The sequence below is a fragment of the Homo sapiens genome, chromosome 4, assembly GCF_000001405.40.
Source record: "Homo sapiens chromosome 4, GRCh38.p14 Primary Assembly".
Taxonomy (NCBI): Eukaryota; Metazoa; Chordata; class Mammalia; order Primates; family Hominidae; genus Homo; species Homo sapiens.
The window spans coordinates 40416512-41353249 of record NC_000004.12 but is presented as its reverse complement, the minus strand read 5'-3'; the positions used below and the strand labels follow the sequence as shown (position 1 = coordinate 41353249).

Here is a 936738-nt window from a genome sequence, read left to right as displayed (position 1 = left end):
AGCTTTTTGATATGCTGCTGGATTCGGTTTGCCAGTATTTTTTTGAGGCTTTTCACATTGATGTTCATCAGAGATATTGGTCTAAAATTATCTTTTTCTGTTGTGTCTCTGCCAGGCTTTGGTATCAGGATGATGCTGGCCTCATAAAATGAGTTAGGGAGGATTCCCTCTTTTCTATTGATTGGAATAGTTTCAGAAGGAATGGTACCAGCTCCTCTTTGTACCTCTGGTAGAATTCGGCTGTGAATCCGTCTTGTCCTGGACTTTTTTTAGTTGGTAGGCTATTAATTATTGCCTCCATTTCAAAGCCTGTTATTAGTCTATTCAGGGATTCAACTTCTTCCTGGTTTAGTCTTGGGAGGGGATATGTGTCCAGGAATTTATCCATTTCTTCTAGATTTTCTAGTTTATTTGCATAGAGGTGTTTATAGTATTCTCTGATGGTAGTTTGTATTTCTGTGGGATCGGTGGTGATATCTCCTTTATCATTTTTTATTGCATCTATTTGATTCTTCTCTCTTTTCTTCTTTATTAGTCTTGCTAGCAGTCTATCAATTTTGTGGATCTTTTCAAAAAACCAGCTCCTGGATTCATTGATTTTTTGAAGGGTTTTTTGTGTCTCTATCTCCTTCAGTTCTGCTCTGATCTTAGTTATTTCTTGCCGTCTGCTAGCTTTTGAATTTGTTTGCTCTTCCTTCTCTAGTTCTTTTAATTGTGATGTTAGGGTGTCGATTTTAGATCTTTCCTGCTTTCTCTTGTGGGCATTTAGTGCTATAAATTTCCCTTTACGTACTGCTTTAAATGTGTCCCAGAGATTCTGGTACGTTGTGTTTTTGTTCTCATTGGTTTCAAAGAACATCTTTATTTCTGCCTTCATTTCATTATTTACCCAGTAGTCATTCAGGAGCAGGTTGTTCCATGTTTCCATGTAGTTGTGCGGTTTTGAGTGAGTTTCTTAATCCTGAGTTCTAATTTGATCGCACTGTGATCCGAGAGACGTTTGTTGTGATTTCTGTTCTTTTACATTTGCTGAGGAGTGCTTTACTTCCAATTATGTGGTCAATTTTAGAATAAGTGTGATGTGGTGCTGAGAAGAATGTATATTCTGTGGATTTGGGGTGGAGAGTTCTGTAGATGTCTATTAGGTCTGCTTGGTGCAGCACTGAGTTCAAGTCCTGGATATCCTTGTTAACCTTCTGTCTCGTTGATCTGTCTAATATTGACAGTGGGGTGTTAAAGTCTCCCATTATTATTGTGTGCGAGTCTAAGTCTCTTTGTAGGTCTCTAAGGACTTACTTTATGAATCTGAGTGCTCCTGTGTTGGGTGCATATATATTTAGGATAGTTAGCTCTTCTTGTTGAATTGATCCCTTTACCATTATGTAATGGCCTTCTTTGTCTCTTTTGATCTTCGTCTGTTTAAAGTTGGTTTTATCAGAGACTAGGATTGCAACTCCTGCTTTTTTTTTTTTTTGTCTCTCCATTTGCTTGATAGATCTTCCTCCATCCATTTATTTTGAGCCTATGTGTGTCTTTGCACGTGAGATGGGTCTCCTGAATACAGGACACTGATGTGTCTTGACTCTTTATCCAATTTGCTAGTCTGTGTCTTTTAATTGGGGCATTTATCCTATTTACATTTAAGGTTAATATTGTTATGTGTGAATTTGATCCTGTCATTATGATGTTAGCTGGTTATTTTGCCCGTTAGTTGATGCAGTTTCTTCCCAGCATCAATGGTCTTTACAATTTGGTATGTTTTTGCAGTGGCTGGTACCGGTTGTCCCTTTCCAAGTTTAGTGCTTCCTTCAGGCGCTCTCGTAAGGCAGGCCTGGTGGTGACAAAATCTCTCAGCATTTGCTTGTCTGTAAAGGAGTTTATTTCTCCTTCACTTATGAAGCTTAGTTTGGCTGGATATGAAATTCTGGGTTGAAAATTCTTTTCTTTAAGAATGTTGGATATTGGCCCCCACTCTCTTCTGGCTTGTAGAGTTTCTGCTGAGAGATCAGCTGTTAGTCTGATGGGCTTCCCTTTGTGGGTAACCCGACCTTTCTTGCTGGCTGCCCTTAACATTTTTTCCTTCATTTCAACCTTGGTGAAACTGACAATTATCTGTCTTGGGGTTGCTCTTCTCGAGGAGTATCTTTGTGGTGTTCTCTGTATTTCCTGAATTTGAATGTTGGCCTGTCTTGCTAGGTTGGGGAAGTTCTCCTGGATAATATCCTGCAGAGTGTTTTCCAGCTTGGTTCCATTCTCCCTGTCACTTTCAGGTACACCCATCAAACGTAGATTTGGTCTTTTCACATAGTCCCATATTTCTTGGAGGCTTTGTTCATTTCTTTTTACTCATTTTTCTCTAAACTTCTCTTCTCACTTCATTTCATTAATTTGATCTTCAATCACTGATACCCTTTCTTCTACTTGATCGGAATTGGCTACTGAAGCTTGTGCATGCATCATGTAGTTCTCGTGCCATGGTTTTCAGCTCCATCAGGTCATGTAAGGTCTTCTCTACACTGTTTATTCTAATTAGCCATTCATCTAATCTTTTTTCAGGGTTTTTAGCTTCCTTGCAATGGGTTCAAACATCCTCCTTTAGCTCAGAGAAGTTTGTTATTACCGACCTTCTGAAGCCTACTTCTGTCAACTTGTCAAAGTCATTCTCCGTCCAGCTTTGTTCCATTGCTGGTGAGGAGCTGTGATCTTTTGGAGGAGAAAAGGTGCTCTTGTTTTTAGAATTTTCAGCTTTTCTGCTCTGCTTTCTCCCCATCTTTGTGGTTTTATCTACCTTTGGTGTTTGATGATGGTGACCTACAGATGGGGTTTTGGTGTGGATGTCCTTTTTGTTGATGTTGATGCTATTCCTTTCTGTTTGTTAGTTTTCTTTCTAACAGTCAGGTCCCTCAGCTGCAGGTCTGTTGGAGTTTGCTGGAGGTCCAATCCAGACCCTGTTTCCCTGGGTATCACCAGCGGAGGCTGCAGAACAGCAAATATTGCTGCCTGATCCTTCCTCTGGAAGCTTCATCTCAGAGGGGCACCCAGCTGTATGAGGTGTCAGTCGGCCCCTACTGGGAGGTGTCTCCCAGTTAGGCAACATGTGGGTCAGGGACCCACTTGAGGAGGCAGTCTGCCCATTCTCAGAGCTCAAACACCACGCTGGGAGAACCACTGCTCTCTTCAGAGCCATCAGACAGGGACGTTTAAGTCTGCAGAAGTTTCTGCTGCCTTTTGTTCACTTATGCCCTACTTCCAGAAGTGGAGTCTACAGAGGCAGGCAGGCCTTGTTGAGCTGTGGTGGGCTCCACCCAGTTCAAGCTTCCCGGCGGCTTTGTTTACCTACTCAAGCCTCAGCAATGGCGGACGCTCCTCCCCCAGCCAGGCTGCCACCTCACAGTTAAATCATGGACTGCTGTGCTAGCAGTGAGCGGGGCTCCATGGGCATGGGACCCGCTGAGTCACGCCCGGGATATAATCTCCTGGTGTGCCATTTGCTAAGACCATTGGAAAAGCACAGTATTTGGGTGGCAGTGTCGCGCTTTTCCTGGTACAGTCTGTCATGGCTTCCCTTGGCTAGGAAAGGGAAATCCCCCAACCCCTTGCACTTCCCAGGTGAGGCAATGCCCCACCCTGCTTCGGCTCACCCTTCATGGGCAGCACCCACTGTCCAACCAGTCCCAGTGAGATGAACCAGGTACCTCAGTTGGAAATGCAGAAATCACACGTCTTCTGCGTCAGTCACGCTGGGAGCTACAGACCGGAGCTGTTCCTATTCAGCCATCTTGGAACGGACCCTCCCATTCATCAGTTGATGGATACTTCAGTTCTTTCCACTTGTTGGTTATTATGAATAATGCTGCTTATCAACATTCATGCACAAGATTTTGTATGGACAAATGTTTTCATTTCTCTTCAGTATAGGAGAAAAAGTAGAATTGCTGGGTCATATGATAACTCTATGTTTAATCTTTTGATGAATGACCAGACTTTTCCTCAGCAGCTGCATCCTTTTACATTCCCAGCAGCAGTGTATAAAGTTTCCAATTTCTCCACATCCTTGCCAACACTTGCCAAGTTTTTTTATTATAGCTATCCTAGTGTGTATCTGGTTGTGGTATCTGGTTGTGGGTTTAGTTTGCATTTCCCTGATGGCTAATGATGCCAGACATCTTTTCTTGTGCTTTTTGGCCATTTGTACATATTCTTCAGAGAAATGTCTATTCAGAACTTTTGTCCATTCTTAGTTGTTATTTCTCTTTTTATCATTGAGTTATAAGAGTTCTTTATATATTCTAGATACAAATCTCTTATCCAGATATATGGTTTGCAAATATCTTCTGCCATTTGGTAGTGGGACTTTTCACTTTCTTAGTGGTGTCCTTTGAAGTACCAGAGTTTTTCATTCTGATGAGGTCTAATTATTTATTTTTTTCTTTTGTTGCTGGTGCTTTTGGTGTCATATCTAAGAAAGCATTGACTAATCCAAGGTCATGAAGATTTATGCTGTTTACTTGTAAGAGTTTTATTGCTGTAGCTCTTACATTTAGGTCTTTGATCGATTTTTAGTTAATTTTTTTTAAGAGCATAGGTTTTGAGGTCAAACAGTGTGATAGTCTTGGTCTTCTGAGAAGCAGACACCAAAGTAGAAATTAGGCTGGGCATGGTGGCTTATGCCTGTAATGCCAACACTTTGGGAGGCTGAGGCAGGAGAATAATTTGAGACCAAGAGTTCGAGACCAGCCTGAGCAACATACGGAGACCCCCCCACCCATCTCTACAAAAACAAACAAATAAATAAATTAGCTGCATGTGCCTGGTGCATGCCTGTAGTCCTAGCTACTTAGGAGGCTGAAGTGGGAAGATCGCTTGTATGCAGGAGTTCCAGGCTGCAGTGAGCTGTGACTGCACCACTACACTCCAGGCTGGGTGACAGAGTGAGACCTCATCTCCAGAAAAAAAAAAAAAAAAAAAAAAAATGGAGAATTAGGTAGGGCATGGTGGCTCATGCCTGTAATCCCAGCATTTTGGGAGGCCGAGATGGGTGGATCACCTGAGGTCAGGAGTTTGAGGCCTGCCTGGCCAACATGGTGAAACCCCATCTCTACTAAAAATATAAAAACTAGCCAGGCATGGTGGACATGCATGTAATCCCAGTTACTCAGGAGGCTGAGACAGAAGAATCACTGGAAACTGGGAGGCAGAAGTTGCAGTGAGCTGAGACCATGCCACTGCACTCCAGCCTGGGCGACAGAGCGAGACTCCATCTCAAAAAAAAGAAAAAAAAAAAAGAAAAGAAAGAAGAATAAGAGACAGAATTAAACATGCAAAGATTTTATCAAATGAGAGAAAACACAGAGGGACCTGGAAAAATGCTGAGGAAGCAGTCAGAGCGCAATGCAAGTCTGACCCAGAGTGAAGAAGAGAAGGAAGGAAGGTTGTTGGGTAGAAGCGACTTCAGGCTGCCATTGAGTTCAAAGCTCAGCAAGGCCATCAGAAGGTCCTTGAGCCAAAGTCAGCCTCAGAGGAGTCCTGGGTCTCCCAGGAACAGGTCTGCCTTAGTCCCTGCCATTTTCAGTAACTGACTGGGAAAAGCCCAGTGGGAAGTGTGGCCTCAGTACAAACAAGACAATGGATTTCAAAGAGCAACAACTGGGGCCCTTGGTCAGTTCAGCTCCCAGAGGGACACATTTCATGACTGACACACTTCAGTTTGATTCCGACCCTGTCGCTCATTTTGTTATATGAACAAAAACATTATTGAATCTCTCTGAGTCTGTTTTATTTATAATGCACTTATTTTCTTGCCTGGAACTTAGAAATCATGGCTAGTAATGATAACTTTGGTGGCATTATATATTAAATATGCATATTTATTAATATATAAAGTGATTACTTCTTATTAATATGTTAGAATATAAAATGAGATAAATCCATTGGACAAAGACAAACTCCAAATGTCATCATATATTATACTTTGAAGACTTATGGTTGGATGTTAATAAGTATTCAATAAATTTCTCATCTTCAAAGTTCTGCCTTAAATGTCACCTTTTTGGTGAAGACTTCCTTAGCCACCAAGGCAATATTAGTCACTTTTTGTGTGTTCCCATAACATAGTGACTCTCAACATGAAAAAGTAAGTATGAAAATCTTTAGGGAAGTCTTAAAAACTACTCTGAATTCATCATTGCTTTAAGGTTTTAAGCCATTCAAAAATAATGTGAATAACAATTCTAATTCCTAGACTATGACATACTGAATCATTTTCCTCTTACAAAACTCTATAAATGCCACACAAACTATAAATTATATTCTTTGCATGCATAGCTGAGCTGAAAAGGAATGAACAGAAATCCCCCGGAGGCAAACAAGAGGAAACATAAAGCCAGAGCAGTAAGCCCATGAATTGACCTTTGACTCCTCTCTGGAGAAACAGAGTGAAAGGTGGCTCAGAAGCCGAGGGCCAGGGCTTACCTGCTAGGGGTCCAGGCCCTGGGCCTGTGCTGTGTGGAGAATTGGAGCTGAGCAGCAACACACAGACACACATTCACATGCACACACACTCACATACACAGACATACACAAACAGACACACATTCACAAACATACACACACTCACATGCAGAGGCATAAACACACACACACAGACACACTCACACATTCTCACACACACACATGCACAGACATACACAAAGACACACAGACAGACCTACACATTCACACACTCACACACATGCACAGACCTATACAAACACACGCTTTCACAGACACAGACACACACATTCACAGACAAACACACACACACACACACACACACAGACACACACACACACACACACACACACACACAGAGGCTACTCCCACAGAGAAACAATGGACCAGAAGATATTCCACTGCCACCACAGAGGGAAACAAAAGGAAGCTTCCTTCTTTTTATTTTTTGGGGGGTATGGATTCTCACTTTGTCACCCAGTCTGAAGTGCAGTGGCACAATCTCAGCTCACTGTAACCTCCACCTTCTGGGATCAAGTGATCTGCCTGCCTCAGCCTCCAAAGTAGCTGGGACTACAGGCGTGTGCCACCATGCCCGGCTAATTTTTTGTATTTTTTGTACAGTCAGGGTTTTGCCATGTTGGCCAGACTGGTTTGAACTCCTGGGCTCAAGCAATCCACCTGCCTCAACCTCCCAAATAAAGCTTCTTTGTCTTTACCTCAGCTCTGGGTATGTGGGGGGAAGGGCAGGGGACTACAGATAAACCTCCTTTGAGAATGTGTAAATATAAGCCTAATTCTCTTTATGAACAAAGCATACATGATCCAGGAAACCACCCCCCCAACAACAACACCACAAGCTAATAAATTAACTTAGAATTTGGTCTAGGACCTGTAAGTCACCTGGAGGAAGCAAATGTAAATTTGGAAGACATGCCTTCAATCCAAACCTCACAAGATTCCCACAGACAAGCCCTGCTGAAGATGAGTTTATAATCCAAAAGTTCAAAATGCAAAAACAATGCAACCTAAACAAATTCAAGAGGCACAACAAAGAATCAAATTAACAGCCTGGGTTGGGCACAGTGGCTCACACCTATAATCCCAGCACTTTGGGAGGCCTAGGCAGGAGGATCACTTGAGGTCCAGAGTTTGAGACCAGCCTGGCAAACATGGTGAAACACCATCTCTACTAAAAATGCAAAAATTACCCAGGACTAGTGGTGCACACCTGTAATCCCAGCTACTCAGGAGGCTGAGGCAGAAGAATCGCTTGAACCCAGGAGGTAGAGGTTGCAGTGAGCTGAGATGGCGCTGCTATACTCCAGCCTGGGCAACAGAGTGAGACAGGCAATAATAATAATAATAACAACAACAGCTTGGGCAGCATAGCGAGACCCCATCTCTACAAAAATAAAATAAAATAAATAAAATTAGCTGGGCATGTAGTCCCAGCTACACTCAGGGGGCTGATGCAGGAGGATTGCTTCAGCCCAGGAGGTCGAGGTTGCAGTGAGACATGATCACGCCACTGCACTCCAGCCTGGGTGACAGAGTGAGACAGAGAGTCTTACTCTGGAGTTGTTCCTCTTGGTTTTCCTCTATCTCATCTTTTCTCTCATATTTTCCCTCTTTTAGTTTCTGCTTGATGTTCTGGGTGGCTTCTGTAACCTATTTTCTAGTCTTTCTACTGAATTTTTAATTGTGGTAACTATAACTTTATCTCTAAGAATTCACCATGTTCCTTGAGTGTTGCTTTTTCTTAGCAAGTTATTCTTGTTTGTGGATGTATTTGCCTCTTCAGGCTGAGTGTATTTAGAGGTTTTACATTTGTTTCTTCTTTGGTGATGGAAATATTTTACTTCTTCATGGGTGGTGGTTACACGGTTATATAAAAATTCAGTGAGCTGTATTCAATACCTGTCCATTTTACTCTGTAATTGTACCTTTACAAAACTGGCTTTGCTTTTATAGGAGGAATGAGAGGAAGGGTAGATCTAAGTTTTACTGAACCTGAAGCTGTTACAAATTACAAATATAAAATTAGGTTTGAAAGTGAGTATTTATTCAGGAGGACAAAAGAAATCAAACAGATTACAAGTTTTAAGAGACTGTCAGACACCACAGATATTATAAAATCCAGAAGAATCACATAATTGTTTTTGTTATCTAGCTGCCTAATACCTCTCTATAATGTTTTTTTCCTATATTTTTTGGGCTGCATCCTCTTTGATTACCTCTTATAACTATATTTTGGATAATCATTTTCTTTTTCTTTTTCTTTTTTTTTTTTTTTTGAGACGGAGTCTCACTCTGTAGCCCAGGCTGGAGTGCAGTGGTGTGATCTGCAGCCTCTGCCTCCTGGGTTCAAGCAATTCTCCTGCCTTAGCCTCCAAGTAGCTAGGACTACAGGTGTGCACCACCATGCCTAGCTAATTTTTGTATTTTTAGTAGAGATGGGGTTTCACCATGTTGGCCAGGGTGGTCTTGATCTCCTGACCTCGTAATCTGCCCATCTTGGCCTCCCAAAGTGCTGGGATTACAAGCGTGAGCCACCATGCCCGGCCTGGATAATCATTTTCTATAGAGTGAAGAGAGAGAGATTATTCACTCGTCTCTACCATGTAAATTGAAATTTGGGGCTTTTTCACTGAAAGTGTTTTTATTATACTTCATTTGCATACTCATGCCAGGAAACATTTTAACTAAAATAAAATAATAAAAACCACAATATTCATTATAGTAGAAAAAGGAAAAATAATGGATTGATTTTTTCTTTTCTTTTTTTTTTTTTTTTTTTTTTTTTTTAGCTACAATACCTTTTTTTTTAAGGGGAGAAAGCTCATGAAAAATTGCTTCCAAAAAGTAAACTCTCCAAAGTTCAGGGTTGATTTGCATTGAGAATAACACATTGAAGTAATTTAAGTTCTATTTCTTCATTTTTACAATCACTGTGCTGTCACTGTTTGTTTAGAAACTATTGTTTAAGGCTAGGCACAGTGGCTCCTCCCAGTAATCCAGCACTTTGGGAGGCCAAGGCAGGAGACTCACTTGAAGCTAGGAGTTCAAGATCAGCCTGGGCAGCATAGCAAGACCCTGTCTCTACCAAGAAATTAAAAAATTAAAGATAGACAGGCATGGTGGCATACACCTGTAGTCCTAGATACTTGGGAGGCTGAGGTAGGAGAATCACTTGAGCCCAGGAGTTCAAGGCTGTAGTGAGCTGTGATTGCACCACTGCACTCCAGCCTGGGTGACAGAGACCCTGTCTTTAAAAAATTAAATAAATAAATAAAAGTTTAAAGGAGCTACTGTTTAAATCCAGGGGTATGTATTATCACCAGAATTAGAGACACAACCTGTGTTTGAAGTAAACTGGAATGATTCTGAACCATTATGAACCTACTCTCAAAATAATGTATATGTAACTGAGTCAGTGTATGCCTGGAGTTGATCATATAACTGGGAGTTTATCAAACGTAACTGTGGAACACAATGCTTATAAAGGATAAATCATTTTTAAATTGGCCAATCTAAGCCTTACACATATATTGTGTTACAAAAACTCAACAATAACAGTAGTAATTGTTTTAAACTTGGACCAACAAGATTTTGTAGAAGAATATTTCATCACTAACAATAATAAGAATTGCTGGCCCATGGCATATTAAAATCTTGATTTTTGTTACTGATGGTTCAGAAAGTTTCTTTTAGCTTCACAATTCATTTTTGTCTTAGTCCATTCAGGCTGCTATAACAAAATACCATAGACCGGGTAATATGGACAACAGAAATTTATTGGACACAGTTCTGGAGGCTGGGAAGTCCAAGATCAAGGCCAGCAGATTCAATGTCTAGTGAGGACTTGTTCCTCAAAGATGGCACCTTCTACCTGAGGACACAGTGGAAGGGACCAACAAGCTCCCTCGGGCCTCTTTCATAAGGGCACTAATTCCATTCATAAGGGCACCACCTTCATGACCTAATCACATCCCAAAGGCCTCACCTCCTCATGCCACTGCATTGGGGATTAGGTTTCAATGTATGAATTTTGAAGGGACACAAGCATTCAGACCATGGCAGTTGTTGATAATGTGATGTAATTTTTAAGATTGCTGTCAAATTGGGGGAACCTCTATCAGGTTTTTTTATATGAGCAACAATATTGCAGGCCTTTCGAGTTTCCTATAGTTCAGTCCTTTAGTAGTGACCAATCTTAAATGCTCTTTGAAGCAACAGTCCTTAACTGGTTTGTCATCAATGTTCTGGTAGTAGTTGTATATTGAGCTTTATGTTACCTTTTTCATTGTCAGTACCTCAAGTTAATTAAACTAGAAATTTAATCATAGAAATTCTGATAAATTATCTATAACAAAATGTTCATAAAACTGTGCAGTGTGTTTATATATGCTCCATTATCAAGACTATTCTTGATAGACAAGATGTGTTAGTCTGCTGTCACAATGCTGTAAAGAAATACCTGAGACTGGGTAATTTACAAAGAAAAAGGCTTTAATTGGCTCACAGTTCTGCAGGCTGTACAGGAAGCATGATGCTAGCTTCTGCTCAGCTTCTGGGAGAACCTCAGGAAACTGACAGTCATGGCGGAAGGCAAATGGGAAGCAGGAACATTACATGACCAAAGCAGAAGCAAGCAAGAGAGGGAAGGTGCCACATACTTTTAAATAACCAGATCTCACGAGAATCACCCACAGCACCAAGGGAGATAAGGCTAAACCATTCATGAGAAATCTGACCCCATGATCCAATCACCTCGCACCAGGCCCCTCCTCCAACACTGAGGATTACATTTCAACATGAGACTTGGGTGGGGACACAGATCCAAACTATATCACAAGAACTTCCATTTTGACCAGGACTCATTGAAAACCAAATTCTCCATTGAAGATTTTATGTATCTGAGGATGGGAAGAGTTTTCTACAGCTTAACTCTGAGCTCCATTTCAACCTTGTTTCTCCTCCATGTCCATACCCCACGGTGCCAGCCACCCTAGGACACGGGCATCCAGTGTCTGGTGCAGGATTTCTGTGTCACGGTGCTGAGTGACAGGCATAGCAGGCAATAGAAGTATTTCTACAAGATATTCCTGTACCAGGACAGCCAGCAATGACCTACCCATACACAAAACCATGACCCATGTAAATAAATCCCACTAAATCCATGCTTAATATCTTGCCAACTCAACATACACTTACCCAGACCACAAAAATACCTGCCACCATTTCATCACCACCCATCACTAGGGGAATTGTGATGGAGAGGAAGTCCGAGTGGAAAGAGACAGCAGTCTTAACCAATTGCAGTTAAAATATATTTTACACATTTTACAAAATTTTTCAAACATATATGGCCATGTGAACATTCCAAAGGGTCTCCCCAGGGCCTTGGAAGAGGACAATTCAAGGGATGGGACATGAAGCTCAGGCTTCCTTAGCTTCCTCTTTAATTCACTTCTGGATGAGAAAAGGCACAAATGAGACCAACTCTCTTCAATCGTTAATTCAGAAGAGCAGAGTGCTTTCCAGGGAGTCTGATTTCTCACATGTCCATTGGGTGCCTGGAAGTTCAGACGAACTTATTAATGATATATTTTATTCCTAAAAGAAAACCTCATTGACAGAAAAATCAAATTTCTTTGAATGTCTATTCTTTATACAAAACGTATAAAAATTATAAAAATTTATAAAAAATTTATTTTAAAATGTTATTTAAAATTTATAAAAATTAAAACAATGACTTTCTGCATGTCATGGCTTAACTAGTAAACGATACAGCTTACCTGAGGGAGACCTTACAGCTTATTAACAATTTTCAGATTTCAGCAATTAGAAATGCTTACACTTATCTGATACTCGCAGACATCTTAACCTAACCCACAGACACCTGAAGCATTAACTAAATGTTATTTATTATCCTATTATGAACTAAAGTTAAAGCACTTTAGGAGGGAAAAACTAAATATATAAGGCGAGAGTGGTGGAATAATGCAGCCATTTTTCTAAGACTGTGTGGCAGGGGAGCCTGTTTCCTATTCTGTTCAAATGCCAGGCAGTATGGCTGCTTCCTCTGTTCCCATGGAAACCCCAGCATTGCTGAAATTCAAGTTAATTTCTTACTGCCATCTGCCTGTTGAGCTACAGGGCTTTCTCCAGCAAATACCAAGCAGAGGCCTGTGAGGAGAATGGAGTTTACTTAGGAACTCCCTGGGCTGTTTCCTCGGGAGGTCAAGATTGAAAACAGATTGAGCCGAACTTTAATACTGAATTAGTTGAAGGATGAAAGGAATTACAATATACTGTATGAGCTCTTTTTAAAAATTAACTGATGTTTAATGCAAATTGACTGCACAGGATATTACAAACAGTTCATATTACATTGGACAAAGTTTGTGTAATGTTTTGTCATCCCTTTAAACTCTAAAATTGGCAAAATTTCTATGTGCTTCTTGAAAATGTTAACGATATCTTCAATCAAAGGTCACGAGCTGGTGACCCGTGATTCAGCTCTAGGCTGCAGACATGGGTTTCGGTCTGCACGGTGTTTTAAAATAGTGCTTGAATTAATTGCCAATGTCTAGAAATTAGGAAACTTCATGGGAAAAAAAAAACACACAAACCAAAACCCTAGAATTCCATCTTTTGTCTTGAAAACTTGGAAGATGTGGCTGGCTCTGCATTCCTGCATTGTCAAAGCCAGAGCTCAGTAGCGGCTGCCCCCTCCTGCCCCTGGAAGGGGTGGGGCTGTCCCATTTGCCACAATCCCTGTCACTCTTTACTCATTTACATTTGACTACTTCATTCATTGGTGGTAGCTGCTTGGATCATTCGCATTCACAATTTCTGCCTTAAATTCATGGAATGCCCACTTCCAAAAGAGTAATACAGAAACTCTAAAACTCAAACACATGCTATCTCCCAGAATACAGTGCTTTTACCAACCTAAAACCTAGACTAGCAAAGTAAATATTAATCACTATTGTTTGCTTCTCCAGCATCAATTCTCTAGCATAAATTGCTTGATTTAAGTAATTTGCAGTGCTTTCCACTAAGGATGAGTAAAGTATAAAGCTGTAAGCATGTTGGTCTTTCCATTCTCCACCTAATATTAATAATGATCACCTGGACTTGTTTGCTTCCTGGTATGGTTTGGCAGTGTCCCCACTCAATCTCATCTTGAATTGTAGCTCCCATAGTTCTGACATGTTGTGGGAGAGACCCAGTGGGAGATAATTGAATTATGGGGGTGGTTACCCCCATGCTGTTCTCATGGTAGTGAATAAGACTCAAGAGATCTGATGGTTTTATATGGGGTTTCCCCTTTTGCTTGGCTCTCATTCTCTCTTGCCTGCCACCATGTAAGATGTGCCTTTTGCTTTCTGCCATGATTGTGATGCCTCCCAGCCATGTAGAATTGTGAGTCCATTAAACCTCTTTTTCTTTATAAGTTACCCAATCTCAGGTATGTCTTTATCAGCAGCATGAAAATAGACTATTACATTTCCTATGTGGCAGACAATAGGCTTTACAGCAACTACCTATCAAGTCATTATAAGGCTCTTCATCTTATAGTTGAGAAAACTGAAGCTTAGGAAGATCAATAAATTATGCAAAGCTGAATAGCTAGTAAATAACAATCTCCAGCTTACTCAATTCTGTCCGATGGAGTATTCTACAGCCTGTGCATTAAACCACACTGCTTATTCATCCTCATTTTTATTTAAGCGTATTTACCAAGAGTGTAAACTATTTCTATTCTAAATCTGTTTTAGAATATATTCAGAATTAAGAAAAAAAAAGGTCTATGACATAGTCCTTAACCTCAAGGAGTATAGAATTTCAATGAGAAGGACAACTGTTTTAGCAGGTTTTATTGCCCACACTGCCACAAACAAATAAATATACAATTACAATATAGCGTGATACATGTTATTATGGAGGGAAACAGAAATATGATAATACAGAGAGTTAAAGCAGGAGTTAATCAGGAGAAAAAGTATGTAAAAAGACCTTTGGAAGTACAAGAGAATATGATGCTTTGGGAAAATTAAAAGTAGTTGGCATGAGCCAAAAACAAGAACGAGCATTTCACAAAAGAATTAGTACAACTAGCCAATAATGTGGTAGGATATATACTTTGAAATATTAGCAAATGTTTTATTTTATTTTATTTATTTATTTATTTAGCAAATGTTTTAAACAGGTATTTTCTTTCTCCCTTTGCCCTTCCCGCGTTTGAATAGCTCAGTGCTACATACTGACTGCCTTAGGGAAGTGGTGGTGTGTCTAGGCTGATGGAATCTCTCACAGCCTCATAATTTCTCCCAGTTGGGTGCCAGACTGTCACAGGGCAGCAGAATGGGTCTGTGCCCCAAAGGGGGCCTCAGAAATGGTGAATTGAGCTTTCAGAACTGAAAGATCTGGCCGGGCGCGGTAGCTCACACCTATAATCCCAGCACTTTGGGAGGCCGAGGCAAGTGGATCACTTGAGGCCAGGAGTTCCAGACCAGCCTGGCCAACATGGTGAAACCCCGTCTCTACTAAAAATACAAAAATTAGCCAGGCATTTTTGTGTGCGCCTGTAGTCCTAGCTACTCAGAAGGCTGAGGTGGGAGAATCTCTTGAACCCGGGAGGTGGAGGTTGCAGTGACCCCAGATAGCGCCACTGCACTCCAGTTTGGTGGCAGAGTGAGACCCTGTCTCCAAAAAAAAAGTCCTCATTGGCAGGAATAAGGAACATCTTGTTGTCACTTATCATGAAGGGATGGATGACCAAGGACCAATGGGTAGATGGTCACCTCACTTCAGTAGATTCTTGTGGGGAAGGGGTGACAGAGGCAGTCAGTTGGATAACGCCCCGACCCTGACAGCAATACTCATACCTAATGCCTTAATGCTTAGTCCCTTGGAATTTGGCTGTGATCCAGGGAAAAGTGTATGGCAATGGAGATTGCTTCTATCTCCCAGTGGAATAAGGACTCACAAGCTGAGAAAATAGGTTGAGTACAGAAAAATAAAGAGTGCCTTTTGCACACCTAAATTATGGAACAAGCATCATATCATCTTTTAGAAATTACCAATAATTGCTGGGCTTGGTGACTCATGCCTGCAGTCCCAGCACTTTGGGAGGCTGACCCAGGAGGACGGCTTGAACCCAGGAGTTCGAGACGAGCCTACAGCAACAAAGCGAGGCCCCATCTCTACAAAAAGTCAAAAATTAGCTGGGTGCGGTGTCACATGCCTATGATCCCAGCTACATGGGAGGCTGAGGTGGGAGGATCACTTGAGCCCAGAAAGTCGAGGCTGCAAGTGAGCCAAGATTGCACCACTGCACTCTGGCCTGGATGACAGAGTGAGACCCTGTGTCAAAAAATAAAAAGGAAAGAAATGACCAACAATCACAGAAATACAAATGACAACAAAATTCCATTTATTTTATGTAGCAGATTGACAAACATTAAATAGGTTGATAATTACCAGTCTGTGAAATTATTGGGAATGGGCATTTGAAAATGCTGTTGGTGGGAGAGTACACCAATATAAATGCTTTTGAGAGTAGTTTGGCATCAACTCTAAAGAAATCAATAGACACTCAAGATTAATATGTAAAGATTGCTCATTTCAGTGTTGCTTACAATAGTGAATAATTACAGTAACATACATGTCTGACAATAAGGGATTTATTAAGTTACAATAAATTATTAAAACAGAACAATATAAGCCATTGAAAGGATTGAGGTAATTCTATGCTTAGTAATATATCCAATGCTTATAATACACAGTTAAAGGGGAGAAAAGCAACTTTTCAAATGGTGTGTATAGTGTGATCAAATTCTTGTAACTACATGCTTATACTTGCATAGAAGAATTCTGTGAGGATTTTCACCAATGTGTTTACAGTGACAGTCTTTGGTTGACATGATTATGAGTAATTTAAGTTCCATGTCCATTTGACTGCTTTATACTTTCTTTTCCTTTTTTTTTTTTTTAAGACAGGGTCTTGCTCTGTTGCCCAGGCTAGAGTATAGTGAATGCAATCATGGCTCACTGCAGCCTCAACTCCTGGGCTCAAGTGGGAGCCCAGCTAATTTTTTAAAATTTTTTGTAGAGATGAGGTCTCACTCTGTTGCCCAGGCTGGTCTCTAACTCCTGGCCTCAAGCAATTCTCCCACCTTAGCCTCTCAAAGCACTGGGATTCCAGGCAGGAGCTACCACACCTGGCTGCTTTGTATTTTCTAATTATCTTACAATGGACAGGAATTGCTTGTGTTACTATTTTCTTCCTTTTATTTAAAAAATAAAATAGTTGAGGATGGCTGAGCCGTACTATGACCATGGATGAATGATGAGGGTGGGAAACAGAGAGACACCTCAGACTCAGATCCTAAGCTCCAAGATTGGCATTTGTCCTGCCCATATCACATAGGCATTTTCCCCAACATTCCAGGAAATAACTATAAAAATGACTGACTGGGCATGGTGGCTCACACCTGTAATCCCAGCACTCTGGGAGGCTGAGGTGGGAAGATCACCTGAGGTCAGGAGTTCGACACCAGCCTGGCCAACATGGTGAAACCCATTTCTATTTTTCTTTTTTTTTTTTTCTTTTTTTTTCAGACAGAGTCTTGCTCTGTCGTCAGGCTGGAGTGCAGTGGCATGATCTTGGCTCACTGCAACTTCTACCTCCCGGGTTCAAGCAATTCTCCTGCCTCAGCCTCCCCAGTAGCTGGGATTACATGCCACCACCATGTGGTTTACATGCTGCACCTCCATGCCCAGCTAATTTTTGTATTTTTTTAGTAGAGACAGGGTTTCACCATGGTGGCCAGGATGGTCTTGAGCTCTTGACCTCATGATCCGCCCACCTCGGCCTTCCAAAGTGCTGGGATTACCACCATGAGCCACTGCACCCAGCCAGTGAAACCCCATTTCTACTAAAAAAAAAAAAAAAAAAAAAAAAAAGAACAAAAATTAGTCGGGTGAGGTGGCAGGCACCTGTGATCCCAGCTACTCGGGAGGCTGAGGCAGGAGAATCGCTTGAACTGGGGAGGCAGAGGTTGCAGTGAGCTGAGATTGTGCCACTGCACTCCAGCCTGGGCAACAGAGTGAGACTCTGTTTCAAAAAAAAAAAAAGACTCAGCCATTTCTCTCAGAAGGTATCAGGAGACCTTGAGAACTAATACTTGAGCCAATATCTTAACATTTTTATTCTCATGCAAATGATTCAAATACAGATAATGTATTTTCCTTTGCCTATGTTGCCTAGGAAACAAAAATAGAGTGGCATTTCTTTAGGTGATTATTATCTGATCTCTGTCCAATATACTACAGTTATTCTCTATGCCACTGGTTCTCCTACTTTCATTCAGAGCCAGCCCAGTTGGGGACTCTGTGTGGTAGAGATTTTCAGAGCAGAACATGCTCCATTTCTGGTGCCCCTACTCCCCACCCCTGGAAAAGAGGGATGGAGCCTTGAAACCTCCTCCAAGTGATTCTAATATGTCCCCACTAGACACGCCGGATCTGATCCATACTATTCCATTATTTAAAAAAAAAAAAACCCACATATTCCCTTTAAACATCCTTTTTCTTTGTTTGACATTTGTATGTTTCCTTAGGCTGCTATAACAAATTACCACAAACTTGGGGGCTTAAAACAACAAAGACTTATTCTCTCACACTTCCGAGACCAGAAGTCCAAAATCAAGGTGTCAGGAGGGCCACACTCCTCTGACAGTCTAGGGGAGAGCCCTAACCTCTTTCAGCTTCTAGCAGCTCCCAGCCTTCCTTGCATGACAGCATCTCTCCAACCTGTGCCTCCATCTTCATGCTGTGGCCACCAACCCTGTGTATCTCTCTCTTCTTTCTCTTATAAGGACACCAACCAGTCACTGGATTTAGGACCCATCCAAAATTCAGGATACTCTCATATTGAGATCTTTAACTCACATCTGCAAAGAACTGATTTCTAAATAAGGTCACATTCACAGGTACTAGGGGTTAGGACTTGAACATATCTTCTTGGAGGATACAATTCGAGCTACTACAATATTACACCCGCATGTGCTTTAATTTTTAGGTAAGAAGCCAATTATAATCATAGCTAACATTTATTGAAAACTTAGCCAACATGCTAAGCATTTTATAAGCATTATTTCAATTAAGTTACAGCATGTTTTTCCCCACCCCACCTACCTCCATCTCCCCTCGACCACCCAAATATCCAGTTTCCATTACTTTGCCTTCTGGTAAACAGAATAGCACTTCAAAATTCCTGCCAGTGAATAAAGCAACAGCTTTCACAAGTGAAGAAGAATTGCTGCTCCTAGACAATCACTGGTTTGACCTGTTTGGTCACTTTTTGAGGCTGTACAGCTAGACTTACCCAACTGGATGTAATACCAATAGGATCTGCAAAACTCAATACCTGACACCAGGCTCTTTTTAAGGAATACAATCTCTGTCAGCTTCCAAGCGTATATCAAATGCCTGTGTCAAGCTAGACTGTCATAAAGCATTCTGCTTCTTCCCACCTTTTTAGTATAAAAATTTTCAAACATAAAGTGAATTTTTAAAGTTCTACAATTAATACCCATTTTCCCACTACGTAAATTCTACATTACTATTCTGCTATTCTTGCTTTATTCTATAATTATGCATGCATCTATCCATTAATCCATCTTATTTTTCCCCCTCTAAGTACTTCAGCATGCATATCATTAAACCAGACCAGAACACAGGCTCTTTGGAGGCAGGCAGATCCCCTAAGAGAGGAAAGAGGGAGGAGGTCAGCTGAGGACGCACTCTTCCTTCTTCCACACTTAACCGATTAACCCAGGAACTCCTTTTGCCACAGGAGAAGTAAGAAGTAGCAAGAGAAGCCAGGAGTGGGACAGTGAGGATCTCTCTCCACAAGGAAACAGGAAGAAGGGGGGAATATATTCCCATAAAAGGATACACTGAATAATGTAATGGATAAACATTTTCAATGACCAATACAACAAATTATTGGCATACTCAACACTACTGCCAAGCAATGATTTGGACTTCAGTAATTCTAGTCTGTTCCATTTTCCGCAATTCTCCAATGACTGTAACCATCTCTGTTTCTCTTTGCTTTTATTTGCCTTTGCCCTCATTCTCTCATACTCCAAAAGGACATCTCCATGAATTTAATACTAGAGCCATATCACATTGAGAATTAATACTAGAGCCAATATCTTAACATTTTTATTATCATGCAAATGGCTCAAATACAGATAATGTATTTTCTTTTGCCTATGTTGCCTAGGAAACAAAAATAGTGTGGCATTTCTTTAGGTGATTATTATCTGATCTCAATCCAACATACTGCAGCTATTCTCTATGCCACTGGCTCTCCTACTTTCGTTCAAAGCAAGCCCAGTTGGGGACTCCATGTGGTAGAGATTTTCAGAGCAGAGTATGAAAATCTTCACGTGATATGGTTTGAATTTGTGACACTGCCGAAATCTTATGTTGAATTGGAATCTCCAATGTTGGAGGAGGGGTTTGGTGGGAGTGATTGGATCATGGGAGCAGACTTCCCCCTTGCTGTTCTTGTGATAGTGAGTGAGTTCTCACAAGATCTTGTTGTTTAAAAGTATGTAGCACCTCCCCCCTTCTCTCTCTTCCTTCTGCTCCAACCGTGTAAGACATGTCTGCTTCCCCTTTACCTTCCCCCATGATTGTAAGTTTCCTGAGGCCTCCCCAACCATGCTTCCTGTAGAGCCTATGGAACTGTGAGCCAATTAAATGTCTTTTCTTTATAAATTAACCAGTCTCAAGTATTTTACAGTAGTGCAAGAACAGACTAATACACGATGCAAAGAGGAATGTGGTGGCCTGTGGTGATTGACTCACATCCCAAATCACTCCCTGATCCTTTGATAACTCCCTGATCAAAGAAGAAAAAGAATTATTTATTTCTATCCCCTGTCTGCAAAATTCCATGAAAGTTCTAAAATTAGTCCAGCTTGGGTCACATGTCTATTCAGGACCAATCACTGAAGTTAAGAGGATAAGGAACAGTGATCAGCCCAACTTGGGTCATGAGTCAGCCCGCCAACCCCTGTGCAAAAAGGGATAAGGTCTATTATAGAAAGAAGTTAGCGGTGCTGGGCTTCACTGGGAACACAGAGGAAATCTAATGTTCTCATTTATTCTATAACCCTTTTCTTCCAAGTCCCACTCCACTCATAAGTTCTGTTAAAAGTTGAAATGTCTACTGATATTTTCTTTTCTTTCTTTCTTACTTTTTTTTTTTTTTTGAGGTAGGGTCTTTCTTGTTCTATCACCCAGGCTGGGGTGCTGGAGTACAGTAGAGCAATCATAACTCACTACAGCCTCAAGCTCCTAGGCTCAGGCGATCCTGCCTCAACCTTCTGAGTAGCTGGGACTACAGGTGCACGCCACAGTACCCGGCTAATTTCTTTTTAAGTTTTTGTAGAGACGGGGTTTCAAGATGTTGACCAGGCTGGTCTCAAATGTGTGGCTTCAAGCTACTCTCCTGCCTCAGCCTTCCAAAGTGTTGGGATTACAGGCATGAGCCACCATGCCCAGCTATGGATATTATATAGAGAAACAACCCTCTAGCAAACAGGGTTTTGTTTTGCAGCAGAGTCTCACTCTGTTGCCTAGGCTGGAGTCTAGTGGCATGATCATAGCTCACTGTAGCCTCGAACTCCTGGGCTCAAGTGATCCCCCTCCCTCAGCCTCCCAAGTAGTTAGGAATTCAGGCACAAGCCATGACACCCAGCTAAATTTTTTATTTTTTGTACAGACAGGGTCTTGCAATGTTGCCCAAACTGGTCTGGAACTCCTGGTCTCAAGTGATCCTCCCACTCCCAAAGCACTGGGATTACAGGTGTGAGCCCTGTGTCCAGCCACAAATAGTTTTTATGACACTTTATGGGCAACACTTTTTTTTTAGAAAAAAACTTTTTTCATATTGTGACACTTTAGAGGCAATGAACTGTTTAGATTATAAAAACTTTTCGTTTTCATATTATGACACTCAAGAGGCAATGACATGTTTAGATTAAATGAGTAGTTAACAAAAGATTAAGATGCTTTTATAGCAAGTTCTATTAACAGTTTTTATTAAGAATGATCATAAAATTCTTTGTTCTTAAAATTTTTGCTGAGTAAAATAGAAAATTTTAAGGGTGAATCCAAATGCCTAAGGAACTTGGTATGAAGGGAAGAATAAACTGTTTAACCTCTATTTAACCTTTCCTAGCATGTTTATTTAAACGTTCTGCCAATGTTGATATGATTCGCTCAAGAATGTAACCCAGGTTATGTACAGTTAGATATAATTTATTTACAAGTCTGCAGAACTTTAGTTGCCTCTATAACAAACTTTAAGAAAATAAACTGAATGTGCAATGGCTTTAATCAAATAGTGTCAACATATAAAAGTAAAAACAAAATTGAGACAATTCCAACCCTTAGCAACTTTGTTTTTCCAACTCAAGAATGTGCCCAGTAGTCAAATAAAGAGATATTAGAACAGATACTGATAACACAAATCCAGTATCTCTTATATCAAAATCTCACCCATTTCTCCAACTTTAATATCAAGAAGCAACCCATTCCATCAAAAGCAAAATAAAACTCACCAAACACCATTTTATTTTGCAAAAACTACAATCTTATCTTGTGACAATGTTAGCAGAACTAAATTTCTAGAATTATTTCTCTTTCCCAGCACATGGATTAAAAAATCTCAAATACCTTGACTTCAGAGCTAAATCCTATAAGCAACTGGAACTTGGGGGGAAATGCACTTTAAAATATAATTAGGCCAGGTGCGGTGGCTCACACCTGTAATCCTAGCACTTTGGGAGGCTGAGGCAGGCAGGTCATCCTGAGCTCAGGAGCTCGAGACCAGCCTGGGCAACATGGCGGAACCCCGTCTCTACCAAAAATACAAAAAATAATTAGCCAGGCGTGGTGGTGGGTGCCTGTACTCCCAGCTACTCAGGAGGCTGGGGCAGGATAATCGCTTGAACCTGGGAGGTGGAGGTTGTGGTGAGCTGAGATCATGCCACTGCACTCCAGCTTGGGCTACAGAGTGAGACCCTGTCTCAAAAATAAATAAATAAATAAATAAATAAATAAAAAATAATAATCAGGGCCAGTGGCTCACACCTGTAATCCCAACACTTGGGGAGGTAAAGTAGGAGGATAGCTTGAGCCCAGGGTTCAAGACCAGCCTGGGAAACACAGTGACACTTTATTTTCACGTAAAAAATATTAAAAATTAGTGGGCTGTGGTGGCCTGCACCTGTAGTCCCAGCTATTTGGGAGGCTGAGGTGGGAGGATTGCTTGAGCCCAGGAGTTCGAGGCTGCAGTGAGCTACCACTGGTACACTTCATAATGTAAAGCCCAAAGAGTAGCAATGGGTCCAATATATCTCTAATTGGCCCTAATTACACCTATGTGTCCTCATCAGACTAACACTGTCATATAACACTTTTACCTTGAACCCAACCAAAGAGACTGGGTCCTGCACAGTCATCACTCAGCATTCAAGGAATTACTTCCCCAGATACTTCCTGCTTCTCTTACTTCCTTCTCTTCAATTCCCTTGAATATACTTCGACACATCATGCCACTGCACTCCAGCCTGGGTGACAGAGCAAGACCTCAGCTAAAAAAAAAAGGGGTGGGTAATCAAGGGTGGAAATGAACTATCAAATGGCTCCTCCATAAGACCACTTCAGATATTGAACTTAGGGTTATTTCAGAGCTGTCAAATAAACTCTGGCTTGATCCTAAACCAAATGCCCTTGAGGTTACCCAACCAAATGCCAGGGTCCCCCATAGCACTGTGATATGACCCCATTTTGGACTCTTCCAATGCATGTTCTGCTCCTGCTTTGCCGACAGTCTTTCTGCCATGGGAAATCTTGCCTAATGGTCCTAAAAGCCTGGGTGAAGTTTCCCCACAATGGAATTAGCCCCCTATTCTGAATCCCCTTGGAGAGAGGATAATCGAGTTGGACAGTTGAAACATAACAGGAAAGCAGTTCCTCTAGGTTCCTGTACCAGGAAATAGCTCCTAGTGCCAAGATAACTCCAGTGCCAAGACCCCAATCATATGGAGGTTGACATGCTGTGTTTCATCTCACTGCTACTGAAGGAATAATACTTTGCAAAAATCATGATGTCGAAAGTGCATCCTGTTCGGCATAGAGCCTTGAGCAAACACAGAAACCTTTGTCCCTGCTCGTATCATATGGTGGACAAAGACTTCCAGTCATAATTCTCTTCTCATTTTGGACATGAAAATCAACCCTAAAAAAAAATAAATAAAAACAGAAAAATAAATGCAAGACATTTGAACACTGGAACCACTGAGCCAGACCAAAGGTCAATCTTTTGTGTTTGTGAGTGGAAACTAATGAATGTTTCAAGGCATGGTGTAATTGGGCTTCATAATGTAAAGCCCAAAGGGTAGCAATGGGCCCAATATATCTCTAATTGGCCTTAATTACAGCCTATATGTCCTCATAAGACTAACTCTGTCATATAACACTTCTACCTTGAACCCAACCAAAGAGACTGGATCCTGCCTAGTCATCACTCAGCATTCAAGAAATTACTTCCCAAAATTCCTGCTTCTCTTACTTCCTCCTCTTCAATTCCCTTGAAAGGTGAATTCCCACATTTTTTTGATATAGCCCCTCCATTTTAATGCACTGATAAATGCCTCTTCTGGATTCTAGCCCAAAGTTCCATTTCTTGATCTATAAACTCCTATGTCCCTCTGACAGTTCTTTGTCACAAATAGGTCATTGGGAGCCACCTACTATGTTAGCATTGCCACTTCACCCAGGAAGGTCACACCAAGTATGGCTGAGCCTTCCAAAAATACTCTTTGATGGGTAAAGCATATACCTGGGTTAACTGCTCGCCCTTTATAATATATCACTTTTCTTATTTGCAGGAAACTACTCAGTTAAGGCACCTACACCAGTAACTTTCAACCTCAGCTACACATTGCCATCAACTGGGAAGTTTTAAAGACCTATTTATGCCTGCATTTTACACCCAGAGTCTGGCTTAATGAATATAGGGTGGAACAGAGATTCTTCAAAAATTACAAGGTTGAGAATTCCTAATTTGGAACATACATTTCAGTTCAAGCCAATTTAGCCCTTCTCCACATTCATCTTCACAGGCCAAAAAGTTTAAATCCTTTTAGTATGACTTCTTACAGAATCCGTCCATCCTCTCGATTATTTTAACTGCTACTTTCAACTCACTAAAGTTTGTGATGTTAATGTGGACAGGTGAAATAAATAATTGTTACCATTTACAGACCACAGCAGCTAGAAGTCAAATGAATGGAAATGATCATATTGAAGCTTCTCAAAGGAAGGGATATACCTTATTCATCTTTGTCTTTCCACAGTATCCTACCATGGTACTGATACAGAAGGTAGAAATTATTTAGGCAGATAGTAAGGGCAACAGAATCCTCAGCAGAATTTCCCTTTTAACAAAAAGCAGCCTCCAAATCATTTCTCTTCTAACAAAGAGCAGCCTGAAAAATCGAGCTGCAGACATAGATAAGTAAGCTGGAAGCTTGCACTGGTGAATGCCGGCAGCTGTGCCAGTAGAAAAGGGCTATCTGAGGGTCAGTCATGTTCAACACGGGGGCTCCATCTTCTCTTTTCTTTGTCACCATGTGTATAGTAAAGGAACAGGTAACATGGCACCTGCCAGGTAGAGAACCCGTTTGCATAATAAAAGATTAGGCTGGGGGTGGCCAGATTCTCATGCACTATGCTAATGGCACACCTAGCCCTAACCAGTTTTTCGTGTGCTATGCAAATGTCACACCCTGTTCAACCAATCTTTCATGCCCTATGTAAATCAGACACCACCTCCTCAAGTTCATCTATAAAACCTCTTACACTTCACCGGGGACTGGAAGACCTGCTCAAGACCCCTCTCTCTACAGGAGAGAGCTTTTCTCTTTCTTTTGCAACCCTTGCCTCCAGAGCTCAAGCAATTCTCTATTAAACTTCCACTCTTAACCTCACTCCTTGTGTGTCCGTGTCCTTGATTTCCTTGGCGTGGGACAATGAACCTTGGGTATTACCCCAGACAAACAATACTGCTTCAGTAGTTTGACCAAAGTAGGCACCTAATACATATTTAGGAGGAAAAGTTAGATAACCTATATGTAATATCTGCTTCAAATTTTTTGAAATATCTGGGCCAGGCACAGTGGCTCACACCTGTAATCCCAGCACTTTGGGAGGCCAGGGTGAATGGATCACTTGAGCTCAGGAGTTTGAAACCAGCCTGGACAACACGGCAAAACCCCATTTCTACCAAAAATTAAAAAAAATTAACAGTGCACAGCGCACGTGCCTGTAGTCACAACTACTCAGGAGGCTGAAGTGAGAGAACTGCTTGAGCTCTGGAGGCGAGGGTTGCAATGAGCTGAGATGGCACCACTCACTGTACTTTAACCTGGTGACAGAATAAGACTCCATCTCAAAAAATAAATAAATAAATTTAAAATAATTAAAAATAAAATAAAAATATCTGCAATATATAAGATGTGCATGTAGTTGAATAATAGTTTGGGGGGAGGAAGTAACCAATATTTTTTCAATTCATTTTTTTAGCAGCTTTATTAGGATATAAGTCATATGTGATACAATCCACCAATTTAAAATATACAACTCATTGGTTTTAGTATATTCACAAAGTTGCGCAACCATCCCCACCATCAATTTTAGAATATTCATCACCTAAAAGGAAACCTCCTACCCAGTAGCAGTCACTCCCATTCCTCCCCCAAGCCCTAGCAACCACTATTTTATGTCTCTATGAATTTGTCTATTCTGGACATTCATATATACAAAGTTATACAATATAAGGTCTTACATGTCAGGCTTCTTTCACTTCCCATAATGCCTTCAAGGTTCATCCAATATTGTCTCATGTACCAGCACTTCATTAATTTTTATCACCAAATAATATTTCATTATATGAATATAAAGCATTTTATCCATTCATTAGTTGATGGACATTTGGGTTATTTTCACTTTGGGCTACAATGAATAATGCTGCTATGAACACTTGTTTTTGTGTGGACATATATTTTTATTTCTATTGGAGTAGAATTGCTGGGTCATATGGCAACTCTATGCTTAATGTTTTGAGAAATTCCCAAACCATTTTCCACATTTGCTGCACCATTTCACATTGTCACAGTCTGCCCTACCCTCCTCTCCCCCATTCAAGCACTTAGGTCTTTCTTTTCCCATTGCCTCAGGAGAAGGATGTGACTGGCTGAAAGAAGAAAAAAAGAGTGTTTCTGACTTTCATTTCTAAAAGCCTTAGGAAACCAGTGAAGACTGGCAGAATAAATGTAAAAAAAAAAAAAAGGAAAAAGGAATTAGAGAGAGAGGACTTCCCTCATTCCACTCCACCCTAATCTTCAATACAAAGAAAAATTCCTTCCAGGGCTGAGAAGAGAACAAGAGATCAGAGAGAAGAGATAAGAAGGCAGCTGTTTGGGGGTCCCAAGGAGGTTGTTAGATGGGCAACATGCTTTCCTTATTAAGTAGACTGACAAAGCTCAGGGAGGAAATTGCTGCATAGGACATCTAGGCTCCTGGGTCTTTAGAGTCTTGCAGACATTTCCTCATCCCAGCATGGCAAGAAGAGCAGATGTTTGAGTGCACTCTAAGCTAACACAAAAGGGCCAGATTGGCAATGAGAAAAGAAAAATAGCTCAGAGCTGTCTGAGCTATATGGAGGTATGCAGGCCCAGAGAGACATGAGTATGAAACTTCAATCATTCCCCACAAAATGCCCCCTCCACATATCCCATACCTGGGGGCAACTATTTAAAGTCATTTTGTCCCCAACTACCTGCCTTGCCCATTATCCTCATGTTCCTGGAATTTGTGAGACAAAGAACAATGGATAACCAATAGCTTGCATAATTCTAATGTAACTTCTTGGTAAACAACTCAACAACTGCTTCTTCTTTCCCTTTAAAAATCCACTTGTAACTGCTGCCAATCAGAGTGTCTATTCAGAGCAACTTGAATCGGTGCTCCTTGGTTGCAACTCTTAAGCTTGGCCCAAATTAACTATACTTATATTAATTTTGCCTCAGCTTCTTCCTTTTGAAACTGCTTTTGCAAAATTATGACAGTAAGAGAAATCTGACCTTGACTCCATCTTGCTTCTGACCTCCAAGCTGTCTTTGATCATTGCTGGCTATAGGCCAGGCTAACTTTAAGAGGAATATAGTTTATAGTTTAACTTGAAAGTAAGAATAATAGTACCTCCCTAAAACTAACCCCCTCCTTGCTCAGGGACCAAAAACCACCTTTTTAAAACTAAAGAAAGGCCACAAGATTAGGATAGGGGGGCCTGAACTTGGCTCAAATGTAGGCATAGTTTCTATAATTCCTTGCTGCTCAGGGGTCATATGGCCAGAGGTCACAAGACTTGTGACTTTCCCAATTGCCCTTACAGATAAATAACGTCACTATTATAGAACCTAAGGATTGGTTTCTTTGAGACGTTTTTCAGACTGACCCCCACCCGGACTCGGAACTCACGACTCAACTAATCCTGTGGCCCCACCCAGAGGTAGACACAGCACATGAGGCCAGTTTTCCACATCCTATGATTTCATCCTAAACCAATCATCCCTAGCCTCCTGCCCACAAGATTGTCCATAAAAACCCTAACCTCCAAGTCATCAGGGAGACAGATTTGAGTGATAACTCCAGTTCTCCCACACAGGCCGGCCTCATGTCAATTAAGCTCTTTCTCTACTGCAGTGCCCTGGTTTCAGTGAATTAACTTTGTCTTTGCGGTGGGCAGGAAGAACTTATCAGGCGATTATGCTTTAGGTTGATAGCAGGATTGAAGGACACATCAATGGCAATGTGCAGAGATGGAGGCCCTGGGACCTACACTCAAACACCTTGGATCTACATAAACCTCCCAGAATTTAGATTTAATCTCGGGGAAAGAGGTGGTAAGGGAAGCCCATAATGATTAAGATTAATTTTCTACCAGTCTAGAAAAATACAGGTTCAAAATTCAGTTGTGTTTCTTGTTTGTTTTTTTTTGAGACGGAGTCTCGCTCTGTTGCCCAGGCTGGAGTGCAGTGGCACAATCTCGACTCACTGCAACTTCCGCCTCCCAGGTTCAAGCGATTCTCCTACTTCAGCCTCCCGAGTAGCTGGGACTGCAGGCGCACGCCACCACACTCAGCTAATTTTTGTGTTTTTAGTAGAGACAGGGTTTCACCATGTTGGTCAGGCTGGTCTCGAACTCTTGACCTCGTGATCCACCCACCTCGGCCTCCCAGTGTGCTGGGATTACAGGCATCAGCCACCACACCCAGCCTCAGTTGTGTTTTTGATATCAGACTAGGTTTATTCTGCCCACACTCAGCAAGTCAATCACTGTGATGATGGGTTTTGCAAAAGAAACAGTTTACTCACAAGGCAGCCAAGGAAGGAGGTGGGAGATCCAGAGGGATGTTTATGGGACAGAGGAGCAAGGTGGTCTGAGGCGAGGGGAAAGGTAATTAGGGATAAGGAAAAGTGAGTTAATCCACAATCTGTGCACGCATAGTCTAGCTTCATGGCTCTTCATAGAACACATGTTCTGAAAATGGCAGTGTTAGCATGATCTGCGGGTAGAATTTTTGGCCCTCTAATGTCAAAATGTCTCCTCTCAAGAATTCTCCCAGGCCCAGTTGAATGGTTGATGGTCTTAACCAGCTTGAACTGGACAAGAGCTGCCCCTTAGCTCCTGAAAAACAACCTTAAGCAACTGTTACTATGGTGACCCACAGTCAGAGATGTTATCTATAAGGAAGCTAGTAGGAGTTTAGTTCTGTATTATTTGGCTTTATGACTTGCTAGTGGGAGTTTTTAGATCAACTAGAAGTAAGTGATTAAAAGCAAGCAGGGCAGGTTAAGTTTGGTGGGCTTAATCAAGTTAACCCTCAGTTAAATTTTGGCAAAGTGAAGAAAATCGTATTTTTGAGGTACACACTAAGATTAGTATCCACCACATAAACTTAGAAAAAAGACTAAAGAAATCAAATGTTCAACAAATATATGAAAAGACACACTCACTGCTGAAAGTACCATGTGCAGTAAGCATATGGAACAAAAGGAATTTTTCCAAATTTCTTATACAGCAATCAGTGGAAACCACCACTTTGGAGAGCAAGTTAGCAGTACTTAGTAAAATTGAACAGTGGTAGATCCTATGACCCAGCCACTGCATTTCTAGGTATATACTCTGGAGAACTCTTGCATAAGGATGCCAAGAGATATGCAAAAGAATGCTCACTGTAATACTTGTAATGTTACGTAATGGTAAAAATAAACTTAAAACAAGCTAAGAGTTCATCAACAGGGGAATAAATGAATAAATTGTCCCACATGCATTCAAGGGAATTCTATGCAGCCTTGCCTCCAAAAATGTGATGCCCAACCAGCAGTGTTGGCTTCAGTTGAGAACTTCAGACATACCAAATCAGAATCTGTACTTGAACAAGATCCTGTAGTGATTCATGTGCCAATTAAGGTTCAAGAAGGGCTGTTCTTACAGTTAAATGAATGAACTATGGCTCCTTGTGTCAACTTGGATAACTCTTAAAAATATAATTTCAGAGAAAAAAATACAAGCTGCCAAAGTTTAGTAACAGTATTATTGAGTCAGGATAGATAGTAAAGGAAATAACCATGTCCTTGGGACATGAAAACTGCACCGTCAACACATGAGCTGGTAACAATGTCAGTTACCATGTCTGTTATGTGGGACACAGCAACTGCACCAGCAACGTAACAAACCCCAGTACTCACATTGTGATCAAGCCCATCCAAGCAGAACTATCTTCAGGGACTTTCCCCTGTAGAAAGCATGCGCATTTTAATTTTACTTGTCCTCAGATTGACCCTTTGCTCATTATAATAGTAAAAAACACACCCCTGGATGGAGATTGAAGATGCTAATGAGACATGTGATACATGAACAAGCACGTACAGCTACTGAGAATACCCAAAAGACCACCTATAATATACTTACTAGCAACATCCTTTCCCACCCGTTATGAATAATTATGTGATATGGTTTGGCTCTATGTCTTCTCCCAAATCTCATGTTGAATTGTAATCTCCAGTGTTGAGGGAGGGACCTGGTGGGAGGTGATTGAATCATGGGGGCAGATTTCCTCCTTGCTCTTCTCTTGATAGTGAGTGAGTTCTCATGAGATCCAATGGTTTAAAACTGTGTGGCACTTCCCCCTTCTCTCTCTCTTGCCACCATGTGAAGAAGATGTTTGCTTCCCCTTCACCTTCTGCCATGATTATAAGTTTCCTGAGGCCTCCCAGTCATGCTTCCTATGAAGCATGTGGAACTGTGAGTCAATTAAACCTCTTTTCTTCATAAATTACCCAGGCTCAGGTAGTTCTTTATAGCAGTGTGAGAATGGACTATTACAGAAAATTGGTACCAAGAGTGGAGTATTGCTAAAAAGATACCTGAAAATGTGGAAGCAACTTTGGAACTGGGTAATGGGCAGAGGCTGGAACAGTTTAGAGGGCTCAGAAGAAGACAGGAAGATGATGGAAGATTTAGAACTTCCTAGAGATTTGTTGAATGGTTGTAACCAAAACACTCATAGTGATATGGACAATGAAGTCCAGGCTGAGGTGCTCTCAGATGGAGATGAGGAACTTATAGGAAACTGGAGTAAAGGTCACTCTTGCTATGCTTTAGGAAAGAGACACAGCATTTTGTCCCTGCCCTAGAGATCTGTGGAACTTTGAACTTGAGAGAGATGATTTAGGGTATCTGGCAGAAGAAATTTCTAAGTAGCAAAGCATTCAAGATGAGACCTGGCTGTTTCTAAAAGTGTACACTCATGTGTGTGAACAAAGAGATTATCTGAAACTGAAACTTCTGTTTAAAAGAGAAGCAGAGCATAAAGGTTTGGAAAATTTGCAACCTGGTTGTGTGGTAGAAAAGAAAAAATTTTCTGGGGAGAAATTTAAGCCTGCTACAGAAATTTCCATAAGTAAAGAGGAACTGAATGTTAATAGCCAAGACAATGGAGAAAATGTCTCCAGGATATGTCAGAGACCTTTGTGGCAGCCTTTCCCATCACAGGCCCCAGATGGACATGTGTTGTTAAGTGAAAAAATAAACCTCTACTATTTTAAGCCACTGAGATTGTGGGGTTGTTTGTTACAGCAGCATAACCTAGCCTCTCCTGACTGATACAGAGGGAAATCCTGAGATAAAGTTACTGCTTCTTTTGACATGGTCACAACCAGCACAATCCTCAGTTGAAGTTATACCATTCCCCTCCACAACCTGGCTAACTTAGCAAAAAAGCAAAATAAAACAGAAACAAAGCAAAAAGAACACAGAATCCCCAGAGGCTTTATTAATGGAGGTATCACTATATGCCTCTGATGAAGGAGCCTACATGGTCCTCCCACAAGCATTGATTCTGGTTCTAAGGTATCATCTGGGGCCCAATCTCCTGGGCAGCTCGGAAGCTGAGAACATACTGCTCAAGAAAGGATGCTGTTTTTCCTCTTGTTTCCAGGTCAAAGATTGAGTTCCCAGAGGTGAATTAACAAGTGAATGTTTAAGATCTGTTAGTACTCAGAAGCTTTCAAAATCTTTTTCACAGTATTTACCACTGACTCATTATTTCATACCTGTATATTTTCTTATAAATGTGTTTGTTCTTCTGAGTAATAAAAAGGAAAAAACTGCCTAATGCAGCCAGGTGATCTCTAGAAGGGAATTAACTGCTATAATGTTTTTGGTTTTAGAGACAGGGTCCCACACTCTATCACCTAGGCTGGAGTGCAGTGGCATGACATAGCTCACTGTAGCCTCAAACTCCTGAGTTTAAGTGATTCTGTCATCTCAGCCCCCCAAGTAGCTAGGACTATAGGCATGCACCACCACACCTAGCTATTTTTATTTTTATTTTTAGTAGAGACAGATCTCTCTATATTGCCCAGGCTGGTCTCAAACTCCTGCCCTCAAGGGATCCTCCTGCCTTGGCTTCTGAAAGCATTGGGATTACAGGTGTAAACCTCCGTGCCTTGCCTAACTATTACAACTTTGACCTAATTCCTACAGACATTTTCTTTAGTTGCCTTGTGCAAAGTACTTTATTTCAAGTGCTAGGAAGAATACCTAGAGAACTGCTCATCTCATCAACTAAGGCTTTCCTCTCAGTATGAAGCTCTTTTACCTCAGCCTTTATGTGGTTTTGTTTCTGAGATAAGATCTCTTAAACTCTTGATTGATTGCTGAGAATATTTAAACTTTATTTATTCAGTGGACTGATACAATAAATATTTAAACTTTATCCAGTGGATTGAGTAAATTTATTTAATCAATTGAAAACTTAATTTGTTTTCAACTGATTAAGGAGACATTCAGAAGATCAAAAATGTTATTCATCAAAGAGCATCCATCTGTAACAAGAGAAATATTCTGAAGTTGGTGTTCAGATGTTGGTGTAGAGGTAGTCTACAGATTTTTGGAAACTCAGTTTGAATAGCTACTTCAAGAGAAAAGAGAGGCACCTCCATGTGGTTGTCAGCATGCCCGGTTGTTATAAGCCGGACAACTGAAAACTACTTGAAATCTAAGAGGGTCTTTCCACTGTCTTCCCAGCTCCCTCAGCTGGATTACTCCACTCCACCTTCTGGTCTCAGGCTAAGTGTTGCTGCCTCAACAAACTATCCCTGGCCCCCTAATTAGGTTGGGCCCCTCGTATACTCTCAGATACAACTCCATATTTCCTTCTTAGCTATCACAATTATCACTAAATAAGCATTTCTGTAATAATTCATTTACATTCACCTCCAATAAATCATGAGCTCTATGACACCAGTGATCTTATCTGTATTGCATGCTGCTCTTCCGGCTCCCAGTTGATTCATTCAACAAATATTTATCAAGTGTCTCTTACGTGCCAGACTCCATGCCAGGTACCAGGGACACATGGTGAAAAAAACAGACAAAGATTCCTGCCCTGATGAAACTTAACATTCAAGAGAGGAACTCAAACGATAAACGATGACCTAATCAATGAAATAGTGTATTAAAAGGTAAACAGAGCTGTGGAAAAATAAAAGGTAGAACAGTGTAAGGAAGGGAAGCTGGTTGCAGGGGTAAATAGGGTGGTCACGTTAACCCCTATCGAGAAGGTGAGAAGTAAGCAAAGATTTGAAGGTGAGGAAGTTAGCTCAGTAGACAACTGGGTAAGAAAGTTCCAGGCTGCAGCAGATTCCTTAAGGCAGAGGAGTACCTGGTTTGTTCTAAGAAGATCAGCGGGGTTAGTGTGGTTGGAGAGGTATAAGCAAGACAGTAGTAGAAGATAAGATCAGAGATGCTCAACAAATATTTGTTGAGTGAATGGATGAAAAAAACAAATATTTTCAATTTTTACTACTATGAAGAATGTTCCCATGCCTTGCATATTTTCTCATAGGTGAGAAAACAAGTCTCTAGATTCATCCAGTCCACAAACTGTAATCTCATCTATATTAAGTGGCAACTCTACAAAGCATTGTGTCCTTTTATTGCCAAAGAGGAAGGATCTCCTGGCTGAGTCAAGAGATGGCGGTGTGTCCTCTTAACCCTGAGTCATTGAACTGCTCTTAGCCTGGATTCACACAACAGAGCCTGAAGCTGAGGAGATAAAGGAGATCCTGTGGCTCCAGTCACAAGCCTGTGGTGCTGACAGGCCACTCCACCTTCAAGGCTGACGTGATGGGAACCAAAGTGCAGGCAGAGGGACAAGAAAGCGTTCAAAGAGGCTGAGAAGCACTATCTCACTCAGCACATTGAGCAGAGAGAGCTGGGAAGAAAAATGGGCTCTTTGTGGACAAATGGCTATCCCACCCTCACTCCCAACATTGAAACTCACTCCCCAGAAGGGGTCTGAAATCTACACACACTAATGGTATATGTCAGTAGTTTCCAAATACCGCTGCAGGACCAGCTGTCAGATGCTTGGCCAACTCTTCTCTCAGAACTTCCTAAGAAGCCTTCTCTTTTTTCTTTTTTATTGATTTTCAAAATTTTTTTCTTACTCTGACAGATGGAGAGAAGCCTTCTCAAACTGCAGAGTCTGGAAGTCCACCTCTGGAGAGTCTGAATCGGTTTTCTGGACAGACTCAGGAATTCACATTTTTCACAGCTCCCCATGAAATTCTAAAGAGCAGCCAAGTTTGGGAACCACTGCTTTACTGTGCTGCTAGTGTGCCTGCATTTGATAGGAAAGGAACATCTTTCACCAGTGGCATAGGTTTCCTTTGGAGTTATTTCAGGGATCACTGGTCATATTATGTTGAGGTACCAAGGGCAGGGGGACCTGCCAGAATTTCTGAAATCACAGGCTAGAAACGACCATCTTCACAGAGTCTATGCCCCTTGGGACAGTGATGGAAGAATCTGACCCTCTTCTCAGGTTTCTCCTCACCCCCACCGGCAAGTTCTTCCAATGGGGTCACCAGTTTGAAAGCAGCTAGAGATTTTTGTACATATTAATGAATTATAACAGAGAGAAGTGTGAGAATCTTAGAATTTCCATTAATATTCTAGTAAGGGTTGTGAGAAAGATAGCTGTGGAAACCATCACAAGATGGCTCCCAAAGATCCCTACCAGCTCGTCTTCATGCTCTTGGGTAGTTCCCTTTCATTGCACTAGGGTTGATCTGTGTTGTCAGTGGAATACAGCAGAAGTGATGGTATGTAGCTTCCACAATTAGGTCATTTAAAAACACAGTGTCTTTCATCTTGGGCTGCCTTTCCCCCTTTGCTCACTCACTCTGGAGAAAGCCAGCTGTCATGTTGTGAGGACACTCAGGTGCTGTATGGCCATGTAATGAGAGACTGAAGACCCGCTGACAGCTAGCAAGGAACTAGAGCCTGCCAACAGTGCAAATGAGCTGGAACATGGATCCCCCAGTCCCAGTCAAGCTTTCAGATGATTGTAGCCCCAGCCAAGTTAGACTGCAACCTCATGAGAGACCCTGAATGATAATAAATGTTTGTTGTTTTAAGCTGCTAAGTTTCAGAATAATTGTTTTGCAGCAGTAGATAATACAATGGTGAGTTCAATAGTTCATCAGAGAATAATTCATTACAATCCCAATCTATACTTTTCTCTCCAACTAAGCCATATGGCATTTTAACAAACTTTTACTGAAATATAGCATAGAGATATAGATGTAGATATATAGAAAGTGTACAAATCATAAATGAATACATTTCTTTATACAACACCCAGACCAGGAAATAAAATATCACCAGCATCCCAGAAGCACCCTCATGCCCCTTTTCAGTTACTAGCCACCTCATCCTTAAATATAACAAGTATGGCCATACAGAAGTTTTGCCTGCTTTTAAACTTTATATGAATTAAATCATACCAATCATACCACATATACTCTTTTGTGTCTGGCTCCTTGACCTCATCATGTCTGTGAGATTCATCCATGTTGCTTTGTGCTTTGAAAGTATCTGTTGAATTGTCTTACTGATTTGTAGTAGTTATATATTCTAGAGACCAGTTCTTTGTCAGATAGGTGAGATACAAATTTCTCCCATGTTATGGCTTTTTTTTTTTTTGAGACAAAGTCTCACTCTGTCACCCAGGCTGGAGTGCAGTGGCACAATCTTGGCTTGCTTGCCTCCCGGGTTCAAGCAATTCTCCTACTTCAGCCTCCCGAGTAGCTGAGATTACAGATGTGTGCCAATACACCCAGCTAATTTTTGTATTTTTAGTAGAGATGGGGTTTCACCACATTGGCCAGTCTGGTCTCGAACTCCTGGTTGAGTTCAGGAGATTTGCCTACCAGGTGATCTGCCTGCCCCAGCCTCCCAGAGTGCTGGGATTACAGGTGTGAGCCACCACACCCGGCCAGTTTTTTCATTCTCTTAATGGGATCTTTTTAAAAAGGAAGTTGTTAGTTTTAATTTAGTCCATTTTATGATTTATTTTCTTTGTGGTTTATACTTTCTGTGTCCTGTTTGAAAAATAATTGCCTTCACCAAGATCATAAAGATATCCTTGTTTTCTTTTAGAAGCTTCATTTCATACAATACATATGGAATTGATTTTTGTGTATCATGTAGTATAGAAGTTGTGATTCATTTTTCCTATGTGGGTATCCAATTGATTTATTGCTATTTATGAAGATCATTCTTTTTCTTGTGCTTTATTGTCCCTTTGTCATAACCCTAGTGACTGCATATTGTCTGTTTCTGGACTGTTTATAAAGCTGCCTTTGCAAAATTATGACAGTAAGAGAAATCTGACATAATCGACTCCATCTTGCTTCTGATCTCCAAGCTGTCCTTGGTCATTCCTAGGCACAGGCCAAGCTAACTTGGGGAGGAATATAGTTGATAGTTGAACTTTGAAGCAAGGATGATAAAGTCCCTCCCTTAAACCAAACCCCTCCTAGTTGAGGGACTAAAACCACCTTTGTAAGACTAATGAAAGTCCACAATATTAGGATTATGAGAGAGGCCTGAATTCTGCTAAAATATAGGTGTAGTTTTTGTAATCCCTTACTGCTCAGGAGTCATGTGGCCAAAGGCCACACAACATGTGACTTTCCCAATTTCTCTTATAGATAACATCACCATTGTAGAACCTAAGATTGACCTTTTGAGATTTTTTTTTCAGACTTTCTGGCCACCAGCTGATCCCACCTGGACCTGTGACTCATGACTTAACTGACCCTGCAGGCCCACCCAGAGGTGCACTTAGCACAAAATGACCGATTTCCACAACCCTATGATTTCATCCCCAGCTAATCAGCAGCCTCCATTCCCTACCCACTTGCCCACCAAGTTGTCCACAAAAACCCTAGCCTCTGAGTTCTTGGCAAGACTGATTTGAGTAATAACTCCGTCTCCCGTGTGTCCAGCCTTGTGTCAATTAAACTCTTTTTTTTTTTTTTTTTTTTTTTTTTTTTGCCGGAATACCATGGTCTCAGTGAACTGGTTTTGTCTCTGCAGGAGGCAGGAAAACCTGTTGTGCAATTACATCTAGTCTGTTCATTTTTTTTATTATTATTTTGAGACAGAGTCTCGCTCTGTCTCCCAGGATAGAGTGCAGTGGCGCAATCTCGGCTCACTGCAACCTCCGACTTCCGGGTTCACGCCATTCTTCTGCCTCAGCCTCCTGAGTAGCTGGGACTACAGGCGCCCGCCACCGCGCCCGGCTAATTTTTTTTATATATTTTTAGTAGAGACGGGGTTTCACCGTGTTAGCCAGGATGGTCTCCATCTCCTGACCTCGTGACCCGCCCACCTCAGCCTCCCAAAGTGCTGAGATTACGGGCGTGAGCCACCGTGCCCAGCCTACATTGTCTGTTCATTTTTAAAATACCAAGTTCATCAATCCATAAATATAACATATTTCTCTATTTATTTAGGTCTTTTTTAAAAAATTTTCTTCTAAAAAATAAAGGGGGGACACATGTGCAGAATGTGCAGGTTTGTTACATAGGTATATGTGTGCCAAGGTGGTTTGCTGCACCTATTGACCCATCCTCTAAGTTCCCTCCCCTCAGCCCCCACCCCCCCAACAGGCTCTGGTGTGTGTTGTTCCCCTCTCTGTGTCTATGTGATCTCATTGTTCAACTCCCACTTATGAGTGAGAACATGCAGTTTTTGGTTTTCTGTTCCTGTGTTAGTTTGCAGAGGATAATGGCTTCCAGCTTCATCCATGTCCCTGCAAAGGACATAATCTCATTCCTTTTTATGGTTGCATAGTATTCCATGGTGTATATGTACCGCATTTTCTTTATCCAGTCTATCATTGATGGGCAGTTGGGTTGGTTCCATGTCTTTGCTATTGTGAATAGTGCTGCAATAAACATATATGTACATGTGTCTTATAGAATGATTTATATTTCTTTGGGTATATATCCAATAATGGGATTGCTGGGTCAAATGGTATTCCTGGTTCTAGATCCTTGAGGAATCACCATACTGTCTCCCACAATGGTTTAACTAATTTACATTCCCACCAGCAGTGTAAAAAGCATTCCCATTTCTCCACAGCCTCACCAGCAACTACTGTTTTCTGACTTTTTAATAATAACCATTCAGATTGGCGTGAGATGGTATCTCATTGTGGTTTTGATTTGCATTTCTCTGATGATCAGTAATGTTGAGCTTTCTTTCATATGTTTGTTGGCCATATAATTTTTTTTTTTTTTTTTGAGAAGGAGTTTCACTCTGTTGCCCAGGCTGGAATACAGTGGTACAGTCTTGGCTCACTGCAAACTCCACCTCCTGGGTTCAAATGATTCTCCTGCCTCAGCCTCCTGAGTAGCTGGGATTACAGGTGCCTGCCACCATGCCCAGCTAATTTTTGTATTTTTAGTAGAGAGAGGGTTTCACTATGTTGGCCAGGCTGGTCTCAAACTCCTGACCTCAGGTGATCCGCCCACCTCGGCCTCCCAAAGTGCTGGGATTACAGGTGTGAGCCACCACGCCCAACCTAAATGCCTTCTTTTGAGAAGTGTCTGTTCATATCCTTTGCCCACTTTTTGATGGGGTTGTTTTTTTCTTATAAATTTGTTTAAGTTCCTTGTAAATTCTGGGTATTGGACCTTTGTCAGATGGGTAGACTGCAAAAATTTTCTGCCATGCTGTAGGTTGCCTGTTCACTCTGATGGTAGTTTCTTTTGCTGTGCAGAAGCTCTTTAGTTTCATCAGATCCCATTTGTCAATTTTGGCTTTTGTTGCAATTGCTTTTGGCATTTTTGTCATGAAGTCTTTGTCCACACCTATGTCCTGAATAGTATTGCCTAGGTTTTCTTCTAGGGTTTTTATGGTTTGGGGTTTTACATTTAAGTTTTTAATCCATCTTGAGTTAATTTTTGTATAAAGTGTAAGGAAGGGATCCAGTTTCAGTTTTCTGCATATGGCTAGCCCGTTTTCCCAGCACCATTTACTGAATAGGAGATCCTTTCCCCATTGCTTGTTTTTGTCAAGTTTGCCGAAAATCAGATGGTTGTAGATGTGCAGTGTTATGTCTGAGGCCTCTGTTCTGCTCCATTGGTCTATATATCTGTTTTGGTACCAGTACCATGCTCTTTTGGTTACTGTAGACTTGCAGTATAGTTTGAAGTCAGGTAGTATGATGCCTCCAGCTTTGTTCTTCTTGCTTTGGATTGTCTTGGCTATACGGGGTCTTCTTTGATTCCATATGAAATTTAAAGTAGTTTTTTCTAATTTTGTGAAGAATGTCAATGGTAGTTTGATGGGAATAGCATTGAATTTATAAATTATTTTGGGTAGTATGGCCATTTTCACCATATTGATTCTTCCTATTCATGAGGATGGAATATTTTTCCATTTGTTTGTGTCCTCTCTTATTTCCTTGAGCAGTGGTTTAGAGTTCTCCTTGAAGAGGTCCTTCACATCCCTTGTTAGCTGTATTCCTAGGTATTTTATTTTCTTTTTAGCGATTATGAATGGGAGTTCATTCATGATTTGGCTCTCTGCTTGTCTATTGTTGGTGTAAAGGAATGCTTGTGATTTTTGCACATTGATTCTGTATCCTAAGACGTTGCTGAAGTTGCTTATCAGTTTAAGGAGTTTGGGGGCTGAGATGATGGGGTTTTCTAAATATAAAATCATGTCGTCTACAAAGAGAGACAATTTGACTTCCTCTCTTCCTAACTGAATACCCTTTATTTCTTCCTCTTGCCTGATTGCCATGGCCAGAACTTCCAATACTATGTTGAATAGGAGTGGTGAGAGAGGGCATCCTAGTCTTGTACCGGTTTTCAAAGGTAATGCTTCCAGCTTTTGCCTATTCAGTATGATATTGGCAGTGGGTTTGTCATAAATAGTTCTTATTATTTTGAGACATATTCCATCAATACCTCATTTATTGAGAGTTTTGATTAATTTGTTTCAGTAATATTTTGTAGTTTCATCAATATTTTGCTAGTATAAAGCGGACGGCATTTTTAAATCTTTTTTTTTTTTTGAGACAGTCTTGCTCTGTTACACAGGCTGCAGTGCGGTGGTGCTAAAATAGGCTTGTTCTGTTGACTTTGACCCTCTTTGCGGGTGGGAACTGGAGTGACACGTTTCACTCAGCCCACCACTGGCCACTCCTCCCGAGAGGAAGCGTTCAAGCGAGTGCAGGAACCCGAGGGAATGAATGCTAGAACCGGCCAGTCACTCCTCTGGGGCAGGAGCAGGTTCTATGCGAGCCCCGCAGCAGCGTCCAAGCCCCTGCCCTCTCGGCACTTGGGTTCTTGTCTCGCATCATGGAAGAATCAGATCACACAAACGGATTGAAGGGTAGTGTATATGGAGAATTTTATTGGGCAATGGAAGTGGCTCCCAGCGGGATAGGAGTTGGAAAGGGGATGGTGCGGGAAGAAGGTAGTCTTTCCCTGAAGCCAGAGTCTGAAGTTAGCCGCGTCTATCTGTAGTCTCTGACGCTCAGTTGCTTCTCTACTTGCTGCTCAGCCGCTTGTGTTGCTCTGCCAGCTGCAGTCTTTTTATGGGCACAGGATAGGGGCGTGGCAGGTCAAAAAGGCAACATTTGTGGGGGGAAAATGGGGTCAGCTGTTTTCACTTGGGGCCACAGTTCCAGGCTTAAGGGTGAGGTTTAGCTGGGAGCCCAGCCATTCTGTGTCAGTGCAATCATAGCTCACTCTAATCTCAAACTCCTGGACTCAAGTGATCCTCCCACCTCAGCCTCTCAAGTAGCCAGGACTACAGGAATGCACCACCACACCCAGCTAATTTTTGTATTTTTTTGTAGAGACAGGGTCTCACTATGTTGCTCAGTTTGTGCAGGCTGATCTCGAACTCCTGGACTCAAGCAATCCTCCTGCCTTGGCCTCCCAAAGTACTGGAATTACAGGCGTGAGCCTCTATGCCTGGCTTTGTCTTTTAACTTTTTATTTTGAAATAATTTTAGATTTACAGAAGAGTTACAAAAATAGCACAGAGCTCCCATTACTCAGCTTTTGTGCCATCACTCAGCTTTACCTAATGTGAACATCATTTATAACCATGATGTTTATCAAAACTAAGAAAATTAACATTGGTAAATATTACCCTTAACTACTGTTCTTCAGTGAGCAGGCCTATGCAAACCTGCCCCCAAAGTCCAAGGAAGCTGAAAGGCCAAAAAGGAGGCTAACATATTCGGCTCCTAAGAAAGAAATATTTAATAGGGACTTATGAACAGAAACCATGTTTGTTTCTCAGGCAGCAGCAAGACAAGATGGTGGATCCCTGTGCTATTACCCACCAGACCAAGGGCTTGGATACCACAGGGAAGGGTCACTCAGAAGGGATGTGTAAGACAACTGAAATATGATAGAATGAAGGTCACTTTAACCTAAGGGCAGGACTTATGGTAAGTAGTTACTGTTACACAGGAATAATAGATTAACTGGAAATCTTAGAGGCTTTCCTGGATCTGGGTTAATCAGAAGTCAAAGTGATGGATTAGCCTCCAAGATGGAGGTGTTTTAGCTTCCACACTACAGACTTTGTTCAGATTTCACCAATTATTCCACTCATGTCCTTTCTGTATTCTAGGATCCAATTCATATTACCACATAGCTTTTAGGTGGTAAACATTTTTAAGAAAGCAGATTCCTATCTGTAGCCAGCATCTTCTTTTCTCCCTTCATTCCCAGCCATGCTCCACCACCCACCTGCCATCACTATAGAAGTTTCTGCTCTTCTTCTGCATGGCTTCCCTATCCTCAGGGAATCTATCTAGTGGAGGCATGGTGGGGTGGTAAGTCACAGCTGATGATGCTCCATGGTGAGTGATTTGGTTTGGCTGTGTCCCCACCCAAATCTCATCTTGAATTGTGGTTTCCATAATCCCCACGTGTCGTGGGAGGGAGCAGGTAAAGAAACTGAATCATGAGGGTGGTTTCCACCATGCTGTTCTCATGATAGTGAGTTCTCAAGAGATCTGATGGTTTAAGGGGCTTCCCACTTCACTCAGCACTCACTTCACTTCCTGCCGCCATGTGAAGGACATGTTTGCTTCCCCTTCCACTATGATTGTAAGTTTCCTGAGGTCTCCCCTGCCTTGCAGAAGTGTGAGTCAATTAAACCTCTTTCCTTTATAAATTACCCAGCCTGAGGTAAATCTTTATTAGCAGCATGAGAACAGGCTAACACAGTGAGGAAGCAGTGCCTTCATAGAACACTCCTCCTCCAGAAAACTGCAGACCTCACTTTTTCACTCCATTTGGGTCTCTGTTCAAATGTTCTTCCTGAAAGAGGTCTTCCTTGACCACTCCACCTAAAATAGCAACCCATCACTCTCTGACCCCCTGTATTAGTCTGTTTTGCACTGCTGTAAAGGAATACCTGAGACTGGATATTTTAAAAATAGGTTTATTTGGCTCATGATTCTGCAGGTGCCAACCTGCAGAACCTTCAAGAAGCATGGCACCAACGTCTATTTCTGTTGAGGGCCTCAGAAAGCTTATAATCATGGCAGAAGGTAAAAGGGGAGCAGATGTGTCACATGTTTAGAGGGGGTGCAAGAGAAGGGGAGGGAGGTGCCAGACTCTAACAACCAGATCCCTGAGTAACTAATAGAGCAATAATTCACTAATTGCCATGGGGACAGCACCAAGCCATTCATGAGGGATTGTATGGCAGATGCACCTGGCAGCAATAACTTAAGCATACCCTGAGAATTACACTGTATAGCAGATGCACCTGAATATGTGTTTGAAGTTTCAAGCTAAGAAATCTGGGAGTGGCCAACCCAGAGATTAATTTCATATTTGTGAGGAACATCTGAACCCCCAGCCCATCCCATGGAACAAGGGTCATACAGGGGATCAAGTCCCTTTGTTTTGAGTTAAATGATGTTTTCCAGGTGGAGACTGTTAGAGGAAAGGTGCTAAGTGAAAACGCTATATAAACTTCAGGGTTTTTGCAAGTGGTTGTGGTCCTCCTGTCCAGCCTGCTACCACTGGACCACCCCTGTGTGCAAGTTTAATGCTAATAAAACCCTATGTCTTGTCTGCTGGCTCCAGGTCTCTTCTTCTGCCTCTTGAACCTGGTGCCATCCCTACTGCAGTCAATAGAGATCCAGCAGAACAAGGACCCACCCCCATGATCCAAATACCTCCCACCAGGCCCTATCTCCAACATTGGGGATCACATTTCAACGTGAGATTTGGAGGGGACAAACATGCAAACCATATCACCCCCTCACCTTGCTTTGTTTTTCTTTCTAGAACTTGTTACCACCTGATAGGACATAGTATCTGTCTGCATGTTTATTATCTATCTCCCCTGGGATGTAAGCTCTCTTTGAGGACTGGGAACATTATCTTGTTTGCTGTTGCCTTCTCAGCATTTAGAACTATGCTAGGCACCCAGTAGGTGCTCAGTAATTTCTTTTAAATTAATGAATGTGCAGCTTTAATCTCATGGAGGACTTTCAAGGAGGTTTCAACGTAAGAGCAGGGGTTGGGGAGAGGTGCAAAAGTACCTGCCTTCCCCAGTGCAGTTGTAGAAAGCCTAGTATTTGCCTGATGGGCAATGGAAAGAACATGGCATATGGAGGCAGCACTCCTTGAATCCTGACTCCCACCTACCAGCTTTTATGTTATTTCATTTTTGAGACAGAATCTCGCTCTGTGGCCCCGGCTGGAGTGCAGTGGTGTGACCTAGGCTCACTGCAACCTCTGCCTCCTGGAGTCAAGCAATTCTCCTGCCTCAGCTTCCCAAGTAGCTGGGATTACAGGTGTGTGCCACCATGCCCAGATAATTTTTGTATTTTTAGTAGAGACAGGGTTTCACCATGTTGGCCAGGCTGGTCTCGAACTCCTGACCTCAACTGATCCACCCTTCTCAGCCTCCCACCTACTAGCTTTTAGACTCTAGCCAAATTACTTACTCTGAACTTAAATATTCTCATCTATAAGATGGCTATAGAAATACTTACCTTGCAAGGTTCCTGGGAGAGTTGGGGATATTAATAGATGTGAGTTGATGATCCCTTGTGTAAACATTCTAAAATTAGTGGTGAAGCAGTCTGTGCACGGTGGTATCATGGTATGGGCTGGGGAAGCATTTCGATGTTAAGTAGCTAAAACAAGGCCAGGGATCTGGAAGCCAGGGGTTTTGTACTCATGAAGGTCTTTATTTTTTATTTTTTATTTTTTACAGGGATGCCTCAAATTTGTAGGTAGTTCCCTTGAATAGAGATAAAAAGGGAATGAGAGAAAGAAAAATATCCAAAGACCCAATAGAAACAAGATAGCAAGCAGAGCATCTGTATAGAAGAGCTTTGGAATTTAGCAGTGATGTGACAAAATGAAGAGGATACTGGACTAGGAGCTGAGTAAGAGTTCATGTGTCCTACTCCCCCCTACCTACCTGCCAATCTTCATTTTGGCTAACACTGTTTTCTTTTTATTTAGTTTTCTAATTAAGAAGCTGCAGCCCTCAGTAAATGTCCCTGTAAGCACTTAATATCCACTGTATATGTTTGACAAACAGAAAGCAAATGTCTAAGTATACTAAAGCAAGTGCTTTATTTAAATAAAAACTCCATGTGTTCATTCTCTTTTGGTTGCAAGTGGCAGGACCCAACTGGAACCGCTTAAGCTAAAAAGAAAAAAAGAAAAAAGAAAAGACATCTATTGGCTCATGTAACTGCAGAGTCCAGGAATAATAGGCACAGCTTTATACAAGAGCTAATGTTATGACATCAGGATGCAGTTTGTCTATTTCTTAGCTCTGTTTCCTCTGTGCTGACTTCCTCCTGCTTGGAGCCTTCTCTCACCAGCAAACAATAGCTGCTGGCAGCTCCTGGGATTACATACTTCCTGATTCACACCAAAAGGAAGAAAAGCAGGAACCTCCTTCTCTGGGAACTTAAGCAAACTTATGAACTGAGTCTGATTGTCTGTGATTGGCCTGACATGTGGTCTATATCTGTGAATTAGTCTCTGGGTAGTATCATGTGCTGATCAGGTTATATCTAGGTTGCATGCCTTCCTCTGAATCAGAAATGGGGCTCCACCTGAAGAACATGGGCTAGGGGTGGGAAAGAGGATTGGTCCTTATGGGAAGAATCAGGCTATGGGCCAGCGGGTAAAAGGATCCTGATATGGTTTGGAAGTTTGTCCCCTCTAAATCTCATGTTGAAACGTGATTCTCAATGTTGGAGGTGGGGCCTGGTAGGAGGTGATTGGATCATGAAGGCAGATCCCTCACGAATGGTGATATGGTTTGGCTGTGTCCCCACCTAAATCTCATCTTGAATTGTAATCCTCATAATCCCCACCTGTCTAGGAAGAGACCTGATGGGAGGTGATTAGATCATGGGGACAGTTCCCCCATGCCATTCTCGTGATAGTGAGTTCTCACAAGATCTGATGGTTTTAAATGTGTTTGAATTTCCTCCTACACACTCTCACCTGCTGCCATGTAAGATGTGCCTACCTCCCCTTCCACCATAATTGTAAGTTTCCTGAGGCCTCCTCAGCCATGTGGAACTATGAGTCAATTAAACCTCCTTTGTTTATAAATGACCCAGCCTCAGGTAGTATCTTTACAGCTGTGTGAGAACTAACTAATATGAATGGTTTAGCACGATCCCCTTTGTGATGAGTGAGTTCTTGCTTGTGCAAGATCTGGTTGTTTAAAGGGGTCTGGGACCTCCCCCTTCTCTCTTTCTTGCTCCTTTTTGCCATCTCATATGTCTGTTCCCTCTTGGCCTTCCACCATGATTGTAAGCTTCCTGAGTCCCTCACCAGAAGCAGATGCCAGAACTGTTTCCTGTACAACTTGCAGAACCATGAGACAAATGAACCTTTTCTGTTTAAAAATTACCCAGCCTTGGGTTGTTCTTTATTGTGACACAGATTGGACTAACACAGATGCTGAAGAAATATGTAACAGATGTCTACTGTATGGGGTCTTCAAACTCATAGTCTGTGTTCTTTATCCATAGGACAACTATTATAAGCTTGAGGTCGTTATGTTTGGGAGTTAATCCTATCTTGTTTGGCTTCCCTTCTGTAAAGCTTTATCTTTTGCAGATAGATCTAACAGAAAGAATCATCTAAGCATTCTTAAATAAATCTGCCCAGTTGTGCAGAAAAATTTTTAAGAAGAAGAAAAACTAATTTATAGGGGAGAAGGCAAAAAGTAAGGAGAGAAACATGAACTGAAAAATGGAGAAAATCACATAACTAAGAAAGCATAGAGGAGCTAACCCATTAGAAACTCCAGCACCTAGGGGCCGGGTGCAGTAGCTCATGCCTATAATCCCAACACTTTGGGAAGCTGAAGTGGGGGAATCACTTGAGGTCAGGAGCTACAGACCAGCCTGGCCAACATGGTGAAACCTTGTCTCTACTAAACATACAAGAAAAAAAAAAAAGGAGCCAGGCATGGTGGTGCACACCTGTAGTTCCAGCTACTCACGAGATTGAGGCAGAATGAATGGCTTGAACCTGGGAGGTGGAGGTTGCAGTGAGCTGAAATCACCCCACTGCGCTCCAGCTTGGGCGACAGAGACAGACTCTGAAAGAAAAAAAAAAGGAAAAAGAAAAAAGAAATTCCAGCACCGAGGTAGCTTTGGGGAAGAAAAAAATTATAAAAAGAAATTCCAGCACCTACTTGAACATTTTTTCTCTCCGCTTCTTAGGTTGAGTTTCTTAGAGCTGGGGCTCGCTCTCAGGAGAAGGAAAGTAAAGGAAACAGCATAGAGCAGGAGAAGCGGCTGAGCAAGGATGTGGACTCACCTGGAGACCAGCTTCAGCCTGATCCCCCAGGGAAGCTCTGGAGCATGAGTTGTACCACTGAGTCAGTCTCACCCACAGGAAAGGGGGCGGCCTTCTGTGGCCTGTGCCAATCAGTAAAAGGTGGAATATATCTCCTCCCTGGCAGACAGCTCCTGTTCAGTTGAGGGCAATTTTCCAGAGAAAGGAACAGCTGTGAGTTGTTGTCAGCCAGCACTCACAGCAGCTGGGAGATGGTGGATTAGCAGCTAATGGGGATAGAGCAGGAGGCACCAACAGCATCCACTACACCTGCAACCTGACCTTCAGTAGCACCGTGCGCCTGTAACTCTCATCTGAGCTTTAATATGATGTCCTATTGCATAGTGAATTCTTCCATTTTCTAAATATCTGCTCCTCTCCACTCACATGACTTCGTAGCTCAGCCTCTCATTGTCTATTGCCTACATTCTGAAAATAACTTCCTAATCGTGTGGTCCCCAATAAACCAACTTGTATTCACCTCTTCATGTTGTCTCCTTCTCCCATGTGGTTATCACCAATACACTGCAGCAGAAGTGATATCATGCAACCTCCAAGGACAGGCCTTGAGAAGACATGGAGGTTCGGCATTAGCCTTCTTTATGCTCTCACCAATATGTGAGAAAACATGGCCTAGATACTGAAAGATGAGCGACCATGGAGCAAGGATGGCCTCGAGCCCACATGGATAAAGAGGCCCAGCCTTTGCAGTGTCCCAGCTGAGTCTGGCCCTCAGATGCACTAGTTGAATGGATCATATGAGTCCAGATGAGAACAGCGGAAGAGCCATTCAACTAACTCACAAAATTGTGAGCAATAACAGATCATCATTTTTAGTCACTCAGTTTGGGGTCATTTGTTACACAGTGACTGATAACTAAAACACTCACTTCTTGCTTTTATCCTCTTAAATCCATCCTCCACACTGCTTCCTAAGGCCTGGATCTGACCATATGTCTTCCCTGCTTGATAAAAACCTGATCAGCTTCTACTCTTTAGAGAATCAGGTCTCAACTCTGAAGCCTGCTGTGTGGCATATGAAATCCTTCACAACCTTGCCCTAGCCTACTTTTCCAACCTAATCTTCAACCGTGAGAGGTGCACTCTAGCCAGCATGAGCTTCTCCCTTTCCTCTGGACACACTACATTGTCACAAGACATCCCTCTGTCCACCACCCTTCACAGGGCCAACCCAACTCCAAGGGCAGATTCTCCTTCTAGCCTTCCTCAGCTCCTTCAGATAGATTCACTCATTCTCACCTCTGCCCTTTCTTAATGCCTTCTTACCGCCATGACAGCCCTTAGCATGTTTTGTTTGTACCCGTCTCTCCTGCAGGCAACAAGCTCTTTCAGTGCCCAGGTGGTGTTGTATTCATTTTTTAACCCCAGAACCTAGTTGAATGCTTGGCATGCACTTCAGCCCTCAAGTGGTGGTTGACTGATTGTGAAACATCGCCAACTCCGGGCTTCCTGGGAGCAGGCACTAAGTGTTCTTCCTCGTGTTATGCTTAGCTTGGCTATTAGGTACTCACTGATATATTTGCTTAATTAGATTGAGTGATGGGAAATATAAAAATCAAGAAATGAAGCAAAATGATAGAATAGAGCAAATGAGAAAGTTCTGTGAGAGAAGGTGACTAGAAGACAGAGTCTTCACAAAGACGATGACAATTAGAACTTCTCAGGGTTGAAGAATTCTTACCTTCTCTAAACACCCTGATTTTAGTTTGTTGTCAGTTTATCTCTCTCCTTGCACCAAGTAGTAGTTTTTAATAGAGGAAGGAAAGGGCAAGAGCTCTGTGATGTGGTTTGAGGGCTGATACGGCTGACTTTTCCCAGATACCTCCCCACAGAGGCCCTAGCACAGGCTCCCAGCTCACAGACTGGGTTTGAGTGAGGTGGTGCCAAGATGGAGTCAAGGTCTGCAAGGGCCAACCGTTCTAATTTATTTCCATGTGTTGTCTTATCTGCTGTGATAAGCTGGAGCCACTTTAGACAGGCCAGAAGCACACACCTACCTTTATTGTTGGCCCTGGGACAAGAACATGAGTGATTTTCCCAGGATGTCTACAGCTTGATTTTAATGTTCAGAAGTCTCAAGATGATTTCCATTTTCAATCATTTAAACTGGGGTTTGGGTTTGTATTATAGTTTACAAATTGTGCCATTAGTGAGAAGGGAGATGGGTAAGCAGATATACATAAATAAGTCCCTAGATCAGTTCTCACACTTTAGCTATGTCAGCATCACCTGGAGGGCTTGTTAAAACACAGATTGCTGGGTTTCTGAGTCATTTGCACTTCTCACAGGTTCCCAGGTGATGCAGTGGCTGCCAACTTGAAGAGGACAATTTGAGCACAATTGTCCTAGACCATGAACTTCTGTGGAGAATTAGGCCTTTTATCTCTATGTGCTTAGTGCCCAGCATACAACAGGTGTTCAATACGTGCCATTTACAAATTTGAATGGCATTAATGCTAATCGTTAGAAAAGTAATTCAAAAAGAATTCTAGGCTGGTCCCATACAGTGGTGTTTACAACTAATTGATCACAACCAGTTACAGACTTCTTTGTTTCTTCTCCACTCCCACTGCTTCACTTGACTAGCCCTAATAATAATAATAATAATAATAATAATAAATAAGCATTCTATTGAGTGTCAATAATAACATCTTTTTGTATTAAGGACAAAAAAATCTTGATTGAACTTATTTCTCCCATTTTTATCTCCTCCAGTAAACTCTAATGAAGAAAGCTACTCAGCTAACACTGTTTCTGGCAACCAAATAGAGTATAGACATATAAATCATTCAAGTAAGTTCCAGAAAAAGAACTTTTCCCTAGAGGTGACTATAAACTACTCTTGATGTTGTATTTGTTTGGTTTCAAGTGATAGAAACCCAAGGAGTTCTAGAACAACCAAACCAAGCAGGGATGCCATTGAACCCAAGGAACTACTGGAACCAGGGCTATAAAACCAGCCAGCAATCCCTTTTGGTCTCTCTTCTCAGGCTCTCTGTTTTGACTCTATTATTACAATAAATTCAAAAATGATAAAACAACTAGAAAAACAAAAACAAATTAAACCCAAAGTTAGCAGAAGAAAGAAAATTACTAATTACTAAAACCAGAGCAGAACTAAATGAAATTGAGATAAAAAATTTTTTTTATCAACAAAACAAAAAGTTGGTTTCTTGAAAGGATGAACAAAATTGATAGACTGCTAGCTACATTAGAAAAAGTGAGAAGATCCAAATAAGCACAATCAGAAATGACAAAGGTGACATTACAACTGATCCCACAGAAAAACACAAGATCCTCAGAGACTACTATAAACATCTCTTTGTGCACAAACTAGATAATCTAGAGGAAACTGATAAATTCCTGGAAACACACAACCTCCCAAGATTGAACCAGGAAGAAATTGAAACCCTTAAAAGACCAAATATGAGTTAAGAAATTGAATCATTTAAAAACAAAACAAACAAAAAAAAACCCTACCAACCCCAAAAAAAAAAAGCCCTGGACCAGGCAGATTTACAGCTGACTTCTATGAAACATACAGAGAAGAGATGGTACTAATCCTGCTGAAATTCTTCCAAAAAATCAAGGAGTAGGAATTGCTCCCTAATTCATTCTATGAAACCAGTATCATCCTGATACCAAAATCTGGCAGGAACACAACAACAACAAAAAAGAAAACTAGGCCAGGTGCGGTGGCTCACACCTGTAATCCCAGCACTCTGGGAGGCCGAGGCAGACGGATCACAAGGTCAGAAGATCGAGACCATCCTGGCTAACACGACGAAACCCCGAGATCTCTACTAAAAACACAAAAAATTAGCCGGGCGTGGTTGCGTGCACCTGTAGTCCCAGCTACTTGGGAAGCTGAGGCAGGAGAATGGTGTGAACCTGGGAGGCAGAGCTTGCAGTGAGCCGAGATCACACCACTGCACTCCAGCCTGGGCGACAGAGCAAGACTCCATCTCAAAAAAAAGAAAAAAAGAAAACTATAAGCCAATATTCTTGATAAATACAGATTAAAAATTCCTCAGCAAAATACTAGCAAACAGAACCCAGCAGCACATCAAAAAGATAATTTACCACAATCAAGTGGACTTTCTTCCTGGGATGCAAGGGTGGTCCAACATATGCAAATCAATAAATGTGATTCATGCCATAAACAGAATTAAAAACAAAAACCATATGATCATCTTAACAGATGCAGAAAAAAGGTTTTGATAAATTCCAATATTCTTTCATGATAAAAACCCTCAACAAACTAGGCATTGAGGGAACATACCCCAAAATAATCAGAGCCTTCTATGACAAACCCACAGCCAACATCATACTGTATGAGCTAAAGCTGAAAGCATTCCCTCCAAGAACTGGAACAAGACAAGGATGTCCACTCTCTCCATTTCTATTCAACATCGTACTGGAAGTCCTAGCCAGAGCAATCAGGCAAGAGAAAGAAAGACAGTAGGAAAAGAGGAAGTCAAATTATCTCTCTTCACTGAAAATATAATTTTTTCTTTTGAGTCAGGGTCTCACTCCATTGCTCAGGCTAGAGTGGAGTGGCGCTATCTCGGCTCACTGCAGCCTTAACTTCCCAGGGCTAAGCAATCCTCAGCCTCCCGAGTAATGTTTCTATATATAGAAAACCCTAAAGATTTTGCCAAAATACTCCTAGACCTGACAAATGGCTTCAGTAAAGTTTCAGGATACAAAAATCGATGTACAAAATTCAGTAGCAATTCTGTATACCAATAATGTTCAAGCTGAGAACCAAATCAAGAATGCAATCCCATTTACAATAGCCAATAAATAAATAAATAAAATACCTAGGAATACATCCAACCAAGGAGTTTAAAGCTCTCTACAAGGAGAACTGCAAAACACTGTTGAAATAAATCATAGATGACACAAACAAATGGAAAAACATTCTGTTCTCATGGATTGGAAAGCAATCTACAGATTTAATGGAATTCCTATCAAGTTACCAATGTCATTTTTCACAGAATTAGAAAAAACTATTATAAAATGTATACAGAACCAAAAGAGAGCCCAAATAGCCAAAGCAATCCTAAGTAAAAAGAACAAAGCTGGAGGCATTGCATTACCTGACTTCGAGTTATACTATAAGGCTACAGTAACCAAAATAGTGTGTTACTGGTAAAAAATAGACACATAGACCAATGGAACAGAATAGAGAACCCAGAAATAAAGCTGCACACATATAACCAGCTGATCTTGACAAAGCTGACATAAACAATGGGGGAAAGGACATCCTATTCAATAAATGGTGCTAGGAAGACTGGCTAAACATACCCAGAAGAATGAAACTGGAGACCCTACCTCTCACCATATATACAAAAACTCAGGATGGATTAAATGTATACACCATATACAAAAACTCAGGCTGGATTAAAGACTTACATGTTAAGACCTCAAACTATAAAAATCTGAAAAGAAAACCTAGGAAATACTCTTCTGAACACTGGCCTATGCAAAGAATTTATGACTAAGACATCAAAAGCAAAAACAGGCCGGGCACAGTGGCTCACGCCTATAATCCCAACACTTTGGGAGGCCAAAGTGGCCAGATAGCTTGTACTCAGGAGTTCAAGACCAGCCCGGTCAACCTGGCAAAACCCTGTCTCTACCAAAAAATACAAACATTAGCTGGGCATGGTGGTGCACACCTGTAATCCCAGCTACTCAAGAGGATGAGGTGGAGGATCACTTGAGCCCAGGAGGCAGAGGCTGCAGTGAGCCAAGATCACACCACTGCACTCCAGGCTGGGTGACAGAGTGAGATGTCAAAAAAAAATTGGCAATTGGGACCTAATTAAACTAAAGAGCTTCTGCACAGCAAAAGAAAGTATCAACAGAGTAAACAGACAACCCACAGAATGAGAAAAAATATTTTCAAACTGTGCATCTGACAAAGAATATCCAGAATCTGTAAGTAACATAAACAAGTCAGCAAGAAAAAAAAAATCACCCCATTGAGAAATGGACAAAGGACAGAGACATTTCACAAAAGAAGACATACAAGCAGCTAGCAGGCATATGAAAAAAATGTTCAATGCCACTGATAATCACAGAAATGCAAATCAAACCCACAATGAGATACCATCTCACATCAGTCAGAATGACTATTATTAAAAAGTTAAAAAATAACAGATGTTGGCGAGGTTGCAGAGAAAATGGAACACTTATACACTGTTGGTGGGAATGTAAATTAGTTCAACTCTTGTGGAAAGCAATTTAGAGATTTCTTAAGGAACTAAAAATAGAACTCCCATTGGACCAAGCAATCCCATACCCAAAAGAAAATAAATCGTTGTACCATAAAGACACTTGCACTCATATGTTTATTGCAGCACTATTCACAATAGCAAAGACATGGAATTAACCTAGGTGTCCATCAACATTGGTTTAAATAAAGAAAATGTAGCACATGTACACCCATGGAATACTCTGCAGCCATAAAAAAAGAATGAAATCCTGTCCTCTGCAGCAACATGGATGCAACTGGAGGCCATTATCCTAAGTGAATTAATGCAGAAACAGAAAATCAAATACCACATGTTCTCACTTATAAGTGGGAGCTAAGCAATGGGTACACATGAACACAAACAGGGGACCAACAGACCCTGGGAACTCCAAAAGAGGGAAGGGAGGGAGGGAGGGAGGAAAGGAGGGAGGGAGAGTAGCAAGGGTTGAAAAACTTCCTATTGGGTACTGTGTTCACTGTTTGGGCGGTGTGTTCAATAGAAGCCCAAACCTCAGCATTACACAATATATCCATGTAACAAACCTGCACAGGTACCCCCTGAATCCAAAATAAAAATCAAAAAGTTCAAGGAAGAGACAGCCCAGCTTGGATGAGGAGTGGGGGTCACATAAGAAAATGGCACCTCCACAGTGGCCTTATGGGTGAGGAAGAGCACAGCTCCCCGAGGAGTGGGTATTAGACATACATGTCAGCTACTGATGCTTTTGGGCAATGAAAACCTAAGGGTTGGTGAACCCTAAAGCTCATTTAGTAAACATTCCTCTAGATCTTCTATACTAAGTGAATGTAACAAAAGTGAAACAAAAGTACAAACAGGTCAGCCCTGGAGAGCAACTGAAGCCTAAAACCAATAGGAAAAAACAGCCTGGAATTTGGGATGCCCTTGAAAAATGTTCAAAACTACCATTGGGATGTTACAGCTTGGTGCTTCTCTAAATCATACCCTCAAATGAGGGGGCTCTAGAAATGCAAGGCAGATGTTCTCCAGTTACAAAACAGATCTACTCGTTAGCAAATGATGTTTTCAAGGGTGTGATCATGGCTTTCCCAGATATTTGGAAGAGAAAGCTTTCCTGCTGCATCTCCACATTGACCCAAAGTCAAAATATTTCCTCTGCCTGTGTCTAACTTAAACCTGAGTTTTCATATTGAAAAATCCCAGTATGGGAGGCAGAATTCCATACAAAATGGCAATCAATGCAATCCATTACCTTTTAAACATACATGAAAATCAGTCCACTCTTCTTACTCTATGTGGGTCCTGAATGTTTTGCATTTTAAGTACCACAAGGTCACTTTTAGTTTAGATGAAGGCCCAGGGACATCAATTCTTTAGAAAACAGATTAAACTGTAACAAATATTATTGCTTGCTGCTGTTAAACAAGCTCATAAAACACAAGCTGGCCAAGTTCAAACTTATTTTGAAAATTGGTGTTGCTTTTTTGTTTTGTTTTGTTTTGTTTTTCAGAATGCTGACTCAGGTGCTGTATGTTAGGAGGATGAGATAACACAATGGTTTACTTCTGGCCAAACTAGGTCACCAATGGTGATTCAAATGAACACGAACATTTTCAGCTGGCAACTGTTGTGCTGGTTTTCCTTGGTGTGTGCCAATTATTCCAGTGAAAATTTCTGGGATTTCCTATCGTGTTTTTAGGCTGAGATTTAATGTTAGATTTTTTTGTGCTCTACCTTCATACTCCATTATTGTTAAAGGTAGAAAATCCAGCAGATAAAGGAGCTCAAAATGTGCTGCATTTGATAAGTCAAACTATGAATAAATCAAATTTGAAAAAAATTGACGATTGACAAAATTAAGCACATTAAGAAAGCGTGAATATTTTCTTTGAATTGTACAATTGAGAGTAGAACAAAAAATAAAATATATTTAAGCCATACGAAGCAGATGTTGATAACTAATAACAGAAGTAGAAAGTATTTATTTGGGGAATGCTAGACCACTGAAACATTAGTTGCTGAACGCAGATATAGACACATCAAAGTGCATGGATTATTATCTATGCAGCAGTTTACATTCCTCTTATAAATTTAGGCTTGTCATCATTTTGTTATTTCTAAAGAGACAGAGTCTGTATCTCATGTATTAATTTTACCAACAATTACAACTCTCCATTCTGTGCCGGACCCTGAGATAATTGCTGGAAATATAACTAAATAAAGCCAGGTTCTTGTTCTCAAGAAGTTCTCCATCTAGCCAGGAGACAGATGTGTAAAAAAGTAATTTAGAGGGAGATTACAAACACTTATACAGTCATGTGTTGCTTAACGACAGAAATATGTTCTGAGAAATGTGTCATTAGGAGATTTCATCATTGTGTGAACATTATAGAGTGTACTTACACAAACCTACATGGTGTAGCCTACTGCACACTCAGCCTATGTGGTATAGCCTAGTGCTCCTAGGCTACAAACCTGTACTGCATGCTACTGTACTGAACAATGTAGGCAATTATAACACAATGGTAAGTATTGTGTATCTAAATTTATCTAAACATAGAAAAGGTACAGTAAAAATACAATATAAAAGATTAAAAAATAATACACCAATATAGAATACTTACCATGATTGGAACTTGCAGAACTAGAAGCTGCTCTGGGTGACAATGAGTGATGAGTGAATGTGAAGGCCTGGGACGTTAGTGTGCACTACTATAGACCTTATAAACACTGCACACTTAGGCTATGCTAAATTTATTTTGAAAGTATTTTTCTTTAATAAATTAACTTTAACTTACTGTAACATTTTACTTTATAAACTTTTAGTTTTTTTTTTAACTTCTGGACTCTTTTGTAATAACAGTTAGCTTAAAATGCAAACACATTGTACAGCTTTACAAAAACATCTTCTTTCTTTATATCTTTATTCTATAAGCTTTTTTCTATTTTTAAATTTTTTTTATTTTTTAAACTTTTTTGTTAAAATGAAAACACAAGCACACACATTAGCCTAGGCCTACAGAGGGTCAGGATCATCAATATCACTGTCTTCCACTTTCATATCTTGTCTCACTGGAAGGTCTTCAGGGTCAATAACACGCATGGAGTTGTCATCCTTTTTTTTTTTTTTTTTTTTTTTTTGAGACAGAGTCTCGCTCTGTCGCCCAGGCTGGAGTGCAGTGGTGCAATCTCGGCGCACTGCAAGCTCTGCCTCCCAGGTTCACACCATTCTCCTGCCTCAGCCTCCCGAGTAGCTGGGACTACAGGTGCCTGCCACCACCCCCGGCTAATTTTTTTGTATTTTTAGTAGAGATGGGGTTTCACCGTGTTAGCCAGGATGGTCTCGATCTCCTGACCTCATGATCCGCCCACCTTGGCCTCCCAAAGTGCTGGGATTACAGGTGTGAGCCACTGCGCCCGGCTGGAGCTGTCATCTTCTATGATAACAATGCCTTCTTCTGGAACACCTCCTGAAGGATCTGCCTGAGGCTGTTTTACAGTTAACTTTTTTTTAATAAGTAGGAGTACACTCAAAAATAACGAAAACAAGTATAGTATAGTAAATATATAACTGAGTAGCATAGTCATTATCATTATCAAGCACTATGTGCTGTACATAACTGTGTGTACTAGACTTTTATATGACTGGCAGTGCAGTAAGTTTGTTCACACCAGCATTATCACCACACTAGAGTGAAGTTGTGCTATGATGGTTACAATGTCACTAGGCAATAGGAATTTTTCAGCTCCATTATACTCTTATGGGACCACTGTCATATATGCAGTTCATCGATGACTGAAACGTCATTATAGGGCTCATTACTGTAATTTGTTTCCTTCATGTCTGGGATAAACAGTGGATTATTTAAGAACCCTACCTGACCACAGCCGCCAAGTTTCCAGGGGTCAGAGCCAGCAGAGCCAGATAAGCAGCACCCTCTAGGTCACTACTTTCACTACGCTTCTTTCTGCCTCGATCTGTCATGCACTTGATCCTCTGGGAGGGCTATTCAAGGAGCCATGCCTGTGTCTGTTTCTCCCTATACTCTCAACATAAGAAGAGATGATATGGATGTTGGCAAGACAAAGAGAAAAAGCTTATAACAACCATAGGAGACAACTGAAAACGCTTGGATAGGCAGAGTAAAATAGAGGATTGCCTTGTACAGATATGAAGATTACTGAAATAAATGAATTCTGATTCATTCTAATTGACTGTCAGACTCGTGTATTTTCCTATCAAGCCCAAGATACTGGAAAAGAATTCATCTTCTTAAGGGTTTTCTGCCTCAAGTAGAACCATATTCTGGTCAGAAGCAATCATAGAGCTCCTTGGCTTGGAGGAAGGCTACAGCAGCTTCCTTTAATTAGCTTAGGATCCAGATAGATAGAGAATGGACACAGCCCACCAGAGACTTCCCCCAAGACCCAACCCTGGACACTCTGCCAACCAGGCCCCTTGGAGGAGATGTCAAAGCTCACCAGGGATCTCTGTTTCGCCCCACATGACAGCAAGCTGTCACCGAGGATTCTCTTTCTTTACTCTTTGTGCATCTCAATCCTTTTCTTCCTGCTTCCATGACTTGTTCCCAGCTACTTCACGGGCAGGTGTTAGGTTCTAACTGAGGTCCGAGGGGAGTCAGTGGGGTGGCAGGTAGCTGGAAAAACATTCGAGGAATTGTAGACAGTTTCAACATGGCTTTTACCCTCTCTCTGGCACAAGCGAGCCTAGGCATGAGCTGTGGGCACGAGCTGTATGTACATTCTCTCCCTGGGCATGAGCCATATGTACAGTGTCAGCAGGGTAATTATACCTTTTACAGGCAATAGTGACTCCAAGCCAAGCATGAGCTCACATGGGTGATCACCTAATGCACCTTACGTGGCGTGGTTACATAATGTGCCTGACATGGCATGGTTAAATACTGTGTGGAGTTGTGCACCTGCACTCCAAACCTGCTGAGTTATGCTGCACCAGAAGGCTTCCTCAGACTACTCCTGACTAAAGCACAGCCATCTCCCTTACAGCAGGCTGAGACACCCTTACCTTTCTAATTCTCAGCTTCTGGATATACTGCTGTGTAGAACTGCACATGCTCAAGGACTCAATAAGTAACCATGAAACATGAGCACAATTTGCTTTCCAAAAGAATGGCTGCAACAGTGATTCATTTCAGTTATTCCTCAAACTCAGGGATGGTAGCTTATAAAACAAAAAATAATAAACTTTGGATACTTGGGCCCCACCCAGAATTAGCATCTCTGGGAGTAAGGAATTTGATTTTTTCTTTAAGGAGGTTTTGTAGAATAGCCAACACTGAGGGCTAGACTAGATGGTGTTTCTCAAGTGTGCCTGGTCAGGAGAATTAGCTGGGTAGCATATTAAGTCCACCAAGTCCCAGCCTTCCTCTGGAGATCCAAGTTTAATAGGTCTGGATGGGCCAGGCTCAGTGGCTCACACCTGTAATCCTAGCACTTTGGGAGGCTGAGGCAGGAGAATCGCTTGAACCCAGAAGGTGGAGGTTGCAGTGAGCCAAGGTTGCACCACTGCACTCCAGCCTGGGTGATAGAGTGAGACTCTGTCTCAAAAAAAAAAAAAAAAAAGTCTAGATGGGCCTATCAATAGATTTGGAAGCTTAACAGGATCCCCTGGTGATTCTTACAATTGAGCAGGCTTGGGAAGCACTGGGTATATCTGGGTTTCCCAAACTTCTCTTGTATAAGAATTACTTGGTGTTGGCCGGGCACGGTGGCTCATGCTTGTAATCCCAGCACTCTGGGAGGCTGAGGCAGGTGGATCACGAGGTCAGAATTTTGAGACCATCCTGGCTAACACCGTGAAACCCCGTCTCTACTAAAAAAATTAGCCGGGTGTGGTGGCACGGGCCTGTAGTCTCAGCTACTCGGGAGGCTGAGGCAGGAGAATCGCTTGAACCTGGGAGGCAGAGGTTGCAGTGAACCGAGATCATGCCACTGTACTCCAGCCTGGGCAACAGAGACTCCATCTCAAAAAAAGAAAGAAGAATTACCTGGTGTTCTATTTGAAAGCACAGATTCCTTTGCCCCCATCCAGATAAACAGAATGAGACTTCCTGGCTTTGAGGTCTGGCAATCTATTTATTTAACAAAGACTTCCACTTGATTCTTATTATCTGAGAAATGGCAACAAAGCTTTGTTGATTGTCAACTTTGTCTTGCCCATAGCATCATCAGGGAACTTTTGTGTGTGTGGTAAAATACACAAACATAGCATTTACCATTAGTGACATATAATCTGTTCTAATACGTTCAGAATATACAGCCATCACCACTGTCTAGTTCCAGAACACTTTCATCTCTCATCTGGGAACTTCTAAAACATACAGATGCCCAGGCTGTACCCCAACTGAATAAATGAGAATCCCTGTGGTGGAACCCACACATTGGGACTCCTTAAGGCATTCCAGTTGATTACAATGTACAGTCAAGTTTGGGACCACTCAGGATTCCTGCCCTCCAGAAAGCCTTGTTAATGCATCCCATGGGGGACTCTCGTGCTGCTACTCTGCAGTCCATTAAGTGCAACCTCACATGGCTCTATGCCATTCTGGCATTCTGGTTTCTTTTCTTTTCTTTCCTCCCTCCTTCTCTCCCTCTTTTCTTTTCTCTTTTCTTTTCTTTTCTTTTCTTTTCTTTCTTTCTTTCTTTCTTTCTTTCTTTCTTTCTTTCTTTCTTTCTTTCTTTCTTTTCTTTCTCTTTCTCTCTCTCTTTCTTTCTTAGAAAAGACATCTATATGAGTGAATTAACCCTTTATCTTTCTTTTTTTAGAAAAGACATCTATAGGCCAGGCACAGTGGCTCATGCCTGTAATCCCAGCACTTTGGGAGGCCGAGGTGGGAGGATCATGAGGTCAGGAGATCGAGACCATCCTGGCTAACATGGTGAAACCCTGTCTCTACTAAAAATACAAAAACAAAATTAGCCGGGAGTTGTGGTGGGCACCTGTAGTCCTAGCTACTCAGGAGGCTAAGGAAGGAGAATGGCATGAACCCAGGAAGTGGAGCTTGCAGTGAGCCGAGATCGCACCACTGCACTTCAGCCTGGGTGACAGAGCAAGACTCCGTCTCAAAAAAAAAAAAAAAAAAAAAGAAAAGAAAAGAAAAGAAAAGACATCTATATGAGTGAATTAACCCTTTATAGATGAGTGAATTAACCCTATATATTTTAACCCTTTATCAGACATATGATTTGCAAATATTTTCTCTCATTGTATAGGTTACCTTTTCATTCTTTTTATGTATGACATATAAAGATGCTCAATATCACTAATCATTAGGAAAACGCAAATCAAAACCACAATGAGATAGCACCTCCATACCCACTAGGATGATTACTTTAACATTTTTCAAAAAAAAAAAAACAGAAGATAAGTGTTGGTGAGAATGTGGAGAAATTGGAATCCTTATGCATTGCCAGTGGAAATGTAAAATGGTGCAGTTGCTATGGGAAACATACTATATGACAGTTCCTCAAAAACTATTTTTCTAATTAAAAATAGAACTTCCAAATATCCAGGAATTCCACTTATGGGCATAAGGAATTTAAAAACAGGATCTCAAAGAGGTATTAATATTTGTATACCCATATTCATAGCAGCATTATTCACAAGCATCAAAAGTTGGTAATAACCCAAATGTCCATCAGCAGATGAATGGATAAACAAAATGTGGTATAGTCTGTGCATGCAATGGAATATTGTTTCAACTTTAAAAAGAAAGGAAATTCTGGGCCGGGCACGGTAGCTCACACCTGTAATCCCAGCACTTTGGGAGGCCGAGGCAGGCAAATCACGAGGTCAGGAGTTTGAGACCAGCCTGGCCAATATGGTGAAACCCATCTCTACTAAAAACACAAAAATTAGCCGGGCATGGTGGCGTGCGCCTATAGTCCCAGCTACTCGAGAGGCTGAGGCAGGAGAATCACTTGAGCCTGGGAGGTGGAGGTTGCAGCAAGTGGAGATCACGCCACTGCACTCCAGCCTGGGCAACAGAGCGAGACTCCATTTCAAAAAAATAAATAAATAAACATAAATATATAAATAAATAAATAAAAAGAAAGGAAATTCTGACACATGCTACAACATGGGTGAAGCCTTAGAACATTGTGCTAAGTTAAACAAGCCAGTCACAAAAGGATAAATACTGTATGATCCTACTTGTATGATGTACCTAGAGTGATCAAATTCATAGAGACAGAAGGTAGAATAGTGGTTGCCAAGGACTGGGGGAGGGAAGGGAATTGGGCGTTAGTGTCTAATGGGTACAGAATTTCAGTTTTGCAAGCTGATAAGAGTTTTGGAGATGAACAGTGGTGATGGCTGTACAATGATGTGAATTTATTTAATGCCACCGAACTGTACACTTAAAATGGGGAAGATGGCAAATTTTATGTTGTATATATTTTATTACAATTTAAAAATTTTTAATAATATTTAAAAATGAGAAAAAAAGGTTGTTGCAATAATCTAGGTAAGAAATGCCAAGAGTCTGACCTGAGGAAGTATCAGTGGAGATGGGAGGAAGAGACACACTTTAAGTATATTTGGGAGGAAAATAATTAAGATGGGGTATGGAGATGAGAGAAGAGAGTCCAAGTTTCAAGTCTTGGGAGGTGAGTGGTGGCATTTCCCAAGATCGGAAGCACAGAACGAGGAGAATTCCCACTTCCAAAACACTTGGAAATTTTCCAGAATACTTTTCCATCTGTAATCTAATTTCAACGTGAGCTAGAAGGAACAAATAGTTTTATCCACCCTTTACAGGTGATGAAACTGAGACAGCCAAATATAAAAGGGTCCCTGGAGAGGCTCTGACCAGGCTGCGTACTGGGAGAACAGGGTGGAGCCTCGGGAAGTTCCTGCCATTCTGCAGCAGGGAGGTGCCTGGCCTCTCCTCTTCCTGGGTGGTACCTGGGACTCAAGCTGTGAGGCAGGAAACTGAAAGCAAGACTCTTGCCTTGCTGAGAGTCCCTGTTTCCCTTTTGTTCCTTTTCGCCCAATAGATTTCATTTTTCTCACCTTTCTATGAAAAAAAAATTATCTCCTTTTTAAGCCACAGGATGGCCCTTCCCCCTGTTTTGGTGACGATCCTGAGAAGTTAAGCTCTTTGCTGAAGGAAATATATATAGTTAGTGATAGAATCAAGATTCAAGTCCAAGTCTTCCAAATCAGAAGTTCTTAATAACATATACTGCCTGCCATAGTAAATTTAAAATAGTAATAGAAGACATTTAAACATATTAATAGACCAGACGGGGTTCATGCCTGTAATCCCAGCACTTTGGGAGGCCAAGGTGGGAGGATTGCTTGAGCCAGGAGTTCAAGACCAGCCAGGACAACATAGCAAGACCCTGTCTTTACAAAAAATGCAAACATCAGCCAGGCATGGTGGTGCACACCTGTGGTCCCAGCTACTTAGGCTGAGGTGGGAGGATTGCTTGAGCCTAGGAAATTGAAACTATGGTGAGCAGCATTTGTGCCACTGCACTTCAGCCTGGGCAACAGAGCAAGACCCTGCCTCAAAAAAATATATATTTAAAAATTGTTTAATAAAATATATAGAATTTTTAATATATATATTTATAAATCTCGTCTTTTTTTTTTTTTTTTTTTTTGAGACAGAGTCTTACTCTATCACCCAGGCTGGAGTGCAGTGGTGTGATCTCGGCTCACTCCAACCTCCACCTCTGGATTCAAGTGATTCTCATGCCTTAGCTTCCCAAGTTGCTGGGGTTACAGGTGTGCACCACCACACCCAGCTAATTTTTGTATTTTTATTAGAGGTGGGGTTTCACCATGTTGGCCAGACTGGTCTCGATATCCCAACCTCAGGTGATCCACCCACCTTGGCCTCCCAAAGTGCTGGGATTACAGGTGTGAGCCATTGCACCTGGCCTAAAAACCAAGTCTTGAAATATGTTCCTTGAGAATCCATAGGGGCCATCAGGGAATTCAGCTTTAGGGACTCTCATGCCTGAGTAGGGCCACTGCCACGTATGGCAGCTCAGCCAGTAACCACTGATAGCCATCTTTTCCGCTCCCTTCTCCACTGACACTACCAGGTAGTGGTGGAGGAGGAGGGCCATCCTCTACATAGGCCACCTGCCTAGGTGGACACCATCAGAACACCAGACTTTGCTCTATGCATCCTAAGTTCTTATATAAGGAGTCAGTGAGACAGAAACTAGAATGTCAGTAACTCGCCCTTAGGAATTTACCCTAGTGAAATTAAAACTGATCCACATAAATACATGCATATGAATGTTCAGAGCAGTATTATTCACGATAGCTCAAAACTGGAAACAACCCAGATGTCCATGAACTGATGAATGGGTAAATAGGATATGGTATTTTTATGCAACGGAATACTATTCAGCAGCAAAAAAGAAAGAACTAAGACACATGCTACAGCACAAATGAACTTGTGCTAAGTGAAAGAAGCCAAATACAAAAGATTCTATTTGTATAATTCCATTTATATGAAATGTCCAGAAAAGGCATATTTACAGAGATAGAAAGCAGATCAGTGGTTGTCTGGGGCTGGCAGTGGGATCAGGGATTAACTGTAAACAGACATGAGAGAACTTTTAGGGATGATGGAAATGTTCTAAAACCGGATTTGCAGTAATGGTTTAACAACTCTATTCATAAAAATAATAAATTATATACTTACAACAGTTAAATTTTTATGGTATGTAGATTATACCGTAATAAAGCTGATAGCAGCAGGAAACAAATTCCTAGGCAGACAGGGACAGGACCCCGGTGAAACCCGACCTTCAAGTCAAAGACAGCATGAAGCTGGAAAACCAAACTGCCAGTTCTGGGTGGAGTCCACGACCACAGTGAGAACTTCCTTCATGCCTTTTAGCCAATCGAATGGTGCTTTTTCCAGGCCAAATCATGGACCAATTAGCACACACTCTCCTATTCTGAGCCCACAGAAAACCCCGGACTCAGCCCCACAGACCACTACCCACTTTCAGCCCCGTCTCACACAGAGGGCTGCTCGTTTCAGGGTCCCTCTCATTGTCAAGAGCTTTTCTTTCGCTCAATAAAATTTTATCTGCCTTGCTCACTCTCTGATGTCTGCATACCTCATTCCTCTTGGTCACGGGACAAGAACCTGGAACCTGCTGAATGGAGGGTGCGAAAAGAGCTGTAACATACATTCCTGCTCGCAGAGCTACCGGAGTGAAAAAACCACTTGACACCACACACCCCCATTCACTGAGCTGCGGGCAGCAGGACCGAACAAGCTGTGACACTTCCTGGGGGCTCAGACCTTGGGACTCCCCAACCAAAAGCTGTAACACCCCTTGGGGGCTCTGCAGTTGCTGGCATCTCCGAGTTTTTGGGTACCACCACATCTCCCTTGTCCAGACGCCGGCACCCAAGGCAGAAGCTGGTCACCGCACGCCTTAACCAGCCACAGGCTGGGCACAGAGCCACAGCAGGCGTGCGATCTGGGCCAGTAGCATGAGCAGAGCGCAGCCTGCTGAGCAGAGTGGGTGAGGTGAGCCCAGCAGGCCCATGTGAAGCCCCAGCAGAGGAACTGCTGACGGTGGAGATTTTTGTCTGGCAAAGTGGCACCAAAAGAATCCTGTGTCAAAGCGATTAAGAAAATGGGGGAGATATATAATCAGAGGGAAAGATTAGGAAGAAAATTAATGTACAATGCATGCTGATTTCAAAAGTTTGAGAAATCCAGAGTATATTGTAAGGCAAAAAAGAAGGAAATGCTATAAATATTTGAAGGCCCCTTTTGTGATTGGGTAAACAATATCAGAAGACAGTCTGGGGGCAAATTCATGAAATAAGTCAATTGCACAAATAATAGTAAACTTATGGCCTCTATACTGGCACCACATGTCTTTACAAAAAGGGGCATGGGTCCATAGCATCCCACGGAAGCAAATATAGGCACATGAAGTAGAAAAACTAAGCCTGGTCTCTGAGCCAACTGTTGTTCTTTATTTCAAAGATGATTTTATGGGCTTTAAATTTTAAAATAATAATTATCATAAAGCTCTCAAATGTGGCTTTCGTGTTTCCAAAAGGAACAAAAAAGAGAGCCTTCCAGAGTGAACTGACTCTGTTGGTGGCATTTCTGGTGGCTGATGCCTGCAAAGGGCGGTGGGGGGTGGGAGAACACAGAAAAAAATAGTCCCAGAGGGAAGTAGGCAATGGGTCATACCTGAGGGCCTGGGATTCTTTCCTGCACACAAAATGTGAAGTATTTCAGTCCCATGCATGCTGAAGAACATTTTTTCATTGTTTTCATACAGATTAGATTTATGTGACCTTCTGCAGCAATGAGTAAAACATGCGGATCAGATTTCAATAAATAGTTAAGGTTACACATTACTTTTCCTGTTTAGGTTTCACCAGCACAGTGCCTCATGATGAAAAGCATAAGCAGAGGTTATAAATGAGGTAAACATAGGCTGTGGGCTGAACCAGAGAACCCAGATGACCTTCAACATCCTCAGGGAGGATCTAGAATCAGGGAGTGTGGTCAGTTTTTGGAATTTCAGTGTATGCTTTTCACCCTCATATTCAGAGAGATAGAGAGGGCAAGGAACTGAGAAGAATCAATATGACTTCTTCCCAGTCCAACCATGAGGGTCAGTGGTAGGGACAGAGAATGGGTGGTTGACAGAGGGCAACAAGGGGGATGCCCAGTGTTTTAGTGAACACATTGCATTGCCTTATTAAATTATGTGTGAGACCAGGTACAGTGACTCAAACCTGCAGTCCCAGCACTTTGGGAAGCCAAGGTGGGAAGATTGCTTGAGGCCAGAAGTTCGAGAACAGCCTGGACAATACAGGGAGACCCTGTCTCTTAAAAAAAAATAAATAAAATTAAATTATGTGTGAGTTTTCTGTTGCTGCATAACAAATTACCACAAACTTAGAGGCTTAAATCAACACTCCTTCATTAGAGCATAATTCTGCAGGTTAGAAGTCTAGCACAGAGTGACTGGGTTCTCTTCTTAGAAACTTAAAAGTTGAAATTAAGGAGTTGGCTGGGCTATGTCCCTTTCTAAAGCTCTGGGGGAAGAATCAGTTTCCAGGCTTATATGGGACAGTTGGTCAAGTTCAAGTCCTTGCGGTTGTAGAACTTACATCCTCATTTCCTTGCTGATGGTCAGTTGCAGACCAGTCTTAGCCCCTCAAGGCTGCCAGTCGTTCCCTTGCCAGAAAGAGCCCAGTCCTTTTTAAGGACTGGGTCAGGCCAACTGAGTATAATCTCTCTATCTTAATGTCCATTTATTTGGAGCCTTAATTACACCTGCAAAATCCCTTCAGTGCAGCATCTAGATTAGTGTCGGATTAAATACCTGGGAGAAGGTGTCTGTGCACCAGGGGCTGGGAATCTTGGGGACCATTTTAGAATTCTGCCAAGCACAGATTAGTTATTAAAGATTCTCCAGTCTAGCTAAGTGGTCCTTAGGGGTGGTAGTGCCAACCCCTAAGGGCTGTTTTGGAAATGTGTGGGCAAATATTTTGTTGTTGTAATCATAGTAGGGTAGGTCCCACTGGCATTTAGTGTTCAGGGCCCGAGTCACCAGAAGGCAGTCTCATACAATGAGGAATTTGTGCTGCGTCTTACACAGCTTTTGAATGTCCCCATGGGGACTCTTGTAGATGAAAAATCTGTGTATAATTTTCTGATCCTATATATAAAATATTTTTCACAGAGTTTTTGCACTGAAGTTTTCATAAGTGCAATTATGGGGTAAATCAAGGGCAGAATGTAATATAATTGTGTTTGGAATTTTGCCAAGATGGTTCACCATTTTGGAAACTTCCCATGGCCAATAATGAGCTGCTGTGACCCCTGATTACATCAGCTGTGTGTCTGTTCCTCTCTCAGGGATCTCATGTTTACATACAAGCCTCTCCCTACTTTATGCATCTTATGGAGTAATAACTGAGCGTTTACAGGTTGAAAAAAATACATATTTTGTGTCTTTAAATTGATTTGTAAACATTATATGTGTAGGTAGGTTATATTAGCTATGAATTTTATTTTAGGAGAGTAAAGGGGGCATTACAAATTTCTTAAAAGAAGCAGCTGTGGGGCTGGCAGACTTGAGAGTCAAAGGTCAACTAACAGCGTGCACTTGCTGAAGCTGGAACTGGCCAAGAGGTGAACGGTGGGCCCTGCTGCTCAGGAGTCAGGCAAGGTGAGGACGGGAAGGCATAAAAGCAGCTTAGGAATAAAGCACCAGGCAATCTGACTACACAGAACTTTGGGATAATCTACGGCAGCTGAGCAGTCCTTTGAGCTCAGCCGAAGGAACATCAAAGTCCTTTTGCTCAAGCCAATCAAACAACCCAGGTAGAGCATTTGGGGCCTGGGCAAATGATTATGTGGCTGCCCTTTCTCTGGAGGAGTGAAGGATTTCTGATGAGGATGGTGAGCCCCTGACGTAGATCCCAAAGTCACCCCTAATCACCAACCCCCAAGCATGTATTTTTTGAAGCAACTGTTGTACGACTCCCATGTACCTAAAATTGTTTTGTGTTATTTAATATAAAATATATCCAATCATATGTAAGTTAGCATGAGGTGAATTTGTGCTACTAGGTTGTTTTGAGGGTGAACTTCTGCTATGGGCTGAATTATATCCCCTTGAAATTCATCAACTGAAGCCCTAAGCCCCAGTGTGATGGTATTTGGAGATGGGGCCTTTGGGGTGATTAAGTTTAGATGACATCATGAGGGTGGGGCCATCGTGGTGGCATTAGCGCCTTTATGGGAAGAGACACCAAAGGACTTTCTCTCTCTTTCTGTCCACTGCAGGCACCAAAGAAAGAGCATGTGAGGGTATATTGAGAAGGTTGCTGTCTGTAGTGTAAGGAGAGGGCCCTAACCAGATACTGACCCTGCTGTCACCTTGGACTGTATTTCATAACAAAAAATGTAATACTGTTATAAAAAGAATAATTACATTAAATTATAATATTGTATATTAGTATCATAGAGTATAACAGCAGTTACAAACGATGAGAGTAATGGCCATGGAGACACATGGAAACTTATGAAAGGAGAACAATATTCTTCATATAGCTTATATTAATTATGTAAAAACTGTAGGCAGCAAAACAAACATTCAAAGCTACAGGAGAGGAGGCCGGGCATGGTGGCTCATGCCTGTAATCCCAGCACTTTGGGAGGCCGAGGCAGGTGGATCACTTGAGGTCAGGAGTTCGAGACCAGCCTGACCAACATAGTGAAACTCCATCTCTACTAAAAATACAAAATTAGCCAGGCATGGTGGCGGGTGCCTGTAATCCCAGCTACCTGGGAGGCTGAGGCAGGAAAATCACTTGAATCCAAGAGGCAGAGGTTGCAATGAGCCACGATCTTGTCATTGCACTCTAGCCTGGGCAACAAGAATGAAACTCTGTCTCAAAAAAAAAAAAAAAACAAAAAAAAAGATACAGGAGAGGCAGGGAGTATCTCTGGCTCAGTACTTGGCTTTAGTCTAATAATTCTCAAACTTTTTGGGTCTCAGGAAACCCTTTATCTCTTCAAGATTATTGAGGACCTCAATATGTTATGTCTATTGATATATGTCATCTTAGCAATCAAAGCTGAGAATAATTGAAATCTTTATTAATTAACTTTAACATAAAAATTGTAAACATGGGGCCAGGTCTGGTGGCTCACGCCTGTAATCCCAGCACTTTTAAGAGACCAAAGCGGTTGGATCGCTTGAACCCAGGAGTTCGAGACCAGCAAGGGCAATATAGCAAAACCCCATCTCCATAAAAAAAATACACGAATTAGCTGGGCATGGTGGCTTGAGTCTGTAGTCCCAGCTATTTGGGAGGCTGAGGTGGGAGGATCACTTGAGCCTGGGAAGTTGAGATTGCAATGAGCCGTGATCATGCCACTCCCTCCAGTCCGGGCAACACAGTGAAACCCTGTCTCGAAAAAAAAAAAAGTTATAAATATGGTAACAACACATTTTTTACAAAAAAGAACTACATTTTTTTACAATTAAAAAAATAGAAGAATGGCATTGTTTTACATTTTTCCATCTAAAGTGAAGTACTGGCTTAATAGTGACATCTGATTCACCTATCTACTTCTACATTCAAGAGTGAAAAAGATACATAATGTCTTAGGATCATTATGGAAATAGTTTTGACATCACAGACTCTGTATAAGGTCTCAGGGAGCCCCATGGGTCCCCAGGCCATACTTTAAGAAAGACTGGTTGTGATAAGTGACACTATCAGGACGCTGAATCGTTTATAAACTCCTTTTGAACTTATATGCCCCCCACTCTTTTTTTGTGAGACAGAGTCTCACTCTGTTGCCCAGGCTGGAGTTCAGTGGTGTGATCATGGCTCACTGCAGCCTCAAACTCCCGAACTCAAGTGAGCCTCCTGCCTCAGCCTCCTAAGTAGCTGGGACTACAGCTGCACACCACCATACCCAGATAGTGTTTCATTTTTTGTAGAGATAGGGGTCTCACTATGTTGCCCGGGCTGGCCTTGAACTCCTGGGCTCAAGGGTTCCTCTGGCCTTGGCCTCCCAAAGTGCTGGAATTACAGGTGTGAGCCACCACACCCAACCATATGGCCCCTTCCTTATAGGACTCTTAGACTAACAGAAACAATAATATTAAAATATTTAAGTTAGTTTAAAGCGGATTTAATGTATTCAAGCCATAATCCCCTCTATTAGCATAGATAATTAAGTTGCTTATGGAAAATTAACACTATGTTGTTAAAATTAAGTTTCTCATAAAACCTGTTTTGGTCCTCAGCTTGGTGGTTCATAAATAATGCACTTCTTTGAAGCACTCGCATTTGAGCTTTACTAGAACTAGGGATTCAAAAATAACCCAATGGCTGAATAGAAAAGCAGAGAGGATTCATGTATAAGACAAAGGATTGAGTCACATTTAAACTCTTAAAAAATCTTTCCAGGTTCTGAGTCTAGAAGAAAAACACTGCTACTTCCCACATGTCTTTCAGCAGTTCTGATCCTTATCTCATCACCTCTTTCTTTTGAAAGCACCCATTAAAAAGATTATCAGCTCTATTGTAAGAACCCCAAAAAAGCACTAAAAGGGAAACAAATGTGTATTACAATGAAACAAATTACATTAAGTAAAAAAATATAGATCATAGAAAAACTCCTAAATTGAGGATCTGTTCCCAACCCAAACGTGCCACATCTAATTGCCATTGTTGGAATTATGACCACAAGGGAATGGGATTAATTAGGATTTACGTATGCAAATGGGTATTTATCTCTTAAAATTGTTACCCTGGAAAATAATAACTATTATTTCATTGCTGCTACTATCTTCTCAAAAAAAAAAAAAAGAACATTTTCAAAGCTTGTGGTACATAATAGGATATGAGACTTTAGTAGAATTCAAGCCTACCTAATTCTTTTATTTTAAAATATAATTGAGGCTGGATACAGTGGCTCACGCCTATAATCCCAGCACTTTGGGAGGCTGAGGTGGGCGGATCACTTGAGGTCAGGAGTTTTAGACCATCCTGGCCAACATAGTAAAACCCTGTCTCTACTAAAAATACTTAAAATTAGCTGGGTGTGGCGGCACACACCTGTAATCCCAGCTACTTGTGTGGCTGTGGCAGGAAAATTGCTTGAACCCAGGAGGTGGAGGCTGAAGTAGGCCAAGATCACGCCACTGCACTTCAGCCTGGGCAACATAGTGAGACTCCATCTCAAAACAAAAAACAAACAAACAAAAAATATATATATACACACACACACACATTTGAGACCAAAAAAAGAAAAGAGAATTGATTAATGTAACCCAACTAATTAATGTCAATGTTGGAACCAGATTCAGTTTTCTTGATGGAAAAGTCAAACTGGTTTATATTAAACCCTTATGTTAAGATAGATTTGAAAGCAAGGTTTTACTAGAAGTAGAACTGATAATATAATTGATTACATAAAATCAATTATATTTGGGATAATATCTAACTCGACGTAAGCAGAAGAGACATTCATTATAGTGAACTTGTGAAATTATTACTGCTTCTCTCTTTCATTTTACTTTCATGAAAAAATAAATAGAACCTACCCAAAAATATGAATGGACCAACAAGCAATTCACAGGGCCAGCTTTAGCCAATCTGTAGCTGGACAAATTCATCCAGTCTGAAACACGGCGCTAAAATAAAGAATGATATGGGATATGCTATCAAACTGCTCCATCTTGCCTAAGAAGGGCAGTCACCAACTGCTCCTGGTATTAAGATTTCTGGCTCATCCTACCAGCTACAATAGTGCCATAAGTTTTCCTATGCTGCCACCTACTGGATATAGTGCACATAGCCTTGAATACATCATCTGCCTTCCCGTATTAGTCGGTGTGCTTGGGTGTGAAATGGGTTAATTCAAGATATTAGCCGCTCAGTTTGGATTTAAACATCCAAATGCTGGACATTTAAAGGTTGTTTATTTTGATGACTAGAGATACCTTATGTCAACCAAAGCAAAAACCTATTGATCTGTTTTTAAAATACTTCTTGTCCTTAGAAAATTAGCTTTTAAATTTTAAATTATATCATTCCCTTTTAAAAATTGGTAACCTCAAGAGGGTAAATACACTTATATTCTTCATGCTTTAATGTAAGGCAAAATGCATTCGTCTCACTGCAATGAACAAGGCATTGATGGTTTGGGCACTATGGTTTAAGATAACTTTTAGGAAAACTTCTTTTAGAAATAGGGCATTACCGCGGGGCGCGGTGGCTCACACCTGTAATCCCAGCACTTTGGGATGACGAGACGGGCGGATCACGAGGTCAGGAGATCGAGACCATCCTGGCTTACACGGTGAAAAAATACAAAAAATTAGCCGGGTTTGGTGGCAGGCGCCTATAGTCCCAGCTACTCGGGAGGCCGAGACGGGAGAATGGCGTGAACCCAGGAGGCGGAGCTTGCAGTGAGCCGAGATGTGCCACTGCACTCCAGCCTGGGCGACAGAGCGAGACTCCGTCTCAAAAAAAAAAAAAGAAAGAAAAAGAAAAAGAAAAGAAAGAAAGAAATAGGGCATTACCCTCAGGGAATGAGGTCTAGTATGGCATTGAGCAGAAAAGGGCACTTTGTACCTTGGGATTAAGACTGGAGAAAAAGGAGTTTTAATGTATCCCCGCCGAACTCCCCTCTATTAGCATAGATAAAGAAAGGAGCTAAGTGGTGATAAAAAGTAAAAACAATAACACTTGATACATTCCAGGCACATCCCCAAGAACTTCACAATGTTCTCATGTGCTGCTCACAACAATCCTATGAGGCGGATACTGACCTCACTCTACAGATGAGGACATCGAGGCTTAGGGAGTTCATCGGCCAAGGCACCCAGCTGGTAAGGGGTGGAGCTGGTTGTATAGCCCAAGCTGTCAACCAGAGCTGTGCCGCCTGGAAGGCGGAAGGTGGAAGGATTGTTGAGCCCAGGAATTTGAGGTTACAGTAAACTGTGACCGTGCCACTGCACTCCAGTGTGGGTGACAGTGAGAACCTGTCTCTGAAAATTAAAAAATTTTTAAAAACAAATAAAGTAGCCCTATAATGGAGCCTGATAAGTGTTGGCTGTGTCCCCACCCAAATCTCATCTTGAATTGTAGCTCCCGTAATTCTCACATGTCATGGGAGGGACCCAGTGGGAGGTAATTGAATCATGGGGGTGGATCTTTCCTGTGCTGTTCTTGTGACAGTGAATAAGTCTCACGAGATCTGATGGTTTTGTAAAGGGGAGTTCCGCTGCACATGTCCTCTTGCCTGCTGCCATCCACGTAAGATGTGACTTGGCTTCTCCTTTGCCTTCTGCCATGATTGTGAGGCCTCCACAGCCATGTGGAACTGTGATTCAATTAAACCTCTTTCCTTTATTAATTACCCAGTCTCAGGTATATCTTTATTAGCAGGATGAGAACGGACTAATACAGAGCCTGTTGAAAAACGTCTTAGAAGACAGGCAACTAAATCTGTAAGTTGCACTGACTTCAGTTATAAATTAAAGAAACATGGAAGTAAGCTAGAATTAACCAGCAGGAGTTTATGGCAGAATTCTGTCTTAGGGGAAAAACTTAAGCTTTTTTATTATAAAAAATAATGTAATTTTAGAAAGCTTATAAAATTAGAATATAAAGTTAAATCACCCATAATCTTAACACCCAGACACAGGTGTAGAACCATGTTTTTGAGAATAAAAATACAATAATATCCTATTGTTGCAAATTTTACAAGGACACACAAGCCAGACTATTAGAAGGGGCCATTAAAGTGTGGAGCTATAAAGGTTAAACTTCATTCCTTTTAAGTTAGGTCTGTCCCTGCCCCCGGAAGAATTATTAAATACTATGGACTCTTAGAGCCAATTGGCTTGGGTTAGAATCTCAGGAACATCAGTTATTAACCTAACGACCTTAGGCAAGTTGCTTAAGCTTCGCCATGCCTTAGTTTTCTATCTGCAAAATGGGAATAATACCAACATCATGTGATGACTAAGTAGAACATGTAAGGCAGTTAAGATATAGTAAGCACTTATCTGTTATAGTCCTGTCTCTTCTAAACACATACGTATACACATTTTACAGATCTCACTAGTTTCATATATGAACATTTTTCCATGTTCATGGGTGTTTAAGTCAGTCCAAGTATTGTACTGTATAGATGTATAACTTAGACTAAGACATTTGAGGTGTCAGTTTAAAAAGGGAGATACGGTCGGGCACAGTGGCTCATGCCTGTAATCCCAGCACTTTGGGAGGCCAAGGCAGGTGGGTCACCTGAGGTCAGGAGTTCGAGACCAGCCTGGCCAACATGGTGAAACTCTGTCTCTACTAAAAATACAAAAATTAGCTGGGCATTGTGGCAGGCACCTGTAATCCCAGCTACACGGGAGCCTGAGGCAGGAGAATTGCTTGAAGCCGGGAGGCGGAGATTGTGGTGAGCCCAGATCGCACCATTGCACTCCAGCCTGGGCGTCAAGAGTGAAACTCCATCTCTAAATAAATAAATAAATAGGGAGATACTTAACATCAGATGGCTTTGGCTGTGGAAAGCACTACAAAGTCAACTTCATCACCAAAGACTAGTAACATTTTAGGGAATAAGTCAATTATACACAGACTATTGGCAAATCTGAGGTGTCAAATAAGAGGGCTTGTTGGAGAAGCAAGGTCCTCTGAGTCTCACAACCCCAGGAAGCACTCTGCCTTAACATGGAATACAAAGTGGACGGTACCCCCTGAGGTTGTGTGTTGCTGAGGGCCCAGGGAAAGGAGAAGAGACTATGGTATTAGATGCCACCTTCTAGAGGCCAGGCCCTTCCCAGACATCTTCACTGTGTCTATTTCAACATGAAACAAGGAAGATGTGGTAGAGCATAATTCCTTTGCCCAAAGTTACTGAGGTAGAAGCAGAGGTCAAAGACAGGTTTGATGAACCCTAAAGCCTATGATATTGACTACCAGTAGGATAGCTGCCTTTAGGTCCTGATATGGTTTGGCTCTGTGTCCCCACCCAAACCTCATCTTGAATTGTACTCCCATGATTCCCATGTGTTGTGGGAGGGACCCAGTGGAAGATAATTGAATCACAGGGGCAGTTTCCCCCATACTGTTCTTGTGGTAGTGAATAAGTCTCACAAGATCTGGTTTTATAAGGGGTTTCTGCTTTTGCTTCTTCCTCAGTCTCTCTTGCCTGCCACCATGTAAAAAGTGCCTTTCACCTTCAACCATGATTGTGAGACCTCGCCAGCCACATGGAACTGTGAGTCCATTAAACCTATTTTTCTTCCCAGTCTCAGGTATGTCTTTATCAGCAGCGTGAAAATGCACTAATACAGGTCCATAGCCTAAGTCCTGGTTTCCCTAGTGACTAGCTACAAGAACATGGGCACGTAACCTAATCTCTGTGCATTTCTTTAGTGAAACCAAAATTTATCTGCACCTCTGGGGTGGCAATCACCCACATACATGATCTATTGCATAACCTTCCATGGGGTGGCACACTAAGTTACGTTGGATTTTGAGAGCATTTAAATAAATACACTTCTCATATATGAAGTATAAAGTCCTCCAGCTATGTTTAGTGGTATAATTTACATTTCGAAGGCCAAAAACAATCTTTGTACCAGCGCTTATATGCAGGAAGGAGCCCTTTGTTCCTTTCCCCTAAGTCAACCTTCGAGATGATTGTATAGAAGTCATGCACCAAGTTAGAATTTAAAATTTAAAGGCAAGTAGAACCACCTGAATCACTGTGTATTTAGTTTTTACATTAATAGGATGTCAACAGAAGGGATCACTTTCTTTCAAGGAACCAAAATGTCCTTCATATAAAAGTTGAGGCCAGGTGTGGTGGCTCACGTCTGTAATCCCAGCACTTTGGGAGGCTGAGGTGGGCGGATCACTTGAGGTCAGTAGTTTGAGACCAGCCTAGTCAACACAGCAAAACCCCTGTCTACTAAAAATACAAAAAAAAAAGAAAAAAAATTAGCCAGGCGTGGTGGCAGGTGCCTGTAATCCCAGCTACTCAGGAGGCTGAGGCAGGAGAATTGCTTGAACCCAGGAGATGGAGTTTTCAGTGAGCCAAGATAGCAACACTGCACTCCAGCCTGGGTGACAGAGTGAGACACTATCTCAAAAAAAAAAAAAAAAAAAAAAAAGTTGGAATCGGGCCAGGTGTGGTGGCTCATGCCAGTAATCCTAGAACTTTGGGAGGCTGAGGCACGTGGATCACTTGAGCTCACGAGTTCAAGACTGGCCTGGGCAACAGGGCAAAACCTGTCTCTACTAAAAATACAAAATTAGCTGGGTGTGGTGGCACGTGCCTGTAGTCCCAGCTACTAGCAGGGGCTGAAGTGGGAGAATCACTTGAGCCCGGGATTTGGAGGTCGCAGTGAGCCGAGATCTCACCACTGCACTCCAGCAGGAGTGACAGAGTGAGAACCTGTCTCAAAAAAAAAAGTTGGGGATGGCCAAATAGGAACAGCTCCAGTCTACAGCTCCCAGCATGAGCGATGCCAAAGACGGGTGATTTCTGCATTTCCAACTGAGGTACCAGGTTCATCTCACTGGGGAGTGCCAGACAGTGGGTGCAGGTCAGTGGGTGCAGCGCACTGTGTGTGAGCCGAAGCAGGGCGAGGCATTGCCTCACCCAGGAAGTGCAAGGGGTCAGGGAATTCCCTTTCCTAGTCAAAGAAAGGGGTGACAGACGGCACCTGGAAAATCGGGTCACTCCCACCCTAACACTGCGCTTTTCCAATGGGCTTAATAAAGGGCACACCAGGAGATTATATCCTGCACCTGGCTCGGAGGGTCCTACACCCACGGAGCCTCGCTCATTGCTAGCACAGCAGTCTGAGATCAAACTGCAAGGCGGCAGCGAGGCTGGGGGAGGGGCACCCGCCATTGCCATGGCTTGAGTAGGTAAAAAAAGCGGCCGGGAAGCTCGAACTGGGTGGAGCCCACCACAGCTCAAGGAGGCCTGCCTGCCTCTGTAGCCTCCACCTCTGGGGGCACGGCACAGACAAACAAAAGGCAGCAGTAACCTCTGCAGACTTAAATGTCCCTGTCTGATAGCTTTGAAGAGAGTAGTGGTTCTCCCAGCACGCAGCTTGAGATCTGAGAACGGGCAGACTGCCTCCTCAAGTGGGTCCCTGACCCCCGAGTAGCCTAACTGGGAGGCACCCCCCAGTAGGGGCAGACTGACACCTCACACGGCTGGGTACTCCTCTGAGACAAAACTTCCAGAGGAATGATCAGGCAGCAGCATTTGCAGTTCACCAATATCCGCGGTTCTGCAGCCACTGCTGCTGATACCCAGGCAAACAGGGTCTGGAGTGGACCTCCAGCAAACTCCAACAGACCTGCAGCTGAGGGTCCTGACTATTAGAATGAAAACTAACAAACAGAAAGGACATCCACACCAAAACCCCATCTGTACGTCACCATCATCAAAGACCAAAGGTAGATAATACCACAAAGATGGGGAAAAAACAGAGCAGAAAAACCGGAAACTCTAAAAATCAGAGCGCCTCTCCTCCTCCAAAGGAACGCAGCTCCTCACCAGCAACAGAACAAAGCTGGACGGAGAATGACCTTGATGAGTTGAGAGAAGAAGGCTTCAGAAGATCAAACTACTCCAAGCTAAAGGAGGAAGTTCGAACCAATGGCAAAGAAGTTAAAAACCTTGAAAAAAATTAGACAAATGGCTAACTAGAATAACCAATACGGAGAAGTCCTTAAAGAACCTGATGGAGCTGAAAACCACAGCACGAGAACTACGTGACGAATGCACAAGCCTCAGTAGCCGATGCGATCAACTGGAAGAAAGGGTACCAGCGATGGAAGATGAAATGAATGAAATGAAACAAGAAGAGAAGTTTAGAGAAAAAAGAATAAAAAGAAATGAACAAAGCCTCCAAGAAACATGGGACTATGTGAAAAGACCAAATCTAGTTCTGATTGGTGTATCTGAAAGTGACGGGGAGAATGGAACCAAGTTGGAATACACTCTGCAGGATATTATCCAGGAGAACTTCCCCAATCTAGCAAGGCAGGCCAATACTCAAATTCAGGAAATTCAGAGAACGCCACAACGATACTCCTCGAGAAGAGCAATTCCAAGACACATAATTGTCAGATTCACCAAAGTTAAAATGAAGGAAAAAATGTTAAGGGCAGCCAGAGAGAAAGGTTGGGTTACCCACAAAGGGAAGCCCATCGGACTAACAGCTGATCTCTCAGCAGAAACTCTACAAGCCAGAAGAGAGTGGGGGCCAATATCCAACAGTCTTAAAGAAAACAATTTTCAACCCAGAATTTCATATCCAGCCAAACTAAGCTTCATAAGTGAAGGAGAAATAAAATACTTTACAGACAAGCAAATGCTGAGAGATTTTGTCACCACCAGGCCTGCCCTAAAAGAGCTCCTGAAGGAAGCACTAAACATGGAAAGGAACAACCAGTACCAGCCACTGCAAAAACCTGCCAAATTGTAAAGACCATCAAGGCTAGGAAGAAACTGCATCAACTAACAAGCAAAATAACCAGCTAACATCATAATGACAGGATCAAACTCACACATAACAATATTAATCTTAAATGTAAATGGGCTAAATGCTCCAATGAAAAGACACAGACTGGCAAATTGGATAAAGAGTCAAGACCCATCAGTGTGCTGTATTCAGGAAACCCATCTCACGTGCAGAGACACACATAGGCTCAAAATAAAGGGATGGAGGAAGATCTACTAAGCAAATAGAAAACAAAAAAAGGCAGGGGTTGCAATCCTAGTCTCAGATAAAACAGACTTTAAACCAACAAAGATCAAAAGAGACAAAGAAGGCCATTACATAATGGTAAAGGGATCAATTCAACAAGAAGAGCTAACTATCCTAAATATATATGCAACCAATATAGGAGCACCCAGATTCATAAAGCAAGTCCTTCATGACCTACAAAGAGACTTAGACTCCCAAACAATAATAATGGGAGATTTTAACACCCCACTGTCAACATTAGACAGATCAACGAGACAGAAAGTTAACAAGAATATCCAGGAATTGAACTCAGCTCTGCACCAAGTGGACCTAATAGACATCTACAGAAATCTCCACCCCAAATCAACAGAATATATATTCTTTTCAGCACCACACCACACCTATTCCAAAATTGACCACATAGTTGGAAGTAAAGCACTCCTCAGCAAATGTAAAAGAACAGAAATTATAACAAACTGTCTCTCAGACCACAGTGCAATCAAACTAGAACTCAGGATTAAAAAACTCACTCAAAACCGCTCAACTACATAGAAACTGAACAACCTGCTCCTGAATGACTACTGGGTACATAATGAAATGAAGGCAGAAATAAAGATGTTCTTTGAAACCAATGAGAACAAAGACACAACATACCAGAATCTCTGGGACACATTCAAAGCAGTGTGTAGAGGGAAGTTTATAGCACTAAATGCCCACAAGAGAAAGCAGGAAAGATCTAAAATCGACACCCTAACATCACAATTAAAAGAACTAGAGAAGCAAGAGAAAAACACATTCAAAAGCTAGCAGAAGGCAAGAAATAACTAAGATCAGAGCAGAACTGAAGGAGATAGAGACACAAAAAGCCCTTCAAAAAATCAATGAATCCAGGAGCTGGTTTTTTTGAAAAGATCCACAAAATTGATAGACTGCTAGCAAGACTAATAAAGAAGAAAAGAGAGAAGAATCAAATAGACACAATAAAAAATGACAAAGGGGACATCACCACCGATCCCACTACCATCAGAGAATACTATAAACACCTCTACACAAATAAACTGGAAAATCTAGAAGAAATGGATAAATTCCTCGACACATACACCCTCCCAAGACTAAACCAGGAAGAAGTTGAATCTCTGAATACACCAATAACAGGCTCGGAAATTGAGGCAATAATTAATCGCTTACCAACCAAAAAAACTCCAGGACCAGATGGATTCACAGCCGAATTCTACCAGAGGTACAAGGAGGAGCTGGTACCATTCCTTCTGAAACTATTCCAATCAATAGAAAAAGAGGGAATCCTCCCTAACTCATTTTATGAGGCCAGCATCATCCTGATACCAAAGCCTGGCAGAGACACAACCAAAAAAGAGAATTTTAGACCAATATCCTTCATGAACATTGATGCAAAAATCCTCAATAAAATACTGGTAAACTGAATCCAGCAGCACATCAAAAAGCTTACCCACCATGATCAAGTGGGCTTCATCCCTGGGACGCAAGGCTGGTTCAACATATGAAAATCAATAAATGTAATCCAGCATATAAACAGAACCAAAGACAAAAAACACATGATCATCTCAATAGATGCAGAAAAGGCCTTTGACAAAATTCAACAACGCTTCATGCTAAAAACTCTCAATAAATTAGGTATTGATGGGATGTATCTCAAAATAATAAGAGCTATCTATGACAAACCCACAGCCAATATCATACTGAATGGACAAAAACTGGAAGCATTCCCTTTGAAAACTGGCACAAGACAGGGATGCCCTCTCTTACCACTCCTATTCAACTTAGTGTTGGAAGCTCTGGCCAGGGCAATCAGGCAAGAGAAAGAAATAAAGGGTATTCAATTAGGAAAAGAGGAAGTCAAATTGTCCCTGTTTGCAGATGACATGATTGTATATCTAGAAAACCCCATTGTCTCAGCCCAAAATCTCCTTAAGCTGATAAGCAACTTCAGCAAAGTCTCAGGATACAAAATCAATGTGCAAAAATCACAAGCATTCTTATACACCAATAACAGACAAACAGAGAGCCAAATCATGAGTGAACTCCCATTCACAATTGTTTCAAAGAGAATAAAATACCTAGGAATCCAACTTACAAGGGATGTGAAGGACCTCTTCAAGGAGAACTACAAACCACTGCTCAATGAAATAAAAGAGGATACAAACAAATGGAAGAACATTCCATGCTCATGGGTAGAAAGAATCAATATCGTGAAAATGGCCATACTACCCAAGGTAATTTATAGATTCAATGCCATCCCCATCAAGCTACCAATGACTTTCTTCACAGAATTGGAAAAAACTACTTTAAAGTTCATATGGAATGAAAAAAGAGCCCGCATCACCAAGTCAATCCTAAGCCAAAAGAACAAAGCTGGAGGCATCATGCTACCTGACTTCAAACTATACTACAAGGCTACAGTAACCAAAACAGCATGGTACTGGTACCAAAACAGAGATATAGACCAATGGAACAGAACAGAGCCCTCAGAAATAATGCCGCATATCTACAACTATTTGATCTTTGACAAACCTGACAAAAACAAGCAATGGGGAAAGGATTCCCTATTTAATAAATGGTGCTGGGAAAACGGGCTAGCCATATGTAGAGAGCTGAAACTGGATCCCTTCCTTACACTTTATACAAAAATTAATTCAAGATGGATTAAAGACTTACATGTTAGACTTAAAACCATAAAAACCCTAGAAGAAAACCTAGGCAATACCATTCAGGACATAGGCATGGGCAAGGACTTCATGTCTAAAACACCAAAAGCAATGGCAACAAAAGACAAAATTGACAAATGGGATCTAATTAAACTAAAGAGCTTCTGCACAGCAAAAGAAAATACCATCAGAGTGAACAGGCAACCTACAGAATGGGAGAAAATTTTCACAACCTACTCATCTGACAAAGGGCTAATATCCAGAATCTACAATGAACTCAAACAAATTGACAAGAAAAAAACAAACAACACCATCAAAAAGTGGGTGAAGGATATGAACAGACACTTCTCAAAAGAAGACATTTATGCAGCCAAAAAACACATGAAAAAATGCTCATCATCACTGGCCATCAGAGAAATGCAAATCAAAACCACAACGAGATACCATCTCACACCAGTTAGAATGGCAATCATTAAAAAGTCAGGAAACAACAGGTGCTGGAGAGGATGTGGAGAAGTAGGAACACTATTACACTGTTGGTGGGACTGTAAACTAGTTCAACCATTGTGGAAGTCAGTGTGGCCATTCCTCAGGGATCTAGAACTAGAAATACCATTTGACCCAGCCATCCCATTACTGGGTATATACCCAAAGGATTATAAATCATGCTGCTATAAAGACACATGCACACGTATGTTTATTGTGGCACTATTCACAATAGCAAAGACTTGGAACCAACCTAAATGTCCAACAATGATAGACTGGATTAAGAAAATGTGGCACATATACACCATGGAATACTATGCAGCCATAAAAAATGATGAGTTCATGTCCTTTGTAGGGACATGGATGAAGCTGGAAACCATCATTCTCAGCAAACTATCACAAGGACAAAAAACCAAACACCGCATGTTCTCACTCATAGGTGGGAACTGAACAATGAGAACACATGGACACAGGAAGGGGAACATCACACACCGGGGACTGTTGTGGGGTTGGGGGAGGGGGGAGGGATAGCATTAGGAGATATAGCTAATGCTAAATGACAAGTTAATGGGTGCAGCACACCAACATGGCACATGTATACATATGTAACAAACCTGCATGTTGTGCACATGTACCCTAAAACTTAAAGTATAATAATTTTTAAAAAAAAGAAATTGCAGATAATTTGAATACATGAATAAATTTTCTGTAAATTATGCCCCCCCCCCAAAAAAAAAAAGTTGGAATCAGGAATATTACCACCATAATCAGGGCTTAGAGAACTGTGAATAAGGCAGTTGAGACCCAAGTTATCTGGATTCCTGGCACCAGACAGGACAGAGCCCTTTTGTGAGGATCACAGTATAGGCAGGAAGCATTGGGTTTCTTCCCTGCTTCCCTCATTTTGTGTAACTGGAAGTGAACTGTTACATTCAACGTCCATTGTTGAGAACAGACGTCCTCCTTTAATATTTAATGAAAACCTATACATTACATAATAGTGTATCCTTATCTATAAAACAAGGGCACATTGATCTATAAAGTAAAGCTTAACAACAAATGCCAAAGACTTTTGCTTTTTTAAAAAAAAAAACTAATTTCTAGACAGTAAGGAATTGCTAAGAAAAACAAAACATGCTACACTGATTGGGGTATGTCAAAGCAACATAGGAGCCAACTGAAAGAGCTCCCAACAACTAAAGCAGAACAATGTGGGCAACAGGTAGTACTGGATTATAACATAAATCCACAGTATATGATATGAGTTCATACTGATAAAAATGGTTACATAGGAGAAAAAAGACAACTCTCCCAAAAGAATTCCAAATAATTCATATAGATACTTGGCCCTCAAGGAGATAGAACATACACCTCCACTCCTTAAGTGTGGGCTTTGCATGGTGACTTCCTAGGAGTACAGCATGGAAAAGGCAGTGGGGGTGAGTTTATGGTGAAGTCTTTCAAACACGACCTCAGCCAGGTAAGAGGTGAGAATCAGTGATAAATTATGCTTATGTACCCTTTGTAGCATATGATGAAAACAACGCTTTGCCTCTGTGGTCTTCCTCCCCAAAACCCATAACCCTAGTCTAACATTAGACAAATCCCAATAGAGGGCACCTTACAAAATACTTGATGGTACTCCTCCAATTTGTCAAGGTCATCCAAGGAGAAGAGAAGTCTGAGAAACTGACAAAGCCCAAAGGAGCCTGGTGAGACATGGCAACTAACAGTCATGTGGGATCCCGGATGGGATCCTAAAACAAAGGACATTAGGGAAAACAGCCAGGAAATCTAAACAAGCTATGGACTTAATAGCAGTGTATCGATATGTCAATAACTGTGATGGTTAATATTGAGCATCAACTTGGATTGAAGGTATTGTACTTTTCCTGGGTGTCTGTGAGGGTGTTGCTAAAGGAGATTAACACTTGAGTCAGTGGACTGGGAAAGGCAGACCCACCCTCAATCTGCGTGGGCACAATCTAATCAGCGGCCAGTGCAGCCAAAATGAAAGCAGGCAAAAGAACATGGGAAGACTAGACTGGCCCAGTCTCCCACCTCCACCTTTCTCCTGTGCTGGATGTGTCCTCCCCTGGAATATCAGACTCCCAAGTTTTTCAGCTTTGGGACTCTTGGACCTTTGACTATAGAGTGAAGGCTGCACTATTGGTTTTCCTACTTTTGAGGTTTTGAGACTCGGACTGGCTTCCTTGCTCCTCAGCTTGCAGAGGGCCTACCATGGGACTTTACCTTGTGATCGTGTGGGTCAACACTCCTTAATAAACTCCCCTTTATACATACATATATCCTATTAGTTCTGTCCTCTAGAAAACCCCGCTTAATACAATAGAGGAAACTGGGTGGTGGGTTTATGGGACTTCTACAATGTCCAGTATTTTCTTTTTGTCTTCAATATTTTTATAAGTCTAAAATTGTGCTACAAAATTTGCCTATTTAAAAATCTTTAAAAATTAGTTTCTACAGGTATACATAGGGAATACAAATGCAAAAAAAAATCCAAAGACACATCAAACCAATGCTTTTATGGTAATTCTTGGCAGCACTGTATGAGTTACTTATGTGGAAGACATTCATATATTACTACCAAAATAACCTGACATATTGAGGAGAGGGTAAAAGAAAATGAGAATCAGCTGTGGCTATCTTATCAGCAGAAAAGTTTTATTCCTTTTGAGGACAAACAATTAAACCACATCCAAGGTCTTAACTTACAGACAGAAACCAAAGTAGCCATTTAAAGCGTTAGATATCGGATACAAGACATACACTGGGGAGAATGCTTCACCATCTGAAGCTCACACCACAATGGCCCAGTGGACAGCTGTGCACTCTGCTTGTGCTTAAGTGCCTGGGTGTGGCTGAGGGGAAGGCGTGTCTGCAGAACAGAAGAACAGCTGTGTTTCACAAGTACTGAAGCATTTTAGACTGCATGGGGGGGTATATATTTTCATGTTGAAGGGAAGAGGGGAAATCAGCAAAGTCCCTCCCACAGAGCATTAGGCTGCCTTGCAGAGAGCCACGGCAGAGAAGCGGACTTCTCCTTGCTCACGCTCGGTGAATTCTCTGCAGACCTTGGCAGCGTCCTGGAAAGGAGAAATGTCATTAAAATCCAAACAGCAAGAGCTCAAAATGAAAGTCACATAGGGAAAGGCTCCAAGGTCTATTAATGCTCAAAGTTCACCCTCATCAACTTTAATTCCATCATTAATTTGAAAACCAGGGCTTAAAGCAAAAAATCAGGTGATGGGAAAGACAAGGTTACATCATGGATTTGACTTATCACTTCCACCAAATGGTTTTGTGCTTCTCTCACTTTGTACCTGGTTTTGGAAAAGTTAAAAAAAACAAAAACAAAAAAACCCAACAACAAAAACACAACTATGAACGTTATTTTCCTCAAATCTAAAGATTGGAAATTGATCTTTCTTCCATAAGGTGGCATAAGTGAAAAGTTGTAACTCAGAAATTCCTGGAATAAAGAAAATTGTCTTTCAAATAAACATTTTAAAAAACAGCCTTAACGTGGCCGGGCGCAGTGGCTCACGCCTGTAATCCCAGCACTTTGGGAGGCTGAGGCAGGCGGATCACGAGGCTGGGAGATAGAGACCATCCTGGCCAACATGGTGAAACCACGTCTCTACTAAAAATACAAAAAAAATTAGCCGGGCATGATGGCGGGCATCTGCAGTCACAGCTACTCTGAGAGGCTAAGGCAGGAGAATGGCGTGAACCCAGGAGGCGGAGCTTGCAGTGAGGCGAGATCGCGCCACTACACTCCAGCCTGGGCGACAGAGCGAGACTCCGTCTCAGAAAACAAACAAACAAACAAAAAAAAAAACAGCCTTAACGTTTACCTGATATTCTAGGTACAGACAAGCATGGAACCTTAGAGATTGATGGTGAAGTGACATGCGTTACTACTTCTAAGATCTAGATGACAAAGACTGGTAACAGGAAACTGATCCCAGTGTTATTTACCAACTTCTAGGATATAATTGTTTTGGGATCAAAAATATTACTCTGTTCAATCTGTAAAAAAGCCCAGTGGAAAGATAGCTCTGTAAACCATAGTATAAGACCCTGAAGGAGAAAAGGAATGCTCTATGATACAGAATGGTAATGAAACATCACTCCTAAAATTTAGAAATCACCAACTCAATGAGTTTGGGCCAGACACAGCTCAGGCCTGCAATCTCAGCACTTTGGGAAGCTGAGGCAGCGGATGACTTGAGCTCAGGAGTTCAAGACCAGCCTGGGCAAAATCTCTACTAAAAATTTAAAAATTAGCTGGGCATGGTGGTGTGCGCTTCTAGTCCTGGCTACTCAGAAGACTTAGGTGGGAGGATTGCTTGAGCAAGGACTTCAAGGCTACAGTAAGCCATGATTGCACCACTGCACTCCAGCCTGAATGACACAGCGAGACCCTTTCTCAAAAAAAGCAACCAAAGAGTATCTGGATTGACATCAACATTTTATCCTCTACCAAGTTTTTTAATATATCAGTATTCCAGACCTGTCTTCCCTGAATTGACCTTACTATAGGACATACAATATTGATTTCACTATTAAAGATGTACCTTTAAAGAGAATAACCATCTTCTATAGAGCTAACGTGCAGGGACCTAATTCATTCAAGCTTAAGATATTTGGGTTAAGTGCATGTATATTCTAACCAGTTTAATAATTTAGTGTGACATTTAGACAACCTAAAACATCCTTAACCATATAGAACCAGCCTTACTTAGGGTAAGAATTTTAACTAAAATGCTGGTTTAATTTAGAAACTCTTTTAATTTTAAATAAGGTTCTAATTAGAAAAGTTAAAAAAAAAAAAAAAAAAAAAGTTTTAGCCAGGTACTGTGGCTCACGCCTATAATCCCAGCACTCTGGGAAGCTGAGGCAGGAAGATCACTTGAGCCCAAGAGTTAAAGACCAGCCTGGGCAACATAGTGAGTCCCTCCCCGCCCCATCTCTATACAAAAATTTTACCTTCCCCACACCTTATAAATTCTACTCATGTGACACTTGTATCCTATGTGGGACACATTTTTATGGTATTAGTGCAGTGTTAGATGAGTTAGCATGTACCTTAAAAGCTTTACTAGGAAGGACCAGGGTCTCTTTCCTCCAAATGGATCAAAGACCAGAAATTCTGCCTGTTTTCTTATTCTCACCAAGTAAATTCTGACTCTCATGAAACCCTTCCATCCCATCCTGGCTCTCCAGGTCTATTCTTCATTCCATATTACTATTCCCACATACCTCTTGAATACCAAGAATTAGCTTTAACTGATCTCAGGTGTGTCTGACAGATGAGAGAAATCAACCTTCCCTATTAAGAGTGGCATAATGTGGTCCACTAGCATCTTAGGGCTATCAGGTCTGTGAAGTTCCAAAGAGAGGTCTTTTCTAAAGAAAGGTCATATTGGTATTGTACAATGGCTAAGAACACAGACTCTAGATGCGGACTAACTTTTCTTTTTTTTCTTCTGAGACAGAGTCTTGCTCTGTTGCCCAGACTGGAGTACAGTGGTGCAATCTCGGCTCACTGCAACCTCCACCTCCCAGGTAACAAGTGATTCTTGTGCCTCAGCCTCCCAAGCAGCTGGGACTACAGGAATGCACCACCAGGTCTGGCTAATTTTTATATTTTTAGTAGAGATGGGGTTTCACCATTTTGCCCAGGCTGGTCTTGAACTCCTGAGCTCAAGCAATCCTCCCGCGTCAGCCTCCCAAGTGCTGGGATTATAGGCATGAGCCACTGCACCTTGCCAGACTATCTAGGTTTGAATCACAGTTTGCCATGTAAGTCCTTGACCTCAGGCCTTAAACTCTTGAGTTTTGTCAGCTCTGAGATGGGGATAATACCTACCTCACTGTGTCATTAAAGGATTTCTATAAAAGACGTAGATCACCTAGAACAGCACCTAAGAAGAGGGGTCAGTAAACTGCAGCATGTGGGCCCAACCCAGCCTGTGCTGGTGGAAAACAGCTACATACATTCATTTAGAGAGTGTCTATGGGCTGCTGAGTTGTAACAGCAGAACTGAATACTTGCAACAGAGCCATATGCCATACAAAGCCTAAAATATTTTGTTTGGCTCTTTATAGAAAATGCTTGCTGAGTCCTGGTCTGCACACAGTAAGTTCTGCAAAGATTTTATACTATTACTACTCAAATTAAGTATAGTTATATCTTAATAGCAGTTTGTATATTTTTCTTCAGCACAGCAAGCTAAAAACAGTATTTTGTGTATCATAATTAAGCAATTTTCCTTTATAATAGCAAATTGATTCAACTCTAGAGGCTCATTTTTTAGTGAAGAGGCCTAGGGTCGTCTACCAACCTTTGCCCAGAATCACTTTTCTGTCCAGGATGGTTACAAAGTGATCCTGGATATTAACAGTTTTTGTCAGGTGGATTTTAAATCTGCTTATTTTGTTCTTGTAACAGTAGACCATGTGGGAAGGAAAAACTCCTAAATTTAACCACCTAACTAGAATCTATAGTACACTACCTCCAAGACTGACCCAAATCCCGTTGTCTTAGAGGGATTATGAAAGGCTGCTGTTTTGTGAGTCTTTAGCTATGATGTAATCTGATGGGAGGACAATGGTCACCTTAATCCCACCAGGAAGCAAAGCAACAGCTTTCAGGCTAATTCTAACTGTGGACTAAAGACAACACATGAAACAGATTACTCAGGGTGTCTCTGAAGCCCTGTTTAAAACCACTTGCAATAAAATAAGGTAGATAGAGTTACTAAGAGGATCTTGCAGCCCTAAAGACTGCTATTAACCCAGGCAACTGATGCTGGCTATACTGGAAGAGTGTTAGCACTTTAGAATAGAAAATTTAGCCAAAGAATTGTGAGGCACATTAAGAAGAGATGCATTCCAAAGATGACCTTCAGCAGGGTGTCCTCTGAACTGGCGCCATGGTTCACCGGAAAAGGCATTCGTCCATCTGTAACAAAGAAGCCAGGCATGTCAATTTTCTCTGCATGTTTTCTGGCTACCGTGCTTACCTAGCCTAGATGGAAGTTTTAGATTCTTCCAAAAACCACTGCCAAACCCACAGAAGGAAGCCTGGTTATGAAGCAAGAGGCTGCAAATGAGGTTCAAGTGTCCCTAGGCATCCATCCCAGGCAATTCTAGTCTACAATTGACAAGATCGCACAAGCTCAAGTCAGCTACCCTAATAGAGGGGCCTGTGCCCCAACCCTTGGAAAGGGCCACAGAACAAAAGTCAGATGCAGTCTCTGGGGATAGGGAAGATGGAGGCGAGAGGAGGAGACGCCTGAGATTTTATCTGCCCTCCAATGACTGTAGATTGCCTTCACTATTCCTTTGCCTTTGTAAGCCTGTAGGTCGTATCTTGGCTTGAGACAAGAGTTACAAGTCTTTCTCCATTAATACAAAAGGAATGAATCTTACAAGGTGGGTCGTCTTTCTTGATGCCATAAACTAGTTAATAGAAGTTATTCCAACATGTTCAGATTCTTTTTAGACAAGTAAGGTCATATTCAGGCACTGATCCTTTTTCAGACGTACTCTTTGCCCAGAAAGGATGATACTAGGGGATGCTAGTCAGTTGCCTGAGGAAGTTGCTCTGGGGATGATAAGGGGTTAAGTGCCCTCATGAGAATACTTTGTTATTGTGGCTTTATAAACAATGATATGCCAAGTGCCATAAAGTCACACAATATATCAAGAGAAATTCAGTCTGAAAGAACACATGAAACTACACTGGGTTCCAAAAATGGAGTAAAACATACCAAGTTCATAGAGGTGGCCATCCACGTTGTTAAACAGAATAAAATGGAAATTCACCTTGTCATCTACCTAAAGAAAGTCAAGAAATTTTTGAAAATGAGTGTAAGCTGTATTTTAAAAATTATCTTGCAATTCAAGTGAAATGTGCTTGAACTGACTTGATTTTTAGAAATTATAGCTAATATTTAATGTATGTCTTACATTAAGCCCTATTCTAAGCCCACTAAGGTAAATATACTGTTAACTGTCAGAACAACTCTATGAGGATGCTATTACTACAGGATTTTTACTGAGGAGAAAATTGAGGCTTAGAGAGGCTAACTATCTCAACCAAGGTCAATGCTAGAAAGTGGCAGCCAGTTGTAGTTATAAAGACACTGAGATCTGGCTAGGCACGGTGGCTCACACCTGCAATACTAGCACTTTGGGAGGCTGAGGCAGGCAGATCACTTGAGCTCACAAGAGTTCAAGACCAGCCTGAACAACATGGTGAAACCCCATCTCTACAAAAAATATAAAAATTAGTAGGTGTGGTGGTGTGTACTTGTAATCCCAGCTACTCGGGAGGCTGAGATGAGAGAATTGCTGCAGTGAGCCAAGATCACACCACTGCATTCCAGCCTGGGAAATGGAGGCTGACCTTGTCAACTTTTTTTTTTTTTTAAAAAGGACACTGAGATCTGACTTAAATTTAGCAGCTGACTCAGAGGTTCTCATCAGATTATGGTATATTCAAGCCTTCTAGAACTTGTCCTTCGTTGGGCATTTCATTCTCCCCAACAGCCTGTGAAGATTATTTGAAATGCTCACTTACTAGGAGAGGTGTACACTCTATAAGACTCATTTGTTTCTGTTATTGAGACAGGGTCACCCAGACCGGAGTGCAGCGACATGGTCTCAGCTCACTGCAACCTCTGCCTCTAGGGCTCAAGCAATTCTCCCACCTCAGCCTCCCAAGTGGCTGGGACTACAGACCTCGCTACTCTGTATTTTTTGTAGGGACGGGGTTTCACTATGTTGGCCAAGCTGGTCTCAAACTCCTGGGCTCAAGTGATTCACCCTCCTCGGCCTCCCAAATTGTTGGGATTACAGGCATGAGCCACTATGCCTGACCTATAAGACTCATTTGGATCTAAACAAAATACTGTCAATTTGAATTTACTCAAGACTTCAATGACCAATACAATTTCTGAAGAAAACTTTTTTTATGAACAGGTCTAGTCAAAGCATTATTTGGGTAGAACTTTCTGGTGTCATTTGGCCTTGGGTGGATAACATTTGCTGTGTTCCAGTAAGAGATTCCTGCACAATTTCAGTAGAAACACAGATGGCACCCAGGCAGCCTGGCTCCGATTTGTATTTGCATTTACCCGACATTGGCCTTCCTGTGCCACGGCATCATGGGCTGCCTGTATGGCCTGCGGAAAAAAGAAAATAATTAGCACAAAAATCTCTAGAGTTATTTAAAGGCCATGCTCTGTAAGTTCTCTTACCTCATTCTTTTCAAAGCATTTTGCTCTGTCTTCAGGGGACATTTTCTCTGTTTCAGAAAGAAACTGTTTCAGAACTGATCCATCCTCTTAAAAAAAAAATGGATGTGTTAGTATAGGTAAAATAATACAAGTGGGTACATATTTATTGTTGACTTAAGCCTTTGCTGAACATGCTGAGCAACCTGAATCTTTAATACTGCCTCCAGGGTTGTGGATGAGCTGTACCTTTTCCCCTAGCCTCTTTTTCTAACCCCTCTCTATTCACTGCTTTCAGGCCAGAGAGGTCTCTCCGCTCTCCCAATATGCCAAGCTCTTTCTTGCCTCTGTTCCCTTCTACCCTGGACCCCTTTTTCCCTCCCACCTCACTCATCTCTCAAATCTCCTGTCACTTTTTCACAGCAATTCTTAATTTGTAAAACATATTTGAGATTTCTAGCACCATAAAAGCCGGGGCTGCCTTGTTTACCTGCTGTATCTACAGCATCTAAGAATGTACAGTTAACATCTATTATATACATGACGCTATAATCATGTTCTAATAAAAATGCTTCCCAAACCAAGATTATGGGGTAGAAAATTCAACTTTAGTAATTCGGTTATTCAGATAGAAAAATAAAGATCTTGAATAGAAATGTAAAGAAACAAAATAGTCCAGCATAGAGACATCTGACTGGCTAACCACTGACATAGGCTTATCCACACTGAGCATTAACAAAATGCTTAAGAGACACTAATTACAAACCTATAGCAATAACAATGTATATTTCAAAAGACCTCAATATGAACTTTCAGCTCTAAAATTTGTGAAATGGGACCATTTCAAAATTTGGAAGTGCTAGGAATCCTTTCTGAGGAGGACTGTGAGTCAGATTAAGTGTCTGACACCATCATTACAAAATGGTTTCAAAAGGTACAGCATCTCTGACCTCGGGAAAACAGCTGTTTCTGAACTCCATGTTTCAAGTTCAAGCTTAGGATGGCTGGCCTCAAAACCCACACCTACCAAATCCCAGTTTGTCTTGATTATTGGCCACTGCGTGAATAAGTCCGATTGTGCCACAGGAATTCCCAATGGTCTGCTTCATGAAGTACACTTTAGGACTAACTTCTTGTCCCTTCAGCTCTTCAATCTGCTTTTTCCTGAAGTTCTCATGCTGCGAATGTAAAAAGCGTTTTTACATCTCAGAATGAAAGTGCAAAGAACAGATGGCAGCACATGAGTTCTACCAACTAAATGGAAACACCAGTGGGATGTGTGACCAGAACCCCTGGTTCTAGATGTTGGCTGACTCCCAGAGAAGGGCCCGTCTGTCTGCCTCCCACACCACCCACGCCAGCCAGTGGGGCTCTGAGAGGTTCGGAGACTCCACCCTGGTGCTGCAGTGCAGTGACTGCCTTGGATACTGCCCAAGGCTGTGTCTAGACACCACTGCAACCTTTCAGCCCAAAATGGTGTCACGAAGTCAGAAAACAAAGAAACCAATTCATTATTTTCTCCCTTTAACACTTAACAACTATTTCACATAGGCATCCTAAATCAAGCTTCAGTCAATTGAATGCCCAACAAGAGCACCAGCTGGTTTACATTTCATTATTCTTTAAAGTTCTACTTCTACTCGGCTTAAGTACACTTCGCTTCAAAAACAAAAACGGCCTTAACTGCTGAAAAGAACAAGTGAAAGAAATTAACCATTACCTCCGCCCTCTTTTTAAGGAAAAGACAACTGATCCAGGGTATTGGGCTGTGATTTTACAAGAGGAAGATGTGACACTAGCTTGTCCTTGCCAGCTAAACAGTTTACTTTGAGGACAGACTGGCAATTTGAGGAGGAGGATAGAGACTGGTAAATGAATCGGACTAGGAAACGGATTTCCTCAAAGCATCTGCTAGCTTTCTGTATAGTAATTTAGTAAGCCTATCTGGACTTTTCACTAACTAGCTTTAAAGACCTTAGAAGTTATGATTTCTTGAGCCAGGGTCAGTGGCTTGCACCTATAATCCCAGCTACTAGGGAGGCTGAGGCAGGAGGATCACTTGAGCTCAGAAGTTTGAGACCTTGTCTCTAAAAAATAAAAATATAATAAATAAGTTAGGACTTCCCAGTTAAAGAGTAGGGTACTAACACTATAGAAACACTGATTTCCCATAACGAGCAAAACCAGACAGACCATCAGAAACCTATTTCCAATTCTAGTAGCTTTGCATTTCTGTACATGAACTGAAGTTTAAGCTTGCTCTCTGGTACTAATAGAAGAGTAAGATCTCTTACCCCAGAAGATCAACTTAAACTCCAACTAGCAGAACTTTTTCGCTTCTATCTAACTGGATCCTCAACTTAGTATTCATTGACCAGTAAGTGTTTTTCATTTTCTAGGCTAATTAGATGAAATGTTAAAATGGGATAGCACCATCCTTTAGGGCTGCTTGAGCTCTTCCATGGAAATCATTCTGTAAATAGTCTACTAGCACTTAATGTTTCAGAAGTGGTCCATGTAGGGGGTCATAACATTCCCTTAGTCAAAAATTAAATGCCTTCCAAATTAACATTAGCATCTTTGGAGTCAACCTATAAAACCTCAACTTTTCTTTCAATCGGCTTCAGTGTTTTGTCCAGTAGGCATTCTGTGTAGCAGAATAGGCGCTCGATAAATCTGATAGGTTGAATTGAAACTAAAGGACAAAGTATCGAGCTCTTTCAAACATAACACAAACTAGAATGTTCTCTAAACAAGATTCAGCAAAAGGAGAACAGTCAGCTTTTAAAGGCAAACATGCTGCACCACTGCCTCCCAGAGGCCTTGCCTCTGAATGCTGCTCAAAACCTCCGAGTCATCATGGTTGCTCTAATAAAAAACCTCTGTGTGATGCTCAACTGGAGACAGGAGACTGATTTGGTCAACCAGGAAGCTAATTCGACTTCCAACAATTTGGCATCTTCCTTTTAGCCCAAGTAAAAGACTTTAGCAATAAAAACATGTCAGTGAGATCATCTTATTAGCTGTAAATAAGTGTTTTTACCCACAATACTTAGCTTACTTACTAGGAGGAAGGCTTGGAACTTCCCATACTCTTGATTTTGGCTACAGATGCTTCCAGAACACCTAGCCTTAGGACGGTGCTTCAGTTAACCTCACTCTTTAGAGTGATGCCCCAAGTTTTGCTAAAGCTAATTTCAGTCACTCCCACATCAGCGGTCAAGTGACAGCAATAGGAGATAAGACAATGCCATGCGCTAATGACTGGGATTCCATACATCACAAGACTGCAAATATCCTAGCTATCCTTTAAAAAAAAAAATCTGACGCTGTCTTTCAGATACATCTATCCATGCACACTTGTAGGAGGAAAATCATTTCAAGGGAAATGCAAAGGTGCTTTCAAAACTGAGCTAATAACCCCCTATTTCAGTTAGCTACAAGGTCAGAGATGAACAAGGATAAGTGAAGAGGAAGGAGGTTCCCACACAGAAACCATACACAAAATGATTAAGCTTTAAGAAATACATTCAAGAGGCTAAAAACCAAGTGTGCAAGTGGTGGGAGTGGAGAAGAGAGAAGAACCCCTTAAGACCATCAGAAACCCAAGTAATGGAGGCGGAGAATTAGCGAACCTAATTGTTTCCCTGCGATTTAGGTCAGCCCTTCCCCCTCCATTCTACAGCTAGGTGGGAGTCTGAGAAGCAAACAATGAGTTGACAGGTTATAGCCCTTAAAGGGAAACCAGCAGCCATTCCCCGGAACCGGAGGCTCGAAAAAGCCCAAGTTCGAGGGAACTCATGAGTAGGATGAATGATTTCCCTGGATAACGGGATAGATGGAACTGAGATACTGCCTCTCTTCCAAATTTAAGGCAATTGTGGACGGATGGGCAAGAAGGCGACAGGCACCGCTGGAACAGGAGCCCAGGGAGTAGGTACCACGAAAATGCAGGCTCCTCCCTTCCTTGTAGGCGCGCCCCGCATCACCTACAGGGGAGGGGGCGGGGCGGGGAGCCCCCGAGGACTCAAGCTGGGGAGCGGCGTGCACTGCCGGCGGCCGGCGCATCCTGGGCCCCACGCCCTACCTGGGCCGTGAGGGGAAACAGCAGCAGCAGCGCGCAGGCAGGCGCTGGCACCGAGCCCAGAGACTCCTCTTCCAGCCCCAGCACGTCCACGAAGCGCCACTGGCCGGCGACCCCCAGCCGGGACAGCACCTGCGGAGAGGAGACAAGGCGGCCAGGCGCACGGGGACACGCGGGTCGCGGGCACCTGCCAGGGGGCGGGGCCAGGAGGCGCGCGCCCTCCGCGCCCGCACCCGAGCCTGGGAGGAGCCCCAGTCCCGCCCTGCCACCCCCACCCGGGCCGGCGCAATGACACAGCACAAAGCGCGGCCCACACGTGGCGCCCGCGAAGCCCGTGCAGCCGAGTCTGTGCTGCCCGCGCCACGCCCTCGGGAGCTCCGCCTGGCGCTCGCTCGCCACGGGGCGCAGCCCCCTCCGTCTCCCCGTGACCGGTTTCGTAGAGTCACCCGCTAAATGCAGGGGCCCAGGAAAGGCGCCCAGCCCACGCCCCAGCCCGGCCGTCTCCGGTGCTCGCAGCGGGCGGCTTGGTCCCTGCCAGCAGCCGGAACCGGTGGGCGCCCCCGCCTCGGCGCTCGCGGGGGAGGGGGCCAGAGACGGCGCGAGACGCCACTCACTTTGTTCAGCATCTGAAAGGCAAATGCAAAGAAAAAGGCAAAACCGAACCGATCAGCGACTCGGCTCCCCCTCCCTCGGCCTCGCGCTCTCCGGGTAGCGGTGCACCTGGCGCTCACCTCGGGGTTGATCTCCATCGGCTTGAGCTGCATCTTCGCGGAGCGCCCGGCAGAAATAGCCTAGGGAAGACGAAAAACAGCTAGCGGAGCCGCCCAGGCTGCAGCTATAAAGCGCCGGCCAGACGCACTGTGAGGCCTGTGCAGGGGGAGCAGGGGCAGAACCAAGCGAGGGGGAAACGGACGGTCGCGGCCAGATGGGTACGAACCCCCCGTGCGCAGCGCGGAGTGGTACGGCCGGGCCCCCAAACCTTGCAGTCTCACTCGCCGGTGAGATAATCTGGTGGTTGTGGAGACGGGATTTGTTGGTGGGTGTTCCTTGAGTGTATGGAGCAGTCCTTTTGATGGAGTCTTTAATTTTGGGCGAAGTTTCTGGAAACCCATCCTTTCACCATCCCAATTACTCTAAAGCTCGAGTCTCTGAAGCATTTGAGAAAAAGCACAAATTCAACAGGTATATATTTAATACGAATGAATGTAAATGTGTGCCCCCCGCCCCAAATCTCTCAGCAGTTTGCGTTTAACCTTAGACAATTCCTCCTCCATGTTAAGTCAGACCAGTACCGAGGTTCGTTTTTAAGTGACTACCTAGAATAAAACAGAATCTGGTAGATAACAGATACTGCATTAGGAATGCTGATGTAATGTGACTCCCGCGGAAGAAATGGTTGGTCCTGGGAGAGCAGTAGAAAGCTGGGGGATGTGAGGGTAATACAAGACACAAAGAAGGCAGGCGATTGGAGACTTGAGAAAACAGATCCAGGGAAAAGATGGGTATGATTTTGAGCGAGAGGCTGTAAAAGGAAAAGCATTTTTAAAAGAATGGGAAGCTTTGAAAAATAAAATGTCTGAGTTCACCGCAGAATACTCCCAATGAAGAAGAAAGGGAATGGCAACCAAGGAAACCACTGTTCTCTAATGATCTCAGGTGATCTCTAATGATCTCTAGTCAAAAGATGGAGAGAGAAAGCATTTGCTGAAGAATGAATTTTAAAAGGGACCAAAATCTATAAGAATTGTGCCAGGAAAGCTAAGCTGCAGAACAAAGTGGGCTTGCAGAAATACTTAGGTAGCGAAGGAAGCAAGAAGGTTGAGTATTTTTTAAAAATAGGCACCGAAGAGAATAATGATGATGGTAAAAGAATAGACCTTCTATTTAGGAAGTTGAGGTTAACAGATGACAGAGGGAAGGGAGGGAATCAACATTTTTTGAGTTATTGTTTTTGGGGATCCTTTGCATGTGTCTCTCATTTAATCCTTAGAGGAGCCGTGAAGAGACTCATATTAGTGCAATTTTACAGATCAGAATCCCAGGCCTAGAGAAGTTAATTTGCTTACGGTCACAATTGAAAAGTAAAACTGAGAAGTAAACCCTGCTAAACTGGGCTCCAAGAGCCCATTCTTTATCTAAGATTCCACAACATTCTACTTCTATTTTCTTTCCATTTTTGCCATTAGAAAATGACCTTCACACACAAAAATGAGAGAGAAAAAAATTAGTAAGAGGAGCTTAATGGGTGAATCTTATGGTATGTAAATTTTCCCTCAATAAGGTTGTTAAAGAAAAAAAGAGGTGAAGGTCAAGACAAGTGACTAGGTTATATTGAATGAGTTCTTGCCTTTAGACAAAGACAAATTACATTTCCAATTTACTTCATTTATTCATTCACTCAACAAATATTAAGAACCTACTGTGTGCTGGGTGCCGAGCTTGGAAAGTTTGGAATTAGGCATACAAAGATGAACACAATAAACATGGAAATTTCCCTCATGCCGTTTTTTTGTTTGTTTGTTTTGTTTGTTTTGTTTTGAGACGGAGTCTCGCTCTGTCGCCCAAGCTGGAGTGCAGTGGCGCGATCTCGGCTCACTGCAAGCTCCGCCTCCCCGGTTCACGCCATTCTCCTGCCTCAGCCTCCGGAGTAGCTGGGACTACAGGCGCCCGCCACCACACCCGGCTAATTTTTTTTGTATTTTTAGTAGAGACGGGGTTTCACCGTGTTAGCCAGGATGGTCTCATCTGCTGACCTCGTGATCCGCCCGTCTCGGCCTCCCAAAGTGCTGGGATTACAGGCGTGAGCCACCGCGCCTGGCCCCCTCGTGCTGTTTTTATCAGTCATAAGAGTTGTATGAAAGGGAGCAGAGATCAGGAGCACCTAACCTAGTGGAGGGGATCAGGAAGGCGTCCTGAAGGAAGTGACATTTAAGCTAAGGGCTGATCGGCAAGCAGACGTTAGCAGTTATAAGTGATTGCCAAAATAACTAATAAAAGCAGTCATGAAATCACTGTCAGAAATATTTGTTGAAGGCATTAATTCATTCACATTCATATACATATATGGCCTACTGTTTGCCAGGAAGCATCAGAGCAGTGAATGAAACAACTCCCTGCTTACAAAGAGATGCCAGAGACTGGATATGAACAAACCTAAGCCTAATCTTTTTTAAAAAAAAAAAAAAGAAGAAGAAGAAGAAGTAGGGGGTGATTGGGAATATACTGCTGAAACTGCAGGCCAGAAGAGTTTATATCAGTCATTAGCCAAATGTTAGGACTCATAATTTTTTACTTTTAGAAACAATAAGATGGATGCATTTAGAACAAGTTATGCCAGCCAGAACTTATCTTCTTTTCTTTGGGGGTTATTAACTGGATGGACAGGTAGAACACTGTCATTGTATTTCTTATGCTGCCAGGGTTGGCATTGGTTGATACCACAGTTGAGGTGGTTTTATAGCTTATTTAATTGATTCTACCTTAAAAAAAAAAGTGGTACTGGATGGAGCTACCTCAACCTGTAGCCACCTGACAATGGTTTTAACCTTGTCTGGTGCCACTTTATTACAGCAGAGAAAAAGAGAGGTCGTGCATACAAGCAAGAACAAGCAGTCTAAATGGCAGAATTCTTAGCCAGGTGTGGTGGTGTGTACCTGCAGTCCCAGCTACTTGAGAGGCCAAAGTGGGAGGATTGCTTGAGCCCAGGAGTTCGAGGCTACAATGAGCTGTGATGGCATGACTGCATTCCAACCTGGGCAACAGAGTGAGACCCCATCTCTTAAAATAAATAAATACATAATAAATGGCAGAATTTTGGGATTAAAAAATAAGTTTAAAATAAAATGATGAAATTTAACAGGGATTTAGGTGACGATTACATAACCCTGTGAATATACTAAAAAACTAAAAAGTGGGTTTAGGTATCACAATAAAGCTATTAAAAATGTAACAGGAATATGTGTAAAGCTCTATATTATAGTAACAGTTGTCAATTATTGCCATACAGTTAATCTTTATATTAACTTTTTTCTTGATGCTATGATTGCAAAAGTATGAAATAATTTGGAAAATATCAAGTGAAAACAACACAATAGTTTGATTGTAACCTTTTAAAAATAAATACACAGAGATCAGAAGGAAAAACATTTTTTAAAAAAAATCATTTACAGATGCATTAATGAATTAGATCTGGCTTTGTGAACAGTACCTGAGAAAAAGATTCAAATATTTCAGGTGTCATAATTTGACTATAAAGCTAGTGCAATCTTTATTTATACCAGGAGTGAGAGATTCAATTTCATTTTAATCATAGGTTCCTGAAGGAGAGTCCTGAGTCCAGTAGGGGGAAAAATGCTGTGATTGATTAGTGATGTCTACCACGAGTATGGGAAAGGGAAGTGGTAAGGATAACCAGGTATTTGCTAACCTTTGGCTAGATTAATATAATATTCAAGATCTAATCCACTCACAGAATTGACCAGACTATAACTGGATTATGATGCCCAGCCTGGCATATAATGAACACTCAATAAATACTTTTCAACTGAAAATTCGAACTACCACACTTCAAAAGAGACATTGACATATTAGAGAGTTTTCAGAGACTGAGCGCCAAAATAATGAACAAAGGTGGTTGAAGAAATTGAGAAGACAGTATATGATGTGGAGAAGAGAAAGGGTTTGTGTGTGTGTTTGGGGGATGGGGAGGGGAGTTACATGATACCAAATGCTCAAAAATACAAAGAGGGCGAGAATAATCTTTATGATTATTTAAGAATACAGGACAGACAGGTAGAAGTCAGATGAAAATATTAGTTTATATAAGAAAGCACTTAATAATTAGAGTGGTTCAACATTTATGTAAATTCTTCACATGTAATGGTGAGCATGCTTTTAGCAGCATAATCATAGCTAACACTTACTGATTGCTTACGGATGCCAGGCACTACTTCTTTGTGTTTTCTGTGTATTAACTCTTTTAATCAACATAACAACCTATTAGGTAGGTTACTATTATTATTCTCATTTAGAAATGAAGATCAGAAAGGTTAAGTTCTTTGCCTATGGTTATTTAAGTCATGAGAACTGAAATTTGACCACAGACAGTCTGCACTCTTGACCACTGTACTATATTATACCAGGAGTCCTCAAGTCCCAGGCTGAGGACTGGTACAGGTCTGTGGCCTGTTAGGAACTGGGTGGCACAGCAAGAGGTGAGCGGCGGGTGAGCAAACATTACTGCCTGAGCTCCGCCTCCTGTCAGATCAGCAGCAGTATTAGATTCTCATAGGAGCATAAACCCTATTATGAACTGCACATGCGAGGGATCTAGGCTGTGTGCTTCTTATGAGAATCTAATGACTGATGATCTGAGGTGGAACAGTTTCATCCCGAAACCATTCCCACCCCCAGTCCGTGGAAAAATTGTCTTCCATGAAACTGGTCCCTGGGGCCAAAAAGGCTGGGGACCGCTGTATTATACTATGTCTACCAAGGGCAGAATACCCAACTAAAACTGACTGAAAGCTTAGGACATGAATTCCCTCTCTTAACTCAATGACTGGAGGTTGGTGGTTCTAGGGTTGTCCATGTGTCAACATAAATAACAGAGAAATGTTCTCTAAAAGAAAGTGATATTTATTCAGGAATAGGGCATTGCAATGGAAATACACATGCCATAGTAAACTGTGTGTATATTCAGGAAGATACAAGAAGACAAAGGTTTTTTAAGGACAAATGAGGAATATTACATAATTGTTTTGAAATAATTATCCTTGGCTACAAGGATCAATAACAAGGGTGACACCAGTCTGAGGCTGGACAAGCAGTTTCTAGGCACAAGTCCTTGCAGAAGGATTTTTTATGTAAGATCGTGATGGCCTTTGTACAAAGTTGTGGGTTTTGCAGTCTTTTGTGATAATTTTTGTTATCAGGCATTTATGCATGAGAATCATTCTCTTCCTGGCTTTTCCCAGCTCTATTTGTCAGAGGCTTTTTGTGGTTTGTTTGTTTTTTGTTTCTGTTTTTGTTTTTTGAAACAGGGTTTCGCTCTTGTTGCCCAGGCTGGAGTGCAGTGGTGCAGTCTTGGCTCACTGCCACCTCCGCCTCCCGGGTTCAAGCGATTCTCCTGCCTCAAGCCTCCCGAGTAGCTGGGATTATAGGCATGTGCCACCACGCCCGACTAATTTTTATTTTTAGTAGAGATGGGGTTTCACCATGTTGGTCAGGCTGGTCTCGAACTCCTGACCTCAGGTGATCCACCCTCCTCGGCCTCCCAAAGTGCTGGGATTACAGATGTGAGCCACGGCGACTGGTCTTGTTTTTGTTTTGAAACAGGGTCTTGCTGTGCCGCCTAGGCTAGAGTGCAGTGGCAGGATCATAGTGTACGACAGCCTTGAACTCTGGACTCAAGCTATCATCATGTGTCAGCGCCCTGAGTAGCTGGGTATGCAGGTGTGCACCACCACACCTGGATAAGTTTTTCTTTATCTTTTTTTTTTTTTTTTTTTTTTTGAGACAGAGTTTCGCTCTTGTTGCTAGGCTGGAGTGCAGTGGCGCGATCTCAGCTCACCGCAACCTCCCCTTCCCGGGTTCAAGCGATCCTCCTGCCTCAGCCTCCTGAGTAGCTGGGATTACGGGCATGTGCCACCACGCCCAGCTAATTTTGTATTTTTAGTAGAGACAGGGTTTCTCCATGTTGGTCAGGCTGGTCTCAAACTCCCAACCTCAGATGATCCACCCGCCTCGGCCTCCTAAAGTGCTGGGATTACAGGTGTGAGCCATCTCACCCAGCCTGTTTTTTTAACACAAGTGACTCCATTTTGATTCTGACAAAGTTCACACATGGCTCAATGATCTTATCAAGAATTTAGGGTTTTTCCGTCTTTCCAGTCCACTGTCTTTACGTTATTGTTGAAAGTGTCATCTATAATGGTTGTAAGGTACCTACAGAAGTTCTAAGAATCACATCCTCACACAAGGTCCAAAGGCAAGAAGGAAAATGATATTCTCTTTCACTCTTGCTGTTTCTCAAGTCTGAAGTTTTGCAGAAGCCCCACCCTCCTGAAGAATTCCTTTTAGGTAGCATTGGCCTGAATTTAATCACATATTCATGCACTAGTCAAAAGAGAGGCTGAGAAAGTAAATATGTAGCATTTTTAGACTCCGAGAAGTAAGGTGGGCTTTGCTACCAAGGAATAGGGTAGGGGCAAGGCTACTGGACAGGCAGCTACCAGTGTCTGCCACATCATACCTGGAACTTTTTAAAGACTTGATGAATATCTGTTAATGATGTGGTAGAAAGAACTTCTGCTGGAGGGGGATGGGCAGGAAGTTTGAAATCTTAAGAATACAAGACAAACAGAAATCAGAGGAAAATATTAATTTATATAAGAAAGCATGCTGGGCGCAGTGGTTCATGCCTGTAATCCCAGCACTTTGGGAGGCCGAGGCAGGTGGATCACCTGAGGTCAGGAGTTCAAGACCAGCCTGACCAACATGGTGAAATCCCATCTCTACTCAAAATATAAAAATTAGCCTGGCGTGGTGGCACGCGCCTGTAATCCCAGCTACTCAGGAGGCTGAGACAGGAGAATTGCTTAAACCTGGGAGGCAGAGGATGCAGTGAGCTGAGATCCCACCACTGCACTCCAGCCTGGGCAACAAAGTGAAACTCTGTAGGTAGGTAGGTAGGTAGGAAGGAAGGAAGGAAGGAAGGAAAAGTTAAAATTAGTGTGCTGACCAAGCTGGTGTGGGGGTGAGGGGGACCCCTAGAAAAGAACATACAAGAACGCCACAGACACCTCTGTTCTTGCCCAGAGTCCAGCATTTTTTTGGATGAATATATACTCCAAGATCCCTTTTTGCTTTAATATTCTGTGATTTTCCTCAGTAAGTAATTTTTTTTTTTTTTTGAGACAGATCTTGCTTTGTTGCCCAGGCTGGAGTGCAGCAGCGCAATGGGCTCACTGCAACTTCACTGCGCCTCCTGGGTTCAAGCAATTCTCCTGTTTCAGCTTCCTGAGTAGCTGGAACTACATGCGTGCGCCACCATGCCTGGCTAATTTTTGTATTTTTAGCCAGGCATGGCTGACCTCAGGTGATTCACCCACCTCAGCCTCCCAAAGTGCTGGGATTACAGGCGTGAGCCCCCATGCCCAGCCAAGTAATTTCTTTTCACTGATATTGAGATACCCACAAAGTACTGAGGAGAATATGGTTCTGTGTGTCTTCAAAGGAAAAAGAAGTAAAGATGCAATTTGGTGTGATGGTGAACATTATAGATGATTATTTAGAAGACCTTGATTCCAGTCTTCCTGACTCTGCCTCTAAAGAATGGTGTGATCTTTGGGTCCCAGTTTTCTTGTTTATAATCCTAAGCATTTTAGATTCCACTGAGTATGTATACAGGCAGAGAAACAAAATCAATGGATGAATATGTGTTTTTTGTTTTTTTTTGACGGAGCCTCACTCTGATGCCCAGGCTGGAGTGGCACGATCTCGGCTCACTGCAACCTCCACCTCCCAGGTTCAAGTGATTCTCTTGCCTCAGCCTCTTGAGTAGCTGGGATTACAGGCACCCGCCACCACGCCCGGCTAATTTTTGTATTTTGAGTAGAGATGGGGTTTCACCATGTTGACCAGGCTGATCTGGAACTCCTCACCTCAAGTGATCCACCCACCTCAGCCTTCCAAAGTGCTGGGATTACAGGTGTGAGCCACCATGCCCGGCCTGAATATGTTGCTCTTTCTAAAAAAAAGATTCTGATTCACCAGCAATAGAATTTTTTATCATAAGCATTATTTTTCTTACAATAATGAAGATTTGGGATGGACCCTTTAAAAACTACCTTCTGATGATTCTGATAACTAACAGACACTCATTGTTAAGTAGCTGAATCTGACCACGCGTAAGGATGTAGTTTGAGGCTGAGAAGTAATAGACGAATTTTCTGCTCTGTCAAACATTTGATGGGTTTCTATTCAAACATATTATCTTCTCAGGTAATTGGAACACTTTTTAACAGCTTATTGAGGTACATTTGACATACCATAAAATTCGCTCATTGTAAGTGTACAATTCAACGCTTTCTAGTAGAGTTATGCATTTGTACAACCATCACCACAATCAGGTTCTAAAACATTTCCATTACCCACAAAAGCTCCCTCTTGCCCTTTGCAGTCAATTTCCTCTCCCAGCCCAGCCAACTACTTATGTTTTCTTGTCTTTATAGATTTGCCTATCCTGGACGTTCCTGGACATTCACATACATGGAATCATGCAATACTTAGTCTTTCATGTCTAGCTTCTTTTACTTAGCATACTTTTGAGGTTCCTTCATGTTCTAGCATGTATCAGAGGTCAATTTCTCTTTATTGTTGGATGGTACTCCATTGTACAGATACATCGCATTTTGTTGTCCATTCAGTGGTTGATGGGTATTTGGGTTGCTTCTAGTTTTAGCTACTATGAATAACACTACCGTGAAGATTTGTGTATGTCTATATGTTGACAAATGTTTTCATTTCTTTTAGTTAAATACCTAGAAGTGGAAATGTTGGGTTGAATGGTAACTCTATGTTTAACCTTTTAAGACATTTTCAAACTGTTTTCCAAAGCAATTGTACTATTTTACATTCTCACTTGCAATGTATGAGAGTCGCAGTTTCTCCACATCTTTGCCACATCTGCTGTTGTCAATGTCTTTTTGACTAGAGCCTTTACTGTGGGTATGTGGTGGTATCACTGCACTTTTAATTTGCATTTCCCTGATGACAACTGATGTTGAGCATCTTTTCATGGTGCTTATTAGCCATGCAAGTGTCTTCTTTTGGTGAAATGTCTATTCAAATCTTTTGCCCATTTTTAGTGAGTTTTTCATCTTATTAATGGATTATAATGGTTCTTTATATATTCTGAATACTAGATCCTTATCAAATATTTGATTTACAAATACCATCTCCTGTTCTGTGACTTTAAATTTCTACTCAGTGTTTTTGAGTAGGTTTTTGTTTTGTTTTTTAGAGATAGGATCTCACTATTGTGCCCAGGCTGGCCTAAGGAGGCAGAGGTGGTAGGATGGCTTGAGATAAGAGTTCAAGGACACCTTGGGCAAAATATTGGTTCATGGCTATTGACTATTGTCACATGCCACCACCCCAAGCTGTACGTAGTGTTTTTTGAAGAACAAAAGTTTTTAATTTTGATGAAGTCCAATTTATCAGTTTTTCCTTTATGGGTCATCTAAGAAATCTTTGCCTAATCCAAGGTTACAAAGATTTTCTTTTATTTATTTTTTGTTAAGAAGTGTTAATGTTTTAGCTCTTACATTTAGGTCTGTGATGCATTTTGAGTTAATTTTTGTGTATGGAGTAAAGTAAGGGTTTAAATTCATTTTTTTGTATATGTGTATCTAATTGTCCTAGCATTGTTTGTTAAAAGGGTTATACTTTGTCCACTCATTTGCCTTGGCATCTTTGTCAAATATCTTTTGACTATAAATGTAATGATTTATTTCTGGTCTCTTAATTATGTTCCACAGAGTGATTTGTCTATCTTGATTACTATGTGCCTTGATTAATATGATTTTATAGTTAAGTTGTGAAATCAGGTAATGCAAGTTCTTCAACTTTGTTTTCTTTTTAAAATTGTTTTGGCTATTCTAAGTCCTTTGCATTTTCATATACATTTTTGGATCTGCAGACAGGCTTGTTAATTTCAATCCCCACCTCAAGAAAAGCCTTTCGGGGTTTTAATAGAGATTAGGTTGAATCTATATATTTATTTGGGTAGAATTGCCATCTTAACAATATTGAGTCTCCCTGGCCATGAACATGGACTGTCCTCCATTTATTTAGAGCTTTAAAAAATTATTTCAGTAATATTTTGTAGTTTTCAGTATAAAAGCCTTATACTTCTTTTGCTAAATTTATTTTTAGGTTTTTTTTCTTTTTGATGCCATTGTGAATTCTTTTTGATGCCATTGTGAATGAAATTGTTTTCTTCATTTCAGTATCACATTGCTCATAGCTAGTATGTAAAATACAATTGATTTTTATATTCCCGCAACCTAGCTAAACCCTTATTTTATTCTAGTCATTTTGTTGTTGGTTCTTTAGGATTTTCTACATAAAGGATCACTCCAGTGTGTAGCTGCCTTCTTCTCAGTTTGGGTCTTAAAAAAATGTCTCTTCTCAGTTTGGGTTTTAAAAAAATTCTTATTTTCCTGTGTTACCTGTCTTTCTAAGAATGACCCTATGTCTCGTAGCTGAGTTATCAGCCAGTGACTGGTGAGAGATTATGCTCAAACACCTTGAGCCTGCAAGGTTTCCATGCTTTGCTGTGGATTTGTGTTTGGTTTGGGGAGTGCATTCCAAGTTTGAAAAGTTTTCAAATCTGTCTTCACCTTTGCTTTCTCTTAGGCTCTCTTGGGTCTCTACTGCATGTGTACAGGCACCCAGACATCTGAGGATGAGAGCTTAGTATCTGAGTTTTCAATGGCTATCTCATTTCCAGGAGCTTCCTCACCTGAGACTGCAGCCTCAGGCTAGGAGAGCTGAAGGCTTTTCTCATTCACCGCTGGGCATAGATTTCCTGCCCTTCACTCCAAATCAAGTCATCACTTTGTCTGCTGCTGGCTTTCAAGGCCAGCTCCACCCTGGTAAAATTACTGTGCTGACCAAGCTGGGGGTGAGAGGGATCCTTAGGAATGAACATGCAAGAATGCCAGAGACACCTTCATTCTTGCCCAAAGCCCAGCATTTTTTGGGTGGATATATGCTCTTCAATTTGTTCTTTGCTTTTAGTTGGTTTCCAGAACCCTAAAATGATACTCCTTGACAATTTTATCCAGTTTTATAATTATTTTCGGGAGAGATGATTTATCAGTTTCCTTACTCTCCCATAGCTGGAAGTCCAGCAACATTTATTGCACACATTCTATATGCCAGGCACTGGTAATTCCAGTAACAACTCTATGAGGATCGTAATGTTATCCTCTCCATTTTGCAGATGAGAAGACTGAGGCTTAGCAAGATGAGGCTTAGCAAGATGAAGTACTGTGCTTAAGGTCACCAGAATCCAAACCCCAGAAGGCTGACTGCAGAGCTAGTTTACTTGACTAGTATATCATATCCCCTGCACTCCTGTCTTCGGCCTGGTATTGAGTGATTAATTATCTTCTCTAGCATTTGTTCTTTTTATTAGACCATTTAGGTTGACTTTGCTGCCATTTTTGTCACTTAGCACAAAATGTCAGTCTTCAGATTTTTCACTTAAATGGAAATATCAGTCCTAATTCTTTGTCACTCAAACAAGTGGCAGTTTATAACACTTAACAAAGAGCTTGAAATACAATATTCATGGTTAGCAAGACAATCCCACGTGTCCAGTTGACTGGACCAATCTCCGTATTCCAGAGTAGAGCCAGAGCAGAAATCAGGGGCAAGCTTTCCCATAGTTAGATAACCAAAGCCTCTAGTCTCTTAAGACTGGTGAGATCTAACCTCTCAAGACTGAGTCCTTTGTTTCGTTCAGTGTTCTGTAGGATTTTAAATGGGATCGCTATTCAGAATGTCCACTGTGCTAATGGACTGAAGATGATAGAGTTCTCTCCAATCACTAGCAACTGAGATAGAGACAGTGAAGCTTATCAAATCTGACCATGTGCAATGTTAAAAAACAAAAAGATGGCTGGGTGTAGTGGCTCATGCCTGTAATCCCATTGCTTTGGGAAGCCAAGGCAGGAGGACCACTTGAGGCCAGGAGTTCGAGACCAGCCTGAACAACATAGCAAGACCATCGTCTCTACGAGAAATAAATTAAAATTAGCTGGATTTGGTGGCGTGTGCCTGTAATTGCAGCTACTGGGGAGGCTGAGGTGGGAGGATCACTTGAGCCCAGGGGTTCGAGGTCACAGTGAACTGTGATGGCACCACTGCACTCCAGCTTGGGTGACAGGACAGGACACCGTCTCTAAAATCTTTTTTTTTAAAAGAGAGAACTTCTGGCTGATTCCTTCTCACTTTGACCTTGAACACAATGAGAAAATGAATAAATGATGTTAAAAAGAAGGAAACAAGGCCAGGCCCAGTGGCTCACATCTGTAATCCCAGCACTTTGGGAGGCCTAGGCAGGTGAATCACTTGAGGTCAGGAGGTCAAGACCAGCTGGCCAACATGGTAAAACCCTGTCTCTACTAAAAAAAAAAAAATACAAAAATGAGCTGGGAATGGTGGCACTCGCCTGTAATCCCAGCTACTCAGGAGGCTGAGGCAAGAGAATTGCTTGAACCCAGGAGGCGGAGGTTGCAGTGAGCCAAGACAGTGCCACTGCACTTCAGCCTGAGCAACAGAGTAAGACTCTGTCTCAAAAAAATAAATAAATAAATAAAATAAAATGAAGGAAGCGAAAGAGCTATCCCCAGTACAGCTTGGTAAATGAAGCCCTCAAGTAGTGATAATTGGCCAGACAAAGAAGTGTGGGAAGGCAGAGAAGAAGAAGAGTAAGGTTAGGGGAGCATGAAAGCCCTGCTCTCCAGCTTTTATGTACAAGCTCCTGTGCCTTGAAACAAGGTATATTCCCTGTGGTCTGTAGTGGACGCCTCAGACTGTTTCACCCAAGTGCCCTTCCAGTGTGCCTTCTTATATTTCAGAGGCTAGAGAGCTAAAAATTGTATTTTCCAGACTTCCTTCCAGCAAAGCTTCCTAATATAAATTCATTTCTATCACTTGTACATAATTGTATGAGATTTGAAAGGGGGGCATGAAAAAGAGACTATCTTTCTGCCTGTTTTCTGCTGACAAGCACGGTCATGGAATTACAGGGTTTCTCTAAAGCAACATTCATTCCAGTGTCTTTCCCTCAGCCTCCTGGATGTTGAGAGGGAATCATGCATCATCAGAGGCTGGACTCCATGTACAGTGCCCACTCACAGACTTTATAGATTTGGAGAGCAGTTGTGGGAGTGACAATAGCAGTGGCAGATTCTGCATCCCTGGATTGCAGCTGCAGCAGCATGCTCGTGAATTCAACAGGGCCAGTGGTGCTCCCTGAAGTCAGAGTTCCCTTGGCAGGTCAGTTCTACAGTGTTCGGGGAGTCAATCCTGAAGGGCCAGCCCCAAGTTTCATCCTCCAGCATTTCCAGTGGTTTTGTCAATACCTAATTCCCTATATTAAATCCCTTTCTACTTAAAATACCTAGAGTAGTTTTGGACTCCTGTACTGATATGCTGAACGCATACCAGTGTGGTACATGACATGATTGTAGGTGAATCACAAATAGGTAATAATATTTTTTCATTTTAACACATATTATAAAAGTTGCATATTTATATATGTATATGTGTATAATCAGAACATCAAGTTTGTGATTTCACAGCTGTTAAATCTTTGGCTAAGTCTAAAATATCCTAAGTAGGCCAGGTGTGGTGGCTTACGCCTGTGATCCCAGCACTTTGAGAGGCTGAGGCAGGTGGATCACTTGAGGTCAGGAGTTCAAGACCAGCCTGGCCAACATGGTGAAAACCTGTCTCTACTAAAAATACAAAAATTAGCCGACCGTGGTGGCAGGCACCTGTAATCCCAGCTACTTAGGAGGCTGAGGCAGGAGAATCTCTTGAACCTGGGAGGCGGAGGTTACAGTGAGCCAAGATCGCAGCACTGTACTCCAGCTGGGTGACAGAGTGAGACTCCATCTCAAAATAAATAAATAAATATCCTAAGTAAATAATATTCCTTAATAATGTTAATATGGCAAAAATGATAGAAGTCATTCATAAATCCTGAAGATAGGATAACTCTGCTCTAATGACAGGACTCTTGCTAAGTTGAAGGGGTAGATGATAGAGTGTATTTATGAAGGCAGGATACTCAAGCTCAGCACTCCCCAAATATTTTATGGTGTGAGTAAGTATTTCTGTCTGACACCTTTTTTTTTTTTTTTTTTGAGACAGAGTCTCGCACTGTTGCCCAGGCTGGAATGCAGTGGCGTGATCTTGGCTCGCTGCAAGCTCCGCCTCGCAGGTTCACAGCATTCTCCTGCCTCAGCCTCCTGAGTAGCTGGGACTACAGGCACCCACTACCACACCTGGTTAATTTTTTGTATTTTTTTTTTTTAGTAGAGATAGGGTTTCACCGTGTTAGCCAGGATGGTCTTGATCTCCTGACCTCCTGATCTACCTGCTTCGGCCTCCCAAAGTGTTGGGATTACAGGCGTGAGCCCCTGCACGTGGCCCTGTCTGACATCTTAAGCGACTGAAGGAAAGAGATAAGGAAGGAAAGAGTACTTGCTTTTTTGAGTTACACAAAGGGCATTGAACAAGTTATCCCCACTGAATTCTCATACCAACCTCTGACATCTGTATTTCTACCTTAGTTTTACAGATAGGAAAACTGAGGCCTCAAAGAGACCATTTAACTTGCTAAGTCACACAGCTACTAAGTGTTCAAGTCAGGGTCTGAACCCAGCTTCACTGGATTTCGAAGCCTGTGCACCTTCAGTTCTCCTGCTTGCCTTCCATCCAAGGCCCAGCCCTACAGCCTTAGTCACTACCACCAGAAATACAAGTTAAGCTTCCCTGCAGAGAAGAAAGAACTTAAATGATTTCTGTAATGTCTAGGGCCACAGCAGGTCACCCAACTCTCATAAGCATGGCTCACCTTGAGGTTCAAGAATCTAGTTTGAATTTATAATTAGCATGACATTAATTATTGACAAGTACTTGCTCAACATTTTAAAACTTGCTTGGCAATTCCTTTGTCAATAATGTTTCCCCAGAAGCAAGGTCTGACATCCAGACATTTTAAAGTTAAAAATAGCACAATAAAAATGATACATAATGCGAAGAAATTACTGCACTTAGTTCCCATGGTAAAGTCAGTTTTCCTCCTGTTTCCTATAAGCAGTTCATTAACTGGGTAGTCACAAGAATATGTGGAAGAAGGAAAAAATAAACGTGAAAGAAGGCAGTGCATGTTCTCATTAAATTTCATCTTACTACATATACTCATATAGTCATTCACAAATATATTTTGAGCACCTACTACATGGCACACACTATGCTAGGCTTACCTGGGTTGGGAGTGGGATTGGCAAATGACAGACATAAGACATAGACCATGTTTTCTAGATTTTTTAAAATGTCTTCAATTTTAAGATAAATCATCCATTTAAAAATTGCTTTTTTGGGGGGGATCAAGAGGCAGGCAGGAGGACCCAGTACATTTAATATATGTTTCTCTTTTCAAAAGCATTTAAACATAAAAAAAAATGCATCTAAGAAATAAGGAAGCACTATATGTTGGTTTTTTTTTAATCAAGCTCTTCCCAACCAATTTGTATTCAGGATAGCTAGCAGTTTGCACTGTTTGCAATGAAAGAAAAAATGTCTCGTATTCCTAAGGTACAGAGAAAGGGCTGAGGACATAGGAGAGATGATAAAACTAGTAGTAGATAATGAGAGGTACACTCAGTACAAGTGAAATATAGATCTTCCTCTATTGTCCCTCAGTTACTATTCTTGTAGAGTTGTAAAACTGGAAATAAGAGGGCTTTGGCTGGATACAGTGGCTCATGCCTGTAATTCCAGCTACTTGGGTGGCTGAGGTGGGAGGACTGCATGAGCCCTGGAGTTCAAGACCAGCCTGGGCCACAAAGTGAGACCCCTATCTCAAAAAAAAAAAAAAAGCTGGGCACAGTGGCTCAAGCCTATAAGCCTGGCGCTTTGGGAGGCCGAGGTGGGTGGATCACCTGCGGTCAGGAGTTCAAGACCAGCCTGCAACATGGCGAAACCCCATCTCTACTAAAAAATACAAAAATTAGCCAGGCGTGGCTGGGCGCGGTGGCTCACGCCTGTAATCCCAGCACTTTGGGAGGCCGAGGCGGGCGGATCATGAGGTCAGGAGATCGAGACCATCCTGGCTAACATGGTGAAACCCTGTCTCTATTAAAAATACAAAAACAAAATTAGCCAAGCGTGGTGGTGCACGCCTTTAGTCCCAGCTACTCGGGAGGCTGAGGTGGGAGAATTGCTGGAGCCCTGGAGACAGAGGTTGCAGTGAGCTGAGATCGCACCACTGCACTCCAGCCTGGTGACAGAGTGAGACTCCATCTCAAAAAAATACTACTCTTCCATAAATCTACCACCATTAGAAATTTACAGTTTAATGTCTCCATATATTCCTTCTAGTACTTGACCATTTGTGTAGAAAACTTCTACTAGGTCAGCCATAATGCCAGAAGCAGATATCCAGCTTGTTTTTTTTCCCTGAGACAGAATCTTGCTTTGTTGTCCAGGCTAGAGTGCAGTGGAGCGATTTCGGCTTACTGCAACATCCGCCTCCCAGGTTCAAGTGCTTCTTGTACCTCAGCCTCCTGAGTAGCTGGGATTACAGACATGTACCACCATGCCCAGCTAACTTTTGTATTTTCAGTAGAAACAGGGTTTCACCATGTTGGCCAGGCTGGTCTTGAACTTCTGGCCTTATGTAATTCGACCGCATTGGCCTTCCAAAGTGCTGGGATTACAGGTGTCAGCCATCACTCCTGGCCCAGCTTGTTTCTTTTTATTAGCTACTGAATTTTCACCAGCTGCCCCTACTGCTTGAAAACTTGCCAGTGTCTAACCGGCCAGAATTGAGCCTCACACTTACACGGAAAGGGTAATCCAATCACTCAAGGAGAATGCCAAGCACATTGTTTTTCAAGAAGGAAAAATGAAAAGAAATCCACATTGTATCTCAAAAAGGACAAGTTCAAAAACCATGTTGTATCTCAAAAGTGAAAAATAAAAAAAAATTAATCTTTAAATATAAGCAGTGCAACTGCAGAATACCAAGAACAAAGAGAAGATTTAAAAATCGTTGATAAAGAAAACATAAATGAAAATGACATCGGTCTCCTCCACAGCAACCAGGGAGGCCAGAAGATGGTAGACTAGTGTCTCCAAAATGTTGAGAGAAAATAACTGTCATCCTTGAATTTCCTATCCGTAAAACTGTCTTTCAAAACCAGAGTGAAAATTTATATATAACTAGGAACTGCATTTGCTATCAAGAGACGCAAACAAAAGAAACATCTAAAGGATGTTTGATCTAGTAGATGGACTGAGAAAAAAATAAAGGATTAAAACAAATTCAGGTGGGGCATGATGGCATGTATCTATAGTCCCGGCTACTTAGGAGGCTGAGCTGGGAGGATCACTGGAGGCCAGGAGTTTGAGGCTGCAGTGCACCAGATCATGCCTGTGAATAGTCACTGCACTCCAGCCTGGGTAACATAGTGAGACCCCATCTCTAGAACAAACAAAAACCAATATTCAGTGGAAGCACACATGTAAATGCAAATAAATATTATTTATGTATAATAATAATATCTAATTCTGGCCAGGCGCAGTGGCTCACGCTTGTAATCCCAGCACTTTGGGAGGCCAAGGCGGGTGGATCACGAGGTCAAGAGATCGAGACCATCCTGGCTAACACAGTAAAACCCTGTCTCTTCTAAAAATACAAAAAATTAGCCGGGCATGGTGGCGGGTGCCTGTAGTCCCAGCTACTTGGGAGGCTGAGGCAGGAGAATGGCATGAACCCAGGAGGTGGAGCTTGCAGTGAGCCAAGATCGTGCCACTGCACTCCAGCCTGGGCAACAGAGCAAGACTCTGTCTCAAAAAAAAAATTAATAATAATAATAATAATATCTAACTCATTGGATTAATACAAGAATAATGCTAGAATACTGTTCTGCATAGTATGTTGGAAGGAAGTATAATGAGAATAAAGTATTCAAAGGTTCCTTTTATTGTTCTGGCAAAGGTTAAGAAATCATTTACCTTTAGACTTAGTTAAGTAAAATAGTCATGGTAACATTTCAAGGGAAATTAATCAAGAAAAGTAAAAGTATATAAATTCAAACAATTAGAGATAAATAGAATAAGGGAAAAAATGCAAACACCACAAAAGACAAGATAAGAGAAAAGCAGCACAGAAAATCCAAGATCAATGGAATAAAAAGGTAAGATATATTATTTGGGCAAAAGCCCAAATAAAGTATACTAAATGTAAATGGACTAAACTTAGATTTTAAAATCAAATTATGTTTTTAAAATCTAGATATGTGTCATTATTTTTTTAGACAGAGTCTTGCTCTGTCACCCAGTCTCGAGTGCCATTGTGTGATCATGGCTCACTGCAGCCTCAACCTCCTGGGCTCTCAAGTGAAGGAGGCCTCAGCCTCCTGAATAGGTGGGACTATACTCATGCACTACCCCACCCAGCTAATTAATTCTTGTAGAGATAGGGTCTTGCTATGTTGCCCAGGCTGGTGATATGTGCTATTTTAAAGAGACATGCCTCATGCATTACAATATGGCAAGATTGAAAGTAAAAAGCAAAGGAAAGCTTTCCAAGAAAAAGATCAACCAAAGAAACCTAGTATAGTTATATTAATAGCGTAATAGATTTTTAAGCAAAAAGCATTCTTAGAGATAGAGGGCCTCATTATGGTTACATTTTAAATTCACCAGGAAGATATAACAATTCTACAGTTGTATGCTTCTAATAAAGTACCCTCAAATGTATAAAGCGAAAACTGATAGGACCACAGGAGAAAGCTACCCGCCCCACACCAGGCTTGGGGCATAGCCAGGGCATTGCAGCCTCTGAGAGGAGTTGCTGTCAAGGTCTCAGACCCCCTGGCCAGTCATGCTTTTTTTTACATGTTTGCATTTGGAGCCCTGGCACCTTCTTTTCTAGGTCTCCTTATCTGAGACCTTGGGCAGAGGTCTGCAGGCACCTTGGCTTAGGCCTCCTTATGGGCAGAGAAGGGGAAACCTTAAAGACACTTGTACCCACTCTGACTCCATAGTTTTCCACTTCTAGCCCTTCCCCCTTGCCCTGACCTTGACCCCAGGGTTCATAAATCTACTGGAGTCTTTTGTTGAGGGCTCCCTCAACTGTGAGATAATCCCTACAGCTGTATTGACCCACCTCACCCTTTACTGGTGTGCAGTTCTATGGGGAAGACAGAATGGAGGAGAGTTGATGCTTTCTTCAGTTTGGCCTCTTGCTTGTACTGTTGCAGAAATTTACAAATCTTTCATTTTGGTTTGCTGCTTTAATTCGTTACTCTGATACTTGGCAGCTCAGTTCTCTTTCCGAGCTCAACTAACATATAGAAGACCGACATATAGAAAATCATTAAAAAGTCAGGAAACAACAGGTGCTGGAGAGGATGTGGAGAAATAGGAACACTTTTACACTGTTGGTGGGACTGTAAACTAGTTCAACCATTGTGGAAGTCAGTGTGGCGATTCCTCAGGGATCTAGAACTGGAAATACCATTTGACCCAGCCATCCCATTACTGGGTATATACCCAAAGGACTATAAATCATGCTGCTATAAAGACACATGCACACGTATGTTTATTGCGGCATTATTCACAATAGCAAAGACTTGGAACCAACCCAAATGTCCAACAATGATAGACTGGATTAAGAAAATGTGGCACATATACGCCATGGAATACTATGCAGCCATAAAAAATGATGAGTTCATGTCCTTTGTAGGGACATGGATGAAATTGGAAAACATCATTCTCAGTAAACTATCGCAAGAACAAAAAACCAAACACCGCATGTTCTCACTCATAGATGAGAATTGAACAATGAGATCACATGGACACAGGAAGGGGAATATCACACTCTGGGGACTGTTGTGGGGTGGGGGGAGGGGGGAGGGATAGCACTGGGAGATATACCTAATGCTAGATGACGAGTTAGTGGGTGTAGTGCACCAGCATGGCACATGTATACATATGTAACTAACCTGCACAATGTGCACATGTACCCTAAAACTTAAAGTATAATAAAAAAAAAAGAAAATTTTAAAAATTTTAAAAATTGAACGCTATAATTAACAATCTTAATCTAATGGACATATGTAAAACTCTGCATCCCACAATTTTAAAATGTGTATTCTTCTCAAACATACATAGAGAATTTACAAACATTAAGTGCTTAGTTATGAAGCATGAGTCAGCAAATTTTAAAGAATCAGTTTATGCAGACCATGTTTTCTAATTGCAACACAACTAATTTAATACCAGTAATAAAATGATAAATGAGACTTATAAAATTAACTTTGGAAATTAAAATTCACACTCTTTAGTAAATCATGGGTCAAAGTAGAAGTCATAATTAAAATTGGAAAATCTTGAGAACTGAACATTAATAAAACTTTAAATATCAATATTTATGAGATGCAGTGCTATCATATTTATGGGAAATTCATACCATTAAAAAGAAGAAGTGAAGTCAGGCCCAGTGGCTCATGGCTGTAATCCCATCACTTTGGGAGGTGGAGGTAGGAGCATCAATTGATGCCAAAAGTTCAAGACCAGCCTGGGCAATGTAGTGAGCCCTCATCTCTACAAAAATGAAAATAAAAATTAGCTGGGTGTGGCAGCGCATGCCTGTAACCCTAGCTATTAGGAGGGCTGAGACAGGAGGATGGCTTGAGCCCAGAAGTTTGAGGTTGCAATGAGCTATGATTGCTACACTGCCCTCCAGCCTGGGCCACAGAGTAGAACCCTGTTACAAAACACACACACAAAAAAAGAAGTGTAGAAAATTACTGAGCCAAGCATCCAACTTAAGAAGTTATAGAAAGAACAACAACATAAATTCAAGGCAAATAGAAAAGAGTAGATAATTATGAGCAGAAATAGATGAGAGTAAAATAGAGAAAATCAATAAACAAAAGTTAGTTTTTTAAAAATGATTAATCAAATAGACAATCATCTGGCAGAATTTACGGAAAAATAAATTATACACAAATAGACAATATCAAGGACATAAAATGGGAACGTAATCACATACACCTTATAGATTTAAAAGACAATAAGAAATACTATGAACAATTTTTTGCCAATGAATTTGAACCTAGAGAAAAATCTCAAATACTTAGAAAAAAATAGAAAGCATGCACTGTGAAAGAAAATAAAGCAGCAATCAAAAATCTTTCATGAAAAAATACTGAGATTTAAATGCTTTTATGACAATCTTACCAAACATTCAAAGGATCATCCTATTCTTACATAAATGATTCCCCAGAAGATAAAAGAGGAAATGCTGGGTGATATTAGGAAAATGGCAGAAGAAGGATCTCCAAAAATTCACCCCTTTATAAAAGGAACCAAAAACAGTTGAAGACTCACTTGAGAGGCTTTTCTTTATTTGTACTGACTGAGAGATGGCCTGTTGCTGAAAGCCTCTCCCACAGGAGCTTACAAGGAAAAGCTGAGCAGTGAAATGTCTACAGGAGCTTTGGAAAGGTTTGACATATTCCTGGGAATCTAGAAGGCCACGTGCATATCCTCAGGCTGCATACATGCTCAGGAAAACATGAGAAGCCCCTAAGCTCTCACCTGCAGCTGACCCTGAGGCTCTGCACAATCAGGAAATGAAGGCCCAGAAAGAGTTGTACATGGCCTGGCTGAGTGCTGATGATGTACCCCAAAATACACTCAGAGCCCCTTGCCAAAGATTGGGAGATTTATTGATTTCAGGCAATTAAGAAAATCCTTGTCCAGGCCGGGCATGGTGGCTCATGCCTGGAACGCAAGCATGAGCATAAGCAACAACAATAATAAAGCCTGAAGGTGGGTAGAACCTGATTTCCAGGGTAGTCACATTTCAGCTATTGTAATTTTCAGCTCCAAAAATTTCTTTTGTGAGCCCTCAAGGGGCTAATCTGTCAAGATGGACCCTGAGTGGTTAACTGGGCCTAAATTCAAAATATAGCCAAGTGGCCATTGGCTGACTAGAAGTCACACACTGAGAAATAAAAAGAAAATCCTAAGTCCCCCAACCAACTGAATGGACTCCCTCTTGGCCATGGGAACCCTAGAAGGGTTAATAACTGAATTCCCAGCCACGACAAGAAGAGAGGTCAGACACACCTTGTTAAACCCCCACCCTCACTAACCACCATTAGACTTTCTTTCCTAAGGGTTAAACAGAAACCGCCCCTTTTGAAAGACTTGCACCACCACTGACATCAACTAACCACCTGACACTGCTGCGTTCCCCTCCCTTTTTGGAGTTTCAACACAACAGCTGATCAGCATTCCTTCCTAATAAGAGACCATTGACAATGGACTGATTCTGGTCAGTTCGCAGAGGCTGTGCACAAGATGCCCTTGTGTCCTCTGTTTCACCTTTGATCTATACAGCCTAATTTTAATGCATTTAAATGTTAAGCCTCCACCCTAAAGTGAACATGGGACATGTGTAGTAACATGCATGTTTACTTACTATGCATGCACACATTCACCCCATCATAAATATTCATAACTCCTCCTATAACCTATTAAATATATACACTTAGACAAACCATTTGGCATAAATTCCAGTCTCATTATTCCCTCCCTCAAAGTGCCTGCTTCCAGTTTCTGCCCAAGGCTACACTGCCCAGCCTGCAGATGGCCAGTGTGCAGATTGCAACCCTTTATTTTTTTATTTTATTTATTTATTTTTGAGATGGAGTCTCCCTCTGTTGCCCAGGCTGGAGTGCAGTGGTGCAATCTTGGCTCACTGCAATCTCCACCTCCTGGGTTCAAGCGATTCTCCTGCCTCAGCCTCCCCGAGTAGCTGGGACTACAGGCTCGCGCCACCATGTCCAGCTAAATTTTTTTTGTATTTTTAGTAGAGACGAGGTTTCACCATGTTGGCCAGGCTGGTCTTGAACTCTTGACCTCAGGTGATCCGCCCGCCTCGGCCTCCCAAAGTGCTGGAATTATAGGCGTGAGCCACTGCACCTGGCCACAACCCTTTATAAGAAATAAAGCTCTCCTCTCCAAATTTTTGAACCTTATGATTCTTCAGTTGACAACACATACTCTGAGTTCCTGGCAAGCCCCCACACTTATTTAACTTTGAGACTTCGTAGCTGCTGTTCTGTTTATGCTGCCTGAACCAACCAAAGACTGTAACCTGCAGCTACCAATCAGAACTCAGCAAGCCTCAACCAAGCAGAACTAAGCAAGTTTGCATCCATCGTTTGCATAAGTAGACCAGAGTGGTAGCCTGCGCAAGAACTCTATAAAACACAAGCACTTTCTTTGTTCTGTCTGAACACACCTTCATTTTATATCAAAGCCTGTGTATCTCTGGTTTGCAAACCATTTGCTAGAATAAAGTCTCTTTCCTTTTTCTCGAAAGAAAACACTTTTGAGTGGATTTGTTGACACTTTTTATTTTTATAACATCTATCTCTTCATTAATAACCTCTATTTAGTGAGACTTTGCTCTAATACTTTTTTTAGTTCTTTAGAAATCAACTCCTTTTGTTCTTGGACCATATTTAAGATAGCTGACTTAAAGTCTTTGTCTACTAAGTCTAACATCTGGAATTCTGGGACAGTTTCTACTGATTACTTTCCCCCATCATGTATGAGCTATACGTTCTTGTTTCTCTTTATGTCTCTTAATTTTTTGCTGAACACTGGACATTTGTTTTTTTCCCAGTTTTTGGCTGTTATGAATAATGTTGCTATGAACATTCATGTACAAGTTTTTGTGTGGACATATGTTTTCATTTCTTTAGGATATATTTCTAGTAGATGAATTGCTGGATCATATGGTAACTCTATGTTTAACTTTCTGAGGAACTGCCAAACTGTTTTCCAAAGTGCTACACCATTTTGCATTTCACTAGCAGTGTATGAGGGTTCCGATTTCTCCACATTCTCACCAACACGTTATTTTTCTTCGGATTTCATCCATCCTTATGGGTGTGAAGTGGTACATCATTGTGGTTTTGATGTATATTTCTCTGATGGATAATGATGGTGAGAATATTTTCTTGTGCTCATTGGCCACTTGTGTATCTTCCTAGGATATAACCTTTTGAATCCACTCTACTCATAGTGCCCTTGATATAACTACCCTTTGTTTTAAGAGCATGTTTTTCATTCTCTTCTTACTTGAGTGATAAGCATCATTCTCTCCTATAAACACTTTCTTCACTTGGCTTTCCAAACAGCCTACGCTCCTTCCTCCTTGATCGCACTCCTTTTCTGTCACCTTTACTGCTTCCTCCTCAACTCCAGGATCTAGCCATTAGGGGGCCTCCATGACTCAGTTGTTGAGCCTCTTCTGCTGTCTATTTATACTCATGCCCTTGAAGACCACATCCAACTCATGGCTTTAAATATCGTCTTTATGCTGGAGACTCCCATATTTATATCTCCAGCTGGACCTCCCCTTGGATCTCAGGTCCACTGCCTACTCCAGCGATGTTTAATACCTAACTTCTCCTCAAAATGGAAGTTCCCCACCGAAGCTGCCCTTTACAAATTCTTCCTTTCTCAGAAAATGTCAGCTTCATCAAACTTCTAATTGCTCAGGCCAAAAACTGTAGTGTCATCCCTGAGTCCTCTTTCTCTCACATCCCAAATTCAATCTGTCAGTAAATCCTGGCAATTCTCCCTTCAAATATATCAGGAATTCTTAGCCCTAAGAAAATCATGAGACAGTCATTAAAAATAGTTTGTGGGTCAGGCATGATGGCTCACATCTGTAATCCCAGCACTTTGGGAGGCCGAGGTGGGTGGATCACTTGAGCCCAGGAGTTTGAGACCAGCCTGGGCAACATGGCAAAAACCCGTAACTACAAAAAAATACAAAAATTAGCCAGGCGTGGTGGTGCACGCCTGTAGTCCCAACTACTTGGGAGGCTGAAGTGGGAGGATAGTTTGAGCCCATGAGGTCAAGGCTGTGGTGAGCTGTGTTCAGGCCACTGCATTTCAGCCTGGATGACAGAATGAGACCCTGTCTCAAATAATAATAATAATAATAATGAAAAAAGGAAAAAATAGTTTGCAGACATCTTAGGTAAACCATGGAGTTGAGAAGTAGCATGCAAGTCCTATGTAAAGTGTGATTCCAACAATGCAAAATATGCCTCTAATGAAGATTTGAAAAAAACCCACAGAAATAATATCCTAAATAAGCTGCAGAGGTATTTTCATATTATCCCATATTTTTCTTTGAAAATATTTATCAAGCTACAAAACGCAAAGGAGATTTCAGAGTTCACGGAGGTTTATGAAGTAGAATACCATTTTAAATAGCCCTGTGACATAAATGAAGCTGGGGTTGTGGGGGTGGGGACTCATTTCTGGAGGCCTACTTGTGCCATGCACTGCACTAATTGTTTTTCACATACTATCTCATTGAATTCTCTGACCCTTTTTAAGAAAGGTGTGATTGACATGCAATAAATGTTTTAAATGTTTAATGTGTGATTTGATCAATTTTGACAGATGTATATACCTGTGAAACTATCACCAAATTAGGATCATGGACATATCCACCACCTCAAGTTTCCTTGCCCCTTTGTAATTCTTTCCACCCACCCTTTCTGCTTCCCAGGTCCCCAAATAACCATTGATCTGCTTACTGTCACTGTAGATTAGTTTGCATTTTCTGGAGTTTTATGTAAATTGAATAATACATTATGTATTATTTTTTGGCCTTCCTTCTTCCAAATAATTTTTTTTAAGAGATGGGGGTCTTGCTATGTTGACCAGGCTGGTCGTAACTCCTGGGCTTAGGTGAGCCTGCCACCTCCACCTCCCAAAGTGCTGGGATTACAGGCATGAGCCACTGCGCCTGGCCCCAAATAATTTTTGATGTCTTCTTCACATCTTATGGTTGAAGAAATAGATTCATAGAAGTCACGTAACTTTCCTAAAATGATATAGTAATAAGAGATGGACCTGGAATTCCAACCCAGTGCCACCTGTCACTTCAATGTGTTGAAAGTGAAGCCCTGAGTGGTTAAATGAATTGTCAAAGGTTATAATGCCAGCAAGTAGCCAAAGTAGGACAGAACCCACTATGCCACATGCCTCTTCGTTATTTATGTGGCTATTGGAAAGAGCATATGACTCATTTTACGTTTCACTAATACTGCATTTTCAGAAGTCTCAACTTTGACAATGACCTCAGGCAGAAGATCCAATGTGGTATGTTTTGGCAAAAGTTTCCTTCAACAATTTCTTTCAACTTGTCAGAATAGAGAAATCTACTTTTTTAGAAATTGCCTTTGATTTCCCTTCAATTATTGTCCTCTTTAGAAATATACTTGAAATTAGGTTAAAGGAAACCATTGGCTGGTTGGGCTTTTTTCCACTTCAGTTTTCTCTTTTGCAGTGAATTATCATCACCTTTGTTACCACCGCTTTATATTTTAGGTGGCCTAGATTGTCAAGGTAATGCATGAAATTGCAGCAAAAGAATTTGGTTTGTGATTTTCTAAAACTGCCACATTGTTACAGCTTGATTTCTAATGAATGTATTTATTAGGCTTATATTTAAGAGATCATATAAGTTTTATCCTAAACACTAGTTTAGTATCTGCAAAGTTTGATTAGTGGGTTGGGAGTTGTTTACATACTGAAAAACAAGTTTAAAAAAATAGAAAGGGCCGGGCACAGTGGCTCACGCCTGTAATCCCAGTACTTTGGGTGGCCGAGGTGGGTGGATCACGAGGTCAGGAGATCGAGACCATCCTGGCTAACATGGTGAAACAGTGTCTCTACTAAAAATACAAAAAATTAGCCGGGCGTGGTGGCGGGTGCCTGTAGTCCCAGCTACTTGGGAGGCTGAGGCAGGAGAATGGCGTGAACCCGGGAGGCGGAGCTTGCAGTGAGCTGAGATTGTGCCACTGCACTCCAGCCTGGGCAACAGAGCGAGACTCCGTCTCAAAAAAATAAATAAATAAAAATTTAAAAAAATAAAAAAATAAAAAATAGAAAGATATAAAATAATTTATAAGCAATAAAATGAGAGCCTTAAAAAGTATTGAAATTATGGAATGCTTATCAGAAAGGCAGGGGAAAGACTTTCCCACTGTTTTCAATCATCTTCTTTAAAAAATGATTTTAATTTTGTGCAACTACTGTTCTCTATGCATGTCAAGTGTCAGAAACCACATATTTCAACAAAGTTCCTGAATATTGTGGATAACTAACATATGTAAAATAATGCTCTATATCTATTGGGGCAGAGTATTTAAGGAGATGAAATGGCATTAGCTCCCATGCCACAAAAGCAAACTAGAATACTGTGGGGAAATATGTCAGTATGAACATTAATTGATACATAAGCCAGATTTACGAGAGTATAAATCAGCCCTGGGTGCGGTGGCTCATGTCTGTAATTCCAGCACTTTGGGAGGCCGAGGTGGAAGAATCGCTCGAGGCCAGGAGTTTGAGACCAGCCTGGGTAACATAGTGAGAACCTGTTTCTACAAAAATAAAACAAAATTAGCCTGGCATGGTGGGGCATGCCTGTAGTCCTAGCTACGCTGGAGGCTGAGGCAGGAGGATCACTGGAGCCCAGGAGTTCAAGGCTGCAGTGAGCTGTGATCACGCCAGTGTACCCCAGCCTGGGTGACAGAGTGAGACCCTGTTTCAAAAAAGAAAGAAAGAAAGGTGGGGGAAAGAGAGAAATAGAGAGAAAGAAAAAACATTTAAGTCAGAAAGGAATAGAAATCATCTTTAGAGTCTGGCTCTATAAGCCTCCTATTCCCAGATGTACGCCCAGCAACACAGCAGAGTAAGAACAAAGTACTAAACATTAAAAAAAAATAATGCTATTGATGAGGCATAGCCAGCCTTAATCTTTTCTCCTAAAAGTTTCCAAATTATAGATTTGAGCTTGTATTTATGAGACACTGAAACAACATTGGAATTTTTTTAGAGGAAAATGAACTGTGTACATGGAACCTAGAAAATTAATAAAGACATAAAAAAATACAACCTTTATAAAGAGATTCTTTATGACCTCTGTACTCATGAAACCTGCTTGTTCAGAGCTCTAATATTGTCAAACTTATCTTTTATTTATTTGTTCATATGTTTCTCTATTTTTATGTAGCATACCAGGCCAAAGAGGTTATACACAGGGCAACATTTATATAGGTTATAAGAGAGAAATATATACGTTGAAAGCAGCCATCACCGACTCTGCTCACCAAGCTCTTCCATCAAACTTTCCCACTAAACTACCCCTTACAGCAGAAGAACCTTGACCTCTGGAGGCCTTCAAGTGCCTGCCTCAGAAAAAATGTGTCTTTTGAGATAGATAGTTGGATGGATGGATGGACGGATGGACGGATGGACAGACGGACGGACAGACAGACAGACAGGCAGGCAGACAGATAGATGTAGTAAAGAAGGAAGTCAAAGTTTACTATTAAAACATCCAGTTGAAAAACATGAAATCAAGAGAACAAAAGTATAAAAATGAACATTAGGATAAGAGGTAGGAAATGAGATGTTCTAATTCAAGCATTGATTTTAGCTGTTTTTGACTTCAGTGACATTTTATTTTAGAGATAACAAGTTCCTGGATCTCTCTATTTTTGTATGTCCTACATTCTATTAGCACAAAATGGAGAAGACACAAAATGTGGAAAGAGATGAAGATACTCACATATTTTTCCAGTTGCCTTAGGAAAGTTATTGTACCTCTCTGAATTTCATTTTTCCCATATGGAAAATATGAATACTCACAGTACCCACCTCACAGAATGCCTCTGGGATTAAGTGAATTCATATATGCACAACGTTTAGCAAATAGGAAGCCCTCAAGCATGTTAGTTACTACACGGGAAAGTACAAAAGCCTATCATAGGTTCGTTTCATGGAACTATGAAGGCCCAGGCTTGCTCCAGGTTTTCTCCTTTTCTTGCTTGGCCTGCGGGATGGAGCCTGTCTTCCTCTCTGGTTCAAAGCAGCCATCACAAAGTCTGCTCATCCAGCTTTCCCATTGTGCTTTCCCTCTAACCTACCCCTTACAGCAGAACTTTGAGCTCCAGAGGTCCCCAGTTGCCTGCCTCCGGAGAAATGTGCCTTTTGACATCTTGTGTTTCATCTAAAAAACTTTTGCCCACTTTTTAGTCTACTTCATTATATATGTGTGTGTATGTGTGTGTGTGTATTTTTGTCTTTGTTTTTGTTTTTGAGACGGAGTCTCGCTGTATTACCCAGGCTGGAGTACAGTGGCGCGATCTTGGCTCACTGAAACCTTTGCCTCCCGGGTTCAAGCTATTCTCCTGCCTCAACCTCCTGAGTAGCTGGGATTACAGGCGCCCGCCGCCATGCCCAGCTAATTTTTGTATGTTTAGTAGAGACGGGGTTTCACCATGTTGGCCAGGGTATTGAACTCCTGACCTCAGGTGATCCGCCTGCCCTGGCCTCCTAAAGTGCTGGGATTACAGGCGTGAGCCACCGTGCCTGGTCTATATATATGTTCTAATATCAAGTATTTTCTCCAAATTTCCTAACACATTTGTCACTCCAGGAGGATGTAGGTTTATCCTGTGATTTCCAATAATTCCTAGAATGTGTTGTATGTTCCCATGGTATAAAGAACTCAGTTTAAGAAAGAGAGACTGACTCCCAGTTCTTAGGATCTGTTTAGTCAGGAAGAATCAAGGAAGGCAGGTCTTTTGTCTCAAGCAGGAATTTAACCACTCTGAGGACCTAGAGCCACTGTGGAAAGGGGCCCTGCAAGAGGGTAATTCAGCTCAGACAGAAAAGAGAGGCAGGACATGGAGCTGGAGAAAGATCCAGTTCTGATGATATCACCTTGATCCTCTAGTCCTCGTCATCACCAGCCTCTTATATTCTTCTTATAAGAATACCAGCCATGGCCGGGCCCAGTGGCTCACGCCTATAATTCCAGCACTTTGGGAGGCCAAGGCAGGCGGATCACGAGGTCAGGAGTTCGAGGCCAGCCTGACCAATATGGTGAAACCCCGTCTCTACTAAAAATACAAAAACATTAGTGGGTGTGGTGGTGCGTGCCTGTAATCCCAGCTACTCGGGGGGCTGAGGCAGGAGAATAGCTTGAACCTGGGAGGCAGAGGTTGCGGTGAGCCGAGATCACGTCATTGCACTGCAGCCTGGGCAACAGAGCAAGATTCCGTCTCAAAAAAAAAAAAAAAAAAAAAAGAATACCAGCCGTATTGGATTAGGGAATACTCCTGGACTCTTGAGTTGCATTTTCTCTTTTGCTCTGGCCTGCTCTAGCCCTATGCCTTGAGGTGCCCTAATATGGCGGGTCATCGCCAACCTCAATTTAAAAAAATGAGAATTACTTTGTAAACATAGATTATTGTATGAACTATGTACCTATGTTCTCAAATGCAGTGATGGAACATTAATTATATATACATTTTTTTCCAGCTTGGCTTACTTTTTACATTTTTTTATTTTTTAACATTGTGGTAAAATACATGTAACAAAATTGACTATCTTTTTTTTCCTTTTTTTCTTGAAGCGGAGTCTCGCTCTGTCACCCAGGCTGAAGTGCAGTGGCGCAATCTCGGCTCACTGCAAGCTCCGCCTCCCAGGTTCACGCCATTCTCCTGCCTTAGCCTCCTGAGTAGCTGGGAGTACAGGAGCCCGCCAGCACACCCAGCTAATTTGTTTGTATTTTTAGTAGAGACGGGGTTTCACCGTGTTAGCCAGGATGGTCTTCATCTCCTGACCTCGTCGTGATCTGCCCGCCTCGGCCTCCCAGAGTGCTGGGATTACAGGCATGAGCCACCGCACCCGGCCTAAAATTGACTATCTTAATCATTTTTAAGTGTACAGTTCAGCAGCATTAAGTACATTCCTATTGTGCAACCATCAACATCATCCATCTCCAGAACTCTTTTCACCTTGCAAAACTGAAATTCTGTATCCATAAAACAGTAACTCCCTATTCCCCCCTTCCCCCAAGCTCCTGGCAATAGGATTAGTTATATTTGAAATATAGAAGATTGTCTGAGGCCAATACCTATGGGGAGATTGTACTCCAAAACTTGAGACATGTATTGTGCCTCTTGTTATTGCAATCACATTTGAAGGATCCATTTATCAGATTTCGTGTTCGTTCTACATATTTTCACAAAATCAATACTGAAATAAGTTGGAGGTAAAGTCACTTTTTGGACCTAGGGAGTTTTTAAAGTGCAGTCAATATGTCATCACAGAAAAAGAAAGTAACATTTTGCAAGAATTATTTGGACTTCATTATTTTGTCTTTGACACCTCTGACTGTCTCTAAAGTTTATAGATATTAGTTTAGGTTAATGAACATTTTCCTGGCTGGGCGAGGCGGCTCACGCCTGTAATCCCAGCACTTGGGGAGGTGGAGTCAGGTGGATCACCTGAGCTCAGGAGTTCGAGACTAGCCTGGCCAACATGGTGTAACCCCGTCTCTACTAAAAATACAAAAATTAGCTTGGCATGGTGGTGGATGCCTGTGATCCCAGCTACTCGGGAGGCTGAGGCAGGAGAATCGCCTGAACCCAGGTGGCAGAGGTTGCAGTGAGCTGATATTGCATCATTGCACTCCAGCCTGGGCAACAAGAGTGAAACACTGTCTTAAAAAAAATTTCCTGTATAATTTTTAACTATTTATAAAGGTATTTATTTGGAATGAATAGTGTATTAGTTTCCTAGGGCTGCCATAACAAAGCACACAAAACGAAAGTCTATTCCCTTGCAGTTCTGGATGCTAGAAGTTTGAAATAAAAATGAATGTCAGCAGGTTGGTTCCTACTGAGGGCTCTGAGGTCATGTCTATTCCATGCCTCTCTCTTAGCTTCTTTTGACAGCCAGCAATCTTTAGTGTCCCTTGGCTTATAAATGGATCGCTCTAATCTTTGCCTCCATTTTCCTGGGGGCATTCTTCCTGTGTCTTCACGTAGTTGTCTTCTTATAAGACTACCAGCCATATTGGATTGGGGCCCACCCTATCCAGTATGATCATATCTTAACTAATTTACATCTGTCTGGCCTTGTTATGAAATAAGGTCTCATTCTGAGATACTAGCTTAGGACAACAACATATCTTTTTGGGTGGATGCAATTCAACCCAAAACAGTCAGCCAGGATGAGCCTGATTAATGGCTTGTGTCTTTTATAATACTCTGATAGTTTAACTATTTTTGGACTAACAGGCCAAATAGCACAATAACCAACTCATTGCCTACTACTTACTAGGTATGCAAATATGTTTGTTAAATGAATGTTGCTACCAAACAGTTTAGGAATAACAAAAGAGAAGAATCTCTTTCAAAAAAAAATTAATACCAATAAAATTCTAAAGATTTTTCATCAAAATTGATATTGGAAGTATAAATTCTATGTGGAAAAGATATTATGAAAGAAGAGCTAAGTCAGTTTTGATAAACCAGGACAGAGAAGAGAGACCCACACTACCAGATATCAAGATATATTACAAAGGTATAGAAACAAAAATAGTGCAATATTACCACCCTAATAGAAGAAGTAGTCTATGAAAGGGAATAGAGAGCATAGGAACAGACCAATGAGAATTGGACATATAATAGAGGTGACATTATAAATAAGTAGCGATGGAAAGATTGTTTGATACGTTGCATTAGAACAGTTGGCTTTCTGCTTGCAAAGTTATATCCCTGTTTCACAGTGTATTAGAAAACAAATTAAAGTTTAAATGTGAGAACGAAACAAAATAAAATACACAAAACTTGTAACCTGTCAGACTGTAATAGGGAAAAATATTTTTATGACCTGAAGTAAAAAAAATTTTAAAAATTTAGAATATTTTTTCTAGTCATATTTTGAGTCATGAAAAAAATAACACATTAAAATTTGTAGAAACAGCTTTGAAATATATATATAAGACTTTAGATATTAAATATATATATATAATATATATATGAGGAGAAAGAGATCTATCCCCTGCCTCACCTAGTATTTCCTCTTCCTCTCCTCTTTCCCTAAGTGTTCTCTTAGAAAATTCAGACTCTAGGCAAAACTTTTTCTAGTACATTTTTAATTTTGCTCTTTTTATGACAACAAATAACATAAATAACATGCATACGATATTGTACCTAATGTTCTCAGAACTGTTATCTGATACAAACTTTAACATAATTTCAACAGAACTAAGTGTTTTTCTATTAGTGATAACTTTCTAGAGAGGATATGAAGCTATTTTACCTTTTACAAAAAGGTAAAAACTGGTAGAATATTAGCCTGCTCCACTTTTCCTGTACCCTATTCCTTCACTTCTTGGAAACTTTATTCCAAGAATTTTGCCAGTGCATGATGGAAGAAAATATATGGTGATTTGTCATGTTTACTAATGCTATAACTTTGATTTTTAAACTTTTATTGTCTAAATAAGAGTTAAATTATTACTTGCAAAGCCATTGACTTGGAAACCATTTTCATGAGAAATCATATCTCATTTGATTAAAATAAAGACAGAAAATTCAACCTCAAGGAAAGCTCATTTGTCTTCTACAAATAGCATTTCAGCGAGTCAAAGAAATTAGAGGTGGAAAAATCAATTAGAGCTAATCTACCAGCTTGTCAGAAAAGATTGCTTTCTACGAAATATATTCTAGCTCTTTGTCCAGGTTAATTCTAAAAGTCTCACGGGATGGAGCACTTGTTATATCCTTTTGAAGTTTTTCCTTTTATCTAATTGACCCTACCAAGAATCTTTTTTTTTTTTTTTTTTTTGCTAATATCTAACTTCCATATTAGCTACTAATTCTGTGCTATTACTTTTAATCATACCTCTTCCTATACTAATGTCCCTTCCCCACCAAGTTTGGTTTTTATGATCTCAGATATTTGTAAGGAGCTAGCTTTCTTTCATTTAACCTAATGACAAATGTTTGCTTGTTATAATAAGCTCTTAAAAGCAAAAGAAATCTTTAGATCTTTTTTCTCCATCTTCCTTTCTTTTCCTATTTTGCAGACCTTGTAATGAGGCACTTAAAAGTGAAGATACTGGCAGGAACAAATAGAGAAAGGAGACTATAAATCCCTTGCTTGATCAAGAAGACTATCAATGTCTTTGCAAATTAGCAATATATATTTTATCTATCTCTGGGATGAGCAAAGCATTTTCTCTTGTAAATGATTTCTAGTTATTTTTAAATGTCTTCTCTCTCAGTGTTCCTCATTTCAGATTCCCCATTCCTATTTAATTATGTTTATATGAATTTAAAATGGAGTATTTTTTCAGGTTGGATGGTGTAATTTATGTACCCTGTGAACATGAAGGTGATGGTTTTCCTCTATTCACAAGATTTAAATTCTTGCCCTTATCATGCAGACAATTACTTGTGAGGCACCCTGCACATTGGTGCTCTGGAGTCAAGTTTCTGCTGTTTGATGATAACCAAAAGAGGGATTCTAGGAGTGGTGAGAGATATCATATAACCAGGGAAGGAGATTGCCCTGGGCATAAGAACATAAATTCCTTGTAGCCGGAACCAGTTCAATAAAATGCCAGTGTCTGCACTAACAACTCCTGGTAACCTGGGGGAAGGGCAGAGACAAAGAGTGTGATGAATTTTATTGTGTGCTTTTGTGCTCATTTGAGTTTCTATGAATTTGTGTATAGAGCTGTCTATTACCATTGTTCAGGAATGATTGAATACGTGTTTATGAAATTTACTAAATATGTTTTTCAATATTAAAAATGTACAGAAACATTTAATTAGCTTTCTCTGCTTACCAAGACACTGTCAGCACTTTAAATAACAAAAAAAGATGTGGTAGAATTTTTCTAGAAAAAGGGCCCTGTACTACCTTTCACAGAGTCATAACATCTCTTTAGGTGAAAGCCTGTGCTCTGGAGCGAGACTGCCTTCTTCAGATTCTGCCTCTGTCCCTTAGCTGTGTGACCTTTGGAAAGTAATTTCACTCCCTTGGCCTCAGTTTCCTCTGTTATAAAAGAGTAATCAGCCTATCTGAGGAAAAACTATTATAAATTGAGACTAAATTGCGTTAACATTTGGATGGTTTTGTTTGTTTGTTTGTTTGTTTTTTGAGTCAGAGTCTCACTCTGTTATCCAGGCTGGAGTGCAGTGGTGTGATCTTGGCTCACTGCAGCCCCTGCCTCCTGAGTTCAAGCGATTCTGCTGCCTCAGCCTCCCTAGTAGCTGGCATTACAGGTGTGCACCACCATGCCTGGCTAATTTTTGTATTTTTAGTAGAGAAGGGGTTTTACCATGTTGCCCAGACTGGTCTCAAACTCTGTGAACTCAAGTGATCCACTGGCCTCAGCCTCCCAAAGTGCTGGGATTACAGGTGTGAGGCACTGTGCCCAGTGAGTTAATGTTTGTGAAGTGCTTAGTGCAGTGCCTTAAAAACTAATTTAATTTTTTTCTTCCTTTCATTCACTAAACAGATATTTATCAAGTGTCTTCTCTGTGATGTGGCTGAAGATAGGAATTTACAGCATGGCAACAAAGAATGATACAACATCTAACTGTACTATGTGTGAAGTGCTACAAAAACATATGGCAAGCTCTGGAATCAAGAAGTGAGGAGGCCAGGTGTGGTGGCTCATGCTTGTAACCCCACGACTTTGGGAGCCCAAGGTGGGAGGATTGCTTGAGCTCAGGAGTTCGAGTCCAGCCTAGGCAACATAGTGAGACCTCATCTCAACGAAAAATAAAAAAATTATCTGGGTGTGGTGGTGCACACTTGTGGTCCCAGCTACGAGGGAGGCTGAGCCAGGGAGGTCGGGGCCTCAGTGAGTCATGAACGTGCCACAGCACTCCAGCCTGGGTGACAGAGCGAGACTATTTCAGGCAAAAGGAACGGCATAAGCAAAGGCACCAAAGTTTGTAACTGCAAGATTTGTTGGCCTGTGTGTGACCAAATATAGGTAAAGATCGTGGGGTGGGTGAGTGGGAGAGGGGATAAGATGCTCTTCCTACTTCAGCTAAGTTGCAAAGGTTCAGGAACTGTGGCCACAGCAAGTGGCCCATGGGGTTGTGCCATTGGTGACACACTGTGCCGTGGTCTTGTCTGTTATTTGCCGCCAGTCCTCCATGGATCCCGACCCTTTTCTTAACCTGATTCTCCATCTTTGGGTTGAGACAGTGAGCTGCCTGACAACTCTCTCAGAAATTATTTTTTCTGGGTAAGTTAACCAGAATGAGTTCCTTTTGCTTGTAACCAAGAGATGTCTCATACAATAGAGAATGTAATCTCTTTGGCATGTCATCTGAATTTCCTAAATTTTAATCAATAAATAATGAAGTACTTCTGTAATAAAATACTTGTATTTAATATAAAAATCAAATGTAAATGTAAAACATAAAAATTTAATTGAAAATTATTTAAAATGTAAAAAAAAATTCACATTGAGACAAAAGGATAAGATGGATAATTAATAATAGTGGGAACAATTTGAAGATAATCTGTATTGAGTGCTTGCCTGTGGGCCAGATACATTGTTACGAGCTTCACGTGCAATATCTCACATGCTTGGTAACAACAATAAGATATTCATGCTATGATTATCATTGTTTTCAGATGAGGAAACTGAGGGGTGAAGAGTTTAAGTCGTCTGCCCAAAACTAGCAGTGGGAGAGTGATGCAGCCAGGATTTAAACCCAGGTAGCCCAAATACGGCATCTACAATCTATCTCAAATCTATGGCATCACAGATGAGCTGGTGTCCACCTTTCCCTGAAGGAGTTGAAGGAGCTTTTATAGAAGAAGTGATATCTGAACTGGACCTTAGAGAGTAAGTAAAATTCTGCCAGATAAAGAATATGTAAAAGTGTTAGTCCAGCCTGAGATTTGTGTGCAAGGGCAGAGTCGGGAAAGGCCACTACGTGCTTGCAGGAATGCCTCATGGGCATAAGTTGCTGGCGTGTGGGTGTAGTGGGGGTTGGGTAGAGGGAGAGGTATGAGCTGGGGACGGGGTGGCTGAAAAAAGAGGTTGGTAGTAGAGGAATCCAAATATATTTTTGAAATGGAATAAGGGTTGTTATATTTTTAATTTTCTTTTTATTACCAACCAAACAAGCAGCAGTGATGGAGTGATGGAGTTTGATTATGTGTCCTTCAGTTTAGTAGTTAAGATTTTATCTTTAAGCAACTGGAAGTCATCAGCGGTTTTAAAGGAGAAGAATGACATCATCAGCACCTTTTTTTAGAAGGATCACTCTGGCAGCGGTGTGAAGAAAGGGCTTGGATTGGGAGTGATGGGTGTCATCAAGGTTGGTTAGCAGGATTCTGAAATATGCATGAAAAGACAGTGAGGACAGTGGACAGTGAGGACAGAGAGGCAGGCCCACATTTGAGAGGCAGGCATTCCTGAGTTGGGAGCAAAAGGGCTTGGTGATTAATTTAATGCGGGTGGTTGAGGAGGAAGGAAGAATTGAAGATGACTGAGATTTCTAGTTTAGAAACCTGAGTAATTGGGGAATGTCATTAACTGAAATAGGAGTGGAAGGAAGGAAATCATCCTATGTGAGGCCTACCAGAAGCTTTACATATGTTATTTAATCTTAAATAAACCTATAATGAAAAAATTAACATGCCCATTTTGCAGATAAGAAAAGTGAGATTCAGTGAGGTAAAGTAGCTTGCCCAAGGTCACACAACTACTAAGAGCTGGAATGTGAAATAAGGTCTTACTCCAGTGCCCCTATTCTTTCCATGATAGTAGGGGACTTTATGCTTTGTACCTCTTTGTACCTTTCTACACTCTAATAATAATTTTAGTTTGGAAAAATAGGACTGAAGCTCAATGGGAAGGTAGACCATGGAAACATGGTCCTCCCAGGAATAGTGCAGTATGAAGAGAGATTAAAGGATTGCCCTAATGACATTAAGGCCCAGAGCAGCACTGTTGAATACAATTTTTTGCAGTGATGCAAATGCTTTTTACTTACATTATCCAATACAGTAGTCATTAGGCCATATGCTACTGAGCACTTGAAATGTGGCTAGTATGAAAGAGGAACCGAAGAGTTAATTCTAACTGATTTTAAGTGATTTCAGATTAAATAAGCATATGTGGCTAGTGACTGCCATATTGGATGGTTTAGGACTAGAGAAACCAGTCAGGCGTAGAGGGTTCATCAGAGAAGAGGCCTTGCTGGTACCCCTGAAAAATCACTCGATATTTGATCATCTGCCTCATACCTCTGGGTAATATTGGTCCTATATTTGGGGACCATAATTTATTAGCTAGCAAAAGGTTTTTTCCTAGTGTGGACTACAAACTTATTTTACTATGTTTTATCTTTAGGAGAGTAAGTACAATACTCCCTCTCCTTTCTTATCTGAGAATCATTATAGTCATTTTCTCTGTATTTACATTTTTCCATACATAGTATTATTTAAGAGCTCAAGCTCCAGGAAAACTGCCTGGGTTCAAATCCCAGTTCTGCCAATGAATATTTTGTGCCTTGAGTTAGCTGCTTCACATTTGCAAGCCTCACTTTCCCTATCCATAAAATAGGGATAATAATAGTGCTTCATTTATAGGGTAGTTGTGAGGATTGAGTTAAATAACCTATGGAAAATGCTTAGCCAGTATCTGGCACATGCTAAATAGTCAGTAAGAGTTAGCTATTCTAAAACTAGTACCGTGTGACAGTGTGTATTTTGTACCTCTGCATTTTGACATTTACTCAACTCTATTTTTGCTTCAATAGAAGGTGTTCCTCCAGATCTCTGTCAGAACATTCCAAAAAGAAATTCATTCCTCAAGATAAGAAGGTAGACAGAGTTTTGAAGAATTAGATTTTATCTTATTGCAGGCATGAGTTTTGAGTTGTTTTTTATTTCACTTTGATTACTAAATTGTTAAAGTATTTAAAATCATTACAGAAGAAAATCATGACCGTGATATTTTGTTGTGATCATTAAAATTCCCTTGGTTTAAGCTCAAACCGTTGCACATATACCACACAATCAAATAATAATACTAGAAGTTCTTAATGTTGGCACAGAAGATTTCTTGATGTTTTGTAGTTATACTGTTTTTTTTGTTTTGTTTTGAGATGAGGTCTTGCTGTGTGGCTCAGGCTGGAGTGCAGTGGCTATTCACAGGCAAGATCCTACTGCAACTTTGAACGTCCAGCCTCATGTACCCTCTTGCCTCAGCCTCCCCAGTAGCTGGTACTACAGGCTTGGGCCACTGCACCTGACTCATACCTGTTTAATTGAAATATTTAATTCCTAGACTCTGGCTATTCAATGCCACTTAGAAGTGGCTGGATATTTGTTGATCATGGACTATTTAAAGACTAATGACGTCACAGGAACAAGTAATAGGATCCCTTTTGTTGTCACCTATTTTGTATTTTGTAATCTTTGGATTGTAAAACTGCATTGTAATATAGTATTGCACTCCCTACGGTGTTTGTGCAAAAAACATTTTTTTTTCCCCATTAGATTGGAATTTTGAGAAATCTGGCTTCAAGTGCCAGTTCTGCCTTTGGTTTGTCTAAATAAAGAAGTCATTTATTTCTCTGGGCCACAGAGAGGTAAATGTCATCTGTAAAGTCTAAGAGTTGATCTTGATTTGATTCTAGAATGGTCTTGAGGTATCCTTCCAAATAAAATTCCTTGGATCTGCCTCCTTCCCCCAACTCCCTAGGAGGACCTTTGGCCTTAAGGGACTTAAGAGAGGTCAGTTTTATCTACTGTTCACAGCGTTTACTTCCATGCTTTAAAAAACATGCTCTTGGAATATTCTTGGATATTTCATTTCCTTGGAAAACAATTAATGGGTGAGTCAGCATGAAGAAAAAAACCCACTCACAATAGATATAAAAATTGCATGAAGTGGTGAAACGAGAAATGATTTTCTTTGTAAACTGAAATGATGAGGTATGCAGAAACCAATTACGTATTTATAAAATGAGCGCGCGGTGGGAAAGCTTTATGTAGCAAAGCTAAAGTGCTGTTACATATTTAGCAAGACAGAGGGCATGGAGATTCCTCTCCATACTGCCTTAAAACTGCTGTTAAACGTTCCTTTCAGTGAGAGAGACAATGTGTTGGGAGGCGGACGAAGGAAGGAAGCAAGGGAAGGGTCAAAGCCTTCCCTCCGGCCCCGATCAGTCCCCTCTGTAAATTCATAATTAAGGGAATTTCCTCCTGCAGCTGCGCAACGCTTGGTGGCCGTTTCGACGTCACTGTCAGGGCATTTCAGGGATTTTGTGTGCCCAGGCAGTGACTTCCCGACTTCTCCGGCGTATCCCCGACGGGGCGCAGAACACCGCCCGTGGCGAAGTCGGGCCGGGGGAGTTTGGGAACCCGTCCCCGGGAGCTCAGCGGCCAGAGGAGGGCGCGGAAGTGTTTCCTGGGTGAGCGCGGCAGCGGGACCCGTTTCCGGAAGGCTGATTGCATCAGGTGTGGAGCAGGGCGCCTCCTCGGCCCAACCTGGCGGCCTCTGCGCCTGCGCGCGCCGCCCCGCCCCCCCCCCCCCCCCCCCCCCCGCCGCCGCGGACTCCACCGCGGGTTTTCCTCTCCGTCGGGAAGAGACCGACCTGGGAGGGGCAGGCTCCGCTCACCTACCCCGGACCCCCGAGAGAGAGCGGGGTGGCCAGGCCGGGTTCCGGGGATCTGAGGGGAGCTGTGAGGTCCGGGAATAGAGTGCCTTGGAAAGAGGACCCGTCTGCAAGGTTGGAGGCTGGTCGATCTCCGCTCCTGACGGGAATGGTGGTCTTGGGCTGGTTTCCTTGCCTCTTTGGCCTTGAAGATCACAGACTAAGAACCACAGGCTCTCCAGTTCAGAGAGCCTGTATTTTCCCCAAGAGGTCTACTGTGGCCCTCGACTGTCCTTGGTCCACGGACGTGTTAGGTGGATCTTGGGGTGCAGAGACTCAGTCCCAAGAGTAAACACTTTTCATGAATTTATAGGGATTTCTCTGTGACAGTATTGTTTTTATGTTGTAGGAAGGAGGGACATGATTGCTGGCCTCCAGCTCGGTCTGAGGGAGATAATTGTTAATTGGAGAGGTTATTGGAGTGCAAAAGTCAGAAACCACCTTCCACAAGGCAGCCCCCCTCCCATCCCTTCGTAACAACCTCACTGAGTCTGCATGAGGGTCCCTCTATACACTCTATTCGCACCTTGTGCATTTCCCTCCCAGCACTCTACCTGTTTGAAATAACCGTTTTGAGTGATTATTTGATAGGTGTCTGTCACCCGGCCGGACTATAAATTCCATGAAAGCAGGGGCCTGGGCTTTTAAATTCACCACTATCCTCAGGCCTAGTACAAGACCTCGTGGATCCTTAATAAACTCATGTAGGAAAGAATAAAGTAATGCCCACCCCACTGCATAGAGTCCTCATAGGAAGAATCACGTGAGTTTTTAATTCGAGATCCTTGGTAGGACTGTGTGTGTGTGTGTGTATGGGTAGGGTTCTCTAAAGTGTATAGTCCTCACACCAGCAGCATCAGCATCCCATGGGAACTTGTTAGATATACAGATGCTTGGGCCCCACCACATATCTACCCATTCAGAGACACAGATTGGGACTCAGGGATTTGTACTTCAGCAAACCCTCCAGGCGATTCTGATCCAGGCTCCAGTTTGACAACCGCTGCCCTGGTGAAGAGCAATCCTAAGGATACTTTGGGGATGTCATTCACAGCGTCTGGGGCAGAGCACGGTTTACCGTTTACTGAGACTCGACTCTTATCAGGGCTTTGTTTGCACGCTTACAATTAGAGTTATAGATAATATTATTGGCAATGGAAAGGAAAACCTCCTTTTCCTCTCCGGCAGTTGTATCTCTCCCCTGATATTATCTTGTGATTTCCGGATCAAAGAAGAGTGTGTGTGCGGCATATGCCTGGGGGTGGGGATAGGAGGTAGAAGGAAGGAGAAGGTGTCGCCTACAACTTGCAGTTAGCCTGGGTGGGTGTGGGCAGCTCTCCTGTGGGGACATTTTCCTATTGCAAGGGAATGCTGGCGTGTGGGAGAAAAGCCAGGGCTAAGGTAACCCAACTGCCTTTTGGTGCAGACAGACACCAGCCACACGGAGGGGATACCCGGGCTGCACTGCACGTCCTGCCTTTGGGTCTTACTGGGGGACCCATTGCCTCCCTGCGTGTTCCCAGGCGATTGGGGAGGGTGCCTCCCGCAGGCCCTGCCGCCTCCACCTGCAGGGGTCGCCCTGGGAGCGCGGCCCGCCTCCTTCTGCCCGGCCCCCACCCCCCGGCCCCGCCTTTCTCCCATTCGGCCCCCTCCCCGCCGGGTCCCTCCAGCCTTCCCTCGCGCAGCCGCTGCCAAAGCCTGGAGAAGTGGAATCTCGTCAGCGCCGCTCCCTGCGCGGGACTCGCGGAACGGCACTGAGCATGCTCAGTTGCCGGAGCCCGTTCTGGTCTCAAGTAGGAAGCTAGTGCGCTGTAACCGCATCTGATCTGGGCGCTCCGGGAAGGGCGAGACTGGAGCAGAGCCGCTGGGCGCCGGAGCCGAGGCGAGCGCCGCGCGCACCACTGGTGAGCCCAGCTTTCTTCCTTGCCTTTGCCCCGGATTCCGGGGCAGCACGAGAGTGCTGGGGAAACACCCGGGTAGCGGCAGCAGCGTGCGGCGAGCGGCTGCGGGTTCCCCCGGCGGCTTCTCCTCTGCTCCCGGCCCCGGGGCTCCGCGGCCACTGCTGCCCGCTCAGCCGCAGCCACACCTGCAGCAGCTGCCGCGGCATCTGCAGCGGGGCGCCTGCTGCGGAGTCCCGTGCGCCCTGCGCCCGCGCCGCAGGGCCAGTGGCACGGCGACTGCGGGCTCACTCTCCTTGACTTCCATCCCTCCCGCTTCCCGGCGCCCTCTTTCCCTCAGCAGCCCCGGCTTGGCAGGGCCTGGGGCGGGGGAGACCGGGTTGGAGGCGGTGCGCCCGGGTGGGGACTGCAGAGGGGAAAAGTGAGGGTGGGCGCCTGCGGGAAGAGCGCACACCCCCTTGTCCTGGCACCGGCCTCCGCTGTGCCGCTCGGCTGTCTCTCCTGGGCGGCAGCGCGCTCCTGCCGGGGAGTTGGAGCCGGGGTTGGCTTCTCCACGAGGGGTTCAGAGGCCAGCCCATGAGACATGAAAGGGGGGAAAAGTTCCTTTTCCCCCTCGGTGGCAGAGAGAGCGTTTAACTAGAAAATGGCTGTGCATAGGGGACCGACTCCAGGAAACTGGCCACTGGGACCCGAAAGCCCCTGCGCTGCCCACCGGGCGGAATGGAGGGTGGTACGCTAGAAATGACATTTGTGCGGCGAGAACAGAGCTGGACGGAGGGAAGGATGCTGAGACCCATAGAAACAATGAAAGGTGGTCTTCACGTCGGTGAAGTGGTGTAGACTACGGGTTCGGGGCAAACAGCCGAGGGAGCATGGGACTAGAATTCAAAAAAATAAATTAATTTGGATAAATCATATGTGGAGTTGTCACCGACCGTTCTGTAGTCAAGTTCTGCGCGGTTTTAGAGCCACGACTGTCACAGACGTTTTTGGATGGATTGAGTGGTTGAGGAGGGTTAAAATTGAGAGGAGAATAAGGTCAGTGTCGGAAGCTCCAACTGGGCTCTCGGAGGGGACAGTTTGTTTAAGTCCCTCAGTCACTGGCTTTACATTGTGTCTAATTACTTACGTGAAATACCCAAAGGATTATCATAAAATGATGCCATCGGTGGTGTTTGAATTCCAAGGAATGAGGAAACTTTGTGAGGTTGGCATGGGTTTATCATTTGTTTTAATATTTCACTGATTTAAAAAAAACAAACACAATGGCAGTTTGATCTGTTGTTTCTGGAGTTTACTCTCTTAAATCTTGCTTTTTTTTTTTTTCTTGTCATGGTTTCAGATTTAAAATCTTGTCCCCAAATGGCCATAATAATGCAGAGTATTAGAATTTGTGTGGCTGGCCTTTTAGGAACAGATGGAATCCTTGAAAGGGGATTTCTTCATGAACTTAGGTAGCAACCTTCTCGTTTTCAACTTGTAGCTTGTAAGCAATATTTGTTCAACAGTTGTTTATCATAACTTGCAACATCCTAGAAATGGCATCGTTCGTGAAGGATGGTATTTGTGGCGAGAATGGGGAAACCTCCAGGCTGGGGAAATGCCGAGAGAACACAGGTGGCAGTAGAGTACAGTGGGTTGATCATAGGGCGGAAGGTGGTGGGGTACAAGTACAAGATTTCAATTGCTGTTCTTTCGTTGTCCATGTACTGTATGACCCCGAAGTCACCGACAGTCTTCGTAAACTGGATGTAACCACGTCTCTAGATATTTGCTGAGAGCCTTTGAGAGACGACTCTAAAGTTGAGATCCTTTCCACAGAAGGTTTTTAGGTCCTATGCTTTTATTCCCTCTTCTAATGGATACTTTTAACTGAATAAATTCACCTTCAAGGAGCCAATGTGAACTGGCTTTCTGAAATTTTTATAAAGTGGTAATTGAAAAGCTGGATGGTGAGGTGGGAGGATTGCTTGAGCCTAGGAGTTTGAGGCTGTAGTGAGCTATGATCACGCCACTGCACTCCAGCCTGGGCAACAGAGTGAGATCCTGTTTCTGAAAAAAAGAAAGCTTGATGAGCTAAAGTGCAAAATACTGGTGTTTACACTTAGCTGGAGTAATGTGAATACTGACTCCAAAATTACTTGGGAAAAAACTATTGCATATATTGTAAGAATCCACATGTACAAACATAAAATATTTTTAAACTGGTACTTTTTGTCATGTTTCAACCTTTTGATGACTGTTTTCTTTTCCTGCCACCAGAAAAACAGCATATGAACATTGAATTCTTTTATTTTTCTGTTACCACAGGAATGAATACTGAAAGCCTTGTCATAATATTAGAATAATGATGTGTGTGGACTATCCTGAGTACTGGATATCTAAATTTATCTTTTAAGAAAAATGGAAGGGAGAGCATCAGGAAGAATAGCTAATAGATACTGGGCTTAATACCTAGGTGATGGGTTGATCTGTGCATCAAACCACCATAGCACATGTTTACCTGTGTAACAAATCTGCACATCCTGCACACGTACCTGGAACTTAAAAGTTGAAGGAAAAAATAAGAAAAATGGTATGTCGTGTCTCTGTACCTTTTTCAATTTCATTTTAAAAATAGACAATACCTGGCCGGGTACGGTGGCTAACACCTATAATCACAGCACTTTGGGAAGCTGAGGCGGGCAGATCACTTGAGGTCAGGAGTTTGAGACCAGCCTGGCCAAGAGGTAAAACCCCCGTCTCTAAAAAAATACAAAAATTAGCCGGGTGTGGTGGCTCCCGCCTGTAATCCCAGCTACTGGGAAAGCTGAGGCAGGAGAATCACTTGAACCTGGGAGGTGGAGGTTACAGTGAGCCAAGATCGCGCCACTGCACTCCAGCCTGGGCAAAAGGGTGAGACTCCGTCTCAAAATAAATACATAAATAAAATAAATAAATAAGTAAATAAATAACAAAACAAAACTGGACAATACCCTTGTGATATAACACCTTAAGTTTTCCGGGGGCGGGGGAGGGGAGCAGGTGGGACAGACTTTTAGGAAAATATTGTAATAAGTTATTACTGGTTATGGGGGGAATACTTATTTTCCTACATGGGGTTAGGAAACCAGCATTTGTTCAGTGCCTAGTATTATTATTATTATTATTATTTTTGAGACAGAGTTTCAGTCTGTCACCCAGGCTGGAGTGTAGTGGCGCGATCTTGGCTCACTGTAACCTCCACCTCCCAGGTTCAAGTAATTCTCCTGCCTCAGCCTCCTGAGTAGCTGGGATTCCAGGTGCCCGCCACCACGCCTGGCTAATTTTTGTAATTTTAGTAGAAATGGGGTTTCACCATGTTGGCCAGGCTGGTCTCCAAGTCCTGACCTCAGGAGGTCCACCAGTCTCGGTCTCCCAAAGTGCTGGGATTACAGGCGTGAGCCATCACGCCTGGTCTGTTCAGTGCTTTTTATGTGTCCTATTATCCTATTAAGGTTTTGTATATATCATCTTATGCTGTAAGCATCTATGCATAAATGTCAGCTGTCTAAGAAAACCCCTCTGAAAAGGTAGATGCTCGTGATTTCACAGCAATAGAGCTTTAAACTTTTATCTTATATGAAAATATCTTTAATTGATTCCATTATTATTCAGTAAGCATTCTCTTTTAAAGCATCTTTGATTTGTTATTTAGAATTAAATTTGATTGGAACTGCATATCTTCAGAATGATTTGAATGTTTTCAAGAAGGTTCTATCCAGATTTTAAAACTGTTTTGTGTTCATTTATTTTCAATAATGTTGCACTACCAACAAATGAAATTAGATGTCAGAAGATAAACCCAGATTAGCCATTTTGATTTTAATGTGTTATTAGTGCATATTCTGCATGCTGATATGTGTTGACGGCATTTCTCTCAGCCGAAATGGTTTGTCAGAGGCAGAGTAACAGACTCTCCATAATAAAGGGTCTGGGGGGATTTGGAGGAAAGACTACTAACCAGGGACCCCAAAGACTTGCCTTTGGGGCTGGCTTGTCCCTTACTTCAATTCACTGTGTTACCTGGAAAAAGTCAGTTATGTCTCTGGGCCTGTTTTCCCATCTGTAAAATGAGAGAGCTGCAGTCACCCTCTGGTTGTCTATCGGGTCCTTCTTGTCCCAGTCTAGAGATCTGTGATGCAGCCATTCGAGGAGAGAGGTCTTCGTTTAAGAGCAGGGGTCCCCAGCCCCCTGCTTCGGACCTGAACTGGTCAGTGGCCTATTAGGAACCGGGCCATAGAGCAGGAGGTGAGCGGCGGGCAAGTGACCTTTACCACCTGAGCTCCACCTCTGTCAGATCAGTGGTGGCATTTGATTCTCACAGGACTGTGAACCCTGTTGTGAACTGCACATGTGTGGGATCTTGGTTGTGCACTCCCTATGAGAATCTACTGCTTGTTGATCTGAGTTGGAACAGTTTCATCCCAATCCCCAACCCCATCCGTGGAAAAATTGTCTTCCATGAACGCTGTCTGGAGACCACTGGTTTAGAGCATTATTTGGAGGTGATTTTGTGTTTCCCTGTCTGGTTTGTCACTGCTTTGTCCAATGCCCTTCTTTTTTTGCCCAATTCCTACTTCCCTTATAGTTTTCATTTGTTATAAAATGGTTGTCATAAAATTAACTTTATGGCCCTGCCAGTCTAGTTAGCAGATAAGGTAATGATTAGATTTGGGTAAAGTGTATTCGACATTTGAAACTACTTCATAGCATTTTCTGCGGGGAGACTTTCTGCTCTTGAGCACACAGATAGTCTGAGAAAGAAACCTCTACCTAGGCTGCAGGGGAGGGGGTCCTGTGCTTTGCTTCCCAGGCCCACCCTTGTGAAATTTTGGCAAGCCTTTCCTGTGTCCCAGCCTTTGTCTCCTCGCCTCGATGAGAAATGCAGCCCTTGGTCTCTGGAATACGACTTTCACTCTCATTTGACGTTAGCCCTGTCACTGTGTTGGACAGATGCCTGTGATTGGCTGCTGCAGTAGCAGGAGTGGTGGCTGGTGAAATGTGTCTACTCAGTGTCATTAGCAGGATCATGAGCTTTTTTTTCTTTTTTCTTGGCAAGCTGCGATGGGGCAGAGAGCAAAGGAAACCAATCCCATTTGGTGTTTTTAGTGCATTTTGCTTTCAAGAGGCTCACAAAACTCAGCCTCATTAACCTTTAAGTGAGTCAGTGAGGAGTTGTTATCCCATTGAAATAATTTTTAATAAAGGGAGAGTGACTCTAGTTCCTCTAATAACCAGGCTCCAGGGTTCCTGGACCCCTGTTAGGAGTGGGTCATTAACTCCAGACATTAGATGAGAGCTGGGAGAGAGGAAGGGCATAGAGGGTGGAAGGTCAAGTCACACAACTGGGCAGGAAGTAAGAAGCTTGATCAGTTTAAAGGTATTAGAGCTCTTTGTGTGTAGAGTTACAGGAGATATTCCCTTTCTATATAATTTATTTCCATGGTGTTTGAATCTTATCTTGTTTTCTGTAATGGACGTATATTTATTTTATAATCAGAGAAAAATCCCAATATATAATTTATTGATATATAAAATGTACAGATTCACATGGACAAATACGAGAAGAGAACATGGAAAGAAATGAATGGTATAGAAAAGGATGGATTAAAGCTTTTCTTTGTTGTTGGTTAATGACTTGACAGTGGTTATAAACAAAGTTTACCAGTTCTACCCTCTCTTTTCCTCTTGTGGAAATCTTGCAAACTTTGTTTGCTAGGTAATAACTGAAGTTCCCGAAGTGTAACTCATTGGCAAGTATGCTTCAGGAATGCTTAGAGTGGGAGGAAGAGTGTCGTTTTTTTTAAGTTGATGAAAAAGAATGCAGAAACCGGGAGCAGTGGCTCATGCCTGTAATCCTAGCACTTTCGGAGGCCAAGGCAGGTGGCTCACTTGAGGTCGGGAGTTTGAGACCAGCCTGGCCAACATGGTGAAACCCCGTCTCTGCTAAAAATACAAAAATTAGCCGGGCATGGTGGCACACGCCTGTAATTTCAGCTACTCAGGAGGCTGAGGCAGGAGAATCGCTTGAACCCAGGAGGTGGAGGTTGCTGTGAGCTGAGACCGCGCCACTGCACTCCAGCCTGGGTGAAAGGGCGAGACTCTGTCTCAAAAAAAAGAATGCAGAATATTGGAATCGAGGTAGAAGGAAAAACGTGTGTTTAAGAGGGTGAGATAGATTGGAGAGACTTTGCGGAATTCCAGAGGGTAAAGGGAAATGCCATTGTTGAAGAAGGAAGGCCTGGCATTACTGGAGGTATGGGATGTGTCCCTGTCGTGTAAGTCAGAGCTCAGTTTCCACACAATATAAAAGTAAATGAGTATCTCCTATATGCAGAGCATAATGTTAGCCCCACAGGTCATTTATTGTTGGTTAGTGGTTTTCACTGTTCTTATCACAATGATGATAATGATGTAGTGAATATGTCATAATTGTTCAAATAAGAAGATATGTCCTTTTCTCTGATACTATGCCTTTCTCATTTTTGGGTAAGATTCTTTTATGATTTGATAGGAATATTTTTATCTAGCCGCTGAATGGTCCATGAAATTGGTAAGTCTGGGAATCTGGGCCTGAGATGCAGGGAGGCCTGCCCTTGGGATTGAGTTGAGTCATGGAGGCCAGGCCAACATGTGGAGTTTGTGGGTCAGCTGATGGGGCCCCTGGGCTTTCCAGGAATATAGAGTCACCCAAGGTCCTAGGAACTGTGAATGAGCTAATTTTGAAAGTGCCCTAGGAGCCAGTGACTATTTTTGAATTATAGCTTGAGAATGACAAGGAAAGCACCAAGATGAAAGATGAGGGTGTAAGGGAACAGAATGGGCAAGTGGTTGAAGTGTGAATTTCAGCAGGTGAACCTCAAGATGTATCTTGACATTTGATTCTTTGCATGCAGGCCTCTTTCTGGCAAAACAACACTCTTTAGCAATTCTTAGTTAGTGATTCTAGGAAATGGTGATGGGTGAAAGCCATAGAACCTAGAATTGTGTAATAGCCAGCTTGGCCCAGACCTCTGCAGTATCATTCCCTCCAGGGTGAGCCTTGAATTGCTGGAGGAAGCTTCAGAATGATTTGCTCATGGAATTGCTGTTATTCACCTTTAGTTTTGGTTGCTATTGTGGGGTGAAGAAGGAGTGTCAAAACAATAACAACAAATTATTTCCTTTTTTTTTTTTTTTTTTTTTTTTTTTGAGACGGAGTCTCACTTGGTCGCCCAGGCTGGAATGCAGTGGCTTAATCTCGGCTCACTGCAACCTCCACCTTCCAGGTTCAAGCAGTTTTCCTGCCTCAGCTACCCAAGTAGTTGGAACTACAGGTGCCCGCCACTGTATCCGGCTAATTTTTGTATTTTTAGTAGAGGCTGGGGTTTCACCACTTTGGCCAAGCAGGTCTCGAACTCCTGACCTCAAGTGATCTGCCCGCCTCAGCCTCTCAAAGTGCTGGGATTACAGGTATGGGTCCTCTCCCTGGCAGCATCCTGCTTGCTCTTTGGTGCTGGCTCTGTTCTTACCTTCTGATCTTCCTTCTGTTTCTCAGGTAGACTTCTGTCCTGGGCAAGAGTCGACCTGCCACATTGAGTATCACAATTTGCTAGGTGGTATTGTTTGTCAGTGGAAGTGAATAAATCAGAATTTCCTTAGCATGAGTTAGGTTTCTTGAGTTGTTTCATTCCTGGGGGAACTAATACCGTTAAAATTTCCTTGACATTTCAAGAAATGATCATATACCACATTGCAAATTTTGAACACAGCAGAGGCATGATTTGGGTGTAGAGACACCTTGGGAAGCATTGATTCAGACTCAGATTCTTCAGATTATCTGATCAGAACCTCTTGTCCTCTCCAAGAACCAAGGTCTGTGTATACCTTTTCCAGGACACTGGTGAAGAGAGACATTCATTTGGTGACATCCAGAAACCTCGGCTTCATTTGTTCCTTCCTTTGTTCAGCAAATGCTTATTGAGTACATAGTTTGTGCCTGGCACTGTGCTAAGTTCAGGAGGACAGAGAGGAATGTACCAGAACATTGGTTATAGGGTGCTGCAGTAGAGGCATGTGTGTGATGGGAGTGGAGGGGAAGGAAGGCTGTCCTAATCCTGCGAGAGTGGCAAGAGCTGTGGCTAGTGACTCCTCATGTAAAATTCCCACTACAGCAAACCCTTCAGCTGCTTCCTTTGTCATCTTTCCTTAACTCAATTTTATTCCTGCCTACCACCCAGGATTTGCTACTCCTTTTGTAAGGGAACTCGGGATTTGGCCTTTCAAATCTCTGTGGCAGTAGTTCTTAAGCAGGACAGTTTTGCTCACTGGGGAACATTTGGCAGTGACATTTTGGTCATGGTGACTGTGGAGGGATAACTACTGGCATCTAGTAGGAAGAGGCTAAGAATGCTACTAAATATCCTACAACATGTGCAAGGATAGCCCTAGAAGGAGGCAGCAGGGGTTTAGTGGTCAAGTCCCAGTGCTGCTCTGCAATTTAATAGCCATATGACAAAGGGCAACAGAATTGTACTTTGACAACAGAATTACACAGTGCTCAGTTTGCTCATCTGCAAATAGGAATACTAATTGTGCTTATATAATATGATTGTTGTGAAGATTTCATCAGTGAATGTATAAGGGCAGAGAACAATACTTGATGTGAGATAAGACCTTACTTAACGAGTATTTTTATTTTTAGTTTTAAACAAAAACTTTACCTTTTGACTCTAAAGAGCTTGAGTTTAGAGTATCCAGGGCAGTTGAGCTTGTAGCCCTACCTGTAAGTATGCTTTGGTGTAGGAAATGGCCATAGTTTTTGTGTTTTTCTAGTTCCTTTTTGTCCGTTGGCTTTATTTCCCATTGTCTCATCTCTTGAGATTTTTAATAGCTTTGCCTTTCATCCCTTTTTTCCCAGGGACCCAAATTTATGCCCTTAATGAGCTTTTCCCTAGAGGGCTGAGAATTATATTTATGATTTTCCTTAGCTCTGTCTATTTTGGGAATGGTGAGAAAATGGGAAGCGGGTCAGGGGAGATGTTGCATTACTTCCTGATTGCCATAGCTCCCTTCTCTGTAAAATCCCGTGAAGGATTGAGAGGCAGGTGGTAGTGCTTGCTTAGTAACTCTTCCCTTTACACCCACCAGCTCCACTCCCAAGTTGGGTGCCTACTACTTCCAAAATACCCCGTAATTGGGTCACAACATTATCTGCCTGCTTGGAATCATATTTAAAAATCAAAGCAAAGATGCAGACTATGTCAGCAGGATTTGAAATGTTTCCATCCTCTGCTTTGAGGCTTTGCAGAATTATTCTGAAAACAAAAGAAGGTAAACTTGTTATCCCAATGAGGTGGCAGTTTCTATGTGGCCTAGAATTATGCCTAATTTTTGCTTGTAAAAGGGCTCAAACCATGATCCTTTCTGACTTTCCACAGGGATGTGAGCTTTTGTGGACATCACTCAACAGATCAGATTTACTGTTGAATTTTCATAACATAATTGACTTGGAAAGCATTTCATTCAGTGTTTTGAATGGTGACTAGAGAGAAATTAAGAAGCTCAGTTGTTATATCTTTCGAATTCCTTTCCCATGACACAGTCATCTCTCCCCTGAATGAGAGCAGTGGCCTCCTGGCTTATCCAGCTCTGTTCACTCAGTTTGGCTTCCCAAGTGCTGGGCACTGTTCCAGATGCCACACGTGGACACTGACCAGGATGGCCACTGCCTCTACCTGCTCGGAGCTCTGGGTCTATAGAGAAAGGCTGACAGCTAAGGAATGAATGACGGTACTATGTGATACGTATTACTGGGAGAAATACTCAGTGCTTCCCAGACGAGCACTTATCCTGCTTGGGTGTGGGGAGTGTGTGGGGCAAAGCTTCCAGGAGAAGGGATGCTAAGTCTATTCCACAGTGCACCTGGACCTCTATCTTATGGTTCCTTAAGGCACCCTGACTCTAGCTCCCGCATGGAGCCTGCTGTTTCTGAATGCGTGCCTCCACCTTCCCTCCCACCTCGGTTGCTTCTCACCTTGGAGGCTGCACTTGCCTTTTTCCTGGTCTCTTTCTGTTTCTACTGTACACTGCCTCCAAGGTGATCTTCTGAAATCTTCTGCAGATCTGGGCATATCATCCCAACTCTTCAGGGGCTCCTTGCTGCCCTCAGGATGAAGTCTAAGCTTTTTGATGAGGCACCGAACATATTTCATGATCTGCTTTCCATCTCGTTCTTACGACATGCCAGATTTTCTCTGGCCTTTCGGCTTTTATCCCCTGTTGCCATTGCCTGCGACCATCCCTCCTGTCTGTTCTTTACCGCCTTTCAGTACTCCTTCAGGAAGTAGCTTAAACATTCTCTGATATCTTTATGGTTCTTGCTTGGCACAGCAAGTGGGAAAGTGGACAAGGTGGGGCAGGCTCACTGAAAATTTTCATTTGAGAGAGTCCAGGATGGGTCTTTTTGAAAAGCATGTTTGTTAAGATAAAACAATATAGAGTAAAAGTGTTTGGTTCAGTTGTCAGGGATGTGAGGAGACATCCATCCTAGGCTGCTGATTTCTCATGCTTGGAGCAGTTTCCAGAAAGATGCAGTGGGGTTTGACTGAGGAGAGGATTGATGGAGCTGGAGACATAAAGGGAGACGGCCCAGGAAACAGTTCACACAGGAAGGGAACCAGGCCTGGAGTACTGGGGAGAATTGGGGCTTACAGCTCCTGGAGGTTCCTACTGTTTCTGGGAACTTAGACTTTGGGGCCCTCTTGTTAGTGGTCTCTGTATTCGTGGCATTTCTGCTCTCCCTAAATGAGATAGGAAGTATGAACACTGAATATGTTGGATACTATCACTGTGGAGAGGGTCTCCATGTTCCAGAATTCAGGGGGGAAAACCTCCTGCATTCAAATTCCAATTATTTGAGCAGAAAATATGTGAATGGGGTGAAACAAAACTAACACTGACTGTTCTTATTCATGAGACTTGGCAATCAGATCACTGTCATTTTCAAAAAATGCCTCTTTTCCTAAGATTTGAGATAATTTCTACTAAGAAAAATAAAGGAAGTTCTGCATTCCATCAGTTTATGTATCATTGTCTCATGATCACAGTCATCTCCTGCTGACTTGAATTTTATTTCAGTTTAAATCATTTTCCTTTACTAGTACTAGATCCTGCTGTTACGTGTACACGTGTGTGTGTGTATATGTGTATCTTTTTTTTACAAGCTGCAAGTAGAAATAAGAAACAAAAATAAAGTGAGGTGTTTTATTGAATTTTTATCTTTTCTTCCTCTTAGTTCTGAAAACATGTGGATTGCAAGAAAAACCAATTAAAAAAAAAAACTGAGGAGAATGTGGATTTGTGGCATGATTATCTTTATTTCCTGTAAAGAAAACAGGATTTTCATTAGATCCTGTTGTGCTGTTCTCCCATGAGAGAAATAATAATGAGATAGACTGCCACATTTGGAGTATATATACAATTTTGCTTAACATTTAAATGATTTTTATACGAACATTTGTGAAGGTTTGAACGTTTGCCTACATTCTGCAGCCCCAGTTATTAACAATACAGTGCTGTCTTGTCAAGAACAATTTCTTTATATCAGCGAAACTTCAGGTAGTTTAAACTTATTTCTACAACAGGAGAGCTGGGTACAGATTTTCATTAAAGCACATTTATTTTACGTTAGTATTGACCTTGAAAGTTAATTTTTGAAATGCTCAGAGATACATCATTTTGATAAATGGTCAAGTTAAACAACGCAATGTGAATGTTTCTATGTGATGCAGTTGTAAAAAATTTGTTTGCATAAAGCCAAAGATTATAAGAGAATGAATAGAAACAAAAATAGTATGGTTTCTTGGTGGGATTGTGGATGGTTTTGTTGGCGTTATCGTTCTTCCTCCTTCCCAAGCATCCTTAGTGTTTTTATATCCTGTTAGCAATGAGTAAAAGGGAAAAAATAATTCTTGTGTGTTCATTTTTGTTTCCTCTAAAGGATGTGCATTTCAGGGGTGTTTCTTTAAGCAAACTAATTGGGAACAAAAGAGAACTGGCATATGCTAAGTGAAATTAGCCAGTCACAAAAGGAAAAATATTGTACAATTCTACTTGTATGGATTGCCTACAGTAAATTTAGAGACAGACAGTAGAATGGCAGTTGCCAGAGGTTGCGGGGAGGGAGGAATGGAGAGTTACTGTTTAATATGTACAGAATTTTAGTTGGGGAAGACGAAAAGTTTTGAAGACGAATGGTGGTGATCATTGTACAACAATGTGAATGTACTTAATGCTGCAGAACTATACACTTAAAAATAGTTAAAATTCCAAGGAGAAATTAATTTGCACTAGACTGAAGCTCCTGGGGGCATGTTCTCACCTCAGTGCAATCTGCTGCTGGGTCTGAAGCTCCGAGGAGCGGGGAAGTCACAGACCCCAGGAGCTGGGAGGGTATAGACGCCACTCACCTGAACTTGACACCAAGCTACTCATCCAGACAGGTTTCAAATTGTGAATTGGGTATGATCTATGTGGGGCGTATTTTTGGCCGTGTATATTACTGACTTGCACTTTGGAGATAATTTGGTAAAAATGAACTTGATTGGCATATTCTCAAAAACTGTGGCACCTTTCCCATTTACCCTGCTGAGTGTATTCTCAAAGCCAAGTGACTAGCTGGCCTAACCTTTTTTTCTTGCCCATGTTGTTCTAAAGAGAGCATAGGCTTTATCTGTATAGATCTGGGTTTAAATTCAGGCCTTACTCTGGGATAGACGGATATAGGTGGGTGCCCTGAGGTGAACAGCTTTTTCTCCCTGAGCCACGTGTGCTTTTCCCATCTGTAAAATATCTTTAGTGATACTTACCTGGCCATGCTGTGGGAAGGGTTTACTGTGATAACATGTGAAAGTTCTTGCTATATAGAGCAAGTAATCAAGATATTTAGCCACTTTTCATATTTTGTTTCATATTTTGGAGCATTTTGGATTTCAGATTTTCAGATTAGCGATGCTCCACCTTTTGTAGGTTTAAAATGCTTTTTATTCAACTACATGGTTTGGGTTTTTATTCTTACCTGTCTCCCCTCCCTTTTATTATCTTCAGAAAATACAGATGACAGTCCCTCTGTGTTTGATACTTCATATTACAGTTTGATAGGCTTGGGAAATGTATCAGTTGGGATTTGATTCTGGGTTTGATTTGATCAGCGTGGTAACCCTAAACAAGTTACCTCCTTTCCCTACAGGAATCTTATGGGATCCTATAGGAATTATAAAGGTCAGTGTTTAATGAGCCCTCCGTATAAGGCAACTGTCACTGTGATGAATGCACTGCATGGATTATCTCATTTGATGCTGTACTTCTAAGAGGTAGATACTGTTATAATCTCCTAATACAGATGGGGAAGGTGAGGCACACTAAGGTTGTTTGAGAGCATGCAGCTAGAGTTGCACTAGATGAAGATTAAGGGGCCAGAATTTGCAAAGGAGAAAGCACTCAGTATATGTGAATACACATGCACAGATACACACATGTACACACACCCTGAATATTTTCTTAAAACACAAGAGCTACTAGATTGTAACACTGGGAATTCCCCAGGACGATAGAGAGGTCTAAGGACCAAGCAGTGTGAGAAAGATGTCAGAAGTGCTACCTGTATTTGGTTGTAATTGTAGCTACTTTGCATTTTTTAAACAAAGAAAATTTCTACATGCTCTATAGAGTGACACATACTTTTAAAGGCTGTAACTGGTATTGCGATGTTTTCTTTAGGAAAAAAAAATCAGTTATTTCTCAAATCATTGAGCATTCTGTCCTGAGAATGTGCTCAGGATAATCACGGAGGATAAGTTCCAGCCGCCAGGGGAGAGCAACTGGCAGTCTCAAAATATTCTCTGTAAATATATTAGTCTGAAAATTGCATTTTAATGTGGTGTACTAGTAAAATAGAATTTTACTTGCTAAATTATTCCATGTTAATAGTGGTATAATTTTTCTAGAGAAAGGCTAATTTTATTTAAAAAAAAAATAGGTCATTCATTTCTTCCAAAATTATTGAATTATCCTTTGGAATAACCTGTTAGTACTTCCTCTTCTATTTCAGTCAGGGTAATAGAATACAAGAAAGCTGATTGAATTTTATGATAAGAATTTGATTTTCAGAAATGTCATTTTCACCACAATGTTTGCTTTGACCAGCTTTGCTCTATAGTGCATTTTGACTTGAATGCTGTATTTTGGTATTTAAAGTGAGTTAAGGAACTTACGTGGTGCTTTTCACCATGTAGGTGATGCTAGCGTAATATATTCATTTAGTTGTGTCTGATGTCATTCAAAGAGTAATTCTTGAAATGGGTTGGTTAACAATGATTTCAAAGAGTAATTCTTGAAGTGGGTTGGTTAACAATTACTCATACCAGATCATTTCCCCAAATCTGTCTAAAGGGCCAAATTCTGAATTAGCCTATTGTGGAAATTTCTTTGTTTTCTAGCATACAGAGGAAATCAGGCTGCCAGTGCATGGTGAATGTATTTCTCATGATTTAGAAGTGAACAAAGTATAGCTGATGTAGAGCAAATGCACAAGTTTGCCACTAGACACCGGAAGAACAGTGAAGCTATTAATAAGATAAATTCAAAACATACCCTTTTACTTGAATAATTATGTACCTCATTTATGTTTTTCCTTGAAGGCTAGTTATTGTCAGGTTAATGAAAATTTGAAAGTTGCATGTAATCTTAAACTGTTAGCTGTAGATCCCAAAGAATCACAAGCTTTTAAAATAAATGGGCACCTCTATTAAGAGTTTAACAAATAAAATATCAATGATTATAGGTTGCTCTTATCAAATTATTTAATTATTGTTCATTGGTCAAAATTCAAAGGTGTTGCTTTAGTGCAAGAAAAGGAGGTGCACAATAAATTAGCAGTGGGCAGGTAGGCAGATTATAAGTACTGCCCTTGGAATTTTTTTGGTATATTAACTAGCTTCTCTTCTAGGGAAAGACTTGCTTTTTTATGACAAAGAAAGTTTCTCATGTATGTTTTGGATGTGTTCCATTTACCTGTATAAAGAGAAACCTTGAATCTCAAACCATTAACCATTTCCTTACTCTGAAGGGTAGTTTGAGAACTGGCAAATCTTGCATTTATAAGGTAACTGGTTAAAGAGACTCGAGTTATCTCTGTGCATCTCTGGAGTCAGTTCTATTGAGGGCATCTGTTTGGGTTAAATTGTGTCCCCCCCAAAAATATAACTTGAAGTCCTAATACTTCATATCTGCAAATGTAACCTTATTTTGAAAAGGGTTTTTGCAGATGTTAAGGTGAGGTCATACTGGATAGAGTAGGTTAGGGTTCTTAATTCCTTATAACTGGTTTTCTTATAAGAAGAGGGAAATTTGTTTTTGTTTTGTTTTGCTTATCCTGGCTTGCTTTAAGCTTTAGAAGAAGAGGGAAATTTGGACACAGACACACAGGTAGAGTGTCGTATAAAGACAGACACACAGACACACAGAAGGAAGACATGCGAAGATGGAGGCAGAGACTGGACTTGTGCTGCCACAAACCAAGGGATGCTTGGGGCTACCGGAAGCTTGAAGAAACAAGGAAGGGTCCTCTCCTGAAGACTTTGGAGGGATCATGGCTCTGCCAACACCTTGATTTCAGACTTCTAGCTTCTAGAACCGAGAGAGAATAAATTTTGGTTGTTTTAAGCCACCCAGTTTATAGCAGTTTCTTACAGCAGCCACAGGACACTTAATCCACAAGCCTTTGGAGTCAGTCGGCCTGCGTTTGAATCCTGGGTTTACCTTCTAATGCTGTGATCTTGGGCAAGTTACTGAACCTCATGGTGCCACAGTTGACTCATCTGTAAAATAGGACTAAAAAGAACACCATCTTCCTATAGTTGTTTTGAGGATAAAACAATATATGTATAGCACTTTGAACAGTGCTTGCTGCTATTATATTTCAAAAACCAATTGTTTCAAAGCTAAAAGGAAATGATTTTTGATAATTCTACAAATATCTCCTGAACTTCCTCTTTAATGACAGGCCATATGCTAGCCAGTAAGTGTACATGTTGGCCCAGGCAGACAGGATCCCTGCTTTCCTAGATCCATCAGGCGCTTATTCCTCCATTAACATGAAGAAGAAGGACATGTTCCTTGTGGTAGCATTATGGGCAAGAGCTGGGTGTAGCCTTTCCTGTGGACCTCAGAGACATGTATTAGGGAGGTGGTGAATATGGAGCCAGACTGCTTGGGTTTAAATTCTAGTTCTTATCAGCTCTGGCCTTGGGGAGTGATAGAATTTTTGAATTATTTCTCTACCTCCACATCTGCAAAATGGAGACAATAATAGCGCCTTTCTCAGTAGGGTTATTGTAAGGATTAAATGAGTTAAAATACTTAAAGTACCTAGAATAGTCAGCACGTAATGAATATTGTTATATTATCAAATGAAACCAGAAAGGCCTCAAATTTGTAAATTCATTCTTTTGCATTTTATTAAGTGTAGGGAGTTAATGCATAAATCAGATGGAGCTCTTTTCCACATAGAGCTCATAGTCAAATGGGGGAGACTTATTCGTCTACATGTTAGTGAAATAGCATATGAACAAAGAATATGGGGGTAGAAAGAAGAGTGTGATTAAATCTCCTAGGAGTATCAGGAAAAGTTGTTTTAAGACGGGTTTTGAAGGTTAAGTAGGAGTTTGCCAGGCAACAAAGGCAGAATAGAGCTTAGAGGATGTGGGAGGAAGCATCTCTAAAGACGTTGGCAGGTACAGCAGACACCCAGCAGTCACAGTGCTACAAGAGTATAGACTCTGGAGCCAGGATTGAAATTCTGCCAGTTACTGTTGTATGACCTTGAGTCACTTTCTTGACCTCTCTGTACCTCTGTATTTTCATCTTTTAAGTGGGGATCACAGGCTTTGGGTAGATAACTTGGAGTGCTTAGATCAGTGTTTGGCCAAAATAAGTGCTCAGAAAATACTGGCTTTTATTAGTGTTATTATTCTTGTATTTGCTATTGGAAGATAAGCATTAAGAAGGCTCATCAAATATTTTTAGTTCAGTTCAGTGATTCCTGTGGGCTTGGATAAATGCTGCGGCCCTGAGCCCATATACTCTCTTGAAAACAACTTTCACCATTTGAACACTGGTATTAAGAGGGGAAAAAATAACATGCATATTGTTCGAGCAGGAGAAAAAAATATTAAAATAGGCCAGACATTGGCACAAAGTTGTGTACAGATTGCTGATTAGGCAAAATAAAAAAAATAAACCGGCATGTTGAGCCAACATGATTTTGTTGTTAAATCTGGTGAACCACCTGTATCTTTAAGTGATCAATTTAAAGATAGTTTTGGTTTGTTGTTAATTGTCTTCAAATTACCCAGTGACATCAGTCTATGTTCAGAACTAATACAATTTAAAAAAACTAGTGCTGGAGCACACCCTCCGTGGTGGTGCCGCCTCACTTGGGCTGTGTTCAGAGGGGGAAAGGAGTGTGTGGGATTTCTTCGGCCACACATTTCAGAGCTATGATGGCAAATGCATGATTTCAACTGTGGTCTCACTTAGTTTTATTTTTATTTTTGAAGAGGAGGATTATTTCCAATTGTGGTTTTCTTTGATCATGAAAGGAAAATGTGCTCATGATGGCAAGAGTCAGGCAAAAAGAGACTAAAAAGTAAACATCACTAGAAATTTCAACATTTGGAGATAATTGTTAACACTTGTGGTCAAACCTTCTAAGCCTCTCCCCACTTGCAAAAAAAAAAAAAAAAAAAAAAAGCAGGGGGCTTTTCTCAACGACAGGAACAGCAAAGACCAGCACTGGATGTGGGGCAGTGAGGTTTTGGGGGAGATGCTTAATTGAAAATTGTTTTGGAAAGTTCCAGACAAAAACAGCAAAATGGTGATAATGGAATTTTTTTGCATTGAATGTGTTTAAAATCTTTGCGATAATAAGTGGCTGGGCAAAGGTTACCTATGTATTCATCCAGCATGTGTTTATTGAGTACCCACTAGGTGCTAGGGGTATAGTAAGTGGACACAACAGATGAAAATCTGAACTTTGGTGGCACTTGCACCCAGTGTCAGGACTATAGACAGTAACTAACCATAGTACGTAATTGACATTACAAACTGTAAGTGCTGTGATGAAAAATGAACTAGACGGGGGGATGGGTGATCATGGGATGGGCTAGGAGGGGATGTGATTTTTTTTTTTTTGAGACGGAGTCTTGCTCTGTCGACCAGGCTGGAGTGCAGTGGCGGGATCTTGGCTCACTGCAAGCTCCGCCTCCCGGGTTCACGCCATTCTCTTGCCTCAGCCTCCCAAGTAGCTGGGACTACAGGCGCCGCCACCACACCCAGCTAATTTTTTGTAGTTTCGGTAGAGACGGGGTTTCACCGTGTTAGCCAGGATGGTCTCGATCTCCTGACCTTGTGATCTGCCCGCCTTGGCCTCCCAAAGTGCTGGGATTACAGGCATGAGCCACTGAGCCTGGCCGGGATGTGATTTTTAAATCGAGGAGAGGACTTGAAAGAGTTGAGGGAGGATCCCCTGGGTTGTGCATATGGCGGGAAGGGGTATTCCAGGAGTGGAGGATGTCAGCAGGGTGGGAATGGGATCAGTGAGGGGAGGAGGAGCAGAGGAGTCAGAAGGATCTAAGGGTAGGGCTGAAGGTGGGAAAACAACCTGTAGGGCTGTTTAGGACACGGAAAGGGCCTTGACTTTGCTGCCAACGAAGATGTGAAGGCTCCAGGCAAGGGTAACAATCTAACTTACATTTTATGAGGGTCCTGTGGCAGCTGTGGTGAGAACAGACTTTAGGGGTGCTGAGGTGGATCAGGGAGACCTGTGGCGAGGCTCTTGTGTGGTAATCTGGTTTGGGAGAATGGTGGAGAACTGGATGCAGGTAGGAGCAGTGGAAGTGGCAAGAAATGACTGGATTCTGAATATTTGTTCAAAGTGGAGCGAGCACGGTTTGTTGATGGACTGAATGTGGGGTGTGATAGAAAGAGAGGAGTCAAGGACAATTCTGAGGATCTTAGTCGGAGCAGCTGGAAGCAGGAGGCTGCTGTGAATGGAGATGGAATGGAGCTGGTTTTGGTGGGGATTTCAGCCATGGATACCATCATTTGAGGTGTTTCATCAGCATCCTAGTGGTGATATGGACTGGGCAGTTGGACTTACGAGTTTAGAGCTTAGGGCAGAGGTCTGAGAGGGGCCTGTAGGTTTGGGAGTATAACGGTCACCCAGGGAGGGGGTGAAGACGGAGAAGACTTACATAGCACGGTCAGGTTAGGGCTGGACAGATGAGGAAGAGCTAGCAAAGGGGGCTTGAGGAGCAGTGGCCACTAAGACAGGAGTGTGACATCTTAGAAGCCAAAAGAAGACCATGTAATTCAAGGGAGAGGTATGATCTGCTGGGTCAGATCTAAAAATAAATCACACGTCTTCTTAAACTGTAGTAATTAACCACTGAAAACTTATGAGTGATCCAATATTACGTAAATAAAAAAAGAAAAAATTAAAAAAAGAAAAACGAGTGAGTGAGTATTCCTTAGATTTTATCTTACTTCAATATACAGAATTGTTTTAAGTATTCAGTACAAATTCCTCTGTTCTCTCTTCCCATACCCTAGAGGTCTCATTGTTAATAGTTAATAGTCTGGATAACCTTTCAGATGTGTGTATTTATTTTATTTTATTTTATTTTTTGAGGCAAGGTCTTGCTCTGTCACCAAGGCTAGAGTGCGGTGACATGATCTTACCTCACTGTGGCCATCCATCCTCAGACGATTCTCCCACGTAGCGGGGACTACAGGCGCCTGCCACCATGCCCGGCTAATTTTTGTATTTTTGGTAGAGACAGGGTTTTGCCATCTTGCCCAAGCTGGTCTCAAACTCCTGGGCTCAAGCAGTCCACCTGCCGTGGCCTCCCAAAGTGCTGGGATTACAGGCATGAGCCACTGTGACCGGCCCCAGATGTGTATATTTATTTTATCTATACTGATATCTGTATATCTGTATCTATAAATGATCTCTCTTCTTTTCTTTTTTGAGAGAGAGTTTCGCTCTGTTGCCCAGGCTGGAGTGCAGTGGCACAATCATGGCTCATTGCAGCCTTGAACTCCTGGGTTCAAGCAGTCTTCCTGCCTCAGCCCCCGGAGTAACTGGGAAGACAGGCACACACCATCACATCCAGCTAATTAAAACAATTTTTTTTTTTTTTGTAGAGATGCAGTCTCACTGTGTTGCCCAGAATGGTTTCAAACTCCTCAAAGATTGGGCTCAAAGTTCGGGCTCAAGTGATCCTCCCGCCTTGGCCTCCCGAAGTTCTTGGATTACAAGCTTGAGCCACTGCCTGGCCTCAATTTCACTCTTAACAAAATATTTCAAATATACAAATAATCTAAAAAGTGGGGACTAATGTTCTAGATACTGATATTCCTACCACACCCATCAGAAAAGAAATGCGAACACTGTTCTAGATGTTTTCAGATTTATCTTTACTTCTCCATTATTGCAGTTATTTTTACTATTTTTACTTGTGCCATTCAACATACACCCTCTTACAACTACTTGCTAGTGTGAGTGCATGGGTGTGTTTTCTCTCTCTCTCTCCCTCTCTCTCTCTACCCAGACTCTTCTACCCTGCCTAGGGCTATCCTGTGTTTTTCAGACAGTTGCTGTAACAGCAGCAGTGGTGGTTCTGTATCCAACTGGGTCCTGGGAGACCTGCAGAAGTAATAATGCAGAAAACAGCAGCCTCCGCAAGGAACATGTTAAGCTCACTGACAAAAAGTAGCTTACCTTGGGGAGTCCCTGGTTTCCATTCGGAGAGCTCAGGAGGGCCTGTGGGAGTACCATGGTCTAGGGGTAGGACTGAGGTTTTGGTGCCCTTCAGTTCTTTCTGCATATCCTAGCTTTGTCACCAGCTGTGACCTTGGACAAGTGACCTAAGCTTTATGCATCCCAGCTTTCTTCATCCAGAGGACTGAAAATAGTAATTGCCTCCTTGAAAGGTTGTTGTGGGGCTTATAGGAAATAACATATGTAAAGTGCCTAAGAGGCCTGTCACAGAGTATGTGCCAGTTACATTTGTTCTTTTTCCAGGTCTTTATCATCTTTTCCCTATTTTACTGTTAAGTTAGTTGGTGGACAAAAAAGATTGAGAGGTACATTATTTAAATAAATATGCTTTGGTTATCTATAACAGGATATTGAAGTTAGACAATTTTAGCGCATAAAATAGGTGAACTGAAACTAGAGCTCAACCAGTTTTTGCTTTTGTATTTTAAAATTTTAAATACAGTTTCTTAGCCAGTAAGCCTTTAGGTTTCACTGTGAACACGTTCATTGTCAAGCTCACTACTAGAAATCAAATGGTGCCTTTAACCTGTGGCTCTCAGGCCACCCCACTTGGCGAGTGACTTGGATTGGTGAGAACCCTCTTCTTTTTATAAAAAAGATTATTTAAAAAAATCATTTATAAGGTGTACAACATGATGTTATGGTATGATACATAGAGAGTGTAAAATCATTACTATAGTGAACCAAATTAACATATCCATCATCTCACAGTTCCCCATTTTTTTTGTTTTGTTTTTGTGCCAAGAGCAGCTAAAATCTGTTCATTTATCAGGAATCCCAAATATAGTACAGTTCGTTAGATTCCTAGTCTTGTTCATCCTACATATCTGCTACTTTGTATCCTCTGAACCTATATTTCCCCACCTCCCCCATTCCATTCCACTGTTTTATTCTCTATCTCTGTATGTTTGATATTAAATTTTTTTTTAAGATTCCACATATAAGTGAGATCATGTGGTGTTTTTCTTTCCGTGTCTGGTATAATACCACTTAGCATAATATCTTCTAGGTTCGTCCATGTTGTGGCCAATGGCAAGATCCCCTTTTTTAAGGCAGAATAATATTCTGTTGCATGAATATATCACAGTTTCTTTATCTGTTCCTTTGTAGATGGACACTTAGGTTGTTTCCGTATCTTGGCTATTGTAAGTAATCCTACAATGAACATGGCACTGCAGATATCTTAATGAGATGGTGATTTCATTTCCTTTGGGTATATGCCCAGAAGAGGGATTGCTGGCTCCTATAGTAGTTCTGTTTTGAGTTTCTTTGGTAACCTCCATACTGTTTTCCATAATGACTACACCAGTCTATATTCCCACCAACAGTGTACAAACGTTCCCTTTTCTCCACACCTTCAACAACATTTGTTATCTCTTGACTTTTTTGACAACAGCATTCCTAATGGGTGTGAGGTGGTACCTCATAGTGCTTTTAATTTCAATTTGCATTTCCTTGATGATTAATTGATGTTGAGTTTCTTTTCATATATCTGTTGGCCATTTTTATGTCTTCTTTAGGAAAAATGTCTATCCAGGTGACTTATTCATTTTTTATCAGGTTATTTATTTTTCTACTATTGAGTTGTATGAGTTCTTTATAAATTTTGGATCGTGACCGCCATATTAGGTATATGGTTTGCAAATGCTTTTTCCCAGTCTCATAGGTTGCCATTTCATTTTGTTGATTGTTTTCTTTGCTGTGCAGAAAAGGTTTTGATGTAGTTTGATGTAGTCCCATTTATTAATTTTTGCTTTTATGACCCAGGCTTTTGGCGTCATATCCAAAAAATCATTGCCAAGGCCAGTGTTAAGGAACTTTTCCCTTATGTTCTCTTCTGGGAGTCTTTATGGTTTCGGGTATTATGTTTAGGTCTTTTATCCATTTTGAGTTGATTTTTATGTATGGTATAAGATAAGGGTCCAGTTTTGTCCTTTTGTGTGTGGAAATCCAGTTTTCCTAGTACTGTTTATTGAGGAGACTATCCTTTCCCCATTGTGTCTTCTTAGTGTGCTTGTGAAATATTAGTTGACTCTATAGAACCATCTTCTTTCACACTTGGATTTTTAAAGGAGGGTTGGGGGAGAAATAAAAATAAATGAATGCGTAGAAATAAACTTTAAAAAGATTTGATAGCTGTTGATGTTGTCAGTGGACACCAGGTTGGGCAGGGGAATTAGATTGTTGCAGATTGTTCATAACCTAGCCACGTGGTTCGATTATGTTAAGCACATAGGCATTAATAAGGGGGAGAGAAGGCTGTTTATTGGTTAAAGTGGACAAAGGAGGAAAATACATGTGGTAGAAGTTGTCCACCCTCCTCATCCTCCCCACTCCAGTCCTCTGGTCCCATGAGTGAAATATTTTATCAGTCTGAGCGTTCTCCTTCCTGGATAGGCAAGGCTGCTGTCATTGAGATGTTTTTGACCTCTTGGGTGTGACCTGACTCCGCTGGGTCCCTGCCAAGCTTCTCCTCAGAGAGAATTGAATCGATCAGGTTGGGTCTCAAAGCATGGTCCACATGGGAAATGATGGGCCAACCACAGCTCTCTGGTTTTTCTTCTGCTAGCCTTTTTGCTGCTCTCGTTCATCAGAAACAGCAGACCAGCGTTGGTCCATTTCTTCAAAGCTCCTTAATCAGAAGTAGAGGATTAGCTTTCTTTGGCTTTTTTCTTTTCAGATCTTCTTAAAGTGTTTTACTTTGTATGGCGCAACCACTTTATGTTACTTTGGAGGTAAAGTTTAGCTGACTCCAGGAGTCAAGCCGTGTTTTTATGGACAGGTATGTGTGATTAGTATGAAGTTGTCTTGTGCATAATCTATGCAACAAAATACACTTAGTATCCAAACCTAATAATACAAAGGTGGATGCATATCCCTTTTCCATGCTGGATACTTGCTCTTCTTTTCCTACCTCTTCTGAGGAGATAATCACAGAACTTTAAGAAATAGCCTTTGTAGCTGGGTGCGGTGCCTCACAACCTGTAATCCCAGAGCTTTGGGAGGCTGAGGCAGGTGGATCACAAGGTCAAGAGTTTGAAGACCAGCCTGGCCAACACGGTGAAACCCTGTGTCTACTAAAAATATAAAAATTAGCCGTGTGTGGTGGTGGGTGCCTGTAATCCCAGCTACTCGCGGGCTGAGGCAGAGAATTGCTTGAACCTGGGAGGTGGAGGTTGCAGTGAGCCGAGATCGCGGCACTGCGCTCCAGCCTGGGCGACGGAACAAGACTCCATCTCAAAAAAAAAAAAAAAAAAAAAAAAAAAATAGCCTATGTAGGAAATTCTTTTGATATAGTAAGTTTTAGAAAGCAAATATACTACAATGAAATAATACTAAGCAGTATGTTAAACTATGGGACATTTTTATTTCTTCAAGGATTATAACACTGGGGGATTATCAACTTTCTAATGAAAAAAAATAATAGCACGTGTAAGATTGGACCTATTTGGATAATTAAATATTAATGAAAGAAGATGTGACTTTTGATTTTTAGCCATGAATTTTTAAGGGACTTCTATTTGAAGACATGCTGAATTGTTTACTAAATTCAGGAAACAGTTACAGATTTTCAACCCTGTGCTGAGGCAACGTGCAGGTGCTTAGGAGACAAAAGAGAATGGGCCCCAGGCCTGTCTCCCAGGGGTTCACAGACAGTAAGTGTTATCGTGGAGAAACCTGTTCATGTAACACAGAGGAGGGATCAGTTAGTTTTGTCTGGGGTGTTAGAGAAAGAAGAAGAAAGGAAATGACTTACTATGTAAGGACCACAGTTCTATGGCTGAAGAATCTGAGCCATGTCCAGAATACTTAGCTAATGACTTCCTCAGGAGAGAGAAGTATACCGCTATTTACTTGTACTGAGGACTTTAATTTGTTGAGATGCTTTTATTGCTTGATTTTCTGAGGTTAGGCTGTTTTATTGTTAGGTAGCAGCAGCCAGAGAGCTGTTTTCGGAGGGGATTTACTGTCACTGTAATGCTCTGGGGCTGGGAGACTTTTATTTACCCATTAACCTTTTACATTAAGGGAAAGCACACAGATCTTAGGTGTACTGCTTGATTTTTCCATATATATGCAACTGTTTAGCCATTACCCAGGTCAAGATAGATAACATTCCTATCCCTCCTGTGGCCTTCCTCCTGCCCCTTCCAGACAGTACCCCTCCCATTGTATCTTTATCACTGTAGGCAAGTGTTCCCTCTTTGAACTTGGTGTAAATGGAATCATGAAGTGATTCAGTATGTGCTTTCATTCTGACCACGTCTGTGCAACCATCCACGTTGTTGTGAGTAGCAACAGCTCATGTTTTTCCCACTGTATATATTATATGAATATACTTCAGCCTATCCACTTTACTGTTGACAGACATTTGGTTTTCCAGTTTATGGCTACTGGGAATAATGATGCTATGAATATTCTTGTATTTGCCTTTGGTAGACACTTACCAGGCATTTCTGTTAGGTATATTCTTAGGAGTAGGATTGCTGAATTGTAAGGGGTGTGTAGGTTGTTTAATAAAGTCTTCCAAATTGGTGGTTCCAGTTTACATTCCTACCAGCCATGTATGTTGCCACCACTTTTTCTTTTTTTGAATTGAGACGGGGTCTCACTGTCACCTAGGCTGGAGTGCAGTGGCATGATCTTGGCTCACTGCATCTGTGCCTCCCAGGCTCAAGCAAACCTCCCGCCTCAGCCTCCCTAGTAGCCCAGACTACAGGCACGTGCCACCACACCCTGCTAGTTGCCACCACTTTTAACCCGGTTAGAACTGCCTTTGTTCCTTACCTTAGTTCACATAAGCATCCCCACACCCACAGGCACTGTTTTAGTCTGTTCAGGCTGCTGTAACAAAATACTCTAAAACAACAGACACTTATTTCTCACAGTTCGGGAAGCTGGAAAACGTTCGAGATGAAGGTGCTGGCAGATTAGGGTCCTGCTTTCTGGCTCATAGATGGCCATCTTCTCACTGTGTCCTCACATGGCAGAAAAGGGCCAGAAAGCTCGTAGAGGATCTTTTATAAGGGCACAAATCCCATCCATGAGGGCTGTACCCTCGTGATCTAATCACCTCTTAAAGACCCCACCTCCCAGTACCATCACATTTGGAGTTGGGATTCCAACACATGAATTTTGGAGGGGAACAAACATTCAGTCTGCAACAGGCACCACAGCTGGAAATCTTCCTGCCTCTTTAAGATTCTTTTCTTTTACTTCATGGAGGTAGCTTGTCAATAGGGCTGGAAATGTCTCTGGAACCTGTTTTCTTTTTCAGTCCCCAGATGTCTTCATTTTTTTCTCACCTTCATGATGGCAAAGCCTGCTAATTGGTTGTTCTGTCTCTAGATTTTCTTTTCTACAAGCCAACCTCCACATGTTCCCCTAGAATAGAAAGATACATAACTAAAAGCACCTATCACAGTTTATAGGCACTTTAATGTGAATTGAATGGAAATCTGATTTAAAACTGGCTGTATTATACAGTCTAAACTCTTTTGCATAAATATGTATTGGAAAGAGTTAAGGAGTAATGATTTTTCATGCTATTGAGGATCTCATTTGGGAAAAATATAAATATATAAATCTCAATAGATGTTTATGTATGTATACACATATATACATACATGCATACATAGAAACTTTTTTCCTTTGCCTCTGCAGTGAGATTTGGATTACAAAAGAAGCTAAAGTACAAATGGATAACTCATGTCACATAAATGAATTGAGAGTACTGTCTGTTTAAGGATCTTTCAGTTTAGATTTTAAAAGTTTTGGTTGATAATAATAAATAACTCTTGGTTGGCACTTAACAGTTTATGAATGTGTATGTGTGTACATAAATGTCTGTGTTGCTTATTTAATTCTTACAATGACCATGTTCAATAGATAGTATTACAGTATTCTTTTTTGCAAATGAGGAAATAGGGTCTCTGATGAGCTGAACAGTCGTCCAGGGTAACATGAATTGTACTTGATGGTTTGGTAAAGATAACAAAGCCTTCTGAATTCATAGCCCATGGTCATTAAATTCATTTATCTCCTATCTGTGTATGACTTCTGCAGATAAGCTCTGAACTTAAGTTTGTGTGTATAATATTAGCCTATTGGTACAACTGTGTATTATTAATGTTGTTTGTTTTTCTCAAATTTAAAAGACTCTTATCTTTTTTCATGTTATAAAAATGGCATGGTTTTTAGTAGGAAACACAGCAGTAAATAACAAAGTATAAAAAGCCATTTTTTAAAAAATCACCTGAAATCCCACCATTTTGATAGGTGTTACATTTTAATATTTGGCAAGTAAAGGACTGCTGCCTTTTGCTACCTGAGATCTTATTTTGTATCATTGTATCTTCACTTCATTAGGAAAACAGTTCTTACAGAAGCTCATCTCTGACTTGATTTTATTTCTGTGCTGGGGTTGTTTGCTAAAACTTGAAATAATCTTAAATGAAAACACAAAATACAAAATAGCATTCTCATATTGATGATTCCTATATGTGTGCAGAAGCTAGGAATTTTAGTGATAAAATTAAGTTCTTTGTTGCTATGCATCTTAAATATTTGTTTGCATTTCAAAGGAACATATAGTACAGTCAAATGCATGGATTTGGAGTCTGACAAGTTTAGGTATCAGCTCTGGCTTCATAATGTCCTAGTTGTATGGCATTGAGCATGTTTATCGATTAATACCTACCTGATAGGGTTGCTGTGAACACCCAACAGTGCAAAAGTAGTTGTAGTTAGTAATAATAATAGTGCTGTATTAAATGCATTTTTTACTCATGATATTTTCAATTTATGGTGGGTTTATTGCAATGTAAGTCAAGGGTATGGGTAATGATGGTGCTTTATTTCTAGTCAGCAGTAATTTGTTTCCAGATAAAGTAGAGATCTGAACTACAACAGTGGTAATACTGAGTGTTTCCATAGGATTGTATAGACTCTGCATTTTTTTGAGTGAAACAGTTGTTGACATAGTGTAAGGGTTGACACATTGTATTTTTGAACTTCTTGGAATCTGCTTAATGGCAAACAGGTTGCTGAGAACCGAAGGTCTTAGCTGCAAAGTGAGCATACATACACAGCCCTGCAAAGCTAGGTGCATACCAGACAAGTGAATAACATACTAATTATTATCCTACCTTGGTAGTAATAGAATTGTAGCTTCAGGCACTATGTAAGACCTAGCTTTTTGAGCTGGCAAAATAGTGATTACTATTTTTAGTTCAATTTCTGCTCTTTAAAAAAACATAGTATACTACTTGCTACTCCTGGATGGTTTTATGTATTTTAATTAATGTTATCTTATTGCATTTGTACCCTGAGGCTGCTTTAGTGAAAGATATAATTTCAGAAGGCTGATGAAATTAGATAGGTCTGACTAGGAAGACTCTGTTATTCATATTTATGGTTATAAAATATTTCGGGTACATCTGTGTAAGACATTCTTGTGCTATAAACATACAGACACTGTTGTGAATCAATTTGCCTTAGAGTGTGGTAGAGTAGTTACAGACCAGTATAGTAGCTCTAGTGTGGGGGTGATTTGTTGTTTTTGTTGGGGGTGTTTTTGGTATTAAACATGACTTTACATTTTTCACTTGAAATCTCATCGTGCAGTGCTGTGTAAAGAAATGAAAGTGATTCTAAACCAAACACACACAACACTCCTCAGCTCTATTACTTTATAGTCAGGCTTAACACATTCTGATGGAATTGGCATGAAGTACGTGACCAGGTAGAAATCAGCTTTATTTGGTCTAAATGACTAGCCGGTTATAGGGCATGGAAAATCTATTTTAAATCACTTTCCAGAGCCAAATGCAATTAAGATGTTGCAATAAAGTGAAGGCCAATTCTCTGAGAAAGAAAGAAATACTATTTTGAATGAAAAAAATACTATTTTATTTGACATAGTCAATAAAGAAGAAAAGCTATAATAAACTATTTATAATGATAATGTGCAGAGCAGAGTTTTCTTTGAAATGGGAGTTAAGAATTACATAAAGGTGTCACAGAGTGATTGAACAGTTACTATACAGCATATTCCCTACCTTAAAGGTTAGGGTCCTGAAACCCTCTTTATGGTAGATCTTGTGGTTGTGAAATTTGAAATCTTAGGGGGAAAGGTCATGGGCATCAAGAGAAGAAGTGAACCTTAGGAAAACTTAGTACACATTGTTTTTAAGATTCTCTGAAATCAATAGCAATGTGCATTTTAGAAACCTCACACAGCTTCATTGTAATGCTGTGTATTCCTTTTGCTTTGTGATACATAATAACCATATTAAGATGCTTTTGTTGTATCCAGGGGCCAGTCATCTATCCAAATACTTATTGCCCTTTCTTCTTTCTGCTCTCCTTCATCCATCCATATATTTCCATTCAATCATTTCTCCTTTCCTGCGAGGTGCCATTTTAGGCTTTGGGGATACAATGAAACAAAGTTCCTGCCCTCAGTAAGATTACACTCTAGTGAAGGGAGATAGATAAGTGTCTCAGGTTGGATTCTCCACAGGCGGACGCTGAAATGGAGTTTGGGAAGCAGGATGTTTATTTGCGATCAATTCCTGTGAACAGGAGGTGGAAGGAGAATTGTGCAGGGGAAGAAGCTGAGCTGTGATGCAGGTTTGGCGGAGTCTCTGCCAACCTTCCAGAGAGCTCTGCAGTGAATGTCACCTCTCAGAGTGTCCCACACAGAGGTGTGGACTACCCTGGGAAGGATGTGACCTCAGGCAGGTGAGGCTGCACTCTGTAGCCAAGGCTGACCCCAAGGAACTGAGTCATGGACGCTGTTTACCTGCATTTGCTCAGCAAGTTCTTTCTTTATTGGGGGATCTAGCAATGCATCTCCCAGTCTGCCACAATAAGTACTTAAAGTACCTGGTGGTGACACACAATGGAGAAAAATAAAGTGGATGAGGGGGACAGACAGTGTTGGAGGGAGGAGAAGGCCTTAAGGAGCTATTTAAACAGAGGTCTAAAGGAATTAAGGGCTCTGGGGCAGAGTGGTCTAAGCCCAGGGAAGAGCTAGAGCAAAGGCTAGACATGAGCCTGGCCTGTTGGAGGAACAATAAGGGGGCCAGTGTGTGAGCTAGGGTATGAGCATGTAGGGTCTTTTGGCCATTGCCTTTTATCCTTTATGAGGTGGTGTATTACTTTGCTAGGGCTGCTGTAACAAACTACTATAAACTGGGTGGCTTAACCCAGGGGTCTTCTACCCCCAGCCAGGGATACTGGTCTGTGGCCTGTTAGCAACTGGGCCACACAGCAAGAGGAGAGTGGCAGGCCAGCGAATGAAGCTTCATATGTATTTACAGCCGCTCCCCATGGCTCTCATTACCACCTGAGCTCTGCCCCCTGTCAGATCAGTGGTGGCCTTAGATTCTCTAAGGAGCACGAATCCTATTGTGAACTGCACATGTGAGGGATCTAGGTTGTACGCTCTTTATGGGAATCTAATGCCTGATGATCTGTCGCTGTCTCCCATCACTCCCAGATGGGACCATCTAGTTGCAGGAAAACAAGCTCAGGGCTCCCACTGATTCTACATTGTGATGAGTTGTATAATTATTTCATTATAAATTACAATGAAATAATAATAGAAATAAAGTGCACAATAACTGTAGTGCGCTTGAATCATCATGAACCGCCCCCTCCCACCCCCTGCAACTCCCCCAGTCCATAGAAAAATTGTCTTCCATGAAACAACTTCTTGGTGCCAAAAAGGTTGGGGACAACTGGCTTAAACAACACAAATTATTGTTTTACAGTTCTGGAGGCTGGAAGTCTGACTCAGGTTATTGGTAGAGTTGGTTCCTTCTGAAGATCATGAGAGAAAGAGAATCTGTTCCATCCCTCTCTCCTAGCTCTTGGTGGTTTCCTGGCAATATGTGGCATTCCTTGGCTTATAGATCTCTGCCTTCATCTTCACATGGTGTTCTCCCTATGTATGTGTCTCTGTGTCCAAATTTTCCCTTTTTATAAGGACATCATTCATATTGGAATTGGGGCCCACCTAAATGACCTCATCTTAACTAATTACATCTGCAATGACATTATTTCTGAATACGATCACATTCTGTGGTACTGGAGGTTAAGAGTGTAACATATGAATTTTTGAGGGACACAGTTCAACCTGTAACAGGTGGAAAGCCGTCAATGGGTTTTGAGCAGAGGAATGATGCAATCCAACTTAGGTTTATAAAGGATCACTGTTTTGTGGAGAATAGAATGAAAGGAGGAAGCAGAGTCATTGTAAAAAGCCAGGCGAGACAATGGTGATTGCTGGGCCAGGGTGCTAGAGAGGGCGGTGGTGTGGACAGGTTCCAGATATAAGGTACAGCTGACAGAATTTCCTTATAAATTAGATATGGACTGAGAGAGAGAGAAAGAGAATGTAAGCATAGACAAGGATGGCTCTCCTGGGCAACTGCAAGAATGGAATTGCCATTTACTGAGATGGGCAAGGTCTTGGAAGAAGCCAGTTTGGAGGTACCATTAGGAGTTTGATTTAGGACTTAGGTTTCTGATGCTTCTTAGACATTGGTATGGTTAGGCTTTGTGACCCCACCCAAATCTCATCTTGAATTGTATTCCCCATAATTCCCACATGTCAAGGGAGAAAGTAGGTAGAGGTAATTGAATCATGGGGGTGGTTTCCCCATGCTGTTCTAATGGTAGTCAGTGAGTTCTCACAATATCTGATGGTTTTATAAGGGGCTCTTCCCCCTTGGCTTGGCACTTCTCCTTCCTGCTGCCTTGTGAGGAAGGCGCCTTGCTTCCCCTTCACCTTCTGCCATGATTGTAAGTTTCCTGAGGCCTCCCAGCCATGCTGATCTGTGAGTCAATTAAATGTCTTTCCTTTATAAATTACCCAGTCTCAGGCAGTTCTTCATAGCAGTGTGAAAACAGATTAATATAGCTATTCATGTGATGATATTGAATAGGCAGTTGGATATATGAGAGATTCTGGAATCCAGAGTTCAAAGAAGTTTCAGCTGGAAATGTGATTTGAAAGGCAGCTATGTTCACCACTATACCACCAATACTGGAGATGTGATTTATAAATCATGAATTTGTAGAAGGTGTTTGAAGCTGTGAGATTAACCAAGGTTACCTTGGTGAGATCACCAAGAAGGCAGGTACTGAATGTTCGCAATTAGAGTAATCATTCAGTAGAATGAAGGTTCAAATTGACCATTGGCTTTGGCAACATGGAGGTCATTGGTGATCTTGACAAGCAGTTTTGATAGAATGGTAGGAATGAAAGCCTAATTGGAGTGAGCTTAATGGGAGGAGAGAAATGGAGACTGTAAATATAGACAGCCCTTGACTTTACAACTGTCTCTCCCTTGTTTATCCTGGAGATGCGGAGTCACTAGGATGCTAGAGATGGAAAGATCTTTATGTGACCTTCTTAGAAGGGAAGTTAGGTACTTCTCACGCCTCCTTTTCTGTTACAAGGTTATTTAACTCTACAGAGTAAAGATGGCTTCATGCCAAAGTATGTTATGGTAGTCCCTTTCTTTTTTCTTTTTCTTTTTTTTTTTTTTTTTTTGAGACAGTTTCACTCTTGTTGCCCAGGCTGGTGCAATGGCGTGATCTCGACTCACCGCAATCTCCACCTCCCAGGTTCAAGCGATTCTTCTGCCTCAGCCTCCTGAGTAGCTGGGATTACAGGCATGTTGCCACCATGCCGGGCTAATTTTGTATTTTTAGTAGAGACAGGGTTGCTCCATGTTGGTCAGGCTGGTCTCGAACTCCTGACCTCAGGTGATCCACTCTCCTCGGCCTCCCAAAGTGCTGGAATTATAGGCGTGAGCCACTGTGCCCGGCCATGCTAGTCCCTTTCGAGCAAGTTCTAGCTCCTTTCTTCCTAACAGGATAGTATATTAATACTGAGTTCTTAAGGAGTAAGAGTGTGTTAGGCTTACATAGAATTAGTCATGAAGTCATAAGGGAAGAAATATTTGACCTAAAAGGATGTTTACTGCGATTCACTTGCATGAATAAAGAAAATGAAGAAATTATACATAATTAGCTCTTGGGATAATTTACATCCAAAAACAATTTTAAGCACGTTTCAATTTCTTCTTTCACGTGTCTTAAAATCAAGAGTTATAAGCAAAGTATAATTAACCCACTTGAGTTTCATCGTCTCCCATTATCCAAGGTAAGGGAGCGGAAGACCCAAAAAGGCAACCGAAAGAGTAGCGTGAAACAAAAGGGCCCTTGAGTTGTAGCCTTGCCCCTGGCAACTTCCCCAACTCCCCACAATGGCTTGGTGAAACAGTTTAGGAAAAACTCTGTGCCTGCTTGGAATTGAATGTGGGTGAAGGTGTGAACTTAAGCTTTCAGAAAACCTGTGCAATTTCATAATCAAAGGAGATATTAAATGTTTAGTTTCTACAAGGCCATATTAGCTCTTAAAAAGATTTTTTAAATGTAATTGATGGGATTAAATTTGATCACTGACGTTCCTGCTCTTTTGAAGAGAGCACCTATTCTGTTAACCCATAGGATTCATTTGATCAAATGTGATTTTTTTTTAGATGAAAGGGACTTCTTTCAGGGGTTCATTCTTCTCCACTGAGTTCACAGAGGGAAAAAAGGAAGGAAGTAGAATTAAACTATACAATGAAAACAGCTTTGGATTTAATACAGGAGAAGCTTTTCTTAATGAGGCCTCTTGAGGATGGTCATAGTGTAGGATTTGTAAATCATTCCCTTGTAGACAATCAAGGTAAAGTGATCAGGAGTCCTTGAAGGTGGGAGGTCATTCTGGTCCACTGGAAGACACAAGAAAACATGTGCCCACATTTACTGTTTAGTAGTTTTTGTTTTTTTGTTTTAGAGACAGGGTCTTACTCTGTCACCCAGGCTGGAGTGTAGTGGTGCGATCATAGCTCACTGCAGCCTCGACCTCCTGGGCTCAAGTGATCCTCCAGCCTCACCCTCCCTCTGCCCCCCCATCAAGTAGTTGGGACTACACGCATGTACCACCACTATGACTGGCTAATTCAATTTAATTTAATTTTTGTTTGTTTGTTTGTTTTTTTGCAGAAACAAGGTCTAGCTAAGTTTTACAGGCTGGTCTTGAACTTCTAGACTCAGGCAGTCCTCCCGTCTCCCCCTCCCATGGGGCTGGGATTACTGACGTGAGCCACTGTGTCCAGCCAAGTTTACTCTTAAGGACCCTGAATCAAGCACACATAACCCCACCTTCATGCAGGTTTACTTTGATTTATTCGGGATTCACAGGACCATGGTGTTTAAAAGCATTTGTGTCCTTGTAAGAGATAGCGAGGAGGGGGTCAGGCATGCTGCCTTACACTGATGGAAGCTCTTCACTAACCCAAACCTTTGCCCACAGAGACAAATGATTTCTCAGGTTTGTGTCCATTCTGAGAGCTGTTTTGTTCCTGTACTTTCCCTTTTTGTCTTATCTGATGTTGGTCTCTTAAATTCAGCATTGAAATTTAAGTATGAAAGAAAGAGAAGGATTAGTTGGATGTTGTTTGTATTAAATTCTCTAATGAGTTAACACGTTATCAAGTACCATTTTGTTTGCTTTCCCTGAGGTTTTAAAATATTATTTCCAAGATAAGATTCCCAGGCAGCTGTCTTCCTTACTTCTGAATTTATATATAATCTAGTGTTATTAACCCTTTGTAGTTCTTTTTTATGCCAGTATGTGTCTGTTTTGGGAATTTTTAAATAAAGCCAGCTGTGTTAAATATTCACAGAATCGATTTTCACTTGCTTAAAGTCTTTAGTGATTTATCTTCAGGGAGTATTAATACGGCAGTAATTCTGCATTACATTTCTTGTACCAGCATTTAATTGATGCTATATTTCATGAGGATTATTGCAGGTTTATTGCTGTTATATTTAGAGTTGTGGTTCTGGGCTGGTAATCTAGAAGCGTGAGATTCCCAAATCTGTTGTTCCATTTTAATTGTGTGTTCTTTTGAGCTGACAAGTTTGAGAAGGGCTGTTAACTATTTAACAGACCTGATAGATAAAAACTATTTTAGTAGAGTAGACCTGGGGATACTTTACCTGTGTATGTTGTGTGAATCTATTTTTTTACATGACGGTAGATGAATTGAATCTATACATATTTTTAAATTGATATATATGTTGATATGATTTATGTTAGGTGTTAGTGTTTGATTTACTTCCCAATTGAGGTACTCGGACATCTCAGGCTGTGTGAATGGCAGCAGTTGTATTGTGTTTTAAAACAGGTTAATTTACATTGTTGTTCTCTTTGAGAAACTTCAGTAGTTTCTCAGAACATTAGAACACAGTTCTCCTTGGAACCTCACACTGTATGACACTTGGCAAGTGTTCGTCATTGTATTGAAAGAACAAATACATGTCTGTAGAACAGAAAACTTTTTGTTGAGCGAGTAAATGGATGTCTGTGCAATAGACGTGACACGTATACAACACACTGGTGGACCCTCAAGGAAGAAGGAGAGTTTGCCCATCAATCACAGTCCTTAATAAATATTTGTTTAATGAATGAAAAGTAGGAAAAGAGGTAGGAGGCAGTTCTGGGTGGGTGGAAGGGAAGTGTAAAAACTGCAGAGGCAGAAAAGTACAAGACAAGGTTATGGCTCAAGTATTTGTATTGGATTTAACCCAGGCAGCAGAATGTTCTGAAAGGAACCCTAGACTAGGAGTTAACACACTTGGGTCTTTGCCACTTATTAAGAATGTGGTCTTGGGTGACTCAGTGAACTTTTGGGCCTTGGTTTTCTCATCTGCTCTGGCTTTCTTCCCCAAAAGCTTACTATGAAGGTCAGATGAGAAAATTTATGAGAGAATGTTTTGCAGACCCTCAAGGGACATCCATATTAGATGGTGATGTGAGCCTTGATAGAAGATGAGGTTCATTCATCCAACAAATGTTTACTGAGCACCTGCCTCGGGCCATGCACTGTGATAGATGGTGGCAGTACAGTGGAGGGTAAAACACACACCTTATCTCCTGGCTTTTGTTCTAGTGGGTGAGAAAGATATTTATCAGTCACTCAAATAGAGAATTACATACTGTTGTAAGTACTTTAAAGTACAGGGTACCGGAGGCTCCATTCTAGTCTGGGTGGGTTTGAGGCTTCTCCTGTAGATGTATGTAGAGATTTTAAAGATCCTTAGTAGGAGTGACTTAAACACAACATTGCTTTAGGAAGTTTAATCTATTTGGCTACCTGTAGGATAGATTGACAAAGGATTGGAGTCTGGAAGAATAAAAAAGTTACTGTGCTGTATATATGTATATTTTTCTTTACTTGGAATTGTCTTGATGTTTTGTTTAATATTGATACATGTGGGTAAGGTTTTCTGGAGTCTTGATGTTTATATGGTTTGCATTTGGTGTATTAGTGAACATCTATTTTTAGTTAGACATGAAGTTGTTTAGCATAAAGTGTTAGTAAACTCTTACGTAGGTTCTTCTGCGTGTGAGACCCTGTACTTAGTGCTTCATATATACAGGTTGAGCATCTGTAATCTGAAAATCTGAAATCCAAAGTGCTCCAAAATCTGAAACTTCTTAAGCACTGACATGGTGTTCAAAGGAAATGCTCACTGGAGCATTTCAGATTTCAGATTTTTGGATTATGGATGCTCAACCGGTAAGTATAATGCAAATATTCTCAAATATGAAAAATCTAAAACTTGAAACACTTCTGGTCCCAAGCATTTTGGATAAGGGATACTTACCCTGTATTAACTCATATTAACTCCCAACAACCACTGTTGAGACCATGTTATTCAACCATATTGTCCTCATTTTACAGACAGGGAAACTGAAACTTCCCAGGCTGTGCAGCTAGTAGGTGGGACTTGGACCCAGACCAGGTGTGTGTCCATCGCTGCATTATCATCTCTTCATAAAACAAAGAATTTAATATTGTATGAACGAAGATAAGGTAACCTTTAAATAACCACTGTGAATCCCTTTGTTTCAATATATTTCATTCCTCTTGATTTTTAAAATAAATATTTGTTAATTACAAAATTAAGAACAAAACCTATTTTAAAGCAAAATATTTTTTATGTTACAGTTTGCATTTTACAATGCAGAATGAGAAAAGCATGGTAGTTCTTGATACTGCTTTCAGGGCTGCATAGCTCCCCATTTTTTCCCTTTGTTTCATAACCAGAATAACTGTCAGCTGAGTCAGTGAGTGTCCAGAGCTGTTAACTGTGGTAGATCTTGTTTGCCTCCTGTCTTTCACTGCCCAGAAAAGCTTCAATTCTGTATCATCTGTGCATTTTAGTTCTAGGGCAGAAAAGTCTTAGAGCAGATAGCATCTGTGGTGTGTACTTAAACTGACCCTCTGAATTCACAGATGGGAACCACAAAATGAAGGCAACCACTTTCCATGGTGTTAATTATTGGCAGAGCCAGAACCAAAGAGCAGGACCCAGGACATCAGCCCAGTTTCCCCCATGGCCTATTTAGACATTGCTCATTTTCATGCTTTTTTTTTTTTTTGGTACACTATTTTCATTCAATTGCATTTGTGTAATATATTTGACAGTGAAATTTTGCATTAATTCAGCTAAGTCCTGAAGTAGAGGTGTAAGGCATGCTCTGGCTGTTTTCAAAATGAGTTCATATTCAGATTATTTCAATTTAGATATTAATAAGATCTCAAATTTTTTTCTTATAATTTTAGTTTTTGTTAACCCAAAATGCTTTATGAAATAAGCTGTCTTGTGTTATTTTCCCTCATTGCATTAGCTTTTCATTTGTTTTGCTTCTTTTTCTTAAAACTTTGATCCTAAACTATGGGCCAGTGTAGATAAGCTACAAAATGTCTGAGTTCAGAATTGAACTAAACCCATGGTTTTGGATTACTTTGGTTTACGGCCAGAATTACTGACATTTTTTGTAGTGATAGTAAGAGAAAATGTTTTGCAGTGTCTCATAAGGGACTTTTTATATATTACTTTTTGATTCTGCTTTTGTTTTTTGACCTTTGGGCTGGTAGGTGGGGGCCAAGCAGGATTGGGAGGGGGAAGAAGCTGGAAGTATGCTTTCTGTCTAATGTAACCCAGCTTGTCCTCTGAGGGCTCTGGTTTAATTTGGTTAATGCTGTAAACTGCTAAAAAAAAATACATTCTTTATGGGAATTGGGTGTAGATATAATGTTACTAGGAAAGAGACAATAAGCTTGCAGTTTTACAGATGGTCTCATTTTCTTTATTTGGTTAGAATCTCTTTTTGGACTCTTTATGCTTTCTGTGATTGGTGTGAGTCTTTCTGTTTTTATTTTGTCCGTGTTTTATTACCAACTGGTTATATTTCAGTAACAGAGCCAGGGGGACCAGAATCTCTTAAATATTCTGTACAGAATTTTGTGTTTAGAGTGTAGACCCTCTTATCTGGGAATATCATGACCAGCAGCTGGTTAGTTATTTAAGGTGGAGAAATGTGAAAAATGTTACATTCATGTCTTAAACATTTTATTTCAAACATGTTTGCTAATTTCTGATATGGGGCCAAGTCCTGATAAGTGGCTTCCATGTTGGTTTTGTACATAAACTTCACCTATGATGCATGATCTACACAGTTTTCAGTTTAGGTTGCTTTAAAGTAAGAACTTTAAAATACTTGTGAATATCTTGAGTGTAGAATCCTAGATTTTTATGATTTGCCTTCCAGTCTTTTGCTGTTTTCTTCCTCACATCTAATATCATGGCATTTATTTTAGTGTTTAACTTTTATTGAATTATTCCAAATCATTCAAACATTCAACTTCATTTTCGTTGAAACATTAATTTATCTGAATAAAAAAATTAAAAAACATTCATTTCTCTGAATATTGTGTTTATATACAATTTACTATGTGTTTATATATTTAAATTGTAAGAACAACTGGTGTAAATAGGAATAAACATATCTGACCATAGGGAATGATACAGCTTGATTGGTGGGAGCAGATCACTACTTTTTAATCTGTATGTGATGAAAATCTAGTCTTTTTTATTTCCAATCTTTTGTGGACCTGTACTTTTACTTAAAAAACAAACAAACAAAATACAAGCCTTATTTTTTAAATTTATTTTTAAAAACGACAGAAATAAAGTTACATTTTAATAAATGTAGTTGGAAAAAACAGAATATAGGGAAGAATTTCTAAATGTGTACTTTGAAAGTGTACATGTCTTGGCAATTCACAAAGAATTACTGTTACTCTTGTTAATTTTTATTCCATTTATAACTAAGCAAAAAGTTATGAGTGAAATAATGATTCTTCATATTAAATTCCTCTGTATATACTTTGACCAAACTCTATGTATATCAATATTTAGAGTTTTTAATGTCACAAATGAATTCCCATCTTGCTTGTTAACCTATCTAACTAGGCTGGGTTGGTGACAAGCTTGTCTTGAGGCTAATGTCTATCCAAACTATTTCTAGTTTTCCTTAAATAATACTCATGGTAGAGGAACTGATCTTATAGAGGGATGTGGATGATAATGAATGAAAAAAGACATTTTAAAGGAATTCTGGAACGCTCAGGATATTCATTTTTAATTTTACTCCAAAATGATGTAAGTGATGCTATCGTGTCAAAATTCATCTTCAGTCCTTCTTCAGTAGCCAGTTCCAACAATATATCCTGTAAATTTATGTTTAAATTTAAATGAACTTTTAGTGTTAAGAAATGGATTCCTGATTTTAATACTTTCGTACTGCAGTTGACTAACCTTAAACTATCATATGTGGTCACGTAGTTCTTCAGAGCTTGACTAGTAGGTAGCTGGTGCTGCATGTACCTCACAAGATCAGCAACACTGGAGTTGGTCAATGAAGCGAGTCAGATACTTAGGCCCTTAGGTGATGCAACCATGTCTAATGGCTCTGTATGTTTCTAAATGCCTTCTCACCATTTTTGTACTTACCTCATGGGCAACTGGTAATAAACAGTTGGCAGACTAGCACCCACCTAGACCACACATTGAGTAGTCTTGTGCTCAGGTAGAGTCTCCTACTAGTTATGAGCTGCTAGCGTGCTCAAACATCAGTCATGTTCTGATGTAGGATGCGCCGGTTAATTTGGCAGGGTGGTTAAGCAGAGATGAGTTAAGGGAGCCTCTCTTGTGTAAACATTTTTTTTCTGGGGAGCAGGTTTATAGCTTTCTTGAGATTCTCTGACTTAAAAAAGGTTAGGAACTGCACTATCAGATATGTGTGTGTGCATGCTTGTATGTATTATATTAATCCCGTGATTGTGAGGCCAATAGAAGTCTGCTTAGTTATCTCTTAAGAAATCTCAGTAGTTGATTCTTTTGTCCTTTGCCTGAGTATATTGCCTGGGCCCAGGAAAATTTATCTGCTATTGCAGTTTAACACACCCTGAAAAAGTGATCAGCTTCGGTGTTTCAGTCCACAGTTACCTGTTAACTAAGATGATTTTAAACGAGAATCGTGTGAACAGGGACTACCTAGGTTAGCTGTGATTTATCTTGCTTTTGTTCATAGCTGAGATAGAAGTCAGTTTTTCATGTTTTTTAAGTAATCATGTTCTTCTCCATCTTTAACACTGGGGTTTGCATGTAGCTTCTGGGTATTGTGGCATATAATACTTATACAGTCATGCATCACTTAGTGGTGGGGATATCTTCTGAGAAACATGTTAGGCGATTTCATAGTTGTGCGAACGTTGTAGAGTGTACTTACACAAGCCTAGATGGTATAGCTTATTACACACCTAGGCTATCTGGTATGGCCTATTGCTCCTAGGTTATGGACCTGTACAGCATGTTACTCTACTCAATTCTGTAGGCAATTGTAACACAATGGTAAGTATTTGTGTATCTAAACATATCTTAACATAGAAAAGTTATGGTAGAAGTATGGTATTGTAATCTAATGGGACCACCTTGTATATGCAGCCTGCCGTTGACTGAAGTGTTGTTATGTGCACCTAGAATGTAGCCATTTCCGTGGAGACATTTTTTACAGCCAGGTACTTCTCTGAAGTATAGTTTTCTGCCTAAGAACTAACACACTCTTGAATTCTCCAGTTTCTCCCCTGGCCGATAGGAATCTGTCTAGTTATCTCTGAAGAAATCTCCGTATTTGGTTCCTTCATCCTTTGCCTGAGAATATTGCCTGGGTCCAGGAGAATTTAGCTGCTGTTACAGTGTAACACACCCTGAAAAAATCAGTTTGGGTATTTCAGGCCCCCATTTTTATGTTAACTAACTTATGATTTTAAATGGTAATCCTTCTGTGAACAGGGACTACTTAGGATAGCTGCGATTTAGCTTGCTTTTATTAGTTCATACCTGAGATAAAAGCGAGTTTTTCATGTTTTTTAAGCAAATGAAATTTTAGCTACAGTTGAACTTTGTTCCCATGGAAGTTATTAGTAGAGTCTTTGGTGTTGGAGAAAGAGTCTGAATTTCCTTGTAGTGGTAATAACCAGAATTTTGAAAGAGAAGATGACAGCGAGGCTGCAGAGGGAAGTGAAAATGTACTAATGATGAGTATAGATTTATTTCAGAGTAAAAAAAGTGTAGTGTGTTAATTTTAGAAGCATTTCCTTTCTTGATGTTTTACCTTGCAACTTGAAGTTTTTCAATATCCTAAAATGAGCTGATTTGACAGTCAAAAAGTATCCTTGAAAAAAATGACAGCTTGGCATCTTTTGCCTGGCTGACTTTTCCCCCTTCCATCAGGTGGAAAGAAAAAGCAGTGGTAAATTTCAGGCATAGTCAGAGGGAAGCCATTTTTACATAATTTTAGTAGCTCTTACTTGAGTGCTTACTGTGTCCATACTATTTCAAGCATATGGATTTCATTTCAAGCTGAGGATGTGGGCAGAGCCCACTCCCATTGCGTGAAGTGCAAAGTACTGTACCAGGCATTGGCGTATGAGAGTTTGTAAACCACACTTAGTTCCTGCCCTCTGGATGCTCCTAATCTAGTGGGGGAGACCAAGAGCCTAACAAATCATCATTTGAAATGGTGGTAGTTTCTATGAAGAGTAATTATAGAGTGCTATGAGAACATAAAGGGTGCTCGTCTAGTCCCCGAGGTTGGTGAGAGAAGCCTTTCCAGCTAAGTGATATTTAAGCCAAAACCTGAGTATATCTTGATGAGTAGAAGTTACGTAGGCCAAAGTGTATGTATAGGGGGCTGGCGGATGGGGGTGGGAAGACAGTCTAGATGAGGGTACGGTTTGCATTAAGCCCTTGAAGTAATGATCGAAGCTGGCTTAGGGACTGGAATGTGCCTGGGGCGGGGGGTGCTGGATGAGGTGTTGGAACAGCAGGCAGGGGCCAGGCACCAGGCAGTGACCAGGATTTTGGTCTTTGTTTTAGAGGCAATGGAAAACTTTAAAGGGGTTATTTATTTATTTATTGTTTCGAGATGGAGTCTCGCTTTGTCACCCAGGCTGGAGTGCAGTAGTACGCTCTTGGCTTACTACAACCTCCGCCTCTTGGGTTCAAGCGATTCTACTGCCTTAGCCTCCCGATTAGCTGGGATTACAGGCTTCTGCCACCATGCCCAGCTAATTTTTTTTGTACTTCTGGTAGAGATGGGGTTTCACCATATTGGCCAGGCTGGTCTCAAACTCCTGACCTCAGGTGATTCCACCCACCTTGGCCTCCCAACGTGGTGGGATTACAGGCGGCTGCCACCACGCCCAGCTAATTTTTTTGTACTTTTGGTAGAGATGGGGTTTCACCATGTTGGCCAGACTGGTCTTGAACTCCTGACCTCAGGCGATTCTGCCCACCTTGGCCTCCTAACGTGCTGGGATTACAGGCATGAGCCACCGCGCCCAGCCCTATTAAAGGGTTTTAAGACAAGACATGGATAGATGTATGCTTTATAAGGCTCATTCTGGGTCACAGTGGATACAGGTAGGTCTTCATGGAGCCTTATGAAATGGTTACTCAGCTCGAACAGTCACTAGACCTTTGCTGAGCTGGGCATAAGTTTGGTTCTTGGCCCTGTTTTGTCTTCCAAAATTCTGTTTATTCAACAAGATTCAAAGTTGGCTTCTGACACCTTCCCCTGCTTTAGAGAAGACTGCATTTTTTTTTTTTGCTATTATTGTTAGAGCCACCTGTTACCTTTGCAAGGAAGCTATGGAACAAAACAATTTACAGGTGTTCCAGGCTGCAGAATGGTCCTTGGGCAGGGCCTACTGGGCAAGTAGCTCTGTATCACTATAGTCCAGGGGCTGGCTCTCAGCTATGGTAATCTGGAAATCAGTTATTTTTCAGCACATGTGTAAAGTGATTGAACTCTGGGGAGCAGATTCTTGTTAACCTAAATCATGAGAGACTCATGTAACTAAAGTGCCAGGTGGTTAATGCTGAGTAAAGACAAGAGCTGGGAGGGGGTCTAGACAGGAGTTCTGGAGGCAAGCCTACATGGAAAGACAAAGGAGAAACTGACGTAGCGAGTTGGTTAGATCTCCATAAGGGCCATCCCTGCAGACCTGTCAAGGGGACTGATACTTGAGTCACTGGATGTTATCAGATATTGTACAGGTTAACACATTCAAGTTATTTAGGCCTCCTTTTTATTGATCCATACCCTTCCTTATTTTAACTTCTTTATAGTTTTCAATTTTTCATTTTGAAATAATATCAGGCTTTTGAAAAAGTAGCAAAAACAGTACAAAGAATTCCCCTGTATTATTCACCTAGATTTCCTAAATGTTAATATCTTATATAATCATTGTACAGTTACCAAAACCAGGAAATTAACATTGGCAGAATACCATCATCTGTAGACCTTATACAAATTTTGCCAGTTAAGGTCCCATTAAAGTTCTTTTTCTGGTCTAGGATCCAATCCAGGATTAGATGTTGCATTTGGTTGTTTCCTTAGTCTTCCTTACTCTTTCTTGGTCTTTCATAACCTTGACTTTTCTGAAGAGTACTGGGCAGCTATTTTGTATTGTAGAATGCCCCTCAGTTTGAATTTTTTGGTTATCTCTTCATGACTGAATAAGCATTTTTGTTAAGAATATTATGGAAGTGATGATGTTGTGTGCTTCTCAGAGCATATCACCCTTCTTTGTTTGTAACCATCATAACTTGGTCTTCCTTCCAAATGGATGTGAAACTTGAGCCAATGTTGACCCTGAGACTATGTCTGGGGGCACCGTAGGTGCTTATGAATGCAAATGTGGGAATTGAGATTACATGGCTATAATAAGATTGCCCTCCGGATGGCCTAGGATATGCCTACATTATTATATATTAATTTTAAAAATCATCATAAAAAGAAAAAAAGAAATAGTTTCTAAATCTCAGACAGACCACTGGGGAAAATGTCCCTGGACTTCAGTTAGGAAAGCTTTGGATAACTTTACCCATTTTAACACCTCACTTAGCAGAGACTGTGCCATCTTGGTAAGACTTGGGAGTTCCCTGCCTTGAACTGATTATTTAGAGGGGGTATTCCCTGCTATGGTCTATGCACTCCAACTATTATATGCGGATTTTGAATTTAGAGTAACCTCATTCTGTTTTAGGATTTTCTTAGATTAATAGAAATGAAACTACTCAACATTTTTCTTCACAAAGTTCATCCTTTATTCTTTCCTAACTGTTCCTGTTTCTAGATCTTATCTTCTTAAAAAAAAAAACCTACAGTAATATTTTCTTTCCTTTTTTCCCCCCCTATTCGTTTTTGGATCTTTACTCTGGTAAAATACTATAAAAATAAATCAGCTACATTTTAGCATAAATACAGAGAAAGCCAGCAGTTGAAATGATTACAGTTTGGAAAATGTTCGATGGAGGCATTTTAGAAGAACGATTTTACCATATCGCAGGCTGCTGCTTTGAAATAACTCATGTTTCTTTCCCACCTCTAAATTGTCATTTTTCCAGTTCTCCTTTTTGGAAGCTTTAGTATGCAAAGCTTTGACAACCATTTAGGAAAATGAAATCACTACCCACTGTGTGTGACATTTGCTTGAGGATAATTCATTTGGTTCAAAATTGGCAGTTGCTGAAATGGGTGGAACAAAGAAATGTTTGCATGGGTTCATTGTTTGAAGGAAGGAAACCTTCCAGGTGGCCATTTAATTGCAGGGATGTGAAAAGCTTTTATCTGATTTTGCGTCTTTGAGTGGATTTTTTCCTCTTCAGTCTCTCCTAGAGTAGTTTTAGGTAATGTTTGGAATTCTCTGCACCTTTGCCTGTGTTGTACTTTTCCTCCCTCTCTGACCTCTTCCTTACTTTACCTCCCTCTCTGTGCTCTTCCTTACCTTTCCTTCCTCTCTGTCCTCTTCCTTTTTTTTTTTTTTTTTTTTTTGAGACGGAGTGTTGCTCTGTCGCCAAGCTGGAGTGCAGTGGCGCAATCTCAGCTCACTGCAACCTCTGCCTCCAGGGTTCAAACGATTCTCCTGCCTCAGCCTCCTGAGTAGCTAGGACTGTAGGTGTGCGCCACCATGCCCAGCTAATTTTTGTATTTTTGGTAGAGACGGGGTCTCACTACCTTGGCCAGGATGGTCTCGATCTCTTGACCTTGTGATCCGCCCACCTCAGCCTCCCAAAGTGCTGGGATTACAGGCATGAGCCACTGCATCCAGCCACTTCTCTGTCCTCTTCCTTACCTTTCCTTCCTTTCTGTCCTCTTCCTTACCTTTGTGTGGGCTGGCAAGTCATTTCCTGTATCAGGTAGAAAACTTTCTATTGTAAATCACAGAAAATTTCACTCAACTAAGTTTAAACAGTAAAGGTAATCTTCCTAACTGAAGAGTAGAGATTAAGAGTTAGGCTTAGGTTTGATCAGGGCCGTGGTTCTATTTCTCTGTAGATCTTTAGGTCAGTTCTCAAGCGGTCTGAGGAATGGGACTTTTTCTTTTTTAAATTTCTATACCATTGCAGACCAATACTTTTGTAAAATACAAATGAATTTCTAGGAAAACGAATTACTAGGAAAACAAAGTTATAAAAAACAAATATAAGCCCATTATTTAAAATTGTTGACTTCGCTGGGCATGGTGGCAGGTGCCTGTAATCCCAGCTACTCAGGATGCTGAGGCAGGAGAATCGCCACTTGCACTCCAGCCTGGGTGACAGAGCGAGACTCTTTGTCTGAGGAAAAAAATAAAAAAATAAATAAATAATTAAAAAAATGTTGGCTTCAACAGACAAAATTATTCTGTCAAATTGCTGTCAATATTTCTTTTTCTTTTTTTTTTTGTTTTTAGACGTTGTCTCACTCTGTCGCCCAGGCTGGAGTGCAGTGGCGCGATCTCGGCTCACTGCAGGCTTCGGCTCACTGCAGGCTCCGCCTCCCGGGTTCATGCCATTCTCCTGCCTCAGCCTCCCGAGTAGCTGGGACTACAGGCACCTGCCACCACGCCCGGCCAATTTTTGTATTTTTAGTAGAGATGAGGTTTCACCATGTTAGCCAGGATGGTCTCCATCTCCTGACCTCGTGATCCGCCCGCCTCGGCCTCCCAAAGTACTGGGATTATAGGCGTGAGCCACCACGCCCAGCCAAATTGCTGTCAATATTTCTAAACATGCTCATTGTCAGTTTCTGTCCTGACCTTGTGGTAGGCTGTGGAAAAGCACCATGTTGGCTCTGGCCTCCTCTGCTAGCTGGATTCAGTGCAGCTCTCCTCCTTGTGGCAAGATGGCTGCCAGTAGTTTCCAGAATGATGTGTGTCTTTGTTCTCATCTAGGGAAAGAGTTTTCCTCAGTATTGTTCCTAAGCTTTGAGCCTCATACTAGGATCAGCTCACAGCTGGTCACTGAGACCAGAGGGTTTGTCCGTTTTTGAACCTATCACCATTAGAAGGAATATTGCCCTAGGGATGGGGGCTGGTGGCTCTCTGAATCCATATGACTTCCATACAATGCTGAGGAGGCACTTGCATTATTCACTACTGTTTTAGATTAATAAAATATGCATAGGCACTACTTGTACATTTAGTCTGTGATAAAATAAAAAAAAATTAACATTTGGTTTTTGTCCCTGGTTCCTGTCACAGAGCTCCTAAAACCCTTGGAGTCCCCTGAGTGGTGAGAGTGTCTTTCACGTGCTAATCATTCACTCTTGGGGGTTGTTGTGGGTAGTTATCTTCAGGTTGAGCCTGGTCACCACAAAGACCAAAGCATGTTTAGAGGGTTAGAACTTTCTGCTCCATTTCAGACCTCGAGGGAGATGAGAAGGATTCATGATTTAACCAATCATGCCTACATAATGGAGCCTCCATAGTAGACAGTGAGATTTGGCGAGCTTCTGGGTTGGTGAGCACACGGAGGTGCTGGGAGGGTGGCATGCTCCAGGAGGGCTTGGAAACTGTGCGCCTGCCCCCACCTCTTGCCTGGTGCATCCTTTCCATTTGACTGTTCATGAGTTATATCCTTTTTGATAAACCTTTATGTATATGCAAAGAAACATAAGTGTCTTCCTGGGTTCTATGAGCCAACCTAGTGAATTATTGAACGTGGGAGGGCTTATGTGGAAACCCCCAAATTTGTAGCCAAGACAGAAGTGTGGGTTTAACCCCAAAATGCAGGTTCAGTCACCCACCACTTGCAGAGTCCAGTTAACAAGAGCAAGGTCTGGTATAAAACAGTTTTTTTAAATTTTATTTTATTTTTCTGCTCAGGCTGGAGTGCAGTGGTGTGGTCACGGCTCACTGCAACGTCTGCCTCCTGGGTTCAAGCGAATCTCCTGCATCAACCTCCTGAGTACCTGAGATTACAAGCATGTGCCACCATACCCGGCTAATTTTTTGTGTTTTTAGTAGAGACAGGGTTTCACCATGTTGGTCAGGCTGGTCTCAAACTCTTGACCTTAAATGATCCGCCTGCCTCGGCCTCCCAAAGTGTTGGGATTACAGGTGTAAGCCACTGAGCCACCGCACCCGGCTTTTCTTTTCTTTTCTTTCTTTTTTTTTTTTTTGACAGTCTCGCTCTGTTGACCCGGCTGGAGTGCAGTGGTGCAATCTTGGCTCACTGCAGCCTCCACCTCCTGGACTCACGTGATCCTTCCACCTCAGCCTCGCCAGTAGCTGGGACTACAGGTACATGCCACTATGCCTGGCTAATTTTTTGATTTTTTTGTAGAGATGAGGTCTCGTTATTTTGCCCATAGATCCAGATCCATTTTTTTGCCCATAGAATACAGCTCTGGGCTGGTTTCAAACTCCTGGGCTCAAGTGATCTTCCCGCCTCAGCCTCCCAAAGTGTTGGGATTACAGGCGTGAGCTACCAAGCCTGGCTGAAAGTGACTTTTTATTCCAAAGCTAGCTTAGCGGAAGAACTACAGGCTTCTTGCTTCCCTTTTGGAGCAGAAAGTGGGTACTTTTAAAAGGGGGCCTGACCCTGTAATCCCAGCACTTTGGGAGGCCGAGGCGGGCGGATCACGAGGTCAGGAGATTGAGACCATCCTGGCTAACATGGTGAAACCCCGTCTCTACTAAAAATACAAAAAAATTAGCCGGGCGTGGTGGCGGGCGCCTGTAGTCCCAGCTACTCGGGAGGCTGAGGCAGGAGAATGGCGTGAACCCGGGAGGCGGAGCTTGCAGTGAGTGGAGATCGCGCCACTGCACTCCAGGCTGGGTGACAGAGCGAGACTCCGTCTCAAAAAAAAAAAAAAAAAAAGGGGGCCTGACATGCTGGCATGAATGGCTTGCAGGGGAGGAAGCGAGCAGGTGGAGGGGTTCGTGTACTTGCTTCAGTGTCTTATCTACTGGGCGATCAAGCTGGTGACTGCTGGTACCTTCATGGACTGAACTGTGTTGTAAAAGTGGCCGAAAACTCCCCAGGTGTAGAGAGTTTCATAGTGGGCATACCTTGGGTTATAAATTGACGTCTTGTCTCTTGAGGCAACCTCCTGGTGGGTGAGAGTTCCGCTCTGGAATTGCTAAGCACATAGTTAGATGAACTTGCTGTAGGGAGTATCTGGTGAAGATGAGGTAAAAGGCTATAATTGCATTACTAAAGAGCTAAGTAGGAAGTGAGGAAACAGAGGAAAGAGATAAGAAGAGAGAGAGAAAAAACCGATTCTGAGAACTATCGGGGTACTTGGTTACATGGGTAACCTAGGGATGTAGTACTCATGGTGGCCCCTGGGTGAGGGCAGTCTTGTGGTACTGAGCCCTTCTACCTGTGGCCTCTGACTCCTTGTGGGTAGTTCGTGTGAGAGTAGCATTGGATGGTAAGATGCCCAATTTGTGTTGGAGGATCAGAGAATCCAAGATAGTCCTTGTAGCATCCTTGAAAGACGGGTACTCTTAGGACCCTCCTGTGCAGTGAGGAAACAGTTAAGTGACTTGCTACACCGCTACAATGGCACACCTGGGGTTCTTTGGATTCTAACTGTCTCTCCCACATGGGTGCCTTGCGGACATCTCAAATGGTCAAATAAAATATAAAATAATCGCTGTTTTTGTGAGGGAAGTGTTAGAGGGTTCATGGCTTTGGGAAGTGGTTTATTGCTGTGATGGTGAATCTCTCTGCAAATGGGGCTAAAGGGAAAATATTCTCACTTAAAGCCCTTTGTAAAATAAAAGCTTAAAAAAAGTGAAATCCAGAATTATTCCCTGAAGATGGACTCTATGTTAATTTTAATATGTACTTAAACACCTGGATTTAGTCTAGCCCTCTAAAAAACAGCCATGTTTAAAAGATCACTTAGGACTATTTCTAAATTAAAAGAATCAACCTCTTAAGTCATAACCTTCTATTGGCTCTTAGAACAACTGGAATTTACCCTTTGTATGTATGTTAAAGCTAGTGTGATGTAGGGTTTTAAGTCCAGAGGATAAACTAGCTGTTTTAGTTATTTAAAGGTTAACATTTAACGAGAAGTGATATTACTTCACTTTTTCAGGCAATCTATATAAGATTTTGTTTTGTTTTGTTTTTCAAAGGGACTTATCACAGAAAGTATCTATTAAACACTTAATTGGGTTTGTGCTGTCTGGTACAAAGGGAAACTATTGTGGTCTCTTAGATAAAAGGGAAATTATGTATCTAGGGATCTCTTCTGAATCAAAGGAGCCGCCTTTTGCATCCTGTGTCAGTGTCTTGAAACTCTGTAGTCCTAGACTACTGATAATTATTTGTGTATATTTTCAAAATCAGTTGTGGATTCAGAGATTGTAATGTGCACACTGCTTACGTTTTATCTCAGTGTACAAGGTGAGTACCCCTCATGTGAAAATCTGAAGTGCTCCAAAATCCAAAACTTTTTAGCTGCCATTGTGATGCCGCAAGAGGGAAATTTCACACCTGACCTCATGTGACGGGTTGTGGTCAAACCAAAGTCAAAACTTTGTTTCATGCACAAAATTATTAAAAATATTGTGTAAAATTTCCTTTAGGCTATGTGTATAAGTTATATATGAAACATGAATTTCATGTTTAGACTTGGGCTCCATCTCCAAGATACTTCCTTATGCAGATATTTCCAAATACAAAATCCGAAACTCTACTGATCCCAAGCATTTTGTTTAAGGTACCCCAGCCTTTATAGATCTTATAGACTTTTCTTTATAATTAATTTCCTTCCATCTATGTTCCTTGTTTTTGAAACGTTAGAGAACATTTATATTTCATGTAGGTTGAATACAAAGCTGTAGAAGTATGTTATTTGAGGTTTTGGAGTATAAAGGTGATCTCAAAATTTTTAGACTTGAATTTCTTTTTCTCTCTCATTTTCTAAAAAATAGAATTAACGTGGAAAATACACATTTGCCTCAGACTCACATGCCCAGAGTATGGAAGGCCTCAGAGAAATCAAAATAAGATTTATGAACATATTGAAGAAAGTGGATTGGTCCAGTGTTCCCTGGGATCTGTTGAATTTAGCTTAAAGTCAAGATGTCCAGGATGCCCATTATCACTGTTGACAAGAATTTTTGACTGACGCTTGTTTATGATCTGAAAGGTGTATATATTTTCTTGAGGAACTATAGGGATAATTTTTCTTTTCCTTAAGAAAGTAATCTTCTTTCTCTGAAAGCTGAAAATCAGCTTATATTATCTTTTACTCCTCCTGCCTCCTGGCCCCAGGTATTCAGTTGATAAACCATGTCACTTCCTTCTTTCTTTGGTCATTCTTGTTGACCTAGTGCAGGGACCCATCAGGTGGATTATTGAAATCCAAACTGGAATCCTCACTTCTAATACACTCACTAATGCTTTAGAATACAGATCCAGGGCTATTCCCCTATTCAAAAATGCGTGATGATTCTCAAATCTCTCAGCAGATATGTGGTCTATCATTACCATACTCTTTCCCCCCAGATCTTTTACCCACCTGTGCTGCTGCTGTTTTAAAATCTGCCGGAATCATCCCTGCCTTGTGGCATTACCCAAGCTGTCCTCTATGTCACATTGCATGTTGCTCCATCTGGGCCCAAACTGCCATTTTCAAAGTCTAGCCTAGGTCTTACCTTATCCTGGAAATTCTTCTAGAGTCCTCTTAAGTAGTTCTCACTTATCTTCCTTGAATTAACATTATAGAGCTTATCACCTTTCTTGGATTGTGTCTTCCCAGAGATAAAGACCATATCTTATTCACCTTGTTATTCCACACACCTTGCCCTTATTGATACTCAGTGGATATTTGCTGAATTGAATCAACAATTAAATAAAATTTATTATTTATTTTAACAGAGTCTTACTCTGTTGCCCAGGCTAGAGTGAAGTGGTGTGATCAGAGCTCATTGTAGCCTCAAACTCCTGGGATCCAGCAAGCCGTCCTCCCACCTCAGCCTCCTGAGTGCTGGGACCGCAGGTGTATGCCACCTTGCCCGGCTAATTTTGTTTATTTTTTTGTAGAGACATGGTCTTGCCATGTTGCCCAGGCTGGTCTCAAACTCCAGGGCTCAAGCAGTCTTCCCACCACAGCCTCCCAAAGTACTAGGATTACAGGCAGGAGCCACTGTGCCTTGCCTGTTCTCTTAAATTATTTTATGATGAGCATGTATGTGTGTCTATGTAGAGGGTGAGATAGAGAGAGAAAGAATGCATATGGGTGAGTCTAAGCTCACTTCCTTTATGCAAGGTACAATGAAGAGCGTTGTGGGGAGATAAAAAGAAAGCAAAATCCAGACTTTGAGACAGAATCGTCCCCATGGTACAATTGATCTGATTTTATCAATGAATCAATTGTTAGAAAAAAGGGAGACAGAGAGATGAATAGGAGACCTAGAGATTAAAAGAAATTTAAGAAATACTTTAACCAGTTGCTATGTGTAGACTGTGATTCAATACACAATCTATGTATAGATTGTGATTCGACAAATTGTAAAAAAAAAAAAAAAAAAGACGGGGAAATTTGAACACTGATCAGATAATTGATGTTAAGAAATTATTGTTAATTTTTATAGGTGTGTTAATACTATTGTGGTTATGCTTTAGAGTGTCTCTTAAAAATTTTATCTTTTTAAGAGATATATGCTGAAATATTTGTGGATGAAAGGATGTGTGATGCCTGGAATTTACTTCAAAGCAACTGGTGGTGATGAGGTGGGGAGAGTAGATAAATGTGGAAATAAGGTAAGATTCCCCATGAGTTAATAATCATTGAAGTTGGATGATGGCTGGCTGTATGGGGGTTCATTCATTCTTTCTACGTTTGTATGTGTTTGAAAGTTTCTATAATAAGCGGAAAAAAAATAAGGGATAGGAGACATGGGTTTTGTTTTTAAAGAATTGAAAGAACTTTACACTGGAATTTGGGAGGCTCAACATTCTAGCTCTAGCTTTCTCTCTAATTACCTGTGTGACTTGGAGCCACTCTTTCAACATTTCTGGGCTTCACCTACTCTCCTGAGTAAATAAGAAGTTGGCTGTGTGGGGTCCTCATTGTCCCTGGTGTCTGGAATGTTGTACTTTATTTTTTATTTTTATCTTTTTAGAGATGGGGTCTTGCTTTGTCACCCAGGCTGGAGGGCGGTGGCACAATTTTAGCTCACAGCTGCCTCCAATTCCTGAGCTCAAACAATCCTCCCACCTCAGCCTCCTGAGTAGCTGGCACTGCAGGTGCCTGCCACTACACCCAGCTTATTTTGAAATTTTTTGTAGAGAAGAGTTTCGCCATCTTGCCCAGGCTAGTCTTGAACTCCCGGGCTCAAGGAGTTATTCTACCTCAGCCTCCCAAAGTGCTAGGATTACAGGTGTGAGCCACCATGCCCGGCTGAATGCTATACTTTTGAGAGAGACTTTGGGCTTGGACTCAGAGATTCCAGAATAAACGAGCAGTGTCTATGAAAGTCATGGTTTCACCCAAGCTGTATATTTGCCAAATCACAATTCCAAACTTACCACGTTTTTTTTTTTTTTTTTTTTTTTTGCCAGGGAAGAGGATCATAGCTGCAGCATTCTGTAATACATGCTGTCAGTTTGAGTTGGTGTAATTTCATTCTAAAGCAAAGAGGCATCATATCATAATTAGCTGGGGTAGTCTTATCCCCAAAGTTAATGCTGTGGGTATAATGATTAAGAGGTCAGGCTCGGGAGGCCACATTCACATCTCAGCTTAACCACAAGCTGTGTCACTTGGACAAATTACTTATCTACCTCCTTCCTTAGAGGGTCGTCATAAGGATTAAGTGAGCTAATGCATGCGAGGTGCTTAGGACAGTGTCTGGCACATAGTAATGGTTCAATAAGTGGTAGATATAATTTTCATTGGCTTTATTAGTTTGATTTATATTTTGGATTTTCAGTTCTTGTAAGGCATGTTGAGGTTTAAGCACATTTGTCATCCTTAGGCCACCCTTCCTCCCTCCCTCCCTCTCTTTGAGCTAGAAGTATATTGGAGAGCTCATTGCAATGTGAGATGAAAGAGGGTGAGAGGGAGACCAGGGAAGGGAGTTAGTCACCAAACACAGCCTCTTAGAGGTCATCCTGTCCCACCCTTCTCTTGGAGGCTGATGGATTGAGTCGCTGAGGGATTTGCCCAAGGCGGCCAAGCCCAGGGCATTAGTGGTGGAGCCGTATCTTGAACCTGGGTCTCCTAACTGCTGGTTATGTCTGCTGCAATCTTCAGCTCCCTGAAGTCTCCTCTGTCATTCTGATTGCTAACTAGAGTGCATTCTGGAGAGAAAATTTCCCTGCGTCTGGTTTATCTAATATTTAAAAAGTCATCTCTGTTAAGGAATCTCTGGTCATGTCCTATCATTTGCAGGGAGTGAAATGGGAATGTGCATGGTGTTCTTCAAGCACTCTGACTAATCACTTCATAAGCTATGGGCTTCCGTCATTTCCTTTCCAAGTCCTGCTGATCCCAGGCCCTTGTCTTCCCTGTCCAGGCCGGCAGCACCTGTGAGGCCCCGCACCCGTTCCTTACAGCCAGCTTGCCCTGGGCCCTGGATCACTGCATTACTGTTGTCTGAATCACCTCCGTGGCCTTGTTTTTCATCCTTGATGTTTTCCCAAAAGCATTGTTTCTCCAGTATCCGCAAAACAGCATCCTGTGATGTTTTCTTCTTCTTCTTCTTCTTCTTCTTCTTCTTCTTCTTCTTCTTCTTCTTCTTCTTCTTCTTCTTCTTCTTCTTCTCCTTCTCCTTCTCCTTCTCCTCCTCCTCCTCCTCCTCCTCCTCCTCCTCCTCCTTCTCCTTCTTCTTCCTTTTTTTTTTTTTGCCCTTAAGCCTATTGCTTCCTTCCTTAATGTTATTTCTTGCTTGCTTTCATTTTCTTTGGATGCTTCTATTTATTTTCCATTCATTAAGCTGCAAATAGGATTACAAGCTTCTTTTACTTATTCCAGGGATGAGATTGCAGTTTATAGACTATTCACATCCCTTTGCTTTTTCTGCAGCTTAGAGGCACTTTATAGCTCATGAAAATTTCCTAGTAAGGGAAAAGTAATATCTCTATAAGAATTGACAGATTACATAGTGATTTTATCAACAAGATAGGATACTAGGCCTAAGAGTTGAAAAGGTTAGATATAATCCTGGGTTTGAATTTGCATTCATAAACTGTAGTTCTTTGGACAAGTTATTTTTACCTTTTTCCATTTCAGTTTTCTCATCTGAAAAATGGGAATGTTAATACTCATCTCTTTGGGTTGTTGTCTTGGCAGATTTACTGAAGGAGTTAAGTAAGTCGGCTAATATTACTGTGTATATTGTGATCTTATTTGCGCTTCATAGAAAAATAGCCCTTTTGAGGTAGATAGGGTTATTTTCTCCATTTTTATCTGACTTTATATTAATTCATCTGTTCCCTTCCCTTCTTCCTTCCTGTTTCCTATCAGAGAGAGAGAGAAAGAAAAAGAGAGAGATAGAGAAAGGGAAAGGTCGATTTAAGGCTAATACATTTCTCTTGTACAGATGCAGCATTAAGGCCTAGTGAGTTTGAGACTTGCCCTACAGTCCTCTCTTGGAGGAGGTGGCAAGGTGGGAGTGGAGAACTCCTTCCTACATCTTTAAACTTCAGGTCTGATTGTGGTTCAGTACAACCTGAGAGGACCTGAGGGTGAGGTGGGGTGGGTGTAAAGCTACCCTTTTAGTCAGTTTCATGTCCTTGATTTGGAACTGTGTCCGGGATTCCTGAGCCCAGGTCATAGACTAGGAGGCAGGGTGGTGCAGGAGGCAGACACACCTGGGATGGAATCTCGGCTATGCTAGGAACCTCTCTGCTCCTCAGTTTCCTCATTTGTATAGTAACCGTGCTGTGGGGTGACCTTGAGAAACGGGACAGATGGGTAAAGGGCCTGGCATGTAGTAGGTGCTCAATCGATATTAGTTCCTTTTCTAGTTTAAAATGTATTTCTGGTTTGTGCTACAAAAAAAATCCTGCTAAAAGAATTTCAGGCAGCAGCATACAGGTTGCAGAGGCATTTTTGTGGGCAGTGATACCCCTCAACACCCTTGAACTATTCCCATCCTCCTGGGAAAGACCTGTCTTGTAGAGTTGGGACTTGCTTTCAACCAGTGTTTCTCACCTCCATGTGTGCATTAGAATGACATTGCTTTGTCAAAATACACATTTTGGGCTCCAAACCAGACCTGTTGCCCAGACATGTACCTTTTGGAAAAGTTTTCCAGATGTTCCTGATGCCACTGTAGCATAGAGCTACTGCTTTCAACAAACCAGAATGACTTCTTAGTGTGTCTAAAATATGATTCCGTTTGGGCATAGCCTCTTAGACATAAACTCTTAGAGAAATAGGAATCCTTTTCTGAGAAAAGAATATACTCTTTTCACCTCTGACTCATTAATGGGAAATGGATGTAATTTTCATAGTAATAATAGCCAATTCAGGTGCTTTTACTGTATTATTTAATTCTGACAGCAGCCCTGTGAGTTAGTTGGTATCATTATGCCTATCCTGCATGACATGTCCAAGGCCACACAGCTTGGAGAGTGTGGAGCCAGGCTTTGAACCCAGGCAGTCTGGCTCCAGAGTCCATTTTTTTTGTCCCCACGAATATCCCACTTCTCTTAATTACAAGTGAGATTACCTTGGGAAATGCACTTTGGAGTCCGTGGCTCTTTTGTTTGTTTGACTGTTTGGTTTTTGAGGTGGAGTCTCACTCTGTCGCCCAGACTGGAGTGCAGTGGCGCAATCTCGGCTCACTGCAACCTCTGCCTCCCAGGTTCAAGTGATTCTCCTGCCTTAGCCTCCTGAGTAGCTGAGATTATAGGTGTGTGCCACCACACCCAGCTAATTTTTTGTATTTTTAGTAGAGACGGGGTTTTACCATGTTGGCCAGGCTGGTCCCGAACTCCTGACCTCAAGTGATCCACCCACATCATCCTCCCAAAGTGCTGGGATTACAGGTGTGAGCCACTGCGCGGCCTGGAGTCGTAGCTCTCAGCTAAGAGCCATGGAAATTTGCGAAGAACTGGCAGCTTCTTTCTCACTGCCCCTGTATTGTTTCTTGGCATATCTTGGTCTGGTCTGGATTTCAGGAAGATCCATGCATTGCAGCAGTTGTGTGTGCTGTTGGCTTGGTGTGGGTGGTGAAGCAAATTTACAATTCCATCTCTCATATTTGCTCATTCCACTCTCCCACCTATCGGTAGAGCGTTTGGGATTAGCTTGCTCTAGGGGTGAAAAATTTAGGGGTGAATTATTGGGCTTCTTTCGCTCTAGTTCAATGGTAAACAAAGTTCTCTTTGCTCCCAAGGGCCTGTTGGCCTTCACCAACCTAGTGTTAGAAGGTCATTTGAAGGGGGCTTTCATGCAGGAGCTCTTTGCAGCCTGGAAGAGAGTACAAAGTAGTCCAGGGAAAAATAGTCGGGGGAAGATTTGCCTTGTGCTGACCTGCCTGCACCAGAAAATTCTGGAGCCCTCGGGGAAATGCAGCAGGTGTGCAAGACGATAGAAATCGCCACTTGCTGTGTGCCAGGCACTGTGCCAAGCGCTTTAAAACACTTTATCCCTAATCCCTTCTCCATCTGGAAGGTGGATGTTATGATCCTTGTTTTTTTTTTTTTTTTTTGAGACAGAGTCTCTCTCTGTCACCTAGGCTGGAGTGCAGTGGCGTGATCTTGGGTCACTGCAACCTCTGCCTCCTGGGTTCAAGCGATTCTCCTGCCTCAGTCCCCCAAGTAGCTGGGATTGCAGGCGTACACCACCATTCCCGGCTAATTTTGTATTTTTAGTAGAGACGGGGGTTTTCCCATGTTAGTCCGGCTGGTCTCGAACTCCTAACCTCAGATGATTCATCCGTCTTGGCCTCACAAAGTGCTGAGATTACAGGCGTGAGCCACTGTGCCCCGTCTGATTCTTGTTTTATAGAGGAGGAAACTGACTCAGAATATTAAATGATGAGTCTTAAGATCACACAGATAAGGAACGTATTCAGGATTTGAACCCATTTCTCTCAGACTCAGAAGCCAATGAACTTTCCGTAATACTTTGCTCCATCTTCTGTGAAAGACAATTGTGTACTCAGATGTACAGCAGACATTAACTTACAAATACAAGTTATTTTCACCGCTAGTGTCACATGAGGATTTCCCTTTGAATAAAATAAATAAAACAAAACACTGCTAAATGTTCTCCTGAAATGAAAGAAAAGAAATGAATGAGTGAATGAAGCTGGACTGGCTATCGATACTCGGAGCACATGGAGATTCTTCCCTCGACCCCCGGTGTACTCGGGAACTCTGATAATTTCGTTTATAGGAAGTCTGTTGAGGATTTGTTTTTCTTTTATGTTAAAAATGATATATTACAATATCTGGACCATAAAGTAGCAGTTTGTATTTTTAGCTACATTTATTTCTGACTTCTTTACTCATGATTTTTTTCCCCTCAATTAATTGTACGTCCTGTTCTCCTTTTCTTCCTCCTGTTCTTCTCCTTTTCCTATTTTCGCACCCATTTTTTCTAGTAGAGGGTTTTGCTTGCAAATGTTACTTGGTGGATAATGGATGTAATTTTTACAAAGTTCAGGGTTTTTTTTTTTTTAAGTCTCTGAGAACAATTCATAAAGCCATATCTGTCAACTTATGTACTACTAAAATACAGGATGAACTTTCCAACAAATGTTGTTATAATACTTGTGGTTCCATTTCCAATTCAGCCATTATAGATGCCCCGAGGAAACAAACAAAGGGGAAAAATAAGATACGACCAAATTCATTATGATTTCACTTTTATGGTTAAATAGATTTCTAGCTAGAGCTGGAGTTGCTTCTCAATTAAACAGATATTTCTGGAGGGCCTGAAATCTGCCAAACCCTATACTAGTCTGTGACTTGATTTCACCTGTTGATTGGGTGAATAGCTCCTTTTTTGCTTTGAGTTGGTTTAAAAAATTCTTAGCAGCAGCTCTCAGCATAATTTATTAGGCAAGAGTTTAGGAATGTTATTCCATGAAAGCTGCTTTCCTGCATGCTTGACGGGTAGCACCATGTCTGCCTGACTGTCTCGTCTGTCTGAGTAGTCTGTCTGGGTAGTGTGTCTTTCGGATTCTCTCTTATTCGTCCTCCTTTCTCCTTCCTTCTTTATTTTATTGACTAGGTAGAAATAGTACTAAAGTGTACTTTTAAAAAGTGTTGAATAGATCAGTGTTTCCCATCAAGTTTCCTCTAGACCATCAGCATTATAATCAGTTGTGCTTGTTAAAGACGCATAATCTTGTGCCCTGACCCAGAATCTGAATTTGAAAATTGCTGAACTACAGTTATCTGTGGTCACTGTGTTATTTTTAAACTATCAGTGGAATGTTCTGTTTCTCTCTGAATCAAAAGATAATCTCATTTTCCCCCTGAGTTAATGTACTCTGATAAAACAAAAACAAAAACAAAAACAAAAAAACAGTTCCAAATAAGAATCCTGGAATTAGGTTTCAGAATTTGAGAAACTTTCATTAGACTTTTATTGAAACAAGAGTTGGTGTTTCATACACTGTGGATATCCTCAAGTTGTTGTTAGTAAAATGCCAAATTACTTGACGTTTAAAAATAAACTTTAATGATGACCAAACCCGTTAATTTTAAGTCTTTGTTCAAACTACTTATGATTTAAAATGAGTCACAGAGTTGGATCGGGTGGCCACACTGGGTAGAACTGGGTACTGACCTCTGCCAGTCAGCTGCGTAACTCCAGGCCCTAGGGTGCCCCGTCTGTCCAGCCAGGGATTGCATGGATATGCTGTGATCTCCCTTTTGGTTCTGATTGAGTTGGACCTTGTGGGAGGAGAAACATAGATGTTGATACATGAGCACATATGTTGGAGAGAGAAAGTTTTATCTTGGCATAGGACTTTTAAAACACAAGGTAATTTTTAATCAGTTTTGGGACCAAAAAACACTCAATATGGGAAAAATCCAAATTCTGCCAAAATGTCTAAAGAGGTTTATTCTGAACCAGTATAAGTGACTGTGGTCTAGGTTACACAATTTCAAGAGATCCTGATAAAGCGTGCATGAGAGAGTTGGGCTACAGCTTGGTTTTACACATTTCAGGGAGACAGGAATTGTAGGGTAAAATTATGGCACAGGACTTTTAAAATGAAGCTGTGAAAGTTTACAGTCCATAGAGAATAAAAATCTAGAAGTTTAAAAGAAATGATTGGTAGTTTCTTTACTCGTTCAGAAAAACAATGCCATATTTCCCAAAATTCCTGGTTATGGAAACGCAACCAGGAAATGGACTTCCTTAAGGCAAGGACGACCATCCTTTGTTGGAGACATTTGATTGGTTGTACTATTGCCAGGTGCATTTGTGTTATTTTACAAATTCTAGTAGAAGCGGGTATAATGGTAGGAGCTGGGCAGAGAAGTGTTTCCAGTCATTTTTCCTATTAGAAGCCATCTCTATTGGAGGAAAAAAACAAGGCCTGCTGCCTCCAAAGGTTAATCAGTAATGACATAATTCAAACAGCTGGAGAACTGGGGAGAAATTGGAGTTTAGCAAATGATTTCTTGCATGTGCGATTGTGTTCCATTTCTCTCCATTCATTTATGGAGAGAATGATAAATGTATCAAGGGTGGTGAAGTATATAAAGAGCATTGTTTTTTAAATCTCAGTAATTTATGGACCTCTATTTAGAGGAAACATTTCTCACAAATCCTCAGTAATAAATATTTTTATTATGAAGGAGCTTCAATATAAACTAGGTATAAACTCCTTACGCGTCTAGCTCTTACTTAACTGTAAAGCAGTGATAGATTTATAGAGCAAATTCAAACAAAACTACAAAACCAATAAAATTCAAATTAATATTAATTTATCATGACAGATAATTTTGTTTCACTAAAATTAAACCCCTCCTCGAAAATGTGATTATGTTTCTGACAGCCGGAGTGCCAGTTCTTTTTAGATCTGCATGAAACTCAATTCCTCCACTTTCCTGTATTCTATGCTTCCTTCATATTAAAGCTCCTTCATTTAGTAAGAATGCAGGATTTAGGTTTTAATTCTGCCTCATTTATCTTGACTTGGCCTTGAAGATTAAGATTGTACTACTAGGTGCCAAGATCAGAAACATAAATGGAAACCTACTTTTGATCAGTAAGATTTCCGGACTTGTTGCCTAGTTACAGATGAGATAGTAGGGGAAAGAGAAGGGTCACTGGTACCTGTAATTTTGGGTTGCAGATTTGGGTGAGAGTGAATGGTGCCATTTAGCAAAATGTGTAACAAAGGAGGAAAAGTAGGTTTTGGGAGAAGATGATTAGTTTAAGACTAATACTGCTTAGGTTCCTAGCAGTACGGTAGACTGAATAACACACTTTTCCACTAAAGCATTATATTCTGGATAAAACATTTTTTAATGTATTTCTGAGACCACAAGAACTAAGACCTCTCCAAAATCTCTCACTTCAAGTAGTTCAACCAAGCATCAAAGGGTAAGGTAAAACCCAAGCTTTATGTGTAAGCAAACACAAAAGATAGGTTACCTGAAGAGCAAATGCTACAGGTTGAACATCCCTAATCTGAAAATCTAAAATTGAAAATACTCTAAAATTTGAAGCTTTTGGGGTACGGGCATGAAACTCAAAGGAAAATGCTCATAATTTTTGGATTAGGAAGGCATAGCAAGTATATATTCTGCAGAATATTCCAAAATTTGAAAATGTCTGAAATCCAAAACACTTCTGGTCCCAAGCATTGTGGATAAGGAATACTCCACCTCTAATATCACCATTGTGGTTAGAGACTAAGTCTTGGGTCAGTGGCAAGGTATAAGAGCCTGCATTCCACCAGTACTTATTTGTAAGAGGAGCTAAAGTGGCTCTAGGAAGATAGTGCCCTTTGGCTTCTGGCAGAAGCAAGTGCACATCCTTTCAGGAGGAAGGCATCTTCACTTTAGACCTTAGGATTTTCCTGACTAACATCAATCAAATCGGCATTCAGAATCAAAGATCTCCAGTCCTACAAGAAAACAAGCCATCAGCAGTGCGAGTCATCAGAAACAAGTGAAGGCCGGGCGCGGTGGCTCATGCCTGTAATCCCAGCACTTTGGGAGGCCGAGGTGGGTAGATCACGAGGTCAGGAGATCGAGACCATCCTGGCTAACACGGTGAAATCCCGTCTCTACTAAAAATACAAAAAAAATTAGCCGGACATGGTTGGTGGTGGGCGCCTGTAGTCCCAGCTACTCGGGAGGCTGAGGCAGGAGAATGGTGTGAACGCAGGAGGCGGAGCTTGTAGTGAGCGGAGATTGCGCCCCTGTACTCCAGCCTGGGCGACAGAGTGAGACTCCATCTCAAGAAAAAAAAAAAAGAAGAAAAGAAACAAGTGAAAAACAATAGATTTAGAACCCTAAGGACTTTAGATATTAGAATTATCTGATATAGAATATAAAATTACTAGGTATGAAATATTTTAAGAAAGAAAACATGTAATCACAACTAAATGCAAAATTGACCAGGCAGATTTGGAAAGCCAAGACCTAAGGAAATATTAGAACTGTTGAAATAAAAACTAAATAAATTAGATTAGAAATAGGTGAACTAGAAAAATGAACTAGAAAAAAAGTTTGAAGAAATTAACCAGAAAGTAGCATAAGGGAGAAGAAAAACGAAAGTAGTTGAAGGATATAACGGTCATGACGAGATCTCTTCTGAGTTCCAGAAAGATAATAAGAGTAAATGGTTAGGAGTACTATTTGAAGATCTAATGTATATATAATTTCCAGAGAGAGTTTATGAATGACATAAATGGCCATGTTCCTTAAATCTAAGTAATTTATGGGCCGATAAGGGAAGCACAACATATAAATAAAAAAATTCATACTAGACATAAAGAAACTTTAATTCACTTAAAAAAAAAAAAGAAGACCATGTTTAAGAACAGCCAGAAAAAAAGGCAGATTGTTTATCAGACTGAGAGCTGACTTCCCAACAGCAACAATGGAAGCTGGAAATTAGTGGAAAAATATCTTCAAAACGCTAAAAGAAAATATTGATTGTATGTCAAAAAAAGCTGTCATTCAAGGAAAAAGCAAAATACGCTTTCAGAAAAACCTAAACCTGATTTTACCACAGAAGATCTTTTCTAAGAAACTTCTTAAAGGATATACTTCCGGAAGGAGAGATTCCAGGAGGAAGGGCTGAGATGCAAAAAGGAATGATGAAGAAATAAACTGGTAAACATGTAGATAAATCTCATTAATTAAAATTAAATAAATTAAAAATTTAGCTCCTCAGTCATGCTAGTTAGCTGCATTTCAAGGCACGTGTGCCTAGTGGCTATTGTATTGAACAATACAAATATGGAACATTTCCATAATTGAAGAAAGTTCTGTTGAACAGCACTGTTGTAGAGCAGCGGAAGGGAAGATGCACTAAGATAGTCTCTGCAATGCGTTGACTGTAAGATGGCATCTTTGTAAGAGCCACCATTATATGTTAACAATTTTAAGATAAACATTGCCCCACATCTTTAAAATGCCATTAAAAAAAGATAAGACACACCTCAAGATTACCTGTATGAAAATGTAAAGAAATGTGTCTCTTGAGCATGGATGCAGTATGGAGTTAGAATGTTAGGGGCACAGAAGTCCAAGAGTTGTGGTGCAGTAGATTGGGAGAGGTCTGGGCCAGCGCTTTGAGAGGCCAAGGTGGGCAGATCACCTGAGGTCAGGAGTTCAAGACCAACCTGGCCAAATAGTGAAACTGCGTCCCTCCAAAAATACAAAAATTGGCCTGACATGATGGTGGTTGTCTGTATCCCAGCTACTCGGGAGGCTGAGGCAGGAGAATCGCTTGAACCTGGTAGGTGGAGGTTGCAGTAAGCTGAGATCGGGCCATTGCACTCCAGCCTGGACAACAGAATGAGACTCTGTCTCAAGAACAAACAAACAAACAAAAAACGGTGAGGAGGTGAGATGTTGTAGAGATTCTTTCAGGATAAGGCATATATATTACTGAAATGAACATCAGCCTGCTATGTATGATAGGAGAAGCAATGAAAATTGCAAAGCCTTCGGGAATTCTTTCTGTTGCTATACTGGGGAAGGCTTCATGAGGGCAGTAATATTTGGGCTGGACCTTGAGGAATGAAGAATTGACAGAGTAGTAGGGCAGGGCAGTATAGATAGAAGGAATGACACTAATGACAGCATGGAATTGTGAAAAGGTGTTAGCTTTGGCAATAATTCCTAATGATCTAGACTTCACTGTTTCCAGCTTCTTTCTAGGTAGTCTAGTTTTGATGAAGGAACATTTATTCCCTGAGACCGGAAGCATGCCTTTTACTAATCTTAAGTTGGAAGTTAATCAAAATAACTAGACACCTAACCTGCTACTTCCCCAATGCTCTAAATAGACAACACTTAATACATGTTTTTCACATCCTCTTGAATTACACAATTTATTGGTAAATTTGGGGATTTAAGTTCAGAAAACAGTTGCCCATTATTATAATAAAAATATTCCAATACTTTTTCTCATTAAGTAAAATACAGTAAATCAGTGGTTCCCAACCGTGGCTGTATTAGCATCATCTGGGAACAGTTGAAAAATGATGCAGAGTACTTGGGCTTTGTATTTTATGTAAGAACCCCAGTGTATTAGTCCATTTTCATACTGGTATGAAGAAATACCCAAGACTGGGTAATTTATAAGGAGAAAGAAGTTTAATGGACTCACAGTTCCACATGGCTGGGGAGGCCTCACAGTCATGGTGGAAAGCAAAGGAGGAGTTAAGGCACGTCTTACATGGTGTCAGGAAAGAGTGTGTGTGCAGGGGAATTGCTCTTTATAAAACCATCAGATCTCGTGAGACTTACTCACTATCATGAGAACAGCATGGGAAAAACTTGCCCCCATGATTCAGTGATTCAGTTACCGCCCACTGGGTCCCTGCCATGACACATGGGGATTATGAGAGCTACAATTCAAGATGAGATTTGGGTGGGGACACAGTCAAATCGTATTACCCCAGGTTTGGGAACCCTTGCTCTGGAGTTGAGTAACATCTTGGTCACTTTTACCCAGATATTCATTCTTTTTATGCAGTATTTTGAACATTGGCTTTTAGTGTTGTTGAGTGCATGGATTTTCAGATTATTAGAGATTAATGTGTAGATCTTAACGCCTGTGCCTTCCCTTCTCCTTCTTTCTCCCCCCTTTCCTCAGCCCTTTCCCCTGCATCCCATATTGAATTTTTTGTACAGCAGGGCTGACATGTCCTGCATAGCTTAGTTCTCAGGACTTTTAATTAAATAAAAATTTTTTTTAAAAAAGAAACTTTGCTAAGACAGACTTTTGGCATGTTAAAGTTGAACTTGAGTTTAGTTTCTAAAATAATTTAATTTTTTTTTAATCTTTAAAATAATGACTACAGGAAATACTTCTAAAATAATTGATATTCCCCGTGGTAAAACTGGGGTTATTACTGGATGAATTTCAGCATGTGTTCTTTTTTCCTGGGGTGAAAAAAAAGTGTTGGGGAGTGTTCCATTGTATGCCAAAACACATAAATTGTAATCCCTCAAACCTCAGAGCGCCCTTCATATGGTGGTAGTTATTTGGTATATTGTAAAATGTGGCCTGGAGATTAAAATAAGAAATAAAATATTTTACTATATACGGATCAGTTAGAATATTCCTTTTAACACTTTTGCATGGATACTTTGGTTAAAATAAATCATTGTATTGAAGCAGACGTAGCATTGCTGCTCGTTTCTATTTCCTATATGTATTTTATATTTCCTACAGATGAAGAATGACCAAAATGTCAGCCCCATTAAAGCAGAAATTTTTTTTTAGTGCCAGTCTCCATCACCTAGAATGGTACCTGATACATAGTGATTGCTCGCTAAAAAAATGTACTAAATGAATGAGCTAACAAGCAACCAAAATTAAAAATGACACTATCACTTTTCACTGATAAACTTCCTTCCAGAAGTATTGGGAACGTCACAATACCTGGTGTTTGTCTGGAATTCCGATTAGGTGCCGCCTGCATGTTCCTTTAGCCCCCTGAGCCTTCCCACAGATCACAGCTTCCCTTAGAGTCAGTCCGTGCAGAAAGAGCTGTGTCTTAGTGTTCATGGTTGTATTGGTAATGCCACATCTAGCAGCATAGTGGTTTCTTAGTAAATATTTGTTGGATGAATATAGTGCTTTATAGTTTCAATAATGCTTTCATATTCAGTTTGAATGGTTGACAGCTCCATGAAGTTGGCTAATAGTATCATCCTAGTTTTATAGATGATGGAACAGAGGTTAAAGAGGCTGTTAGTTATCCTTGGGTCATAAGTAGCAGACCTGGAACCACAACCTCTAAATCTGTTAATTTCTTCATCCCTTGTTTCAGAACAGCTTTAAAAACATTAGTGAACCTATTAATTAATTAATATTCGCCTTCCCCTAGTTGAAATCCTACAGGGAAAGTTATTACATGAACCCTTTTCCAAACTGCCCTAAGGTTATCAGTCACAGACTTTGTTGGATGCCAGTTTCGGTTTTCATAGTAGTTCTTTTTTGGTTACCTGTGATAGATTCTTTTTGAAAGAAAATTTTTTTTTAACGAACCCTCATTCTTTCAAACAATTTATATTCTTCTTTCCCAGACATTTTAACCTGTAAATTTATCAATACTGTAAATCTAATTTTTATAATAAAAATATTCCAATACTTTTTTTTAAGTAAGTTAATGCAGTAAATCAATGGTTCCCAAAATTAAACAAATTTTCACAGCCCTAGAGGAGTGGGCTCCAGTGTGTTCCTTCTTGCCTTGTCTGCCTGGTCATTTTGACATAGAAATTTCAGCTGTGTTGAATTGGCTTGGTGGATATTTCTGGAATCAGGCTTGAAAAGGAGAGACCTTCCCTGTGACATTAGTAAAAACAAAAAAGTCTGAGTCATGTGGATCACCTGAGGTCAGGAGTTTGAGGCCAGCCTGGCCAACATGGTGAAACCTGTCTCTACTAAAACTACAAAATTAGCCAGGTGTGGTGGTGCGCGCCTGTAATCCCAGCTGCTTGGGTGGCTGAGGCAGGAGAATCGCTTGAACCCAGGAGGTGGAGGTTACAGTGAGCTGAGATTGTGCCACTGCACTCCAGCCTGGGAGACAAGAGGGAAACTCCTCATTTAAAAAAAAAAAAAAAAAAAAAAAAAGCTGGCCAAACATTGAAGATCCTCAAATGGTGGCAGTGTCTGGGTGCACATTTTGCCAGATCCATTCACGGAGGCCAAAGACCAACTGACATATGACCAAGGTTTTGAATAAAAAAGGATTTCACAATCTATGAATCAAATCCAGTTCTCATTTCTGTTTAGTCTTCTGTTGAGAAAAATAACTTGGTGACTTCAGTAAGCTTTAATCTACTTTGTGATTCTTGGGTTAGAGGTTATTTTATCAGACTGCTACATTTAAACTTACCCTCATTATCTTACAAATGACTTTAAGGTGTTACTGGAACAATACTCACCACAAAGCTATGATTTCATTGTGAAATACCAACAAGACCCTGATTCCGTTTGCCTGCTGCAGACATTAATGTTTACTGTTAGAACTGAGGCATCAAAGGGAATAAATAAACTGCTGACATTGTGTTGCCTTCAGGATCCGTCACGGGAATATATGGTAGGGGTTTGAGAAGTGGTTTTGGGTGGAGAAAAAGCATTTTCTTTTTTCACCCAGCGCCTGACTTCTCAGTTGAGGCGGGACAGAGCCATTGTGTTTGTTCGGGCTCTCGCAAAGCCAGATCACATCAGCCCGGGCCGCGGCTTTATGCGCAGCCTCACAGTTCATGCCTTTGTTGCCCTGATGCACAGTCGGGAAAGGATGACGAGAAGGGAGCTCAGTAAAGACCTTTCAGGGATTGTTTCTGAGTTTGTCATTGCCACCTGTCCTCCTCTCTCCCCTGGCTTTTCAGACTATTCCCATTTTGTGAGACTCCTGGGTTTCTGATTGGTGTGGCGTGGATACCATAGGTAGATGTAACACAAAAAGTGGAAGTAAACAATGTTTCAAAGAAATAATCTTGAAGAAGAGAGAAAAAAGCCTGCTCTTACTCCAAGGCTGTGTGGACATAAGCGATGAAGGATTAGGATTATTTTAATTATTAGTGACTGTATTGTTTTCTTTATTTCTTTTTTTTCTGAGACGGGGTCTTGTTCTCTTGCCCAGGCTGGAGTGCAGTGGTGAGACCTCAGCTCACTGCAGCCTCAACCGCCCAGGATCAAGCAATCCTCCCACTTCAGCCTTCTGAATAGCTGGACCACAGGCATGTGCCATCATGCCCGGGTTTTTTTTTTTTTTTTTTTTTTTTTGAGACAGTCTTACTCTGTTGCCCAGGCTGGAGTACAGTGCTGCTATCTTAGCTCACTGTAATCTCCTCCTCCTGGGTTCAAGTGATCCTCCTGCCTCAGCCACCTGAGTAGCTGGAATTAGAGGCGTGTGCCACCATGCCTTGCTAATTTATGTATTTTTAGAAGTGAAAGGGTTTTGGCATGTTGGCCAGGCTGGTCTTGAACTCCTGGCCTCAAGTTATCTGCCTGCTTCAGCCTCCCAGAGTGCTAGGATTACAGGCATGAGTCACCATGTTGGATAAATATTTAAAATTTTTTGTAGAGATAGGGTCTCACTATGTTGCCCAGGCTGGTCTCGAACTCCTGGGCTCAAGCAATCCACTTGTCTTGGCCTCCCAAAGTGCTAGGATTACAAGTATGAGTCACCGTGCCTGGCATCTCTTAATTTTTGAAACCACTAATGTCTTTCCCTTAAGACTTGGGTCATTTTGGAAGTAAGAGGCCAGACTTGATGCCTTCAGACATTTATTATTTCTAACACTGGTGCATGCATCTTTCCTGTCTCTCACAGGTGGCTTGGTGCAAGTGTAGTTTTATCTTGTTGAAAGCCTTTTGTTCTTCTTTGAACAGTGGGACTGTAGTGTTATCAACAGGGCCAGTGCTAGGACCAGAAAGCTTTCGGTGTGATAGGCAGTTTCTGTTCAGGACACCTGCTGCCCAAGCACAGTGCACTCATTGTTTCTTCAGTTGAACATGTTCTAGGCAGAGCTGTGTCTTTTTTAGCCTAGGATTGAGTCTTCACTTTTTCTCCTGCATGCGTTTCATTTTTGGTAGAATAAATTTCTGTCTTCTTCTTCTGGTTTTGCTGGTATGAATTTAATACCTGCACGTGATTTGTACAAAGTTTATTTCCAAGAGTTCATGCTGAAATGTCATAGTGGTGGAAAGAGCACTTGGTCAAAGTGGAGGCAAATGGTCTGGACTCTCATTCCTGCTTTGCTGGCTGTGTGGCTGAGGGAAAGACATTTTACCTCTCTGGGCACGGGCTTATTAGAGCAATGGGTTGCCAAGGCCCCAGTGTAAAGATTCCACCATTGTGTCTTGTGTTTTTCAGGATGCCAAGAGCATCAGAAATGAGTGTGCCAGGAGTCATTAAGGGCCCTGCTCCTGTGAGTAGGTAACACCAGGAGGCATTCTTTTATTTATTTAATTTATTTGTGTATTTGAAACAAGGTCTCACTCTGTCTCCCAGACTGGAGTATAGTGACGTGAACATGGCTCACTGCAGCCCCGACTTCCCAGGCTGTAGTGACCTTCCCACCTCAGCCTCCTAAATAGCTGGGCCCACAGGCATGTCCCAACATGCCCGGCTAATTTTTTAAATTTTTGTAGAGACAAGGCCTCTCTTTGTTGCCCAGGCTGGTCTTGAACGTCTGGGCTCAAGTGATCCTCTGGCCTTAGCCTCCCAAATTGCTGGGATTACAGGCCATAAGCCACCATGCCCAGCCCGTTCTTTTAACTTAGTGACAGTTTTATGGCATGGCCAGTGATAGAGAAATTTGGATGCGATAGGTGAGGGAGGGAAACAACTATGGTTCTCTGTCTGTGGCAAGTTTGCAGAGTAAAAAAGAATTTTTTATTTCTAGGAAAGTGTTGTTCATCACTGGAAGTGTTACTGGACACTTGGGTTTTGAACGTGTAAATTAAGAACTTCTGTGATCAGATAAATACTTCTTCATTTGTTAGCTCTGTTCAGATAAGAGGCAGACCGAAGATCAGGCTAATATAGCATAGATACCCCATTTCTGATTTGTATTCCTGCAGTCTTAAACCCCTTATTTAAAAATTCTCTTAAAATACATGTTAATTGTAGAAAATTTGGAAAATACTAGAAAGAAAATACAAATAGCTTTCCATTCCATAACCCAAAAGTGCTGTTGTTCATACTTAGGTGTCTTTAGATTATATGCACTCAGTTTGTAGAACAAAATTGGGATCATACCATACATATATAACTTGATATTTTGCTTTTTTTCTGCTGTTCCTTTCGAGATGATTTTTGGGACTGAGGTTTCAACTGAAGGTAGAGATTAATGTAATGTTATGCTTAGCACACTTGTGACGAGGACTGTTTTGATTTACAGAAATAGAACTGTGGACCCAGTATCTGAAAATAACATTTGTCCTGTCCCCTCTTGAATAGACTTTCAATATTTGGCATATACAGATGTCGTCATAACTGTTACTATAATTAACAAATGAAGACTTCTTAATCTATTAGCTCTTAATGTTCACTAATTGCTTTCATAAGATTCCCTCATTGAGTTTTCTGTGCCAGAATTGCTAGCTGCACCACCAGTGAGCATAAGTTATTTCCACACTGTTTTTCCTTAAGCCCTGATTCCTCTAGCTAAAGCATGGCAGCGCCTGTGGGCTAGGCCACATGTTTGGCAGCAGGATAGTTAAGGGATTCCTTTTGCCCAGTTATGTTATACGTTTGATAATATTTATGATTTACTTGTTGAATGTTGGTTTCATATATAATTTCCTCTATTAGGAAATGAAAGATTATTCGTTTCCCCTTTGGATTATGTAGCCTATAAAATTTTCTATTACACCATTCATATTGCAATGTAAATATATTCTAAATCCTGAACCGCATTAGAATTTTTTATAGCCCCCACTTATGTGTCTTTTTGTGGTGCCCTTTGAAGTCCTGTAATGTTTTATATTTGAGATTAAATCTGGGTTTCGCTTTACTTTTTAAAGCATATTGAGCAAGTTAATTTTCTGTTTCAGTTCCTAAGGGGAATGATTCCAGCCCTCTGTGTCCCAAGAATTCAGACTGAGCCCTGCCAGAACATTCCTGTGGTTTTCCACGGGGCAGATCAGTATGTTCATGAAATTTTAGTTGTAGCTTGTGTTTTCCATGGTTAATTAAAACATCTGGCTTTTCAGTTTCCCACAAACAGAGCATAATCACTAGGCCAAACCTTTTCAATAAATGATTAAATATTTCAATCCTCCCCTCAGAATAGCCCACACTTGTCTTTAGGATACCTTGTAAGCTGTTGCCTCTGTTTATAATGATTTTGAACGTTGGGAACATGTTTGAGGTTATCCTGCCAAATATGTGCCCTTGAGAGAGAGAAAGTTGATGACTTTGAGTCCTTATAATGGCTTCTGGCCTTTGCCCCCCCAGGTTGGAGTTGCTGTGGGTGAGCTGCTGTGGTCTGTAGCCAAGCATGCTGTGGTCGGATCTGCCCAGCCGTGGAACAGAAACATTTGCTGGATGGAAAATCCATAAAAGAAAGCTCCTGTGAAAAGCTGAGGCTGACAATAATTTAAGCAAAATCAGGTTAGTATAAGTAAGAGAGGCTGGATAAAGCGGATTGGGCCGGATAGGGAAAAGTTGTTTTGTTCCTTCCAGGCTCATTTTGGAGACCACCCCAAATGATTATTTTCAGTTATTTGTGAGAGTCCCAGCATGTGTAAATGGCAGATACATGCTGATAGCCTTTTGTGTATAGTGTAATGATGTCTTCCTTTCCTTCTCTTCCTTTTCCTCTCCTCTGTCCTATCCTCTTTCTCATCTTCCTCTCCTCTCTCAGAGAAGAGAGAAGGACGTTGGCACAAATATTGGAAGAAGCCACAACTGGAAGCCACCTATGCCAACTTCAATGGTCTTGGCTTTATTTTGGGGAGAAAGCGGCGTCCAGCCTCATGGAGTTGGATTTGTAGTTTCAAAGACTTGCACTCATTTGTGTTTTCGAACTTTGAAGGGTGGGGCATGGAGACCTGCCATTTCTGTTGGGATAATTCTGGCTGTGAGCCTCCAGTCTGCTTGGCCAGATTTTATATACTCTAATCTTTCCCCAAACAAAAGCCACCAACACATTTCATTTTCTGCAGTGTGTGCATTTGGCATTAAGATACTTATATACGACAGGGGAAGAGAATGTCCTGAAAAACATAGGTGTTTAAATAAATGCCAAATGCTCTCACTGTGGGCCAGGTGAATGAAACAGCATGGATAACCCCATATGAGGCAGTAAAGTGAAATAATTCATTTTGAAAACATATATTATACAGGGACAGACATTGCAGACCATTTCTGTTGGACATTCAGTGGGTAAGTCAGCTTTCTACATAAGCAGCTAATAAATACTCCCTAGAAAGTAGTGAGTCACAGTCTTTCAGAATCTGTGAAGTAGTGAATGTCTGTTGGCTTTGTCTGCCCAGCATCCTTTTCCTCCATCTTTTAATAAATCATCCAGATTTTTCCTGGACAATTGCCCTTGTTTCATTTTCACCCTATGTAGTTAGAGGAGGTGACCCTGCTGACTCAGTTATGGGCATGTAACATAAGCGTGGCCAGTGATATGGTTTGGCTGTGTCCCCACCCAAATCTCATCTTGAATTGTAACTCTCATAATTCCCACATGTCATGGGAGGATCCTGGTGGGAGGTGATTGAATTATGGGGGTGGGGTTTTCCTGTGCCGTTCTTGTGATAGGTAATGAGTCTTATGAGATCTGTTGGTTTTAAAAACAGGAGTTTCTCTGCGCAAGCTCTGTCTTTTTTTGCCTGCTGGCATCCATGCAAGACATGACTAGCTCCTCCTTGCCTTCCACCATGATTGTGAGGCTTCCCCAGCCACATGGAACTTAAGTCCATTAAACCTCTTTCTTTTGTAAACTGCCCAGTCTCAGGTACAGCATGAAAATGGACTAAAGGGTCACAACCATCTTTGGAGGGGCCATAGTATTCTTATTGCAACTATTGAAGAAGTTTTGCCTTCTGTGAGTTTGTTAAGCTGGAGCTGCTAGTGGCAGTTTTTCTATGACTTAGGGAAAACCTTACTGAAAATTAAGACAACACAGGATAAATCAAAGCAGGGAGATGGAGGAAAAGAGATTGGTGGGAAGGGAAGGGACACTCGTATGCATATGCACACATGCACACGCACACATGCGCGTGTGCACACAGACACACAGACACACACACACACAGACACACACACACACACAGACACACACATATTTTTGACCTGCAATTCAGCAGTGCCTAAACCCAGCATCTCCTGTTTCACTTTCTTGGCAACTTAGCTAGTTCATCTGAGTTAGGTGTCTGTCTCTTACATCCAAAACATCCCAATTGGTGGTACCTTCTAGGAGTGAGGTCTTAGTGTAAAATGACTGTGGCATAGTCCCTGTCTTTAGGGGCTCATGGTGTAGGGCAGCAGTCCCCAACCTGTTTGGTATGAGGGACTAGTTTTGTGGAAGACAGTTTTTCCAAACAGTGAGTGGGGTGGCAGGGATGGTTTCAGGATGATCTAAGCACGTTACATTTATTGTACACTTTATTTCTATTATTATTACTACATTGTGGTCTATAATGAAATAATTTTGCAACTCATTGTAATGTAGAATCAGTGGGAGCCCTGAGCTTGTGTTCCTGCAACTAGGTGGTCCCATCTGGGGATGATGGGAGACAGTGGCAGATCATGAGGCATTACATTCTCATAGGAAGCATGCAACCTAGATCCCTGGCACGTGCAGTTCACAATAGCATTTGCGTTCCTATGAGAATCTAATGCTGCCACTGATCTGTCAGGGGGCAGAGCCCAGGAGGTAACGTGAGCGATGGAGACCGGCTGTAAATACAAATGAAGCTGTGCTCATTAGCCCACTGCTCACCTCCTGCTATGCAGCCTGGTTCCTAACAGGCCACAGACTGGTACCAGGGGCCCCTGGTGTAGGGGATAGGCCAGATAAGTATTCACATGACTGACATGCAGTGTGACAATGTATCTCTAGAGGTAAGAACAAAGTTTTGTGGGAACAGAGATGGAATTAGGAATTCTGTTGGGTGGTAGACTAGCAGGGAGGGCGATTATTTAACAAGGTAGAAGAGGATTAAGTCTTAGGAACATTAAAAAACATTAAAAAGATTTAAAAAATAGATTTAATTCAATTACTTGCTTTTTGAGTCTAAAAGAAGGGAAGGCTTTCCAGAGCATATAGTTAAAGTAAATTGCAGATAATGAAGATAATTTCAGAGGTTAGTAATGGTAGAATCTTGTTTATTTACTCTGAATACAATTGTTTAAGGCCTAGCCAAATGAGAGGCTATCAGAAAGCTGTCTGGAGTTAGTTTTAACACGACAAGGTAACAGCTGCTGTTCTCACCAGAACCTCAGTCAGCTTTCTGTTTTAAGGAGAATTAAATGAATTTAAAGACTTATTTCCTCTTTTTAATGATAGAGTTTTCATTAATATTATATTTTGTAATTACACTGTTTTTTGGGGGAAATTTTGCAGCAAGTACAGAAAGTTTCCATGTGACTTCTACTGCCAGTTTCCTATATCATTAGTGTCTTGCATTAGTGTGGTATATTATAATTGATGAGCCAATATTGATACATTATCATTACTAAAATCTATAGTTTATATTAGGTTCACTCTTTGCGTTGTATGTTCTATGAGCTTTCATAAATATATAAGTTGTATTTCCATTACAGTATCATACAAAATAGTTTCACTGCCCTAAAAGAATTGCATGTTCTACCTGTTCATTTCTTCTTCCTGAACCCCTGGCCACTACTTATCTTTTGCCCCATAGTTCTACTTTTTCCACAGTGTCATATAGTTAGAATTATACAATAGATAGACTTTTCAGATTGGCTTTTTCACTTACCAATGTGCGTTTAAGTTTCCTCCATGTCTTTTCATGAATTGATAGTTCATTTTTTTTAAAGCACTGAATAATATTCCATTATATCGTTGTTCCACACTTTATCCATTCACCTATTGAAGGACATCTTGGTTGCTTCCAAGTTTTGGCAGTTACGAACAATACTGCTGGAAACATTAATTTGCAGGTTTTTATATAGATATGTGGATAAGTTTTTTACTCATTTGAGTTTCTCACCATTAAATATGATGTCAGTTTTAGGTTTTTTGTGAATGTTCTTTATCAAGTTGACAAATTTCCCCTCTATTTCTAGTTGCTGAGAGTTTTTATTATGAAATAGTGTTGGATTTTTGTTGGGTGCTTTTTTGCAACTATTGATATGGTCATGATTTTCTTCTTTAACTTATTCATAGGTTGGATGATACTGATACTTGAATGTTGAGCCAGCCTTTTGATAAGAGATTATGTTGACTTTCTAGTTCAATATTAAGAGCTCTTATGTTGACTTGCAGATCAATATTAAGAGCTCTGATACGTGAACATGGGACATGTTTCCATTTCTTTCAGTTTTCTTTAATATCTTTCAACAGTGTTATATTGCTTTCAGGGTACAAGTCTAATACTTCCATATCAAATTTATTCCTAAGTATTTTTCTCTTTTTGATGCCTTTATAAATTAAGAAAGTAATTATTTTCAAAGTATTTGTAGCTAGTGTATAGAAATGCAGTTGGTTTCTGTATAATGATCTTGTTTCCTGCAACCGTGTTGAACCTGTTTATCAGTACTGATAGTTTTTTATGTGTATGACTTTGCTAGTATTTTCTATATACCAGATTATGTCATCTGCAGATATAGTTTTATTTCATGTCCAATCTGGATGTTATTATTATTTATTTTTGCAGTGATTTGAAAACTTGAGTGTGATGTGAGAAATACAAAGTTATGTGCTTTGGAGTTTCTAGTGAAATCATTCTGTTATGTAGCTTTTTGATAAGGATAAAAGATGATAATTATGAAATTTATCTTCTCACAGTTGACTTAGTTATTCAGTCATTGAGCTTCTTAGTCACTCCTATATCTTCTTTGGAGAAATACCTGTTCAAATCCTTTGCCCATTTTTATATTGGGTTGTTTCTTTTGTATATAGTCTGATATAAGCTCTTTATTGGATATATGATTTGCACATATTTTCTTCTAGTCTCTGGCTTGTTTAATGGTGTCTTTCCCCCCAACAATGAAATACTGTAAATTTTAATCATTGATAAATTGCATCAATATGGGAAACTGTGTGTATGTATAAACTTATTTTCTTAACGGTGTTGTTTGGTGCTCAGAAGTTTTTAATTGTAACAAAATTCAGTTTATTCGTTTTTTCTTTCAAAGCTCATGATTTTGATGTTTCTAAAAACTCTTTGGCTGGCTAATCAAAGCTCATGAAAAGTTTCTGTGTTTCTTTCTAAAACTTAGTTTTTGTGTTTTTTTTAAATGCAGTCTCACTCTGTCACCAGGCTGGAGTGCAGTGACGTGATCTCGGCTCACAGCAACCGCTGTCTGCCAGGTTCAAGTGATTCTCCTGCCTCAGCCTCTCGAGTAACTGGAACTACAGGTGCCAGCCACCCACCTGGCTAATTTTTTGTATTTTTGATAGAGACGGGGTTTTACCGTGTTAGCTAGGATGGTCTTGATCTCCTGACCTCATGATCCACCTGCCTCAGTGCGCCCAGGCTCTTTCTAAAACTTTTGTTGCTTTACCCTTTACATTTTGGTGTTTAATTCATTTGGGGTCAATTTTTATGTATGGTGTGAGGTTTGGGTCTATGTTTATCTTATTTTGTTGATTTTTTATTTTTATTTTTTGCATATAGGTCTTAGCACCATTTGCAGAAAAGGCTAACCAGTGACTTGACTTTTTTTGTAGAAAATCAATTGACCACAAATGTAAGGGCTTTCTTTCTGTACTCTCAATTCTGTGCCTTTGGTTTACCATCTGTCCTTATGCTAGTACCACACTGGTTTTTGCAATGCAATTTTTCTATGAAAAAAGTTAGTTCAAGAATTGGACTTAAGATGCAGTGTCTTCACTAAAAAACACTGTTGTACCTTTGCTACTTTTCCTCTCTGTTCTTTATGAGTCACTGTGTTAGAGTACTAGTATTTGGTGTTTTCTCTTTGGGGTAATTATGGAAATCTAATATGGTAGATGACAATGTGGAATCAATCAAAGTGCATTTTCCAGATTACTATATATATGACTTTAAGCAGTGCTTTGTTTTTCATAAAGGTGGTAATCATTTTTATACCTGTTCTGCATTTGGAAAAAAAAAGATTAAGTTTTTCATTACCTCTGTCTTAATCATTCCCAATAACTACTGAATGAAGGTTTTACAAGGCTGGCATATTATTTCAAGTATTTTCATTAATGGTAACATGAATTGGGTCTCATATCACAAAACTATTATTTTACTAAATAGAAAACCTATGAATTAAAATGTCTTGCGTGTGTTTGGTAACATAGTGTAGTTGTATATGTTTTATGAAAATGGGACATTTTTCATAGTATAAAATGCTAGCTGTATTTTTATATTTACCTATTCTGTTTTTATCTTTGTATTAGTATGATTCTGAATAGCTAAGTGTGAAGACATTAAAATAATTATATTAGAAATGTGAAGATTGCAAAATATATATATCTTTAGTTACAACTGCGTTATGGATGCATAAACATTGAAAAGGAAATTGTTTAAAAGTCAGTGCTTTATTGTGACATTTGGAATCTAGTTGATCATTTTCTCTTGTTTTCTAATAAACTCCTAATTTTGTTTGGGACATGACATTTTTAATGTGAAAAAAATCTAAATGTAAGTCTTGGTGAAATGCAGAGACATTTCCCTTCTCTGGCACATAGCTGAGCTGACTATTGCTGCTGGGCTTTAACTGGAGATTACAGTCATGCTATTAGATTTGGAACCTGTTTTCTGCAGTGCCGTTAGTAGGTCAAGCCATGCGTCCTGGTTCCTGGAGGGCTCAGTTCTCAGGATGGCTTATCTGCTTCCTGCTTTCTTCGTAATCTTCTCATTTCAACCTGAGTAGACCAGCTTGATGGCAACTGACATGTGTGTTACCTGGCCCTTTTACTTTCCTGGGAAGTCTTTTAACTGATAATATCACCTCCTAAAAACATATCCATAGAGCAACATGGAATTATCTTTTTTATTGTTCATTTAAAGTCAAAGCCATAAGTAAGCTTTCATTTATAACTCTAAGTCCCTGGAAATAGGTGTTATGAAACTTTTAACCCAGTCACTTCTTTAAATCTTTTCTTTCTCTCTGTTGCCCCTTTAAACATCTTTGTGACCTATTCACAGAATGACTCCATGAGGAGTGTAGTATAATGTTCTGGAAAGATAAGGTCTTCTTATTCTTGTTTTCTTTTGGGAGCTGAATCAAAGCATGGCTGGGTTAGAGTAACCTCTTAACCATCGTTTACTTTGAATAGAGCCTTTTTGCCAGCTGAAGTTGGGATTCAAAATGATTGAATCACTGAAGTTTGAGTTGTAGTACAATTACATTCATGAAGACTCTGGCCTATTTATGATCATTTGCTTGCAGATGAAGCAAAATCAGATCAACCTAGTCACATTCACTGAGTCAACACCAGAATGAAGAGAGTGTCAGGGAACTGGGTGTGGTGGCACGTATCTGTAGTCCCAGCTATTCAGGAGGCTGAGGCAAGAGAATTGCTTGAGCCCAGGAGCTTGAGACCAGCATGGGCAACATAGCAAGACCCAGATCCTGTCTAGAAAAGAAAAGAGTGCCTGGAACTTGCTTCTTTAGTACAGCCACAATTTTGTATACATCTGTAATGAGGATGTTTATGACAAATACATTAACAGAGTTTGGAATAATATATCTTTTGATATTTTTCTTGTCTTTTTTTATGTTGAATAATCTGTGAAGTATAGGTTTTCTTTAACAGCTTTCAAAGATACTGTGAGTGACATACAGTCATTTATTTTAATATAATTACTGATACAAGAACAAACAGTACTTTCTCAGTTTCATACTGATCTGTGATGCATAAAATGTTTAATTTGATTATATTGTCCAAATAAGATCTATACGCATGACACGATAGCTATTCAAAGTTTCTGAAATTTCCAAATTGATTATTATCTATTCAAATAAGCATTGATCATTGATCCTTGGCTTCATTCATAAACAAAAATAGTCTACTGGTTTGGATAGTGTCTATGAAAAAACATATAATAATTTATAAAAAACAAGTATCAACATTGGTCTGGCTTGCATTAAAAAATCTTTCGGTGCAGTTTGTTAGTGTACTGTCTTTAAGGATGAAAGAATATAGTTTTGAATGTAATCGTCATGCATCTGAGGCCCTTTGAGGACAGGTTTTAGAATCATAGTAACCATGCTATGCTTGGGTTTGTAAGGGTGATTTTTTTTTTTTTTTTTTTTTTGAGGGCTCAAGGATATAGTTTGTTACTGCTGTGGCTTTTTTTCTGGTGTCTGGTTAAAATGTCACAGAGCATATGAAAAGTAAGACAGTAATTAGTGACTTGAGGAATGAATTCTCCTAGAAATAAGAAGTCTGGAGTTCCAATCAGGACTTTAGATCCTTGATTATTCTAAAATAGGATTGAAAATGACCACTGGTCTTGAGCAGTCATTAACATATGAGTGATAAGGAATGTTGAATTTGTGTTACTTCAGTGCAAATCAGTTAAATTCCAAGTGAACTAGTTAGCAGTGTCCTGTAAGGAGGGCAGCTGTGGTAGTTTGCTGGAGGGAACGAAATGAAGTATTATTGAGGGAAACAGCCAAAATGCAAGCCCTTCTGGGGAGAGGTTGCATGTGCAGTTTGCCAAGTACTAAGCACTTTCTCAGTATCTTATGGGAGTGGCTCAAGGCGGGGGCAGACTTCATTTGATCCTCACAACAGTTCTTTGACAGAGACAGTGTTACCCAGTTTTAGAGAAGCTCAGGATTGGAGAGATCAAATGATTTTTGTTCAAGTCTTACACCCACTAATTTAAATTTGAATCCAGATGTTCCGAAACTCCATGATATACTTGTATAAATCAAAGCACTGCCTATGAAGTGGTTTACCCAGAGCAAACTCTCTTTATATATTTTCTTTATTTGTGGGGGGCTGGGGGCTGGGACTACAGGCACCCGCCACCATGCCTGGCTAATTGTTTTTTTTGTATTTTTAGTAGAGATGGGGTTTCACCATGTTAGCCAGGATGGTCTCCATCTCCTGACCTTGTGATCAGCCCGCCTTGGCCTCCCAAAGTGCTGGGATTACAGGCATGAGCCACTGCGCCCGGCCCTAAAAAGTTTGTCCTGGCTGGGCACGATGGCTCACACCTGTAATCCCAGCCCTTTGAGAGGCTGAGGCAGGAGGATCACTTGAGACCAGGAGTTCCAGACCAGCCTGGATAACATAGGACAACCTATCTCTACAAAAAATTAATTAACTTAAAAAAAAATTAGCCAGGTATGGTGGCACATGCCTATAAACCTAGCTACTCAAGAGGCAGAGGTGGGTGGACCACTTGAGCCCAGGAGGTCAAGGTTTTAGTGAACAATGATGGAGCCACTGTATTCCAGCCTGGGTGACAGAGCAAGACTGTCTAAAAAAAAAGAAAAAAGGAAAGTGTGTCCTAGGTTTTATAGCTAGGTATGTGGCCCAGCCATCTACTCCATGAACTTGCTGTGAATTACTGAGAGGTATTTTGGTGGCTGGGGGAATCAGATACTCCTAAGCAGCTGCTTAGAGAAGGAAGGAAGAAGATAAGCCTTGGACATTCCTGGCTTCCCCTCCCCCTTACTCTGCACTCCTTGTTTGGGAGCTGCCTAGAATTTTTCAGTGGGGAGAGAGGGACCAAGGTGTTTACCTCTATGATGGTTTGAGACTCTGGTCAATCTGTTGCTTTTCTAGTATTCTCACCTGGTAGCATTCTTAGTTAAGTACCTAGTAGATGTTAATCCCTTTCTTCCTTTTCCTGTCGCTGTGTCTGCCTCTTAGACACAAAGTACAGAAACTAATAAACGGAAAGGTTAAGCTATACAGAACCCTTTCCAAAGCTGTGATTGCCAACCTCCAGCTTTTTAGAGACATTTCTGGTTTGATTCACGGAGTCTGTGTTGTCTAGAAGAGCTTGACTTGGTCTGCTAGGGGTTGATTGTCTAGCAGTTCTGAGATGCAGTTTGAGGCACAGCAGGTCAGTTGTGATACTTCCAGCACGTGCAAAAAAGGGACTTCTGTTTGAGATTAAATTATCTTCTGAAATAGACACAATTCAAAAGCAATTTGGTGATGTATTTCAGAACTTAAAATCACCAGCAATTTCATAAATATGTTCACTTAAAACTATGCCAAGATATTTATATGATATATTGTAGCATATTTGTAAAGAATGAAGTAGTTCTGTATATGTGCTCCTTTGGAAAGATTTATAAGATATATATACACACTTACGTGTACATATATATAAAAAATGAAAAAAATGCCTTGTGGAATCAATGTGATTACCATTCCCTTTTGTATAATTTTTTTAAAAAAGGTATATATGCTGGTGTATGCATTTTTTCCCTGAAAAAGATGTACAGTACAACTGTTAATAAACTGGAAAACTTTTTCTTCCTTTTCTGTATTTGAATTTTCTAACTATGTTCACTTATTTTTCTTTCCTTTAAAAAAAAATCGGGATAGCTGAGCAGTATGATTATGTATCATTTTGCTTTAGTTTTAATGTATTTTATAAAACCTTACTAAGTGTTTTTTAAAAATATTGCAATTTTTTTCTAATGTTCATTTGTCAGTTTTTCTTGTCCTCTGGGAGTTCAGAGGAAGTAAGCAATTTTTGTGGGGAGAGTGGTAAAGCATATAGATAGCAAATGTTCTCAGGAAAGCTTATTAATTAAAACATTGAGTTGAAAAATAGAAAGGAAAAAGATATTTCCTAAATGTAATTTGAAGGACAATGAATTCAATCTTGCTGAAGTGTGTTTGAAGGTGTACCTTTATGCTTAGTTTGTTTGCTTTCAAAGGAGCTTTGGACTGAATTGTATTTGCTTTTCAGACTGCAGGGCTGGAGGTGGCCATGGAAGCCTCCAGAATCTGATTGCTAATCAGGAAAGCTGTTTGCTAAGAAAGGCCTGCCTGTTTGGACTTGAAGTAATGACTGATGCACAGATAAAGCCAGGGTGACTTTTTAAATATCTTTTGACTTCTGTGTCCAGATTTTGCTTTTCTCTTAATTAAAACCCTTAGACAAAGGTCACAGGTCAAAGGAGATGATTCCTCTAAACTCTTCTGGTAGCAATAGCTGCTTAACTCTTCAACTCTTGATAGGCTTGTCTGGAAACTGTTGTGTTCATTTTTCTATGACGTGATTTACCTCCTTTGGCTTAGTTTGAGTGCTGAAATGTAGTAATAGATACGAAGATGGAAATTTTTTTTTACAATGTAGATAATGGTAGTCTGGAGAAGAAAGGCATTGTGCTAACCTTTATCCATATTTCATATGGAATACTTGAAGTTTTATTTTTACTTTTTATTTATTTATTTATTTATTTATTTTTGAGACAGAGTCTTGCTCTGTCGCCCAAGCTGGAGTGCAGTGGTGCAGTCTTGACTCACTGCAACCTCCGCCTCCTGGGTTCAAGTGATTCTCCTGCCTCAGCCTCCTGAGTAGCTGGGACTACAGGTGTGTGCCACCATGCCTGGCTAATTTTTGTATTTTTAGTAGAGACAGGGTTTTGCCATGTTGCCCAGGCTGGTCTTGAACTCCTGGCCTCAGGTGATCCACCCGCCTTGGCCTCCCAAAGTGCTGGGATTACAGACGTGATCCACTGTGCCCGGCCGAAGTTTTATTTTTAAAAATCAGTAAACAGTGTTATTTTTCTAATTTCATAAGAATTTTAGAAACGTATTTTCCTAAAATGGTTTGTTAAATACCTCATCCGACTCAGTAATGTTTATTTTTGCCATATCTCCTTCTCTTTATAACTTCTGTACTGATATCTGACCTTAAACTTAGTCATGCCAGGAATCATAACCCCTATATTTCAAGGTATGTGAACCATAGTACAGGAATTTTAATCTATTAGGAAGATTAAGGGGACAGTTTCTAAAATACATATCTATGTATGTATATGTATGTGTTTGTATGTAATTGATATTTATAATATAGAAAAGTCTAAAACACCACCATTGTCAGTTGATATCATAAATGAGGAAAAACTGATATTATCTTCAGTACATACTCACTTCCCAAAAGAATCTGATAATTTAAAAATTCAGGGTAATCAATACCTAATACAAAGATAGCAAACTCAAATGCCGACAAGACAGGGACCCAACAGAAAGTAAACCAGTGAACTTGGGCATAGAGTGGAGAAAAAGGGCACAGCTACTGCTCAGCTTCTCGCTTCTGCTGTTCAGGAATGAGGCTCCAGTGTAGCATGATCTGCTGATACATCAAGAGAAGGCAGAAATGTAGAGCTTTGTGAATGCCCCCATACTTTTAATGTGTTGGAAACACATTAAAAAATTAAAACATTGTACTCTCGCATGTTTTGCTGTGATGTTCCTTGTCAGTACTTCAGGGCCTGAGAAGCATAAGGGGTGGCGCTTGTTCTTTGGTGACGTATGGTCTAGTTGGGCCCTTATGATGTGGAGCAGTTGAAGGGCTGAGATAAATGGTGTGGGTGCTGAAGGCCACAGGATCCTAAGGAGGTAGAAATTGGTGTGAGTCAGACCATCCTAGGAAGCTTCATAGAGGAAGGGGATCTGTCCTACAAGGCCTTAACATTTAGGGCCATGGAGAGAAGGGAGGGCGGATGGGGAGCAGAAGTGGGGAGGGCGTGGTCTTGGGGCATCGGTAGGCACTCGAGGAGACTGGCCTCTGTAGAAGGCCTCACAGTGGGTCTGTGCTCTGAAGAGCTCCTCACAGAGCTGGAGGAGAGTTAGCTATGGGGAGAATATGAGATGTAGTTAGAAAGGAAAGGAGGGGGCCACCCTCTGGGGCCCTCTAGGCAATCATAAGGACTTCATGTTTTACTGTGGGGACAGAGAAGACTGATTGCAAGTTCTGATAGCAGAAGTGCTGTGGTGTGGCTTGAGTTTTAACAGGATTCCTCTGTTGAGAATAGAGTGTAGAGGGCAAGGATAGAATTAGGGCAAGCAGCAAGGAGGTCACTGGAATAATCCAGGCCAGATGAATGAGGGCTTGGGTAAGGGGCAGCAATGGATCTACGCTGAAGGTCGAGTCAGGACTGTTTTCTGGTGGAATGGACCTTGGAAACATGTCCACATTCCATTCTTTTCATTGATAATGACCAAGCTGCAGCTTAGACCCTTCTCCTCATTCCTAGATAACTGTGAAATTCTAGAAATTTTCCTTCTCGTTCTCAATTTTCTCTTTTCATCGTATAGCTACAGCAGGATTGATGTTGGAATGCTGGCCCCATCACAGCCTCCCTGGCTTTTGAACACAGTGGGCAGATTTCTGCCTCAGGGCCATTGCATTGGCTGGTTCTTCTTGTGTTCTCTTCCCCAGATATCCTCCTGGATAATGTCCTTTCTCATTTAATTCTTACTCAAATGTTAGTCTGTCGGTGAAACCTACCCTGATCGATGTTTTAAAAATTGCAAACCTTCCTGTCACTCCTCCCCAAATCCCTCTTAACCTTTTAATTTTTTTCCCTGTAGATCTTAGCCCCTTCTAACATACCTGCATACTTTACTTACATTTTAAGTTATTGTCTCTCTCTTCTCACTGGAATATAAATGCCAAGAGGAATTTATATAAATATAAATATATTTATATATATAAATTGCAAAAGGCAGGGATTTTTGTTTTTGTTCACTGATACATCCCTGTCACCTAGACTAGTGTCTGGTGGGGACTGGGTACTTGATAAATATTTGTTGAAGGAATGAATAAGTGGCTTTCAAGAGGCACTTAAGATATACCACATGTCAGACACTGAAAATTAAAAACAAACAAAGCAAAGACACAAGCCCTGCCCCAGCGCACATGGTTCAGTGAGGCACAACAGCAGGAGAACAAAGCCTGTTGATCTAATACAATGTGTCCAAACTTCTGTGCAAACAAAAGTAAAAAAGCAAGTAATTCTTCCCTTTTCAGCCAAGTCTAGACTGTTGATTTGGACTTCCCAAGGCACACAGGTAGGGGAGAGGTGATGACATTTCAGGGAGAGGGAGCAGTGTGAGAGGGGACATGGAGGCAGGAATGTGCCATCTGTGTAGTCAGGAGGGTGTTGGTGGTGGAGAGTGACTGAAGATGAGGCAAGAAAATGGAAAGTGGGGCCAGTTGAGAGGGGACTTGAATACCCTGCACAGGAGTCTTGACTCCCCAAATTTATTGAGCTCCTGTTGTGTGTCAAGAACAGTGCTAGGTGCTTGGGATTCAAAGGTGAATAGATGGCTCTTCCTGCTTTATGGGTTTCATCTTCTAGAGAGAGGCTGTGGTGTTAAGGGAGAAGAAAAATGGCCAGGATTGTGGTGGGAATGGAGAGGCCAGGAGAGACAGAGGAGGGACACTGGGGTAGGATTAATAGGATTTGGTCAAAGACACGGTGTGTGATGGAGGGAGTAGGAAGTAGAGTCTTCTGGCTCGTCACTGGGGCTTAGGGGTAGATAAATGTTGACAGTGTTGTCTGTAGTAGGAAAGGCAGGTAAAGGATGCAAGGGGCTGGAAATGCCAATCAGAGATCTCAGGAGGGATGTGAAGGAAAATTAAAAATATATAATAGCCCGTTAGTTTTGTCTTTGGGAAGCCAGGAGGCTGGAGATACAGGTGCCCCAACCAGGAAAGTTGGAAGGGGAAATGTGTTTGTAGGACAGTAGGGGAAGTGATGTGTGTACCTTACCAGAATGTCACTTCCATGAGGGCACAGGTTTGGTTTGTTCACTGCTGTATATCCAGCCCCTAGAACACTGCCTGATACAGAGTATAATCTCAGCCATTGTTTGTGGAATTAATGAATAACGTAGTTGAATTTGGAGGACAAAACTGGAGTCATAAGTTATTAGAAGGCTTAAAATGAGATTAAAGTGATTACAATTATATTATTTTAGATATTCTTTTACAGGGCTTTGGTGATCAGTTAGATTTTTTAGAAATTTTAAAATGTTACCTTTTACTGGTGATATTCCTGGTCACATACTTGCTTTGGATATATACCCAACAATGGGATTGCTGGGTTGAATGGCAGTCCTAAGTTCTTTGAGAAGTCTCCAAACTGCTTTCCTCAGTGGCTGAACTAATTTACATTCCCATCAATGGCATAGAAGTGTTCCTTTGCTCCAAAGCCTCACCAGCATCTGTTGTTTTTTGACTTTTTAATAATAACCATTCTGGCTGGTATAAGACAGTATATCATTGTGGTTTTGAATTGCATTTCTCTGATGATTAGTGATGTTGAACATTTTTTCATAGATTTGTTGGCTGCTTATATGTCTTGTTTTGAGAAGTGTCTCCTCATGTCTTTTGCTCTTTTTTTCTTTTTTTTTCTGAGATGGAGTCTCGCTCTGTTACCCAGGCCGGAGTGCAGTGGTGCAATCTTGGCATACTGCAATCTCCGCCTCCTGGGTTCAAGCGATTCTCATGCTTCAGTCTCCCAGGTAGCTGGGATTACAGGTGCTTGCCACCACACCTGGCTAATTATTATATTTTTGGTAGAGATGGGGTTGCATCAAGTTGGCCAGGCTGGTCTCGAACTCCTGACCTCAGGTAATCCACCCGCCTCCGCCTCCCAAAGTGCTGGGATTACAAGCATGAGCCATCGCCCCTGGCCTTTTGGCCAGGCTGGTCTCGAACTCCTGACCTCAGGTAATCCACCCACCTCGGCCTCCCAAAGTGCTGGGATTACAGGCATGACCCATCGTGCCTAGCCTTTTGCCCACTTTTTAATGGAGTTATTTGTTTTTTTGCTTATTGAATTGTTTAAGTTCCTCCTAGATTCTGGATATTAGATCTTTGTCAGATGCATGGTTTGTGAATATTTTCTCCCATTCTGTAGTACATACCTGCTTTGAATAGAAATCTTAATCTCCGATAGTGTTATCATTTGCTGAACCCAGTTTGATGTTGGAAGCAGGTAGTCTAGATTAACACAGCAGTAGGCAACCTTTCATGCCAAGAAGTGAATGGCTACATGAAAAGGCACATGTGAAGTGAGTGAGAATGAAATTTTTTTGCAATTGCCTTCTATTGATGTGGAATATCAAGTGAATGCTTTGATTTTTTTTTCCTTGTGTTGTATTGTCGCAGTACAAATGCTTATAAAATGTGGACTGGCAACTGGTGCTTAGAAATCTTTGGGTTTCCCCAAAAGACTTTTCATTATGGTTGTTTGGTGTGTGTCTTTATGAAGTATTTCATAAAGACAGTGAAAAAGATATGTTGCTTTTTTTTTTTGTAATCAAAATCAGGGTGTCATTGGGACATTGTAGAATGTAGTATCCTTTCATTATATTAGAAAGGTAGCTAATCTTTAAGTAAGTGAGAAATGAATTGTGAGTTTATTGAGTCTAGCCTCATGGCACTGGTAAGAATAAATGGAAATAGAACCTTGCCATGTTAGTGATTCCAACAGTGTTATGGACTGAATTGTGTCTCCCCAAAATTCATATGTTAAAATGTGAGTGTATTTGGAGACAAAGTCTTTAAAGAGGTAGTTAAGATAAATTTAATTATCTTAAAGAGGTAAGATAAATTTACCTCTTAAAGAGGTAGTTAAGATAAAATTAAGGAGGGTCCTAGTGCAGTCTGATTGGTGCCTTATAAGAAGAAGAAATTAGGCACAGACACGTTCAGTGGGAGGACACTGTGAAGACATAGGGATAAGACGGCTCTCTACAAGCCAAGGAGAGAGGCCTCAGAATAAACCAGTGCTGCTGACACCTTGATTTCACATTTCTAGCCTCCAGAAATGTGAGAAAATAACTTTCTATTGTTTAAGCCACCCAGTCGTGGTACTTTGTTATGGCAGTCCTATCAAACTACTGCAAGCAGGCAGCCCAGGCTATTTTAGCATCACAGTCTCCCTGCAAGTCAGGAAGAGGGAGACTCAGTAGTGCCCTGGGTATCCCAAGATGGATGTTTCTGTTTGAATGCTCACAGGGTCGCCAGGTAACTGCTGTTGTCTGTTGTTCATTAGTCATTCATTTCTGATCATTTTCTTCTGTTGTTTATTCATTTACTTATTTATTGACAGGGTCTTGCTCTGTCGCCCAGACTGGAGTGCAGAGGTGTGAAACAGCTTACTGTAGCCTTGACTTCCTGGTCTCAAGCGATCCTCCTGCTTCAGCCTCCCAAGTAGCTGGGACCACAGGCATGCACCACCATGCCCAGCTAATTTTTTTTTTTTTTTTTTGTAGAGACACGATCTCACTATGTTGCCCAGGCTGGTCTTGAACTCCTGGATTCAAGCATTCCCCCGGTCTCTGCCTCCCACAGTGCTGGGATTACAGGTGTGAACCACTGTGCCTGGCCTTTCTGATCATTTTTGTTGGAAGCTGCATACCTTGTCAGCATTTTGTTTCCTTCCAAAACTCCAATTAAAGGTGTGAAACGAAGCTGAGGTGCTTATCTTACAACTTTCTGTGATTGGAGTCCTCGGGTTTCATTTATATGGATAGTCCCAAGCTCAGCTGACTAGATGAGATTCTTGCTGAGGCAGGACAGCTTTGTGGACGGCTGTCTTTGGTGTGAATTGGACCATGTGCATGGGATGCCAGGGTTTCAAGCCAAGGCTGCTTTCTCAAGAGACTGTCTCCGGCAGCTTGGAATTTAAGTGAAGCTTAATTTAATCCCTGGTTTTCACAGTAAATGTGTAGGGTGTATGTTACTTACAGTAGGAGTTGGAAAACCATTGGCTTCCTTTGGCCTATTTATTTGAATTTGATTTACTTGGAAATTTTCCAAGCAGCAGAGCACTTAGAGGTCTTCCAAAGAACTTAAAAAGTTTTCATTTCACATTCCAATAGATCTGTTTTCAAAATGGGTAGGGCAAGTGGAGTCTGTGATTAATTAGGTTATAGTAAATTTTGTTTTTTTTCGATGTATCCTAGGTTTGAAGAAAATGAGAGGCATAAATGTTGAGAACTATCTTCTTGAATTCCTTCTTGATTGGGTTGCTGGGACACCCAACCTCAGGATATTTAAAATACCTGGAGACCTAAAGTGAAGTACTCTCATTCTCTATTTTGTATCTAGGGCCACATAGATGTGTTTGATGTGAATCACACCTCTTCATTATGTGTGGCCGACTCTTCTGAGTAATACCATGAAAAGTGCTTCTTCAAATTCCATATCTTCACATATTGCTGTTATGTAAGAGGAATGAGACTATTATAATTGAGTGAAATTTAAAATCTTGTGCTTTAAGTTATGAAATAACATGCTTTTGGCTATGCCATCCTGCAACCTGGCCTTTTCAGCAAATTTTGTAGCTTGTGGGGACAGATGACCCTGAATTCCAGCAGCACCTGCAATCAAAATAGTTCTCATTCCAGGGCCCACACAACAGGGTGTGTTTGAAAGTACTTAAAAGGAAAGTGTAGGCAACGCATTGTACCCTTAGTCATAAAACATTATCCTGGAATTTGCCTTGCCCCAAAGCTTGGGAAGCCACCCTTTTCTCCCTATCCCAAAGTTTCATTGTAATTCCCATTTCTGAAAAGAAAGAAAGAGTACGATGGAATTTCTTCACTAGGATGGCAGATTGAAGGTACTTAGGTGAGGAAAGAGACGCTAACAGAGCTTGTGTGACAAGATGACCAAAATCTGGGTGGAAGGATAGTCTTAGAAGAGTGATTAAGTGATGTTTATTTACCCAAATAAACTATTTTTCCAGCCAATTATAACAAATGCATTTATTCCATGTTTAATCAGTTGTAGAATATCCAGCAGATTCATGGGGTAGAATGTATTTTATCAAGACAAAAATAGCCAGCTTGAGAAATGATTTAAACCAGAGATCAGCAAACTACAGCTTGGAGGCCAAATCCAGCTTGCCACCTGTTTTTTTTATATGGCCCATGAGCCTAGAATGGTTTTTACATTTTTAAATGCTTGAAGAGGCCAGGCGCGGTGGCTCACGCCTGTAATCCCAGCACTTTGGGATTTGGGGAGGCGGGCGGATCACGACGTCAAGAGATCGAGACCATCCTGGCTAACACGGTCTCTACTAAAAATACAAAAAATTAGCCGGGCATGGTGGTGGGCGCCTACAGTCCCAGCTACTCAGGAGGCTGAGGCAGGAGAATGGCGTGAATGCGGGAGGCGGAGCTTGCAGTGAGCCGAGATCACGCCACTGCACTCCAGCCTGGGCGACAGAGTGAGACTTTGTCTCAAAAAATAAAATAAATAAAATAAAATAAATGCTTGAAGAAAAGTCAAAAGTAGGAGAAGAATTTTGTGACAGCTGAAAATTATAGAAATTTGTATTTCATTGTTTATAATAAAGTTTTATTGGAACACAGCTGTGTTCATCTATGTATGAGGATATTCCGCACTGTATATCAAAGCTCTGTGGGCAAGCTTCTTCCTGCTGAGGCAGCACAGCTTTCTGGATGGCCATGAAAAGCAACTTTCATGGTACAGCAGCAGAGTTGAGTATTGTCACAGAGACTCTAGTCCACACAGTGTTCAGTTATTTACTGTCTGGTCCTTTACAGATATCTCTGCCCTTCCCTGCTAGTTTAAGCAATCGTTTAAATTTACTTGTGGTTTTTTTTTGTTTTGTTTTGTTTTTTGGTTTTTTTTTGTGAGACAGAGTCTTGCTGTCGCCCAGGCTGGAGTGCAGTGGTGCCATCTCGGCTCACTGCAACCTCCGCCTTCCAACTTCAAGCAATTCTCCTGCCTCAGCCTCCTGAGTAGCTGGTACTGCAGGCGCATGCCACCATACCCAGCTAATTTTTGTATTTTTAGTAGAGATGGAGTTTCACCATGTTGACCAGGCTGGTCACAAACTCCTGACCTCACCTGCCTTGGCCTCCCAAAGTGCTGGGATTACAGGTGTGAGCCACCACACTCAGCCTCTGAATTTACATTTGATCATATTTTTGATTGTTTACTGTGCAGTGTGCTGGTTTTGACATGCAGGGTGGAATATCCTCATGTTGGATGGCAGGTTATTCCATAAGCTCATCTTTTAATAGAAACAGAATCCCTTCAATGTAATCTGCAAAAGATAACCACTGAGCATCTCCTTGGTCACTGGAAATTGAGCCACAACCATTAAGAAAGTGGACCAGCTGTTCTTTCTTTTCCCTCTCTGACCGACCGAATCATTCATTTATTCAACAAATATTTAGTGAGTGCCGGCTGTCTGCTTGCCACTGTTCAGCCAGTGACGATGAATGGTGAGCCTAACAAAAGCCCCTCCTTGGGGACCCTACATTCTCATAGGAGGAGATGGATCGTAAGCACTGGGGGGAAGAAGCACCAGGAAGAAAAGACAAAGGGGGAGAGAGAGAGAGAGAGAGCTGGGGCAAGAGAGGGCTGCTGGAGATGTGGTGCTGGGCCAAGGCTTTTGGCCACAAGAATCAGGTGAGTAGGAATTTGTGACATGAAGACTCAGGAGGTGGCATTCCAGGTGGAGGGAACTGCAGGGGCATAGGCCCCCAGGTGGAGCCAGTGCGGCGTGTTTGAAGAATGGGAATGCTGTTCTGGAGGCCAGGGCAGAGGTGAGGACAGAAAAATATTGGTGGGGCGAGGGACAGGTTTCGGAGGGCATGGCACGGCAGGGCAGAATAAGGACTTAAAACATTTTTAATTCTGGGAGAGACGAAAAGGCTTTGAGCAAAGAACTAACTTGATCTGGTAATGTTTTTTAAAAAAATCACTGAAATTACAAGATATATCCTCTGCCTTGTGGTTTATTGCAGATAATGGCATTTTGTGGATTAAAAGAAAGAAAAACCCTTTCAGTTCACCAGCCACAACAGTTAGCTTTAAGAGTGTTATAAAAGTAGGATCAAAACAATAGGAATTACAGGCCAGGATCTTCTTAGGGGAGTGTTCAAAGCTTCAGGTATCCATATCAGTCCAGGTCCCATAAGAAAACAGGTGGCATATGGTAGGTAATGGGAAGACAATGGACTCTAGTGTGGAGGGAATGCCACTCCTACCTTGGTGCTTCAGGACAATTAATCTGCTAGTGTTGTTTAGAATGGATTGAAGAACAGAGGGGAAGAAGGTAGGGAGACCAAATTGTTTCATTAAATTATATAAAAAATTTTCAAAAAAAGTCAGCTTCTATTGTGGAGGAAAACTATTGTACAGACCCCAGTCAGAACAGTGAAGATACTTGTACTGTCCTCAAGTGTCATTGTACTTGTTGATTAACATATATTAAAAACAAGCAGGTGTGGTGGCTCACACTGGTAATCTTTGCACTTTGGGTGGCCAAGGCAGGAGGATTGCTTGAGCCCAGGAGTTTGAGACCAGCCTGGGCAACTTAGTAAGACTCCTGTCTGTACAAAAAATAAACAAAATTAGTCAAGCCTGGTGGTGTGCCCTGTAGTTCCACTACTTAGGAGGCTGAGGTCAGGGATTGCTTGAGCTCGGGAAGTCAAGGCTACAGTGAGTCGAGATGGGGCCACTGCACTCCAGCTTTGGTGACAGTGTGAGACACTGTTTCAGACACACACACATACACACACACATACACACATACACACACACACACACAACCAAAAAAGGAAGCCATATATTAAAAATGTTGCCATAAAAAATATTGGGGACAGGGTATATAGGAGCCACAAAGACGTGGCTGCATCCGGGGGCTAGTAATAGCCAAGCTCCTCCCACTCCTAGGCCTGAGGGGTGAGGGAGGAAGCAGTTTCCAGGGGACCCTATATAGAGAGCCACCTGACAGGACCCAGGGAATATGGTGGGAAAGGATTTGGCTGAACCAAAATGGGAGCCAGTGGGCAAGACAGCCTGTTGTTAAATGGGTCAGCTTCCCAGAACACACAACACGGTGGCAGAGTAGAGGGCAGGTGGAGGATTTCCATCCTAGGGGACACCTCAGGAGTCTTAGCTGCATCCCAACTCTGTCGCTTTCCCTCACTCCCACCACCAGCCACACCACAGATGCGCACGCATGAGCGTGTACACACGCACGCTCCCAAGTACCCTCTGGTATTCTTCCATTGCTTTTCTGACCAGGACAGAGGAACTATTTATTAATTGTGAAATTTGAGGACATTTCTCATTATTTTTGTGGTATTTGATGCTATAATATTTGCAAGACAAGGAACATGTGGGTAGCTCTACGCATTCCATTTTCCATTCCTGATAAAAATTCAAAGCACGTATGTTACTGATGCTAGAGTTAAACATTTTATTTTTTAAAAGTATCATTTCTAATTGGCTGCAGAAGGAAAAATACAGTAAGCAGGACATTAAAAATCTTGGGGAACTATATTCAGTTTTGGCTATTCTGGTTACAAACAAAGCAAGCATTGAATTTTAGCCACTTCAAACAGTTTTCGTTTTCCACCGTTGAGCATGTTAAAACTGTGAAGACACAGAAGTACCATTCAGTAAACTGCTTCTTTCAGCAGCTTCTGTGATATCCCAGTACTTTGGAAGCCTTCCATTTTCTTTCAGGTACAAGAAGTTAACACCCTGAATTAGTCACTATCTGTGTATATAAAGCCAGGAGCTTTATATTTTGTACTGAGGCAGAGCTGAAGTTTTTAGATAATTTGATCTTTTAAAAATATTTGACTTTTCACTTGATTTAGGTTCTGAGAATCAAAGGTTCTACTAACAAAATGGTCAACTTGGCAAAGAGAAATATGCAGAAGTCAATTTTAGGCTGTATTTTGCAAGAGCGCGGTGCCTGTGAAAGCAGCCCAAGCTGTACGGATGGTGAAACTCATTTTTCTCCCCTACTTTTTCTGGAATCTGGCCAAAAATTAAGTATCGTGGCACATTTTCTCAACAATCTTGGCCCCAAATTGGAGGGCTGGCTCAGGGCCCCAGGGGAAAAGAAAACTCCCTTTTCCATTTATGATTATCAGCCATGTTATAAAACTTAAACATTATTTTAAGGTCAAGGAAAATAAGTCACCTTGAATTTCCCGTAAGTTTTGAAGCACTGGAACGAGGTCTGTTTTTGTTCCTTGGCTTTTGCTCATGTGTCGGTTTTGCAGCACAGGATCAGTCACGTGGTTGTGGGGCCTTTGGGGTTGAGGAGCTTCCACTGCATGCAAAGGCACTTTGTTAACACAGCGGGACCTGGGTGAGTGAGCCAGGTCCTAGGCCTGAGTCGGTTTATATAATTCTGCTCAGGAGATTGGAGGCATGAACAGATAGGTGGCCTGCAGAGAAAGAGAGAACCTCCATGGATGACAAGAGGACTGTGGAAAATTATTAAAAAATGAGAGGGATCCTGTCTTTCTGGTGGAGAGAGTGAAAACACAGCTGGCATGGAGCCAGGCCTTGAAGGATCCTGAGGAACAGAGTCACTAGTCGTGGATTTGAATGAGTTCTGTGTCTTGACTTCAACTCGTAAGCCTCCGTTTTCCTCATCTATATAATGGTGATGACATCTTTACCACCCATATCACGGTATTTTTATGAGGCTAAATTACAGCATGGAACACAAACCATAAAATACCCGAATGCTGTTACTTATTATTGTCATGAATATTATCAAATGGCATCTGTTAAATATTTATTTTTGATGCTTGTTATCACATTTGTAGTTTTCCAGGAGTTTGATCTAAAAAACACAGTTGCTGCCACTGATGGTGATTTCTTAGGCCAGCTCCACATAGGAAGGTTTTTATATGTGGTAGACTTTTTATATGTGCAGATCTCACAAATGCAGTGTGGAGTCTCTTGTTACAGTTGAGAGGAGTCTCTGGACAGGGTATGTGAAAGGCTGAGCTCCCTTCTTTAGGCAGGAATCGGATATAGTATGGTGGAGTATGTTAATGTACAGACAGACGCTTGAAGTTCTGGGTTTAAGATTGTCTATAGAACTTGGGAATTGGGACTGCGATTTTTAAGGAAAAAAAAATTGCCAACTTTTTTTTTTTTTTTTTTTTAATGGAACTTCCTAGAGCCTTTCTGGGACTTACTTTACTTGTTAGAGGAGTAGGAGGTGTGGTAAATTCCTTCCTGGGTATGTTAATTAAAATGTAGTGAATTAAGCTGGAGAACTTGGAGCCCGAAACATGTTAGTGTTGTATAAAAGGAGGAATATAAATGCATGAGATTAAGTTTAAAAAACACGTGCCACACATTTAGCTAGAGATCCTAGTTCAAACTCACTCCCCCAGTCGGCCCCATTCACACGTTTCAGTGCCACCTTCTTTGTTAAAGACGATAGGACTACACTTCTTTGGAATTAGTTTAAGAGGTAGTTTATAAGCCAGTCAAGAAAATTGACCTCATGTTCATGCTCTTAAAAAAAAAAAATCAATTATTTTTGAGACAGGCCTCACTCTGTCACCCAGGCTGGAGTGCAGTGGCATGATCTCGGTTTGCCGCAGCCTCAACCTCCAGGGCTCAAACCATCTTCCTGCCCCCTCCTCCTGAGTAGCTGGGGCCACAGGTGCGCACTACAACGCCTGGCTAATTTTTGTATTTTTGTAGAGTTGGGGTTTCGCTGTATTGCCAAGGCCAGTCTTGAACTCCTGAGCTTAATCATTTTGCCTGCTTCAGCCTGCCAAAGTGCTAGAATTACAGGCGTGAGCCACCGCGCCCGGCCAGTCTTAATTTTTTTTAAAGCATTTTTAGATTTACAGGAAAACTGAGCAGATAGTACAGGGTATCTCAATACTCCCTCACCTCCCTTTCTCTTTTTTTGTATCTTAATATGGTATGCTTGTTATAATTAAGCTATATTGATACGTTTTTATTAACTAAAGGCTATCAGATTTATTCAGCACATATAAAAAGTACCACATATAAAAACCTTCCTATATGAAGCTGGCCTAATAAATCACCATCAGTGATAGTAACTCTTTTTTTAGATCAAACTCCTGGAAAACTACAGATGTGATAACAAGCGTCACAGACACATAAATATTTAATAGATGCCATTTGATAATATTAATGACAATAATTAACAGCATTCGGGTATTTGACGGTTTGTGTTGCATGCTGTAATTTAGCCTCATAAAAATACCATGATATGGGTGGTAAAGGTATCATCATCATTTTATAGATGAGGAAAACGGAGGCTTAGAAATTGAAGTCAAGACACAGAACTCATTCAAATCCACGACTAGTGACTCTGTTCCTCAAGATCCTTCAAGGCCTGGCTCCATGTCAGCTCATTCAAATCCACGACTAGTGGCTAATTAGATCAGATTTCCTTAGGGTTTTTTGTTTTTGTTTTTTGTTTTTTGTTTTGATAGGATCTTGCTCCATCACCCAGGCTGGAGTGCGTGGTACAATCATGGCTCACTGCAGCCTTGATCTCCCAGGCTCAACTGATCTTCCTTCCTCAGCCTCCTGAATAGCTGGGACCACAGGTATGCCCCACTGCTCCTGGCTAATTTTTTTTTTTGTTTTGTTTTGTAGATACAGTTTCTCCGTGTTGCCCAGGCTGGTCTTGAACTCCAGGGCTCATGTGAGTCTCTCCCCACTTAGCTTCTCAAAGTGCTGGGATTACAGATATGAGCCACTGCCCTCAGCTAGATTTCCTTAGTTTTGACCTGAGTCAAATACTGTCCTTTTTCATTTGCCACTTTATCCCATCATGTAGAACAGTTGCCTGACACATAGTGACTTTGCACAGATGTTGTTGAAATAAAGATGCTCTGCCTGCCCTTGAGTTGGTATAATAGAGTAGGGAAGGATCAAGCCATGGTGCAAATGACACCACACTAGCGCTTAGGAATTTGGAAGCAGATGGGGCTGAGTGGGAATGAACCCTGGCCCTACCATCCACCAATCCTATGACTTGGGCAAGTCACCCATCCTCTCAACCTGTTTTCTCACCTGTGAAAAGAAGATGATAATAATTCCTAGGCCAGGCGTGGTGCCTCACGCCTGTAATCCCAGCACTTTGGGAGGCCAAGGCGGGTGGATCACAAGGTCAGGAGTTGAAGACCAGCCTGGCCAAGATGGTGAAACCCCATCTTTATCAAAAATACAAAAATTAGCTGGGCGTGGTGGTGGGCACCTGTAATCCCAGCTATTCGAGAGGCTGAGGCAGGAGAATTGCTTGAACCTGGGAGGTGGAGGTTGCAGTGAGCTGAGATTGCGCCACTGCACTCCAGCCTGGGTGACAGAGTGAGACTCCATCTCAAAAAAAAAAAAAAATAATAATAATAATAACAACAATAATAATTCCTACCTCATTGAGGTAGGGATTAAATGAAAGAACACATATGAGAGTTTCCAGACTCTGGCCTCACCCATGAGAAACTCTTAGTAAATATCTTCTTAAAGACCATGCAGGACAGAATGTGATACCTGTGATGTGAGCTGCAGAGTGTCACTGAGAGTCAGAAAAGAGGGGATCGCCTAAAGTTGGGATGGGGGGTTAGGAAAGCTTTCCTAGAGAGGGCAACATTTGTGATGGACCCAAAAGAATGGGTCTGTTCTTAACTGAGGGACAGTGATGGGAGAATAAAACACCAGGTTGAGAGACTGTATCTCACAAAGCGACAGAGGTGGGAACGTGTGAGAATGTCTTTTGGAGGAAAGAAAATCACCCAATGTAAGTGGACTATAATTTAATTTGGCAAGACAACACGACGAGAGAGAGAAAGGTGTAAGGCCATAAATGCTTTTGACAGATATATATTTCAGCTTTTCTAAAAGTTTTCAAGTATAGAAAAAAGAACAGTACAATGAACACCCATATAACCCCCCTCATTTATACAATTATTAACATTATTTGCTTTCTGTATAGAAATCAATACATATTATTTTTTGCCAAATCATTAAAAATTAATTATAGCTAGCATGACTTTATTTTTTTGAGACAGAGTTTCGCTCTTGTCGCCCATGTTGGAAAGCAGTGACGCGATCTTGGGTCACTGCAACCTCTGCCTCCCAGGTTCAAGCAATTCTCCTGCCTCAGCCTCCCGAGTAGCTGGGATTACAGGCACCCGCCACCATGCCCAGCTCATTTTTGTATTTTTTTAAGTTATACTTTTAAGTTCTGGGGTACATGTGCAGAACGTGCAGGTTTGCCACATAGGTATACACTTGCCATGTTGGCTTGCTGCACCCATCAACCCGCCATATACATTAGGTATTTCTCCTAATGCTGTCCCTCCCCTGGCCCCCCACCCACCGACAGGCCCCGGTGTGTGATCTTCCTCTCCCTGTGTCCATGTGTTCCCATTGTTCAACTCCCACCCATGAGTGATAACATGCAGTGTTTGGTTTTCTGTTCCTGTGTTAGTTTGCTAAGAATGATGGTTTCCAGCTTCATCCATGTTCCTGCAAAAGACATGAACTCATCCTTTTTTATGTCTGCATAGTATTCCATGGTGTATATGTGCCACATTTGCTTTATCCAGTCTATCATTGATGGGCATTTAGGTTGTTTCCAAGTCTCTGCTATTGTGAACTGTGCTGCAATAAACATACGTGTGTATGTGTCTTTACAGTAGAATGATTTATAATCTTTTTGTATATACCCAGTAATGGGGTTGCTGGGTCAAATGGTATTTCTGGTTCTAGATCCTCGAGGAATCGCCACACTGTCTTCCACAATGGTTGAACTAATTTACACTCCCACCAACAGTGTAATAGTGTTCCTATTTCTCCACATCCTCTCTAGTATCTGTTGTTTCCTAACTTTTTAATGATCGCCATTCTAATTGGCATGAGATGGTATCTCATTGTGGTTTTGATTTGCATTTCTGTAATGACCAGTGATGATGAGCATTTTTTCATATGTTTGTTGGCTGCATAAATGTTTTCTTTTGAGAAGTGTCTGTTCATATCCTTTGCCCACTTTTTGATGGGTCTTTTTTTGGAAATTTTTTTAAGCTCCTTGTAGATTTTGAATATTAGCCCTTTGTCAGATTGATAGATTGCAAAAATTTTCTCCCATTCTGTAGGTTGCCTGTTCACTCTGATGATAGTTTCCCTTGCTGTGCAGAAGCTCTTTAGTTTTAATTAGATCCCATTTGTCAATTTTGGTTTTTGTTGCCATTGCTTTTGGTGTTTTAGTCATGAAGTCTTTGCCCATGCCTATGTCCTGAATGGTATTCTCTAGGTTTTCTTCTAGGGTTTTTATGATTTTAGATCTACGTTTAAGTATTTAATCCATCATGAGTTAATTTTTGTATAAGTTGTAAGGAGAGGGTCCAGTTTCAGTTTTCTGCATATGGCTAGCCAGTTTTCCCAGCACCATTTATTAAATAGGGAATCCTTTCCCCATTGCTTGTTTTTGTCAGGTTTATCAAAGATCAGATGGTTGTAGCTGTGTGGCGTTATTTCTGATGCCTTTGTTCTGTTCCATTGGTCTGTATATATGTTTTAGTACCAGTACCATGCTGTTTTGGTTACTGTAGCCTTGTAGTATAGTTTGAAGTCAGGTAGCATGATGCCTCCAGCTTTGTTCTTTTTGCTTAGGATTGTCTTGGGTATACGGGCTCTTTTTTGGTTCCATGTGAAATTTAAAGTAGTATTTTCTAATTCTGTGAAGAAAGTCAATGGTAGCTTGATGGGGATAGCATTGAATCTATAAATTACTTTGGGCAGTATGGCCATTTTAACAATATTGATTCTTCCTATCCATGAGAGTGGAATGTTTTTCCATTTGTTTGTGTCCTCTCTTATTTCCTTGAGCAGTGGTTTGTAGTTCTCCTTGAAGGGGTCCTTCACATCCCTTGTAAGTTGGATTCCTAGGTATTTTATTCTTTTTGTAGCAGTTGTGAATGGGAGTTCACTTATGATTTGGCTCTCTGTTCGTCTATTATTGGTGTATAGGAATACTTGTGATTTTTGCACATTGATTTTGTATCCTGAGACTTTGTGGAAGTTGCTTATCAGCTTAAGGAGATTTTGGGCTGAAATGATGGGGCTTTCTAAATACACAATCATGTCATCTGCAAACAGAGACAATTTGACTTCCTCTCTTTTTATTTGAATACTGTTTATTTCTTCCTCTTGTCTGATTGCCCTGACCAGAACTTTCAATACTATGTTGAATACGAGTGATGAGAGAGGGCATCCTTGTCTTGTGCCAGTTTTCAAAGGGAATGCTTCCAGCTTTTACCCATTCAGTATGATATTGGCTGTGGGTTTGTCATAAATAACTCTTATTATTTTGAAATACGTTCCATCAATACCTAGTTTATTAAGTTTTTAGCATGAAGAGGTGTTGAATTTTATCGAAGGCCTTTTCTGCATCTATTGAGATAATCATGTGGTTTTTGTCATTGGTTCTGTTTATGTGGTGGATTACGTTTATTGATTTGTGTATGTTGAACCAGCCTTGCTTCTCAGGGATGAAGCCAACTTGATCGTGGTGGATAAGCTTTTTGATGTGCTGCCAGATTGGGTTTGCCAGTATTTTATTGAGGATTTTTGCGTTGATGTTCATAAGAAAAATATGGAACGCTCCATGAATTTGCGTGTCATCCTTGCGCAGGGGCCAGGCTAATGTCTGTGTCGTTCCAGTTGTAGTATATGTGTTACTGAAGCGAGCACTAATTTTTGTATTTTTAGTAGAGACAGGGTTCACCATGTTGGCCAGGCTGGTCTCAAACTCCTGATCTCAGGAGATGCACCCACCTCTGCCTCCCAAAGTACTGGGATTACAGGCGTGAGCTACCGCACCTGGCCTGTCATGACATTTTAACCCTCAATACTTTAGCATCCATCTCCAAAAAAATAAGGAAGCTTCATAATAAAAGTACACCACCATTATCATACCAAACAAAATTAACAGTAGTCCCCAAATATTACTTAATATTAGTCCATAATCAAACTTTCTAAATTCATTTCCCAGACCTTTAGTGTTTTAACAAAATTTTAAACCAGAATCCAGGCAAAAGGCTGTGTATTGTATTAAATACACAATCATGTCATCTGCAAACAGAGACAATTTGACTTCCTCTCTTTTTATTTGAATACTCTTTATTTCTTTCTCTTGCCTGATTGCCCTGGCCAGAACTTTCAATACTATGTTGACTAGATGAGTGACAATTTAGTCAAATTGTCCCTGTTTGCAGATGACGTGATTTTGTATTGCATTGTTATGCCTCTTACCTCTCTTTAAATCTAAAATTCCAGCTATGATATTGAGATTTTTAGGATTTGGAACATTGAAAAGATTATGGAGCTTTCCCCCAACTCAGATATCCCTATCTAACACCAAAATAATTCAAAAAAGAAACAATACTGAATTTCAAAGTAAATGTAAGGAAGTCCATATAAATTCAGATATTTTTTCTCTCATCAGGTTGGTGCCTTTGATACTAGTTTTGCAATTTCAGGTAATCACATTTTTAAACTCAGCATATGCTTGCTTTCCTTCAGTTAAATAACCCAGCCCTGGACTCACAGAATTCAATAGACATACAGTGGCTCGTTGTTTTCTGTTGAGCTGAATATCTGGTATGTCTAACCTTCACAGATATGAAACCACATTGTTTTTTTTTTTGAGACAGAGTCTCGCTCTGTCGCCCAGGTTGGAGTGCCATTGTGCAATCTCGGCTCACTGCAACCTCCGCCTCCTGGATTCAAGCAGTTCTTCTGCCTCAGCCTCCTGAGTAGCTGGGATTACAGGTGCATGCCACCACACCCGGCTAATTTTGCATTTTTAGTACAGATGGGGTTTCACCATGTTGGTCAGGCTGGTCTCGAACTCCTGACCTCATGATCCACCCGCCTTGGCCTCCCAAAGTGCTGGGATTACAGGCGTCAGCCACCACGCCCGGCCTGAAACCACATTCTTAATAATGCTGTGTAGACCCACAGAAGTGATTTTTGGCTTCATTGTATTTACAGGTTTTTTGAACCCTAGGTTCCAACCTTAGTGGAATTTCATACAGAATTTCACAGTTTTTCTTTAAGGAAAAACATCAGGTAGGACTGTGGGCAGAACTATAGTATGAAAACCCATATCCTGCAGTGAGAAACTCTTACCTGGAAGCGGGAAAGGAGTAGAACGCAGAGTGTGCAGGGCGCTGCCAGGCCTGCTATAACCAGGAGTGCCCTGCATAGGCCATGGGATGGTTGGGTGCCTTCTTTTTGGCCCTGCCTGTATCCCAGATACTTGTGGCCAAGCAAGTCCCTGGAATTGTTGCAGGCATTGCAGTGGGAGTGAAATGCCCACCAGCTGGGCTACATCTTCCACGACTGAGGGAATATAACTTGGTATTCATTGGAACTCCACTGAAGAGAGGTCGGGTGCTTTGGGAGTGTTTTCTTGCAAATATGTGCCCTCTAATTGCCTTTTCCTAATGATCTCTCCTCATTCTGCTTTGGAGGTGGGGTTTCTCCAAGGATCATTTCTTTTCCACCTCACCTGCAGGTGCACAGTGAATGATGCTTTAATTTATTTCATTTCACCTTGCTGTGGAACTCAGCCCATCCCACCTCTGCTGTGAGAAAAGCATTTCCATCTGTTTCAACTTTCCTGTGGTTCTGTTGACCCACTTGGAAGAGCTCCAGTGTAGTGCCTGCTGGTTTTTTTCTATCTGCCCTTAATTTGGTTTGCCTTTTATTGTATTCCAACTGAACGGATTCTTTCTCTTTCTTTTAAGGGAAAGGACCTGAGAAAAACAATACTTGTAATGGCGACTGCTTGTTAAGGGTAATTGCTGTTTCATGTTAATTTGCATGTTAAAATGAGAATATAGGGAATTGCTAAATTCACCAACCTGTTCTATCCCAAGGCTAGTCCTTTTAAGTATATTTGTTGCTTAAATAAAGATGGAGCTATGCAGAATGGAAATGTCCAAATATGCAGTTTTTTTTGTGCATGTATATATAGAGAGAGCATTTAAAATTTTTATTTCCATCAGCAAGAGTCATTATACAATACATGGAAATTACAGAAAAGCAGAAAGAAGAAACCCAGAGACAACTAGCATTAACATTCTGTGAAATTATGTCTAGTCATTTCAATCTACATGTTATATACTCTTTAAATGGGAATAGTTTCACTATAACTGTCTAGAACTTTTTGCTACTCCAAAGAATGTTCTGTGGATCAGCAGCATTGCTATCTCTTGGGAACTTGTTAGAAATGCAGAATCTTGGGCTCCACCACAGACATACTGAATCATAATTTTTATTGATTGCTATTACATATACATTAAAATTTGGAAGCACTCTTCTGCAAATGGGGTCCCCAACCCCTAAGTTTTGGAGTGGTACCATTCTGTGGTCTGTTAGGAACAGGGCTGCACAGCAGGAGGTGAGTGGCAGGTGAGTGAGGAAAGCTTAATCTATATTTCCAGCTGCTCCTTATCTCTTGCATTACTGCCTGAGCTCCGCCTCCTGTCAGATCAGCAGCAGCATTAGATTCTCATAGGAGCACAAGCCCTTTTGTGACTTGTGCATGCGAGGGATCTAGGTTGCCCACTCGTTATGAGAATCTAATGCCTGATGATCTGGTACTGTCTCCCATCACCCCCAGATGGGATGTCTAGTTGCAGGAGAACAAGCTCAGGGTTCCCACTGGTTCTACATTACAGTGAGTTGTATAGTTACTTCATTATATATTACAATGTAATAATAGAAATAAAGTGCACTATAAACATCATGCATTTGAATTATCCTAAACCCCTCCAACCTCCCCTCACCCTATTGGGGAAAAATTGTCTTTCACGAAACCAGTTCCTGGTGCCAAAAAGGTTGGGGACCGCTGCTCTAGAACATACTATACCCAGGGCAGCATGTAGAGAGAACACAAAGTAGAGGGGATGCAAAGGGGCTCAGACCTATATTCTCTTCTCCATTTTCTGTCAGTCTTGCCTAAAATAATTTTTGTCAGTACATGATAAGGATAAAAATGAGGTCTTTTTTTTTTTTTTTTTGAGACAGAGTCTTAACTCTGATGCCCAGGCTGGAGTGCAGTGGTGCGATCTCGGCTCACTGCAACCTCTGCCTCCCGGGCTCAAGTGATTCTCCTGCCTCAGCCTCCTGAGTAGCTGGGATTACAGGTGCCCGTCACCACACACAGCTGACTTTTATATTTTTAGTAGAGATGGGGTTTCACTGTGTTGGCCAGGCTGGTCTCGAACTCCTGACCTCATGATCTACCCTCCTCAGTCTCCCAAAGTGCTGGGATTATAAGCGTGAGCCACCGTGTCCGGCTGAGGTCAAATTTTTTAACAGGGTACGACAACCTTGTTGAGAAACACGACTGTGCCATGTGTAATCATTTCACTCAGTAAACACTAAGTGCCTCCTGCGTGCCAGGCACATGTGTGGCAGCCACGGGCCTTGCATTCCGGCTTGCATGTGCTGCAGTGGAAACATACAGAGGCCAAGGAGGAGGGAGTGGTTGCTTCTGCAGGGATGGGGGCTGTAAATTAGAAAGAAAGGTGGTCTCTGGGTGGAGTCTTGATGGATAAATCAGTTATCATAAGTTATGAGTATTACCAGGTTCTGGAGAGAACACAAAGATGATAAAATTTGTCTCATCCTTCAAGGACCTTATGCTTGGTTAAAGGACAGGAGACAGTGTTTAAAACTAAATAATACAAAGCACCTTGATATTAGGGTAGAACCAGAAGACAAGGGTCTGAACATTAATTTTTTAGCTCCGTGACCTTTGACAAATTATTCCACATGTTGGAACATCCGATTCTTCTGTAAAATAGGGATAAAATGATATAAACACCTTTATAAAATCATATTGCTTTCTTGGCCAGGCGCAGTGGCTCACGGCTGTAATCCCAGCATTTTGGGAGGCCGAGGCGGGCAGATCATGAGGTCAGGAGATCAAGACCATCCTGGCTAACATGGTGAAACTCCATCTCTACCAAAAATATAAAAAATTAGCCCAGTGTAGTGGTGGGTGCCTGTAATCCCGGCTACTCGGGAGGCTGAGGCAGGAGAATGGCGTGAACCTAGGAGGCGGAGGTTGCAGTGAGCCAAGATCACGCCACTGCACTCCAGCCTGGGTGACAGAGCGAGACTCCATCTCAAAAACAAACAAAAAACAAAACAACCAAAAATTAGCTGGGCGTGGTGGCACGCCCCTGTAGTACCAGCTACTTGGGAGGCTGAGGCAGGAGAATTGCTTGAACCCGGGAGGTGGAAGTTGCAGTGAGCCAAGATGGCGTCACTGCACTCCAGCCTGGCGACAGAGCAAGACTCCGTCTAAAAAAAAAAGAAAATTATAGTGATTTTTTTCTTTTTTTAGTGTAGAGAGATAGGGTCTTGCCCTGTCGCCTAGGCTGGAGTGCAGTGGCACAATTGTAGCCCATTGCAGCCTAGAACTTCTGGCCTCAAAGGATCCCCCACCTCAGCCTCTTAGAGTGTCGGGATTACAGCGAGAACCATGGTGCGGGACCTGTAGTGCTTTTTAAAGTGAAATAACATAGCAAAGCACTGGCTTGCAGTGGATGTGGAATCAATGCTGTGTGGCAAAGATATTTAAAAAGTGCCAAGTGAGCACCATAGATGGAAAATTGAGGAATAACAGAGAAAAAGAGAGAGTATTTTGACTTGGAGTGTGCGAGGCCATGTGGCCTGTGTGGCCTTGAGGATGCTGATGAGGCAGAGAAGGTATGAAGAATGGGCCAGTGGGAAGAGAAGCAAAAGAGGAAGCTGCAGTTTTGAGACTGGATAGACCAAGAAAAGAGATAGGAGAAACAAGGGGTTGGGTTTGTTGGGGTGATGTCTGTCTTAGACATGTCAGGTTTCAGGGACTGCTGAAGGCTGTAGGCCTGGGTGCGTGTGTCAGACACTGCCCTTGATGCAGGCTCAGCCAGGGGTGGGTGAGGAATGAGGTCCTTGGCCCTCCCTGGGCAGGGTGTTTGGTCAGTGTAAATCTGGAAAAGGGAATCTTTCTGACTTGTTGGAAATGTCCGCACCTGCACAGCGTTTCTCACCAGGATGGGAAACACAGGCTGAATGTTTTAAACCTTGAAGACCTACCTCTTCTTCAGACTTGGGTAGAGGAGAACTGAACTTTTCTGTGTAATTTTTACCCACTGTCATCCTCTTCCACGGGTCTCTTTTTTTTTCTTCTCAACGTTCTTCCTCCCAACTGAGAACCATTAATTGCTTCAGAAAAGAAATAGAATTGGATTTCTTTTTTTTTTAAGAAATGGACTAAATGCTCTAACACTGAAGAACTATATTCCTATGTGCGTCAGTTTCTTTTCAACCATTAGCTCCTTTATGATCTCTTTATACAGGGTGGGTATAGCCCACAAGTAACTATGGTTACTAGTTTTTATAGGTTGTGACCAGTCTGCTGTATAAGGTGTTAACATTTTGCCCAATCTGCCTTATCTCCATCTCTTCTGTTTTTTTGTGTCTGTGTCTCTTTACACGCACACACTTAAAACATGTTTGCTGAACCATCTGAGTTAGTTGTAGAGATTATGACCTTTTCAACATGTATTTCTCAAGCACAAGGATATTTTCCCACATAGCCTATAATAAGATGATCACCAATAAATATTATCTGATATATAAATAATACTTGAATACATGTTCAGATTTCACCTGTTACCCTAATACTGTCTTTTATACCCGCCTCCCAATCCAGGATGAGTCAACAGTCATTCATTGAATTTTGTCTTTTTAGTTTCCTTTAATCTAAAACAGTCACCCTGTTTTTGTTTTGTTTTTGTGGTTCATGGCATTGGTGTCTTGAAAGATACCTTTGTTTTGTAGAATGTATCACAATCTGGTTTTGTGTGATTGTTACCTTATGATTAGATACAGATTAAGCATGTTTGGCAAAAATGCTACATAGTGACTGTGGCGATACCTACTGTTCCATTGTCCTGGAATTGATTATGCCGAGCACCACTTGGTTGAGCTGGTCTGCCAGAACTCTCCGTTTGTAAAGATGCCTTTTCTCTTAGGTAATCTGTGGGGTGATATTCTGAGACTGTGTGTGAGTGTTCTGTCCTACAACAACCCTTTCTAGAATGGTTTTAGCATGTATTAATGATTGTTGACTGAATCAGTGATTGCATTGGTAGTTGCAAAGTGGGATTTTCTTCTGCTCTCCCTTTGATATTTATTAGCTGGCATCCTTTATAAAGAAGAGTTTCCCCCATTATTTTTTCAATGAATATTTGTGGGTTTATGGTTTCTTTTTTAATCCAATGTATTATAGTTCATCAACATCATTCTTTTTTTTGAGAAAGGGTCTCACTGTGTTGCCCAGACTGGAGTGCAGCGGTGTGATCTCAGCTCACTGTAACCTCCGTCTCCCAGGTTCAAGAGATTCTCCCACCTCAGTCTCTCAAGTAGCTGGGACTACAGGCACCTGCCACCATGCCTGGCTAATTTTTGTATTTTTTTGTAAAGATGGGGTTTCACTGTGTTGGCCAGGCTGATCTCAAACACCTGGCTTCAAGTGATCTGCCTGCCTTGGCCTCCCAGAGTGCTAAGATGATAGGCATGAGCTACTGTGCCTGGTCAACATCTTTTTTTTTTTGTTCAAACTGCCCCACTTTTGGCTATGAGGAGCCCTTTTAAAGCTTCTCCTCCTATGTCCTTTTGTCATGTCTGCATTAGCATTTGAGCACTCCCTTGCTTTTTGGCACAGTAAGATGTTCTGGGCTTATCTTGTACTTTCTCTGCCCAGACCCAACTATTTCTCCAGTAAGCAAAAGTATTTAGAAACCAAGATCTAGGTACTTGGGATTTTCTTTAAAAATGTACCTAATCTAGGCCAGGCACGGTGGCTCACTCCTGTAATCCCAGCACTTTGGAAGGCCGAGGTGGGCGGATCACGAGGTCAGGAGATCGAGACCATCCTGGCTAACACGGTGAAACCCCATCTCCATTAAAAATACAAAAAATTAGCCTGGCGTGGTGGCGGGCGCCTGTAGTCCCAGCTACTTGGGAGGCTGAGGCAGGAGAATGCCGTGAACCTGGGAGGTGGAGCTTGCAGTGAGCTGAGGTAGCGCCACTGTACTCCAGCCTGGGCAACAGAGCAAGACTCCATCTCAAACAAACAAACAAACAAAGAAACAAAAAAAAGTGCCTAATCTATAAAAAGTTAAAAGTCATTAATCATTTAAGTTCATCCACCCATTTCCCAAGATTATTCCCTTGGTGGCATCAAGAGTTTTAGATGTTCACCAATGAAGGGAGAAGGCCATCCAAAGTGAAGGTCTTTGGGCTTTGGGCTAGAGGTTGAAGAGGAATGCACAAAGGGAAATGAGATAGTGCCAAAGATTAACTTAGATAACATTGGAATTCTGCCCCAGAAGTGACTTAGAGAGCCTGAGAATATAGTTTCTGTGTGTTTTCTAGGTAGACTCTGAAAATTGGTTACCCTTTTTTATATCCATTAATGGTAAGATAATTTATTCCCCTGAGCTATACATATGCTAATTCTTAAAGCAATTTAAGATGTGTAGTTTCCATGCCAAGAGTTCCTAACTGCTCTGTATTTTCAGAGTCAGTGTAAGGTATGTATATGTGAATGTATATCTCAGCATGTCTTTGAAAAATTAAGATTCATAGTTTTTATTTTGAATACTCATAATTGGACACAGTCTCTGGATTTTCTGGTTGATTATAATAGTTGGTTAATTCTTTTTTTTTTTTTTTTGAGACGGGGTCTCGCTCTGTCGCCCAGGCTGGAGTGCAGTGGCGCTATCTGGGCTCACCGCAAGCTCCGCCTCCCGGGTTCACGCCATTCTCCTGCCTCAGCCTCCTGAGTAGCTGGGACTACAGGCGCCCGCTACCACACCTGGCTAATTTTTTTTGTATTTTTAGTAGAGACGGGGTTTCACTGTGTTAGCCAGGATGGTCTCAATCTCCTGACCTTGTGATCTGCCCGCCTTGGCCTCCTAGAGTGCTGGGATTACAGGCGTGAGCCACTGCGCCTGGCCAATATTTGGTTAATTATTAAAGGTGCATATGCGCAGCATTTTAGGCAGCAACTTGTGGGACACAAAAGCCAGGAATTTCAAAATTTCCAAAACAATCATTGTGCATTTGATATAATGATAGAGTCTCTGAGGAGGCTGTAAACCTTAAATTGACTGATTTGTCTGGAGCTCCATATTTCTTCCATGATATTTTTATATATAATAGCATAATTAAAATATTTATTTTGCCTTTTCTATTTGCTAAAATGAAACAAAACATGTAGTAATTTGGTAGAGAACCTATATGAAAATGCTAAAAAATACAAAAGCACATTTGAAACATAAGGGTTTGTTTTTGTTTTTCATCGGTGTCAGCATTTTTGGAAGTAAAAAACAAAACAAAAATAGACTATACATCTATGCATTGTATATCAGGGATATGGTTATTATTCAGCTATGTATGCTGAATGTTAACTGCTTTATAATTTTATAAAACAAAACTACCACCCTCTCCTACACATACAACCACTGACTTTCAATCCTCAGCACATTCTTGAGAGTGGGAGTCCTATTAAAGTAACTGCCCTATATGAAGTAGTTACTGGGTGTGCAGGTATGCCAGGAAAGCTAAATTGAAAGTGAAAAGGGACACATCACTTAAATATGCTGCTAGTGCACTACTCACAATAGCAAAGACATGGAATCAACTCAGGTGCCCCTTGACAGTGGACTGGAGAAAGAAAATGTGGTACATATACACACTAGAATACTATGCAGCCGTAAAAAAGAACTAAATCACGTCCTTTGCAGCAACATGGATGGAGCTGGAGGCCATTATCCTAAGAGAATTAGTACAGGAACAGAAAACCAAATACCACACATTCTCGCTTGTAAGTGGGAGCTAAACATTGAGTATGTATGGACACAAAGATGGAAACAGTAGATACTGGGACCCACTTGAGGGAGGAGAGTGGCAGGGCCAAGGGTGGGAGGAGGGTGAGGATTGCAAAACTACCTATTGGGTATTATGCTCATTACCTGCGTACAAAATAATCTGCATACCAAACCCCCACGACACACAATTTATCCAGATAACAAACCTGCATATGTGCCTCTGAACCTAAAATAATAGTTAGAAAGAAAAAAAATGAATAGATTAAAAATAAAATAAATGTACTCCTAGCCAAGCATGGGTGAGTGAACTCAGATGTGTGGTGGCCAAGTTGTCCCAAATTGGCCCTTGATTCCTGTATATCCTCAGCCTTCAGTTCTTAATGTGATATCAGTGTGTGGGATTAAACTAAGCACACTCATGACTAAAAGAGTCACTGTTTTTGGCAAGTATTTAAAGTCAGTTTTGTTATTGGGAAAATTTTAATATAGCCACGTTCTTTTGGAGGTTACAAAGACCAATCTCTCTTTTCTTACTTGCTATTTAAAACTCCTCAAACTGGAAGTTTATCCGCATGCCCAAATGCATCCCTCTTTGTATTTGTTTAATCTTGATCTTGTTTGAAAGGAGCTTTATCCAGAATACAATTTCTTTATTCAGAATGAAATTTCTTTCAGATATTAGGACAGCTTAGATACAATTATATAATTAAAAATCTTTCAACTGGATTTTACTAAATCCATGACTGTATTAGCCTGTAAAAGCAAATTATATTTTGGCCTCTGTAATGGGTTTATAAACTTTAAACATCCCTATTGGGACGGACTGTATTTGTCCTTGAATTATGAGATAGAAAACACTTTCAGAGGTCCAGCCGCATGACTGGACCTATTAATACTTGTGATTGACAAGGAAGCTCCTGATGTTCTTGTTTTTTTGGCTAGCCTTCATTCTATTGGCTGGATTCACATGTGACGTTAAAGTGGGGGTAAAAAGGATGTTCCCACTAATGCAAAATATAAAGAAAGTAAAAATTACTCTGTTGTAATTCTACCATTTGTAACTAGCAGTTTTTCAAATGTTGGCTTTTTTTTTCTTTCTAGTCTTTTTTCTTATAAACAAAACTGGGAAGATGAGTATATTACATTATAGTCTACTTTCTCAATACTGCTTAAGAACATTTTCTCCTTTTATTAAATATTCTACAGATTTTAAAAAACTATCCATTGTTGAGTATTGTGTTTTAAAAATTATTTATAAGAGTATTACTTATAATAGAAAAATTCCTTGTATATATCTTTATGCCTATCTTGAACTCTTTAAAAGAAAATTTAGAGTCTTTTTAATTTATTGGTTTTTAAGAATGAAAAGTAATTCCATTCATTTTGTCCTTTCCAGCAATTATGGTTAAGCTGTCTTGTCTGCAAGAATCTATCTTTATAACACCGTCATCTTGATCTGTCCAAAATGGTCCTGTAATACCTCCTTTAACAACTTTAGGGAATCTTACATAAATAAATTTATCATGTAACTGAAGCTGACCCTTAAGTGTCTATGGTTGGTAATTGTAAACATTGTGAAAGACAATCTTTTTTAAATTGCATTACAATATGTTGCTGTCCTCTTAAACATAATGACAAAATATGAAAATCACAATTTCACCCCTTCTGGATAAATAACAAGTATCTTTTATAAACACTAGTTATTATGTAGTCAATTCTGATAAAATGATCTATGTGTTCTTAAAAACCACATTATGCAGAATCCTGCAGTAAAACTCACAGTGCTTAGGAGAGGAATGCAGTTGGGGACACAATACTCAAAAAACTATCAGTGACACATTAAAAAGGGATGGGAACTGAATAAATACTGTTGCACAAATTTTTCACATACTAAATGGTTAAATACATAAATAGTGCAATAAATATGGTACTTCAACTCGAAAAAGTCCTGACATTTGCTTGTGAACTCGTGCTTTAGAAGGGTTGCCACTTAGGAGTTATTGTGAAGTGGTGGCAGACGGATTACCTGAAATCAGATGGAGTCGGGATACCAGATATGGCTTGGTGTGGCTCATAGCACACTGGTGGAAACCGAAGTCACCGGTAGATGTTTGAGGCATGGACTGTGTTCATTCTGTGTAACCATATGCAGCTGGTTTTGGCCCAAGTGCAGCCTTCTGCGATAACCTAGTATTCTTGCAGTGAAATCATGCATAAAGAAACATGAAATTCGAGTTACACTCAAATTGTTCTCTTGAAAAAACACAAGCGTTATAGCAGAACTGAGTGTGCTGTATGGTAATACAGTGATGCCCAGGGGATAGGTGAAATGTGAAATTCTGCTTGTCCCTATCTGAAGTAGAGTTAATGCATGTAAGACACAGAGAAGAACCTGGCATAAGAGTTAACAGTATATAAATGTTGGCAGTAACAATGGCAATAGTAATAAATGATGCTTATGGTGTTTGCAGGGTTCTGTCTGATTTTTAGTTACAACTACTTGCTGTAGCTGTGCCCTCTTTCTAATTGATTTTGCAGTCTCCTGTGGCTTGTAAATGAGTGTATCACGCTTCTTAGAATTACGTCTAGTAGAAGTCCTGTAATAGGAGAGCCCGAGGGGTATGCCGACTTTAGGTTATAGGTTACATATGGCATCTGTTTTGCCTACTTAAACTATTTTATCTTATTAATGATTTTATTGCCTTAGAATCCATTTGCACGATTGTTGGGGAAGTAACATGTTTTTCTTTTTCTTTTCTTTTTTTTTTTTTGAGATGGAGTCTCGCACTGTCACCCAGGCTGGAGTGCAGTGGCATGATCTTGGCTCACTGCAACTTCCGCCTCCCGGGTTCAAGCGATTCTCCTGCCTCAGGCTTCTGAGTAGCTGGGATTACAGGCGCATGCCACCACGCCTGGCTAATTTTTTGTATTTTTAATAGAGATGGGGTTTCACTATGTTGGCCAGGCTAGTCTTGAACTCCTGACGTCGTGATCCGCCCGCCTGGGCCTCCCAAAGTGCTGGGATTATAGGTGTGAGCCACCGTGCCTGGCCTAGAAGTAGCGTGTTATAAGTGAGGTTAGAATTGTCAGATTTTCTGTTTCATTAGGAAAAAATGAACACGGCTTTCTCTTCCCATTCTTATCTGCAGAAATTAAGGTGTGCTTAATACATTTGAAGAGTATTTAAAAGTTGTTGATAACTTTCCTTAAGTTGTTGTGATTCACTTCTTTTTTTTTTTTTTTTTTTTTTTTTTTTTTTGAGACGGAGTCTCGCTCTGTCGCCCAGGTCGGACTGCGGACTGCAGTGGCGCAATCTCGGCTCACTGCAAGCTCCGCTTCCCGGGTTCACGCCATTCTCCTGCCTCAGCCTCCCAAGTAGCTGGGACTACAGGCGCCCGCCACCGCGCCCGGCTAATTTTTTGTATTTTTAGTAGAGACGGGGTTTCACCTTGTTAGCCAGGATGGTCTCGATCTCCTGACCTCATGATCCACCCGCCTCGGCCTCCCAAAGTGCTGGGATTACAGGCGTGAGCCACCGCGCCCGGCCGATTCACTTCTATTTACAACTACTTCTGTGTTGATAAGATGAGCTCATGTTTGGAAGTGGGAACTGGCAAGTGTGATTTCGGAAGACCTTCCTTCCCAAGTCACAATATAATTAGAAGTCCAGATTCTCCCTCGGTTCCTTTTTGTGACTCCCTGAGAAAGACATCTTTAACAGGAGTGGTTGCCAAGAAGCCTCACTAGTTCCTGCTTTTGAAACTTTAATAAGGCGACAGATCGAACTGCCATCTAGATTTAGAAAGCCTTGTTAGTATATTATGAAAGAAAAATAGTTTACATTTCTCATCATTTAAGGATCCCAATGACATCGTTATTTTGTTGATGCAGAGATACTCTGAATGACAGTCGGGTATTTTGATTTTTCATTTCTGATATGATTTTGAATTTAAAATTTTTGTCTCTACACACTTTCTAGATCGATCTCTTTGGGCTGCCTGACCTCCTTGGGTGCTTGCTATTAATTAACAGACTTTGTGGGGAAAAAAAGGAGCTTGCCTTCTGAGCTTTGTACCAAAGACCTGGGAAAAGTAAGTAATTTTAAACTTGCTTTTAAAAAATTCTGTTATACCTCTCTCAGAAAGTTAACAATAGATCCATGGCTTTTTACTTTCTTTCATTCCTGGCTTAATAAATTTTATATGTTTTCATGGATTTGTAACATGGAAGGAGACTCAGGAAACCTCTTTGTGTAAAAAAAAAAAACTTGCAAGAGATTAAGATGATGTTCTACATTGTGCCATTTCTTTTGGGTTTCATAAACTGAGTCCTCAAGGTTGTGACAAAACTTTTATCAGATTTGCAAGTGATTAAACATCAAATACAAGGCAATGTAATATGATGTGACAGAAAAGTGAGTCCAGTTGTCTGAGCTTTCAGGTGTTTTAGACTTTTAGATATTTTGGATAGGCTTTTTGGTTCTGAATTTTTAGAATAAGTATGAAATCGACTTGGTTCTTTTCTTGTCTGGAAAGGAAAGCAAAATGTGGAATTGCTTGTCCAATAAATTCTTCATGTAGCTTTGTCTTGGAAGAATTGATGCACCTCCCAGTTTTATTTTAGAATTTTTTTGAGGGCACTATAAGACATTCTAATTGAGACACTTGTTGAATGTTTTTGCTGTCTTTTAGAAAAAATTGCTTGGAACCAGAAAATTCAGTTTTATTCTCTTATCTTTTTGAAAAATGGACCTTACAGATCTATAAAGTCGATCTGTTTTTTTAATGGATACTGCTTGGAATTATGAGTGACCAAATGCCCGTAACAATATATGCAAAATAAAATATGCACGTGCACGCACAGAAACATACACAAATATCCTCTCTAGCATGTTCCAGAAACATTATCGACAATAGGAATTGTTCTTCCATTAAATTACTAGATAGCTTTCTAAACTTCCTATGCTTTGTGTCTTATAGCTCCACTCTATTTCTGGCAGTATAAATGAGTTAGTTGAAGCATGTTTAAAATAAAACAAGACAGAACAGAACTTTGCTTTAGTTCTATGAAAGCATTAAATAGTAAGATCGGATTTTATAGCTCTGTTGTTATTGTATTTACTATAAATTTAATTATTATTAAATTGGGTTTTATTTTGTAATAATTATAATAAGGTAAGGGTCTTGAGTTTTGAAGCTTATTTGAAGTTAAATATTTGTACTGAAAAAATAAATATTTTGGGAGGCCGAGGTGGACGGATCACCTGAGGTTGGGAATTCGAGACCAGCCTGACCAACATGGAGAAACCCCATCTCTGCTAAAAATACAAAAAAATTAGCTGGGTATGGTGGTGCATGCCTGTAATCCCAGCTACTCGGAAGCCTGAGGCAGGAGAATTGCTTGAACCTGGGAGGCGGAGGTTGCAGTGAGCCAAGATTGCGCCACTGCACTCCAGCCTGGGCAACAAGAGCGAAACTCCATCCCAAAAAAAACACAAAAACCATATACGTGTGTGTGCAACACACAAACACACATACACACAGACATAGACACTGCACATACACATGTAATTTCTGAGGGATGTCAAGTCTCTGCTAAAATATGAATTAGTTGAAAGTAAGGAAAATCTCACCCAAAATATATTTTTTTGTTACAGTGAAATATTTGTAATAGTGAAATATTATTGTCAGTGGAATTTAAAAAAAAAATAGAAATTTGTAGGTTGAATTTTATTGTCTTGTAATCACATGTTAATCTTAAAAGAAATATTTTATGTTGTAATTGTGTGTTGTAGTTGTTATTCCATTTTGGAAGGATATTTGAAAAAGGATTATGTTGGAGGCCACCCAATCTGTCTACAGAAATAGAACAAAAAGGTCAAATGATTGATTCTCTGGACTTCAGGGTCTAGATATTTGCAGTGGTGTTTAGATTGCAAATGTAACTTAGCTTCAGAAAGTAAGCTACTTAAGCTGCCTTTCAAATAAGCTGCCTTTTCAAATCCTTATTTCAAAGAAATAAGCATTTCTTTAAAATTTCACATAGTCTCTAGTGCAGTATTTTCTTTACATTATACCAAAATATTCCCTTTTGGGATACATTGTAGCATTGTTGTAAAAGTTGTGTTTTGATTTTATAGAGGGAAGGCATCTGTGGGACTTGTGTGTTTACAGTAAGCTAAAGACAGCCCTGTGTTACTACAGGGACTGTGACAAAAAGATCTCTGTGTACTAAACTTGATGTTAAGGCCAGACGCCGTGGCTCACTCCTGTAATCCCAACACTTTTGGGGGGCAGAGGTGGGATGATTGCTTGAGCCCAAGAGCTCAAGACTAGCCTGGACAACGAAAGAGACCCTGTCTCTACAAAAAATAAAAAAGTTGCTGGGCTTAGTGGTAAGTGCCTGTAGTCCCAGCTAATCCAGAGGCTGAGATGGGAGGGTCACGTGAGCCCAGGAGTTTGAGGTTGCAGTGAGCTATGATCACACCATAGCCCTACAGCCTGACACTTGAGTGAGATCCTGACTCTAAAAAAAAAAATTAGTAAAAATAAAGTTGATGTTACATGTGAATATTTATATACGCAGAAGGATGTTTACAATGTACCCTTAAGGTTAAAAAAAGAGAAGGTTATAATGCAGAAGTGTACTGCACATAAATCTGATTTTGAAGAACTAGTTAAGTTACATGGAAGTTAATGGGAGGGGACGGGAGGGGAGGGGGGAGGTGTCTTTTCTGATATTTATTAAAGTCATAAGAAAATGTTTCTGACTGCTCTTTGAAAACTGTAAGGGATACTTAAATGTCTTGGTGGTTTCTTTTTGGAAAAGCAAACACACAATTTTAGAGAAAATTCAGAACCCTAGACAACCTCCACACTTCTTTTTAACCTCTGTCCTTTACTTTCACTTTTTTCTTAATTGCATGTGTCTTCAAAGTCTTCCTTGTTTCAAGCATTTCAAGCAATTCAGAAAATTGATTGTTTGAGGTAGATTTTTGGAAACTTGAGTCTATAATGGTGATAAAATATAACCGTACCTTCAAAAAAATTAGCCATGGATTGTTTTAAAGGAAGTAAAATTTGTATTTTATTATCCTACTTAATGCATGTCCATGTTTGGTTTTATGTCAACCCTAAATGAGTATGCAGCAAGTTTTTTGGTAACTTTTTCCACTTAATAATAAATAATGCATATCCATGCTAATAAGTATTTACCTACAGCATCACTTTTAGTGAAAGGGAAACAACTGGATCTTAGCCTTTTGTTTAATTTTGGGCTGTCCTGGCTTTCAGTTAGAAAGGAGTGTAAATATGTGGAATATATGGCATAGGTTTTTCATGTGAGAACAGAACAGAAAAGGATTCCCCATTTAGAATCTTTATGGTGTTTACTGTAGCCAGACATATTCTGAATAGGAGGCTCATGGGTCTGAATATGTGCTCAAAATGGTAAGTGTCACTGGCTGACAGGTGCTGTATATAAAGCTTTGTGTCTTCTTTGGTCCCTTTGTTATATTATACAAGAGCGCAGGTGACATATTCCTCCTGCCGAGCTGTCTTAATCAATATTTCTGTGCCTAAGGGAGGATTTTACCTACGCATTTCTTTCTCCAAAGAAACTCCAAATAGCTCAGATGAAATGATGGTTACAGAAGGAACACTGATAGATTTTGGAATATAATTTATTTATGGAGCAAACTACAGTCCAGGTTAATTGGAGATCCAGAATGTTTTATAAACCTTTGTGTGCATTCTTAATTTTTAGTTCATTTATTGAGCGAACATTTGTTGAGCAACTATTGTGTGCCAGGAGCTCATTATTCAAAGATGAATGAGATATGTCCTTCCTTTTAGGGAACTTAATTTGAGTTTCAAAATTAGATTTAAATAACCTTTATGTAGCATGTACCATGTGAAAAGCAGTGGAATGGACGTTATATTCTTAGACAAGATGTTCAATGACTACAATTCGATAATGATATTTATTGACCTATACCTTTCAAAATAAGTTAGGAATATAGTTTTCTAATTTTTAAAGGTTTTTTTCTCCCATTATGATTTTGGTACCTGCTGCTACTTTTTAAGTTAAATTAGGAAATGGAAAAAGGAAAGTTAAACAAATTACAAATGTTTAATTGGTAAATGTAGAGAGTGGTTTTGAAAACATGGATGTGTGTGTGTACACACGTTTTATATTTGGAAGCCTATATGCATATAGTGTCATCATTTTTTTTCTAGTAGAATATTTCTTAGTTCACATGATACAATTAAATATATTTATCAAGATTTCTTGGTATTTTGCCCTTAGAGTGACTCTGTCGCCCAAGTAAGTTTGGAAGCCATACCGTTAAGCACTTGATGTCCACAGGAATTCTAGGGGTGGGCGTTATTGAAACTCGGGGGAAAAGTAACTTGCTACCTTGATACAGTTAGAACATGTTTGAGTCAGCCTTCCAATTATGATGCATCTCACTACAAAGCCCTGCAGTATCTTCCTGACTCCCATGAGCTGGTGGTGAAAGCTGATTCAAGAATGCTGTAGGTATGCAAAGGACGAGCAGTCATTTCAGCTGAGAAATCAGGAAGTATGTTCACTGCATTGAAGAGCTGGAACTGAAGTATGACTTGAGGGCTGAGTGAGAAGACAGAAAGTAGGGAGATAATTGAGGCTGTAGAAAAAGCATATGCCAAGGCATGGAGGAATGGGAACTCATGGCATATCCAGAGAGTGGCAAGAACTCCACCGTGGCTGGGGTATGGAGCGTGGAGAACAGAGTGGACCCTGAGATCGAAAAGGTGCCAGAGTGAGAAAGGTCACACATGTGCCATGCTAGAGACTTGGAGTTTCTAAACAATAAATAGCCATCCAGAGTTTTAAAAGGAGAAATAACTAGATGGGAGTTTTATAAAGATCACTTGGGCAGTAGTGTGGAATATCATCTGGAAAAGAGAAAACTGGAGGCTGGAGACCCAGGGCCACCATGTGAGGTTGTGTAGATTGTTCACTGCAGAAGTGTACGTGTGAGCAGCAGATGGGAGGACTTAGAACCACCCAGCACACTTGTCATCAAGCTGTGCACTCATGGGGCTTGGCCTGCCTAGAGAGAGCACCTTTTATAATTTACACAATGGGATGATCTACTTGCTTTTAATTGTTTTAAAAGTAATAGGTATGATTAGATAAGATGAAACAGTGTCCCCTAGGGCCTAAGAGTCTGGAGGTGGGCATACTAAGCTATTGGCTGTATGTCAATGGGCTCGTTCCCTGTCCTCTGAAAGCCTATTTCCTCATCTTTAAAGGAGAGTTAATAATAGGTTCTGACAGGGCCCTGGACAGACCAGTTAAGAGAAGGGGTGAAATATGAGAGATGGAGAAATGATAGATCTGGGACTGCAGGCTGCTGCTAGCTGTTGTTTAGCCCTGAGAGTGTGCTGGGAACTGTACTAAGAACTTTGCCTGTTTTATTTTATTTAATCTTATATCTGCTTTCAGCAGTGGATGTTATTACCCCATTTTCAAGATTTTGAAACTGAGCCCCTGGCAGGTAAAATAACTTGTCCAATGTCACACAGCCAAGGAGTGGCATTGTCACTACTTGAACCCACCACTGTAACTGTCATGTTTATGCTCTTAACCATTTTGCCACATTTATAAGTGATCTTTTCTGTTTCACTCCTTTAATATCCTCCTTGCATCCTGTGTTGTTTTTAACTTGAATTGATCATATTTATGTAACATTTTATTTAATTTGCTATACTATAAGATCCCGAGGGCTGGGGTCAGGTCTCATGAATTTTTTTGTCTTTCGTAGCACCTTGCTTAATAAAATATGGCAGATAACACTCAATAAAATGTGGTTGACAGAGGCTGGGTGCGGTGGCTCATCCCTATAATCCCAGCACTTTGGGAGGCCAAAGCAGGCAGGTCACTTGAGGTTAGGAGTTCGAGTCCAGCCTAGCCAACATAGCGAAACCCCGTCTCTACTAAAAATACAAAAATTAGCTGGGCGAGGTGGCATGTGCCTGTAATCCCAGCTACTCGGGATGCTGAGGCAGGAGAATCGCTTGAACCCGGGAGACAGAGGTTGTGGTGAGCCAAGATCGCACCACTGCTCTCCAGCCTGGGTGACAAAGGGAGACTCCCTCTTAAAAAAAGTGGCTGATAGAATTAATAATCTCTAAGATTCCTTCTGTCTTCTAAAGTTAAATAATTTTTCATTCTATAGGTAAAGCTTCAGTTGCAGTTATACAGTTAAAGTCCAGTAGAACTTAAAAAGGGCTTCTTGGATGTTAGTTTGGTGTTTGGACTGATGGTTAAAGTTTCAAGAAATTCCTAATTGCCATTTTATCTGAAAAATAATTTGTGACTTGCTGTCAAAGACTGAAGCGAAGAGTAAAGTGTACTTCTTGCAAGCCCTTTTTGGAGGCTATAAAGCTATGCTTGCTGCTTCATTGCTGCAGCAGGTATAAAACTCCAATGTCATAAATGATATTTTTGAGTTCATAAAAAATATTACATTGTCACTCATATTAGTAAGGACCTCAGTCTCTAAACTCATGTGGAGCCCCTTGGGCCAATGGTCACTTGTTTTTTTCTTCTTCTTATTTTTATTGACAAATAAAAATTGTATACATTTATAGTATACAACATGATGTTTTGAAATATGTATACATTGTGTCAATCCTAAATTAAGCGAATTAACATATGGATTACCTCACATAGCTGACAGTCACTCTTGTTTGGTGCCTGCTGGAGTCAGATTTAGACAACAAAGTGACAGTTAAGGGCAAGTGACTGTCAGATGCCCTGGAGTCAGACTGACTGTATAGGTTTGGATTCCATCTCTTCTGCTTATGAACTTTTTTTTTTTTTTTTGAGATGAAGTTTCGCTCTTGTTGCCCAGGCTGGAGTGCAATGGCACAATCTTGGCTCACCGCAACCTCCACCTCCCAGATTCAAGCGATTCTTCCGCCTCAGGCTCCCAAGTAGCTGGGATTACAGGCGTGCGCCACCACGCCCAGCTAATTTTGTATTTTTAGTAGAAGTGGGGGTTTCTCCATGTTGGTCAGGGTAGTCTTGAACTCCTGAACTCAGGTGATCTGCACTCCTTGGCCTCCCAAAGTGCTGGGATTACAGGCATGAGCCACCGCGCCCGGCCCTTCTTACGAACTTTTTAACCCTTGGCAAGAAAAAAATCTGGGAAATGAGGATGGGTAAGAAAACAGGTTGTGATCATAGGTTCATGTACCTGGTTCATTAGGAACTTAGGGAAAAAAAAAATCCTTATCCACTTGGAAGCCACTTTTTGCTCAGATACCCTTAAAAGGAAGCCAAAATTGTGAACTTGTAGGACAGAATTTAGCACTTCAGCGTTATAGCCTATGTTTATCTCAGGATGACCCTTTGCTGTTTTTAAAGCAGAGTTCACGTGCTCTTGTAACTACTGACTGCATCTACTCTCATGAGCCCTAAGGAGGTAGTTTAGGCTTTGCTTCATGCTCTGTGTGCCTGAGTAAAATAGGAAATGATGGCTTTTAAGAAAATGGAAATTATTACTTGAGATCAACATTTCATCTGGGCTTTGAAAAACTCTGGGGTTTCTTTCATCTTCCAGGAGAGCAGCACAACTGAGCTGTGAGAAAGGAAACCAAACCCTAGGGAAAGTTTTATAGCTCGTTTCTGCTGATGTTACTGGAAAAGAGGAAGGTAAGGGCCTCTAAATAGCTCTCGTAGCCTCAGTCGACAGTAAGTTCAGGTGTTCTGGAAATAGAACACAGGGGAGCTCTTTATCCCCATTGGCCTCTGCTTGGCCTGAAGGAGAGGGTGAAACAGCAGCAGAATGGATCTCTTAAAACATTGTTGTACAGCAAAAACAAATGTATTCCCACAGCAGAGTTTCATATTTTCTTTCATGAATTTAAAGTTGAACAGAGGCCGGTGATATTTTTCTCTTTTGAAGTTTTACATCTTAGATTGCTGTAAGAGCAAGCACAGTTGAATGAAAACTCTATTCAGACCAAGTACTTTTTTTTTTTTTTTTTGAGACGGAGTCTCACTCTGTTGCCCAGGCTGGAGTGCAGTGGTGCAATCTCGGCTCACCACAACCTCCGCCTCTCGGGTTCAAGCGATTCTCCTGCCTCAGCCTCCCGAGTAGCTGCGAGTACACACACGCGCCACCATGCCTGGCTAATTTTTGTATTTTTAGTGGAGACGAGGTTTCACTATGTTGGCCAGGCTGGTCTCAGACTCAGACCAAATCTTACTCTTGTTGTCTGTAGCTGCTTAGTTCTGCGCTTTAAACTAAGGGCAAACTTGGCTCCTGCATTCTTGACAGTGAAAAGCAGGAGCTAGGAATGCCGACTTTAAAAACCCACTTCCAGGTTTGCCTCCACCCATTATGTGATTCCTGCAAGAAAGCTTCAGTCTGCTGTAAGCTGGTAATCCCTTAATACTTTGATACTTTGGTAAAGCAAATAAGATCAGATTATATAACTTTTCCTTTTACTTGTGAACTAATTATTGTTTTCCTGCATTTAAAAGCAGATGTTAAACTCCTCCTTTGATGTTCAACAGCAGACAGACTCTAGTTGTGCCTTACAGCCCTTGATGCATGTCTGTTGTTTGAATGAAGATCAGCTTTGGCAAATTAGATTTTGATGGCTGCATTTTGATCTGGACCATAGAAGAGAATGGCAATTTATTCTTTTATTCAACATTTATTGGATTCCTGCCTGGCCCTTTACATAAATTGTGTTCAGATCTCACAAATACCAGAAAACCTTGCAAAACATGTCTATTTTATAGATAAGAAAAAATAGAGCATAGAGAGTGGTTAGAAAACTTGCTCAAGGTTACTTACCTTGCTGTTAAGTTCCTGGGTATTTGGTTGGATTTTTTTGCTGACCTCAAACCTGTTACTATATAGGGGCTGCCTTTTAAGAGGACATAATCAATGGAGCAAAGATCTTGAGGAGCTGGGATTAAGAAAAAAGTACTTAATATATAATCACAGTGTTGTGGAAGAAAGAAATAATCATGAGCCCCTCATTCATTCATTTACTCCGCAGATATTTATGGACTGCCTGTGTTGTGCTAGATAACTCTGCAAGGTGTTGGTGATTCAGTGATGGGAAAGACACAATCAATCCCTCACCAACTTCAAGAAGGAAGTAGGGATGCAAGAAAGAGTATATGATATGTTGCTCCCCTAAAAGGCCACAGTGTCTTGTTTGGGAGAGCTTTTATGAAGTTTTTCAAGATGTAAAAATGTTGACATCTTCACAAAAATTACTTACTTTTTTATTCTTTTGCTTCATTATGTATACAAAAGTATCTGCAAATAAACGGGGGGTGACTTCGCTAGCATACTTTGTAGCTGCACTCCTTGTTTGGGCTGCTTTGGACGTGCAGAAGTGGAGGTTGGAGCAAAAACTGTATTGCATTTTAAACAAAGTCTTGCAAACAAAAATTGTGGACAATTACCTCGCAAGGACTATATCTAACTCAGCTTTGGGTACCCCTTTTTCCGGAGAAGATAGCAGAGTGCCTAGTACAACTCTGATTGGTTGGCTCAGTGATGGGAAATAAAATACCAAAGCAAGGGGAGAGGAACCTCATAGATGGGGGATGAGTTCAGATGGTATCTAGGGAGAGTGTGAGGGTGACAATAAAATAAGCCGACAAATACACCAGGGGATCAGATCACATGGCATATCATGGACTTAATTCACACTTACAGACTATTGCAGTAACCAGGAGAGGAAGAGCAGTGTCTAGGTAGTCTGGAAATGACATTAGGTTTTGGTGCTTGAGAGAGACTGCAGTCTTCCTTTGACTTCTGACTCTTCTGACTTTCTGCTCACATATGAGCCCTCTATGCCTTCTTCCCCACTGTGGTCTTTATTTCATTTTTTGAGACTTTCAGCTGTTATATGCAGTAATTGTTTCTTTAATAAGTTAGGTGACCATACATACTAACTTGCTGGGACAATCCTAGCTATGCCTGCTGTTCTGGCAAAATTTTTGATACTGACCCCTTTCAATATCAAAAATGTCCTGGTTTCGATCATAAATTAAATAACCACCCTACTAATAAAGGAATGTTGTAGCATTCTATATCTTTTTAAAAAATCTTTACAGCATTCAGACTGCTTTGATGAACTAAATGTGGATGTAGTATCAGTAATATTACATAGCAGACTAGTGTCTGATGTCTTATAAGTAGAAAAAGGAAAAAATGAGCAGTAGCTGAAAAGGCTCAAATGTACTGTAGAGAGAAATTAATTGATTTCAACAAAACGAACTTTTATTACAACCAGTTGTTGGCATACCCATAGGAGAGAGGGCACTTAAAGGTTGCCATGATGATGGGTAGTGTTTAGGGAATCTAGCATCCTTCGAGAAAATCTTACCATAGCTTGTTTTGATTTAGAGTTTCAGTGTTTCCATTGCAGTGGTAATTTAATTCAGATGCATTTTCATTTATTTCTTAAGTAGAAAGTAAAAGAATATAACTTCTTAGAAGAAAGATTCTGTCAGAGGTTTATAGAAACGACTGGAGGGGAAATGTTAAATTCAAATTTTTCCCTTAAATCTTCTTTTAAATTATGTCTTCTGATGAAAATGGTGGTGTTTTAATCAAAGGAGATATTCATATAGGGACTCAATGGGACACCATATAATTTATGTTTGGGTTTTTTTACTTAATAAGTAGGGTTAAATTGCCATTATAGTTCATATACATGGATTTGAAGAAACAAGCTAGTGTTTCGTTATATAAATATATGTAAAATAAAAGCTTTCGGTGTTCAGGTAATGCTTGACAATAATTGCAGTAGGAGACATGGGCGTAGGATCAAAACATGCTTATGACCACTCTTTTCCATATCAATATTTTATGAAATAGTGATGCAGTTACCTTCAGATCCCATAGTGACTTGTACCCTGCAGTATTATCTCTTAAAGTAGGGTAGATTTACAGAGTAGAGGGACTGATATTATGTAATCTGGAAATTCTGTTTATCTTTGAATTAAATTTTGACTCTTCCACTGGCTATCTGTGAATGAGTTTTTTCTTTGAGCCACAACTTTCTAGCCTATAAAATGGGAATACTAATATCTGCTGCTTAGCTTATTAATAGAATTTTTGTTAACTCCTGAATCTAGGATAAACATGAAGTGTATAACACAAAGGTTGGTGTTCTCCCAGGCTCAGGAGTTAATACCAGATACTGAGGATGGAAAAAATGTGTGATTGTTGAAGGGTGAGACTCAAAACATAGGTTGAGCTTCCCTAAAAAAACCGAAGTCCAAAATACGAAAATAGATATCTGACACTTTTTGAGTGCTAACATGATGCTCAAAGGAAATGTTCATTGGAGCATTTTGGATTTCAGATTTTCAGATTAGGGATGATTAACTGGTAATTATATAATGCAAATATTCCAAAATCCCAAAAATCTGAAGTTCAAAACCCTTCTCTTCCCAAGCATTTTGGGTAAGGAATATTTAGCCTATAGTTAGTGAGCAGTTTCTGGCCAATCAGAAGGATGCTGACTGTAGATGTTCTGGATGGTCATCCTGACACCCACCCACTGGATATCAGCCTCGGTTGTCAATGTCCAGAAATCTGTGTTTAACCTGCGATGGTTTGCAAGGAAACCCACTGGATCTCTTAGTTAAATTAATGCCCCTTCTCTCAGCTTTGTTACCTAGAAAAAAAAATTAATGCCCCTTTCTCTGAGATGATCTGGAAGAGAAACCATTTTCATATGGTGAGGTGAGTCTGGACATCATGCCTTGATAGCTGTCTCAAAGATTCCCATTTTCATTGCACACCCTGCTAAGCATTGCTGCCAGCACTGTGGGGACCAGCTCTTTGGGGACTCTGCTTTCCCATTTTCCTTTCCATCCCTCATCTGGAAACATGTCCTTAATTCCCTAGAGAAGATAGAAGTTGAGTTTATGACTTAAAAATAAAACAAAACCTGCTAGTTATGGCAGGCCTAGACCCATTCCTCACTGGGCCCTCTACCAGGCTGCCTCTCTGGTTTAGACCATCCAATCCCTACTTCAGAAGTGACTGTCAGCACAGCTAGATATAGAATCTAAGCATCAAAGAGGATGAGGCCCTGGAAGAGGGAGGGTTTCCTCCTTCCTTCTCCCAAGTCTTTCCTTGCTAGTTTCCATTTCTTATCTCAGGATCTGCTTCTTCCCAGGATAATTGAAAATGGGAAATCCACCTCTCACAGCGCAGATCCTAACCCCTTTCCACAGGGCTGCGATGGCAATAGCCACAGCTGTCAAAAAGTCTAGTATCAGTACAGAAGCTCCCCATATAATCCTAGGAAGTTCCTTTGCTAGGGCAGGGGTGAGTTGATAAACCATAGTGGGTGTATATTGATGTGGTCAAGAGTCTTTGAGAAACCACTTTGTGGTGACCTTTTCACCAACAGACTAAGGTAATACTCCTGACCTTTAGCTCAGGAGTTCGATTAGAGAAGATAGAGGAACACAGGAAGCCTGAGTTTACAATCATGGTTGTACCACCTCCTTATGTGACCTTGGAGACATCAAGTACCTCTTCTGCAGTTCTCATTTTCTTATCCATTAAATGGTTTCACATGTAACATGATTTTTAAGGTCCTTGTCAATCACGAATTCTATATATCTATAATAACTCCTAAAAGTACCTCATACAAGTTTTGAATAGATTCAGCTTGTCTGTATCTGAAGGTGACGGTTACCATTCTTAACACCGACTTGGTTTGTGACTGCGGCTGTTTTGTGGAGGCCCACGCATCTATTGCTGGAAAAGGCTATCCCCCCATTATTTGGTATTATACCGCTGTCTTGGTATGCTTTTGAAATACAATGGCAGAATTGTTTTCTGATGATTATGATAAGCTCAACAAGTCTCCCCTGTGATTGTCTTATGTAAAATGTCCCACTGTAGGCCTGAATATTAGTGATGATACCGCTTTGTTTAAAATACTGGATTCTGGCTGGCCACAGTGGCTCACACCTGTAATCCCAGCACTATGGGAGGCTGAGGCGGGAAGATCACTTGAAGTCAGGAGTTTAAGACCAACTGGCCGTCATGGTGAAACCCCATCTCTACTAAAAAAAAAAAAAATTAGCCAGTCATGGTGATGCATGCTTGTAATCCCAGCAATGTGGGAGGCTGAGTTGGAAGGATCACTTCACCTGGGAGGTGGAGGTTGCAGTGAGCTAAGATTGTGCCACTGTACTCCAGTCTGGGTGAGAGAGCAAGACTCCATCTCAAAAGAAAAGAAAAAAATATGTATTGGTTCCTCTGTATCTGAATAGATTTAATTGCTTCTGATTTGTGATGTTGAATATACTTTATAGATTAAATACAGGTGATTGTTGGTAACTTTTAAGGTATATTTTAAAAGAGAATAAATGCTGATTTTTCCGTTTCTACAGAAAACATCATTGGGGTTTTAATAGGAATTGCATTGCTTTAAGTAGTATAGATGACTTAATGATACTAAGTGTTCTAATCTGTGAACACAGGATGTCTTTCCATTCATTTTTATGTAATCAATATTTATTTATTTATTTTTTAGAGAAAGGGCCTCAGTCTGTCTCCCAGACTGGAGTGCAGTGGTGTGATCACAATTCTCTATAGCTTTGAACTCCTGGGCTCAAGTGATCCTCCCGCCTCAGCGTCCTGAGTAGCTAAGACTATAGATACATGCCACCATGCCCAGCCTTTTCCATTTATTTGACTTTTATCTTATTCTGACAGGTTTTTTGTGTGTGTGTGTGTGTGTGTGTGTGTGTGGAATTTTTAAGGTTTTCTACCCATGAGATTATGTCATCTGCAAACAAAGATAATTTTACTGTTTCCTTTCCAATTTAGGTGAATTTTTTTTTTAGCCAAGTTGCTCTGGCTAGGACTTCTACTACTATGTTGATAAGAAGTGGTGAAAGTGGACATTCTTTTCTTCCTCTTGATCTTACAGGAAAAGCTTTCAGTCATTTACCATTGAGTATGCTATTAGCTGTGGGCTTTTCATATATGACCTTTATTATGCTGAGATAGTTTCCTTCTGTTCCTAATTCGTTGAATGTTTTTTATCATGAAAGTTTGCTGAATTTTGTCAAATGCTCTTTTTGTATCAAATGAGATGATGATGTGTTTTTTCCTCTTTGTTCTGTTAACATGGTGCATTTCATTGATCAATTTTCATATGTTGAACTATCCTTGCATTCCAGAGATAAGTCCCACTTGATCATGGTGTATAATCCTTTCAATAAGCTGTTGAATTTGGTTTAGTAGTCTTCTGCTAATGATTTTTGCATCAATTTTCATAAGAAATAATGGCTTGTAGTTTTCTTATTTTTAAAGCGTAATTGTTTTTCTTTGGTATCAGGGTAATGCTGGTCTGATAGGAGTTTAAAAGTGTTCCTTCTTCATTTCTTTGGAGGAGTTGAGGATTGATGTTAATTCTTCTTTAAACATTTGATAGAATTCGGCTGTGAAGCTGTCTACTCTTTGGGTTTTCTTTGTTGGGAGGTTTTTGATTACTAATCAATGTCTCTGCTGGTTATAGGTCTGTGTTCAAGTTTTTCATTTCTTCATGATTCAGTTTTGGTAAGTTTTGTGTTTAGGAATTTGTTCTTTTCATATAGGTTATCTAATTTTTTGGTAATTATACTCCTATAATCCTTTTGATTGCTGTAGAAACAGTGGTAATGTCCCCTTTTTCACTTCTGATTTTAGTTAGTCTTCTTTTTCTTAGTCAGTCTACCTAAAGGAATGTCAATTTTGTCAGTCTTTTCAAAGAACCACCTCTTGGTTTTGTTGATTTTTCTTGGAGGTTGGCTTTTATGACTTTCATTTATAACTTATTATTATACAAATCATTATAGATTATTTCAGTATTAGACTTCTTTTTTTTTGTTTTTGTAGTTTGGCAATGAAAAAGGCACCTTTGCCTTACATATGTAGATGCATGAAGGGTTTAAATAGTCAGCACTTTAAAATAATGAACTTGAATGTCTCTGCCATTTTTTGTTCCTTGGGTAGTGCCTTTGTCTCACTACTCATTGTAGTTTGTTCTTATTATTTGTTGCATTATTGTGGTTACTCTCTTGTGGATAGTTAAGGTAGTGTCCATGATTTGATAACCAACTGGAAAGTTTCCTTATGTTTTCTTCATGCTGAACTGCTAAAAATTTAGGTGAGATTAATTAATTGTCATTATTATATTAAATGAAAAGCCAAAGAGTGAACTTAGGGATGAAAGCTTAGAGGACCAGTGGTCTGAAAATTTCAAATTTTAATTCTGATTTTCTGAATCAGTGATGTTCCATTCAACATGTAGATTCATTATCTCTCTATACCCTATACCCCCATGTAAAAGTTTTGATGTTATTGTAATTCAGTGAGTGACCTTCTCTGAGATTATGTGCCATAGGCAGTTTCAGTCTTTTTTTTTTTTTTTTTTTGAGACAGAGTCTCACTCTGTCACCCAGGCTGGAGTGCAGTGGTGCAATTTTGGCTCACTGCAAGCTCCACCTCCCGGGTTCACACCATTCTTCTGCCTCAGCCTCCCAAGTAGCTGGGACTACAGGCGCGCATCACCACGCCCAGCTAATTTTTTTGTATTTTTAGTAGAGATGGAGTTTCACTGTGTTAGCCAGAATGGTCTCGATCTCCTGACCTTGTGATCCACCTGCCTTGGCCTCCCAAAGTGCTGGGATTACAGGCATGAGCCACTGTGCGTGGCCGGCAGTCTCAGTCTTATTTTCAAGGAAATGCCACTCAAACAAATCATTTAATGACTTACTTATACTGAAGCTGAGAATCTCGTTCAGGCTTCTTGGCTTACTTTAATTTCTCCCTCCCTTCCTTCATTTCTTCCCTGCTCCTCAGAAATCAAGAATTTTCTAGTTATGTTTTCTTTTTAAAAAAAAAAATTAACAAAAGTTGTATGTATTCAAGGAGTACAACATAATTCTTTGATATATGTATGTGTACTGATTAAAAATATGGAATACTTCACAAATTTGCATGTCATCCTTGTGCAGGGACCATGCTAATCTTCTCTGTATTATTCTGATTTTAGTATATGTGCTGTCAAAGCAAGCAATTTAATTTCTTTTTGATAATTCATTTACTCAATTCTTTTGGACCAGAAACATTTTATCTCAGGGGCATGATGAACACTTGTCCTCTGTAGTGCAATGTCTTGTGTATTTTATTATCGAAATTCTTACTTAAAACTTACATTTGCGAATCAAGCCATTTCTTTTTTTTTCTTTTTCTTTTTTTGAGACTGAGTTTCACTCTTGTTGCCCAGGCTGGAATGCAATGGTGTGATCTCTGCTCACTGCAACCTCTGCCACCTGGGTTCAAGCAAGTCTCCTGCTTCAGCCTCCTAATTAGCTGGGATTACAGGCATGTGCCACCATGCCTGGTTAATTTTGTATTTTCAGTAGAAACAGGGTTTCTTCATGTTGGCCAGGCTGGTCTCAAACTCCCGACCTCAGGTGATCCGCCTGTCTCGGCCTTCTGAAGTGTTGGGATTACAGGCGTGAGCCACCGTGCCCAGCCTATTTCTTTAAGAGATTTCTATCAAAGTTTTCATAGATTTATTAGTTTGTTATCTAGTCACTATTAATGATCACTTTTTTTACCAATAAAATATTTTTATATTGCAGCTTTATAATACATATTTTATTGATTCTAAGACACAGATCTTTTCACATTTTAATATCTTTAAAATTTGATATATCTTGCAATCACTGACATTTTGCAGCTATGATTCACAGCATTTTAATTTTTATTATTTTTTAAGGCCTATGAATGTAACATAACTTTTATTTTTATTCTTAGTACAGAAAATACTGGTGTATCTTCTAGTCAACAGCAGTTAGATGTGATGAAATAAGTTACTGTTAATGATCACTGTAATAATTACTGTTAGAAACTTACTGTGAAACTTCTACCTTTACAACAGGACCTATAAATGGCAATGAAACTTTTTTTTTTTTTTTTTTTTTTTTTTTTGAGACAGAGTCTCAATCTGTCTCCAGGCTGGAGTGCAGTGGCGTGATCTCAGCTCACTGCAGCCTCCACCTTCTGGGTTCAAGCGATTCTCCTGCCTCAGCCTCCTGAGTAGCTGCGACTATAGGTGCGGGCTACCGTGCCCGGCTAATTTTTGTGTTTTTAGTAGAGACGGGGTTTCACATGTTGGCCAGGATGGTCTTGATCTCTTGACCTAGTGATCCACCTGCCTTGGCCTCCCAAAGTGCTGAGATTACAGGCGTGAGCCACTGCACCCGGCCACAATGTAACAGTTTTAGAAAAAGTTTAGAGTGGAAAAAAATGACCTGTAAGCCCTAAAGCTATATACTTTAACAAGTATATTTTGTATGTATTTCATTCCCGTCTTTTTACATGTGTACATATTTTTATCTGTTTGTAGCTATAGCATACATACTACTTTGGTCTACTTATTTTTTTATTCCTGTTATATCTTAATTTCTCTTTGTTTCAGGCCTTCATATTTGTCTTATTTATTTATGTATTGAGACAAAGTCTTGTTCTGTTGCCCAGGCTGGAGTGCGGTGGGATGATCTCTCCTCACTGCAACCTCCGCCTCCCGGGTTCACGCCATTTTCCTGCCTCAGCTTCCTGAGTAGCTGGGTCTACAGGCATGCGCCACCATGCCTGGCTAATTTTTTTGTATTTTTAGTAGAGATGGGGTTTCACCATGTTAGCTAGGATGGTCTCGATCTCCTGACCTCAAGTGATCTTCCCGCCTCGGCCTCCCAAGGTGCTAGGATTACAGGAGTGAGCCACCGTGCACAGCCTATATTTGTCATTTTTAATAGTTCCATAATCTATCAGTGTATGACCATAATAAAACTGCATGCCGCCCAGCTGCTGAAAATTTAGATTGTTGCCATTTTTCCTTTTGTGAATAATGCTTCAGTGAACAACTCTTTTGCATATTTTTATTAATTTTATCATTAATTTTGGCCATTTGTTTTATGAAATATAACTTTGGAGAGGATCTCTTTAGCCCTGGGATTTGAAGCTGCAGGGAGCTATGATTGTGTCATTGTACTTCAGCCTGGGTGACAGAGCAGGACCACTAACTCTTAAAAAAAAAAAAAAAAAAAAGAAACATAACTTTGTAGAAGCCTCCTGAACTGTGTTTTACTGTGAAGAATCAATCTTTATATTCAAATAAATTCAAATTAACAGCTGCTATTATAACACTGTTCATTCATTCTTTCACTCAGCTATATATCCTCCAAGAAAATACACTGGATCATTATGCGTTCCATAGGTTCCAAGAGCTAAGGAATCAAAGTTAAATAGGACACCCCCCGATGTTTGATATTTTGTTGCATAGTGGGAGACTCAAACTTATCAAAAATAAGTACTGTGTGATGAGGGATGTTGGAAAGATAAGGGTTAAAGTTTCTTAGCATGTAATTTACTTTGAGAGCATTGTTGATTGGTGTTCTTTTAAGTTATGAGGTGTGGACATACCATGTTACGTTTTTAAAATGTGTCTAATAGGTTTATCTGACAGAAAATGGCCCCTCCTGACCTATCCATAACTTCCTTTTAAGTCTAAACGTGTGTCCTGTGATCCAATGTTTGTCTAGAGTTCCGTGTCATGTTCCTCCAACATACTGTGTCATGTTCCTCCAATATACTAAGTTCCCTGTTGCCAGTAACTGTGTCACAAGTCTTTTTCCTTTCTATACCTACTACAATCTGCTGTATTTGTAGTAGGTGTCAAAGTATCGGTAGTTCATTTGACTTGCTTTTAATTGTAGTTTTTTAAACGAATGACAATATTTCACCAATTTATACTTTCCTTAGTACTTCATTGACTATCAGTTGATATTCTATGATCAATGCAATTTTAATTCTGTCTTGTCATATTTGTTTAGTTAAAAAAATTTCAAGTTAAGATGGTTGAAAGATTATATAATCCCATAGAGATTTTTATAGTAAAAGTTTAAAATTCTGGTACTTGTGTTGGTTGGAAGTAGAACCTTCACTGGACAAGGTAAAACCCCTGTGTATAAATGTTTGGAGGCTGTCTTAAAGCTTTGTTGAGATGGAAAAAAAATTTTATATAACTAAGTATCAATTCAGGCATTTGACACAATGAATATATTTTGGAAATAGCCATTTATGGTTCTAGCATTAAAGGTGATTAGCTAGCTATGAATTTACCTCCTTTATACGCATGCATTACAAAGTGGACCCTACTTTTAAATTTCTCAAGAAGGTATTCTGGAAACAGCTTTTGAGAATGATTTCTTGGGATTTTTTTTCCCTTTTTGTCTTTCCATTTCTGAAACCTGAATAGAATTGTGCCATGTTCTTTGCAGAGCTGTGGTGATTAGATTGTACAGTTTCACACATGTGTACACACGTACACACATACACACACACAGACACACACACACTGCTGTGCAGAATCACTGTCCTGTTGTGTGATCTTCAAATGAAGCAAGAGAGGAATAATCTGGGATTGACTGAGATAAATTTATCTCAGCTCTTCAAAATACCATGTGAGCATAGTGTAACTCACTTGGACAGCTGTGGAATGAAACTCTTGTTTTAGTGGCCATTAGATACGTCAAGAGAACTGACTACGTAGAAGAATGTGTGGTAAAGGTAGTTTGGCAATTGGTCAAATTTGAAGTAGCATTTACAGGCCGAGGCAGGTGGATCACCTGAGGTCAGGAGTTCCAGGCCAGCCTGGCCTACATGGTGAAACTCCTAAAATACAAAAATATCTCCTAAATACAAAACATCTCCTAAAACAAAAAAACTCTCCTAAAAATACAAAAATTAGCCTGGTGTAGTGGCAGGCACCTGTAGTCCCAGCTACTCGGGAGGCTGAGGCAGGAGAATTGCTTGAATCTGGGAGGTGGAGGTTGCGGTGAGGAGAGATCATGCCACTGCACTCCAGCCTGGGCAACAAGAGTGAAACAACATCTTTAAAAAAAAAAAAAAAAAAAAGGAGCATTTACATCACCAACTGAAATTAAATAATTGTCCCCCAAGGTGATGTGTAGCCTGACTTTTGTGACTGAGGGATTGATCTCTTGACAAGTCTTTATGAAATAACACCACAGGAGGGAAAATTATATGCAGGCATCAAGCTTTGCATTTATTTTGCAAGCCCTCTTTATCGGGTTTGTATGATCTTGTTGTGTACAGCTAACAAAAGGTTACTTCTTTGTCATGAAAGCCGTCCTCAGTTTTCAGAGACAGTGGGGCACCACAGAGACTTTCTTTCTCTGCATCCACATTTCTATTAATGTCATTACTGCATTTGATTCCTTTATGAAGCCCTTTTGGTCACATCAACAGTGCATTCTAAGCTCTCTATCTTAACTTCTAGCTTTGTCTGCAAAATTTGTGTGGTTAGCCTGAGGCATATGCAGATAAATTGCCCAGGTTCAGTGTTCTCAGACTGGGAACTAAATGTGCTGCAGAATGCTGAATTGATGGGTGTAGCTTTTCAGCAATATTGATGTTTCTACAGTTGAATGTAAATCTTTGGATGCCTTGGTTTGCATTTTCATAGTCGTGTAGTTCCTGACCACTGGTTTTCAAACTGCCTCGTCTCTCTGAAAGCTGTGTTTCAGTGGAAAGACAAAGAAAATTGTTCTTCCTCACCCACTACTCTTCTGCCCATTCACAACAGTAAGAATCTGAGCATGTCTCTGGCCACACGCAAACAGTGGCAGCTCCCGATTCACAAGCTGCTTACATTTCCAAAGTGAGGTTGTTGTGAGGTCAATTAGTGGTTTAGAACTCTGAATGGGTTGGCTAATGGTAGAAACTAATATAAAGAATAGGTGAGCTGGCCGGTCGCGGTGGTTTACGCCTGTAATCCCAGCACTTTGGGAGGCCAAGGCAGGTGGATCACGAGGTCAAGAGATCGAGACCATCCTGGACAACACGGTGAAACCCCGTCTCTACTAAGAATACAAAAATTAGCTGGGTGTGATGGCCTGCGCCTGTAGTCCCAGCTACTTGGGAGGGTGGGGCAGGAGAATCACTTGAACCTGGGAGGTGGAGGTTGCAGTGAGCCGAGATTGTGCCACTGCACTCCAGCCTGGCGACAGAACGAGACTCCATTTCAAAAAAAAAAAAAAAAAATTGATGAGCCTACCAAAACTTTGGTAACCCTTAACGTTCCACAAACAGTTTTATCTGTATCTTAAAGCTTAACCTTCCCCCATGTTTCTCTATGGAAAAATCTTCTTTGTTCTGCTTTGAAATCTTATGAAACAAACATTTCATTCTTAACTTCAGTGGATGGCTACCTATCTCTACCTGTGTATCCTGGAGCAATGTATCAATCAGGGTTCTTGGATAGAAGCAACAGAGACTAGCTTAATGGTTTAAGCAAAGAAATAATTTATTGAGAAGATATTGGGTACATTCTGAATTTACCCAAGTTGGGGGAAAGAACAGGCACTAAAAAGAGACTGCACAGCCAGATTCATAGCCAAGGTCATACAATAAGATTAGTTCTATGTTGGGTAGACCCTGTCACTGAACACTGGACATTAGTGTTCGTGCTGACCATCTCTTCAGGATCAGACACTTGGTACCAACTCTGTCACTTCAGCCTTTGCTGCCTCTGAGCAGTGGGTGTTGTTGCCATTGCCCTCACCCATGGTAATTTCCCTCCTGCTCCTGCCTCTTTATGTCTCTGGTTCTAGATTCAGGGTTGACCACGGCTAAGTCATGTGCAAGCCTTGGCTATAAGACACTCTGGGAATGTTAGTGTCTAGCCATTTTTGCTTCTATGTTGAGAGATGTGCCTCTCATCAGAACTCACATGATGAGGAATTCCCCAAACATAGGGGAACAGAGTTTAGATGCCGGCCATTTCCCAGTCCTTCTCCCGACATAAGGATAAAAGTCACCATAAGAAGCTTCAGTAAGCACTCTGGTAGAAGGGGAGGTGTTACAGTGGCCAAGGTGTTTATCCATATGAAGCTGTGGTTAATGAACTCTATTTAACTAAGACGGCCAGTTGTTCCTTGTGCACTGGTGTCCAGGGTCCCCTTCACCATGTGTTAACTAAAACTAGAGGTGTGAAGATTTAGGCATATTTGACCTCTCACACTGTGGTCCTTAAATAACAAGATGCACTAAATTGAATTTTAACAATTGGATTAGCTAGGAGGAGCAGATTAAGACTTATCTGTTTCCTTGTTTATAGTAGAAAATGAAATTTCACATTATCAATTTGTCTTATACAGTTGGGTGGTTTATATGTTTCATTGATGAACTTCTACCCTTTTAAAAGTTGATTTTTTAATTGCAATTATACATGTATATAGCTTACAAATTCTTGCCCACGGATTTGCATTGCCGTTTTCCACTTCTCAGAAGCAACTACTCCTTAGTTCATTTAGCTCTTCTTCTGGTATTTACTTCCTTGTAGCAAATTAATATGTTTATATTGGTAATTCTTGAATTTTTTTTTTCCATTTTAGTCATTAAACATGAATTCCATTGAGGAAGAGAGGGGTTTATCTTTCTTTTATTCTTCCTCCCTTAAATACCTGCGCTTGTACTCTCTAAGATAGTTATATCTCAGTTTGTTTTCACTGTAAATATTTTTCACAGCTGAGCTATGCAGGATACTGTTATTTTATTTTCTTTCTTGTATAGCACATTAAAATTTTGTTGCTTGGTATTCTATTTATTTACTATTTATTTATCCCCAAATTCTCAAATAAGGTCAAACACAATGGCACATCTCTTGGTTCTTGCATGTGTGCATGTGACATTTTTCTTGGGCTCTCTGCTTGCTCATTCTGTTCTGGACTGTTTACTCTTGAGGCCTATGCACAGCTGTTGACCTGGAATTTGTCCTTAGCAATCACGTTGGGAATTCTTGATTGACCTGTTTATTGGATGCCATCTCTTTTGGTTTTGACCCTCTTTTGGGGAGGCACATTGCCTGGCTGCTTTGTGAGAAAGCATGTGTAGATGGAATTTTTTTGAGATCTGGCATGTGTCAAAATATCATTTGGTCTTCCCTTACATATGATTGATAATCTAATTTAAAGTTGGAGATTACTTTCCCTGGGAGTTTAGAGGGTTTGTTCCATTTTCTTCTGCTTCCAATTTTGTTACAGAATTGTTGCATGCTCTTCTGACTCTATGTACTTTGTATGTGACTTGTTTCTTTTCTTTTTGGATGCTTTTAGGGTATTTAAAAATCCCCCAGTGTTCTGAGCTTTTCTTGTAATCCACCTTGGTATGTCACTTTTTCATTCATTGTGAAGACTGTTCTCTTTTTTGGAGTTCCTATTTGTCAGATGCTGGAACTCTTGGATTTTTTTCTCCAATGTAATTATTGTTTAAAAAAAAATCCCTGGCTGTGTGTGGGCTTACACCTGTAATCCCAGCATTCTCAGAGGTCAAGGTGGGAGGATTGCCTGAGCCCAGGAGTTCCAGACAAGTCTGGGCAACATAGTGAGTCCTTATCTCTTCCAAAAAAAAAAAAAAAAAAATTAGCTGGGTGTGGTGGTATGCGCCTGTAGTCCTAGTTACTCGGGAAGTTGAGGTGGGAGGATCACTTGAGCCCAAGGATTCGAAGCTGCAGTGAGCTACTATTATACCACTGCACTCCAGCCTGGGCCACAGAGCAAGACTGTGTCTCAAAAAAAAAAAAAATCCTGATTTTTATCCTTTTATCTTTTTGTTCTACTTTAGGGGAACATTTACCTCTATTATCTATTAACCTCTCTGTTGATTTTTTTATTTCTGTGATTATAATATTAATTTCTAGGAGCTTTTTCTTGTTCTCACAGTATCTGTATTTTATAGCATCCATTCTTTATTGCTTTGTGGATGCAATATGTTTTACCCTCTTGGGGTTCTTAATTATGTATATTTGAAGTCTTCTCCCTGCATTGACCCTGTTCCCTCCTGAAGTTCCTGTCTGTCATGCTGGACCCTATTTCACATGCTTGGTGTTCATCTTGTCATCTTTATTCATGAGGAGGCACAAAGCAAGGCTTTGTCAATTGGTGGCCTCGCATAAGATGACCACCTCTTTTCAGAAGTCACCTTGTCTTCCAGTTTTGGTATCTGTAGATCTCTTTTCTTGGGCAGGTTAGTTTCTCCAGAAAAGTCTCCAGTACCAATCTCCTACTGGCCAGTGCTCTGGGAACCCAGCAGAGGAAGGGGCTGTGGAGTGCATAGTTCCACTTAGTCCTTCTCTTTTTCAGTCAGTCCCTCCACCTGGTCACTGTTCCTAGTGTCCCCGAGTGCAGATCTTCTCAAGCTTAACCTTTGCTGAGGTGGGAGGAGGGGCATAGCAAGCTTCATGGTTTAGCAAAGATATGGAGTTTTACTCCTTAAAATGACTTGCAAGCCATCCCCCAGTTTTCAGTGCTGCCTCCATCCTGTCTTCTCATCCAAACCCCACTTAACTGTGTCTTAACTTACACTTTCCTCAAGTTCTTTGCCGCATACTGGTTTGTTACTTCCTGACAATTCTGTCTATAGACGTTTATGTTTTGTCTGCCCCTGCTTTGAAAATTCACTCATCATTGGGCCATTTTCCAAAAATGTTTTCCATGAATTTTGTCCTCTTCCATTCTCTCTTCTCATGAACTTATCTCTGCCTCTCACTTACTGTCATTTAGGGGTGGTTTTGGGAGGGAATGGAGATAAGCACCGGGTTGTAATCTATCACATGTACCTGATAATCCCTGGTGATCAACTTGTGAGATTCAGTTCAATTTAGATACCTGGTTATCTGGTCCATTAAGGAAGAGTTCATTTGATCACTCTATACTTTTCAGTTTTATTCAGAGATTATTACTCTCACTGTCAAAATGAACTAAGTGATACTGTTTTGTTGGTTTGAGAATATAATAGAAAAAAGGTCAGTTATCTCTAAAGTATACATTCCAAGTCTGACCTCAGACCCAGTTATAAGCGTAACATAATATTTCCACCATTACAAAAAATAATGACCTTCATTGCCTGGAGCCATAATCACAGTTGGGTCAGTTTTTCTTAGATTTCCTATTAGGTTGACTTGAGTTGGGTCCAAGCTGGAAGAAAACATTCTTTTCTAAGAGCCCCTTTATCCAGTGGTCCCAGTTGTGTTCTATAGGGAACTGAGCTTCCTTGAGGCATCTCTGTAGATTCCATGAATAATGTTGGACCCTTGATGTTCTTCTCCATTCCCATGCTCAAATCACCCAGAGTATCTCTTACAAAATGCAGAAAGTTTTATGTGCCAGAAGCTTCCATCATTGAACATGTAAACACCACAGCAGAATCAAGGCCGAGTATTATCTTTCAACTTTTCTCCTTAAATTTCATTAGTACTTCAATTTTAGGAATAACAACTGATTTATTAAAATTATGTTTAATATATTATTAATGTGTATCAAAGATTACTGTAAAATTATTTTTGGGTCTTGTTCAACCATTGTAAAGTCAAAGGGCAATCAATTCAAATTTTAAAGGTTTTGTATCTCCAGAGTTTGAATGAATATAGGGGAATCTGATCTGATTTCTTTTGTTTTTTTGGAGACAGAGTGTCACTCTTGTTGCCCAGGCTGGAGTGCATTGTCACAAACATGACTCATTGCAGCATCGCCCTCCTGGGCTCAAGCAGTCCTCCTGCCTCAGCCCCCCAGGTAGCTGGGACTACAGACACGTGGCCAGATAATTTTTTGTGGAGTCGAGTTTTGCCATGTTTCTCAGGCTTGTGTTGGAATTCCTGGGCTCAGGTGGTCCACTTACCTCGGCCTCCCAAAGTGCTGGGATTACAGGCATGAGCCACCATGCTGGGCCTGATCTAATTTCTAATCTAGAGTTTACAAAAATCCTTTTAAAAAAAACAATAATATGGTGAAACCCCATCTCTACTAAAAATACAAAAAATTAGCCGGGACTGGTGGCGGATGCCTGTAGTCCCAGCTACTCGGGAGGCTGAGGCAGGAGAATGGCGTGAACCCGGGAGGCGGAGCTGGCAGTGAGCCGAGATGGTGCCACTGCACTCCAGCCTGGGCGACAGAGCAAGACTCCATCTCAAAAAAAAAAAAAAAAAAATAATAATAATAATATTTGCCTTCATATGGTAGAATTAATATTTTTCTGTTTCAGACGCCTCATGTTCTTTGTTGATAAATCAATAGATTGAGAGTATGTAGAAGTTCTGAGACGAAATCTTTCTATTTGCAGGTTCCTGTTGTCACTATGATAAAGAGTGCTGGGGCATCTGTTTTGTGCTAAAGCTAACTAGAAGTGTCGCTGCTCTGAGCAACAGGCAGGAAGTACTTCTGTCCTTAAAACCAAAAATAGATGCTCTTTCTCATTATCATAGCTCAAATGATCATCTTTTTTAATGAGATGGGCACATCCCTTGTGGTTTTCACAGATTTAATGACCAGATTATTTAATGCAGAGCTTGGGGAAGAACAGCTCTGGTAAGAAAGATGATGGAAATTTTACTGGAAGCAAAAATAACAACTTTATTCCTTCTTTTTTCTTTCTGCTAATGTTTTCAACCTCTTATTCCTTTGTTTGTTTGTTTAGAGATGGTCTTGCTCTGTCACCCAGGCTGAAGTGCAGTGGCACCATCATAGCTCACTGTAGCCTTGAACTCCTGGGCTCAAGCAATCCTCCTGCCTCAGCCTCCCAAGTAGTTGAGACTACAGGCACGTGTCATCACACCCGACTTGCTAGCATATTGATTGACTGCTTAATTGATGAGATGAGGTCTTGCTACATTGCCCAGGCTGGTCTTGAACTGCTGGCCTCAAGTGATCCTACTACTTTAGCTTCATTGTATCATTGTATTCATTACACACTGTAATGCTGAGATTACAGGTGTGAACCACCTCACTGGGCCTCCTGCTGTTTTTTTCTTTTGTTGTTGTTGTTAATTATTTTTCATGATTCTTAAAGGGATTCACTTGTCTTATTTTAATATATTGGTATGTTTACACATTTCTCACTATATTTTAACTTCCAAGAGACCATTACCACGGAGAAAAAAAATTATTTGTTAAGAGAGTTGGAGGTGTCAGGATTTAGGTATACTGTATGTGGTCTGACTTGCTTTGGACAGCTCTGCCAAGTATTGTGTATTAGTATGTTGGCAGTTGGAAGGTGAAAAATTGCTTCTTTGCTGATTTTAGAAAGTTCTGTTTGTATTTCTGAAAGTAAGGCAAGAAACAAAGAGAATAGAAGAAATTTAAGGGAAATAAGGTAATATATGTGAAGGTGCCTTGTAAACTGCTAAATCACATTACAGCAAGTGTTGAACTTAAAGTGAGAAAATAAGATCCACAAAGATGCTATAAAGAAAAATGGGAGAAAGAGAAAAGAACTTAGATAGGAAGTTGTTAAGAAGAAACAAAATGGGAAAATCATAATGGGGAATTTTTACATTCTAGGTTTTTTTTACTCTGAAAATTCAGGAGTAGTTGTTCTTGCTATATGAGCAGTGAAGTAAAAAATATTTTTTAGCCGAGAAGAATGTTCTGTGGAAATAATTGGGAAAAAGAATCTTATCTGGGGTGGTGAAAGTTGGATAGAAACTACTAGGCACAAGACCTAGTCTAAAAAAAGGTCTAAATAAAGATCTGTGTGTTGTAGGGGGTTATGTACTTAATTAAGGTGTAATTCACATTTGTTACCACTTAATTAAGGTGTAATTCGTATTTGTAGATCTCTTCTGAGCCTTTCCTTTTGTTCTCAATCATACCTTTGCAAGGCAGATATCCTTAGCCCATTTTACAGATGAGGCTTGGAAGGCTAATTGATTTGCCAACAGTCACTTAATGTATGCAATGGTAAAGTCCTCCCTTTCTTCAGGTTCTGAGTTTGTTCCCACATTTCTAGATTGTTCACATCAGGGCAATTGGTTTTGTTGTGTTTCTGGAGATTCTGCTTATTGAATTTCTCCAAAGGAGGTGCTTGTTAAATAACAGTGGTCACTTAGAAATAACACGCTCCGGGCAGGTTTTTTAGGCTTGGCTAAATGACTTCAAATGAGTTCTGCTTAAGGAACACTATTTGAATTCCCTAAGAACCAAGAAATAAACAAAAAAGGCATCACAACAGCCCAAGTATGTGTTCAGAGGCCGTGCCCTGTGCCCTTCAGATCTTATCTGGAGCTTGGTATTTTAAGTTTCGTTCTCTTACACTTCATTATTTTATTTGAATTCCAAAATCATAGCTGACTTGAAGAAGGGAAAGGTTGGTACTATAACAGAAATGAGATGCAACTCTTTAGGACAAAGGAGAGGAGATAGCCAGACTGTGAAAGGCAGACACATATCCCCAAAGCCTAGCCGCCATCTGCCTTTGAGTAGAGGAATAAACAGCCCTCTGTTGCCTCAGAAGCTTCTGAGAACAGCTGTCTTGCCACTGGCCTTTAATGGGCAGGTTAAACCCAGTTACCAGCAGGATACACACAAAGCCAACTTCACACCCTCTCCCTCTATTCGCCATCAATTTATCTCCAACTCAGATCCTGACTCTAGTCGGCCACAGCTCTTGACTTCAGACCTGGCTCTGTAACTTGGATTTCCCCTTGGGCTCTCCAGAGTGTATTTATATCTGTGCTTTCCTTGTTGTGAGAACTTCAGCAGTCTCTTCCTTTTGATTCTCATTGCACCCTGTGCTTTAGTAGTAACTCCCCATCCAGCTCTCTTTGTGGTGGTAGAAACCCAGCTCCTACCCAGTAACTGCTGCCACTCCTTTTCCTTGGAGTTAGTATTCTCATGTTCCAGCAGAGCAAGTAATTTATAGTCATGTTGATGATCCTGTGTCACCAAACAAAGATTAATCATATTCTGGATTCTCTGAAGAAGGCATTACCTTTTAGAAAAAAAAATTAATCCACTATGGTTGAAATTAAACCCATTTTGATACTTAAATGGGTAATCCTTCAGCTGTTTTGAAAATCGTGATCATTCTCAATGTCTTATTCTTTGAGATTTTTTTTAAAAAATTTTAATTGTTTTTTTTGAGACAGAGTCTCGCTCTGTCACCCAGGCTGGAGTGCAGTGGCATGATCTCTGCTCACTGCAACCTCTGCCTCCCGGGTTCAAGCGATTCTCCTGCCCCAGCCTCCCAAGTGGAAGAGATTACAGGTGCCCGCCACCACGCCTGGCTAATTTTTGTATTTTTAGTAGAGATGGGGTTTCGCCATGTTGGCCAGGCTGGTCTCGAGCTCCTGACCTCAGGTAATCTGCCTGCCTTGGCCTCCCAAAGTGCTAGGATTATAGGTGTGAGCCAGCGTGCCCGGCCTATTCCTGGAGATTTTAAAAAGCAGAAATTATATTGTACTATAACTGCAGAATGATGCAGAGAATTATAATTATTGAATTATAGAATATATTATTTTGGAAGAGCATAAGCAACCTTTTAGATAGCTTACATCACCTTTCTATTAAAAATTGTTGCTTTAAGTAAAGCCATTTAAAAATTTTTTGTGTACAAACTTATCTTTTAGGTCAACAGCAGGAAATGCTTAAGCAGAGCTATTACATATCTTAAAATAGTGAAATGAGCATTGTAGAACTAGTGGCTGTTGGCATGAAATGTTTACTTTGGAGAGAATTCTTGGCATTTTTGCCCCACATCAGCATAGTAAGAACTTGTAGGAGAGGAGGGAAGCATTAATGTATTTGTTGAGGATTAATGACTTTGTAGAGCATTTGTGATAGTGAATATATTATGGCTAGTACCGTAAATGCAGTAATTAAAAAGCTGCACACTAAACACTTTGTAGACTGGCAAATATATTCCCTTCCTTTCCTTGATGGCTTGCATTCAAGTGAATAGCGTATATTTATCTTGATCTTAGCGTTCTTAAGAGTAGAAAGAAGTCTCAAAGGTTGATTTCCTTCCCGAGATATTGCTAGTCAGATGGACACAATCAGATTTGATGTTTTCAGGATCAAGTTATTTTTTAACAGTTCAGAAAAATGTCACGTGGTACATACTAATAAAAAAAACTATTCCTCACCTTTGGAAGCTTTATTATTAAAGTTATTTTTAGACAAATATTACCTTGTGCTGCTGCGTAATATAAAATGTGTTCAGGCCAGGCATGGTGGCTCACGCCTGTAGTCCCAGCACTTTGGGAGGCCGAGGCGGGTGGATCGCTTGAGGTCAGGAGCTCAAGACCAACCTGGCCAATGTGGTAAAACCCTGTCTCTACTAAAAATTAGTCGGGTGTGGTGGTGCATGCCTGTAATCCCAGCTACTTGCGTGTCTGAGATACAAGAATCACTTGAACCCAGGAGGCGGAGACTGGAGTGAGCCGAGATCTCACCACCGCACTCCAGTCTGGGCGACAGGAGTGAAACTCTGTCTCAAAAAATAAATAAGTAAAATAAAATAAAATGTGTCCAGTAAGATCATGATACCTCAGGGCTTCTTTTATTATAAAAGAAGTAAAATTGTGAGTAATAGAAATATATATTAGGACTAAAACAGACCTGCAACCAAGGTGAATTTTTAAAATTTTCAAGGAAGCGAGACTTGGTTATCTCATGACTATTTATCTTACTGCCCCAGCAGGTTAAACTGAAGTGGGTTGTGTGAATGAGCATCTGGGAGGAGAGGCACCATGCTGTGAGAGTAATGATGTCCTGTCCTTCACAGGGGAGGATGACAAAGAAGGCAGACAGATGTAAAGTCTGCAATTTCTGTTGCTTTGTGTCCTCAAAATGTTCATACCCATCTATTTTCCCATTTAAGAGGCATCTTGTGTTTCATAATTTCTGAGTCCTCCCACTTAACATGCAGTATTTACTTACAAGTTCATATTTATGAGTTCATAAAGATTTTCTTCTGTGAAAAGTATAAATGCAGCTGAATGTGATTTGCAGCTTTGCTTTGAGTCAGTTAGGGTAGGAAAAGAAGAAATAGACTATTTCTGTTCTCACCATTTAATTGGCCTCCTTACCTCCTAGTTGTGAAAGCTTTTCACTAATGTATTGGTTTATTGATTTATTTCACATTTATTGACTGCTTACTACATCCTATGCCCCGAGGATACAGAGATGAGTGTTCCAGTTAGTAGGCATCTGATGCCTTTGAAACCATCTCTGTCCTGACTGACTTCAGTGCAGATAGCATTGGTTCTAAAATCCTTTCAAGTTCCAGAAATGGCCTGGATCTTGTTCCTGTTAACAGAATAGACAAACCGCAGAGCAGTCTTAGAGTTTTTGAGATCACAAAGGCTGTCTGGGGAACATAAAAGCTGCTTTTCCAGGTGTTTTCCATCGCATCGGGTTTCTAATGAATCTTGCTCCTTTGGCATTACTGGGATACTTTCCAAGTATAAAGTCACTCCACTCCATTTCTGAATTGGCTAAAACCCTAGATGGAAAAGCGTTCAGGAGATCACAGTGGGATGGCATAACTACTGTTTTAAGAGGCAGCTAGGAAGTCTCAGTGGCAGGTGCCACTGCCAACCCATTCTCCCTTCCTTCTTGCCTTTACTCTCAAATGTCTGCCTCTTTTTCATTTTCAGTAGTTTATCCATGGTAGGAAGGACCTTTGAATTGGAGCAATTCAAGAAGCTTTCTAAGATGGTGGGTAGGGCCAGGCATGGTGGCTCACGCCTGTAATCCCAGCACTTTGGGAGGCCGAGGCGGGCAGATCACAAGGTCAAGAGATCGAGACCATCCTGGCCAACATGGTGAAACCCCATCTCTACTAAAAATACAAAAAATAGCTGGGCATGGTGGCATGTGCCTGTAATCCCAGCTACTCAGGAGACTGAGGCAGCAGAATTACTTGAACCAGGAAGTCGGAGGTTGCAGTAAGCTGAGATCACGCCACTGCACTCCAGCCTGGCAACAGAGCGAGACTCCATCTCAAAAAAAAAAAAAAAAAAAAAAAAAAGATGGTTGGTAATAGTTTTGCTTAATTAAACTACACGTACACCTTTGGAAATGTTGACACCCAAAGCCTGAGATCATTTTAAGAAAAGACATCTTCCAGATCTTTTGCTTATAATAGTATTTTTTGATACTCTGAAGTTCTACTCTTAGGGGTAAAACTTATAAATGCTCTTTTCTATCTTGGTACAAACTGCCTTGTTTGTTTGTTTACCTTAAAACAGACTTAGACTACTTTAATTTGGGGGGATTGCTTGCCAGAAACCAAGAATTTCAAGATCCATGTCCTCAGACCATTTACCTGTCATCTCATTCTCAACAAAGAGACGTTGCCAACTATTTTCTAGAAACATTGATGCAATTTGGTCTATTGCCTCCAAATCCCAATACTATTCATTATGAACTTACTATAGCCAGATTTATCTTTCCTGTAGCCCCCACTTACCCAGTTTCATTTCTGTGATTGCAGTTTCCCATAGTACAGTACACTAAGATAGTTATGAGAAATAGAGACCACATTCACTTGCTCTATTTTATTATTGGGTATCATTGTTAATCTCTTACTGTGCCTAATTTAGAAATTAAACTTTATCATCGGTACATATGTATAGGAAAAAACATAGTATAGGTAGATAGGGCTTGGTTCTATCCATGATTTCAGGCATCCACTGGGGATCCTGGAATGCATCCCCCATGGACAAAGGGGAGCTACTGTACTTTCCTTCTAATATCCGAGGATTGTGGACTCCCCTCTTCTTCGAGGTCAGTCCCTTCATCTGTACTCCTGACCCTTTGGCCCACCTCTTTTGAGATCTCAGGCCATCTTTACCTCTTCCCCCTTAGACTTTCAGCCTCTCCCCCTGAACTGAGTCCTTCAGCCTGTAGCCATGCGCTGTGAGCACTTAGTCTCTTCCAGCAGCCACGCATTCCCTTTCCTGGGCTCTTCCACTTGCTCTGTTTATTCTGTTATCTCTGCCTCCACCACTTCACTAAAACAGCTCTCCATCAAGGTGGACAGTGACTTCTTAAATGTCAAATCCAAAGGTATACTTTTCATTTTTTATCTTTATTCATCTCTTTCTATCCCGTGGTACCTCTCTACCATTCTTCCTGGGTCTTCTTCAAAAGATGGTTTTCCTCTGCACATTCTGTTATGTGTGTTCTCCAGGATTCTGCACTGATCCTGTAATGTTCTCCTTCTGTCTATGTTCCTGCAGTGACGTCACTCACTGACACAATCTCTGCTCCTTTCTATGTTGTAATCACTTTTATGCCTTTATGTTTTTCTCAAGCTGCTTCTCCAGGCTTTACGCTCAAGAATATCTCAGTATCTCCCCCTGAATCTTCCACGCTTCAATTTCTCTCTCTTTTTTTTTTTTTTGAGACGGAGTTTCACTCTTGCTGCCCAGGCTGGAGTATGCAATGGCACGATCTCAGCTTACTACAACCTCCGCCTCCCAGGTTCAAGCGATTTTCCTGCCTCAGCCTCCTGAGTAGCTGGGATTACAGGCATGTACTACCATGCCCAGCTAATTTTGTATTTTTAGTAGAGATGGGGTTTCTCCCTGTTGGTCAGGCTGGTCCCGAACTCCCGACCTCAGGTGATCCGCCTGCCTTGGCCTCCCAAAGTGCTGGGATTACAGGCGTGAGCCACTGATGCCTCAGTTTCTAGTGCCCCAAACTAAATTCCTTGTCTTCCTTATTTCTTCTCCTATGTTCTCTACCTTGGTTGTCACTACCATCCACCCATGTGTAATAAACCTAGTGTTCTGCTTTGAACTTCCGGATGGTTCCAAGTACTAATTCTTCTCTCCTCTTCTCTACCTACTTCTACTGCCCTAATCTCCACCCTTTCCTTCTCCCTGAATGATTGTAACAACCGAACAGGTCTCCTGCCTCTACCCTGCCCCCTTCAAATCCACCCAGAGAATCATGCATCCAAAACCCAGATCTGACCCATCAGTGGCTGTTTACACCCAGGATAAAGTCAGAGTTCTTTGAGACATGTACATGGTTGCCATCTGGCTCCAGGCTTCTTTTCTGGCCTCACTCTGCAGGCCTCACTCTAGAGAGTGGCCAGCAACTCTGGACTATACCATGCGGTTTCTTACCTTTCCCTTTTCCATCGCCTTGTCTCGCATCCCTAGCGCGGCTAACTCCTACCCAGCCTTAGGACATGCTAGGCATCCCCTTTTCTTGGAAGGCCTCCCTGACCTGTCCATTTCTGGACTAGACGCCCATGCTTGATATGAATCTCAATGATTATGCTCATCCCATGGCCCTAGGGTGGCCAGTTTGTGTGCATCCTTTGCCTCCCCTAGACTTCACTTTCCTTAGAGATAGAGATGGTATCTTATTCATCTTTGTAGCTACAGTGCTTAGCATGGTGCTGGGTGTATAGTAGGTGTTCTGCATATGTTTTTTAAATAAAAAATCAACTGACAGTAAATCGACTTGATGGCCACAAAAATGGGCAAAAATAATTTCTGCGTAGGAGTCACCCTTAGAAGGGAGCATGAAGGGGACTTCTGCAGTGCTGATAATGTTCTGGTTTTTCATCTGGTGTATTTTCAGTTTCGGAAAATACATTGAGCTGTCCATTGTCGTGTGTGCATTTTCTATATGTTATATGTCACTGAAAAGTTTTTTTTTTTTTCCAATCAACATGACATCTAACCTCTCCAATACAGAAAAAAAAATTTCCTCATTTCAAGCTTTTAAAGTTTTATAGGATATTAGTTCAGATGTCAGAGCAAACAGCCAGGCAGTGCTATTCCTTGATGTTAAGGAAGAATAGAAAAGCATCAGGGAAACGCAGGTGAGATTGCCTGGACTTTTGATGGGGGTCAGAGAAGGCCAGCCCTGGTCAAGCCTTCCAGTGACCTGCACCTCTGTCACACTTATTGCAGGGCCTGCATGCTAATCATCAGCAAGCCCTGGGCCTGCCTGCGGTGACAGGGAGACTTCATCTTGCATGCGACTATGAATAATTCATAAACATGGTTATCTGGAAATATGTGGTCATCATTAGCATTTTAATGAAAAAAAAAAAAAAAAAGCTGTCATTATCCTAAGTCTCTGTTTTGTTTCTACCTTTTTTTTTTCTCCCCCCACCACAGCTAACCATCTCAGTCTTTCCTGAGGACTTGGGAACTGCCGAGGCCTCTGCCAATGTGTTGACTGTCGCTATGGGCTCACTGTTGTCCAGGCAGCTCATGTATGTATGGGATCAGTCTCTCTCTTGCTTTTTTCTCTTTAATTTTCATTGTAGAATATCACAAGAGTACTGAATTGGTAAAAGCTTTAAAGGTTTAAATAAGGATGTTTAGAAATACAAGAGAATGGATTGCTCTAGGGTAAGTTTTAAATATTGCATGGTAAGAAATGTTATCTAAATTAGGATTTTTGTAATTAAGTGGCCCTATAAGACCAGAAGTGTATGTCAACAATCTCCTTTTTCTGTTTCTGTGCATCCATTCTTTTTTTCCAAATTTTTCTTTTCTTTTTTGAGACAGGGTCTTGCTCTGTTGCCCAGGCTGGGGTCCAGTGGCATGAACACAGCTCACTGTAGCTTCGAACTTCTGGTTCAAGTGATCCTTCCACCTTAGCTTACGGTGCAATTGGGACTACAGATGTGCCACCGTGCCTGGCTAATTTTGTTTATTTTTTGTAGAGATGGGGTCTTGCTGTGTTGCCCAGGCTGGTCTTGACCTCCTAGGCTCAAGAGATCCCACCCACCTCAGCCTCTCAAAGTTTCTGGATTACAGGCATGAGCCACCATGCCTGGTCTAATGTATCTATTCTTCTACAGGCTTTTATTTTTTTAAGCTTTCCTTTTTCATCACAATATGTTAACATTTGAAATGATAATAATGCCATAAATTAAAAACGTTTCACAGTGATTGTTTGAATTCCTTTATAATCACAAAATTCATGGACCCAGAAGAGAGGTCCCCTGGGTATGTCTCTGTTTAATATGTATTAGGGAGGGAGTTCCTGGCTCTTACTTCTTAGCCTTCTCCAAAGGAGGAAACTCTTTCAGTTCCCTCAGGGATGACCTTCGATGTCTCACAACACTAAAGTTTTTCCAGCAGTCTTTTGGGAACTGCTATAGTTGTAGCCTTTTCCTATTTGTCGTTACCCCTGATTAACCTGGGAGAAAAATGATTCTTCCCTTTAATGATCTATGTTTATTTCTATGAAGGGCAGTGTGTCTCAGACTTACTTCTTGCTCCCTGCAGTCTTTTGGCCTTGGAGCAGCTGTATAGATATTTATTTGTTTTTGTTGCTTTCCTTTGGAACCTGTGGAATTTTGGCTCCAAGTCAGGGGAAATTTGGGGTAATTCCCCATAAGTGCTTTTGCCCCCATATCCTTTCTGTAATTATGCTTATTCATATTCATCTTTAAGTCCTATTACCTTGTGCAGCTCAGTTTTTTTCTTTATAGGAAAGTTATGGCTGGGCTCATGCCTGTAATCCCAGCAGTGGCTCAAGTCTGTAATCCCAGCATTTTGGGGCCAGGCGTGGTGGCTCACGCCTGTAATCCCAGCACTTTGGGAGGATGAGGCGGGCGGATCACAAGATCAGGAGATGGAGACCATCCTGGCTAACACAGTGAAACCCCGTCTCTACTAAAAATACAAAAAATTAGCCAGGTGTGGGGGCGGGTGCCTGTAGTCCCAGCTACTCGGGAGGCTGAGGCAGGAGGATGGCGTGAACCCGGGAAGCGGAGCTTGCAGTGAACCGAGATCGCGCCACTGCACTCCAGCCTGGGCGACACAGCACTCCAGCCTGGGCGACACAGCGAGATTCTGTCTCAAAAAAAAAAAAAAAAAAAAAAAATCCCAGCATTTTGGGAGGCTGAGGTAGGCAGATCACTTGAGCCCAGGAGTTTAAGACCAGCTTGGGCAACATGATGAAACCCTGTCTCTACAAAAAATACAAAAATTAGCCAGGTATGGTGGCATGTGCCTGTAGTCCCAGCTACTCGGGAGGCTGAGGTGGGAGGATTGCTTGAGCCCAGGAGGTACAGGTTGCAGTGAGCTGAGATTGCACCACTGCATTCCGGCGTGGGTGACAGAGCGAGACTCTGTTTCAAAAAAAGAAAAAAGAAAGCAAAGTTAGAACCACCCTCAAGCCCTCACCCAGACAATTGTTTGTAAAGTAAGTCAGACAGTTAAAAGCAGTGGCACTTTATAGCAGTAGGGAGGGATAGCTGATAATAGAATAGGGATTCGGACCAACAACCAGCATTAAAGCCAGCAGTGTTGGGGTAAACAGCTCTTCACATATTTTCAGATATTGTTAGCATCTCCAAGGGTGTTACAGATTTACTCTGAAATTATCAATTTTCATAGTGAGCATCATCAGAAAAAAGTTTACACCTGTACCCTGTATAACAGGGATCTGCATACTGTAGCCAATAGGTCAGATCCAGCCCATGCTTATTTTTATAGGAGCTGAGGGTGGTTTTTATATTTTTAAATGGTTACATTTTAAATGGTTATATAAGCACCTACATAATCTCTTTTTTGTCTCTTGGCCCTCAAAGCCTAAAATATCTGTGAGCCTGTTAAGAAAAAATTTGCCCACCCCTATGTAGAAGAAAGTTGAAGGGCATGTACTGCCATTGATCCAAGTGAAATTGTTAGTACTTGAGCATTTTTGACATACAGAAGGTTAATTTCATATGGTTCAAGCTAATATATTTTGAGAACATCGTTCTTTCACAGTGGTTAAAATGCTAACATTTGGGCTCTTGGAGTGGAAGAAGTAAATTTATCTGAAAAATTCACATATGTGGACTTGCTCCTTTTTTCATCTTAGAGAATGACACATTGGCCATCAGCTGAGTGCCTTTCCAGAGATTACCGAAGGGCCCTGAGCTGCAGAGGTGTGTGCTGTCCAGTAATTGCAAGGAAGCTCTTTATTTTCATTTGACTTGTTTCTTACTAAAAGCTCTTTAGGAGAAAACTATCTTCTCCTCACTGGGTGCCAGAAACGTGCTACCTGTGCTCAGCGTAGAGATTGCTGCCCCGAGGCCTCTGCTGAGCTTGTCACTTTGTGCCTTTTTTCTGGTGGAGGGAGAGTGAGTGACTGCTTTTCCGGGGGCACACATCTGCATAACACATTGCCTGAAATGCCCTTCCCTGGAACTAGAGTGTGGTTCGTACCCTCTCATGGTTTCCATCTCTGATTTCTTTTCCCGGTGTTGATCCCTCAGTCCAAGGCATGAACACTGTTACTTATTTTATTTGATTTGTTCTCCATTCCTCCCTTCTGCGTACTCCTTTGTAGCTTGCTTCTCCTGATCATTAAATAAGATTTGGCTGGGTGCTGTAACCCCAGCACTTCGGGAGGCCAAGGTGGGCGGATCACCGGAGGTCAGGAATTCGAGACCAGCCTGGCCAACATGGTAAAGCCCCATTTCTACTAAAAAAAAAAATACAAAAATTAGCTGGGTGTGTTTGAGGGCGCCTGTAATGCCAGCTACGAGAGAGGCTGAGGCAGGAGAATTGCTTGAACCTGGGAGGCGGAGGTTGCAGTGAGCCAGGATTGTGGCATTGCACTCCAGCCTGGGCGACAAGAGCAAAACTCAAAATAATAAATAAATAAATAAATAAATAAATAAATAAGATTTGCTTGTTGAAACCTCAAGCTGACGTTCTGCAGAGGCTACTCATAGCAGAAAGAAATGTTAACCTTAGCAGCCCTTGCTGCCCTCACATAAGGCAGGAAAGCCAATTTGACCTGGGGCCTGCTCACCAGGCCTGTGTCTGAACAGGGCCACAACTGTTCCCTGGAGAAGGGAAACGATTTCAGTAAAAAACAACAGCAACATGCCATAGTTAATAATTTTATCATCAGGTGTGGTCGGAATCATCAGTCAAGGGTCAGCAGTGCATACTGCTGTGCTCTACATTGTTTTTGAGGCTTGTATGTCAGACTGGAGTTTTAATTTTCTTTCTTTCTGTTTTGAGATTATTCTGCCTTTCCAGGCTATCTCCTTTCAGGACAGGGTGCTGCTCTTGGATGGAATGCAGAATGGCATCCATTGAGCACGAAAATAAGAAGTAAATAGCTAGAGCTGTTCTTGCCAGGCTTTTCATACAGATATTTGTGTTTATGTTAAAACTCCAGTTTTAAAATGAGTCATGTGCCACATAACAATGTTTCAATCTATGATGGACTGCATGTACAACAGTAGTCCCATAAGATTATAAGACCCTATTTCTCCTGTACCTTTTCTATGTTTAGATATGTTTAGGTGCCCAAATACTTATCATTGTATCACATTTGCCTGCGGTATTCAGTACAGTAACACGCTGTACAGGTTTGTAGCCTGGGAACACTAGGCTCTGCCATCTAGCCTAGGTGTGTAGTAGGCTGTGCCATCTAGCCTCGGTGTGTAGTAGGCTGTACCATCTAGGTTTGTGTAAGAACACTCCATGGTGATGTTTGCACAGCAATGAAATCGCCCAACGATGCATTTCTCAGAATGTATTTCTGTTGTTCAGCAACACATGACTATATTCCAGGAATTGCTAATAAAAATTGCATATTTGTTCATTTTTGTCTGTACCTATCCATTCCTTTGGATGACTGCAGCCACCACTGCAACTGCAGCTGTGAGGATCTGGACTGTTACAATAGCTTCCAGACCTTGGCCTGCAGTCTCTTTGCCTGCAAACTTAACTCATGCATAGTAGCCAAATGAATCTAACTGAGGCATGGCTCTGACCATGCCGCTTCCCTGCTGAAAATGTTTAGTGTGTCCCCACTAGTTTAAAAGGTCACCCTGGTATTTGAGTCCTTTAGGTTTCCTTTCACTGCTCCTTATTTTTATTACCCATTACTCATGATGAATGATCGTTATTGTTGTTAGTATTATTGCTATTCAGTAGACATTTATAGTAGTCTGTGTGGGCTGCTCCTGCCAGGGTACACCCTGTGCCTTTGGGTCACGTGCCTTTGCTCCTGCTGTTTCCCCTCTGGTATGTGGATCCATCTTTTGGTAACCCGCTAAAATCCTGCTTTTGCCATGGGGTGCAGCAGAGTCGTTCTCTTTCCCAGGGAGTTTTCCTGGTTTCCCTGCTGGAAGCACGTGTTCCTGCAGCTCTTAAATCTCCCTCTTGATGCTTGCTTGTGTCCTAAATTCCTTTTATATTTTGGCACATGTATATAATTTGTCTGAACTCCAGTACTATTTCCCTCCTCTCCTCTGTGAGTGAGGACACTATTATATCTACGGTAGTTGCTCCAGTATTTGTGGAGTCATCTTGGGCTAAGGGGTGGAACTGGATAATAACCATCCTCAGAGCCTGTGCCAGCCACGACTGAGGGGGAGGGAGTAATTGGAGCCTGACGCTGAATAAATGCTTAATAATATATATCGAATGGATGAATGAATGAAGTACTTGCTTAGAAACTTAGCTCAGCATTGATAAGGGGAGAAATTCTTTGCATATTACAAGTTTTTGCAAATCCTGTTTTCCAACACACATGGTTCTCTTTAGCTTTAGTTGTATTCATGGTAACTTTTTCCTGAACAACCGCTATTTACTTTTCTATTTCTAGCTCTTGGGCACAGGTTTTGCCAGTTGTGTCGACTGTCTCTTTTGGTAAATTGTTTCTTGTTTGGTGTTAAGCTTTCACTGTAAGTCTCTTCAGTAGAGGTTGTTTTATGTGGGAGTCCTGTACAACTAGGATTGTGCAAATCCCCCACTTTCTCATTTTCCTCAGTTAGTGCCCCATGGGTGTCCTGGCTTCTGGACCAGTGTTATTGTTATTATTATTATTTTATTTTTTTTTGAGACGGAGTTTTGCTGTTTGTTACATAGGCTGGAGTGGAGTGGCACGATCTTGACTCACTGCAACCTCTGCCTCCCGGTGCGGAGACCAGCTTGGTCGGGGAGACTCTAACCCAGCGGCACTAGAGGAATTAAAGACACACACACAGAAATATAGAGGTGTGAAGTGGGAAATCAGGGGTCTCACAGCCTTCAGAGCTGAGAGCCCCGAACAGAGATTTACCCACATACTTATTAACAGCAAACCAGTCATTAGCATTGTTTCTATAAATAATAAATTAACTAAAAGTATCACTTAAGGGAAATGAAGGGATGGGCCAAATTAAAGAAATAGGTTGGGCTAGTTAACTGCAGCAGGAACATGCCCTTAAGGCATAAATTGCTCATGCTATTGTTTGTGGCTTAAGAACGCCTTTAAGCGGTTTTCCGCCCTGGGCGGGCCAGGTGTTCCTTGCCCTCATTCGCGTAAACCCACAACCTTCCAGCTTGGGCGTTAGGGCCATTGTGAACATGTCACAGTGCTGCCGATATTTTGTTTATGGCCAGTCTTGGGGCCAGTTTATGGCCAGATTTTGGGGGGCTTGCCCCCAACATCCTGGGTTCAAGCAATTCTCCTGTCTCAGCCACCTGAGTAGTTGGGATTACAGGCGCCTGCCACCATGCCTGGCTAATTTTTGTATTTTTAGTAGAGATGGGTTTTCACCATGTTGGCCAGGCTGGTCTCAAACTCCTGACCTCAGGTGATCCGCCTGCCTCGGCCTCCCAAAGTGCTGGGATTATAGGCGTGAGCCACCTCGCCCAGCCTAATGTTATTGTTTTCTTGGCTTGGGGACCTGATGCTTCATGGGTGTTCTGTATTTGGATGCCATACCTCTAGGTGGGAGCCGTTTAAATTTTGATTTCTTGTTGGTGAGATATGACCCTTTGTTCTCCAGGGTTCATCAGGATCTCAGCCCCTACACACTAAGCCTGTCTCATGTTCTGATAGCCTTTTACATCTTCAGAGCTTTAACTTTCTCTCATCTGACTTTAAGTTCTATCTTTGGTTCTGGCCCAGGGATTTATTTCTTGTGATTTTGATTTTTTTCTTAGTATTTTCTTAGTTGTTAATGATCTCTCCCTCAGTTTTTCCACGTGTTTGAAACAGGCAGAGCCCTTCCCTGTCACCTCAGCTCACCATGTTGATTGGAAACTTTATTACCACCATCCTATTAAAGAATTTTAAGATATTTTTGTCACCAAATTGCAATCCCTGATTTCTGCAGAACTTTAGATGTTAAGTATTAATTCAGTGAATGGGTGCTCTGCACATCCCTCTACTGAGATGCCATGAACCTGAGTAACCACATTTTTGTAGTGTAGCATAGTCTTATCCGTGGCTACCTCCTTACTTGTAGATAACTTTCTGTGCATGTCTCAGAGTCCGTCAGTTAGATTCTAGATTTTTACATGGCATGTGAACCCAACCTGTAAAATTGGTGATCTGAGGCCTGTTGACCGCCATTATTTTCAGATACTCATAAATACAGACCTTGTTTTCACATACCTAGTACATAATCTTACATCTTGATGTTGAGACTAGTAAAGAAAGGTTACTTCTATGTATTTATCTTTCACTGAAGAAAGAAATGAAATTTCAATAGTCCAAATTAAGTCCCTTCTTTGTAACTTGCTCTTGCTTTTTTTTTTTTTAAACCTCTCTTGTAATTCGCTACTTCCAGGGTAGAGATTTGCAGTCTTATTTTGTTGTAATAAAAGAGTGTCCTTTTTGTTTGGATGCTCTGGATCTATCACTTTCCCTTTTCCAGCAAATAGAGTGGGACTAAGAAGCCCTGTGACAAGTCTTCACCAGGAGGAATCGGATGCCCTGGAAAGAAGCCTACCTGGTGTCTGCTTTTGTTGCAGAATGAGACTCTGGAAACATGCCAGAATAGTCTTTGGAGGGACTTTAGTCCTTTTTCCCTTCCCTATACTCCACATGAAGAGGATTAGGATGCTGGGGGTAGGTCAGAAAGGGTCCCATGTGTGTGAGAGGACAGGCTTTGCCCCTGAAAAAGATGAGAAGAATGTGTTGTCCTCAGGGCAGGAGGCACAGCACCTCTGCTAAAGGAAGAGCGGGGAGGAAATGCCCCAGCCAGACTTGGGAAGCTTAAGACCTATCTTCTGCGAGCAGCCTCCAGAAGGGAAAGGAGAAACACATGCAACTTTTTATGGGGCCTCATTTTGAAACCAAAGCAAAAGGACTTATTTTTCCAGGTTCTTGGACACTTGCTCATTTATGCAAACCTGAAATTGTCCTCAGGAGAAGTGAACTCTGCTGACCTTCCTTTGCACAAAAGGCCACAAAAATCCGTGCAAGATGAAACCAATAGAATTCTAAACGAATGACTTGGCATATTTATTTCAGAGTCATAAGATAGGTCAGTTTGTTGTTTGCCTCTGTAGCTTCTAGACCTTTCTGTTATGAATATATACTAAGAAAAAGAAAACAGCAACATATACTATTGAACATTGTATTTATTTTTGTTTTTGAGACGGAGTCTTACTCTTGTTGCCCAGGCTGGAGTGCAATAGCGCTATCTCGGCTCACTGTAACCTCTGCCTCCCGAATTCAAGTGATTCTCCTGCCTCAGCCTCCTGAGTAGCTGGGATTACAGGTGCCCACCACCACACCCAGCTAATTTTTGTATTTTTAGTAGAGAGGGGGTTTCACCATTTTGGCCAGGCTGGTCTTGAACTCCTGACCTGAGGTGATCTGCCCGCCTCAGCCTCCCAAAGTGCTGGGATTACAGGCTTGAGACACCGTGCCCTGCCTGAATATTTTATAGATGATGCTTTGTTAAAGGAATATCTAGACTTTTTAGTCTGTCTTTTTTGATTTTATGGAAAATACTTAAGTCCATGGGATTCCATTTGTTTTCTCCCCTGAATTCCTCCCTAGGAGTGTCCAATTTTTGGGAAAGTTGATCCCCCTCTCCCAGAGTACAAGAAAATTCCACAAAGAGCTTATGTTACATATTAGTTATTTGGAACTCAATACCAATAAATCCAACATGACTTGGCTAACTCTGGAAATCAGGCATACCTGCTGCCATCCTATCCTTGTGTCTTGGGCTTAGTTAGGGGTAAAGAGGATTCCTGTTGTTTTTGAACAAGAGATAGTAGCTTTTTGTTTTGAAATCACTGATCCTCACACCGCAGGATCCAGTTTAAGCAAGTAAGCGGGGTGCAGTTTATAAAGACGCTTCCCTTTTTTGAGGGAAAAGGTACAGTTAAGAGGAGATAGGGTGACCAGTGCCAATTAATAGGTAGAGACTGTGTTTGCTATACTCCGAATACTGTGTTGACTTCTCTGGGGTATTGAGAAGAGTTACATATTGCCCTCAATTCTTATATCTCATCTGTGGATGTGACCAAAGGTGGTAACTGTGTCATTTAGAATCAGTTTATGTGATGAAGCAGTTTAGAGGAGGGGAAGGCTGGTAAAGATGTGTGCAGTCAGTAAAGCCCAGGAGAACACAATTTCCAGATCATCTTCCTCCAACAGGACACAATGGTCTGGGGAGGAATGCAATTCAGATCAAGTTGTTGGCAGATCAGGCATGGGAATGCAGGTCTCCTGGGTGGGATTTGAAGGACACATTAAATGGTACATTACGGAGGGATCTGATGAACTGGGATCAAATGAGAAGGGCCTAGGGGAGTGCATATGCCAATAAGAACAAAGAGTATATTCTTAATAAGAAGTTACATTTATTTTACTTATTTTATTTTTTATATTTATTTATTTATTTATTTTTTTGAGATGGAGTTTAGCTCTTGTTGCCCAGGCTGGAGTGCAGTGCCGCGATCTCGGCTCACTGCAACTTCCGCTTCCCAGGTTCAAGTGCTTCTCCTGCCTCAGCCTCCCACAGGCACCTGCCACCATGCCTGGCTAATTTTTTGTATTTTTAGTAGAGACAGGGTTTCACCACATTGGCCAGGCTGGTCTTGAACTCCTGACCTCAGGTGATCCACCCACCTTGGCCTCCCAAAGTGCTGGGATTGCAGGGGTGAGCCACTGCGCCCAGCCAGAAGTTACATTTATTACCATTAAGTTATTAGCCACTTACATAGACACTGTTCTGAGCACTTAATGTGTATACTTTTATTCTTCACTACAACTCTGTTACATAGATGCAACTATTATCACTCAATGACAGGAAACTGAGGCACACAGGAGCTATAGAAGCAACTTACTTAAGCCTACACAGACAATGGTGGAGCTGAGATTTGAACCCAGGCCTTTCAGCTCCAGAGTCTGTGCTTTTAACCACGCTGTGTGCCTGCTTCAGTAGATGAGAGAGGAGTCAGAGGGGTGTGACAACCAAGAAAAGTTGTTGGGGAGAGAGGAAGTTCCAAGGTCAGGATTGCAGTGGAGCGGGTCCTAGAGATGTAGTGTTCATTTGGTGGCCACACGAAAGAGTGGGTGGTATAGAGGGCAGTGACAAGTCAACCTTATCAGGCAAGTCCTGGAACCAGGATGGCGAAAATAACAGTCCAGAGCCCTTACTCCGCGCTGGGCACTGGGAATAGAGCAGTGAAAAGGTAGATGAGGTCTCCGCTCCCATAGCACTTCTATTTGTTCTAGTGATGGAGACAGGTGATAGGAAAGCCTTCCAGTAGAGGAGATAATTGTGGATCATGGTACCTGCTATGGAGGAATGAAGAGTGTGATGGAGGGATACTGGTCACGGCCCACATGATGTTGGGTGACCAGGGAAGGTGTCCCTGAAGAAGCAGTGCTTGAGCTGCAATCTGAAGCATGGGGAAAGCCCAGTCTATGAAGAGCTGGGAAAAGCCCATTACAGACCAAGGGGTATGGACTGTTTAAGGAATGGCAAGGAGCCAGGGTGGCCAGAGCATAGCAAGTGTGGTGGGACCTGGTGGGAGATGAGGTTGGAGAAGGCGGCCTGGTCAAATCAGAGTGGAGGGCCTTGGTAAGGAGTTTCAGCTGTTTCCTAAGAGTAGTGGGGAGCCACTGAAGGTTCAGTAGGTGCAGGGCATCTAGGGTGCTAAATGGATGTGCCTGTTTGATCGGGAGGGGCAGGGAGGTGGCGAGAGCAGCATGCAGACAGCACATTTAGGAGGCTTCTCCCCCGTATGGTAGCTTAAAGGTTTCCATGGCTTTTCTGCCTGGGGAATAGCGAGCTGCACCTCAAAGCTTCTCAGTGGTCAAGTTGTGATCAGAGTTCACAGCAACAAGACTTCACACCCACCTTTTAGCCATTGACTGCCCATTTATACTTTATATAGAGAGAAGAACCAAGGTATATGAACTTAAAAGATTAAGCAATTTTTATTTGTTTGTTGTTATAGGTATGGGAATTTTTAAAACAGTTACTTTATAGGTAGTGGATGCTTTTGATATTGGCAGCAGAAAACCCTTCATTGGATGATTTTCTCCTTCCCAAGATGGAGACTCAAAATGGAGACACAATTAATTGCCCACTCACTGCCCATATCCTGTTCCATTGTTGCTCATAGGGCTATAGTTTAATTCAGGGTGGTGTGGAGATCAGCCTCGACAGTAAATTGTGATGATTAAGCCAATATACCAGTCCTGAACCCTGATTTTCCAGCATTCCTTGTAGCAAGTGTGGCCCTGTGACCTACTTCTGGCCAGTGAGACCTGAGAATAAGTCCACTGGGATGGGAGTGAGGTTGCTGGGAAAGCATTTATTGTCTCTATAAAGCCTGACAACTGAGCTTGTCAGTACCCTCCCTTGCTTTCCCATTCTTTCTGCCTTGAATGCTGATAAGATGCCTGGATGTACAGCAGCCTTCATGTCACCATGAGGTGACAAGCATGAAGGAAAGTCCAAGAGCCTCAGAGATACCTGCCCTGAGGTTGTTTTCAAGCCAACACCTGCAGCCCTGGGCCTTCCAACTCCTTTCTTTTTGTTGAATCCACTGTTAGGTAGGTTTTCTGTTACTTAAAGCTGAATGGACTGTTAAATTAAGCAGATATGAAGACGCAGATGTTATGAGCCTTTTCCTCATTATTGTGACAGCCTTATACATGTCCTTGATATTCAGTATGACCTTTATCTTGTGTGAAAACAGTCTTTGAAAAGAAAGCTCTAACTTATATTAAAAGTTGTTCACAGTTCAAAGTGATGAGTTGTGGAGTTGTGGACTTGGAAATGTAATTTTCAAAATAAATGAACTCCTCTGTGTGAACTTGCTGTAGCAAGTACCGTGGAGATATACTTCATGGGCAGTATCTTCCTTATGGCCTTTTTTATGATACTCTTAGTTTTCTGGTGAACTATATTGTGTGTATTTATGGCTTTATAGGAAACTATAGCAGTACTGGGGTAATAGCATAAATAGTCTGATTTCTTGAAAATGTTAAGCTCCAACAGGCTTTATTGGATTTCAGGGTAATGGTATTATTAAATTTTTTGCCACTTTTCAAACTTCTTGTGGCTGAGTTCCAAGCTGCTGCTTTTAAGAAATTTGGGGGCTGGTTCTGTTCATTTATAGAAAAAAGTTATCCTGGAATTTTCTATTGCTAAATTGAGGGGTAGGGAGAAATAATTTAACTTTTTTTTTTTTTAACTGCCTTGGATTTGGGTATAACACTCAGGATTACTTTCCACATGGAAGGTAGAAATGGCTTTGCAATATGTATCATGGAGATAATATAAGGTATGAAATGAAAATTGTCGTCTCTAGTTTATTGGGAAAAAAACTAGAAGTCATAGGGTCATCAAATTGTAAAGAGAAAAGAATTTTGCACATCATATAGTAAAATTTCACTTTTTTCCCTAGCCTTGGAAACTTGAGACCTGGAATGCTTTCAGTTATTCATTTAAAAAATAAAAATATGTGCAGTTACCCTATGTATCCTCTTCTTTAATGAAAAATTTTTCCAGCTGGGCACGGTGGCCTACGCCTGTAATCCCAGCACTTTGGAAGGCCAAGGCGGGTGGATCAGTTGAGGTCAGGAGTTTGAGACCAGCCTGGCCAACATGGTGAAACCCCGTCACTACCAAAAATATAAAAAATTGGCCCAGTGCAGTGGCTGGTGCCTGTAATCCCAGCTACTCAGGAGGCTGAGGCAGAAGAATCGCTTGAACCCAGGAGGCAGAGGTTGCAAGCCGAGATCACGCCACTGCACTCCAGCTGGGTGACAGAGTGAGACTGTCTCAAAAAAAAAAAAAAGAAGAAAGAAAGAAAGAAAAATTGTCCCAAAGGAACGAGAAACACTGTATAACCCCAAGAACCTTGACAAGAAGGCTTTTTAAGTCACTTGTTTCAACTACCTCATTTTACCGAGAGGAAGGGTTACTGCTTTAAGGTAGACCAGCCAATTAGCCCTTGGGCAGGTAGGAACAGGACCACAGAAACTGTTAGGTGTGTTAACATCCTCAGTGCTGTTGCTGGAATTCACGATGGCAGTATCTTATGTGGGATCAGTGCTTGATCTTGTCTACGAGAGCTGTGAGGGTTTGACAGACACTGATATGACACGGCATCCCAGGCAGAACAAATGGAAGAGGCTTGTGAGTGGGAGATGTTCAGTAACTTCAGTATAGAGTGAGGCACTGGTGTGGTGCCCTGCTTGGGATCAGGTAGGAGAAGAACGGCTTATGTCCATGCAGATTAGGGACAAGTTGGGGTTAGTTTGACCCATTTGGGACAGAATATAGAGGGTCATAAGAGCCTATCAGTGAAGTGAGATTTTGTTTTGGTATGTATGTATGTATGTATGTATGTATGTATGTATTTTTGTACAGACAAGGTCTTGCTATGTTGCCCAGGCTGATCTCCAACTCCTGTCCTCCAGTGATCCTCCTTCCTCAGCCTCTAAACGTGCTGGGATTACAGGCATGACCTACCATGCCTGGCCCAAGTGAGATTTTATTTGGTAACCAGTGAAAAGCTTTAAGAATATTCATGTTGGTGACAGTTAACACTTACACAGCAATTACTGTGTGCCATCACCATTCTGAGTGCTTTACACACACTCTCCTATTTAATTCCCACAACAGACATTTGGTATAGATATTCTCATTATCTCCATTTTACAGTGGAGGAAACGGAGGTTAGCTGACTTACCTAAAGAGACACTCAAAGGAAGCAGTGGAGATGGAATTCAAACCGGGGTGGCCCAGCTCCAGGGTCCTGGCTGTTGATAGCTTGGAGCGTGTATATGTGGTGGTGATAAAGGTGGTAGATGCTCTTAGGAAGGCAGCTCTGCGGGAGAGTACAGTTGGATTGGCATGAGGGCAGACAGGTAATGAGAATATCGACTGTAGGCCTTCGGGACGGTTAATAAGAGCCTGGCCTAGAGGCGACCGTGGAAATGAAAGGATGAGAATTCACATGTTACTAGCTTCAGAGGATGGATTAGTGCCAGGTTTCTGACTGGTCATGGGGCAAGGAAGGGATGGAGTCAGAAATGTCTGGGATATTGCTTGAATGTCCACCTAACCCAGTTAGGGAAGTTGAGAGAAGATTTGGTGGGAGAGTGATGATTTATTTTTACAGAGCCCTGTTTTCCTACTTTGTGACCAACTAGTGCAGTGGTTCTTAACCTGGGACTCTGGGGAAAACTGTCTAGAAAAGAGATCCATGTAAGTGTGTCCTAACAGATTTCTGTGAGTTTTTGGAGTCTGCCAAGCTCACATGTTGTTTTAGCATGGCCTTGGGCCCACAGAAGGTCTCCAGTGTTTTGAGGCAGTTTGTGGCTGAGGCACTTAGAATTCTATGGTGGCTTGTCCCCTTCCCAGCTTAAGAATCTGTGGGTGTGAGCTCAGGAGGAGGGGATGGGTGTGTGTCTGCATTTTAGAGACCCGCCTTTGTTTTAGCTTCCCTGGCCCTGATTCCTGACTTCCGCTTTCCTTCCTGCCCTTAAGTTCTGTTGAGGAAAGCAGGAGACTGTAGCTGGAGATAGAGGAGGTCCTTGGTGTTTCTTTGTGAACTTGCATCCTGTGTCGAGGGAAACACCCTGTTCCTGGTGGTGGCCTCCGGGCTCAACTCTTCCTGCTGCCGCCTTTCTGAGAAATGTGACCCTGGCCAGGTATGTCTTCTTGGAGGCTTCTAAATGCAGGTCCCAGCTGAAGGGCTGAGAAGGAACAGCAGGTTGTTCCAGGATAAGTAGCTGATACCTTTGTGGAAAAAAATCCTGACGTGGATGAGAGAACGTAGAGCTTGACAATTTGGACTTCTGTTTCATGACCATTTCTCCCTTTCTCTTTCCTTCCTCTTCTCCTTCCATTCCTTCTCCCTCCCTCTTCCTTATTTCTTATTAGAAGAGTTGCTAATTGTGCATGGTTAGTAACTGTGACTGTACCTATTTTTATCTTCGACTATGGTTTTCAGGCTTGATTTTCCAGGGAAAGGTAACATTGGCAACTTGCAGGTGACGTGTGGAATTTGTAGGAATGGCTACATAGGAAAGATGAAGGGAACTAGAAGTCTTGGCTACCCCTGTCCTCCAACCCCTTAAAACCCTCTGGAAAAACAATATGCATGTGTGAATTTGAATCCTACTTCAGTCACCAGCAGAATGTCCATGCGTGTGCCAGTTCCCTAATCTCTCATCTGTAAAATGGGGATGGTGATATTTACTTCTTTCCCAAAGGGTGTTGTGACACACAAATGAGGCAGCATATGTGAAGGAATTCTAAGCATCTCTCTTATCTCCTTGTTCCTGTCTAATTAAAAGTTTCTGTATTGTACCTTGGAATGATCCCAGAAATACTAGGAGGGAGGGAGAATCTAAGTGCTATATTAAATTGCTTTTTGTATGTTTATTCCATTTCTACATAGTAACCATGTGAGGTAAATATTTTTATTTTTATTTTTATTTTTTTTTATTGATCATTCTTGGGTGTTTCTCGCAGAGGGGGATTTGGCAGGGTCATAGGACAATAGTGGAGGGAAGGTCAGCAGATAAACAAGTGAACACAGGTCTCTGGTTTTCCTAGGCAGAGGACCCTGTGGCCTTCCGCAGTGTTTGTGTCCCTGGGTACTTGAGATTAGGGAGTGGTGATGACTCTTAACGAGCATGCTGCCTTCAAGCATCTGTTTAACAAAGCACATCTTGCACCACCCTTAATCCATTTAACCCTGAGTGGACATAGCACATGTTTCAGAGAGCACCGGGTTGGGGGTAAGGCATCCCAAGGCAGAAGAATTTTTCTTAGTACAGAACAAAATGGAGTCTCCCATGTCTACTTCTCTCTACACAGACACAGCAACAATCTGATTTCTGTATCTTTTCCCCACATTTCCCCCTTTTCTATTAGACAAAACCGCCATCGTCATCATGGCCCGTTCTCAATGAGCTGTTGGGTACACCTCCCAGACGGGGTGGTGGCCGGGCAGAGGGGCTCCTCACTTACCAGAAGGGGCGGTTGGGCAGAGGCGCCCCCCACCTCCCTCCCGGACGGGGCGGCTGGCCGGGCGGGGGCTGGCCCCCACCTCCCTCCCGGACGGGGCGGCTGGCCGGGCGGGGGCTGCCCCCCACCTCCCTCGCGGAGGGGTTGGCTGGCCGGGCGGGGCTGTCCCCCATCTCCTTCCCGGAGGGGAGGGCTGGCTGGGCGGGGGCTGACCCCCCACCTCCCGGACGGGGCGGCTGCCGGTCGGAGACGCTCCTCACTTCTCCGACGGGGCGGCTGCCGGGCAGAGGGGCTCCTCACTTCTCCGACGGGGCGGCCGGGCAGAGACGCTCCTCACCTCCCAGACGGGGTCGCGGCTGGGCAGAGGCGCTCCTCACATCCCAGACGGGGCGGCGGGGCAGAGGCGCTCCCCACATCTCAGACGATGGGCGGCCGGGCAGAGGGGCTCCTCACATCTCAGACGATGGGCGGCCAGGCAGAGACGCTCCTCACTTCCCAGACGGGGTGGCGGCCGGGCAGAGGCTGCAATCTCGGCACTTTGGGAGGCCAAGGCAGGCTGCTGGGAGGTGGATGTTGTAGCTAGCCGAGATCACGCCACTGCACTCCAGCCTGGGTAACATTGAGCACTGAGTGAACGAGACTCCGTCTGCAATCCCGGCACCGAGGCTGGTAGATCACTCACGGTTAGGAGCTGGAGACCAGCCCGGCCAACACAGCGAAACCCTGTCTCCACCAAAAAAATACGAAAACTAGTCCGGCGTGGCAGCGCGCGCCTGCAATCGCAGGCACTCTGCAGGCTGAGGCAGGAGAATCAGGCAGGGAGGTTGCAGTGAGCCGAGTTGGCAGCAGTACAGTCCAGCTTCCGCTCGGCATCAGAGGGAGACCGTGGAAGGAGAGGGAGAGGGAGACCGTAGGGGAGACGGGAGGGAGAGGGAGGGGGAGGGGGAGGGATAGGGAGAGGGAGAATATTTTTATTTTTTGAGAGGAGAGAACTGAGGTTCAGAGAGGTTTAAAACAAAATAGCTTCACCACCTGCTACATATGTGGCAGTTATTTACTATCTTGCTGCCTGTTATGACATCTATAAAATGAGGATAATAATAGTTTTCTCTCCATGGAGTGGTTATAAGGATTGAAGTGGTTAATATATATGAAGTCTTAACACATAATGCCTGGTAAATAGTGTGATTGATATATTAGCAGTTACGGGGTGAGTGTCTCTTATACAAGATGTTTGCGACCAGAAGTATTTTGGATTTCATATTTTTGTTTTTGGATTTTGCAGTGTTTGCATTATACTTAGCAGTTGAACATCCCAAACCCAAAACTCCAAAATCTGAAATGCTCCAAAATTTAAACTTTTGGAGCACTGACATGATTCTCAAAGGAAATGCTCATTGGAGCCTTTTGGATTTCAGATTTTTGGATTTGGGATGCTCAACTGGTGTTATCATTAAGAAAACTGCCAAATGTCTTCTAGGCCACTGTTTGGTGAAATCTGGATTGGCTCATATGTATAATATGTTGAAATGGGATTTCACTATAATTTTCTAAACTAAGAGTGGATTTGGTTTTTGTGCAGAAGGATTGAGGAAGTGATGTTAGACATATCACAAAAACTTAAAAGAGATTTAGAGAATGTGGGGAAAAGAGGAGAGATCCAGGGATAATTAGGAGGCAGGTCCAAAGGTAAGCTCTGTGTTGCTGCTGAGATGTGGTTGAAGAGAAACCATGAGTTGGTTCCTTGGTTATGATACTTAACCTTCTCTTGGAACCATCAGATCAGAGATAGATAAACTCAGCAAATGAGGTCTTTGGAGTCGCCATGTTACCAGCTTCATCCCACTTTCTACTTCCTGGAAGAGACAGTGGAGTAGAATGTTAAACTAAGGATTCTGGGATCGTTAGACCAGGATTGGAGCCTGGGCTCTGCTGCTTTTCAACGTCCCAATGTTATGCAAGTTTGTTAACCTTGCTACAGCTTGGTGTCCTTCTGTGTGAAACAAGGAGCATCATGGTGCCAGCATTCTAGGATTTATGTGAGAAATGAAAGGGATCATGAACACTCTTTGTATTTAGCCCAAAGGAAGCCCTCAACAAATGTTAGATACTTAATATTACCTGGAGCCCTATCCCTGTGGGCTTTGGTTAGGCCCCATAGGCAAGCCACAAGTGGCAATATTTGGGGGCAGTACCCTTTCTGTATAAATCCTGACTATAACAATAAAAGACTTGTACCTCCTGTCCCTGTTTCAGTTAACAATCTCTGGCATAGAATCTTTGAGTTTCCTTTGAGATACTTTTATCTGCCTCTCTTTTCTCTCAAAAAGCACCTTAGACCTTATAGGAGAACAGAAATGGAGTATCGAGTACCTTACAGTTGGAGTAGAACAGAAATTTTTTCATCTTCTACTGAGTTCAAAATACCTCATTCCCCTTACTCCAGTTTTTAATTTGCTGCACAGTAGGACCTTTATATCTAGCAATGGAGCTACTTAAACAAAATTACATTATAAACCAACAATTTTGCAATTCTGTTCTGTGCTATACAGAGATTTTCCTCTTTATCTCAACTGTTCTCACTACCAAGGCAGGCTAGGGGAATGAATGATGAGTTTTTCTAAGAAAAATTAACAGGTGACAAAATTGAACCAGGTTCATCAGAATCACAGATCAAGAACACAAATCCCATGTGTCCTGACTCCCCACTCCAGTGCTCTTTCAGAAAGGCCGTGTTACCCCTCAGCCTTCCTTCCCACCCCTGTGAATAGAGCCTGCCAGGGTGTTGCATGCTGCCTGGGAGGCAGCTGCCCTTGGGACGGCTTCCCTTGCTGATGTAGACCTTACCAAATGACCTGTGTCAGCCTCATGGGGAACCGTGAGATCCTTTAAAAAAAATCATGCATTCTTCTTCAGAGGAAAAAAATCTTCCTTGGCCCATTTAGCAAGATCCTTGCTCCTTAGTTTCCTTTAATTATCTTGATTTTTTTTTTTAAACTGGAGAAGACCATCTGCTTTATGAGGCAGTTCATCTCTTATGTTTTCTCTAATAGGTCTTTGAAGGCCCAGTTAAGCATATTAAGGCTTCATCTCATTCTTGTTTGGGATCATTTTGTTTGGTGATTTTAAGTCACTGCCACTGGCATCTCTTGGTTGTATATTTGAGATACCTTGCAGTGTAGATTTTACGAAGAGATGTTATCTTTGTTCCATGAATTGCAGGCTCTGTGAGCCATTTTCCATATAGTGCCAAACTATCACAACAGGATTCTTTGCTTTTTAAATTCCTTCCTCTCACTACAAGAAGTCCTATTAACATGTTTTCTGAGCTATAGAGTAAAATCTGTCAAATATAGCATGGAAAGCAGATGGGTGGTTGCTGTCATCCTTTTCACAAACTCTAAACCTAGTCTTTCTTAGTAAAACTCAGCTTTGTCACCTTCTTTTACCCCAGAGTTTTCATTTACGAATAGAAGACGTATGTGAGGGAGAGGGCACTTCTTTATTGTTTTTTTAAAGATATATGGTATCTATATACCCAGCTTCATATACAAACCTTTTTTTAAAAATTAAAAATCTTTGTCTCTGAATATAAAAATGTTTCATGCTCATTATTAAAAAAAACTTAGAAAAATAGCAACTTATAAAACATCAGAAGGCCATTTTCTAAATCCTGTCACCCGGAGATTACCACTATGAACATTTTGATGAACTCTTCTATTCATTCCTTTAGCAGTGATTTCTTGAACATCTGCTATGTGCCAGGCACTAGGAATATGCTAATGAATGAAACGGACATAGTCTCTGTCCTCATACAGGGAGCGAGAGAAAGACATTAAATAAATTATAGAAATTATATAAATAAGACATTTTATAAAAGTACAGAACATTAACAAAGTTAGATCCCATACAAACTTTTTAAGAAAGAAATAGAGTAAAATCCCTACTGACAATGAAAACATACCAGAAGACACGCTCAATTAGAAATGATTAAGACTGCCAGGCACGGTGGCTCACACCTGTAATCCCAGCACTTTGGGAGGCTGAGGCGGGTGGATCACGAGGTCAGGAGATTGAGGCTATCCTGGCTAACGCGGTGAAACCCCGTCTCTACTAAAAATACAAAAATTAGCTGGGCTTGGTGGTGGGTGCCTGTAGTCCCAGCTACTTGGTAGGCTGAGTCAGGAGAATGGCGTGAACATGGGAGGCGGAGCTTGCAGTGAGCCGAGATCACGCCACTGCACTCCAGCCTGGGCAACAGAGCGAGACTCCATCTCAAAAAAACAAAACAAAACAAAAAAATGATTAAAATCATAATATTCTATTTCAAAATAATTAAAAGAGATTATTACAAAATTATACAGGAGATGAAAGAGCAGCGTAAGTCTGAATTAGCAAAACTCAGAGACAAGGAGACAGAACTCAAGAAAGAATTAGAAATTAAAAAAAATCATCTTAGAAATAAATTCAAAATTGGAAGGAGCACAAAATCAACTAAATACTACAAATACTGACCTAAGAGAAATAGAAGGTGAAAAGGAGGAAAAAGTTAAAAATCCAAAGGAAATGAAGAAAGAAGTAAAATTTGGGAAAAGTTGACAAATAATGAAGATAGACAAAGCAGATCCAACATACAGGTAATAGGAGAGGAGAAAAATAAAGCAAAGAGGTGGTGCAAATGATACATTTTAAGACAAGTTTTCTGGAAAAAAATTGAAACTACTTTTTGAAAGAAAAAATCATGTATTTTAGAATATCACCTTAGAACAACCCATACCAAGATATTCTAATAAAACTATTGGGTTAAAAAGAAGAAAGAAAAAGAAAAAGTCCTTTGGGCATCTAGACAAAAAAGGGAAAAACAGTAATAGAGAATTAGATTGTTCTTAGACTTTTTGACGGAAACTCTTACGCTGAAAGAAAAGTCATACCTAAGGTATTCAAAGGAAACAAAATGTGAGCCAGTATTTTTATATCTAGCAAAATTGACCTTCAGACATAAAGAACACAAACTTATGAACATGCAAAAAAATCAGTGGAGGAAATATTGCTCCTCATGAGCTCCTCCTAAGGAACCTTCTACAGAGTGAGCTTCAAACAACAAAAATAACTGGAAAGATGTAAGATGAGCTTGGGACATCTCAAGATAATAAATAGGTAACAAGGAAGCTATCAAAGATTATTAGGGCATGTCAGAATGACTTAGGAGCCAACTTGAAGAGGCTCCTACTGGCCAAAAATAAAATTGCAAATATGTTTAAATCCATGAGATTATGATATTAAAAAAAATATTGGTTCTGCAGTATGAAGAAAAGGTTAATGGAGCACCATTTCATCATCTTGAAAGTAGTTAGGAAAGAATCAGCTTCTTTCTTACATGAACTGTACCACTGGAAAACCAAGTGGTAGATGAAGGAAAGCATCTCCTAAAATTTTTCCACCCAGTAGATGAAAATGAAATTAAATAATTGGAATGTCACTGTTTTCCAACCCCTGTGGATTTAGTGGATTTAGGCATTGAATAACAATGGCTGCTAACATTAGAAATGAATGAAAACCAGATACCATGTGCTTCCTGATGAAAGATCATACCACCACAGACTGAATTTCAATCTGTTCAAGCCTCTGAATCTAGCTCCAATTTGCAGGCAATTCAGAGGTTGGAGAAACGAGTTAAACATGCACCACCAAAATTCATACTGTGGAAACTCCATAACTCAGACAGCCCAGACTCTTTCAACAAATAAGTTGTAAGGAAAAGAAAAGGATAGAGGCGATGTAGATTAAATAACTTAAAAGACATCAAAATTTTAAAAATAGACAGCACTAATGGTGACTAGGATTATACACTCGGGTAACAGAATCATAAAGAAATGCCAGGAACTGATTACCATAAATTCAAGAGTTTGTTTACTTTGGAGGAAGGGAAGGGCATGGAGGGCCTTCTAGGGTAACAAGCAAAAGCTGTGTTTTGATTAAGATGGTAGTTATGGGTGTTTTCTTTGTAGTAAGCTATTTGTTTTGTGTGGTTTTCTTCATCTGTGTTTTATTTTACCATAAAAAGATTTTAAAATATTTTTATGAAAGAATGACACTATACATACTGCCTTTCTCCCAACTTTTATTATGAGAAGTTTCAAACAGAAAAATTGAAAGCATTGTGTAGGCAATACCTATATACTCATCATACTGTTTTACAGTTAGTTTTTTTCATTTAGTGTTATTTAGTAAATATCTTTCTGTGCAATTAAATATAGAAGCAGCCTCACTTTTAAGTGATGCATAGTATTCCATTGTAGGATGTGATCCTTTATTTAATCAGTTTCCTAATGATGGACATTTAACTTGTTTTTGATTTTTTTCTAATAGAAATAATACTGCTTATTTGTCCTTATGATAAATACCTAAAATTTGCTTTGTCACAGCATATTCTAATATGCAAAGTATAAATGCTGATGTGCTGTGAATGAACAGTTAGCAGTAGAGACTAAAGATGCAGCCTGTATTAATCAAGACAGCCCTGTGTAACCTAGGGAGAACATAAACCTCAAAGAAAAAAATAAAAAATAGATTCCCCCCGCAGGATCCTCACATAGCATTATACCTTTCTTGGATCAGTTTAGGTTTCATCCCACAGCTCTTCTACAATCTCATTTGGTTGTTGTGGCTATAACTAGTGTATCAATTGTGTATTGCCACAATTAATGCTGCATAATGAAGCACCCCAAAATTCAGTGGCTTAAACAATAGCCATTAGTATTTTTGGGATGGCTGAGTGGTTCTTCTCATAGTCTCTGCTGAGCTCACTCATGTGGCTACAGTCAGCTGCAGGGGTAGTAGACAGATCTGCTGATCTTTGCAGTGTTCTTTCATGTGTTTGATGGTTGGCTGGCTTAGGGTGGTCAAAAATGGCCTGACCAAGAAGATTCAGCCATCCTACCCAAGTCTCCCAACACCCTTCCAACAGGCCTAGGCATATTCTTATGGCAGTAGCACAGATCCTGTCTTTTTCAGGGGAGCAGAAATGGGTCCATACATTCTGAGCTTCTGTGTCATCCCATTTGCTAACATCCAGTTGGCCAAAACAACACAGTTGAGACCAGAGCCAGGGGAAAGGGATTGCAAGGTTACGGAGTAGAGGGCAAGGATGCAGAGACGCTGTTGATTGGGGTCATTAACTTAGTCCTCTATAGTTGTCCAATAGCATATTTTAAATTGGCACATCTTAGAAGCATTAAACATTGCAGTTATTTCTAAATTGCAGATGTTAATGCCTTTGGAATATGAAAGTTGGGGATCAGGCCGGGCACGGTGGCTCACGCCTGTAATCCTAGCACTTTGGGAGGCTGAGGCAGGCAGATCATGAGATCAGGAGATGAAGACCATCCTGGCCAACATAGTGAAACCCCATCTCTACTAAAAATACAAAATTTAGCCAGGTGTGGTGGTGCGCACCTGTAGTCCCAGCTACTCAGGAGGCTGAGGCAGGAGAATCGGTTGAATGCAGGAGGCGGAGGCTGCAGTTAGCTGAGATCACGCCACTGCACTCCAGCCTGGGTGACAGAGTGAGACTGCCTCAAAAAAATAAAAAAAAAGAAAGTTGGAGATCAGGTATATTTGTGGGGGAAGCATAAAGCTTTTGCTTCATTGAAAAAATTTCTGATTAAGTGTTATAAAGATAACTCTTAAATGGAAAAATCTACATTTAATGTTATATCTTGAAAATATTTCTTTTCCAGTTGTTGGTGTTTTCCCCTGGGATACATTTCAGAAAATAGGCTTTTTTTCTGTCTGTGCATATTTTTCTTTGTTTGATAGTGTTCTTGGAACTGGTTTTGAAATCTCACTTGGAGAACACAGAATGGAGTAAGATAAAGAGCTAGGATCATAAATCAATGTCCTTAAGTATTTTTGCGAAAGATAAAGAAATTGGTGATAGGATTAGTTCTTGGACCTTTATTGCCACAACTTTTTTCTCTCTGTTTTAGACTATATAAGTGGTAAATTAAGGATCTCTCAATGCTGTGATTTTTAACAGCAGGTATGCAGTGACCAGCTATGTGAATGGCAAAAAAATTATTACCAGTAACGGTTAATGTTCCAAAAATGTAAGAAATTCAAGTTTATTCCCATAGAGTACAATGTTATATGCCAATTCAGTGTGTACACTTCTGTGCAGAAATAAAAATATTGGAATGAAATTTTGCATTCCATATACTTATTAAATACTCTTCATTATGCATGCATTACAAGACTATACACATTTTACTTGTTTAACTGAAACTGTGTGTATTGTACTAAGCAGGCAATTTAAAGGATTTTTTTTTAAATAGTTGACTGTTATTGAATTTTGCTTTATTTTCTGACTTTAAAACCCACCCCCAGAGTGAGTTAAAATTTCACACATGTAGCCGGGCATGGTGGATCACACCTGTAATCCCAGCACTTTGGGAGGCCAAGGTGGGGGAATCACAAGATCAGGAGATCGAGACCATCCTGGCTAACACGGTGAAACCCTGTCTCTACTAAAAATACAAAAAATCAGCCGGGTGTGGTGGTGGGCGCTTGTAGTCCCAGCTGCTCGAGAGGCTGAGGCAGGAGAATGGCGTGAACTCGGGAGGCGGAGCTTGCAGTGAGCCGAGATTGCGACACTGCACTCCAGCCTGGGCGACAGAGCGAGACTCCATCTCAAAAAAAAATAAAAAAATAAAAAATTTGCAGATGTTCTCAAGTGTGCTTTATTTTGCTTTTCTCAGCTGCAAGCAACAAGAGGACTCAGGTTTTGCCTACCAGCAGTTGAGAGGCCCCTTTTTTTTAGTTGCCATGTATATGAGGATGTTGGACACAAACTTCAAAAGAACCCTAGTAATGTGGTGAGAATTGTCTTGTGGCATTAATTAATTTAGGCTATTTGAGTCAACTTGGAGAGAAGAGTTCCAAAAAACATGGTGTAATGATTTTGAGCCTCTTTTTTAGAGGTGAACAGCTGGTACCAGCTCCATCACTTGCCTCTGGTGGGATCTTTGGCATGTTACCTAACCCTCTGTGCTTCAGTTTCTTAATCTGTAAAACTGACATAATAACCATATCTTTTTCATAGGGTTGCTGGAGGTGATCAGTTAGATAATCCTTACAAAGTACCTACTTAGCACAATGCCTGGCACATAATAAGCATTCAATAAATGTTATATAGCGTTAGTGCTGGAAGGACCCGAGTCATCTGATAGAAGTACTTCGCTTTATAGATCTGGAAATAAGGCTTAGTTCTCCGGGGGAAAATGTTTAAAACCTTAAAGTAAGAGGGAATCGGTATGTTTTTGTAGATAGATCTAAGCCTGGAATGCAATGTCTACTTTAAAAGTATTCATCACTAAAATAATCCTGTAGATTTTCGAGAGCAAGCATCTGCCGACAGTTTTTTTGACAGCCCTTCCTCTGCTTGGCAGGTTACAATGATGATTTCACTAATGTCAGAAAGACAATTTTCTATATAATTATAGTTTTTAGCTCCATTCTTGGACTCAGCCTACTATTTGTGAACGTTTTCACAAGAAATCAGGATGGGGCAGAAAAAGAATACAGAAGATGTGAACTACAAAAATTTATTGGGCACTTACTTATGCCAGGTATACAAAGATCTCCAGGACATTGCTTTTTGGTCCAGAAAGCTTACAGCCTAGTTGAGGAAACAAGTATGGGTGAGAAAAAAATAACAACAGCAATAATAGCAGTGAGTATTTTTTTTTTTTTTTTGAGACAAGGTCTCACACCTTGTTTCACAACTCACTGCAGCACTGAACTCCTGGGCTCAACCAATCCTCTTGCTTCAGCCTCTCAAGTAACTAGGACTACAGGCATGTGCCACCATGCCCAGTTAATTTTTAAATTTTTTGTGGAGATGAGGGTCTCACTATGTTGCCCAGGCTGGTCTTGAATTCTTGGCCTCAAGCAATCCGCCTGCCTAGGCCTTTGAAAGTGCCGGGATTTACAAGTGTGGACCACTGCATCTGGCCTTAATTAGCACTTATTGAATGCTTAAGATGTGCTAGACACTAAGCAAAACAAGCAGCCTATGATACCCCATTCTGTTGTCATAGTAACTGTCAGATCGATGGTTACCACAATTTACAGTCCAACAAGACAGTTGAATAGGCTTCCAGACATTAAGTATTGGTTCAGGATCATACAGGATTTAAGTGTCAAATAAGTTAAAAGGAAGAGATAACTCTGGGCCAAGGTCATAATTTTCAAAGTTGGGGTTTGGGGGTGGCTAGAACTCCCACTAGGTGAGTGTGGAAGGGGTCCACTACTTGAATTTTTCAGGTGGAGACCAGGGATGATAAATGTCTTGCAGTCCTTAGGACTACCCTGTACAACAAAGATTGTCTTATTCTGCAAAGCTTTTAAATACCCTAGCAAATATTCATGTAGTTAAATAACATTTTTATATAATTATCTGACCCTGGAAATTCTAAACATGGTTTTAATATATACTATGTATTCCAGAAATGAAAGCTCCTTCTCATTTAAAAACAAGTGTATTTAACATTTTTTGGAATATTCCAAAGAGTTGTTCAGCATTTTGCAATTGATGTTATTGGCAGCAGTGCAAATCATGTCTGAGTTGTCAATACAACACATACCTCTTTCAGTCTGCATTTATAGCTATTGCACTAACAATGGTTCTACACATAGGTGAGCATCTGATACCTGTTTATTACGACTGCTGGAATAGTCATACCTGAGAATTTGCTTATTGAAATGTTTCCCTCCTTTTTTTCCCCCTTTTCTGGAATTTATGTGTTCAGATAGGTTATATTATCTGTGAATATCACTTTAGGATAATAAAGGGGTTATTATAAGCTATTTGTTATAGAAAGGGAGTATTGGGTTTTATAGCATTGCATTGAGTTTCTAGGGAAGTAGCTATTTGAAGGTAAAGAGGATAAATGAGAGATTCTAGAATCAGTTGGGTCTTAGATTGTCAGTGGTTGAAAGAACTTAATTCTGGAGATTTTAGATAAGGTGGTGATTGTGACCAGAGCAGTGTTTATCTGGCATTGTAGATCTGCGATAGATCCGGGACAATGTATGGGGAGGAATTAGACTGGCTGTCAGGGGAGGAGTTATGGGACTGTGCAGGACTGTTTTAAAAATGGGTTGGACAAAGAGCTAGGCACATTGAGAAGGAGGAATTGGTCAGACTTGTTTGGCAGTATTTGGGGAACATAGGTAAAATGTAATTGTTTGTCTGATTTTTATTTAAATCTTTCATTCCTCTTTAGAATTATTTAAAGGTACATAGCATCTTTTACTGAATCAAATGACAAGAGGGCATTTTATTTATTTATCTATTTATTTATTTATTTATTTATCTGTTTGCTTAATGGTGCTTTTGTGATTTGGGGTTGCAAGCTCTCTCTGTGGTCCTGTTGGATATTTATTGATCCCTAGTAGCATTATCATAAGGCATATCAGCATTAAGAATTTTCATTAACGGGACATGTGGAAACACTGCTAGAAGGAAACTATTGTTGCTAGACTGTTTCACCTAGGTAGCTTTATGCTTTGCCCCAAAATCACAACTGTATTCTCAGTGTAGAACTTGTAGTGGCCTGCCATTAGTCCCCAACAACTCTAAACTCCGTATGTCATTTTTATGGAAACAAGGACTCTCCTCTCAATGCTGACAAAATTTCTAGCATGCAGCACACTGGCTAATTTTTGTATTTTTTGTAGAGATGGGGTTTCACATGTTGGCCAGGCTGGTCTTGAACTCTTAACCTCGTAATCCACCCGCCTCAGCCACCCAAAGTGCTGGGGTTACAGGTATGAGCCATCGCACCCAGCCTAGGGTAAAGTTTTGAATTTGTCTACATTCTCTAGATCAGGACTTCGCCAGTAGAAATAGAATGCAAGCCACATTAAGTAATTTAAAATTTTCTAGTACCACGTTAAAAAATGTGGTACTAGACCTTGAATTTTTCGGGTGGAGACCAGGGATGATAAATGTCTTGCAGTCCTTAGGACTACCCTGTACAACAAAGATTGTGTTATTCTGCAAAGCTTTTAAATACCCTAGCAAATATTCATGTAGTTAAATAACTTTTTTGTATAATTATCTAACCCTGGAAATTCTAAACATGGTTTTAATATACGCTATGTATTCCAGAAGTAGAAACTTTTAAAAAGGTGAAATTATTTTTAACATGTTTTATTTAACCTAATATAACCAAAATATTATCGTTTCAACATGCAATCAATATTTAAAAATTATTAGACATTTTACATTTTTTCCACGCCAAGTATTCACAATCAGCGTGCATTTTACACTCACAGCAATCAACTTGGATGCAATATTCATTGGAAATACTTGATCTGTATTTAAATTTCATAAAATTTAGAGTTGAGGAAGTAGACTCACCTACCTAAGAAGTTCCAAACCTACTTAAATGTTTTCCAATAAGAGTCAAATATCAACTTATAAATCTGTATTTAAATTAATTGTAGTTAAATAAATTCAGTTGTCGGTTGCGCTACCTTTTAAGTATTCAATAGCTTCTAGGTACTAGTAGACAGGGACTGTATTGGACAGCACAGCTGTATATTGTTCTTAAAAGCCATCATTTGTATAGTGTTTGCCTATTTTCCAAGTGCTGCTTTGATATCTTCTCAGGTTATTGTTTATGTAGAATTAGTCCATGCCCCTAAGTTCCTCTCAGAAACTGTTTTAATTAGATGAGATTCATTCATCAAGGATATAAGTGTCTAGGGGAAAAAGTTCTGCATAGTTGTACCTCATCCCCAGGGCCAGGAAATGCCTTGCACATTCTAGGTGTTTAATAAATGTTTATCTACCTAAATCCTAGTTGGTCCTCAAATTGCACCTTAAATTTGACTTTCTCAGGAAAGCATTTCCTGACTCTCCAGTCTGGCCTGTGGTTTTTTGTTGCATTTTCTCTTACACCTAAGTTATTTTCCTCCAGAACTTATTTATGTGAGTAACTTTGTGATTAATATCCATCTCCCCAACAACTAGGCTGTAAGTTCCACAAGACGGTAAATGTGTTTTTACTCACTAAAGTATCCCCTGCTCCTAGCATAATGCATGACACATGGCAGGTATGGAGTAAATATGGGTCAGATAATAACTCAGGGCTATTTATAATATAAAGTCATTAGCAGAATGTCTAATTCTTAACTTTATAGAAGTTGGAGTTTGTTTGGTCAGGGAAACAGGAATATTTTATTTTAAGGATTATATACACTAAGGACAGTCATCCCTCGGTATTTGAGGGGGATTGGTTCCAAGACTCCCTTCAGATACCAAAATCTGGGGGTGCTCAAGCCCCTTAAATAAAGTGGTGTAGTATTTGCATAGAATCTATGCAACATCCTCCTGTATACTTTTTATTTTTTAATTATTTTTTAGAGATAGGGTGTCACTCTGTTGTCCAGGCTGGAATGCAATGGTGCAATCATAGCTCACTGCAGCCTTAACCTCCTGGGCTCAAGTGATCCTTCCACCTCAGCCTCCTGAGTAGCTGGGATACAAGTGTGTGCCACCCCACCCAGCTAATTTTAGTATGTTTTGTAGAGATAGGGTCTCGCTGTGTTGCCCAGGCTGGTCTCAAACTCCTGGGCTCAGGTGGTCCTCCCACCTGTGTCTCCCAGTGTGCATGAGCCGCTGTACCTGCCCCTTCCGTATACCTTAAATCAACTCTAGATTACTGATAATACTTAATACAATATAAATGCTATGTAAATAGTTTTGCTGTACTGTATTGTTGAAGGAATAATGACAAGGAAAAAAAAGTCTGTACATATTCAGTACAGATGCAACCATCACAGGCCTAACTTTCTGATCCTCACTTGGTTGAATGCATGGATGTAGAACCCGAGGATACGGAGGGCCAACTGTATGTAGATTCTTAGTTTTTGTTCAAGCCTTTTCAGAATGCTCACACTAGTATGCCTTTTTTTGACTTTCTCTCTACTGGTATTCATTTTCTTGAGTATCTATTACTTCATCTCTTTCTCTGCATAGCATTTAATGTACTGAAGACAAAAACTAAAATGTAAGAAAAGGAAAATGGAATTGTGAAATATGTTTAAGGAACTGAGCAGAAAGTTATAGGGCAAAGACAGAGGAGCACAGAGGAGGCATCACTTGCTGTTTCAGGACAGTTTAGAATAAACCCACCCTTTTAATTATACCAGAGTAATGAGCCTTACCCACAGTTTGTGAAAATATAATTAACAATGTATCTTGGTTCAGTAGACCAGGCTGTCAGGTCATTATCAGAATCATAAATTTGGAAGTGATGCCCATTAAAGGTTGCTAGTTTGGAAAGGTTAGATTAGAATTTAGAGCTTTTGCAAATATAAAGGTTTTTCAATTTAAGTTGTGCTTTAGAAAACCTCTGGCATTTGATTTTTTTCTTTTAACTTTTCATGGAAGTGCATTACGCATATAGAAATGTGCACGTAAGAGCACAGCCTGATGAATTTCCACATCTCAATGAAAAAAACATGACATTCTCAGTGTCCCAGAAGCCACCCTTTTGCTTCTTCCCTACCCCACCCCCATCATCCTGATATCAATCTGTTTTTCCTGTTTTTGTAATTCATATAAATAGAATCATACAGTATCTGTATTTGACTTAATATAACATGTTATCATTCTGAGTGACATTCCTGATGGCAACTCATTGAAAATAAGGTCTATTTTCAGTTTTCCTTATTATGTATTATTTTGTTAAACTGGCAGCTTACCAGTATTTCTAGATCTTTCTATTCCTTTAAGAAATTTTCCATGTAAATGCATGTGCATGTGAGTATACACCTAGGTGTGTGTGCACATGTATTTATATGTGTACGCTTTTTAAAAATGTTACTCAAATTAGATCATGCTTTGCTATGCATATTCTTCACCTCTTGGTGATGCATCTTAAAACCCTTTTTGGCCAGGTGTCGTGACTCACACCTGTAATCCCAGCACTTTGGGAGGCCAAGGTGGGCGGATCACTTGAGGTCAGGAGTTCAAGACCAACCTGGTCAACATGGTGAAACGCTGTTTCTACTAAAAATACAAAAATTAGTTGGGCGTGGTGATGCGCGCCTGTAATCCCAACTACTCGGGAGGCTGAGGCAGGAGAATAGCTTCAACCCGGGAGGTGGAGGTTGCAGTGAACCGAGATTGCGCTATTGCCCTCCAGCCTGGGTGACAGAGCCAGACTCCGTTGCAAAAAAACAAAAAACCAACAACCCCTTTTATATAGGCTCTTGTAGATCCACTTCATTTTTCCTAAGGGCAGCATGGTACTTCATTGTATGGGTGTATTATCATCTAATGAACCAGCTGTGCACTGAAGAACATCTAGGTGGTTACTGGTCTTTTGACTTCAGAAGAATAGAATCCACGTTAGCTTGTCTGTGAAACAAATTATCAGAAGTGGAATTGCCGAGCAGTGGGATCCATGCATTCAAAACTTGCTCAGATATTTGTAAATGGCTCTCCAAAGAATTTTGCCAGCTTTTACTCTCACCAGCAAGGTTTGAAACTTCCTGTTTCCAGTGTCCTGTCCTTAGATTGTGGTATTATCTGGCTTATTAATCTTTCCAGTCTGATATAGGAAATCCAGTTAGACATTGTTATTTAAATTGGTATTTTCTTAAGTTTTGAGTGAAGCTAGTGATTTATGTTTATTCAACATTGGTGTTTCTCTTGGGACTTGTTTCTTTTCTTATTCTCCTACAGACTTGTTCATATTTTTCTTAATGGTTTTAAGGAACTCTTTCTATATAAAGGAAATTAGCCCTTTTATGTCATCTGTGGTGGTAATTTTTTCTTCAGTCTGTTTTTTGCTTTTATCGTGTTTATAGTCACTTTTTTTCTAAACAGATGGTTTTAATTTTTACGTGGCAAAATGTACCAATTTTTTTTTTTCTGTAGTGGTGCTGAATTGTGTGTGTGTGTGTGTGTGTGTGTGTGTGTGTGTGTGATGAGAAAAAGCATTGGAAACTTGAGACAGAAAGGTAGGTAAGGCCTACCATGAAAAAAATCCTCAATAAATGTTTGTGGGAAATGTGACAAAGTAGGAATTCAAGTTTCAATCAAAAGTGGTATGACCAACTATAAACAAACAAAAATTTGGACATTATCTGCCAAAATTTGTTTGGTATATATAACAGCTTTTGGAGAGATTTTCACTGCTATGCTTTTCTTTCTTTTATGCTTTGTTATTTGGAGTTTTAATTTCTCAAATGATCCCTTCTTTTTAGATTTCAAATTATAACCTATTTCCTGCACCATTGCTGACGCCTGGTGATCCATGTCAGAAGTACTTCCAGGTCAGATACATTTTCTCATATTTCAATGCAGAGAAGCAGTTGAATATTAAAACTTAAAAAAAGATAATGTTTAATGTTAAACTTATGATTTGCTAAAATAACATGTTTTTTAATTTCATTGTTCTTCACTAATGTAATAGAAAAATGAATCTTGGCCGGGCGCGGTGGCTCACGCCTGTAATCCCAGCACTTTGGGAGGCCGAGACCGGCGGATCACGAGGTCAGGAGATCGAGACCATCCTGGCTAACACGGTGAAACCCCGTCTCTACTAAAAATACAAAAATTAGCCGGGCATGGTGGCGCGCGCCTGTAGTCCCAGCTACACGGGAGGCTGAGGCAGGAGAATGGCGTGAACCCGGGAGGCGGAGCTTGCAGTGAGTCGAGATCGCGCCACTGCACTCCAGCCTGGGCGACAGAGCGAAACTCCGTCTCAAAAAAAAAAAAAAAAAAAAAAAAGAAAGAAAAATGAATCTTTAAAATCAAGTACAAGAATTAGTTGGACTTAACCATATTTGTGTAATAATTGCATGAATACTTATATCGTAATGTAAAAATATTTTAGTTGACTATGACAGGAGCTTAAAACTGTCAAATTTTACCATCTAGCATTGTACATTACAGCCTGGGTACTGCTGAAATGTCAACAAAGGAGTAGGTGTTGGTGTTGCGTTTCTCAATCTGCATCTTATTAATAGCTTGTAGAGTTTGCTTAGACAGAAACCCCCCCCGCCCCCAATACTGAATGTATTCTCCTTGGGTCTAATCAGCAGATTAATTTCAGGCCTTAGGAAAACAACCTTAATTTTATTGTGCATCCCTTTTTTGGTCTCATGATAGATGCTAGTCTACATACAATGTGGTGTGGGATTTAATCCCTAGCCTCACAGTTACATAATAAGGAAAAAGCAATTGCAGAAACATTTCATATTAAACATCATATAGGACTTCAAGTGACAGATCTGGATAGATTTCATATTTATTAGGGCACATATTGCTCAGCAAGTTCTGAGTTTTTAAATAAGTAGATTTAAGCCATTGGCAAATAGATACTAATGTCCCTAAATTCTAAACTTATTATTAAATATAATCAAGCTGTTTTCTCCTTTATATGACATTTTTCATGTTATATTTCAACAAAGAACTAAAATAAAACATAAACACTAAGCTCAGCAGAGGTATATGAGAGGCAACAAATATTCTTTTATAAAAAACAGCCAAAAACTATGACAAACCTGAGTTTACACAGGAATATCAGTGTCTTAGAGCTGATTTTTAGAAGCCATATAATCATAGTGTGATGATTTGGGGAGGGTATGGATTTTGTCAATACATATTTTGTCAATACGTATTGAATAGATATATGAATTTTGGAAAAATCAAAATAAATACGTATGTTCTTTAGAAAATAGATTTTAAATGTTGAGAATAATTCTTTTAGGGATCCTTTAACTTTTAAAATCATATTTTTATGAGATAGGTTATTAATAGATTATTATTATAGTCTTATCTTCAAGGTACTCTAGTATGAAAACATTAAAATAAAGCTGGCAAGTGTATAAAATGATGTGTGTTCCTCTAAGTGAAGGTGGACTAATCAAATAACTTCTAGAAATTTCCTGTTCTTGCTATATTTTGTTATGCTGATGTTTTCATTCTTCATGCTGGTGCTCAAACAGCTTTATTCTTTGGTGGTTATAACGTAAGAGATACTGGAACAGTTATCTAGCCTGGTTTTTAAATAACAGCTACTACTCTCATGCATCGGTATGACATATAACACATTCTACAGGGAAAGAGGTATTCCTAGTTCAGTGGAAAATCCTATTCCAGCCATTTTTTTCACTTGAAAATTCAAATGGCGACTGATGAGAGAGGGTCTTGACTAATAAGTGGGGTAAGGTTTGCCTTCAGCTCCTTTTTCTAACTCTAGGGAGCTGTGACTACAGGGACATCTTTTAAAAACAAACATGCCAGAATTTATTTATTTATTTATTTATTTAAATTTTTTTTGAGACAGAGTCTTGCTCTGACACCCAGGCTGGAGTGCAGTGGCACAATCTTGGTTCACTGCAACCTTTGCCTCCCAGGTTCAAGCGATTCTCCTGCCTCAGGCTCCCGAGTAACTGGGATTACAGGCATGTGCCATGATGCCCAGCTAATTTTTGTAATTTTAGTAAAGACAGGGTTTCACCATGTTGGCCAGGCTGGTCTTGAACTCCTGGCCTCAAGTGATCTGCCCGCCTCGGCCTCTCAAAGTGGTAGGATTACAGGTGTGAGTCACCACGCCCTGCCAAACATACCAGAATTTATACCATTGTCTGCCTCTGAAACTCCTATTGGCCCTTCACGATTCAGCTCAGGAGTGCCTTCTGAGCAGGCCTTAGCCCATGATATCAAGTAATTACCCTATTTTAAGGATCCTGTTATTGTTTAACATTTTTTCCCTTTCAGAATGGATTTGGGGCCCAGCTTATCAGTAGTAACTCAAGAAAATATGTGACATTTCTTTATAGCTCACCTACTTTTTTTTCACCTAAACCAATATTCTCAAGCTGGATCATCATCAGGCTTGCCCGTAAGTCTAGAGCTCTATTAAAAAAAAATTATCTTTGAAAGTCACTGAGGCTTTATTAAAGAATGGAAACAGCTTAGAAATTGAGCAGGGAAGAGAGCTAGGTGTAGTGGTGCATACCTGTAGCTCCAGCTACTTGGGAGTCTGAGGCGGCAGGAGGATCGCTTGAGCCCAGGAATTTGAGGCTGTAGTGCATGATGACTGTGCCTGTGAATGCACTCCAGCCTGGGCAACATAGTGAGACCCTGTCCCTTAAAGTAAAAAAGAAATTGAACAGAGAAAATGACCTTGGAATATAATTTCCAAAGTTGACTACTCCAAAGGTCTTAATTCTTACTTGAATATACACATTCTGCTTGTGCTTCCTAAATAACTGACCATCACATCTGCCAGGTGTTATGTTGGGAATGGCAAGCTTTCCCCCATCTGGAATGCCTTTTTCTTTCTTGTCCACTGCTGGGCTCCTTTCCACCCTTCAAGATCCGGCTCAGCTCTTCTTTTTGTTTTGAGATGGAGTCTAGCTCTGTCGCCCAGGCTGGAGTGCGGTGGTGCGACCTCAGCTCACTGCAACCTTCGCCCCCCGGGTTCAAGTGATTCTCCTGCCTCAGCCTCCCGAGTAGCTGGGACTACAGGCATGTGCCACCATGCCCGGCTAATTTTTTGTATTTTTAGTAGAGACGGGATTTCACTGTGTTAGCCAGGATGGCCTTGATCTTCTGACCTCGTGATCCGCCTGCCTCAGCCTCCCAAAGTGCTAGGATTACAGGCATGAACCACCGCGCCCAGCCAGCTCTTCTTTTTGTGGGAAGCCTTCCCTGAACCTCTCTCCTCATCCCTAACATGGTGTTCTCATAAGACCCTCTGCCAACTTCAGCCATTGTGAGTTTGTGTAATCTGATTTTCTGCCAAATCTGATTTTCTTTTTTAGAAAATAACATTTCTTACTTATTTTTTATAATCGACAAATAAAACATGTATATGTTTATTGTGTACAACATGTTGTTTTGAAATGTGTATACATTGTGGAATGGCTAAATCAAGCTCGTTAAGATTGAGTTTATTAAAAAGTATGTGATACATCTGTCTTAAATCTCAGTTCCACTTCAAACATTGAACAGAGTGAGTCCTCAGGCAGTTAAGTTTAATGGGACACAAGAAACCCTCAAGTGGGTAAGATCTGATTGTATCTGACACTCTGCATCAGCAGTGTGACATTGCTCGCCTAGTTAGAATATTCTGAGGTTCAAATCCTCCCATCTCCCTGGCCCGGTGACCCAAGCTGCCTTATTGATAACTTTTGCCTCTTTTGTTCACAGAGTTCTTATCATTTTTGTCACATTGAAGGTTTCCTTTCATGAGTAGTTTCGGGAAGCCAGCTTTATTTAGCTTCTCCCTCCTAAAAGGAAAAGAAAAATCAGAGTTTATTTCATTTCCTTAATATTTTGTAATCTAGTTCAAACAGTGACATTCCTCAGGGTAGGTTTCACTATTAACTCCTCAGTGGAAATGAAATTGTATAGCAGAAAAATAAAAATGAAGCAAATGTGAAGTTTCATTCAAGCATGGGGCAAACATTGGTCTTCCTTTGGCCCATTTATCAACCCTGGGCCCGTTTGTCAGTTTCCAATTTTATAAGCATGTCGCGGGAGTAAAGGGAGAGCAGCAGGTTATTGAAGAGAGAAGTTCTTGTCATTACTCACAAACTCTTTCTTTGACAAAAGGCTAAAGGTCTTAGAAAAGGGAAAAGGAGGAGGGGGAAAGCCAGGTTTAACCACAGGATGCAGCACAGGTTTGTATTAGGATGTGGTCCGAGTTACAGGGCCAGTAGGCCTGGTTGTATCTGTGCTGGGGCCTTTGTGGCTGGGATCGAGAGAAGCTGGGCAAGTCATGAAATTAGAGTGATCCTGGCTTATCCAGTTTTGTTTAGGTTTCATAAAAAATACTTTGTGTATTAACGAGGGCTCTTTTAGTTGCAAAACAGAGAAAACCTAGCTCCAAGTGGCTTAGGCAAAATAAACACATAAATCTATCGACCTGAGAAGTCCAGCAGTATCATATTTCAGGCATGTCTTATTTTAGGGATTCAGTCATTAGGGCTTGCACATTTTCTCTCTGTCTCTTGGCTTCGCTTTCTTTGGTACAGTCATGCTGGGCAGGTTATCTCCTCATGGTGACCCCTTGAAGCTCTAGGCTTATATCTTCTAGTTCAAGAAAAAGAGAAAACAGAGCACCACTCTTACCTTCTGGCAAGTCTCATGGTTGGCTTCATGTGGGTCATAAGCTTTTCCTTGAACCAGCCACTAGAGCCCTGGGGATTTGCTACTGTGATTGGCTGTGCCTTGGCCATGTGCCCCCTGAAATAAGGAGTACAATCATCTCTGCCTGAAACACATGGGCCTAATCCCTAGAGTGTGCGCTCTGCGCTCCATAGGTATCTTTACTTTGTTGGTTTTGTTCACTGCTATATCCTCAGCACTTAGAAGCATATATGGCATGGAGTAGTGCACAAAAAATATCTGTTGAATGATTGAATGGGTGTAGGGGAAGGCTGATTCCCCTAGAAAATTTGCGAGGCTTTTAACAGAAAAGGAGGAAACACGTGCCAGGCTATAATAGATGTTCCTTCATCATGCATGCAGGAGAGCAATGACAGCAGTAATATTAGCTCTTGTCACACTCTTAAATCTGAACTTATACCCACCTCTGGATTAGGAATCGATCCTCTTGAATTGATGTTGGAGCTTCATAAATCACACTCAACATAGCATGATGAATAGACGTGGAGGGGATGGCAGAATCACTGGGGGACCCATCCACCTGCCAGGAATCCAAGAGAACCACCTTTATGCTAAAGACTAACCCTCATTGTTACTGGCATTTTGGTTATTCATTCCTCATTTAGTTTTGCTTATTTTGTTCACTGCTGTGTTCTTGGCCTTGGTATACATAGTAGGCTCTTGGTACATATTTAATGAATTAATGAGGAAATGAATTAAGGAGTCAAAAAACATTTATTGAGTCTTATTACATGCTAGACTTTATAATAAAAGGAACTGGAAATTCTGGAAAATGAAAGGGAAATGAAAAGCATAGCCCCAGTGAAATACCATTTCACACCAACTAGGATGGCTATAATAAAAAAGACAATAACAAGTGTTGGCAAGGATGTGGAGAATTTAGAAGCCTTATACACTGTTGGAGGGAATGGAAAATGGTACAGTGGCTTTGTACTACAGTCTGGGAGTTCTTGAAAATGTTATATATATATATATATATATATATATATATATATATATATGTAACAATATGTTTATAAAAATATAAAAATGTGTGTGTGTATGTACAAAAAAGTTACTGTACTCAGCAGTTCCACTCCTGAGTACACACCCAAGACAATTGAAAATGTGTTACTGAAACACCAGGGGTTCAGTCTAGGTCCTGCTGCTCACTGCACAGAAAGCCAGATCACTGAGAGGGCAGGTATTGCTAAGGAAGAAGGCTTTAATCGGGTGCTGCAGCTGAGAAGATAGGAGCTCAGTCTGAAATCCATCTCCCTGACCAACTAAAACTAAGGTTTTATATAGTAGGGAAGAAATGAAACAAACTGTAACAAAACAGGATCTAGGTAGGAGCAAGGAAGCAATTAGGATGAATGAGGGTTCCCCCATCTCATTGTCTGGATGCAATGATCTGGTGAGTTTCAGTTCTTTGATACTTTTTTTTTGAGAGACCTGAAGGTCATTTCCTGAGGAAGGATCTCAGATAAACAAATATAAATTTCTTTTAAGACCAGAAGGGTCAATTTCTATGTTTATCAAAAAAAGCTATCTGTAGGACTATTGGGTCAGTTTTACATATCCATAGAAGAAAAACTTGTATATGAGTGTTAACTCATAATAGCTAAAAACTGAAAACAACCCAAATGTCCATTAACCAGTGAACAAATAAAATGTAGTATAGCCATACAATGAAATATTATCCAGCCATAAAGAGGAATAAAGTACTGATACATGCTACAACATGGATGAACCTTGAAGATACAGTAAATGAGAGAAGCCAGTCACAAAAGATCTCATTATATGATTCTGTTTATATGAAATGTCTATCATCACCAAGTTCACAAAAACAAAGATTAGTGTTTGCAGGGGTTGGAGGGAGGGACGAATGGGTCGTGACTGTTAATGGGTACAGGATTTCATTTTTGGTGATAAAAATGTTCTTGAATTAGATAGTATTATTGGATGCACAACTCTGTGAGTATACTAAATAGCACTGAATTGTGTACTTTAAAATATGGTATATAAATTTATGATATAAAAATTTTTTAACTTTTAGGTTCAGGGGTACATGTGAAGGTTTGTTACATAGGTAAACACATGTCATGGGGCTTTGTTGTTCAGATTATTTCATCACCTAGGTATTAAGCTCAGTACCCAATAGTTATCTTTTCTGCTCCTCTCCCTCCTCCCATCCTCCACACTCCAGTGTTTGTTGTCTCCTTCTTTGTGTTTGTAAGTTCTTATCATTTAGCTCCCACTTATAAGAGAAAATGTGCTACTTGGTTTTCTGTTCCTGCATTAGTTTTCTAAGGATAATAATCTCCAGCTCCATTCATGTTCCTACAAAAGACATTATCTTGTGCTTTTTTATGGCTGCATAGTATTCCATGGTATATATGTACCACATTTTCCTTTTTTTCTTTTTTTTTTTTTTTTTTTGTGGAGATGGAGTCTCACTCTTTCGCCCAGGCTGGAGTGAAGTGGCATGATCTTGGCTCAATGCCACCTCCACCCCCCAACCCCTACCCCCCACCATCCCAGCTTCAAGAGATTCTCCGGCCATCAGCCTTCCAACTAGCTGGGATTATAGGCATCTACCACCACACCCAGCTAGTTTTTGTATTTTTAGTGGAGACACGGTTTCACCATGTTGGCCAGGCTGGTCTCAAACTCCTGACCTGAGGTGATCCACCCACCTCAGCCTCCCAAAGTGCTAGGATTACAGGCATGAGCCACCATGACTGGCCCACATTTTCTTTATCCAGTCTGTCATTAATGGACATTTAGGTTGATTCCATGTCTTTGCTGTTGTGAATAGCGCTGCAGTGAACATTCATGTCCATGTGTGTTTATGATTTATATTCCTCTGAGTATATACCCAGTAACAGGATTACTGGGTCGAATGGTAGTTCTGCTTTTAACTTTTTGAGAAATCGCCACACTGCTTTCCACAACAGTTGAACTAATTCACACTCCCACCGACAGCATATAAGTGTTCCCTTTTCTCCGCAATCTCACCAGCATCTATTATTTTTTGACTTTTTAGTAATAGCCATTCTGATTTGATTTGCATATTCTTTAATGATCAGCGGTATTGAGCTTTTTTTCATATGCTTCTTGGCCAAATGTATGTCTTCTTTTCAGAAGTGTCTGTTCATGTCCTTTGCTCACTTTTTAATGGGTTTGTTTTTCTCCTGTAAATTTGTTTAATTAAGTTCCTTATAGGGTTGTGGGAGTGAAGGAGGACCGGAGAGATCATGGTGAAACTGGAGGATTTTTATTGAGTGCACTCAGACCCAGCGGATTAACATCCAAAAACTGGGCCTGGAACAAAGACAGCACTTGAATTTTAGACACATTTCTAAAAGGGGGTGGGCTAGCCTGAAACAAGTTTACAGTGGCGCGAATCGTAGTGGCGTGAAAGCAAGGATACAGAGGCAGAACAAAGGGAGTTAATTAAATTGTGACAGGTTCATAACTCAGGATTACAGGTGACTCTTCCTGTGCAGTCCAGATGGCTGTTATGGAGGCTTGCTCTAGTGCCTTGCACAGGCTTATCTCTTAACCTTCACTATGGCGCCCAGATGGCTGCAGCCCAGGCCTGCTCAGGCATGTCTTATAATCTTCACTGTGCTGCTTAGATAAAAACAGAATACTCAAGTTACCGGAAAACAGGAATCTGTAAACTCATAAGTTTTACTCATAGGGGAAAGGAAAATTTGTTTTCTTCTCCCTATGTTGAAGGAGGGCTGGGAGAGTCTCCAGGGCACATTCCTTTGAGCTCTGGCTTCTTAGATAATATTATTGAGACTTCACCTGGGTCCAGGCTTTGCCTGCTACTGCCTTTGGAATGAGTCACCCTAATATAGAAGGCTTGTTTTTCTCTTTTTAATTTTATTTTTCTTTCGTTCTTCAATTTCCTCCCTCAATAGGTGCTGGATATTAGACCTTTGTCAGATGCACAGTTTGAAGATAGTTTCTCCCATTCTGTAGGTTGTCTGTTTACTCTGTTGATAGTTTCTTTTGCTGTGCAGAAGCTCATAAGTTTAATTAGATCCCACTTGTCAATTTGTTTTGATCGCTTTTGGTGTCTTTGTCATGAAATCTTTATCCATTCCTTTGTCCAGGATGGTATTGCTTAGGCTGTCTTCCAGGCTTTTTATAGTTTGGGGTTGTACATTTAAGTGTTTAATTCATCTTGAGTTGATTTTTGTATACGGTATAAGGAAAGGGTCCAGCTTCAATCTTTTGCATATGGCTAGCCGGTTATTTCAGCACCATTTATTGAATAAAGAGTCTTTTCCCCATTGCTGTTTTTTGTCAGCTTTGTTGAAGATAAGATGGTCATAGATGTATGGCTTTATTTCTGGGCTCTCTATTCTGTCCCATTGGTCTGTGTGTTCTTGTTTTTGTACCAGTACCATGCTGTTTTGAGTACTGAAGCCCTGTAGTATAATTTGAAGTTGGGTAACATGAGGCTTCCAGCTTTGTTCTTTTTGCTTGGGCTTGCCTTGGCTAATTGGACTCTTTTTTTGGTTCCATATGAATTTTGAAATAATTTTCTTTAGTTCTGTGAAGAATGTCGATAGTTTGATAGGAATAGTATTGAATCTGTAAATTGCTTTGGGCAGTGTAGCCATTTTAATTATATTAATTCTTCCTACCCATGAGCATGGGATGTTTTTCCATTTGTTTGTGTCTTCTCTGATTTCTTTGAACAGTGTTTTGTAATTCTTATTGTAGAGATCTTTCACTTCCCTGGTTAGCTGTATTCCTAGGTGTTTTATTCTTTTTGTGGCAATTGTGAATGAGATTGTGTTTCTGATTTGGCTCCCTGCTTGGCTGTTGTTGGTGGATAGGAATGCTAGTGATTTTTGTACACTGATTTTGTATCCTGAAACTTTGCTTAAGTTGTTTATCAGCCGAAAGAGCTTTTGGGCTGAGGCTGTGGGATTTTCTAGATAATAGTATATAAATTATATCTCAATGAAGCTGTTATTTAAAAAAAATGAATGGAATAGTCACTTTCCTCAAGGCGTTTGCAATTTAGAAGAAGACATAGACATAGGATCTAATCATAGAAGTCTGCAACTTCTTATCTACTGAGGAAGTATGCAAGAACTGCTAACTCATGCCCCCCATATTTAACAATATGCCTGATGCTTTTCAGATCAAGAAATGAGCTTTGAGCTGATAGGATTGCAACTGATGAACAGTCATGTTTGACAGGGAAGTACCCCATTCTGCTCTAAGTTACAAAACATATGCTTTTGACTCTAAATATTCCTTGTTCTTTCGGGAGCCACGGTAGAGTTGAGTAAGAATTTATTTGAGCTGAGACTGAGGAGCAAGATAAATTGGTCTATACATTATATTAAAGGATTTTATTTTAACTCTTGCTCAGATGCTACATGGGGTAACAGCTGAGATAACTAACTGATCATTGATCACCCTTTCTCTGATATATCAAGGATATCCTTTCCTTTTTTTCAAGGAAAGGAAAGATGAATTTCCTGTTGACTTAACTATTAATAACAGTGGTTTCCTTTCAGTGTTTAATAAGAAACTCTCAGAAATTCTGTCTAGACATTTTATGTCAACATTTTTTGAGATGTTAATTGAAACACTTGCCTTTCCCGTTTTACTTGAGGATTTATTCTCCAAACATTTATGAGTGCCTACTCTGTGCTAGGCCTCTGTGCTGGTTGGTGGAGGTCACAGTCTAGTGGGAAACTCAAACAGGTTAATAGTAAAAGTAAAACAGCATGAGTGATGCTGTAATAGAAATGCATTTATGAAGGTGTGAGAATTGTGAGAAGTAGACTCCAGAGGGACAAGAGAAGGCTTCATAAAGCGGTGACATCTTTTCTGAATCTTCAAAGAGGAGTAGGAATTTGCTGGAGGGAAGGAAGGGTACTGAGAGTGTGTGGAGGGACAAGGAAGATGATGTATGCGATCAGAGCATTCCATGTGCCTCTGAAATAATTAACTCCATGTACATCATTTTATTCTTCCCAGATCTCACACTTCCTCTTCCAGTGGTTCTCCAAATTGGCCACAGATTAGAATCACCGCAAGAACATTTTAATGCCCTGACTGGGCCCAATCCCAGAGGAACTGAATCAGAATCTTAGAAGTATTTTTGTGGGTGGGGCCTAGGCATCTATACTGTTTTAAAAGCCCCCCAGGTGGTTTTTACATGTGGCCAGGGTTGAGAACAGTTCCTCATTCCCTTCACATCTGTTCCTCTGTGTCCGGAATTTATTCCTTCTGGTGGGTTCTTGGTCTTGCTGACTTCAAGAATGAAGCCACGGACCCTTGCCGTGAGTCTCACAGCTCTTAAAGATGGTGTGTCTGGAGTTTGTTCCTTTAGATGTTCAGATGTGTCCAGAGTTTCTTTCTTCCAGTGGGTTCATGGTCTCGCTGACTTCAGGAGTGAAGCCACAGACCTTTGCAGTGAGTGTTAAGGTGGTGCGTCCGGAGTTGTTTGTTCCTGCCAGTGGGTTCGTGGTTTTGCTGACTTGAGGAATGAAGCCACAGACCCTCACAGTGAGTGTTATAGCTCATAAAGGTGGTGTGGACCCAAAGAATGAGCAGCAGGAAGATTTATTGTGAAGAGTGAAAGAACAAAGCTTCCACAGTGTGGAAGGGGACCCAAGCGAGTTGCCATTGCTAGCTCAGGTGGCCAGCTTTTATTCCCTTATTTGGCCCCACCCACGTCCTGCTGATTGGTCCATTTTACAGAGCACTGAACGGACCATTTTACAGAGTGCTGATTGGTGAGTTTACAAACCTTTAGCTAGACATAGAGGGCTGATTGGTGCGTTTTTACAGAGTGCTGATTGGTGTGTTTACAATCCTTTAGCAAGACATAGAGTGCTGATTGGTGCATTTACAATCCTTTAGCTAGACACAGAGTGCTGATTGGTGCATTTTTACAGAGTGCTGATTGGTGCATTTACAATCCTCTAGCTAGACAGAAAAGTTCTCCAAGTCCCCACTCGACCCAGGAAGTCCAGCTGACTTCACCTCTCAATCCCCCTCTAAACAGGACACCCCACCTGCTGTTGGGAATTGGGTGATGACTGCTCTAGCCACTTCCTGCTGGATAGGGGCGAAGACCGGGCCGTGCAGTTGTAGTGTCCTCCAGAGGGGAACTCTTTAGGCCAGTGAAAGGGCCAGCGGGTCGGTTCAGGGGTCCTCGGTAGAAGTTGTTAGTTGAGCTCATTTGGGGTTCCATTTGTAAGACCATCTGTAGCTTGACGGCCTCAATCCCAGAGGAAACAAATTTGACAAGGAGATTAAAAATACAGGGCCCGAAGGCAAGTAATAGCAAGATGGCTGTCATGGGACTTAGAAAGGGGAGAAGCCATGTTGCTTAACTCCAGAGGTTGGTATAAGAGTTTGAAAGGCGTTGTCTGATTTCAGAAGCCTTTTCCTGTAAACGCTGGGCGGCATCTCTTACTATCCCTGACCTGTTAGTGTAAAAACAACACTCTTCCCCTAAGAAGGTGCAGCAGTCCTCCTTTCTCAGCAGTGAGGAGGTCTATGCCTCAGAGGCTTCGGAGTGTCACTGCTGCCAGAGTCTATTTGGGATTGTAGAGTAAGGATAGGTTTCATTATTTCTTGCAAACTGAGAAATCCTTTGAGAGTGTGTGGTAGTAGGATAATACATGTTACACTGTTAACTTTTAGCAAACTTTACTTTTGTTGAAAACGTTGTAAGTTTGGGATTACCTTATAACCTAATAAATTTGGGATTACCTTATAAGTTAATATGGACTGAACGCCCTGGGTTCTTTGCTATTAATAAGATCTCGTTCAGTCCATATTAACTTAGAATTGGTATAGATGGTTCCTTCCTGATTCTGTAAGTACTTTAAGGTTTGGCTGAGTGCAAACAGCTGGCACTGGTTTGAGCAGACCAATTATTAGGCAATTTTCCTAACTGCTTCTACAGGAGTTCCCTTATCACTTACTGAATACCCATTGTGTCTTTTTTCCTTAATCACCTGGGAGGAACCATCTATTGTCCTGTCCTGAAGGAGTTCCTCCTAGATCTAGTTGGACCTTTGTATGGTAATTAGTTAAGATTTAGATCCCCTGTTAGGAAACCTGCAGGGTTAAGGATTTTTGATAGGAAGGCTATGGGTTGTCAGTGGCTTCAGTGCTTTCGGGTTACACCCTTGTTTACACTGGCAACAAGGTGGTATTGGAGTGTTACAGGGTTACAGAGAAGACCTTCAATTATCAATTATAGGTTTTAAATTTACCCTGGCTTTTAAAGGAATAGGGTACACTGTTTTCTCTTTACTGCTTCTGTCTCTTTCTCTCTGACTCCTTTGTCTCTTCCTCTCTTTCCTTCTCTCTTTGACTTTCTGTCTCTCTGTCTCTTCCTCTCTCTGTCTCTGTCTTTCCCTCCTCTCTCTTCGACTCCTTGTCTGTCTCTTCCTCTCTCTGTCTCCTTCTCTTTGTCTCTCTGTCTCTTCCTCTCTCTCTGACTTTCTGTCTCCTTGTCTCTTTCCTTTCTGCTGCCTCTGCCAGCTGCTTATGCTGCTGTTCTCCCCTCTCCTTCCCCTTTTTGATGGCTTCGGCAGTGGAAGACTGCCACCTCCTTGGGTTTTTGCACTGCATGCAATACCTCTACCTTCCTGGGACCTCTGACCTCTGGCCTTTTCCTTTTCTCCCACTTCTTTACCGTTTCTACTGTGCAGTCCCCTGATTTCCTGCTTTCTCCAGGCCAGATCCCAGGGTGCACCCTCATCTGTTCATCTCAACACGCCCGACGACTTCATCACCTTCCCCTCTGTGACTATTTCTGAACGTTGTCTCCCTTTTTAAGTTTCCTTCTACACCATACCCCTAGACTGTTTCCTCTCTGGGAAAACTTTCTCTTCATAGAGAAAATTAAGGCTGCCAGTTTCGCTTTTGCTCGGTTTTGTGTCACTGTAGTGACACACGTGTCTGTCCTTGTCCTTACCGCCTCTCTTCCCTCCTAGCGTGAAGGTACCCTTATCTTGGGCAGTGCTGTTTCCAGTCCGGTCTTGTCCCTTCTCTTCTCTCATCACGTGGATTCTACCTTACTGTTCTGTTACTCTTTTGTGTTTCCACTTTTACTCTCTTTATTGGCTTCTGCTTTTACAGCCTTTAAACAATAAACCATAACTAAGAATCTCATCTTTAAAAAGTATAAAGTCCCTCCCGTAAACCTGGGTCATCCTCCAGCTACTGTCCTGTCTCCCCCAACTTGAATAAAGTTCACTCTCTGCCCACCTCTGCATTCTCCTGAAGCTGATATGATAGAAGTCACCAGTGTCTTTCTAATTACTCAATTCACCAGACTCTTCAATCCTCACTTCTGAATCCAAGTGGCTAATGGGAACCTTATCTTTCTGCCCTGTTCAAGGGATGATTGACCAGAGCTGGAACTGTAGTAGTGGGAGAGTAAGACTTTCACCCCCATACCTAAGTCTCTTGTGACTACCTTGTCCTCTCCCACTTTCTTGACTGGACTGTTGCAAAGAACCTCCCAACTGGTCCTGCTTCCCTTTGGTAAATGGCAGAGTCCACTCTAAGGCCAGAGAATGAGCCTAAAAATGGGGCCAGCTTACCTCTTTGTTGGTTCAGAAGACACTGTCTGTGTACCTCTTTCCACTGTTTCTCTGATCACCACTGATGTTTTAATTGCCTGGTCTACATTACTTCTTTAATGTCTTTTCATCATAGTCATCGCCTTCTCGGAGAATATACTAGAGGAAAAAGGCTCAACATATACACAGATACAACACACACACACTCAGAATATACACATCAACCTTCCATTCATTCCTCCTGCTGTTGCCTCAGGGTCAAGTCCAAAGTGTTAGAGCATGCTTCAGAAGAACCCCTGCCTTTGCTCTTCTCCATCATACCGCCTCTCCTTTCATGTCTTGATTTGTTCAGGCTCCCTTGATGATAATCCTCCCTTCCCTGAAGATCCTCTCCAACCCTAGGTGAGTAGCCCACTTATTCCTCTGCATCTGCCCACCCGTCACCCTCTGTGATTTCTGTGACTTTATTGTGTGTTTTTCTTCTGCAAGCCTGAAAGCACATAGCAGGTAGGAACTTTATGTTCCTTGGTTTTCCAATTCCTAGCACAGTACCCAGCAAGAAGAAAGTGCTCAGTCAGTGGTGGCTTGAGGTATGGTGGTCAGAAATAAAAGTGTGCAAGGAAGGAGGGAGCTATAAGATTATGATAATCCCTAACATGTATTGAGCTCTTACAGTATGCCAGCCATTATGTCAAAGGTTTGACAGTCATGTTTTAGTCCCCAGCAAAACTCAATGAGGTGTAGATACTATTATAATTTCATTTTACAGCAAAGAAATGGGAGTTTAAGTAACTTGTTGGTTGTGTTAAAGAGTTTGGTCTTATTTCTTAGGCCTTTTGATTCCAAAGAAAACAGTTAAATATTAGAAGGTTTAAAGAAACATTGTAAGATTTTCTTTTATTTAAAGACAAACACAAACCTCTATCCTCTTAAACCCGAGGAATGTATATTTTTTTCATAATTAAATCCTCATAGACCCAACTTCTTTGTTCCTTCTTAGTCTCTTTCCTCTCTGTGTGTCTCTGCAACAAGACCATTTCAATCACTCAGACCAATTAGAGTGGGGGGTAATCTGGGGGCCCTGGTAGGCAGCCCCGCGCTATATTACTTGCGTACAAAGTAGTGAGTGGAGCTCACATTTATTGTTATAAACTCGTACAAAGTGGTGAGTGGAGCTCACATTTATTGTTATAAACTCCCTGTAGGCAAGTTTACTTGTCATGTAAACCAAGTACTATTATTATCCCCATTTTTAACCAGGAAGTAGGTTGGATAGGTCTTGAGCCTTTCTCTCCTTGACCCTGAGATCTGTGCTTTTAACCCTTACAGCATTTCCTCTCCCTTGGGGCTGCTTTCTTGTAGCCTTGATCTTTCTAGGATTTTGCTAACCTGTAGCTACTTCATGACCCTTTTGAGCCCAAGGACTTCCTAGCTGATATGTAACTCCTAGAGGAACTCTATAGTTCATGGGATTAGCTTGGCTGCCGTAGCTCTAGAATTGAACTTTTTCTTTTGCCTCCACATGATACCATTATTTAATGTCTAAGATATTACTCAAACTGTGTTCAGGCTTTGATATATAAAAACAACATATACAGGCTGGGCCTGGTGGTTCACGCCTGTAATCCCAGTACTTTGGGAGGCTGAGGTAGGAGGATTACTTGAACCCAGGAATTTGAGACCAACCTGGGCAACAAAGTGAGACCCCTGCCTCTACAAAAAGTCAAAAAATTAGCCAGGTGTGGTGTATACGCCTGTGGTCTCAGCTACTTAGGAGGCTGAGGTAGGAAGATCGCTTGAGCCTAGGAGGTTGAGGCTGCAGTGAGGCATGCTCCTGCCACTTGTACTCCAGCCTGGGTGACAGAGCAAGACCCTGTCTCAAAAGTAATGATAAATAAATAACCAACCCTGTCTCAAAAGTAATAAGTACGTAAATAAACTAATAAATATGGCATATACAGAGCTGCATTTTTTCATCCAGTTTGTATTGGATGGTCCTTTTCTATTCAGCCTCTTACCCCTCCTGCCTGCCCTCCATTATTTCTAGCAAGCAGAAGAGTTACATGGCCCCTGATAGGGTAATGGGATCCCAAAGACTGTGAAAATATGGCTAGAAGTCTTTTTTTTTCTTTTTTGTTTTTTGAGACAGAGTTTTGCTCTTGTTGCCCAGGCTGGAGTGCAATGGGGCGATCTCGTCTCACTGCAACCTCTACCTCCCGAGTTCAAGCGATTCTCCTGCCTCAGCCTCCTGAGTACCGGCATGCGCCACCATGCCTGGCTAATTTTGTATTTTTAGTAGAGACAGGGTTTCTCCATGTTGGTCAGGCTGGTCTCAAACTCCCGACCTCAGGTGATCTGCCCGCCTCAGCCTCCCAAAGTGCTGGGATTACAGGCGTGAGCCACCGCACCCGGCTGTGGCTAGAAGTCTTAATCTGTCATATTGAGGATATAAAAGTTATTTATATATTAAAAATCACCTAGAAATTCTGATGGTATTCTTTCTGAAAATATGTATGATTATAAACAAAGCAAATAAAAATATCTCCCTAATAACATTGCTAGAATGTATAATAGTACCTAGCATCATAAAGCAGCCTAATATAAATGTTTTGCCATGCCTTTTAGGAACAGCAGATTTGCACTTTCTCATAATCTCACTCTAAATACCCAAGAGTCTAAAAATAACTTTCTCTCATGTATCTATGCTCTGGATATGTGTCTCAGGGAAAACTTCATGTAGGTTTCAGGTAGGCCCTTCTCATATGAAATGCCACTCTTGAGTGAAATTAAATTATAAATTGAAACATGTTTCCCATAAAATGGTATAATAGTTGTAGCCAAATGGTAATAAAAATTGTTTTTTTTTAATTTAATTGTCAAGAGTATTGTTTAAAAGGCAGAAACCTTCCATTGGACTGGGTGGAGGAAAAGGAAATTTTGAAAAAGGAAAAACCACACTACATTCTCTGTTTCTGTAAAATGAGGCCTAAGAGCTAAGGTGAGGTGCTAGGTGAGAAGGAATCCCGATAAATAATAACTTTAAAGAATGGGGCCCAAGATCCTAACCCTTGGGGTTACAGCCCTTGACTCTCTTATGGGCCACATGGTCATACTGTTATAAAAATGGCCATGGCCTAGAGTGGAGGATTGATGTTGCCTTGCTTCCTGGAAGCATAGGGACTCTAGAATGAGCAACTTTTTTCTAAAATTGCCCAACCTAAGTATTTGGTGATGGAGAGATACCTCTAAGCTCCCAAACAAGGAAATTATTGCCCTTCTCTCCTGCAAAGATCCCTGTTTTGCCTGGGGGAGGAAGAGGGAATTGTCAGAATATAATTTCAGGAATTTCAGGAGCTGTGCTTTGGTTCATCTGCTGCTGAGGTAGAGATCACCAAAGTCTCTGTGGAGGGCAAAAGGATCAGATAAGAAAGAAGTCACTCCTCATAGATTGAGAAATCTGAAACCTTAGGAATTCTTGCTGATGAATTTTATTCCCTTCTAGTCTAAGAAACCTTTCTTTCTTCCCAGCGAGAGACATATAGAATAAATCACTAACGGCGCAAACAATATTTGAGATAAATGCGGTTGCCAGATAGTTTCCTAGGAGTTCTGCAGAGGCATGTGATGACTGCAAACAGCTGAGTCTGTATTTTAATTCAGTGGAATATATTCAGACTCCTCTGGGAGCTCTAACATGTTGTCTGTAGCCAAGGGCTCAATGCTACAGTAATAGTTTTGTGTGCGTGTGTACGTGTTCTTCAGAAATTAAGCCATTTCTTCAAAATTTCAGTTTAGTACAAACAGTAAGCCCAGGTCAAAAATGTTCACCAAGACATTAGCAAACTCTAATGGAGGGTTAGTTTTCCAGGCATTCAGAACACAGTTTCTAAACGTGGTTGAGAAAAATTACCTTGGATGTATGGAGCATCATTGAACAATGACCTTTCAGGTTAATTAAGAAAGCTGAAGCCCCAGAGGAATCTTGAGCAATTTTTTGTTGTTGCCTGAAGGAACCAAAGAATAAAAATGTAGTGGGAATATTTGGAAAGGGGATGATTTTTCAAGCTTGTAAAAAATGAAGACCAGCCACCAGAAGAAAATGCTTTTATGTGAATTCAAAGAGAAATGCTTTTTTATTTTAAGTAAAATTTAGGTCCTCAGACTTCTTAGCTTTTCTATAAATTGGCTTTTGGTTATCCACGTTAAGCCCTTTATTTGCTCCTGTTTAATATAGGAACAAATGGTGAAATAAAGAGGAAAATGGGTCCATTCTATGAGAATGTATGTGCAGTGGAAGCATTTCTTCTTTTAGTTTTCTATATAAAAATATTTACTCACACTGTATACTAAGTAGTTTAATCATGGCAGGTGTCTAATGACTTTTTTTTTCCCCAGCTGACTCAGGTGTTGACACCTTGGCAGTGTTTATGGCCAGCAGCGGAACTACAGACGTCACAAATCGGAACAGCCCAGCCACACCACCAAACACCCTTAACCTCCGATCCTCCCACAATGAACTGTTGAACGCTGAAATAAAACACACAGAAACCAAGAACAGCACACCTCCCAAATGCAGGAAAAAATATGCACTAACTAACATCCAGGCGGCCATGGGCCTCTCGGATCCAGCTGCACAGCCCCTGCTGGGAAATGGCTCTGCCAACATCAAGCTGGTGAAAAATGGGGAGAACCAGCTCCGTAAGGCTGCAGAGCAAGGGCAGCAGGACCCCAACAAAAACCTGAGCCCCACTGCAGTCATCAACATAACTTCTGAGAAGTTAGAGGGTAAAGAGCCCCACCCACAGGATTCCTCGAGCTGTGAGATTTTACCCTCCCAGCCCAGGAGAACTAAGAGCTTCCTAAATTACTATGCAGATCTGGAAACCTCAGCCAGAGAACTAGAGCAGAACCGAGGCAATCACCATGGGACTGCGGAAGAGAAATCCCAGCCAGTCCAGGGCCAGGCCTCCACCATCATTGGGAATGGCGATTTGCTGCTGCAGAAACCAAACAGACCCCAGTCCAGCCCTGAAGACGGCCAAGTAGCCACAGTGTCATCCAGCCCAGAAACCAAGAAGGATCATCCGAAAACAGGGGCCAAAACCGACTGTGCACTGCACCGGATCCAGAACCTGGCACCGAGCGATGAGGAGTCCAGCTGGACAACGTTGTCCCAAGACAGTGCCTCACCCAGCTCCCCGGATGAAACAGGTACCCCTGGGGAAGGCGTAGCCTCAGCTGGCACTTTTTTTTTTTTATCTTTTCAACTATTGGAGTAAATCTCTAGACTGACCAAAAATGTCCATTATGCAGAGAGGAACGTGAGCCTCTTGCGGTAAAATTGGGCAATTTATTTGCAAAATATTACTGCATTCCTCAACCATATTTTAGGTCAGTTTCATTTTGGATCGTGCATAAAGTTGTTTGTTCTGGGAAGCATTTTTGTAAAATAAACAGATCCTTGGTGTTAAGTACAGTAAAATATCATATATTTAGAAATTACACTTCCAGTGCATAGGTAGATCATTTCTATATGCTATCTAGAAATACTGGGTTTTGGTAAGCAAAATAATAAAAGAAACAAAGTTGTTGGGGGAAGGATATAACCCAATTAAGAGAACTATTTTAAAGTCCTCAAAATAACTTATTTATGGTGAAGCGCATAAAAAGTTAAAACATTAGCCATCTGTTCATTAAAGGCATTTCTCTTTTTGACATTTACTGAGGAGTGTTTTATTAGCCTTAAGTAATATTTAAAAGTGGGAAAATCGTATTTCTTGAAAAATATATTCAGAAGTTTAGACTTTTAACTAGTCTAATTGAGACCAGTCTTTCTGGACTTTTGTCTATATTTGTAATATTTTGGATTTGTCGGAGGTGTTAAAATGGTGACAGAAATGAACAGGATCCTAAAAGTCAGCTACTTTAAATATCATTTTCTTATAGCTCCCACTATACTGATTCTAAGATTGAAAAATGTGGAGAACCTTATTGTATCTGAATTCAGCGTAAACAAGCACTCAGAAAGGCTAATTTTTTAAAAGTAGTCCAGCAGTTCCCCTAGTGGGTCCCAGGGCTGTGTTAATATAGATATAACAAAGAAAATAGATAGAACCACCAGGGAAGGAAATCACATTTTTACAATCGATAAGGTAGATAAATTACAAGGACTAAAGATAAGGAAAAGAGGAGTTAAGACATTAACTTGTTTAAGAAGAAAAAAAAAGTAGCGTTTTTGAAGTGCCCTTTAAAAATCCCAGTACTTTCAATGATGCATACTACTGTGGAATGTGGCAGTAGGGAGGTTGAGATGAGGCCATTTCATCTCATAACTGTCTGGCCCTGCACATTATTGGAATCATAATTATGTTCAGTAATGTCCCTGAGTTCACAGCTCTCTATCCTTTTTACCCATTTAGAGAATTCATATCCTGAAGCTGATAGACATTGTCACCTGCTGGAGTTTGAATCTATTAATACATGAAAGACTCCTTGCACATCTTTCAGCCAAGCTCTACTTCCTGTGTTTGGCGTTTACTGACACCTTGCTGTCTCCCTCTGGTCATGGCACCCTTTCTGCTGCTCTTCCTGGTATAGCCGGTTCTGTTGTAGTTAAGTTTTAAACTAACCTAAAGTTTTGTTCAGGCACAGTGGCTCATGCCTGTAATCCCAGCACTTTGGGAGGCTGAGGCAAGAGGATCACCTGAGCCCACAAGTTCAAGACCAGTAAGACCCCATCTCTCCTCCTCCAAAAAAATTAGTTGGGCATGGTGGACGGTGGCATGTGCCTGTAGTTCCAGCTACTCAGGAGGCTGAGGCAGGAGGATCACTTGACACCAGGAGTTCGAGGCTGCAGTTAACCATGATTATGCCATTGCCCTGTAGCCTGGGTGATCGAGCGAGACTCTGTTTCAAAAAACATAAATGTATTTTTAAATGAATAATTAAGCTGCCTCTTCCCTTCACCCCAGCCCCCTTTCCCAGTGATGACCATTACCTTATGTTTTTATTTCCTCTCAGAAAATGTTTGAGTCATAGATCCGCATATTAATAATAAATTTTAAGACCGGCATGATGGCTCACGCCTGTAATCCCAGCACTTTGGAAGGCCAAGGTGGAGAGATGGCCTGAGCTCAGGAATTTGAGACCAGCCTGGGCAACATGGTGAAACCCCTTCTCTACTAAAACATTAAAAATTAGCCAGGCATGGTGGCGGGTGGCTGTAGTCCCAGCTACCTGGGAGGCTGAGGCACAAGAATTGCTTGAACCTATGAGGCGGAAGTTGCAGTGAGCCAAGATCCCGCCACTGCACTCTAGCCTGGGTGACAGGCGAGACTCCATCTCAAAAAATAAAAATTAGGCCAGGCGCAGTGGATCACCAGGTCAGGAGTTCAAGGCCAGCCTGACCAATATCGTGAAACCCTGTCTCTACTAAAAGTACAAAAATTAGCTTGGTGTGGTGGTGCGTGCCTGTAGTCCCAGCTACTCGGGAGGCTGAGGCAGAAGAATTGCTTGAACCTGGGAGACAGAGGTTGCAGTGAACCGAGATTGTGCCACTGCACTCCAGCCTGGGCAACAGAGCGAGACTCCATCTCAAAAGAAATTTAAAAATAAAATTAAATTAAATTAAAATTAAAAAAAAAAACAATAATAATCAATTTTAAAATTTACCCAAATGTTGTGATGATGTTTTTAGAATCCCTATGTTTTAGAGATATATACTAATATAAAATACTAATCTATGTCATAGTATAACATATATAATACAGTATAACACATACTGATGGAAACAATATTGTGTATGGTATTTTCTCCAAAATAATTGGGATTAGAAGGATAAAAAAAGAAACAAAATTGCCCATAAGCTGCTGATTGTTAAAGCTGCATTATGGGTACGTGCGGGTTCATTATTCTATTCTCTAATTTTGTATGTTTAAAATTTGCCACAATAAATAGTTAAAACCAGGAAAAAGTTACTCCAATTAGATTGTTTTATGAATGCTTTGCTTTTTTTCACGTAAGAACGTATTTTGTAGATCAGTCCATTTTTCTACGTCAGTCTTTTTAAGTATTATGTATACTATTCCACTATATACAAGTTCCACGATTTATTTAGCAAGTTCCCTGCTGATGAGTATTTAGGTATTTCTGTCCATAGCCCCTTGGCTTATTGAGTGCTGGTGTCAGTAGGGGCCTGTGGAGAGGGCAAAGTTTGTGCACTCCAGTCTACCTACTGGGACTCTTGAAATGTACACGTTAACTCCCTCTTTCCAGGAAGACTTTCAGGGGCCCCTCTGCTGTGACACTTACCACTCATTTGCTCAGTGTCCTGACATTACTTGCTGTTGGGTTTCCACAGAACATCTTACAGTGCTTGGCCTGTGATGAGAACTGGATTAGAGTTTTTTTTACATGTTAAGAAGATATGCTTAGTTTTCTCTCTGAAAGTTGGTTTTGACAGGATGATGGTGGCCCTTGATAAGTTGCTGAGGATAGGTATTTCAAATCAAATATGCTCGAAAAAATGTATTAGCTGTGACCGAAAAGCAATGAGATTGTGTTTTTAAAAAATATACTAGAAGCCAAACCTATGCCAGCCTTCAAAATGTTCACTTGGGATCTCTGCACCTGCTTCAGCATGTTGCACTGTCTCAATATTAATAGTCATAATTTTGGGAGTCCTCTTTTGGAATTGCCTCAGAGTCTGCTGTGGATCCCCATGAAATGAAATCACTTTGCTTTAATCACACTTCAGGTTTCAGGTAATACATAGATTGGTGAATGAAATAAAATAAGCAGTTTTTTAGCATTGTATTTCTTTTGATTTCATCCTTCCTGTGAAACATACTGTTAGTGTTTAAAATAATCATGATCAGTCTAAATTAAACATTGTATGTTTCACTTGTAATGATAAAGTTAGTGTTTATTATGTATGTTTTATATAGTATATACATGTGTATGTGTATATATATAAAATAAACACAAATACCAACAGTTGAAAGAAAAGAGAAAACGAGAGCAAATATCTTGTGACATCTTAGTATGCCATGCCATAGTACATGTATAAAAAGGGTATAGTTGTCTGTTGACTTGCTGTGTGTTAAATACATAGTCATCACAGTGGTGTGTGTTTTATGACTAAATCATGATGCAATTATCTTTGGATCGTAGACTGCACTTTGGGGAGCCTAGAAAAATAGACTCATTTCTACCTCAGGGGCATCCTTTCCAAGTTAGAATGCTATTTATACAATAAAATGCAATGGCTAACCTAGAGACTGACTACTTTCTATTTTCCTTTACTACTGAATCGCCCCCTCCAGCTGTTTAGTAACTTCTTTTTGTACAATCAATCATGTATACAATATGTGGCTGCCCTTTTCCTCCTCTGTAGTCTGTCCTTTAAGAAAACAAGAGGCTATTTGAAAAAGGAAAAGCATCTGTGAAATGACTATTTTCATAGGAGTTTAGAAAAGTTAAAGAGTGCCTTGGCCCTGATTCTAAAAGAAAGGTTGTATCTTGCTACTGCAAAGTGAGAACTTTGAATCTAGTTAGGGTTTTTTTCAAAGATACAGTTCCCTCAGTGGCCCCAGGTAGTAAGCATGATGGCTCAGATAAATAAATACCTGTTGGTCACACTGTATATAGTCTCTCTGTTAATCACTTAGTGTTTCATGTTTGCTTTATGAAAACGTTGAAAAGATGCATCATTTTGAACCTTCCTGGGTACAGGTTTCAGTGGTACCCACATGTAATTTTATGTTTAGTTTGGGATTTAATAAAATTGAAGACACAGAGTATGAAACTAGATGGATCTTGTGTAGTAACTGTTTCAAAATCAGATTCATTGCTAAAGTGTACAAAAGCAGAATTATACACAGAGAAAACCAAGTCCCAAGTCTAGATGGGTGTGGCAATGCGCCTCATGATCCATTAACTTATCATTAAGAGCATAGGCTCTAGAGTGAGCTTCCTGAGTTCAAATCCCAGCTCTGCTATATCTAGGCAGTTCTCATAGCCTCTCATCTATAAAATGGGGATAAGAGTGTTTTGGCATAGACCTGCTGTGAAGATTAAGCGAGAGCATCTTCAAAGAGCTTTTAGGAGCAGTATCTGGCATATAGCAAGAGCTCAATGAATATTCATGATTATTATATTAGAGACAGTATCAGTACAGTGGTGTGTTATAAAAGTTTGCTTTTCTCTTAATTATGAATTACCTATATTTTGGACTCTGAGTTACGACTTTCTGGACCTTAAGAGCAAGGGTTGGTTCATCTTCATCTTTGTATTTTCAGTGCCTGGAATATGGCAAGTGAGCTTAATAAATAAATAATGACACACTGAATGAAAATGGGAGCCATCTGCATATCCCAAAATGAACTTTATGTGTTGAATAAGACACTCGATGTTATATCTTAATCAATGCCTGGTTTTGGCATTGGCTACATATTTTATAACTTCATTGATCCTGTTGCCTCACAGTAGGTGAAGCTGAATAACCCGAGTTACTGGGGAAGGCACACTGAGATTCTGTGGGTTTACAATGTGCCAAACCCTGTTGGTGGTACTTTCTCACTCTCAGGTGGCCATGCTGAGACTTGAACCTAGGTTTTCCGACACAGCTCCAGTGTTTTACCACAGAGGCTAAATATATCAGATTTCATCTGGTTCAACTGGAGGCATATAGTAGTATCTTGAGAATCCGGAAAGTGGAAAATTATATTTTAGGGGATCTTTCCATTCCTCTAAGCAACTGAGGTTTAGATCAAATGCCACTTCCACTATGAAACCTTTCTAGACCCTCCGAGCTGTATAAAGTCCTTATAAAGTCCTTTCTCTGTATTCCCAAAGAAATGTTTCTAAGTTTCTGCTATCATGTTTATCTTAGTGGCTTTCGGCATTACTCAAAAGTTTCCATTTAGACTTAGAGCTCCATGAAAGCAGCAGCCACGTCTTCATTATGTGTGTATATGAACTTCTTCACACGGTATGTGGCACATAGTAAAAGGCTCCATAAAGTTACTCATTTGCTGGTTGGATGGATAGATTCACGATCATTAATGCATGCTCTCTGATGTTTGCTACATCAATATGCTTGTAGAAATAGAAAAAGTAATAACAATTTGTATAAAATAGTTGTTTAGAACACTCAGATAGGGTGATTCTTATTTATGTTCTAGGCTCCTGGAAAGAATGAAGAATTGGGGCCACTAATTCAGTCTTCCACAAACATTCTTTTATTCTATTCGAGTCTATAGGTCTATATGTTGGGAGGGCCAGTGCCAAGGAAAAGGGCCATTTTGGTTTCAGTTGACCTCACGCTTTGCCTTGGATTGAGATTGATCCATGGTTGTCATAGATTGTTTTCTGTTGCTATAACGAAATACCTGAGACTGGATAATTTATAATGAACAGAAATATATTTAGGTCACAGTTCTGGAGGCTGGGAAGTCCAAGAGCATAACACCAGCATCTAGTGAGTGCCGTTTGCTGCAGAATAACATGGCGAGGATATCACATGGCCAGAGGGAAAGAGAATGCATGTCAGCTTAGGTCTCTCTTCCTCTTCTCATAAAGACACCAGTCTTACTGTGGGAGCCCTGCCCAGATGACCTTATCTAATCGCAGTTACCTCCCAAAGGCCCCACTTCCAATCAACACATAAATTTGGGGATTAAGTTTCCAACAACACATGAAATATGGGGGACACATTTAGACTATAGCAGTGTTGCTTTAGAGTTTGAATCCTTTGATGTCTTAAATTGATTGGTTTCCAGTCTTGAGGCAAAGTGGAACTCTTGCATAGTTGATGAGAGCGAGAGTCACAAACCTAATTATGTCAACACAACTGGCAGCACCTCTTATTTCTGGCTTTAGCTAGCTTAAGTGATAGAGCTTTGGATAAGTCTGTATTTTTCACACTTTTAGAAACCTCTTCTAACTGTTCATTTTAGCTCAGATGGCTTTTGGTTAATTTTAACTGTAAATATTTTTCCCCCTTTTTTCTTACAAATACTAGGCCCATGGCTGGGCGCGGTGGCTCACACCTGTAATCCCAGCACTTTCGGAGGCCGAGGAGGTTGGATCACCTGAGCTCAGGAGTTTGAGACCACCCTGGCCAACATGGCAAAACCCCGTTTCTACTAAAAATACAAAACAATTAGCAGGCTGTGGTGACACGTGCCTATAATCCCATTTACTTGGGAGGCTGAGGCAAGAGAATCGCTTGAACCCAGGAGGTGGAGGTTGCAGTGAGCCGAGATCACACCATTACACTCCAGCCTGGACAACACAGCGAGACTCCATCTCAAAAAAAATAAAAAAATAAAAAATAAATAAATAAATCCCTAGGCCCAGTCTTCAGCTGGTTTGCCCTGCTGCATTAATTTTAATCTTTTAAGGACCTTGGGTGACTCACTAGCCTTCCTGTTATGTCTTCTCAGTTGAGAGTTCCATAATGCGACAGGAAGAATTCAAGAAGGCAGATGTGAGATGTTTCCAAAATAGTTTAGGCATGCTGTGTTCTGGGGTAGATAGTGTGTTTTCCGAGTAAGATTTTAGCACTTCAAGGGTAAAATGCATAAAAGTATTTTTTATTTTACCCCCCTGAACTTAAGAAAGAAAAGAGTTTGTTCAGTTTGTGTTTTTGGAAAGTTCTATGCAAAAATATATGTTCCAGTGAATAAAGTAGTTTTGGGTTGCCTTCCATCATAAGGTATCATACGAGGTACTTCAGGGGACGGAAAGGTGATTACAATGAGATGAGTGGCAGCCAGAGTCTAACAATGGTTAATGAGCACAAGACAGCAGATGTATTCAAGGTGGAATCAAGGGAGGCCTGTGAGAGGCTTGAGTGCTAAGAAAAGGAAGAAACGTCAGTCAGTTGGGATGTGGATGTTAGGGCACTTGAAGTTATCTGTGCTGGAGATTGAATAGATTTTCAGTGATGGAGATCTGGGGAGAGCATTGTCCCTCAGAGCTGTTGAAAAGTAAAAAATCTTTCTTTTTCAAAAATTAACCACTAAAGAAGTTTATGATTGTTTTCTCTCTCTTTACTTCACGGATATTTTGAAAATACAGATTTTAGTTCTTAGTTTGGCAAGTTGTTTAGCTTCTGGGGAGAGGGTCCTGTGGACAGTGGCAGCTTAGGAAGCAACTGGAGGTAGGCCTCTAGGAGTCCTGTGTGAGGCTTCTCAGAAGTGCCAGGTGATGCTCTCATACCTTGGAGGTGGGCATGCAGCCCCCAAGATTGTGAAGGAGTGGCTCAGTGGGATCAGAGAGACAAAAACACTACTGGACACTTTCAGAAATTTTCTGGTCAAATTTCATCATGAGCTATTTGCCCAGATTAGTTTTCTTCACCAAAAACAAAAACAAGCAAACAAAAAAAAAACCCTTAAGTTGGCCAGGCGCTGTGGCTCATGCCTGTAATGCCAGCACTTTGGGAGACCAAGGCAGGCAGATCACGAGATCAAGAGATTGAGACGATCCTGGCCAACATGGTGAAACCCTGTCTCTACTAAAAATACAAAATTAGTTGGGCGTGGTGGCACGTGCCTGTAGTCCCAGCTACTCGGGAGGCTGAGGCAGGAGAATCACTTGAACCGGGAGGCTGAGGTTGCAGTGAGCTGAGATTGGCCCACTGCATTCCAGCCTGGGCAATAGAGTGAGACTCCATGTCAAAACAAACAAAACCCTTAAGTTAATAAATAATAAAAGAGGCTACAGAAATATTCAGATAGCAAACTCGAACAGCTCTACATCCATGGGGAATTGAAATGCATCTGTAACTTTACCATGATTTTTCACTGAGCAGTATTGGTCATATAAGTTAACAATAGTTCAAGAATTTGTGAATTTGTTCATCATGACTTTGTTGATGTTCATTAGTTCATTCATTCTTTCATTTGTTACATGTACACATGCCAGTCTTTTTTTTTTTTTTTTTTTTTTTGAGATGGGGTCTCGCTGTGTCGCCCAGGCTGGAGTGCAGTGGCACGATCTCAGCTCACTGCAAGGTCCGCCTCCCAGGTTCACGCCATTCTCCTGCCTCAGCCTCCCGAGTAGCTAGGACTACAGACACCCGCCACCACGCCCAGCTAATTTTTTTGTATTTTTAGTGGAGATGGGGTTTCACCATGTTAGGCAGGATGGTCTCGATCTCCTGACCTCATGATCCACCCGCCTTGCCCAAAGTGCTGGGATTACAGGCGTGAACCATCGTGCCCGGCCACATGCCAGTCATTTTTAAAAGTCAACTCTGTGTGCTGAGCTAGGTGCCTGAGACATAGAAATAGATTAAAACCAGTCTGTGATGTCACATAGCTCACATAAAGTTTCCTGTCTCTGTGAAGCCCTCACCATACGCAGAGTGCCTGACAAAATGTGTCTTTGTGTTCTTTGCTCCATTTTGCCCATCATACCTCAGTAAGTAAGAAAAGATAAAGCCCACTCCAAACCTTGGATAGCCTAAGCAAAGAAGAGGAGGAGATGTTAAGATGTTTTGTTGGTTTCTTACGGCTGGTGTAACAAATTATCACACACTTGGTGGCTTAAAACAATAGAAATTTGTGGCCGGGCGCAGTGGCTCACACCTGTAATCCCAGCAGTTTGGGAGGCCGAGGTGGGTAGACCATTTGAGGTCAGGAGTTCGAGACCAGTCTGGCCAACATGGTGAAACCCTGTGTCTACTGAAAATAAAAATTAAAAAAAAAAAATTAGTAATAAACAATAGAAATTTGTTCACCCATCATTCTGGAGGCTAGAAATCCAAAATCAGGCTGGGCGTGGTGGCTCACACCTGTAATCCCAACATTTTGGGAGGCCAAGGTGGGCGGATCACCTGAGGTCAGGAGTTCAAGACCAGCCTGGCCAACATGGTGAAACCCTGTCTCTACTAAAAATACAAAAATTAGCTGGACATGGTGGCAGGTGCCTGTAATTCCAGCTACTCAGGAGGCTGAGGCAGGAGAATTGCTTGACCCCAGGAGACGGAGGTTGCAGTGAGCCGGGATCATGCCACTGCACTCCAGCCTGAGCAACAGAGCGAGACTCTGTCTCAAAAGAAAAATCCAAAATCGAAATGTCATCAGGGTCTCGCTCCCTTTGAAGGCTTTAGGGTAGAATCCTTCCTTGCCTCTTCCAAGCTTCTGGTGGTTCCCAGAAATGTGTGACATTCCTTGGCTTGTAGCTGTACCTCTGTTTTCACATGGCCTTCTTATAGGGACACAAGTCATTTGATTTGGGACCTACCCTAACCTAGTATGACTTCACCTCAATTTAATTAATTATATCTACAAAGACTGTTTCCCAATAAGATGATACATGCTGAGGTTCTGGGTGGACATGAATTTTCGTGGGTATATGGTTCAACCCAGTACAGACATCTTACAGATAATTCCTTAATAGATGCAACATGGAGGAGATGTGAAAGAATGTTTGCGAGAATTATATTCAAAATTTTCAGGAAGGAAAGCTCATAGTTGCAGGTCTTGTGAGACTTTGAGTGGAATATACTGTAAGGGACTTCTAGATAGTTTGGGGTTACCTTTGTTCAAAGTCTTCATTGTAAAGATGAGGAAATTTTGGTGTGGACTGATGAATCCGAAACTACAACCTCAACTGAGATTGGGAATAAGTGTGGAAATGGTAGAAAAACATGATAAAAATAAAAGATAAAAACATGATAAAGACATGGCAAAGCTTAATATTTAGTAGTATGGCTCAGTTCTGGAGGGTGGCATAGTTGAGGGGTGCTGGCATATGGAAATGGCTTTATTCCTTTGATCAAAGCTTAGAAACAGACAGACAAGACTATCAGTAATAGCCATGTTTTTCTTATGTTAGTTCAAGAGACATTTATTTCTTAGGAAACATAGGATTTTATTAAGGAGCTATGCAGAATATAAAATAAAAGGATATGACTCTGACTTTAGGGCACTACAAAGGCAATATGATGCCATAAAGCATCAGAGATCACAAACAGCAATACTGAAGAACGCACAAACTCACAGGCAGATTTTGTTCCATGGACAGTGTTACAGAAAATGCTTAATTAGATGCCAGTGCTTAGAAATTGAGATATTTTACATAAAAATAGAGGACCTCTCATTCCTCTTGTAAATTCAGAAATCTCACAATGCTGAGCTCAAATGCCAAAGAGACAACAGTCAGCAGCAGCCCCTTTAGATGGGTCCTGTCCCCTCCAGCTCAAGGCATTGAGCTTGCAGCCCCCTGCTCCCACTATCAATGGACTTAGCCATTGTATACACATGGAACTGTTACGGTAGAAGAACCAGGCTAATGTTGATCTTGCCTGTTACAGCTGCATACAAGTGTGATGCCATAGTAGCAGCATCCTTGGATCTACAGTCTTCTTTTAATCATAGTCATCCTAGTCTCAGTCCCTTGCCTTCTGGTAGAATCAAAGTGTGACATGAACTGTTAAGCAAAACGTGCTTGAAATTTCTAAAGACATCTCTAGATGACTTCTCAGAGTCTTCCATCTGTTAATCTGGTTAAGAAGAGGGAAAACATTAGCTTTTCAAAACCTAGGATGTGGGTGGTTCATAAATTTTGTGCTCAAGTCTGACTCAGTTAATATGCCCAGTTTGCTTTCATAAATGTGGGGGTAGTTACCAGTTACCCTTGTAATTTATTTATTGTGTTTCCTCATTAGAACCCTTGGGTGCAAAACAGTGAGATAAAAGCTTCATATTCAAACAGATTTGACTGGAAAAATCAAATAATTTGACTATTAGAAAACCATATATGGTTAGCATTCCATGTGGAATGGTCAGAAAGTGAGAGAATGAGATGACCCCAGCCATTGGTGTTGGTACCTAAGAGGTGAGCTGATGCTTATTGTGTGTAAGCTTTTGTCTTTTTCTTTTTCTTTTTCTTTTTTTTTTTTTGAGGCGGAGTCTCACTCTGTCACCCAGGCTGGAGTGCAGTGGCGCGATTTCGGCTCACTGCAAGCTCTGCCTCCCGGGTTCAAGCGATTCTTCTGCCTCAGCCTCCCCAGTAGCTGGAATTACAGGCACATACCACCATGCCCGGCTAATTTCTGTATTTTTAGTAGAGGCAGAGTTTCACCAGGTTGGCCAGGCTGGTCTTGAACTCCCGACCGTAGGTGATCCGCCTGCCTTGGCCTCCCAAAGTGCTGGGATTACAGGCGTGAGCCACCACGCCCAGCCTGTCTTTTTCTTGAGCTTTTCATAGACTTACTCTTGAATATAATTGGATTTCATCCTCACAAAAATTCATCCTTAGTATAATTAGATGTTGTTAGTTGATATTTTTCTCCCTGCGTGTTACTTGAAGAATTCTTCATATAGAACTACACTGAATTGGTATATCTGGGATATCATAAAGGTAGATCTTTATCCTATAAATGGCTTGTTGGAGAAGCTGGTTTTGTTGTGTTGTTTATTACCAGAACATGTTTTCTCATATACATGATGGTGTATGTGATGGTTAAGGTATACAAGGTGGTTTGCCCATGAAAGTCTATTTAATCTCTAACAGACATGAAGAGTGTTATTAATAGAACCTTTCCCCAAAATGTTGTAGGGGAAAATGTCCCAGTTCCATGTGGAATTGTCAGAAAGTGAGAATGGAGATGACTCCAACTCCATGCCATTGGGAAGGGGCTGATGGGAAGTGTACCAAAGGAAGTTCAAGAACTGATGGAGGCCTCTAGGGATACTTCTCAGTAATGGACTAGCTCTGCAGTTCCTGCTTTGCTTTACAGTGGGGGACCTCTGACCAGTGTTTCCATTCATCCCTTGCTCTCTGTGGACAAAGAAGCTATTCCACAGCCTGTGCTCTTCCCTTTCTCCAGAACAAGCCTCAGCCTCTTCCAGGATTTCAAAGTGGCTTTCGTCTTTTAGTTGATGTCCTATCTCTCTCTCTGTCTCCTTTTTTTTTTAACTTTGTGTGCTTGGAACAAGGGCCCCAAGTTAGAGAATGGACTCTATGCAGAACACATCAGAGAGAAGCCGTTTCATCTCAGGCTCATTATATCTTTAATGGAAGATTATTGGATTGGTAATAATCTGGAATGTGATATGTTAACCTTAAACCACTCACAGAGTTCCTTGCAGTCCATGAATGTCTCTTATATGCTAGGAACTGAGTTTAGTGCTCTGGACGATTTCAAAATTGAGGGACAATATTTCCATCAGGGAACTCATGGGTTCCTTCTTCAAGATTCAACTCTGATGACATTTACCACTTTCTGTGGTTTAGGGTCAGACATCCTGCTTGTTCTAGCTCCATCACTTGCTTAACCTGTGAGCTCCAGGTTCCTTAATCTCTAAAATGAGAATAGTAATAGTAGTAATCTGCTTTATAAGATTGTCACATATAGCCCTTGGTACAACAGCTGGACCACAGAAAGCATTTTTTGAAATGTTAGCTGTCACTAGAATTACTGCCTTATTTCTCCTAGGAGAAGGAAAGTTTCCCAGGATCTAGGCCAGTTTGACTTTGCCCTTTTTAAATATTTATTTATTTATTTATTTATTTAGAGACAGGGTCTCACTCTGTTGCCCAGGCTGGTGTGCAGTGGCGTAATCACGGTTCACTGCAGCCTCAGCCTCCCTGGACTCAGGTGATCCCCCTACCTCAGCCTTCTGAGTAACTGTGACTACGGGTGCACACCACCACACCTGGCTAATTTATACACACACACACACACACACACACACACACACACACATACACACATATATATACATATACATACACACACACACACGTTTGTTTTTTTTTTGTAAATACGGGGTTTTACCATGTTGTCCAGGCTGTTCTCAAACTCCTGGGCTCAACGGCCTCTCAAAGTGCTAGGATTATAGATGTGAACCACTGTTCCCTGCCTTTTTTTTGTTAAGCCCCAGAAATAAGTTCTTACAATAGGTATTTATGTTTGAATGATTAGCACGACAATTAAACAATTATTTATACTAGTGGTAGAACAAATTCAAGGTAATAGCGTACCTCCAAGAAGTTCACAATAGTTAGGGAGATGCATAAATCCTTTGCTTCTCAAACTATGCAGGAGTATGCCCTTGGGATCTTACTGAAATGCAGACACTGATTCAGTAGGTCTGGGTTGGGACCTGAGATTCTGCATTTTAAAAATTCTAATTTTCAGTTGTAGAAATTTGCATTTTAAATAAACTCTCAGGTGATATTGATACCCCTGTTGCTTAGACACTTGAGTGGTGAAACTGAACTGTAAGCTGCAGAAAGAAGGAATCCAATCTTTGTTCCCTGCCATATCCTTAGTGCCTAGAATAAACAGTGCCCAGGACATTCTTCTTATTTTTACTGATTTACTTTTGAGACAGGTTGTCTGTCACTCTTTGCCCAGGCTAGAGTCCAGTGGTGCAGTCACAGCTCACTGCAGCCTCAACCTACTGGGCTCAAATGGTCCTCCCACTTCATTTCCTGAGTAGCTGGGACCACAGGTACATACCACCAGACCTGGCTGTTTTTTAATTTTTAATTTGTAGAGACAGGGTCTCCCTATATTGCCCAGGCTGGTTTCGAACTCCTGAGCTCAAGCAATCCTCCTGTCTCAGCCTCCCAGAGTACTGGGATACAGGTGTGATGCAGAGTAGTAGGATACTGTATCTCAGGATACCTGGCTCCTGAGACATTCCGGTGTTCAATAAATATTGTGGAATAAATATAATTACCTCAAAATATAGTAGTCCTTGTTCACAGTTTCACTTTCTGTGGCTTCAGTTACCTGCAATACACCGAGGTTGGAAAAAATTCCATGGAAAATTCTAGAAATAAACTATAAGTTTTAAGCTGCACACCGTTCTCGGTAGCGCAATAAAATCTTGTGCCATCCTGCTTCATCCCGCCCAGGATGTGAGTCATTGCTTTGTCCTGCACACCCATCCTGCCTATGAAACCGACCTGTGAGTTGCTTAGTAGCCGTCTGTCTCTGTTTCCAGATCAGCTGTTGTAGCATTGCAGTGCTTGTGCTCAAGTCACCCTTATTTTACTTAATAATGACCCAAAGCACAAGAGGAGTGACGCTGGCAATTTAGATATGCCAAAGAAAAGCTGTAAAGTGATGTTGTTTTATGTATTTGAAAATCTCTTTAATGTACGGCTTCATCAAAGGCAGCTGAATTTGCTTATCTGCCTTTATCCTTAGTGTATCTCAGTAAATTTGGTTTTGGTTGAAGTAGGTAAAGAAAACCCTGCTGGCCTAATACAGATACATAGGTTAAAAAGGGACGACTATTTTAATAGTTGTTCAGGCAATTGTGGATATTCTTTTTTGATGTTACACCAAAATTCCATAATTTCTAATTTCTTAAAGATTAGTTTTAATGTGGAATCTGAAATGATAATAATAAGCTTGTTTGCACTCTTATATTAAAATCTATTGGTCTGTCATACATTTTGAGTGGATATTTATCCATACATAATTTTATAACATCATGCGTTGGTTATTTGGAACATATTGGTTCAGTGAGTTATGAAGATCTTCCAAATGTTGAAACATTTCATTATGCAATATGAAAATATTACATCTGTGAATCTTAACCATCTCATTAGAAAAGTCTTCCATTATTGGGAAGCTGTCAAGCTCACTGTGATAGATACAAGTTTTCCAAAATTCTGATTTTTGCTTAAAAGCTTGCATTTGATCATTGCCAACAAATAGTGTCAGTTGTTTTCCTTGAAGTGACAGGTCCACCTCATTTATTTTTGTGAAAATGTCTACCCAATACCCAAATTTGAATAACCATAGTTTGTCTGTCAGTTGTTCTTTCACGTAAATGAGGTATTGTGTGGAGAAGCAGCTAGTTCAACTTGCAACTCAATCACGTGTACTTTTCCTTGAAATGACAGCCCTACTTCAGTATGCCATGGAAGCACTTTATGTGTACCTTCATTAAAAACATAATACTTTGGGGTTGAGATTTAATAAAATTAATAATTTTTACCGCTTCAAGGACGTTATTACATTGGGGAACACAATAACCACTAATATAGCTTATGCTACTGTCTTGCTTCATGCTGAGATGCCAGCAATGTTATCATTTATTTTTTGTGCCCTATCACTTAAATGTCAACACAGTGAAAAGGGTTGTAAATAACATCTGAGTGTTATGAAAATAGCTTCAATCTCTGAGACTCCTCGAAGTTCCCTTTGGGAACTTCTGCTCTAGGTATGAGGATCAGTGCTCTTAGCAATTTGGTTGGAAAGAAGAGTCTTTGAAGAATGATAACTGTGAGAGAGAAAGTCAAATAGGTAGGTAGAGGCCAGAGAATGTGCTAATGTACTTAACTGACCTTGCTTTTGTTAATGAAACATGAGTGATGCTTATGAGAAAAGGAATGCCCTTTGTAAGGTAGAGTTTAAAGAAAGTATATCTGATATTGGTGGCTAGAATATGTTTGTGGGGTAAAGTGTTAATGTTGCTGAAACACCAGAGGTTTGGTCTAGGACCTGCTGCTTGACGCACAGAAAGCCATTTAATGAGATGAGTATTGCCAAGTAAGAAGGCTTTAATCGGGTGCTGCAGCTGAGGAGATGGGAAATCAGTCTCAAATGCATCTCCCCGACACACTAAACTTAGGGGTTTATATAGTAGGGAAGAAATGTAACCACATGTGGGAAAACAGGAATTAGGGAGGTGTAAGGAAGAGGAGCTGGTCAACAGGAAGCAGGTGGTTGGATAGGCAATCATGATAGGTGAGGGTGAGGGGTCTGGCATCTCATTGTCCATATGCAGCGGTCATGTAAGTTTCAGCTCCTTCATGCTATCTGGGAGGCTTGATGGTTGAGTTCCTGAAAAAGGAACTCAGCTAAGACAAAAGTAACTTTTTCAAGTTTTAAGACTGGGAGGATCAATTTCTATGTTTATTCAAAGAAACCATAAATATCAGCACTGTGGGACAATTGGGTCAGTTTCAAAAGGAGGCAGGTGATTATGAGAGTTTTACAGTAATTTGTTTAGATTATGAGGACTGGACAAGATTAGTAGTTTTAAAAATAGAGTGGAAGTAGAGGAAAGGATGAATCTCTAGAATTTAGTGATTGATTGGATGTGGGTGGAGAGGGAGTGAGTAGAATCAAATATGTCAGATTTTCAAGTTGAAGACTAAGAAAATGTTAGTTTTCAGAAATAGTAGAGATGGGAGGAGGAGCTAATTGTTGGAGAAAGATGATGTGTTTGATTTTAGACATGTCAGTTGAGATGATGTGGGAATAATAGCCAAGGACTGACATCCTCAAGATAGAGTTGTCGTTTTTAGGGAGAAGTCAGAGAGATTCAGACTTTGTCACCTGGACACCAAATTTCTGCACCCTGTCTGGGACTCGTGTATGTCCTTTATTTTAACCAAGATTCAGAGGGGTGATCAGATGAGGATGGGGTGGAAACATGGGTGGCTTAAACAGATTGGGTGTTATTAGAGAACTGCCTTAAAAAACAAAACAAACAAACAAAAACAGTGAAATACTTATAATGGTTTAACCAGTCTTCGTTTTTCCTCATCTTAAATATTAAATTCAACTTAGCCATAGTTCTAGAAAAATGGCTAGATATCTCATTCACCAATGAACTCTCAAATACAGTGATGACACATCCCATTTCTCTCATTTCTAGTTCTCTACAGTAAAGTGAAGGGGCCACTTGTAGAAAGACAAGCATGCTTGAGCACTCACAAACTGATGTTCAGAATCTCTGCCAAGTGAGACACTCAACAGATGTAACCTCAGTGAAATAACTGTGGCCAACAATCTAGCTAAGAGGCTCTAAAACCAGGCATTAAAAGCAGATCCATGGCGGGGCACGGTGGCTCACATCTGTAATCCCAGTATGTTGGGAGGCTTAGGCAGGAGGATCTCTTGAGGCCAGGAGTTCAACACCAGCCTGGGCAACATAGTGAGTCTCTGTTTCTGTTAAAAAAATGTTTAAGGGCTGGCACGGTGGCTCACACCTGTAATCCCCAGTACTTTGGGAGGGTGAGGCAGGAGGATTACTTAAGTCTAGGATTTCAAGACCAGCCTGGGCAACATGGCAAGACCCTGTCTCTGTAAAATTAAAAAATTAGCCAGACATAGTGGCACATGCTGGCGTCAGCTACGTAGGAGGCTGAGGTAGGAGGATTTAACTCAGGAAGTCGAGGCTGTAGTGAGCTGTGTTTGTGCCACTGCACTGCAGCCTGGGCAACAAAGTGAGTCTGTTTCAAAAAAAAAAAAAAATTTTTTTTTTTTAAACATTAGCCAGATATAGTGGCACATACCTGTGGTCCCAGCTACTCAGGATGCTAAGGCCAGAAGATCGCTTGACCCTGGCATTTGAAACTATGATGGTGCCACTACACTCCAGCCTGAGCAACAGAGCAAGACTCTGTCTCAAAAAAAAGATCCATTTCTGACGGATGGACTTATTAATCAACTTCTCGAGAAATACTAAAGCCAAAATAAGAAACACTGGAGCCAAAATAAGAATCTATTAATTTGTTATGAGAATTACCACTCTCCTAGGTGTTAGATTTCTTGGTACTGCATGTTCAGTGCACATTCTCAATGCCAGTGTATTATTTTCCAAATAGAAATAATTACTCAACTGCATAGGAAACCCAAGCATAAGCTTGTTTGCTTGGGGAACATGGTTTCAGCCAAAGGGGTGTTGGATGAATCAAATATTTAAATGGTCTCAGGCTGGGATAGTCTGAGGCGCGCTGTCCTTCTTTCCCTTGAGATGATGCTACTTGGGACCTAGAATCCTTGAAGTGCATTGCCTAAGAGTCCCTCTTCAGAGAAAAGGGAATGATTGCTTTTTTTTTTAAGGTACTTACATTTTTGATCAATACAATCTTTCTTAAGATACAGTAATATTTTCCTTCTTTATTTCTTTCCCTCCTTCCCTCCCTCCCTCCTTCTCTCTCTCCTTCCTTCCTTTTTCCTTTCTTCTTTTCTTTTCTTTTTTTTTTTTTCCGGAGTCTTGCTCTGTCGCCCCAGGCTGGAGTGTAGTGGCACAATCTTGACTCACTGCTACCTCCGCCTCCCAGGTTCAAGCGATTCTCCTCCCTCAGCTTCCCGAGTAGCTGGGACTATAGGCATGTGCCACCACGCCTGGCTAATATTTTGTATTTTTAGTAGAGATGGGGTTTCACCATGTTAGCCAGGATGGTGTCAATCTCTTGACCTCATGATCCTGCCCACCTCACCCTCCCAAAGTGCTGGGATTACAGGCATGAGTCACTGCACCCGGCCCAAGATACAGTAATATTTTCTACTGAGTTAAAGATAAGTCATACTATGTTTGGGAGACATCTTATCTCACTCTTACTCCATTTCTTGGTTTTGATCCATTGACTGATTCAACTATCATACTTTAACTTCAAGAGCAATCTTATTTTCTTCATTTGCAAGTCTTGGAGAAAATCTCGTTGCAGCTAGTAAGTTTGGCCTGTAGTCTGTCTGCATCAGAACTCCTAGGTGTTTCTTTTTTTTTTTTTTGAGATGAGTCTTGCTCTGTTGCCCAGGCTGGAGTGCAGTGGCGCGATCTCGGCTCACTGCAAGCTCCACCTCCCAGGTTCACGCCATTCTCCTTCCTCAGCCTCCCGAGTAGCTGGGACTACAGGCGCCCGCTACCGTGCCCGGCTAATTTTTTGTAATTTTTAGTAGAGACGGGGCTTCACCATTCACAGGATGGTCTTGATCTTCTGACCTTGTGATCTGCCTGCCTTGGCCTCCCAAAGTGCTGGGATTACAGGTGTGAGCTACCGCGCCCAGCCTCTCCTAGGTGTTTCTTTAAATGTAGATACCTGGGCCCTACCTGTGCCTTACAGACTCAGACGCAGGTAGTGGGTCTCAGGAACCTGCATTTTAACTTCCTCCTCTATGCATCATTTGAGAAGCATGGCTCAGATTCTGACACAGGAACTGCTTTAGTTAGGGCCTTCTGTTGTGTTTGAAGTGCTGTGTTCCTATTATAATGGATACTGATCTGGCTAACATTTAACAAGAATCACAGCCTTAATGAAAAACGTGGAAAACATTTATTTTCTTTTAAAAAATAATATTTTCTTTTGTTTTTGATAGAATCAAGTAGAAGTGGCCAGGCATGATGGCTTATGCTGTAATCCCAGCACTTTGGGAGGTTGAGGCAGGAGGATTGCTTGAGGCCAGGAGTTTGAGACCAGCCTGGGCAACATAATGAGACTTCATCTCTATAAAAAATAAACAAAAAATTAGCTGGGTATGATGGCACGTGCCTGTAGTCCCAGCTACTCAGGAAGCTGAGGTGGGAGGATCTCCTTGAGCCCCGGAGGTCAAGGCTGCAGTGAGCCAAGATCACACCACTGCACTTCAGCCTGGGAGACAAAGGGTAACCCTGTCTCAAAAAACATTTTTGTTAAAAAAAAAAAAAAAAAAAAAAAAGAGAGAAGAGTTCTTAATTGCTCCTGTGCTCCAGAAATTAAACTACTGGAAATCTCTTCTCTTGTTCTTGTCCCTAAAATGGAATTTGTGCCATAAGCTTTACTGCACTATGAACACTGAATATTTAAATCCCAGCTGTGCTATTACTAAATGGATGATTGTGGCTGAGTCACTTAACACCATACGTTTCCTCCTCTGTCAAATAGGGTTAATAATAGTCTCTGCCTTGTGGGGTGGTTGTGATGATTAACTGAAACAAGACATGTGGGGCACAGAACGTAGTGATTGCCATGTAGTAAGGGCTCAGCAAAAATTGGATTTTATAAATATTCTGGTATGGAAAATTAATTCTCCCACTGAAGGAAAAGCACAGAGAGAGAGTAAAAGAGGGACTACGATTGTGTACACAAACAGAAAATAACTTCAGATAAGCAGCAGAGTAGACTAGAACAAGTAGGCAGGAAGACAGTGTTTCACAACGTAGAGATCCTGCACATGGCAGGCCGGCCTATCTCCATCCGGCCCTGTGGTTTGGCTTGTTCGTCATTGCCCATGAGCCTCGGTCTTACTTGAAGGGGTGAGGAAGGTGATGGGTCCTGAGGGTGGTGCAGCTCCCTGGCCTGGACATCGGGGGTCGGTCTTCTGCTCGTGATACTCCTGCTCGCTGGCTTCATACTTCCCGCGTTACTTCCAGGGGTTACCAGCGTTTCCATCCAGTCATTTCACACACCTCATTGAACAATTTTCCAAGTGTTGGTTTGCTCTCTTCCTTACTACATATTAATGAGGTGTCCAAGACTGCTGTTCAGCACGTATCTAAAATGTTGTTTAACTACATCAGAAGGTAAATCTATAGCTGCTGAAGCGAACTAAAAAGCTGTGTCAATCTGGTGCAGTGGCTCACACCTGTAATCCCAGTGCTTTGGGAGGCTGAGGTGGGAGGATAGTTTGAGGCTAGGAGTTTGAGACCAGCATGGGCAACATAGAAAGACCCCCCCCCATCTCTACCAAAAATAAATAAATAAATAAAATTAGCTAAGTGTAGTGCCGTGCACCTTTAGTACCAGCTACTCGGGAGGCTGAGGCAGAGGATGTCACTTGGGCCCAGGTGGTCAAGGCTATAATTATGCCACTGGCTTCCAGCTTGTGCAACAGAGTGAGACCCTGTCTCTTAAAAACAAGCAACAAACAAAAAAGGCAGCTGCATTGATAATCAGTCAGGTAAAGCATCGTCATTTTCACTTTCAAAAAGTTGTTCTGAGTATTAAGTGTTAGCAAAGATGCTTTTCTCTCTGTAGTATTTTTAGCCTTAACAGTTTTCACTCTTAATTTCAGTGTGAGTGTGGTGTGTGTGGTGTCTGTGCGTGAGTGTGAGAGAGAGAGATGGGGAGGAGGAGGGAGAGTGAGAGCAGTGTTCTGATTGTAGAACACCCTCACAGGTAGAATTGTTATAACTTTCTAATTGCAGACCACTCTCATAGAAGATTCTTAAGGAAACCTCAGCCCACCTTCTGAAGGGATGAGACGAGTAGCATCTTCAAGTGAAATGCCCTCTGGGGTCTGAAGGTTCTAAAAAAAATCCTAGAAAACCAAGGAAGATGGTGAATTATGGAAGAACTACCCAGATGATTTTCAAAGCTGTAAATTAACAAGTGTGTCTGTTTTAGGAGGAGGGGGTGAAAAGTCTAGGGTGTGTGTGTGTGTTTTTCTTTCTTCTTTTCTCTGTTCACTTGCCAAAAACAAACAAAAATGACCTCACTTCAGACACAGGGATAAAAGCAGGAGGAAATTGCTATAGTTAGAACACTATAGGTTTTTTTTCCCCCTGTACTTTTTGGATACATATTTTTAAAAAAATAAATAGGATCACTTACTCTGGCCTAGCACAATTTCATCTAAAGTGTTTTGAAAGTTATAGTCTTAATTTTAGGGACAGAATAGGTTATCGTAAGGGGTGTGAGGGTTTTTAAATGCAAGGCATTTTCCAGGGGACTTTTAAAAATCAATACCAGGAAGCAAAATAAAAAATTTAAAAATCAAAACCCAGCAAGGCACGGTGGCTCACACCTGTAATCCTAGCACTTTGGGAGGCCAAGGCAGGCAGATTTCTTGAGCCCAGGAGTTCGAGACCAGCCTGGGCAAAATGGTGAGATCTCATTTCTACAAAAAAAAAAAAAAAAAAAAAAGCAAAACACACACACACACAACAAAATTAGCCATGCGTAGTGGCACACATCTGTAGTTCCAGCTACTCAGGAGGCTGAGACGAAAGTTGCAGTGAGCCAAGATTGCACCACTGCCCTGCAACCTGGGCAACAGAGTGAAACCTTGCCTCCAAAAAAAAAAAAAATGAAACTCAGTCCAAAATGACCAGAAATCTATGTAGTTAGCAGAGTAAATCTTACCCCTCCCTGCCCCCAACCCCCATTCAGGGTTTCCTTCCTTTCTTTTTCCTCCATTTGCCTCCATAGAGCATATCAACCCAATTTACACCTTCATGAGCTGTAACCTAGAGTCTTTGCTCTGCTTGGCAGAAGAGGAAGAGAAGATGCCACATACAGTTTGGAGTAGGATGATGACACAGTTTTTAAAATGATGGATGCAGTTTGGTATGAAATGAATCACTGTTTAATCTGTGTTACTTTGCTCATATGGACACACTTGGACTCAGCACCCACTTCCTGTGCAATGGCATATTTGGTCTGGGTTACGTTGGGGTGAAGCATTTCCCCCATGAGCTTGCCACAACTCCATCAAGAAGCCTTCTGGAAGTGCGAAAGGTTTGGAATGGTAGGCTGTGGAAATCCTGAGCTGTTTGCTGAGTTTCTCCCTGCCTTCCTCCCTTTCTCCTTTCTTGTGTGTGTGAAAAGCGGTTATGGCACAGTGTCTTTCATGAGAAATGATTGGCTTGGGATGAATCTCACCACTCCTTTCTGGCACTTTTGCAAAAAAGAACACTTTTTTTCACGGTAGACACCGGATACAACTGGAATATTCTTCTGATGTCCAACAACAGCTGGAGAGAGAAAGAGAGAGAGAGACAAGAGGGGAGGGGAGAAAGAGAGAGGGAGAGAGAAGAAAGAGAGAAAGCCTATAGCACCTGGTATTCTCATGGTGGTCTCCCATCCAAGTTCTAACTAGACCTGACCCTGCTTAGCTTCCCACATCAGATGAGATCTGGCAAGTTCAGGGTTTTATGGCCATAGACCCCTTCCACTTTAAAGCTGAGTAATTAATATTCCACTGTCTGTATATACCACGTTTTGCTTATTCAGTCATCTATGGATGGACACTTGGGTGGTTTCCACATTGTATCACTCCCGCTTTTGAGAACCCTTGTGGAGCAGCAACCCAGGTATCATTTAATAAAAGGCTCCTCTCTATAAGTTTTAGCGTTTTATATGTACTCTTTAGTTTTCTTCTTTTCTTTCCCAGTTGAGCAGACAGTTTATTGAAGATCTCTTTGAGGCCCAGAGTTGCTTTTCCTGAATACCCAGTGATTGTTATCTTGCTGCCATTGGATTAGGAAGTCTGGTTTGCAATATTTAATCTATGAATATGTTGTCTGCGACACTGCCCCTAAACAAACACATTCCCCTTCCGACGAGGCTCGGATGACACAGAGATCAGCTTAAAGCTTGGGACAGCGAGACCTGGACTCAGTAGGGGGCTGTATCAGTCTGTGCAGTGCATGCACCTCTGCACATCATGATAAATTGTTTATTGGAGTACAGTAGAGAATAAATAACCAAACAAGCAAATTAACAAAGCAAATAGGTAGCTAGTTTGGAAAACTGGCCACATCTGGGATGGATTTGGGAAAAAAAAAATGTAGTTTCTCCTTCTACTCAAGGGAAATTAAAAACTCTTGCATTTTATTGATTTCCTCTAAGCTCATCTGCACATTGTTTTTACAAAAGCTAAGTGGTGACATAAAGCCCATAATTTTGGGAGGCATAGATTTTTAGATGCAGAGATTTTGGTTTTGCTCCCAGGAAATGAACGTTTTCTGCAGAGGAGGCATCTACCTCTGGAAGCCATTTCTCATGTTCAATCTAGTGTGATCAGTGACCAGTTGAGGGGGAAAACGATTCTCTCTGAGCTTTGCTTGGCTTTTCCTTTTGCCACCAAGCCACTGAAAAGTATAGGAAGAGGCAAGGCATTGCAACATGGGATAGCTGCCTCCTATACGAGACTGTTAATACTGTGTATCAGTAAGTGAGGTGGAAGAGGGAGTTAGGTTATCAGTTTGTTTCTCACCCACTTTATGAACATTGCAAATTCTAGAAAAAAAGTACTCTGGGGCCAGGCGCAGTGGCTCACACCTGTAATCCTCACTCTTGGGAGACCAAGGCGGGTGGATCACGTGAAGTCAGGAGTTCAAGACCAGCCTGGCCAACATGGTGAAACCCTCGTCTCTACTAAAAAATTATCTGAGTGCGGTGGTGCATACCAGTAATCCCAGCTACTTGGGAGGCTGAGGCAGGAGAATTGCTTGAACCCGGGAAGCGGAGGCTGCAGTGAGCCAAGATCATGCCACTGCACTCCAGCCTGGGTGACAGAGTGAGTGAGACTCTGTCTCAAAAAAAAAAAAGACTTTGGATTGCAAATGAAAACTCATTATTTATTTATCATTCGTCACAGTAATATTAATTATATTTATACCGCATAGTAGCCCCTGGCTTTTTTTTTTTTTTGAGACAGTCTTTTTTTTTTTTTTTTTTGAGACGGAGTCTCGCTCTGTCGCCCAGGCTGGAGTGCAGTGGCACGATCTTGGCTCACTTCAATCTCCGCCTCCTGGGTTCAAGTGATTCTCCTGCCTCAGCCTCCCGAGTAGCTGGGATTACAGGCACCCACCACCATGCCTGGCTAATTTTTTTGTATTTTTAGTAAAGACAAGGTTTCACCATTTTGGCCAGACTGGTCTCGAACTCCTGACCTTAGGTGATCCGCCTGCCTCCACCTCCCAAAGTGCTGGGATTACAGGGCATGAGCCACCATTCCTGGCCTAGCCCCTGGCATTTTAAAACAAAACAGTGGGTTGTTGGGAAGTAGTAAACTTTAATTAACTTGAATTCAAGTACATATGCATCAAAATAAAGACTTCCAGCACAAGTGCAATGGGAATAACACATTTGGGTTAAGTCTGGATCTGGTGCTGTTGGGATTGTGTGTGGCTTTGATATGACTTTGGAATTCTTGTGACAGAATTGGCTTTGAGTTATCCTTGGGGCATAGTCACTTAGTCATGGTGACCATTTGTTTCTCACCATATGAACAGTCTGATCATTTCCATTATCTCATTTAGTTCACAAAATAATCCTGCTTGTAATTATTCGTATATTTCAGACAAGGACAGCGAGGTTTTGAGAGATCAATTTTATCTGGTGAACACTAATGTTTGAATATAAAAATCTCATTTTAATATGGTGGAAGACCATGAAATCTTAGCATTCGAGGGACCTTAACTTTTATTTACCCTTCTCTCCTTTCTAATTCCCTTCTGCTCCATTCTAGAGAGGTGACCATTCAACACATGCTTAGGATGAATCTGCTAGATTCTTAGAGAGAGGCTTAATAGCTCACAGAATCATTTATAGTTTAAAAGAGTTCTAGAAACAGGGCACTCACAAACATGATGGTACATATCTACTTACCGAAGCTCTTCTGCCTTTTCCATTTTGTGGCCATCAACCAGAACCCTCATGAGAATTCTCACGTCCTAGTTCGGAGAGTTAGACACACAGAGACTGTGTGCAGTCCTTCATTTTGCAGAAAAGATGACTATCTAATTTTAAATACATTTCAAAGAGTTAGCCATTGGATTGAAAGGTCAAATCTAAAAAAAAATGAAATATGAAATAGACCATCTTATCCTTTAGGCACAAATCAATACTTAAAGAGAACGAGGCACATTAAAATGAAGAATAGGTTCAGTATAATTTGTAATCAAACCGTCAAACCTTCCCGCTGATGATTGTGTAACTTTACATTTTAAAAATTGCTAAACTGAGAAAGAAAACAACTTCTGCCAAATGCTGAAGTATGTTTTGTGCCTGTTAAGTTTTAAATAAATCTTTTAAACTTTGGCAGGAAATCAGATATCTGAGTAATAAAAGAAATTTATTATTATTTTGATGATATGCTTAGTATCATATTGTTTAACTTTGAACCCTTTCTTTTAAAGTGAGTAAAATGGCAAGCTGTGGAAAAGAGTTAAAATTTTTACCTACTACTTCTCTTAAGGATAATAGTAATTTCTTAAGAGACACTAATTTAATTTTCCTCCTATACTGTGCAAAAAGAAATGTCCTGGTCCTTTTAACTGATATGATTTTTGGCTTTGCTTTAAATTATTGATTACATTTTAAAAGGGGAGGGACTTTCTGATGAGAATAGCACTCTCTTTAATAGCCTTTCACAAAATCAATTTCCCCCATTCCTGTCGTACTCCTTTGCCGTATTGACGGTTAAGAACCTTGGAAAGAATCTTTGTTTCCTAAATTTATCTTAATAATTTTTCATTATTTTACACCTGCATGTTTATTCAAGCAATTTGAAATAAAGATCTTTTTGAATGATTTCTTCAGTGCTTTCACGAGGGCTGTGTAAGGGACTTTGCTATTTAGGTGGCACTCATGAGTGATGGATTAATGCAGTAGATTCCAGGACCAGATGTCCCTGTTTCTAGATCTCAGCTCTTGAATGGAGTAAGTCAGATCCTGCATCAGTGTCTTTCAAACTGGAGGCAGTTCAGTATGAACACATTTTTCCTAGTGGCCTCGTTCCCAGCTCATCCAGACAAGGAAGCATTGATACCATTTGCACGTGGAACTTCAGCAATGTAATGTCCAGGCAAATGAGTATGTGTGCATTATGTGTACTCTCCCACACAAAATCTGATTCTACTTGGGCTAATTCACTAAATTCTTGTTTACACATGAAGCTGTTTATTTTGCTTTGAATGGGAAGCTGTTTTGGAGTCATGTGAAGAAGGATAGAAAACTACTGAGAAATGTAGCTCAAAAACCTGGAGGATGCTGGTAGCAGATGAGTTGGGAGTGGATTGCATGGTGACAACCAGAGAGCGTAAGTAGTCTCTTATTACGTACAGTATTTCATTGGTTATATCTTGCTTCTGGATTGTTTTGGAATTTTTTTAGCCTTACTATTTTATTAGACTGGCAGGGGAATCATAAATGGAGGAAATAAATAATTTTGAGTTGATGGAGTAGCTTGAGAAGATTGTCTCAAATTCAAGTTTTTGGCTTTCTTGTGTGGTCAGGTATTGAAGTTTGAAAATTGTGATCTGTGGAGCTTAAAGGTTTTTCAAATAGAACTAGGAGCCCTTACAAAACTTCTCTTTTGTTATTTATGTGTCACTTATTTCTTCTCTGGGACAACCTATTACCGGAGTTGAAAAAGTCTGTACTTAAGATAATTTGGATCAGCAAGCTTATTATCAGTGATGTTTTTCTTGCCCAATTTGACCTATATCTAGAAATGCTTTGCTCAACTTTCTAGAAATTACTGATACTCATCTTTTTCCCCAGCTTTGTTCTAACTCAAATTTGGATAATTTTGTGTCATTATCTTTCTGTTGTTTTAATACTTAGAGAGTTGGTGTGGTGAAATTGCAACAGAATAAAAAAATACTATTTTAATTTCAGTGTTTCTGGTAAGAAATCTGCCTTTACTAATGACTGAAATGGACCTGGTTTTTGTTTTCCCCTTTATTACAGTTTGTGGATTAGTCGGTGTATTGAACATGAAATTCAATATAACTAAAGTGGGTTTTAAAAGATAATGAAATCAATACTAACGTGAAAAGACTTGTCTTCATCAGAGCCACCCCACAATTGGCCCTGTGCTCTCTGTTGCTGCATACTTAGGTCCTACAGTTCTTCATGTAACCGCCTGAAAAGCTCTACTTTTCTACTAAGAATAAATAATCCTGCTGAAATGGACCATAGGTAACTCAATTAAACATAGCTTCCTACCACTGGGTTGTTTAATTATTTTTCAATAATTAAATAGATAGATTGAAATTTTATTAATTTATTAACTGCATTTTTTTTTAAGAAAAGACATACTCATTGAAGACAAAGTTAGGAAACATAGATAAACGTAAAATTTAAAGTCATCTGGGGCTGGACACAGTGGCTCACGCCTGTAATCCCAACACGTTGGAGGCTGAGGCAAGAGGATCATGTGAACCCAGAAGTCTGAGACCAGCCTGGGCAATATGGTGAAACCCCATCTCTACAAAAAAAAAAATTAGCTGGGTGTGGTGGTGCCTTGTAGTTCTAACTACTTGAGAGGTTGAGATGAGAGAATCACTTGAGCCACGAGGTTGAGGCTGCAGTGAGCCATGATCACACCACTGCACTACAGCCTGGGCAAGAGAGTGAGACCCTGTCTCAAAAAAAAAATCATCTGTAACTACAACAGAGATCAAAACTGTTATGTAAATGCTAAATACGGTGTTCACCAAGAGGGTGTGATTTAAAAAAATATCTAGTACCACGTATTTTTAAAATTAATTTCATGTACTCCCCACAACATGAGAACTGGGGTATGTCAGCCTCTTTATGCAAACTATTCTTTACCAAAAAATAAATAAATAAATAAGAATAAGCAATGCACTGAATTCCCAGCTTTGTCTGGGCAGTTTTTCTTTGCCCCTTTGCTACTTGTTAGCTGTTACTCCACTCCTTGAGGGTTCCAGGGGCCTAGATAGCTCTAGAAGAACGCTTATCACTCCATGGTGAACCAGAAAACCATTTCTGGCCTGTATTCTTTTCACAGAATAAAATGTTCTTGAGTGGGAGTGTCAGGGAATTTGGCCTCCCTGACCTCCCTGACCCCCCACCCTTCCTTTCTTTGGTGGAGGAGTTCCTTTGGCCAGGGACCACTTAACTTCTTTCAAAATCCCAAAATTGTTGCTTATTTTCCATGATCAACTTCTGTTTTTCTCAGAAATTAAGTCCTTTAAGTTCCCTGAAAGGTAGAAGGAAGACTCTGAACTCACTCAAAAGGTAACCGACTCTGGGCTCAGTCACATGAACTTTTGTAAGACACACAAATGTTAACGATCCAGACACTGGCCAGCTTCCCAGGAGTGCAGCTCCTGGCATTTCATCCATGACAACCATTGCCCTGCTTCTACTGAGAAAGGGTTTCTGTGTCTGTGTCGTACAGTATGTATACTGATGAGCCCTCAGCTTCCAAACCTCATCCGGCCATCCCTTGCACAGGTAGTTGTGCACTGCTGCTTTCTTTTGCTTCTAAAGATCAAAACCAAGTTTTGCATAGTCTGAGGATTAGTCCACCCCCAGCACTTTAACCAGATGGTTGCTGACGATGGATTCTCTTTGGATCATTTAATTAACCATTGAACTCACTAGCAGTTTTGCAATTACAAATTTTTTTCCCTTACAAGAAACCTCATGATTCAGGGATCAAAAACACCATAGTTTAAAAAAAGTTAGGCACAATGGCTCACGCCTGTATCCCCAGCACTTTGGGAGGCCGAGGCGGGAGGAACACTTGAGTTCAGGATTTCGAGACCAGCTTGGCCGACGTGTGGAACCCCGTCTTTACCAAAAATACAAAAATTAGCGGGGTATGGTGGCATGCACCTGTAGTCACAGCTAGCCAGGAGGCTGAGGCAGGAGAATTGCTTAAATGCAGGATGTTGAGGTTGCAGTGAGTAGAGGTGGCACCATTGCACTCCAGCCTGGGCAACAGAGTGAGACTCCGTCTTTAAAAAAAAAAAAAGTCATAATTAACAGGACTCTTCGTTAAGAAACTTGGACTCCCTGTGACATTGTACTAAGTCAGCTTTAGCTGTTTTGTCCACTACTGAGAGAAATAATATTTACCTACCTCCTAGAATGATAGGGAAGAGAATTTCTGTGAAATATCTGCTATTTCCCAATATTTTACATTTAAATTATAAAAATGTGCATTTCATTCTTTTTTCGAGAAACAGTACTCTTCAGAATATGGATGTGAGGGTAGATTACTGTAAGAACACTTTTAAATCATCTTTGCTCTGGTGTCTGTTCTGAAGGGAGAATGAATAGTGTGATGGTTAAGAGCACAGGCCGTGGAGCAAGACTGCCTGGGCTTGAATCCCAGCACCACCATTTATTTCTATGAACCGAGGCAAGTCACTTTGCCTCCCTGTTCCTCATTTCCCTGGACTGTGAAATGGCGAATTTTGAGAATTAAATGAGTAATAGACATGAAGTACTTAGAACAGCATCTAGTTAATTCATGGTAAGTGCTCAATAAAATGTCAGCTGCTTAGTATTTTCATAGCCCCAAATCTAGGTAATGGGTCCCCCATGTCTGCCTTCATACTTATCCACCTTCACCCTGCAGGTCAGGCTAGAAGGGCATGACAAAGGGCCATCGCAGTTCCCTAGAGAGGACAGAGTGACTCCTTAAAGTCCAGGTACATGGCAGGAGCCTGTCACATGTTGAGGGGGAATGGTTTGCTACTTTTGTACTTGCTGCATTTGGATAAGTGAAAGGACTTTTGGAACTCTGATATTCTTTTTTTTTTTTGAGACAGGGTCTCTGTTGCCCAGGCTGGTGTGCAGTGGCGTGATCACAGCTCACTGCAACCTCAACTTCCCAGGCTCAAGTGATCCTCCCGCCTCAGCCTCACAAGTAGCTGGGACTAGAGGTGTGTATCACCTCTAATTTTTGTGTTTTTGGTAGAGACCAGCTAATTTTTGTATTTTTGGTAGAGACGGGGTTTCACTGTGGTCCCCAGGCTGGTCTTGAACTCCTGAGCTCAAGCAATCCACCTGCCTTGACCTCCTAAGGGTTTTGCTACATTGGGAGCTGGTTTTGCTACATTGCCCAGGCTGGTCTCTGGTCTCAAATTCATTCATTCTTTCTTTCTTTCTTTCTTTCTTTCTTTCTTTCTTTCTTTCTTTCTTTCTTTCCTTTCCTTTCCTTCCTTCCTTCCTTCCTTCCTTCCTTCCTTCCTTCCTTCCTTCCTTCCTTCCTTCCTTCTTTCTTTTCTTTCTTTCTTTCTTTCCTTCCTTCCTTCCTTCCTTCCTTCTTTCTTTCTTTCTTTCTTTCTTTCTTTCTTTCTTTCTTTCTTTCTTTCTTTCTTTCTTTCCTTTCTTTTCTTTCTTTTCTTTCTTTCCTTTTTTTTGAGACAGAGTTTCACTCTTGTTGCCCAGGCTGGAGTGCAATGGTGTGACCTCGGCTCACTGCAACCTCCACCTCCTGGGTTCAAGCGATTTTTACGCCTCAGCCTCCCAAGTAGCTGGGATTACAGGCATGTGCTACCACGCCCAACTAATTTTTGTATTTTTAGTAGAGATGGGGTTTCACCATGTTGGCCAGGCTGGTCTCGAACTCCTGACTCAAATGATCCTCCCTTCTCGGCCTCCCAAAGTGCTGGGATTACAGGCAGGAGCCACTGCACCTGGCCTGGTCTCAAATTCTTACGCTCGAGAAACCCTACTGCCTTGGCCTCTCAAAGTGCTGGGATGCATTAGCCACTGTGCCTGGCAAGTTGAATGGCATTTTAAGGCATATTCCACTTTACTGCTTGTTCTGCGTATAGGAGAAGCATAGCCCCCAAACAAGAATGTAACTGCTGCAGTGGAAGAATTACAGGGGCTCCAATTGGAGTGAGTATGGGCAGACCACATGAGGTACATCATCATGGTGGCCTCATTGTCTGTTGGTAGCAGAGACCATGCATACAACCCAAATGAACTAATCACAGACCTTTGTGAAGTGGAATTTTTTTCCTTAATGTGTTTGCATATTGCTGTCACTACGAAGTCATTTTATCTTTAATGCTTAATTATCTGTACTAATGGAGGAGAATATTAGTGGGGAAAATGTAACAACACTGATTCATTTTCAGCTTCCCAATCAACATCAGTAGATTTTACATCATTCTGGATTCGAATTAATTCTGGCTTGCTCTGTCTCTTTTTTTTTTTGAGACAGGGTCTCACTCTGTCGCCAGGCCAGAGTACAGTGGTGCGATCTCAGCTCACTGTAAACCTCCACTTGCCTCAGCCTCCCAAGTAGCTGGAACTACAGTCGTGTGCTACCACACCCAGCTAATTTTCGTATTTTTAGTGGAGATGGGGTTTTACCATGTTGGCCAGGATGGTCTCAATCTCTTGACCTCGTGATCCGCCCGCCTCAGCCTCCCAAAGCTAATTCTGATTCTCTTTCTTGCTAACCCTAGCACTATAAACAAGTTACTTGGCCTCATGTTCTTCATTTATAAAAGGATGGGCTTGGCCAAGGTAGATTGTTGGCTTGCAGATTTAGTGTGCAGAAGATTCAGTGTGTTATAAATGTGCATTCCCTGAGTCTCATCCCAGAGAGATTCTGATTCAGCGGGGTCTTTAATTGGGCCCAAGAATCTTCATTGTTAACAAGAATTTCTAAATGAATCTAATGCAGGTGGTTCTCTCATCCCACTTCAAGAAACTTACTTGAAATATCTCCTAGTCAAGAAAAGAGATTGGAAGCTGGAATAGATTTGAGAAAAAGCCTGAGTTGGGGAAATAGTGCCTTTGGACATTTCTTATTGCCTTCTTTGGTCCTTATACCCAAAGCTATACAATTCAAATTTCATTTTATGCCCATGTGCAGCAGTTAAGCCTTGAGACCACAAGCACAATTCATTAGATTGCACAAAATAAAGAAGAGATCTATCTAACTTTAGGGCTATAATTTCTACTGTTTTTGACACTGTCCCAAACTTTCCCCTCCTTGGTATTATGCATCCTTGAAACAAACAGTTGTACCCAAGTTGGACACTCATTGGCTCTGCAGTTGGCTCTGCAGTGCCCCCTCGTGGGTCCTGTGTGGGCATTCTTCCTTTTCTCTCATGCCCATAGTGGGTTGGCTACTGCTGCTCTCTCCAGCCAGAGTTGTAGAAAAGTAAATGAATCCAAAGTGGATGCAAAAGAAATAATGAGGAGATGGGGAATCCTTTCCAGAAATGCATGAACTAGAAAAGACTAAGAAAGTTCCAGCTAGGGCCAGGCGCAGTGGCTCATGACTGTAATCCCAGCACTTCGGGAGGCCAAGGTGAGTGGATTGCCTGAGCTCAGGAGTTCGAGACCAGTCTGGGCAACATAGTGAAACACCTTCTGTACTAAAAATCCAGAAAGTCAGCCAGGCGTGGCAGCGTGCGCCTGTAGTCCCAACTACTCAGGAGGCTGAGGCAGGAGAATTGCTTGAACCGAGGAGGCGGAGGTTGCAGTGAGCCGAGATCATGCCACTGCACTCCAGCCTGGGTGACAGAGTGAGACTCCGTCTCCAAAAGAAAAGAAAATTCCAGCTAGTGGTGAAATAGGCAAGTAGTTCCTGGTTTTGTTCCAAAAAACCTAGGTGTCTTATATTAGTTTTCTATTGCCGCATAACAAATAATGACACATGTAGCAGCTTAAAACAACGTCCATAGCTTCTGTGTGTCAGAACTCTGAATATGGATGAGCTGCATGCTCTGTTGGGAGTCTCACCAGGTTGAAATCAAGAGCTCAGCCTTGACTGTGATCTCTTCTGAGACATGGGGTCCTCTTCCAAGCACACTTGTCGGCAGAATTCATTTCCTTGGGGTTGTGTGATGAGGTCCCTGTTTTCTTGCTAGATATAAGCCAGGCTCACTTTCCATCCCCAGAGGCTGCCCTTTGGTCCTTGCTGTGTGGCCTCCTTTTGTACATGGCAGTTTACTTCTTCAGGGCCAGCATGGGAATATCTGCTGCTGCTTCTCTCTTAGGAGCTTGCCTGATTAGGTCAGGCCCATCCAGAATACAGAATAGTCTCTTTTTAAATTAGAACAAAAACAGTTGACTATGGATCTTAATTAAATATGTAAAATCCTTTGAAGCTCAGAATTCAGAGATAAAAATAAGTAAATAAATACGTAAAATCCCTTCACCTTACAATGCAACATAATCACAATAGGATATTTCTAGGTCTTGCCTATAGTTGGGGGAGGGAACTGTTCAGAGCATGTGCATCAGGATGCAGGAATCTTAGGGCCATCTTAGAATTCTTTTATGTGTCCAAAGATTGTCTGTTGTATGTTGGACATCAAGTCTTTTAGTTGCTAGCAACTCCATAAAAATATTAATTTCTAGAGATCTCAAATTAATTGTACAGATTCTATTATACAGCTTTTTTGAGACATGTTGTTAAGCAGAAAAAAGTATATAGCCTTCCTTCCAGATTCTTAAACTAGAGAGTGTTAGAAAAACTCAGAGCTCATCAAGTTACCCGAACTCATTGTGCAGATGAGAAACCATCTCAGTGGAAGAAACTTCCCAAGGTCATGGAGCCAGGAAAGGCTGAGAATCCTTTGGCTCCAGTATTAGGGCCTTTTCTATCATTACTTTTCCTGTGTATCTCATAGTTTTCTTTTAAAAAAAAAATCATGAGTTCCAAGTACTCTTATTAATCTGCAGTTCATTGACTTTAATGAGCAATTTTTTTTGTTTCCCGTAATTGTATTGAATTAGAACATTTTTCATCTAATGTGTATACGAATTAGTTACTAACTGAAATGGAATCTTGGAGAAAATGAGCTTTTGCTTGTTTATTTGTAAGTATAAAATCTTCATAATTTTCATGATGACTCATATGGTCAAGGAACTGTGGAACTGAGGATAGGGATAGGAAGGAACCACAGAAAGCTTATATGATCCAGCTACCTTGCAAAAAACCCTTTTCGTGATTGACGGTTGGATTGACATTTGTTAAGTAATTTTCCACGCTTTTTTTTCCCAAGGAAAATATTCAGGAATGCTTGATTTAAAAAAAATACTAATTTAATTATAAATATGATTGAATATTTTTCTCTTTTTTTCTAGAGTAAAATCTTGTTGATAAGACAGTGTTTTTCTCTAGTGGTTTGTATTCAGGCTTCCTCTTCAGTCTCACTAAATGGCCTCACAGGTGGGTAGATGCATTTGTCTTGAAAGGTGACTGTTACCAAATACAAATCTTGTAGATGCACATTTATCTTGAAAAGTGACTGTTACCAAATAAAAATTTAAGTTATATCTCAGCATGGAGACCACGGCTCTGGTCAGGTAGGAGCCAAATGTCCTTAGCCTGAATGTGTGACTAGAAGAATATGTGACTTAGTCCAGTTTCATAGCTGCCTGATTTGGGGCAAGCTTGCTGACTTGGGTCTGGGCACCACATCTTTGACAGTTGTCAAGTATGCTGTGGGCTAAATACCCAAGGTTAAGAAAACAATCCAGGCATAGGCTATTTCTGGCCACCCTTTCTTCCATCTTCTATATGAGCACCTTGTTGTAGGTACAAAAGAGAACATTTCTATTATATTTACACGAGAGTTGCTGAACCATTTTTCCACTGCTTCTACCATGAAGCCTCTGATTGCCTGCCACATCACTATGTCACACCCTCCTGAGCCTTGGAGCTGGAGTTTGTGTTTTACATTCTATCTTATATGAAACTCCTGTGCACATTTGTTTTATCTCCATTAGAACTAAGGCTCTTTGAGGTGACAGCAATGTCTCCAGTGTCTTTCTGGTGATCATTTTTATATCTGTCACACACTGTAGTCATTCCTAGCCTCGGACCTCTTGGGAATCAGGTGATATTTCAGTCTGTATGTACACCATGTGTTTTATATGTGTGTGACTCTTTTTCAAATATTAATATATATAGACGCTCTTGAGACTATTAAAACACAAGTTTCTTTAAAAGTTTATTGAGACCAGGTGCAGTGGCTCACACCTGTAAACCCAGCACTTTGGGAGGCCGAAGTGGGAGGATCACCTGAGGTCAGAAATTCGAGACCAGCTTGGCCAACATGGCGAAACTCTGTCTTTACTAAAAATACAAAAATTAGTTGGGTGTGGTAGTGGGTGCCGGTAATCCCAGCTACTTGGGAGGCTGTAGCATGAGAATCGCTTGAACCTGGGAGTTGGAGATTGCAGTGAGCTGAGATTATGCCAGTGCACAGCTGGGGAGACAAGAGCAAAACTCCGTCTTAAAAAAAAAAAAAACAACTATATTGAATTCATTACAGTATGGTTCTTTTCTTAATTAGTATTTACTAAGAATAAAATAAAAGACACCTACATGCTTCCATGTTGAGAGCCACTGCCCTTCAGCATCTAGCAAGGTGCTTTGCATTTTGAGATATTTCCTCATCTCAAGCCTTCTTTGGCTCTGTGTTTCTTCTGTGAGGTATGTGAAGAAGATGGACAGTGCATTTCCTTTGTATCAGTAATAACCATTTCAGTTCTTTAATAATTTGAATGAAAATCTATTTTTTTTTGAGACAAAGTCTCTGTCACCAGGCTGGAGTGCAGTGGCTCAATCATAGCTCACTGTAGCCTCGACCTCCTGGGCTCAAGTGATCCTCCCACCTCAGCCTCCCAAGTATCTGAGACCACTGCCATGAGCCATCATGCTCAGCTAATTTTTTTTATTTTTTATAGGATGGGGTCTCACTATGTTGCCCATGTTGCTCAGGCTGATCTCAAACTCCTAGGCTCAAGCTAATCCTCCTGCCTTGGCCTCCCAAAGTGCTGGAATTACAGGCATGAGCCACCTTGCCCCATCTGAATAAATAGGAAATTAATGTTCACTTCCAGCCCTAGACTGGAAGCTCCTGAGCCCCAGTGCTGTGTCTGTTTAGGATCTATTGCTTAACAGATTGATGACCCTCACATAGGAAGTTCAGTACACATTAGTGGTCAGAGGCTCCATGATCACAGCTGTTAAGTGTTTTTAACTGCTGTTTAATCTCTAGGCACTTTACTAATTTTTAAAAGTTGGAAATTCCTATGGTAATATGATTCCCAAAGAAAGGTCTCCAGTCCCTTAACTAAAAGATTTAGAATACCTTAGCTAACCTTAGAGTTAAAGCAAAATGTCTGCCCCCTGGTGTCAGATCAACAACTAGCATCTTAGCTAATTCTCATAGTGAGTTCCATTAATTATATGATTTAGTTTTTACAGTAAATTATACATTGCACATAAAATTAAAAATAAGCACCATTTTAAACTTGCCACTCGCTGCTATGAAACTGGGATTTTTGGCTTATATTCAACATTGTTGGTTTTTTTCATGTCTAAATAATAATTTGAAATTAAAGTCTAATTTTAGTAAATTTTCTATATGCTATTAACTCTGTAGCACTGAATTTTATAGAGGAGAGAAATAATGAAGGTTTTATGTGAAACAAAAATAGCCTTAAACATTATTAATATTTTATGAGTTTGTATAAATCTTCATACTGCAGATAGTTTTCCTAATATTTTTGGCCAGAAAGAAGGATAAAAATTCATTTAATAAAAGTCTTTGAATATTTCCATATTTCTATATTGTGTGGGGAAAAAAAGAAAAAAAAAGCATTTGAGTAATGTAAATTTACTGGTTTGGATTAAATGAGAATGAAAGTATTCATGAGAGTCCCTAGAATCAGTTAATCCAAGTCCTGGGTTAAGAAATAAGAAATCAGTAGAGAATTTGTTCTCTGTTTTTGTAGAGAATGAGGTTTATATAGGGGAAAGTAGAGTGGTTGTTGTGTGTGTGTGTGTGTGTGTGTGTGTGTGTGTGTGTTTTCTTACTACATTTAAATTCTTTATTTACCTGAAAGCTGTTTGTGTGCACTGTAGGGAAGGCATCATGACGTGATGGTTCTCTTGCTAGGCCAACTCTAAGATTATATGAGATAAAGCATGTGGAGTATTTCATACAGTGCCTGGGGCAGTAAGGACTCATAAATGTTAGAAGAGGAAGATATTTATTAATAACGTGCAGCATGTACCAGGGATTGTGCTAATGATACGTCCATGAGGTTTATAGCCTCAAGGAGCTGAAATTCTATTGCAGAAGTCAGACAATAATTAAACACAAAATTAGACAAAAATGGTTGTGATTAGTACTCAACATAGAAAAGCACTGTGGTGCAGGGGAGTGAGGGGAGAACTGGATTAGTAATTTGAAGCCAAAAAAAGGGTGAAAGCCTTTTGAGAAACCAAAGATAGATTCCCTGTTGTCCATATACTGGAACACGTTCAATTCACTTATTGAAGACTCTCTGGGCCCTTACTCAAGGCCTGTTTACTCGGATTTATGTACATTTCTAACATGGTTTCATAGTTGACAAGACATTATTTGCAGTGGGTTAGAAGAGAGTGGATGGTGGGAGGACGGATCAGCAGAAAAAATAAGCTGATAGAACCAAGCCCTCTGGTATTAGGGAGTGATAGCCTAGCATTGGGGTGGGGAGGAAGGAGAGGGACCCAGACCAAACCCTAAATGCTGAAAGGACATGTCAGTTAGCAGTGGTAGAGACAAAGGGTTGAAGTGTCTCTTGTTGTAGCAGTTAGCAGTTGTAGCAGAAATTGGAGAATATTCTGCACATTTGGGATAAAAGGGGTATGTAAGTAAAATCATGTTTTGAGCACTTTTTTTAATAAAGCAGAGAAATGATCAATGAGCATCAATGCACATGCCCCTCGGCATTTGTAATGTAAGGTTGCTTTGGCTCCACTAGAAATGTGAGTTCCTTAAAGGCAGCGACTGTATGCCATTCTTACTGTGTATTCTCAGAATTTATGTTAGAATCCAGCCCAAAGTAGTGAGTCGTTCAGTAGATATTCTCTGATCATGTTAGATTAAAGAGGTTTACTTCTCCAGACAGATCTTCATGGAGATATTGGAATTAGATATGCCTGAAATTGGATGTATAGGCAAGCTGTAAGTTCAGCATCCCTTCTTATAATTCTATAACAGAGAAGTGGTTAGGCAACTTCTGTTCTTTTAGTCTCTGTTTACTATAATAAAACTATAAATCTTTCTCCTTTTAAAAAAGTAGCTGTATATGCCATTTATTAACTGGTTTACTGATTTGTTGGTCTGTTTGAGCACACATGTATTGCTCCTTCTGTGTCCTTGGCCCTGGGCTAAAACCTGAGAGTATAGTGTGGTGAAGATTTCTCCCTACCCTCAAACAGTTCTGGTATCTCTGAGTACATTCACTATATTAATAAGTTGAATTGTGTCCGCCCAGAAAGATACATTGAAGAGCTAACCTCTGGTACCTATAAGTCTGACATTATGTAGGAAGAGAGTCATTGCACCTGTAATCAAGTTAAGGTAAGGTCATTAGAGTGGTCCTAATCCAATATTTAGTGGTGTTCTTAGAAGAGGAAATTTGGCTGGGTGCAGTGGCTCATACCTGTAATCCCAGCACTTTTGGAGGCCAAGGTGGGTGGATCACAAGGTCAGGAGTTCGAGACCAGCCTGACCACCGTAATGAAACCCCGTCTCTACTAAAAATACAAAAAAATTAGCCAGGTGTGGTGGCGCGTGCCTGTAATCCCAGCTACTCGGAAGGCTGAGGCAGGATAATTGCTTGAACTTGGGGGGCGGAGGTTGCAGTGAGCCGAGATCGCGCCACTGCACTCCAACCTGGGCGACAGAGTGAGACTCTGTCTGGAAAAAAAAAAAAAAAAGGAAATTTGGAGACAGACACACACACAGAAGAAAGAGAATGCCAGGTGAATCCAGAGGAAGATGGATATGTGAAGACAGGCAGAGATTGCAGTTGTGCTGCCACAAACCAAGGAATGTCTGGGACTACCAGAAGCTCAAAGCAGCAAGGAAGAATCCCTCCTTAATGGTTTTGCAGGGGAGCATGGCCCTGCCAACACCTTGATTTTAGACTTTTTGCCTTCAAAACTATGGAACGATAGATTTCTGTTGTTTTAAACCACTCAGTTTGTGATACTTTGGTACAGCAGCCCTAGGAAATAAATACAACTGTAATACATTTCTGTGTGAATCAGAGACCTGGTGGGAAATAGGTGATGACTCCAGTGAGACACAGGGGTGAGAGCACACTTAAGAAAAACTTCCAAGGTATGGGGAAGGCTTCTAGGGTTGGCAGCGGCAGGTTTTCATTAGCACGTCCAGGCCTGAAGGGCTAAGTCAAGAGAAAGTTCTTGGAACCCAGGTAGAGCTAGATTGACACCTGTGAATTTGAGAAGATGGCCTGACTAGTCCAGGCTAACTTGTGCCATGGTAGAGAGGAAGCTGGGGTGTTAATATCCTGACCTTCTTTTCCCAGGCTCTCTGATCACTTGCTGAGCCTCTTATTGGTCGAACCTGCCAAGAGAGCTCATTGATGTAGTCCATAGAGTTTACCTCAGGATACACAGCAGGGTGGAAAAGAGGGAGGGTCGATCTGGAAGGGAAATTGGAGAATATTCTGCACATTTGGGATAAAAGGGGTATGTATATGTCATTCAAATATATGTTTATGGGAAGGAAAGAATCTAATGTGTAAGACAGTGTTTATTGTACATACCACTGGTTCTCAACAAATACTTCTGATTAAGGATATAAAATATCTAGAAATGTTTATGTTGCAGTCTAAGATTCAAGGCTGTGGAATTCATTTAGCAAATTCTTATTAAGCACTCACTGTAGTGCCAAATCTTAGACAGGCCCTGGGGATAAGTACTGAGCAAAATTGACTCTATCCTTTGCCTTCATTGAGCTAATAGTCTAATGTCACCAACTGTATTCACTAGGGTTAAAACTTCATGGGATTCGTTACTTCTCTCATGACACACAATGTAACTGGAAATTACTAACTGGATTCCACTCTTCACCTGTGGACTGCAAGCTTTGTGAAGTCAGCAGTGTGGTTGCCTCTGTTTACTTCTAACACCTAGTTCAATGCCTGGTTCCTGGCACATGTGCATTGAATGAACTGATGAATGAATACATGAATGAATGAATGAGTGCCTTGTATTTACTATTTAGGAGTTTCTGAAAATTAGTGGATGACTTAAAGTATATAAAAGTGGACAAATTAAATATATTAGGGATTTTGCTATTTTATTTATTTATTTATTATTATTTTTTTTTTTTTTGAGATGGAGTCTCGCTCTGTCACCCAGGCTGGAGCGCAGTGGCGCCATCTCGGCTCACTGCAAGCTCTGCCTCCCGGGTTCATGCCATTCTCCTGCCTCAGCCTCCCGAGTAGCTGGGATTACAGGCGCCCGCCACCACGCCTGGCTAATTTTTTGTATTTTTAGTGGAGACGGGGTTTCACCTTGTTAGCCAGGATGGTCTCCATCTCCTGACCCTGTGATCCACCCACCTCGGCCTCCCAAAGTGCTGGGATTACAAGCATGAGCCACCACAGCCGGCCAGGATTTTGCTATTTTAAAGGATTGTTGGATTAATCCTGTATAAAATTGAGCAGTAAAAATAGTCTATAATTTATCTAAGTGTGGATTTTTATTTGTGGGAATTTTATTTTTTGTTGAGAGCACTTTTGTTCGATGTTAGAGATTGAAACCAAATATTATATTTTAGTTTTCTCTGGTCACTCTTCTTATGAATTAATTGTCCCGTAAGGATACGCGCTAAAGTTGAAGCTCAAATCTGAACATGAAAGGATTCATTATGCACTATAGGCTTTTCATACCTATTAATAAGTCAATGGTTTGAATGTAGATCAAGAATTTAAGGGATTACTTTCACTAATTTTAATGTTAAAGCAAAATATCTGCCACCTGGTGTCAGATTAAGACTCAAAAGGTGTCAAAAGAAGGGGATATATGATAGGTTTTCTTTCTCTACTTTTGAAACATTTTCTAGTACTAAATTAGAGATATTAACTCCTTCAGGCCTCTTAAGTTCTATTGCTAAATAGAGATCAGTGCTCCTTTGATGACCATATAAGGAAAACGTTTCTGGGAAAAATATTGCAGAAGCCATGAGCGGTTATGTTATCTAATAGCCTCAGAATGGGAAAATTTAAAGAGAATGGAAAGCAGCTGACATAACCATTTTCCCAGAGAAAGCTCCTCCTGCTTCTGCATAAAGATGTATAATGTAATCCTTAGAGATCTCACTTCAATTATTGTGTCCTTTATTCGAATGAATAAGTAGAGAATTTAGTTTTTGCACTTGTCAGTACTATAACATGCCTTCTCAGCTTAAAAGTAATGGAGGAAATTACTTGTAAAAAAATTAATGAAAGAGATGAAAGATAAGAGAATTCAGGTTTAAAAAGTCACTGGTTTGTTTCTCAGTATGTTTAAATTTTAGGATTAATTTTTTTTCTTCCTCCTAGAGTTCGAGTCTCATAAGAAAGAATCGTGTTAATAGCCCCCGTTATGTTTTGCTGGAGTTTATCAGTCGGTAGAAATCTACTGAGCAATAAGAAGATGTTTCATAGCCTTGGTATAGGAATCATTGCGAGCTTGAAGGTTCACCCATACTAGGAACTTCTAAGGTTACAAGTATGTATGAAGGAAAATGCTTCTTCTCTTGAGACATAAACTGTAAATAAATGGCACAGTCAGAAGGGGACTGTTTAGTTATTGGACCTTGGAGAATTCTTAGAAGACATAGGGGCAAATGTATATGTACTGTCTGAGAGAGAGGAAGCCCTCCAATGTTTGGGAAGGGACAGTCTTTGGTTTTGCTGGACTTAAGGTGATGGTTTGCCTGGGACTGAGGGGTTTCCTGGCTTGTGGGACTTGCAGTGCTAAAACTGGCCAGGTTCCAGGAAACGAGGGCAGTGGGTTACCCTTAACTAACGTGACCTGCTCATTGCAGGTCACTTAGTGTGCCTGGCCTCTACCTACCAGTGGTGCCTCATTGTGGGAACCCATCACTCCCATACATTTTCATGTGTCCCGAGATAGGAAGTACCCCTCGGGAGAACTACTCTGAGTCTAGCCCGTGGTGTCAGAGCATTCTAGTCTCACTGGCAAGACCATTGCTGAAGTAGAATGGATGCATGAAGCTGTCTTCAGTCTTAAAACAAACAAAACCCAAATGCAGTTAGTTTAAATGCCTTTGGTTCAAAAAAAAAGGAGGAGTGGGGAGAGGTTGCAATGTTAATCTAAAATCAATGCTTGGAAAAAATGAGGAAATTGATTCTGAGGAGAATGAGAAAAAAAATGAGATTGAAACCATACTAAACGGGGCATCGAGTGCAGTGCCATGCGAAAGGAAGTCTTTCATTTTGTTCATAAACGTTTAAGTCAAGTTCTCACTTATTCATGATCCTTATTAAGGAGTAATTAGTGGTTCCCATATAATCTTCAAATTAATTTATATAGTCATGCCAAGATGTCCAACTTTTAGAAGATTTGGGAGGGTAGGAGGATTAAGGGACTTCCAGGATAATGGGCCCTCATCCCTCTTCCCCATCTCCTTTGAATAAACGGTTGCTTCCTAATGAGAAAACAATCCTGTAGAAGGGATGAGGATGAGGGCAGAAAAAAGATGGATCCCCTCTGACGTAGGCAGGTTTAGGGTAATATCAATACATGTAAGGGCAGGATATGTTTTGAAAAATCCCTGACTAATTACAGGGCTGTTATACAGCACTTAAGTATGTGTTATCATTATATGTGAAGAATATAGATGCAAGCACAATTTTATTGATTGAAAAAGCCCAGCCTGATTCTATTACTTAAAGGGATTTTAAAGATATTATATTGGGTAACCTTGGGTTGAAACATGTTCCCTTTACAATCCAAAACTGGTCAATGTATTCTTTATTTAACCTGATTGATTCTTGTCCTCTCCCTTTAAACATAAGCTTGTTCACAGAGATACAGCTGGAAGTCATGTTGTCATGACAACAGTTACACGCTGGGAGGAAGGACTCTTTAAAACATCCAGGGACTGGGTTTTTAATCACTGATTTATATTGATAGCAAAATTAAATGGGGATGCAGAATTCATAATTATATGTTACTTTGGCTCCATATTTTCACTTATTGACATGTAATTTTTGAACACGTTAGGATAAATAGCTTTTTACACTTATACAAATTCATCTCATCTGTTGTCTATGTTGTCAGTAATAATAATCTGAAAACATATGGATTTCCCTGCTCCAAACTCTTGATAGCATTGTGTTGCCTGTATAATAAATTCTAAACTCATGAATGTGGTACATACAGTCCTGCAAAAAACAGCTTCCACTTTTCATTAGATTTTCTTCTTAAAAGCATTTATTATGGATCTCACACATGTAACTTCAGGGTCCTTAACTTCAGGGTGTAGGAGCTAAAGGAGGTGGGTGTGTCACACTAGAAACTATAATGCTAAGTTGAAATTTGCCCTGAATAATTTGTCTCTAAATGGAGATGGTAGTACAGAGATGTATTAGTCTGTTTTCACACTGCTGAAAAAGACATATCTGAGACTGGGTAGTTGATAAAGAAAAAGAGGTTTAGTGGACTCACAGTTCCATGTGGCTGGGGAGGCCTCACAATCATGGTGGAAGGCGAAAGACACGTCTTACATGACAGCAGGCAAGAGAGAATGAGAGCCAAGCGAAAGGAGAAATCCCTTATAAAACCACCAGACCTTGTGAGACTTACTGACCACCATGAGAACAGTATGGGGGAAACCTCCCCCATGATTCAATTAACTCCCACCAGGTCCCTCCCAGAACATGTGGGAATTATGAGAGCTACAATTCAAGATGAGGTTTGGGTGGGGACACAGCCAAACCATATCAAGAGAGGAACAGGTTTATTTCAACAGTGGGTGATTAGGAAAAGTTTTGTGGAGGAAGTGACCCTTGAAGAATGAACAAGTTTTAGTGTCAGATAGAAAAACAGGAGATTCCAGCCCATAGGACCAGCAAAGGCACAGGGATACAGATATGTAAGGCATGTTGTGAGACCAGTGAGTGTCCATTTGGATACTGGATTGGAATGGGGCATAAGGAAATGAGATGGCAAAGAGAGGAGAAGCCATATTGAAGAGGGCATTGCATGCAGTGCCATTCTAAAGGAAATCTTACTTTGCACAGGAAGAGGAACAAGAATTGGTTGAAATGGATGTTCATGAGAAATTAATAGCTGTAGTATGATTAGAGGAAGCACTGTAGTCACAACAAGCAGTCATAAAGCCAGTTTTGAATCCAAGCGAGGCCCTGGAAAGTGTAGACTGAGGCACTGTTAAGGAGGTTAGCAAGCAGAGCATGCATCTACGAGCACTGTACTTTTCTGGAGTCAGTTTCTGAAATACAATTTTATATATTGACTAATAGGTACTCAGGAACATAGGTTCTGGTATATGACTGCCTGGCTCAAATCCCAGCCTACTGTTACTAGCTCTGGGACCGTAGTCAGTTACTTCCCTCCTCTGTTTCTGCTGTAAAATGGGGAGAAGATGACACCAACCTTAAAGGGCTGCTGATACACAGTAAGTGCTTAGAACAACAGTGCCTGGCACACTGTCAGAACTTCAGTAAATGTTAGTGTGGCTGCTGCTGTTGATGAAATGTGAAAACACTGCTCAGTGTTTGGCACTTTTTATGCTTTTTAAAAGCTATCTCAAGAATGTAAATTATCGGACTCTATTTCTACCCAGCATCTCAGCCTACCCCTCTAAAAGCCCTCCCTTCCACTTGATGGGTAGCTGTTGTCTAACCATTATGTCCCAGGCACTGTGCTTAGTGCTAGGGGTACAAATGTCACAGGATCCTTGGAGGTGTAGCTCTTCTGGCATGAAACCTCTGGCTGGTTGCACCTTTGCCCGAGTTTTGCTCGGGCCTGCTGGGCTCATTCCACCCACTTGGCCTGGGAGACTGCACTCGGCTCACGCTTCTAGCCTGGATCCCACACCTGCCAAAAGTGAGCCAGACACGAGTGGCAAGGGCTGTGTGAGTGAGCATGGGGTCCGGCCACTGCACACAGCCAGGCATACCTAGCTGTGGTGGGGCAGGCAGCTCCAGGTGCTGGCATGGGTACTGGCTCCCTGTGAGGCTGTGGCTGGACCAGGCATACTGCAAGTAACTTCCATGGCTGGCACCAGTAAACGCATCGGTGCCCAGAAGCTTGGAGATGCCAGGAACCACAGAGCCCCAAAGAGGGAGTCATAGCCCTGGCTCAGGGAGCTCCTAGGCCTGGGCTCCCCAAAAGGCTGCAGCTCTTTTTCTCATTGCCTGCAACGTGGCAAGCAAGGGGCGTGTTTCAACCCTGTTTGTGTTACAGCTCTTTCAGCCCTGCCATTCTGCAGGTCCCGAGTTCTTGTCCTACGTCCAGGAAGAATGAGGTATGCAGACAAGTAGAGGGTGAGCAAGGTGAAGAGGTGCTTTATTGAGTGACAGAACAGCTCAGAGGAGACCCACAGTAGGTAGCTCCTCTCCACAGCCAGGTCATCCTGTTGTCTGCCCAGCTCTCAGCAGAGAGGAAACCCACTGGGTTAGCGCCTCTCCACAGGCAGGTGATCCCATCATCTGCCTGAGTCTGGCTGAACCTGGGGTTTTTATGGGCTTCAGAGGGGAGGAAGTGCATGCTGACTGGTCCATGAGTGACCATGGGCAGGCCTAAAAAAGCACCATAAATTCTCACCCTGGTCCATGGAACTGGCAGCCCAGCCCCTAGGCCTCTGGTTGTCCCTGGCCTGAAGGTGCGGTTTCACTGTGGACCTGACCCTTTCTGCCCAGGAGCCTATCTGCCTCCTGCCGCCATTAACCTGCCATTCACAGTGCCCATGGTGCCCAGGCTGTTCATGCTGAGGGGTGCCTGCAGACCTGTGCCGAGCCACCCTTAACCTCCCCTCAGCCTCTCTGCTGTGCTTGTTGGTGCCCAAAGTTTGGAGGGGGCTGAGGCAGCAGGGGGCTGGTATGCCAGCACTGCCTCAAGCACGCACATGCCCATCCAGGTTGTGACAGTGCCCAGGCTCAGCCACAACTGCTCCAAAATTGGAGTGGGGAGAGGCCAGGCAGCAGGAACAGGCACTTCTGAGCCTGCAGGGGCAGGGGGCTTTCTAGGCCCCCAAGAGTACAGAGATGCCTGGGTCCACATTAGCAGCTGGGTGGCTGTAGCTGCGCCCAGGAGGGTAGTGCCCCCCTCCCTCCAACTTGGAAGGTGGGGCAGCATTCACCTGTTCCCAACTCCCTCTGGCTGGTGGAGTCCACAGCCCTGGCCATGCCTCCTCCACTGCAGCCAGCATCATAGCAGCACTCCAGATGGGCTACCGCTGCCATCACAAAGACGAAAATGCAAGGATCTTGTCATAAAAGAGTGTGGCAGCCTTTACTACATAGCAGTTCGTGCATACAAAGGAGTGTGAGGAAAATAGTACACATGTGACAGAGAGAAAGAACGAGGGGGGAGGAATTACTGAATATATAATCTCTAAATTGTTAATACAAAGGTCATTTTGATTATAAAAACACCTCCCAGTAGTAGATGCTTAAGTCACATATTTGTGCATCTATATTGGTAAATTATCAGTTTTTTCCAATTTAAATCATAGTTTCAGTATGAGTTATATTAGGATATTCTTTGTGTTTAGTTTCAAGGATTGGACTTGAATTTCTAAAGAACAGCATTAATTCTAGAGAAGGGTAAAAGTGTTGAAAGTGAGAGCAGTAGAACGTTATGAGTGCTTCAAAATTGTTGGCCATTCCTTACCTAGAATTTTAATATTTAATTCAGAACAAGTTTTGTATCCTTCCAGTCATGGGACCACATGATGTTTTCCAGGACCTTCCAATTTGAGGCTCCAAATAAATTTTATAAAAAGAATCTCTCTTGAACCTCTGGCTCACTGGAAGCCTCTAAAATACTGCCATTCATTAGAAATACAATGTGAGCCACATCCCTAATGTTAAATATTTAATAGCCACATTCAAATAAGTAAAAAGCAATAGACGAGGTTAATTTTAATCATCTATTTTATTTAACTCAATATATAAAAAATATCATTTTGACATAGAATCCATATAAATATTATTATTTTATATCCTTTTTATTGTTTTCCAAATTCATGTGCGTTTTATACTGACAGCACATCTCAATTTGGACTAGACACGTTTAATATGCTCAGTAGCCCCATGTGGCCACTGACTCCCCTATTGGACAGCACAGCTCTAGAACTTGGGGCTTTTCAGAGCCTTGGGCCCCTCCAATAATTATTTAAACAATGTCTGTATCTTTGGTGACTTTTCATTAGTATTTTTACAGTTAAGGAAATATATAAATCTAAAAATGCAAGTTTGTTTTGGACTTAAATTGTAAGCAGTTAATTATATGTCATAATTCGTGATATATTTTCATCCCTGCTCCACGCATGCAAAGCATCCCTCTTATTTAATGGACTTACTTGTTTACTTGCTGTTATTTCCTTACCTAGCTGCCACGTTTTTCCACCCATAGTCAACCATTTTTTTTTTTTTTTAATTTTTTGAGATGGAGTCTTGCTCTGTCGCCCTGGCTGGAGTGCAGTGGAGTGATATCATCTCACTGCAACCTCCACCTCCCGAGTTCAAGCAATTTTCTTGCCTCAGCCTCCCAAGTAGCTGGGACTACAGGCACGTGCCACCACGCCCAGCTAATTTTTTATATTTTTAGTAGAGACGGGGTTTCACTGTGTTAGCCAGGATGGTCTCGATCTCCTGACCTCGTGATCTGCCCGCCTTGGCCTCCCAAAGTGCTAAGATTACAGGTGTGAGCCACCACTACCGGCTACTATTCTAATGTGTTTAATGGGTAACTTTTTGTTCAAAACTATACTTGCAATGTGCATTGTTGTGTGTGTGTGTGTGTGTGTGTTTATTCAATGGGTATTTTCCCCCGTGTACTGTGTTTTGGAGATGTATCCATAGGCTATGTGTACATGGGCTGCATTGTTTCCAGTGGCTGGATGGTGCTCCATTCTGTGAATCCAACACATTTTACCTTTCCCCTGGTAGAGTGATAGACTTGCAGGTTGCCCCCATTTTCCCAGTACCACAGGGAGCACCCCGCACATTCCTCTAATTGAACTGCATGAGAAGGCATGTGGCATACACTCTCGATATTGCTGGGCCATAGGGTGTATGTCGTTTACTTCTTTTGGGGAAAAAAATGATTTGTTTATCTTATTTTTATTGATGAATGTATGGATATAATTTTACGTGGTTTTGCTCAGTGAAAAACACAGCATTGCAATTGTTGGTTGAATCAGATGACAGGTAGGTGAATCAGTTATGGACTGTTTTTTTAGGGATAGCTTACTAGTTCAATGCTTGTAGGTGTATTTCTCAAACAGACCCAGTGGCCACAAAAGAGGGTCAAGCTTTTCCAGGGTGACCAGTTGAAATCTGGGCCAAGTACAAGTGTATGTAGCCTTTAGTCACAGTAAGAAAATCTTCAGTTCTTGTTCTATCAGCAGAGCAGAATTTATTTTTTTTTTAAATGAGTTAGTCATGGAAGCAGAAAGTTGGTGGGGGGTTGGAGGGATAAAAAAAGGTATTACCCTTAACAAAAAGAAAGCCCATGGAAAATTCATGATGAAACTGCATTCTTGCTTTTAAAAGTAACTTGTACTGTTGCATTCTTCAAAGGAAATTTTTTAAACTCTGTATTTTCTTTCAATTCCTTTCTGTTTTGGGCTCCATGGTTGGGTACTTCCCACTGTAATATTTTCTAAAGAGAAGGGTAAATGCACTCAGTTCATTCATCAAAGCATGTCTGCAACACAGGAAGACACGCAGTGTTTTCTTCTATGAGGAAGAAAGCACAAACAGCTGTCTAGGACAAACTTCTTGACACAGCCATGCACTTGGTCCCACTGATGTTTGCCAAAATAGGCGATTATTGTCAGTATTTTTGTCAGCAGTGAGGAAGACTTTGATATAGCATCGGATTCATTTGCTTCCAAAGAATGTTTCTCTATTCCCACTTCTGAGAGCTAAGGATCATTTATGTGTGATGAGCAGAGTCTTCTCTCAAAGGCCTTTCATTTATAGTAATTCCTTTCATAGAAAAAGTAATAGAGGCTGGGCGCGGTGGCCCATGCCTGTAATCCCAGCACTTTGGGAGGCCAAAGCAGGAGGATCGCTTGAGCCCAGGAATCTGAGCCCAGCCTAGGCAACATGGCGAGACCCTGTCTTGCTAGAAAATCAAAAAACATAGTTGGGTGTGATGGTGCATACCTGTGGTCCTAGCCACTCAGGAAGCTGAGGTGGGAAGATCGCTTGAGCCCAGGAGTTTGAAGCTGCAGTGAGCCATGTTTGTGCCACTGCCCACCGGCCTGGGCAACAGAGAGCAATACCCTGTCTCAAAAAAAAAAGAAAGGAAGAAAAAAAGAAAAAGTAATGGAATGAGTTTGAGGAGGAAGATGCTTAGAACATGCCAGAATTCAAGAGCAGAAAGACCATCATTAACAAATGGACGCTAACTACCAGTAGATCCAGAAAGAAGGAACTGGAGCTAGCCCAGGACAAAAACCTGGTATAAATCAAGATTTTCACAAGCGAGAGGCTTAGATTTTGCAATGAGGAAGGGGAAAAAAAGAACCAAAGTATTTCTGTAGTGTAACAAATTTGGAAACCTTCCCAGAGACCCTGCAGATAAGAAACCTCTAACGCTTCAAGAGCGTTTTTCTCATAGGAAAATAATTTTAGCTACTGGCTGGAATTCGAGGCCTAGTGGGTTAACTGGTACATTTGTGGGTGAATAAAAAATAGCAAACAGCATTTCTGAATCTTTTTTGGATGTCATAGCAAAGGAGGACTCAGATTCCCCAGGCAGGCTGTATGGTGATATGTACTCCCCAACCCCCACCTGAATCCCTCCCTTCCTCCTTCCCTCCCTTCCCCCACTTCTTTGTCCTCCTCTTTCCCATTCATATAGATACTATCTAGGCAACCTTTGTAGTTTCTCAGAATGAGATAGGAAAAAAAGGGGACCACTCCTAAATACATTCTCTTATATTCAGAAAACTTACATTGCCCACCTATGACGTATGGGACATGTTTGCGGTACCTTGGTTGATTACAGTAAAAAGAACAAGAAGTCTGGTCTTTGCTTTAAGGAACTTAGATCTGTTCAATTTGTGATTAATAGCATCGATAAGAGACCTTTTTGAACATTTTGCAACCGAGAATTCACAATTTAGACACCAAATAGTTCTGTGTTCTCATCTTTACAGAAAGGAGGATGTCCTTCTAAACTTTGAGCATGAATTATCGTTTGAAAATTTTGAGAATAATTATTTCATTTACTGGTTCTTTCCTGGAATTTTGGCTCAATTACCTAATATTGTCTTATGCTAGATTCTATTTTTGAGAAGCGTTAAAAAAAATGGCAGTTTCTATACATGCATCCCTGGCAGATGGGATCCACAAATACCCCTGCCTCCTTTCTGTCAATAGCCCCTGCATCTTTGAAAAACTCAGAGCTCTGCATATCACTTTTTCATTGCTGGGAAAGAAAAACCAAGCTATTCCACAGGTGTGTGGCAGCTAATTGGTTTTGCCATTTTGTTAACCCTCTAGAGAACGTTTGCTTTCCTCTCTTGACCTAGAATTGGAGGGTCTTGAGGAGGAGAATGGCATAGATCAAAAATTGAAAACCTTGAGTCAGATTAATGACTGGATGTTGCTTGTGGTTGGCTGAATCCTGCAGGTATTTCTTGAAGTTTGTGAAAAAATAAGCCCAATGCAGTGTCTGCATTTGGTCTGCATTTGTCTGCATTTTTGACAATACTTGGAAATGAGGTTAAGATGCTTGGATTGGTGGGTGGTGGAAAATGAATGAATCATAACCGATGAAGTTATATTCCAACAATATGATGTTTCAGAAGGAGTCTTGGGCCAGATGAGAATCAGGAAACTGGTTTCTTTTTTTTTTTTTTTTTTTTTTTTTTTTTTTTTACATCTTTTTTTTTTCTTTCATTATTATACTTTAAGTTTTAGGGTACATGTGCACATTGTGCAGGTTAGTTACATATGCATACATGTGCCACGCTGGTGCGCTGCACCCACTAACTCGACATCTAGCATTAGGTATATCTCCCAATGCTATCCCTCCCCCCTCCCCCCACCCCACAACAGTCCCCAGAGTGTGATATTCCCCTTCCTGTGTCCATGTGATCTCATTGTTCAATTCCCACCTATGAGTGAGAATATGCGGTGTTTGGTTTTTTGTTCTTGCGATAGTTTACTGAGAATGATGATTTCCAATTTCTTAACCCAACTCTATAATTTAGATGTCTATATGTTTGTGTTTGAATAGGAGATTGCAAAGCTAATCCATTAGAAGCTGTTTCTTTCCTAGACTAGGCCTGGAATTTAGTTTTTTGCTGTGAGATGAATGAAATAGGATGAATTTCAACTATTAGTAATACAAGACCCCAAAATAACTGTGACTTATTACAATAAAAATGTACTTCCCTTTCACATAGAAGCCTGGCAGTAGCAGTCCACTAATATGATGGCTCTGCCCTACAAAGACCTCAGGAACCAAATTTCTTCTGCCTTCCTGCTCTGCTGTCCCTAGGCTATGTCCTCATAGTCCAAGGCAGCATCTCTGTTGCAGGCAGAAGGAAAAAGTATGCCCGACTGCTTTTTTTTTTTTTTTAAAGGAGGGCTCTTGGAAATTGCCATACAGTCCTTGAGCTCACACTTCAATGGTTAGAATTTACTTGCATGGCCACACCTAGCTGCAAGGGAGGCTGGGAAATGTAGCGTTTATATCGGGTGGCCATGTTTCCAACTAAAAGTTTATATGGCTGTAGGAAAGACTGGCTGTTGATGAACACTGGCTTTGATGAACATCAAAAACAGAAAAAAAGTGGCGGGGCACGGTGGCTCACACCTGTAATCCCAGCACTCTGGGAGGCCAAGGTGTGCGGATCACAAGGTCAGGAGATCAAGACCATCCTAGCTAACTCGGTGAAACCCCGTCTCTACTAAAAATATAAAAAATTAGCCGGGCATGGTGGCGGGTGCCTGTAGTCCCAGCTACTCAGGAGGCTGAGGCAGGAGAATGGCGTGAACTCGGGAGGCAGAGCTTGCAGTGAGCCGAGATCACACCACTGCACTCCAGCCTGGGCGACAGAGCGAGACCCCGTCTCAAAAAAAAAAAAAAAAAACCCGAAAAAAAATTTCTGTTTTTGATGAACTTCTTTTATTATATAACTTTGTAAATTTTTTGACCAGTAATTTAAATATCTTAACCCCATGGGTCTATTCTCTTGTGTTATTTATTGACTGAAATATATTTATATGTTTTATATAGCCTGCCTCAAATTCTTTTTTTAATGTAGGTAGAGGTACTCCTCTTATTACTGAGAGGAGTAATAAGAAAGAAGCTTTTACTCTGATCCCTTTAAGTATGTTTTCACAACATAATCTCAGAAAAACGTTTTTCTCTGTACTCCTCCTCCCCATCCATAGTCTAAAATCCTTTTTTACATCAAATATTAAAGCTTGTCCATTAACCACTCTGACAGGCTGAACAATTTACCTCCGTTCTACTGATTTTTTTAAGGGCACTTAACCTTTAAAATACACTTAACGAATAGGATGGCTCCCAAATAAAAATACACCAAGATTTTTCTGCAGCCAAATGATAAGCATTTTCCTAACCTCGATCAAGTTATTTAACATTGCTGAAATCTGTTTCTTTAGTAAAATGGGAATAATATCTGCTCTGCATCTGTGGCAAGATTTTGTGGGATCAAGTGAGATTGGATTAATTATAGCTCTTTGGAAGTCCTGTAGTGCTCTGGAAGTGCATGCTATAGTTCTTATATCAGAAATAAAATGTATATGGTTTATGCATATGTATAATATAATATTCATTCTAATCTATGAGAGTGTAGTATAATAATGTTCCCACACACAGATTTGGATTTTACAAAACATGACGCCCACTTCAGCTTGTAATTGTAATATGCTGATAAAAGGCCAAATTGTCATTGAATACTGTGTCAATTGCCCAAATTCTCCATAATGATCTTTTGTTGAAGTATCTAACTTAAGTGGGAAATCAAGTCCTGGCATGCCACCATTTAGAAGAATAATGACGTTGGAGTTGATCAAGGCCACTTCTAAATAGCTTCCATTTTGTGATCGTTGCTGTTGTATACTAGCCAGAGGACTGCAGCTCTGAGAGAAAAGCATATTGAAGATCCTGCCAAAATAACAGAAAAGAAAATTGTCTCCATTTAATATATTTTCAAACCTGCCTACCTTGAAAGAGTGTGATGCCACTAGTAATTCTATTCTGTTTAATTGTATGGAAGCCAAAGAAAGATTCATGCCCCTGGTTGTATTTTGTCTTCTCTTCTCCTGCTGCTCACTCTGAAATAAGAATAAAATTAAGTTGAAAGATTAGGTTGACAGAGGATGTGGCAGCGGGGCACATTCTCTGAATGATGTTGTGCAGTTACACTTAGCTTAATGTCCATATAATCATAGATCTTTCTGGAATACTGTGGTTAGGACGAGTGACTAGGTAGTCTTCCTGCCAAACCTAAATAAATCCTGCCTGGTATTGAACAGGTTGTATTGCTGTCACTCATTAGGTGGGTGGGATAGGCAGACAGCTGGAGGAGAAAGTAATAAAGCCTGCCTAGCTATTTTATCTAAATATGATGTGATCTCTACTTTTTAAAATTATAAAAAATTAAGGCTGAGTGCAGCGGCTCACGCCTGTAATCCCAACACTTTGGAAGGCCGAGGCGGGAGGATCACTTGAGGTCAGGAGTTCAAGACCAGCCTGGCCAGCATAATGAGACCCCATCTCTACAAAAAATTTAAAAATCAGCTGGGCATGGTGGCGGGCAACTGTAGTCCCAGCTACTCAGGGGGTTGAGACAGGAGAATCGCTTGAGCCCAGGAGGTCAAGGCTGCAGTGAGTTGTGATCATGCCACTGCACTCCAGCCTGGGTGACAAAGCAAGGCCCTGTCTCAAAAAAGGAAGAAAGGGAGAGAGATAGAAGATTATCAAAAATTGCTGATTTCAAGACCATTCTCACCTACACCCATTCTCCTTTCATTATTATGCTTAGGCTTTTGGATTTTTAAGGGTTGTGATCTCAATGCAGTTTTTTTCCCAGTACTTCTCAAGAAAACAAAATTGAGATTACCATAATTGTCTCTAGTTTTCTTAAAGTAAAATACAAATCTTCACTCAGATTTTAAGTTTTTATTAAGCTTTTTTGGAAGGAGCACCCTTAAGCCTGAGGTTCTCAGTAGTGCTATGTTGTATACTATGTGCACACTCTAAAAGGAAATAGTGTTCTTAGGTTATACTTCATCTCAAGACTTTAATATCACTAGTTAGAAAATACGTGTTTTATTCTGTGTGGAGGTATTTAGAATTAGACATTCCAGTGATAAAATATTAAAATATTTTACTACATCTAAAATATTCTATAACCAGGTCATATGATTAACCTTAATTATATATAAGTTTATGGATGGATGGACCGATGGATGGTTGAATATTTACAAATACAGAGTTTCCTTCTAGGTAATTTTTAGCTGCTTACATTTCATGCCTTTTAGTTTTAAGTTTGTATGCAGAGTCCTCCTGACTATGTTGTGTTTGGTTTTGGTTAATAGTCTATGAACGGAGATGTATACTTTTATCTTCTACCAACCTCTGATCATATCCTATCTGCATACTTTTATGAGAATATGAGGTGGAGGCCGGGTGTGGTGGCTCATGCCTGTAATCCCAGCACTTTGGGAGGCCAAAGCTGGCAGATCACCTGAGGTCAGGAGTTCGAGACCAGCCTGGCCAACGTGGCGAAACCCCATCTCTACTAAAACTATAAAAATTAGCCGGGCGTGGTGGTAGGCGCCTGCAATCCCAGCTACTTGAGAGGCTGAGGCAGGAGAATTGCTTGAACCCAGGAGGCAGAGGTTGCAGTGAGCCGAGATCGCACCATTGCACTCCAGCCGGGGCAACAAGAGCGAAACTCCGCCTCAAAAAAAAAAAAAAAGGAATATGAGGTGGAGCAGAAGCAGTCCCCCATCAAGAATGTCTTAAATAGAAAACAGATTTAAACTATTTTGTTCTAACTTCCTTTCTGTTTCTTTAAGGGCTCAACTACATGACAGAAAACAGCCACGTGCTAATGAAAGAGGCATGATGTACTCAAACAAGTGTGTTCTCACATGATACATCATTTCTAAATTGACATGTGGGTGGCCAGTGTTATTATCTAGTTTTCTTGATCTAAGTACAAATTACCTTTTTAATAAAAAAAAATGTGATTGTTGCAGACTCTCAGAAATCATATTTTTTTAATGAAGAAATACACTGTGGTTGATGGCATTTAAAAAAATGTTTTGAATTACAGAATATTTTTTTCCAAAGCCACATATGAATGTAGCAATTGATAGCTAATGATAATAAACATTTACTGAGTGATTACTATGTGCCCGGCTTTGCGCCGCCTTTGTTCCACATCCACCCTGTGAGGTAGGAGCTGAAATCAGTCCTGTCTTACAAAGAGCAGATGGGTCATTAGAATTTAAGCCATTTTCTCTGAGGTCACACAACTAGCAGGCATCGGGGCTAGATTCAATTCCAGGCTGTTGGTGTGGCTACAGAGCTCCTGTTCCTGATAGTAATACAGCCCCGAGAAAATGTAGTTGAGTAAGCCCAGCAGAGACTATGCCTCCATGTGTTTAAATTAAGAAACTTTTGTGTTGATTTTATGCCAACATGCTTGATAAAAATAGACAAAGTATGTAATGTTAAAAAGCCCAAATTTAAGGACCTTTTAAGTATTGAGTTCTTGGAATATTTACTCAAGAATCTTCAACAGAAAAATCCTCAGCTACAAATAGCTTCCTATTTCAAAGATACTCAGAAATCTTAACATTAATTTTTTAATGAAAAATATGGGGAAAGGTGTTAGGGAATTAACACTCCCAGAACTGTTAAGGTTTTTTTTTTTCTTTTTTTTAAACAACTGTTAAAATAATGCTACCACAGGGAAGTTCAATTGAATACAAAGTGTAATTTTTCTGAGGCTGTGGTAGACATTTCAAGACCTAAATTATGTCTTGGAAAGACATATTAAGAAGTATAAGGGCCTTGAAACTCTTCAGGCAGGCTTTCCTCCCCTCCAGCAGGCCAGTGGGTCAGGATTCTGGGCGCTCCCAAATTTTGGACACTTTGGGGCCTGTCCCTTTCTTACCATAGTCAGTGTTTCTGCCGATTCCTTTGGTTGAAGACAATTTCACCTCAGATTCTAAGCAGCCTCTGTTTGCTGCCTGGAACCCTCAGCAAACCTATTCATGATCTAAACCCAGAGTCCTGGCTCTGGGCTGTTGATTGTCTTCCAAAGTTGGTGGTGAAGCTGGAGGAAGTGAAGAGCCCTGCTTGCTATATTCTGACAACACAAACCTTGGGCCAGAAAAAATAAAGGGACTAAGTAGTGAGAGAGAAAAAAAGAGAGAGGCAAAAGAGGAGGGCCACCGTGTGATCAGAAAAATATTTTTTGGGCTAGGTGTGGTGGCTCACACCTGTAATCCCAGCACTTTGGGAGGCCGAGGTAGGTGGATCACATGACGTCGGGAGTTCGAGACCAGCCTGGCCAACATGGTGAAACCCTGTCTACTAAAAATACAAAAATTAGCCGGGCGTGGTGGCACACGCCTGTAATCCCAGCTACTCGAGAGGCTGAGGCAGGAGAATCACTTGAACCCAGGATGTGGAGGTTGCATTGAGCCGAGATCATGCCATTGCATTCAGCCTGGGCAACGAGAGCAAAACTTCATCTCAAAGAAAAAAAAAAAGAAAAAGAAAAATATGTTTTGGTTAGGGGAGGGAGATGGAATCTTTTTATGTTGCTCAGGCTGGCCTCAAGCTGTTGGCCTCCAGCAGTCCTCCCACTTCAGCCTCCCAAGTAGCTGAGATTACAGGCACGAGCCACTGTGCCCAGCCTGAAAAAGAGTTTTAAGGCTAAATTCAAATAGTTTGGATTGAAGCGTTAAGCTCCGTCGAGAATAACATTGCTCCAAAGAGTCAGTAGTAGCAGCTGCCACTAAGACTTTGTAAGAGATCAGAAAGATCCCTTCAAGAATGGGAACATTGTGCAGATTATTCCTCTGATCTTTTCAAAATACAAATCACATCACATAATAGCTTCAGATAATCCTTTGCATAAAGGATGAATCTTTAGCCAGTGGGGCTTTACGCCTTATCACAGACCTCTCACCCCTAATCGAGTGACCTTTCTGTTGTAATGACATACAGTCTTTTTCCAGCCACATGACCTTGCCCTTGCTGTTCCCTCTTTCAGAAATGCTGTTCTCTCTTTCAGAAATGCTGTTCTCTTGTCCCTTCCCAAGGCTGGCTCCTTCTCCTACTTTAGGGAGACCTCACTCCCTTAGAGGCCTTCCCAGACATCCTCTTAAATAGCCCACCCTATCCCCAGACATGATTGTTTGCCTCTCTTATTTATTGCTGTATTCCCAGCTTCTAAATAATATTTGGCGTTTATAGGAGGTCATCGGTACAGAAGAATGAGTAAGTGGATGAATGAATGACTGAGTACACACGTCACATTTCTTCTTCTGTGGAGCCCAGTAGTTAGATAGAGTTTGATGGAAAAGAATGACTACCTGGCCGTACAGTGGTGCATGCCTGTAATCTCAGTACTTAGGGAGGCCGAGGCGGGCGGATCACCCAAGGCCAGCCTGGCCAACATGGTGGAACCCTGACTCTATTAAAAATACAAAAAATTACCCGGGTGTGATGGTGTGTGCCTATAATCCCAGCTACTTGGGAGGCTGAGGCAGGAGAATTGCTTGAACCTGGGAGGCAGAGGTTACACTGAGCCAAGATCGTGCCACTGCACTCCAGCCTGGGTGACAGAGCAAGACTCAATCTCAAAAAAGAGAAAAGAATGAGTACCTTTTCTTTTCCTAGGCCAGTGGTTCTCAAAAGTGGGGACTGTTAGAAATACAGATTCCTGGGCCCCACTCCAGAGTGACCGAGGCTCCCCAGCAGTGTACGTTCTCACAAGCCCTCCAGGTGACTCTCATGCTTGAGAACTAGTGTCTTAGGCCGGGTGTGCAGTTCCCCATCTATTGTCATCACCTCTGCACCCCTAGCTTTAAACCAGTGTCTGGCACAGAGTAGACAGGAAGCATTTGTTGAATTAATTAAGCCACCTTCCCTCTTTCCTCTCCACCCCGTGCCTTTCACACCCAAAGCCCTGGGTGCACAAATGTTGGGGAAGGGAGCGATTGCCTTCCTAAGGACCCGAGGGAAATCTTGTGCTCTGTAGTACAGACCTTGCTAAATTTAGACTTTCAGCTCACCCCTTCCTCCTTCCTGTGCCCTCCGCAGCAGGAGAGGAAATTTCCAGCTGCTGCTAGAAGCAAATCTATTTTCATTTGACCCTTGGATTTCTGCAGGTGAGCCTAGGGGGAAGAGGGTTATTAGAAGTGGGTTTGCTTCACACACTGGCCCCACCCGGGAGTGGTCCTTGTTCAGAAGCCAGGCCCCTAGCCCTGGCGCCTGAGGTGGCTGGAAGGAGCCGGTCCTTGCTGCTCACAGATGGGCTTGTTCTCAGGCCAAGTATTGCTTTTGGCCCAAGAGGCTCCCAGCACAAGAGAGACTTTGTGGGGCTCTTCGCCTTGCTATTTTTACACTTTGACTTCCAGGCCCTGCTTCCTGTTCCCTCACAAAAGAACAAAAAGCACAAATTACGAAGAGCCGCAGAGCCCCTTTGAAAGGACACCGATGGCTTTCAGCTCCCACTCTTGACCTGTCCCCTGTCAGCAGGTGACAGTGCCTTCAGTCAGAGGCAGTGATGACAGGAGACTAGAAAGGAGGGAAGGTGGAGAAGCATGTGGATCTCAGCCTCTGCAGCATGTGGAGAGAGGAATTTGATCTTTAAGGCTTCTAGCACGAGGGTTTTAGAAATATATGGGCCAGCTGGAGTGGCTGGCCTGGATTTACTGGAGCAGAATTCGGGGGAAAGGCATTTAAAGGAGGCCCCTGGATAGAGGCCTGAGTTGGAAGTGTTCTCATTTTTAATATCCCCAGAATGTCGGGGTGGATTGGGGCTCAGGGCCAGTCTGCGGGCGAATCTCGGTGCAATGACACACCAGTTGACCATGGTCAAGCCAGCTGTGGATCTCATAGCCTCAGCCTTGTAGCCATTGTTTGGTTATGTTGTCATCCTTATTTATTCATCTTCTAATTTCCCAATGCTGTCCATCTGGGTTTTTCTCAGGTCTCTGTAGAATCCTTTTTTTTTTTTTTTTTGAGATGGAGTTTTGCTCTTGTTGCCCAGGCTGGAGTGCAGTGGCGTGATCTCGGCTGACTGCAACCTACCTCCCAGGTTCAGGTGATTCCCCTACCTCAGCCTTCTAAGTAGCTGGGATTACAGGTGCCCACCACCACGCCTGGCTAATTTTTTTTGTATTTTTAGTAGAGATGGGGTTTCACCATGTTGGCCAGGCTGATCTTGAACTCCTGACTTCAGGTGATCCACCCTCCTTGACCTCCCAAAGTGCTGGAATTACAGGCGTGAACCACTGCACCTGGCCTAAAATCCATTTTTATATGAGGACATAGTTTACCTTTTTGGCTGTAAACCCATCTGCTGTCCTCTCTGAGCCCTAGAAATGGGGATAAAGATAGTGCCTCCTTCATAGGGCAGCTATGACAAACCACAAGCTCCTGCAACGAAGGACACAGGGCGCGTGATACAGCACCTAGTGGCGTCAGTGTCCTTGCAGTTGTTGCTGTTACTGTTACTAGCTTTTATAACATCCCAGCGGGAAGATAGCACTTGCATTCAAGACCTGAAGGACCTGGATTCCACCCTTGACTTCTAGCTGGGATTGATGTGAGCATTAAATGCAGCGATATGTATGAAAACATGCTTTGTTTTATGGATGGGGAACTTTTTTCCAAATAAAGGCCTCACACCCAGTCAGGGGGAAGCTCAGAATCATGTACAAATGCAAAGCAAGTTTATTCATTTGGGGTTGGTTTATGTTTGAGAGAAACCTAGAAGTTTCACAAGTCTACTTAAAAATGGAGAATGAGGGCATCAATCTTTATTTTAAAAATTATGAAATATTTAAATTAAAAATTATGAAATATTTTTGCTTCCTCATTAATTGAGAGAGAAGAGAGATATTTGGAGAAAGAGAAGATGTCTTGTCACAGTAGAGGCGTCACCAGCCAGGGGCATACACGGTGTATAATAAGGAAGACAGTCAGCAAGGCAGGTGGGGTAGAATCTGGACTTGCCGGACCTCCTCAGATCCTGGAAGTCCGGCCCTGCTGAGGGAGCCTAACTGACCTTCTTCTCCTATGAAAGTCACCATAAAATGATCTTTTGTCCTTTTTTTTTTTTTTTTTTTTTGAGACAGAGTCTCGCTCTGTCACCCAGGCTGGAATGCAGTGGTGCAATCTCGGCTCACTGCAACCTCCACCTCCTGGGTTCAAGTGATTCTCCTGCCTCAGCCTCCTTAGTAGCTGGGATTACAGGTGCCTGTCACCACACCCGGCTAATTTTTGCATTTTTGGTAGAGACAGGTTTCACTGTGTTGGCCAGGCTGGTCTCAAACTCCTGACCTCAGGTGATCCACCCCCCCTTGGCCTCTCAAAGTGCTAGTATTACAGAGATCTTTTTGCTTTGAACCATGATGATAATTTGACCCTAGAGATTCTGTAGTGAGCATTTTCCTTGGGACCTATGAAAACATGTTCTTATATTGTGACTTTAGTGACTCGAATGTGCTGCTGTAGTATTGGCTTCTTGAGACCTCCAATTTCTAGTGATGGTGATGATAACACTAACAGTGACCATCCATGCAGTGAACACGGCTGCTGCATGCCAACCTTTATTCTAAGTGTTTTATACACTACCCAGTGAGGCAGGTACTATTATGATCCCTGTTTTACAGATGTGCATCTGAAGCCCAAAGAGGTTGAGGAACTTGTCCAAGGACACTCACATAGGGAGTGGCTGAGCCACGATACGAAGGTCCCTACCGCATTGACACTTCAGTTGCCACGCAGTTGCACCAAGCCATGGCTGCACTGAGCCGTATCGCGTCTTCGCAGACTCTCCTCTGGTTTCCTGGTCTCATTGGAGCCAGCAGGCATCTTGAATGAATCCATTCTTTTTGCTTGGATTATCTTTTAGGTACTGAAAAATACCTCGACTAGGCCGGCTTTCTATTCCGGCATATCTCTGTTTAAGAAACAACTGAAACTTTTGATCTCAGAACTCCACTGAGGTATTTTTTTTTAATTGTGCAAAAAAACATACATAGAGAAACACCCATACTGTAAACATACAGCTTAACACATAATTATAAAGGGAGCGTCGATGGTCCTGCCAGCCCAGTGAAGAAATAAAGCATTTCTAATACTCCAGAAGTCCTTGAGAAACCTCTCTGTGAGCTTCACTGTCTCTCCCCCACTCCAGGTATTCATCCTCCAGTTTTTGGTGATGACTGTATCCTTGCATTTCTTTATAGTTTTACCATCTACATCTATATGCCTAAGCAATGTAGTTGAGTTCTTGGACTTGGCATGGACACTTAATATATTCTGTTTTGTCTTCCTTTTGATCAATGATATGTTTGTAAAATACATCCATATTGTTGTGTATAGCTCATTTTTGTTCATTTATTCTGCTGTAATTTATTCATTGTCTTTTTTAAATTTAATTTTAATTTTTTTAATTATTTTTTTTTTGAGACGGAGTCTTGCTCTGTCACCCAAGTTGGAGTGCAATGGCACAGTCTAGGCTCACTGCAACCTCCGCCTCCTGGGTTCAAGTGATTCTCCTGCCTCAGCATCTTGAGTAGCTGGGACTACAGGGGCATGCAACCACACTCGGCTAATTTGTGTATTTATAGAGACGGGGTTTCACCATGTTGGCCAGGCTGGTCTCAAATCCCTGACCTCGTGATCCATCCACCTCAGCCTCCCAACGTGCTAGGATAACAGCTGTGAGCCCCCACACCCGGCCAATTTTGAAAAATTTTTAGTAGACATGCATCTCCCTGTGTTACCCAGGCTGGTCTTAAACTCCTAGACTCAAGCAGTTCTCCCGCCTTGACCTCCCAATGTGCTGGGATTATAGGCATGAGCCACTGTGCCTGGCCAATTCATTCTGTTTTAAATGGTTGTCTAGGTTGTTTCAAGGTTTTGGTTATTTCAGTGCTGCTGATATGAATATGTTACCTGGTGCACATACCGAGTGTGGAATTGTTGGGTCATAGAGTAGAGATATCTTCCACTTTACTAGTTAATACTATTTTCTTTTCTAAAATGATTGTACCAAATTACCCTTCTACGAGCAGTAGTATCTACAAGATCCTGTTGTTCTACATGCCTGCCAACAATTGGTATTGTAATACTTTTTAATTTTTGCCGAGCTGACAGGTATGGAAGGAAATCTATTGTGTTGTGACTTGAGGCATTTTAAGATGCTCTGCAGGCTTTTTATTAGATTTCTGCAGTTTCTGTAAACCTTGCCTTCAGTAGCCCCCGCAGTTGGTCCGAATTCCAGTCCTCCAGGCGAGTCGCTCTGAGTTGGGTTCCCACGGTGCGTTTTAGGCTGTCCAGTGCCGAATCTCACCCCCTAAGAGGACTGTTGCACATGACACACCCAAATAGAAAAACATTCTCCAGGGCGGAGGTTTTTTAGGTATTCCCACAGCAAACTAAGAATACCACATTGTGATTTCAAAGCTCTAAGCAGATCCGTCAAAAGGGGGTGCGTGGCAGACGCTCAGTTTAAGCAAATTGCTGAGAGTCAGAAGGGCAGTGAAGCTGGCAGCCACTGTTTCCTTTCCAGTTTTCAGCCGCTTGCCTTGTCTCCAGCAAAGCTTCACTAAGTAATTTTCTGAGAACAAAAGAGATTGAAACTTTCTCCTCAAATCGCCTGGTGTTGTCGAATACTCCTGTTTTGTTTTGTTCTGCTTGTGCTCCCTCTCGTCTCGTTGGTCCACTGTGATACCGTGATAACCATCGGAGGGCGGCCATTAAGCGGCTTTGCAGTATTCTGAAAATCTTTTACAGAAGCAGCTGCTTGGTATTTCGATAACTTGACCCCACTGTTCTCTTGGCTTAGCTATGGTTTTAAACTTTATTGTAAGTAAACATTTTAAAGAAAAACTGACGCTTGTTTTCAAGGAAAATCATACATAAAGACCAATGTGTAATGACGGACAAAATGGGTGCTGCTGTGGTTGAAAAGATCAGGAAAGGTCTGGACTTCCACCTACCTGCACCACTATCTTCTTCCCCTCCCCCCGCCTTTTTTGAGACAGTCTCACTCTGTTGCCCAGACTGGAGTGCAATGGCACGATCTCAGCTTACTGCAACCTCCACCTCCCGGGTTCAAGCAATTCTGTGCCTCAGCCTCCCGAGTAGCTGGGATCACAGGTGTTTGCCACCATGCCCGACTAATTTTTGTAAAGATGGGATTTCACCATATTGGCCATGCTGGTCTCAAACTCCTGACCTTGAGTGATCTACCTGCCTCGGCCTTCCAAAGTGATGGGATTATAGGCATGAGCCACCGTGCCTGGCCTTCTTCCCCAGTTTGATAACAGTTGAAAACCACTGACTGATAAAATTAATAAAGTCCAAAGTACTTATTTAAATGTGTAATTTTTTTTTTTTTTTTTTTTTTTTTTGGAGACAGGATCTCACTTCTGTCACCCAGGCTGAAATGCAGTGGCATGATTATGGCTCCATGCAGCCTCCACTTCTTGGGTTCAGGAGATTCTCCCACATTAGGCTCTTTTTTTTTTTTTTTTTTTTTTTAAGATGGGAGTCTCACTCTGTCACCCAGATTGGAGTACAATGGCACAATCTCAGCTCACTGCAACCTCCGCCTCCTGGGTTCAAGTGATTCTCCTTCCTCAGCCTTCCGAGTAGCTGGGATTACAGGTGTCCACCACAACACCTGGCTAATTTTTGTATTTCAGTAGAGACAGGATTTCACCATGCTGACCAGTGTGGTCTTGAACTCCTGACCTCAAGTGATCTGCCCGCCTCGGCCTCCCAAAGTGCTGAGATTACAGGCATGAGCCACTGCCCCTAGCCGTCCTCAGCCTCTTGAGTAGCTGTCACTACAGGCACGTGCCAACAAGCCCGGCTAATTTTTTCTATTTTTGGTAGACACGGGGCCTCGCTGTGTCTCGAACTCCTGGACTCAAGCAGTCTGTCTGCCTCAGCTTCCTAGAGTGCTGGGATTACAGGCATGAACCACTGCGTCCAGCCTAAATGTGTAGTTCTATGTAGAAGAACAAAGCAGATTGGGCTATGAAGGTTAAACAAAATGAATTATGATGGTGCTGAGAGTCTTCACTCGGCATACTTCCTGCCTTTCCTTGTGGAACTTCTCAGTATGAAAAATAAACAAAATCTCACTCAAGATTTCTTGGTCTCCAGCCCAGTACTCTTCCTAATTTATTGTATTATATTTTTTTTTATCCATGAGGACGTTCACATATGCCATCAAGGGATAGATAAATGTTAGTAAGTCTTGGGAGTCATGAAGTTGCTCTGTTCTGTGAAATCGCATAGAACTGATTTCTTTAGAATTTCTCTTTTGCTAAGTGCCAAGTTCCAGTTCCCATCATTGAAAGACCTAATTGATTTGCTCATTTCTTCCTTCTTTATTTATTCTTTCTTTCCCTCCCTCTCTCCCTCCCTCCCATCTCTCCATCCATCCAATTTTGATTGAATACCTGCCATGCTGGATGTCGAATATGATGGTGAATAAGACAGTTATGGTATCTGCCTACCCTCACAAGGCTTAAATCCCTTAAACCAATGTGAGATAATATGAAGGGATTCTATAAATGATTGTAGACCTATTAATAATACCGTAGGTGTGCCCACTTTGCATCTGTCACCAGCACCATTGTTACCACCTATTTCTAGCAACAGAATAAACCTCCTCTTTTTATTTCAACAAAATCTCAGCGTAAGCTTAGTAAAACTAGGGTGGGTTTAATTGAAGATAAACAGTCTGATTCGTGCCATTCAGCATAAAGTTCCTCTCATGATACCTCTAGGTACCTCCTTATCAGCCCAACTTGAAAGCCACCAACCTTGGCCTCTGCCGTTGGTCTGACATGGTGTCATATTTTGATAATGTATGTAGCTATTCTTCATACACGCTAATGTCTCAGTGGTAAAGACAACTAGGCTAAATGTGTAAATTCAGGCCTCCAGTCCTCATAAACCACAGAAATGGTAACTGGCAGCTTCTTTGTATCTTTTCAGTGTCTAGTTCCAGAGCTCGCTGTCTGTGAGCCACTAGAATGGGACGAGGGAACCCACTTGCTAGGGTTTTCTCCAACTTTATCCCAAAACCTATGTATCTAACCTTATGTGTCCCAGTTGAGATGCCGAAAACAAAATAATAGCAGAAGTGACCCCTTCGTCCCCTGAAAAGGAGACAGGACAAAGAAATGTAAACACATGTTTGATTAGAGTTGTTTCTGCAAAATTTGGTTAACTTGAAATTATTTAATTATGCTTCACTCCCTGTGGGGACAGGGGGAAATTCCCAGCATAATTTGAGACTAGTGGCACTTTTGCTTCTGGCAGATTTAAATGAGGAAAGTGACTGCATGCATGCACATCCGTGGCCACAGTCTTCATCAGCCCCTTTGTTTGATTTCTCTATTTCTCACGGTGGCTCTGCTCCCGTGATGCCTGCGCACGTGATGCAGCGACACTTGCACAGAGCCAGGCCCACTCGTGTTCTCCTTTGAATTGCCGGAAAGCACTCCGGTTGCTTTTGTATGGCCACATAGGAAACAGCCTAATCCTTAGAATAAAATTGATCCCTGGGTTTAGAGCTCAAGTTTTTAAAGTTTTTCTTCCTACATACATTGATTCAGCTGCCTGTGATTCCCTTATTACCCCTCCATCTCGGTGGATGTCTCATTCTACTTCCTCTCCCCTCTGTTCTCTCTTCTCTAGCACTGTTACCCATTTCCTAGTCAACTCAAGGCCAAAAATGAGATTTTTAAAAGCCAGCAGATATTCAGTAAACTGATAAGATATGTAGAAAGGCCAGATATGATGGGAATTGTCTAGTAGACGTATTTTATTTGGCCATCGCAGTGTTTAAAGGATTATTTTCTGGAATTGGGATGACTGGACTTTGCAGGTGCTTGCCCATTTTCCAGTCACCCACCTTTGTTGTCTCTCACACTCTGCTTCACATGTTTACATCACTGGCCTGTCTGTAGAGTCAGTCTGGTCCATTGTTGACTTCCGAGGCTTTTCCAATCTGCTTTCCTTGGGAATGTTTTTTTTTTTTTTTTTTTTTTGGAGATAGAGTCTCACTCTGTCGCCCAGGCTGGAGCGCAACGGTGTGATCTCAGCTCACTGCAACCTCCGCCTCCTGGGTTGAAGCGTTTCTCCTGCCTCCACCTCCCGAGTAACTGGGACTGCAGGTGTGCGCCACCATGCCCAGCTAATTTTGCATTTTTAGTAGAGACAGGCTTTCACCACATTGGTCAGGCTGGTCTCAAACTCCTGACCTCAGGTGATCCACCCACCTCGGCCTCCCGAATTGCTGGGATTATAGGTGTGAACCACCACGCCCGGCCTTCCTTGGGAATCTTTTGCGTGCAATTAGAATTCTAGAGTATTGGCCAGGCACAGTGGCTCACGCCTGTAGTCCCAGCACTTTGGGAGGCCAAGGTTGGCGGATCACGAGGTCAGGAGATGGAGACCATCCTGGCTAACATGGTGAAACCTCGTCTCTATTAAAAATACAAAAAGCCTGGCGTGGTGGCAAGCGCCTGTAGTCCCAGCTACTTGGGAGGCTGAGGCAGGAGAATGGTGTGAACCCGGGAGGTGGAGCTTGCAGTGAGCCGGGATCGCACCACTGCACTCCAGCCTGGGTGACAGAGCAAGACTCCATCTTGAAAAAAAAGAATTCTAGAGTATTATAAAAGACTACTACTATTGCTATTTTGTAGGTGTCCCAATCAAATGAGAGAGATTCTTAAAGCACATGAAAGATATAAATACAGCACTCATTTACAGAAAGCATTTTAGGAAAATTAAGAGTTATAGCTGGGAATGACATGATGCCAACCAATAAATCTTAATAATTGACAAAAGCATTCAGTACACTGTGTATAACTATGTGAATTTTGTTTGGGAAATTGATTCTGGTTTGGAGCTTTAGCTTGTTCATAGGGTTCTTAGAGCTATAGGATGACTTGATAGTGAGGATTTTGTGTCCCTGTTCTCAGGTGTTAGCCTTCCTTTCCAATTCTTATACTTGTTTCCATATTACCTGTTTTACCAAGTACAGCCACACACATCAGTATGGATGGATTTCACAAACATACCAGGAAGAACTAATCATTTGGACTATGGACACGTCTGCCTTTGGGGTTCACCTGACGAATAGTGCTGACATTCTTTTAATAAAATTCTCTCTTTCTCCCCCCGCCCCGCCCCCCAATTTTTCAGCAGATATATGGAGTGATCACTCATTTCAGACTGATCCAGATTTGCCGCCTGGCTGGAAAAGAGTCAGTGACATTGCCGGGACCTATTATTGGCACATCCCAACAGGAACGACTCAGTGGGAACGGCCCGTCTCCATCCCAGCAGATCTCCAGGGTTCTAGGAAAGGGTCACTTAGTTCTGTAACGCCATCTCCCACCCCAGAGAACGAGGTAAAACGGAGTGTCTTTTTACCAGCTTAGTAGAATAGATGTAACTTGTGGTTTCTCTTTACACTGGTTGCTTCTGCCCCAACAGGTCATCAAGGTAAGCTTTTTGATTATTGTGCATGTTGCATTTGAAATCTCAGTAATGCTTCCTCTTAGTAAATAGTGTTAATATCCATCTTTCAGGGATGTTTTTATTTTTTAATGGCTTTTGGTCTCTTGAAACAGCATTCCAGGTACAGAAAGCAAGAGGGGCTGATTAATGAGAAGTGGTTAAGATTCCCTAGGGCTCACTGAGGCAGTACTTTACTCTGCAGGTACCATTGCATGGTGCTGGCTCCATAAAATATTTACACACAGAAGAACATCTCTTGGCCAGACGTATTATAATTACTGCGTATCTTATTAGCCTTGGGCTCGTTTGATAGCGTGGAGGGAATGTCTGCAAGAATAACCCTGAGAGCCCTCAGATGCTTAATTTCTATTTTAAAAAATCTGTTTATTTAGTAGAAGTGACATTATTTTAGAAACGATTAACAGCATAAATTTCTGCTGTCCCTGAGGAAGAAATCTGGATGTTTAAACAAAGAATTGAGGCATTAAAAAAATGTCATTGTGGTGTTTATTAGTATAAGGATCCCCACAGTGAACTTTTGTGAATCCCGAAAGCAAACTGTTCAAGAGAATTAGAGTTGGAGAAGGTCACAATTAAGTAATGACTTCTTTTGACCCCTGACACCCAGGCATTTCTGCCCCTTTCTGACCACAGTCCTTGGTTCTTTGAACAAGCCCATCTTCTTTTGCCTTGAGGCATGAGGGCATTAGAACTACTGTGGAAGCTTCTTTATCTGTTTGCAATAGATATCACCCTTCCTGTTTTTAAAAGTAGACAATGTCTTATTTCCTAAATCTTTGATTATGTACTTGTTCTTCTCTGGGAGGTGGTAAGCCTTATATTCTCATCACATTCCTGCTGTTAGAGGGCTTTGGCCTCTCATTTACCCAGCCTGGACCTCAGATTCTCCAACTTGAAAGTGATGGGCTGGGGCAGCCATACCCTCATTGGTAGGCAAGGACTTTGGTTTACCTGTGCCATGCCGTGGTCATCAGGCACATGCTTCAGGACTGCTGAACCCCATATAGGGCTTTGTTGCTTATCACTGGGCAGTTTTAACAACTTTTTATTGAAGCATAATAATTCCTACTCCCTGGGCAATTTTTGTTCAGCCTTTTGTTCATCTTGCATTAGGTGTGCTGGGGGATAAAGATGAACCAACACCGTCTCAGCCCTCAAGGAGTTTGGTATGGAGAGGAGTCCTCTTCCTGTCCCCACCCAGTTGGATCCTGGGATTCCCCCTGTACCACAGTGGGGGCCTCCTAGAAGCTGAGCCGGCCAGGATCAATCTCTGTTCTCACTAAGGCACAGACGTGCTCTCCCTTTCTTATTTGTACACCTTTTCTCTTGGCATCTCAGTTGGCAAGAATCTTTCTCCATTCCTCTATTCCAAGCCTATAACCATTTTCATTTCCCTATTCCAAACCTTTAGCCATCTTCCCAGCCAGAGAGTGCCCTATAGCCAGAGAACACCAGGGTGTGAAGGCACCATTTGGTGCCAGCATTCATATGTTACAGACAGGGACACTGAGGTTGTAGAGAGGCCAGTGACCGGTGGCAGCTCTGGGCCTAGAGCTCAGAGTTCCTGAATCCTCCCAGATCCTAGGTCAGAGGTCTTCTCACTTAGCTCCCCTGGCTTTGAGATTTCAACCTGCTCTGCTTCCTCACTGTCCCAGATTGGGGAGATTGGACTGACTTTGAGAGACAGTTTTTGTGCCATGAATCTCCAGTCCTCTGCATCTGGCAGTGGTGAAGTCCTTTGTAAAGGCTGCCTGCAGAGGCCCAGGCGGGGGTGTGTGGACTCCAAGGAGGGCATCCTGAGGCTTACGGAGCTCAGAGTTGTATTTCTTTGATTAACACGTTAGCCTTTTGTTTCCGTGATTTGGGCAGAAGTCTTGGGAAGAATGCAGCACAGGTGGGTGCTGGCTCTGGGGAAAACTGCCAGGTAGCAGAGTGCATCTCTCCCCTTCCTGGAGCCCATTTTTGCCTACTCTTTCCCCTCTCTGTGCCTGCATCGTACCCCTTGCTAACTACTGCCCAGGGCCCCTCCCAGGCTCAGAAGGGCACACCCTTGGCACCTCCTGCCCTGGAGTTCAGTGTTCCCCCCCAACAGCCCCGCTGCTCGGCCTCCTCACTGCTCTTAAAAATCTGTTGTGGTTTTCAGGGTATTTTCCTAGACATCATTTCATCTGATCTTCTCAGGAGTCTCCTGAGGCAGAAAAGTCAGCTGGTATGTTCTCCATTTAAGGAAAGAGGTAACTGAGACTCAATGAGTTAAGTGTCCCTCAGCTGGGGTTAGGGTGGGATGTATCCAGTTCCCTGACTCCAGACCCCAGGACTCTAGAGCCCGAGGACTCTGAGAATCTCCACCTTCTATCAGTTCCATTCCTCTCTTCTGCTGCTCACTGTACCATTTGTATTGACAAAGGCTTATCCCTCCGTGGAAGCTGGTTAAAGGTGCATATTTTTAGAAGTTTCAGAGACAGGGACTCATATCCAGCACTCTCAGAAAGCAACAGGGCAAAAGTCTTCAGGCTGACCTTTCAGTTGTTCCCATAATACACGTGTTTCTCCCCCTACATAAGGTCCTCCGTTAAGTCAAAGAACCAAGCAGATTTAAAAGGAAATAAATAAGTCATAGAGGCAAAGAGTTGAGCAGATAGAAGAGGAATAGGAGAACTGGGGAAAAGACTTAGCCTGCCACATACGCTGATGTGCAGACCCTGTCACCAATATTAAACCAGAGGCACTAAGAGAAATCAAATATTTACAGTCCAGCCTAATGCCTTAACTCTTTACTCCCCATAAAACCCTTATGTGGTCAGGTGCTGCAGCTCACGCCTGTAATCCCAGCTCTTTGGGAGGCCTAGGCAGGAGAATCACTTGAGACCAGGAGTTGAGGAGCAGCCTGGACAACATAGCAAGACCCCATCTCTACAAAAAAAAAAAGATTTTAAATTAGCCAGGTGTGGTGGTATGTGCCTGTAGCCCAAGCTACTTAGGAGGCTGAGGCAGGAAGATCACTTGAACCCAGAAATTTGAGGCTGCAGGTGAGCTATGATCACACCATAGCACTCCAGCCTGGATAACAGGGTAAAACCCTGTCTCTTAAAACAAACAAACAAACAAAAAACACACCAAAATCCTTATGTATCTGGTACTATAGTTGTCTTTCTCATTTTACATTTGACACTGAGAGACAGAGAGGTTGAGGAGTTTGGGCAAGACACACAGCTAATACATGGTAGAGTCAAGCTTGAGTTCAGGTCTCCTGGCCCCTATTTCCACCCCGAACTTCACAATATCATATGTCTGGGAGGCTTGGAGACTCTTGAATCCCTTTAACTCACCCTAAGGGAGGCTATGTCACATATGGAGCCTTCTAGAAAATGACCTTTCTTAATATCATTGTCTCAGGTGCTAATGACAGTTGAAGAGAAATGATTATTTTTCTAACACCATTTCTTTGGTTCCTAAATAGAATCTATTTCAACCAATTTCAAAGCATGAGAAGAGAGCAAAATCTTAAGGGACAGAAGAAGCTTGTAATATGTTGTGTTAGAAATGCATATTTTATTCAGCTTTTTTCTGAGCTGGCTTCAAAAAAAAAAAAAGAATCAAATAACTAAGTGCTAAATCTGTTGACTAGGCTTCACAAAAGTTTAGAACTGAAGGCTTCCTTACAGTTTGAAAATTTTACATTTCACATTCCAAAGTTCACTTGGGAGGTGTTAAGCGCAGTGGATAATGTTTCCGCTGCATATGCCAGCAGTATTTTTGAAAGTTTATAAACTGGCCAGGAAGCATTTGCTGCTGAAATTTAGCACGTGGTGCTCCTCCCCGCCCAAACCATTTATTTGTTCCAAATTACCTTGCAGACTGCTTGGATATTGAATTTTAGAGAGAACGGAGAGCCACACAAAATATTTTTATGAATATCCATTGGCTTGTGGCCAAGTCTTCCCATCTTTTCAAATGAAGGTGTTTTGGTCTTCCTACAGAAGAAAGTATGGAGAAGGCGGGTCTGAAGCTCGAGAAAATGAATTGTTGCTCAAACTGTGGTTTCCTCTTGGTCCTAAATCAGCCTGTTCTTATGAAGTGCTCACAGCCTCACGGGCGTCATGAGAGCCTAACCCCCCCAGGAGGGTGCCCAGTGGAATACCTTAAGCCTGTGTATTCTCATATACATGTAGAAATAAGATGACAACATAAAAGGGCCGTTCTGCCGTCATTTTTCTGAACTTCTTCACTCAGTCAAGTAATCATGACATTGAGTGCTGGAAGGAATCTTGGAGCAGGGCCTGTTGAATGTGCAGGCCGTATTTCTCAGCCAGTGAGCCGAGGAATGGTGCCAGGAGAACCTCTGGGGATCACAGAATGGGATGGGGCCTGGGAACCTTTGCATAAGCTCTCCAAGTGATTTACGCTGAGTAAGTAGGACAGCAGGTCCTCTAATGACTATAGCCTCCCTATTTTTATTTGCATGTCCCTTCCTCAAAAATTATTTGGCCTCACCCCATTGTCTCCCCAGAGCTACTGCTCTTACCCCATTGCTTTGAAAGCCCTGTATTCTATCATGTCCCATTGTAGTGTTGTTACCTGTGGTATGTCACTTTCCCACTAGGAAGCTCCTTGGTGGCCGGGACCTGTTCTCCTCATCCTGTGCACAGGGCCCAGTACATGACGACATTCATTAACTATTTGCTGAATGAAAAAATAAATCAGCTGCATAGCCAAGGAAGCTGTTAGTTGATCTGTTGCAATGACAAAGCCAGCCCTAGAGCCCTCATTCTCCTGGCCCCCTCTACATTGTAGTTTCTGCATTGCACTGCTGCTCACAGAGACTGATTTAATTGCACAAACCAGTTTACTAGTTTGATTTTTTTTTAACTTCTCTGAATTATGTTTGTGTGATTAAACCATAATGCTGTAATCTTCTGATAGGGTGGGCAGATGGCTTGAGCCCAGGACTTTCTCTACTAAAAATACAAAATTTAGCTGGCATGGTGATGCATGCCCTGTAGTCCCAGCAACTTGAGAGGCTGAGGTGAGAGGATCAGTTGAGCTCAGGAGGTGGAGGTTGCAGTGAGATCATGCCACTGCACTCCAGCCTTGGTGACAGAGCAAGGCCCTGTCTTAAAAAGAAAGAAAAACTGTACACATATAAATTGATAAAACACTCACTGACATTGCCTGCCGTAGTCCTTGGAATTCCAGGTTTTCTGCCATTTACTATCAAGGCCACACTTAATCAAGGGTCAAGCCTTGACAAAATGGCATTGAGAGACATGATTCGTAACCCTTTGTATTCCCCAAACTGCTTTTTCTTTCGTGGAAAGACTAGATCGTAAGGAAACTCATTTGCAGGGCACCCTCGGGCAGCCAGTCCCTGTGCTAAGAGCTAACATTCTGAATCTCACTTTGTCTGCACATTGATGGGAGGCCTTCTTAGTCCTGTTTGATATGGGAGGGAGTTGAGGTCAAAGAGCAAGTAAGAACAGAGGCAGAATTTGAACCCCAGCATTCCAGCAGGCAATGTGTCTTTATTCATTTTCTGATGCTTATAACAGAATACCTGAAACTGGGTAATTTATAAAGATAAGGAATGTATTTCTTATGGTTATAGAGGCTGAAAAGTCCAAGGCCGAGAGACTGCATCTGATGAGGGCCTTCTTCCTGGTGGGGACTCTCTGCAGAGCCCTGAGTGGGTGCAGGGCATGACATGGTGAGAGAGCTGAGCATGCCAGCTCAGGTCTCTCTTCCTCTTCTGATAAAGCCACCAGTCCCACTCTCATGATAACCCATGAATCCATGGGTGAATTAATCCACTCATGAGGGCAGCGCCTCTTAAAGGCCCCACCTCTGAATACTGCAACATTGGTGTTTAAATTTCGATGCGAGTTTTGTAGTGGACAGACATTCAAACCATTGCATTGTATTAGCTTCAGAACTTCTCAAGTGCACACAGAGATGATATGATTTTAGCTTCTGTCACTGCCACTGTGGAATGTTTTAGTGCTTTTCCTCTCTACCCAGTTCTCAGCAGGTTCAACCCTCCACTCTTGCCCCCTGCTTTGCATTTTGCTACCACTTCGTAGAGATTTTCTTAGCATTGTAGAGAAAGTCCCCTGGTAGGGACATACCCAGCCCCTGAGACTTAGTCTTTAAGAGCACTCTGTTGATATTGTCAAAGAATCAACTCCATTGTTGGCCTTTTTCCAGCTGAAAGATAATGCGTCATTTTTGTTTGCTATGTGGAATTGCTTTCCAAGACCCCAGAAGAGAAACATGGAAGAAGAAAACTCTCAGTAGTCAAGGTTATATGATCGGATTCCCTCCTTACTGGGTCCAGCCTCACACAGCTTCCGTGTGGTGCTCAAGGGTTTTGAGGAGTGCCATACCCCGGGCATTGGGTCAGTCCCCCTAGACACACTGTCTCTGAGGAGCTAAGGCTCCAAGGCTCTCCCAGAACTGAGCAGGATCAAGTAATCAGAGAAAGGGAGGTTGCAGCCTGGACAAGGTCAGGACAAGCACCAGGAGGGTGTCCCAGCTATGACTGTGGTACCAGAATGTCACTCAGCTGTGCAAGGCTTTAGCTGCATTGCCTGGAGGGTTACCAGGCTCATGGAAGCTTGTTGCTCATAGAAGATGGTCCCTGTTGGTCCGTTACCACCTCTTTCCCCATCTTTGTGTTTGTCTTACCTGAGGCATATTGTCCAACTTGCTTTTTCCCCTTTTAATGTTTTTCTCTTTGTCTCTCCTCTTCCTCCTTCATCTCTCCCACCCCTACGGGGGTGGATACAGACTTTCTGTAGAACCAAAGAATCTCTGTTGGGTTGTGCTTTTTTAAAAATTTGTTAACTAAAAATTATTAGCAAAACTTATTAGCCAAATATAGAAAATATTCTCTCTTCTTAATTAAAAAAGTTAGATGAATAGACCATGTAATTCTTAAAATTTAAGACAAAGTGACTTTGTCTTTCATTGACTTTAATTTTTTAAAAAAGAAAAATTATGGTCACTTATACATTGGAGAAAGTTTGTCATATTTGATGTAAATGAATAGTTGTAAATATAGGAGGGGAAAAAAGATCTTTGGCCCAGTCATAACACATATAATGCCAGTTTCCATTTCCTTACTGAGTTTTGTGCTAAAGGATTTCCTTAAGAGTGCCCGTGTTAAGTTTTTGTAAAATCACTATACAGAGCCTTTGTTTATTTAAATCTGTAAAAGGTGATTGTTGGACATTTGCCATCTAACTCATGTTTCCATAACATGAGAGCTGGATTCTGACAGTCTTAATACTGTTTTTAGCTTTTGCTTTACAGATACCCTTATGTCCAAAGAGTAAATGCATTAAAAATTTTAAAAACCACACACACGCAGAGAACTGTTTTAATTAGGTACTGAAGACTTTTCTGAGTACTTGTTTTAGAAAATACTCTTCTTTTACTTTCTGTAGCCTCAACATATAGGGTCCCTTGGGGATAATTTCTGAAATTCTTTTTGTGAGGTAACTTTGTTTTTCTTGTTTCTTTATAAATTTCTCCACAAAGACACAATTATCTTGGGTCTTCCTAATTCATCATCTGATTATCCTTTTTTAAAGTTCAACTTAACAACAAATATTGCTCACATGTAAACAGTGATGACAATTTGAGGCCATATAAGCTTGTTTTCTTTTTGAAAAAGAAATTCTAGCTTAAAATTTTATTTTGTACTTGATATTTCAGGTCCTCATCTCACATCCATATTAGTAGCCCTACAGTGGTCCAAACCGAAATTGGTCACTGGCCCATCTGGAAATATGAGAAAAATTGGGCATCTTTCTCTCAGGAAAATGTACATGTACAAAACCCCGCACCCATTTCAGGGGTTCATAGCTCCTCCGAGCTAACAGGTTAAGATTGCCCTAGGTTATTAATTTTCTCTTCATAAAGACTGAACACTGCTTCTGGGGGTAGAGTGAGGGGAAAGGTAAGGGATTGGGCAACATTCCTGCCCTTTATTCATTAAGAGAAATTATTTTTTAAAAGTAAATATAGTGGTCTAAGTTCCCATTTTATTTTGAAAAGCTGCAGTTTAGGTGCCTAGACCAAAAATGAAAATGACACCACATGTGCAATAGTAATAATGGGTCTAAATTTGAAGTGTCTTTGCTCTCAGAGAGGCTTGCAGAGTTTGGTAAGTGCATGTTGCACCAGGCGCCATGGCTTACGCCTGTAATCCCAGCACTTTGGAAGGCCTAAGTGGGAGGATCACTTGAGCTCAGGAGTTCAAGACCAGCCTGGGTAGCATAATGGAACCCCCATCTCAACAAAAAAGTTTTAAAAAATTAGCCAGGTGTAGTAGCATGCACCTGAATAGTCCCAGCTACTCAGGAGGCCAAGGCAGGAGGATTGCTTGAGCCAGGAGGTCAAGGCTACAGTGAGCTGTGATTGGGCCACTGCACTCCAGCCTGGGTGACAGAGTGAGACCCTGTCTCAAAAAAATTTTTAAACAAAATAAATGCATCTTTCGACGCACAAGACATTTAAGCTTAGTTTTTTTCTGCTTTTAGTGGTTTTTAAAACTGTATCAATGTTGTGAGTAAAAGTTATGGGTCATTATTCACTTCTCATTTTCAAAGAACTTCAGTTGAAAAGTGATTTAGCTGAAAAGTTTTGATGGTTGATTTCTTATACAAACAGATTTGCCTAACCAGTCAGTAAAGCAATTCACAAGACTGTCCCTGAGTTTTATTAGCCTTGCTTGCTTATTTCCCCAAATCTTAGATGAAAAATACTTGAATATTCACTAGGCCTAGTAGAAAGAAAAGACATTTTCTCATTGTCTGAGGTGGATGGAGCAGTTGTTTAGATTTGGAAATCAGTTATTGCAAGAGCTCTCGCAACAAAGCCAGGCTTCATGCCTTGCACTATAATTACGTTTAGAAAATCATTTCATGATCAAGTATTAATTTGTGAAGAAGCTTTTGAAGCAAAAAAAAAAAAGTAGAGCTTTTATGAATTAGAGAAATTTATGTTAGACTGTTTAGAGTTGTTTTTTGTTAGGTTAAATTTCCGCCAAGTGTTGATGTCAGTCTGTGTTCTTCACTAACCCTCTCTCCCCATCATTCTCCTTTTTTTCTTTTAAGTGAAAATATCTTGACCCCCAACTTTTGGGGCCCTCAGCCATGGGCATTCCCTAGTTTCCAAACAAACACGGTACCCGTCCCTCATTCCACCCCCACCACCAGAAAACAGTTCTGTTTGGTTTATAGGGAGGAAAATGATTATTATGGAATTAGGTATGCTAGTTATTGAATACTTGGAATTATATTGTTTGCTTTTAAAATTACCTTAAGGAAATAACTTCACTGTCTGCTTCTAATAATGTTTAGTCATTTATTTGGTAAGTAATTAAAGCACCATCACTCTCCTGCCCTCGTCTTCAGGTGATAATCTAGACATAGAGGGAGTGAGCCAACAAGTTGCTGTTAGAGTTAACTTGTTCCCTAACCCATCTTGTGAATATCAATGCTAACAACAGTGTCTTGTGTTTTTTTTTTTTCTTTTCTTTTCTTTTTCTTTAAATCAATGTGCTTTTTTCCTATGTGAATAATTATATGTCTAGAAACAGCCATGGAGTGATTTTGCTGTTCTGAATGGGGGAAAGATTAATAGTGACATTTGGAAGGCAAGTATATTGTCAGATCTTAGATCATTTAATATTTTATCCTTTCTGCATGGCTGTGGCTGTATATTTTTCTTCTTTGTGAATATCATGCATTCTGCAGGGACACAGTGATCGGGCTTCTTGCTAGGGGCATTCAGCTCACACTCCTGTTGCCTTTTTTTGGTGTCTCCCATTGTGAATGCCCTAGGTTCCCCGTTGTTTTGTAAGAACAGGAGTTTGCACCAGTCAGCATTCAACAGTCCTTGCATGCCTTTCTCTGCCTAAGCTCACGTACACTCTCTGCCTCTTGCTGGGAAGACGTTTCTCCCCTTTGATATTTGAGGCAATGAATGGTCTTCTCCCCCATTGTACATTAACAAGGTTCTATTTTCCTCTAGGATTTGCATGCAGCCACTGTTAACCCGGACCCCAGTTTAAAAGAGTTTGAAGGAGCAACCCTACGCTATGCATCTTTGAAACTCAGGTAGGACATTAGTAGGATCGACCTGCTGTCAATGTATGGCTTTGTGCAGATAGTTTGCAATAGAATTCTAAGTCCACTTTTCTGTTTTTCTGCCTAGAAATGCCCCACACCCTGATGATGATGATTCTTGTAGTATCAACAGTGACCCAGAAGCCAAGGTTTGTAAAGACTTGCTTTCAGCCACCAGGTTATATTCTTAGATCCAAATAATGACTTTGGATCATTGTCCAGTTTTTACAAACCATCAACCCAGAGCCATTTAATAAGTAATTATCCCTCAATTTTCTCTTTCCTAATCTCCCTGACACTTGAAGAAAACCCCTAGGCTAAGTTAGGTTTGGGGGGATTTCTAGAACCATCAAGACTCTGCCTGTATCTCACTACGTCAGCTCTTTGCACAATGTAATAAATTACCATTATTGTTCAAATGGGTGGGCTTTAGAAGTCTTTAAAGATACACCAGGCTCTGCCTTGCAAAGCAATGGGAGAGGAAGCTAAACAGGTAGGGTGTGAGACCCCTCCCACCTACCGCCACCAGAGCAGCCTCATATCTGTGCAAGGTGAAATCTCTTTGCCATTCCTGTCATAAACACAGATTGGATAATTAGGTTTTATGATGGAAAACTGGGGGCAGTTGGGGCAAACTTGTGTCCATTTTGTTTCTGGACTTCTGGTAGGTTGCTAACAGAGCCAGCTTTCTGGGCATGTGGCCAGTGCAGCTGCACAGGCCCCACAATGAGAAGGCCCCTGTGTGTGGGGATGAATGCTTCAAGGTTGCTGTCAGGAAATTCTTAATCTTTGAATTTGTATCTTATAAGTCAAGTCCAATGGAATGTCCATGAGAGGGCTGGGCTTTGGATTGCACACAGTCCTGCCACCTCCCAGCGTCCCTGTGCGGTTCTCACCTTCTGGCCCCCCGGCATCTCAGGCCCTGCCAGACCTCCCTATCTCCCTCCCTACGTAGAGACTTCTACTGCCCTCTACCGCGGAAGAGACATGGGTGTGAGCACGGGAGGGTTGGGGTCAAGTGCACACTCCCTGGGTATCTTGGGATTGGAGCGTGGTGGTGACCAGCCCAGTCTGGGCTGGCAACACTGCTGTGTGTTCCACAGGCGACTCAGTGGGGGTGAGCCTCTTGCCTACCCGCAGTCCAGGCACCTAGCATGTCCCAACACTGATGTTGCAATACATTTATGGGCCACCCATCTGCTGTGGGTTGAGATTGTGGGGCCATGGGAAGAGAGGGTTCCTGGCTTGATTTACCCGCCCCTGATCAGTGCATGGTGCATCTGTCCAGCAGCTGATGGGAGAGGGTACCCAGAAGCCAATGGTCTGTGTGCAGGTACCAAGATATGGACAGGGCCCTGAGTGTTTGTAAGGGTTTGCACTTACAAGTATCCCCATGCCTGAGGGATTGTAACATTAAATAGCAATTAAAAAACACATTAACGGCCAGATGTGGTGCCTTACGCCTGTAATCCCAGCACTTTTGGAGGCCGAGGGCGGCGGATCACCTGAGGTCAGGAGTTCAAGCCCAGACTGGCCAACATGGTGAAACCCCGTCTCTACTAAAAATACAAAAATTAGCCAGGCTTGTTGGCACATGCCTGTAATCCCAGCTACTCAGCAGGCTGAGGCAGGAGAATCACTTGAACCCAGGAGGCAGAGGTTGCAGTGAGCTGAGATCGCGCCACTGCACTCCAGCCTGGGTGACAGAGCGAGACTCCATCTCGAAACAAAACAAAACAAAACATCTTAACAAGCCAAGAGAAAGCATACGGAAGAAAGGAAAAACTTTTATGTTTTATTATTGTTTGTAGCGTCTTCCCCCTGCTTTTTGAACGGGGCGGGGGCTTGCATTTTCGTTTTGCATTTTTCATTTACAAGTTATGCATCTGATCTTCGGTGCTAACAACCATGGAATTCCACCTTGTCTACTTCAGCACCTTCCCCTCCCCTCCCCTTCACCCTCCTGTGCCATGGAGAGAGAAAGAATCTTCCCAGATTCTTTTTTATTTGTTCTGAATCCCAAAGCAGATCTGTGTCTACAAGTAACATCGCAAATAGGTTTTCTTAGTAGCACTTAAGAGGGGAACACCATACAGGTTCAAAACCTTGACTCCTTTGCCAGAAACTGCCATATTGCCAGTTGGTTCTGTAAGTATCTTAGGGCTTGCAGTGAAATCTGTGCTGCTTCTGGTCAAGTCAGCTTTGTTCTGAGCACAGCCAGTAATATCATGGCCACTCTAGAGCCAGTGGCATTCTGAACAAGTCCTTGGGCTGCTTCTAACATTGCTGGTCTTTAAAGATAAATTTTATGGTAAGGAACGCAGGTTGTGAACAATTTGCTTTGCTACTTGATGTTTTACAAATTCTATCAGCAAAGGCTGGAAGAGGAGCAGTGAATATCTCTGTCCACCACTAAGGGCTGGGGCAGTGATGTATGTGGAGCCAGGGTGTGAAATTGACAAGAGGGAAAGCATGGAATGGAGATGGAATTGTAATAGGAATAGGAGGACTGGTTCCATTAAATCCAAGTCAGTGGGTTGGGCTTTCTCTTTTTCCCTTCCGGCTGTGTTGCTTACTGAATTCTTTATCTGCCACCTTTTTATTGCCAGCATGTCTATTTCAATGCCTGTTATGAGTCTGTTCACGTTAGTAAGGAAGCTCAGCTTTGTCTTACGTTCCTAAAGCTGTGCTTAGTTTTAAACAACAACAAAAAATACATGCATTGTATTATTCATCTGTGTCTTACTTTGTTCCATAGAAGATGTGAGGAGACTTCTAAGAACAAACACTTTAAAAAAAAAAAAAGGGCACAGAAAATATAAGAGAATAATCAGTGCATCAGTCTGGGCTGGAATAATATAGAGAGTAAGGAAAGATCAGCCTAGGGAGAATGAAAAACCTACAGCTTTTCAGATCTCAAGATTTGCACAGCTGCTAACATGGACCTGCAGGTGGGGTTTTCTGTGTGTGCCTCCTGGTGATTATTTAACCTGAGGATTTTTAGCATGAATGGAATGAATGCCTAGAAGGGCTCATCAGAATCTTGAAAGGACTTTTGCAAGCTGGTACAGTGGCTTGTGCCTGTAATCTCAGCACTTCGAGAGCCCAGGAGTTTGAGACCAGCCTAGCAACATAGCAAGACCTTGTCGCTACAAAAAAATAAAAAAATAGCTGGGTGTGGTGTCCCATGCCTGTGGTCCCAGCTACCTGGGAGACCGAGGTGGGAGGAGCCTGGGAGGTAAAGGCCGCAGTGAGCCATAATCGAGGCACTGCTGTCCATGAGAAGTCCATGAGTTCAGAGCTGACTTCAGTGAAGACACATTGGAGGAGCTTCCATCCCCTATCGGAGTCATTCCTGCCTGTTTTGTGTTGCCTGGGGGCCAGAGCCAGCACCTCAGAGGGAGGAGTGGCAAGACCTAGGCTTTCTGGATGTTCCAGTGCCTTTGTAGAATAAGTTACTCACCTTACATGACCCTTTACATTCTTGCAGTCCACCAAGAACCAAGGAACCAAGTGGTCCCCTCCCCCGAAAAATCCTGACTTTAAAAATAATATTTGGGCTGGGCACAGTGGCTCATGCCTGTAATCCCAGCAGTTTGGGAGGGTAAGGCAGGCAGATCAAGAGGTCAAGAGATCGAGACCATCTGGGCTAACACAGTGAAACCCCGTCTCTACTAAAAATACAGAAAATTAGCTGGGCATGGTGGTGGGCGCCTGTAGTCCCAGGTACTCAGGAGGCTGAGGCAGGAGAATGGTGTCAACCCTGGAGGCGGAGCTTGCAGTGAGCCGAGATTGTGCCACTGCACTCCAGCCTGGGCGACAGAGCGAGACTCCGTCTCAAAAAATAAATAAATAAATAAAAATAATATTTGATATACTATGGAATTCTAAATATAGTCTGTGAGGAATGATTACTTAAAAGTTATTATAGAAAATATCTTCCTTACTCCCTACTTAAAACTTACATGCTGAAAAAAATAAAAATTATTTTTAGACTGTCAGGATGGGGACACTTCCAAATCCTCTTCAGCTACTACTCTGAATCTGGGCACCTTAATCAGTTGTTCAGTGAAACCTCTAAATAGCAATGGCAACACAAAATCACCACACACATACACACGCATACGCGCACGCGCACGCGCGCGCGCGCGCGCGCACACACACACACACACACACACACACACTTCCCCAAAGAGCAAAGTCTTTTTCTAACTCTGAAAATGTTTTTTGAACCTACCAAAATTTTTATGCAGTAAAGTCTTTGTACTTGATAGCCATATATGTGTGTTTGTATATAATTCTGAGTCTCCTGTTTAACTTTTTATTTTGAAATAATTACAGATTTGTAGAAAAGTTGCAAATATTGAGTTCTCCTAGACCCCTTCACCTAACTTTCCCTAATATTAACTTCTTCATAATCATGGTACATCGGTCAAAACTAAGACATTAATATTGATATCATATTATTTGCTATAAACTTTATTCACATTTTCTCATTTTTTCCACTAATAACCTTAATCTGTTCCAGGACCCAGCCTAGGAGACTGTGTTGCATGTAGTGAGCTCTTGAAAAATTATTTCACATGCTCCTCTGTGTAGTCCTCGGCCTGGTCACTCCTAATTCCATGGTAATATTTCATTTAATTAATAGCACCGTAATCTGTCTAGGCACCAGTATCCATAGGAGGAGTTTTTCCCCCACTACAGAGCAGAGCTACAACTTCATAAAAATAGGTGACTTCTTTTTCTTTTAAATTATTGCTTTGGTATAGGTTGCTAAAACTGGTATTACTGGGGCAAAGGCTATCGGTTTTATTGCTTCTGTCACTTATTGCAAAATTACTTTCCAGAAAGCCTGCAGCAGCATATAATCCCATCAGTAATATCCTAGAGTACTCCTCTTTGTCCACGTATCAGTTCACTCTAGGCTTTGTCATTTGTATTTATTCATCTTAGTTTATTGTGTGTGAGCTACTACCCCCTAGTTTTAAAATTTCCCCTTATTGGCCCAGTGCGGTGGCTCACGGCCTGTAATCCCAGCACTCTGGGAGGCCACGGCGGGTGGATCACGAGGTCAGGAGATCGAGACCATCCTGGCTAACATGGTGAAACCCCATCTCTACTAAAAATACAAACAATTAGCTGGGCATGGTGGTGGGTGCCTGTAGTGCCAGCTACTTGGGAGGCTGAGGCAGGAGAATGGCATGAACCCAGGAGACAGAGCTTGCAGTGGGCTGAGATCGCATCAGCCTGGGCGACAGAGCAAGGACTCTGTCTCAAAAATAAATAAATAAATAATTTCCCCTTATTAAATTATCATAGACACAGGACATTTCCTCTGAAACTCTCTTTCTTTCCATTCCTGGCTGTTTTTTCCTCTTATTTTTCTATGCACTTTAAAAGTAAATTTTTATTCAGAAATAATTTTAGATTTACAGCAAAGTTACAAAGATAGTACAGAGTTCTCATAGCCCCTTCTCCAGATCGCCGTCATGTTGTATCCTACAGAATCACAGTACAAACAAAGAAATTAACATCAATAGAAAATTATTAATAAACACTGTATTCTGATTTTTAATAAACACTGTATTCTGATTTTACCAGTTTTTCTTCTAATGCCCTTCTCTGTTCCAGGATCTAATCTAGGATGCCATATTGCATTTTAGTCTCTATGCATGTATTCATTCGTTCGTTCATTCATTCATTCATTCGTTCATTTTGAGACGGGAGCTCACTCTGTCATCCAGGCTGGAGTGCAGTGGTGCGATCTCGGCTCACTGCAACCGCCGCCTTCTGGGTTCAAGTGACTCTCCTGCCCCTGCCTGCCGAGTAGCTGGGATTAGAGGTGTACACCACCACACCCAGCTAATTTTTTTATTTTTAGTAGAGACAGGGTTTCACCATGTTGGCCAGGCTGACCTCGAATTCTGATCTCAAGTGATCTATCCGCCTTGGCCTCTCAAAGTGCTGGGATTACAGGCATGAGCCACTGCACCTGGCCACATTTTTTTTAAAATTATTTATTTGAGACAGAGTGTCGCTCTTCTTGCCCAGGCTGGAGTGCAGTGGTGCAATCTCAGCTCACTGCAACCTCTGCCTCCTGGTTCAATCGATTCTCCTGCCTCAGCCTCCCAAGTAGCTGGGATTACAGGCATGTGTCAACACACCTGGCTGATTGTGTGTGTGTGTGTGTGTGTGTGTGTGTGTGTGTGTGTGTTTTCTTTAGTAGAGATGTTGTTTCATCATGTTGGTCATGCTGGTCTTGAACTCCTGACCTCAGGCGATCCCACTGCCTCGGCCTCCCAAAGTGCTGGGATTACAGGCATGAGCCACTGCGCCCAGTCCCCTTAACTTCAGAACTATCTGCTTCTGTAATCTTAGACATTTTCTTCAGTCAGTTCTTTTTCTATTTTACGCCACTTTTCCATGGAAAATGTTTTAAAACTTTCTATATCCAAGGCTTTTGTAGATGATTGCCCTTCAGGCCGCATTTGTTAAGAAGACAACTCCTTGGCACGTTTTAGGCGGCCAGGTAGCTTGCACTTCTCAATCCCCATCACCCGCTGTGCTCATGTTACTTTAATATCTTAGATTTGGAATTTAGCCCTTTTCCCGTGGCACATGGCTGACCAAATTCTTGATTAACATTCAAATAAAAACCAGTTACAATCAAATTGTAGAAAACTTAATGCTTTGAAATATATATACCGTTTTGTCAGAGTTCTTTTCTGTCCTTTGTGTAACTCCGCTCAGACTTCTGTAAAGGAGATGTTCTGCCACCTGGTGGACAATATTGAAAATTACATCTTTAAAGAAGAGGGGCTGGGCGCGGTGGCTCATGCTTTAAGTAATCCCAGCACCTAGGGAGGCTCAGGCAGGCAGATCTCTTGAGCCCAGGAGTTCGAGACCAGCCTGGGCAACATGGTGAAACCCTGTCTCTACAAAAAATGCAAATATTAGCCTAACGTGGTGGCATGCGTCTGTAGTCCCAGCTACTCGGGAGGCTGAGGTGGGAAGATCACTCGAGCCCAAGGAGGTCGAGGCTACAGTGAGCCATGATCGGCCACTGCACTTCAGCCTGGGTGACAGAGTGAGACCCTGTCTCTAAAAAAAAGAGGGGCAACATTTCATCTGGAATCAGAATTTCTTTTGCTTGGAAGTAACATTAGAGCCCATCTAATGGGCCTTTATTTTAGAGGTGAGAAAAATGAGTCATAGAGTTATTTGTGATAACAACTAGTTCTTGGTGGAGATGGCATTTGAAGATGGGTCTTCTGGGCCTCTGACCGCTCCATCCTGCTGTCTCTGTCTCAGTGTATAACACGTCATTTTCAATATATTTGTCAGGAGAGGTTTTTGGTACTGTTTTTAGAACCTTGTTCTTTGAAACACATAATTAAGGAAACGGGTAAGGAAGATTGTGCTGCCCCAGAGATTAAATTTTCTGGGTTTCAGCGTCCTCATCTTTCAAATGAATGTGTCATCAAATTAGAAGTCATTTCAGGTTCTGAGAAAATTTCAGATTTCAAATGAAATGTAGTAGCCCTGATCTGTGGCATCTGGAGATGAAATAGTCTGATCTGTATTTAAGTCTGGAGAAGGAAAGAGAGAGCGCCATGAACCAGGGCTGGCTCTTCTTTCCTGAACACTCACTGTGTGTGTGCCCTCCCCTCTGCCAGGCACTTACGTGCAATTTTCCTGCAAAAACAAGGCATTATAGTTATGTTTCCATATTGTAGATAAGAAACCGATGCTTAGAAGACGTCAATTTATCACACAGCTAGTAACTAATGGAACAGGGACTCAAACACAGATGCATTTGATTCCAAAGGCCAGGAAAGTGTCACGCCCACCTGTTCCCAGTTATCGCTTCTCTCAGCTTTAAGATCATTTTGGGGCCAGGCGTGGCGGATCACCTGAGGTCAAGATTTCGAGACTAGCCTGGCCAACATGACGGAACTCTTGTACCTACTAAAGACACAAAAATTAGCTGGGCGTGGTGGCACATGCCTGTCATCCCAGCTGCTTGGGAGGCTGAGGCAGGAGAATTGCTTGACCCTGGCAGGCGGAGGCAGAGGTTGCAGTGAACCAAGATCGCGCCACCGCATGCCAGCCTGGGCAACAGAGCAAGACTCCATCTCAAAAAAAAAAAAATCATTTTGGCAATTTGGGATTGGAGTAGCAGAGTTGTTGGAGGTGGGAATGGGTGAAGGAATTGGAAGGTCAGTGCTTGAGGACAGACTCCTTCTCACCCTCATCCAGACTTGTGGTCCAATCCTTTGCGGTGCTTTTCACACGTTACTGTACCTGTGGGCAAATTCTGATTCATTTGCTCTGGGGTGGGACATGAAATTGCATTTCTGTTAAGTTTGCAGGTGATACCAATACTGCCAGTCTACAAACAACACAGAGTAATAACATTATACAGTTGGAAACATGATAAAAAGAAGGCACCAATTTTGTGCAGCTTCTGCAGCGAAGTAGACATAGTCTTTCTATGCAGTATCTTCTAGTTCTTTTATGGCCATTTGCAACCAGTTCGCAGCTGCTCAGGAACTTTTTTTATTGGCACTGGATTTTGTGAAAGCTTTGTGTGCCTCCTTACTCTTTTGTTATAACTTACCTCAGATGGAGAGGAAGAGGAAGGAGATGAAACAAACCATCGGGTAGTAGGTTTGACGGAGCTTTCTGAACTGAATGGCGAATGGACATGAGATTCCAATATTCATCTGTGAGCTTTATTTATCTGTGCCCTCCCTTGGTTCCTATTAGCATAGATTTTCATGAAGTAATTATATTAGCAGCTACTGACTAGATTAGCACTAATAGATAAGCAGGAAGTAGTAGGGAAGTACCTTTTCTCATTCAGATTTATTTCTGGTCTGTGTAGCAAATTCATTGTCATTACTTAGCATTTATATGGGATGTTACAGCTGCATGTAGTTCTTATAATTGATTTTTATTCACGTGGTACAGGTTTCTTTCAGAAATCCTGATCTGTGTGGAAGTTTGGGTTTGATTTGCACTGTTGATTCATTCATTGAGTCAGAGACGTTTATTGAATGCTAAGTGCGAAAGGAGCATACATACTTAATGTATGGTGTGGTTAAGAGCATGGACTCTGGACCCAGACTGCCCGGGTTTAAAGCCAGGCTCTGCTGCTTACCAGCTGGATGACCTTGGGCAAGTTACCTACCCCCTCTGTGCCTCAGTTTCTTCATCTGCAAAATGAGGGTAATGATGGAGCCAACCTCACATGGCTGTTATAAACATTGAATTGACATACTATAAACACTATAAATATACATGTAAAGGTCTTGGAACAGTCCTTAGCACATAATAAGCATTCTTTATGCATTCGCCATTATACTGTTCCTACTACCAGAAGGAATGGATATGGCCCCTGCCTTCAAGTAATGGAGAAGAAACAAGCAAATTCAATGCACTGTACCAGGAGCTGAGCTACTGAGTCACGAATGGGGGTTGTTCCGGGGGCATATTCCATGGCTGGTTGAAAGGGGTGGCTCGGGTGGTTTCCCAGAAGGAGACGATACCTTAGCTAATAAGTATATTTGAATTGTCACTGGAGTTAGTGATTCCCTCTCCCCCCGCCACCATACTTTTCAAAAAATGTAAGTGTGGAAGCTTTGAAAATGATTTGATATGTAAATTTGTGTTCATTTTCAGCAAATGCTTTTAGGAACAGATCTGTTAAGATGAGGTCCATCTGTATTTGCCCAATACTGTGGATAACATTGTTTCTGTTATCTGTTCCTGCGTGCTATGTAGCAAACTGCACCAAAACTTCGTAGCTTAAAACAATTATTTATTTTGCTCAGGATTTAGTGGGTTCCAGAGTCTGGGGAGGGTTTGGCGGTGCAGTTCCTGCCTGATCCACATGGGGGCGGCCGGAGCTGGAGGATCCTCTTCAAAGATGGCTTCTTCTCCAACCTGCTTCCTGGCTCAGTGCTCCTCCTCACGTCCTCCAGGGCCTCTCCATGTGGCTTGGTCTTCTCATGGTGTGGTCTCTGGGTAGGCAGTTGTACTTTTTACCTGGTGTCCAGCTTCTAAGAAGCAGGAAGGTGAAGCCACCAGGTGAGGAAAGGCTCTTCTTGGCAATGGCAGCATGTCACTTCCACCGTATTCTGTTGTTCAGAGTTGTCAGACTCCACTTCTTGATGAGACGTGGCAAGTTCACGTTACAAGGAGCGCATAGGACGGGAGGTTTTAATGCAGCCATCTTTGGGAGGTACAATCTGCCAAACATGTCATTCCCACATTTCAGTCATTCAAAATTAGTGCCTTCAGTACAGGGCAGAAAATAGCAACATGGTTGAATCACGAAACCAAGGTCCAGAGCCAGTGATGGATATATCAAGTCCTGGCTGAATGAGATTCAGCCTCTCATGCATGGCTTTTAGGTTGGCATTCACAAGGGGAAAATAAGGATCATCTCATTCCAGCCTTAGGAAAAGCAGAAGGCGCAGAGAAAGTAACCTGCCCAAGCTTGCACAGCTGGTCGTGGCAGAGCAGGACCCGAAGCCAGGCTCCCTGACCCTTGTCCATCCTGCTTTTCCGTTGAGTGGTGCAGACACTCACTGCCATTGGCCTTGGCTGCTCATTTTGCCTCCTATCCCGGAGGACAGCTTTTGTGTTTCTAAAACTGTTTTCCTCCCTTTATTTGCCAACTCGGCCAAGCATAATGCCGTGTTCCTGGCAGAAGCACGGTGTTATTTCCCTTATTAACTTCTGGTCACTACACTTGCCTGAATGAGCGGTCGAGGAATTGGCAGCCGTGTGTGAGTCCCCGAGTTTTGAAGGGTGCTGTTGAAACAAGATGCATTGTTGTCTAACTCTTGGCAGCTGCGCCCTCTGATGGGCAGATGCCTGGAAAAGCTAATGAAGGAAAGGCAGACTTCCCTCTTCCCCTGAAGGAATGAGGTAGGAAACAGGTGAGGAAATGGGCACCAGCCAGCCGCGGTGGCAGCAGCCGCCATCCTGATGGCACCAGAGCGGCAGGTGTGTGAACCTGGCCTGGTGGGTTCTTGGCACAGAATTTTGGGCCATGAATAATCACAGAACTGAACAGCCTCGGGCAGGAGTAGCCATGGGACATCCATTCAGCAGGTCTGGGTGCTCCAGGAAGGCCAGCTGGTCGAGACCTGGGGGTCCTGAAGCTGGCATTCCAAGGCCATCTGGAAAAGAGCCAGCACGTCTCAGAACTTGTTCTCTCAGGCTTGCTGCCTGAGAGCTTAATGCCAGATACTGGTATTTAGATAGTGATGAAAACATTTCTGCTTTATTTGCAGTTTAAAAATTGATGGAGAGGCTGGGCACGACCGTGGCTCACGCCTGTAATCCCAGCACTTTGGGAGGCCGAGGCGGGCGGATCACAAGGTCAGGAGATCGAGACCATCTTGGCTAACACGGTGAAACCCCGTCTCTACTAAAAATACAAAAAATTAGCCGGGCGCGGTGGCGGGCGCCTGTAGTCCCAGCTACTCGGGAGGCTGAGGCAGGAGAATGGCGTGAACCTGGGAGGGCGGAGCTTGCAGTGAGCCAAGATTGTGCCACTGCAATCCGGCCTGGGCTAAAGAGCGGGACTCCGTCTCAAAAAAAAAAAAAGAAAAAAATTGATGGAGAACTGATGGTTTTTCCTACAGAACAATTAGATTAATTCAGATGCTGGCTGGGTGCAGTGGCTCATGCCTGTAATCCCAGCACTTTGGGAGGCCGAGCGGGGTGGATCCTTTGAGCTCAGGAGTTCAAGACCAGCCTGGCCAACATAGTGAGCCCCCTTCTATAAAAAAAAAAAAAAATACAAAATTTAGCTGGATGTGGTAGAATACACCTGGAGTCCCAGCTACTCAGGAGGCTGACGTGGGAAGACGACTTGAGCCTGGGAGGCAGAGGTTGCACAGAGCCGAGATTGCGCCACTGCACTCCAGCCTGGCCAACAGAACCAGATCCTATCTCAAAAAATAAGTAAATAAATAATTCAGATGCCAAGCCATTTCTAGCTAAGCCACAATACTTTGTCACTTATAGGATTCCTATTTAAAATCTCATCCAATTGTGAGGCCCTATAGCTAAGTCACAAAGATCAAGGTCTGAGTTCTCCCTCTGCTTCTGACTCGTGCTTATAAGAAAATCATTTCAGTAGTCAGCCTTCCACATTTTCAGACTCTAAACTGACACCAAGAGTGGCAGCTCTCAACAGCAGTCTGCAGTAGATTCATCTGTTCACTCGGCATGTATGTATTCAATAGCTAGTACATACATAGCAGGGTAGTAGATCAGTCAGACTGGGGAAGGAAACAAAATAATGCAGCAGAGACAATGCTAATATCATTTAAGAATGACAATTACAGTGCTGCTGGAATTGAAGAAGTAGCTTGCAACTGCACTGCAAGTTGGATTTCTGTTGCTTCATGTTGAAGCAGTTCGGTTAGATGAGTTCACTAAGCCCTAACACATAAATAATTTCACTTAGCTTTAGGAGACCCTCAGACTAATGATCGCTTCATGAAAGGTGTATTTAGTTGTTGAATCCACACATTCCTACCCCAGATCTCTAGCCAGACATGCTTAGTTCCCCCTCTGTTGTTGGCACCAATAGGATATGTGTCCCTTTCGATCCATGATGGTCTCATTCTCTCGGCAGACACGCTGCTCAGGAAGGGGCAGAAAGGTCTCCACCAGGGTCCCACTTTTCTGCCCCAGCCACATTACCAATGGTCAGGTTGAACTGCAAGCGACCCTTGTCTCTAGCAAAGCTGGAAAATGGACCCGTGTAAATGACACATGGAACCCAGAGCCGAAAGCATGTGATTTCTCAAAAAGTGCTTCTCCTGAGAGCCATGCTTTTTTCAGTTACGAGCTCAGATGAGATTGCAACCTAGAGCGTATTTGTAGAAAGTACTTAGTTTTTTTCTCCTCTTCACCAATGCAGTGGGCCAGTGTCACTAAATAAATAAAGCAAAATGCTACATCAGGCTCATCTCTTCTCTTCAGATATTCTTATGCATCTCACCGTGTTTTGGTTGAGAGCTAGAAACAATGGAATGAATGGGCATCCAGTGTCGACCTTCATCATTTGGCAAGAGTAGAGGATGGATGGAGAAGGAAATGAACATTTCTTCAGGTCCAGCCGTGTGCTGGTCGCTCTGCATGCATCTGTCTGATTCTCAGAACCACCATGCAGGGGAGATGAAGTTATTATTCCCATTGTACAAACGAAGAAACTGGGATTCCGAGAACCTAAACAACTTCCTTAAAATCACACATATATTATGTGGGTGAACTGAAATTTGAACCCAAGGAGGCAGGCTCTAAGGCCTGTGTTCTTCCCCGTAGTACAATAATGATTATGTTAGCCGATGTTCATAGAGCATTTAGCATGTATGGGCACAAATACAAAAAGGTGGTGTGAGGCCATTATGGACAAGTTCAGTTTTCTGTCTTTCAGTTTTATCACCACTTCTGGAAATGCTGCCACGAGCCTCACAGTGCTCTGTTCTCCCACAAGCCTTGTGAGGGTCTCTTATTTTGAGTTGAGGGAGCCGAGGCACAGAGGGTTCGGTGGCTTGATCACTGTTCCACTGCTAAATGGCAGAGCTGAGATTTGAACCCAGGCAGTCTGGTTCCAGAGTCCAAGCTTTTCATTGCTGGGCTACCCTTCCTCTCAGTGTAGGTCAGCCCGTCCCTGGCCTTGTTTTTTGTTTTGTGTTTATGAGATGGAGTTTTGCTGTTTTTGCCCAGGCTGGAGTGCAATGGTGTGATCTCGGCTCACAGCAACCACCGCCTCCCAGATTCAAGTGATTCTCCTGCCTCAGCCTCCTGACTAGCTGGGATTACAGGTGCATGCCACCATGCCCAGCTAATTTTATATTTTTAGTAGAGATGAAGTTTCACCATGTTGGCCAGGCTGGTCTCGAACCACTGACCTCAGGTGATCCACCTGCCTCGGCCTCCCAAAGTGCTGGGATTACAGGCATGAGCCACTGCGTCCAGCCCGGCCCTGCCCTGCCCTTTAAAGCCTGCATTTGGTTTGGTCCCCTGATTCCCTGTGGGGTTGTTGTGGTGGGAGTTCTGTTCCTTAAGCTCAGGTTCACCTAAAGACATGTAACTGTTTTAAAGATGGAGAGGTAAGAGAAAATGCAGTTTTGTGTATGTGTGTGGTTTGTGTTTGTGTGTTATTAGTCTGTTCTGATGCTGCTAATAAAGACATACACGAGACTGGGTAATTTATAAAGGAAAAGAGGTTTAATGGACTCACTGTTCCACATGGCTGGGGAGACCTCACAATGATGGCAGAAGGCGAAAGGCACATCTTACATGGCAGCAGGAAAGAGAGAGGGTGTGCAGGGGAACTTCCTTTATAAAACCATCAGATCTCGTGAAACTTACTCACTATCATGAGAACAGCATGGGAAAGATCCGCCCCCATGATTCAGTTACCTCCCACCATGTCCCTCCCATGATACGTGGGAATTATAGGAGCTACAATTCAAGATGAGATTTGGGTGGGGACACAGCCAAACCATATTAATGACATACCCGAGCAGTTGACTCCCAGTGAATGACAAAAGAGGAAAAAACAGCCAGAGAATCTTTGTCCCCAGTGCAGGGCCGTGGTACAAGTGGAAAGATGATGAAGCAGGAGCAGCAATACCTGGGTTCTAGCCCCCTACTGTCAGCAATGAGCCGTGTGGCTAAACCTCTCTGGACTTCGCTTCTCTCATCTGTAAAATGGGATGACGCTATTGCCTAGTCTGGGAACCTCACAGTGTTGCTGCGAAGATGAAACAAGACGTGTTGTAGAGATGCTTTGATAATCTACAGCCTACTCTAAACATCAAGTATAATTTTTGTCTTCCAAAACTGTCCTCAAAATATTTTCATGTAATGGGTCCCAGCAGTCCTGCCAGTCGGGGTGAGTTAGCCGTTTGGGCGGCTGTGTGGACAGAGTCACCTAGAGGCAATGTGGGGCTTAGCCCAGTCCCAAGTGTGTACCATTTCTAAGGCCACCTCATTCTCTGAGCCTGGGAATCATGATGTTAGCAGTGTTTTACAGTATGTCATAGCTTAAATTAAGCAGCATGGATTTCTTTTTTTCCAGAGAAATTTAAAGTGGGAAATGTCTGGCAATAAACTGGTTATTAATGAGGATGCATTAAAATGTAGATAGCACCTGATGACGTGAGAAATGCACCTGATGATGTGAGAAAGTTTTCACGTAACTTCCAGATAGGTGACCGTGAGGACATGTGTAAAGAAGTTCCTATATGTTAATGGGGGTGTTTGTCGCCTCCTCTTATGGACAAAACAAGCCTTGAAACAATTTTTCACTGGTTATATTTAGTAAGTGCATGTGCGTGCCTGTGTAGATTTTTTACTTAACGTAGAATGAATTACTGTCCCTTTTTCTTTACTCTGGAGCACATTTACGTAAAGCACTTGCCAGTTCAGACTTATTTAGTGGTTCAGCCACAATGGAAAGGATGCCTCTTGAGTTTATCTTACCAGCCTTCCTTTCCTTGTACCCCTGGTGAAAGCCCAGTCTGTTCTCAACCTCCAGAGGCCTGCTTGAAAAGACTTCAGCTTTAGTCACAGGGGTTTTATACTAGCTAAAAAAGAAAAAGAAAAAGAAACTCACCTCAAGGCTCTATATAAATGTAAAAATGGAAATTGCAGCCAGGCATGGTGGCTTATGCCTGTAATCCCAGCACTCTGGGAGGCCGAGGTGGGAGCATTGCTTGAGCCCAGGAGTTTGAGACCTGCCTGAACATAGTGAGACCCTGTCTCTGTTAAAAAAAACAAAAACAAACAAACAAAAAAAAAAACAGAGAAAAAATAAGGAAGGAGGGAGGGAGGGAGGGAGGAAGGAAGGAAGGAAGGAAGTCGTCCGAAAGAAGGAAGGAAGGAAGGAAAAAGAAAGAAAGCTGCCCCCATTTTACAGGAAAACATAGCTCCTTTGCATGCTCCTTGAGTTCCTCTGCTGCTTCTCCCCCCAGTGTTCGTGTTGTTATTGAGAGAGTGACAAGGACTGCCAAAAATGGGGATTGCCACAGAATCTGGCCTGCTGCCATTAACGGCATTAAAGCACTCTTACTGTCCAAGAGATAGGCTGTGGGTAAATAGTGTAGTGCCTATAAAACATTTTCCCCCAAATCTTTTAACTTAAAAAGTTAATACTGGGGACAAAATTGACACAGATAGCTCAGAGGTTCCCCAGTGGCACTCAAGCATGTGTTGGTGTGGCATTGCCTGCAAAACACCTTCACATTCCTATGGAGTTCTTTGTGGGCCTCTCTCTTTGAAAGATGTCTGTAGAGATGAGCTTGGCCAGTGCTCAGTAACTGTGTACTAGCCAGTGTGGGGATGTGCTAGTTCAAGCTAGTCCCTTTCCCACTAGATTAAGCTGCATAGAATTATGATAGAGTGGTTTGGCCAGCACTGGGATACGTCACATTGTAAATAAGTGAAAATATTCATAATATTGTGTTCTGTTTTATGTGCTAAAGTGTGAACTGCCATCCTCTCCTTCAAAAGCAATGTGAGAAATGGGAAGCTGTATTGCATTGTCATGGAATAAGTTTCACAGAGATTGCGTTTTGCATGTGGAATTATAACCTAGATACAGAATAAACCTGAGTCTCTGGTCCATTCATCTCTGTTAAAACAAGAAGGTTCATAGGGAGAGTTAACTGATCACTCTGTTTTTAAACCTTTGCCCTGTGGATAAAAAGCACACAGCACCCTTGGTAGAGGATTCCTTGTTTTAACATCTCTTTTTCTTAAGAAGTTCACCATTACTGTTCTGCAAATACTCCTCATCATTCCAAAGCTTCTACTTCTTTGATATCCTGTAGAAGGGCAACTCTTGGTTGATATTTTCCCAACTCATTCAAATACTTTAAGATAACCCATTCCCTCTCTGATAAAATTGACCTCAACTCCCTCTACCTTTATAATTCACAGAACTCATGTTGCTTTAATTATTTTTGGTGTTTTTTTCTCTGGATAGTCTAAATTTTCTCATTGGATGAAAAAAATTCATTGAGAGATCTTAAGTACTGGTTATCTGCTTAGCACTTACCTAGGTATTGTGGGATATGAAAAAAATACACATGGGGACCCTGACCTCAGTGGCTTGTCAGGGGACCGTAGCAGGTGGTGGGATGAGTACTGTGGACAGAGGACCCCACTGTTCACCCGTCTCTGCTGCTTCCAGCCCGGGAGACCTTGGGCAAGTCACTTCCCTTTCTTTGATGGGCCTCATCCATCAAGCTGAAGACAAGAAATCTTGGAGTTCAGCTCTAAAAGCCAGGTTCTGGGGCTAGCTGGGGAGCTGGAGTTCACTTAGAGAATAGCAGAATATGAAGGTGAAGAGATGAGCTACCATCTGCAGTTGGAGTTCAGATTTGGGATCAATAAACTTCTGCAGGGCCTCAAATCACTAGACCCACCCCAGGTCCATTCAGAAGACAGTCCCAGTTGTCCCACAGGTGGCAGTAATGAGCCGCAGTCAACACAGCACAGGAGTTGCCGCCCTGACTTGACCCTGAGTGAGAGCCCTGGCCACTTGAGGAAGCCTGCAGAAGTCTGCGGTGCAGCAGAGCCCAGGGACGTGGTATCATGGCCTGCAGGCTGTGTAGGCTGCATGATACGAAGTCCTCCCCTCTTCCCTCTGACCTTCCCCACCACAGACTCCACACTCAGGTCTCCCGTTCACTGCATACTTCTGCCCCGTCACCATCTCAAGGCTTCACAACAGGATCTCACCTGCGGTTGCTTCTCTTGGAATTTTGGGAATCCATTGCCTCGCAACATCCTCTGGGTCCCTCCTTGTTTTTGTGTGATCACCAGGGTCGGTCAGTCATGCTCGCTCTCAGAATAGTTTCTAGTTTCTGGACCTCCTGGGCTTCCTTCAGTTTCTCCCTGTCTGTCTTTCCTGGTGGCCACGTACACACAGGGTAAGACATGATTGCACAGAGACACGGGTATGTTACCTACTTGGAACAAAATCCAACCACATAAGTCTACATGGGCCAAATTGTTTCTTTCAAAGGGAAACATATCTTCTTGCATTTTGAAAATCGCAGCTCAGCCAATACTGAGGAACAGTTGCCAATCTCCATGTGCAGAACGGGTGGGAAGTGACTATCTTAGGAACATGACACATGCTTCTGGAACAGGCTTGCCAATGACAGCATCCACTTTTTGCCTTCTTGTGAGCAGAAGCCACAAGGGAGCACTTCATTCTGTCTGTCTGTCTGTCTGTCTGTCTTCAGGTCTAGCCTGAGAGATGTCTCCTCCTCAGATACCTTCTCAGCTCTGGGGTTAGGTTTCTAGCCTTAATTCCAGTCTGTGGCTGACTGTGGTCTCCTTTTTCATGTCTCAGCTCTGTGCACATACATTCCTCCCCGTAGGAATTCATCATATCTAATTTACAGCAAATTCTTTAGAACAACTACCTAAAATGTTTTCTCTTCTGCAATTACCATGCCTATCTTGGCAGAGAGTTTCTTTGTATTTACTTCACCTTTGCATTACACACTGAGTTCCAGTCGGTCAGGGACCATTTCCCTGAGTGTTGGGCAGTTACCAAAGAAACTCTTTAAAGACAGACTTCACTCACACAGGGCCCAGGACCCTGCAGTGCCAGCTCCACTCCCTCAAGGCAGAGCTTCCTTCTTATTAGTCACAACTCTGGCTAATGCTCTCAGGACTTGGATTTACTCATTCGTGAAATGAGATGGCCGGGTTCCGGGGTCCCAGAGCCCTTGTGTTCTGGGTCTCCATGCTGTGGTTAAATGCTCCTCCCCCGAGAGCACAGTGCAGAATCCCAGGAGTCAGCCTGGAGAGCTCAGACTTCATAAATCTTCTCTCTGGGGTTGGGAACAGCCGTGCTTTTAATTGAAGTCTTTGTAGGTCTTTGCACGTTATGAACTCACTGAGTTCATTTCAGACACTTTGCAAAAAGTTGCAGACTTTTCATTTCTTGGTGACTGGTACAGTAAAACCTTTCTTAGAAAACAACAGTGAAAAGTGAAATTAGCCCTGAAGATAGTTATCAGTAACTTTTACTGAGTACCAGGTATTGTTTTAAGGCCAACTTCGCAGATATACATTCATTTAACACTCACTAGGATCAGGCTCTGCGCTCCGGGGCTGAGGATACTGCAGACCAAGTCCCTGCCTTTGTGTAACGTACATTCCAGGGTGTGGAGAGAGAACCACACAAGTGGAATAAAAGTACATCAGGTGAAAAGACTTACTATGGAGAAAAACAGCAGGGAAGAGTGTGAGCGAGTGCCAGGAGGAGTAGCAGCTTTAAGTAATCAGGGAGGCTTCCCAGAAGGTGACACTGAGTACGAGATGAGAGAGGGAAGCAGGTAGATTGGGAGGGTGGGGGGAGCCCATGGTGATGAGTCCTTAGTGGATGAAGGATTGGCCTGGAGGCCACTGTGCCTTTAAGCCAAAGGAATAACCAGTGGGGACAAGAGTCGGATAAAGTGTTTGAGAGGTATTTCACAGCAGGCAATGTCCTGAGTTATCTTTTAGCCCAAACCCTTCTCCCTCCTCAACTGCCCCCTTCCCCTCTCTTGTCAGATGACTAAAATGAGGTCTGAGTAAATCAGGTGACATCCTGAAGGTTCTAGTCAGTAGCAGAACTAGGACAAAAACCCAGGGACTCATGGTTTCTAGTGCCTGCAACTCACTACACCAAAATCTAGAAAGCTTAAGAGTAATTAAGCACCACCCCCCACCCTGCTATCCTATGCCCCTCCATTCTTGCTCTGTGAAGAAGGACAGATACTGCTGATTCTCATCATTTGCGGCAATTGAATTCTATAAAGTCACCAGCAACACTGAATTAGTGAATACTGAAGCATTGCTCCTAGAGGAAATACAGAGTTAGGTTCCTGCAAGCCTCTGGTCACAACATTTTCATCACCTGATCAGTATCTAGCCTTGTTTTATGTGTTTCCATTTATTTGTTTATCTATCTGTCTGTCTGTCTATCTACCTATGTATTTATTTGTTGAGATGGAGTTTCACTCTTGTTGCCCAGGCTGGAGTGCAATGGCGCGATGTCGGCTCACTGCAACCCCCGCCTCCTGGGTTCAAGCAGTTCTCCTGCCTCAGCCTCCGGAGTAGCTGGGACTACAGGCGTGAGCCACTGCACCCGGATGATTTTTATTTTTTTGTTTTTTTGATTTTTTTGAGATGGAGTCTCGCTCTGTCACCCAGGCCAGAGTGCAGTGGTGTGATCTCGGCTCCCTGCAAACTCCGCCTCCCGGGTTCACGCCATTCTCCTGCCTCGGCCTCCCAAGTAGCTGGGACTATAGGCGCCTGCCACCATGCCTGGCTAATTTTTTTTTGTATTTTTAGTAGAGACAGGGTTTCACCGTGTTAGCCAGGATGGTCTTGATCTCCTGACCTCGTGATACGCCCACCTCAGCCTCCCAAAGTGCTGGGATTACAGGTGTGAGCCACCTTGCCTGGCCAATTTTTGTATTTTTAGTAGAGATGGGGTTTCACCGTGTTGGCCAGGCTGGTCTCAAACTCCTGACCTCAGGTGGTCCGCCCATCTCAGCGTCCCAAGGTGCTGAGATTACAGGCATGAGCCACCACACCCAGCCCCCTTATTTAGTGTATGTTATTGATCCGTTGACCTTCAACTCATGGCCACCAGCACCATAACTCACCCCTGAATGACTTACCTAACATAAGTATTTCTCCATAAGGCACCTCATAGCCTTCTCGCACTTAAAAGCACTTTAGCACTGTTCTCGGGAGCCATGTTAAACAGCAAAATCACTGCTAAAGGGCACGAAAATGTGAAAAAAGTGGTACTAAATGGATCGCAAAAAGGACACCTCTTTACAGTATAAGAACTGAAACAAGATAGGGGAATGTCACTTAGCTCAACCTCAGCTAGGAACATGTGCATTGGGCAACTCAAGTGTTTTGCCACCCTGTACATGTCCACAAATGACCGCAAAAGCACCAGGAGTATGGACTTTGGGGTTACAAATAAACTTTAGCAAGTAGGTGAACTTGCAGATATGGAATCTGCACATGATGGGGATGGAGTGTATTTGCACTTGAGCTATTCGGAGGAAGGACTTTATTCAAGGCTCAGTGGCATTATTCCGAGTGGACTCATGTGCAAAGGCACATTTTAGGGTAGAGAGTACCAAACTAGTTCTGAATTGCCTCAGATTCCGCCTAGGGAGCATGCTTACGGCAAACAGTTGTTAAAAACCATACACTTGTTTATTTATTTGAGAATTACATTTTCCATATTGCAAATATACCTGTTACTATTTGAGACTGAACTGTGTAACTTCACCATTGGCCCACAGCGTCCCAGCTCTGACCCCCCAGACTGGCGGGTACAGCCTGACTGCTGACTGCAGGCTGTCTCTGCTCCTTTCTTAGGATCAGCGTTTCCCCTAGAGCTCACGTGGCCTAGAGCTCATTTCCCAGCGAAATGCAATGTTCCACTTCATGTGCACAGTTTGGTGTGCATTCCGATTTTCCTCTGTGCTTACTCTGCAAATAACGTTTCTCAGCTTTGCAGCAGCAGAAACGTAATCTGTAGTGTAAATCAGCCATGCGGACCTCAGGACTTGCTTTCCAATCTTTTCCAAGACTCCTGCAGGGGAAAACTAAAATACCACTCACACTTTCAGGGAGTAAGAATGGTTTCCCAGTAGCGCAGACATCTGCTGCGTATCAGCAGGAATAGAAGCGGGATTCTGCCAGCCGAGCTTCTTGGCCTCGACTTCCATGGGCCCTTACTCAGACTCCGAGAAGGTGGGATGTGAATCTCATGTTTACTGCCACACACTCAGATTTGCTTGGCATTTGAGCATCTCCAGCAGCAGATTTGATGAAGTTCCCTTTTGTGTAACGTGTTCACTGTTCCTCCAGGGGAATTTCCACAGTCACTCTCAGAGCATTCTTAGAGATACTTTTGCAATAACTGAGCTGTCCTTTTTTTTTTTTTTTATGAGAAGGAATCTTGCTCTGTCAGCCAGGCTGGAGTGCAGTGGCACGATCTCAGCTCACTGCAACCTGTGCCTCCCAGGTTCAAGCAGTTCTCCTGCTGCAGCCTCCTGAGTATCTGGGATTACAGGCGCCTGCCACCACACCCAGCTGATTTTTGTATTTTTAGTAGAGACGGAGTTACACCATGTTGGCCAGGCTGGTCTCGAACTCCTGACCTGGTGATCCGCCCGCCTTGGCCTCCCAAAGTGCTGGGATTACAGGCGTGAGCCACCGTGCCCAGCCATTGAGCTGTCTTTGTAGGCCTTAGGCTGCGGTGGGTTAGGGGTATCTAAGAAGCATTGTGATTGGGAGTGTGGCTATGGGGATTTGACAGCAGCCCTATGTCAGACTGCCAGGGGTTGGATTTAAGATGTCTTTCCACAGGTTCCCATCCCACTCTTCCATAAGACAATCTCTATTTCCTATTAAATAAAAAAGAGTATTTTGCAAAAGCATTTGGCTTTTTGAACAAACTAAATATTATTGCATTCTGTGCTTGTCCCGTATCGCTGAGTGCAGGAATAGTCCAAACCATACTCTCCAAAGCTTCTGCAGGCCTGTTCCATGTCTAGCCGGTCCGATTTAATGAGCAGGCCTTTGCAGCATCCCAGTGCTCTGAAGCTCAAAGTCTGTGTAGGGGCAGAGGGAGGAGGGAGGTGATGTCATGACAATGAGTTATCTAGATCCCACTGGTACCTAGAGAAGAAATTAGCACAAAGCTCTGCATGGAGGCTCGGCTCCAGCACAGGAATCCGTGTCCCCCTAGGTGTTGGTCTGGGACCAGCTGGAGGCCCACTTATGAGGACTGCAGACACATTAAGAGCTCAGGATGCACCTCTGTTGAGGTGTCCCAGGACCCTTGGATATGGGCTCCAGTCTGCAGGTTCCAGGCCCCAGCAGCTTATGATGGCGCTCCTGATAAGCCAGACATGGATTGGATTGGGCAGAGTAAGCCCACAGGAAGAACTGGCCCTGTGGCCTACAGTGTAAGACACCTGGAGTTGGACATGTTACCTGACTCTAGGTCCCCCGACTGAATCGATATTTTATATGACTTTTATATCACTAGGCATGGCTTAGATCAGGATTTATTGATAATTTAGAGCTAATCATAATAAAGGTTGACACATTGTATGCTTACCAGGTACCATTGTGAGCACTTTATACACATGATACCATTTAGTGCTCCCAACATTCCTTAGAACATAAGCACAGTCATCCCCCAGTACATGCGGAGGATTGATGCCAGGACCCCCGAGTATACCAGATCCACGCATACTCAAGTCTCACAGTTGTCCCTGAGGAGCCCACGGATTCGAGAAGTCAACCCTCTATGAATTCTGCATCCTGCAAATACTCTATTTTCAATCTGCATTTGCTTGACAAAAATCTGTGTGGACCTACACAGTCCAAATAATCCATGTTGTTCAAGGGTCAACCCTATGTCTGTCGTTTCCATGTTAGAAAAGCCAAGACACAGGGGAAGGTCAGCAACTTGCCGTGTGTCATACAGGAATTAAGTAGGGAGCTGAGATTCAAACTGCAATCTCTGGCTTCAGAGTCCAGGCTGTGTACAATTTTACTATTATTCCAATAAAAACAACTGCTTCCCATAGGCTGTGCTGGGCTGGTTGCCAGGGTTCACAGCCCCTTGAATCCACAGCAGTGCCTGCAAAGGCAAGATTATCCCTCCGGTGATGCAGATGAGGAAACTAAGGACGATGAATGTGCTGAAGGCACAAATAGGGAGTGGTAGTCCAGGACTGCCAGTCAGGTCTGGCCTAGCCTTGCCATGATATTTCAGTCTGTCTCAAGCTCGAGTGTCTTCATCTGACAAGTATTTCTTGAGCATGTGGCACATCCGGGGCCACTTTTGGGTGGTGGGTATACAGAGGTCCACAGAACAGGCCTGATCTCAAGGATCCCCCTTTAGATTGAGCATTTCTGCTAATAGAACAGCTAATGTAGAGCAGAGAATGGGGAATCAAGACTAGGGCTGGGAGCTGGGCCCAGTGGCTCATGCCTGTAATCCTAGCACTTTGGGAGACTGGAGCAGGTGGATCTGTTGAGCCCAGGAGTTGAAGACCAGCCTGGGTAGCACAGTGAGACCCCGTCTCTACAAAAAAAGAAAAAATTAGCCGGGTATGGTAGTGCGTAGCCTGTAGTCCCAGCTACTCGGGAGGCTGAGGTTGGAGGATCACTTGAGCCCAGAAGATTGAGGCTGCAATGAGCCATGATCTTACCACTGCACTCCAACCTGGGCAACAAAGCAAGACCCCTCTCTAAAAATTAAAAAAAAGACTAGTGCACTTTAGGAGGCCGAGGCGGCGGATCACCTGAAGTCAGGAGTTCGAGGCCAGCCTGGCCAACATGGTAAAACCCTGTCTCTACTAAAATTACAAAAAAAAAAAAAAAAAATTAGCCAGGCATGGTGGTGGGTGCCTGTAATCCCCGCTACTAGGGAGGATGCGGCAGGAGACCATCACTTGAAACTGGGAGACAGAGGTTGCGGTGAACCTCAGATCAAATCTAGCTCTGCTGTTTATTTACATTGTGACATTAGACAATTCAACTAAGTTCCCTGAACCTCAGTTTCTCATTTAGAAAATAAGAAATACAGCACCTACTTTGTAGTGTTGTTGTGAAAACATGTTGTGCTACATGTTGTAAAGCATGCAGCTTGTGGCAAGTGATGTGTAAATGTCAGCGCCCACCTTCATGCTTTCCCTGCCAAGACCAGACTTGTATATAAAACACTCAGCACAGAGTGAGCCCTCGATAAATAGTCACTGCTAGTATCATGATGATTATAAGTGATTATCAGATTACATATGTCTAATGAGATATGCCTGCAAGTTCATCTTTAAGTAAACATACACTTAATTTGTTCCATGACATTCTGGAAACATTGTGCTACGTCTCTCGGTTGAACCCACCTCTGCTCAAATTTTCCATTGATAAAAATAGGACTCATAATGCCAGCCTGGTTCCTGGGCAGGAAATGACTAATGCAATTAACTGTTTCTGTACTAAATCACAACCCGGAGGCGTGTCTCTGGCATGAGTGAAGAATCGTCAAGAATCCTGGCTGTTAGGATGCTGATTGTCAGGTTCCTCTGCCTGCATCGTTGTTTGTCAGCCTGCAGTGGCCTGGGGATTGAAAACTGGAGTGGGTTTCCTGCAGAGAGCAAACCCTTTCATTAGCCAACCTGAACATGCAGTCGACTGACACTTGGCGTTTCTCTCCGTAAATTAATAAGTTGGCATTTCTGGTTGATATTTTTAGATTTGTATGACTTGTTCATAACGTGCTGATGATTGAACCTGCTCAGCAGGTTAATGAGAGTCGCTGTGGGGCAGGCATTGCAAATAATGGTGATTGCATGGTGCACCGGCCTTTCTTTAGTAGCAGAAGCCCTTCTGTGTAAGGGCAAGAGCAGGGCCACTGTGACAGGGGAGGCCCAGAGGCCTCAGCCCCACACTGGGCTCCTCTGCAGGTTGCCCCTGGACCTAAGAGTGCTACACCTCTGGAAAACAGTGTGGAGAGCAGTGCTGTGGCCTGGAGGGAGGAGGACGCAGCTAGCAGGCAGTTAGTCGGTTCCCTGGGCATTTCCTTTGCCTCCATAGGCCTCCTTGCCTCCAGTGATCTGTTAGCAGGTGTTGGGTGATGGTGCCCCCTAGTGGACAGTTTGCACAAGGGCACCCACACTACCTCAGGGCTTTTGGTTCCTGCAGTGGCGGGCTCCCCCATTGTCGGCTCTGAGGTACTTCTGAGAAGCCTCGGGACCAGCCCAAAGCTATAAACGTAGAGCTGGTGGGCTTTGAAGTACTCACTCCCCATTGAGGGATTATTTTCTTCTCCTCAGGGTACTCCTAGGAGGCCTTGAATTCTTCGGGGCCTCTTTAGAGTGGGGCTGGCCTCCCTGGGCTCCGGTGCCAGCCGGGTGTAGCTACTGGGTGCACCCAAGATTGTGAGGAGGGGAGGAGGCGTGTTGTGCACACGTGTATGGGGTGAGAGGCATTATAGGTGTGGCCTGGGGATGCCGGCCTCCCTCTCTCCGTCAGGAAAGCCAGCATTGTTGCCGCACCTAGGAGGCAGCAAGGCGCGGTGACAGGAATGTGTCAGGACACAAACTCAGGCTTCACTGCCAGCTCTGCCATATGCTCATGGTTACCTGAAGTGTATACACCACCGTGTGTTTGTTGGCTGGGGCTGCCATAACAAAATACCACAGACGAGGTGGCTTCAACTACAGAAACGTTCTTTTCTCACAGTTATGGAGGCTGGGAGCCCAAGGTCACTGTGAAAGCAGGTTTGGCTTCCCCTGGGGCCGCTCTCCCGGGTTTGTGCTGGCCGCCTTTTTGTTCTGTCCTTACATGGCCTATTCTCTGTGTGGGCGCCTCCCTGCTGTCTCTTCCTCCTCTTATAAGGATACCACACACACACACAGACACATACACACACACATATGCCACACACACACCACACACACCCACACCATACACATATGCCACACACACACACCACATACACATACACACATACACACACACACACCACACAGACACACACCTGGGCACAGTGGCTCACGCCTGTAATCCCAGCACTTTGGGAGGCCAAGGTGAGCAAATGGCTTGAGCCCAGGAGTTCCAGACCAGCCTGGGCAACATGGTGAAACTCCATTTCTACAAAAAAAAAACCCACCTTTTTTTAATTAGCAGGCATGGTGGTGCACACTTGTAGTCCCGTCTACTCAGGGGAGGCTGAGCCCAAAAGGTGAAGGCTGCAGTGAGCTAAGATCGCGCCATTTCACCCTAGCCTGGAAAACAGAGCAAGACCCTGTCTCAAAAAAAAAAAAAAAAAAAAAGGGTCAGGCACAGTGGCTCACACCTGTAATCCCATCATTTTGGGAGGCCAAGGTGGGCAGATCACCTGAGGTCAGGAATTCAAGACCAGCCTAACCAACAGGGCGAAACCCCATCTCTACTAAAAATACAAAAATCAGCCAGGCTTGGTAGCACACACCTGTAATCCCAGCTACTTGGGAGGCTGAGACAGGATCATTGCTTGAACTCAGGAGGCGGAGGTTGTAGTGAGCCACTGCACTCCAGCCTGGGTGACAGAGTGAGACTCTGTCTAAAAAAAAAAAAAAAAAAAAATATATATATATATATATATATATATATATATGTAATATATTAAATTAAATTAAATAAAGCATATCAGTCCTATTGGAGTAGAGCCCCATTGTTAGAGCTCATTTAACTTAATTACTGCATTAAAGACCCTTTCTCCAAATACAGTCACATTGGGGGTTAGGACTTAAGCATAGGAATTGGGGAGGGGACACGATTCAGTCTTAACAACTACCCTGTACCTCAGTTTCCTCATCTGTGAAATGGCAATAATAATATCTGCCTCATGTGTTGATATGTGGATTAAGTTGATTGAACAAGATATGTAAAAGGAAGTCTCTAGCTGAGTCCTTTGCATGTATGTCTATCTGTACCTAGATCCATCTACATATACACATATAGACATGCATATATGTGTGTATATATGCATATTTACATATACATGCATATATACCCGTGTGCACATATATACATGCATATGTACATGTATATACACACACTCTCAATAAGTGCATGTGTGGGACACTCCTTTCTGCCACCTCTGTTTTAGGAAACCTTAAATTTGCCAGGAGTCTGTTTGCTTATCTCAAAAATGGGAGAGAGGAGACCATGTGGCCTAAGGGAAAAGACATCTCACTTTGGGTCAGAAGATTGAGGGTTCAAGTCCTTTCATGGTCAAAATGTTTCCAATGTTTTGTATGGACACTTAAAAAAGATGCAGAGTCCCTCTTTCACTGGGTTCACTGGGTTGTGAAAATTGAACTAAATTAAGTTAGGTAACTAATAATAAAGCACCTGTGGTTACATCAGAGCGCTGGAAATGGAAGTTTCCTCCCTCCTCATTGGGACTCTGAAATCCCCTTAACTAAGTACTGGTGGGAATTTTTGTTTTCTTTTTTCTTTTCTTTTCTTTTCTTTTTTTTTTTTTTTTTTTTTTTTGAGACAGGTTTCACTCTGTCACCCAGGCTGGAGTGCAGTGGCGCACCTCAGCTCACTGTAGCCTCTGCCTCCCAGTCAAGCCATTCTCCTGCCTCATCCTCTCACCTCAGCCTCCTGAGTAGCTGGGACTACAGGCGTGTGCCACCATGCCCAGCTAATTTTTAAATTTTTTTGTAGAAACAGGGTCTTGCCATTTTGCCCAAGCTGGTCTCGAACTCCTGGGCTCAAGCAGAAGCCACCTCAGCCTCCCAAAGTGCTGGGATTATAGGTGTGAGCCACTGTGCCCAGCTGAGAATGCTTTTAAGTTAACAATGAATACTTAGAATCTATGCTTAGAATACACTGAAGACATTATTTCATTGCCATGCAAAAATGTGTATCTTGTGTCTTAAAAGGAAAGCATGTTGATGTCATGACTTTAATGCTACACAAATGTATATCTTAAATTAGAAGCCAAATCCAGGCCCCTCCAGGACAGTGGCACCCTCCCCCTCTCCAGCATGGCCTCAGACCACTGACCTTCATCAAACTCATTCTCGCTTCCCCACTCGAGCCACACAAGGGGTCAGGAAGGTGTCTAGGCTGCTGTTCTGGACCATCGTACCCTTACCAAAGAGATCTCTCAGTGCGGAGGAGTGAGGAGCTTTGGCCTCCCCTGAATAAGCGTGAGGAAGCAAAGATTCCCCAGCAATAAAGTAGATGCTGAATCCCCAGCAATAAAGTAGATGCCGAATGTCATCTCAGCCCCCACTGGAGTGAGACTGCCTTTGTGCATTCTCTCCAGCACATCAGTGGTTCCTATAAATCTCACAATGATTGCTTTTCTCAAGGTTGCTTCGTGGCAAGTCTGCAAGTGCGCTTTCTCCAACAGAGGGAGGAGGTTAGGAATAGACTTCGCAGGCAGGAGCTGACTTGGGAATGGCCCAGGGGAGAACAAGTAAAGATGCATCTGCTTTGAAAGAATCCTTTCGTTTTCATTTAAGGACTTGACATCAGGGAAGTTTTATATCCTGGGAACTCGCCTGGCTCCGTGTTGTGTGTGAAGAAGGATTGTGAGGCCGCTGCTCAACTGCGTTGCCTCTTTCTCCTTCCTTGTGTCAAATAATGTAGCTTTTATTTTGTATGATTGCGTGTGCGCTGGGTGTTTCCCAACTGCAGGGGATGGGGTTAGTATTCCTGGCCCTGTGAGCAGAGACAGAGGTGACCCAGGCTGGGAACTGCCCTTCATGAAGGGACCAGCCATTAGTGGGTGGCGGGCAGGCAAGGAGATGGATATCGTGGGCGATATTTCAATTATGGATCAACCCTTAGTGCCTGGCACATGGTAAGCGCTACATGGGGGTTAGCCATGATCATGACCGTCCTCTTTGTAGAAGGGCCTGTCAGAGGTTAACATCAGGGGAGCTTTTCCAGTTATGTGTCTTGCTCTGAAAAATAGGAAGGGGGAAAGTTAAGTTAATGGCAGTAGTGGGCCCAGGGCTTCAAAGGGCCATGCATCGTGTTTTCTACCTGAGTGCTCAGTGTATTGTAGACAGTCTGGGGGAAATGGCAGGAACAGCTGGAGCGCTCATGGGGACCAGTGTAGAAATGCTCTCTGGGTCCTCCCTGGCCACCGTGGTCTCTGCCATGCTGAATAATGAATCAGGCTGATTCCTTGCTTCAGCCGGATGGAGAACTGGGTCAAGCTTCACTCCAGAGAATCCCCAGACACCTCTCTGGCAGAACCCACTGACATCCTAGCTTTGAAAAGCATTTCAGTATTTAAAAAAAAAAAAAAAAAGCAATAACAAAGCCTAGTTATATTTAAAACCATATACATAATGACAGTGATCGTTTCTGCCTGTAATGACCACAAATGCCAGTTTACTAAAAACTTCTCTATTATGGAGGCAACATCCAAGAGGTATTTTGAATCTTGAAAAGCTTGCCTGTTTTTTGTATGGACTCTGTGAAAGTTGTTTTAGGTCATAGCCCTTTGCTCACTGGCTGCCTTATTATTTATTTATTTATTTATTTATTTATTTATTTATTTATTTGATGGAGTCTCACTCTGTCACCCAGGCTGGAGTGCAGTGGCGCCATCTCGGCTTACTGCAACCTGCGCCTCCCAGGTTCAAGCAATTCTCCTGCCTCAGCCTCCCAAGTAGCTTGCACTACAAGCTTGTGCCACCACGCCCGGCTAATTTTTGTATTTTTAGTAGAAACGGGGTTTCGCCATGTTGGCCAGGCTGGTCTCGAACTCCTGACCTCAAGTGATCTGCCCGCCTCAGCCTCCCAAAGTGCTGGGATTACAGGAGTGAACTACTGCACCTGGCCTAATTGCCGTATTTCTCAGTGAAACCTGGGTGGTGAAAAGACCCTGGGCTGCGGGCAGAAATCAGACCCGTTGCTGTCTACTGGCTACAGTAACTAGGAGATGACAGAGGGCTGTACTTAACTCTTAGGGAAATATCACAAAACATGCGCTATCAAATGTAACAAATGTACCCTAAGTGTACATTATTCTGGCCACCAATGTGAAATAAATAGTATGTGGGCTATATGATTATTAAAAAGGTTCTTCTTCATAGTCACATATAGCAGGAATACATGGCTTTTTTCCACCTGACCCCCAGAACATAGATAGAAAAGGTCTCCATAGAGCAGCTATTGCAGCATAGGCAGCAGCCGGGATCACCATGTTCCTAGGATCTAGCAAGACAGGCTGGAATCCCATATCCTGCAGTGGTGTGTGTATCCTCCCCAAAACCCTGCCTGTTCCCTGTGGCTTCTATTTCTCTTATGTTGAATCCCTATTCTCTACGCTGAAACTTTTGCATGTTCCTTTTTCTCTGCCAACGTTCTCCTCAGCAGAAGGGTAACACCCTTCTCCTTTAATTCCCCCTGACAACATCAGCCATCTCTGTAAGAGGCCCTTTGCTGGTGCATCAAGGGTAATATCAAGGGGGCTTACATCAAAATCAGTTTCTTGCATCATTTTTTATCTATTTATTTTTTTGAGACGGAGTCTCACTCTGTTGCCCAGGCTGGAGTGCAGTGGCACGATCTTGGCTCACTGCAACCTCTGCCTCCTGAGTTCAAGCAAGTCTCCTGCCTTAGCCTCCCGAATAGCTGGGATTACAGGCACCTGCCACCACACTCAGCTGATTTTTGTATTTTTTTTTTTAGTAGAGTTGGAGTTTTGCCATGTTGGCCAGGCTGGTCTTGAACTTCTGACCTCAGGTGATCCACCGGCCTTGGCCTCCCAAAGTGCTGGGATTACAGGTGTGAGCCACCACACCTGGCCCATTTTTAAATTTTATTACTGTTTTTTTTAGAGATGGAGTATCGCTCTGTCACCTAAGCCACTGCTGGAATGCACTGGCTTGATCCTAGCTCACTGCAGCCTCAAACTCCTGAGCTCAAGTGATCCTCCCACCTCAGCCTCTCTAGTAGCTGGGACTACAGGTGTGCACCACTGTGTCTGGCTAATTAAAAAAAATTTTTTTTACAGACCATGTCTCACTTTGTTACCCAGGCTTGTCTTGAACTCTCGGCCTCAAGTGATCCTCCTGCGTCAGCCTCCCAAGTAGTTGGGATTACAGGCATGAGCCACTGTGCCTGGCCAGTTTCTTGTATTAAAAACTGGGTGTTGGGTCCAGGTGGGGTGGCCCATGCCTGTAATCCCAGCACTTTCGGATGCCAAGGTGGGAGGATCACTTGAGCTCAGGAGCTTGAAACCAGCCTGGGCAACATGGCAAGATCTTTACTCTACAAAAAATAAAAAACTAGCAGGGTGTGGTAGGCACCTGTAGTCCCAGCCACTTGGGAGGCTGAGGTGGAAGGATTGCTTGAGCCTGGGAGGTCAAGGCTGCAGTGAGCCATGATTGTATCACTGTACTCCAACCTGGGTGACAGAGTGAGACCCCATCTCAAAAAAATACAAAAACAAAAACAAAAAACCTGGGTCAGACTTTCTCACTTTCACAAGTCATTCAGTCCTGCCTGTCAGCTCCAGCCACCCTGAAGTTGTGCAGCCCTTTCTTGCCCCTCCCTACTTTCCTATACCCATTTCTTCTGTTAGCTCTTAAATTCCTGATCATTTCCTATGTAGAGCCATTTAACCGGTTTCCTCATCCACTAACCAAAAGAGGATTGTGATGCTAACTAGAAAGCTTTCGCTAGCCCTGATTCACGTACACACATACAATACGTGTTGATGTCTTGACGGTGAGCACTCTGCTGTCTAACCTCCTTGGAACTCTTTTAAAGTACAGTAAATCCTTACTTAACATTATTAGTGAGTTCTTAGAAACTCCAGCTTTAAGAGAAATGATGTGTAAGGAAACCAGATTTTTTTCTCATCAACATTATAGCAAAACAACATTGAAAGAAGTTGAACAAAACCTTATTCGAGGTAGGTCATTTTGCTTAAAGTCACAGTTTTCAAGAACCTATCAATGATGTTAAGTGAAGATATACTGTACTTTGTATTTTTACAGCTTTTAGAAAACTGGTGAGAGCTTTGGACCATCTTTCCATCACACACACACACACACACACACACACACACACATAATTTTGGATATATTTTCAGGGTGTTTAGAACTTCCTGAAGCTCATCCATGGATCTCCCAGGTCCGTGGACCCTTAATAAAATCCCTGAAGTGTGGCCGAGCGCGGTGGCTCACGCCTGTAATCCCAGCACTTTGGGAGGCTGAGCTGGGGTAAGCGGATCACTTGAGGTCAGGAGTTCGAGACCAGCCTGGCCAACATGGTGAAACCCCATCTCTACTAAAAATACAAAAATTAGCTGGGCATGGTGATGGGCGCCTGTAATCCCAGCTGCTCAGGAGGCTGAGGCACAAGAATCGCTTGAGCCTGGGAGGCGGAGGTTGCAGTGAGCCGAGATCGTGCCAGTGCACTCCAGCCTGGCAGACAGCGAGACTCAGTCTCAAAAACAAAAAACAACAACAAAAAAAACCCTGAAGTCAGCTGATGAGTCAGCCTGCCCTTCTGAAGAGGACAGAGCACCCCCCACCCCCACCAGGCTCTGCATCTCTCCCTGTCCCCCACCACCTAGGGGTATCTTTATTGATGCTCAGTCATTAATTGTAAAAACAAAACTAGATTGGCATAGCTGGCTATGATATGTCAGGATTGGGGGATCAGAGACCTTGAGAAAATAGTGGCCACCTTTTCTCACCTATTTCCTTTGGGCCAGGCCCTTTGCAAGATTCTTAATCTAAGTCATCCCATTTCATCATGCCAGGACCCTATGAGGTCCATCCTGTTATCCTCATGGCAACAGATGAGGAAACTGAGGCTCACCAAGATTGAGTAACCTGGGTCACACTGCTAATAAGTGGCCGACCTGAGATTTCATCCCAGAGTTAGTGGCTTCAACATCTGGGCCCCAAGCCACACTGTGCTGGGCCCCTTCTCCCATAGTTGCACCTTACTCTTCTTGATCCATGTCCACAGAGCTGTGTGACCTTGGATGTGGCAGCCAAACGAATATGCCCTTCCAGTTTTTTGAAATACTACCTAGGGCAGAGTGTTTGGTCTGTTTGTCCCATTGATAATAAGTCTCTGGTGCCTAGCACATGGTAGGTGTCATAAATATTTGTTGAATGAATGAATTAATCTGTCCTGTAAGGCTCAGCTCAATTTCATGTTTTTAAGAAACTGTCCATCACTAACTCTGAATTAAAAAAAAAAAAAAAAAAGCCCGGGCTCAGTGACTCACACCTGTAATCCTAGCACTTTGGGAGGCCCAGATGGGCGAATCACTTGAGGTCAGGAGTTGGAGACCAGCCTGGCCAACATGGTGAAACCCTGTCTCTACTAAAAATACAGAAAATTAGGTGAGCGTGGTGGTCTGCGCCTGTAATCCCAGCTACTTGGGATGCTGAGGCAGGAGAATTGCTTGAACCCAGGAGGCAGAGGTTACAGTGAGCCAAGACAGTGCCACTGCACTCCAGCCTGGGCAGCAGAGTGAGACTCCATCTTAAAAAAAAAAAAAAAAAAACCTCCTTCCGTGAGCTCCCAACCCATGTTTGTGCCTCAGTGTATCCTTCATTCATGGTCCGTGCTATAGATTGCTGCTATGTGTCTGCTCTGTCACAAGCTTCTCAAGAGCACGAACTTATCTACTCTCAGATACTCTCAGGTAACTCAGGTGTATCTACAGGGAAGAATAGGCACTCATCTCTGTAGTCCTCCAGGACCTAACAGGCACTCAGGAAATGTTATCATCGCGAATACACAGTTGTTATTGTGCTGCAGGATAATTAGGCTTGAGTGGTAAATGATTCCCATAGATGACTGTTAATTAGGATTACATTTGTAGTGTCGGGCCACATTTTAGCTTTTTGATGTGAACTCTTTTCGTTTTCTAACATCTGTAACTTAACGTTGTTATATGTTCTGGTACCATTTACCTTTTGGTCACTGTCTCTCAACAGTCACAGAGCAGCAGCTGTGCCCTGGGTGTCGGATATGCTCCTTCATGGACATGAGCTCATTTTACCACTGTCTTCTTTGGTCCTGTACCCCGAGGCTGACTTTCCTGGTTACAGGCAAGGCCTGTATCCCACGGCTCACTGGCTCCTGGCCCCTGGTCTCACCCCTCACTGCATCCCCTGCCCCACCTGGTCCCTGAAGGAGATCCCCCAGTTTTCTGACAGCATGCTCTCATTTTGCTGCTTGCATTAAAGCCCAGAGAAAGGAAAAGGACAGAAACCTAGAAATTCAGCAGGAGAAAAGAGAAATGGAAGACAGGAAAACAAAAATTGAAATAATAGTATCTTGCGGAACCAGAGAGAACGAAGTCCATATTTGCTGAGGGCCTACAATGTCCCAGCCACTTGCCCTTCTTCATTTCCTTATCACTGTTCAACTGAGTAACCTTAGATGCCTGGAGGCTGAGCATCCACTGATTGGAATATAATTCGAACCCAAGACCATCTGGTCATAGATACCCAGGCTTTGCTCTGTGTTCTGCTCCACGACACATGTTTTAGGGAGAGGTCCTCTGCAGGTAGATGGCTGTATTATAAAACTCAGAGATAGAAGCTGCACACAAGATGAGTGTTCCAACTAAGATAGGATGACTCAATTCCACTGTGGAAGAAAAGAGAACAAATGGGAGAGAAGGGGGCCCAGGTCAAAAGCTGTGTCCCTTCTGGGTCAGCCATGACCCAGATCCCTTAAATGCCCATAGTAACTAACAACAATAACAGAAGCAGCAGCAAACTCGAATTTAGCCCAGTTAATCCTGACAACATTTGTTGTGAGACAAGTTATTTTTAGTACCCACATTTTATAACGAGGACATTGAGACACAGACAGGTTAACTAACTCACCCAAGGTCAAAAATGGTAAGAGGCAGCCCTGGGATTTGAACCTAGATTTTACTTTCAGTCTGAGGAACCACATAACTTAGGGTAAAGAAAGGAGCCATCTGTCTATAGCAGTGGTTCTCAAGGTGTGGCTCCCAGATCACAACTTCAGCATCATCTGAGAGCTTGTTAGAGATATAGATTCTTGGGTCCTACCCAGACCTACTGAATCAGAAACTCTGGGGAAGGGGCCCAGTGTTCTGTGTGTGTGTGTGTGTGTGTGTGTGAGTGTGTGTGTGTTTCTTTTTTCTTTCTTTTTTTTTTGAGATGGAGTCTCACTCTGTTGACCTCAAGTGGTCCGCCCACCTTGGCCTCCCAAAGTGCTGGGATTACAAGCATGAGCCACCATGCCCGGCCTGTTGTGTGTTTTAAGAAAGCCCTCCAGATCATATATTCGTATGTATCGTGGTCTACAGTACATCTCCACGTGCTGGCTTTGGCTGAAATCTGTTAAACTAGAGAAATCCTTAAAATCCACTAATAGAAAAGAGTAAAAGTTTATCAATAATAATAATAAAAGCCGGATGCTGTGGCAAATGCCTATAATCCCAGCACTTTGGGAGGCCAAGGTGGGTGGATCACCTGAGGTCAGGAGTTTGAGACCAGCCTGGCCAACATGGTGAAACCCCGTCTCTACTAAAAAGACAAAAAATTAGCGAGGCGTGGTGGCGCATGCCTGTAATCCCAGCTACTCGGGAGGCTGAGGCAGGAGAATCGTTTGAACCTGGGAGACGGAGGTTGCAGTGAGCTGACGCCACGCCACTGCACTCCAGCCTGGGCAACAGAGTGAGACTCCATCTCAAAAATAATAAACAAACAAAAAATAATAATAAACATTTGCGAAGTTTTGACTGTCTGCCAGGCATGATGCTAAGCATTTTACCAGCATTATCTTCTTTGGGCCTCGCACATGCTGTAAAGTATAGGTGGCATTATTATTTTACAGATGAAGAGACTGAGACTTAGAGACCTGAAGTGACTTAACTCAAAGTCACCAGCCAGAAAGTAGCAAAATCGTGACTTGAATCCAGACTCCTCTGATGACACGGTTCTACCCTGAACCATTACTCTTTTGCCCTTTTGGTTAAGAACTATTGAAGAATGGGCATAAGTCAAAGTGTATATGTTGATTTTTTTTTGTTAACTTTTTTTTTTAAGTGGCAGATGACTTGATTAAATACTTTGAGCTCTTCCCATGCTCCAAGATGAGCATTTATTCCCAGAACTGATTACGCCCGGCATCCCTTCCTGGGTTTAAGGGAAAGTGGTGGTGGTTATGAACCTTCCTGGCCACACGGGGGCAGCACCAAACATTGCAGGTTGCTCGTTTCTGCTCCCTTCTTTGGGAAGAAGCCAAGCTGGCCCCTCGGGCGGAGCTGCCTAGTCCCGCTTACACCTGTTTCCTCTCACTTAAGCCACATGGAATGGGGTGAAACTCTTCAGATGAGAAACTAAATTAAAACAAGAGCAGGGTTACCCAAGAAAAATGATTTTAAATAAACTCACTATAGTAATATGTCAGGCTTATATTCATCAGTATGACAAAACAATTTTTTTTTTTTTTGAGACGGAGTTTTGCTCTTGTCGCCTAGGCTAGAGTGCAGTGGCGCGATCTCGGCTCACTGCAGCCTCCGCCTCCCGGGTTCAAACGATTCTTTTGCCACGATTCTCTTGCCTCGGCCTCCCGAGTAGCTGGGATTACAGGCATGTGCCACCACACCTGGCTAATTTTTGTATTTTTAGTAGAAACGGGGTTTCACCATGTTGGCCAGGCTCGTCTCGAACTCCTGGCCTGAAGTGATCCGCCTGCCTTAGCCTCCAAAAGTGCTGGGATTACAGGCATGAGCCTGTTTGCCCACCCGGCAAAAACAGTATTATTAATGTGCTGGGGTGAGGTCGGGTGATTTGCATATTTTAGCTAAGAATGATACTCTGGGTGTTCAGTGAGCTGTTAGATCAAAATATTTGTCATCTTGGATTCCAAGGAGAGAAAACAGCCAGTATTCTTTTTTACCTTCTTTGTTGTTACTGAATTCTTTTGAGCAGTCCTAGGTTGTAGGATTTTATAGTAGACAGCTGGAGACAGTGGGAAAACGCATTTCTGACTTCTGGTTTGAAGAGTATTATCTCACAGTAACATTGCTGTCTTAGGGCTCACTCCAGCCAGGGTCACTAAGATGCTCTCCTGGTGGCAGCTTCTGTGGGTCTTGAACCCCATTTCCACAGTACCCTGTCCAAGCCCCAGTTTCCATGCCAGAAGCCGAATTCACCAGAATTTTGACTGAGGTGATCATATGATTTATTGTCTAACCCAGGACACTTTTTGAGAGTAAAAGGAGCTGCTCTGAATAATTTTGCCAGAATGACAGGGATACCCCAGAACTATTGAGGGGAAAATTGGGACATGTGGTCACCCTAATACAAATCTCTCATTTTTCCTTCTTGATTATTCAGTTAAGAGTTACATGACACTGTATTTATTTGCTCATTCATTCAACAAATGTTCAAGTGTTTTTTATTTTCTAAGTTCACTACTTATATTATTTTCTCCTCATGAAAACCCTCTGAAGTAATTATTATTATTGCTCCCATTTTTACAAACGAGCAAAATTGGGACTTAGTAAATGACTTGTCCAAGGTCCCACAGTACATCAGAGAGCTGAGATTAGAATGCAGGCTGTTCCTACTCTTGATCCACATACGCTCAGAACTGTATTGAGTTCTGGGTGCGGTGGCTTACGCCTGTAATCCCAGCACTTTGGAGGCCAAGGCAGGCCAATCACTTGAGGTCAGCAATTCAAGGCCAGCCTGGCCAACATGGTGAAACCCCATCTCTACCAAAATACAAACATTAGCCGGGCACGGTGGTGTACACCTGTAATCCCAGCTACTTGGGAGGCTGAGGCAGAAGGATCACTTGAACCCAGAAGGTGGAGGTTGCAGTGAGCTGAGATCATGCCATTGCACTCCAGCCGGGGTGACAGAGCAAGACCCTGTCTCAAAAAAAAAAAAAGAACTGTATTGAGGTCACCGGCTGTTTATCCAGCCTTGTTTATCATCCTAACACCATCTGACATTGTCCCCCAACAAAAATCTCAGAGGCATATAGCAAAGTGGTTAAGTGTAGGAGCCCAGAAGCCAAACTGCCCAGGTTTGAATCCTGGATCTACCACTCACCAGCTTTGTGCTGAACCCAGTTTCCTCATGTATAACATGGGTACAGTAACTTAGTATCAACCTCAAAGGGTTGGGGTGAGGACTCACTGAGATAATACTTTTGACATTTGAATAGAGGTGGTAGGAGACAAGGTTGGAATGGCAGGCCAGGGGAGTCAGCTGGGACACTGTGATTTTACTGACTAGGGCCTGGGTTGGGAACCGACATGGGAGAGAGGTTAGTGGGCTGCACAGCACTTTCTGGAGAGCAGGGCCTGGGCACTTAGGGATCAGACTGGCACAATTGTGCGTTTTCATAAAGCAGCACGTTTGGTGGAGTGCTTCTGTGGAATATCCAACACATCCACCTGGAGAAACACACTTTGGTCTGAGACTGAGGGAGCAGAGCTGCGGAGGGGCAGGCAGGCCAGGCAAGACCTGGCTAGCTCTGAATTGGCCACAGCCAGCTCTGGCACCCGGGACCTCCTCTTCACCATCGGGCTGGTTCCCTGCAGTGTGTATACATGTGCAGAACCTTTCCCCAAGATTCAGACTCCTGAGTAGCTTCTGTGATTGTCACGGGGACTGCCTTCTCTTTTTGGTTTCTTTGTGAAAGGCACCTTGTGCACCATCAGCAGAGTGGCTGCTGAGGTGGTCACACTTCTCCTCTGGGACGTGAGGATCAGCGCACTGTTTGCTTAAACGGGCTGTTTTGTCTTTGATATTTTGGTGAGTTTTTTTTTTCCCCTTTGACAAAGTGTGATCATCCGCTCAGGAACGAGGTGCCCAGTCTGTGCACGGTGACTGGAAGAGGGAAGGTGGCCCTTGACCGAATATGATCACTTCAGGACACTTTGCTGTATTCATTCATTTGGTTATGAAGCTCACATTTGGAAACTTTACAAGCTGTTCTTTGAGATCCAGTCTGTTGGCTCCCAAGGAAGGATGGCTCCATGTCTGCCTTTCCTATCTGGGGAAGGTGGCCTCTGCAACTGCTGGACAGCTTGCATGGGACCAGGGATGCAGAGAGAGATGAGGGACCCAGCTCAGGCATGCGGCAACCCTGGTGATCACCAGCAAGGCAAATGCTGTAGCCAAGTCACCCTTACCTGCACTGGGAAGTTTTTTCTCCATACGTCTTTGGATTTTTTACTTGTTATAATAAACAGCATATAGAACTTTTTTAATTAAAGGGAAAAATTGAATTACAGAACCTTAAAAAAGAAGTATGATCTCAAACAAAATATCTCTAAGTGATACAAGAATAAATGGTTTTAAAAGCACAAATCTGTCAATTCTGCAAGCACTTCAGCATTTAAAGATTCCCTCGTCACAAACGCTATAGGACCTGGCACTTATTTGTTATCATGAGTGGATACTTTTTTTCCTTGTTTTGCTGCCTTTCTGGGTATTAGAGAAAACACCTTGCTTCTCTGTTATTAGAAACAAGTGCCTAACATGCAGTTAATTCATTCTGTCTCCACTGTTTCTAGGTGCTTACCAAATAACAGATTTCACAGGGTTGCATTTCTCACTATTTAAAAAACTGCCTTATAAGAAGTATCAGGAGCTTAGAAATTTTTGTATCCATTAGCCGTATACTTATATTTCTGGTAATCTATTCTTTTTTTTTTTTTGAGACGGAGTCTCGTTCTGTGTCACCCAGGCTGGAGTGCAGTGGCGCGATCTCGGCTCACTGCAAGCTCTGCCTTCCGGGTTCACGCCATTCTTCTGCTTCAGCCTCCTGAGTAGCCGGGACTAGAGGCGCCCACCACCACGCCTGGCTAATTTTTTGCATTTTTAGTAGAGACGGTGCTTCACCGTGTTAGCCGGGATGGTCTCGATCTCCTGACCTCGTGATCTGCCTACCTCGGCCTCCCAAAGTGCTGGGATTACAGGCATGAGCCACCGCGCCCGGCCCTCATAATCTATTCTTTTTTTGTTGTTGTTGTTGAGATGGAGTCTCGCTGTGTCTCCCAGGCTGGAGTGCAATGGTGCCAACTTGGTTCACTGCAACCTCCGCCTCCTGGGTTCAAGCGATTGTCCTGGCTCAGCCTTCTGAGTAGCTGGAGTTGCAGGCACCCACCACCGTGCCTGGCTAATTTTTGTATTTTTAGTAGAGACGGGGTTTCGCCATGTTGGCCAGGCTGGTCTCAAGCCCCTGACCTCAGGTGATCCACCCACCTCAGCCTCCCAAAGTGCTGGGATTACAGGTGCTAGGATCACAGGTGTAAGCCACCGCACCTGGCCTTCTAGTAACCTATTCTAAGGAAGAAATCTGAACACATCAGGCAAAAAGATATTTGTCACTACATTTTTTTAAATAGCAAAAAATAGTTACAATTTAATTTCCAGCAATAGAGGATTTGTTAACTCAATTAGATGATTGAACATAATGAAGCAAATAAAGGTGCATTAAGTGTAGTACCTTTTAGTTGCGGGAGGGGAGTAGTGTAAACTGATATGATTGACCAAACCATGGAGTGACTTCTTGTCCTCTTTCACTGTCTTCCAGTGTTTTGCTGTGCGTTCTCTGGGATGGGTAGAGATGGCAGAAGAGGACCTCGCCCCCGGTAAAAGTAGTGTTGCGGTCAACAACTGCATCAGGCAACTTTCCTACTGCAAAAATGACATCCGAGACACAGTCGGGATTTGGGGAGAGGTAAGTGGCATGTAGAATGATGCACGGCAGGCTGTTTACGTTCTCCTGCATTTCAGGAAGCCCCACAGCTCAGTGACACATGGTACTGAGGGGCTCCGAGGTGTTCATCAGGTGCCTTTTCCCATTAATGCAGGAAGTGTAGGCATGGTACCCCCGTGTGACTGATCCCTTAGCACTGCCAGATGCCAGTGAGGACTGGGGCCTGGAGAGAGAGCGTTTCTCAGTAGCTAAGGACACAGATTCACGGGTGAGCTTTAGGGGCCCAGAACTCCCCTAAACATGCCTGCAAAATGGGATGTGCCAGTGTATAAGAGCAGTTTTGCAGACTGGAAGAAGGACCTGTATTCTCAAAGGGGAAGGTGACTTCCACACGTCCACACAAAAATGTTGATGCCTCTGCTTTAAAAGTTGACAAATTATTCTTTTATAACACTCTTCTTTACTTAGCGTCTGAAGAATCAACATTATACATGAATTGTGGAATTGATATTTATATACTTCTCCCTTTTAACAGAGTGATTCCATTTTGAAATGTTAGTTGAGATAATTTCAGAAAGGAAAAAATAAGTACAGATACCAAATGTGTATGAAACTCACATCAAACCGGAAAAGCTGTATTCCTGGTGTGCTCTGAGACCTGTGGAAAAAGCATTTTGGGAGCATCTTGGAATAGTGTTTGCTACATGAATAGATAGATGTTGTTCTCTCTGCTTCTAGTGAACAGAGCAGTGGTAGAAAAGTTTGCTTTTTGGTTGGGCTGATTGGGACTCCACTCACATTTTCTCCTAGCAGCACATCCCAATGGGAAGTAGGTTTCCAAGCCTTTCCATGGTGGAGTTTGTCTCCTTAAAGTGGAGCTGAATCACTGCATTGCCAAGCTGACTTTTAGATTCTAGGCATAAGGGAGAGCTGGAAGAATTTTCTTCCATCCAAGAAAAGCCATTTACCCTCTTCTGTTGTTTGACTTTACCGTCCTCTCTCACCGCATTATCTCCCATCCAAATACCCAAGCCTGGCTGAGCATAGTGGCTTATGCCTGTAATCCCAGCACTTTGGGAGGCCGAGGCAGGTGGATCACCTGAGCTCAGGAGTTTGAGACCAGCCTGGCCAACATGGTGAAACCCTGTCTCTACTAAAAATACAAAAATTAGCTGGGTATGATGGCACGCACCTGTAGTCCCAGCTACTCGAGAGGCTGAGGTAGGAGAATCACTTGAACCTGGGAGGCGGAGAGGTTGCAGTGAGCTATCGTGCCATTGCACTCCAGCCTGGGTGACAAAGTGAGACTCTATCTCAAAAAAAAAAAAAAAAAAGAACAAAACCCAGGCCTATGTTTCCCACCAAATTCTCCACCTGTCTTCTCTCTCCTTCAGTCAAAACTGCTGTTCTTTCTTGGCTAGGATTTAGAAGGTAGGTGGTTGTGACTTACACTAATATGTGAATGACTGACCTTTGGAGGAGCCATAGGTCTAAGGCAGCATGCTCAGCCTTCTGAGTAGCTGGTGAATCTGTTTCACCACAACAGTGCACAAGTTCTGTTTTCTGCCAGTGCTTTCATCTGTAAATGGCTTAGCTGCTCTTTGGGGAAGATTTGAGACCAGGCTGGATCTCAGCTGTAGACAGGCCACAGCTTCAACGCTGTCTGACAGAGGCACTGAGATACCTATTTCTGCCTCCCTGAGCATCAGAGCTGTATTTCACTCTGAGAATGTTTGGTAGGAAACTAAAACATCATTCCCCAAAACTATACCAGAAAGCAATTTGTCTGTTTTACTTTGAGATTTGAAGACCTACCGAGAAGCCTCACTGTTCTGCTGAGCCAGAACTTCCATCATCAGTGCTCCAGCATCTAGATGACCTTTAGGAGAGAGAGTCTTTCAGCTGTGCAACAGATGTTTAATGATGTCCTAAAATTATGCCGGGGAGATTGCAGGGGGAATCAAGTTGAATAGTCTAGTGCTTCTGCCCACAAAGAGCCAACACAGGTGGGGAGATGGGACACCAGAGTGTAAGACTCTGAAAGATAGTGCAGGAGTTGAGAAACCTGGGTGTTCCCCTGTGCTGGGATCCCAGCAGCACCCACAGGTTCTATGTCAGACCCTGAGCAAGTTACTTAACCTTTCAGCCTCAGTTTCCCCAGCTGCTAACTGGGATAGTAACAATCCAAGCCCTCAGAGGGCAATTTAGAGAGTTCATGAGCCAGTGCACCTTAAGCACGTAGCCTAATGTTGTCATTTAAATGTTTGCCATTGTTAGTGCTGAGAAATGTCACAAAGCTGTGCCTGCTGTCTGCCAGGCAGACCACACAGCTAGGAAGTGGTGTAAAAGCCGAGAGGAAGCAGATATCGTTGTGGGTTTGGAAAGGCCATCGAGGGGATGCTTGGTAGGATCTGGCCAGAAGAATGGGGAGAGACAGGTTCCAAGAGTTTGATGGGCATGGAATTAGTAAAAGACGTATTCTCCAGGGAAACCACAATTAGCCTTTTGTCGTAAAGATTCAGAAGTGTAAATAATTAAATTTAAGAGCAGCCTGGAAAGCAGGATGGGGACACATTTCAGAGGACTCGGAGAGGGAGAGAGAAATTGGGTGTATGAGGGGAAACTGAAAGATATCAATATTCTTGTCCAGAAAGGAAGTTTCTTAGGCAGACAAATTACAGACCCCAGGGTGGCTTCTTCTGATGGTTGACACGGCATTCCTAGATGGCCACACACACGATTAGGCTTTCCAGCCTGCATGAAGAAGACAGCGTGTTTTCTCGTTGTGTCCCAGGGGAAAGACATGTACCTGATCCTGGAGAATGACATGCTCAGCCTGGTGGACCCCATGGACCGCAGCGTGCTGCACTCGCAGCCCATCGTCAGCATCCGCGTGTGGGGCGTGGGCCGCGACAATGGCCGGTGAGTCCCTGGGTGGGGCAGTCTGGGTCACCTCACCCGTGTCCCTGGTCTAGCTGAACACCAAAGCATGGGCTCGCAGCATTTCACGGAATACGAAACTCATGTAGCTTCTATATAGAAATGTGAAAAATGAAAGCTTGTCTCTAGTTCCCTGCCTCTTAAAGACTTCAAACTGCTTCCCTTCCTGGTTTCTGTATCTCAAATCTTTTGTCAACTCTGATCCTGATCCTGCCTTCTAGTTCTGCATGTGTCTTCTCCTGACCCTCCTCATGCAACCAAGTTTCCAACCCAGGCCATCTGAACCCCTTTTTCCCCTCCTCTCTGCAGTCTTTTTAAAATGAATTCCATTTCATTCAGTGAAGTCTCAGCCATTTCAGAGGCCCTCCTGCTGCTGTTCTCTTCATCAAGGGCTTACTTGAGGGGGACGTTGTACAGCCTTTCATCACAAGCCTCAGGTCATTAAATCATGATTATCAGGAATTTCTGGGTTTTGGGATTGGCTAAACTTTTTTAACACTTGAAAGGTCTGGTCATATCAAAATTCCATTTGATGTGTATTTTTCTGAAATTCTACTGAAAATGTGTTATTTATAAGAAATGCATCTTAGATGTGTTATGAATTTTATGTTCTCCAGGATGATTGGAAACGAGTTCCGATTTTCAAGTGTGTATTTTAACTAATAAAATAGCAGTTATCACAGACTTTATGTTCAGAGACCATTGTTAAGTAATTGGTCTACATTAAATGCAGTTAATTCTTAAATTATAGTCAGTCTTTGGCAATTCCTAAGGTACTAGAGCATCTCCTAGCATTTAGGGACGAGCTATAGGATGATAGCTTGTTATTGCTTTGTTGAAAATGGACAAGAGCATTGCAAAAGAGGATAAAAATCCCCGACAACAGAGAGGCGGCTCTCCTGAGCTTATGGTTCCATTTCTGAACATTCTGCTTTTTTATTGAGTCATGTGGTCCTCTCTAATGGGGTTGTTGTCTACCTTGGCTTATCACAGCCTTTGTCAACCAACGCTGGGCATTAGCGCATTTGATTCAGTTCCAAGACCTAAACCAGAAAGGAAGGATTATGGCCAAGTATTCATCAGTGAAAGAGTAAGCATTTATGCTAGAACCAGACATGAGAAATGGTCTGCAAAGGAGAGAGCTGAAGTGTCTTTCTTCTCACTGCCAATTGGATAAGCCTTCCTGGGAGCACAGTTGCATCTTTGAGCTTTCGTACCAGAGTGATGAATGATGACAGCTGGGCCAGATGCTTTGGGGGAATGGGTGGATGGATTATGTGCGCACACCTGTCATTCCCTTGCTTGCCAGAGCTGTAGCCCTGGAAAGATGCATGAATTGGTTAATTTTACGAGGAAGCTCTCTGGTGATATTTGGTCGTCATTAAAAACATTTAACTTTGGTGGAAGGTCCTGGGTGTAAGATGCTTGAGCTTTTCCTGGTTTCTGTCCTCCAAGTTTGTTTTTAAGGCAGGAGCCAAAGTGCAGAGCTTGTGACATTACATACGTGTGCGACGCAGGAGCGAAAGTGTGGAGCTTGTGACACTACATACGTGTGCGAGGCAGGGGCCAAAGTGTGGAGCTTGTGACACTACATATGTGTGCGAGGCAGGAGCCAAAGTGTGGAGCTTGTGACATTACATACATGTGCGAGGCAGGAGCCAAAGTGTGGAGCTTGTTACATTACATACGTGTGCGAGGCAGGAGCCAAAGTGTGGAGCTTGTTACATTACATACGTGTGCGAGGCAGGAGCCAAAGTGTGGAGCTTGTGACACTACATACGTGTGCGAGACAGGGGCCAAAGTGTGGAGCTTGTGACATTACATACTTGTGCGAGGCAGGAGCCAAAGTGTGGAGCTTGTTACATTACATACGTGTGCGAGGCAGGAGCCAAAGTGTGGAGCTTGTTACATTCCATGCGTGTACGAGTGGATGAGCTTGGGTTTTCCTAAGGTCAGATTGTCAGTGGATTGTATTGATGAGGTTTTCAGCTTACCCTAACTCTTTAAAGTGAGGCCACATGCTACATGTCTGGAAGGAAACAAATGATTCAAACTCCAGTTGACAAAATTATTCAAGTTCTCTGAGCCTCAGTTCTCTCATCTGTGAAGTGAGGATCATAATAAGGACCACAACACATACGTATATGTGCATGTGCATGTGTATACAGTAATCGGTTCAGTGATAGGGACATGACAGATGCTTAATGAATGTTAGCCCTTGATTTTTAAACACACGCTAGCAGATGCAGCTAATGACATGGCTTCCTTTTAAAGACAGTGGAGGTCGGAGAGGAGTCAGACCGCAGGGAGACTTGAAGTACGCTTGATCACGTGATCTAGAGGATGAGCGGCTGTTCCAGACCCTAATGAGTTCAGTTGTCCTACAAAGCAGGAAGAGCTTCCTACTCCCTGATGAAATCAGTGTGAATTAGGTTACATTGCCTTGGTTATGTTTTTGAAACGTGGGCTGTATTACTCATGTTTTTAAATCACTTCTTATTCTCACTCAGTGTCAGCAGATGAGTGTAATTTCGAAATACGCTCAGGGTTCCACATAGCTAGCAGGACCTCAGCGAGATCATGGGAGGGTTCCACATAGCTAGCAGGACCTCAGCAAGATCATGGGGTTGTGGCTGCCTTCAGCTGGATTGGCATGGAAACGGTAAATTTTAAAAGTGTGTTTGCCAGTGAAAGGTTCTGTTTCTCCCCATTGGTCCCCTGAGTTTCCATTCCCCAGAAGAAGGGGTCTTTGTACTCCTGCTTTTTTTACTTTCCTTTGCTTTTGATTCCTTTTTTTTTCCTTAACAGCAATTTACAAGAGCAAATTCAATTTGTAATGTTGCAAAGGAAAGGGCTTTTCACTTTGCATGAATAAAACATTTTTGCTTGCGAAAAAGAAGCCCATTTCACATTCTCTTTTGTAACTTTCCTTGCTGAGAAAGTGGAATCTCTTCAGGGATTTCTTGATGTGGTTAAAATGAATAAGAGAAGTGTGTATTATACCAGACATGAAGGGCGCAAAATCTTTCTGCAAATCCAGAGTGCTTCCCTGAGCCACGTAATTTCAGAAATTATCAAAGTATTTTGGATGTGACATTTTCTTAAGGCTTTCAAGTGGTTTTGATTTACTTGGAAGAAATTCCTTCGGGAATGAGTTTACTTTGCATGAGGAGGTGATTGGCTATGACACCCCCACTGAGCCCCCCAGGGTTGAGTTGGAGAGACCTCTTACTATGAACAGCACAAGGAGTTGAGTCACATCTGATACCAGTCTTCTGTGGGGTTTTGGTTGTCGCACAACTATGCTGAAGGCTTTGTCTTGTTGAGAGCCATGTCTGTCTTTATTACGGTGTTTCTTGGGGCCCATTTGCTTTATTGCCTGGCAAAGTGAGGGCTGCCTCCTCTTTCTTGGCCATAGTTGAGTTTTGTTCCCTTTGATCAGTGAGGTAAATGTCACGGCCCCTGGAGATGGAGGCTGGGGCAAGGGGTTTCATGAGCTTTGTCTTTCCAATCTAGTTCAGCCCCAGGAGCACCCAGGTTGGCCTGCTTTGCTCCTGCCTGCTGTGCAAAGGAGGACGTACGCAGGTGTGTGCACTGGGCCTTAGAACTGGCATTTCTGCCCTTGGCGACTGAGGCCAATGACCGAATGCTCCCTTTCATCTTGTCTCTGTGGGCCTGCCAGGCTACTGTCTCAAAGGTGAGTTTGGAGGGATGTCCCTACCCAGTTTCAGGGACCTGTGCTAACTTCCGGCCTCAGCGTTCTTCTTATTCACTCAGACCCTGGCGAGCACCTTCCTCCTTATTCTTTTACAGAAGTACCAAAGCCAAGCAAACATAATTTCTTTTGTTTTTTTTTTCTCTTTTTGAGATGGAGTTTCACTGTTGTTCCCCAGGCTGGAGTGCAATGGTGCAATCTCAATTCACTGCAACCTTTGCCCCCCGGTTTCAAGCGGTTCTTCTGCCTCAGCCTCCCAAGTAGCTGGGACTACAGGCGCCCGCCACCACGCCCGGCCAATTTTTTGTATTTTTAGTAGAGACAGGGTTTCACCATGTTGGCCAGGCTGGTCTTGAACTCCTGACCTCAGGTGCTCTACATGCCTCGGCCTCCCAAAGTGCCGGGATTACAGGCGTGGGCCACTGCGCCCAGCCAAAACATAATTTCTGAACACAGGGAACTTGGAACAGGGACTCCCCTCTTGCCTCGTGGTTGATGGAGGCTTATCTTCTGGGTAGGGGCACAGAGATCCTTGTGTACTTCGCCAATGAGCCCTATAGTCTGCTCATCTCAGCCATTTCCCACAAGAAAGGAAAATGGATATTGTCAGAGGGTTTCAGACCCCGTAAATGGGATGTTTCCAAGAGGCTTCCCTATCAGTGATTAATCCACGGTTTTCCCTTGAGAAAAAAAAAAAGATTCTATAGTCACTTGGGAAACTGAGTTAAACCAAGTACACTGGGCCCTCTCAGAGGTTTTCCTACGCTGAGATGCACTAGGACTCTGCAAGAAAGCGTTTCCCAGGCTTGGCTGGACCGTTTCCTCGGTGGAAACACAATCACATGGAACACACTTCAGGAAATATTGCTGTCATTAGTAAACTCATTCATTTAAATTCGTGGCAACACTAAACTGCTATTTTTGATTATTAAGAAAAATTGGAATTACTTTTAATGAATATTATAAGTGGAGACCCCATTGGGCCTGCTCTAATGAAGATAAAATTTCTTCATAATGAATGGCAACTATGAGAAACACACTCACCCATCCAAACCCCAAGAATGGACTTAGAGGCACGAAGAACAGTGAAAGTGAGACTTTTTAATAACAGTCTTGCGAGATCGGGTATCTGGTGGGCAGGCACACCTGGGACAGTCACAACAGGTAATTTATCTCCTAGCACGCCAGTCCCTCCCCCAATTCCTCACTGGCCGAGTACTATGGGGCTACAATCTTCCTGGACATTACCTAAGTTTCATTATCCCCCTTATAAGGTTATACCTCATTCCCTTCCCCGCTTAATTTTCATTTCCCAATAAGAAAACTTTCTTCCCTTTAATGGGCTGACCCCTCCTCTACATTCTGTTAGCTTATTGTGACTTTCTAGGTGCATGAGCCATGTGGTTTGTTACATTTGCAGCCTGGCTGCCAGGACTTAGATTTATCATGCCTTGAAAATGGACCATTTAAAATGTTTTCTCACACAACCATCAACAGTCATGATGTGTGCAGTGCTTTTTAAACAGTGCTCTCTTATTCAGGTTCAGTGTTTACCCTGTGATGTTGCTTATGCTTACAGATTGTGTAGCCAAACTTCTCTTCCTTGAAGGTGTTTAATACCTTTCTTTTCTGGTTTTGATGAACAACTTTTAATAAAATCTTTCTGTGTCATAGATTATTCATAAATTTCCAAATGAGGTTATCTTTGACTTGATTGTTCTATCTGATTATGATCTCAGGAACTTTTGTCTAAAGAATATAGTGTCCACTGTACCGAATTTTTTTTCATATTCTCTTCTAAGGTATTCCCAGCTGTATTTATCCACCAAGACCCTGGCCCAAGTTGTTTTATTTCTTTTTATTTTTAGAGACAGGGTCTTGCTCTGTTGCCCAGGCTGGAGTACAGTGGCGTGATCATCACTCACTGCAGCCTCCAAATTCCTGGGCTCAAGCGATCCTCCTGCCTCAGCATCCTGAGTTAGCTGGGACTACAGGTGTTTTTTTTATTTTTATTTTTGTAGATACGGGGTCTCACTTTGTTGCCCATGCTGGTCTTGAACTCCAGGCTTCAAGCAGTCCTCCCACTTCGGCCTCCCAAAGTGCTGGGATAGCAGGTGCGAGCCCCTGTGCCTGGTTAGGATGTTTTAAAAAAGGCCTTTGTCACATGTACTTTATGTTCTTGTTTTCATGCCAGTGCTGTTCTGCTGCTTTGTTTTGACTTCTTTTGAAAACACTGCTTAATTTTGTGGAGGAGTTCAGGGATCCTGAGGAATATTGGGATTAATTATTTAGAATATGCAAAACTTTGACTCATAGGTTTTTAGATTTAAAAGGTGCTTTAGTATTAGTGTCTTTCAGTCTCTTTATTTTAGAGGTTAGGAAACTGAAGACAGAAGAGTGTGATTACCTTAGGTGACCCATGTAGTTTGTGGCAGAGCAAAAAACACACCCCAGGTATTTTTGCCAGCCCAAATGGGAAGCTACTCTGTTCATCTTGACAAGAGATGGTGAATGGTCTAAATGTCCCGGGGTTGGCAGGGGAGGAGAGGCTGGGTCAGATACGTCCTAAATACTATGTTAGGCAGCAGCAGGACACAGAAGGCTATGGCATGGTCCCTGTCCTTACAGTCTGGCTTCTTCATTGAAGAGATAAGACCACATGAGTGAATGGAAAGCAAAGGTGGACACACCATGTTCCTGAGCCTCGTTTTTGTGGGTCCATGAGCTGAGAATAGTTTCCACATTTTCAAAGCATTAAGAAAAAGAACGGGGGACCCAGATATGGGAACTCAGCACAGCCCAGCTCTTCATAGAAGGAACATTTGAGTAATAACATACTCAGAATGGAACGAGGCGATCTTTGTAGCTGCTGTATATAGAAAGTCGTTGTGGAAAGGGCCCATTTTTTTTTTTTTTTTTTGGCAGTCTCTATCTCCCTTCCTAGCCATGTCTTCTACTAGCAGCATTCGGGGGTCCCTGAAAGCACGGCTTAGCCTTGCTACTGTTCCGTAGAGTTAAGCTTGAGTAAGTTTTTCTTTTTTTTCAGATTGAGTTTCACTCTTGTTGCCCAGGCTGGAGTGCAGTAGCATGATCTCGGCTCACTGCAACCTCCACCTCCTGGGTTCAAGCAATTCTCCTGCCTCAGCCTCCCAAGTAGCTGGGATTACAGGCATGCGCCACCATGCCCAGCTAATTTTTGTATTTTTAGTAGAGGCGGGGTTTCGCCGTGTTGGTCAGGCTGGTCTTGAACTGCTGACATCAGGTGATCTGCCCTCCTCGGCCTCCCAAAGTGCTGGGATTACTGGTGTGAGCCACCGTCTCGCTCTGTTACCCAGGCTAGAGTGCAGTGATGTGATCATAGCTCACTGCAGCCTTGAACACCTTGGGCTCAAGTGATCTTCTCACCTCAGCCTTCTGTGTATTATAAAAGGGTATAGGGCAGGCTGCTGCCACAAGTACTCTGCAGTCCACTGGCTTCAGTGCCAGAGGTTAGTTCTCATGCCACAGCTGCAGTGGGCACTGCCACCTGGAAGAACAGCTCTGTGCCACTCAGGGGTTCAGGCTCCTTCCAGATTGTTGCTCTGCCATCCCTCAGTTGCCGTCCTGGCCTCACCAGACCAAGTGACTTGTCTCCAAGTTAAACACACCTGGAACTTGCGTACCTCAGGTACACTCACATTCCGTTCACACCCCACTGGCCACACTCAGCTGCAAAGGACTCGGAACTAGAGTCTCTAGTTGCACAGACATTTGCCAAGTTAAAACTCAATCACCAAAGAAGTTTAACAGCTAACGTTCCGACGCAGTGTGAAAACCAGTCACCTCAAGTTTCTCACCCCCACGGCCTGTTGCTTCCCGTACTAGTGTCATTAAGCAGCTGTCCCCTCAGCTCCAAACCCACACTTCCCCGCTCAGCTTTGTGATGCTGGGGCTGGGACTCCGCAGACTACGCTCCTGCTTCTCTCGTCTGCTACCTGTTAGACTCTGGTGACTGTGCAGCACTCGAAGGAGAACTGCCAGGTGGAGGAGGAAGGAGGAACTTGCTCCCTCCTTTGCTTCCTGTTTCTCTGAGCACCATCCTAGAAACACAGCTTTATCCCAGTTGCATCAGTTCTGAATCCAGTTTGCAGTTTTTCCAACTTCACAGAAATGCAGAACTGGCTTCATCACACGGCTTCTTCAGAGATTCCAGCACAGCTAGCAGGCAAGCCCTCTTTTTAAGTCTAGGTCCTGGCCCTGGGGTCCCTCCTTCAAGCCTAGGGACACCATCAGCAGCCAACAATGTCTCTTCCTCTGCAGTCCGAGGTTTTGCTCCAGGAGGCTCCTCCGTGAAGCTTCTATGTTTTAATTATTGCAACCTCTCTCCTCTGTTCCCTCAACCCTGCAGGTCAGAGCCCCCCTCTTAACAGTTGCAGCCTCCATGGGAGCTTTCTCAGGATCCCCTTTTGCCATTGTAGTTATTAGTTAAAATCCTATGTGCTATTCTCCGTTCAAATGACTGGTGTGGTTTCTGTCTCCTGCCTGGTCCTGCCTGTCCCCTCCCTGGTTGACCTTTAAGATTGAATTAGCGCTGACTGAAGGAGACAGCCACTCACACAGCGCAGTCTGTCCACCATATGGAGGGCAGTCAGGAAAGCTTTTCTGAGCAAGCCAGTGTGGCTCTTCTTTGTGTTTACACCACACTGCAGGTGACACTGCAGCCGTTGTGCCAAGGAGACTTCCTTTCTAAATTATTAGAAATTGTCTGTGATAAAGGGCAGTGTTTTAGGTGACAGTGATTTAGAAATAATGGGTCTCGGCCGGGCGCAGTGGCTCATACCTGTAATCCCAGCACTTTGGGAGGCCGAGGCAGGCGGATCACTTGAGGCCAGGAGTTTGAGACCAGACTGGCCAACATGGTGAAACCCCATCTCTACTAAAAATACAAAAATTAGCCAGGTGTGATAGTGCACACCTGGAATCTCAGCTACTTGGGAGGCTGAGGCAGGAGAATCGCCTGAACCTGGGAGGCAGAGGTTGCAGTGAGCCAAGATTGCACTGCTGCATTCCAGCCTCGGTGACAGAGCGAGAGTCTGTATCAAAAAAAAAAAAAAAAAGAAAAAGAAAAGAAAAGATAAAAGGAAAGAAAGCGAAAAGGAATAATGGGTCTCTTTTGTTTTTGAGCTAATCTGAAAGTTATCTCTGTTTCTTCTTGGTCATTGTTTTTTTTCCCTAGGAGTGATTAGGTGGGGTCTCAGTCTGGAAGAAGTAGAGTTTCCTGATGACATCTAGTAGGGGATTCTCTGAGCCAGTCAGTAATGAAAGACTGATGGAATTCCAAGATCTGCTGATGAAAGTTTAATCTATGGTATGTGCTGTCTTGCCTCAGGGAGAAAAGTCTTCAGGAAGGAACAATAATTCTCTCCCTACACTATAGTATTGTCTTGACCTCTGGAGTTAATTTCTCTTTAATGCAGCTCCATGATAAGCAGAGGCATCACGATTTACTTGACCGTTTTGCTGACTTACACTGTGGTTCTATTTTATCTCTTTAAAAGTGGCTTCTCTGCCTTCCATTAATCATGATGGGATGCTTGCAATACTTTCAGCACAGAATAACCTTTAAGGAAAGACATCGTAAGTGATTGTCCAAGAACAGTTTCCCTTAGAGGAAAGTGGGAGGGCATTTTCAGACAGATCGTTCATGGCGGTCCTGTCCCTGTTCATGAATCTATGAAGGCGACAGTTTCTCCTGAGAAATACCTCGTCCATTTTGGTAACTCTGGCTCAAAGCATGGTTCAGGATTTCTTGTGAGCATGTTTCAGTAGCAGCCAGTGACGTGTGGGGGCTTGAGGCTGTTGTGTCAAGAGAGAGCAGAAAAGTCTGATGATGATCTTCGAACAGCTTCCATCTCGCACTTCCCCTGAGTCCTGAGCCAGACAAAGGATGGGCCTTTCTGGATGCAGAGCGAGGGAGATCTATCATGTTTGATTCTCTGTGTCCATCCTCAAAGTGCCGTGATCTTCTTTGAATACTTGGAGCATCCCAGGAAAAGAAGAGTCATTTGAGTAAAGAAATAGCCTAACAACCCATGTAAACATGGATGAATGTCTTTGAGAACAGAGGAAGTCATAACCATGATAACCCAGAACTTATGCAGATGTTCAGTGCATGGTTTGGTGCTTGAAGAATTGCTAAAAGCCTCTTGTTGCAAAGGAAGGTGCAGTCACCACTTTTCATACACGAGTTGTCACCTGGAACCTTTTTACTCAAATGTCATCATCCTGAGATTTTTGGTTTCCTGGGGAGTCCAGTGACTATGAATTTAGTGCAGCACAGTTCGTCACTGGGAAAGAAGAATTTGAGAACATCAGGTGGAACTCAAGGAGTCTCATTGTGTCGAGTTTTTGAGAGCTAGAGTAGGTCAAGAGAAGGAACACTGGAGTAGGAATCTCACCATTTGCAATGTAATTGTGCCTCTTCCTTTGCACTGATGTTAGGGGCGCTCTGTGTGCCACTGTCTCCATCCGCACTGGAGATCATCACTGACGTAGCTGAAATATGGAGGTCCTTTCATGCAAGGGTCATAAGTGCCATCGCTCCCAGTGACACTCTTTTTATTAACATAGTAATATTTCCTTGAAATATTGTCCTGGGTCTGCTGGGTGCAGTGGCTCATGCCTGTAATCCCAGCACTTTGAGAGGCTGAGGCGGGCAGATCACCTGAGGTTAGGAGTTCGAGACCAGCCTGTCCAACATGGCAAAACCCTGTCTCTACTAAAAATACAAAAATCAGCTGGGTGTGTTAGCACATGCCTGTAATCCCACCTACTCGGGAGGCTTAGGCAGGAGAATCACTTGAACCCAGGAGGCAGAGGTTGCAGTGAGCCGAGATTGTGCCATTGCACTCCAGCCTGGGCTACAGAGTGAGACTCCATCTCAAAAAAAAAAAAAGAAAGAAAAAAAATATTGTCCTGGGTCAACCGTAACATATTATTAAAAATAAGGAGAAATTTAACATGAGAGCTTAGTATTATTCTGTCTTTTTAATATCTAGAAATTATCTCTAGTTCATAGTGAGTCTCAACTAACGAGTTGGTGACTCTTCATAGAGTTCCCTAGAGCTATTTGATGCTGCCCTTCAAAGGCTAAAATTGTTGTTCAGAGCCCCCCAAAATGGCTTTGTATTTTTCTAACCCTCTTATGAAGTCAGAATTGGTGTTTAAGTATCAGAGCTGTGAACTCAAGCTTTGGAATGGCTTGTGTTCAGAGGAGTTATATTTTAACAGAGAAAAATGAGAATGTAGGAGAATTATCGTGTCATGAATTTTCAGCTAGCCTTGAGCCTTTGGGTGGACTGAAAAAGTCTTGTTCACTTGGGAGCCAAGAGTTCCTGCTTCTGTGAGTCCATGTGAGGCTGCACCAGTTTCCTTCCAGGTCCCACGTTCTAGTCTCCTCCTGCACACTGCTCTCTCTTAAGATAAGAAGACAGTAGAGTTATGTTCCCTGCAGTCCCTCGGAGCAGCACCCACACTTTGGGCTCAGGCACTGGGTCTCATGTTTCTTTGTTATAACTTCAACTGGGAATTCTGTTCTTCTAGGCTATTCCCCAAAAAGTGGCCTAGGGATGTGCTTGTTTGAAAAGGGAAGACAGGAAAGGAAATCAAAGACAAGAATTAGGAAATTGAACCCAGAGTCCTCAAGCAAGAACCCAATTTCCAAGAGTAAAAAGCTCTTGGGAACAGAATCATGCAGGCGCGGTCATGGCAGCCAGAGGACGGAAATGCCAGATCAGACGTGGGGCCAAAGAAAAAGAAGGGAGCCAGAGAGTTGACTTAAAATGGAAAGAATAAACCTCTCCAAACCCTGGAAGAATCATCAAGGCTATAAATAAAGGAACACAGAGTGGGTGACAGACGGGCTCTGACACCATTCACTCATCTAGAAGAGTGTGATGGGGGAGGGGAGACTAAGAAAAATAAAACCCAGAAAATGTTCTCATTCAGTCAGAAATTTTATACCAGAAATACTCCAAAGAGGAAGAAACATTTGAAAGTCCTGAGGCGGGAGAGGATGAGTTAGGGGGCACAGTTACAGTCTCTGAGGGAGATCCGGACAGGGGGCATGGCAGGGACACAGTGGATGAAGATGGATGCTGACATGGCAAACAGGCAGGTAACGTGATGGGGAGGACAAAGCCAAGCAGACACAGGTGCCTTTCTCTCTGCGGGCAGTGCATTAGATAAGCTTCTGATTGCTTCTCTTTTATTTTGTTTTTTTTGTTTTGTTTTGGTTTGGTTTGGTATTTTTGGAATGGAGTCTCACTCTGTCGTCCAGGGTGGAGTGCAGTGGCAAGATGTCAACTCACCTCAGCCTCCCGGGTTCAAGTGATTCTCATGCCTCAGCCTCCTGAGTAGCTGGAATTACAGACATGTGCCACCACACCCGTCTAATTTTTGTATTTTTAGTAGAGATGGGGTTTTGCCATGTTGGCCAAGCTGGTGTTGAACTCCTGGCCTCAAGTGATCCGCCTTCCTCAGCCTCCCAAAGTGCTGGGATTACAGGCGTGAGCCACCGAGTCCGGCCTGATTGCTTCTCTAATGCTCAGCCACCCACCCTGTCTTGCCAAGTCTGCCCCTTTAGGAAAATGCTCCAGCTGCATTTTCAAGGGCTGCTTTTTCTCTGCACCAAGCACCCTGCCCACTGGAGAGCCATCTTCAGGCAGGGCTCACGAGCCCCATGCCCTGTACCCTGAGCTGCTCTGCCCGGGGTGTGGCAGGTCATGATAGAGTTAAGAGTCACTTTGCCACTGGACAATAGTTCATGACACGTGGCTCCTACCTCCCTGATCCCTAAATCCTTCTTGCCTCCTCCCTAAAGGAGAGCTCCTGAGTGAATTTGTTGGAAGCAACACTAGAAAACTGCAAGTCTCAATCTTCAACTCACAGAATCAAATGTTCCTGTGAGGTCCTAAAACCAGGTCTGTCCCAGCAGGTGAACTAAACAGGGCACAGCAGGATGAGTTTGCAGGAATTTTATATATAGCACCGATTAAGGCATTAATGCCATTTTTCAAAGAGTTGACCCTTCTTTGATTACCAAATCTGTGAAATAGAGATTTAGTTCAGATTGAAAGTATCTGATCCCCTCTGACCCTGGCCCTCAGCACCCCACCCCTACATGACCTGCCTTTATACAGACCTGGAATGAGGATGGGAACAAGGATGAGAGGGCACACGTCATCCCCTAAGTCCATAAACAGCATCTGAGCTCCAAAGAATTGAGTTGTCTTTTGAGAGAAGTCTCTTTCCTAACCACGTGCCACGAGGGTGTAAATAGTGGGTATGGCCCAACCTTGGCTAACCTAGGCTAGGCCACCTTTGCTCTCAGATGGGTAACAGCTTTCTGCTGGGATGCCAAGGCAAATCTGTTATACTCCACGTTGGCCAAGACAGACTCCTGACCCCATTTTCAAAGCTGTTCTTTCTATTTATTCTCCCGTGTTCTGCATTCATACATTCACTCATTTCGGCATGTGTTCATCCACTGGACTTATGCTGAGCCACTGTGGTTAATGGCTCTGCCATGTAGTACACAGGTCAGCAGTGTGGGAGCCCCCGACCCTGCTCCTGTGGGTCCTCCCCACCCATAGTGGTGGTCAGCCCTAAAGAGTCTACCTCCTTAATACCTAGGTCAGAGTTAAAAACAGGCTGTCATATTGACAGTGGGTAATGATTCAAATATCCATCAGCAGGTAAATAGATAAACAGACCATGGTATATTGTATAACAGATATCCACACAGCAGTGAAAAGGAACCAGCTGTTGATACAGTCGGCCCTCTATATCTGCAGATTTTTTACATCGACACATTCAACCAACTGCAGATGGGAAATATTTGGAAAAAAATACAACAATGAAAAATAATACAAGTTTTTAAAAATAATATAACAATTATCTACATAGTTTTGCATTGTATTAGGTATTATAAGTAATCTAGAGATTAAAGTATACAGGAAGATGTGCATAGGTTATATGCAAATACTGTCCCATTTTATATAAGAGGCTTGAGCATCGTTGGGGGTCCTGGAACTAATTCCCTGCAGACACCAAGCGACAACGGTATATACAGCAACGTGCTGAATCTCACAATAATTGTGCTGAGTGAAAGAAGCCAGACCAGAAAAAAAGGTAGTGTGTGATTGCATTTATGTAAAATTCTATAAATGCAAGGTAAACTAATTTGTAGTGACAGAAGGCAGTTCAGTGATTACCTGGGAAAGGACAGAAGGCAGGGATTATAACGAGGCAGGAAGAATCTTTGAGAGTTACAGATATACTCATTATGTTGATGGTGGTAATAGTTTCACAGGTACATATTGTCAAAACTTATCAAATTGGATATTTTAAATATATGCAGTTTATTGTGTATCAATTATACTCAATAAGGTTGCTTAAAATAAAAGTTTTAAAATATGCAGTGAGTGCATGCCAAAGATTTATTTAACTCATGAGCTGGCTACCAACACCAGTTCAAAGGAACCTAAGAAAGGCTGAGAATCTTCTAAACCTGATAACCAAGCCACCAGGAAGCACTTGTGCTTTCAAGAATTTGAAAAGGTTTCAAAAAACCTCAAGCCAGGAAGAATCACACACATACACAAACACACATGTACTGCTGCCTAGACACAGCCTAATAAAACAGTTGAAACCAAAGGCATAACACAGATCATAACAGCAGCTAGAGGAAAAGAGAAAATACTAGAATAGATGACTAAGGTGGATACAAAACTGGTTAATGTTCTACTGGCAATGAAATCCTCACCTTTGGGGTTATTTTTTTTTTTCTTAGCAGAAAGTTGCAAACATTACTTGTAACATATTAATGTTCTACAAATTAACAACTACTCTCCCAGAGTCTGAGCCCTAATCACTAGCAAAGTCAGATAAAAATACATTTCCCTAGAGCTGGGCTGTTCATTTCGGTGATGGCCTTGAGCACTTGAAATGTAGCTGGTCTGAATTGAAATGTGCTGTAAAGTGTAAAATACATGCCAGAATTCACAAACATTGTATTAAAAAGATGTAAAATGTCTCATAACAATTTCATATTGATTACACATTGAAATGATAGTATTTTGGACATATTAGCTTAAATAAAATATTGAAATTAATTTCACTTCCATTTTCCAGTTGTTTAATGTGGCTACTAGAAAATTGTAAATTACTTAATGTGGCTTGCATTGTATTTCTGTTGAACGGGACTCCCCTAGTGAAGTAAGTAATCCTTAGGAGGGTCCATTAAGTGTTGCTCTACTGTGACATTGAAAGACACACTGTCCTCCTTTTGTCTTATTTCCAAGTGTTGGTTAATTTTTCTTAACTACTTCTTATACCTGTTTGTCCACCCCTGATCTTTAACTCCCATCTCTGTCTGTGTCCTTGACAATCAGCAACCCAAGTGATTTTTCTGATGGGTAAAAAGACATGACATGTTCCCTGCTGCTCAGGATGGAGCCAAACCCCACGATGTGACATGTCAGGTCTCACCCCTGCCTGCCCCCATCCCAGGCAGCACAGCTGAGCCAGGCACTTACCCAGCTGCACCGGACTGTGCCTTCACACACTTAACTACCAAAAATGTCACACAACAGCTCTGACTTGCACTGTGTGCCCTGCTTTTTGATTTTTTTTCTTTACTACTCTTTTAACTTTTAAAACGCTGTTTGTGACCACTGATTGGTCATAGTTTGAATAATACTGATCTCAGTCAAATTTTCTAAGAAGTTTTTGAGCTGAGCACTCTACCAGCTTAGTAACTGGTGTTTAAAGAAAAAGAGATTCCACACTCACATAATTTTGGGAAACACTGTATGCAATGTTCTATTCTCAGAGAAAGCCCCTAAAACACACCCTCAGCTGTTGAAGGGTCTGAGCTGTCCCGCAGTCAACACTAGATGAGCAGAAGACATATTATTGGCTTCATTAACGGCGAACCTTCAGAGGGCCAGCAGTTCTGGGACCCACCAGGTCAGAAAACACTGTTCTAGGGATTCTGAATGATAACATTGTATCAGGGGACAGGATAACAAAGCTAGAGTTTCAGACTTTCATTTACTTATCTCCACCCCCCGCCCTGCCCCCGCCTCCTGTGCCTTCTCTGAAAAGTGTTGTGTTCTTACGAACAGCACTTCCATTGCATTCAGTCAATACAGTTGTAAGTGATGATCCCAGGAAGGAAATCTCTACTTCTTTGGTAATATCATCCCTGAAGACGTCCTTTATATTGTTAAATTGCCCTTGGATAAAAAACTGAAATGCAGATTTCTTTTAGATTTCAGTATCTAGAAAATATTGTCTCTCAAAGGATATGCATGTAAGAATTTAGTTAACAGGGAAAATAGTATAGTTTATCATGTTTCCCTTTTTGCTAGGAAGTTTCAAGTTAAATTAAACCTGCAATTGCAGTAATTAAATCAGATAGAATCATATAACATTGCTGTTTTTGTGGATCAGAAATGGTTGAATGTGGTTCCAACTAATATTTCGCCTCGTTAATTTATAGAATTACTTTCTCTTCCTTATATTTGGCTTTAAATTTTACTTTTCTAAATTTAGAACATAATAGACTGTGTGTGCCTTTTATTGTAAGCCACTTAATTCTTTTGGGAAGGAAATAGGATATAAATTTTGATAAATAAACAGAGTTCAATTGTAATGCCCCATTAACCAATGAGTGTATAAAATACAGATTTTTTCTCTGACTTCTCTATTATTCAATAATTGGGAAATGCTATGCATTCTAAAACAGGAGTATTTTGCGGGTTTTTTCCCCCTGTAAAATCCCTAAGCAACTAAAAGAACACAAAGTTAAAAATCTATCCCTACAGCCAATTAATATTTATTGACCTATCCAAATGACACCCGTGGCCTTCCCCATTAATCAGAGAATAATAGTGCACAGAACCACCTCAGCCCTAAAGATACTTGCTTGCCAAACCAGTTTCCTCCACCACCAGCGATCTCATTGCGAAGAGTAGCAGCAATTCCTAAAAGCATTTTAGCTAGTGGACGGTGTGAAATTTCTTAATATATTTCCCCCACAAACTCAGTGGTCTAGCATAATTGTCTCAGCTCCTTCTTGCCTAAAGGAAATGTTCTGATTCATCTCTGTACAGCGTTGAGCTTAAGAGTTGCTTTGTCTTCTTCATTGACGTAAGAGAAGCTGTAGAAGTTATTTATTAAGAAAGATAAAACCTGATACTATTAATTAAATTCACTAAGTCAAGGATTGAAAATTAAGAGGGAAAATTTTTTTTAAATAAAAGATAAGGTTTAAATATGTCTACACTGTACAAATTAGAGTGCTTCTTAAAAAAGAGAGGAGATATAGATCTTAAGTTGTCAAATCTTGGGTCACTTCTAATCATAACATTGTCAGTCATTCTCTTAGGCCCCAGAACTGGTAGAGCAGATTATACCACAGAAGTATGCTAACCAGGGCAGGAGGATAGAAATGGCTGTCATCATCCATATACGGTACCATCTTTTTTTTTTTTTTTTTGAGATGGAGTCTCACTCTGTCGCCCAGGCTGGAGTACAGTGGCATGATCTCAGCTCACTGCAACCTCCGCCTCCTGTGTTCAAGCAGTTCTCCTGCCTCAGCCTCCCAAGTAGCCGGGATTACAGGCACGCAACACCACGCCCAGCTAATTTTTTTGTATTTGTAGTAGAGATGGGCATTCACCATGTTGGCCAGGCTGGTCTCGAACTCCTGACCTGAGGTGATCCACCCGCCTCAGCCTCCCAAAGTGCTGGGATTACAAGTGTGAACCACTGCACCCGGCGCCATCTTTTTTTTTTTTAACCTTTATCATTATAATTTAACCAGATTTCTTCCTGTGTATCTTACAGTGATCTGTAAAGTTGGCTTTCTTCATGTCCAAGGCCACATCATCCTCATTCCTAACTTGAGATGTCAAGCCGTAGAATTCCTTTTCTCCCTCCTTCTTCCTCTATTGATCCCATCTAGCTTTCTGGGGATTTATTGGATACCCATGTGTTAAGTCCCTAGCATGTGTCTGCCACCATGCTTGGCACCAAGGATGTAGCCATGAATGAGAACGCCATGGTTCTTGCCCTCATGGGATGTGCTAAGAGGAACAGACAGGTAATGACATGGGCTCATGAGTCCCATGAAGCACTTTCTAACATGACCGTCAAGCCCTATGCCAGTGTTATGTGACATCCCTATCCTTAGGACTTAGTGCAGGTCCCACCTGTTCTGTTAGCCTTTCTGTCACCGTTCGTGTCCTTCAGCACAGGCTAGGTTAGACTGTAATAACAACCAAAAATCTCAGTGGCTTATAACAATTCTTTCTGCTAAAAGTCCATGGTGGGTTGGCTGAAGACACGGCTTCCTTTGTCATTGTCCTCATTCTCTGTCTAAAGCTGATGATAAAGTCACAATCTAGACTACAATATTGGCAACAATGGTGGCAGAAGGAAAAGATGCGCTGACTGAACATTTCTGCTGGAAATGATGCTTAGCGCTTTTGCTCACATTTCATTGGCAAAGCAAGATGCGTAACTGCGCCTCACTTCAAGGGTTGGGGAAATATACGCCACCCCTACAAATGGGAGTGAATCTTCACAGCACACCATGCCCTGTGCTGTCTTTCAGCTCTGTAGTCATGCATATATTCATTGTACTAGATCTCTTCAACCTCGGGTTGTCACTAATGTCACAGATGTGTGTCTCCCTGGTTAGACTGTGAATTCCTTGACAGCCATCACCATATCTTAGATTTCCTTGTGTGTGCTTCAACATGATGTTATCCTTATATTAGATGCTTAAAAGTACTTTTGATTATCTGAAGGGGAGAATGAGGGGAGAATAATCAGAACTCTGTGCATGTTTTGACACAATGCTTTATGGTTTACTGAGGGTCTATCTCCATTAGTCCTTTCAGGACTACAGGGTGTAGCATTATGTCCCTTTTACAGATGAGGAAACTGAGACCTAGAACTTTTACACGACTTAATCAGTTTTATACAAAAATGTGGCTGAACCGTGTCTGAAACCATGAATTCTAAATTAATGGGTCAGTGTTCCTACTCCTTTTAGCTGTTAATATGGACACTCCAATTACCTTGTGCAGAGGCCCACATGAGGGAAGGAAGAGGAAACTTCAGAAAAGGAGTTGAGGCCGGGTGCGGTGGCTCATGCCTGTAATCCCAGCACTTTGGGAGGCCAAGGCGGGCGGATCACTTGAGGCCAGGAGTTCGAGACCAGCCTGGCCAACGTGGCAAAACCCCGTCTCTACTAAGAATACAAAAACTAACTGGGGATGATGGCTCTTGCCTGTAGTCCCAGCTACTCAGGAGTCTGAGGCGGGAGGATCGCCACTTGAACCCAGGAGGTGGAGGTTGCAGTGAGCCAAGACTGCAACATTGCCCTCTAGCCTGGGCAACAGAGTGAGACTCTGTCTCAAAAAAAATAAACGGGTGCGGGGTAGTAGGGTCTTCACAGATGTGATTAAGTTAAGGATTTTGACCTGAGGATATTATCCTGGATTACCTGAGTGGGACCTAAATCCAGTCATAAGTGTCCTTCTGAGAGACACTTACACATATATATATATGTATGGCTGGGCGCGGTGGTGGCTCACCCCTGTAATCCCGGCACTTTGGGAGGCCAAGGCGGGTAGATCCCCAGAGGTGGGGAGTTCATCTCTGCTAAATATACAAAATTAGCTGGGTGTGGTGTCATGCACCTGTTATCCCAGCTACTCGGGAGGCTGAGGCAGGAGAATCGCTTGAACCTGGGAGGCGGAGTTTGCAGTGAGCCGGGATCGTGCCACTGCACTCCAGCATGGGTGAGAGTGAGACTTGGTCTCCAAAAAAAAAAAAAAAAAGAGTGTGTATACACACACACACACATATATGTATATAATACCTATAAGGTAACATTTGCAGGTTCCAGGGATTAGGACCTGATTTCTTTGGGATATTTTTCAGCCTTCTACAGTTAGGGCAGTGGAAGCCCCTTCTGCTACCCAGCTTTGCTCCTCCATCTTCCTCACCCAGCTGTCTCTCCTCTAGGTGGTACAGATTATATGACTTCTTAAATGAAAGGGCTTTTGGAGTGAGGCACACCGGTTGGCTTCCTGATCTGCCTCTGTTAGCTGGCTGACCCTGAGCCAGTTACACACTGTGCCCCAGGGCCCTCTTGTGTAGAGATGGAAGCTTTGGAACCCCGATGCAGCTTGGTTGTAAGATATTAAATGGGAGAGGGCTTGGCACGGGTCCCTGTCCCCTGGTGAGCACTCAGAAGAGAATGTTGTCCCTCCCTCTGCGCTGCCCCTCACTCTGCCCTCCCTCATCTGCACTGGCAGTGGTGGGCACAGTGGGCTGGAGGCAGAGGAGGCTGCTTGTTGAGATTCCTGGAGCATTTCCTCCCATTTATTTTTCTTAGTGAAGTCAAAAACAGACAAATGTTTATTAAATAATGAATCATTCTTTCCTAGAAGGATTATTTCATTTCATGGGTGAGCGGTTTATTGCCAGAGAATGATGTCTTCCCCCAAAATGATGTATAACGTGATTTGGTACCTAAGTTTTTAGACACTTGAATGTTTTTTCTCTCTTCCATTTAAACTTGAAGGTTGTGAAATGTAGTCCATATTCATTCATACTCTGTTCATTTCAGGAGATACCCACAAGCAGAATGGGGTGACTGGGGCCTGCTTTGACCTCATATTTTCCTATTTCTACAGGAATATATAGAATATTTACTAAATACTAGGTATTTAGTAATAAATACCACAAGCCTTCCTAGGTAATAAGCCTGTTAAGAAAAGTAAGCAATTATATAATTGGCAAAGAAATTAATACAAAGATCTAAACCAAGAAATATCAAAGTCTTTTATTCTTAGAATTTTTTTCATTTCACGTATATTCCTTGTCTGCCTTCAGAATCTAAAATTCTGGCCCACTTTGTTTATAGAGCGGTCCCTTTAGACATTTGCCTTATTTTTAGGCCTCTTTTATTTTTTTTCTTTGGAGACAGGGTCTCACCCCTTCACCCAGGCTGGAGTACAGTGGCAGGATCATAGCTCACTGCAGCCTGGATCTCCTGGGCTTAAGTGATCCTCCCACCTCAGCCTCCAGAGTAGCTGGGATTACAGGCACATGCCACTTCGCCCAGTTAATTAAAAAAAAAAAATCATATTGATGGGGTCTTGCTATATTGCCCAGACTAGTCTCAAACTCCTGGCCTCAACTGATCCTCCTACCTCACTCAGCCTCCCAAAGTGCTGGGATTACAGTTGTGGGCCACTGTGCCCAGCCCATTTTAATCCTAGGGCTAGGATTATTTGCCATTACCACACACTGTTGATTATTATAGCTATATATGCAGCTTTAAAATTGGATACACTGATTCATTCTACTTTATTCTTCTGTTTACAGGCAGGTGCCTGTAATCCCAGCTACTCAGGAGTCTGAGGCAGGAGAATCACTTGAACCCGGGAGGTGGAGATTGCAGTGAGCCAAGATCTCACCACTGCACTCCAGCCTGGGCGACAGAGCAAGACTCTGTCTCAAAGAAGAAAAAAAAAATAGAAAGGTGGTGTGGGGACAAATCGAGGTAACACATGTATAAGAAATAAATATTATTGATCTTTTAGTAGTTCGTAAGCATGGTGATTGGCTTTTCATGTGCATGTGTGAAATGTGCCTTCCACAAACCTTGTTACAAAGTTGGCACACTACCATTGATGTGAAAGAAAAAAGTTATTAAAATAAGAGGTCCTTGATGGCAAAAATAATAAAATGGCTCTTTGGTGGTTAAAAGGACCAATTTGGTCCAATCTCAACTCTTTAAATAAAAAGGAATTTTGCTTGAGGTAAGTAATTTAGTTCCTTTGTGGAAAGTTCTTTGACTTCTAAGATGATTCAGAGTTTGGAATTACTGATTTAGTCTTCTGACTGTATCAGGAGTCTTTAAATATACATTTTCAATTCAATTAATAAGTCATGAGTTCAGTTAATTTATCATCAGTGCAATCAGAAACCATCAAAGTAGACTGAGTTGCCAGCCTTTACTTCTGGCTAATCCTGACACATTTCACATGTCATGGATTCCTGAAATTCTGAAGCTGAGATTGCTAATGGTTCAGATTGGTTACTGGATCATTGTGTTCCTAAAGAAAAATTATACAGCTCGCTTCAATGATGCAGTTTCCCCTCTTTTCCTCAAAAAATTTTCTATATGAGAGAAGAAAGCAGAATCTATGGTCCAGTAAAGCAGTGATGCTCAAATCCAAGTGCATGTCAGAATCCACTGTGGGTCTTTTTCAAACAAAGCTGGCTTTGCCCCAGCCTCAGTGGTTCTGATTAATTCAGTAGGTCTGGGGTGGAGCCTGAGAATTTGCATTTCTACTAAGTTCCCAAGTGACACTAATTCTGTCTGTGGACCATACTTTAAAAACCAGCTGGGTGTGGTGGCTCACCCTGTAATGCCAACACTTGGGGAGGCTGACATGGGAGGATTGCTTGAGGCCAGAATTTCAAGACCAGCCTGGGCAGCATAGCAAGACCCCATCTCTAAAAAAAAAAAATAGCCAGGCACGGTATACCTGTAGACCTAACTACTCAGGAGGCTGAAAATTTAGAGCCCCTTTCAAGACCCTAGGAGGAGGGCTAGCAATTAGATCACATGGTTTATATAAAATGATTTTGCAAAAGGAAGATAAATTTTGTATTCTTAAAAAAAAAAAAAAAAGCCCCAGAAATTGTCTAAGCTTTAGGTCCCACAAAACCTAGATCAGCTCCCTGATAATTGATCAATATAATTAACTAATATATATGAAAGGAATACAGACTGTAAGCAAGAGAAGTTTTTTGTAGGCTAAGCAGTCTCTAAGTCCCAGGAATGAGAGTACATGGGAACGTCATCTCAGAGAACAGGAGCCCCATATGTGAACTTTGTGTGGAACTTTAATTGAATGAGCTCAATGGAGAATTTAGGCGGATGAAAATTCAAGTTGATCTTCACTCACCTACTAAATGATCAGCTTGCTATGTGTGATGTATCAATTTATTTGTGACAAGATCAGACAATTTGGAGAATGAGACAGGTTCAAATTTTGGCTTCACCTCTTATAATTGAGTTCACTCATTCCCTCTGAGCCTATTTTGTTTACAAAAAGGGGGTTGATAATAATAATAGCTAATTTAATAGGGCTAATGGGGTGCTATAGTGAAATGATAGATATGAAAAATGCTCTGAAGATAGAAAATGCTGCACAGATGTTAGTAGCTATACAAAGCTAACAAATAGTATACTCATCGTTTATATTAATAGAATGACTAAAAGGTCATTCTGCTGGAGAAGGAGTCAGTCGACTTTTTCTGCAAAAGACCAGACAGTAAATAGGCTTTGTAGGTCATGCTGTGTCTGCCATGGTAGGCAAAAGCACCTACAGACACGATATAAATGAATGTGCATGGCTGTGTTCCAATAAAGCTTTTATTTGTAAAAGCAGGTACAAAAATGGTGATACACTAAAATTGATCTAAAAGGACACTGTCGGCCGTGCATGGTGGCTCATGCCTGTAATCTCAACATTTTGGGAGGCCGAGGCAGGCAGATCAGTTGAGGTCAGGAGTTCGAGACCAGCCTGACCAACATAGTGAAACCCCATCTCTGCACGGGAAACTGCACAGTTCAGTGCTTTTGTATTCTACTAAAAATACAAAAAATTAGCCAGGCATGGTGGCGCACACCTGTAATCCTAGCTACTCAGGAGGCTGAGGCAGGAGAATTGCTTGAACCTGGGAGGTGGAGGTTTCAGTGAGTAGAGATCGTACCACTGCACTCCAGCCTGGGTGACAGAGCGAGACTCTGTCTCAAAAATAAAATAAAATAATAAAAGGACACTATAAAATAATAAAAGTCCCTTCAAATTAGGAACTTCCAGTTGAATCCGAAGATAAAACAAATAACAGCAACCATATATGATGTTTTTATTTAAACTCAACACTGAAGGATCAAAATTATATCGGCCTCAGTTTCTGTGGCCTTCTAATGTAGCTGATATCTCTTTAGGGCATGAGGGCACATAGGTGGAATAGGAAAAGCAAAGTGAGGAGGAAGAGGGAGGCAAGATTAAGAACAGTTGAGGGTGAAAATAGCAGCTTGTTTCTTTTTATGCTTCTTGCCACTGGAAGTAACGATCATCGGGTAAGCTCCTGCTTAAACCCTCCTCTGGGATTCAGCCTCAACAGTAAGCTCCTGAGCATGGAGTTTCGTGACCACCAAGAAAGTAAAGTGCTTCTATTTTGTAATCTCCTAGTGAATTTTTAAAGATGACTGATGGTGTCCAGGCCTGTGAACATGGAAAACTGAGGTAAACCCATCAAGAGACAGTTGCCCATCCATCTTAAAAGGCAAGTTAATCATGAACCATGAATAAAGCCGCTGTAATCATTCACATACAGGTTTTTGTGTGAACAGAAGTGTTCACTCATCTTGGGTAAATACGTAAGAGTGGGATCACTGGGTTGTAGGGTGACAGCACGCTTAAGTTTATGAGAAACTGCCAGCCCGCTTTCTGAGGAGGTGCACCGTTTTGCATTCGCAACAGCAAAGTAAGAAAGTTCAGTTGCTCCGCATCCTCACCAGCAGTTGGCATTGCCAGGATTTTTTGGTTTGTTTGTTTGAGGGTGGTGGTGGTTATTTTAGCATTCTAAAATGTGTGAAGTGGTGATTCATTGTGGTTTTAATCGGCATTTTCCAAACAAATGATGTTCAGCATGTTTCATGTGCTTGTGAAAAACATTTATCTTCTTTGGTGACGTATCTGTTCAGATGTTATTGCCCATTTAAAAAATTGTGTTGTTTGTTTTCTTATTATCGACTTTATTCATAGTTGCCAAAACTGGAAAGAGTAAAATACCTATCAACTGGTAGATGGATACACAAACTCTTGTACATCCATGCAAAGGAATTCTCAGCAATAAAAAGGAATGCACTGTTGATACACTCAACAATTATGCTAAGTGAAGGAAGCAAGGTTCAGAAAGCTAGGTATTACAGGACCCCCTTTTTATGACATTTTGGAAAAGGCAAAACTGCAGGGACAGAAATCAGATCATTGGTGGACTGGCAGTGAGGGAAAATTCTTACTTATTTTTAAAGAACTTCTCTTGTCTTCACTCCTTAGCCCTTACTGTCTTACTCTCCTAACCCTACCTTCCCAGCCATGGGTTTAGTATCTGTTTCAGCTTGAGTTTCTGATGCAGAAACACAAATGTGATTTTCTCAAATTACAATCATGGAACTTGCCAGACAGCCAGCTTTTTCCTTGGCCCTCCGTGACTGTGTGTCCCTGTGCATGCAGTACCCCTGTCCTTGCAATTCTGCTTTCCAGGGAGAGCAAGCCAGGGCGTTGAGTGGGGAGATGGTTGAACATTTTAAGAATTGAAAGGACCAGGCGTGGTGGCTCACACCTGTAATTCCAGCACTTTGGGAGACCAAAGTGGATGGATCACTTGAGGTTAGGAGTTCGAGACCAGCCTGACCAACATGGTAAAACCCGTCTCTATTAAAAATACAAAAATTAGCTAGACATGGTGGCACATGCCTGTAATCCCAGCTACTCGGGAGGCTGAGATGGGAGAATTGCTTGAACCCAGGAGGCAGAGGTTGCAGTGAACCAAGATTGCACTACTACCCTCCAGCCTGGGTGACAGAGTGAGACCCTGTCTCTAAAAAAAAAAAAAAAAAAAAAAGAATCAAACGTTGTGCTGACTCCCTTAGGATTCTGAACCATGGAGGATAACAATTTATGCTCACCCTCGCTACACCCTGCAGCAGTTAGGAAGAAGAGATCTGGTGGGTGGTGGGTGGTGGGAAGATAAGTCAAATCTCTTTATAGTACAGTGAAGGCCAGGGAATGGCCCGCAGTCTTTGGAGTAGTGGGAGGTTTTTTCTGCTGAATATTGCATAAAGAAAATGAGCTATGCTGCCTGCCTAGGGCTTCGGAATCTCTTCCACTTAACAAAGATTCTTGTTATACACATTTATTATAAATAGCCTTTGCATTTTACAGGGCAGAACAGGAAGACTCCAGGCCATTGGGCAGGAGAATTTCTTTTGTTTTTTTTCCAAAATTTTTGTTAGAGTTGAGTTAAAGAGATACTGTGGCAATCCCTTTTAGATAAAGGGCACATCCTTACGTGAGTGCAAGCTAAGCGTCTGCTGTGACTGATGTCTTGTGGGGCAGTGGGGTCTTTCTTTTACAAATATACGTTATAGAGTCCTCCAGGAGCAATAATCAGGTACACAGTGGTTTTTTTGTTTTGTTTTGTTTTGTTTTGTTTTGTTTTTATTGAGACGGAGTCTCACTCTGTCGCCAGGCTGGAATGCAGTGGCACAATCTCAGCTCACTCCAACCTCTACCTTCCCGGTTCAAGCAATTCTCCTGCCTCAGCCTCCCAAGTAGCTGAGATTACTCGGCGCCACCACACCCAGCTAATATTTGTATTTGTCATAGTGATGGGGTTTCACTATGTTGGCTAGGATGGTCTCTATCTCTTGACCTCCTGATCCACCTGCCTTGGCTTCCTAAAGTGCTGGGATTACAGGCGTGAGCCACTGCACCCAGCCTACATGGTGCTTTAAAAGAAGTTGGGAATGTTACTGTTAGTCCACAACTCCCTGGCTTGCTTTTTTTTTTTTTTTTTTTTTTTTTGAGACAGTCTCCCTCTGTCACCCAGGCTGGAGTGCAGTGGTGTGATCTCAGCTCACTACAACCTCTGCCTTTCGGGTTCAAGTGAATTCTCATGCCTCAGCCTCCTGAGTAGCTGGGATTACTGGCGTGCACCATCACAACCGGCTAATTTTTGCATTTTTCGTAGAAACAGGGTTTCACCATGTTGGCCAGGCTGGCCTCGAACTCCTGACCTCAAATGATCTGTCCACATCAGCCTCCCAAAGTGCTGGGATTACAGGTGTGAGCCACCGCACCTGGCCTCCCTGGCTTTCATTGTCCAAGCTCATTGAAAATCTTTTATGCTGCTCATTTGTCCGTGTGATCATGGTTTAGATGATTCACGTATGGATTCTTGCTATTCAAAGTGGAGCCTCTGAATAAGAACTTGGGCATCACCTGGGATGTAGTTTTTAGAACGACAGGGCCCTACCCAGACCCACTGAATCAGAACCTGCAGACCCACTGAATCAGAACAAGTCCTCAGACAATGCATTTGCACATTGAAGTTTGAAAGGCATTGATCTACCTTAAGGTCCTGCCAAAACATCCCGCCTGCTCTGTTGATAACCTTGTTGTGATATGACCCTCAGAAATGTACCCATGGTGAATGCTTCTGACATCCACATAGCTGTGAGTATAGATGCATGCCACTTTGTCCCGAATGTACTTCATTATTAAGTGCTTAGTGCTGAGCTGGGCACAAAAGATACAAAAACAAGTAAAGCATGGTTGCTGCCTTCAAGGAGCTCAGAATGCAGTGCGGGACACAGAAAGAGCTGCAGCATCCCATCCTCCAGTGTCTTTATCTGTCATCTGACTTTCTCCTCTGACACAAAGTACCAGTCCCCTTCTCTGGAAACAGTTTTGAATCCTCAATGTACAGCCCCCTGAACACCTGCCTCCAAATCATTTGGGTCAGAAGGGACGGTGCTTATGTAAAAAAAGCGAGGAGTCTGTTTGAGACCTACTGAGTTACACCCTCTGAGATTGTGGCGCTTTTTTTTTTTTTTTTTTGAGATGGAGTCTCACTCTCGCCCAGGCTGGAGTGCAGTGGCACAATCTCGGCTCACTGCAACTTCTGCCGCACAGGTTCAAGTGATTCTCCTGCCTCAGCCTCCCAAGTAGCTGGGATTGTAGGTGCCTGCCACCACGCCTGGCTAATTTTTGTAGTTTTAGTAGACACAGGGTTTCACCATCTTGACCAGGCTGGTCTTGAACTGCTGACCTCGTAATCCACCCGGCTTGGCCTCCCGAAGTTCTGGGATTACAGGCGTGAGCCGCGGTGCCCGGCTAGGACCCGCCCGGCACCATCATTTTAACTGTTATGATGCACGTTATAGTTTGAGACCACTAACCTGGGTGCTGCTTTGAAATCCTCTGATTATGCAAGTGTCATACAAATGGATGTTAAAATAGTCTCAAATATTTAAGGAATCCTTCAGGGATTCCCTTATCCTCAATTCAGGAGATTTTGAAGTGGCTTCCACATTCAGAGCTGCTTTTATCTTTGGCTGAGGCAATATAAGGATCTTTGTGGATGGTATTTAAGGATAGTTCAAATTCATATCTATGTATTTTAGTAGCATGTTCTCTAGGAGCAAATTATAATGCTTTGTTCTATAATGAGTTAATAGCGTGAACATTGTCCTAACAGTCCTGTGACTTTCTTGTTTAATGTTTATACTCATGTAATCAAACAAATTGAAATTGGATTATGGCTGTTGCACGTTATATCAGTTATTATCCAGTTTAAATGCAGGTCTGAAGGAAGTAAAATTGATTTTTCTATGCTACTTGGGGACATCATAGGTTATTGGTATCCTGGTTGAATTTTCAGTTAGGTTTCTATGAAAGAAAGATGAGTGGTTAGGTTTGTTGAATTTTTTTTCTTTCACAGTATTTTGTAAATAAACTGGGATATTTCATTCTAATTAGGAAGTCAGATGCCTTTTAAAAGTTGGGTGATCAGTTTCCATATTTTTATTTAAAGCATGTCTGGCTTTTTAAAGTGTATCATAATCCTGAGTAACATTTTTATTTTTAGAAAGAAAAAAGAAAACAATAGAACACCTTCATAATACTCAGTTACTACAGTAACAGCTACCATATTTATCAGAGAATTAGCTGTAATATGTACCAGAATTTCACACATAATTGAACCTGTCTTTCTGTGAACCAGACCTGTTTTTAAAAACTGCCTTCATTCCATAAACACCGTTTGTGTACCTTTTCTGTACAAGCCCCATGCCCAGTAGTAGGGACTCAGAGTTTATCTAACATAGATATCCTTCACAAAAGCAGATGTTTTATTTTTATTCATTCATTCATTTATTCATTTATTTTAGAGATAGCATCTCGCTCTATAATCCAGGCTGGAGTGCAGTGGCAAGATCATAGCTCTCTGCAGCCTCAAACTCCTGGGCTCAAGCAATCCTTCTGCCTCAGCCTCCCAGGCAGGTAGGACAACAGGTGCAAGCCACCACACCTGGCTAATGTTTAAAAAAAAAAATTTTTTTTTTTTGAGACAGAGTCTCATTCTGTTACCCAGGCTGGAGTGCAGCGGTGTGATCTCAGCTCACTGCAACCTCTGCCTCCCAAGTTCAAGTGATTCTCCTGCCTCAGCCTCCTGAGCAACTGGGATTACAGGCACGTGCCACCACGCCCGGCTAATTTTGTATTTTTAGTAGAGACAGGGTTCCACCATGTTTGCCAGGCTGGTCTCGAACTCCTGGCCTCAAGTGATCCGCCCACCTCGGCCTCCCAAAATGCTGTGATTACAGGCGTGAGCCACCACACCTGGCCTAATGTTTAAAATTTTTTGTAGATATGGGGGTCTCGCTATATTGCCCAGCTGGTCAGAAATACATTTTATTACTACTTAATGCTTCGAAAGCAAAGTGATGGGCCAGAGAACACAAAGGCAAGGGTGACGAGCCCTCGGGAAGTAGGGAAAGGCCTCATGGGAGAGATGGCATTTGTTTGATCTGGACCTTAACTCATAAGTAGGCATTTGCAAAATGGAAATTTGTTATTTAAATCATAAAAGCATTATATTCTGATTACCTGGTCATATAAAAAAATCGGTTAAAAAATAGTAACATTAAATTTAATCAATAGTGGATGTATTAAGCACTTACTGTATGTCAGGAAATGTGCTTACTGCCGAAAATACAACGGGAAACTGCCAAGTTAGAGAATAGTCAATGAGACCACCCTCAGGTTTGATAATTTGCTAGAAGGACTCATAGAGCTCACTGAGGGCTGTGATTATGCTCATGGTTGTGGTTTGTCACAGGGAAAGGATTCTGATTAAAATCAGCCCAAGGAAGACACACATAGGACAGAGTCCAGGGAAGTTCTGAGCCTTCAGTTGTCCTCTCCCCACGGTGTCCTGGGCAGCATAACTTCCCTGGTGTTGCCGTGTGACAATAGCACAGAGTATTGTCAACCAGGGAAGTTCATCCAAGCCTTGGTGTCCAGGATTTTTATTGAGGCTCCACCCCAAAGGCATAGACAACTGGTCCAGGGCTAATCTCAGTCTCGAGTCCCTCCAGAGGTGGAGCTGATACTGCATGGGCCAAGCGCCCACCCCAGATCACCCTATTAGACCCTCTAGTGTATCCCAAGGCCACTAGGCAAACAGAAACACCCCAGTCAGGCACAACATTCCAAGGTGTTAGAGTTTACCTCCCAGAAGCTGAAGGCAGAGGCTCTCTTCAGCCAAGGTTGAATTCTTCACTGTACAGAAACAAAACCAGACTCTGTAAGTTTATAAAGCTCACTGTAAAGTGAAGGAGATGAATAATAAATGGATGATTTTCCAAATATTTAACACCAAGCTGCAGCAGGAGTACGAAGGAAAAGCCTGGGATGCTGTCAGGGAGGACACTGCCTGTCAGGAACATCTTCCAAAGGAATCAACTTTTGGGCTGAGATTCCTAGAAGATGAGAGGGATTCATCAGGTGAGCAGTGCAGGGAAGAGCATTCTAGGAGGGTCACAGTCAGTGCAAAGGCTCTGAGGTGGGAAGTAGCTGGGCGTGTTCCAGGAACTGGAAGAAGAAAAGGGGACTGGAGCAGAGACAAAGAGGAGGGAATGTGGTTGCAGCATTGGAGATAGAAGCAGGGACCTGATCCCAGGCGGCCTGTGAGACCCTGAAAGCGATTATAGACTTTATCTGCATTGCAGTGGGAAGCCACTGTGTGGTTTTAAGGTTCGAGCATGGATACTCATATTTGTGATTTTCGTTTTTGAAGGGACTCGCATTTGTGATTTTTGTTTTTGTTTTGAAGGGACAGGTGTGGCTCCTGTGAGAACAGCTTGTTAGAGATGAGTGGAGGCAAGGAGACTGTTAAAACACTACTGCAGGCCGGGTGCGGTGGCTCATGCCTCTAATCCCAGCACTTTGGGAGGCTGAGGTGGGCAGATTACTTGAGGCCAGGAATTCAAGACCAGCCTGGCCAACATGGCAAAACCCCATCTCTGAAGCATGAGGATCACTTGAACCCAAGAGGAGGAGGTTGCAGTGAGCCAAGATAGCGGCCACTGCACTAGTGAGACACTGTCTCAAAAAAAAAAAAAAAATGACAGCAGCCCTCCTGATGAGATGTTGGCTGGAACTAGGGTGGCAGCATGGAGTTGAGAGAAGGGGGCAAGTTGGAGAGAGCAGGAGGAGGCAGAGTTGGCAGGACTTGTCACACATGACTTCCTGCCAGCAGACCCTCAGCTGTCACACTTGACGTACCCTGTGGACATCTGGCAGACCCATCTATTTGTTGCTTCTGCCCTGCTATAGACAGAGAATCAGACAACCAAACTCACTGGAATGATGTGTAAGGAAGGAGAGGCAGCCTTTGAAGGGGTGACAGGTACAATCCTGTTAACTTGTTTCATATCTCTGAGCTTGCTGCTGTCTGTTCTGGCTGCTGAACCCCAAGTCTTAAACCCTCTTCTAGCCTCACTTGCAGTTTGTGTTGTGTTCCAGACAGTTGTGGTTGCCAAAGCAGTTTACTGTCAATAACTCTTCCAAATAATTGAAGTGTTACTGATCGTAGATTCAGAAACAGCATGAGTTAAATCTTGCCCTCCCTAGAAAGACAACTGTTAACTAGAAAAGCATAATATAAAATTTTCTGCACAGAACCTGGTACTTAGGAGGAGCTTAGTAAATGTTGAACAAATGAGAAAACACCTGATCCTCATTTAAACATGAACATTAAAGTTGTCTGTACACCTGTGGTGTGTTTTACCAAACCCAAACAAGACCTATAGTTAAATACTCCCTTGATTTTCCATGTGTATTTCCTATTTTCTGTTCCTTTCTTTGTAAAAGGAGCGTATGAGACTTTGAATATAGCCAAAAACATGGCTAATATGCTTTGCCTATTTTGCTCTTTTTTTTTTTTTTTTTTTTTTTTGAGACGGACTCTCACTCTGTCACTCAGGCTGGAGTGCAGTGGCGCGATCTTGGCTCACTGCAACCTCCACCTCCCAGGTTCAAGCAATTCTCCTGCCTCAGCCTCCCTATTTCACTTTGTTAATTGGCTAATCAAATAACTTACGCTTGCCCAGAAACAATTAGAAAGAGGAAGTACTTTCAGTGCTCACAGAATACAGTCAGTGAGAGACCTTGGATTTTCCTTTCCAACTCATATATTTATATGACTAGTGGCTAGCCAGGACTCTTACTTAAAGTGCTGAAAGTGCTGTCACTTAGCCAATTGGACATTTTCTGCTTCCATGTATATGGGGGGAGGGGCGCTCAGCTAGAGATGACAATGTTGGGGTGCCTGTGGGATCTTGGCTTCAAGTCAGCTATAAACAAAAGGTGTCTTAAAAGAGGTAGGGATTACAAAAGGGTGTAGGGGTGTACTGCTAAGTGCTTTGTGTAAATTGGCAGATGATCTGTAAACACTTTCCAGCTCGATTCAGAATTTTCTGCCTCTTGAAATCTGATTATTCAGATTTATAAAACTACAATTTGGTTTCTGTCTTTCTGCCCAAAGGCTTTCTGGCTGTGGGCTGCAATACCTCCCTTCCCCAACCACCCCTCCCCGCCCCCCATTTCCCCCACTCGCCCCACAATCAGGATCGTAGAAACCCAGCCTGGTGCGGTGGCTCACCCCTGTAATCCCAGCACTTTGGGAGGCCGAGGCGGGCGGCTCACTTGAGGCCAGGAGTTTGAGACCAGCCTGGCCAACATGGTGAAACCCCATCTCTACTAAATAGGAAAAATTAGCCAGGCATGGTGGCGGGCGCCTGTAATCCCAGCTGCTAGGGAGGCTGAGGCAGGAGAATCGCTTGAACCTGGGAAGCGGAGGTTGCAGTGAGCCGAGATCGTGTCACTGCACTCCAGCCTGGGCGACAGAGCGAGACTCTGTCTCAAGAAGAAAAGAAAAGAAACCAGAAACCCAGCAGGCCTAGAGCATCAACTTTTTCTAAAGAGGTTCAGTGGGTTTGAATGAAGTTTCTAAGTCTTGAGAGTCCAAAAAGGAAACGTTCGTTACAGGAAGGGAGTATGTTGGGGTGGGGGATCCTCCTTGCCGGCCCTGAGCCAGTCCCCTAGCAGCTGGAGCATCTGGCGGGAGCACCTAGCGGGAGCACTTCACGGGAGTGCGGCCGGGTGGGGCGGGGCCACGCGCCTCCCCAGCAGCCAATGGGCGGCCGCGGCGGGCGGGGCAGGGAGGGCGCAGGGAGGCGCGGGCGCCGCTCTCTTCAACTTGAGCCCGGGGCAGTGCGCGCGGCTGCTTGAGCGACGGCACCGCTGGCTGGTGCCGGCACCCTGGGGCTTGTCGTAGCACCTGGGGCGGCATCCCCGCCCGACTTCGGAAGGACCGGGAGGCAAAGGTGAGGAAGTTGGCGAAGGAACGGCTCTCCTTTGTTTGCAGGTGCGTTCAGGGGGAACGGGGGTCGAGCCCAAGCTCGCTCGCGGGGACAGCGAGGCGGGCGCGGGAGACCTGCGGGACAAAGGCTGCGCCCTCCCTTCCCCGAGTCAGCGCTTAGCGAGTTGCCTGGTCCTGGACGGCTGGAAGGGCTGAAGAGGGGGCTTTCTGCCCCGCCGGTGGGAAGAAGGAGTGAGGCTTGTATGAAATGGGGGGGAGGCGTCCTTGGACCCCCAATTCGCCAGTGCAGCAGGACTGTTCGGGGTGGGCTATTCATTGATGGGGTCTGCACGGGGCATTTCTGCCGTGGACAGCGTTCTATGATTGAGGCAGTGACTGCCTTCGCCTCACGTGCCCCCTGGTGAGGCCACATTTCTGTCTTCCTGTCTACATTAGGACTGAAAGATATTTCAGGGTTTTGGTAATCCAGTATTTGGATTAAAAGCAATATCCTTTCGTGTAGAAAAACTGTGCATTTCCAAATGATTTTAGTTACACGATTTAGGATATTGGTGTGACTTCCATGCGAGAAAATATCTCAAATTCCCCAAATGTAGAAACGCAGCCAGCTCTTGGCATTGAGAAAGAAGTAGTGTTTTTGAAAAGAAAGGCGTGAAGATTTAAATATTGCTTACAACACTCTATTAGCTTGTGGGGGAATCTGTGCCTTTTCTATTATCTGTTTCCCTATACCAATATTGTAACCAGGCACGTCTATGGATTCCTAATTAATGTGTAGCTGTGAATCTTCATTACTGCCTTGGGTGGGAGAAGGCGGAAGGAGGGGGCAATCCCATTAGTCTTTTTCTTTCTTTTTATAACTGCAGCTGCAGCCTGGCTTTGACTTGTATCATGAATGGGGGTTCTGCCTGCTTTCCTCATGCTGTTCTCTTTTAGGTTTTCTTAGGCCATTGAGCAGTTGGCCCTTCCTCCAGCCGAGCTCTTACACAAGAGTAGTTTGTAAGATTCTCTCTAAAGTTCAGATCCTTGCTGCTGCCTTTTAGTTAGTTGAGTTCAGAAAGGAATTATTAAGTGTCCTGAGGCCTTTCCTAAGAAGTTAGAAGCAGAATGTGTTTGTAAATGTGGTCTGTAATTTTGTAAAAGTTATAAGTAAAAGGGAGTGTGAATGAAATGCTTAAGAGGGGAAAGACTTTCCATAAAGCATCAGCCAGTATTATCAAAGAAGGTGTCATGGTTTGTAGCTCAGTAAGAACCCTACTTTCCGTTTTGCTTCCTTTTTTTTGTTTTTTTTTTTGAGACAGAGTCCCTCTCTGTCACCCAGCCTGTAGTGCAGTGGCACAATCTCGGCTCACTGCAACCTCTGCCTCCCAGGTTCAAGTGATTCTCCTGCCTCAGCCTCCTGAGTAGCTGGGACTATAAGTGCACACCACCACACCCGGCTAATTTCTGTTTTTTTGAGTAGAGACGGGATTTCACCATGTTGGCCAGGCTGGTCTCGAACTGCTGACCTTGGGTGATCCACCTGCCTCGGTTCTCCCAAAGTGCTGGGATTACAGGCATGAGCCACCATGCCTGGCCTCATTTTATCATTCTCACTTTGCAGATGTGAGAAACACACTTTTCTAACAGCCGCCACGTTGTTTAGTTCTAGCTTTTCTGCAATGGGGATAATTTATTTAATAAGTATTTATTGGACACTTGCCATGTGCTGGGCATTGGTGCTGGTGATTAAGTGGCATAATAAATACAACAGGTGTCTTCTTCCTTTCTTGGAGCTCACACTATGCTGGCGTGGGGCCCATTGCAGGTTCTCTGCACTGGAGCATCCCTGGGAAGCAGTGTGGATGACACCAAGGTGAGACAAGAAGATACTGCTGCTGATGGCCGCCTTGGAGGTCAGCTGAGCATGTGGCAGTAGGCGCAAACAACGAGGGGCCTCAGGTCATCTGCACTCCAAGGGTGGAAGTATTAATCACACCAGTGGGCCATTGGGCACTAAAGTCGGTCATCTTGAACTTGCTTACTTTGATCTCAAAGGAGCCTGCAGCTGCAAGGAGGGGCAGAGCTGAGTTCTAAAGAGTTTGAACATTGGCATTGTTGATTTCAATGGGGTAATTCCAGTTTGTTACAAAACTATCAGTCATGCAGCCTCCTTGTCTCACCTATACAGCTTTCCTCTTGGACAGCCCCCCTAGGAAATGAATTTCTTTTTCTTTCTTCTTTTTTTTTTTTTTTTTTTGGAGATGGACTTTCGCTCTTATCGCCCAGGCTGGAGTGCAGTGGCGTAATCTTGGCTTACTGCAACCTGTGTCTCCCAGATTCAAGCGATTCTCCTGCCTCAGCCTCCCGAGTAGCTGGGATTACAGGCGCCCGCCACCACACATGGCTAATTTTTTTGTATTTTTAGTAGAGACAGGGTTTCGCCATGTTGGCCAGGCTGGTCTTAAACTCCTGGCATTAGCTTATCTGTCCATCTCGGCCTCCCAAAGTGCTGGGATTACAGGCGTGAGCCACCGCGCCAGGCCTAGGAAATGAATTTCATTCTGTACCACTGGCTGAGCAAAGCTTTACATCTGTCCAGGCTCCCGAGTGTTAAGAGATGACTTAACTGTGTCCCTATTTACTCTCCATATACGTTTCATGGGTTTTTGGGAGTAAACTGATGGCATATAACCTCTTATCTAGGTTTTCACAAATCTCTAGGATCACAGAAAAACATACTAAGTAGTAGTGTAACTTGTCTTTTTAAAGAGCTTGTGTTGAACACAGAATATGACATATTTGAGGAGTTCTTAGACTTTTGGATTCCTCGGGCCCTAACATAGTACCTAGTATAGGATGCCCTCCATAAATAACCCAGTTGATGAATGGGCAGATGAATGAATGTAGATGAAAATACTTCATTGTCTACTTTTAGGGTTTAATTTTGACCATCCATGTGCTTAATATTTATAGTCTAATGGTTAATATGCTGTTCGGCAGATAAGGAGCATCCATGTGTCAGGCACCTTGTGAGGCAGCATGAAGGACTGAGACAGATGAGGTCCCTGTTTGAAGAGGCAGGAGATAAGCCGGAAAAACAATTCAGGAAGCAAGATGATACAGGTTATGCCGAGTGTCTTGAAGACCATCAACAGCGTGATGCAACAGAGTAGCTCAGAGGGGAAAGGGGCCATCAGGAGGCAGCCTGTCCTAGGAGGCAACATTTGAGCTGGGCTTGAAGGCTGAGAAGAAGCCAGCCATGTAGGGAGTGAATAGAAAGCACTGAGGAACAGCTGGGTGTGGTGGCTCATATCTGTAATCCCAGCACTTTGGGAGGTCGAGGCAGGTGGATCACCTGAGGTTAGGAGTTCAAAACCAGCCTGACCAACATGGTGAAACCCTGTCTCTACTAAAAATACAAAAAAAAAAAATTAGCCAGACATGGTGGTGCGTGCCTGTAATCCCAGCTGCTCGTGAGGCTGAGGCAGGAGAATCACTTGAACCCAGGAGGCGGAGGTTGCAGTGAGCCGAGATCATGCCATTGCACTCCAGCCTGGACAACGAGCGAAACTCCATCGCAAAAAAAAAAAGAAGGAAAGCACTGAGGAAGTGGAGCACTCAACGTGCCTGAGGATGAAGAGGAGGCCAGTGGTTTGTGCTGGAAGAGGTGGGTGGGGACAGGATCCTTTAGGGCTTGTGGGCAGTGCTTAAAGGTTTGCCATGAGGTGCCCGTGAAGAGGGTTAACCAGGGGAATGCCATGATCTAGTTTATTTCATACAGAAAGATCTCAGGGAATAGATATTGGGAACAGGAGTGGAAAACGAGGGACCAGTTGGCTAGCCCTAGTCCAGGAGAGATCAGTGACATGGCAGAGGGCATGAAGAGAAGCAGGTGGGTGGGGGAAATGTGGAGGTTGAACTCGCCAAGTTGACTGTAGAAGATGCAGGAAGGGGTGTGATCTAGGACCATACCTGATTTCTTTGATGCGTTGTTTATGTCTGTAGAAAATACATGCTAATAGAAGTAATAACTGTTCGAGGACAAAGTTATTAAGCCATGGAACAACTCCCTTTACATTTATGTTGTATCAAGACCTTGATTTAAGCCAGACACGGTGGCTCATGCTGTAATCCCAGCACTTTGGGAGGCCGAGTGTCCCCAAAGGATCACTTGAGGCTAGGAGTTTAAGACCAGCCTGGGCAACGTGGCAAAACCTTGTCTCTGCTGAAAATACAAAAATTACCTGGGCATGGTGGCACATGCCTGTAATTCCAGCTACTAGGGAGGCTGAGGCACGAGAATCTCTTGAACCTGGGAGATGGAGGTTGCAGTGAGCTGAGATCGCGCCACTGCCCTCCAGCCTGGGTGACAGAGAAACACACTGTCTCAGAAAAAAAAAAAAGACTTTGACTTTCTTTTCTTTGGTTCTCCAGTGTAGATGAGCAGACGTATCCATCCAGTGCAATCTTGTGTATTTGGCCATTTTTCCAAGATGTTTTCACCCTTCAGTACCCTTTCTGTCATTCTCAACTGGTTATGAGACCTTTGAGCATTTTTCTTTGTTCTGGCATGAAAATAAAGAATCAGACTAAGAAGAGAAGATGGGTTTAAGCCTTAATTTATATGGAATTATTCTACCTTTGTTCCCAGTTTATAAGAATCCATTCATAATTACTTTTTTTTTTTTTTTTTTTTGAAGACAGAGTTTTGCTCTGTCACCCAGGCTGGAGTGCAGTGTCACGATCTCGGCCCCCTGCAGCCTTCGCCTCCCGGGTTCAAGCGATTCTCCTGCCTCAGCCTCCCAAATAGATGGGATTACAGGCATGCACCACCATGCCCCACTAATTTTTTGTATTTTTAGTAGAGACGGGGTTTCACTATGTTCGCCAGGCTGGTTTTGAGCTCCCGACCTCAAGTGATCCACCGGCCTTAGTGCTGGGATTACAGGCATGAGCCACTGCGCCCGGCCCCGTAATTACATTTGAAGTTACTTCACATGCAGCATCCTCTGTAGTTCCAACAATTGATACTCTCTCATAAATATAAAATTTGTTCCATATGTATTTCAATTCAAAGAGGGTAACTTTCTTAGTAACTTTGCAGGAAATTCACTGAGCATTTTGAGAGCTAGAGAAGCCATTTCCTTATAGCTGTAAAGTAGAACTAAATACTGAGTTTCTGATAGGATTCTCTGCCCCCTTCTTCCAGCTGCAGAATTGTGAACTTGAAAGCTTAACAACATGTTTGTCAGAGAACTTGAGTTTTGAGATAACTTTGGTTTGGTTTTGAAAAAAAAAAAAAAAAAAAATATATATATATATATATATATGCATAGAAAATATTCCTTCTGCAGTCAGTATTTTCAGCAGATGGGAAAGGGCAGGAGTGACTTGAGCTTCCAGCCATTTCAATCTGGGTACCTTATAACATGGAAGCTTGTCTGGGGATGAATAAATTATAGCAGTTGGAATAATTATGATAGAGGACAAGCAGCAGCCGAGAGTACAATTGACAATGGGGCCAAGTTGGCCTGATTCTGTCGTATCAGAGCATGCATCTGTTTGCCAGGTTACCTGAAAATGCTGTTTTCGAGGATTCTGGTGTGTTTTGTTTTTCATCGCCCTCCCTTTTAAAACACTGTAAGAGCCATCATCTGCTAGTGACCTTTTAGAAATAAAATGGCTGGGGCAGACGTCCACATGGCTGCCGCTTCACATGTTGGGCATCCGTGTAAGATTTAAATTGAGCAAAAGGTTGTTTGGTTCTAAAGCACTTGCAGGTTGTAAATGCTCTTACTCTTGCATCTTGGTGGAACAGTTTCTAGCCAGCCCTGGGAGTTTGTCACCTGTAACGAGAATTATTCTACCATCTCAGCCAGTTGCAGAGTCCCTCAATTGGTTTACACTCTGCTGTTAACATCTTGAAAATGTTCATTGTTTTTTTTGACAGCCTTGCATTTTCATTTTGCACTGGGCTCCACGAAGTGTTTAGCCAGTGCTGTCCACATCGTATGTTGCACCCTTGAAACAGATTGTCCTCTAGAGCAGGGGTTGGCAGATTTTTCCTGTAAAAGGCCAGTTTTAAAAAAAAATTTTTTTTTTGAGACGGGGTCTCACTCAGTTACCCAGGCTGGAGTGCAAGTGGTGTGATCACGGCTCACTGCAGCCTTGACCTCCTGGGCTCAAGCAGTTCTCCTGCCTCAGCCTCCTGAATAGCTGAGACTCACACTTTACACACCACCACACCTGGCTATTTAAAAAAATTTTTTTTAGAGCTGAGGTCTCACTGTGTTGTCCATGCTGACCTCGAACTCCCGGGCACTGGCCACATATTAAATATTTGAGGCTTTTGGAGCCATGTGGCCTCTGTTGCAACTACTCAGCTCTGCAGCTGTGGCACAAAAGTTGCTGTAGCCTCTGCCTAAGTGAATGAGTGTGGCCGTGGTCCAATACTCTTCATTCACAAAACAGTCTGAGATTTGGGGGGATCATAATTTGCTGATCCCTGATCTGAAGGACCTGCACAGAACCTTTAATGACAATTCAAATAGGGATTTCGTCACTTGGAAGTAAGAAGGTTCAGTCATCTTTGGCCAGCTTTGTGTTGTGTTGAAAATTAGCCCCCAAAGAGAATTCCTGCAGAAGGTCAGGGTCTTTGGGGTATTTCTACACTTGAGCCTCTTTCTTTTTTAAGATGACATACTTGTTATAGTTGTCAAATATGGACAATAACAGGAAGCCAAACTCAAATAATAATAATAGGGTGTTACAAAGCCGGGCACAGTGGTCCCCACCTGTAGTCCCAGCTGTTCTGGAGCCTGAGGTGGGCAAATCACTTGAGTCAAGGAGTTTGTGTCCAGCCAGGACAGCATCTAAGACTCCGTGTCTTAACAAAAACAAAGCAGGATGTTACAGCAGTGGCGTTGTGGTTTTCGTTTTTTAAAGATTCTTCATCATATTCAACAAAAAAGGAAAAATGATGCTGAAACAAAGAGACAAACTGCCTATAAAAAGTAACCTGAGTAGCAGGGCACGGTGGCTCACGCCTGTAATCCCAGCACTTTGGGAGGCCGAGGCGGGCGAATCACCTGAGGTCAGGAGTTTGAGACCAGACTGAGCAACATGGTGAAACCCCGTCTCTACTAAAAATACAAAAATAGCTGGGTGTGGTGGCGCCGAGTAATCTCAGCTACTCGAGAGGCTGAGGCAGGAGAATTGCTTGATCCTGGGAGGCAGAGGTTGCAGTGAGCTGAGATGGTGCCACTGCACTCCAGCCTGGGTGACAGAGCGAGACTCTGTCTCAAAAAAAAAAAAAAAAAAAAGTAACTTTAGTAAACAGGAAGAGTACATATTCTTTCAAACTGTATCAAGAAGTTAACTCCTGCCATTATACACTAGTACCTCTGAGGGGGTGGGAGGAATGCTTTGTGGGCTCCCCAAAGGGCAGCTTTTCAGTCCATAACTGCCTCAGCAGGTATGGGAATGTGTTGTCTTGGGTCTTTTCCCTAAATGATAAGCAGAGGTTTATTTCTCTTAAGAGTACAAATATAAAGAAAATTATCTGGGGATAAATCTTGATAGAAATCAATATACGAGGGAAATTTATATATTGATTTCTTCAGGAGCAGAGGAGCTATTTCTCATTTAGACAAATGTTCCAAGGAAGGAATCTAGTTAGGAGCTCTGGCAACATTGTTGTTGTTTCTGCTGGAGATGATCAGAGTATAGATTCGCTTGGCTTTTAAATAGAGTCATAAGAGATTAATAATCTTCTCAGAACTTGCCTCCTGCCTGTTCAGATGAAATATATGTTTTATTAACATTGTTTCAGCTGACATGAAAACAGGATATGAACCAAAGTCATTTTAAAAGCGCTGTCTGTGATGAGCAATAGCAGGAGAAAAAGGAATCCAGCCAACTCCCTACTGTTTGTGGCATCATTCCCTTAGCTTCTTACCAACCTGATCAGGAAGAAGGGAGTTCACTCTTTCCCCTACTTAGGTATTTATTCACATATTCAAGAATATTGATTGATTGCCTACTATGTGCCAGACAGTGGTAAGTGAACAGGCAGAAAGGTTCTTGCTCGCATGAGCTTTACTTTCTTGGTGGAGAGAGGGAAATAGGGTAGCTTCAGATGGCTGTGAATGTTGACAATGACTGGGGGATCCTCAGGGTTCTTTTGGAGGCAGTGATGATCAGGATGATGAGGGGAGGACCTGGGGGAAAAGCAGACCAAGCAGCCGATCAGCAAGCCCAGGCAGGGGCGGGCTTGTATGTTTCGGAGCAAAACGGTCCCAGTGTGGCTGGAGGCAGGGAGTTTGCGGCGGTGGGGCGGGTGGGGGTTGGGAATTGTAAGCAGAGGAGTCATGGAATAAGTGGCTACTGAGCAGATGATGAAAGGAAGGTAATTTAAACCAAACACAGCACTTAATTACCATCACGAGCTCCAGCAGTGGTGGAACCAAAAGTCCAATGGGGACAGAGAGAGAAAGGCAGAGCAGAGGCTACCTCCAGTGAGGGATGGGGTCCTGAGCAGAGCCAATTAACTGGGAGGGAGCCAGGCTCAGGTGCTAGGTGCCCCAGAGCTACACGGCAGGAAAGAGCCCAGCCAGCAGGCCTGTGTTCTGTTTGCAGATCTACCACCTGCTAGCTGTGGGCTTTGGAGCAAGTCAACTTAAACTCTCTGACCCTTCAATTCCTCATTTGTAAAATGAGTCGTGATGCTTCCCCCTGCAAGGTTATTGTGTGGCTTGGCGACAGTGCGCAGCAAGAATAGAGCCTGGCTAGACAGAAGCAATCATAGCCAGGAGCCGCTACTGTTACTTGGTTAGTGGTAATCAGCCTTCCTAGGGTTGGTGTCTGCTTTTCTTTAGATATTATTGAGTTTACATTATACCAGAAATACTTGTATCTAGATGGAAGTTAACAAAATTCAGGACTGGGCATAGTGGCTCATGCCTGTAATCCAAATACTTTTTTGAGAAGCTGAGGTGGGTGGATTGCTTGAGCCCAAAAGTTTGAGACCAACCTTTGCAACATAGTGAGACCTCATTTCTACAACAAATAAAAAATTAGCCGGGTATGATGGCAAACACCTATAGCCCCCGCTACTTGGGAGGTTGAGGCCGGAGGATTGCTTGAGCCAAGTAGTTTGAGGATGCAGTAAGCTATGATCGTGCTACTGGACTCCTGCCTGGGCAACAGAGCGAGATCCCATCTCTTAAAAAAAAAAAAAAGCAAGCAAAAACAACAAACAATTCAAATGAAGGCCATATGTATTGGCTTTCCATGTTATCTACCCTAGTACTCCTTTGAACTGGCACAAAGAAAGCCCCTTGAAAATTCAGAAAGTGATTCACCATATCCACAAGAGGTCCTCCATGTGGCTGGGTGCTCACCGTGGTTTTAAGTAGGAGGCTTGTCTGCACCTTGCCAGGAGTTTGTACCCTCATGGCATTCTGGCATGGAAACCACTGTGCTGTCATTTTCCCTGCTCAGAATCAGTTCTAAATCCTTATGCGTTCCTGTGCTTTGTCAGATAGGAGCCTTCTGGTGTCAAGGTGTTTCGTGTTGTTTTATTTTTTTGAGACGGTCTTGCTCTGTCACCCAGGCAGGAGTGCAGAGGCACGATCTCAGCTCACTGCAACCTCCACCTCCCGGGTTGCAGTGATTCTCACGTCTCAGCCTCCTGAGTAGCTGGGACTACAGGTGTGCGCCACCATGCCTGGCTAATTTTTGTATTTTTAGTAGAGACAGGGTTTCGTCATGTTGGCAGGCTGGTCTTGAACTCCTGGCCTCAAGTAATCCACCTGCCTCAACCTCCCAAAGTGCTGGGATTACAAGTGTGAGCCACCATGCCTGACCTGGTATTTTTTATTTTTGTTTTACCATCTTGGCTTTCAGAAAGGAAGCTAACCCATGGTTTCACAGTTCAGGTAGAATTTATATAACGTTATCCTTTCATTATACCCTAAACTTTAAAGTTGAAACTGGAACATGGTGTAAATTATCTCTCACTTAATAACTAACTATAATTTGTGTGTGTATTCTTCTCTCAGATATTCAGAGATGCAAGATTTTTGCATTTGGTTTTTTGTTTTTTTTTTAATCTGTGATATAGCACAGATGAAAGCTGAAGCTCGTTAATTCTTGCTTAAAGTCTTCAAAGATGGACTTTTAAAAATACTCGTTTCCTGGTTGCTTTTAAATATCCTTTTTCCCTCCTCCTCATTAGTAAGCAGGCTGGTAACTATTGTGTCTTCCCTCCAATGGCATGAGAAAGTCCTTTGTTTAGAATAATGTGCCTTGAATTTCAATAACCTCAACCACTTTAACTCCTGGCTTTACACTTCTAAGTGCTGGAAGTCTAACTTTCCCATCATGGCGCTGCTGGGCAGGACAGTGAGGTGGGAGGGGAGCTTGCTTTGGAAAGGAAGGCACACTTGGTCAGAGACGGTTGTTCATGTCACCGGTTGATCCTGGGAAGGATAGAACCTTTCCCTGAGATGAATTCTCTAAATATCAGCCAGAAATCAGATGGTAAATTTGCATAAATTCAGTATTCATTTCAGTTCAGAGGCCTTTCACCTGCGGCATGTAGATTCTAAAGGGACCTGGGATTGAGTTTCAAGAATCACTGAACTGTTCCAGCTCTGCCCCCTTCCAAAATTGTGTATAAAATTGTGAGTCTGTGCACTTTTTTTTTTTTTTTTTTTTTTGGAGTGTTTTCATCCGAGGGCCTTGATCCAAAACAGGTCAGGAACCTTTCCTTTCTCCTCGTGGAGCTCCCCTTCCCTCTCTCACATAGTGATTGGCCTGGCCTGCACTGTAAGGCCATACTCAAGCCGCCATCCTGTAGGAGCTTTATATGGATTAAATAATGGAATTTTATGGCACTCTCAGGACCTGAAGGCCTCTATGATTCCCATTTCACAGATGAAGAAACTGAAAAACAAAGAGGCTAAGGGCCCTGACCAAGGGCAGACAGCTGATAAATGACACACACACACACACACACACACACACACACCCCACTCACACCCACCCACCCACCCACCCACACCCACCTACCCACCCCTGAAGCTGGAGGGAAAAAATAAACTGTCAGACTCAGGAGCTGGTGCAAGAATTTTCATGATGTAAAGTTTTGCAGTGTTTACTTCATTGTCCTGTGGATAATGGTGTGATGTGTGCTCAAAAGGCTAGAGAGATGGCCAGTGATGAAAGACAAACATCAAAAAGAAGCATGCAACAGAGACTTCTGCAAAAATGGAGTGAGAAGTCTACTGGCAAGTCCTTGCCTCGCGTGCTCAGTTTGTGAAAAGTGGACAGTTGTGCGCAGCATGAGAAGTAGGTGGCTGTGCCAGGGAACAGGAGATGGCGTCCTCTTCCAAAAAGCTGGAATAGACATTGTCATTCTGGTGTGCTGGTTTTTTTTTTTTTTTTTTTTTTTTTTTGAGGAATTTCCTTTTCATTTGGATTCCAGTTACACATGCCAGGTACTTCTGTTATTTCAGGCTTATATTAATGAAAACATTGCCAATTACTCCGGCATTTATTTTCCCAAGGAACAGCCACGGAGAGCATGCTGATCAGGCAGCCTTGGGATGTGCGGCTCATGTGGAATTAATCTTGGGGTTTAATTCTTCCCACTGGCATCTTGTACAGCGAGAAGGGAGTAGACTTACGCCTGGCACTAAATTTAGCCTTCTCCACTCTCAGACTGGTTTGTCTTGTGCAGAAGCCCAGCTTTGGACTGATGTTTTCTTCCCAGCAAATTTACAAGGTGCTGAATTGGTGGAGCTGCTGGCACTGTCTGTGACTCTTCTGGGTTTCTGAATGACATTTCAAATATCACTCTGCGGTGTCTTATTTATGGCTGGTTTTCACTTTGATACTTAAATCAAGCAGTGTTTATTAACTCCAAATGAATTAACTGTGTTAAAAGTTTGCAGTAGCATTTTTTCCAAGTCTGCTTTCAGGGAAAAACACAGTAGCTACATCTTGATGGTATGTTTTTAAGTGAATCACTAGCAGTGGATCTGATTTAAAATATCCAAGACTACAATAATAATTATACACAAAAGAAACAGGTTGTATTCTCAGATTGTTAGATTTTTAAAGTTTTTGTCACACACTACAGATAGGCTTTTTATTAAAAATAAGAAATTGAAAACATTTGGTGTAATTAAAAGCAAGTCAAAGCACTAACATATCCTTTTCTGATAAAAATCTGAGCACTAAGAAGTTCCTAGCACATCCATTCTGAGATTAGGAACCCAAGAATTAGGGAGGTTGTGTGACTTGCATAATGTTACCCAGCTGTGGATTCAGACTGGGACCAGCATCCAGGTCTCTGGGTCCTTTGCTGATCTTGTAAATTGCTACCCAAGCCTGGCTTTGATAGGTGGAACCGAGTAGCACAGAGGGACCTGAGCCAAGGGGTGACTCTCCAGCATCCTGTATCAGCTGGGGTCCAGCAAACCTGAGCAGAGGGCCCCTGCCACTCCCCCAGGTGACTGTCCTTCCGTGGGAGACAGTCCATCTCAAATGCTGCCCAGCACAACCCAGCCGAAGAGATGAAGCTATTGGATGACACAGTGATAATAGCTGTTAACGTTGCAGGTTATTGCAGCTTTGTTACATGCCCAGCACTCCCATACACGTGTCGTCCCATTTAACTTCATGCTTATAATGCCCCTGAGCATTATGAGCATGAGCAGGTGTCCTTATCCCCTCTTCAATGATGAGGAAACAGGTTTTGTGGGGCATACCATGTAACACAGTGTGCCTGGCACACAGAGGGGCCCTGGAAATCTATGTTGGGTAAATAAAGAGAAGGTAAGCAGTGTACTTGAAGGAATGTGGCTACCCATCTGGATTTGAGCACAGCTGTGTCTGCCTCTTCAGCCCAAAGATCCTCTTAGGAATTTTTAGCCACCTCTTTCCCTACAAAAGTTCACCAAAAGAGAGGAATGTTCCCTGTTCCTCTAAAACCCTAGGTTCTTGGCCAAACCCTTTGGCCCTACCTTGAATACCTGTGCCTAGGGACTGTGTTTGCCATTTAGGAGACAAACCATTAGGGGGCTCTGCAGGACTGTGTAGAAGGGTGGAGTACCCATCATGGGTGCATCTAAGACTAGAATTCGAGTCCTGCAGCCTACTGTCAAACTCTCTTCCCCATGTAGTAGCTGTGTGACCTTGGCCAAGTGTCTTAGCCTCTCTGAACTTGTTTCCTCATCTGTCAGAACAGTAATACTGACCTTGTCCAGTTACTGTTAGGGGCCAAACAGAGCTCAATAAAGGGTAATTGGTGGCTGGTGTTACTGTAATCATTAATATTAGTCCTGTTAACTGCCCTGGGGCATGCTGATCACAATGGCTTTCCTTCAGTACTGAGGTAGATATTTGCATATTTTATCACAAAAGTCAAATGTGCTTATTGTATAATTTTCAAAGAGATAAAGTAAAATCCTCCATAATCCTCTTTCCATATTACAGTTGACAGTTCGGGTATTATATTCCAAGTTTTTTACTGTGTATATATTAAAATACACATGCAAACATTTTGTTGTTTTTATAAGACCATGCTTGTTTTATAAAAACAGCTTGGCTTTGTTTTTGCTCCACTTACTAGTGTGCCATGGTCATTGTTCCGCCTCAGGGTGAGCAGCTCTTCCTTTCCACTTAATGACTTTGTGGTTCACTGTCTGGTGCACTTGGCGTTTCATGCCATGATTTTAGCTCCATCCCTGCAGGGCCCTGCTGGCCGCTCCATGACCCTGGCCATAGAGTGCCCGAGAGAACGGGTTTCTGTAAACATTGGGTTTCTTCCTTTCCTCCTCGTTATCTATCCAGTGCTCCATGCTCTTCGGTCTAGTTGCTCTGTGTACGGTGCATGCAAATCGGCTGTGACAATGCCAGAAAGGAATGGTGTGAGCACCATGGGTCAGGGGATTAAGTGACTTCATTAGGGTCCCAGGCAGCTCAGGACAGCTCTGGGTAGCTCAGGGAGGGAACTCCAAGAGTGTGGCCCCAACCAGACTTGCACTGTGTTCCTCTCTCCGTTCCATTCCTCTCTTTCCTGGGACGTCTCTGATCTCTCCCCCATTGAGCTGTCATCTCCTGTCTCTCCCACTTCCCACCCGCCCTTGACCTGTGCTGCCTCCCTCCCTCCCTGTTGCCCTGTAAGGATGCATCTCAGGAAAAGTGCCTGGATTCCAGTGATGTGGCTCTGTTAATAGAGTGTCAGGAATGTCGGTAAAACAGGTAAGGCTATGTCCATGCCGTTGTTTCTGTATGTTTTTTATTGGGAGCAGGTGGAACTGGAAAATGAAGACACGTCCTCTGCCAGTGTTTACTGCAAACAGTTTCCTGTATTTGACTGTGATATTTTAAGCTTGATTACCTCCCCCAGTTGATATGTTGCCTCTGTAAATTCAGCTGGCATCTCTTGGCTTCATCATAATGTGGCTCAAAATACACACTTCTGGGTGATACAGTTGACCTAAAATAAGCACGGAAAGCCTATTAATTGCTGCAGAGTTGGGAAATTAGATGAGCTGTCAGTGCTCAGACTCGCTGTTAACGGGGCTGTGTTATTGGCGGGATGCCGTGTGAATGCTAACGTGTTGTTTCTGCTCTGTTCCCTCACGCCTTCCCGGATTCAGAGAGAGGTAACCGGCCGATTTTCACTTCTCCCCCCTTCGTGGTGTCTTAACGTGTCTGGCAAAGCTCACTTGCTTTCTTCATGTCGCATTGCCATCCTCACAACCATCCTTGTCTTTGAAAGGCAGAACTTTTGTTTTGTTTTGTTTTGTTTCGCCTCTTATCACCAGCATTTAAAACAGAGTCTGGAATTGCATCTGCGTTCCTCATTCTCTACTGTGTTTGACCCTGGTTGTGGAAGGTGATGGGCTGAGTGATTAAGTCTAACACCAATGTGGTCACTCACTAACGACTGAGAAAAATCTCATCAGTGTGGCAGGGAGTGAATGTGATGGAAATAGGTTATGTGCCATGTTGTAGAAGGAGGCTTTTCATGCTTCTGGAAAAATTAATATCATGGCCGGGCGTGGTGGCTCACGCCTGTAATCCTAACACTTTGGGAGGCCGAGGTAGGTGGATCACTCGAGGTCAGGAGTTCAAGACCAGCCTGGCCAACATGGCAAAATCTCATTTCTACTAAGAATACAAAAAATTAGCTAGGCGTGGTGGTGGGCACCTGTAATCACAGCTACTTGGGAGGCCTAGGCAGGAGAACCACTTGAACCTGGGAGGCAGTGGTTGCGGTGAGCCAAGATGGCACCACTGCATTCCAGCCAGGGTGACAGAGGGATACTCTGTCTCTAAATAAATAAATAAATAAATAAATAATATTAGTGCTTATATTACATATTCTCTAGAATTTGATTGGTAAGGGTTGGCACTAGGCTACTAGCCTAGCCAGAAGCACTGATTCAGTTTCAGTGTCAATTATTAGCCAAAATATATGGTCCTCCCTCTCCACCACAAGAAGGATAGAACCACAGAAAAGACATACCTATGAAACAAGAGATTTTGACCTCAGTTGTGTTTTTCCAATGCTCTGCATGTCCGCCTGCCCGTTTGATTGATTGGGGACTTTAAGCTCCATGATTCCATAGCTCTACCACTTAATAAAAACTCCACTTTTGATGGAATAAGGGAATTTGGAGATAATTCTCCTTGAATGAATGATGGTGGTTCCTGCTGGGCAAAGCGGAGAGACACGAAGGCAGATCTCCTCTTTGTGTCGGAGTTGGTGTCATGTAACCTCCCTGCCTGGTTGGGAGCTGGAAGTGATGAGTCCTCAGCTGGTATTTCCTGCCACACTGGTGTTGTGACTGCCCTCTGCTGGTGGCTGTTTTCCCCTGTGATGTGCTGCTGTCATAGTCCAGTGGTTAAGAGGGAGAGACAGCATAGAGTGGGCGGTGACACCTGCAGGGCTGGTCTTCCAGAGAGTGTGATTAGGAGAATTTGCAGGTTTCACTGACTTTTTAAATCACTTTGAGGAGACCCTGGCGGGGGCAGGTGGTGGAAAGTTCTGGAGGATGAGGGCTGTGCATGTGGATGTGAGCTCCTTCATGTAAAATAACAGCCAGTCCCATCAGAGTCAATGGGGAGGACATTTTCAGGTGTTCGCTAGTTCCTATCCTCCTTGTTTATGTGAGTGTCCTCGCTGGGAGGCAGTTGCTCTGAATATTAACACCAGGACCCTGTTCTAGAGAGGGCTACAGATTCTAGTTTGCCCAAGCCACCTCGATAATTGCAGGTGGTAGAATTTCAGATCTGCTATTTACACACTGTGTCTCATGAGCGTGCCTGGTGAAGAATTCCCTGCTAAGCCTGTGTGTTTACCCAGGTGACGAGTACCTGGGATACTCCTTTCGGAGGCTAAAAAACTTAGCATCTTTTTAAGCTTGCAAAGAAGGAGAAAGTAAGTTAAGCTTACCAAGCGAGAGCCTGAACTTTGTGAAATTAGTGATGCCTGCATGTGATACATGTGACATTGGGTTAAAAAGAACAGAAAACCAGAGTCTTACATGTGTGTGTTTTGCGGGGGGTCATTCTGGATTGGCCATCTGGAAAGATGAAGTTTCTTACGTACTTTCGCTTCCTGATTCCTCCCACTCTCAAAACAAGATTTTTTCAAAGTGCAGTCAGAAAATAAAAGCATCCAGTCTTGAAAACAGGACTCATTCTTCCTCCAGACCTTGTACAGACTGTCAACAACCCACATTTTTGTATAGCCCAGGAACCCTATAATTACACCGTGTTCTCATGTGGGCTTACCTTTTGAATTCTATTTTGGATCTCATGCTAGGCCCTGCACAGGTGAAACAAAGAGGAGAGAAAGCCCTTTGTCCTAAAGTGCCAGAAGTGCGATGTTTGGATCCAATCCGTTTGCTGCTGTCTTATCCTTATTTGCAGATGGGACCTGCCCTTTGCAATAGCATCAATAGAAAGATAAGCTGGGAGGGAAGGGTCACTGGGTACATTTTAGCAAGTCTTAGTATAATTCATATGAGTGCAAATATTTATTAAAAAACACCCCTCGTGGGGCCAGGCGCAATGGCTCATGCCTGTAATCCCAGCACTTTGGGAGTCCGAGGTGGGCGGATCACCTGAGGTCAGGAATTCGAGACCACCCTGGCCAACATGGCGAAGCCCCGTCTCTACTAAAAATATAAAAATTAGCCAGGCATGGTGTCACACGCTTGTAATCCCAGCTACTCGGGAGGCTGAGGCAGGAGAATTTCTTGAACCTGGGAGGCAGAGGTTGCAGTGAGCCGAGATGGCACCACTGCACTCCAGCCTGGGCAACAGAGCGAGACTCCACCTCAAAAAAAAAAAAGAAAAAAGAAAAATCCCTCATGGATAAGGAGACAGTATTTCAAAGTAGGCTTTTTGTTTGACTTCTTTTTCCTCATTTATAATATGGTACCTACCATTTATTGAATGCCTATCATGTGCCAGCCTTCACAAATTCCCTCAATAAAACATGCCATGTATTTGACCTGAGCAACTGTGATTGATGTGAAAGATGTTATCAAATTGTGGATACTTGGTAAGGAATCCCAACAACAGAGAATTGGTGAGAGATTGAGTGTAATGTGACTCTTAACAGAAAAGGACAGGTGAGTTCCTGCCAGTTACATGGGCTCTGGTGCAGCTGACAAGGTCAACTTGTTCTGTGCCACTCCAGAAAGCAAAACTAGATCCTACAAGCAGAAGTTACAGGGAGGCAAGGTTGCGTTCATCATTTAGAAAAAATATATTTTGAGCCAGGTGTGGTGGCACATGCCTGTAGTCCCAGCTACTTGGGAGGCTGAGACGGGAGGATCGCTTGAGTCTAGGAGGTCGAGGCTACAATGAGCTTTGATTGCACCACTGCACTCCAGCCTGGCCGACAGAGTGAGACCCTGTCTCAAAATAATAAAGTGAAAAATAGTATATAAAAATGTTTTAAGAAGACATATATATATTATTCACTGGAGCTTTCCACCAACAGAACAGGCTGATTTATTAAAGAAACGAGATGTCCTATCATGGAAATACTCTAGGTACCACCTGCTGGTGCTGCTGTGAAAGGGACTTTGAAAAGTTAGCCTGAGTCACAGCTAAGAGGTCTGTAGATGCCTTTTGGAAGAGAGGTAAACACATAAGCAAATTCCACTTACACTACGAGAGTTGCACAGGAGAGATTTAGGGAGAGAATAAGTAGTTCTGGCTATTTTTTAAAATAGAGCCTGCTTTTGCCAGGCATGGTGGCTCACGCCTGTAATCCCAGCACTTTGGGAGGCTGAGGTGGGCGGATCACTTGAGTCCAGGAGTTCTAGACCAGCCTGCCCAATGTGGTGAAACTCCATCTCCACTAAAAATACAAAAATTGGCAAGGCGCGTGGCTCACGCCTGTAATCCCAGCACTTTGAGAGGCCGAGGCAGGCGGATCACGAGGTCAGGAGATCGAGACCATACTGGCTAACTTGGTGAAACCCCATCTCTACTAAAAATACTAAAAATTAGCCAAGTGTGGTGGCACGTGCCTGTAGTCCCAACTACTCAGGAGGCTGAGGCAGGAGAATTGCTTGAACCCGGGAGGCGGAGGTTGCAGTGAGTCGAGATCACACCACTGCACTCCAGCCAGGGCGACAGAGCGAGACTCCGTCTCAAAAAAAAAAAAAAAAAAAAAAAATTAGCCATGTGTGGTGGTGCACACCTGTAATCCCAGCTACTCAAGAAGCCAAGGCATGAGAATCACTTGAACCCAGGAGGTGGAGGTTGCAGTGAGCCGAGATCATGCCACTGCACTCCAGCCTGGGTGACAGAGCGAGAATCTGTCTCAAAATAATAATAATAATAATAATAATAATAATAATAATAATAATGCCCACTTGAATAAAGAATCATTTATTCATTCCATAAAGATGGATTAAGCCCCTATTGAGTGATTAGAATGCTATATAACTGAGAATATATAAAAGCAATCTTTGGTCCTTTATATTTTTTTAATTAAGAAATTTGAGGCTGTCAGATAAGATGTATTAACACTGTCATTTTTCTCCAGCAAAACTCTATCTTGGTCCTCTGGGAGAGTAATTACTGAGGAAGACAGCCAAAAAGACAGGAATGAAAAGAGTTGGAAACACCAGGGCTCAGTAAGCAGGTGGCAACAGGTACTTGATTCCTGGTACTAGCTTCTGTCACCATTTAAAGAAGAGACACAAGAAACTATAGCTATAACCCTTCCACTTCCTGGCTTATAAAAGAAAACGCAATGATTCTCATGACTGCAGGCGTTAAATGGAGTGAGACTCCATGTATGGGCAGCAGATGGCTCCTGGCCTAGCCTTGTAAATGGCTAGGGTATGGCATGAGCTGGAGCAGAGAGCAGAAACGGGTCTTGCTGCCAAGTGTCAGACAGATCGTGTCTGATGATCACAGGTGGTAGAATTTCAGATAACCACAGGTTCCTGGGAATCTAGAAGCTGTTGGAAAAACTGGGAGTGATGTTCTTTCTGGCCCTTGGAGATCTTTTGGGCCAGCTGTGTGGTTTTACAGACGAGATGCTGAAGCCTGGACCCTGCGTGGCTGTGTGAGGCGCCCGGTTAATGAGTATGGCTCCCAGCCTGTCTGAGATGGGACCCTCCTGGTGCTCTGGAAGCCGGAAGTGCTAACGGAAGGATAGCCCTCAAGGGCTCCCAACCTGAAGGCTCCTCAAAGGTGCCTGCAGTGGACCAGCCAGCCCCCGTGTCCCATGCAGCAACAGAGCTGGCTACGGGCCCTGCCTGCTTGGCTGCCTGACGCCTGATGGCCATGTGGCACCCGACACACTCTTTCCTCCCCAGCCCACATGCTCGGCCTGAGCTGATCGCACCAGTTTAGGTTTGCACAGTCTGTCAGGAACACTCTGAGTGTGGAGGTGTGTTTACTACAAAGCAATTTCTTCTCCCCCTCAGAATACAAGAAAATCAAGGACCTACCCTGTTGCTCTTACGTATGACCACAGTGGCCTTTAGCATCATGACACTGGGATTGGGGAAAAACCCAGCTGTGTAAAAAACTAATGGGTGACATTTTGATCACTGTGGAAGCCAGCTGATGGGATATAGAGTTTGTTTACTATCTTCTCAATTTTTATGTGTGTTTGGAAAGTTCCAGAAGGAGAAGAGTAAAAAACAGAAAGGAGAGAGATGGATGAACTCTGTTCTTTTAACTCCTGTACTCCTCAGGCTGGGCCCCAAACTCCTTCTCCCAGGTAAGGGTCCAGGAGGCCAAGGTCACTGCAGACCTCCCTGTGGCTGAGACCACCTGGCCTGTCTCCCACTGTTCTGGAAAGCTCTCTACCCCTTTCCCTCAACCCCCTTTCTTTGATATCTTTGGGACCAGCCTCTCCTGGGCTTCTCCTGCCCTCTTCCCCAGCAATTTTTTTCCCACCTTCTCATTGGACCTCCTGCCTCAAACAAGGCCTCTAAATGTCTTTCTTCCCCAGTCGCCAGGCCTTGGTTTGACATGTTTTTTGTTTGTTTGTTTGTTTGTTTGTTTTTGAGATGGAGTCTTGCTGTGTTTGCCTAGGCAGGAGTGCAGTGGTGGAATCTCAGCCTACTGCAACCTCCATCTCCTGAGTTCAAGTGATTCTCACACCTCAGCCTCCCAAGTAGCTGGGATTACAGGTGCACACTACCGCACCCGCCTAATTTTTGTATTTTTAGTAGAGATGGTGTTTTGCCATGTTGGCTAGGCTGGTCTTGAACTCCTGACCTGAAGAGATCCACCCGCCTTGGCCTCCCAAAATGCTGGGATTACAGGCATGAGCCACCGCGCCCGGCCAGCTTTGTCTTTTCATGCTCCACACTCTCACCTGCTCCCCCGACTTCACCCACCTCCCAGATCCATGTCTCCTGCCCAGACCGCAGGCCTCAGTGCAGGGTCCCAGCACCCACCTGCTTGGTGGGCCTCGTCACCTGGTGCTCCTCAAGCACAAGCACCCCACACGTCTTGTCCACCCTGGAGCTCATCAACTTCTTGCACCAAACCAGCCCTCCTTCCCTCCCCCACTCCAGTGATGGGGTGCTTAGCTGTCCTAGCAGGGACCCCAGAGTTATTCTTAATCGCCTCCCTCATCCACGTCTCTCACACATCTGCCACTCCTGCCAGCTATCCTTCCAACACCTCTTCCATCTGTCTCCTCTGCCCTGTTCTCGCAGATGCTGATTTAGCCTGCACTTTGCTCATCCCCCTGCGCTGGACCACCGCAGTGGCCCCCAGCAGTCCCCTTCCCTTGGCCGGCTTTCTCCCACCAAACAAATCACATGGGGTCACCTGTAATATTGCAAGACTGGGATGGCTCGGAGTAAGGGCCAGTCCTGGCAAGACACAAGGCACTGTGCAAACTGAGTACAGACTCCCGCACAGCACCCCTGCAGCGGCACCTGAGCCTCACCACAGTGCCTGGGGCATATGCATAGGGCAGCTGGGAGTTCTCGCAAACAACTGGGGGGCCTTCTGACCTCCCTGCCTTTGCTCATACCTGTTTCAATGTTCTTTGAGCTGTCTGCTGCCTTCTTACTGTGATGAGGTCCTTCTTACACTTAAAGAAGCAGCTCAAACCTCATTGCCCGTCTGTAACATTAGACGGGCTTGCAAGGCTGGAACCTTATCTGTTTGAATTTGCCTCACTGGTTCCTGATACATAATATCAGCTAGAAGGTGCTTGTAGAAGTGAATTGAATTTTTTTTTTTTTTTTTTTAGACGGAATCTTGCTCTCTCACCCAGGCTGGAGTGCAGTGGCGCGATCTCGGCTCACTGCAACCTCCACCTCCCGGGTTCAAGCGATTCTCCTGCCTCAGCCTCCTGAGTAGCTGGGACTACAGGCGCCCGCCACCACGCCCGGCTAAGTTTTTGTATTTTTAGTAGAGACGGGGTTTCACGTGTTAGCCAGGATGGTCTCGATCTCCTGACCTCATGATCTGCCACCTTGGCCTCCCAAAGTGCTGGGATTACAGGCATGAGCCACCGCGCCCGGACTTTAATGAATTGAATATTTTAAAAAATATCAGTCTTTAATACCACACCATAAAATCCAAACGGCAGTTGCATTCATTTCCTATTGTTGCTGTAACAAATGGCCACAAACCGAGTGGCCTAACGCCACGCCACTTGATTCTTTTCTGTTTCTGGTGGTCAGAAATGTCAAATCCCAGTGTTGGCTGGGCTGTGTTTCTTCCAGGGGCTCTCGGGGAGAATCCGTTTTCTTGCCTTTTCCAGCTTCTTGAGGCTGCCTGCATTCCTTGGCCCCTGCCTCCTGTTCTTTCCCTTAGGAAGAAAGTGCCTCCCGCCTTCCCTTGTGAATTTGCGGGGCCCACCTAGATAGTCCAGAGTAACATCCCCATCTCAGGATCCTTTGTTGATCACATCCGCCAAGCCCCTGTTGGCATGTAAGGGAACATAGCCACAGGTTCCTGGGATGTGGGGAGGGATCATGACTCTCCCGCAGCAGCCCTTTTCAGAAGTCAGGTGCCAAAAAGGCAGGCTTTTCACACAGGCAAGTGATGCTTGGATTTCGTCTTAAATCAATGAAATTCGATCGCTTGTATGTTTCATTGTCCATAGATGAAGTCGCTCCACTGGTCTGTGCTCTAGGCCTGAAAGAAAGGCCTCACTGCCTCTTACAGATCTCCATATTTAGGGACTTGGGATATGTTACATGAGAGTGAAATGGGAAATGCACAAATCTCTTGACCTCTACAGTGAGGAGAAGACACCTGTTTTATCCTGGGAAGTGATGAAACCTCTGGAGGGTTAGTTACCGGACTCACCCACCGTCATGGACTGACAGATTGCTGCCTCCCTAATCTATTAGCCTCTACCTTGGAGGAAACAACAAAAGATAAGGCTGTAAAAAAAAAAAAGTGAGAATTCCTCCCAAAAAAGCCTGAGGCTGCTGAGTTTCTCCCTGGGGAAGCTGTGGGTTCCAGATGGTTGCCCTTAAGGCATCAGTCACCTTGCTCTGCGCCAGAGGAAAATGAAGATTAATAATCATAATTTTTTAAAGTTAAGCCTAAAAGGCTGCCTATGAAAGAACTGAGGCACAGAGGGCACAAAGCCGAAGTTCGATAGGAATAATCCATTGCTTATTGACCAGGACCTGTTCATCCGCCGTGTCGGTAACCTTGGGATGTTGCACGCTGGGGCCTGCCAGCCACCATGGAGAGGCTGATGGATCTTGGAGGCTTCTATCAGAGAATGTCAGAGCCGGGGAGGGACTTGGAAATCATGTTTTTCAACCCCTTCACTTAAAGATGAGGTGAAATTCCATGCCCAGGGTTGTATAGCTAAGTGGAAGCAGGGCTGAGACTCGAATGTGGGTGGCCAGAATCTCAATGCCTGGCCCTTCTGGCTGCTGCTGTCTCTTAGAGGACAGACACAGGTGACACCTGTAACAGTAACTACAAAAAGGTATGATATAACGACCTCTTCTTTGTAGCACAGAATGTAAATACCGTGGGCATTTTGATACAAGCAGGGTCCTGGGGCCAGAGGACCAGGCGGACCGTTGAGCTGGGCTAGGCTGAGTAGATGGGCGTGCGCTGGACAGTGTGGGGAGGGCCACTGGCCACCACGTGAGGGAAGACACCACTACGAGCGGACACCAAGACCCACCTCTTCTGGAGCAGCGGGGAGTGCCGTGCAGTGGGAGGAACATGCTGGAAAGTTGGTGGGACAAATTTTGGAACTCTTAAAATCCACCCAGAGGTTTTTGGACTTTGTGTGGTTGACCACAGGGAGCTTTGGGGAGATTTGGCCTCAGGAAGATGGTGGCTGCACATGGAAGTTGGAAGGATTGGAGTTGTGTGCCGGGAGACGTGGTGTATTTCTGAAGGACCCTCTAGGGAGGAGAACCAGAAGCAAGGCATCCCTTGAGTGTGATCTCCAAAAGGGATGTCTTCTGTCCATTTCTTATGTGTTGCCTTGATGGTGGTTGAGGCTGGATGGGAAGGCCACAGTGTGGAGAAGACTGTGCTCACCCCTCAAAGTCTCGGCCCAGTGACTTGCCCCAACCCACCCCCGAGCCCAGTCGTGGAACCCATTCAGTACTGAGCAAGGACCGACTTTCCCAACAGGAAGGAGGGATGTGTGCCACAGGCCCACACTTGTACTCAGCCCGCAAACATGTATTAGTACCGGTGATACGCCAGGCCTGAACTAGACGCTGGGATGAGTTAGGCACAGTCGTCTTCATGGAGCTGCAGAGTGTTGAGGGGAAGACACACTCAGACACTTGCTGTGCCCCCGTGTATGTACTGTGTGTGCGAGGAACCTTCCAGGCTCTCACCCATCTTCAGCTGAGTCCTGGCAAGGGGATGGAGATGGCCTGAGCACAGGCAGGGAGGCGAAGAGCAGCTTAGAATGGCTGCGTGGTGAGGGGGCTGGAAATGGAGGGATGGATGCCAGAAATTTCCAGGAGGTGAAACAGGACGAATGTGGGGATTGGGTGTGGCACGTGAGGCAGGGGGAGTCCGGTTCTAGCATGGAGGACACTGAGCTAGAACGTGAGGAAGCAGGAGTAGGTTGGGAGGAGAAATGTTGGGGTCATGTGTGGATTGCCGGTGATTAAAGCGTCATGGGGCAGCCAGGTGAGGTGCTGCTGAGCTGGAGCCTGGGCTTAGGGAGCCCCACTGCAGGGCTGCCTGGGGCATGGCGAGGTGAGGTTGCGAGGCAGGGTTTTCCGGCCAGACCTTCACGATGGCCAGTTGCCTGCTATAGTAAATCCCTGTCCCTTCCCAAGGCCGCCAAGGCTTTCTTGGGGAAAGTATCCATCATAGTCTATGAAAAGGCTGCCAGGTCTTACCTTAAGAGAAATAATTTAAAAATTCCTCTGTAGTTATATCTCCAGACAGTATCCTGGCTTAGCATCAGATGCAAATAAATCACTGTGATCCATTCCTAGATGGGTAAAGCTTGGTGTATATGTGTGTGTGTGTGTGTGTGTGTGTGTGTGTGTGTGTGTATATAAATAAATATATAAATATGTGTGTGTGTAAAAACACTTTCATCTTTGAACTGCTGTCTTCCAATGTTAACATTGAGAAATACAGTCGTATCGCATGGTTCTTTTGAAGCCAAGTAATGTCACAGTCAGTATCCTTTTTATCAGTAGAAAAAATGCGAACACCCAACATCGGCTGCATGCTCACCAAGGTGTCTCAGCAAGCAATAAATGATGTGCCGCCGCTGCCGTCGCTCTGAGATCTGGAGTCTGAGACGTGTTTAAAACAGTCAAAGGCCTTTGATAGGACTGCAGTCCATGGTGTCTCTTTGTGTTCTGACATTCCCTGTGATTGCCCTTCAACTTTCTCAGTCAGCTGTGGGCTGGTCCATTGTTTGTGCACATGTTTATACATCAGAGCCTATTGTTTGCTTCCGCTGCGCCACTGTCTGTGTCATTATATCATCTTGCGATTCATGCGCTCCTCAAGCCTTTCTGTTTTCTAATCATAACACTGGTTATTACACTAGATAGAAGGGTTCTGTGAAATTCAGTTTTCACTAAGGGTTGTTAGAGATTCCAAGAGTTCAACAGACTGGCTTTTGAAGTTATGTTTTTTTTTTGTTTTTTTTCAGAGGGAGTTTCACCCTTGTCCCCCAGGCTGGAGTGCAGTGGCACAGTCTCGGCTCACTGTAACCTCTGCCTCCTGGGCTGTTCAGGCGATTCTCCTGCCTCAGCCTCCAGAGTTGCTGGGATTACAGACGCCGGCCACCACGCCCAGCTAATTTTTTGTATTTTTAGTAGAGACAGAGTTTCACTGTGTTGGCCAGGCTGGTCTCCAACTCCTGACCTCAGGTGATCCGCCCACCTCGGCCTCCCAGTGCTGGGATTACAGGCATGAGCCACCACGCCCATCCTTTTTTAAAAAAATTTTTAGAGGCTAAGTCTTGTTCTGTTGACCAGTCTGGAGTGCAGTGGTACGATTATAGCTCACTGCAACCTCAAACTCCTGGGCTCAAGCAGTTCTCCCACCTCACCCTCCAGAATAGCTGGAACTGCAGATACATGCCACTGCACCTGGCATTTTTTGTTTGTTTTTTGTTTTTTTTTGGTTTTGGTTTTTTTTGATAGTGGTTTCACTGTGTTGCCTGGTTCGAGAGCTGGTCTCAAACTTCTGGCCTCAAACAATCATCTTACCTTGGTCTCTCAAAACGTTGGGATTACAGACATGAGCCACTGCGCCTAGCCCACATCGTAGGTATTTTACTCAGAAATGAATTTCTAATTGTCATAAAACTATATGTTAGGAAGCTATTGTAATTTAATTTTTCTTTTAATCATTGCATACATTGTTTACCATTGACACGCTGGCTGCTAGCTCAGTTAACTTCATAACTAAAGTATGTGTTGGTAATCAGCTTCTCTTACTAATGGACTGATACATTTTGCTTGCACAGGGATTTTGCTTATGTAGCAAGAGATAAAGATACAAGAATTTTGAAATGTCATGTATTTCGATGTGACACACCAGCAAAAGCCATTGCCACAAGTCTCCACGAGATCTGCTCCAAGGTAAGGTGGGTCAGGGCAGTATGGGCCGCCTCTCTCTTTTTTTCTTGCTGCATAAAAGGATGTGGAAGGGCGGGGGAGTGGGCACATCAACCTGCAGTTGAGCTCAGGGAGAAGTAGGCAGATTGTTCAGCCAGAGTCATTAAAGTATTCTTGCTGCGGGCCAGGCATCGCTCTTGAGTAGCACTCCATCTACACAAAATGAATAGAACCATAGTCCCTCCCGCCGCCTGGAAACATATATATATATATATGTGTGTGTGTGTTCAGCCAAGTCATTAAAGTATTTTTGCTGCAGGGCAGGCATCGCTCTAAGTAGCACTCCATCTACACAAAATGAATAGAACCATAGTCCCTCCCGCAGCCTAGAAATGTATATATCTCAGGTAGGCAAAACAATGGCAGAGATACGTACACCCCAGAAAACTGGGAAAAGGAGTCAAAGCGGATTTTCCAGGGGCAGGGCCATCTGACCTGAGAGTGAATGTGGGTAGAGAAAAAGGCTACAGGAAAGGAGGTGGCAAGAAACCATCCAGGGTTTCTGCAAATGCAGGGAGCTGGGGATTGCCGTTAACACACACCAACTTCCTGAGGACACACAGTGGCTCGTAGAAGCACCCTGTCCAGCTGGGAGGCAAGACTGTGGTCTCATGCTAGTGAGACTTCCTTAACCAGAGTCACAGCCTCAAAATGAGAACAAACAGTCTGGCGTCACCAGCCTAGCCTCCGCCTCCCACCAGCATAACAGCCCCCTTGCAGACATCCCCCCACCCTCTGCCCTACACACCCATGGACTCCCACAGATGGAGTCTCTTGCTTTTCAGGAGGAGGTTCTATTACCAAGCAGCTCTGGCTGTTACAGATTTCTTCTTTATGTTGACCCGAAATCTTCCTCTTGGAACTTCCAGGTACTGACTGGAGATCTGCCATCTGTAGCAGCAGAGAAAGGTCCCCCAATTCTCTTTGGTGGCCAGCTCCTCAGACACTTGAAGCCTTGCTGTGTTTCACCATGTGTTATGTGTTTTAGAGGCGCTGGACAAGCATCTATCATTGAGTCTTCTTGCCCCTGACTTCCTCCCTCTCCAGATCCACCACCCCCGTCTCTGCAGCCACTTTTGGGTCACATGGCTATTCCAGTCCCTAACCATTGTCTTCTGGGCACTCTCTGGTTGGATCCCCCAGATGAACACAGTATTCCAAAAGTGAGCAGAGAGCAGACCAGGGCCAGGGGCTGCTCTGTCCTTTGACCGCCAAGGACACACTATTGTGGTGCTCGATGTTCTTGGCAACCACATCACCCCCTGATTTCTCTTCACATGGTGGCAGCTGAACCCCCAACACACTGGCACAAGCTTCTTTTAGCCAGCCCTTTCCATGCCCCAGACTTGGTTAATTTCTTGAATTTAGATGCAGAATTTTGCCATCCCCTCTGTTGAATGTCACCTTTCTGATTCAGGCTGACATCATAACCCAGCCTCACTCCCACAATTCTTCCTGAGCCGTCAAGACCCAACCCAGGCCAGGAGTTGGCCCAGCCTGTTAACCGAGCAGGAGGTCCAAGCCATGGTGCCTGAGGGAGGGACAGGGGCAGGGAGCTGTCCCCAGCCTCAGAATGAAAGAGTGCCCCCGTCTGCTGCTCTGAATCCCACGATGGGGACGTGCAGGATGGGCACTGGTCTTGAGATCACCACGTTTATTCCCGCCCATGTTCACATTCTTGCATTGATGAGACGGGGGTGTTGCTGCCATTTGCAGCATTGCGGCCTGCTCCCTGGATTTCATTTCTCATTCATTCATGCAACACATAGAATGGAATGCCATTTATGTGCCAGGCACTATCAAAGGCACTGGGGAGAGGGCAATGACCAAAACAGAAAAAAAAAAGTCCTTGCCCTTATGGAGCTTATATTCTGGCATAAAGCCCTCAGAACATGGCCTGGCACAGAATAAGTATGCAGGAAACGCTTGATTTTATTCTTGTCGGCAGCCCTCTTGCTCGCTGCCCTGGGCACAGATCTGGAGATAGGCAGAGTAGAGGTCTGCGATGGAAATGACTTTCACTCCACTTGGAATGGAAAACTTAGTCTGGGAATGAAGATCCGAGTTACTTTTGGGGTCACTAAAGGGTGGGCTTCTTTCAGTCCCTAAACCCACAGCACTGTATGTAACTGGTGGAGAACAGGAGTATAAAGTGCTTTACTCTTAAGTAAAGCAGACATCAGTGTCCCTTACAGAAGAGAAGCAATTTAGAGCAGTTTGAGGATAACAGCAAAAATGGCAGGTGTATTAGTCGGCTTTCACGCTGCTAATAAAGACATACCCAAGACTGGGTAATTTATAAAGAAAAAGAAGTTTAATGAACTCACAGTTCCATGTGGCTGGTGAGGCCTCACAATCATGGTGGAAGGTGAAAGGCACGTCTTACATGGCAGCAGGCAAGAGAGAATCAGAGCCAAGCAAAAGGGGAAACCCCTTGTCAAACCATCAGCTCTTGTGGGACTTACTCACCACCACGAGAACAGTATGGGGGAAAACTGCCCCTATGATTCAGTTATCTCCACCAGGTCCCTCCCATAACACATCGGAATTAAGGGAGCTACAATTCACGACGAGATTTGGGTGAGGACACAGCCAAAGCATGTCAGCAGGGGACATTTCTGAGCACTTAATGCTGTCTAGGCCTTCCCTATGCGTGACACACTCACTCATGTGATCCTCAGAACTACCATCTGAGACAAATACTGTTAACCACCTCCGTGTGCAGTGGAGACACAGGAGATCAGGTCACTTGCCCAAGGTCAAGGTCACACAGCTAGTAAGTGGCAGAGGTGCAGTTTGAACCCATGTTGTCTGTCTTCAAAGGGTGGCATTTGGAAGCACTGGAAGAAGCCACTGCTGTGGCTGCCGCTGGCCACTGTGGGCCGGCAGGGTCCATGCAAGACCAGGGAGACTTGTTTGAGTTGTTTCTAGTAGAGGTGGGAGCCTGGTGAATGGAAGAAGTCCATTCCAAGCAATCAGGAGACTGCTACTCTGAGGAATAGTTTTTCACCTATCATCCCCAGAGAAAATGAGTGGAATTCCTCAACAAAATATGTAGCCCCAGAGATGCAGGGGTGGGACTTCAGGCAATAGACTAAAGCTGATCTAACTTGGAAGTGAAGTCAACCTAGACACTTTACAGGCTGGAATAGCTGAAGACATGGGGGCTTGAACCCACGCTCCAAAGCTGCACTTTTTCCCCCTTAGATTATGGCTGAACGGAAGAATGCCAAAGCGCTGGCCTGCAGCTCCTTACAGGAAAGGGCCAATGTGAACCTCGATGTCCCTTTGCAAGGTAAGTCAGTGGCACCTCATGTCTTCATTATGGCCCTGTCCCTCCTGGTCCAGGACTGAAGGCTCTCAGATGGTTCTCTGGTATTTCAAGTCTCCTTAAAGAGCACACTCAACTCAGTAAGCACAAGTTGAGCCTGCACGCTGGGTCTCACAGAGGCACAGAGTTGATTTTGCATCACTAGGGTTAGGCATAAAGCCAGGATGAGTTTTGTTGTTATTGGACAAGATTAAAGAATATTGTCTTTAGTTTTTGCCTTCGTTTTCATTTTGTTTTGTATTTTATGTTCTTTAAGAATACTGTCTTCATATTATAATTCATGTACAACCTGGGATAAGGACCCTGGCTGGTTTAAAAACACGTGGGTTGGGCTGGTCTGAAGGTAGTGAGTTACCTCAGTTGATGGTTCAGCCAGTTACAGATCGACCTCCTTGTGCTCCTCATTCTCCCCTTCCCACTACTATACTTGACTAATCTTAAAAAAAGAAAACATGGGCCAGGCGCGGTGGTTCACATCTATAATCCCAGCACTTTGGGAGGCTGAGGCGGGTGGATTGCCTGAGCTTAGGAGTTCAAGACCAGCCTGTGCAACATGGTGAAACCCTGTCTCTACTAAAATACAAAAAATTAGCCAGGTATGGCAGCATGCACCTGTAGAATTGCTAGAACCCAGGAGATGGAGGTTGCAGCGAGCCAAGATCGCACCACTGCACTCCAGCCTGGGCAACAGAGCGAGACTCTTGTCTCTAAAAAAAAAAAAACGTGGGTTGATTACTGGGGGAACTCAGTTATCTTCCTATGTCTCTGATTGTGCCCTTTGAGGTTACATTTTCTCTGGGCATCAACCACACCTAATTAAATAGGACACCAAAAGCTGCTACTTTACTTAATATACATCAAAGAGACAGTAGCAGCTTTAACACATAGATGCCACTTCCTGCTTTCACATGCATTCCTATCTTGAAAGTTGAACAGGATTTTAACAGAGCCCCAATATCTGGAGTAATGCTGCTCTTGTAGAATAGTTGTTACATTTACATCCAGAAACATAGGGCGTTATGGCACAGGGCGTGTCCTGAGCATTCAGATGATGCAGAGCCACGGCTGTTGTGTACATGTGTGTTGGAACCACTGAGAAAGATGTGTTGCTTTTGTTCCCTGTAGTAGATTTTCCAACACCAAAGACTGAGCTGGTCCAGAAGTTCCACGTGCAGTACTTGGGCATGTTACCTGTAGACAAACCAGTCGGTATGTGAAATGTTTATTGTCTTTCCACTTTGCAAGTGTGCGGGAGCTCACAGGAGGCGTTCGCCCTCCGAGGAGGGTGAGGTCTGCTGTTTACTCTCACGCCTTGTCTTGAATCAAACTGTCACACTGTCACCTGCCAGAGAACATAAACGGTCCTGATCAAAAGATGAGTAGAGGGACAGGCCCCGCTGCTTTGACCTGTCATCCCCAGCATGCAGGACTTTAGCAATACAGACGTGGATTTCTTGTTTACCCAGTAGTCCAGAGCTGTGTGACTCAGGGCCGTGGAAGAGCTCCGCTGCTCTGAAACGAGGCCTCCATCTCTGAGGCCAGGGCACCTGCTTCGTGTCTTGTCAGCTGGCGGGCCAGGAGAAAGGACTGTGGAGGCTTCATGCTGTCAAGGAGTGACACAGTAGTGGCACACACAGCATTCAGCTCACATGCCAGGGGCAGAGTGTAGTTGCTGGGCTATACCAAGCCAAAAAGAGACTGGGAGATGAAGCCTTCACCAGGGCTAAAAAAGGCTGTGGAGAAATCGCAAGCTACATATACTGCCAAGGGGGCTGTAAGATGGTGCAGCTGCTTTGGAAAACAGTCTGGCATTCTTCAGAAGGTGAAACATAGTTACTTTAGACCCAGCAACTCAGTTCCTAGGCGTAGACCCAAGAGAAGTGAAAACGTTTGTGCATGCAAAAACGTGTATGCAAATGTTCACAGCAGAATTATTGATGAGAGTCAAAAAGCGAAACAACCTGAATGTCCTGACAAATCAACTGACAATTAGATAAATAAGATGTGATACTTCCATACAGTGGAATTTTATTTGGCAATAAAAAGGAATGAAGGACTGAAGTGCGCTGTAGCGTGGATGAAGCCTGAAAACATGCTATGAGGGAAGTCAGTCCCAAAAGACTGCATACTGTGTGATTACGTTCATATGAAACGCCCAAAATAGGCAGAGCTCTAGCGTCAGAAAGTAGGTAAGGGTTGCCTTGGTCTAGGGGTCTGGGGAGTGGGGGAAAAATGCAGAATGACCCCTACCAGGCACGGGGTTTCTCTTTGGGGTGATGAAACTGTTCTAAAATTGATTATGGTAGGTCTAGCATGGTGGCTCACACCTGTAATCTCAGCACTTTGGGAAGCCAAGGCAGGTGGATTGCTTGAGCCCAGAAGTTCAAGACCAGCCCAGGCAACATGGCAAAACCTCATCTCTACAAAAAAAATTCAAAAAATTAGCTGGGCATGGTGGCATGTACCTGTAGTCCCAGCTACTCCAGAGGCCGAGGTGGGAGGATCATCTGAGCCTGGGAGGCTGAGGCTACAGTGAGCCGTGATTGTACCACTGCACTCCAGCCTGGGTGACAGAGCAACACCCTGTCTCAAAAAAAAATTGATGATGGTGATGGGTGCGCTCTGTGAATGTACTAAAATCCACTGGATTGCACACTTTACGTGAGTGAATTGCATGTGAATGATACCTCAATAAAGCTGTCACTCCCACCCCTATCCCCCAGAAAAACTGTGGAAACAGCTGGCAAAAGGGCCCTACTCAATGGGGGGATCCACTGTAAAGGTGCCATCAAGAGACAGTGAGGGTGGAGAGAGGCTGAAGGGCCATGGTCTGCATAGGTAGACAGCGTCTAAGGCACCAGGTCCCCGGAGCTTCTCCTGACTCTCCTCTCCTACTGAAAAGGCTGTTATTTCTTTTTTTTCTTTTTCTTTTTTTGTTTTTTGAGACAGAGTCTCACTGATACTTGCCCAGGCTGGAGTGCAGTGGTGCGATCTCAGCTCACTGCAGCCTCCGCCTCCTGGGTTCAAGCAAGCATGTCCAGCTAATTTTTGTATTTTTAGTAGAGACAGGGTTTCACCGTGTTGGCCAGGCTGGTCTCGAACTCCTGACCTCAAATGATCCTGGCTCAGCCTCCCAAAGTGCTGAGATTACAGGCGTGAGCCACTACGCCCGGCCAGAAGCTGGTATTTCATTCCTGTTGAGCAAACATGAGAATGAAGTGTCCTGTCTATTAAAAAAAGATCAGTCTGGGCGTAGCTGTTATTGGTGATTTGGGCCCACATTTGAGTGTGGTAAGTGGCTTTAGGACACTTTAAATTATCCTTTTCTGTCCCCAGGAATGGATATTTTGAACAGTGCCATAGAAAATCTTATGACCTCATCCAACAAGGAGGACTGGCTGTCAGTGAACATGAACGTGGCTGATGCCACTGTGACTGTCATCAGTGAAAAGGTGAGAAGGAATCTTCGATGACATTGGTGTGTCTTATACAGTGAGTATAAGATACAGTGGTTTTCTGTGGAACTTAGGAACATAGTCAAGGCCGGAGTTGTGCATCCTTGTGATTAAGATGGCCTACATTTGAAAGATTTGGCCCTTTGTCTGGGTCTAAATCTGTGCATACCTCTGTTTTCCTGTGGCCTGAGAAACTTCTCTTCTGGTGCTTCTGATTCTGTCTTCCTCATGTGCCCCAGAGAGAAATTGTTTGCTAGAGGTGAGTGTGTGACGCTAGTAGTCGCTCACTCTCAGGGCGCCAGTATTGCCTGGGCTGTGTGATCTGGGGATGAAAAGCAGAAGATGCTTCCATTTGGGAGAGTCCTGTGACTATCAGTAGCAGAAGGAGCTATTGGTTGTCTTGAGAAGAGGCCACATTAGCCTCAGCCCAAATTATCTCAGTTTCGTGGTTGAAGAAATTGAAGCACAGAGAGGCTAAGTCATTTGCCCAGCATCACACAGTTGGAAGCAATGGAATCAGGACTTAAATCCAGGCAACCTGGCCCAGACTTGTGCCCACTTTTCTATTCTGCCTCTGTGAAGCACCTGCCAGGGAAAGACCACCAGTCATCAGCCTGCCCCACAGCTGCCCGGTTCACCCTGGAGAGAGGAGCAGGGTGCTCACTGCCTGCCTCCAGCTGGCCACACTGAGCTCTCCTCACCTCTTCAAGTAGGTCCCGCCCTTCCCCACACCAGCATCATCGCAAGCACTGCACCCTCCATGCTCCACCCTCTGCCTACCCGACCCTTACCCAGATCACCACCACAGCCTCCTTCCTCCTGAGAAAACTTCCCGACCTCTCACACTAGTGTACTTTGCTCATTAAACACTCCCAAGGCACTAGAGTGAATATTTAATTAGTCAAGATGTTAATGATCCAAAAGTCAACATTTTGGATGTGTTTATTAATTCAAAACTTGCATATGGTTCTTGCAAAGGATGTGGTGTTCATCCCTATGAGAAAGAATTCTGAACATTTCTTTACGCTGCCTCATGTGGATCCCAGATGGACACCAGTTTGCAAGAGAGAAAAGAAAAAAACAATTTGACAACTTTTTGTTGATTTGGCAGCTTTTTGTTTTATATGGTTTTAGATGGAAATGTGATTCAGTGTGCTGTTTAGTTTGGGTAAGAATCACTGGACGAAGAAAGATACCGTGAATCCCTTTTTTCTGGTGCTCTGGGGGTTTACTTGGCCAAATGGGTTTTGGGCCACCAGGTGTCCTGTATTTGGGCTAGATGTAAGAAGTATGGACGGCACTGTCCCTCCCCACAGTGAACTCACAGCCACGTAGCATAATGGAGAATGGGACCCACATCACACCCCATGACAGCAGTGTAGTTCAGAGCAAGAATGACCTCCAGAACAGGGTAGCCATGCAGTGATGGCCTCTTCAGACATTTGGGCAAGGTTCCGCCTTTCGAGAAAAACACAGGTCCTTTCTGAATTCGGCCTGGCTATACTTTCTGAATGCCAGTTCCTATGTGCTGCCACTCTTAAGCTTGATCCTGGGATCTCCTGATTGGATGCCGCATAATGTCTCTTGCAGAATGAAGAGGAAGTCTTAGTGGAATGTCGTGTGCGATTCCTGTCCTTCATGGGTGTTGGGAAGGACGTCCACACATTTGCCTTCATCATGGACACGGGGAACCAGCGCTTTGAGTGCCACGTTTTCTGGTGCGAGCCTAATGCTGGTAACGTGTCTGAGGCGGTGCAGGCCGCCTGCATGGTGAGTTATCCCGGTACAGGCTGTTGAGCCCTCCCGCCTCTGCTCATCTCTAATATGCCATACATTATAGCAGAATCACTCACGGAAATGAAAAAAGTCGAATCCCTAAAGTAATGCTTTACTTTATAACGCCGTCATTCCTAGGGCCAGAATCAGTTATGATAAACAGATTACATCTCCAAAGGCCAGAACTCCTGAAAGAAGTGGGGCCAGATAGAGGCTCCGATGAGTTTCATAACCACCACCTTGACGACGGTCAATCCTTGATCCCAAATCAATTTCATGTGTGAAATGTTGGTCGTGTATGAGTTGGTACTGTTTGGGTTCAATTCAGTACTTTAAAAATCAATACATTGAATGACTTTTGTTTCCAGTGATTGGTTTCTGTACACCGTTCTTATATATTTTATTTATATCTGTTAACTCAGTCCTTCCGACAACTCTGTTAGGTAGTTGTTAGTTCTGTTTTATTTATGAGAAAATAGAGACTTTAGGGAAGTTAGAGAATGGGCCTCAGGGCTTGTCGGTAAGTGACAGAGCCGAGCCTGGATTCAGCCCCAAGCTGCCAGGTGACAAAGTCAGAGCTCTTTATACCACATGGATACTTGGAAACAAACAAGAATCCCTCATTATTCCTTCAGCATGTGTCTTTGTGCCCCTCTTATGCCAGACACTGCAAAAGTTCTAATAAAAATGAGGGAACTGGGCCGGGGGTGGTGGCTTACGCCTGTAATCCCAACACTCTGGGAGGCTGAGGCAGGCGGATCACTTGAGGTCAGAAGTTCAAGACCAGCCTGACCAAATGGAGAAGCCCTGTCTCTACTAAAAATACAAAATTAGCCAGCGTGGTGGCGCATCCCTGTAATCCCAGCTACTCGGGAGGCTGAGGCAGGAGAATCACTTGAACCTGAGAGGCAGAGGTTGCAGTGAACCGAGATCGCGTCATTGCACTCCAGCCTGGGCAACAAGAGGGAAACCCATCTCAAAAAAAAATGAGGGAGCTATATGAGTGTGGGCACCAAAGCCTGTGGGCAGGTGTGTTCCAGCAGCAGCAGGTTGGGTGCTGGGCCCGAGTGGAAGGAGGTGCGGTCCAGATCATGGCGGGCTTATGATGATGGCGTGTGGGGGCCTGATTTTCTTCAGCAAGGATTGCTAAACTGGGGATTGAATTGATTGTATTTAGATTATTTATTTATTTATTTATTGAGATGAAGTTTTGCTTTTGTTGCCCAGGCTGGAGTGCAATGGCGCGATCTCAGCTCACTGCAACCTTCGCCTCCTGGGTTTAAGTGATTCTCTTGCCTCAGCCTCCCAAATAGCTGGGATTACAGGCACCTGCCACCACGCCTGGCTAATTTTTTATATTTTTAGTAGAGATGGGGCTTCATCATGTTGGCCAGGCTGGTCTCAAACTCCTGACCTCAGGTAATCCACCCGCCTCAGCCTCCCAAGTGCTGGGATTACCGGCATGAGCCACCGCACCCAGCCTGTATTTAGATTTTAGACGAGTATCCAGCAAAAAAAGAAGACAACCAAGTAGAGGATAGGTTGGAGGAACAAGGCTGAGGTGGCGATCAGCCAGGAGCCCAGTTACCTTCTGCAGATGGGAGAGAGGAGGAGCGTCCACGCTAGGAGAGCAGCGTTGGGAACAAACAGGAGCAGAGGCTTTGAGAAGCACCGAGCTGCCTGGCTGGGGGAGAACTGCTGCATGTGAAGCCCCTGGGCTTCATTTAATTCAGCCTCGCACTTACGGGCTGGAATCTGGGGCATTCAGCATGACTGAGATACAGTCCTTGCATTGTAGAGCTCAGGTATAGTGGGGGAGACACAGAAACCTAAACTCTGTTACAGTGTAGAAAGTGCTGTAAATAAAAGTATGAGGATCTTCACTTTCAGCCGGGCGTGGTGGCACATGCCTGTAGTCCCAGCTTCTGAGGAGGCTAAGGTGGGAGGATGGCTCAAACCCAGGAGGTCGAGGTGCAGTGAGCTACGATGGCACCACTGTAGTCCAGCCTGGGTGACAGAGCGAGACCCTGTCTCAAAAAAATAAATAAGAAAAATAAGTATGAGACTGTGCTGGATTGAGAAGTAACTGGGAAGAAAAAGAAGTGGAGGCCCTAAAAGCAGATAACTTACAAAGTTTGCCAGTGAGGGGGAGCTTGAAGGGCAGCATTGGAGGGTTTGTTCATGTGTTTATTTCAGGACAGGAGAGGCCTGCCCCTTTTTTATTCTTTATTTTTATTTTATTTTATTTTTTTTAAGAGATGGGATCTTGCTATATTCCCCAGGTTGGTCTTGAACTCCTCCCTGGAACGGCAGGGGAGCACCACCATGCCCAGCTAGGTTTTCTTTTGTGGAAAATGGAGGTAGATAAAGAGTGGAGGAGGCTGGGCACAGTAGCTCACGCCTGTAATCCCAATACTTTGGGAGGCTGAGGCGGGCGGATCACTTGAGGTCAGGAGGTTGAGACCAGCCTGGCCAACATGGTGAAACCCATCTCTACCAAAAAATACAAAAATTAGCCGAGCGTGGTGGCATGTACCTGTAGTCCCAGCTACTCAGGGAGGCTGAGGTGGGAGGATGGCTTGAACTTGGGGGTGGAGGTTGCAGTGAGCTGAGATTGCACCACTGCACTTCAGCCTGTGTGAAAGAGTGAGACCCTGTCTCAAAAAAAAAAAAAAGAAAAAAAAAAAAGAGAGCCAAGGGGAGGGACTTAGCCTACGAATTAGTTAGAGAGACCTTTTACTTTGACATAGTCCAGAAGATGCTAAGAACCAAGAATGGGTGGAGCTTGGGGAAGGAAAGGGAGTTCTCTGACCGCCGCCCCCCCACCCCATACAGCACATTGTGAGGTTATGAATGAAGGGAAAGTTTGCACCTGTAGTCCCAGCTACTCAGGAGGCTGAGATGAGAGGACCCCTTGAGCCCAGGAGTTCAAGTCCAGCCTGGGCAACATAGAAAGGCCCTATGTCTAATAAAAATGTTAAAAGGATGAGGTGGGAGAGCAGATTGCAAAGGTGGGGCGTAGAAAAGAGGCATTTGACCTTTATCATTTGAAATAGAGCAGGAAGGAGGGAGAAGGGGAGGCCTGGCGTTGAACACTTGTTATCTGGTGTCACACTTACACCATCCTCTGTGAGAGTGGCTAACTCCCTGCAAGAACTGTAGGGCCAGGATTCTAACTCAGACACCCTGAATATGCAGGAGCAGGGCTGGGGTTCAGGGGAGCAGGGACAGTAGAGGAGTCAGGTGAACCCACTGACCAGGTACAGGGAGTTGATGAGATAAAGGAGATCTGTGAAGAAAATAGAAAATGGGAGATTTCAGCCAAGCGAAAATGGATGACAACTATTTTGGTATTTTATGAAATTGAAACAGATCATAGCAGATGGTTTTAGTCATAAAATGAATGGCTTTCCGACTTAATTATACGTTTAAGTGATAACGACAATGAGTTTTATCTCTTTGGCTACAGTTGGTTTTCTGATTCTCAATTCATTTTCCCTCTTGGAAACAACTTTTACTCATTTGCTTCCTATTTTAATTGTATCACTGCAACGAGTGGACACAGCTCAGCCAATCTAGTATAAGGCATACTAGTAAAATCAAACCATTCTTCTCTCCTGCCCGCTCTGAATCCAGTGTTTCTAGCTCAGGGGCTTTCTTCTTAGTTCAAATCCGCATGATTCTCCTCTGAATGGTCCGTATGTGAATTTATACCATGTGAATATCTATTGACACTAACGTTCTTTTGAATCTGCTTAATTTTTAGGCATATTTTACAGCTGTGTGGTATAGGCCCAACAGAAGACATTTTGGCAAAATTTAGAATAGAACAGAGAGGGACCCTTTATGAATTCCAACACTTAGGTGTGGTTTTGATTCACACTGGATGTACGTGACTACTATTTGAAATTCCAAGTCCAGAGTCCCATGTTGCCATGTATAAATCCGTGCTTTCGATGTGTGTGGTTTGGGTTGTGATGTGGGCCTAGTAAAATACCTTACACAGAGGAGACGTGTAATCAATCATCATATTTCATATGATTGATTTGAAAGGGGTTGTTTTGTGGCCTAAGGGGTATGATAGAACACTGTACCATATCCTTCCCCCAGGGTCTTGCTTTTTACAGGGACATCAGCCTATTCCATTACTAAAGAGCCTGTTAATATTTAAGTTGATTTTTTTTAAAAAAGCCATGGAGTGACAGTCCTTCCTTGGTATACGTGGGGCGGGGTGGAGGTGTTCTAGGACCTCTGAGTATACCAAAATCCTACATATTCAGGTCCTGCAGAACCCACGCATAGGAGAAGTCTGCCCTCTGAGTAATTGGGTTTTGCATACCAGGAATACTATTTTCAATCTGTGTTTGGTTGAAAAAAAATCCTCATATAAGTGGACCTGCACAGTTCAAACTCTGTTGTTCAAAGATCAGCTGTATTTTTTTTTCATTATTTATTTTGAGACAGGGTTCACTCCGTCGCCCAGGCTGGAGTGCAGTGGCCATGCTCACAGCTCACTGCAGCCTTGACCTCCCAGTCTGAAGCAATCCTCCCGCCTCAGCCTCCCAAGTAGCTGGAACCACAGGCATGTGCCACCACACCTGGCTAATTTTTGTATTTTTTGTAGAGACACGGTTTCACCATGTTGCCCAGGCCGGTTTCAAACTCCTGGGCTCAAGTGATCCGCCTCCCTCAGCCTCCCAAAGTGCTAGGATTACAGGAGTGAAACACCATGACTGGCCAGGTCAACTGTATTTTAAAACGTTTGGATTAGAAAAAAAAAAATTTGATAAATTTTAACTTTTTATCTAATCTTAAAGAATTAGTTATCTTCCCATTATGCAAAACCAGGTGGACTACATTGTTATATTTCTGAAGAACAGGAATTATCCCTGGTGCCAGTGCTAATGGATTTTTAAAAATTAATCCATAAAGATTTAGACTTGTATGTACCATGTATCTTGAAATCTTAATACCTCATCTTTTTAATTAAAACAGGAAATAGGGAAGGAAACAAACATTTCTGAATGCCTTCTGTGTTGCTAGGCCTATTTCAGGCATTCCACAAGCATTACAAGTATTACTTACTTAATCATAACACCCTCTGTAAATAGTCCTTTCTTCAGCCATTTTACAGTTGAAGAAACTGAGGCTCAGAGAGATTTAATAATTCGTCTGGGGTTCACAAGTGATAGACCTTAAACTATGCCCTTTCTACTGTGCTGTCAGTGTACCATGAGCACCTGCCTAGATTTGCATGTCTCTGATGAAAAATGTAATTAACACACTCTCTCCCAATCCTTTCTGGTTTCATTAGCTCATTGACTGTGAGGTGTATTCGTTGCGGACTATCAATATAGAGGACACGTGGAGGGTGGAAATGGATGGAAGGAAAGGGTGGCAAAAGCCAAAACCCCTTTGTTGAGCCTAATCTTTTAGGAGAATTTAAAGCACTCACATTCAGAGAAAAATAACTCTTGGATTTATGTTTAGGAACTAGGTCGTTAACCTTTGGGAGTCAATGTATTATGGGTCATGACTTAAAGTCATATTAAAGATGAAATAATATGTTGTTAATTACCTTAAAACACGTTTTGTTTTATTTCAGTTACGATATCAGAAGTGCTTGGTAGCCAGGCCGCCTTCTCAGAAAGTTCGACCACCTCCACCGCCAGCAGATTCAGTAACCAGAAGAGTCACAACCAATGTAAAACGAGGGGTCTTATCCCTCATTGACACTTTGAAACAGAAACGCCCTGTCACCGAAATGCCATAGCTGCACATGCAAAAGGACTCGGCTATTTACCTGAAGATTGACTAGCTACACTAAAGAAAATGAACTCCGCCATCCGACCTTCCATCCAGTTGCTGATGCTTTGTCTTCAGAGAATTTACCCTTAACCAAGCAGTGTTAGACAAGCATGTTCTCTCGTCTTGCCACCATCATGTGATATGAAAAGAAGCATGAATAATTTTTTTTGCTGTAAGTTACATCATGCGCAGTGGAAGGTCTTTTTCTTATTGTAAATATTGTGAACATTACTTAACTTCACACACACACAGAGAAGAGTGTGGCCCCACCCCTCCTAGTGAACTAACGCTGCGTCCTTGGAATGAATGATGCGTGAGTTAGTTTCACTGTCTTCTTGGCTGGACCTGTCACAAGCAACCTTTAAGTCCTACAGCACTTTGCCCTGTTTTCAACATTGGAGTAGGCACTGCATAGCAGATACCATTGAATTGCTGTAAAAATAGGATGGCGAGTTTGTGTTTTAATTTTTCATAAAATTGAACCTGTTGGTTGACAAAATTGGCTGTTGGCATCAGTATAGAAACCAACTGGCAGCTTTCCCTGACAAGCTCTTTGACACATGGACACCATTTCATGTCTACAGCTGTTTGTGGGATGTTGGAAAAAAATGAAACTTCAAAATTGATGAAAAACTAAATTCGAGGAATTAAAATCGAACAAAACATAGCCTTTCTTTTCCGATGGTTTTCAAACTGATTATTTTTAAAAGAGATTAATAAAATCATAATGCATTTTGGGTGGGACATATTTCAAACTTCTGCCTTATATTGTACGGTGCAGCTAGAGAATTATAGTTCACTATGGCCATTCTCTACATAAACATTAAGATGAAATACTCCTCATCAGCCTTTCATCCTTAGTTTGAGAATTAGCTGATATGCAATTTGAAGTTGAGGAAATATCATTGATATTTCTATCATGCACGATTATTTTAGATTTCTACCACCGTGTGATTTTTGCTAGTCCATGTGCTAGAGGTAAACGTTCTGCTGGAATTCTGCATCCAGCTCTATCCCCCTCTGATGCTTTTTGCCCAGAAAGCTGTCTGTCCATCATGTATTGTCCATGGCAACAAATTACATTAGGTTGAACCTTTCCTTGATTTTATGTATTTAATATTAGAATTTGTTGGACTCAACTAGATATATTTTTTAATTTATATTTTTTCCATTTTACTTTGAAGATTTGAAATGTTCATACCTGAGCAAAGTCTACACAGGAGTAATGGACTGTTTAACAAGTTTCCCAAAACAGCATTTTCCTGCTCCTTCGTATGTAGGTGAGAAACTTAGCTGGAAAGACATACAAATTTAGACTCTCGTTGACATTGTCGTTTTAAAAGGAAGTTGCTAAGGCGATCAATCTCAATATTAGTCTTGTTTACTTCTTCTTAATGTCAAAATTAACATTTACAACATCCAATTATAAAAGTAATGCTTTATGTTTATACACTGCTATGTACTTGTCAAAATGGTTTCCACATTCTTATCACATCTGAGCCTTACCAGGTAGAGAAGGTACTAAATACACTTTAGAAGTAAAAATATGAAGTACCGAGAGGCTAAACCCACTGGCCTAAGATCTCACCAAAGTTCATGAAAACCAGGACTAGGACCCACGGCTCCCAAAGCCCGTTCTTGCTGTGTTGTGCTGCCTCCATATCCGTCAGGAAGAGCCTTTCCAGAATGATTCTGGGCATATACTAAGAAGAGCAGGTATGGAAAGATCTATTGTCAGGGAATCTTAGAATTCCCTACACGAGTGGGAGAAAGATGTCCAAATTCCTTACGCAGTGGTATTCATGATGGTGCCCTATCTAAGTCCAGGACTGTTTTCCTACAGCGTGCCTCAAAAGTGTTGTAGAGGGCAGGATTCTACATTCACAGCCTGTTCCATCTACGAGATTTTCCAGATGCTACTTGTGGTAGACATTCCTAACTCATGGTACTTAGCCACCAGAGATCATGATGGAATGAGTGGGTGGCTTTTCTACCTGCCATTCCCTCAGAATTCATGAGGGGTGGGGGACAGGGGGACCGGAATTGTCTTAGCACCCCAATGTTATGACAAAACTATGCTACTTTAGAAACGCAGTCTGTTTTTCACCAATTGACATACTACTGATCTGAAGTAACCAGTGCCATCATAAGAAATTACTGCATTAAGAAAATCCTTGCTGTGCCCTTTGAAAAGCTGTTCAGAAATCATTTACAGTGATCTTTCATCTCGGTCGCTGTAGTGAAACATTTTAGTGTGATAAATTTCAAAATTCTAAACAAATTACCCACTTTTATATTGGAAATCTCTACCAGAACTCCCTCTTCATTTTTTAAGGCATACATTTGCTTGTTTTCAAGATCAAGAATTCTGAGCTAGCTTTAAGTAGCAAACTGATTTATATGTGCAATTATAGGATGCATTAAGATGAATGATAGCCTTTACATATTGAAAACTTTGCAGACGTTTTGTTTTGAAAATGGCATTGTATAGTAAATGCAAATTAATTTTGTAAAATTATGTTAAAGAGTATGTTCAGACACTTTCTGCCATGGCCAAAAAGTATGTATGAAAGTATGTGTGTATTTGTTTGTAAAAGGATGCCAATGTTTTACCTGATATCTTAGTGACACTTCAGTTATCTATGCATTCTTTAGATCTGTGATTCGGTAAACAGGCAGCCATGTTCACGATGCCTTCTATGTCTTACCATATTTTTAATTAACCTGTTAAATACAGCTTAAAATATTTTTATTTTATTTATTCTATTTTTACTGAAATATACTGCATTATTGTGTTAATGTATTATCTTTCCTGGATATTATCTCCCAGTGTATCCAGATCTAAGTAATCTCAGTGAACTATACATTGCCTAAAAAGTGGTTTTGTAATGATTTGTAGTCACATTTCTATTGGGATATGTAGAAGAAAAGGCAAAATGCTTAAAGTTCCTTTTATTTTTTAAAAGCAGCTAGATAGACACAGACTTGCCACCTCATACATCTGCTCCTTGGCAACATCAAGGGGAACGACTAGCCAACATGCCTATGGCTAAAAACTTTCCTTTGCAGACTAAAGCACTGCTTGGTGCTTCGTTTTTCTACCCTTCACAACATGTGTGATTTCATCTAAGAGATATATACATGTACACATGCCCTTTGTTTCCACCTGGATACAAGATCACTCATAGCTAATTAGGACCATTGTTTTTTGTTCATCTGTCTTGTTGCATGAAGGGACATTAGACCCATTTCCATTAAAATAAGTTCTTGGTGATAAACTGTGGCACTGCTACTTCTTTTTAAATCCACTTTATGATTTCAAGATGGACACTTGTAAGATGACTCGACACAAGGCCATTGCCTGGAAGCCCCAGAGCTTTCCTCTGTTTGTATGGCCCGTTCATGTCCCAGGCATTGCAACACAAACTCCTCAAGATTTCACCACAACATGACAAGCATTTTCCTAACTGATATTAGCACAATTTAACTAATAAGCCCCTTCGCTCTCTAGTTGGCCAGGCTTAACCTAATACACATCTAACGTGTGTGCCACACGGCCAGTAGAAAGTTTAACTTCAGCTTCAGGGCAAAGATACCCACTCACACCGTGTCAACGCAAGCAGTAGTTCCTGGCCTCCAGAGCAGCTTACTTCCCCTGAAAGAACGCTTTGTTTTCCTTTATGCCCTTTTCCTGTTGACCACTTTTACACATTTAAATGTAATTTGTTGTGAGAATAAATTTAGCTGCATAAAACGTTCGGCTCATTTATCTGACATCTTAGTCACATATACAAGGAATAGAAATAGAAACTCGGTGTCTCTAGTTATTTTTAAATTATTCTTACCTCAGACTTCTTAGAAATCACTTTAGTAATGGAGCATTTTGCTTTGATTAGTTACTACATATTTCTGCCTGGTAAGAACTAGGAAGTAACTTCAAATTTTGAGTAATCACCCTGTACTTATTTGGTGATCAGGAAGGCCAGCTGGCCTTCCGGACATAGAAGCCTATTTAGTCACCAACTCGAGTCTTTTGTAAGCGGTCTTGCTAGGATTGTGATATTTTAGCACGAAGAAGTTTATCACTTCCTTTAAGAACCTGACATCAAAGAATAAAGAATAGAGGTGTACACACACTAAATCCAAAATGAAAGGTAACTAGAGAAATCAGTTGAATCTGGTTTAGCTTAACTGTTAGGCGCAGGAAGGCAGATAAACAGAATTTAAAGTATGTCCCCGCTTTTTGTTCATCTTGCACTTCCACAGTGGTTTCTCTCTAGTCAGTAACAAAATTTCATTATGGTTTCAGGCATTATATGGTGGTAAATAATTTCAGATTAAAAATGTGTTTGCTATTGGAGTATCTGAATACTAGTAATTTCATTATTTAGAATTTTGCAGCACTTTTATCTCAAGAAGAAGTCCAAGAATGTAAAATGCCAAATGAAACATGTCAGTGGAATCAATATTCTCCTTCATTAGAATTCCCTCATATTGCTTTTTTTTTTTTTCTTCAGACAGAGGAGTCTTACTCTGGAGTGCAGTGGTGTAATTTCAGCTCACCACAACCTCCACCTCCCAAGTTCAAGCAATTCTCGCCTCAGCCTCCTGAGTAGCTGGGATTACAGGCATGCACCGCCACGCCTGGCCAATTTGTATATTTTTAGTAGAGACAGGGTTTCGCCACGTTGGCCAGGCTGGTCTCGAACTCCTGACCTCAGGTGATCCGCCCGCCCCAACCTCCCAAAGTATGTGAGCCACCACGTCCGGCCTCATATTGCTTTTATCCAAAATTCTTTTCCCTTTTCACTCTACCAAAGTATTTAAATAATCCTGTCCTTCATAGAAGATTCTCAAAGAAGAAAACTGCAGTGTAATTAATGAATGGTTTAATTCAGAATCTTCATATACTTCTAAAGAGAAAAATAATTTAGTGCCAAATGCATGTTAGGAGATAATCAATGTAAGTGGCAACAAATTGTGACTTCACATGCTACTGTAGAGATCAGAAAATTATCCTAAACTATTCCATAACAATGAGACAACATCACAGAAAATACACTTGAAAATAAAAATCTCAAGACCAGCTACTTCTGGACAATGGAATACTTTTCAGTCTGGTATGGTGGAGGGCCCGAAAAGGATAAGGGATTCTTATGATACACAATGGGATTCTTTACTGAACAATATGTTAAATTAAGCTGCACCGCCTTCCTTGAGGCATGGACTACCCTAACCAACCAGATAGAAATCTGGGTGGGATAAGAGGATGAGCCACACGCTATAATTTTAGGGCAAGGAGATAGTGTTTGATTTTCAAAATCAGCAAAATAAGCTGAGCACTTTATATCTTTCTGTACAAGAGTGATAACATGAAGAATTCTTCTTCAGGGATTTAAAATACAATAAGCCTGGTTCAACTATAAAAAGTCTTGTTTCCTTTCTTCATTGACACTTTTTTTTTTTTTTTTTTTTTTTTGAGGCAAGGTCTCACTCTGCTTCCCAGGCTGGAGTGCAGTGGGGCAATATTGGCTCACTGCAACCTGCACCTCCTGGACTCAAGAGATCCTCGTACCTCAGCCTCCTAAGTAGCTGGGACTACAGGCGTGTCCCACCACACCCAGCTAATTTTTGTATTTTTTGTAGAGATGGGGTTTTGGGGTTTCGCCATGTTGTCCAGGCTCGTCTGGAACTCCGGTGCTCAAGTGGCGTGCCCACCTCAGCCTCCCAAACTGCTGAGATTACAGATGTGAGCCACTGCACCCAGCCCACTGACACGTTTTACTGATAAATGTAAATCTAAGCTAAAATAAAAATAATGTATTACCGCTATAATACAATTCACCATTCTCTTTTCTCACTTCAAGTAAGAAAGTAAAAATAGAATATCAGAGCTGAAGTAGACCTAAGTATTCATCTTGAAGAAGATAATATTCTAAAAATCATGCCACCTGAATTGAGCATTTAGGAATTTATGTAACATTTCTATACAACTGAATTGCAAAAATAAAACTTTAAATTCAAACTTTATGAATATGTCTATGAATGTTTTTAAATAATAAGATATATAGTTGTATCTTAATTCTATTTAATGACAATTTCTGTTGCCATGATGAAAAATCAGTAGACCCAGAAATGATAATCATACCAATTTTTGGTAGGCAATTGAGAATACATTCAAGATGAATCGACATTTAATATAATTAATTAACATAGTGCTACAATATATTTAATTGTGCCTCAGAAATGATTTACCAAAGTTTGATTCCTGTGTGCTATTTGAAATGACTTGTAGATTTTGTTGTATCCCCTGATCTTAGAATCAGAAATTTGTGGGTTTCTTCAACAATAGGTATCGCTTGCATTCAACAGTTTTGCCTCTTCTTCAGAATTATTAATATTTAGATGGAAATTTGCTCACAGTCTTTTGTAACAGTGCTTGACATAGAGGAAGGGAGAGATGATTGTGTCCAGTCTGCTCAGGATCCTGGAAGCTCCCCCAGTGAGAGACACCTCACTGTAAAAGGAACTCTGAGCTACACACACCTGGCACTTGGGAACTTCCTGCGCTTCCTACTTAAACTCAACTTCAGTCACGTTACAAAAACTCATGTTCATTCCCTGTTCAAAGAACAGCTTGATATTTAAGAAAAAATCACCCTTGATCGTGACTGAGAAAGTCACGACTACAACCGCATGGATGCTGAAGAGCGGTCAGCTGGCGGGAGAGGCCAGGATCGTTTGCCTGTTTGGCTTTCTAATGAGCTACCTGCTGAAGGGAGGCAGTGTTTCCTTCCCTGCAGGGGAAACTTGGCAGCTTTAAGTCCAGCCTGAAAGTTCACAGGAGTGAGATAAGTTCTGACCGCTGATACTGAGTCTCTAACTGGATCCTCTCAGAGCAGCAGTGATTGGCTGAAGTCTCTGAATTCTGCTTTGCTGACTCCTACATTATTGTTTCTCACTTGTCTGAATTCTCTGAAAGTAATATCACACTTAGAAGATCCCTAGGTGACCAAAAGAATGAATATCTTGTGTAGAGATGTAGAATCTTCAGAGAAATACTAGACTTTGAAAAAAAATCAACTGCTCTTTGGCCCCTATAAAAAACACAAGACAATCAAAGCCATCGCCGAGGAGGCCTGAGTAGGGAGGAAGGTGTGTCATCTTTAGGCTTTTCCTCTTTTCTGGATAGTGAGTGTGTGGGAAGGCAGGTGGGCACAAGTGCCTTGGGTGCAACCCAACGACAGTACAAATGTTGAGTTGGCATCCGAGATCTGATCCCTTGGGGACTTGAAAATGGCATAAAGACTGGAGGCAGAACAATCTTGATGGGTTTCAGAGCAACCATTCTGTCTTCTGGCCGAGGTCTTAAGAAGTGTGTCTGCCGTTCACGCGGTCTGGAGGGACAAGTGTTCTTCACAAATGCAGGCACTGCAGGATGGGGGGCCAGCTTGTTGGGTTTTCTGGTCTGTGAGGAAGCCCCCACTTGAGCAGTATTTTTCTGGGGAAGAGGTGGTTTTGTTACAGTCTCTGATAGATTAGCACTGGCTTTAGTTTCTCGATTCAGGAACTCAGCAATTTTCATTTGGATGCCATTATCAGTAGTGGCACCTTTTGTCAATGATGTTTTTGATTTTTTCTTCTTCTTCTCCCGTTTTGATGATTTACCCAACTCAATCCCATCCAGCAGACCCTTGGCTGCAGCTCGGGCCAAAACATCATTCACAGACACTGTCTCAGAAGGGTCCCGCTGCAATTAAAGAAGCATTTACTAAATGTGGGAGTTAGCTATTATTGTGTCTCCCGCAAATATTTATCAATGTATCAGTAAAAATAAAAAGACTCTCTTTATTATACTAAAAGAAATAAGAAATAGTTTTTAGGCCTTAGTCCCCAATCTCATAAGCCTCAGCGAATGCCTTTTTAAAAAAACAAACAAAAAAAAAACTTAAACTTCCCCATTTATGAACCTGATACCTGATAGAAAAAAAGAATCACACAGATTTTTTTTTTTTTTTTTTTTTTTTGAGATGGAGTCTTGCTTTGTCGCCCAGGCTGGTGCGATCTCAGCTCACTGCAACCTCCACCTCCCAAGTTCAAGCAGTTCTCCTGCCTCAGCCTTCTGAGTAGCTGGGATTATAGGCATGTGCCACCACACCCAGCTGATTTTTGTATTTTAGTAGAGATGGAGTGAACCATGTTGGCCAGGCTGGTCTCGAACTCCTGACCTCAGGTGATCCACCCACGTCAGCCTCCCAAAGTGCTGGGCTTACAGGCTTGAGCCCCCATGCCTGGCTGCTTATTTCTTACATATGAGGGAAGATGCACTAGATGTTACAAAATGCTTGGGGAGGTGGGGGTGGCAGCCAGGCAGAAGAGGAACACTCGGGGGAAGTATAAAGAACAGGGCTGGCCGGGTGCGGTGGTTCACACCTGTAATCCCAGCACTTTGTGAGGCCGAGGCAAGTGGATCATGAAGTCGAGTTCAAGACCAGCCTGGCCAAGATGGTGAAACCCCGTCTCTACTAAAAATAAAAAAATTAGCCGGGCATGGTGGTGGACGCCTGTAATCCCAGCTACTAGGTTGAGGCTGAGTCAGAGAATTGCTTGAACCTGGGAGGCGGAGGTTGCAATGAGCCGAGATCACGCCACTGCACTCCAGCCTGGGCTACAGAGCAAGACTCTGTCTCAAAAAAAAAAAAAAAAGAACAGGGCTTATTTGCCAATTCTTGTTCCTGCCCTTCAGCTGAAATGTGTTTGTGAAATGCAAACACATCTTTACAGAATGTGCAAAGTTCCTGGCTTCCTCTTATGAGGCTTTGTAGTTTATTAATTCCAAAGTATGACATGGATTAGGATTTTTTTTCCTTACCTCCCTTGTTAAAATAGAAAGAAAACAACCATTGGTAATTTCAGATGGTTCCATTCTGAAAAATTTATCAGTAGACAATTGAATTTCCTTTAAGGAGCACAGTGGAAGAACAGGAGGACTAAGCCTGCAGCAGACAGGAACAAGCATTCAGCAGTTAGAATGGCTTCTTTGCCAAGAGAGGAAGAAAGTAAATTACACTACATTTTTTTCTAGTATACTTTACCAATCGTTTAAACAGAAATTCCAATCAAGAACACAATTCTGAAGCAGCCTTTCCCTAAATACTATTATAAGTTAAAAGCTCTAATATTTTATATTCATAATTTATTATAAATCCCAGATTCTCCATCTTTAACCAACTATGCCAAGAATAACAAATGTTTAACAAACTAAAAACTGACCTTCCCAAAGTCACTAATATGGCAGTAAAAGCTTTCCATTATCAAAGCAGGTAAATATGTACATTAATCACAGTTATCCAAAATGTCCTATATTTCTACCATTTTCAAAATACAAAGGAGAAAACGTTTTCTTTTGGTTACTTTTTGCACAATTACAATATAAAAATATAGCCTATCACTTTAATTACATTATTCTTCCCAGTCACTTTTTGAGGATTAATAGATGAGTTACATAGTGTTCAAGAAAGTACATAACAAAGACTTTGTGTCAGAAAAATCTCAAATCATGAATAGATTTAAAATGAAAATTTCAGTTTTTATGTTTAATATGAATTTATCATTTCTTAGTAAGTGGTTCATCATGAATAATAAATGATTCTATTTCCAGGCTTATATTATTAAAATATATTTAATAATAAGTTAAAGCAATTAAACACTATTCCACATGAGTTAAACTATCAGGAAATCTTTTATTAATCATTGTGTCCTGGCCAGGTGCCGTGGCTTACGCCTGTAATCCCAGCACTTTGGGAGGCCGAGGCAGGCAAATCACTTGAGGCCAGGAGTTCGAGACCAGCCTGGCCAACATGGTGAAACCCCGTCTCTGCTAAAAATGCAAAAATTAGCCGGGTGTGGTGGCAGACTCCTGTAATCCCAGCTACTCGGGAGGCTGAGGCAAGAGAATTGCTTGAACCTGAGAGGTTCAAGCCAAGATTGCACCATTGCACTCCGGCCTGGGCAACAAAAGTGAAATTCTGGCTCAAAAAAACAAAAATTAGCCAGGTGTGGTGGCAGGTGCCTTTAATCTCAGCTGCTTGGGAGTCTGAGGCAGGAGAATCACTTGAACCCAGGAGGTGGTGGTTGCAATTAGCTGAGATCACACCACTGTACTCCATCCTGGGTGACAGAGCAAGACTCCATCTCAATAATAATAATAATAATAGTGTCCATGTGACACAGCTACAAGCCAAAGAACAGCAAGGACAGCCAGCAACCACCACAAGCTGGGAGAGCGCAGGGGACAGGCCTCTCCAGCACAGGCCCCAGGAGGAATCCAACCGGCCAGCACCTTGCCAATGCCTTGGTTTAGGACTCCCAGCCTCCGGAACTATGAGAGAATAAATGTTTGTTATCATAAGCCACCAAGTTTGGAGGAATTTCTTTCAGCAGCCCAGGAAACTAACACACATGACAAAGGGGATTTTGCAGATGTAGGATAGGTCCCACGTTAGTTACCCCGAAGATAGGGATATTATCTGGGTGGATCTGACCTAATCACATGACCTTTGAAATCAGGGTCTAGAGGTCAGACATGGAAGAAGTCAGAGATTCAAAACACAAGATGCTATGACAGCTACTGCAGGTGCACAGATTGGGGAACTCGGGACAAGGAATAAAGTGGCCTCTAGGAGTGGAAAGCAGTCAAGTGACAGCAGCAAGGAGACGAGGACCTCAGTCCCGCAAACACAAGCGTGGGTTTGGAAGTAAACTGTTCCCAGAGCCTCCAGAGACTTCAGCCTAGCTCATATCCTGAGCAGAGAACCTGGCTGTGCCATGCCAGATATATCTGACTTATGTGACCTAAGTAATAGATGTTTTTAGCCACTAAGTTTGAGGTAATTTCTTAAAAAGAAAACAAACACACAATGGCTCACACTTGGTGAGGAAGCAATGCCAGGCTGCAGATGGCAAGCAGTAGAAGAAGGAACAAGAGGACAGAGAAGTGAGCTCGCTGCCGTGGATAACACTATTAAGGCTGGAAAACCCACCAGAAGGCTATGTTGAGAGGAGGGTCCCAAAAGTACACCCACTATCAAGCAGCAAGGAATGGCCTGGTGAGAGGGGCACCACAGCACTGAGAGGTTTGGTGGTGGTTTTCCTCTGCAGGCCAGGGCTGACAGTAGGGGATGCAGTGACACAACTGGGCTCATTGACAGCAATGAAAATAATAGGATCCTGAAACAAGAGAGACCAGGTGAGCAAATTAACCACCAGAAGCCAGGCATGTGCAGATACTGATGACCATAATGAGTACTAAGACCAGAGAAGCATGTACTCTGGTGCGTGCACACTAAGACCTCTCATGCACTGCTCACCTTCGTGCCCTCCACTCTTACTAGGTAACAGAAAATCAAAACACAGAACACAACCTAGACCTCAAGCTCAAAGACTGTTCACTATTAGAAAATGTAATTTTCTAATAGAAAATTGGAAAATGTAATTACTAAATGTAATTCACTACCATGTTAAAATGTCAGATGAGAAATAATATCTGATCATATCATTAAATGCTGCAAAGGCTTTTCATAAAACTAGGCATCCATTAGTGATTTTTTTTTTTTTTTGAGATGGAGTCTTGCTCTGTCACCCAGGCTGGAGTGCAATGGCGTGATCTCGGCTCACTGCAACCTCCGCCTCCTAGTTCAAGCGATTCTCCTGCCTCAGCCTCCCAAGTAGCTGGGATTACAGGCGCCTGACACCACGCCTGGCTAATTTTTTTATTTTTAGTAGAGACGGGGTTTTGCCACATTGGCCAGGCTGGTCTCGAACTCCTGACCTTAGGTGATCCGCCCACCTCAGCCTCCCAAAGTGCTGGGATTACAGGCGTGAGCCACCATGCCCGGCCCCATTAGTGATTTTGAAAACCTCTTATTGTGCTGTTGGCTTAAGTATAGACATATAAATCAACGGATAGAATGAGAATAGAATGAGAGTCCAGAAATAAGCCCATGCATCTATGATTAGTGGGTTTTCTATTTTCTTTCTTTTTGTTTTAGACAGGCTTTTGCTCTGTCTCCCAATCACAGCTCACTACAGCCTTGACCTCCTGAGTAGCTAGGACTACAGGTAGGCACCACCACACCTGGCTGATTTTTTGTGGAGATGGGGTCTCTCTATGTTGCCCAGGCTGGGATTAACTAACTGATTTTCAACAAGGGTGCCAAGACCATTCAATAGGGGAGAATAATCTTTTCCACAAGTGTTGCTGGGAGAACTGGATGACCACACGCAAAGAAGGAATTTGGACTCCTAACTCTTATCATATACAAAAGTTAATGGTGATTGTTGTACAACTTCGTGAATGTATTAATATTTTAAGGCACTGAATTGTACACTTTAAAATGGTGAATTGCATAGTATGTGAATTACATCTCAAAAAGCTTATTAAAATAGGAATAGTTACCTATACTTGATGTATATCTATAACATAATATAAACATACACATGAAAAAAAGCTCATCATCACTGGCCATCAGAGAAATGCAAATCAAAACCACAATGAGATACCATCTCACACCAGTTAGAATGGCGATCATTAAAAAGTCAGGAAACAACAGGTGCTGGAGAGGATGTGGAGAAATAGGAACACTTTAACACTGTCGGTGGGACTGTAAACTAGTTCAACCATTGTGGAAGTCAGTGTGGTGATTCCTCAGGGATCTAGAACTAAAAATACCATTTGACCCAGCCATCCCATTACTGGGTATATACCCAAAGGACTATAAATCATGCTGTTATAAAGACACATGCACACGTATGTTTATTGCGGCACTAGTCACAATAGCAAAGACTTGGAACCAACCCAAATGTCCAACAATGATAGACTGGATTAAGAAAATGTGGCACATATACACCATGGAATACTATACAGCCATAAAAAATGATGAGTTCATGTCCTTTGTAGGGACATGGATGAAATTGGAAATCATCATTCTCAGTAAACTATCACAAGGACAAAAAACCAAACACCACGTGTTCTCACTCATAGATGGGAATTGAACAATGAGAACACATGGACACAGGAAGGGGAACATCACACTCTAGGGACTGTTGTGGGGTGGGGGGAGGGGGGAGGGTTAGCACGAGATATACCTAATGCTAAATGACAAGTTAATGGGTGCAGCACACCAGCATGGCACATGTATACATATGTAACTAACCTGCACATTGTGCACATGTACCCTGAAACTTGAAGTTTAATTAAAAAAAAAAAAAAAAAGAATAGAATGCAGTACAAAGTGTCAGGGTAAAAGGTACTTACTTTTTCATGCAATATATGTAATTGTGTTCTGAGTTGTGATATAAAATGTATTTCCTACTGTAGGTTTCAATAAAAAAGTTTATGGTGTGATACAAAAAAACAAACAAACATACACATCCATGTAGTTGCTATTCAGCTGGTACATGCTGGTGTGGCTGTATCAGCAGTAAAAATATCAAAATTTCTGGGCTTACTCCTACTTGCTACCCCAGCTCTCCAAGTGTCCCTCCAGACCATCACATAATAAAAAGGGACCTAGCTCATCAAGGGACCTCCAGAACCCTACTTCATCCCTTTAATGGGATATTTTAGGACTAGAAGTGGCAAGATGTAGGAAGGAAATTGTTAACCATTTCATTATGCATCTTTGGATTGTGGGTGGGGTTTATGTAACAAAAAAAAATATAAAATTTGAGAAGAAACCCACTCAAAACTACAGTGGTTATAGCATTGTCATATTAGTATAGAAAGAGCCAAACGTCAATGGAATAGAATTACAGATCCACACAGTATATATGGGCTTAAAACGTAATTTTAAAAGATGGCATTTTAAACCAAAGGGGAACGGGGGCCAAGGAAAGATTATTTGGGGAAAAAATAAACCTTGATCCATACTTGACTCTCTTACCAAAATAAACAGCAGAAAACTCAATTATTTAAATATAAAAAAGATGAAATTATGAAAGTACTATAAGAAAACTGATCAAAGCATTCATAAGCTAGGAATTCACATAACACAAAATGTAGAATCCATAAGGAAAACATTGATACAAATGTCTACACAGAAATTGCTGTAAAGCGATTACTTTTTCTTTTCTTTTCTTTTTTTTTTTTTTTTTTGAGACAGAGTCTCCCTCTGTCACCCGGGCTGGAGTGCAGTGATGCGATCTCGGCTCACTACAGCCTTAACCTCTTGGGCTCAAGCAATCTTCCCACCTCAGCCTCCCGAATAGCTGGGACTACAGGAGTACACCACCACCACACGTGGCTAATTTTTGTATTTTTTTGTAGAGATGAGGTTTCACCACATTGCCCAGGCTGGTCTTGAAAACCTGAGCTCAAATGGCCCACCCACCTCAGCCTCCCAAAGTGCTGGGATTACAGGCGTGAGCCACCATGCTCAACCTATAAAGCAAATTTTTAATTCAAGTATTTATTTAAAAATAAAAAGATAAACAATCTGAAAAATATCTGTAATTCATATGAAAACAGCAACTCTTCCTAATATATAATAAGACATGTGAAAAGAAGAAAAAGAATAATCCAGTTGAAAACAGTGGGAAAGTACATGAACATGAAATTTATAAATAAATAATAACAACTATAACAATTTAAAATTATTGAACATTTATTATATGCCAGATACTGCTCGTGTGTTAATATATTCAATCTCCACAAGGATCTAATGATGTAGGTAATATCATTAACTGTATTTCACAGCCACCTTTTACAGCCACTTCACCATTCACAATACCCTTCTCCCACTTAACAAAAAAGGTATAACTGTCACTACCTTGTTATAGTCCATTGTCCTGGGATGTTAACATCTCCAGGATGCCAACAAAGGGACAACTCAGGAATGTGGCCCTCTTCTCCCATGGCAATGCAAGAGTTTAGGTAAGAAATCTTAAAGAGGGTATCAAACTCAGCAAACCTTCCTCCCTCCCTCCCTCCCTCCCTTCTTTCCTCCCTCCCTTTCTCCCTTCCTCTCCTCCTACACTCACTTCTTCCCTCCCTCCCTTTCCCTTCCTTATTTCTATATATCTATCTTAGAATTCAAATTTAGAAGAAAATCACAAAAGAATATTAATGATTATTTGAATTAAAGAATAAAGTCAGACCTTTTCTGACAAGGTAAATTTGGTTTTGACAATGAGAACTGGTTATATAAAATAGGTAACAAATTTAGCATTTTTCCATAAATCAAATAAGATAAATAAATCTGCAGGTCCAAACATTTAACAGAAATATGTTTAAAACACATATGTAATATAATATTCCAGAAATAATATATTTTGCAGCTATTTAAACTTACGATGAAAATGTTAGACATTAAGTCTAAAATAAAGAACAAGATATATAGTTATTCAAAAATGTTTAGGGGCCGGGCATGGTGGCTCACGCCTGTAATCCCAGCACTTTGGGATGCCAAGGCAGGTGGATCACTTGAGGTCAGGAGTTCAAGACCAGCCTGGCCAAGATGGTGAAACTCCGTCTCTATTAAAAATACAAAAATTAGCCAGGTGAAGTACCACGTGTCTGTAATCCCAGCTACTTGGGAGGCTGAGGCAAGAGAACTGCTTGAACCCAGGAGGTGGAAGTTGCAGTGAGCTGAGATCGTGCTACTGCACTCTAGCCTGGGCAACAGAGCAAGACTCTGACTCAAAAAAAAAAAAAAGTTTAAGGATTATTTGAGCAAAAATGTTTGACAACCACTGCTCTAGAATCCCTACTTTTAACCACTCCACAGTACACTGACCAGTCAGTAAACAGGAAGCATACTCAACCTCAGTAATAGAGAAATGAAAATACAATCAGTAACGACATCTCATGTTTTCACCCCACAAGTGAGTAAAGATTTTAAGTCTGATGAAGCTCAGCATTTCTGAAGCTGTGGGAAAACAGGTTTATAAGAGTGAATGTCTTGGTAGTAATTTGACAATATCGATTAAATCTTAAAATATGCACATTCTATGGTGGTGGAAAAATCTAGAAGACTATAAATCAAATTGTTAAGAACAATTATATATAAGAGGATGCCATTTGGAAAAAGGCTTTTGTTTTAAGTTAGTACTTCTGTAATGTGAAATTTTTACAATGGGGAACAAAAAAAATTACAAATTTGCAAATTTTATCATGACAGCTGAAGTCCAAAATGAGCTGAATATTTCTGGGATATTAAAAAGAAATACAAGCAACAGGTAGGTGATGAGATTAAATGACATGTAATATTGCTTTCAACTCTAAATTCTACCACTTTGGGGTACTAAGAAGTGATTCTTGGTATAATTCCCTAGGTAATGCATAATTTCTTTTGGCAGCATCCCCAACAAGTAGTTATAAACATCTTCAATATATGTACTCTCCAATTTGAGCTCAAATCTCAAACCAATATAGAATTATGGATTCTGTCTTTATATTACTTGTGTCTTTTATGCTATAGATTAATCATTAATCATGGCTTGCCTAAAATAAAATCAATATTCCTCCACGTTTGCCATATCATATTCTTTTTTTTTTTTTTTAAACACACAGGGTTTCACCATGTTGCCCAGGCTGGTCTTGAACACCTGAGGTAAAGGTATGTGCCCACCTCAGCCTCCCAAAGTGCTGGGATTACAGGTGTGAGCCACCGCACCAGGCCAGCCATATCATTTCTTAAATCCCAGCACTTTGGGAGGCCAAGGCAGGTGGATTACCTGAGGTCAGGAGTTTGAGAGCAGCCTGGCCAATACGGTAAAACCCCCATCTCTACTAAAAATACAAAAATTAGCCTGGCGTGGTGGCACTTGCCTGTAATCCCAGCCACTTGGGAGGCTGAGGCAGGAGAATTGCTTGAACCTGGGAGGCGGAGTTTGTAGTGAATCGAAATGGTGCCACTGCACTCCAGCCTGGATGACAGAGCAAGATTCCATCTTTAAAAAAAAAAAAAAAAAAAAAAAAAAAAAGAAAAAGGCCCTATGGAATCTTGGTTAAATTTGTAAGAAGTCAGGCAATTTTATCATACTAAAGTATAATTTTAAAAAGTAGAATGTCTTTATACAACTTAGAAAATAATATTTTTCCTTTTAAAAAATATTTGTTTGAGTTGTTTAGAAGAATCCTTCCTTTTCTTACCTGTAAGGTTGTCCTTTATTCCCAAGGTCTTGAAATTCCAGTGCTTTCTTAACAACAGCTTCATTTTCTTCTGGAAAAACTGAACATGTGCAGTAAACAACTGCTTGAGCTTTAGTAACTATATTAGAAGAAGATGCAATGACTGTAACAACTATATTAACAATCCTATACAAATGTGCTATGTTTCCAAACATCTATTTGATACTAATACCACATGGTTTTGATGAGAATAATTTCCCCAGATGCTTGAATGGCTCCCCTTTAAAGTAAAAGCTTGTCTTAGTAATTTAGTCTGTGGCCAGTAAGTAAAGTCACTCTAACTGGATTGTATGGAAATTGAAAATTCAACAAAAAATGAGGCCAACTTAGTTATAAACACAAATAAATAAATACTGCAGGTTACCATGAACTTGATACTTCTGCCCATTCTTCTACAAGCGATATTGCCTAAATAGTTTAAAGGACTCTAGAAACAGACAGACTTAGAGGTGAATCCCAGTTCTGTCACTTACTGCTGTATGAACCTGGGCAAATTACTTAAAGTCTTAAATTTTTCATCCGTAAAATGAGGTAATACTACCACCTGCAATTCACTCATTGATTCATACTTATTGAGCACCTACCACCTGCCAGACAGGCACTGTTCTAGGCTTTGGGATACAATAACACAAACAAAAATCCTTGCCCCTGTGGAGCTAACTTTCTAGTAGAGGAGAAAGACAGTAAGACAGAGATAAATAGGAAAACTATATAGTACTGTTAAGTGATCAATGCTATGGAGAAAAGCAGAGCCGGGTGAGGGATAGAGAGTTCCAGGAGAAATAGTGTGAAATAGAGCAGTGAGAGAAAGCATTGTTGAGATGGCAAACTGTGGGTAGACTAGATGGAGATAAGGAACCAGCCACAGAGCTATTTAGAGAAAAGCATTCTAAGGTAAAGGAACAGCCAGTGTAAAGGCCTGAAGTCAACATGGTGCTGGTATGTTCCAGGAAAGTGAAGGGGCCGGTTTGATCAGAGCAGAGGGAATGAAGAGAGAGTAGTAAGTCGAAGTCAGAAAGCATGGTCTGAGCCCCAGATAGTACAGGGACTTGTGGGCCACCGGAAGGGCTTAGGTTTTTACTTGGGTTATGATGGGTTTTAACAAGATCACTCCAATTGCTGTGTTAAGAATAGAGTGCAGAGGGCAGGGGCAGAGGCTGGCAGAGAAATTAGGAGGTCATTACAGTAATTCAAGTGTGAGGTGATGGTGGTTTGGACACCGTGGTAGTGGTGGAGGTAGCTGGATATATTCTGGATATAAGTTGAATGTAGAACCTACCTCATACACTGACAGACTGGCTGTGGGTATGAAAGAGAAATCATGGATAATGCTAACGTTTTTAGCCTAAGCGGGTGGAAGGCTACAACTATCATTAACTGAAATGGCAGTACTGTGGGAGGAACAAGTATGGCGGGAGGAAGATCAGAGCTTCCACCTTAGACATGTTAGCTTTGAGATGACTATGAGTCCCTAAGTGGAGATGTCAAGAAGGCAGCTGGAAATATAAGCTTAGAGTTTCAAGAGGAAGTTTAGACTGGAAATACAGATTTGGGAGTCACATAGAGGTGTTTAAAACCATAAGACTAGATACAATCACCAAGGGATAAGTATAGGCAGAGAAAAAAGATCCAAGGCATGGACTGTGGCACACTCCCATGTTAAACAGGGTGTTGAGACAGAGAGGACCCAGTAAGGGAGACAGAGAAGGGGAGGCCAGAGAGAAGGCCTGGAAGGTGGTGCCCTAGAAGACAAGTGATGGAAGTGTGTGAAGGGAGAGGAAGCGACCACTTCTGTCAACTGCCACAGACAGACCTAGGTAGACCAGGGCTGGCAACTGACACAACAGCATGGGGATCACTGGCGATCTTCACAGGACCGTTTCAGTTTAGTGGCAGGAGTGAACGTGTGATGGCAATAGCTCAAAAAAGAAGGAGAGGAAAGACTGAGGAAACACTGTTCCCAGGGGAAAGGCAAGTTACAGGAATTTTTTACAAAGGGGGAGGACATTCAAAGAAGTTAAAATATAGGGAATTTTTGTTGATGAGGAACTATAAATTCTAGAGAGCACAGAGTGAGAGATGTGGACAAAGGGATATGAAGAGAGTTATGGAGACCAGAGTATAGGAGATGAGGAATGACCTGGAGTCGGGGCCTCTTGAGTTAATTGTCATTAATAGGTGTAAAGGATATAAGGAGACATGTTTCTTATAACTTGATTTATTTGTATTTTTTTAATAGATGGGGTCTTGCTCTGTTGCCTAGGCTGGAGTGCAGTGAGGTGATCATGGCTCACTGCAGCCTCCAACTCCTGGGCTCAAGCAATCCTCCCACTTCAGTCTCCCGAGTAGCCTGCATGCCCCCATGCCTAGATAACTTTTTTTATTTTTTGTAGAGGCAGGGTCTCACTATGTTGTCCAGGTTGGTCTCAAACTCCTGGCCTGAAGTGATCCTACCATGTTGACCTCCCAAGCACTGGGATTTCAGACATGAGCCACCATGCCTAGCCCACTTATTTATTTATTTATTTAGAGACAGAGTCTCACTCTGTCACCCAGGCTGGAGTGCAGTGGTGCAATCTCAGCTCACTATAACAAGTGATTCTCATATCTCAGCCTCCCAAGTAGCTGGGACTACAGGCATGCGCCAACACGCCCGGCTAATTTTTGTATTTTTAGTAGAGATGGGGTTTCACCATGTTGTCCAGGCTGGCCTCAAGTGATCCGCCAGGTTTGGCCTCCCAAAGTACTGGGATTACAGGCATGAGCCACCACGCCTGGCTCCCACTTACGATTTTAAAGTAGAGAATAGTGGCAAGGCTGTGAGTCTTAGAGGGTAAGGGAATTAGGGGTGCCCGAGCCCCCTTGTTGCTCTGGTCAAAGATAGCATGGAAGCTAAGGAAGAAAATTTGGTGATTACTAAATAAAATGATACATATAAAGTAAGCAGCAGGTGCCAGGCACATAATAAGTAAACAATAAGTGCTCAAATATTTAAAAATTATTTTCACAACTAACAAGGACTCAGCACAGTTACCTTTTGGTATTTTTAATTTGTATTTGTTTTTACTCTAATCCCATGACAGATTACGTAATTATCTTTTATGTGGTTGACTTCAAATCGGGCTTTTAATCGGTTCTATCAAAATCTGGAGTCAAACCCCTGATTACACACCTGACTACCTAAGACAGTATTTCCTTATGGGAAACTAAATACAACTTGTTTTGACTTACAGTATGTCTTCCAGTAACATAAACTGCCATAATCTCAAGAGTTGCCAAATTTTATGTTTATTTGGCATCATAAAAGAGTTTATGTCATTAAAATCCCTTTGCTTTTCAGATTCTTTCTGAAGCTTTTTTAAGCTTGAAATATCCAATTAAAATTTAATTAAAATGCTTCAAGTAAAAGGCTTATTATTTACCAAATTCCTGATCTTCCAATCAACTTATTTCCTAGATCATATCCATATCATGTTCAAATGAACATTTATTAGCAATATGAACTAAAAGAAAAAGCCTCCTCTGTGCTTTCTATTTACTTATTTTTTGCTTTTACTCCTGGCAAGCTGTGACCTCTGTGATTTGTATAGGCCTTATTTCTACCTCATGTGTGTTTATATATTTATTTACTGAATGATCTATACTCAGATCTGTACCTATAATATAGATGGGGTCTATGCCCATATCCATTTATCTTTAAGCCTTTGCAGGTCAGGATTTGCTAACACTGATACACCTTACATACAGCTTAATACCTGACCCAAAGTGAGCACTTTATAAATATATACGGAATTAATAAAAGCTTATTAATTTCTCAGAGACATCTAGATTCCTGTGTGCATATGTGGAAAGGCAGTGGTACTCAAAATCTAAATGAAGTGATTAAAGCAATGATATAAATCACTCAAAGTGCCGCCTTGTTACTCAAACTTCAAATCAAGAGATCTAGGCTTTCTCTGCGATTGCACCTCTCTGTTCTCTACTTAGCACTAAGAGAAATAAGAGTTTGACTAAAATTTGGACTGTAGAAGAGTTGTTAAGGGTAGGCACAATGACAACAGAAAAATTATATCGAGTAAGAAATCTAAGAGAAGAAACAGGAAAGCTGAAACTACAATTACAAATATACATAATTATTTCACTTCGGCATTACAAAATTGGTAAATTATGCTTGCTAACCTGTTTAAAATTACAGTAAAGCATATATTCTAAAAACAGATTAAATTGGTAAAGATAAATATTTTGTTATTTGAAGGCAGTAAGACTGAATGTTCTGGAAAATGTGCTCATGGCTCACACTTCATTGCTTGATTATAATAGATCGTGAAAGACTAATATTTCTAAAATGTACACCTTATTTTAACAAGATGGTGCCTATGACAACCTTACATTTCATTGCATGTGTTAGCTGTTCATACTGCTGTTGAGCAAGAACGTGAAGTTTGTCCACTGAGATGCCTCCTTGAGAGTGATCTTTAAGGAATTCTGTATCTGAATTTTAAAAAGAAATGCTTTTAAATATAGCACCATTAAAAACTTTTTACATATTGTTATCATCATATAATTTTTCAATCATTTTGCCTACCAATAAAAGTGTTTCATGGAAAATATCTATTAAAACTAAATAGATATTAAAATGTTGACTTAAAAATTAGAACAATAAAGTTAATTCTGTTTCATTTTAATATTGCTTTTCAAAAACAATATTGAAAATATTTAATATTGTTTTTCTCCAAGTTGCTATGAGATAGTCATCCAAGTAGTCATATAAGTCATTTAGACACAGAAGAGAAAATGCCGTCAGTCTCGAGACTAATACTGGATAGAGAAAATAAGATTTATTTTCCAAGATAAAAACGAATGGGCTATAGTCAGATCTGGGAACACACAAGGATATGGTTTAAAATACTAACTTTCCAAAAGAAACTTTGGAAGAAAAAATTCAGAAAAGCAAATGTTATGTCTTCATAACAGATTAAGAAATAATGTCTTACATTTTTTAATTTTTGAAAAATAATTTAAATATATGTATTGACAATATTAATGAAGATATACTGAATGCTACTTTATGTAGATTATTTTAACGACCTCTTGAAGAATTACTAGCCCTTCTAACATTGAGATAATTGTTTAAACATACATTAAACAACTTGTCTAAGGTTATATAGCTACTAAGTGGACAGCCAGGATTCTAACTCAGAAATCTAACCAGAGGACCCAAATTTTTAAACTCTGTATTATACTGCCTCTCTAGAACTCACTAGAGCATGACAGCCAATTATTTATACCATGTATGTGGCTGTTGCCCATTCCAGTACTATCACTAAAGGTTAATTAAACTCCATTTCTTCCCAATTTAGTTTTACATTTCATGAGGTTTTGTTTTTTGTTTTTTGTTATTGTTGTTGTTGTTGCTGTTTTTTTGAGACAGGATCTCACTCTGTCATCCAGGCTGGAGTGCAGTGGCACCATCTCGGCTCACTGCAACCTCTGCCTCCTGGGTTCAAGCAATTCTCATGCCTCAGCCTCCTGAATAGCTGGGACTACAGGTGTTCACCATGATGCCCGGCTAATTTTTGTATTTTTAGTAGAGACTGGGTTTCACTATGTTGGTCAGGCTGAACTCGAACTCCTGGCCTCAACCGATCTACCCACCTCAGCCTCCCAAAGTGGTGGGATTACAGGTGTGAGCCACTGTGCCTGGCCTACATTTCACATTTTTTTTCTCTGTTCTAAAACTATCCATTACTTGTTAAAGGACTATTACAAATTATTATACTCCAAAGTCGTATTATCTATTTCTTTAATTCTATCTTAAAATAATTCCAAGTCGTTAGCAAGGACCAACTTCATATATTTCTCAATGGTTCTAATATTTTTCGATGTTAAAATGTTTTTAAAACTAATTCCTTATTGTTCCATTCTACCTTGTATCTAAGTTTAATAAAATAATCTTTCGGATTCACCCCCACTAAGTTTCTGGCTAACGTTCCACGTTCCCACCAGAGTCACTAGGTCGGCAGCTCCTTATTTGCTCAAGCTTTTAGCTCCTCAGAGTACAGGTTCCTTCAAAAGCCCGCTTACTTCAGGATACGACAACTTTTTTTTTTTTAAATGAGATGGAGTCTTGCTGTCGCCCAGGCTGGAGTGCAGTGGCGCGATCTCGGCTCACTGCAGGCTCCGCCCCCCGGGGTTCAAGCCATTCTCCTGCCTCAGCCTCCCGAGTAGCTGGGACTACAGGCGCCCGCCACCTCGCCCGGCTAATTTTTTGTATTTTTAGTAGAGACGGGGTTTCACCGTGTTAGCCAGGATGGTCTCGAGCTCCTGACCTCGTGATCCGCCCTCCTCGGCCTCCCAAAGTGCTGGGATTACAGGCGTGAGCCACCGCTCCCGGCCAGTATACGACAACTTCTTAGCTTATCCTATCATCTCCTCATCAAGGCTTTCAAAACATTACCAGTACCTAGGAAATGTTTTCCTTTCCCCACTTTCCTTATTTGTATTTTCCTCTGGGCCTTTCTCCTCTAGCCTTTAGTTTATTTTTATTCTGTGGTTTATTTTTTTTCTGGATTTCCACCTCAAAATGGCCCAGGATAAGGCCAGAGTCTCACAGTTCTGAGCTCTAGTTCTCCTGACTGCTATGCTTATTATAGCTGCTATTTCTTCCCCCTTTTTTCCTTCCCCCTTTTCTTTCAGTGTCTACTAATTGTTCTTTGATTATTTCTTAAAGTTCATCTAGAAATTTTCTCAGCCTACCTACCATTCTACCATCTGAATTGGTTATTCTTTGGCTGAAGTCTCTCTGGAAAGAAATTTTCTATAGCAAGTCAAAATTCCATGTGGTACAGTGTAAACCCAGTTAAAGATAGTGTCGTTTAGTGGAAGGAAAATGTGCTAACCCACCTGAATTTGAATCCCAGCTTCCCTACTTACTAGCTACATGACCATAAGCAACTGGTTTAATTTTTCTGAGTCTTGGTTTTTTTCCTCTACAATTAGAAGAACACTAACCTCAAAAAGTTATTGTGAATACTAAGTGACAGTATGTGAACACTACCTAGAATATTGCCTGGGACATTATTGTGTTTAATAAATATTAGCTCTTTTCCCTCCATTTCTTTTCCTCTTCTGTCCTTGCTAGAAACAGAAAACAGTTACTATATTCTGTACATTTGTGGGGTGTCTTCTTTTTCTAATATTCTAATTAACCTTTCAATTTAATATGCCTTTCAATATAAGCAAGGGATAAGCATAAGTTTCATTTAATTTGGAGCAATATAATGTGATTAAGAGAGTCATTAAAAGTGCCAGTCTCAGAGTCAGACTGGTTGTATTTGAATCCAAGCTCTGCCTCTTACTAGCCCAATGATCCTAGGAGACTTCATTAACTTCTCTGAGCCTCAGATTCCTCATTTGTAAAATAGAAGTTAACAAGTTACTACTTCACAGAATTCTTGTGAAGACTTACTGAAATAATCCAAGAAAAGTGCCACGCCCAGGGCCTTACATCTAAGTGCTCAATAAATGTTAATGTTAAATAATTATTATTTTAAATGTATTTAAAAGCCAATAAAATTAAATGTCAATGCTTCTATATTTAGTCTGAGACATTCATTTCATAAAGCATACATCCTAGCGATTAAGACACCTTTGAGTTTGAAATAATCTGATAATGATTTAATTAGAATCATGTTTAGAACATAGGCTCTAGAGTCAAACAGATCTAAATTTGAATCTTAGCTCTGTCTCTAGTTGCTTGACCTGAGAAAAATGAATCAATCTTTGAGTCTCAGTATTTTCATCTATAGAATGCCGGTAAATTTTAACACTTACATCAAGAGCTCTGGTATATTCAGAATAGCATACTGGCCAGCATCTTTTCTGATTGCCTACATTATTCCAATTATTAAATATTTTGAATATCACCCTGGTCTATTGGATTGGTGTAAGGATTAAATGAGGTAACAGAGGTAAAGGACTTTATACATAGTAAGTACTTTATATGTGGTTGCTATTATTTATTAATCAGATGTATTTGATATGCTATTTTAATGATTTTAAATAATTTTATATTTTAAACTGTCAACTAATTTCAATAATTTAGAAATTAAAACAAGTACCTTCATGTTCATTTAAAATAAATTCTACTGGATTACTAACACCCAGTCCTGAACAACGAGGTAGCAGCAAAATCACTTTAACTTTCTGTAACCTGTGATCCTTTGATTCAATGTTAATAAATTTCTCATGAAGTATTTCAATATCTGGGGAAAAAACACAGAAAATTTAATGTAAAATATTAATGAAAAATCTTAATGTAGTATGTGATTGTATCTATTTATTGTACATTTTAAAATCCTCAACCTCACAAAAATTCATTTTGATGTAGTTAGAAAAGAAGGCTATTCTTCTCTGATATCTACCCAAAGTTAATACAGGAATCCTATTAATAGAATGTTTTCTCCTTCACCTGAAATGATGTTGAAATTTAAAATTAAATTCTCATTCTGAACTGCAGGATATATAGTAGGGGAGAAATAGACTTCAGAGGCAGAAAAATTCAAGTTGACTCCCAGCTTCACTGTTTACTAGCTGTGCATTTTAATCTCCCTGAGCCTCCATTTCCTTCTTCATAAAATGGGATGGCTACCTCATATAACTGTGGTGAAGACTGAGATAAAGTAGTTAAGCTTAGCGTGCTGTCTATTATATAGCAAGGGCTCAATATTGGTTATTTCCCTCTCCTATTCTTTATCCCCTTTTATGTTCTATCTTCTCTCCAGAAAAAAAAAAAAAAAAAAGGTGGGGGAGGGTTATCAGAAGCACTTATAAGTTTCCAGTCCAAGGTACAGAATCCATACAAACTGGTGTAAAACATCAATCATACCTTTAAGGATCTTGTGACTTAGCTTAAGAGAGTCTGCCTTCCCTTGCATTATAGCCATCTGTGCCCCCTATCTTACAGCCAACCCTCTACTTTTGCGGTGGCTATCACGCCTCACCTGCTGAAGAATCACTCTTGATATGGCCCCACCTGCTGCCTTTCTCTTGCCTCACCAATTTTTCCCTCTTCCTATTCTCTGTGTCTTTTAAAATTATTTTTTCTTTAAATTGAGTGGTCCTTTTCTTCTTGCCCCCTGCCACTATTTTAAACATTTTATTGGGAAACTTCAAATATCTGCAATATAGGCATAATAATATAATAAATTCTCAAGTACCCATCACAGAGTTTCAACAGTGAACCATTCACAGTCAATCTTGTTTCATCTGTACAATGCAGCCCCTCCCACCCAGCCCCCTATTATTTTGAATCTATAAATAGTACCACATATATCTCTAAAAGGATAAAATCTTCTTTTAAAATGTAACGACACCAAAAAAGTTAAAAATGTTTCCTTATTATTATCAAATATCTAATCTGGCTCGCATTTCCCAACAGTCTCACACGTGTCAAAAGTTTTTTGTTTGAATCAGGATCTAAATAAGGTACATACATGGCAACTGATCAGTCTTACTTTACATTTCTTTTCACCTACAGGTTCTCCCTTCATTTTTTCTTAACATTTATTTCTTAATGAAACTTCATTATTTGCCCTGCCAGAGTTTCCCACAATCTGGATTTTGCTGTTTTCCTAGAATGCAGTTTAACATGTTCCTCTTTTCTGTACTTCCTGTAAATTAGTAAGTGAATCTTTAGAAGACCAATACTTTTTCCTTTGGGGGACAGAGAGAAAGAGGCAAAACTACTTAACAGATGGCATCATATTCTTCCACTCAGTTGCCTTTGTGGTACCACCAAAGGGGTTGCAAAACACTCATATTCTAATTCTAAAACCCTTTTTCCTTTATTAGCTGGAATACTTCTAAAAGGAGAAATTTCCTCTCTTCTACTGCCTGGCTCCCCAGTAGTTCCTATTCTCTTGTGTTAAGTAGGTAAAAACTGCTCAACTATTTGAAAACTCTAATGTGTACAGATGTAAGAACTGCAGAGAGCAGCCACTATTCCCACCCTCAGCCCCAAGACTGAGAGAAAAATGAACAAGGAACTTGGAAACTCAGCAGAGCACCTCCCTGCCCCCAAACCTACACACAACACACACCAGGCTGAGATTCAGGTCTCTGAGAAGAGGGCACGGTTACCAAAGGAATATGCTGTGGTGAACACTGCCAGGATTCTACACAGCCACCATAGGGATAAACAAGCATTGGAAGAAGAAAAGTCCTTTCTTCTTCCTCTTCCAGTCTTACAAAGTCTCTCGGCACCCTCTAATGACAGAGGCAGTTGGCAATGGAGAAACGGAGAATCAGAGTACAGTTCCAGCATCACAAGGCAGGACAAAGTGTGGGTTTAGAGCTGAGAGGCAATAATAAGAACTGGCCCAGTTCCTCAACTTGCTTTCTCTTGATTCTTCTCCTACTTCTCTGTGGCTCCTTTGCTGGTTCCCTCTTATTCAGCTTCCTGACCTCTAGGTATTGGAGTGTCCAGGAATTGGCTTTTAGATTTCTTTACTACCTAAACTCACTTCTTTAGTGATCATGACATTCAATATTATGTAAATGCTAACAAATCCCAAATATGTATCTTTAACATAGACTTCTCCCCTGAACTCCAAAAGAGTGTACCCAAATACCTGCTTGACATTTCCACTTAATGTCTAACAGGCATCTTAAACCTAACATAACTAAAACCTAACTGTACCACAGTCTTTCCCATCTCAGGAAGAGGCAACCTCGGCCGGGCACGGTGGCTCTTGCCTGTAATCCCAGCACTTTGGGAGGCCGAGGTGGGCGGATCACGAGGTCGGGAGTTTGAGACCAGCCTGACCAACATGGTGAAACCCCATCTCTACTAAAAATACAAAAATTAGCCAGGCGTCATGGCCTGCCTCTGTAATCCCAGCTACTCAGGAGGGTGAGGCAGGAGAATTGCTTGAACCTGGGAGGTGGAGGTTGCAGTGAGCCAAGATCGTGCTACTGCACTCTAGTCGTCTGGGCGACAGAGCAAGACTCCGTCTCAAAAAAATAAATAAATAAAAGGAAAGAGCAACCTCATCGACATTATAAAATGAACTGGGAAGTAGTTCCTCCTTCCATTCTCTGAAAGAGTATTATTTCTTCCTTAAATTATTTGCAGAATTCTGTGACAACATCATATAGGAATAAAATTTTTAAAAACTTTTTGTCTTGTGGGTGGGAAGATTTTCTATTATTAATTCAACAGATATTAATAGCCATTAATCTTAAGATCTTAATAGCCAGATTCAAGAGTATCCAGATTTTCCAAAACTATTTCTCAGTTTTGGCAAGTTGTCTATCCAGGAATCCATAGCAGTTAAATGTTCAAGTTTATTGGCATAAAATTGCTCATAGTATCTTTTTATTGTGCTTTAAATGTATCTAGGATCTGCAGTGATATTATTGATAACTGAATTGTTTTATGTTCTTTTTCTTGATGAATCAATTATATTTTCTTTTAAAATTATATTTTCTTTTTTTTACATTTTAAAATCACTTTTTTTATTTTTTTATTTTTATTTTTTAGTATTTATTGATCATTCTTGGGTGTTTCTCGGAGAGGGGGATGTGGCAGGGTCATAGGATAATAGTGGAGAGAAGGTCAGCAGATAAACACATGAACAAAGGTCTCTGGTTTTCCTAGGCAGAGGTCCCTGCGGCCTTCCGCAGTGTAAAATTATATTTTCTTTTTAAAAAGTCACTTTTTGGTTTTGTTAAGAGATACTCTGTTTGTTTTCTGTAACATTAATTCCTGCCATCTTTATTATATTCTTCCATCAGATTTATTTGATGCTATTTTTCTTTTTTTTTTTTCACTCTTTAAAGTTTTATTTCACTAACTTCAGGCCAAATTCCCACAACTGTGTTCTGGTCAATTTACTATCCTTGCTTGGCTTCCCCAAATGGTAGTACCAAAAGATTTGTGGGGTAGGGAGAAGAGACCACTTTAAGAAGCACTGCATTTACTTATCTTCCACAAGGCAACAGAGTTGGGCATCTGATTGTTCAACAAAACAAAGCTTTAATAGCATCCAGGAGGGCAGACAGGCAGGCAAACCACGCTGTAGACACTCTTCTATTTGTCAAAATCAGACCAGAGAAAACCTACTCCACACAGATATAATAGGTATTGATATTCATCTTTCTTTTTCTGTTGCCGCAACATTTTTCTTCTTTTAATGATCATATCATGTAGTTTCTCAAGTCCTTCCTTTAGGCCATCTCCTATGATTGCACAGGTAGGCTGCAAATGCCAAGGAGTTGATGAACTCAGGTCACCCATTGCTAACAATTTCTCAATTTCTGAAAGAGACAATGAGTTCTTCAAATCTTGTTTGTTAGCAACTATAAGTACAGGGACTCCTTGATTTTCTGATATCCTATTTATTTTGTGAAGTTCAGTTTTGGCTTCTTCCATCCTTTCGACATCAACAGAGTCCACAACAAACACAATGCCATCTGTGCATCTGGTATATGACTTCCACAGTGGCCTTAATTTCTCCTGACCACCTACATCCCAGAAATGAAAAGTGACTGTTTTAGAATTTCCCAAGGTTACCTTAATTTTCTCAGTGTTAAATCCTTTGGTAGGTACGGTATTTACAAATTCATTGAACTGCAGCCTGTATAAGACAGTTGTCTTTCCAGCACAGTCCAAACCCAGAATAACAATGTGGAAGGACTGAAATGAAGGCAGGTTGGACAGGATAGAAGTCTGGTCTGATAGCCCATTCCCCATTTCCAGGTGCAAATAAATGTCCCAAATTGAAATGCTTTTCTCTTCTTGCTTTAGAACTTCTCCTGGTAACTGATCCAGCTATAAGACTGACTAACTGTCCTTCCCTCTTCTTCACTCAGCGTCTCTCCCAGCCGCTGGGGAGGCGCCCTGATACCTATTCCCTGGCACCAGGGAGGCGTGGGCGATGGCGGAGGACTGGGCGCCTGGCAGGCGCCGCGCGCCAGCTTTGATGCTATTTTTCTAACTTCTTATCATGCATGTAAGCATCATCAATCTTTACTATTTCTTCTTCTCTAATGGTAGTATTTTAGCCTACAACATTCCCTCTTAGTTGCATTCTACATGTTAACATGTATTTTTACAATCGTTAAGTTCCAAATATTCTCTAATTCCCACTGTGATTTCTTTTATAACTGATAAATTATTTTGAAGTATTTTAATTCCAAAGTGTGGCTGGGCATGGTGGCTCACGCCTGTAATCCCAGCACTTTGGGAGGCCGAGGCGGGTGGATCACCTGAGGTCAGGAGTTCACAACCAGCCTGGCCAACATGGTGAAACCCTATCTCTACTAAAAATACTAAAAATTAGCTGGCCATGGTGGCACGTGCCTGTAATCCCAACTACTTGGGAGGCTGAGGCAGAAGAATCACTTGAACCTGGGAGGCGGAGGTTGCAGTGAGCCAAGATCACGCCATTGCACTCCAGCCTGGGCAACAAGAGTGAAACTCCATCTCAAAAAAAAAATCCAAAATGTCATGGGATTTCCTACTTTTCTTTTTCTTTTTTTCCCTGATTTCTTGCTTGATTCCACTGTGGCTGAAAAACATATTAGGAGCTAGGTGTGGTGACTCATCCCTGTAATCCCTGGGCAAAATAGTGAGACCTTGTCTCTACCAAAAAAAAAAAAAATAGCTGAGAGTGGTGGTATGTGCCTATAATAGCAGCTACTTGGGATGCTGAAGTGGGAGGACTGTTTGCACCCAGGAGATCAAGCTGCAGTGAGCCAGGATCACACCACTGCACTACAGCCTGGGTGACAGTGAGACCCAGTCTCTAAAACAACAACAACAACAACTTTGTATGATTTCAGTCCTTTGAAAGTCACTGAAACTTGCTTCCTGGCCCAGCATGTAGTAATTTTTGCTGTTTATGTGTTCTGTGCAGTCACTAGGTACGGTGTTCTACATATGTTAGCTTGGTTAACTTGCTGATCATGTTGTTTCCATCTTCTATATCCTTACTTATCTTACTAATTTGTTTTCAATTTGAGAGAGGTCTGTTAAAATCTCCCACTAAGATAAATTGACAAATTGTCTAGCTTTTGGTTCTGACTGATTTTCTTAAGGTTTAAGTATACAACTCAGGGGTTCTTTTGAGTACATTCACCAAGTTGTGTAACCATCACTATTACCAATTCTGCAACACTTTCTTCACTCCCAAGAGAAACCCCATACTCATTAGTAGTCATTCTCCCAGCCCATCTCAGGAAAGGGCAACCAGCCCATCACATTTGCTAATCTATTCTGTCTCCATAGATTTGCCTATTTGGGATATTGTCCTCTTCCCCCAAAATGTAATCATAAATGAGGACTTTTTTGTTTGGCTTTCTTACTTAGCATCATGTTTTAAGAGTCATCCATCTTGCACCATTAGGATTTCATTCTTTTTTATGGCCAAATACTCTTCCATTGTATGGATATACCACATTTTTAATCCACTCATCATTTGATGGACATTTGGGCTATTTCCACTTTTTAGCTATTATGAATAACACTGCTATGAACTTTCATGTACAAGCTTTTGTGTGAATATATGTTTTCAATTCTCTTGAGTATGGACCTAAAGGTGGAATTCTTAAGTTATATAGTAACTCTATGTTTAACTTATTGGGAAACTGCCAAACTGTTTTCCAAAGTAGCTGCACCATTTTATGTTCCCATCAGCAATTCTTCCACATTGTTGCTTACATGTTATTTTCCTGTTTTTTACTATAGCCATACTAGTGGGTTTGAAGTGGTATTTCATTATGGTTTTGATTTGCAGTTCCCTAATGATGAATGATTTTGAGCATCTTTTCACATGAGCTTACTGGTCATTTGTAGATCTTCACTGGAGAAATATTCAGATCTTCTGCCCTTTCTAAGTTGGGCTACTTGTCTTTTTATTGTTGAGTTGTTTATATATTCTGAATACAAGTCCCTTTTCAGATAGATGATTTGAAAATAATTTCTCCCATTCTGTGAGTTATCTTTTTTTTTTTTTTTAAATGGATTCTCGCTCTGTTGCCTAGGCTAGAGTGCAGTGGCACAATCTTGGCTCACTGCAACCTCCACCTTCTGGGTCCAAGTGATTCTCCTGCCTCAGCCTCCTGAGTAGCTGGGATTACCAGTGTGCACCACCATTCCCGGCTAATTTTTGTAATTTTAGTAGAGACAGGGTTTCGTCATGTTGGCCAGGCTGGTCTTGAACTCCTGACCTCAGGTGATCCACTCACCTCGGCCTCCCAAAGTGCTGAGATTACAGGCATGAGCCACCGTGCCTGGCCAGTCTTTTCAGTTTTTTGATAGTGACTTTGAAGCACAAAAGTTTTTAATTTTAATCAAGTCCAATTTATCGATTTTTTCTTGTTGCTTGTGCTTTTGATGTTATATCTAAACAACCACTGCTAAATCCAAGCTCATGAAAACTTACCTGTGTTTTCTTATAAGAGTTTTAGCTCTAACACTTATATTTTTGATCCATTTTGAGTTAATTTTTGTATATGATTTGAGATATGCATCCAATTTTATTCTTTTCCAAGTGCCTATCCCGTTGTCCCAGCACCATTTGTTGAAAAGACTATTCATTTCCCACTGCATGGTCTTGGCAACCTTGTTGAAAGTCTGACCATAAATGTAAGGGTTTATTTCTGAACTTTCAATTTTGTTCCACTGATCTATACATTTACCCTTACGCTAGCATCACACTTCTTGATTACTGTAGCTGTGTAGTAAGCTTTTAAATCAGGAAATGTGAGTCCTATAAACTTTGTTCTTTTTCATGACTCATTTAGCTATTCTGGGTTCCTTAAATTTCCATGTGAATTTTAGGAACAGTGTGTCAATGTCTGCAAAAAGCTCAGCTAAGCTTTTTATAAGAACTGCAATGAATCTGTAGATCAATTTAATATTGAGTGTTCTGATCCTTAAACGTGGAATATTTTCCATTTGTTTATGTCTTCCTTGATTATTTTTTATTTTTTTAGAGACAGGGTCTCACTTTGTTGCCCAGGCTGGAGTGCAGTGGCATGAACCAGCTCACTGCAGCCTTGAACTCCTGGGCTAAAGTGATCCTTCTACCTCAGCCTCCCAAGTAGCTAGGACTACAGGCATGTGCCACCATGGCTGGTTAATTTTTAAATTTTTGGTAGAGATGGGATCTTGCTACGTTGCCAGATTGGTCTCGAACTCCTGGCCTCAAGTGAGCCTCCCACCTTAGCCCCTCCCAAAGTGCTGAGATTACGGATGTGAGCCACTGCACCCGGCCCTAATTTCTCTTTTCTTTTTTTCTTTTTTTTTTTTTTTGAGACAGGGTGGAGTGCAATGGTGCAATCTCAGCTCACTGTAACCTCTACTTCCCAAGTTCAAGAGATTCTCCAGCCTCAGCCTCCCTCGTAGCTGGGACTACAGGCATAAGCCACCACGCCTGGCTAATTTGTTTTTGTATTTTTTATAGAGACGGGGTTTTGCCATATTGTCCAGGCTGGTCTTGAACTCCTGAGCTCAAAGTGATCTACCCACCTCAGCCTCCCACATAAGCCACAGCATCCAGCTTCCTAATTTCTTTAAGTGATATTTTGTAGTTTTTCATTGTACAAGTCTTGAGCTTCTTGTATTAAATTTATTGCTAAGAACTTTATTATTTTTGATGTTATAAAAAGGATTTTCTTTCATTTTTTAGATTATTCATTGTTGGTAGATAGAAATACAATAGATTTTTATATATTCGTTTTGTATCCTGCAACCTTACTATATACTAATTTGTTAGTTCTAATAGTTTATTCATTGATTCCTTTGGATTTTTTGTATACAGAGAAGGTTTGCTTGTTCTGGACAATTTTACTCTCTATATATTTTAGGACTATGTTATTAGGTACATATATCTTTAGTACTGTCATATTTTCCTGATGAATTAAACCTTTCATAATTATAAATACCTCTCTTCATTTTTAGCAGTGTTTCTTGACTTGAATCTATTTGTCTGCAGCTCTTTTTATTAGCATACACACAGCATATCTTTTTCTGTTCTTTGAAGTTTTTTTGTATCCTTTTATTTAAGAGCATTTCTGGTAAACAGCATTTAGTTGATCTTTTAAAATCCAAGACTGACCGGGCACAGTGGCTTATGCCTGTAATCCCAACACTTTGGGAGGCCAAGACAGAAGGCTTGCTTGAGCCGAGGAGTTCACAACCAGTCTGGACAACATAGTGAGATGTCATCTCTACAAAAAATAAAAAAATTAGCCAGGTGTGGTGGCACATGCCTGTAGTCCCAGCTACTTGGGAGGCTGAGCAGGAGTATCGATGGGGCCCAGGAGGTTGAATTTATATTGAGCTGAGATTGCCCCACTGCACTCCAGCCTGGGTGACAGAGCGAGACCCCGTCTCTATAAAACAAAAAGAAAAAAACAAACAAACAAATAGGAAATAAACAAAAATCCAATATTGACTTTCAAGTATTCAGCCCATGTATTTTAAATGTGTTTAATGTATAATATTTTAGGCCAGGCATGGTAGCTCACACCTGTAATCCCAGCAATTTGGGAGACCAAGGCAGGTGGATCACTTTGAGCTCAGGAGTTCGAGACCAGTCTGGCCAACATAGCATGTCTTTACTAAAAATACAAAAAAATTATCTGGGTGAGGTGGTGCATGCTACTCAGGAGATTGAGGCATGAGAATTGCTTGAACCTGGGAAGCAGAGGTTGCAGTGAGCTGAGATAGCTCCACTGCAGTCTAGCCTGGGCAACAGAGGGAGACTGTGTCATATATATATATATGCCGAGGCGGGTGGATCACGAGGTCAGGAGATCAAGACCATCCTGGCTAACACAGTGAAACCCCGTCTCTACTAAAAAAATACAAAAAATTAGCCGGGTGTGGTGGCAGGCACGAGTCCCAGCTACTTGGGAGGCTGAGGCAGAAGAATGGTGTGAACCTGGGAGGCAGAGCTTGCAGTGAGTCGAGATCATGCCACTGCACTCCAGCCTGGGCGACAGAGCGAGACACCGTCTCAAAAAAAAAAAAAAAAAAAAAAAATATATATATATATATATATATGTGTATGTGTGTGTGTGTGTGTGTGTGTGTGTGTGTGTATTTCAATGTTTACATAATATTTTAATGTCATATGTATATAATGTATGTAAGCTTAAATATATGTTATTTGGTTTAATCTACCATCCTATTTGCTATTTGTCTTGCTTTTTTTATGTCCCCTTTCTCTCCTTTTTTTTTTCTTTTTTTGAGACAGGGTCTTGCTCTGTCACTCAGGTTAGAGCGCAGTGGCATAATCATGGCTCACTGCAGCTTTGATCTCCTGGGCTCAAGCAATCCTCTAACCTCAGCCTCCTGAGTAGCTGGGACCACAGGTGTGTGCTACCACCTGGGTAATTTTTTGTATTTTTGATAGAAATAGGGTTTCACCATGTTGCCCAGGCTGGTCTCAAACTCCTGGGCTCAAGCAATCCACCTGCCTCAGCCTCACAAAGTGCTGGAATGGAATTACAGGAATGAGCCATTGTGCCTGGTCTTCTCTCCTTTATTGATTGATTGATTGATTGATTGATTTATGAGACGGAGTCTCACTCTGTTGCCTAGGCTGGAGGGCAGTGGCGCGATCTCAGCTCGCTGCAACCTCTGCGTCTGGGGTTCAAGTGATTCTCATGCCTCAGCCTACCAAGCAGCTGGGACTACAAGCCTGTACCACTCATCCGGCTAAGTTTTGTATTTTTAGTAGAGATGGGGTTTCACCATGCTGGTCGGGCTGGTCTCGAACTCCTGGCCGCAGGTGATCCTCCTGCCTTGCCTCCTAAAGTGCTAGGATTACAGGCATGAGCTACCACACCTGTCCTCTCCTTTTTAATCTTTTTTTAGACTCATATTCCAATTCTATATTTCATTCCTCTCCCCCTTAACTATTCATTATACATTATTTTATTATGTGTTACTCATTGTCCCAGAAATTATAGCAAACATCATTGACTTAATATACTACTTTACCACTTCCTAGAAAAGCAAAAACCATAGGACACATTAATTCTATTTTTCTTTCCTCTAAAATTATATGTCATGGTTGTAATTTATTTTAATTGCATATAACATTAAATATCTTTAGTCCCGCAGACATTAATTTGCAACCCCATTAAACATTAGATTATAATCATTTAGATTTACCTATGTACTTAACTTTTGTATTTTTCTTCATTTCTTTCAGCATCTCCACTTTTTTAGAGACAGAGTGTTTTTTTCGAAACAGTCTGGCTCTGTGGCCCAGGCTGGAGTGCAGTGGCGCAATCTCGGCTCACTGCAAGCTCCGCCTCCCAGGTTCATGCCATTCTCCTGCCTCAGCCTCATGAGTAGCTGGGACTACAGGCGCCTGCCATCACACCCGGCTAATTTTTTGTATTTTTTAGTAAAGACGCTGTTTCACCGTGTTAGCCAGGATGGTCTCGATCTCCTGACCTTGTGATCCGCCAGCCTCGGCCTCCCAAAGTGCTGGGATTACAAGCGTGAGCCACAGTGCCTGGCAGAGACAGGGTCTTGCTCTGTTACCCAGGTTGGAATGCAGTGGCACAATCATGGCTTACTGTAACCTTAAACTCCTGGGCTCAAGTGGTCCTCCCACTTCAGCATCCTGAGTAGCTAGGACTACAGCTGCACATCACTACATCCAGCTATTTTTTTTTTATTTTTAGTAGAGACAGTGTCTCACTGTGTTACCCAGGCTGATCTCAAACTCCTGGCCTCTTCCTAACTTGGCCTCCCAAAGCACTGGGATTACCAGCATGAGCCACTGTGCCCAGCCTCCAATTTCTTCTACCCAAACCATGTATCTTTAGTATTCCCTTTACTGTGTCTACTAGTGACAAACTCTCAGATCTTATTTGTCTGAGAATATCTTTATTTTATTTTATTTCAAAGAGTATTTTTGGTGGATATAAAAATCTAGCCTGGCAGTTTCTTTCAGCATTATGAAGACATTGTTTAATGGTTCTGGTTTTAATTGTTTCCATTGAAAAGTTAGTTTTTAATTTTATTGCTATTCCATTGATGGTATATGTATTTTCTCCCTGGCTACTCACCAATACCTTTCTCTTTGGTTTTCAGCAGGTATGCTATGGTATGCCTAATATGTTACCTTAGTCTGTTTGGGCTGCTACAACAAATGCCATAGAATGAGTAGCTTATAAACAAAAGAATTTTATTTCTCACAAGTCTGGAGACTAGGAAGTTGAAGATCAAGGCACCAGCAGATTCAGTGTCTGGTGTGGGCCTGCTTTCTTACAGATAGTGCCTTCCTGCTGTATCCTCAGATGGTGAAAGGGGGCTACCTAGGTCCCTGGGGTCCCCTTCGTAACGGCACTAATCCCATTCATGAGGGCTCTGCCCTCACAATTTCCCAAAGGCCCCACCTCCTGATACCATCACTTCGGGGGTTAGGATTTTAACATACAAATTTTGTGGGGATACAAATATTCAGGCCATAGGATATGTTTTCCATGTATTCTGATTAGACTTTTACAAGGCTTCTTGAATCTGTGGCTTAATGTCTTTCATCCACTTTCAAGAATTCTCAGCCTGAAATTCAAATATTGTTTCTTTCCAATTCCTTTTCTCCTCTCCATCTGCAATTCCACACACACATGAGATAACTGAATCACTGAGTCTCATGTGTGTCTTATGACCTCTTTCATATCCTTTGTCTCCCCATGCTTAAGTCTAGATATTTTCTTCAGGCCTATCAGTTCACTCATTGTATCTTCATTTCTGTGTAATTTACTGTAAAATCCATATCTCATTTATTTCCTAATTTCACACATTGTATTTTTCAGTTCTAGAACTTTCTTTTAGCTTTTTTGATTATAGTTTCCAGGTCTTTGCTAAAATTCTAAAATTTGACATTTAGTCCCTCCAGCTTATTAATCATAGTTATTTTAAAGTGTACATTTTTAGTCAGGTGCAGTGGCACCTGCCTGTAATTTCAGCTACTTGAGAGGCTGAGGCAGGAGGATTGCTTGATCCCAGGAGTATGAGATCAGCCTAGGCAACATAACAAGACCCTGTCTCAAAAAAGTAAAACTAAAGTCCACGTCTGATAAATCCAGTATCTCCAGATACACTGTGGGTCTGCTTCTACTGCAGTGCTTTCTGTTTTAGTCATATCTTTTCTTGTTCTGTCAGTGTTTTATAAAATTGAGTGGTAGATATTGCATTAGAAAAAATTTAGAAGATACAGGCCGGGTGCGGTGGCTCACGCCTGTAATCCTAGCACTTTGGGAGGCCAAGATGGGTGGATCACCTGAGGTCAGGAGTTCGAGACCAGCCTGGCCAACATGGTGAAATACAAAAATTAGCGGGGCATGTTGGCGAGTACCTGTAATCCCAGCTGCTCAGGAGGTTGAGGCAGGAGAATCGCTTGAACCCGGGGGGCAGAGGTTGCAGTGAGCCAAGATGGTGCCAACTGCACTCCCGCCTGGGCAACAAGAGGGAGACTCCATCTCAGAAAAATAAAAAAAAATTTAAAAAAATGAAAAAAATTAGAAGATAATTAGAAATGTAGGATGATGTTGTTTTCCTCCAGAGGGAATTTACTTTTGCTTCTGGCAGGCAGCTAAGACTGGGCACTAGCAATCCCAGATCACCTTAATCTAATTGGGAATTAAGATGACTGGAATGGGGGTTCTAATTCTTTGGAGGACTGATCACTATCCAAGATGTACTTCGGGACTCCAAGTGAAATCCTGAGTATTTACCAGGCTACCTCTCCTGGTCAAATCCTGAATTCCACTTTTTGTCTCCCTATCCCTGTGAATCTGTTAAAAGTTTTGCTTAGTTTTTCAGCCTCGCTGAACCTATAATAAAATGTAATCTTTAGTTAGAATGATCCAATGGAAACATTTTTAAAAAACAAGAAGCCTAAAAGACAGCTCCTAGGCCAGGCCTGGTAGCTCACGCCTCTGTAATCTCAGGACTTTGGGATGCCCAGGCAGGTGGATCACTTGAGCCCAGGAGTTTGAGATTAGCTTGAGCAACACTGCAAAACCTTGGCTCTACAAAAATTAGAAAAATTAGCCACGCATAGTGGCATGAGCCTGTAGTCACAGCTACTTGGGAGGCTGAGGTTGGAGGACCTCTTGAGCCCAGGAGGTAGAGGCTGTGGTGAACTGTGATCATATCAGTACACTCCAGCCTGGGCAACAAAGTAAGACTTTATCTCAAAAAAAAAAAGACTTAGCTTCTAGTCCTAGATATTATCTTTGTCACTTAAGCACTTATTTAAGTATTTATTAAATGATAATCATTCTTATTTATTAAATGATACATTTCTACTTTAAATGTTTGAGCCTCAAATTATGTGAGCTAAATGTCAAACAGTATTACAAAGTACCAAGAAATTAATTTAACCCACAGTTGTTTAACCAAATTAAGCAACAAGGACAGCCTGATAAGACATAGATTAGTAAGGATTTTAAGATATTAGTTCACATATAGAGCTTTTACATTACAAAAAAACTAATAAATTAAAACTTTTTAACGTTTCTAAAATCTTGCAGAACAATAATCACCAAATGAAGAAATATTTTTACATACTTTTACATCCTATTTTTGTGAAAAGGGTCTTCAAGTCAGGATCCTTAGCTTGTGATTGTACTCCACACACAAATACTTTTGAGGTATTATTATTTGTTAAAATTGACATGTGGGAAACTGTGTACCATGAGCCTGTATTGACCATTAAGACATCATCATCCATATTTAATAAAGCCTTTACAGAATGGACAGCAAGACTTCGAGATTTGTCCTGTAAGATAATGGTATGATTAGAATTTCAAAGGGTATGGCTAGAAATATAAGCTGACTTCTATTTGCTTTACATAAAAGAAAGTACCTCATAGTAATATTAGAGACCTAACCAATTTTAGTTTTAACATCTTAATATATGTCTAAGTAAAGAGTTAACAAAGACAACTGATGTTTAAAACAAAGAGCTTAACTTTGTTTAGCCTAAATTATGACTGTTACTGTCTAAGTTTTGTATAAAGCAATGCCAGAATCTCTAAAATATGGTCAACAGATTAATGATGTCCTATCTTAACTCCCATTCTTACCCCTTCACAAAAACCCACTCATCTACTACTTCCATTTTCTCTTCCCCATTACCTTGTCACCTAAATTGCCACTAGCTCACAGAGATTAAAATTAATATATTTGAGAAGCTCATCAAAGGGGGCTTGACAGGTTGGGCTTCTGCAGTTGATCTCAGTGCTTGATATGGTAAGAGATTCTGCCCAAGAATATGAATGTGGAAAAGGGATAAACCTTAGAAGATCAAGGTATATCTGAGGCAATAATTGGAATCTAAGGATGTAAAAATGAATTTAAACTACTTTTTTATACCTTTTATTTTCGTTCTGTTGAAACTACATTATACCTCACATTCTCTTCCTATATTGATAGCCTTTATATACCTCTTACAAATCAAAGCTATAAGACTATATTAAAGAAATTATGAAAAACTATTACAATTGTTTTTTCATATGCAAGATGGCACTAGCATCTTCCCCAGAAAGGGAAGGAAGAAAAGGTCTCATTGTACTTTCTCTTGAATTCTCCTTTAGGGGAGAAAAGTAGAACCTTACAGCTGCCAGCAATGCAAATCTTCCCATTCATGGAATCTGGGAGAAGAATATGTTCTTTATAAATTCACATGAGACAAAGACGCCAACCAGATGCACTGATTGTAGAGGTATTAATTTTATTCAAGGTGACAATTAGGCCTTATAAACCTCCCTGATAATCTATAAAAATATAAACAGTGTTAGGTTTTATTTTTAAGTGGAGAAGTTCTTTGGCTAGGTTGGATTGTTGAGAATCACAATGAAAGTAAATATTAGTTTACCTGAAATATAAGTTTGTAATCTTTGAAAAGATCTATATTTATAAGATCATTTTTAAGATGAGATGGAAAAATTAAGACATCATAGCAATGTTGATCCACAGCAAAGACTTTATCATCAATATGCAATACAGATTTGACTTTATTATAGCCTCTTCTCTTCAAATTATTATAAACTTCTTCAGGGCTGTAAATATACAACATTAGCTTGTAATTACAAATATAATACATTAAAAACGTCCTTAACACTAACACCTTTTTCCTGTAACAAAGAAAAATATCACTTCATACATTACATCTAATGGAACTAACAATTTTAACCAACAATAAACTAAAAGATAATTATAGGCAGAGAAGTTAACATATTTATGTAATTACCTTTGGTAATTTGGTCATAAGCTCTGGAACTTAACTCTGATTCCCTAATCACTCCCCTAGATGTGCCACCCCCACCTCTTAAAAAGGTAATGCTTCTCATCACATTATTTTAAAAGGATGGAGACTTGAAATATAAAGAATTTGATTTAAACACTTACCTGATTTTACAAGTATTTATCCAAGCATAAAGTGGTAAAGTGGAGGCCCTTAGTTCCTGTTTCCTAACTGTTTCTGGAAGGATGTGGTAAATTGAAAGGGCATCATGCTTGATTCGACATCTTGCCAATGCTGCAGCCAATTTTATCTTAAAACTAGAGACAGAAAATCCATCCTTAATCTATTGCATTTGAGACAAGACTATCAATTTTCCACTGGAAACTCTAAAAAATTACATTTAGAATTTTAACAAATAACAATTCTATTTCAAATTTTTGAAGTCTAAAATAAAAATGTGTCATATTTGTAAATAGAAATCCAAGCCCAGGCGCAGCGGCTCATGCCTGTAATCCCAACACTTTGGGAGGCCGAGGCAAGTGGATCACCTGAGGTCAGGTGTTCGAGACCAGCCTGACCAACCTGGGGAAACCCCATCTCTACTAAAAATACAAAATTAGCCGGGCGTGGTGGCGGGCGCCTGTAATCCCAGCTACTCGGGAGGTTGAGGCAGGAGAATCACTTGAACCCAGGAGGCGGAGGTTGCAGTGAACCGAGATTCCACTCCACTCCAGCCTGGGCAACAAGAGCAAAACTCTGTCTCAAAAAAGAAAAGAAAATAGAAATCCAATAATCCTGATTTCTTTCTTTCTGTTTTTGCTGCCCCTGTATAGTTGTGCAGCAATTTCTTAACTATTGTATTAATTACTGGTTGAAAGACAAACTTTTTTTTTTTTTTTGAGATAGAGTCTCCGTCTGTCGCCCAGGCTGGAGTGCAGTGGCATGATCTTGGCTTACTGCAACCTCTGCCCTGTGGGTTCAAGCAATTCTCCTACCTCAGCCTCCCGAGTTGCTGGGACTACAGGTGTGCACCACCACACCCAGCTAATTTTTGTATTTTTAGTACAGATGGGGTTTCGCCATGTTGGCCAAGCTGTTCTCAAACTCCTGACCTCAAGTGATCCGCCCGCCTCAGCCTCCCAAAGTGCTGGGATTACAGGCGTAAGCCACCGCACCCAGCCGAAAGACAAACTTTATTTATTGAGAAGGGTCTAGGATTTAGAGTCAGACAAACTTGAAGTTAAATCCAGGTTTTATCACTTACTAGCTGTGTAACCTCAGGAATGTTACTTAATCTCCTTTTTCAGCCTAGTTGTCTCATCTGTTAAAGGTGGTCAACTTACCTTGTTATTAATGTAGTGATTATCAATCATGTGTGCAAAATTCTTAGCGCAGTGCCTGGCACGTAGCAGGCACTCATTATAGGCTAGTTATCAGTATCACAGATGGCAACAGTATAGTCTTGATAAGATTAAAGAACTTTCATGAGTCTGTATTAAGTCCTTCCCAGTTCTGAATGTCCCATGCTTCAAAATTCCAAATCACAAAAGAAAAACAAGAACTGGTTAGCATCACCATGATGGCTCAATGATTTTTCTTGATCTCATAGCCCAAATTTTTAATGAATGAGAACACAGGACTTATTCCTGACCCATATTCATAGCATTTTCACAGTAGAAATCTAACTGAAATCAACCTCAAGTATAACCTTGAGTGAGAAATAAGAAGAGATGTCACAAAACAGTCAAATACGATCTGAGTTGTGGTTGGTGGGTGGTACAGAAGGGGAGCACACTTTCAGGGAATTACTGTCAGGCCCACCTAAATTGTTTCAAAGAATGCTGGGAGCCAGGACAAGAGGGGTAGTAAATGAGCATCTCTGTTATTTTTTTAGCACCAACTGTTAAATCCCTACTTCTTTTCTTCATGCCTGCAGTGTCCTTATTCTACATTTCTTATCTACTCAATAGAATGAGAACATCTCACCCAAAAAAATTGTTTATGTGGGAATATTATGTGTATGTATATGAGAGAGAGAAGATAGGGGAACTTGGTAAGGAAAGGGAAGGGTGATCAAACATTAAGCCTTTTGGGACTACAATAAAATTAGATTTGTCTAATTCTGTGTCTAAATGTCACAGAACTATGGCAGTGGATACTAAAAAAATGACATAGTACATTAATGCACCTCAAAAAATAAATTAATGTAAAAGGGGTGAGTTACTGTTCTATATTATACATTGTGAGATATTCTGAGTATAGACTATTTTTTATTAACAATACTTGCAAATACCTACTTAGTTCAAATTTATCATGATAAATGATATTACTGAATTATTCAATCATTAAAGACTAAAAATATGAAGCTGAGAAATATACATGTGCTGTGTATACGGGAGGAGTGTAAGGAGAAATAAATCTCCAATTTTCCAGATAGTAAACATTTTGGACCATGATTTTTAACAAAATTTAATCCCACAAAAAATAAAGTGTACATGCAGTTATACAGATTTTTATGTAAAGATACTATATTAGACTTAGGGCAAAGATCAAATCCATATGTTCTTAAAATAACCAGACCTATACTTCTGTAGATGAAGTATGCTATCTTGTGGTTACTAAAAAAAGCTTCTTCCATAGCTTTAAATAAGGAGGACTGCAATGATGAAAATGGTAGCAAAGTAGCCTTTCCCAATATTCTTGATCCAGAAGTCCTTTTTCTGCTACAGTTTGTATGTTATCACAGAGAGCTGCCTGATTATCTTTTTTACCATCATCCCAGTTACACACACAGTCAGAGCTTCCTTTATGATATTAAATATTAATAATATAATTATATATTTATAATTATATAATTATAAATATATATTTATATAAGCTTAAATTTTAGATGAAATCCACCAGCCACAGGACAGAATCTAAACTCCTTATGAGGATATTCTAGGATCTTAATAGCTCAACCTGAACCAACTCTTCCTGTCTCAATTCCCATCACTCTCATCCATAAATCTATCGTCAGTCATGTGCTGAACTATTTGCCACTCCTATGGTATGCCATGTCACATCTCCTCTTTCTCTCTCTTCCATATTCTCTCTCTCTCAATTATCTGAATTCAGGTAATTTGATTGCAGAGTTCAAGCCCAACTGGCGTGCATGAGAGAGAAGAGAAAGAGAGAAAGACAGAGATTTTTTGGAGGTAGAAAGAGAGAGTCAAGCCAGTTTTTCCAGTGTTTGGTACTATAAAATGTAGCTCCCATGTTAGGGAGTTGTTGGCAGCCAAGCTTCTTATCCTGGAAATATAGAATGATAAGAGAATGGAGGCACAGAGAAGCAGAGACTAGAGTCCTGATGATTTTGGAGTCACAGGCTCTATTTAGCAGAAGCATCGCTACATCACCGCCCTTCCTGTAGCCTCATGTTCAATTCTTCCATAAATGATCTTAAAGTCCCTCTTTTGCAGAATCTGTCAGTTGCAAAAAATCATCTTAACTAATATGCCATTTTTCCTCAGTTTATTATTTTTTATTTTTTGAGGCAGAGTCTTGCTCTGTCACCAGGCTGGAGTGCAGTGGTGCAATCTCGGCTTACTGCAACCTCCGCCTCCTGGGTTCAAGAGATTCTCCTGCCTCAGCCTCCCAAGTAGCTGGGACTACAGGTGCACACCACCACACCTGGCTAATTTTTGTATTTTTAGTAGAGATGGGGTTTCACTATGTTGGCCAAGATGGTCTCGATCTCTTGACCTCACGATCCGCCCACCTTGGCCTCCCAAAGTGCTGGGATTACAGGTGTGAGCCACCGTGCCCAGCCACCTCAGTTTATTTTTAAATGAAATTGATATTACTCTTTTTTGGCTTTTTACTACTTCTTTTGGCTTTTTGTAATATACATTTACATTTTTTAAATTTTCAGAAATATTTATGTAGTTTTTGACTCAAGTTTTTGAATGGCATTACTAATGTCTAACATATCAGAACTGTGGTTCTCTTTAAATATAAATTGAATAAAGTCATCTGCTGCATAATGACATTTAGGTCAATGATGAACTCTGTTTATGATGGTGGTCCCATAAAAGTTTACTACGGTAGTACCTTTGCTATATTTAAATAGGTTTAGATACACAAATACTTGCCATAGTGTTATAATTGCCTACAGTATTCAGTACATAACATGCTGTGCAGGTTTGTAGCCTAGGAGCACTAGGTTATACCATATAGGATAGGTGTGCAGTAGGTTATACCATCTAGATTTGTGTAAGTATGTTCTACGATGTTCCCATCAGAAGAAATCACCTAACGACACATTTCTCAGAATGTATCCCCATCATTAAGTGACACTTGATTGCAATTTCTTTTTTTTTTTTTTTTTTTGAGATGGAGTTTCCCTCTTGTTATCTAGGCTGCAGTGCAGTGGCATGATCTTGGCTCACTGCAACCTCCGCCTCCCGGGTTCAAGTGATTCTCCTGCCTCATCCTCCCAAGTAGGTAGGATTACAGGCATGCACCACCACGCCTGACTAATTTTGTATTTTTAGTAGAGATGGGGCTTCTCCATGTTGGTCCAGGCTGGTCTCGAACTCCCGACCTCAGGAGATCCACCCGCCTCGGCCTCCCAAAGTGCTGGGATTACAGGCGTGAGCCACCACGCCTGACCTTGATTGCATTTTCTTAATGCCAAAAGATAATCTTCAATGAACTGCTTGAATTTCCCAGAAAAATGTAAAATCAGTCATCTGCTTCAGACTCTTTACTAGGTAAGTGAAACAGGTGAAGAGTTTCTGAAGAAGGAGCGGAGAGAATGTGAGAGATAAAACCCATGAACAAGTATTTAAAGGGCATTTTGGCAATTAGAAATTCTGGAGCATTATGGGGAATGAGAGAAACTGGGGAAGATAAGAAAAAGAATATATCTGAGCAAATGTGCCTTATCCCAAAAATGCATGGCTGGTTTAACATTCATAAACCAGTCAATGTAAATCACCTGGCCACTTAATACAATAAAGAAGAAAAACAATCACTTCAGTCTTCTAAAACTGTTCTCTGTTTTCTTAACTCAGCAAGACTGCTGTTTTCTACTTTCTGCATTGCAGTTTGAGAATTCTTCCAGGCATAAAGCCAGGACTATTCTAGGGCTCACCTCATTTGTTTTGTTCTTTCAGGGATCAGGTTTCTGTGCTGCTTCTTGTCTAATGTCCAAAACCTTTACGTCCTATGATATATTTTGGCCAGTTTTCTAGTTGTTTACAGTAGAAGGGGAAGACTGATCCAAGATATTCTATCATGACCATACAATTACATTTTGAAAATATCACTCTACCTGCCATGTGGAATAGATTGCAGGAAAGTGAGAGTTATAGGCCAGGGAAATGTATCTAAGGAAGCTATCATGGTAGTCCAAGTGATAGATTATGGTGGCATAGATTTGGATGGTAGTAGTGGAAATGGAAAGAAGCACACAGGCTCAGTGTATGTTTTTGAATTGGAGTTACAGGACTTGATGCATTAGACACAGATTGAGTGCAGGGGAGGGGAGGAAAGAAGAATCAAGGATGATGTCTAGGTAGATGGTGATGCCTTAGCTGTGAAGTGGAAGACATCAGAATAAATGGTTTTGGGGTGGTTTGGAAGAAGAACTGACTAAGTCTTTCCCCTCCTTTCTCTACTTTTTCACTGCTTATTTTCCAATTGCTGCCTCACAACAGTCCAACAAATAATTTAATAGAAATAGATTATTGGGCTGGTGGAAAGGCATGGGGAGTGAGAAACAAGGGGTTGTGGTCTCTCTTTTTTTAACCTGGTCACACAGTATTAAAAAGACAGTTACATTTTATACAAAGAATGGGTTCTTAAAGACCTTTCATATGTAAAAAAAATGATAATAGGTATCATCTTGGATTACATGTCTAAACCCACGAATAAGTGAAGAAAAAGATACATGTTGGTGCTTAGGGGTATAAGAGTGAAAAAACACAAGGATTCCCAGGAGGAACAACAACAAAGGTCAAACCACTTTTACAAGGAGGAAATCATTCTCATTCAGCTTCTTGCTAATTACTTCTTCTTCTATAACCTCTTAGAGTTAGTCTTTATCTGGCCGAGCACGGCAGCTCACACTTGTAATCCCAGCATTCTAGGAGGCCGAGGCGGGAGGATCACCTGCGGTCAGGAGTTTGAGACCAGCCTGGCCAACATGCTGAAACCCCATCTCTACAAAAACACAGGCATAATGGCGCACACCTGTAATCCCAGCTACTTGGGAGGCTGAGGCAGGAGAACTGCTTGAGCTCAGGAGGTGGAGGTTGCAGTGAGCCGAGATTGTGCCATTGCACTCCAGCATGGGCGACAGAGCAAGAGTCCGTCTCAAAAAAAAAAAAAAAGAAAAAAAAAGAATTAGTCTTTATCCTCTAAGTAGATATATGCTAAGGTATACTTTGAGCTTACAGTGACTGAACTTCCTTGGGAACTACAGTCTCAAGCCCTAGAAGGCAGATAGAGTTGGCTTCCTGCTGTCTTTCTGTGGTTTAGAATACCACTTCATTGGCTACAGGGAATTGGCTCGAGAGACTGCACCTGACCTGCACTGAGGCAATCGAATTTCCTCTCACAGGAATTTAGAAATGGGAGGTAAGATAATAAGTTAGTCTCAGTGAAGAAACTAGCATACAACTGTAACATAAGCTTGGGTACTGGGGTACAACAGTAGGGCCTTCTCCATGCAGACTAGAAAAGCAGAGTAGGCAGATGTGCAGAGGAAAAAAATGAAGCAGATACTACGAGAGAAGCAGAGATAAAAAGATAAAGAGATAAAGCAAATTAAAGTCCTAACATCTTTCCAGTTCCTGATTTCATTCTCTTCCTGAGTCCTTGAGTTGTATGAGATATCCCAGTATCTTTCTTTTCCATTTTTGCTCAAGCTAAGTGAAGATGGCTTCAATTACTTGAAAGCTAAGAAGACTCTTGAGTAACAGCTCTGCACCAAGCGGACCTAATAGACATCTACAGAACTCTCCACCCCAAGTCAACAGAATATACACTTTTTTCAGCACCACACCACACCTATTCCAAAATTGACCACATAGTTGGAAGTAAAGCTCTCCTCAGCAAATGTAAAAGAACAGAAATTATAATAAACTGTCTCTCAGTCCACAGTGCAATCAAACTAGAACTCAGGATTAAGAAACTCACTCAAAACCGCTCAACTACATGGAAACTGAACAACCTACTCCTGAATGACTACTGGGTACATAACGAAATGAAGGCAGAAATAAAGACGTTCTTTGAAACTGGCGAGAACAAAGACACAACATACCAGAATCTCTGGGACACATTCAAAGCAGTGTGTAGAGGGAAATTTATAGCACTAAATGCCCACAAGAGAAAGAAGGAAAGATCCAAAATTGACACCCTAACATCACAATTAAAAGAACTAGAAAAGCAAGAGCAAGCACATTCAAAAGCTAGCAGAAGGCAAGAAATAACTAAAATCAGAGCAGAACTGAAGGAAATAGAGACACAAAAAACCCTTCAAAAAATTAATGAATCCAGGAGCTGGTTTTTTGAAAGGATCAACAAAATTGATAGACTGCTAGCAAGACTAATAAAGAAAAAAAGAGAGAAGAATCAAATAGACGCAATAAAAAATGATAAAGGGGATATCACCACCGATCCCACAGAAATACAAACTACCATCAGAGAATACTACAAACACCTCTACGCAAATAAACTAGAAAATCTAGAAGAAATGGATAAATTCCTCGACACATACACTCTCCCAAGACTAAACCAGGAAGAAGTTGAATCTCTGAATAGACCAATAACAGGCTCTGAAACTGTGGCAATAATCAATAGCTTACCAACCAAAAAAACTCCAGGACCAGATGGATTCACAGCCGAATTCTACCAGAGGTACAAGGAGGAACTGGTACCATTCCTTCTGAAACTATTCCAAACAATAGAAAAAGAGGGAATCCTCCCTAACTCATTTTATGAGGCCAGCATCATCCTCATACCAAAGCCAGGCAGAGACACAGCCAAAAAAGAGAATTTTAGACCAATATCCTTGATGAACATTGATGCGAAAATCCTCAATAAAATACTGGCAAACCGAATCCAGCAGCACATCAAAAAGCTTATCCACCATGATCAAGTGGGCTTCATCCCTGGGATGCAAGGCTGGTTCAATATACACAAATCAATAAATGTAATCCAGCATATAAACAGAACCAAAGACAAAAACCACATGATTATCTCAATAGATGCAGAAAAGGCCTTTCACAAAATTCAACAACCCTTCATGCTAAAAACTCTCAATAAATTAGGTATTGATGGGACGTATCTCAAAATAATAAGAGCTATCTATGACAAACCCACAGCCAATATCATACTGAATGGGCAAAAACTGGAAGCATTCCCTTGGAAAACTGGCACAAGACAGGGATGCCCTCTCTCACCACTCCTATTCAACATAGTATTGGAAGTTCTGGCCAGGGCAATTAGGCAGGAGAAGGAAATAAAGGGTATTCAATTAGGAAAAGAGGAAGTCAAATTGTCCCTGTTTGCAGATGACATGATTGTATATCTAGGAAACCCCATTGTCTCAGCCCAAAATCTCCTTAAGCTGATAAGCAACTTCAGCAAAGTCTCAGGATACAAAATCAATGTACAAATATCACAAGCATTCTTATACAACGATAACAGACAAACAGAGAGCCAAATCATGAGTGAACTCCCATTCACAATTGCTTCAAAGAGAATAAAATACCTAGGAATCCAACTTACAAGGGATGTGAAGGACCTCTTCAAGGAGAATTACAAACCACTGCTCAATGAAATAAAAGAGGATACCAAGAAATGGAAGAACATTCCATGCTCATGGGTAGAAAGAATCAATATCGTGAAAATGGCCATACTACCCAAGGTAATTTATAGATTCAATGCCATCCCCATCAAGCTACCAATGACTTTCTTCACATAATTGGAAAAAACTACTTTAAAGTTCATATGGAACCAAAAAAGAGCCCACATCGCCAAGTCAATCCTAAGCCAAAAGAACAAAGCTGGAGGCATCACGCTACCTGACTTCAAACTATACTACAAGGCTACAGTAACCAAAACAGCATGGTACTGGTATCAAAACAGAGATATAGATCAATGGAACAGAACAGAGCCCTCAGAAATAACGCCACATATCTACAACTATCTGATCTTTGACAAACCTGAGAAAAACAAGCAATGGGGAAAGGATTCCCTATTTAATAAATGGTGCTGGGAAAACTGGCTAGCCATATGTAGAAAGCTGAAACTGGATCCCTTCCTTACACCTTATACAAAAATCAATTCAAGATGGATTAAAGACTTAAACGTTAGACCTAAAACCATAAAAACCCTAGAAGAAAACCTAGGCATTACCATTCAGGACATAGGCATGGGCAAGGACTTCATGTCTAAAACACCAAAAGCAATGGCAACAAAAGCCAAAATTGACAAATGGGATCTAATTAAACTAAAGAGCTTCTGCACAGCAAAAGAAAATACCATCAGAGTGAACAGGCAACCTACAAAATGGGAGAAAATTTTCACAACCTACTCATCTGACAAAGGGCTAATATCCAGAATCTACAATGAACTCAAACAAATTTACAAGAAAAAAACAAACAACCCCATCAAAAAGTGGGTGAAGGATATGAACAGACACTTCTCAAAAGAAGACATTTATGCAGCCAAAAGACACATGAGAAAATGCTCATCATCACTGGCCATCAGAGAAATGCAAATCAAAACCACAATGAGATACCATCTCACACCAGTTAGAATGGCAATCATTAAAAAGTCAGGAAACAACAGGTGCTGGAGAGGATGTGGAGAAATAGGAACACTTTAACACTGTTGGTGGGACTGTAAACTAGTTCAACCATTGTAGAAGTCAGTGTGGTGATTCCTCAGGGATCTAGAACTAGAAATACCATTTGACCCAGCTATCCCGTTACTGGGTATATACCCAAAGGACTATAAATCATGCTGTTATAAAGACACATGCACATGTATGTTTATTGCAGCACTATTCACAATAGCAAAGACTTGGAACCAACCCAAATGTCCAACGATGATAGACTGGATTAAGAAAATGTGGCACATATACACCATGGAATACTATGCAGCCATAAAAAATGATGAGTTCATGTTCTTTGTAGGGACATGGATGAAATTGGAAATCATCATTCTCAGTAAACTATCGCAAGGACAAAAAACCAAACACTGCATGTTCTCACTTATAGGTGGGAATTGAACAATGAGAACATACATGGACACAGGAAGGGGAACATCACACTCTGGGGACTGTTGTGGGGTGGGGGGAGGGGGGAGGGATAGCATTAGGAGATATACCTAATGCTAAATGACGAGTTAATGGGTGCAGCACACCAGCATGGCACATGTATACATATGTAACTAACCTGCACATTGTGCACATGTACCCTAAAACTTAAAGTATAATAATAAAATAAAAAAATTAAAAAATTAAAAAATTAAAAAAAACAAAGAAGACTCGAGTAAAATACTGTGGCATCTTTGTACATGTATTTTCTCAGCAATGTGCTACTATTCTTCTCCACAATTCAATCACTAAACATAGGCATTTCTCCTATAGTATATTATGAATTGAGTATAACGTGAATTGAGTACAATGTGACTGATTAGGAATAAGATTCCTAAATTAATTCCTAGCAATAAGATTTGCAATGCATAAAATTCTATTGGTTTGGGTATGGGAAAAAACAACTGCACTGACAACAATGTAACCAGAATATGTGTTAAGGCAGGTAGTAGCATGATGTGAATTATGGGAATAGGGAAAATCTGGGGAATCAGGAATCCTTAGACATTAATATCTTCTGGTTCCTCTGACCTCTTAAACCAGGCCCTTTGCTTGTCCTACTCCTACTTTCCTCACCAGCATCCTCAGCTAAAGTCTACTTCTGATGAAACCACAGTGTAATCTTTCTTACTTGGTTAGAGCCCTGTGGGTTTCTTGGTTGACTCAGCATAACCCCAGCTGTCATCAGCCCCTCTGAGACTAAGTTCAGACATGAAAGTCCCCTAAATCCTGACTATGTCAAACAGAAACTAGGAGAAGCACGAGGAAACTGAAACTCGGAGCCTGTCCCATAGCATATTGCTCCAAGTTTCCTCTGAATGCCCATCCTGGGAGTCAGGCTGCCTAATACTGGTACTAGCAATAAGGTGGTTTCCCCCAGACACAAAGTAAACAGGCGCAAGATCCTTACTTATTTAACACAGAGAGTACATACATCTGATTGCTTTTGCTCTTCTCCATCCTGTGATTTCTCATGGCTATGACACTGACATGAGATATGACTATGTTCTAAACTTCCAGAGTACCTCAGCCAAGCCTCACTATGCTAAGTGGAAGGAATGCTAGCATATAAATGGTTGAAGTTTGGACTCTGGAGTCACTCCTGAGTGTGAATTCTGGCTACTCCCCTTTCCAGTTCTGTGGCATTAAACAGTCCCTTTAACTCAGCAGTCTCGAACCTTTTTGGTACCAGGGACCAGTTTCGTGGAAGACAATTTTTCCATGAACTGGGGGAAGGTGGAGGGAATGGTTTCAGGATGAAACTGTTCCACCTCAGATCATCAAGCATTAGATGATCTCATAAGGATCATCAAGCATTAGATGATCTCATAAGGATCATCTAATTAGATGAATCCTTAGATTCTCACAAGGAGCATGCAACCTAGATCCCTCACCATGTGCAGTTCACAATCAGGTTCACGCTCCTATGAGAATCTAATGCTGCTGCTAATCTGACAGAAGGTAGAACTCAGGTGGTCATTCTCATTCACCTGCTGCTCACCTCGTGCTGTGCTGCCCAGTTCCTAACAGGCCACAGACAGGTACTGGTCTGCAGCCCTGGGGTTGGGGACCCCTGCTTTAACTTGTCTGTTCCTCATTTTTCCCATGTGTAAAATTACAGGTTGGTAACAGTAACCAATGCATAGAATTGTTACGTAAAGAGCTTCTCAGAACAGTGGCTAACACATATTAAGTGCTCAATAAATGTAAGCTATTATTATCATTACTATTACCTGAATCTTCTGGTCTCAGCCTTCAATAATTTAAATAAAACTGCTTAAATTTCCTATAAAAATTAGACATCACAGTGACAATTGTTGACAGTAACAATCAGATTATTCACTTATTCACTAAGCCAAAATCTTCCTACAAGATTGTTGTTGTTGCTACATTGTACTTTCTATTAAAGTTCAACAACATAGAACTAAAAGCTGGAATCAACAGTATCTTAGTTCATTTTGCACTGCTATAACAAAATACCTGAGACCAGCTAATTTATAAAGAACAGAAGTTTATTTTCTCACAGTTCTGGAGGCTGAGAAGTCCAAAATCAAGGTGCTGGCATTTGGTGAGGGCCTTCTTGCTGCATCATCAAATGGTGGAACACAGAAGGGCAAAAGCACAAGAGAGCAAACCCATCTCACAAGCCCTTTTTATAATAGCATTAATCTATTCATGAGGGTGAAATCTTCATGACCTAAACACTTCTCATTAGGCCCCAACTCCCAACATTGTCATACTGAGGATTAAGTTTCCAATACATGAATTCTGGGGGACACATTCAAACCATAGCAAACAGTAACACTTAACATTTACTGACCAATTTACTTTATGTCTGGTTCTAACTGAGCATTTTACATGCATTAATTTAATCCACTGTCCCATCTACCCTTTGAGGTAGAAACTTCTTATTCTCATGGTAGACTTCTACTGATATTTAGGATAAAAAGAAAACAAATTTAAGATGTTAGTTTGTTCTTAAGTAGAATTTTTTTTTCTTTACTTTGGGAAAATAGTTGATTCTTGTCTACTGTTGGAATTTTCTCATTTGATTCATGTTAGATGTTTTCTTTGTTTTACAAAGCTATAAATAAAGTGAACTAAGCAATTAGTAGCTGTTTCAAATACAGTTTAATTTATGTGCTAAAAATTATTGAGAATTTTTAATGATTTCTCACATGCTTACATACTGGATCTTGTAATTCAAGCTTTGAAAAACAAATTGATTTCAAACAAAATTCTTAACCTGTTCAAGACTGTTTGTAAAGAAATTCAAGAATTTTATGAATTTTTATATTTTTCCCTATAAAATTTAACTCTTATCTACACATTATACTGTATGTAATTTTACCAATAACAATACCAATGTAGGTTTCATATAAAACATTCTTTTCACTTTTACGATTACCTGTTAAGAAGGTTCTCTACTTCTTGAACTTCTGATATGGGCTCTTCATTATCAGAAAGGACACGAGTTTGAAATTTTCTATCTTGGAAATCATATAGCATCACAATAATAAGACTGCTCAAATGATCTGGCTAACAAGGGAAAACATATATAAAGAAAAGTATACAAACAATATCTAACCAGCAATATTTTCCATTCCATTCCATTCCATTATTTTTCATAACAGAGCAGGAATACGACTATTTTTACATAGTCTGATTGGATTGGGAAGGTCTTCAAAATAGAAAAAATCCAGAAAAAAAAAACCCTTTCAAAAGAGACAGTTTTTGGTATGTTCACCAAAATGAATGATATTAGAAGTTGAAAGGAATCTATATTTAAGATTTAAGAGGTTTCAATATTCAGCAAACTATTTAAATCTTTTTTTTTTTTTTTTTTTGAGACGGAGTTTCACTCTTGTTGTCTAGGCTGGAGTGCAATGGCGCAATCTAGCTCACTGCAACCTCTGCCTCCTGGGTTTTCAAGCAATTCTCCTGCTTCAGCCTCCCAAGTAGCTGGGATTACAGGCATGTGCCACCACACCCAGCTAATTTTGTATTTTTAGTAGAGCCAGGTTTCTCCATGTTGGTCAGGCTGGTCTCGAACTCCCGACCTCAGATGATCCGCCCGCCTTGGCCTCCCAAAGTGCTGGGATTACAGGTGTGAGCCACTGCGCCCGGCCTCAAACTATTTAAATCTAAAGGCTTTTAAACACTTTCTTTTTTAAAAAAAATCATGAAACGATGTAATTCTAAAACTTATCTACTTACTATTGTGGTACTTGGGAAGATACAGCTGTCTATCAATATAGTTTCCAAAATATCTTGATCTGCAAAACAAGGGAAAGGCCTGTTACTGAAAATACAAAGCGGAAAATGAAAACTCTGGAATCAAAATACACTGTAATAATGCCATAAAATACATTTACTTTCATATCTAAAATATACCTCAATTCTGGATAATGACTTAAATTACAGTGACATGATGAAATATTTATAATCTTTATGAATGCTGGACCTTTATGACCTAGGGTCCGCATGGAATCATAGTTAAAGAAGCATTATCTGAATAGTCAAAGCAGTAATAAAAGGATTCCAATCTTTAATGTATGGCCTTTGAAAAATATTAAAGAGGATCTAATTAATAATGTTGAGCAATAGTTTTCTTATTCTTTTTATGTATTGCTGGATTTGATTTGCTAATTTTTTTGGTTTTGTTTGTTTTTGAGACAGAGTCTTGCTCTGTCATCTAGGCTGGAGTACAATGGTGCGATCTCAGCTCACTGCAACGTCTGCCTCCCAGGTTCAAGCAATTCTGCCTCAGCCTCCAGAGTAGCTAGGACTACAGGTATGCACCACCACACCTGGCTAATTTTTGTATTTTTTGTAGAAATGGGGTTTCACCCTGTTGGCCAGGCTGGTCTCGAATTCCTGACCTTAGGTGATCTGCCCGCCTAGGCCTCCCAAAGTGCTGGGATTACAAGCATGAGCCACCATACCCGGCTGCTAATGTTTTATTTAGAATTTTTGTTGTATGTTCATGTTCATGAGGGATGTTGGTCTATAATTTTCTTTTCTTGTAATATCCTTGTCAGTGTTGGTATCAGAGTTTTGCAGCTGATGAGTGGAAACTGTTCTCTCTTCCTCTATTCTCTCAGAGTTTGTGTTAGATTGGTATTATTTCTTAACTATTTAGTAAAACTCAATAGTGAAGACATTGATGTGATGACATTTAATCTAAGACCCAAATGACAAGGAGTTAGCCATGTGCATATCTAGGAAGGGACAGCATTCCAGGCAGAGGTTATGATAACTGCAAAGGCGGTTACGTAGAAACAAGTGGACATATTTAAAAACTTCCACAGGGAACACGAGTGTTCTTTTTGGTACGACTACTTAAACTATATATACATCATATAACAAATGCTTTATTTTATTTATTTATTTATTTATGAGACAGAGTCTCGCTCTATCACACCGGCCGGAGTGCAGTGGCACAATCTCGGTTCACTGCAACCTCCACCTCCCGGGTTCAAATGATTCTCCTGTCTCAGCCTACCAAGCAGCTGGGATTACAGGTGTGCATCACAGCATCACAACTAATTTTTGTATTTTTAGTAGAGACAGGGTTTCACCATGTTGACCAGGCTGGTCTCGAACTCCTGACCTCAGGTGATCTGCCCACCTCGGCCTCCCAAAGTGCTGGGATTAGAGGCGTGAGCCACCGTGCCCGGCGTATAACAAATGCTTTAATCAGTTGAACAGAAAGGTAGGCATGCCTAGCTTCAATTTATTCAATATTTATGGAAAGCCTACTATAACCAAGGTATAAATTGAATTTATACCTTGAATTTGAATTCATGAATTTTCTTTTTTTTTGAGACAGAGTCTTCCTCTGTCACCCAGGCTGGAGGGCAATGGTGCTGTCACAGCTTACTGCAACCTCCACCTCCTGGGCTCAAGCAACCCTCCTGCCTCAGTCTCCCAAGTTGCTGGGACTACAGGTGTGTGGCACCACACCTGGCTAATTTTTGTATTTTTTATTTTTTTATTGTTTTTATTTTTATTTTTTGTTTTTTAAAATATTATCTTTGTATTTTTTGTAGAGATGGGTTTTTGCCACGTTGGCTAAGTTGGTCTCAAACTCCTGGCCTCAAGTGATCTGCCCACTTTGGCTTCCCAAGTGTTGGGGTTACAGGCGTGAGACACCATGCCTGGCCTAAATTTCATTTGGGAGATAGGAAAACTAAAAAGAAGTGACTAATTTGGGAGCACAGACTCCAGTTTTCCCATAGAAATCCTCTGGGACTCGTTATCCACATTCTAGCCACAATTACGTACTTGTACTTCACAAGGTAATTATGCTTATAAGGAAATGAAGTTTACAGTTTCACATCCTTAGTACTTTCAAACCAATTCCCATCTACTTCATACTTTTTGTACTTTTTTTTCACAACAAGTACAGTATTAGAAAGAAGGACTTCTAACTTGGCAGACCTCTTTGAGCAGTGGAGATGCTGGACTCCTAAGAAATAGAAAAAGCTGGCCGGGTGTGGTGACTCATGCCTGTAATCCTAGCACTTTGGGAGGCCAAGACAGGTGGATCACCTGAGGTCAGGAGTTCAAGGCCAGCCTGGCTAACATGGTGAAACCCAGTTTCTACTAAAAATACAAAAAATTATCCAGGCGTGGTGGCGCACCTCTAATCCCACCTACTTGGGAAGCTGAGGCAAGAGAATCTCTTGAACCTGGGAGGCAGAGGTTGCAGTGAGCCGAGATCGTGACATTGCACTCTGGCTTGGGCAACAAGAGTGAAACTCCGTTGCCCAAAAACAAACAAACAAACAAACAAACAAACAAAAACAGGAATAGGAGAGGCAGGATGAACGACAAGAGAACAGAACATCCTTTTCCCAATAATTGCATTTTTTCCCCCTAGGGCTCTTGTCAAAACCAGTATCACCTTTAGGATGCCTTTGATATTGTGCAGAATGCATTACTTTTGTGTATGTATGTGTGTGTGTGTGTGTGTGTGTGTATATATACACACACACACAATGTATATATATACACAGTGTGTATATATATACACACAATGTATATATATACACAATGTATATATATACACACAATGTATATATATATACACACAATGTATATATATACACACAATGTGTATATATATATGCAATTTATATATATATATAATTTTTATATATATATATATAATTTTACCTTTTCACATAGTAATATCAACATGAATAACTGTATACTTTATACAGATGCTCCTTGCCTTACCATGGGGTTATATCCTGATAAACCCATCATAAGTTAAAAATATTGTATATCAAAAATGCATGTAATATATCTATCCTACTAAACATCATAGCTTAGCTTAGGCTATCTTAAACACATTCGGAACACTTACATAAGCCTGTAGTTGGGCAAAATTATCCAACACAAAGCCTATTTTATAATAAAGTGCTGACCATCTCCTGTAACTTATTTGTTTATTTATTTGTTTATTTATTTATTGAGATGGAATCTTGCTCTGTCGCCCAGGCTGGAGTGCAGTGGTGCAATCTCGGCTCACCGCAACCTCTGCCTCCCAGGTTCAAGCAATTCTCCTGACTCAGCCTCCCGAGTAGCTGGAACTACAGGCACCCACCACCATGCCCGGCTAATTTTTGTATTTTTAGTAGAGACAGGGTTTCACCATATTAGCCAGGCTGGTCTCAAACTCCTGACCTTGTGATCCACCCACCTTGGCCTCCCAAAGTGCTGGGATTACATGCATGAGGCACCACGCCTGGCCCTTTTTTGTTTGTTTTTATGTAACTTATTAAATACTGAAAGTAAAACACAGAATGGTTGTATGGGTACTCAAAGTATGGTTTCTACTGAATGTGTATAGCTTTTACATCATGGTAAAGGGGAAAAAGTATAAGGACCCCCATCATACATTGGGGACTGTGTATATAATGTTTTCTATGTGCTTGACAATGTTCTAAGTGCATTTCATATATTAATTCATTTAATCTCCACAACAACCATATGAATTAGGTTGTTTTATTTCATAGGAAATGGGGCACAGCACAGTTAAGTAATGTGTTCATAGTCACAGAGCAAGTAGCAGATCAAGGAGTCAAACCCAGGCAGTCTGGCACCAAAGTACGTGCACTTCACAACATTATGCTGCCTTCCTCTTATTATTCTCATGACAAACCAGAGTAACCAAATACACCACACCGATAATGCCTAATTTAGGTTATCAGGACTTACTTGAAAGTTGCAAAGCGTGCCTATTATAGAATTCAGCCCAATAACTCCAGTTATCTCTCCCTCTCCCCACTAATTAAAGCTTCTCTTCAGTCTGCTTCAGGGATCTCTTAACCACCATTTTACATGTTTCCATGTGGAGGGCCTTATCCTAGAGAAACACCTTAACTCTCTCTCTACCCTTTCTTACTACTCCCCATGAAAGAAAAATTGGGTTTATCAGACAGGTGAAATTGGAAGAAGGAACTGGGGTATCTCTCGCCCTCTTCCTGCTCAGCAGGCCTGGGTGGCCAAACTCTGGATATTCTAAAGAAACGGTTGGCCTTTGACTGGTTCCTAGGAGATAACCTCTAAGTTCTTGGAATATCTTGTCTGACAAAGGTACTTTTTTTTTTTCCTGGGGTCCTAGACCACACAGTATCGGCTTGGTCTCTGAAGAAGCTAGAGACTGAATAACTAAGGTCAGCCAGCCACACGACTGCACCTTGTCTACAAAACTGACCCCCCAATAAAAATGCTAAACAAACAGCAAGGCTCAGATGAACTTCCCTAGTTGACAATGCTTCATTCATGTTGTTATTTATCATTGGTGGGAGAATTAAGCGCTCTCCATAGACCACCCTGGGAAAGGAAAATAGGAAGCTTGCGTCTAGTCTCTCCTGGACTCTGCCCTATGTACCTTTACTTGTTGCTGATTTTAATCTGTCCTTTCACTGTAATAAACTATAACCATGAGTATAACAGCTTTGCTGAATTCTGTCAGTCCTTGTAGCAAATTATTGAATCTGGAGGTGGTCTTAGGAACCCCTGACTACAGTTACTAATTCGCAAAAGCTATAACCAAACCATATGTTAAGCATTTACTGTTTCTCACTGACAGATTATATGATTCTGAAATCACCAGGTTAATGCTACAATCAGTTCCTGGGATTCGAAGTTCAGCAACAAAAATATAAACCTAGAGAAGGTGGAGAAAGAAGCCAGGAAAAAGATAAGCAATTTCAGGGATATCTCTTTCTCCAATTTTTTTTTAAATTTGTTGTTTGTTCATTTCTTTAAAAAAAAATTGCCAGGTTTTTATTTAAAAAAAAATTTTAGGCCAGGCACGGTGGCTCACGCCTGTAATCCCAGCATTTTGGGAGGCCGAGGCAGGTGGACCACAAGGTCAGGAGATCAAGACCATCCTGGTAACATGGTGAAACCCCGTCTCTACTAAAAATACAAAAAATTAGCCGGGCGTGATGGCATGTGCCTGTAGTCCTAGCTACTAGGGAGGCTGAGGCAGGAGAATCACTTGAACCTGGGAGAAAGAGGTTGCAGTGAGCCGAGATCGCGCCACTGCACTCCAGTCTGGGCGACAGAGCAAGACTCCATCAATAAATTAATTAATTAATTGGCTACTGGTACTCTACTGCTTTGACAAAACTCTCAATAGGAATAGGCAACTTTTCATTAGTAATTCTACCTTCGTTAGCAGAAAATTGACCTTGGGGTTATTTGGTAAAGCAGAAATAATGGCACTCTTCATTTCAAAAAACATTTTACGGAGCGCTTTAAATCTTTAAAAGGTTAATCAGATAAATATACTTCCTGTCTTGAAAGATCTTATATACAATGAAGGACATCAGCAAAGGAACAAACAATAAAACTGAAAAGCATAAGACACAACCAAAGGAATACAGTTAACATTAGTATAATTAAGAGATTTTCTGTTATTGTTTTTCTTCTCCTACTCCTTAAATATTATGGTAATGTGATTTAATTACCTGTTCACAAATTCACAAACAAAAGGGACCATTACTCAAGCTCTCTTTAATTTTCACAATAACCTTTGCAGTTTTACAGCTCCTATAAAATCTTAGGGAAGAAATTCTGAGTTTTCTTTTCTGAATCATTATTCCTTGAACTTATACTGTATAAGCCAGATGTAAGTTTACAAAATATCACATGTGAAAGTATTGACAGAACACTGATAATACAGAAGATAAAAGTGAAATGCATAAGAGCCTCCAATATTTTAAAAGTAAAATAGCAGATGGCTTGTTGCAGTGGCTCACACCTGTAATCCCAGCAATTTGGGAGGCCAACGTGGGCAGATTATCTGAGGTTAGGAGTTCAAGACCAGCCTGGCCAACATGGTGAAACTCCCATCTCTACTAAAAATACAAAAATTAGCTGGGCATGGTGGCAGGTGCCTGTAATCCCAGCTACTTGGGAGGCCAAGGCAGAGAATTGCTTGAACCTGGGAGGCAGAGGTTGCAGTGAACCGAGATTGCGCGATTGACTGCACTCCAGCGTGGGTGACAGAGCAAGACTCTGTCTCAAAAAAAAAAAAAAAGGAAAATAGCAGGCTCCTAATTATCTTGGAAAATCCACTACATAAAATTCTGATTTTATTCTATTTGCACATTCAAGAATTACTGATAATTTAAAGCAAGACTGTTGTATTAGTCCATTTTTATGCTGCTGATAAAGATATACCCGAGACTGGGGAATTTACAAAAGACAGAGGTTTAATGGACTTACAGTTCCATATGGCTGGGGAGGCCTCACAATCATGGCGGAAGGTGAAAGGCACATCTCACATGGCGGCAGACAAGGGAAGAGAGCTTGTGCAGGGAAACTCCCCCTTATAGAACCATCAGATCTCATGACACTTATTAACTATCATGAGAACAAGTACAAGAAAGACCTGTCCCCATGATTCCATTACCTCCCGCCAGGTCCCTCTCACAATACGTGGGAATTCAAGATGAGATTTGGGTGGGGACACAGCCAAACCATATCAACGTATTATTATAAGAAAAAATATATTTAACAAGTAAACAATACCATCTTACCTTATAATTTGAACTTATAAAAACGAACGTTTCAAGAAAAGAAGTTTCATAAAGGTTTATGACAATTTATTTGAATGGGATTTTCTGTGTCATTAAGAAAGATCACAGCACTTTGGGAGGCCAAGGCAGGTGGATCACGAGGTCAGGAGTTCAAGACCAGCCTGGGCAAGATGGTGAAGCCCCATCTCTACTAAAAATAAAAAATTAGCCAGGCGTGGTGGCAGGTGCCACTTGGGAGCTACTTGGGAGACTGGGGCAGAGAAGTGCTTGAACCTGGGTGGCAGAGGTTGCAGTGAGCCTAGATTGTGCCATTGCACTCCAGCCTGGGTGACAGAGTGAGACTCTGTCTAAAAAAAAAAAAAAAGAAAGATAAAATAATTACAAGATCTTTCATAAAATAGAAAATAGGAGGGAGAGGACAAAAATAATAATCTATCACACATATCACTGTAATACAATCATTTAGTTAATGCATTAATTTTATATAGAATTATAATTCAGGCTTTTCTTATTGAGTACTAAAGGTAATACTCAATATTCCATTAGGAGAACAAATTGCCTAGAATAAAATTCTAGCATTAACATTAAATGCCAATTAATCAACACAGCTGCCCAGTCTGCATTTCACTGTTGCGAGAAAAAAAGTATAAAAATGTTCATTTGATTCATTGCATGAAATACAACACTTTGGTTAGGGGAGAGGGGAAGAAGATGGATGAAATAAAATCTCAGAGATTAAACTGGAGGAAGAATGGTTAAGACGGACTTAAAAGGAAAAGAAAAATTACTGAGGAGAAAACAAAGAAACAAAAAACAAAGAGACTCTCTGCAGACAACCAAAAATATATATTCCTGTCTAAATAATCAGTGAGACATTTTAATTCAACTGAGCATTTTTTTTTAATTTTAAAAAATAGAGATGGGGGGCCAGGTGCAGTGGCTCACGCCTGTAATCCCAGCACTTTGGGAGGCTGAGGTGGGTGGATCACAAAGTCAGGAGATGGAGACCATCCTGGCTAACACCGTGAAACCCCGTCTCTACTAAAAATACAAAAAATTAGCCAGGCATGGTGGCGTGCGCCTGTAGTCCCAGCTACTCAGGAGGCTGAGGCAGGAGAATGGCGTGAACCCAGGAGGCGGAGCTTGCAGTGAGCCAAGATTGTGCCACTGCACTTCAGCCTGGGCGACAGAGTGAGACTCCATCTCAAAAAAATAGAAAATAAAACTAAAAATAGAGATGGGGTCTTGCTATATTGTCCAGGTTTGTCTTGAACTCCTGAAGTCAAGCAATCGTCCCACCTCCACCTCCAAAAGTACTGGGATTACAAGTGTAAGCCACCGCATCTGGCTGAACTGAGTAATTAACTGCCTCCTACGAGCAAGGATGTACAAGGCTCATTAAGTACTAAGAAAATCATGCAAAAGAGTGTTGCCCTTTTTGAGGTGTCTCTTTAGGAAGGCTTCTGCTCATCATTTTGGCCATGCTGCTAATATTCTAAACATTTCTGGAACTTCTTTTTGGAACTACATTCAATCAGTTTACAAACCAACATAAAGTTTTTAGTCACAGCTAGTACGAAAACAAACAACTTCAAGCCTTTTGACTGCTCTCCTCATAGTAGCAATATTTGGTCATTTCCTAGTGTCAATTCCACAGGGTCTTGCTCTGTCACCAGGTTAGAGTGCAATGACACCATCTTGGCTCACTGCAACCTCTGCCTCCCAGGCTCAAGCGATCCTCCCGCCTCAATCTCCCAAGTATCTGGGACTAAAGACATGTGCCACCATACTGGGCTAATTTTTAAATTTTTTTTTGTAGAGAGGAGATCTCACTATATGCCCAGGCTGGTCTTTAACGCCTGAGCTCAATCAATCCTCCCACCTTGGCTTCGAAAAGTGCTGGGATTACAGGCCTGAGCAACCACCCTTGGCCTCAGATTGATAACTAACCATCCTTGAGTCTCAAACCCTGAAAGCAAATTAGAAAGGGAAGTTCTACTAAAGTTTGGCTCCTCCCATTAAAGCTAGTGGCTATGAATGGGATAGTCTTAATTGGGGTTGGTGTAATTTTGATATTCATTTTTTAAATTTTGCACCTTTTCTTTTTATTCCGTCTCTGTTCCTCTCCCCATCCTCCCTCACTGGTTTTATATTTGTGAAAGCTCATAAACTAAAATACCAAAAAAGGTAAACACAGGGAATGGAAAGAAATACACAGGGAGGCCAGGCGTGGTGGCTCACTGCCTGTAATCCCAGCACTTTGGGAAGCTGAAGAGGGAGGATTCCTTGAGGTCCAGAGTTTGAGACCAGCCCAGACAATAAAGCGAGACCCCTAAGTCTACGAGGGAAAAAAAAATACAGGGAGAGGGAAATGATCATTGGAATAAATTGTTTCCTTGTTGAATGTAATGACCGCGCACTACACCGATCTAAGGACAAACACAGTGCACGGGGAAATCTGCAATCCTGGGCTGGAAGAGCTAGTTTCATGGGAACCCTAATTCCTTGACACTTGCAATTAACCAAAGATATGCACATGCCTAAAACCAAAACCTGGTGTGAATGAGGGGAAGGGAGGAGGAGGGCTGCATTCCCCAAATTCTCTCGCTATTATTTTCTTTTAGTGTTGATCTTCCAGACTGGCACAACTCACATTTCAGGGCACTGAAAGCCAGCTCATAAGACAAACGCTGAAAGGACTGATCCTCAGACTCGGACAAGGACCGCAGGGGTTCATTCCCATACTTGATTAAGACTTTCTGTGCCGACTTTTCGATTCGAATACCCTGAAAAATGTTGGCTGCCATGACATAAACGGAGTCCGGATAGCCCGTTTTTTCGGGCACACCAGCTGAGCTTTTCCCACCGGACAGAGGCAGGGAAGTGAGTTGGGAGATGATCTCGGGATCTTCTTCGTTCGAAAACTCCAGTTCGCCCGTGGAATTCAGCATGTCTGCCCCTCGCCTGTCGTGAGTCCTTCACCCTGGGGTTAGAATTCCGATGTTCCAGGAAACGGCTTTCCTCGCATCTGCAGCATGGTCTCTGTGAAGAGAGAAGGTGATTGCAGTAAATCACTCTTTCTGCAGCACCCCTGTGGGTGGCCCCCTTCGTTGTGGCCTTAAAGACTAAGAGGGAGCATTTCCCGTCCCATCTGAGTGTCCCAGACTTCGAGCCTGGGACGCTCAAAAAAAAAAAAAAAAGCGAGGAGGGGTGCAGCGGCGGAGGGAGAAGAGCCCCAAGGAGACCGACGGCTTCCCTCAAGCCAGTCTGGGGGCAGAGCTGCCCCCGGAGCCCCGTCCGCGTCCCCACAGCCCAGTCACCGGCTCCCCCGACTCCTCCCTTACCCCGAGGGCGGATGGTTCCCGGGGCTTCGGGGACGAAGACGCGGAGGGCGGCGTCGGTCACAGGCCCTTGGGAGCCCCGGGACTGCGGGGCGACGGCTGCTGCCCGCGAAGGCCGTTTGGTTCAAATGCAGCCACTCCCACCGGCAGGATTCGGGGCAGGGGGGTCGCAGCCTCTGGCGCCCGGTTCGCTCCGGTGTCGTGAAGTGGTGGGCGCCTCGGGGCCTCGCCTGGCCTCGCGCGTGAGGCCTTCGCGGACGTGGCGGCGAAGAGGGGTGAGCGCGGTGCCCGGGGTCTGGCTGGCTCAGGCCGAGGAAAGCTCAGCCTCCCGAGTCTCCGGCAGTCGACTGCTCCCGGACCGGGTCTTCATGGCAACCGCGAGCGGAGGTGGGGCAGGGGGCGCGGCGCGAGGGCCGTTCCCGCGGGATTTGGCGGGTGCTACCTGTTGCCGGGAGAGTCGCTCTTCCCCCAGCGCGCGGAGACACCTGTTTCAGCCCCTCCGAGCCAGAGGCCTCTTGCACAGTTCCTGGACCTCACCGGGCCTGAGTGCGTGCCCTTGGCTTTGTTTATAAACATTTGGGGATATTTTTGAGGTAGTCTGACGTAGTTCCGTGGTTTTAACTCACAAGTTCCTGAAGTCCCTGTTAAAACTACACATTCTTTAAAATATTTTTAAAATATAGTAATAATTTTTTTTTTGAGACATGGTCTCGCTCTGTCGCCCAGGCTGGAGTGCAGTGGCGCAATCTCGGTTCACTGCAGCCTCCTCCTCCCGGGTTCACGTGATTCTCATGCCTCAGCCTCCCGAGTAGCTGGGACTACAGGCGCCCGCCACCACACCCTGCTAATTTTTGTATTTTTAGTAGAGACAGGGTTTCACCGTGTTGATCAAGTTAGTCTCGAACTCCTGACGTCAAGTGATCTGCCGGCCTTGGCCTCCCAACGTGCTGGGATTACATGCGTGAGCCACTGCGCCGTCTGTAATAATTTTTTTTAATAACAGAGACAGGGTTCCCATTATGTTGCCCAGGGTGGTCTCGAATTCCTGGGCTCAAGGAGTCCTCCCTCCTCGGCCTCCCAAAGTGCTGGGATTTCAGGCGTGAACCACCGCCTCCAGCTAAAAAAAAATCCTTGGAACCCATCCTAGAGATTTGAGTTGCTAAGACCCAGTAATTTGCATTTTTATCAGGTAACTGGCGATTCTGATGCAATCAGCCCAAAGACCACAGTTTGAAAAACTCTGGTATAGTTGAAAGACAACTGGTCCTAATTCCACCTCTGCCTTTCCTCCTTAGGGATTTGCCCTTCCTTCTTTAGGCTAAGGCCATTTCCATTTCCAGCCAGTGGTTAGTAGGATGAAGGGGAAAGAGAGGGCAGCCCATATTTTTCAATGACCTGAAAGGTGCACATATCACTTTGGCTCACATTTTATTGGTCAGAACTCAGTCATATACCCAGCAACCAAGAGGCTGGTAAATGTGTCCAGCTAAAAATAAGGGAACTATTACTGTAGAAGAAGGAGAGAATGGATAATGGGGAAAAAATTAGCAGTACAGAACTCTAACCCTGACCCCTTCTCTCAGAAATCCACCCACTTTCATTATCCCCGGAATACGTTAAACATTCCGTAACATTTTATGTATACATGCATTCATTCGTTCGTTTAACAAGTATATATTAAATTCTTGCTGTGTCCCTGGCATTGTGTTCAGCCCTACAAGTAAAATAATGAATGTATAGAAATGATCAGACACCTGACCGGGCGCGGTGGCTCACGCCTGTAACCCCAGCACTTTGGGAGGTCGAGGCGGGCGGATCACGAGGTCAGGAGATCGAGACCATCCTGGCTAACACGGTGAAACCCCGTCTCTACTAAAAATACAAAAAAATTAGCCGGGCGTGGTGGCGGGCGCCTGTAGTCCCAGCTACTCAGGAGGCTGAGGCCAGAGAATGGCATGAACCCGAGAGGCGGAGGTTGCAGTGAGCCGAAATTGGGCCACTGCACTGCAGCCTGGGTGACAGAGCCAGACTCCGTCTCAAAAAAAAAAGAAATGATCAAAGACCTTGCCCTCAAGAAATTAAAGATGGATATATTTGTATTTTGTCACCTTTTCATTTTTGTTATAAAGATTCGTGTACATACCTGCATTACCCCCCTTCTGCCATCTTTCTATCCACACAACACACACACTCTAAAATAGTCTTGTTTTATCTTTATCTTTTCATTTTTATTATATATCTTTTTTATTCCCAGATGCTAGCAAAATATCACTCTCTTTCACATACAGACATTCACAGAAGATTACAAATATGGAAGGTGTCTTAGAGGTCATGATATATTTTATCATGCATCACCCAGTACACAGTGATGTGAGGCAATAGCTAGCTATAAACTTTGAAATATTGTCATTCAAAATATAATTTGAAGAGTTTATTTTCTTTAATAATAGTTCAATGTAAGTAACAGTTTACTATATTGAAAACAAGGTTTAACGAGTCTCTATCCCCAAGGTAGAGCTTAGGCAAAGAGTTGTGGGGTTAGCAAATTCATGGTTACTATTTACTTTAATCATGTATATAATCCTGCCTCCTTACTTCTCACTCCTGGTTTATAGCCTCATTGTGGACTTAATGTATTTGAGGGGAGGGTCAGAGGAGAGCATATTAAATTTCAGTGAACACTGTAAAAAAGTAACCATAGAGACAGGCATATGAGTTCAATTGTTGTGAAAGCAGGATAGTAAAAAAAAAAAATGTAGTTTTTGTTTAAGTTACACTCTGTAATATGACCAGAGCATTAAATCAGACATGAGGAGAAAATCAAAATGTACCTGAGGCTTTCTGCCAAAGGAAATTAATGATTTTTCTTTCCCCAGGGGGTAGAATATTTAAGATATTTGTAAATTAACATTCTTGCATTTGACTCAGAGTACTAGTATATGTTAGGCATGTGAATATTCAAAATACATCTGCTCACTTGCATCAATTTGATCTAGACAATATAAAACGGTGCCCAGTTCCAATGAAGCCTGTTACAGAAATATAAAAAGCATAAGAAACATAAAGAATCTTAACTTGTGTTCTTAAACACCAGGACTCAACTTCCAGTTATTGCTTCTTAGAAACAGTATGGTAAATTTTCATTGCAACACCTTTTGCAGATTCCTCTGTCACCTAGGCTGGAGTGCAGTGGTGTGATCATAACTCATTGCAGCCTTGAACTCCTGGTAGCTCAAGCAATCCTCCTGCCTCAGCCTCCTGAGTACCTGGGACAACAGGCATGCCACCACACCCAGCTAATTGTTTTTTACTTTTGTAGAGGTGGAGTCTCACCATGTTACCCAGGCTGGTGTCCCCCGAGCTTAAGGAATCCTCCCACCTTGGCCTCCCAAAGTGTTGGGATTATAGGCATGAGCCACCATGCTCAGCCTTTAATTATTTTTGTTTTATAAAGTGTTTTATTGTAGACCTAAGCTATATCCAATTGAAACTCTGGGGACTAGGGCAGGCCATCAGGATTGCCATTTGAGGATCATTTGGGCCTTGTGGGTAAGGTACATTTGGGGGCTGACGGTCAGATGCTGAGTTATTACATCCCCAGAGGATGAAAGGGAATAGATGCTCAAGAAAGCATCACCTGAGGTAGATGAACTTCGTTCTGTGATACTGGGTGAAAGTTGGTATGCAGGAACACTTTACATATGCTAGAGAGTAGCCTACTCAAGTGTCCTCTTAATACTTAGCCAAAAGATTAGCCAAAGAGTCATAACCACTTGCAGAGGAGAAAAAAAATTCTCCCTTAATTTGGATGCAGAAGATTCTAACGAAGCTGATTCCTGAAGGGTGGTGCAAGTGGAGAAGAATGGAACTCCACACCATAGCAGTTCAGAGACAGCACCGTTAGAAAGAACACTCTTGATATTTAGAAGCCAAAAATGACAAGAGCAAATAAGGAGGAGTTTGAGTGACCTAGGATACAAGGGGAAAGAAGATTCAGGGCCGGGCGCGGTGGCTCATGCCTGTAATCCCAGCACTTTGGGAGACTGAAGCGGGCGGATCACCTGAGGTTGGGAGTTTGAGCCCATCCTGACCAACATGGAGAAACCCCGTCTCTACTAAAAATACAAAATTAGCTGGGCATGGTGGTGCATGCCTGTAATCCCAGCTACTCGGGAGGCTGAAGCAGGAGAATTGCTTGAACCTGGGAGGCGGAGGTTGCGGTGAGCCAAGATCGTGCCATTGCACTCCAGCCTGGGCAACAAGAGCGAAACTCCATCTCAAAAAAAAAAAAAAAAAAGATTCAGGAGAGTTGTCATTCCAGGTCTTGATTACAGTAGACAACCATTTGTAACAGATTCTAGCAACACAGTGTTTCCTGGAGTTAGTCACTCAAGCACTGCCTTCATGATTTTTTTTTTTTTTTTGCCATATATACATATACAACCATGTATAGTATTTACTCAATATTTTACTTTAAATCAGATTCACTTTCTTAAATTGAAAACTAAAAATGGAAAGTCAGCATTATTTGCCATAAATGAAAGCAACCACCACAAAAGCAGAACAATACTGTTAAATGCTAGCTAGAAAAGGTTGTGCCATGTCCCCAGGCTTGAGGTTGATGGTTCTTTATTAAAAAGGGAATGGACAGTGTCAGAGAGGTGTTAAACACTCGTACAAAAATGAGACTTTATCCTTGTCAGAAGGATTGAAAAAGCATTATATAAAGCAGCTTTCTCACTGTGTGATTAAATGTTATTCGATGCCAAATCTGCATACTACTCAAATCATCTCCCATACTGTCAGTGGTGCTGACCTCACACTTTGGGCCAAACACTGCATTGAGAAACTTGAATTCCACCAGGCGTGGTGGCTCACATCTGTAATCCCAGCACTTTGGGAGGCTGAGGCAGGCGGATCACTTGAGGTCAGGAGTTCAAGACCAGCCTGGCCAACATGTTGAAACCCCTGTCTCTACAAAAAGTCCAAAAATTAGCTGGGCGTGGTGGCGTGTGCCTGTAATTCCAGCTACTAGGGAGGCTGAGGAAGGACAATTACTTGAATCCAAGAGGCAGAGGTTGCAGTGAGCTGAGATTGCACCACTGCACTCCAGCCTGGGCAACAGAGCAAGACTCTGTCTCAAAAAATAAAAAGAAACTTGAATTAAAGAGTTAGAGGAACAGGCTAGGCACAGTGGCTCACTCCTGTAATCCCAGTGCTTTGAAAGGCCAAGTTTAGAGGGTCACTTATGGGCCAGGAGTTCTAGATCAGCCTGGGCAACTTAGCAAGTCCCCATCTCTACAAAAAATAAAGAAATTACCTGGCCTTTTGGCACGTGCCTGTAGTCCTAGCTCCTTGGAAGGCTGAGGTGGGAGGATGGCTTGAACCCAGGAGTCCCGAGGCCACAGTGAGTTATGATTGTGCCACTGCACTCCAGCCTGGGCAACAGAGGGAAACCCTATCTCTTATAAAAAATATATATATTTTTTAAAAAGTTAGAGGAACGGTGCTTCCCCTGCAGCAAAAGAGAGGAAATACAAGAAAATCAGAACTGGCAAAAAAGAAATTAGGAAAATCTCATGTCACACATGAATTCAGCCCATTTATATGATCCTGTAATAGTGGGAATTTTGAAACTAGAGAGACTCAATGGACCTGGTTTCTAGTTTTAATATTATCAATTAGTTGTATAACACCAGGCAAGTCTCTTCACTCTTTATAGCTATTTCCTGATATGTTCAAGTCTACGATTTATTTACTAAGAAAATAGTGGGTGGAGAAGGATTTGAAGAGACTGAGAAGGATTGGCCATCAACAGGAAAAAGTGATAGGAAGTCAAAAACAAAAATAAATGTTTTAGGTTGCTTAGCAACAATGAGGCCCTCGCTGGCATAGGCACAGTGTCACTAAAACACTTTGGAGGCATGCATGGCTTGATGTGGTACAAAAAGATCTCTCCACATTTAGGACTTAATTAAGGAAGCAAGAAAGAATAAAAGTAAGAAATCAGTTTACCAAATATCATTAAAAGTATGTGAGCACATTAATTAATAAACTCGTGCCTGATGCCAGGCTTAATACTAGTCTGGCAGAGATGGTGCCAATTAAAATGTCGTTGGTTAAAGTATACAAGGTGCTTATGGTATGTCATTGCTCTTATTTTCTATTTTGATGAGAGTTTTGTGATTTTTACACTGCTATAGAACAAACAGAACTGTAACTTGTATTTCATATTGTTTGTAGCTGATTTTGCATACTTCGAGGAGTTTAAAAAAATCGTTTTCTCCTGAAATGTTATGGGGTAGCTTGTGCACCTTGTGCATACTCCTTCCTTACAACTTAACCAGCATGGTTTATTATTATGTCCTTTTCAGAAAATGGAGATAAATAGGCCGGGCGCGGTGGCTCACTCCTGTAATCCCAGCACTTTGGGAGGTTGAGACGGGTGGATCACCTGAGGTCAAGAGTTCAAGACCAGCCTGGCCAACATGGTGAAATCCTATCTCTACTAAAAATACAAAAAATTAGCCTGGCGTGGTGGTGTGTGCCTGTAATCCCAGTTACTCAGGAGACTGAGGCAGGAGAATCCCTTGAACCCAGGAAGCGGAGGTTGCAGTGAGCTGAGCTTGTCCCACTGTACTCCAATCTGAGTGACAAAAAAAAAAAAAAAGAAAGAAAAAGAAAATGGAGATAAATAGGCCAGATGCGGTGGCTCACGCCAGTAATCCCAGCACTTTGGAAGGCCAAGGCCAGCGGATCACTTGAGGCCAGGAGTTTGAGACCAGCCTGGCCAACATGACGAAACCCCGTCTCTACCAAAAAGACAAAAAAATTAGCCAGGTGTGGTCACGCATGCCTGTAGTCCCAGCTACTCTGGAGGCTGAGGCACGAGAATTGCTTGAACCCCGGAGGCGGAAGTTACAATGAGCCGAGATCACACCACTGCACTCCAGCCTGGGCCACAGGGTGAGACCCCACCTCCAAAAAAAAAAGAGGGGAGGGGAGAGGAGAAGAAAGTGGCTGGTGAGGATTTAAACAGGTATTTTTTAATGGCAGAAGGAATAGCAGGTCAATGAGATGAAGGTTCCTGAATTATGGTTCCTGGTCTTGGATTTTCATGCAATTTTTTACTCCCTTACTGCCATCCTTCACCTTCCAATACCTTACCATTGCTTATGCTGTTCTTCCTTGTGACCAAATCTGAACAAAAGAGGCTGAAGGTAATTGGTAAAGAAGGAAGACTAGTGATGAAATTCAATGGCTTGAAGAGTCAGAGTGTTTTCTGGAAAAGGGGATATTAATGTTGTCATCAGCTATCTTCCTAAGCCATTCCTGGGGCCATATTGATGTTTTGCTTCTGGGGAGTGATTTTGTAAATGTATTACTCAATATAAAAGGTAATTTTTTCCTTTAGTTTTTCTAAAACTACCCCTAAAGGCCTCATTACATGTTTGTTCTCTAGACTCAGTGGTCAGCATTGATGAATTTCATTTCTATCAAGGTTAAGGACATTAAAATCTAAGGACAAAAATATTTCTAGTCACTGAAAAACTCAGCAAGATTAATTTTTTCTCCCTGTTTTATTTCATTCATACCCTTCATTCATTAATTCATACCTTTCATTCATTACATTATAGTAAGAGATGACATAAATGAGGCAAGCAGCCTCAAGAAATTAAAATTTGTGAAGTTTTAATACCTATATTGTCAATTTTATACTGAAGCTGTATTTGTAAGTTTTTGACAAAGGTCCATATAGTTAAACTTCTTTGGATATCTATTTAATGTATTTTCACTCTAATCTTTATTTTCTTCCTTCTGCTTTTTTCTAATTTCATTTGCTCATCTTTTTCTAGTTTCTTAAAGTGAAAAGTTAGGTTATTGATTTGATACCTTCTTTATTAATAGGCATTTACAACTATAAATTCCTTCTGAGTACTGTTTCTATTGCATCCCATAAGTTTAGTATGTTCTGTTTTAATTTTTATTCATCTCAAAGTATTTTCTTGTTTCACTTGTGATTTCTTTTTTGACCCATTGGCTGTTTAGGGGAATATTACTTAATTTCCACATATCTCTTAATTTCTCAAATTTCATTGTATCATTGATTTCTAATTTTGTTCTGTTGTGTATGAATGGTGAACATAACTTTGCATGACTTTCATCCTTTTACATTTACTGAAGCTTGTTTTATGTCCCAACACATGGTCTATCCTGGAAAACATTCTGTGTATGGAATATGCAACAGAAGAATGCATATTCTGCTGTTGTGGGTGAAGTGTTCTATAGATGTCTGTTAGGTCTAGTTAGTTTATAGTGTTAATCAAGCCTTGCTAATCTCTGTCAAGTTGTTCAATTTATTATTGAAAGTGAGGCATTGAAATATCCAACTATTATGTTGAATTGTCTATTTCTGTCTTCAATTCTGTCAGTCTTTGTTTTATATATTTGGAACTCTTTGTCAGGTGTATTATGTTTATAATTGCTATGTCTTCCTGACAGATCAACCCTTTTATCATTACAAAAAAAAATTTTTTTTTTTAGATGGAATTTCGTTCTTGTTGCCCAGACTGGAGTGCAATGGCATGGTCTCAGCTCACTGCAACCTCCACTTCCCTGGTTCCAGTGATTCTCCTGCCTCAGCCTCCCAAGTAGCTGGAATTACAGGAGCCCACCACTACGCCCAGTTAATTTTTGTATTTTTAGTAGAGACAGGGTTTCACCATGTTGGCCAGGCTGGTCTCGAACTCCTGACCTCAGGTGACCCACCTGCCTCAGCCTCCCTAAGTGCTGGGATTACAGGCGTGAGCCATGGAGCCTGACCAGATATTAATATTAACTAAAAATATTCTAAGACAGTAAGGGCATTCAGTTAGATCATCATTAGGGCTCTGTTTAAATGATAAGAAAGGGCCGGGCAGCCGGGCACGATGGCTCACACCTGTAACCCCAACACTTTGGGAGGCCAAGGCAGGCGCATCACCTGAGATCAGGAGTTCGAGACCAGCCTGATCAACATGGAGAAACCCCGTCTCTACTAAAATTACAAAATTAGCTGCGCGTGGTGGTACATGCCTGTAATCCCAGCTACTTAGGGGACTGAGGCAGGAGAATCACTTGAACCCAGGAGGCGGAGGTTGCAGTGAACTAAGATCACGCCATTGCACTCCAGCCTGGGCAACAAGAGTGAAACTCCATCTCAAAAAAAAGAAAGAAAGAAAAGGCCGGGCTCATGCCTATAATCCCAGCACTTTGGGAAACAGGGCTATACTTTCCTGTTTGATTGCATGTTTCATATGTTTTTTTTTTTAAATGGCATTTTAGATAATATACTGTGGCAACTCTAGATATCAGATGTTCCCTGCCTGATCAGGTTTTGTTATTGTGCCTCTTGCTTGTAATTGCTGTTGTTGCTGTGTTATTGTTTAGTGACTTTTGTGAATTAATTCTATAAATTCTGTATTCCTTGGAGTGTGTGGTCATTGAAGTCTCTTCTCACTTAGCCTAGTAGTCAGCATATGATTGATCAGAAATTTTCCTATATGCCTAGAATCAATCTATCTACCTAGCTATTGATCGATTGATCGATCGATCTATAGATATATGTGTGTATGTGTATATATATACATATACATACACATATACACACACAGATAGATGGATAGATAATGGATCTATCTTTCTATCTATTCATAATGTCTGTATATACATATATATATGTACAAGCACACAGACTGATAAACTGTGTGTGTGTGTGTGTATATATACACATTCATATATCAACATATATACGTAGATATGTATGTTAGACATATTGTTTAAATAAGTATTAAACCAACTATTTGTATTGTTTGTATCAAATTTTCACTAAAGGAAATCTTAGTTCTATCAGAAATATCTTATTTTCAGGCCAGGCATGTTGGCTTACACCTGTAATCCCAGCACTTTTGGAGACCAAGATGGGTGGATTGCTTTGAACTCATGAGTTTGAGACCAACATGAGCAACATGGCAAAACCCCAACTCTACTAAAAATACAAAAAAATTAGCCAGGTGTGGTGGTGCATGCCTGTAGTCCCAGCTATTCGGGAGGCTGAGGTGGGAGGATGGTTTGAGCCTGGGAGATGGAGATTGCAGTGAGCAGAGATTGCACCATTGCACTGCAGCCTGGGTAACAGAGCCAGATCCTGTCTCAAAAAAAAGAAAGAAAGAAAAAAGAAATCTTATTTTCAAAGACTAAGATAAAATTTATTATTAATCACTGACATTTCTATTCATATGTAAATGAAGCACTATAATGCATGACTTCACTTAATCCCCTTTTTTCTACTTCGTTTTGCCAATAATTTTTTCACAAATTTATTAGCCCAACTATCTTGAAATGAATGTTTTCAGAGGAAGGAATTCTAATGTGGTGAAACCCAAATATAAATTGCAATATTTACTTACCAAAAAAGGATAAATATATTTAATTTTCTAAAGTAGGAGAAGAGATTGTTAAAAGGAGTTTTGAAAAAAATTAAGAGTATATGTTTGAACTTCATGCTGAAGTAAAATTCCTGTGAAAGTTTCAAGGAAACTGAAGGGTTAAACACTATAAAATGCTAAGTGGTTCTGTTCTTACCTTAGGGCTATATTTATATATTCATAATAAAATTAACTTTGGTCATTTTTCTAGTTAATTTGATCAGTATCTATTGTTGGTTCAAATAATCTAAGGCTTAAAATGAATTTTTTCATTGTCATTGGATTATCTAGATCAACCATTTTGCATTGCTGATAACTAGATTACCTAGATAAACTAGATAAATGCCAAATCTGTAATTCACATTCTGTTAATAGATACCACCTGTTCATAATGTCTCCACTATTATGAACTCTATTACAAATTATTTATTGTAAGTGTTCCAAAGCTTTGTAAGAATGGATCAGATCTCTCTTAAGTAAACATACTTTTCTCTATATAACATAATGCCTATTAAGTATCGTTCCCATAAATTCAGATGATATCATGATTAGCTCTTTAAAAATATAACATTGATCTCATATGCAAGAAAAAAGTTCATAAGATATTATAATATTCTAAAAGATTATAAAGTGTATATTAAATATAAAATATAAGCCCTTTTCATCTATGTTTTAAAATCACTTTAAAATTTTGAATCCTTTTAAAAAATTATTATAATGCTGGGTGCAGTGGCACACCTATAGTCCCAGCTACTTGGGAGGCTGAGCTGGGAGGATTGCTTGAGCTGAGGAGTTCAAGGCTAGCCTGGGCAATAAAGTGAGACCCCATCTCTCTATATAAATAAATCAATAAATATTTATTAAGAGAAGAATATTAAACCAGGCTTTTCAGTGACTCATTTAAGATTTCTTAATTTTTTAAGACCCAGCAGGATTTTGCCCTTGTTTATGTGAAAAAGAGTTAGAGAAATACTCTTTTTATTATTAAAAGTTTTTTTAGAGATTTAAAAAGATTATTTAAATTTGTATTATGAAAACTTCTATCAGATTAAGTGAAGATTTACTGAACATCTACTATCAGTAAGACAAAAATAAGACACAGTTCCTAGTCTTGTGGATACTTACAGATGCAACGGGGTGGGCAGAAAATTATAGTGCAGTATAGTGATACTGGTGCCTAAAGGGCCCAATGGAGCAAACAGAACCTCTACCCCAGATTTGGGAGAAGGGAGCAGGAAAGGTCTATTTAGAAAAAGTCACCTGATAGGCCAGGTGTGGTGGCTCACGCCTGTAATCCCTTTGGGAGGTCGAGGCAGGTGGATCACCTGAGGCCAGGAGTTTGAGACCAGCCTGGCCAACAAGACAAAACCCCATCTTTACTAAAAATACAGAAATTAGCTGGGCGTGGTGGCACGTGACTGTAATCCCAGCTACTCAAGAGGCTGAGGCAGGGGAATCGCTTGAACCTGGGAGGCAGAGGTTGCAGTGAGCCAAGATGGTGCCCTTGCACCACTCCAGCCCGGGCGATAGAGCGAGACTCTTGTCTCCAAAAAAAAAAAAAAAAAAGAAAAGAAAAAGAAAAGAAAAGATCACCTGATAGAACCTATAGCCTTCAGTAGAAGTTTGCATCCAACCCATGGCAACTCACCAGTAGAGAGTGAGCTGGAGAAACATATTTCTGATCTCACTTTTCCTGCTCTCCCCATCTGCTGCAATATCTACGATTGGCTGATTCCAACCCACAGTCTGAGAGCAAGGGAGCCCTTTGATGCATTCCATTCAGGGCACCCTCCTGGGGCACAGAGCATTGGAGGATGGAGACCACTTCTAATATGACATATACACTCTTTTTGTGAATGCCACATTAAAATAGTGCCCTTCACATTGTATGAGAACATTCTAGCCTAATTCGTTTGCAATGCAGGAAAGCCATTATTATAGAATAATCATGGTTTCTCAGCACATTCTTTGAAGGATTCTATTAAACCAGTGTGGAACTAAGAATGAATAGTATACGACAACAGTTTTTAAAAATCCAAAATTGAGTTGTACGTTATGTATTAATAGAAATGTGGGAAATGCAACTTAATTATTATATGTTTCTTGACGGTGGTTCCTGAGTTTTTCACCGGAGCCTAAGCTTGATTGTTTTTGGAGGTATTCTGGCATTAGCAAAGGGTTGGTAAAATTGTGGCAGATCTAAAAATTCCACTGAATCAATTATTTCATTGGGAGTGTTGGGTGTGTGCTTTGGAGTCAAAACAAAGCTCATGCCTCAATGCTAAAATATTGTAGCAAATCGGACTGCATGAAAGAGGCAAAGGTATAGTTTTTATAAAGATCCCTAACCTGATGCTCAGCATACATAATCTAATGGGCATGGAATTCCTTCGCGAAATGTCAGAGTCACCTTATACTGAAATTATACATGTTGCCTTGGTATTTAAATGCTTGAGCAAATATAAAAGAAAAAATATAGAAAATTAAATTGTGATTTCTTTTTCATTTTAACATTAAAGTTAAGGATCATGAAGAATCGTATGAAATGATGGTAGAAGATATTTAATATTTTTATATAACTAAATAAAAATTATCACTGCCCCTTCCCCCCACCCCTGGCAAAAAATGAATCCAACCAGACCAGGCCAATCAAACAAACACTCAAAACAAAAGCCCTGAAACAATAATGACTTCTCACTATGTTTGGATGCACTGTTTCATTCTAAACTAGATTTGGGGAGCCATCTGCTGGCAAATTGGTAAGTTGTTTATTTTTTTTTTATTGCATGTACAGTTAGGGTTGCCAGATAATTTATAGGATGCCCAGTTAAATCTGAATTTTAGATAAACAACAAATAATTTTTTAGCATAAGCATGCCAATACAGTTCAGTATTTACTCCATATGCCAATGCTACCCTGTTTCATTTTTTATTTTTTTTGAGACAGGGTCCGGTTCTGTCACCCAGGCTGGAGTGCAGTGGCATGATCTCAGCTCACTGCAACCTCTGCCTCCCAGGCTCAAGTGATCCTTCCAACTCAGCCTCCCAAGTAACTGGGACTACAGGCATACGCCACCATGCCTGGCTAATTTTTGTATTTTTTTGGTAGAGATGGGGTTTCGCTATGTTGTCCAGGTTGTTCTTGAACTCCTGAGCTCAAGTGATCTGCCCACTTCAGCCTCCCAAAGTGCTGGGATTGCAGGCGTGAGCCGTAGAACCTGGCTCCTACCTGGTTTTAAATTTAGAATTATATGTTTCCAAGTGACTCAGAAAAAGGTTTTCTTGAAATCTGGATAGCATGATTATTTAGGATTGCTCAACTCATATGGTTCTATTCACACTGCTCCAGTTTGAACTGCTTGCCTTTCCCATTGAACCCTACATCTGACTCCTTGTCTATTCTCTTTTTCTTCTGCTTTCTCTATTCTTAATTGAGCTCTGCTTCCTAGCCTGTGTATTTCTTTTTTGCTGCTACATTCTCATGTTTAAGCAATCTGGGTCAATTACAACAGATAAATGAAAAACCAGAAGATAACTGTGTTCTGGTAGTACCTTAGTTATAGAGTCTACTTCTTTAAAAAAGTAAAATAAAAGGCAGACACATGCATATTTTATATTTGACCCTAAAAATGTCAATTTATTATCAAGCTATCTTGCTCTGACTGAAAAAATTAATAAATAAAAATTGACCAGGCATGGTGGCTCACACCTGTAATCCCAGCACTTTAGGAGGCTGAGGCGGGTGGATCACTTGAGGTCAGGAGTTCGAGACCATCCTGACCAACACAGTGAAACCCCCGTCTCCACTAAAAATACAAAAATTAGCCGGATGTGGTGGAGGGCGCCTGTAATCCTAGCTACTTAGGAGGCTGAGGCACAAGAATCACTTGAACCTGGGAGGCAAGGGTTGCAGTGAGCCCAGTGGCGCCACTGCTCTCCAGCTTGGGCGACAGAGTGAGACTCTGTCTCAAAATAAATAAATAAATAAATTTTAAAATAAAAAAAATTAGTTTTGTGTTTGAATTAGTAATATATTCACATACTCCTAAGTTTTTTTTAATACAAAAGGATATTCAGTGAAAAGTCTCCCATTCCTAACCTTCAGATACCCAAAAGTTCCTTGATGCAGAGGCACGCATCGTACTTGAGATGTATGTACTCAGCCATCTTGGGGAAGGACATTATTGTAAAGTGGAAGGATGCAGGAGGGTTGTCCCTCAGAAAAGAAAAAGTAAGACAGATGACAATAAGAGACCTTTCTTTCCTCATAGCTGTGGTTTTTAATGTAATGGCTTAATTTTATTTTGCCTATGGAGCAAATTTTTTTAAGTATTCTCTTAAATTTCAGTTGTGTCTGAACGATCTCCTACAGTTATAAAATTCAATTATTTAAAACCCGTATCATAAAATATCACAAGATGGAGATGTTGCTCCTTGAAAGTGGCAGTTAAAGTGGGTGAGGAAAAACATCTTTTTGTCTCTTTTTGGACATCTTTTTTCTTCTCTATCTTGCTCTCTGTCTTCAGTCATTCAAGGTAGTGAGAAACATTCAAAGCTCAGTGTTCAAATCCCAGCTTTGTCTCTTTCTGCCTGTAATTCTGAATTAAATTAACCTTTAGGAGCCTTATCGTCATCTATAAATTCAGGCTTATGCTCACGTTATGAGGATGAAATTAAATGATGTACTTGAGATGACAGTGCCCTCCAGCCAGAGCCCACCAGGAGCACAGCAGTAGTGGAACGAATTGGGTTTATTACTCATTGCAGCAAGGGAGAACACACACCATGGGGAACTGTGGGGCTTCTCAGTAAGAGGGTATCAGACCTACTATTGGATTCGGGCTGCGGTTGGGTGGTCTGTGGAAGGATCCAAGGAAGTAGGGGTTCACTCTGGATTGAATGCTGTCAGAATGCAGGGAAAGTCTATGACTGGGCATCTCAACGTTTATAGGGACAGTAGACTAGAGCAAGGCTAAAATTCTAAAGGTAAAGAATCACTAGAGGCTCATATTAGCTGAAAGAAGAGCTATTCGTGTTTTAGGGGTTGCACAGTGACCTCATTTTTGTCTGTGCTTAGACAAAATTATGAAGTGGTCTTGTTTTGTCGCACTTCCTCATGATCTCAGAGTGACTTGACTGGTGTCAGTGTTCTGTGAGATTGTTTACACGCAGCAGGAGAATAACTTGTCCTAGCTGTGAGCTCCCGGCCAGCTTCTGCTCCCACTCAGGCCTACCTATAAATTTTAGGCCAGTCCTTAGATGTCAGGGGCTGCTTTTTTTTTTTTTTTTCTCAGAAAGCATCTGGCTCTTACTAAATGCTCAATAAAACTTAATTACATCTGGATTTTATTTAAATTATTTAATGACATATTGTTCTCCCCTGTTATTGGATAATGAGCTCCTTAGGGCAGAGGACTTAGTTCACTCAACTTTTTCTCTGTCCAACATGAAATAGGTACTTAATACTACTGAAACAAGAAACGCCTTCCATGGCCTGTCCGTGAATGCTTTTCTTTTCTCTCCTTCTATGTCCCTACTATCCTTTTCTCTCCCTTGATCATCTGTAGTAAACAGATACATATAAGGTTTATAAAGCAGTGATTTCTATGGCACAATCAGAATCATATTCCTTTAAAGCAGTCAGCCAGGACAGAAATTTTACTCTTTTTTCTCTCAGAGTTAAGAGGGCCTAAGCACAAGGACATAATAGCTCTTCTTTAAAACCTTCATTGTTTAAAATTCTCTTGCACCCAGAAATTCCTAGGAGCCTCTCATCTTCCTCACCACAACTTCACGCAGCCTCCTGCACACACCTCGTGGCCCCTCAGTTTGCTCCGCTCTGCTCTGCACAGCAGCACACAACACTGCGCTCCCTAGGACCCGCCCTGGGGCCCCCAGGAGAGGGAAGGTTTTTTCCCTACCTCAAATGCTCTTCTTAGGCTCTGGTGGACTTTTTCTGGTTCTATTTCCTTCCTTCCTTCCTTCCTTCCTTCCCTCCTTCCCTCCTTCCCACCTTCCTTCCTTCTCATTCGTTCGTTCATTCATTGGTTTTGTTTTTTGAGATGGAGTCTGGTTCTGTTGCCCAAGCTGGAGGGCAGTGGCATGATCTCAGCTCACTGCAGCCTCCACCTCCTGGGTTCAAGTGGTTCTCCTGCTTCAGTCTCCTGAGTAGAAAGGCCGCCACTGCACCCAGACTTTCTGGTTCTATTTTATTCTCAAAGACTTGGGATGGTTGTAGGTGGATTTGTATCTTTCTGTAATGGTGGGCTAGGTTTTTCAGATTAATGATCCCTTAGAAAACAATTTTTAAAATTATAGAAAACTATGAAAAAACAACAGAAACTTTGGGCCAGGTATGGTGGCTCACACCTGTAATCCCAGCACTTTGGGAGGCTGAGGCAAGTAGATCACTTGAGGTCAGGAGTTTGAGACCAGCCTGGTCAACATGGTGAAACTCCATCTCTAATAAAAAATATAAAAATTAGCCAGGTGTGGTGGCACGCACCTGTAATCCCAGCTATTCAGGAGGCGGAGCCAAGAGAATCTCTTGAACCCTGGAGGTAGAGGTTGCAGTGAGCCGAGATCAGGCACTCCAGCCTGGGCAATAGAGCGAGATTCCAAAAAAAAAAAGAAAAGGAAGGAAGGAAGGAAGGAAGGAGAAAAGAAAAGAAAAGAAAAGAAAAGAAAAGAAAAGAAAAGAAAAGAAACTTTGTAAAGCTGACAACATGGTGAGGAATTGAAAGGCAAAACTGAAGCTAAACCAGGAGAACCAGAAAGGTGATAAGGGCACAGAATCTGCTTTTGCCCTGAGGGGATTTGTGAGTCCCAGCAAATGGGAACCTTCATTGAGATGAACTTGTCATGAGGTGAGAAAGGAGGTAAGGAGGTGAGAAATGAAAGCACCAGGTCTATAGAAGATGCAAAGTCTAATCAGACCTTCACAATCTTAAGCTGGGGGCCCACAGGGCTGCATCCTTAGGGTTGGGGTGAACCCTAAGTAAATGAGACCTCGTGTAGATTTTCTTTGTGGGTTTGGGAATCTCAAATCTTGGACCAGTTGGTCTTATGTTGGTTGTGCCCCCAAGGAGCATGGTAAAAACAAATGCAGATCTTCTTTGGAGGAAGATGTTTTTCATCTAGGCCTCAGATTATTCCTACAAATAATACTTCAGATACAGGCTGGGCACGGTGGCTCATGCCTGTAAACCCAGCACTTTGGGAGGCCGAGGCGAGTGGATCACCTGAGGTCAGGAGTTGGAGAGCAGCCTGGCCAACATGGCGAAACCCCAGCTCTACTAAAAATAAAATACAAAAAAAAATAATTAGCCAGGGGTGGTGGCGCGTGCCTGTAATCCCAGTTATTCAGAAGGCTGAGACAGGAGAATCACTTGAACCCGGGAGGCAGAGGTTGCAGTGAACCGAGATCGCGCCACTGCACTCCAGCCTGGGCGACAGAGGGAGACTCCATCTCAAAAAAAAAAATCAGGTACAGTGGGCTGCTCAGCACAATAATGAACATGATAATCAACACTATAAAGAAAGACATCAATGGAAAAGCTTAACCATTAAAATAAAAAACAAATAGGACCTGGTTAAATGACAGCATGTGTGAATAAGCTTTAGAGCTGAGGCTTGGCTATGATGTTATGAACAGGGACATATAGAAAGAGGTGCATTAACAGAAGTAGATTGTTTGAATAATTTCCTGCCACAAATGAGGCAAGATTCTTCAGTGTTCTAACCCATTTCTGTGAATTGTGAGGCTTTCTACTGTGGTTGGTAGGAATAGGGACTCTCTGGCCTTTTGTGAGCTCCAACAACTGTTTCCTCTTCTGTTTAATCCTTTCACGTGGTTCTTTCCCTGACCTTGGGTAACTTCCTCACACATACGCGTTAATTAATACTCAACCGGAGACTAAAGTGGACCCTTGGCACACCTCCAGAACTGTCTCTCTGCACAGCTTTCTGATCCTGTACTTGGCTGTCCTGGACTTGCAACTGAATGTCCTCGACCCAGAGACACTGCCGGTCTCCACTTGGGCTCCCAGTGTGCTGGGGCCTGAAAATATTCTCTACACATTTAGCTGGAGATAATTATAGTTACACCTCATTTGTTTCCATCTTTCAGGGATCACTGTCCTCAGTTGCCTAGTGTCAATATCTTGAATGCTGTTGTTTCTTAATATTTTGTCCAGTTTTTTGGTTATTTCAGGTGGGAGGGTAAATCAGGTCCCTGTTGCTCCATCTTGACTGGAAGCAGAAGTTGTCTTTAAAAAAAAAAAAAAAACTTCCTCAAAAATGTTTTAAAAAATAGAAGAAAACAAAAAACAAAACCACTAGATTATAGTGACTTAAACACAAAGAGACAAACAGCAAATACCTAATATTACAATAACATGAGAAACAGATTTTGACTCAATGTGTAAAGAATGGCTTTCTATAATCAAAGTTATGCAAAGATGGAATAGTTTTCCTTGAAAAGTGGTGAGTTTCTCTATTGCAGCAAATGCTAACAGAGGTTATCAGCATTGTTGGAATATTACAGGGCATATACAAGTAGGAGTCTGCAAACTACAGTCCACGGGCCACACCTGGCCCACCACCTGTTTTTGTAAATTAAGTTTTATTACCACACAATCATACAATTTTTTTTTAGCATATTGTGTTACAGTGGCATAATGGAGCAGAGACTGTGCCACTCAAAGCCTAAGATATTTACTATGTGACCCTTTTCAGAAAAAGTTTGCCAAACCCTGGATTCAAGCATCTGATATGGCTGATGTGAGAAAATGATTAATTTGACCCCTTCTAAACCTGAAAGTCTGTGGACCTGGGGAAGCAGGGAATGAGTTTTTTGTCTGGCTGGGTGTGGTGGCTCACTCCTGTAATCCCAACACTTTGGGAGGCCAAGGTGGGCAGATCACTTGAGGTCAGGAGTTCGAGACCAGCCTGGCCAACATGGTGAAACCCCATCTCTACTAAAAATACAAAAACTAGTCAGGCATGGTAGCACACGCCTGTAATCCCAGCTACTTAGGAGGCTGAGGCAGGAGAATCGCTTGAACACAGGAGGCGGAGGTTGCAGTGAGCCGAGATCACACCACTGCACTCCAGCCTGGGCAACAAGAGCGAAACTCTGTCTTTAAAAAAAAAAAAAAAAAGTTTATTGTCTAATGCGAATTATGCATCTTCCTTTATCACATATCTATGTTGATTTTACCATTATATTTTCCTCCCCACTGCAATTCTTTGGGTAAAGTCAATTCTTGCCAAATATTAGTTCTTCTTCTTTAATTGCATTCCTTCTATAATACCACCATAAACACTTTGTGCGGTGGTAGCAGTTTATTCTTCCCCTTTTTCTTCTACTACCACTTTTTTCCTTTCTTTTCATCTTCTCTCTTCCTCTTGTTTCTCCTTTTCTCTTTCTTAACTTCTTCTTTCTCTCCCTTCTCTTTCCCTTCCTTCTTCTTTTGCCTCCTCTTCTTCTTTTTTTTTTTTTTTTTTTTGAGACAAAGTCCGCTCTGTCACCCAGGCTAGAGTGCAGTGATGCAGTCTCAGCTCACTGTAAACTCTGCCCCTCGGGCTCAAGCAGTATTTACACCTCAGCCTCCCAAGTGGCTGGAACCACAGGCGTGTGCCACTACACCCAGCTAATTGTTTGTATTTTTAGTAGAGACAGGGTCTCACTATGTTGACCAGACTGGTCTCAAACTGCTGACCCCAAGTGATCTGTCTGTCTCTGCTTCCCAAAGTGCTGAGATGACAGGCGTGAGCCACCGTGCCTAGCCCCTCTTCTTCTTTTTTATTCAATAATTATTTATTGAGCACTATGCCAGACTGTATTCTAGATACTGGGGATATAGCGGGCAACAAGACAATCTGTTGTCCCAAAGCTTACATTGGAACCCCAATTTGGAAAGCATAGCCATCACATGTTCCCAGGCCACAAACAAGTTAGCATCATTGAAAGGGGTTTCAGAGACGCCAAAGCAAGGCACACTCAACAACCTTCATGATGCAAGAAAACCCACAGTGATCATCCTGAGCAGAGCTGACATGCTTTCACAGCCTTGTCAACTTGCTGTCAAACATAAGTGGAAAAATCTCCTGATTGAAAAAACACTTAATAATAGTCATCTAGGATGACAGTGAGAAAAGATTGGGAGCCACTGTCCTCAAAGAACAATCACAGTGCCACATATGGTTTTGTATATGTGCTATATCAAAATGTTTTTGCCTCTAAGTTGCTGAAAGAGATCTTCTTTTGAGGATGAAAGGTACGATCACTGAAAGAGCATATCACAACATGAAGTAACTTATATATCAGAAAGTCACCAGTGCCCCAGAGTTAATCTTCCTAATTTTATTGAAAATGTAAAAATAGCTTCTGCTTCAATCTCCATGCAAAATCTTTCCACTTTAGTTTCTGTTAATTAATTAAATCTTTTTTTTTTTTTTGAGATGGAGTCTTGCTCTGTCGCCCAGGCTGGAGTGCAGTGGCACCATCTTGGCTCACGGCAAACTCTGCCACCCGGATTCAAGTGACTCTTGTGCTTCAGCCTCCCGAGTAGCTGGGACTAGAGGTGTGCACCACCATGCTGGCTAATTTTTGTATTTTTAGTAGAGATGGGGTTTTGCCATGTTGCCCAGGTCTCAAACTCCTGGCCTCAAGTGATCCTCCCACCTTGGCTTCCCAAAGTGCAGAGATTACAGGAGTGAGCCACCACACCCGACCCTAAATTAATTTTTTTTTGAGATGGAGTCTTGCTCTGTCACCCAGGCGCCCAGGCTGGAGTGCAATGGCGTGATCTCGGCTTACTGTAGCCTCCGCCTCCTGGGTTCAAGTGATTCTCCTGCCTCAGCCTCCTGAGTAGCTGGGATTACAGGCACACGCCACCATGCCTGGCTAATTTTTGTATTTTAGTAGAGATGGGGTTTCACCATGTTGACCAGGCTGGTCTTGAACTCCTGACCTCATGATCTGCCCACCTCTGCCTCCCAAAGTGCTGGGATTACAGGCATGAACCACTGTGCTCGGTGCCTAAATTAATTTTTTAACAAAAAATCTTCAGAAGAATTTACATTTTTATCACGGTCCATTTCTTTTTTCTCAGAATCTTGGTTTTAATATGGGACTAATATAAATTATAATACTGGGAAATAAGCAATGCTAATTATAGAGGAGTGTATACTTATGAAGCATTTTACCCAACAATTTAACAGTGTCTTCACCTCTGAAATGAGCTTCGTTCTTTGGACTTTAAACTCGTTTACAGAAAACTTCTAAAACAAAATTGCTGCAAAGTTCTCCAATTGTTTCAGACACAGGGAGCCACTGTTTGGCAAACTAGATTGATCTTGTTTCTTTGTTCTCTTCTTGAATCCTGCTGTCTGTTTCTCTGGGTATGCAGTTTATACCTTTGTTTAAATGCTTTCAAACTGAAATGTGTGTTCATGAAAGGTATTCAGTAGATCTGACGAATAGGTACCTTGACATTACTTTGCTTCAAATAAACTTTCAAATATCTACTACTGAAAAGGATATATCTCTAATATTCCTCATTGCTTCTTTCTGATTCATTTAAACAGAACAACTTAAAACTGGCTATGTTTTGGAAAAAATATAATATTGTATCATAGCTTTATCAAAATTCCTCTTATCTGCTCAAAATGTTACAGAAGGAATACATGCAGATTAAGATTAAGCAAATGCTATGAAAAAGTTACTGAGTTTAATGTAATATACAAAGGAAGTTTGTTATTATATTTATATTATGATGAATTTTTTGCTATGGTAACTGTATTTGCTGTGATTTCTTATTTAATAAGATTGATGACTTGAAAACTGTAATTTTCTACTACTTAAACCACTTCTGTATAAACAATGGTAGATAACGTATATGATTACAAATACAAAATTTAAAATGCTAGTGTGTGTGTTTTAAACACATATACAAAAATTAACTCAAAATGAATCACAGACTGAAATGTAAGACCTAAAACTACTGAACTCTTAGAATACAACAGAAATCTTTGTGACCTTGTATTAGGCAATAGTTTCTTAGCTATGACACCAAAAGCAAAAACAACAAAAGAAAAAAGATAAAGTGAACGTCATAAAAATTTAAATATACATCATCAAGAGCAAATTAAATATATATCATCAACAACAAAAGAAAAAAGATAAATTGAATGTCGTAAAAAAATTTAAATATACATCATCAAGAGCAAAAACTTTAGTGGTACAAAAAACACTGTCAAGAAAATGAAAAGGTAGCCCAAAGAATGGGAGAAACTCTTTTCAAATCATTTGTTTGATAAAGGGCTTGTATCCAGAATTTATTTTTTAAAACTGTCTTACAACTCAAACTAAAAAGACAGATTACCCAATTAACATATAAGCAAAAGATCTGAGTAGACATTTTTCCAAAGAAGAAATTCATGTGCCCATAAGCACATAAAAAAGATGCTCAGTATCATTAGTCTTTATGAAAATTCAAGTCAAAATCGCAATGAGATACCACTTCACACCCACTGGGATAATCATATTTTTAAAAGAAGGAAACTAAGTGTTGGTGAGGACATGGAGAAATTGGAACCCATACATTGCTGGTGGGAATGTAAAAATGATAAATTTCCTTTGGAAAACAGTTTGGCAGTTCCTCAAAAATTTAAACGTAGACTTACCATTTTATTCAGTAATTATATTCCTAGGAGAAATGGGAAACGATGTTCAAACAAAAACTTGTACACAAATGTTCATAGCAGCACAATTCACAATGGTCAAAAGGTAGAAACGACTCACATGTCCATCAACTGATGATTAGATAAACAAAATGTAGTTTGTTCATACAATGGAATATTATTTGGTTATAAGAAAGAATGAAGTATTGATACATGATACAACATGGATGAACCCTGAAAACATCATGCTAAGTTAAAGAAATCAGACACAAAATGCCATCTACTGTATGATTTCATTTATATGAAATGTCCCAAATAGGCAAATCCATGGAGACAAAAAGTAAATAGTGTTGCCAGGGGATGGTAGGAAGGAGGAATGAAAAGTGACTCCTAGTGGATACAGGATTTCTTTTGGGGGTGATGAAAAAATGTTCTGGAATTATATAGTGGTGATGGTTGCATGACTTTGTGAATATACTAAAAACCACTGAGTTGTATACTTTAAAATGTTGAATTTTATGGCATATGGAGTTATAACTCAATAAAAAATTGTAAGAGTAAAAAGTGAGAATGTATGGTTGAAATCAAATCCTTATAGACTACCCAATAAAATTAATTTCATCTAATTTATAAACATGCAGGTGACATCAGAGCAATCCTTTGTAATGCTATTATATAGCATATATTTACCTGGCTTAAAATTTAAGTATAAAATTAGAAATTGTTTACCGTCCTCATGTGAACCTGGGGAAAAAAATAAAGTTGCAATTTATGAATAATGGAATGAAAGAAACTGCTGGTGGTTCCAACAAAATTGGTCCAATTGAAAATAATTTTCGGCTGGGCACAGTGGCTCACGCCTGTAATCCCAGCACTTTGGGAGGCTGAGGTGGGCGCATCACCTGAGGTCGGGAGTTCGAGACCAGCCTGACCAACATAGAGAAACCCCGTCTCTACTAAAAATACAAAATTAGCTGGGCATGGTGGCGCATGTCTGTAATCCCAGCTACTCGGGAGGCTGAGGCAGGAGAGTTGCTTGAACCCGGGAGGCAGAGGTTGCGGTGAGCTGAGATCGCACCGTTGCACTCCAGCCTGGGCAACAAGAGCGAAACTCCATCTCAAAAAAAAAAAAAAGAAAGAAAATAATTTTCATAACTGATGAGCACATATTTATTAAGCCTTTACCATTTGTAAGACAATATGATGAGCATTTTGATAGGTTATCTACCATAAGGCCAGCATGATGCAAGGCTCTGTGAAGCTTACATATATTTTTCTATTATCAAAGAGATAATCAAATTGAAGGCTGTAAACTTTTTTTTTTTTTTTTTTTTTTTGATACAGAGTCTCACTCTGTCCCCGGACTGGAATGCAATGGCGTGATCTCGGCTGACTGCAACCTCTGCTTCCCGGGTTCAAGTGATTCTCCTGCCTCAGCCTCCCAAGTAGCTGGGATTACAGGCACCCACCACTATGCCTGGCTAATTTTTGTATTTTTAGTAGAGATGGAGGTTTTGTCTTGTTGGCCAGGCTGGTCTGGAACTCCTGACCTCAAGGGATCTGCCCACTTTGGCCTCTCAAAGTGCTGGGATTACAGGCGTGAGCCACTGCACCCGGCTGCTGTAAACATTTAAAACAGAATTTAATGTGGCCAGGCACAGTGCTTGTAATCACTGCACTTTGGGAGGCTGAGGTGGGTGGATCACTTGAGGTCAGGAGTTTGAGACTAGCCTGGCCAACATGGCAAAACCGCATCTCTACTAAAAATAAAAAAATTAGTCATGCTAGTGGTGGCACACGCCTGTAGTCCCAGCTACTTGGGAGGCGGAGGTTGCAGTGACCGAGATCGCGCCACTGCACTCCAGCCTGGGTGATAGAGTGAGACTCCGTCTCAAAAAAACCAAAAGCAAAAACAAAAACAGAATTTAATGCTACTTTTCAGAGTAGACAATATGTGATCAAGCTACCATTTAACTTGACCATTAATTTTTTTTTCCCGGAAAGAACATAATGGATTCTGGATTCTGTAGTCAGAGACCAACCTAGGTTCTGATCTTTAGTTACTAGCCATGTAACCTTGGACAAGTCATTTAATCTCTCAGTCTCAGTTTTCTCATCGGCAAAATGGAGATAATAATATTTCCTATCTTGCTGGGTTGCCCTGGGTTTTAATTAAGGCAATGTAGATAAAAGTTTTAGCATTGTGCCTAGTACCTCATAGACTTCAATTAATGTTAAATACGATATTTAGGGAAAAGATTATTTGATCAGCTATTTTTTCCAATTACAATTCATAAAGCAGCCTTGGAGATGGAAGATGTATCTTTACCTTAAAATAATGTCAATTTTTTTTTACTATTACTTTTCATTACATATTTCTGAAAACAAAAACTAAAAATGTAAAAAAGTCTTAACTAAAAGATAGATTTTGAATAGAGGCAATTAAAATATTTTATGTAAGACAGGTTTTATTTATTTATTCTTTTATTATTTTTTTTTTTTGAGAAGGAGTTTCGCCCTTGTCACCCAGGCTGGAGGGCAATGTTGTTATCTCGGCCCACTGCAGCCTCCGCCTCCTGGGTTCAAGTGATCCTCCTGCCTCAGCCTCCCGAGTAGCAGGGATTAGAGGTGCCCACCACCACGCCCACCTAATTTTTGTATTTTTAGTAGAGAAGAGGTTTCACCATGTGGGCCAGGCTGGTCTCAAACTCCTGACCTCAGATGATCCACCCACTTCAGCCTCCCAAAGTGCTGGAATTAGAAGCGTGAGCCACCACACCTGGCCTATTTATTCATTTATTTAAAAAAAATTTTTTTTTTAAGTAAGACAGGTTTTAAAATGTTGACTTGCCCCTGGCACAGTGGCTGACATCTGTAATCCCAGCACTTTGGGAGGCCGAGGCGGGAGGATCACTTGAGCTCAGGAGTTCAAGACCAGCCTGGGTGATATGGTGAAACCCCATTTCTACAAATACAGAAAAATTAGCTGGGTCCGGTGGTGCGTGCCTGTGGTCCCAGCTATTCAGGAGGCTGAAGTGGAAGGCTGGCTTGAGTCCTGGAACTGGAGATCGCAGTGAGCCAAGATTGTGCCACTGCACTCCAGACTGAGTGACAGAGTGAGACCCTGTCTCAAAAGTTGACTTGCCATAATCCAAGTTCCTTGAAATCAGAGTGGAAGAAACTCATATTTAGAGAATAGGGAAGAGTGTAGGCTGGAAGGCAGGGACTTGAGGAACTGGTCATGGCAGTCATGGAAGGTTCCTCAGAGCATACTGAGAGGTTTTGCTTCCTGCCACAGAAACTGACATTCCTGTAAGTGGAAATTCTATGAATTGACCAGAACCATAAATGAGAAGCTGAATAAGGCAAAGTTTTATATGACTGTCAAGCAATTAAAACTACAGGTCAGGCTGGGTTCGGCGGCTCATGCCTGTAATCCCAGCACTTTGGGAGGCCGAGGCAGGTGGATCATCTGAGGTTAGGAGTTCGAGACCAGCCTGACCAACATGGAAAAACCCTGTCTCTACTAAAAATACAAAATCAGCCGAGCGTGGTGGCATGTGCCTGTAATTCCAGCTACTCTGGAGGCTGAGGCAGGAGAATCATTTGAACCCAGGAGGCAGAGTTTGCGGTGAGCCGAGATCACACCATTGCACTCTGGGCAACAAGAGCGAAACACAATCTCAAAAAAGAAAAAAAACAAAACCAAAAAAAACCCCTGCAGGTCATCTGGCTTGGGCCCTTGAATGAGTAGGCATCCTTTCAAAGTTAAGGAAATAAGGCACAAAAAAGTTTAATAATTGGCACTTAATTACTAACTCAATATTCTTATTTTAAAAGTTAATAGTAGGTCTAGGCTCAGTATTTCCCACTGGCAACTTGCTGAGGGAGGTTGAATTCCATAGAGACAGTAAATTGGTGATTGATTGCCAGGGGCTGCAGGGGGTAGAATGAGGATGGAGTTATTGATTTAAATCAATGGGGATACAGGGGTGAAGAGAATAGACAAGGTCCCAGTCCTTATGGAGGTTAGTGTTTATCAGGGAGACAGACAAGTTAAACAAACATTGCAGGAGGTGGAGGGGGCTGGGTCAGCGGCACTTATGCAGGAAGTAATTTCTAAGAAGCAGTAAGTAATGTCTAAGAAGCAGTAAGTTACGGTAAGAGAGATTATGAATATAATTTACTTCCTGTCTCTATTCACCAGGAAGTAAATTATGGTGTTCTTGGCAAAGTAAACAGTATAGTTAAAGGCCCACAGATGAAACAGCACATGGTATGCTTAGGGAACTGAAAAAAGTTTAGATCAGTGGAAATGCGGTGGGGAGCAGGAAGAGGCAGATGAGGGTCAGACCACTCATGTGACAAAACAAAGGGGAACCATCAGAAGCTGTTGAAGAGGCAAATGACATGATCACATTTGCGTTTTTGAGACATCACTGCAGAATGTAGGATGGATTGGGGTGAGGCAAGGCTGGAAGTGGAAAGACCGGTTAGGAGACCAGGAAGGATAACCTTGGTGAGAGGTAGTGTGCCTGAACCAGGGTGGTAACCCTGAGGATGATGAGAGGTAGACAGGAGTAAGAGATGTGAAGTTGAATCAGCAGGACTTAGTGATTAATTGGAATGAGGTATCAGAGAAAAGGAATCAAGGTTCTGGCATGGGCAACTTGGGGCCCTTCACTGTTCCAGGAGCACAGAAAGGGAGGCGATTTGGGGAGCTTTCAGTTTAGAAATGTTACGATCATGATACTTCCAAAGATATTCAAACAAATATGCCTACTAGATGCAAAGACTTGGCCTGGAACCATCACTAGTCATCCACCTGGGGATGGTAATTGTAGCCATGGGAGGAGATCAGATCCAGGGAAAGTAGAATGAAAAGAGAAGGGATCTCTTATCTTTTGGTAGAACCATGGGGAAACACTAACAAGTCAGAGAAAGACAGAAGGGAGGAGCCAGAAAAGGAAACAGAGGTGAGGCCAAGAGGAATGAGGAGAATCGTAGGATCATCGAGTCACAGAGGCCAAGGAAAGAAGTGGTCAAATGTGTCAGCTGCTAAAGAGAGGTCAGTAGAGCAAGGACTGAAATTTGCTATTGAATTTAGTAACAAGGAAGTTGTTAGTAACTTAGGAGATTTCAGTGGAAACCCAGATTTCAGTAAGCAGATGAGTAAGTCAGGCAGTGGAAACCATTCTTTTATGAAGTAGATCTGTGACATAACCAGAGGGAAATGTGGAGTCAAATAGAGTTGGTTCTTAAAACAAACAAATAGAAAAGGTGGGACAGGGTTAACTAAGTTTAAATGAGAAAAAGAAGTCAGTCAGTAAAAAAGGGGGAGGTTCAGGGCCAGGCATGGTGAGTCACACCTGTAATCCCAGCACTTCAGGAGGCCGAGGCGAGCGGATCACTTGAGGTCAGGAGTTCGAGACCAGCTTGGCCAACATGGTGAAAACCCGTCTCTACTAAAAATACAAAAATTAGCCGGGCATGGTGGCAGGCACCTGTAATCCCAGCTACTTGGGAGGCTGAGACACGAGAATCACTTGAACCTGGAAGGCGAACTTTGCAGTGAGCTGAGATTGTGCCACTGCACTCCGGCCTGGGCGACAGAGCCAGGCTCTGTAAAAAAAAAAAAAAAAAAAAAAAAAGAGGTTAGGGGGAAGTAGAAGATACAAGAAAAAAGGATTTTAATTGATAGAACAAGATACCATAGAAGGCAGATCATTTGCTTTAGATAGGAGGAGAATAGGAGAGACCTCTCTCCTATTGTAACAGATGTGGGAAGGAGGATAGGATGCCTTGGATCCATTTAAGTTTCTGAGTTGTATGCAGTGGGTGCTGGAACCAGCTCCTACAAGCTCACAGGAGCCAATTGTTAAATTTTCAGCAATTTTGCTAATTGGTTAACCTCACATTAACAGCTGGAATTCAGCCACAGTGGGGATATTTACATCATGGAAATTAGTAAATACTATACATCAGTACTTCCCCATACCCTGACATCTGGAGAGCCAGTTATCAGGCATTTACTCATACCACTGGTTAGGGTGAGAAGGTGAAGGAGTTCCTTAATAGCATTATCTTCTCTGTTGGGGAGGAAGGCAGGCGTCAGATTTTGAGGAAAGTGAAAACGTTGAATTCTGTGAAGCACTGTGCAAAGGAGAGAGAGCCACCTAGGAAAATACTAAATGACTACCATGTCGTTTTGAGGAACCAGTTAAGGATGGAGACTATTAGTTTACAGTGCAATTGATGTGTACATTTGTAAGATTTCTTCTTGCAAAGTCAGCAGCCTGGGGATCTTAGCAGAGAAACGGATAGGTGGTTTGATCTGGAGTCGGTCTTTTTGCCTGGCACCTGTAATGGAAGAATGAAACGCAGCAAGGATGACAGAGTTTTTTGCAAAAGAGTAGTTGCAGTAATGGACCATGGAACTTAAACTGTAAAGGGAAGGAGGTGAAGGTGGGAGAAGGTGATATGCAAGAAGGCAGAGGAGTCACGTTTTCCTGGTATCACATGCTTTGAGTCCCCTTACTATCCTGGCCTCATTTTTGCAACTTGGCCCTCCCATTTGGCAACGTCCCTTTTAGAATGTGGCATCCAACTGCAAGCCCCTCAGTCTTGCACAATGTTCTAGCTTGGCCTGACCATCAAACACCACATCATTGTCCTTGTTTTAGATGTCATGCCTGAAAGATGTCGATGTCCAGCATCATTGAGAGAACTCAGAATAATTGTTAGACACGCAAGATCAATGAGCAGAAACAAGGATAGGCAGACTTTTAAAATTTATTGGAATGATCTGATACTTGAAAATCTTTTCCTCTGCATTAGCTAACTGAATGTCCAATGAATAATCATGGATTATCATAGCTAACAGAATATCCAATGAAAAATCATGGATATTCTGTAATACAATCACTCTGGCTCATCAACACCAAACATAATTGCCATGAGGACATTATTTTATGAATTATTAGAAAAGCATAAAGTACTAACTAAATAGGGAATTTCAGAGTTAATGCAAAACCTCAAAATGGCTTTCAAAGAAGCTTATTTTCTCAGAGTAGTTTAACCAATGGGAGGAAAATCACTTCTGGATTATACAGAATTTGTTCATAAGGTTTGATCAGAAGGTGACCTAGTGATGAGGCTACTAATAATGGGAGAACTACACGAAAGAACAAATCTGCTGTTATGAGGCTCCAGGGCACAGGAACTATTACTCTAATTTCAAGTGACAATGAGTTTTTATAGCTGATAGCTACTTATGTCTCCCAAAACACTCTAATGCACGTTCCTGTCAGAAATTTGTGTATTTAATAGACTATATTCCCGATGTCACCTTTCCATCAGATTTAAATGAATCGGGTATAGTGTCATGTTTTAATTTCTCAATAAATATATGTAACAGGAATTTTCCTACTGAATTAAAAATGTCATTTCAGTGAGATAACCAAATTGATGATACTCGGAATTTGCAATTCATCATGATTACTGCCAGATTTAACAAATATAATTCACTTTCTCCTACTACCCTGTGATTAGCTAGAGGTCATGGCTTTGACAAATCTAGACTCCCTGGTGCTTTGGGTATAACTCTTGCCCACGTAACTTCTGTTATTTCTTATGAGGTATATGAAGGTGAATAGCATGCAGTTTTTACACCGGGGAGGGCATTTTTCTTCAGCAAAATAATTATCTCATTGCATTTCCCACTGGAATAGCTGACACCCCCCTGCCCCTCAAAAACAGAGAAAACAAAGGCTATCCATTTTAGTCCCCTCACGCTAGGTTTTTTTCCTTACCATTTCCCCCTTGTTTTTTCCATTCTTGGGGTATTTGGATATGAGGGAAGATGAAGAGGTAACAGACTGAGAAGTGTTCATTTTTCTTGTGTCGCTCTTCACATTGGCCAGCAAGGGGAGTTGTAGGAACAATTACAGTGGTTTGAGCTGATACACTTGTGAGCATACCTCTCACGATTGGTTAGGAGTCACAATGTCTTTTGCCCTGGACTCCCTGTGTAACACAGGTAGTATTTTGTGTACCAGTCTAGTTTTCCTTTCATCTCATACTTTGCTGACCAAAAATTAATTGTGAACTTCAAAATAAAAACCTACTGAAATGGTGAGACATTGGAAATGAAGTGAGCCTTCTATGCCCAGGTGGCATAAAAATCTAATTGTAGCTTCAAGCAGCCCAAGCCCCTTTAATGCGGATAAGAGAGCATTCAACTGACTTCAATAAAAAGGGACTTAAATGGAAGGGAGGTAGCCTTGAGGAGAGCTGGCGCTGACTGCTGGGACTGAGGAGGCCATTGTTCTACATTCTCCTAGGGCTTAGGGAGATTGACAAGGCACCTGCTGCTTTCCAGAGATGAACGTTTAGGTCAGCCCTGAAAACACCCAGGCCTGAGACACTCCCCTGGCCTCTTGGCCCCCTGCCATCCAGGTGCAGGAGATTCAAAGGTACAAAGCAAAGGCATGGGAAGAGCCCTTTGGAGAGATCTGGGGAGACTGTTTCTGCTCCATGAACAATCCAGGACAGCTCTCTCCCCTTTAAATCATCTTTCATGCTTCTTAGCTCCAAGGCTTTCTATGTTCTTCCATGGATTCCTCTACTGTATCTATGCCATAGGAACATTTGATTACTAACCACTTTCACAGATCATGGTTCACTTCACTGAGTTTGGGACCAGGATCCATGAATATGTACCCTATTTAATGCCTTAATGCTGCTTTCCCAATTCCCATCCTGGCTACTGAATATATTTTGCTGTTGACTGCAAAATAGACTAAAAATCAGTAATCACTAGTTTTCTGAATGTGAAGTTCAGGTTTTTATTTCTATGTTTCTTTTGTTAAGTACTGAATAAATTTTGTGCCCTGTGCTTAGTTCTCCAACAGGCTGTGTTATATAAAGGAGAGAATCTGGGCTTAAGAATAGGAGATGTAGTCTTTCTTTTTTTTTTTCTTTTCTTTTTTTTTTTTTTTTTTTTTTTTTTTACTTTATGGTACTACAGGCACATGCCACCATGCCTAGCTAATTTTTTTAATTTTTTGTAGAGAGGGGGTCTCACTGTGTTGCCCATGGTGGTCTCAAACTGCTAGACTCAAGCAATCCTTGCACTGTAGCCTCCCATAGTGCTGGGATTACAGGTATGAGCCTCTGTGCCTGGCCTAGATTTTAGTTCTGGTTCTGCTACTTAATAGCTGTATGATGTTGGACAACTCATATAATCTTTCTAGGCTTGTCTATTTTCTCATCGGCAAAAATGGGGAGGGAGGACAAGATTCCAGTCTTGAGAGTCAAGCAGACTAGGGTTTTAAACCTATTTCAGGTATTAGCTGGATGACTTTAAGCAAGTGACAATTAGTGTTATTTTAAGGCTTTAGTGAGATAATATATGTGAAACCCTTAGCATCATTCTTAGGACACAATCAGCACTCAACAAATAATAGTTATTATAATAATCATGACAATGTCCATGTTATTAAAGTTCTTTAGAACCCTTTTTTAAGCTCTAAAATGCAATGATTTAAGTTTGAAATGTTGTGGTTGATTGCTGTAAATAAGGCTGTTCACTTGATCCTGGGCTTCTTAAGAGAATTTGGTAAGAAATAGGCTGAAATTATAGAGGACTTTGCAAAGTGCTTAGATTTTGTTATATAGTACTATAGTAACATTCAGCAAACAATGTGATTATCAGCATTGTAATAAACACAGTCATGGGCCAATTTCCTTTGTTTTTTCATAGTGTAATGCCTACTAGAAATTCTTTAAAGGTTAAACTTCATATTCAGCACACCATGTCCTCTCTACAAACCCTCTCTTCCTAATGTGTGTATACCTTTTTTTTTTTTTTTTTTTTTTTTTTTTTAATGAGATGGAGTTTCACTTTGTTGCCCAGGGTGGAGTGTAATGGCGTGATTTGTATATATCTCTAGCATGTATATATCTCTCTCTTCTAGGAGAATTTGACTCACCGCAACCTCCGCCTCCCAGGTTCAAGCGATTCTCCTGTTTCAGCGTCCCAAGTAGCTGGGATTACACGCACACACCACCATGCCCAGCTAATTTTGTATTTTTAGTAGAGATGGGGTTTCTCCATGTTGATCAGGCTGGTCTCGGACTCCTGACCTCAGGTGATCCACCTGCTTCGGCCTCCCAAAGTGCTGGGATTACAGGTGTGAGCCACCGCGCCTGGCCCTAATGTGTGTATACCTTTTTTACAGATCACAAGGTGCTTGCACAGACATTTCCTCACTTTAGGCTCCAACCAAACCATGAAATAGGTAAGATTGGACTTATTGGTTGCTTTATATAGGAGATTTTTAAAATGAAACCAAGAGGCAATAGGTCCTCTGGTTATTGAAGTCTTTAGAGGAGGGAAGAGGAGGTGTTCCAGATGTTTCATGAACAAGAGGAGAACAGTAGAAAAGGAGAATGAGGACAAATGTTATATAAAAATCTTAACTGTGAGGTAGAGGAGAGTTGGGGTGCGGTAGAGCTGGATTAGAACATTGTGGTGGGGAAAACACTGCGTCTCAGGGATTGACTGATTTACAAATAATGCTAGAGATATATACAAATCTCCTCAACTTATAATGGGGTTACATCCCAATAAAATCATTGTAAGTTGAAAATATCCTAAGTTGAAATGTATTTAATACACCTGACTACCAAACATCATAGCTTAGCCTAGCCTACCTTAAACATGCTCAGAACACTTACATTAGCCTTCAGTGGGGCAAAATCATGTAACACAAAGCCTATTATATAATAAAGTGTTGAATATCTCATGGAATTTATTGAATACTGTACTGAAAGTGAAAACAGAATGGTCATATGGGTTCTTTTTTTTTTTTTTTTTTGAGACAGAGTCTCGCTCTGTCACCCAGGCTGGAGTGCAGTGGTGGATCTCAGCTCACTGCAAGCTCCGCATCCTGGGTTCAAGCCATTCTTCTGCCTCAGCCTCCCGAGTAGTTGGGATTACAGGCAACCACCACCACTCCCAGCTAATTTTTTGTATTTTTAGTAGAGACAGGGTTTCACCGTGTTAGCCACAATGGTCTCGATCTCCTGACCTCGTGATCTGCCCACCTTGGCCTCCCAAAGTGTTGGGATTATAGGCTTGAGCCACCGCGCCCAGCCCCTATGGGTTCTTGAATTACAATTTCTACTGAATTTGTATGGCTTTCATCCCACGGTAAAGTCAAAAAATTGTAAATCAAACCATCTTCAATTTGGGACTGGGGAAAGGGGAGTAACCATGAATGGAATGAAAAATTGCAGGTGACCAGGCACCTGCACGCCTGTAATCCCTGCACTTTGGGAGGCCGAGGCAGGTGGATCACTGGAGGTCAGGAGTTCAAGACCAGCCTGGCCAACATGGTGAAACCCCATCTCTACTAAAAATACAAAAATTAGGCAGGCGTGGTGGCAGGCACCTGTAATCCCAGCTACTTGGGAGGCTGAGGCAGGAGAATCACTTGAACCCAGGAGGTGGAAGTTGCAGCGAGCAGAGATTGCACCACTGCACTCCAGCCTGGGAGACAGAGTGAGGCTCTGTCTCAAAAAACAAACAAACAAACAAACCAAAATTAAATTAAGACTGAAAGCACAAAACAAGATAAGGAATATTATGTAAGGATGCAAAATTATTTAAATAAATTTACAACGTTTAAATTATATATTTTTATTTTTTTTTGAGACAAGAATCTAGCTCTGTCACCCAGGCTGGAGTGCAGTGGTGTGATCTCGGCTCACCACAACCTCTGCCTCCCGGGTTTGAGTGATTCTCCTGCCTCAGCCTCCTGAGTAGCTGGGAGTACAGGCGTGCACCACCAGGTCAGGCTAATTTTTGTATTTTTAGTAGAGGCAGGTTTTTTGCCATGTTGGCCAGGCAGGTCTCGAACTCCTGACAAAGTGATCCACTGAATGATCCGCCCACCTGGGCCTCCCAAAGTGCTGGGATTACAGGCATGAGCCACCATGCCCGGCCACTTAAATTTTATTTACAAAAATAAGAAGAAGAAAAATTTATCATGGGCCAGGTGTGGTGGCTCAAGTCGCTAATCCCAGCACTTTGGGAGGACAAGGCAGGCAGATTACCTGAGGTCAAGAGTTCGAGACCAGCCTGGCCAACATGGCGAAACTCCTTCTCTACTAAAAATACAAAAATTAGACTGGCATGGTGGCAGGCACCTGTAATCACAGCGATTCAGGAGGCTGAGGCAGAAGGATCACTTGGACCGTGGGAGGTCCAGGCTGCAGTGAGCTGTGATCATGCCACTGTACTCCAGCCTGGGAGACAGAGTGAGACCCTGTCTCAAAAATAAATAAACAAATAAAAAATTAAAAAGTTTATCATAGACTTAACCATCATTAGAGAATTAAAAAAATTAAAAGAATGAGCAATCCATTTTAAGAGATTAGAAGTGAGAAAAAGAAAAAATAACCAAACAAACAAGGAAGAGGTAATTAATAATGGCGAAAGTGGAAACCAATTAAATTTTAAAAACCAAAATGATAGGACAAATAAATCTAAAATCTGTTTTTTGAAAACATCAGTGAAATAGGTACCCCTCCCCTCCTCCCACCTTATGCTCACTGACAGGAGTAGCAAGAGGCAAAATGAGGAAAGAGAAAGAAGTCATATTCACAGACATAGGAAAGATGAAAGGAGTTGTTAGAGGTCACTTCATGCAGTTCTATGGCAGCAGTTTGAAAACAGAGGAAATGAATGAGTTCCTGGGTTAAAAAAAAAAAAGTGAGTAAAACTGACCCCCAAAAGAAGAAAAAAATGTGAATAGGCCAATTACTATAGAAGAGACTGAGAAGGTGATTGGAAATCTATCAAAAAAGGCCACCAAAACCATATGGCTTTCCAGCTGAGTCTATCTGACTTTAAAAGAAGAGATAATTACAATATTTACCATTCCAGAAGAAACTCTTCTAATTCATTTTGTAAAACAGTAAACTTGAATACCAAAACCGGAAAAATATAAGACCTGCCACAGTTTGATGTGTCCCCTCCAAAATTAAGGTGTTGCCAACATGATAGTATTAATGACTAGGTCATGCGGGCTCCTCCCTCATTAATAGGACTAAGGTCCTTATGCAAAGGACTTCACTCAGCATTTAGCTAGATTGCTCCTGAACTCCTCTGCCATGTGAGGACACAGCTCCCTCCCAGGATGCAGCTTCATCAGACACCTGAGCCTACCAGTGCCTTGATTTTAGACTTCCTAACTTCCAGAACTGTGAGAAATAAATTTCTGTTCTTTGTAAATTACCCAGTCTCCAATATATTGTTATAGCAGCACCAAACTAAGACAACAACATAAAACTATAAAGATCTCACTTATGAGTATAGATGTAAAAATTCAAAATAAAATATTAGCAAGGTCTAACTATGTAGCAAAAGCATAATATGCTATGAACAAACAGGATTTATTTCAGAAATACAATAATGGTTTATTATCAAATAACCTATTACTTAATCTATTGCATCAATAATCAAAAAGAAAAATATAAGCATATAAATAAATGCTAAAAAGTTATTTGATAGAATTCAGTGGCCATTCCTGATCAGGAATAAGAATATAAGGAAAACTATAGATGGCCCCTGACTTATGATGGCTCGACTTATAATTTTTGACTTTATGATAATACACAGTTATTCTGTTTTTCCCTTTCAATACAGTATTCAATAAATTACATGAGATATTTAGCACTTTATTATAAAACAGGCATTGTGTTAGATGATTTTGTCCAAGTTTAGGCTAATATAAGTGTTCTGAGCATGTTTTATTTTTTATTTTTTGCATTCCCTGCCTCCCTCCAACTCTGCATGTTTAAAGTGAGCTAGGTGGCTGGGTGTAGTGGCTCATGCCTGTAATCTTAGCACTTTGGGAGACCGAGGTGGGTGGACGACTTGAGGTCAGGAGTTTGAGACAAGCCTGGCCAACGTGGTGAAATACAAAAATTGGCTGGTCATGGTGGCACGTGCCTGTAGTCCCAGCTACTCGGCAGCCTGAGGCAGGAGAATCGCTTGAACCCAGGAGGCAGAGGTTACAGTGAGCAGAGATCACACCATTGCACTCCAGCCTGGGTGACAAGAGCAAAACTCCATCTCAAAAAATAAAAATAAAAAAATAAAGTGAGCTAGGATAAGCTATAATGTTTGGTAGGTAAGCTGTATTAAATCCGTTTTTGACTTACTTTGACTTGGGGTTGTTTATCAGAACATAACCCCATCATAAGTTGAGAAGCATCTGTACTTAAATGTGCTTCAGAATGGCAAAACTCAGCAAACAAATATGCAATGGCAAAACACAAATACCATTTTCATTAAAAAATGAGATACCTACCATCACTAAATATTATTTACATTGCCTTATAGTTTTTTTCAAACAAAGAAATTAAAATATCTGTCATCTATATAGGAGAAAATGAAACAGGAGCTTCACTTTATACCAAAACAAAATAAATTCCAGGAAGATTAAAAACTTAAATGTAAAAACAACACAGTGAAGTTATCACACAAAGAAATCCAGGTTATTATATGTTCAATCTAAAAGCTGAGAGGATATTCCTCATCTTATCCTTTAGATTTTAGATTGGCTAAAAAACTCTGAAACTCTAATAAAAAATGCAGACATACTTGACTATATACAAATGACAGCCTTTGTATGCAGAAAATATAAACAAAATAATAGACAAACAATGGACTTGGAAACATGGACTTTGGCTTTTTCTATGAACATCATTTACACAATCAGAAAAAAAGATAATTTTTCACTGTGGAAAATGAATCTGATTAGATCTAGAGACTCTCTGAGAAAATAAGTATGTACACATATAATTTAGTACACAGTATCAGTGTCTTCATGACTGCTTGAATCCCATCCATTCGTACTAGGGGAGTTCATGCATCCTAAATTAAGAATGCCTCAACAACAACAACAAGGCTGGGGGCAGTGGCTCATGCCTGTAATCCCAGCACTTTGGGAGGCTGACGTGGGCAGATCAACTGAGTTCAGGAGTTTGAGACTAGCCTGAGAAACATGGCGGAAACCCTGTCTGTACTAAAATTACAAAAATTAGCCAGGTGTGGTGGTGTGTGCCTGTAATCCCAGCTACTCGGGAGGCTGAGACAGGAGAATCACTTGAACCTGGGAGGCAGAGGTTGCAGTGAGCCGAGATCCTGCCACTGCACTCCAGCCTGGGCGACAAAGTGAGATTCTGTCTCAAAAAAAAAAAAGGTGGGGGGCGGTGCTGAGTGCCGTGGCTCATGTCTGTAATCCCAGCACTTTGGGAGGCTGAGGCAGGAGGATCACTAGGTCAGGAGTTCAAGATCAACCTGGCCAATATGGTGAAACCCTGTCTCTACTAAAAATACAAAAATTAGCTGGGTGTGGTGGCACACACCTGTATTCCCAGCTACTCCAGAGACAGAGACAGGAGAATCGCTTGAACCCAGGAGGCAGAGGTTGCAGTGAGCTGAGATCGCGCCACTGCACTCCAGCCTGGGTGACAGAGTGAGACTCCACCTCAAAAAAAAAAAAAAAAAGAAAAAAAAATTACCTGGCTGGGTGCAGTAGCTCATGTCTATAATTCCCAGCACGTTGGAGGCTGAAGCGGGCAGATCACCTGAGGTCAGGAGTTCAAGACCAGCCTGGCCAACATGGGGAAACCCCGTCTCTACTAAAAACAAAACAAAACAAAAATGGCCTGATTAAAATTGGGCAAAGAACTTGAATCGAAAATGCTCCAAAGAAGAGAAGAGAGAATGGCCAACATGCATATGAAAAGATGCTCAACACTGCTAATCATTAAGGAAATACAAATCGGAATAACAATGAGATATCATCTCATACCCATTAGGATGGTTACTATTTTTAAAAAAACACAGAAAATATGTAACAAGTATTGACAAGGTTGTGGAGAAATTGGACCTCTTGTATACTGTTGGTGGTAATGTAAAATGGTATTGCTGCAATGGAGAGAAGCATGCTGGTTCCTCAAAAAATTAAAAATAGAATTACTAGATGATGCAGCAGTTTCACTTTTGGACATGTACCAAAAGAATTAAACTAAATCCTAAAGAGATTTTCTTGCACCTGTGTTCACACAGCATTATTCATAGTAGAAAGACGTGGAAGCAACCCAAGTGTCTCTCAAGGGATGAATGGATAAACAAAATGTGATAATATACATACAATAGCATATAGCCTTGAAAAAGAATGAAATTCTGACACATACTACGTGGAAGAAAAGACTTTATGCTAACTGAAATAAACGAGTCAGAAAAATACAAATACTTTATAATTCCACTTATATGAGGTATCTACAGTAGTTAAACTTACAGAAAAAGAATGTGGAATGGTGAGTGCTGGGGTCTGGGGATGGGGAAAATGGAGAGTAGTTGCTTAATAGGTATAGAGTTTCGGTGTTGCAAGATGAAATGGTTCTGGAGATGGGTTGCACAACAATGTGAATAAACTTAACACTACTGAACAGTACACTTAAAATCGTTAAGATGGTAAATTTTGTTATGTGTATTTTACCACAATTCCAGAAAAAAAATCCTGCCTTACACATTTTCTACTTACTTCTAATTTTGACTACTATCAGTTTATGCAAATGACCCCCAGATCTATAATTTTAGTACGTGCTTCTCCATCCTGATGTGATAATTGAAGTCTCCGCTGCCTGCTGGGCTACTCTTACTGGATTGCGTTCCTCTGGTTTGTCAAACTTAGCATCTTCCGAACTGATTTCCCCACAAACCTGCTCCTCCTCCTGTTTCCTATCCTGTGCCTTTTCATGAATGAATGAATGAATGGATGGATGAATGGATAAATGTACCTTGGATCTTTTTCACAGGGACCTAATAATCTGTCTGATTTCAAGATAATGAGTCATTTGAATCATGTTATATTTTTCCAACAGTTTTCTTGAGGTATAATTCACCCACCATACAATTCATCCATTTAAAGTGTACAATTCGTGGCTCTTAGTATATTCACAGTTGCACAACTTTTACCACAATCCATTTTAGAATATTTTCATCACCACCCCCCACTAAAACCCTGTACTTTTTAGCCATCACTCCCTCAGTTTCACCATCTCCCCTAGCCCTAAGCAACTTCTAATCTACTTTCTGTTTCTGTAGATTTGCCTATTCTGGACATTTCATATCAAAGGATCATATAATATGTGGTCTCTTGTGACTGTTTTCTTTTCTTTTCTTTCTTTTTGAAATGGAGTCTCACTCTGTCGCCCAGGCTGGAGTGCAGTGACGCGATCTTAGTTCACTGCAACCTCCACCTCCCGGGTTCAAGCGATTCTCTTGCCTCAGCCTCCTGCGTAGCTGGGATTATGGGCACGCACCACCATGCCTGGCTAATTTTTGTATTTTTGGTAGAGACAGGGTTTTGCCATGTTGGCCACGCTGGTCTCAAACTCCCGACCTCAGGTGATTCGCCCACCTCGGCTTCCCAAAGTACTGGGATTACAGGCGTGAGCCACAGCGCACAGCCGACTGTTTTCACTGAGCGTAATGTTCCTGATATTCATCCATGTTGTAGCACATGGATGCTACAGGTGATCCATATCTTTACTTTTTCTGGCTGAATAATATTGCATTGTATGGATACACCACATTTTGTTTGTCCATTCATTAGTTGATGGAACATTTGGGTTGTTTCTCCTTTCTGGCTATTACGAATAATGCTGCTGTGAACTTTCACATGTAAGTTTGTGTGTGGACATATGTTTTCATTTCTCTGGGGGCATATACCTAAAAGTGAATGAATTGCTGGGTCAAATGTGAATTCTCACTTTTAACTTTTTGAGGAACTGCCAGATTTTCCACATTGTGCCAGTTTTCCACATTGGCTGCCCCATCTTACATTCCCACCAGTAAAGTATGGGGGTTCCGATTTTTCTACATCCTCCTCAACACTTGTTATTTTCCTTTTTAAAAAACATATTCTAGCCAGCCCAGTGGGTGTGAAATGGTATCTCATGGTTTTGATTTGCACTTCTCATGACTAATGATGTTGAGCATCTTTTCATGTGCTTATTGACCATTTGTATATCATCTTTGCAGATGCATCTATTTACCTCGTTTGCCCTTTTTTTCTTTTTTTTTTTTAAGAGACAAGATCTCACTATATTGCTTAAGCTGGTCTTGAACTCCTGAGTTCAAGCTATCCTCCGACATTAGTCTCCCAAAGTGCTGGGATTACAGGTGTGAGCCGTCACGTCCGCCCTCTTTTGCCTATTTTTAAATTGAATTATTTGTCTTCTTTTTATTGTTGGGTTGTAAGAGTTGTGGGGTTTTTGTTTGTTTGTTTTTACAAATTCTAGATGCAGGTTCCTTATTGGGTATATGATTTGCAAATGTTTTCTCTCAGTCTGTGTGCCTTTTCACTCTCGATAGTGAGTGTCCTTTGCATCACAAAAGGTTTTATTTTGATGAAGTCCCGTTTATCTATTTTTTTCTTTTGTTTCTTGTGCTTTTGGAGTATCTTTTTTTTTTTTTTTTTGGTAGAGATGGGATCTCACCATGTTGCCCAGGCTGGTCTCAAACTCCTGGACTCAAGCATTTCTCCTATCTCAGCCTCCCAGAGTGCTTTGGGTATATCTATGAAATCATCACCTATCTAATTCAAAGTCTTAAATATTTACTGTTGTATTTTCTTCTAAGAGTTTCATAGTTTTGGCATTTACATTTAGGTCTTTGATACATTTTGCTTTAATTATCATATGAAGTTCAGGGCAGAGGTTCAACTTCATTCTTTTGCAAGTGGATACCCTGGCGACCCAGCACTATTTGTCTAAAAAGTCTATCCTTTCCCTTTGGATGATCTTGACACTGTTGTCAAACATCAGTTGACCAGATATATGGGTTTATTTCTGGAATCTAAATTCTATTCGACTGATCTCTACGTCTGTCTTGGGCCAGTACCCACACTATCTTGAATATTGCTGCTTTTGTAGTAAGTTTCAAAATTGGGAAATCTGAGTCCTTCAACTTTTTTCTTCTTTTTCAGGATCGTTTTAGCTATTCTAGGTCCCTCAAGTTTACACATGAATTTTAAGATCAACTTGCCCATTTCTACAAAGAAATAGATGATATTTTTATAGGTTGGTGTTGAATCTGTAAATCAGTTTGAGGAGTATTACCATCTTAACAATATTAAGTCTTCCAGTCATGAACATGGGGTTTCTTTACCATTATTTAGATCTTTAACTTTTTTCAACATTGTTTTGTGGTTTTCAGAGTATAAGTTTTGCCCTTCTTTTGTTGAATGTATTCCTGTTTTATTATTTTTGATGCTGTTATAAATGGAATAATTTCTGTTTTCTTTTTTTTTTTTTGAGACAGGGTCTCACTCCAATCACCGAGGGTGGAGTGCAGTGGTGTGACCATGGCTCATTGCAGCCTCGACTTCCAAAGCTCAGATGAGCCTCCCACATCAGCCTCCTGAGTAGCTGGGACTACAGGCGGGTATCACCACACTTGGCTAATTTTTTGTCTTTTTATTAGAGACAGGTTTTTGCCATATTGCCCAGGCTGGTCTTGAACTTCTGGGCCCAGGTGATCTCCCCACCTCGGCCTCCCAAAGTGCTGGGATTACAGGTGTGAGCCACTGCACCCAGCCATAAATGAAATAATTTCCTAATTTCATTTTAGATTATACATTGCTAGTATACAGAAATACAATAGATTTTTTCATATTGATCTTGTATTCTGCAACCTTGAACTCATTTACTACATTGTGTTTTATTTACTTATGTTTGAACCAGAAAATACTGCATTCCTCAAAGAGTTCATAATTGTGAAATGTTACCATTTTGGAAGTAAAGGGCACAGAAAAATAAATTTTCAATTTATATGTCATATTATTTATGAGTGTGCTTTTCAAACCAAATTTTATATCTGCTATCTTTTTTTCAGAGAAAGTCATTGGTTTCTCAAGTGATTGAAAGCAACAGAGGTTAGACAGTCATGCCAAAAAAGTAAATACAACTTGTAAATTTATTTTTTCACTATTTTAAACAAAATGAACAGTTTTGCACTTACCTGCCAAATTTACTTATGAAATAAGCAATTTATCAATGGTTTGGTTTATCAGTATTCTTGTATATATCTGATAAGTTACTTGCTTATGATTTTAGACAGCTGTAGCTAGAATTCAGATTGCTCCAGTTTAAATGTCAAGATTTATATCAAGCACAACTTTTTACAGTTTTTTTAACTTTTCAAATTAAACAAGTTATTATTTTCTCTTTTTTCTTTCTTTCTTTTTCTTTTCTTTCTTTCTTTTTTTTTTTTTTTTTTGAGACAGAGTCTCGCTCTCTCGCCAGACTGGAGTGCAGTGATCTCCGCTCACTGCAACCTCCACCTCCCGAGTTCAAGTGATTCTCCTGCCTCAGGCTCCCGAGTAGCTGGGACTACAGGCATGAGCCACCATGCCCAGCTAATTTTTGTATTTTTAGTAGAGAAGGTGTTTCACCATGTTGGCCAGACTGGTCTTGATCTTTTGACCTCATGGTCTTCCTGCCTCGGCCTCCCAAAGTGCTGGGATTACAGGCGTGAGCCACTGCGCCTGGCCTAACAAAGATATAATTTTCAAAGAACAAGACCTGAGTTTAGATCAGTATCTTTAAAAAATAAAGCTTTGTTCACATGGTGGTAATTATTATAAAAGGATTTTTTGATATGAGCTAACTTTGAATTTGCATTTTGCTTTAGAATAAAGCATAGTACTCTCTTTATCTACCTAAGCAGTTATATCCTTAGACATAGACTACTAGAATTATTTACACATTCTTTGCAGCATTATATACACATGCTCACGTATAAAGGTTACTCTGCTGGCAGCACTAAATACACCAATCATCTGTAAAAGTAGTTACACATTATACTTTCATCTTACCATGTACAGGAATTTCTCATTTCTTTTGACCATATGTTTTAGTGTCTCTTTTTAAATAGGAATGCAAATGAAATTATTTTTCCTCATCCATTAATTGAAGTTCTTGAACTTATTTTGACAAAAGAATCACTGCCTAAGTTCAGGCTTGAAAGTCTCTCTTTGCTGGCCGGGTGCGGTGGCTTGTAATCCCAGCACTTTGGGAGGCCGAGGCGGGCAGATCACCTGAGGCCAGGAGTTTGAGACCAGCCTGACCAATATGGTGAAACCCTGTCTCTACTAAAAATACAAAAAATTAGCCGGGCGTGTTCGCGGGTGCCTGTAATCCTAGCTACTCGGGAGGCTGAGGCAGGAGAATTGCTTGAACCCGGGAGGCGGAGGTTACAGTGAGCCAAGATTGCGCCACTGCGTTCCAGCCTGGGCGACAGAGCGAGACTCCATCTCAAAAACAAAAGACTCTCTCTTTGCTAACATTTGTGGTAATATTTTCATGGTTTGAGGATAGTTAACTATAACTTAACTGGTATTATTATTGTTGATAATGCTGCCATTGTTTCTGTCAATAACAACAGTTGTCTTTACCACTCGTTTCATTTCTGCTAATAGGGTACATTTTTAGAAACGAGGTGAAGATGACCCCAATGTTGTCATCCTCAGGACTTTTAGTTTGGCCCAATCTTAATCATCCCCAGACTAGGCTTTTCTAGAACACCATTTATTGACCTCTAATTGCAGGTTTATAAAATAGTATTGAGCTGGGGCACAAAGGGCTCTTTACTGAGGCAATTTTTCCACATTTAAGGAGGCAAAAGCAGAATCATTGGTGTAATCAGTAAAATCATTGGCGTAAATCAGTAAAATAAATGATTTATGTCCCCTAAATTTTCTAGAAGATTTTGCAGTAAATTATCTAAATAATTGTCTTTTTGTGTCATGTCGCTTTTGGAAAGGCATCTACTCTGAGGCTGCTTCCTGTGCTCAGAACCACCAGCATATCCTGCAAACCTGCAGCAACAAGCAGCTGGGGGACAGACTGGGCAGGACTAATCCTTCACTGGGTAATAAGACTGGGATTTGTGGCCGGGCACGGTGGCTCACGCCTGTAATCCCAGCACTTTGGGAGGCTGAGGCGGGCAGATCACGAGGTCAGGAGATCAAGACTGTCCTGGCTAACACGGTGAAACCCCATCTCTACTAAAAATACAAAAAATTAACCGGGCGTGGTTGCAAGCAGCTGTAGTCCCAGCTACTCAGGAGGCTGAGGCAGGAGAATGGCGTGAACCTGGGAGGCGGAGCTTGCAGTGAGCCGAGATTGCACCACTGCACTCCAGCCTGGGCAACAGAGCGAGACTCTGTCTCAAAAAAAAAAAAAAAAAAAAAGACTGGGATTTGCAAATGAAATGGATGGAGAGGAAGTGGCATCCCCAGCCTGGAAATTTCCTCATTCAAGTGGTGGCAGGGTCTTTTACTCTGTTTATCAATCAACGGGGTTTTTTGTTTGTTTTTAAACCTCTCAGGGATTGTTAGTCCAGAGTCCATGGATAGAATTCAGGCTGAACTTGGATGAAAAACTTAAATTTTGGGTTTCACCAATATCTAAATAAAATTTAGCATGTTCTTCAATAATGAATGTAGGCAAAAAAACCACAGTAGGATTAGCAATACTTGCAACTTTTTACTAAAAGAAATTGCTGGGCGTGGTGGCTCATGCCTGTAATTCGTACACTTTAGGAGGCTAAGGCAGGTGGATTGCTTGAGTCCAGGAGTTCGAGACCAGTCTGGACAACATGGTGAAACTCTGTCTCTACAAAAAACAACAACAACAAAAATTAGCCAGGCATGGTAGCATGTGCCTATAGTCCCAGCAACTTGGGAGACTGAGGTGGGAGGATTGCTTGAGCCGTGGAGGATGAGGCCGCAGTGAGCTCTGATTGCATCACTGCATTCCAGCCTGGGCAACAGAACGAGATTCTGTCTTAAAAAAAGAAAAAAAATTGCAGGTATTTTCTTATCACATTACAGTTGTTGCAGATATTTTGGAAATATCATTTAAACTACTTTAAATATATGGGAGTTATTAGAACCCAGATTTTGTTAATTAATGTTTTAACAAGGAAGCACATACTTTATAGTTTTAAAATGTATAACTGTATTTCAATACAGTCAAAAATAATAATTTGTTTTTAAGTCATATATATGACTTAAATATAGGGTTAAGGTTAGGTTTAAATGTGGCAGGGCAAGGTGGCCCATGCCTGTAATCCCAGCACTCTGGGAGGCTGAGGCAGGTGGATCACCTGAGGCCAGGAGTTCGAGACCAGCCTGGCAAACACGGTGAAACCCCGTCTCTACTAAAAATACAAAAAAATTTTAGCTGGGTATGGTGGCGCGTGCCTGTAATCCCAGCTATTCAGGAGGCTGAGGCAGAAGAATCGCTTGAACCTGGGAGGCGGAGGTTGCAGTGAGCTGAGATTGTGCCACTGCACTACAGCCTGGGCAACAAGAGCGAAGCTCCATCTAAAAAATAAATAAATAAATAAATAATAAAGAGCCTAGGTATAATAGGCCTAGGTGTAGTAGGACTTGACATGTGCTCTGGGCAGGGGGCTGCCTATGTATGGTCACTGACTTTGCCCCCCTCCCTTTATTCCCTGTGCTTGAAGGGAACTATGCCAGTTTCAGTATCCACCAGAACAGCAGGTCCTGGTTAGCTCCAGTCCAAAAGTCGATTTTTTTTCTTTTTCTCAGCGGAGGAACAGGGTCTGTGTTCCTGTTTCTCAGCGGAGGAACAGGAACCTTGGCTTCCCAGGTTCAAGCGATTCTCGTGCCTCAGCCTCCCAAGTAGCTGGGACTACAGGCGTGTACCACCACGCCTGGCTGATTTTTTGTATTTTTTGTAGAGACAGAGTTTTGCCATGTTGGCAAGGCTGGTCTTGAACTTCTGACCTCAAGTGATCTGCCGGCCTCGGCCTACCAAAGTGCTGGGATTACAGGCCTGAGCCACTGCACCCAGCCCAGAAGCTGATCTTAACAGAAGAATTTCTCCTGTCGATGTAAAGTTAACTTGCAAACTTACATGAAAATGCAGCTTCTCAGAATCTGCCCAAACTAGATTAGAATGATAAGCTTGGCCCTTAGCCAGTCCTGAGTCAGGTGGATTTCCGTTTTCACCCTTGAACCAAAAGTTGGGGTTATGAGACCAGCCAGAATATGCTGAATGGGGTCTCCCCCCATCACCACTGCCACCTACCACATTCATCCCTTAATTTGCCACTAGATGCTCTGAGGAAAGGGTCAAAATAGGGGCCACTCCAAACCATAAGTGAGAAGTGGAAGAAAAATATACAGGTGAAGGCATGAGTTTACCAGCAATGTCATTTCAGTGGTTGGGCCAGGAGGTGGGGATTGGGGCAACGGAAAGACAAACTGATAATTTATTCAAGGAAAAGTCAGCCGTCTAACCCAGGGGCTCAATGAAATCATCACATTTCAATTTTAGCTGTTTGTGGCACATATAAAGTGATCTTGCAGGTAAAAAGTTCAGCTTGCCATGCATTAATTACCTCCAGGTCCATCTGGTATTTCTAGTTTTGTATGTTTGTAGAATAAAAGTGAAAAGGAAAAAAAAAGTGTCCTTGTTTTTGCTCAATATTTCTGTTGAACAGAAATATTGTGTGTGACAAACACAGAGTTTGCTTACAAGTTGGAGCTGCCTTTTGATTAATGGTTTATTTAAATTGTTAGTATAGGAGATAATGGGTAAAGGAAGATTCTTAAAAATGGAAGCCCTGGGTTCTAGCTGTGATACTCCCTCTGCTTATACCAGTTATGTTCTTATTCGAGTTTCTGTATCTTGCCCTGATCTGATTTTTTTTTTTTTTTTACCTGTTTGACGTAGAAATTGTGGGAAGAAGTGAAAGAGGTGAATGAGAGAAAAAAACATGTGTGACGTGCTTTAAGTTTACTGGAAAGTTCATCATACATATTATTGTGAACTTTTTTACAGTTTATGCCAGTGATAGTTTGCCTTGCAAATAGTAAGTGAATGTTTATCGATTTGCATTTGCCTGACAGCATTGTTCTTTATGTTAAAGCACTTTTTAATAATCAATTAACTGTTACTAGTTTTCTGAATGTTCATTTTGTTGATTGTCATATAAGGAATATGATGGTAGTAGAATGTAGCTGAAGTTTGCGAATGCGGAGAACTTTATATTGTTCATCCCTTTGAAAAGACGTGTAAGAGAATTTGTTTACTACAATATACTCAGGGCTTGGAATAGTGGCTGGTACATGGTGAAACCTCAATAAATATTGAATGATGTAAGACAGGAGCCAATTAGCAAATCTTCAAAGGAATAGCATATTGATTATATATAAATGGTACATAAATTATACATTCATGGAGAAGGTTTAAGCAAATCTTTCTAAGTCCTCTAACTCCAGATTGGGACAACAAATATTGTAATTTAAATTCAACCGGCTGGGTGCAGTGGCTCACGCCTGTAATCCCAGCACTTTGGGAGGCCGAGACAGGTGGATCATGAGGTCAGGAGTTTGAGACCAGCCTGACCAACAGGGTGAAACCCTGTCTCTACTAAAAATACAAAAATTAGCTGGGCATGGTGGTGCATGCCTGTAATCCCAGCTACTCAGGAGGCTGAGGCAGGAGAATTGCTTGAACCCAGGAGGCAGAGATTGCAGTGAGCCGAGATCACACCACTGCACTTCAGCTGGGCAACAGAGTGAGACTCCATCTCAAATAATAATAATAATAATAATAATAATAATAATAATAATTTAACCTATTGCTCTCCTCTCCTCTTCCACTTTAGTTTAATATTTGCAGAGTTTTTAGTTAACAATAGTATAACATTTTGTGGCAGAGGAAAGGAAACATTCCTAAAAGAAACAGTGTATTGTATTTTTGCCATTATGTTACAGATAAGGCATATGGGGGAATGATGGCAGGCCTTTTGACTTTGCTTTCATTAAGGATTCATAGCCTGGGCTCATGACCTTAAGATGTCCCTTCCCCACAGATAATTAAATTAACTTCTTATGGCTTTCATGATTTCCATTTCCTTTTTTCTTGTTTTAGTAGAGACAGGGTCTCACTATGTTGCCCAGGTTGGTCTCGAACTCCTGGACTTAAGCAGTCCTCCTGCCTCAACTTCCCAAAGTGCTGGGATTACAGGTATGAGCCACTGCACCTGGCCAATTTTAATTTCTGGTTTTTTTTTTTGTTTTTTTTTTTTTTTTTGAGATGGAGTCTTGCTCTGTCACCCAGGCTGGAGTGCAGTGGCTCACTGCAACCTCTGCCTCCCGGGTTCAAGCAATTCTCCTGCCTCAGCCTCTGGAGTAGCTGAGATTACAGGCGTGTGCCACCACGCCTGGAAAATTTTTGTATTGTTAGTAGAGATGGGGTTTCACCATGTTGGCCAGGCTGGTCTCAAACTCCTGACCTCAAGTGATCCACCCACCTTGGCCTCCCAAAGTCACAGACGTGAGCCACCGCTCCCAGACTTATTTCTTTATAATAGAATACAACCCATTAAGCTTAGCAAGCAGAAAAAAAATGGAGCATAGTCCTATTCTTCCATATTCTTAGGCAAGCTCCTACATTTCTCCAGGTTTTGATTTCATGCTCTACAATTAGCGGTGGCAAACTAAGAACTGAACATCAAATCCAGCCTACCACCTGTTTTTATATGGCCAGTGGGCTAAAGATAGTTTTTATATCTACAAATTGAAAAAAAATCAAGAGAAGACTAATATTCTGTGGCATGCAAAGCTATATAAAATTCAAATTTCAGAATCCATAAATAAGGTTCTTATTGGAACACAGACAGGCTAATTTGTTTATGTATTTTCTGTAGCTGCTTTCACACTACAATGGCAGAACTGAGTACTATGTAAGTTTTTAAATAAATGAAAGCAATTTAATTGTTTTTCATCAATTGAAGTATAATCTTTAAAATGAATTTGGTAAAACCTCCTCACTTGAGGTCGGGAGTTCGAGACCAGCCTGGCCAACATGGTGAAACCCTGTCTCTAATAAAAATACAAAAAATTAGCCAGGTGTGGTGGCCAGTGCCTGTAATCCCAGCTACTCGGGAAGCTGAAGCATGAGAATCGCTTGAACCCGGGAGGAGGAGGTTGCAGTGGGCTGAGATCTCACCACTGCACTCTAGCCTGGGCGACATCTTAAAAAAAAAGTCCTAGCTGTTTCCTTCAAGTACAAGTTCAGGTTTTTAAATGGATGTTCTAACATTCTCTTTTCAATCAGAATTTCAACCACAAAAATCAGAGAAAGATGAGTCAGAGTCAAGTCTACCCAACAGGGAGTCAGAATGGAATTCTTGAGTAGATTCGTCCCAAGTTTCAATTTCTACCACTGATTACCCAAGAAATATGGCACTTAACTTCTTCGAGCCTCAGTTTTCTCATCTGTAAAATGGCAGTAAACATAGTTATCTCTAGGGCCGAGCTAGTACATGAGAGCATCCCAGGTATTATTAATTTAGTGTCTTTATTTCAAACCAATATTCCTTAAATATTTATTTACTGTTAGTGGGAGTGAAGAGAAATTGTTTTCCTATTGACAAAAATAAATTGCTCATCATTTTTTAATGTTCAAAATATTTCTTACATGAAGTTATTTTGAATCACCTTTTATTTTGCAGTTTTTTGCATCTCTTGGAACTGTCAGTTACTCTTAGCCACCAAAGATTAGGCCAACATATATAGATATATTTATTAAGTCTAATTCAAAATACATTTGAGATGCTGGGTGCGGTGGTTCACCCCTGTAATCCCAGCACTTTGGGAGGCTGAGGCGGGCGGATCACCTGAAGTCAGGAGTTCAAGACCAGCCTGGCCAACATGGTGAAACCCTGTCTCTACTAAAAATACAAAAATTAACTGGGCATGGTGGTGCGGGCCTGTAGTCCCAGCTACTCGGGAGGCTGAGGCAGGAGAATCGCTTGAACCCAGGGGGCGGATGTTGTAGTGAGCTGAGATGGCATCACTGCATTCCACCCTAGGTGACAGAGTGAGACTCTATCTCAAAAACAAAACAAAAACAAAAACAAACCCCTCCCATCTTGTTCTTGTCTCTGTGTGTGTGTCTGTATGCTCACATATACATGTTTGTGTGTATACTTTCCTGAAGCAGACCTTTTGTTAAGGGATAGATTAAAGCTGTTATAATTTAAATGATAAAGAGTAAAGTCCTCCTCAGTAAAGAACACTAAGCCCATGCATTGTTTTGCTCCAGATTTGAATCTCCCCTGGCTGCCTTAGGCCTCAGGGTTAGTGCCCTGTGGTCATTGAACTTGTAAGCCCTCCAGATTCTGAAAAGACACAGATGCCACACTAACAAGAATTATCTTTTATTTGCATTCAAGGGCTCTGTATGATCTGATGCGATTGAGACCAATTTACATTTTTAAAAATGTTTAGACGTATATAGACATATTTTTTTTTTTGGCTGCTCCATGGACAGAGCAGGGCCATCCCACAGGCAGAGTAGCCCAATTTACATTTTGCCTGTTGAGTAGGGAATGGGGGTGGAAATCTGAGTTAATGGTCATCAGATTTCTGATTTATTACAATGATCTTATAGAATGGTCTCCTTGAGCTGACTCATGGTTGAATCCTATGAGGACTAAATAAGATAATATGTACATAAGGCCAGGCGCAGTGGCTCACCCCTGTAATCCCAGCACTTTGGGAGGCCAAGGCTAGCAGATCACTTGAGGTCAGGATTTCAAGACCAGCCTGGCCAACATGGTGAAATCCTGTCTCTACTAAAAATACAAAAATTAGCTGTGTGTGGTGGCATGCACCTGTAATCTCAGCTTCTCGAGAGGCTGAGGTGGGAGAACCTCTTGAACCTGGGAGGTGGAGGTTGCAGTGGGCTGAGATCGCACCACTGCACTCCCGCCTGGGCAACAGAGTGAGACCCTGTCTCGAAAAAAAAAAAGTACATATATAAGATACTCTCTTACTACCTTACTGCTTGACACAAACTAGGCACTGAAAGAAAGGTGATTGACAGAGTCATTGTCACCCTGTTGCAGATACCTCCTCAGAAACAGAAGATACATCAAAGCACGAGGGAGATGTGAGAGGTAGGCTGTCCAACAGAACTCTCTGCAGTGATAAAAATGTTCTATATTTGTGGTATCCACTATTCACATCAGAACTGAGGGATGCATTTTTTTAAAATCTGATTTTAATTAATTTAAAATTTAAACCACGTATGTGGCTGGGCCACCATACCATATTGAACAGCACAACTCCTGAATTTTAAAAGATATCAACAGAGTATTAGACAAATTAATATACCTCTGGTAACACAGGGAGAACTAATCTTTCTGGTTTTTTTTTTTTTTTTTTTGAGATGGAGTCTTGCTGTGTCACCCAGACTGGAGTGCAGTGGCGCAATCTCAGTTCACTACAACCTCGGCCTCCTGGGTTCAAGCAATTCTCCTTCCTCAGTCTCCGAGTAGCTGGGATTACAGGCACCTGCCACCATGCCTGACTCATTTTTTGTATTTTTAGTGGAGATGGAGTTTCACCACGTTGGCCAGGCTGGTCTGGAACTGCTGACCTCAAGTGATCTGCTCGCCTCGGCCTGCCAAAGTGCTGGGATTATAGGAGTGAGCCACTATGCCCAGACTGTTAATAAGATACTAAAATGGGGAAATCCATTACAGGTGAAGAATTCCCACTAAAATTTATGATAAGCATATATATGTATGTGTGTGTGTGTATATATATATATATATATGTATAATTATTGTCTTTAATTTTAAAAAGCATATATATATACACATACATATATGCATGTATATGTATACATACATGCATATATGTATGTATACCTACGTATGTATGTATGTATGTGTATATATATGCCTTTTTAAATTAAAGACAATTTTTAGAGTAATTTTAGGTTCCCAGCAAACTTGAGGGAAGGGTACGGAGATTTCCCATATACCCCTGCTCCGCCACATGCACAGCCTCCCCTATTATCAACATCTTCCACCAGAGTGGTCCATTTGCTACAATGGATGGACCTACATTGACACCTCATTATCACCCACAGTCCACAGTTTACATTAGGGTTCACTAATGGTGTGGGTCATTCTATTAGTTTGGACGAATACATAACGGCATGTATGCACCATTGTAGTATCATACAGAATAGTTTTACAGCCCTACCACCCCCCAGTGCTCTGGCTATTCATTCTTCCCTCCCTCTGCCCAATCTCTAGCAACCACTGATCTTCCTACTGTCTCCATAGTTTTGCCTTTTCCAGCATGCCATGTAGTTGGAATCATTCAGTATGTAGCATTGTACATATAGTAGAAGCCTTCTGATTGTCCTCTTTCTCCTTTTTTTTTTTTTTTTTTTTAAGACAAGTCTTACTCTGTTGCCCAGGCTGGAGTGCAGTGGCGTGATCTCGGCTCACTACAACCATCTGCCTCCTTGGTTCAAGCGATTATCCTGCCTCAGCCTCCTGAGTAGCTGGGATTGCAGACGTGTCCCACCACGTAGAGCTAATTTTTGTATTTTTAGTAGAGACAAGGTTTCACCATGTTGGCCAAGCTGGTCTTGAACTCCTAACCTCTGGTGATCCTCCTGCCTTGGCCTCCCAAAGTGCTGGGATTACAGGCATGAGCCAGCACGCCCAGCCAGGATTGACTTCTTTCATTTAGCAATATGCATTTAAGTTTCCTCTGTGCCTTTTCACGGAACAAGCCTATATTGAAGAGGATATGTAATGTATTATGCTGTAATGTTGTGGCAAGGTGAATTAGAATGATAACATCTAGGAAAGGTGTTCAAAAATATAATCACATAGTTTGTTAATATCACATATATTCACTCCAAAATATATTCAAATAATTTAAAATAATACTAAATGAAATTTCAGTATTAGTGAAATCGGAGCCTTCTTCCAAAATAGAAATAACTCCACACCATGGATTCAGTAGTGATTTCACTTATGTACCACATGTAATTGATGAATTAACTAATTCAACAGTTTCTGGAGCTCTCGGGTACAGGATACTGGGATAAACCATGCAGACATAGCGAAGAATATAACAGGAAGAAGAAAGGATCTGGGGGAAGGCATTGTACCGGGAAGCACCAAAAGAGGACCACTGTGGCTGGGGTAGAAAAAGGGAGACAGAGTAGAGCTCAAAGGAAAGGGAAGTGAGCAAGGGCTTAATCTTGCAGGACCTTTTAGGCCACAAAAAAGAATCTGGACTTTTTCCTTAGAGCAACTGACTTTGAAAAGTTGATGGCTGGGGCCGGGTGCAGTGGCTCACGCCTATAATCCCAGCACTTTGGGAGGCCGAGGCAGGTGAATTACCTGAGGTCAGGAGTTTGAGACCAGCCTGGCCAACATGGCAAAACCCTGTCTCTACTAAAAATACAAAAATTAGCCAGGTGAGTGATAGGCACCTGTAATCTCAGCTACTTGGGAGGCTGAGGAAGAAGAATTGCTTGAACCCAGGAGGTGGATGTTGCAGTGAGCTGAGATCACGACACTGCAGTCCAGCATGGGCGACAGAGCGACATTCTGTCTCAAAAAAAAAATAATAAAAATTAAAATACAAAAATTAGCCAGTCGTAGTGACGCACCTGTAGTGCCAGCTATTTGGGAGGCTGAGGCACAAGAATCGCTTGAACCTGGGAGGTGGAGGTTGTAGTGAGCCGAGATGGTGTCACTGCACTCCCACCTAGGTGACAAAGCGAGACCCTGTTTCGTTTGTTTGTTTGTTTGTTTGTTTTTTGAGACAGAGTCTCTCTCTATCACCCAGGGTGCAGTGCAGTGGCATGAACTTGGCTCACTGCAACCTCTGGTTCCCGGGTTCAAGCAATTCTTCTGCCTCAGCCTCCTGAGTGGCTGAGATTACAGGTGCCCGCGATCACACTCAGCTAATTTTTGTATTTTTAGTGGAGACAGGGTTTCATTATGTTGGCCAGGCTAGTCTCAAACTCCTGACCTCAGGTGATCCACCTGCCTCGGCCTCCCAAAGTGCTGGAATTACAGGTTTGAGCCACTGCACCCAGCTGAGACTCTGTTTCAAAAACAAAAAAACAATCACCACCACAACAAAAAGACATATTATATATAGTTGTTCTAGTATCAAATAATATATAAATGTAATATTATAAACATTCAAAATACCTTAAACAGGGAATACCATATAGTAAACACTCATACCAGCTGTTAAGATAATGGATCATTAATCTACTAAAGATAGATTCTCTATATGCCTAATTTTAAAAGGGGGAGGAAGCCTCTCTGATTTTAAATATAGAAAATGGATCAATGGCTGGGTGGCTCTTACCTGTAATCCCAAAACTTTGGGAGGCTGAGGCGGGCGAATCACTTGAGGCCAGGGGTTCAAGACCAGACTGGCTGACATGGCGAAACCCCGTCTCTACAAAAATACAAACATTGGCCAAGTGTGGTGGCATTTGCCTGTAGTCCCATCTACTCGAGAGGCTGAGGCAGGAGAATTGCTTGAACCCAGGAGGTGGCGGTTGCAGTGAGCTGAGATGGTGCCATTGTACTCCACCATGGGCAACAGAGTGAGAACCTGTTTTTTGTTTTTTTTTGTTTTTAAAGAAGTTAGGGGTTGCAAAGGGAGGATGACAAAATCAGATTTTGCATTTTAAAGAATCTGATGATTGGAAAGGAAACAAATAGATGGAAATCTGTCTGGGGAGAAGCATAAAAACCCACCTAAAAAATGAGGGCAACTGAGTCATATACAAGACCTTCCAAGAATGAAGTAGATTTCCATCATGTTCCATGGCATAGCCCCAAGATGTTTTCCACAACAGCAGCTGGGAGGATTCTTTAAAAGTCAGATTCTATCATTGCCTTGCTCCATGCCCTCCAGTGGGCCTCTGTCTCCCCTGAGCCTAATGCTGTCCTGCAGGTCCAGGACCCACAATCTCTCTGACCTCATCTACAATTTCCCACCTCCTGCTGCTCCAACCCTACTGGCCTCCTAGCTATTCCTTTAACATGCCAAATACTCCCTGCAGTGGAGTCTTTTCACTTGATGTTCCCTCTCCTTAGAATTCTCTTCCCATCAGATATTTTCATGGCTCCTTCCCTCATTTCCTTCAAGTCTCCATTCAGATGTCAGTGTCAGTAGTCAGCACGTTATCAGCCTAACTGGCATATATAAGATCACCTCTAGCCCCAAACAGCCCCTTTTCCTCTCACCCGACTTTCCTGTTCTCCACAGCACTTATCACCAGCTGACATGCTACAGGCATACCTCGCCGTAGTGTGCTTTGCAGATATTGCACTTTTCACAAAGTGAAGTTTTGTGGCAACTCTGTGTCAAGCAAGTCTATTGGTGCCATTTTTCCAACAGCATGTGCTTACTTCGTGGTCTCTGTGTCACATTTTGGTAATTCTTGCAATATTTTAATTGTTGTTATTATTATATCTGTTATGGTGATCTGTGATCAGTGATCTTGGATGTTACTATTGTAATTGTTTTGGACACCATGAACTACCCATATTAAATTGAGAACTCAATCAGTAAATATTGTACGTGTCTGACTGCTCCACTGAACAGCTGTCCATCTCTCTCCTCAGGCCTCCCGATTCCCTAAGAAACAACAATACTGAAATAAGGCCAATTAATAACTCTACAACAGCTTCTAAGTGTTCAAGTGAAAGGAAGAGTTGCATGTCTCTTACTTTAAATCAAGAGCTAGAAGTGGGCTGGGCATGGTGGCTCACGCCTGTAATCTCAGCACTTTGGGAGGCCGAGGTGGGCAGATCTCTTGAGGTCAGGAGTTCAAGACCAGCCTGACCAACATGGTGAAACCCCGTCTCTACTAAGAATACAAACATTAGCCTGGCATGGTGGTGCATGCTTGTAATCCCAGCTACTCAGGAGGCTGAGGCAGGAGAACAGCTTGAACCAAGGAGGCAGAGGTTGCAGTGAGCCGAAATCGCACCGCTGCACTCCAGCTTGAGCCACAGTAGACTCCATCTTAAAAAAACAAACAAACAAAAAACAAACAAACCTATAAATCATTAAGCTTAGTGAGGAAGGCATGTCTAAAGCCAAGTTAGGTTGAAAGTTAGGCTTCTTGCAGCCAAATTGTGAATGCAAAGAAAAAGTTATTGGAGGAAATTAAAAGTGCTACTCCAGTGAACACACAAATGATACAAAAGCAAAACAACTTTATTTCTGATATGGAGAAAGTTTGAGTAATCTGGATAGATGCTCAAACCAGCCACACTATTCCTGAAGTCAAAGCCTAATCCAGAGCAAGGCCCTAACTCTCTTCAATTCTATGAAGGCTAAGAGAGAAGAGGAAGCTGCAGAGGAAAAGTTTGACACTAACAGATGTTGGTTCATGAGATTGAAGGAAAGAAGCCATTTCTGTATCATAAGAGTGCAAGATGAAGCAGCAAGTGCTGATGTAGAAGCTGTAGCAAGTTATCCAAAAGATCTAGCAAAGATTATCAATGAAGGTGGTTACACTCAACAACAGATTTTCAGTATAGACAAAACAACATTGTATTGGAAGAAGATTCCATCTAGGACTTTCATAGCTAGAGAGGAGAAGTCAATATCTGGCTTCAAAGCTTAAAAGGACAAGCTGACTTGCTAGGGGCTAATGCAGCTGGTGACTTGAAGTTGAAGTCAATGCTTATTTACCATTCTGAAAATCGTAGGGCCCTTAAGAATTATGCTAAATCTCCTCATCCTATGCTTTATAAATGGAATAACAAAGCCTGGATGACAGAACACCTGTTTACAGCATAGTTTACTGAATATTTTAAGCCCACCATTGAGACCTGCTGCTCAGAACAAAAGATTCCTTTAGAAATATTAGTGCTCAATGACAATGTGCTTATTCACCCGAGATCTCTCATGGAGATGTACAAGGAGATTAATGTTTTCATGCCTGCTTACACAACTTTCATTCTGCAGCCTATGGATCAAGAGTAATTTCGACTTTCAAGTCCCATTATTTAAGAGATAGATCTCAGCAGGATGCAGTGCCTCATGCCTGTAATCCCAGCACTTTGGCAGGACGAGGCAGGTGGATCACTTGTGCCCATGAATTCCAGACCAGCCTTGAGCAACATGGTGAAACCTTGTCTCTACAATTAAAAAAAAAAATTAGTTAGGCATGGTGGCAAGTGCCTGCAGTCCCAGCTACTCGGGAGGCTGAGGTGGGAGGATCACTTGAGCCCAGGAGTTTGAGGCTGCAGAGAGCTGTGATTGCCACTGCACTCCAGCCTGCATGACAGAGCAAGGCCCTGACTAAAAAAAAAAAAAAACAAACGAAAGAAAGAAATGATCTCATAAGGGGCTGAAGCTTGCATCAATAGTGATTCCTCTGATAGATCTGGACAAAATAACTTCTATACGCACTGGGAAGCCAAAAAATTGATGTGGCTCACTTTATTGCAATATCAACTTTATTGTGGTGGTCTGGAACCAAACCCACAAAATCTCCAAGAATGCCTGTATTTTTTTGCTTGCTTAAAGTTTGTCTCTCCCTGATCGAGACCATCCCGGCTAAAACGGTGAAACCCCGTCTCTACTAAAAATACAAAAAATTAGCTGGGCGTAGTGGCGGGCGCCTGTAGTCCCAGCTAATCGGGAGGCTGAGGCAGGAGAATGGCGTGAACCCGGGAGGCGGAGCTTGCAGTGAGCCGAGATCCCGCCACTGCACTCCAGCCTGGGCGACAGAGCGAGACTCCGTCTCAAAAAAAAAAAAAAAAAAAAGTTTGTCTCTCCCCACTAGAATGTAAACTCCTCGGGGGCAGGGACTTTGATTTGTTCCCTACCGTATCCTAAGCACCTCTAGGTGTTCAATAATCATTTGAAGGAATGAACAGATGAATGAATGAATGGATGAATGAAAGGTGGACTTGATGACCTCTTAAACTCCTTCCCCAGCTCACCAGCTGTAGTTGGAGAACCAGAACCAGCACTTCATGTTCTGCTACCTTGTGCAAAAGCTTCCTGGCCCCTTCCTTCGGGGCAAGTTCCAAAAATTGTGGCCAATCTCTCCCATCTTCTACTTCTTTCCCCATCTTAAGTGTCTATAAGGAACTATGCCAACCCTTCATCCAGTAGCAACTTTTCCAGTGCCAGCTACCTTCTCCCCAACTCCTGTGTTTTACCAGATGAGAAAGCAGGCCAGGGCAGCTGGGAGCCACTGGGGCTGGATTGGGAGCAACATTTGGTTGCTGTTGTCCAATTGCAGTGCACTGGAACTCCTCCAAGGACACAACAGAGAAGCTGCTGCCAGGTCTCCCCAAAGGCTGCATAGACTTCATCCCCACCATACAATGCCAGTCCTGTTGATAAATACAATGCCAGTCCTGTTGATAAATGCCCCTATATTGGTTGTAGCACAGAGGTGCAAACTACATTGAACACACCTGGTAAGTTACTTACTGTGTTTTTTTTTAGAGGGGGAAGCAGGCAAATGAGATTTTTAGTCTGTCTCAAAACATCAATATCTTCTTTTTGCAGGGAGAAAGTGCTGGGGAGGGGGAAGCAAAATATACAGAAAAGAGAGTGGATTAGGCACCAGAAGGTCTGGATTTGAATCCCAGTTTGTGAGTTGGTGTGTGCCACAGCCTTGGGCAAATCTCTTCCGTCTTCAGTTTCCCATCTGTAAGTAGAGATTAGAATTCCTGATCTGCTGGCCTTTCACGGATGTTGTAGGGATCATAAGATGATAATAGCTGCATACTTTGTGAACTATACAATACTATTCCTACATGGAGATTTTTATGAATAGAACCATAGTGGTGGCATCTCTCAAATGCCTGATGAAATGAAAGCATGATCTCTCTTCACCCAGTAATGAAAGTTCAACAGAGGTGAGGAAAGGAATCACTATACATTTTTAAATTTCGTATTTCTTTTTTTTCTTTTTTCAGAGTTGAGGTCTCACTCTGTCATCCAGGTTAGAGTGCAGTGGCATGATCACTGCAGCCTTGACCTCCTGAGCTCAAGCAATCCTGCCACCTCAGCCTCCCTACTAGTGGAGACTGCAGGTGTGAGCCACCAGGCCAGCTGGACTTTGCATTTCTATGGAAAATGACCTTTAGTCATTTATATTAAGTTAATAACAAAAAAATGGATTCATGCAGACATGGTGACTATTCGAAATTATGGCTCTGAAAAGAATTGACTTTTTTTTTGTTTGTTTGTTTTTGCAAAGAGTGGGTTTTGCCATGTTGCCCAGGATAGTCTCAAATGCCTGACCTCAAGTGATCCACTGCCTCACCCTCCCAAAGTGTTGGGATTACAGTTGTGGGCCACCTTTTTAAAGAATTTTCTTTAAAAAGAAAAAAGATTGCTTTGATTTTGTGTGTATGTGTATGTGTGTGTGCGCGCTCATTTGAAATAAGTGTTCATCCAGAAATGCTTTAAAAATATATTGCACATAGCTGAGCGCGGTGGCTCACACCTGTAATCTCAGCACTTTGGGAGGCTGAGGCGGGTGGATCACATGAGGTCGGGAGTTCGAGACCAGCCTGACCAACATGGAGAAACCCCATCTCCACTAAAAATACAAAATTAGCTGAGCATGGTGGTGCATGCCTGTAATCCCAACTACTTGGGAGGCTGAGGCAGGAGAATCACTTGAACCCGGGAGTCAGAGGTTGTGGTGAGCCGAGATCGTGCCATTGCACTCCAGCCTGGGCAACCAGAGCAAAACTCCGTCTCAAAAAAAAAAAAAAAAATATATATATATATATATATATATATATATTCCAGATAATCTTAACCTAAGCAAATAATTTAATTAAGATTGACATTTTAGGCTGAGCGCAGTAGCTCACGCCTGTAGTCCCAGCACTTTGGGAGTCCGAGGCAGGCAGATCGCTTGAGCTCAGGAGTTTGATACTAGCCTGAGCAACATGGCAAAACCCCATCTTTACAAAAAATACAAAAATTAGCCATGCATGGTGGCATACACCTGTGGTTCCAGCTATTTGGGAGGCTGAGGTGGGAGTATGGCTTGAGCCTGGGAGGCAGAGATTGCAGTGAGCAGAGATTGTGGCACTTGAACGGCCTGGGTGACAGAGCGAGACCCTGCCTCAAAAAAAAAAAAAAATTCAGAAATTAAAAAAAAAGATTGTCATGTTAGAGTACAATGTTATGAAAGAAAATGTCATCATGCTTGTTGAAGAGTATGAGCAAGACAGTACCCTAGTGTTCATTTGTCATTTGCAAGCATGACTTTACTGTGTATATCCAGAGAAATGGTGAGAATCGTTTACTGTTTATACGGGGAAGAGTAGGTGGGCATAGGTAAAATCTCAAATAAAAACCCTACAGTGAGTAGAATTAAATTATCTATATGTCTCTTCCCCACATTAAAAAGACTTGAGACTTATCAAAGAAAAAATCTAAAATTGCCTTGGGTGGTTGATTCTGAGAATGAGTCAGGTAAACCTGGTGTGCTGTGTGACACTGTAATGAAGTCTTCTGACTGCACTCCAATGTTCAGTTTCCAAAGCGTTTCCATCCAGCTTAGAACTGAGCCATGGCCTTGGCAACTTTATTCACGTACTTTGTGACTCAGTAGTTCCTTCTGCAGGATGTGAATGGAAAAGAGGGTGGACTCCTGCCTACAACATAGGCCTTGGTTACAGTATCCCTTTTGGTTAGCAGAGTTGATGAAACTAATTCAGTTGAAAGTAAATTGCTAAAATAAGAGCTTGAATTTGTCTGTGAATTTCAGATGTTTGTGTTATCCCTACCTACATAGCATGGAACTCCAACATGGTACTCCCCACCTAAACTGGCATGGCTGCAAGGATTTCTGAGAAATGAAGGGAGGTATGGATTTCTCCTGTTTTGCCAGTTAATGTTTGCCCACATTGGGAGGGGACCAGTGTGTATCTGGTAGTTCTGCCTGTGTCATTTGAGGTCATCATTTTGTCCTCTCAGGAGCTGAAAACACCACCCTTTAAACCTTCACCTTGACTCCTGGTTGCTCATACGTTTGGCAGCCTAGAGACCCATTTCCTTTCACGCATGTTTTAATCATGCAATACATGAAGCCTGGGAAATAAAATTTCCACATTATATAAATTGCAGTAATCAACTCTTGACAGATTTCTGCAAAATGTTTGTCGATAGCTTCCTTCAATGTCCTGAGACATTTTACAAAGAATCATTGTCAATGTTTCAGAGTGAAAGAAAAATGAGATAGTTATCTACATGATTGCTCCATTCTACTATTGCATGTGCTTGGACACCAACCAGATTTCTAACAGGGTTTAAAATGTCAGCCAGAATGTACTGAATCTATAGTAGAGGCTAAGATTAAATTTCCTTTGGTTTACTTAGATAAGCTGAGTTTGGGGTTAGTTTGGAAGGAAGGAGGGAGGAGTCACTGGTTTTAATAATATAATTCACTACCCTTTAATAAATCTGGTCTTACTTTCCCCTTTAGTCTGTTCCTTTCTGTGCTTTTTATCATAACCAAAGAGTTGGGTAATATTCTTTTTTTTTTTTTTTTTTTTTTTTTTTTTTTTTTTGAGACGGAGTTTTCCTCTTGTTGCCCAGGCTGGAGTGCAATGGCGCGATCTCGGCTCACCACAACCTCCGCCTCCCAGGTTCAAGCAATTCTCCTGCCTCACCCTCCCTAGTAGCTGGGATTACAGGCATGTGCCACCATGCCTGGCTAATTTTGTTTTTTTTTTTTAGTAGAGATGGGGTTTCTCCATGTTGGTCAGGCTGGTCTCGAACTCCCGACCTCAGGTGATCCACCCTCCTTGGCCTCCCAAAGTGCTGGGATTACAGGCGTGAGCCACTGTGCCTGGCCAGAGTTGGGTAATATTCAAATCTATAAATGGCATCTTCTTTGAAGAAGTTATTTAAATCAAAAAAAAAAAAAAAGGCTGGGCACAGTGGCTCACGCCTGTAATCCCAGCACTTTGGAAGGCCAAGGAGGGTGGATCACCTTAGGTCAGGAGATCAAGACCATCTTGGCCAGCATGGTGAAACCCCGTCTCTACTAAAAATGCAAAAATTAGCCGGGTGTGGTGGCTCATGCCTGGAGTCCCAGCTACTCGTGAGGCTAAGGCACGAGAATTGCTTGAACCTGGGAGGCAGAGGTTGCAGTGAGCCGAGATCATACCACTGCACTCCAGCCTAGGCAACAGAGAGTGAGATTCAGTCTCAAAACAAACAAACTAAAACAAACAAACAAAACTTAGCCAGGTGTGGTAGCAGGCACCTGTAATCCCAGCTACTCAGGAGGCTGGGGCAGGAGAATCACTTGAACCCAGGAAGCAGAGGTTGCAGTGAGCAGAGATTGCACCACTGCATTCCAGCCTGGGCGATAGAGCGAGACTCTGTCAAAACAAAAACAAAAATAAAAACGAAAATAAAAACAAAACCCACAAACTACCATGAAACGAAATTAGCCATTGAATCACATACATTTCTCTATCCCATGAGAAAATAAAAATGGAGCAACTCAAGCAATCCCTTCATACTCTCCCTAAATTAAACAAAGATGTAGAGTTCCCCACTGAAAATGAATTTGCTCAAATCAGACCTGAAGAGCATTACTTTGTTTGAAATTCAAACAGACACAGATGTTTTCTGTTTGATGAAAACAATTTCTACTCTTAAATTGCAAACAGGCTGGGCGTGCCGGCTCATGCCTGTAATCCCAACACTTTGGGAGGCCAAGGTGGGAGGATCGCTTGAGGCCAGGCCAGCCTGGGCAATATAAAGACACCCTGTGTCAAAAAAAAAAAAAAAAAAGAAGAAGAAGGTTGAAAACAGATATGCTAAGTTCACATGTCACTTTTGGGCCTCTTTGAGTATGCCTGGAAATGCTCCAGATTCAGCCCAGCCTGGCAACCAGCACAAGCTTTGGGGACATTTCTTGGGCACTGTCTATGGGGAAAGGTCTCAGATCTCTCTGCACCTGTCTTCCTGCTGATATTGGCAAAGCAGAGCCATGTTACTGAAGCTCTATGACTCTTTTTTTCTTTTTAAACAATGGCTGTTGGCAATATCTGGGCTCCCTTGTCTTCTGCCACGGAGATTTTCTTAGTGTCCAGGAGCTGCCAGTGGTCACTGGCCCAGCTTCTCTCCCTCCGCATAGGATCCTGGATTGAAATCCTGCTGACAAGAAGTTCATGTCTTCAGGTCAGGGTAAAGAATCACCATGCTTGTGTGCTTTTTAAAAAAATTTCTTTGGCCAGGTGTGGTGGCTCACGCCTGTAATCCCAGCACTTTGGGAGGCCGAGGCGGGCGGATCACCTGAGGTCAGGAGTTTGAGACCAACCTGACCAACACGGAGAAACCCCGTCTCTACTAAAAATACAAAAAATTAGCCAGGCGTGGTGATGCTTGCCTGTAATCCCAGCTGCTCAGGAGGCTGAGGCAGGAGAATCGATTGAACCCAGGAGGCGGAGGTTGTGGTGAGCCGAGATCACGCCATTGTACTCCAGCCTGGGCAACAAGAGCAAAACTCCATCTCAAAAAAAAAAAATTCTTAATTTTTCTTTTCATAAGAGATGGGATCTTGCTGTTGCCCAGGCTGGTCTCAAAGTCCTGGGCTCACATGACCTGCTTGCCTTAGCCTCCCAAAATGCTAGGATTACAGGCATGAGTCACCATACCCAGCCAATTGTGTGGTTTTAACTCCTAAGGAATCCCAAGTATCTTTCTATACAAGCATAATTATATGGATGGAACTGTGTATGTGGTGGAGGTGCTGTGACTTCACTGTCACACATAGACCATTTCCGTTTATTATTTACTTCATGAGCATAAAGCCATGGGAGGTTCATGACTATAGACATATGGACCTGGATGGGGATCTAAAGGTAAGTCTCAAATTTGAAATGTACATTAGCTACCTTTCAAAGATAGTGCTTGTCTATTCCTAGTGACCTCGAAAATATATAAGCAAAAAAACTGGATCTTTTACAAAAGGAGAGAGTCTTTCCTTCTGCATCTCCCATCCCTGTGGCCTTCCTTGGGAAAAAGTGGAAGCAGGGACCTAAATCTTCTCAGAATTTTTTTTTTTTTTTTTGAGACGGAGTCTCACTCTGTCACCCAGGCTGGAGCGCAGTGGCATGATCTCGGCTCAAAAGCAGTGATTTTCAAATGCTTTCCCAAACATCCACAGAAAGAAATACATTTTGTGACCCAGTTCCCAAATGGCATGGCTATGGAGGTGCATGCATGTGTGTACATATAAAACTGAAACAAAGCCTACAGACAAACACTGGCTCTTACTATTGCAGTGAATTCTGCTCTGTTTCATGTTTGGAAAACCTGTTGCTTGTGACCCATTGAATTGATTTTATGTGTCGTTTATCAGTAAGACACGATTCTGTGGCTTTACTTCATAGACTGTACCTGGCTTGCTTCATCATCTTCTTCCTGCCCCAAATATAGCCAAGAAAATTGTTTCTTAATATGGGACCCAGTTATAGCCTATAAAACAAGTCACTGGGCGCCCTCTTGGTTGCTGTTGTACATTATTAAAGGACTTTCCCCTGGGCAGACACATGTTCCCCAGGGGAGCAGATGCCCTTTAAGGACAGAGCTTGCATTGCCTCTTTTAAGCTGCTGGCTTGTCTTTTGGGTTCCCTTTCCATTGCCCTTCCCAAGTAGGAGAAATCAAAAAATAGTTGCAGACCAACCTGTTCCACTCTATGACCTTGGGCTAGTTGCTTAAACTCTTTGACCCTCAGTCCCTTGATCTATAAAATGAAAAAAATAATTCTACCTCACACGGCTGTTGTGAAAGATAAGTGATATATTACATGTGAAACTGCCTTCTCTACATTAAAGTCAATGTTAAGTATAATTATAATCTTACCTATATCACTATAGGCCATGACACTGGAGAATTAAATGTACAAATAACAAAGGGACCTGCTCTGAACACCTCATTAGTTTCTGATACTTCAACTCCCTGGTGTTTAATAAACTAACAAAAACATTAATACATTCTAAAAGCTGATCATTAAATAAACCTATTAACATCTATGTAAAGTTATATGTTGCTACCTAACAAGCTACCTTAAAACTTATTGACTTAAATTTATAGAGACAGAAAGTAGAACAGTGGTTACCAGCGGCTGGGAGGAGGAGGGAAAGGGGAACTATTGGTGAGTGGGTACAGAGTGTCAGTGTGAGATCATGAAAAAGTTCTGGAGATGGATGGTGGTGATGGTTGCACAACAATGTGAATGTACTTCATGCCATTGAACCACACACTTAAAAATGGTTAAAATGGTTAATTTTACGTTGTGTACATTTTGCCACAATAAAAAAGAATCATGGGCCAGGCATGGTGGCTCATGCCTGTAATCTCAACACTTTGGGAGGCCGAGGTGGGTGAATCACCTGAGCTCAGGAATTCGAGACCAGCCTGGGCAACAGCTGGTCTGAAATTAGCCAAGATGGTGGCTAATTTCAACATTTTGAAATACAAAAATTAGCCGGGCGTGGTGGCAGGCACCTGTAATTCCAGCTACTAGGGAGGCTGAGGCAGGAGAATCGCTTGAACCCCAGAGGCAGACGTTGCGGTGAGCCGAGATCGCGCCATTGCACTCCAGCCTGGGCAACAAGAGTGAAACTCCGTCTCAAAAAAAAAGAAAAAAGAAAAGAAAAAGTTCTGGAGATGGATGGTGGTGATGGTTGCACAACAATGTGAATGTACTTCATGCCATTGAACCACACACTTAAAAATGGTTAAAATGGTTAATTTTATGTTGTGTACATTTTGCCACAATAAAAAAGAAACACGGGCCAGGCACAGTGGCTCATGCCTGCCATCTCAACACTTTGGGAGGCTGAGGTGGGCAGATCACCTGAGCTCAGGATTTTGAGACCAGCCTGGGCAACAGCTGGTCTGAAATTATCCAGGCTGGTGGCTAATTTCAACATTTTGAAATACAAAAATTAGCCGGGCATGCTGGCAGGCGCCTGTAATTCTAGCTACTAGGGAGGCTGAGGCAGGAGAATCACTTGAACCCAAGAGGCAAAGTTGCAGTAAGCCAAGATTGTGTCACCACACTCTAGCCTGGGCGACAGAACCAGACTCTGCCTAAAAAAAAAAAAAAAAAAAAGGAAGAAAACACTTGGGGACCTAAAACCACAACGCTTTTCGAGTTAGAATTTTGGCCAGCTCATCTCTGCCCTATATGGTGTCTGCTGGGACAGTTCAACTGGGACCGAAGCATCCAAGATGGCCTCCTTTGCCACGCTGGTGCTGGCTCTTAGCTGGGATGCCTCTCTTTTCCTCCATGTGGACTCAACCTTCAAGGCTTCTTTCTCCACGTTGCTGCTGTCTACAGCTGGACAGCCTGAACTTCTTTACAAGGCAGTTGGGTTCTCAGAGAGAAAGCAAAAGCTCTAGATCTCTTAAGATCTGGGCTTGAAGTCCCATCACCTCTCAGTGGTTCAGGCGAGTCATTTTGCTGGTACGGATCCTGCGTGGGAGGGGAGGACACACGGGTGAATTCAGAGGGGCATGGTTCCTTTAGGGCCATTTTGTAACAATCTACTACAGCCTCCATGCCAATTTATTAGCATTTCTCCATGCTCTGCCTTATCTTGAATTCTGTTCTAGTACAATATCTCCAGATTAGCACATAGGGTCATTGTTAAGACGATGGACTTTGGCCTAAGGCTTCAAATCTTGGCTCTGCCATTTGTTGACTGTGAGACCTTTGGCCAGTTCTTTACTCTCTCTCTGTTTCAGTTTTCTTACCTATAAAATGGGGATGACAATAGTCTTTATGTCATCGTGTTGCTGTGAGTATTGAATGAATATGAATAAAAAGCTTAGTAACAGTGCCAGGCACAAAGTAAGAACTATATAAGCGTTTGCCATTATTGTTATTGTCATTGTCGTTGTTATAATAAACATAAGAAGCAGCATGGTGGAGAAGGGAATATTTAGAGCTAAATAAGACAGAAAGGTTGGAAACGCTTGGATACACAGGACCTCCCTGCCTCACAGAGTTCTCACTTACATCTAAATCCTTTGCTGACATTTAAGCTTCTTTCCTTTTGTTCTCTACACAGGAGACATGGAGAACAGCTGATCAACATCTCTCCATAATAATCCTCTGAACACCTGAAGACAGCTGTGAGAGCTTAAAGATTTGCTGAGGCTAATCTGGGTACAGGTAATTGTGTTGATGATATGTTCAAATGCATCTAAGTCTATGCCTGAGTATAGTTGCTGGGTTATAAACAGGCACGTCACACTTCTCTTATACACTTCAGGAAGCTGGAGCGCTGGGTCTTGTTTTCCCTGAAGGCATTAGGGAATGTGCCTGCTCTTTTTCAGAGCGTAAACCTGGAATAGGTTTCCAACGAGGACAATGCAAGCCAGGGCTGAGAGGTGCCATGTGTATGGCACACTGCTGGCCCCAAAGACCAGTTAGGCCAGGAACCAATCCTGTTGAACAGTTAATTAGCACCTATTGTTTATTACTGTGAGTTCTTTCTGAGCTTACCAGTGGCCCTTTTGCCTAATCCAATGGACACTTTTCTTTTTTCTTTTCTTTCTTTTTTTTTTGAGATGGAGTCTCGCTGTCACCCAGGGTGGAGTGCAGTGGTGCCATCTCAGCTCACTGCAACCTCTGCCTCCCAGGTTCAAGCTATTCTCCTGCCTCAGCCTCCCAGGTAGCTGGGACTACAGGCATGAGCCACCAAGCCCGGCTAATTTTTGTATTTTTAGTAAAGTCAGGGTTTTGCCATGTTGGCCAGGCTGGTTTCGAACTCCTGACCTCAGGTGATCCACCCACCTTAGCCTCCCAAAGTGCTAAGATTCAGGTGTGAGCCACTGCGTCTGGCCCCAGTAAGCACTTTTCTATCCTCAGCTTCATGGACAGCCTTGCTGCATTTGCCATCTTGTCTTATTTTGGAGTGAAGCAGTACATTGTGATGTATTGGAGCCAGAATGCCTGGATCCAAGTCCTAGCTCTGCCCTTTGCAGCTCCATTGACCTTGAGCAAGTTACTTAACCTTTGAGTTTCATCATCTTTATCTCCATCTATAAAATGGGACTGATAATAGCATGTTGTCATAAGGTTGCTTGAAAATTTTTAAAGCTATTTTTTTAGCACAGGGGAGGAAAACAGTAAAAATTCAAAAAAAATTTAAAAACCTCTTCTCCATTGACTTCTGGAACATTTGGTTCTTCTCTTGACTGTTGGAGCAGTCCTTCTGTTTCTTTTGCCAGCCTTCTTCCACTCATCCATGAAAAACTGGTGGTTCCCCCAAGATTCTGTCTTTGATCCTCCCCTCTTCTCATTTTGTATAACTTTCCTATGTGATTTCTGCCCTTGGTCTTCCAAACCGTTGTGCCCTGATGCCTTCCAAACCTTTATCTCTAGGCTTTTTTCTTTGTAGACTCCTTTGTCTGGATGGTCCAAGTTTCCTTAAATTCAAAGGTCTAAAGCCAGAACTTCCACTCTTGGCTATAATGGGGTAGTAATTGGTATAAGACCAGCCATCCCACCATTAAAACACACACACACACACACACACACACACACACACACACACACCTGTAATCCCAACACTTTGGGAGCCTAGGTGGGCAGATTGTTTGAACCCAGCAGTTGTTTTTGTTTTTGTGTGTGTGTTTTTTTTTTGAGACCGAGTCTCGCTCTTGTTGCCCAGGCTGGAGTGCAATGGTGCAATCATCTTGGCTCACCGCAACCTCTGCCTCCCAGGTTCAAGCAATTCTGCCTCAGCCTCCCGAGTAGCTGAGATTACAGGCATGCACCACCACGCCGGGCTAATTTTGTATTTTTAGTAGAGACGGGGTTTCTCCATGTTGAGGCTGGTCTTGAACTCCTGACCTCAGTTGATCCACCCACCTCAGCCTCCCAAAGTGCTGGGATTACAGGCATGAGCCACCGCACCCGGCAAGCCCAGGAGTTTAAGACTAGCATGGTCAACATAGCGAGACCCTGTTGCGCATCCTGTGGTCCCAGCTACTTGGGAGCTGAGGTGGGAGGATTGCTTGACCCCAGGAGTTCAAGGCTGCAGTGAGCTGTGATTGTGCCATTGCACTTCAGCCTGAGTGACAGAGCGAGACCCCATCTCAAAAACAAAACAAAACAAACAAAAAAAACCAAGTATTAGTCAACTGTTTCAGGAATTGGCCAGGAGAGAGTACAAGTCTCTGGTCCCTGAGGGAAAAGAAACTCATCATTTTGTTTGTTTGTTTGTTTGTTTGTTTTTTGAGACAGAGTCTTGCTCTGTCGCCCAGACTGGAGTGCAGTGGCGCAATCTCAGCTCATGCAACATCCACCTCCTGGATTCAAGCGATTTTCCTGCCTCAGCCTCCTGAGTAGCTGGGATTACAGGCGCCTGCCACCATGCCTGGCTAATTTTTTGTATTTTTAGTACAGACAGGGTTTCACCGTGTTAGCCAGGATGGTCTCAATCTCCTGACCTCATGATCCGCCCACCTCAGCCTCCCAAAGTGCTGGGATTACAGGCATGAGCCACCGCGTCCGGCCGAGAAACTCATCTTTTTTAAGCCCCAGAATCATTCTGGCTCTTTACCTGGGGGGCAATTTCCTGGCATCCAAGTAGGAAAAGGAGAACTTAACTAAGCTGAGGAGGCAGAGTACAGAGTTTCGGGCAGCTGAGCAGCTGGAATCTGCTGGTTAGAACACTGGAGACAGGAGCTTTGCAGAGGAAGGACTCCAAAAAATCCTCGTGGGGGTGTCCTCTGAGCACTTGGTTAAGAGCTGTGTTGCACATTTGAAAGGTGAGACTACCCAAGGATGACCAGGTACCAGCTTCTGTGCGGTGGAAGAAGCTGAGCAGAGATTGAGTTCAAGCAGCAACGGAGGGGGCGGGCATTAGTTATGGCTCAGCCTGAGTGGGAAAGCACTCTAACACTTTGTTAATGACACTCCAGGCATCCAGCTGGGACATCGAAGAGTTCACGTCTTAAAAGTAAGGACCACGGCCGGGCGGGTGTCTCGCGCCTGTAACTCCAGCACTTCGGGAGGCCGAGGCGGGCTCAAGCTTGAACTTGAGCTCTTGAGCTTCAGCTCAGGAGTTTGAGACCAGCCTGGGCAACATGGTGAAACCCCATCTCTACAAAAACTACAAGTAGCCAGGTGTGGTGGCATGTGCCTGTAGTCCCAGCTACTCAGGAGGCTGAGGCAGGAGGATTGCTTGAGCCTGGGAAATTGAGGCTGCAGTGATCCCTGATCACACCACGGCACTCCAGCCTGGGTGATGACAGAGTGAGGCCCTGTCTTAAAAAAATAAATAAATGAAAGTAAGGATCATGGTCTACAGCAATATTTCTTAAATTGCTGTCCCCTGACCAGCAGCATCAACATAACCTGGAAATTTGTTAGACGTTACTGTTGGAAATGCAAATTCAAGGGCCCCACTTCAGACCTACTGAATCAGAAACTCAGGAGAAGAAGCCCAGAAATTTATGTTCTAACAATAGCTCTTCAGATGATTCAGATACAAACTAAATTTGAGGCGACTGTCCTAGAGGAAGGCCCACACTAGACATGCCCTAACAAAGCCTAAAACTACGCCTTGACAAAATCCACAAGGGAAACAGAGCTCGAAGGTTGGAAAAATATCTTGAAATTTCCAAAGATCTACCCTAACGAAGTTAAAAGCAAAACAAACAAAAAACTCGTATGCAAGCTCAAAGTGACCAGGAAATAACTGACCTGCCTATTGGAACAAAAATAAAGATAACAGAATCCAAAATTTCTACAACGTATTAGCTGTAGTGTCCAGTATTACCATAAAACATTACTAGACATGCAAAAAAAAAAAAAGGAAAAAAAGAAGAAGGAAGAAAGAAAATAAAGAAAAACAAAAGTAGTCAAAGAAATTGACCTGATCCTGAGACTACGCAGATATTAGATGTAGTAGACGAAGACATTTAAGCAGTATTTATAAAGATATTTGTCCAGGTGAGGTGGCTCATCCCTATAATCCCAGCACTTTGGGAGGCCAAGGCAGGAGAAACACTTGAGCCCAGGAGTTCGAGACCAGCCTGGACAACAAAGTGAGACCCTGTCTCTATGAAAAACTGAAAAAAAATAGCCGAGTATGGTGGTGCAGGCCTGTGATTCCAGCCTGTGGCTGAGGCAGGAGGTTTGATTGAGCCCAGGAGGTCAAGGCTGCAGTGAACCAAGATTGCACCATGCATTCTAGCCTAGGCAACAGAGTGAGACTCTGTCTCAAAAAAAAAAAAAAAAAATTAATCTTTTAAAGTAAAAATAAAGACATTCAAGCCTGGGAAATATAATACTACCCTGTCTCGTGGCCGGGCGCAGTAGCTCACGCCTGTAATCCCAGCACGTTGGGAGGCCGAGGTGGGCAGATCACTTGAGGTCAGGAGTTCGAGACCAGCCTGGCCAACATGGTGAAACCCCCTCTCTACTAAAAACACAAAAATTAGCTGGGCATGGTGGCAGGCGCCTATAGTCCCAGCTACTCGGGAGCCTGAGGCAGGAGAATTGATTGAACCTGGGAGGTGGAAGTTGCATGAGCTGAGATCACGCCGCTACACTCCAGCCTGGTGACAGAGCAAGATTGTCTCAAAAAAAATAAATAAATAAAGTAAAATAATAATAATAATAATAATAATAATAATAATAATACCCTGTCTCTACTAAAAAAACAAAAGTAAAGGCTAGGCGCAGTGGCTCACGCCTGTAATCCCAGCACTTTGAAAGACTGAGGCGGGCAGATCACAAGATCAAGCGATCGAGACCATCCTGGCCGATATGGTGAAACCCTATCTCTACCAAAAATACAAAAATTAGCTGGGCATGGTGGTGCGCACCTGTAATCCTAGCTACTCAGGAGGCTGAGGCAGGAGAATCACTTGAATCAGCGAGTTGGAGGTTGTAGTGAGCCGAGATCGCGCCACTGCGCTCCAGCCTGGGTGACAAGAGTGAGCTCTCGTCTCAAAAAAAAGAAAAGAAAAGAAAAGAAAAGTAAAAATTAGCTGGGTATGGTGGCTTGTGCCTATTGTCCTAGCTACTCAGGAAGCTGAGGAGGGAGGATCGCTTGAGCCCAGAAGTTTAAAGCTGCAGCGAGCTATGATCGTGCCACTGCACTCCAGCCTGAGTGACAGAGGAGATCTTGTCTCTAAAGGAAAAAAAGACCAGGCATAGTGGCTCATGCCTGTAATCCCAGCAGTTTAAGAGGCCGAGGCTGGCAGATTGCTTGAGTCCAGGAGTTTGAGACCAGCCTGGGCAACATAGCGAAACCTCATCTCTATTTCAAAAAAAAAATTAAAAATAAAGATATTTAAAGAATTAAAGGAACACATGTAAATATGTTCAAAATAAAGGAAAATATTATCTTAATGAGTAAGTAGGGAACCTCAGCAGAGAAATGGAAACTCTAAAAAAGAAGCAAATGCAAACTCTAGAACTGAAAGGCAAAATAAAATAACAAAACTCACTGGAAAGACTTAACAGCAGACGGAAGATGGCAAAACAGTCAGTAAACCCAAAGACCAACCAATAAGAATTATCCTATTCGAAAAACAGAGAAAAAAGATTGGAAAAAAATTAATACAGCCTCAGAGACCTGGAGGACAATATTAGACCTACATGTAACTGATGTCCCAAAAAAAGACAGTGAGAATGGGACAGAAAAATAACGGAAGAACGAATGGCCCAACATTTCCCAAAGTTGATGAAAATATCAATAAATCCAAGAAGCTCAGTGAATCCCAAGCAATATAAATACAAAGAAAATCCATACCTTAGCTCATCCTCCCCAGATTGTCCAACAAATTTTATTTTTAGAAATAAAGAAAAAATGGGGCCGTGCAAGATGGCTCACGCCTGTAATCCCAGTACTTTGGAGGCAGAGGTGGGTGGATCACCTGAGGTCAGGAGTTTGAGACCAGCCTGACAAACACCATGAAACCCTGTCTCTACTAAAAATAGAAAAATTAGCTGGGTGTGGTGGCGGGTGCCTGTAATCCCAGCTACTCAAAAGGCTGAGGCAGGAGGATCCCTTGAACCCAGGAGGTGGAGGCTGCAGTGAGCCAAGATTGCGCCACTGCACTACAGCCTGGGCTATAGAGCGAGACGCCATCTCAAAACAAAACAAAAAAAACTTCACTTTTCTAGGCACATTTGTTCATCTCCATTTCCATTACATTAGGTCAGGCTTTTACTGGCTATAGTTAGAAGCTCAGATTTAGGAATCCAGTGGTCTGGGTTTGAATTTTGGCTTTAACCACTTACTAGATGTGACTATGGGCACGTTCTTTGACTTCTCTGAGCCTTAGTTACACAGTCTGTAAAACAGGAATAATAATAAACCTATCTGTGGAGATTTTTTTTTTTTTAGATAGAGTCTCACTCTGTTGCCCAGGCTGGAGTGCAGTGGCGTGATCTCAGCTCACTGCAACCTCTGCCTCCCGGGTTCAAGGGATTCTCCTGCCTCAGCCTCCTGAGTAGCTGGGATTACAGGAACCCACCACCACGCCTGGCTAATTTTTGTATTTTTAGTAGAGATGGGGTTTCACCATGTTGGCCAGGCTGGTCTCGAGCTCCTGACCTCAGGTGATCTTCCCTCCTCGGCCTCCCAAAGTGCTGGGATTAGAGGAGTGAACCACCATGCCTGGCCAATCTGTGGAGATTTTTAAGGTTGCATAGAAATATTCAGTGTCGCCACTGTGAGAGTCCCAGGTGGACTGTGTTATGCTATAATTACAGGTATCCCCCAGGCTAAAAGAACAGAAGCTATTTGGAATATTGCCAGTTGCCATGGCAGAGGGGAAAAGAGTCTTCTGACACATTATGGTCTAGCTCTTAGTCCTTAAAGTTTTGGCTGGGTGTGGTGGCTCATGCCTGTAATCCCAGCCCTTTGGGAGGCCGAGGTTTGCGGATCACCTGAGGTCAGGAGTTTGAGGCCAGCCTGATCAACACGACAAAACCTCGTCTCTACTAAAAATACAAAAATTAGCTAGGCATGGTGGAGGGTGCCTGTAGTCTCAGCTACTGGGGAGACTGAGGCGGGAGAATCACTTGAACCCAGTAGGTGGAGGTGTTGCAGTGAGCCGAGATCGTGCCACTGCACTCCACTCCAGCCTGGGTGACAGAGTAAGACTCGTCTCTGGAAAAAAAAAAAATTAGCTAGGCATGGTAGCTCGTGCCTGTAGTTCCAGCTACTTGGGAGGCTGAGGCACAAGAATCCCTTGAACCCGGGTGGTGCAGGTTTCAGTGAGCTGAGATTGTGCCACTGCCCTCCAGCCTGGGTAACAGAGTGAGACTCCATCTCAAAAAAAAAAAAAAAAAAAAGAAAAAGAGATTTCAGTATGGATTTTGGAGGATCACCAAATTCAGATCATAGCAATACTTGTGCTATAAAAGCCAAATGCAGAGTCCTGTGTTAAGGAACTCCACCAAAGTACATGAGAAGGAAGAAGAAGCAGCAGCTTTGCCAAAATGATTTGATAAAAGAGAGAAATAATGTATTCAGAGAAAAGGGGAGGAACTCAATCTTTGTCTAAGGTGAACTTCCAAATCAACTCATTAATAAATGCTCCAATAAAAACAGTGTACTTGTTATGCGTGAAATGCTGTTTTAATATTCATACATATAAGAAAGGTAATGATAGGTGTTTACCATAGACTGTTTGGAGTCTGATCTTTTTTTTTTTTTTGAGACGGAGTCTCGCTCTGTCACCCAGCCTGGAGTGCAGTGGCGTGATCTCCGCTCACTGCAACTTCCGCCTTCCCAGTTCAAGCTATTCTCTTGCCTCAACCTCCTGAGTAACTGGGATTACAGGCACACGCCACCACGCCTGGCTAATTTTGTATTTTTAGTAGAGACAGGGTTTCTCCATGTTGGTCAGGCTGGTCTTGAACTCCCGACCTCAGGTGATCCGCCTGCCTCGGCCTCCCAAAGTGTTGGGATTATAGGCATGAGCCACAGCCCTGGCACCGGAGTCTGGTCTTATACTTGATTCACTGAGTAGCTCAGTTACTTAGTTGCTCCCTGCATCAAAGAGGCTCTTATAGTAATAGCAGCTATTAGCAGCTGGCAACTATTTTACACACATACATCATCTCTAATTTTCAAAAGAGTTCTGCAAGGAAGGCATTTGTTGTAGGCAGAATGTCTAAAATGGACCCTAAAGATGTCCTTTATCTCTGGAACCTGTGAATATGATGAGATTTCACTCTGATGATTATATTATGTTGTATGGCACAGTTGACCTTAAGAAAGAGTGATTATCTGGGTGAACATGAGCTGCTAAAGCAGAAAGCGGCAGGCATGGTGGCCCATGCCTGTAATCCCAGCACTTTGGGAGGTCAAGGCAAGAGGATCACTTGAGCCCAGGAGTTTAAAATCAGCCTGGGCAACATAGCGAGATCCCCACTCTACAAAATAAATAAGTAGATAAAAAAAAGAATAAAAGCAGAGAGCTTTCTCTGGCTGAGAGCAGAAGTCAGATGTTTTCCAAGTGTCAGAAGGGTTAGGTGTGTAGTTGCTGCTTTGGAATAGAGGGTCACTGTGGAGGAAGGGGGCAGGCTTAAGGAGCTGAGAAATGGCCTCTGCTGACAGCCAGTGAGGAAACAAGGCCTCGGTCCCACAACTGCAGGAACCTACATTCTGCTGACAACAGGGATGAGCTTGGAGGAAGACCCTGAGCTCTAGGTGAGGACACGGACAACCAACATCTTGATTTCAGCGTTTCAAGGCTCTTAGCAGAAAACCTGGTTACGCCATCTGGGGCCTCTGGCCTACAGCACTGTGAAATGATGAGTGGGAGTAGCTCTTACCCTCTAGATCTGTGCTAATTTATTACACAGCAGTAGAAAACTAATAAAGCATTCATACCCTCCTCCTGCAGAGGAGGAAACTGAGGTTCAAGGAAGTTTAGTAAATGTGGTGAAAACTATCTTGAGAATGTGGTTAGGGCAGGATTTGATGCAGGCAGACAGACCTACCCACGTCACCATTCAGTAATGTGTTAACCAACCAAGATCCACAGGATGCAAAAGGAATAAAGCTCTTGATAGAGGGAAGGATGACTCAGCTTTCTACTCAGTTTTAGAATGACTCGGATTCTTATTTACTATTGGCTGAACAATGGCTTGGGTTTCTGCAAGGATCTTGATCTGTGGGAGTGGCTCCCACGTATCTGCTCTGTTGAGATGTATTAGCTTGTCTCCTTTTTTCGCTACAAGCATTAGATGACTGATTTCCAAACGAGTGAAGCTGAATGGATTTAGCCAGATTAACATTCTAACAGCAAGAAACAGGGGAAGAAAAGGCAAATCCTGGGGCGCTTTGTTAACACACGGAATCACTCACACAAACATACTCAGGAAAAGCCTTCTCTCCGAGGCCTAGCTTTGTAGATATTCAGCTTCCTGAAGACACGCCAGTTTTAAAAGGAGGAGTTCCAAAGAGCACTTACCATCAGGACCTGGCCCCAGCTCTTCATGTGACCTTTCCTTCCTCTTTCCGGCTCACTCCACTCCAGCCGCAGGACCTCTGGACCCTCCCTTGAGTTATGCTAAACTCCTGCCTGCCTTGGGCCACTGTGCCTCTGTTCTCTTTGGCGTGGAATATTCTTTCTCTAGTTCATGTCGTTAATTCACTCAGATCTCTGCTCAAGTGGCATCTGACTGGAGTGTCTTTCCCTGACCAACTTATTTAAAGCAGCGCTGTTCCCTGCCCGTCACTGTCTCCTTATCCTGCTTTATTCTTTTTTTTTTTTTTTTTTTGAAGAGGGGGTCTTGCCCTGTCTCCCGGGCTGGGGTGCAGTGGCACGATCTCGGCTCACTGCAACCTTCACCTCCCAGGTTCGAGCGATTCTCGCGTCTCAGCCTCCCAAGTTGCTGGGACTACAGGTACGTGCCACCATGCCTGGCTAATTTTTGTATTTTTAGTAGAGATAGGGTTTCACCATGTTGGCCAGGCTGGTCTCGAACTCGTGACCTCAGGTGATTCACCCACCTTGGCCTCCCAAAGTGCTGAGATTACAGGCGTGAGCCACCGCGCCGGCCCCTGCTTTATTCTTCTTCATAGCACTTTGGCTACCTGATATGCCTCAGATGTACAAATATGTTTATTTGTTTGTCATTGCCTTTCTCCCGCATGAGGTTTTGTTTTATTCATTGCTGTATTCCCAGTATCCACAATAATTTACAGCACATAGTAGGGAATCAAATATTTGTTGAATGAATTAATGAATCAAGAACAAAAGCACTGCATCTGTTAAATGATTTGGCATTCCTGAGCTATTTCTGCACCTAATCTCTCTCTCTCTCTCAGGGGTATTTGCTAATGGGTCTAATATGGGAAAGATACTTAATTCCATGGTTGTACAAAATCTAGAATACAGAAGATTAAAACCTGGAGACAAGGCCGGGTGCAGTGGCTCAAGCCTGTAATCCCAGCACTTTGGGAGACTGAGGTGGGCAGATCATCTGAGGTCGGGAGTTCAAGATCAGCCTGACCAACATGGAGAAACTCCATCTCTACTAAAAATACAAAATTAGCCAGGCATTGTGGCACACGCCTGTAATCTCAGCTACTTGTGAGGCTGAGGCAGGAAAATCGCTTGAACCTGAGAGGCGGAGGTTGGAGTGAGCCAAGACTGCACCATTGTACTCCAGCCTGGGCCACAAGAGCGAAACTCCGTCTCAAAAAAAACCAAAAAAACAAAAACCTGGAGACAGTGTGGTGTAAGAATGAAGTCCTTCAGGCCAGGCGCAGTAGCTCACGCCTGTAATCCCACCACTTTGGGAGCCGAGGTGGGTGGATTGCCTGAGGTCAGGAGTTCAAGACCAGCCTGGCTAGCATGGTGAAACCCCGTCTCTACTAAAAATACAAAAATTAGCCGGGTGTGGTGGCACACACCTGTAGTCTCAGCTACTCAGGAGGCAGGAGAATCACCTGAACCCAGGAGGCGGAGGTTGCAGTGAGCTGAAATGGCAACACTGCACTCCAGCCTGGTGGTGACAGAGTGAGATTCCGCCTCAAAAAAAAAAAAACAAAAAAAAAAACGAATGAAGTCCTTCCTTGCCTTTCAATAGGCGTGTGACCTAGGAAAAGTCATTTACTTCTTTTAGCACCAGATGTCTTATCTTTTAAATGCGGGTAATGATAGGGTGCTGTTTGGAAGGACTAGAGCAGATGGGATCTGGCGATTTCTTCTTACACTAAGATACTTTGAAATTAGAGCTCAGTTGGTAGGGAATTAGGAAATGTTGGTTTTAGCCCTATGTTAAATGTAAACTGAGTGTATAACATAGGGCTAGTCCTTTAACCTCTCTAGAACTCCAGATAAACCAGAATTTCTTTGAGGTCCCTTTGAGGTCAGCTCTCAATCACCTGCAGGCATTGGGAGGAACCAGGTTGACCAGATGTCCTGGTGTTTGTGAGACCTTAATCTCTGTCCCTCCAGGGCTTGAGTCCACCTGTTGTTTGGTAGAGGTGAGGCTTGTAAAGTAGGTATTTTCTGTAAGTATTTTCAGTAAGTATTTTCTGAGCACATGTTTTGTGTCATGTGCTGGGGATACCACAGTGAACAATGCAGACAAGGCCCCTGTCCTCTCACATTCTAGGGATAAGAAACAGACAATAAACAGGTAAATGGAAAATAAATCAAGACCGGGCGCAGTGGCTCACGCCTGAAATCTCAGCCATCTGGGAGTCCGAGGTGTGCGGATCACCTGAGGTCAGGAGTTCGAGACTAACCTGGTCAACATGGTGAAATCCCCCATCTCTACTAAAAATACAAAAATTAGCCGGGCATGGTGGCGCACGTGTGTAATCCCAGCTACTCGGGAGGCTGAGGCAGGAGAATCGCTTGAACCCGGGAGGCAGAGGTTGCAGTGAGCCAAGATCACACCACTGCACTCCAGCCTGGGTGATAGAGTGAGACAGTCTCAAAAAAAAAAAAAAGAAAGTAAAAAAGAAAATAAATCAAGACTAGTGTGATATTGCAGTATAATAAAAAATATATATTTAGTCTTTGTCTTCATTTCCCGCCTAGAGCTCCTAAAACCTTTGTAATTTCCCAAGTGATAATTTGAAAAGAGTGTCTTTTGTTACTCATAAAAAGCCCCTTTCAACTATACCTGAGTTTTTTGTTTTGTTTTTGTTTGGTGACAGGGTCTCACTCTGTCACCCAGACTGGAGTGCAGTGGCATGATCACAGCTCGCTGCAGTCTCGATTTCCTGGGCTCCAGCAATCCTCCTGCCTCAGCCTCCCAAATAGCTGGGACTACAGGCACATGTCTGGCTGTATTTTAAAATACATCTGGCTAATTTAAAAAAATTTTTGTAGAGGCAGGGTCTCACTGCGTTGCCCATGCTGATCTTGGGGTCCTCCTGCCTTGGCCTCCCACAGTGCTGGGATTACAGGCATGAGCCACTGCACCCGGCCTACACCTTCACAAGTTCGTGAAGTGACTTTGGGAAAACCCCTAAGGAGGGGGCGCTGGCTGTCAGGGGAGCTATCTTTGTGATTAGACAGTTGAAACTTTCGGCCCCACCGTTCAACCTCTGGGGAGAGTCGGAGGGTTAAAATTTGAGTTCAATCAGTAATGGCCAGTGAGTTAATCAATCATGCCCACATAACGGAACCTCCATAAAACCCCTACACAACAGGGTACAGAGACCTTCCAAGTGAGTGAACAAACACATCAAGATGCTGGGAGGTCAAAAGGATGTGGCTGGAGAGAAAAAAAAAAAGATGCTGGGAGGGTGGCATGTTTGGAGAGCATGGAAGCTCCACCTGTCCTCATACCTTGCCCTGTGCATCTTTTCCACCTGGCTGCTCCTGAGTTGCATCCTTTACAATGAACTGGGTGATGGTACGCAAAGCGTGCTCCTGAGTTCCGTGAGCCATTCTAGCAAATTATGGAACCCAAAGAGGGGATTGTGAGAACCCTTTATTTATAGTTAGTTGGTCAGAAGTATAGGAAGCCCACCGGTTCCTGCACAGTTTTCTGGGCATAGCAGCTGTTCTCCTTCCTACTCCAGCTGTTTCAGGAGCAACAGAATCAAGGTCCTCTAGGCTCAGGGAGACAGGTTATGAATTTAGACCTTGACCTTAGGCCTTGACAACAGCAGATAACTACTAATTAGAACTGGGTGGCTGGGCCAGATGCAGTGGCTGACACTTGTCATCCTAGCACTTTGGGAGGCCAAGGTGGGAGGATCACTTGAGGTCAGGAGTTCAAGACCAGCCTGGCCAACAAGGTGAAACCCTGTCTCTACTAAAAGTACAAAAATTAACTGGGCATGGTGGCATGCACCTGTAATCCCAGCTACTCAGGAGGCTGAGGCAGGAGAATCACTTGAACCTGGGAGGCAGAGGCTTTTTTGAGACTCCGTCTAAAAAAAAAAAAAAAACACTGTAGGAATCCCAGGCTTGCATTTTGGCATCAAAGGGTAGTCTTATGGGACTGAGCCCTTCCCCAGTGGGGTCTGTGCTAACTCCAGACAGTTAGTGTCAGAATTGAGATAAATTGTAGGACACCCAGCTGTTGTCTGCAGAGAATTGGTGAATCGCTTCGTGTGAAAAACCTACCTGGTTTTCCTGACATGTGTTGTGTTGTCAGAAGTGTTCTGTAGGAGTATAGAAAAAAAGGGTTCTTTTTTTCCTTTTCACTAGTGATAAGTGCTAGGCAGGAAATAGAAGAATGATATCATAAAGAATAGCAGATAGGATCTGTTGAGTTAACTCAGATCAGGAAAGGCCTTTCTGGAGCATTTAAACTGAGCTTTAAGGGATGAGAAGAATCCAGCCATGGGAAGAGCCTTCCAGGCAAGGGAAAAGGCGAGCACAACCCTCGAGGCCTTGAGGATGGAAAGGGCCGGGCTGCCTTAGAACCAGACCAAGGCCAGTGTGCAGAGGGTGTAGTGATTGAAGGCACAGTGGATGAGGTGAGGCTGTGAGGCAGGCAGGAGCTCTTCATGTGAGTGAGGCCTTAAAGGCAATGGTTAGGGGGAACCATTGCCCCAGTTTGCCCAGAACTGAGGGTTTCCTGAAATGCAGGACTTTCAGTGCTGAAATCAAGAAAGTCTTGGGCAAAACAGGATGAGGTCACCCTAGCCATGGTAAGGAATTGTGCCAAGCTGATATTGTGCTGTACTTAGTCTGCAATAGGCAATCACTGAGGGTTGTTTTTTTTTGAGACAGTTTCGCTCTTGTTGCCCAGGCTGGAGTGCTATGGCGCGATCTCGGCTCACTGCAACCTCCACCTTCCAGTTTCTTTCTTTCTATTTTTTTTTTTGAAACGGAGTCTCACTCTGTCGCTCAGGCTGGAGTGCAGTGGCGCGATCTGGCCTCACTGCAAGCTCTGCCTCCTGGGTTCACGCCATTCTCCTGCCTCAGCCTCCCGAGTAGCTGGGACTACAGGCACCCGCCACCATGCCCGGCTAAATTTTTTTGTATTTTTAGTAGAGACGGGGTTTCACCGTGTTAGCCAGGATGGTCTCGATCTCCTGACCTCGTGATCCCCCTGCCTCAGCCTCCCAAAGTGCTGGGATTACAGGCATGAGCCATCTAGCCCAGCCAACCTTCTGGTTTCAAGCGATTCTCCTGCCTCAGCCTCCAGAGTAGCTGGGATTACAGGCACCTGCCACCACTCCCGGCTAATTTTTGTTTGTATTTTTAGTAGAGACAGGGTTTCACCATGTTGGCCAGGCTGGTCTCGAACTCCTGACCTCGTGATCCGCCCGTCTTGGCCTCCCGAAGTGCTGGGATTACAGGCGTGAGCCACCGCGCCCAGCCGGCAATCACTGAAAGGTTTTAAGTAGGAAATGATGCCCAGTGATTTCTGATTTTAAAGGTCACTCTGGCTTTTGTGTGGCGAATGCTTAAGAAAGGAGCAAGTTGGAAAAAGAGGTGGCCAGTTAGCCAATTATTACACTCCTCCATGCAAGAGATGATGGGGTATTGAAATAGATTGAAGATGGAGAGAGATGAATGGATACAAGATACATTTTGGAGGTAGAATGAACAGGACTTGGAAATGTATGTGGAGAAGGCAAAGGAGTTAAAGATGATATCTGGAGCAGCACAACTCACAATTGCAAAGATGTGGAACCAACCTAACTGCGCATCAAGCAATGAGTGGATAAAGAAAATGTGGTATATATACACCATGGAATACTACTCAGCCACAAAAAGGAACGAAATAATACCTTTTGCAGCAACTTGGATGGAGCTGGAGGCCATTATCCTAAGTAAAGTAATTCAGGAATGGATACCAAATATCATATGTTCTCACTTATGAGTAGATGCTAAGCTATGATGATGCAAAGACATAAGAATGATGTAATGGGCCAGGCATGGTGGCTCACACCTGTAATCCCAGGACTTTGGGAGGCTGAGGTGGGCAGATCATGAGGTTGAGTTCGACACCAGCCTGGCCAAAATGGTGAAACCCCATCTCTACTTAAAAAATACAAAAAGTAGCTGGGCATGGTGGCACACACCTGTAGTCCCAGCTACTTAGGAGGCTGAGGCAGGAGAATAGCTTGAACCCAGTAGGCAGAGGTTGCAGTGAGCCGAGATCGTACCACTGCACTCCAGCCTGGGCAACAGAGTGAGAATTTGTTTGAAAAAAAAAAAAAAAAAAGAATGATATAATGAACTTTGGGACTTGGGGTGGGGGGAAAAGTCAGGAGGGGGAAGAGGGATAAAAGACTACATTTTGGGGTACAGTGTACACTGCTCAGGTGACAGGTGCACTAAAATCTCAGAAATCACCACTGAAGAATTTATCCATGTAACCAAAAACCACCTGTACCCCCAAAACTATTGAAAGAAAATTTTTTTAAAAGATGATACATGCACTCTGGTTTTACTATCTACTTAATTGGTTTTGCCAATAGAGAGAAATCTGAGGAGAACCTGGGTGTGGAAGTTCAGAGCAGGCAAGGATGGAGGTACCTGGAGTTCCATTCAGAAGAAAATGTGATACTCAGAATGAAAACACTCTTATTGTTAATGTTCAGGGTATTTTGTAACCATTAGCTAATTAATTCTCAAAATAGTTGTTCTGAGTTGTTAATTACCTAAATCCCATTTTACAGTTTCTGGAGAAGAGCAAGTGTCAGTAATTTGCCTAAGGCTAGACTAAATTGTAGAACTGACAGCAGCACCAATTAATTCCTGGTAGTCTTATGTTCTGCCAATCTTTTAAAAGAGGAGCTCTTAGTTGGGATGAGTAAATTGAATGATGTTTGGGAGAGTAAGGCATAGACTTAATAGTCTGAGGGTTGTGCTTTGACTTTCCCTCTTATTACGTAGGTGACATGGGCACATATAAGAATAATCCTTAGTCAGGCTGGGAGCGGTGGCTCACGCCTGTAATCCCAGCACTTTGGGAGGCTGAGGTGGGTGGATCACGAGGTCAGGAGTTTGAGACCAGCCTGACCAACATAGTGAAACCCTGTCTCTACTAAAAATACAAAAATTAGCTGGACATGGTGACGCACAGCTGTAGTCCCAGCTACTTGGGAGTCTGAGGCAGGAGAACAGCTTGAACCTTAGAGGCGGAGGTTGCAGTGAGCTGAGATCACGCCACTGCACTCCAGCCTGGGCAACAGAGCAAGACTCTATCTCAAAAAAAAAAAAAAAAAAAAAAAAAAGAATAATCCTTAGTCTTAGTTTACTCATCCATAAAATAGTAATTTTTATCTTATTTTATCTTAGAAAGTCAAATGTTCAACATTTTCTTACTTTTTGCGGTGTCCTCTATCTAGAAACAATTTTGCCCAGAAAACTGTTAACCTATTAGAGAAATCTTCTTTGATCACCCTATAATAAATTAACAGCAGCCACCTTTCACCTAAAGGTACTTTTCACCCCACTTTAGCCAAGTTTGATTTCTCTTTATAGCACTTATTACCGTCTGACCTATTATATATCCATTTTTATAAGATCATAGATTTTGTCTGTTTTATTCCCTGCTAGTATCACCCATGTCTAGAACATTGCCTGGAACAATATATGAGTGCTCAATAATATTTGTTCAATAAATTAAATGAAATTATGCACATAAAATACTTAGCACAATATCTGCTCATGATAGAAACTCAGTAATTGTTAGCAGTTGCTATATCAGAATAGGAATTTGGAGACGTACTCAATTTTATACATTCCTTGCCTAAGAAACTTTTAAAGCAATATTTTTTTATATATCTTTATTAAAAATAACTTTTTTTTTTTTGAGACGGAGTCTCGCTCTGTTGCCCAGGCTGGAGTGCAGTGGCGCAATCTCGGCTCACCGCAAGCTCTGCCTGTTAGCCAGGATGGTCTTGATCTCCTGACCTCATGACCCACCCGCCTTGGCCTCCCAAAGTGCTGGGTTACAGGCGTGAGCCACCACACCTGCCCAAAAATAACTCTTTAGGCCGAGCATTTAATGCTCATACCTGTAATCTCAGCATTTTGGGAGGCCAAGGCAGGAGGCTCACTTGAGGCCAGGAGTTTGGGACCAGCCTGAGCAACATAGAGATACCCTGTCTTTATATAAAAAATAATAATAATAAATAAAATTTTAAAAATAGTCTATTCCTGGCCAGATGCAGTGGCTCACACCTGTAATCTCAGCACTTTGGGAGGCCAAGTTGGGTGGATCATTTGAGGCCAAGAGTTCAAGACCAGCCTGGCCAACATGGCTAAACTATGTCTCTATTAAAAATACAGAAATTAGCCAGTTGTGGTGGCAGGTGCCTGTAATCCCAGCTACTTGGGAGGCTGAGACACAAGAATTGCTTGAACCTGGGAGGCAGAGGTTGCAGTAGTTGAGATTGCATTACTGCACTCCAGCCTGGGAGACAGAGCAAGACTCAGTCTCAAAAAATAATAATAATAATAATTTTTAAAAATAAAATTATATATATAAAATATATATTTGGGCTATTCTTGAAACAGCATACCAGTTACGTACTTCATTTTATTAATTTACAAAAAGTCTTTATATTCCTTGGTGATTCTCATTATTATTTTGTGGATAAGTTATGTGGCTGTGAGAACAAAGCAAGCCCAGGGCTGAGTTTTTTATTTTATTTTATTTATTTGTTTTTTCTGAGATGGAGTCTTGTTCAGTTGCCAAGGCTGGAGTGCAATGGCACAATCTCAGCTCACTGCAATCTCCACCTCCTGGGTTCAAGTGATTCTCCTGCCTCAGCCTCCCAAGTAGCTGGGATTACAGGCATGCACTATTATACCTGGCTAATTTTGTATTTTTAGTAGAGATGGGATTTCACTATGTTGGTCAGGCTGGTCTGGAACTCCTGACTTCAGGTGATCCATCTGCCTCATCCACCCAAAGTGCTGAGATTACAGGTGTGACCCACCGTGCCTGGCCTCAGTTCTTTATTTTAGAAGTGGGTATCTTTTTCTCTAAACAAAAACAGAGTCAAATATATGCTATATAATCAGTGAGTTTGCAAACAAGGATTCCAGCTCCTTCTGATAGATCAAAACTAAACATGCTAGGTTTCAAATCTGGTATGGGGGAAAAAAAAAGAACTAAACATGCAAACCAACAGGTTCCTAAAACTATCGGTGAGTCAATTCAACTAGAAAAACAAAAAACACTCTCCTGGTCATGGCTGGGCCAGAGTGGGTGGAGGAAAAAGCTAAACGTTTACTCATAAAGACTCTGATTCACTTAGAAAAAGAAAAAGCCAGATGCCATGCGACTGGGATTTGTGTTCACTGCACTGAGGAGTACAGAGCCTTCGTACTCTCAGGGATGACAAGCCATTATTTCACTCTGAACACAAAGAACGGTTGCTTCGTGCACCCTTCACTATGATTAGCTCTTGCAAATAGAGGATGAAGAATTGAACCCGAGAGGACCTTGGCTGTGGGCCAAGGGCTCAGAATTATTTATTTTACTTTCGTTAAGAAAACAGTATAAGAGGGCCATGTCTAATAGCCTATTTCTTCATGGGCCCCTGATTTAGGCGCAACGGGATAATAACCACACACTCTTCTCTCTGAGAGCAATAGGAGTTTTCTTCCAAGAGACCCTGGCTGCATGTGCTGGTTTGAGCCAGTGGTGTGCTGGTGGATGTTTAACCACCAGCTTGGGGGAGGCAGAAGGGCTTGTCTGTAGTGTTTGCTGATTTCTGCAGTGTAAATATTCCCACTCTGGCTGATTTCAAGCTACTAATCTGACATCACTGAATGAAGAGTTGGGAAGAAAATGTGAAGTAGCATACTGTTATATACAATTTCCACTGTTCAAATATGGCCAGGTGCAGTGGCTCATGCCTGTTATCCTAGCACTTTGGGAGGCCGAGACAGGTGGATCATTTGATGCTAAGAGTTAGAGACCAGCCTGGCCAACATAGTGAAACCCCATCTCTACTAAAAATACAAAAATTAGCTGGGCGTCGTGGCGGGCACCTGTAATCTCAGCTACTCGGGAGGCTGAGGTGGGAGAATCACTGGAACTCAGGAGGCAGAGGTTGCAGTGAGCCAAGATCATGCCACTGCACTCCAGCCTGGGAGACAGAGCGAGACTCCATCTCAAAATAAATAAATAAATAAACAGGCTGGGTGTGATGGCTCACACCTGTAATCCCAGCACTTTGGGAGGCCGAGGCAGGTGGATCACCTGAGGTCAGGAGCTCAAGACCAGACTGGCCAACATGGCGAAACCCCGTCTCTACTAAAAATACAAAAATTAGCCGGGCATGGTGGCACATGCCTGTAATCCCAGCTACTAGTGGGGACTGAGGCAGGAGGATTGCTTGAACCTGGGAGGTGGAGGTTGTAGTGAGCTGAGATCATGCCACCGCACTCCAGCCTGGGCAACAGAGCGAGACTCCGTCTCAAAAACAAACAAACACAATTGATGTAAATAACCTTAAAAACATAAACCACAGTGAACTGTAATAAAATCATTAGGAAGTGATAAGTTTTGAGTATGTATTGCTCCATTGTAAGTGTAATGTATTTCATCGTAAGTTCATATAATTTAATTTTAGTAATGGCTGTGTTTAACAACTGGCTTACAGACTTTCTGAAAATTTAACAGTTGGCTCTCCGGAGCCCGTCAGAGCAGGTTCAAGGTGCCCTGCTGATGTGAACCCTGAGGCAGGAGTCCTGTGTGGTCTGGGGCCAGGAAGAACACAGCAGACCCATTGCTTCAAAATGGAGCTCACCATTCTCTTCAGGGGTTCTCTTTTCTCATTCTGTGAGAATTGTCATTTTAGCATGCCTTGCCTCATTTTACTCATTAGCAAAACAGAGAGAAGACCACTCCCGTTCCTGGTTATGGAGACTGTAGGCTACCTGTGATTTTACAAGGGAGGAAAGTAAGTCTCAGAAGAGTCATATAATGATAGTGGTGGTGATGATGATGATGATGATAGTTGACACTGGTTAAACTTGTACTATATACGCCAGTTACTGTGCTAGATGCCTTACGTAACATCTCATTTGAACCTCATAAAAATCATATGGGTAGGTGCTATTATTTGTATTCTCATGTTGCAGATGAGGAAACTGAGACACAGATGACTACACAGTATTTTCTGATTCCACTTCTAGAAAGAAGTTAAGTCAAGATGGAAATTCCGTCTGTCTGGGCAAATTGCTCCTGCTCACAGCTGCTATAATCATATAGTTTGTAAGTGAGGCGGGGGTTGGCAGGAGTCAAGGGTTGGGGAGTGGGGGTGGTGGTCAAACATAGGTCTTCCAGTTCCTGTGGTGGCATCAAGATTGAAAAAGGTGAACTTCTGTGGTTGGTTCATTGTTTTTATTCCTAGTTTATCTGTGGAAAAAGGAACGTTCTGAAGAATTGAACCACTTGGTTAAATGAGTTGAGTGATCAAGAATGAATGCACAAAAAAATAAAAAAGACTGTCTCTACAAAAAAATAAAAAAGATTGTCTCTACAAAAAAATAAAAAAGAATTAGCCAGATGTAGCGGTACATACCTGTGGTCCCAGCAGTGAGCTATGATCACACCACTGCACTCCAGCCTGGGCCACAGAGTGAGACCCTGTCTTAAAAAAAAAAAAAAAAAAGAGGCCAGATGCGGTAGCTCATGCCTGTAATCCCAGCACTTTGGGAGGCCGAGGGGAGTGAATGACCTGAAGTCAGGTGTTCAAGACCAGCCTGCCTAACATGGCGAAACCCTGTCTCTACTAAAAATGCAAAAAATTATCTGGGTGTGGTAGTGCATCTGTAATCCTGGCTACTTGGAGGCTAAGGCAGGAGAATCGCTTGAATGCAGAAGGCAGAGGTTGCAGCGAGCTGAGATGGCGCCACTACACTCCAGCCTGCGTGACAGAGACTCTGTCTCAAAAAAAAAAAAAAAAGGAATGATCATGGGCTTCTCCTAGGCTTCCTAAGGTGCCTTTGAAAACAGGTAACTCTCCAGATTTGAGAAAAAGTGATTGTGACAAAAACTCACATCTTCCATTTCCTTTCTTAAATAGAAATAACATGCTGTGTGTGTTAGAGATAGGACAGTTATAGATATCTTTTTTTTTTTTTTTTGAGACGGAGTCTCGCTCTTTTGCCCAGGCTGGAGTGCAGTGGCACAATCTCTGCTCACTGCGAGCTCTGCCTCCCGGGTTCACACCATTCTCCTGCCTCAGCCTCCCGAGTAACTGGGACTACAGGCGTCCACCACCACGCCCAGTTAATTTTTTGTATTTTTAGTAGAGACAGGGTTTCACTGTGTTAGCCAGGATGGTCTCGATCTCCTGACCTCGTGATCCGCCCGCCTCGGCCTCCCAAAGTGTTGGGATTACAGGCGTGAGCCACCGAGCCCGGCCTAGTTATACATATCATCATACCTTCTTTTTTTTTCTTTTTTAAGAGACAGAGTTTTACTCTGTCATCCAGGCTTGAGTGCAGGGGCACAGTCATAGCTCACTGCAGCCTCAAACTCCTGGGCTCAAGGTGATCCTCCTGCCTCAGCCTCCCGAGTAGCTGGGACTACAGGCACGTGCCACCGTGCCTGGCTTTTTAAATTTAAATAAATTTTGGCAAATCCACAAGTGGAATATTAACAGCCTTTTTAAAAGAATTAGGTGGATTCAAAAGCACATACAGAAATCAGTTACACTTTTGAATTACATTGCAACTAAAAAAAAGCAAGGGCAGAAAAGTGTGATAGTATGTCATCATTTATGCAAAAAGAGATAAAGGAAAGGTACATATGCATATATGCTTGTCTACCTGCTTCGTATCTCTAAAAGGATACACACACACACACACGCGCGCGCGCACGTACATACCCAACGGTTACCTCTCGGAGCCTAGGGGATTGGAGTGGAAGGGAGATGGGACTTTTTACAGCGTAGCATTTTATTTTATTTGTCCTTTATCCGTATGCATGCAGTACCTGTTCAAATAAATAACTTTTTTTTTTTCTTAGAGACAGGGTCTCACTCTGTCGCCTAGGCTGCAGTACAGTGGCACAATCATAGCTCACTGCAGCCTTGACCTCCCAGACTACTCTCTCAGCCTCCCAAATGTAAATTTTAAAAACCACTTTCACATACGTTATCTTTTCCATCTTCATTATAACCTTATACTATAGTAGGGCAGATTGTATTCTTCCCAGTTAGGGATGAGAAAATGGAAGTCCAAAGAAAAGTGACTGACTCAGTGTTACCCAACAATGTAAGTGGCTGAGGTCAGGTGGAGACAGCCTATGGCTCTAAAAGTAGGTGGGACTGCATCCAAATTGTCTCATTTTTAGCCCTCGTTTGTGTTTTTTCCCTCTGAGGATTCATCATTTATTAATAAACAAGGGACTTTTTTAAAAAGAAAAGGAGATAAATGTGATGTGGGAATGTTAAAAAAGAAAGAAAAGAAAGAAGAGAAGAGAAAAAAAGAAAAGAAAATCCAGGACAGGCACTGTGGCTCACTCCTGTAATCCCAGCACTTTGGGAGGCCAAGACAGGCGGATCACCTGAGGCCAGGAGTTCAAGACTAGCCTGACCAACATGGAGAAACCCCGTCTCTACTAAAAATACAAAATTAGCTGGGTGTGATGGTGCATGCTTGTAATCCCAGCTACTTGGGAGGCTGAAGGAGGACAATTGCTTGAACCTGGGAGGCGGAGGTTGCAGTGAGCCGAGATCGGGCCATTGCACTCCAGCCTGGGCAACAAGAGCGAAACTCCATCTCAAAAAAAAAAAAAAAAAAATCAATTCCAGAGTAGTTACAAACATAAACTCTGGAACCAGGTGGCCTAGGCATGAATCTGGGCTTTTTCACTTACTGCTGTGTGACATTGGGCAAGTTATTTAACCACAGAGAGGTTAAATAACTTGCCCAATGTCACACAGCAGTAAGTGGCAAAGCCCAGTAAATGTAAGATGGCCATAGTAATACTACAGTTCAGGTTATTCAGGTATTTTTGTGAGAATCAAATATGTTCATACTAATAAAGAGCACTTACATAGTGCCTGGCACAGAACACGTTACAGAAGTGTTTGTTAAATCAATAAAAATATACCAATGCCCTTTTGGTACCTTAGGATCATCATTCACCAAAAAGCTGCTTCTTTTCTTGGCTTTGTGTTTCTATCACTGAAGAGGACTCCCATTTATTCTTTGAGAGTGAAGACTATGGCTTCATCATTTTTCACTGTATCCTGCACAGAGCCTTGTATACAGTAGGTGCACAACAAATGTTTGATAAATTGAGACGTTTAGACTCCAGACCCAAATATGCTGCTTAAAGTCTTGGAAAACTCTGCCCCAGCATTCTCTGTCATTGGCAATATGGCTTTTAGAACTATTTTTTGATAATAAAATATAATAAAATATATCATTTTAATGATTGCTATATATTTTTTTTTTTATTTTATCTTTTGTAGAAATGAGGTGTCACTATATTGCCCAGGCTGGTATCAAACTCCTGGCCACAAACAATCCTCCTGCCTCAGCCTCCCAAATTGCTGGGGTTACAGGGCATGAACCACCGCACCTGGCCTAGTGATTTTTTTTTTTTTTTGAAATGGAGTCTCTCTCTATTGCCCACGCTGGAGTGCAATGGTGCGATCTCGGCTCACTGCAACCTCCACTTCCTGGGTTCAAGCGATTCTTTTGCCTCGCCCTCCTGAGTAGCTGGGATTATAGGTGCCCGCTACCATGCCTGGCCAATTTTTTATATTTTTAATAGAGATGGGGTTTCACCATGTTGGCCAGGTTGGTCTCGAACTCCTGACCTCTGGTGATCTGCCCGCCTCAGCCTCCCAAAGTGCTGGGATTACAGGCGTGAGCCACTGCATCTGGATAGAAATATTATTTTCTATGTCCACAATTTAAGCACTCTATACATAACAACTCATGAATCTTTACAGATATTCTCCCATATAGCTTGGTGCATACGAATGTGATATTGAAGTCTGTATGTGTCAAAGTAAAAATTATTGTGGGAAGCCTGAGCACGGTGGCTCATGCCTCTAATCCCAACACTTTGGGAGGCCAAGGTGGGTGGATTACTCGAGGCCTGGAGTTCAAGACCAGCCTGGCCAACATGGTGAAACCCAGTCTCTACTAAAAATACAAAAATTACCAGCCTGGCCAACATGGCGAAACCCCATCTCTACTAAAAACGCAAAAATTATCACCCTGGCCAACATGGTGAAACCCCATCTCTACTAAAAATACAAAAATTACCAGCCTGACCAACATTGTGAAACCCCGTCTCTACTAAAAATACAAAAATTAGCCAGACATGGTGGCAGGCGCCTGTAATCCCAGTTACTCGGGAGGCTGAAACAGGAGAATTGCTTGAACCCTGGGAGGTGGAGGCTGCAGTAAGCCGAGATTGCACTAGTGTACTCCAGTCTGGGTGACAGAGTGAGACTCTGCCTAAAAAAAAAAAAAGATTGTGGGAGCACTAAAGGTGGAAGGATGGGGAAGGCAGCAGCACTGTGAAGAGAAAACTGTTATGGAAAGCGGGAGATTCATGTTTTGCTTGAGCCACTGATGAGTTCTCTGGCCTTCAGAGTAGTTCTCTGAGACTTTGTTTTCCTCACCTGTGAAATGGAAGCATTTGGCCAGATAAGTTCTAAAGTCCCTAACATGTTTGAAAAGTGCTAGGACTTTTTTTTTTTTTTTTTTTTAAGACAGGGTCTCGCTCTGTCACCCAGGCTGGAGTGCAGTGGCACAATCACAGCTCACTGAAGCCTCGAACTTCCTGTGCTCAGATGATTCTCCCACCTGAGCCTCCGGAGTAGCTGGGAAAATAGGCACACGCTATCATGCCCGGCTAATTTTCAATGTTTTCGTAGAGATGGGGTTTCACCATGTTGCCGGAGCCATTCTTGACTGAACTCCTGAGCTCAAGCGACCCACCAGCCTCGGCCTCCCAAAATGCTGGCATTACAGGCGTGAGCCACCATGCCCAGCCTGAAAAGTGCCATGACTTTTTAAGGGAATTTAAGAGATTAACGTAATTAGCAGGGCAGGAGGAGGGCTCCCCAGATGAGTATTGATACCTCAGTGGGACCAAGACTCCCACACTGACTGTGCCACCTGTTTGAGTGGTCTGATTACCCACATCCTCTTTTGAAGGAGCTATGCCCCATCCCTTTGCACGGAGACTCAGTTTCAAGTTAACGTGATCCAGTTCTAAAAGGCCAAAGAGATTCTTTGCTGGCCTTGATACTCATAGGAACATTTTGCCACCTATTTTATTCTGATCACAACCCAGAATTCCTGCACTGATAGATTACTGAGTCTTTTGATTTATTTTTTTGCAGAAGTAAAATCTGGCAGCTAGTAATCTGGTTATTTTCTGATCCTTGTGGCCAGATGGCACTTTCGATGTTAAAACTGTTCAGAGAAAGAGGTTTCACAATGTTCTATACCTTCTCTGCACTGTTTCTCACATATCCACATTTTTGATGATGCAAACTTTTTTCTGAGCCCAGAAACTTAGACATTCAATGATGAAAACTGATGCCGGAAGCTCCCAATGTCTGGTTAGCCAGGGATCATCCTCCAAACCCTGTTTGATTAGACATTCGATACAATGATTTATAGTTCCTGTTTAGATATTCACTTTGATGATGAGCATTTAAAACTTTTTCCATTACAGTTGTTATTACTGCATGATAACCATTATTGTTGCATTAATAATGAATATCGTATAGAACACTTGCATATTGTCATTTGCAGAGTATCCTTTTATATTTGCCTTTTTTGGGCCGAGCACACTGACTCATGTCTGTAATCCCTGCACTTTGTGATGCCAAAGTGTGAGGATCTCTTGAGGCCAGGAGTTAGAGGCCAGCCTGGGCAACAGTGAGAACCCATCTTTATCTATAAAAAAAATTACCGGCCAGGCCCAAATAAAGCAAATTTAAAAAGATACTCTGCGAATGACAATATACAAGTGTTCTATACAATATTCATTATTAATGCAACAATAATGGTTATCATGCAGTGGCTCAGGCCTGTAATCCCAGCACATTGGAGGCTGAGGCGGGCAGATAGAGGTCTGGAGCTCAAGACCAGCCTGGATGATATGGCAAAACCCTGTCTCTACCAAAAATACAAAAAATTAGCTGGGTGTGGTGGCACGCACCTATGGTCCCAGTTACTTGGGAGGGTAAGATAGGAGAATCCCTTGAACCCAGGGAGCAGAGGTTGCAGTGAGCTGAGATCGCACCACTGCACTCCAGCCTGGGCGACAGACAGACGGGGAGACCTTGTCTCAAAAAAAAAAAAAAAAAATTCTACCCAAGCCTTTCCACTGTTTTTTTTTTTTTTTTTTTTTTTTTTGAGATGGAGTTTTGCTCTTGTTGTCCAGGTTGGAGTGCAATGGCGTGATCTTGGCTCACTGCAACCTCTGCCTCCCGGGTTCAAGCAATTCTCCTGCCTCAGCCTCCCGAGTAGCTGGGATTACAGACATGTGCCACCATGTCTGGCTAATTTTATATTTTTAGTAGAGATGGGGCTTCTTCCTGTTGGTCAGGCTGGTCTTGAACTCCTGACCTCAAGTGATCCGCCTGCCTCAGCCTCCCAAAGTGCTAGGATTACAAGGGTGAGCTACCGTGTCCAGCCTCCACTGTTCTTTTGGGTGCCCTTGCCACCCAAAATAACTCTTTTAGTGCAATACAAGTACCTAGTTTTCAGCCAGGCGCAGTGGCTCACGCCTGTAATCCCAGCACTTTGGGAGGCTGAGGCAGGTGGATCACGAGGTCAGGAGATCGAGACCATCCTGGCTAACATGGTGAAACTCTGTCTCTACTAAAAATACGAAAAAATTAGCAGGGCGTCATGGCAGGTGCCTGTAGTAGTCCCAGCTACTCGGGAAGCTGAGGCAGGAGAATGGCGTGAAGTAAAATCTCCAGGGGAGGCAGAGCTTGCAGTGAGCCGAGATCGCGCCACTGCACTCCAGCCTGGGCAACAGAGCAAGACTCCATCTCAAAAAAAAAAAAGTAAAAGTACCTAGTTTTGTTATCTAACTTATTAAAAAGATACTTGTTTTTTAAAAATTTTACATGCTGTTTCCCTTATTTCTGTTTACTTCATAATCTTTCTTCTTCTTCTTTCTCTTTCATTTACTAGAACTCAAATTAGAGAGTTTGAAATGCGTAGCAATACAAATAGTTCTTGGATTGATTTCTGACTCATCATCTTTTAGCCAAACAGCTTGAAATTACAATCAATTGCCTATCTCTTTGGCAGCCTCTGAAGACTCCCTTAGATTTCTGGAGCTGGGAGTTCTTTTTGGTGTTATCTAGCACAGCTTCTTCATGAAACAGAGGAGAGTAAAGGGGGTAAAGTTACCGCAATAAGTTCAAACGAGTAAAGGGAAAACTAGAGGAGTCAGAACTAGAACCCGCACGTGCAATATTCCAGCCCAGGTTTTTTTCTTCTTCCCTTTGCTCTTCCATGAGTGCTATCCCTCCTCTATCCTTTTACTTAAACGAATGTATATTATCTCCTTAATCCCATGTGATGGATTCAAGGGTGATTTTATTTTAGTTTTTATTTTTTGAGACAGAATCTTGCTCCGTTGCCCAGGGTGGAGTGCAGTGACGCCATCTCAGCTCACTGCAACCTCCAACTCCTGGGTTCAAACGGTTCTCCTGCCTCAGCCTCCCGAGTAGCTGGAACTACAGGCACAGGCCACCAGGCCCAGCTAATTTTTGTATTTTTAGTAGAGACAGGGTTTCACTATGTTGGCCAGGCTGGTCTCGAACTCCTGACCTCAGGTGATCTGCCTGCCTCGGCCTCCCAAAGTGCTGGGATTACAGGCGTGACCCACTATGCCCCACCTTCAAGGATCATTTTAAATATCAGTGGGTTACACAACTGTGACACTTGAGACACATCAGTCATAAGACTAGCAAGGCCTCTTTGGAAATCACAGCTTTCAAGATGGGAGTCTCCTCCCAATTTTTTTGTTCTAGTCTTAGGGCGGTAACAAGAGGCTTTCTCGTGACATACCTAAGCCTTCCTGCTTTGGACTGAATTGAAAGTAGGGCAGTACTTGCCAATCCCGTGATATTTTGGTGTCTCTCTCTGGTCCTCACCAAGATTAGGAAGTGGGAACATTTAAATCCCATGCCTGCAGGCTCCCTTTCTCCCTCCCTTCTTTTTTTCTTTTTTCCTTTTTCTTTCTTTCTTCCTTTTAAGCCAAGCACACTGCTAAACCCAAATTGGGAGATTTTCCAAAAGTTAGGCCTCTTTAAACTCGATCCTTTCCCCCTTCTTTCTCCCACAGTCATAATGCCTGCCTCACAATGCACCCAAAGGCAGTAAGTCTACAAACGCACAGAGGAGGAAAATAGGAATCGTGTACTGAGTTGTATTTATTTATTTCATTTTTAATTCCTCTTTTACTATTTATTTATTTTTTTGGCCAGGCGAAGTGGCTTATGCCTGTAATCCCAGCACTTTGGGAGGCTGAGGCAAGAGGATCACTTGAGGTCAGGAGTTCAAGATCAGCCTGGGCAACACAGAGCAATCTACCAAAAAAAAAAAAAAAAAGAAAGAAAAAAGTTGGGCATGGTGTATGCCTGTAGTCCTAGCTACTCAGGAGGCTGAGGTGGGAGAATCACCTGAGGCTGCAGTGAGCTATGATTGCACCACTGCACTCCAGCCTGAGCAACAGAGTAAGAGACCCTGTCTCTATAAAAATAAAATAAAACTTGTTTTTTTAGCCGGGCGCGGTGGCTCACACCTGTAATCCCAGCACTTTGGGAGGCTGAGGCAGGCAGATCACCTGAGGTTGGGAGTTAGAGACCAGCCTGACCAACATGAAGAAACCCCGTCTCTACTAAAAATACAAAATTAGCCAGGCATGGTGGCGCATGCCTGTAATCCCAGCTACTCGGGAGGCTGAGGCAGGAGAATCGCTTGAACCTGGGAGATGGAGGTTGCGGTGAGCTGAGATCATGCCATTGAACTCCAGCCTGGAGACAGACTTTTTTTTTTTTTTTTTTTTTTTTTTTTGAGACAGGTCTTGCTCTGTCACCCAGGCTGGGTTCAAACTCCAGGGCTCAAGGGATCCTCCCACCTCCGCCCTGTGTGTAGCTAGCTTACAGGTGTGCACCACTGTGCCCAGTACCATACAGAGTTTTAAATTATTATGATTTTTATTTTGAACACATGACCTCAATCAAACCATGATAGTTATCTTTTTTTTTTTTTTTTTTTTTTTTTGAGATGGAATCTTGCTCTGTTACCCAGGCTGGAGTGCAATGGTGCGATTTTGGCTCACTGCAACCTCTGGATCCGGGGTTTAAGTGATTCTCGTGCCTCAGCCTCCCGAGTAGCTGGAATTACAGGCACACACCACCACACCTGGCCAATTTTTATGGTTTTAGTAGAGATGGGGTTTCACCATGTTGGCCAGGCTGGTCTCCAACTCCTGAGCTCAGATGATCTCAGCCTCCTGAAGTGCTGGGATTACAGGCGTGAGCCACTGCGCCCGGCCTCTTTTTTCTTTTTGTGAGACAAAGTCTCACTCTGTTACCCAAGCTGGAGTGCAGTGGTGCGATCTCGGCTCACTGCAACCTCTGCCTCCCGGGTTCAAGCGATTTTCCTGCCTCAGCCTCCTGAGTAGCTGGGACTACAGATGTGTACCACCATGCCCGGCAGATTTTTGTATTTTTAGTAGAGACGAGGTTTCACTATGTTGGCCAGGCTGGTCTCAAACTCCCGACCTCATGATCCGCCCGCCTCAGCCTCCCAAAGTGCTGGGATTACAGGAGTGAGCCACTGTGCCCGGTGGTTCTTTCCTCATTTCTACTAACAGCATGGCTAAACACGAGTTCATTTTCCTAGGCCAACTCCCCATTTCTTACACTCCAGGCTGTTTGGTTCATTTCCATTTCCACCCAGCAGGGAAGACTAACTTTTCTTCTCCCAGCTCTGGAATTTGTGTTTCTGTTTGTTTGTTTGAAGTCTAACATGGCAGGGGATCCTCCTGCATCTTCCATTCCTGCTCATCTTGGTTCTTCAGAGGGGATCAGGTCTTCCCTGGCAGGGAAATTTTAAAATAACACCTCAGGCAAAGCACAAGAAGCAGCTGAAACCAGCTTTCCCCAAAGACCAGCTGCCTGCTCACCCAACAAACAGTTTGGAATTCCTCTACAGGATTCTATCTTTTGTAGGGGGCATTTATTCAGCCCTTGGTTTACTACCAGAGCTGGTATTTGCTGTCACCCTGTGATAAAAACTACAAAGATAAAAGCTTTCTTAAGGACTGATGGCATCTTTGAGATGCCTCAGGCTGATCTGCAGAGATTTTCACCACAGTTTAGCTGCCTTTGCACCCGTCCTCCGGCCTCACTTATTTTCACACTCTTGGAATTTACTTCATTGATTCCTAATGGCCTGGGCAAGTGGGCCTAGAAAGGGAGGTTATTCTCTGCAATAAGATCACAATTAGAGTCAGCCCTATGGGAGGGAGAAGGAGAGATTTCCTAACCTTTCCTGAAAGCACACCAAGAATTCCCCTTGGCCCAGAGCTGGGGTCAGGAACACGGCTTCCAACTTCTTACTGTCTACCCAAGAATTAAAGCCAGGAAATCACAGCAGAGGGGTCATGTATTCATTCATCAAATATTTATTAGGCATCTACTCTGTATGAGGCACTCTACTAGGGCCTCGGTTTACAAAGATGCATGTCATAGTTCCTACCAGGCAAAGTCAAATAAACCTACAGATGCTCACAGTGCTATGTGATTCACATCTTAAGAGAGGTCTGTGTTGGCCGGGTGTGGTGGCTCACGCCTGTAATCCCAGCACTTTGGGAGGCAGAGGCGGGCAGATCACCTGAGGTCAGGAGTTCCAGACCAACCTGGCCAACATGGTGAAACCTCGCCTCTACTAAAAATACAAAAATTATCTGGGTGTGGTGGCACACACCTGTAATCCCAGCTACTCGGGAGGCTGAGGCAGGAGAATCGCTTGAACCCGGGAGGCGGAGGTTGCGGTGAGCCAAGATTGTGCCACTGCACTCCAGCCTGTGCAACAGAGTAAGACTCTGTCTCAAAAGAAGAAGAGAGGTCTGTGATAAGGTCGAGGATCTCAGAAGAGGGAGGCCATCACACTGCAGATGGTGGAACCTGGTGGAGGAAAGATAGCATCACAGAAGAGGTGACTGTCCGCAGAGCCTTTCAGAAGGCAGAGCTCAGCCGCCGGAGACAAATGGCATGAGGGCTGAAGTATGGGAGAAAGAAGTGACTGTTCTGTTTGAGTCCTTTCTGAAGCAGGCCCAGAAACAATAACTTGAAGGCAGTCATGAATTTGGGAGATGATTCCAGGAAACCGCAGAGGGGTGTGGGGAGTGCAGCAGGGAGTGGAAGAAGGGCATGCATGGCGTGTTAACAAGATGGTTGCCACTGTGGGCGATTGGAGCTCGGTCCCACCAGGCAGCTCTGGAAGTTGATGTAGAGCAAGTTTCAGAGTCATCCAGTAGAAGGGCAAAGAAGGTGGGTGGGGGGAGTTGCTTCCAGGGATACTTCCAGCTTGCCCTGCCTAAGTGTTTTTAGGGCCAAAGAAAAGCCGCAGGAGAGTTGTAGATATGTGCAGCAGTATTCAGTGTGTACGGGTCAATGCAGCCAGATATTAGCGAGGCCCCACAGCATCTGCTACATGGACCAAAGGCACTGAGACATGAAAACAGCACCACAGGCTCGGTGCGGTGGCTCACTCCTGTAATCCCAGCACTTTGGGAGGCTGAAGCAGGCGGATCACCTGAGGTCAGGAGTTCGAGACCAGCCTGGCCAACATGGTGAAACCCTGTCTCTACTAAAAATATGAAAATTAGCTGGACATGGTGGTGGGCACCTATAATCCCAGCTACTCGGGAGGCTGAGGTAGGAGAATCGCTTGAACCTGGGAGGCAGAGGTTGCAGCGAGCCGAGATCATGCCACTGCACTCCAGTCTGGGTGACACAGCGAGACTCCGTCTTAAAAAAATAAATAAATAAAATAAATTTTAAAAACAATAAAAAAAGAAAAAAAAAAAGGAAACAGCACCACAAATGATGGTCCATTTGTCGAAGTGGCAAGAAGTAGGTTGTGATCTGGGAAGGCAGAGTGACACAGAGACACCAGCCTTGGCCAGTATACCACATGGATGAATTGCTAGCACTTACGGGGATGTGAATGAATCATTCCTTCTTCTGTACTCCCAGGCAAAGCAGAGCCCTTGTGCTACTTTAGTATTAGCTTTGTATGCCTACGTGTACCCAACCAGACCATCAGTTGTGGATTGTGATTTCACTCACCATCCTGAGTCTAACAGCCAGCCCAGGGTCTAGCACGGGGCAAGGACCCAGAAGGTATTTGAGTGATGGATGGCTAGTTTGGTTTATACTCACAGCTCTACCCAGAGCTATTTACTGTGCTTAGAGCAGGATTATCTTGGATCCAAAAGGGCACGAGATTATCTTGTGTATGCACTTTGGAAGTGGATTGGAGAGGCGTGGTTGACAGGATGCTCTGAAATATTTTGGAGCTCCTTCTCTGTAAGTCCGAGCCGGTCCCAGGAGACACTTCCTTCCTCCCCTGCTGCTCTAGCAAGGCCTTGGTGGAACTTTGCCGAATCATCATTTTCATGGAAGACATTTTGCCGCAGTCCTGATGTCATCGGAGGAGCCTGGACTTTCCCTCTGGCCTCAGCCAACTGAGTGGCCTAAGCTCCTCTTTCTGACTAGTTCAGACAGCGGTTGCCTCTGGTTGCCAACCAGAGAAAGAGGCTATCATTGTCATTCAACAAGAGGACGACTTTCTGAAGTGGCCATGTGACCTTTTCAGAAAATCCCCATGGAAAGGGGAAATATTGTGATGGTAAACAAGAGGAAAACAGAAACAACTCAGTCACCAAAATGGGGCCTCACACCCAATGATTCTGACACAGACCTCAAGATAGAGGAAAGTTAATAAGATCTCATCACAGAGTCCATAAAGAATCTCTAGAGGTCTAGTCAGTCCATCCTCGTGCTGGAGATACAACCAAACTGAATTCATTAAACAGCTATACTTAAACATTTTTTAGCAAAGAATTTTTTTTTTGTCTTTTCTCATTAGACATCAGAAAATGTTTAGATAAGAGGCTCTTTGGAAAAGAGATTTCTTTTGTCTTTTCCCATTAGGGATCAAAAAATGTTTACAGGTAAGAAGGAATAATAGAACTTATTTCCTGGAAACTCATTTCATAGCTGAGGAAATTGAAGCAGAGCCAGTACTAAAATGTGTTCTTTGAGCCACAGTTCAGAAACTTCCTTCAATCATTCATCAAGCATTCCTTGAGTCCCTGCCCCATGGACTTTTACTTGGAGCTGGGGAAATGCAACTCAGCAAGGCAGTTTCTACACCCCCAGGAGGCAGCTTATAATCCAGATGAACATGAATATTTGCATTGAATTAACTATAACCAGATGTCACCAATGCCATAATGAAGGCACATTCAAATGCATCTTAAGTCTTACTAAAGGGCTTTTTGGTTTTAAAAAATGGGCACCAGGCTAGGTGAGGTGGTTCTTGCCTGTAATCTTAGCACTTTGGGAGGCCCAAGGTGGGAGGATTGCTTGATTTCAGGAGTTTGAAACCAGCCCAGGCAACACAGTGAGACCTCATTTCTACAAAAAATTTTTAAAAATTAGGTAGGCATGATGACACATACTTGTAGTTCCAGCTACTTGGGAGGCTGAGGTGGGACGATCACCTGAGCCTAGGAGGTCAAGGCTGCAATGAGCCGTGATTGTGCCACTGCACTTCTGCCTGGGAGACAGAGTGAGATCTTATCTCAAAAACTAAAAATAAATTTAAAAACAGAGAAATGAATTCACTTGGGCACACACTTAATGACAATTGTGTAAATCCCTAAATTCTGCTGTAAAAACAGAAAACACATGTCCCCATCTCAAGTCTGTAGTGCCAGGCTGTTATTTGTTGAAAGAATTCAAAGGAGCTAGACCTTCCTACTGCTGCAACCTTGGAAATGTGGTCTCACTATGTTGTCTGGGCTGGTTCTCCAAAATAAAAGAAGAAAAGGAAAATCCTTCTACTTGTCCAGATTTATTGTAGAAAACCACAATGAGGCTGGGCATGGTGGCTCACACCTGCATCCCAGCCCTTTGGGAGGCTGAGGCGGGCAGATCACTTGAGATTAGGAGTTCAAGACCAGCCTGGCCAACATGGTGAAACCCCGTCTCTACTAAAAATACAAAAATTAGCTGGACATGGTGGTGGGCGCCTATAATCCAAGCTACCTGGGAGGCTGAGGCAGGATAATTGCTTAAACCCAGTAGGTAGAGGTTTCAGTGAGCTGAGATCATGCCACTGCACTCCAGCCTGGGCGACAGAGTGAGACTGTCTCAAACAAACAAACAAACAAAACAAAATAAATGAAAACCACAATGATATACACTGTCTCTCTCTTTCTCTCTCTCTCTCTCTCTATATATATACACATATATATGTATATATACGTATATATACATATATACATATATATGTGTATATACACACATACATATATATGTGTATATATACACATACATATGTATGTGTATATATACACACATATATATGTGTGTATATATATATATATATATATATATATATATATATACACACACATATATATTTGAGAGAGAGTTTTGCTCTTGTTGCCCAGGCTGGAGTGCAATGGTGCGGTCTTGGCTCACTGCAACCTCCACCTCCTGGGTTCAAGCAATTCTCCTGCCTCAGCCTCCTGAGTAGCTGGGATTACAGGTGCGTGTCACCACACCCAGCTGATTTTTGTATTTTTAGTAGAGACAGGGTTTCACTATGTTGGCCAGGCTGGTCTTGAACTCCTGACCTCGTGATCCGCCTGCCTCAGCTTCCCAAAGTGCTGGGATTACAGGCGTGAGCCACCATGCCCAGCAACTCTGTAACTATTTTAAGCAGAAGGGGATTTATTTATGCAAGTAGGTGCTTACACATTTGTTTTGTTTTGTTTTGTTTTTGAGATAGTCTTGCTCTGTTGCCCAGGCGGGAATGCAGTGGCACAATCTCGGCTCACTGCAACCTCTGCCTCCCGGGTTCAAGCAATTCTCCTGCCTCAGCCTCCCAAGTAGCTGGGATTACAGGCACCTGCCACCATGCCCGGCTAACTTTTGTATTTTTAGTAGAGACAGGGTTTCACCATGTTGGCCAGGCTCGTCTCCAACTCCTGAACTCAAGGCAATCTTCCCGCCTCGGCGTCCCAAAGGGGTAGGATTACAGGCGTGAGCCACTGTGCCCGGCCCTAAACAGTTGTTGGACGAGCAGGTACCTGGCTGGAACTTTGGGCATGACGTCCATAGTAACACTACAGAGCTGGCCTGCCAGGGGAGCTGCCGCATCAGCCCCATCCAGGAAGGTGAGGAATCAGAAAACTACCCCTGTAACTATTGCGTTCATGGACATGCCACTTTCATTTTTCAGGGATCAGAAAAGCTGCCACTGCCGCATCTGGAACAGAGCCGTGCTATGTCTGCCAGGTCCATACCAGCAAAAGATGGGTGCCCTGTGTTCTCTCAATACCCACAAAGCTAGAGCTGCACACTGGGATGGAGCTGCAGGAACATTCTATGTGTGTGCGCCTGTACTTGCTGGAGAAACAGCCAGAAACCTGTCCTCTCCCTTGCTTTTACCTTCTAAACCTGGCTCAGATGGCTCTGTTTGTCAGAACATACATTACATTTGGAACTTTGACTGCAAGGAAGTCTGGGAAAGGTAGCTTTCAGCTTTCCAGCCTTTTAGTACAGGAAGGCATGCTGGAAAAAGAGTGGAATGAGATCACCTATAATAGTTACCACATTCAACATCTCTGTGGACCTTGTCATCTCTTACCTGGCCCTGTGGACCTTGTCATTTCTTACCTGGATGATTGCAATCTCCTCATAACCAATCTCTCTGCTCCCAAGTTCCTTCTTCAGTCTATCCTCTGTGGTGTGCTTGAGGTTTTTTCTCTGAGATACATCCTTGATTATGTCACTTTTCTGCTCAGTCTTGTCACCCATAAAAATAAGAACCAGCTGGGTGTGGTAGCTCACACCTGTAATCCCAGCACTTTGGGAAGCCAAGGTCGGAGGATTGCTTGAGCTCTAGGAGTTTGAGACTAGCCTGGATGTAAAACCCCATCTCTACAAAATATACAAAAATTAGCCAGGCGTGGTGATACATGCCTGTAATCCCAGCTACTTGGGAGGCTGAGGCAGGAGAATCACTTGAACTCAGGAGGTGGAGGCTGCAGTGAGCCGAGATCGAACCACTGCACTCCAGCCTGGGAGACAGAGTGAGACTGTCTCAAACAAACAAACAAACAAACAAACCCATTCTCCTTTCAAAGCTCTTAAGGACCTGGCTCCAACCCATCTTACTAGCTGCAAATCCTGCCACTTTACCACACTCCCAGTCACACCAGATACTAAATGCTTTCTAATCCCAACCCCTACCCCCACATCCGAATCTTGTCATTGTTGTTCATGTGGTTCCTCTGGCTAGAATGCCCTGCCACCCTTCATTTTCTCATTTTTAATTCCCTTGTCCAGGTTGGGAATGGTGGAGCATGTCTGCAATCCCAGTACTTTGGGAGGCCAAGGAAGGCAGATGGCTTGAGCCCAGGAGTTTGACACCAGCCTAGGCAACATAGCAAGACCCCATGTCTACAAAACATTTAAAGAAAAGTTAGTTGGGCATGGTGGCACATGCTTGTAATTCCGGCTACTTGGGAGGTTGAGACAGGCAGATTGCTTGAGTCCAGTCCGGGAGTTTGAGACTGCAGTGAGTTATGATCACACTACTGCACTCCAGCCTGGATGACAGAGTGAGACCATCTCTAAATTTTTTTTTTCTTTTTGAGACGGAGCCTCGCTCTGTCATCCAGGCTGGAGTACAGTAGCGTGATCTCTGCTCACTGCAACCTCCACTTCCAGATTCAAGTGATTCTCGTGCCTCACGCCCAGCAATGTTTTGTATTTTTTGTTGCTGTTGTTGAGACACAGTTTTACTCTGTCACCCAGGCTGGAGTGCAGTGGTGCCATCTTGGCTCACTGCAACCTCTGCCTCCCGGGTTCAAGCGATTCTCCTGCCTCAACCTCCCAAGTAGTTGAGACTACAGGCACGCACTGCCACACCCACCCTAATTTTTTAATATATTTTTAGTAGAGACTGGATTGCTCCATATTGGCCAGGCTGGTCTCAACCTCCTGACCTCAAGTGATCCACCCGCCTTGGCCTCCCAAAGTGTTGAGATTACAGACATGAGCCACCGCACCTGGCCTAAAATTTTTTCTTTCAATAAAAACATAATAATAACTCCCTGTCCAAGGCCAGGCACAGTGGCTCACGCCTGTAATCCCAACACTTTGGGAGGCTGAGGCGGGTGGATTACCCAAGCTCAGGAGTTCAGGACCAGCCTGGCCAACATGGTGAAACCCTGTCTCTACTAAAAAAATACAAAAATTAGCTGGGTATGGTGGCAGGCACCTGTAATCCCAGCTACTTGGGAGGCTGATATAGGAGAATTGCTTGAACCCAGGAGGCACAGGTTGTGGTGAGCCAAGATCGCGCCATTGCCCTCCAGCCTGGGCAAAAAGAGAGAAACTCCATCTCAAAATAATAATAATAATAATAATCCCCTGTCCAAATATTACCATCTCTAGGAATTTTCCCTTACTGTTTCCCTTTTTCCCCACAGGCACAATTAATAGATTCTTCTGGCATTTACAACCATCTCTACTGCTCCCCTCACTTTGTACTCTTGTATAGTTATACATGTGTCTGTAGTTCCAAGGTGATGGAATGGATCATGTTTCTATTTATCTGTGTATGCCCAGTGTTTGACTCTTGATAGATTATGAATACTTGTTGAACAAGTGAATGAATGGATGAATGATTGTCCTGCATGTCTAAGACACCCAATCACACCTGACTGGCTTTTATCTTCAGTTTATAGACATGCTCATCTCAAAAGGCCAGCTCTCCTTTGATCCAATGGTGATTACCCTATCACTGTTCTTCATTTCATGGCCCCATTAGTTGAGCAGTTTGTCTTGCTTGCTGTCTTCCCGCCTTCACTGCCCAGTCACTGCTCAGCCTTACCACTCCACGGAAACCACCCTTGTCAAGGGCGCCCGTTATCTCCCAGTTGCAAAACAAAATGATCGTTTTCAATCCTTGTCTTATTAACCGTTTGCCTCAGTTGACTTTGTAAACACACCTTCCTTCTTGAATCTAATTATTTCCTGGACTAACGCTTTCTTCTTAGCTTCTCCATATGCTCTTGTCCCTTTGCCAGGACACAGTTTCTGTCCCTAGTCCTATCCTCCTCTTGTTCACCCAACACTCTGGGCGATCTCTTGGCTTCAAGCCTTATCAATTCGCTGCCAAGACATCAAACTTGTGCCTACATACGGGACATTCTTCTGCCTGCTAGGTGCACCTGATGAGGCTCACTAGGCCTGTATGTGTGGGAGTTTTGAAGTTCGGGAGTTTGAAGATGAATTCAGGCACTACAGCAATGACGTCCAAAGTGGTGCCTCTGCTGCTGCTCTGATCCCTTGCTATGTGCACTAATACTGCACTCAGAACTAGTGACCTTGTTAAAACTAGCATCTGTCTGGGCACGGTGGCTCATGTTTTTAATCCCAACACTTTGGGAGACCAACGCAGGCTGATAGCTTGAGGTCAGGAGTTTGAGACCAGCCTGGCCAACATGGTGAAACCCTATTTCTAATAAAAATACAAAAATTAGCTGGGCGTGGTGGTGCACATCTGTAATCCCAGCTACTGGGGAGGCTGAGGCATGAGAATCGCTTGAACCTGGGAGGCGGTGGTTGCAGTGAGCTGAGATTGCGCCACTGCACTCCAGTCTGGGCGACAGAGCAAGGGACTCTTTCTCAAAAAAAAAAAACCCAAAAACGGCCGGGTATGGTGGCTCATGCCTGTAATCCCAGCACTTTGGGAGGCCAAGGCGGGCGGATCATGAAGTCAGGAGTTCGAGACAAGCCTGGCCAATATGGTGAAACCCTGTCTCTACTAAAAATACAAAAAGTAGCCAGGTGTGGTGACAGGCGCCTGTAGTCCCAGCTACTCGGGAGGCTGAGGCAGAAGAATCGCTTGAACCCTGGAGGCAGAGGTTGCAGTGAGCTGAGATTGTGCCACTGCACTCCAGGCTGGGCAACATAGTGAGACTCCATCTTAAAAAAAAAAAAAACCACTAGCATCTATCTGACTGGTCACTATTTTACTCAATGGCTCTGCACGCCATCAGAGCAAACGCCAAAGTCCTTACAATGGACCAGAAACCTTAGCAGGCTGTACACAGTTTGGCCCCATTATCTTCCTACCTCATTTCTTATTTCTTTTTATCTTCCTGTGTGTGTGTGTGTGTGTGTGTGTGTGTGTGTGTGTGTGTCACAGAGTTTTGCTCTGTTACCCAGGCTGGAGTGCAGTGGCACGATCTCAGCTCATTGCAACCTCTACCTCCCAGGTTCAAGCAATTCTTGTGCCTCAGCCTCCTGAGTAGCTGGGATTACAGGTGCCTGCCACCACGCCCGGCTAATTTTTGTATTTTTAGTAGAGGCGGGGTTTCACCATGCTGGCCAGGCTGGTCTCAAACTCCCAACCTCAGGGTGATCTGCCTGCCTCAGCCTCCCAAAGTGCTGGGATTACAGGAGTGAGCCACCACGCCAAGGCCTCATTTCTTATTTCTATCCACTCTGGCTACTGCAGCCCAAACCTTCCAGCTGTTCTTTCTTTTTTCTTTCTCTTTTTTTTTTTTTGAGACGGAGTCTCGCTCTGTCACCCAGGCTGGAGTGCAGTGGTACAGTAATGGATCACTGCAGGCTTGAATTCCTGGACTCCAGCACTTTCCCTCCCTTAGCCTCCCAAGCACAGCCACTGTGTTGGCTGCCAATTTTTTTAAACTGTGGCAGGATCTCACTACGTTGCCCAGGCTCCTGAACTGAGTAGCTGGGATTGCATGCATATGCCAGCATGCCCTGCTCTTCTAGCTGCTTTTTTTTTTTTTTTTTTTTTTTTGAGAGGGAGTCTCGTTCTATCGCCCAGACTGGAGTCCAATGGCACCAACTCAGCTCACTGCAACCTCTGCTTCCTGGGTTCAAGTGATTTTCCTGCCTTAGCCTCCCGGAGTAGCTGGGACTACAGGTGCCCACCACTATGCCCAGCTAATTTTTGTATTTTTAGTGGAGACGGACTTTTGCCATGTTGGCCAGACTGGTCTCAAACTCCTGACCTCAGGTGATCTGCCTGCCTTGGCCTCCCAAAGTGCTGGGATTACAGGCGTGAGCCACCGTGCCCAACCTTTCCTTTTTTTTTTTTTTTTTTTTTTTTGAGATGGAGTCTTGCTCTGTCTTCCAGGCTGGAGTGCAGTGGCACGATCTCTGCTCACTGCAAGCTCCGCCTCCTGGGTTCACTCCATTCTCCTGCCTCTGCCTCCCGAGTAGCTGGGACTACAGGCGCCCACCACCATGGCCGGCTAATTTTTTTTTTTTGTAGTTTTAGTAGAGACGGGATTTCACCATGTTAGCCAGGATGGTCTCGATCTCCTGACCTCGTGATCTGCCCGCCTCGGCCTCCCAAAGCCTTTTCTTTTCTTTTCTTTTTTTTTTTTTTTTTTGAGATGGAGTCTCGCTTTGTCGCCCAGGATGGACTGCAGTGGCACGATCTCGGCTCACTGCAAGCTCCGCCTCCCGAGTTCACGCCATTCTCCTGCCTCAGCCTCCCCAGTAGCTGGAACTACAGGCGCCCGCCACCACGCCCGGCTAATTTTTTGTGTTTTTAGTAGAGACGGGGTCTCACCGTGTTAGCCAGAATGGTCTCCATCTCCCGACCTCGTGATCCGCCCGCCTCGGCCTCCCAAAGTGCTGGGATTACAGGAGTGAGCCACCCAAAGCCTTTTCTTTTTTAACTTTAATTTTAGGTTCAGGAATACAGGTGCAGGTTTGTTAATGCAGGCAAACTCGTGTCACAGTGGTTTGGTGTATAGACCATTTTGTCACCCAGGTACTAAGCATAGTACCCAATAGTTATTTTTCCTGATCCTCTCCCATGTCCCTCCAGCAGGCTCCAGTGTCTGTTGTTCCCCTCTTAATGCCCACTGGTTCTCGTTATTTAGCTCCCATTTATAAGTGAGAACATGTAGTGTTTGGTGTTCTGTTCCTGCAGGATGTGAAGACTAAATGAAACACTGATTTAGAGTCAGATGTCTGAGTCCTGACACTGCCTTTTAGAAAGAGGCTGGTTAATCTTGGGAGAAGTCACTTTGTCTTTCCAGGTCTGTTTCCTTACCTATAAAATAAAATGATTGAACCAGAAAAGAGATGGCAGATATGTTTCTCTTTTGGTGCTAAACCTGACAGATGACTCGTGGTTTTCTGGATAATTTGTTGAGAATACCAGGCACAGTGGCAAAGAATTAAGTTTGCTAGGAATGCTGGCCTCCAGCTCCATCCACGTTCCTGCAAAGGACATGATCTTGTTCTTTTTTTTTTTTTTTCAGGGTCTTGCTCTGTTACCAGGTTGAAGTGCAGTGGCATGATCACAGTTCACTGCAGGCTCGACCTCATAGGTTCAAGCAATCCTTACACCTTAGCCTCCTGAGTGGCTGGGACTACAGGTGTGCACCACCATGCCCGACTAATTTGTAGAGACTAATTCATTGCCCAGGCTGGCCTCGAACTCCTGGGCTCAAGTGATCCTCCCACCTCAGCCTCTCAAAGTGCTGGGATTACAGACGTGAACCACCATGCCTGGCTAATCACTCTTTTTTATGGCTGCATAGTATTCCATGGTGTACATGCATTCTAGCCATTCTTTTTTTTTTTTTTTTTTTTTTTTGAGACGGAGTCTTGCTCTGTCGCCAGGGCTGGAGTGCAGTGGCACAATCTCAGCTCACTGAGAGCTCCACCTCTGGGGTTCACGCCATTCTCCTGCCTCAGCCTCCTGAGTAGCTGGGACTACAGGCACCCACCACCACGCCCTGCTAATTTTTTGTATTTTTAATAGAGACGGGGTTTCACCGTGTTAGCCAGGATGGTCTCAATCTCCTGACCTCGTGATCTGCCCGCCTCGGCCTCCCAAAGTGCTGGGATTACAGGCGTGAGTCACCGCGCCCGGCCTCGCATTCTAGCCATTCTTGAAGGCACCAAGCATACTCTTGCTCTGCCTGGAATATACTTCCTCTGAGCATCTGCATTAATCTGTCCCTTACTGTCTTTAGTTCCTCTCAATGTCACCTTCTCAGGGAAGTCTTTCCTTATCACCTTTGAAATATTGCAACCAGCTTTCAGCTTTATTTTGTCTCTGTTTTTTTTTCTATTCCCTTCTCTGCTTTGTTTTTCTTCATAGTACTTACTATCATCAAGCATGCTTTATATTTTACTTATTTGTTTTTTCTTTGTCTGCTCCCAACAGAAGCAAGCTCCACGAGGACAGAATTTATGACTGTTTTGTTCACTGCTGTTTTCCCCAGGTCTAGAAAAGTGATTGGGATATAGTAGGAGTTCAATGAATATTTACAGAATGAATGATTATCTCATCTCTACTCCAAATTTTCTGCTGTCTTCTATCTTACCCCCAATTATCTGACTCTTACCATGATACCATGACTCTCATCTTTTAAATATATCGTGAATCCTCTCTTCTCCATCTACTTTGCCACTACCCTGGACTCTGATGGATATGCCTATCTGATCTCAGCACTCCTTATTTGAAACCTTTCTGAACTCCCTGGCATGACAGACACTTTTCCTCATGAACTGGCCCCTGTCTGTCTCTCAATTTCATCTCACATCACTGCCATGCAACCCTCCAGCCATAGAAAACTCCTTGCCTTTACACACCTTAATCTACAATTTATTTTGTTCCTTGGTGATTTTTGCTCACCTGAAATGCACTTCTCCTCTTCTTTGCCTCACTAGCTTGTAGGCAACCTTCAAGACTCTCAGCTCTCCCCAAGTGTGGCCCTTTAAGCCTAGGTTAGAATATATAAGTACTCCCCAAAACAAAAAACAAAAGCAGAACAAACAAACAAAGAATATATACCTACTCACAAAGCATCCTGGGCTTACACACCATATGACCATTGGCTGGTTGCTTACCTGCCTTCATAAGATATGAGTTCCTTGAGGACAGGAACCATAGCTCATTTACTTACCTACCTTCCTTGAACCATAGCTCATTTACTTACCTTCCTTTCTTTCTTTTCTCTCTTTCTCTTTCTTTCCTTCCTTCCTTCCTTTCTTTCTTTCCTTTCTTTCTTTCTTTTTCCTCTTTAAGATGGAGTTTTACTCTTGCTGCCCAGGCTGGAGTGCAATGGCTCACTGCAACCTTTGCCTCCTGGGTTCACGTGATTCTCCTGCCTCAGCCTCCCGAGTAGGTGGGATTACAGGCACCCACCACCACGCCTGGCTAATTTTTTTGTATTTGTAGTAGAGATGGGGTTTCACCATGTTGGCCAGGCTGATCTCGAACTCCTGACCTCAGGTGATCTGCCCACCTCAGCCTCCCAAAGTGCTAGGATTACAGGCATGAGCCACAGCATCTGGCCAGCTCATTTACTTTTCTACCTTCAGCATGATGCACAGAACCTGACACATAGTAGATGCTTGAAAAATGTTGGTTGAAACATTGGCTGGATGTTTAGATGAATAATCATAACAGAAAATACTTAGATGAGGCTTATAATGGTCTGGTGTTGTTCTCAAGACTGCACCTACAGTTACACGTGGAATCCTCCTAATACTCTCAAGGAAGTGGGTACTGCTGAAGAGTCTAAAGGCCCTGGATGGCTAAGTGAATTGCCCATACTCACCCAGTAAGTGGCAGAGATGGGATTCAGACTCAGGCATCTGGCTCCAGACTGTGTGTGTGCGTGTTTTCTTTTCTTTACTGTTTTTGATTGACACGTAATAACTGTACATATTTATGGGATACATTGTGATATTTCAATACATGTATACAATGTGTAATGATCAAATCAGTGTAATTACCAAATCAAATCCATCATCTCAAACATTTACTATTTCTTTGTGTGGGAACAGATAGTGATCTTTTAAAATTTTTATTTATTTTAAATTTAATTTAATTTATTTTTGGGGGACAGAGTCTAGCTCTGTCACCCAGGCTGAAGTGCAGTAGCAGAATCATAGCTCACTGTAGCTTTGATTTCCCAGGCTCCAGCGATCCTCCCACCTTAGCCTCCTGAGTGGGTGCCACCCTGCCTGGCTAATTTTTTTTTTTTTTTTTTTTGAGACTGAGTCTCCCTCTGTCGCCTAGGCTGGAGTGCAATGGTGCCATCTCGGCTCACTGCAACATCTGCCTCCCGGGTTCAAGCCATTCTCCTGCGTCAGCCTCCTGAATAGCTGGTATTATAAGCTAATTTTTGTACTTTTAGTAGAGAAGGGGTTTCACCATGTTGGCCAGGCTGGTCTCGAACTCCTGACCTCAGGTGATCCGCCCGCCTCAGCCTCCCAAAGTGCTGGAATTACAGGCATGAGCCACCGCGCCCGGCCCTGCCTCGCTAATTTTCATATTTTTTGTAGAGACAGGGTTTTGACCTGTTGCCCAGGCTGGTGTCAAACTCCTGAGCTGAAGTGATCTGCCCGCCTCAGCCTCTCAAGGTGGTGGGATTACAGGTGTGAGCCACCGCACCCAGCCCAGAACAGCCCTGTATTCTTGAGGATTAAGTGTATATAGGCGACAGACAGATGGTGGCACAAAGGTATTCCAAGCAGAAAAATAATAGAAGCAGAGGCAAGAATGTTCACATTATTTTGATGTAGATTTTATAGTCAGTAAATTTGTCCACATCTGCAATTAATTCTGTCCTATAAAATCATCATCCCCTGCAGTATATTTCAAATTAAAACCTTAACCCTCCCTGTCCCAACACACACACATTTTTAGAGATGGTTTCTCACTATGGTGCCCAGGCTAGACTTGAACTCCTCGGTTCAAGCAATCCTCCCACCTTAGCCTCCTGAGTAGCTGAGACTACAGCTGCATGCCACGGTGCCTGGCTTAACCATATTTTTGAAAACACACTTTTAATCATTCTCAAATGTGTTCGTAACCCTCAAATCCTAGATGAGCTAGACCCTTTCTTGACACACACCTCTCAATATTGAGATCATAACATTTAAATGTACATCCACATTCGCTCATTCATTCAATGGACACTTGTTGAGAGCCCATTATGTTCCAGGCAGTGTTCTTGACACTAGTGATACCACTACTCGAATACACACAACATTTGTAACACAATCATGGACACATATGGCATTTTTTGTGAGGCCGTGGAGGCCATGGTTAGGGTTACAGGTTCACGAGCCAGAAAGTCTGGGTTAAACCCCAACTCTGCCACTTTCTAGTTGTGGGAACTCAGTAATGTCACTTATTTTGTCTCTTTCTGTATAAAATGGGTCTAACAACAATCTCTAGCTCATGGGCTTGTTGTGAGGATTATACAGTTAATACATGTAAAGTGTGTGGCACAGTGTCTGGCAAATACTCCGTAAGCACTTAATAAATGTTAGCAATTTTATGTTGGCAATCTTTTCTGATAAGTTATTGCTGAATGATTGGGCTTCTTAGGTGGGGCTGTTTTCCATTATAAAATAGAAAGAAATCTGCAGATCGTCTCTGGTAGGGAATAAGTCTTAAAGGGATACAGGGGAATTAACAGCATTTGTTGCCATAACAAAATCATTCCGTGGTCTTGAGTGGGCCTTTAAGAGCCTATAATTTACATTAGTGCTCCCTCCATCTCAGCGGGACAGGCTTTGGCAGAGCTATTTGTGCAAGAACGAAGGTCAAGGGACTCCTTGCATTGAAGGCCTTTCTCAAAATGAAGGATTTGGCTTCTGAGATTAATGTTCGAAGTGAACCCCTGCTATACTTAATTCCCTTTTCTGTGAACTCAGTACATTTTTAAAATTCAGTCAGGGGCCCTCCTATGGTGTGGCACGGAAACCAACAGCCCAGACTCCCTTCTAAATGAGTTCTGAATGGCTCTCCCTCATCCTATGGGCTGGCTACTGCATTCTAGGGGTAGGCCCTGGGCTAAATCCTTTGGATTAAAGAGTGCCCTGGAATAAAACGTCTTAAATTTGCACATATTAGATTTAGTGGGAGTTTAATATTAAAATTGAAAACAAAAATATTTTTTAGAACAAGCTTCTATGGGTGTGGCCACCCTATGGGGAAAGTGGAGGCTTTAGAAACTGTGGGGATGAGAGGTCTCTCTGGTCAAGCTGCATGTTCTGGATTAAAATAGGATTTCCTGGCCAGGCTTGGTGGCTCATGCCTGTAATCCCAGCACTTTGGGAGGCCGAAGTGGGCGGATCACGAGGTCAAGAGTTCAAGACAAGCCTGGCCAACATGGTGAAACCCCTGTCTCTACTAAAAAAATACAAAAATTAGCTGGACATGGTGGTGCACATCTGTAATCCCAGCTACTTGGGAGGCTGAGGCAGGAGAATCTCTTGAATCCGGGAGGCAGAGGTTGCAGTGAGCCGAGATTGCACCACTGTGCTCCAGCCTGGGCGACAGAGCAAGACTGCGTCTCAAAAAAAAAAAAGGATTTCTTTTCTGAATAATACCTGTTGAGAGAAATAATCACCAGTCACAATAGGAAGCTTAGGTTCAGGCTGGGTGCGGTGGCTCACACCTGTAATTCTAGCACTTTGGGAAGCCAAGGCAGCCAGACCACTTGAGCCCAGGAGTTTGAGACCAGCCTGGATAACATGATGAGACCCCATCTCTATAGTTTCAGTAGTGTGGAATAGTGAAAAGCAGTAAAAACAAACAAACAAACAAAAACAAAATAAAACTTGGCTCTGCAACTTATAGCAACTACTGAGAACCTTACTTTCCTAATCTGAACCATGGGGTGATACAACTGTTTTGTACCTTATCCATTTATTTATTTATTTATTTATTTATTTTTCTGAGATGAAGTTTCGCTCTTGTTGCCCAGGCCGGAGTGCAACGGTGCGATCTCGGCTCACTGCAACCTCTGCTTCCAGGGTTCAAGTGATTCTCCTGTCTCAGCCTCCAGAGTAGCTGGGATTACAGGCAGCCGCCACCACACACGGCTAATTTTTGTGTATTTAGTAGAGACAGGGTTTCACCATGTTGACCAGCCTGGTCTTGAACTTCTGACCTCAGGTGATCCACCTTCCTCGGCCTCCTAAAGTGCTGGGATTACAGGTGTGAGCCACTGTGCCCAGCCCCGCCTTATCCATATTTAACTCTCACAGTTGTGATGATCAAAGGTGATAATAAATCTATCATTGGAAATGCTACGTACATGCTATGCCCATGAGTGCAAATGGTATGCACATGACTGCTTATTTTTCTATTGTGGCTTACCTCTCTTGATGAGGGTGTCTTAGATAGTGTTATTTGATCTAGGACTTAAGCATGGGAAAGACAATTCTTTGTGAGCTGTGGAGCAGGTTTCTTTCCAGATTCAAAAGGAAATACCATTTCTTCAGTAACTTCTATGTGCCAAGGACCATGCTGAGATTTTAGCTTTCATTTAACTCTTGTAGAAATCCAGAGAGATGGCCAGGTGCAGTGGCTCACGCCTGTAATTCCAGCACTTTGGGAGGCTGAGGCGGGTGGATCATCTGAGGTCAGGGGTTCGAAACCAGTCTGGCCAACATGGTGAGACCCTGTCTCTACTAAAAATACAAAACTAGCTGGGCATGGTGGTGCATGCCTGTAATCCCCACTACTTGGGATAATCGCTTGAACCTGGAAGGTGGAGGTTCGAGCTAGCCAAAATCGCACCATTGCACTCCAGCCTGGCCAACAAGGGCGAGACTCTGTCACAAAAAAAAAAAAAAAAAAAAAAAAAGGCCAGGCGTGGTGGCTCACGCCTGTAATCCCAGCACTTTGGGAGGCTGAGGCAGGCGGATCACGAGGTCAGGAGTTCAAGACCAGCCTGACCAACATGGTGAAACCCCCTCTCTACTAACAAAAAAATACAAAAATTAGCTGGGCGTGGTGCTGCGTGCCTGTAATCCCAGCTACTCGGGAGACTGAGGCAGGAGAATCACTTGAACCTGGGAGGCAGAGGTTGCAGTGAACCGAGATTGTGCCATTGCACTCCTGCCTGGGCAATAGAGTGAGACTCCATCTCGGAAAAAACAAACAAAAAGAAATCCAGAAAGATAGCTGTTATTAATTTATAAATGAAGACACTAAAACTCAAAGCGATTAAGCAATTTGTCCAACATCACATAGCTCAGAGAAGAAATTGAGATTCAAACTCAAATCTATTGGAAACTAATTTTCATGCTGTTTGCACTCACTCCGGAACATTGCCTCATAGGCAGAAGGAAAAGAAGAAAACAGAAAGTAAAAGACAAGGGTCTAGAAAACTAAAATGCCCCAGGAAAATGGAGTGGGCCTAAGAATTAAAATAATTATAATAATAATAAAACAGGCGCCAAGGTTAGCCACAAAAAAGAAATAATAAAAGTTCACATTTGTTTTGCTATAGCCTGCCACTTAGAAAAATCTGTTTTATTTTTGTCATGTTCCCGGGGAGGGCAGTGAGAAATAGGAACAAGAATTATACCCATTTCTCCAGCGGATATGGAGTGCAAAAAAAGAAAGAAAGGATATACCCATTTCATAGGTGTCAGTGGGCAAAACTGAAGAAGGAGCAGGCAACATCTGAAAAAGGGTAACTGACCCTCTTTGAGATGAGGACTCACTTCCTGAAGTGGAACCTGAGCCTCCTCAAGCAGGAGTTTTCCCTGACTCCAGTTCCAGTTCACCTGGAGTCACTGACCTCCACACTTTCAAATTTCTTTTATTTTTATCATTTTTTAAATTTATTTATGTGTTTATTTTTTTTTTTGAGACGGAGTCTTGCTCTTTCGCCCAGGCCGGAGTGCAGTGGCGCGATCTCGGCTCCCTGCAAACTTCACCTCCCGGGTTCAAGCCATTCTCCCGCCTCAGCCTCCCGAGTGGCTAGAATTACAGGTGCCTGCCACCATGCCCAGCCAATTTTTGTATTTTTAGTAGAGACGGGGTTTCGCCACGTTGGCCAGGCTCATCTGGAACTCCTGACCTCAGGTTATCTGCCTGCCTCGACCTCCCAAAGTGTGGGGATTACAGGCGTGAGCCACCGTGCCCAGCGAGAATGTCCCCTCTAGAATCCTTCAGCTCAGACAGTCTGTGACAGCGAGCCTTTTTTGAGGCCATAATCCAGATACTTCTGGAAAAGAAAAGAAAATTTCAGGCTAATATGGAGCTGGGTTTTTTAGTTGTCTTAAGGGGGTGGAGCCGTTGTTTGTGCCTGGCAGCATCAACCCTTAGGTCTGGTGAGGGAACTTAGCTAAGAGAGTTCCCACTGCCTGCTGTTCACAGTACATGCTGGCTGGTATCGACAAAGAATGAACCTAAAACACAGGAAATGTTGAATTTGTCTGGGTTAAATTTTGCCTCATGAGAAGATAAAAGATCAGAAGGATTTAAAATGTTCCAGAATGCTTTGCTGGTTTTAAGGAATCATTTTTCCCAAAGGTGGCAAATGCTGCTTTTTAAATTTATGGTTTTCTTGATACCCCTTCAGCCTTTGTTTCTCTCTCTTAGGACTACTACTTTTTAATTAATTTTCACTTAACTTTCCAATACTGATGAAATAAAGAAAAATGAGGGTTATTTATATATATTTTAATAAATCCAGTTTGATTTTTCAACTTAAAAAAAAATTAACTAGAACTGAGAACCAGTCCTGGCCTCACCACCTTGGACTTACACTTAACCTGTGTGATCTCAGTGTCTTCATCTGCAAAATGGGGACAAAATAGCTCATAGGATCATTTTGTAAGGATCACATAAAGTAAGAAGGGTGAAAGTGCTCCATAAAGTAGAAAGGGCCTCACTAATGGAAAGGGATTATGATTTCTTTCTTTAAATGTGAAGTTAAATGGAGGATAAAGGGTGGAGGCACTGATAACATTTTAGCCTTCAATAATCACTTTTTAATATTTATGAGGAGTTTCAAAATCATTTCCCTCTCTTTCATACTGCTTTTCAAACGGCAAGGGTCATTATTTGTCCGGCCCAGTCTGGGATAAGTAACTATCCCAGGGTAAGACACCAGGTCAAGTGCCAAAATACAAATGAGAATTAAGCATAGCAGATGGGTGATTGCTGGGCCCTGAATTTCCTTCCCGTTAGTGAGCTTCATGGAATGCAGGCAAATTTATCTCCATTTCTGTTGTCAATCTTGTAACTTTTAAGTGAGATGAAATTCAGTTGGCTACCCTTTACAGGGACTTTATTTCCCATTGTATTCAAGACTGTCAGCAATGAATATAAACTGTTTGTAAAAATCCCATCGTTAGAATCTTCCAGAAACTGAGGCTGGGAGAGATTAAATATCTTGCTCATGGCCTCACAGCTGGTGAGTGGCAATGCTGGTGCTACAGCCCATGTCTAACTCTGACCACACACTCTTCTTCAGAAAAAAGCCATAATGTAAATAATAATAAGAAGAATAACAACAACAATAACGGCAGCTAACACTGTGTGCTAGGCACCGTTCTAAGCTCTTTGCATGTGTTAACTCAACCAGCAAAGAACCATTTTTGGAACATTCTTTCACTAAAGTAGCCCGGTATTTTTTTCTTTCCCCTCAGCTGAATGACACTGCAACCCGAAATCACAACTCTGTTTTAGGTTCCTGGTGGTGCCTGCTTCCTCTTCTAGTTTGTTTAGTCACAGAATTCGATTCCTGTTGGCCCATTCCGCGCCTACAAACAGGCTTAGCGCTCCACTGAAATGCGGGAGGCTCCTTAACTCTTGTATAAACAGGTAAGGCGGAGGGGGTGGGGCGCGGATTGCGGACATCTGGGTTTCTTGGGAATTGGGATGGGGTGGGGGTTCGAGCCAACTCCCCAGAGAGCAGGCAAGGTGAAGCGAGGGCTTGGCTGCTGTTTCTAAATGCAGTGTTTTTTTGTTCCCTTTCTAGAAACCCTCCGTAACTCTAGGTCAGAGCGCACTAAAATGAGCCACTTCTGAACGAGCAGCGCCCAGGCCCCAGGCCCTGCTGCGAAGGCCCCGGCAAAGGTCAGGGCCCCGTCCGCGTGACGCTCCTGCCTGCGCGCGGCCAAGCCATGCTCGGCCCCAGGTAAGGACGCCCCGGGAGCTCGCCCCGGGAGCTCTCCCCGGGCACGCGGGGGTCGCAGAGATCCCACCTCGTCCAGCGACTTGTTTATGGGGGGAAGAAGGGGAGCGGGGCGGTTCCGATCGGCTTGAAATTCAGCAGCAGGTTCCTAATTTCTCCAACGTGGTTCTGGCTGGGTTTCTCGGAGCAGCCCGAAGGGGGCCGAGCGTCTGACTCGGACAGATGCCCCCAGGTGGAGCAGGTGCCACTTCTGGGTGTCTGAAAGGCATGTGACTTTTGGGGCGGGGAGAGAAGTCCGTCTGGTCAAGTCCCCCAATCTCTGCCATCAAGGCCGATTTTCTTTGAACCTTCAGCAAAGGTATCTGCGCTCCTAAAAAACAACAGGAATGTGGCACTGGCCTTTAGCCAGGGGAGGCTCAGCCAGCAGGATAAAATTTCAGGGCAGATTTACGGGAAGTTGCCGGTGTTGGGAGTAAAAATCTGGTTTGGTGAGTTTAAGGGAAGGGAGTAGACGAGAGACAACCTTGCTACTGTGAGGCGGATGGCCTCGGCAGGGGGCGGGCGGCGGGAGGAGAGAGGGAGGGAACCGGGAAGGGCCCGCAGACTAGACGCTGAGCGCTCCCGTGCGCAGCGCCCCACGCAGCCGGGACGCGGCGCCGCTCTGCGGGTGGAACCGCCGCGCGCTCCCGGCCTCGGGAGCTGAGCCCGAGAGAACTTCGCTGCCTTCGGGTCGCCGCTCCCGCTTTCCACTGTGGAATGTGCAGCTTGGGATAGAGAGAAACCAGGGTTTGGGGAGCGGTCCTCCTGGAGACTTTCTCTCTGCAAGTCTCCAAGGTTAAGCAATTCTGACCCACTGGAATTCCCAGAGCCTGGGAGTTAAGCCTAAAACGCTCTGTTGCTTTAAGCGGCGCGGTGGGGAGTCGCTGGACACTCCTTATTTTGGTTTTACATTAAAAAGAAGGCGGACGAGAAGATGTTGTAGGTGACTTCCTAGCTGTGTTAAGTTGCTCCTGGGCTGTGAATGGTGTTAATTTCTGAAGTGGGCGGCTCCAAAAACTTAACAAGGAAAGGTAAGGTGGTTTTTGGTAGTCCTTCTAACTATTGTCCCTTAATCTTACATTTGGGTCCCAATTTTTGAAGTGTATATTTTTTTCTTATTCTTCTCTCTTTAGCTCTTATCCCTCATGCTATCACTCATCTTCTGTCTCTTGGTATATTTAGTGGGAAATAAAGGGTTTATAAAACGGTTTTAAAAGGGTCAACCTCTGGGAAGGCAGATAATCATATACAGTCAGTCCCATCGTGTTTCCTGTAGTGATGAATCTTTTCCCATAAAAGAAACTGATTTTTTTTTTTCACTCTTGAAAATACATGATTGGACCGCCCAGAAGCACAGGTGACTTTAGACTCAGATTATTACAGTGAGACTGAGGAAGCGTCCTGGACAGGAGGCATCTCATTTAAGTGTTAACCAAGGCAGAGGGGGGTCTTCCTGCAGTAATTTACGTCTGAAAGTAACACTCGGTAGAGGTGTAGTTGTTTCAAATTAAAAATTCAGCCTGTAGAAAAGGGTAGGACTGACGAATTATGACATCTGACAAATTAGCAGTTGACCGGATATTTAAGAAATCAGATAAAATAAATGGAAGTGGAATTTTTCAAATAAATGACTCATTTTTTAATTAGGTAAAAGTTCAGCCACTCTTGGGTACTGTCCCAAGGCATAAGTGATAGGAAGATACCATCTTCAAGGTACTTACAGGCCATTACCGACCTGAACTAAAAATCAAACCTTTTTTTTTTATCTGGTGGTATTTTAATGACTCACTGTTTTCTTTAGCAGGAATATAGATTTTAAAATGTATTCTTTAAAAGTTTTAAGGCAAGGTCATACGAATTTCTCAGGGGAGGGAAAGCAAAGGGTTGACAACCCAACATGAAGGAGTTGCCGAAGTTTTGAGCTCAAAAGGTTGGCAATTAGATCCAGAGCATTTGAGAATTGCAGGTGCCGATTCTAAAAGGTGAAAGGTGGTCAGCGGCGTAACACACAACCTCTAGATAAACCAAAGTACTCAACCTAGAGCATAAGAAGAGATCACTTTGTGGGAGTTTGTGTTGCTATTAATTTAAACAATGATCTTTGTTAGATCAATGACTTGAAGTCTTGGAGGGAACTAAAATCAACCCAGTCTGAAAGGAAAACAGAAGGAAAAAAAGAAAGGAGGAGATGGTTTGGTTTTTAATATTTTTTTCTGGTCTGCTTTACCCTTCACCTTGTTCTGATATACACACTGTTGGCCTCTTTGACTTAATTATTGCATGCTGGAAGGATGGGGTCTCAGAAATTTCCCAAGCACCTAGCTTCATTATTAACTTTCAGTATGTGTCAAATGAAGAAATAAGCCTAGCTGTGCCGTCCTTTACCTGGCTAGGTAGGCCATGCTTTAAATTAATTAGATCAAGATATTCTGAATATCAATCAATTATTAAAGATTTATTATCTTCCTCTTGGTTTTTGCGTTTACAGAAGTTTGTAGGATTGAGAATTCATCATCATCATTTTTTTTACCAATCTCTATATTTTTAATAGTCAACATATTTATTTTTGATTCCCCCACTGTGCTGCTTTAAATTAAATTTTGAAAGAATTCTGCCCAAAGCAGTAGTGATACTGAGGATGAAATAAAGACAGAAAGCAAGGGAACTACATGCTTCTGGACACGTGTTCTATAGACTTGCTCTAACTAGTGTTAAAGACTACTCATTTTTTTCCTCACATGATAAGAACATTCATATTAGACTATTTGGTTTACTGTTCTAGGTAATGATTTTTTAAAAGATTGGGTTAAGATGAAATTATTTTCTTACAAAAGGATTTAATTTGCTTTTCAAATTCTGCTCTGAAGCTCAAGATTAAATCATGTCCCAAATGACTGAGCTTTCATTGCTATAGAAAAGCATTTGGCTATTTCAGTAAGTTTCCGCCTCCACATCTTAAGTCTCTTGATTTTTCAGAAAAGGTCAGGGGAGTGGATATAAGCGTGAAGGGAGGGAGATTTTCTTAAAATTGGACCCAGGCTCAAGTGAAACTGTGATTAGGTAATCCCAGAAGATACATAATTCTGGGGAAAAAAAACTCTGAAGAGGGTTTAAGTTTGGGATTCATGAGACTTAGAAAAAGGGTATGCTTAGAATAAAGGTAGAATTTGTGTGCCAAACTTTGATGAAGTTACAATGAAGACATTAAATGCAGCTTTAAGTGCTTGTCACCGTGATTCCAAGCTACAGGTTATATTGCAGTGTTTCAGCTACTGGCCTGATTAGGAGATATATTTTCTTTCCCTCTTGGGAACAGTCTCTGTGTCTTAATGATGATGCTGATTTTCTGGTTTAATATCATAAAAGGTGTGTGTTGGTCCCAACATTACTGCTCCAAGTAGTGGCTTCAAAGAGCAACTGGATAAAGATTTTCAATAATAGCAATGCAGAGATGACCTGGGTTTCAAGATAGGAGGCCTTTGGAGCCTTCAGAGAATTGTCATAGAAATGATCAGTAACTAATTGCTCAGTTGCCACCTCAAGTTGTTGTTTCCATCTTATGCGGGAGAGATTCGGGGGAAATGGCACCCTGCCATTTTTTGTGTGTGGTCCTGAATCATCCTGTTGGTAAAACTCCTGAGGTCGTCTGAGCTGGAGTTCTGATTGCTTCTGTTTCTCTCATAGTTGCTTCCCCGTCTATTCTGTGAGCGTCTGTATGGGGAGAGGCAGTGGGGAGGGCGATCTCGTCCCCTTGAAGTCAATGACCACCTGCTTTTAAGGTTCTCGTATCTTTTGCTCTGAAAAAGGTGTGGGGGAGGAAAACTTTCATTTTCCAGCGAAAGTAGAAAGGGAGAGAGTGTCTAGAGGAATAAACGGCCAAGAAACAGGTAAGTTCTGAATGTGGTCCTAGTGTGGAATTTACCAGAAAGCTCACATGGAGATTACCACTGCCCTCAAAGGATTGCAGGTAAACTAGCAACTGTGGGAAGTGGAGGCTCCTCCTCTCCTTTTGTAATTCAAATGTTCCTAGTGTACTGCAATAGACACTAGTTTGAATGAATTCAAGATATCATCTCTTGGTAAAACCAAAAGTAAACTGATTACAAAAGGCACAAACCCTTCAACCATACTCCCACTGTCTGCCTTTCCTCTACTTTCTGTGTGGTTTAAGTACACCTGAAAAAACAAAACAAAACAATTACAGCTCAGTTTATGTAACTTGCATATTTAACAGGAGCATCTTTTTTGGTTGTTATGAATCTTCCATTTTTGTCATCATAGGAACTTAGTTTATGTAAACAACGATTTGTGGGTGTGTCTAGATGCATATGGTTTATGTGTTTGTAAAGTAAAATACATAAATAAGCTGATCACGTAAAAGTGATTGTGACTATAGTAGCTCTTTTGGTGCACCCTATCAAAGCTTTTAGAGTGGAGTCATTTTAGAAATCAAAAGCACAATCTCTGCTTTTCTGAAGGCCATTTCAGGGAGATGACATCGGGAGAAGACAGAGTGCTAGTGTAACCCTGAAAACCCTTTGTGTTTTAGGAAAATATCAATCTTTTGGTCTCAGGAGATTTCTGGTTCTGCAAAATGTATGCTTTATTTATAGATTACACTCAGCCACATTAATCAAGAAAACAACATCCAGTCTCCCCAAATCACGATATTTGTCTTTGGGGATGCTATATATTTGTGGTTCTCATGAACATGGTGGCCCTGCACGAAGACCACAGTGGGTTCCTGGTGGGTGTACGCTGAATGAGCCTCCTGATTGTGCCTTGCTTCAATGAATTGTCAGTTTTGCTCATATTCCCTGAGTATCCACCAGCTGGGGTGGAAGACAACCCGTTCCCAGACGCTATGGATAATCCACATGTGGGTGAGCAAGAGTTAAGTATATGTACCAATGGGCAGTGGGTGAGTGTACAATGAATGCAGGGCATTGTGCAGCTGAAACAGGAACAGGACGCCTGTACCTGACCAAGGAAATGTCAGCATATTAATATTATAATAAAAAGTATCTACCTTTCAGAGCACTGAGACCTGGCTCAATCATGTTTGTAAAGCATTTCACGTGCCCCAAGAAAAACAAAAAGTACAGAAGTACAAAATGGACAGGGTTTTTTCAGGTGTTGTTTCTCTTAGATCAATTTAATTCCTATTCTGAAAATGTGTATTTGAGCCTTGTAAGCTCAGGTAAACCATTTGTGTTTCAAAAACGAGGGTTCCAAGTTGGTGATGATAATAGCACTGTGACTTTTAAAAAGATGGCTTAGGCTGGGCACGGTGGCTCATGTCTGTAATCCCAGCACTTTGGGAGGCCAAGGCGGGTAGATCACAAGGTCAGGAGTTCGAGATCAGCCTGGCCAATAGGGTGAAACCCTGTCTCTACTAAAAGTACAAAAATTAGCCAGGCATAGTGGCGGGTGCCTGTAGTCCCAGCTACTCGGGAGGCTGAGGCAGGAGAATCGCTTGAACCCAGGAGGCAGAGGTTGCAGTGAGCTGATCGCGCCACTGCACTCCAGCCTGGGCAACAACAACAAAAAAAAAAAAAAAAAAAAAGAAAAAGAAAAGAAAAGATGGCTTAAATAATATTTCTTTTTGTGTGTTGTCATTTGATTAAAAAATAATAACATGGTTCTTGGTACACCAAGCCCTTGCCAAGATTAGGCCCATCTTCCCAGTAGCCTTCTCAAGACAAAGTTGCCTTTGTGTAACTACAACTGGGAGGCTTTGGTGACACAGAAAATTTAATGGGGCACTGCAACTTCTTATTAACAGAAAATGCAATGGCCTAATGTTTTTGTTGTTTTTGTTTTATGTACTACCAGTTAATACCTATGATCTATTTCTCCATGAGGATGATCTTACTATTTTAGACATGTCCAGGGAAGAATGAGGTGGTTATGGCTTTACCTTAGAATTTAGTTAGATTATAAAAGGCTGCAGCATGCTGGCATGGAGGAGAGCTCAGCACTGTGGGCTAGTTTGTTATCAGGGTAATCAGCAACGTTTGGTCATGTGGTGAGAAAAAAAGGGGTTTATCTAGAGTAAAGATGCAGATTTTAGGGAAAGGATGGCTATTCATACTAAATTCACACTCCATAGCAGAGTGGCTAGGAGCATGGGCTGCCTTGGTTCCAATCTTAGTTCTGCCACTTACATGTGACTTTAGGCAGGCTAACTAAAAAAGAAAACTCTGTGACTCAGTTTCCCCAACTGTAAAATGCCTACCTCACAGGGTTATTATAAGGATTAAATAAATTAATCTGGGCCAGGCTTGGTCACTCACACCGTAATCCCAGCACTTTTGGAGACCAAGGCATGCAGATCACTTGAGCCCAGGAGTTTGAGAACAATCTAGGCAACATGGCAAAACCCCATCTCTACAAAAAATACAAAAATTAGCCAGGCGTGGTGGTACACGCCTGTAATCCCAGCTACCAGGGAGGCTGAGGTGGGAGGATCCCTTGAGATCGGGAGGCGGAGGTAGCAGTGAGCCGAGATTGCGTCACTGCACTCCAGCCTTGACAGGGCAAGACTCCATCTAAAAAACAAACAAACAAACAAACAAACAAACAAGTTTATACCTCTTTGTCTGCTATTTAATATCCTTTAAAAGGCTGAGAGTTGCCAATAAGCAATGATGAGGAGGAAAAAAGTGCATTTTTTCGTAATTAGAAAAAACTTATTAGGTCATTACTAGAAGGAAAAAAGTATGTTTTCTCAAAATTAGGGAGAGTGAAGAGCTGAGCGTGGTGGTTCATGCCTGTGGTCCCAGCTACTTGGGAGGCTGAGGCAGGAGCGTCGCTGGATGACAGGCGCTCAAGGCTTTAGTACGTTATGATTGCGCCTGTGACTAGCCACTGCACTCCAGCCTGGGTAACATAGTGAGATCTCACCTCTAAAAAATACGGAGGGTCAACCAAGAAATCCAAGAGTGAAAGGGCAGTATCAGGTGAATATCAATGAATCACAGCAGTGTGGCTTTTCTGGTGGGCTGACAGTGTACTCTTAGTTACTAAGAAAAGAGATGAGGAAGGACAGGTGGCTGAAGAAGTATTAGAAGAATTGCCTCTAGTGAAATCCTATTTGCAGAGCAAAGAGAAATCCAATAACAAGTTAGCCCTTCCCATTTGGTGCAAACAGTAGTTTGGCCCAGGGACCTCCTTTGCTTTTTGCTCCACATTGTGGGCTCCAGCATCTACCTCAAGGTATATGTCAGTTTGCCAATGAGTAAACAGAAACTGCCAGCTCATATGATACGGACAAGCCCAGCCTGAAACCTAGGAGTCACTTCTCCGGTGGGAACTGCAGGAGGCACACAGACCCTGAAATTAAATGGTAACACCCATGTTCTCATACACCCTGGTCATGTATGAAAGGTCTTGCCCTTTCTCCATTGGCTAGAGCTAGTCACGGAAGGGTGGATACGTCTGCAGAATCTGCTTATCTGCTCCCCTGCTTCCACCTTTGTCCTCACCGCTCTCCCCGCACACTCCTTTCTTAACCCAGTATCCAGAGTGACTCTTTTATTTTTTGAGATGGAGTCTCACTCTGTCACCCAGGCTGGAGTGCAGTGGCACGATCTCAGCTCACTGCAACCTCTGCCTTCCAGGCTCCAGTGATTCTCCTGCCTCAGCCTCCTGAGTAGCTAGGATTACAGACATGCACCACCATGCCTGGCTAATTTTTGTGTTTTTAGTAGAGATGGAGTTTCACCATGTTGGCCAGGCTGGTCTCGAACTCCTGGCCTCAAGCGAGCTGCCTACCTTGGCCTCCTAAAGTGCTGGGATTGCAGGTGTGAGCTACCTCACCTGGCCAGAGTGACTTTTTTAAAACAGAAGTCAGCTCGTGTCAGTCCCCTGCCGAAAACTTTCTAGAGCTTCTCTATCTCACTCAAAAGCCAGTGAATGACTTTATTTCTAGTCCCATCACCTCTTTAACCTCGCCTGCTACCACACACATCCTTACTTCCTCTGCTTTAACCACACTCCTTTTCTTGATGGGGTGTGCCCAGCACATTCATACCACAGGGCCTTTGCACTGGCTGCCCCGATGCCTGAACCATCATCCCCAGACATCTCCATGCTTCACTCCTTCACCTCCTTCAAGTCTTTGCTCTGCCTCCTCCAGGTTAAAACAGCAATTCCTCCTTCCTGCCCGCATCCTCTGTCTCACTACCCTGCTTTCTCTCTGGTATTTATCGCTTTGTAGCATACTATGTAATTGTGTGACCTATTATCTGTCTCTCCCTGACTAGAATGTCTACTTCATTCATTGGTGTATCCCAAGCACATTAGAGGAGCGTCTGCCACAGAGTAGGTGCTCCATAAATACTTGTTGAATAAATGAATAAGACACACAGGCTTTTACACATTTCAAGCGTGACTGAATGCGTTTTACTCGAAATACAACCACGAACATACCTTTCTGAATGAGCATGGGTTTTCTCCCAGACCTCTCCCAGGAGGCTGCCATGTTTTCTGTGGTTTATTTTCTCTGCCACCACAAGTCCTTGATGGAGGCTGATGACTAAGTAACGTGCAAGGCAGGGCCAAATGTGGGGATGTCGCAATCGTTTCAGCACTTCCCCATTTCAGAGCTTCCCTGTTTCCAAATCAAAGCCTCCTCTTTGGCAATCTTTTTGTGATTTACATCTAAATGTGTAGCCCTCTGTTTGAACCATTTTGTGAATCGCATGCCCTACAGATAATTACACTTGACTGACTTATGTTACTATATTGTTTATCACCTTTTCTACTGTCATTTAATTATAATTAATGATTTTCTGAAAGTAACTGTCAAGACAAATTTTCTTAACTATCTCTTTTCACCTTTGAGGTTTCCACAAGTGCCAATTGCTGCTACAGGATTCCATTTAGATTGTTCTCAGCTGCAGAGCTCAATTAGGTATTTTTGTCTTGACCTGGCATGAAACGGAAGTGCTAGAGTCATTGTTTGAGTCTTTAATTTTTCCCCAGAACCTTTGTACAAATACTTGATCTTGCCTTTACAAAGTGGCAAAACAATTCTCTGATCTGTCATGTTTGTTTGCTAGCCCTGGCTTCGTTCTCTCCTTTGGACAATTACCTAGGTTTGGCAAAATTGCTTTTCGTGGCCTTTGGAGGCACAGTTCCCTCTCTGCGTTCATTTGCCTTGTTTAGATCCATAATTCACTGAAAAAGGCTTCCTCAGTTGCTGTTAGAATCCTGTGGCTACTAGGCTTGGGGACCCTAAAACCATCTTGAAGGTAGTACAGACTCCAGGAAGGTTCTTTGCAGTAAAAAAAAGGCAATAGTACATAAAGTCTGCTGAGGGTAGATGAAGAGCCTGGATTTAGTTATTTCTGACTATTGTCAGTCATGGTTTGTGGCTGATTTAGAATTATTTGGATTTTGGGTTTTTTTTTTTTGTTTGTTTCCTTCTAAATTGATTTGGAAGACATCATCACAATTTGTTGAGGAGTTCAAAAAATACACAGACAAATTATGCCTAATAAACAAAGAGCTAATGTTCATAGTTCTTTCTGCAAATCATCTTATTTCTTATCATATGCACTGAATGGGACATTAGAAATGAATAGGGGGGCCGGGTGCAGTGGCTCACGCCTGTAATCCCAGCACTTTGGGAGACTGAGGTGGGTGGATTGCTTGAGCCCAGGAGTTAAAAAGCAGCCTGGGCAACATGGCGAAAACCCTTCTCTATTAAAAAAAATTTTTTAAAGAAAAGAAAAAATGAATAGCATATAAATGTTAAATTAGACTTGTCTTTGGTAATATACTATATAGAGGGAGCTGGTGGTAATTATTTACTAAAATATAGAACCAGTAAATATGAATTAAATGGGTTTATAAACTAGACACATTGAAAGGACTTATTTTTCTTGCCCAGATACAGACTTTTTGTTTTTTTTTGAGATGGAGTCTTGCTGTTATCGCCCAGGCTGGAGTGCCATGGCATGATCTCGGCTCACTGCAACCTCCACCTCCCAGGCTCAAGCCATTCTCCTGCCTCAGCCTCCTGGCTAGCTGGGATTACAGGCGCCTGCCACCATGCCTGGCTAATTTTTGTATTTTTAGTAGAAACGGGTTTCACCATGTTGGCCAGGCTGGTCTCGAACTCCTGACCTCGTGATCCGCCCGCCTTGACCTCCCAAAGTGCTGGGATTACAGGTGTGAGCCACTGTGCCCGGCCCAGAGTTTTTTTTTTTTTTTTTTTTTTTTTCATACTGAGTCTCACTCTATCGCCCAGGCTGGAGTGCAATGGTGTGATCTTGGCTCACTGCAAACTCCGCCTCCCTGGTTTAAGCGATTCTCCTGCCTCAGCCTCCCGAGTAGCTGGATTACAGGCATGAGCTATGAGGCCTGGCAAATTTTTGTATTTTTGGTAGAGACAGGGTTTCACCGTGTTGGCCAGGCTGGACTCAAACTCCTGATCTCAAGTGATCCGCGGCCTCGGCCTCCCGAAGTGTTGGGATTACAGGCGTGAGACACCGTGTTTGGCCTAGATACAGACTTAACTGCTGTTTGAGCAGCTACTGTGTGCTGGACACTGGATACGAAGTACCCAGTGGTGAATAAAGATTCTCCGCCCTCTGGGACTTTCTTTGTTGGGTGGAGATGAGATTTAGTGTTCTGAAGGAACCAGGAACCCACAGGTACTACACAATAGTAGGTGGGAATCCCATAGGTGAGGTCATCAGAGAAGGCTCCTCCAGGGAGGTGGGGCTGAAGGTGTTTGATGGGCAGGGAGATGTCCATCTTCGCTAGATGGAGTAGCGTTCATGAAGGTCCTAAGGCTGGGAACGCTTGGCATGTTGAGGGACTTAAAGAAGGCCGACCTTGCAACAGTGCAAAGTGCCCAGCAAGGAGGAGATGGGCACAAGGTAGGGTTATGGGGATTACTGAGACTCAGAGCATGTGGGTCACTAAAGACCATGGAAAAGAGTTTGCATTTTGTTACTCCAGGCCTAAGAGAAAGCCATTAAAGACGACTTCTTAAAAGACAACCCTGACCCAGGCTGGAGTGCAGTGGTGCAATCATGGCTCACTGCAGTCTTAAAGTCTTGGGCTCAAGTGATCCTCCTGCCTCAGCCTCCCAAGAAGCTGGGACTACAGGCACACAATCATACTCAGCTAATTCTTTGATTTTTTTGTAGAGACAGGGTCTCACTCTTTTGCCCAGGCCGGTCTTGAATTTCTGGGCTCAAATAATCCATCCATCTTGGCCTCCCAAAATGTTGACATTACAGGTGTGAGCCACTGCGCCTGTCCAGGGGTTGATTTTTGGGGGTGTTGGTGTTGGTGGAGAGAGCCAGTGGCCTGCATGGGATGTCTTCTGTGTATCTACCTGCCTCTGTTATGGTCTGAGTCTGAGGCCGGCAGTGGCCAGCAGAAATAGCAAGATGTGGTGATGGCCTGGAGGAAGGACTGAGGATGGGGGGTTCTGATCTGTGTTGCTGGCTGTGATGGCAGAGACTGGGGGAAAACAAGTTTGAGGCAGGTAGAGGAGATCAGGAGTTCAATTTTGGGTGTGTTTACTGAGATTCCTGTTCAAACATCCCAAGGAGATGCTGGAAGTTTCCCTTTTTTTTTTTTTTTTTTTTTTTTTTGAGATGGAGTCTCGCTCTGTTGCCTAGGCTGGAGTGCAGTGGCTTGATCATGGCTGACTGCAACCTCTACCTCCCAGGTTCAAGCAACTTTCCTGCCTCAGCCTCCCGAGTAGCTGGGATTACAGGCGCGCGCCACCATGCCTGGCTTATTTTTGTATTTTTAGTAGAGACGGGGTTTCACCATGTTGGTCAGGCTGGTCTCGACCTCCTGACCTCGTGATCTGCCCACCTCGGCCTTCCAAAGTGCTGGAATTACAGGTGTGAGCCACTACCCCCAGCTAGAAGTTTCCCCCTTTTATATCCAGTGCCTCTAGCAAAAGCAGGAGACACCTCTAGTGCCTAGCATTCATTTTTCGGAAAAGTATTTCTTATTTTATTTTATTTTTAGAGACAAGGTGCCACTCTGTCACCAGACTGCAGTGCAGTGGCGTGACATTGCTCACTGTAAAATCTTGGGCTCAAGCAATCAATCCTCCTGCCTCAGCCTCCTGGGTAACTGGGACTACAGGCACATCACATGCCTGGCTGCCTAGCATTTTTTCTTTTCTTTTATTTTCTTTTTTCTTTTTTTTTGAGGGTCTTGCTCTGTTGCCTAGGCTGGAGTGTGGTACAATCATGTTTCCCTGTAGCCTTGACCTCCCTGGGCTCAGGTGATCCTCCCACCTCAGCTTCACAAGTAGCTGGGATTACGGGTGTGCATCACCATGCTTGGCTAATTTTTTGTATTTTTTGTAGAGACAGGGTTTCGCAATGTAGCCCAGGCTGGTCTCAAACTCCTGGGCTCAAGCAATCAGCTTGCCTCAGCCTCCCAAAGTACTGGGATTATGGTGTGAACCACCATGCCTGGCCCTTCACATTCTTTTAGACAACTGTTTTGTATTTCAGTGTTTCTCTTTATGTCCATATTGGCAAATATAAAGTATGTGATCTTTACTTTTATACCACAAATGACAAAATAATGCTAATCGAGTATCTAGGGTGTATAGGAAACTGTAATGGGGAAAGGGGGTTGGGGGCAAACATTAAAAAAAAGACTTAAGTATAGTTTCAGTCATCAAACTTATAACTCAAATTAATCATATATATTTACCAAAATTTTAATATTTATATTATATATTTAATATTCAATCACATTAGTATAAATATAAAGTACATGTATATATTTATACTTAACACTGAATATATTTAATATATTTAGCATGTATATGTACTTAATTTACAATATTAAATGCCATATTTATTTATTATTTTGAGATGGAGTCTCACTCTGTCACCAGGCTGGAGTGCAGTGGCACGATCTTGGCTCACTGCAACCTCTGCCTCCCAGGTTCAAGCGATTCTCCTGCCTCAGCCTCCCGAGTAGCTGAGACTACAGGCACGCACCACTATGCCCAGCTAATTTTTTTGTATTTTTAGTAGAGATGGGGTTTCACCATGTTGGACAGGATGGTCTCCATCTCCTGACCTTGTGATCCGCCTGCCTCGGCCTTCTAAAGTGTTGGGATTACAAGTGTGAGCCATCACACCTGGCCTTAAATGCCATATATATTTAATAGTGAAAACAAAAATTTGTGTGAACAGAGATTCATCCCACATAACAAGTAAGAGAAAGATAAAAGAAAATGTAAGATGAGGCCAGGCGCAGTGTCTCACGCCTGTAATCCCAGCACTTTGGGAGGCCGAGGCGGGTGGATCACCTGAGGTCAGGAGTTTGAGACCAGCCTGGCCAACATGGTGAAATCCTGTCTCTACTAAAAATACAAAAATTAGCTGGCCGCAGTGGCGGGCGCCTGTAATCCTAGCTACTCGGGAGGCTGAGGCAGGAGAATTGCTTGAATCTGGGAGGCGGAGGTTGCAGTGAGCCAAGATCGCGCCACTGCACTCCAGCCTGGGCGACAGAGCAAGACTCTGTCTCAAAAAAAAAAAAAAAAAAAGAAAAGAAAATATAAGATGAAACAGTGGATTTCCTTGTGAGTTATAACCACTGAGAGACATGCAAATTCATGCTGTAAATATTGACACTGTAAAAATGGATCCATTAGAACACGTAAATGTATTTCTTGTGTGTCTCTTACCTAACTTTTGTAAGCTTTGTAAAAAGGGTCTGCTGTGTTTCTTCTGCATATTATGTGGGTGGAAATTAGAAAGCTGATACAGGCACATTTTAAACCACATAATGAAAGGCTGATTTGTATCTCTAGCAAACTGAGTTTTTGAGTTTCTAGTACCTAAAGCGAACTGGGGATATGAGGGTGAGCAACACACAGGGCTTTTGGAGCTTATAGCGGTGGAAGCTTTATCCGTTTGTTTTTAGCGCCACACTACAACCTCCCAAGCAGAGATTATTCTAAAAAAAATGATTGCGCATATACTTGCAAACTCATAGGAATAAAATGATTTTGGTCTCAAGCAATGACCAAAGAAGTGATTTTTTTTTTTTCTTTTTTTTTTTTTTGAGACAGAGTCTCGCTCTGTCGCCCAGGCTGGAGTGCAGTGGCGCGATCTCGGCTCACTGCAAGCTCCGCCTCCCGGGTTCACGCCATTCTCCTGCCTCAGCCTCCAGAGTAGCTGGGACTACAGGCGCCCGCCACCATGCCCGGCTAATTTTTTTGTGTTTTTAGTAGAGACGGGGTTTCACCCATGTTAGCCAGGATGGTCTCGATCTCCTGACCTCGTGATCCGCCCGCCTCGGCCTCCCAAAGTGCTGGGATTACAAGCGTGAGCCACCGCACCCAGCCAAGAAGTGATGTTTTAAAAAGTCATGAAGCTTTAGAATTGGATGGAGGTAGAAGAAGCTATGACAGATAATGTTTTGCAACCGTGGCTATAGAAACTGTCAGTGACTGTAGCATTTTATTCTCCAATATCATGTCAACACCAGTGGAGCCCATGAGGTGTAATTGTATTTATTATTGCTTAATTGAGCCACAGATGGTGTGGTTATTCGTTTTGCATAAGATGGTTCAGTTTCCAAAAGGATATGAAGCGCCTGAAGTTTTCACAATTAATTAGTTAATTAATTAATTTTGAGACAGAGTCTCACTCTGTTGCCCAGGCTGGAGTGCAGTGGCGTGATCTTGGCTCACTGCAACTTCCACCTCCCAGGTTCAAGCGATTCTCCTGCCTCAGCCTCCCTAGTAGCTGGGATTACAGGCATGTACCATTATGCCCAGCTAATTTTTGTATTTTTAGTAGAGATGGGGTTTCACCATGTTAGCCAGGCTGGTCTTGAACTCCTGACCTCAGGTGATCCACCTGCTTTGGCCTCCAAAAGTGCTGGAATTACAGGTGTGAGCCACCATATCTGGCTAAATTCTGTTTTTAATAAGAAAGCAACTTTGGTGAAGAGCTGTATAAGGTGTACCTGGAACAGTACTTACTTTTGTCATCCAGGCTGTAGTGCAGTGGAGTGATCTAAGCTCACTGCAGCCTTGACCTCCTGGGTTCAAGAGAGTCTCTCACCTCGGCTTCCCAAGTAGCTGGGACCACAGGTGCACACCCTCATGCCTGGCCAATTTTTTTTTGTATATTTTGTAGAGACAGGGTTTCACCATGTTGCCCAGGCAGGTCTTGAACTCTTGAGCTCAAGTGAGCCACCACGCCCACCCAGCCATGACTAACATTTATTGAGCACCCACTGTATGCCATGCATGGTTTCTTATTTTTATTATTATTATTTTTTTGAGACAGGGTTTTGCTCTGTTGCTCAGACTGGAGTTCAGTGGTGTGATCATACCTCACTGCAGCTTCAACCTCCTGTGTTCAAACGATCCTTCTGCCTCAGCCTCCCAAAGTGCTGGGATTACAAGTGTGAGTCACTGTACCTGGCCATGATTTTATTTAACCAACAAACCACCCGTGAGAAGTAGGTTTTACAATTATCCTCATTTGACATGTGTAGAAATGAGGCGCTATCTAGTAACTTGCCCAAGGTAAATGGTGGTCAGAATTGAGACTCTTTTGTGTATGTGTGTGTGACAGTGTCCTTTTTACCATGTTGCTCAGGCTGGAGTGCAGTGGTATGATCAAGGCTCACTGCAGCCTTGGCCTTCTAGGCTCAAGTGATCTTTCCATCTTAGCCTCCTCAGTAGCTGGGACTGCAAGTGTATGCCAGCTCAGTTAATTTTTTTTTTTTTTGTAGAGATGGGGGTCTCATTCTTTTGCCCAGGTTTGTCTCAAACTTCTGGGCTCAAGCGTTCCTACCCCTTTGGCCTCTCAGAGTGTTGTAATTACAGGTGTGAGCCACTGCCCCTGGCCAAGACTCTTGTAAAGCTTCCCAAAGGAGGTCAGGTTTGGAAAAACCAGGTCTTTGGACCAGGACCCAGTCTTCTACAAGATCTGTTCTTGGCTTATATCACCTCAGACAATTGACCCTGGCCATGGCCCTTCTCCTCACTGCCTTTCACTTTCCTTTCTTTTAAAATTAGATAGAAGGGAGGGGAGATTTTGGACTAGGCTTTGACTTATGTTTTACACAGCTGCAATTTTCTCTAATTCTTTTTACTTTCATGGTTCAAGTCACTAAAAGGCTGCTGGTTCATTTGATGTTGAAGGGAAGATGGGGGTTGGGTGGATGGGGGATGGTTACTTGGCTTTAAGTCGCAGGAAGGAAATAATGCTGGGTTAGATGGCTCGTTCCAAATCTTACAAAGTTCTTACAGATTTGATTCTTAACTCTCAGATCCCTTCTGAGATAGTGAATATTGCTAGTATATAGGATGGTTCCAGACTGGTGGTTCTAGATTTTGTCTTCCAAGGAACATTTGGTAATGTCTGGAGATGTTTTTGGTTGTCACAATGTGGGAGGCAGTAGTGGGGATGGGGATTGGGAGCTTCTGGCATCTAGTAGGTAAAGGCCAGGTGTACTGCTGGACATCCTACAATGCCCAGGAGAACCACTCAAAACAAAGAATTATCCAGCCCAAAATGTCCATAGGGCTGAGGCTGAGAAACCCAATTCTAGACTGTTCTCCACAGTCACTACTGTCCTTTTTTTTTTTTTTAAGTTTTATTTTTTAAGACATGGGATCTCACTATGTTGTCCAGGCTGGTCTTGAACTCCTGGTTCAAGCAATCCTCCTGCCTTGGCCTCCCAAAGTGCTGGGATTACAAGCATGAGTCACCATACCTGGCCTGTTACTACTGTCTTACACACCATGAACAGCATTCCTTTCTTTAGTTTTTTATCACCAATGAGTTAAACTCATCTGTCTTCTGATGATGCAGGGTCTAAGAAGGTATGAGGGGAGAAGGTCAGTAAAAAGTTGAACTGAACTCTGTTCTTAGGAATGTTAAGTGTTTTAACAGCAGCCTGCTAGAAAAGTCATTTCGTAGTTTATTTTTCCCTTTCTTGTGGATTCAGTCACTTCACTGTTTCCTTCTCAGATTCTAAGAATTTTTCTTTCGAGGCTACTAATGTCATTAGAATATCCCCAGAGTTTTGGTATACTTTTTTTTTATTGAGGGACTTCTTGATATTTATATATTTTGGACAAAGCTGAACTTTGAGAAAGTTGTTAGTAGAATCTTTTCAGACCTAAAGATGCCTGAAGTTTAAAGGTTTAGGTTTGGTTAAAATGAAGTTGTCCTATGTTTTATTAAGACTGTATCTTGACTTCATTTAAAGCAAAAAAAATAAAAATCATTGTACAGTGCTTTCAGCTTCATGGCGAGACACTTATATTAAATGAACACATGCTGGTGTATAGCTGGACTGTCAGCAGCTTTGGGAAAACAGCAAACATTCAAGGATGGCTAGAAATGAGCTCCGTGTACCAGGCTGACTTTCCTTTGAAGAAACCTTTTAGTCAATATTTGATGTCTTGTAGATTTGGGGAAGAAAGATAAATAAATGTGTTTGCAGTTGTTCCTGGCTGAGAGAAGCTGAGTTTACCTAAGTTTCCATAATAAATTAATTACAACCAAAGGAAATGAAACAAAAGCCTAGGGGATGAAGATCATAGGTGAATGAAGATCCCTCTGCAAATTGACATGGGTTCTAGGTTTGACTTCTTTGTAGTGGAAATAAAATGCAGCTGAATGAGCTCTCATTTTTGCTGAATATAAGATACCTTCAAATTTAATAAATGGGAAAATGATGTGTACTGAGAAGCTTGGACATTCTCTGATGACCTTTTGTGTTATTTCAGTTCATTTAAGGTCACAAAAGTCCTACAAATGCCCTGTTGGATCAGATTAAAGAACTGCTCATCCTAGTTTCTGCAGACTTCAGAGAATATATTTTAGACAAAGTCATTCTTAGAATTTCTAGCTATACTTCTTCTTTTTTGAGAGACAGAGTCTGGCTCTCTTGCCCAGGCTGGAGTGCAAGTGCAGTGGTGCGATCTTGGTTCACTGCAACCTCCGCCTCCTGGGTTCAAGCTATTCTCTTGCCTCAGCCTCCCAAGTAGCTGGGATTGCAAGCATGTGCCACTACACGTGGCTATTTTTTGTGTGTGTTTTTAGTAGAGGCTGTTCTTGAACTCCTGACCTCAAGTGATCTGCCCACATCGGCCTTCCAAAGTGCTGGGATTACAGGCGTGAGCCACTGCACCCGGCCATCTAACTATACTTCTTGAATATCAGTTAGATACGGACCCTAGATACCATTAATTCTCCACATCCACATGTTATGGATCCATGATCAGGATCTAATTCATTCAGATTCCCCAGGACTTCTTGTTAAAGCAGTATTTACTTTTCTTCCCTCCAAAGCTCACTTTCAGACTTCTACAGGTGGCCCATTTACCTTCATTCCAACGCTCTTGACCCTTCATTCTTTTAACATTTGAATTCTATTCCATTTCCATCTTAATCCTTCTGTTCTGAAGAGGCCTGAGTCTTGCGTGGAAGGCCAAGACTCAACGCTTGATTATTTTATTACACCTCTCATGTATCTTATTGGAGATACATTATATATATATAATCAATGATATCTTGGATAAGATGTCCCAGTTTAATCTCAGATGCTCTTTGGTTTTGCCCAAGTCTTGAATAGTGATTTCAAGTTTGCTTCCAAAACTCATTTTGATGATTCTATGTGGGTGGTTTTTTTTGTTTTGTTTTGTTTTTGTTTTTTTTGAGACAGAGTTTTGCTCTTGTTGCCCAGGCTGGAGTGCAATGGTGCGATCTCGGCTCACCGCAACCTCTGCCTCCCGGGTTCAAGCGATTCTCCTGCCTCAGCCTCCTGGTAGCTGGGATTACAGGCATGCGCCACGATACCCAGCTAATTTTTTTTTTTTTGTATTTTTAGTAGAGGCAGGGTTTCTCCATGTTAGCCTCGAACTACTGACCTCAGGTGATCTGCCTGCCTTGTGGCCTTCCAAAGTGTTGGGATTACAGGCGTGAGCCACCGTGCCCGGCCTATGTGGGTTTTTTGTTGTTGTTTTCTTTTGAGTAGCAACAACTCCAGCCATTTATTCATTGAGTGGATACAGGTTCTGTGTCAGGCATTGGAGATACAAAATGTATCAGAAGTATTCTGGGTTGTTGAGAAGCTCACAGACTAAATCAGACACGTAAGCAAAAATAAAATAAAATACTCTTTTGTGCTTTCTAGAATAGAGATATTCATTTATCCATCCATTGATTCATTGAAAACCATTTATTTTGTGCCTACATTTACCTAGAGAGACTGAAGCATTAAAAATGAGTCCCATGAAATTTTCTAGATGCTATGATAGGAATCGGTAGCATCAGTTTAACCTGAGGAGGCACAGCAGGGGATGAGGGAAACGTTTAGGGGACTCCTCATAAAGATAAGACTTTTAACATACTTAATATTTACATAGTGTATTAGTCTGTTTTCATGCTGCTGATAAAAACATACCCGAGACTGGGAAGAAAAAGGTTTAATTGGACTTAACAGTTCCCCATGGCTGGGGAGTTCTCTCATAATCATGGGGGAGGGTGAAAGGCACTTCTTACATGGCAGCAGCAAGAGAGAATGAGGAAGAAGTGAAAGCAGAAACCCCTCATAAACCCCTCAGATCTGGTGACACTTATTCACTATCACGAGAATAGTCTGGAAAAGACCGGCCCCCATGATTCAATTACCTCCCCCCTGGGTTCCTCCCACACCACATGGGAATTCTGGGAGATACAATTCAAGTTGAGATTTGAATGGGAACACAGCCAAACCATGTCACATAGCATGTGTTATGTGCTTGGTCCTGTTCTTTTTTTTTTTTTTTTTTTTTGAGATGGAGTCTCACTCTGTCGCCCCAGGCTGGAGTGCAGTGGCGCGATCTCGGCTCACTGCAAGCTCCACCGCCCGGGTTCACGCCATTTGCTGGCCTCAGCCTCCTGAGTAGCTGGGACTACAGGCACCCGCCACCGAGCCTGGCTAATTTTTTGTATTTTTAGTAGAGACGGAGTTTCACCGTGGTCTCCATCTCCTGACCTTGTGATCTGCCTGCCTCGGCCTCCCAAAGTGCTGGGATTACAGGCATGAGCCACCGCGCCTGGCCGTGCTTGGTCCCGTTCTAAACACTTTACGAAGATGAACTCATTGAATCTGCATAAGAAAACTATGAAGTACTTACAATTATGATCCCCATACACAGAAGACCTAGGCACAGAAAGGTTAAATAACTTGCCTAGGGTTATGTAGCTAGTAAGGGCAGAACTCGGAGTTGAACCCAGGTGATTTGGCTCTAGAATTAGAGATGATTCTTAAATGAGGTTTTTTTGTTTGTTTGTTTGTTTGTTTTTATTTTGAGACAGAGTTTCACTTTTGGCACCCAGGCTGGAGTGCAGTGGCGTGATCTCGGGTCACTGCAACCTCCGCCTCCCGGTTCAAGCAATTCTCCTGCCTCAGCCTCCTGAATAGCTGGGATTACAGGCATGCGGCACCACACCCGGCTAATTTTGTATTTTTAGTAGAGACAGTTTCTCCATGTTGGTCAGGCTGGTCTTGAACTCCTGACCTCAGGTGATCTGCCCTCCTCAGCCTCCCAAAATGCTGGGATTACAGGTGTGAGCCACAGCGCCTGGCTTGAATGAGCCTTAAATGAGATCCAGAGATATGAAAAGCAGGTAGTTAGTTACCATTTGGAGAGGGATTCCGGAACCTAGAGAGAGATGAGGCTGAAGAGGCGGGAAGAAACCAGATGGCAAGGACTTTGTCTCATGCGCAAAGCATATAATTTATAGAAAGCAGAGAAAAATGGAAGCTAAAAAAGAAGAAAAAGGTCATGGCTGGGCGCAGTGACTCACGCCTGTAATCCCAGCACTTTGGGAGGCTGAGTCGGGCAGATCACTTGAGGTCAGGAGTTCGAGACCAGCCTGGCCAACATGGTGAAACCCTGTCTCTACTAAAAATACAAAAATTAGCCGGGCGTGGTGGCGGGTGCCTGTAATCCCACTTACTCTAGAGGCTGAGGCACAAGAATCACTTGAACCTGGGAGGCGGAGGTTACCGTGAGCCAAGATTGTGGCACTGCACTCCAATGTGGGCCATAGAGTGAGTCTCAGTCTCAAAAAAAAAAAACCAATAAAAATAAAAATAAAAAATTAGCAGGCCAGGCATGGTGGCTCATACCTGTAATCCCAGCACTTTGGGAGGCTGAGGTGGGTGAATCACGGTCGGGAGTTTAAGACCAGCCTGGTCAACATGGCTAAACCCCATTTCTACTAAAAATACAAAAAAATAGCTGGACGTGGTGGTGGGCACCTATAATCCCAGCTACTCAGGAGGCTGAGGCAGGAGAATCACTTGAACCCGGTAGGCGGAGCTGCAGTGAGCTGAGATCATGCCACCGCACTCCAGCCTGGGCGACAAGAGTGAAACTCTATCAAATAAATAAATAAATAAATAAATAAAAGAAGAGGTATGGAGACATAGCCAAACACTGCAGAGAGCTCACATGTTTCGTGTCATCTCGTTTTTCCAAATCAGCAATGACAGCAGGATGAGTGGGCCAACTCTAAGGAATGTACATATAAGATTTAACTTCATTCATTGGTTCCATGTTTGTGGGATTTCTGCTATTTACATTTACTTCACAACATGTGCTCACCCAGAGTGTGCCTTTCATGCCAGAATTTTAGGATTGTACTTGCCTTACTAACACCAACTTGAGCAGAATGATATTATCACAGTCAAAATGGTTATTGCTGCAACAGTCTCTAAGTTCAGGATTTGCAGTTTGTCCAGCATCATCAAGCCTAGTTGACAGGATAGAAAAAGAGTTCCAAGTCTAAGCTTGTTTCACTCTCATTGACAAAAGAAAGGGCTTTTTATTGCTATTTCGTACTTGGTCTTAATACTCGATATGGATTGGGCCCCTGAGCAGAGGCAGTTGTTTCTTTGCTACCAGGTTGGTAATTTAGAGCCTGCCCATTTTGGAAAATAAATTAATCTCCAAGTCTGCCTTCCCCTCAAATGATAATGCTCTGCTTATTATATCAGTGAGCATTTACTGGAGCAACTACTTGGTACCTATTGGTCGCTCTGCTGAGTTCTGGGGAGTTGTAGGTGAACAGGACACTCTTCCTGCCCTCAGATGCTCACACTCATGTGGGGACAACTCACTTGTGTCCAACTCACTGTACTATAACATGGCATGTGATATTGAACAGGGAGCCCACAGGAGGGACAGTTGGGGAAGAAGGGTGATCTTTTAGCTAGATTTTTTTTTTCTGAGATATAATTAGCGTACTGCGAAATTCACCATTTTAAATTAGAAAATTCACCTTTTTTTTTTGGAGATGGAGTTTCGCTCTGTTGCCCAGGCTGGAGTGCAGTGGTGTGATCTCAGCTCACTGCAACCTCCACCTCCCTGGTTTAAGCAATTCTGCCTCAGCCTGCTGAGTAGCTGGGTCTATAGGTGTAGGCTGCCATGCCTGGCCAATTTTTTGTATTTTAGTAGAGATGAAGTTTCACCATGTTGCCCAGGCTGGTCTTCAACTCTTGAACACAGGCAATCTTTCCGCCTCAACCTCCCAAAGTGCTAGGATTACAGGCACGAGACACCGCGCCTGGCTGAAAATTCGCCATTTTAAAGTAGAAAATGCAGTGGCTTTTAGTAATTCACAAAGTTGTGCAACCACCACCATGATCTATTCCAGAATATTTTCTTTTCTTTTTCTTATTTTACTTTGAGACATGGTCTCACTCTGTGGCCCAGGCTAGAGTGCAGTGATGTGACCGCAGCTCTCTGCAGCCCCGATCTCCCAGGCTCAAGCAATCCTCCCAATGCAGCCTCCTGAATAGCTAGAATTAGAGGCGTGTGCCACCATACCTGGATAATTTTAAAATTTTTTGTAGAGATGGAGTCCCACTGTGTTGTACAGGCTGGTCTCAAACTCCTGGGCTCAAGTGATCCTCCTGCCACAGCCTCTTAAAGTGCTGGGATTACAGGCATGAATCACCATGCTCCGCCCTATTCCAGAATATTTTCATTATCCCAGAAAGAAAGTCCAAACCTATTAAGCAATCACTTCTCATTTCTCTCTCTCCCATCCCCTGGCAACCAGTAATCAACTTTTTGACTATAGATTTGCCTGTCTGGACATCTCACATAAATAGAACCATACGATATGTGGCCTCTCATGTCTGGCTTATTTCTCTTAGCATATATGTTTTCAGGATCCATCCATGTTGTGGCATCTATCAATACTTCATTCCTTTTTATGGCTGAGTAATATAATAGTCCATTGTACGGACATACCAGATTTTGTTCATCCATTCATCAGTTGATGGATGTTTGGGTTCAGCTGGACTTTGAATAAATAGATTTTTGCACAGCGTAGAAGAGATGTTGTGATTTACGGAAGATAAAACACATCATTTTAAAGTAACACATATGTTTGCGGGCTTTTTTTCTGACAGGGTCTTGCTCAGTTGCCCAGGCTGGAGTAGAGTGACACAATAATAGTTCACTGCAGCCTCGATCTCCTGGTCTCAAGTGATCCTCCCACCTCAGCCTCTCCACGCCTGGCTAACTTATTTTTGTTTTTGTTTTTAGTAGAGAGGAGGTGTCACTGTGTTGCTCAGGCTTGTAACACATGTTCATGTTAGTACTTACATCTCAGTACTTACTGAATGCCATGCACATTTCAAGTCCTTTACAAATAGTAACTTCCTCAGTCCTCATCACAACCCTACTAGATGGCAAATGAGGCACAAAGAGGTAAAGCAATTTGCCCAGGTTGCCAGCCAGCAAGTGGAGAGCCAGAGACCAAATCCAGGCAGTGTGGCTTCAGAGTTCATCTCTCAACCACCAAGCTGTGCTGCAGAGCAGGGGCTTGGGGCCAGGCGGGCCGTCGGTGAAACTGTCCAGGTGGGGCTAAAGGGCAAAGAGGGTGCAGGAGAGAGTGATGGATGAGGCCAGAGATTGTGTGTCCTCTGCTGTCAGTAGCTGTCCATCTGGAAGACAGATCTGACCATGTCATTCACTTGTTAAAAACTGCCACTAGTCCACCGTTTTTCTTTTCTTTTTTTTCTTACCGAGACCACATTTCCCAGAAGTTCCCTGATTCTCTACAGTAGTTTCTCGGTAACAATCATTTCCCTACTACCTTTTCAATTTCCCCATATCTATATATCACCTACATCATCATTTAATATTTTTCTTTTTCTTTCTTTCTTTCTTTTTTGTTTTTTTTTTGAGATGACGTCTCACTGTGTCACCCAGGCTGGAGTGCAGTAACGTGATCTTGGCTCACTGCAACCTCTACCTCCTGGGTTTAAGAGACTCTCCTGCCTCAGCCTCCTGAGTAGCTGGGATTGCAGGCGTGCACCACCACACCCGGCTGTTTTTTTTTTTTTAAGTAGAGAAAGGCTTTCACCGTGGTGGCCAGGCTGGTCTCGAATTCCTGACCTCAAGTGATCCGCCTGCCTCAGCCTCCCAAAGTGCTGGGTAATATTTTTCTTTAAATCAACTCACTTTTGTTTTACTAAAATCCATTTACTTAAAGTGGAACACTATCTCATTTCTTAAATGGAAAACCCGTATTTTTCTTTCTTTTTTTTTAAGATGGAGTCTCGCTCCCCTTGCTCAGGCTGGAGTGCAGTGGTGCGATCTGGGCTCACTGCAACCTCCACCTCTCGGGTTCAAGTGATTCTCCTTCCTCAGCCTCCCAAGTAGCTGGGATTACAAGTGTGTGCCACCTCGCCTGGCTAATTTTTGTATTTTTAGTAGAGACGGGGTTTCACCATGTTGGCCAGGCTGGTCTCAAACTCCTAACCTCAGGTGATCTGCCCGCCTTGGCCTCTCAAAGTGCTAAGATTACAGGCGTGAGCCACCGTGCCCGGCCGAAGACCAGTATTTTTCTAATATGCATATAAATTATCCAAACCTTGAAAATGAAATGCCTCCACTCATTTGCCACCTAAAAGCAGCAGTGTGTGGTATACATATGGAGAAATCAGGGCTTACAGAATGAGGTTTGAACACTATACTAGGCCCTTCAAAACTGGGGTTCAGTCTGTGCTCCAGCCCCAGAGCTGGCTCATGCACTTTTGTAAGAGCCATGTGGCGCGCCGGGCAGAGTGGTTCACGCCTGTAATCCCAGCACTTTGGGAGGCCAAGGCGGGCAGATCACCTGAGGTCAGGAGTTGAAGACCAGCCTGGCCAATATGGTGAAACCCCGTCTCTACTAAAAATACAAAAAAATTAGCTGGGCGCGGTGGCGGGTGCCTGTAATCCCAGCTACTTGGGGGCCTGAGGCAGGAGAATTGCTTAAACCTGGGAGGCGGAGGTTGCAGTGAGCCAAGATTGCGCCATTGCACTCCCGTCGGGGCAACAAGAGCGAAACTCCTTAACAACCACGACAACAACAACAACAAAAGACCAGGTGCGGTGGCTCAAGTCTGTAATCCCAGCACTTTGGGAGGCTGAGGTGGGTGGATCACGAGGTCAGGAGTTCGAGGCCAGCCTGGCCAATATGGTGAAACCCCGTCTCTACTAAAAATACAAAAATTAGTCAGGCGTGGTGGTGTGCACTTGTAGTCCCAGCAACTCAGGAGGCTGAGGCAGGAGAATTGCTTGAACCCCGGAGGCAGAGGTTGCAGTGAGCTGAGATTGCACCACTGTACTCCAGCCTGGGCGACAGAGCGAGACTCCGTCTCAACAACAACAACAACAACAAAGAGCCATGTGGCAATCGTGAAATGTGTCTTTCTCATTCCTGGACTGGACTCATCATGCTTATTTTTTTTTATTTTTTATTTTTTAGAGAGACAAGGTCTTGCTTTGTTGTCCAGGCTGGAGTACAGTGGCACAATCACCACTCACTGCAGCCTTTAACTCCCAGGCTCAAGCAATCCTCCCTCCTCAGCCTCCCAAGTAGCTGAGACTACAGGCAGGTACCACCATGCCTGGCTAATTTTTAAAACAATTTTTTAGACATGGAGTTTTGCTATGTTGCCCAGGCTGGTTTTAAACTCCTGGCTTCAAGGGATCCTCCTGCCTTAGCCTCCCAAAGTGTTGGGATTACAGGTGTGAGCCTCCACACCCAGCCCATCATGCTTTTTCATTGCAGCATGTTGTTACTCTGTCTTTCCTCCTTTCCATCCATCCTTTGCTAGGACCAGCTCAAATAACTTCTCTTAAAGCATCTCAGATCTTCTGGATCCCTCCAGAACTTGGCTCTGCCAGGTCCTGTGTAATATTACAGACACTTGTTTAGTTTGTCCCTACCAGACTGTGAGGTGTCTCAAGGTTGGGGACATTATTTGTTGAATGGATAAATGGTTGGTTAGGGCCAAAGGGTGAAGACCTTGAATGTGATGGTAGGTGTTATGGATCGCAGCATTCCCAAAACATGTTTTGAAATGAACATGATCAGTGCTGTTTTTCACTATGCTGGGTGTGGTTGGTTGTGTGGAGACTGAATGAAGGAATGAGATCCTGGAGTCAGGGACAGGAACATAAAATCAGCACTGATTGAAATGCCTGGTGCCGGCTGGGAGTGTGGCTCACGCCTGTAATCCCAGAATTTTGGGAGGCCGAGGCAGGCAGATTACTTGAGCTCAGGAGCTCGAGACCAGCCTGGGCAACATGGTGAAACCCCGTCTCTACAAAAAATACAAAAATTAGCTGGGTGTGGTGGTGTGCTCCTGTCATCCCAGCTACTTGTGAGGCTGAGGTGGGAGTAGCACTTGAGCCTGGAGGTCGAGGCTGCAGTGAGCCAAGGTCATGCCATTGCACTCAAGCCTGGGTGACAGGATGAGACCCTATCTCAAAAAAAAGAGAGAGAGAGGGAGAGAGAGGAGAGAAGAGGAGAGGAGGGGAGGGGAAAGGAGAGGAGGGAGGAGAGGAGAAGAAGCCTAGTGCCAAAGAGGAGTCACTAAATCTAAAAATATATGTACATTATAACTCAGTGATTCCACTCCTAGGTTATATACTCAACAGAAATTTATACATATGTTCACCAAAGGAAAAGTTTAACAATGCCCTTAATAGCACCATTAAAAATATCCCCATACTGGAAGCAACTCAGATATCCATTAATAGTAGATGAATTAAAAAATTGTGGCTTATTCATTGAATGGGATACTACATAAAATGAGAACAAACAACTATTATGGTATGCAAAAATGTGCTTAAAGCCACAAACCCATGTTCAGTGAAAGAAGCTAACAGGGTGTATCCTGCAAAATCTCTTTTATATAAAGTTCAAAAACAGACAAAATGAATCTAGTGTTAGAAATCAGGAGAGCAGTCAACCTTTGGTGGGCGATGACTATATGTAGGACTTCTGGGGTGCTGACTATATAAGTACTATGTTCAGTTTGTTAAAGTTGACTGAGGAGTACTCTTCAAAAAAAATTTTTTTTTAAAGATGGGATCTGACTATATTGCTCAGGCCAGCCTTGAACTCCTGGGCTCAAGCAATCACATGCTTCAGCCTCCCAAAGTGCTGGGATTACAGGCATGGTGGACCATCACACCTGGCCTGGGGTACTCTCTTAACTTGTGAATTTTCTATTTATATATGATACTTCAGTGAAAAGTTTATATTTTAAAAAATGGGAAGAAAAGTGATTTGCAAAAATAAAAACTTTTCCTGTTTCAGGAAGAAATAAAGAGCTGACTTAATAAAAAAATAAACAGAGAAATAAACAATGAATCTAAGATTCTGAGCTGCTTCTCTCAATTGCCCATTTGGCTAGTTGTCTTGAGATTTATGATATTCCTTTTTTTTTTTTTTTTTTTAAACGGATTCTCACTCTGTCGCCAGGCTGGAGTGCAGTGGTGTGATCTCAGCTCACTGCAACCTCCGCCTCCTGAGTTCAAGTCATTTTCCTGCCTCAGCCTCCCAAGTAGCTGGGACTACAGGCGTGCGCCACCATGCCCAGCTAATTTTTGTATTTTTAGTAGAGACGGGGTTTCACCATGTTGGCCAGGATGGTCTCGATATCTTGACCTCATGATCTGCCCGCCTCGGCCTCCCAAAGTGCTGGGATTACAGGCGTGAGCGACCGCGCCCGGCCGATATTCTACGTTTTGGCTCTAAAAGTAATAACTACTAACAATTGCATTTTGTTTTATAACATTCAAACCATATGGAGTCATTCTGTTTCCTCTTTAGAACATCTCTATGAGGTTCATTAATTATTCCCAGTCTCCATAGGAGAAAAATGGAAGGTACAGTGAAGTATCTTTTTTTTTTCTTTTTCTTTTTCTCGATGGAGTCTTGCTCTGTCACCCAGGCTGGAGTGCAGTGGTGCAGTGGTACAATCTCCACTCACTGCAACCTCCACCTCCCGGGCTCAAGCGATTCTCCTGCCTCAGCCCCTGAGTAGCTGGGATTACAGGTGCCGACCACCACACTTGGCTAATTTTTCTATTTTTAGTAGAGACAGAGTTTCACCATGTTGGCCAGGCTGGTTTCAAACTCCTAACCTCAAGCTCTCCACCCACATTGGCCTCCCAAAGTGCTGGGGTTACAGGCGTGAGCCACCACGCCCGACCCAGAGAGATTTCTTAATTTCCCCTAAATTGAAGGGCTAGTAAGTGGCTGAACTGAAACAATTTCCTTTAAGGCCTGTTCTTTTCACCACAACTTGGGGCCACCTGGGGTTGGCAGTTGGACTCGTAGTTTCCAGGAACAGAGAGCAGAGGAAGGAGGCCAGTGCGGGAAGAGTGGCAAACAGTATACATGATAAATCCACAATGGAAGCCTTGTAACTAATTACGTCAAGCCAACAAACAAGCAAGCGAAGCTTTTTTGGCATGCCAGTTTAAATCCATTGTTCTTTTGCTGCTTTTCTGCTTAAATAATTAAGGCTCTTAAGTACAAATTAACCTCAAGCTAACAAAAAGAGAATGCCATTGACTTGATTGAGATGTCATTGAAATCTTTTCCGTTGCGTTCAGGTAGTTTTCTGCACACATGAACTTTCCATGAGTGGTCATGGAATGATCCAGCATGTTTTTATCTGGACAGGGCCAGCGGGGCTTTCTGGTTTGACACACCATCCAATGTAGAAATGCCTCTCCAACATTAGCGATAGTCATGATCTGACAAGCATGTGCACCAAGAACTTCCCTTGGGCCAGGCACTCATTTATAGTTCTCTGAGATTGCTGTTACCAGTGTCTCTATTTTACAGTTGAGCAAGTAGACTCAGAAAGGCTAAGCAACTTGCCCTAAAACACACAGCTAATTATAGCAAAGCAGATCCAGATTCAGGTCTTCCTGATTTGGTATTTGGAGGGTTCAGTTGCTATGCTTCTTCATTGCTTCCGTCCTGGCCTTGAATTCTTACGGTGATGGTTACATCATCATTTCCGTGAGGCACTTGAGGCTGTGACTGGAAAGGCTTACTAGGAAGATCTTTTTTATGTTCTTCTTTCTTTTTTTTTTTTTTTTTGAGACGGAGTTTCACTCTTGTTGCCTAGGCTAGAGTGCAGTGGCGCGATCTTGGCTTACCGCAAACTCCGCCTCCCGGGTTCAAGCGATTCTCCTCCCTCAGCCTCCTGAGTAGCTGAGATTACAGGTGCCTGGCACCACGCCTGGCTAATTTTGTATTTTCAGTAGAGACGGGTTTCTCCATGTTGGTCAGGCTGGTCTTGAACTCCCGACCTCAGGTGATCAGCCCGCCTTGGCCTCCCAAAGTGCTGGGATTACAGGCGTGAGCATGAGCCACTGCGTCCGGCCTTGAAATCTTCTTTCTTGTAACTTTCATCTATAAAGCCTACTTCTGCTTGCTTTTCTTTTTTTTTGAGACGGAGCCTCGCTCTGTCGCCCAGGCTGGAGTGCAGTGGAGCGATCTCCGCTCACTGCAAGCTCCGCCTCCCGGGTTCACGCCATTCTCCTGCCTCAGCCTCCCGAGTAGCTGGGACTACAGGCGCCCGCCACCACACCCGGCTAATTTTTTGTATTTTTAGTAGAGACGGGGTTTCACCACGTTAGCCAGCATGGTCTCAATCTCCTGACCTCGTGATCCGCCCGCCTTGGCCTCCCAAAGTGCTGGGATTACAGGCTTGAGCCACCGCGCCCGGCCTCTGCTTTCAAGAATAGTATCAATTAAGATCCCTTCTTTAGGCCAGTTGTGGTGGCTTATACCTGTAACGCCAACACTTTTGGAGGCAGAGACAGGAGGATTGTTTGAGACCACACATTCCAGACCAGCCTGGTCACCACAGCAACACCCTGTCTCTACAAAAAAAAAAAAATTCATAAAAAAATTAGCCAGGTATTATGGCTGTAGTCCCAGCTGCTCAGGAGGCTGAGGTGGGAGGATCACTTTGAGCCCAGGAGGTCAAGGCCGCAGTGAGCTATGATGGCGCCAGTGGACTCCAGCCTGGGCAACAGAGTGAGGCCTTGTCTCAGGAAAAGAAAAAAAAAATTCCTCCTTTGGCGTGGGAAAGGCACTCATCCAAAAATTTAAAGTGTAGGGGTATATTAGTGTGTAGTTTCTAGAATGATGCCAAGGGCTCAGTTATCTCTTGATGTACAACAAACCACCCTATATTCACTGAGTGCCTACTATCTCATGATTTGGACCAGATTTGGGCAGAGCTTAGCTGGGAGATTCTGCTACATGTGCATTACCTGGGGTTAGTTGGTAGTATTCAACTTGTGGCTAGTCTGGCTTGAGGATTTTTTTTTTTTTTCTAATTCATTTCTGTATTCTCATCTGAAGGCTTGATGATTTAAGATGGCTTTGCTCACATGCCTGACACCTTGGCAGGAACGTTTCAGGGCCTCTCCATAAGGCCTCTCCTGCTGGGTGGTTGGACTTCTTACATTTCAAAGTGTCCCAAGCGTGAGTGTCCCAAGAGATAGGACAGCAAAGCTACCAGGCCTGGGTTTGGAAGCTGGAAGAGTGTCACTTCTGGGTTGAAGCAGGCACAGAGCCCACTCAGGTTCAAGTGGAGAAAGAGTGGATCCCACTTCTCAATGAGAGGAGTGTCAGAGAGTTTACAGACATTTTAAATCTGCCACACTAAGGATCAACCTAAATGGGTTTCCATTTTCCTGGGTTGGGGGTGGTAAGTGTAAGTACCTATTTGGATTTGAAAATCCTGCTGAACTTATTTTCTCTATTTTGTGGCATTTGAACTTTAGGGACTTCTCTTTCTTTTTTTTTTTTTTTGAGACGGAGTCTTGTTCTATCGCCCAGGCTGGAGTCCAGTGGTGTGATCTCGGCCCACTGCAACCTCCGCCTCCTGGGTTCAAGCCATTCTCTTGCCTCAACCTCCTATGTAGCTGGGATTACAGGGGTGTGCCACCACACCTAGCTAATTTTGTATTTGCTTTTAGTAGAGTTGGGGCTTCATCATGTTGGCCGGGCTGGTCTTGAACTCCTGACCTCAAGTGATCTGCCCACCTTGGCCTCCTCAAGTGCTGGGATTACAGGTATGAGCCACTATGCCTGGCCAGGGACTTCTCTTTCTAATAATTATAGAATAATGTTTACCAGTACTAATTATTTATTGAAGTCAAGGATGATGAATAAATTACGACAGATTCCTCCTCCCCAACTCTTTTTTTTTTTTTTTTTTGGTTTTACAAGAATAAAAGACTTTCTGATAATTCATTTATGGCTTAAACACATATGAGCAGAGGACAGATGGACACTATAGAATATAGAATGTAGAAACCCTAAATCAAAGGATTTTTTAAAAATAGCTTAATTTGTACTCTTACTATATTACATCATTTTCAGACTTTCATTCCTGCAAAGCATTTGCGATGTTTTTATTCTTTAAAGCAGCATTTTATTTTTAAAAATTCACCTATTTATTTATTTGTCTCTTCTTTTTTTTTGAGACAAAGCATCATTTTAAAGTTCTATGATTGGGGCCGGGCGCAGTGGCTCATGCCTGTAATCCCAGCACTTTGGGAGCCTGAGGTGGGCAGATTGCTTAAGCTCAGGAAAGTTTGAGACCAGCCTGGGCAACATGGCAAAACCCTCTCTCTACAAAACAATACAAAGACTAGCTGGGCATGGTGGTGTGCACCTGTGGTCCCAGCTACTCAGGAGGCTGTGGTGGGAGGATGGCTTGAGCCTGGTAGGTGGAGGTTGCAGTGAGCTGAGATCACACAACTGCACTTCAGCCTGGGTGACAGACTGAGACCCCATCTCAAAATAAATAAATAAATAAATAAAGTTCTGTGATTGGGGTCAATGGTAAATCTCCTGTGTGCGCACTTTATTTCCCATTAGACATTGCGGCAAAATTCAGTGGTCAGTCCTCTGTATATTAGTAGAAGGAGTTAATTGAAATTGTTTCTAATCTTTTGATCCTTGTCACACTACTCTGCTATGCAATAATACACTAAAGAATTTTCAGAAAGTGAATGTTGGAGACTTAATATAGCTCCCTGCCTTAAAAAGATTCCGTTTTGTGGAGTTAGGCTAGCAGTTGGTATGCTAAATTGACCAAAAGATCTTGTTTTAGAAAACAGAAAATGCTTTAATGCAGAAATGAAATCAAGAGACTTAAGATTAGAGAGGTGAATACATTTTTGCCAGTGTCTGCTCCTTCTGGCTAGATGCTCAGGAAAATTTTTCATGGTGATTCAAAAACTGAAATAAGAGCCTTTTCATGGGCAGGTGCTATTGTTTGTTTGCTTATTTATTTAATGCCTTTTACTAACATAATCATTTCTGCAAAAAAATGGTAATGAACTTGGGCACATTTATGTGCATTGTTTTGTTTTATTTAAAATTTCCAGTTTATCAAATTATTTCAAAAAGTATTCATTTAAATGAATACATATTTAATACCTATATGAATATATAAATATTTATTCATTTATTTATTTGAGATGGAGTCTTTCTCTGTCACCCAGGCTGGAGTGCAGTGGCGTGATCTCGCCTCACTGCAACCTCCGCCTCCTGGGTTCAAGCCATTCTCCTGCCTCAGCCTCCAGAGTAGCTGGGATTACAGGCCTGGCTAATTTTTGTATTTTTAGTAGAGACGGGGTTTTGCCATGTTGGCCAGGCTGGTCTCACACTCCTGATCTCAAGTGATCCGCTCCCCTCAGCCTCCCAAAGTGTTGGGATTACAGGTGTGAGCCACTGCCCTCAGCCTATAAATATTTATTTATTGAAGTATTTTGATAAACTAAAACTATTTTTTTTTTTGAGATGGAATCTCGCTCTGTCACCCAGGCTGGAGTGCAGTGGCACGATCTCGGCTCACTGCAACCTCCGCCTCCTGGGTTCAAGTGATTCTCCTGCCTCAGTCTCCCAAGTAGCCGGGACTACAGGCGCGTGCCACCACGGCCAGCTAATTTTTTGTGTTTTTAGTAGAGATAGGGTTTCACCATGTTAGCCAGGATGGTGTCAATCTCCTGACCTCATGATCTGCCTGCCTCGGCCTCCTAAAGTGCTGGGATTACAGGCGTGAGCCATCGCGCCCGGCCGATAAATTAAAACTTTAAATACTTAAATACTTAATATTTAAAAATTTGTTTTATTTCTGACCTACTGAAAGGTACAACAAACACCTCTGTATCTGGGACCAACATGAGGAATAAACCACTGGAGAGATAACTGAAGCCCCTCGTGCCCCTCAACTTGATTCTCTCTCTCTCTTCTCAGGGGTGGCCACTCCCCTGAATGCAGTGATTATCCTTCCCAAGGACGTCCTTTTTCCTGTGCTACATATGGTGTGTACTCATACACAAGGCGTGGGGCTTTGCATTCTTGATGGTTAGGGAGGAAGATTAAAAGAAGATTAATCTTTTGGGCCACTTGGGACATTAGATGAAAGTCAAATTTCATTGTCCATAAATACAATGTTATTGGAACACAGTGTAAAGACCTATTTATGACTGTTTTGCTCAACATGGCGGATTTGAGTAGTAGCCACTCAAACTGTATGGCTCAAAAAGCCTAAAATTTTTCCCGTCTGACCCTTTACAAAATGGTTGCTAACCTCTTGTGTAGCATAGGCACACACACTACACTGAGTAAATAATCTGGCTACAGAAAGAGCAATATATAGGTACATGTGCCTGCACCAGGAAGTGAATAAAAGACCTCTTCCCCCCCTTAAACCTAAGAATTCTCCTGTCTTTTTCTCTTGCCTCAGGAGATCAGGAATGATCCACCTTTCTCCTCCCACCTCTATCCACGGAATGATGTTATCTTATTCCTCTGCTTTAAGCTTCTTTCCTCTTGCTCTTCCTTTTCCCACCTCATGTCGACAAAACCAGCAAATTCCATTTGTCCTGTGACAGAAAGAACAGCTCCAAGGATAGTCACGTCCCTGCTCCTGAAAGTTCTCATCTTAGCAGCATGCTTTGCCCATGTCTCTGATTAGGCACATTGCATTCCCTTGCAGCTTTCCTTGTCTTCTGTGGCTTAGAATGCTAGCTTATCAAACACTGACTGCGTGCAGAGAGGCTGCGTCCACACTGGCTGCAGATAGATACATGAAGACCAGCAAAAAGTAATTGAGCAAATAACATCTCTTTTTTTTTTTTTTGGCAGGGGGGACGAAGTTTCACTCTGTTGCCCAGCCTGGAGAACAGTGATGAGATCTCAGCTCACTGCAAGCTCTGCCTCCCGGGTTCAAGCAATTCTCCTGCCTCAGCCTCCCAAGTAGCTGGGATTATAGGCACACGCCACCATGCCTGGCTAATTTTTGTATTTTTAGAAGAGACTAAATATACAAAGGTTTAGGGTTTCGCCATGTTGGCCAGGCTGGTCTTGAACTTCTGACCTCAAGTGATCCTCCTTTCTCAGCCTCCCAAAGTGCTAGGATTACAGGCATGAGCCACAGCACCCGGCCTGATCTTTTAAACATAAATGATAAAGAATTGATAGGGTGATTTCCATTTCTTTTGCAAAAACAAATCATAACTTTTCCCTGTTTCTTTTCTTTTCTATCCTTTTCTCTTTTTTTGAGATAGTCTTGCTCTGTCGCCCAGGCTGGAATGCAGTGGTGCAATCTCGGCTCACTGCAACCTCCACCTCCCGGGTTCAAGCAGTTGTCTTGCCTCAGCCTCCCGAGTAGCTGGAATTACAGGCACCTGCCACCAAGCCTGGCTAATTTTTGTATTTTTGGTAGAGATGGGTTTCACCTTGTTGGTCAGGCTGGTCTCGAACTCATGACCTCAAGTGATCTGCTGCCTCAGCCTCCCAAAGTGCTGGGAATACAGGCATGAGCCACCATGCCCAGCCCTTCCTTGTTTCTTTAATGATGGCTATTCCCCCTTCCCAGGCCAGAATTATGGAGATAATTGTCTCAACTGATTATTTCCTCCTCCAAGAAAAGCTGAAGAATGCATAGTGTTAAGCACACGGGGTGCTTGATAGCATAGTGGTAAGGTTCAAGAGCTTTGAAGCCAAGCAGTCCATCTGTTAGCTACGAGACCTTGGAGCTCTCTTAGCAAAGAAGAGAGGAATGTCTATTGCGTGGCAATCTGTGGTGCCTGCCAAAAAAGATAGAATACAAAGATTAATCATACAGTAATACTCAGTCTTCAACCTCGAGGTGCTCTTAAAGGAGCCCATGAAATAAAATAATAAACCATAGAAAATGATAAGTACTACTAGGTAAAAAATCAAGGTAGAGAGTGATAGTACTTACAAAAGAGATACAGAAAGAAATTGGAGTGGAAAGGAGGGAGACAGTCAGGAGGGCTTCTTGAAGGAGGTGGCCGGGAGAAACAAGGATTTGGGTCCATGGAATTCAGAGCAAGAATATTCTGGGCTATGAGGATAGCATGAGCAAAGGCATTGAGACTGATATATCAGGTTGCATATAGGGAACAGAGACAAGAGAGTGGCTCGGTTTGACCACGAATGAAGTGAAATAGAGGGAGAGAAGAGAATATAGGGTTGAGGTCCGGTTAGGCGAGGCCTTGAATGTCATGCAGAGGAGTAGCTTTGACAGTTTATATGCTCCTCCCCAGTAAGACGTGTAGCCGTATAATGAGAGCTTTCGAGACCAAGCTGTGTCGTCAATTCTGGAAGACTGTCGTACCAGAAGGCCTTGACTTTTCCTATCTTGGTCCAATGTCACTCCTTGCAGATTTGCTATCTCAGTACAAAAGATGTGAAAGACACTGGAACATGCTGTTTTACAAAACATCTCAGAAAGAGCCAGTCTGAGAAGCAGTGTGCAATGGCCTCAGGTGTGTACCCTCAAATTAAGAGAAATATTCCTGACCATAGCAGAATATGCTTTCTGTTGTCTTTCTTATTCCTATACAGTGCTGGTGGAGGAAACAGGGCAGCGTGGAGATTTTCATATTTGAAGTGGGTGGAAGCGGGGGTGGGGGTAGAGAAGAGAAAAATGATTTTCTTTTCTTTCTTTCTTTCTTTTTTTTGTTTGTTTTTTGAGATGGGGTCTTGCTCTGTTTCCCAGGCTGGAGTGCAATGGCGCAATCTCAGCTCACTGCAACCTCTGCCTCCTGGGTTCAATCGATTCTCCTGCCTCTCAGCCTCCTGAGTAGCTGGGATTACAGGCACCCACCACCACGTCCGGCTAATTTTTTTTTTTTTTTTTGAGACAGAGTCTCGCTTGGTCACCCAGGCTGGAGTGTAGTGGCGCGATCTCGGCTCACTGCAAGCTCTGCCTCCCAGGTTCGCGCCATTCTCCTGCCTCAGCCTCCCGAGTAGCTGGGACTACAGGTGCCCGCCACCACGCCCAGCTAATTTTGTTTTTGTATTTTTAGTAGAGACGGGGTTTCACCGTGTTAGCCAGGATGGTCTCGATCTCCTGACCTCGTGATCCACCCGCCTCAGCCTCCCAAAGTGCTGGGATTACAGGCGTGAGCCACCGTGCCCAGCTGTGTCCAGCTAATTTTTGTATTTTTAGTAGAGATGGGCTTTCACCATGTTGGTCAGGCTGGTCTTTAACTTCCGACCTCAGGTGATCCACCTGCCTCGGCCTCCCGAGAAAAATGATTTTCTAAGCGATTCCCTTGGCAGGGATGTACAGGTGTATCAGTGTTTCAGGTATTTCTAAAGCGATCTTCCAGGGGCCTCCCTACTGAAGGTATTATTCAGTGCTTTCATTGTTAAATACTGAAGGTATTATTCAGTGCTTTCATTTTATAAAAACATTAAAAAATTATTTAATGTTTTTATAAAAATGTATGTCCCGGCTCACGCCTGTAATCCCAGCACTTTGGGAGGCCAAGGTGGGCGGATCACGAGGTCAGGAGATCGAGACCCTTCTGGCTAACACGGTGAAACCCCGTCTCTACTAAAAATACAAAAAAAAAATTAGCCTGGCGTGGTCGCGGGCGCCTGTAGTCCCAGCTACTCGGGAGGCTGAGGCAGGAGAATGGCGTGAACCTGGGAGGCGGACTTGCAGTGAGCCAAAATCGCGCCACCGGACTCCAGCCTGGGCGACAGAGCCAGACTCCGTCTCAAAAAAAAAAAAAAAAAAAAAAAAAAAAAAAAAATATATATATATATATATATATATATATATATATATATATATATGTCCCAAATTGTTTGCATTGATTCTAAATTGGATGAGGACGTTAGTAAACCTAACTAAGGTTCAGATGCCATTTCAGTTTCACAAGAAGAAATAAGGGGTCGAGTGCTGTGGCTCACTGGGAGGCCAAGGCAGGCAGATTGCCTGAGCTCAGGAGTTTGAGACCAGCCTGAATAACATAGCGAGGCCCTGTCTCTACAAAAAATACAAAAGTTGGCCAGGCGCGGTGGCTCATGCCTGTAATCCCAGCACTTTGGGAGGCTGAGGTGGGCGGATCACCTGAGGTTGGGAGTTCGAGACCAGCCTGGCCAACATAGAGAAACCCCGTCTCTACTAAAAATACAAAATTCGGCGTGCATGGTGTCGCATGCCTGTAATCCTAGCTACATGGGAGGCTGGGGCAGAAGAATTGCTTGAACCCAGGAGGCGGAGGTTGCGGTGAGCTGAGATCATGCCATTGCACTCCAGCCTGGGCAACAAGAGCGAAACTCTGTCTTAAAAAAAAAAAAAAAGAAAAAAAAAAGATTAAGCCAGGTGGATGCCTGTGGTCCTAGCTATTAGGGAGGCTGAGGTGGGACGACTGCTGAGTCCAGGAATTTGAGGCTGCAGTGAGCTGTGATTGCACCACTGCACTCTAGCCTGAGCGACCCAGTAAGACCTGCCTCAAAAAAAAAAAAAAAAGTAAAAGAAAAAGTAAATGTGATACCAGGTGGTGTAAATAAGAGGAAAATAAGTTAATAATTGCAAACGGATGATTCCCCTGTACTCTACTTTGATGCTAGTTTTTGCAGAGTCACAGGTCAAAGATTCTGCATTTGAAATCTGAATGGGAAATGGTGGACTTCTGGAAATGGAGAGACTCCTATTATAAATGAGCATAGCATTGTTTTATTTATGAACAAGCATTTTTCCTGAGGGGTAAAGCATTGTTTTGGGAAGTGATGCTCTCTCAGATTACCATGGTGAAGCTCTCCTAGGCATCCAAAATATATATTAACTTTGAGAGGTTCCATTTTCACATAAATTTACCTCCCACCAAATTCTTGCCAGTTCCTGAGCATTACGTGCTCTTTCTGCCATATGTCTTCACTTGTACGTGTCCTGTGCCCTCTCTAAAAGGCTAGAGAACTCCACTCCAGTGTTGACGCTCTGGAGAGCCCTTGTCTCAGGTAGAACCTATTACTCATTAGGGTAACTGTGAAATTCTCCCCACATATCTTCTTTTCTTCTTTTCTTTTTCCTTTTGAGATGAAGTCTTGCTCTGTTGCCCAGGCTGGAGTGCAATGGTGTGATCTCAGCTCACTGCAACCTCTGCCTCCTGGGTTCAAGCAATTCTCCTGCCCCAGCCTCCCGAGTAGCTGGGATTGCAAGGTCATGCCACCACGCCCAGCTAATTTTGTATTTTTAGTTGAGATGGGGTTTCACCATGTTGGCCAGGCTGGTCTTAAGGCTGGTCTTAAACTCCTGACCTCAAGTAACCCTCCCACTTTGGCCTCTCAAAGTGCTGGGATTACAGGTGTGAGCCACCACGCTTGGTCACATATCTGATTTTCTTATCCCAGATGTTGTTGCCTTTTTTTAGACCAAAATTTACATAATGTAAAGTTAACTATTTTAAAGTATACAATTCTGTGGCATTTAGTAGATTGACAATATGGTATAACCATCACCTCTACCTACTTCCAACACATTTTCATCACCCCCCAAGGAGACCCTTGTCCCCATTTAAGAAGTTACTCCTCATCCCACCTTCCCCCAGCCCCTGGCAACCACTGATGTGCTTTCTGTCTCTGTGGATTTACCTATTCTAGATTTTTCATATAAATGGAACCATGCAGCAGGGTGTGGTGGCTCATACCTGTAATCCTAGCACTTTGGGAGGCCGAGGCAGGTGGATCACCTGAGGTCAGGAGTTCGAGACCAGCCTGGCCAACACGGGGAAACCCCGACTCTACTAAAAATACAAAAATTAGCCAGGCATGGTGGTGGGTGCCTGTGGTCCCAGCTGCTCAGGAGGCTGAGGGAGGAGAATCACTTGAACCTGGGAGGCGGAGATTGCAGCGAGCCAAGATCGCACCACTGCACTCCAGCGTGGGTGACAGTGCGAGACTCCATCTCAAAAGAAAAGGCATCATGTAATATATGGACTTTTGTGTCTGGCTTCTTTCACTTAACATGATATGCTCACAGTCCATCCATGTTATGGCATGTCCAGCACTTCATTTCTTTAAGACTGAATAATATTCTGTTGTAATGGACAATATCACATTTTGTATATTCATTCACCTGTTGATGGATATTGGGTTGTTCCGCCCTTTGGGCTGTTGCTTTTTAAGATAACCACAACAAAGCTAAAAGCTGATCTCTTATTCACAATGTCATTCACCAGGTGAGGCAATGTGTCTAAGGCTTGGAGACTGGGGTCCAAGATGAGAGGTTGCAAATAGAGAGTTTACAGGTAATAGGAGGCCCCCAAGATGTTTGCTTGCTCTTCTGTGCACTGTTGTCTTGCCCAGTCTTTGTGGGGTTTTTTTGTTTTTTTTTTAAAAAGAGACAGAGTCTGTTGCCCAGGCTGGAGTACAGTGGCATGATCATGGCCTGCCGTCACCTCAAATTTCTGGGCTCAAGCAATCCTCCTGTGTCATCCTCTGGAGTCGCTGGGATTATAGGTGTGAGCCACCATGCCCAGCTCCGATCTTTAAAAAGTGAATCAGTTGACAATGTTTAAAATTTAAGATGTTACACAGGCACACAGGCGTGCACACGTCTAGATTTCCATCTTGTTACAAAAAAACTTTCTCAGTACCTGGCCTATTCCCCGATCTGGCAACTCTCAGCTAGAATGGAGTGTGGGCTTCTGTCCCTAATGTTTGGGGAAAGGCTTCTCAATTCATCATAGCCCCCAAACCTTGATGAGCCTGAAGGTCAGGAAACATTTGAGCTGCTGTTTTTTTTTTCTAATAGGCGTTAAGGGGAAAGTGAAAGATTGTTGGGCTCAGGATTCTATCAAAAGTAGAAAAGAAGAAATGAAAGCCGCCGCCTGTCTCATTGCCTTTGTTGCCCCTCCAGGTACTTATGATTAGTGTTCTTGATCAGTGTCTTATGTGCTCCTCATGTTCCTAAATGCCAGAATTAAAAACAGCTTTATTAAGATATTATTCATATGTTGTACAATTCACCCTTTTAAATTGTACAGTTCAGACTGGGCGCGGTGGCTTACGCCTGCAATCCCAGCACTTCGGGAGGCCGAGGCGGGTGGATCACTTGAGGCCAGGAGTTCGAGACCAGCCTAGCCAACATGGTGAAACCCCGTCTCTACTAAAAATACAAAAAAATTATCCAGGCATGGTGGTGTGTGCTCGTAATCCCAGCTACTTGGGAGGCTGAGGCAGGAGAATGGCTTGAACCCAGGAGGTGGAGGTTGCAGTGAGCTGAGATTGTGCCACTGCACTCCAGCATGGAAAGCAGGCTCTGGGAGACAGAGCGAGACTCCATCTCAAAAAAATAAAAAATAAGTAAATAAATAAATAAATAAAAACTACATTGTACAGTTCAATGGATGCTAGTATATTCACAGGCATGTGCAACCCTCACACAGTTTGGGAACATTTCAACAATCATTTTACACAGTAAGTTTAGAACATCTTAATCACTTCAAAAAGAAACCTTTGGGCCGGGTGCTGTGGCTCACGCCTATAATCCCAGGACTTTGGGAGGCTAAGGCAGGTGGATCACTTGAGGTCAGGAGTTCGAGACCAGCCTGGCCAACATGGTGAAACCCCATCTCTACTAAAAAAATTAGCTGAGCATGGTGGTGTGTGCCTGTAATCCCAGCTACTTGGGAGCCTGAGGTGGGAGAATCACTTGAACCCGGGAGGTGGAGGTTGCAGTGAGCCGAGATCACGCCACTGCACTGTCTCAAAAAAAAAAAAAAAAAAAAAAAAAAGAAACGCTTTAGCTATTATTCCTCTAACCTCTTTCCCCTAAAACTAAAACTTAAGCAATTTCTAATCAAATCCCAGAGTTTTTGATGGCACACAAAAAGGGACTGAAAGAGAACATAACAGCAAACACGTCGGCCACGATTCCAGTGCCCCTGTTGCTGAACTATGCCAATGTCTCTCCTTGTTGCTCCTGCTTATTAACTAATGATGCAGTCTCCTCCCTTGGGCCAGTAAATTCAGGATCTCTTTTTGGAGTCTTCATTCTAAGAAAGTAATTTATACTTGTAATGGCTCATTACTACACCCCAAGACTAACCAGGCAGCTATCTCCAACGGGCATCTGAGAAGATGGAGATGGATGTAGCTAAAATAAATGTGTGTGCTGGATCGAAGTCTAGCTACCACCATACCTTCTAGGCTCTCATCCCTGTCAGTGACCTGCTGTGTGAATTTCAGAAATCAAATCTTTTATGCTGTCCATAATTTCGTGTTTTCAAGAGAGTAACATAGCTTGCTCCCTGACCCTAACACTTCTTCCTATGATGGTCCTCCTTTGAGGAAAGGTTCAGTTTGAATTAGACATGTGTAAGGACCTTCTAGGTCCTTGTCATTATTTTCTTTGAGTGTTCAATTTTGGGACTTTGAATCCTGAAAGGGAAACTGGCCCAGGAGTGATTACCTTGGTTGAGGAGCGTTGCATTTTAAATGATAGAGCCCTGGGAAGCTGGAATGTTCCCCCCAAAGCCTGCTGGACTCACCCTGTAGGCAGCCCTGACTTTCTTGTTGGTCTAAGGTTACTATATTTAGCAAATGAAAATTATTGGTTGCTTATCTGATATTCAGATTTACTGCGTATCCTTTATTTTATGTGGCAACTGTCTTTGGCTGCACCCCAGTACACCTCGTGGCTTTGTGTTTGCTGTGTGCCACTGGTCCTCTGAATTGCAGGGCCCCATGAACTGGCCAGGCAAAAAAGAGATTCTATCATGTTGCTGACAAAAAGAAGAAATGTAGGCTGCAATATTACCCATGGTGTTGTCTAGCCGAGGGCAGCCTGAGGCCCCATTTCAGGGCTGGCTTAGTCACCCTTGCCTTGAGCAACTCACTATAATTCCTTGGAACTGCAATTTTGTCCTTTTTCCTCCTCTGAAATGAAAACAGTCAAAATACCAGTAACCAGCATGTCAGCATTACTATTTACTTGTCTCATTTTATTAGCAATCCTATTTACCGTGGCATCACCTCTCCAACTCAGGTAATTCTTACCTTTGAGGGGTGTTATGACGCCCATTATCTAGATAGAGAAACCAAGGCTCAGGAGGGTTAAGGAAAGTGCTGGAAGGTCTTTCCCTTTTAAGTAAAGGTTCTGAGAATTCCCCACCCCATTCCTCCAATGTGTTATTTGGTGAAATCAAGTTAAACTGCAAAACATGCCCCAAGGGGAAAAGGGTTCTTAGAAGCAGAAGGAAGGGGCAGTTCCACTTATTATGTCTTCATATTTACAGTGTCTTCTTTTTCTCTTTCTGTGTGTTCCCTGCCCCTGGCTCCTAGCGCTTCATAAATGTTTATTGAATGGATAGATGTTTGGAGACTGAGGGAAAGTGAGGGTGGTCAGGGCCTTCTGGTCTCTTCTTAGTGTTAACCCCCATCCCTGCCCCACAGTTCCTCCCTGAGCACTACCTGTGGCCCCTTAATATGCTCTCCTGAGTCAGCAGTGAGGATTTCCCCAGATGCACCCCATATATTCCCAAATCCTAGCCTCTGAGTCTGTTCAAACTGTTCTTCCCGTTTTCCCCCGCTTGTCTCTAGATGCCTGAATCTTCCTCCTCCTCCTCAGCCCCAGTTCAGAGTCCTGCCTCTTCACAAAGCCCTTTCCATGCACCCCAGGTGGACCCCTCCTCACGGCTCTTCCAGCCCTTTGCCTGTATCACACATTTGAGTGTTTAGGGTGGTAGCTGATGCCGGAGCAGGAAGTTCCCTTTAGTAATGTGGATATTACTAAACCCCTCATTTTATAAATGAGAACACTAAGGCCCGAGGAAATCACGTGATGTGCCCAAGGTCATGCCGTTGTCTGAAATGCTTGGCAGCTGCCTGCACACAGCTGTTGTGAATCCCCTCCTGCCCCTTCATACCGTGCCACTGTCTTGGATTGACCCACTGTGACTGTGTGCACTGTCTTCTATAAGGAAACCCCAGAAGACACCCGTCATGAAAGTTCACAATGGAGAGAGGTCACCGGTGGGGTCTTTGCCTTCTTCACTGTGACTCTTGCTTCCAAGGTCCACCTTCTCGTTGGCCAGCGCTCATCAATTACCATTGCCCCTGCCTGCCTGTTCTCAGGAGTCCCATTCTCACTTGAAAAGTGGACGGAGCGCCAAGCTGGATCTAGGATGCTTGGGGTGGAATTAACCCAGAACGGAATATGCAATGGCTGTTCTGGTTAACAGGGTAAGGCGTTTTCATCTCTGCCTCTACTCTCTCCCTCCCATTTCCCTGCAACAGCCCTTGCCATTAACCCCTTCTTACCCAGGAGCACCCTCCAACATGCCTGCTTTCAAAAAGTCTGACTCCACACCCAGGAGAAAAGCCCCTAACTCTGTTTCTGTCTCCTGGTGGTCAAAGGCTTACCTTCCAGACTCTCTTTCTCTGGTTTGAGGAACCTCTTCTTTTCAAGGTGTTTGACAGTAAGAATTATCACAATCTTTTGGAAAGACACTTACACAACCTCCATGACTCAACAGAGTTCTTTACCTCAAACCTCAGCAGGATGAACCGATCAGAATCCAATGCAGTTATGCTCACATTCAGCACAGTGCAGAGGAGAGTGAAGTGGGGGTGTGGTGAGGGTGGGGGGATTTATGCTATCTCCCTAACATGTTAATTCTGCAAGAAGTGTATCCCCTCTTATGGATTTCTGCCCCATGGCGTTTTGCATAGTGCTGGGCATTTAGTAACACTCGGGCTGAGTAGCTTTGAAACCATCAAATGTACTTTATAGAGAAGGAGCTTGGTGTTGGGGGAGGAAGCCAGAGATAAAGAGTACCGTCCTGCTTACCTGCTTCCAGACTTCCACAGAATGCCCACTCTGCTCTGTTCCCTAGAATGTGTTAATTCATCCACTCATTCAACACATAGGTCTAGAGTGCTTGCTGTTTGCCAGATATGATATTTGCTGCTGGGCATCAGCAGTGAACGACAGATGCTGTGTCCTATGTGCCGTGCTTGATGGATGACCCATCACAGTCACATTACTGATAGCAGGGGCATGGTTAATAAACCGTGCTTGATCGTGTGCCGGAACACCTTTGTCATGTGGGACTGCTTGGGTTCGCTTTGGTTTTGTTGTGAAGTATGGGTGCTAAGACAGGCTTTGCCTTGAAAACTCCCCACCACACCCCACCTATTGTGGTTACTCTGGCTAATCAAGGCTGCTAGTATGAGGCAATAGGCCTATAACAATAGGCAGTTATAATGTACGTGCTTTTTCTTTACACAAGATCTTTAAAAGTCAGTTTATTAGAGCCTATTGAAACAATTAGGAATATTTATGGGGCGATTTTGTTGCTTTCTTACCTCTACAATAAAAGTCATAGTTCTTGATGATTGAAAGCTTGTTCTGGGGCTCTGAAATGGAAGATCCATATGAATTAGGCTCAAAGGAACTTGATCTCATTTTCCTCTTTTCTTTTTCATTTGGCTCACAAATTCCATTCCATACCCATTTTTTTCCCCTATGGACAGCAAAGTTTTAAAATAAATAGCAGCAACTCTGTTTTCCTAGTTTAACTAACATGGAAACACTTAATCCTCTTAGTTTTCTTGATTTTGCAAACAAGGATTTGTGAGGATAAAACTTTAAGTAGTCCAGTCACATGGACTAGGTATTCACTTAATGACCCCGAATGAAACCTGTTAGAAAAGCAAAGTAGTGAATTAATAATGTCCCCTAGTCATTTTCTCTGCCTTAATTTTCAGCCACAGGTTGTGCAACTTTAGTGGAACCTGTAGATATGGTCACTGCGCCTCCATTAGTTGGAACAGATTCTTTGTATCACTAGCTGAGACTCCATCAGCTTTCTGATCTTTCCATTTTGAGCATTAGAAAACAAACAAACAAACAAACACACATGATCTATAGCTGTGCCATCTGATATAAGAGCCACCAGTCACCTGTGGCTCTTGAAATGTGGCTGGCGCAACTGAGTTGAATCTTTTATTTTAATTAATTTGAATTTAAAAACTGAAGCCATGTACATTTTTTTTTGTTAAACACAACTTTATTGGGAAGCTTGTAAGTACATTTGAGGCAACATGTAGGTGTGTGTGTGTGAGATCTACTTTTTTTACTGTAAATTTTATGCAATACATACCAAGTATTTCTGTTGAAATCTAGCATCCAAAATGAGATGTGCTGTAAATGTAAAAAGGAATATGAAATATCTCAGTTTAATAGTTTTTTATACTGATTACATGTTGAAAGGACAATGTTTTGGATATGTTGGGTTAAATGAAATATATTATTAAAATTGTCACCTGTTTTTTACGCTTTTAAAATGTGGCTTCTAGAAAATTAATCAAATACGTGTCTCCCATTGCATTTATAATGGACAACACTGGTCTGATGGATTGGAGTGGAAGTTTCCATGTCATGGCTCACAGGGTTTTTACCAGCTTACCTTGGGGGAGTGTCATGATGTGTGACGTGTTCAGTTTAATAAGTGAACAACCAGCCCAGCACGGTGGCTCATACTGGTAATCCTAGCACATTGGGAGGCCGGAGCAGGAGAACTGCTTGAGCCAAGTAGATCAAAACCAGCCTGGGCAACATGGTGAAACTCCATCTCTATAAAAAACACAAAAATTAGCGGGGCATGTTGGTGCGTGCCTGTAGTCTCAGCTGCTCTGAGGCTGAGGTAGGAGGATCGCTTGAGCCTGGAGGCTGCAGTGAGCCAAGATTGCGTCACTGCACTCCAGCCAGGGTGACAGAGCAAGACCCTGTCTCAAAAAAATAAATGCAGAGTTTGATGGTAGATTTGCATTTTAAACAAATTCCATGTTATAATAAATCACAAAATATATTTAATCATTCTGCTTTTTGGTTTTTTTGTTTTTTGTTTTTTGTTTTTTTTTTTTTGAGACGGAGTCTCGCTCTCTCGCCCAGGCTGGAGTGCAGTGGCGTGATCTTGGCTCACTGCAAGCTCTGCCTCCCGGGTTCACGCCATTCTCCTGCCTCAGCCTCTCGAGTAGCTGGGACTACAGGCGCCCGCCACCGCGCCCGGCTAATTTTTTGTATTTTTAGTAGAGACGGGGTTTCACCGTGTTAGCCAGGATGGTCTCGATCTCCTGACCTCATGATCCACCCGTCTCGGCCTCCCAAAGTGCTGGGATTACAGCCATGAGCCACCGCGCCTGGCCCATTCTGCTTTTAAGAATTAATTAGTTAATTAATATTTTTTAGAGGCAGGGTCTCACTACATTGCCCAGGCTAGTGTTGAACTCCTGAGGCCAGGAGTTTCCTCAGCCTCCCAAGTAACTGGGACTACAGGCGTGCATCACCTTGTCCAGCTTCTGTTTCCCTTTTTTTTTTTTTTTTTTTTTTTTTTCTGAGATGGAGTAGTGGCGTGATCTCGGCTCACTGCAACCTCCACCTCTCAGGTTCAAGTGATTCTTGTGCCTCAGCCTCCCAAGTAGCTGGGATTACAGGTGTGCACCACCATGCCCAGCTAATTTTTTTTGTATTTTTAGTAGAGACGGAGGCTGGTTTTGAACTCTCGGACTCAAGTGATCTGCCCACCTCAGCCTCCCAGTAAATGCTGGAATTACAGGCGTGAGCCACTGTGCTTGGCCGGCCTGACCTTGCTTTTGTCTCCCTTTGCTCTTTCTTGTTCTTTATTCCCATTCTGCAATTAACCCATAACCTTGAAGCTCCTTTTCCCTGTCTCTTCTGTACTTCGCACATTCCACTTACTCTACTAGTTTGATTTTTGAGTGTGTATTGAGCACTTGCTATGTGCTAAGCTGCCTTCGAGGTGCTTATTCACTAGCAGAAAGAGTTTATAAATAAGGGCAATGCAATGTTACAGTTGCTCTGATAGAGTTGGAAGAGAGTACAGCATGGGCAAGGGTGGTAATGAGACATGGATTCTACCAGGGTGGTGACTAGACTTTGTAGAGGAGGTGACAATTGAATGGTTTTGATGACTGACTAGGCGTTGAGAGTAGGGTATAAGGTTGAAGAAGAAACAGGTAGAGGGCTCAGTGCAACACATGAAACAGCCCGGAGCCAGAAGAATGTGTTCAGGAAACGTGACAAGTTTGTATGGCATATGGGGTCATAGTACGGAAGGATGGAGTTGGAGTGAGGCAGGGAACAGATCCTGGAATGCTTTGCTGACTATTGGTAGTGAGTGATGTCATCAGATCCTAGTTTTTGTTTTTATTGTTTGTTTGTTTGTTTTGAGATGGAGTCTTGCTCTGTTGCCCAGGCTGGAGTACAGTGGCATAATCTCGGCTCACTGCACCCTCCACCTCCTGGGTTGAAGCGATTCTCCTGCCTCAGCGTCCCAAGTAGCTGGGATTACAGGCACGCACCACCACACCTGGCTAATTTTTGTATTTTTGGTAGAGTCGGGGTTTTACCATGTTGACCAGGCTGGTCTTGAACTCCTGACCTCAGGTGATCCTCCTGCCTTGGCCTCCCAAAGTGCTGGGATTACAGGCGTGAGCCACTATGCCTGGCCCAGATCTTAGTTTTGGAAAGATTAGTTTGGCAACAAGGACTAGAGTTAGGAATGGCACCTGTTAGTAAGCTATAGTGAGGGTCTGAGTGAAGAACTTGAACTAAGACATAGGCTGCAGGGATAGTAAGAGGGAGATGAGACATGAAGATTCGAGATGGGTTCTGGGAGTGGACTCAGTAAGCCTCAGTGACTGACTGGGTGAAGGGAGTGTAGGAGCAGGAGTGAGAGGCGCCAACCGGGATTCTGGTGTAGGGACCTGGGGGATGGCGATCCACTTGCTAAGATGGGTGCAGAGGAGGGGAAGCGGGTTCGGGGGAGATAATGAGGTCAGCATTGGATATGGTGAGCTTGAGGCGCTGCTCACAGAGTGGAGGAGGGAGGTCTGGTTGCTCCTGGGGCTGGCGTTCAGGAGACAGCTGGGCTCCCGAGCTCTGTGACTGTGGGAGCTGCTGAAGCTCCCTTTCACTTCTTTTCCCTCTTGCAGGACTGATGCCATACACCTGGGCTGCAGCCTCTCTTCACACACACCCTGAAGGCTCTCTGGTTATCTTTTAAGGCATTTTCTGTCTGTGGTTTCTGAGCTGTCTTCTGAAGAAGAGATAATTTAATCTCACCTCTTCCCCCACCACCCCCACCTTCTCATCCACTCACAAGTAGATTGTATCAACCTGGAAGAAGTCTTCCTCCAAGAAACCAAACAAACCATCTCTATGAGATGCTTTCTCATTCTTCATCTTCCCCAGAGTCCCCCTGCAAGCTTAACACTCTCCAATGACCTCTCCTTTTATTTATTTATTTATTTATTTATTTATTTATTATTACTTTTTTTTTGAGACAAGTTCTCGCTCTGTCACCCAGGCTGGAAGCAGTGGTGTGAGCTCGGCTCACTGCAACCGCTGCTTCCCGGACTCAAGGGATCTTCCCACCTCAGCCTCTCGAGTAGCTGGGACTACAGGCGCATGTCACCATGCTCAGCTAATTTTTAAATGTTTTGTAGAGATGAGGTCTCACTATATTGTCCAGGCTGGTCTCGAACTCCTGGACTCAAGCAACCTTCCCATCTCGGCCTCCCAAAGTACTGGGATTATAGGCCTGAGCCACCGTGCCCGGCTTTCTCCTTTTCTTTAGACTAAAACCCAAGCTCCCTCCTATGGCTCATGAGTTTTTCAGCTCATGACCTCTGGCCACCTCCCAACCTCTGTGCTCCCACCTCTGCCTCCATTACCAGATTCCAGCCACAGATTCTTGTTCCTGGAATTAAAGCGAAAACAAAATGAACAAACCTGTTCCCGCCATGGGGCGTTTGCCCTTGTTTGTGCCTAGATTGCTCTTTCCCTAGATCCTTGCTAGGCTCCCTGTCTCTTTGTTCAACTCTCAGCACAAATATCAGAGTGGCCTTCTCTCTCTCACCAATCTCTGTTAATCTCTGTCCCATTCCTCTGCTTTATTTACCTCACAACTTTTACCACTGTCTGAAATTCTCCTGTCTCTGCCTTTATGTATTGTACATCCTTTCCCATTCATGTGCGAGCAGTGGTAGGGATCATTCCTCAATATGTGTGAGAGCTGAGCCTAACTGAATGATATGGGAAACTTGCTCAGCAATGCAAGGAAAGAGAACGGGTGGCTGCGGCTGCCAGTGCGTGCTGGTGAATGCAGCCCATGGGCGGTTGGTGGGTTGGGGAATGATGGTAACCAAATTTCAAGGCCTTTAAACCATCACCGTGCTGTGGTCATCGGGCTTTCTCTTCAGCATCCCTCCTAATTATCTGGCCTTCCCACGTGCCTGAGGTTCCTGATCTGGTGTCCACAATGATCTGAGAACTGATTCAAGGATTCTTGGAGCCCTCAGACCCAGGAAGAAGAGAGTTTTTAGGTTCCAAATGAGGAGAGTAAACTTTTTGTTGTTCAGTTTGATTATCCTTCACAACAAAGAGAAGGTACTAGAAACTTGGATGAGGGAGATGAGACAGTGGAAAGGATTCAAGCACACAGATGAGTCACTTGGATTCTAAGAGTTAAAAAAAAAAAAGTATGAGGAAACACATTTAGAAAATATCCATGAAGTGGACTCATTTGACTTTGCTAACTAAACCAAGTTCAACTGAAGGAAAATTTTTTACTGGTGAGAGGTCCAGGATATTTGGCATGTTGGAACTTAGACCAATTCGAATTTATAAATCCTCTAAAAGTAGGCCGGAAGCGGTGGCTCACTCCTGTAATCCCAGCACTTTGGGAGGTCAAGGCAGGAAGATCCCTTGAGCCCAGGAGTTCAAGACCAGCCTGGGCAACAAGGCGAGACCCTGTCTCTACAAAAATAAAAAATAATTTAAAAAAATAGACAGGCATGGTAGTGTGCACCTGTGGTCACCTCTACATGGGAGACTGAGGTAGGAGGATCCCTTGAGCCAGGGAGGCAGAGGTTGCAGTGAGCTGTGATTGTGCCACTGCAGTCCAGCCTGGGTGACAGAGTGAGACCTAGTCTCAAAAAAAAAAAAAAAATTACCCTAAAGTTTACTTTCTCAATGTAATAACTCCAGCAAAGACCCACAGAGAAAAATGCTTCAGAGCTTCTTGGGAATGTAGATTGACTCGTGTATGGAGAAGTGCTCTGATTTGAACCACCTCCATAAGATGGGTAAATTTTCTTCATATCATCTCCCTAAAATAGGTAATCTAGTTCCCACTTAAGTCAGATCTTATTTTTTATAATTTTAATAACTTTTAAATAATTACCCTTAAAGTTATAGAGTTTTACCTAGAGAATCTGAACTAGTTATTCCCATCCAATTTGTTTCTTTGCTATTGCATTTTTTTTTTTTTTTTTTCTGAGACAGGGTCTCGCTCTGTCACCCAGGCTGGAGTATAGTGGCATGATCTCGACTCACTACAACCTCCACCTCCCGGGTTCAAGTGGTTCTCCTGCCTCAGCCTCCTGAGTAGCTGGGACTACAGGCGCGTGCCACCATGCCCAGCTAATTTTTTGTATTTTTAGTAGAGATGGGGTTTCAGTGTGTTAGCCAGGATGGTCTCAGTCTCCTGACCTCGTGATCCGCCAGTCTTGGCCTCCCAAAGTGCTGGGATTACAAGCGTGAGCCACCGTGCCTGGCTGCATTTTTTTTTTTTTTAATTTAAGATAGAGTCTCGCTCTGTTGCCCAGGCTGGAGTGCAGTGGCATGATCTTGGCTCACTGTAGCCTCCGCCTCCCAGGTTCAAGTGATTCTTCTGCCTCAGCCTCCTGAGTAGCTGGGAGTACAAGTGCACGCCACCATGTCTGGCTAATTTTTTGTTATTTTAGTGGAGATGGGGTTTCACCATATTGCCCAGGCTGGTCTTGAACTCCTGACCTCAAGTGATCTGCCCTCCCTGGCCTCCCAAAGTGCTGGAATTACAGGCGTGAGCCATCGTGCCCAGCTTGCTATCACATTTTGAGCACCTACTGTGTGTAGCATTGTGCCAAGCACTTTGTGTGCGTTACCCCTTAGCCCTTACAGCAGGCCCTGCTACACAGCACCATTTACAGATGAGGAACTGAGGCAGTGAGAAGTCATATCTCTTGTCCTAGGTAACATAATAACTCTAGAAGTTAAGGTAGAAGAGAAAATGATAGAAAAGGCCATAAGCAAAGCTTTCAGATGGAAGAACAATGAAATCTAAGTGGTGGGCATGTAGAAAGAAAAAGCTAAGAACACTGAAAATGAATGGAAGTAGAAAATGGAGGCAGAGGGAGGCCATTTATTCTACAATTGTCTATAAGTGTCAGGAGGAAAATCCTATGTGTCAAAAGACAAAATTGCAACAAATTTAGTTTAAAGTTCTCAATTGCTTTTATTTGAGTTTCTAGAATCGGGCAACACTTCCTTCCATATTATAGGAAAAGGGTTCCAGTCAGCCGAGCAGAAGAGCTTGGCTTTATAAAGTAGAAGGAAAGAACTTAAAGTATATTAATTGTTTCAAAGATACTTTTTTTGTAAGGAATGGGACAACAGGAGACAGAACAACAGAAAAATAACATCAGATTACTTTAAGGATTAAAGCAGGGAGTTTCATTATGCCAATTAAAGATTTGAAACTGGCCCATTTAAGAAATTTGGTGTTATTTCTTCGTCCTGATTACTGAGAAGGTCAGACAACAACTTAGTTTCTGTTTTGTGATGTGGAACTTTAGCCTGGGTGACTCCATTTTGATTTTCAGTCTGGTCTATTGGGCCCTAGTTGCAGAAGTTTAGTCCAAAACAGTGACCTCCTATAATTCTTTTTTTCTTTTTTTAAGAGAAGAGGTCTTGCTGTGTTGTCTAGGCTGGCCTTGACCTCCTAGGCTCAAGCCATCTTCCCATCTCAGCCCCCTGAGTAGCTGGGACTACACGCACGCACCACCGCTCCTAGCTTCCTGTAATTTTTATTGGACAGTTTGTTGGTTTCTTCACCAGGGAGTAACACAATGGTACCACATTTATCTAATCTTGAGATATGTGCTGAAGTAGGAAAAAACTCCAGAGTTTTAAACGGTCTGTGATAAGGCAGAGATTTGGGGCTTTGGGTTTCTGGTTTGTTGCATTCCTGTTTCTTTGTGACTATCAGCTTATCCCAGACTTTTTTTTTTTTTAAGTATGAGATACCATAAGGGAGGATCAGGAAAGGGAAAACAGGATTTTTAAAAAAATTGGAACAGGGAATAAATAGCAGAGAGGAACATCCTTTTTTTTTTTTTTAAACAGAATCTAACCAGGTACCCATTATACGATCTGCATTTGTCTGGACTGTCACTTGAGCTGTTCTCTGAGCTGTCTTCATGTAACTATTAACTCCCTGATCTTTCTGAGGCTGCCTGTGTGAGGTGGCAGCCTTGTTTAGTCGGCAAACAAGCTGTTGCTGAGGACTCTTGACAACATGAGCAGGCATTTCCCAGTTTGAGGAAGTCCCTGTGGCCTGTGTTAGATTCGGCCACCAGCATGCACAGAGCTGAAGCGTGGGTGCAGGCATTGGCTAGATGGGGTTCAGCCCCTTTCCCAGAACTGAAACTGGTCCCAATCCATCTCTTGGCTCAGCACTCCAGGAAGGCTATTTGAGGAAGCAAACCTATAAGGAACTAAGAACAGTCATGTGTTCATGATTGACTCACTCAGGGTTTCCTCTTTAGCACGTGACCCTCAGGCCACCCATTCCTTGGAGTGGGCTGAAAGTTAATGATTCGTTACTGCCAGGGACGCTTTATTTGAGCAACTCCTTTTTTTCTCCTGGCTTGAGTCACAGGTAGCATTCAGCATGGACTTTGGAGCCAGCCTGTCTGAATCTAATCACTCAGCTCCACCAGCTCTGTGACCCTGGGAAAGTTATTTAATGTCATCCTATCTCAGTTTCTTCATCTATAAAATGGGTATCATCATCATCATCATCAGGATTTCTGTGAATATTATATGAGATAACACATGCAAAGTGTTTACAACAGTGCCTGCCACACGGGAATTTAAAGTATCTAGAAAGTGAAACAACCCTCAGTTGCTAACTTCAAAAATAGAAATGAGCTGAGCTTGCACCTGTAATCCCAGCACCCTGAGGGGCTCAGGCAAGAGGATCACTTGAGGCCAGAAGTTTGAGGCTGCAGTGAGCCATCCATGATCATGCCACTGCACTCCAGCCTGGGCGATAGAGTGAGACCCTGTCTCTTTTAAAAAAGAAAAATGACAAATGATTTCTCATTGTGATGTTAGTATGTTACGTTTGTCTGATATTTTACAGTTTCCAAAATGCTTTCATATATGTTATGTAAGTTGATCACAGGGGCTAGGTAGTAGTTAGAAAGTTTCACCTTTGTAAGAAATAGGCTTGGAGGCCAGGCATGGTGGCTGTTGCTATGTTGCTCAGGCTAGGAGTTCAAGACCAGCCTGGGCGACATAGCAAGACCCCATCTCTACAAAAAAATTTTTTTAAAAAATTGATCAGGCATAAATATGATTGTGGGTGACAGGGGGAGACCCTGTCTCCGCCCCCCCCCAAAAAAAAAAAAAAAACAGAAAAGAGAAAGAAAAAAAGAAATAGGCTGAAGAAAGGGCATAATCTGGGAAAGATAAGGGAAAGCATGTAAGGGATCCTTTCTCAAGGAATGCATTCCATTGCCTGGGGCACTGCCCCAGGAGGAGGTGAGGAAAGATGCCTCTTAGCAAGCTATGTGAGCCTGCAGGGAAGGAACACTTCCCCAGTGTCCGATCCAAAGGAGAACCCTGCCTTGGGTGGCGACAGAACCAGATGAGCTATTAACAATGCCCTCCTGGCCACCAGCACTGGCAGGCCCCCATTTCTTCTGGGCTTCCTCTGGATCAGAGAGCACCTCTGAGATCAGACCCTTTCTCTCCCTGCTGGAGCCAGGCCTCAGGAGCTTGGTAATGTGTGAGAACAAGCACAGAGGAAACCATGAAGGAATCTGAGGTTTCTCTTCAAAAGAGAGAAAATTCCAGATGACCAAATATCACTGTACTCTTGGCGGACAGAATGGCTTCATTTGTCCTTTCAGTGCTAAAACCAGGACAGTCCTGGGCAAACTGGCATGGGTTGGTCACTCAGACACACAGTAGCCCTTATCAAAGTGGTCCAACGGGGATTAAGGACAAAACCATTAAGTATTCAAATTTTAAGTATTCAGTTAACTTGGGGAGACTTCTTTATAGGTAGCTATTCCTTGGTAGTTTTTTTTTTTTTTTTGAGATGGAGTTTCGCTCTTGTTGCCCAGGCTGGAGTGCAGTGGCACGATCTCGACTCACCGCAACCGCTGCCTCCCAGGTTCAAGCGACTTTCCTGCCTCAGCCTCCTGAGTAGCTGGGATTAAAGGGGCCCGCCACCACTCCTGGCTAATTTTGTATTTTTAAGTAGAGACCGGGTTTCTCCATGTTGATCAGGCTGGTCTCGAACTCCTGACCTCAGGTGATCCGCCTGAATCAGCCAAAAAGCTGGGATTATAGGTGTGAGCCACCACGCCCAGCTTCCTTGGTATTTCTTTATAGGTAGCTGTATTAATAACATTCCCTTTGTGAATTACAGTGTCTGTTCAGTGTTTCTGTAGGGCCAGTATTCTTCAATGTAGGGTTTCTCAATCTTGGCACAGTTGATATTTTGGATTGTTTTAAGGGGTTTTCCTGTGCATTATAGGATGTTTAGCAGTATGCCTGTGCTTATTAGAAGCCAGTAGCACCCACCACCAAAAATGTCTTCATGCGTTGCCAGATAACTTCTTGGGGACCCAAATGGTTCCCAATTGAAAACTATTGCCTTGAGGGGTCTATGGCAGCTCCCATGTTTTAGGGGAATTGACCCAAACTGATTATCTTCGTAACCTATCTGATGTTCTCTTCATTTTTTGTTCTTTTCCTCCAGTTTTGCCAATTCTGATGCTTTTTCTTTCTTCTTTGATACAGAGTCTCACTCTGTTGCCCAGGCTAGAGTGCAGTTGTGTGATCTTGGCTCAATGCAACCTCTGCCTCCGGGGTTCAAGTGATTCTTCTGCCTCAGCCTCCCGAGTAGCTGAGATTACAGGCATATGCCACCACACCTGGCTAATTTCTGTATTTTTAGTAGAGATGGGATTTCACCACGTTGGCCAGGCTGGTTTTGAACTCCTGATCTCAGGTGATCTGCCCACCTCAGCTTCCCAAAGTGCTGGGATTACAGGCGTGAGCCACCACACCCAGCCCATTTCCAATACTTTGATAGCTTCCTTGACTTTTTCATCTTCCCTGTCATCTATAATCTTGTGATTACCTATGAGATTCTAAAACATACCTACAGAATACAGGTTTGTCTAACGTTCTGAAAAGAGTCATTCTGTTGAATTATTTTTGGAATCTGGAAATTCTTTCTTCTAACTTTTCAGTTTGTCTCAGTCGGGTGTCCCCTGAGGTTCTCTGGAATCAAACAAATAAAAGTCTTTATTTCTTAGAAAAACCAGAATTAAACTCGGTCTTAACTGAAAAGCTTGTTTCTTCTCATGGTACTAGTTTTACCCAGTCTATTTCTGAAATAATGAGATTATATTTTATGTAAAACTTTAGGAGGAGTTTCCTACACTCTGGGAGAATATTTAGATCTCGGAAGTCTAATAACCCACAACAACTGCAGAGAGGCTGCAGAACGGAAGACCATTTGCACAATCTGGATTCTTCCACCTCGTGCAGTCAGCCCTGTTCTTCCTCATTATTTAAGTGAAAAATATTCTAAACACTGCTCTTCGGTTGCTATGAAAGCTTTGTGGCAAAAGGTCATCTGATCCACCATAGCCTTTAACAAATGAAAATTTAAACCAAAGATGTCTAATACAATTTTATAAAGTTTTACAGAAATGGAAATTATGATTATCTTTCTTAGGAAACTGTTCCAATTTTTCATTACCCTCAAAGTCAAAGTTTATTTTTCTTTCTTTCTTTCTCTTTCTTTCTTTCTTTCTTTCTTTCTTTTTCTTTCTTTCTCTCTCTCTCTCTTTCTTTCTTTCTTTCTCTCTCTCTCTCTTTCTTTCTTGCTTTTCTTTTTTTAGACAGAGCCTTGCTCTGTCTCTTCCCCAGGCTGGAGTTTAGTGGCATGATCTAGGCTTACACCAACCTCTGCCTCCCGGGTTCAGGCAATTATCCTGAGTAGCTGGGACTACAGGCACATGCTACCATGCCCAGCTAATTTTTGTATTTTTTGTAGAGATGGGGTTTCACCATGTTGGCCAGGCTGGTCTCGAACTCTTGACCTCAAGTGATCCACCAGCCTCAGCCTCTCAAAGTGCTGGGATTACAGGCATAATCCACTATGCCCAGCCTAGTTACCCTCAAACTCAAAATTTCATCCTTTTCTTAACTACTGAAGACAATTTCTCTTTATAATATTTACTTTATTTGAACAAATTTTAAGCTAATTATAAAATTAACAGTGGCCCTGGAGAAACACAGAACACAAAGGAGATAATTAAAATCACCTGCAGTCCCAGTACCAGGGATAACTGGAATTAATGTCTTTAAAAAATGCATATAAGATGTGCTTACCAAATTCTCTGGTTAGATTTCTCTTCTTCAGTTCTCAACTAGGGATAGAAAACACTTCTACAATTTTTTTTTTTTTTTTTTTTTTGAGATGAAGTCTTGCTCTGTCACCTAGTCTGGAGTATAATGGCGCAATGTCGGCTCATTGCAACCTCTGCCTCCTGGGTTCAAGCAATTCTTCTGTCTCAGCCTCCCAATTAGCTGGGATTACAGGCACCTACCACCACACCCAGCAGCTAATTTTTGTATTTTTAGCAGACAGGGTTTCACCATTTTGGCCAGGCTAGTCTTGAACTCCTGGCCTCAAGTAATCCGCCCGCCTCGGCCTCCCAAAGTGTTGTGATTCCAGGTGTGAGTTACCGCATCCGGCCCACTTCTGCAATTTTGTGGTGAATTTTAATATATTGTACTTTCAAATGAATAAACAAGGAGGCTCACAGGAAAATTGAAGAATGCATAATGTTGAAGACTTTTTCATTATTATTATTTTTTAAAATTTTTATTATTTAAATTTAAAAAATAGAGATAAGGTCTCACTATGTTGACCAGGCTGGTCTTAAGTGATCCTCCCATCTCGGTCTCCCAAAGTGCTGGGATTACAGGCATAAGCCACCACAGCCGGCCCACTTTCATTATTAAGTTGTTGTTTTGTTCAAATAAACTACATGTGGGTACCAACTGTTCTTAGTTTCTAATCTGTCTTTAGGGAATTTTTTAATGCTATGCAAGTAAATACACTTAGAGCTTCTATTCCTCTCCTTTTCCACAAAAAGTAGAATGTTAGGTGCAGCTTGTTTTTCTTCACTTAACAATATATCTTGAAGATTTCTCAATAACAGTACATTGAGAGCTTCCACATTGCCTTTTTTTTTTTGAGATGGAGTCTCGCTCTGTCACCCAGGCTGGAGTGCAGTGGCGCAACCTCCGCCTCCTGGCTTCAAGCAATTCTCCTACCTCAGTCTCCCTAGTGGCAAGGATTACAGGCGGATGCCACGAGGTCCAGCTAATTTTTGTATTTTAGTAGAGAGGGGGTTTCACCAGGTTGGTCAAGGCTGGTTTCGAACCCCTGACCTCAGGTTATCCACCCGCCTCGGCCTCCCAAAGTGCTGGGATTACAGGGTGAGCCACACCTGGTGGGTTTTTTTTTTTTTTTCCAGTAGTTTTTGAGGAACAGGTGGTGTTTAGTTGCATGGATAAATTCTTTTTTTTTTTCTTTTTGAGATGGAGTCTCGCTCTGTTGCCCAGGCTGGAGTACAGTGGTACAATCTCGGCTCAGTGCAACCTCCGCCTCCCGAGTTCAAGCAATTCTCCTGCCTCAGCTTCCTAAGTAGCTGGGATTACAGGCATGGACCACCACGCCTGGCTAATTTTTTTTTGTATTTTTAGTAGAGATGGGGTTTCACCATATTGGCCAGGCTGTTCTCTAACTCCTGACCTCAAGTGACCGCCTGCCTCAGCCTCCCAAAGTACTAGGATTACAGGCGTGAGCCACCGTGTCCAGCCAGATAAGTTCTTTAGTGGTGATTTCTCAGATTTGGGTACACCCATCACCCGAGCAGTGCCCACTGTATCCAAAGTGTAGTCTTTTATCCCGCACCCTCCTCCCACCTGGTTTGTATTTTTTAAAAAAAATTTTATGTAGTTGAATTGTCAATCTTTTATTGTGATTTTTGGATCATGAGTCAGAATAGAAAGGTCTCATTTCAGATTATAAAAGATTCTCCTATGTTTTCTTGTAGAACCTTTGTGGTTTAATTTTTCACATTTCAATATTTGATTTACTCAGGACTTATCCTGGTATGAGTTACAAGGTATAGATACAACTTATTTTTTTCTAGATGAATATCTAGTTGTCCCAACACCACTTATTCAGTAGTTCCTGTCTCTACTGGTATGATACACCTCTTTTATCATTTACTAAATTCCCATATATACTTGAACATATATCTGGATTTTCTATCCCATTCCATTGTTTTGACTACTTATGTGTCAGTATTTTCTTTTCTTTTCTTTTCTTTTTCTTTTGAGATGGAGTCTCACTCTCTCACTCAGGCTGGAGTGCAGTGATGCAATCTCGGCTCACTGCAACCTCTGCCTCCCAGGTTCAAATGATTCTCCTGCCTCAACCTCCCAAGTAGTTGGGATTACAGGCATGTACCACCACGCCCTGTTAATTGTTGTATTTTTAGTAGAGACGGGATTTCACCTTGTTGGCCAGGCTGGTCTGGAACTCCTGACCTCAGGTGATCCACCTGCCTTTGCCTCCCAAAGTGCTGGGAATACAGGCGTGAGCCACCGCGCCCAGCCGTCAGTATTTTATTTTCGTATGTAGGTGTCTGTGTTGTATCATTCCACTGTTTCCTCTGTTAGTTTGGAAGTCTGTCTTTTAAAAAATATAACTTTAGCATTTACCCACTTTCTGACTCATATGCTAGTCATGTATTTTAATTCTCTTTATATACATATTTGAAATTTATTAGATATTTCTTTGTTCTTATTAAAACCCCTTAAAACATTATCATGATTATTTTATGCAGTATTTATTTAAATTTATCATTTTTATTGCTCTTCATTCTATGCTGTGTTCTCCAACTTTCCATCTTGGTCCATTTTCCTTCTGCTTCAGGAACGCCCTTTAGATCAGGGGTTCCAGGCAGGAGTTGAACAGCACAGCAGGAGATGAGCAGCGGGTGAGCCAGCACAGCTTCATCTGTATTTACAGTCGTTCCCCATCGCTTACATTACTGCCTGAGTTCTGATTCCTCGCAGATCAGTGGCAGCATTAGATTCTCATAGGCGCGTAAAGCCTATTATGAACTGCACATAAAGGGGTCTAGGTTGCAGGCTTCATATGAGAATCTAATGCCTGATGATCTGTCACTGTCTCCCATCACCCCCAGATGGGACCATCTAGTTGCAAGAAAACAAGCTCAGGGCTCCCACTGATTCTACATTGTGGTGAGTTGTATAATTATTTCATTATGTACTGCAATGTAATAATAGAAATAAAGTGCACAATAAATGTAATGTGCTTGAATCATCCCCAAACCATCACTTCTCCCTTCACCATTCTCACCCCTATCCACCATGGAAAAATTGTCTTCCATGAAACCGGTCCCTGGTGCCAAAAAGGTTGGGGACCGCTGCTTTAGAATATCCTTTAGTGGCAGTCTATTTGTGACAGACTCTCTCACTCATTAGTTTATGTTTATTTTCAAAAAATATTTTTGGCCGGACATAGTGGCTCATGCCTGTAATCCCAGCACTTTGGGAGGCCAAGGCGGGTGGATCACTTGAGGACAGGAGTTCGAGACCAGCCTGGCCAACATGGTGAAACCCTATCTCTACTAAAAATACAAAAATTAGCCAGGCGTGGTCACAGCCAATCTGTAATCCCAGCTACTTGGGAGGCTGAGGCAGGAGAATTGCTTGAAACCGGGAGGCAGAGGTTGCAGTGAGCCGAGATTGCGGCACTGCACTCCAACCTGGGCGACAGAGCGAGACTCCATCTCAAAAAAAAAAATGAGAATAGAGCCGGGCGTGGTGACTCACGCCTGTAATCCCAGCACTTTGGGAGGCCAAGGCGGGCGGATCACCAGGTCAGGAGATAGAGACCGTCCTGGCTAACACGGTAAAACCCCATCTTTACTAAAAATACAAAAAATTAGCCGGGTGTGGTGGTGGGCGCCTGTAGTCCCAGCTACTCGGGAGGCTGAGGCAGGAGAATGGTGTGAACCCGGGAGGCGGAGATTGCAGTGAACTGAGATCGCACCACTGCACTCCAGCCTGGGCGACAGAGCCAGACTCCGTCTCAAAAAAAAAAAAAAAATGAGAATAGAATTCTAAGTTCATGGTTTGTTTCCCGGCACACTGATGCTCTCGTTCTACTCTTTTGGCTTCCGTTGTTGGTGCTTAAGAAGGCAGTTGTCGGCCTGCTAGCCCTTTGAAGAAAACTCCATTTTGTATAATAAGCGTAGTTGTTTATAGGCTGTCTAATAATTTCACTCTATGGTATTCTCTGTGAGTTTAATTTTGTTTCCTGTATTTCTTCTGGCTCTCACTCATGTTGTATTCATGCACCTGGTTATCTTTGACTGTATGCTGGATCATGTATTTGAAACTGTTTTTGTAGAAATAATTTGACTTCTATGATTAATGTCCCTCCCAGACCACATATACTATCTATCTATCTGTCTGTCTGTCTGTCTGTCTGTCTGTCTGTCTATCTATCTATCTATCTATCTATCTATCTATCTTTTGAGACAGAGTCTCACTATTGTCGCCCAGGCTGGAGTGCAATGGCGCAATCTCGGCTCACTGTAACCTCCGCCTCCCGGTTTCAAGCAATTCTCCTGCCTCAGCCTCCCGAGTAGCTGGGACTACAGGCACCCATCAGCACGCCCAGTTAATTTTTGTATTTTTAGTAGAGACGGGGTTTCACCATGTTAGTTAGGCTGGTCTCGAACTCCTGACCTCAGGTGATCCACCCGCCTCGGCCTCCCAACACTATACTATCTATTAAGACCTTCTACTGTGTTTTAATATCTGGTAGTGCTAGTGGCCCGTCAGTCAGAATATTCCTGGTTAGGAAAATTCTTTAGGATCAACTTGTCTAGTTCAAATGCCTTGTTTAGTTCCTCTCCCACTTAAAATATGCCTTCCTATTTTTTTGTTCGTTTGCTTTTGTTTTTGGAGGGCAACATGTTAAATTCATGTCAATTCGGAAAAAAATTGACATCTTAAGATGCTGAGTCTTCCTATCCAAGAATATGATAGAGACCACCCTTTTTTTTTTTTTTTTTTTTTTTTTTTGAGACAGGGTTTTACCATGTTACCTAGGCTGCAGGGCTGTGACGTGATCATGGCTCACTGCAGCCTCCATCTCTCGGGCTCAAGCAATCCCTTTACCTCAGCCTTCTGAGTAGCTGGGACCAGAGGCACTGCGCCGCCATGCCCAGCTAATTTTTGTGTTTTTTTTGTAGAGAATGGGTTTCGCCATGTTGCCCAGGCTGGTCTCGAACTTCTGAGCTCAATTGATCGTCCTGCCTTCGCCTCCCAAAGTGCTGGGATTACAGGTGGCATGTGAGCCACCATGCCTGGCCTGGGACAACACTTTTTTTTTGTTTTTGAGACAGAGTCTCGCTCGGTCACCCAGGCTGGAGTGCAGTGGCCTGATGTTAGCTCATGGCAACCTCCGCCTCCCGGGTTCAGTCAACTCTCAAGACAACATTTCTTAAAAAAAAGAATATTGTTGGGATTCTTAGGTGTACATTTTATTCAGTTTGGGACTTTAGAACATTCTCTGAGATCATAACAGAGGTCAGTGTGAAGCTGTAGTTTAACATGTAAATACTCATTTTAGATCTCTCTACAGGAATATAAAGCATAACTTTATCAATGATATTGTGATATTAGATTTGTGGCCTCTGGAAAACAGAAGCATTGGGTTTCATTTTTGTGCCTCTCTTGTTTTGCCTCATCCTGAATCATGTTGGGAACAAAATACCTTAACCTTGGTCTTGATTCTGTCAGGCTAGCCCTACATTTCTTTGGTTTTTGTGGACACTGGATTATAAATCTTTCTTCAAATGTGTATGTTGTGCTATAAACCATTATATGGGCCACCCAAAAACCATGCTTTCAATGCCTTTACAAGATCTTGGGATCAGAGACAACAGTTACTGCATGACTATTCTCTGTGCGCACTGCGTGTTACTGAATTGGTGTCTTACTAAACTGGCTTGAAGTCATGGCTGGGCTTTATGATGCTGGGCTAGATACTTAACTTTTCAAAGATACAGTTTTGTCCTCTGGAAAATGGTCATAATTATAGAATCTTTTCCACAGTATTGTGAACATTAAATGAGAGAACTTATATATAGTATGTGCAGTAATAGGCACATAATAAATGCTCGATAAATGTTAGTTGTAATGTAACAAAATCGCATTTTACAGGTAACCTCTCTGAGCTTCAGCCACTTACGTAACTTTCCTAAAATTCCGAAGTTGTTAGAAAGTGACACTGCCCGAGTTCAATGTCTCTGACTCCACTGCTCTTTTCTTGGTGTCACCGATTCATAATAATTAGATTTGGGCTCAAATCTTAATTATGTTACAATCTAACTGTGTGAACATGGATCACTATTACTTATATTCTCTGAGCCTTAGTTTCTCAGTCAATGCTAGTCTCCCTAAGTCCCTTCCCCAGCTCACACCATCTTCAGAGCAAGCCCAGGGCACAGGAACAAGGATAGAGAAAAAAAAGAGAGGATAAATGATGAAGACACAGAATGGGCCGGGCCCAGTGGCTCCTGCTTGTAATCTCAGCACTTTGGGAGGACGAGGTGGGAGGACTCATGGGAGGATAAAGAGTGGCTAAGGCATACACTCCTTATGAGGTAGCTACTGCTCTTAGCGCTTTACCCGTGTTAATTTCATTTATCATTATCCACCAGAACATAGGTAATGTGTTATGATTATCCCCTTTGTACAAATGAAGAAACTGAGCTACAGAGAGGTGAAATGGTTTGCATACACTAGTAAGTGACAGAGCTAGGATTCAAACTAAGATATCTAACTCTTTTTGTTTTGTTTTTGAGATGGAGTCTCGCTCTGTCGCCCAGCGTGGAGTGTAGTGGCGCTATCTCAGCTCACTGCAACCTCTGCCTCCCAGATTCAAGCGATTCCTCTGTCTCAGCCTCCTGAGTAGCTGGGATTACAGGCACGCGCCACCATACCCGGCTAATTTTTGTATTTTTAGTAGAGACGGAGTTTCACCACGTTGGTCAGGCTGGTCTCAAACTCCTGACCTCGTGATCCACCCACCTCAGCCTCCCAAAGTGCTGGGATTACAGGCATGAGCCACTGTGCCCAGCAGACATCTAACTCTTAACGATGTTGGCCTCAGAGGTGACTCCACAGTTCATCCCCAGCATGATACAGGGCTTTTGGTCAGTGACTTATTGTGAGAATGAGCACCCAGCTAACCTGAAGGTCAAGTCTGGGCGGTGATCCCTACCACTGACCTACTTATTCCTGAAGCAGTTCTCCTCAATAATGTGTAGCCACTTCCACCAAGTTGCTCTTTTGCTTTGTTCTTTTCTCTTGGCTCTCCCTCATTCCTCCTATTCTGTTTATTCTGTCCATCTTTTTCCTTTTTTTTTTGTTGTTGTTGAGACAGGGTCTTGCTCTGTTACCCAGGCTGGAGTGCAGTGGCACAGTCACAGTTCACTGCAGCCTTAACCTCCTGGGCTCAAGTGATCCTCCTGCCTCAGCCTCCCAAGTAGTTGAGACTTCAGGCGTGTGCCACCGCGCCGGGCTAGTTTTTTATTTTTTGTAGAGACAGGGTCTCCCTATGTTACCCAGGCTGGTCTTTCGTGGGGTCAAGCAAGCCTCCCACCTCGTTCTCCCAAAGTGCTGAAATTACAGGCATGAGCTGCTGGGTCCAGTCCATTTTGTTTCTTTATCATTTATCCTCTCTTTTTTCTCTATCTTTGTTCCTGTGCCCTGGGCTTGCTCTGAAGATGGTGTGAGCTGGGGAAGGGACTTAGGGAGACTAGCATTGACTGAGAAACTAAGGCTCAGAGAATATAAGTAGTAGTTATCCATGGTCACACAGATGGATTGTCACGGAATAAGATTTGAGCCCAAATCTTAATTCCAAAGCTTGCACTTTTCACCAGGGCTAATTGTACACATACAGCCAAACTAGTTGTTAAAATGTGGAAGTCCCTCTGTGCCTCTTAGTGGAGAGCTGCTGCTTGAAGCCTCCTATGTGTCCACCACCACCGGCCAGGCCTCCCTTGCCCCTTCCCCAGGAACCCAAGGACCTGCTCATGAGCCAGCAACTAAAGGGTTAATATCCAGCCCAGCAGAGGCATCAAGGACCCAGCTCCAGCACCAAGGTTGGCTAGCAGATGCATGTTGGTGCCCTTGAGGCTCCCCTGCTCTTAACCACACTGCTGTGTAGTATCAAGTGTCATGCTGAGTACTGCTTAACATCACTGGGGGAGTTCAGAATGAATGAGAAAATAACTTCACAGCTCATTAATGAAAATGCCATTTGGGATCAAATCAGAAACACTGTGGAAGCTTAGTTGAATTCATTGCCTCCCTTGATAAAGTACAGAATGAAGAAGGTTGCATCTGCAGACAAGGAGAAATTCTCTTTGTGTTCTCACCAAGGCTGAGGTGACTGGATAGAGTGTTTCCTTAGGCCCTGCTCAGTCCCCACGTTCACTTCCGGACCTATTCAAGACACACACAAGAGAGCCCTCCTTCTAGGCCTTCAGCCTCTGGGGCCCTTGCTCAGAAGCTCCGCCACTCCTGCTTCTGCCCCTTCCTCCCACTGAGGATCCTCGGGCCTCAGAGGACCACAAGACTGGTGTTTACTTTTAGAATGGTTTCTATTAACTTGAGCAAAAAAATAAATTTTCGGTAGGGCCTGAGGTCTTGAATATCATTTCTAATATCCTCTCTTTGAAAAAGGCTTTCTGTGTCTCAAAAAGTAACTCATAAATAAACTTTTCTTAAAGCTAGACAGTGATTTTTTTGTATTCTAAAAGGACTAAATGAGTATGTTTTACTCTTCTCCAAATTCTATTGATTCCTTCCTATTGCTTCATGTTTGATGATAAACCAACAGATGTGTTGCCTGTGCTGTTTATTTCTCCTGCTTTAAAGCCATACTTCTCCTAATCTTTGGAGATTCCCCATGTATTCCTTAGGATAGGCTAGGTGGCTGTAACATAAAGACCTCCAAATGTCACTGGCTTACCCAGTAGAAATTTATTTTTTACTTAAGTAGCTTTCCTGGGTGTGCAGCTTTCCTGGGTATGTGTGTGTGCAGGTTCGGGGGTAGCTCACCTTCATAAACTCATTTGGAGATCCAGACTGGCAGCTGCTTTGCCATTTTTATCATATGATGGCCAAGGTTGCCTGGGCATTGCCATCCCAGTCAGCCAGAAGAGGAAAGAGCCCAGAGGAGAACGTGTGGTAGATTTTTATGGGCAGGACCACGTCACATCATGATGACACACACCACTTCCTCTGCATCCACTGGCCAGAGCATAGTCAGTGGTCACACCTCACTGCAATATGGGAAGCTAGACTGTGGTCTATGCTTCCATGGAAGGTGGTGACCTCTACACCTTGTATTTTTCATAATTAAAAAAATTGTTTTTTACATTATATGAATAGAGATAGTGTCTTGCTATGTTGCCCAGGCTGGTCTTGAACTCCTGGGCTCAAGCAATTCTGCCTTGGCCTCCCAAAGTGCCGGGATTACAAGGTGTGAGCCAGCACACCTGGGCTATTTTTCATAGCTTTCTTTTTTACATTTTTGCTTAGCTTTTTAGAGACTATCATAAAATATATTTTTCATAACTTTCAAATACATTGGGCAATTGCCATTGTAAATGTGCCTTCCTGAAGGGTGTACCTAGGGCCCTACCACTGCAGTTTTGTGCTCTTTTGTCTTAATTTCAAGAAGTAGCTTTGGTAACACAGCCACACGGAAAGGGGTGTTGATTACCCCTCTGGGTGAGGTAAGCAAGCTTAGCACATGGGGAAGTAAACCCAGGCTCTGCTTAGTGGACACCACCCTCTGTGAGTATTAACCATGTGTGCAGTGGGAAAGGCCTTCCTTTGGGGCCCCCAACTGACCACTGTGTGACCTTGGGAAAGTCACCTTTCTCTCTGAATCTCAGGTTTCTTATCTAGATCAACTAGCTGATATCTAAGGTATTTTGCGGTTTTAAGAGGGCACAATTCTAAGAATGCGGGCCATGGGTCATCCTGCAGTATAATACAAGCACAGAGTTTGATTTTACCGCTTCTACAGCCATTTAATCATTTTTTTAAAGATGGGGAAAAGGAAAGAAAAGAAAGCATGATGGCATTAAAGTGTTCATTGTTTCAGTGCTATTTAGGAAGCAAAACAGATTTCTGTGGAGCTAGCCTAATTGAATGGTCAACAACCCTGAAGTAATCAACCATGCTAAAATATACTCTTTTTAAAAAAGGTATTTTATTTATTTATTTATTTATTTTGAGATGGAGTCTTGCTCTGTCGCCCAGACTGGAGTGCAGTGGCGCCATCTCGGCTCACTGCAACCTCTGCCTCCCAGATTCAAGTGATTCTCCTGCCTCAGCCTCCTGAGTAGCTGGGATTGCTAAAATATACTTTTAATTTTTAGCAAGGGCTAACAAATGCCAGTTTAATACAACACATGGGTCCCGTCATTTTGGATATTTTTAGTAGCCTGTTTACCCTGCTTTGTCATTGTACTTGACCCTTTTGGGGGTACAGCTTTTTGGAGCATAATGCTCACCTAATGACTCATCCCCTCGAGGGAATTCTTTATTGTTGCTGTCGCTTCTAAAAAATGATGCAGCTCCTGAGCAGCTATATATTATCAATGAAACAAGTTTTTGCTTCTAGGGAATAGTAGTCAGAAACAGAAAGGAAATATTTCGGCTGGGCACGGTGGCTCACGCCTGTAATCCTAATGCTTTGGGAGGCCGAGGTGGGCAGGTCACTTGAGGTCAGGAGCTAGAGAACAGCCTGGCTAACATGGTGAAACCTCGTCTCTACTAAAAATACAAAAATTAGCCGGGCGTGGTGGCGCGCACCTGTAATCCCAATTATTTGGGAGACTGAGTCAGGATAATTGCTTGAACCCCGGAGGCAGAGGTTGCAGTGAGCCGAGGTCGCACCAGTGCACTCTAGCCTGGGTGACACAAGAGTGAGACTGTCTCAAAAAAAAAAAAAAAAAAAAATAGGGAGAAGTGGGAGGAGAAGGGGTCTAAAATGTAATGACACCCGCCTCCTTAGTCTGATGCAACCTCAGTGTATTTCACAGTAGAATGATCTTGTCTTTGGGACCGGAAGCCTTCTGAAGTCCCTCTCCTGGTCTGTGCTTCAGTGGGCATGATCAACTTTCACCTGTCCTCTTTTTTCCAGGCTTCCAAAAGAGGACCACTCCTTCTGAGAGACACATTTTTCTTTGATCGTGTTAATCCTACAGCCTGATTACCCACCCCTCCTGCTAGTCTTAGAGTCCAGCAGACCAGGTGGTCTCTTTCTGTTAACTTTGCATATCTTTAAATCTAGTGGATTTTGCAGATTATCACTTGGGGGTATGTTTCCTGGATTGTAACCATGGGGTACTGATTGTAAAACATGCAATTGATTTAATAATAGCTTTTTAAAATGAGTAAGTAGTCACATGGGCTATTTGAGAAACAGGTTTCAAGTCATTGAGTCATTGAGGGGACCTTGCATTGTGGACCTCTAATGAATGTTAACTGACTGGCTGAATGAATAAATGAATGAGAGAAGGACAGAGATTTCTGATCTAGTAAAAGGATATCTTACATTAAGACAACGGAGGCCAGGCGAGGTGGCTCACACCTGTAATCCCAGCACTTAGGGAGGCCCAGATGGGTGGATTGCTTGAGCGCAGGAGTTCGAGACCAGCTTGCGCAACATAACGAAACCCCATCTCTGCAAAAAATACAAAAATTAGCTGGGCATGGTGGTGCAAGCCTGTAATTCCAGCTACTCAGGAGGCTGAGGTGGGAGGATCACCTGAGCCCAGGAGGTGGAGGTTGCAGTGAGCTGAGATTGCACCACCGTACTCAAGCCTGGGTGACAGAGCAAGACCCTGTCTCAAAAAAAAAAAAGAAAAAAAAAAGAAAAGAAGAAGCAAAAAAGAAGTTGGGCACAGTGGCTTATGCCTGTAATCCCAGCACTTTGGTAGGGCAAGGCAGGTGGATCACCTGAGGTCAGGAGTTCGAGACCAGCCTGGTCAACATCCCATCTCTACTGAAAATACAAAAATTAGCTAGGCGTAATGGTGCATGCCTGTAATCCGAGCTACTTATGATGCTGAGGCCGGAGAATCGCTTGAACCCAGGAAGCGGTGGTCGCAGTGAGCCGAGATTGCACCATTGCACTCCAGTCTGGGCAACAAAAGTGAAACTCCGTCTCAAAAAAAAAAAAAAAAAAAAAGACAATGGAAAAATAGTCCCAGAAAGGCTAAGATTTAAGTCCCATCCTGCCTCTTGGGCACTTTATAATAAGATAATCTCTCTGGACCTCAGTCTTCTTTACTGAAAGTGGGTTTAACAGTTCCTTACCAGGCTTGATTGTTGGGAGGTAAAAAACCAGACACATAGTCTCCTTTAATGCAGTTCCTGACACGTAGGCAGTGCTAAGAATGTGGGAAATAGTGAGAGAAAAGGGAATAGCAGCAACTTTTTTTTTTTTTTTTCCGAGAAGGAGTCTTACTTTTTGCCCAGGCTGAAGTGCAGTGGCGCGTTCTCGGCTCACTGCAACCTCCACTTCTGTGTGCAAGTGATTCTCCTGCCTCAGCCTCCTGAGTAGCTGGGATTACAGGCGCCTGCCACCATGCCTGGGTAATTTTTTGTATTTTTAGTAGAAACGGGGTTTCACCATTTTGGCCAGGCTGGTCTTGAACTCCTGACCTCGTAATCCACCTGCCTTGGCCTCCCAAAGTGCTGGGATTACAGGCATGAGCCACCACGCCCAGCCTAGCAGCAACTTTTTAGTTATGGTGGTCAGCAGTCAAAGAGGGCATAGATGGCTGCATCATACAAAATAGATGAAAACTTCGAATGTATGACTAGGCAGGAGAGGGTCGGGGAGGTCACCTCCTGGCTTCCCCTGGACTGGCAAGTGACCAAAGGCTGGCACTGCCGGGAGCAGGGAGAGCCGAGGTGTCCTCATTCAATCCAAGGAATTGGTTGTATTGTGAGCTCTGGTTAGATTTTTTTTTTAAATGCACCTGGCAAGGTTGCTTTGAACTCTTGATCATCCAAGAGTGGTAAGAAAGTGCTGGGCCATGCACATGCTCATTCCTCAAACACCTGTGCCTTGGCAAAGTGGAGATAACCAAAAGTCTGAACTTCCATACTCTTGTGTTTTAAAATCAGAACCTTAGGCAGCACAGAAAGCATTTTAAGAGTTTTCTGCACTTTTCATGGAGTGGAGTTAGATTTTGCAGGTGATACCAGTGAAACCTTTAACTGTCAGTGACCCTGGCCATGTTAGGAAATTCCTGACAACTGTCAGACCTCTGTGGGTCAAAACTCAGCTTGGCTGCGTTTTGACAACACTGTTTTGCTGACCAGGCTGGTGTTTAACTATTGTGCCAGGGTCAGGATGGAAAAATAAGAGAGTAATATCAAGAAAGTGAGCGCGTGGTTATGGGTGAGTGATTCTCAGACCTACTTGCTAATCTCTCTAACAGCTATCTGGCTAGTGCAAGTAATTTGGCCAAAATTTTAAAAAAGGTAAACACTAGAAATGGCTTGTAATGTACAGATTTGAAGGAACAGTGACTTATCTATTTCATTTGCAGTTTGTTGTGCTTGAGAGTCAAGGCTGGGGCATATTATGTGCTGCCAACAGGAATCAGAAGTTGAGAAATCAGGAACAAGTGTTCTTTCTACCCTCTAATAAAGGGCCTGACTTCGCAAAAACAACAATAATCCTATTTTTGCACCACCAAGAGTCTTCCCGATTTGGGTGGGACCTTAGAGGATGGTGGAGGGGATATTTCATGAAACTCAAAAAATATTTGCTGAATCAAGATTTTCTCTACCCTGGTGTTGGTCACCCACAGGAACAAAGATAGAATCTTTTATATTTAAACAACACCTCAGTTTTTCTTCCTTAACAGTCTTATTTTTAAAAAATTTAGATAAGATCTCCAATGTTTGCTTCAGGCTTTCTCACTTGACATTATCTTGGACTTTGGGGCTTGAGGGAGAAAATGCAGCTTCTCTGTATAGTTTCTGAAATGATGCTTGCATACCCATGTCACTTGATTCGTTATTGTAGAAATAACACCCACATTATGGGCTAGCCATATCGTATTCTGTGTTTGTCACCTGTAATTGTTTGAGAAACACAGCCTGATTTCATGTTAGACTCACTTGAAAAATATTTATTAGGCTCTCTCCTTCTATTTGCCAGAAATAGAGGCAAAGGCTGCTTTTCCATATAATCCAAACTAGCTTATATTCTGTCTTGGTGAAGTAGCCTCTAAAGAAAAAACCATTACTGAGGGGCAAATGCTATCTATGTCATGGTAATATACCTTGTAATAGGGATAAATACCTTGTAATAGGGATAAAATAAAGGCTGGATCTGCCCTATTCACCACAATCACTAGCACAGTGCTTGGAACATAGGAGGGGCTTAGTACACATTTCTTTTTTGAGACGGAGTCTCACTCTGTCACCCAGGCTGGAGTGCAGTGGCGAAATCTTGGCTCACTTCTACCTCCGCCTCCTGGGTTCAAGTGATTCTTCTACCTCAGTCTCCCAAGTAACTGGGATTACAGGCGCCTGCCACCACGCCCGGCTAATTTTTTTTTTTTTTTTTTAGACAGAGTTTGACTCTGTCGACCAGGCTGGAGTGCTGTGGCACGATCTCGGCCCACTACAACCTCTGCCTCCCGAGTTCAAGCAATTCTCCTGCCTCAGCCTCCCAATTAGCTGGAACTACAGGTGTCCACCACCACACCTGGCTAATTTTTGTATTTTTAGTAGAGATGGGGTTTCACCATGTTGGCCAGGCTAGTCTTGAACTCCTGACCTCAGGTTATTTGCCAACCTCAGCCTCCCAAAGTGCTGGGATTACAAGCATGAGCCACCATGTCTGGCCCATTTTTTTTTTTTTTTTTTTGTAGTTTTAATAGAGACAGGGTTTCACCATGTTGGCCAGGCTGGTCTTGAACTCCTGACCTTAAGTGATCCACCTGCCTCGGCCTCCTGAAGTGCTGGGATTACAGGCGTGAGCCACCATGCCCAGCCTCAGTACATATTTTTTAGACATTTACTCATTCAATAAATGATTGAGTAAATGAATGTCTAAATGTTAAAAGTCACAGAATTCGATATAGTTTAAGTTAAAGCAAATGACAGACCAAAAGTTCACAGGGAGAAAAAATGATTTCTGAGCCTGTGTTAATGAGATATCTGTAATTTAAGAGGAGAAATCCCAAATTTCAAATATCAACTTATACAAACTGTGAGTCACTTATTTCTCTGAGCTTCAGTTTTCTCCATCTGCAAAAAATGAGAATAATAATATCTGTTTTGAGCACAAAATGAAGCAACAGTGTAAAAAGATTAGGTGCAAAACTCCACTATGGGAGCTTTGAGGAATTCAGGACGATGTAATTTACACTGAGATGTGCTTATAATCTGCTTGGGAAGACAAGATCTAACCAGAGTACACATTAAAAAAGAATAAGAAAATTAAGCAACAATCCACAACTATAAAGATAACAGGTCACTGAGCAACATATGATAAATTGCCAAATAGGATTGCCTAGGCAATAACAATTTCACAACTCAGAGGTGGGAGAAGGCCTTGTGTTTGTCTGCTGAGGAACCTCTGATTTTTTATTGTAAAATTCTATACTCATGCATTCATTCATTCAACAATTTTTTTTTTTAAGGTGGGGTTTCGCTCTTGTTGCCCAGGCTGGAGTGCAATGGTGCGACCTTGGCTCACTGCAACCTCCGCCTCCTGGGTTCAAGCGATTCTCCTGCTTCAGCATCCCAAGTAGCTGGGATTTCTGGCACCCACCACCATGCCCAGCTAATTTTTGGATTTTTGGTAGAGACGGAGTTTCACCATGTTGGCCAGGCTGGTCTTGAACTCCTGACCTCAGTTGATCCGCCCACCTCAGACTCCCAAAGCGCTGGGATTACAGGCATGAGCCACTGCGCCCAGCCAACTCAACAAATATTTATGGAGCTACTAGGATGTGGCAGGTGCTATGCTTCATGCTGGGAACACAGATGAGCATATAGATATAGTACTGTCCTCAAGGAAATTACAGTCTAGTAGGAACAGCCAGTCAGTGAACAAAGAAAGCCAGGAGTATTTAATTAGAACCCACGATGACTGCTCAAAGGGAAAGTGTACACCAAGATGTGGGTGAGAATTAAAGGGTGGGACAGTCTACTTTGGGCATTGGGGAAGGCTTCCCTGAGGAATTGACATTTGAACTGAGATCTGAAGAATGGAGGTAACCCCAAGGACTTAGCCAAGTAAGCACACTGTGGGCCCAAATGATCAGCATCTTTTACTTCCACCAATAATGAATTTAGGGGACAGAAAAGTTGAAGCATAAATTATAATTGCTCTGCATTCTGGACATTAGGGAAATATCAATTTTTAATGAGCGTACACTTTCATATGTGCACAACTCCCCCCAACGTGCCCCCCAACACACATTCTCAGGCTCACAACCCACCTGCAGCTCTTCATCCCACCTCATCATGTAAATGTATATATATATATTTTTTTGAGACAAGGTTTCTCTCTGTTGCCCAGGCTGGAGTGCCGTGGCGCAAACTCAGCTCACTGCAACCTTTGCATCCTGGGCTCAGGTGATTCACCCACCTCAGTCTCCCAAGTAGCTGGGATTACAGGCGTGCACCACCATACTCGGTGAATTTTTTTATTTTTTATAGAGACAAGATTTCGCCATATTGCCCAGGCTGGTCTGGAACTCCTGAGCTCAAGTGATCCTCCCGCCTCAGTCTCCCAAAGTGCTAGTATTATAGGCATGAGCCACTGTGTCTGGCCCTCATAGTATAATCTTAAAAAGAATGTATTAGTTTGGTGCAAAAGTAATTGCGGTTTTTGCCATTAAAAGTAATAGCAAAAACTGCAATTACTTTATTTTTGAGACAGAGTCTCACTTTGTCACCCAATCTGGAGTGCAGTGGTGTGATCGTGATCCTCCTACCTTGGCCTCCCAAAGTGCTGGGATTACAGGCATGACCTACTGCACCTTAATCTTCATTAAGTAATGAAGATTACTTAACCTCATAGTGTAATCTTAAAAAGAATGTATTAGGCTGGGTGCAGTGGCTCAGCCTGTAATCCCAGCACTTTGGGAGGCTGAGGCGGGCAGATCACCTGAGGTCAGGAGATGGAGAACAGTCTGGCCAACATGGTGAAACCCCGTCTCTACTAAAAATACAAAAATAAGCCAGACGCGGTGGTGCATGCCTGTAATCCCAGCTACTCAGGAGGCTGAGGCGTGAGAACTGCTTGAACCCAGGAGGCAGAGGTTGCAGTGAGCCAAGATCACGCCACCGCACTCCAGCCTGCGCGACAGAGCCAGACTCTGTCTCAAAAAAAAAAAAAAAAGAAGATCTTTTCAGGTCTTTAGCAGGTTGGCTTCAGTGTTTCCCAGAGGCTCCTGGGGAAGATGTTCAAGGAGGCAAAAGTTTTGATCTCCAAGCCTCTGGATGCCATTTTCCCGAAAGTGGCCATGACTTCTGGGAAGTCAGCTGTTCTGTGCCCTAACTCACCTGGTGTCATCGCTGGTCCAAATTGCCTTCACAGGTGACAGCACAAGGCCACCTTGGCTGTTCATCTTTCCGAATTCTATTTCTGGGACCCACATCAGAAAAACAGTTGAGGAATCACTGACTTTCAGATCACATTCCCATCATTCATGAGAGAGGCAGGATGATGTGGCGGCCGCAGGCATGGCCTGCAGAATTAGGCTGCCTGATTGCAGTCCTAGCGTTGCCAGTTACTAGGTGTGTGATGTGGGCAAGTTACTTCTCTGCATTAATATAAGTGAGAAATCCTTGTCGAAACCCATTGGGTCAGATGTGTTTTAGAAGCCAGAACATTTCAGATTTTAGAAAGATAATATGTTGCACGTACCCTGTGTTGCTTAATACCACTCATCTCAGGCAGTATTCCTTGATCACACCCATCACTATTTCTTCAGCAGAGCGAATGGACACTCAGACATGCTGCAAGAAACGAAGGCTGTAGAGAGTCTCATTAGAAACTAGAAAGTCAGGGGCTGGGTGCGGTGACTCACACCTGTAATCCCAGCACTTTTGGAGGCTGAGATGGACGGATTACTTGAGGACAGGAGTTTGAGACCAGCTGGGCAACATGGCAAAATCCCGTCTCTATTAAAAATACAAAAATTAAGCCGGGTGTGGTGGCTCACGCCTGTAATCCCTTTGGGAGTCTGAGGCGGGTGGATTGCCTGAGGTCAGGAGTTCGAGGCCAGCCTGGCCAACATAGTGAAACCCCATCTCTAGTAAAAATACAAAAAATTAACTGGGCATGGTGGCGGGCGCTTGTAATCCCAGCTACTGGGAAGGCTGAGGCAGGAGAACCGCTTGAACCTGGGAGGCGGAGGTTGCAGTGAGCCGAGATCGCGCCATTGCACTGCAGCCTGGGCAACAAGAGGGAAACTACGTCTCAAAAACAAAACAAAAAACCAAAAATTAGCTGAGTGTTGTGGTGCGTGCCTGCAGTCCCAGCTACTCAGGAAGCTGAGGCAGGAGAATCACTTGAACCCTGGAGGTGGAGGTTGCAGCAAGCCGAGATCACGCCACTGCCCTTAAGCCTGGGAGATTCGTTAAAAAAAAAAGGAAGAAAGGGAGGGAGGGAGGGAAAGAAAGGAGAGAGAGATGGGGGGAAGGGAGGAAGGAACTAGAGCGTCGGATTTTGCTGCTAAATTATTTCTTTAAAATTTTTTTTCTTCCTCTAGAGCAATCAGAAAGAATGCTGAATTATTTCTAAAAATTACTTGGTTTTTCAGAGTTGTAGTGCCTCTTACAGGTGAGATGTACATCTTGGAAAGAATTCAATGAGAGCATATATATATAAAGTGCTGAGAACAGAAGGCACCATGCAAGTGTGAGCTTTCATAAAGTAAACTTACTTGTTATGATGAAGCCACTGGAGACTTCATTTGTGACACCGTGGCCAGCCCACCAGCTTTTGTCTTTTTTTTTTTTTTTTTTTGAGGTTTGCTTTGCATATCCCACTTTTTTCCTAGGTATTTTCCATGCTGGGCTATTTGACTTACGTTAGAAGCAAAGCAGCCCCCAGATGTTACTGTTGTGCCTGGTATGTTGTCAAACTGCACTTTAAAAGGACAGAGGACAGGAAGTAAATGACGCATGACTCAAGTGACTGGAAATGGTTCTCGGATAGGAAGTTATCATTGGGACAGTAATGAGAGGAAGTACAGTTCAGTTGAATGAGGCCTTAGAGAGCATTCGTTCCCTGGGCGCAATCCCACTGAGTGCATTCTTTGCACCAGGCACCGTGCTGGGTCCTGGGGTTGCGGAGATGAATACGGGACTGTGCATCCTTTAAGTGGTCCCGCGTCTCCTGATGTTCACCATTTCTATGTGAGCTTGGAGAAACCAGGTAACCTCTCTGCACTTGCGTACTCAGTTTCAGGACAAAAGGGCTGGCTGGCTCATCTTACGACGAAGGCCCTATTTTACCTTCAAATGTCTCTGATCGCAAAGAACTTCTTAGTAGAGGTTGCTGGCCAACCACTGTTCAGCACTCTGAATTCAAGTAAAGGACATGGGCTTTTTAGCTTGTTGATAGTAAAAGTCTTGGAACAGGTTTGATTAAGGGCTTATTATCTCTCCAACCAGGGGATATTTTATTTCTCAAATATTGACTATTGACTAGTGCTAGACCCTGCGTTAGGAGCTGGGAGTGCCTTGGTGAAGAAGAAAAAGTCCCTTATCATGGAGCTCACATTTTAGTGGGGCAGATAGATAGTGAAAAGTGATAAAAATGAATACATAATTGGCTGGGCGTAGTGGCTCACACCTGTAATCCCAGCACTTTGGGAAACCAAGGTGGGCAGATCACCTGAGGTCAGGAGTTCAAGACCTGCCTGGCAACATGGTGAAATGCCATCTTTACTAAAAATACAAAAAATAGCCATGCATAGTGGCATGCGCCTGTAATCCCAGCTACTTGGGAGGCTGAGGCAGGAGAATTGCTTTAACCTGGGAGGCTGAGGTTGGAGTGAGCCGAGACCACGCCACTGCACTCCAGCCTGGGTGACAGAGTGAGACTCTGTCTCAAAAATAAAATAAAATAAAATAAAAAATACATAATGCAATTTCAGATAATAATATGAGCAAAGAAGAGAAATAAAGATAGGGAAGAGGAAGAAAGAGTATACAGTTGGTGATTGGAGAACTCTTTTAAAAGAATAATCAATTCATGAAGTATTCCATATTAAAAAAAAAAAAAAGCAATCAGAGGTGGGGCGTGGTGGCGCGTGCCTGTAGTCCCGGCTACTCGGGAGGCTGAGGCAGGAGAATCACTTGAACCCGGGAGGCGGAGGTTGTAGTGAGCCAAGATCGTGCCACTGCACTCCAGCCTGGGTGACAGCGTGAGACTCCGTCTCAAAAAAAAAAAGAAAAAAGAAAAGAAAGTTGTCAGAGAAGACTTCTTGGAGGAGATGGCATTTGAGCAAAGACCTGAATTCAGTCAGGGAGAGAGCTAGGATGGGGGGTGGTGTAAAGGCTGGGAAAGGAAATTCCAGGTGGGGCCGACAGTGAGTGCCAAGGCAGGAGAAGAGGATGAGCTGGTTTGTTTAAGAAACGGCCAGAAGGCCAGTGGTATAGCCAGCACTGTGAGGTTGATGGAGAATGAACAGCAGGGAATGGAGCACAGCCAAGCCACGCTATGCAGGCTCCTAGAGGGAACCTGGGGAAGGACTCTGGATTTTATTCCAAGTGTGAGGACATGCCATTGGAGGGTTTTGAGAAGGGAAGTGACGTGACCGTGTTTAAAAAGAAAGATTGATCTATCAGAATGTGGATTCGGCAGCCATATACAGAAATGAGTCTACCCCTGGTTCAAATTAATTTAGCCCACCTGCTACTGCAGGATCTGGACTAGATGAATTTTTAACACGTCAATAGTTGAAATACAGAGCCCATTTTTATTTATATCCTTTATCTTTTTATTATTTATTTATTTATTTATTTTTGAGACAGAGTCTCACTCTGTCGCCCAGGCTGGAGTACAGTGGCGGGATCTCAGCTCACTGCAACCTCCACCTCCCAGGTTCAAGCAATTCTTCTGCTTCAGCCTCTTGAGTAGCTGGGACTACAGGTGCCCGCCACCATGCCCTGTTAATTTTTTGTATTTTTAGTAGAGACAGGGTTTCACCATGTTAGCCAGGGTGGTCTCCATCTCCTGACCTCGTGATCCACCTGCCTCAGCCTCCCAAAGTGCTGGGATTACAGGTGTGAGCCACCGCACCTAGCCCCTAAATCCTTATCTTTAAAAAAGTCTTAGGGCCTCTATGTTTTTCTTTTAAACAAGGTCTTGTATAAAGATGGATTGCTCTCTAGAAGAGAAAATGTTTCCAGTTTTTGAGTCAATGCCTGTGTCATCTTTTGTCTTCTTTTAGTGTAACTTTTGAAAATTATGCTGTGGCTATGCAGTGACTCATACCTGTAATTCCCAGCGCTTTGGGAGGCCAAGGCAGGTGAATCACTTGAGGTCAAGAGTTCGAGACTAGCCTGGCCAACATAGTGAAACCCTGTCTCTACTAAAAATACAAAAGTTAGCTGGATGTGGTGGCACGCTCCTGTAATCCCAGGTACTTGGGAGGCTGAGGCAGGAGAATCACTTGAACCCGGGAGGCGGAAGCTGCAGTGAGCCGAGATCCCACCACTGCACTCCAACCTGGGCAAGAGAGCGAGACTCTGTCTCAAAAAAAAAAAAAAAAAGAAAAGTACGCTATTTGATTCTCCCTCCCTCCCTCTTCCTTGTGTACTTCCTTCTTCCCTCCTTTCCTTTCTTTTTTAAAAGTGCTTGTTATTTTATTAGAGATCTGGATTCTGCTTGCCAATGTTAATAAAATGCAGGATTGTTTTTATTAGGTACTATTTGTTTACTTTGTTTTGTTGTTTTCTTTCTTTGTACAAAGATATCTTGGGAATATTGAATATATTCACAGATGGTAGAATCGGAGTTTGCAGTTCTGCTTTCTTTGCCCTGACCTTGTTTGAGACGTGCTTGCTTCTGATATGCTGATTCCACGTTGCAAAAGTGAAAGTATGTACTAAAGGGCCTTAAAATTAAGCAGCAAAGTAAACAGAGATTAAATTGTCTTTTGAATTTGTCAGCCTCGAACCATATGTATTTTGTGGCCACCGTATTTTCTTCATTCTTTTGTAACTGTGACCCAAGCCCATAGTGATGTGTGTATACCTCTCATGTAGAAGCAGGTCAGAACATTCACTCTCAGTTACCTTGACAAATATTTGTGGGCAGGCTGGGCTTGCTACCTACACAGCTTCCTAACAGCCCACTTTTGTGCTCAGGAAATATATCAGAACCACAAGAGGGCAGCTTGTTCAGTGAACCTAGGGGTAAAAAAGTGCTGTTTGTTAGTTACAGGATAATGAGAGGGGGAAGATGTCTAAATTTTTCAAAATGTTTCTTGCATAAGGAAGTTTTTTTTTTTTTGCATTCCTTGACAGTTTCATCTATTCAAAGAGAGAATGATTTTGGAAATTAAAAGTTTTAAGACGAGTTTCTTCATGCATATCTATTTTTTCCTTCTCTGGAATATAAATACCCATTTCCCCTTGAATCCCTTTTTCCTCTATCTTCCGTCCCTTCAATCTTTATTAAGGTATAATTTACATATGATAGGGCCAGGCGCGGTGGCTCACACCTGTAATCCCAGCACTTTGGGAAGCTGAGGTGGGCGGATCACTTGAGGTCAGGAGTTTGAGACCAGCCTGGCCCACATGGTGAAACTCCATCTCTACTAAAAACACAAAAATTAGCCGGGCATGGTGCTGGGCACCTGTAGTCCCAGCTACTCTGGAGGCTGAGGCAGGAGAATCACTTGAACCCAGGAGGATGAGGTTGCAGTGAGCTGAGATCATAGCACTACATTCCAGCATGGGCGACAGAGTGAGACTCTGTCTCAAAAAAAAATTACGTATGATAAACTTCCCACATTTTCAGTGGTGACTTTTAACACATGTATCCAGCTGTGAAACCACTACCCCAATCAAGATGTAGGAACTAACATCTCTGGAAAGTTTTCTCATGCCCCTCTGCAGTCAGTCTCCCCTCGAAGGCCCCACATCCCCTTTAATCTTTAATCGTTGAGAACATTTTACCTGACACAAAGCATTTTATAACTTTAAAGTAATGATCATGCACAAAATTTATGGTCTTGTGTAGGAGACCATGTGAGAATTCGGGAGAGATGCAAGGAAATCAAACCCAGCTTCGTTCCAAGACAGCTCTGTTGGGTTTGACCCTTTGTGGCTGTGGTGGTGGTTATCCTCTGGCTAATATTCATGGAGAGGGAGAACTGTCATTAACTGAACAATCATTAATTTCCCATTTGTTCTTTAATATTTATTTCTGCTGTATTTAACATTTATTACTGCGCACGGTGGCTCACACCTGTAATCCCAGCACTTTGGGAGGCCGAGGCGGGTGGATCACAAGGTCAGGAGTTCGAGACCAACATGGTGAAACCCTGTCTCTACTAAAAATACAAAAATTAGCCAGGCGTGGTGGCACACGCCTGTAATACCAGCTGCTTGGGAGGTTGAGGCAGGAGAATTGCTTGAACCCGGGAGGCGGAAGTTGCAGTGAGCTGAGATTGCGCCACTGCACTCTAGCCTGGGCGACAGAGTGAGACTCCGTCTCAAAAAAAAATTAGCTGGGCATGGTGCCACACACCTGTAATCCCAGCTACTTGGGAGGCTGAGGCAGGAGAATTGCTTGAACCCGGGAGGCGTAGGTTGCAGTGAGCCGAGATCATGCCACTGTACTCCAGCCTGGGCCACAGAGCGAGACTTCATCTCAAAAAAAAAAAAAAAACGAACAAACAAAAAAAACATTTATTGCACCTATGTACTCGTATTATTTAACTTAAGGAATCCTCCCTCTAAGGGAAGTGCTATTATTATCCTTACTTACAGACTGAGGAAAATAAGAGGGAGACTGAGGTACTGGCTGGGCGTGGTGGCTCACGCCTGTAATCCCAGCACTTTGGGAGGCAGAGGCAGGTGGATCACTTGAGGTCAGAAGTTTGAGACCAGCCTGGCTAACATGGTGAAACCCTGTCTCTACTAAAAATACAAAAATTAGCTGGGCACGGTGGTGCGTGCCTGTAGTTCCAGCTATTCGGGAGGCTGAGGCAGGAGAATCGCTTGAACCCAGGGGGCGGAGGTTGCAGATTATGCCACTGCACTCTAGTCTGGGCAACAGAGCAAGGCTCTGTGTCCCCCCCCCCAAAAAAAAAGAAACTGAGGTACAGTCATGTGTGGCTTTTGATTGATAAAAAGAATGAGTAAGGTTAGTTTCCTGATGAGGATAAGTGAAATTAAAAGTTTCTTAAGAAACTCATTTTCTCATTGATCATAATAATATGTACCCAGGCCAGGCACAGTGGCTCATGCCTGTAATCCCAGCACTTTGGGAGGCCAAGTTGGGCGGATCACTTGAGCTCAGGAGTTTAAGACCAGTATGGCCCACATGGTGAAACCCTGTCTCGGCTAAAAATACAATAATTAACTGGCATGGTGGCATGTGCCTGTAATCCCAGCTACTTGGGAGGCTGAGGCAGGAGAATCCCTTGAATCCAGGAGGCAGAGGTTGCAGTGAGCCGAGATGGTGCCATTGCACTACAGCCTGGGTGACAAGAGCAAAACTCTGTCTCAAAAAAAAAAAAGTAATATGTACTCAGATTTAAAAGCCAGGGCTTCTCTTTCCCTACATAATGCCCTTGGGCAGTGTCACCCGTGGCTGCAGCTGAACGCCATGATGACTGACCTTGACCGGCAAGCATCCCTATGTCTGTTTCCCTATTTCCTGCCTTCTTTGTCTCCAGACAGGTCGCCCTGCCTTTAGCCCTCCTCTGCATTGTGGTCAGAGTGATCCTTCTAACATGCAGTTCTGGTGATGTCACCTTCCTGATTAAAATTCTCCGATGGCTCCCTCGGCAATCAAATGTGGGCTCCTGGTTCCTTGCCTTGGCAGCGGCACGTCCTGTTGCTCTCCCCTGCCCGTCTTCACCCTGGCTGTGCTCAGCTCATTGTCGTTCTCCAGAGATCCTGTACGCTCTTATGTCCCTGCACCAGGAACTGACTGTTCTGTCTGGAAAATGCCCTCTTGTCTTTCAGATGTGTCTGCCGGGTAAACTGTTATTCATCCTTCAGGACTTGGCTCACATGTTCCCTGATTGACACAGACATGGGATCATCTTCTTCCCAGCTTCCAGGGCCCCTTGTGGATTAGAGCTGGTGTCACGTTGTTTTATAATGGTCTCGTCCCAACTCTGTGCTCCACTAATCTGTACCCTCCTGGAGGGCAATGACTTTGTCTTCTCAACTTGACATTTCTAGCCCAGCTCAGCACCTGGACTCACTATCCACACTGTAATACCACAAAGGCAGAGAACATATTCACCACTGCTATTGCCATTGCCTGGCATAGGGCCTGGCCTGTAGGAGGCATTCATTTCATATTTGTTGAAAGCATTAATAATGGGTGTTTTTAAATATCATACTGTAATGGTTTAGCTCAGGAATTGCAACCTGAAGGGCATCATCAAGCCATAGCCGTCTTTTGTATGGCCTCATAGTATTTTAAGTTTTTTGAATTTGATACCTTTGGATAGAGCATGTGCTCTCCTGTTTACCACTGTTTAATTGCACAGTTAATCCACTCTGATTATCATGCCCTTGACCTCCTTACTCATCTGCGACTCATCTGGTCCTGGGAGATGAGGTTGGGGGATGTGGGGAGGGGCAGTGTATTTCTTTGTTTAGGCTGCCATAACAAAATACCATGGACCAAGTGGCTTTAACAGCAGACATTTATTTTCTCATGGTTGTGGAGGCTGGAAGTCCAAGATCAAGGTGACAGCAGGGTTTGTTTACCTGGAGGCTTTTCTGCCTGGCTTGCAGATGGCTGCCCACTCACTGTGCCCTCACACAGTCATCCCTCGGTCTGTGTTGTCTGTGTCTGAATTTCCTCTTCTTATGAAGACACTGGTTATATTGCATTAGGGCCCATCCCCGTGACCTCATTTAATCTTAATTACCCATTTAAAGACCCTGTCTCCAAATATAGTCACATTGTGAGATACTAGGGGTTAGACCTTGAATTTATGAATTTGGCAGGGCAGGGAGGGGCACTGTATATCCTAGAACAGGAAGAGACATGAACTCTCTAGTACTGTGGTCTGTTCCTTGCATCTGATTCCTGTTTTATAACATGTCACTAAAAGGGAACCCAGGAGCTAGCAGAGAGAGCAGTTTGTTCACTGAGGCACAATTTGGATGGTTATAATATGCACCTGCTCAAACACCTGATCTCTACTCTGGTCCCTTTGATCTTGGTACCATATTCATGTTTCTTAAGCAGCTAACATTTAGTCAGAATGCCAGGTAGAACTTAGGTGCTTTTCAGTTTGGAAATCCATACCCTTTTTCATTCTATCACTCCAAAAACTGATGTGTGGGCTGCAGACTTTATTTGCCAAGGGTTAGGTGGACAGGAGAGGTAAAAGCTGTATAATGACATGGCACCACCTCCATTTGCTGTAAGCAAACAGCCAGGTCCTTTATTACCCTTGAAACAGGCACTCGTGACACAGGTTGGACTCACCGAAGCAAGTCAAATGCCAGGTTTCTGTGGGTCAAAGTTCCTTCCAGCACTGTATGTTAATCAGAAGCTCAACCTTAGTTAATTTGGCCATTGCATTGGGAAGAACTTTGGAACAAATGATTACTGAGCTGGACTGCAGGAGTTAGCATAGCCCAGTATTTTCTTATCCAAGAGGTACGTTGTAGTCTTTCTTGGAGGGGATCGCAGGAATGAGACATTTGTCACAGCTTTATTTATTCTTGGTGGAACAGTAGTATAATAAAATCTTCTACACTGAACCTAGCTAATCAAAAGTATTTACTTGCTGTAATCCCAGCACTTTGGGAGGCTGAGGCGGGTGGATCACATGAGGTCAGGAGTTCAAGACCAGCCTGACCAACATGGTGAAACCCCATCTCTACTACAAATACAAAATTAGCCCGGAGTGGTGGTGCATGCCTGTAATCCCAGCTACTTGGGAGGCTAAGGTGGGAGAATCACTTGAACCCGGGAGGCGGAGGTTGCAGTGAGCTGAGATCATGCCACTGCACTCCAGCCTGGGTGACAAGAGGGAAACTCCATCTGGAAAAAAAAAAAGTATTTACTTAAAAATATGAAACTGAATTGTTAGAGAATATTATTTGTGTATAGGCAGAAAAGCCAGCTGTAGAGGGCTTCCAAGGTGAAGGAACATTTAAAACTAACACAACTCATAGTGATTTAAATGATTTTGAATTTAATGTGCCTCTGCAGAAAGAATTTTAAATGAACATAATAATCATAGCCGCCCTTCATTGAACATTTTCTCTGTGTGCTAGGCCCCAAAGGCTTCATATCTCTTGTCACAATGTCTCCAACAAATGGGTACTATTAGGCCCATATTAGATGAGAAAAACTCAGAGGTTCAGAGAGGCTGAGTAAAATGCCCAAGATCAACCAGCTAGCAAGCAGTAGAGTGGAGTTTCGAGCACCTGGTCAAACCTGTGAGCTTCCCCTCCCTGTTAGTCCACTTTTTATACATTTCCTCTTCTCTCCCTCTCTTTCTCTTTTATTTATTTATTTATTTATTTATTTATTTATTTATTTTTGAGAAGGAGCCTTGCTCTTGTTGCCCAGACTGGAGAGCAATCGCGTGATCTTGGCTCACTGCAACCTCCGCCTCCCGAGTTCAAGCAGTTCTCCTGTGTCAGCCTCCTGAGTAGCTGGGACTACAGGTGCCCACCACCACGCCTGGTTAATTTTTGTATTTTTAGTAGAGATGGGGTTTCACCATATTGGTCAGGCTGGTCTTGAACTCCTGACCTCAGGTGATCCACCTGCCTCGGGCTCCCAAAGTGCTGGGATTACAGGTGTGAGCCACTGCGCCTGGCCTCTCTCTCTCTCTTTTAAAGACAGGATCTCAGGCCGGGCGCCGTGGCTCACGCCTGTAATCCCAGCACTTTGGGAGGCTGAGGCGGGCAGATCATGAGGTCAGGAGTTCGAGACCAGCCTGACCAACATGGTGAAACCCCGTCTCTACTAAAAATACAAAACATTAGCTGGGCATGGTGGGGCATGCCTGTAATCCCAGCTACTTGGGAGGCTGAGGCAGGAGAATTGCTTGAACCTGGGAGACGGAGGTTGCAGTGAGCTGAGGTCTCGCCACTGCACTCCAGCCTGGGTGACAGAGCGAGACTCCGTCTGAAAAAAAAAAAAAAAAAAAAAGGATCTCACTCTGTTTTCCAGGCTGGAGTGCACGATCATAGCTCACTGCAGCCTCAGAACTCCTAGGCTCAAGTGATCCTCTCGCCTCAGCTCCTCCAACAAGCTGGGACCATGGGCGCCCAGCTAATTTTAAATTTTTTTGTAGAGATAGGCTCTCACTATATTGCCCAGGTTGGTCTCAAATTCCTGGGCTTAAAGTGATGCTCCTGCCTCGGCCTTCCAAAGTGCTGTGATTACAGGCATGAGGCTCTCCTTTCTCTCTTTGTCATAGTAAGATTTTCTTTCCTTGAGTGTCTTTTAATTAATATGAAACGGAATAGTCTTGCAGAGCTGGCAAAATGATGTGACCAGTGGAGATTTCCTATATTGCCTGGTTATGTAGCTTCCCTTGTAGTTCCAGGCACACACAACGGCCTGTGATAATAGCAAAACACCATGTTCCTTCTTCTCACCCGCTCTCCCAGTTCCATTTAGTGATCACTAACTTTGGACTTCTCAATACCAGCCTTTGGGTCAGTAGTGTTATTTTTTTCATTTCACAGCTCAGGTAACGGAGGCCTTGGAAAGAGACTCTGCGTCAGGTCACCCAGCAGAGATCAGCAATCCTTGGCTCACTGAGGAGGTTTGGTAAGTTGGCATCATCTTCACCATGACTCAAATGCACATAACCCGGTGGCGGGGGAGAAAAGTGGGTGAACATCACATAGCGACATCAAAATGCTAATCCTTGCCACCCCCCTTTGTTTTTGTTTTTACAAACGTATTGTTGTTGTGTTTGTTTAATTTACTAGGCCAGAGTGCCCTGTATGTTTGTAAGCACAAATGTCCTCAGAGGACTCCCACAGCCAAAAAGAATGACAGAGGTGTATTTGAATGATTTCAGTGAAACTCTTTTAATACTGATTTCATGAAAATGTCTGGTGGTGGGTTCTTCCTGTAGCATTACTGCATATCATCAACTAGAATGCATCCCCCGCCCTTCACACATACAATTTAACATGTCTGAAATTCGGTGCACCTTATGCAAACAGGTCTGGTGAAATACAGCATTTCTCTGATAATCCCCAAATGACCAGCATTAAGTATTCCCTACCTTCTATTTTTCACACAATACAAATGTTTTTTTTTTTTTTTTCTTTTTAGAGGGTTGAATTTTTAAGGGTAAGAAATGCATAGTCTGATGAGTAGATGATTAGTAAGAAGTCTGTGCTTACCAAAGAAAGAATTTAGGTTTCCTTTTTTGTTTTTGTTTTTGAAATGAAGTCACATTATCACCCAGGCTGGAGTGCAGTGGCACGATCTCGGCTCACTGCAACCTCTGCTCCTGGGTTTATGTGATTCTCCTGCCTCAGCCTCCCGAGTAGCTGGGACTGACTACAGGCACGCACCATCACACCTGGCTAATTATTGTATTTTTAGTCGAGATGGGGTTTCACCATGTTGGCCAGGCTGGTCTCAAACTCCTGACCTCAAGTGATCTGCCCACCTCAGCCTCCCAAAGTGCTGGGATTATAGGCATGAGCCACCACACCCAGCCAGAATTTAGTTTTCTAATACTGAAAGAAAAACTTTTTTTTTTGGTGACTTCATATGATAGTCTTGAGATGAGCACCCCAAGGACCTTGTAAATAGTGGGCGCTGGCACTCAGAACAGCCCATGTGAGATAATGAAGCAGCCTTCCAGACATAAGATCCCAGAATCAGACACTTATCCAAGGTTCCCCTCCTGCAATCAGCGGGTAGGAGTTTGCAATGAAAACACTCCATGCTATGTCCCAGAGTGACTCGTTCATTTATCCGTGAAAGCAGAGTCCAAATCCATGTTCATGTTAAATGTGCAGAAAAATAGCATCTTGAGAGTTAATGCCACAGAATGGGCATGATTCCCTAAGCCACATTTGCCTGATTGAGACAGACTTTAACATTTGCAAAACCTCCATGTTATGAGACCCTATAGGTGATAGTACATGATCTGTAGGGATACAAGTAAATCCATTAACAAACATTTTTTGAGCACCTGCTATGTGCCAGGCTCTGTGCTAGGCTCTGTGCTAGATGTAGCATAATTAAGAAGTAATTAGGACAGAAAGGATTGCTGTCCCCACAGGGCTACTTTAGTAGTCACAGAAGATATTAAATAATACATTAACAGAGTAATGAGTGGGCTGATGAAGAACTGTAAGGAGTTAAGAGTCTAAAACAAGAAAACCTAAGCTAGCCAGAGTGGCTCACGCCTGCAATCCCAGCACATAGGGAGGCCAGGGTGAGAGGATCACTTGAGCTCAGGAGTTCAAGACCAACCTGGGCAACATAATGAGACCTGTCTCTACAAAAATTTAAAAATTGTCATCCCATTCTCTACTGGAAAATAAAAAATTAGCTGGGTATGCTGGCACGCACCCATAGTCCCAGCTACTTGGGAGGCTGCAGTGAGAGAATTGCTTAGGCCTGGGAGGTTGAGGCTACAGTGAGCCAAGATTGCATCACTGCAGTCTAGCCAGGGCAACAGAGCAAGACCCTATCTCGAAAAAATAAATAAATAAAAACAAGAGGACCTAACATAATCTGAGTCAGGAGGTGACTATTGGGAAGGTTGCTTGGAGTTTGAATGGCATTCTAACTGAGACCTGGAGGATAGGCAGAGGGGGATTGGAGACAGGCGGCAGTGGCTACATTAAACAGCCTTTGCAGGGGCCCAGTATGGAGAGAGTGTTGGGGTCAAGGAATAGCATGAGCTATGGGGGGAAAGGGAAAGGGAGAGGGAGAGGCTTCAGAGAACAGGTGTCTCTTGTAAAATGAAAACTTAGTCAAATTTCTGGAAGAATCTTTAAAACCTCTTAAAGAGATTGATTTCAGACTGATGATCAGATTTTTTTGTTTTTGTGGTTCAGACAGAAATCTTACCTTGTGTATCAGCATTATTCCCTAGAGTTAGAGCCCAAGTATTGCTCCCCTGCTAATCCTTTGAATTCTCCCCAAATCTATGTTCTTAATTTACCTCACCTACCTCCCCAAGGAAGGTAATCAGCTTCTAGTAAGAGGTGGTTTTCACAGACAATGTGTCCACATTTCTTTGTCTCTGCATCCTTGATGGCATCCAGGAAAGGTGATCATCGACATAGTCAATGTATGTGTACGATTCTCCCACCAAGGGCAGGATTTAAAAAATAATGCTTTAAATAGAATGAACAGAGGCAGCTACTTGAACCAGCTACTTGACTCTACTTGTGCTTTGAACGTGTGAGATTCTCAGGTTTCAAACCTTAGTGCTCTGTGTTGACATTTTCTTTTTCTTTTTCTTTTTTTTTTTGAGACAGAGTTTTGCTCTTGTTGCCCAAGTTGGAGTGCAGTGGTGCCATCTCGGCTCATTGCAACCTCCGCCTCCCGGGTTCAAACAATTCTCGTGCCTCAGCCTCCCGACTAGCTGGGATTATAGGCATGCGCCACCACACCGGCTAATTTGTTGTATTTTTAGTAAAGATGGGGTTTTCACCATGTTGGCCAGGCTGGTCTCGAACTCCTGACCTCAGGGAATCCACCCACCTCTGCCGCCCAAAGTGCTGGGATTACAGGCGTGAGCCACCACACCCAGCAGTGTTGACATTTTCTATCAAGAGTACTGCTGAGCTGGCGCCCTTTGGCCAGTTACTGAACTGACGGATGCAGAAATTTACACATGTTCATGTATACACAAAAGGAACCCTAATTCCATGGAACTGGCCTTCTCAAGCTTGCTGATTTCTTAGTTATGAGTAAATTTGATGCGATTTTTTTTTTTTTTTTTTGAGAGAATCTTGCTCGGTCACCTAGGCTGGAATGCAGTGGTGCAATCAGGGCTCACTGCAGCCTCGAACTCCTGGGCTCAAGCAATTCTCCCTCCTCAGCCTCGTGAGTAGCTGGGCCCAGCTAATTTTTAATTTTTTATAGAGATGAGGTCTCGCCATGTTTCCCAGGCTGGTCTTGAACTCCTGGGCTCAAGCGATCCGCTTGTCGTAGCCTCCCGTAGTGCTGGGATTGCAAGTGTGACCCACTGTGCCTGGCTTGATTCAAAAAAAGTCCAGGTCATTTCCTGACTTTCTTTGAGATGTTTATTTGTTTTATGACCTTATATAGAGCTTATTTCACAATACAAAGAATAGAATGAGGATATTATATATGATTTATATCAATAAGCTTGACATTTAGGTTATATGGAAAAATTCCTGGCAAAATGTAAATAATGAATCTTAAAGTTAGCTGATTAAAAAAACCAAATAAATAAATAAATAAATAAAATATATAAATTAAAAAACCCAACTGAAGGAGAAAAAAACCTATATAGTTCTATAAGGAAAAAAATAGTAGGGTTTTTTCCCCATTATTCCCCATTTATTATTATTATTATTATTATTATTATTTTTTTTTTTTTTTGAGACAGAGTTTCACTCCTGTTACCTAGGCTGGAGTCAATGGCGTGATCTTGACTCACTGCAACCTCCGCCTCCTGGCTTCAAGCAATTCTCCTGCCTCAGCCTCTTGAGTAGCTGGGATTACAGGCATGCGCCACCATGCCTGGCTAATTTTGTATTTTTAGTAGAGATGGGGTTTCTCCATGTTGGTCAGGCTGGTCTTGAACTCCTGACCTCAGGTGATCCTCCCACCTCGGCCTCCCAAAGTGCTGGGATTACAGGGGTGAGCCACTGTGCCCAGCCTGTTTATTTTTAACAAAGAATTTTAACATCCTTCTTATATTCTCTTTTGGTTAATTTCTTTTTTAAATTTTATTTTATTTCATTGACAAATGATAATTGTACATACTCATGAGGTACATAGTGATGTTTTGAGACATACCATGTAAAGTGTTTAGATTGGGGCCTTGATTTTTCTCAAGCCACAGCAAGCATATTTTCCTTGATCAACATGGCACCTGAAGTTAGATGGTGGCGATCTGTAGGAAAGATTAGAGGAGGAAATACCACAGGGCTCCTGATGGGAACTTTAAGTAAAATAAAAATAGTAAAACATTTGGAGTCCTTACCCTTTCCTACTAATCATAGCCTAGATTTTCATTCCAAGTAAGTTAATAAATTAAGAGGTAGATATTATTTAACTCACAAGTTGAAAATGCAAGTTGCATTTGAAAAGGAGGAAAACGTGGCCTGGTGAAGACATTGTTTCTTTGGTAAATGGCTCTTCATATTTTGGAATTGTAGCTCATTTAGTGAAGTCACAGATCTCTTAGAAATAGATTTTCCTAAAATCCCTATCCTAATAACCTAATAATTACTAGAAGATATATCTTTTTTTTTTTTTTTTTTTTTTTTTTTTTTGAGACAGAGTCTTGCTCTGTCGCCCAGGCTGGAGTGCAGTGGCACAATCTCGGTTGACTGCAACCTCTGCCTCTCAGGTTCAAGTGATTCTCCTGCCTCAGCCTCCCGAGTAGCTGGGATTATAGGCACCTGCCACCACGCTCGGCTAATTTTTGTATTTTTAGTAGAGACGTGTTTCACCATGTTGGCCAGGCTGGTCTCGATCTCCTGACCTCAGGTGATCCACCTGCCTCGGCCTCCCAAAGTGCTGGGATTACAGGCACGAGTCACCGTGCCTGGCTTAGAAGATACACCTTTTGGAAAATGGCCTCCTCATCATGTTGTTTCAAAAAGGCAGACTCTAACCCAGTTAAGACTTCAGGTAAAACTCATGTGGTCCATATGAGGGATGCTTACTAAAGAGCAAATACACCCAAAGGTCAAACAACTGAGCTAAAACACATTGACTTTTCCTTGGCCAACCACTGGTAGGGAACTGTCACAAAATGACCCCAGGCTGCTCAAGGCAATCCCAAAAGGCAGCTTCTAAAAACGAGTTTTCTGCTTCTTCACTTGAAAATGGAAGAGATTTTTTTTTCCATTACACATTACTTGGTACTGTTTATTTTGTACAATGTAGCTTTTTACTACAAAGAAGGGGAAAGTGGCCTATAATTTAATTTGATTTAAATTAAATCTACATAGGACCATCATATAAAAGATACTGGAACAAGTGTGTGAGGGATACAAAGATAAATCAGACCACTATCCTGGCCCCAGCAGAGTTTAAGAATGAGCATTTAAACATTTAGTTAATAAGAAACATGGCTGGGCACAGTGGCTCACATCTGTAATCTCAGCACTTTGGGAGGCCAAGGCAGGCAGATCTTTTGAGGTCAGGAGTTCGAAACTGACTGGCCAACATGGTGAAACCCTGTCTCTATTAAAAATACAAAAAAATTAGCTGGGTGTTGTGGTGCACATCTGTAATGTCAGCTACTTGGGCTGAGGCAGGAGAATCACTTGAACCCAGGAGGCAGAGGCTGCAGTGAACCAAGATTGTGCCACTCCACTCCAGCCTGGACAACAGAGCAAGACTCCGTCTCAAAACAAACAAACAAACAAAAAACAAAAAAGCCTGGGCGCCATGGCTTACACCTATAATCCCAGCACTTTGGGAGGCCAAGGCGGGCAGATCACAAGGTCAAAAGATCGAGACCATCCTGGCCAACGTAGTGAAACCCTGTTTCTACTAAAAATACAAAAATTAGCTGGCCGTGGTGACGTGCGCCTCTAGTCCCAGCTACTTGGGAGGCTGGGACAGGAGAATCGCTTGAACCCGGGAGGCGGAGGTTGCAGTGAGCTGAGATCGTGCCATTGTACTCCAGCCTGGCGACAGAGCAAGACTCTGTCTCAAAAAAAAAAAAAAAAACAATACCAATAAAAGAGCATCCTACCTCACATATGTAATGGTATATTTGAAAATGCAGTAGAAGTTACTGGATCCCTTTTCTCATCTGTATCCAGATTTGCCAGGGAGTATATTCACTACCCTCTTGTCTGGACCTCTCCCTTTTCTTTCCTTCTGCCTGATCTCTGATCAAATTTGACGTCAGTGTTAATTTAGGTATGGAGCCTGCTGGTATTGAAAACTTATGCAAAAGTAACCCTGAAGTCCTTTGCTGTTTATAAACATAAATGTATAATTACCACTATGATGCAGACTGAAGAACTTTCCAAGACTTGATGTAGCTGGGCATGGTGGCACACGCACACGCCTGTAGTCCTAGCTACTTGGGAGGCTGAGGCATGAGGACCACTTGAGTCCAGGAGTTCAAGGCTGCAGTGAGCTGTGATTTATGATTGTGCCACTGCACTCTAGTCTGGGCAAAACAGTGACATCGCATCTAAAAAAAAAAAAAGAAGGAAAAAAAAGACTTGTCAGAGTAATTGCGCCGAATTTACATTTAGCCCATGGTGAATACAGACAACCAGTGACTTCATCACAAAGCCTTCCTGTAAAAGCTAAGATGTTGCTGAGATCTGCTTTCTGGACCCAAACAGATATTTGGAAAAATGGTTTTTGGTAGAGTGTAAGAGCAGTGAGTTTAAGGCTAATTCCAAACTTAATGATTTGCCCTTTTAAAATCAGTTCATCAGCCTGGGCAACACAGTGAGATCGTGTCTCTACAAAAAAATTTAAAAATTAGGCCAGGTATGGTGGCTCACGCCTGGAATCCCAGCACTTTGGGAGGCTGAGGCAGGCAGATTGCTTGAACCCAGGGGTTCAAGACCAGCCTGGGCAATGGTGAAACCCTATCTCTACAAAAATTAGCCAGGTGTGGTGGCTTGCACCTGTAGTCCCAGCTACTCAGGAGGATCTCCTGACCCGGAGGCTCAGTCAAGGCTGCAGTGAGCTGAGATGGAGGCACCACACTCCAGTCTTGGAGACAGAGAGAGATGCTGTCTTAAGAAAAAAAAAATAGCTGGGCATGGTGGTGCATCCCTGTAGCCCCAGCTACTTGTGAGGCTGAGGTGGGACGATTGCTTGAGCCTATGAGGTCAAGGCTGCAGTGAGCCATGATTATGCCACTGCACTCCAGCCTGGGCAACAGAGTGAGACCCTGTCTCAAAAATAAATAAATAACATAAAATAAAATTAGTTCATTCATGTGGGCAAAAGTTTCATAGATCTAGTGGTTAGTTACTTTGTCTGTGTGCTCTTTGATGTCTTGCTATTTGCCAAACAAGATAACCTATTTTCAAAACTGAAAAGGCAGGCTGGGCGCAGATCATTTGAGATCAGGAGTTTGAGACCAGCCTGGCCAACATGGTGAAACCCCTCATCTCTACTAAAAATACAAAAACTTAGCCTGGCGTGGTGGCAGCTGTCTGTAATCCCAGCTACTAAGGAGGCTGAGGCAGGAGAATTGCTTGAACCTGGGAGGCAGAAGTTATAGTGAGCTGAGATCATGCCACTGCTTTCTAGCCTGGATGACAGAGCGAGACTCTGTCAACAACAACAATAAAAAAAAAACAAAAACACACACACACACACCAAAAACTGCAAAGGCAGAGAGGTGGATATGAGCCATGACTCAACCAATAACATGGCAGGGAAGCAGACAATTACCTACAAAAGGAGGCCTGTCTACCTAAACGGAAGAGGTCTGGACCTACCATAGAGGAAGAAAAAGAAAATTGTGGGCATCAACAAAGTGTATGTGTCTTTTGGCAGAATAACAGGTCAATAATGGCTTTATGCTTTGTAGGATGGTATTTAATGCTCTAGAAAGCAAAGAGAATACTCCAAGGTTATGAAGCCGAAATTGGTAGCTAATGTCAGCGTTGAACCTTGAGGCAAATTTCATGGGTGATACTTAAATGTCAGCCCTGTAGTTTCCAAGAACAAGGTCTCCAAGCCAGTCATTAGACATGCATCAAAGTTCTGCTGAGGTGGGGCCTCATCCCGGGCTGCACTTTGGGTAAAGCAGGTTGCCCCAAGTGTGTCAGTGGTTGCTGCACCGTGGGCAGACAGAAATAGAATGTCTGACATTCACTTCAGCCATGCTCATTGGTTTCTATGCAGGTGTTGCCTGCCAAGAAGTAGCAGTAGAACAGCCGCATTGCTTTCATAAAGAATGACAAAATTTCTATGTCTGCAAAATAAATGAGTTATTTGAAACTAAGAACAAGGTCAGCAAAATACAAGTGACACCTCAAGCAAAGAATGAAGTGGGCATTGAAATACCATACCAGAGGCTGGGCGCAGTGGCTCACGCCTGTAATCCCAGCACTCTGGGAGGCCAAGGCGGGTGGATCACCTGAGGTCAGGAGTTTGAGACCAGCCTGGCCAACATGGTGAAACCCCATCTCTATGAGGGGGAAAAAAAATATATACGAGGCCAGGTGTGGTGGCTCATGCCTGTAATCCCAGCACTTTGAGAGGTCAAGGTGGGCGGATCATAAGGTCAGGAGTTCAAGACCAACCTGGTCAACATGGTGAAACCCAGTCTCTACTCAAAATACAAAAAGTAGCTGGGGGTGGTGGCAGGCGCTGGTAATCCCAGCTACTCGGTAGACTGAGGCAGGAGAATCGCTTGCCCCGGGAGGTGGAGGTTGCAGTGAGCCGAGATCTCGCCACTGCACTCCAGCCTGGGCGACAGGGCTAGACTCCGTCTGAAAAATACAAAAACAAAAACGAAAAAAAAAAATACAAAAATTAGCCAGACGTGGTGGTGGGCACCTGTAATCCCGGCTACTCAGGAGGCTGAGGCAGGAGAATCGCTTGAACCCGGGAGGCGGAGGTTGCAGTGAGCTGGTATGTGCCACTGCACTCCAGCCTGGGTGACAGAGCAAGGCTCCGTCTCAAAAAAAAAAAAAAAAAAAGAAATACCATACCAGGCTGGTATGAAAAGGTGCTGAACACAAACCAGGCCTTTCAGTCTAGGCATGTCAGTACCCACTGATTTTTGTTCATCTATACCTGTGTAATCAGTGATTCTTGGAATCTTAAAATATTGGAGTTGTAAGGAACCCTAGAGGTCTTAAGAAAATAATGATGATTTACATTTACTGAGGGTTCACTATATGCCAGGCATAAGGAAGTCTTTTACTTGTATTATCAGTTTTACTTGTATAGCCTCATTTGATCTCTTCCATAATCTCTAAAGAAGGGGCTAGGATTCCTATTTTGTCAATAAGAAAACAGACTTAAAAGACAACAGGGAACTCACACAAGGTCATACAGTTCATGCATGGCAGAGCTGGCTCACATACCTACGTCAGTCTGAGGCGAGTTTGCATTTTTTTTTTTTTTTTTTTCTGAGACGGAGTCTTGCTCCATCGCCCAGGCTGGAGTGCACTGGCACGATCTCGGCTCACTGCAAGCTCCGCCTCCCGGGTTCACGCCATTCTCCTGCCTCAGCCTCCAGAGTAGCTGAGACTACAGGCGCCCGCCACCATGCCTGGCTAATTTTTTTGTATTTTTAGTAGAGATGGGGTTTCACCGTGTTAGCCAGGATGGTCTTTATCTGCTGACCTCGTGATCCGCCTGCCTCGGCCTCCCAAAGTGCTGGGATTACAGGCGTGAGCCACCGCACCCGGCCGAGTTTGCATTTTTTAACTACCAGCTCCTTAGAGGGCCAAGGGATTCTCAGAAAAAGGTATGTCCATCGACATTCTGACCAGGTCCCCAGGAGTTCGCTAACTCACAGTTCAGTGAAAATGACCAAAGGATGCATTGAAAATCATGGAATCTACACCCTGAATTTTAGCTATACGGAGTGTAATATGCAATTATAAAATGTATTGGTGGGTTCTATTTTGGCCTCTAGCTCCCACATCACTAAGGAACTTGCTGTAACCCTTAACCCAGGTGGCTAAGGGCACAGTGTGGATCCCAGCTGCTCTGCTGTCCCTTGAACTGTTTTTTCTCCAGGGCATCTTCTTGTGTTTCAAGTTTCAATCATGTTGTGAATTTTAAAAAATTACCAGGCTAGGCATGGTGGCTCAGGCCTGTAATCCCAGCACTGTGGGTGGCTGAGGTGGAAGAATCACTTCAGCCCACGAGTTCAAGACCAGCCTGGGCAACATAGTGAGACCCCATCTCTAAAAAAAAAATAAATTAAAAAATATTAGCCAGGCGCCAGGCATGGTGGCTCATGCCTGTAATCCCAGCACTTTGGGGAGGCCGAGGCATGTGGATCACCTGAGGTTGGGAGTTTGAGACCAGCCTGACCAACACGGGGAAACCACATCTCTACTAAAAATACAGAATTAGCCGGGCGTGGTGGTGCATGCCTGTAATCCCAGCCACTCGGGAGGCTGAGGCAGGAGAATCGCTTTAACCTGGAAGGCAGAGGTTGTGGTGAGCTGAGATCACACCATTGCACTCCAGCCTGGGCAATAATAGTAAAACTCCATCTCAAAAAAAAAAAAGAATTAACCAGGCATGGTGGCACGCACCTGTAGTCCCAGCTACTGGGGAGAGGGAGTGGCAAGGGTCTAGGATGCAAGGATCATTTGAGCCCGGGAAGTCGAGGCTATAGTGAGCCATGTTTTTGCCACTGCACTCTAGCCTGGGTGACAGACTGAGATCCAGTCTCAAAAAATAAAACAAAATAAGACAAATCAATTCACAGACAACACTTACTGAGACTCTGATTTAATTGGTCTGAAGGGGAGCCCAGGAATCAGTATTTTTTAAAAATGTATAGATAACCTCTGGTGTAAACTTTTGCTTATTGGCCTGATGAATGTCTTTGTATTGCTCTTTCCTACCTGAGAGCTTTTTTTTCCCTTCTTCTTTTTTTTTTTTTTTCTTTTGAGACAGAGTCTTGCTCTGTTTCCCAGGCTGGAGTGCAGTGGTGCGGTCTCAGCTCACTGCAACTTCTGCCTCCCGAGTTCAAGTGACTCTCCTGCCTCAGCCTCCCAAGTAGCTGAGACTACAGGCATGCACCACCACACCCAGCTAATTTTTGTATTTTTAGTAGAGATGGGGTTTCACCATGTTGGCCAGGCTGGTCTTGAACTCCTGACTTCAGGTGAACCGCCTACCTTGGTCTCCCAGAGTGCTGGGATTGCAGGTGTAAGCCACTGCATCTGGCCTCAGAGAGCATAATCTGTATTCCCTAGCAGCTGTTTTTACTATTGTTTTTCTTATAGTCTTCAAAGATGTATTGGGCTTTGAAAACCTTTTGGCTCCTAGGAAGAAGCTATTTCTGCTTGGTGGAGTCCTGTCTGAAAGTGAATTCTCTGTTTACACTGCCCCATTCATATCCTGTCCCATGAACTACAGCTACAGATCCTCTTTGTAACACTGCTCAGAATAGAAAGTTTAATTACTCTACCCCTAAAATTTTGCAGATTGCAAGAGGCTATAAGCTACTGGTATAGCCTAGAGATCAAGGGATCTTGTGTGGTGTTATGACAACTACTTCTATTTATATGTGATGTTCACTTTAAATATACACAGACATATCTGTACGTTAGTTGAAGGGGGTCTCAAAAATCTCATCTGACCTTTAATTAGACTCCAATAAGAAGTGGTTAAGACATTGACGTATGGGCCAGGCGTCTCAAAAAAAAAATGGAAAAAAATATTTAAAAAGAAAAAAAAAAGGAAAAAGAATAATATTTTTTTTAAAAAGGCCAGGCATGGTGGCTCACGCCTGTAATCCCAGCACTTTGGGAGGCTGAGGCGGGTGGATCATGAGGTCAGGAGATCAAGACCATCCTGGCCAACATGGTGAAACCCTGTCTCTACTAAAATACAAAAAATTAGCTGGGTGTGGTGGCACATGCCTGTAGTCCCAGCTACTCGGGAGGCTGAGGCAGGGGAATCACTTGAACCCAGGAGGTGGAGGTTGTAATGAGCCGAGATCGTGCCACTGCACTCCAACCTGGTGACAGAGCAAGACTCCATCTCAAAAAAAAAAAAAAAAAAAAAATGCCGGGCGTGGTGACTCACGTCTGTAATCCCAGCATTTTGGGAGGCTGAGGAAGGTGGATCACGAGGTCAGGAGATCGAGACCATCCTGGCTAACACAGTGAAACCCCGTCTCTACTAAAAATACAAAAAATTAGCCGGGCATGGTGGCTCCCACTTGTAGTCCCAGCTACTTGAGAGGCTGAGGCAGGAGAATCTCTTGAACCCAGGAGGTAGAGGTTGCAGTGAACTGAGACTGCGCCACTGCACTCCAGCCTGGGTGACAGAGCAAGACTCCATCTCAAAAAAAAAAAAAAAGATAAAAAAAAAAGAGAGAGATTGATGTATGGCAAAACCAAGGCTGGGAGTTCAGGCCCCACAGAATACCCAGGTCTAGAACTCCTGTCTTTGGAAGCTAATTCTCTTTTGTCCTCACCCCCCTGCCTCACTTAACGATATCTTTCACGGCCTTTCCTCTTCATTCGCACTACCATCTTCCTAGTTCAAGTCATAATGTTAATTCCTAAATTACTGCACTAGCCAGAGAAGGAGGAAAAAAACTGTAAGAAACCACATCAAAATGTCATCTGTGGTTGGTAGACATCTGATTTTAATTTTTTTATATCTGCTTTTCTGACATTTATACATTTTACATAATAAACAAGTTTTATTTTCCTAAAGGAAAAACACACATCATTACTGGCATAGCCTTCACCCTGGTATCTGAGCGCATGTCCATTGTACAACCTATCTGTGCCTAGCTATCAGAGTTGCCTTTCTAAAATGTGTTCTCCAGGCTCCTCTGAAACCCTCAGGGTGTCCTGGAATTTCAAAGTCATAACCCAGACCCACCCTTCCGCCTATCCCCTTATCTCCAACCACACCCAACCCAACCCTCTCTGCTTGGCAGGCCAGCATCCTCCTTGTCCTAGGACCAGGGGAGCTCCATTCAGCTCCTTCGCAGCTACTCTCCTCTATACAGAGAACCCCATACTCTTTGTCCTTTCCTCTTTATCTCTCCAGATGTTATCCTTTGAAGCTCAGCTAGTCTGTGGCCAGACCACCCTGATCACTCCCGATCTCATCTGAAGCTCACCTCAACTCCTTCCTTCTCCAGGTCACCTTTGTCACCTTTTTTAATCTGCATCGGGAATGGCAAACAGGTTTCGTTTTATGTAAACCAAGTCCATGCCATTGACAATGGTTGCATAGAGAATTCTATTTTATTTATTTATTCCAGAGTCTTACTCTGTCACCCAGGCTGGAGCGCACTGCCGCGATCATGGCTCACTGTAGCTTCTACCTCCAGGGCTCAAACAGTCCTCCTGCCTCAATTTCTGAGTAGCTGGGACTACACGCATGCACCCCCATGCCCAGCTAATTTTGTTTGCTTTTTGTAGAGACAGGTCTCACTATGTTGCCCAAGCTGGTCCCCAACTCCTGGGCTCCAAGGATCCTCCCACTTCAGCCTCCCAAGGTGCTAGGGTGGCAGGTGTGAGCCACCGTGCCTCGCCTTGCATGGAGAATTCTGAAAGCCTGCCCATGTTCAAAGGAAAAAGAGTCCTGTGATCATAGTGGTTTTTGCCATAGGCAAAAGAAGGAAAAGTGACAGAATGAATGTGACATATTTTTCATCCAGATTATAATAATTATTTTAGACCTGTGATGTCCAGTACGGAAGTCCCTAGCCACACATGGCTATTTAAATTCAGATTAAAAAGAAGAAAAATAGGGCTGGACGCGGTGCTTCACGCCTGTAATCCCAGCACTTTGGGAGGCCGAGACGGGTGGATCACAGGTCAGGAGTTCAAGACCAGCCTGGCCAATATAGTGAAACCCTATCTCTACTAAAAATATAAAAATTAGCTGGGTGCGATGGCGTGTGCCTGTAGTCCCAGCTACTTAGGAGGTGAGACAGGAGAATTGCTTGAAACCAGGAGGTGGAGGTTGCAGTGAGCTAAGATTGTACCACTGCACTACAGCCTGGGCAACAGAACGAGACTCCATCTCGAAAAAAAGAAGAAGAAAAATAATAATAATTTAATTAAAATTAAGTACAGAAGATGCTCCACCTAGAATTTTTAAACTTCATGATCGTCCAGGCATGGTGCCTCACACCTGTAATCCCAGCACTTTGAGAGGCCAAGGTGGGCGGATCACCTGAGGTCGGGAGTTCCAGACTAGCCTGGCCAACATGGTGAAACCCCGTCTCTACTAAAAATGCAAAAATTAACCAGGTGTGGTGGCACACGCCTGTAATCCCAGCTCATCGGGAGGCTGAGCCAGGAGAATCGCTTGAACCCGGGAAGCGGAGGTTGCAGTGAGCCGAGATCACACCACTGTAATCCAGCCTGGGTGATAGAGTGAGACTCCATCTCAAAAAAAAAAAAAAAAAAAAAAGGGGGTCTAATATCCTTAAAATCCATCGTGAAGTTTATTTACTTTTATTTTAATATTTATTTATTTATTTATTTATTTATTTATTTATTTATTTATTATTTTTTAGATGGAGTCTCGCTTTGTTGCCCAGGCTGGAGTGCAGTGGCACAATCTCGGCTCACTGCAACCTCCGCCTTCCGGGTTCAGGCAATTCTCCTGTTTCAGCCTCCCAAGTAGCTGGGATTACAGGTGTGTGCCACCACACCTGGCTAATTTTTGTATTTTTAGTAGAGAGAGGGTTTTGCCATGTTGGCCAGACTTGTCTCGAGCTCTTCGGGTGATCTGCCCACCTCAGCCTCCCAAAATGCTGGGATTACAGGTGTGAGCCACCATGCCCCGCCTTAGATGCTTTTTTTTTTTTTTTTTTTTTTTTTTTTGTGACAGAGTCTCCTTCTGTCACCCAGGCTGGAGTGCAGTGGCACGATCTTGGCTCACTGCAGCTTCTGCCTCCCAGGTTCAAGTAATTCTCCTGCCTCAGCCTCCTGAGTAGCTGGGATTACAGGCATGTGCTACCATGCCCAGCTAATTTTTATTTTTAGTAGAGACAGGGTTTCACCATGTTGGCCATGGTTGGCCCATCTGGTCTCAAACTCCTGACCTCAAGTGATCTGCCCACCTTGGCCTCCCCAAAGTGTTGGGATTACAGGCGTGAGCCACCTCGCCCAGCCACATTTTTGACTTATGATATTTTTTACTTATGATGGGGTTAATGGAAAGTAGCCCATTGTAAGTCAAGGAACATCTGTAAAATTAAAAATTTTTAATATGGTAGCCAGCGGCACATTTCAAGTGCTTAATAGACATATGTGGCTACTGGCTACTATCCTGATAGCAGCAAAGATACAGAAACTTTCCACCATTACAGAGTTATACGAGATGGCCCTGTTTTATTATTTCTTTCTTTATTATTTATTTATTTATTTATTTATTTATTTATTTATTTTTTTTTTGAGACGGAGTCTCGCTCTGTCGCCCAGGCTGGAGTGCAGTGGCGGGATCTCGGCTCACTGCAAGCTCCGCCTCCCGGGTTCACGCCATTCTCCTGCCTTAGCCTCCTAAGTAGCTATGGCCACAGGCGCATGCCACCATGCCCAGCTAATTTTTGTTTTTGTTTTTTTCTTTTTGAAACAGGGTCTTACTTACTCTGTCACCCAGGCTGGAGTGCAGTGGCACGATCTCGGCTCACTGCAACCTCCACCTCCCAGGTTCAAGCAATTCTCCTGCCTTTGCCTCCCAAGTAGCTGGGATTACAGGTGCATGCCACCATGCCTGGCTAGGGTTTGTATTTTTAGTAGAGATGGGTTTTCACCATATTGGCCAGGCTGGTCTTGAACTCCTGACCTCAGGTCTCCCAAGTGCTAGGATTACGGTGGCTCCCATTTTAGATATGTAGTTACATGACAATGCAAGGAAGAATATATTTGCTTAGTGTGTGTGCCTTGTTTTCTCAGTGAGAGACCAAAAGGGTTTTTTGTTGTTTTTTTTTTAAAAAAGCCTCACTCTGTCGCCAGGCTGCAGTACAGTGGCACGATCTCAGCTCACTGCAACCTCGGCCTCCTGGTTTCAAGGGATTCTCCTGCCTCAGCCTCCCAAGTAGCTGGGACTACAGGCGTGCCACCACGCCCAACTAATTTTTGTATTTTTAATAGAGATGGTGTTTCACCATTTTGGCCAGGATGGTCCTGATCTCTTGACCTTGTGATCTGCCCGCCTTGGCCTCCCAAAGTGCTGGGATTACAGGCATGAGCCACCACACCTGGCCCAAAACATTTCTATGGGCAGTAATCTTCGCTTACATTTATTTTGTAACCTTAGTGCACCTAACCAGTGCTAGATATATAAGAAATACTTCGTAAGTATTTGTTGAATTGATTTTTTAGTACTTAATGGGCAGTGCACCATTAAAGTAAAGTGTATGAATTTTGAAATACGAAAACAAGTTTCTGGCCCCTTCTCTTCTGCAAACTAACATGTGACTTAGAATATCTCATTTAACTGAAGCAGGTCAGTTTCCTCAAGGGTAAACAGTTGTAGACTGGACTATATTGGAAGATTCTTCCAGGTTTGGAATTTTGTGGTACATATGGAGTATTCACTTTTAAATAAAAACGTACACCCCCCCACCCCCCAAACACACACACACACACACAATGAAAACTAGCAGGTTAAAAAATATTCTAGCTTATTTTAAACTTCATTTGTCCTGGGAGGCTGAGGCGGGCGTTACCAGTTGAGGCCAGGAGTTCGAGACCAGCCTGGCCAACATGGTGAAACCCCGCCTTTACTAAAAATACAAAAGTTAGTCCGGGCGCAGTGTCTCATGCCTGTAACCCCAGCATTTTGGGAGTCCAAGGCGGGTGGATGACTTGAGGTCAGGAGTTCAAGACCAGCCTGGCCAACATGGTGAAACCCTGTCTCTACTAAAAAATACAAAAAAAAAAAAAAAAAAAAAAAAATTGCCAGGTGTGATCTCAGCTACTTGGCAGGCTGAGGCAGGAGGATCGCTTGAATCTGGGAGGCAGAGGTTGCAGTGAGCCGAGATCACACCACTGCACTCCAGCCTGAGCAACAGAGCTAGATTCCGTCTTAAAAAAAAAAAAAAATTAGCCAGTTGTGGTGGCATACGCCTGTAGTCCCAGCTACTTGGGAGGCTGAGGTGGGAGGATTGCTTGAACCCAGGAGGTGGAGGTTGCAGTGAGCCAAGATCACACCACGACACTGCAGGGTGGCTGCCTGGGCAAGAGAGAGTGAGACTGTCTCAAAAAAATAAAATAAAACAAACACAAAACCAACAACTTCATTTATCTAATTTTTCAAAGATATAAGCCTAGCATTTCCAGATTAAATTCTCTGCCACAGCTATAGCTGACTTGGGCAAGTCAGATGGAGAGGTAGTTGCCTTCGTCAAACCTGGTGAGGTTTTGTACTATCTTTAGTCTCACTACATGCAGCAGTCACCAGTCAATGCTGCCAGCCCTTTTCCATTGCTCTAAGTCAGGCATCAGTAAACTGTGGTCTGTTGTCTGTTTATGTGTGGCCCTCTAGCTAATGGTTTTTACATTTTTAAAAGGTTGCAAAAAAAAAAAAAAAAAAAAAAAAAAAAGAACCAAACTGGGCAGCACAGTGAGAGACCCTGTCTCTACATAAAATAAAAAAATTAGCCAAGTGTAGTGAAGCACACCTGCAGTCTACTCAGGAGGCCGAAGCAGGAGGATCCCTGGAGCCAGGGAGGTTGAGGCTGCAGTGAGCTGTTATGGCACCACTGTACTCCAGCCTGGGTGACAGAGGGAGATCCTGTCTCAAAAACAAAAAACAAAAACCCCAAAAACAAAAAACAAAAAGAAACAAATAAAAGAATAATATGTAACAGAAAACACATGGCTTGCAAAGCCTATAGTATTTACCTAGCCCATGACAGAAATGTTTGCCATCCTCTGTACTCAGTGACTTTCTTGTACAGACCCAACCATTTTTTAAGGCCAATCGTTTTCTGAAGTGTTCTAAGGTCCTGTGACTCAAACACCATGGAATTAAACTCTATCTTCTCTATGATTTAGAAAACTCTGAAGACAGGGAAGGGCAGCCAGGCTGGCGGGGAGTAGATGGGGACCCTCGGCTTGATCAGCTTTGTATTGAAATACTACAAAGTAGGCAGGATCCCGTGTTCTGAAAGCAGAAAGCGAGTCCTTGGATCCAGAGTCTGTGTGTTCTGGTCTTGGCTTTGGGAATTTGATGAGTCACGGTTTCTGGCTGTGTCCTCCTTGACTTACAGCTTTCACAAGAATGAATTCTGAAGGTCCCATGAAGGGGGAGAGCTGTGAGAATCGTCATCTAAGGTCCATGCTTGCATTTCAGTTTGTCCTTCTTTTTCTTTTTCTTCTTGTTGCCTCTCCTTTGAGCACTCCGGGGATCTAGATTGGATGGGCAGCTAAAGGGACTGAAATGAAGAGGCAAGAGCCAAACTTCAGGCCCTAGAGCAGGGCTGGGCCAGTATCTGAATTCTGATAGCAGCACTGCCAGGCCAGCCCCAGGGCAAATGCAAAGTTGATTGGTTTTTCTTAAGAACTCTTACTTTTCTTTCTGATGCTCACTGCCAGGTGTCCAAGGGCCCTGGAGCTTCCCAAATCTCCTTTCTACTTAAGCCTATTCCCTAGGTTTTTACCAAGCCTTGGCTTTTAAAATGCCCCTCTTCTTAGTTACCAAAAAACTCCAGTTTTTGCATTTTTTCCCCTATTTATCCTTTTTTTCCCCTTCCTCTCTTTGTCCCATTCTTTCCTCTAGGCTATTTTCGAAGTTCTTTCGCCCCTGGCTTCTGTATACACAACTGCCTTTAGAATAATCCAGTGTGCCTCACCTTAATAAAAATCCAGATTTACAAAACAAAAATTGTTTGAAAGGTGAATGTTTTTGTTAAAGAAATCTGGCCAATATGAAAGACCAGCATCTCTTTTTTTATGTTTATCACTTTGTTTGTGACAGTCTCACTCTGTGATCTGCAACCCTGCCTCCTGGGTTCAAGCGATTCTCGTGCCTCAGCTTCCCAAGTAGCTGGGACTACAGGTGTGCTAATAGTCGTATTTTGTACTAATAAAATAGCTGGCTAATTTTCGTATTTTTAGTAGAGACAGGGTTTCGCCATGTTGGCCAGGCTGGTTTCAAACTCCTGGCCTCAAGCAATCTGCGCACCTTGGCCTCCCAAAGTGCTGGGATTACAGACCTGAGCCATCATGCCTGGCCATGTTTATCACTTTCTACATTTCATTATAGCAAGCGGTAACTAGGGGAGGTCCCCTAGTTGGGTGCAAGCAGATTCATTTTTGTATTTGCAAATCATGTAACACAGTGAAATTCATAGCCTTACCCCCATACTGGATCATAAAAATATTTTACTTTCCCTATTTTGTTTACTATCAAGCCTGAGCTCATTAAATATATCCAGTGGCCTGGATCAGGATCATGTGAAAAACAGGACCTTGGCTTGCTTACAACGTTTGCATTTGTTTTGGTTGGTACAGATTCATTTGGATAAATTCCCAGCTTATTCTCAAAGAAGATTCTAGCGCAGTACCGGGCTCCCAGTGGCTTTTCATTCATAGTAATGAGCATTAGCCGAGCGTGGTGACGTGCGCCTGTAGTCCTAGCTACTCAGGAGGCTGAAGCAGGAGGATTGCTTGAGCCCAGGAGGTCAAGGCTGCAGTGAGCTGAGCGGTGTCTGTGCACCATTGCTGCATTCTAGAATTCCCAGCCCAGAACTATGCTGTTGTCATGCCTAGGAAAGCATCCATGAGAAAATCCTTTTCTGAGTCCGAATGCCAATTCCAGTTCTGGTTAGAATTCCTTGACACACACGGCACTTCCAGCCTTGGTTTTCACGGTTGCTGTGATAGCAGAACACACAGCTGTGAAACAGAGAGAAGATGAGCAACAGAAATGGATGTGCTAAAATGTGAGATGAAAATATGCAGAAAAGCCAACCATCTTTAGAAATCTCATTTATTCAGGGTTCAGTGTAAGCCTAATAGGTACAAGCTGAGATTTTGGAGTCTGGTGGGTTCCAGTCTTGCTTTCCACCAATAATTAGCTTCACTTGACTTCTTTGGGTTTCCGTTTCCTCATTTGTATGAGAAAATAGGGATCATGAGAGTACTTGCCACATGAGATTTGGCAGGAGGTTGTATATGTCGAGAATTTAGCACTGTGTCTAGTACACAGCAGGTGCTTAATAAATGTTTGTATTAGTGTTTTAGCACATGTGGGAGGGACATAGCCGAGTGCAGTGTTTCTCAAATTTTGGGGACTCTGGACATCTTCACAGACAGATAAGATACAGGGCACTCAATTGGCTGTAACTTCAGATAAACAGTAAATAATTTATTAGTACAAGTATTTCCCAAACATTGTATGGAACATATATGAAAATATTCATTTCTTATCTGAAATTCAAGTTTAATTGGGCACCCTGAAGTTTTATTTGCGAAATCAGACAACCCTGTTTTCCTTTCCTTTTCTTTTCCTCTTTTTTTTTTTTTGAGACAGGGCTCACTCTGTCACCCAAGCTGGAGTGCAGTGGCGCGATTACTGCTCACTGCCGCTTCAACCTCCCAGGCTCAGGTAATCCTCCCACCTCAGCTTCCAAAGTAGCTGGGACCACAGGTGCATGCCACTATGCCTGACTAATTTTTGGTATTTTTTGTAGAGACAAGGTTTCACCACGTCACCCTGGCTGATTTTTTTTTTTTCCTAGATGGAGTTTTGCTCTTGGCGCCCAGGCTGGAGTGCAATGGCGTGATCTCAGCTCACTGCAACCTCTGCCTCCTGGGTTCAAGCAATTCTCCTGCCTCAGTCTCCCGAGTAGCTAGGATTACAGGTGCCTGCCACCATGCCCAGCTAATTTTTGTATTTTTGGTAGAGACAGGGTTTCACCATGTTGGCCGGGTTGGTCTCCAACTACTAACCTCAGGCTATCTGCCCGTCTTGGCCTCCCAAAGTGCTGGGATTATAGGCGTGAGCCACCACGCCCGGCCTACCATGGCTGATCTTGAACTCCTGAGCCCAAGCCAGGAGGGCTGGGATTACAGGCATGAGCCACTGTGCCTAGCCCTGTTTTTATATTCTTAAAAATTATTAGCCAGGTGTGGTGGCTCACTCCTATAATCCCAGCACTTTGGGAGGCTGAGGCGGGTGGGTCACTTGAGGTCAGGAGTTCAAGACCAGCCTGGCCAACATGGTGAAACACTGTCTCTACTAAAAATATCAAAAATTAGCCAGGCATAGTGGCGCATGCCTATAATCCCAGCTACTTGGGAGGCTGAGGCATAAGAATCGCTTGAACCCCGGAGGCAGAGGTTGCAGTGAGCCGAGATCATACCACTGCACCCCAGCCTGGGTGAGTGAGACTCTGTGTAAAAAAAAAAAAAAAAAAAAAGATTTTTGAGAAATGCAAAGTGCTTTTAAAGTGCTTTTATTTGGGTTCTATATATTGATATTTACTGCATTAGAAATTAAAATTAAGAAAAATATTAATTTCCTTTAACAAGAATAATAGTAAGCTCATTTTTTATGAAAATGTTTTCATGAAAAATAATTATATTTCCAAAAAAAGTAGATAAAGAGAAGATCATGTCGTTTATATTTTTTCAAATCTCTTTGATGATTGTCTTGATAGAAGTCAGCTGTATGCTCATATTTGCTTCTGCTTCAATCTATTGAGGTATGTCATTTTCACTGAAATTCTATAGGGAAAGAAAATTCAACCTCACAAAGATATGCAATTGGAAAAGGGAGGAATATTATAGTAGAATTTTTGGATTATTGTGAACATTCTTCTTTGATACTAAACCCAAACTCTACAAGAGGTAGTTTTTGTTTTGTTTTGTTTTGTTTTGTTTGAGATGGAGTCTTGCTCTGTTGCCCAGGCTGGAATGCAGTGGCACAATCTCAGTTCACTGCACCCTCTGCCTCCCAGGTTCAAGAGATTCTCCTGCCTCAGCCTCCCGAGTATCTGGGATTACAGGCGCCTGCCACCACGCCGGGCTAATTTTTGTATTTTTAGTAGAAACAGGGCTTCACCATGTTGGAAAGGCTGGTCTCGAACTCCTGACCTCAGGTGATCTGCCAGCCTTGGCCTCCCAAAGCTCTAGGATTACAGGCGTGAGCCACTGCACCCAGCCAAGAGGTAGTTTCTTAAAGGTTAGTTGCAGCAGAATCTGAAACCATAAAAAGGAAATTTTCATGCTCTGTTACATTAAAATTGGTTGGCCCATCTTGAACTTTGAATGGACTGCTTACCCATGCATGATTCTGTAACATCATGGTTGGTTATTTGGAAAATATTGGTTCACTGAATTGTGAAGATCTTCCAAATATTGAAACATTTCAGTATGTATTTTTAAAAATCCACATTTGTTAATGTCATAGCTGATCTCATGAGAAAAGCCTTTAATCACTGACAAGCAGTCAAGCTTGTGGTGATAAATGCAGGTTGCCCCCAAATTTTTTCTTCCTTTTTTTGTATTTTTTAAAATTATTTTTCTTCTCCTTGCACAGCAGAGCTAACTCATAGGCAGTACACCCAGAGTTAGCCAGGTTCCCCCATATTTAACTTTTGCTTGAAAGCTTGAATTTGATCATTGGAAATCAATACTGTCTGTTGTGTTCTTTGAAGTGCCAGGGTCACTTCATTCATTTTCTAGAAAAGGTCTGCCAAATATTCAAGTCTAAATAATCATAGTTTGTTTTATCAAGTAATGTAGCCTGTGACTCTCAAGTGATTTTTCCTTGAGACAGCAATCATAATTTGGTATACAGTAGAAGTGCTTTATCATACTTTCTGTTTCATCGCACAGAATATTTTTAAAACATCTACTTGAATTGAGACTTAATAAAATAAATAGGCTGGATGTGGTGGCTCATGCCTGTAATCCCAGCACTTTGGGAGTCTGAGGCAGGTGGATCACCTGAGGTCAGGAGTTCAAGACCAGCCTGGCCAACATGGTGAAACCCCATCTCTACTAAAAATACAAAAATTAGCTGGATGTTATGGCAGGTGCCTGTAATCCCAGCTACTTGGGAGGCTGAGGCAGGAGAATCACTTGAACCCAGGAAGTGGAGGTTTCAGTGAGCCTAGATTGTGCCACTGCACTCCAGCCTGGGCAACAAGCAGACTCTGTCTCAAACAACAGCAACAAAAAAATTAAAATTAAAAAATTTAAAACATTTTAAAAAGAAATAAAAAATAAAATAAAATTAATACTGTGTTACCAAATACATTCTTAAGGAAAATTGGCTTTAAAAAAAGGTAGAACAACTTCAAATGCCTGGTGGTAAAAAAATGCCACAATTACTAGTATACTTTGGTGGCACTGCCTCTCACACGGCTAGAAGTTTTAGCCACCATTGCCTTTTTATCACTAGTCCGTGTCAATGCCGTGTAAAAGGGAAATATGTTAGTATTTTTAAGAACCGTGGAGCCTCTCAGCATTCCAGGGACCTCACTTTGAGAACTGCTGGTCTAGCGGTTGATGTCCCCATGATAGGCAGCACCGGACAGTGTAGACTGATCTCCCCTCTCCTATTGCAGCCCCTCCTTCCTTGGGCAGTTTGGGAAAGCACCAAGAGCCCCTGGGCCCTTTCTTACACATCTGTTGAGGTTGGCTAGGTGATGAGCAGTTTCTGAGGTCACATTCATGGTACTCTTTGAAGTCCTCTAAAGGGGTTTGAGTATGATTCATGGGCATTCCTAAACCTTTGGAAGATTCCGGAAGATTTAGAAGCTCCAGATTAAATCTCTACCTCTCCTTTCTCCTCTACTATTTCCTAGTGTCCAAGGGAGCTCAAAACCCCTTTCAGAAGCTGAAACTATTCTGCAGGCCAAATATATACTAGCCTCAAAGATATTCAGGCTAGACATGGGCCCCTACAGCTGAAAGATGCTTTGGAATAGGCCTGGGGCGATAGAGCAGCACTCCCCAGAGACACATTATTCTGCCCTATTGCAGCTCTGCAGTTGAAAATTCTAGGGGTATACCTGCATGCTGGCATACCAAAACCAATAGAGAAAAAACTCCACTTAGAATCACATGGCTGGAGGTGGAAAATGCTATTATAAAACATTTCTATTGCACAGAAGGCACAGTCCTTTCTCAGGGACACATAATTTAGTCTCTGAGCAGCATGAGACTTTTATGTGCCAAGTGCCGTATAGAACACGGGGAATTCTAATACAACCTACAGGGTTTAAAGTCAAATGACAAATTTGTGATCACAGAAAAAAAAGAACATAAAAGGCTTACCCAAAGTGGGAGAAGCCATATTTTTTGGTTGGATTTTATGGTCAAAGGAGGGCTTCAATATGAAATAGAGTTCATCAGTAGATTTCAAAGTGAGCAGTAGAGATGATCTTAATTAGGGATAAGAGGGTAGGGTGGGCTGGGCACGGTGGCTTATGCCTGTAATCCCAGCACTTTGGGAGGCCAAGGCAGGTGGATCATGAAGTCAAGAGATCGAGACCATCCTGGCCAACATGGTGAAACCCCGTCTCTACTAAAAATACAAAAATTAGCTGGGCATGGTGGCGGGCGCCTGTTGTCCCATCTACTCGGGAGGCTTAGGCAGGAGAATTGCTTGAACCTGGGAGATGGAGGTTGCAGTGAGCCAAGATTGAGCCACTATACTCCAGCCTGGGCAACAATAGCGAGACTCCGTCTCAAAAAAAAAAAAAAAAAAAAAAAAAAAGGAGGGTAGGGTAGAGGGAAGTGGGAGAGGAGGGTGAGGAGACCAAGGTAAAGGATTGAAGGATGCTGGGTGTGGTGGCTCACACCTGTAATCTCAGCACTTTGGGAGGCCGAGGTGGGCAGATCACCTGAGGTTGGGAGTTCGAGACCAGCCTGACCAACATGCAGAAACCCCATCTCTACTAAAAATACAAAATTAGCCGGGTGTGGTGGTGCACACCTGTAATCCCAGCTACTCTGGAGGCTGAGGCAGGAGATTCGCTTGAACCCGGGAGGCAGAGATTGCAGTGAGCCAAGATCGTTCCATTGCACTCCAGCCTGGGCAACAAGAGTGAAACTCCATCTCAAAAAAAAAAAAAAAAAGATTGAAGGAGAAAAACAGTTGAACTGGTTCTGGTCAGAGGTTGGCAGAAAATACATGCAAGTGATTTTTATTTTTTATTTTTTTTAAGGACAAGATCTCACTCTGTTACCCAGGGCAGAGTACAGTGGTGTGATCTTGGCTCACTGTAGCCTCAACTACAGTGAGGAGTCCCGGCCCAAGCAATCCTCCCACCTCAGCCTCCCAAGTAGCTTGGACCACAGGCGCATGCCACCATGCCTGGATCATTTTTTATATTTTTTTTTTTATAGAAACAAGGGTCTCACTATGTTGCCTAGGCTGGTCTTAAACTCTGGGCTCAAGTGATCCTCCTGCCTGGGACTCCCAGAGTGCTGGGACTACCGGTGTGAGCCACCACTCCTGGGCTGGATCTTGATTTAGACCAGGCTTGTCCAACCTGTGGCATGTCCAGGATGGCTTTGAATGTGGCCCAACACAAATTCATAAGCTTCCTTTGGGATTTTTTTTTTTTTAAAGCTCATAAGCTATCATTAGTATCAGTGTATTTTATGTGTGGCCCAAGACAATTCTTCTTCCAGTGTGACCCAGGGAAGCCAAAAGATTGGACACCCCTGATTGGGCAGTAGGGTGTGTAGGCTACAGTGTGCATGTGCATGAGAGTGTGACTCAGGCAAAGAGAAGGGCTCCAACTGGGACCCGCTGAGGTTCTCAGATCTGTCATTATTAGCTGTGTATCCTTGGGCAGCCTCTCTGAGTCTGTCCTCTCATCTGTCTGTTTAATTAAATGAGGTGTCATATATCAAATACTTGATTATTGTAGGCACTTGAGATGCAATGTTTGCAGCTGGGCGTGGTTGCTCACGCCTGTAGTCCCAGCACTTTGGGAGGCCGAGGCAGGTGGATCACTTGAGCTCAGGAGTTCGAGACCAGCCTGACCAACACGGTGAAACCCCATCTCTAAAAAAATAGCAAAATTAGCCGGGTGTGGTGGTGTGTGCCTGTAGTCCCAGCTACTCAGGAGGCTGAGGCAGGAGAATTGCTTGAACCCGGGAGGTGGAGATTACAGTGAGCCATGATGCCATGATGGCACCACTGCACTCCAACATGGGTGACAGAGTGAGACTTCATCTCAAAAAAAAAAAAAAAAAAAAAAAAAAAAGAAAAGAAAAGAAACAATGCTTGTTTTGTGGTGTGATTTGATGGCTATCTTATTGGCTATCTGGACTTCATAATCCCATTTTCTCATCCTCATTGAAATACAAAATAAATAAATAAATAAAAGCAAAGCAACTACCTTAAAACCCCAAATTCTGGCATTTGTTTATATAGTGATCCTTCTGTATCCATGGGGAATTGGTTGCAGGCCCCCCAGATTTTGGATGCTCGAGTCCTCTATATAAAATGGTGCAGTATTTGCATATGACCTACACATATCTTCCCATATACTTTGAGTCATCTCTAGATGACTTAGAATACCTAATCCAATGGAAATGCTAGTAAGTAGTTGTTATGCTGTATTGTTTAGGGAATAATGACAAGAAAAAGAAGTCTATGTGTTTAGTACAGACACAGCCGTCCTTTTCACATTTTTACATTTTTAATTTTTTGTGGGCACATAGTAGTATATATATTTATGGGGTACATGAGATTTTTGAATATTCTTGATCTGTGGTTGGTTGACTTCAGGGATGCGGAACCCACAGACACTGAGGGCTGACTGTACGTAGAATATATGCCTTTGAAACACTGTTTTGGATTCAGATTTTGTGTCTTCAAACTTTTTTTTATCAAAATTTAAGTATATTTCTGAACAGTAAGGCATTGGACTCCATGCCAGGGGGTGCAGAGGTGAGTGTTCTGGTGATCTAGAAAGGAGTTGAGGGTCGGGCACAGTGGCTTATGCCTGTAATCCCAGCACTTTGGGAGGCCGAAGCGGGTGGATCATTTGAGATCAGGAATTCAAGACCAGCCTGACCAACATGGTGAAACCCTGTCTCTACTAAAACTACAAAGAAATTAGCCAGGTGTGGTGGTGCATGACTATAATCCCAGCTACGCAGGAGGCTGGGGCAGGAGAATCTCTTGAATCTGGGAGGTGGAGGTTGCAGTGAGCTGAGATTGTGCCACTGCACTCCAGCCTGGGCAAGAGGGCGAGACTCCATGAAAAAAGAAAGAAGGAAGGAAGGAAGGAGGGAAGGAAGGAAGGTGGGGAGGGAGGGAGGGATGGCATTTGAGGACACGCAAATACCCTAATGCAGAGTGGAATGAGACAGGTGACCCAAGAGGGGTGCTCATGGGAAAGACTTCTGTGATAGGAGTAATTAATCCCTAGCATGCAGGGGATTTACTCCTCTTGGGTTTGCATAAAGAAGGGCACGCAAGGGACAAGAGGTCAAGTGAGATAAACCCTAACATTAGAATAAGGGGCTGGCCCGTGCTGAGGGAGGAAGGAAGATGAGGAGAGGGATCTGAGAGGAAACTATGCCACAGGTGGCGGGGAGAGCAGGTTAGACCAGGTGGGGCCTTACGGCTCTGAGAGGAGGTGCTTTTGGAGGTCAGTGGCTTAAGGGAAATCCTGGGCTGTCAGGAAAGGCCACCTCAGCCCCTGGCCTGTCAGCAATGGCTCAGTGACCTTGGGCTGTTTTTGGATCTTTCTGCATCTCTGAATCTCGAGAATAATAATAATACCTGTGTAAACCATGCACTGGGTTGTGTGATATGTCACATAAAATAGTAGAAGGAGAAATAGAATGATGAGGGCCAGGCATGGTGGCTCATGCCTGTAATCCCAGCACTTTGGGAGGCCAAGGCGGGCGGATCACCTGAAGTCAGGAGTTCGAGACCAGCCTGGCCAACATGGTGAAACCCTGTCTCTACTAAAAATACAAAAATTAGCCAGGCATGGTGTCAGGTGCCTGTAATCCCAGCTACTTGGGAGGCTGGGGCAGGAGAATCGCTTGAACTTGGGAGCGGAGGTTGCAGTGAGCCGAGATTGTGCCACTGCACTCCAGCCTGGGTGACAGAGCGAGAATCCGTCTCAAAAAAAAAAAAAAAAAGAAAGAAAAGAAAAAGAGAATCATCGCCCTCCCCCAACACCCATTATGTTCCTCTCAGGGAAGCAAGGCAAGAAAGGAGAGAGGAAGAGAGGGAAAAAAGAGAAAAAGGGAGGCCCGGATGAGGCGTTAGGAGGCGGGTCAGCTCACTGTGATAGAGGGCAAGACGAGAAATGTTGTGAAAGCAAAAGGAGCTGACAGGCAGGGCTGGGGGGCGGGGAGGCCCTGTTGCCACGCCCCGGGCAGGCAGATAAAACGGTCATTTATGGTACCCACCCTAACAGATTAGTCAGTCAGACCCAGGAGGAGTGAGGTCAATTGCCCTTTAGTCCCAGGACTAACCGGAAGCTTCTGCAACAGGAGGACATTGAAAATAAGATGGAACCCATCCACATAAGGTAGGAGACCAAAAAATGACAACAACCCTTCTGACATTTTAAAACTGTCAAGAACTGCTCTGTGCCATTTTCTAGGCTCCTGGAGCTGGAGAGCTGTCAGTTCTTGGAAATAACTTCTGTGTTTCTAGACATTTGTACTTTATAGATGAGGAGACGGGCTCAGGGAGGTTAAGTTACTCCCTCAAGGTCACACAGCTGGAGTGTAGAAAACACATGATCTCAATTCTAGGTTCAGTTTTGTTTTGCTTTGTTTTGTTTCCACCCCAGCAGATATTTTAAAGGTAGGAAATGCAAAATTCTGAGCACTCTCTTGGGGATTGGAGGAGTGGGTGGGGACAGAGAATGGGTTATCTTATTTGCCTATCCTGCCTGTGGGTGTGATTCTGCAACCAAAGCCAATTCTGGCTTCTTCTCTAGACGGTCTTGGTCTCTTTTTAGCGAGTGGGCTTGACTGTAGCTAAGTAATTCTGCTTTTTCATGTCTTAGATGTCCCACTCAGTCCTCCAGTAGCCGATGAGTGCGTGCTGCTTGCATGGGCCCAAGACTCTAGCAATCTCTATAGGTAGTTTCTGTAAAACCAGGCAGATAGATCATCCCTGGGCACCCTCTCTTTATCTCATTAACCCTGGTGGTACCAGGAGGCACCTGACATTCTAATAGTTTGGTGCCAGCAAGTTTCTGTTATCCTTCAGTTGTAATTGTTAACTTGAATGGAATGCAAAACTTCTGGTTTGGAGCAGAGTTGGGTCTTAACTGTGAATAACTTGAAGGATATGGAAAATGGGAAGTACCTTTGGTTATTGTGGAGGATGGTTTATGAGCACTTTTTGAGTTGCATTTTCTCTGATAAATAGGAATATGTGGTCAATGTGGAGATGCTACTGCGTCTACATATTCGCCGGTGAACTCCACCCTTTATTAACTCTTGCCTTTGACAGTTTTTCAGCTCAGCAAGCCAAGACTTGTTTGAGGATTAGAACAATGAGCTTATCGTTATGCCACCTTTAAAAAAATCGCTCTAACGCTTCCAGCGTCAAGGTTTATTTCTATGAGCCTTTCCGGCAACTCCGCCCCCACCACCTGAAAGTTTGACATTGCTTTCCCCCTTAAGGGGAAGTGTGGAAATAGAGCCTGCTTGTTCATTTTCATTATTGTACATTACATGATATCTTTTCGACCATTATATTGTGTTCCCTCAGTGGTGTTTGCTCTGAGGGTGGGACACAAGCCTGTTTAGTGTCTCGTAAAACATTTACCAAAAGCACTGAGCCATGGTTTTTGAAGGGCATTCCGTTGCCAGAGTGTGGGAGGAGAGAGCAAGCAGGGAAAGAGAGCGCCAGGTGCTTAGCAGGTACGTGCTTCCTACTTTAGTATATTCATATTAAAAATTTCAAATTGCATACGATTTGGGTTCCCTTCTGCGGAAGGGGCAGGGATGGTGAGGGGAAGACGGGGGCAAAAGGGATTTCTTTGCAAACTCTATTTTTTAGTGGCTCGGAGTCCCCGGATAATTGTAATCTTTAGCTTCCATCAAATGCTGTTTTTGGTTTTGCTAGAGGGACATGTGTGTAATGGAGAGTAAGTGGAAAACCTACTTGTGCTTGAGATTTTACAGTGGGCTGAATCAGAATCCTTTAGCAAAGAGTTCAGAACCAGGTCCTGTGTTTCTGGGAGGCAATGTGTAACCTTGCAATTTGCACTTCTGTGAGCTCGGGAATTCATTCCATTTAAAGGTTTTGCTAAATGGTGGTTCTGGTTTCATGAAAATACTTTTAAACTTTCTCCCCCCACCCCACCCCCAATTCTGTTAAATTTAGACAAGATAACAGCAAATTAAAGGTCAGGTTAGGCTGGGTGCGGTGGCTCACACCTGTAACCTCAGCACTTTGGAAGGCCGAGGTGGGTGGATCACTTGAGGTCAGGAGTTCGAGACGAGCCTGGCCAACAAGGTGAAACCCCATCTCTACCAAAAATACAAAAATTAGCCGGGCATGGTGGTGTGCGCCGGTAGTCCCAGCTACTCAGGAGGCTGAGGCAGGAGAATCGCTTGAACCCCGGAGGCAGAGGTTGCAGTGAGCCAAGATTGTGCCACTGCACTCCAGCCTGGGTGACAAGAGCGAAACTCCGTCTCCAAAAAAGAAAAAAAAAAAAAGTCAGTTTAAAACGGCCTCTTATCCTCAACTCTGTGTTTTTGAAACAGACCAGCTTGAGACCGACTTTTTCTATACTGGTCATGGTTTAGGAGAAACTAATGAATAAATACTTCTTGGGAATACTAAGTCTTTATAATCTAGCTTTTTTGGGTGGGTAGAAAATATAATAAAGCTACAGCCTTAATCAAATGTTTATGTATGATCAATTGTAATAATGATATGCCACACACAGATAGCAGTAACTGTGTTATTAATAGTTAAAACTCAAACAGTTATAGGAAAATCTAGGAAAAAAAATAGTTCCAACAGATTTCTACAATTGCCAGTTCTTGGGGAAAAGTGTTGCAGTATAAAACGGGCAATATAACAAGGGTGTGGGATCTTTGGCCTGTACAAGGACAGTACTAAGTTGAAGAGCTCACCAATTATGAAAGAACATGATTTGGGTATATTTTTGCCCAATGACGCTTGCAGTAAGAAGCCAAGGGTTTTTTCTTCTGAGAAGTGGCCAGTCATTTGAAAACGGCTGGAAGAAATGATTGTTTCAAAATTGGAAGACATTTCCTCCACAGGACAAACTTCGCTGTGGCTTTGTATATTCAGGCAAATAGGAAGAAATCTAACAATTGTAGAGGTTAAAGACCTTGAGTTCCCTGGAAGCATGGCAGGTTTAATATCTTTTTATATGCATATCGGAAAATTGAGTTTAGCAGAAAGTCATTTCACTACTCTGACCACTGCAAGTTTATGTAACTTTTGACAAGTGGATTAATGTTTTCCTATGTCTCTTTTAAGATTTTGATACTTACTGTATCTAATTGCCTGTTACACAGGTGCACTTAGATTGCTTGAGTCTATCAAGTAGGGAAAGAGAGCCATACCATGTGAATCCAAAATAGAAACCCTGACCAGTGAAATAATTCATGCATTAAAAGCACACTTTTTCTTTTCTTTTCTTTCCTTTTTTTTCTTTTCTTTCTTTCTTTTTTTTTTTTTTTTGAGATGAAGTCTCACTCTGTCACCCAGGCTGGAGTGCAGTGGCACAATCTCGGCTCACTGCAACCTCTGCCTCCGGGGTTCAAGTGATTCTCCCACCTCAGCCTCCCAAGTAGCTGGGATTACTGGCAGCCACCATCATCTCCAGCTAATTTTTGTATTTTTGTAGAGACAGGGTTTCACCATTTTGGCCAAGCTGGTCTTGAACTCCTGACCTCAAGTGATCCACTCGCCTCGGCCTCCCAAAGTGCTGGGATTACAGGCGTAAGCCACCGCACCCGGCCTTTTTTTTTTTTTTTTTTTTGAGATGGAGTTTCGTTCTGTCACCCAGGCTGGAATGCAGTGGCGCAATCTCGGCTCTCTGCAACCTCCACCTCCCAGGTTCAAGAGATTCTCCTGCCTCAGCCTCCCAAGTAGCTGGGCGCCCACCATCATGCCCGGCTAATTTTTTGTATTTTTAGTAGAGAAGGGGTTTCATTATGTTGGCCAGACTGGTCTTGAACTCCTGACCTCAGGTGATCCACCTGCCTTGGCCTCCCAAAGTGTTGGGATTAGAGGTGTGAGCCACCGCGCCTGGCAATACCACACTTTCTAAAGTAGATTGAGCCTGTGTTGAGTCTGAAATTTTATCAAAGGAACAGAAAGACTCTGGGGAAAAATCTAAAAACAAACCATTTCTAGACACTTGTCATTCCTTGTTTCCCTTTATTTCACTAGGAAAATCCATATTCGGTACAATCTTTTTGTTTAGTTTTTCTTTTTTCTTTTCTTTTTTTTTTTTTTGAGACAGAGTCTTACTGTGTCCCCCAGGCTGGAGTGCAGTGGCACAATCTTGGCTCACTGTAACCTGTGCCTCCCAGGTTCAGGCGATTCTCCTGCCTCAGCCTCCCCAGTAGCTGGGGCTATAGGCGCCTGCCACCACGCCCGGCTAATTTTTGTATTTTTAGTAGAGATGGGGTTTCACCATCTCCTGACCTCAACTGATCTGCCCACCTCGGCCTCCCGAAGTGCTGAGATTACAGGCTTGAGCCCCTGTGCCCAGCCCGATTTAGTATTTCCATGAGGAATTGTAAGAAACTAAGATCAACAAAGGCTACGTTGGATCCTCCTGTTAGGGGTTCTTATGGTTTCATGATAGTTTATTGACAGATCTAGTCATGCATCACATTAAGTCCTGAATAACTTGGCCCACGTTTCTGGCATTTTAGACTCTGCTGCTATTAAACGTGATATGATAATAATGCTTCTATGTCAGGTTGGCTGTATTAGGCATATAATTGAGTAACGTCTCTACAAGCGTTCTTGTTTGTTATCTGCTCCTTCCATCCTTTAGACTGCAAGTTCTTCTTGATTTGTAAAATGTCATGAGGCTGAAATTTCTGGGGACAATAATAGGACCCAAATGAAAAGGCATTTCACAACATGCCATAATGCCTAAGAGGCAGGCCTGCTGTCTTTTCTGAACAGAGCTGTATGGCTTTGTTAAGGAACAGGTAGGTGACAACCTTTCAAGGTGATTCTGGCGGCTGTGCCAGAAAAGTCACATGCGTAGGAGCTCGGAGTCAGAACTACACGGGCAACTTGGAGGAACCTTCAGACACTTGGGCCATATGTGGCTGGTTTTGCTTTTTGCAGGATGAAGTAAAAACTGAATGCGTATAGGTTAGCCCAGTGATAATGAAAAATCCTTCAGTTGTCTAGCAACTCAAGATCTTAAGTAAGGCAATAAAACAGCCCCCACAGCAGCCAAAATTAATGCCATAAATTCTATTAGTACCTCACTCAGTGCCTGTTGACTCTTTGTATTTTTCAGTAGAGACAGGGTTTCATGTTGGCCAGTCTGGTCTCAAACCCCTGACCTCAAATGATCCACCCGTCTCAGCCTCCCAAAGTGTTGGGATTACAGGTGTGAGCCATCATGCCCGTCCCCCTATTGACTCTTAGTTTAGACATCTTTCAATAACATTTCTGGTTCCTCAGTGCATAATAAATCACGACTCTTTCTTTTCTCCTTTCTACTTGGCTGATGACCATTCAAGCAAGCATTCACACATGGACTCATTCATTCAGTCAGTACTTACTAATGGCTCACTCTGGGATAGGGTCTCATCTCACAGTTCTTGAATGTCACCTCTTCAAGGTGACCTTCCCAGGTCCCCTAAAGGAGGTCCTCTAATTTTGCTCTGAAAATACACATTGTATTTGTTTTATGCTTGCCTCTTTTGCTAAAATATTAAGTTCCCTTAGGTCATGGATCACAAGTGTCTAACTTGCTACTGTATCTCTAGCTCTTAGCATATCCCACGTGTTCAAAAATATGTACCAGATATATGAATAAATGAATGAAAGGAAACAAATGAGAAGGACAGGGATGATTACAGGCAGGCAGACAATGGTGAGAAATAGGGCATATAACAAAGGGGTAAAACTGCTGCCATCCAATCCAGAAGCAATGGTCCCCGAAGCTATTGCCCCATCTCAGCTGAGCTCTACCATGTAAGTTTCTTTACTTTTTTTTTTTTTTTTTTTTGAGATGGAGTTTCACTCTTGTTGCCCAGGCTGGAGTGCAATGGCGCTATCTTGGCTAATTGCAGCCTCCGCCTCCTAGGTTCAAGCAGTTCTCCTTCCTCAGCCTCCTAAGTAGCTGGGATTACAGGCATGTGCCATCATGCCTGGCTAATTTTGTATTTTTAGTAGAGACAGGGTTTTACCATGTTGGTCAAGCTGGTCTTGAACTCCTGACCTCAAGTGACCCACCCCCCCTCAGCCTCCCAAAGTGCTGGGATTACAGGCGTGAGCCACTGCACCTGGCCAGTTTCTTTACTTTTTTTTTTTGAGACGGAGTCTCACTCTGTCGCCCAGGCTGGAGTGCAGTGGCGCAATCTCCGCTCACTGCAAGCTCCGCCTCCCGGGCTCACACCATTCTGCCTCAGCCTCCGCAGTAGCTAGGACTACAGGCGCCCGCCACCACGCCTGGAGAATTTTTTTTTTTGTATTTTTAGTGGAGACGGGGTTTCACCGTGTTGGCCAGGATGGTCTCGATCTCCTGACCTCGTGATCCACCTGCCTTGGCCTCCCAAAGTGCTGGGATTACAGGCGTAAGCCACCGCGCCCGGCCCAGTTTCTTTACTTTTTAAAAATTTTATAGAGACAGGGTCTCACTATGTTGCCCAGACTGGTCTCAAATTCCTGGGCTCAAGTAATTCTCCCACCTAGACCACCCAAACTGTTGGGATTAAAGGCATGAGCCAATACAGGTCACCAACATGTAAATTTCTATGGATAACCTTGGTTCACCAAGAAGAATGTGCTTTGGAGCCTCTTTAAAATGATAGTGAGGGTACAAATCATTTTAGAAATATTTTTACCCAAGAAAGTAATAGTGTGTTTGCTTACATGAGTAAATTCAGTTATTTGGAAAATATCCTATACAAGTGATGTCTACAATTATGAAGCACCAGTGAATGAATTTATCATTCAGAGAAAATATTAAATCAAATAACTACTTTGAAAAAAATATATTATTATTATTTATTTATTTATTTATTTATTTATTTTGAGATGGAGGCTCACTCTGTTGCCCAGGCTGGAGTGCAGTGGCACAATCTCGGCTCACTACAACCTCAGCTTCCCAGATTCAAGCAATTCTCCTGCTTCAGCCTCCCAAGTAGCTGGGCTACAGGCACGCGCCACCACACCTGGCTAATTTTTGTATTTTTAGTAGAGACAGGGTTTCACCATGTTGGCCAGGCTGGTCTCGAACTCCTGACCTCAGGTGATCCGCCCACCTTGGCCTACCAAAGTGCTGGGATTACAGGCGTGAGCCACTGCGCCTGGCCGAAAACATATTATTTTAAATATTCATTGAAGTGTATAACATAAAGGCAGTAAACTGCACGACTGTTAGGTACACAGCTTGATGAATTTTTATATGTGTATGTACCTGTGGAACCACCACCCAGATTAAGGCACAAAATATTTTCAGCATCTCAGTATCGTCGTGCCTCTCCTCCCATTATCCCCTCAACCCAAGGTAACCACCATTCTGACTTGTATCACCATAGATTACCTTTGGCTATTCTTACTTCATTAAGATGGAATCAGACAGTATGTACTCTTTTGTATCTGGCCTCTCACTCAACCCTTTATCGGTGACGCTCATCCACATAGTTTCATGTAGTTATAATTTATCCTGTTGTTGCTGCATAGTATTCCTTTGTAAGAACAGACCACAACGCAGAGCATTTTCAGGAATTAAAAACATGACTATATGAGCTGAAAATCATTCCCTATCTGTGCCAGCTCTTTAAAGTTAAGTGATATCTTAAGGTGGGATGGAAATATTATGACCTGAAAGGGTGGAAGGAAAGAGGTCTGTTTCTGGGAGTGTATTTGCTAAGTGCTCTATGTTGGCTGTTTAACTGCAGTAATTACCCTAGAAGGTGACTGCTGCTGTTTTGTACATGAGGAAACTAAGCATCAGAAAAGTTTTATGACTTTACAGTGAGGCTGAACAAAACGTGAAAATTGTTAGTTACACCAGAGGGCAGTCCCGTCCTGGCAAAGACAATGCCAGAACGCTGTTGAGGCTCCGCCACCTCCGATTTCTGAGGCTCAGGTTTTACGTACTGCAGACTTTTCTTTTCTTTTTGAGATGGGATTTCGCTCTTGTTGCCCAGGCTGGGGTGCAGTGGGGTGATCTCGGCTCACCGCAACCTCCGCCTCCCGGGTTGAAGCTATTCTCCTGCCTCAGCCTCCCAAGTAGCTGGGATTACAGGCATGCGCCACCACGCCTGGCTAATTTGCAGACTTTTCTATCTTCTGTTGGAGAGCTGGCCAGCCATCTGACTTTTTTACTTAGGTCATTTTGTCTCTTTTTCCCTTCAAATTTGTTTTGTTTTAAAAATAAGACTTGCTCTGGACTTTTTTTTTGAGATGGAGTCTCACTCTGTCGCCCAGGCTGGAATGAAGTGGCGCGATCTCGGGTCACTGCAACCTCCGCCTCCCAGGTTCAAGTAATTCCTTGCCTCAGCCTCCCAAGTAGCTGGGATTACAGGTGCACGCCACCACGCCCGGCTAATTTTTGTATTTTTAGTAGAGACGGGGTTTCACCATCTTGGCCAGGCTGGTCTTGAATTCCTGACTTCATGATCCATCCGCCTCGGCCTCCCAAAGTGTTGGGATTACAGGCGTGAGCCACCGCGCCCAGCCGTAACTCTGGAATTTTAAATTTTTGCTTATGAATACTTGTTATTTTCAGACACACATGGTATTAATATATTCAAAAACTTTCATTTAGCAATTTTTGAATTTTTTTTTAAGATCAGGTTTTAGTGTGTATACATAAGGAAATATTTAATCATCATAAGAAAGTTAGGTGAATTTCAAGTGAGAATTACTGAGAAGTTTCCTGGGAGTCAATAATCATGTATTTTAAAGTGGAGTTTATGGACGTGCTTAAGGCCAGGTGTAGTGGCTTATGCCTGTAATCCCAGCACTTTGGAAGGCGGAGACTGGCAGATCACCTGAGGTTAGGAGTTCGAGACCAGCCTGGCCAACATGGTGAAACCGTGTCTCTACTAAAAATATACAAATTTGTCAGATGTGGTGGCGCATGCCTTTGATCCCAGCTACTCGGGAGGCTGAGTCAGGAGAATTGCTTGAACCCGGGAGCTGGAGGTTGCAGCGAGCCAAGATCGCACCACTGCACTCCAGCCTGGGCGACAGAGCAGAATCTGTGTTTTTGGTAGAGATGGGGTTTCACCATATTGGCCAGGCTGGTCTCGAACTTTTGACCTCAAGTGATTCGCCTGCCACAGCCTCCCAAAGTGCTGGGATTATAGGCATGAGCCACCACGCCTGACCAAGATTTTTTTGAAGGAAAATTGGAGAGAGGCGTTCAAGCCACTGCTTGTTTGGCTCCATCTGAATCATTCTTTTCCTCCAATAAAGAGCAAAGTATTTAGGTAACATAAGAAGTAGAATCAACTGGTTTCTAGCACCCAAGGTAGGTACAAATGTCCCTGGCACTCAGGATGGTCTCAGAGACACTGAGTCAGCCAGAAGGTAACTTGGAAGCCAGTTGAGTACAAAAGCCATTGCCACAAGGTTGACCTCATGCTGGTCTTGTCCTGTGTAACAGAATGAAAGAGCCAGTCAACAGCGGAGCCCTCTGCCCTTCCCAGTGCAGTGGCTTTCTCTGTATAGAACTTTTACCTTTTCCACAAAGATTCCAACCATGGGTGTTTATTGTTGGGATTAATTGAGATAATTTGCAGTATATTAAAGTATCTGGCACATCATGGGTGTCTAGGAGATCTCAGTTTGCCTTCCCTTTGAACAGGATTCCTTGGAGGGAAATTTGCATACATGAACGGAACCGGACTCTTACTTAATAGTGAATTCAAGACATTGAACATTGTCCCAGGTGGCATTTTTTCCCTTGAGGATTGTGAAACATTTAAATTAGCCATTGTTTAAGTAAGCACCGTTGCTGTCAATCACAAATGCAAACCTGGACTTGGAGTAGAAACAAAACAAAGACTTTTATTCTGCTTTTCCAATAAAATGGCTTCTTACTATAAAGCCATAATAAATACCTACTGTTTCATTTTTTAGTAAGAGTATTAGAGCAATTTGTCTGTACCATCACTGCTGTTGTTTGATAGTAGATAGGTCAGAGAAAGATCATATAATGAAGGTTACAGCTCACTGCCCACCCAACCCCCAAGGAAGATTGACTTGTCATATGATAAGGGCTTTATTTGCTGCATAAAATGACAAGTAAGTTTTTTTGTTTTTTGTTTTGTTTTGTTTTGTTTTGTTTTTTTTGAGACAGACTCTCGCTCTGTCACCCAGGCTGCAGTGGTGTGGTCTCGGCTCACTGCAACGTCTGCTTCCTGGGTTCAAGTGATTCTCGTGTCTCAGCCTTCTGAGTAGCTGGGGACTACAGGCGCACACCACCATAACCAGCTATTTTTTTTTTTGTATTTTTAGTAGAGATGGAGTTTCACTATGTTGGCTAGGCTAGTCTCGAACTCCTGACCTCGTGATCTACCCGCCTCGGCCTCCCAAAGTGCTGGGATTACAGGTGTGAGCCACCGCGTCCAGCCAAAATATATATGTTTTTAAATTCTAGGAAATAACGTTGATTTGGATATAGAAAAATTAAATACCAGGGAATGCTGGCTTATAAATTTTAGTCCAGCATCTTTTTTTTTTTTACACTTTTTTTTTTTTTTTTAGATGAAGTCTTACTGTGTCACCCAGGCTGGAGTGCGATGGCACAATCTCGCCTCACTGGGTTCAAGTGATTCCCCAGCCTCAGCTTCCCAAGTAGCTGGGAACACAGGCACATACCACCATGCCTGGCTAATTTGTGTGTTTTTAGTAGAGACGGGGTTTCACCATGTTGGCCAGGCTGGTCTTGAACTCCTGGCCTCAAGTGATCAGCCACCCATCTCAGCCTCCCAAAGTGCTGGGATTACAGACGTGAGCCACAGTGCCCAGCCTGTTTTTTTTCTTTTTAGACACAAGATCTTGCTTTGTCACCCAGTCTGGAATGCAGTGGTGCAATTACAGCCACTGTGGCCTCAAACTCCTGGCCTCAAGCAATTCTCTTACCTCAGCCTCCTGAGCAGCTGGGACTACAGGCATGTGCCACCGTGCCTAACTGATAGCCCAGCATCTTTTAAAGATAAAAATCTTTATCTTTGCCTAAAGGAAAATTAAGGAATCTTGTGCTTATTCTGAAAAACAAAATACAAACAACAATTTTTTGTCTTCAGAGGTTGGCAGTCCTTGGTCCTCCCCAAGTACTTCTTTGGTAAAGAATCTGCCATTGGCAGATAACTCACAAATGACTTATATCTAGGCCCTACAAAAACCATGACCAAAATAAGGAATGTGAATAGAAGGTGGACAAATTAAATGGTGATAATTTTTGGTGGGTGGGACTTTCAGCACAAATAAGTAATCCAATATTCTTTTAATTTAATTTCTATTAACAAGGCCTTATCATAGAAGCTGAGGTGGGGAGGGAAGTAGAAATAAACAGTCTAATTCACAAAAGAAAAATACTGGTTTACAACCTCACAAATAACCTGCAAATTAAAACAACAATGAGGGTCGGGTGCAGTGACCCAAGCCTGTAATCCCGGCACTTTGGAGGGCCGAGGCGGGTGGATCACTTGAGGTCAGGAGTTCGAGATCAGCCTGGCCAGCATGGTGAAACCCCGTTTCTACTAAAAATACAAAAAGATTAGTCAGGTGTGGTGGCGGGCACCTGTAATCCCAGCTACTGGGAAGGCTGAGGCAGGAGAATTTCTTGAACCTGGGAGGTGGAGGTTTCAGTGAGCTGAGATTGCACTACTGCACTCTAGACTGGGTGACACAGCAAGACTCCATCTCAAAAAAAAAAAAAAAAAAGAAGGAAACAACAGAGAGATACCATTTCCCTTCCATGAAAGACCCCAGCTTATTCATACATGCCTGGTGGCCACACAAATAGGTATGCCTTATTCAGAAAACAGCATGTCAATGTATGTCAAGAACCTTAAAGATGCTTAACTCAGTATCCCTACTAATACTGTTCCAAAGAAAGAATGCAAAATAGAAAACCATCCCTGAAGAATCTGAGCACTCTAATTCCCACCCATAATGAGAGGGTATACCATTTCCTTAAAAAAATTTTTTTTTCACTTTTTTTTCCAAGACGGGGGTCTCACTATGTTGCCCAGGCTGGCCTTGAACTCCTGAATTCAAGAGATCCTCCCACCTCAGCCTCCCAAAGTGCTGGGATTACAGGTGTGAGCCACCATGCCCAGCCTAATTTCATTGTTAATTTTGCTTATTTCCGTGTCCTCTTTTGCGTCCCTATTGTCTTTAATATGAAATCTCTGGCCATACCTCTGTGTGTGTGTATGTATGTATATATGTATCTGTGTGTGTATATGTCTGTGTGTGTGTGTGTAATATATTTACATATATTCTTCTCTCCCCCCTCTTAGGCTCTTCCATGCTTTCCATGAGTTTCTTATATAATGAGAAGCAGCATATAATACATATTATTTCTAAAAATAACTGAAATAATTAAAAGCCTTCTGCTGGCAAATCTACAAGACAATGACAGTAAACACTGTCCAAGGTGAGGGGCAGCAGTGAGGGGTAACCACAGTCACTGTCTCTGCTGCCCTTCACCTTCACCTTTTTGACCTTCCAGTGGACACCGCTAGTAGCACTTCTCAAACTGGAATCCTCTGCATCTTTTCAGAACGTCCAGGACTGGCATTGCTGGTACCCACTCCTCCTCTTTCACTCTTGTCCTCCCTTAGAGGCAAACCTGCAAATCACCTCTCATGAATAATCCCCTCATCCATGATGTGAAGTACACCTACTCTTCCCAATGCCCACCACCTACTAATGGCCATCAGCACCTCCAAAAGCATCTACCCAGCCTCCTTCCACCTTGAGGCCACCTTGTCAGGAGAGTCCTTTGCCTAATGCAGACTCATCATACTCCTGTGACAGTTTTTCTTTCTTCTCAGTTTTAGGTTCTGATTTCATGTCTTTGTAGTGCTTGTTTCAAAGACAGGAAGTGAAGGAGGAGGGAAGATAGAAATGTCAGACTTTAGTCACTGTTTCTGAGTCTGTGATGTAACACTGTCCTCTGTCTGTCCAGGCTTAACAAATTCAACTGTTTTCTTTTTCCATTCTTTTTTTTTTTTTTTTTTGTACAGACAGGGTTGTACAATGTTACACTATGTTGACGAGGATGGTCTTGAACTCCTAGCCTCAAGCAATCATCCTGCCTTGGCCTCCCAAAGTGCTGGGATCGTAGGCATGAGCCACCACGCCCAGCCGTCTTTTTTTTCGGACAGGGTTTTGCTCTCTCAACCCAGGCTGGAGTACAGCAATATGATTACTGCTCACTGCAGCCTCAACCTCCTGGGCTCAAGTGATCTTCCTGCCTCAACCTCCTGAATAGCTGGAGCTACAGGTGCATGTCACCACACCTGGCTGACTTTTAAATTTTTTTGTAAAGATGGCGTTTCCCCATGTTGCCCAGGCTGGTCTTGAACTCCTGGGCTCAAGCAATCTTCCTGCCTCAGCTTCCCAAAATGCTGGGATTACAGGCCTGAGCCACTGCACCCAGCAAATTCAACTGTTCTCAAGTTCTGTGTCGTTGGAGTCTTACTGATTCACGAGCACTCATTGGCCTCTCTTCCTCACCTCTTCTCACCCCTCCTTACCAGAGAGATGGGAAAAACACTGTCTTAGCTGGGGAAGCATTTCTCAGCAGCATTCAGGGAGTTCAGTCCACTTCCTCCTTCATGCTTGACTTCCCTTCAATTCAGACCAGGCTATATTCATCAAATGACGTTCTGGACTCCATTTTTTGAACAGAATAACAAGGACACATCAAACAAATTTGCTGTGGGAAATGTGTCAACATGAAAACAATATAACAGGTGATTTGTCCAATGTGACGTACCCACCCTTCTCATCCAAGAAGTGAGGCAGTCCAACCTGCTTTAGACATATGTCAGAAACAGTTACAAAATGCTCAAGCTTGGCCTCTGTAAATTCATTCTATTGAGCTGACTGGCTTGTATGGAGGTTCTAGACCATGTTAGTGTTCAAGTCTACATGGATGGAAACCTTCAAGCAGGCCAAGCAGGAGACAGGTGGAAGAAGATGTGTGCATTTGAGGGCCTCGCTGTGGGGCTTGTGGTGGTGTTGAGTGGGTAATTAATGTCAGCATCAGAAAGGGAATTCTGCCTCTGGAGAAGAAGAACTAAAAGACTGAAAATAGGGCCACTATTTTCTGAGTTTCTGAGCTTTATTTCACTCTTATCTGAGCATCTGTTGACTCTTGAGAAAAGTTGATCACACATTTCTAATAGTGTATTAAAGTGTATTGGAAGCTTCTGCTCACCATTGCAATGGAAAAGGCATTAGTTAGATTAGCTTCTCCACCAGAGTGGGTGCAGCATTTCTAAGACTTACTGATCTAACTCTGCCCCAAATCTCTCATTCTTCTGTCCAGGAGCTACCCTGTGAACACAGACATGTGTTGTCCAATATGGTAGCCCATAGCTGCATGCAGTGCAGTTATTTAAATTTGTTTAAAATTAAATGAAATAATTCCTTGTTTGCACTACACACATGCCAAGGACTTTGTGGCACATGCGTATCAGTGGCTTTTGTATTAGACGGTGCAGACGCAGAGTGTTTCCATCATTACAGAAAGCTCTGTTGGATGGCACTGGCCTAGATGCTTGTTTTCAGCATCTGACTATGTGAAGTATGGGCTGTGTATCTCTCCACCCTCTGAGGTTAGAACTGTGAGCAGCAGAACCTAAATGGGTTTTGCATACCAATCCTCTTTCTGCTTTCCACATCTTCTTTGTCATCCAACTTTTTTTATCATCCAAATTTTATTACAACCTTTGTCTTCATGTTTCTCCATAAGGTATGATGCTACATTGCAAGGATCAAGTTGAAGTTTAGATTATGCTTAAATTAAAACTGCGACTGTTTTCCTATGTTTTATTTTACTCGTCACGATAAATGAAGCCAGCAGCTGCTCTTCTATGCAGCATTTGGACTCTGAGTTAAAACTTCAGTCACCCGGGATCGCTTGTTTTATATTGCTGTTTTGTTTTTTTTTTTAACATTGAGGAACTTAATGAAGAACATAATCATTGCCAGTGGCCAGTTTAAATATTGACTTGCAGATATTTTTTCAAACCTTAGAATTTGAAATTCAGAAACAAGTGAAACCTGAGTAAGAGACGTGATAGAAAACCAAAGAATGTCACGACCATGGTCAGTGTTTTCTGTGATAGATTTGTTACTGAAAAAATTGTGGTTAAGGAACATCTGGTAAGTCAATCAGGTTTTAAATGTATTGAGAAAGCATAAGAAAAGTTGCTAAATTATTTTTTAAAATGACTTAAACTACCTTCTAATTCATTTGGTAAAATTCAGAAGTTTATGTACTATGTTGTTATCCCTGCAAGGCTATACCTATGACCAATTCATTAAGTACAAAATTAAGGCAAGTTGTTTAGGGTCAAGTAGATGAAACTTTTGTTGGTTTTATATATATATATATTTGGAGATAGGGTCTTGCTTTATCACCCAGGCACAGTCATGGCTCACTGCAGCCTCGACCTCCTGGGCTCAGGTGATTCTCCTGCCTCAGCCTCCTGAATAGCTGGGACTATAGGCACATACCACCACACCCAGCTAATGTTTGTATTTTTTGTAGAGATGGGGTTTCACCTTGTTGCCCAGGCTGGTCTCGACTCCTGGATTCAAGCATTTCGCCCATCTCGGCCTCCCGAAGTGCTGGGATTACAGGCATGAGCCGCTGAGTCCAGCCCTTTTTTTTTTGGGGGGGGACGAAGTCTGGCCCTTGTCGCCCAGGCTGGAGTGCAGTGGCACGATCTCGGCTCACTGCAACCTCCACCTCCAGGGTTCAAGTGATTCTCCTGCCTCAGCCTCCTAAGTAGCTGGGATTACAGGCATGCACCACCACACCCGGCTAATTTTGTATTTTTAGTAGAACGGGATTTCACTCTGTTGGCGAGGCTGGTCTCGAACTCCTGGCCTCAGGTGATCCACCCGCCTCGGCCTCCCACAGTGTTGGGATTACAGGCGTGAGCCACTGCGCCCGGCCTATTTTTTAATGTCACAACCAGATATGTTAGAATTGTTTAAGCACAGCTAGTAGCTTTGGGATACCCCAAATACAAAGGTGTTTTAGGGATTTATGTTATCTTTATGCTAAAAAAAGTTTATAGAGGGTTATAATTATATTATTATGGATCTTGCAAAAGAGCGGCATTAAGCACACATTTATTGAATGAATGACTGAGTGAATGAGTGAGTGAATACTCTATAATATGATTAACCCAATGGTTCTAAGACCTGCAATTGTGACCTGTGTTTATCTAATTTATTCCAAGGAGTCATAGAACTTAATTTTTTAAATTCTAATAACAGGCTGAGCGCGGTGCCTCATGCCTGTTATCCCAGCACTTTGGGAGGCTGAGGCAGCAGGATCATGAGGTCAGGAGTTCAAGACAAGCCTGGCCAACACGGTGAAACCCCGTCTCTACTAAAAATAAAAAGATTAGCTGGACGTGGTAGTGTGTGCCTGTAATCCCAGCTACTCGGGAGGCTGAGGCAGGCGAATCACTTGAACCCGGAAGGCGGAGGTTGCAGTGAGCTGAGAGCGTGCCATTGCACTCCAGCCTGGGCGACAGAGCAAGACTCCATCTCAAAATAAACAAATAAATAAAATAAAACAAAATTCTAATAACAAATTGAAATTAGATTTACCTTAATTTTACAAAAGAAAATCTACATCCTAACCTACTTTTAATGAAATAGGGGTGCTATTACATCAATCACAGAATGTTATTTCAAAACCTTAAGAGAACTTTGACTAGCCCTCTGAGTTTTGCAGTCTTCATGTAAGTATGTACTAATTGGTTTTGTTTTTTAAAAATTACAAACATATTGAAGTTTAGAGGGAATAAAATACAAATTCCAATATACCCATCACACAGATTTCTTAGTTATTAAGGTTTTGCTACATTGTGCCATCTATCACTCCCCTTTCCATTCAGCTAAGTCTTCTTTTATTTATTTATTTATTTTTGAGTTGGAGTTTCACTCTTGTTGCCCAGGCTGGAGTGCAATGGTGTAATCTTGGCTCACCGCAACCTCTGCCTCCCAGGTTCAAGCCATTCTCCTACCTCAGCCTCCCAAGTAGCTGGGATTACAGGCATGTGCCACCGTGCCCGGCTAATTTTGTATTTTTAGTAGAGACGGGGTTGCTCCGTGTTGGTCAGGCTGTAACACCTCCAGTTTATAAAGGCACCAAATCACAGTCACATTTATACATTGTGTTAGAAGTGAAAACTTGTATTTTCAGACGCTATGTATAAATGCCTTATACCTTCTTGCAATCAAAAGCTAGCACATCGTACATCAATTGTCATACTTAACAATTTTTTTTTTTTTTTTTTTTTTTGAGATGGAGTCTCTCTGTTGCCCAGGCTGGAGTGCAATGGCGCAATATTGGCTCACTGCAACCTCCACCTTCTGGGTGGATTCTCGTGCCTTAGCCTCCCAAGTAGTTGGGACTTCAGACAAGCACCACCATGCCAGGCTAATTTTTGTCTTTTTAGTAGAGACGGGTTTCCCCATGTTGGCCAGGCTGGTCTCAACCTCCTGACCTCAGGTGATCCCCCCGCAGGGATTACAGGCGTGAGCCACCATGCCTGGCCAAGGCCAATACTTAACAATTTTTAATAGAATGCTGTAGTATAATTTGCTTTTCAAGAATTCCCAAGAGGAATTCCTAAATTTACCAGTAATATAAGTATCTTCAGGAAAGGGAATTTAAAAAAGCATCAATTTTAGGTAACCAGTATTCTGGGGTGTGCATTACTGGAAGGCTCACCTTTGGTTATATGGCCCAAACCAATTGTGTATTCATCAAACTAAGCAGAACCAGCTTGTTCAGTGAAGTACGATCATTTTAAAAATGGGCATTAGAATTTTGAAGTTGGTCTGCTAACAGCGCTCAACATTTGTCTCTGCTTTCTGGAATTAGATAAACATATATATATATATATATATATATAAAACAAGCACTTACATTTTATTTGCAAAATAAAGGAGGCTTACTTTGGTTTTGGTTTTGGTTTTGAGATAGAGTCTTGCTCTGTCATCCAGGCTGGAGGGCAGTGGTGTGATCATGGCCCCCTGAAACCTTGACCTGCCAGGCTCCCAGGCTCAAGTGATCCTCCTGCCTCAGCCTTCCAAGTAGCTGGAACCATAGACATGTGCCACCACACCTGACTAATTTTTTTTTTTTTTTAATTTGCTGTAGAGACAGGGTCTCCCTATGTTGCCCAGGCTGGTTTTGAACTCCTGGGTTCAAGCTATCCTTCTGCCTCAGCCTCCTAAAGTACTGGGACTGCAAGCAAGAGCCAGTGTGCCTGGCCAGGGAGGCTTACTTTGAATTTATAAGTATTTCTCTGGGTTTTGCTAGTTTTTATTTTTATTTATTTATTTAAAATTTTTTAAAAAATTATTTTATTTGAGATAGGATCTCACCCTGTTGCCCAGGCTGCAGTGCAGCCTTGACTTCCTGGACTCAAGCCATCCTCCATCCTCAGCCTCCCGAGTAGCTGGAACTACAGACCACACACTACCACGCTCAACTCATTTTTAATTTTTTGAAGAGAAGGGGGTCCCACTATGTTGCCCAGGCTGGTCTCGAACTTCTGGGCTCAAGCGACCCTCCACCTTGGCCTCTCAAAGTGCTGGGATTACAGGCTTGAGCCACCATGCCCGGCCCTTTGCTTGTTTTTAAATAGTCATATATTTGTACACATGGCAGGATATTAGAAGGATATGAACTGAAAGTACTTTGGATTTTGTCAAAAGCAGGAAAAAAGTAAAGCCAGAAGTAAAGACACACCGAAGTGAGGGACCATCTTTGTAGTGGAGAGGGGTCGAACTTGGGAGTTAAGGCCAGCTGGGATTCAGATCTTGCTGTGCCATTTAATTGCTGTACCTTGTCTTGGGCAAATTCTTTAACAGCTCCATTTTTCCATTTCTTTCTTTCTTTCTTTCTTTTTTTTTTTTTTTTGAGATGGAGTTTTGCTCTTGTTGCCTGGGCTAGAGTGCAGTGGCGTGATCTTGGCTCACCGCAACCTCCGCCTCCCAGGTTCAAGTGATTCTCCTGCCTCAGCCTCCTGAGTAGCTGGGATTATAGGGCATGTGCCACCACGCCTGGCTAATTTTTGTATTTTTAGTAGAGATGGGGTTTCACCATGTTGGTCAGGCTAGTCTCGAACTCCTGACCTCAGGTGATCCACCCACCTTTGCCTCCCAAAGTGCTGGGATTACAGACGTGAGCCACTGTGCCTGGACATTTTTCTGTTTCTTATGCTAAAAGCAGGAATGGTACTACTTTCCAATCCAGGGTGGCTGTAAAGATTAGAGATTACGCATGTAATGTGCTTAGTACGGCCTGACACACTGTAAACTTCGAACAGTGATCGCTGTGGTTGTCTGCTGGTAGAGAGGAAACAGAGTAGCCTAGGTAGCCATTTTGGTTGGTAGCTATTTGGGTTATAGCCAAAATTGGCTGAACAATTGCAATGGTTGGATAAAGAGTTTATGTGAATGTCTGCATAGACAAGTGATTTTTTTTTTCCAGCCTTGGCTACACATTAGACTCACCTGGCTGGGGTGGTGTTAGAGGGTGCTTTTAAAAACTATTGCGGCCCAGGACCCTACAAAGATTCTAGGTTTTTCTCTCTTTGTGTGTGTGTGTGTGTGTGTGTGTGTGTGTGTGTTTAAGTTCTCCAGCCAAGATACAGAATAGTTTAGACCAAGTGACAGTTTGGAAGCTATCACTCCTGCTGGTAGCCTTGCCTTGATTTGTGAGTGAGCCACTGCATAACCCACACAACACAGGTGCTGATCTGATTCAACCCTAGTCAAAAAGTCTTATGGATTTTCCACAGTTTCCTGTGCAAGTTGCCTCCTTGTGGGTTTTGTTCTTTACTCTTGTTTCTTCTCTCTGCCTTTTTTCTCAGAGGAAAGCAGGAGAAGGCAGATGAAATAAAAGGGAATAGAAAGATGGGGATGATCAATTGTTTCTTAGTCCTTTGAGCCATCTCAGTTAACACTGTCAGGACATTAGGCACAGACAAGAGATCGACAGGCAAGAGAGCTTTTCAGGGCAGCATGTAAGCGGCAATCAGCTATAATCAGTGAAAAAGGTTCTCTCCACGAACGTGAGGGTATTCTGTTAGCTTCTACTACAGAGGAAAGAGAGAGAGAGAGAGCGCGCACAATGTGACCACTTTTCAGAAGTTATAAATAAGGAACCTCCAGGAGGAGCCTTCTTTGATTACAATGTGCTTTGTCAATTTTCAGTCTGAGTGCTAGCATGCCTCTTCAAAGAAATGTTAGATTAGCACCACTCTTCTGTTATCCCAAAAACTCTGTAGAAATTATTAAATGTCCTTTTCAGTACAGGGAACGAGTCATAACCTAAACTTTTTTTTTTTCTTTTTTGAGATGAAATTTCACTCTTGTCACCCAGGCTGGAGTGCAGTGGTGTGATCTTGGCTCGCTGCAACCTCTGCCTCATGGGTTCAAGAGATTCTCCTGCATCTGCCTCCCAAGTAGCTGGGACCACAGACACCTGCCACCACACCTGGCTAATTTTTGTATTTTTAACAGAGATGGGGTTTCACCATGTTGGCCAAGCTGTTCTCCAACTCCTGGCCTCAAGTGATCCACCTGCCTCAGGCTCCCAAGGGGATTACAGATGTGAGCCACCATGCCTGGCTGAGTAAAATTTTAGGGAACAAATTGAGGAGGGAAAATGGCAACTTTTCATGAGACCTGGAAAAATAGATGGGAAGAATGGATCAGTTGAGATTTCTATGGGACCTCGGTCATCCCATCCCCATAGTAATATATACCAAGGAAGAGCCAGGGTGAGGCCCTTTGTTAATTCAGAACTTTTGGCTGCAAGTAATAGAAACCTAATCCAAAATAGTTTAAGGGCTGGGCATGGTGGGGCGTGCCTGTAGTCCCAGCTGCTCAGGAGGCTGAGGCAGGAGGATCGCTTGAGCTGGGGAATTCGAGACTAGCCTAGGCAACATAGTGAGACTCCCATCTCTAAAAATAAAGAAAATTTTAAAAATAGCTTAAGGAATCAATCGACAAATGAATGCATCAGATTATATTTATACATATATATTTACCTAACTGGAAATTCCAAAGCATGCAGCATGACATGCTTTGGTCATCAGGACTGTTTTTCTCTATATGTTTTCTGTGTTGGTTTTATTTTCTACCATTCCTGAGGAAAACCTATAGCAGTCTTATCTGCAGGATGAGAAATTCCCCCAAAGGACTCTGATTCACCCTCATGGTACCACACCTGTACCTGTCCCTGGCTTCTGGGGCTTGGAGGGGTCTGTTATTGGTAGACTTGGGAAGGTGAGTGCACAGGAGAAAGCACATATGGGCTACACCTGAGAGCCCTCGTCTCAATGCGGTGCTTTGTTGATCTCTGATTTAGGAATCTCCACATCCTATCCCACAGACTCAGTTGCCCCCAAAGCTGAATGACACCTTGTTCCTTGCCCTCCCACAGATTACTGACTCTCCGGATTATCTCTGTACAGCTGAGCCACTCATTAAGTGGTAGATTTAGCAAGATATTGCTCTGAGGACACTAAGTATTTGACTTGTCTCTACTGACAAACTTTATCATTTCTTGTTTTCACCAAGGGGAAGCCATTTCTAAATATCTAGTCCTAGAAATTAGCATAGAAGTGCAGGAAAGGTCTGATCAGAAGGGACTCATGTTAACATTATCTCACTGCTTTATTTCAAGAGTAAGAAAACCTCTGAAGCAGTGACTGGGGAGGTGGGGGATAAATGCAACATGCCATTCTGCCGTGTATTATAATTATTGAGAACTTGTTTTGTCTTTTCGAGTCATCTGTAAACTTGTTGTAAGTTCAATTTTGTGTCTCTGTTACCCGGTATCACATAAAAGGGGGTCAATAAATATGTGTCCATTGAAGGAAGAATCAAGGATTTCTGACCATTGTTCTTTGGCAAAGTTAGAATTATCAGTTGAAATTCACAGTATTAACCCTAAGACATCAACATTAGTTTGTTATACAATAAATTTATTATAATTAATATCCTTTATTTTTGAGACAGGGTCTCACTCTGTTGCCCAGGCTGGAGTGCAGTGGTGCGATCTTGGCTCACTGCAACCTCTGCCTCCCGGGTTCAAGCAACTCTCGTGCCTCAACCTCCGGAGTAGCTGGGATTACAGGCATGCATCACCATGCCCATCTAATTTTTTTTTTTTTTTTTTGAGACAGGGTCTCACTCTGTCACCCAGGCTGGAGTGCAGTGCCAGCCACTGCAACCTCCGCCTCCCAGGTTCAAGCAGTTCTGCCTCAGCCTCCCAAGTAGCTGGGATTACATGTGCCCACCACCACGCCTGGCTAATTTTTGTACATTTGGTAGAGACAGGGTTTCACCATGTTGGCCAGGCTGGTCTTGAACTCCTGACCTCAGGTGATCTGTCTGCCTTGGCCTCCCAAAGTGCTGTGATTACAGGTGTGAGCCACTGCGCCAGGCCAAAACATATAAATTTTATTTTCTGCATTCCTAGGGCTCTTTGTGAAGAAAGAATTTCACATTCTTTGAGCACTTACCGTGTGCCAAGTGTTCTGTGGACACATTGTCTTACTGAAGTCTTACATCCACCCCAGAATGCCTTCTTCCTCCTCCTCAACCATGAAGAGAATTAATCCCTCCTGCCTCCTTAATGCCACCTGTCATGGCCTTTATCACACTGCATTGGAATTTGTTTGCATTTCTATATCTCCTACTACACTATGAGTTTTTCAATGACAGTCTACATGTGTCATTCAGGTTGTAACCTCGGCACCCAGCTCATAGGGGGAATCCTATAAATATATCTTGAAATTGGGTATTATGTGATCTTCATTTGACAAAGTTGACATCGTAGGCTTGCCTGGGGTTCCTAAGTGGAAAATGACAGGGCTAGTTTTTGAGCTTCTCTGTGCCACACTCCAAAGCCTGTTTTCTTTCTGTCTTCTTTGCTTAATGTTTGCTTTGTTTAGCTTGGTTGCTTGGGAATATTGGAAAGCAACATTGAGATAATGAGGGTGATGGAGGAGGGGAAGCAGAAGGGGAAGATGCAGGGGAGTTGCTGCCTGCTGAGGCTGGGAAGGGAGGCTAATTATGCATTGCTCAGTTAAGCAATGCTCCAGCCCCCTGATTCCCATCCTCATCACACTGCACACTCGTGTGTGCGCGTACACACACACACACACACACAGGTCATGATGGGAGTGCTGAGTGAACAGGGACCAGGGAAGCATTTTCTTGGAAAGCTATTCACTGTGAGAACAAAGAGCTGGGACACAAAGCCAGGCAGCCATTGGGACATAAAAATTGTGTCATAAGGAAACTTCTCTGTAAGATAATTCTGCATGGTGAGGTTTTTAGTGATAAGGTTCTAGTCTGAAGTGAAATTAGTGGAGAACATGGAACATGGACATCATGGCATCCACAGGTGCATGCCTGAGCTTTGTTCCTTGGAAACAATGATCGGAACAGGAGAGGTGTCATGGGAGCCTTTGAAATGTGCCCTTCTGAAGTGGAGGGTAATAAGTGGCAGCATCTGCCATACTTCTCCCACTCTCGCAAAGTGTGACTTCATTATTTTTTTCTTTTCTTTACTTTTTTTTGGACACAGGGTCTCGCTCTGTCACCCAGGCTGGAGTGCAGTGGCACAATCACTGCAGCCTCAACCTCGGGGGCTCAAGTGATTCTCCCACCTCAGCCTCCGAAGTAGCTGGGACTACAGGCGCATACCCCCAGGCCTGGCTATGTTTTTGTATTTTTCATAGAGATGAGGTTTCGCCATGTTGCCCAGGCTGGTCTCGAACTCCTGAGCTCAAGTGATCTGCCTATCTCTGCCTCCCAAAGTGCTGGGATTACAGGCGTGAGCCACCGTGCCTAGCCTTTTTTCAGTTCAGGTTTTAAACCAGAACCTTTATGGCATGACTAATCACTGAAATTCGTGAGATAAGCTGGATGTTGCAATAGCTGCCTTCTTGGGTTTATGTGTTGTTCTTTCACAGAATCCATGCCTGAATCTGCAGTGTGCAATTTTTAGGCGCCCCATATGATCAGTCCTGGTGGTGTTTCAACTTTTAGCCTTGATACTTCAGTTACACTTTCTCTTGCACTTGGCAATGTAGCCACATTTGCCACAGGTTGACTTCTGAAGGTGGTAGGCTTCAGAGCCACAGCGGTGGCACATCGTGTGCATCTTATTGCGATGCTTTCCAGACGATGACGTTCTCTTTGTCATTTGGCTTCTGCAGCTGAGACCAAAGAGTGTGTGTAGCTTTAGAGAAATGTCTGTTCAGACTCTTTACCTATCTTTAAGTTGGGTTATTTGTCTTATTCATTATTGAGTTGTAGGAGTTCTTTATATATTCTAGATACAAGGCTATTATCAAATATACATCTGCAAATATTTTCTCTCATTTTGTAAGTTGTCTTTCCTTTCTTAATGGTGTCCTTTGAGAAATAAAGCTTCCCATTTTGACAAAGGACAATTTCATTATTTTTTCTTTTATTGCTGTGTTTATCATATTTGAAAGGTATCATATCTAAAAGGCTGCTGCCTACCTGAGCTAAGGTCATGAAGATTTATACCCATGTTTTCTTCCAAGAGTTTTACAGTTTTAGCTCTTATGAGGTGGTTGATCTATAATGATTTAATTTTTGTATATGATATGAATTAGGGGTCCAACTCTATTCTTTTGCATTGTGCGTATCCAGTTATTAAAGCATAATTTCTTCAAAAGACTATTCCCATCAAATAGTCTTGGCACCCTTGTCCGGAATCGATTGACCACAGATACATGTTTTGGGTTTTTTCCCTGAACTCTCATTTCGAATCTATTGTCCTATGGCCATCCTTATGCCAGTACCACGCTGCCCACCCTCCCCGCACCTTATGGTTTTCCCCTAAGATTTCTGCACCCTATACACTGTCTCGTTTACTGTAGCTTTGTAGTAAATTTTGAAACCTGGAAGGGTGAGTCCTTGAGCTTTGTTCTTCTTTTTCAAGTTTGTTTTGGCTATTCTGGGCCCCTTGAATTTCTGTAGGAATTTTAGTATCCATTTATCAATTTTTTTTCCCAGAAACTAGCTGAGATTTTGATGGGAATATTGTGTTGACTCTGTAGATCAGATCGAGGAGTATTGTCATTTTAGCAGCGTTCAGTCTTCTATTCATGAACAAGCAGTGTCTTTCCATTTATTTAGATTTTTTTTCTCTCTTTTTTTTTTGAGACAGAGTCTCACTTGTCAGGCTGGAGTGCAGTGGCGCGATCTCTCCTCACTGCAACCTCCGCCTCCCGGGTTCAAGTGATTCTTATGTCTCGGCCAGGCGCCACCACGCCCGGCTAATTTTTGTATTTTTAATAGATGGCCTAGATCTTTGATTTCTTTGAACAATGTTTTGTAGTTTTAACACTTGTATTATTTTTGATGCTATTGTAGATGAAATTGCTTTGTTAATTTTATATTTTAGTTTGTTCATTGCTAGTAGATAGAAATTTATAATTGATTTTTCTATATTGCTTTTATGTCCTGCAACCTTGTTGAACTTGATTATTAGTTCTAATAATTTTTTAATGGATTCCTTAGGTTTTTTACATGTAATTGACTACGTCATCTATGAACAGAGTTTTATTTCTTCCTTTCCCATATGGATCCCCTTTCTTTCTTTTTTTTTCTTTTTCCTTTTTTTCTATTTATCCTGGCTAGAAACAAGTACAATGTTGCATATAGAAGTTGAGAGAGTGCAAATCCTTGTTGCTGTTCTTCATGGGGAGAGCATTCAGTCTTTTTCACATTAAGTGTATTAGTCATGGGTTTTTTGTAGATGTTATTTATCAGATTGAAGAAGTTCCCTTCTGCTTTAATATGTTGTGTTTTAGTTATGAAGGGTTGGTGCATTGTATCAAATGCTTTTCTGGCAGCTATTCAGATTACTGTGTATAGTTTTTGTCTTTTGTTGATATGGTGTATTGCACTGATTGATTTTCATCTGTTAAGCTATCTTGCATTTCTGGGTTAAATCAGACTTGGTCATGTTGCTGAATTCAGTTTATTAGTATTTAGTTGTGTATTTTTAAAAAGTCCATATGCATAAGACATATTGATTTGTCATTTTCTGATAACTTTGTCTGTATTTTCTATGCATGTAATACTGGCCTCAGTGGGAAGTGTTCTAGTCCCTTCTGTTTTTTGGAAGAATTTGTGAAGGATTGGTGGTAATTAGACTTTAAAACATTTGATAGAATCCTCCAGAGAAGTCATCTGTTCTTGGGCTTTTCTTTGTGGAAAATTTTTATGTTACAAATTCAGTGTATTTACTTATAAGTCTATTCAGATATTCTATTTCTTCTTGAGTCTATTTTGGCCCTTTGCATCTTTCTAGGAATTTCTCCTCTACATGTAGGTTATCTAATTTGCTGGCATATAATTGTTCATAGTATTTCTTTGCTATCCTTTTTATTTCTAGAAGGTCAGTAGTGTTGTCACTTCTCTTATCCCTGAGTTTAGTAAGTTGAGTCTTTTCATTTCTTTGTCATTCTAGCTAGTGGTTTGTCAATGTTGTTGCTCTTTTCAAAGAACCAACTTTTGGTTTTATTAACTTTTATTTTGTTTTTATAGTCCGTATTTGCTTTATTCCCACCTAAATCATTATTATTTCCTTCCTTAATCTGTTTCAGATTTATTTTGCCCTTCTTTTTTCTGGCTTCTTAAACTGAAAGCTTAGATTGTTTACTGTATTTTAACTGTTATCTCCATTCCCCCAAGCTCCATTTTACAGGACAGTTTGTGAGTATGAGTGACCAATGCTGAAACAGTCAGGGCATGCAAACTTTCTCCTTTGGGGACAGAGTTACAGGGCAACTGAATACATGAGGGGGGCATACAGAGTACAGTTGACACAGCTGTTTCATTATGGTGCAGTCCATATAGCATTGTGATTCTGGGGCAAAAACTTGGGCTCTGGGGTTTGGGAACCTGGATATGAGTTCTACATCTGCCACCTAATAGTTGTGAGACTTTGAACACTTATTTAATCTTTGTAAGCCTCAGTCTCCACATCTGCAAAATAGCAGAAAGATAATTAGTACCTCATAGGATTGTCGTGAGGATTAAATGAAATAGCATATGTGAAGCACCCAGAACTGGTGGTAACAACTGTTCAATAAAGATTAACTATTCTAATCTGGTTGTTGTTGTTAGGTCAGATGGGCCTTTGCTGAGTCAACTCCATGTAAAGTAGCTACAGAGCTTGTTGTTGTGTTTCCATTAGTTTGTACCTCTTTGCCAACCATCTATGAACTCTCCTGTATGTACTACCAGGGTGGACCTCACCTGCATTTGCTACCAGGTGCTGAGATACACTTCTCACTTGCGGTTGCAAAGCTCAGGATGTTATTTCCAAATGAGCTCTTTTCTCAGACCAATTGCCGGCCTTGCTTATTTGATCATCCACCCATATTACAATGATGATATGAGAACAAATGAAGGTATGAGAAGAAAATATTTTCCTAAACAAATTTGAGGCATGCTTGGGGTGGAAGTACCATAAATTATGAAAATGGTGCGCACTGAAAAGTTCTAATTTTCATTTTATAGCGTCTCAAGTTCTCCCCCTTCCCCCCCACCCTTTTTTTTTTCTTTTGAGACAGAGTCTCGCTCTGTCACCTAGGCTGGAGTGCAGTTGTACAATCTCGGCTCACTGCAACCTCTGCTCACTGCAGCCTCTGCCTCCCGGGTTCAAGTGATTCTTGTGCCTCAGCCTCCTGAGTAGTGGCGATTACAGGTGCGCACCACTACACTGGCTAATTTTGTAGTAGAGGCTGGGTTTCACCATGTTGGCCAGGCTGGTCTTGAACTCCTGATCTCAGGTGATCCACCTGCCTTGGCCTCCCAGAGTGCTGGGATTACAGGTGTGAGCCACCGTGCCCAGCCTCTCTCTCTCTTTCTTTCTTTCCCTCACCCCTAACTCTTATTAATCCCTTTCATCAAAAGCTTCACTAAAGAACAGAAAGGATGTGCGTTCCGTTTTTTTCCCTCCTCTGGCCCTGTAGGTGCAGAGAAATTACAAAATACTAGGCTATACATAGGGGAAAAGTAAGAAAAATTCATTAGCATATAAATTGATAACCAGCTTTCTTTGGTCTATCCATCAACATGAATTTTATCCAAGTAGATTTATTTTTTTGGAAGACTAAATTTAGTGTGAATAATCAATAATATATTAATAACAATTAAATTTGATTTATCTCTTCATACTTGGGGCTTGCCATTCTTATTCTTTGTGTAGCTATGCTTACGAAGTGTTATGCCAGGACGTGAAAGGTGAGCACAGAGGGGTGCCTAGTTGACTGTCTGGTTTTTGATAAAAAAAGAAATGATGAGGCCAAGCATGGGGGCTGACGCCTGTTATCCCAACAATTTGGGAGGCCAAGGTGGGTGGATCACTTGAGGTCAGGAGTTCAAGACCAGCCTGACTAACCAGGTGAAACCCTGTCTCTACTAAAAAATACAAAAATTAGCTGGGCATGGTTGTGCACACCTGTAGACCCAGCTACTCAGGAGGCAGGAAAATCACTTGAACCTGGGAGGTGGAGTTTGCAGTGAGCCGAGATCGCGCCACTGCACTCCAGCCTGGGCGACCGAGTGAGACTCCATCTTTAAAAAAAGAAAAGAAAAGAAATGATGATGTAGAGCTGAAATTACCAACATCATCAGATGGAGGAGTCCTTGAGGAAATCTGAGTTCCCAAGATGCCAATTCCTTTGGGGTCTTTTTTGTTGCTTTCGGTTCCATCTGCCAATCCCCATGAAGGCTCCACTGAGTCTAAAAGAGCTAACAGATGACCCTTGACCATCCTAAGGTTGCTCATTGTGTCTGTCCCTCTTGGGGGAGCACAGAGAATAATTTTTTGTGGCTACTGAAATCTTAGGACTCTTCCAGTTTAAGTAAGTCTTAAAGAAATACTGGCCTTGACTTTAGGATCCAAAATAAACCTGAATCCTTGTGAGTGTCTAGACAACAACTATAGAAAACAGCAACAATCAGAGATCACCTGACAGTTAAGAACTGGCTAAAAATGTTTGCACATTACCAAGATCAAGCAACATATAAATTACCCAGAGACATAGAATGAATGTTGCATAAATGCCTTTGTTATTAAACAGGATGTGTGCTCTGTTGAATCATAGTTACATGGGGGAAGTCCTCCTGCCTGAACTTCTAAATTTATGGGAATCACAGTCAAGGTTGCTCAATCCATGTGCCCTCTACCCAACCCTCACCCCATTTCCTCTAAAGATCCTCTACTGGGGGTAAGATTTTACAACTTCCATTTAAATCTGTGATGGGGTTTCACCATATTGACCAGTCTGGTCTCGAACTCCTGACCTCAAGTCATCACCCACTTTGGCCTCCTAAAGTACTGGGATTACAGGCATGAGCCACCACACCCAGCCCAAATTTAAAAATTTTTGCTGATATAGTAGGACTCACTGTTTCGATTTCTATCTATTTTAATCAGACAAAGTTTGATTTGAATAGAGTTGAACTATTTTCATGTTTATTCATCATAGAATCTTGTTTTTCTGCAAACTGCCTGCTGATATCTTTGCTCGTATGTATTGTGTTGTATTTTTTTGTTGATACGGAAGCACTCTGGCATATTAAGGAAATTGGCTCTTTAATGACACACTCCTAATTGTAGTTTGTCTTTGATTTTGTTTTAATAAATGTTTTAAAATTCCATTTAATGCTCAGTTCTTGGAAAAAGGAAGAGTGATTGGGACCAATGTTTAGTTCAATTTGAAATTCAGATAAATAATCAGTTTCTTCCTTAGCTACTGTATTTAGTTTCTAAACTCTTCACACTAAGCTCTTTTTTTTTTTTTTTTTTTTTTTTTTTTGAAACAGGGTTTTGCTCTGTTGTCCAAGCTAGAATGCAGTGGTCCAAATATGGCTCACTACAGTTGGAGCTTCCGGGCTCAAGCAGTTCTCCCACCTCACACCCCCAAGTAGTTGGGACTACAGGCGCATGCCACCATGCCTAGCTAATGTTTGTATTTTTTTTTTTTTTTTTACACAGATGGCCTTTTGCCATGTTGCCCAGGCTGGTCTCAAACTCCTGGACTCAAGCAATCCGCCCACCTCAGCCTCCCAAAATGCTAGGATTACATGAGTGAGCCACCCTACCCGGCCTATTTTCTCTTTATAACAGTATATTCTCATATTAATGTGTTGTCCCAATTTTTAAAATTGTCTATTTGAGTAATTATCCAGAATCATGACTGACACTACCATTTTCATTAATACTTTAGATCAAAGTAATTCTCACTTAATTCTTATAGTAATTTCACCTGACACTTGGGGACTGGTAATTTTAGCATTGGTGTTTCTAAAAACATACTGTGATAAGCTGCTCCATCACCATGTATTTGGTTTCTTTGTCTATAAAACTAAAGCCAGAGAAATGAGGTGCTTGACAAAGCATTGAGGTGTCAAGGGGCACATACAGATTTCAAATTGGAATCCTGGAACAAACATGGTAGGAGAACAGAAGAGGGTCCCATCTGCATATTCTTACTGCTTAGATAAAGCAGCTGTCGACTTGGCTTTCCTTTATCCTGACTTTCCAGAGTTGTTCACCAAACAGGTAACAAGATTGAGCTTTAAGTCTTTATTTCATATTGATTCTTCATAAATTAAATTATCTTATGACTTATGGCTCCATGTTGTAAGTAAAAAGTCATTTGACCAACTGTTTGGAATTCTTGTCAATAACAATTATTGAGCACCCATGTTAGTGAATTTCTGTGTGTGTGCACTGGGTGGTGAGAAAAGGTTGAGAGCAAATACCTTGGGTATACTTTGTAAGGAACCATGATCAGCTTGTCATGCAAACATATGACAACTGTGCAAACATTTTTTACAAGAGACAGTCTTAACAAAAACAAAAAAGAAAAAGAAAACAAACAAAAAAAAAGAGACAATCTTAAACTTTGTGTATAAGCTTTAATTTTCAAATGTAGAATCAGAAGCATTGCTGTTTAGGCAATGTTGTGATGAAACAGGAATCAAATTTGATCCCAAATGACAAATACACAATTGCCAAATATCTAGAAAAGAAGAAATGCTGAAGTGGTGTGGCAGTGAGTAAAGTTGTGTTGAGAAAGATAGATACCTGGATAAAAAAAATCCTTTTGGAGGAAGGTGATTCTAGAAGAGAGTTACAAAGGAAAATAAGAATCTGGTAGATAGAGAAGGAAGGAAGGTAGTCTTGGAGATTTTGTGTGTAGCTGTGTATCTGTTGAGGTTGAAGGGAACAAAGGGAAATTATGCAGTGATTTGTCATCATAAGTTAACCAGAGATTTGCAGCTCATGATCAAAAGCCTGCAATGTTATGGATGACCAAGGATCACCTCAAATTCCCTTCATGGGAGTAACATGATCCCAACCATACCTAAGGAAAATGGTTCATCCTACTGCTTTCAGGATGGTTAGCAGGGAAAGGTGTCAGCTAGGAAACCCAATGGGTGGGGGTGGGAGGTTGTGCATGGTTAGTGCTGAACTAAATCAGGAAGAAAGGAAAAGAAAGGAATTGGCAGAATGTAATGATGGGTCGAAATGGAGAGAATGAGGGACAGAACAAATAGGTTCGTTTTATCAAATCATTAAAATTTTGCTGATCAAAGTCATATATGTTACAGATATTTAACATACATGTGTTACATATGTATTTTAATCACCCATATTCATATTCTTACTCTCCAGAGACGACCACTGTCAATATTTTGTTATATTTTTCTACATTTGATTACTATAATATCAGTAGAAATTGTACCCTACATAAAGTTTTCTCTACTCTCTTTTTTCTTAAGCTCACATATTGTGAACCTTTACTCATGACATTAAATTCTTCATAAATGTAATTTTTAGTGGCTGGTGTGTCACCATTTATTTAACCATTCCTATAAGGATTGTTTCTCAATGTATTATAAAGAATTCTGAGATAAATATCTTTGGATGTAAACATGCTTTTTTTCTTATTTCTTAAGGATAGATTTATAATAACATCATTGCTAAGTAAAAAGAATAAACATTTCCAGGCTCTTCAAATACACTATGCAATTTCTTTTTTAGAAGGGTTTTGATGCTTTCATACTTGTTTTACTGAAGTGTGACACTTAATCACTATTAAGTATTTTAGCTAATTTTATTGGTTGATTAAAAAATGATAGTGTATTGTATTGTACTGTATTGTATTGTATTTTTGTTCTTTTGAGATGGAGTCTTGCTCTGTCACCCAGGCTGGAGTCCAGTGGCACAATCTCAGCTCACTGCAACCTCTGACTCCCGGGTTCAAGCAATTCTCCTGTCTCAGCTTCCCGAGTAGCTGGGATTACCGGCGTGAGCCAATGCACCCGGCTGCACACCAGTGATCTTAAAAAACAGAAAAGCAGATCACAGCGCTTCTCTGCTCAGAATCCTCCAATCAGCCAAGGAGAACTTGAAGTCCTCTCCTGGGTGTTATAACGCTCCCATCTGACCCCTGCCTGTCTCGCTCCCTCTGCTTCCGCTACCCCGCCCCTTTCTTGTTGTTCTGTTCTTCAGGGACTCCTCTGCCTGTCACCATCCAATCTTCGGGGTCTAGAACAAAGCCACGCATAGTAGGATCAATAGCCATTGTTGAACGATTGAGTGACTCTTGCAACCAATTCAAAATTGAATGCCTTGCCAAGTTACCATTTGCTCATGGAAAATCAGGCTCATTGTGTCGAAACGATTTGCTTCACTAGCATTTTATGTTGTTCTTTTTCCTGAGCTTATACTCCTCGCTAATTTTAGCATCCCGTCTAAACTGATCAGCCTTGGAGTTGACCTTTTAAAGATGTTCTCGTGTTTCTAATTTCACCTGTAATCATTAATAGCGTAACCAGTATTTATAGATCCATCGCAGCTAAAGTTTTAGTGTTTGATTTTTTTCGAATGATTTCAATTATTTCCATATTGCTTTCAAATTTCTTTAGAATATCTACTTTTATTTTTCAAAAAATAAGAGCTCCCTTTTCAAAGTGGTAAAATAATATGTTGAACAGGTAACTAGGCTTAAATAAGAACTGAACCACAAGGTCTTAAGAAGAAAAATTTTCAAAGATTTTTAGACTCCACATAACTCATTTAGTTACTTGCTAGCTTATCAAGCTCCTGAAAAATTTCCGTTTCTTGGCTGATTATAAAATATGTCTAAGGTTTATTCCAATTTTAGGAATACTCAATTCTTGAAATAAGGAACATTCTTCAGGAAAGAGGTGTTTTACTTTTTAAATCACAAAGTAAACAAATACAGAGAATACATATTTTGAAGTGTAGGATTTTGTGATTGCCTCTGTTTGTAACCTGATGCAATTGTAAATAAGAATGCAGGCTAGGCCAGGTGCTTACACCTGTAATCCCGGCACTTTGGAAAGCAGAGGCAGGTGGATTACCTGAGGTCAGGAGTTCAAGACGAGCCTGGCCAACATGGTGAAACCCCACCTCTACTAAAAATACAAAAATTAGCCGGGTGTGGTAGCATGAACATGTAGTCCCAGCTACTTGGGAGGCTGAGGTGGGAAAATGGCTTGAACCGGGGAGGCGGAGGTTGTAGTGAGCTGAGATCGCGCCACTGTGCTCCAGCTTGGGTGACACAGTGAGACCCTGTCTCAAAAAATTAAAAAAATAAGATAAAAAAGGGAATGCAGGCTAGTTATACCTCCTCCAGGAAGCTTTCCCCATGGACTCTGATCTGTCTTAGCAATACTCTTCACCTGATTGTGGTGGCTCCCATTGTCTGGATAGCACATGCTGTTCCATTTCTGTGTATTCTATATGTTGTAATTATCAGACATTTAATGATCTCTCCAAGAGGATTATTAGCTCCCAGTTAATAGAAATCACATCATGGCCAGGTACGGTGGCTCACACCTGTAATTTAATAGAAACCACATCATGGCCGGGCGCAGTGGCACATGCCTGTAATCACAAGTACTTTGGGAGGTTGAGGCCGGTGGATCGCCTGAGGTCAGGAGTTCGAGACCAGCGTGGCCAACATGGCGAAACTCCATCTCTATTAAAAATACAAAAAGGCTGGATGCGGAGGCTCACGCCTGTAATCCCAACACTTTGGAAGACCAAGGCGGGCGGATCGCTTGAGGTCAGGAGTTTAAGACCAGCCTGGCCAACATGGCAAAACCCTGTCTCTACCAAAAATATAAAAATTAGCTGGGCATGGTGGCGCACACCTGTAATCCCGGTTACTCTAGAGGCTGAAGCAGGAGAATTGCTTGAACCTGGGAGGCAGAGGTTGCAGTGAGCTGAGATCATGCCACTGCACTCTAGCCTGGGCAACAGAGCGAGACTCCGTCAAAAAAAAAAAAAGCCACATCATGATCCAGGTCTTTGACTGCACTTCCCCAGGGCTTGAGTACATCTCAAAAATAAAAATAAAAATAATAATAATAATAATAATAATAATAATAATAATAATAATACAAAAATTAGCAGGGAATGGTGACATTCACCTGTAGTCCCAGCTACTCTGGAGGCTGAGGCAGGAGAATTGCTTGAACCTGGGAGGCAGATGTTACAGTGAGCCAAGGTCACGCCGCTGCACTCCAGCCTGGGTGACAGAGTGAGACTCCATCTCAAAAAAAAAAAAAAGAAAGAAACAACATATGATCCAGGTCTTTGACTGCACTTCCCCAGGGCTTGAGTACATCTCGGGATATTATAGAAAGTGCTACTTAAACACCAGTTGAAATGGAAGAGCATAGTACTTGATAAATCCAGAATGTTAGGGGATTTTTGTGGCAATTTTGAGGAAATTATTAAAATATCATTTGATTATTAAAGAGTAAAACTCACAAAATACTTGGCAAAACCACACACTTCCTGAGCCCTTGTTAACCTGACTGCCTTGTTCCTCCTGGCTCAGGAGGAAATATATCTACTTTTCATATTATGACAATGTAGCTGGCTTTTCCTTAGCACAAGTGGAAGAAAGGGCTATAATGTTACACATGATATGTGACTTGGTAATAGGTGTCTTCTCTCCACCAGCATTCAATATGTATTCTGAACTTTCTCTTTTTAAGATTAAGAAGTCTGTTAAAACTACCACAGAATCTATTAGGTAAATACTAATAATTACTTAGCTTATCAGATGCTACATTTTGCTGTGTTAGAGGGACAGACAGAAAGGGATCGCCATAAAATCTAGCAGGTTTCTAAGAATTAATGAAGAGTGCTGCCTCGGGTAGAGGAAGGGCTTAGAGAGAAAATGCAAAGAGAATTCTCTTTAGATTCAAATTAGATTTTGTGGCTTTCTTAACTTATGGTTTCATTCATTGAACATTAAAGGGTTTCCTACTTAGCTCCAAAGATGCCATCTCAAAGTTCCAAAGTTTTTCTGGGTTAGTACAGAAGTTCCTGTCCCTGGCAGGCTGACAGAGCAGCAAGGTGAAACATGGGTAGGTAGGTAGAGAGGTAGCTAATTAGGAGGAAAGAAAGAAGATTATCTACTTAGCTTGAGGCGGTAAAGTGTGATCTCTAAGAGCCAGAATGCCTGGGTTTGAATCCTCACTCCACTACTTATTTGCTGGCTGTTGGTCTTGGACCAATTACTTTATTTCTTGTTTTCTCATCTATAAAATGGAGATGAGGCTGAGCGCGTGGCTCACGGCTGTAATCCTAACACTTTGGGAGGCCGAGGCAGATGGATCACCTGAGGTCAGGAGTTCGAGACCAGCCTGACCAACGTAGTGAAACCCTGTTTCTACTGAAAATACAAAAATTAGTCAGGCATGGTGGCGGACACCTGTAATCCCAGCTACTCAGGAGGCTGAGGCAGGAGAATCACTTGAACCTGAGAGGTGGAGGTCGCAGTGAGCTGAGATCACAGAATTGCATTCCAGCCTGGGCAACAAGAATAAGACTCCGTCTCAAAAAAAAAAAAAAAAAAATGGAGATGATACTAGTACCTGCCTCAACCTATGTATGGGGGTTGCCTGTGTTAATATATGCGAAACACTTAGAACAGTGCCTGGTGAAGGACAAGGGCTGTATGTAGGAGTTAGCTATAGTTATTTTATTACAGGTGGATGTGATGAATAATTTTAATCTTTAAAACAGTTGTACCTCTGGGCACAATGGTGCAGCTGTAGTCCCAGCTACTTAGGAGGCTGAGGGAGGAGGATCGCTTGAGCCCAGGAGTTCTAGACCAGCCTGAGCAACATAGCTAGACTCTATCACAAAACAAAAATGAGTAAATAAACCAAGGATGCCAATTGAGAAGGTACCATTTTATTTATATTTATATATTTATTTATTTATTTATTTATTTTTGAGACAGGATCTCACTCTGTCATCCAGTCTGGAATGCAGTGATGCAGTCATGGCTCACTGCAGCCTCAACCTCCCAGGCTCAAACAAGCAATTTTCCCGAGTAGCTGGGACCACAGGCATATGTCACCATGCCCTGCTAATTTTTTTATTATTTGTAGAGATGGGGTCTCACTATGTTCCCCAGGCTGGTCCTGAACTCCTGGGCTCAAGCAATCCTCCTGTCCTGGCCTCCCAAAGTGCTGGGATTATAGGCATGAGCCACTGTATCCAGCCTACCATTTTAAATTTTAAAAGGACAGCCCACAGATCCTTCCTAATGTCCAGATAAGGAACACTCATTTCAGATATGACAATGTCCATTGTTTAATTCTTCCTTCTCTGTGACTGTTGATGCTATAATAGGATAATAGACAAATTAACCGAAAGAAAATACTATGGTGCTTTAATCATATAGGCTTGTGGATACTGCTTTATACTTCATCTGTTTTTCAATACTGGTTAATTAGCTTCTTAGCCAACTATTATTGCTGATACCACCAATACAGTTATGTGATTTCATTATCAGTGTTTGACACCTTTTCAGGTGAAGGCTACCATCTGAATGTCTATGCGCACACATATGTGCAATTTCTTTTATGCTTTAGTCATGTGTTAATACAATAAACAGTTTCAGCAAAGGCTTGAAATTCTAAATAGTGTCAAATATACTTGTGGAAAATGATATGCTACTACTATATACAAAAGCAAATACACACATAATCTTTGCATTGGCTATATCTTAGCTTTTAGATAATTAAACTAAAAAGTAGGCTGGGCATGGGGGTTCATGTCTAATCTCAGCATTTTGAGAGGCCAAGGCAGGCAGATCACTTGAGCCTAGCATTTCGAGACCAGCCTGGGTAACATAGCAAGACCTGTCTCTAAAAATAAGAAAGTAATAACTAATAATAATAACTCTCTTACCAGGATGCCACAGTGGCCTTAATAGATCCTATCTGAAATAGGCCACATAATCATGTCTTACTATGCTCCATTTCTTCCTCTCCTGGACCTGAGTCCTGTTTCTTACCCCTTTTTCCAAATCTACCTCAGAGCTTATCTCATCCCAGGCTTCTGTTTTGCGTCTGTACTTTTTTTTCCTTTTCTCCACAGCCTCAGACCTCAGAACTGCCTGCTGTCACTCTACTCTAAATCAAAGATGCTTTGTAAAAGACAAAGGATCACTCCTCCAGGGATGATTTAAGCTTGTTGCAAGCCAGAGCTATACAGAAGTTAATGTGACCGGGTGTGGTGGCTCAGGCCTATAATCCCAGCACTTTGGGAGGCTGAGGCAGGTGGATCACCTGAGGTCGGGAGTTCAAGACCAGCCTGACCAACATGGTGAAACCCCGTCTCTACTAAAAATACAAAATTATCCGGGCGTGGTGGCGCATGGCTGTAATCCCAGCTACTCGGGAGGCTGAGGCAGGAGAATCGCTTGAACCCAGGAGGCGGAGGTTGCGGTGAGCCAAGATCGCGCCACTGCACTCCAGCCTGGGTAATAAGAGCAAAACTCTGTCTCAAAAAAAAAAAAAAAAAAAAAAAGAACATGCCACATGGCTCATGTGGCATGACTTTTCTACTGTGATGCACACGTGCCTATACAGAGGGCTGTGTAGTAGGAGCCACTTTTACTATCAGTAGAAGGGGTGACTTGCTTTTTCTGTGTACTTTTCTATATTTTTTGAGTTTGTTAAAACTAGTATGTTTATGTGCATGTATTTTTTAAATTAACTTTGTTCAAAGCCAAGGCAGGAAAAATTTGCTCATTTTTTATTTAGGGCAGCCCATAATTGTAATTGTTGTTTTCAGGTATTCAGTGAAAAATTGCTCTCTCCTTACCCCCTTAGTCTTAAAATTCATCATCCTGAGATGGTTTATTTCCTATGTTTTTGCCTAAGTTATTTTTTGGTAGCATTTGGTATAGGAGCACACGTGCACACACTCACACCAAACCTCAATCTCAGAATACTCTCTAATGCTTAAAACATGCCAGAACTTTTTCTTATATAATATACTAAATTACTCTTATAGAAAAACAGACTTTCTGAGTCCCATTTGTAGTCGAGAGGAATTTAAATTTGTCTGAAATCAGTAGATTTTGAAAACACTGCCTTAGTAACTGACTGCTTCAGAGTTCCTTCAGCCAGAACATAGCGATTTAGTTTTATATAATATTTAACATAGTTATAATCTTAGACTTGTTTTGGATTTTGACCCTATGTTAACTTGTTGATAATTTATAGTCACTGTCGATAGCTATTATTCTATCTAGGAGTAATAAAACTGTCTTTTTAAAAAATATATGCGTAGATGAATAGATTGAAAATGTTCTTGTCGTCATTCTGGCCGTTTTTGTTTGTTTGTTTTTCGAGACGGAGTCTCACTGTGTTGCCCAGGCTGGAGTGCAGTGGCGCCATCTTGGCTCACTGCAACCTCCGCCTCCCAGGTTCTAGCGATTCTCATGCCTCAGCCTTCCGAGTAGTTGGGATTACAGGAGCCCACCACCACGCCCGAGTCTCGAACTTCTGACCTCAAGTGATCCACCCGCCTCCGCCTCCCAAAGTGCTGGGATGACAGGCATGAGCCACCACACCCGGCCCATTCTGGTCTTTTTACTTCCAACTCTGGCTCCTTCCAGTTACTAAGGTTTAACTGAATAAGCTTAACAATGATACAGTGATGACTCAGGGAAAACTGGGGACCACATTTTTTTGAAATTTTTGTTTTAGGAGGAGTTAGTTTCTCCTTCCTCTCTTGATGTGCTGCAGAGCTCACTTTAATCCTGATGCAGAGGACACAGAAGTCACATTGCTTTCAGGACCTCCTCCAGGCAACTTCAGCTCCCTTTTCCTCTAACCTCCCAATTGCCTGAACTGACAAACTCAGCCTCCAGAGAGACTTTCGATGAGGTTCCATCCCATAACTGCCTGAAAAGGAGTGTATTTACTCAGCTTAAGTGCCTCAGGTCCTCCTGATCTGTTGTTGTGTACAGATGGTTTTATTACCATAAATCCTGCTGTACTGCCTGCTTCTCTTTCATTCTATGCCTCTTCTACTTGTCTCCACTTCTTATGAGTAAATCAATTTCTAGCTCCAAACTGATAAAGTAAAATAAGGTGAGGGTTTGGTTCATGTGTAATTTTTTCCTATTTTTTTTCTCCCAGACTGATCATCATAAACATGATTGTTGACAGTCTTTTAGACACAGGGTACTTAACCAAAGTTACCTACCCCAGATATAATGAGAAGGGGAAAAAGCAACACTTGCTAAAAATATAACATTTCTAAGAAATCCTAGTAACACTTTTTGAGTACTTTCTATATGCCAGGAGCTTTTCTAAACACTTTACGTATATTTATTTATTTAATCCCAACAGCCTAGACAAGGTGGGCATTATTGTTTTTTATCTCTGCATGTAGCTGTACAAATGTAATGGGCATCTATCTGGTTCTAGGATGGTGGACTTTGAAAAATCATTTGTTTCCTTACGGTCGTTATTTGGGTTTGAATAAAATATTTCTGTTAAATGTCCTCTATGAAGTGGCAAAGCTTTTGAGCCTTCCCCAAATCCATCAGTTACAGTAGGGTTTCCATTCCGTTTCAGGTTGCTGTTGAGCATTATCTTTGTGGCAGTTTTAACACCTCCCTTCTTTCTGTACCACCCACTCAAGCTCATTCCAGGTGCCCTTAGCAAATGACTCCCAAGGCATTAAGTGGCCAAAGCTCATTTCGTTGACCAATGAGGAGCCCTGTGCCATGTATAACAGAGTTACACAGCTCCTGGTATTGGGAGCGAAGGTTGCTTAAGCAAAGCTTTCATTACAGTTAGCCTGTCGCACCCAGATCAAGATTGGAAAGGTAGGGGAAACCTTATTTGTTTTAAATGAAGAGAAGAAGAGGTAACTGTGTTTGGTTAAAGCAATTTAGATCAGACCAGATAAACAAATGATCCATATTGTTTGTTTTTTAATTGAAGACCCCCCCAAAAAAATTTGGAAGTTGGTAAGAATTTCAACTGCTGCACAGTCTGCCTTACCAGCAGTAAAACCAAAATTCTTAAGTTAAAAACATTTTCTAAAAAATGAGTTTTTCTAACAGCTTTTCACTTTATATGCTTGAAAAATCTAGATCTTCACAGTATTGTTGTTGTTTTATAGTTTCCTGTTATTTAAACTATGGGGTAAGAAGCAGGAATTTATCAGCAGTGTTGCCCATATTTGATTTTTAAAGCCATTTCAGAGTCAGTGTTTAGAGAAGGAAATTATAATTTTAAGATGTGATAATTAAAATAAGGAAAAATTAATGGAATTAGCTTTATGATAATTAGCATATAAAGGTTGACAATGATGACATTTCCTCTCAGAGTAAAGTTCTTGTATAAGAAGACTTTTATCATTGTTTTCAAACCAATAGTTAAATTTATGAAATGGAATTATTTAGGTGTAGATTATATGCTTTAAAGTATTAACATTAGTTTCACTTTCATTATAAATAATTGTTTAGTTATATTTTATATGCTATTCAAAATTTGTTTTAATATTAACTCAAATGACCAGAGAAGTAGAATCTTTAGTCATTTCTGTCTGGCAGTGGAGCAATTTGAATAGCATTTGAAGTAGAAGCTAATCTTTTAAAGAAAAATACTCTTCTCTCTTAACCCTTCTCCCTTCTCATTATGATGAATCAATGTTGCAACAAAATGTATATGTGAGAAATGCATATTCTTATACTTTTTATTAGCCTACATCTGATATTTAGTGTCAAAAGATAAGTTTGGGTTCAAAGAAAAGTGTAACTGGTTTTCCCTGATTGCTTTTTGCCAAAGGTGGCTTAATATGGGTTTGTATTTTATAACAGAGATTAGGTAATATGTTTATTTTAAAATGTGACAAATGAGAGATGGCACCATTTGATTAAAAATGTATTTAAATATTTCATTTTGAACTCTACTTTGGTCTAATTTGTAAAGGAAATTTTTTAATGTACATATCACAAAGTATTAAATATCCAAGAATTTCAGTTATTGCAGATTCCATTTTCTTATTTTGACATATTCATTTAAAAAGACTTGCATCCTGAAATTGTATACTTGTATTAGATTTGTTCCAAATGCCTTTTTGTAAGACGTCTGCCATTCTCAAGATCATCGTTATTTGTGTCTTTTACTCTGGATGACTCTGTGGGGGAGGTGGGTGTGGGGGGCGACCAACAGTCACAGTGTTAACTATTCACGATGGAGAACGCTTGCTAGCCACCTTGTCCTGTATAAGTCAGTGCTGCTTCTCGGTTCCAAGCTAAGGTTCAAAGGTTTAGACTAACTTCACAGATCAGAGGTCAGGTACGAATTGCTGCAATTTGTAGTTCAATTCTGCCGATATGACAGAATTTCACAGCTATGATGATTGCTTTTTTCCACTTCTGCACAGAGGCCAGGCTGGGCAGTTAACAGCGTAATTTGTACAAGTCAGCCCTCAGCACCCAAGTTTAATGAGTAACTAACTGGTGCCTTAGGTTTCACTGGTACAAGGTGCATATTATAAAAAGGGTCAAATGTCAGTGCACAAAGACGGAGTGGGGAGGGGCATGATAATCTCATCACCACCATCTGTGAATCATATGTAAAGATTCAGTAATTTGTGTTTATTTGTAAAATTATATTTCCACTGTAAGAATGTTAGTATGTTCATTTTCTTTGCTATTTGAAAGAGGTGGATAATTTTGTTAGGTGTTAGCAGGAAACAACTGTCTGATTAGAGATTATTAACTAAGCAGTAGAAAGTGAAATTGCAGTTTTGTTTACTCATTTTGTGGGGTCTCTGAGTCCTCAAAAACTTTCTAAAGTGTGATAGTTTTTTAAGAAGCTAGGAAACAAGTCAGAACACCAGATATTTCTGAGCCCATGATATTTATGCCTATCTGATATTCTCTATTCGTCACCCAAAAAGTTGAACTCCTATCTATATTTCTAACCTAGGTTGAGAATATCATTTACTGTTTAAAGCTGAATATTGGGGTTCTTGAAAAAATTCCTACCTGGTAGGCCTTAACAATTCATGAATTTGCCATTCAGGTTTAACTCCTCATGTTGACTCTGAAGCTGTAATATATAATGCATATAGAATCATTTGTCATTTTTGTTATAGCACAGATTTCAGTTTTCTACTCTTCCAGATTGGAGTGCAGCAGCAATTGGATTCTTCCATAGAAGGCCTGGGGTTTGAACCCCAGCTTCTTCACTTCCAGCTAAGGGACCTTAACAAATGGGCAGCCTCATTATACCTCAGTTCTGGCATCTCCAGAATGAGTAGCATCATAGATCTTGCTTCATGAGGTTGTAGCAATGATTAAATAAGACGATGTATGTGGAATGCTTAGTGCCATACCTGGTGCATGATAAACATTCAATGAATGTTGATGGTCATTACTATTATTAATATTATTATGTTACTTAGGTTGTGAGTTCACCTAGCCTACCACATATACCATCTCAATTTGGTTTAGACTTGGTCTTGGCTGTGTTCATTTCATGAGGGACATCGTTGGATGTGGCATAGGATAAGGTGATTTGGGAATGTTTCAGGATGCATTTCTTTTGAATGTCATGGGGAAGCTTATAAAATTCCTCCATTTCAAGTCTAGCACTCTTTTAGATGCTATCTTTTTTCTTTAGCTGATTTGCTGTCACATGGCAAAAACTATAAAAGGGGATAAATCCAAATTATCTGGTTTCCTTTGAGAGCTCCTTTATTCTGCCAAGCAGTGAAAAACATTTGAGTTTAAAAAAAAAATCCATAAATGATACCTTACCAGTGGGCTAAATTCTATACTTGTTTATATATATATTACACTTACTAGAATTCATGCTTTCCAGAAATGCCAGAAATGAAAGTATGAAAGTGATTCTTTTTCATTCCATTTTTTTCATTTTAGTCCTATGGAATGTATCAATAGCATTTGAAGAAAAACATGATTTTTTTTTTTTTTTTTTGAGACAGAGCATCACTCTTGTTGCCCAGGCTGGGGTGCAATGGCGTGATCTCAGCTTACTGCAACCTCCACCTCCCAGGTTTAAGTGATTCTCCTGCCTTAGCTGAGATTACAGGTATGCGCCACCATGCCTGGCTAATTTTTTGTATTTAGCAGAGACGGGGTTTCACCATGTTGGTCAGGCTGGTCTCAAACTCCTGACCTCAGGTGATCCACCCACCTTGGCCTCCTAAAGTGCTGAAATTACAGGCATGAGCCACCGCACCCGACAAAAAACTATTTTTAACTATTAATGACGATATAAAATTTATATGCTTGGCATTAAAAAGGTAGTAACAACATCTCAGACTAATTAAAAAATTAAGTGCCTACTATTGGCTTGGATTGGGTGTGGAACTCTAGGATTCTAGTTATGAGTCAGATCTAGATTCTTCCCTGGTAGAGTTTAAAACTGACTCAAGATGACTAGCATTACAGCAATTACTATAAGGCTAAACCAAAGAAAATTGTCAACAGTCTACTGTTTTTGTCCTATAAAATAGCAATTTCATATGGTTCAACCTAGTGCTATATGAAGGATTATATGATGTTGGGGGAGCATATCACAGGGGGCTGCAGGAATAGCTTTGTAGAAGGAATGAAGTTCGGGATGAGTGCAAGCTGGCTAGATGGGAATTGGTGAGGGCTGAAATATTGGAACAGCATGTGTAAGGGGGAAGTAACACAAGATGAGGCTGGAGGAGGACGTGGAGCCTCTTTATAGGCCTTACAAGCCTTACAAAGGATACAAACTTAGTCTAAGGGCAATGGGAGGAGAGTGTAGGGGTTTAAGCAGAAGGGTGATAAAACGCTTCCTTTTTTTTTTTTTTTGAGGTGGAGTTTTGCTCTTGTCACCCAGGCTGGAGTGCCTGGCACGATCTCGGCTTACTGCAGCCTCCACCTCCCGGATTCAAGCAATTCTGTCTCAGCTTCCTGAGTAGCTAGGATTACAGGTGTGTGCCACCACACCCGGCTAATTTTGTATTTTTAGTAGAGATGGGGTTTCACCAGGTTGGCCAGGCTGGTCTCGAACTCCTGACCTCAGGTGATCTGTCTACCTTGGCCTCCCAAAGTGCTGGGATTACAGGCGTGAGCCACTGCGCCTGACCAAATTGTATATTTTTTAAACGGTCCCTTTGCCTGTAAGGAGACCTAGATTGATTGCAGCAGGCCTGAGTGGATAGGGAGAAGCCAGCTGGGAGTCTACTGTAGAAGTCCAGGCAGGAGCTAATGGTTAGTTTAGGAGATGCTTTCAAATGTTGTGTCTTGTGTAATCCTTATAATGGTGATCTTTCAGTGTACGGGTAACAACCTGAGGCTCAGAAAGTTGTGTAGCATGCCATGGTCAAACTGTTCAGGTGGCAAAGCGAGAACTAGAACTTAGTTATTTGACTCTCAACCTGGTGGTCTCCTGGCAGCTTTAGGACCCCATGTACTAGCATCCTTGGGTGAGGGCAATTGGTTTATCTTAAGAAAGGTTCTGGCGAGACGCGGTGGCTCACGCCTGTAATCCCAGCACTTTGGGAGGCCAAAGTGGGCAGATCACTTGAGGTCAGGCGTTCAGGACCAGCCTGGCCAACATGCTGAAACCCTGCCTCTACTAAAAATACAAAAATTAGCCAGGTGTGGTGGTGTGCACCTGTAATCCCAGCTACGTGGGAGGCTGAGGCAGGAGAATCACTTGAACCCGGGAAGCAGAGGCTGCAGCGATTCAAGATCACGCCACTGCACTCCAGCCTAGGCAACAGAGCGAGACTCTGCCTCTTAAAAAAATAAAGAAAAGAAAGGATCTGTTTTTAAGAAATGGAATTATCATTCCTTGGTGGAGGGTTGTGGTGAGAAAGTTATTTTTAGCTTAGCTTTATGACTGAGAGAAGTAGAACAGGACATGACTTGATATTAGACTGGAGCATCTTTTTCCGAAAAATAAATGTATTAATTTCAAGTGTTTTATGTATGCTATGCTTCATTCCAAAAATGGACTTGAAACAGCTTTCAAAACTACATACGACACGTCAAGACACAAATAGAAGAGGGGGCAAAAAAATCAAGATAGGCAAACTAAGATGATGCCAGAAGCATCCAATAAATGCTTGCCCTCAAGTCCCCCCATGTGTTGAAGACGGAGTCATGAGCGGCTGTGAGATTCACATGCCCCAAAACATTAAAACAAACCAGTTGTTCTGTCAGTATAGCTTTCCTCCTACTGGAATCTATAAACTTTTCCCCATTTGGTCTTTATAAAGACTCCATGATGGGGTGAGTGATGTCTATGCAATTTCAGGGTACCAGGCTGGGGGGCGGGGGGAGCTGGAATGAATTAACGCCATTAATGTCTGGAAACCACCCCGTTTCTCCAGAAACTGCCCCACAAATCTTATTACTATGTTTCCTACCTACTGTGTGACCTTTGGTAAGACAGTTTCCTCCATAGTAAAATCAAAGGTTTGGACTGGAACTAACCTTCTCAAACTGGGTTCTCTGGAGTATCCAATATTGTGTCAGGAGGAATGTGAAGCCACAGGACAAACATAACATATAGGTTTTGCTTGAAGATTTTTATGGCAAACATAACAATATTAAATATTCTGGCCGCACATGGTGGCTCACGCCTGTAACCCCAGCACTTTGGGAGGCCGAGGCCAGCAGATCGCTTGAGGTTAAGAGTTAGAGACCAGCCTGGCCAACATGGCAAAACCCCATCTCTACTAAAAATACAAAATGTCTCACGTAGTTTTGTGCTACATCATAAAAAGGGAAAGAAGGATCACAGATGTGCCTTTCATGGCTATTCAAGTAACACAGGACATTTCCCCAAAATGAAACACTTAGGGTCAATGTTTGTTTCCAGAAAAATCTGACTTTCCAGAATAACTCCAAACACAATCTATTTCATTTGATCTGCTGGCCTCGGCCTCCCAAAATTAGCCAGGCATGGTGACGCACACCTGTAGTCCCAGCTACTCAGGAGGCTGAGACAGGAGAATCGCTTGAACCCAGGAGGCAGAGGTTGCAGTGAGCCGAGATCAGGCTACTGCACTCCAGCCTGGGGGATGGAGTGAGACGCCATCTCAAAAAAAAAAAAAAAAAATTATGGAATGGATTGTGTTTGGAGTTATTCTGGAAAGTCAGATTTTTCTGGAAACAAACATTGACCCTAAGTGTTTCATTTTGGGGAAATGTCCTGTGTTACTTGAATAGCCGTGAAAGGCACATCTGTGATCCTTCTTTCCCTTTTTATGATGTAGCACAAAACTACGTGAATTCTGTGTTTCATTTATATATTAATAATTTGCTTTCAATTCTTAGAGTTTACATGTTCATTACCTTGGTATTACATTTTAAAGGGAGACATTTTACCATTACAGAAAGAGTGAAAACTCAAAATTCTGCACAAATAATATATGTCGAGAATGGTGCTTTATAAATATTTTCTCTGTTCTCCACAACAGTCCTGCCAGGAATGATTTCTGCTTTATGGAGGTGGAAACTGAGGCTCAGGAAAGTTGAATATACTTGTCTGGATTTACTTAGCTAGTAGATGAGAGATGCAGGAGTCTATTGTCCAGACAGTGTACAATTAATTTCAAGACACACCTTCTTGTACTTTGTACATTCGTTTTCGTAGTTTTTATCAACCACTATGATCTTGATTACTAGGTATTATCCAGGATGCAGCATTTCAGGAATTATCTTTTCACAGAGTTGGGTAAAGATTATGTGTATTAAAACGTAAATCATTTTAACAGCTATTGCTCTGTAATTTATTTGAGGGTGTGGCTTTTTTTCTTTCAGGAGATCATTGTTAACAAGATTAAAACTAGATCATGGTAAAGTATTATTGCTGTGTTCCCATAACGTTATGGATCTCACTGAGCACCCAGTCATTCCAATATAAAGATAGTTATGGCAGAATAATTTTGAGCTATAAGTTATATTAAAGGCCATTTAATCCAGAAGGTTTCCAACTGTGCTCTATGGAGTCCTAAAGGTCTTACGGTGTCTCCACAGGGACACAATGAATGATGGAAGTGGGGGCACCTCCCGACAACATCCCCTACCTATACTTCAACCAGCAACTGTTTTATTGGTGTTGTTTCTGCAACTAGTTAGATTTTTGGTGGAAAAAAGTGTGCTACAACTAAAACACAAAGAAAAAACAAACACAATTTTTTTTTAATGTTGAGAACTATTGGTAATCCAACTCCTTTATTCTTATTTTTATTTATTTAACTTTTTTGAGACAGTCTTGCTCTGTCGCCCAGGCTGGAGTGCAGTGGCACAATCTCAGCTCACTGCAGCCTCCGCATCCCAGGTTCAAGTGATTCTCCTGCCTCAGCCTCCTGAGTAGCTGGGATTACAGGCGCCTACCACTGCACCCAGCTAATTTTTTGTATTTTTAGCGGTAACAGGGTTTCACCATGTTGGCCAGGCTGGTCTTGAACTCTTGATCTCAAGTGATCCACTCATCTTGACCTCCCAAAGTGCTAGGATTACAGGCATGAGCCACCACACCTGGCCTCCTTTATTATTTTTTTTCCATGGGAGTAAACTTTGGCTCAGACAGGTGAAATGAACTGGGCATGACAGAGATAGCCTTAAAACTAGCCTTCTGGTTCCCAGTCTGGTGTTGAAACCACTGTGCCATATTGAATCTTGTATAAGTTATTTGGAGCTTCAGTTGGCTTGATGGGGGCTCTCTGTAGTTTGGAAAATCAGGCAGATTATATTTCCACACATTGAAATAAAAATAAAAGTTTTGTGCTTAAGATATATTTTAATTCCTCATCTGAAATATCTTTATCTTGAACTTTAAATTCTTTTCATGTGAATATTTCCTATATCATTACTTATTAAAGATTATTCTAAACCCCCAAATCATATTTTTCATGGGCCTCTCCATGCGATGAACATCCTCAAAAGAGTCTTGACTCTGCCGAGTACAGTGGCTCAAACCTGTAATCCTGGCACTTTGGGAGGCTGAGTCGGGTGGATCACTTGAGGTCAGGAGTTTGAGACCAGCCTGGCCAACATGATGAAACCCCAGCTCTACTAAAAAATACAAAAATTAGCCAGGCGTGGTGGTGGGCACCTGTAATCTCAGCTACTTGGGAGGCTGAGGCAGGAGAATCGCATGAACCTGGGAGGTGGCGTTTGCAGTGAGCCGAGACTACGCAACTGCACTCCAGCCTGGGCGACAGAGCAAAACTCCATCTCAAAAAAAAAAAAGAGTCTTACCTCTACATTTTAGGGGCAGAACAGTAAGTCTCTTTCATACCAACTCTGGTTGGTAGTGGATAGCTGGAGTACTTGCTTCAATGGTTTTGGGAACCCTCTCTGGACCCTGCAGGAAGAGTTTGAAGATCTATTAGTGATGTGTAGCATAAGCTCCCAAATTGGCTGGGAAGTCCATGAGCTAGATATGATTATTTCTGTAAAGGATACTACCTCTTTTTGTGAGTCTATAAGTGTAAAATATAGGCTACATCTGTATTCCTTCTTAAACATTATGTGCATCTTGAAGTCATGCACACTCTGAAGAAGGCATAGAGACAAACACAAATGGAAGAAATTAGTCATTTTCTTATTATTACTGTTCCTTGTTTCTTTAAGAATCAGATAAGCAGTTGCACTTGGTTTATAGAGAACATGATAATTAGAGTAATGGTATTTCATTTTTTGAAGAAAATGGCCCCCCAGTTTCTAATTATTATGCTTAGGAACTACGCAAGAGGATCTGCCCCCCCCCCCCCAATTTCTAATGCACATATGAAAATCATGTTGAAATAGAAAATATTTCTAACCATTTCTTTTTTAACCCTTAGGATTTGCCTCAAAGGGCACTGCAAAAATTGAACAGAGGAATCCCAAGGAAGCTGCCTGAATTTGCCTGTATACTCTCGTTCTGCGACTTATAAAGGACCAGACAAATCAAATTAGTGGTTTTGGTGAGTATACTTCCTCTGGTCCTTTTCCCTTCCACTTAAGCAAGAACATAAGTTTTCATTCCTTTCAACCAAGATACCTGCTACTTAGACAATGTGTACCTGTTGTGTGTTCATGTGGCAACGTTAGTGGAATATAGAACGTGATAAGTCATTTGGAACCCTCAATATAAACCTTTATGTCTTTGTACACTTTACATCTTTGTGACTTAAGAGACAAGATATAACTATGTGTTGCTTATAAATCTGACCCTTAACCTCCCAAAAAAGAGGTCAACTGTATTTCTTTCTTTCTTTTTTTTTTTTTTTTTTTTGAGACAGTCTCACTCTGTTACCCAGGGTGGAGTGCAGTGGCACGATCTCAGCTCACTGCAGCCTTCACCTCCCAGGTTCAAGCAATTCTCGTGACTCAGCCTCCCGAGTAGCTGGGATTACAGGTGTGTACCACCACATCTGGCTGATTTTTATATTTTTATTAGAGACAAGGTTTTACCATTTTGGCCAGGCTAGTTCTCAAACTGCTGGCCTCAAGAGATTCACCCACCTCAGCCTCCCAAAGTCCTGGGATTACGGACATGAGCCACAGCACCCAGCCAGTCAACTATGTTTCAGTCAGACTGTATTTTGATTGTGTGACACGAGGCTGGGTTCTTGGTACAAACTAGACTAGGATTCAGTGTGATAGTATCTTGTATTTTTGATCAATCCTCATACCTTCTCTAAGTTTCTGTTTCCTTGCCTGTCATATGAGGTAAAAATAACTGTCATCCCAATTCATGATGATCCAAAGAACCACAACATATGTAAAAGCACTTTGACAACCATTTAATCTTCTCCAAGTAGGACTGAGCCAAGGAGGCAGAGGTTGCAGTGAGCCAAGATCTCTCTTTTTTTTTTTTTGGAGATGGAGTGTCGCTCTGTCGACCAGGCTAGAGTGCAGTGGCACGATCTCGGCTCACTGCAGCCGCCGCCTCCCGGGTTCGAGCAATTCTCCTGCTTCAGCCTCCCGAGTAGGTGGGATTATAGGTGCACGCTACCACACCCGGCTAATTTTCATGCCCAGCTAATTTTTTTGTATTTTTAGTAGAGACAGGGTTTCACTGTGTTGCCCAGGCTGGTCTTGAACCTCTGAGCTCAGGCAATCTGCCCTCCTCGGCCTCCCATGTGCTAGGATTACAGGCATGAGGCACAGTGCCCCGCTGAGCTGAGATCTTTCTATGGATCTAGTGAGTGAGATTATTCTATGGACGATAATCTTGTGTGTGCTAGGAAGGGAAGATAGGAGAAAGATTAGCTTCACCCTGACCTTGGACCCCAGCCCTCACATAGCTCCAGAAGGTGGAGGCAGTAGATATTGGTGTGTCAGGGAGGGGCTGCCAGCGACACTGATGTGCCCAATAATCCCTGCGAGAGAAAATAGGTACTTTGTCTTCATGTTCCCTAGGCTGGGTTTTGGATTTAGTCCATTGAATTCAGGGACTCAGAGAGCAAAATTTTTTTAATTGTAATTTTTTTCTTCTTATAAAAGTATACTAATGGAAGGAAATCTGGAAATTATAGAAAAATGTAACAAAATCTACCCATAAGCCCACAATCCAAATATAACCAGAATTAACATGGTGTATTTACTCTGATTTTGTTTGGTTGTTTAATTTTCTTTTCCTTTTTTTTTTTTTTTTTTTTTTTTTTGAGACAGAGTCTTGCTCTGTCGCCCAGGCTGGAGTGCAGTGGCGCGATCTCGGCTCACTGCAAGCTCTGCCTCCCGGGTTCACGCCATTCTCCTGCCTCAGCCTCCCGAGTAGCTGGGACTACAGGTGCCTGCCACTGTACCCGGCTAATTTTTTTTTTGTATTTTTAATAGAGACGGGGTTTCACCGTGGTCTCGATCTCCTGACCTCGTGATCCTCCCGCCTCGGCCTCCCAAAGTGCTGGTATTACAGGCGTGAGCCACCATGCCTGGCTGATTGTTTAATTTTCATATACAGTAGTCAGCCCCCATCTGCAGTTTCACTTTTCTCGGTTTCAGTTACCCGTTGTCAACTGTATTCCCAAAATAGAGGCATACAGTATGATATTTTGAGACAGAGAGAGAGACCACACTCACATAACTTTATTATTAGAGTATTGCTATAATTGTTACATTTTATTATTGTTGTTGTTAATCTCTTACTGTGCCTAATTTATAAATTAAACTTAATCATAGGTATGTATTATATATGTAAATATGTATAGGAAAAAACAGTATATATAGGGTTCATTACTATCAGAGGTTTCAGGCATCCACTGGGGGTCTTGGAACAGGTCCTCCTCAGATGAAGGGGGACTACCGCATATCTTTAAATATTATTTAGCAAAGTTAAAATAGCTGAGAACATTAAACAGGTACTCTAAGCTGTGGCTATGCCACGATTTATTGACCATTTTTATACCATTGAATATTTGTGTTTATTACATTACGTGTAAATATATACTATTATGTTCATTGCATTGTATTATAAATAGAACTTCAGTAAACAGATTTGAATGTAAATCTTTGCTTGGGTATTTGATTATACATGTCTATAAATGGAATCATTGGGCTAATGAGAATTGACTAATGAACACTGTAAAGCTCTTGATATTGTCCAACTCTTTCAGAAACAGCAAATTTTACCCACCTTCCCACCTATCCCCACGCATCATATATGGCAATGTGCGTTTCACAGGGCACATGTAAAAACTGTATTACCAATTTAGGAAGATTTTAAAACCAGAAATATTTTTATAGATACTCAAAAAATATTTAGGTTGGTGCAAAAGTAATTGCAGTTTTTGCCATTAAATGTAACGACAAAAACTGCAATCACTTTTGCACCAACCTAATAAAAGCCTATTCCCTCCCCTTTACCTACCCCACCTCTAGCCAATATCAGGTCTCTAAAGTAGAAGACAGTGTCACCAGATCTGTTATTACTTACCAACCTCAATCTCTCTATGGGAAAAAGATATGTGAGGCCTACATTCATTCACTGAATATTTATTATTACCACTTATGTTCATTTCTTGCACTGTGCATCAGGAGAAGCTGCTGGCTCATGTGGTACTTCTGTTTATTATGATTATATTTTTGAAGCACCACCATACTTTTTCCCACAGAAGCTGCACCATTATACATTCCCACCAGCAGTGCACAAGGGTTCCAGTTTCTCCACATTCTCACCAACACTTGTGGTTTTGTTTTTTTGATAATTGCCATCACAGTGAGTGTGAAGCGGTATATCATGGTGGCTTTGATTTGCATTTCCCTAATGATGAATGATGTTGAGCATCTTCTCATGTCCTTAAGGGGCATCTGTGTGTCTTCTTTATTTTTTCAAGGGTCTTTGCAGATGTGTAATGCAGATGTATAATGTATATCTTTGCGGATGTATAATGTATATCTTCCTTGGAAAAATATCTGTTCAACTTTTTTGACCATTTTTAAATTAGCTTGTTTGCTTTTTGTTATTGAGTTGTAGTTCTTTATATGTTCTGAATATCAATTCCTTATCAGACATGATTTGCACATATTTTCTCCTACACTGTGGGTTGCCTTTTCACTCTCTTGACAGTGTCCTTTGGTGCACAAAAGTTATTAATTTCGATTAAGTTTACTTTATCTATTTTTTCTTTTGTTGCTGTGCTTTTGGGGTTGTCCAAAAAATCATTGCCAAATCCAGTATCATGAAAGTTTGCCCCTGTATTTTCTTCCAAGTCTTATAGTTTTAGCTCTTACATTTAGGTCTTTGATCTATTTGAGTTTATTTTTATATATAGTGTAAGGTAAAGGCCAGGATTCTTTTAAAGATGTACTTTTGATTCCCACCAAATCTCGGTGAAAGCCTGTATCAAGCAGTTAAGAAAACGACATGAGTATTCAAGCCAACATTTGTTCTGAATGATTTTTCTTCCTCGTATAGGCTTAGGTGGTTTCCCAACAGACAGGTGAAAGCAAGCGTTTGGGGAACTGATGGCTCATGTAACTAGGATACAGCAGTGAGGCGGCAGTTGGGCTCAGCAAGTGTTTTGTAAATATGCTTGAAGAAATCCCCAAAAAGAGAACAGCAGGGGTAGATAGTGGCTTAGGCTAGAAAAAAACGTGCATGTGGGTGTTATGTAGGTGCATATATTTGCAGCAGAGGGAAGGAGAGAGGACACTCTGTTGTTGGGAATTGTGGGCTATAGAAGATAAAAACATCTTTTGTACAAAAACAAATTTCTTTTCATGCTGCTTCAGAGAAAAAAACTAAATTAGCTACAATTATGTGCTAACTATGTTTCCAAAACAGTTGTCCTAGTTCTGTTTTATTGTGGACAGAACCTAGCTGTACTTAACAAAATGTGAAGCCTGTCTAGACTTCCCTTGGAGAATATTGAAAAGTACAAAGACTCCCCAGGCTGTGTAACCCGCCTCGCCTAGCTTCAAATGTCTGCACTGGACGGGCGCTGTTCTCTGACGGGCTTGGAGATGACAGTAGTGCCATGCTAATGCAACTCAGGGTCTCAGAGGTCTCCCCACATGAACAAGATTCTGTATTAGGCTCTCAACATTGGAATGCTTGACATTGGCAGTTGGCTGTCCAAATTCCAAATAAATTAATGTTAAATCTTTTTTTTTTTTTTTTGAGACGGAGTTTTCACTCTTGTCACCCAGGCTGGAGTACAATGGTGCGATCTTGGCTCACTGCAACCTCTGCCTCCCAGGTTCAAGCGATTCTCCTACCTCAGCCTCTCGAGTAGTTGGGATTACAGGCGCCTGCCACCATGCCCGACTAATTTTTGTATTTCTGTTTTAGTACAGACAGGGTTTCTCCATGTTAGCCATAGCTGGTCTTGAACTCCTGACCTCAGGTGATCCGCCCATCTCAGCCTTCCAAAGTGCTGGGATTACAGGCATGAGCCACTGTGCCCAGCCTGTTAAATCTTTTAAAACTCTGACTTCGGAACCTATGAGAAACAAACTGAAATCCAGCCCATCCCTGTTTTGGTTTTCACAGGGACTGGTTTAGGTCCTCAGCAACGTGGGCTGCTGTAGGTCCTCATTTTCTCTTTGCCATAAAAAGGGATTTGGGAAAGAGGAAATAACTAAGCCAATTAAATTTTCTGATGTAGGATGGGATAAGACAGACCATGCTGTCTAAAAAAACCATTTGCAAGACTGGTATACTATATTTCCCTTGAATAATTAAAATCATTTCACACTTTATTAACTCGAAGAATATCCAGTATTTCCCTGTGAGCCTGAGAATAAATGATTAGCTCAAATCTGGGCGTTTTTACTGATGTATTAGTTTTTTAATTGAAATATTAACTCCAAGTGCACTCAGTGAAAGTACAGAGTACGCGAGACATGAATAGCAATTAAATGCCAACAATTGTTCCAGGAGTTTAGTAGACCTGGGAAATCATAAATTTCCTGACACCTGAATTTTTCATTTTAAATACTCTAGGTTCAGTGAAACTCTAGATATGTATTTTCTGTTCATTTCCATTCTTAATTTAAGTGCATATTTCTTGAGTTTCTTTAATTAATGTAGTTGTGCTTTTTATTTAAATTTGTAAGAATTTCCAATTGTCTCTAACTGCCTAGTTTAATTATAGAGACTGGGAAAACTGATTTTCCTTCTCTTCCTTCTTCTTTTAATAAGTATCTTTTTTTTTTTTTTTTTTTTTGAGACAGAGTCTTAACTCTGTCACCCAGGCTGGAGTGCAGTGGTGCGATCTTGGCTCACTGCAACACCTGCCTCTGGGGTTCAAGAGATTGTCCTGCCTCAGCGTCCCGAGTAGCTGGGACTACAGGCGCCTGCCACCATGCCTGACTAACTTTTGTATTTTTAGTAGAGATGGGGTTTTGCTATGTGGGCCAGGCTGGTCCTGGACTCCTGACCTCAGGTGATCCACCTGCCTCAGCCTCTCTGGAGTGCAGTGGCACAATCTCACCTCACTGCAACCTTCACCTTCCTGGTTCAAGCAATTGTCCTGCCTCAGCCTCCCAAGTAGCTGGGATTACAGGCGTGAGCCACCACACCCGGTCTATTCCCATTTTCCAGTTGAGTGAACTGAAGCTTGGGAGAGTAAGTCACTCACCTGAAGTCACACAGTTAATAAATGGTATTGAACTCAAGCGGTTGAGCTCTGGCATGCAGGAGCTCGAGCTCAAGCACTGTAATAAGCAGCCTCTCAAAATACCTTCAGATAAAAGAGTGATTAAAAACTGCCTTCATGGGCAGGCCTCATTTATGTGCCTATTTCCTTGTGGCATAAAATCTCTACCGAATTCCTGAGACAGTATAGCAGAAGCTAAGCATATCAGTTAAGGCCAAAAGAAAAAAGAAAAAAAAAAAAAACAGTGATGGAAATTTTATAGCTCCCTGGCCAGTACCTACTTTACCAAGACGGCTCAAGGGATATTAACATTGGCATTCAATATAATCCATTAGGGGTTGGTGTGGCTTTTCCATGTGACATTCCTGATGCCTGGGCATGTGTTAGAAATGCCAGCTCCTGGCCAGGCGTGGTGGCTCAGGCCTGTAATCCCAGCACTTTGAGAGGCCGAGGCGGGTGGATCACCTGAGGTTGGGAATTTGAGACCAGCCTGACCAACGTGGTGAAACCCCGTCTCTACTAAAAATACAAAATTAGCTATAGGCATGGTGGCACATGCCTATAATCCCAGCTACCCGGGAGGCTGAGGCAGGAGAATTGCTTGAACCTGGGAGGCGGAGGCAGAGGCTGTGGTGAGCCAAGATAGCGCCATTACACTATTGCACACCAGCCTTAGCAACAAGAATGAAACTCTGTCTCAAAAAAAGAAAGAAGAAAGAAAGAAATGCCAACTCCTGTACCAAAGCTGGCCTATTCATTCTCTGATGGGCTCCTTTCGGCCATGCAGAAATACCACCAGATAGTACCTGGGTATGACTATTTGTACCCAGTTCTATATGCAGGTAAACCACAAAAGTTTTTTTAAATTATTTTTATTATTAATTTTTTTTAGAGATAGGGTCTTGCTCTGTTGCCCAGGCTGGAGTGCAGTGGCACAATCATAGCTCAATGCAGCCTTGAACTCCTAGGCTCAAGCAATCCTCCCACCTCACCCTCCCCAGTAGCTGGGATTTCAGGCATGCACCCCCATGCACGGCTCTCCCACAAAACTTAGTAAATAGATACGTGAAAAAAATGTCCAAAGCAATTTGGTGGATGTTAGTTATAAAAGGAAACTCTTTTTGTAGCTTTGTCCTACCATGTTTCTTGCAAAAGACAGTGCACATTCATTCATTCTTCTATCCATTCATTCTTTTATTCAAACATTCATTCAGTGCCAGGCACTGGGGATAAAATAAGCATCACTGCCTTTGAGATGCTTCAAGTGTAGCTAATAAAATAAACTATAAACACTATTGTTTTAACTTTTCTAAGACATTTCAAACAATGCATAAAGAAGTGGAAAGAGCCTTTAATATCTAAAATCACTTCATAATAGAAGGCGAATTTTACTTTTTCTGTGTTAAAGGACCTGTCTCAGATGGTCTCATTTCTAATAGAGTTCTTTGGAAAGACTTAGAAACAAATGAAATTGATAAAAGAGCCCACAATATTCACAAATACCACAGGATGACGCAGGTTCCTACTCATATCAATGAACTCATGGTGCTTACTTTTCCAAATTTTTAAAGTAAACAAGCCATGGGGTATTAGAGTTTAACCTTCGCCGTATGTTTGCAGAAGGACCTGTTTTTTAAGCTATCTTTTTTTGTTTTTCACTGTGTACCCAAAAAAGGAAGAAAAGAAAAGGGGGAAAAAAAAACAATTATCACCAGAGCTGGAAAGGTGGAACAACATTGAAACAATGCAATGAATAAAAAGAACACATATTTTCTGGATTAAAGTTGTATTTAATGCATTTTGTCTTTAAGTGATCCCCCACCAGAAAGTTCACTTCCTTTTTTATATTTTCTCATAAACAGCCTACTATGGTCATATTGTCATAAATATAGTTGATTTTGAAAATATTTTTAGCTTCCAAAATACCCCACATTAAACTTAAACATTTATAGAAGAAAGTATTTTAACTCATGACTTTTTCAATGTTGAGAGTATTCCTGGGCGAATGCTATTCTACTATAATTATTGCCTTGAGATAACTGGTCAATGAACATGACATCAACATAATCAGGATCTGTTTTTTTCTATAGTAGCAGATATTGTTTCCTAGTTGCAACTGAAATGACTAATGTTCACCAAATAAAAGCAGAAGGTCACACCTAAAACTGAAGCTAATGTTTGACTATGTCAGTCTGTTTCAGAGCCTTTGTTTCAGGACAGGCAATTTGTCATTTGTTTTACAAAAAGACCTATGTTATTTTTGTATACTACTATTTGACATACCACCAGAAGGTGCATATTGTACATGTATTCATGTGTAATATAACACAGTAATAATAGACCATACTGTTACTATATAACTACTACTTGCAAACTACTAATATAGTTTCAAATTAGGAGGAGAAGACTAGCATTCACACACCATTATAATGACTGTAAGTTTATGTTTGGGAACGTTCACTTTCATTTTGTTTTATTTTGTTTTATTTAATTTTATTTGACTTTATTAGAGGTGGGGTCTCATTATGTTGCCCAGGTTGGTCTCAAACTCCAAGGCTCAGGTGATCCACCTACCTCAGCTTCCCAAAGTGCTAGGACAGCACACCCAGCAAAAAGTTCACTTTCTAAATCTGTTTGAGCATAAATTTAAGAAAATTTTTTTAAACTTAATCCCCAATGTGATAGTAAAATTTAAGAAGTTTAACGAATGAAAAATACCCTTGGCTGGGCACAGTGACTCATGCCTCTAATCCCAGCACTTTGGGAGGCTAAGGCCAGTGGATCACTTGACGTTAGGAGTTCAAGACCAGCCTGGCCAGCATGGTGAAACCCTGTCTGTACTAAAAATACAAAAAAAAATTAGCTGGGCGTGGTGGTATGCACCTGTAATCCCAGGCTGAGGCACGAAAATCACTTGAACCTGGGAGGTGGAGGTTGCAGTGAGCTGAGATCGTGTCACTACATTCCACCCTGAGTAAACAGCCTTTTACACACAAATTTTAAAATGCCTTTTTTTTGTTTTTTTTTTTTTTTTGAGATGGAGTCTCACTCTGTCACCCAGGCTGGAGTGCAGTGGCACTATCTTGGCTCACTGCAATCTCTGCCTCCTGGGTTCAAGTGATTCTCCCTGTCTCAGCCTCCCAAGTAGTTGGGATTACAGGCACCAGGCCACCACGCCCGGCTAATTTTTGTATTTTTTAGTAGAGATGGGATTTCACCATGTTGGCCAGGCTGGTCTTGAACTCCTGATCTCAGGTGATCCGCTCCACTTGGCCTCCAAAAGTGCTGGGATTACAGGCGTGAGCCACCACGCCCGACCCCCACAAATTTTAAAATTTTTTAAAATTCTATCTTTTATATTTGGACTCTCTGGGTTTGGTTTGGTTTTGGATATAAAACAACTCTACTGCCAAAAAGAAGTTAAATTATAAAGTATCACCCCAAAGATAAGGCATCTTTATAAAATTACAATCACAAATTTGCCATTATCTAATTGTGATTTTGAAGTAAGCACATGATCGCCCTCCTTCTCAGTTTCTCCATCAAGAAAATGAGGCTGGCCGGGCGTGTTGGCTCACGCCTTTAATCCCAGCACTTTGGGAGGCCGAGGCAGGAGGATTGCTTGAGCCCAGGAGTTTGAGAACAACTTTAGGCAACGTGGTGAGACCTCATCTCTACAAAAAAATAAAAAATTAGCCAGGCGTGGTGGTGAGGACCTGTAGTCCCAGCAACTTGAGAGGCTGAGGTGAGAGGATCCCTTGAGCCTGAGAGGTCGAGGTAGGAGGATTGCTTGAGCCTGAGAAGTTGAGGCTGCAGTGAGCCGTGATCATGCCACTGCACCCCAGCCTGGGTGACAGAGCCCTTGTCTCAAAAAAAAAAAAAAAAGAAAAAAGAAAAGAAAAAAAAAAAAGAAAATGGGACTAATACTTTTGTATAGTATTGTTGGTATATATAGATATATAGGAATAGTATGTACAGGAAATATATATCTATAAATTCTCAGTAACTTGAATCATATTCTTAACAACACAGGAAATTTCCTATCTAAAAGAACACTATTATGAATTTTTTGCAATTAAAGATGACTTTTATAATTAAAAAGTAATCATGCATCAAACTACCAGTTCATATATTCAACTTCTGGCACATAAAGTTTTTCTAAGAATATTATGCCCGGGTTTCTCTCTTAAACCTGCTTCAGTAATTGTAATATTTTAATTTTAACATGGTATATGACACCATAATTAGTTAACAGGCAATATTTAGGGCCTACTACATTCAATGGGTAGGCACAAAGCTCCCGTGCAGGAATACAAAGTAGTGATAAAAAGAACATAATACTTACATAATTAGAAAATATAAAAGAGAACATAGTAGTAGCCATTATAACTACACATTTCACATGTACAGTGTCTTAAAGCACTTTCTCACATAAATGTAGAAGGTAATATCTGTGTAAATGCCCTTTCAGTTTGTCCATAAACATTTGGGAGTGAATCCCCTCAGGTTCTTTACATTTTAATTTTAAAAAGTATCTTGCCAGGCAGATAATTAACGACTCTAAACTGTGACTACACAGTTGTCTACAAAAAGAAGATCCTTGAAAAACATTTATTCTTGACCATCTGAAATAATAACAAAGGGCCTTGAGCATTTACTGTAGCCAGGTACTTTTTTCTTTTTTGTTTCTTTTTGTTTGTTTGCTATGAGGCAGGGTTACCCTCTGTTGCTCAGACCGGAGTGCAGTGATGCAATCACGGCTCATTGCAGCCTTAACCTCCTAGGCTGAAGCAATCCTCCCACCTCCGCCTCCTGAGTAGCTGGAGCCACCACACCTGGCTAATTTTTGTATTTTTTGTAGAGACAGGGTCTCACTATGTTGCCCAGACTGGTCTGGAACTCCTGAGCTCAAGCAAGCTTCTCACCTCAGCCTCCCAAAGTGCTGGGATTATAGGCTTCAGCCACCACGCCCAACCAGCCAGGTACTTTTTAATCCTCCCAACAATGTTAATGATAATATTATCACCATTTTATAGATGGTGAAGCTGAGGCTCAAGGAGAGAAAGTGACTTGTGTGATGGCATTTGTTTTTCAAGTAGTACAGTCAAGAGATAGGAAGCGAGGCAGTCTGGCTCCAGAGCCTGGGCGTGGAATCACTGCCTCATCACAGTCCCATGTTCTCACTTGAACATTGCGATTACGTGAATTCTAGTCCTTCAACATTTCCATTTAAGAATTTAATTCCATAGGTTTTTAAGTCTAAAAACATAGTTTGAATATGTTAACTCCTTTACAAAGAGCCAGAAATAGGCTATGGGACAGTTTGCAGAACTCTTTGAAAGCTTAGAAGAGTGGTGGGGAGAGTGCAGAGGGGAAGCGATGGGGATGGTAGAAAGTAATGATTTCCCAACAACTTTACCATGTGTCTGTACTGGAAATTCCTTCCACTCTATCAGCCAATGTCCATTTCTCACCAATCGTGGTCTTATCCTGTTAACACTGGCTATTGCTAAACCTGCTGTAAGTAAGTAAGTAGCAAAGAATGAGTATCATGGTAGAAAGAGCTTTGGCTTTGTCATCAGATTGACCTACATTTCAATTCTGTAAGTTGGGTCAAGTTATTTGATACCCTCAATCTCCTGATCTTTAAAAAGGGGCAGTATGGCCAGGCGTGAGCCACCACATAATTTCAGCACTTTGGGAGGCTGAGGTGGGCGGATCACCTGAGGTCAGGAGGTCGAGACCAGCCTGGCCAACATGGCAAAACCCTGTCTGTACTAAAGATACAAAAAAATTACCCGGGCATGGCGGCACTTGTCTATAGTCCCAGCTACTCGAGAGGCTGAGGCAGGATTCGCTTGAACCCAGGAGGCGGAGATTGCAGTGAGCTGAGATGGTGCCACTGCACTCCAACCTGGGTGACAGAGTGAGACTCCATCTCAAAAAATAAATGAATAAAAATAAGTAAATAAATAAATAATAAAAAAATTAAAAGGGGGCACTAATAGCTAACACTGATCACACCCTTACTTAGCTTCATTCTAAGCCCTTGGCTATCTCATTTATTCCTCACAGTGATGCTTTGAGATAGCGATAATTATTACTAGTCTCATTTTGCAGGTGACGATAATGAGGAATCAGGATTTTAAATAGTTAGTTTACCAATGTGTCACACAGCTACACAGCTGAAGAGCTAGGGCTCAAACCCAGGAAATCTGACTTTAGAGCAGAGGTTGGCAAATGTTTGCAGTAAAGGTCCAGACAGTAAACACTTTAGATTTCATAGGCCGTATCATCTCTGCTGCTACTTAACTCAACTCTGCCACCGTCCCCATAAATGCAGCCACAGACTATATGTAAACGAATGGCTGTGGATTATGTGCCAACAAAACTTTATTAAAACAGCCAGGGAGTCAAATGTGCAGGTCTCCAGCAGGCGTCTACCCCGTACTCTAGAGCCCACATTTAAAATTTCCACTCATAGAAATGTCATGAGAAATCAAATTACACATACGTGTTCAAAAAAATAGTTAACTATCATTAACTTGGGAGTTTTAAAACCATACATTAAGGAAACTCTTGGAGAGATTATTTCTTTCTTTTTTTAAAAAAAAAAATTTGACCTCTGAGAGCAAAGAACAAGAGAGATTATTTCTAATTCATCTCCTTCCCTGTAGGGAGGATTGCATTTAAGCTGGCTATTCTCTTTTAGCGCTGCTCTGTTCTTAGCATGTAAGTGAAATACACTCTCCAGCCACTTCTCCAGAAATACTAGACATGGGGTGGGACAGTATCCTCCTCTGAAATTCTCTCATGGTGCTAACTGCTGACAGTCAGCAGAAGGTCTCACTCATAAAGATGTTCAATAAAATGGAGTTCATCTTCATCATCTTAATCAATTATTTAACATCATTGTGTATTGCATTGGCAATAACATGGCATATGATAACATAATTAGTTCTAAGTGTAAGAGGATAAGTAGAACTTCTACTGCTGCATAATTTCCATCTGTCTCTAAATATAATTAAACAAGAAATGTGCAGATTTTCAATCCTCGGCTACATGTGATAGCTGGCTTATTCCCTGAAGTCTGTCTTGGCCCACAGTCCATCCTTGCTTGTGCACTTTACTAAGCCACTGTCTTCATTTTGGCACTCAATCAATGTTTGTTGAAGGAAGTTTTGTGACCTCCTAGGGCTGAACAATCTTATATGGTTTTTTATGTTCCCTCCCACCCATTTCTAGCACAGTGCCTTGTACAAAAATAAGTAATCTTTAAGTATTTATCGCTATTAATTATGTTATTAAGAAGGAAATGGGCCGGGTACAGTGGCTCAAGCCTGTAATCCCAGAACTTTGGGAGGCTGAGGCGGGCAGATCACAAGGTCAGGAGCTCGAGACCATCCTGGCCAACATGGTGAAACCCCGTCTCTAAAAATACAAAAATTAGCTGGGTGCAGTGGTGGGTGCCTGTAGTTCCAGCTACTCGGGAGGCTGAGGCAGGAGAACTGCTTGAACCCGGGAAGTGGAGTTTGCAGTGAGCCAAGATCAAGCCACTGCACTCCAGTCTGGGTGACAGAGTCAGACTCTGTCTTAAAAAAAAAAAAAAAAAAAAAGAAGGAAATCACAGTCCATTTAATTATTTGACAAATATTTATTGTCTTTTAAGTGTCAAGCTTTGAGGAGTTTATGATAACCAAGAAGAGACATAAATTCTGCTCTCTCAAAGTTTACATTCTAATTGTAGAAAAAAGGCTTAAAAAAAAACTGCAGTAGTGTTATGTATTATGAAAAGGCGGATGTTTATAATAGACGGTAGATTTGACCTGGCGGACGCTAGACTAAGGCTGACAAGATACAGAACTTCAGGTTTATCTCGTGCTTTTAATTCCTGAGTTTTCGGTCTCTTGTCCCCTTATAAACACTACTCAGGCCTCCTGCTTGCTTAGCAGAATACTTCATAAACAAATTTATAAAATCGTTTCTATTCCTCTGAATAAATAAAACTCCTGGTGCAAGAGCTACTCATTCTTTCACTGAGGACTCAGCCTGAACTTCCTAGTCATGGCTAAAGCTTCGTGGCTCTCCACTGTCTACCACAGAAAGTGAGAGACTTAGACCCTTCACAATCTGGTTTCATTTTCTTTTTGAGCCTCATCTTCTGCCCCATATCCACCTCCTACATTTCAGCTATTTGAGACCATTCCAGCATTTTTGCAAATGCCCACCTTTGCTCATAATGTTCCCTCTGCTCTGTCTCCTCCCTTTCCTTCTTTTTTTTTTTTTTGAGATGGAGTCTCGCTCTGTTGCCCAGGCTGGAGTGCAGTGGCATGATCTCGGCTCATTGCAGCCTCTACCTCCTGGGTTCAAGCAATTCTCCTGCCTCACCCTCCCAAGTAGCTGAGACTACAGGCACATGCCACCACACCCGGCTAATTTTTGTATTTTTAGTAGAGACAGGGTTTTGCCATGTTGGCCAGGCTGGTCTCGAACTCCTGACCTCAGGCAATCTGCCCGCCTTGGCCTCCCAAAGTGCTGGGATTACAGGCATGAGCCACTGTTCCTGGCCTCCCCTTCCTTCTTCATCTACCCTTGCCAGACTGTGAACTCCAAGGAACATGCAGTAGCCACCACTGTATCCCCAAGCATCTAGCACAGCCTCATACGCAGCCAGTGCTCAATTAGTGTTTGAATGAGCGAGGGAATGAATCAATTCATATGCAAATATTGTTTAATCATTTATTTTACCACATCATTGCCTTTTGCCTACAGACCTGTACAGATGCTGACTTTAGTACCAGTGAATTGACTGTATCCCAGAAGCCCATTTTCAGTGATTGTTCATAGTATGTCTTTAAAAAAAAACTGTAAATTTTAAGTAAGGGTTATTGCATTATTGAAGAAACCAGTAATGACATTTGAAAACAGCCCAAGTCTTAAAAACCAGATTGTCAGCAGTTCTCATGTGTCCATGTAGCAGCGGGGTCGGAATTTAAATGAGACAGTTGGATGCTTTAGACTGATTTCGGCAGTGATGTTTCTATGACCCAGGCCTGTCAAGTTTGCTGTGATGACAAGTCAATTAGACAACAGAACCATTCTTAACAAGCCTTTATGGTAGCTGTTGTTTTGTCTGAAAATTAAATTGATAGTGTTTCAACCAAATTAAATGAGTATTATTGTATCACAGAGACACTTACCTCAAACCCTTGAAAAATGTTGCACGTTTCTCAGTCTTGATAGCCTTGACTTTTTTTTTTTTTTTTTTTTTTGGTAGCTACTGCGCCTTGCCATGCTGCCCAGGCTGGTCTCGAACTCCTGGGCTCCAGCGATCCTCCCACCTCAACCTCACAAAGTGCTGGGATTACAGGCGTGAGCCACTGTGCCCGGCCAGCCTTGACTATTCGTAAGAGCCAGATCAAGACACCAGGCCCATGTTGAGGGAGGGCTGTAGAAAATAACAACTTCTTCTCTATTTAAAAAGTACCTACCATGTGTGCCAGTATATAATCATATTACACAGCTCCAAGATAGACTCCACCAGTAATTCTCGACAGAAAGCAATTTTATGCGCACCCCCTGCCCCCAGATTTGCAATGTCTGGAGACATTTCTGGTTGTCACAACATTGTGGAGGTAGGGGGCTTTTGCATCTAGTGGGTAGAGGACAGGGATGTTATGAAACATCTGAAAACACACAAGACAGCCCCTCATAACATAGAATTATCACAAATATCAATAGGGCTGAGGTTCAAAAACCCTGGGTTAGAGAACACCTATATTCCCTGAGCAGCTCAAATTCTGGGATTTTATGAAATTAGATAATATATGTGAAATAATTTTTTTTTTTCTTTTTTGAGACAGAGTCTTGTGTGTCACCCAGGCTGGAGTGCATTGGTGCGATCTTGGCTCACTGCAACCTCCGCCTCCCAGGTTCAAGCAATTCTTCTGCCTCAGCCTCCCAAATAGCTGGGACTACAGGTGCATGCCACCACGCCTGGCTAAGTTTTATATTTTTTTTTTTTCAGTAGAGACAGAGTTTCACTATGTTGGCCAGGCTGGTCTCAAACTCCTCAACTCAGGTGATCAGGCCGCCTCAGCCTCCCAAAGTGCTGGAATTATAGGCGTTAGCCACCTTGCCCAGCCTGAAAGAATTTTATAAATTGCAAAACACTGTATGAATTCAAGCTAGTGTTAAATGATAGAAGCCACTGTGGCTTCTCCTTCCTTTTCCTTTCTGGTGTCTGCCAGTCGGCCTTTCTGTTCCTTGCCAGATCCCTCAAAGGCTTAGGTCAAAGGAGCCAAGGTAAGGAGTGAAACTAGAAGTCCCTCCTACTGTTTGTTCATGGATTGGAAAAACGTTGGCCCGGGAGGCATATGTGTGCTGAATTTGTGAGTTTCATTTTTGTTGGTTTCAGCATTACCCCATCAACCTTTAGAGACAAAGTGTAAGTAATGCTTATTTAAAGGGAACAAGGCCAGGTGCGGTGGCTCACACCTATAAAACCAGCACTTTAGGAGGCCAAGGCAGGCGGATCATTTGAGGCCAGGAGTTCGAGACCAGGCTGGCCAACATGGTGAATCCTCATCTCTACTAAAAAAAGTACAAAACTTAGCTGGGCGTGGTGGTGCATGCCTGTAGTCCTAACTACTCCGGAGGCTGAGGCAGGAGAATCACTTGAACCCGGGCGGTGGAGGCTTCAGTGAGCTGAGATGGCGCCACTGCACTCCAGCCTGGGCGACAGAATGAGATTCCGTCTAAATAAATAAAGGGAACAAGATAATAGTTTCCTAACTGGTATTTGTGTGCTGCCAAACCCCTGCAGAAAATCTCCCCACTCCACCCCTTTCGGGAGGGTGGCTTCAGCCGTCTTGTAGTACACAGCAGGCCTCCCTGAGAACCCACAGCAAAAGGCCGCATTCTCAGGTGTGTGTTGATAGAAACGTCTGGGAAAATTGAGCCTCTTGGCTTTGCATCTGTTTATCATACACAAGCATTCATTGAATGATGTGCTTTGACATAACAAAATCTGTACAATCATCAACACAATTAAGACCCATTATGAATGAACGCTTTCTCAGATGAGCGAGGGGTGGGCAGAAGGCATGGCCCGGAATGTCATTATTCCCTTGTATCTTCAACCTCCCAGGATTTTACCTAAAGAAAGGAGAGTCAAGGAGAGATGTTTATGTGCCCCAAGGGCCATGCTTTTCAGTAGCAAGAGGTCCCTGCCTGTGATAGAAAAAAAGAGCCCGTGTTTCAAAGTCTTCGGCTTATTGTTTGACCTCCCAAGTAAATTCCATGTTCTGCCTCCATTTTGAGTGGAACTCCTTTTCCACTTTCAAACTCTGAGGTAATAGAAACATCCTGGTGCCAGGGGCCTGCCCGAGAGTGGGCGTGTCCTCTCCAATGTTTATTCTACTGGGTGGTGGTAACTTGGACCAAGGCAGTAAGATAAATGCTCAGGGTAAGGCCAAATCTTGGAAACCTTTTGCAGAAACTGTTTTTCTCTCTGATTTCCTACCCCACCCCCTCCTTCACCCCAAGTTTGGGGCAACATCTTCCTTTACCAAATAATCAAATAATTTTTCTGTAAACCATGAGGTTATTCTGAACTTTTGTGAGAGACTCCTCTCTAAAACACAAACTATGGCTTTTAAGTGGCATTCTTTAAAGTAATAATAATAATTGCCAAACTTTTTAAACAAATTGTGTGCCACACATTGCCAAATGTCACTTAGTCCTGGTGCTGTTACTAGAACCATCTTAGAGATGTGGAAATGGAACTAAGGTGATTTGCCTGAGGAGACACAGCTAGTAAGTGGCACAGTCATGACTTGAACTTAGATCTCTGACTCCAAAGCCTTTGCTCTTATGTGCATTGTGTGTGTTAGGTCATGCTTAAGACGTGATTATTAGGACAAAATTTTATGGTATGAATAAGGAACATCAAAATAGAAATCTAACCACAGAGATAGAATTATCTCTTGGATCAACACATTTTAAAACCCTCCACTGAATTAAATTCCAGGTAGTGATTGGAAGACACTGTACCCCACTGTATATAGCTTCAAATTGCAATTTGTCAGTTGGTCAGCAAATAAAGCTCTCCCAAGAATTCCAAATTGCATACTCATCTCAAACACACACACACACTCAAACACACACACTCACACTCACACACACACACTCTCACAGTCACACTCCAAGAGCTGTGAACCAAAGTTAACTTGTAGTCTTATTTATTTATTTATTTATTTTGAGATGGAGTCTCACTCTGTCACCCAGGCTGGAGTGCAGTGGCGCAGTCTCGGCTCACTGCAACCTCTGCCTCCCGGGTTCAAGCAATTCTCTACCTCAGCCTCCCGAGTAGCTGAGATTACAGGCACCCGCCACCATGCCTGGCTACTTGTTTTGTTTTTTTATTTTTTTATTTTTATTTTTTTGAGACGGAGTCTCTCTTTGTCACCCGGGCTGGAGTGCAGTGGCACGATCTCGGCTCACTGCAAGCTCCACCTCCCGGGTTCACGCCATTCTCCTGCCTCGGCCTCCAGAGTAACTGGGACTACAGGCGCCTGCCACCATGCCCGGCTAATTTTTTTGTATTTTTAGTAGAGATGGGGTTTCACTGTGTTAGCCAGGATGGTCTCGATCTCCTGACCTTGTGATCCACCCGCCTCAGCCTCCCAAAGTGCTGGGATTATAGGCGTGAGCCACTGCGCCTGGCCTGTTTTAAATTTTTAGTAGAGATGGGGTTTTACCATCTTGGCCAGGTTGGTCTTGAACTCCTGACCTTGTGATCCACCCGCCTCAGCCTTCCAAAGTGCTGGGATTACAGGCCTGAGCCAGTGCAGCGGACCGGTAGTCTTATTAATTCTAGAGTAAACTCATGCATGATTTTGATCCTAGGTAAACACTGGTATGTAAACATTGATAATATTTCCCAGTAGTACACTGGTATCCTTTGCCCTCTAAAATGTCCCAGTTCAAAGTTAAAATCCTAATGAAAGCTACTCTGAACAAACGCTAAAAAGAGAATTCAAATCCTTGATGATGTCTGCTTTACCTGTTTGCCTTGAAATTTTATTTTAACCCAACAAGTTCAAACTCTCCCTAAAACATAACAAAAATCCCTAGTTCAGAATAATAATAGCTTGATTTGAAGGTATATTTTTTCTGCTTGTTTTATATACAAAACTGTGAGTAAATGATTTATTTCAAATATATTGCCATGTTTATTTAATGCTAGCAGCCTTCAGTGAAGACTCATGCATTTTTAGTGTTGGGAAGAATAGCTGTGTGCTGGGAGGGTCCTACCTCAGGGGATTTGGCATCTACATAGATGGTTGGACATTTTGCATCCAATGTGGCAAGTCTCTTCATGTTCTTTCTGGGAGAGCTTCTGCAAAGTGCTTTAGCCAAGGATTAGGTGAGAAACAGGCTTACACATGGATGCATAAGCCACATCACCAGTGGAGAATCACACTGCCAGACAGCTTACCTGCTATGAAAGGAATCTGGGAGACTCTGATACACTAGTCTCCACCAGAACTCACAGGCTAGGCTTCTCTACTGACTGGTTTAAAGTTGGCTGGGATAACCTCTTGCCTGTTTTCCCATAAACACAGAATCCTACATGGGGCAAGATTCTTCCCTCCAGTTCAATTTTTTTTTTAAGTTTTATTGTCTTTTTTCCTTTTTTTTTTTTTTTTTTTTTTGAGACTGGGTCTTGCTCTGTCACCTAGGCTGGAGTACAGTGGCACAATCATAGCTCACTGCAGCCTTGACCTCCCAGGCTCAAGTGATCTTCCCACCTCAGCCTCCCAAATAGCTGGGACCACAGGTGTTACGCCACAACACCCAGCTAATTTTTTAAATTTTTGTAGAGATGGGGTCTCACTATGTTGCCCAGGCTAGTCTCAAGCTCCTGAGCTCAAGCAATTCTCCTGCCTCAGCATACCAAAGTGTTAGGATTAAAGGTATGAGTCACCACGCCCAGCCTTAAGTTCAGTTTTCTTGTGCTAACATTCCTTGATCACTTAGTGCTAGGTTCTGCACTAAGAACTTTACACAAATCATTTTACTTAATCCTCATCACAGCCCTATGATGAAAATCAGACTCCCAGGGTTCACACACCAGCTCTGATGCTCATTAACTGAGAATCTACTTAGCCTCTCTGTGCCTCAGTTTCCCTATCTGTAGGGTGGAGACCCTAGTCGTATACCATATAGACACTGTGAGGATTAGAATGAGTTAATATGCACAAGCATAGCACTCTGCCTGTCACATAATAGACATTCAGTAAACATTGGTTAATACAGTCATCATTTTAGAGATGAGAATATAGATTCTTAATGATGTTAAATGGCTTTTCTCAAGGTTCACAGCTAGAAGTAGAGGAACTAAGATTTGGACTTCAGACTGTCTGACTCTAGAGACTTGCATTTATTCAACATGCTACGAAGCCTAAACCAGAATGCCCAGTCCCTTTTAAAACTGTCACATGGTGAATGGATGAAACTGGGGAACTCTGTGTTATTTATCTAGATATTTTGATTTGCTCACAGATAAGTTTCTACTTCTGAAGTATACTTATTATTCATTCTGTCCACACTTCTGCCCCAAGCAAGAATCTCAACATTCAGGATATGGTATTTCACACTAGTCCCCAGACACCCCTGATATATTTAAAAGCAAAATTCTGATGGTATATGGGCTTTTAACTTGGGGAACTATGGCCTTATCAGAAACGAATGTTAACAATGTTGAGGTGTATGACCCTTTTGAAGCAGGCTCTGGTCAGTAACCATGAGTACAAATACCTCAATTCTCACCTATTTGGCATTTGAAGCGTAATTCAGTTAACTGAGTTCACTTAACTCAGAAGTCAGCTCCACAAGGACGAGGTCCACCATAGCTAGCACAGTATCTGGCACATAGCAGGTGGTCAATAACTATTTGCTGAATGAATGAATGAATGAATGAAAACAAACCCTCTTGTATCTCTTTTGGAATTTTAAGAAATTATTAATATATAAGTGTCAGGAGCTGAGCCAACAACCTTCATCAGATATTTTCTTCTTCCATGTCTCATAAATTTGGCCATTGGAGTTAAACGGAAAACAGCTTGGAAGAGGGGGAAAGGCAGCTAAACAACACTGTCTTTTTTTTTTTTTTTTTTTGAGACGGAGTCTCGCTCTGTCGCCCAGGCTGGAGTGCAGTGGTGTGATCTCGGCTCACTGCAAGCTCCGACTCTCGGGCTCACGCCATTCTCCTGCCTCAGCCTCCCCTGTGGCTGGGACTACAGGCGTCCACCAGCACACCCAGCTAATTTTTTCTATTTTTAGTAGAGATGGGGTTTCACCGTGTTAGCCAGGATGGTCTCAATCTCCTGACCTTGTGATCCGCCCTCCTCGGCCTCCCAAAGTGCTGGGATTACAGGCATGAGCCACCGCGCCCGGCCAAACAACACTGTTTTAAAATATGTTAGAATTTAAGGCCGGGCACAGTGGCTCACACCTGTAATCCCAGCACTTTAGGAGGCAGACAGATCACTTGAGGTCAGGAGTTCGAGACCAGCCTGGCAAACATGGTGAAACCCCATCTCTACTAAAAATACAAAAATTAACCGGACATGATGGTACGCACCTGTAATACCAGCTACTCAGGAGGCTGAGGCAGATAAATCGCTTGAATCCTGGAGGTGGAGATTGCAGTGAGCCAAGATCATACCACTGCACTCCAGCCTGGATGACAGAGTGAGACTCCATCTAAAAAAAAAAAAAACAGTTAGAATTTAAAAATTAGTCCTGAAATTAAGTTATCATTCAGCATAGGAAAACTATTATACGTAGCAAGCAGAATCTAAGAGCTTCAAGGATGCGCTCTTCCACATCTCCTAGACCAGGGGTCAACAGAGCCGGAGAGTAAATACCTTAGGCTTTATGAGCCACACTGTCTGGGTCTCAACTATTTCGCTTTGCCATTGTAGTATAAAAGCAGCCACACATTATCTTTTCTTTTTTTTTTTTTTAAGGATAGGGTTGTGTTCCAATACAATTTTATTTATAGAAACAAACAGCAGGCCATATTTGGCCCACAGCCATAGCTTGCCAATGCTAATCTAAAGCACATATAATTACAATAAGTTAAGCATTTCATTACATCTTTGAGAGAAGGGTCATGTTAGCTGTACAGTTGTCTTTTTCAAAGTAACTTGAAAATCTTTTCCTTTTCGTTATTGTTGTTGTTGTTTTTGAGACAGGTTCTCACTCTGTTGCCTAGGCTGGAGTGCAGTGGCGCAGTCACAGCTCACTGCAGCCTCAACTTCCTGAGCTCAGGTGATCCTTCCACCTCAGCCTCCCAAATAGCTGGGACTACAGGCACACACCACCATGCCCGGCTAATTTTTGTACTTTTTGTAGAGATGGGGTTTTGCCATGTTGCCCAGGCTGGTCTCGTGCTCCTGAGCTTAAGCAATCTACCTGCCTCAGCCGCCCAAAGTGCCAGAATTACAGGCGTGAGCCACTGAGCCCAGCCTCATTTATCTTTTAATATATCTAAGTGTTTGGCATCTGAATTCATTGAGTAGAGTAGCACACCATATAATTTATTTAATATGGTATATTAAACATGATGATAAGGAGAATAAAACTTGTAGGCCATAAGATTTTCTTGAATGTGTTAACCTGAGTCAGTGTACCTTTTTTTTTTTTTTTTTTTTTTTTTTTTTTTTTTTGAGAAGGAGTTTCACTCTTGTTGCCCAGGCTAGAGTGCAATGGCGCCATCTCAGCACACCACAACTTCCGCCTCCCAGGTTCAAGGGATTCTCCTGCCTTAGCATCCTGAGTAGCTGAGATTACAGGCATGTGCCACCACGCCCAGCTAATTTTGTATTTTTATTAGAGATGGGGTTTCTCCATGTTGGTCAGGCTGGTCTCGAACTCCCAACCTCAGGTGATCCGCCCACCTTAGCCTCCCAAAGTGCTGGGATTACAGGTGTAAGCCACTGTGCCCAGCCCAGTGTATCATTTTTTAATGGCCTCTAATGAAATCCTAGTTTTATCAACTCTAATTTTTGTCTTTTTTGCATCTCTGAACCTTTTCTTTTTTTTAAAGGATTTTGTTTTTACTGTGGTATATTATACATAACATTTTACCATTTTTAAGTGTATGGTTCATTGGCAGGAAGTATATTCACACTGTTGTGCTGCCATCACCACCATCCATCTCCAGACCTTTATTATCCCTAATTAAGACACCCACACCCATGAAGCACTAATTCCCCACTCCTCCCTTTCTCCAGCCCATGGTAACCACTAGTCTACTTTCTGTCTATGAATTTGACTACTCTAGGTACCTTATATAAGTGGAATCATATAATATTTATCCCTTTGTGTCTGGCTTATTTCACTATTAGCATAATGTCTTCAAGGTTCTTCCATATTGTAGCACGTATCAGAATTTTATTCAAGGCTGAATAAGCCGGGCACGGTGGCTCACACGTGTAATCCCAGTATTTTGGGAGACCGAGGCGGGCAGAGCACCTGAGGTCAGGAGTTCAAGACCAGCCTGGCCAACATGGTGAAACCCCACCTGTACTAAAAATACAAAAATTAGCTGGGCGTGGTGGTGTGCGCCTGTAGTCCCAGTTACTTGGGAGGCTGAGGTGAATTGTTTGAACCTGAGAGGTGGAGGTTGCAGTGAGCAGAGACTGCACCACTGCACGCCAGCCTGGGTGACAGAGTGAGACTCTGTCTAAAAAAAAAGCAAAAGAAAAAAGGCTGAATAATACTGCATTGTATATGTATACCACGTTCTGTTTATCATAATCCATTGATCAACATTTGGGTTGCTTCCATCTTTTGGCAACTGTAAATACTGTTGCTGTGAACATCATTATACAAGTATCTATTTGAGTCTTTTGGGTATATACCTAGAAGTGGAATTGCTGGATCAAATGGTAATTCTATGTTTAATTTTTTGAGGAACCACCATACTGTTTTTTACAGCGGCTGTACCATTTTATATTCCTACCAGCACTGCATGAGGGTTTCAATTTCTCCACGTCCTTGCCAATGCTTATTTCCTGTTTTTTGTTGTTTTTATAATAACTATCCTAATGAGTGTGAAGTAGTATCTCATTGTGGTTCTCACTTGTTGGTATGCAATACTTGTAGTTGGTGTAAGAGACACAGCAAATTTGGATATTGCATTAATCAATGTCTGGCTGTAATTAGATATATATGCATGTATGTATGCATTGATTCGTCTCCTCCAAAATTACAACATGGTTTATAAGAACATGTGAACAATAAGATAAATAATACAAACAGCTCAATTCATGTCACTGGGAAAACTGAAAAAATAGAAGAAAACTAAAAAATGAAACTATAACCCAAATTAGATGAACATGAAAGTGTGTTGTAATGTCCCCTACAGTTACTAAAATTGGAGTGAAAAAAATCAATCGTGAACTTCCTAGAGGCCAAAGTAAAAATAAAAACAGGGTCGCTAACATGGTTTGTTTATTACAGAAGATGATAGCATAGGTGAAGAAAGGCTTTTCTTGGCTCATTGATGTAAGAAATAAGCTATCGCTATTTTAAAATATGTAGAGATAATTGTGTTACTGACACCAGCAGATTTCAGACTGAAAGCAAACAGGATTTTTTCTTATATTATTGGGGTTGGAATTGGCAATGACTCCGTAGCCTGACTACTGTAAGACTGTTTTTGTAGGTAGAATAGTAGTTTCAAAGCACAGTTAGGGTGACAGGAAGGCAACTCCACCTATCTCAGCAGAGAGATAAGTTCTATTCCCTTGGACTTTAGTCAGTTAATGTTGTATACAGTACAACAGGTAAGATCTTGAATTGTCTCCTATGTATTTATATATGTACCTGGCATTTCCTGCCTAGGTCACAGATTGTAACTACATGGGTGTTTATGCAAATAGTCCTCTTAAAAATATATCCTTATCTTCCATTTGGAAGAAGGGAAAGGTCTTCATGTTCAGATTTAATGTTGAAATTTCTTGGTTGGGTGTGGTGGCTCATGCCTGTAATCCTAGCACTTTGGGAGGCTGAGGCAGGAGGATTACTTGAGCCCAGGAGTTTGAGACTAGCTGGGGTAACATAGTGAGACTCTATCTCTATTTTAATTGGGATCTTTTTTTTTTTGGTTCCTTTTTTTGTGGAGAACGAGGTCTTTCTATATTGCCCAGGCAGGTTTCAAACTCCTGGGCTCAAGTAATCCTCCCACCTCTGCCTCCCTAAGAGCTGGGATTACAGGCACAAGCCACTCTGCCTGGCCCTCCATCTCTATTTTTAAAAAAAGAAAAAAAAATGTTTTTCAACTTGAAACTACAGAAACTAATTTTCCAAGTATACTACAAAAAAATTTCATGATAACTGGAGACGTCAAACCAGCTTCCAAGCACTTGAAGAGGAAAAAAATAATAAGAATAGAAGCCACGTGTAACAGATATTTTTAAAGAACTGAAGATGTTTATCTTAAGAATTACTCTAAAATTGAAAGAATTGGTCTAAGATTTTACTCAAAAGTTTGGATGAAATTAATAACTGACATTTCTTGAGCATTTATAATATTCTAGGCACCATTCAAAATGCTGTGTATGTATTAACTCACTCCTCTAAACTTAATGAGGTTAATACTATTATTATCATTCTGATTTTATAGGTAGGGAAACTGAGGTGAGGCATGGAGCAGCTAACACTAGCAAGTATTAGAGCTGAGATTCACAAACAAACATATGCAGTCTGGCTCCAGAAGCCACATACTTACCTGCTAAACTGTACTGCCGCTTGATATTAGAGCAAATTAACCACAAAAGGACTATTTTGGCCATCTGGCAAATAAATAGCTCAGATTTATTTTGTTTCATTATAGTTTTATTTTTTCCTTCAATGATCAAATTCATTTTTATTATCCTTGAAATTTCCCTTAATATTCTTGTATACATCTCCTAGTCCTAAATTTTAAAAAATGAATGATACTCCGGGTTCTAATTAATTGATGAAACCTTATATGGCCATTAAAAATGATGTTTTTACAAAGATTTTTAAGAATACAGAGGAATGCTTATAACATAAAGTAGCACCATGTAAATTAGGCGGAAGCCAGGCTTCCCCCTCCCACCTCCTCAAGAAAACATCTAGAAAACAGATGAGAAAGTTTCATTGTGCTATCATTGGGTAGGAAAATTAGGAATAATTTCTTATGTACTTTTCTTAACTTTCTATAAATTTAACTGAATACTTTTATAGTCCAAAAAATGAAATAGATTTCATTTTTTAAAAGGCGAATTGGAGCCTTTCATTACAGAAGTATAGTCTGCAGCTCATCGTAATAATCTTATTGCATAATTTAGAATCACTTCCACAGAGCCCTTGGCCATATAAGTGAAGGCGGCACAGTTCAGACCTGCACTGTGATACGTGGCTGTTTAATTAAAATTTAAAATCCAGCTCCTCAGTCACACTAGCCCCATTCCAAGTGCTCAGTAGCCACATGTGGCAAGTGACAGCTTTTCTAGCATCATAGAAAATTCGATTGCCCAGCATTGGTTTGGAAGAAAAAACAGGGAATCTGGAGCCAGAAAACTTGGAATCAAGTCTGCCTACAAGCTGACACTTGCTGTGTGAAATGGGGCAGTTTACTCAACCTAAGCCTATTTCCCCATGACCAAATTGGGACTGAGGATAATACCATGTACCATATACAGAGGTTAAGAAAATTAAGAGAATGCAGGTGACAGTTCTCTGAAAACAATAGTGTGGTTTACCAGGTAGATGCTGCTTCCCAGTCCCCCAGCTTGAAGTCAGTCTAGCTCTTCAAGGACTGATTCCAAATCTTTGAATGCTTCACACCAAGAATTTTACCTGAATGCCACCATCAAAATCAGATTAGCTCTTATTACAGTTCCTGGACCAAGCCCGTGGCAATGTGCACATTTCATTTCTTCCTTGTAAAAAGCTTTAATACACAGCTCTCTCTATACAATGACAGCTCCTAAAAGTTTTCTTTAATAATTTAAAATCTTCACTGTATTTCCATTCCTACAATTAAAAAGACTCCCTTAAAAAAGAAAAGAAGAAAGCTGTGTTCACCAAAGAAATACATGGAGTTTGTCAAATTCCATATAACAAGGAAATCAGGTGGAGTTAACGGTGCAGGAATGAAGCAAAAGAACGTGAGGTTTTTACCAAAAATGAGAGCAGCTTCGCAAAACTTCAAAGCTGTCGGGGTACTGATGAAATGGAAGTACTTGCTCATTCTGATTTTTTTTTTTCTCTCCTAACTCACTTCTGGTTTTTGCTGCAAGACAACTTGACTATTTTAGACAAATGTAGGGCTGCTGCATTTCCAGAACGCCTCCATCCTATTTCTCATTTAAACCACCTCCCCTTCCCCGTGGCCTATTAATGCATACTTGCAAGGCTGCGAAACACAACCCAAAAGAGGCAAGATCCAGCGGTTCCCCACTCACGCTTCTTTCTGCTTCCCCAGGTTTCCGCCAGCTGTGGATGCCTTTGACATTATGACCGCAGAGGATTCCACCGCAGCCATGAGCAGTGACTCGGCCGCCGGGTCCTCCGCCAAGGTGCCCGAGGGCGTGGCGGGCGCGCCCAACGAGGCAGCACTGCTGGCGCTGATGGAGCGCACGGGCTACAGCATGGTGCAAGAGAACGGGCAGCGCAAGTACGGCGGCCCACCGCCCGGCTGGGAGGGCCCGCACCCGCAGCGTGGCTGCGAGGTCTTCGTGGGCAAGATCCCGCGCGACGTGTACGAGGACGAGCTGGTGCCCGTGTTCGAGGCCGTGGGCCGCATCTACGAGCTGCGCCTCATGATGGACTTTGACGGCAAGAACCGCGGCTACGCCTTCGTCATGTACTGCCACAAGCACGAGGCCAAGCGCGCAGTGCGTGAGCTCAACAACTACGAGATCCGCCCGGGCCGCCTGCTCGGCGTGTGCTGCAGCGTGGACAACTGCCGCCTCTTCATCGGCGGGATCCCCAAGATGAAGAAGCGCGAGGAAATCCTGGAGGAGATTGCCAAGGTCACCGAGGGCGTGCTGGACGTGATCGTCTACGCCAGCGCGGCCGACAAGATGAAGAACCGCGGCTTCGCCTTCGTGGAGTACGAGAGCCACCGCGCGGCTGCCATGGCTCGCCGCAAGCTCATGCCTGGCCGCATCCAGCTGTGGGGCCACCAGATCGCCGTGGACTGGGCCGAACCTGAGATCGACGTGGACGAGGACGTGATGGAGACCGTGAAGATCCTCTACGTGCGCAACCTCATGATCGAGACCACCGAGGACACCATCAAGAAGAGCTTCGGCCAGTTCAACCCCGGCTGCGTGGAGCGCGTCAAGAAGATCCGCGACTACGCCTTCGTGCACTTCACCAGCCGCGAGGATGCCGTGCATGCCATGAACAACCTCAACGGCACTGAGCTGGAGGGCTCGTGCCTGGAGGTCACGCTGGCCAAGCCCGTGGACAAGGAGCAGTACTCGCGCTACCAGAAGGCAGCCAGGGGCGGCGGCGCGGCTGAGGCAGCGCAGCAGCCCAGCTACGTGTACTCCTGCGACCCCTACACACTGGCCTACTACGGCTACCCCTACAACGCGCTCATTGGGCCCAACAGGGACTACTTTGTGAAAGGTTAGTGGGGGCTCTTCTCCTGGGTGGGGCCCCCAAGAACGTTGCCTCCTAGGCAGGGGGCACCAGGGATACCGTGGCTGGCATTTGCTGAGCTGGTAGGTGCTGAAGGCCCTCCCACCCCCGTTTTGGGTTTGCATTCTGGGTCTAATTCTTTCCTGGCACCGAAGGCCGTCACTTATGCAGCACTGATAGAAATACAGATCGTTCTGGGGTGAGCGGTAAAATCACAGGAATATGCAAGTGCTGGAATTCTTCCTTGCCGAGGTCCACCGGGTTAGGGGCTAGTCCACCATTCTCTTGGTGCTTACGTTAAAACCTGCTTGTGATATTAAATCTTAAGATGTTGGTGGAGTCCGTGATTTTTAATTTTGTTTTTTGTTATCACTGATTAGGATATAATGACACCCAGCATAACCTGGAAAATAAGATACATAGGTTCTGGGTCCTGTTCTCTGATTAACTGGGTCTGTGACTTTAGTTAGTCACTTTAATCTCCCCTGGCCTGTTTTCTCAAGCATGAAATGAGGAAGGTGGACCAGCAAATCCCCTTCCAAAGCTAACTTTAAAAAAAATTATTTAATAGTATATATATATGTATTATATATATATATATGTATTTTATATATATATATGTATTTTATATATATATATATGTATTTTATATATATATATATATATATTTTTTTTTTTTTTTTTTGAGACAGGGTCTCACCATGCTCCCCAGGCTGGTCTTGAACCCCTGGGCTCAAGCCATCCTCTCGCCTCAGCCTCCCAAAGTGCTGGGATTACAGGCATAAGACACCACACCTGGCCACAGTTTTTTTTTTGGCGGGGGGGAGGGGGTGGTGGGTAGTCTATGAATGTTTTTCTTTACTGAAATTGCAGATACAATCCTAGAAACTCACCCTGCAAGTTTGCCTCTTGTACTAAGAAGACATGCTTAGGATGCAAATCTAGGCTGAAATAGAATGTTGGAAGCATCTTTACCAGCCTATTAAAGAGCAAAGGTGTAGCCACCTGCAATTAAGACTGGGGCAGTTAAATGCCGAGAACCGAGGGCTGAGGTCTGCCTCCAGCACCGTCACTGTTGGTTGCTGATCATCTTTTGTGTTGTTATTACAAGCAGGCAGCATAAGAGGCCGAGGGCGAGGTGCAGCTGGCAACAGAGCCCCAGGGCCTAGGGGTTCCTACCTCGGGGGATATTCTGCTGGTCGTGGTATATATAGCCGATATCATGAAGGGAAAGGAAAGCAGCAAGAAAAAGGATATGAACTGGTGCCGAATTTGGAAATCCCTACCGTCAACCCAGTTGCCATTAAACCTGGTACAGGTCAGTATGAAGCAGATTGAGAATGCTCCCATTCAGCATAAACCCCAGCCCTTCTGTTTGAAGTGAATCCAAGCGTTTTTCAGGCTCTCACATCTGCACAGGGGTTCCTCTTCTCCTAGGCAGCTAGAGACAAGGCAAAAATAAAGTGACCCCCTGGACCTCCTTATCTAGAACTTCAGGGGATGGTGTAGCTTTGACTATGTTCAAATCAAACTTGCCTGAGTAAGGTTTTTTTTTGTTTGTTTGTTTGTTTGTTTTTTTTTTTTTTTGAGACAGAGTCTCGCTCTGTCGCCCAGGCTGGAGTGCAGTGGCATGATCTTGGCTCACTGCAAGCTCTGCCTCCTGGGTGCACACCATTCTCCTATCTCAGCCTCCAGAATAGCTGGGACTACAGGTGCCCACCACCATGCCCGGCTAATTTTTTTTTTTTTTTTTTTTGTATTTTTAGTAGAGATGGGGTTTCACCGTGTTAGCCAGGATGGTCTCGATCTCCTGACCTTATGATCCACCCGTCTCGGCCTCCCAAAGTGCTGGGATTAGAGGAGTGAGCCACTGCGCCTGGCCATGCAGTAAGGTTTTCAAAGGGCTGTCACCCATTGTTAGGTTTTGTCTCAGTCTGTGGCTAAGTAAGGAGAGTTGTAGGGGGAAGAAAGGAAGAACATGAGGCTCTCTGTATCTTCTATCAGGTAAAACCTGTCTTTTCCTTACTCAGGCCTATTTCTGCCCCGACCATCTGAAGTCGGAGGGTAGAGCTTATTGCCCCATTCTGAGAGTTGTTTGGAAGGGCAGAAAATTCCCCTTCAGGAGTAAGCAGCACCTTTTGTCCCTTGTCATGGTCTGAGCAAATAAGAATGCTTGAGGACAAGGCAGTGGTGAAAGTTTTGTTGTTGTTTGAGATGGAGTCTTGCTGTGTCACCCGGGCTGGAGTGCAGTGGCATGATCTCGGCACACTGCAACCTCCACCTCCCGGGTTAAGCGATTCTCCTGCCTCAACCTCCCGAGTAGCTGGAACTACAGGCGCGCACCACCATGCCTGGCTAATTTTTGTATATTTAGTAGAGATGGGGTTTCACCACATTGCCCAGGCTGTTCTCGAACTCCTGACCTCAAGTGAGCCACCCGCCTGAGCCTCCCAAAGTGCTGGGATTACAGGCATGAGCCACTGCACCTGGCCTTTGCTGAAAATTTTTGCAGCTAATTCCCTGGTTTCTCATTTCCAGCACTCATTTCCTCCTCTAGTTGGATCAGTAGATTGGGAGTAGGGATGCTCAAGTATTTCAAGCCAGGGACCCTGAACTTAGCCTTCACCTCCAGGCCCTACAAACCTGTTTATTAATGTCATTAGTGCCCATGACCATCTAATGTGAGGCCGGTCTTCTGATCCGAACCTGCAAAAAACATTAACTCCATTGTGTGAGTCTATCACAAACTCACGTAGCACCCTGCAGAAGCATCCAAACACATGGAAAGCTCAGTCCGTGGGTAATTGGCACGACCCTCCTCCAGACCCCTCCTGGCTTCAGCAGGAGGAAGTTGAAGAACTGTTTGGAGCCCAGCTACTCTGATTTTCTTCTGGTTGAGATTGTACACTTCTCTCCCTAGCTAAAATAGAGTCAAGGAATCTGTGCATTTGGGACATAGGTACACATTGGCCTCATAGAGTTAAAAAGCATTTCCCCAATTGAACTTTCTTTTGATGATTCTAGTAATGATTTTTTTTTTTTTTTTTTTTTTTTTGCCTGTGTAAAAATTCTGCAATTTCTGCAGTTAAGTGACTCCTTAGACTAGATTGCCTTTTAAATGTCATTGGCACTGTGGGCAAAGTAAAACTGATCCCACAGCTCTGTAACTTAATAAAATAGAGCCTGGATATGGGAGTCGTCGCTTCTACTTGTTGAGAAGGGAACTCCCTTTGGCAAGTTACGGTAGCTTAAGGTTTAACAAGAGAAAAGAACTGTTAAATAATCTTTAACTATGTAAAGTTGTGTCCTGGAGCCTGAGGTAGAAATTCCTGTGGGCTGATAGCCAGAACAATTCATTTACTTCATACAACCCCTTGTAGCTTAAACTCACAACCCTCTCTGGGCCCCATCGATTGGCGTCTATTTCTGATCATCCAGAAAATGAGAACATTGTATTTTAGGAGAGGCACCAGGGTGGTGGTGAAGTATCTGGGCACAAGACCAGTGGAAGATATGGTTGGAAAGGCAGGTAAAAGATTTGATTAAGGTTTTAGGTATATTTTATCGAATGGCTGTACCATTGTTTAGCTTACAATCATTTGTCTCTTTACCTTTGATTGAGTCTGTCCTATTTAGAATAAATGTACCTACAGTTGGAGAAAACCAGAAATAGAAAGATTCTTTGTGTACACATTTCATATTTTTGTTTGTCCTTTCAACACACACACACACACACACACACACACACACACACACCCCCGCCCCACACACACACACTCACACAAAAGGGCTGATATCTTTTCCTTTTGATCTCTTCTTACTGTACCTTGACATTCAATAGCTGCTGTTTGAATCTCTGGTTGAAATCATAATTTTGGACTTTACTTGCAGAAATTCTTTGAATTGGGAGGTCCCACTAAAAGCCAATCACTCCACATCTTCACTACTTTGCGTGGGCATGAGGAAACTGGGGAATGTGCTATTTTTTTTTACCATGTGTTTTTCCTTGAATCGGTAATGTTGAAATCTGAAATACAGGGTGGGGAGGATGTACACAGGTCTGAGTTCTCAGAATGAAACCCTCAACAGCACCTGTTTCTTAAATAGTGGTGAAAGTGAAAAAAAGGCAGTGCGGCTGGTAATGAGTGAGGTGAGTAGGAAGGAACAGGCAGGCCCAACTCTCACAGGCAGTAGGCTTCAAGCCTCTGATCTCACTTCTTCGTCTAAGCCTGTTTTCCCATAGTCAGAGGCCCTTTCTTGCTCAGTAGGACATCAAGAATAACATTCAAACTGTGATTTTTCTGTAGAAATAGTAGAAAATATTGGTGCAAAAGCCTTACTCTAGGGGTCTCTTCCACAACAGGCAGGGGGAGTTACCTGCCACCACCCATCCCTTCCTCTAGGGAGCAGGCATCTGGGTACATGGCTTGTACTGAGAGAACAATAGTGAGCATGGAGAGGCCCAGGACCTCTAAACGTGGTTTTAAAAAATATCTTAGGCTGGGCGCGGTGGCTCACACCTGTAATCCCAGCACTTTGGGAGGCCAAGGCAGTTGGATCGCTTGAGCTCAGGAGTTCAAGACCAGCCTGGGCAACGTGGCGAAACCCTGTCTCTACAACAGCAAAAACAAAAAGCTGGGCAAGGTGGCCTGTACCTGTAGTCCCAGCTACTCAGGAGGCTGAGGTGGGAGGATCTCTTGAGGCCAAGAGATTGAGGCTGCAGTGAGCCTTGATCGCACCACTGCATTCCAGCCTGGGCCACAGAGTGAGACCCTGTCTCAAAAAAAAGAAAAGTTTTTAAAAAAATAAAAATAAAAAATATCTTAGAGCAAGTGCTGGACCCCACTCAGCGACTGAAAGTGATTGACCTGTTTTTCCTTCTTGCTTCTCTTGCAGTAGCCATCCCTGCCATTGGGGCTCAGTATTCCATGTTTCCAGCAGCTCCAGCCCCTAAAATGATTGAAGATGGCAAAATCCACACAGTGGAGCACATGATCAGCCCCATTGCTGTGCAGCCAGACCCAGCCAGTGCTGCTGCCGCCGCAGCCGCGGCCGCAGCCGCCGCAGCCGCTGTCATTCCCACTGTGTCGACGCCACCACCTTTCCAGGTAGAGTTCTTATTGCAGGCATTGTCATTTGTGTGTGAAGCCTCTCTTTAACATGGATTCATTTAGTATTCAGCACTGAGAATTTACTGTGTGCCTGGCTCTCTGTTACAGCTATGGTTGGGTGACACAAAGCATTTTGAATTTGAAGCATGACAGAAAAAAAAATTTTTAATTAATTGTACTACCCTAATAATATCATTGTATTAAGGGTGGTAATCAATATGCAAAAATTATGTGTAATTTTTCACAGTGTCATAATATTGTGCATATATTTTTTTAAAATAGCACTGGATAATTTTTAGCTCATATTGTTAAAGAGCTGACACACAAAGTCCAGGGAGTGATTTCACATTTTCACATTTCAAACTGCAGCTCAATGAAGATTTTTTAAAAAAATGTTAACCCCCGTGTGTGTGTGTGTGTGTGTGTGTGTGTGTGTGTGTGTGTAAAGAGAGAGAGAGAGAGAAAGAACATCTGTATAGATACGTAAAATTTTGTGCTGGGTACAGTGGCTCATGCCTGTAATCCCAGCACATAGGGAGGCCAAGATGGGAGGATCACTTGAGGCCAGGAGTTCAGGACCAGCCTGGGCAACATGGTGAGACACTGTCTCTACAATTTTTTTTTTTTAAATTAGCCTGGCATGGTGGCATATGCCTGTAGTCCCAGCTACTGGGGAGGCTGAGGCAGGAGGACCACTTGACCAGCCTTGAGGTCAAGGCTGCAGTGATCTGTGATTGCACTACTGCACTCCAGCCTGGGCAACAGAGTGAGACCCTGTCTCAAAAATAAATTTACAAAATATGCCCATAATCCTCTCTTCCAACCATATCTCCCACTGTTCCCCTATCTCTTCCCAAACTCATCTTACCATGTTGGCCTCCTTCCCCACCTTTTTCATAGTGTATCCTGGTTTCTTTATTCTCATCTCTTCCATAGAATCTTTCCCATCCACCTCCTAGATAAATTTTCTCTCTCTTTTTTTTTTTTTTTTAGACGGAGTCTCGCTCTGTCGCCCAGGCTGGAGCGCAGTGGCGCCATCTCGGCTCACTGCAAGCTCCGCCTCCCAGGTTCACGCCATTCTCCTGCCTCAGCCTCCCGAGTAGCTGGGACTACAGGCGCACGCCACCATGCCCGGCTAATTTTTTGTATTTTTAGTAGAGACGGGGTTTCACCGTGTCAGCCAGGATAGTCTCAATCTCCTGACCTCGTGATCCGCCCACCTTGGCCTCCCAAAGTGCTGGGATTACAGGCGTGAGCCACCGCGCCCGGCCATGAAATTTTCTCTCTTGTACTCCTGATTACTACATCATTACTTGGCCTATGGCTGCCAGTGTGTTCTATCTCCCAAGGAAAATGAAGCTCCTACAGACCAAAGACTGTGTCCTGTTTCTTTGTATCTTCACCTTATAGGACATAGGGAGGACATCCATTTAACAGAAGAAAATCTTGTTAAAGCTGTTTTCTGTGAGGCAGTGAATCATGAATACCGATCACAAGTACTCAGGCCCAGGATCCCTTATCCAATTGAAAAAGAATTATCCAGGCCACTTTTTTTGATTTTTGATTTTTGATTTTTTTGAGACAGTCTCACTCTGTCACCCAGGCTGGAGTGCATGGCTCACTGCAACCTCAACCTCCCTGGTTCAAGCAATCCTCCCACCTCAGCCTCCCAAGTAGTTGGGACCACAAACACGCACCACCATGCCCGGCTAACTTTTTTATTTGTAGGGACAAAGTCTTGCTATGTTGCCCAAGCTGGTATTGAACTCCTGGGCTCAAGCGATCCTCCCACCTCAAGCTCCCCAAGTGCTGGGATTACAGGCATGAGCCGTTGCCTACATTTTTTAAAAAACAGAGATTCTTAGACTCTAATCCCTGAAGATTCCAATTCGGTCAAACTGGGCTGGAGTCCTAGAATTGATATTTTGCACAGCTCCTCAATGATTCTGAAACAGAGCCAGGCCTGTGACCCTCCACAGTAGGATGCTGTTTACTTGCTTTTGCCCACTCTGAACACTAGTCTTGACTGCATTATTCAGAAAGGGCAGACTAATTGAAGCTTATTTATCTTTCAGTATGTCATTAAGTATTCTTTAACTTGGGATCTCTGAAAGACAAAAAGAGGAATTGGTTGTAAATGACACTGTAGAATAACAACTAAGTATAGTTATAATACTTGTGGACTGACGGTAAATATTTACTATAGCGTAGCAGCAGTACTTAGTGGAATTCTGATAATAATTTCTAATTCTCCTTTAGTAAGAAATTCATGAACACTTGTCTTTCATGTGCACTGTGAGTTCTGGTCAGGTCCAAATTCCAGGCACCATAATCATGTCCTGACTATTTCTGTCTCCTATCAGTCCGCACTGGCTGTTGCCATCAGGGTTTTTTTTTTGTTTGTTTTTGTCTTTTTTTGTTTGTTTGTTTGTTTGTTTGTTTGTTTGTTTTTTGCGACGGTGTCTCGCTCTGTCGCCCAGGCTGGAGTGTAGTGGCGTGATCTCGGCTTACTGCAACCTCCGCCTCCCAGGTTCAGGCGATTCTCCGGCCTCAGCCTCCTGAGTAGCTAGGACTACAGGCACGTGCCACCATGCCTGGCTAATTTTTTGTATTTTTTTAGTGGAGACGGGGTTTCACCTGTTAGCCAGGATGGTCTTGATCTCCTGACTTCATGATCCGCCCTCCTCAGCCTCCCAAAGTGCTGGGATTACAGGCGTGAGCCACCGCGCCCGGCCACCATCAGGGTTCTTATTTGCAGTCTTTGCTTATCCTCCCCTACCTTCGATCATCCTCCCCTACCTTGTAGGCGCTCAGGGGTGTTCCTATTTAGCCAATTTAACAACACCTCTTGGTATAGTTAGAGCAAGGATAACTGCTCCTCCTTGACAGGAGGGAAGACTGCAGGGACTCTTCACCTGAATTAGAGGCACTTTTTTTTTTTTTTTTTTTTTTTTTTTTTGAGATGGAGTCTCACTTTGTCACCCAAGCTGGAGTGCAGTGGCGGGATCTCAGCTCACTGCAACTTCCGCTTCCAGGGTTCAAGCGATTCTCCTGCTAGAGGCACTTTTTAGGGATGGGTAAATGTTTCTCCCACTACCATCATTGCATTTTTCTTTATTCCTGCTCTTTGATGATGCTGTATTAATGCAATTGTATACTGGTCCCCCCTTATCCTTGGGGGATACATTCCAAGACCCCCAGTGGATGCCTGAAACACAGATATTACCAAACTAATAATATACTATGAACGAATTTTTTTTTCCTTCTTCACAATTTCACAGATAGAAAATTTCTTTCTTACTGTAGTTCTTAGCAACCTCAGCATAGGATTTTTTTTCTTTCCTTATTAAGTAGAGAACTTTCCCCTTTTCATTTACAGGAAGGCCTTTAGTGCTCCTCGTTGGCATATCCAAATTGCCAGCATTACTACTCTTGCACTTTGGGGCTGATATTAAGTAAAATAAGGGTTCCTTGACGGTCAATCTGATAACCCAGATGGCTATTAAGTGACATGGGCATGGAGCACAGACAGTGTCGTTTTCCTGGACAAAGGGATGATTGGTGTCCCGGGCAGGATGGAGAGGGATGACATGAGATTTCATGGAGCTACTCAGAAGGGTGCACAATTTAAAACTTATGAGTTATTCATTTCTGAAATTTTCAGTTTAATATTTTCAGACTTCAGTTGACCGCGGGTAACTGAAACCATGGAAAGCAAAACCAAGTGCTTCCCCATATATTCTCATTTTACAGATAAGAAAATTAAGGCCCAGCAAGGAGACAGAATTGCTGGCCGGGAGTAGAATTGGGATTGGGAGATCAGATGCCTGATCTCTGCATGCTTTGTCCTTATAGTGTGGTGAATGCTATCATAAAAGGGACATCACATGAATGAAAAGAGAAGCCATGGGTTTGGGGACCTACTCTTGATTCCAGGCCGTAAGCCAGTGCATGTCTATGTGCAAAACTTGGTGTTGGAGTGGGCAGCCTGAACCCAGGTGTTGGGCCGTCCTGTAGCACATGGAAAGGTCTCTCTCACATGTTGCCTTCCCTGCCATTTCCTCTCCCTTTTTGCACTGGTTATTAAACCTACGTCCACACATGTGGAAAAGGTGACTTGTGTCTTGCTGTGAACCACAGTCTTTCCAGTTCTGGAGCTCCTCTCCCTGGTTGTAAAATGTCACTGATGAGACACTCATTGTTTAGGGTTGTAAGAAGCAAGTTAACGTAAGGCTAAAAGTGCAGGCTCCAGAGTCACACATTGCATTGCTTAAAAGCTGTGTCACTTTGTGCAGGTCATTTAACACTTCCACACAACTCCATATAATCATAGTACCAACTCTACTGGTGGCTGTGATGATTCAATACTGTCATACAAATAAGGCACTTAGAATAGTGCCTGAGTTTGGGGGTTTGTTTTGTTTTGTTTTGTTTTGTTTTGTTTTGTTTTGTTTGAGACAAGGTCTCACTTCCATTGCCCAGGCTGGAGTGCAGTGGTATGATCCCAGCTCACTGCAGCTTTGAATTCCCAGGCTCAGGTGATCCTTGCACCTCAGCCTCTTGAGTAGCTGGAACTACAGGAGTACGCACCGCCATGGCTGGCTAAGTTTTGTATCTTTTGCAGAGACAAGGTTTCGCCATGTTGCCCAGGCTGGTCTCGAACTCCTGGCCTCAAGCCATCCTCCTACCTCAACCTCCCAAAGTGCTAGGATTACAGGCATGAGCCACCTCACCCAGCCTCTGAGTTATTAATTGTTATAATTATCATTATAATTATAAATTAAAATTATTATAAATTATAATTACTATTTGATTATAGTTTTAAAAAGTAATCTTAGGCTAGAAGTTCCTAAGTTCCTTTGAGCACAATTTTGGAACTCTGATTTGCAAATTTTGTAACAGAAATTAGAGCTAATTCCTTTATAAAAATCCAGGAAGAAATAATTATTTTAATTCACCATTTCACATATGCTGAATTGTTTATTTTGAAGATGTATTAACATATAGGGAGACCATACCAGCATTTACTACCAGGCATTCTATGGCTCATGAGGTGCACCAAATATTTTGTTAAATGAATGTTTTATTTTATTCAGAATCTCTTTTCAATGAAGCATCTCACAGAACTAGTTCCATGGCAAACACTTTGGGAAATACTGAACCACAGTCTTCCCATTCATACTCCTGTTTGTTCTGAAAACATCTTATGTTGCACTTTCAAGTAGACAGAAGGAAGTAGCAGGGGCTTTTCTAGAGCCAGTGGTGGCCGTCAACAGTTCAGGCAACTTTACTTAGCTTGTCCTTGCCCACTTCTTCCTCATTTGGAAACTGCTCTTTATCCTTCAAAACTCAGCTCGAATATCCCCGCTGCTGAGACATTTTCTCCAACTTCCCCATTAGTTGGTTCTTTCTCTAAGCTTCTACAACAATTTGTATACATTAATGGTGTCATCTCTTAGGTGGGAGGTGATGGAAACCATCACATTGGCTGAAAATTGTGTATGGTCACAATTTTTTAAGGTCACAGCTTAAGAAGCTGTCCCTTTGGAGATCAGTATATTTGGTTTCTCTAAGTTGACACAGTCTGTTCCTCTCTCTGTCTCTGAGACAGATCATATTCCATCAGTTAAGTATGAGTTGAGGCAGCTGGCATGTATCTAGAGGCCATGTTTAAGGAAAAACACTGATTTTTAATTACTGTGAAATCAATTGTGTGGATGGTAGATTCTCCGCTGCCTTCTCTAGCTCACTCTGGGGCATAGACTGATTGAGTGGAATGGTAAGTAGAAGATTCCGGAATACAGTACAGAGAAGGTCCTCCTTATCCGCAGTTTCTGCATCTGGATTCAACCAACCGTGGCTTGAATAAAGACAATAAAAAATAACAATACAACAATAAAAAAATACAAATGTCAAAATACGATATAACAACTATTTACATAACATTTGCATCATATTAGGTATTATAAGTGATCTAGAGATTATTTTTAAAGTGTATGGGTCCCAAGACTTTGGGAGGCTGAGACAGGAGGATTGCTTGAGGCCAGGAGTTCAAGACCAGCCCTGGGCAACATAGTGAGACCTTGTCTCTATGAAAAAAAATTTTTTTACAGTATACAGGAGGATGTGCATAGGTTAAATGCAAATACGCCATTTTCTCTCAGGGACTCGAGCATCTGAGGATTTTGGTATCCACGGAGGTCCTAGAGCCAATCACCTGTGAGGATACTGAGGGGCAACTGTATTTCACCTTTCCCTCAGCCTTCCAGGCCTCTCACTTTCACAAGGTGGCATCACTGAGTTTGAGGATGCAGCTCCACCTTACCTCTTCAGTGGCTCTTCTCCCACTTGCTTACAATAATTGCTGTTTGCCCGCCCCTCTGCCTTTCTCTCCCTTGCTTTTGTGTCTTTGTATTCCCGTCTTCTGGGAGAGGCTTGTTGAATGAATGGATGATAGGTACATACACGTGTTCAGGAAGGCTCCTTTTTGTCTCTTCTCCTCAGGGCCGCCCAATAACTCCAGTATACACGGTGGCTCCAAACGTTCAGAGAATTCCTACTGCCGGGATCTACGGGGCCAGTTACGTGCCATTTGCTGCTCCAGCTACAGCCACGATCGCCACACTACAGAAGAACGCGGCAGCCGCGGCCGCCATGTATGGAGGATACGCAGGCTACATACCTCAGGCCTTCCCTGCTGCTGCCATTCAGGTCCCCATCCCCGACGTCTACCAGACATACTGAGGCTGGTGACCAGCACGAAGACAGACCACACAAACACCACTGAAGGAACGCTTGACTATTTATGAAGAAGGAACATGTTGGATTCACACATGCAACCTGAAAGTGAAGAATGTTAGCAGATTTATTTCTGAATTATTTTATATACATGAAGTTTTCACTAGTTTTTTAAGACTATTTTCAACTTAGCATGCCTACGTTCATACATTTCCAAAAGACTTGCAATGGTTCGTGCCTTCATTCCATCTTTTAAAAATTTGTATGCTGTACTACATTTGTATAGAGGTTTTTGTTGTTGTTTTTTTAAGGATATATTTTCAGTATGAAGGTTATTTTCTTAACTTCTGCACTCCAGAGATTTCTATTTTGTAGTACCTTCAATAATATATCAACTATATATTAAAAAAGCACACTTGAGGAGCTAGGGAACTATTTTGAAAAATATATACAATATTTAAAGATACAAACAGTAGTGCTTAAAAATACTACATAAAGCATTATTTTAAAGGTTATACTGGAAAGTGCAATTTTAAAATGAGTAAAACCTCTGTATTTCTGCTGGCATTAAGGGTTGATGGTGTTACCATGTATCATCATGGCGGTACTATTTTTTAAAAGAAATTAAACACTGGATCTCTCCTTAAGCCAACATTGAAAAGACTTGCCGCACTTCTGAGTCCAAACACTGGAAAGCTCTCCTTTGCCACCGTTAGCCGGGGCTCATTCTCCATGTGCCTTAGCCTTAAACATGCCCCCACTCCCACATCTCTCACCCTGTCCCCTCCTCCCCAGATTCCCAATCCCACCGCAATGTTTGGCAAGCCTAGGACTGATAAGTAGCTCTGATAGAGGAGCTGGTGGCTTTTATACTTCTTCCTGGGTTTTTGTTGGGGTTTGTTGTTTCGTTGTTTTTTGTTTTTTTTTTTGTTTGGTTGGGGAAGTATTGTCTTCTACGTGTGCTATTTTCAGTAGCAGAGTAAGCACAAGGTTTTAATCGAGTTGCATAAGACACCTTTGCATAGCTATTTAATTGCCCAATGTAAAACTTTAATGCCATTTCTAATGCTTTTATTCATTTTTGAAGTATGAGTTTGTAGGGACAAAGAATGTATGTTATCGTAGACAAGACCCCCAGAGACTCTTTTCAGCAGAAAGTTATGCTTCTAGTTGCCTTACCATGTTTCTTGCAAAACTGTCCATGGTCCTCAAGGGTGTTGGAAACATTATGTTTATTAAATGGGCCTCTCTTCCTTTGCTGTGCACTTGATGGGTGAACTGGATTGGGGTGTGCACATCCAGGAGGAGGAGGAGAGACCTGTAGAAGTTTAAAGATAGTTTGTAAATATCTTCTAATGCTTGTTTTTAGTCCTTTTATGTTGGAGAAGTTCATGGTATGTAGTTTAATGCAAAATGAAACCATTTTATTTCAATGTTATTAAAAAGGTTTGTTTTATTAGGAAGTTAATGTATTGTTGCAGTGTTTTGTGCCTGTTTAAAGGCTTTTGTTTAGCAGAGTGAATGTAAAATACAGTAAAATGTTAAGATTGTCATCTACTTTTTAAAAAAAAATATCAACTTGGAATTGTTTTTTAAAGGCTCAATCAAGGAAGTGAGGTGTGCAATAAGGTAGCAAGTAAAACGCAGTTGCGTTTTTATGTCATGTTAGAGATCCATACAATTTTCCACTCACGGGATTTTTGTTGATGGCTGAATTCTTGTGGATTCATAAGAGGATCATGCCCTTAGCAAGTACTTTTGTTTTGTTTTAAATTAAGAGATTCCCAAATGCCTTTTTCCCCCTCATCTTGAAATGAGATGAGTTTTTATGTGTAAGCAATATTTATTTAACTATTCTATAAAATTATTGAGTGCCTACTGAGGCCTTTAAGCACCGCTAACATTCCTTTCCATCATTCTTTTAAATGACATAAAATAATTGTGCAATGTTCCTGATGATGTACCCCACAAGCTGCATTCAAACTCAAATCTGTGGGAATGAGTGACTCGACAAAATGTAATTCGGATCAGATCCTCATCCCCTGACTGTGTGAAAAAAGTACTCTCCTTCTAGTGAAGGATTGTCACAGAGTTTCACTGGATGAAACTATGACCCAGTATTCTTACTGTATTTTACATATGCCTGTAAATTATTTGCAAAAAAGAAGAAGAAGAGGAAGAAAGAAAAGAAAGAAAAGAAAGAAAGAAAGAAAGAAAGAAAGAAAGAAAGAAAGAAAGAAAGAAAGAAAGAAAGAAAAAGAAAGAAAGAATAAAAAAAAATGATAACATGGCAACCACCAAACTCCCTTAAAAACAAACATTGGTGACATGGCCAATTAAGTATCAGTGAGCCTCCTATCTGGGACTTATCTGTTCCTATTGTTTCAAAACCATTTCATGTACACTACTGAGGTAAGTTTATAACTTGAAATGTGAACTTTTTTTTTTTTTAGTGTTAAGAACAAACTATATAAATGTAAAAAAAAAGTTTTAGAGTTCTGTTTTCAAACATTGCTAGTGGTTTAGTTAACTTTAGCTGCTTTATATTTGAAAAGCTTTTATTTAGATCTTGCTCCATTTACAGTACATTCTTAGGATGTATGTAGTAAATAAAGCTTTCTTTAAAGCAATCGCAAGACCTTATTTTAAATTGTGTTTTCTTTATACTGATTTATTTTTTCTAAAAAAATTAGGAAAACCCTTACAGCATAGAAAGGATTGGCTAATTCGATATTTTCCGTTGGAGAAATCAGCAAGTTAACGGTCATGTGTTTGTCTTGGGACTACCATTGAAGATGGGTTACATCGGCCAGGTGCGGTGGCTCACTCCTCTAATCCCAGCGCTTTGGGAGGCCAAGGCGGACAGATCACCTGAGGTCAGGAGTTCGAGACCATCTGGCCAACATGGTGAAACCTCATCTCTACTAAAAATACAAACAAAATTAGCCAGGCATAGTGGTGGGTGCCTGTAGTCCCAGCTACGTGGGAGGCTGAGGTAGGAGAATTCCTTGAACCCAGGAGGCGGAGGTTACAGTGAGTCGAGATCATGCCTTTGCACTCCAGCCTGGGCAACAACAGCAAAACTCCATCTTAAAAAAAAAAAAGATGGGTTACATAGCTGAATTGTGAATTATGAGTATCCTCAAACTTTGGCTCAAGTGGTAGGAGATTGAACACTCAAATAATACTCAAATCTGGATTGGAATAGGATGTGACAAAGCCTGTCACCACCCTCAGTGCCAAAGTTTATTTATAATCCCAAAGGCTTTACACGCAGAATTTTAAATGGAGAGAGTTGATGTACATTGAGTTTTCTGATGGTCTCATGAAAGTGCTGGGATGACCTTGATGTTGGTCATTGCATTTGAAACCAAAACCTTCTCGTTTCTCCTTTTCACCGTGCATAGCAAGGTTAACAGGACACTTTCCTTTTCTCTAGAGATCATCACTAACTTCAGACAGTATCTATCATCAAAGCCAATCAGATGACAGGAGGGAAGGTGGTGGATTGTCAATAGAATAAAGTTCCACTTGGATTTGCCAGTGATTAAGAATTTTACCTTCTTAGATTTGAACCTGGACTGTGGCCTCCCAACCTGCATTTCTTGGAATTCTAACTTCCTGCTTCCTCTTAAATGGATAAAGGCCTTTTTAGAGGCTGAACAGACTGGGAAACTTCCCAAGATGACAGCTTATTAGGCAGTGTTTTTAGGAGCAACAAGAGCTGCTGATCTTCTTGTTCTAGCAAATAAGTACAAAAGGTCTTCAAGTTGCAGGATCACATTCAGGTTAGACTGATCTCTTTAGAAAAAGAATTAACAATCAAAATGAGGAGGCCAATAGCGTGTCACATGAGGAGAATGACTATGATCATGTGATTCACTGGGCTGTTAGGCTTCCATAACCTCAGATGGACCTGTCAAGAACTCAGCGAAACAGGCAGGACAGATAAAGATATGTGACTGGTCAAGATCACACAGCTGGTAATAGGACTCAAATCTATACTCAAGGCCAAGCGCAGTGGCTGCCGCCTGTAATCCCAGCATTTTAAGAGGCCAAGGCAGGTGGATCACTTGAGGTCAGGAGTTCAAGACCAACATGGTGAAACCCCATCTCTACCAAAAATATAAAAATTAGCTGGGCATGGTGGTGGCACCTGTAGTCCCAGCTACTCAGGAGGCTGAGGCAGGAGAATCAGTTGAACCCAGGAGGGCAGTGGTTGCAGTGAGCCAATATCATGCCACTGCACTCCAGCCTGGGTGACAGAGTGAGACCTTGTCTTAAAAAAAAAAAAAAAAAAAAAAAAAAGTCTACACTCAAGACTCCTTGTCCCAGGTTCTAAATGCCCCATTTTTTTGATTCCAAAAATGTCTGTCATGACAACATGCAAAGAACTTAATTGAAAGAAGAGTTAGAAAACATAACCTGATTTTTCTTGTATATTCAATTTTTATATGATTTCTTTATTATAAAGCCTTCTGGGCACTGAGGCTTTGTATTTGAGTTTTTTGTTTTGTTTTGTTTGGATTTGATTTTTATTTTATTTTTTTTTTTGAGACGGAGTCTGGCTCTGTAGCCCAGGCTGGAGTGCAGTGGCGCGATCTCAGCTCACTGCAAGCTCCGCCTCCTGGGTTCACACCATTCTCCTGCCTCAGCCTCCGGAGTAGCTGGGACTACAAGTGCCCGTCACCACGTCCGGCTAACTTTTTCTATTTTTAGTAGGGACGGGGTTTCTCCATGTTAGCAAAGATGGTCTCGATCTCCTGACCTCGTGATCTGCCCACCTCAGCCTCCCAAAGTGCTGGGATTACAGGCGTGAGCCACCGCGCCCGGCCTTGGATTTGATTTTTTAAGTCATAGGAAGTGTGACATTTTGGCATGGCTGTTTAGATGAAATAACGTTTTGACACCATGACCCTAAAAACAAAATCCATCTTCAGCTACTGGGTAGGATGATACAGATGTTCTGACCTTATCCTACCTTTTCCTTGACACATTCACCATTTCTGAACCCCCAAGGTCAAAGGGAGGATTAGGTTTAAATATAGAAAGAGACTCAGGGGACATCCACAAAATGTTTTACATCAATTCCAAGGTCTAAGCTATTGGACTGGGTACAGCCTTTTCTCCTGTCTCCTCTTTTCACTTACTAGTACCCAGCATTCCTGTTTCTAACTCTTCATGCCAATAAATTTAGGGGACAAATGTGATTACCCAAATGCTAACCTGTATGAGCAAGTGCCATGGCCTACTAAAATAGGCTGGGTTTGTGGTCAGAATGCCTAGGGGTGAAACCCCAGCTTTGCTACTTGCAAGTCATGAGACTTTGAAGAAGATGCCTTACCTCTCAGTACCAGTTTCTTAACTGGTAAAATAGGGATAATAATCCTGACCTCATAAGGTTATTATAAAAATGAGATGAGTTGGCCAGGCGTGGTGGCTCACGCCTGTAATCCTAGCACTTTGGGAGGCTGAGGCTGGTGGATCATTTGAGGTCAGGAATTCAAAACCAGCTTGGCCATCATGGTGAAACCCCGTCTCTACTAAAAATACAAAAAATTAGCTGGGCATGGTGGTGTGAGCCTGTAATCCCAGCTACTCAGGAGGCTGGGGCAGGAGAATCACTTGAACCCAGGAGGCAGGGGTTGCTGTGAGCTGAGATCGTGCCACCGCACTCCAGCCTGGGTGACAGAAGGAGACTCCATCTCAAAAAAAAAAAAAAAAAATGAGACGAGTTATAGACAGTTATTTCCTTTCCCATCTCCTTTTTAAACTCTAGTGTGACTGCATTCCTCTTTGTTAATTCTATCAAGCCTTTCCATTTTAAATCCTTTTATGATTTTTTTAACTCTTTCATTCACTGAAATTTTTTATTCTTTTATTCACCTGTTTATTCCATAAACATTCATTGCTGGAGTACCAACTATGCAGGATTCACCAGAGAAATAAATCAACAAAATTGACCCTCTGCCTTCTGGAAACTCCCAGGCATGATAAGACTGTTTTATGGAAGGGGCACACACCCAGGCTCGAGCCAGAGATCTACAAGATGAATAGGAGTTAGGCAGATGAGTAGGGGGAAAAGGGATCGGGAAATGCCTGGGCCCGGAGGAAAGAACACGGTATCATCAAGTCCATGAAATCAGTTCAGGGTGGCTGCCTTAAAGGAGGAGAAAGTGTGAAGAAATCCAACCTTTGCACTGTTCAACATTAAATAGGGTTCATGGCCCTGTGTTAACTGTGGGAGGAAGAGATTTGGTCCCTATGACAAGGAAGCTAGGGGAGCCAGTAATCACAGAGAAAGAACCCTCAATCATTCATTCCTTCTTAGGACTTTCAGGAAATGGTGGAGCCCTGCGTTTATCTACACTGCTGAAGCTAGAGCTGCCCCTAGTGAAAAACTCCCTTCCTGCTGCCTTCCTGGCCCCAGGGGGGGATGCCTCCCAACTCTGAGCTTGTCCAGGAGTTTATAGCAGCAATCAAAGCTTTTAGGGCTGCCCACCTGTTTCTTGTGCAGGTCCAGGTTCCAGCCTCTGGGACCTTCACCCTTTCCTCTTGGGTCATACAGCAGCTGCATGTGGGTGTCCCCACTGTTCCTACGTAAACCCCCCATGGGACAGGAATGCAGGCTTCTCAGCAAAGGTGATGGAGGCCTATAGTCCTCCAGATGACTGAGGGTGGATGATATGGTTTGGCTGTGTCCCCACCCAAATCTCGTCTTGAATTGTAGCTCCCATAATCCCTATGTGTCATGGGAGGGACCTGGTGGGAGGTAATTGAATCATGGGGGCAGGTTTTTCCCGTGCTGTTCTCACAATAGTAAGTCTCATGAGATCTGATGGTTTTATAAAAGGCAGTTCCCCTGCACATGCTGCCCTGCCTGCTGCCATGTAAGACATGCCTTTGCTCCTCCTTCACCTTCTGCCATGATTGTGAGGCCTCCCTGGCCATATGGAGCTGTGAGTCCATTGAATCTCTTTCCTTTATAAATTACCCAGTCACGCATATGTCTCTATTAGTAGCATGAGAATGGACTAATACAGTGGAGGAGAATCCTAAGTAAAATCTTCAGAGACACATTGGCTTCCCCAACAGGATCATATTTCCTTGAAACTCCATTCTGCACAGTTACCAGAAACAAAAGCAACACTAATCCCTGCATATGCAAGAAATATGACCTTTCCTAGGCTAATTTTTAGCCACCCTTCTTTCTTGGCTCGTTCTACTTTGTTTGTCAAAAATCTTCATTAATGATTAACCAACCATGAGGTTTAAATAACCTTAGTCATTCTAAGGCAGCTAAGAGATGTCACTGAAGCCCAGTTTTTTCTGAGATGACCTTGCTGGGGGTGTGCTGGGTCAAAACATTTGCACTTAATGGTATTGTGATAACACTGGGCCATGCCAGTTTGGTTTTGCTGGGATTTTTCCGCTCCTTTTTCACGACCTTTATTCCAAACTGACAGCACCATGAGATAGTTTTACTTCCGTCGACCTCACCACCCTCACACCTCCACCCCCATTCAAATTTGGCCATTTGACCCTTTCTCAATCTTATATAGAGTACTATGCAGACTCAGCTTCCCAATAAACCCCTAATGTCCCCTTTCCAAATAAGACACTCCCCTAAGGAGAGAAATTCTGGAAATGCAACTGATTCTAAATGTGCTCTAGCATTTATAGAGGGAATCTCTTGTGCATAAGAGACAACAGCCAAAATAATCTACTTAGAAATTACCCAACGCTTTAGTGCAAACAGCCGTGCCACTGAGTGCTCAGTCAAGCCTGCCTTCGGCGAGCATGTCTTTTTTTGGTTCCTCATTTTCCTTGTGTTTGGGAATAATGTTAAAGTCTTAGATGATGATCATTCAGCAGGAGATAAGAATAATGGCTGACAGTAACTTACCATATATGCCAATGGTCAAGTACTTTACGTGGATATTTTTTAAACTTTTTATTAAAAGAGTAACATAGATACAGTAGTGTACATACCATAGAGAGCTTGATGAATTTTCACAAACTGAGCACATCCATGTAACCAACATCCAGAGGAGTAACATGACCAGCATTCCAGAAGGTTTTGCATGGCCCTTTCCAGTGACCACCTCAACAAGGGAAACAGTCAAATCTACAGCATAGATTAGTTTTGCATGCATCATGTTTTCACACTTGAGCTTGCTACTCTTAATACCCCCATTTTACAGATAAAAAGCAAGGAGGCAGAAGGAGGTTTCATAACTTCTCCCGAGACCACGTCGCTGGTAAGTGAAACAGTGTAGATCTGAACCTGGAATATCTAACTCTAGAGCTGGGGCTGGGGTTGGAGGGATTATAGATCACCCATTTTGTAAGGATGTAGAGTCATTTGTTTGTTCTAGAAGTCACACCGATCTCCTAATAGAGTCACTTTATCTTAAAGGACATTGGAGCAAGTGGAAAGGAAAGTTTAAAAATTACACACATTGCAGAATATAGATGCAAAACTTTCTGGAGTCTGAAGGTCTTATAGGGTCACCTTTCTACATTTTTTTTTCCTGGTGGCCTCCAAGCCTCTTACATTCTAGCATGTCTTTTATCAAATGTTGCTCTCAGAAAGGGAAGAAATAAACAAATTCATTCCCAAGGAGGTGAGTTATGTGGGGCTTTTTGTCTTTTGTTTGTTTGTTTTGAGACAGGGTCTTGCTCTGTCACCCGGGCTGGAGTGCAGTGGCGCAATCCCTGCTCACTGCAGCCTCGATTTCCCAGGCTCAGGTGATCTTTCCACCTCAGCCTCCTGAGTAGCTGGCACTACAGGCATGTGCCACCACATCCAGCTAATTTTTTGTATTTTTTGTAGAGATGGGGTTTCGCCATGTTGCTCAAGATGGTCTCGAATTCCTGTGCTCAAGCGATCCTCCCATCTCATCCTACCAAAGTGCTGGGATTACAGGCATGAGACACTGTGCCTGGCCTCCTGAGTTATGTGGTTTTCATTGAACAAATCCCTTGTCAACGAAGCTAAGGAAGAAAGCCCTAACTTTGGAAGTTAAGGCCATAGCCAGTCAAATAAAGAGAATAACTTCAAGAGTCAGGAGGTTCTCCACCAGCTCCAGGACACTGTACCACAAAAGCAGCCCAATCTAGGGAGGCTAGCCCAAGCCTTCTGAGTTGCCGAGGGGCCAAATAATTAGACCCTCTGGACAGTTCAATGAATAATTTTAACAACTAGTGTCTCAAATAAAAGATATACGATATAAAATGCTGGAAAGACATGCCAGTCAAGGATAATCAGCTAATCCTTGAATAGCATTTCACTGGCCACAGAAGCCTTTCTAAAACTCTATCTCCCTGATCTTCATGACAATCCTGTAAGATAGTTACAGATGACATTCTCCCCTTCCCATTCATTTAACAAATGT

The 936738-nt window shown here is 42.3% G+C and overlaps 4 protein-coding genes, 2 long non-coding RNA genes, 2 other non-coding genes and 5 pseudogenes across 111 annotated transcripts, besides 64 other annotated features; 5 read left to right on the top strand and 8 right to left on the bottom strand.

Moving 5' to 3' along the window:
* Positions 24949-25609: an enhancer, noted in NCBI's record as "OCT4-NANOG hESC enhancer chr4:41329658-41330318 (GRCh37/hg19 assembly coordinates)". NCBI's record gives its function as "activates a minimal SCP1, AML or CMV promoter by ChIP-STARR-seq in primed H9 embryonic stem cells {active_cell/tissue: H9 hESC(primed)}" and the evidence as "EXISTENCE:reporter gene assay evidence [ECO:0000049][PMID:30033119]".
* Positions 64594-65094: an enhancer, noted in NCBI's record as "H3K4me1 hESC enhancer chr4:41290173-41290673 (GRCh37/hg19 assembly coordinates)". NCBI's record gives its function as "activates a minimal SCP1, AML or CMV promoter by ChIP-STARR-seq in primed H9 embryonic stem cells {active_cell/tissue: H9 hESC(primed)}" and the evidence as "EXISTENCE:reporter gene assay evidence [ECO:0000049][PMID:30033119]".
* UCHL1 (ubiquitin C-terminal hydrolase L1) lies at positions 84795-96322 on the bottom strand. The gene is made up of 9 exons (NM_004181.5): positions 96241-96322; positions 96124-96135; positions 95513-95641; positions 92453-92603; positions 91450-91535; positions 91327-91374; positions 89959-90025; positions 89089-89147; positions 84795-85263 (listed from the first exon to the last, which is right to left on the bottom strand). The coding sequence occupies exons 1-9, from the start codon at positions 96271-96273 to the stop codon at positions 85177-85179; spliced, it is 672 nt and encodes a 223-aa protein (NP_004172.2). The 5' UTR covers positions 96274-96322; the 3' UTR covers positions 84795-85176.
* Positions 95112-95612: an enhancer, noted in NCBI's record as "H3K4me1 hESC enhancer chr4:41259655-41260155 (GRCh37/hg19 assembly coordinates)". NCBI's record gives its function as "activates a minimal SCP1, AML or CMV promoter by ChIP-STARR-seq in naive H9 embryonic stem cells {active_cell/tissue: H9 hESC(naive)}" and the evidence as "EXISTENCE:reporter gene assay evidence [ECO:0000049][PMID:30033119]".
* Positions 95112-96206: a biological region, named in NCBI's record as "H3K4me1 hESC enhancer GRCh37_chr4:41259655-41260155".
* Positions 95447-96206: a silencer, noted in NCBI's record as "silent region_15388". NCBI's record gives its function as "represses an Ori minimal core promoter by ATAC-STARR-seq in GM12878 lymphoblastoid cells {active_cell/tissue: GM12878}" and the evidence as "EXISTENCE:reporter gene assay evidence [ECO:0000049][PMID:35858748]".
* UCHL1-DT (UCHL1 divergent transcript) lies at positions 96523-133176 on the top strand. The gene is made up of 3 exons (NR_102709.1): positions 96523-96691; positions 131766-131913; positions 132902-133176. It is a non-coding gene; the product is annotated as a UCHL1 divergent transcript (long non-coding RNA).
* Positions 110401-110627: a silencer, noted in NCBI's record as "fragment chr4:41244640-41244866 (GRCh37/hg19 assembly coordinates)". NCBI's record gives its function as "represses an EF-1alpha promoter that drives an FKBP-Casp9 reporter gene in an ReSE screen in K562 erythroleukemia cells {active_cell/tissue: K562}" and the evidence as "EXISTENCE:reporter gene assay evidence [ECO:0000049][PMID:32094911]".
* Positions 135954-136768: an enhancer, noted in NCBI's record as "NANOG-H3K27ac-H3K4me1 hESC enhancer chr4:41218499-41219313 (GRCh37/hg19 assembly coordinates)". NCBI's record gives its function as "activates a minimal SCP1, AML or CMV promoter by ChIP-STARR-seq in primed H9 embryonic stem cells {active_cell/tissue: H9 hESC(primed)}" and the evidence as "EXISTENCE:reporter gene assay evidence [ECO:0000049][PMID:30033119]".
* Positions 136397-136646: an enhancer, noted in NCBI's record as "active region_21507". NCBI's record gives its function as "activates an Ori minimal core promoter by ATAC-STARR-seq in GM12878 lymphoblastoid cells {active_cell/tissue: GM12878}" and the evidence as "EXISTENCE:reporter gene assay evidence [ECO:0000049][PMID:35858748]".
* Positions 136777-136826: a silencer, noted in NCBI's record as "silent region_15387". NCBI's record gives its function as "represses an Ori minimal core promoter by ATAC-STARR-seq in GM12878 lymphoblastoid cells {active_cell/tissue: GM12878}" and the evidence as "EXISTENCE:reporter gene assay evidence [ECO:0000049][PMID:35858748]".
* Positions 138444-138613: a silencer, noted in NCBI's record as "silent region_15386". NCBI's record gives its function as "represses an Ori minimal core promoter by ATAC-STARR-seq in GM12878 lymphoblastoid cells {active_cell/tissue: GM12878}" and the evidence as "EXISTENCE:reporter gene assay evidence [ECO:0000049][PMID:35858748]".
* Positions 138708-543223, top strand: APBB2 (amyloid beta precursor protein binding family B member 2). 55 transcript variants are annotated; one of them, XM_047450167.1, is made up of 20 exons: positions 138708-138845; positions 175560-175620; positions 210108-210263; positions 252500-252611; positions 287577-287674; positions 319946-320014; positions 338852-339667; positions 408180-408385; positions 418111-418173; positions 418551-418636; positions 418734-418794; positions 459839-459985; positions 462759-462886; positions 510875-510880; positions 522673-522787; positions 526031-526118; positions 527280-527363; positions 529491-529606; positions 531200-531379; positions 536991-543223. In XM_047450167.1, the coding sequence occupies exons 6-20, from the start codon at positions 319996-319998 to the stop codon at positions 537156-537158; spliced, it is 2283 nt and encodes a 760-aa protein (XP_047306123.1). In that variant the 5' UTR covers positions 138708-138845; positions 175560-175620; positions 210108-210263; positions 252500-252611; positions 287577-287674; positions 319946-319995; the 3' UTR covers positions 537159-543223. The 55 variants fall into 55 exon arrangements, with proteins under 55 accessions (XP_047306123.1, XP_047306116.1, XP_006714073.1 ...); XM_047450160.1 differs by having other exon boundaries at positions 408177-408385; XM_006714010.5 differs by lacking the exon at positions 175560-175620.
* Positions 139024-139333: a silencer, noted in NCBI's record as "silent region_15385". NCBI's record gives its function as "represses an Ori minimal core promoter by ATAC-STARR-seq in GM12878 lymphoblastoid cells {active_cell/tissue: GM12878}" and the evidence as "EXISTENCE:reporter gene assay evidence [ECO:0000049][PMID:35858748]".
* Positions 140336-140415: an enhancer, noted in NCBI's record as "active region_21506". NCBI's record gives its function as "activates an Ori minimal core promoter by ATAC-STARR-seq in GM12878 lymphoblastoid cells {active_cell/tissue: GM12878}" and the evidence as "EXISTENCE:reporter gene assay evidence [ECO:0000049][PMID:35858748]".
* Positions 163644-163723: an enhancer, noted in NCBI's record as "active region_21505". NCBI's record gives its function as "activates an Ori minimal core promoter by ATAC-STARR-seq in GM12878 lymphoblastoid cells {active_cell/tissue: GM12878}" and the evidence as "EXISTENCE:reporter gene assay evidence [ECO:0000049][PMID:35858748]".
* Positions 227499-228698: an enhancer, noted in NCBI's record as "P300/CBP strongly-dependent group 1 enhancer chr4:41126569-41127768 (GRCh37/hg19 assembly coordinates)". NCBI's record gives its function as "activates an origin of replication core promoter dependent on BRD2, BRD4, P300/CBP, MED14 and CDK7 cofactors, with strong dependence on P300/CBP, by STARR-seq in HCT116 cells {active_cell/tissue: HCT116}" and the evidence as "EXISTENCE:reporter gene assay evidence [ECO:0000049][PMID:35650434]".
* Positions 227936-228624: an enhancer, noted in NCBI's record as "OCT4-NANOG-H3K4me1 hESC enhancer chr4:41126643-41127331 (GRCh37/hg19 assembly coordinates)". NCBI's record gives its function as "activates a minimal SCP1, AML or CMV promoter by ChIP-STARR-seq in primed H9 embryonic stem cells {active_cell/tissue: H9 hESC(primed)}" and the evidence as "EXISTENCE:reporter gene assay evidence [ECO:0000049][PMID:30033119]".
* RNU6-1195P (RNA, U6 small nuclear 1195, pseudogene) lies at positions 239206-239308 on the bottom strand (annotated as a pseudogene).
* Positions 257596-257755: an enhancer, noted in NCBI's record as "active region_21504". NCBI's record gives its function as "activates an Ori minimal core promoter by ATAC-STARR-seq in GM12878 lymphoblastoid cells {active_cell/tissue: GM12878}" and the evidence as "EXISTENCE:reporter gene assay evidence [ECO:0000049][PMID:35858748]".
* Positions 268537-268643, bottom strand: RNU6-836P (RNA, U6 small nuclear 836, pseudogene; annotated as a pseudogene).
* Positions 282921-283471: an enhancer, noted in NCBI's record as "OCT4-NANOG hESC enhancer chr4:41071796-41072346 (GRCh37/hg19 assembly coordinates)". NCBI's record gives its function as "activates a minimal SCP1, AML or CMV promoter by ChIP-STARR-seq in primed H9 embryonic stem cells {active_cell/tissue: H9 hESC(primed)}" and the evidence as "EXISTENCE:reporter gene assay evidence [ECO:0000049][PMID:30033119]".
* Positions 289079-289579: an enhancer, noted in NCBI's record as "H3K4me1 hESC enhancer chr4:41065688-41066188 (GRCh37/hg19 assembly coordinates)". NCBI's record gives its function as "activates a minimal SCP1, AML or CMV promoter by ChIP-STARR-seq in primed H9 embryonic stem cells {active_cell/tissue: H9 hESC(primed)}" and the evidence as "EXISTENCE:reporter gene assay evidence [ECO:0000049][PMID:30033119]".
* Positions 362068-362137: a silencer, noted in NCBI's record as "silent region_15384". NCBI's record gives its function as "represses an Ori minimal core promoter by ATAC-STARR-seq in GM12878 lymphoblastoid cells {active_cell/tissue: GM12878}" and the evidence as "EXISTENCE:reporter gene assay evidence [ECO:0000049][PMID:35858748]".
* RNA5SP160 (RNA, 5S ribosomal pseudogene 160) lies at positions 362977-363096 on the bottom strand (annotated as a pseudogene).
* Positions 386119-387081: an enhancer, noted in NCBI's record as "H3K27ac-H3K4me1 hESC enhancer chr4:40968186-40969148 (GRCh37/hg19 assembly coordinates)". NCBI's record gives its function as "activates a minimal SCP1, AML or CMV promoter by ChIP-STARR-seq in naive H9 embryonic stem cells {active_cell/tissue: H9 hESC(naive)}" and the evidence as "EXISTENCE:reporter gene assay evidence [ECO:0000049][PMID:30033119]".
* Positions 398700-398769: a silencer, noted in NCBI's record as "silent region_15383". NCBI's record gives its function as "represses an Ori minimal core promoter by ATAC-STARR-seq in GM12878 lymphoblastoid cells {active_cell/tissue: GM12878}" and the evidence as "EXISTENCE:reporter gene assay evidence [ECO:0000049][PMID:35858748]".
* Positions 429124-429418: a silencer, noted in NCBI's record as "tiled region #7650; K562 Repressive non-DNase unmatched - State 20:ReprD". NCBI's record gives its function as "represses a minimal TATA promoter and a strong SV40 promoter by Sharpr-MPRA in K562 cells {active_cell/tissue: K562}" and the evidence as "EXISTENCE:reporter gene assay evidence [ECO:0000049][PMID:27701403]".
* Positions 455364-455658: an enhancer, noted in NCBI's record as "tiled region #11490; HepG2 Activating DNase matched - State 12:CtcfO, and K562 Activating DNase unmatched - State 4:PromP". NCBI's record gives its function as "activates a minimal TATA promoter and a strong SV40 promoter by Sharpr-MPRA in HepG2 cells, with weaker activity in K562 cells {active_cell/tissue: HepG2 | K562}" and the evidence as "EXISTENCE:reporter gene assay evidence [ECO:0000049][PMID:27701403]".
* Positions 455364-455864: an enhancer, noted in NCBI's record as "H3K4me1 hESC enhancer chr4:40899403-40899903 (GRCh37/hg19 assembly coordinates)". NCBI's record gives its function as "activates a minimal SCP1, AML or CMV promoter by ChIP-STARR-seq in primed H9 embryonic stem cells {active_cell/tissue: H9 hESC(primed)}" and the evidence as "EXISTENCE:reporter gene assay evidence [ECO:0000049][PMID:30033119]".
* LOC124900907 (small nucleolar RNA U13) lies at positions 484280-484386 on the top strand. The gene has a single exon (XR_007058549.1). It is a non-coding gene; the product is annotated as a small nucleolar RNA U13 (small nucleolar RNA).
* Positions 495931-496130: a silencer, noted in NCBI's record as "silent region_15382". NCBI's record gives its function as "represses an Ori minimal core promoter by ATAC-STARR-seq in GM12878 lymphoblastoid cells {active_cell/tissue: GM12878}" and the evidence as "EXISTENCE:reporter gene assay evidence [ECO:0000049][PMID:35858748]".
* Positions 511799-512300: an enhancer, noted in NCBI's record as "NANOG hESC enhancer chr4:40842967-40843468 (GRCh37/hg19 assembly coordinates)". NCBI's record gives its function as "activates a minimal SCP1, AML or CMV promoter by ChIP-STARR-seq in primed H9 embryonic stem cells {active_cell/tissue: H9 hESC(primed)}" and the evidence as "EXISTENCE:reporter gene assay evidence [ECO:0000049][PMID:30033119]".
* Positions 512452-512551: an enhancer, noted in NCBI's record as "active region_21503". NCBI's record gives its function as "activates an Ori minimal core promoter by ATAC-STARR-seq in GM12878 lymphoblastoid cells {active_cell/tissue: GM12878}" and the evidence as "EXISTENCE:reporter gene assay evidence [ECO:0000049][PMID:35858748]".
* Positions 512572-512661: an enhancer, noted in NCBI's record as "active region_21502". NCBI's record gives its function as "activates an Ori minimal core promoter by ATAC-STARR-seq in GM12878 lymphoblastoid cells {active_cell/tissue: GM12878}" and the evidence as "EXISTENCE:reporter gene assay evidence [ECO:0000049][PMID:35858748]".
* Positions 516909-517478: an enhancer, noted in NCBI's record as "H3K27ac-H3K4me1 hESC enhancer chr4:40837789-40838358 (GRCh37/hg19 assembly coordinates)". NCBI's record gives its function as "activates a minimal SCP1, AML or CMV promoter by ChIP-STARR-seq in naive H9 embryonic stem cells {active_cell/tissue: H9 hESC(naive)}" and the evidence as "EXISTENCE:reporter gene assay evidence [ECO:0000049][PMID:30033119]".
* NSUN7 (NOP2/Sun RNA methyltransferase family member 7) lies at positions 542066-603295 on the bottom strand. Of its 11 annotated transcripts, none has more exons than NM_024677.6 (12): positions 602950-603295; positions 602259-602647; positions 592758-592816; positions 591949-592079; positions 578833-578985; positions 578300-578483; positions 576991-577201; positions 562505-562648; positions 558774-558875; positions 554346-554463; positions 546066-546189; positions 542066-544943 (listed from the first exon to the last, which is right to left on the bottom strand). In NM_024677.6, the coding sequence occupies exons 2-12, from the start codon at positions 602554-602556 to the stop codon at positions 544311-544313; spliced, it is 2157 nt and encodes a 718-aa protein (NP_078953.4). In that variant the 5' UTR covers positions 602557-602647; positions 602950-603295; the 3' UTR covers positions 542066-544310. The 11 variants fall into 11 exon arrangements, 10 of the variants coding, with proteins under 10 accessions (NP_078953.4, NP_001317577.1, XP_016864100.1 ...); XR_007057964.1 differs by lacking the exon at positions 542066-544943 and adding an exon at positions 553016-553119 and having other exon boundaries at positions 546174-546189; NM_001330648.3 differs by lacking the exon at positions 546066-546189.
* Positions 545084-545584: an enhancer, noted in NCBI's record as "H3K27ac hESC enhancer chr4:40809683-40810183 (GRCh37/hg19 assembly coordinates)". NCBI's record gives its function as "activates a minimal SCP1, AML or CMV promoter by ChIP-STARR-seq in naive H9 embryonic stem cells {active_cell/tissue: H9 hESC(naive)}" and the evidence as "EXISTENCE:reporter gene assay evidence [ECO:0000049][PMID:30033119]".
* Positions 548410-548529: an enhancer, noted in NCBI's record as "active region_21501". NCBI's record gives its function as "activates an Ori minimal core promoter by ATAC-STARR-seq in GM12878 lymphoblastoid cells {active_cell/tissue: GM12878}" and the evidence as "EXISTENCE:reporter gene assay evidence [ECO:0000049][PMID:35858748]".
* Positions 552761-552890: an enhancer, noted in NCBI's record as "active region_21500". NCBI's record gives its function as "activates an Ori minimal core promoter by ATAC-STARR-seq in GM12878 lymphoblastoid cells {active_cell/tissue: GM12878}" and the evidence as "EXISTENCE:reporter gene assay evidence [ECO:0000049][PMID:35858748]".
* ARL4AP2 (ARF like GTPase 4A pseudogene 2) lies at positions 566214-567362 on the bottom strand (annotated as a pseudogene).
* Positions 589543-589672: an enhancer, noted in NCBI's record as "active region_21499". NCBI's record gives its function as "activates an Ori minimal core promoter by ATAC-STARR-seq in GM12878 lymphoblastoid cells {active_cell/tissue: GM12878}" and the evidence as "EXISTENCE:reporter gene assay evidence [ECO:0000049][PMID:35858748]".
* Positions 589843-589892: an enhancer, noted in NCBI's record as "active region_21498". NCBI's record gives its function as "activates an Ori minimal core promoter by ATAC-STARR-seq in GM12878 lymphoblastoid cells {active_cell/tissue: GM12878}" and the evidence as "EXISTENCE:reporter gene assay evidence [ECO:0000049][PMID:35858748]".
* Positions 653966-654739: an enhancer, noted in NCBI's record as "NANOG hESC enhancer chr4:40700528-40701301 (GRCh37/hg19 assembly coordinates)". NCBI's record gives its function as "activates a minimal SCP1, AML or CMV promoter by ChIP-STARR-seq in naive H9 embryonic stem cells {active_cell/tissue: H9 hESC(naive)}" and the evidence as "EXISTENCE:reporter gene assay evidence [ECO:0000049][PMID:30033119]".
* Positions 666059-666108: an enhancer, noted in NCBI's record as "active region_21497". NCBI's record gives its function as "activates an Ori minimal core promoter by ATAC-STARR-seq in GM12878 lymphoblastoid cells {active_cell/tissue: GM12878}" and the evidence as "EXISTENCE:reporter gene assay evidence [ECO:0000049][PMID:35858748]".
* Positions 669272-669371: an enhancer, noted in NCBI's record as "active region_21496". NCBI's record gives its function as "activates an Ori minimal core promoter by ATAC-STARR-seq in GM12878 lymphoblastoid cells {active_cell/tissue: GM12878}" and the evidence as "EXISTENCE:reporter gene assay evidence [ECO:0000049][PMID:35858748]".
* Positions 679769-680968: an enhancer, noted in NCBI's record as "BRD4-independent group 4 enhancer chr4:40674299-40675498 (GRCh37/hg19 assembly coordinates)". NCBI's record gives its function as "activates an origin of replication core promoter dependent on BRD2, P300/CBP, MED14 and CDK7 cofactors, and independent of BRD4, by STARR-seq in HCT116 cells {active_cell/tissue: HCT116}" and the evidence as "EXISTENCE:reporter gene assay evidence [ECO:0000049][PMID:35650434]".
* Positions 689450-689589: an enhancer, noted in NCBI's record as "active region_21495". NCBI's record gives its function as "activates an Ori minimal core promoter by ATAC-STARR-seq in GM12878 lymphoblastoid cells {active_cell/tissue: GM12878}" and the evidence as "EXISTENCE:reporter gene assay evidence [ECO:0000049][PMID:35858748]".
* Positions 691062-691567: an enhancer, noted in NCBI's record as "NANOG hESC enhancer chr4:40663700-40664205 (GRCh37/hg19 assembly coordinates)". NCBI's record gives its function as "activates a minimal SCP1, AML or CMV promoter by ChIP-STARR-seq in primed H9 embryonic stem cells {active_cell/tissue: H9 hESC(primed)}" and the evidence as "EXISTENCE:reporter gene assay evidence [ECO:0000049][PMID:30033119]".
* On the top strand, positions 722398-929970 carry RBM47 (RNA binding motif protein 47). Of its 40 annotated transcripts, XM_047415802.1 has the most exons (10): positions 723386-723854; positions 756450-756517; positions 757344-758992; positions 801801-801928; positions 808744-808828; positions 886551-886673; positions 914326-915479; positions 916603-916809; positions 920388-920599; positions 927107-929970. In XM_047415802.1, exons 7-10 carry the CDS (start codon positions 914357-914359, stop codon positions 927344-927346), a joined length of 1782 nt encoding a protein of 593 aa, XP_047271758.1. In that variant the 5' UTR covers positions 723386-723854; positions 756450-756517; positions 757344-758992; positions 801801-801928; positions 808744-808828; positions 886551-886673; positions 914326-914356; the 3' UTR covers positions 927347-929970. The 40 variants fall into 40 exon arrangements, with proteins under 40 accessions (XP_047271761.1, XP_047271753.1, XP_016863798.1 ...); XM_047415805.1 differs by lacking the exons at positions 723386-723854; positions 756450-756517; positions 757344-758992 and adding exons at positions 722398-722471; positions 722629-722787 and having other exon boundaries at positions 916606-916809; XM_047415797.1 differs by lacking the exons at positions 723386-723854; positions 756450-756517; positions 757344-758992 and adding exons at positions 722398-722471; positions 722629-722787.
* Positions 722775-723652: an enhancer, noted in NCBI's record as "OCT4-NANOG-H3K27ac-H3K4me1 hESC enhancer chr4:40631615-40632492 (GRCh37/hg19 assembly coordinates)". NCBI's record gives its function as "activates a minimal SCP1, AML or CMV promoter by ChIP-STARR-seq in primed H9 embryonic stem cells {active_cell/tissue: H9 hESC(primed)}" and the evidence as "EXISTENCE:reporter gene assay evidence [ECO:0000049][PMID:30033119]".
* Positions 723523-723592: an enhancer, noted in NCBI's record as "active region_21494". NCBI's record gives its function as "activates an Ori minimal core promoter by ATAC-STARR-seq in GM12878 lymphoblastoid cells {active_cell/tissue: GM12878}" and the evidence as "EXISTENCE:reporter gene assay evidence [ECO:0000049][PMID:35858748]".
* Positions 723653-724529: an enhancer, noted in NCBI's record as "OCT4-NANOG-H3K27ac hESC enhancer chr4:40630738-40631614 (GRCh37/hg19 assembly coordinates)". NCBI's record gives its function as "activates a minimal SCP1, AML or CMV promoter by ChIP-STARR-seq in primed H9 embryonic stem cells {active_cell/tissue: H9 hESC(primed)}" and the evidence as "EXISTENCE:reporter gene assay evidence [ECO:0000049][PMID:30033119]".
* Positions 729752-729801: a silencer, noted in NCBI's record as "silent region_15381". NCBI's record gives its function as "represses an Ori minimal core promoter by ATAC-STARR-seq in GM12878 lymphoblastoid cells {active_cell/tissue: GM12878}" and the evidence as "EXISTENCE:reporter gene assay evidence [ECO:0000049][PMID:35858748]".
* Positions 731122-731201: a silencer, noted in NCBI's record as "silent region_15380". NCBI's record gives its function as "represses an Ori minimal core promoter by ATAC-STARR-seq in GM12878 lymphoblastoid cells {active_cell/tissue: GM12878}" and the evidence as "EXISTENCE:reporter gene assay evidence [ECO:0000049][PMID:35858748]".
* Positions 733593-734120: an enhancer, noted in NCBI's record as "H3K27ac hESC enhancer chr4:40621147-40621674 (GRCh37/hg19 assembly coordinates)". NCBI's record gives its function as "activates a minimal SCP1, AML or CMV promoter by ChIP-STARR-seq in naive H9 embryonic stem cells {active_cell/tissue: H9 hESC(naive)}" and the evidence as "EXISTENCE:reporter gene assay evidence [ECO:0000049][PMID:30033119]".
* Positions 738847-738906: an enhancer, noted in NCBI's record as "active region_21493". NCBI's record gives its function as "activates an Ori minimal core promoter by ATAC-STARR-seq in GM12878 lymphoblastoid cells {active_cell/tissue: GM12878}" and the evidence as "EXISTENCE:reporter gene assay evidence [ECO:0000049][PMID:35858748]".
* Positions 757309-757810: an enhancer, noted in NCBI's record as "H3K4me1 hESC enhancer chr4:40597457-40597958 (GRCh37/hg19 assembly coordinates)". NCBI's record gives its function as "activates a minimal SCP1, AML or CMV promoter by ChIP-STARR-seq in naive H9 embryonic stem cells {active_cell/tissue: H9 hESC(naive)}" and the evidence as "EXISTENCE:reporter gene assay evidence [ECO:0000049][PMID:30033119]".
* Positions 760779-761279: an enhancer, noted in NCBI's record as "H3K4me1 hESC enhancer chr4:40593988-40594488 (GRCh37/hg19 assembly coordinates)". NCBI's record gives its function as "activates a minimal SCP1, AML or CMV promoter by ChIP-STARR-seq in naive H9 embryonic stem cells {active_cell/tissue: H9 hESC(naive)}" and the evidence as "EXISTENCE:reporter gene assay evidence [ECO:0000049][PMID:30033119]".
* Positions 771093-771271: a silencer, noted in NCBI's record as "fragment chr4:40583996-40584174 (GRCh37/hg19 assembly coordinates)". NCBI's record gives its function as "represses an EF-1alpha promoter that drives an FKBP-Casp9 reporter gene in an ReSE screen in K562 erythroleukemia cells {active_cell/tissue: K562}" and the evidence as "EXISTENCE:reporter gene assay evidence [ECO:0000049][PMID:32094911]".
* Positions 775722-775921: an enhancer, noted in NCBI's record as "active region_21492". NCBI's record gives its function as "activates an Ori minimal core promoter by ATAC-STARR-seq in GM12878 lymphoblastoid cells {active_cell/tissue: GM12878}" and the evidence as "EXISTENCE:reporter gene assay evidence [ECO:0000049][PMID:35858748]".
* Positions 775942-776111: an enhancer, noted in NCBI's record as "active region_21491". NCBI's record gives its function as "activates an Ori minimal core promoter by ATAC-STARR-seq in GM12878 lymphoblastoid cells {active_cell/tissue: GM12878}" and the evidence as "EXISTENCE:reporter gene assay evidence [ECO:0000049][PMID:35858748]".
* Positions 787738-788314: an enhancer, noted in NCBI's record as "NANOG hESC enhancer chr4:40566953-40567529 (GRCh37/hg19 assembly coordinates)". NCBI's record gives its function as "activates a minimal SCP1, AML or CMV promoter by ChIP-STARR-seq in naive H9 embryonic stem cells {active_cell/tissue: H9 hESC(naive)}" and the evidence as "EXISTENCE:reporter gene assay evidence [ECO:0000049][PMID:30033119]".
* Positions 790660-791170: an enhancer, noted in NCBI's record as "H3K27ac-H3K4me1 hESC enhancer chr4:40564097-40564607 (GRCh37/hg19 assembly coordinates)". NCBI's record gives its function as "activates a minimal SCP1, AML or CMV promoter by ChIP-STARR-seq in primed H9 embryonic stem cells {active_cell/tissue: H9 hESC(primed)}" and the evidence as "EXISTENCE:reporter gene assay evidence [ECO:0000049][PMID:30033119]".
* Positions 791314-791814: an enhancer, noted in NCBI's record as "H3K4me1 hESC enhancer chr4:40563453-40563953 (GRCh37/hg19 assembly coordinates)". NCBI's record gives its function as "activates a minimal SCP1, AML or CMV promoter by ChIP-STARR-seq in primed H9 embryonic stem cells {active_cell/tissue: H9 hESC(primed)}" and the evidence as "EXISTENCE:reporter gene assay evidence [ECO:0000049][PMID:30033119]".
* Positions 802133-802222: a silencer, noted in NCBI's record as "silent region_15379". NCBI's record gives its function as "represses an Ori minimal core promoter by ATAC-STARR-seq in GM12878 lymphoblastoid cells {active_cell/tissue: GM12878}" and the evidence as "EXISTENCE:reporter gene assay evidence [ECO:0000049][PMID:35858748]".
* Positions 826072-826872: an enhancer, noted in NCBI's record as "H3K27ac-H3K4me1 hESC enhancer chr4:40528395-40529195 (GRCh37/hg19 assembly coordinates)". NCBI's record gives its function as "activates a minimal SCP1, AML or CMV promoter by ChIP-STARR-seq in naive H9 embryonic stem cells {active_cell/tissue: H9 hESC(naive)}" and the evidence as "EXISTENCE:reporter gene assay evidence [ECO:0000049][PMID:30033119]".
* Positions 826873-827672: an enhancer, noted in NCBI's record as "NANOG-H3K27ac-H3K4me1 hESC enhancer chr4:40527595-40528394 (GRCh37/hg19 assembly coordinates)". NCBI's record gives its function as "activates a minimal SCP1, AML or CMV promoter by ChIP-STARR-seq in naive H9 embryonic stem cells {active_cell/tissue: H9 hESC(naive)}" and the evidence as "EXISTENCE:reporter gene assay evidence [ECO:0000049][PMID:30033119]".
* Positions 837060-837370: a silencer, noted in NCBI's record as "fragment chr4:40517897-40518207 (GRCh37/hg19 assembly coordinates)". NCBI's record gives its function as "represses an EF-1alpha promoter that drives an FKBP-Casp9 reporter gene in an ReSE screen in HepG2 liver carcinoma cells {active_cell/tissue: HepG2}" and the evidence as "EXISTENCE:reporter gene assay evidence [ECO:0000049][PMID:32094911]".
* On the top strand, positions 851131-851210 carry MIR4802 (microRNA 4802). The gene has a single exon (NR_039966.1). It is a non-coding gene; the product is annotated as a microRNA 4802 (primary transcript).
* RPL37P14 (ribosomal protein L37 pseudogene 14) lies at positions 861225-861515 on the bottom strand (annotated as a pseudogene).
* Positions 869722-870258: an enhancer, noted in NCBI's record as "OCT4-NANOG hESC enhancer chr4:40485009-40485545 (GRCh37/hg19 assembly coordinates)". NCBI's record gives its function as "activates a minimal SCP1, AML or CMV promoter by ChIP-STARR-seq in naive H9 embryonic stem cells {active_cell/tissue: H9 hESC(naive)}" and the evidence as "EXISTENCE:reporter gene assay evidence [ECO:0000049][PMID:30033119]".
* Positions 919262-919531: an enhancer, noted in NCBI's record as "active region_21490". NCBI's record gives its function as "activates an Ori minimal core promoter by ATAC-STARR-seq in GM12878 lymphoblastoid cells {active_cell/tissue: GM12878}" and the evidence as "EXISTENCE:reporter gene assay evidence [ECO:0000049][PMID:35858748]".
* On the bottom strand, positions 925668-927117 carry RBM47-AS1 (RBM47 antisense RNA 1). The gene is made up of 2 exons (NR_199039.1): positions 927068-927117; positions 925668-926462 (listed from the first exon to the last, which is right to left on the bottom strand). It is a non-coding gene; the product is annotated as an RBM47 antisense RNA 1 (long non-coding RNA).
* Positions 926629-927828: an enhancer, noted in NCBI's record as "P300/CBP strongly-dependent group 1 enhancer chr4:40427439-40428638 (GRCh37/hg19 assembly coordinates)". NCBI's record gives its function as "activates an origin of replication core promoter dependent on BRD2, BRD4, P300/CBP, MED14 and CDK7 cofactors, with strong dependence on P300/CBP, by STARR-seq in HCT116 cells {active_cell/tissue: HCT116}" and the evidence as "EXISTENCE:reporter gene assay evidence [ECO:0000049][PMID:35650434]".
* Positions 934521-934665: an enhancer, noted in NCBI's record as "145 bp enhancer 253 fragment used in the MPRA reporter construct; PK_construct_148". NCBI's record gives its function as "activates an SV40 promoter by MPRA in HepG2 cells {active_cell/tissue: HepG2}" and the evidence as "EXISTENCE:reporter gene assay evidence [ECO:0000049][PMID:23512712]".
* Positions 934587-934600: a transcriptional cis regulatory region, noted in NCBI's record as "HNF1 motif; enhancer activity is reduced when this motif is scrambled". NCBI's record gives its function as "necessary for full MPRA enhancer 253 activity {active_cell/tissue: HepG2}" and the evidence as "EXISTENCE:site-directed mutagenesis evidence [ECO:0005528][PMID:23512712]".

What these genes read in the sequence shown, in the direction of transcription:
- UCHL1 (NM_004181.5), bottom strand. Translation starts at nt 96,273, where the DNA reads ATGCAGCTCAAGCCGATGGAGATCAACCCCGAG. An exon ending in TGTTTCCCCTCACGGCCCAG is followed by an intron (nt 92,604 to 95,512) that starts GTAGGGCGTGGG and finishes TTACATTCGCAG; the next exon opens with CATGAGAACTTCAGGAAAAA. An exon ending in TCAAGACAAACTGGGATTTG is followed by an intron (nt 91,536 to 92,452) that starts GTAGGTGTGGGT and finishes TTTTTTTTTAAG; the next exon opens with AGGATGGATCAGTTCTGAAA.
- APBB2 (XM_047450164.1), top strand. An exon ending in ACCTGTAGACAAACCAGTCG is followed by an intron (nt 527,364 to 529,490) that starts GTATGTGAAATG and finishes TTCTGTCCCCAG; the next exon opens with GAATGGATATTTTGAACAGT. An exon ending in TGACTGTCATCAGTGAAAAG is followed by an intron (nt 529,607 to 531,199) that starts GTGAGAAGGAAT and finishes TGTCTCTTGCAG; the next exon opens with AATGAAGAGGAAGTCTTAGT.
- NSUN7 (NM_024677.6), bottom strand. Translation starts at nt 602,556, where the DNA reads ATGCTGAATTCCACGGGCGAACTGGAGTTTTCGAACGAAGAAGATCCC. An exon ending in TCTTCCCAAGTACCACAATA is followed by an intron (nt 592,080 to 592,757) that starts GTAAGTAGATAA and finishes TTCCCTTGTTAG; the next exon opens with CCAGATCATTTGAGCAGTCT. An exon ending in TATTTTAAATGAACATGAAG is followed by an intron (nt 558,876 to 562,504) that starts GTACTTGTTTTA and finishes TTTAAAATTCAG; the next exon opens with ATACAGAATTCCTTAAAGAT.
- RBM47 (XM_005248103.5), top strand. Translation starts at nt 914,357, where the DNA reads ATGACCGCAGAGGATTCCACCGCAGCCATGAGCAGTGACTCGGCCGCC. An exon ending in CAGGGACTACTTTGTGAAAG is followed by an intron (nt 915,480 to 916,602) that starts GTTAGTGGGGGC and finishes TGTTATTACAAG; the next exon opens with CAGGCAGCATAAGAGGCCGA. An exon ending in TGCCATTAAACCTGGTACAG is followed by an intron (nt 916,810 to 920,387) that starts GTCAGTATGAAG and finishes CTTCTCTTGCAG; the next exon opens with TAGCCATCCCTGCCATTGGG.